Here is a 1,153,433-nt window from a genome sequence, read left to right as displayed (position 1 = left end):
GCAAGCAAACTGGGGGTGTCGTTAACGTTTAATTGACACCCCCTGCGTATCGCATATGGCAGTGGGAACTGCCAGATGTGTGGATGCGATGCGGTAACACGCTGCATATTGGCAGCGTTCCCGCATCGCACAAGTGTGAACCGAGCCTAAGACTGAAATCCAGTCATTTTTCATCTCTCTGGTCATTTCTTGGTAAAAGGAAGCAAACACAGGTAAAATGGTCCCAAAATTAAATTTTGCATATTTTGGGGGTTTTGCCCTTAAAATGTTCACATCTTTGGCCAAAGGCTTAGGGAGGCAGAAAATGTGTCAAAACGGGATCAAAAGTCCCCAAAACGGATACAACAACAATTTAAAGCCCAAAATGTCAAGGAGAAAAGTGTTTTAATGCCACTTCCGGTTTTAAGGAGGTCACTTCCGGTTTGCCATTTCCGGTTTCAGACAATGCCAGTTTCCCAGGTAATTTCAAAGCTTTTTAAGTGCCCGTTCACACTCATGCGGCTGCGGAGATCGCATTTAATTCGGAGCGCACTGCTCCTTCATTACATGCAATCTCATGTGCGGTGCGAATTTCAGCCATACACTTTGTATGGCTAAATTCGCACTGCATCCGCACCAAAGACGCACAGGAGGCATTTTTTGAGTCGCATCAAAATCAAATCGCACAGTGGCTCACACTTGTGCGATCCGATTCTGTGCTTACTTGCAGATCGCACTGCGATATGCATTTAAACTGGGGGTGTCATTAACTTTTAATTGACACCCCCTGCGTATAGCATATGGCAGTGGGAACTGCTAGATGCGTTGATGCGATGCGGTAACACGCTGCATATTGGCAGCGTTCCCGCATTGCACAAGTGTGAACCGAGCCTAAGACTGAAATCCAGTCATTTTTCATCTCTCTGGTCATTTCTTGGTAAAAGGAAGAAAACACAGGTAAAATGGTCCCAAAATTAAATTTTGCATATTTTGGGGGTTTTGCCCTTAAAATGTTCACATCTTTGGCCAAAGGCTTAGGGAGGCAGAAAATGTGTCAAAACGGGATCAAAAGTCCCCAAAACGGATACAACAACACTTTAAAGCCCAAAATGTCAAGGAGAAAAGTGTTTTAATGCCACTTCCGGTTTTAAGGAGGTCACTTCCGGTTTGCCACTTACGGGTTCAGAAAATGCCAGTTTCCCAGGTAATTTCAAAGCTTTTTAAGTGCTGGTTCACACTTGTGCGGCTGCGGAGATCGCATTTAATTCGGAGCGCACTGCTCCTTGATTACATGCGATCTCATGCGCGGTGCGAATTTCAGCCATACACTTTGTATGGCTGAATTCGCACTGCATCCGCACCAAAGACGCACAGGAGGCATTTTTTGAGCCGCATCAAAATCAAATCGCACAGTGGTTCACACTTGTGCGATGCGATTCTGTGCGTACTTGCAGATCGCACTGCGATATGCAATCAAACTGGGGGTGTCGTTAACGTTTAATTGACACCCCCTGCGTATCGCATATGGCAGGGGGAACTGCCAGATGTGTGGATGCGATGCGGTAACACGCTGCATATTGGCAGCGTTCCCGCATCGCACAAGTGTGAACCGAGCCTAAGACTGAAATCCAGTCATTTTTCATCTCTCTGGTCATTTCTTGGTAAAAGGAAGCAAACACAGGTAAAATGGTCCCAAAATTAAATTTTGCATATTTTGGGGGTTTTGCCCTTAAAATGTTCACATCTTTGGCCAAAAGCTTAGGGAGGCAGAAAATGTGTCAAAACGGGATCAAAAGTCCCCAAAACGGATACAACAACAATTTAAAGCCCAAAATGTCAAGGAGAAAAGTGTTTTAATGCCACTTCCGGTTTTAAGGAGGTCACTTCCGGTTTGCCATTTCCGGTTTCAGACAATGCCAGTTTCCCAGGTAATTTCAAAGCTTTTTAAGTGCCCGTTCACACTCATGCGGCTGCGGAGATCGCATTTAATTCGGAGCGCACTGCTCCTTCATTACATGCGATCTCATGTGCGGTGCGAATTTCAGCCATACACTTTGTATGGCTAAATTCGCACTGCATCCGCACCAAAGACGCACAGGAGGCATTTTTTGAGTCGCATCAAAATCAAATCGCACAGTGGCTCACACTTGTGCGATCCGATTCTGTGCTTACTTGCAGATCGCACTGCGATATGCAATCAAACTGGGGGTGTCGTTAACTTTTAATTGACACCCCCTGCGTATAGCATATGGCAGTGGGAACTGCTAGATGCGTTGATGCGATGCGGTAACACGCTGCATATTGGCAGCGTTCCCGCATTGCACAAGTGTGAACCGAGCCTAAGACTGAAATCCAGTCATTTTTCATCTCTCTGGTCATTTCTTGGTAAAAGGAAGAAAACACAGGTAAAATGGTCCCAAAATTAAATTTTGCATATTTTGGGGGTTTTGCCCTTAAAATGTTCACATCTTTGGCCAAAGGCTTAGGGAGGCAGAAAATGTGTCAAAACGGGATCAAAAGTCCCCAAAACGGATACAACAACACTTTAAAGCCCAAAATGTCAAGGAGAAAAGTGTTTTAATGCCACTTCCGGTTTTAAGGAGGTCACTTCCGGTTTGCCACTTACGGGTTCAGAAAATGCCAGTTTCCCAGGTAATTTCAAAGCTTTTTAAGTGCTGGTTCACACTTGTGCGGCTGCGGAGATCGCATTTAATTCGGAGCGCACTGCTCCTTGATTACATGCGATCTCATGCGCGGTGCGAATTTCAGCCATACACTTTGTATGGCTGAATTCGCACTGCATCCGCACCAAAGACGCACAGGAGGCATTTTTTGAGCCGCATCAAAATCAAATCGCACAGTGGTTCACACTTGTGCGATGCGATTCTGTGCGTACTCTCAGATCGCACTGCAAAATGCAATCAAACTGGGGGTGTCGTTAACGTTTAATTGACACCCCCTGCGTATCGCATATGGCAGTGGGAACTGCCAGATGTGTGGATGCAATGCGGTAACACGCTGCATATTGGCAGCGTTCCCGCATCGCACAAGTGGGAACCGAGCCTAAGACTGAAATCCAGTCATTTTTCATCTCTGGTCATTTCTTGGTAAAAGGAAGCAAACACAGGTAAAATGGTCCCAAAATTAAATTTTGCATATTTTGGGGGTTTTGCACTTAAAATGTTCACATCTTTGGCCAAAGGCTTAGGGAGGCAGAAAATGTGTCAAAACGGGATCAAAAGTCCCCAAAACGGATACAACAACACTTTAAAGCCCAAAATGTCAAGGAGAAAAGTGTTTTAATGTCACTTCCGGATTTAAGGAGGTCACTTCCGGTTTGCCACTTCCGGTTTCAGACAATGCCAGTTTCCCAGGTAATTTCAAAGCTTTTAAAGTGCCCGTTCACACTCGTGCGGCTGCGGAGATCGCATTTAATTCGGAGCACACTGCTCCTTCGTTACATGCGATCTCATGTGCGGTGCGAATTTCAGCCATACACTTTCTATGGCTAAATTCGCACTGCATCCGCACCAAAGACGCACAGGAGGCATTTTTTGAGTCGCATCAAAATCAAATCGCACAGTGGTTCACACTTGTGCGATGCGATTCTGTGCGTACTTGCAGATCGCACTGCAAAATGCAATCAAACTGGGGGTGTCGTTAACGTTTAATTGACACCCCCTGCGTATCGCATATGGCAGTGGGAACTGCCAGATGTGTGGATGCGATGCGGTAACACGCTGCATATTGGCAGCGTTCCCGCATCGCACAAGTGTGAACCGAGCCTAAGACTGAAATCCAGTCATTTTTCATCTCTCTGGTCATTTCTTGGTAAAAGGAAGCAAACACAGGTAAAATGGTCCTAAAATAAAATTTTGCATATTTTGGGGGTTTTGCCCTTAAAATGTTCACATCTTTGGCCAAAAGCTTAGGGAGGCACAAAATGTGTCAAAACGGGATCAAAAGTCCCCAAAACGGATACAACAACACTTTAAAGCCCAAAATGTCAAGGAGAAAAGTGTTTTAATGCCACTTCCGGTTTTAAGGAGGTCACTTCCGGTTTGCCATTTCCGGTTTCAGACAATGCCACTTTCCCAGGTAATTTCAAAGCTTTTTAAGTGCCGTTCACACTCGTGCAGCTGCGGAGATCGCATTTAATTCGGAGCGCACTGCTCCTTCATTACATGCGATCTTATGTGCGGTGCGAATTTCAGCCATACACTTTGTATGGCTAAATTCGCACTGCATCCGCACCAAAGACGCACAGGAGGCATTTTTTGAGTCGCATCAAAATCAAATTGCACAGTGGCTCACACTTGTGCGATCCGATTCTGTGCTTACTTGCAGATCGCACTGCGATATGCAATCAAACTGGGGGTGTCGTTAACGTTTAATTGACACCCCCTGCGTATCGCATATGAGAGTGGGAACTGCTAGATGCGTTGATGCGATGCGGTAACACGCTGCATATTGGCAGCGTTCCCGCATTGCACAAGTGTGAACCGAGCCTAAGACTGAAATCCAGTCATTTTTCATCTCTCTGGTCATTTCTTGGTAAAAGGAAGCAAACACAGGTAAAATGGTCCCAAAATTAAATTTTGCATATTTTGGGGGTTTTGCCCTTAAAATGTTCACATCTTTGGCCAAAAGCTTAGGGAGGCAGAAAATGTGTCAAAACGGAATCAAAAGTCCCCAAAACGGATACAACAACACTTTAAAGCCCAAAATGTCAAGGAGAAAAGTGTTTTAATGTCACTTCCGGTTTTAAGGAGGTCACTTCCGGTTTGCCATTTCCGGTTTCAGACAATGCCAGTTTCCCAGGTAATTTCAAAGCTTTTTAAGTGCCCGTTCACACTCGTGCGGCTGCGGAGATCGCATTTAATTCGGAGCGCACTGCTCCTTCATTACATGCGATCTCATGTGTGGTGCGAATTTCAGCCATACACTTTGTATGGCTGAATTCGCACTGCATCCGCACCAAAGACGCACAGGAGGCATTTTTTGAGCCGCATCAAAATCAAATCGCACAGTGGTTCACACTTGTGCGATGCGATTCTGTGCGTACTCTCAGATCGCACTGCAAAATGCAATCAAACTGGGGGTGTCGTTAACGTTTAATTGACACCCCCTGCGTATCGCATATGGCAGTGGGAACTGCCAGATGTGTGGATGCGATGCGGTAACACGCTGCATATTCGCAGCGTTCCCGCATCGCACAAGTGGGAACCGAGCCTAAGACTGAAATCCAGTCATTTTTCATCTCTGGTCATTTCTTGGTAAAAGGAAGCAAACACAGGTAAAATGGTCCCAAAATTAAATTTTGCATATTTTGGGGGTTTTGCACTTAAAATGTTCACATCTTTGGCCAAAGGCTTAGGGAGGCAGAAAATGTGTCAAAACGGGAACAAAAGTCCCCAAAACGGATACAACAACACTTTCAAGCCCAAAATGTCAAGGAGAAAAGTGTTTTAATGTCACTTCCGGTTTTAAGGAGGTCACTTCCGGTTTGCCATTTCCGGTCTCAGACAATGCCAGTTTCCCAGGTGATTTCAAAGCTTTTTAAGTGCCCGTTCACACTCGTGCGGCTGCGGAGATCACATTTAATTCGGAGCGCACTGCTCCTTCATTACATGCGATCTCATGTGCGGTGCGAATTTCAGCCATACACTTTGTATGGCTGAATTCGCACTGCATCCGCACCAAAGACGCACAGGAGGCATTTTTTGAGCCGCATCAAAATCAAATCGCACAGTGGTTCACACTTGTGCGATGCGATTCTGTGCGTACTTGCAGATCGCACTGCGATATGCAATCAAACTGGGGGTGTCGTTAACGTTTAATTGACACCCCTTGCGTATCGCATATGGCAGGGGGAACTGCCAGATGTGTGGATGCGATGCGGTAACAAGCTGCATATTGGCAGCGTTCCCGCATCGCACAAGTGTGAACCGAGCCTAAGACTGAAATCCAGTCATTTTTCATCTCTCTGGTCATTTCTTGGTAAAAGGAAGCAAACACAGGTAAAATGGTCCCAAAATTAAATTTTGCATATTTTGGGGGTTTTGCCCTTAAAATGTTCACATCTTTGGCCAAAAGCTTAGGGAGGCAGAAAATGTGTCAAAACGGGATCAAAAGTCCCCAAAACGGATACAACAACACTTTAAAGCCCAAAATGTCAAGGAGAAAAGTGTTTTAATGTCACTTCCGGTTTTAAGGAGGTCACTTCCGGTTTGCCATTTCCGGTTTCAGACAATGCCAGTTTCCCAGGTAATTTCAAAGCTTTTTAAGTGCCCGTTCACACTCGTGCGGCTGCGGAGATCGCATTTAATTCGGAGCACACTGCTCCTTCGTTACATGCGATCTCATGTGCGGTGCGAATTTCAGCCATACACTTTCTATGGCTGAATTCGCACTGCATCCGCACCAAAGACGCACAGGAGGCATTTTTTGAGCCGCATCAATATCAAATCGCACAGTGGTTCACACTTGTGCGATGCGATTCTGTGCGTACTTGCAGATCGCACTGCAAAATGCAATCAAACTGGGGGTGTCGTTAACGTTTAATTGACACCCCCTGCGTATCGCATATGGCAGTGGGAACTGCCAGATGTGTGGATGCGATGCGGTAACACGCTGCATATTCGCAGCGTTCCCGCATCGCACAAGTGGGAACCGAGCCTAAGACTGAAATCCAGTCATTTTTCATCTCTCTGGTCATTTCTTGGTAAAAGGAAGCAAACACAGGTAAAATGGTCCCAAAATAAAATTTTGCATATTTTGGGGGTTTTGCCCTTAAAATGTTCACATCTTTGGCCAAAAGCTTAGGGAGGCAGAACATGTGTCAAAACGGGATCAAAAGTCCCCAAAACGGAAACAACAACACTTTAAAGCCCAAAATGTCAAGGAGAAAAGTGTTTTAATGTCACTTCCGGTTTTAAGGAGGTCACTTCCGGTTTGCCATTTCCGGTTTCAGACAATGCCAGTTTCCCAGGTAATTTCAAAGCTTTTTAAGTGCCCGTTCACACTCATGCGGCTGCGGAGATCGCATTTAATTCGGAGCGCACTGCTCCTTCATTACATGCGATCTCATGTGCGGTGCGAATTTCAGCCATACACTTTGTATGGCTAAATTCGCACTGCATCCGCACCAAAGACGCACAGGAGGCATTTTTTGAGCCGCATCAAAATCAAATCGCACAGTGGTTCACACTTGTGCGATGCGATTCTGTGCGTACTCTCAGATCGCACTGCAAAATGCAATCAAACTGGGGGTGTCGTTAACGTTTAATTGACACCCCCTGCGTATCGCATATGGCAGGGGGAACTGCCAGATGTGTGGATGCAATGCGGTAACAAGCTGCATATTGGCAGCGTTCCCGCATCGCACAAGTGTGAACCGAGCCTAAGACTGAAATCCAGTCATTTTTCATCTCTCTGGTCATTTCTTGGTAAAAGGAAGCAAACACAGGTAAAATGGTCCCAAAATTAAATTTTGCATATTTTGGGGGTTTTGCCCTTAAAATGTTCACATCTTTGGCCAAAAGCTTAGGGAGGCAGAAAATGTGTCAAAACGGGATCAAAAGTCCCCAAAACGGATACAACAACACTTTAAAGCCCAAAATGTCAAGGAGAAAAGTGTTTTAATGCCACTTCCGGTTTTAAGGAGGTCACTTCCGGTTTGCCACTTCCGGTTTCAGACAATGCCAGTTTCCCAGGTAATTTCAAAGCTTTTTAAGTGCTGGTTCACACTTGTGCGGCTGCGGAGATCGCATTTAATTCGGAGCGCACTGCTCCTTCATTACATGCGATCTCATGTGCGGTGCGAATTTCAGCCATACACTTTGTATGGCTGAATTCGCACTGCATCCGCACCAAAGACGCACAGGAGGCATTTTTTGAGCCGCATCAAAATCAAATCGCACAGTGGTTCACACTTGTGCGATGCGATTCTGTGCGTACTTGCAGATCGCACTGCGATATGCAATCAAACTGGGGGTGTCGTTAACGTTTAATTGACACCCCCTGCGTATCGCATATGGCAGGGGGAACTGCCAGATGTGTGGATGCGATGCGGTAACACGCTGCATATTGGCAGCGTTCCCGCATCGCACAAGTGTGAACCGAGCCTAAGACTGAAATCCAGTCATTTTTCATCTCTCTGGTCATTTCTTGGTAAAAGGAAGCAAACACAGGTAAAATGGTCCCAAAATTAAATTTTGCATATTTTGGTGGTTTTGCCCTTAAAATATTCACATCTTTGGCCAAAAGCTTAGGGAGGCAGAAAATGTGTCAAAACGGGATCAAAAGTCCCCAAAACGGATACAACAACACTTTAAAGCCCAAAATGTCAAGGAGAAAAGTGTTTTAATGTCACTTCCGGTTTTAAGGAGGTCACTTCCGGTTTGCCATTTCCGGTTTCAGACAATGCCAGTTTCCCAGGTAATTTCAAAGCTTTTTAAGTGCCCGTTCACACTCGTGCGGCTGCGGAGATCGCATTTAATTCGGAGCGCACTGCTCCTTCATTACATGCGATCTCATGTGCGGTGCTAATTTCAGCCATACACTTTGTATGGCTGAATTCGCACTGCATCCGCACCAAAGACGCACAGGAGGCATTTTTTGAGCCGCATCAAAATCAAATCGCACAGTGGTTCACACTTGTGCGATGCAATTCTGTGCGTACTCTCAGATCGCACTGCAAAATGCAATCAAACTGGGGGTGTCGTTAACGTTTAATTGACACCCCCTGCGTATCGCATATGGCAGTGGGAACTGCCAGATGTGTGGATGCGATGCGGTAACACGCTGCATATTCGCAGCGTTCCCGCATCGCACAAGTGGGAACCGAGCCTAAGACTGAAATCCAGTCATTTTTCATCTCTGGTCATTTCTTGGTAAAAGGAAGCAAACACAGGTAAAATGGTCCCAAAATTAAATTTTGCATATTTTGGGGGTTTTGCACTTAAAATGTTCACATCTTTGGCCAAAGGCTTAGGGAGGCAGAAAATGTGTCAAAACGGGATCAAAAGTCCCCAAAACGGATACAACAACAACACTTTAAAGCCCAAAATGTCAAGGAGAAAAGTGTTTTAATGTCACTTCCGGTTTTAAGGAGGTCACTTCCGGTTTGCCACTTCCGGTTTCAGACAATGCCAGTTTCCCAGGTAATTTCAAAGCTTTTAAAGTGCCCGTTCACACTCGTGCGGCTGCGGAGATCGCATTTAATTCGGAGCACACTGCTCCTTCATTACATGCGATCTCATGTGCGGTGCGAATTTCAGCCATACACTTTCTATGGCTAAATTCGCACTGCATCCGCACCAAAGACGCACAGGAGGCATTTTTTGAGTCGCATCAAAATCAAATCGCACAGTGGTTCACACTTGTGCGATGCGATTCTGTGCGTACTTGCAGATCGCACTGCGATATGCAAGCAAACTGGGGGTGTCGTTAACGTTTAATTGACACCCCCTGCGTATCGCATATGGCAGTGGGAACTGCCAGATGTGTGGATGCGATGCGGTAACACGCTGCATATTGGCAGCGTTCCCGCATCGCACAAGTGTGAACCGAGCCTAAGACTGAAATCCAGTCATTTTTCATCTCTCTGGTCATTTCTTGGTAAAAGGAAGCAAACACAGGTAAAATGGTCCCAAAATTAAATTTTGCATATTTTGGGGGTTTTGCCCTTAAAATGTTCACATCTTTGGCCAAAGGCTTAGGGAGGCAGAAAATGTGTCAAAACGGGATCAAAAGTCCCCAAAACGGATACAACAACAATTTAAAGCCCAAAATGTCAAGGAGAAAAGTGTTTTAATGCCACTTCCGGTTTTAAGGAGGTCACTTCCGGTTTGCCATTTCCGGTTTCAGACAATGCCAGTTTCCCAGGTAATTTCAAAGCTTTTTAAGTGCCCGTTCACACTCATGCGGCTGCGGAGATCGCATTTAATTCGGAGCGCACTGCTCCTTCATTACATGCAATCTCATGTGCGGTGCGAATTTCAGCCATACACTTTGTATGGCTAAATTCGCACTGCATCCGCACCAAAGACGCACAGGAGGCATTTTTTGAGTCGCATCAAAATCAAATCGCACAGTGGCTCACACTTGTGCGATCCGATTCTGTGCTTACTTGCAGATCGCACTGCGATATGCATTTAAACTGGGGGTGTCATTAACTTTTAATTGACACCCCCTGCGTATAGCATATGGCAGTGGGAACTGCTAGATGCGTTGATGCGATGCGGTAACACGCTGCATATTGGCAGCGTTCCCGCATTGCACAAGTGTGAACCGAGCCTAAGACTGAAATCCAGTCATTTTTCATCTCTCTGGTCATTTCTTGGTAAAAGGAAGAAAACACAGGTAAAATGGTCCCAAAATTAAATTTTGCATATTTTGGGGGTTTTGCCCTTAAAATGTTCACATCTTTGGCCAAAGGCTTAGGGAGGCAGAAAATGTGTCAAAACGGGATCAAAAGTCCCCAAAACGGATACAACAACACTTTAAAGCCCAAAATGTCAAGGAGAAAAGTGTTTTAATGCCACTTCCGGTTTTAAGGAGGTCACTTCCGGTTTGCCACTTACGGGTTCAGAAAATGCCAGTTTCCCAGGTAATTTCAAAGCTTTTTAAGTGCTGGTTCACACTTGTGCGGCTGCGGAGATCGCATTTAATTCGGAGCGCACTGCTCCTTGATTACATGCGATCTCATGCGCGGTGCGAATTTCAGCCATACACTTTGTATGGCTGAATTCGCACTGCATCCGCACCAAAGACGCACAGGAGGCATTTTTTGAGCCGCATCAAAATCAAATCGCACAGTGGTTCACACTTGTGCGATGCGATTCTGTGCGTACTTGCAGATCGCACTGCGATATGCAATCAAACTGGGGGTGTCGTTAACGTTTAATTGACACCCCCTGCGTATCGCATATGGCAGGGGGAACTGCCAGATGTGTGGATGCGATGCGGTAACACGCTGCATATTGGCAGCGTTCCCGCATCGCACAAGTGTGAACCGAGCCTAAGACTGAAATCCAGTCATTTTTCATCTCTCTGGTCATTTCTTGGTAAAAGGAAGCAAACACAGGTAAAATGGTCCCAAAATTAAATTTTGCATATTTTGGGGGTTTTGCCCTTAAAATGTTCACATCTTTGGCCAAAAGCTTAGGGAGGCAGAAAATGTGTCAAAACGGGATCAAAAGTCCCCAAAACGGATACAACAACAATTTAAAGCCCAAAATGTCAAGGAGAAAAGTGTTTTAATGCCACTTCCGGTTTTAAGGAGGTCACTTCCGGTTTGCCATTTCCGGTTTCAGACAATGCCAGTTTCCCAGGTAATTTCAAAGCTTTTTAAGTGCCCGTTCACACTCATGCGGCTGCGGAGATCGCATTTAATTCGGAGCGCACTGCTCCTTCATTACATGCGATCTCATGTGCGGTGCGAATTTCAGCCATACACTTTGTATGGCTAAATTCGCACTGCATCCGCACCAAAGACGCACAGGAGGCATTTTTTGAGTCGCATCAAAATCAAATCGCACAGTGGCTCACACTTGTGCGATCCGATTCTGTGCTTACTTGCAGATCGCACTGCGATATGCAATCAAACTGGGGGTGTCGTTAACTTTTAATTGACACCCCCTGCGTATAGCATATGGCAGTGGGAACTGCTAGATGCGTTGATGCGATGCGGTAACACGCTGCATATTGGCAGCGTTCCCGCATTGCACAAGTGTGAACCGAGCCTAAGACTGAAATCCAGTCATTTTTCATCTCTCTGGTCATTTCTTGGTAAAAGGAAGAAAACACAGGTAAAATGGTCCCAAAATTAAATTTTGCATATTTTGGGGGTTTTGCCCTTAAAATGTTCACATCTTTGGCCAAAGGCTTAGGGAGGCAGAAAATGTGTCAAAACGGGATCAAAAGTCCCCAAAACGGATACAACAACACTTTAAAGCCCAAAATGTCAAGGAGAAAAGTGTTTTAATGCCACTTCCGGTTTTAAGGAGGTCACTTCCGGTTTGCCACTTACGGGTTCAGAAAATGCCAGTTTCCCAGGTAATTTCAAAGCTTTTTAAGTGCTGGTTCACACTTGTGCGGCTGCGGAGATCGCATTTAATTCGGAGCGCACTGCTCCTTGATTACATGCGATCTCATGCGCGGTGCGAATTTCAGCCATACACTTTGTATGGCTGAATTCGCACTGCATCCGCACCAAAGACGCACAGGAGGCATTTTTTGAGCCGCATCAAAATCAAATCGCACAGTGGTTCACACTTGTGCGATGCGATTCTGTGCGTACTCTCAGATCGCACTGCAAAATGCAATCAAACTGGGGGTGTCGTTAACGTTTAATTGACACCCCCTGCGTATCGCATATGGCAGTGGGAACTGCCAGATGTGTGGATGCAATGCGGTAACACGCTGCATATTGGCAGCGTTCCCGCATCGCACAAGTGGGAACCGAGCCTAAGACTGAAATCCAGTCATTTTTCATCTCTGGTCATTTCTTGGTAAAAGGAAGCAAACACAGGTAAAATGGTCCCAAAATTAAATTTTGCATATTTTGGGGGTTTTGCACTTAAAATGTTCACATCTTTGGCCAAAGGCTTAGGGAGGCAGAAAATGTGTCAAAACGGGATCAAAAGTCCCCAAAACGGATACAACAACACTTTAAAGCCCAAAATGTCAAGGAGAAAAGTGTTTTAATGTCACTTCCGGATTTAAGGAGGTCACTTCCGGTTTGCCACTTCCGGTTTCAGACAATGCCAGTTTCCCAGGTAATTTCAAAGCTTTTAAAGTGCCCGTTCACACTCGTGCGGCTGCGGAGATCGCATTTAATTCGGAGCACACTGCTCCTTCGTTACATGCGATCTCATGTGCGGTGCGAATTTCAGCCATACACTTTCTATGGCTAAATTCGCACTGCATCCGCACCAAAGACGCACAGGAGGCATTTTTTGAGTCGCATCAAAATCAAATCGCACAGTGGTTCACACTTGTGCGATGCGATTCTGTGCGTACTTGCAGATCGCACTGCAAAATGCAATCAAACTGGGGGTGTCGTTAACGTTTAATTGACACCCCCTGCGTATCGCATATGGCAGTGGGAACTGCCAGATGTGTGGATGCGATGCGGTAACACGCTGCATATTGGCAGCGTTCCCGCATCGCACAAGTGTGAACCGAGCCTAAGACTGAAATCCAGTCATTTTTCATCTCTCTGGTCATTTCTTGGTAAAAGGAAGCAAACACAGGTAAAATGGTCCTAAAATAAAATTTTGCATATTTTGGGGGTTTTGCCCTTAAAATGTTCACATCTTTGGCCAAAAGCTTAGGGAGGCACAAAATGTGTCAAAACGGGATCAAAAGTCCCCAAAACGGATACAACAACACTTTAAAGCCCAAAATGTCAAGGAGAAAAGTGTTTTAATGCCACTTCCGGTTTTAAGGAGGTCACTTCCGGTTTGCCATTTCCGGTTTCAGACAATGCCACTTTCCCAGGTAATTTCAAAGCTTTTTAAGTGCCGTTCACACTCGTGCAGCTGCGGAGATCGCATTTAATTCGGAGCGCACTGCTCCTTCATTACATGCGATCTTATGTGCGGTGCGAATTTCAGCCATACACTTTGTATGGCTAAATTCGCACTGCATCCGCACCAAAGACGCACAGGAGGCATTTTTTGAGTCGCATCAAAATCAAATTGCACAGTGGCTCACACTTGTGCGATCCGATTCTGTGCTTACTTGCAGATCGCACTGCGATATGCAATCAAACTGGGGGTGTCGTTAACGTTTAATTGACACCCCCTGCGTATCGCATATGAGAGTGGGAACTGCTAGATGCGTTGATGCGATGCGGTAACACGCTGCATATTGGCAGCGTTCCCGCATTGCACAAGTGTGAACCGAGCCTAAGACTGAAATCCAGTCATTTTTCATCTCTCTGGTCATTTCTTGGTAAAAGGAAGCAAACACAGGTAAAATGGTCCCAAAATTAAATTTTGCATATTTTGGGGGTTTTGCCCTTAAAATGTTCACATCTTTGGCCAAAAGCTTAGGGAGGCAGAAAATGTGTCAAAACGGAATCAAAAGTCCCCAAAACGGATACAACAACACTTTAAAGCCCAAAATGTCAAGGAGAAAAGTGTTTTAATGTCACTTCCGGTTTTAAGGAGGTCACTTCCGGTTTGCCATTTCCGGTTTCAGACAATGCCAGTTTCCCAGGTAATTTCAAAGCTTTTTAAGTGCCCGTTCACACTCGTGCGGCTGCGGAGATCGCATTTAATTCGGAGCGCACTGCTCCTTCATTACATGCGATCTCATGTGTGGTGCGAATTTCAGCCATACACTTTGTATGGCTGAATTCGCACTGCATCCGCACCAAAGACGCACAGGAGGCATTTTTTGAGCCGCATCAAAATCAAATCGCACAGTGGTTCACACTTGTGCGATGCGATTCTGTGCGTACTCTCAGATCGCACTGCAAAATGCAATCAAACTGGGGGTGTCGTTAACGTTTAATTGACACCCCCTGCGTATCGCATATGGCAGTGGGAACTGCCAGATGTGTGGATGCGATGCGGTAACACGCTGCATATTCGCAGCGTTCCCGCATCGCACAAGTGGGAACCGAGCCTAAGACTGAAATCCAGTCATTTTTCATCTCTGGTCATTTCTTGGTAAAAGGAAGCAAACACAGGTAAAATGGTCCCAAAATTAAATTTTGCATATTTTGGGGGTTTTGCACTTAAAATGTTCACATCTTTGGCCAAAGGCTTAGGGAGGCAGAAAATGTGTCAAAACGGGAACAAAAGTCCCCAAAACGGATACAACAACACTTTCAAGCCCAAAATGTCAAGGAGAAAAGTGTTTTAATGTCACTTCCGGTTTTAAGGAGGTCACTTCCGGTTTGCCATTTCCGGTCTCAGACAATGCCAGTTTCCCAGGTGATTTCAAAGCTTTTTAAGTGCCCGTTCACACTCGTGCGGCTGCGGAGATCACATTTAATTCGGAGCGCACTGCTCCTTCATTACATGCGATCTCATGTGCGGTGCGAATTTCAGCCATACACTTTGTATGGCTGAATTCGCACTGCATCCGCACCAAAGACGCACAGGAGGCATTTTTTGAGCCGCATCAAAATCAAATCGCACAGTGGTTCACACTTGTGCGATGCGATTCTGTGCGTACTTGCAGATCGCACTGCGATATGCAATCAAACTGGGGGTGTCGTTAACGTTTAATTGACACCCCTTGCGTATCGCATATGGCAGGGGGAACTGCCAGATGTGTGGATGCGATGCGGTAACAAGCTGCATATTGGCAGCGTTCCCGCATCGCACAAGTGTGAACCGAGCCTAAGACTGAAATCCAGTCATTTTTCATCTCTCTGGTCATTTCTTGGTAAAAGGAAGCAAACACAGGTAAAATGGTCCCAAAATTAAATTTTGCATATTTTGGGGGTTTTGCCCTTAAAATGTTCACATCTTTGGCCAAAAGCTTAGGGAGGCAGAAAATGTGTCAAAACGGGATCAAAAGTCCCCAAAACGGATACAACAACACTTTAAAGCCCAAAATGTCAAGGAGAAAAGTGTTTTAATGTCACTTCCGGTTTTAAGGAGGTCACTTCCGGTTTGCCATTTCCGGTTTCAGACAATGCCAGTTTCCCAGGTAATTTCAAAGCTTTTTAAGTGCCCGTTCACACTCGTGCGGCTGCGGAGATCGCATTTAATTCGGAGCACACTGCTCCTTCGTTACATGCGATCTCATGTGCGGTGCGAATTTCAGCCATACACTTTCTATGGCTGAATTCGCACTGCATCCGCACCAAAGACGCACAGGAGGCATTTTTTGAGCCGCATCAATATCAAATCGCACAGTGGTTCACACTTGTGCGATGCGATTCTGTGCGTACTTGCAGATCGCACTGCAAAATGCAATCAAACTGGGGGTGTCGTTAACGTTTAATTGACACCCCCTGCGTATCGCATATGGCAGTGGGAACTGCCAGATGTGTGGATGCGATGCGGTAACACGCTGCATATTCGCAGCGTTCCCGCATCGCACAAGTGGGAACCGAGCCTAAGACTGAAATCCAGTCATTTTTCATCTCTCTGGTCATTTCTTGGTAAAAGGAAGCAAACACAGGTAAAATGGTCCCAAAATAAAATTTTGCATATTTTGGGGGTTTTGCCCTTAAAATGTTCACATCTTTGGCCAAAAGCTTAGGGAGGCAGAACATGTGTCAAAACGGGATCAAAAGTCCCCAAAACGGAAACAACAACACTTTAAAGCCCAAAATGTCAAGGAGAAAAGTGTTTTAATGTCACTTCCGGTTTTAAGGAGGTCACTTCCGGTTTGCCATTTCCGGTTTCAGACAATGCCAGTTTCCCAGGTAATTTCAAAGCTTTTTAAGTGCCCGTTCACACTCATGCGGCTGCGGAGATCGCATTTAATTCGGAGCGCACTGCTCCTTCATTACATGCGATCTCATGTGCGGTGCGAATTTCAGCCATACACTTTGTATGGCTAAATTCGCACTGCATCCGCACCAAAGACGCACAGGAGGCATTTTTTGAGCCGCATCAAAATCAAATCGCACAGTGGTTCACACTTGTGCGATGCGATTCTGTGCGTACTCTCAGATCGCACTGCAAAATGCAATCAAACTGGGGGTGTCGTTAACGTTTAATTGACACCCCCTGCGTATCGCATATGGCAGGGGGAACTGCCAGATGTGTGGATGCAATGCGGTAACAAGCTGCATATTGGCAGCGTTCCCGCATCGCACAAGTGTGAACCGAGCCTAAGACTGAAATCCAGTCATTTTTCATCTCTCTGGTCATTTCTTGGTAAAAGGAAGCAAACACAGGTAAAATGGTCCCAAAATTAAATTTTGCATATTTTGGGGGTTTTGCCCTTAAAATGTTCACATCTTTGGCCAAAAGCTTAGGGAGGCAGAAAATGTGTCAAAACGGGATCAAAAGTCCCCAAAACGGATACAACAACACTTTAAAGCCCAAAATGTCAAGGAGAAAAGTGTTTTAATGCCACTTCCGGTTTTAAGGAGGTCACTTCCGGTTTGCCACTTCCGGTTTCAGACAATGCCAGTTTCCCAGGTAATTTCAAAGCTTTTTAAGTGCTGGTTCACACTTGTGCGGCTGCGGAGATCGCATTTAATTCGGAGCGCACTGCTCCTTCATTACATGCGATCTCATGTGCGGTGCGAATTTCAGCCATACACTTTGTATGGCTGAATTCGCACTGCATCCGCACCAAAGACGCACAGGAGGCATTTTTTGAGCCGCATCAAAATCAAATCGCACAGTGGTTCACACTTGTGCGATGCGATTCTGTGCGTACTTGCAGATCGCACTGCGATATGCAATCAAACTGGGGGTGTCGTTAACGTTTAATTGACACCCCCTGCGTATCGCATATGGCAGGGGGAACTGCCAGATGTGTGGATGCGATGCGGTAACACGCTGCATATTGGCAGCGTTCCCGCATCGCACAAGTGTGAACCGAGCCTAAGACTGAAATCCAGTCATTTTTCATCTCTCTGGTCATTTCTTGGTAAAAGGAAGCAAACACAGGTAAAATGGTCCCAAAATTAAATTTTGCATATTTTGGTGGTTTTGCCCTTAAAATATTCACATCTTTGGCCAAAAGCTTAGGGAGGCAGAAAATGTGTCAAAACGGGATCAAAAGTCCCCAAAACGGATACAACAACACTTTAAAGCCCAAAATGTCAAGGAGAAAAGTGTTTTAATGTCACTTCCGGTTTTAAGGAGGTCACTTCCGGTTTGCCATTTCCGGTTTCAGACAATGCCAGTTTCCCAGGTAATTTCAAAGCTTTTTAAGTGCCCGTTCACACTCGTGCGGCTGCGGAGATCGCATTTAATTCGGAGCGCACTGCTCCTTCATTACATGCGATCTCATGTGCGGTGCTAATTTCAGCCATACACTTTGTATGGCTGAATTCGCACTGCATCCGCACCAAAGACGCACAGGAGGCATTTTTTGAGCCGCATCAAAATCAAATCGCACAGTGGTTCACACTTGTGCGATGCAATTCTGTGCGTACTCTCAGATCGCACTGCAAAATGCAATCAAACTGGGGGTGTCGTTAACGTTTAATTGACACCCCCTGCGTATCGCATATGGCAGTGGGAACTGCCAGATGTGTGGATGCGATGCGGTAACACGCTGCATATTCGCAGCGTTCCCGCATCGCACAAGTGGGAACCGAGCCTAAGACTGAAATCCAGTCATTTTTCATCTCTGGTCATTTCTTGGTAAAAGGAAGCAAACACAGGTAAAATGGTCCCAAAATTAAATTTTGCATATTTTGGGGGTTTTGCACTTAAAATGTTCACATCTTTGGCCAAAGGCTTAGGGAGGCAGAAAATGTGTCAAAACGGGATCAAAAGTCCCCAAAACGGATACAACAACAACACTTTAAAGCCCAAAATGTCAAGGAGAAAAGTGTTTTAATGTCACTTCCGGTTTTAAGGAGGTCACTTCCGGTTTGCCACTTCCGGTTTCAGACAATGCCAGTTTCCCAGGTAATTTCAAAGCTTTTAAAGTGCCCGTTCACACTCGTGCGGCTGCGGAGATCGCATTTAATTCGGAGCACACTGCTCCTTCATTACATGCGATCTCATGTGCGGTGCGAATTTCAGCCATACACTTTCTATGGCTAAATTCGCACTGCATCCGCACCAAAGACGCACAGGAGGCATTTTTTGAGTCGCATCAAAATCAAATCGCACAGTGGTTCACACTTGTGCGATGCGATTCTGTGCGTACTTGCAGATCGCACTGCGATATGCAAGCAAACTGGGGGTGTCGTTAACGTTTAATTGACACCCCCTGCGTATCGCATATGGCAGTGGGAACTGCCAGATGTGTGGATGCGATGCGGTAACACGCTGCATATTGGCAGCGTTCCCGCATCGCACAAGTGTGAACCGAGCCTAAGACTGAAATCCAGTCATTTTTCATCTCTCTGGTCATTTCTTGGTAAAAGGAAGCAAACACAGGTAAAATGGTCCCAAAATTAAATTTTGCATATTTTGGGGGTTTTGCCCTTAAAATGTTCACATCTTTGGCCAAAGGCTTAGGGAGGCAGAAAATGTGTCAAAACGGGATCAAAAGTCCCCAAAACGGATACAACAACAATTTAAAGCCCAAAATGTCAAGGAGAAAAGTGTTTTAATGCCACTTCCGGTTTTAAGGAGGTCACTTCCGGTTTGCCATTTCCGGTTTCAGACAATGCCAGTTTCCCAGGTAATTTCAAAGCTTTTTAAGTGCCCGTTCACACTCATGCGGCTGCGGAGATCGCATTTAATTCGGAGCGCACTGCTCCTTCATTACATGCAATCTCATGTGCGGTGCGAATTTCAGCCATACACTTTGTATGGCTAAATTCGCACTGCATCCGCACCAAAGACGCACAGGAGGCATTTTTTGAGTCGCATCAAAATCAAATCGCACAGTGGCTCACACTTGTGCGATCCGATTCTGTGCTTACTTGCAGATCGCACTGCGATATGCATTTAAACTGGGGGTGTCATTAACTTTTAATTGACACCCCCTGCGTATAGCATATGGCAGTGGGAACTGCTAGATGCGTTGATGCGATGCGGTAACACGCTGCATATTGGCAGCGTTCCCGCATTGCACAAGTGTGAACCGAGCCTAAGACTGAAATCCAGTCATTTTTCATCTCTCTGGTCATTTCTTGGTAAAAGGAAGAAAACACAGGTAAAATGGTCCCAAAATTAAATTTTGCATATTTTGGGGGTTTTGCCCTTAAAATGTTCACATCTTTGGCCAAAGGCTTAGGGAGGCAGAAAATGTGTCAAAACGGGATCAAAAGTCCCCAAAACGGATACAACAACACTTTAAAGCCCAAAATGTCAAGGAGAAAAGTGTTTTAATGCCACTTCCGGTTTTAAGGAGGTCACTTCCGGTTTGCCACTTACGGGTTCAGAAAATGCCAGTTTCCCAGGTAATTTCAAAGCTTTTTAAGTGCTGGTTCACACTTGTGCGGCTGCGGAGATCGCATTTAATTCGGAGCGCACTGCTCCTTGATTACATGCGATCTCATGCGCGGTGCGAATTTCAGCCATACACTTTGTATGGCTGAATTCGCACTGCATCCGCACCAAAGACGCACAGGAGGCATTTTTTGAGCCGCATCAAAATCAAATCGCACAGTGGTTCACACTTGTGCGATGCGATTCTGTGCGTACTTGCAGATCGCACTGCGATATGCAATCAAACTGGGGGTGTCGTTAACGTTTAATTGACACCCCCTGCGTATCGCATATGGCAGGGGGAACTGCCAGATGTGTGGATGCGATGCGGTAACACGCTGCATATTGGCAGCGTTCCCGCATCGCACAAGTGTGAACCGAGCCTAAGACTGAAATCCAGTCATTTTTCATCTCTCTGGTCATTTCTTGGTAAAAGGAAGCAAACACAGGTAAAATGGTCCCAAAATTAAATTTTGCATATTTTGGGGGTTTTGCCCTTAAAATGTTCACATCTTTGGCCAAAAGCTTAGGGAGGCAGAAAATGTGTCAAAACGGGATCAAAAGTCCCCAAAACGGATACAACAACAATTTAAAGCCCAAAATGTCAAGGAGAAAAGTGTTTTAATGCCACTTCCGGTTTTAAGGAGGTCACTTCCGGTTTGCCATTTCCGGTTTCAGACAATGCCAGTTTCCCAGGTAATTTCAAAGCTTTTTAAGTGCCCGTTCACACTCATGCGGCTGCGGAGATCGCATTTAATTCGGAGCGCACTGCTCCTTCATTACATGCGATCTCATGTGCGGTGCGAATTTCAGCCATACACTTTGTATGGCTAAATTCGCACTGCATCCGCACCAAAGACGCACAGGAGGCATTTTTTGAGTCGCATCAAAATCAAATCGCACAGTGGCTCACACTTGTGCGATCCGATTCTGTGCTTACTTGCAGATCGCACTGCGATATGCAATCAAACTGGGGGTGTCGTTAACTTTTAATTGACACCCCCTGCGTATAGCATATGGCAGTGGGAACTGCTAGATGCGTTGATGCGATGCGGTAACACGCTGCATATTGGCAGCGTTCCCGCATTGCACAAGTGTGAACCGAGCCTAAGACTGAAATCCAGTCATTTTTCATCTCTCTGGTCATTTCTTGGTAAAAGGAAGAAAACACAGGTAAAATGGTCCCAAAATTAAATTTTGCATATTTTGGGGGTTTTGCCCTTAAAATGTTCACATCTTTGGCCAAAGGCTTAGGGAGGCAGAAAATGTGTCAAAACGGGATCAAAAGTCCCCAAAACGGATACAACAACACTTTAAAGCCCAAAATGTCAAGGAGAAAAGTGTTTTAATGCCACTTCCGGTTTTAAGGAGGTCACTTCCGGTTTGCCACTTACGGGTTCAGAAAATGCCAGTTTCCCAGGTAATTTCAAAGCTTTTTAAGTGCTGGTTCACACTTGTGCGGCTGCGGAGATCGCATTTAATTCGGAGCGCACTGCTCCTTGATTACATGCGATCTCATGCGCGGTGCGAATTTCAGCCATACACTTTGTATGGCTGAATTCGCACTGCATCCGCACCAAAGACGCACAGGAGGCATTTTTTGAGCCGCATCAAAATCAAATCGCACAGTGGTTCACACTTGTGCGATGCGATTCTGTGCGTACTCTCAGATCGCACTGCAAAATGCAATCAAACTGGGGGTGTCGTTAACGTTTAATTGACACCCCCTGCGTATCGCATATGGCAGTGGGAACTGCCAGATGTGTGGATGCAATGCGGTAACACGCTGCATATTGGCAGCGTTCCCGCATCGCACAAGTGGGAACCGAGCCTAAGACTGAAATCCAGTCATTTTTCATCTCTGGTCATTTCTTGGTAAAAGGAAGCAAACACAGGTAAAATGGTCCCAAAATTAAATTTTGCATATTTTGGGGGTTTTGCACTTAAAATGTTCACATCTTTGGCCAAAGGCTTAGGGAGGCAGAAAATGTGTCAAAACGGGATCAAAAGTCCCCAAAACGGATACAACAACACTTTAAAGCCCAAAATGTCAAGGAGAAAAGTGTTTTAATGTCACTTCCGGATTTAAGGAGGTCACTTCCGGTTTGCCACTTCCGGTTTCAGACAATGCCAGTTTCCCAGGTAATTTCAAAGCTTTTAAAGTGCCCGTTCACACTCGTGCGGCTGCGGAGATCGCATTTAATTCGGAGCACACTGCTCCTTCGTTACATGCGATCTCATGTGCGGTGCGAATTTCAGCCATACACTTTCTATGGCTAAATTCGCACTGCATCCGCACCAAAGACGCACAGGAGGCATTTTTTGAGTCGCATCAAAATCAAATCGCACAGTGGTTCACACTTGTGCGATGCGATTCTGTGCGTACTTGCAGATCGCACTGCAAAATGCAATCAAACTGGGGGTGTCGTTAACGTTTAATTGACACCCCCTGCGTATCGCATATGGCAGTGGGAACTGCCAGATGTGTGGATGCGATGCGGTAACACGCTGCATATTGGCAGCGTTCCCGCATCGCACAAGTGTGAACCGAGCCTAAGACTGAAATCCAGTCATTTTTCATCTCTCTGGTCATTTCTTGGTAAAAGGAAGCAAACACAGGTAAAATGGTCCTAAAATAAAATTTTGCATATTTTGGGGGTTTTGCCCTTAAAATGTTCACATCTTTGGCCAAAAGCTTAGGGAGGCACAAAATGTGTCAAAACGGGATCAAAAGTCCCCAAAACGGATACAACAACACTTTAAAGCCCAAAATGTCAAGGAGAAAAGTGTTTTAATGCCACTTCCGGTTTTAAGGAGGTCACTTCCGGTTTGCCATTTCCGGTTTCAGACAATGCCACTTTCCCAGGTAATTTCAAAGCTTTTTAAGTGCCGTTCACACTCGTGCAGCTGCGGAGATCGCATTTAATTCGGAGCGCACTGCTCCTTCATTACATGCGATCTTATGTGCGGTGCGAATTTCAGCCATACACTTTGTATGGCTAAATTCGCACTGCATCCGCACCAAAGACGCACAGGAGGCATTTTTTGAGTCGCATCAAAATCAAATCGCACAGTGGCTCACACTTGTGCGATCCGATTCTGTGCTTACTTGCAGATCGCACTGCGATATGCAATCAAACTGGGGGTGTCGTTAACGTTTAATTGACACCCCCTGCGTATCGCATATGAGAGTGGGAACTGCTAGATGCGTTGATGCGATGCGGTAACACGCTGCATATTGGCAGCGTTCCCGCATTGCACAAGTGTGAACCGAGCCTAAGACTGAAATCCAGTCATTTTTCATCTCTCTGGTCATTTCTTGGTAAAAGGAAGCAAACACAGGTAAAATGGTCCCAAAATTAAATTTTGCATATTTTGGGGGTTTTGCCCTTAAAATGTTCACATCTTTGGCCAAAAGCTTAGGGAGGCAGAAAATGTGTCAAAACGGAATCAAAAGTCCCCAAAACGGATACAACAACACTTTAAAGCCCAAAATGTCAAGGAGAAAAGTGTTTTAATGTCACTTCCGGTTTTAAGGAGGTCACTTCCGGTTTGCCATTTCCGGTTTCAGACAATGCCAGTTTCCCAGGTAATTTCAAAGCTTTTTAAGTGCCCGTTCACACTCGTGCGGCTGCGGAGATCGCATTTAATTCGGAGCGCACTGCTCCTTCATTACATGCGATCTCATGTGTGGTGCGAATTTCAGCCATACACTTTGTATGGCTGAATTCGCACTGCATCCGCACCAAAGACGCACAGGAGGCATTTTTTGAGCCGCATCAAAATCAAATCGCACAGTGGTTCACACTTGTGCGATGCGATTCTGTGCGTACTCTCAGATCGCACTGCAAAATGCAATCAAACTGGGGGTGTCGTTAACGTTTAATTGACACCCCCTGCGTATCGCATATGGCAGTGGGAACTGCCAGATGTGTGGATGCGATGCGGTAACACGCTGCATATTCGCAGCGTTCCCGCATCGCACAAGTGGGAACCGAGCCTAAGACTGAAATCCAGTCATTTTTCATCTCTGGTCATTTCTTGGTAAAAGGAAGCAAACACAGGTAAAATGGTCCCAAAATTAAATTTTGCATATTTTGGGGGTTTTGCACTTAAAATGTTCACATCTTTGGCCAAAGGCTTAGGGAGGCAGAAAATGTGTCAAAACGGGAACAAAAGTCCCCAAAACGGATACAACAACACTTTCAAGCCCAAAATGTCAAGGAGAAAAGTGTTTTAATGTCACTTCCGGTTTTAAGGAGGTCACTTCCGGTTTGCCATTTCCGGTCTCAGACAATGCCAGTTTCCCAGGTGATTTCAAAGCTTTTTAAGTGCCCGTTCACACTCGTGCGGCTGCGGAGATCACATTTAATTCGGAGCGCACTGCTCCTTCATTACATGCGATCTCATGTGCGGTGCGAATTTCAGCCATACACTTTGTATGGCTGAATTCGCACTGCATCCGCACCAAAGACGCACAGGAGGCATTTTTTGAGCCGCATCAAAATCAAATCGCACAGTGGTTCACACTTGTGCGATGCGATTCTGTGCGTACTTGCAGATCGCACTGCGATATGCAATCAAACTGGGGGTGTCATTAACGTTTAATTGACACCCCTTGCGTATCGCATATGGCAGGGGGAACTGCCAGATGTGTGGATGCGATGCGGTAACAAGCTGCATATTGGCAGCGTTCCCGCATCGCACAAGTGTGAACCGAGCCTAAGACTGAAATCCAGTCATTTTTCATCTCTCTGGTCATTTCTTGGTAAAAGGAAGCAAACACAGGTAAAATGGTCCCAAAATTAAATTTTGCATATTTTGGGGGTTTTGCCCTTAAAATGTTCACATCTTTGGCCAAAAGCTTAGGGAGGCAGAAAATGTGTCAAAACGGGATCAAAAGTCCCCAAAACGGATACAACAACACTTTAAAGCCCAAAATGTCAAGGAGAAAAGTGTTTTAATGCCACTTCCGGTTTTAAGGAGGTCACTTCCGGTTTGCCACTTCCGGTTTCAGACCATGCCAGTTTCCCAGGTAATTTCAAAGCTTTTTAAGTGCTGGTTCACACTTGTGCGGCTGCGGAGATCGCATTTAATTTGGAGCGCACTGCTCCTTCATTACATGCGATCTCATGTGCGGTGCGAATTTCAGCCATACACTTTGTATGGCTGAATTCGCACTGCATCCGCACCAAAGACGCACAGGAGGCATTTTTTGAGCCGCATCAATATCAAATCGCACAGTGGTTCACACTTGTGCGATGCGATTCTGTGCGTACTCTCAGATCGCACTGCAAAATGCAATCAAACTAGGGGTGTCGTTAACTTTTAATTGACACCCCCTGCGTATCGCATATGGCAGTGGGAACTGCCAGATGTGTGGATGCGATGCGGTAACACGCTGCATATTCGCAGCGTTCCCGCATCGCACAAGTGGGAACCGAGCCTAAGACTGAAATCCAGTCATTTTTCATCTCTGGTCATTTCTTGGTAAAAGGAAGCAAACACAGGTAAAATGGTCCCAAAATTAAATTTTGCATATTTTGGGGGTTTTGCACTTAAAATGTTCACATCTTTGGCCAAAGGCTTAGGGAGGCAGAAAATGTGTCAAAACGGGATCAAAAGTCCCCAAAACGGATACAACAACACTTTAAAGCCCAAAATGTCAAGGAGAAAAGTGTTTTAATGTCACTTCCGGTTTTAAGGAGGTAACTTCCGGTTTGCCACTTCCGGTTTCAGACAATGCCAGTTTCCCAGGTAATTTCAAAGCTTTTTAAGTGCTGGTTCACACTTGTGCGGCTGCGGAGATCGCATTTAATTCGGAGCGCACTGCTCCTTCATTACATGCGATCTCATGTGCGGTGCGAATTTCAGCCATACACTTTGTATGGCTGAATTCGCACTGCATCCGCACCAAAGACGCACAGGAGGCATTTTTTGAGCCGCATCAAAATCAAATCGCACAGTGGTTCACACTTGTGCGATGCGATTCTGTGCGTACTTGCAGATCGCACTGCGATATGCAATCAAACTGGGGGTGTCGTTAACGTTTAATTGACACCCCCTGCGTATCGCATATGGCAGGGGGAACTGCCAGATGTGTGGATGCGATGCGGTAACAAGCTGCATATTGGCAGCGTTCCCGCATCGCACAAGTGTGAACCGAGCCTAAGACTGAAATCCAGTCATTTTTCATCTCTCTGGTCATTTCTTGGTAAAAGGAAGCAAACACAGGTAAAATGGTCCCAAAATTAAATTTTGCATATTTTGGGGGTTTTGCCCTTAAAATGTTCACATCTTTGGCCAAAGGCTTAGGGAGGCAGAAAATGTGTCAAAACGGGATCAAAAGTCCCCAAAACGGATACAACAACACTTTAAAGCCCAAAATGTCAAGGAGAAAAGTGTTTTAATGCCACTTCCGGTTTTAAGGAGGTCACTTCCGGTTTGCCACTTCCGGTTTCAGACAATGCCAGTTTCCCAGGTAATTTCAAAGCTTTTTATGTGCCGGTTCACACTTGTGCGGCTGCGGAGATCGCATTTAATTTGGAGCGCACTGCTCCTTCATTACATGCGATCTCATGTGCGGTGCGAATTTCAGCCATACACTTTGTATGGCTGAATTCGCACTGCATCCGCACCAAAGACGCACAGGAGGCATTTTTTGAGCCGCATCAATATCAAATCGCACAGTGGTTCACACTTGTGCGATGCGATTCTGTGCGTACTTGCAGATCGCACTGCAAAATGCAATCAAACTGGGGGTGTCGTTAACGTTTAATTGACACCCCCTGCGTATCGCATATGGCAGTGGGAACTGCCAGATGTGTGGATGCGATGCGGTAACACGCTGCATATTGGCAGCGTTCCCGCATCGCACAAGTGGGTAACGAGCCTAAGACTGAAATCCAGTCATTTTTCATCTCTCTGGTCATTTCTTGGTAAAAGGAAGCAAACACAGGTAAAATGGTCCCAAAATAAAATTTTGCATATTTTGGGGGTTTTGCCCTTAAAATGTTCACATCTTTGGCCAAAAGCTTAGGGAGGCAGAACATGTGTCAAAACGGGATCAAAAGTCCCCAAAACGGAAACAACAACACTTTAAAGCCCAAAATGTCAAGGAGAAAAGTGTTTTAATGCCACTTCCGGTTTTAAGGAGGTCACTTCCGGTTTGCCACTTCCGGTTTCAGACAATGCCAGTTTCCCAGGTAATTTCAAAGCTTTTTAAGTGCTGGTTCACACTTGTGCGGCTGCGGAGATCGCATTTAATTCGGAGCGCACTGCTCCTTCATTACATGCGATCTCATGTGCGGTGCGAATTTCAGCCATACACTTTGTATGGCTGAATTCGCACTGCATCCGCACCAAAGACGCACAGGAGGCATTTTTTGAGCCGCATCAAAATCAAATCGCACAGTGGTTCACACTTGTGCGATGCGATTCTGTGCGTACTTGCAGATCGCACTGCGATATGCAATCAAACTGGGGGTGTCGTTAACGTTTAATTGACACCCCCTGCGTATCGCATATGGCAGGGGGAACTGCCAGATGTGTGGATGCAATGCGGTAACAAGCTGCATATTGGCAGCGTTCCCGCATCGCACAAGTGTGAACCGAGCCTAAGACTGAAATCCAGTCATTTTTCATCTCTCTGGTCATTTCTTGGTAAAAGGAAGCAAACACAGGTAAAATGGTCCCAAAATTAAATTTTGCATATTTTGGGGGTTTTGCCCTTAAAATGTTCACATCTTTGGCCAAAAGCTTAGGGAGGCAGAAAATGTGTCAAAACGGGATCAAAAGTCCCCAAAACGGATACAACAACACTTTAAAGCCCAAAATGTCAAGGAGAAAAGTGTTTTAATGCCACTTCCGGTTTTAAGGAGGTCACTTCCGGTTTGCCACTTCCGGTTTCAGACAATGCCAGTTTCCCAGGTAATTTCAAAGCTTTTTAAGTGCTGGTTCACACTTGTGCGGCTGCGGAGATCGCATTTAATTCGGAGCGCACTGCTCCTTCATTACATGCGATCTCATGTGCGGTGCGAATTTCAGCCATACACTTTGTATGGCTGAATTCGCACTGCATCCGCACCAAAGACGCACAGGAGGCATTTTTTGAGCCGCATCAAAATCAAATCGCACAGTGGTTCACACTTGTGCGATGCGATTCTGTGCGTACTTGCAGATCGCACTGCGATATGCAATCAAACTGGGGGTGTCGTTAACGTTTAATTGACACCCCCTGCGTATCGCATATGGCAGGGGGAACTGCCAGATGTGTGGATGCGATGCGGTAACACGCTGCATATTGGCAGCGTTCCCGCATCGCACAAGTGTGAACCGAGCCTAAGACTGAAATCCAGTCATTTTTCATCTCTCTGGTCATTTCTTGGTAAAAGGAAGCAAACACAGGTAAAATGGTCCCAAAATTAAATTTTGCATATTTTGGTGGTTTTGCCCTTAAAATATTCACATCTTTGGCCAAAAGCTTAGGGAGGCAGAAAATGTGTCAAAACGGGATCAAAAGTCCCCAAAACGGATACAACAACACTTTAAAGCCCAAAATGTCAAGGAGAAAAGTGTTTTAATGTCACTTCCGGTTTTAAGGAGGTCACTTCCGGTTTGCCATTTCCGGTTTCAGACAATGCCAGTTTCCCAGGTAATTTCAAAGCTTTTTAAGTGCCCGTTCACACTCGTGCGGCTGCGGAGATCGCATTTAATTCGGAGCGCACTGCTCCTTCATTACATGCGATCTCATGTGCGGTGCTAATTTCAGCCATACACTTTGTATGGCTGAATTCGCACTGCATCCGCACCAAAGACGCACAGGAGGCATTTTTTGAGCCGCATCAAAATCAAATCGCACAGTGGTTCACACTTGTGCGATGCAATTCTGTGCGTACTCTCAGATCGCACTGCAAAATGCAATCAAACTGGGGGTGTCGTTAACGTTTAATTGACACCCCCTGCGTATCGCATATGGCAGTGGGAACTGCCAGATGTGTGGATGCGATGCGGTAACACGCTGCATATTCGCAGCGTTCCCGCATCGCACAAGTGGGAACCGAGCCTAAGACTGAAATCCAGTCATTTTTCATCTCTGGTCATTTCTTGGTAAAAGGAAGCAAACACAGGTAAAATGGTCCCAAAATTAAATTTTGCATATTTTGGGGGTTTTGCACTTAAAATGTTCACATCTTTGGCCAAAGGCTTAGGGAGGCAGAAAATGTGTCAAAACGGGATCAAAAGTCCCCAAAACGGATACAACAACAACACTTTAAAGCCCAAAATGTCAAGGAGAAAAGTGTTTTAATGTCACTTCCGGTTTTAAGGAGGTCACTTCCGGTTTGCCACTTCCGGTTTCAGACAATGCCAGTTTCCCAGGTAATTTCAAAGCTTTTAAAGTGCCCGTTCACACTCGTGCGGCTGCGGAGATCGCATTTAATTCGGAGCACACTGCTCCTTCATTACATGCGATCTCATGTGCGGTGCGAATTTCAGCCATACACTTTCTATGGCTAAATTCGCACTGCATCCGCACCAAAGACGCACAGGAGGCATTTTTTGAGTCGCATCAAAATCAAATCGCACAGTGGTTCACACTTGTGCGATGCGATTCTGTGCGTACTTGCAGATCGCACTGCGATATGCAAGCAAACTGGGGGTGTCGTTAACGTTTAATTGACACCCCCTGCGTATCGCATATGGCAGTGGGAACTGCCAGATGTGTGGATGCGATGCGGTAACACGCTGCATATTGGCAGCGTTCCCGCATCGCACAAGTGTGAACCGAGCCTAAGACTGAAATCCAGTCATTTTTCATCTCTCTGGTCATTTCTTGGTAAAAGGAAGCAAACACAGGTAAAATGGTCCCAAAATTAAATTTTGCATATTTTGGGGGTTTTGCCCTTAAAATGTTCACATCTTTGGCCAAAGGCTTAGGGAGGCAGAAAATGTGTCAAAACGGGATCAAAAGTCCCCAAAACGGATACAACAACAATTTAAAGCCCAAAATGTCAAGGAGAAAAGTGTTTTAATGCCACTTCCGGTTTTAAGGAGGTCACTTCCGGTTTGCCATTTCCGGTTTCAGACAATGCCAGTTTCCCAGGTAATTTCAAAGCTTTTTAAGTGCCCGTTCACACTCATGCGGCTGCGGAGATCGCATTTAATTCGGAGCGCACTGCTCCTTCATTACATGCAATCTCATGTGCGGTGCGAATTTCAGCCATACACTTTGTATGGCTAAATTCGCACTGCATCCGCACCAAAGACGCACAGGAGGCATTTTTTGAGTCGCATCAAAATCAAATCGCACAGTGGCTCACACTTGTGCGATCCGATTCTGTGCTTACTTGCAGATCGCACTGCGATATGCATTTAAACTGGGGGTGTCATTAACTTTTAATTGACACCCCCTGCGTATAGCATATGGCAGTGGGAACTGCTAGATGCGTTGATGCGATGCGGTAACACGCTGCATATTGGCAGCGTTCCCGCATTGCACAAGTGTGAACCGAGCCTAAGACTGAAATCCAGTCATTTTTCATCTCTCTGGTCATTTCTTGGTAAAAGGAAGAAAACACAGGTAAAATGGTCCCAAAATTAAATTTTGCATATTTTGGGGGTTTTGCCCTTAAAATGTTCACATCTTTGGCCAAAGGCTTAGGGAGGCAGAAAATGTGTCAAAACGGGATCAAAAGTCCCCAAAACGGATACAACAACACTTTAAAGCCCAAAATGTCAAGGAGAAAAGTGTTTTAATGCCACTTCCGGTTTTAAGGAGGTCACTTCCGGTTTGCCACTTACGGGTTCAGAAAATGCCAGTTTCCCAGGTAATTTCAAAGCTTTTTAAGTGCTGGTTCACACTTGTGCGGCTGCGGAGATCGCATTTAATTCGGAGCGCACTGCTCCTTGATTACATGCGATCTCATGCGCGGTGCGAATTTCAGCCATACACTTTGTATGGCTGAATTCGCACTGCATCCGCACCAAAGACGCACAGGAGGCATTTTTTGAGCCGCATCAAAATCAAATCGCACAGTGGTTCACACTTGTGCGATGCGATTCTGTGCGTACTTGCAGATCGCACTGCGATATGCAATCAAACTGGGGGTGTCGTTAACGTTTAATTGACACCCCCTGCGTATCGCATATGGCAGGGGGAACTGCCAGATGTGTGGATGCGATGCGGTAACACGCTGCATATTGGCAGCGTTCCCGCATCGCACAAGTGTGAACCGAGCCTAAGACTGAAATCCAGTCATTTTTCATCTCTCTGGTCATTTCTTGGTAAAAGGAAGCAAACACAGGTAAAATGGTCCCAAAATTAAATTTTGCATATTTTGGGGGTTTTGCCCTTAAAATGTTCACATCTTTGGCCAAAAGCTTAGGGAGGCAGAAAATGTGTCAAAACGGGATCAAAAGTCCCCAAAACGGATACAACAACAATTTAAAGCCCAAAATGTCAAGGAGAAAAGTGTTTTAATGCCACTTCCGGTTTTAAGGAGGTCACTTCCGGTTTGCCATTTCCGGTTTCAGACAATGCCAGTTTCCCAGGTAATTTCAAAGCTTTTTAAGTGCCCGTTCACACTCATGCGGCTGCGGAGATCGCATTTAATTCGGAGCGCACTGCTCCTTCATTACATGCGATCTCATGTGCGGTGCGAATTTCAGCCATACACTTTGTATGGCTAAATTCGCACTGCATCCGCACCAAAGACGCACAGGAGGCATTTTTTGAGTCGCATCAAAATCAAATCGCACAGTGGCTCACACTTGTGCGATCCGATTCTGTGCTTACTTGCAGATCGCACTGCGATATGCAATCAAACTGGGGGTGTCGTTAACTTTTAATTGACACCCCCTGCGTATAGCATATGGCAGTGGGAACTGCTAGATGCGTTGATGCGATGCGGTAACACGCTGCATATTGGCAGCGTTCCCGCATTGCACAAGTGTGAACCGAGCCTAAGACTGAAATCCAGTCATTTTTCATCTCTCTGGTCATTTCTTGGTAAAAGGAAGAAAACACAGGTAAAATGGTCCCAAAATTAAATTTTGCATATTTTGGGGGTTTTGCCCTTAAAATGTTCACATCTTTGGCCAAAGGCTTAGGGAGGCAGAAAATGTGTCAAAACGGGATCAAAAGTCCCCAAAACGGATACAACAACACTTTAAAGCCCAAAATGTCAAGGAGAAAAGTGTTTTAATGCCACTTCCGGTTTTAAGGAGGTCACTTCCGGTTTGCCACTTACGGGTTCAGAAAATGCCAGTTTCCCAGGTAATTTCAAAGCTTTTTAAGTGCTGGTTCACACTTGTGCGGCTGCGGAGATCGCATTTAATTCGGAGCGCACTGCTCCTTGATTACATGCGATCTCATGCGCGGTGCGAATTTCAGCCATACACTTTGTATGGCTGAATTCGCACTGCATCCGCACCAAAGACGCACAGGAGGCATTTTTTGAGCCGCATCAAAATCAAATCGCACAGTGGTTCACACTTGTGCGATGCGATTCTGTGCGTACTCTCAGATCGCACTGCAAAATGCAATCAAACTGGGGGTGTCGTTAACGTTTAATTGACACCCCCTGCGTATCGCATATGGCAGTGGGAACTGCCAGATGTGTGGATGCAATGCGGTAACACGCTGCATATTGGCAGCGTTCCCGCATCGCACAAGTGGGAACCGAGCCTAAGACTGAAATCCAGTCATTTTTCATCTCTGGTCATTTCTTGGTAAAAGGAAGCAAACACAGGTAAAATGGTCCCAAAATTAAATTTTGCATATTTTGGGGGTTTTGCACTTAAAATGTTCACATCTTTGGCCAAAGGCTTAGGGAGGCAGAAAATGTGTCAAAACGGGATCAAAAGTCCCCAAAACGGATACAACAACACTTTAAAGCCCAAAATGTCAAGGAGAAAAGTGTTTTAATGTCACTTCCGGATTTAAGGAGGTCACTTCCGGTTTGCCACTTCCGGTTTCAGACAATGCCAGTTTCCCAGGTAATTTCAAAGCTTTTAAAGTGCCCGTTCACACTCGTGCGGCTGCGGAGATCGCATTTAATTCGGAGCACACTGCTCCTTCGTTACATGCGATCTCATGTGCGGTGCGAATTTCAGCCATACACTTTCTATGGCTAAATTCGCACTGCATCCGCACCAAAGACGCACAGGAGGCATTTTTTGAGTCGCATCAAAATCAAATCGCACAGTGGTTCACACTTGTGCGATGCGATTCTGTGCGTACTTGCAGATCGCACTGCAAAATGCAATCAAACTGGGGGTGTCGTTAACGTTTAATTGACACCCCCTGCGTATCGCATATGGCAGTGGGAACTGCCAGATGTGTGGATGCGATGCGGTAACACGCTGCATATTGGCAGCGTTCCCGCATCGCACAAGTGTGAACCGAGCCTAAGACTGAAATCCAGTCATTTTTCATCTCTCTGGTCATTTCTTGGTAAAAGGAAGCAAACACAGGTAAAATGGTCCTAAAATAAAATTTTGCATATTTTGGGGGTTTTGCCCTTAAAATGTTCACATCTTTGGCCAAAAGCTTAGGGAGGCACAAAATGTGTCAAAACGGGATCAAAAGTCCCCAAAACGGATACAACAACACTTTAAAGCCCAAAATGTCAAGGAGAAAAGTGTTTTAATGCCACTTCCGGTTTTAAGGAGGTCACTTCCGGTTTGCCATTTCCGGTTTCAGACAATGCCACTTTCCCAGGTAATTTCAAAGCTTTTTAAGTGCCGTTCACACTCGTGCAGCTGCGGAGATCGCATTTAATTCGGAGCGCACTGCTCCTTCATTACATGCGATCTTATGTGCGGTGCGAATTTCAGCCATACACTTTGTATGGCTAAATTCGCACTGCATCCGCACCAAAGACGCACAGGAGGCATTTTTTGAGTCGCATCAAAATCAAATTGCACAGTGGCTCACACTTGTGCGATCCGATTCTGTGCTTACTTGCAGATCGCACTGCGATATGCAATCAAACTGGGGGTGTCGTTAACGTTTAATTGACACCCCCTGCGTATCGCATATGAGAGTGGGAACTGCTAGATGCGTTGATGCGATGCGGTAACACGCTGCATATTGGCAGCGTTCCCGCATTGCACAAGTGTGAACCGAGCCTAAGACTGAAATCCAGTCATTTTTCATCTCTCTGGTCATTTCTTGGTAAAAGGAAGCAAACACAGGTAAAATGGTCCCAAAATTAAATTTTGCATATTTTGGGGGTTTTGCCCTTAAAATGTTCACATCTTTGGCCAAAAGCTTAGGGAGGCAGAAAATGTGTCAAAACGGAATCAAAAGTCCCCAAAACGGATACAACAACACTTTAAAGCCCAAAATGTCAAGGAGAAAAGTGTTTTAATGTCACTTCCGGTTTTAAGGAGGTCACTTCCGGTTTGCCATTTCCGGTTTCAGACAATGCCAGTTTCCCAGGTAATTTCAAAGCTTTTTAAGTGCCCGTTCACACTCGTGCGGCTGCGGAGATCGCATTTAATTCGGAGCGCACTGCTCCTTCATTACATGCGATCTCATGTGTGGTGCGAATTTCAGCCATACACTTTGTATGGCTGAATTCGCACTGCATCCGCACCAAAGACGCACAGGAGGCATTTTTTGAGCCGCATCAAAATCAAATCGCACAGTGGTTCACACTTGTGCGATGCGATTCTGTGCGTACTCTCAGATCGCACTGCAAAATGCAATCAAACTGGGGGTGTCGTTAACGTTTAATTGACACCCCCTGCGTATCGCATATGGCAGTGGGAACTGCCAGATGTGTGGATGCGATGCGGTAACACGCTGCATATTCGCAGCGTTCCCGCATCGCACAAGTGGGAACCGAGCCTAAGACTGAAATCCAGTCATTTTTCATCTCTGGTCATTTCTTGGTAAAAGGAAGCAAACACAGGTAAAATGGTCCCAAAATTAAATTTTGCATATTTTGGGGGTTTTGCACTTAAAATGTTCACATCTTTGGCCAAAGGCTTAGGGAGGCAGAAAATGTGTCAAAACGGGAACAAAAGTCCCCAAAACGGATACAACAACACTTTCAAGCCCAAAATGTCAAGGAGAAAAGTGTTTTAATGTCACTTCCGGTTTTAAGGAGGTCACTTCCGGTTTGCCATTTCCGGTCTCAGACAATGCCAGTTTCCCAGGTGATTTCAAAGCTTTTTAAGTGCCCGTTCACACTCGTGCGGCTGCGGAGATCACATTTAATTCGGAGCGCACTGCTCCTTCATTACATGCGATCTCATGTGCGGTGCGAATTTCAGCCATACACTTTGTATGGCTGAATTCGCACTGCATCCGCACCAAAGACGCACAGGAGGCATTTTTTGAGCCGCATCAAAATCAAATCGCACAGTGGTTCACACTTGTGCGATGCGATTCTGTGCGTACTTGCAGATCGCACTGCGATATGCAATCAAACTGGGGGTGTCGTTAACGTTTAATTGACACCCCTTGCGTATCGCATATGGCAGGGGGAACTGCCAGATGTGTGGATGCGATGCGGTAACAAGCTGCATATTGGCAGCGTTCCCGCATCGCACAAGTGTGAACCGAGCCTAAGACTGAAATCCAGTCATTTTTCATCTCTCTGGTCATTTCTTGGTAAAAGGAAGCAAACACAGGTAAAATGGTCCCAAAATTAAATTTTGCATATTTTGGGGGTTTTGCCCTTAAAATGTTCACATCTTTGGCCAAAAGCTTAGGGAGGCAGAAAATGTGTCAAAACGGGATCAAAAGTCCCCAAAACGGATACAACAACACTTTAAAGCCCAAAATGTCAAGGAGAAAAGTGTTTTAATGTCACTTCCGGTTTTAAGGAGGTCACTTCCGGTTTGCCATTTCCGGTTTCAGACAATGCCAGTTTCCCAGGTAATTTCAAAGCTTTTTAAGTGCCCGTTCACACTCGTGCGGCTGCGGAGATCGCATTTAATTCGGAGCACACTGCTCCTTCGTTACATGCGATCTCATGTGCGGTGCGAATTTCAGCCATACACTTTCTATGGCTGAATTCGCACTGCATCCGCACCAAAGACGCACAGGAGGCATTTTTTGAGCCGCATCAATATCAAATCGCACAGTGGTTCACACTTGTGCGATGCGATTCTGTGCGTACTTGCAGATCGCACTGCAAAATGCAATCAAACTGGGGGTGTCGTTAACGTTTAATTGACACCCCCTGCGTATCGCATATGGCAGTGGGAACTGCCAGATGTGTGGATGCGATGCGGTAACACGCTGCATATTCGCAGCGTTCCCGCATCGCACAAGTGGGAACCGAGCCTAAGACTGAAATCCAGTCATTTTTCATCTCTCTGGTCATTTCTTGGTAAAAGGAAGCAAACACAGGTAAAATGGTCCCAAAATAAAATTTTGCATATTTTGGGGGTTTTGCCCTTAAAATGTTCACATCTTTGGCCAAAAGCTTAGGGAGGCAGAACATGTGTCAAAACGGGATCAAAAGTCCCCAAAACGGAAACAACAACACTTTAAAGCCCAAAATGTCAAGGAGAAAAGTGTTTTAATGTCACTTCCGGTTTTAAGGAGGTCACTTCCGGTTTGCCATTTCCGGTTTCAGACAATGCCAGTTTCCCAGGTAATTTCAAAGCTTTTTAAGTGCCCGTTCACACTCATGCGGCTGCGGAGATCGCATTTAATTCGGAGCGCACTGCTCCTTCATTACATGCGATCTCATGTGCGGTGCGAATTTCAGCCATACACTTTGTATGGCTAAATTCGCACTGCATCCGCACCAAAGACGCACAGGAGGCATTTTTTGAGCCGCATCAAAATCAAATCGCACAGTGGTTCACACTTGTGCGATGCGATTCTGTGCGTACTCTCAGATCGCACTGCAAAATGCAATCAAACTGGGGGTGTCGTTAACGTTTAATTGACACCCCCTGCGTATCGCATATGGCAGGGGGAACTGCCAGATGTGTGGATGCAATGCGGTAACAAGCTGCATATTGGCAGCGTTCCCGCATCGCACAAGTGTGAACCGAGCCTAAGACTGAAATCCAGTCATTTTTCATCTCTCTGGTCATTTCTTGGTAAAAGGAAGCAAACACAGGTAAAATGGTCCCAAAATTAAATTTTGCATATTTTGGGGGTTTTGCCCTTAAAATGTTCACATCTTTGGCCAAAAGCTTAGGGAGGCAGAAAATGTGTCAAAACGGGATCAAAAGTCCCCAAAACGGATACAACAACACTTTAAAGCCCAAAATGTCAAGGAGAAAAGTGTTTTAATGCCACTTCCGGTTTTAAGGAGGTCACTTCCGGTTTGCCACTTCCGGTTTCAGACAATGCCAGTTTCCCAGGTAATTTCAAAGCTTTTTAAGTGCTGGTTCACACTTGTGCGGCTGCGGAGATCGCATTTAATTCGGAGCGCACTGCTCCTTCATTACATGCGATCTCATGTGCGGTGCGAATTTCAGCCATACACTTTGTATGGCTGAATTCGCACTGCATCCGCACCAAAGACGCACAGGAGGCATTTTTTGAGCCGCATCAAAATCAAATCGCACAGTGGTTCACACTTGTGCGATGCGATTCTGTGCGTACTTGCAGATCGCACTGCGATATGCAATCAAACTGGGGGTGTCGTTAACGTTTAATTGACACCCCCTGCGTATCGCATATGGCAGGGGGAACTGCCAGATGTGTGGATGCGATGCGGTAACACGCTGCATATTGGCAGCGTTCCCGCATCGCACAAGTGTGAACCGAGCCTAAGACTGAAATCCAGTCATTTTTCATCTCTCTGGTCATTTCTTGGTAAAAGGAAGCAAACACAGGTAAAATGGTCCCAAAATTAAATTTTGCATATTTTGGTGGTTTTGCCCTTAAAATATTCACATCTTTGGCCAAAAGCTTAGGGAGGCAGAAAATGTGTCAAAACGGGATCAAAAGTCCCCAAAACGGATACAACAACACTTTAAAGCCCAAAATGTCAAGGAGAAAAGTGTTTTAATGTCACTTCCGGTTTTAAGGAGGTCACTTCCGGTTTGCCATTTCCGGTTTCAGACAATGCCAGTTTCCCAGGTAATTTCAAAGCTTTTTAAGTGCCCGTTCACACTCGTGCGGCTGCGGAGATCGCATTTAATTCGGAGCGCACTGCTCCTTCATTACATGCGATCTCATGTGCGGTGCTAATTTCAGCCATACACTTTGTATGGCTGAATTCGCACTGCATCCGCACCAAAGACGCACAGGAGGCATTTTTTGAGCCGCATCAAAATCAAATCGCACAGTGGTTCACACTTGTGCGATGCAATTCTGTGCGTACTCTCAGATCGCACTGCAAAATGCAATCAAACTGGGGGTGTCGTTAACGTTTAATTGACACCCCCTGCGTATCGCATATGGCAGTGGGAACTGCCAGATGTGTGGATGCGATGCGGTAACACGCTGCATATTCGCAGCGTTCCCGCATCGCACAAGTGGGAACCGAGCCTAAGACTGAAATCCAGTCATTTTTCATCTCTGGTCATTTCTTGGTAAAAGGAAGCAAACACAGGTAAAATGGTCCCAAAATTAAATTTTGCATATTTTGGGGGTTTTGCACTTAAAATGTTCACATCTTTGGCCAAAGGCTTAGGGAGGCAGAAAATGTGTCAAAACGGGATCAAAAGTCCCCAAAACGGATACAACAACAACACTTTAAAGCCCAAAATGTCAAGGAGAAAAGTGTTTTAATGTCACTTCCGGTTTTAAGGAGGTCACTTCCGGTTTGCCACTTCCGGTTTCAGACAATGCCAGTTTCCCAGGTAATTTCAAAGCTTTTAAAGTGCCCGTTCACACTCGTGCGGCTGCGGAGATCGCATTTAATTCGGAGCACACTGCTCCTTCATTACATGCGATCTCATGTGCGGTGCGAATTTCAGCCATACACTTTCTATGGCTAAATTCGCACTGCATCCGCACCAAAGACGCACAGGAGGCATTTTTTGAGTCGCATCAAAATCAAATCGCACAGTGGTTCACACTTGTGCGATGCGATTCTGTGCGTACTTGCAGATCGCACTGCGATATGCAAGCAAACTGGGGGTGTCGTTAACGTTTAATTGACACCCCCTGCGTATCGCATATGGCAGTGGGAACTGCCAGATGTGTGGATGCGATGCGGTAACACGCTGCATATTGGCAGCGTTCCCGCATCGCACAAGTGTGAACCGAGCCTAAGACTGAAATCCAGTCATTTTTCATCTCTCTGGTCATTTCTTGGTAAAAGGAAGCAAACACAGGTAAAATGGTCCCAAAATTAAATTTTGCATATTTTGGGGGTTTTGCCCTTAAAATGTTCACATCTTTGGCCAAAGGCTTAGGGAGGCAGAAAATGTGTCAAAACGGGATCAAAAGTCCCCAAAACGGATACAACAACAATTTAAAGCCCAAAATGTCAAGGAGAAAAGTGTTTTAATGCCACTTCCGGTTTTAAGGAGGTCACTTCCGGTTTGCCATTTCCGGTTTCAGACAATGCCAGTTTCCCAGGTAATTTCAAAGCTTTTTAAGTGCCCGTTCACACTCATGCGGCTGCGGAGATCGCATTTAATTCGGAGCGCACTGCTCCTTCATTACATGCAATCTCATGTGCGGTGCGAATTTCAGCCATACACTTTGTATGGCTAAATTCGCACTGCATCCGCACCAAAGACGCACAGGAGGCATTTTTTGAGTCGCATCAAAATCAAATCGCACAGTGGCTCACACTTGTGCGATCCGATTCTGTGCTTACTTGCAGATCGCACTGCGATATGCATTTAAACTGGGGGTGTCATTAACTTTTAATTGACACCCCCTGCGTATAGCATATGGCAGTGGGAACTGCTAGATGCGTTGATGCGATGCGGTAACACGCTGCATATTGGCAGCGTTCCCGCATTGCACAAGTGTGAACCGAGCCTAAGACTGAAATCCAGTCATTTTTCATCTCTCTGGTCATTTCTTGGTAAAAGGAAGAAAACACAGGTAAAATGGTCCCAAAATTAAATTTTGCATATTTTGGGGGTTTTGCCCTTAAAATGTTCACATCTTTGGCCAAAGGCTTAGGGAGGCAGAAAATGTGTCAAAACGGGATCAAAAGTCCCCAAAACGGATACAACAACACTTTAAAGCCCAAAATGTCAAGGAGAAAAGTGTTTTAATGCCACTTCCGGTTTTAAGGAGGTCACTTCCGGTTTGCCACTTACGGGTTCAGAAAATGCCAGTTTCCCAGGTAATTTCAAAGCTTTTTAAGTGCTGGTTCACACTTGTGCGGCTGCGGAGATCGCATTTAATTCGGAGCGCACTGCTCCTTGATTACATGCGATCTCATGCGCGGTGCGAATTTCAGCCATACACTTTGTATGGCTGAATTCGCACTGCATCCGCACCAAAGACGCACAGGAGGCATTTTTTGAGCCGCATCAAAATCAAATCGCACAGTGGTTCACACTTGTGCGATGCGATTCTGTGCGTACTTGCAGATCGCACTGCGATATGCAATCAAACTGGGGGTGTCGTTAACGTTTAATTGACACCCCCTGCGTATCGCATATGGCAGGGGGAACTGCCAGATGTGTGGATGCGATGCGGTAACACGCTGCATATTGGCAGCGTTCCCGCATCGCACAAGTGTGAACCGAGCCTAAGACTGAAATCCAGTCATTTTTCATCTCTCTGGTCATTTCTTGGTAAAAGGAAGCAAACACAGGTAAAATGGTCCCAAAATTAAATTTTGCATATTTTGGGGGTTTTGCCCTTAAAATGTTCACATCTTTGGCCAAAAGCTTAGGGAGGCAGAAAATGTGTCAAAACGGGATCAAAAGTCCCCAAAACGGATACAACAACAATTTAAAGCCCAAAATGTCAAGGAGAAAAGTGTTTTAATGCCACTTCCGGTTTTAAGGAGGTCACTTCCGGTTTGCCATTTCCGGTTTCAGACAATGCCAGTTTCCCAGGTAATTTCAAAGCTTTTTAAGTGCCCGTTCACACTCATGCGGCTGCGGAGATCGCATTTAATTCGGAGCGCACTGCTCCTTCATTACATGCGATCTCATGTGCGGTGCGAATTTCAGCCATACACTTTGTATGGCTAAATTCGCACTGCATCCGCACCAAAGACGCACAGGAGGCATTTTTTGAGTCGCATCAAAATCAAATCGCACAGTGGCTCACACTTGTGCGATCCGATTCTGTGCTTACTTGCAGATCGCACTGCGATATGCAATCAAACTGGGGGTGTCGTTAACTTTTAATTGACACCCCCTGCGTATAGCATATGGCAGTGGGAACTGCTAGATGCGTTGATGCGATGCGGTAACACGCTGCATATTGGCAGCGTTCCCGCATTGCACAAGTGTGAACCGAGCCTAAGACTGAAATCCAGTCATTTTTCATCTCTCTGGTCATTTCTTGGTAAAAGGAAGAAAACACAGGTAAAATGGTCCCAAAATTAAATTTTGCATATTTTGGGGGTTTTGCCCTTAAAATGTTCACATCTTTGGCCAAAGGCTTAGGGAGGCAGAAAATGTGTCAAAACGGGATCAAAAGTCCCCAAAACGGATACAACAACACTTTAAAGCCCAAAATGTCAAGGAGAAAAGTGTTTTAATGCCACTTCCGGTTTTAAGGAGGTCACTTCCGGTTTGCCACTTACGGGTTCAGAAAATGCCAGTTTCCCAGGTAATTTCAAAGCTTTTTAAGTGCTGGTTCACACTTGTGCGGCTGCGGAGATCGCATTTAATTCGGAGCGCACTGCTCCTTGATTACATGCGATCTCATGCGCGGTGCGAATTTCAGCCATACACTTTGTATGGCTGAATTCGCACTGCATCCGCACCAAAGACGCACAGGAGGCATTTTTTGAGCCGCATCAAAATCAAATCGCACAGTGGTTCACACTTGTGCGATGCGATTCTGTGCGTACTCTCAGATCGCACTGCAAAATGCAATCAAACTGGGGGTGTCGTTAACGTTTAATTGACACCCCCTGCGTATCGCATATGGCAGTGGGAACTGCCAGATGTGTGGATGCAATGCGGTAACACGCTGCATATTGGCAGCGTTCCCGCATCGCACAAGTGGGAACCGAGCCTAAGACTGAAATCCAGTCATTTTTCATCTCTGGTCATTTCTTGGTAAAAGGAAGCAAACACAGGTAAAATGGTCCCAAAATTAAATTTTGCATATTTTGGGGGTTTTGCACTTAAAATGTTCACATCTTTGGCCAAAGGCTTAGGGAGGCAGAAAATGTGTCAAAACGGGATCAAAAGTCCCCAAAACGGATACAACAACACTTTAAAGCCCAAAATGTCAAGGAGAAAAGTGTTTTAATGTCACTTCCGGATTTAAGGAGGTCACTTCCGGTTTGCCACTTCCGGTTTCAGACAATGCCAGTTTCCCAGGTAATTTCAAAGCTTTTAAAGTGCCCGTTCACACTCGTGCGGCTGCGGAGATCGCATTTAATTCGGAGCACACTGCTCCTTCGTTACATGCGATCTCATGTGCGGTGCGAATTTCAGCCATACACTTTCTATGGCTAAATTCGCACTGCATCCGCACCAAAGACGCACAGGAGGCATTTTTTGAGTCGCATCAAAATCAAATCGCACAGTGGTTCACACTTGTGCGATGCGATTCTGTGCGTACTTGCAGATCGCACTGCAAAATGCAATCAAACTGGGGGTGTCGTTAACGTTTAATTGACACCCCCTGCGTATCGCATATGGCAGTGGGAACTGCCAGATGTGTGGATGCGATGCGGTAACACGCTGCATATTGGCAGCGTTCCCGCATCGCACAAGTGTGAACCGAGCCTAAGACTGAAATCCAGTCATTTTTCATCTCTCTGGTCATTTCTTGGTAAAAGGAAGCAAACACAGGTAAAATGGTCCTAAAATAAAATTTTGCATATTTTGGGGGTTTTGCCCTTAAAATGTTCACATCTTTGGCCAAAAGCTTAGGGAGGCACAAAATGTGTCAAAACGGGATCAAAAGTCCCCAAAACGGATACAACAACACTTTAAAGCCCAAAATGTCAAGGAGAAAAGTGTTTTAATGCCACTTCCGGTTTTAAGGAGGTCACTTCCGGTTTGCCATTTCCGGTTTCAGACAATGCCACTTTCCCAGGTAATTTCAAAGCTTTTTAAGTGCCGTTCACACTCGTGCAGCTGCGGAGATCGCATTTAATTCGGAGCGCACTGCTCCTTCATTACATGCGATCTTATGTGCGGTGCGAATTTCAGCCATACACTTTGTATGGCTAAATTCGCACTGCATCCGCACCAAAGACGCACAGGAGGCATTTTTTGAGTCGCATCAAAATCAAATTGCACAGTGGCTCACACTTGTGCGATCCGATTCTGTGCTTACTTGCAGATCGCACTGCGATATGCAATCAAACTGGGGGTGTCGTTAACGTTTAATTGACACCCCCTGCGTATCGCATATGAGAGTGGGAACTGCTAGATGCGTTGATGCGATGCGGTAACACGCTGCATATTGGCAGCGTTCCCGCATTGCACAAGTGTGAACCGAGCCTAAGACTGAAATCCAGTCATTTTTCATCTCTCTGGTCATTTCTTGGTAAAAGGAAGCAAACACAGGTAAAATGGTCCCAAAATTAAATTTTGCATATTTTGGGGGTTTTGCCCTTAAAATGTTCACATCTTTGGCCAAAAGCTTAGGGAGGCAGAAAATGTGTCAAAACGGAATCAAAAGTCCCCAAAACGGATACAACAACACTTTAAAGCCCAAAATGTCAAGGAGAAAAGTGTTTTAATGTCACTTCCGGTTTTAAGGAGGTCACTTCCGGTTTGCCATTTCCGGTTTCAGACAATGCCAGTTTCCCAGGTAATTTCAAAGCTTTTTAAGTGCCCGTTCACACTCGTGCGGCTGCGGAGATCGCATTTAATTCGGAGCGCACTGCTCCTTCATTACATGCGATCTCATGTGTGGTGCGAATTTCAGCCATACACTTTGTATGGCTGAATTCGCACTGCATCCGCACCAAAGACGCACAGGAGGCATTTTTTGAGCCGCATCAAAATCAAATCGCACAGTGGTTCACACTTGTGCGATGCGATTCTGTGCGTACTCTCAGATCGCACTGCAAAATGCAATCAAACTGGGGGTGTCGTTAACGTTTAATTGACACCCCCTGCGTATCGCATATGGCAGTGGGAACTGCCAGATGTGTGGATGCGATGCGGTAACACGCTGCATATTCGCAGCGTTCCCGCATCGCACAAGTGGGAACCGAGCCTAAGACTGAAATCCAGTCATTTTTCATCTCTGGTCATTTCTTGGTAAAAGGAAGCAAACACAGGTAAAATGGTCCCAAAATTAAATTTTGCATATTTTGGGGGTTTTGCACTTAAAATGTTCACATCTTTGGCCAAAGGCTTAGGGAGGCAGAAAATGTGTCAAAACGGGAACAAAAGTCCCCAAAACGGATACAACAACACTTTCAAGCCCAAAATGTCAAGGAGAAAAGTGTTTTAATGTCACTTCCGGTTTTAAGGAGGTCACTTCCGGTTTGCCATTTCCGGTCTCAGACAATGCCAGTTTCCCAGGTGATTTCAAAGCTTTTTAAGTGCCCGTTCACACTCGTGCGGCTGCGGAGATCACATTTAATTCGGAGCGCACTGCTCCTTCATTACATGCGATCTCATGTGCGGTGCGAATTTCAGCCATACACTTTGTATGGCTGAATTCGCACTGCATCCGCACCAAAGACGCACAGGAGGCATTTTTTGAGCCGCATCAAAATCAAATCGCACAGTGGTTCACACTTGTGCGATGCGATTCTGTGCGTACTTGCAGATCGCACTGCGATATGCAATCAAACTGGGGGTGTCGTTAACGTTTAATTGACACCCCTTGCGTATCGCATATGGCAGGGGGAACTGCCAGATGTGTGGATGCGATGCGGTAACAAGCTGCATATTGGCAGCGTTCCCGCATCGCACAAGTGTGAACCGAGCCTAAGACTGAAATCCAGTCATTTTTCATCTCTCTGGTCATTTCTTGGTAAAAGGAAGCAAACACAGGTAAAATGGTCCCAAAATTAAATTTTGCATATTTTGGGGGTTTTGCCCTTAAAATGTTCACATCTTTGGCCAAAAGCTTAGGGAGGCAGAAAATGTGTCAAAACGGGATCAAAAGTCCCCAAAACGGATACAACAACACTTTAAAGCCCAAAATGTCAAGGAGAAAAGTGTTTTAATGTCACTTCCGGTTTTAAGGAGGTCACTTCCGGTTTGCCATTTCCGGTTTCAGACAATGCCAGTTTCCCAGGTAATTTCAAAGCTTTTTAAGTGCCCGTTCACACTCGTGCGGCTGCGGAGATCGCATTTAATTCGGAGCACACTGCTCCTTCGTTACATGCGATCTCATGTGCGGTGCGAATTTCAGCCATACACTTTCTATGGCTGAATTCGCACTGCATCCGCACCAAAGACGCACAGGAGGCATTTTTTGAGCCGCATCAATATCAAATCGCACAGTGGTTCACACTTGTGCGATGCGATTCTGTGCGTACTTGCAGATCGCACTGCAAAATGCAATCAAACTGGGGGTGTCGTTAACGTTTAATTGACACCCCCTGCGTATCGCATATGGCAGTGGGAACTGCCAGATGTGTGGATGCGATGCGGTAACACGCTGCATATTCGCAGCGTTCCCGCATCGCACAAGTGGGAACCGAGCCTAAGACTGAAATCCAGTCATTTTTCATCTCTCTGGTCATTTCTTGGTAAAAGGAAGCAAACACAGGTAAAATGGTCCCAAAATAAAATTTTGCATATTTTGGGGGTTTTGCCCTTAAAATGTTCACATCTTTGGCCAAAAGCTTAGGGAGGCAGAACATGTGTCAAAACGGGATCAAAAGTCCCCAAAACGGAAACAACAACACTTTAAAGCCCAAAATGTCAAGGAGAAAAGTGTTTTAATGTCACTTCCGGTTTTAAGGAGGTCACTTCCGGTTTGCCATTTCCGGTTTCAGACAATGCCAGTTTCCCAGGTAATTTCAAAGCTTTTTAAGTGCCCGTTCACACTCATGCGGCTGCGGAGATCGCATTTAATTCGGAGCGCACTGCTCCTTCATTACATGCGATCTCATGTGCGGTGCGAATTTCAGCCATACACTTTGTATGGCTAAATTCGCACTGCATCCGCACCAAAGACGCACAGGAGGCATTTTTTGAGCCGCATCAAAATCAAATCGCACAGTGGTTCACACTTGTGCGATGCGATTCTGTGCGTACTCTCAGATCGCACTGCAAAATGCAATCAAACTGGGGGTGTCGTTAACGTTTAATTGACACCCCCTGCGTATCGCATATGGCAGGGGGAACTGCCAGATGTGTGGATGCAATGCGGTAACAAGCTGCATATTGGCAGCGTTCCCGCATCGCACAAGTGTGAACCGAGCCTAAGACTGAAATCCAGTCATTTTTCATCTCTCTGGTCATTTCTTGGTAAAAGGAAGCAAACACAGGTAAAATGGTCCCAAAATTAAATTTTGCATATTTTGGGGGTTTTGCCCTTAAAATGTTCACATCTTTGGCCAAAAGCTTAGGGAGGCAGAAAATGTGTCAAAACGGGATCAAAAGTCCCCAAAACGGATACAACAACACTTTAAAGCCCAAAATGTCAAGGAGAAAAGTGTTTTAATGCCACTTCCGGTTTTAAGGAGGTCACTTCCGGTTTGCCACTTCCGGTTTCAGACAATGCCAGTTTCCCAGGTAATTTCAAAGCTTTTTAAGTGCTGGTTCACACTTGTGCGGCTGCGGAGATCGCATTTAATTCGGAGCGCACTGCTCCTTCATTACATGCGATCTCATGTGCGGTGCGAATTTCAGCCATACACTTTGTATGGCTGAATTCGCACTGCATCCGCACCAAAGACGCACAGGAGGCATTTTTTGAGCCGCATCAAAATCAAATCGCACAGTGGTTCACACTTGTGCGATGCGATTCTGTGCGTACTTGCAGATCGCACTGCGATATGCAATCAAACTGGGGGTGTCGTTAACGTTTAATTGACACCCCCTGCGTATCGCATATGGCAGGGGGAACTGCCAGATGTGTGGATGCGATGCGGTAACACGCTGCATATTGGCAGCGTTCCCGCATCGCACAAGTGTGAACCGAGCCTAAGACTGAAATCCAGTCATTTTTCATCTCTCTGGTCATTTCTTGGTAAAAGGAAGCAAACACAGGTAAAATGGTCCCAAAATTAAATTTTGCATATTTTGGTGGTTTTGCCCTTAAAATATTCACATCTTTGGCCAAAAGCTTAGGGAGGCAGAAAATGTGTCAAAACGGGATCAAAAGTCCCCAAAACGGATACAACAACACTTTAAAGCCCAAAATGTCAAGGAGAAAAGTGTTTTAATGTCACTTCCGGTTTTAAGGAGGTCACTTCCGGTTTGCCATTTCCGGTTTCAGACAATGCCAGTTTCCCAGGTAATTTCAAAGCTTTTTAAGTGCCCGTTCACACTCGTGCGGCTGCGGAGATCGCATTTAATTCGGAGCGCACTGCTCCTTCATTACATGCGATCTCATGTGCGGTGCTAATTTCAGCCATACACTTTGTATGGCTGAATTCGCACTGCATCCGCACCAAAGACGCACAGGAGGCATTTTTTGAGCCGCATCAAAATCAAATCGCACAGTGGTTCACACTTGTGCGATGCAATTCTGTGCGTACTCTCAGATCGCACTGCAAAATGCAATCAAACTGGGGGTGTCGTTAACGTTTAATTGACACCCCCTGCGTATCGCATATGGCAGTGGGAACTGCCAGATGTGTGGATGCGATGCGGTAACACGCTGCATATTCGCAGCGTTCCCGCATCGCACAAGTGGGAACCGAGCCTAAGACTGAAATCCAGTCATTTTTCATCTCTGGTCATTTCTTGGTAAAAGGAAGCAAACACAGGTAAAATGGTCCCAAAATTAAATTTTGCATATTTTGGGGGTTTTGCACTTAAAATGTTCACATCTTTGGCCAAAGGCTTAGGGAGGCAGAAAATGTGTCAAAACGGGATCAAAAGTCCCCAAAACGGATACAACAACAACACTTTAAAGCCCAAAATGTCAAGGAGAAAAGTGTTTTAATGTCACTTCCGGTTTTAAGGAGGTCACTTCCGGTTTGCCACTTCCGGTTTCAGACAATGCCAGTTTCCCAGGTAATTTCAAAGCTTTTAAAGTGCCCGTTCACACTCGTGCGGCTGCGGAGATCGCATTTAATTCGGAGCACACTGCTCCTTCATTACATGCGATCTCATGTGCGGTGCGAATTTCAGCCATACACTTTCTATGGCTAAATTCGCACTGCATCCGCACCAAAGACGCACAGGAGGCATTTTTTGAGTCGCATCAAAATCAAATCGCACAGTGGTTCACACTTGTGCGATGCGATTCTGTGCGTACTTGCAGATCGCACTGCGATATGCAAGCAAACTGGGGGTGTCGTTAACGTTTAATTGACACCCCCTGCGTATCGCATATGGCAGTGGGAACTGCCAGATGTGTGGATGCGATGCGGTAACACGCTGCATATTGGCAGCGTTCCCGCATCGCACAAGTGTGAACCGAGCCTAAGACTGAAATCCAGTCATTTTTCATCTCTCTGGTCATTTCTTGGTAAAAGGAAGCAAACACAGGTAAAATGGTCCCAAAATTAAATTTTGCATATTTTGGGGGTTTTGCCCTTAAAATGTTCACATCTTTGGCCAAAGGCTTAGGGAGGCAGAAAATGTGTCAAAACGGGATCAAAAGTCCCCAAAACGGATACAACAACAATTTAAAGCCCAAAATGTCAAGGAGAAAAGTGTTTTAATGCCACTTCCGGTTTTAAGGAGGTCACTTCCGGTTTGCCATTTCCGGTTTCAGACAATGCCAGTTTCCCAGGTAATTTCAAAGCTTTTTAAGTGCCCGTTCACACTCATGCGGCTGCGGAGATCGCATTTAATTCGGAGCGCACTGCTCCTTCATTACATGCAATCTCATGTGCGGTGCGAATTTCAGCCATACACTTTGTATGGCTAAATTCGCACTGCATCCGCACCAAAGACGCACAGGAGGCATTTTTTGAGTCGCATCAAAATCAAATCGCACAGTGGCTCACACTTGTGCGATCCGATTCTGTGCTTACTTGCAGATCGCACTGCGATATGCATTTAAACTGGGGGTGTCATTAACTTTTAATTGACACCCCCTGCGTATAGCATATGGCAGTGGGAACTGCTAGATGCGTTGATGCGATGCGGTAACACGCTGCATATTGGCAGCGTTCCCGCATTGCACAAGTGTGAACCGAGCCTAAGACTGAAATCCAGTCATTTTTCATCTCTCTGGTCATTTCTTGGTAAAAGGAAGAAAACACAGGTAAAATGGTCCCAAAATTAAATTTTGCATATTTTGGGGGTTTTGCCCTTAAAATGTTCACATCTTTGGCCAAAGGCTTAGGGAGGCAGAAAATGTGTCAAAACGGGATCAAAAGTCCCCAAAACGGATACAACAACACTTTAAAGCCCAAAATGTCAAGGAGAAAAGTGTTTTAATGCCACTTCCGGTTTTAAGGAGGTCACTTCCGGTTTGCCACTTACGGGTTCAGAAAATGCCAGTTTCCCAGGTAATTTCAAAGCTTTTTAAGTGCTGGTTCACACTTGTGCGGCTGCGGAGATCGCATTTAATTCGGAGCGCACTGCTCCTTGATTACATGCGATCTCATGCGCGGTGCGAATTTCAGCCATACACTTTGTATGGCTGAATTCGCACTGCATCCGCACCAAAGACGCACAGGAGGCATTTTTTGAGCCGCATCAAAATCAAATCGCACAGTGGTTCACACTTGTGCGATGCGATTCTGTGCGTACTTGCAGATCGCACTGCGATATGCAATCAAACTGGGGGTGTCGTTAACGTTTAATTGACACCCCCTGCGTATCGCATATGGCAGGGGGAACTGCCAGATGTGTGGATGCGATGCGGTAACACGCTGCATATTGGCAGCGTTCCCGCATCGCACAAGTGTGAACCGAGCCTAAGACTGAAATCCAGTCATTTTTCATCTCTCTGGTCATTTCTTGGTAAAAGGAAGCAAACACAGGTAAAATGGTCCCAAAATTAAATTTTGCATATTTTGGGGGTTTTGCCCTTAAAATGTTCACATCTTTGGCCAAAAGCTTAGGGAGGCAGAAAATGTGTCAAAACGGGATCAAAAGTCCCCAAAACGGATACAACAACAATTTAAAGCCCAAAATGTCAAGGAGAAAAGTGTTTTAATGCCACTTCCGGTTTTAAGGAGGTCACTTCCGGTTTGCCATTTCCGGTTTCAGACAATGCCAGTTTCCCAGGTAATTTCAAAGCTTTTTAAGTGCCCGTTCACACTCATGCGGCTGCGGAGATCGCATTTAATTCGGAGCGCACTGCTCCTTCATTACATGCGATCTCATGTGCGGTGCGAATTTCAGCCATACACTTTGTATGGCTAAATTCGCACTGCATCCGCACCAAAGACGCACAGGAGGCATTTTTTGAGTCGCATCAAAATCAAATCGCACAGTGGCTCACACTTGTGCGATCCGATTCTGTGCTTACTTGCAGATCGCACTGCGATATGCAATCAAACTGGGGGTGTCGTTAACTTTTAATTGACACCCCCTGCGTATAGCATATGGCAGTGGGAACTGCTAGATGCGTTGATGCGATGCGGTAACACGCTGCATATTGGCAGCGTTCCCGCATTGCACAAGTGTGAACCGAGCCTAAGACTGAAATCCAGTCATTTTTCATCTCTCTGGTCATTTCTTGGTAAAAGGAAGAAAACACAGGTAAAATGGTCCCAAAATTAAATTTTGCATATTTTGGGGGTTTTGCCCTTAAAATGTTCACATCTTTGGCCAAAGGCTTAGGGAGGCAGAAAATGTGTCAAAACGGGATCAAAAGTCCCCAAAACGGATACAACAACACTTTAAAGCCCAAAATGTCAAGGAGAAAAGTGTTTTAATGCCACTTCCGGTTTTAAGGAGGTCACTTCCGGTTTGCCACTTACGGGTTCAGAAAATGCCAGTTTCCCAGGTAATTTCAAAGCTTTTTAAGTGCTGGTTCACACTTGTGCGGCTGCGGAGATCGCATTTAATTCGGAGCGCACTGCTCCTTGATTACATGCGATCTCATGCGCGGTGCGAATTTCAGCCATACACTTTGTATGGCTGAATTCGCACTGCATCCGCACCAAAGACGCACAGGAGGCATTTTTTGAGCCGCATCAAAATCAAATCGCACAGTGGTTCACACTTGTGCGATGCGATTCTGTGCGTACTCTCAGATCGCACTGCAAAATGCAATCAAACTGGGGGTGTCGTTAACGTTTAATTGACACCCCCTGCGTATCGCATATGGCAGTGGGAACTGCCAGATGTGTGGATGCAATGCGGTAACACGCTGCATATTGGCAGCGTTCCCGCATCGCACAAGTGGGAACCGAGCCTAAGACTGAAATCCAGTCATTTTTCATCTCTGGTCATTTCTTGGTAAAAGGAAGCAAACACAGGTAAAATGGTCCCAAAATTAAATTTTGCATATTTTGGGGGTTTTGCACTTAAAATGTTCACATCTTTGGCCAAAGGCTTAGGGAGGCAGAAAATGTGTCAAAACGGGATCAAAAGTCCCCAAAACGGATACAACAACACTTTAAAGCCCAAAATGTCAAGGAGAAAAGTGTTTTAATGTCACTTCCGGATTTAAGGAGGTCACTTCCGGTTTGCCACTTCCGGTTTCAGACAATGCCAGTTTCCCAGGTAATTTCAAAGCTTTTAAAGTGCCCGTTCACACTCGTGCGGCTGCGGAGATCGCATTTAATTCGGAGCACACTGCTCCTTCGTTACATGCGATCTCATGTGCGGTGCGAATTTCAGCCATACACTTTCTATGGCTAAATTCGCACTGCATCCGCACCAAAGACGCACAGGAGGCATTTTTTGAGTCGCATCAAAATCAAATCGCACAGTGGTTCACACTTGTGCGATGCGATTCTGTGCGTACTTGCAGATCGCACTGCAAAATGCAATCAAACTGGGGGTGTCGTTAACGTTTAATTGACACCCCCTGCGTATCGCATATGGCAGTGGGAACTGCCAGATGTGTGGATGCGATGCGGTAACACGCTGCATATTGGCAGCGTTCCCGCATCGCACAAGTGTGAACCGAGCCTAAGACTGAAATCCAGTCATTTTTCATCTCTCTGGTCATTTCTTGGTAAAAGGAAGCAAACACAGGTAAAATGGTCCTAAAATAAAATTTTGCATATTTTGGGGGTTTTGCCCTTAAAATGTTCACATCTTTGGCCAAAAGCTTAGGGAGGCACAAAATGTGTCAAAACGGGATCAAAAGTCCCCAAAACGGATACAACAACACTTTAAAGCCCAAAATGTCAAGGAGAAAAGTGTTTTAATGCCACTTCCGGTTTTAAGGAGGTCACTTCCGGTTTGCCATTTCCGGTTTCAGACAATGCCACTTTCCCAGGTAATTTCAAAGCTTTTTAAGTGCCGTTCACACTCGTGCAGCTGCGGAGATCGCATTTAATTCGGAGCGCACTGCTCCTTCATTACATGCGATCTTATGTGCGGTGCGAATTTCAGCCATACACTTTGTATGGCTAAATTCGCACTGCATCCGCACCAAAGACGCACAGGAGGCATTTTTTGAGTCGCATCAAAATCAAATTGCACAGTGGCTCACACTTGTGCGATCCGATTCTGTGCTTACTTGCAGATCGCACTGCGATATGCAATCAAACTGGGGGTGTCGTTAACGTTTAATTGACACCCCCTGCGTATCGCATATGAGAGTGGGAACTGCTAGATGCGTTGATGCGATGCGGTAACACGCTGCATATTGGCAGCGTTCCCGCATTGCACAAGTGTGAACCGAGCCTAAGACTGAAATCCAGTCATTTTTCATCTCTCTGGTCATTTCTTGGTAAAAGGAAGCAAACACAGGTAAAATGGTCCCAAAATTAAATTTTGCATATTTTGGGGGTTTTGCCCTTAAAATGTTCACATCTTTGGCCAAAAGCTTAGGGAGGCAGAAAATGTGTCAAAACGGAATCAAAAGTCCCCAAAACGGATACAACAACACTTTAAAGCCCAAAATGTCAAGGAGAAAAGTGTTTTAATGTCACTTCCGGTTTTAAGGAGGTCACTTCCGGTTTGCCATTTCCGGTTTCAGACAATGCCAGTTTCCCAGGTAATTTCAAAGCTTTTTAAGTGCCCGTTCACACTCGTGCGGCTGCGGAGATCGCATTTAATTCGGAGCGCACTGCTCCTTCATTACATGCGATCTCATGTGTGGTGCGAATTTCAGCCATACACTTTGTATGGCTGAATTCGCACTGCATCCGCACCAAAGACGCACAGGAGGCATTTTTTGAGCCGCATCAAAATCAAATCGCACAGTGGTTCACACTTGTGCGATGCGATTCTGTGCGTACTCTCAGATCGCACTGCAAAATGCAATCAAACTGGGGGTGTCGTTAACGTTTAATTGACACCCCCTGCGTATCGCATATGGCAGTGGGAACTGCCAGATGTGTGGATGCGATGCGGTAACACGCTGCATATTCGCAGCGTTCCCGCATCGCACAAGTGGGAACCGAGCCTAAGACTGAAATCCAGTCATTTTTCATCTCTGGTCATTTCTTGGTAAAAGGAAGCAAACACAGGTAAAATGGTCCCAAAATTAAATTTTGCATATTTTGGGGGTTTTGCACTTAAAATGTTCACATCTTTGGCCAAAGGCTTAGGGAGGCAGAAAATGTGTCAAAACGGGAACAAAAGTCCCCAAAACGGATACAACAACACTTTCAAGCCCAAAATGTCAAGGAGAAAAGTGTTTTAATGTCACTTCCGGTTTTAAGGAGGTCACTTCCGGTTTGCCATTTCCGGTCTCAGACAATGCCAGTTTCCCAGGTGATTTCAAAGCTTTTTAAGTGCCCGTTCACACTCGTGCGGCTGCGGAGATCACATTTAATTCGGAGCGCACTGCTCCTTCATTACATGCGATCTCATGTGCGGTGCGAATTTCAGCCATACACTTTGTATGGCTGAATTCGCACTGCATCCGCACCAAAGACGCACAGGAGGCATTTTTTGAGCCGCATCAAAATCAAATCGCACAGTGGTTCACACTTGTGCGATGCGATTCTGTGCGTACTTGCAGATCGCACTGCGATATGCAATCAAACTGGGGGTGTCGTTAACGTTTAATTGACACCCCTTGCGTATCGCATATGGCAGGGGGAACTGCCAGATGTGTGGATGCGATGCGGTAACAAGCTGCATATTGGCAGCGTTCCCGCATCGCACAAGTGTGAACCGAGCCTAAGACTGAAATCCAGTCATTTTTCATCTCTCTGGTCATTTCTTGGTAAAAGGAAGCAAACACAGGTAAAATGGTCCCAAAATTAAATTTTGCATATTTTGGGGGTTTTGCCCTTAAAATGTTCACATCTTTGGCCAAAAGCTTAGGGAGGCAGAAAATGTGTCAAAACGGGATCAAAAGTCCCCAAAACGGATACAACAACACTTTAAAGCCCAAAATGTCAAGGAGAAAAGTGTTTTAATGTCACTTCCGGTTTTAAGGAGGTCACTTCCGGTTTGCCATTTCCGGTTTCAGACAATGCCAGTTTCCCAGGTAATTTCAAAGCTTTTTAAGTGCCCGTTCACACTCGTGCGGCTGCGGAGATCGCATTTAATTCGGAGCACACTGCTCCTTCGTTACATGCGATCTCATGTGCGGTGCGAATTTCAGCCATACACTTTCTATGGCTGAATTCGCACTGCATCCGCACCAAAGACGCACAGGAGGCATTTTTTGAGCCGCATCAATATCAAATCGCACAGTGGTTCACACTTGTGCGATGCGATTCTGTGCGTACTTGCAGATCGCACTGCAAAATGCAATCAAACTGGGGGTGTCGTTAACGTTTAATTGACACCCCCTGCGTATCGCATATGGCAGTGGGAACTGCCAGATGTGTGGATGCGATGCGGTAACACGCTGCATATTCGCAGCGTTCCCGCATCGCACAAGTGGGAACCGAGCCTAAGACTGAAATCCAGTCATTTTTCATCTCTCTGGTCATTTCTTGGTAAAAGGAAGCAAACACAGGTAAAATGGTCCCAAAATAAAATTTTGCATATTTTGGGGGTTTTGCCCTTAAAATGTTCACATCTTTGGCCAAAAGCTTAGGGAGGCAGAACATGTGTCAAAACGGGATCAAAAGTCCCCAAAACGGAAACAACAACACTTTAAAGCCCAAAATGTCAAGGAGAAAAGTGTTTTAATGTCACTTCCGGTTTTAAGGAGGTCACTTCCGGTTTGCCATTTCCGGTTTCAGACAATGCCAGTTTCCCAGGTAATTTCAAAGCTTTTTAAGTGCCCGTTCACACTCATGCGGCTGCGGAGATCGCATTTAATTCGGAGCGCACTGCTCCTTCATTACATGCGATCTCATGTGCGGTGCGAATTTCAGCCATACACTTTGTATGGCTAAATTCGCACTGCATCCGCACCAAAGACGCACAGGAGGCATTTTTTGAGCCGCATCAAAATCAAATCGCACAGTGGTTCACACTTGTGCGATGCGATTCTGTGCGTACTCTCAGATCGCACTGCAAAATGCAATCAAACTGGGGGTGTCGTTAACGTTTAATTGACACCCCCTGCGTATCGCATATGGCAGTGGGAACTGCCAGATGTGTGGATGCGATGCGGTAACACGCTGCATATTCGCAGCGTTCCCGCATCGCACAAGTGGGAACCGAGCCTAAGACTGAAATCCAGTCATTTTTCATCTCTGGTCATTTCTTGGTAAAAGGAAGCAAACACAGGTAAAATGGTCCCAAAATTAAATTTTGCATATTTTGGGGGTTTTGCACTTAAAATGTTCACATCTTTGGCCAAAGGCTTAGGGAGGCAGAAAATGTGTCAAAACGGGAACAAAAGTCCCCAAAACGGATACAACAACACTTTCAAGCCCAAAATGTCAAGGAGAAAAGTGTTTTAATGTCACTTCCGGTTTTAAGGAGGTCACTTCCGGTTTGCCATTTCCGGTCTCAGACAATGCCAGTTTCCCAGGTGATTTCAAAGCTTTTTAAGTGCCCGTTAACACTCGTGCGGCTGCGGAGATCACATTTAATTCGGAGCGCACTGCTCCTTCATTACATGCGATCTCATGTGCGGTGCGAATTTCAGCCATACACTTTGTATGGCTGAATTCGCACTGCATCCGCACCAAAGACGCACAGGTAGCATTTTTTGAGCCGCATCAAAATCAAATCGCACAGTGGTTCACACGTGTGCGATGCGATTCTGTGCGTACTTGCAGATCGCACTGCGATATGCAATCAAACTGGGGGTGTCGTTAACGTTTAATTGACACCCCCTGCGTATCGCATATGGCAGGGGGAACTGCCAGATGTGTGGATGCGATGCGGTAACAAGCTGCATATTGGCAGCGTTCCCGCATCGCACAAGTGTGAACCGAGCCTAAGACTGAAATCCAGTCATTTTTCATCTCTCTGGTCATTTCTTGGTAAAAGGAAGCAAACACAGGTAAAATGGTCCCAAAATTAAATTTTGCATATTTTGGGGGTTTTGCCCTTAAAATGTTCACATCTTTGGCCAAAAGCTTAGGGAGGCAGAAAATGTGTCAAAACGGGATCAAAAGTCCCCAAAACGGATACAACAACACTTTAAAGCCCAAAATGTCAAGGAGAAAAGTGTTTTAATGTCACTTCCGGTTTTAAGGAGGTCACTTCCGGTTTGCCATTTCCGGTTTCAGACAATGCCAGTTTCCCAGGTGATTTCAAAGCTTTTTAAGTGCCCGTTCACACTCGTGCGGCTGCGGGGATCACATTTAATTCGGAGCGCACTGCTCCTTCATTACATGCGATCTCATGTGCGGTGCGAATTTCAGCCATACACTTTGTATGGCTGAATTCGCACTGCATCCGCACCAAAGACGCACAGGAGGCATTTTTTGAGCCGCATCAAAATCAAATCGCACAGTGGTTCACACTTGTGCGATGCGATTCTGTGCGTACTTGCAGATCGCACTGCAAAATGCAATCAAACTGGGGGTGTCGTTAACGTTTAATTGACACCCCCTGCGTATCGCATATGGCAGTGGGAACTGCCAGATGTGTGGATGCGATGCGGTAACACGCTGCATATTGGCAGCGTTCCCGCATCGCACAAGTGTGAACCGAGCCTAAGACTGAAATCCAGTCATTTTTCATCTCTCTGGTCATTTCTTGGTAAAAGGAAGCAAACACAGGTAAAATGGTCCTAAAATAAAATTTTGCATATTTTGGGGGTTTTGCCCTTAAAATGTTCACATCTTTGGCCAAAAGCTTATAGGGAGGCACAAAATGTGTCAAAACGGGATCAAAAGTCCCCAAAACGGATACAACAACACTTTAAAGCCCAAAATGTCAAGGAGAAAAGTGTTTTAATGCCACTTCCGGTTTTAAGGAGGTCACTTCCGGTTTGCCATTTCCGGTTTCAGACAATGCCACTTTCCCAGGTAATTTCAAAGCTTTTTAAGTGCCGTTCACACTCGTGCAGCTGCGGAGATCGCATTTAATTCGGAGCGCACTGCTCCTTCATTACATGCGATCTTATGTGCGGTGCGAATTTCAGCCATACACTTTGTATGGCTAAATTCGCACTGCATCCGCACCAAAGACGCACAGGAGGCATTTTTTGAGTCGCATCAAAATCAAATCGCACAGTGGCTCACACTTGTGCGATCCGATTCTGTGCTTACTTGCAGATCGCACTGCGATATGCAATCAAACTGGGGGTGTCGTTAACGTTTAATTGACACCCCCTGCGTATCGCATATGAGAGTGGGAACTGCTAGATGCGTTGATGCGATGCGGTAACACGCTGCATATTGGCAGCGTTCCCGCATTGCACAAGTGTGAACCGAGCCTAAGACTGAAATCCAGTCATTTTTCATCTCTCTGGTCATTTCTTGGTAAAAGGAAGCAAACACAGGTAAAATGGTCCCAAAATTAAATTTTGCATATTTTGGGGGTTTTGCCCTTAAAATGTTCACATCTTTGGCCAAAAGCTTAGGGAGGCAGAAAATGTGTCAAAACGGGATCAAAAGTCCCCAAAACGGATACAACAACACTTTAAAGCCCAAAATGTCAAGGAGAAAAGTGTTTTAATGTCACTTCCGGTTTTAAGGAGGTCACTTCCGGTTTGCCATTTCCGGTTTCAGACAATGCCAGTTTCCCAGGTAATTTCAAAGCTTTTTAAGTGCCCGTTCACACTCGTGCGGCTGCGGAGATCGCATTTAATTCGGAGCGCACTGCTCCTTCATTACATGCGATCTCATGTGTGGTGCGAATTTCAGCCATACACTTTGTATGGCTGAATTCGCACTGCATCCGCACCAAAGACGCACAGGAGGCATTTTTTGAGCCGCATCAAAATCAAATCGCACAGTGGTTCACACTTGTGCGATGCGATTCTGTGCGTACTCTCAGATCGCACTGCAAAATGCAATCAAACTGGGGGTGTCGTTAACGTTTAATTGACACCCCCTGCGTATCGCATATGGCAGTGGGAACTGCCAGATGTGTGGATGCGATGCGGTAACACGCTGCATATTCGCAGCGTTCCCGCATCGCACAAGTGTGAACCGAGCCTAAGACTGAAATCCAGTCATTTTTCATCTCTCTGGTCATTTCTTGGTAAAAGGAAGCAAACACAGGTAAAATGGTCCCAAAATTAAATTTTGCATATTTTGGGGGTTTTGCCCTTAAAATGTTCACATCTTTGGCCAAAAGCTTAGGGAGGCAGAAAATGTGTCAAAACGGGATCAAAAGTCCCCAAAACGGATACAACAACACTTTAAAGCCCAAAATGTCAAGGAGAAAAGTGTTTTAATGCCACTTCCGGTTTTAAGGAGGTCACTTCCGGTTTGCCACTTACGGGTTCAGAAAATGCCAGTTTCCCAGGTAATTTCAAAGCTTTTTAAGTGCTGGTTCACACTTGTGCGGCTGCGGAGATCGCATTTAATTCGGAGCGCACTGCTCCTTGATTACATGCGATCTCATGCGCGGTGCGAATTTCAGCCATACACTTTGTATGGCTGAATTCGCACTGCATCCGCACCAAAGACGCACAGGAGGCATTTTTTGAGCCGCATCAAAATCAAATCGCACAGTGGTTCACACTTGTGCGATGCGATTCTGTGCGTACTCTCAGATCGCACTGCAAAATGCAATCAAACTGGGGGTGTCGTTAACGTTTAATTGACACCCCCTGCGTATCGCATATGGCAGTGGGAACTGCCAGATGTGTGGATGCAATGCGGTAACACGCTGCATATTGGCAGCGTTCCCGCATCGCACAAGTGGGAACCGAGCCTAAGACTGAAATCCAGTCATTTTTCATCTCTGGTCATTTCTTGGTAAAAGGAAGCAAACACAGGTAAAATGGTCCCAAAATTAAATTTTGCATATTTTGGGGGTTTTGCACTTAAAATGTTCACATCTTTGGCCAAAGGCTTAGGGAGGCAGAAAATGTGTCAAAACGGGATCAAAAGTCCCCAAAACGGATACAACAACACTTTAAAGCCCAAAATGTCAAGGAGAAAAGTGTTTTAATGTCACTTCCGGATTTAAGGAGGTCACTTCCGGTTTGCCACTTCCGGTTTCAGACAATGCCAGTTTCCCAGGTAATTTCAAAGCTTTTAAAGTGCCCGTTCACACTCGTGCGGCTGCGGAGATCGCATTTAATTCGGAGCACACTGCTCCTTCGTTACATGCGATCTCATGTGCGGTGCGAATTTCAGCCATACACTTTCTATGGCTAAATTCGCACTGCATCCGCACCAAAGACGCACAGGAGGCATTTTTTGAGTCGCATCAAAATCAAATCGCACAGTGGTTCACACTTGTGCGATGCGATTCTGTGCGTACTTGCAGATCGCACTGCAAAATGCAATCAAACTGGGGGTGTCGTTAACGTTTAATTGACACCCCCTGCGTATCGCATATGGCAGTGGGAACTGCCAGATGTGTGGATGCGATGCGGTAACACGCTGCATATTGGCAGCGTTCCCGCATCGCACAAGTGTGAACCGAGCCTAAGACTGAAATCCAGTCATTTTTCATCTCTCTGGTCATTTCTTGGTAAAAGGAAGCAAACACAGGTAAAATGGTCCTAAAATAAAATTTTGCATATTTTGGGGGTTTTGCCCTTAAAATGTTCACATCTTTGGCCAAAAGCTTAGGGAGGCACAAAATGTGTCAAAACGGGATCAAAAGTCCCCAAAACGGATACAACAACACTTTAAAGCCCAAAATGTCAAGGAGAAAAGTGTTTTAATGCCACTTCCGGTTTTAAGGAGGTCACTTCCGGTTTGCCATTTCCGGTTTCAGACAATGCCACTTTCCCAGGTAATTTCAAAGCTTTTTAAGTGCCGTTCACACTCGTGCAGCTGCGGAGATCGCATTTAATTCGGAGCGCACTGCTCCTTCATTACATGCGATCTTATGTGCGGTGCGAATTTCAGCCATACACTTTGTATGGCTAAATTCGCACTGCATCCGCACCAAAGACGCACAGGAGGCATTTTTTGAGTCGCATCAAAATCAAATTGCACAGTGGCTCACACTTGTGCGATCCGATTCTGTGCTTACTTGCAGATCGCACTGCGATATGCAATCAAACTGGGGGTGTCGTTAACGTTTAATTGACACCCCCTGCGTATCGCATATGAGAGTGGGAACTGCTAGATGCGTTGATGCGATGCGGTAACACGCTGCATATTGGCAGCGTTCCCGCATTGCACAAGTGTGAACCGAGCCTAAGACTGAAATCCAGTCATTTTTCATCTCTCTGGTCATTTCTTGGTAAAAGGAAGCAAACACAGGTAAAATGGTCCCAAAATTAAATTTTGCATATTTTGGGGGTTTTGCCCTTAAAATGTTCACATCTTTGGCCAAAAGCTTAGGGAGGCAGAAAATGTGTCAAAACGGAATCAAAAGTCCCCAAAACGGATACAACAACACTTTAAAGCCCAAAATGTCAAGGAGAAAAGTGTTTTAATGTCACTTCCGGTTTTAAGGAGGTCACTTCCGGTTTGCCATTTCCGGTTTCAGACAATGCCAGTTTCCCAGGTAATTTCAAAGCTTTTTAAGTGCCCGTTCACACTCGTGCGGCTGCGGAGATCGCATTTAATTCGGAGCGCACTGCTCCTTCATTACATGCGATCTCATGTGTGGTGCGAATTTCAGCCATACACTTTGTATGGCTGAATTCGCACTGCATCCGCACCAAAGACGCACAGGAGGCATTTTTTGAGCCGCATCAAAATCAAATCGCACAGTGGTTCACACTTGTGCGATGCGATTCTGTGCGTACTCTCAGATCGCACTGCAAAATGCAATCAAACTGGGGGTGTCGTTAACGTTTAATTGACACCCCCTGCGTATCGCATATGGCAGTGGGAACTGCCAGATGTGTGGATGCGATGCGGTAACACGCTGCATATTCGCAGCGTTCCCGCATCGCACAAGTGGGAACCGAGCCTAAGACTGAAATCCAGTCATTTTTCATCTCTGGTCATTTCTTGGTAAAAGGAAGCAAACACAGGTAAAATGGTCCCAAAATTAAATTTTGCATATTTTGGGGGTTTTGCACTTAAAATGTTCACATCTTTGGCCAAAGGCTTAGGGAGGCAGAAAATGTGTCAAAACGGGAACAAAAGTCCCCAAAACGGATACAACAACACTTTCAAGCCCAAAATGTCAAGGAGAAAAGTGTTTTAATGTCACTTCCGGTTTTAAGGAGGTCACTTCCGGTTTGCCATTTCCGGTCTCAGACAATGCCAGTTTCCCAGGTGATTTCAAAGCTTTTTAAGTGCCCGTTCACACTCGTGCGGCTGCGGAGATCACATTTAATTCGGAGCGCACTGCTCCTTCATTACATGCGATCTCATGTGCGGTGCGAATTTCAGCCATACACTTTGTATGGCTGAATTCGCACTGCATCCGCACCAAAGACGCACAGGAGGCATTTTTTGAGCCGCATCAAAATCAAATCGCACAGTGGTTCACACTTGTGCGATGCGATTCTGTGCGTACTTGCAGATCGCACTGCGATATGCAATCAAACTGGGGGTGTCGTTAACGTTTAATTGACACCCCTTGCGTATCGCATATGGCAGGGGGAACTGCCAGATGTGTGGATGCGATGCGGTAACAAGCTGCATATTGGCAGCGTTCCCGCATCGCACAAGTGTGAACCGAGCCTAAGACTGAAATCCAGTCATTTTTCATCTCTCTGGTCATTTCTTGGTAAAAGGAAGCAAACACAGGTAAAATGGTCCCAAAATTAAATTTTGCATATTTTGGGGGTTTTGCCCTTAAAATGTTCACATCTTTGGCCAAAAGCTTAGGGAGGCAGAAAATGTGTCAAAACGGGATCAAAAGTCCCCAAAACGGATACAACAACACTTTAAAGCCCAAAATGTCAAGGAGAAAAGTGTTTTAATGTCACTTCCGGTTTTAAGGAGGTCACTTCCGGTTTGCCATTTCCGGTTTCAGACAATGCCAGTTTCCCAGGTAATTTCAAAGCTTTTTAAGTGCCCGTTCACACTCGTGCGGCTGCGGAGATCGCATTTAATTCGGAGCACACTGCTCCTTCGTTACATGCGATCTCATGTGCGGTGCGAATTTCAGCCATACACTTTCTATGGCTGAATTCGCACTGCATCCGCACCAAAGACGCACAGGAGGCATTTTTTGAGCCGCATCAATATCAAATCGCACAGTGGTTCACACTTGTGCGATGCGATTCTGTGCGTACTTGCAGATCGCACTGCAAAATGCAATCAAACTGGGGGTGTCGTTAACGTTTAATTGACACCCCCTGCGTATCGCATATGGCAGTGGGAACTGCCAGATGTGTGGATGCGATGCGGTAACACGCTGCATATTCGCAGCGTTCCCGCATCGCACAAGTGGGAACCGAGCCTAAGACTGAAATCCAGTCATTTTTCATCTCTCTGGTCATTTCTTGGTAAAAGGAAGCAAACACAGGTAAAATGGTCCCAAAATAAAATTTTGCATATTTTGGGGGTTTTGCCCTTAAAATGTTCACATCTTTGGCCAAAAGCTTAGGGAGGCAGAACATGTGTCAAAACGGGATCAAAAGTCCCCAAAACGGAAACAACAACACTTTAAAGCCCAAAATGTCAAGGAGAAAAGTGTTTTAATGTCACTTCCGGTTTTAAGGAGGTCACTTCCGGTTTGCCATTTCCGGTTTCAGACAATGCCAGTTTCCCAGGTAATTTCAAAGCTTTTTAAGTGCCCGTTCACACTCATGCGGCTGCGGAGATCGCATTTAATTCGGAGCGCACTGCTCCTTCATTACATGCGATCTCATGTGCGGTGCGAATTTCAGCCATACACTTTGTATGGCTAAATTCGCACTGCATCCGCACCAAAGACGCACAGGAGGCATTTTTTGAGCCGCATCAAAATCAAATCGCACAGTGGTTCACACTTGTGCGATGCGATTCTGTGCGTACTCTCAGATCGCACTGCAAAATGCAATCAAACTGGGGGTGTCGTTAACGTTTAATTGACACCCCCTGCGTATCGCATATGGCAGTGGGAACTGCCAGATGTGTGGATGCGATGCGGTAACACGCTGCATATTCGCAGCGTTCCCGCATCGCACAAGTGGGAACCGAGCCTAAGACTGAAATCCAGTCATTTTTCATCTCTGGTCATTTCTTGGTAAAAGGAAGCAAACACAGGTAAAATGGTCCCAAAATTAAATTTTGCATATTTTGGGGGTTTTGCACTTAAAATGTTCACATCTTTGGCCAAAGGCTTAGGGAGGCAGAAAATGTGTCAAAACGGGAACAAAAGTCCCCAAAACGGATACAACAACACTTTCAAGCCCAAAATGTCAAGGAGAAAAGTGTTTTAATGTCACTTCCGGTTTTAAGGAGGTCACTTCCGGTTTGCCATTTCCGGTCTCAGACAATGCCAGTTTCCCAGGTGATTTCAAAGCTTTTTAAGTGCCCGTTAACACTCGTGCGGCTGCGGAGATCACATTTAATTCGGAGCGCACTGCTCCTTCATTACATGCGATCTCATGTGCGGTGCGAATTTCAGCCATACACTTTGTATGGCTGAATTCGCACTGCATCCGCACCAAAGACGCACAGGTAGCATTTTTTGAGCCGCATCAAAATCAAATCGCACAGTGGTTCACACGTGTGCGATGCGATTCTGTGCGTACTTGCAGATCGCACTGCGATATGCAATCAAACTGGGGGTGTCGTTAACGTTTAATTGACACCCCCTGCGTATCGCATATGGCAGGGGGAACTGCCAGATGTGTGGATGCGATGCGGTAACAAGCTGCATATTGGCAGCGTTCCCGCATCGCACAAGTGTGAACCGAGCCTAAGACTGAAATCCAGTCATTTTTCATCTCTCTGGTCATTTCTTGGTAAAAGGAAGCAAACACAGGTAAAATGGTCCCAAAATTAAATTTTGCATATTTTGGGGGTTTTGCCCTTAAAATGTTCACATCTTTGGCCAAAAGCTTAGGGAGGCAGAAAATGTGTCAAAACGGGATCAAAAGTCCCCAAAACGGATACAACAACACTTTAAAGCCCAAAATGTCAAGGAGAAAAGTGTTTTAATGCCACTTCCGGTTTTAAGGAGGTCACTTCCGGTTTGCCATTTCCGGTTTCAGACAATGCCACTTTCCCAGGTAATTTCAAAGCTTTTTAAGTGCCGTTCACACTCGTGCAGCTGCGGAGATCGCATTTAATTCGGAGCGCACTGCTCCTTCATTACATGCGATCTTATGTGCGGTGCGAATTTCAGCCATACACTTTGTATGGCTAAATTCGCACTGCATCCGCACCAAAGACGCACAGGAGGCATTTTTTGAGTCGCATCAAAATCAAATTGCACAGTGGCTCACACTTGTGCGATCCGATTCTGTGCTTACTTGCAGATCGCACTGCGATATGCAATCAAACTGGGGGTGTCGTTAACGTTTAATTGACACCCCCTGCGTATCGCATATGAGAGTGGGAACTGCTAGATGCGTTGATGCGATGCGGTAACACGCTGCATATTGGCAGCGTTCCCGCATTGCACAAGTGTGAACCGAGCCTAAGACTGAAATCCAGTCATTTTTCATCTCTCTGGTCATTTCTTGGTAAAAGGAAGCAAACACAGGTAAAATGGTCCCAAAATTAAATTTTGCATATTTTGGGGGTTTTGCCCTTAAAATGTTCACATCTTTGGCCAAAAGCTTAGGGAGGCAGAAAATGTGTCAAAACGGAATCAAAAGTCCCCAAAACGGATACAACAACACTTTAAAGCCCAAAATGTCAAGGAGAAAAGTGTTTTAATGTCACTTCCGGTTTTAAGGAGGTCACTTCCGGTTTGCCATTTCCGGTTTCAGACAATGCCAGTTTCCCAGGTAATTTCAAAGCTTTTTAAGTGCCCGTTCACACTCGTGCGGCTGCGGAGATCGCATTTAATTCGGAGCGCACTGCTCCTTCATTACATGCGATCTCATGTGTGGTGCGAATTTCAGCCATACACTTTGTATGGCTGAATTCGCACTGCATCCGCACCAAAGACGCACAGGAGGCATTTTTTGAGCCGCATCAAAATCAAATCGCACAGTGGTTCACACTTGTGCGATGCGATTCTGTGCGTACTCTCAGATCGCACTGCAAAATGCAATCAAACTGGGGGTGTCGTTAACGTTTAATTGACACCCCCTGCGTATCGCATATGGCAGTGGGAACTGCCAGATGTGTGGATGCGATGCGGTAACACGCTGCATATTCGCAGCGTTCCCGCATCGCACAAGTGGGAACCGAGCCTAAGACTGAAATCCAGTCATTTTTCATCTCTGGTCATTTCTTGGTAAAAGGAAGCAAACACAGGTAAAATGGTCCCAAAATTAAATTTTGCATATTTTGGGGGTTTTGCACTTAAAATGTTCACATCTTTGGCCAAAGGCTTAGGGAGGCAGAAAATGTGTCAAAACGGGAACAAAAGTCCCCAAAACGGATACAACAACACTTTCAAGCCCAAAATGTCAAGGAGAAAAGTGTTTTAATGTCACTTCCGGTTTTAAGGAGGTCACTTCCGGTTTGCCATTTCCGGTCTCAGACAATGCCAGTTTCCCAGGTGATTTCAAAGCTTTTTAAGTGCCCGTTCACACTCGTGCGGCTGCGGAGATCACATTTAATTCGGAGCGCACTGCTCCTTCATTACATGCGATCTCATGTGCGGTGCGAATTTCAGCCATACACTTTGTATGGCTGAATTCGCACTGCATCCGCACCAAAGACGCACAGGAGGCATTTTTTGAGCCGCATCAAAATCAAATCGCACAGTGGTTCACACTTGTGCGATGCGATTCTGTGCGTACTTGCAGATCGCACTGCGATATGCAATCAAACTGGGGGTGTCGTTAACGTTTAATTGACACCCCTTGCGTATCGCATATGGCAGGGGGAACTGCCAGATGTGTGGATGCGATGCGGTAACAAGCTGCATATTGGCAGCGTTCCCGCATCGCACAAGTGTGAACCGAGCCTAAGACTGAAATCCAGTCATTTTTCATCTCTCTGGTCATTTCTTGGTAAAAGGAAGCAAACACAGGTAAAATGGTCCCAAAATTAAATTTTGCATATTTTGGGGGTTTTGCCCTTAAAATGTTCACATCTTTGGCCAAAAGCTTAGGGAGGCAGAAAATGTGTCAAAACGGGATCAAAAGTCCCCAAAACGGATACAACAACACTTTAAAGCCCAAAATGTCAAGGAGAAAAGTGTTTTAATGTCACTTCCGGTTTTAAGGAGGTCACTTCCGGTTTGCCATTTCCGGTTTCAGACAATGCCAGTTTCCCAGGTAATTTCAAAGCTTTTTAAGTGCCCGTTCACACTCGTGCGGCTGCGGAGATCGCATTTAATTCGGAGCACACTGCTCCTTCGTTACATGCGATCTCATGTGCGGTGCGAATTTCAGCCATACACTTTCTATGGCTGAATTCGCACTGCATCCGCACCAAAGACGCACAGGAGGCATTTTTTGAGCCGCATCAATATCAAATCGCACAGTGGTTCACACTTGTGCGATGCGATTCTGTGCGTACTTGCAGATCGCACTGCAAAATGCAATCAAACTGGGGGTGTCGTTAACGTTTAATTGACACCCCCTGCGTATCGCATATGGCAGTGGGAACTGCCAGATGTGTGGATGCGATGCGGTAACACGCTGCATATTCGCAGCGTTCCCGCATCGCACAAGTGGGAACCGAGCCTAAGACTGAAATCCAGTCATTTTTCATCTCTCTGGTCATTTCTTGGTAAAAGGAAGCAAACACAGGTAAAATGGTCCCAAAATAAAATTTTGCATATTTTGGGGGTTTTGCCCTTAAAATGTTCACATCTTTGGCCAAAAGCTTAGGGAGGCAGAACATGTGTCAAAACGGGATCAAAAGTCCCCAAAACGGAAACAACAACACTTTAAAGCCCAAAATGTCAAGGAGAAAAGTGTTTTAATGTCACTTCCGGTTTTAAGGAGGTCACTTCCGGTTTGCCATTTCCGGTTTCAGACAATGCCAGTTTCCCAGGTAATTTCAAAGCTTTTTAAGTGCCCGTTCACACTCATGCGGCTGCGGAGATCGCATTTAATTCGGAGCGCACTGCTCCTTCATTACATGCGATCTCATGTGCGGTGCGAATTTCAGCCATACACTTTGTATGGCTAAATTCGCACTGCATCCGCACCAAAGACGCACAGGAGGCATTTTTTGAGCCGCATCAAAATCAAATCGCACAGTGGTTCACACTTGTGCGATGCGATTCTGTGCGTACTCTCAGATCGCACTGCAAAATGCAATCAAACTGGGGGTGTCGTTAACGTTTAATTGACACCCCCTGCGTATCGCATATGGCAGTGGGAACTGCCAGATGTGTGGATGCGATGCGGTAACACGCTGCATATTCGCAGCGTTCCCGCATCGCACAAGTGGGAACCGAGCCTAAGACTGAAATCCAGTCATTTTTCATCTCTGGTCATTTCTTGGTAAAAGGAAGCAAACACAGGTAAAATGGTCCCAAAATTAAATTTTGCATATTTTGGGGGTTTTGCACTTAAAATGTTCACATCTTTGGCCAAAGGCTTAGGGAGGCAGAAAATGTGTCAAAACGGGAACAAAAGTCCCCAAAACGGATACAACAACACTTTCAAGCCCAAAATGTCAAGGAGAAAAGTGTTTTAATGTCACTTCCGGTTTTAAGGAGGTCACTTCCGGTTTGCCATTTCCGGTCTCAGACAATGCCAGTTTCCCAGGTGATTTCAAAGCTTTTTAAGTGCCCGTTAACACTCGTGCGGCTGCGGAGATCACATTTAATTCGGAGCGCACTGCTCCTTCATTACATGCGATCTCATGTGCGGTGCGAATTTCAGCCATACACTTTGTATGGCTGAATTCGCACTGCATCCGCACCAAAGACGCACAGGTAGCATTTTTTGAGCCGCATCAAAATCAAATCGCACAGTGGTTCACACGTGTGCGATGCGATTCTGTGCGTACTTGCAGATCGCACTGCGATATGCAATCAAACTGGGGGTGTCGTTAACGTTTAATTGACACCCCCTGCGTATCGCATATGGCAGGGGGAACTGCCAGATGTGTGGATGCGATGCGGTAACAAGCTGCATATTGGCAGCGTTCCCGCATCGCACAAGTGTGAACCGAGCCTAAGACTGAAATCCAGTCATTTTTCATCTCTCTGGTCATTTCTTGGTAAAAGGAAGCAAACACAGGTAAAATGGTCCCAAAATTAAATTTTGCATATTTTGGGGGTTTTGCCCTTAAAATGTTCACATCTTTGGCCAAAAGCTTAGGGAGGCAGAAAATGTGTCAAAACGGGATCAAAAGTCCCCAAAACGGATACAACAACACTTTAAAGCCCAAAATGTCAAGGAGAAAAGTGTTTTAATGTCACTTCCGGTTTTAAGGAGGTCACTTCCGGTTTGCCATTTCCGGTTTCAGACAATGCCAGTTTCCCAGGTGATTTCAAAGCTTTTTAAGTGCCCGTTCACACTCGTGCGGCTGCGGGGATCACATTTAATTCGGAGCGCACTGCTCCTTCATTACATGCGATCTCATGTGCGGTGCGAATTTCAGCCATACACTTTGTATGGCTGAATTCGCACTGCATCCGCACCAAAGACGCACAGGAGGCATTTTTTGAGCCGCATCAAAATCAAATCGCACAGTGGTTCACACTTGTGCGATGCGATTCTGTGCGTACTTGCAGATCGCACTGCAAAATGCAATCAAACTGGGGGTGTCGTTAACGTTTAATTGACACCCCCTGCGTATCGCATATGGCAGTGGGAACTGCCAGATGTGTGGATGCGATGCGGTAACACGCTGCATATTGGCAGCGTTCCCGCATCGCACAAGTGTGAACCGAGCCTAAGACTGAAATCCAGTCATTTTTCATCTCTCTGGTCATTTCTTGGTAAAAGGAAGCAAACACAGGTAAAATGGTCCTAAAATAAAATTTTGCATATTTTGGGGGTTTTGCCCTTAAAATGTTCACATCTTTGGCCAAAAGCTTATAGGGAGGCACAAAATGTGTCAAAACGGGATCAAAAGTCCCCAAAACGGATACAACAACACTTTAAAGCCCAAAATGTCAAGGAGAAAAGTGTTTTAATGCCACTTCCGGTTTTAAGGAGGTCACTTCCGGTTTGCCATTTCCGGTTTCAGACAATGCCACTTTCCCAGGTAATTTCAAAGCTTTTTAAGTGCCGTTCACACTCGTGCAGCTGCGGAGATCGCATTTAATTCGGAGCGCACTGCTCCTTCATTACATGCGATCTTATGTGCGGTGCGAATTTCAGCCATACACTTTGTATGGCTAAATTCGCACTGCATCCGCACCAAAGACGCACAGGAGGCATTTTTTGAGTCGCATCAAAATCAAATCGCACAGTGGCTCACACTTGTGCGATCCGATTCTGTGCTTACTTGCAGATCGCACTGCGATATGCAATCAAACTGGGGGTGTCGTTAACGTTTAATTGACACCCCCTGCGTATCGCATATGAGAGTGGGAACTGCTAGATGCGTTGATGCGATGCGGTAACACGCTGCATATTGGCAGCGTTCCCGCATTGCACAAGTGTGAACCGAGCCTAAGACTGAAATCCAGTCATTTTTCATCTCTCTGGTCATTTCTTGGTAAAAGGAAGCAAACACAGGTAAAATGGTCCCAAAATTAAATTTTGCATATTTTGGGGGTTTTGCCCTTAAAATGTTCACATCTTTGGCCAAAAGCTTAGGGAGGCAGAAAATGTGTCAAAACGGGATCAAAAGTCCCCAAAACGGATACAACAACACTTTAAAGCCCAAAATGTCAAGGAGAAAAGTGTTTTAATGTCACTTCCGGTTTTAAGGAGGTCACTTCCGGTTTGCCATTTCCGGTTTCAGACAATGCCAGTTTCCCAGGTAATTTCAAAGCTTTTTAAGTGCCCGTTCACACTCGTGCGGCTGCGGAGATCGCATTTAATTCGGAGCGCACTGCTCCTTCATTACATGCGATCTCATGTGTGGTGCGAATTTCAGCCATACACTTTGTATGGCTGAATTCGCACTGCATCCGCACCAAAGACGCACAGGAGGCATTTTTTGAGCCGCATCAAAATCAAATCGCACAGTGGTTCACACTTGTGCGATGCGATTCTGTGCGTACTCTCAGATCGCACTGCAAAATGCAATCAAACTGGGGGTGTCGTTAACGTTTAATTGACACCCCCTGCGTATCGCATATGGCAGTGGGAACTGCCAGATGTGTGGATGCGATGCGGTAACACGCTGCATATTCGCAGCGTTCCCGCATCGCACAAGTGTGAACCGAGCCTAAGACTGAAATCCAGTCATTTTTCATCTCTCTGGTCATTTCTTGGTAAAAGGAAGCAAACACAGGTAAAATGGTCCCAAAATTAAATTTTGCATATTTTGGGGGTTTTGCCCTTAAAATGTTCACATCTTTGGCCAAAAGCTTAGGGAGGCAGAAAATGTGTCAAAACGGGATCAAAAGTCCCCAAAACGGATACAACAACACTTTAAAGCCCAAAATGTCAAGGAGAAAAGTGTTTTAATGTCACTTCCGGTTTTAAGGAGGTCACTTCCGGTTTGCCATTTCCGGTTTCAGACAATGCCAGTTTCCCAGGTAATTTCAAAGCTTTTTAAGTGCCCGTTCACACTCGTGCGGCTGCGGAGATCGCATTTAATTCGGAGCACACTGCTCCTTCGTTACATGCGATCTCATGTGCGGTGCGAATTTCAGCCATACACTTTCTATGGCTGAATTCGCACTGCATCCGCACCAAAGACGCACAGGAGGCATTTTTTGAGCCGCATCAATATCAAATCGCACAGTGGTTCACACTTGTGCGATGCGATTCTGTGCGTACTTGCAGATCGCACTGCAAAATGCAATCAAACTGGGGGTGTCGTTAACGTTTAATTGACACCCCCTGCGTATCGCATATGGCAGTGGGAACTGCCAGATGTGTGGATGCGATGCGGTAACACGCTGCATATTCGCAGCGTTCCCGCATCGCACAAGTGGGAACCGAGCCTAAGACTGAAATCCAGTCATTTTTCATCTCTCTGGTCATTTCTTGGTAAAAGGAAGCAAACACAGGTAAAATGGTCCCAAAATAAAATTTTGCATATTTTGGGGGTTTTGCCCTTAAAATGTTCACATCTTTGGCCAAAAGCTTAGGGAGGCAGAACATGTGTCAAAACGGGATCAAAAGTCCCCAAAACGGAAACAACAACACTTTAAAGCCCAAAATGTCAAGGAGAAAAGTGTTTTAATGTCACTTCCGGTTTTAAGGAGGTCACTTCCGGTTTGCCATTTCCGGTTTCAGACAATGCCAGTTTCCCAGGTAATTTCAAAGCTTTTTAAGTGCCCGTTCACACTCATGCGGCTGCGGAGATCGCATTTAATTCGGAGCGCACTGCTCCTTCATTACATGCGATCTCATGTGCGGTGCTAATTTCAGCCATACACTTTGTATGGCTGAATTCGCACTGCATCCGCACCAAAGACGCACAGGAGGCATTTTTTGAGCCGCATCAAAATCAAATCGCACAGTGGTTCACACTTGTGCGATGCGATTCTGTGCGTACTCTCAGATCGCACTGCAAAATGCAATCAAACTGGGGGTGTCGTTAACGTTTAATTGACACCCCCTGCGTATCGCATATGGCAGTGGGAACTGCCAGATGTGTGGATGCGATGCGGTAACACGCTGCATATTCGCAGCGTTCCCGCATCGCACAAGTGGGAACCGAGCCTAAGACTGAAATCCAGTCATTTTTCATCTCTGGTCATTTCTTGGTAAAAGGAAGCAAACACAGGTAAAATGGTCCCAAAATTAAATTTTGCATATTTTGGGGGTTTTGCACTTAAAATGTTCACATCTTTGGCCAAAGGCTTAGGGAGGCAGAAAATGTGTCAAAACGGGAACAAAAGTCCCCAAAACGGATACAACAACACTTTCAAGCCCAAAATGTCAAGGAGAAAAGTGTTTTAATGTCACTTCCGGTTTTAAGGAGGTCACTTCCGGTTTGCCATTTCCGGTCTCAGACAATGCCAGTTTCCCAGGTGATTTCAAAGCTTTTTAAGTGCCCGTTCACACTCGTGCGGCTGCGGAGATCACATTTAATTCGGAGCGCACTGCTCCTTCATTACATGCGATCTCATGTGCGGTGCGAATTTCAGCCATACACTTTGTATGGCTGAATTTGCACTGCATCCGCACCAAAGACGCACAGGAGGCATTTTTTGAGCCGCATCAAAATCAAATCGCACAGTGGTTCACACTTGTGCGATGCGATTCTGTGCGTACTTGCAGATCGCACTGCGATATGCAATCAAACTGGGGGTGTCGTTAACGTTTAATTGACACCCCCTGCGTATCGCATATGGCAGGGGGAACTGCCAGATGTGTGGATGCGATGCGGTAACAAGCTGCATATTGGCAGCGTTCCCGCATCGCACAAGTGTGAACCGAGCCTAAGACTGAAATCCAGTCATTTTTCATCTCTCTGGTCATTTCTTGGTAAAAGGAAGCAAACACAGGTAAAATGGTCCCAAAATTAAATTTTGCATATTTTGGGGGTTTTGCCCTTAAAATGTTCACATCTTTGGCCAAAAGCTTAGGGAGGCAGAAAATGTGTCAAAACGGGATCAAAAGTCCCCAAAACGGATACAACAACACTTTAAAGCCCAAAATGTCAAGGAGAAAAGTGTTTTAATGTCACTTCCGGTTTTAAGGAGGTCACTTCCGGTTTGCCATTTCCGGTTTCAGACAATGCCAGTTTCCCAGGTGATTTCAAAGCTTTTTAAGTGCCCGTTCACACTCGTGCGGCTGCGGGGATCACATTTAATTCGGAGCGCACTGCTCCTTCATTACATGCGATCTCATGTGCGGTGCGAATTTCAGCCATACACTTTGTATGGCTGAATTCGCACTGCATCCGCACCAAAGACGCACAGGAGGCATTTTTTGAGCCGCATCAAAATCAAATCGCACAGTGGTTCACACTTGTGCGATGCGATTCTGTGCGTACTTGCAGATCGCACTGCGATATGCAATCAAACTGGGGGTGTCGTTAACGTTTAATTGACACCCCCTGCGTATCGCATATGGCAGTGGGAACTGCCAGATGTGTGGATGCGATGCGGTAACACGCTGCATATTGGCAGCGTTCCCGCATCGCACAAGTGGGAACCGAGCCTAAGACTGAAATCCAGTCATTTTTCATCTCTCTGGTCATTTCTTGGTAAAAGGAAGCAAACACAGGTAAAATGGTCCTAAAATAAAATTTTGCATATTTTGGGGGTTTTGCCCTTAAAATGTTCACATCTTTGGCCAAAAGCTTATAGGGAGGCACAAAATGTGTCAAAACGGGATCAAAAGTCCCCAAAACGGATACAACAACACTTTAAAGCCCAAAATGTCAAGGAGAAAAGTGTTTTAATGCCACTTCCGGTTTTAAGGAGGTCACTTCCGGTTTGCCATTTCCGGTTTCAGACAATGCCACTTTCCCAGGTAATTTCAAAGCTTTTTAAGTGCCGTTCACACTCGTGCAGCTGCGGAGATCGCATTTAATTCGGAGCGCACTGCTCCTTCATTACATGCGATCTTATGTGCGGTGCGAATTTCAGCCATACACTTTGTATGGCTAAATTCGCACTGCATCCGCACCAAAGACGCACAGGAGGCATTTTTTGAGTCGCATCAAAATCAAATCGCACAGTGGCTCACACTTGTGCGATCCGATTCTGTGCTTACTTGCAGATCGCACTGCGATATGCAATCAAACTGGGGGTGTCGTTAACGTTTAATTGACACCCCCTGCGTATCGCATATGAGAGTGGGAACTGCTAGATGCGTTGATGCGATGCGGTAACACGCTGCATATTGGCAGCGTTCCCGCATTGCACAAGTGTGAACCGAGCCTAAGACTGAAATCCAGTCATTTTTCATCTCTCTGGTCATTTCTTGGTAAAAGGAAGCAAACACAGGTAAAATGGTCCCAAAATTAAATTTTGCATATTTTGGGGGTTTTGCCCTTAAAATGTTCACATCTTTGGCCAAAAGCTTAGGGAGGCAGAAAATGTGTCAAAACGGGATCAAAAGTCCCCAAAACGGATACAACAACACTTTAAAGCCCAAAATGTCAAGGAGAAAAGTGTTTTAATGTCACTTCCGGTTTTAAGGAGGTCACTTCCGGTTTGCCATTTCCGGTTTCAGACAATGCCAGTTTCCCAGGTAATTTCAAAGCTTTTTAAGTGCCCGTTCACACTCGTGCGGCTGCGGAGATCGCATTTAATTCGGAGCGCACTGCTCCTTCATTACATGCGATCTCATGTGTGGTGCGAATTTCAGCCATACACTTTGTATGGCTGAATTCGCACTGCATCCGCACCAAAGACGCACAGGAGGCATTTTTTGAGCCGCATCAAAATCAAATCGCACAGTGGTTCACACTTGTGCGATGCGATTCTGTGCGTACTCTCAGATCGCACTGCAAAATGCAATCAAACTGGGGGTGTCGTTAACGTTTAATTGACACCCCCTGCGTATCGCATATGGCAGTGGGAACTGCCAGATGTGTGGATGCGATGCGGTAACACGCTGCATATTCGCAGCGTTCCCGCATCGCACAAGTGTGAACCGAGCCTAAGACTGAAATCCAGTCATTTTTCATCTCTCTGGTCATTTCTTGGTAAAAGGAAGCAAACACAGGTAAAATGGTCCCAAAATTAAATTTTGCATATTTTGGGGGTTTTGCCCTTAAAATGTTCACATCTTTGGCCAAAAGCTTAGGGAGGCAGAAAATGTGTCAAAACGGGATCAAAAGTCCCCAAAACGGATACAACAACACTTTAAAGCCCAAAATGTCAAGGAGAAAAGTGTTTTAATGTCACTTCCGGTTTTAAGGAGGTCACTTCCGGTTTGCCATTTCCGGTTTCAGACAATGCCAGTTTCCCAGGTAATTTCAAAGCTTTTTAAGTGCCCGTTCACACTCGTGCGGCTGCGGAGATCGCATTTAATTCGGAGCACACTGCTCCTTCGTTACATGCGATCTCATGTGCGGTGCGAATTTCAGCCATACACTTTCTATGGCTGAATTCGCACTGCATCCGCACCAAAGACGCACAGGAGGCATTTTTTGAGCCGCATCAATATCAAATCGCACAGTGGTTCACACTTGTGCGATGCGATTCTGTGCGTACTTGCAGATCGCACTGCAAAATGCAATCAAACTGGGGGTGTCGTTAACGTTTAATTGACACCCCCTGCGTATCGCATATGGCAGTGGGAACTGCCAGATGTGTGGATGCGATGCGGTAACACGCTGCATATTCGCAGCGTTCCCGCATCGCACAAGTGGGAACCGAGCCTAAGACTGAAATCCAGTCATTTTTCATCTCTCTGGTCATTTCTTGGTAAAAGGAAGCAAACACAGGTAAAATGGTCCCAAAATAAAATTTTGCATATTTTGGGGGTTTTGCCCTTAAAATGTTCACATCTTTGGCCAAAAGCTTAGGGAGGCAGAACATGTGTCAAAACGGGATCAAAAGTCCCCAAAACGGAAACAACAACACTTTAAAGCCCAAAATGTCAAGGAGAAAAGTGTTTTAATGTCACTTCCGGTTTTAAGGAGGTCACTTCCGGTTTGCCATTTCCGGTTTCAGACAATGCCAGTTTCCCAGGTAATTTCAAAGCTTTTTAAGTGCCCGTTCACACTCATGCGGCTGCGGAGATCGCATTTAATTCGGAGCGCACTGCTCCTTCATTACATGCGATCTCATGTGCGGTGCTAATTTCAGCCATACACTTTGTATGGCTGAATTCGCACTGCATCCGCACCAAAGACGCACAGGAGGCATTTTTTGAGCCGCATCAAAATCAAATCGCACAGTGGTTCACACTTGTGCGATGCGATTCTGTGCGTACTCTCAGATCGCACTGCAAAATGCAATCAAACTGGGGGTGTCGTTAACGTTTAATTGACACCCCCTGCGTATCGCATATGGCAGTGGGAACTGCCAGATGTGTGGATGCGATGCGGTAACACGCTGCATATTCGCAGCGTTCCCGCATCGCACAAGTGGGAACCGAGCCTAAGACTGAAATCCAGTCATTTTTCATCTCTGGTCATTTCTTGGTAAAAGGAAGCAAACACAGGTAAAATGGTCCCAAAATTAAATTTTGCATATTTTGGGGGTTTTGCACTTAAAATGTTCACATCTTTGGCCAAAGGCTTAGGGAGGCAGAAAATGTGTCAAAACGGGAACAAAAGTCCCCAAAACGGATACAACAACACTTTCAAGCCCAAAATGTCAAGGAGAAAAGTGTTTTAATGTCACTTCCGGTTTTAAGGAGGTCACTTCCGGTTTGCCATTTCCGGTCTCAGACAATGCCAGTTTCCCAGGTGATTTCAAAGCTTTTTAAGTGCCCGTTCACACTCGTGCGGCTGCGGAGATCACATTTAATTCGGAGCGCACTGCTCCTTCATTACATGCGATCTCATGTGCGGTGCGAATTTCAGCCATACACTTTGTATGGCTGAATTCGCACTGCATCCGCACCAAAGACGCACAGGAGGCATTTTTTGAGCCGCATCAAAATCAAATCGCACAGTGGTTCACACTTGTGCGATGCGATTCTGTGCGTACTTGCAGATCGCACTGCGATATGCAATCAAACTGGGGGTGTCGTTAACGTTTAATTGACACCCCCTGCGTATCGCATATGGCAGGGGGAACTGCCAGATGTGTGGATGCGATGCGGTAACAAGCTGCATATTGGCAGCGTTCCCGCATCGCACAAGTGTGAACCGAGCCTAAGACTGAAATCCAGTCATTTTTCATCTCTCTGGTCATTTCTTGGTAAAAGGAAGCAAACACAGGTAAAATGGTCCCAAAATTAAATTTTGCATATTTTGGGGGTTTTGCCCTTAAAATGTTCACATCTTTGGCCAAAAGCTTAGGGAGGCAGAAAATGTGTCAAAACGGGATCAAAAGTCCCCAAAACGGATACAACAACACTTTAAAGCCCAAAATGTCAAGGAGAAAAGTGTTTTAATGTCACTTCCGGTTTTAAGGAGGTCACTTCCGGTTTGCCATTTCCGGTTTCAGACAATGCCAGTTTCCCAGGTGATTTCAAAGCTTTTTAAGTGCCCGTTCACACTCGTGCGGCTGCGGGGATCACATTTAATTCGGAGCGCACTGCTCCTTCATTACATGCGATCTCATGTGCGGTGCGAATTTCAGCCATACACTTTGTATGGCTGAATTCGCACTGCATCCGCACCAAAGACGCACAGGAGGCATTTTTTGAGCCGCATCAAAATCAAATCGCACAGTGGTTCACACTTGTGCGATGCGATTCTGTGCGTACTTGCAGATCGCACTGCGATATGCAATCAAACTGGGGGTGTCGTTAACGTTTAATTGACACCCCCTGCGTATCGCATATGGCAGTGGGAACTGCCAGATGTGTGGATGCGATGCGGTAACACGCTGCATATTGGCAGCGTTCCCGCATCGCACAAGTGGGAACCGAGCCTAAGACTGAAATCCAGTCATTTTTCATCTCTCTGGTCATTTCTTGGTAAAAGGAAGCAAACACAGGTAAAATGGTCCCAAAATAAAATGTTGCATATTTTGGGGGTTTTGCCCTTAAAATGTTCACATCTTTGGCCAAAGGCTTAGGGAGGCAGAAAATGTGTCAAAACGGGATCAAAAGTCCCCAAAACGGATACAACAACACTTTAAAGCCCAAAATGTCAAGGAGAAAAGTGTTTTAATGCCACTTCCGGTTTTAAGGAGGTCACTTCCGGTTTGCCACTTCCGGTTTCAGACAATGCCAGTTTCCCAGGTAATTTCAAAGCTTTTTAAGTGCTGGTTCACACTTGTGCGGCTGCGGAGATCGCATTTTATTCGGAGCGCACTGCTCCTTCATTACATGCGATCTCATGTGCGGTGCGAATTTCAGCCATACACTTTGTATGGCTGAATTCGCACTGCATCCGCACCAAAGACGCACAGGAGGCATTTTTTGAGCCGCATCAAAATCAAATCGCACAGTGGTTCACACTTGTGCGATGCGATTCTGTGCGTACTCTCAGATCGCACTGCAAAATGCAATCAAACTGGGGGTGTCGTTAACGTTTAATTGACACCCCCTGCGTATCGCATATGGCAGTGGGAACTGCCAGATGTGTGGATGCGATGCGGTAACACGCTGCATATTCGCAGCGTTCCCGCATCGCACAAGTGGGAACCGAGCCTAAGACTGAAATCCAGTCATTTTTCATCTCTGGTCATTTCTTGGTAAAAGGAAGCAAACACAGGTAAAATGGTCCCAAAATTAAATTTTGCATATTTTGGGGGTTTTGCACTTAAAATGTTCACATCTTTGGCCAAAGGCTTAGGGAGGCAGAAAATGTGTCAAAACGGGATCAAAAGTCCCCAAAACGGATACAACAACACTTTAAAGCCCAAAATGTCAAGGAGAAAAGTGTTTTAATGTCACTTCCGGTTTTAAGGAGGTAACTTCCGGTTTGCCACTTCCGGTTTCAGACAATGCCAGTTTCCCAGGTAATTTCAAAGCTTTTAAAGTGCCCGTTCACACTCGTGCGGCTGCGGAGATCGCATTTAATTCGGAGCACACTGCTCCTTCGTTACATGCGATCTCATGTGCGGTGCGAATTTCAGCCATACACTTTCTATGGCTAAATTCGCACTGCATCCGCACCAAAGACGCACAGGAGGCATTTTTTGAGTCGCATCAAAATCAAATCGCACAGTGGTTCACACTTGTGCGATGCGATTCTGTGCGTACTTGCAGATCGCACTGCGATATGCAATCAAACTGGGGGTGTCGTTAACGTTTAATTGACACCCCCTGCGTATCGCATATGGCAGTGGGAACTGCCAGATGTGTGGATGCGATGCGGTAACACGCTGCATATTGGCAGCGTTCCCGCATCGCACAAGTGTGAACCGAGCCTAAGACTGAAATCCAGTCATTTTTCATCTCTCTGGTCATTTCTTGGTAAAAGGAAGCAAACACAGGTAAAATGGTCCCAAAATTAAATTTTGCATATTTTGGGGGTTTTGCCCTTAAAATGTTCACATCTTTGGCCAAAGGCTTAGGGAGGCAGAAAATGTGTCAAAACGGGATCAAAAGTCCCCAAAACGGATACAACAACACTTTAAAGCCCAAAATGTCAAGGAGAAAAGTGTTTTAATGCCACTTCCGGTTTTAAGGAGGTCACTTCCTGTTTGCCACTTCCGGTTTCAGACAATGCCAGTTTCGCAGGTAATTTCAAAGCTTTTTATGTGGCGGTTCACACTTGTGCGGCTGCGGAGATCGCATTTAATTTGGAGCGCACTGCTCCTTCATTACATGCGATCTTATGTGCGGTGCGAATTTCAGCCATACACTTTGTATGGCTAAATTCGCACTGCATCCGCACCAAAGACGCACAGGAGGCATTTTTTGAGTCGCATCAAAATCAAATCGCACAGTGGTTCACACTTGTGCGATGCGATTCTGTGCGTACTTGCAGATCGCACTGCGATATGCAATCAAACTGGGGGTGTCGTTAACGTTTAATTGACACCCCCTGCGTATCGCATATGGCAGTGGGAACTGCCAGATGTGTGGATGCGATGCGGTAACACGCTGCATATTGGCAGCGTTCCCGCATCGCACAAGTGGGAACCGAGCCTAAGACTGAAATCCAGTCATTTTTCATCTCTCTGGTCATTTCTTGGTAAAAGGAAGCAAACACAGGTAAAATGGTCCTAAAATAAAATTTTGCATATTTTGGGGGTTTTGCCCTTAAAATGTTCACATCTTTGGCCAAAAGCTTAGGGAGGCAGAAAATGTGTCAAAACGGGATCAAAAGTCCCCAAAACGGATACAACAACACTTTAAAGCCCAAAATGTCAAGGAGAAAAGTGTTTTAATGTCACTTCCGGTTTTAAGGAGGTCACTTCCGGTTTGCCATTTCCGGTTTCAGACAATGCCAGTTTCCCAGGTAATTTCAAAGCTTTTTAAGTGCCCGTTCACACTCGTGCGGCTGCGGAGATCGCATTTAATTCGGAGCGCACTGCTCCTTCATTACATGCGATCTCATGTGTGGTGCGAATTTCAGCCATACACTTTGTATGGCTGAATTCGCACTGCATCCGCACCAAAGACGCACAGGAGGCATTTTTTGAGCCGCATCAAAATCAAATCGCACAGTGGTTCACACTTGTGCGATGCGATTCTGTGCGTACTCTCAGATCGCACTGCAAAATGCAATCAAACTGGGGGTGTCGTTAACGTTTAATTGACACCCCCTGCGTATCGCATATGGCAGTGGGAACTGCCAGATGTGTGGATGCGATGCGGTAACACGCTGCATATTCGCAGCGTTCCCGCATCGCACAAGTGTGAACCGAGCCTAAGACTGAAATCCAGTCATTTTTCATCTCTCTGGTCATTTCTTGGTAAAAGGAAGCAAACACAGGTAAAATGGTCCCAAAATTAAATTTTGCATATTTTGGGGGTTTTGCCCTTAAAATGTTCACATCTTTGGCCAAAAGCTTAGGGAGGCAGAAAATGTGTCAAAACGGGATCAAAAGTCCCCAAAACGGATACAACAACACTTTAAAGCCCAAAATGTCAAGGAGAAAAGTGTTTTAATGTCACTTCCGGTTTTAAGGAGGTCACTTCCGGTTTGCCATTTCCGGTTTCAGACAATGCCAGTTTCCCAGGTAATTTCAAAGCTTTTTAAGTGCCCGTTCACACTCGTGCGGCTGCGGAGATCGCATTTAATTCGGAGCACACTGCTCCTTCGTTACATGCGATCTCATGTGCGGTGCGAATTTCAGCCATACACTTTCTATGGCTGAATTCGCACTGCATCCGCACCAAAGACGCACAGGAGGCATTTTTTGAGCCGCATCAATATCAAATCGCACAGTGGTTCACACTTGTGCGATGCGATTCTGTGCGTACTTGCAGATCGCACTGCAAAATGCAATCAAACTGGGGGTGTCGTTAACGTTTAATTGACACCCCCTGCGTATCGCATATGGCAGTGGGAACTGCCAGATGTGTGGATGCGATGCGGTAACACGCTGCATATTCGCAGCGTTCCCGCATCGCACAAGTGGGAACCGAGCCTAAGACTGAAATCCAGTCATTTTTCATCTCTCTGGTCATTTCTTGGTAAAAGGAAGCAAACACAGGTAAAATGGTCCCAAAATAAAATTTTGCATATTTTGGGGGTTTTGCCCTTAAAATGTTCACATCTTTGGCCAAAAGCTTAGGGAGGCAGAACATGTGTCAAAACGGGATCAAAAGTCCCCAAAACGGAAACAACAACACTTTAAAGCCCAAAATGTCAAGGAGAAAAGTGTTTTAATGTCACTTCCGGTTTTAAGGAGGTCACTTCCGGTTTGCCATTTCCGGTTTCAGACAATGCCAGTTTCCCAGGTAATTTCAAAGCTTTTTAAGTGCCCGTTCACACTCATGCGGCTGCGGAGATCGCATTTAATTCGGAGCGCACTGCTCCTTCATTACATGCGATCTCATGTGCGGTGCTAATTTCAGCCATACACTTTGTATGGCTGAATTCGCACTGCATCCGCACCAAAGACGCACAGGAGGCATTTTTTGAGCCGCATCAAAATCAAATCGCACAGTGGTTCACACTTGTGCGATGCGATTCTGTGCGTACTCTCAGATCGCACTGCAAAATGCAATCAAACTGGGGGTGTCGTTAACGTTTAATTGACACCCCCTGCGTATCGCATATGGCAGTGGGAACTGCCAGATGTGTGGATGCGATGCGGTAACACGCTGCATATTCGCAGCGTTCCCGCATCGCACAAGTGGGAACCGAGCCTAAGACTGAAATCCAGTCATTTTTCATCTCTGGTCATTTCTTGGTAAAAGGAAGCAAACACAGGTAAAATGGTCCCAAAATTAAATTTTGCATATTTTGGGGGTTTTGCACTTAAAATGTTCACATCTTTGGCCAAAGGCTTAGGGAGGCAGAAAATGTGTCAAAACGGGAACAAAAGTCCCCAAAACGGATACAACAACACTTTCAAGCCCAAAATGTCAAGGAGAAAAGTGTTTTAATGTCACTTCCGGTTTTAAGGAGGTCACTTCCGGTTTGCCATTTCCGGTCTCAGACAATGCCAGTTTCCCAGGTGATTTCAAAGCTTTTTAAGTGCCCGTTCACACTCGTGCGGCTGCGGAGATCACATTTAATTCGGAGCGCACTGCTCCTTCATTACATGCGATCTCATGTGCGGTGCGAATTTCAGCCATACACTTTGTATGGCTGAATTCGCACTGCATCCGCACCAAAGACGCACAGGAGGCATTTTTTGAGCCGCATCAAAATCAAATCGCACAGTGGTTCACACTTGTGCGATGCGATTCTGTGCGTACTTGCAGATCGCACTGCGATATGCAATCAAACTGGGGGTGTCGTTAACGTTTAATTGACACCCCCTGCGTATCGCATATGGCAGGGGGAACTGCCAGATGTGTGGATGCGATGCGGTAACAAGCTGCATATTGGCAGCGTTCCCGCATCGCACAAGTGTGAACCGAGCCTAAGACTGAAATCCAGTCATTTTTCATCTCTCTGGTCATTTCTTGGTAAAAGGAAGCAAACACAGGTAAAATGGTCCCAAAATTAAATTTTGCATATTTTGGGGGTTTTGCCCTTAAAATGTTCACATCTTTGGCCAAAAGCTTAGGGAGGCAGAAAATGTGTCAAAACGGGATCAAAAGTCCCCAAAACGGATACAACAACACTTTAAAGCCCAAAATGTCAAGGAGAAAAGTGTTTTAATGTCACTTCCGGTTTTAAGGAGGTCACTTCCGGTTTGCCATTTCCGGTTTCAGACAATGCCAGTTTCCCAGGTGATTTCAAAGCTTTTTAAGTGCCCGTTCACACTCGTGCGGCTGCGGGGATCACATTTAATTCGGAGCGCACTGCTCCTTCATTACATGCGATCTCATGTGCGGTGCGAATTTCAGCCATACACTTTGTATGGCTGAATTCGCACTGCATCCGCACCAAAGACGCACAGGAGGCATTTTTTGAGCCGCATCAAAATCAAATCGCACAGTGGTTCACACTTGTGCGATGCGATTCTGTGCGTACTTGCAGATCGCACTGCGATATGCAATCAAACTGGGGGTGTCGTTAACGTTTAATTGACACCCCCTGCGTATCGCATATGAGAGTGGGAACTGCTAGATGCGTTGATGCGATGCGGTAACACGCTGCATATTGGCAGCGTTCCCGCATTGCACAAGTGTGAACCGAGCCTAAGACTGAAATCCAGTCATTTTTCATCTCTCTGGTCATTTCTTGGTAAAAGGAAGCAAACACAGGTAAAATGGTCCCAAAATTAAATTTTGCATATTTTGGGGGTTTTGCCCTTAAAATGTTCACATCTTTGGCCAAAAGCTTAGGGAGGCAGAAAATGTGTCAAAACGGGATCAAAAGTCCCCAAAACGGATACAACAACACTTTAAAGCCCAAAATGTCAAGGAGAAAAGTGTTTTAATGTCACTTCCGGTTTTAAGGAGGTCACTTCCGGTTTGCCATTTCCGGTTTCAGACAATGCCAGTTTCCCAGGTAATTTCAAAGCTTTTTAAGTGCCCGTTCACACTCGTGCGGCTGCGGAGATCGCATTTAATTCGGAGCGCACTGCTCCTTCATTACATGCGATCTCATGTGTGGTGCGAATTTCAGCCATACACTTTGTATGGCTGAATTCGCACTGCATCCGCACCAAAGACGCACAGGAGGCATTTTTTGAGCCGCATCAAAATCAAATCGCACAGTGGTTCACACTTGTGCGATGCGATTCTGTGCGTACTCTCAGATCGCACTGCAAAATGCAATCAAACTGGGGGTGTCGTTAACGTTTAATTGACACCCCCTGCGTATCGCATATGGCAGTGGGAACTGCCAGATGTGTGGATGCGATGCGGTAACACGCTGCATATTCGCAGCGTTCCCGCATCGCACAAGTGTGAACCGAGCCTAAGACTGAAATCCAGTCATTTTTCATCTCTCTGGTCATTTCTTGGTAAAAGGAAGCAAACACAGGTAAAATGGTCCCAAAATTAAATTTTGCATATTTTGGGGGTTTTGCCCTTAAAATGTTCACATCTTTGGCCAAAAGCTTAGGGAGGCAGAAAATGTGTCAAAACGGGATCAAAAGTCCCCAAAACGGATACAACAACACTTTAAAGCCCAAAATGTCAAGGAGAAAAGTGTTTTAATGTCACTTCCGGTTTTAAGGAGGTCACTTCCGGTTTGCCATTTCCGGTTTCAGACAATGCCAGTTTCCCAGGTAATTTCAAAGCTTTTTAAGTGCCCGTTCACACTCGTGCGGCTGCGGAGATCGCATTTAATTCGGAGCACACTGCTCCTTCGTTACATGCGATCTCATGTGCGGTGCGAATTTCAGCCATACACTTTCTATGGCTGAATTCGCACTGCATCCGCACCAAAGACGCACAGGAGGCATTTTTTGAGCCGCATCAATATCAAATCGCACAGTGGTTCACACTTGTGCGATGCGATTCTGTGCGTACTTGCAGATCGCACTGCAAAATGCAATCAAACTGGGGGTGTCGTTAACGTTTAATTGACACCCCCTGCGTATCGCATATGGCAGTGGGAACTGCCAGATGTGTGGATGCGATGCGGTAACACGCTGCATATTCGCAGCGTTCCCGCATCGCACAAGTGGGAACCGAGCCTAAGACTGAAATCCAGTCATTTTTCATCTCTCTGGTCATTTCTTGGTAAAAGGAAGCAAACACAGGTAAAATGGTCCCAAAATAAAATTTTGCATATTTTGGGGGTTTTGCCCTTAAAATGTTCACATCTTTGGCCAAAAGCTTAGGGAGGCAGAACATGTGTCAAAACGGGATCAAAAGTCCCCAAAACGGAAACAACAACACTTTAAAGCCCAAAATGTCAAGGAGAAAAGTGTTTTAATGTCACTTCCGGTTTTAAGGAGGTCACTTCCGGTTTGCCATTTCCGGTTTCAGACAATGCCAGTTTCCCAGGTAATTTCAAAGCTTTTTAAGTGCCCGTTCACACTCATGCGGCTGCGGAGATCGCATTTAATTCGGAGCGCACTGCTCCTTCATTACATGCGATCTCATGTGCGGTGCTAATTTCAGCCATACACTTTGTATGGCTGAATTCGCACTGCATCCGCACCAAAGACGCACAGGAGGCATTTTTTGAGCCGCATCAAAATCAAATCGCACAGTGGTTCACACTTGTGCGATGCGATTCTGTGCGTACTCTCAGATCGCACTGCAAAATGCAATCAAACTGGGGGTGTCGTTAACGTTTAATTGACACCCCCTGCGTATCGCATATGGCAGTGGGAACTGCCAGATGTGTGGATGCGATGCGGTAACACGCTGCATATTCGCAGCGTTCCCGCATCGCACAAGTGGGAACCGAGCCTAAGACTGAAATCCAGTCATTTTTCATCTCTGGTCATTTCTTGGTAAAAGGAAGCAAACACAGGTAAAATGGTCCCAAAATTAAATTTTGCATATTTTGGGGGTTTTGCACTTAAAATGTTCACATCTTTGGCCAAAGGCTTAGGGAGGCAGAAAATGTGTCAAAACGGGAACAAAAGTCCCCAAAACGGATACAACAACACTTTCAAGCCCAAAATGTCAAGGAGAAAAGTGTTTTAATGTCACTTCCGGTTTTAAGGAGGTCACTTCCGGTTTGCCATTTCCGGTCTCAGACAATGCCAGTTTCCCAGGTGATTTCAAAGCTTTTTAAGTGCCCGTTCACACTCGTGCGGCTGCGGAGATCACATTTAATTCGGAGCGCACTGCTCCTTCATTACATGCGATCTCATGTGCGGTGCGAATTTCAGCCATACACTTTGTATGGCTGAATTCGCACTGCATCCGCACCAAAGACGCACAGGAGGCATTTTTTGAGCCGCATCAAAATCAAATCGCACAGTGGTTCACACTTGTGCGATGCGATTCTGTGCGTACTTGCAGATCGCACTGCGATATGCAATCAAACTGGGGGTGTCGTTAACGTTTAATTGACACCCCCTGCGTATCGCATATGGCAGGGGGAACTGCCAGATGTGTGGATGCGATGCGGTAACAAGCTGCATATTGGCAGCGTTCCCGCATCGCACAAGTGTGAACCGAGCCTAAGACTGAAATCCAGTCATTTTTCATCTCTCTGGTCATTTCTTGGTAAAAGGAAGCAAACACAGGTAAAATGGTCCCAAAATTAAATTTTGCATATTTTGGGGGTTTTGCCCTTAAAATGTTCACATCTTTGGCCAAAAGCTTAGGGAGGCAGAAAATGTGTCAAAACGGGATCAAAAGTCCCCAAAACGGATACAACAACACTTTAAAGCCCAAAATGTCAAGGAGAAAAGTGTTTTAATGTCACTTCCGGTTTTAAGGAGGTCACTTCCGGTTTGCCATTTCCGGTTTCAGACAATGCCAGTTTCCCAGGTGATTTCAAAGCTTTTTAAGTGCCCGTTCACACTCGTGCGGCTGCGGGGATCACATTTAATTCGGAGCGCACTGCTCCTTCATTACATGCGATCTCATGTGCGGTGCGAATTTCAGCCATACACTTTGTATGGCTGAATTCGCACTGCATCCGCACCAAAGACGCACAGGAGGCATTTTTTGAGCCGCATCAAAATCAAATCGCACAGTGGTTCACACTTGTGCGATGCGATTCTGTGCGTACTCTCAGATCGCACTGCAAAATGCAATCAAACTGGGGGTGTCGTTAACGTTTAATTGACACCCCCTGCGTATCGCATATGGCAGTGGGAACTGCCAGATGTGTGGATGCGATGCGGTAACACGCTGCATATTCGCAGCGTTCCCGCATCGCACAAGTGTGAACCGAGCCTAAGACTGAAATCCAGTCATTTTTCATCTCTCTGGTCATTTCTTGGTAAAAGGAAGCAAACACAGGTAAAATGGTCCCAAAATTAAATTTTGCATATTTTGGGGGTTTTGCCCTTAAAATGTTCACATCTTTGGCCAAAAGCTTAGGGAGGCAGAAAATGTGTCAAAACGGGATCAAAAGTCCCCAAAACGGATACAACAACACTTTAAAGCCCAAAATGTCAAGGAGAAAAGTGTTTTAATGTCACTTCCGGTTTTAAGGAGGTCACTTCCGGTTTGCCATTTCCGGTTTCAGACAATGCCAGTTTCCCAGGTAATTTCAAAGCTTTTTAAGTGCCCGTTCACACTCGTGCGGCTGCGGAGATCGCATTTAATTCGGAGCACACTGCTCCTTCGTTACATGCGATCTCATGTGCGGTGCGAATTTCAGCCATACACTTTCTATGGCTGAATTCGCACTGCATCCGCACCAAAGACGCACAGGAGGCATTTTTTGAGCCGCATCAATATCAAATCGCACAGTGGTTCACACTTGTGCGATGCGATTCTGTGCGTACTTGCAGATCGCACTGCAAAATGCAATCAAACTGGGGGTGTCGTTAACGTTTAATTGACACCCCCTGCGTATCGCATATGGCAGTGGGAACTGCCAGATGTGTGGATGCGATGCGGTAACACGCTGCATATTCGCAGCGTTCCCGCATCGCACAAGTGGGAACCGAGCCTAAGACTGAAATCCAGTCATTTTTCATCTCTCTGGTCATTTCTTGGTAAAAGGAAGCAAACACAGGTAAAATGGTCCCAAAATAAAATTTTGCATATTTTGGGAGTTTTGCCCTTAAAATGTTCACATCTTTGGCCAAAAGCTTAGGGAGGCAGAACATGTGTCAAAACGGGATCAAAAGTCCCCAAAACGGAAACAACAACACTTTAAAGCCCAAAATGTCAAGGAGAAAAGTGTTTTAATGTCACTTCCGGTTTTAAGGAGGTCACTTCCGGTTTGCCATTTCCGGTTTCAGACAATGCCAGTTTCCCAGGTAATTTCAAAGCTTTTTAAGTGCCCGTTCACACTCATGCGGCTGCGGAGATCGCATTTAATTCGGAGCGCACTGCTCCTTCATTACATGCGATCTCATGTGCGGTGCTAATTTCAGCCATACACTTTGTATGGCTGAATTCGCACTGCATCCGCACCAAAGACGCACAGGAGGCATTTTTTGAGCCGCATCAAAATCAAATCGCACAGTGGTTCACACTTGTGCGATGCGATTCTGTGCGTACTCTCAGATCGCACTGCAAAATGCAATCAAACTGGGGGTGTCGTTAACGTTTAATTGACACCCCCTGCGTATCGCATATGGCAGTGGGAACTGCCAGATGTGTGGATGCGATGCGGTAACACGCTGCATATTCGCAGCGTTCCCGCATCGCACAAGTGGGAACCGAGCCTAAGACTGAAATCCAGTCATTTTTCATCTCTGGTCATTTCTTGGTAAAAGGAAGCAAACACAGGTAAAATGGTCCCAAAATTAAATTTTGCATATTTTGGGGGTTTTGCACTTAAAATGTTCACATCTTTGGCCAAAGGCTTAGGGAGGCAGAAAATGTGTCAAAACGGGAACAAAAGTCCCCAAAACGGATACAACAACACTTTCAAGCCCAAAATGTCAAGGAGAAAAGTGTTTTAATGTCACTTCCGGTTTTAAGGAGGTCACTTCCGGTTTGCCATTTCCGGTCTCAGACAATGCCAGTTTCCCAGGTGATTTCAAAGCTTTTTAAGTGCCCGTTCACACTCGTGCGGCTGCGGAGATCACATTTAATTCGGAGCGCACTGCTCCTTCATTACATGCGATCTCATGTGCGGTGCGAATTTCAGCCATACACTTTGTATGGCTGAATTCGCACTGCATCCGCACCAAAGACGCACAGGAGGCATTTTTTGAGCCGCATCAAAATCAAATCGCACAGTGGTTCACACTTGTGCGATGCGATTCTGTGCGTACTTGCAGATCGCACTGCGATATGCAATCAAACTGGGGGTGTCGTTAACGTTTAATTGACACCCCCTGCGTATCGCATATGGCAGGGGGAACTGCCAGATGTGTGGATGCGATGCGGTAACAAGCTGCATATTGGCAGCGTTCCCGCATCGCACAAGTGTGAACCGAGCCTAAGACTGAAATCCAGTCATTTTTCATCTCTCTGGTCATTTCTTGGTAAAAGGAAGCAAACACAGGTAAAATGGTCCCAAAATTAAATTTTGCATATTTTGGGGGTTTTGCCCTTAAAATGTTCACATCTTTGGCCAAAAGCTTAGGGAGGCAGAAAATGTGTCAAAACGGGATCAAAAGTCCCCAAAACGGATACAACAACACTTTAAAGCCCAAAATGTCAAGGAGAAAAGTGTTTTAATGTCACTTCCGGTTTTAAGGAGGTCACTTCCGGTTTGCCATTTCCGGTTTCAGACAATGCCAGTTTCCCAGGTGATTTCAAAGCTTTTTAAGTGCCCGTTCACACTCGTGCGGCTGCGGGGATCACATTTAATTCGGAGCGCACTGCTCCTTCATTACATGCGATCTCATGTGCGGTGCGAATTTCAGCCATACACTTTGTATGGCTGAATTCGCACTGCATCCGCACCAAAGACGCACAGGAGGCATTTTTTGAGCCGCATCAAAATCAAATCGCACAGTGGTTCACACTTGTGCGATGCGATTCTGTGCGTACTTGCAGATCGCACTGCGATATGCAATCAAACTGGGGGTGTCGTTAACGTTTAATTGACACCCCCTGCGTATCGCATATGGCAGTGGGAACTGCCAGATGTGTGGATGCGATGCGGTAACACGCTGCATATTGGCAGCGTTCCCGCATCGCACAAGTGGGAACCGAGCCTAAGACTGAAATCCAGTCATTTTTCATCTCTCTGGTCATTTCTTGGTAAAAGGAAGCAAACACAGGTAAAATGGTCCTAAAATAAAATTTTGCATATTTTGGGGGTTTTGCCCTTAAAATGTTCACATCTTTGGCCAAAAGCTTATAGGGAGGCACAAAATGTGTCAAAACGGGATCAAAAGTCCCCAAAACGGATACAACAACACTTTAAAGCCCAAAATGTCAAGGAGAAAAGTGTTTTAATGCCACTTCCGGTTTTAAGGAGGTCACTTCCGGTTTGCCATTTCCGGTTTCAGACAATGCCACTTTCCCAGGTAATTTCAAAGCTTTTTAAGTGCCGTTCACACTCGTGCAGCTGCGGAGATCGCATTTAATTCGGAGCGCACTGCTCCTTCATTACATGCGATCTTATGTGCGGTGCGAATTTCAGCCATACACTTTGTATGGCTAAATTCGCACTGCATCCGCACCAAAGACGCACAGGAGGCATTTTTTGAGTCGCATCAAAATCAAATCGCACAGTGGCTCACACTTGTGCGATCCGATTCTGTGCTTACTTGCAGATCGCACTGCGATATGCAATCAAACTGGGGGTGTCGTTAACGTTTAATTGACACCCCCTGCGTATCGCATATGAGAGTGGGAACTGCTAGATGCGTTGATGCGATGCGGTAACACGCTGCATATTGGCAGCGTTCCCGCATTGCACAAGTGTGAACCGAGCCTAAGACTGAAATCCAGTCATTTTTCATCTCTCTGGTCATTTCTTGGTAAAAGGAAGCAAACACAGGTAAAATGGTCCCAAAATTAAATTTTGCATATTTTGGGGGTTTTGCCCTTAAAATGTTCACATCTTTGGCCAAAAGCTTAGGGAGGCAGAAAATGTGTCAAAACGGGATCAAAAGTCCCCAAAACGGATACAACAACACTTTAAAGCCCAAAATGTCAAGGAGAAAAGTGTTTTAATGTCACTTCCGGTTTTAAGGAGGTCACTTCCGGTTTGCCATTTCCGGTTTCAGACAATGCCAGTTTCCCAGGTAATTTCAAAGCTTTTTAAGTGCCCGTTCACACTCGTGCGGCTGCGGAGATCGCATTTAATTCGGAGCGCACTGCTCCTTCATTACATGCGATCTCATGTGTGGTGCGAATTTCAGCCATACACTTTCTATGGCTGAATTCGCACTGCATCCGCACCAAAGACGCACAGGAGGCATTTTTTGAGCCGCATCAAAATCAAATCGCACAGTGGTTCACACTTGTGCGATGCGATTCTGTGCGTACTCTCAGATCGCACTGCAAAATGCAATCAAACTGGGGGTGTCGTTAACGTTTAATTGACACCCCCTGCGTATCGCATATGGCAGTGGGAACTGCCAGATGTGTGGATGCGATGCGGTAACACGCTGCATATTCGCAGCGTTCCCGCATCGCACAAGTGGGAACCGAGCCTAAGACTGAAATCCAGTCATTTTTCATCTCTCTGGTCATTTCTTGGTAAAAGGAAGCAAACACAGGTAAAATGGTCCCAAAATTAAATTTTGCATATTTTGGGGGTTTTGCCCTTAAAATGTTCACATCTTTGGCCAAAAGCTTAGGGAGGCAGAAAATGTGTCAAAACGGGATCAAAAGTCCCCAAAACGGATACAACAACACTTTAAAGCCCAAAATGTCAAGGAGAAAAGTGTTTTAATGTCACTTCCGGTTTTAAGGAGGTCACTTCCGGTTTGCCATTTCCGGTTTCAGACAATGCCAGTTTCCCAGGTAATTTCAAAGCTTTTTAAGTGCCCGTTCACACTCGTGCGGCTGCGGAGATCGCATTTAATTCGGAGCACACTGCTCCTTCGTTACATGCGATCTCATGTGCGGTGCGAATTTCAGCCATACACTTTCTATGGCTGAATTCGCACTGCATCCGCACCAAAGACGCACAGGAGGCATTTTTTGAGCCGCATCAATATCAAATCGCACAGTGGTTCACACTTGTGCGATGCGATTCTGTGCGTACTTGCAGATCGCACTGCAAAATGCAATCAAACTGGGGGTGTCGTTAACGTTTAATTGACACCCCCTGCGTATCGCATATGGCAGTGGGAACTGCCAGATGTGTGGATGCGATGCGGTAACACGCTGCATATTCGCAGCGTTCCCGCATCGCACAAGTGGGAACCGAGCCTAAGACTGAAATCCAGTCATTTTTCATCTCTCTGGTCATTTCTTGGTAAAAGGAAGCAAACACAGGTAAAATGGTCCCAAAATAAAATTTTGCATATTTTGGGGGTTTTGCCCTTAAAATGTTCACATCTTTGGCCAAAAGCTTAGGGAGGCAGAACATGTGTCAAAACGGGATCAAAAGTCCCCAAAACGGAAACAACAACACTTTAAAGCCCAAAATGTCAAGGAGAAAAGTGTTTTAATGTCACTTCCGGTTTTAAGGAGGTCACTTCCGGTTTGCCATTTCCGGTTTCAGACAATGCCAGTTTCCCAGGTAATTTCAAAGCTTTTTAAGTGCCCGTTCACACTCATGCGGCTGCGGAGATCGCATTTAATTCGGAGCGCACTGCTCCTTCATTACATGCGATCTCATGTGCGGTGCTAATTTCAGCCATACACTTTGTATGGCTGAATTCGCACTGCATCCGCACCAAAGACGCACAGGAGGCATTTTTTGAGCCGCATCAAAATCAAATCGCACAGTGGTTCACACTTGTGCGATGCGATTCTGTGCGTACTCTCAGATCGCACTGCAAAATGCAATCAAACTGGGGGTGTCGTTAACGTTTAATTGACACCCCCTGCGTATCGCATATGGCAGTGGGAACTGCCAGATGTGTGGATGCGATGCGGTAACACGCTGCATATTCGCAGCGTTCCCGCATCGCACAAGTGGGAACCGAGCCTAAGACTGAAATCCAGTCATTTTTCATCTCTGGTCATTTCTTGGTAAAAGGAAGCAAACACAGGTAAAATGGTCCCAAAATTAAATTTTGCATATTTTGGGGGTTTTGCACTTAAAATGTTCACATCTTTGGCCAAAGGCTTAGGGAGGCAGAAAATGTGTCAAAACGGGAACAAAAGTCCCCAAAACGGATACAACAACACTTTCAAGCCCAAAATGTCAAGGAGAAAAGTGTTTTAATGTCACTTCCGGTTTTAAGGAGGTCACTTCCGGTTTGCCATTTCCGGTCTCAGACAATGCCAGTTTCCCAGGTGATTTCAAAGCTTTTTAAGTGCCCGTTCACACTCGTGCGGCTGCGGAGATCACATTTAATTCGGAGCGCACTGCTCCTTCATTACATGCGATCTCATGTGCGGTGCGAATTTCAGCCATACACTTTGTATGGCTGAATTCGCACTGCATCCGCACCAAAGACGCACAGGAGGCATTTTTTGAGCCGCATCAAAATCAAATCGCACAGTGGTTCACACTTGTGCGATGCGATTCTGTGCGTACTTGCAGATCGCACTGCGATATGCAATCAAACTGGGGGTGTCGTTAACGTTTAATTGACACCCCCTGCGTATCGCATATGGCAGGGGGAACTGCCAGATGTGTGGATGCGATGCGGTAACAAGCTGCATATTGGCAGCGTTCCCGCATCGCACAAGTGTGAACCGAGCCTAAGACTGAAATCCAGTCATTTTTCATCTCTCTGGTCATTTCTTGGTAAAAGGAAGCAAACACAGGTAAAATGGTCCCAAAATTAAATTTTGCATATTTTGGGGGTTTTGCCCTTAAAATGTTCACATCTTTGGCCAAAAGCTTAGGGAGGCAGAAAATGTGTCAAAACGGGATCAAAAGTCCCCAAAACGGATACAACAACACTTTAAAGCCCAAAATGTCAAGGAGAAAAGTGTTTTAATGTCACTTCCGGTTTTAAGGAGGTCACTTCCGGTTTGCCATTTCCGGTTTCAGACAATGCCAGTTTCCCAGGTGATTTCAAAGCTTTTTAAGTGCCCGTTCACACTCGTGCGGCTGCGGGGATCACATTTAATTCGGAGCGCACTGCTCCTTCATTACATGCGATCTCATGTGCGGTGCGAATTTCAGCCATACACTTTGTATGGCTGAATTCGCACTGCATCCGCACCAAAGACGCACAGGAGGCATTTTTTGAGCCGCATCAAAATCAAATCGCACAGTGGTTCACACTTGTGCGATGCGATTCTGTGCGTACTTGCAGATCGCACTGCGATATGCAATCAAACTGGGGGTGTCGTTAACGTTTAATTGACACCCCCTGCGTATCGCATATGGCAGTGGGAACTGCCAGATGTGTGGATGCGATGCGGTAACACGCTGCATATTGGCAGCGTTCCCGCATCGCACAAGTGGGAACCGAGCCTAAGACTGAAATCCAGTCATTTTTCATCTCTCTGGTCATTTCTTGGTAAAAGGAAGCAAACACAGGTAAAATGGTCCCAAAATAAAATGTTGCATATTTTGGGGGTTTTGCCCTTAAAATGTTCACATCTTTGGCCAAAGGCTTAGGGAGGCAGAAAATGTGTCAAAACGGGATCAAAAGTCCCCAAAACGGATACAACAACACTTTAAAGCCCAAAATGTCAAGGAGAAAAGTGTTTTAATGCCACTTCCGGTTTTAAGGAGGTCACTTCCGGTTTGCCACTTCCGGTTTCAGACAATGCCAGTTTCCCAGGTAATTTCAAAGCTTTTTAAGTGCTGGTTCACACTTGTGCGGCTGCGGAGATCGCATTTAATTCGGAGCGCACTGCTCCTTCATTACATGCGATCTCATGTGCGGTGCGAATTTCAGCCATACACTTTGTATGGCTGAATTCGCACTGCATCCGCACCAAAGACGCACAGGAGGCATTTTTTGAGCCGCATCAAAATCAAATCGCACAGTGGTTCACACTTGTGCGATGCGATTCTGTGCGTACTCTCAGATCGCACTGCAAAATGCAATCAAACTGGGGGTGTCGTTAACGTTTAATTGACACCCCCTGCGTATCGCATATGGCAGTGGGAACTGCCAGATGTGTGGATGCGATGCGGTAACACGCTGCATATTCGCAGCGTTCCCGCATCGCACAAGTGGGAACCGAGCCTAAGACTGAAATCCAGTCATTTTTCATCTCTGGTCATTTCTTGGTAAAAGGAAGCAAACACAGGTAAAATGGTCCCAAAATTAAATTTTGCATATTTTGGGGGTTTTGCACTTAAAATGTTCACATCTTTGGCCAAAGGCTTAGGGAGGCAGAAAATGTGTCAAAACGGGATCAAAAGTCCCCAAAACGGATACAACAACACTTTAAAGCCCAAAATGTCAAGGAGAAAAGTGTTTTAATGTCACTTCCGGTTTTAAGGAGGTAACTTCCGGTTTGCCACTTCCGGTTTCAGACAATGCCAGTTTCCCAGGTAATTTCAAAGCTTTTAAAGTGCCCGTTCACACTCGTGCGGCTGCGGAGATCGCATTTAATTCGGAGCACACTGCTCCTTCGTTACATGCGATCTCATGTGCGGTGCGAATTTCAGCCATACACTTTCTATGGCTAAATTCGCACTGCATCCGCACCAAAGACGCACAGGAGGCATTTTTTGAGTCGCATCAAAATCAAATCGCACAGTGGTTCACACTTGTGCGATGCGATTCTGTGCGTACTTGCAGATCGCACTGCGATATGCAATCAAACTGGGGGTGTCGTTAACGTTTAATTGACACCCCCTGCGTATCGCATATGGCAGTGGGAACTGCCAGATGTGTGGATGCGATGCGGTAACACGCTGCATATTGGCAGCGTTCCCGCATCGCACAAGTGTGAACCGAGCCTAAGACTGAAATCCAGTCATTTTTCATCTCTCTGGTCATTTCTTGGTAAAAGGAAGCAAACACAGGTAAAATGGTCCCAAAATTAAATTTTGCATATTTTGGGGGTTTTGCCCTTAAAATGTTCACATCTTTGGCCAAAGGCTTAGGGAGGCAGAAAATGTGTCAAAACGGGATCAAAAGTCCCCAAAACGGATACAACAACACTTTAAAGCCCAAAATGTCAAGGAGAAAAGTGTTTTAATGCCACTTCCGGTTTTAAGGAGGTCACTTCCTGTTTGCCACTTCCGGTTTCAGACAATGCCAGTTTCGCAGGTAATTTCAAAGCTTTTTATGTGGCGGTTCACACTTGTGCGGCTGCGGAGATCGCATTTAATTTGGAGCGCACTGCTCCTTCATTACATGCGATCTTATGTGCGGTGCGAATTTCAGCCATACACTTTGTATGGCTAAATTCGCACTGCATCCGCACCAAAGACGCACAGGAGGCATTTTTTGAGTCGCATCAAAATCAAATCGCACAGTGGTTCACACTTGTGCGATGCGATTCTGTGCGTACTTGCAGATCGCACTGCGATATGCAATCAAACTGGGGGTGTCGTTAACGTTTAATTGACACCCCCTGCGTATCGCATATGGCAGTGGGAACTGCCAGATGTGTGGATGCGATGCGGTAACACGCTGCATATTGGCAGCGTTCCCGCATCGCACAAGTGGGAACCGAGCCTAAGACTGAAATCCAGTCATTTTTCATCTCTCTGGTCATTTCTTGGTAAAAGGAAGCAAACACAGGTAAAATGGTCCTAAAATAAAATTTTGCATATTTTGGGGGTTTTGCCCTTAAAATGTTCACATCTTTGGCCAAAAGCTTATAGGGAGGCACAAAATGTGTCAAAACGGGATCAAAAGTCCCCAAAACGGATACAACAACACTTTAAAGCCCAAAATGTCAAGGAGAAAAGTGTTTTAATGCCACTTCCGGTTTTAAGGAGGTCACTTCCGGTTTGCCATTTCCGGTTTCAGACAATGCCACTTTCCCAGGTAATTTCAAAGCTTTTTAAGTGCCGTTCACACTCGTGCAGCTGCGGAGATCGCATTTAATTCGGAGCGCACTGCTCCTTCATTACATGCGATCTTATGTGCGGTGCGAATTTCAGCCATACACTTTGTATGGCTAAATTCGCACTGCATCCGCACCAAAGACGCACAGGAGGCATTTTTTGAGTCGCATCAAAATCAAATCGCACAGTGGCTCACACTTGTGCGATCCGATTCTGTGCTTACTTGCAGATCGCACTGCGATATGCAATCAAACTGGGGGTGTCGTTAACGTTTAATTGACACCCCCTGCGTATCGCATATGAGAGTGGGAACTGCTAGATGCGTTGATGCGATGCGGTAACACGCTGCATATTGGCAGCGTTCCCGCATTGCACAAGTGTGAACCGAGCCTAAGACTGAAATCCAGTCATTTTTCATCTCTCTGGTCATTTCTTGGTAAAAGGAAGCAAACACAGGTAAAATGGTCCCAAAATTAAATTTTGCATATTTTGGGGGTTTTGCCCTTAAAATGTTCACATCTTTGGCCAAAAGCTTAGGGAGGCAGAAAATGTGTCAAAACGGGATCAAAAGTCCCCAAAACGGATACAACAACACTTTAAAGCCCAAAATGTCAAGGAGAAAAGTGTTTTAATGTCACTTCCGGTTTTAAGGAGGTCACTTCCGGTTTGCCATTTCCGGTTTCAGACAATGCCAGTTTCCCAGGTAATTTCAAAGCTTTTTAAGTGCCCGTTCACACTCGTGCGGCTGCGGAGATCGCATTTAATTCGGAGCGCACTGCTCCTTCATTACATGCGATCTCATGTGTGGTGCGAATTTCAGCCATACACTTTGTATGGCTGAATTCGCACTGCATCCGCACCAAAGACGCACAGGAGGCATTTTTTGAGCCGCATCAAAATCAAATCGCACAGTGGTTCACACTTGTGCGATGCGATTCTGTGCGTACTCTCAGATCGCACTGCAAAATGCAATCAAACTGGGGGTGTCGTTAACGTTTAATTGACACCCCCTGCGTATCGCATATGGCAGTGGGAACTGCCAGATGTGTGGATGCGATGCGGTAACACGCTGCATATTCGCAGCGTTCCCGCATCGCACAAGTGTGAACCGAGCCTAAGACTGAAATCCAGTCATTTTTCATCTCTCTGGTCATTTCTTGGTAAAAGGAAGCAAACACAGGTAAAATGGTCCCAAAATTAAATTTTGCATATTTTGGGGGTTTTGCCCTTAAAATGTTCACATCTTTGGCCAAAAGCTTAGGGAGGCAGAAAATGTGTCAAAACGGGATCAAAAGTCCCCAAAACGGATACAACAACACTTTAAAGCCCAAAATGTCAAGGAGAAAAGTGTTTTAATGTCACTTCCGGTTTTAAGGAGGTCACTTCCGGTTTGCCATTTCCGGTTTCAGACAATGCCAGTTTCCCAGGTAATTTCAAAGCTTTTTAAGTGCCCGTTCACACTCGTGCGGCTGCGGAGATCGCATTTAATTCGGAGCACACTGCTCCTTCGTTACATGCGATCTCATGTGCGGTGCGAATTTCAGCCATACACTTTCTATGGCTGAATTCGCACTGCATCCGCACCAAAGACGCACAGGAGGCATTTTTTGAGCCGCATCAATATCAAATCGCACAGTGGTTCACACTTGTGCGATGCGATTCTGTGCGTACTTGCAGATCGCACTGCAAAATGCAATCAAACTGGGGGTGTCGTTAACGTTTAATTGACACCCCCTGCGTATCGCATATGGCAGTGGGAACTGCCAGATGTGTGGATGCGATGCGGTAACACGCTGCATATTCGCAGCGTTCCCGCATCGCACAAGTGGGAACCGAGCCTAAGACTGAAATCCAGTCATTTTTCATCTCTCTGGTCATTTCTTGGTAAAAGGAAGCAAACACAGGTAAAATGGTCCCAAAATAAAATTTTGCATATTTTGGGGGTTTTGCCCTTAAAATGTTCACATCTTTGGCCAAAAGCTTAGGGAGGCAGAACATGTGTCAAAACGGGATCAAAAGTCCCCAAAACGGAAACAACAACACTTTAAAGCCCAAAATGTCAAGGAGAAAAGTGTTTTAATGTCACTTCCGGTTTTAAGGAGGTCACTTCCGGTTTGCCATTTCCGGTTTCAGACAATGCCAGTTTCCCAGGTAATTTCAAAGCTTTTTAAGTGCCCGTTCACACTCATGCGGCTGCGGAGATCGCATTTAATTCGGAGCGCACTGCTCCTTCATTACATGCGATCTCATGTGCGGTGCTAATTTCAGCCATACACTTTGTATGGCTGAATTCGCACTGCATCCGCACCAAAGACGCACAGGAGGCATTTTTTGAGCCGCATCAAAATCAAATCGCACAGTGGTTCACACTTGTGCGATGCGATTCTGTGCGTACTCTCAGATCGCACTGCAAAATGCAATCAAACTGGGGGTGTCGTTAACGTTTAATTGACACCCCCTGCGTATCGCATATGGCAGTGGGAACTGCCAGATGTGTGGATGCGATGCGGTAACACGCTGCATATTCGCAGCGTTCCCGCATCGCACAAGTGGGAACCGAGCCTAAGACTGAAATCCAGTCATTTTTCATCTCTGGTCATTTCTTGGTAAAAGGAAGCAAACACAGGTAAAATGGTCCCAAAATTAAATTTTGCATATTTTGGGGGTTTTGCACTTAAAATGTTCACATCTTTGGCCAAAGGCTTAGGGAGGCAGAAAATGTGTCAAAACGGGAACAAAAGTCCCCAAAACGGATACAACAACACTTTCAAGCCCAAAATGTCAAGGAGAAAAGTGTTTTAATGTCACTTCCGGTTTTAAGGAGGTCACTTCCGGTTTGCCATTTCCGGTCTCAGACAATGCCAGTTTCCCAGGTGATTTCAAAGCTTTTTAAGTGCCCGTTCACACTCGTGCGGCTGCGGAGATCACATTTAATTCGGAGCGCACTGCTCCTTCATTACATGCGATCTCATGTGCGGTGCGAATTTCAGCCATACACTTTGTATGGCTGAATTCGCACTGCATCCGCACCAAAGACGCACAGGAGGCATTTTTTGAGCCGCATCAAAATCAAATCGCACAGTGGTTCACACTTGTGCGATGCGATTCTGTGCGTACTTGCAGATCGCACTGCGATATGCAATCAAACTGGGGGTGTCGTTAACGTTTAATTGACACCCCCTGCGTATCGCATATGGCAGGGGGAACTGCCAGATGTGTGGATGCGATGCGGTAACAAGCTGCATATTGGCAGCGTTCCCGCATCGCACAAGTGTGAACCGAGCCTAAGACTGAAATCCAGTCATTTTTCATCTCTCTGGTCATTTCTTGGTAAAAGGAAGCAAACACAGGTAAAATGGTCCCAAAATTAAATTTTGCATATTTTGGGGGTTTTGCCCTTAAAATGTTCACATCTTTGGCCAAAAGCTTAGGGAGGCAGAAAATGTGTCAAAACGGGATCAAAAGTCCCCAAAACGGATACAACAACACTTTAAAGCCCAAAATGTCAAGGAGAAAAGTGTTTTAATGTCACTTCCGGTTTTAAGGAGGTCACTTCCGGTTTGCCATTTCCGGTTTCAGACAATGCCAGTTTCCCAGGTGATTTCAAAGCTTTTTAAGTGCCCGTTCACACTCGTGCGGCTGCGGGGATCACATTTAATTCGGAGCGCACTGCTCCTTCATTACATGCGATCTCATGTGCGGTGCGAATTTCAGCCATACACTTTGTATGGCTGAATTCGCACTGCATCCGCACCAAAGACGCACAGGAGGCATTTTTTGAGCCGCATCAAAATCAAATCGCACAGTGGTTCACACTTGTGCGATGCGATTCTGTGCGTACTTGCAGATCGCACTGCGATATGCAATCAAACTGGGGGTGTCGTTAACGTTTAATTGACACCCCCTGCGTATCGCATATGGCAGTGGGAACTGCCAGATGTGTGGATGCGATGCGGTAACACGCTGCATATTGGCAGCGTTCCCGCATCGCACAAGTGGGAACCGAGCCTAAGACTGAAATCCAGTCATTTTTCATCTCTCTGGTCATTTCTTGGTAAAAGGAAGCAAACACAGGTAAAATGGTCCCAAAATAAAATGTTGCATATTTTGGGGGTTTTGCCCTTAAAATGTTCACATCTTTGGCCAAAGGCTTAGGGAGGCAGAAAATGTGTCAAAACGGGATCAAAAGTCCCCAAAACGGATACAACAACACTTTAAAGCCCAAAATGTCAAGGAGAAAAGTGTTTTAATGCCACTTCCGGTTTTAAGGAGGTCACTTCCGGTTTGCCACTTCCGGTTTCAGACAATGCCAGTTTCCCAGGTAATTTCAAAGCTTTTTAAGTGCTGGTTCACACTTGTGCGGCTGCGGAGATCGCATTTAATTCGGAGCACACTGCTCCTTCGTTACATGCGATCTCATGTGCGGTGCGAATTTCAGCCATACACTTTCTATGGCTGAATTCGCACTGCATCCGCACCAAAGACGCACAGGAGGCATTTTTTGAGCCGCATCAATATCAAATCGCACAGTGGTTCACACTTGTGCGATGCGATTCTGTGCGTACTTGCAGATCGCACTGCAAAATGCAATCAAACTGGGGGTGTCGTTAACGTTTAATTGACACCCCCTGCGTATCGCATATGGCAGTGGGAACTGCCAGATGTGTGGATGCGATGCGGTAACACGCTGCATATTCGCAGCGTTCCCGCATCGCACAAGTGGGAACCGAGCCTAAGACTGAAATCCAGTCATTTTTCATCTCTCTGGTCATTTCTTGGTAAAAGGAAGCAAACACAGGTAAAATGGTCCCAAAATAAAATTTTGCATATTTTGGGGGTTTTGCCCTTAAAATGTTCACATCTTTGGCCAAAAGCTTAGGGAGGCAGAACATGTGTCAAAACGGGATCAAAAGTCCCCAAAACGGATACAACAACACTTTAAAGCCCAAAATGTCAAGGAGAAAAGTGTTTTAATGTCACTTCCGGTTTTAAGGAGGTCACTTCCGGTTTGCCATTTCCGGTTTCAGACAATGCCAGTTTCCCAGGTAATTTCAAAGCTTTTTAAGTGCCCGTTCACACTCATGCGGCTGCGGAGATCGCATTTAATTCGGAGCGCACTGCTCCTTCATTACATGCGATCTCATGTGCGGTGCTAATTTCAGCCATACACTTTGTATGGCTGAATTCGCACTGCATCCGCACCAAAGACGCACAGGAGGCATTTTTTGAGCCGCATCAAAATCAAATCGCACAGTGGTTCACACTTGTGCGATGCGATTCTGTGCGTACTCTCAGATCGCACTGCAAAATGCAATCAAACTGGGGGTGTCGTTAACGTTTAATTGACACCCCCTGCGTATCGCATATGGCAGTGGGAACTGCCAGATGTGTGGATGCGATGCGGTAACACGCTGCATATTCGCAGCGTTCCCGCATCGCACAAGTGGGAACCGAGCCTAAGACTGAAATCCAGTCATTTTTCATCTCTGGTCATTTCTTGGTAAAAGGAAGCAAACACAGGTAAAATGGTCCCAAAATTAAATTTTGCATATTTTGGGGGTTTTGCCCTTAAAATGTTCACATCTTTGGCCAAAAGCTTAGGGAGGCAGAAAATGTGTCAAAACGGGATCAAAAGTCCCCAAAACGGATACAACAACACTTTAAAGCCCAAAATGTCAAGGAGAAAAGTGTTTTAATGTCACTTCCGGTTTTAAGGAGGTCACTTCCGGTTTGCCATTTCCGGTTTCAGACAATGCCAGTTTCCCAGGTGATTTCAAAGCTTTTTAAGTGCCCGTTCACACTCGTGCGGCTGCGGGGATCACATTTAATTCGGAGCGCACTGCTCCTTCATTACATGAGATCTCATGTGCGGTGCGAATTTCAGCCATACACTTTGTATGGCTGAATTCGCACTGCATCCGCACCAAAGACGCACAGGAGGCATTTTTTGAGCCGCATCAAAATCAAATCGCACAGTGGTTCACACTTGTGCGATGCGATTCTGTGCGTACTTGCAGATCGCACTGCGATATGCAATCAAACTGGGGGTGTCGTTAACGTTTAATTGACACCCCCTGCGTATCGCATATGGCAGTGGGAACTGCCAGATGTGTGGATGCGATGCGGTAACACGCTGCATATTGGCAGCGTTCCCGCATCGCACAAGTGTGAACCGAGCCTAAGACTGAAATCCAGTCATTTTTCATCTCTCTGGTCATTTCTTGGTAAAAGGAAGCAAACACAGGTAAAATGGTCCCAAAATTAAATTTTGCATATTTTGGGGGTTTTGCCCTTAAAATGTTCACATCTTTGGCCAAAGGCTTAGGGAGGCAGAAAATGTGTCAAAACGGGATCAAAAGTCCCCAAAACGGATACAACAACACTTTAAAGCCCAAAATGTCAAGGAGAAAAGTGTTTTAATGCCACTTCCGGTTTTAAGGAGGTCACTTCCGGTTTGCCACTTCCGGTTTCAGACAATGCCAGTTTCCCAGGTAATTTCAAAGCTTTTTATGTGGCGGTTCACACTTGTGCGGCTGCGGAGATCGCATTTAATTTGGAGCGCACTGCTCCTTCATTACATGCGATCTTATGTGCGGTGCGAATTTCAGCCATACACTTTGTATGGCTAAATTCGCACTGCATCCGCACCAAAGACGCACAGGAGGCATTTTTTGAGTCGCATCAAAATCAAATCGCACAGTGGTTCACACTTGTGCGATGCGATTCTGTGCGTACTTGCAGATCGCACTGCGATATGCAATCAAACTGGGGGTGTCGTTAACGTTTAATTGACACCCCCTGCGTATCGCATATGGCAGTGGGAACTGCCAGATGTGTGGATGCGATGCGGTAACACGCTGCATATTGGCAGCGTTCCCGCATCGCACAAGTGTGAACCGAGCCTAAGACTGAAATCCAGTCATTTTTCATCTCTCTGGTCATTTCTTGGTAAAAGGAAGCAAACACAGGTAAAATGGTCCTAAAATAAAATTTTGCATATTTTGGGGGTTTTGCCCTTAAAATGTTCACATCTTTGGCCAAAAGCTTAGGGAGGCACAAAATGTGTCAAAACGGGATCAAAAGTCCCCAAAACGGATACAACAACACTTTAAAGCCCAAAATGTCAAGGAGAAAAGTGTTTTAATGCCACTTCCGGTTTTAAGGAGGTCACTTCCGGTTTGCCATTTCCGGTTTCAGACAATGCCACTTTCCCAGGTAATTTCAAAGCTTTTTAAGTGCCGTTCACACTCGTGCAGCTGCGGAGATCGCATTTAATTCGGAGCGCACTGCTCCTTCATTACATGCGATCTTATGTGCGGTGCGAATTTCAGCCATACACTTTGTATGGCTAAATTCGCACTGCATCCGCACCAAAGACGCACAGGAGGCATTTTTTGAGTCGCATCAAAATCAAATCGCACAGTGGCTCACACTTGTGCGATCCGATTCTGTGCTTACTTGCAGATCGCACTGCGATATGCAATCAAACTGGGGGTGTCGTTAACGTTTAATTGACACCCCCTGCGTATCGCATATGAGAGTGGGAACTGCTAGATGCGTTGATGCGATGCGGTAACACGCTGCATATTGGCAGCGTTCCCGCATTGCACAAGTGTGAACCGAGCCTAAGACTGAAATCCAGTCATTTTTCATCTCTCTGGTCATTTCTTGGTAAAAGGAAGCAAACACAGGTAAAATGGTCCCAAAATTAAATTTTGCATATTTTGGGGGTTTTGCCCTTAAAATGTTCACATCTTTGGCCAAAAGCTTAGGGAGGCAGAAAATGTGTCAAAACGGGATCAAAAGTCCCCAAAACGGATACAACAACACTTTAAAGCCCAAAATGTCAAGGAGAAAAGTGTTTTAATGTCACTTCCGGTTTTAAGGAGGTCACTTCCGGTTTGCCATTTCCGGTTTCAGACAATGCCAGTTTCCCAGGTAATTTCAAAGCTTTTTAAGTGCCCGTTCACACTCGTGCGGCTGCGGAGATCGCATTTAATTCGGAGCGCACTGCTCCTTCATTACATGCGATCTCATGTGTGGTGCGAATTTCAGCCATACACTTTGTATGGCTGAATTCGCACTGCATCCGCACCAAAGACGCACAGGAGGCATTTTTTGAGCCGCATCAAAATCAAATCGCACAGTGGTTCACACTTGTGCGATGCGATTCTGTGCGTACTCTCAGATCGCACTGCAAAATGCAATCAAACTGGGGGTGTCGTTAACGTTTAATTGACACCCCCTGCGTATCGCATATGGCAGTGGGAACTGCCAGATGTGTGGATGCGATGCGGTAACACGCTGCATATTCGCAGCGTTCCCGCATCGCACAAGTGGGAACCGAGCCTAAGACTGAAATCCAGTCATTATTCATCTCTGGTCATTTCTTGGTAAAAGGAAGCAAACACAGGTAAAATGGTCCCAAAATTAAATTTTGCATATTTTGGGGGTTTTGCACTTAAAATGTTCACATCTTTGGCCAAAGGCTTAGGGAGGCAGAAAATGTGTCAAAACGGGAACAAAAGTCCCCAAAACGGATACAACAACACTTTCAAGCCCAAAATGTCAAGGAGAAAAGTGTTTTAATGTCACTTCCGGTTTTAAGGAGGTCACTTCCGGTTTGCCATTTCCGGTCTCAGACAATGCCAGTTTCCCAGGTGATTTCAAAGCTTTTTAAGTGCCCGTTCACACTCGTGCGGCTGCGGAGATCACATTTAATTCGGAGCGCACTGCTCCTTCATTACATGCGATCTCATGTGCGGTGCGAATTTCAGCCATACACTTTGTATGGCTGAATTCGCACTGCATCCGCACCAAAGACGCACAGGAGGCATTTTTTGAGCCGCATCAAAATCAAATCGCACAGTGGTTCACACTTGTGCGATGCGATTCTGTGCGTACTTGCAGATCGCACTGCGATATGCAATCAAACTGGGGGTGTCGTTAACGTTTAATTGACACCCCCTGCGTATCGCATATGGCAGGGGGAACTGCCAGATGTGTGGATGCGATGCGGTAACAAGCTGCATATTGGCAGCGTTCCCGCATCGCACAAGTGTGAACCGAGCCTAAGACTGAAATCCAGTCATTTTTCATCTCTCTGGTCATTTCTTGGTAAAAGGAAGCAAACACAGGTAAAATGGTCCCAAAATTAAATTTTGCATATTTTGGGGGTTTTGCCCTTAAAATGTTCACATCTTTGGCCAAAAGCTTAGGGAGGCAGAAAATGTGTCAAAACGGGATCAAAAGTCCCCAAAACGGATACAACAACACTTTAAAGCCCAAAATGTCAAGGAGAAAAGTGTTTTAATGTCACTTCCGGTTTTAAGGAGGTCACTTCCGGTTTGCCATTTCCGGTTTCAGACAATGCCAGTTTCCCAGGTAATTTCAAAGCTTTTAAAGTGCCCGTTCACACTCGTGCGGCTGCGGAGATCGCATTTAATTCGGAGCACACTGCTCCTTCGTTACATGCGATCTCATGTGCGGTGCGAATTTCAGCCATACACTTTCTATGGCTGAATTCGCACTGCATCCGCACCAAAGACGCACAGGAGGCATTTTTTGAGCCGCATCAATATCAAATCGCACAGTGGTTCACACTTGTGCGATGCGATTCTGTGCGTACTTGCAGATCGCACTGCAAAATGCAATCAAACTGGGGGTGTCGTTAACGTTTAATTGACACCCCCTGCGTATCGCATATGGCAGTGGGAACTGCCAGATGTGTGGATGCGATGCGGTAACACGCTGCATATTCGCAGCGTTCCCGCATCGCACAAGTGGGAACCGAGCCTAAGACTGAAATCCAGTCATTTTTCATCTCTCTGGTCATTTCTTGGTAAAAGGAAGCAAACACAGGTAAAATGGTCCCAAAATAAAATTTTGCATATTTTGGGGGTTTTGCCCTTAAAATGTTCACATCTTTGGCCAAAAGCTTAGGGAGGCAGAACATGTGTCAAAACGGGATCAAAAGTCCCCAAAACGGAAACAACAACACTTTAAAGCCCAAAATGTCAAGGAGAAAAGTGTTTTAATGTCACTTCCGGTTTTAAGGAGGTCACTTCCGGTTTGCCATTTCCGGTTTCAGACAATGCCAGTTTCCCAGGTAATTTCAAAGCTTTTTAAGTGCTGGTTCACACTTGTGCGGCTGCGGAGATCGCATTTAATTCGGAGCGCACTGCTCCTTCATTACATGCGATCTCATGTGCGGTGCGAATTTCAGCCATACACTTTGTATGGCTGAATTCGCACTGCATCCGCACCAAAGACGCACAGGAGGCATTTTTTGAGCCGCATCAAAATCAAATCGCACAGTGGTTCACACTTGTGCGATGCGATTCTGTGCGTACTTGCAGATCGCACTGCGATATGCAATCAAACTGGGGGTGTCGTTAACGTTTAATTGACACCCCCTGCGTATCGCATATGGCAGTGGGAACTGCCAGATGTGTGGATGCGATGCGGTAACACGCTGCATATTCGCAGCGTTCCCGCATCGCACAAGTGTGAACCGAGCCTAAGACTGAAATCCAGTCATTTTTCATCTCTCTGGTCATTTCTTGGTAAAAGGAAGCAAACACAGGTAAAATGGTCCCAAAATTAAATTTTGCATATTTTGGGGGTTTTGCCCTTAAAATGTTCACATCTTTGGCCAAAAGCTTAGGGAGGCAGAAAATGTGTCAAAACGGGATCAAAAGTCCCCAAAACGGATACAACAACACTTTAAAGCCCAAAATGTCAAGGAGAAAAGTGTTTTAATGTCACTTCCGGTTTTAAGGAGGTCACTTCCGGTTTGCCATTTCCGGTTTCAGACAATGCCAGTTTCCCAGGTAATTTCAAAGCTTTTTAAGTGCCCGTTCACACTCGTGCGGCTGCGGAGATCGCATTTAATTCGGAGCACACTGCTCCTTCGTTACATGCGATCTCATGTGCGGTGCGAATTTCAGCCATACACTTTCTATGGCTGAATTCACACTGCATCCGCACCAAAGACGCACAGGAGGCATTTTTTGAGCCGCATCAATATCAAATCGCACAGTGGTTCACACTTGTGCGATGCGATTCTGTGCGTACTTGCAGATCGCACTGCAAAATGCAATCAAACTGGGGGTGTCGTTAACGTTTAATTGACACCCCCTGCGTATCGCATATGGCAGTGGGAACTGCCAGATGTGTGGATGCGATGCGGTAACACGCTGCATATTCGCAGCGTTCCCGCATCGCACAAGTGGGAACCGAGCCTAAGACTGAAATCCAGTCATTTTTCATCTCTCTGGTCATTTCTTGGTAAAAGGAAGCAAACACAGGTAAAATGGTCCCAAAATAAAATTTTGCATATTTTGGGGGTTTTGCCCTTAAAATGTTCACATCTTTGGCCAAAAGCTTAGGGAGACAGAACATGTGTCAAAACGGGATCAAAAGTCCCCAAAACGGAAACAACAACACTTTAAAGCCCAAAATGTCAAGGAGAAAAGTGTTTTAATGTCACTTCCGGTTTTAAGGAGGTCACTTCCGGTTTGCCATTTCCGGTTTCAGACAATGCCAGTTTCCCAGGTAATTTCAAAGCTTTTTAAGTGCCCGTTCACACTCATGCGGCTGCGGAGATCGCATTTAATTCGGAGCGCACTGCTCCTTCATTACATGCGATCTCATGTGCGGTGCTAATTTCAGCCATACACTTTGTATGGCTGAATTCGCACTGCATCCGCACCAAAGACGCACAGGAGGCATTTTTTGAGCCGCATCAAAATCAAATCGCACAGTGGTTCACACTTGTGCGATGCGATTCTGTGCGTACTCTCAGATCGCACTGCAAAATGCAATCAAACTGGGGGTGTCGTTAACGTTTAATTGACACCCCCTGCGTATCGCATATGGCAGTGGGAACTGCCAGATGTGTGGATGCGATGCGGTAACACGCTGCATATTCGCAGCGTTCCCGCATCGCACAAGTGGGAACCGAGCCTAAGACTGAAATCCAGTCATTTTTCATCTCTGGTCATTTCTTGGTAAAAGGAAGCAAACACAGGTAAAATGGTCCCAAAATTAAATTTTGCATATTTTGGGGGTTTTGCCCTTAAAATGTTCACATCTTTGGCCAAAAGCTTAGGGAGGCAGAAAATGTGTCAAAACGGGATCAAAAGTCCCCAAAACGGATACAACAACACTTTAAAGCCCAAAATGTCAAGGAGAAAAGTGTTTTAATGTCACTTCCGGTTTTAAGGAGGTCACTTCCGGTTTGCCATTTCCGGTTTCAGACAATGCCAGTTTCCCAGGTGATTTCAAAGCTTTTTAAGTGCCCGTTCACACTCGTGCGGCTGCGGGGATCACATTTAATTCGGAGCGCACTGCTCCTTCATTACATGAGATCTCATGTGCGGTGCGAATTTCAGCCATACACTTTGTATGGCTGAATTCGCACTGCATCCGCACCAAAGACGCACAGGAGGCATTTTTTGAGCCGCATCAAAATCAAATCGCACAGTGGTTCACACTTGTGCGATGCGATTCTGTGCGTACTTGCAGATCGCACTGCGATATGCAATCAAACTGGGGGTGTCGTTAACGTTTAATTGACACCCCCTGCGTATCGCATATGGCAGTGGGAACTGCCAGATGTGTGGATGCGATGCGGTAACACGCTGCATATTGGCAGCGTTCCCGCATCGCACAAGTGTGAACCGAGCCTAAGACTGAAATCCAGTCATTTTTCATCTCTCTGGTCATTTCTTGGTAAAAGGAAGCAAACACAGGTAAAATGGTCCCAAAATTAAATTTTGCATATTTTGGGGGTTTTGCCCTTAAAATGTTCACATCTTTGGCCAAAGGCTTAGGGAGGCAGAAAATGTGTCAAAACGGGATCAAAAGTCCCCAAAACGGATACAACAACACTTTAAAGCCCAAAATGTCAAGGAGAAAAGTGTTTTAATGCCACTTCCGGTTTTAAGGAGGTCACTTCCGGTTTGCCACTTCCGGTTTCAGACAATGCCAGTTTCCCAGGTAATTTCAAAGCTTTTTATGTGGCGGTTCACACTTGTGCGGCTGCGGAGATCGCATTTAATTTGGAGCGCACTGCTCCTTCATTACATGCGATCTTATGTGCGGTGCGAATTTCAGCCATACACTTTGTATGGCTAAATTCGCACTGCATCCGCACCAAAGACGCACAGGAGGCATTTTTTGAGTCGCATCAAAATCAAATCGCACAGTGGTTCACACTTGTGCGATGCGATTCTGTGCGTACTTGCAGATCGCACTGCGATATGCAATCAAACTGGGGGTGTCGTTAACGTTTAATTGACACCCCCTGCGTATCGCATATGGCAGTGGGAACTGCCAGATGTGTGGATGCGATGCGGTAACACGCTGCATATTGGCAGCGTTCCCGCATCGCACAAGTGTGAACCGAGCCTAAGACTGAAATCCAGTCATTTTTCATCTCTCTGGTCATTTCTTGGTAAAAGGAAGCAAACACAGGTAAAATGGTCCTAAAATAAAATTTTGCATATTTTGGGGGTTTTGCCCTTAAAATGTTCACATCTTTGGCCAAAAGCTTAGGGAGGCACAAAATGTGTCAAAACGGGATCAAAAGTCCCCAAAACGGATACAACAACACTTTAAAGCCCAAAATGTCAAGGAGAAAAGTGTTTTAATGCCACTTCCGGTTTTAAGGAGGTCACTTCCGGTTTGCCATTTCCGGTTTCAGACAATGCCACTTTCCCAGGTAATTTCAAAGCTTTTTAAGTGCCGTTCACACTCGTGCAGCTGCGGAGATCGCATTTAATTCGGAGCGCACTGCTCCTTCATTACATGCGATCTTATGTGCGGTGCGAATTTCAGCCATACACTTTGTATGGCTAAATTCGCACTGCATCCGCACCAAAGACGCACAGGAGGCATTTTTTGAGTCGCATCAAAATCAAATCGCACAGTGGCTCACACTTGTGCGATCCGATTCTGTGCTTACTTGCAGATCGCACTGCGATATGCAATCAAACTGGGGGTGTCGTTAACGTTTAATTGACACCCCCTGCGTATCGCATATGAGAGTGGGAACTGCTAGATGCGTTGATGCGATGCGGTAACACGCTGCATATTGGCAGCGTTCCCGCATTGCACAAGTGTGAACCGAGCCTAAGACTGAAATCCAGTCATTTTTCATCTCTCTGGTCATTTCTTGGTAAAAGGAAGCAAACACAGGTAAAATGGTCCCAAAATTAAATTTTGCATATTTTGGGGGTTTTGCCCTTAAAATGTTCACATCTTTGGCCAAAAGCTTAGGGAGGCAGAAAATGTGTCAAAACGGGATCAAAAGTCCCCAAAACGGATACAACAACACTTTAAAGCCCAAAATGTCAAGGAGAAAAGTGTTTTAATGTCACTTCCGGTTTTAAGGAGGTCACTTCCGGTTTGCCATTTCCGGTTTCAGACAATGCCAGTTTCCCAGGTAATTTCAAAGCTTTTTAAGTGCCCGTTCACACTCATGCGGCTGCGGAGATCGCATTTAATTCGGAGCGCACTGCTCCTTCATTACATGCGATCTCATGTGCGGTGCTAATTTCAGCCATACACTTTGTATGGCTGAATTCGCACTGCATCCGCACCAAAGACGCACAGGAGGCATTTTTTGAGCCGCATCAAAATCAAATCGCACAGTGGTTCACACTTGTGCGATGCGATTCTGTGCGTACTCTCAGATCGCACTGCAAAATGCAATCAAACTGGGGGTGTCGTTAACGTTTAATTGACACCCCCTGCGTATCGCATATGGCAGTGGGAACTGCCAGATGTGTGGATGCGATGCGGTAACACGCTGCATATTCGCAGCGTTCCCGCATCGCACAAGTGGGAACCGAGCCTAAGACTGAAATCCAGTCATTTTTCATCTCTGGTCATTTCTTGGTAAAAGGAAGCAAACACAGGTAAAATGGTCCCAAAATTAAATTTTGCATATTTTGGGGGTTTTGCCCTTAAAATGTTCACATCTTTGGCCAAAAGCTTAGGGAGGCAGAAAATGTGTCAAAACGGGATCAAAAGTCCCCAAAACGGATACAACAACACTTTAAAGCCCAAAATGTCAAGGAGAAAAGTGTTTTAATGTCACTTCCGGTTTTAAGGAGGTCACTTCCGGTTTGCCATTTCCGGTTTCAGACAATGCCAGTTTCCCAGGTGATTTCAAAGCTTTTTAAGTGCCCGTTCACACTCGTGCGGCTGCGGGGATCACATTTAATTCGGAGCGCACTGCTCCTTCATTACATGAGATCTCATGTGCGGTGCGAATTTCAGCCATACACTTTGTATGGCTGAATTCGCACTGCATCCGCACCAAAGACGCACAGGAGGCATTTTTTGAGCCGCATCAAAATCAAATCGCACAGTGGTTCACACTTGTGCGATGCGATTCTGTGCGTACTTGCAGATCGCACTGCGATATGCAATCAAACTGGGGGTGTCGTTAACGTTTAATTGACACCCCCTGCGTATCGCATATGGCAGTGGGAACTGCCAGATGTGTGGATGCGATGCGGTAACACGCTGCATATTGGCAGCGTTCCCGCATCGCACAAGTGTGAACCGAGCCTAAGACTGAAATCCAGTCATTTTTCATCTCTCTGGTCATTTCTTGGTAAAAGGAAGCAAACACAGGTAAAATGGTCCCAAAATTAAATTTTGCATATTTTGGGGGTTTTGCCCTTAAAATGTTCACATCTTTGGCCAAAGGCTTAGGGAGGCAGAAAATGTGTCAAAACGGGATCAAAAGTCCCCAAAACGGATACAACAACACTTTAAAGCCCAAAATGTCAAGGAGAAAAGTGTTTTAATGCCACTTCCGGTTTTAAGGAGGTCACTTCCGGTTTGCCACTTCCGGTTTCAGACAATGCCAGTTTCCCAGGTAATTTCAAAGCTTTTTATGTGGCGGTTCACACTTGTGCGGCTGCGGAGATCGCATTTAATTTGGAGCGCACTGCTCCTTCATTACATGCGATCTTATGTGCGGTGCGAATTTCAGCCATACACTTTGTATGGCTAAATTCGCACTGCATCCGCACCAAAGACGCACAGGAGGCATTTTTTGAGTCGCATCAAAATCAAATCGCACAGTGGTTCACACTTGTGCGATGCGATTCTGTGCGTACTTGCAGATCGCACTGCGATATGCAATCAAACTGGGGGTGTCGTTAACGTTTAATTGACACCCCCTGCGTATCGCATATGGCAGTGGGAACTGCCAGATGTGTGGATGCGATGCGGTAACACGCTGCATATTGGCAGCGTTCCCGCATCGCACAAGTGTGAACCGAGCCTAAGACTGAAATCCAGTCATTTTTCATCTCTCTGGTCATTTCTTGGTAAAAGGAAGCAAACACAGGTAAAATGGTCCTAAAATAAAATTTTGCATATTTTGGGGGTTTTGCCCTTAAAATGTTCACATCTTTGGCCAAAAGCTTAGGGAGGCACAAAATGTGTCAAAACGGGATCAAAAGTCCCCAAAACGGATACAACAACACTTTAAAGCCCAAAATGTCAAGGAGAAAAGTGTTTTAATGCCACTTCCGGTTTTAAGGAGGTCACTTCCGGTTTGCCATTTCCGGTTTCAGACAATGCCACTTTCCCAGGTAATTTCAAAGCTTTTTAAGTGCCGTTCACACTCGTGCAGCTGCGGAGATCGCATTTAATTCGGAGCGCACTGCTCCTTCATTACATGCGATCTTATGTGCGGTGCGAATTTCAGCCATACACTTTGTATGGCTAAATTCGCACTGCATCCGCACCAAAGACGCACAGGAGGCATTTTTTGAGTCGCATCAAAATCAAATCGCACAGTGGCTCACACTTGTGCGATCCGATTCTGTGCTTACTTGCAGATCGCACTGCGATATGCAATCAAACTGGGGGTGTCGTTAACGTTTAATTGACACCCCCTGCGTATCGCATATGAGAGTGGGAACTGCTAGATGCGTTGATGCGATGCGGTAACACGCTGCATATTGGCAGCGTTCCCGCATTGCACAAGTGTGAACCGAGCCTAAGACTGAAATCCAGTCATTTTTCATCTCTCTGGTCATTTCTTGGTAAAAGGAAGCAAACACAGGTAAAATGGTCCCAAAATTAAATTTTGCATATTTTGGGGGTTTTGCCCTTAAAATGTTCACATCTTTGGCCAAAAGCTTAGGGAGGCAGAAAATGTGTCAAAACGGGATCAAAAGTCCCCAAAACGGATACAACAACACTTTAAAGCCCAAAATGTCAAGGAGAAAAGTGTTTTAATGTCACTTCCGGTTTTAAGGAGGTCACTTCCGGTTTGCCATTTCCGGTTTCAGACAATGCCAGTTTCCCAGGTAATTTCAAAGCTTTTTAAGTGCCCGTTCACACTCGTGCGGCTGCGGAGATCGCATTTAATTCGGAGCGCACTGCTCCTTCATTACATGCGATCTCATGTGTGGTGCGAATTTCAGCCATACACTTTGTATGGCTGAATTCGCACTGCATCCGCACCAAAGACGCACAGGAGGCATTTTTTGAGCCGCATCAAAATCAAATCGCACAGTGGTTCACACTTGTGCGATGCGATTCTGTGCGTACTCTCAGATCGCACTGCAAAATGCAATCAAACTGGGGGTGTCGTTAACGTTTAATTGACACCCCCTGCGTATCGCATATGGCAGTGGGAACTGCCAGATGTGTGGATGCGATGCGGTAACACGCTGCATATTCGCAGCGTTCCCGCATCGCACAAGTGGGAACCGAGCCTAAGACTGAAATCCAGTCATTATTCATCTCTGGTCATTTCTTGGTAAAAGGAAGCAAACACAGGTAAAATGGTCCCAAAATTAAATTTTGCATATTTTGGGGGTTTTGCACTTAAAATGTTCACATCTTTGGCCAAAGGCTTAGGGAGGCAGAAAATGTGTCAAAACGGGAACAAAAGTCCCCAAAACGGATACAACAACACTTTCAAGCCCAAAATGTCAAGGAGAAAAGTGTTTTAATGTCACTTCCGGTTTTAAGGAGGTCACTTCCGGTTTGCCATTTCCGGTCTCAGACAATGCCAGTTTCCCAGGTGATTTCAAAGCTTTTTAAGTGCCCGTTCACACTCGTGCGGCTGCGGAGATCACATTTAATTCGGAGCGCACTGCTCCTTCATTACATGCAATCTCATGTGCGGTGCGAATTTCAGCCATACACTTTGTATGGCTGAATTCGCACTGCATCCGCACCAAAGACGCACAGGAGGCATTTTTTGAGCCGCATCAAAATCAAATCGCACAGTGGTTCACACTTGTGCGATGCGATTCTGTGCGTACTTGCAGATCGCACTGCGATATGCAATCAAACTGGGGGTGTCGTTAACGTTTAATTGACACCCCCTGCGTATCGCATATGGCAGGGGGAACTGCCAGATGTGTGGATGCGATGCGGTAACAAGCTGCATATTGGCAGCGTTCCCGCATCGCACAAGTGTGAACCGAGCCTAAGACTGAAATCCAGTCATTTTTCATCTCTCTGGTCATTTCTTGGTAAAAGGAAGCAAACACAGGTAAAATGGTCCCAAAATTAAATTTTGCATATTTTGGGGGTTTTGCCCTTAAAATGTTCACATCTTTGGCCAAAAGCTTAGGGAGGCAGAAAATGTGTCAAAACGGGATCAAAAGTCCCCAAAACGGATACAACAACACTTTAAAGCCCAAAATGTCAAGGAGAAAAGTGTTTTAATGTCACTTCCGGTTTTAAGGAGGTCACTTCCGGTTTGCCATTTCCGGTTTCAGACAATGCCAGTTTCCCAGGTAATTTCAAAGCTTTTAAAGTGCCCGTTCACACTCGTGCGGCTGCGGAGATCGCATTTAATTCGGAGCACACTGCTCCTTCGTTACATGCGATCTCATGTGCGGTGCGAATTTCAGCCATACACTTTCTATGGCTGAATTCGCACTGCATCCGCACCAAAGACGCACAGGAGGCATTTTTTGAGCCGCATCAATATCAAATCGCACAGTGGTTCACACTTGTGCGATGCGATTCTGTGCGTACTTGCAGATCGCACTGCAAAATGCAATCAAACTGGGGGTGTCGTTAACGTTTAATTGACACCCCCTGCGTATCGCATATGGCAGTGGGAACTGCCAGATGTGTGGATGCGATGCGGTAACACGCTGCATATTCGCAGCGTTCCCGCATCGCACAAGTGGGAACCGAGCCTAAGACTGAAATCCAGTCATTTTTCATCTCTCTGGTCATTTCTTGGTAAAAGGAAGCAAACACAGGTAAAATGGTCCCAAAATAAAATTTTGCATATTTTGGGGGTTTTGCCCTTAAAATGTTCACATCTTTGGCCAAAAGCTTAGGGAGGCAGAACATGTGTCAAAACGGGATCAAAAGTCCCCAAAACGGAAACAACAACACTTTAAAGCCCAAAATGTCAAGGAGAAAAGTGTTTTAATGTCACTTCCGGTTTTAAGGAGGTCACTTCCGGTTTGCCATTTCCGGTTTCAGACAATGCCAGTTTCCCAGGTAATTTCAAAGCTTTTTAAGTGCTGGTTCACACTTGTGCGGCTGCGGAGATCGCATTTAATTCGGAGCGCACTGCTCCTTCATTACATGCGATCTCATGTGCGGTGCGAATTTCAGCCATACACTTTGTATGGCTGAATTCGCACTGCATCCGCACCAAAGACGCACAGGAGGCATTTTTTGAGCCGCATCAAAATCAAATCGCACAGTGGTTCACACTTGTGCGATGCGATTCTGTGCGTACTTGCAGATCGCACTGCGATATGCAATCAAACTGGGGGTGTCGTTAACGTTTAATTGACACCCCCTGCGTATCGCATATGGCAGTGGGAACTGCCAGATGTGTGGATGCGATGCGGTAACACGCTGCATATTCGCAGCGTTCCCGCATCGCACAAGTGTGAACCGAGCCTAAGACTGAAATCCAGTCATTTTTCATCTCTCTGGTCATTTCTTGGTAAAAGGAAGCAAACACAGGTAAAATGGTCCCAAAATTAAATTTTGCATATTTTGGGGGTTTTGCCCTTAAAATGTTCACATCTTTGGCCAAAAGCTTAGGGAGGCAGAAAATGTGTCAAAACGGGATCAAAAGTCCCCAAAACGGATACAACAACACTTTAAAGCCCAAAATGTCAAGGAGAAAAGTGTTTTAATGTCACTTCCGGTTTTAAGGAGGTCACTTCCGGTTTGCCATTTCCGGTTTCAGACAATGCCAGTTTCCCAGGTAATTTCAAAGCTTTTTAAGTGCCCGTTCACACTCGTGCGGCTGCGGAGATCGCATTTAATTCGGAGCACACTGCTCCTTCGTTACATGCGATCTCATGTGCGGTGCGAATTTCAGCCATACACTTTCTATGGCTGAATTCACACTGCATCCGCACCAAAGACGCACAGGAGGCATTTTTTGAGCCGCATCAATATCAAATCGCACAGTGGTTCACACTTGTGCGATGCGATTCTGTGCGTACTTGCAGATCGCACTGCAAAATGCAATCAAACTGGGGGTGTCGTTAACGTTTAATTGACACCCCCTGCGTATCGCATATGGCAGTGGGAACTGCCAGATGTGTGGATGCGATGCGGTAACACGCTGCATATTCGCAGCGTTCCCGCATCGCACAAGTGGGAACCGAGCCTAAGACTGAAATCCAGTCATTTTTCATCTCTCTGGTCATTTCTTGGTAAAAGGAAGCAAACACAGGTAAAATGGTCCCAAAATAAAATTTTGCATATTTTGGGGGTTTTGCCCTTAAAATGTTCACATCTTTGGCCAAAAGCTTAGGGAGGCAGAACATGTGTCAAAACGGGATCAAAAGTCCCCAAAACGGAAACAACAACACTTTAAAGCCCAAAATGTCAAGGAGAAAAGTGTTTTAATGTCACTTCCGGTTTTAAGGAGGTCACTTCCGGTTTGCCATTTCCGGTTTCAGACAATGCCAGTTTCCCAGGTAATTTCAAAGCTTTTTAAGTGCCCGTTCACACTCATGCGGCTGCGGAGATCGCATTTAATTCGGAGCGCACTGCTCCTTCATTACATGCGATCTCATGTGCGGTGCTAATTTCAGCCATACACTTTGTATGGCTGAATTCGCACTGCATCCGCACCAAAGACGCACAGGAGGCATTTTTTGAGCCGCATCAAAATCAAATCGCACAGTGGTTCACACTTGTGCGATGCAATTCTGTGCGTACTCTCAGATCGCACTGCAAAATGCAATCAAACTGGGGGTGTCGTTAACGTTTAATTGACACCCCCTGCGTATCGCATATGGCAGTGGGAACTGCCAGATGTGTGGATGCGATGCGGTAACACGCTGCATATTCGCAGCGTTCCCGCATCGCACAAGTGGGAACCGAGCCTAAGACTGAAATCCAGTCATTTTTCATCTCTGGTCATTTCTTGGTAAAAGGAAGCAAACACAGGTAAAATGGTCCCAAAATTAAATTTTGCATATTTTGGGGGTTTTGCCCTTAAAATGTTCACATCTTTGGCCAAAAGCTTAGGGAGGCAGAAAATGTGTCAAAACGGGATCAAAAGTCCCCAAAACGGATACAACAACACTTTAAAGCCCAAAATGTCAAGGAGAAAAGTGTTTTAATGTCACTTCCGGTTTTAAGGAGGTCACTTCCGGTTTGCCATTTCCGGTTTCAGACAATGCCAGTTTCCCAGGTGATTTCAAAGCTTTTTAAGTGCCCGTTCACACTCGTGCGGCTGCGGGGATCACATTTAATTCGGAGCGCACTGCTCCTTCATTACATGAGATCTCATGTGCGGTGCGAATTTCAGCCATACACTTTGTATGGCTGAATTCGCACTGCATCCGCACCAAAGACGCACAGGAGGCATTTTTTGAGCCGCATCAAAATCAAATCGCACAGTGGTTCACACTTGTGCGATGCGATTCTGTGCGTACTTGCAGATCGCACTGCGATATGCAATCAAACTGGGGGTGTCGTTAACGTTTAATTGACACCCCCTGCGTATCGCATATGGCAGTGGGAACTGCCAGATGTGTGGATGCGATGCGGTAACACGCTGCATATTGGCAGCGTTCCCGCATCGCACAAGTGTGAACCGAGCCTAAGACTGAAATCCAGTCATTTTTCATCTCTCTGGTCATTTCTTGGTAAAAGGAAGCAAACACAGGTAAAATGGTCCCAAAATTAAATTTTGCATATTTTGGGGGTTTTGCCCTTAAAATGTTCACATCTTTGGCCAAAGGCTTAGGGAGGCAGAAAATGTGTCAAAACGGGATCAAAAGTCCCCAAAACGGATACAACAACACTTTAAAGCCCAAAATGTCAAGGAGAAAAGTGTTTTAATGCCACTTCCGGTTTTAAGGAGGTCACTTCCGGTTTGCCACTTCCGGTTTCAGACAATGCCAGTTTCCCAGGTAATTTCAAAGCTTTTTATGTGGCGGTTCACACTTGTGCGGCTGCGGAGATCGCATTTAATTTGGAGCGCACTGCTCCTTCATTACATGCGATCTTATGTGCGGTGCGAATTTCAGCCATACACTTTGTATGGCTAAATTCGCACTGCATCCGCACCAAAGACGCACAGGAGGCATTTTTTGAGTCGCATCAAAATCAAATCGCACAGTGGTTCACACTTGTGCGATGCGATTCTGTGCGTACTTGCAGATCGCACTGCGATATGCAATCAAACTGGGGGTGTCGTTAACGTTTAATTGACACCCCCTGCGTATCGCATATGGCAGTGGGAACTGCCAGATGTGTGGATGCGATGCGGTAACACGCTGCATATTGGCAGCGTTCCCGCATCGCACAAGTGTGAACCGAGCCTAAGACTGAAATCCAGTCATTTTTCATCTCTCTGGTCATTTCTTGGTAAAAGGAAGCAAACACAGGTAAAATGGTCCTAAAATAAAATTTTGCATATTTTGGGGGTTTTGCCCTTAAAATGTTCACATCTTTGGCCAAAAGCTTAGGGAGGCACAAAATGTGTCAAAACGGGATCAAAAGTCCCCAAAACGGATACAACAACACTTTAAAGCCCAAAATGTCAAGGAGAAAAGTGTTTTAATGCCACTTCCGGTTTTAAGGAGGTCACTTCCGGTTTGCCATTTCCGGTTTCAGACAATGCCACTTTCCCAGGTAATTTCAAAGCTTTTTAAGTGCCGTTCACACTCGTGCAGCTGCGGAGATCGCATTTAATTCGGAGCGCACTGCTCCTTCATTACATGCGATCTTATGTGCGGTGCGAATTTCAGCCATACACTTTGTATGGCTAAATTCGCACTGCATCCGCACCAAAGACGCACAGGAGGCATTTTTTGAGTCGCATCAAAATCAAATCGCACAGTGGCTCACACTTGTGCGATCCGATTCTGTGCTTACTTGCAGATCGCACTGCGATATGCAATCAAACTGGGGGTGTCGTTAACGTTTAATTGACACCCCCTGCGTATCGCATATGAGAGTGGGAACTGCTAGATGCGTTGATGCGATGCGGTAACACGCTGCATATTGGCAGCGTTCCCGCATTGCACAAGTGTGAACCGAGCCTAAGACTGAAATCCAGTCATTTTTCATCTCTCTGGTCATTTCTTGGTAAAAGGAAGCAAACACAGGTAAAATGGTCCCAAAATTAAATTTTGCATATTTTGGGGGTTTTGCCCTTAAAATGTTCACATCTTTGGCCAAAAGCTTAGGGAGGCAGAAAATGTGTCAAAACGGGATCAAAAGTCCCCAAAACGGATACAACAACACTTTAAAGCCCAAAATGTCAAGGAGAAAAGTGTTTTAATGTCACTTCCGGTTTTAAGGAGGTCACTTCCGGTTTGCCATTTCCGGTTTCAGACAATGCCAGTTTCCCAGGTAATTTCAAAGCTTTTTAAGTGCCCGTTCACACTCGTGCGGCTGCGGAGATCGCATTTAATTCGGAGCGCACTGCTCCTTCATTACATGCGATCTCATGTGTGGTGCGAATTTCAGCCATACACTTTGTATGGCTGAATTCGCACTGCATCCGCACCAAAGACGCACAGGAGGCATTTTTTGAGCCGCATCAAAATCAAATCGCACAGTGGTTCACACTTGTGCGATGCGATTCTGTGCGTACTCTCAGATCGCACTGCAAAATGCAATCAAACTGGGGGTGTCGTTAACGTTTAATTGACACCCCCTGCGTATCGCATATGGCAGTGGGAACTGCCAGATGTGTGGATGCGATGCGGTAACACGCTGCATATTCGCAGCGTTCCCGCATCGCACAAGTGGGAACCGAGCCTAAGACTGAAATCCAGTCATTATTCATCTCTGGTCATTTCTTGGTAAAAGGAAGCAAACACAGGTAAAATGGTCCCAAAATTAAATTTTGCATATTTTGGGGGTTTTGCACTTAAAATGTTCACATCTTTGGCCAAAGGCTTAGGGAGGCAGAAAATGTGTCAAAACGGGAACAAAAGTCCCCAAAACGGATACAACAACACTTTCAAGCCCAAAATGTCAAGGAGAAAAGTGTTTTAATGTCACTTCCGGTTTTAAGGAGGTCACTTCCGGTTTGCCATTTCCGGTCTCAGACAATGCCAGTTTCCCAGGTGATTTCAAAGCTTTTTAAGTGCCCGTTCACACTCGTGCGGCTGCGGAGATCACATTTAATTCGGAGCGCACTGCTCCTTCATTACATGCGATCTCATGTGCGGTGCGAATTTCAGCCATACACTTTGTATGGCTGAATTCGCACTGCATCCGCACCAAAGACGCACAGGAGGCATTTTTTGAGCCGCATCAAAATCAAATCGCACAGTGGTTCACACTTGTGCGATGCGATTCTGTGCGTACTTGCAGATCGCACTGCGATATGCAATCAAACTGGGGGTGTCGTTAACGTTTAATTGACACCCCCTGCGTATCGCATATGGCAGGGGGAACTGCCAGATGTGTGGATGCGATGCGGTAACAAGCTGCATATTGGCAGCGTTCCCGCATCGCACAAGTGTGAACCGAGCCTAAGACTGAAATCCAGTCATTTTTCATCTCTCTGGTCATTTCTTGGTAAAAGGAAGCAAACACAGGTAAAATGGTCCCAAAATTAAATTTTGCATATTTTGGGGGTTTTGCCCTTAAAATGTTCACATCTTTGGCCAAAAGCTTAGGGAGGCAGAAAATGTGTCAAAACGGGATCAAAAGTCCCCAAAACGGATACAACAACACTTTAAAGCCCAAAATGTCAAGGAGAAAAGTGTTTTAATGTCACTTCCGGTTTTAAGGAGGTCACTTCCGGTTTGCCATTTCCGGTTTCAGACAATGCCAGTTTCCCAGGTAATTTCAAAGCTTTTAAAGTGCCCGTTCACACTCGTGCGGCTGCGGAGATCGCATTTAATTCGGAGCACACTGCTCCTTCGTTACATGCGATCTCATGTGCGGTGCGAATTTCAGCCATACACTTTCTATGGCTGAATTCGCACTGCATCCGCACCAAAGACGCACAGGAGGCATTTTTTGAGCCGCATCAATATCAAATCGCACAGTGGTTCACACTTGTGCGATGCGATTCTGTGCGTACTTGCAGATCGCACTGCAAAATGCAATCAAACTGGGGGTGTCGTTAACGTTTAATTGACACCCCCTGCGTATCGCATATGGCAGTGGGAACTGCCAGATGTGTGGATGCGATGCGGTAACACGCTGCATATTCGCAGCGTTCCCGCATCGCACAAGTGGGAACCGAGCCTAAGACTGAAATCCAGTCATTTTTCATCTCTCTGGTCATTTCTTGGTAAAAGGAAGCAAACACAGGTAAAATGGTCCCAAAATAAAATTTTGCATATTTTGGGGGTTTTGCCCTTAAAATGTTCACATCTTTGGCCAAAAGCTTAGGGAGGCAGAACATGTGTCAAAACGGGATCAAAAGTCCCCAAAACGGAAACAACAACACTTTAAAGCCCAAAATGTCAAGGAGAAAAGTGTTTTAATGTCACTTCCGGTTTTAAGGAGGTCACTTCCGGTTTGCCATTTCCGGTTTCAGACAATGCCAGTTTCCCAGGTAATTTCAAAGCTTTTTAAGTGCTGGTTCACACTTGTGCGGCTGCGGAGATCGCATTTAATTCGGAGCGCACTGCTCCTTCATTACATGCGATCTCATGTGCGGTGCGAATTTCAGCCATACACTTTGTATGGCTGAATTCGCACTGCATCCGCACCAAAGACGCACAGGAGGCATTTTTTGAGCTGCATCAAAATCAAATCGCACAGTGGTTCACACTTGTGCGATGCGATTCTGTGCGTACTTGCAGATCGCACTGCGATATGCAATCAAACTGGGGGTGTCGTTAACGTTTAATTGACACCCCCTGCGTATCGCATATGGCAGGGGGAACTGCCAGATGTGTGGATGCGATGCGGTAACACGCTGCATATTGGCAGCGTTCCCGCATCGCACAAGTGTGAACCGAGCCTAAGACTGAAATCCAGTCATTTTTCATCTCTCTGGTCATTTCTTGGTAAAAGGAAGCAAACACAGGTAAAATGGTCCCAAAATTAAATTTTGCATATTTTGGTGGTTTTGCCCTTAAAATATTCACATCTTTGGCCAAAAGCTTAGGGAGGCAGAAAATGTGTCAAAACGGGATCAAAAGTCCCCAAAACGGATACAACAACACTTTAAAGCCCAAAATGTCAAGGAGAAAAGTGTTTTAATGTCACTTCCGGTTTTAAGGAGGTCACTTCCGGTTTGCCATTTCCGGTTTCAGACAATGCCAGTTTCCCAGGTAATTTCAAAGCTTTTTAAGTGCCCGTTCACACTCGTGCGGCTGCGGAGATCGCATTTAATTCGGAGCGCACTGCTCCTTCATTACATGCGATCTCATGTGCGGTGCTAATTTCAGCCATGGCTGAATTCGCACTGCATCCGCACCAAAGACGCACAGGAGGCATTTTTTGAGCCGCATCAAAATCAAATCGCACAGTGGTTCACACTTGTGCGATGCGATTCTGTGCGTACTTGCAGATCGCACTGCGATATGCAATCAAACTGGGGGTGTCGTTAACGTTTAATTGACACCCCCTGCGTATCGCATATGGCAGTGGGAACTGCCAGATGTGTGGATGCGATGCGGTAACACGCTGCATATTGGCAGCGTTCCCGCATCGCACAAGTGTGAACCGAGCCTAAGACTGAAATCCAGTCATTTTTCATCTCTCTGGTCATTTCTTGGTAAAAGGAAGCAAACACAGGTAAAATGGTCCCAAAATTAAATTTTGCATATTTTGGGGGTTTTGCCCTTAAAATGTTCACATCTTTGGCCAAAGGCTTAGGGAGGCAGAAAATGTGTCAAAACGGGATCAAAAGTCCCCAAAACGGATACAACAACACTTTAAAGCCCAAAATGTCAAGGAGAAAAGTGTTTTAATGCCACTTCCGGTTTTAAGGAGGTCACTTCCGGTTTGCCACTTCCGGTTTCAGACAATGCCAGTTTCCCAGGTAATTTCAAAGCTTTTTATGTGGCGGTTCACACTTGTGCGGCTGCGGAGATCGCATTTAATTTGGAGCGCACTGCTCCTTCATTACATGCGATCTTATGTGCGGTGCGAATTTCAGCCATACACTTTGTATGGCTAAATTCGCACTGCATCCGCACCAAAGACGCACAGGAGGCATTTTTTGAGTCGCATCAAAATCAAATCGCACAGTGGTTCACACTTGTGCGATGCGATTCTGTGCGTACTTGCAGATCGCACTGCGATATGCAATCAAACTGGGGGTGTCGTTAACGTTTAATTGACACCCCCTGCGTATCGCATATGGCAGTGGGAACTGCTAGATGCGTTGATGCGATGCGGTAACACGCTGCATATTGGCAGCGTTCCCGCATTGCACAAGTGTGAACCGAGCCTAAGACTGAAATCCAGTCATTTTTCATCTCTCTGGTCATTTCTTGGTAAAAGGAAGAAAACACAGGTAAAATGGTCCCAAAATTAAATTTTGCATATTTTGGGGGTTTTGCCCTTAAAATGTTCACATCTTTGGCCAAAGGCTTAGGGAGGCAGAAAATGTGTCAAAACGGGATCAAAAGTCCCCAAAACGGATACAACAACACTTTAAAGCCCAAAATGTCAAGGAGAAAAGTGTTTTAATGCCACTTCCGGTTTTAAGGAGGTCACTTCCGGTTTGCCACTTCCGGTTTCAGACAATGCCAGTTTCCCAGGTAATTTCAAAGCTTTTTAAGTGCTGGTTCACACTTGTGCGGCTGCGGAGATCGCATTTAATTCGGAGCGCACTGCTCCTTCATTACATGCGATCTCATGTGCGGTGCGAATTTCAGCCATACACTTTGTATGGCTGAATTCGCACTGCATCCGCACCAAAGACGCACAGGAGGCATTTTTTGAGCCGCATCAAAATCAAATCGCACAGTGGTTCACACTTGTGCGATGCGATTCTGTGCGTACTTGCAGATCGCACTGCGATATGCAATCAAACTGGGGGTGTCGTTAACGTTTAATTGACACCCCCTGCGTATCGCATATGGCAGGGGGAACTGCCAGATGTGTGGATGCGATGCGGTAACACGCTGCATATTGGCAGCGTTCCCGCATCGCACAAGTGTGAACCGAGCCTAAGACTGAAATCCAGTCATTTTTCATCTCTCTGGTCATTTCTTGGTAAAAGGAAGCAAACACAGGTAAAATGGTCCCAAAATTAAATGTTGCATATTTTGGTGGTTTTGCCCTTAAAATATTCACATCTTTGGCCAAAAGCTTAGGGAGGCAGAAAATGTGTCAAAACGGGATCAAAAGTCCCCAAAACGGATACAACAACACTTTAAAGCCCAAAATGTCAAGGAGAAAAGTGTTTTAATGTCACTTCCGGTTTTAAGGAGGTCACTTCCGGTTTGCCATTTCCGGTTTCAGACAATGCCACTTTCCCAGGTAATTTCAAAGCTTTTTAAGTGCCGTTCACACTCGTGCAGCTGCGGAGATCGCTTTTAATTCGGAGCGAACTGCTCCTTCATTACATGCGATCTTATGTGCGGTGCGAATTTCAGCCATACACTTTGTATGGCTAAATTCGCACTGCATCCGCACCAAAGACGCACAGGAGGCATTTTTTGAGTCGCATCAAAATCAAATCGCACAGTGGCTCACACTTGTGCGATCCGATTCTGTGCTTACTTGCAGATCGCACTGCGATATGCAATCAAACTGGGGGTGTCGTTAACGTTTAATTGACACCCCCTGCGTATCGCATATGGCAGGGGGAACTGCCAGATGTGTGGATGCGATGCGGTAACAAGCTGCATATTGGCAGCGTTCCCGCATCGCACAAGTGTGAACCGAGCCTAAGACTGAAATCCAGTCATTTTTCATCTCTCTGGTCATTTCTTGGTAAAAGGAAGCAAACACAGGTAAAATGGTCCCAAAATTAAATTTTGCATATTTTGGGGGTTTTGCCCTTAAAATGTTCACATCTTTGGCCAAAAGCTTAGGGAGGCAGAAAATGTGTCAAAACGGGATCAAAAGTCCCCAAAACGGATACAACAACACTTTAAAGCCCAAAATGTCAAGGAGAAAAGTGTTTTAATGTCACTTCCGGTTTTAAGGAGGTCACTTCCGGTTTGCCATTTCCGGTTTCAGACAATGCCAGTTTCCCAGGTGATTTCAAAGCTTTTTAAGTGCCCGTTCACACTCGTGCGGCTGCGGGGATCACATTTAATTCGGAGCGCACTGCTCCTTCATTACATGTGATCTCATGTGCGGTGCGAATTTCAGCCATACACTTTGTATGGCTGAATTCGCACTGCATCCGCACCAAAGACGCACAGGAGGCATTTTTTGAGCCGCATCAAAATCAAATCGCACAGTGGTTCACACTTGTGCGATGCGATTCTGTGCGTACTTGCAGATCGCACTGCGATATGCAATCAAACTGGGGGTGTCGTTAACGTTTAATTGACACCCCCTGCGTATCGCATATGGCAGTGGGAACTGCCAGATGTGTGGATGCGATGCGGTAACACGCTGCATATTGGCAGCGTTCCCGCATCGCACAAGTGTGAACCGAGCCTAAGACTGAAATCCAGTCATTTTTCATCTCTCTGGTCATTTCTTGGTAAAAGGAAGCAAACACAGGTAAAATGGTCCCAAAATTAAATTTTGCATATTTTGGGGGTTTTGCCCTTAAAATGTTCACATCTTTGGCCAAAGGCTTAGGGAGGCAGAAAATGTGTCAAAACGGGATCAAAAGTCCCCAAAACGGATACAACAACACTTTAAAGCCCAAAATGTCAAGGAGAAAAGTGTTTTAATGCCACTTCCGGTTTTAAGGAGGTCACTTCCGGTTTGCCACTTCCGGTTTCAGACAATGCCAGTTTCCCAGGTAATTTCAAAGCTTTTTAAGTGCCCGTTCACACTCGTGCGGCTGCGGAGATCGCATTTAATTCGGAGCGCACTGCTCCTTCATTACATGCGATCTCATGTGCGGTGCTAATTTCAGCCATACACTTTGTATGGCTGAATTCGCACTGCATCCGCACCAAAGACGCACAGGAGGCATTTTTTGAGCCGCATCAAAATCAAATCGCACAGTGGTTCACACTTGTGCGATGCGATTCTGTGCGTACTCTCAGATCGCACTGCAAAATGCAATCAAACTGGGGGTGTCGTTAACGTTTAATTGACACCCCCTGCGTATCGCATATGGCAGTGGGAACTGCCAGATGTGTGGATGCGATGCGGTAACACGCTGCATATTCGCAGCGTTCCCGCATCGCACAAGTGGGAACCGAGCCTAAGACTGAAATCCAGTCATTTTTCATCTCTGGTCATTTCTTGGTAAAAGGAAGCAAACACAGGTAAAATGGTCCCAAAATTAAATTTTGCATATTTTGGGGGTTTTGCCCTTAAAATGTTCACATCTTTGGCCAAAGGCTTAGGGAGGCAGAAAATGTGTCAAAACGGGATCAAAAGTCCCCAAAACGGATACAACAACACTTTAAAGCCCAAAATGTCAAGGAGAAAAGTGTTTTAATGCCACTTCCGGTTTTAAGGAGGTCACTTCCGGTTTGCCACTTCCGGTTTCAGACAATGCCAGTTTCCCAGGTAATTTCAAAGCTTTTTAAGTGCTGGTTCACACTTGTGCGGCTGCGGAGATCGCATTTAATTCGGAGCGCACTGCTCCTTCATTACATGCGATCTCATGTGCGGTGCGAATTTCAGCCATAAACTTTGTATGGCTGAATTCGCACTGCATCCGCACCAAAGACGCACAGGAGGCATTTTTTGAGCCGCATCAAAATCAAATCGCACAGTGGTTCACACTTGTGCGATGCGATTCTGTGCGTACTTGCAGATCGCACTGCGATATGCAATCAAACTGGGGGTGTCGTTAACGTTTAATTGACACCCCCTGCGTATCGCATATGGCAGTGGGAACTGCCAGATGTGTGGATGCGATGCGGTAACACGCTGCATATTGGCAGCGTTCCCGCATCGCACAAGTGTGAACCGAGCCTAAGACTGAAATCCAGTCATTTTTCATCTCTCTGGTCATTTCTTGGTAAAAGGAAGCAAACACAGGTAAAATGGTCCCAAAATTAAATTTTGCATATTTTGGGGGTTTTGCCCTTAAAATGTTCACATCTTTGGCCAAAGGCTTAGGGAGGCAGAAAATGTGTCAAAACGGGATCAAAAGTCCCCAAAACGGATACAACAACACTTTAAAGCCCAAAATGTCAAGGAGAAAAGTGTTTTAATGCCACTTCCGGTTTTAAGGAGGTCACTTCCGGTTTGCCACTTCCGGTTTCAGACAATGCCAGTTTCCCAGGTAATTTCAAAGCTTTTTATGTGGCGGTTCACACTTGTGCGGCTGCGGAGATCGCATTTAATTTGGAGCGCACTGCTCCTTCATTACATGCGATCTTATGTGCGGTGCGAATTTCAGCCATACACTTTGTATGGCTAAATTCGCACTGCATCCGCACCAAAGACGCACAGGAGGCATTTTTTGAGTCGCATCAAAATCAAATCGCACAGTGGTTCACACTTGTGCGATGCGATTCTGTGCGTACTTGCAGATCGCACTGCGATATGCAATCAAACTGGGGGTGTCGTTAACGTTTAATTGACACCCCCTGCGTATCGCATATGGCAGTGGGAACTGCTAGATGCGTTGATGCGATGCGGTAACACGCTGCATATTGGCAGCGTTCCCGCATTGCACAAGTGTGAACCGAGCCTAAGACTGAAATCCAGTCATTTTTCATCTCTCTGGTCATTTCTTGGTAAAAGGAAGAAAACACAGGTAAAATGGTCCCAAAATTAAATTTTGCATATTTTGGGGGTTTTGCCCTTAAAATGTTCACATCTTTGGCCAAAGGCTTAGGGAGGCAGAAAATGTGTCAAAACGGGATCAAAAGTCCCCAAAACGGATACAACAACACTTTAAAGCCCAAAATGTCAAGGAGAAAAGTGTTTTAATGCCACTTCCGGTTTTAAGGAGGTCACTTCCGGTTTGCCACTTCCGGTTTCAGACAATGCCAGTTTCCCAGGTAATTTCAAAGCTTTTTAAGTGCTGGTTCACACTTGTGCGGCTGCGGAGATCGCATTTAATTCGGAGCGCACTGCTCCTTCATTACATGCGATCTCATGTGCGGTGCGAATTTCAGCCATACACTTTGTATGGCTGAATTCGCACTGCATCCGCACCAAAGACGCACAGGAGGCATTTTTTGAGCCGCATCAAAATCAAATCGCACAGTGGTTCACACTTGTGCGATGCGATTCTGTGCGTACTTGCAGATCGCACTGCGATATGCAATCAAACTGGGGGTGTCGTTAACGTTTAATTGACACCCCCTGCGTATCGCATATGGCAGGGGGAACTGCCAGATGTGTGGATGCGATGCGGTAACACGCTGCATATTGGCAGCGTTCCCGCATCGCACAAGTGTGAACCGAGCCTAAGACTGAAATCCAGTCATTTTTCATCTCTCTGGTCATTTCTTGGTAAAAGGAAGCAAACACAGGTAAAATGGTCCCAAAATTAAATGTTGCATATTTTGGTGGTTTTGCCCTTAAAATATTCACATCTTTGGCCAAAAGCTTAGGGAGGCAGAAAATGTGTCAAAACGGGATCAAAAGTCCCCAAAACGGATACAACAACACTTTAAAGCCCAAAATGTCAAGGAGAAAAGTGTTTTAATGTCACTTCCGGTTTTAAGGAGGTCACTTCCGGTTTGCCATTTCCGGTTTCAGACAATGCCAGTTTCCCAGGTAATTTCAAAGCTTTTTAAGTGCCCGTTCACACTCGTGCGGCTGCGGAGATCGCATTTAATTCGGAGCGCACTGCTCCTTCATTACATGCGATCTCATGTGCGGTGCTAATTTCAGCCATACACTTTGTATGGCTGAATTCGCACTGCATCCGCACCAAAGACGCACAGGAGGCATTTTTTGAGCCGCATCAAAATCAAATCGCACAGTGGTTCACACTTGTGCGATGCGATTCTGTGCGTACTCTCAGATCGCACTGCAAAATGCAATCAAACTGGGGGTGTCGTTAACGTTTAATTGACACCCCCTGCGTATCGCATATGGCAGTGGGAACTGCCAGATGTGTGGATGCGATGCGGTAACACGCTGCATATTGGCAGCGTTCCCGCATCGCACAAGTGGGTAACGAGCCTAAGACTGAAATCCAGTCATTTTTCATCTCTCTGGTCATTTCTTGGTAAAAGGAAGCAAACACAGGTAAAATGGTCCCAAAATTAAATTTTGCATATTTTGGGGGTTTTGCCCTTAAAATGTTCACATCTTTGGCCAAAAGCTTAGGGAGGCAGAACATGTGTCAAAACGGGATCAAAAGTCCCCAAAACGGAAACAACAACACTTTAAAGCCCAAAATGTCAAGGAGAAAAGTGTTTTAATGCCACTTCCGGTTTTAAGGAGGTCACTTCCGGTTTGCCACTTCCGGTTTCAGACAATGCCAGTTTCCCAGGTAATTTCAAAGCTTTTTAAGTGCTGGTTCACACTTGTGCGGCTGCGGAGATCGCATTTAATTCGGAGCGCACTGCTCCTTCATTACATGCGATCTCATGTGCGGTGCGAATTTCAGCCATACACTTTGTATGGCTGAATTCGCACTGCATCCGCACCAAAGACGCACAGGAGGCATTTTTTGAGCCGCATCAAAATCAAATCGCACAGTGGTTCACACTTGTGCGATGCGATTCTGTGCGTACTTGCAGATCGCACTGCGATATGCAATCAAACTGGGGGTGTCGTTAACGTTTAATTGACACCCCCTGCGTATCGCATATGGCAGGGGGAACTGCCAGATGTGTGGATGCGATGCGGTAACAAGCTGCATATTGGCAGCGTTCCCGCATCGCACAAGTGTGAACCGAGCCTAAGACTGAAATCCAGTCATTTTTCATCTCTCTGGTCATTTCTTGGTAAAAGGAAGCAAACACAGGTAAAATGGTCCCAAAATTAAATTTTGCATATTTTGGGGGTTTTGCCCTTAAAATGTTCACATCTTTGGCCAAAAGCTTAGGGAGGCAGAAAATGTGTCAAAACGGGATCAAAAGTCCCCAAAACGGATACAACAACACTTTAAAGCCCAAAATGTCAAGGAGAAAAGTGTTTTAATGTCACTTCCGGTTTTAAGGAGGTAACTTCCGGTTTGCCATTTCCGGTTTCAGACAATGCCAGTTTCCCAGGTAATTTCAAAGCTTTTTAAGTGCCCGTTCACACTCGTGCGGCTGCGGAGATCGCATTTAATTCGGAGCGCACTGCTCCTTCATTACATGCGATCTCATGTGCGGTGCGAATTTCAGCCATACACTTTGTATGGCTGAATTCGCACTGCATCCGCACCAAAGACGCACAGGAGGCATTTTTTGAGCCGCATCAAAATCAAATCGCACAGTGGTTCACACTTGTGCGATGCGATTCTGTGCGTACTCTCAGATCGCACTGCAAAATGCAATCAAACTGGGGGTGTCGTTAACGTTTAATTGACACCCCCTGCGTATCGCATATGGCAGTGGGAACTGCCAGATGTGTGGATGCGATGCGGTAACACGCTGCATATTCGCAGCGTTCCCGCATCGCACAAGTTGGAACCGAGCCTAAGACTGAAATCCAGTCATTTTTCATCTCTGGTCATTTCTTGGTAAAAGGAAGCAAACACAGGTAAAATGGTCCCAAAATTAAATTTTGCATATTTTGGGGGTTTTGCACTTAAAATGTTCACATCTTTGGCCAAAGGCTTAGGGAGGCAGAAAATGTGTCAAAACGGGATCAAAAGTCCCCAAAACGGATACAACAACACTTTAAAGCCCAAAATGTCAAGGAGAAAAGTGTTTTAATGTCACTTCCGGTTTTAAGGAGGTCACTTCCGGTTTGCCATTTCCGGTCTCAGACAATGCCAGTTTCCCAGGTGATTTCAAAGCTTTTTAAGTGCCCGTTCACACTCGTGCGGCTGCGGAGATCACATTTAATTCGGAGCGCACTGCTCCTTCATTACATGCGATCTCATGTGCGGTGCTAATTTCAGCCATACACTTTGTATGGCTGAATTCGCACTGCATCCGCACCAAAGACGCACAGGAGGCATTTTTTGAGCCGCATCAAAATCAAATCGCACAGTGGTTCACACTTGTGCGATGCGATTCTGTGCGTACTTGCAGATCGCACTGCAAAATGCAATCAAACTGGGGGTGTCGTTAACGTTTAATTGACACCCCCTGCGTATCGCATATGGCAGTGGGAACTGCCAGATGTGTGGATGCGATGCGGTAACACGCTGCATATTGGCAGCGTTCCCGCATCGCACAAATGGGTAACGAGCCTAAGACTGAAATCCAGTCATTTTTCATCTCTCTGGTCATTTCTTGGTAAAAGGAAGCAAACACAGGTAAAATGGTCCCAAAATAAAATTTTGCATATTTTGGGGGTTTTGCCCTTAAAATGTTCACATCTTTGGCCAAAAGCTTAGGGAGGCAGAACATGTGTCAAAACGGGATCAAAAGTCCCCAAAACGGAAACAACAACACTTTAAAGCCCAAAATGTCAAGGAGAAAAGTGTTTTAATGCCACTTCCGGTTTTAAGGAGGTCACTTCCGGTTTGCCACTTCCGGTTTCAGACAATGCCAGTTTCCCAGGTAATTTCAAAGCTTTTTAAGTGCTGGTTCACACTTGTGCGGCTGCGGAGATCGCATTTAATTCGGAGCGCACTGCTCCTTCATTACATGCGATCTCATGTGCGGTGCGAATTTCAGCCATACACTTTGTATGGCTGAATTCGCACTGCATCCGCACCAAAGACGCACAGGAGGCATTTTTTGAGCCGCATCAAAATCAAATCGCACAGTGGTTCACACTTGTGCGATGCGATTCTGTGCGTACTTGCAGATCGCACTGCGATATGCAATCAAACTGGGGGTGTCGTTAACGTTTAATTGACACCCCCTGCGTATCGCATATGGCAGGGGGAACTGCCAGATGTGTGGATGCGATGCGGTAACACGCTGCATATTGGCAGCGTTCCCGCATCGCACAAGTGTGAACCGAGCCTAAGACTGAAATCCAGTCATTTTTCATCTCTCTGGTCATTTCTTGGTAAAAGGAAGCAAACACAGGTAAAATGGTCCCAAAATTAAATGTTGCATATTTTGGTGGTTTTGCCCTTAAAATATTCACATCTTTGGCCAAAAGCTTAGGGAGGCAGAAAATGTGTCAAAACGGGATCAAAAGTCCCCAAAACGGATACAACAACACTTTAAAGCCCAAAATGTCAAGGAGAAAAGTGTTTTAATGTCACTTCCGGTTTTAAGGAGGTCACTTCCGGTTTGCCATTTCCGGTTTCAGACAATGCCAGTTTCCCAGGTAATTTCAAAGCTTTTTAAGTGCCCGTTCACACTCGTGCGGCTGCGGAGATCGCATTTAATTTGGAGCGCACTGCTCCTTCATTACATGCGATCTTATGTGCGGTGCGAATTTCAGCCATACACTTTGTATGGCTAAATTCGCACTGCATCCGCACCAAAGACGCACAGGAGGCATTTTTTGAGTCGCATCAAAATCAAATCGCACAGTGGTTCACACTTGTGCGATGCGATTCTGTGCGTACTTGCAGATCGCACTGCGATATGCAATCAAACTGGGGGTGTCGTTAACGTTTAATTGACACCCCCTGCGTATCGCATATGGCAGTGGGAACTGCTAGATGCGTTGATGCGATGCGGTAACACGCTGCATATTGGCAGCGTTCCCGCATTGCACAAGTGTGAACCGAGCCTAAGACTGAAATCCAGTCATTTTTCATCTCTCTGGTCATTTCTTGGTAAAAGGAAGAAAACACAGGTAAAATGGTCCCAAAATTAAATTTTGCATATTTTGGGGGTTTTGCCCTTAAAATGTTCACATCTTTGGCCAAAGGCTTAGGGAGGCAGAAAATGTGTCAAAACGGGATCAAAAGTCCCCAAAACGGATACAACAACACTTTAAAGCCCAAAATGTCAAGGAGAAAAGTGTTTTAATGCCACTTCCGGTTTTAAGGAGGTCACTTCCGGTTTGCCACTTCCGGTTTCAGACAATGCCAGTTTCCCAGGTAATTTCAAAGCTTTTTAAGTGCTGGTTCACACTTGTGCGGCTGCGGAGATCGCATTTAATTCGGAGCGCACTGCTCCTTCATTACATGCGATCTCATGTGCGGTGCGAATTTCAGCCATACACTTTGTATGGCTGAATTCGCACTGCATCCGCACCAAAGACGCACAGGAGGCATTTTTTGAGCCGCATCAAAATCAAATCGCACAGTGGTTCACACTTGTGCGATGCGATTCTGTGCGTACTTGCAGATCGCACTGCGATGTGCAATCAAACTGGGGGTGTCGTTAACGTTTAATTGACACCCCCTGCGTATCGCATATGGCAGGGGGAACTGCCAGATGTGTGGATGCGATGCGGTAACACGCTGCATATTGGCAGCGTTCCCGCATCGCACAAGTGTGAACCGAGCCTAAGACTGAAATCCAGTCATTTTTCATCTCTCTGGTCATTTCTTGGTAAAAGGAAGCAAACACAGGTAAAATGGTCCCAAAATTAAATGTTGCATATTTTGGTGGTTTTGCCCTTAAAATATTCACATCTTTGGCCAAAAGCTTAGGGAGGCAGAAAATGTGTCAAAACGGGATCAAAAGTCCCCAAAACGGATACAACAACACTTTAAAGCCCAAAATGTCAAGGAGAAAAGTGTTTTAATGTCACTTCCGGTTTTAAGGAGGTCACTTCCGGTTTGCCATTTCCGGTTTCAGACAATGCCAGTTTCCCAGGTAATTTCAAAGCTTTTTAAGTGCCCGTTCACACTCGTGCGGCTGCGGAGATCGCATTTAATTCGGAGCGCACTGCTCCTTCATTACATGCGATCTCATGTGCGGTGCTAATTTCAGCCATACACTTTGTATGGCTGAATTCGCACTGCATCCGCACCAAAGACGCACAGGAGGCATTTTTTGAGCCGCATCAAAATCAAATCGCACAGTGGTTCACACTTGTGCGATGCGATTCTGTGCGTACTCTCAGATCGCACTGCAAAATGCAATCAAACTGGGGGTGTCGTTAACGTTTAATTGACACCCCCTGCGTATCGCATATGGCAGTGGGAACTGCCAGATGTGTGGATGCGATGCGGTAACACGCTGCATATTCGCAGCGTTCCCGCATCGCACAAGTGGGAACCGAGCCTAAGACTGAAATCCAGTCATTTTTCATCTCTGGTCATTTCTTGGTAAAAGGAAGCAAACACAGGTAAAATGGTCCCAAAATTAAATTTTGCATATTTTGGGGGTTTTGCACTTAAAATGTTCACATCTTTGGCCAAAGGCTTAGGGAGGCAGAAAATGTGTCAAAACGGGAACAAAAGTCCCCAAAACGGATACAACAACACTTTCAAGCCCAAAATGTCAAGGAGAAAAGTGTTTTAATGTCACTTCCGGTTTTAAGGAGGTCACTTCCGGTTTGCCATTTCCGGTCTCAGACAATGCCAGTTTCCCAGGTGATTTCAAAGCTTTTTAAGTGCCCGTTCACACTCGTGCGGCTGCGGAGATCACATTTAATTCGGAGCGCACTGCTCCTTCATTACATGCGATCTCATGTGCGGTGCTAATTTCAGCCATACACTTTGTATGGCTGAATTCGCACTGCATCCGCACCAAAGACGCACAGGAGGCATTTTTTGAGCCGCATCAAAATCAAATCGCACAGTGGTTCACACTTGTGCGATGCGATTCTGTGCGTACTTGCAGATCGCACTGCAAAATGCAATCAAACTGGGGGTGTCGTTAACGTTTGACACCCCCTGCGTATCGCATATGGCAGTGGGAACTGCCAGATGTGTGGATGCGATGCGGTAACACGCTGCATATTGGCAGCGTTCCCGCATCGCACAAGTGGGTAACGAGCCTAAGACTGAAATCCAGTCATTTTTCATCTCTCTGGTCATTTCTTGGTAAAAGGAAGCAAACACAGGTAAAATGGTCCCAAAATAAAATTTTGCATATTTTGGGGGTTTTGCCCTTAAAATGTTCACATCTTTGGCCAAAAGCTTAGGGAGGCAGAACATGTGTCAAAACGGGATCAAAAGTCCCCAAAACGGAAACAACAACACTTTAAAGCCCAAAATGTCAAGGAGAAAAGTGTTTTAATGCCACTTCCGGTTTTAAGGAGGTCACTTCCGGTTTGCCACTTCCGGTTTCAGACAATGCCAGTTTCCCAGGTAATTTCAAAGCTTTTTAAGTGCTGGTTCACACTTGTGCGGCTGCGGAGATCGCATTTAATTCGGAGCGCACTGCTCCTTCATTACATGCGATCTCATGTGCGGTGCGAATTTCAGCCATACACTTTGTATGGCTGAATTCGCACTGCATCCGCACCAAAGACGCACAGGAGGCATTTTTTGAGCCGCATCAAAATCAAATCGCACAGTGGTTCACACTTGTGCGATGCGATTCTGTGCGTACTTGCAGATCGCACTGCGATGTGCAATCAAACTGGGGGTGTCGTTAACGTTTAATTGACACCCCCTGCGTATCGCATATGGCAGGGGGAACTGCCAGATGTGTGGATGCGATGCGGTAACACGCTGCATATTGGCAGCGTTCCCACATCGCACAAGTGTGAACCGAGCCTAAGACTGAAATCCAGTCATTTTTCATCTCTCTGGTCATTTCTTGGTAAAAGGAAGCAAACACAGGTAAAATGGTCCCAAAATTAAATGTTGCATATTTTGGTGGTTTTGCCCTTAAAATATTCACATCTTTGGCCAAAAGCTTAGGGAGGCAGAAAATGTGTCAAAACGGGATCAAAAGTCCCCAAAACGGATACAACAACACTTTAAAGCCCAAAATGTCAAGGAGAAAAGTGTTTTAATGTCACTTCCGGTTTTAAGGAGGTCACTTCCGGTTTGCCATTTCCGGTTTCAGACAATGCCAGTTTCCCAGGTAATTTCAAAGCTTTTTAAGTGCCCGTTCACACTCGTGCGGCTGCGGAGATCGCATTTAATTCGGAGCGCACTGCTCCTTCATTACATGCGATCTCATGTGCGGTGCTAATTTCAGCCATACACTTTGTATGGCTGAATTCGCACTGCATCCGCACCAAAGACGCACAGGAGGCATTTTTTGAGCCGCATCAAAATCAAATCGCACAGTGGTTCACACTTGTGCGATGCGATTCTGTGCGTACTCTCAGATCGCACTGCAAAATGCAATCAAACTGGGGGTGTCGTTAACGTTTAATTGACACCCCCTGCGTATCGCATATGGCAGTGGGAACTGCCAGATGTGTGGATGCGATGCGGTAACACGCTGCATATTCGCAGCGTTCCCGCATCGCACAAGTGGGAACCGAGCCTAAGACTGAAATCCAGTCATTTTTCATCTCTGGTCATTTCTTGGTAAAAGGAAGCAAACACAGGTAAAATGGTCCCAAAATTAAATTTTGCATTTTTTGGGGGTTTTGCACTTAAAATGTTCACATCTTTGGCCAAAGGCTTAGGGAGGCAGAAAATGTGTCAAAACGGGAACAAAAGTCCCCAAAACGGATACAACAACACTTTCAAGCCCAAAATGTCAAGGAGAAAAGTGTTTTAATGTCACTTCCGGTTTTAAGGAGGTCACTTCCGGTTTGCCATTTCCGGTCTCAGACAATGCCAGTTTCCCAGGTGATTTCAAAGCTTTTTAAGTGCCCGTTCACACTCGTGCGGCTGCGGAGATCACATTTAATTCGGAGCGCACTGCTCCTTCATTACATGCGATCTCATGTGCGGTGCTAATTTCAGCCATACACTTTGTATGGCTGAATTCGCACTGCATCCGCACCAAAGACGCACAGGAGGCATTTTTTGAGCCGCATCAAAATCAAATCGCACAGTGGTTCACACTTGTGCGATGCGATTCTGTGCGTACTTGCAGATCGCACTGCAAAATGCAATCAAACTGGGGGTGTCGTTAACGTTTGACACCCCCTGCGTATCGCATATGGCAGTGGGAACTGCCAGATGTGTGGATGCGATGCGGTAACACGCTGCATATTGGCAGCGTTCCCGCATCGCACAAGTGGGTAACGAGCCTAAGACTGAAATCCAGTCATTTTTCATCTCTCTGGTCATTTCTTGGTAAAAGGAAGCAAACACAGGTAAAATGGTCCCAAAATAAAATTTTGCATATTTTGGGGGTTTTGCCCTTAAAATGTTCACATCTTTGGCCAAAAGCTTAGGGAGTTAGAACATGTGTCAAAACGGGATCAAAAGTCCCCAAAACGGAAACAACAACACTTTAAAGCCCAAAATGTCAAGGAGAAAAGTGTTTTAATGCCACTTCCGGTTTTAAGGAGGTCACTTCCGGTTTGCCACTTCCGGTTTCAGACAATGCCAGTTTCCCAGGTAATTTCAAAGCTTTTTAAGTGCTGGTTCACACTTGTGCGGCTGCGGAGATCGCATTTAATTCGGAGCGCACTGCTCCTTCATTACATGCGATCTCATGTGCGGTGCGAATTTCAGCCATACACTTTGTATGGCTGAATTCGCACTGCATCCGCACCAAAGACGCACAGGAGGCATTTTTTGAGCCGCATCAAAATCAAATCGCACAGTGGTTCACACTTGTGCGATGCGATTCTGTGCGTACTTGCAGATCGCACTGCGATATGCAATCAAACTGGGGGTGTCGTTAACGTTTAATTGACACCCCCTGCGTATCGCATATGGCAGGGGGAACTGCCAGATGTGTGGATGCGATGCGGTAACAAGCTGCATATTGGCAGCGTTCCCGCATCGCACAAGTGTGAACCGAGCCTAAGACTGAAATCCAGTCATTTTTCATCTCTCTGGTCATTTCTTGGTAAAAGGAAGCAAACACAGGTAAAATGGTCCCAAAATTAAATTTTGCATATTTTGGGGGTTTTGCCCTTAAAATGTTCACATCTTTGGCCAAAAGCTTAGGGAGGCAGAAAATGTGTCAAAACGGGATCAAAAGTCCCCAAAACGGATACAACAACACTTTAAAGCCCAAAATGTCAAGGAGAAAAGTGTTTTAATGTCACTTCCGGTTTTAAGGAGGTAACTTCCGGTTTGCCATTTCCGGTTTCAGACAATGCCAGTTTCCCAGGTAATTTCAAAGCTTTTTAAGTGCCCGTTCACACTCGTGCGGCTGCGGAGATCGCATTTAATTCGGAGCGCACTGCTCCTTCATTACATGCGATCTCATGTGCGGTGCTAATTTCAGCCATACACTTTGTATGGCTGAATTCGCACTGCATCCGCACCAAAGACGCACAGGAGGCATTTTTTGAGCCGCATCAAAATCAAATCGCACAGTGGTTCACACTTGTGCGATGCGATTCTGTGCGTACTCTCAGATCGCACTGCAAAATGCAATCAAACTGGGGGTGTCGTTAACGTTTAATTGACACCCCCTGCGTATCGCATATGGCAGTGGGAACTGCCAGATGTGTGGATGCGATGCGGTAACACGCTGCATATTCGCAGCGTTCCCGCATCGCACAAGTGGGAACCGAGCCTAAGACTGAAATCCAGTCATTTTTCATCTCTGGTCATTTCTTGGTAAAAGGAAGCAAACACAGGTAAAATGGTCCCAAAATTAAATTTTGCATATTTTGGGGGTTTTGCACTTAAAATGTTCACATCTTTGGCCAAAAGCTTAGGGAGGCAGAACATGTGTCAAAACGGGATCAAAAGTCCCCAAAACGGAAACAACAACACTTTAAAGCCCAAAATGTCAAGGAGAAAAGTGTTTTAATGCCACTTCCGGTTTTAAGGAGGTCACTTCCGGTTTGCCACTTCCGGTTTCAGACAATGCCAGTTTCCCAGGTAATTTCAAAGCTTTTTAAGTGCTGGTTCACACTTGTGCGGCTGCGGAGATCGCATTTAATTCGGAGCGCACTGCTCCTTCATTACATGCGATCTCATGTGCGGTGCGAATTTCAGCCATACACTTTGTATGGCTGAATTCGCACTGCATCCGCACCAAAGACGCACAGGAGGCATTTTTTGAGCCGCATCAAAATCAAATCGCACAGTGGTTCACACTTGTGCGATGCGATTCTGTGCGTACTTGCAGATCGCACTGCGATATGCAATCAAACTGGGGGTGTCGTTAACGTTTAATTGACACCCCCTGCGTATCGCATATGGCAGTGGGAACTGCTAGATGCGTTGATGCGATGCGGTAACACGCTGCATATTGGCAGCGTTCCCGCATTGCACAAGTGTGAACCGAGCCTAAGACTGAAATCCAGTCATTTTTCATCTCTCTGGTCATTTCTTGGTAAAAGGAAGAAAACACAGGTAAAATGGTCCCAAAATTAAATTTTGCATATTTTGGGGGTTTTGCCCTTAAAATGTTCACATCTTTGGCCAAAGGCTTAGGGAGGCAGAAAATGTGTCAAAACGGGATCAAAAGTCCCCAAAACGGATACAACAACACTTTAAAGCCCAAAATGTCAAGGAGAAAAGTGTTTTAATGCCACTTCCGGTTTTAAGGAGGTCACTTCCGGTTTGCCACTTCCGGTTTCAGACAATGCCAGTTTCCCAGGTAATTTCAAAGCTTTTTAAGTGCTGGTTCACACTTGTGCGGCTGCGGAGATCGCATTTAATTCGGAGCGCACTGCTCCTTCATTACATGCGATCTCATGTGCGGTGCGAATTTCAGCCATACACTTTGTATGGCTGAATTCGCACTGCATCCGCACCAAAGACGCACAGGAGGCATTTTTTGAGCCGCATCAAAATCAAATCGCACAGTGGTTCACACTTGTGCGATGCGATTCTGTGCGTACTTGCAGATCGCACTGCGATATGCAATCAAACTGGGGGTGTCGTTAACGTTTAATTGACACCCCCTGCGTATCGCATATGGCAGGGGGAACTGCCAGATGTGTGGATGCGATGCGGTAACACGCTGCATATTGGCAGCGTTCCCGCATCGCACAAGTGTGAACCGAGCCTAAGACTGAAATCCAGTCATTTTTCATCTCTCTGGTCATTTCTTGGTAAAAGGAAGCAAACACAGGTAAAATGGTCCCAAAATTAAATGTTGCATATTTTGGTGGTTTTGCCCTTAAAATATTCACATCTTTGGCCAAAAGCTTAGGGAGGCAGAAAATGTGTCAAAACGGGATCAAAAGTCCCCAAAACGGATACAACAACACTTTAAAGCCCAAAATGTCAAGGAGAAAAGTGTTTTAATGTCACTTCCGGTTTTAAGGAGGTCACTTCCGGTTTGCCATTTCCGGTTTCAGACAATGCCACTTTCCCAGGTAATTTCAAAGCTTTTTAAGTGCCGTTCACACTCGTGCAGCTGCGGAGATCGCTTTTAATTCGGAGCGAACTGCTCCTTCATTACATGCGATCTTATGTGCGGTGCGAATTTCAGCCATACACTTTGTATGGCTAAATTCGCACTGCATCCGCACCAAAGACGCACAGGAGGCATTTTTTGAGTCGCATCAAAATCAAATCGCACAGTGGCTCACACTTGTGCGATCCGATTCTGTGCTTACTTGCAGATCGCACTGCGATATGCAATCAAACTGGGGGTGTCGTTAACGTTTAATTGACACCCCCTGCGTATCGCATATGGCAGGGGGAACTGCCAGATGTGTGGATGCGATGCGGTAACAAGCTGCATATTGGCAGCGTTCCCGCATCGCACAAGTGTGAACCGAGCCTAAGACTGAAATCCAGTCATTTTTCATCTCTCTGGTCATTTCTTGGTAAAAGGAAGCAAACACAGGTAAAATGGTCCCAAAATTAAATTTTGCATATTTTGGGGGTTTTGCCCTTAAAATGTTCACATCTTTGGCCAAAAGCTTAGGGAGGCAGAAAATGTGTCAAAACGGGATCAAAAGTCCCCAAAACGGATACAACAACACTTTAAAGCCCAAAATGTCAAGGAGAAAAGTGTTTTAATGTCACTTCCGGTTTTAAGGAGGTCACTTCCGGTTTGCCATTTCCGGTTTCAGACAATGCCAGTTTCCCAGGTGATTTCAAAGCTTTTTAAGTGCCCGTTCACACTCGTGCGGCTGCGGGGATCACATTTAATTCGGAGCGCACTGCTCCTTCATTACATGTGATCTCATGTGCGGTGCGAATTTCAGCCATACACTTTGTATGGCTGAATTCGCACTGCATCCGCACCAAAGACGCACAGGAGGCATTTTTTGAGCCGCATCAAAATCAAATCGCACAGTGGTTCACACTTGTGCGATGCGATTCTGTGCGTACTTGCAGATCGCACTGCGATATGCAATCAAACTGGGGGTGTCGTTAACGTTTAATTGACACCCCCTGCGTATCGCATATGGCAGTGGGAACTGCCAGATGTGTGGATGCGATGCGGTAACACGCTGCATATTGGCAGCGTTCCCGCATCGCACAAGTGTGAACCGAGCCTAAGACTGAAATCCAGTCATTTTTCATCTCTCTGGTCATTTCTTGGTAAAAGGAAGCAAACACAGGTAAAATGGTCCCAAAATTAAATTTTGCATATTTTGGGGGTTTTGCCCTTAAAATGTTCACATCTTTGGCCAAAGGCTTAGGGAGGCAGAAAATGTGTCAAAACGGGATCAAAAGTCCCCAAAACGGATACAACAACACTTTAAAGCCCAAAATGTCAAGGAGAAAAGTGTTTTAATGCCACTTCCGGTTTTAAGGAGGTCACTTCCGGTTTGCCACTTCCGGTTTCAGACAATGCCAGTTTCCCAGGTAATTTCAAAGCTTTTTAAGTGCCCGTTCACACTCGTGCGGCTGCGGAGATCGCATTTAATTCGGAGCGCACTGCTCCTTCATTACATGCGATCTCATGTGCGGTGCTAATTTCAGCCATACACTTTGTATGGCTGAATTCGCACTGCATCCGCACCAAAGACGCACAGGAGGCATTTTTTGAGCCGCATCAAAATCAAATCGCACAGTGGTTCACACTTGTGCGATGCGATTCTGTGCGTACTCTCAGATCGCACTGCAAAATGCAATCAAACTGGGGGTGTCGTTAACGTTTAATTGACACCCCCTGCGTATCGCATATGGCAGTGGGAACTGCCAGATGTGTGGATGCGATGCGGTAACACGCTGCATATTCGCAGCGTTCCCGCATCGCACAAGTGGGAACCGAGCCTAAGACTGAAATCCAGTCATTTTTCATCTCTGGTCATTTCTTGGTAAAAGGAAGCAAACACAGGTAAAATGGTCCCAAAATTAAATTTTGCATATTTTGGGGGTTTTGCCCTTAAAATGTTCACATCTTTGGCCAAAGGCTTAGGGAGGCAGAAAATGTGTCAAAACGGGATCAAAAGTCCCCAAAACGGATACAACAACACTTTAAAGCCCAAAATGTCAAGGAGAAAAGTGTTTTAATGCCACTTCCGGTTTTAAGGAGGTCACTTCCGGTTTGCCACTTCCGGTTTCAGACAATGCCAGTTTCCCAGGTAATTTCAAAGCTTTTTAAGTGCTGGTTCACACTTGTGCGGCTGCGGAGATCGCATTTAATTCGGAGCGCACTGCTCCTTCATTACATGCGATCTCATGTGCGGTGCGAATTTCAGCCATAAACTTTGTATGGCTGAATTCGCACTGCATCCGCACCAAAGACGCACAGGAGGCATTTTTTGAGCCGCATCAAAATCAAATCGCACAGTGGTTCACACTTGTGCGATGCGATTCTGTGCGTACTTGCAGATCGCACTGCGATATGCAATCAAACTGGGGGTGTCGTTAACGTTTAATTGACACCCCCTGCGTATCGCATATGGCAGTGGGAACTGCCAGATGTGTGGATGCGATGCGGTAACACGCTGCATATTGGCAGCGTTCCCGCATCGCACAAGTGTGAACCGAGCCTAAGACTGAAATCCAGTCATTTTTCATCTCTCTGGTCATTTCTTGGTAAAAGGAAGCAAACACAGGTAAAATGGTCCCAAAATTAAATTTTGCATATTTTGGGGGTTTTGCCCTTAAAATGTTCACATCTTTGGCCAAAGGCTTAGGGAGGCAGAAAATGTGTCAAAACGGGATCAAAAGTCCCCAAAACGGATACAACAACACTTTAAAGCCCAAAATGTCAAGGAGAAAAGTGTTTTAATGCCACTTCCGGTTTTAAGGAGGTCACTTCCGGTTTGCCACTTCCGGTTTCAGACAATGCCAGTTTCCCAGGTAATTTCAAAGCTTTTTATGTGGCGGTTCACACTTGTGCGGCTGCGGAGATCGCATTTAATTTGGAGCGCACTGCTCCTTCATTACATGCGATCTTATGTGCGGTGCGAATTTCAGCCATACACTTTGTATGGCTAAATTCGCACTGCATCCGCACCAAAGACGCACAGGAGGCATTTTTTGAGTCGCATCAAAATCAAATCGCACAGTGGTTCACACTTGTGCGATGCGATTCTGTGCGTACTTGCAGATCGCACTGCGATATGCAATCAAACTGGGGGTGTCGTTAACGTTTAATTGACACCCCCTGCGTATCGCATATGGCAGTGGGAACTGCTAGATGCGTTGATGCGATGCGGTAACACGCTGCATATTGGCAGCGTTCCCGCATTGCACAAGTGTGAACCGAGCCTAAGACTGAAATCCAGTCATTTTTCATCTCTCTGGTCATTTCTTGGTAAAAGGAAGAAAACACAGGTAAAATGGTCCCAAAATTAAATTTTGCATATTTTGGGGGTTTTGCCCTTAAAATGTTCACATCTTTGGCCAAAGGCTTAGGGAGGCAGAAAATGTGTCAAAACGGGATCAAAAGTCCCCAAAACGGATACAACAACACTTTAAAGCCCAAAATGTCAAGGAGAAAAGTGTTTTAATGCCACTTCCGGTTTTAAGGAGGTCACTTCCGGTTTGCCACTTCCGGTTTCAGACAATGCCAGTTTCCCAGGTAATTTCAAAGCTTTTTAAGTGCTGGTTCACACTTGTGCGGCTGCGGAGATCGCATTTAATTCGGAGCGCACTGCTCCTTCATTACATGCGATCTCATGTGCGGTGCGAATTTCAGCCATACACTTTGTATGGCTGAATTCGCACTGCATCCGCACCAAAGACGCACAGGAGGCATTTTTTGAGCCGCATCAAAATCAAATCGCACAGTGGTTCACACTTGTGCGATGCGATTCTGTGCGTACTTGCAGATCGCACTGCGATATGCAATCAAACTGGGGGTGTCGTTAACGTTTAATTGACACCCCCTGCGTATCGCATATGGCAGGGGGAACTGCCAGATGTGTGGATGCGATGCGGTAACACGCTGCATATTGGCAGCGTTCCCGCATCGCACAAGTGTGAACCGAGCCTAAGACTGAAATCCAGTCATTTTTCATCTCTCTGGTCATTTCTTGGTAAAAGGAAGCAAACACAGGTAAAATGGTCCCAAAATTAAATGTTGCATATTTTGGTGGTTTTGCCCTTAAAATATTCACATCTTTGGCCAAAAGCTTAGGGAGGCAGAAAATGTGTCAAAACGGGATCAAAAGTCCCCAAAACGGATACAACAACACTTTAAAGCCCAAAATGTCAAGGAGAAAAGTGTTTTAATGTCACTTCCGGTTTTAAGGAGGTCACTTCCGGTTTGCCATTTCCGGTTTCAGACAATGCCAGTTTCCCAGGTAATTTCAAAGCTTTTTAAGTGCCCGTTCACACTCGTGCGGCTGCGGAGATCGCATTTAATTCGGAGCGCACTGCTCCTTCATTACATGCGATCTCATGTGCGGTGCTAATTTCAGCCATACACTTTGTATGGCTGAATTCGCACTGCATCCGCACCAAAGACGCACAGGAGGCATTTTTTGAGCCGCATCAAAATCAAATCGCACAGTGGTTCACACTTGTGCGATGCGATTCTGTGCGTACTCTCAGATCGCACTGCAAAATGCAATCAAACTGGGGGTGTCGTTAACGTTTAATTGACACCCCCTGCGTATCGCATATGGCAGTGGGAACTGCCAGATGTGTGGATGCGATGCGGTAACACGCTGCATATTGGCAGCGTTCCCGCATCGCACAAGTGGGTAACGAGCCTAAGACTGAAATCCAGTCATTTTTCATCTCTCTGGTCATTTCTTGGTAAAAGGAAGCAAACACAGGTAAAATGGTCCCAAAATTAAATTTTGCATATTTTGGGGGTTTTGCCCTTAAAATGTTCACATCTTTGGCCAAAAGCTTAGGGAGGCAGAACATGTGTCAAAACGGGATCAAAAGTCCCCAAAACGGAAACAACAACACTTTAAAGCCCAAAATGTCAAGGAGAAAAGTGTTTTAATGCCACTTCCGGTTTTAAGGAGGTCACTTCCGGTTTGCCACTTCCGGTTTCAGACAATGCCAGTTTCCCAGGTAATTTCAAAGCTTTTTAAGTGCTGGTTCACACTTGTGCGGCTGCGGAGATCGCATTTAATTCGGAGCGCACTGCTCCTTCATTACATGCGATCTCATGTGCGGTGCGAATTTCAGCCATACACTTTGTATGGCTGAATTCGCACTGCATCCGCACCAAAGACGCACAGGAGGCATTTTTTGAGCCGCATCAAAATCAAATCGCACAGTGGTTCACACTTGTGCGATGCGATTCTGTGCGTACTTGCAGATCGCACTGCGATATGCAATCAAACTGGGGGTGTCGTTAACGTTTAATTGACACCCCCTGCGTATCGCATATGGCAGGGGGAACTGCCAGATGTGTGGATGCGATGCGGTAACAAGCTGCATATTGGCAGCGTTCCCGCATCGCACAAGTGTGAACCGAGCCTAAGACTGAAATCCAGTCATTTTTCATCTCTCTGGTCATTTCTTGGTAAAAGGAAGCAAACACAGGTAAAATGGTCCCAAAATTAAATTTTGCATATTTTGGGGGTTTTGCCCTTAAAATGTTCACATCTTTGGCCAAAAGCTTAGGGAGGCAGAAAATGTGTCAAAACGGGATCAAAAGTCCCCAAAACGGATACAACAACACTTTAAAGCCCAAAATGTCAAGGAGAAAAGTGTTTTAATGTCACTTCCGGTTTTAAGGAGGTAACTTCCGGTTTGCCATTTCCGGTTTCAGACAATGCCAGTTTCCCAGGTAATTTCAAAGCTTTTTAAGTGCCCGTTCACACTCGTGCGGCTGCGGAGATCGCATTTAATTCGGAGCGCACTGCTCCTTCATTACATGCGATCTCATGTGCGGTGCGAATTTCAGCCATACACTTTGTATGGCTGAATTCGCACTGCATCCGCACCAAAGACGCACAGGAGGCATTTTTTGAGCCGCATCAAAATCAAATCGCACAGTGGTTCACACTTGTGCGATGCGATTCTGTGCGTACTCTCAGATCGCACTGCAAAATGCAATCAAACTGGGGGTGTCGTTAACGTTTAATTGACACCCCCTGCGTATCGCATATGGCAGTGGGAACTGCCAGATGTGTGGATGCGATGCGGTAACACGCTGCATATTCGCAGCGTTCCCGCATCGCACAAGTTGGAACCGAGCCTAAGACTGAAATCCAGTCATTTTTCATCTCTGGTCATTTCTTGGTAAAAGGAAGCAAACACAGGTAAAATGGTCCCAAAATTAAATTTTGCATATTTTGGGGGTTTTGCACTTAAAATGTTCACATCTTTGGCCAAAGGCTTAGGGAGGCAGAAAATGTGTCAAAACGGGATCAAAAGTCCCCAAAACGGATACAACAACACTTTAAAGCCCAAAATGTCAAGGAGAAAAGTGTTTTAATGTCACTTCCGGTTTTAAGGAGGTCACTTCCGGTTTGCCATTTCCGGTCTCAGACAATGCCAGTTTCCCAGGTGATTTCAAAGCTTTTTAAGTGCCCGTTCACACTCGTGCGGCTGCGGAGATCACATTTAATTCGGAGCGCACTGCTCCTTCATTACATGCGATCTCATGTGCGGTGCTAATTTCAGCCATACACTTTGTATGGCTGAATTCGCACTGCATCCGCACCAAAGACGCACAGGAGGCATTTTTTGAGCCGCATCAAAATCAAATCGCACAGTGGTTCACACTTGTGCGATGCGATTCTGTGCGTACTTGCAGATCGCACTGCAAAATGCAATCAAACTGGGGGTGTCGTTAACGTTTAATTGACACCCCCTGCGTATCGCATATGGCAGTGGGAACTGCCAGATGTGTGGATGCGATGCGGTAACACGCTGCATATTGGCAGCGTTCCCGCATCGCACAAATGGGTAACGAGCCTAAGACTGAAATCCAGTCATTTTTCATCTCTCTGGTCATTTCTTGGTAAAAGGAAGCAAACACAGGTAAAATGGTCCCAAAATAAAATTTTGCATATTTTGGGGGTTTTGCCCTTAAAATGTTCACATCTTTGGCCAAAAGCTTAGGGAGGCAGAACATGTGTCAAAACGGGATCAAAAGTCCCCAAAACGGAAACAACAACACTTTAAAGCCCAAAATGTCAAGGAGAAAAGTGTTTTAATGCCACTTCCGGTTTTAAGGAGGTCACTTCCGGTTTGCCACTTCCGGTTTCAGACAATGCCAGTTTCCCAGGTAATTTCAAAGCTTTTTAAGTGCTGGTTCACACTTGTGCGGCTGCGGAGATCGCATTTAATTCGGAGCGCACTGCTCCTTCATTACATGCGATCTCATGTGCGGTGCGAATTTCAGCCATACACTTTGTATGGCTGAATTCGCACTGCATCCGCACCAAAGACGCACAGGAGGCATTTTTTGAGCCGCATCAAAATCAAATCGCACAGTGGTTCACACTTGTGCGATGCGATTCTGTGCGTACTTGCAGATCGCACTGCGATATGCAATCAAACTGGGGGTGTCGTTAACGTTTAATTGACACCCCCTGCGTATCGCATATGGCAGGGGGAACTGCCAGATGTGTGGATGCGATGCGGTAACACGCTGCATATTGGCAGCGTTCCCGCATCGCACAAGTGTGAACCGAGCCTAAGACTGAAATCCAGTCATTTTTCATCTCTCTGGTCATTTCTTGGTAAAAGGAAGCAAACACAGGTAAAATGGTCCCAAAATTAAATGTTGCATATTTTGGTGGTTTTGCCCTTAAAATATTCACATCTTTGGCCAAAAGCTTAGGGAGGCAGAAAATGTGTCAAAACGGGATCAAAAGTCCCCAAAACGGATACAACAACACTTTAAAGCCCAAAATGTCAAGGAGAAAAGTGTTTTAATGTCACTTCCGGTTTTAAGGAGGTCACTTCCGGTTTGCCATTTCCGGTTTCAGACAATGCCAGTTTCCCAGGTAATTTCAAAGCTTTTTAAGTGCCCGTTCACACTCGTGCGGCTGCGGAGATCGCATTTAATTTGGAGCGCACTGCTCCTTCATTACATGCGATCTTATGTGCGGTGCGAATTTCAGCCATACACTTTGTATGGCTAAATTCGCACTGCATCCGCACCAAAGACGCACAGGAGGCATTTTTTGAGTCGCATCAAAATCAAATCGCACAGTGGTTCACACTTGTGCGATGCGATTCTGTGCGTACTTGCAGATCGCACTGCGATATGCAATCAAACTGGGGGTGTCGTTAACGTTTAATTGACACCCCCTGCGTATCGCATATGGCAGTGGGAACTGCTAGATGCGTTGATGCGATGCGGTAACACGCTGCATATTGGCAGCGTTCCCGCATTGCACAAGTGTGAACCGAGCCTAAGACTGAAATCCAGTCATTTTTCATCTCTCTGGTCATTTCTTGGTAAAAGGAAGAAAACACAGGTAAAATGGTCCCAAAATTAAATTTTGCATATTTTGGGGGTTTTGCCCTTAAAATGTTCACATCTTTGGCCAAAGGCTTAGGGAGGCAGAAAATGTGTCAAAACGGGATCAAAAGTCCCCAAAACGGATACAACAACACTTTAAAGCCCAAAATGTCAAGGAGAAAAGTGTTTTAATGCCACTTCCGGTTTTAAGGAGGTCACTTCCGGTTTGCCACTTCCGGTTTCAGACAATGCCAGTTTCCCAGGTAATTTCAAAGCTTTTTAAGTGCTGGTTCACACTTGTGCGGCTGCGGAGATCGCATTTAATTCGGAGCGCACTGCTCCTTCATTACATGCGATCTCATGTGCGGTGCGAATTTCAGCCATACACTTTGTATGGCTGAATTCGCACTGCATCCGCACCAAAGACGCACAGGAGGCATTTTTTGAGCCGCATCAAAATCAAATCGCACAGTGGTTCACACTTGTGCGATGCGATTCTGTGCGTACTTGCAGATCGCACTGCGATGTGCAATCAAACTGGGGGTGTCGTTAACGTTTAATTGACACCCCCTGCGTATCGCATATGGCAGGGGGAACTGCCAGATGTGTGGATGCGATGCGGTAACACGCTGCATATTGGCAGCGTTCCCGCATCGCACAAGTGTGAACCGAGCCTAAGACTGAAATCCAGTCATTTTTCATCTCTCTGGTCATTTCTTGGTAAAAGGAAGCAAACACAGGTAAAATGGTCCCAAAATTAAATGTTGCATATTTTGGTGGTTTTGCCCTTAAAATATTCACATCTTTGGCCAAAAGCTTAGGGAGGCAGAAAATGTGTCAAAACGGGATCAAAAGTCCCCAAAACGGATACAACAACACTTTAAAGCCCAAAATGTCAAGGAGAAAAGTGTTTTAATGTCACTTCCGGTTTTAAGGAGGTCACTTCCGGTTTGCCATTTCCGGTTTCAGACAATGCCAGTTTCCCAGGTAATTTCAAAGCTTTTTAAGTGCCCGTTCACACTCGTGCGGCTGCGGAGATCGCATTTAATTCGGAGCGCACTGCTCCTTCATTACATGCGATCTCATGTGCGGTGCTAATTTCAGCCATACACTTTGTATGGCTGAATTCGCACTGCATCCGCACCAAAGACGCACAGGAGGCATTTTTTGAGCCGCATCAAAATCAAATCGCACAGTGGTTCACACTTGTGCGATGCGATTCTGTGCGTACTCTCAGATCGCACTGCAAAATGCAATCAAACTGGGGGTGTCGTTAACGTTTAATTGACACCCCCTGCGTATCGCATATGGCAGTGGGAACTGCCAGATGTGTGGATGCGATGCGGTAACACGCTGCATATTCGCAGCGTTCCCGCATCGCACAAGTGGGAACCGAGCCTAAGACTGAAATCCAGTCATTTTTCATCTCTGGTCATTTCTTGGTAAAAGGAAGCAAACACAGGTAAAATGGTCCCAAAATTAAATTTTGCATATTTTGGGGGTTTTGCACTTAAAATGTTCACATCTTTGGCCAAAGGCTTAGGGAGGCAGAAAATGTGTCAAAACGGGAACAAAAGTCCCCAAAACGGATACAACAACACTTTCAAGCCCAAAATGTCAAGGAGAAAAGTGTTTTAATGTCACTTCCGGTTTTAAGGAGGTCACTTCCGGTTTGCCATTTCCGGTCTCAGACAATGCCAGTTTCCCAGGTGATTTCAAAGCTTTTTAAGTGCCCGTTCACACTCGTGCGGCTGCGGAGATCACATTTAATTCGGAGCGCACTGCTCCTTCATTACATGCGATCTCATGTGCGGTGCTAATTTCAGCCATACACTTTGTATGGCTGAATTCGCACTGCATCCGCACCAAAGACGCACAGGAGGCATTTTTTGAGCCGCATCAAAATCAAATCGCACAGTGGTTCACACTTGTGCGATGCGATTCTGTGCGTACTTGCAGATCGCACTGCAAAATGCAATCAAACTGGGGGTGTCGTTAACGTTTGACACCCCCTGCGTATCGCATATGGCAGTGGGAACTGCCAGATGTGTGGATGCGATGCGGTAACACGCTGCATATTGGCAGCGTTCCCGCATCGCACAAGTGGGTAACGAGCCTAAGACTGAAATCCAGTCATTTTTCATCTCTCTGGTCATTTCTTGGTAAAAGGAAGCAAACACAGGTAAAATGGTCCCAAAATAAAATTTTGCATATTTTGGGGGTTTTGCCCTTAAAATGTTCACATCTTTGGCCAAAAGCTTAGGGAGGCAGAACATGTGTCAAAACGGGATCAAAAGTCCCCAAAACGGAAACAACAACACTTTAAAGCCCAAAATGTCAAGGAGAAAAGTGTTTTAATGCCACTTCCGGTTTTAAGGAGGTCACTTCCGGTTTGCCACTTCCGGTTTCAGACAATGCCAGTTTCCCAGGTAATTTCAAAGCTTTTTAAGTGCTGGTTCACACTTGTGCGGCTGCGGAGATCGCATTTAATTCGGAGCGCACTGCTCCTTCATTACATGCGATCTCATGTGCGGTGCGAATTTCAGCCATACACTTTGTATGGCTGAATTCGCACTGCATCCGCACCAAAGACGCACAGGAGGCATTTTTTGAGCCGCATCAAAATCAAATCGCACAGTGGTTCACACTTGTGCGATGCGATTCTGTGCGTACTTGCAGATCGCACTGCGATGTGCAATCAAACTGGGGGTGTCGTTAACGTTTAATTGACACCCCCTGCGTATCGCATATGGCAGGGGGAACTGCCAGATGTGTGGATGCGATGCGGTAACACGCTGCATATTGGCAGCGTTCCCACATCGCACAAGTGTGAACCGAGCCTAAGACTGAAATCCAGTCATTTTTCATCTCTCTGGTCATTTCTTGGTAAAAGGAAGCAAACACAGGTAAAATGGTCCCAAAATTAAATGTTGCATATTTTGGTGGTTTTGCCCTTAAAATATTCACATCTTTGGCCAAAAGCTTAGGGAGGCAGAAAATGTGTCAAAACGGGATCAAAAGTCCCCAAAACGGATACAACAACACTTTAAAGCCCAAAATGTCAAGGAGAAAAGTGTTTTAATGTCACTTCCGGTTTTAAGGAGGTCACTTCCGGTTTGCCATTTCCGGTTTCAGACAATGCCAGTTTCCCAGGTAATTTCAAAGCTTTTTAAGTGCCCGTTCACACTCGTGCGGCTGCGGAGATCGCATTTAATTCGGAGCGCACTGCTCCTTCATTACATGCGATCTCATGTGCGGTGCTAATTTCAGCCATACACTTTGTATGGCTGAATTCGCACTGCATCCGCACCAAAGACGCACAGGAGGCATTTTTTGAGCCGCATCAAAATCAAATCGCACAGTGGTTCACACTTGTGCGATGCGATTCTGTGCGTACTCTCAGATCGCACTGCAAAATGCAATCAAACTGGGGGTGTCGTTAACGTTTAATTGACACCCCCTGCGTATCGCATATGGCAGTGGGAACTGCCAGATGTGTGGATGCGATGCGGTAACACGCTGCATATTCGCAGCGTTCCCGCATCGCACAAGTGGGAACCGAGCCTAAGACTGAAATCCAGTCATTTTTCATCTCTGGTCATTTCTTGGTAAAAGGAAGCAAACACAGGTAAAATGGTCCCAAAATTAAATTTTGCATTTTTTGGGGGTTTTGCACTTAAAATGTTCACATCTTTGGCCAAAGGCTTAGGGAGGCAGAAAATGTGTCAAAACGGGAACAAAAGTCCCCAAAACGGATACAACAACACTTTCAAGCCCAAAATGTCAAGGAGAAAAGTGTTTTAATGTCACTTCCGGTTTTAAGGAGGTCACTTCCGGTTTGCCATTTCCGGTCTCAGACAATGCCAGTTTCCCAGGTGATTTCAAAGCTTTTTAAGTGCCCGTTCACACTCGTGCGGCTGCGGAGATCACATTTAATTCGGAGCGCACTGCTCCTTCATTACATGCGATCTCATGTGCGGTGCTAATTTCAGCCATACACTTTGTATGGCTGAATTCGCACTGCATCCGCACCAAAGACGCACAGGAGGCATTTTTTGAGCCGCATCAAAATCAAATCGCACAGTGGTTCACACTTGTGCGATGCGATTCTGTGCGTACTTGCAGATCGCACTGCAAAATGCAATCAAACTGGGGGTGTCGTTAACGTTTGACACCCCCTGCGTATCGCATATGGCAGTGGGAACTGCCAGATGTGTGGATGCGATGCGGTAACACGCTGCATATTGGCAGCGTTCCCGCATCGCACAAGTGGGTAACGAGCCTAAGACTGAAATCCAGTCATTTTTCATCTCTCTGGTCATTTCTTGGTAAAAGGAAGCAAACACAGGTAAAATGGTCCCAAAATAAAATTTTGCATATTTTGGGGGTTTTGCCCTTAAAATGTTCACATCTTTGGCCAAAAGCTTAGGGAGTTAGAACATGTGTCAAAACGGGATCAAAAGTCCCCAAAACGGAAACAACAACACTTTAAAGCCCAAAATGTCAAGGAGAAAAGTGTTTTAATGCCACTTCCGGTTTTAAGGAGGTCACTTCCGGTTTGCCACTTCCGGTTTCAGACAATGCCAGTTTCCCAGGTAATTTCAAAGCTTTTTAAGTGCTGGTTCACACTTGTGCGGCTGCGGAGATCGCATTTAATTCGGAGCGCACTGCTCCTTCATTACATGCGATCTCATGTGCGGTGCGAATTTCAGCCATACACTTTGTATGGCTGAATTCGCACTGCATCCGCACCAAAGACGCACAGGAGGCATTTTTTGAGCCGCATCAAAATCAAATCGCACAGTGGTTCACACTTGTGCGATGCGATTCTGTGCGTACTTGCAGATCGCACTGCGATATGCAATCAAACTGGGGGTGTCGTTAACGTTTAATTGACACCCCCTGCGTATCGCATATGGCAGGGGGAACTGCCAGATGTGTGGATGCGATGCGGTAACAAGCTGCATATTGGCAGCGTTCCCGCATCGCACAAGTGTGAACCGAGCCTAAGACTGAAATCCAGTCATTTTTCATCTCTCTGGTCATTTCTTGGTAAAAGGAAGCAAACACAGGTAAAATGGTCCCAAAATTAAATTTTGCATATTTTGGGGGTTTTGCCCTTAAAATGTTCACATCTTTGGCCAAAAGCTTAGGGAGGCAGAAAATGTGTCAAAACGGGATCAAAAGTCCCCAAAACGGATACAACAACACTTTAAAGCCCAAAATGTCAAGGAGAAAAGTGTTTTAATGTCACTTCCGGTTTTAAGGAGGTAACTTCCGGTTTGCCATTTCCGGTTTCAGACAATGCCAGTTTCCCAGGTAATTTCAAAGCTTTTTAAGTGCCCGTTCACACTCGTGCGGCTGCGGAGATCGCATTTAATTCGGAGCGCACTGCTCCTTCATTACATGCGATCTCATGTGCGGTGCTAATTTCAGCCATACACTTTGTATGGCTGAATTCGCACTGCATCCGCACCAAAGACGCACAGGAGGCATTTTTTGAGCCGCATCAAAATCAAATCGCACAGTGGTTCACACTTGTGCGATGCGATTCTGTGCGTACTCTCAGATCGCACTGCAAAATGCAATCAAACTGGGGGTGTCGTTAACGTTTAATTGACACCCCCTGCGTATCGCATATGGCAGTGGGAACTGCCAGATGTGTGGATGCGATGCGGTAACACGCTGCATATTCGCAGCGTTCCCGCATCGCACAAGTGGGAACCGAGCCTAAGACTGAAATCCAGTCATTTTTCATCTCTGGTCATTTCTTGGTAAAAGGAAGCAAACACAGGTAAAATGGTCCCAAAATTAAATTTTGCATATTTTGGGGGTTTTGCACTTAAAATGTTCACATCTTTGGCCAAAAGCTTAGGGAGGCAGAACATGTGTCAAAACGGGATCAAAAGTCCCCAAAACGGAAACAACAACACTTTAAAGCCCAAAATGTCAAGGAGAAAAGTGTTTTAATGCCACTTCCGGTTTTAAGGAGGTCACTTCCGGTTTGCCACTTCCGGTTTCAGACAATGCCAGTTTCCCAGGTAATTTCAAAGCTTTTTAAGTGCTGGTTCACACTTGTGCGGCTGCGGAGATCGCATTTAATTCGGAGCGCACTGCTCCTTCATTACATGCGATCTCATGTGCGGTGCGAATTTCAGCCATACACTTTGTATGGCTGAATTCGCACTGCATCCGCACCAAAGACGCACAGGAGGCATTTTTTGAGCCGCATCAAAATCAAATCGCACAGTGGTTCACACTTGTGCGATGCGATTCTGTGCGTACTTGCAGATCGCACTGCGATATGCAATCAAACTGGGGGTGTCGTTAACGTTTAATTGACACCCCCTGCGTATCGCATATGGCAGTGGGAACTGCTAGATGCGTTGATGCGATGCGGTAACACGCTGCATATTGGCAGCGTTCCCGCATTGCACAAGTGTGAACCGAGCCTAAGACTGAAATCCAGTCATTTTTCATCTCTCTGGTCATTTCTTGGTAAAAGGAAGAAAACACAGGTAAAATGGTCCCAAAATTAAATTTTGCATATTTTGGGGGTTTTGCCCTTAAAATGTTCACATCTTTGGCCAAAGGCTTAGGGAGGCAGAAAATGTGTCAAAACGGGATCAAAAGTCCCCAAAACGGATACAACAACACTTTAAAGCCCAAAATGTCAAGGAGAAAAGTGTTTTAATGCCACTTCCGGTTTTAAGGAGGTCACTTCCGGTTTGCCACTTCCGGTTTCAGACAATGCCAGTTTCCCAGGTAATTTCAAAGCTTTTTATGTGGCGGTTCACACTTGTGCGGCTGCGGAGATCGCATTTAATTTGGAGCGCACTGCTCCTTCATTACATGCGATCTTATGTGCGGTGCGAATTTCAGCCATACACTTTGTATGGCTAAATTCGCACTGCATCCGCACCAAAGACGCACAGGAGGCATTTTTTGAGTCGCATCAAAATCAAATCGCACAGTGGTTCACACTTGTGCGATGCGATTCTGTGCGTACTTGCAGATCGCACTGCGATATGCAATAAAACTGGGGGTGTCGTTAACGTTTAATTGACACCCCCTGCGTATCGCATATGGCAGTGGGAACTGCTAGATGCGTTGATGCGATGCGGTAACACGCTGCATATTGGCAGCGTTCCCGCATTGCACAAGTGTGAACCGAGCCTAAGACTGAAATCCAGTCATTTTTCATCTCTCTGGTCATTTCTTGGTAAAAGGAAGAAAACACAGGTAAAATGGTCCCAAAATTAAATTTTGCATATTTTGGGGGTTTTGCCCTTAAAATGTTCACATCTTTGGCCAAAGGCTTAGGGAGGCAGAAAATGTGTCAAAACGGGATCAAAAGTCCCCAAAACGGATACAACAACACTTTAAAGCCCAAAATGTCAAGGAGAAAAGTGTTTTAATGCCACTTCCGGTTTTAAGGAGGTCACTTCCGGTTTGCCACTTCCGGTTTCAGACAATGCCAGTTTCCCAGGTAATTTCAAAGCTTTTTAAGTGCTGGTTCACACTTGTGCGGCTGCGGAGATCGCATTTAATTCGGAGCGCACTGCTCCTTCATTACATGCGATCTCATGTGCGGTGCGAATTTCAGCCATACACTTTGTATGGCTGAATTCGCACTGCATCCGCACCAAAGACGCACAGGAGGCATTTTTTGAGCCGCATCAAAATCAAATCGCACAGTGGTTCACACTTGTGCGATGCGATTCTGTGCGTACTTGCAGATCGCACTGCGATATGCAATCAAACTGGGGGTGTCGTTAACGTTTAATTGACACCCCCTGCGTATCGCATATGGCAGGGGGAACTGCCAGATGTGTGGATGCGATGCGGTAACACGCTGCATATTGGCAGCGTTCCCGCATCGCACAAGTGTGAACCGAGCCTAAGACTGAAATCCAGTCATTTTTCATCTCTCTGGTCATTTCTTGGTAAAAGGAAGCAAACACAGGTAAAATGGTCCCAAAATTAAATGTTGCATATTTTGGTGGTTTTGCCCTTAAAATATTCACATCTTTGGCCAAAAGCTTAGGGAGGCAGAAAATGTGTCAAAACGGGATCAAAAGTCCCCAAAACGGATACAACAACACTTTAAAGCCCAAAATGTCAAGGAGAAAAGTGTTTTAATGTCACTTCCGGTTTTAAGGAGGTCACTTCCGGTTTGCCATTTCCGGTTTCAGACAATGCCAGTTTCCCAGGTAATTTCAAAGCTTTTTAAGTGCCCGTTCACACTCGTGCGGCTGCGGAGATCGCATTTAATTCGGAGCGCACTGCTCCTTCATTACATGCGATCTCATGTGCGGTGCTAATTTCAGCCATACACTTTGTATGGCTGAATTCGCACTGCATCCGCACCAAAGACGCACAGGAGGCATTTTTTGAGCCGCATCAAAATCAAATCGCACAGTGGTTCACACTTGTGCGATGCGATTCTGTGCGTACTCTCAGATCGCACTGCAAAATGCAATCAAACTGGGGGTGTCGTTAACGTTTAATTGACACCCCCTGCGTATCGCATATGGCAGTGGGAACTGCCAGATGTGTGGATGCGATGCGGTAACACGCTGCATATTCGCAGCGTTCCCGCATCGCACAAGTGGGAACCGAGCCTAAGACTGAAATCCAGTCATTTTTCATCTCTGGTCATTTCTTGGTAAAAGGAAGCAAACACAGGTAAAATGGTCCCAAAATTAAATTTTGCATATTTTGGGGGTTTTGCACTTAAAATGTTCACATCTTTGGCCAAAAGCTTAGGGAGGCAGAACATGTGTCAAAACGGGATCAAAAGTCCCCAAAACGGAAACAACAACACTTTAAAGCCCAAAATGTCAAGGAGAAAAGTGTTTTAATGCCACTTCCGGTTTTAAGGAGGTCACTTCCGGTTTGCCACTTCCGGTTTCAGACAATGCCAGTTTCCCAGGTAATTTCAAAGCTTTTTAAGTGCTGGTTCACACTTGTGCGGCTGCGGAGATCGCATTTAATTCGGAGCGCACTGCTCCTTCATTACATGCGATCTCATGTGCGGTGCGAATTTCAGCCATACACTTTGTATGGCTGAATTCGCACTGCATCCGCACCAAAGACGCACAGGAGGCATTTTTTGAGCCGCATCAAAATCAAATCGCACAGTGGTTCACACTTGTGCGATGCGATTCTGTGCGTACTTGCAGATCGCACTGCGATATGCAATCAAACTGGGGGTGTCGTTAACGTTTAATTGACACCCCCTGCGTATCGCATATGGCAGGGGGAACTGCCAGATGTGTGGATGCGATGCGGTAACAAGCTGCATATTGGCAGCGTTCCCGCATCGCACAAGTGTGAACCGAGCCTAAGACTGAAATCCAGTCATTTTTCATCTCTCTGGTCATTTCTTGGTAAAAGGAAGCAAACACAGGTAAAATGGTCCCAAAATTAAATTTTGCATATTTTGGGGGTTTTGCCCTTAAAATGTTCACATCTTTGGCCAAAAGCTTAGGGAGGCAGAAAATGTGTCAAAACGGGATCAAAAGTCCCCAAAACGGATACAACAACACTTTAAAGCCCAAAATGTCAAGGAGAAAAGTGTTTTAATGTCACTTCCGGTTTTAAGGAGGTAACTTCCGGTTTGCCATTTCCGGTTTCAGACAATGCCAGTTTCCCAGGTAATTTCAAAGCTTTTTAAGTGCCCGTTCACACTCGTGCGGCTGCGGAGATCGCATTTAATTCGGAGCGCACTGCTCCTTCATTACATGCGATCTCATGTGTGGTGCGAATTTCAGCCATACACTTTGTATGGCTGAATTCGCACTGCATCCGCACCAAAGACGCACAGGAGGCATTTTTTGAGCCGCATCAAAATCAAATCGCACAGTGGTTCACACTTGTGCGATGCGATTCTGTGCGTACTCTCAGATCGCACTGCAAAATGCAATCAAACTGGGGGTGTCGTTAACGTTTAATTGACACCCCCTGCGTATCGCATATGGCAGTGGGAACTGCCAGATGTGTGGATGCGATGCGGTAACACGCTGCATATTCGCAGCGTTCCCGCATCGCACAAGTGGGAACCGAGCCTAAGACTGAAATCCAGTCATTTTTCATCTCTGGTCATTTCTTGGTAAAAGGAAGCAAACACAGGTAAAATGGTCCCAAAATTAAATTTTGCATATTTTGGGGGTTTTGCACTTAAAATGTTCACATCTTTGGCCAAAGGCTTAGGGAGGCAGAAAATGTGTCAAAACGGGATCAAAAGTCCCCAAAACGGATACAACAACACTTTAAAGCCCAAAATGTCAAGGAGAAAAGTGTTTTAATGTCACTTCCGGTTTTAAGGAGGTCACTTCCGGTTTGCCATTTCCGGTCTCAGACAATGCCAGTTTCCCAGGTGATTTCAAAGCTTTTTAAGTGCCCGTTCACACTCGTGCGGCTGCGGAGATCACATTTAATTCGGAGCGCACTGCTCCTTCATTACATGCGATCTCATGTGCGGTGCTAATTTCAGCCATACACTTTGTATGGCTGAATTCGCACTGCATCCGCACCAAAGACGCACAGGAGGCATTTTTTGAGCCGCATCAAAATCAAATCGCACAGTGGTTCACACTTGTGCGATGCGATTCTGTGCGTACTTGCAGATCGCACTGCAAAATGCAATCAAACTGGGGGTGTCGTTAACGTTTAATTGACACCCCCTGCGTATCGCATATGGCAGTGGGAACTGCCAGATGTGTGGATGCGATGCGGTAACACGCTGCATATTGGCAGCGTTCCCGCATCGCACAAGTGGGTAACGAGCCTAAGACTGAAATCCAGTCATTTTTCATCTCTCTGGTCATTTCTTGGTAAAAGGAAGCAAACACAGGTAAAATGGTCCCAAAATAAAATTTTGCATATTTTGGGGGTTTTGCCCTTAAAATGTTCACATCTTTGGCCAAAAGCTTAGGGAGGCAGAACATGTGTCAAAACGGGATCAAAAGTCCCCAAAACGGAAACAACAACACTTTAAAGCCCAAAATGTCAAGGAGAAAAGTGTTTTAATGCCACTTCCGGTTTTAAGGAGGTCACTTCCGGTTTGCCACTTCCGGTTTCAGACAATGCCAGTTTCCCAGGTAATTTCAAAGCTTTTTAAGTGCTGGTTCACACTTGTGCGGCTGCGGAGATCGCATTTAATTCGGAGCGCACTGCTCCTTCATTACATGCGATCTCATGTGCGGTGCGAATTTCAGCCATACACTTTGTATGGCTGAATTCGCACTGCATCCGCACCAAAGACGCACAGGAGGCATTTTTTGAGCCGCATCAAAATCAAATCGCACAGTGGTTCACACTTGTGCGATGCGATTCTGTGCGTACTTGCAGATCGCACTGCGATATGCAATCAAACTGGGGGTGTCGTTAACGTTTAATTGACACCCCCTGCGTATCGCATATGGCAGGGGGAACTGCCAGATGTGTGGATGCGATGCGGTAACAAGCTGCATATTGGCAGCGTTCCCGCATCGCACAAGTGTGAACCGAGCCTAAGACTGAAATCCAGTCATTTTTCATCTCTCTGGTCATTTCTTGGTAAAAGGAAGCAAACACAGGTAAAATGGTCCCAAAATTAAATTTTGCATATTTTGGGGGTTTTGCCCTTAAAATGTTCACATCTTTGGCCAAAGGCTTAGGGAGGCAGAAAATGTGTCAAAACGGGATCAAAAGTCCCCAAAACGGATACATCAACACTTTAAAGCCCAAAATGTCAAGGAGAAAAGTGTTTTAATGCCACTTCCGGTTTTAAGGAGGTCACTTCCGGTTTGCCACTTCCGGTTTCAGACAATGCCAGTTTCCCAGGTAATTTCAAAGCTTTTTATGTGGCGGTTCACACTTGTGCGGCTGCGGAGATCGCATTTAATTTGGAGCGCACTGCTCCTTCATTACATGCGATCTTATGTGCGGTGCGAATTTCAGCCATACACTTTGTATGGCTAAATTCGCACTGCATCCGCACCAAAGACGCACAGGAGGCATTTTTTGAGTCGCATCAAAATCAAATCGCACAGTGGTTCACACTTGTGCGATGCGATTCTGTGCGTACTTGCAGATCGCACTGCGATATGCAATCAAACTGGGGGTGTCGTTAACGTTTAATTGACACCCCCTGCGTATCGCATATGGCAGTGGGAACTGCTAGATGCGTTGATGCGATGCGGTAACACGCTGCATATTGGCAGCGTTCCCGCATTGCACAAGTGTGAACCGAGCCTAAGACTGAAATCCAGTCATTTTTCATCTCTCTGGTCATTTCTTGGTAAAAGGAAGAAAACACAGGTAAAATGGTCCCAAAATTAAATTTTGCATATTTTGGGGGTTTTGCCCTTAAAATGTTCACATCTTTGGCCAAAGGCTTAGGGAGGCAGAAAATGTGTCAAAACGGGATCAAAAGTCCCCAAAACGGATACAACAACACTTTAAAGCCCAAAATGTCAAGGAGAAAAGTGTTTTAATGTCACTTCCGGTTTTAAGGAGGTCACATCCGGTTTGCCATTTCCGGTTTCAGACAATGCCAGTTTCCCAGGTAATTTCAAAGCTTTTTAAGTGCCCGTTCACACTCGTGCGGCTGCGGAGATCGCATTTAATTCGGAGCGCACTGCTCCTTCATTACATGCGATCTCATGTGCGGTGCTAATTTCAGCCATACACTTTGTATGGCTGAATTCGCACTGCATCCGCACCAAAGACGCACAGGAGGCATTTTTTGAGCCGCATCAAAATCAAATCGCACAGTGGTTCACACTTGTGCGATGCGATTCTGTGCGTACTCTCAGATCGCACTGCAAAATGCAATCAAACTGGGGGTGTCGTTAACGTTTAATTGACACCCCCTGCGTATCGCATATGGCAGTGGGAACTGCCAGATGTGTGGATGCGATGCGGTAACACGCTGCATATTCGCAGCGTTCCCGCATCGCACAAGTGGGAACCGAGCCTAAGACTGAAATCCAGTCATTTTTCATCTCTGGTCATTTCTTGGTAAAAGGAAGCAAACACAGGTAAAATGGTCCCAAAATTAAATTTTGCATATTTTGGGGGTTTTGCACTTAAAATGTTCACATCTTTGGCCAAAGGCTTAGGGAGGCAGAAAATGTGTCAAAACGGGATCAAAAGTCCCCAAAACGGATACAACAACACTTTAAAGCCCAAAATGTCAAGGAGAAAAGTGTTTTAATGTCACTTCCGGTTTTAAGGAGGTCACTTCCGGTTTGCCACTTCCGGTTTCAGACAATGCCAGTTTCCCAGGTAATTTCAAAGCTTTTAAAGTGCCCGTTCACACTCGTGCGGCTAAGAAGATCGCATTTAATTCGGAGCACACTGCTCCTTCGTTACATGCGATCTCATGTGCGGTGCGAATTTCAGCCATACACTTTCTATGGCTAAATTCGCACTGCATCCGCACCAAAGACGCACAGGAGGCATTTTTTGAGTCGCATCAAAATCAAATCGCACACAGTGGTTCACACTTGTGCGATGCGATTCTGTGCGTACTTGCAGATCGCACTGCGATATGCAATCAAACTGGGGGTGTCGTTAACGTTTAATTGACACCCCCTGCGTATCGCATATGGCAGTGGGAACTGCCAGATGTGTGGATGCGATGCGGTAACACGCTGCATATTGGCAGCGTTCCCGCATCGCACAAGTGTGAACCGAGCCTAAGACTGAAATCCAGTCATTTTTCATCTCTCTGGTCATTTCTTGGTAAAAGGAAGCAAACACAGGTAAAATGGTCCCAAAATTAAATGTTGCATATTTTGGTGGTTTTGCCCTTAAAATATTCACATCTTTGGCCAAAAGCTTAGGGAGGCAGAAAATGTGTCAAAACGGGATCAAAAGTCCCCAAAACGGATACAACAACACTTTAAAGCCCAAAATGTCAAGGAGAAAAGTGTTTTAATGTCACTTCCGGTTTTAAGGAGGTCACTTCCGGTTTGCCATTTCCGGTTTCAGACAATGCCAGTTTCCCAGGTAATTTCAAAGCTTTTTAAGTGCCCGTTCACACTCGTGCGGCTGCGGAGATCGCATTTAATTCGGAGCGCACTGCTCCTTCATTACATGCGATCTCATGTGCGGTGCTAATTTCAGCCATACACTTTGTATGGCTGAATTCGCACTGCATCCGCACCAAAGACGCACAGGAGGCATTTTTTGAGCCGCATCAAAATCAAATCGCACAGTGGTTCACACTTGTGCGATGCGATTCTGTGCGTACTCTCAGATCGCACTGCAAAATGCAATCAAACTGGGGGTGTCGTTAACGTTTAATTGACACCCCCTGCGTATCGCATATGGCAGTGGGAACTGCCAGATGTGTGGATGCGATGCGGTAACACGCTGCATATTCGCAGCGTTCCCGCATCGCACAAGTGGGAACCGAGCCTAAGACTGAAATCCAGTCATTTTTCATCTCTGGTCATTTCTTGGTAAAAGGAAGCAAACACAGGTAAAATGGTCCCAAAATTAAATTTTGCATATTTTGGGGGTTTTGCACTTAAAATGTTCACATCTTTGGCCAAAGGCTTAGGGAGGCAGAAAATGTGTCAAAACGGGAACAAAAGTCCCCAAAACGGATACAACAACACTTTCAAGCCCAAAATGTCAAGGAGAAAAGTGTTTTAATGTCACTTCCGGTTTTAAGGAGGTCACTTCCGGTTTGCCATTTCCGGTCTCAGACAATGCCAGTTTCCCAGGTGATTTCAAAGCTTTTTAAGTGCCCGTTCACACTCGTGCGGCTGCGGAGATCACATTTAATTCGGAGCGCACTGCTCCTTCATTACATGCGATCTCATGTGCGGTGCTAATTTCAGCCATACACTTTGTATGGCTGAATTCGCACTGCATCCGCACCAAAGACGCACAGGAGGCATTTTTTGAGCCGCATCAAAATCAAATCGCACAGTGGTTCACACTTGTGCGATGCGATTCTGTGCGTACTTGCAGATCGCACTGCAAAATGCAATCAAACTGGGGGTGTCGTTAACGTTTAATTGACACCCCCTGCGTATCGCATATGGCAGTGGGAACTGCCAGATGTGTGGATGCGATGCGGTAACACGCTGCATATTGGCAGCGTTCCCGCATCGCACAAGTGGGTAACGAGCCTAAGACTGAAATCCAGTCATTTTTCATCTCTCTGGTCATTTCTTGGTAAAAGGAAGCAAACACAGGTAAAATGGTCCCAAAATAAAATTTTGCATATTTTGGGGGTTTTGCCCTTAAAATGTTCACATCTTTGGCCAAAAGCTTAGGGAGGCAGAACATGTGTCAAAACGGGATCAAAAGTCCCCAAAACGGAAACAACAACACTTTAAAGCCCAAAATGTCAAGGAGAAAAGTGTTTTAATGCCACTTCCGGTTTTAAGGAGGTCACTTCCGGTTTGCCACTTCCGGTTTCAGACAATGCCAGTTTCCCAGGTAATTTCAAAGCTTTTTAAGTGCTGGTTCACACTTGTGCGGCTGCGGAGATCGCATTTAATTCGGAGCGCACTGCTCCTTCATTACATGCGATCTCATGTGCGGTGCGAATTTCAGCCATACACTTTGTATGGCTGAATTCGCACTGCATCCGCACCAAAGACGCACAGGAGGCATTTTTTGAGCCGCATCAAAATCAAATCGCACAGTGGTTCACACTTGTGCGATGCGATTCTGTGCGTACTTGCAGATCGCACTGCGATATGCAATCAAACTGGGGGTGTCGTTAACGTTTAATTGACACCCCCTGCGTATCGCATATGGCAGGGGGAACTGCCAGATGTGTGGATGCGATGCGGTAACAAGCTGCATATTGGCAGCGTTCCCGCATCGCACAAGTGTGAACCGAGCCTAAGACTGAAATCCAGTCATTTTTCATCTCTCTGGTCATTTCTTGGTAAAAGGAAGCAAACACAGGTAAAATGGTCCCAAAATTAAATTTTGCATATTTTGGGGGTTTTGCCCTTAAAATGTTCACATCTTTGGCCAAAAGCTTAGGGAGGCAGAAAATGTGTCAAAACGGGATCAAAAGTCCCCAAAACGGATACAACAACACTTTAAAGCCCAAAATGTCAAGGAGAAAAGTGTTTTAATGTCACTTCCGGTTTTAAGGAGGTAACTTCCGGTTTGCCATTTCCGGTTTCAGACAATGCCAGTTTCCCAGGTAATTTCAAAGCTTTTTAAGTGCCCGTTCACACTCGTGCGGCTGCGGAGATCGCATTTAATTCGGAGCGCACTGCTCCTTCATTACATGCGATCTCATGTGTGGTGCGAATTTCAGCCATACACTTTGTATGGCTGAATTCGCACTGCATCCGCACCAAAGACGCACAGGAGGCATTTTTTGAGCCGCATCAAAATCAAATCGCACAGTGGTTCACACTTGTGCGATGCGATTCTGTGCGTACTCTCAGATCGCACTGCAAAATGCAATCAAACTGGGGGTGTCGTTAACGTTTAATTGACACCCCCTGCGTATCGCATATGGCAGTGGGAACTGCCAGATGTGTGGATGCGATGCGGTAACACGCTGCATATTCGCAGCGTTCCCGCATCGCACAAGTGGGAACCGAGCCTAAGACTGAAATCCAGTCATTTTTCATCTCTGGTCATTTCTTGGTAAAAGGAAGCAAACACAGGTAAAATGGTCCCAAAATTAAATTTTGCATATTTTGGGGGTTTTGCACTTAAAATGTTCACATCTTTGGCCAAAGGCTTAGGGAGGCAGAAAATGTGTCAAAACGGGATCAAAAGTCCCCAAAACGGATACAACAACACTTTAAAGCCCAAAATGTCAAGGAGAAAAGTGTTTTAATGTCACTTCCGGTTTTAAGGAGGTCACTTCCGGTTTGCCATTTCCGGTCTCAGACAATGCCAGTTTCCCAGGTGATTTCAAAGCTTTTTAAGTGCCCGTTCACACTCGTGCGGCTGCGGAGATCACATTTAATTCGGAGCGCACTGCTCCTTCATTACATGCGATCTCATGTGCGGTGCTAATTTCAGCCATACACTTTGTATGGCTGAATTCGCACTGCATCCGCACCAAAGACGCACAGGAGGCATTTTTTGAGCCGCATCAAAATCAAATCGCACAGTGGTTCACACTTGTGCGATGCGATTCTGTGCGTACTTGCAGATCGCACTGCAAAATGCAATCAAACTGGGGGTGTCGTTAACGTTTAATTGACACCCCCTGCGTATCGCATATGGCAGTGGGAACTGCCAGATGTGTGGATGCGATGCGGTAACACGCTGCATATTGGCAGCGTTCCCGCATCGCACAAGTGGGTAACGAGCCTAAGACTGAAATCCAGTCATTTTTCATCTCTCTGGTCATTTCTTGGTAAAAGGAAGCAAACACAGGTAAAATGGTCCCAAAATAAAATTTTGCATATTTTGGGGGTTTTGCCCTTAAAATGTTCACATCTTTGGCCAAAAGCTTAGGGAGGCAGAACATGTGTCAAAACGGGATCAAAAGTCCCCAAAACGGAAACAACAACACTTTAAAGCCCAAAATGTCAAGGAGAAAAGTGTTTTAATGCCACTTCCGGTTTTAAGGAGGTCACTTCCGGTTTGCCACTTCCGGTTTCAGACAATGCCAGTTTCCCAGGTAATTTCAAAGCTTTTTAAGTGCTGGTTCACACTTGTGCGGCTGCGGAGATCGCATTTAATTCGGAGCGCACTGCTCCTTCATTACATGCGATCTCATGTGCGGTGCGAATTTCAGCCATACACTTTGTATGGCTGAATTCGCACTGCATCCGCACCAAAGACGCACAGGAGGCATTTTTTGAGCCGCATCAAAATCAAATCGCACAGTGGTTCACACTTGTGCGATGCGATTCTGTGCGTACTTGCAGATCGCACTGCGATATGCAATCAAACTGGGGGTGTCGTTAACGTTTAATTGACACCCCCTGCGTATCGCATATGGCAGGGGGAACTGCCAGATGTGTGGATGCGATGCGGTAACAAGCTGCATATTGGCAGCGTTCCCGCATCGCACAAGTGTGAACCGAGCCTAAGACTGAAATCCAGTCATTTTTCATCTCTCTGGTCATTTCTTGGTAAAAGGAAGCAAACACAGGTAAAATGGTCCCAAAATTAAATTTTGCATATTTTGGGGGTTTTGCCCTTAAAATGTTCACATCTTTGGCCAAAGGCTTAGGGAGGCAGAAAATGTGTCAAAACGGGATCAAAAGTCCCCAAAACGGATACAACAACACTTTAAAGCCCAAAATGTCAAGGAGAAAAGTGTTTTAATGCCACTTCCGGTTTTAAGGAGGTCACTTCCGGTTTGCCACTTCCGGTTTCAGACAATGCCAGTTTCCCAGGTAATTTCAAAGCTTTTTATGTGGCGGTTCACACTTGTGCGGCTGCGGAGATCGCATTTAATTTGGAGCGCACTGCTCCTTCATTACATGCGATCTTATGTGCGGTGCGAATTTCAGCCATACACTTTGTATGGCTAAATTCGCACTGCATCCGCACCAAAGACGCACAGGAGGCATTTTTTGAGTCGCATCAAAATCAAATCGCACAGTGGTTCACACTTGTGCGATGCGATTCTGTGCGTACTTGCAGATCGCACTGCGATATGCAATCAAACTGGGGGTGTCGTTAACGTTTAATTGACACCCCCTGCGTATCGCATATGGCAGTGGGAACTGCTAGATGCGTTGATGCGATGCGGTAACACGCTGCATATTGGCAGCGTTCCCGCATTGCACAAGTGTGAACCGAGCCTAAGACTGAAATCCAGTCATTTTTCATCTCTCTGGTCATTTCTTGGTAAAAGGAAGAAAACACAGGTAAAATGGTCCCAAAATTAAATTTTGCATATTTTGGGGGTTTTGCCCTTAAAATGTTCACATCTTTGGCCAAAGGCTTAGGGAGGCAGAAAATGTGTCAAAACGGGATCAAAAGTCCCCAAAACGGATACAACAACACTTTAAAGCCCAAAATGTCAAGGAGAAAAGTGTTTTAATGTCACTTCCGGTTTTAAGGAGGTCACATCCGGTTTGCCATTTCCGGTTTCAGACAATGCCAGTTTCCCAGGTAATTTCAAAGCTTTTTAAGTGCCCGTTCACACTCGTGCGGCTGCGGAGATCGCATTTAATTCAGAGCGCACTGCTCCTTCATTACATGCGATCTCATGTGCGGTGCTAATTTCAGCCATACACTTTGTATGGCTGAATTCGCACTGCATCCGCACCAAAGACGCACAGGAGGCATTTTTTGAGCCGCATCAAAATCAAATCGCACAGTGGTTCACACTTGTGCGATGCGATTCTGTGCGTACTCTCAGATCGCACTGCAAAATGCAATCAAACTGGGGGTGTCGTTAACGTTTAATTGACACCCCCTGCGTATCGCATATGGCAGTGGGAACTGCCAGATGTGTGGATGCGATGCGGTAACACGCTGCATATTCGCAGCGTTCCCGCATCGCACAAGTGGGAACCGAGCCTAAGACTGAAATCCAGTCATTTTTCATCTCTGGTCATTTCTTGGTAAAAGGAAGCAAACACAGGTAAAATGGTCCCAAAATTAAATTTTGCATATTTTGGGGGTTTTGCACTTAAAATGTTCACATCTTTGGCCAAAGGCTTAGGGAGGCAGAAAATGTGTCAAAACGGGATCAAAAGTCCCCAAAACGGATACAACAACACTTTAAAGCCCAAAATGTCAAGGAGAAAAGTGTTTTAATGTCACTTCCGGTTTTAAGGAGGTCACTTCCGGTTTGCCACTTCCGGTTTCAGACAATGCCAGTTTCCCAGGTAATTTCAAAGCTTTTAAAGTGCCCGTTCACACTCGTGCGGCTGCGGAGATCGCATTTAATTCGGAGCACACTGCTCCTTCGTTACATGCGATCTCATGTGCGGTGCGAATTTCAGCCATACACTTTCTATGGCTAAATTCGCACTGCATCCGCACCAAAGACGCACAGGAGGCATTTTTTGAGTCGCATCAAAATCAAATCGCACACAGTGGTTCACACTTGTGCGATGCGATTCTGTGCGTACTTGCAGATCGCACTGCGATATGCAATCAAACTGGGGGTGTCGTTAACGTTTAATTGACACCCCCTGCGTATCGCATATGGCAGTGGGAACTGCCAGATGTGTGGATGCGATGCGGTAACACGCTGCATATTGGCAGCGTTCCCGCATCGCACAAGTGTGAACCGAGCCTAAGACTGAAATCCAGTCATTTTTCATCTCTCTGGTCATTTCTTGGTAAAAGGAAGCAAACACAGGTAAAATGGTCCCAAAATTAAATGTTGCATATTTTGGTGGTTTTGCCCTTAAAATATTCACATCTTTGGCCAAAAGCTTAGGGAGGCAGAAAATGTGTCAAAACGGGATCAAAAGTCCCCAAAACGGATACAACAACACTTTAAAGCCCAAAATGTCAAGGAGAAAAGTGTTTTAATGTCACTTCCGGTTTTAAGGAGGTCACTTCCGGTTTGCCATTTCCGGTTTCAGACAATGCCAGTTTCCCAGGTAATTTCAAAGCTTTTTAAGTGCCCGTTCACACTCGTGCGGCTGCGGAGATCGCATTTAATTCGGAGCGAACTGCTCCTTCATTACATGCGATCTCATGTGCGGTGCTAATTTCAGCCATACACTTTGTATGGCTGAATTCGCACTGCATCCGCACCAAAGACGCACAGGAGGCATTTTTTGAGCCGCATCAAAATCAAATCGCACAGTGGTTCACACTTGTGCGATGCGATTCTGTGCGTACTCTCAGATCGCACTGCAAAATGCAATCAAACTGGGGGTGTCGTTAACGTTTAATTGACACCCCCTGCGTATCGCATATGGCAGTGGGAACTGCCAGATGTGTGGATGCGATGCGGTAACACGCTGCATATTCGCAGCGTTCCCGCATCGCACAAGTGGGAACCGAGCCTAAGACTGAAATCCAGTCATTTTTCATCTCTGGTCATTTCTTGGTAAAAGGAAGCAAACACAGGTAAAATGGTCCCAAAATTAAATTTTGCATATTTTGGGGGTTTTGCACTTAAAATGTTCACATCTTTGGCCAAAGGCTTAGGGAGGCAGAAAATGTGTCAAAACGGGAACAAAAGTCCCCAAAACGGATACAACAACACTTTCAAGCCCAAAATGTCAAGGAGAAAAGTGTTTTAATGTCACTTCCGGTTTTAAGGAGGTCACTTCCGGTTTGCCATTTCCGGTCTCAGACAATGCCAGTTTCCCAGGTGATTTCAAAGCTTTTTAAGTGCCCGTTCACACTCGTGCGGCTGCGGAGATCACATTTAATTCGGAGCGCACTGCTCCTTCATTACATGCGATCTCATGTGCGGTGCTAATTTCAGCCATACACTTTGTATGGCTGAATTCGCACTGCATCCGCACCAAAGACGCACAGGAGGCATTTTTTGAGCCGCATCAAAATCAAATCGCACAGTGGTTCACACTTGTGTGATGCGATTCTGTGCGTACTTGCAGATCGCACTGCAAAATGCAATCAAACTGGGGGTGTCGTTAACGTTTAATTGACACCCCCTGCGTATCGCATATGGCAGTGGGAACTGCCAGATGTGTGGATGCGATGCGGTAACACGCTGCATATTGGCAGCGTTCCCGCATCGCACAAGTGGGTAACGAGCCTAAGACTGAAATCCAGTCATTTTTCATCTCTCTGGTCATTTCTTGGTAAAAGGAAGCAAACACAGGTAAAATGGTCCCAAAATAAAATTTTGCATATTTTGGGGGTTTTGCCCTTAAAATGTTCACATCTTTGGCCAAAAGCTTAGGGAGGCAGAACATGTGTCAAAACGGGATCAAAAGTCCCCAAAACGGAAACAACAACACTTTAAAGCCCAAAATGTCAAGGAGAAAAGTGTTTTAATGCCACTTCCGGTTTTAAGGAGGTCACTTCCGGTTTGCCACTTCCGGTTTCAGACAATGCCAGTTTCCCAGGTAATTTCAAAGCTTTTTAAGTGCTGGTTCACACTTGTGCGGCTGCGGAGATCGCATTTAATTCGGAGCGCACTGCTCCTTCATTACATGCGATCTCATGTGCGGTGCGAATTTCAGCCATACACTTTGTATGGCTGAATTCGCACTGCATCCGCACCAAAGACGCACAGGAGGCATTTTTTGAGCCGCATCAAAATCAAATCGCACAGTGGTTCACACTTGTGCGATGCGATTCTGTGCGTACTTGCAGATCGCACTGCGATATGCAATCAAACTGGGGGTGTCGTTAACGTTTAATTGACACCCCCTGCGTATCGCATATGGCAGGGGGAACTGCCAGATGTGTGGATGCGATGCGGTAACAAGCTGCATATTGGCAGCGTTCCCGCATCGCACAAGTGTGAACCGAGCCTAAGACTGAAATCCAGTCATTTTTCATCTCTCTGGTCATTTCTTGGTAAAAGGAAGCAAACACAGGTAAAATGGTCCCAAAATTAAATTTTGCATATTTTGGGGGTTTTGCCCTTAAAATGTTCACATCTTTGGCCAAAAGCTTAGGGAGGCAGAAAATGTGTCAAAACGGGATCAAAAGTCCCCAAAACGGATACAACAACACTTTAAAGCCCAAAATGTCAAGGAGAAAAGTGTTTTAATGTCACTTCCGGTTTTAAGGAGGTAACTTCCGGTTTGCCATTTCCGGTTTCAGACAATGCCAGTTTCCCAGGTAATTTCAAAGCTTTTTAAGTGCCCGTTCACACTCGTGCGGCTGCGGAGATCGCATTTAATTCGGAGCGCACTGCTCCTTCATTACATGCGATCTCATGTGTGGTGCGAATTTCAGCCATACACTTTGTATGGCTGAATTCGCACTGCATCCGCACCAAAGACGCACAGGAGGCATTTTTTGAGCCGCATCAAAATCAAATCGCACAGTGGTTCACACTTGTGCGATGCGATTCTGTGCGTACTCTCAGATCGCACTGCAAAATGCAATCAAACTGGGGGTGTCGTTAACGTTTAATTGACACCCCCTGCGTATCGCATATGGCAGTGGGAACTGCCAGATGTGTGGATGCGATGCGGTAACACGCTGCATATTCGCAGCGTTCCCGCATCGCACAAGTGGGAACCGAGCCTAAGACTGAAATCCAGTCATTTTTCATCTCTGGTCATTTCTTGGTAAAAGGAAGCAAACACAGGTAAAATGGTCCCAAAATTAAATTTTGCATATTTTGGGGGTTTTGCACTTAAAATGTTCACATCTTTGGCCAAAGGCTTAGGGAGGCAGAAAATGTGTCAAAACGGGATCAAAAGTCCCCAAAACGGATACAACAACACTTTAAAGCCCAAAATGTCAAGGAGAAAAGTGTTTTAATGTCACTTCCGGTTTTAAGGAGGTCACTTCCGGTTTGCCATTTCCGGTCTCAGACAATGCCAGTTTCCCAGGTGATTTCAAAGCTTTTTAAGTGCCCGTTCACACTCGTGCGGCTGCGGAGATCACATTTAATTCGGAGCGCACTGCTCCTTCATTACATGCGATCTCATGTGCGGTGCTAATTTCAGCCATACACTTTGTATGGCTGAATTCGCACTGCATCCGCACCAAAGACGCACAGGAGGCATTTTTTGAGCCGCATCAAAATCAAATCGCACAGTGGTTCACACTTGTGCGATGCGATTCTGTGCGTACTTGCAGATCGCACTGCAAAATGCAATCAAACTGGGGGTGTCGTTAACGTTTAATTGACACCCCCTGCGTATCGCATATGGCAGTGGGAACTGCCAGATGTGTGGATGCGATGCGGTAACACGCTGCATATTGGCAGCGTTCCCGCATCGCACAAGTGGGTAACGAGCCTAAGACTGAAATCCAGTCATTTTTCATCTCTCTGGTCATTTCTTGGTAAAAGGAAGCAAACACAGGTAAAATGGTCCCAAAATAAAATTTTGCATATTTTGGGGGTTTTGCCCTTAAAATGTTCACATCTTTGGCCAAAAGCTTAGGGAGGCAGAACATGTGTCAAAACGGGATCAAAAGTCCCCAAAACGGAAACAACAACACTTTAAAGCCCAAAATGTCAAGGAGAAAAGTGTTTTAATGCCACTTCCGGTTTTAAGGAGGTCACTTCCGGTTTGCCACTTCCGGTTTCAGACAATGCCAGTTTCCCAGGTAATTTCAAAGCTTTTTAAGTGCTGGTTCACACTTGTGCGGCTGCGGAGATCGCATTTAATTCGGAGCGCACTGCTCCTTCATTACATGCGATCTCATGTGCGGTGCGAATTTCAGCCATACACTTTGTATGGCTGAATTCGCACTGCATCCGCACCAAAGACGCACAGGAGGCATTTTTTGAGCCGCATCAAAATCAAATCGCACAGTGGTTCACACTTGTGCGATGCGATTCTGTGCGTACTTGCAGATCGCACTGCGATATGCAATCAAACTGGGGGTGTCGTTAACGTTTAATTGACACCCCCTGCGTATCGCATATGGCAGGGGGAACTGCCAGATGTGTGGATGCGATGCGGTAACAAGCTGCATATTGGCAGCGTTCCCGCATCGCACAAGTGTGAACCGAGCCTAAGACTGAAATCCAGTCATTTTTCATCTCTCTGGTCATTTCTTGGTAAAAGGAAGCAAACACAGGTAAAATGGTCCCAAAATTAAATTTTGCATATTTTGGGGGTTTTGCCCTTAAAATGTTCACATCTTTGGCCAAAGGCTTAGGGAGGCAGAAAATGTGTCAAAACGGGATCAAAAGTCCCCAAAACGGATACAACAACACTTTAAAGCCCAAAATGTCAAGGAGAAAAGTGTTTTAATGCCACTTCCGGTTTTAAGGAGGTCACTTCCGGTTTGCCACTTCCGGTTTCAGACAATGCCAGTTTCCCAGGTAATTTCAAAGCTTTTTATGTGGCGGTTCACACTTGTGCGGCTGCGGAGATCGCATTTAATTTGGAGCGCACTGCTCCTTCATTACATGCGATCTTATGTGCGGTGCGAATTTCAGCCATACACTTTGTATGGCTAAATTCGCACTGCATCCGCACCAAAGACGCACAGGAGGCATTTTTTGAGTCGCATCAAAATCAAATCGCACAGTGGTTCACACTTGTGCGATGCGATTCTGTGCGTACTTGCAGATCGCACTGCGATATGCAATCAAACTGGGGGTGTCGTTAACGTTTAATTGACACCCCCTGCGTATCGCATATGGCAGTGGGAACTGCTAGATGCGTTGATGCGATGCGGTAACACGCTGCATATTGGCAGCGTTCCCGCATTGCACAAGTGTGAACCGAGCCTAAGACTGAAATCCAGTCATTTTTCATCTCTCTGGTCATTTCTTGGTAAAAGGAAGAAAACACAGGTAAAATGGTCCCAAAATTAAATTTTGCATATTTTGGGGGTTTTGCCCTTAAAATGTTCACATCTTTGGCCAAAGGCTTAGGGAGGCAGAAAATGTGTCAAAACGGGATCAAAAGTCCCCAAAACGGATACAACAACACTTTAAAGCCCAAAATGTCAAGGAGAAAAGTGTTTTAATGTCACTTCCGGTTTTAAGGAGGTCACATCCGGTTTGCCATTTCCGGTTTCAGACAATGCCAGTTTCCCAGGTAATTTCAAAGCTTTTTAAGTGCCCGTTCACACTCGTGCGGCTGCGGAGATCGCATTTAATTCAGAGCGCACTGCTCCTTCATTACATGCGATCTCATGTGCGGTGCTAATTTCAGCCATACACTTTGTATGGCTGAATTCGCACTGCATCCGCACCAAAGACGCACAGGAGGCATTTTTTGAGCCGCATCAAAATCAAATCGCACAGTGGTTCACACTTGTGCGATGCGATTCTGTGCGTACTCTCAGATCGCACTGCAAAATGCAATCAAACTGGGGGTGTCGTTAACGTTTAATTGACACCCCCTGCGTATCGCATATGGCAGTGGGAACTGCCAGATGTGTGGATGCGATGCGGTAACACGCTGCATATTCGCAGCGTTCCCGCATCGCACAAGTGGGAACCGAGCCTAAGACTGAAATCCAGTCATTTTTCATCTCTGGTCATTTCTTGGTAAAAGGAAGCAAACACAGGTAAAATGGTCCCAAAATTAAATTTTGCATATTTTGGGGGTTTTGCACTTAAAATGTTCACATCTTTGGCCAAAGGCTTAGGGAGGCAGAAAATGTGTCAAAACGGGATCAAAAGTCCCCAAAACGGATACAACAACACTTTAAAGCCCAAAATGTCAAGGAGAAAAGTGTTTTAATGTCACTTCCGGTTTTAAGGAGGTCACTTCCGGTTTGCCACTTCCGGTTTCAGACAATGCCAGTTTCCCAGGTAATTTCAAAGCTTTTAAAGTGCCCGTTCACACTCGTGCGGCTGCGGAGATCGCATTTAATTCGGAGCACACTGCTCCTTCGTTACATGCGATCTCATGTGCGGTGCGAATTTCAGCCATACACTTTCTATGGCTAAATTCGCACTGCATCCGCACCAAAGACGCACAGGAGGCATTTTTTGAGTCGCATCAAAATCAAATCGCACACAGTGGTTCACACTTGTGCGATGCGATTCTGTGCGTACTTGCAGATCGCACTGCGATATGCAATCAAACTGGGGGTGTCGTTAACGTTTAATTGACACCCCCTGCGTATCGCATATGGCAGTGGGAACTGCCAGATGTGTGGATGCGATGCGGTAACACGCTGCATATTGGCAGCGTTCCCGCATCGCACAAGTGTGAACCGAGCCTAAGACTGAAATCCAGTCATTTTTCATCTCTCTGGTCATTTCTTGGTAAAAGGAAGCAAACACAGGTAAAATGGTCCCAAAATTAAATGTTGCATATTTTGGTGGTTTTGCCCTTAAAATATTCACATCTTTGGCCAAAAGCTTAGGGAGGCAGAAAATGTGTCAAAACGGGATCAAAAGTCCCCAAAACGGATACAACAACACTTTAAAGCCCAAAATGTCAAGGAGAAAAGTGTTTTAATGTCACTTCCGGTTTTAAGGAGGTCACTTCCGGTTTGCCATTTCCGGTTTCAGACAATGCCAGTTTCCCAGGTAATTTCAAAGCTTTTTAAGTGCCCGTTCACACTCGTGCGGCTGCGGAGATCGCATTTAATTCGGAGCGAACTGCTCCTTCATTACATGCGATCTCATGTGCGGTGCTAATTTCAGCCATACACTTTGTATGGCTGAATTCGCACTGCATCCGCACCAAAGACGCACAGGAGGCATTTTTTGAGCCGCATCAAAATCAAATCGCACAGTGGTTCACACTTGTGCGATGCGATTCTGTGCGTACTCTCAGATCGCACTGCAAAATGCAATCAAACTGGGGGTGTCGTTAACGTTTAATTGACACCCCCTGCGTATCGCATATGGCAGTGGGAACTGCCAGATGTGTGGATGCGATGCGGTAACACGCTGCATATTCGCAGCGTTCCCGCATCGCACAAGTGGGAACCGAGCCTAAGACTGAAATCCAGTCATTTTTCATCTCTGGTCATTTCTTGGTAAAAGGAAGCAAACACAGGTAAAATGGTCCCAAAATTAAATTTTGCATATTTTGGGGGTTTTGCACTTAAAATGTTCACATCTTTGGCCAAAGGCTTAGGGAGGCAGAAAATGTGTCAAAACGGGAACAAAAGTCCCCAAAACGGATACAACAACACTTTCAAGCCCAAAATGTCAAGGAGAAAAGTGTTTTAATGTCACTTCCGGTTTTAAGGAGGTCACTTCCGGTTTGCCATTTCCGGTTTCAGACAATGCCAGTTTCCCAGGTAATTTCAAAGCTTTTTAAGTGCCCGTTCACACTCGTGCGGCTGCGGAGATCGCATTTAATTCGGAGCGCACTGCTCCTTCATTACATGCGATCTCATGTGCGGTGCTAATTTCAGCCATACACTTTGTATGGCTGAATTCGCACTGCATCCGCACCAAAGACGCACAGGAGGCATTTTTTGAGCCGCATCAAAATCAAATCGCACAGTGGTTCACACTTGTGCGATGCGATTCTGTGCGTACTCTCAGATCGCACTGCAAAATGCAATCAAACTGGGGGTGTCGTTAACGTTTAATTGACACCCCCTGCGTATCGCATATGGCAGTGGGAACTGCCAGATGTGTGGATGCGATGCGGTAACACGCTGCATATTCGCAGCGTTCCCGCATCGCACAAGTGGGAACCGAGCCTAAGACTGAAATCCAGTCATTTTTCATCTCTGGTCATTTCTTGGTAAAAGGAAGCAAACACAGGTAAAATGGTCCCAAAATTAAATTTTGCATATTTTGGGGGTTTTGCACTTAAAATGTTCACATCTTTGGCCAAAGGCTTAGGGAGGCAGAAAATGTGTCAAAACGGGAACAAAAGTCCCCAAAACGGATACAACAACACTTTCAAGCCCAAAATGTCAAGGAGAAAAGTGTTTTAATGTCACTTCCGGTTTTAAGGAGGTCACTTCCGGTTTGCCATTTCCGGTCTCAGACAATGCCAGTTTCCCAGGTGATTTCAAAGCTTTTTAAGTGCCCGTTCACACTCGTGCGGCTGCGGAGATCACATTTAATTCGGAGCGCACTGCTCCTTCATTACATGCGATCTCATGTGCGGTGCTAATTTCAGCCATACACTTTGTATGGCTGAATTCGCACTGCATCCGCACCAAAGACGCACAGGAGGCATTTTTTGAGCCGCATCAAAATCAAATCGCACAGTGGTTCACACTTGTGCGATGCGATTCTGTGCGTACTTGCAGATCGCACTGCAAAATGCAATCAAACTGGGGGTGTCGTTAACGTTTAATTGACACCCCCTGCGTATCGCATATGGCAGTGGGAACTGCCAGATGTGTGGATGCGATGCGGTAACACGCTGCATATTGGCAGCGTTCCCGCATCGCACAAGTGGGTAACGAGCCTAAGACTGAAATCCAGTCATTTTTCATCTCTCTGGTCATTTCTTGGTAAAAGGAAGCAAACACAGGTAAAATGGTCCCAAAATAAAATTTTGCATATTTTGGGGGTTTTGCCCTTAAAATGTTCACATCTTTGGCCAAAAGCTTAGGGAGGCAGAACATGTGTCAAAACGGGATCAAAAGTCCCCAAAACGGAAACAACAACACTTTAAAGCCCAAAATGTCAAGGAGAAAAGTGTTTTAATGCCACTTCCGGTTTTAAGGAGGTCACTTCCGGTTTGCCACTTCCGGTTTCAGACAATGCCAGTTTCCCAGGTAATTTCAAAGCTTTTTAAGTGCTGGTTCACACTTGTGCGGCTGCGGAGATCGCATTTAATTCGGAGCGCACTGCTCCTTCATTACATGCGATCTCATGTGCGGTGCGAATTTCAGCCATACACTTTGTATGGCTGAATTCGCACTGCATCCGCACCAAAGACGCACAGGAGGCATTTTTTGAGCCGCATCAAAATCAAATCGCACAGTGGTTCACACTTGTGCGATGCGATTCTGTGCGTACTTGCAGATCGCACTGCGATATGCAATCAAACTGGGGGTGTCGTTAACGTTTAATTGACACCCCCTGCGTATCGCATATGGCAGGGGGAACTGCCAGATGTGTGGATGCGATGCGGTAACAAGCTGCATATTGGCAGCGTTCCCGCATCGCACAAGTGTGAACCGAGCCTAAGACTGAAATCCAGTCATTTTTCATCTCTCTGGTCATTTCTTGGTAAAAGGAAGCAAACACAGGTAAAATGGTCCCAAAATTAAATTTTGCATATTTTGGGGGTTTTGCCCTTAAAATGTTCACATCTTTGGCCAAAAGCTTAGGGAGGCAGAAAATGTGTCAAAACGGGATCAAAAGTCCCCAAAACGGATACAACAACACTTTAAAGCCCAAAATGTCAAGGAGAAAAGTGTTTTAATGTCACTTCCGGTTTTAAGGAGGTAACTTCCGGTTTGCCATTTCCGGTTTCAGACAATGCCAGTTTCCCAGGTAATTTCAAAGCTTTTTAAGTGCCCGTTCACACTCGTGCGGCTGCGGAGATCGCATTTAATTCGGAGCGCACTGCTCCTTCATTACATGCGATCTCATGTGTGGTGCGAATTTCAGCCATACACTTTGTATGGCTGAATTCGCACTGCATCCGCACCAAAGACGCACAGGAGGCATTTTTTGAGCCGCATCAAAATCAAATCGCACAGTGGTTCACACTTGTGCGATGCGATTCTGTGCGTACTCTCAGATCGCACTGCAAAATGCAATCAAACTGGGGGTGTCGTTAACGTTTAATTGACACCCCCTGCGTATCGCATATGGCAGTGGGAACTGCCAGATGTGTGGATGCGATGCGGTAACACGCTGCATATTCGCAGCGTTCCCGCATCGCACAAGTGGGAACCGAGCCTAAGACTGAAATCCAGTCATTTTTCATCTCTGGTCATTTCTTGGTAAAAGGAAGCAAACACAGGTAAAATGGTCCCAAAATTAAATTTTGCATATTTTGGGGGTTTTGCACTTAAAATGTTCACATCTTTGGCCAAAGGCTTAGGGAGGCAGAAAATGTGTCAAAACGGGATCAAAAGTCCCCAAAACGGATACAACAACACTTTAAAGCCCAAAATGTCAAGGAGAAAAGTGTTTTAATGTCACTTCCGGTTTTAAGGAGGTCACTTCCGGTTTGCCATTTCCGGTCTCAGACAATGCCAGTTTCCCAGGTGATTTCAAAGCTTTTTAAGTGCCCGTTCACACTCGTGCGGCTGCGGAGATCACATTTAATTCGGAGCGCACTGCTCCTTCATTACATGCGATCTCATGTGCGGTGCTAATTTCAGCCATACACTTTGTATGGCTGAATTCGCACTGCATCCGCACCAAAGACGCACAGGAGGCATTTTTTGAGCCGCATCAAAATCAAATCGCACAGTGGTTCACACTTGTGCGATGCGATTCTGTGCGTACTTGCAGATCGCACTGCAAAATGCAATCAAACTGGGGGTGTCGTTAACGTTTAATTGACACCCCCTGCGTATCGCATATGGCAGTGGGAACTGCCAGATGTGTGGATGCGATGCGGTAACACGCTGCATATTGGCAGCGTTCCCGCATCGCACAAGTGGGTAACGAGCCTAAGACTGAAATCCAGTCATTTTTCATCTCTCTGGTCATTTCTTGGTAAAAGGAAGCAAACACAGGTAAAATGGTCCCAAAATAAAATTTTGCATATTTTGGGGGTTTTGCCCTTAAAATGTTCACATCTTTGGCCAAAAGCTTAGGGAGGCAGAACATGTGTCAAAACGGGATCAAAAGTCCCCAAAACGGAAACAACAACACTTTAAAGCCCAAAATGTCAAGGAGAAAAGTGTTTTAATGCCACTTCCGGTTTTAAGGAGGTCACTTCCGGTTTGCCACTTCCGGTTTCAGACAATGCCAGTTTCCCAGGTAATTTCAAAGCTTTTTAAGTGCTGGTTCACACTTGTGCGGCTGCGGAGATCGCATTTAATTCGGAGCGCACTGCTCCTTCATTACATGCGATCTCATGTGCGGTGCGAATTTCAGCCATACACTTTGTATGGCTGAATTCGCACTGCATCCGCACCAAAGACGCACAGGAGGCATTTTTTGAGCCGCATCAAAATCAAATCGCACAGTGGTTCACACTTGTGCGATGCGATTCTGTGCGTACTTGCAGATCGCACTGCGATATGCAATCAAACTGGGGGTGTCGTTAACGTTTAATTGACACCCCCTGCGTATCGCATATGGCAGGGGGAACTGCCAGATGTGTGGATGCGATGCGGTAACAAGCTGCATATTGGCAGCGTTCCCGCATCGCACAAGTGTGAACCGAGCCTAAGACTGAAATCCAGTCATTTTTCATCTCTCTGGTCATTTCTTGGTAAAAGGAAGCAAACACAGGTAAAATGGTCCCAAAATTAAATTTTGCATATTTTGGGGGTTTTGCCCTTAAAATGTTCACATCTTTGGCCAAAGGCTTAGGGAGGCAGAAAATGTGTCAAAACGGGATCAAAAGTCCCCAAAACGGATACAACAACACTTTAAAGCCCAAAATGTCAAGGAGAAAAGTGTTTTAATGCCACTTCCGGTTTTAAGGAGGTCACTTCCGGTTTGCCACTTCCGGTTTCAGACAATGCCAGTTTCCCAGGTAATTTCAAAGCTTTTTATGTGGCGGTTCACACTTGTGCGGCTGCGGAGATCGCATTTAATTTGGAGCGCACTGCTCCTTCATTACATGCGATCTTATGTGCGGTGCGAATTTCAGCCATACACTTTGTATGGCTAAATTCGCACTGCATCCGCACCAAAGACGCACAGGAGGCATTTTTTGAGTCGCATCAAAATCAAATCGCACAGTGGTTCACACTTGTGCGATGCGATTCTGTGCGTACTTGCAGATCGCACTGCGATATGCAATCAAACTGGGGGTGTCGTTAACGTTTAATTGACACCCCCTGCGTATCGCATATGGCAGTGGGAACTGCTAGATGCGTTGATGCGATGCGGTAACACGCTGCATATTGGCAGCGTTCCCGCATTGCACAAGTGTGAACCGAGCCTAAGACTGAAATCCAGTCATTTTTCATCTCTCTGGTCATTTCTTGGTAAAAGGAAGAAAACACAGGTAAAATGGTCCCAAAATTAAATTTTGCATATTTTGGGGGTTTTGCCCTTAAAATGTTCACATCTTTGGCCAAAGGCTTAGGGAGGCAGAAAATGTGTCAAAACGGGATCAAAAGTCCCCAAAACGGATACAACAACACTTTAAAGCCCAAAATGTCAAGGAGAAAAGTGTTTTAACGCCACTTCCGGTTTTAAGGAGGTCACTTCCGGTTTGCCACTTCCGGTTTCAGACAATGCCAGTTTCCCAGGTAATTTCAAAGCTTTTTAAGTGCTGGTTCACACTTGTGCGGCTGCGGAGATCGCATTTAATTCGGAGCGCACTGCTCCTTCATTACATGCGATCTCATGTGCGGTGCGAATTTCAGCCATACACTTTGTATGGCTGAATTCGCACTGCATCCGCACCAAAGACGCACAGGAGGCATTTTTTGAGCCGCATCAAAATCAAATCGCACAGTGGTTCACACTTGTGCGATGCGATTCTGTGCGTACTTGCAGATCGCACTGCGATATGCAATCAAACTGGGGGTGTCGTTAACGTTTAATTGACACCCCCTGCGTATCGCATATGGCAGTGGGAACTGCCAGATGTGTGGATGCGATGCGGTAACACGCTGCATATTGGCAGCGTTCCCGCATCGCACAAGTGTGAACCGAGCCTAAGACTGAAATCCAGTCATTTTTCATCTCTCTGGTCATTTCTTGGTAAAAGGAAGCAAACACAGGTAAAATGGTCCCAAAATTAAATTTTGCATATTTTGGGGGTTTTGCCCTTAAAATGTTCACATCTTTGGCCAAAGGCTTAGGGAGGCAGAAAATGTGTCAAAACGGGATCAAAAGTCCCCAAAACGGATACAACAACACTTTAAAGCCCAAAATGTCAAGGAGAAAAGTGTTTTAATGCCACTTCCGGTTTTAAGGAGGTCACTTCCGGTTTGCCACTTCCGGTTTCAGACAATGCCAGTTTCCCAGGTAATTTCAAAGCTTTTTATGTGGCGGTTCACACTTGTGCGGCTGCGGAGATCGCATTTAATTTGGAGCGCACTGCTCCTTCATTACATGCGATCTTATGTGCGGTGCGAATTTCAGCCATACACTTTGTATGGCTAAATTCGCACTGCATCCGCACCAAAGACGCACAGGAGGCATTTTTTGAGTCGCATCAAAATCAAATCGCACAGTGGTTCACACTTGTGCGATGCGATTCTGTGCGTACTTGCAGATCGCACTGCGATATGCAATCAAACTGGGGGTGTCGTTAACGTTTAATTGACACCCCCTGCGTATCGCATATGGCAGTGGGAACTGCTAGATGCGTTGATGCGATGCGGTAACACGCTGCATATTGGCAGCGTTCCCGCATTGCACAAGTGTGAACCGAGCCTAAGACTGAAATCCAGTCATTTTTCATCTCTCTGGTCATTTCTTGGTAAAAGGAAGAAAACACAGGTAAAATGGTCCCAAAATTAAATTTTGCATATTTTGGGGGTTTTGCCCTTAAAATGTTCACATCTTTGGCCAAAGGCTTAGGGAGGCAGAAAATGTGTCAAAACGGGATCAAAAGTCCCCAAAACGGATACAACAACACTTTAAAGCCCAAAATGTCAAGGAGAAAAGTGTTTTAACGCCACTTCCGGTTTTAAGGAGGTCACTTCCGGTTTGCCACTTCCGGTTTCAGACAATGCCAGTTTCCCAGGTAATTTCAAAGCTTTTTAAGTGCTGGTTCACACTTGTGCGGCTGCGGAGATCGCATTTAATTCGGAGCGCACTGCTCCTTCATTACATGCGATCTCATGTGCGGTGCGAATTTCAGCCATACACTTTGTATGGCTGAATTCGCACTGCATCCGCACCAAAGACGCACAGGAGGCATTTTTTGAGCCGCATCAAAATCAAATCGCACAGTGGTTCACACTTGTGCGATGCGATTCTGTGCGTACTTGCAGATCGCACTGCGATATGCAATCAAACTGGGGGTGTCGTTAACGTTTAATTGACACCCCCTGCGTATCGCATATGGCAGTGGGAACTGCCAGATGTGTGGATGCGATGCGGTAACACGCTGCATATTGGCAGCGTTCCCGCATCGCACAAGTGTGAACCGAGCCTAAGACTGAAATCCAGTCATTTTTCATCTCTCTGGTCATTTCTTGGTAAAAGGAAGCAAACACAGGTAAAATGGTCCCAAAATTAAATTTTGCATATTTTGGGGGTTTTGCCCTTAAAATGTTCACATCTTTGGCCAAAGGCTTAGGGAGGCAGAAAATGTGTCAAAACGGGATCAAAAGTCCCCAAAACGGATACAACAACACTTTAAAGCCCAAAATGTCAAGGAGAAAAGTGTTTTAATGCCACTTCCGGTTTTAAGGAGGTCACTTCCGGTTTGCCACTTCCGGTTTCAGACAATGCCAGTTTCCCAGGTAATTTCAAAGCTTTTTATGTGGCGGTTCACACTTGTGCGGCTGCGGAGATCGCATTTAATTTGGAGCGCACTGCTCCTTCATTACATGCGATCTTATGTGCGGTGCGAATTTCAGCCATACACTTTGTATGGCTAAATTCGCACTGCATCCGCACCAAAGACGCACAGGAGGCATTTTTTGAGTCGCATCAAAATCAAATCGCACAGTGGTTCACACTTGTGCGATGCGATTCTGTGCGTACTTGCAGATCGCACTGCGATATGCAATCAAACTGGGGGTGTCGTTAACGTTTAATTGACACCCCCTGCGTATCGCATATGGCAGTGGGAACTGCTAGATGCGTTGATGCGATGCGGTAACACGCTGCATATTGGCAGCGTTCCCGCATTGCACAAGTGTGAACCGAGCCTAAGACTGAAATCCAGTCATTTTTCATCTCTCTGGTCATTTCTTGGTAAAAGGAAGAAAACACAGGTAAAATGGTCCCAAAATTAAATTTTGCATATTTTGGGGGTTTTGCCCTTAAAATGTTCACATCTTTGGCCAAAGGCTTAGGGAGGCAGAAAATGTGTCAAAACGGGATCAAAAGTCCCCAAAACGGATACAACAACACTTTAAAGCCCAAAATGTCAAGGAGAAAAGTGTTTTAATGCCACTTCCGGTTTTAAGGAGGTCACTTCCGGTTTGCCACTTCCGGTTTCAGACAATGCCAGTTTCCCAGGTAATTTCAAAGCTTTTTAAGTGCTGGTTCACACTTGTGCGGCTGCGGAGATCGCATTTAATTCGGAGCGCACTGCTCCTTCATTACATGCGATCTCATGTGCGGTGCGAATTTCAGCCATACACTTTGTATGGCTGAATTCGCACTGCATCCGCACCAAAGACGCACAGGAGGCATTTTTTGAGCCGCATCAAAATCAAATCGCACAGTGGTTCACACTTGTGCGATGCGATTCTGTGCGTACTTGCAGATCGCACTGCGATATGCAATCAAACTGGGGGTGTCGTTAACGTTTAATTGACACCCCCTGCGTATCGCATATGGCAGGGGGAACTGCCAGATGTGTGGATGCGATGCGGTAACACGCTGCATATTGGCAGCGTTCCCGCATCGCACAAGTGTGAACCGAGCCTAAGACTGAAATCCAGTCATTTTTCATCTCTCTGGTCATTTCTTGGTAAAAGGAAGCAAACACAGGTAAAATGGTCCCAAAATTAAATGTTGCATATTTTGGTGGTTTTGCCCTTAAAATATTCACATCTTTGGCCAAAAGCTTAGGGAGGCAGAAAATGTGTCAAAACGGGATCAAAAGTCCCCAAAACGGATACAACAACACTTTAAAGCCCAAAATGTCAAGGAGAAAAGTGTTTTAATGTCACTTCCGGTTTTAAGGAGGTCACTTCCGGTTTGCCATTTCCGGTTTCAGACAATGCCAGTTTCCCAGGTAATTTCAAAGCTTTTTAAGTGCCCGTTCACACTCGTGCGGCTGCGGAGATCGCATTTAATTCGGAGCGCACTGCTCCTTCATTACATGCGATCTCATGTGCGGTGCTAATTTCAGCCATACACTTTGTATGGCTGAATTCGCACTGCATCCGCACCAAAGACGCACAGGAGGCATTTTTTGAGCCGCATCAAAATCAAATCGCACAGTGGTTCACACTTGTGCGATGCGATTCTGTGCGTACTTGCAGATCGCACTGCAAAATGCAATCAAACTGGGGGTGTCGTTAACGTTTAATTGACACCCCCTGCGTATCGCATATGGCAGTGGGAACTGCCAGATGTGTGGATGCGATGCGGTAACACGCTGCATATTGGCAGCGTTCCCGCATCGCACAAGTGGGTAACGAGCCTAAGACTGAAATCCAGTCATTTTTCATCTCTCTGGTCATTTCTTGGTAAAAGGAAGCAAACACAGGTAAAATGGTCCCAAAATAAAATTTTGCATATTTTGGGGGTTTTGCCCTTAAAATGTTCACATCTTTGGCCAAAAGCTTAGGGAGGCAGAACATGTGTCAAAACGGGATCAAAAGTCCCCAAAACGGAAACAACAACACTTTAAAGCCCAAAATGTCAAGGAGAAAAGTGTTTTAATGCCACTTCCGGTTTTAAGGAGGTCACTTCCGGTTTGCCACTTCCGGTTTCAGACAATGCCAGTTTCCCAGGTAATTTCAAAGCTTTTTAAGTGCTGGTTCACACTTGTGCGGCTGCGGAGATCGCATTTAATTCGGAGCGCACTGCTCCTTCATTACATGCGATCTCATGTGCGGTGCGAATTTCAGCCATACACTTTGTATGGCTGAATTCGCACTGCATCCGCACCAAAGACGCACAGGAGGCATTTTTTGAGCCGCATCAAAATCAAATCGCACAGTGGTTCACACTTGTGCGATGCGATTCTGTGCGTACTTGCAGATCGCACTGCGATATGCAATCAAACTGGGGGTGTCGTTAACGTTTAATTGACACCCCCTGCGTATCGCATATGGCAGGGGGAACTGCCAGATGTGTGGATGCGATGCGGTAACAAGCTGCATATTGGCAGCGTTCCCGCATCGCACAAGTGTGAACCGAGCCTAAGACTGAAATCCAGTCATTTTTCATCTCTCTGGTCATTTCTTGGTAAAAGGAAGCAAACACAGGTAAAATGGTCCCAAAATTAAATTTTGCATATTTTGGTGGTTTTGCACTTAAAATGTTCACATCTTTGGCCAAAGGCTTAGGGAGGCAGAAAATGTGTCAAAACGGGAACAAAAGTCCCCAAAACGGATACAACAACACTTTCAAGCCCAAAATGTCAAGGAGAAAAGTGTTTTAATGTCACTTCCGGTTTTAAGGAGGTCACTTCCGGTTTGCCATTTCCGGTCTCAGACAATGCCAGTTTCCCAGGTGATTTCAAAGCTTTTTAAGTGCCCGTTCACACTCGTGCGGCTGCGGAGATCACATTTAATTCGGAGCGCACTGCTCCTTCATTACATGCGATCTCATGTGCGGTGCTAATTTCAGCCATACACTTTGTATGGCTGAATTCGCACTGCATCCGCACCAAAGACGCACAGGAGGCATTTTTTGAGCCGCATCAAAATCAAATCGCACAGTGGTTCACACTTGTGTGATGCGATTCTGTGCGTACTTGCAGATCGCACTGCAAAATGCAATCAAACTGGGGGTGTCGTTAACGTTTAATTGACACCCCCTGCGTATCGCATATGGCAGTGGGAACTGCCAGATGTGTGGATGCGATGCGGTAACACGCTGCATATTGGCAGCGTTCCCGCATCGCACAAGTGGGTAACGAGCCTAAGACTGAAATCCAGTCATTTTTCATCTCTCTGGTCATTTCTTGGTAAAAGGAAGCAAACACAGGTAAAATGGTCCCAAAATAAAATTTTGCATATTTTGGGGGTTTTGCCCTTAAAATGTTCACATCTTTGGCCAAAAGCTTAGGGAGGCAGAACATGTGTCAAAACGGGATCAAAAGTCCCCAAAACGGAAACAACAACACTTTAAAGCCCAAAATGTCAAGGAGAAAAGTGTTTTAATGCCACTTCCGGTTTTAAGGAGGTCACTTCCGGTTTGCCACTTCCGGTTTCAGACAATGCCAGTTTCCCAGGTAATTTCAAAGCTTTTTAAGTGCTGGTTCACACTTGTGCGGCTGCGGAGATCGCATTTAATTCGGAGCGCACTGCTCCTTCATTACATGCGATCTCATGTGCGGTGCGAATTTCAGCCATACACTTTGTATGGCTGAATTCGCACTGCATCCGCACCAAAGACGCACAGGAGGCATTTTTTGAGCCGCATCAAAATCAAATCGCACAGTGGTTCACACTTGTGCGATGCGATTCTGTGCGTACTTGCAGATCGCACTGCGATATGCAATCAAACTGGGGGTGTCGTTAACGTTTAATTGACACCCCCTGCGTATCGCATATGGCAGGGGGAACTGCCAGATGTGTGGATGCGATGCGGTAACAAGCTGCATATTGGCAGCGTTCCCGCATCGCACAAGTGTGAACCGAGCCTAAGACTGAAATCCAGTCATTTTTCATCTCTCTGGTCATTTCTTGGTAAAAGGAAGCAAACACAGGTAAAATGGTCCCAAAATTAAATTTTGCATATTTTGGGGGTTTTGCCCTTAAAATGTTCACATCTTTGGCCAAAAGCTTAGGGAGGCAGAAAATGTGTCAAAACGGGATCAAAAGTCCCCAAAACGGATACAACAACACTTTAAAGCCCAAAATGTCAAGGAGAAAAGTGTTTTAATGTCACTTCCGGTTTTAAGGAGGTAACTTCCGGTTTGCCATTTCCGGTTTCAGACAATGCCAGTTTCCCAGGTAATTTCAAAGCTTTTTAAGTGCCCGTTCACACTCGTGCGGCTGCGGAGATCGCATTTAATTCGGAGCGCACTGCTCCTTCATTACATGCGATCTCATGTGTGGTGCGAATTTCAGCCATACACTTTGTATGGCTGAATTCGCACTGCATCCGCACCAAAGACGCACAGGAGGCATTTTTTGAGCCGCATCAAAATCAAATCGCACAGTGGTTCACACTTGTGCGATGCGATTCTGTGCGTACTCTCAGATCGCACTGCAAAATGCAATCAAACTGGGGGTGTCGTTAACGTTTAATTGACACCCCCTGCGTATCGCATATGGCAGTGGGAACTGCCAGATGTGTGGATGCGATGCGGTAACACGCTGCATATTCGCAGCGTTCCCGCATCGCACAAGTGGGAACCGAGCCTAAGACTGAAATCCAGTCATTTTTCATCTCTGGTCATTTCTTGGTAAAAGGAAGCAAACACAGGTAAAATGGTCCCAAAATTAAATTTTGCATATTTTGGGGGTTTTGCACTTAAAATGTTCACATCTTTGGCCAAAGGCTTAGGGAGGCAGAAAATGTGTCAAAACGGGATCAAAAGTCCCCAAAACGGATACAACAACACTTTAAAGCCCAAAATGTCAAGGAGAAAAGTGTTTTAATGTCACTTCCGGTTTTAAGGAGGTCACTTCCGGTTTGCCATTTCCGGTCTCAGACAATGCCAGTTTCCCAGGTGATTTCAAAGCTTTTTAAGTGCCCGTTCACACTCGTGCGGCTGCGGAGATCACATTTAATTCGGAGCGCACTGCTCCTTCATTACATGCGATCTCATGTGCGGTGCTAATTTCAGCCATACACTTTGTATGGCTGAATTCGCACTGCATCCGCACCAAAGACGCACAGGAGGCATTTTTTGAGCCGCATCAAAATCAAATCGCACAGTGGTTCACACTTGTGCGATGCGATTCTGTGCGTACTTGCAGATCGCACTGCAAAATGCAATCAAACTGGGGGTGTCGTTAACGTTTAATTGACACCCCCTGCGTATCGCATATGGCAGTGGGAACTGCCAGATGTGTGGATGCGATGCGGTAACACGCTGCATATTGGCAGCGTTCCCGCATCGCACAAGTGGGTAACGAGCCTAAGACTGAAATCCAGTCATTTTTCATCTCTCTGGTCATTTCTTGGTAAAAGGAAGCAAACACAGGTAAAATGGTCCCAAAATAAAATTTTGCATATTTTGGGGGTTTTGCCCTTAAAATGTTCACATCTTTGGCCAAAAGCTTAGGGAGGCAGAACATGTGTCAAAACGGGATCAAAAGTCCCCAAAACGGAAACAACAACACTTTAAAGCCCAAAATGTCAAGGAGAAAAGTGTTTTAATGCCACTTCCGGTTTTAAGGAGGTCACTTCCGGTTTGCCACTTCCGGTTTCAGACAATGCCAGTTTCCCAGGTAATTTCAAAGCTTTTTAAGTGCTGGTTCACACTTGTGCGGCTGCGGAGATCGCATTTAATTCGGAGCGCACTGCTCCTTCATTACATGCGATCTCATGTGCGGTGCGAATTTCAGCCATACACTTTGTATGGCTGAATTCGCACTGCATCCGCACCAAAGACGCACAGGAGGCATTTTTTGAGCCGCATCAAAATCAAATCGCACAGTGGTTCACACTTGTGCGATGCGATTCTGTGCGTACTTGCAGATCGCACTGCGATATGCAATCAAACTGGGGGTGTCGTTAACGTTTAATTGACACCCCCTGCGTATCGCATATGGCAGGGGGAACTGCCAGATGTGTGGATGCGATGCGGTAACAAGCTGCATATTGGCAGCGTTCCCGCATCGCACAAGTGTGAACCGAGCCTAAGACTGAAATCCAGTCATTTTTCATCTCTCTGGTCATTTCTTGGTAAAAGGAAGCAAACACAGGTAAAATGGTCCCAAAATTAAATTTTGCATATTTTGGGGGTTTTGCCCTTAAAATGTTCACATCTTTGGCCAAAGGCTTAGGGAGGCAGAAAATGTGTCAAAACGGGATCAAAAGTCCCCAAAACGGATACAACAACACTTTAAAGCCCAAAATGTCAAGGAGAAAAGTGTTTTAATGCCACTTCCGGTTTTAAGGAGGTCACTTCCGGTTTGCCACTTCCGGTTTCAGACAATGCCAGTTTCCCAGGTAATTTCAAAGCTTTTTATGTGGCGGTTCACACTTGTGCGGCTGCGGAGATCGCATTTAATTTGGAGCGCACTGCTCCTTCATTACATGCGATCTTATGTGCGGTGCGAATTTCAGCCATACACTTTGTATGGCTAAATTCGCACTGCATCCGCACCAAAGACGCACAGGAGGCATTTTTTGAGTCGCATCAAAATCAAATCGCACAGTGGTTCACACTTGTGCGATGCGATTCTGTGCGTACTTGCAGATCGCACTGCGATATGCAATCAAACTGGGGGTGTCGTTAACGTTTAATTGACACCCCCTGCGTATCGCATATGGCAGTGGGAACTGCTAGATGCGTTGATGCGATGCGGTAACACGCTGCATATTGGCAGCGTTCCCGCATTGCACAAGTGTGAACCGAGCCTAAGACTGAAATCCAGTCATTTTTCATCTCTCTGGTCATTTCTTGGTAAAAGGAAGAAAACACAGGTAAAATGGTCCCAAAATTAAATTTTGCATATTTTGGGGGTTTTGCCCTTAAAATGTTCACATCTTTGGCCAAAGGCTTAGGGAGGCAGAAAATGTGTCAAAACGGGATCAAAAGTCCCCAAAACGGATACAACAACACTTTAAAGCCCAAAATGTCAAGGAGAAAAGTGTTTTAATGCCACTTCCGGTTTTAAGGAGGTCACTTCCGGTTTGCCACTTCCGGTTTCAGACAATGCCAGTTTCCCAGGTAATTTCAAAGCTTTTTAAGTGCTGGTTCACACTTGTGCGGCTGCGGAGATCGCATTTAATTCGGAGCGCACTGCTCCTTCATTACATGCGATCTCATGTGCGGTGCGAATTTCAGCCATACACTTTGTATGGCTGAATTCGCACTGCATCCGCACCAAAGACGCACAGGAGGCATTTTTTGAGCCGCATCAAAATCAAATCGCACAGTGGTTCACACTTGTGCGATGCGATTCTGTGCGTACTTGCAGATCGCACTGCGATATGCAATCAAACTGGGGGTGTCGTTAACGTTTAATTGACACCCCCTGCGTATCGCATATGGCAGTGGGAACTGCCAGATGTGTGGATGCGATGCGGTAACACGCTGCATATTGGCAGCGTTCCCGCATCGCACAAGTGTGAACCGAGCCTAAGACTGAAATCCAGTCATTTTTCATCTCTCTGGTCATTTCTTGGTAAAAGGAAGCAAACACAGGTAAAATGGTCCCAAAATTAAATTTTGCATATTTTGGGGGTTTTGCCCTTAAAATGTTCACATCTTTGGCCAAAGGCTTAGGGAGGCAGAAAATGTGTCAAAACGGGATCAAAAGTCCCCAAAACGGATACAACAACACTTTAAAGCCCAAAATGTCAAGGAGAAAAGTGTTTTAATGCCACTTCCGGTTTTAAGGAGGTCACTTCCGGTTTGCCACTTCCGGTTTCAGACAATGCCAGTTTCCCAGGTAATTTCAAAGCTTTTTATGTGGCGGTTCACACTTGTGCGGCTGCGGAGATCGCATTTAATTTGGAGCGCACTGCTCCTTCATTACATGCGATCTTATGTGCGGTGCGAATTTCAGCCATACACTTTGTATGGCTAAATTCGCACTGCATCCGCACCAAAGACGCACAGGAGGCATTTTTTGAGTCGCATCAAAATCAAATCGCACAGTGGTTCACACTTGTGCGATGCGATTCTGTGCGTACTTGCAGATCGCACTGCGATATGCAATCAAACTGGGGGTGTCGTTAACGTTTAATTGACACCCCCTGCGTATCGCATATGGCAGTGGGAACTGCTAGATGCGTTGATGCGATGCGGTAACACGCTGCATATTGGCAGCGTTCCCGCATTGCACAAGTGTGAACCGAGCCTAAGACTGAAATCCAGTCATTTTTCATCTCTCTGGTCATTTCTTGGTAAAAGGAAGAAAACACAGGTAAAATGGTCCCAAAATTAAATTTTGCATATTTTGGGGGTTTTGCCCTTAAAATGTTCACATCTTTGGCCAAAGGCTTAGGGAGGCAGAAAATGTGTCAAAACGGGATCAAAAGTCCCCAAAACGGATACAACAACACTTTAAAGCCCAAAATGTCAAGGAGAAAAGTGTTTTAATGCCACTTCCGGTTTTAAGGAGGTCACTTCCGGTTTGCCACTTCCGGTTTCAGACAATGCCAGTTTCCCAGGTAATTTCAAAGCTTTTTAAGTGCTGGTTCACACTTGTGCGGCTGCGGAGATCGCATTTAATTCGGAGCGCACTGCTCCTTCATTACATGCGATCTCATGTGCGGTGCGAATTTCAGCCATACACTTTGTATGGCTGAATTCGCACTGCATCCGCACCAAAGACGCACAGGAGGCATTTTTTGAGCCGCATCAAAATCAAATCGCACAGTGGTTCACACTTGTGCGATGCGATTCTGTGCGTACTTGCAGATCGCACTGCGATATGCAATCAAACTGGGGGTGTCGTTAACGTTTAATTGACACCCCCTGCGTATCGCATATGGCAGGGGGAACTGCCAGATGTGTGGATGCGATGCGGTAACACGCTGCATATTGGCAGCGTTCCCGCATCGCACAAGTGTGAACCGAGCCTAAGACTGAAATCCAGTCATTTTTCATCTCTCTGGTCATTTCTTGGTAAAAGGAAGCAAACACAGGTAAAATGGTCCCAAAATTAAATGTTGCATATTTTGGTGGTTTTGCCCTTAAAATATTCACATCTTTGGCCAAAAGCTTAGGGAGGCAGAAAATGTGTCAAAACGGGATCAAAAGTCCCCAAAACGGATACAACAACACTTTAAAGCCCAAAATGTCAAGGAGAAAAGTGTTTTAATGTCACTTCCGGTTTTAAGGAGGTCACTTCCGGTTTGCCATTTCCGGTTTCAGACAATGCCAGTTTCCCAGGTAATTTCAAAGCTTTTTAAGTGCCCGTTCACACTCGTGCGGCTGCGGAGATCGCATTTAATTCGGAGCGCACTGCTCCTTCATTACATGCGATCTCATGTGCGGTGCTAATTTCAGCCATACACTTTGTATGGCTGAATTCGCACTGCATCCGCACCAAAGACGCACAGGAGGCATTTTTTGAGCCGCATCAAAATCAAATCGCACAGTGGTTCACACTTGTGCGATGCGATTCTGTGCGTACTTGCAGATCGCACTGCAAAATGCAATCAAACTGGGGGTGTCGTTAACGTTTAATTGACACCCCCTGCGTATCGCATATGGCAGTGGGAACTGCCAGATGTGTGGATGCGATGCGGTAACACGCTGCATATTGGCAGCGTTCCCGCATCGCACAAGTGGGTAACGAGCCTAAGACTGAAATCCAGTCATTTTTCATCTCTCTGGTCATTTCTTGGTAAAAGGAAGCAAACACAGGTAAAATGGTCCCAAAATAAAATTTTGCATATTTTGGGGGTTTTGCCCTTAAAATGTTCACATCTTTGGCCAAAAGCTTAGGGAGGCAGAACATGTGTCAAAACGGGATCAAAAGTCCCCAAAACGGAAACAACAACACTTTAAAGCCCAAAATGTCAAGGAGAAAAGTGTTTTAATGCCACTTCCGGTTTTAAGGAGGTCACTTCCGGTTTGCCACTTCCGGTTTCAGACAATGCCAGTTTCCCAGGTAATTTCAAAGCTTTTTAAGTGCTGGTTCACACTTGTGCGGCTGCGGAGATCGCATTTAATTCGGAGCGCACTGCTCCTTCATTACATGCGATCTCATGTGCGGTGCGAATTTCAGCCATACACTTTGTATGGCTGAATTCGCACTGCATCCGCACCAAAGACGCACAGGAGGCATTTTTTGAGCCGCATCAAAATCAAATCGCACAGTGGTTCACACTTGTGCGATGCGATTCTGTGCGTACTTGCAGATCGCACTGCGATATGCAATCAAACTGGGGGTGTCGTTAACGTTTAATTGACACCCCCTGCGTATCGCATATGGCAGGGGGAACTGCCAGATGTGTGGATGCGATGCGGTAACAAGCTGCATATTGGCAGCGTTCCCGCATCGCACAAGTGTGAACCGAGCCTAAGACTGAAATCCAGTCATTTTTCATCTCTCTGGTCATTTCTTGGTAAAAGGAAGCAAACACAGGTAAAATGGTCCCAAAATTAAATTTTGCATATTTTGGGGGTTTTGCCCTTAAAATGTTCACATCTTTGGCCAAAAGCTTAGGGAGGCAGAAAATGTGTCAAAACGGGATCAAAAGTCCCCAAAACGGATACAACAACACTTTAAAGCCCAAAATGTCAAGGAGAAAAGTGTTTTAATGTCACTTCCGGTTTTAAGGAGGTAACTTCCGGTTTGCCATTTCCGGTTTCAGACAATGCCAGTTTCCCAGGTAATTTCAAAGCTTTTTAAGTGCCCGTTCACACTCGTGCGGCTGCGGAGATCGCATTTAATTCGGAGCGCACTGCTCCTTCATTACATGCGATCTCATGTGTGGTGCGAATTTCAGCCATACACTTTGTATGGATGAATTCGCACTGCATCCGCACCAAAGACTCACAGGAGGCATTTTTTGAGCCGCATCAAAATCAAATCGCACAGTGGTTCACACTTGTGCGATGCGATTCTGTGCGTACTCTCAGATCGCACTGCAAAATGCAATCAAACTGGGGGTGTCGTTAACGTTTAATTGACACCCCCTGCGTATAGCATATGGCAGTGGGAACTGCCAGATGTGTGGATGCGATGCGGTAACACGCTGCATATTGGCAGCGTTCCCGCATCGCACAAGTGTGAACCGAGCCTAAGACTGAAATCCAGTCATTTTTCATCTCTCTGGTCATTTCTTGGTAAAAGGAAGCAAACACAGGTAAAATGGTCCTAAAATAAAATTTTGCATATTTTGGGGGTTTTGCCCTTAAAATGTTCACATCTTTGGCCAAAAGCTTAGGGAGGCACAAAATGTGTCAAAACGGGATCAAAAGTCCCCAAAACGGATACAACAACACTTTAAAGCCCAAAATGTCAAGGAGAAAAGTGTTTTAATGCCACTTCCGGTTTTAAGGAGGTCACTTCCGGTTTGCCATTTCCGGTTTCAGACAATGCCACTTTCCCAGGTAATTTCAAAGCTTTTTAAGTGCCGTTCACACTCGTGCAGCTGCGGAGATCGCATTTAATTCGGAGCGCACTGCTCCTTCATTACATGCGATCTTATGTGCGGTGCGAATTTCAGCCATACACTTTGTATGGCTAAATTCGCACTGCATCCGCACCAAAGACGCACAGGAGGCATTTTTTGAGCCGCATCAAAATCAAATCGCACAGTGGTTCACACTTGTGCGATGCGATTCTGTGCGTACTCTCAGATCGCACTGCAAAATGCAATCAAACTGGGGGTGTCGTTAACGTTTAATTGACACCCCCTGCGTATCGCATATGGCAGTGGGAACTGCCAGATGTGTGGATGCGATGCGGTAACACGCTGCATATTGGCAGCGTTCCCGCATCGCACAAGTGTGAACCGAGCCTAAGACTGAAATCCAGTCATTTTTCATCTCTCTGGTCATTTCTTGGTAAAAGGAAGCAAACACAGGTAAAATGGTCCCAAAATTAAATTTTGCATATTTTGGGGGTTTTGCCCTTAAAATGTTCACATCTTTGGCCAAAAGCTTAGGGAGGCAGAAAATGTGTCAAAACGGGATCAAAAGTCCCCAAAACGGATACAACAACACTTTAAAGCCCAAAATGTCAAGGAGAAAAGTGTTTTAATGCCACTTCCGGTTTTAAGGAGGTCACTTCCGGTTTGCCACTTACGGGTTCAGAAAATGCCAGTTTCCCAGGTAATTTCAAAGCTTTTTAAGTGCTGGTTCACACTTGTGCGGCTGCGGAGATCGCATTTAATTCGGAGCGCACTGCTCCTTGATTACATGCGATCTCATGCGCGGTGCGAATTTCAGCCATACACTTTGTATGGCTGAATTCGCACTGCATCCGCACCAAAGACGCACAGGAGGCATTTTTTGAGCCGCATCAAAATCAAATCGCACAGTGGTTCACACTTGTGCGATGCGATTCTGTGCGTACTTGCAGATCGCACTGCGATATGCAATCAAACTGGGGGTGTCGTTAACGTTTAATTGACACCCCCTGCGTATCGCATATGGCAGGGGGAACTGCCAGATGTGTGGATGCGATGCGGTAACACGCTGCATATTGGCAGCGTTCCCGCATCGCACAAGTGTGAACCGAGCCTAAGACTGAAATCCAGTCATTTTTCATCTCTCTGGTCATTTCTTGGTAAAAGGAAGCAAACACAGGTAAAATGGTCCCAAAATTAAATTTTGCATATTTTGGGGGTTTTGCCCTTAAAATGTTCACATCTTTGGCCAAAGGCTTAGGGAGGCAGAAAATGTGTCAAAACGGGATCAAAAGTCCCCAAAACGGATACAACAACACTTTAAAGCCCAAAATGTCAAGGAGAAAAGTGTTTTAATGTCACTTCCGGTTTTAAGGAGGTCACTTCCGGTGTAACGTTAAAAAACCATACCCCGTGGAGAAACCATACCCTCGTCACTTCCGGGCTGAAACAGCTGAGCAGCGCAGCAGTGCGCATGCTCAAAGCCCCGGATACGTGATTGAACATTAAAGAATTAGACAAGTGCGCATGCTCGGTGGGCATGAAATTCTCACGGCACTGTGTCTAATGTAAAACTTGCGGCGCTTACATTAAAACAGCTCATCTGAAACGTAAATCATCTCCGCTCTTCGCCCTGTCACTGCCCTCATCTCCGGTAATAAATATAAAAGCGGTGGTGGGTGTATGTGATGTAAATGTGACGGCGATCGTGGCTCCGTGATCCGCTTTTATATTTATTACCGGAGATGAGGGCAGTGACAGGGCGAAGAGCGGAGATGATTTACGTTTCAGATGAGCTGTTTTAATGTAAGCGCCGCAAGTTTAACTACCGTGAGAAATCCATACCCTCCGTAGCGGAACCGGAAGTGATGAGGGTATGGTTTTCTCACGGGTATGGATTTTTCACGGAACACCGGTTTGCCATTTCCGGTCTCAGACAATGCCAGTTTCCCAGGTAATTTCAAAGCTTTTTAAGTGCCCGTTCACACTCGTGCGGCTGCGGAGATCGCATTTAATTCGGAGCGCACTGCTCCTTCATTACATGCGATCTCATGTGCGGTGCGAATTTCAGCCATACACTTTGTATGGCTGAATTCGCACTGCATCCGCACCAAAGACGCACAGGAGGCATTTTTTGAGCCGCATCAAAATCAAATCGCACAGTGGTTCACACTTGTGCAATGCGATTCTGTGTGTACTTGCAGATCGCACTGCGATATGCAATCAAACTGGGGGTGTCGTTAACGTTTAATTGACACCCCCTGCGTATCGCATATGGCAGTGGGAACTGCCAGATGTGTGGATGCGATGCGGTAACACGCTGCATATTGGCAGCGTTCCCGCATCGCACAAGTGTGAACCTAGCCTAAGACTGAAATCCAGTCATTTTTCATCTCTCTGGTCATTTCTTGGTAAAAGGAAGCAAACACAGGTAAAATGGTCCCAAAATTAAATTTTGCGTATTTTGGGGGTTTTGCCCTTAAAATGTTCACATCTTTGGCCAAAAGCTTAGGGAGGCAGAAAATGTGTCAAAACGGGATCAAAAGTCCCCAAAACGGAAACAACAACACTTTAAAGCCCAAAATGTCAAGGAGAAAAGTGTTTTAATGTCACTTCCAGTTTTAAGGAGGTCACTTCCGGTTTGCCATTTCCGGTTTCAGACAATGCCAGTTTCCCAGGTAATTTCAAAGCTTTTTAAGTGCCCGTTCACACTCATGCGGCTGTGGAGATCGCATTTAATTTGGAGCGCACTGCTCCTTCATTACATGCGATCTCATGTGCGGTGCAAATTTCAGCCATACACTTTGTATGGCTGAATTCGCACTGCATCCGCACCAAAGACGCACAGGAGGCATTTTTTGAGCCGCATCAAAATCAAATCGCACAGTGGCTCACACTTGTGCGATGCGATTCTGTGCGTACTTGCAGATCGCACTGCGATATGCAATCAAACTGGGGGTGTCGTTAACGTTTAATTGACACCCCCTGCGTATCACATATGGCAGTGGGAACTGCCAGATGTGTGGATGCGATGCGGTAACACGCTGCATATTCGCAGCGTTCCCGCATCGCACAAGTGGGAACCGAGCCTAAGACTGAAATCCAGTCATTTTTCATCTCTCTGGTCATTTCTTGGTAAAAGGAAGCAAACACAGGTAAAATGGTCCCAAAATTAAATTTTGTATATTTTGGGGGTTTTGCCCTTAAAATGATCACATCTTTGGCCAAAGGCTTAGGGAGGCAGAAAATGTGTCAAAACGGGAACAAAAGTCCCCAAAACGGATACAACAACACTTTAAAGCCCAAAATGTCAAGGAGAAAAGTGTTTTAATGCCACTTCCGGTTTTAAGGAGGTCACTTCCGGTTTGCCACTTCCGGGTTTCAGACAATGCCAGTTTCCCAGGTAATTTCAAAGCTTTTTAAGTGCCCTTTCACACTCGTGCGGCTGCGGAGATCGCATTTAATTCGGAGCACACTGCTCCTTCATTACATGCGATCTCATGTGCGGTGCGAATTTCAGCCATACACTTTCTATGGCTAAATTCGCACTGCATCTGCACCAAAGACGCACAGGAGGCATTTTTTGAGTCGCATCAAAATCAAATCGCACAGTGGTTCACACTTGTGCGATGCGATTCTGTGCGTACTTGCAGATCGCACTGCGATATGCAATCAAACTGGGGGTGTCGTTAATGTTTAATTGACACCCCCTGCGTATCGCATATGGCAGTGGGAACTGCCAGATGTGTGGATGCGATGCTGTAACACGCTGCATATTGGCAGCGTTCCCGCATCGCACAAGTGTGAACCGAGCCTAAGACTGAAATCCAGTCATTTTTCATCTCTGGTCATTTCTTGGTAAAAGGAAGCAAACACAGGTAAAATGGTCCCAAAATTTATTTTGCATATTTTGGGGGTTTTGCACTTAAAATGTTCACATCTTTGGCCAAAGGCTTAGGGAGGCAGAAAATGTGTCAGAACGGGATCAAAAGTCCCCAAAACGGATACAACAACACTTTAAAGCCCAAAATGTCAAGGAGAAAAGTGTTTTAATGCCACTTCCGGTTTTAAGAAGGTCACTTCCGGTTTGCCACTTCCGGTTTCAGACAATGCCAGTTTCCCAGGTAATTTCAAAGCTTTTTAAGTGCCGGTTCACACTTGTGCGGCTGCGGAGATCGCATTTAATTCGGAGCGCACTGCTCCTTCATTACATGCGATCTCATGTGCGGTGCGAATTTCAGCCATACACTTTGTATGGCTGAATTCGCACTGCATCCGCACCAAAGACGCACAGAAGGCATTTTTTGAGCCGCATCAAAATCAAATCGCACAGTGGTTCACACTTGTGCAATGCGATTCTGTGCGTACTTGCAGATCGCACTGCGATATGCAATCAAACTGGGGGTGTCGTTAACGTTTAATTGACACCCCCTGCGTATCGCATATGGCAGTGGGAACTGCCAGATGTGTGGATGCGATGCGGTAACACGCTGCATATTGGCAGCGTTCCCGCATCGCACAAGTGTGAACCTAGCCTAAGACTGAAATCCAGTCATTTTTCATCTCTCTGGTCATTTCTTGGTAAAAGGAAGCAAACACAGGTAAAATGGTCCCAAAATTAAATTTTGCGTATTTTGGGGGTTTTGCCCTTAAAATGATCACATCTTTGGCCAAAAGCTTAGGGAGGCAGAAAATGTGTCAAAACGGGATCAAAAGTCCCCAAAACGGAAACAACAACACTTTAAAGCCCAAAATGTCAAGGAGAAAAGTGTTTTAATGTCACTTCCGGTTTTAAGGAGGTCACTTCCGGTTTGCCATTTCCGGTTTCAGACAATGCCAGTTTCCCAGGTAATTTCAAAGCTTTTTAAGTGCCCGTTCACACTCATGCGGCTGTGGAGATCGCATTTAATTTGGAGCGCACTGCTCCTTCATTACATGCGATCTCATGTGCGGTGCAAATTTCAGCCATACACTTTGTATGGCTGAATCCGCACTGCATCCGCACCAAAGACGCACAGGAGGCATTTTTTGAGCCGCATCAAAATCAAATCGCACAGTGGCTCACACTTGTGCGATGCGATTCTGTGCGTACTTGCAGATCGCACTGCGATATGCAATCAAACTGGGGGTGTCGTTAACGTTTAATTGACACCCCCTGCGTATCGCATATGGCAGTGGGAACTGCCAGATGTGTGGATGCAATGTGGTAACACGCTGCATATTGGCAGCGTTCCCGCATCGCACAAGTGTGAACCGAGCCTAAGACTGAAATCTAGTCATTTTTCATCTCTCTGGTCATTTCTTGGTAAAAGGAAGCAAACACAGGTAAAATGGTCCCAAAATTAAATTTTGCATATTTTGGGGGTTTTGCCCTTAAAATGTTCACATCTTTGGCCAAAGGCTTAGGGAGGCAGAAAATGTGTCAAAACGGGATCAAAAGTCCCCAAAACGGATACAACAACACTTTAAAGCCCAAAATGTCAAGGAGAAAAGTGTTTTAATGTCACTTTCGGTTTTAAGGAGGTCACTTCCGGTTTGCCACTTCCGGTTTCAGACAATGCCAGTTTCCTAGGTAATTTCAAAGCTTTTTAAGTGCCCTTTCACACTCGTGCGGCTGCGGAGATCGCATTTAATTCGGAGCGCACTGCTCCTTCATTACATGCGATCTCATGTGCGGTGTGAATTTCAGCCATACACTTTGTATGGCTGAATTCACACTGCATCTGCACCAAAGACGCACAGGAAGCATTTTTTGAGCCGCATCAAAATCAAATCGCACAGTGGTTCACACTTGTGCGATGCGATTCTGTGCGTACTTGCAGATCGCACTGCGATATGCAATCAAACTGGGGGTGTCGTTAACGTTTAATTGACACCCCCTGCGTATCGCATATGGCAGTGGGAACTGCCAGATGTGTGGATGCGATGCTGTAACACGCTGCATATTGGCAGCGTTCCCGCATCGCACAAGTGTGAACCGAGCCTAAGACTGAAATCTAGTCATTTTTCATCTCTCTGGTCATTTCTTGGTAAAAGGAAGCAAACACAGGTAAAATGGTCCCAAAATTAAATTTTGCATATTTTGGGGGTTTTGCCCTTAAAATGTTCACATCTTTGGCCAAAGGCTTAGGGAGGCAGAAAATGTGTCAAAACGGGATCAAAAGTCCCCAAAACGGATACAACAACACTTTAAAGCCCAAAATGTCAAGGAGAAAAGTGTTTTAATGTCACTTCCGGTTTTAAGGAGGTCACTTCCGGTGTAACGTTAAAAAACCATACCCCGTGGAGAAACCATACCCTCGTCACTTCCGGGCTGAAACAGCTGAGCAGCGCAGCAGTGCGCATGCTCAAAGCCCCGGATACGTGATTGAACATTAAAGAATTAGACATGTGCGCATGCTCGGTGGGCATGAAATTCTCACGGCACTGTGTCTAATGTAAAACTTGCGGCGCTTACATTAAAACAGCTCATCTGAAACGTAAATCATCTCCGCTCTTCGCCCTGTCACTGCCCTCATCTCCGGTAATAAATATAAAAGCGGTGGTGGGTGTATGTGATGTAAATGTGACGGCGATCGTGGCTCCGTGATCCGCTTTTATATTTATTACCGGAGATGAGGGCAGTGACAGGGCGAAGAGCGGAGATGATTTACGTTTCAGATGAGCTGTTTTAATGTAAGCGCCGCAAGTTTAACTACCGTGAGAAATCCATACCCTCCGTAGCGGAACCGGAAGTGATGAGGGTATGGTTTTCTCACGGGTATGGATTTTTCACGGAACACCGGTTTGCCATTTCCGGTCTCAGACAATGCCAGTTTCCCAGGTAATTTCAAAGCTTTTTAAGTGCCCGTTCACACTCATGCGGCTGCGGAGATCGCATTTAATTCGGAGCGCACTGCTCCTTCATTACATGCGATCTCATGTGCGGTGCGAATTTCAGCCATACACTTTGTATGGCTGAATTCGCACTGCATCCGCACCAAAGACGCACAGGAGGCATTTTTTGAGCCGCATCAAAATCAAATCGCACAGTGGTTCACACTTGTGCAATGCGATTCTGTGCGTACTTGCAGATCGCACTGCGATATGCAATCAAACTGGGGGTGTCGTTAACGTTTAATTGACACCCCCTGCGTATCGCATATGGCAGTGGGAACTGCCAGATGTGTGGATGCGATGCGGTAACACGCTGCATATTGGCAGCGTTCCCGCATCGCACAAGTGTGAACCTAGCCTAAGACTGAAATCCAGTCATTTTTCATCTCTCTGGTCATTTCTTGGTAAAAGGAAGCAAACACAGGTAAAATGGTCCCAAAATTAAATTTTGCGTATTTTGGGGGTTTTGCCCTTAAAATGTTCACATCTTTGGCCAAAAGCTTAGGGAGGCAGAAAATGTGTCAAAACGGGATCAAAAGTCCCCAAAACGGAAACAACAACACTTTAAAGCCCAAAATGTCAAGGAGAAAAGTGTTTTAATGTCACTTCCAGTTTTAAGGAGGTCACTTCCGGTTTGCCATTTCCGGTTTCAGACAATGCCAGTTTCCCAGGTAATTTCAAAGCTTTTTAAGTGCCCGTTCACACTCATGCGGCTGTGGAGATCGCATTTAATTTGGAGCGCACTGCTCCTTCATTACATGCGATCTCATGTGCGGTGCAAATTTCAGCCATACACTTTGTATGGCTGAATTCGCACTGCATCCGCACCAAAGACGCACAGGAGGCATTTTTTGAGCCGCATCAAAATCAAATCGCACAGTGGCTCACACTTGTGCGATGCGATTCTGTGCGTACTTGCAGATCGCACTGCGATATGCAATCAAACTGGGGGTGTCGTTAACGTTTAATTGACACCCCCTGCGTATCACATATGGCAGTGGGAACTGCCAGATGTGTGGATGCGATGCGGTAACACGCTGCATATTCGCAGCGTTCCCGCATCGCACAAGTGGGAACCGAGCCTAAGACTGAAATCCAGTCATTTTTCATCTCTCTGGTCATTTCTTGGTAAAAGGAAGCAAACACAGGTAAAATGGTCCCAAAATTAAATTTTGTATATTTTGGGGGTTTTGCCCTTAAAATGATCACATCTTTGGCCAAAGGCTTAGGGAGGCAGAAAATGTGTCAAAACGGGAACAAAAGTCCCCAAAACGGATACAACAACACTTTAAAGCCCAAAATGTCAAGGAGAAAAGTGTTTTAATGCCACTTCCGGTTTTAAGGAGGTCACTTCCGGTTTGCCACTTCCGGGTTTCAGACAATGCCAGTTTCCCAGGTAATTTCAAAGCTTTTTAAGTGCCCTTTCACACTCGTGCGGCTGCGGAGATCGCATTTAATTCGGAGCACACTGCTCCTTCATTACATGCGATCTCATGTGCGGTGCGAATTTCAGCCATACACTTTCTATGGCTAAATTCGCACTGCATCTGCACCAAAGACGCACAGGAGGCATTTTTTGAGTCGCATCAAAATCAAATCGCACAGTGGTTCACACTTGTGCGATGCGATTCTGTGCGTACTTGCAGATCGCACTGCGATATGCAATCAAACTGGGGGTGTCGTTAATGTTTAATTGACACCCCCTGCGTATCGCATATGGCAGTGGGAACTGCCAGATGTGTGGATGCGATGCTGTAACACGCTGCATATTGGCAGCGTTCCCGCATCGCACAAGTGTGAACCGAGCCTAAGACTGAAATCCAGTCATTTTTCATCTCTGGTCATTTCTTGGTAAAAGGAAGCAAACACAGGTAAAATGGTCCCAAAATTTATTTTGCATATTTTGGGGGTTTTGCACTTATAATGTTCACATCTTTGGCCAAAGGCTTAGGGAGGCAGAAAATGTGTCAGAACGGGATCAAAAGTCCCCAAAACGGATACAACAACACTTTAAAGCCCAAAATGTCAAGGAGAAAAGTGTTTTAATGCCACTTCCGGTTTTAAGAAGGTGACTTCCGGTTTGCCACTTCCGGTTTCAGACAATGCCAGTTTCCCAGGTAATTTCAAAGCTTTTTAAGTGCCGGTTCACACTTGTGCGGCTGCGGAGATCGCATTTAATTCGGAGCGCACTGCTCCTTCATTACATGCGATCTCATGTGCGGTGCGAATTTCAGCCATACACTTTGTATGGCTGAATTCGCACTGCATCTGCACCAAAGACGCACAGGAGGCATTTTTTGAGCCGCATCAAAATAAAATCGCACAGTGGTTCACACTTGTGCGATGCGATTCTGTGCGTACTTGCAGATCGCACTGCGATATGCAATCAAACTGGGGGTGTCGTTAACGTTTAATTGACACCCCCTGCGTATCGCATATGGCAGTGGGAACTGCCAGATGTGTGGATGCGATGCGGTAACACACTGCATATTGGCAGCGTTCCCGCATTGCACAAGTGTGAACCGAGCCTAAGACTGAAATCCAGTCATTTTCCATCTCTCTGGTCATTTCTTGGTAAAAGGAAGCAAACACAGGTAAAATGGTCCCAAAATTAAATTTTGCATATTTTGGGGGTTTTGCCCTTAAAATGTTCACATCTTTGGCCAAAGGCTTAGGGAGGCAGAAAATGTGTCAAAACGGGAACAAAAGTCCCCAAAACGGATACAACAACACTTTAAAGCCCAAAATGTCAAGGAGAAAAGTGTTTTAATGCCACTTCCGGTTTTAAGGAGGTCACTTCCGGTTTGCCACCTCCGGGTTTCAGACAATGCCAGTTTCCCAGGTAATTTCAAAGCTTTTTAAGTGCCCTTTCACACTCGTGCGGCAGCGGAGATCGCATTTAATTCGGAGCACACTGCTCCTTCGTTACATGCGATCTCATGTGCGGTGCGAATTTCAGCCATACACTTTCTATGGCTAAATTCGCACTGCATCCGCACCAAAGACGCACAGGAGGCATTTTTTGAGTCGCATCAAAATCAAATCGCACAGTGGTTCACACTTGTGCGATGCGATTCTGTGCGTACTTGCAGATCGCACTGCGATATGCAATCAAACTGGGGGTGTCGTTAACGTTTAATTGACACCCCCTGCGTATCGCATATGGCAGTGGGAACTGCCAGATGTGTGGATGCAATGCGGTAACACGCTGCATATTCGCAGCAATCCCACATCGCACAAGTGGGAACCGAGCCTAAGACTGAAATCCAGTCATTTTTCATCTCTCTGGTCATTTCTTGGTAAAAGGAAGCAAACACAGGTAAAATGGTCCCAAAATTAAATTTTGCATATTTTGGGGGTTTTGCCCTTAAAATGTTCACATCTTTGGCCAAAGGCTTAGGGAGGCAGAAAATGTGTCAAAACGGGAACAAAAGTCCCCAAAACGGATACAACACTTTCAAGCCCAAAATGTCAAGGAGAAAAGTGTTTTAATGCCACTTCCGGTTTTAAGGAGGTCACTTCCGGTTTACCACTTCCGGGTTTCAGACAATGCCAGTTTCCCAGGTAATTTCAAAGCTTTTTAAGTGCCCTTTCACACTCGTGCGGCTGCGGAGATCGCATTTAATTCGGAGCACACTGCTCCTTCATTACATGCGATCTCATGTGCGGTGCGAATTTCAGCCATACACTTTCTATGGCTAAATTCGCACTGCATCCGCACCAAAGACGCACAGGAGGCATTTTTTGAGTCGCATCAAAATCAAATCGCACAGTGGTTCACACTTGTGCGATGCGATTCTGTGCGTACTTGCAGATCGCACTGCGATATGCAATCAAACTGGGGGTGTCGTTAATGTTTAATTGACACCCCCTGCGTATCGCATATGGCAGTGGGAACTGCCAGATGTGTGGATGCGATGCTGTAACACGCTGCATATTGGCAGCGTTCCCGCATCGCACAAGTGTGAACCGAGCCTAAGACTGAAATCCAGTCATTTTTCATCTCTGGACATTTCTTGGTAAAAGGAAGCAAACACAGGTAAAATGGTCCCAAAATTTAATTTTGCGTATTTTGGGGGTTTTGCACTTAAAATGTTCACATCTTTGGCCAAAGGCTTAGGGAGGCAGAAAATGTGTCAAAACGGGATCAAAAGTCCCCAAAACGGATACAACAACACTTTAAAGCCCAAAATGTCAAGGAGAAAAGTGTTTTAATGTCACTTCCGGTTTTAAGGAGGTCACTTCCGGTTTGCCACTTCCGGTTTCAGACAATGCCAGTTTCCCAGGTAATTTCAAAGCTTTTAAAGTGCCCGTTCACACTCGTGCGGCTGCGGAGATCGCATTTAATTTGGAGCACACTGCTCCTTCGTTACATGCGATCTCATGTGCGGTGCGAATTTCAGCCATACACTTTGTATGGCTAAATTCGCACTGCATCCGCACCAAAGACGCACAGGAGGCATTTTTTGAGTTGCATCAAAATCAAATCGCACAGTGGTTCACACTTGTGCGATGCGATTCTGTGCGTACTTGCAGATCGCACTGCGATATGCAATCAAACTGGGGGTGTCGTTAACGTTTAATTGACACCCCCTGCGTATCGCATATGGCAGTGGGAACTGCCAGATGTGTGGATGCGATGCGGTAACACGCTGCATATTGGCAGCGTTCCCGCATCGCACAAGTGTGAACCGAGCCTAAGACTGAAATCCAGTCATTTTTCATCTCTCTGGTCATTTCTTGGTAAAAGGAAGCAAACACAGGTAAAATGGTCCCAAAATTAAATTTTGCATATTTTGGGGGTTTTGCCCTTAAAATGTTCACATCTTTGGCCAAAAGCTTAGGGAGGCAGAAAATGTGTCAAAACGGGATCAAAAGTCCCCAAAACGGATACAACAACACTTTAAAGCCCAAAATGTCAAGGAGAAAAGTGTTTTAATGCCACTTCCGGTTTTAAGGAGGTCACTTCCGGTTTGCCACTTACGGGTTCAGAAAATGCCAGTTTCCCAGGTAATTTCAAAGCTTTTTAAGTGCTGGTTCACACTTGTGCGGCTGCGGAGATCGCATTTAATTCGGAGCGCACTGCTCCTTGATTACATGCGATCTCATGCGCGGTGCGAATTTCAGCCATACACTTTGTATGGCTGAATTCGCACTGCATCCGCACCAAAGACGCACAGGAGGCATTTTTTGAGCCGCATCAAAATCAAATCGCACAGTGGTTCACACTTGTGCGATGCGATTCTGTGCGTACTTGCAGATCGCACTGCGATATGCAATCAAACTGGGGGTGTCGTTAACGTTTAATTGACACCCCCTGCGTATCGCATATGGCAGGGGGAACTGCCAGATGTGTGGATGAGATGCGGTAACACGCTGCATATTGGCAGCGTTCCCGCATCGCACAAGTGTGAACCGAGCCTAAGACTGAAATCCAGTCATTTTTCATCTCTCTGGTCATTTCTTGGTAAAAGGAAGCAAACACAGGTAAAATGGTCCCAAAATTAAATTTTGCATATTTTGGGGGTTTTGCCCTTAAAATGTTCACATCTTTGGCCAAAAGCTTAGGGAGGCAGAAAATGTGTCAAAACGGGATCAAAAGTCCCCAAAACGGATACAACAACACTTTAAAGCCCAAAATGTCAAGGAGAAAAGTGTTTTAATGTCACTTCCGGTTTTAAGGAGGTCACTTCCGGTTTGCCATTTCCGGTTTCAGACAATGCCAGTTTCCCAGGCAATTTCAAAGCTTTTTAAGTGCCCGTTCACACTCGTGCGGCTGCGGAGATCGCATTTAATTCGGAGCGCACTGCTCCTTCATTACATGCGATCTCATGTGTGGTGCGAATTTCAGCCATACACTTTGTATGGCTGAATTCGCACTGCATCCGCACCAAAGACGCACAGGAGGCATTTTTTGAGCCGCATCAAAATCAAATCGCACAGTGGTTCACACTTGTGCGATGCGATTCTGTGCGTACTCTCAGATCGCACTGCAAAATGCAATCAAACTGGGGGTGTCGTTAACGTTTAATTGACACCCCCTGCGTATCGCATATGGCAGTGGGAACTGCCAGATGTGTGGATGCGATGCGGTAACACGCTGCATATTGGCAGCGTTCCCGCATCGCACAAGTGTGAACCGAGCCTAAGACTGAAATCCAGTCATTTTTCATCTCTCTGGTCATTTCTTGGTAAAAGGAAGCAAACACAGGTAAAATGGTCCTAAAATAAAATTTTGCATATTTTGGGGGTTTTGCCCTTAAAATGTTCACATCTTTGGCCAAAAGCTTAGGGAGGCAGAAAATGTGTCAAAACGGGATCAAAAGTCCCCAAAACGGATACAACAGCACTTTAAAGCCCAAAATGTCAAGGAGAAAAGTGTTTTAATGCCACTTCCGGTTTTAAGGAGGTCACTTCCGGTTTGCCATTTCCGGTTTCAGACAATGCCACTTTCCCAGGTAATTTCAAAGCTTTTTAAGTGCCGTTCACACTCGTGCAGCTGCGGAGATCGCATTTAATTCGGAGCGCACTGCTCCTTCATTACATGCGATCTTATGTGCGGTGCGAATTTCAGCCATACACTTTGTATGGCTAAATTCGCACTGCATCCGCACCAAAGACGCACAGGAGGCATTTTTTGAGTCGCATCAAAATCAAATCGCACAGTGGCTCACACTTGTGCGATCCGATTCTGTGCTTACTTGCAGATCGCACTGCGATATGCAATCAAACTGGGGGTGTCGTTAACGTTTAATTGACACCCCCTGCGTATCGCATATGAGAGTGGGAACTGCTAGATGCGTTGATGCGATGCGGTAACACGCTGCATATTGGCAGCGTTCCCGCATTGCACAAGTGTGAACCGAGCCAAAGACTGAAATCCAGTCATTTTTCATCTCTCTGGTCATTTCTTGGTAAAAGGAAGCAAACACAGGTAAAATGGTCCCAAAATCAAATTTTGCATATTTTGGGGGTTTTGCCCTTAAAATGTTCACATCTTTGGCCAAAGGATTAGGGAGGCAGAAAATGTGTCAAAACGGGATCAAAAGTCCCCAAAACGGATACAACAACACTTTAAAGCCCAAAATGTCAAGGAGAAAAGTGTTTTAATGCCACTTCCGGTTTTAAGGAGGTCACTTCCGGTTTGCCACCTCCGGGTTTCAGACAATGCCAGTTTCCCAGGTAATTTCAAAGCTTTTTAAGTGCCCTTTCACACTCGTGCGGCTGCAGAGATCGCATTTAATTCGGAGCACACTGCTCCTTCATTACATGCAATCTCATGTGCGGTGTGAATTTCAGCCATACACTTTGTATGGCTGAATTCACACTGCATCTGCACCAAAGACGCACAGGAAGCATTTTTTGAGCCGCATCAAAATCAAATCGCACAGTGGTTCACACTTGTGCGATGCGATTCTGTGCGTACTTGCAGATCACACTGCTATATGCAATCAAACTGGGGGTGTCGTTAACGTTTAATTGACACCCCCTGCGTATCGCATATGGCAGTGGGAACTGCCAGATGTGTGGATGCAATGTGGTAACACGCTGCATATTGGCAGCGTTCCCGCATCGCACAAGTGTGAACCGAGCCTAAGACTGAAATCTAGTCATTTTTCATCTCTCTGGTCATTTCTTGGTAAAAGGAAGCAAACACAGGTAAAATGGTCCCAAAATTAAATTTTGCATATTTTGGGGGTTTTGCCCTTAAAATGTTCACATCTTTGGCCAAAGGCTTAGGGAGGCAGAAAATGTGTCAAAACGGGATCAAAAGTCCCCAAAACGGATACAACAACACTTTAAAGCCCAAAATGTCAAGGAGAAAAGTGTTTTAATGTCACTTTCGGTTTTAAGGAGGTCACTTCCGGTTTGCCACTTCCGGTTTCAGACAATGCCAGTTTCCTAGGTAATTTCAAAGCTTTTTAAGTGCCCTTTCACACTCATGCGGCTGCGGAGATCGCATTTAATTCGGAGCGCACTGCTCCTTCATTACATGCGATCTCATGTGCGGTGTGAATTTCAGCCATACACTTTGTATGGCTGAATTCACACTGCATCTGCACCAAAGACGCACAGGAAGCATTTTTTGAGCCGCATCAAAATCAAATCGCACAGTGGTTCACACTTGTGCGATGCGATTCTGTGCGTACTTGCAGATCGCACTGCGATATGCAATCAAACTGGGGGTGTCGTTAACGTTTAATTGACACCCCCTGCGTATCACATATGGCAGTGGGAACTGCCAGATGTGTGGATGCGATGCGGTAACACGCTGCATATTGGCAGCGTTCCCGCATCGCACAAGTGTGAACCGAGCCTAAGACTGAAATCTAGTCATTTTTCATCTCTCTGGTCATTTCTTGGTAAAAGGAAGCAAACACAGGTAAAATGGTCCCAAAATTAAATTTTGCATATTTTGGGGGTTTTGCCCTTAAAATGTTCACATCTTTGGCCAAAGGCTTAGGGAGGCAGAAAATGTGTCAAAACGGGATCAAAAGTCCCCAAAACGGATACAACAACACTTTAAAGCCCAAAATGTCAAGGAAAAAAGTGTTTTAATGTCACTTTCTGTTTTAAGGGGTTCACTTCCGGTTTGCCACTTCCGGTTTCAGACAATGCCAGTTTCCTAGGTAATTTCAAAGCTTTTTAAGTGCCCTTTCACACTCGTGCGGCTGCGGAGATCGCATTTAATTTGGAGCGCACTGCTCCTTCATTACATGCGATCTCATGTGCGGTGTGAATTTCAGCCATACACTTTGTATGGCTGAATTCACACTGCATCTGCAACAAAGACGCACAGGAAGCATTTTTTGAGCCGCATCAAAATCAAATCGCACAGTGGTTCACACTTGTGCGATGCGATTCTGTGCGTACTTGCAGATCGCACTGCGATATGCAATCAAACTGGGGGTGTCGTTAACGTTTAATTGACACCCCCTGCGTATCGCATATGGCAGCGGGAACTGCCAGATGTGTGGATGCGATGCGGTAACACGCTGCATATTGGCAGCGTTCCCGCATTGCACAAGTGTGAACCGAGCCCAAGACTGAAATCCAGTCATTTTTCATCTCTCTGGTCATTTCTTGGTAAAAGGAAGCAAACACAGGTAAAATGGTCCCAAAATTAAATTTTGCATATTTTGGGGGTTTTGCCCTTAAAATGTTCACATCTTTGGCCAAAGGCTTAGGGAGGCAGAAAATGTGTCAAAACGGGATCAAAAGTCCCCAAAACGGATACAACAACACTTTAAAGCCCAAAATGTCAAGGAGAAAAGTGTTTTAATGTCACTTCCGGTTTTAAGGAGGTCACTTCCGGTGTAACGTTAAAAAACCATACCCCGTGGAGAAACCATACCCTCGTCACTTCCGGGCTGAAACAGCTGAGCAGCGCAGCAGTGCGCATGCTCAAAGCCCCGGATACGTGATTGAACATTAAAGAATTAGACAAGTGCGCATGCTCGGTGGGCATGAAATTCTCACGGCACTGTGTCTAATGTAAAACTTGCGGCGCTTACATTAAAACAGCTCATCTGAAACGTAAATCATCTCCGCTCTTCGCCCTGTCACTGCCCTCATCTCCGGTAATAAATATAAAAGCGGTGGTGGGTGTATGTGATGTAAATGTGACGGCGATCGTGGCTCCGTGATCCGCTTTTATATTTATTACCGGAGATGAGGGCAGTGACAGGGCGAAGAGCGGAGATGATTTACGTTTCAGATGAGCTGTTTTAATGTAAGCGCCGCAAGTTTAACTACCGTGAGAAATCCATACCCTCCGTAGCGGAACCGGAAGTGATGAGGGTATGGTTTTCTCACGGGTATGGATTTTTCACGGAACACCGGTTTGCCATTTCCGGTCTCAGACAATGCCAGTTTCCCAGGTAATTTCAAAGCTTTTTAAGTGCCCGTTCACACTCGTGCGGCTGCGGAGATCGCATTTAATTCGGAGCGCACTGCTCCTTCATTACATGCGATCTCATGTGCGGTGCGAATTTCAGCCATACACTTTGTATGGCTGAATTCGCACTGCATCCGCACCAAAGACGCACAGGAGGCATTTTTTGAGCCGCATCAAAATCAAATCGCACAGTGGTTCACACTTGTGCAATGCGATTCTGTGTGTACTTGCAGATCGCACTGCGATATGCAATCAAACTGGGGGTGTCGTTAACGTTTAATTGACACCCCCTGCGTATCGCATATGGCAGTGGGAACTGCCAGATGTGTGGATGCGATGCGGTAACACGCTGCATATTGGCAGCGTTCCCGCATCGCACAAGTGTGAACCTAGCCTAAGACTGAAATCCAGTCATTTTTCATCTCTCTGGTCATTTCTTGGTAAAAGGAAGCAAACACAGGTAAAATGGTCCCAAAATTAAATTTTGCGTATTTTGGGGGTTTTGCCCTTAAAATGTTCACATCTTTGGCCAAAAGCTTAGGGAGGCAGAAAATGTGTCAAAACGGGATCAAAAGTCCCCAAAACGGAAACAACAACACTTTAAAGCCCAAAATGTCAAGGAGAAAAGTGTTTTAATGTCACTTCCAGTTTTAAGGAGGTCACTTCCGGTTTGCCATTTCCGGTTTCAGACAATGCCAGTTTCCCAGGTAATTTCAAAGCTTTTTAAGTGCCCGTTCACACTCATGCGGCTGTGGAGATCGCATTTAATTTGGAGCGCACTGCTCCTTCATTACATGCGATCTCATGTGCGGTGCAAATTTCAGCCATACACTTTGTATGGCTGAATTCGCACTGCATCCGCACCAAAGACGCACAGGAGGCATTTTTTGAGCCGCATCAAAATCAAATCGCACAGTGGCTCACACTTGTGCGATGCGATTCTGTGCGTACTTGCAGATCGCACTGCGATATGCAATCAAACTGGGGGTGTCGTTAACGTTTAATTGACACCCCCTGCGTATCACATATGGCAGTGGGAACTGCCAGATGTGTGGATGCGATGCGGTAACACGCTGCATATTCGCAGCGTTCCCGCATCGCACAAGTGGGAACCGAGCCTAAGACTGAAATCCAGTCATTTTTCATCTCTCTGGTCATTTCTTGGTAAAAGGAAGCAAACACAGGTAAAATGGTCCCAAAATTAAATTTTGTATATTTTGGGGGTTTTGCCCTTAAAATGATCACATCTTTGGCCAAAGGCTTAGGGAGGCAGAAAATGTGTCAAAACGGGAACAAAAGTCCCCAAAACGGATACAACAACACTTTAAAGCCCAAAATGTCAAGGAGAAAAGTGTTTTAATGCCACTTCCGGTTTTAAGGAGGTCACTTCCGGTTTGCCACTTCCGGGTTTCAGACAATGCCAGTTTCCCAGGTAATTTCAAAGCTTTTTAAGTGCCCTTTCACACTCGTGCGGCTGCGGAGATCGCATTTAATTCGGAGCACACTGCTCCTTCATTACATGCGATCTCATGTGCGGTGCGAATTTCAGCCATACACTTTCTATGGCTAAATTCGCACTGCATCTGCACCAAAGACGCACAGGAGGCATTTTTTGAGTCGCATCAAAATCAAATCGCACAGTGGTTCACACTTGTGCGATGCGATTCTGTGCGTACTTGCAGATCGCACTGCGATATGCAATCAAACTGGGGGTGTCGTTAATGTTTAATTGACACCCCCTGCGTATCGCATATGGCAGTGGGAACTGCCAGATGTGTGGATGCGATGCTGTAACACGCTGCATATTGGCAGCGTTCCCGCATCGCACAAGTGTGAACCGAGCCTAAGACTGAAATCCAGTCATTTTTCATCTCTGGTCATTTCTTGGTAAAAGGAAGCAAACACAGGTAAAATGGTCCCAAAATTTATTTTGCATATTTTGGGGGTTTTGCACTTAAAATGTTCACATCTTTGGCCAAAGGCTTAGGGAGGCAGAAAATGTGTCAGAACGGGATCAAAAGTCCCCAAAACGGATACAACAACACTTTAAAGCCCAAAATGTCAAGGAGAAAAGTGTTTTAATGCCACTTCCGGTTTTAAGAAGGTCACTTCCGGTTTGCCACTTCCGGTTTCAGACAATGCCAGTTTCCCAGGTAATTTCAAAGCTTTTTAAGTGCCGGTTCACACTTGTGCGGCTGCGGAGATCGCATTTAATTCGGAGCGCACTGCTCCTTCATTACATGCGATCTCATGTGCGGTGCGAATTTCAGCCATACACTTTGTATGGCTGAATTCGCACTGCATCCGCACCAAAGACGCACAGAAGGCATTTTTTGAGCCGCATCAAAATCAAATCGCACAGTGGTTCACACTTGTGCAATGCGATTCTGTGCGTACTTGCAGATCGCACTGCGATATGCAATCAAACTGGGGGTGTCGTTAACGTTTAATTGACACCCCCTGCGTATCGCATATGGCAGTGGGAACTGCCAGATGTGTGGATGCGATGCGGTAACACGCTGCATATTGGCAGCGTTCCCGCATCGCACAAGTGTGAACCTAGCCTAAGACTGAAATCCAGTCATTTTTCATCTCTCTGGTCATTTCTTGGTAAAAGGAAGCAAACACAGGTAAAATGGACCCAAAATTAAATTTTGCGTATTTTGGGGGTTTTGCCCTTAAAATGATCACATCTTTGGCCAAAAGCTTAGGGAGGCAGAAAATGTGTCAAAACGGGATCAAAAGTCCCCAAAACGGAAACAACAACACTTTAAAGCCCAAAATGTCAAGGAGAAAAGTGTTTTAATGTCACTTCCGGTTTTAAGGAGGTCACTTCCGGTTTGCCATTTCCGGTTTCAGACAATGCCAGTTTCCCAGGTAATTTCAAAGCTTTTTAAGTGCCCGTTCACACTCATGCGGCTGTGGAGATCGCATTTAATTTGGAGCGCACTGCTCCTTCATTACATGCGATCTCATGTGCGGTGCAAATTTCAGCCATACACTTTGTATGGCTGAATCCGCACTGCATCCGCACCAAAGACGCACAGGAGGCATTTTTTGAGCCGCATCAAAATCAAATCGCACAGTGGCTCACACTTGTGCGATGCGATTCTGTGCGTACTTGCAGATCGCACTGCGATATGCAATCAAACTGGGGGTGTCGTTAACGTTTAATTGACACCCCCTGCGTATCGCATATGGCAGTGGGAACTGCCAGATGTGTGGATGCAATGTGGTAACACGCTGCATATTGGCAGCGTTCCCGCATCGCACAAGTGTGAACCGAGCCTAAGACTGAAATCTAGTCATTTTTCATCTCTCTGGTCATTTCTTGGTAAAAGGAAGCAAACACAGGTAAAATGGTCCCAAAATTAAATTTTGCATATTTTGGGGGTTTTGCCCTTAAAATGTTCACATCTTTGGCCAAAGGCTTAGGGAGGCAGAAAATGTGTCAAAACGGGATCAAAAGTCCCCAAAACGGATACAACAACACTTTAAAGCCCAAAATGTCAAGGAGAAAAGTGTTTTAATGTCACTTTCGGTTTTAAGGAGGTCACTTCCGGTTTGCCACTTCCGGTTTCAGACAATGCCAGTTTCCTAGGTAATTTCAAAGCTTTTTAAGTGCCCTTTCACACTCGTGCGGCTGCGGAGATCGCATTTAATTCGGAGCGCACTGCTCCTTCATTACATGCGATCTCATGTGCGGTGTGAATTTCAGCCATACACTTTGTATGGCTGAATTCACACTGCATCTGCACCAAAGACGCACAGGAAGCATTTTTTGAGCCGCATCAAAATCAAATCGCACAGTGGTTCACACTTGTGCGATGCGATTCTGTGCGTACTTGCAGATCGCACTGCGATATGCAATCAAACTGGGGGTGTCGTTAACGTTTAATTGACACCCCCTGCGTATCGCATATGGCAGTGGGAACTGCCAGATGTGTGGATGCGATGCGGTAACACGCTGCATATTGGCAGCGTTCCCGCATCGCACAAGTGTGAACCGAGCCTAAGACTGAAATCTAGTCATTTTTCATCTCTCTGGTCATTTCTTGGTAAAAGGAAGCAAACACAGGTAAAATGGTCCCAAAATTAAATTTTGCATATTTTGGGGGTTTTGCCCTTAAAATGTTCACATCTTTGGCCAAAGGCTTAGGGAGGCAGAAAATGTGTCAAAACGGGATCAAAAGTCCCCAAAACGGATACAACAACACTTTAAAGCCCAAAATGTCAAGGAAAAAAGTGTTTTAATGTCACTTTCTGTTTTAAGGGGTTCACTTCCGGTTTGCCACTTCCGGTTTCAGACAATGCCAGTTTCCTAGGTAATTTCAAAGCTTTTTAAGTGCCCGTTCACACTCGTGCGGATGCGGAGATCGCATTTAATTCGGAGCGCACTGCTCCTTCATTACATGCGATCTCATGTGCGGTGCGAATTTCAGCCATACACTTTGTATGGCTGAATTCGCACTGCATCCGCACCAAAGACGCACAGGAGGCATTTTTTGAGCCGCATCAAAATCAAATCGCACAGTGGTTCACACTTGTGCAATGCGATTCTGTGTGTACTTGCAGATCGCACTGCGATATGCAATCAAACTGGGGGTGTCGTTAACGTTTAATTGACACCCCCTGCGTATCGCATATGGCAGTGGGAACTGCCAGATGTGTGGATGCGATGCGGTAACACGCTGCATATTGGCAGCGTTCCCGCATCGCACAAGTGTGAACCGAGCCTAAGACTGAAATCTAGTCATTTTTCATCTCTCTGGTCATTTCTTGGTAAAAGGAAGCAAACACAGGTAAAATGGTCCCAAAATTAAATTTTGCATATTTTGGGGGTTTTGCCCTTAAAATGTTCACATCTTTGGCCAAAGGCTTAGGGAGGCAGAAAATGTGTCAAAACGGGATCAAAAGTCCCCAAAACGGATACAACAACACTTTAAAGCCCAAAATGTCAAGGAAAAAAGTGTTTTAATGTCACTTTCTGTTTTAAGGGGTTCACTTCCGGTTTGCCACTTCCGGTTTCAGACAATGCCAGTTTCCTAGGTAATTTCAAAGCTTTTTAAGTGCCCTTTCACACTCGTGCGGCTGCGGAGATCGCATTTAATTTGGAGCGCACTGCTCCTTCATTACATGCGATCTCATGTGCGGTGTGAATTTCAGCCATACACTTTGTATGGCTGAATTCACACTGCATCTGCAACAAAGACGCACAGGAAGCATTTTTTGAGCCGCATCAAAATCAAATCGCACAGTGGTTCACACTTGTGCGATGCGATTCTGTGCGTACTTGCAGATCGCACTGCGATATGCAATCAAACTGGGGGTGTCGTTAACGTTTAATTGACACCCCCTGCGTATCGCATATGGCAGCGGGAACTGCCAGATGTGTGGATGCGATGCGGTAACACGCTGCATATTGGCAGCGTTCCCGCATTGCACAAGTGTGAACCGAGCCCAAGACTGAAATCCAGTCATTTTTCATCTCTCTGGTCATTTCTTGGTAAAAGGAAGCAAACACAGGTAAAATGGTCCCAAAATTAAATTTTGCATATTTTGGGGGTTTTGCCCTTAAAATGTTCACATCTTTGGCCAAAGGCTTAGGGAGGCAGAAAATGTGTCAAAACGGGATCAAAAGTCCCCAAAACGGATACAACAACACTTTAAAGCCCAAAATGTCAAGGAGAAAAGTGTTTTAATGTCACTTCCGGTTTTAAGGAGGTAACTTCCGGTTTGCCACTTCCGGTTTCAGACAATGCCAGTTTCCCAGGTAATTTCAAAGCTTTTTAAGTGCCCGTTCACACTCATGCGGCTGCGGAGATCGCATTTAATTCGGAGCGCACTGCTCCTTCATTACATGCGATCTCATGTGCGGTGCGAATTTCAGCCATACACTTTGTATGGCTGAATTCGCACTGCATCCGCACCAAAGACGCACAGAAGGCATTTTTTGAGCCGCATCAAAATCAAATCGCACAGTGGTTCACACTTGTGCAATGCGATTCTGTGCGTACTTGCAGATCGCACTGCGATATGCAATCAAACTGGGGGTGTCGTTAACGTTTAATTGACACCCCCTGCGTATCGCATATGGCAGTGGGAACTGCCAGATGTGTGGATGCGATGCGGTAACACGCTGCATATTGGCAGCGTTCCCGCATCGCACAAGTGTGAACCGAGCCTAAGACTGAAATCTAGTCATTTTTCATCTCTCTGGTCATTTCTTGGTAAAAGGAAGCAAACACAGGTAAAATGGTCCCAAAATTAAATTTTGCATATTTTGGGGGTTTTGCCCTTAAAATGTTCACATCTTTGGCCAAAGGCTTAGGGAGGCAGAAAATGTGTCAAAACGGGATCAAAAGTCCCCAAAACGGATACAACAACACTTTAAAGCCCAAAATGTCAAGGAAAAAAGTGTTTTAATGTCACTTTCTGTTTTAAGGGGTTCACTTCCGGTTTGCCACTTCCGGTTTCAGACAATGCCAGTTTCCTAGGTAATTTCAAAGCTTTTTAAGTGCCCTTTCACACTCGTGCGGCTGCGGAGATCGCATTTAATTTGGAGCGCACTGCTCCTTCATTACATGCGATCTCATGTGCGGTGTGAATTTCAGCCATACACTTTGTATGGCTGAATTCACACTGCATCTGCAACAAAGACGCACAGGAAGCATTTTTTGAGCCGCATCAAAATCAAATCGCACAGTGGTTCACACTTGTGCGATGCGATTCTGTGCGTACTTGCAGATCGCACTGCGATATGCAATCAAACTGGGGGTGTCGTTAACGTTTAATTGACACCCCCTGCGTATCGCATATGGCAGCGGGAACTGCCAGATGTGTGGATGCGATGCGGTAACACGCTGCATATTGGCAGCGTTCCCGCATTGCACAAGTGTGAACCGAGCCCAAGACTGAAATCCAGTCATTTTTCATCTCTCTGGTCATTTCTTGGTAAAAGGAAGCAAACACAGGTAAAATGGTCCCAAAATTAAATTTTGCATATTTTGGGGGTTTTGCCCTTAAAATGTTCACATCTTTGGCCAAAGGCTTAGGGAGGCAGAAAATGTGTCAAAACGGGATCAAAAGTCCCCAAAACGGATACAACAACACTTTAAAGCCCAAAATGTCAAGGAGAAAAGTGTTTTAATGTCACTTCCGGTTTTAAGGAGGTCACTTCCGGTGTAACGTTAAAAAACCATACCCCGTGGAGAAACCATACCCTCGTCACTTCCGGGCTGAAACAGCTGAGCAGCGCAGCAGTGCGCATGCTCAAAGCCCCGGATACGTGATTGAACATTAAAGAATTAGACATGTGCGCATGCTCGGTGGGCATGAAATTCTCACGGCACTGTGTCTAATGTAAAACTTGCGGCGCTTACATTAAAACAGCTCATCTGAAACGTAAATCATCTCCGCTCTTCGCCCTGTCACTGCCCTCATCTCCGGTAATAAATATAAAAGCGGTGGTGGGTGTATGTGATGTAAATGTGACGGCGATCGTGGCTCCGTGATCCGCTTTTATATTTATTACCGGAGATGAGGGCAGTGACAGGGCGAAGAGCGGAGATGATTTACGTTTCAGATGAGCTGTTTTAATGTAAGCGCCGCAAGTTTAACTACCGTGAGAAATCCATACCCTCCGTAGCGGAACCGGAAGTGATGAGGGTATGGTTTTCTCACGGGTATGGATTTTTCACGGAACACCGGTTTGCCATTTCCGGTCTCAGACAATGCCAGTTTCCCAGGTAATTTCAAAGCTTTTTAAGTGCCCGTTCACACTCATGCGGCTGCAGAGATCGCATTTAATTCGGAGCGCACTGCTCCTTCATTACATGCGATCTCATGTGCGGTGCGAATTTCAGCCATACACTTTGTATGGCTGAATTCGCACTGCATCCGCACCAAAGACGCACAGGAGGCATTTTTTGAGCCGCATCAAAATCAAATCGCACAGTGGTTCACACTTGTGCAATGCGATTCTGTGCGTACTTGCAGATCGCACTGCGATATGCAATCAAACTGGGGGTGTCGTTAACGTTTAATTGACACCCCCTGCGTATCGCATATGGCAGTGGGAACTGCCAGATGTGTGGATGCGATGCGGTAACACGCTGCATATTGGCAGCGTTCCCGCATCGCACAAGTGTGAACCTAGCCTAAGACTGAAATCCAGTCATTTTTCATCTCTCTGGTCATTTCTTGGTAAAAGGAAGCAAACACAGGTAAAATGGTCCCAAAATTAAATTTTGCGTATTTTGGGGGTTTTGCCCTTAAAATGTTCACATCTTTGGCCAAAAGCTTAGGGAGGCAGAAAATGTGTCAAAACGGGATCAAAAGTCCCCAAAACGGAAACAACAACACTTTAAAGCCCAAAATGTCAAGGAGAAAAGTGTTTTAATGTCACTTCCAGTTTTAAGGAGGTCACTTCCGGTTTGCCATTTCCGGTTTCAGACAATGCCAGTTTCCCAGGTAATTTCAAAGCTTTTTAAGTGCCCGTTCACACTCATGCGGCTGTGGAGATCGCATTTAATTTGGAGCGCACTGCTCCTTCATTACATGCGATCTCATGTGCGGTGCAAATTTCAGCCATACACTTTGTATGGCTGAATTCGCACTGCATCCGCACCAAAGACGCACAGGAGGCATTTTTTGAGCCGCATCAAAATCAAATCGCACAGTGGCTCACACTTGTGCGATGCGATTCTGTGCGTACTTGCAGATCGCACTGCGATATGCAATCAAACTGGGGGTGTCGTTAACGTTTAATTGACACCCCCTGCGTATCACATATGGCAGTGGGAACTGCCAGATGTGTGGATGCGATGCGGTAACACGCTGCATATTCGCAGCGTTCCCGCATCGCACAAGTGGGAACCGAGCCTAAGACTGAAATCCAGTCATTTTTCATCTCTCTGGTCATTTCTTGGTAAAAGGAAGCAAACACAGGTAAAATGGTCCCAAAATTAAATTTTGTATATTTTGGGGGTTTTGCCCTTAAAATGATCACATCTTTGGCCAAAGGCTTAGGGAGGCAGAAAATGTGTCAAAACGGGAACAAAAGTCCCCAAAACGGATACAACAACACTTTAAAGCCCAAAATGTCAAGGAGAAAAGTGTTTTAATGCCACTTCCGGTTTTAAGGAGGTCACTTCCGGTTTGCCACTTCCGGGTTTCAGACAATGCCAGTTTCCCAGGTAATTTCAAAGCTTTTTAAGTGCCCTTTCACACTCGTGCGGCTGCGGAGATCGCATTTAATTCGGAGCACACTGCTCCTTCATTACATGCGATCTCATGTGCGGTGCGAATTTCAGCCATACACTTTCTATGGCTAAATTCGCACTGCATCTGCACCAAAGACGCACAGGAGGCATTTTTTGAGTCGCATCAAAATCAAATCGCACAGTGGTTCACACTTGTGCGATGCGATTCTGTGCGTACTTGCAGATCGCACTGCGATATGCAATCAAACTGGGGGTGTCGTTAATGTTTAATTGACACCCCCTGCGTATCGCATATGGCAGTGGGAACTGCCAGATGTGTGGATGCGATGCTGTAACACGCTGCATATTGGCAGCGTTCCCGCATCGCACAAGTGTGAACCGAGCCTAAGACTGAAATCCAGTCATTTTTCATCTCTGGTCATTTCTTGGTAAAAGGAAGCAAACACAGGTAAAATGGTCCCAAAATTTATTTTGCATATTTTGGGGGTTTTGCACTTATAATGTTCACATCTTTGGCCAAAGGCTTAGGGAGGCAGAAAATGTGTCAGAACGGGATCAAAAGTCCCCAAAACGGATACAACAACACTTTAAAGCCCAAAATGTCAAGGAGAAAAGTGTTTTAATGCCACTTCCGGTTTTAAGAAGGTCACTTCCGGTTTGCCACTTCCGGTTTCAGACAATGCCAGTTTCCCAGGTAATTTCAAAGCTTTTTAAGTGCCGGTTCACACTTGTGCGGCTGCGGAGATCGCATTTAATTCGGAGCGCACTGCTCCTTCATTACATGCGATCTCATGTGCGGTGCGAATTTCAGCCATACACTTTGTATGGCTGAATTCGCACTGCATCTGCACCAAAGACGCACAGGAGGCATTTTTTGAGCCGCATCAAAATAAAATCGCACAGTGGTTCACACTTGTGCGATGCGATTCTGTGCGTACTTGCAGATCGCACTGCGATATGCAATCAAACTGGGGGTGTCGTTAACGTTTAATTGACACCCCCTGCGTATCGCATATGGCAGTGGGAACTGCCAGATGTGTGGATGCGATGCGGTAACACACTGCATATTGGCAGCGTTCCCGCATTGCACAAGTGTGAACCGAGCCTAAGACTGAAATCCAGTCATTTTCCATCTCTCTGGTCATTTCTTGGTAAAAGGAAGCAAACACAGGTAAAATGGTCCCAAAATTAAATTTTGCATATTTTGGGGGTTTTGCCCTTAAAATGTTCACATCTTTGGCCAAAGGCTTAGGGAGGCAGAAAATGTGTCAAAACGGGAACAAAAGTCCCCAAAACGGATACAACAACACTTTAAAGCCCAAAATGTCAAGGAGAAAAGTGTTTTAATGCCACTTCCGGTTTTAAGGAGGTCACTTCCGGTTTGCCACCTCCGGGTTTCAGACAATGCCAGTTTCCCAGGTAATTTCAAAGCTTTTTAAGTGCCCTTTCACACTCGTGCGGCAGCGGAGATCGCATTTAATTCGGAGCACACTGCTCCTTCGTTACATGCGATCTCATGTGCGGTGCGAATTTCAGCCATACACTTTCTATGGCTAAATTCGCACTGCATCCGCACCAAAGACGCACAGGAGGCATTTTTTGAGTCGCATCAAAATCAAATCGCACAGTGGTTCACACTTGTGCGATGCGATTCTGTGCGTACTTGCAGATCGCACTGCGATATGCAATCAAACTGGGGGTGTCGTTAACGTTTAATTGACACCCCCTGCGTATCGCATATGGCAGTGGGAACTGCCAGATGTGTGGATGCAATGCGGTAACACGCTGCATATTCGCAGCAATCCCACATCGCACAAGTGGGAACCGAGCCTAAGACTGAAATCCAGTCATTTTTCATCTCTCTGGTCATTTCTTGGTAAAAGGAAGCAAACACAGGTAAAATGGTCCCAAAATTAAATTTTGCATATTTTGGGGGTTTTGCCCTTAAAATGTTCACATCTTTGGCCAAAGGCTTAGGGAGGCAGAAAATGTGTCAAAACGGGAACAAAAGTCCCCAAAACGGATACAACAACACTTTCAAGCCCAAAATGTCAAGGAGAAAAGTGTTTTAATGCCACTTCCGGTTTTAAGGAGGTCACTTCCGGTTTACCACTTCCGGGTTTCAGACAATGCCAGTTTCCCAGGTAATTTCAAAGCTTTTTAAGTGCCCTTTCACACTCGTGCGGCTGCGGAGATCGCATTTAATTCGGAGCACACTGCTCCTTCATTACATGCGATCTCATGTGCGGTGCGAATTTCAGCCATACACTTTGTATGGCTGAATTCACACTGCATCTGCACCAAAGACGCACAGGAAGCATTTTTTGAGCCGCATCAAAATCAAATCGCACAGTGGTTCACACTTGTGCGATGCGATTCTGTGCGTACTTGCAGATCGCACTGCGATATGCAATCAAACTGGGGGTGTCGTTAACGTTTAATTGACACCCCCTGCATATCGCATATGGCAGTGGGAACTGCCAGATGTGTGGATGCGATGCGGTAACACGCTGCATATTGGCAGCGTTCCCGCATCGCACAAGTGTGAACCGAGCCTAAGACTGAAATCCAGTCATTTTTCATCTCTCTGGTCATTTCTTGGTAAAAGGAAGCAAACACAGGTAAAATGGTCCCAAAATTAAATTTTGCATATTTTGGGGGTTTTGCCCTTAAAATGTTCACATCTTTGGCCAAAAGCTTAGGGAGGCAGAAAATGTGTCAAAACGGGATCAAAAGTTCCCAAAACGGATACAACAACACTTTAAAGCCCAAAATGTCAAGGAGAAAAGTGTTTTAATGTCACTTCCGGTTTTAAGGAGGTCACTTCTGGTTTGCCATTTCCGGTCTCAGACAATGCCAGTTTCCCAGGTAATTTCAAAGCTTTTTAAGTGCCCGTTCACACTCGTGCGGCTGCGGAGATCGCATTTAATTCGGAGCGCACTGCTCCTTCATTACATGCGATCTCATGTGCGGTGCGAATTTCAGCCATACACTTTGTATGGCTAAATTCGCACTGCATCCGCACCAAAGACGCACAGGAGGCATTTTTTGAGTCGCATCAAAATCAAATCGCACAGTGGCTTACACTTGTGCGATCCGATTCTGTGCTTACTTGCAGATCGCACTGCGATATGCAATCAAACTGGGGGTGTCGTTAACTTTTAATTGACACCCCCTGCGTATCGCATATGGCAGTGGGAACTGCTAGATGCGTTGATGCGATGCGGTAACACGCTGCATATTGGCAGCGTTCCCACATTGCACAAGTGTGAACCGAGCCTAAGACTGAAATCCAGTCATTTTTCATCTCTCTGGTCATTTCTTGGTAAAAGGAAGCAAACACAGGTAAAATGGTCCCAAAATTAAATTTTGCATATTTTGGGGGTTTTGCCCTTAAAATGTTCACATCTTTGGCCAAAGGCTTAGGGAGGCAGAAAATGTGTCAAAACGGGATCAAAAGTCCCCAAAACGGATACAACAACACTTTAAAGCCCAAAATGTCAAGGAGAAAAGTGTTTTAATGTCACTTCTGGTTTTAAGGAGGTCACTTACGGTTTGCCATTTCCGGTCTCAGACAATGCCAGTTTCCCAGGTAATTTCAAAGCTTTTTAAGTGCCCGTTCACACTCGTGCGGCTGCGAAGATCGCATTTAATTCGGAGCGCACTGCTCCTTCATTACATGCGATCTCATGTGCGGTGCGAATTTCAGCCATACACTTTGTATGGCTGAATTCGCACTGCATCCGCACCAAAGACGCACAGGAGGCATTTTTTGAGCCGCATCAAAATCAAATCGCACAGTGGTTCACACTTGTGCAATGCGATTCTGTGCGTACTTGCAGATCGCACTGCGATATGCAATCAAACTGGGGGTGTCGTTAACGTTTAATTGACACCCCCTGCGTATCGCATATGGCAGTGGGAACTGCCAGATGTGTGGATGCGATGCGGTAACACGCTGCATATTGGCAGCGTTCCCGCATCGCACAAGTGTGAACCGAGCTAAGACTGAAATCCAGTCATTTTTCATCTCTCTGGTCATTTCTTGGTAAAAGGAAGCAAACACAGGTAAAATGGTCCCAAAATTAAATTTTGCATATTTTGGGGGTTTTGCCCTTAAAATGTTCACATCTTTGGCCAAAAGCTTAGGGAGGCAGAAAATGTGTCAAAACGGGAACAAAAGTCCCCAAAACAGATACAACAACACTTTAAAGCCCAAAATGTCAAGGAGAAAAGTGTTTTAATGCCACTTCCGGTTTTAAGGAGGTCACTTCCGGTTTGCCATTTCCGGGTTTCAGACAATGCCAGTTTCCCAGGTAATTTCAAAGCTTTTTAAGTGCCCTTTCACACTCGTGCGGCTGCAGAGATCGCATTTAATTCAGAGCACACTGCTCCTTCATTACATGCGATCTCATGTGCGGTGTGAATTTCAGCCATACACTTTGTATGGCTGAATTCACACTGCATCTGCACCAAAGACGCACAGGAAGCATTTTTTGAGCCGCATCAAAATCAAATTGCACAGTGGTTCACACTTGTGCGATGCGATTCTGTGCGTACTTGCAGATCGCACTGCTATATGCAATCAAACTGGGGGTGTCGTTAACGTTTAATTGACACCCCCTGCGTATCGCATATGGCAGTGGGAACTGCCAGATGTGTGGATGCGATGCGGTAACACGCTGCATATTGGCAGCGTTCCCGCATCGCACAAGTGTGAACCGAGCCTAAGGCTGGCCATACACTATACAATTTTCTTATTCAATTTCCTTTAGATTTACCTTAAACTATGTAGTGCAAGGGCCGGCCTGACTGCATACAAATTGAAAGTGTTTAGGTTTGACCCTATATTACATGGTTTTGGTAAATCTAAAGGAAAGTTGAACAATAAAATTGTATAGTGTATGGCCAGCCTTAGACTGAAATCCAGTCATTTTTCATCTCTCTGGTCATTTCTTGGTAAAAGGAAGCAAACACAGGTAAAATGGTCCCAAAATTAAATTTTGCATATTTTGGGGGTTTTGCCCTTAAAATGTTCACATCTTTGGCCAAAAGCTTAGGGAGGCAGAAAATGTGTCAAAACGGGATCAAAAGTCCCCAAAACGGATACAACAACACTTTAAAGCCCAAAATGTCAAGGAGAAAAGTGTTTTAATGTCACTTCCGGTTTTAAGGAGGTCACTTCCGGTTTGCCATTTCCGGTTTCAGACAATGGCAGTTTCCCAGGTAATTTCAAAGCTTTTTAAGTGCCCGTTCACACTCGTGCGGCTGCGGAGATCGCATTTAATTAGGAGCGCACTGCTCCTTCATTACATGCGATCTCATGTGCGGTGCAAATTTCAGCCATACACTTTGTATGGCTAAATTCGCACTGCATCCGCACCAAAGACGCACAGGAGGCATTTTTTGAGTCGCATCAAAATCAAATCGCACAGTGGCTCACACTTGTGCGATCCGACTCTGTGCTTACTTGCAGATCGCACTGCGATATGCAATCAAACTGGGGGTGTCGTTAACTTTTAATTGACACCCCCTGCGTATCGCATATGGCAGTGGGAACTGCCAGATGTGTGGATGCGATGCGGTAACACGCTGCATATTGGCAGCGTTCCTGTCATGGTCTTACCTTCTTGCTGTTCTCCTTCGTTTGACATGTGCTGGCGGCCATCTTGGTTTCTGGGTTTCTTGTAGCCTCCCACCCTGCGGCTCCTCCTTCCCACTGGGAGGAGCTGGATGCCTAGCTCATATATATAGGAGGTCTGTGGCTTCAGTTCCCTGCTTGGTCCTCCTGTGTTCACATGCTACTAAGACTGCTGCTACTTCTGGTTCCTGTTCCTGGCTTCGTCTGACTACCCTGTTGGTTCCTGATCCTGGCTTCGTCTGACTACCCTGTTGGTTCCTGATCCTGGCTTCGTCTGACCACCCTGTTGGTTCCTGATCCTGGCTTCGTCTGACTACCCTGCCGGTTCCTGACCCCTGGCTTCGCAAAGACTCTGCATCGGTTTCGCCATCCGTTTGGACTTTTGCTTTATAGCTTGTTTTTCAATAAAGCTGTCTTATTTTCACTTATCTGTTGTTGTACGTCTGGTTCATGGTTCCGTGACATTAGGACCAAGCCATGAATTATGACGGTACAGGGCCATCCTCGCTACCCACGCTGGTTGCCAGACTTGATCAGCAGGATCACCTGTTGGGTCGGTTCGCCGTGGCGTTGCAAACCCTGCTTGAACGCACGGTACCACAGGCCACGAATTCTGACGGTACAGGGCCATCCTCACTACCCACGCTGGTTGCCAGACTTGATCAGCAGGATCACCTGTTGGGTCAGTTCGCCGTGGCGTTGCAAACCCTGCTTGAACGCACGGTTCATTTCGCTCCCGTTGCCGATGGGTCGGTTGTCGCTCCTGGGTCCGCTCCTACTGCCGCTCCGGTTGTTGCGCCAGAGTCTACCCCGACACCTGTTGTTGCGCCCGCGGTGTTTCGGGGTATGTCCGGTTCTGCCCCCCTTCCACAGCGCTTTGGGGGAGAGCCAACTCAGTGCCGAGGTTTCCTTAACCAGGTGGGCATTTATTTCGAGTTGCTGCCACATGCCTTTCCTACTGAGAGATCAAAGGTGGGCTTCTTAATCTCGCTGCTCTCGGACAAGGCCTTGGCCTGGGCCAGCCCTTTATGGGAGAACAACAATCCGGTGGTTGCCGAGTTTTCCGGTTTTGTTGCTTCTCTTCGGAAGGTATTCGATGTGCCGGCTCGTGCTGCCTCTGCTGCGAAGCTCCTTATGTCCATCAGACAGGGTTCACGATCCGTAGCTGAATACGCCATTGAGTTTCGTACCCTGGCAGCAGAGGTGGGCTGGAATAATGAGGCTCTGGTCGCTGCTTTCTCTCATGGTCTCTCGGATGCCTTGAAGGATGAGGTTGCAGCTAAGGACCTACCAGTGGAGCTCGAGTCTCTTATTTCTTTCCTGATTTTGATTGACACCAGACTCAGGGAGAGACCTTCCTTTAAGGAGAGTCTGCGGAGGCCTCCTAACAGATTGGCGCCTACCTTTGTTGTCCCACCCGTGCCTCCCTCTCCTCCCACGCCTCCTGGGGATGACTTGTCTGGGGGTGAACCCATGCAGCTGGGGTTTGCTCGCCTGTCCGAGGGGGAGAGGGTACTCCGGAGACGCGAGGGCCGATGCATGTACTGTGGTCTCGGTGGGCATTTTCGGTTGGCATGTCCGAACCGTCCAGGGAAACGCTCGCACCTGAGATCCTGTCGGGGGCAGATCTTGGGTGGAGTCTCCTCGTCCCCGGTTTCCCGTGTTGACAAACCACTGATCACTGTTGTCCTTTCCTGGGTCGGGGGCTCGGTGACGACCCAGGCGTTGGTGGACTCTGGTGCTGGTGGTTTGTTCATTGATAGTGTGTTCGCTGCCGCCAATTCCATTCCTCTGCAGGCTCGAGGTTCTCCTCTGGCTCTTGAAGCGATAGACGGCAGACCCCTTCTGCCGCCACACGTGACTCATGAGACCCTTCCAGTGGGGTTAGCCATTGGTGCCGTCCACAGAGAGTCGGTCTGCTTCCATGTTATTTCGTCTCCACACTACTCGGTGGTCTTGGGGTACCCCTGGCTCCAGAAGCATAATCCGATTTTCGATTGGAGATCGGCCGAGATCCTCTCGTGGTCACCGCAGTGTGGGACTAGTTGCATCCATGGGCCTGTCAAGTTGCTGTGTACTTCCTCGGACTCTCTGTTGCCCCCTGAATACGAGGAGTACCGGGATGTATTCGATAAGGTGCGCGCGGTTGCCCTACCTCCGCACCTCCCATACGATTGTGCCATCGAGTTACAATCTGGTGCCGTTCCTCCTCGTGGCAAAGTCTATCCACTGTCGGTAGCGGAGAATGAGGCCATGGAGGAGTACGTGAGGGAGGCGCTTTCACGTGGACACATTCGCAAATCCTCGTCCCCGGCAGGGGCTGGATTTTTCTTTGTGAAAAAGAAGGGCGGTGAGTTGAGGCCTTGCATCGATTACAGGGGTCTCAATCGCATCACGATCAAGAACGCTTACCCGATACCCTTGATTTCCGAGCTGTTCGATCGCCTTAAAGGGGCCACGGTCTTTACCAAACTCGACCTGAGGGCGGCATATAACCTCGTAAGGATCAAGGCGGGCGATGAGTGGAAGACCGCGTTTAACACCAGGACCGGTCATTATGAATCCTTGGTTATGCCCTTTGGGCTGTGCAATGCGCCCGCAGTCTTTCAGGAATTCATCAACAATGTTTTCCGTGACCTGTTGCAGCAGTGTGTGGTGGTCTACCTGGATGACATCTTGGTTTATTCTGAGTCCATGGAGACCCACATTCTGGATGTCAAACGAGTGTTGCAACGGTTACGAGAGAACAAGCTGTTCGGTAAGCTTGAGAAATGCGAATTTCACCGATCCCAGGTAACCTTCTTAGGTTACATCATTTCCGCTGAGGGGTTCTCCATGGATCCTGAGAAGGTTTCGGCTGTCTTACAGTGGCCCCAGCCCAGTGGTCTTCGCTCCCTGCAGCGCTTTTTGGGCTTCGCCAATTATTATCGGAAGTTCATCAGGGACTTTTCCATGCTAGCCAAGCCTCTCACGGATCTGACCAGGAAGGGCAGTAATTCCCAGGTCTGGCCGCCCGAGGCCATCCGAGCTTTTGAGGCTCTAAAGTCCGCCTTTGTGTCGGCTCCGATTCTGTCGCATCCCAACCCTGGGTTGCCCTTTGTCCTCGAGGTGGACGCGTCTGAGACGGGAGTAGGCGCCCTTCTGTCTCAGCGTAGAACACCAGAGGGTCCTCTGCTTCCTTGTGGGTTTTACTCCCGGAAACTGTCTTCCGCGGAGTGCAACTACCAGATTGGTGACAGGGAGTTATTGGCCATCGTGCAGGCTCTTAAAGAATGGAGGCACTTGCTCGAGGGTTCGGTGGTTCCGGTCCTCATCCTGACGGACCACAAGAACCTGACCTACCTCTCTGAGGCCAAGAGATTGACACCACGTCAGGCCAGATGGGCTCTGTTCTTGTCACGTTTTAATTACGTGGTCTCCTACCTACCCGGTTCCAAGAACATCAGGGCTGATGCCTTATCACGGCAGTACTCCGACCTGTCCAGGGAGGAGTCGATTCCGACTTCGGTCATACCTCCGAATCAGATCCTGGCTGCCATTCGCACCAGCCTGACCTCTCCCCTGGGTGAGCAGATTTTGGCGGCTCAATCTGGTGCTCCCTCTGGGAGACCCAACGGCAGATGTTTTGTGCCTGAGGAGTTGCGCACTCGGTTGTTGCGAACCTACCATAACTCCAAGACCGCGGGGCATCCTGGAAAGAATCAGCTGTCCTGGGCTGTTTCACGTCTGTTCTGGTGGCCTTCCCTACGTTCCGACATCGCCGCATATGTAGCGGCATGCTCCGTTTGTGCCCAGAGTAAGTCCCCTCGGCACCTTCCGTTGGGCCTTCTGCAACCCTTAGCCACCGGGGAGCGCCCATGGTCACACCTGGGGATGGATTTCATTGTGGACCTCCCTGCATCCCGAGGCCATACGGTCATTCTCATGATTGTGGATCGGTTTTCCAAAATGTGTCACTGTGTTCCTCTCAAGAAGTTACCCTCTGCACAGGAGTTGGCCACGATTTTTGCCAGGGAGGTCTTCCGGTTGCACGGTTTGCCCAAGGAGATTGTGTCGGATCGGGGGAGTCAGTTTGTGTCCAGGTTCTGGCGCGCCTTTTGCTCCCAGTTGGGGATTCATCTCTCCTTCTCCTCGGCCTACCACCCTCAGTCCAATGGGGCCGCAGAACGATCCAATCAGGCCTTGGAGCAATTCCTTCGTTGCTATGTCTCCGATCACCAAGACAATTGGGTTGACCTCCTGCCTTGGGCTGAGTTTGCCAGGAACACGGCGGTGAACTCTTCCTCTGGGACGTCTCCCTTCATGGCCAACTATGGGTTCCAACCTGCCGTGTTACCGGAGGTATTCTCTCCCCAGGATATTCCGGCTGTGGAGGATCACCTTTCCGTCCTACGTGCTTCTTGGGTACAGATCCAGAAGTCCCTTGAGGTCTCTGCGCAGCGCCAGAGACTCCAGGCTGATCGCAGACGAACGCCTGCTCCTTCCTACCAGGCCGGAGACCGTGTATGGTTGTCCACCCGCAACCTCAACCTTCGAGTGCCCACTCCCAAGCTGGCGCCTCGCTTTGTTGGTCCCTTCCGAGTGCTTCGCAGGGTAAACCCGGTAGCCTATGCCCTTGCGCTTCCTCCTGGCATGCGGATCTCCAACGTGTTTCATGTCTCCCTGTTGAAGCCTCTGGTGTGTAATCGTTTCACTTCCTCGGTTCCTCGGCCTCGTCCGGTCCGAGTGGGCAATCGTGAGGAGTATGAGGTGAGCAATATCCTGGACTCACGCCTGGTCCGCGGTCGGGTGCAGTTTTTGGTTCATTGGCGTGGTTATGGTCCAGAGGAGCGTTCCTGGGTTCCCTCCGCAGATGTCCATGCTCCTGCCTTGCTCCGAGCCTTCCACGCACGCTTCCCTCAGAAACCGTTCTTTACTCCGCGGAGGAGGGGCCCTTGAGGGGGAGGTACTGTCATGGTCTTACCTTCTTGCTGTTCTCCTTCGTTTGACATGTGCTGGCGGCCATCTTGGTTTCTGGGTTTCTTGTAGCCTCCCACCCTGCGGCTCCTCCTTCCCACTGGGAGGAGCTGGATGCCTAGCTCATATATATAGGAGGTCTGTGGCTTCAGTTCCCTGCTTGGTCCTCCTGTGTTCACATGCTACTAAGACTGCTGCTACTTCTGGTTCCTGATCCTGGCTTCGTCTGACTACCCTGTTGGTTCCTGATCCTGGCTTCGTCTGACTACCCTGTTGGTTCCTGATCCTGGCTTCGTCTGACCACCCTGTTGGTTCCTGATCCTGGCTTCGTCTGACTACCCTGCCGGTTCCTGACCCCTGGCTTCGCAAAGACTCTGCATCGGTTTCGCCATCCGTTTGGACTTTTGCTTTATAGCTTGTTTTTCAATAAAGCTGTCTTATTTTCACTTATCTGTTGTTGTACGTCTGGTTCATGGTTCCGTGACAGTTCCCGCATCGCACAAGTGTGAACCGAGCCTAAGACTGAAATCCAGTCATTTTTCATCTCTGGTCATTTCTTGGTAAAAGGAAGCAAACACAGGTAAAATGGTCCCAAAATTAAATTTTGCATATTTTGGGGGTTTTGCACTTAAAATGTTCACATCTTTGGCCAAAGGCTTAGGGAGGCAGAAAATGTGTCAAAACGGGATCAAAAGTCCCCAAAACGGATACAACAACACTTTAAAGCCCAAAATGTCAAGGAGAAAAGTGTTTAAATGTCACTTCCGGTTTTAAGGAGGTCACTTACGGTTTGCCACTTCCGGTTTCAGACAATGCCAGTTTCCCAGGTAATTTCAAAGCTTTTAAAGTGCCCGTTCACACTCGTGCGGCTGCAGAGATCGCATTTAATTCGGAGCACACTGCTCCTTCGTTACATGCGATCTCATGTGCGGTGCTGTGACAGAACCATCTGACTTTGTATTATATTGTTGCTGCCTCCTTTCGTCTGTTTGTTCGGCTGTTCCACGGCCCGTACAGCCCCCCCCCTTTGTTCCCCTATGTTTTAGCTGCTACGCTCCAAATTCCTTTAAAGAGGTTGTCACTATGTCTGCAAATTCAATGTGTATTAGCTGCAGATTGAGGGGGGCGATTGTTTCCAGCAGCCCCCTCCTAAAGAATGTCTACTGATTAACTCAGTGCTTTTGTCTAAAATAGGACAGTATGTTAATAGAGTCTGAGACTATTGATAAGCATGTTAATGAGCTCACCTGGCTGTAATTACACAGTCATTGTTCATGTGGTATTCTCAAAGTATATATAAGTGTTGTGTTTCTTGCAATAAAAGAGAAGAGAGTTACTCTCGATCAAACCTCACTACAGAGCCTTGTCTCGTACTTGGGGGGGAATTATTGATGTGCTTCATGTATGGCGGATTGGAGTGGTCGATAGCTGTCCGGGTGTTTGGGAGTGGATTATCCTAGACGACTGTAACCCCTTTCATACTTTGGGGTGTCGTAACAATTGGTGGCAAGCGACGGGATGAGTCCCACCGCCCAGAACAGTTACCGATGCAGTATGAGGAGCTGAAACGGATTACCCTCAAAAAGTTATTGCAACGTAGAGGACGACCAGCAGGTAATTTAAAGAAACGAGAGATTATTGCTCAATTGTTGGAGATGGATGCAGCACAAGAAAGGGAGAGAGCTAATGTGACCGGCATCTTGGATTTAACACCCGAGGAAATACAATTTAACCGGGCAGTGCAAATAAGGCTGGCACATTTTGGCCCCAACCCTACAGCTGACATTGTGGAACGAGTGCAAGCAGCGGTAACAGCCCAACTGCAAGGAAGAGGAGCGGCAGCAGCGGAGGTACCCCATAATAATGTGGGAAGAAAGAAGGTACCTTTTGCTGCGTTTAAAACTTTTGTGGAATCTGAGGAGGAGATTGATGGATTCTTGGCAGACTTTGAAAGGCAGTGTACCTTACACAGGGTGCCCACGGACGAATGGGTCACCATCCTCTCTGGGAAATTGTCCGGCCGGGCCAGTGATGCTTTTCGGGCCATCCCGGAGGAGGAAATTATAGATTACCGGGCCGTTAAAGATGCCCTGTTGGCCAGGTATGCAGTAACGCCAGAAGTATACCGGCGGAGGTTCAGAGAGACCCCCAAGCAAGTGAGTGACTCCTATATGGAGTGGGCATGCAGAGTACACCGTGCAGCAACCCACTGGATGGCAGGATGCCAAGCTGTATCTGGGGAGGAGATCTTACAAGTGTTTTTGTTGGAACATTGCTTCAACAAGTTACCTGCCGGGGTCAGAGAATGGGTCCGGGACCGTAAACCCTCCACTTTCCCGGAAGCCGCTCGATTGGCAGATGAATATACCGACTCTCGTAAGCTGGATGATAATGTGCCCAAAGCCCCTGCCAGGGTGGAGTACCGACAAGCAACACCCACCAGTACTACTATTTACCAGGCTCCAGCACACCGCACCCTGACTTTGCCTGCAACCAACAGCTATGCCCAGCCACCCCGTTTTAACTCCAGGGATTATTTGCAACCCATCCGGTGCTTTGGATGCAAACCGCTTGGGCACAAAAGGCCGGAGTGCCCGTTGAACACAGCCAACCATGCACAGTCATGGAGACGGCCAGCCGGCGGAAATCCACACAACTCCCCGCCTGCTGCTCACTGCATTGAGCAGGAGGAATGTTGGGGCGTCCTCCATGAAGCAGACCCGGTCCAAGCCGCTCATCAAGACAACAGGCAGCAGCACCGGCAGATGGTTAAGCTGAACGGAAGGGAAGTCAGCGGGTTACGAGACACTGGTGCCACTATGACTTTGCTGCAGAAAGATTTGGTGTCTGAACATCAACACACCGGAGACGCTGTGGCTGTGAGGGTAGCAGGGGGTGCTGTTTTTCGCCTACCTGTTGCCCGAGTACACTTGGATTGGGGAGTGGGGGCTAGACATGTTAATGTGGGGGTTATGAAAGACTTGCCTGCGGATGTTCTTCTTGGGAATGACTTGGCCCCCTTGTTTCTGCATATGCTCCCATGGGCCCCAATGAAGTTAATGCTGTGACCACTCATGCCCAGACCCGCGCTGCCGGAACCGACCCACCTGCTACTGAGACCCAGGTAAGACCTTGTTCCCCAACGATTCCCTCAGATCAGGCCCCTTTGAGTTGGCATACCCCAGAGGAGTTTGGGAGGGAAACCCGGGCAGATCCAACCCTACAGAAGTATAGAGCTAAGGCAGATGCTAGAGAGGAAGGACCAGATGGGGAGCGGTATGAGTGGGTGGGGGATAGGTTATACAGGATCCCTAAACCGTCCCAGAAAAGTTTGGCCCCTTCTCCGAATCGACAACTGGTGGTACCTGCTAAGTACCGTCAGGAGATTCTGCGAATTGGGCATGATGTACCGTTAGCTGGACATCTAGGGTCCCGCCGCACAGCCCATAGAATTACACAGAATTTCTTTTGGCCCAGTCTTAATCAGGCTGTGCGGGTATATTGTAATACGTGTGACACTTGTCAACGGGTAGGGAAGCGGGGGGACCACCCAAAAGCTAGGCTTATGTCTATGCCTATCATTGGGGAGCCCTTTGCCCGCATAGCCGTTGACATAGTGGGCCCACTGGCCAGGGCTAGCCCATCCGGTAAGAAATATATTCTTACCGTGGTGGACTACGCCACACGCTATCCAGAGGCAGTAGCGCTGTCTAATATAGAGGCAGAGACGGTTGCTGATGCCCTGGTTAAGGTTTTCACTAGAGTGGGGTTCCCCAAGGAGATTCTCTCCGATCAGGGGACCCAGTTTACCGCTGTGCTTACCCAGCAGCTGTGGAAGGTGTGTGGCATCAAACCGCTACTTAGCTCACCTTATCACCCACAGACTAACGGTCTCTGCGAGCGCTTTAACGGCACCCTCAAGCAAATGCTGAGGACCTTTACTGACGCTTGCAGGGACTGAGAGAGGTTCCTGCCCCATCTGTTGTTTGCGTACAGAGAGGTGCCCCAGGAATCTACTGGGTTCTCTCCTTTTGACTTACTCTATGGGAGAAGGGTCCGTGGACCTCTTGATCTCATACGAGGACACTGGGAGGGAGAGACAGAGCAGGAGGGGACCCCCATAGTGCCGTATGTTCTGGAACTCCGGGACCGCATGGAGAGTCTGTCTCTGATGGTAAGGGAGAGCCTCCAGGCGGCCCAGGGGAGACAGAAGAGATGGTACGATCGGGGTGCCCGGCAGCGAGTCTTCCAGGTTGGGCAGAAAGTGCTAGTGCTCAAGCCTGTGAAGACAGATAAGATGCAAGCAGCTTGGCAGGGACCGTATAAAGTGTTAGCTCAGATGTGTGATACTACCTATGTCATAGCCAGCTGTGCAGATGAAAGGATTCAGCGATCCTTTCATGTAAACATGCTCAAGGAGTATCAGGAGAGACCAGAGGATGTCGCTGCAGTATGCGTTCCTGCTGCAGATGACCCAGAGAATCTACCCCTACCAGACTTGTTAGAAAGGGACCCCCAGACTGACCTTACTGCCTTAGTACCGCTGGGGGACCGGTTAAACCCAACAGAAAGGGCTCAGGCTCAACAGCTTCTGTGGGAGAAACAGGCGACGTTCTCCCAAGAACCGGGTTACACTACTCTAGCTGTACATAAGGTAGAGACCCCCGGACAGAACCCCCTACGACAGCCCCCCTACCGCATCCCGGAAGCAGTCCGAGAAGGAATGCGGAAGGAAATACAGGAGATGACCCAGCTTGGGGTTATCGAGCCCTCCAATAGTCCTTGGGCCTCGCCTGTAGTCCTAGTGCCTAAGAAAGATGGAACTACACGGTTTTGTGTGGACTACAGGCGACTCAACGAGCGGACCACCACTGACGCCTATCCGATGCCCCGGGTAGACGACTTACTTGATCGTATTGCTAGGGGACGTTATCTGACCACCATAGACCTGTGCAAAGGCTACTGGCAGATTCCCCTGGCCGAGGATGCTATCCCCAAGTCGGCATTTATCACCCCGTTTGGCCTGTACCAATTTAAGGTCATGCCATTCGGGATGAAAAATGCCCCGGCTACCTTCCAACGGATGGTGGATGAACTCCTCGATGGCTTCCAGGAATTTGCTTGCGCATACCTGGATGACATTGCGATATTCAGTGAGTCCTGGGAGGAACACCTGGTTCATGTAGGGGTAATGCTGGATAAGATTCGGGCCGCTGGCCTGACATTGAAGCCAGAGAAGTGCCATCTAGGTATGGCAGAGGTACAGTACTTGGGTCACCGAGTGGGGTGTGGGAGCCAGAGACCAGAGCCAGCCAAGGTAGAGGCAGTGGCTAACTGGCCCACACCTATCACTAAGACCCAGGTGCTAGCCTTCTTGGGGACAGCAGGGTACTACCGACGTTTTGTCCCTGACTACAGCACTATTGCTAAACCCCTGACTGACCTGACTAAAAAGAACCTCCCTAAGCAGGTCCTGTGGTCTCCAGCTTGTGAAGCCGCGTTCCAGGCATTAAAACAAGCTCTTGTGAATGCCCCTGTCTTGGCTGCCCCAGTCCCTAACAAACGCTTTCTTGTCCACACAGATGCTTCCATGTATGGACTGGGGGCTGTGCTGAGCCAAGTCGGGGAGGATGGAGGAGAGCACCCTGTCGCATATCTCAGCAGAAAGCTGTTACCCCGGGAAGTGAGTTATGCGGCAGTGGAGAAGGAGTGTTTGGCCCTGGTCTGGGCCCTGAAAAAGTTGAGTCCCTATCTGTACGGGCAGGAGTTCTCCCTCGTGACTGATCACAACCCATTGGTATGGCTTAACCGGGTCTCTGGGGACAATGGCAGGTTGCTACGCTGGAGTCTAGCCCTGCAACCGTATAACTTTACCATCACTTACAGACCCGGTAAGTACAATGGCAATGCTGATGGGTTGTCCCGACAAACAGACATCACTCCGGCTTCCTAGTCCTGGTCATCCCCACGTTGACCCGCAAGGGTCAAGCCGGGTCTGCCGGAGTGTCCCACAAGGAGGGAGCCATGTGACAGAACCATCTGACTTTGTATTATATTGTTGCTGCCTCCTTTCGTCTGTTTGTTCGGCTGTTCCATGGCCCGTACAGCCCCCCCCCCTTTGTTCCCCTATGTTTTAACTGCTACGCTCCAAATTCCTTTAAAGAGGTTGTCACTATGTCTGCAAATTCAATGTGTATTAGCTGCAGATTGAGGGGGGGGGGATTGTTTCCAGCAGCCCCCTCCTAAAGAATGTCTACTGATTAACTCAGTGCTTTTGTCTAAAATAGGACAGTATGTTAATAGAGTCTGAGACTATTGATAAGCATGTTAATGAGCTCACCTGGCTGTAATTACACAGTCATTGTTCATGTGGTATTCTCAAAGTATATATAAGTGTTGTGTTTCTTGCAATAAAAGAGAAGAGAGTTACTCTCGATCAAACCTCACTACAGAGCCTTGTCTCGTACTTGGGGGGGAATTATTGATGTGCTTCATGTATGGCGGATTGGAGTGGTCGATAGCTGTCCGGGTGTTTGGGAGTGGATTATCCTAGACGACTGTAACCCCTTTCATACTTTGGGGTGTCGTAACAGGTGCGAATTTCAGCCATACACTTTCTATGGCTAAATTCGCACTGCATCCGCACCAAAGACGCACAGGAGGCATTTTTTGAGTCGCATCAAAATCAAATCGCACAGTGGCTCACACTTGTGTGATCCGATTCTGTGCGTACTTGCAGATCGCACTGCGATATGAAATCAAACTGGGGGTGTCGTTAACGTTTAATTGACACCCCCTGCGTATCGCATATGGCAGTGGGAACTGCCAGATGTGTGGATGCGATGCGGTAACACGCTGCATATTGGCAGCGTTCCCGCATCGCACAAGTGTGAACCGAGCCTAAGACTGAAATCTAGTCATTTTTCATCTCTCTGGTCATTTCTTGGTAAAAGGAAGCAAACACAGGTAAAATGGTCCCAAAATTAAATTTTGCATATTTTGGGGGTTTTGCCCTTAAAATGTTCACATTTTTGGCCAAAGACTTAGGGAGGCAGAAAATGTGTCAAAACGGGATCAAAAGTCCCCAAAACGGATACAACAACACTTTAAAGCCCAAAATGTCAAGGAAAAAATGGATTTTTGTAAAATCTTACCGTAAAATCCTTTTCTCTTAGCTCATCGACAGACGTAGTCCTCGGTGATACACCACCTTCGGGTTATGTTACCTCCGCAGGAGCAGGACTAGACAGGAAATTAAAAAGCTCTGGCCACACCCTAGGGGCAGTCCCAGAGGGTATATCCTCTCTCTCTCTGCCTCAGCAAATCAGTTATGTGAAAAAGCAGTGCTTAGAGAATTTAACCCAACCCAACTCCAAAACAGAGGGGCGGGGACTACGTCTGTCGATGAGCTAAGAGAAAAGGATTTTACGGTAAGATTTTACAAAAATCCATTTTTCTCTAGCGCTCATCGACAGACGTAGTCCTCGGTGATACACCACCTTCGGGACGTCCCAGAGCAGTATCACAACTGAGGGGTGGGAAAATGGAAATCAAATCCCAATCTAGAAGGCCCAACCGGTGCCAACTAGAAGTTTACAATGCTCATCCTTAATGATGAGACTCAACAAAAAAATATTCAAACAGAAAAAAACCCTCGAGGTAGACCACCGGTCTCCTCAAATTGCGGCCTGCAAAACCTTGCGGCCAAATGAGGCATCCGCCGATGCCGTCACATCAATTTTATAGAATTTTGTAAAGGTATGTACCGACGACCAGGTGGCCGCCTTACATACCTGGACCACTGACGCCTGATGGCGAAAGGCCCAGGAAGTACTGAGCGCTCGAGTGGAGTGCGCCCTAACAGGGAACGGAGGACTCTGACCCTTAATAGAATAAGCCTGTACCACCGTTTGTCTAATCCATTTGGCAATGGTCGCGGCAGATGCAGGCAAACCCTTTCTGGGGCCATCCGTGATCACAAAAAAGTGAATCCGTCTTACGGAATGATTCCGTAGCTTTCAGGTATACCCTGATTGCCCGAACCACATCTAAGGAATGCAACGCATGTTCCCGATGATGCTTGGGCTGAGGACACAAGGAAGGTAGTACAATATCTTCATTCAAATGAAAATCTGAAACCACCTTGGGAAGAAAAGATGGTTTAGGATGAAGTACTACCTTATCCCTATGAATCACTAGGTATGGTGACTGGCATGATAATGCAGCCAGTTCTGACACCCTGCGAACAGAAGTAATAGCCACCAAGAAGGCCACCTTCTGGGATAAAGTAAGCAAGGGAATCTCCCTGATGTTTTCAAAGGGAGGTTTCTGTAGAACCGACAAAACCAAATTAAGATCCCAGGGCGGTAAGGGCGCGCGGACTGGAGGAGCCAGGTGCCGCACCCCCTGGATGAAATTCCGCACCAAGGATTTGGTAGCTAAAGGCTTCTGAAAGAAGATTGCTAATGCTGAAACTTGACCCTTGATGGTGCTCAAGGCTAGCTTCTGCTCAACCCCTTGTTGCAAAAAGGCCAATATTCGAGTTACCGAATAGGTACGTGGAGGAAATCCTAAAGATTCGCACCACGCAATATAAGTCTTCCATGTGTGATAATAGACTTTGCTGGAAGTCGCTTTCCTTGCTTTAATAAGGGTAGGAATGACTGAAGCTGACAAACCTCTGTCCTTCAGTACTTGGGTCTCAATGGCCAGGCCATTAAACCCAGCGACTGTAAAGCATGATGGTAATTTGGTCCTTGAGACCACAGACACTCCCTGAGACGAAGTTCCCACGGAACGTCTACGACTAACATGTCCAAGTCGGCCAGGCCGGCTAGAGGAGGCCAGCCTAGAATTTCTAGGACCACTGGCGCTGACTGGATCTGAACCAGGCGTCCCTAGAGGTATCTGGCCCCGACCATCCGAGAAAGTCTGGTCGTTTTCTGTTCCCACACATTTATCAGATACCTGATAGTTATCAGGAAAGGTGATCTTTTCTGGTTGCACCTCAGGGACCGAAGTCACCCGACTAGAGGCTACTTGGCCTATCTGGTCAACCAGATCCGATTCCTGTGAGGTATCGGGACTAATCTTAGGAAAAGGTAAAGGAAAAGATCTATTCAGGGAACGGTAATTACCGCTTCCTGTAGTACTTAAATGTTGGAAGGGAAGAATCGCACCGGTAGTAGTGGTTGATGCTCGATCTAATGTCCTGAATACCGGTGAAAACGTCCCCCCACCCTGAAACCGGGTGGGGGCGCACCTTCAGGCTGTGTACTCCTTTGCTTCGGGTTTGGCTGGGTTGGTCCTTTGCTTGTCCGACCAGCCCTTCTTGAACCCTCCTGGAGGAGTCTTGCCTTTCCCGCTAGTACCAGCCAGGCGCCCTTTATGGGCGGTAAAGAAAGGTCCTCGCTTGTTGCGAGGTCCCTTAGCTTTAGCAGCCTGTGGCAAAAAAGTGCTCTTGCCCCCAGTGGCATCCTTAATGATTTCATCTAGGTTGGCCCCAAATAGACGATTCCCCTGAAAGGGGAGATTTGTCAAGGTCTTCTTGGAACCTAGGTCAGCTGACCAGCATTTTAACCACAGCACACGTCTGAGGATCACCGCTGTCTTAGATGCATGCCCTAATAAGGGAGTAGTGTCCAAGGCTGCGTCACAGATAAACTGTAGCCCTTGTATAATCTGTTCCATTAAATCAGATGTCTCCTGGGGAATATCTTTTCCCCTAAGATCTTGGCGTACCATTTTCGCCCATTCCGTAAGTGTCTGGGAAACTAGACCAATAACAATTACTGGTCTAAATGCTGACCCTATCAGAGAGAAGATGGTGCGGGACTCTGCTTCCATCTTTCGATCCACCGGATCCTTAAAGGACGAAGTGTCCTCCACTGGAATAACCGTGGCTTTATTCAGCCTGGCAATAGGCGGATCCACGACTGGTGGTACCGTCCATTTCTTAATGATGGATTCCTCAAACGGATAGCGTCTAGCAATACGCTTGGAAATAGTAAAGGTACGTTTAGAATGCTCCCATTCTCCTTTAATCTGATTACCGAAACATTTAGGTACAGGAAAAGCCTTCATCGTCTTGATGGGCTTATTAGTACCAAAAGGAATCTCTGTTTCAGTTGCCTCTGCCGGTAAAGCCTCAAGTTTTAAGGTTTCCTGCACTGCCACAACTAGTGCGTCCACCAATGCTTCTTCCTGAATAATAGCAGGAGAAGAAGCGTCCTCCTCACTGTCTGAGGGGGCTTTACCTGGGATAACAGCCCTTGCAGAGGAACCTGCAACTGCCGTGACCACCTCTGAATCTGAGTCAGAGGTGTCAGATGGTATAGGGGTAGGCGGGGGTCGCTTCCTTGACCCCCGTCCCTGACAGGCCGCCTCCACCCGAGCCACCATAGACTCCAAAATTGCTGTAAATGACTCTATACTCTGTGCACCGGCGGGTCCCGTGGCCCCCTCGAGGGAAACAGGTGGGGGAATATGTGTGGCAGGGTCCATGATAACTCCAGTTACTTCCTGGATAATATAATTCAAAAATAAAACTTTTTTTTTTTTTTTTTTTCTTTTTCGACCCCCAGCGCCACAAAAGCCCCTTAGTGTTACCTGCTAGGGATCCCTATCGATCGAGAGAGAGATAGACCCCCAGGCTCACCACTTGATGCTCAGAGTTTAACTGCAACAGGTTACAGCGCTGTCTTAACAAACAGGAAGTCTTTTGGCTGGCTGCCCAGGAAGAAAGGAGGCGGCTCCGCCCCTCTGTACGCCTTCCGGCGCCTCCCCCAAGCTCCACGAGGTGTTTGGATCACCTCAAACATGGCCGCCCCCATGCTGGAGACACGAGGCTCCGCCAAAATGGCGGCTCGTGCGATCCAGCAAAAAAAATGGCGGCGGCCCGTACTGAATAGCGGTGTGCTGCAGGGCACACAACACTCTCACTGCATGGGGATATGGCGTGGTTGGCGGTACCGGCCCTGGCGGACCGCATGGCCGTTCGGGAGGCCTGCTAATAGCTGGAGATCTGATTAGGAAGGCAGTCTACATGTCCGTGGCTTCTGACTGGTAGGTAGCTTATTCTTAACCCATAAGATTCCCAGAATGCCACAGATTACATCTTTAAGACATGTATACAATTAGATTGTTAGCTCCCAAACCAAGCCTCCTGGCTTTTTTGCACACATAAAATCACTCAAAATAGGAGGATCTGTGTCATGTTGTAGGATAGAAAGGGACTCTATCTTACCATACAGAGAGGGGCCCGCGTTCACCACAACACCCGTCAGGGGGAAAGGGGGAACATACTACTCACCATACCGGAACCAGGCGGGCACCAACTCCTGACAGTACCCCTCTCCACCGGGGCGGGAGGGCTGTCGACCGATACGGACGCCGTGACTCATGGTCTTTGGCGTTTCGGCGAGACATTTAACTCGCGTGGACAGTCCTTTAATGGGACTTTGTCGCGGCCGACCCAGCGCGGAGCTATGGCCTGCACGCGCTCGTAGGCTGAACTGGGGTGACCACCGGATCTCAACATCCAGCCCGTCGCCCAGTTCAGCTTTCTTGCTTGAAGATCTCACAGGAACACTGGAGAAAAAAGCTGTCTAAAAAAAAATCCTTTAAGAAAAAATTCTTGCCAGGACCTAAGATCCCAGCAAGGTGTCTAGGTCCTTACTCCTAACTAGACAGAAAATAACTGATTTGCTGAGGCAGAGAGAGAGAGGATATACCCTCTGGGACTGCCCCTAGGGTGTGCCCAGAGCTTTTTAATTTCCTGTCTAGTCCTGCTCCTGCGGAGGTAACATAACCCGAAGGTGGTGTATCACCGAGGACTACGTCTGTCGATGAGCGCTAGAGAAAAAGTGTTTTAATGTCACTTCCTGTTTTAAGGAGGTCACTTCCGGTTTGCCACTTCCGGTTTCAGACAATGCCAGTTTCCTAGGTAATTTCAAAGCTCTTTAAGTGCCCTTTCACACTCGTGCGGCTGCGGAGATCGCATTTAATTCGGAGCGCACTGCTCCTTCATTACATGCGATCTCATGTGCGGTGTGAATTTCAGCCATACACTTTGTATGGCTGAATTCACACTGCATCTGCACCAAAGACGCACAGGAAGCATTTTTTGAGCTGCATCAAAATCAAATCGCACAGTGGTTCACACTTGTGCGATGCGATTCTGTGCGTACTTGCAGATCGCACTGCGATATGCAATCAAACTGGGGGTGTCGTTAACGTTTAATTGACACCCCCTGCGTATCGCATATGGCAGTGGGAACTGCCAGATGTGTGGATGCGATGCGGTAACACGCTGCATATTGGCAGCGTTCCCGCATCGCACAAGTGTGAACCGAGCCTAAGACTGAAATCCAGTCATTTTTCATCTCTCTGGTCATTTCTTGGTAAAAGGAAGCAAACACAGGTAAAATGGTCCCAAAATTAAATTTTGCATATTTTGGGGGTTTTGCCCTTAAAATGTTCACATCTTTGGCCAAAAGCTTAGGGAGGCAGAAAATGTGTCAAAACGGGATCAAAAGTCCCCAAAACGGAAACAACAACACTTTAAAGCCCAAAATGTCAAGGAGAAAAGTGTTTTAATGTCACTTCCGGTTTGCCATTTCCGGTTTCAGACAATGCCAGTTTCCCAGGTAATTTCAAAGCTTTTAAAGTGCCCGTTCACACTCGTGCGGCTGCGGAGATCGCATTTAATTCGGAGCACACTGCTCCTTCGTTACATGCGATCTCATGTGCGGTGCGAATTTCAGCCATACACTTTCTATGGCTAAATTCGCACTGCATCCGCACCAAAGACGCACAGGAGGCATTTTTTGAGTCGCATCAAAATCAAATCGCACAGTGGTTCACACTTGTGCGATGCGATTCTGTGCGTACTTGCAGATCGCACTGCGATATGCAATCAAACTGGGGGTGTCGTTAACGTTTAATTGACACCCCCTGCGTATCGCATATGGCAGTGGGAACTGCCAGATGTGTGGATGCGATGCAGTAACACGCTGCATATTGGCAGCGTTCCCGCACCGCACAAGTGTGAACCGAGCCTAAGACTGAAATCCAGTCATTTTTCATCTCTCTGGTCATTTCTTGGTAAAAGGAAGAAAACACAGGTAAAATGGTCCCAAAATTAAATTTTGCATATTTTGGGGGTTTTGCCCTTAAAATGTTCACATCTTTGGCCAAAGGCTTAGGGAGGCAGAAAATGTGTCAAAACGGGATCAAAAGTCCCCAAAACGGATACAACAACACTTTAAAGCCCAAAATGTCAAGGAGAAAAGTGTTTTAATGCCACTTCCGGTTTTAAGGAGGTCACTTCCGGTTTGCCACTTCCGGTTTCAGACAATGCCAGTTTCCCAGGTAATTTCAAAGCTTTTTATGTGCCGGTTCACACTTGTGCGGCTGCGGAGATCGCATTTAATTTGGAGCGCACTGCTCCTTCATTACATGCGATCTCATGTGCGGTGCGAATTTCAGCCATACACTTTGTATGGCTGAATTCGCACTGCATCCGCACCAAAGACGCACAGGAGGCATTTTTTGAGCCGCATCAATATCAAATAGCACAGTGGTTCACACTTGTGCGATGCGATTCTGTGCGTACTTGCAGATCGCACTGCAAAATGCAATCAAACTGGGGGTGTCGTTAACGTTTAATTGACACCCCCTGCGTATCGCATATGGCAGTGGGAACTGCCAGGTGTGGATGCGATGCGGTAACACGCTGCATATTCGCAGCGTTCCCGCATCGCACAAGTGGGAACCGAGCCTAAGACTGAAATCCAGTCATTTTTCATCTCTGGTCATTTCTTGGTAAAAGGAAGCAAACACAGGTAAAATGGTCCCAAAATTAAATTTTGCATATTTTGGGGGTTTTGCACTTAAAATGTTCACATCTTTGGCCAAAGGCTTAGGGAGGCAGAAAATGTGTCAAAACGGGATCAAAAGTCCCCAAAACGGATACAACAACACTTTAAAGCCCAAAATGTCAAGGAGAAAAGTGTTTTAATGTCACTTCCGGTTTTAAGGAGGTCACTTCCGGTTTGCCACTTCCGGTTTCAGACAATGCCAGTTTCCCAGGTAATTTCAAAGCTTTTAAAGTGCCCGTTCACACTCGTGCGGCTGCGGAGATCGCATTTAATTCGGAGCACACTGCTCCTTCGTTACATGCGATCTCATGTGCGGTGCGAATTTCAGCCATACACTTTCTATGGCTAAATTCGCACTGCATCCGCACCAAAGACGCACAGGAGGCATTTTTTGAGTCGCATCAAAATCAAATCGCACAGTGGTTCACACTTGTGCGATGCGATTCTGTGCGTACTTGCAGATCGCACTGCGATATGCAATCAAACTGGGGGTGTCGTTAACGTTTAATTGACACCCCCTGCGTATCGCATATGGCAGTGGGAACTGCCAGATGTGTGGATGCGATGCGGTAACACGCTGCATATTGGCAGCGTTCCCGCATCGCACAAGTGGGAACCGAGCCTAAGACTGAAATCCAGTCATTTTTCATCTCTCTGGTCATTTCTTGGTAAAAGGAAGCAAACACAGGTAAAATGGTCCCAAAATTAAATTTTGCATATTTTGGGGGTTTTGCCCTTAAAATGTTCACATCTTTGGCCAAAGGCTTAGGGAGGCAGAAAATGTGTCAAAACGGGATCAAAAGTCCCCAAAACGGATACAACACTTTAAAGCCCAAAATGTCAAGGAGAAAAGTGTTTTAATGTCACTTCCGGTTTTAAGGAGGTAACTTCCGGTTTGCCACTTCCGGTTTCAGACAATGCCAGTTTCCCAGGTAATTTCAAAGCTTTTAAAGTGCCCGTTCACACTCGTGCGGCTGCGGAGATCGCATTTAATTCGGAGCACACTGCTCCTTCGTTACATGCGATCTCATGTGCGGTGCGAATTTCAGCCATACACTTTCTATGGCTAAATTCGCACTGCATCCGCACCAAAGACGCACAGGAGGCATTTTTTGAGTCGCATCAAAATCAAATCGCACAGTGGTTCACACTTGTGCGATGCGATTCTGTGCGTACTTGCAGATCGCACTGCGATATGCAATCAAACTGGGGGTGTCGTTAACGTTTAATTGACACCCCCTGCGTATCGCATATGGCAGTGGGAACTGCCAGATGTGTGGATGCGATGCGGTAACACGCTGCATATTGGCAGCGTTCCCGCATCGCACAAGTGTGAACCGAGCCTAAGACTGAAATCCAGTCATTTTTCATCTCTCTGGTCATTTCTTGGTAAAAGGAAGCAAACACAGGTAAAATGGTCCCAAAATTAAATTTTGCATATTTTGGGGGTTTTGCCCTTAAAATGTTCACATCTTTGGCCAAAGGCTTAGGGAGGCAGAAAATGTGTCAAAACGGGATCAAAAGTCCCCAAAACGGATACAACAACAATTTAAAGCCCAAAATGTCAAGGAGAAAAGTGTTTTAATGCCACTTCCGGTTTTAAGGAGGTCACTTCCGGTTTGCCACTTCCGGTTTCAGACAATGCCAGTTTCCCAGGTAATTTCAAAGCTTTTTATGTGCCGGTTCACACTTGTGCGGCTGCGGAGATCGCATTTAATTTGGAGCGCACTGCTCCTTCATTACATGCGATCTCATGTGCGGTGCGAATTTCAGCCATACACTTTGTATGGCTGAATTCGCACTGCATCCGCACCAAAGACGCACAGGAGGCATTTTTTGAGCCGCATCAATATCAAATCGCACAGTGGTTCACACTTGTGCGATGCGATTCTGTGCGTACTTGCAGATCGCACTGCAAAATGCAATCAAACTGGGGGTGTCGTTAACGTTTAATTGACACCCCCTGCGTATCGCATATGGCAGTGGGAACTGCCAGATGTGTGGATGCGATGCGGTAACATGCTGCATATTGGCAGCGTTCCCGCATCGCACAAGTGGGTAACGAGCCTAAGACTGAAATCCAGTCACTTTTCATCTCTCTGGTCATTTCTTGGTAAAAGGAAGCAAACACAGGTAAAATGGTCCCAAAATAAAATTTTGCATATTTTGGGGGTTTTGCCCTTAAAATGTTCACATCTTTGGCCAAAAGCTTAGGGAGGCAGAACATGTGTCAAAACGGGATCAAAAGTCCCCAAAACGGAAACAACAACACTTTAAAGCCCAAAATGTCAAGGAGAAAAGTGTTTTAATGCCACTTCCGGTTTTAAGGAGGTCACTTCCGGTTTGCCACTTCCGGTTTCAGACAATGCCAGTTTCCCAGGTAATTTCAAAGCTTTTTAAGTGCTGGTTCACACTTGTGCGGCTGCGGAGATCGCATTTAATTCGGAGCGCACTGCTCCTTCATTACATGCGATCTCATGTGCGGTGCGAATTTCAGCCATACACTTTGTATGGCTGAATTCGCACTGCATCCGCACCAAAGACGCACAGGAGGCATTTTTTGAGCCGCATCAAAATCAAATCGCACAGTGGTTCACACTTGTGCGATGCGATTCTGTGCGTACTTGCAGATCGCACTGCGATATGCAATCAAACTGGGGGTGTCGTTAACGTTTAATTGACACCCCCTGCGTATCGCATATGGCAGGGGGAACTGCCAGATGTGTGGATGCGATGCGGTAACAAGCTGCATATTGGCAGCGTTCCCGCATCGCACAAGTGTGAACCGAGCCTAAGACTGAAATCCAGTCATTTTTCATCTCTCTGGTCATTTCTTGGTAAAAGGAAGCAAACACAGGTAAAATGGTCCCAAAATTAAATTTTGCATATTTTGGGGGTTTTGCCCTTAAAATGTTCACATCTTTGGCCAAAAGCTTAGGGAGGCAGAAAATGTGTCAAAACGGGATCAAAAGTCCCCAAAACGGATACAACAACACTTTAAAGCCCAAAATGTCAAGGAGAAAAGTGTTTTAATGTCACTTCCGGTTTCAAGGAGGTCACTTCCGGTTTGCCATTTCCGGTTTCAGACAATGCCAGTTTCCCAGGTAATTTCAAAGCTTTTTAAGTGCCCGTTCACACTCGTGCGGCTGCGGAGATCGCATTTAATTCGGAGCGCACTGCTCCTTCATTACATGCGATCTCATGTGTGGTGCGAATTTCAGCCATACACTTTGTATGGCTGAATTCGCACTGCATCCGCACCAAAGACGCACAGGAGGCATTTTTTGAGCCGCATCAAAATCAAATCGCACAGTGGTTCACACTTGTGCGATGCGATTCTGTGCGTACTCTCAGATCGCACTGCAAAATGCAATCAAACTGGGGGTGTCGTTAACGTTTAATTGACACCCCCTGCGTATCGCATATGGCAGTGGGAACTGCCAGATGTGTGGATGTGATGCGGTAACACGCTGCATATTCGCAGCGTTCCCGCATCGCACAAGTGGGAACCGAGCCTAAGACTGAAATCCAGTCATTTTTCATCTCTGGTCATTTCTTGGTAAAAGGAAGCAAACACAGGTAAAATGGTCCCAAAATTAAATTTTGCATATTTTGGGGGTTTTGCACTTAAAATGTTCACATCTTTGGCCAAAGGCTTAGGGAGGCAGAAAATGTGTCAAAACGGGATCAAAAGTCCCCAAAACGGATACAACAACACTTTAAAGCCCAAAATGTCAAGGAGAAAAGTGTTTTAATGTCACTTCCGGTTTTAAGGAGGTCACTTCCGGTTTGCCACTTCCGGTTTCAGACAATGCCAGTTTCCCAGGTAATTTCAAAGCTTTTAAAGTGCCCGTTCACACTCGTGCGGCTGCGGAGATCGCATTTAATTCGGAGCACACTGCTCCTTCGTTACATGCGATCTCATGTGCGGTGCGAATTTCAGCCATACACTTTCTATGGCTGAATTCGCACTGCATCCGCACCAAAGACGCACAGGAGGCATTTTTTGAGCCGCATCAAAATCAAATCGCACAGTGGTTCACACTTGTGCGATGCGATTCTGTGCGTACTCTCAGATCGCACTGCAAAATGCAATCAAACTAGGGGGTGTCGTTAACGTTTAATTGACACCCCCTGCGTATCGCATATGGCAGTGGGAACTGCCAGATGTGTGGATGCGATGCGGTAACACGCTGCATATTCGCAGCGTTCCCGCATCGCACAAGTGGGAACCGAGCCTAAGACTGAAATCCAGTCATTTTTCATCTCTGGTCATTTCTTGGTAAAAGGAAGCAAACACAGGTAAAATGGTCCCAAAATTAAATTTTGCATATTTTGGGGGTTTTGCACTTAAAATGTTCACATCTTTGGCCAAAGGCTTAGGGAGGCAGAAAATGTGTCAAAACGGGATCAAAAGTCCCCAAAACGGATACAACAACACTTTAAAGCCCAAAATGTCAAGGAGAAAAGTGTTTTAATGCCACTTCCGGTTTTAAGGAGGTCACTTCCGGTTTGCCATTTCCGGTTTCAGACAATGCCAGTTTCCCAGGTAATTTCAAAGCTTTTAAAGTGCCCGTTCACACTCGTGCGGCTGCGGAGATCGCATTTAATTCGGAGCACACTGCTCCTTCGTTACATGCGATCTTATGTGCGGTGCGAATTTCAGCCATACACTTTGTATGGCTAAATTCGCACTGCATCCGCACCAAAGACGCACAGGAGGCATTTTTTGAGTCGCATCAAAATCAAATCGCACAGTGGCTCACACTTGTGCGATCCGATTCTGTGCTTACTTGCAGATCGCACTGCGATATGCAATCAAACTGGGGGTGTCGTTAACGTTTAATTGACACCCCCTGCGTATCGCATATGGCAGTGGGAACTGCTAGATGCGTTGATGCGATGCGGTAACACGCTGCATATTGGCAGCGTTCCCGCATTGCACAAGTGTGAACCGAGCCAAAGACTGAAATCCAGTCATTTTTCATCTCTCTGGTCATTTCTTGGTAAAAGGAAGCAAACACAGGTAAAATGGTCCCAAAATTAAATTTTGCATATTTTGGGGGTTTTGCCCTTAAAATGTTCACATCTTTGGCCAAAAGCTTAGGGAGGCAGAACATGTGTCAAAACGGGATCAAAAGTCCCCAAAACGGAAACAACAACACTTTAAAGCCCAAAATGTCAAGGAGAAAAGTGTTTTAATGTCACTTCCGGTTTTAAGGAGGTCACTTCCGGTTTGCCATTTCCGGTTTCAGACAATGCCAGTTTCCCAGGTAATTTCAAAGCTTTTTAAGTGCCCGTTCACACTCGTGCGGCTGCGGAGATCGCATTTAATTCGGAGCGCACTGCTCCTTCATTACATGCGATCTCATGTGCGGTGCGAATTTCAGCCATACACTTTGTATGGCTTAATTTGCACTGCATCCGCACCAAAGACGCACAGGAGGCATTTTTTGAGTCGCATCAAAATCAAATCGCACAGTGGCTCACACTTGTGCGATCCGATTCTGTGCTTCCTTGCAGATCGCACTGCGATATGCAATCAAACTGGGGGTGTCGTTAACGTTTAATTGACACCCCCTGCGTATCGCATATGGCAGTGGGAACTGCTAGATGCGTTGATGCGATGCGGTAACACGCTGCATATTGGCAGCGTTCCCGCATTGCACAAGTGTGAACCGAGCCTAAGACTGAAATCCAGTCATTTTTCATCTCTCTGGTCATTTCTTGGTAAAAGGAAGAAAACACAGGTAAAATGGTCCCAAAATTAAATTTTGCATATTTTGGGGGTTTTGCCCTTAAAATGTTCACATCTTTGGCCAAAGGCTTAGGGAGGCAGAAAATGTGTCAAAACGGGATCAAAAGTCCCCAAAACGGATACAACAACACTTTAAAGCCCAAAATGTCAAGGAGAAAAGTGTTTTAATGTCACTTCCGGTTTTAAGGAGGTCACTTCCGGTTTGCCATTTCCGGTTTCAGACAATGCCAGTTTCCCAGGTAATTTCAAAGCTTTTTAAGTGCCCGTTCACACTCGTGCGGCTGCGGAGATCGCATTTAATTCGGAGCGCACTGCTCCTTCATTACATGCGATCTCATGTGCGGTGCGAATTTCAGCCATACACTTTGTATGGCTGAATTCGCACTGCATCCGCACCAAAGACGCACAGGAGGCATTTTTTGAGCCGCATCAAAATCAAATCGCACAGTGGTTCACACTTGTGCGATGCGATTCTGTGCGTACTCTCAGATCGCACTGCAAAATGCAATCAAACTGGGGGTGTCGTTAACGTTTAATTGACACCCCCTGCGTATCGCATATGGCAGTGGGAACTGCCAGATGTGTGGATGCGATGCGGTAACACGCTGCATATTCGCAGCGTTCCCGCATCGCACAAGTGGGAACCGAGCCTAAGACTGAAATCCAGTCATTTTTCATCTCTGGTCATTTCTTGGTAAAAGGAAGCAAACACAGGTAAAATGGTCCCAAAATTAAATTTTGCATATTTTGGGGGTTTTGCACTTAAAATGTTCACATCTTTGGCCAAAGGCTTAGGGAGGCAGAAAATGTGTCAAAACGGGATCAAAAGTCCCCAAAACGGATACAACAACACTTTAAAGCCCAAAATGTCAAGGAGAAAAGTGTTTTAATGTCACTTCCGGTTTTAAGGAGGTCACTTCCGGTTTGCCACTTCCGGTTTCAGACAATGCCAGTTTCCCAGGTAATTTCAAAGCTTTTTATGTGCCGGTTCACACTTGTGCGGCTGCGGAGATCGCATTTAATTTGGAGCGCACTGCTCCTTCATTACATGCGATCTCATGTGCGGTGCGAATTTCAGCCATACACTTTGTATGGCTGAATTCGCACTGCATCCGCACCAAAGACGCACAGGAGGCATTTTTTGAGCCGCATCAATATCAAATCGCACAGTGGTTCACACTTGTGCGATGCGATTCTGTGCGTACTTGCAGATCGCACTGCAAAATGCAATCAAACTGGGGGTGTCGTTAACGTTTAATTGACACCCCCTGCGTATCGCATATGGCAGTGGGAACTGCCAAATGTGTGGATGCGATGCGGTAACACGCTGCATATTGGCAGCGTTCCCGCATTGCACAAGTGGGAACCGAGCCTAAGACTGAAATCCAGTCATTTTTCATCTCTCTGGTCATTTCTTGGTAAAAGGAAGCAAACACAGGTAAAATGGTCCCAAAATAAAATGTTGCATATTTTGGGGGTTTTGCCCTTAAAATGTTCACATCTTTGGCCAAAGGCTTAGGGAGGCAGAAAATGTGTCAAAACGGGATCAAAAGTCCCCAAAACGGATACAACAACACTTTAAAGCCCAAAATGTCAAGGAGAAAAGTGTTTTAATGTCACTTCCGGTTTTAAGGAGGTAACTTCCGGTTTGCCACTTCCGGTTTCAGACAATGCCAGTTTCCCAGGTAATTTCAAAGCTTTTAAAGTGCCCGTTCACACTCGTGCGGCTGCGGAGATCGCATTTAATTCGGAGCACACTGCTCCTTCGTTACATGCGATCTCATGTGCGGTGCGAATTTCAGCCATACACTTTCTATGGCTAAATTCGCACTGCATCCGCACCAAAGACGCACAGGAGGCATTTTTTGAGTCGCATCAAAATCAAATCGCACAGTGGTTCACACTTGTGCGATGCGATTCTGTGCGTACTTGCAGATCGCACTGCGATATGCAATCAAACTGGGGGTGTCGTTAACGTTTAATTGACACCCCCTGCGTATCGCATATGGCAGTGGGAACTGCCAGATGTGTGGATGCGATGCGGTAACACGCTGCATATTGGCAGCGTTCCCGCATCGCACAAGTGTGAACCGAGCCTAAGACTGAAATCCAGTCATTTTTCATCTCTCTGGTCATTTCTTGGTAAAAGGAAGCAAACACAGGTAAAATGGTCCCAAAATTAAATTTTGCATATTTTGGGGGTTTTGCCCTTAAAATGTTCACATCTTTGGCCAAAAGCTTAGGGAGGCAGAAAATGTGTCAAAACGGGATCAAAAGTCCCCAAAACGGATACAACAACACTTTAAAGCCCAAAATGTCAAGGAGAAAAGTGTTTTAATGTCACTTCCGGTTTTAAGGAGGTCACTTCCGGTTTGCCATTTCCGGTTTCAGACAATGCCAGTTTCCCAGGTAATTTCAAAGCTTTTTAAGTGCCCGTTCACACTCATGCGGCTGCGGAGATCGCATTTAATTCGGAGCGCACTGCTCCTTCATTACATGCGATCTCATGTGCGGTGCGAATTTCAGCCATACACTTTGTATGGCTAAATTCGCACTGCATCCGCACCAAAGACGCACAGGAGGCATTTTTTGAGTCGCATCAAAATCAAATCGCACAGTGGCTCACACTTGTGCGATCCGATTCTGTGCTTACTTGCAGATCGCACTGCGATATGCAATCAAACTGGGGGTGTCGTTAACTTTTAATTGACACCCCCTGCGTATCGCATATGGCAGTGGGAACTGCTAGATGCGTTGATGCGATGCGGTAACACGCTGCATATTGGCAGCGTTCCCGCATTGCACAAGTGTGAACCGAGCCTAAGACTGAAATCCAGTCATTTTTCATCTCTCTGGTCATTTCTTGGTAAAAGGAAGAAAACACAGGTAAAATGGTCCCAAAATTAAATTTTGCATATTTTGGGGGTTTTGCCCTTAAAATGTTCACATCTTTGGCCAAAGGCTTAGGGAGGCAGAAAATGTGTCAAAACGGGATCAAAAGTCCCCAAAACGGATACAACAACACTTTAAAGCCCAAAATGTCAAGGAGAAAAGTGTTTTAATGCCACTTCCGGTTTTAAGGAGGTCACTTCCGGTTTCAGACAATGCCAGTTTCCCAGGTAATTTCAAAGCTTTTTAAGTGCTGGTTCACACTTGTGCGGCTGCGGAGATCGCATTTAATTCGGAGCGCACTGCTCCTTCATTACATGCGATCTCATGTGCGGTGCGAATTTCAGCCATACACTTTGTATGGCTGAATTCACACTGCATCCGCACCAAAGACGCACAGGAGGCATTTTTTGAGCCGCATCAAAATCAAATCGCACAGTGGTTCACACTTGTGCGATGCGATTCTGTGCGTACTTGCAGATCGCACTGCGATATGCAATCAAACTGGGGGTGTCGTTAACGTTTAATTGACACCCCCTGCGTATCGCATATGGCAGGGGGAACTGCCAGATGTGTGGATGCGATGCGGTAACACGCTGCATATTGGCAGCGTTCCCGCATCGCACAAGTGTGAACCGAGCCTAAGACTGAAATCCAGTCATTTTTCATCTCTCTGGTCATTTCTTGGTAAAAGGAAGAAAACACAGGTAAAATGGTCCCAAAATTAAATTTTGCATATTTTGGGGGTTTTGCCCTTAAAATGTTCACATCTTTGGCCAAAGGCTTAGGGAGGCAGAAAATGTGTCAAAACGGGATCAAAAGTCCCCAAAACGGATACAACAACACTTTAAAGCCCAAAATGTCAAGGAGAAAAGTGTTTTAATGCCACTTCCGGTTTTAAGGAGGTCACTTCCGGTTTCAGACAATGCCAGTTTCCCAGGTAATTTCAAAGCTTTTTAAGTGCTGGTTCACACTTGTGCGGCTGCGGAGATCGCATTTAATTCGGAGCGCACTGCTCCTTCATTACATGCGATCTCATGTGCGGTGCGAATTTCAGCCATACACTTTGTATGGCTGAATTCACACTGCATCCGCACCAAAGACGCACAGGAGGCATTTTTTGAGCCGCATCAAAATCAAATCGCACAGTGGTTCACACTTGTGCGATGCGATTCTGTGCGTACTTGCAGATCGCACTGCGATATGCAATCAAACTGGGGGTGTCGTTAACGTTTAATTGACACCCCCTGCGTATCGCATATGGCAGGGGGAACTGCCAGATGTGTGGATGCGATGCGGTAACACGCTGCATATTGGCAGCGTTCCCGCATCGCACAAGTGTGAACCGAGCCTAAGACTGAAATCCAGTCATTTTTCATCTCTCTGGTCATTTCTTGGTAAAAGGAAGCAAACACAGGTAAAATGGTCCCAAAATTAAATTTTGCATATTTTGGTGGTTTTGCCCTTAAAATATTCACATCTTTGGCCAAAAGCTTAGGGAGGCAGAAAATGTGTCAAAACGGGATCAAAAGTCCCCAAAACGGATACAACAACACTTTAAAGCCCAAAATGTCAAGGAGAAAAGTGTTTTAATGTCACTTCCGGTTTTAAGGAGGTCACTTCCGGTTTGCCATTTCCGGTTTCAGACAATGCCAGTTTCCCAGGTAATTTCAAAGCTTTTTAAGTGCCCGTTCACACTCGTGCGGCTGCGGAGATCGCATTTAATTCGGAGCGCACTGCTCCTTCATTACATGCGATCTCATGTGCGGTGCGAATTTCAGCCATACACTTTGTATGGCTGAATTCGCACTGCATCCGCACCAAAGACGCACAGGAGGCATTTTTTGAGCCGCATCAAAATCAAATCGCACAGTGGTTCACACTTGTGCGATGCGATTCTGTGCGTACCCTCAGATCGCACTGCAAAATGCAATCAAACTGGGGGTGTCGTTAACGTTTAATTGACACCCCCTGCGTATCGCATATGGCAGTGGGAACTGCCAGATGTGTGGATGCGATGCGGTAACACGCTGCATATTCGCAGCGTTCCCGCATCGCACAAGTGGGAACCGAGCCTAAGACTGAAATCCAGTCATTTTTCATCTCTGGTCATTTCTTGGTAAAAGGAAGCAAACACAGGTAAAATGGTCCCAAAATAAAATGTTGCATATTTTGGGGGTTTTGCCCTTAAAATGTTCACATCTTTGGCCAAAGGCTTAGGGAGGCAGAAAATGTGTCAAAACGGGATCAAAAGTCCCCAAAACGGATACAACAACACTTTAAAGCCCAAAATGTCAAGGAGAAAAGTGTTTTAATGCCACTTCCGGTTTTAAGGAGGTCACTTCCGGTTTGCCACTTCCGGTTTCAGACAATGCCAGTTTCCCAGGTAATTTCAAAGCTTTTTAAGTGCTGGTTCACACTTGTGCGGCTGCGGAGATCGCATTTAATTTGGAGCGCACTGCTCCTTCATTACATGCGATCTCATGTGTGGTGCGAATTTCAGCCATACACTTTGTATGGCTGAATTCGCACTGCATCCGCACCAAAGACGCACAGGAGGCATTTTTTGAGCCGCATCAAAATCAAATCGCACAGTGGTTCACACTTGTGCGATGCGATTCTGTGCGTACTCTCAGATCGCACTGCAAAATGCAATCAAACTGGGGGTGTCGTTAACGTTTAATTGACACCCCCTGCGTATCGCATATGGCAGTGGGAACTGCCAGATGTGTGGATGCGATGCGGTAACACGCTGCATATTCGCAGCGTTCCCGCATCACACAAGTGGGAACCGAGCCTAAGACTGAAATCCAGTCATTTTTCATCTCTGGTCATTTCTTGGTAAAAGGAAGCAAACACAGGTAAAATGGTCCCAAAATTAAATTTTGCATATTTTGGGGGTTTTGCCCTTAAAATGTTCACATCTTTGGCCAAAGGCTTAGGGAGGCAGAAAATGTGTCAAAACGGGATCAAAAGTCCCCAAAACGGATACAACAACACTTTAAAGCCCAAAATGTCAAGGAGAAAAGTGTTTTAATGCCACTTCCGGTTTTAAGGAGGTCACTTCCGGTTTGCCACTTCCGGTTTCAGACAATGCCAGTTTCCCAGGTAATTTCAAAGCTTTTTAAGTGCTGGTTCACACTTGTGCGGCTGCGGAGATCGCATTTAATTCGGAGCGCACTGCTCCTTCATTACATGCGATCTCATGTGCGGTGCGAATTTCAGCCATACACTTTGTATGGCTGAATTCGCACTGCATCCGCACCAAAGACGCACAGGAGGCATTTTTTGAGCCGCATCAAAATCAAATCGCACAGTGGTTCACACTTGTGCGATGCGATTCTGTGCGTACTTGCAGATCGCACTGCGATATGCAATCAAACTGGGGGTGTCGTTAACGTTTAATTGACACCCCCTGCGTATCGCATATGGCAGGGGGAACTGCCAGATGTGTGGATGCGATGCGGTAACAAGCTGCATATTGGCAGCGTTCCCGCATCGCACAAGTGTGAACCGAGCCTAAGACTGAAATCCAGTCATTTTTCATCTCTCTGGTCATTTCTTGGTAAAAGGAAGCAAACACAGGTAAAATGGTCCCAAAATTAAATTTTGCATATTTTGGGGGTTTTGCCCTTAAAATGTTCACATCTTTGGCCAAAAGCTTAGGGAGGCAGAAAATGTGTCAAAACGGGATCAAAAGTCCCCAAAACGGATACAACAACACTTTAAAGCCCAAAATGTCAAGGAGAAAAGTGTTTTAATGTCACTTCCGGTTTTAAGGAGGTCACTTCCGGTTTGCCATTTCCGGTTTCAGACAATGCCAGTTTCCCAGGTAATTTCAAAGCTTTTTAAGTGCCCGTTCACACTCGTGCGGCTGCGGAGATCGCATTTAATTTGGAGCGCACTGCTCCTTCATTACATGCGATCTCATGTGTGGTGCGAATTTCAGCCATACACTTTGTATGGCTGAATTCGCACTGCATCCGCACCAAAGACGCACAGGAGGCATTTTTTGAGCCGCATCAAAATCAAATCGCACAGTGGTTCACACTTGTGCGATGCGATTCTGTGCGTACTCTCAGATCGCACTGCAAAATGCAATCAAACTGGGGGTGTCGTTAACGTTTAATTGACACCCCCTGCGTATCGCATATGGCAGTGGGAACTGCCAGATGTGTGGATGCGATGCGGTAACACGCTGCATATTCGCAGCGTTCCCGCATCGCACAAGTGGGAACCGAGCCTAAGACTGAAATCCAGTCATTTTTCATCTCTGGTCATTTCTTGGTAAAAGGAAGCAAACACAGGTAAAATGGTCCCAAAATTAAATTTTGCATATTTTGGGGGTTTTGCACTTAAAATGTTCACATCTTTGGCCAAAGGCTTAGGGAGGCAGAAAATGTGTCAAAACGGGATCAAAAGTCCCCAAAACGGATACAACAACACTTTAAAGCCCAAAATGTCAAGGAGAAAAGTGTTTTAATGTCACTTCCGGTTTTAAGGAGGTCACTTCCGGTTTGCCACTTCCGGTTTCAGACAATGCCAGTTTCCCAGGTAATTTCAAAGCTTTTAAAGTGCCCGTTCACACTCGTGCGGCTGCGGAGATCGCATTTAATTCGGAGCACACTGCTCCTTCGTTACATGCGATCTCATGTGCGGTGCGAATTTCAGCCATACACTTTCTATGGCTGAATTCGCACTGCATCCGCACCAAAGACGCACAGGAGGCATTTTTTGAGCCGCATCAATATCAAATCGCACAGTGGTTCACACTTGTGCGATGCGATTCTGTGCGTACTTGCAGATCGCACTGCAAAATGCAATCAAACTGGGGGTGTCATTAACGTTTAATTGACACCCCCTGCGTATCGCATATGGCAGTGGGAACTGCCAGATGTGTGGATGCGATGCGGTAACACGCTGCATATTCGCAGCGTTCCCGCATCGCACAAGTGGGAACCGAGCCTAAGACTGAAATCCAGTCATTTTTCATCTCTCTGGTCATTTCTTGGTAAAAGGAAGCAAACACAGGTAAAATGGTCCCAAAATAAAATGTTGCATATTTTGGGGGTTTTGCCCTTAAAATGTTCACATCTTTGGCCAAAAGCTTAGGGAGGCAGAACATGTGTCAAAACTGGATCAAAAGTCCCCAAAACGGATACAACAACACTTTAAAGCCCAAAATGTCAAGGAGAAAAGTGTTTTAATGTCACTTCCGGTTTTAAGGAGGTCACTTCCGGTTTGCCACTTCCGGTTTCAGACAATGCCAGTTTCCCAGGTAATTTCAAAGCTTTTTATGTGCCGGTTCACACTTGTGCGGCTGCGGAGATCGCATTTAATTTGGAGCGCACTGCTCCTTCATTACATGCGATCTCATGTGCGGTGCGAATTTCAGCCATACACTTTGTATGGCTGAATTCGCACTGCATCCGCACCAAAGACGCACAGGAGGCATTTTTTGAGCCGCATCAATATCAAATCGCACAGTGGTTCACACTTGTGCGATGCGATTCTGTGCGTACTTGCAGATCGCACTGCAAAATGCAATCAAACTGGGGGTGTCGTTAACGTTTAATTGACACCCCCTGCGTATCGCATATGGCAGTGGGAACTGCCAGATGTGTGGATGCGATGCGGTAACACGCTGCATATTGGCAGCGTTCCCGCATCGCACAAGTGTGAACCGAGCCTAAGACTGAAATCCAGTCATTTTTCATCTCTCTGGTCATTTCTTGGTAAAAGGAAGCAAACACAGGTAAAATGGTCCCAAAATTAAATTTTGCATATTTTGGGGGTTTTGCCCTTAAAATGTTCACATCTTTGGCCAAAGGCTTAGGGAGGCAGAAAATGTGTCAAAACGGGATCAAAAGTCCCCAAAACGGATACAACAACACTTTAAAGCCCAAAATGTCAAGGAGAAAAGTGTTTTAATGCCACTTCCGGTTTTAAGGAGGTCACTTCCGGTTTGCCACTTCCGGTTTCAGACAATGCCAGTTTCCCAGGTAATTTCAAAGCTTTTTATGTGCCGGTTCACACTTGTGCGGCTGCGGAGATCGCATTTAATTTGGAGCGCACTGCTCCTTCATTACATGCGATCTCATGTGCGGTGCGAATTTCAGCCATACACTTTGTATGGCTGAATTCGCACTGCATCCGCACCAAAGACGCACAGGAGGCATTTTTTGAGCCGCATCAATATCAAATCGCACAGTGGTTCACACTTGTGCGATGCGATTCTGTGCGTACTTGCAGATCGCACTGCGATATGCAATCAAACTGGGGGTGTCGTTAACGTTTAATTGACACCCCCTGCGTATCGCATATGGCAGGGGGAACTGCCAGATGTGTGGATGCGATGCGGTAACAAGCTGCATATTGGCAGCGTTCCCGCATCGCACAAGTGTGAACCGAGCCTAAGACTGAAATCCAGTCATTTTTCATCTCTCTGGTCATTTCTTGGTAAAAGGAAGCAAACACAGGTAAAATGGTCCCAAAATTAAATTTTGCATATTTTGGGGGTTTTGCCCTTAAAATGTTCACATCTTTGGCCAAAAGCTTAGGGAGGCAGAAAATGTGTCAAAACGGGATCAAAAGTCCCCAAAACGGATACAACAACACTTTAAAGCCCAAAATGTCAAGGAGAAAAGTGTTTTAATGTCACTTCCGGTTTTAAGGAGGTCACTTCCGGTTTGCCATTTCCGGTTTCAGACAATGCCAGTTTCCCAGGTAATTTCAAAGCTTTTTAAGTGCCCGTTCACACTCGTGCGGCTGCGGAGATCGCATTTAATTTGGAGCGCACTGCTCCTTCATTACATGCGATCTCATGTGTGGTGCGAATTTCAGCCATACACTTTGTATGGCTGAATTCGCACTGCATCCGCACCAAAGACGCACAGGAGGCATTTTTTGAGCCGCATCAAAATCAAATCGCACAGTGGTTCACACTTGTGCGATGCGATTCTGTGCGTACTCTCAGATCGCACTGCAAAATGCAATCAAACTGGGGGTGTCGTTAACGTTTAATTGACACCCCCTGCGTATCGCATATGGCAGTGGGAACTGCCAGATGTGTGGATGCGATGCGGTAACACGCTGCATATTGGCAGCGTTCCCGCATCGCACAAGTGTGAACCGAGCCTAAGACTGAAATCCAGTCATTTTTCATCTCTCTGGTCATTTCTTGGTAAAAGGAAGCAAACACAGGTAAAATGGTCCCAAAATAAAATGTTGCATATTTTGGGGGTTTTGCCCTTAAAATGTTCACATCTTTGGCCAAAGGCTTAGGGAGGCAGAAAATGTGTCAAAACGGGATCAAAAGTCCCCAAAACGGATACAACAACACTTTAAAGCCCAAAATGTCAAGGAGAAAAGTGTTTTAATGCCACTTCCGGTTTTAAGGAGGTCACTTCCGGTTTGCCACTTCCGGTTTCAGACAATGCCAGTTTCCCAGGTAATTTCAAAGCTTTTTAAGTGCTGGTTCACACTTGTGCGGCTGCGGAGATCGCATTTAATTCGGAGCGCACTGCTCCTTCATTACATGCGATCTCATGTGCGGTGCGAATTTCAGCCATACACTTTGTATGGCTGAATTCGCACTGCATCCGCACCAAAGACGCACAGGAGGCATTTTTTGAGCCGCATCAAAATCAAATCGCACAGTGGTTCACACTTGTGCGATGCGATTCTGTGCGTACTTGCAGATCGCACTGCAAAATGCAATCAAACTGGGGGTGTCGTTAACGTTTAATTGACACCCCCTGCGTATCGCATATGGCAGTGGGAACTGCCAGATGTGTGGATGCGATGCGGTAACACGCTGCATATTGGCAGCGTTCCCGCATCGCACAAGTGGGAACCGAGCCTAAGACTGAAATCCAGTCATTTTTCATCTCTCTGGTCATTTCTTGGTAAAAGGAAGCAAACACAGGTAAAATGGTCCCAAAATAAAATGTTTCATATTTTGGGGGTTTTGCCCTTAAAATGTTCACATCTTTGGCCAAAGGCTTAGGGAGGCAGAACATGTGTCAAAACGGGATCAAAAGTCCCCAAAACGGAAACAACAACACTTTAAAGCCCAAAATGTCAAGGAGAAAAGTGTTTTAATGCCACTTCCGGTTTTAAGGAGGTCACTTCCGGTTTGCCACTTCCGGTTTCAGACAATGCCAGTTTCCCAGGTAATTTCAAAGCTTTTTAAGTGCTGGTTCACACTTGTGCGGCTGCGGAGATCGCATTTAATTCGGAGCGCACTGCTCCTTCATTACATGCGATCTCATGTGCGGTGCGAATTTCAGCCATACACTTTGTATGGCTGAATTCGCACTGCATCCGCACCAAAGACGCACAGGAGGCATTTTTTGAGCCGCATCAAAATCAAATCGCACAGTGGTTCACACTTGTGCGATGCGATTCTGTGCGTACTTGCAGATCGCACTGCGATATGCAATCAAACTGGGGGTGTCGTTAACGTTTAATTGACACCCCCTGCGTATCGCATATGGCAGGGGGAACTGCCAGATGTGTGGATGCGATGCGGTAACAAGCTGCATATTGGCAGCGTTCCCGCATCGCACAAGTGTGAACCGAGCCTAAGACTGAAATCCAGTCATTTTTCATCTCTCTGGTCATTTCTTGGTAAAAGGAAGCAAACACAGGTAAAATGGTCCCAAAATTAAATTTTGCATATTTTGGGGGTTTTGCCCTTAAAATGTTCACATCTTTGGCCAAAAGCTTAGGGAGGCAGAAAATGTGTCAAAACGGGATCAAAAGTCCCCAAAACGGATACAACAACACTTTAAAGCCCAAAATGTCAAGGAGAAAAGTGTTTTAATGTCACTTCCGGTTTTAAGGAGGTCACTTCCGGTTTGCCACTTCCGGTTTCAGACAATGCCAGTTTCCCAGGTAATTTCAAAGCTTTTAAAGTGCCCGTTCACACTCGTGCGGCTGCGGAGATCGCATTTAATTCGGAGCACACTGCTCCTTCATTACATGCGATCTCATGTGCGGTGCGAATTTCAGCCATACACTTTGTATGGCTGAATTCGCACTGCATCCGCACCAAAGACGCACAGGAGGCATTTTTTGAGCCGCATCAATATCAAATCGCACAGTGGTTCACACTTGTGCGATGCGATTCTGTGCGTACTTGCAGATCGCACTGCAAAATGCAATCAAACTGGGGGTGTCGTTAACGTTTAATTGACACCCCCTGCGTATCGCATATGGCAGTGGGAACTGCCAGATGTGTGGATGCGATGCGGTAACACGCTGCATATTGGCAGCGTTCCCGCATCGCACAAGTGGGAACCGAGCCTAAGACTGAAATCCAGTCATTTTTCATCTCTCTGGTCATTTCTTGGTAAAAGGAAGCAAACACAGGTAAAATGGTCCCAAAATTAAATTTTGCATATTTTGGGGGTTTTGCACTTAAAATGTTCACATCTTTGGCCAAAGGCTTAGGGAGGCAGAAAATGTGTCAAAACGGGATCAAAAGTCCCCAAAACGGATACAACAACACTTTAAAGCCCAAAATGTCAAGGAGAAAAGTGTTTTAATGTCACTTCCGGTTTTAAGGAGGTAACTTCCGGTTTGCCACTTCCGGTTTCAGACAATGCCAGTTTCCCAGGTAATTTCAAAGCTTTTAAAGTGCCCGTTCACACTCGTGCGGCTGCGGAGATCGCATTTAATTCGGAGCACACTGCTCCTTCGTTACATGTGATCTCATGTGCGGTGCGAATTTCAGCCATACACTTTCTATGGCTAAATTCGCATTGCATCCGCACCAAAGACGCACAGGAGGCATTTTTTGAGCCGCATCAATATCAAATCGCACAGTGGTTCACACTTGTGCGATGCGATTCTGTGCGTACTTGCAGATCGCACTGCAAAATGCAATCAAACTGGGGGTGTCGTTAACGTTTAATTGACACCCCCTGCGTATCGCATATGGCAGTGGGAACTGCCAGATGTGTGGATGCGATGCGGTAACACGCTGCATATTGGCAGCGTTCCCGCATCGCACAAGTGGGTAACGAGCCTAAGACTGAAATCCAGTCATTTTTCATCTCTCTGGTCATTTCTTGGTAAAAGGAAGCAAACACAGGTAAAATGGTCCCAAAATAAAATTTGGCATATTTTGGGGGTTTTGCCCTTAAAATGTTCACATCTTTGGCCAAAAGCTTAGGGAGGCAGAACATGTGTCAAAACGGGATCAAAAGTCCCCAAAACGGAAACAACAACACTTTAAAGCCCAAAATGTCAAGGAGAAAAGTGTTTTAATGCCACTTCCGGTTTTAAGGAGGTCACTTCCGGTTTGCCACTTCCGGTTTCAGACAATGCCAGTTTCCCAGGTAATTTCAAAGCTTTTTAAGTGCTGGTTCACACTTGTGCGGCTGCGGAGATCGCATTTAATTCGGAGCGCACTGCTCCTTCATTACATGCGATCTCATGTGCGGTGCGAATTTCAGCCATACACTTTGTATGGCTGAATTCGCACTGCATCCGCACCAAAGACGCACAGGAGGCATTTTTTGAGCCGCATCAAAATCAAATCGCACAGTGGTTCACACTTGTGCGATGCGATTCTGTGCGTACTTGCAGATCGCACTGCGATATGCAATCAAACTGGGGGTGTCGTTAACGTTTAATTGACACCCCCTGCGTATCGCATATGGCAGGGGGAACTGCCAGATGTGTGGATGCGATGCGGTAACAAGCTGCATATTGGCAGCGTTCCCGCATCGCACAAGTGTGAACCGAGCCTAAGACTGAAATCCAGTCATTTTTCATCTCTCTGGTCATTTCTTGGTAAAAGGAAGCAAACACAGGTAAAATGGTCCCAAAATTAAATTTTGCATATTTTGGGGGTTTTGCCCTTAAAATGTTCACATCTTTGGCCAAAAGCTTAGGGAGGCAGAAAATGTGTCAAAACGGGATCAAAAGTCCCCAAAACGGATACAACAACACTTTAAAGCCCAAAATGTCAAGGAGAAAAGTGTTTTAATGTCACTTCCGGTTTTAAGGAGGTCACTTCCGGTTTGCCATTTCCGGTTTCAGACAATGCCAGTTTCCCAGGTAATTTCAAAGCTTTTTAAGTGCCCGTTCACACTCGTGCGGCTGCGGAGATCGCATTTAATTTGGAGCGCACTGCTCCTTCATTACATGCGATCTCATGTGTGGTGCGAATTTCAGCCATACACTTTGTATGGCTGAATTCGCACTGCATCCGCACCAAAGACGCACAGGAGGCATTTTTTGAGCCGCATCAAAATCAAATCGCACAGTGGTTCACACTTGTGCGATGCGATTCTGTGCGTACTCTCAGATCGCACTGCAAAATGCAATCAAACTGGGGGTGTCGTTAACGTTTAATTGACACCCCCTGCGTATCGCATATGGCAGTGGGAACTGCCAGATGTGTGGATGCGATGCGGTAACACGCTGCATATTCGCAGCGTTCCCGCATCGCACAAGTGGGAACCGAGCCTAAGACTGAAATCCAGTCATTTTTCATCTCTCTGGTCATTTCTTGGTAAAAGGAAGCAAACACAGGTAAAATGGTCCCAAAATAAAATGTTGCATATTTTGGGGGTTTTGCCCTTAAAATGTTCACATCTTTGGCCAAAAGCTTAGGGAGGCAGAACATGTGTCAAAACTGGATCAAAAGTCCCCAAAACGGATACAACAACACTTTAAAGCCCAAAATGTCAAGGAGAAAAGTGTTTTAATGTCACTTCCGGTTTTAAGGAGGTCACTTCCGGTTTGCCACTTCCGGTTTCAGACAATGCCAGTTTCCCAGGTAATTTCAAAGCTTTTTATGTGCCGGTTCACACTTGTGCGGCTGCGGAGATCGCATTTAATTTGGAGCGCACTGCTCCTTCATTACATGCGATCTCATGTGCGGTGCGAATTTCAGCCATACACTTTGTATGGCTGAATTCGCACTGCATCCGCACCAAAGACGCACAGGAGGCATTTTTTGAGCCGCATCAATATCAAATCGCACAGTGGTTCACACTTGTGCGATGCGATTCTGTGTGTACTTGCAGATCGCACTGCAAAATGCAATCAAACTAGGGGTGTCGTTAACGTTTAATTGACACCCCCTGCGTATCGCATATGGCAGTGGGAACTGCCAGATGTGTGGATGCGATGCGGTAACACGCTGCATATTGGCAGCGTTCCCGCATCGCACAAGTGTGAACCGAGCCTAAGACTGAAATCCAGTCATTTTTCATCTCTCTGGTCATTTCTTGGTAAAAGGAAGCAAACACAGGTAAAATGGTCCCAAAATTAAATTTTGCATATTTTGGGGGTTTTGCCCTTAAAATGTTCACATCTTTGGCCAAAGGCTTAGGGAGGCAGAAAATGTGTCAAAACGGGATCAAAAGTCCCCAAAACGGATACAACAACACTTTAAAGCCCAAAATGTCAAGGAGAAAAGTGTTTTAATGCCACTTCCGGTTTTAAGGAGGTCACTTCCGGTTTGCCACTTCCGGTTTCAGACAATGCCAGTTTCCCAGGTAATTTCAAAGCTTTTTATGTGCCGGTTCACACTTGTGCGGCTGCGGAGATCGCATTTAATTTGGAGCGCACTGCTCCTTCATTACATGCGATCTCATGTGCGGTGCGAATTTCAGCCATACACTTTGTATGGCTGAATTCGCACTGCATCCGCACCAAAGACGCACAGGAGGCATTTTTTGAGCCGCATCAATATCAAATCGCACAGTGGTTCACACTTGTGCGATGCGATTCTGTGCGTACTTGCAGATCGCACTGCAAAATGCAATCAAACTGGGGGTGTCGTTAACGTTTAATTGACACCCCCTGCGTATCGCATATGGCAGTGGGAACTGCCAGATGTGTGGATGCGATGCGGTAACACGCTGCATATTGGCAGCGTTCCCGCATCGCACAAGTGGGAACCGAGCCTAAGACTGAAATCCAGTCATTTTTCATCTCTCTGGTCATTTCTTGGTAAAAGGAAGCAAACACAGGTAAAATGGTCCCAAAATTAAATTTTGCATATTTTGGGGGTTTTGCACTTAAAATGTTCACATCTTTGGCCAAAGGCTTAGGGAGGCAGAAAATGTGTCAAAACGGGATCAAAAGTCCCCAAAACGGATACAACAACACTTTAAAGCCCAAAATGTCAAGGAGAAAAGTGTTTTAATGTCACTTCCGGTTTTAAGGAGGTCACTTCCGGTTTGCCACTTCCGGTTTCAGACAATGCCAGTTTCCCAGGTAATTTCAAAGCTTTTTAAGTGCCCATTCACACTCGTGCTGCTGCGGAGATCGCATTTAATTCTCAGCGCACTGCTCCATTACATGCGATCTCATGTGCGGTGCGAATTTCAGCCATACACTTTGTATGGCTGAATTCGCACTGCATCCGCACCAAAGACGCACAGGAGGCATTTTTTGAGCCGCATCAAAATCAAATCGCACAGTGGTTCACACTTGTGCGATGCGATTCTGTGCGTACTTGCAGATCGCACTGCGATATGCAATCAAACTGGGGGTGTCGTTAACGTTTAATTGACACCCCCTGCGTATCGCATATGGCAGTGGGAACTGCCAGATGTGTGGATGCGATGCGGTAACATTCTGCATATTCGCAGCGTTCCCGCATCGCACAAGTGGGAACCGAGCCTAAGACTGAAATCCAGTCATTTTTCATCTCTCTGGTCATTTCTTGGTAAAAGGAAGCAAACACAGGTAAAATGGTCCCAAAATTAAATTTTGCATATTTTGGGGGTTTTGCCCTTAAAATGTTCACATCTTTGGCCAAAGGCTTAGGGAGGCAGAAAATGTGTCAAAACGGGATCAAAAGTCCCCAAAACGGATACAACAACACTTTAAAGCCCAAAATGTCAAGGAGACAAGGAGAAAAGTGTTTTAATGTCACTTCCGGTTTTAGGGAGGTCACTTCCGGTTTGCCACTTCCGGTTTCAGACAATGCCAGTTTCCCAGGTAATTTCAAAGCTTTTTAAGTGCCCGTTCAAACTCGTGCGGCTGCGGAGATCGCATTTAATTCGGAGCACACTGCTCCTTCATTACATGCGATCTCATGTGCGGTGCGAATTTCAGCCATACACTTTCTATGGCTAAATTCGCACTGCATCCGCACCAAAGACGCACAGGAGGCATTTTTTGAGTCGCATCAAAATCAAATCGCACAGTGGTTCACACTTGTGCGATGCGATTCTGTGCGTACTTGCAGATCGCACTGCGATATGCAATCAAACTGGGGGTGTCGTTAACGTTTAATTGACACCCCCTGCGTATCGCATATGGCAGTGGGAACTGCCAGATGTGTGGATGCGATGCGGTAACACGCTGCATATTGGCAGCGTTCCCGCATCGCACAAGTGTGAACCGAGCCTAAGACTGAAATCTAGTCATTTTTCATCTCTCTGGTCATTTCTTGGTAAAAGGAAGCAAACACAGGTAAAATGGTCCCAAAATTAAATTTTGCATATTTTGGGGGTTTTGCCCTTAAAATGTTCACATCTTTGGCCAAAGGCTTAGGGAGGCAGAAAATGTGTCAAAACGGGAACAAAAGTCCCCAAAACGGATACAACAACACTTTAAAGCCCAAAATGTCAAGGAGAAAAGTGTTTTAATGTCACTTCCGGTTTTAAGGAGGTCACTTCCGGTTTGCCACTTCCGGTTTCAGACAATGCCAGTTTCCCAGGTAATTTCAAAGCTTTTTAAGTGACGGTTCACACTCGTGCGGCTGCGGAGATCGCATTTAATTCGGAGCACACTGCTCCTTCATTACATGCGATCTCATGTGCGGTGCGAATTTCAGCCATATACTTTCTATGGCTAAATTCGCACTGCATCCGCACCAAAGACGCACAGGAGGCATTTTTTGAGTCGCATCAAAATCAAATCGCACAGTGGTTCACACTTGTGCGATGCGATTCTGTGCGTACTTGCAGATCGCACTGCGATATGCAATCAAACTGGGGGTGTCGTTAACGTTTAATTGACACCCCCTGCGTATCGCATATGGCAGTGGGAACTGCCAGATGTGTGGATGCGATGCGGTAACACGCTGCATATTGGCAGCGTTCCCGCATCGCACAAGTGTGAACCGAGCCTAAGACTGAAATCCAGTCATTTTTCATCTCTCCGGTCATTTCTTGGTAAAAGGAAGCAAACACAGGTAAAATGGTCCCAAAATTAAATTTTGCTTATTTTGGGGGTTTTGCCCTTAAAATGTTCACATCTTTGGCCAAAGGCTTAGGGAGGCAGAAAATGTGTCAAAACGGGATCAAAAGTCCCCAAAACGGATACAACAACACTTTAAAGCCCAAAATGTCAAGGAGAAAAGTGTTTTAATGCCACTTCCGGTTTTAAGGAGGTCACTTCCGGTTTCAGACAATGCCAGTTTCCCAGGTAATTTCAAAGCTTTTTAAGTGCTGGTTCACACTTGTGCGGCTGCGGAGATCGCATTTAATTCGGAGCGCACTGCTCCTTCATTACATGCGATCTCATGTGCGGTGCGAATTTCAGCCATACACTTTGTATGGCTGAATTCACACTGCATCCGCACCAAAGACGCACAGGAGGCATTTTTTGAGCCGCATCAAAATCAAATCGCACAGTGGTTCACACTTGTGCGATGCGATTCTGTGCGTACTTGCAGATCGCACTGCGATATGCAATCAAACTGGGGGTGTCGTTAACGTTTAATTGACACCCCCTGCGTTTCGCATATGGCAGGGGGAACTGCCAGATGTGTGGATGCGATGCGGTAACACGCTGCATATTGGCAGCGTTCCCGCATCGCACAAGTGTGAACCGAGCCTAAGACTGAAATCCAGTCATTTTTCATCTCTCTGGTCATTTCTTGGTAAAAGGAAGCAAACACAGGTAAAATGGTCCCAAAATTAAATTTTGCATATTTTGGTGGTTTTGCCCTTAAAATATTCACATCTTTGGCCAAAAGCTTAGGGAGGCAGAAAATGTGTCAAAACGGGATCAAAAGTCCCCAAAACGGATACAACAACACTTTAAAGCCCAAAATGTCAAGGAGAAAAGTGTTTTAATGTCACTTCCGGTTTTAAGGAGGTCACTTCCGGTTTGCCATTTCCGGTTTCAGACAATGCCAGTTTCCCAGGTAATTTCAAAGCTTTTTAAGTGCCCGTTCACACTCGTGCGGCTGCGGAGATCGCATTTAATTCGGAGCGCACTGCTCCTTCATTACATGCGATCTCATGTGCGGTGCGAATTTCAGCCATACACTTTGTATGGCTGAATTCGCACTGCATCCGCACCAAAGACGCACAGGAGGCATTTTTTGAGCCGCATCAAAATCAAATCGCACAGTGGTTCACACTTGTGCGATGCGATTCTGTGCGTACCCTCAGATCGCACTGCAAAATGCAATCAAACTGGGGGTGTCGTTAACGTTTAATTGACACCCCCTGCGTATCGCATATGGCAGTGGGAACTGCCAGATGTGTGGATGCGATGCGGTAACACGCTGCATATTCGCAGCGTTCCCGCATCGCACAAGTGGGAACCGAGCCTAAGACTGAAATCCAGTCATTTTTCATCTCTGGTCATTTCTTGGTAAAAGGAAGCAAACACAGGTAAAATGGTCCCAAAATAAAATGTTGCATATTTTGGGGGTTTTGCCCTTAAAATGTTCACATCTTTGGCCAAAGGCTTAGGGAGGCAGAAAATGTGTCAAAACGGGATCAAAAGTCCCCAAAACGGATACAACAACACTTTAAAGCCCAAAATGTCAAGGAGAAAAGTGTTTTAATGCCACTTCCGGTTTTAAGGAGGTCACTTCCGGTTTGCCACTTCCGGTTTCAGACAATGCCAGTTTCCCAGGTAATTTCAAAGCTTTTTAAGTGCTGGTTCACACTTGTGCGGCTGCGGAGATCGCATTTAATTTGGAGCGCACTGCTCCTTCATTACATGCGATCTCATGTGTGGTGCGAATTTCAGCCATACACTTTGTATGGCTGAATTCGCACTGCATCCGCACCAAAGACGCACAGGAGGCATTTTTTGAGCCGCATCAAAATCAAATCGCACAGTGGTTCACACTTGTGCGATGCGATTCTGTGCGTACTCTCAGATCGCACTGCAAAATGCAATCAAACTGGGGGTGTCGTTAACGTTTAATTGACACCCCCTGCGTATCGCATATGGCAGTGGGAACTGCCAGATGTGTGGATGCGATGCGGTAACACGCTGCATATTCGCAGCGTTCCCGCATCACACAAGTGGGAACCGAGCCTAAGACTGAAATCCAGTCATTTTTCATCTCTGGTCATTTCTTGGTAAAAGGAAGCAAACACAGGTAAAATGGTCCCAAAATTAAATTTTGCATATTTTGGGGGTTTTGCCCTTAAAATGTTCACATCTTTGGCCAAAGGCTTAGGGAGGCAGAAAATGTGTCAAAACGGGATCAAAAGTCCCCAAAACGGATACAACAACACTTTAAAGCCCAAAATGTCAAGGAGAAAAGTGTTTTAATGCCACTTCCGGTTTTAAGGAGGTCACTTCCGGTTTGCCACTTCCGGTTTCAGACAATGCCAGTTTCCCAGGTAATTTCAAAGCTTTTTAAGTGCTGGTTCACACTTGTGCGGCTGCGGAGATCGCATTTAATTCGGAGCGCACTGCTCCTTCATTACATGCGATCTCATGTGCGGTGCGAATTTCAGCCATACACTTTGTATGGCTGAATTCGCACTGCATCCGCACCAAAGACGCACAGGAGGCATTTTTTGAGCCGCATCAAAATCAAATCGCACAGTGGTTCACACTTGTGCGATGCGATTCTGTGCGTACTTGCAGATCGCACTGCGATATGCAATCAAACTGGGGGTGTCGTTAACGTTTAATTGACACCCCCTGCGTATCGCATATGGCAGGGGGAACTGCCAGATGTGTGGATGCGATGCGGTAACAAGCTGCATATTGGCAGCGTTCCCGCATCGCACAAGTGTGAACCGAGCCTAAGACTGAAATCCAGTCATTTTTCATCTCTCTGGTCATTTCTTGGTAAAAGGAAGCAAACACAGGTAAAATGGTCCCAAAATTAAATTTTGCATATTTTGGGGGTTTTGCCCTTAAAATGTTCACATCTTTGGCCAAAAGCTTAGGGAGGCAGAAAATGTGTCAAAACGGGATCAAAAGTCCCCAAAACGGATACAACAACACTTTAAAGCCCAAAATGTCAAGGAGAAAAGTGTTTTAATGTCACTTCCGGTTTTAAGGAGGTCACTTCCGGTTTGCCATTTCCGGTTTCAGACAATGCCAGTTTCCCAGGTAATTTCAAAGCTTTTTAAGTGCCCGTTCACACTCGTGCGGCTGCGGAGATCGCATTTAATTTGGAGCGCACTGCTCCTTCATTACATGCGATCTCATGTGTGGTGCGAATTTCAGCCATACACTTTGTATGGCTGAATTCGCACTGCATCCGCACCAAAGACGCACAGGAGGCATTTTTTGAGCCGCATCAAAATCAAATCGCACAGTGGTTCACACTTGTGCGATGCGATTCTGTGCGTACTCTCAGATCGCACTGCAAAATGCAATCAAACTGGGGGTGTCGTTAACGTTTAATTGACACCCCCTGCGTATCGCATATGGCAGTGGGAACTGCCAGATGTGTGGATGCGATGCGGTAACACGCTGCATATTCGCAGCGTTCCCGCATCGCACAAGTGGGAACCGAGCCTAAGACTGAAATCCAGTCATTTTTCATCTCTGGTCATTTCTTGGTAAAAGGAAGCAAACACAGGTAAAATGGTCCCAAAATTAAATTTTGCATATTTTGGGGGTTTTGCACTTAAAATGTTCACATCTTTGGCCAAAGGCTTAGGGAGGCAGAAAATGTGTCAAAACGGGATCAAAAGTCCCCAAAACGGATACAACAACACTTTAAAGCCCAAAATGTCAAGGAGAAAAGTGTTTTAATGTCACTTCCGGTTTTAAGGAGGTCACTTCCGGTTTGCCACTTCCGGTTTCAGACAATGCCAGTTTCCCAGGTAATTTCAAAGCTTTTAAAGTGCCCGTTCACACTCGTGCGGCTGCGGAGATCGCATTTAATTCGGAGCACACTGCTCCTTCGTTACATGCGATCTCATGTGCGGTGCGAATTTCAGCCATACACTTTCTATGGCTGAATTCGCACTGCATCCGCACCAAAGACGCACAGGAGGCATTTTTTGAGCCGCATCAATATCAAATCGCACAGTGGTTCACACTTGTGCGATGCGATTCTGTGCGTACTTGCAGATCGCACTGCAAAATGCAATCAAACTGGGGGTGTCATTAACGTTTAATTGACACCCCCTGCGTATCGCATATGGCAGTGGGAACTGCCAGATGTGTGGATGCGATGCGGTAACACGCTGCATATTCGCAGCGTTCCCGCATCGCACAAGTGGGAACCGAGCCTAAGACTGAAATCCAGTCATTTTTCATCTCTCTGGTCATTTCTTGGTAAAAGGAAGCAAACACAGGTAAAATGGTCCCAAAATAAAATGTTGCATATTTTGGGGGTTTTGCCCTTAAAATGTTCACATCTTTGGCCAAAAGCTTAGGGAGGCAGAACATGTGTCAAAACTGGATCAAAAGTCCCCAAAACGGATACAACAACACTTTAAAGCCCAAAATGTCAAGGAGAAAAGTGTTTTAATGTCACTTCCGGTTTTAAGGAGGTCACTTCCGGTTTGCCACTTCCGGTTTCAGACAATGCCAGTTTCCCAGGTAATTTCAAAGCTTTTTATGTGCCGGTTCACACTTGTGCGGCTGCGGAGATCGCATTTAATTTGGAGCGCACTGCTCCTTCATTACATGCGATCTCATGTGCGGTGCGAATTTCAGCCATACACTTTGTATGGCTGAATTCGCACTGCATCCGCACCAAAGACGCACAGGAGGCATTTTTTGAGCCGCATCAATATCAAATCGCACAGTGGTTCACACTTGTGCGATGCGATTCTGTGCGTACTTGCAGATCGCACTGCAAAATGCAATCAAACTGGGGGTGTCGTTAACGTTTAATTGACACCCCCTGCGTATCGCATATGGCAGTGGGAACTGCCAGATGTGTGGATGCGATGCGGTAACACGCTGCATATTGGCAGCGTTCCCGCATCGCACAAGTGTGAACCGAGCCTAAGACTGAAATCCAGTCATTTTTCATCTCTCTGGTCATTTCTTGGTAAAAGGAAGCAAACACAGGTAAAATGGTCCCAAAATTAAATTTTGCATATTTTGGGGGTTTTGCCCTTAAAATGTTCACATCTTTGGCCAAAGGCTTAGGGAGGCAGAAAATGTGTCAAAACGGGATCAAAAGTCCCCAAAACGGATACAACAACACTTTAAAGCCCAAAATGTCAAGGAGAAAAGTGTTTTAATGCCACTTCCGGTTTTAAGGAGGTCACTTCCGGTTTGCCACTTCCGGTTTCAGACAATGCCAGTTTCCCAGGTAATTTCAAAGCTTTTTATGTGCCGGTTCACACTTGTGCGGCTGCGGAGATCGCATTTAATTTGGAGCGCACTGCTCCTTCATTACATGCGATCTCATGTGCGGTGCGAATTTCAGCCATACACTTTGTATGGCTGAATTCGCACTGCATCCGCACCAAAGACGCACAGGAGGCATTTTTTGAGCCGCATCAATATCAAATCGCACAGTGGTTCACACTTGTGCGATGCGATTCTGTGCGTACTTGCAGATCGCACTGCGATATGCAATCAAACTGGGGGTGTCGTTAACGTTTAATTGACACCCCCTGCGTATCGCATATGGCAGGGGGAACTGCCAGATGTGTGGATGCGATGCGGTAACAAGCTGCATATTGGCAGCGTTCCCGCATCGCACAAGTGTGAACCGAGCCTAAGACTGAAATCCAGTCATTTTTCATCTCTCTGGTCATTTCTTGGTAAAAGGAAGCAAACACAGGTAAAATGGTCCCAAAATTAAATTTTGCATATTTTGGGGGTTTTGCCCTTAAAATGTTCACATCTTTGGCCAAAAGCTTAGGGAGGCAGAAAATGTGTCAAAACGGGATCAAAAGTCCCCAAAACGGATACAACAACACTTTAAAGCCCAAAATGTCAAGGAGAAAAGTGTTTTAATGTCACTTCCGGTTTTAAGGAGGTCACTTCCGGTTTGCCATTTCCGGTTTCAGACAATGCCAGTTTCCCAGGTAATTTCAAAGCTTTTTAAGTGCCCGTTCACACTCGTGCGGCTGCGGAGATCGCATTTAATTTGGAGCGCACTGCTCCTTCATTACATGCGATCTCATGTGTGGTGCGAATTTCAGCCATACACTTTGTATGGCTGAATTCGCACTGCATCCGCACCAAAGACGCACAGGAGGCATTTTTTGAGCCGCATCAAAATCAAATCGCACAGTGGTTCACACTTGTGCGATGCGATTCTGTGCGTACTCTCAGATCGCACTGCAAAATGCAATCAAACTGGGGGTGTCGTTAACGTTTAATTGACACCCCCTGCGTATCGCATATGGCAGTGGGAACTGCCAGATGTGTGGATGCGATGCGGTAACACGCTGCATATTGGCAGCGTTCCCGCATCGCACAAGTGTGAACCGAGCCTAAGACTGAAATCCAGTCATTTTTCATCTCTCTGGTCATTTCTTGGTAAAAGGAAGCAAACACAGGTAAAATGGTCCCAAAATAAAATGTTGCATATTTTGGGGGTTTTGCCCTTAAAATGTTCACATCTTTGGCCAAAGGCTTAGGGAGGCAGAAAATGTGTCAAAACGGGATCAAAAGTCCCCAAAACGGATACAACAACACTTTAAAGCCCAAAATGTCAAGGAGAAAAGTGTTTTAATGCCACTTCCGGTTTTAAGGAGGTCACTTCCGGTTTGCCACTTCCGGTTTCAGACAATGCCAGTTTCCCAGGTAATTTCAAAGCTTTTTAAGTGCTGGTTCACACTTGTGCGGCTGCGGAGATCGCATTTAATTCGGAGCGCACTGCTCCTTCATTACATGCGATCTCATGTGCGGTGCGAATTTCAGCCATACACTTTGTATGGCTGAATTCGCACTGCATCCGCACCAAAGACGCACAGGAGGCATTTTTTGAGCCGCATCAAAATCAAATCGCACAGTGGTTCACACTTGTGCGATGCGATTCTGTGCGTACTTGCAGATCGCACTGCGATATGCAATCAAACTGGGGGTGTCGTTAACGTTTAATTGACACCCCCTGCGTATCGCATATGGCAGGGGGAACTGCCAGATGTGTGGATGCGATGCGGTAACAAGCTGCATATTGGCAGCGTTCCCGCATCGCACAAGTGTGAACCGAGCCTAAGACTGAAATCCAGTCATTTTTCATCTCTCTGGTCATTTCTTGGTAAAAGGAAGCAAACACAGGTAAAATGGTCCCAAAATTAAATTTTGCATATTTTGGGGGTTTTGCCCTTAAAATGTTCACATCTTTGGCCAAAAGCTTAGGGAGGCAGAAAATGTGTCAAAACGGGATCAAAAGTCCCCAAAACGGATACAACAACACTTTAAAGCCCAAAATGTCAAGGAGAAAAGTGTTTTAATGTCACTTCCGGTTTTAAGGAGGTCACTTCCGGTTTGCCACTTCCGGTTTCAGACAATGCCAGTTTCCCAGGTAATTTCAAAGCTTTTAAAGTGCCCGTTCACACTCGTGCGGCTGCGGAGATCGCATTTAATTCGGAGCACACTGCTCCTTCATTACATGCGATCTCATGTGCGGTGCGAATTTCAGCCATACACTTTGTATGGCTGAATTCGCACTGCATCCGCACCAAAGACGCACAGGAGGCATTTTTTGAGCCGCATCAATATCAAATCGCACAGTGGTTCACACTTGTGCGATGCGATTCTGTGCGTACTTGCAGATCGCACTGCAAAATGCAATCAAACTGGGGGTGTCGTTAACGTTTAATTGACACCCCCTGCGTATCGCATATGGCAGTGGGAACTGCCAGATGTGTGGATGCGATGCGGTAACACGCTGCATATTGGCAGCGTTCCCGCATCGCACAAGTGGGAACCGAGCCTAAGACTGAAATCCAGTCATTTTTCATCTCTCTGGTCATTTCTTGGTAAAAGGAAGCAAACACAGGTAAAATGGTCCCAAAATTAAATTTTGCATATTTTGGGGGTTTTGCACTTAAAATGTTCACATCTTTGGCCAAAGGCTTAGGGAGGCAGAAAATGTGTCAAAACGGGATCAAAAGTCCCCAAAACGGATACAACAACACTTTAAAGCCCAAAATGTCAAGGAGAAAAGTGTTTTAATGTCACTTCCGGTTTTAAGGAGGTAACTTCCGGTTTGCCACTTCCGGTTTCAGACAATGCCAGTTTCCCAGGTAATTTCAAAGCTTTTAAAGTGCCCGTTCACACTCGTGCGGCTGCGGAGATCGCATTTAATTCGGAGCACACTGCTCCTTCGTTACATGTGATCTCATGTGCGGTGCGAATTTCAGCCATACACTTTCTATGGCTAAATTCGCATTGCATCCGCACCAAAGACGCACAGGAGGCATTTTTTGAGCCGCATCAATATCAAATCGCACAGTGGTTCACACTTGTGCGATGCGATTCTGTGCGTACTTGCAGATCGCACTGCAAAATGCAATCAAACTGGGGGTGTCGTTAACGTTTAATTGACACCCCCTGCGTATCGCATATGGCAGTGGGAACTGCCAGATGTGTGGATGCGATGCGGTAACACGCTGCATATTGGCAGCGTTCCCGCATCGCACAAGTGGGTAACGAGCCTAAGACTGAAATCCAGTCATTTTTCATCTCTCTGGTCATTTCTTGGTAAAAGGAAGCAAACACAGGTAAAATGGTCCCAAAATAAAATTTGGCATATTTTGGGGGTTTTGCCCTTAAAATGTTCACATCTTTGGCCAAAAGCTTAGGGAGGCAGAACATGTGTCAAAACGGGATCAAAAGTCCCCAAAACGGAAACAACAACACTTTAAAGCCCAAAATGTCAAGGAGAAAAGTGTTTTAATGCCACTTCCGGTTTTAAGGAGGTCACTTCCGGTTTGCCACTTCCGGTTTCAGACAATGCCAGTTTCCCAGGTAATTTCAAAGCTTTTTAAGTGCTGGTTCACACTTGTGCGGCTGCGGAGATCGCATTTAATTCGGAGCGCACTGCTCCTTCATTACATGCGATCTCATGTGCGGTGCGAATTTCAGCCATACACTTTGTATGGCTGAATTCGCACTGCATCCGCACCAAAGACGCACAGGAGGCATTTTTTGAGCCGCATCAAAATCAAATCGCACAGTGGTTCACACTTGTGCGATGCGATTCTGTGCGTACTTGCAGATCGCACTGCGATATGCAATCAAACTGGGGGTGTCGTTAACGTTTAATTGACACCCCCTGCGTATCGCATATGGCAGGGGGAACTGCCAGATGTGTGGATGCGATGCGGTAACAAGCTGCATATTGGCAGCGTTCCCGCATCGCACAAGTGTGAACCGAGCCTAAGACTGAAATCCAGTCATTTTTCATCTCTCTGGTCATTTCTTGGTAAAAGGAAGCAAACACAGGTAAAATGGTCCCAAAATTAAATTTTGCATATTTTGGGGGTTTTGCCCTTAAAATGTTCACATCTTTGGCCAAAAGCTTAGGGAGGCAGAAAATGTGTCAAAACGGGATCAAAAGTCCCCAAAACGGATACAACAACACTTTAAAGCCCAAAATGTCAAGGAGAAAAGTGTTTTAATGTCACTTCCGGTTTTAAGGAGGTCACTTCCGGTTTGCCATTTCCGGTTTCAGACAATGCCAGTTTCCCAGGTAATTTCAAAGCTTTTTAAGTGCCCGTTCACACTCGTGCGGCTGCGGAGATCGCATTTAATTTGGAGCGCACTGCTCCTTCATTACATGCGATCTCATGTGTGGTGCGAATTTCAGCCATACACTTTGTATGGCTGAATTCGCACTGCATCCGCACCAAAGACGCACAGGAGGCATTTTTTGAGCCGCATCAAAATCAAATCGCACAGTGGTTCACACTTGTGCGATGCGATTCTGTGCGTACTCTCAGATCGCACTGCAAAATGCAATCAAACTGGGGGTGTCGTTAACGTTTAATTGACACCCCCTGCGTATCGCATATGGCAGTGGGAACTGCCAGATGTGTGGATGCGATGCGGTAACACGCTGCATATTCGCAGCGTTCCCGCATCGCACAAGTGGGAACCGAGCCTAAGACTGAAATCCAGTCATTTTTCATCTCTCTGGTCATTTCTTGGTAAAAGGAAGCAAACACAGGTAAAATGGTCCCAAAATAAAATGTTGCATATTTTGGGGGTTTTGCCCTTAAAATGTTCACATCTTTGGCCAAAAGCTTAGGGAGGCAGAACATGTGTCAAAACTGGATCAAAAGTCCCCAAAACGGATACAACAACACTTTAAAGCCCAAAATGTCAAGGAGAAAAGTGTTTTAATGTCACTTCCGGTTTTAAGGAGGTCACTTCCGGTTTGCCACTTCCGGTTTCAGACAATGCCAGTTTCCCAGGTAATTTCAAAGCTTTTTATGTGCCGGTTCACACTTGTGCGGCTGCGGAGATCGCATTTAATTTGGAGCGCACTGCTCCTTCATTACATGCGATCTCATGTGCGGTGCGAATTTCAGCCATACACTTTGTATGGCTGAATTCGCACTGCATCCGCACCAAAGACGCACAGGAGGCATTTTTTGAGCCGCATCAATATCAAATCGCACAGTGGTTCACACTTGTGCGATGCGATTCTGTGTGTACTTGCAGATCGCACTGCAAAATGCAATCAAACTAGGGGTGTCGTTAACGTTTAATTGACACCCCCTGCGTATCGCATATGGCAGTGGGAACTGCCAGATGTGTGGATGCGATGCGGTAACACGCTGCATATTGGCAGCGTTCCCGCATCGCACAAGTGTGAACCGAGCCTAAGACTGAAATCCAGTCATTTTTCATCTCTCTGGTCATTTCTTGGTAAAAGGAAGCAAACACAGGTAAAATGGTCCCAAAATTAAATTTTGCATATTTTGGGGGTTTTGCCCTTAAAATGTTCACATCTTTGGCCAAAGGCTTAGGGAGGCAGAAAATGTGTCAAAACGGGATCAAAAGTCCCCAAAACGGATACAACAACACTTTAAAGCCCAAAATGTCAAGGAGAAAAGTGTTTTAATGCCACTTCCGGTTTTAAGGAGGTCACTTCCGGTTTGCCACTTCCGGTTTCAGACAATGCCAGTTTCCCAGGTAATTTCAAAGCTTTTTATGTGCCGGTTCACACTTGTGCGGCTGCGGAGATCGCATTTAATTTGGAGCGCACTGCTCCTTCATTACATGCGATCTCATGTGCGGTGCGAATTTCAGCCATACACTTTGTATGGCTGAATTCGCACTGCATCCGCACCAAAGACGCACAGGAGGCATTTTTTGAGCCGCATCAATATCAAATCGCACAGTGGTTCACACTTGTGCGATGCGATTCTGTGCGTACTTGCAGATCGCACTGCAAAATGCAATCAAACTGGGGGTGTCGTTAACGTTTAATTGACACCCCCTGCGTATCGCATATGGCAGTGGGAACTGCCAGATGTGTGGATGCGATGCGGTAACACGCTGCATATTGGCAGCGTTCCCGCATCGCACAAGTGGGAACCGAGCCTAAGACTGAAATCCAGTCATTTTTCATCTCTCTGGTCATTTCTTGGTAAAAGGAAGCAAACACAGGTAAAATGGTCCCAAAATTAAATTTTGCATATTTTGGGGGTTTTGCACTTAAAATGTTCACATCTTTGGCCAAAGGCTTAGGGAGGCAGAAAATGTGTCAAAACGGGATCAAAAGTCCCCAAAACGGATACAACAACACTTTAAAGCCCAAAATGTCAAGGAGAAAAGTGTTTTAATGTCACTTCCGGTTTTAAGGAGGTCACTTCCGGTTTGCCACTTCCGGTTTCAGACAATGCCAGTTTCCCAGGTAATTTCAAAGCTTTTTAAGTGCCCATTCACACTCGTGCTGCTGCGGAGATCGCATTTAATTCTCAGCGCACTGCTCCATTACATGCGATCTCATGTGCGGTGCGAATTTCAGCCATACACTTTGTATGGCTGAATTCGCACTGCATCCGCACCAAAGACGCACAGGAGGCATTTTTTGAGCCGCATCAAAATCAAATCGCACAGTGGTTCACACTTGTGCGATGCGATTCTGTGCGTACTTGCAGATCGCACTGCGATATGCAATCAAACTGGGGGTGTCGTTAACGTTTAATTGACACCCCCTGCGTATCGCATATGGCAGTGGGAACTGCCAGATGTGTGGATGCGATGCGGTAACATTCTGCATATTCGCAGCGTTCCCGCATCGCACAAGTGGGAACCGAGCCTAAGACTGAAATCCAGTCATTTTTCATCTCTCTGGTCATTTCTTGGTAAAAGGAAGCAAACACAGGTAAAATGGTCCCAAAATTAAATTTTGCATATTTTGGGGGTTTTGCCCTTAAAATGTTCACATCTTTGGCCAAAGGCTTAGGGAGGCAGAAAATGTGTCAAAACGGGATCAAAAGTCCCCAAAACGGATACAACAACACTTTAAAGCCCAAAATGTCAAGGAGACAAGGAGAAAAGTGTTTTAATGTCACTTCCGGTTTTAGGGAGGTCACTTCCGGTTTGCCACTTCCGGTTTCAGACAATGCCAGTTTCCCAGGTAATTTCAAAGCTTTTTAAGTGCCCGTTCAAACTCGTGCGGCTGCGGAGATCGCATTTAATTCGGAGCACACTGCTCCTTCATTACATGCGATCTCATGTGCGGTGCGAATTTCAGCCATACACTTTCTATGGCTAAATTCGCACTGCATCCGCACCAAAGACGCACAGGAGGCATTTTTTGAGTCGCATCAAAATCAAATCGCACAGTGGTTCACACTTGTGCGATGCGATTCTGTGCGTACTTGCAGATCGCACTGCGATATGCAATCAAACTGGGGGTGTCGTTAACGTTTAATTGACACCCCCTGCGTATCGCATATGGCAGTGGGAACTGCCAGATGTGTGGATGCGATGCGGTAACACGCTGCATATTGGCAGCGTTCCCGCATCGCACAAGTGTGAACCGAGCCTAAGACTGAAATCTAGTCATTTTTCATCTCTCTGGTCATTTCTTGGTAAAAGGAAGCAAACACAGGTAAAATGGTCCCAAAATTAAATTTTGCATATTTTGGGGGTTTTGCCCTTAAAATGTTCACATCTTTGGCCAAAGGCTTAGGGAGGCAGAAAATGTGTCAAAACGGGAACAAAAGTCCCCAAAACGGATACAACAACACTTTAAAGCCCAAAATGTCAAGGAGAAAAGTGTTTTAATGTCACTTCCGGTTTTAAGGAGGTCACTTCCGGTTTGCCACTTCCGGTTTCAGACAATGCCAGTTTCCCAGGTAATTTCAAAGCTTTTTAAGTGACGGTTCACACTCGTGCGGCTGCGGAGATCGCATTTAATTCGGAGCACACTGCTCCTTCATTACATGCGATCTCATGTGCGGTGCGAATTTCAGCCATATACTTTCTATGGCTAAATTCGCACTGCATCCGCACCAAAGACGCACAGGAGGCATTTTTTGAGTCGCATCAAAATCAAATCGCACAGTGGTTCACACTTGTGCGATGCGATTCTGTGCGTACTTGCAGATCGCACTGCGATATGCAATCAAACTGGGGGTGTCGTTAACGTTTAATTGACACCCCCTGCGTATCGCATATGGCAGTGGGAACTGCCAGATGTGTGGATGCGATGCGGTAACACGCTGCATATTGGCAGCGTTCCCGCATCGCACAAGTGTGAACCGAGCCTAAGACTGAAATCCAGTCATTTTTCATCTCTCCGGTCATTTCTTGGTAAAAGGAAGCAAACACAGGTAAAATGGTCCCAAAATTAAATTTTGCTTATTTTGGGGGTTTTGCCCTTAAAATGTTCACATCTTTGGCCAAAGGCTTAGGGAGGCAGAAAATGTGTCAAAACGGGATCAAAAGTCCCCAAAACGGATACAACAACACTTTAAAGCCCAAAATGTCAAGGAGAAAAGTGTTTTAATGCCACTTCCGGTTTTAAGGAGGTCACTTCCGGTTTGCCACTTCCGGTTTCAGACAATGCCAGTTTCCCAGGTAATTTCAAAGCTTTTTAAGTGCCGGTTCACACTTGTGCGGCTGCGGAGATCGCATTTAATTCGGATCGCACTGCTCCTTCATTACATGCGATCTCATGTGCGGTGTGAATTTCAGCCATACACTTTGTATGGCTGAATTCGCACTGCATCCGCACCAAAGACGCACAGGAAGCATTTTTTGAGTCGCATCAAAATCAAATCGCACAGTGGCTCACACTTGTGCGATCCGATTCTATGCTTACTTGCAGATCGCACTGCGATATGCAATCAAACTGGGGGTGTCGTTAACTTTTAATTGACCCCCCTTGCGTATCGCATATGGCAGTGGGAACTGCTAGATGCGTGGATGCGATGCGGTAACACGCTGCATATTGGCAGCGTTCCCGCATCGCACAAGTGTGAACCGAGCCTAACACTGAAATCCAGTAATTTTTCATCTCTCTGGTCATTTCTTGGTAAAAGGAAGCAAACGCAGGTAAAATGGTCCCAAAATTAAATTTTGCATATTTTGGGGGTTTTGCCCTTAAAATGTTCACATCTTTGGCCAAAGGCTTAGGGAGGCAGAAAATGTGTCAAAACGGGATCAAAAGTCCCCAAAACGGATACAACAACACTTTAAAGCCCAAAATGTCAAGGAGAAAAGTGTTTTAATGCCACTTCCGGTTTTAAGGAGGTCACTTCCGGTTTGCCACTTCCGGGTATCAGACAATGCCAGTTTCCCAGGTAATTTCAAAGCTTTTTAAGTGCCCTTTCACACTCGTGCTGCTGCGGAGATCGCATTTAATTCGGAGCGCACTGCTCCTTCATTACATGCGATCTCATGTGCGGTGCGAATTTCAGCCATACACTTTTTTATGGCTAAATTCGCACTGCATCCGCACCAAAGACGCACAGGAGGCATTTTTTGAGTCGCATCAAAATCAAATCGCACAGTGGTTCACACTTGTGCGATGCGATTCTGTGCGTACTTGCAGATCGCACTGCGATATGCAATCAAACTGGGGGTGTCGTTAACGTTTAATTGACACCCCCTGCGTATCGCATATGGCAGTGGGAACTGCCAGATGTGTGGATGCGATGCGGTAACACGCTGCATATTGGCAGCGTTCCCGCATCGCACAAGTGTGAACCGAGCCTAAGACTGAAATCTAGTCATTTTTCATCTCTCTGGTCATTTCTTGGTAAAAGGAAGCAAACACAGGTAAAATGGTCCCAAAATTAAATTTTGCATATTTTGGGGGTTTTGCCCTTAAAATGTTCACATCTTTGGCCAAAGGCTTAGGGAGGCAGAAAATGTGTCAAAACGGGAACAAAAGTCCCCAAAACGGATACAACAACACTTTAAAGCCCAAAATGTCAAGGAGAAAAGTGTTTTAATGTCACTTCCGGTTTTAAGGAGGTCACTTCCGGTTTGCCACTTCCGGTTTCAGACAATGCCAGTTTCCCAGGTAATTTCAAAGCTTTTTAAGTGCCCATTCACACTCGTGCTGCTGCGGAGATCGCATTTAATTCTCAGCGCACTGCTCCATTACATGCGATCTCATGTGCGGTGCGAATTTCAGCCATACACTCTGTATGGCTGAATTCGCACTGCATCCGCACCAAAGACGCACAGGAGGCATTTTTTGAGCCGCATCAAAATCAAATCGCACAGTGGTTCACACTTGTGCGATGCAATTCTGTGCGTACTTGCAGATCGCACTGCGATATGCAATCAAACTGGGGGTGTCGTTAACGTTTAATTGACACCCCCTGCGTATCGCATATGGCAGTGGGAACTGCCAGATGTGTGGATGCGATGCGGTAACATGCTGCATATTCGCAGCGTTCCCGCATCGCACAAGTGGGAACCGAGCCTAAGACTGAAATCCAGTCATTTTTCATCTCTCTGGTCATTTCTTGGTAAAAGGAAGCAAACACAGGTAAAATGGTCCCAAAATTAAATTTTGCATATTTTGGGGGTTTTGCCCTTAAAATGTTCACATCTTTGGCCAAAGGCTTAGGGAGGCAGAAAATGTGTCAAAACGGGATCAAAAGTCCCCAAAACGGATACAACAACACTTTAAAGCCCAAAATGTCAAGGAGAAAAGTGTTTTAATGTCACTTCCGGTTTTAAGGAGGTCACTTCCGGTTTGCCACTTCCGGTTTCAGACAATGCCAGTTTCCCAGGTAATTTCAAAGCTTTTTAAGTGACGGTTCACACTCGTGCGGCTGCGGAGATCGCATTTAATTCGGAGCACACTGCTCCTTCATTACATGCGATCTCATGTGCGGTGCGAATTTCAGCCATATACTTTCTATGGCTAAATTCGCACTGCATCCGCACCAAAGACGCACAGGAGGCATTTTTTGAGTCGCATCAAAATCAAATCGCACAGTGGTTCACACTTGTGCGATGCGATTCTGTGCGTACTTGCAGATCGCACTGCGATATGCAATCAAACTGGGGGTGTCGTTAACGTTTAATTGACACCCCCTGCGTATCGCATATGGCAGTGGGAACTGCCAGATGTGTGGATGCGATGCGGTAACACGCTGCATATTGGCAGCGTTCCCGCATCGCACAAGTGTGAACCGAGCCTAAGACTGAAATCCAGTCATTTTTCATCTCTCCGGTCATTTCTTGGTAAAAGGAAGCAAACACAGGTAAAATGGTCCCAAAATTAAATTTTGCTTATTTTGGGGGTTTTGCCCTTAAAATGTTCACATCTTTGGCCAAAGGCTTAGGGAGGCAGAAAATGTGTCAAAACGGGATCAAAAGTCCCCAAAACGGATACAACAACACTTTAAAGCCCAAAATGTCAAGGAGACAAGGAGAAAAGTGTTTTAATGTCACTTCCGGTTTTAGGGAGGTCACTTCCGGTTTGCCACTTCCGGTTTCAGACAATGCCAGTTTCCCAGGTAATTTCAAAGCTTTTTAAGTGCCCGTTCAAACTCGTGCGGCTGCGGAGATCGCATTTAATTCGGAGCACACTGCTCCTTCATTACATGCGATCTCATGTGCGGTGCGAATTTCAGCCATACACTTTCTATGGCTAAATTCGCACTGCATCCGCACCAAAGACGCACAGGAGGCATTTTTTGAGTCGCATCAAAATCAAATCGCACAGTGGTTCACACTTGTGCGATGCGATTCTGTGCGTACTTGCAGATCGCACTGCGATATGCAATCAAACTGGGGGTGTCGTTAACGTTTAATTGACACCCCCTGCGTATCGCATATGGCAGTGGGAACTGCCAGATGTGTGGATGCGATGCGGTAACACGCTGCATATTGGCAGCGTTCCCGCATCGCACAAGTGTGAACCGAGCCTAAGACTGAAATCTAGTCATTTTTCATCTCTCTGGTCATTTCTTGGTAAAAGGAAGCAAACACAGGTAAAATGGTCCCAAAATTAAATTTTGCATATTTTGGGGGTTTTGCCCTTAAAATGTTCACATCTTTGGCCAAAGGCTTAGGGAGGCAGAAAATGTGTCAAAACGGGAACAAAAGTCCCCAAAACGGATACAACAACACTTTAAAGCCCAAAATGTCAAGGAGAAAAGTGTTTTAATGTCACTTCCGGTTTTAAGGAGGTCACTTCCGGTTTGCCACTTCCGGTTTCAGACAATGCCAGTTTCCCAGGTAATTTCAAAGCTTTTTAAGTGACGGTTCACACTCGTGCGGCTGCGGAGATCGCATTTAATTCGGAGCACACTGCTCCTTCATTACATGCGATCTCATGTGCGGTGCGAATTTCAGCCATATACTTTCTATGGCTAAATTCGCACTGCATCCGCACCAAAGACGCACAGGAGGCATTTTTTGAGTCGCATCAAAATCAAATCGCACAGTGGTTCACACTTGTGCGATGCGATTCTGTGCGTACTTGCAGATCGCACTGCGATATGCAATCAAACTGGGGGTGTCGTTAACTTTTAATTGACCCCCCTTGCGTATCGCATATGGCAGTGGGAACTGCTAGATGCGTGGATGCGATGCGGTAACACGCTGCATATTGGCAGCGTTCCCGCATCGCACAAGTGTGAACCGAGCCTAACACTGAAATCCAGTAATTTTTCATCTCTCTGGTCATTTCTTGGTAAAAGGAAGCAAACGCAGGTAAAATGGTCCCAAAATTAAATTTTGCATATTTTGGGGGTTTTGCCCTTAAAATGTTCACATCTTTGGCCAAAGGCTTAGGGAGGCAGAAAATGTGTCAAAACGGGATCAAAAGTCCCCAAAACGGATACAACAACACTTTAAAGCCCAAAATGTCAAGGAGAAAAGTGTTTTAATGCCACTTCCGGTTTTAAGGAGGTCACTTCCGGTTTGCCACTTCCGGGTATCAGACAATGCCAGTTTCCCAGGTAATTTCAAAGCTTTTTAAGTGCCCTTTCACACTCGTGCTGCTGCGGAGATCGCATTTAATTCGGAGCGCACTGCTCCTTCATTACATGCGATCTCATGTGCGGTGCGAATTTCAGCCATACACTTTTTTATGGCTAAATTCGCACTGCATCCGCACCAAAGACGCACAGGAGGCATTTTTTGAGTCGCATCAAAATCAAATCGCACAGTGGTTCACACTTGTGCGATGCGATTCTGTGCGTACTTGCAGATCGCACTGCGATATGCAATCAAACTGGGGGTGTCGTTAACGTTTAATTGACACCCCCTGCGTATCGCATATGGCAGTGGGAACTGCCAGATGTGTGGATGTGATGCGGTAACATGCTGCATATTCGCAGCGTTCCCGCATCGCACAAGTGGGAACCGAGCCTAAGACTGAAATCCAGTCATTTTTCATCTCTCTGGTCATTTCTTGGTAAAAGGAAGCAAACACAGGTAAAATTGTCCCAAAATTAAATTTTGCATATTTTGGGGGTTTGCCCTTAAAATGTTCACATCTTTGGCCAAAGGCTTAGGGAGGCAGAAAATGTGTCAAAACGGGATCAAAAGTCCCCAAAACGGATACAACAACACTTTAAAGCCCAAAATGTCAAGGAGAAAAGTGTTTTAATGCCACTTCCGGTTTTAAGGAGGTCACTTCCGGTTTGCCACTTCCGGTTTCAGACAATGCCAGTTTCCCAGGTAATTTCAAAGCTTTTTAAGTGCCGGTTCACACTTGTGCGGCTGCGGAGATCGCATTTAATTCGGATCGCACTGCTCCTTCATTACATGCGATCTTATGTGCGGTGTGAATTTCAGCCATACACTTTGTATGGCTGAATTCGCACTGCATCCGCACCAAAGACGCACAGGAAGCATTTTTTGAGTCGCATCAAAATCAAATCGCACAGTGGCTCACACTTGTGCGATCCGATTCTATGCTTACTTGCAGATCGCACTGCGATATGCAATCAAACTGGGGGTGTCGTTAACTTTTAATTGACCCCCCTTGCGTATCGCATATGGCAGTGGGAACTGCTAGATGCGTGGTTGCGATGCGGTAACATGCTGCATATTGGCAGCGTTCCCGCATCGCACAAGTGTGAACCGAGCCTAACACTGAAATCCAGTAATTTTTCATCTCTCTGGTCATTTCTTGGTAAAAGGAAGCAAACACAGGTAAAATGGTCCCAAAATTAAATTTTGCATATTTTGGGGGTTTTGCCCTTAAAATGTTCACATCTTTGGCCAAAGGCTTAGGGAGGCAGAAAATGTGTCAAAACGGGATCAAAAGTCCCCAAAACGGATACAACAACACTTTAAAGCCCAAAATGTCAAGGAGAAAAGTGTTTTAATGTCACTTCCGGTTTTAAGGAGGTCACTTCCGGTTTGCCACTTCCGGTTTCAGACAATGCCAGTTTCCCAGGTAATTTCAAAGCTTTTAAAGTGCCCGTTCACACTCGTGCGGCTGCGGAGATCGCATTTAATTCGGAGCACACTGCTCCTTCATTACATGCGATCTCATGTGCGGTGCGAATTTCAGCCATACACTTTGTATGGCTGAATTCGCACTGCATCCGCACCAAAGACGCACAGGAGGCATTTTTTGAGCCGCATCAATATCAAATCGCACAGTGGTTCACACTTGTGCGATGCGATTCTGTGCGTACTTGCAGATCGCACTGCAAAATGCAATCAAACTGGGGGTGTCGTTAACGTTTAATTGACACCCCCTGCGTATCGCATATGGCAGTGGGAACTGCCAGATGTGTGGATGCGATGCGGTAACACGCTGCATATTGGCAGCGTTCCCGCATCGCACAAGTGGGAACCGAGCCTAAGACTGAAATCCAGTCATTTTTCATCTCTCTGGTCATTTCTTGGTAAAAGGAAGCAAACACAGGTAAAATGGTCCCAAAATTAAATTTTGCATATTTTGGGGGTTTTGCACTTAAAATGTTCACATCTTTGGCCAAAGGCTTAGGGAGGCAGAAAATGTGTCAAAACGGGATCAAAAGTCCCCAAAACGGATACAACAACACTTTAAAGCCCAAAATGTCAAGGAGAAAAGTGTTTTAATGTCACTTCCGGTTTTAAGGAGGTAACTTCCGGTTTGCCACTTCCGGTTTCAGACAATGCCAGTTTCCCAGGTAATTTCAAAGCTTTTAAAGTGCCCGTTCACACTCGTGCGGCTGCGGAGATCGCATTTAATTCGGAGCACACTGCTCCTTCGTTACATGTGATCTCATGTGCGGTGCGAATTTCAGCCATACACTTTCTATGGCTAAATTCGCATTGCATCCGCACCAAAGACGCACAGGAGGCATTTTTTGAGCCGCATCAATATCAAATCGCACAGTGGTTCACACTTGTGCGATGCGATTCTGTGCGTACTTGCAGATCGCACTGCAAAATGCAATCAAACTGGGGGTGTCGTTAACGTTTAATTGACACCCCCTGCGTATCGCATATGGCAGTGGGAACTGCCAGATGTGTGGATGCGATGCGGTAACACGCTGCATATTGGCAGCGTTCCCGCATCGCACAAGTGGGTAACGAGCCTAAGACTGAAATCCAGTCATTTTTCATCTCTCTGGTCATTTCTTGGTAAAAGGAAGCAAACACAGGTAAAATGGTCCCAAAATAAAATTTGGCATATTTTGGGGGTTTTGCCCTTAAAATGTTCACATCTTTGGCCAAAAGCTTAGGGAGGCAGAACATGTGTCAAAACGGGATCAAAAGTCCCCAAAACGGAAACAACAACACTTTAAAGCCCAAAATGTCAAGGAGAAAAGTGTTTTAATGCCACTTCCGGTTTTAAGGAGGTCACTTCCGGTTTGCCACTTCCGGTTTCAGACAATGCCAGTTTCCCAGGTAATTTCAAAGCTTTTTAAGTGCTGGTTCACACTTGTGCGGCTGCGGAGATCGCATTTAATTCGGAGCGCACTGCTCCTTCATTACATGCGATCTCATGTGCGGTGCGAATTTCAGCCATACACTTTGTATGGCTGAATTCGCACTGCATCCGCACCAAAGACGCACAGGAGGCATTTTTTGAGCCGCATCAAAATCAAATCGCACAGTGGTTCACACTTGTGCGATGCGATTCTGTGCGTACTTGCAGATCGCACTGCGATATGCAATCAAACTGGGGGTGTCGTTAACGTTTAATTGACACCCCCTGCGTATCGCATATGGCAGGGGGAACTGCCAGATGTGTGGATGCGATGCGGTAACAAGCTGCATATTGGCAGCGTTCCCGCATCGCACAAGTGTGAACCGAGCCTAAGACTGAAATCCAGTCATTTTTCATCTCTCTGGTCATTTCTTGGTAAAAGGAAGCAAACACAGGTAAAATGGTCCCAAAATTAAATTTTGCATATTTTGGGGGTTTTGCCCTTAAAATGTTCACATCTTTGGCCAAAAGCTTAGGGAGGCAGAAAATGTGTCAAAACGGGATCAAAAGTCCCCAAAACGGATACAACAACACTTTAAAGCCCAAAATGTCAAGGAGAAAAGTGTTTTAATGTCACTTCCGGTTTTAAGGAGGTCACTTCCGGTTTGCCATTTCCGGTTTCAGACAATGCCAGTTTCCCAGGTAATTTCAAAGCTTTTTAAGTGCCCGTTCACACTCGTGCGGCTGCGGAGATCGCATTTAATTTGGAGCGCACTGCTCCTTCATTACATGCGATCTCATGTGTGGTGCGAATTTCAGCCATACACTTTGTATGGCTGAATTCGCACTGCATCCGCACCAAAGACGCACAGGAGGCATTTTTTGAGCCGCATCAAAATCAAATCGCACAGTGGTTCACACTTGTGCGATGCGATTCTGTGCGTACTCTCAGATCGCACTGCAAAATGCAATCAAACTGGGGGTGTCGTTAACGTTTAATTGACACCCCCTGCGTATCGCATATGGCAGTGGGAACTGCCAGATGTGTGGATGCGATGCGGTAACACGCTGCATATTCGCAGCGTTCCCGCATCGCACAAGTGGGAACCGAGCCTAAGACTGAAATCCAGTCATTTTTCATCTCTCTGGTCATTTCTTGGTAAAAGGAAGCAAACACAGGTAAAATGGTCCCAAAATAAAATGTTGCATATTTTGGGGGTTTTGCCCTTAAAATGTTCACATCTTTGGCCAAAAGCTTAGGGAGGCAGAACATGTGTCAAAACTGGATCAAAAGTCCCCAAAACGGATACAACAACACTTTAAAGCCCAAAATGTCAAGGAGAAAAGTGTTTTAATGTCACTTCCGGTTTTAAGGAGGTCACTTCCGGTTTGCCACTTCCGGTTTCAGACAATGCCAGTTTCCCAGGTAATTTCAAAGCTTTTTATGTGCCGGTTCACACTTGTGCGGCTGCGGAGATCGCATTTAATTTGGAGCGCACTGCTCCTTCATTACATGCGATCTCATGTGCGGTGCGAATTTCAGCCATACACTTTGTATGGCTGAATTCGCACTGCATCCGCACCAAAGACGCACAGGAGGCATTTTTTGAGCCGCATCAATATCAAATCGCACAGTGGTTCACACTTGTGCGATGCGATTCTGTGTGTACTTGCAGATCGCACTGCAAAATGCAATCAAACTAGGGGTGTCGTTAACGTTTAATTGACACCCCCTGCGTATCGCATATGGCAGTGGGAACTGCCAGATGTGTGGATGCGATGCGGTAACACGCTGCATATTGGCAGCGTTCCCGCATCGCACAAGTGTGAACCGAGCCTAAGACTGAAATCCAGTCATTTTTCATCTCTCTGGTCATTTCTTGGTAAAAGGAAGCAAACACAGGTAAAATGGTCCCAAAATTAAATTTTGCATATTTTGGGGGTTTTGCCCTTAAAATGTTCACATCTTTGGCCAAAGGCTTAGGGAGGCAGAAAATGTGTCAAAACGGGATCAAAAGTCCCCAAAACGGATACAACAACACTTTAAAGCCCAAAATGTCAAGGAGAAAAGTGTTTTAATGCCACTTCCGGTTTTAAGGAGGTCACTTCCGGTTTGCCACTTCCGGTTTCAGACAATGCCAGTTTCCCAGGTAATTTCAAAGCTTTTTATGTGCCGGTTCACACTTGTGCGGCTGCGGAGATCGCATTTAATTTGGAGCGCACTGCTCCTTCATTACATGCGATCTCATGTGCGGTGCGAATTTCAGCCATACACTTTGTATGGCTGAATTCGCACTGCATCCGCACCAAAGACGCACAGGAGGCATTTTTTGAGCCGCATCAATATCAAATCGCACAGTGGTTCACACTTGTGCGATGCGATTCTGTGCGTACTTGCAGATCGCACTGCAAAATGCAATCAAACTGGGGGTGTCGTTAACGTTTAATTGACACCCCCTGCGTATCGCATATGGCAGTGGGAACTGCCAGATGTGTGGATGCGATGCGGTAACACGCTGCATATTGGCAGCGTTCCCGCATCGCACAAGTGGGAACCGAGCCTAAGACTGAAATCCAGTCATTTTTCATCTCTCTGGTCATTTCTTGGTAAAAGGAAGCAAACACAGGTAAAATGGTCCCAAAATTAAATTTTGCATATTTTGGGGGTTTTGCACTTAAAATGTTCACATCTTTGGCCAAAGGCTTAGGGAGGCAGAAAATGTGTCAAAACGGGATCAAAAGTCCCCAAAACGGATACAACAACACTTTAAAGCCCAAAATGTCAAGGAGAAAAGTGTTTTAATGTCACTTCCGGTTTTAAGGAGGTCACTTCCGGTTTGCCACTTCCGGTTTCAGACAATGCCAGTTTCCCAGGTAATTTCAAAGCTTTTTAAGTGCCCATTCACACTCGTGCTGCTGCGGAGATCGCATTTAATTCTCAGCGCACTGCTCCATTACATGCGATCTCATGTGCGGTGCGAATTTCAGCCATACACTTTGTATGGCTGAATTCGCACTGCATCCGCACCAAAGACGCACAGGAGGCATTTTTTGAGCCGCATCAAAATCAAATCGCACAGTGGTTCACACTTGTGCGATGCGATTCTGTGCGTACTTGCAGATCGCACTGCGATATGCAATCAAACTGGGGGTGTCGTTAACGTTTAATTGACACCCCCTGCGTATCGCATATGGCAGTGGGAACTGCCAGATGTGTGGATGCGATGCGGTAACATTCTGCATATTCGCAGCGTTCCCGCATCGCACAAGTGGGAACCGAGCCTAAGACTGAAATCCAGTCATTTTTCATCTCTCTGGTCATTTCTTGGTAAAAGGAAGCAAACACAGGTAAAATGGTCCCAAAATTAAATTTTGCATATTTTGGGGGTTTTGCCCTTAAAATGTTCACATCTTTGGCCAAAGGCTTAGGGAGGCAGAAAATGTGTCAAAACGGGATCAAAAGTCCCCAAAACGGATACAACAACACTTTAAAGCCCAAAATGTCAAGGAGACAAGGAGAAAAGTGTTTTAATGTCACTTCCGGTTTTAGGGAGGTCACTTCCGGTTTGCCACTTCCGGTTTCAGACAATGCCAGTTTCCCAGGTAATTTCAAAGCTTTTTAAGTGCCCGTTCAAACTCGTGCGGCTGCGGAGATCGCATTTAATTCGGAGCACACTGCTCCTTCATTACATGCGATCTCATGTGCGGTGCGAATTTCAGCCATACACTTTCTATGGCTAAATTCGCACTGCATCCGCACCAAAGACGCACAGGAGGCATTTTTTGAGTCGCATCAAAATCAAATCGCACAGTGGTTCACACTTGTGCGATGCGATTCTGTGCGTACTTGCAGATCGCACTGCGATATGCAATCAAACTGGGGGTGTCGTTAACGTTTAATTGACACCCCCTGCGTATCGCATATGGCAGTGGGAACTGCCAGATGTGTGGATGCGATGCGGTAACACGCTGCATATTGGCAGCGTTCCCGCATCGCACAAGTGTGAACCGAGCCTAAGACTGAAATCTAGTCATTTTTCATCTCTCTGGTCATTTCTTGGTAAAAGGAAGCAAACACAGGTAAAATGGTCCCAAAATTAAATTTTGCATATTTTGGGGGTTTTGCCCTTAAAATGTTCACATCTTTGGCCAAAGGCTTAGGGAGGCAGAAAATGTGTCAAAACGGGAACAAAAGTCCCCAAAACGGATACAACAACACTTTAAAGCCCAAAATGTCAAGGAGAAAAGTGTTTTAATGTCACTTCCGGTTTTAAGGAGGTCACTTCCGGTTTGCCACTTCCGGTTTCAGACAATGCCAGTTTCCCAGGTAATTTCAAAGCTTTTTAAGTGACGGTTCACACTCGTGCGGCTGCGGAGATCGCATTTAATTCGGAGCACACTGCTCCTTCATTACATGCGATCTCATGTGCGGTGCGAATTTCAGCCATATACTTTCTATGGCTAAATTCGCACTGCATCCGCACCAAAGACGCACAGGAGGCATTTTTTGAGTCGCATCAAAATCAAATCGCACAGTGGTTCACACTTGTGCGATGCGATTCTGTGCGTACTTGCAGATCGCACTGCGATATGCAATCAAACTGGGGGTGTCGTTAACGTTTAATTGACACCCCCTGCGTATCGCATATGGCAGTGGGAACTGCCAGATGTGTGGATGCGATGCGGTAACACGCTGCATATTGGCAGCGTTCCCGCATCGCACAAGTGTGAACCGAGCCTAAGACTGAAATCCAGTCATTTTTCATCTCTCCGGTCATTTCTTGGTAAAAGGAAGCAAACACAGGTAAAATGGTCCCAAAATTAAATTTTGCTTATTTTGGGGGTTTTGCCCTTAAAATGTTCACATCTTTGGCCAAAGGCTTAGGGAGGCAGAAAATGTGTCAAAACGGGATCAAAAGTCCCCAAAACGGATACAACAACACTTTAAAGCCCAAAATGTCAAGGAGAAAAGTGTTTTAATGCCACTTCCGGTTTTAAGGAGGTCACTTCCGGTTTGCCACTTCCGGTTTCAGACAATGCCAGTTTCCCAGGTAATTTCAAAGCTTTTTAAGTGCCGGTTCACACTTGTGCGGCTGCGGAGATCGCATTTAATTCGGATCGCACTGCTCCTTCATTACATGCGATCTCATGTGCGGTGTGAATTTCAGCCATACACTTTGTATGGCTGAATTCGCACTGCATCCGCACCAAAGACGCACAGGAAGCATTTTTTGAGTCGCATCAAAATCAAATCGCACAGTGGCTCACACTTGTGCGATCCGATTCTATGCTTACTTGCAGATCGCACTGCGATATGCAATCAAACTGGGGGTGTCGTTAACTTTTAATTGACCCCCCTTGCGTATCGCATATGGCAGTGGGAACTGCTAGATGCGTGGATGCGATGCGGTAACACGCTGCATATTGGCAGCGTTCCCGCATCGCACAAGTGTGAACCGAGCCTAACACTGAAATCCAGTAATTTTTCATCTCTCTGGTCATTTCTTGGTAAAAGGAAGCAAACGCAGGTAAAATGGTCCCAAAATTAAATTTTGCATATTTTGGGGGTTTTGCCCTTAAAATGTTCACATCTTTGGCCAAAGGCTTAGGCAGGCAGAAAATGTGTCAAAACGGGATCAAAAGTCCCCAAAACGGATACAACAACACTTTAAAGCCCAAAATGTCAAGGAGAAAAGTGTTTTAATGCCACTTCCGGTTTTAAGGAGGTCACTTCCGGTTTGCCACTTCCGGGTATCAGACAATGCCAGTTTCCCAGGTAATTTCAAAGCTTTTTAAGTGCCCTTTCACACTCGTGCTGCTGCGGAGATCGCATTTAATTCGGAGCGCACTGCTCCTTCATTACATGCGATCTCATGTGCGGTGCGAATTTCAGCCATACACTTTTTTATGGCTAAATTCGCACTGCATCCGCACCAAAGACGCACAGGAGGCATTTTTTGAGTCGCATCAAAATCAAATCGCACAGTGGTTCACACTTGTGCGATGCGATTCTGTGCGTACTTGCAGATCGCACTGCGATATGCAATCAAACTGGGGGTGTCGTTAACGTTTAATTGACACCCCCTGCGTATCGCATATGGCAGTGGGAACTGCCAGATGTGTGGATGCGATGCGGTAACACGCTGCATATTGGCAGCGTTCCCGCATCGCACAAGTGTGAACCGAGCCTAAGACTGAAATCTAGTCATTTTTCATCTCTCTGGTCATTTCTTGGTAAAAGGAAGCAAACACAGGTAAAATGGTCCCAAAATTAAATTTTGCATATTTTGGGGGTTTTGCCCTTAAAATGTTCACATCTTTGGCCAAAGGCTTAGGGAGGCAGAAAATGTGTCAAAACGGGAACAAAAGTCCCCAAAACGGATACAACAACACTTTAAAGCCCAAAATGTCAAGGAGAAAAGTGTTTTAATGTCACTTCCGGTTTTAAGGAGGTCACTTCCGGTTTGCCACTTCCGGTTTCAGACAATGCCAGTTTCCCAGGTAATTTCAAAGCTTTTTAAGTGCCCATTCACACTCGTGCTGCTGCGGAGATCGCATTTAATTCTCAGCGCACTGCTCCATTACATGCGATCTCATGTGCGGTGCGAATTTCAGCCATACACTCTGTATGGCTGAATTCGCACTGCATCCGCACCAAAGACGCACAGGAGGCATTTTTTGAGCCGCATCAAAATCAAATCGCACAGTGGTTCACACTTGTGCGATGCAATTCTGTGCGTACTTGCAGATCGCACTGCGATATGCAATCAAACTGGGGGTGTCGTTAACGTTTAATTGACACCCCCTGCGTATCGCATATGGCAGTGGGAACTGCCAGATGTGTGGATGCGATGCGGTAACATGCTGCATATTCGCAGCGTTCCCGCATCGCACAAGTGGGAACCGAGCCTAAGACTGAAATCCAGTCATTTTTCATCTCTCTGGTCATTTCTTGGTAAAAGGAAGCAAACACAGGTAAAATGGTCCCAAAATTAAATTTTGCATATTTTGGGGGTTTTGCCCTTAAAATGTTCACATCTTTGGCCAAAGGCTTAGGGAGGCAGAAAATGTGTCAAAACGGGATCAAAAGTCCCCAAAACGGATACAACAACACTTTAAAGCCCAAAATGTCAAGGAGAAAAGTGTTTTAATGTCACTTCCGGTTTTAAGGAGGTCACTTCCGGTTTGCCACTTCCGGTTTCAGACAATGCCAGTTTCCCAGGTAATTTCAAAGCTTTTTAAGTGACGGTTCACACTCGTGCGGCTGCGGAGATCGCATTTAATTCGGAGCACACTGCTCCTTCATTACATGCGATCTCATGTGCGGTGCGAATTTCAGCCATATACTTTCTATGGCTAAATTCGCACTGCATCCGCACCAAAGACGCACAGGAGGCATTTTTTGAGTCGCATCAAAATCAAATCGCACAGTGGTTCACACTTGTGCGATGCGATTCTGTGCGTACTTGCAGATCGCACTGCGATATGCAATCAAACTGGGGGTGTCGTTAACGTTTAATTGACACCCCCTGCGTATCGCATATGGCAGTGGGAACTGCCAGATGTGTGGATGCGATGCGGTAACACGCTGCATATTGGCAGCGTTCCCGCATCGCACAAGTGTGAACCGAGCCTAAGACTGAAATCCAGTCATTTTTCATCTCTCCGGTCATTTCTTGGTAAAAGGAAGCAAACACAGGTAAAATGGTCCCAAAATTAAATTTTGCTTATTTTGGGGGTTTTGCCCTTAAAATGTTCACATCTTTGGCCAAAGGCTTAGGGAGGCAGAAAATGTGTCAAAACGGGATCAAAAGTCCCCAAAACGGATACAACAACACTTTAAAGCCCAAAATGTCAAGGAGAAAAGTGTTTTAATGCCACTTCCGGTTTTAAGGAGGTCACTTCCGGTTTGCCACTTCCGGTTTCAGACAATGCCAGTTTCCCAGGTAATTTCAAAGCTTTTTAAGTGCCGGTTCACACTTGTGCGGCTGCGGAGATCGCATTTAATTCGGATCGCACTGCTCCTTCATTACATGCGATCTCATGTGCGGTGTGAATTTCAGCCATACACTTTGTATGGCTGAATTCGCACTGCATCCGCACCAAAGACGCACAGGAAGCATTTTTTGAGTCGCATCAAAATCAAATCGCACAGTGGCTCACACTTGTGCGATCCGATTCTATGCTTACTTGCAGATCGCACTGCGATATGCAATCAAACTGGGGGTGTCGTTAACTTTTAATTGACCCCCCTTGCGTATCGCATATGGCAGTGGGAACTGCTAGATGCGTGGATGCGATGCGGTAACACGCTGCATATTGGCAGCGTTCCCGCATCGCACAAGTGTGAACCGAGCCTAACACTGAAATCCAGTAATTTTTCATCTCTCTGGTCATTTCTTGGTAAAAGGAAGCAAACGCAGGTAAAATGGTCCCAAAATTAAATTTTGCATATTTTGGGGGTTTTGCCCTTAAAATGTTCACATCTTTGGCCAAAGGCTTAGGGAGGCAGAAAATGTGTCAAAACGGGATCAAAAGTCCCCAAAACGGATACAACAACACTTTAAAGCCCAAAATGTCAAGGAGAAAAGTGTTTTAATGCCACTTCCGGTTTTAAGGAGGTCACTTCCGGTTTGCCACTTCCGGGTTTCAGACAATGCCAGTTTCCCAGGTAATTTCAAAGCTTTTTAAGTGCCCTTTCACACTCGTGCTGCTGCGGAGATCGCATTTAATTCGGAGCGCACTGCTCCTTCATTACATGCGATCTCATGTGCGGTGCGAATTTCAGCCATACACTTTTTTATGGCTAAATTCGCACTGCATCCGCACCAAAGACGCACAGGAGGCATTTTTTGAGTCGCATCAAAATCAAATCGCACAGTGGTTCACACTTGTGCGATGCGATTCTGTGCGTACTTGCAGATCGCACTGCGATATGCAATCAAACTGGGGGTGTCGTTAACGTTTAATTGACACCCCCTGCGTATCGCATATGGCAGTGGGAACTGCCAGATGTGTGGATGTGATGCGGTAACATGCTGCATATTCGCAGCGTTCCCGCATCGCACAAGTGGGAACCGAGCCTAAGACTGAAATCCAGTCATTTTTCATCTCTCTGGTCATTTCTTGGTAAAAGGAAGCAAACACAGGTAAAATTGTCCCAAAATTAAATTTTGCATATTTTGGGGGTTTGCCCTTAAAATGTTCACATCTTTGGCCAAAGGCTTAGGGAGGCAGAAAATGTGTCAAAACGGGATCAAAAGTCCCCAAAACGGATACAACAACACTTTAAAGCCCAAAATGTCAAGGAGAAAAGTGTTTTAATGCCACTTCCGGTTTTAAGGAGGTCACTTCCGGTTTGCCACTTCCGGTTTCAGACAATGCCAGTTTCCCAGGTAATTTCAAAGCTTTTTAAGTGCCGGTTCACACTTGTGCGGCTGCGGAGATCGCATTTAATTCGGATCGCACTGCTCCTTCATTACATGCGATCTTATGTGCGGTGTGAATTTCAGCCATACACTTTGTATGGCTGAATTCGCACTGCATCCGCACCAAAGACGCACAGGAAGCATTTTTTGAGTCGCATCAAAATCAAATCGCACAGTGGCTCACACTTGTGCGATCCGATTCTATGCTTACTTGCAGATCGCACTGCGATATGCAATCAAACTGGGGGTGTCGTTAACTTTTAATTGACCCCCCTTGCGTATCGCATATGGCAGTGGGAACTGCTAGATGCGTGGTTGCGATGCGGTAACATGCTGCATATTGGCAGCGTTCCCGCATCGCACAAGTGTGAACCGAGCCTAACACTGAAATCCAGTAATTTTTCATCTCTCTGGTCATTTCTTGGTAAAAGGAAGCAAACACAGGTAAAATGGTCCCAAAATTAAATTTTGCATATTTTGGGGGTTTTGCCCTTAAAATGTTCACATCTTTGGCCAAAGGCTTAGGGAGGCAGAAAATGTGTCAAAACGGGATCAAAAGTCCCCAAAACGGATACAACAACACTTTAAAGCCCAAAATGTCAAGGAGAAAAGTGTTTTAATGTCACTTCCGGTTTTAAGGAGGTCACTTCCGGTTTGCCACTTCCGGTTTCAGACAATGCCAGTTTCCCAGGTAATTTCAAAGCTTTTTATGTGCCGGTTCACACTTGTGCGGCTGCGGAGATCGCATTTAATTTGGAGCGCACTGCTCCTTCATTACATGCGATCTCATGTGCGGTGCGAATTTCAGCCATACACTTTGTATGGCTGAATTCGCACTGCATCTGCACCAAAGACGCACAGGAGGCATTTTTTGAGCCGCATCAATATCAAATCGCACAGTGGTTCACACTTGTGCGATGCGATTCTGTGCGTACTTGCAGATCGCACTGCAAAATGCAATCAAACTGGGGGTGTCGTTAACGTTTAATTGACACCCCCTGCGTATCGCATATGGCAGTGGGAACTGCCAGATGTGTGGATGCGATGCGGTAACACGCTGCATATTGGCAGCGTTCCCGCATCGCACAAGTGGGAACCGAGCCTAAGACTGAAATCCAGTCATTTTTCATCTCTCTGGTCATTTCTTGGTAAAAGGAAGCAAACACAGGTAAAATGGTCCCAAAATAAAATTTTGCATATTTTGGGGGTTTTGCCCTTAAAATGTTCACATCTTTGGCCAAAAGCTTAGGGAGGCAGAACATGTGTCAAAACGGGATCAAAAGTCCCCAAAACGGAAACAACAACACTTTAAAGCCCAAAATGTCAAGGAGAAAAGTGTTTTAATGCCACTTCCGGTTTTAAGGAGGTCACTTCCGGTTTGCCACTTCCGGTTTCAGACAATGCCAGTTTCCCAGGTAATTTCAAAGCTTTTTAAGTGCTGGTTCACACTTGTGCGGCTGCGGAGATCGCATTTAATTCGGAGCGCACTGCTCCTTCATTACATGCGATCTCATGTGCGGTGCGAATTTCAGCCATACACTTTGTATGGCTGAATTCGCACTGCATCCGCACCAAAGACGCACAGGAGGCATTTTTTGAGCCGCATCAAAATCAAATCGCACAGTGGTTCACACTTGTGCGATGCGATTCTGTGCGTACTTGCAGATCGCACTGCGATATGCAATCAAACTGGGGGTGTCGTTAACGTTTAATTGACACCCCCTGCGTATCGCATATGGCAGGGGGAACTGCCAGATGTGTGGATGCGATGCGGTAACAAGCTGCATATTGGCAGCGTTCCCGCATCGCACAAGTGTGAACCGAGCCTAAGACTGAAATCCAGTCATTTTTCATCTCTCTGGTCATTTCTTGGTAAAAGGAAGCAAACACAGGTAAAATGGTCCCAAAATTAAATTTTGCATATTTTGGGGGTTTTGCCCTTAAAATGTTCACATCTTTGGCCAAAAGCTTAGGGAGGCAGAAAATGTGTCAAAACGGGATCAAAAGTCCCCAAAACGGATACAACAACACTTTAAAGCCCAAAATGTCAAGGAGAAAAGTGTTTTAATGTCACTTCCGGTTTTAAGGAGGTCACTTCCGGTTTGCCATTTCCGGTTTCAGACAATGCCAGTTTCCCAGGTAATTTCAAAGCTTTTTAAGTGCCGGTTCACACTCGTGCGGCTGCGGAGATCGCATTTAATTCGGAGCGCACTGCTCCTTCATTACATGCGATCTCATGTGCGGTGCGAATTTCAGCCATACACTTTGTATGGCTGAATTCGCACTGCATCCGCACCAAAGACGCACAGGAGGCATTTTTTGAGCCGCATCAAAATCAAATCGCACAGTGGTTCACACTTGTGCGATGCGATTCTGTGCGTACTCTCAGATCGCACTGCAAAATGCAATCAAACTGGGGGTGTCGTTAACGTTTAATTGACACCCCCTGCGTATCGCATATGGCAGTGGGAACTGCCAGATGTGTGGATGCGATGCGGTAACACGCTGCATATTCGCAGCGTTCCCGCATCGCACAAGTGGGAACCGAGCCTAAGACTGAAATCCAGTCATTTTTCATCTCTCTGGTCATTTCTTGGTAAAAGGAAGCAAACACAGGTAAAATGGTCCCAAAATAAAATGTTGCATATTTTGGGGGTTTTGCCCTTAAAATGTTCACATCTTTGGCCAAAGGCTTAGGGAGGCAGAACATGTGTCAAAACGGGATCAAAAGTCCCCAAAACGGAAACAACAACACTTTAAAGCCCAAAATGTCAAGGAGAAAAGTGTTTTAATGCCACTTCCGGTTTTAAGGAGGTCACTTCCGGTTTGCCACTTCCGGTTTCAGACAATGCCAGTTTCCCAGGTAATTTCAAAGCTTTTTAAGTGCTGGTTCACACTTGTGCGGCTGCGGAGATCGCATTTAATTCGGAGCGCACTGCTCCTTCATTACATGCGATCTCATGTGCGGTGCGAATTTCAGCCATACACTTTGTATGGCTGAATTCGCACTGCATCCGCACCAAAGACGCACAGGAGGCATTTTTTGAGCCGCATCAAAATCAAATCGCACAGTGGTTCACACTTGTGCGATGCGATTCTGTGCGTACTTGCAGATCGCACTGCGATATGCAATCAAACTGGGGGTGTCGTTAACGTTTAATTGACACCCCCTGCGTATCGCATATGGCAGGGGGAACTGCCAGATGTGTGGATGCGATGCGGTAACAAGCTGCATATTGGCAGCGTTCCCGCATCGCACAAGTGTGAACCGAGCCTAAGACTGAAATCCAGTCATTTTTCATCTCTCTGGTCATTTCTTGGTAAAAGGAAGCAAACACAGGTAAAATGGTCCCAAAATTAAATTTTGCATATTTTGGGGGTTTTGCCCTTAAAATGTTCACATCTTTGGCCAAAAGCTTAGGGAGGCAGAAAATGTGTCAAAACGGGATCAAAAGTCCCCAAAACGGATACAACAACACTTTAAAGCCCAAAATGTCAAGGAGAAAAGTGTTTTAATGTCACTTCCGGTTTTAAGGAGGTAACTTCCGGTTTGCCACTTCCGGTTTCAGACAATGCCAGTTTCCCAGGTAATTTCAAAGCTTTTAAAGTGCCCGTTCACACTCGTGCGGCTGCGGAGATCGCATTTAATTCGGAGCACACTGCTCCTTCGTTACATGTGATCTCATGTGCGGTGCGAATTTCAGCCATACACTTTCTATGGCTAAATTCGCATTGCATCCGCACCAAAGACGCACAGGAGGCATTTTTTGAGCCGCATCAATATCAAATCGCACAGTGGTTCACACTTGTGCGATGCGATTCTGTGCGTACTTGCAGATCGCACTGCAAAATGCAATCAAACTGGGGGTGTCGTTAACGTTTAATTGACACCCCCTGCGTATCGCATATGGCAGTGGGAACTGCCAGATGTGTGGATGCGATGCGGTAACACGCTGCATATTGGCAGCGTTCCCGCATCGCACAAGTGGGTAACGAGCCTAAGACTGAAATCCAGTCATTTTTCATCTCTCTGGTCATTTCTTGGTAAAAGGAAGCAAACACAGGTAAAATGGTCCCAAAATAAAATTTTGCATATTTTGGGGGTTTTGCCCTTAAAATGTTCACATCTTTGGCCAAAAGCTTAGGGAGGCAGAACATGTGTCAAAACGGGATCAAAAGTCCCCAAAACGGAAACAACAACACTTTAAAGCCCAAAATGTCAAGGAGAAAAGTGTTTTAATGCCACTTCCGGTTTTAAGGAGGTCACTTCCGGTTTGCCACTTCCGGTTTCAGACAATGCCAGTTTCCCAGGTAATTTCAAAGCTTTTTAAGTGCTGGTTCACACTTGTGCGGCTGCGGAGATCGCATTTAATTCGGAGCGCACTGCTCCTTCATTACATGCGATCTCATGTGCGGTGCGAATTTCAGCCATACACTTTGTATGGCTGAATTCGCACTGCATCCGCACCAAAGACGCACAGGAGGCATTTTTTGAGCCGCATCAAAATCAAATCGCACAGTGGTTCACACTTGTGCGATGCGATTCTGTGCGTACTTGCAGATCGCACTGCGATATGCAATCAAACTGGGGGTGTCGTTAACGTTTAATTGACACCCCCTGCGTATCGCATATGGCAGGGGGAACTGCCAGATGTGTGGATGCGATGCGGTAACAAGCTGCATATTGGCAGCGTTCCCGCATCGCACAAGTGTGAACCGAGCCTAAGACTGAAATCCAGTCATTTTTCATCTCTCTGGTCATTTCTTGGTAAAAGGAAGCAAACACAGGTAAAATGGTCCCAAAATTAAATTTTGCATATTTTGGGGGTTTTGCCCTTAAAATGTTCACATCTTTGGCCAAAAGCTTAGGGAGGCAGAAAATGTGTCAAAACGGGATCAAAAGTCCCCAAAACGGATACAACAACACTTTAAAGCCCAAAATGTCAAGGAGAAAAGTGTTTTAATGTCACTTCCGGTTTTAAGGAGGTCACTTCCGGTTTGCCATTTCCGGTTTCAGACAATGCCAGTTTCCCAGGTAATTTCAAAGCTTTTTAAGTGCCCGTTCACACTCGTGCGGCTGCGGAGATCGCATTTAATTTGGAGCGCACTGCTCCTTCATTACATGCGATCTCATGTGTGGTGCGAATTTCAGCCATACACTTTGTATGGCTGAATTCGCACTGCATCCGCACCAAAGACGCACAGGAGGCATTTTTTGAGCCGCATCAAAATCAAATCGCACAGTGGTTCACACTGTGCGATGCGATTCTGTGCGTACTCTCAGATCGCACTGCAAAATGCAATCAAACTGGGGGTGTCGTTAACGTTTAATTGACACCCCCTGCGTATCGCATATGGCAGTGGGAACTGCCAGATGTGTGGATGCGATGCGGTAACACGCTGCATATTGGCAGCGTTCCCGCATCGCACAAGTGTGAACCGAGCCTAAGACTGAAATCCAGTCATTTTTCATCTCTCTGGTCATTTCTTGGTAAAAGGAAGCAAACACAGGTAAAATGGTCCCAAAATTAAATTTTGCATATTTTGGGGGTTTTGCCCTTAAAATGTTCACATCTTTGGCCAAAGGCTTAGGGAGGCAGAAAATGTGTCAAAACGGGATCAAAAGTCCCCAAAACGGATACAACAACACTTTAAAGCCCAAAATGTCAAGGAGAAAAGTGTTTTAATGCCACTTCCGGTTTTAAGGAGGTCACTTCCGGTTTGCCACTTCCGGTTTCAGACAATGCCAGTTTCCCAGGTAATTTCAAAGCTTTTTAAGTGCTGGTTCACACTTGTGCGGCTGCGGAGATCGCATTTAATTCGGAGCGCACTGCTCCTTCATTACATGCGATCTCATGTGCGGTGCGAATTTCAGCCATACACTTTGTATGGCTGAATTCGCACTGCATCCGCACCAAAGACGCACAGGAGGCATTTTTTGAGCCGCATCAAAATCAAATCGCACAGTGGTTCACACTTGTGCGATGCGATTCTGTGCGTACTTGCAGATCGCACTGCAAAATGCAATCAAACTGGGGGTGTCGTTAACGTTTAATTGACACCCCCTGCGTATCGCATATGGCAGTGGGAACTGCCAGATGTGTGGATGCGATGCGGTAACACGCTGCATATTCGCAGCGTTCCCGCATCGCACAAGTGGGAACCGAGCCTAAGACTGAAATCCAGTCATTTTTCATCTCTCTGGTCATTTCTTGGTATAAGGAAGCAAACACAGGTAAAATGGTCCCAAAATAAAATTTTGCATATTTTGGGGGTTTTGCCCTTAAAATGTTCACATCTTTGGCCAAAAGCTTAGGGAGGCAGAACATGTGTCAAAACGGGATCAAAAGTCCCCAAAACGGAAACAACAACACTTTAAAGCCCAAAATGTCAAGGAGAAAAGTGTTTTAATGTCACTTCCGGTTTTAAGGAGGTCACTTCCGGTTTGCCACTTCCGGTTTCAGACAATGCCAGTTTCCCAGGTAATTTCAAAGCTTTTTATGTGCCGGTTCACACTTGTGCGGCTGCGGAGATCGCATTTAATTTGGAGCGCACTGCTCCTTCATTACATGCGATCTCATGTGCGGTGCGAATTTCAGCCATACACTTTGTATGGCTGAATTCGCACTGCATCCGCACCAAAGACGCACAGGAGGCATTTTTTGAGCCGCATCAATATCAAATCGCACAGTGGTTCACACTTGTGCGATGCGATTCTGTGCGTACTTGCAGATCGCACTGCAAAATGCAATCAAACTGGGGGTGTCGTTAACGTTTAATTGACACCCCCTGCGTATCGCATATGGCAGTGGGAACTGCCAGATGTGTGGATGCGATGCGGTAACACGCTGCATATTGGCAGCGTTCCCGCATCGCACAAGTGGGAACCGAGCCTAAGACTGAAATCCAGTCATTTTTCATCTCTCTGGTCATTTCTTGGTAAAAGGAAGCAAACACAGGTAAAATGGTCCCAAAATTAAATTTTGCATATTTTGGGGGTTTTGCACTTAAAATGTTCACATCTTTGGCCAAAGGCTTAGGGAGGCAGAAAATGTGTCAAAACGGGATCAAAAGTCCCCAAAACGGATACAACAACACTTTAAAGCCCAAAATGTCAAGGAGAAAAGTGTTTTAATGTCACTTCCGGTTTTAAGGAGGTCACTTCCGGTTTGCCACTTCCGGTTTCAGACAATGCCAGTTTCCCAGGTAATTTCAAAGCTTTTTAAGTGCCCATTCACACTCGTGCTGCTGCGGAGATCGCATTTAATTCTCAGCGCACTGCTCCATTACATGCGATCTCATGTGCGGTGCGAATTTCAGCCATACACTTTGTATGGCTGAATTCGCACTGCATCCGCACCAAAGACGCACAGGAGGCATTTTTTGAGCCGCATCAAAATCAAATCGCACAGTGGTTCACACTTGTGCGATGCGATTCTGTGCGTACTTGCAGATCGCACTGCGATATGCAATCAAACTGGGGGTGTCGTTAACGTTTAATTGACACCCCCTGCGTATCGCATATGGCAGTGGGAACTGCCAGATGTGTGGATGCGATGCGGTAACATTCTGCATATTCGCAGCGTTCCCGCATCGCACAAGTGGGAACCGAGCCTAAGACTGAAATCCAGTCATTTTTCATCTCTCTGGTCATTTCTTGGTAAAAGGAAGCAAACACAGGTAAAATGGTCCCAAAATTAAATTTTGCATATTTTGGGGGTTTTGCCCTTAAAATGTTCACATCTTTGGCCAAAGGCTTAGGGAGGCAGAAAATGTGTCAAAACGGGATCAAAAGTCCCCAAAACGGATACAACAACACTTTAAAGCCCAAAATGTCAAGGAGACAAGGAGAAAAGTGTTTTAATGTCACTTCCGGTTTTAGGGAGGTCACTTCCGGTTTGCCACTTCCGGTTTCAGACAATGCCAGTTTCCCAGGTAATTTCAAAGCTTTTTAAGTGCCCGTTCAAACTCGTGCGGCTGCGGAGATCGCATTTAATTCGGAGCACACTGCTCCTTCATTACATGCGATCTCATGTGCGGTGCGAATTTCAGCCATACACTTTCTATGGCTAAATTCGCACTGCATCCGCACCAAAGACGCACAGGAGGCATTTTTTGAGTCGCATCAAAATCAAATCGCACAGTGGTTCACACTTGTGCGATGCGATTCTGTGCGTACTTGCAGATCGCACTGCGATATGCAATCAAACTGGGGGTGTCGTTAACGTTTAATTGACACCCCCTGCGTATCGCATATGGCAGTGGGAACTGCCAGATGTGTGGATGCGATGCGGTAACACGCTGCATATTGGCAGCGTTCCCGCATCGCACAAGTGTGAACCGAGCCTAAGACTGAAATCTAGTCATTTTTCATCTCTCTGGTCATTTCTTGGTAAAAGGAAGCAAACACAGGTAAAATGGTCCCAAAATTAAATTTTGCATATTTTGGGGGTTTTGCCCTTAAAATGTTCACATCTTTGGCCAAAGGCTTAGGGAGGCAGAAAATGTGTCAAAACGGGAACAAAAGTCCCCAAAACGGATACAACAACACTTTAAAGCCCAAAATGTCAAGGAGAAAAGTGTTTTAATGTCACTTCCGGTTTTAAGGAGGTCACTTCCGGTTTGCCACTTCCGGTTTCAGACAATGCCAGTTTCCCAGGTAATTTCAAAGCTTTTTAAGTGACGGTTCACACTCGTGCGGCTGCGGAGATCGCATTTAATTCGGAGCACACTGCTCCTTCATTACATGCGATCTCATGTGCGGTGCGAATTTCAGCCATATACTTTCTATGGCTAAATTCGCACTGCATCCGCACCAAAGACGCACAGGAGGCATTTTTTGAGTCGCATCAAAATCAAATCGCACAGTGGTTCACACTTGTGCGATGCGATTCTGTGCGTACTTGCAGATCGCACTGCGATATGCAATCAAACTGGGGGTGTCGTTAACGTTTAATTGACACCCCCTGCGTATCGCATATGGCAGTGGGAACTGCCAGATGTGTGGATGCGATGCGGTAACACGCTGCATATTGGCAGCGTTCCCGCATCGCACAAGTGTGAACCGAGCCTAAGACTGAAATCCAGTCATTTTTCATCTCTCCGGTCATTTCTTGGTAAAAGGAAGCAAACACAGGTAAAATGGTCCCAAAATTAAATTTTGCTTATTTTGGGGGTTTTGCCCTTAAAATGTTCACATCTTTGGCCAAAGGCTTAGGGAGGCAGAAAATGTGTCAAAACGGGATCAAAAGTCCCCAAAACGGATACAACAACACTTTAAAGCCCAAAATGTCAAGGAGAAAAGTGTTTTAATGCCACTTCCGGTTTTAAGGAGGTCACTTCCGGTTTGCCACTTCCGGTTTCAGACAATGCCAGTTTCCCAGGTAATTTCAAAGCTTTTTAAGTGCCGGTTCACACTTGTGCGGCTGCGGAGATCGCATTTAATTCGGATCGCACTGCTCCTTCATTACATGCGATCTCATGTGCGGTGTGAATTTCAGCCATACACTTTGTATGGCTGAATTCGCACTGCATCCGCACCAAAGACGCACAGGAAGCATTTTTTGAGTCGCATCAAAATCAAATCGCACAGTGGCTCACACTTGTGCGATCCGATTCTATGCTTACTTGCAGATCGCACTGCGATATGCAATCAAACTGGGGGTGTCGTTAACTTTTAATTGACCCCCCTTGCGTATCGCATATGGCAGTGGGAACTGCTAGATGCGTGGATGCGATGCGGTAACACGCTGCATATTGGCAGCGTTCCCGCATCGCACAAGTGTGAACCGAGCCTAACACTGAAATCCAGTAATTTTTCATCTCTCTGGTCATTTCTTGGTAAAAGGAAGCAAACGCAGGTAAAATGGTCCCAAAATTAAATTTTGCATATTTTGGGGGTTTTGCCCTTAAAATGTTCACATCTTTGGCCAAAGGCTTAGGGAGGCAGAAAATGTGTCAAAACGGGATCAAAAGTCCCCAAAACGGATACAACAACACTTTAAAGCCCAAAATGTCAAGGAGAAAAGTGTTTTAATGCCACTTCCGGTTTTAAGGAGGTCACTTCCGGTTTGCCACTTCCGGGTATCAGACAATGCCAGTTTCCCAGGTAATTTCAAAGCTTTTTAAGTGCCCTTTCACACTCGTGCTGCTGCGGAGATCGCATTTAATTCGGAGCGCACTGCTCCTTCATTACATGCGATCTCATGTGCGGTGCGAATTTCAGCCATACACTTTTTTATGGCTAAATTCGCACTGCATCCGCACCAAAGACGCACAGGAGGCATTTTTTGAGTCGCATCAAAATCAAATCGCACAGTGGTTCACACTTGTGCGATGCGATTCTGTGCGTACTTGCAGATCGCACTGCGATATGCAATCAAACTGGGGGTGTCGTTAACGTTTAATTGACACCCCCTGCGTATCGCATATGGCAGTGGGAACTGCCAGATGTGTGGATGCGATGCGGTAACACGCTGCATATTGGCAGCGTTCCCGCATCGCACAAGTGTGAACCGAGCCTAAGACTGAAATCTAGTCATTTTTCATCTCTCTGGTCATTTCTTGGTAAAAGGAAGCAAACACAGGTAAAATGGTCCCAAAATTAAATTTTGCATATTTTGGGGGTTTTGCCCTTAAAATGTTCACATCTTTGGCCAAAGGCTTAGGGAGGCAGAAAATGTGTCAAAACGGGAACAAAAGTCCCCAAAACGGATACAACAACACTTTAAAGCCCAAAATGTCAAGGAGAAAAGTGTTTTAATGTCACTTCCGGTTTTAAGGAGGTCACTTCCGGTTTGCCACTTCCGGTTTCAGACAATGCCAGTTTCCCAGGTAATTTCAAAGCTTTTTAAGTGCCCATTCACACTCGTGCTGCTGCGGAGATCGCATTTAATTCTCAGCGCACTGCTCCATTACATGCGATCTCATGTGCGGTGCGAATTTCAGCCATACACTTTGTATGGCTGAATTCGCACTGCATCCGCACCAAAGACGCACAGGAGGCATTTTTTGAGCCGCATCAAAATCAAATCGCACAGTGGTTCACACTTGTGCGATGCAATTCTGTGCGTACTTGCAGATCGCACTGCGATATGCAATCAAACTGGGGGTGTCGTTAACGTTTAATTGACACCCCCTGCGTATCGCATATGGCAGTGGGAACTGCCAGATGTGTGGATGCGATGCGGTAACATGCTGCATATTCGCAGCGTTCCCGCATCGCACAAGTGGGAACCGAGCCTAAGACTGAAATCCAGTCATTTTTCATCTCTCTGGTCATTTCTTGGTAAAAGGAAGCAAACACAGGTAAAATGGTCCCAAAATTAAATTTTGCATATTTTGGGGGTTTTGCCCTTAAAATGTTCACATCTTTGGCCAAAGGCTTAGGGAGGCAGAAAATGTGTCAAAACGGGATCAAAAGTCCCCAAAACGGATACAACAACACTTTAAAGCCCAAAATGTCAAGGAGAAAAGTGTTTTAATGTCACTTCCGGTTTTAAGGAGGTCACTTCCGGTTTGCCACTTCCGGTTTCAGACAATGCCAGTTTCCCAGGTAATTTCAAAGCTTTTTAAGTGACGGTTCACACTCGTGCGGCTGCGGAGATCGCATTTAATTCGGAGCACACTGCTCCTTCATTACATGCGATCTCATGTGCGGTGTGAATTTCAGCCATACACTTTGTATGGCTGAATTCGCACTGCATCCGCACCAAAGACGCACAGGAAGCATTTTTTGAGTCGCATCAAAATCAAATCGCACAGTGGCTCACACTTGTGCGATCCGATTCTATGCTTACTTGCAGATCGCACTGCGATATGCAATCAAACTGGGGGTGTCGTTAACTTTTAATTGACCCCCCTTGCGTATCGCATATGGCAGTGGGAACTGCTAGATGCGTGGATGCGATGCGGTAACACGCTGCATATTGGCAGCGTTCCCGCATCGCACAAGTGTGAACCGAGCCTAACACTGAAATCCAGTAATTTTTCATCTCTCTGGTCATTTCTTGGTAAAAGGAAGCAAACGCAGGTAAAATGGTCCCAAAATTAAATTTTGCATATTTTGGGGGTTTTGCCCTTAAAATGTTCACATCTTTGGCCAAAGGCTTAGGGAGGCAGAAAATGTGTCAAAACGGGATCAAAAGTCCCCAAAACGGATACAACAACACTTTAAAGCCCAAAATGTCAAGGAGAAAAGTGTTTTAATGCCACTTCCGGTTTTAAGGAGGTCACTTCCGGTTTGCCACTTCCGGGTTTCAGACAATGCCAGTTTCCCAGGTAATTTCAAAGCTTTTTAAGTGCCCTTTCACACTCGTGCTGCTGCGGAGATCGCATTTAATTCGGAGCGCACTGCTCCTTCATTACATGCGATCTCATGTGCGGTGCGAATTTCAGCCATACACTTTTTTATGGCTAAATTCGCACTGCATCCGCACCAAAGACGCACAGGAGGCATTTTTTGAGTCGCATCAAAATCAAATCGCACAGTGGTTCACACTTGTGCGATGCGATTCTGTGCGTACTTGCAGATCGCACTGCGATATGCAATCAAACTGGGGGTGTCGTTAACGTTTAATTGACACCCCCTGCGTATCGCATATGGCAGTGGGAACTGCCAGATGTGTGGATGTGATGCGGTAACATGCTGCATATTCGCAGCGTTCCCGCATCGCACAAGTGGGAACCGAGCCTAAGACTGAAATCCAGTCATTTTTCATCTCTCTGGTCATTTCTTGGTAAAAGGAAGCAAACACAGGTAAAATTGTCCCAAAATTAAATTTTGCATATTTTGGGGGTTTGCCCTTAAAATGTTCACATCTTTGGCCAAAGGCTTAGGGAGGCAGAAAATGTGTCAAAACGGGATCAAAAGTCCCCAAAACGGATACAACAACACTTTAAAGCCCAAAATGTCAAGGAGAAAAGTGTTTTAATGCCACTTCCGGTTTTAAGGAGGTCACTTCCGGTTTGCCACTTCCGGTTTCAGACAATGCCAGTTTCCCAGGTAATTTCAAAGCTTTTTAAGTGCCGGTTCACACTTGTGCGGCTGCGGAGATCGCATTTAATTCGGATCGCACTGCTCCTTCATTACATGCGATCTTATGTGCGGTGTGAATTTCAGCCATACACTTTGTATGGCTGAATTCGCACTGCATCCGCACCAAAGACGCACAGGAAGCATTTTTTGAGTCGCATCAAAATCAAATCGCACAGTGGCTCACACTTGTGCGATCCGATTCTATGCTTACTTGCAGATCGCACTGCGATATGCAATCAAACTGGGGGTGTCGTTAACTTTTAATTGACCCCCCTTGCGTATCGCATATGGCAGTGGGAACTGCTAGATGCGTGGTTGCGATGCGGTAACATGCTGCATATTGGCAGCGTTCCCGCATCGCACAAGTGTGAACCGAGCCTAACACTGAAATCCAGTAATTTTTCATCTCTCTGGTCATTTCTTGGTAAAAGGAAGCAAACACAGGTAAAATGGTCCCAAAATTAAATTTTGCATATTTTGGGGGTTTTGCCCTTAAAATGTTCACATCTTTGGCCAAAGGCTTAGGGAGGCAGAAAATGTGTCAAAACGGGATCAAAAGTCCCCAAAACGGATACAACAACACTTTAAAGCCCAAAATGTCAAGGAGAAAAGTGTTTTAATGTCACTTCCGGTTTTAAGGAGGTCACTTCCGGTTTGCCACTTCCGGTTTCAGACAATGCCAGTTTCCCAGGTAATTTCAAAGCTTTTTATGTGCCGGTTCACACTTGTGCGGCTGCGGAGATCGCATTTAATTTGGAGCGCACTGCTCCTTCATTACATGCGATCTCATGTGCGGTGCGAATTTCAGCCATACACTTTGTATGGCTGAATTCGCACTGCATCTGCACCAAAGACGCACAGGAGGCATTTTTTGAGCCGCATCAATATCAAATCGCACAGTGGTTCACACTTGTGCGATGCGATTCTGTGCGTACTTGCAGATCGCACTGCAAAATGCAATCAAACTGGGGGTGTCGTTAACGTTTAATTGACACCCCCTGCGTATCGCATATGGCAGTGGGAACTGCCAGATGTGTGGATGCGATGCGGTAACACGCTGCATATTGGCAGCGTTCCCGCATCGCACAAGTGGGAACCGAGCCTAAGACTGAAATCCAGTCATTTTTCATCTCTCTGGTCATTTCTTGGTAAAAGGAAGCAAACACAGGTAAAATGGTCCCAAAATAAAATTTTGCATATTTTGGGGGTTTTGCCCTTAAAATGTTCACATCTTTGGCCAAAAGCTTAGGGAGGCAGAACATGTGTCAAAACGGGATCAAAAGTCCCCAAAACGGAAACAACAACACTTTAAAGCCCAAAATGTCAAGGAGAAAAGTGTTTTAATGCCACTTCCGGTTTTAAGGAGGTCACTTCCGGTTTGCCATTTCCGGTTTCAGACAATGCCAGTTTCCCAGGTAATTTCAAAGCTTTTTAAGTGCCGGTTCACACTCGTGCGGCTGCGGAGATCGCATTTAATTCGGAGCGCACTGCTCCTTCATTACATGCGATCTCATGTGCGGTGCGAATTTCAGCCATACACTTTGTATGGCTGAATTCGCACTGCATCCGCACCAAAGACGCACAGGAGGCATTTTTTGAGCCGCATCAAAATCAAATCGCACAGTGGTTCACACTTGTGCGATGCGATTCTGTGCGTACTTGCAGATCGCACTGCGATATGCAATCAAACTGGGGGTGTCGTTAACGTTTAATTGACACCCCCTGCGTATCGCATATGGCAGGGGGAACTGCCAGATGTGTGGATGCGATGCGGTAACAAGCTGCATATTGGCAGCGTTCCCGCATCGCACAAGTGTGAACCGAGCCTAAGACTGAAATCCAGTCATTTTTCATCTCTCTGGTCATTTCTTGGTAAAAGGAAGCAAACACAGGTAAAATGGTCCCAAAATTAAATTTTGCATATTTTGGGGGTTTTGCCCTTAAAATGTTCACATCTTTGGCCAAAAGCTTAGGGAGGCAGAAAATGTGTCAAAACGGGATCAAAAGTCCCCAAAACGGATACAACAACACTTTAAAGCCCAAAATGTCAAGGAGAAAAGTGTTTTAATGTCACTTCCGGTTTTAAGGAGGTCACTTCCGGTTTGCCATTTCCGGTTTCAGACAATGCCAGTTTCCCAGGTAATTTCAAAGCTTTTTAAGTGCCGGTTCACACTCGTGCGGCTGCGGAGATCGCATTTAATTCGGAGCGCACTGCTCCTTCATTACATGCGATCTCATGTGCGGTGCGAATTTCAGCCATACACTTTGTATGGCTGAATTCGCACTGCATCCGCACCAAAGACGCACAGGAGGCATTTTTTGAGCCGCATCAAAATCAAATCGCACAGTGGTTCACACTTGTGCGATGCGATTCTGTGCGTACTCTCAGATCGCACTGCAAAATGCAATCAAACTGGGGGTGTCGTTAACGTTTAATTGACACCCCCTGCGTATCGCATATGGCAGTGGGAACTGCCAGATGTGTGGATGCGATGCGGTAACACGCTGCATATTCGCAGCGTTCCCGCATCGCACAAGTGGGAACCGAGCCTAAGACTGAAATCCAGTCATTTTTCATCTCTCTGGTCATTTCTTGGTAAAAGGAAGCAAACACAGGTAAAATGGTCCCAAAATAAAATGTTGCATATTTTGGGGGTTTTGCCCTTAAAATGTTCACATCTTTGGCCAAAGGCTTAGGGAGGCAGAACATGTGTCAAAACGGGATCAAAAGTCCCCAAAACGGAAACAACAACACTTTAAAGCCCAAAATGTCAAGGAGAAAAGTGTTTTAATGCCACTTCCGGTTTTAAGGAGGTCACTTCCGGTTTGCCACTTCCGGTTTCAGACAATGCCAGTTTCCCAGGTAATTTCAAAGCTTTTTAAGTGCTGGTTCACACTTGTGCGGCTGCGGAGATCGCATTTAATTCGGAGCGCACTGCTCCTTCATTACATGCGATCTCATGTGCGGTGCGAATTTCAGCCATACACTTTGTATGGCTGAATTCGCACTGCATCCGCACCAAAGACGCACAGGAGGCATTTTTTGAGCCGCATCAAAATCAAATCGCACAGTGGTTCACACTTGTGCGATGCGATTCTGTGCGTACTTGCAGATCGCACTGCGATATGCAATCAAACTGGGGGTGTCGTTAACGTTTAATTGACACCCCCTGCGTATCGCATATGGCAGGGGGAACTGCCAGATGTGTGGATGCGATGCGGTAACAAGCTGCATATTGGCAGCGTTCCCGCATCGCACAAGTGTGAACCGAGCCTAAGACTGAAATCCAGTCATTTTTCATCTCTCTGGTCATTTCTTGGTAAAAGGAAGCAAACACAGGTAAAATGGTCCCAAAATTAAATTTTGCATATTTTGGGGGTTTTGCCCTTAAAATGTTCACATCTTTGGCCAAAAGCTTAGGGAGGCAGAAAATGTGTCAAAACGGGATCAAAAGTCCCCAAAACGGATACAACAACACTTTAAAGCCCAAAATGTCAAGGAGAAAAGTGTTTTAATGTCACTTCCGGTTTTAAGGAGGTAACTTCCGGTTTGCCACTTCCGGTTTCAGACAATGCCAGTTTCCCAGGTAATTTCAAAGCTTTTAAAGTGCCCGTTCACACTCGTGCGGCTGCGGAGATCGCATTTAATTCGGAGCACACTGCTCCTTCGTTACATGTGATCTCATGTGCGGTGCGAATTTCAGCCATACACTTTCTATGGCTAAATTCGCATTGCATCCGCACCAAAGACGCACAGGAGGCATTTTTTGAGCCGCATCAATATCAAATCGCACAGTGGTTCACACTTGTGCGATGCGATTCTGTGCGTACTTGCAGATCGCACTGCAAAATGCAATCAAACTGGGGGTGTCGTTAACGTTTAATTGACACCCCCTGCGTATCGCATATGGCAGTGGGAACTGCCAGATGTGTGGATGCGATGCGGTAACACGCTGCATATTGGCAGCGTTCCCGCATCGCACAAGTGGGTAACGAGCCTAAGACTGAAATCCAGTCATTTTTCATCTCTCTGGTCATTTCTTGGTAAAAGGAAGCAAACACAGGTAAAATGGTCCCAAAATAAAATTTTGCATATTTTGGGGGTTTTGCCCTTAAAATGTTCACATCTTTGGCCAAAAGCTTAGGGAGGCAGAACATGTGTCAAAACGGGATCAAAAGTCCCCAAAACGGAAACAACAACACTTTAAAGCCCAAAATGTCAAGGAGAAAAGTGTTTTAATGCCACTTCCGGTTTTAAGGAGGTCACTTCCGGTTTGCCACTTCCGGTTTCAGACAATGCCAGTTTCCCAGGTAATTTCAAAGCTTTTTAAGTGCTGGTTCACACTTGTGCGGCTGCGGAGATCGCATTTAATTCGGAGCGCACTGCTCCTTCATTACATGCGATCTCATGTGCGGTGCGAATTTCAGCCATACACTTTGTATGGCTGAATTCGCACTGCATCCGCACCAAAGACGCACAGGAGGCATTTTTTGAGCCGCATCAAAATCAAATCGCACAGTGGTTCACACTTGTGCGATGCGATTCTGTGCGTACTTGCAGATCGCACTGCGATATGCAATCAAACTGGGGGTGTCGTTAACGTTTAATTGACACCCCCTGCGTATCGCATATGGCAGGGGGAACTGCCAGATGTGTGGATGCGATGCGGTAACAAGCTGCATATTGGCAGCGTTCCCGCATCGCACAAGTGTGAACCGAGCCTAAGACTGAAATCCAGTCATTTTTCATCTCTCTGGTCATTTCTTGGTAAAAGGAAGCAAACACAGGTAAAATGGTCCCAAAATTAAATTTTGCATATTTTGGGGGTTTTGCCCTTAAAATGTTCACATCTTTGGCCAAAAGCTTAGGGAGGCAGAAAATGTGTCAAAACGGGATCAAAAGTCCCCAAAACGGATACAACAACACTTTAAAGCCCAAAATGTCAAGGAGAAAAGTGTTTTAATGTCACTTCCGGTTTTAAGGAGGTCACTTCCGGTTTGCCACTTCCGGTTTCAGACAATGCCAGTTTCCCAGGTAATTTCAAAGCTTTTTAAGTGACGGTTCACACTCGTGCGGCTGCGGAGATCGCATTTAATTCGGAGCACACTGCTCCTTCATTACATGCGATCTCATGTGCGGTGCGAATTTCAGCCATATACTTTCTATGGCTAAATTCGCACTGCATCCGCACCAAAGACGCACAGGAGGCATTTTTTGAGTCGCATCAAAATCAAATCGCACAGTGGTTCACACTTGTGCGATGCGATTCTGTGCGTACTTGCAGATCGCACTGCGATATGCAATCAAACTGGGGGTGTCGTTAACGTTTAATTGACACCCCCTGCGTATCGCATATGGCAGTGGGAACTGCCAGATGTGTGGATGCGATGCGGTAACACGCTGCATATTGGCAGCGTTCCCGCATCGCACAAGTGTGAACCGAGCCTAAGACTGAAATCCAGTCATTTTTCATCTCTCCGGTCATTTCTTGGTAAAAGGAAGCAAACACAGGTAAAATGGTCCCAAAATTAAATTTTGCTTATTTTGGGGGTTTTGCCCTTAAAATGTTCACATCTTTGGCCAAAGGCTTAGGGAGGCAGAAAATGTGTCAAAACGGGATCAAAAGTCCCCAAAACGGATACAACAACACTTTAAAGCCCAAAATGTCAAGGAGAAAAGTGTTTTAATGCCACTTCCGGTTTTAAGGAGGTCACTTCCGGTTTGCCACTTCCGGTTTCAGACAATGCCAGTTTCCCAGGTAATTTCAAAGCTTTTTAAGTGCCGGTTCACACTTGTGCGGCTGCGGAGATCGCATTTAATTCGGATCGCACTGCTCCTTCATTACATGCGATCTCATGTGCGGTGTGAATTTCAGCCATACACTTTGTATGGCTGAATTCGCACTGCATCCGCACCAAAGACGCACAGGAAGCATTTTTTGAGTCGCATCAAAATCAAATCGCACAGTGGCTCACACTTGTGCGATCCGATTCTATGCTTACTTGCAGATCGCACTGCGATATGCAATCAAACTGGGGGTGTCGTTAACTTTTAATTGACCCCCCTTGCGTATCGCATATGGCAGTGGGAACTGCTAGATGCGTGGATGCGATGCGGTAACACGCTGCATATTGGCAGCGTTCCCGCATCGCACAAGTGTGAACCGAGCCTAACACTGAAATCCAGTAATTTTTCATCTCTCTGGTCATTTCTTGGTAAAAGGAAGCAAACGCAGGTAAAATGGTCCCAAAATTAAATTTTGCATATTTTGGGGGTTTTGCCCTTAAAATGTTCACATCTTTGGCCAAAGGCTTAGGGAGGCAGAAAATGTGTCAAAACGGGATCAAAAGTCCCCAAAACGGATACAACAACACTTTAAAGCCCAAAATGTCAAGGAGAAAAGTGTTTTAATGCCACTTCCGGTTTTAAGGAGGTCACTTCCGGTTTGCCACTTCCGGGTATCAGACAATGCCAGTTTCCCAGGTAATTTCAAAGCTTTTTAAGTGCCCTTTCACACTCGTGCTGCTGCGGAGATCGCATTTAATTCGGAGCGCACTGCTCCTTCATTACATGCGATCTCATGTGCGGTGCGAATTTCAGCCATACACTTTTTTATGGCTAAATTCGCACTGCATCCGCACCAAAGACGCACAGGAGGCATTTTTTGAGTCGCATCAAAATCAAATCGCACAGTGGTTCACACTTGTGCGATGCGATTCTGTGCGTACTTGCAGATCGCACTGCGATATGCAATCAAACTGGGGGTGTCGTTAACGTTTAATTGACACCCCCTGCGTATCGCATATGGCAGTGGGAACTGCCAGATGTGTGGATGCGATGCGGTAACACGCTGCATATTGGCAGCGTTCCCGCATCGCACAAGTGTGAACCGAGCCTAAGACTGAAATCTAGTCATTTTTCATCTCTCTGGTCATTTCTTGGTAAAAGGAAGCAAACACAGGTAAAATGGTCCCAAAATTAAATTTTGCATATTTTGGGGGTTTTGCCCTTAAAATGTTCACATCTTTGGCCAAAGGCTTAGGGAGGCAGAAAATGTGTCAAAACGGGAACAAAAGTCCCCAAAACGGATACAACAACACTTTAAAGCCCAAAATGTCAAGGAGAAAAGTGTTTTAATGTCACTTCCGGTTTTAAGGAGGTCACTTCCGGTTTGCCACTTCCGGTTTCAGACAATGCCAGTTTCCCAGGTAATTTCAAAGCTTTTTAAGTGCCCATTCACACTCGTGCTGCTGCGGAGATCGCATTTAATTCTCAGCGCACTGCTCCATTACATGCGATCTCATGTGCGGTGCGAATTTCAGCCATACACTTTGTATGGCTGAATTCGCACTGCATCCGCACCAAAGACGCACAGGAGGCATTTTTTGAGCCGCATCAAAATCAAATCGCACAGTGGTTCACACTTGTGCGATGCAATTCTGTGCGTACTTGCAGATCGCACTGCGATATGCAATCAAACTGGGGGTGTCGTTAACGTTTAATTGACACCCCCTGCGTATCGCATATGGCAGTGGGAACTGCCAGATGTGTGGATGCGATGCGGTAACATGCTGCATATTCGCAGCGTTCCCGCATCGCACAAGTGGGAACCGAGCCTAAGACTGAAATCCAGTCATTTTTCATCTCTCTGGTCATTTCTTGGTAAAAGGAAGCAAACACAGGTAAAATGGTCCCAAAATTAAATTTTGCATATTTTGGGGGTTTTGCCCTTAAAATGTTCACATCTTTGGCCAAAGGCTTAGGGAGGCAGAAAATGTGTCAAAACGGGATCAAAAGTCCCCAAAACGGATACAACAACACTTTAAAGCCCAAAATGTCAAGGAGAAAAGTGTTTTAATGTCACTTCCGGTTTTAAGGAGGTCACTTCCGGTTTGCCACTTCCGGTTTCAGACAATGCCAGTTTCCCAGGTAATTTCAAAGCTTTTTAAGTGACGGTTCACACTCGTGCGGCTGCGGAGATCGCATTTAATTCGGAGCACACTGCTCCTTCATTACATGCGATCTCATGTGCGGTGTGAATTTCAGCCATACACTTTGTATGGCTGAATTCGCACTGCATCCGCACCAAAGACGCACAGGAAGCATTTTTTGAGTCGCATCAAAATCAAATCGCACAGTGGCTCACACTTGTGCGATCCGATTCTATGCTTACTTGCAGATCGCACTGCGATATGCAATCAAACTGGGGGTGTCGTTAACTTTTAATTGACCCCCCTTGCGTATCGCATATGGCAGTGGGAACTGCTAGATGCGTGGATGCGATGCGGTAACACGCTGCATATTGGCAGCGTTCCCGCATCGCACAAGTGTGAACCGAGCCTAACACTGAAATCCAGTAATTTTTCATCTCTCTGGTCATTTCTTGGTAAAAGGAAGCAAACGCAGGTAAAATGGTCCCAAAATTAAATTTTGCATATTTTGGGGGTTTTGCCCTTAAAATGTTCACATCTTTGGCCAAAGGCTTAGGGAGGCAGAAAATGTGTCAAAACGGGATCAAAAGTCCCCAAAACGGATACAACAACACTTTAAAGCCCAAAATGTCAAGGAGAAAAGTGTTTTAATGCCACTTCCGGTTTTAAGGAGGTCACTTCCGGTTTGCCACTTCCGGGTTTCAGACAATGCCAGTTTCCCAGGTAATTTCAAAGCTTTTTAAGTGCCCTTTCACACTCGTGCTGCTGCGGAGATCGCATTTAATTCGGAGCGCACTGCTCCTTCATTACATGCGATCTCATGTGCGGTGCGAATTTCAGCCATACACTTTTTTATGGCTAAATTCGCACTGCATCCGCACCAAAGACGCACAGGAGGCATTTTTTGAGTCGCATCAAAATCAAATCGCACAGTGGTTCACACTTGTGCGATGCGATTCTGTGCGTACTTGCAGATCGCACTGCGATATGCAATCAAACTGGGGGTGTCGTTAACGTTTAATTGACACCCCCTGCGTATCGCATATGGCAGTGGGAACTGCCAGATGTGTGGATGTGATGCGGTAACATGCTGCATATTCGCAGCGTTCCCGCATCGCACAAGTGGGAACCGAGCCTAAGACTGAAATCCAGTCATTTTTCATCTCTCTGGTCATTTCTTGGTAAAAGGAAGCAAACACAGGTAAAATTGTCCCAAAATTAAATTTTGCATATTTTGGGGGTTTGCCCTTAAAATGTTCACATCTTTGGCCAAAGGCTTAGGGAGGCAGAAAATGTGTCAAAACGGGATCAAAAGTCCCCAAAACGGATACAACAACACTTTAAAGCCCAAAATGTCAAGGAGAAAAGTGTTTTAATGCCACTTCCGGTTTTAAGGAGGTCACTTCCGGTTTGCCACTTCCGGTTTCAGACAATGCCAGTTTCCCAGGTAATTTCAAAGCTTTTTAAGTGCCGGTTCACACTTGTGCGGCTGCGGAGATCGCATTTAATTCGGATCGCACTGCTCCTTCATTACATGCGATCTTATGTGCGGTGTGAATTTCAGCCATACACTTTGTATGGCTGAATTCGCACTGCATCCGCACCAAAGACGCACAGGAAGCATTTTTTGAGTCGCATCAAAATCAAATCGCACAGTGGCTCACACTTGTGCGATCCGATTCTATGCTTACTTGCAGATCGCACTGCGATATGCAATCAAACTGGGGGTGTCGTTAACTTTTAATTGACCCCCCTTGCGTATCGCATATGGCAGTGGGAACTGCTAGATGCGTGGTTGCGATGCGGTAACATGCTGCATATTGGCAGCGTTCCCGCATCGCACAAGTGTGAACCGAGCCTAACACTGAAATCCAGTAATTTTTCATCTCTCTGGTCATTTCTTGGTAAAAGGAAGCAAACACAGGTAAAATGGTCCCAAAATTAAATTTTGCATATTTTGGGGGTTTTGCCCTTAAAATGTTCACATCTTTGGCCAAAGGCTTAGGGAGGCAGAAAATGTGTCAAAACGGGATCAAAAGTCCCCAAAACGGATACAACAACACTTTAAAGCCCAAAATGTCAAGGAGAAAAGTGTTTTAATGTCACTTCCGGTTTTAAGGAGGTCACTTCCGGTTTGCCACTTCCGGTTTCAGACAATGCCAGTTTCCCAGGTAATTTCAAAGCTTTTTATGTGCCGGTTCACACTTGTGCGGCTGCGGAGATCGCATTTAATTTGGAGCGCACTGCTCCTTCATTACATGCGATCTCATGTGCGGTGCGAATTTCAGCCATACACTTTGTATGGCTGAATTCGCACTGCATCTGCACCAAAGACGCACAGGAGGCATTTTTTGAGCCGCATCAATATCAAATCGCACAGTGGTTCACACTTGTGCGATGCGATTCTGTGCGTACTTGCAGATCGCACTGCAAAATGCAATCAAACTGGGGGTGTCGTTAACGTTTAATTGACACCCCCTGCGTATCGCATATGGCAGTGGGAACTGCCAGATGTGTGGATGCGATGCGGTAACACGCTGCATATTGGCAGCGTTCCCGCATCGCACAAGTGGGAACCGAGCCTAAGACTGAAATCCAGTCATTTTTCATCTCTCTGGTCATTTCTTGGTAAAAGGAAGCAAACACAGGTAAAATGGTCCCAAAATAAAATTTTGCATATTTTGGGGGTTTTGCCCTTAAAATGTTCACATCTTTGGCCAAAAGCTTAGGGAGGCAGAACATGTGTCAAAACGGGATCAAAAGTCCCCAAAACGGAAACAACAACACTTTAAAGCCCAAAATGTCAAGGAGAAAAGTGTTTTAATGCCACTTCCGGTTTTAAGGAGGTCACTTCCGGTTTGCCATTTCCGGTTTCAGACAATGCCAGTTTCCCAGGTAATTTCAAAGCTTTTTAAGTGCCGGTTCACACTCGTGCGGCTGCGGAGATCGCATTTAATTCGGAGCGCACTGCTCCTTCATTACATGCGATCTCATGTGCGGTGCGAATTTCAGCCATACACTTTGTATGGCTGAATTCGCACTGCATCCGCACCAAAGACGCACAGGAGGCATTTTTTGAGCCGCATCAAAATCAAATCGCACAGTGGTTCACACTTGTGCGATGCGATTCTGTGCGTACTTGCAGATCGCACTGCGATATGCAATCAAACTGGGGGTGTCGTTAACGTTTAATTGACACCCCCTGCGTATCGCATATGGCAGGGGGAACTGCCAGATGTGTGGATGCGATGCGGTAACAAGCTGCATATTGGCAGCGTTCCCGCATCGCACAAGTGTGAACCGAGCCTAAGACTGAAATCCAGTCATTTTTCATCTCTCTGGTCATTTCTTGGTAAAAGGAAGCAAACACAGGTAAAATGGTCCCAAAATTAAATTTTGCATATTTTGGGGGTTTTGCCCTTAAAATGTTCACATCTTTGGCCAAAAGCTTAGGGAGGCAGAAAATGTGTCAAAACGGGATCAAAAGTCCCCAAAACGGATACAACAACACTTTAAAGCCCAAAATGTCAAGGAGAAAAGTGTTTTAATGTCACTTCCGGTTTTAAGGAGGTCACTTCCGGTTTGCCATTTCCGGTTTCAGACAATGCCAGTTTCCCAGGTAATTTCAAAGCTTTTTAAGTGCCGGTTCACACTCGTGCGGCTGCGGAGATCGCATTTAATTCGGAGCGCACTGCTCCTTCATTACATGCGATCTCATGTGCGGTGCGAATTTCAGCCATACACTTTGTATGGCTGAATTCGCACTGCATCCGCACCAAAGACGCACAGGAGGCATTTTTTGAGCCGCATCAAAATCAAATCGCACAGTGGTTCACACTTGTGCGATGCGATTCTGTGCGTACTCTCAGATCGCACTGCAAAATGCAATCAAACTGGGGGTGTCGTTAACGTTTAATTGACACCCCCTGCGTATCGCATATGGCAGTGGGAACTGCCAGATGTGTGGATGCGATGCGGTAACACGCTGCATATTCGCAGCGTTCCCGCATCGCACAAGTGGGAACCGAGCCTAAGACTGAAATCCAGTCATTTTTCATCTCTCTGGTCATTTCTTGGTAAAAGGAAGCAAACACAGGTAAAATGGTCCCAAAATAAAATGTTGCATATTTTGGGGGTTTTGCCCTTAAAATGTTCACATCTTTGGCCAAAGGCTTAGGGAGGCAGAACATGTGTCAAAACGGGATCAAAAGTCCCCAAAACGGAAACAACAACACTTTAAAGCCCAAAATGTCAAGGAGAAAAGTGTTTTAATGCCACTTCCGGTTTTAAGGAGGTCACTTCCGGTTTGCCACTTCCGGTTTCAGACAATGCCAGTTTCCCAGGTAATTTCAAAGCTTTTTAAGTGCTGGTTCACACTTGTGCGGCTGCGGAGATCGCATTTAATTCGGAGCGCACTGCTCCTTCATTACATGCGATCTCATGTGCGGTGCGAATTTCAGCCATACACTTTGTATGGCTGAATTCGCACTGCATCCGCACCAAAGACGCACAGGAGGCATTTTTTGAGCCGCATCAAAATCAAATCGCACAGTGGTTCACACTTGTGCGATGCGATTCTGTGCGTACTTGCAGATCGCACTGCGATATGCAATCAAACTGGGGGTGTCGTTAACGTTTAATTGACACCCCCTGCGTATCGCATATGGCAGGGGGAACTGCCAGATGTGTGGATGCGATGCGGTAACAAGCTGCATATTGGCAGCGTTCCCGCATCGCACAAGTGTGAACCGAGCCTAAGACTGAAATCCAGTCATTTTTCATCTCTCTGGTCATTTCTTGGTAAAAGGAAGCAAACACAGGTAAAATGGTCCCAAAATTAAATTTTGCATATTTTGGGGGTTTTGCCCTTAAAATGTTCACATCTTTGGCCAAAAGCTTAGGGAGGCAGAAAATGTGTCAAAACGGGATCAAAAGTCCCCAAAACGGATACAACAACACTTTAAAGCCCAAAATGTCAAGGAGAAAAGTGTTTTAATGTCACTTCCGGTTTTAAGGAGGTAACTTCCGGTTTGCCACTTCCGGTTTCAGACAATGCCAGTTTCCCAGGTAATTTCAAAGCTTTTAAAGTGCCCGTTCACACTCGTGCGGCTGCGGAGATCGCATTTAATTCGGAGCACACTGCTCCTTCGTTACATGTGATCTCATGTGCGGTGCGAATTTCAGCCATACACTTTCTATGGCTAAATTCGCATTGCATCCGCACCAAAGACGCACAGGAGGCATTTTTTGAGCCGCATCAATATCAAATCGCACAGTGGTTCACACTTGTGCGATGCGATTCTGTGCGTACTTGCAGATCGCACTGCAAAATGCAATCAAACTGGGGGTGTCGTTAACGTTTAATTGACACCCCCTGCGTATCGCATATGGCAGTGGGAACTGCCAGATGTGTGGATGCGATGCGGTAACACGCTGCATATTGGCAGCGTTCCCGCATCGCACAAGTGGGTAACGAGCCTAAGACTGAAATCCAGTCATTTTTCATCTCTCTGGTCATTTCTTGGTAAAAGGAAGCAAACACAGGTAAAATGGTCCCAAAATAAAATTTTGCATATTTTGGGGGTTTTGCCCTTAAAATGTTCACATCTTTGGCCAAAAGCTTAGGGAGGCAGAACATGTGTCAAAACGGGATCAAAAGTCCCCAAAACGGAAACAACAACACTTTAAAGCCCAAAATGTCAAGGAGAAAAGTGTTTTAATGCCACTTCCGGTTTTAAGGAGGTCACTTCCGGTTTGCCACTTCCGGTTTCAGACAATGCCAGTTTCCCAGGTAATTTCAAAGCTTTTTAAGTGCTGGTTCACACTTGTGCGGCTGCGGAGATCGCATTTAATTCGGAGCGCACTGCTCCTTCATTACATGCGATCTCATGTGCGGTGCGAATTTCAGCCATACACTTTGTATGGCTGAATTCGCACTGCATCCGCACCAAAGACGCACAGGAGGCATTTTTTGAGCCGCATCAAAATCAAATCGCACAGTGGTTCACACTTGTGCGATGCGATTCTGTGCGTACTTGCAGATCGCACTGCGATATGCAATCAAACTGGGGGTGTCGTTAACGTTTAATTGACACCCCCTGCGTATCGCATATGGCAGGGGGAACTGCCAGATGTGTGGATGCGATGCGGTAACAAGCTGCATATTGGCAGCGTTCCCGCATCGCACAAGTGTGAACCGAGCCTAAGACTGAAATCCAGTCATTTTTCATCTCTCTGGTCATTTCTTGGTAAAAGGAAGCAAACACAGGTAAAATGGTCCCAAAATTAAATTTTGCATATTTTGGGGGTTTTGCCCTTAAAATGTTCACATCTTTGGCCAAAAGCTTAGGGAGGCAGAAAATGTGTCAAAACGGGATCAAAAGTCCCCAAAACGGATACAACAACACTTTAAAGCCCAAAATGTCAAGGAGAAAAGTGTTTTAATGTCACTTCCGGTTTTAAGGAGGTCACTTCCGGTTTGCCACTTCCGGTTTCAGACAATGCCAGTTTCCCAGGTAATTTCAAAGCTTTTTAAGTGACGGTTCACACTCGTGCGGCTGCGGAGATCGCATTTAATTCGGAGCACACTGCTCCTTCATTACATGCGATCTCATGTGCGGTGCGAATTTCAGCCATATACTTTCTATGGCTAAATTCGCACTGCATCCGCACCAAAGACGCACAGGAGGCATTTTTTGAGTCGCATCAAAATCAAATCGCACAGTGGTTCACACTTGTGCGATGCGATTCTGTGCGTACTTGCAGATCGCACTGCGATATGCAATCAAACTGGGGGTGTCGTTAACGTTTAATTGACACCCCCTGCGTATCGCATATGGCAGTGGGAACTGCCAGATGTGTGGATGCGATGCGGTAACACGCTGCATATTGGCAGCGTTCCCGCATCGCACAAGTGTGAACCGAGCCTAAGACTGAAATCCAGTCATTTTTCATCTCTCCGGTCATTTCTTGGTAAAAGGAAGCAAACACAGGTAAAATGGTCCCAAAATTAAATTTTGCTTATTTTGGGGGTTTTGCCCTTAAAATGTTCACATCTTTGGCCAAAGGCTTAGGGAGGCAGAAAATGTGTCAAAACGGGATCAAAAGTCCCCAAAACGGATACAACAACACTTTAAAGCCCAAAATGTCAAGGAGAAAAGTGTTTTAATGCCACTTCCGGTTTTAAGGAGGTCACTTCCGGTTTGCCACTTCCGGTTTCAGACAATGCCAGTTTCCCAGGTAATTTCAAAGCTTTTTAAGTGCCGGTTCACACTTGTGCGGCTGCGGAGATCGCATTTAATTCGGATCGCACTGCTCCTTCATTACATGCGATCTCATGTGCGGTGTGAATTTCAGCCATACACTTTGTATGGCTGAATTCGCACTGCATCCGCACCAAAGACGCACAGGAAGCATTTTTTGAGTCGCATCAAAATCAAATCGCACAGTGGCTCACACTTGTGCGATCCGATTCTATGCTTACTTGCAGATCGCACTGCGATATGCAATCAAACTGGGGGTGTCGTTAACTTTTAATTGACCCCCCTTGCGTATCGCATATGGCAGTGGGAACTGCTAGATGCGTGGATGCGATGCGGTAACACGCTGCATATTGGCAGCGTTCCCGCATCGCACAAGTGTGAACCGAGCCTAACACTGAAATCCAGTAATTTTTCATCTCTCTGGTCATTTCTTGGTAAAAGGAAGCAAACGCAGGTAAAATGGTCCCAAAATTAAATTTTGCATATTTTGGGGGTTTTGCCCTTAAAATGTTCACATCTTTGGCCAAAGGCTTAGGGAGGCAGAAAATGTGTCAAAACGGGATCAAAAGTCCCCAAAACGGATACAACAACACTTTAAAGCCCAAAATGTCAAGGAGAAAAGTGTTTTAATGCCACTTCCGGTTTTAAGGAGGTCACTTCCGGTTTGCCACTTCCGGGTATCAGACAATGCCAGTTTCCCAGGTAATTTCAAAGCTTTTTAAGTGCCCTTTCACACTCGTGCTGCTGCGGAGATCGCATTTAATTCGGAGCGCACTGCTCCTTCATTACATGCGATCTCATGTGCGGTGCGAATTTCAGCCATACACTTTTTTATGGCTAAATTCGCACTGCATCCGCACCAAAGACGCACAGGAGGCATTTTTTGAGTCGCATCAAAATCAAATCGCACAGTGGTTCACACTTGTGCGATGCGATTCTGTGCGTACTTGCAGATCGCACTGCGATATGCAATCAAACTGGGGGTGTCGTTAACGTTTAATTGACACCCCCTGCGTATCGCATATGGCAGTGGGAACTGCCAGATGTGTGGATGCGATGCGGTAACACGCTGCATATTGGCAGCGTTCCCGCATCGCACAAGTGTGAACCGAGCCTAAGACTGAAATCTAGTCATTTTTCATCTCTCTGGTCATTTCTTGGTAAAAGGAAGCAAACACAGGTAAAATGGTCCCAAAATTAAATTTTGCATATTTTGGGGGTTTTGCCCTTAAAATGTTCACATCTTTGGCCAAAGGCTTAGGGAGGCAGAAAATGTGTCAAAACGGGAACAAAAGTCCCCAAAACGGATACAACAACACTTTAAAGCCCAAAATGTCAAGGAGAAAAGTGTTTTAATGTCACTTCCGGTTTTAAGGAGGTCACTTCCGGTTTGCCACTTCCGGTTTCAGACAATGCCAGTTTCCCAGGTAATTTCAAAGCTTTTTAAGTGCCCATTCACACTCGTGCTGCTGCAGAGATCGCATTTAATTCTCAGCGCACTGCTCCATTACATGCGATCTCATGTGCGGTGCGAATTTCAGCCATACACTTTGTATGGCTGAATTCGCACTGCATCCGCACCAAAGACGCACAGGAGGCATTTTTTGAGCCGCATCAAAATCAAATCGCACAGTGGTTCACACTTGTGCGATGCAATTCTGTGCGTACTTGCAGATCGCACTGCGATATGCAATCAAACTGGGGGTGTCGTTAACGTTTAATTGACACCCCCTGCGTATCGCATATGGCAGTGGGAACTGCCAGATGTGTGGATGCGATGCGGTAACATGCTGCATATTCGCAGCGTTCCCGCATCGCACAAGTGGGAACCGAGCCTAAGACTGAAATCCAGTCATTTTTCATCTCTCTGGTCATTTCTTGGTAAAAGGAAGCAAACACAGGTAAAATGGTCCCAAAATTAAATTTTGCATATTTTGGGGGTTTTGCCCTTAAAATGTTCACATCTTTGGCCAAAGGCTTAGGGAGGCAGAAAATGTGTCAAAACGGGATCAAAAGTCCCCAAAACGGATACAACAACACTTTAAAGCCCAAAATGTCAAGGAGAAAAGTGTTTTAATGTCACTTCCGGTTTTAAGGAGGTCACTTCCGGTTTGCCACTTCCGGTTTCAGACAATGCCAGTTTCCCAGGTAATTTCAAAGCTTTTTAAGTGACGGTTCACACTCGTGCGGCTGCGGAGATCGCATTTAATTCGGAGCACACTGCTCCTTCATTACATGCGATCTCATGTGCGGTGTGAATTTCAGCCATACACTTTGTATGGCTGAATTCGCACTGCATCCGCACCAAAGACGCACAGGAAGCATTTTTTGAGTCGCATCAAAATCAAATCGCACAGTGGCTCACACTTGTGCGATCCGATTCTATGCTTACTTGCAGATCGCACTGCGATATGCAATCAAACTGGGGGTGTCGTTAACTTTTAATTGACCCCCCTTGCGTATCGCATATGGCAGTGGGAACTGCTAGATGCGTGGATGCGATGCGGTAACACGCTGCATATTGGCAGCGTTCCCGCATCGCACAAGTGTGAACCGAGCCTAACACTGAAATCCAGTAATTTTTCATCTCTCTGGTCATTTCTTGGTAAAAGGAAGCAAACGCAGGTAAAATGGTCCCAAAATTAAATTTTGCATATTTTGGGGGTTTTGCCCTTAAAATGTTCACATCTTTGGCCAAAGGCTTAGGGAGGCAGAAAATGTGTCAAAACGGGATCAAAAGTCCCCAAAACGGATACAACAACACTTTAAAGCCCAAAATGTCAAGGAGAAAAGTGTTTTAATGCCACTTCCGGTTTTAAGGAGGTCACTTCCGGTTTGCCACTTCCGGGTTTCAGACAATGCCAGTTTCCCAGGTAATTTCAAAGCTTTTTAAGTGCCCTTTCACACTCGTGCTGCTGCGGAGATCGCATTTAATTCGGAGCGCACTGCTCCTTCATTACATGCGATCTCATGTGCGGTGCGAATTTCAGCCATACACTTTTTTATGGCTAAATTCGCACTGCATCCGCACCAAAGACGCACAGGAGGCATTTTTTGAGTCGCATCAAAATCAAATCGCACAGTGGTTCACACTTGTGCGATGCGATTCTGTGCGTACTTGCAGATCGCACTGCGATATGCAATCAAACTGGGGGTGTCGTTAACGTTTAATTGACACCCCCTGCGTATCGCATATGGCAGTGGGAACTGCCAGATGTGTGGATGTGATGCGGTAACATGCTGCATATTCGCAGCGTTCCCGCATCGCACAAGTGGGAACCGAGCCTAAGACTGAAATCCAGTCATTTTTCATCTCTCTGGTCATTTCTTGGTAAAAGGAAGCAAACACAGGTAAAATTGTCCCAAAATTAAATTTTGCATATTTTGGGGGTTTGCCCTTAAAATGTTCACATCTTTGGCCAAAGGCTTAGGGAGGCAGAAAATGTGTCAAAACGGGATCAAAAGTCCCCAAAACGGATACAACAACACTTTAAAGCCCAAAATGTCAAGGAGAAAAGTGTTTTAATGCCACTTCCGGTTTTAAGGAGGTCACTTCCGGTTTGCCACTTCCGGTTTCAGACAATGCCAGTTTCCCAGGTAATTTCAAAGCTTTTTAAGTGCCGGTTCACACTTGTGCGGCTGCGGAGATCGCATTTAATTCGGATCGCACTGCTCCTTCATTACATGCGATCTTATGTGCGGTGTGAATTTCAGCCATACACTTTGTATGGCTGAATTCGCACTGCATCCGCACCAAAGACGCACAGGAAGCATTTTTTGAGTCGCATCAAAATCAAATCGCACAGTGGCTCACACTTGTGCGATCCGATTCTATGCTTACTTGCAGATCGCACTGCGATATGCAATCAAACTGGGGGTGTCGTTAACTTTTAATTGACCCCCCTTGCGTATCGCATATGGCAGTGGGAACTGCTAGATGCGTGGTTGCGATGCGGTAACATGCTGCATATTGGCAGCGTTCCCGCATCGCACAAGTGTGAACCGAGCCTAACACTGAAATCCAGTAATTTTTCATCTCTCTGGTCATTTCTTGGTAAAAGGAAGCAAACACAGGTAAAATGGTCCCAAAATTAAATTTTGCATATTTTGGGGGTTTTGCCCTTAAAATGTTCACATCTTTGGCCAAAGGCTTAGGGAGGCAGAAAATGTGTCAAAACGGGATCAAAAGTCCCCAAAACGGATACAACAACACTTTAAAGCCCAAAATGTCAAGGAGAAAAGTGTTTTAATGTCACTTCCGGTTTTAAGGAGGTCACTTCCGGTTTGCCACTTCCGGTTTCAGACAATGCCAGTTTCCCAGGTAATTTCAAAGCTTTTTATGTGCCGGTTCACACTTGTGCGGCTGCGGAGATCGCATTTAATTTGGAGCGCACTGCTCCTTCATTACATGCGATCTCATGTGCGGTGCGAATTTCAGCCATACACTTTGTATGGCTGAATTCGCACTGCATCTGCACCAAAGACGCACAGGAGGCATTTTTTGAGCCGCATCAATATCAAATCGCACAGTGGTTCACACTTGTGCGATGCGATTCTGTGCGTACTTGCAGATCGCACTGCAAAATGCAATCAAACTGGGGGTGTCGTTAACGTTTAATTGACACCCCCTGCGTATCGCATATGGCAGTGGGAACTGCCAGATGTGTGGATGCGATGCGGTAACACGCTGCATATTGGCAGCGTTCCCGCATCGCACAAGTGGGAACCGAGCCTAAGACTGAAATCCAGTCATTTTTCATCTCTCTGGTCATTTCTTGGTAAAAGGAAGCAAACACAGGTAAAATGGTCCCAAAATAAAATTTTGCATATTTTGGGGGTTTTGCCCTTAAAATGTTCACATCTTTGGCCAAAAGCTTAGGGAGGCAGAACATGTGTCAAAACGGGATCAAAAGTCCCCAAAACGGAAACAACAACACTTTAAAGCCCAAAATGTCAAGGAGAAAAGTGTTTTAATGCCACTTCCGGTTTTAAGGAGGTCACTTCCGGTTTGCCATTTCCGGTTTCAGACAATGCCAGTTTCCCAGGTAATTTCAAAGCTTTTTAAGTGCCGGTTCACACTCGTGCGGCTGCGGAGATCGCATTTAATTCGGAGCGCACTGCTCCTTCATTACATGCGATCTCATGTGCGGTGCGAATTTCAGCCATACACTTTGTATGGCTGAATTCGCACTGCATCCGCACCAAAGACGCACAGGAGGCATTTTTTGAGCCGCATCAAAATCAAATCGCACAGTGGTTCACACTTGTGCGATGCGATTCTGTGCGTACTTGCAGATCGCACTGCGATATGCAATCAAACTGGGGGTGTCGTTAACGTTTAATTGACACCCCCTGCGTATCGCATATGGCAGGGGGAACTGCCAGATGTGTGGATGCGATGCGGTAACAAGCTGCATATTGGCAGCGTTCCCGCATCGCACAAGTGTGAACCGAGCCTAAGACTGAAATCCAGTCATTTTTCATCTCTCTGGTCATTTCTTGGTAAAAGGAAGCAAACACAGGTAAAATGGTCCCAAAATTAAATTTTGCATATTTTGGGGGTTTTGCCCTTAAAATGTTCACATCTTTGGCCAAAAGCTTAGGGAGGCAGAAAATGTGTCAAAACGGGATCAAAAGTCCCCAAAACGGATACAACAACACTTTAAAGCCCAAAATGTCAAGGAGAAAAGTGTTTTAATGTCACTTCCGGTTTTAAGGAGGTCACTTCCGGTTTGCCATTTCCGGTTTCAGACAATGCCAGTTTCCCAGGTAATTTCAAAGCTTTTTAAGTGCCGGTTCACACTCGTGCGGCTGCGGAGATCGCATTTAATTCGGAGCGCACTGCTCCTTCATTACATGCGATCTCATGTGCGGTGCGAATTTCAGCCATACACTTTGTATGGCTGAATTCGCACTGCATCCGCACCAAAGACGCACAGGAGGCATTTTTTGAGCCGCATCAAAATCAAATCGCACAGTGGTTCACACTTGTGCGATGCGATTCTGTGCGTACTCTCAGATCGCACTGCAAAATGCAATCAAACTGGGGGTGTCGTTAACGTTTAATTGACACCCCCTGCGTATCGCATATGGCAGTGGGAACTGCCAGATGTGTGGATGCGATGCGGTAACACGCTGCATATTCGCAGCGTTCCCGCATCGCACAAGTGGGAACCGAGCCTAAGACTGAAATCCAGTCATTTTTCATCTCTCTGGTCATTTCTTGGTAAAAGGAAGCAAACACAGGTAAAATGGTCCCAAAATAAAATGTTGCATATTTTGGGGGTTTTGCCCTTAAAATGTTCACATCTTTGGCCAAAGGCTTAGGGAGGCAGAACATGTGTCAAAACGGGATCAAAAGTCCCCAAAACGGAAACAACAACACTTTAAAGCCCAAAATGTCAAGGAGAAAAGTGTTTTAATGCCACTTCCGGTTTTAAGGAGGTCACTTCCGGTTTGCCACTTCCGGTTTCAGACAATGCCAGTTTCCCAGGTAATTTCAAAGCTTTTTAAGTGCTGGTTCACACTTGTGCGGCTGCGGAGATCGCATTTAATTCGGAGCGCACTGCTCCTTCATTACATGCGATCTCATGTGCGGTGCGAATTTCAGCCATACACTTTGTATGGCTGAATTCGCACTGCATCCGCACCAAAGACGCACAGGAGGCATTTTTTGAGCCGCATCAAAATCAAATCGCACAGTGGTTCACACTTGTGCGATGCGATTCTGTGCGTACTTGCAGATCGCACTGCGATATGCAATCAAACTGGGGGTGTCGTTAACGTTTAATTGACACCCCCTGCGTATCGCATATGGCAGGGGGAACTGCCAGATGTGTGGATGCGATGCGGTAACAAGCTGCATATTGGCAGCGTTCCCGCATCGCACAAGTGTGAACCGAGCCTAAGACTGAAATCCAGTCATTTTTCATCTCTCTGGTCATTTCTTGGTAAAAGGAAGCAAACACAGGTAAAATGGTCCCAAAATTAAATTTTGCATATTTTGGGGGTTTTGCCCTTAAAATGTTCACATCTTTGGCCAAAAGCTTAGGGAGGCAGAAAATGTGTCAAAACGGGATCAAAAGTCCCCAAAACGGATACAACAACACTTTAAAGCCCAAAATGTCAAGGAGAAAAGTGTTTTAATGTCACTTCCGGTTTTAAGGAGGTAACTTCCGGTTTGCCACTTCCGGTTTCAGACAATGCCAGTTTCCCAGGTAATTTCAAAGCTTTTAAAGTGCCCGTTCACACTCGTGCGGCTGCGGAGATCGCATTTAATTCGGAGCACACTGCTCCTTCGTTACATGTGATCTCATGTGCGGTGCGAATTTCAGCCATACACTTTCTATGGCTAAATTCGCATTGCATCCGCACCAAAGACGCACAGGAGGCATTTTTTGAGCCGCATCAATATCAAATCGCACAGTGGTTCACACTTGTGCGATGCGATTCTGTGCGTACTTGCAGATCGCACTGCAAAATGCAATCAAACTGGGGGTGTCGTTAACGTTTAATTGACACCCCCTGCGTATCGCATATGGCAGTGGGAACTGCCAGATGTGTGGATGCGATGCGGTAACACGCTGCATATTGGCAGCGTTCCCGCATCGCACAAGTGGGTAACGAGCCTAAGACTGAAATCCAGTCATTTTTCATCTCTCTGGTCATTTCTTGGTAAAAGGAAGCAAACACAGGTAAAATGGTCCCAAAATAAAATTTTGCATATTTTGGGGGTTTTGCCCTTAAAATGTTCACATCTTTGGCCAAAAGCTTAGGGAGGCAGAACATGTGTCAAAACGGGATCAAAAGTCCCCAAAACGGAAACAACAACACTTTAAAGCCCAAAATGTCAAGGAGAAAAGTGTTTTAATGCCACTTCCGGTTTTAAGGAGGTCACTTCCGGTTTGCCACTTCCGGTTTCAGACAATGCCAGTTTCCCAGGTAATTTCAAAGCTTTTTAAGTGCTGGTTCACACTTGTGCGGCTGCGGAGATCGCATTTAATTCGGAGCGCACTGCTCCTTCATTACATGCGATCTCATGTGCGGTGCGAATTTCAGCCATACACTTTGTATGGCTGAATTCGCACTGCATCCGCACCAAAGACGCACAGGAGGCATTTTTTGAGCCGCATCAAAATCAAATCGCACAGTGGTTCACACTTGTGCGATGCGATTCTGTGCGTACTTGCAGATCGCACTGCGATATGCAATCAAACTGGGGGTGTCGTTAACGTTTAATTGACACCCCCTGCGTATCGCATATGGCAGGGGGAACTGCCAGATGTGTGGATGCGATGCGGTAACAAGCTGCATATTGGCAGCGTTCCCGCATCGCACAAGTGTGAACCGAGCCTAAGACTGAAATCCAGTCATTTTTCATCTCTCTGGTCATTTCTTGGTAAAAGGAAGCAAACACAGGTAAAATGGTCCCAAAATTAAATTTTGCATATTTTGGGGGTTTTGCCCTTAAAATGTTCACATCTTTGGCCAAAAGCTTAGGGAGGCAGAAAATGTGTCAAAACGGGATCAAAAGTCCCCAAAACGGATACAACAACACTTTAAAGCCCAAAATGTCAAGGAGAAAAGTGTTTTAATGTCACTTCCGGTTTTAAGGAGGTCACTTCCGGTTTGCCATTTCCGGTTTCAGACAATGCCAGTTTCCCAGGTAATTTCAAAGCTTTTTAAGTGCCCGTTCACACTCGTGCGGCTGCGGAGATCGCATTTAATTTGGAGCGCACTGCTCCTTCATTACATGCGATCTCATGTGTGGTGCGAATTTCAGCCATACACTTTGTATGGCTGAATTCGCACTGCATCCGCACCAAAGACGCACAGGAGGCATTTTTTGAGCCGCATCAAAATCAAATCGCACAGTGGTTCACACTGTGCGATGCGATTCTGTGCGTACTCTCAGATCGCACTGCAAAATGCAATCAAACTGGGGGTGTCGTTAACGTTTAATTGACACCCCCTGCGTATCGCATATGGCAGTGGGAACTGCCAGATGTGTGGATGCGATGCGGTAACACGCTGCATATTGGCAGCGTTCCCGCATCGCACAAGTGTGAACCGAGCCTAAGACTGAAATCCAGTCATTTTTCATCTCTCTGGTCATTTCTTGGTAAAAGGAAGCAAACACAGGTAAAATGGTCCCAAAATTAAATTTTGCATATTTTGGGGGTTTTGCCCTTAAAATGTTCACATCTTTGGCCAAAGGCTTAGGGAGGCAGAAAATGTGTCAAAACGGGATCAAAAGTCCCCAAAACGGATACAACAACACTTTAAAGCCCAAAATGTCAAGGAGAAAAGTGTTTTAATGCCACTTCCGGTTTTAAGGAGGTCACTTCCGGTTTGCCACTTCCGGTTTCAGACAATGCCAGTTTCCCAGGTAATTTCAAAGCTTTTTAAGTGCTGGTTCACACTTGTGCGGCTGCGGAGATCGCATTTAATTCGGAGCGCACTGCTCCTTCATTACATGCGATCTCATGTGCGGTGCGAATTTCAGCCATACACTTTGTATGGCTGAATTCGCACTGCATCCGCACCAAAGACGCACAGGAGGCATTTTTTGAGCCGCATCAAAATCAAATCGCACAGTGGTTCACACTTGTGCGATGCGATTCTGTGCGTACTTGCAGATCGCACTGCGATATGCAATCAAACTGGGGGTGTCGTTAACGTTTAATTGACACCCCCTGCGTATCGCATATGGCAGGGGGAACTGCCAGATGTGTGGATGCGATGCGGTAACACGCTGCATATTGGCAGCGTTCCCGCATCGCACAAGTGTGAACCGAGCCTAAGACTGAAATCCAGTCATTTTTCATCTCTCTGGTCATTTCTTGGTAAAAGGAAGCAAACACAGGTAAAATGGTCCCAAAATTAAATTTTGCATATTTTGGTGGTTTTGCCCTTAAAATATTCACATCTTTGGCCAAAAGCTTAGGGAGGCAGAAAATGTGTCAAAACGGGATCAAAAGTCCCCAAAACGGATACAACAACACTTTAAAGCCCAAAATGTCAAGGAGAAAAGTGTTTTAATGTCACTTCCGGTTTTAAGGAGGTCACTTCCGGTTTGCCATTTCCGGTTTCAGACAATGCCAGTTTCCCAGGTAATTTCAAAGCTTTTTAAGTGCCCGTTCACACTCGTGCGGCTGCGGAGATCGCATTTAATTCGGAGCGCACTGCTCCTTCATTACATGCGATCTCATGTGCGGTGCTAATTTCAGCCATACACTTTGTATGGCTGAATTCGCACTGCATCCGCACCAAAGACGCACAGGAGGCATTTTTTGAGCCGCATCAAAATCAAATCGCACAGTGGTTCACACTTGTGCGATGCGATTCTGTGCGTACTCTCAGATCGCACTGCAAAATGCAATCAAACTGGGGGTGTCGTTAACGTTTAATTGACACCCCCTGCGTATCGCATATGGCAGTGGGAACTGCCAGATGTGTGGATGCGATGCGGTAACACGCTGCATATTCGCAGCGTTCCCGCATCGCACAAGTGGGAACCGAGCCTAAGACTGAAATCCAGTCATTTTTCATCTCTGGTCATTTCTTGGTAAAAGGAAGCAAACACAGGTAAAATGGTCCCAAAATTAAATTTTGCATATTTTGGGGGTTTTGCACTTAAAATGTTCACATCTTTGGCCAAAGGCTTAGGGAGGCAGAAAATGTGTCAAAACGGGATCAAAAGTCCCCAAAACGGATACAACAACACTTTAAAGCCCAAAATGTCAAGGAGAAAAGTGTTTTAATGTCACTTCCGGTTTTAAGGAGGTAACTTCCGGTTTGCCACTTCCGGTTTCAGACAATGCCAGTTTCCCAGGTAATTTCAAAGCTTTTAAAGTGCCCGTTCACACTCGTGCGGCTGCGGAGATCGCATTTAAATCGGAGCACACTGCTCCTTCGTTACATGCGATCTCATGTGCGGTGCGAATTTCAGCCATACACTTTCTATGGCTAAATTCGCACTGCATCCGCACCAAAGACGCACAGGAGGCATTTTTTGAGTCGCATCAAAATCAAATCGCACAGTGGTTCACACTTGTGCGATGCGATTCTGTGCGTACTTGCAGATCGCACTGCGATATGCAATCAAACTGGGGGTGTCGTTAACGTTTAATTGACACCCCCTGCGTATCGCATATGGCAGTGGGAACTGCCAGATGTGTGGATGCGATGCGGTAACACGCTGCATATTGGCAGCGTTCCCGCATCGCACAAGTGTGAACCGAGCCTAAGACTGAAATCCAGTCATTTTTCATCTCTCTGGTCATTTCTTGGTAAAAGGAAGCAAACACAGGTAAAATGGTCCCAAAATTAAATTTTGCATATTTTGGGGGTTTTGCCCTTAAAATGTTCACATCTTTGGCCAAAGGCTTAGGGAGGCAGAAAATGTGTCAAAACGGGATCAAAAGTCCCCAAAACGGATACAACAACACTTTAAAGCCCAAAATGTCAAGGAGAAAAGTGTTTTAATGCCACTTCCGGTTTTAAGGAGGTCACTTCCGGTTTGCCACTTCCGGTTTCAGACAATGCCAGTTTCCCAGGTAATTTCAAAGCTTTTTATGTGCCGGTTCACACTTGTGCGGCTGCGGAGATCGCATTTAATTTGGAGCGCACTGCTCCTTCATTACATGCGATCTCATGTGCGGTGCGAATTTCAGCCATACACTTTGTATGGCTGAATTCGCACTGCATCCGCACCAAAGACGCACAGGAGGCATTTTTTGAGCCGCATCAAAATCAAATCGCACAGTGGTTCACACTTGTGCGATGCGATTCTGTGCGTACTTGCAGATCGCACTGCGATATGCAATCAAACTGGGGGTGTCGTTAACGTTTAATTGACACCCCCTGCGTATCGCATATGGCAGGGGGAACTGCCAGATGTGTGGATGCGATGCGGTAACAAGCTGCATATTGGCAGCGTTCCCGCATCGCACAAGTGTGAACCGAGCCTAAGACTGAAATCCAGTCATTTTTCATCTCTCTGGTCATTTCTTGGTAAAAGGAAGCAAACACAGGTAAAATGGTCCCAAAATTAAATTTTGCATATTTTGGGGGTTTTGCCCTTAAAATGTTCACATCTTTGGCCAAAAGCTTAGGGAGGCAGAAAATGTGTCAAAACGGGATCAAAAGTCCCCAAAACGGATACAACAACACTTTAAAGCCCAAAATGTCAAGGAGAAAAGTGTTTTAATGTCACTTCCGGTTTTAAGGAGGTAACTTCCGGTTTGCCACTTCCGGTTTCAGACAATGCCAGTTTCCCAGGTAATTTCAAAGCTTTTAAAGTGCCCGTTCACACTCGTGCGGCTGCGGAGATCGCATTTAATTCGGAGCACACTGCTCCTTCGTTACATGTGATCTCATGTGCGGTGCGAATTTCAGCCATACACTTTCTATGGCTAAATTCGCATTGCATCCGCACCAAAGACGCACAGGAGGCATTTTTTGAGCCGCATCAATATCAAATCGCACAGTGGTTCACACTTGTGCGATGCGATTCTGTGCGTACTTGCAGATCGCACTGCAAAATGCAATCAAACTGGGGGTGTCGTTAACGTTTAATTGACACCCCCTGCGTATCGCATATGGCAGTGGGAACTGCCAGATGTGTGGATGCGATGCGGTAACACGCTGCATATTGGCAGCGTTCCCGCATCGCACAAGTGGGTAACGAGCCTAAGACTGAAATCCAGTCATTTTTCATCTCTCTGGTCATTTCTTGGTAAAAGGAAGCAAACACAGGTAAAATGGTCCCAAAATAAAATTTTGCATATTTTGGGGGTTTTGCCCTTAAAATGTTCACATCTTTGGCCAAAAGCTTAGGGAGGCAGAACATGTGTCAAAACGGGATCAAAAGTCCCCAAAACGGAAACAACAACACTTTAAAGCCCAAAATGTCAAGGAGAAAAGTGTTTTAATGCCACTTCCGGTTTTAAGGAGGTCACTTCCGGTTTGCCACTTCCGGTTTCAGACAATGCCAGTTTCCCAGGTAATTTCAAAGCTTTTTAAGTGCTGGTTCACACTTGTGCGGCTGCGGAGATCGCATTTAATTCGGAGCGCACTGCTCCTTCATTACATGCGATCTCATGTGCGGTGCGAATTTCAGCCATACACTTTGTATGGCTGAATTCGCACTGCATCCGCACCAAAGACGCACAGGAGGCATTTTTTGAGCCGCATCAAAATCAAATCGCACAGTGGTTCACACTTGTGCGATGCGATTCTGTGCGTACTTGCAGATCGCACTGCGATATGCAATCAAACTGGGGGTGTCGTTAACGTTTAATTGACACCCCCTGCGTATCGCATATGGCAGGGGGAACTGCCAGATGTGTGGATGCGATGCGGTAACAAGCTGCATATTGGCAGCGTTCCCGCATCGCACAAGTGTGAACCGAGCCTAAGACTGAAATCCAGTCATTTTTCATCTCTCTGGTCATTTCTTGGTAAAAGGAAGCAAACACAGGTAAAATGGTCCCAAAATTAAATTTTGCATATTTTGGGGGTTTTGCCCTTAAAATGTTCACATCTTTGGCCAAAAGCTTAGGGAGGCAGAAAATGTGTCAAAACGGGATCAAAAGTCCCCAAAACGGATACAACAACACTTTAAAGCCCAAAATGTCAAGGAGAAAAGTGTTTTAATGTCACTTCCGGTTTTAAGGAGGTCACTTCCGGTTTGCCATTTCCGGTTTCAGACAATGCCAGTTTCCCAGGTAATTTCAAAGCTTTTTAAGTGCCCGTTCACACTCGTGCGGCTGTGGAGATCGCATTTAATTTGGAGCGCACTGCTCCTTCATTACATGCGATCTCATGTGTGGTGCGAATTTCAGCCATACACTTTGTATGGCTGAATTCGCACTGCATCCGCACCAAAGACGCACAGGAGGCATTTTTTGAGCCGCATCAAAATCAAATCGCACAGTGGTTCACACTGTGCGATGCGATTCTGTGCGTACTCTCAGATCGCACTGCAAAATGCAATCAAACTGGGGGTGTCGTTAACGTTTAATTGACACCCCCTGCGTATCGCATATGGCAGTGGGAACTGCCAGATGTGTGGATGCGATGCGGTAACACGCTGCATATTCGCAGCGTTCCCGCATCGCACAAGTGGGAACCGAGCCTAAGACTGAAATCCAGTCATTTTTCATCTCTCTGGTCATTTCTTGGTAAAAGGAAGCAAACACAGGTAAAATGGTCCCAAAATAAAATGTTGCATATTTTGGGGGTTTTGCCCTTAAAATGTTCACATCTTTGGCCAAAAGCTTAGGGAGGCAGAACATGTGTCAAAACTGGATCAAAAGTCCCCAAAACGGATACAACAACACTTTAAAGCCCAAAATGTCAAGGAGAAAAGTGTTTTAATGTCACTTCCGGTTTTAAGGAGGTCACTTCCGGTTTGCCACTTCCGGTTTCAGACAATGCCAGTTTCCCAGGTAATTTCAAAGCTTTTTATGTGCCGGTTCACACTTGTGCGGCTGCGGAGATCGCATTTAATTTGGAGCGCACTGCTCCTTCATTACATGCGATCTCATGTGCGGTGCGAATTTCAGCCATACACTTTGTATGGCTGAATTCGCACTGCATCCGCACCAAAGACGCACAGGAGGCATTTTTTGAGCCGCATCAATATCAAATCGCACAGTGGTTCACACTTGTGCGATGCGATTCTGTGTGTACTTGCAGATCGCACTGCAAAATGCAATCAAACTAGGGGTGTCGTTAACGTTTAATTGACACCCCCTGCGTATCGCATATGGCAGTGGGAACTGCCAGATGTGTGGATGCGATGCGGTAACACGCTGCATATTGGCAGCGTTCCCGCATCGCACAAGTGTGAACCGAGCCTAAGACTGAAATCCAGTCATTTTTCATCTCTCTGGTCATTTCTTGGTAAAAGGAAGCAAACACAGGTAAAATGGTCCCAAAATTAAATTTTGCATATTTTGGGGGTTTTGCACTTAAAATGTTCACATCTTTGGCCAAAGGCTTAGGGAGGCAGAAAATGTGTCAAAACGGGATCAAAAGTCCCCAAAACGGATACAACAACACTTTAAAGCCCAAAATGTCAAGGAGAAAAGTGTTTTAATGTCACTTCCGGTTTTAAGGAGGTAACTTCCGGTTTGCCACTTCCGGTTTCAGACAATGCCAGTTTCCCAGGTAATTTCAAAGCTTTTAAAGTGCCCGTTCACACTCGTGCGGCTGCGGAGATCGCATTTAATTCGGAGCACACTGCTCCTTCGTTACATGTGATCTCATGTGCGGTGCGAATTTCAGCCATACACTTTCTATGGCTAAATTCGCATTGCATCCGCACCAAAGACGCACAGGAGGCATTTTTTGAGTCGCATCAAAATCAAATCGCACAGTGGTTCACACTTGTGCGATGCGATTCTGTGCGTACTTGCAGATCGCACTGCGATATGCAATCAAACTGGGGGTGTCGTTAACGTTTAATTGACACCCCCTGCGTATCGCATATGGCAGTGGGAACTGCCAGATGTGTGGATGCGATGCGGTAACACGCTGCATATTGGCAGCGTTCCCGCATCGCACAAGTGTGAACCGAGCCTAAGACTGAAATCCAGTCATTTTTCATCTCTCTGGTCATTTCTTGGTAAAAGGAAGCAAACACAGGTAAAATGGTCCCAAAATTAAATTTTGCATATTTTGGGGGTTTTGCCCTTAAAATGTTCACATCTTTGGCCAAAGGCTTAGGGAGGCAGAAAATGTGTCAAAACGGGATCAAAAGTCCCCAAAACGGATACAACAACACTTTAAAGCCCAAAATGTCAAGGAGAAAAGTGTTTTAATGCCACTTCCGGTTTTAAGGAGGTCACTTCCGGTTTGCCACTTCCGGTTTCAGACAATGCCAGTTTCCCAGGTAATTTCAAAGCTTTTTAAGTGCTGGTTCACACTTGTGCGGCTGCGGAGATCGCATTTAATTCGGAGCGCACTGCTCCTTCATTACATGCGATCTCATGTGCGGTGCGAATTTCAGCCATACACTTTGTATGGCTGAATTCGCACTGCATCCGCACCAAAGATGCACAGGAGGCATTTTTTGAGCCGCATCAAAATCAAATCGCACAGTGGTTCACACTTGTGCGATGCGATTCTGTGCGTACTTGCAGATCGCACTGCGATATGCAATCAAACTGGGGGTGTCGTTAACGTTTAATTGACACCCCCTGCGTATCGCATATGGCAGGGGGAACTGCCAGATGTGTGGATGCGATGCGGTAACAAGCTGCATATTGGCAGCGTTCCCGCATCGCACAAGTGTGAACCGAGCCTAAGACTGAAATCCAGTCATTTTTCATCTCTCTGGTCATTTCTTGGTAAAAGGAAGCAAACACAGGTAAAATGGTCCCAAAATTAAATTTTGCATATTTTGGGGGTTTTGCACTTAAAATGTTCACATCTTTGGCCAAAGGCTTAGGGAGGCAGAAAATGTGTCAAAACGGGATCAAAAGTCCCCAAAACGGATACAACAACACTTTAAAGCCCAAAATGTCAAGGAGAAAAGTGTTTTAATGTCACTTCCGGTTTTTAAGGAGGTCACTTCCGGTTTGCCACTTCCGGTTTCCGACAATGCCAGTTTCCCAGGTAATTTCAAAGCTTTTAAAGTGCCCGTTCACACTCGTGCGGCTGCGGGGATCGCATTTAATTCGGAGCACACTGCTCCTTCGTTACATGCGATCTCATGTGCGGTGCGAATTTCAGCCATACACTTTCTATGGCTGAATTCGCACTGCATCCGCACCAAAGACGCACAGGAGGCATTTTTTGAGCCGCATCAATATCAAATCGCACAGTGGTTCACACTTGTGCGATGCGATTCTGTGCGTACTTGCAGATCGCACTGCAAAATGCAATCAAACTGGGGGTGTCGTTAACGTTTAATTGACACCCCCTGCGTATCGCATATGGCAGTGGGAACTGCCAGATGTGTGGATGCGATGCGGTAACACGCTGCATATTCGCAGCGTTCCCGCATCGCACAAGTGGGAACCGAGCCTAAGACTGAAATCCAGTCATTTTTCATCTCTCTGGTCATTTCTTGGTATAAGGAAGCAAACACAGGTAAAATGGTCCCAAAATAAAATTTTGCATATTTTGGGGGTTTTGCCCTTAAAATGTTCACATCTTTGGCCAAAAGCTTAGGGAGGCAGAACATGTGTCAAAACGGGATCAAAAGTCCCCAAAACGGAAACAACAACACTTTAAAGCCCAAAATGTCAAGGAGAAAAGTGTTTTAATGTCACTTCCGGTTTTAAGGAGGTCACTTCCGGTTTGCCATTTCCGGTTTCAGACAATGCCAGTTTCCCAGGTAATTTCAAAGCTTTTTAAGTGCCCGTTCACACTCATGCGGCTGCGGAGATCGCATTTAATTCGGAGCGCACTGCTCCTTCATTACATGCGATCTCATGTGCGGTGCGAATTTCAGCCATACACTTTGTATGGCTAAATTCGCACTGCATCCGCACCAAAGACGCACAGGAGGCATTTTTTGAGTCGCATCAAAATCAAATCGCACAGTGGCTCACACTTGTGCGATCCGATTCTGTGCTTACTTGCAGATCGCACTGCGATATGCAATCAAACTGGGGGTGTCGTTAACTTTTAATTGACACCCCCTGCGTATCGCATATGGCAGTGGGAACTGCCAGATGTGTGGATGCGATGCGGTAACACGCTGCATATTGGCAGCGTTCCCGCATCGCACAAGTGTGAACCGAGCCTAAGACTGAAATCCAGTCATTTTTCATCTCTCTGGTCATTTCTTGGTAAAAGGAAGCAAACACAGGTAAAATGGTCCCAAAATTAAATTTTGCATATTTTGGGGGTTTTGCCCTTAAAATGTTCACATCTTTGGCCAAAGGCTTAGGGAGGCAGAAAATGTGTCAAAACGGGATCAAAAGTCCCCAAAACGGATACAACAACACTTTAAAGCCCAAAATGTCAAGGAGAAAAGTGTTTTAATGCCACTTCCGGTTTTAAGGAGGTCACTTCCGGTTTGCCACTTCCGGTTTCAGACAATGCCAGTTTCCCAGGTAATTTCAAAGCTTTTTATGTGCCGGTTCACACTTGTGCGGCTGCGGAGATCGCATTTAATTCGGAGCGCACTGCTCCTTCATTACATGCGATCTCATGTGCGGTGCGAATTTCAGCCATACACTTTGTATGGCTGAATTCGCACTGCATCCGCACCAAAGACGCACAGGAGGCATTTTTTGAGCCGCATCAAAATCAAATCGCACAGTGGTTCACACTTGTGCGATGCGATTCTGTGCGTACTTGCAGATCGCACTGCGATATGCAATCAAACTGGGGGTGTCGTTAACGTTTAATTGACACCCCCTGCGTATCGCATATGGCAGGGGGAACTGCCAGATGTGTGGATGCGATGCGGTAACAAGCTGCATATTGGCAGCGTTCCCGCATCGCACAAGTGTGAACCGAGCCTAAGACTGAAATCCAGTCATTTTTCATCTCTCTGGTCATTTCTTGGTAAAAGGAAGCAAACACAGGTAAAATGGTCCCAAAATTAAATTTTGCATATTTTGGGGGTTTTGCCCTTAAAATGTTCACATCTTTGGCCAAAAGCTTAGGGAGGCAGAAAATGTGTCAAAACGGGATCAAAAGTCCCCAAAACGGATACAACAACACTTTAAAGCCCAAAATGTCAAGGAGAAAAGTGTTTTAATGTCACTTCCGGTTTTAAGGAGGTAACTTCCGGTTTGCCACTTCCGGTTTCAGACAATGCCAGTTTCCCAGGTAATTTCAAAGCTTTTAAAGTGCCCGTTCACACTCGTGCGGCTGCGGAGATCGCATTTAATTCGGAGCACACTGCTCCTTCGTTACATGTGATCTCATGTGCGGTGCGAATTTCAGCCATACACTTTCTATGGCTAAATTCGCATTGCATCCGCACCAAAGACGCACAGGAGGCATTTTTTGAGCCGCATCAATATCAAATCGCACAGTGGTTCACACTTGTGCGATGCGATTCTGTGCGTACTTGCAGATCGCACTGCAAAATGCAATCAAACTGGGGGTGTCGTTAACGTTTAATTGACACCCCCTGCGTATCGCATATGGCAGTGGGAACTGCCAGATGTGTGGATGCGATGCGGTAACACGCTGCATATTGGCAGCGTTCCCGCATCGCACAAGTGGGTAACGAGCCTAAGACTGAAATCCAGTCATTTTTCATCTCTCTGGTCATTTCTTGGTAAAAGGAAGCAAACACAGGTAAAATGGTCCCAAAATAAAATTTTGCATATTTTGGGGGTTTTGCCCTTAAAATGTTCACATCTTTGGCCAAAAGCTTAGGGAGGCAGAACATGTGTCAAAACGGGATCAAAAGTCCCCAAAACGGAAACAACAACACTTTAAAGCCCAAAATGTCAAGGAGAAAAGTGTTTTAATGCCACTTCCGGTTTTAAGGAGGTCACTTCCGGTTTGCCACTTCCGGTTTCAGACAATGCCAGTTTCCCAGGTAATTTCAAAGCTTTTTAAGTGCTGGTTCACACTTGTGCGGCTGCGGAGATCGCATTTAATTCGGAGCGCACTGCTCCTTCATTACATGCGATCTCATGTGCGGTGCGAATTTCAGCCATACACTTTGTATGGCTGAATTCGCACTGCATCCGCACCAAAGACGCACAGGAGGCATTTTTTGAGCCGCATCAAAATCAAATCGCACAGTGGTTCACACTTGTGCGATGCGATTCTGTGCGTACTTGCAGATCGCACTGCGATATGCAATCAAACTGGGGGTGTCGTTAACGTTTAATTGACACCCCCTGCGTATCGCATATGGCAGGGGGAACTGCCAGATGTGTGGATGCGATGCGGTAACAAGCTGCATATTGGCAGCGTTCCCGCATCGCACAAGTGTGAACCGAGCCTAAGACTGAAATCCAGTCATTTTTCATCTCTCTGGTCATTTCTTGGTAAAAGGAAGCAAACACAGGTAAAATGGTCCCAAAATTAAATTTTGCATATTTTGGGGGTTTTGCCCTTAAAATGTTCACATCTTTGGCCAAAAGCTTAGGGAGGCAGAAAATGTGTCAAAACGGGATCAAAAGTCCCCAAAACGGATACAACAACACTTTAAAGCCCAAAATGTCAAGGAGAAAAGTGTTTTAATGTCACTTCCGGTTTTAAGGAGGTCACTTCCGGTTTGCCATTTCCGGTTTCAGACAATGCCAGTTTCCCAGGTAATTTCAAAGCTTTTTAAGTGCCCGTTCACACTCGTGCGGCTGCGGAGATCGCATTTAATTTGGAGCGCACTGCTCCTTCATTACATGCGATCTCATGTGTGGTGCGAATTTCAGCCATACACTTTGTATGGCTGAATTCGCACTGCATCCGCACCAAAGACGCACAGGAGGCATTTTTTGAGCCGCATCAAAATCAAATCGCACAGTGGTTCACACTGTGCGATGCGATTCTGTGCGTACTCTCAGATCGCACTGCAAAATGCAATCAAACTGGGGGTGTCGTTAACGTTTAATTGACACCCCCTGCGTATCGCATATGGCAGTGGGAACTGCCAGATGTGTGGATGCGATGCGGTAACACGCTGCATATTGGCAGCGTTCCCGCATCGCACAAGTGTGAACCGAGCCTAAGACTGAAATCCAGTCATTTTTCATCTCTCTGGTCATTTCTTGGTAAAAGGAAGCAAACACAGGTAAAATGGTCCCAAAATTAAATTTTGCATATTTTGGGGGTTTTGCCCTTAAAATGTTCACATCTTTGGCCAAAGGCTTAGGGAGGCAGAAAATGTGTCAAAACGGGATCAAAAGTCCCCAAAACGGATACAACAACACTTTAAAGCCCAAAATGTCAAGGAGAAAAGTGTTTTAATGCCACTTCCGGTTTTAAGGAGGTCACTTCCGGTTTGCCACTTCCGGTTTCAGACAATGCCAGTTTCCCAGGTAATTTCAAAGCTTTTTAAGTGCTGGTTCACACTTGTGCGGCTGCGGAGATCGCATTTAATTCGGAGCGCACTGCTCCTTCATTACATGCGATCTCATGTGCGGTGCGAATTTCAGCCATACACTTTGTATGGCTGAATTCGCACTGCATCCGCACCAAAGACGCACAGGAGGCATTTTTTGAGCCGCATCAAAATCAAATCGCACAGTGGTTCACACTTGTGCGATGCGATTCTGTGCGTACTTGCAGATCGCACTGCGATATGCAATCAAACTGGGGGTGTCGTTAACGTTTAATTGACACCCCCTGCGTATCGCATATGGCAGGGGGAACTGCCAGATGTGTGGATGCGATGCGGTAACACGCTGCATATTGGCAGCGTTCCCGCATCGCACAAGTGTGAACCGAGCCTAAGACTGAAATCCAGTCATTTTTCATCTCTCTGGTCATTTCTTGGTAAAAGGAAGCAAACACAGGTAAAATGGTCCCAAAATTAAATTTTGCATATTTTGGTGGTTTTGCCCTTAAAATATTCACATCTTTGGCCAAAAGCTTAGGGAGGCAGAAAATGTGTCAAAACGGGATCAAAAGTCCCCAAAACGGATACAACAACACTTTAAAGCCCAAAATGTCAAGGAGAAAAGTGTTTTAATGTCACTTCCGGTTTTAAGGAGGTCACTTCCGGTTTGCCATTTCCGGTTTCAGACAATGCCAGTTTCCCAGGTAATTTCAAAGCTTTTTAAGTGCCCGTTCACACTCGTGCGGCTGCGGAGATCGCATTTAATTCGGAGCGCACTGCTCCTTCATTACATGCGATCTCATGTGCGGTGCTAATTTCAGCCATACACTTTGTATGGCTGAATTCGCACTGCATCCGCACCAAAGACGCACAGGAGGCATTTTTTGAGCCGCATCAAAATCAAATCGCACAGTGGTTCACACTTGTGCGATGCGATTCTGTGCGTACTCTCAGATCGCACTGCAAAATGCAATCAAACTGGGGGTGTCGTTAACGTTTAATTGACACCCCCTGCGTATCGCATATGGCAGTGGGAACTGCCAGATGTGTGGATGCGATGCGGTAACACGCTGCATATTCGCAGCGTTCCCGCATCGCACAAGTGGGAACCGAGCCTAAGACTGAAATCCAGTCATTTTTCATCTCTGGTCATTTCTTGGTAAAAGGAAGCAAACACAGGTAAAATGGTCCCAAAATTAAATTTTGCATATTTTGGGGGTTTTGCACTTAAAATGTTCACATCTTTGGCCAAAGGCTTAGGGAGGCAGAAAATGTGTCAAAACGGGATCAAAAGTCCCCAAAACGGATACAACAACACTTTAAAGCCCAAAATGTCAAGGAGAAAAGTGTTTTAATGTCACTTCCGGTTTTAAGGAGGTAACTTCCGGTTTGCCACTTCCGGTTTCAGACAATGCCAGTTTCCCAGGTAATTTCAAAGCTTTTAAAGTGCCCGTTCACACTCGTGCGGCTGCGGAGATCGCATTTAAATCGGAGCACACTGCTCCTTCGTTACATGCGATCTCATGTGCGGTGCGAATTTCAGCCATACACTTTCTATGGCTAAATTCGCACTGCATCCGCACCAAAGACGCACAGGAGGCATTTTTTGAGTCGCATCAAAATCAAATCGCACAGTGGTTCACACTTGTGCGATGCGATTCTGTGCGTACTTGCAGATCGCACTGCGATATGCAATCAAACTGGGGGTGTCGTTAACGTTTAATTGACACCCCCTGCGTATCGCATATGGCAGTGGGAACTGCCAGATGTGTGGATGCGATGCGGTAACACGCTGCATATTGGCAGCGTTCCCGCATCGCACAAGTGTGAACCGAGCCTAAGACTGAAATCCAGTCATTTTTCATCTCTCTGGTCATTTCTTGGTAAAAGGAAGCAAACACAGGTAAAATGGTCCCAAAATTAAATTTTGCATATTTTGGGGGTTTTGCCCTTAAAATGTTCACATCTTTGGCCAAAGGCTTAGGGAGGCAGAAAATGTGTCAAAACGGGATCAAAAGTCCCCAAAACGGATACAACAACACTTTAAAGCCCAAAATGTCAAGGAGAAAAGTGTTTTAATGCCACTTCCGGTTTTAAGGAGGTCACTTCCGGTTTGCCACTTCCGGTTTCAGACAATGCCAGTTTCCCAGGTAATTTCAAAGCTTTTTATGTGCCGGTTCACACTTGTGCGGCTGCGGAGATCGCATTTAATTTGGAGCGCACTGCTCCTTCATTACATGCGATCTCATGTGCGGTGCGAATTTCAGCCATACACTTTGTATGGCTGAATTCGCACTGCATCCGCACCAAAGACGCACAGGAGGCATTTTTTGAGCCGCATCAAAATCAAATCGCACAGTGGTTCACACTTGTGCGATGCGATTCTGTGCGTACTTGCAGATCGCACTGCGATATGCAATCAAACTGGGGGTGTCGTTAACGTTTAATTGACACCCCCTGCGTATCGCATATGGCAGGGGGAACTGCCAGATGTGTGGATGCGATGCGGTAACAAGCTGCATATTGGCAGCGTTCCCGCATCGCACAAGTGTGAACCGAGCCTAAGACTGAAATCCAGTCATTTTTCATCTCTCTGGTCATTTCTTGGTAAAAGGAAGCAAACACAGGTAAAATGGTCCCAAAATTAAATTTTGCATATTTTGGGGGTTTTGCCCTTAAAATGTTCACATCTTTGGCCAAAAGCTTAGGGAGGCAGAAAATGTGTCAAAACGGGATCAAAAGTCCCCAAAACGGATACAACAACACTTTAAAGCCCAAAATGTCAAGGAGAAAAGTGTTTTAATGTCACTTCCGGTTTTAAGGAGGTAACTTCCGGTTTGCCACTTCCGGTTTCAGACAATGCCAGTTTCCCAGGTAATTTCAAAGCTTTTAAAGTGCCCGTTCACACTCGTGCGGCTGCGGAGATCGCATTTAATTCGGAGCACACTGCTCCTTCGTTACATGTGATCTCATGTGCGGTGCGAATTTCAGCCATACACTTTCTATGGCTAAATTCGCATTGCATCCGCACCAAAGACGCACAGGAGGCATTTTTTGAGCCGCATCAATATCAAATCGCACAGTGGTTCACACTTGTGCGATGCGATTCTGTGCGTACTTGCAGATCGCACTGCAAAATGCAATCAAACTGGGGGTGTCGTTAACGTTTAATTGACACCCCCTGCGTATCGCATATGGCAGTGGGAACTGCCAGATGTGTGGATGCGATGCGGTAACACGCTGCATATTGGCAGCGTTCCCGCATCGCACAAGTGGGTAACGAGCCTAAGACTGAAATCCAGTCATTTTTCATCTCTCTGGTCATTTCTTGGTAAAAGGAAGCAAACACAGGTAAAATGGTCCCAAAATAAAATTTTGCATATTTTGGGGGTTTTGCCCTTAAAATGTTCACATCTTTGGCCAAAAGCTTAGGGAGGCAGAACATGTGTCAAAACGGGATCAAAAGTCCCCAAAACGGAAACAACAACACTTTAAAGCCCAAAATGTCAAGGAGAAAAGTGTTTTAATGCCACTTCCGGTTTTAAGGAGGTCACTTCCGGTTTGCCACTTCCGGTTTCAGACAATGCCAGTTTCCCAGGTAATTTCAAAGCTTTTTAAGTGCTGGTTCACACTTGTGCGGCTGCGGAGATCGCATTTAATTCGGAGCGCACTGCTCCTTCATTACATGCGATCTCATGTGCGGTGCGAATTTCAGCCATACACTTTGTATGGCTGAATTCGCACTGCATCCGCACCAAAGACGCACAGGAGGCATTTTTTGAGCCGCATCAAAATCAAATCGCACAGTGGTTCACACTTGTGCGATGCGATTCTGTGCGTACTTGCAGATCGCACTGCGATATGCAATCAAACTGGGGGTGTCGTTAACGTTTAATTGACACCCCCTGCGTATCGCATATGGCAGGGGGAACTGCCAGATGTGTGGATGCGATGCGGTAACAAGCTGCATATTGGCAGCGTTCCCGCATCGCACAAGTGTGAACCGAGCCTAAGACTGAAATCCAGTCATTTTTCATCTCTCTGGTCATTTCTTGGTAAAAGGAAGCAAACACAGGTAAAATGGTCCCAAAATTAAATTTTGCATATTTTGGGGGTTTTGCCCTTAAAATGTTCACATCTTTGGCCAAAAGCTTAGGGAGGCAGAAAATGTGTCAAAACGGGATCAAAAGTCCCCAAAACGGATACAACAACACTTTAAAGCCCAAAATGTCAAGGAGAAAAGTGTTTTAATGTCACTTCCGGTTTTAAGGAGGTCACTTCCGGTTTGCCATTTCCGGTTTCAGACAATGCCAGTTTCCCAGGTAATTTCAAAGCTTTTTAAGTGCCCGTTCACACTCGTGCGGCTGTGGAGATCGCATTTAATTTGGAGCGCACTGCTCCTTCATTACATGCGATCTCATGTGTGGTGCGAATTTCAGCCATACACTTTGTATGGCTGAATTCGCACTGCATCCGCACCAAAGACGCACAGGAGGCATTTTTTGAGCCGCATCAAAATCAAATCGCACAGTGGTTCACACTGTGCGATGCGATTCTGTGCGTACTCTCAGATCGCACTGCAAAATGCAATCAAACTGGGGGTGTCGTTAACGTTTAATTGACACCCCCTGCGTATCGCATATGGCAGTGGGAACTGCCAGATGTGTGGATGCGATGCGGTAACACGCTGCATATTCGCAGCGTTCCCGCATCGCACAAGTGGGAACCGAGCCTAAGACTGAAATCCAGTCATTTTTCATCTCTCTGGTCATTTCTTGGTAAAAGGAAGCAAACACAGGTAAAATGGTCCCAAAATAAAATGTTGCATATTTTGGGGGTTTTGCCCTTAAAATGTTCACATCTTTGGCCAAAAGCTTAGGGAGGCAGAACATGTGTCAAAACTGGATCAAAAGTCCCCAAAACGGATACAACAACACTTTAAAGCCCAAAATGTCAAGGAGAAAAGTGTTTTAATGTCACTTCCGGTTTTAAGGAGGTCACTTCCGGTTTGCCACTTCCGGTTTCAGACAATGCCAGTTTCCCAGGTAATTTCAAAGCTTTTTATGTGCCGGTTCACACTTGTGCGGCTGCGGAGATCGCATTTAATTTGGAGCGCACTGCTCCTTCATTACATGCGATCTCATGTGCGGTGCGAATTTCAGCCATACACTTTGTATGGCTGAATTCGCACTGCATCCGCACCAAAGACGCACAGGAGGCATTTTTTGAGCCGCATCAATATCAAATCGCACAGTGGTTCACACTTGTGCGATGCGATTCTGTGTGTACTTGCAGATCGCACTGCAAAATGCAATCAAACTAGGGGTGTCGTTAACGTTTAATTGACACCCCCTGCGTATCGCATATGGCAGTGGGAACTGCCAGATGTGTGGATGCGATGCGGTAACACGCTGCATATTGGCAGCGTTCCCGCATCGCACAAGTGTGAACCGAGCCTAAGACTGAAATCCAGTCATTTTTCATCTCTCTGGTCATTTCTTGGTAAAAGGAAGCAAACACAGGTAAAATGGTCCCAAAATTAAATTTTGCATATTTTGGGGGTTTTGCACTTAAAATGTTCACATCTTTGGCCAAAGGCTTAGGGAGGCAGAAAATGTGTCAAAACGGGATCAAAAGTCCCCAAAACGGATACAACAACACTTTAAAGCCCAAAATGTCAAGGAGAAAAGTGTTTTAATGTCACTTCCGGTTTTAAGGAGGTAACTTCCGGTTTGCCACTTCCGGTTTCAGACAATGCCAGTTTCCCAGGTAATTTCAAAGCTTTTAAAGTGCCCGTTCACACTCGTGCGGCTGCGGAGATCGCATTTAATTCGGAGCACACTGCTCCTTCGTTACATGTGATCTCATGTGCGGTGCGAATTTCAGCCATACACTTTCTATGGCTAAATTCGCATTGCATCCGCACCAAAGACGCACAGGAGGCATTTTTTGAGTCGCATCAAAATCAAATCGCACAGTGGTTCACACTTGTGCGATGCGATTCTGTGCGTACTTGCAGATCGCACTGCGATATGCAATCAAACTGGGGGTGTCGTTAACGTTTAATTGACACCCCCTGCGTATCGCATATGGCAGTGGGAACTGCCAGATGTGTGGATGCGATGCGGTAACACGCTGCATATTGGCAGCGTTCCCGCATCGCACAAGTGTGAACCGAGCCTAAGACTGAAATCCAGTCATTTTTCATCTCTCTGGTCATTTCTTGGTAAAAGGAAGCAAACACAGGTAAAATGGTCCCAAAATTAAATTTTGCATATTTTGGGGGTTTTGCCCTTAAAATGTTCACATCTTTGGCCAAAGGCTTAGGGAGGCAGAAAATGTGTCAAAACGGGATCAAAAGTCCCCAAAACGGATACAACAACACTTTAAAGCCCAAAATGTCAAGGAGAAAAGTGTTTTAATGCCACTTCCGGTTTTAAGGAGGTCACTTCCGGTTTGCCACTTCCGGTTTCAGACAATGCCAGTTTCCCAGGTAATTTCAAAGCTTTTTAAGTGCTGGTTCACACTTGTGCGGCTGCGGAGATCGCATTTAATTCGGAGCGCACTGCTCCTTCATTACATGCGATCTCATGTGCGGTGCGAATTTCAGCCATACACTTTGTATGGCTGAATTCGCACTGCATCCGCACCAAAGATGCACAGGAGGCATTTTTTGAGCCGCATCAAAATCAAATCGCACAGTGGTTCACACTTGTGCGATGCGATTCTGTGCGTACTTGCAGATCGCACTGCGATATGCAATCAAACTGGGGGTGTCGTTAACGTTTAATTGACACCCCCTGCGTATCGCATATGGCAGGGGGAACTGCCAGATGTGTGGATGCGATGCGGTAACAAGCTGCATATTGGCAGCGTTCCCGCATCGCACAAGTGTGAACCGAGCCTAAGACTGAAATCCAGTCATTTTTCATCTCTCTGGTCATTTCTTGGTAAAAGGAAGCAAACACAGGTAAAATGGTCCCAAAATTAAATTTTGCATATTTTGGGGGTTTTGCACTTAAAATGTTCACATCTTTGGCCAAAGGCTTAGGGAGGCAGAAAATGTGTCAAAACGGGATCAAAAGTCCCCAAAACGGATACAACAACACTTTAAAGCCCAAAATGTCAAGGAGAAAAGTGTTTTAATGTCACTTCCGGTTTTTAAGGAGGTCACTTCCGGTTTGCCACTTCCGGTTTCCGACAATGCCAGTTTCCCAGGTAATTTCAAAGCTTTTAAAGTGCCCGTTCACACTCGTGCGGCTGCGGGGATCGCATTTAATTCGGAGCACACTGCTCCTTCGTTACATGCGATCTCATGTGCGGTGCGAATTTCAGCCATACACTTTCTATGGCTGAATTCGCACTGCATCCGCACCAAAGACGCACAGGAGGCATTTTTTGAGCCGCATCAATATCAAATCGCACAGTGGTTCACACTTGTGCGATGCGATTCTGTGCGTACTTGCAGATCGCACTGCAAAATGCAATCAAACTGGGGGTGTCGTTAACGTTTAATTGACACCCCCTGCGTATCGCATATGGCAGTGGGAACTGCCAGATGTGTGGATGCGATGCGGTAACACGCTGCATATTCGCAGCGTTCCCGCATCGCACAAGTGGGAACCGAGCCTAAGACTGAAATCCAGTCATTTTTCATCTCTCTGGTCATTTCTTGGTATAAGGAAGCAAACACAGGTAAAATGGTCCCAAAATAAAATTTTGCATATTTTGGGGGTTTTGCCCTTAAAATGTTCACATCTTTGGCCAAAAGCTTAGGGAGGCAGAACATGTGTCAAAACGGGATCAAAAGTCCCCAAAACGGAAACAACAACACTTTAAAGCCCAAAATGTCAAGGAGAAAAGTGTTTTAATGTCACTTCCGGTTTTAAGGAGGTCACTTCCGGTTTGCCATTTCCGGTTTCAGACAATGCCAGTTTCCCAGGTAATTTCAAAGCTTTTTAAGTGCCCGTTCACACTCATGCGGCTGCGGAGATCGCATTTAATTCGGAGCGCACTGCTCCTTCATTACATGCGATCTCATGTGCGGTGCGAATTTCAGCCATACACTTTGTATGGCTAAATTCGCACTGCATCCGCACCAAAGACGCACAGGAGGCATTTTTTGAGTCGCATCAAAATCAAATCGCACAGTGGCTCACACTTGTGCGATCCGATTCTGTGCTTACTTGCAGATCGCACTGCGATATGCAATCAAACTGGGGGTGTCGTTAACTTTTAATTGACACCCCCTGCGTATCGCATATGGCAGTGGGAACTGCCAGATGTGTGGATGCGATGCGGTAACACGCTGCATATTGGCAGCGTTCCCGCATCGCACAAGTGTGAACCGAGCCTAAGACTGAAATCCAGTCATTTTTCATCTCTCTGGTCATTTCTTGGTAAAAGGAAGCAAACACAGGTAAAATGGTCCCAAAATTAAATTTTGCATATTTTGGGGGTTTTGCCCTTAAAATGTTCACATCTTTGGCCAAAGGCTTAGGGAGGCAGAAAATGTGTCAAAACGGGATCAAAAGTCCCCAAAACGGATACAACAACACTTTAAAGCCCAAAATGTCAAGGAGAAAAGTGTTTTAATGCCACTTCCGGTTTTAAGGAGGTCACTTCCGGTTTGCCACTTCCGGTTTCAGACAATGCCAGTTTCCCAGGTAATTTCAAAGCTTTTTATGTGCCGGTTCACACTTGTGCGGCTGCGGAGATCGCATTTAATTTGGAGCGCACTGCTCCTTCATTACATGCGATCTCATGTGCGGTGCGAATTTCAGCCATACACTTTGTATGGCTGAATTCGCACTGCATCCGCACCAAAGACGCACAGGAGGCATTTTTTGAGCCGCATCAATATCAAATCGCACAGTGGTTCACACTTGTGCGATGCGATTATGTGCGTACTTGCAGATCGCACTGCAAAATGCAATCAAACTGGGGGTGTCGTTAACGTTTAATTGACACCCCCTGCGTATCGCATATGGCAGTGGGAACTGCCAGATGTGTGGATGCGATGCGGTAACACGCTGCATATTGGCAGCGTTCCCGCATCGCACAAGTGGGAACCGAGCCTAAGACTGAAATCCAGTCATTTTTCATCTCTCTGGTCATTTCTTGGTAAAAGGAAGCAAACACAGGTAAAATGGTCCCAAAATAAAATGTTGCATATTTTGGGGGTTTTGCCCTTAAAATGTTCACATCTTTGGCCAAAGGCTTAGGGAGGCAGAAAATGTGTCAAAACGGGATCAAAAGTCCCCAAAACGGATACAACAACACTTTAAAGCCCAAAATGTCAAGGAGAAAAGTGTTTTAATGCCACTTCCGGTTTTAAGGAGGTCACTTCCGGTTTGCCACTTCCGGTTTCAGACAATGCCAGTTTCCCAGGTAATTTCAAAGCTTTTTAAGTGCTGGTTCACACTTGTGCGGCTGCGGAGATCGCATTTAATTTGGAGCGCACTGCTCCTTCATTACATGCGATCTCATGTGCGGTGCGAATTTCAGCCATACACTTTGTATGGCTGAATTCGCACTGCATCCGCACCAAAGACGCACAGGAGGCATTTTTTGAGCCGCATCAAAATCAAATCGCACAGTGGTTCACACTTGTGCGATGCGATTCTGTGCGTACTCTCAGATCGCACTGCAAAATGCAATCAAACTGGGGGTGTCGTTAACGTTTAATTGACACCCCCTGCGTATCGCATATGGCAGTGGGAACTGCCAGATGTGTGGATGCGATGCGGTAACACGCTGCATATTCGCAGCGTTCCCGCATCGCACAAGTGGGAACCGAGCCTAAGACTGAAATCCAGTCATTTTTCATCTCTGGTCATTTCTTGGTAAAAGGAAGCAAACACAGGTAAAATGGTCCCAAAATTAAATTTTGCATATTTTGGGGGTTTTGCACTTAAAATGTTCACATCTTTGGCCAAAGGCTTAGGGAGGCAGAAAATGTGTCAAAACGGGATCAAAAGTCCCCAAAACGGATACAACAACACTTTAAAGCCCAAAATGTCAAGGAGAAAAGTGTTTTAATGTCACTTCCGGTTTTAAGGAGGTAACTTCCGGTTTGCCACTTCCGGTTTCAGACAATGCCAGTTTCCCAGGTAATTTCAAAGCTTTTAAAGTGCCCGTTCACACTCGTGCGGCTGCGGAGATCGCATTTAATTCGGAGCACACTGCTCCTTCGTTACATGCGATCTCATGTGCGGTGCGAATTTCAGCCATACACTTTCTATGGCTAAATTCGCACTGCATCCGCACCAAAGACGCACAGGAGGCATTTTTTGAGTCGCATCAAAATCAAATCGCACAGTGGTTCACACTTGTGCGATGCGATTCTGTGCGTACTTGCAGATCGCACTGCGATATGCAATCAAACTGGGGGTGTCGTTAACGTTTAATTGACACCCCCTGCGTATCGCATATGGCAGTGGGAACTGCCAGATGTGTGGATGCGATGTGGTAACACGCTGCATATTGGCAGCGTTCCCGCATCGCACAAGTGTGAACCGAGCCTAAGACTGAAATCCAGTCATTTTTCATCTCTCTGGTCATTTCTTGGTAAAAGGAAGCAAACACAGGTAAAATGGTCCCAAAATTAAATTTTGCATATTTTGGGGGTTTTGCCCTTAAAATGTTCACATCTTTGGCCAAAGGCTTAGGGAGGCAGAAAATGTGTCAAAACGGGATCAAAAGTCCCCAAAACGGATACAACAACACTTTAAAGCCCAAAATGTCAAGGAGAAAAGTGTTTTAATGTCACTTCCGGTTTTAAGGAGGTCACTTCCGGTTTGCCACTTCCGGTTTCAGACAATGCCAGTTTCCCAGGTAATTTCAAAGCTTTTAAAGTGCCCGTTCACACTCGTGCGGCTGCGGAGATCGCATTTAATTCGGAGCACACTGCTCCTTCGTTACATGCGATCTCATGTGCGGTGCGAATTTCAGCCATACACTTTCTATGGCTGAATTCGCACTGCATCCGCACCAAAGACGCACAGGAGGCATTTTTTGAGCCGCATCAATATCAAATCGCACAGTGGTTCACACTTGTGCGATGCGATTCTGTGCGTACTTGCAGATCGCACTGCAAAATGCAATCAAACTGGGGGTGTCATTAACGTTTAATTGACACCCCCTGCGTATCGCATATGGCAGTGGGAACTGCCAGATGTGTGGATGCGATGCGGTAACACGCTGCATATTCGCAGCGTTCCCGCATCGCACAAGTGGGAACCGAGCCTAAGACTGAAATCCAGTCATTTTTCATCTCTCTGGTCATTTCTTGGTAAAAGGAAGCAAACACAGGTAAAATGGTCCCAAAATAAAATTTTGCATATTTTGGGGTTTTGCCCTTAAAATGTTCACATCTTTGGCCAAAAGCTTAGGGAGGCAGAACATGTGTCAAAACGGGATCAAAAGTCCCCAAAACGGATACAACAACACTTTAAAGCCCAAAATGTCAAGGAGAAAAGTGTTTTAATGTCACTTCCGGTTTTAAGGAGGTCACTTCCGGTTTGCCACTTCCGGTTTCAGACAATGCCAGTTTCCCAGGTAATTTCAAAGCTTTTTAAGTGCCCGTTCACACTCATGCGGCTGCGGAGATCGCATTTAATTCGGAGCGCACTGCTCCTTCATTACATGCGATCTCATGTGCGGTGCGAATTTCAGCCATACACTTTGTATGGCTGAATTCGCACTGCATCCGCACCAAAGACGCACAGGAGGCATTTTTTGAGCCGCATCAAAATCAAATCGCACAGTGGTTCACACTTGTGCGATGCGATTCTGTGCGTACTCTCAGATCGCACTGCAAAATGCAATCAAACTGGGGGTGTCGTTAACGTTTAATTGACACCCCCTGCGTATCGCATATGGCAGTGGGAACTGCCAGATGTGTGGATGCGATGCGGTAACACGCTGCATATTCGCAGCGTTCCCGCATCGCACAAGTGGGAACCGAGCCTAAGACTGAAATCCAGTCATTTTTCATCTCTCTGGTCATTTCTTGGTAAAAGGAAGCAAACACAGGTAAAATGGTCCCAAAATAAAATGTTGCATATTTTGGGGGTTTTGCCCTTAAAATGTTCACATCTTTGGCCAAAGGCTTAGGGAGGCAGAACATGTGTCAAAACGGGATCAAAAGTCCCCAAAACGGAAACAACAACACTTTAAAGCCCAAAATGTCAAGGAGAAAAGTGTTTTAATGCCACTTCCGGTTTTAAGGAGGTCACTTCCGGTTTGCCACTTCCGGTTTCAGACAATGCCAGTTTCCCAGGTAATTTCAAAGCTTTTTAAGTGCTGGTTCACACTTGTGCGGCTGCGGAGATCGCATTTAATTCGGAGCGCACTGCTCCTTCATTACATGCGATCTCATGTGCGGTGCGAATTTCAGCCATACACTTTGTATGGCTGAATTCGCACTGCATCCGCACCAAAGACGCACAGGAGGCATTTTTTGAGCCGCATCAAAATCAAATCGCACAGTGGTTCACACTTGTGCGATGCGATTCTGTGCGTACTTGCAGATCGCACTGCGATATGCAATCAAACTGGGGGTGTCGTTAACGTTTAATTGACACCCCCTGCGTATCGCATATGGCAGGGGGAACTGCCAGATGTGTGGATGCGATGCGGTAACAAGCTGCATATTGGCAGCGTTCCCGCATCGCACAAGTGTGAACCGAGCCTAAGACTGAAATCCAGTCATTTTTCATCTCTCTGGTCATTTCTTGGTAAAAGGAAGCAAACACAGGTAAAATGGTCCCAAAATTAAATTTTGCATATTTTGGGGGTTTTGCCCTTAAAATGTTCACATCTTTGGCCAAAAGCTTAGGGAGGCAGAAAATGTGTCAAAACGGGATCAAAAGTCCCCAAAACGGATACAACAACACTTTAAAGCCCAAAATGTCAAGGAGAAAAGTGTTTTAATGTCACTTCCGGTTTTAAGGAGGTAACTTCCGGTTTGCCACTTCCGGTTTCAGACAATGCCAGTTTCCCAGGTAATTTCAAAGCTTTTAAAGTGCCCGTTCACACTCGTGCGGCTGCGGAGATCGCATTTAATTCGGAGCACACTGCTCCTTCGTTACATGTGATCTCATGTGCGGTGCGAATTTCAGCCATACACTTTCTATGGCTAAATTCGCATTGCATCCGCACCAAAGACGCACAGGAGGCATTTTTTGAGCCGCATCAATATCAAATCGCACAGTGGTTCACACTTGTGCGATGCGATTCTGTGCGTACTTGCAGATCGCACTGCAAAATGCAATCAAACTGGGGGTGTCGTTAACGTTTAATTGACACCCCCTGCGTATCGCATATGGCAGTGGGAACTGCCAGATGTGTGGATGCGATGCGGTAACACGCTGCATATTGGCAGCGTTCCCGCATCGCACAAGTGGGTAACGAGCCTAAGACTGAAATCCAGTCATTTTTCATCTCTCTGGTCATTTCTTGGTAAAAGGAAGCAAACACAGGTAAAATGGTCCCAAAATAAAATTTTGCATATTTTGGGGGTTTTGCCCTTAAAATGTTCACATCTTTGGCCAAAAGCTTAGGGAGGCAGAACATGTGTCAAAACGGGATCAAAAGTCCCCAAAACGGAAACAACAACACTTTAAAGCCCAAAATGTCAAGGAGAAAAGTGTTTTAATGCCACTTCCGGTTTTAAGGAGGTCACTTCCGGTTTGCCACTTCCGGTTTCAGACAATGCCAGTTTCCCAGGTAATTTCAAAGCTTTTTAAGTGCTGGTTCACACTTGTGCGGCTGCGGAGATCGCATTTAATTCGGAGCGCACTGCTCCTTCATTACATGCGATCTCATGTGCGGTGCGAATTTCAGCCATACACTTTGTATGGCTGAATTCGCACTGCATCCGCACCAAAGACGCACAGGAGGCATTTTTTGAGCCGCATCAAAATCAAATTGCACAGTGGTTCACACTTGTGCGATGCGATTCTGTGCGTACTTGCAGATCGCACTGCGATATGCAATCAAACTGGGGGTGTCGTTAACGTTTAATTGACACCCCCTGCGTATCGCATATGGCAGGGGGAACTGCCAGATGTGTGGATGCGATGCGGTAACAAGCTGCATATTGGCAGCGTTCCCGCATCGCACAAGTGTGAACCGAGCCTAAGACTGAAATCCAGTCATTTTTCATCTCTCTGGTCATTTCTTGGTAAAAGGAAGCAAACACAGGTAAAATGGTCCCAAAATTAAATTTTGCATATTTTGGGGGTTTTGCCCTTAAAATGTTCACATCTTTGGCCAAAAGCTTAGGGAGGCAGAAAATGTGTCAAAACGGGATCAAAAGTCCCCAAAACGGATACAACAACACTTTAAAGCCCAAAATGTCAAGGAGAAAAGTGTTTTAATGTCACTTCCGGTTTTTAAGGAGGTCACTTCCGGTTTGCCACTTCCGGTTTCCGACAATGCCAGTTTCCCAGGTAATTTCAAAGCTTTTAAAGTGCCCGTTCACACTCGTGCGGCTGCGGGGATCGCATTTAATTCGGAGCACACTGCTCCTTCGTTACATGCGATCTCATGTGCGGTGCGAATTTCAGCCATACACTTTCTATGGCTGAATTCGCACTGCATCCGCACCAAAGACGCACAGGAGGCATTTTTTGAGCCGCATCAATATCAAATCGCACAGTGGTTCACACTTGTGCGATGCGATTCTGTGCGTACTTGCAGATCGCACTGCAAAATGCAATCAAACTGGGGGTGTCGTTAACGTTTAATTGACACCCCCTGCGTATCGCATATGGCAGTGGGAACTGCCAGATGTGTGGATGCGATGCGGTAACACGCTGCATATTCGCAGCGTTCCCGCATCGCACAAGTGGGAACCGAGCCTAAGACTGAAATCCAGTCATTTTTCATCTCTCTGGTCATTTCTTGGTATAAGGAAGCAAACACAGGTAAAATGGTCCCAAAATAAAATTTTGCATATTTTGGGGGTTTTGCCCTTAAAATGTTCACATCTTTGGCCAAAAGCTTAGGGAGGCAGAACATGTGTCAAAACGGGATCAAAAGTCCCCAAAACGGAAACAACAACACTTTAAAGCCCAAAATGTCAAGGAGAAAAGTGTTTTAATGTCACTTCCGGTTTTAAGGAGGTCACTTCCGGTTTGCCATTTCCGGTTTCAGACAATGCCAGTTTCCCAGGTAATTTCAAAGCTTTTTAAGTGCCCGTTCACACTCATGCGGCTGCGGAGATCGCATTTAATTCGGAGCGCACTGCTCCTTCATTACATGCGATCTCATGTGCGGTGCGAATTTCAGCCATACACTTTGTATGGCTAAATTCGCACTGCATCCGCACCAAAGACGCACAGGAGGCATTTTTTGAGTCGCATCAAAATCAAATCGCACAGTGGCTCACACTTGTGCGATCCGATTCTGTGCTTACTTGCAGATCGCACTGCGATATGCAATCAAACTGGGGGTGTCGTTAACTTTTAATTGACACCCCCTGCGTATCGCATATGGCAGTGGGAACTGCTAGATGCGTTGATGCGATGCGGTAACACGCTGCATATTGGCAGCGTTCCCGCATTGCACAAGTGTGAACCGAGCCTAAGACTGAAATCCAGTCATTTTTCATCTCTCTGGTCATTTCTTGGTAAAAGGAAGCAAACACAGGTAAAATGGTCCCAAAATTAAATTTTGCATATTTTGGGGGTTTTGCCCTTAAAATGTTCACATCTTTGGCCAAAGGCTTAGGGAGGCAGAAAATGTGTCAAAACGGGATCAAAAGTCCCCAAAACGGATACAACAACACTTTAAAGCCCAAAATGTCAAGGAGAAAAGTGTTTTAATGCCACTTCCGGTTTTAAGGAGGTCACTTCCGGTTTGCCACTTCCGGTTTCAGACAATGCCAGTTTCCCAGGTAATTTCAAAGCTTTTTATGTGCCGGTTCACACTTGTGCGGCTGCGGAGATCGCATTTAATTTGGAGCGCACTGCTCCTTCATTACATGCGATCTCATGTGCGGTGCGAATTTCAGCCATACACTTTGTATGGCTGAATTCGCACTGCATCCGCACCAAAGACGCACAGGAGGCATTTTTTGAGCCGCATCAATATCAAATCGCACAGTGGTTCACACTTGTGCGATGCGATTATGTGCGTACTTGCAGATCGCACTGCAAAATGCAATCAAACTGGGGGTGTCGTTAACGTTTAATTGACACCCCCTGCGTATCGCATATGGCAGTGGGAACTGCCAGATGTGTGGATGCGATGCGGTAACACGCTGCATATTGGCAGCGTTCCCGCATCGCACAAGTGGGAACCGAGCCTAAGACTGAAATCCAGTCATTTTTCATCTCTCTGGTCATTTCTTGGTAAAAGGAAGCAAACACAGGTAAAATGGTCCCAAAATAAAATGTTGCATATTTTGGGGGTTTTGCCCTTAAAATGTTCACATCTTTGGCCAAAGGCTTAGGGAGGCAGAAAATGTGTCAAAACGGGATCAAAAGTCCCCAAAACGGATACAACAACACTTTAAAGCCCAAAATGTCAAGGAGAAAAGTGTTTTAATGCCACTTCCGGTTTTAAGGAGGTCACTTCCGGTTTGCCACTTCCGGTTTCAGACAATGCCAGTTTCCCAGGTAATTTCAAAGCTTTTTAAGTGCTGGTTCACACTTGTGCGGCTGCGGAGATCGCATTTAATTTGGAGCGCACTGCTCCTTCATTACATGCGATCTCATGTGCGGTGCGAATTTCAGCCATACACTTTGTATGGCTGAATTCGCACTGCATCCGCACCAAAGACGCACAGGAGGCATTTTTTGAGCCGCATCAAAATCAAATCGCACAGTGGTTCACACTTGTGCGATGCGATTCTGTGCGTACTCTCAGATCGCACTGCAAAATGCAATCAAACTGGGGGTGTCGTTAACGTTTAATTGACACCCCCTGCGTATCGCATATGGCAGTGGGAACTGCCAGATGTGTGGATGCGATGCGGTAACACGCTGCATATTCGCAGCGTTCCCGCATCGCACAAGTGGGAACCGAGCCTAAGACTGAAATCCAGTCATTTTTCATCTCTGGTCATTTCTTGGTAAAAGGAAGCAAACACAGGTAAAATGGTCCCAAAATTAAATTTTGCATATTTTGGGGGTTTTGCACTTAAAATGTTCACATCTTTGGCCAAAGGCTTAGGGAGGCAGAAAATGTGTCAAAACGGGATCAAAAGTCCCCAAAACGGATACAACAACACTTTAAAGCCCAAAATGTCAAGGAGAAAAGTGTTTTAATGTCACTTCCGGTTTTAAGGAGGTAACTTCCGGTTTGCCACTTCCGGTTTCAGACAATGCCAGTTTCCCAGGTAATTTCAAAGCTTTTAAAGTGCCCGTTCACACTCGTGCGGCTGCGGAGATCGCATTTAATTCGGAGCACACTGCTCCTTCGTTACATGCGATCTCATGTGCGGTGCGAATTTCAGCCATACACTTTCTATGGCTAAATTCGCACTGCATCCGCACCAAAGACGCACAGGAGGCATTTTTTGAGTCGCATCAAAATCAAATCGCACAGTGGTTCACACTTGTGCGATGCGATTCTGTGCGTACTTGCAGATCGCACTGCGATATGCAATCAAACTGGGGGTGTCGTTAACGTTTAATTGACACCCCCTGCGTATCGCATATGGCAGTGGGAACTGCCAGATGTGTGGATGCGATGTGGTAACACGCTGCATATTGGCAGCGTTCCCGCATCGCACAAGTGTGAACCGAGCCTAAGACTGAAATCCAGTCATTTTTCATCTCTCTGGTCATTTCTTGGTAAAAGGAAGCAAACACAGGTAAAATGGTCCCAAAATTAAATTTTGCATATTTTGGGGGTTTTGCACTTAAAATGTTCACATCTTTGGCCAAAGGCTTAGGGAGGCAGAAAATGTGTCAAAACGGGATCAAAAGTCCCCAAAACGGATACAACAACACTTTAAAGCCCAAAATGTCAAGGAGAAAAGTGTTTTAATGTCACTTCCGGTTTTTAAGGAGGTCACTTACGGTTTGCCACTTCCGGTTTCCGACAATGCCAGTTTCCCAGGTAATTTCAAAGCTTTTAAAGTGCCCGTTCACACTCGTGCGGCTGCGGGGATCGCATTTAATTCGGAGCACACTGCTCCTTCGTTACATGCGATCTCATGTGCGGTGCGAATTTCAGCCATACACTTTCTATGGCTGAATTCGCACTGCATCCGCACCAAAGACGCACAGGAGGCATTTTTTGAGCCGCATCAATATCAAATCGCACAGTGGTTCACACTTGTGCGATGCGATTCTGTGCGTACTTGCAGATCGCACTGCAAAATGCAATCAAACTGGGGGTGTCGTTAACGTTTAATTGACACCCCCTGCGTATCGCATATGGCAGTGGGAACTGCCAGATGTGTGGATGCGATGCGGTAACACGCTGCATATTCGCAGCGTTCCCGCATCGCACAAGTGGGAACCGAGCCTAAGACTGAAATCCAGTCATTTTTCATCTCTCTGGTCATTTCTTGGTATAAGGAAGCAAACACAGGTAAAATGGTCCCAAAATAAAATTTTGCATATTTTGGGGGTTTTGCCCTTAAAATGTTCACATCTTTGGCCAAAAGCTTAGGGAGGCAGAACATGTGTCAAAACGGGATCAAAAGTCCCCAAAACGGAAACAACAACACTTTAAAGCCCAAAATGTCAAGGAGAAAAGTGTTTTAATGTCACTTCCGGTTTTAAGGAGGTCACTTCCGGTTTGCCATTTCCGGTTTCAGACAATGCCAGTTTCCCAGGTAATTTCAAAGCTTTTTAAGTGCCCGTTCACACTCATGCGGCTGCGGAGATCGCATTTAATTCGGAGCGCACTGCTCCTTCATTACATGCGATCTCATGTGCGGTGCGAATTTCAGCCATACACTTTGTATGGCTAAATTCGCACTGCATCCGCACCAAAGACGCACAGGAGGCATTTTTTGAGTCGCATCAAAATCAAATCGCACAGTGGCTCACACTTGTGCGATCCGATTCTGTGCTTACTTGCAGATCGCACTGCGATATGCAATCAAACTGGGGGTGTCGTTAACTTTTAATTGACACCCCCTGCGTATCGCATATGGCAGTGGGAACTGCCAGATGTGTGGATGCGATGCGGTAACACGCTGCATATTGGCAGCGTTCCCGCATCGCACAAGTGTGAACCGAGCCTAAGACTGAAATCCAGTCATTTTTCATCTCTCTGGTCATTTCTTGGTAAAAGGAAGCAAACACAGGTAAAATGGTCCCAAAATTAAATTTTGCATATTTTGGGGGTTTTGCCCTTAAAATGTTCACATCTTTGGCCAAAGGCTTAGGGAGGCAGAAAATGTGTCAAAACGGGATCAAAAGTCCCCAAAACGGATACAACAACACTTTAAAGCCCAAAATGTCAAGGAGAAAAGTGTTTTAATGCCACTTCCGGTTTTAAGGAGGTCACTTCCGGTTTGCCACTTCCGGTTTCAGACAATGCCAGTTTCCCAGGTAATTTCAAAGCTTTTTATGTGCCGGTTCACACTTGTGCGGCTGCGGAGATCGCATTTAATTTGGAGCGCACTGCTCCTTCATTACATGCGATCTCATGTGCGGTGCGAATTTCAGCCATACACTTTGTATGGCTGAATTCGCACTGCATCCGCACCAAAGACGCACAGGAGGCATTTTTTGAGCCGCATCAATATCAAATCGCACAGTGGTTCACACTTGTGCGATGCGATTATGTGCGTACTTGCAGATCGCACTGCAAAATGCAATCAAACTGGGGGTGTCGTTAACGTTTAATTGACACCCCCTGCGTATCGCATATGGCAGTGGGAACTGCCAGATGTGTGGATGCGATGCGGTAACACGCTGCATATTGGCAGCGTTCCCGCATCGCACAAGTGGGAACCGAGCCTAAGACTGAAATCCAGTCATTTTTCATCTCTCTGGTCATTTCTTGGTAAAAGGAAGCAAACACAGGTAAAATGGTCCCAAAATAAAATGTTGCATATTTTGGGGGTTTTGCCCTTAAAATGTTCACATCTTTGGCCAAAGGCTTAGGGAGGCAGAAAATGTGTCAAAACGGGATCAAAAGTCCCCAAAACGGATACAACAACACTTTAAAGCCCAAAATGTCAAGGAGAAAAGTGTTTTAATGCCACTTCCGGTTTTAAGGAGGTCACTTCCGGTTTGCCACTTCCGGTTTCAGACAATGCCAGTTTCCCAGGTAATTTCAAAGCTTTTTAAGTGCTGGTTCACACTTGTGCGGCTGCGGAGATCGCATTTAATTCGGAGCGCACTGCTCCTTCATTACATGCGATCTCATGTGCGGTGCGAATTTCAGCCATACACTTTGTATGGCTGAATTCGCACTGCATCCGCACCAAAGACGCACAGGAGGCATTTTTTGAGCCGCATCAAAATCAAATCGCACAGTGGTTCACACTTGTGCGATGCGATTCTGTGCGTACTCTCAGATCGCACTGCAAAATGCAATCAAACTGGGGGTGTCGTTAACGTTTAATTGACACCCCCTGCGTATCGCATATGGCAGTGGGAACTGCCAGATGTGTGGATGCGATGCGGTAACACGCTGCATATTCGCAGCGTTCCCGCATCGCACAAGTGGGAACCGAGCCTAAGACTGAAATCCAGTCATTTTTCATCTCTGGTCATTTCTTGGTAAAAGGAAGCAAACACAGGTAAAATGGTCCCAAAATTAAATTTTGCATATTTTGGGGGTTTTGCCCTTAAAATGTTCACATCTTTGGCCAAAAGCTTAGGGAGGCAGAAAATGTGTCAAAACGGGATCAAAAGTCCCCAAAACGGATACAACAACACTTTAAAGCCCAAAATGTCAAGGAGAAAAGTGTTTTAATGTCACTTCCGGTTTTAAGGAGGTCACTTCCGGTTTGCCATTTCCGGTTTCAGACAATGCCAGTTTCCCAGGTAATTTCAAAGCTTTTTAAGTGCCCGTTCACACTCGTGCGGCTGCGGAGATCGCATTTAATTTGGAGCGCACTGCTCCTTCATTACATGCGATCTCATGTGTGGTGCGAATTTCAGCCATACACTTTGTATGGCTGAATTCGCACTGCATCCGCACCAAAGACGCACAGGAGGCATTTTTTGAGCCGCATCAAAATCAAATCGCACAGTGGTTCACACTGTGCGATGCGATTCTGTGCGTACTCTCAGATCGCACTGCAAAATGCAATCAAACTGGGGGTGTCGTTAACGTTTAATTGACACCCCCTGCGTATCGCATATGGCAGTGGGAACTGCCAGATGTGTGGATGCGATGCGGTAACACGCTGCATATTCGCAGCGTTCCCGCATCGCACAAGTGGGAACCGAGCCTAAGACTGAAATCCAGTCATTTTTCATCTCTCTGGTCATTTCTTGGTAAAAGGAAGCAAACACAGGTAAAATGGTCCCAAAATAAAATGTTGCATATTTTGGGGGTTTTGCCCTTAAAATGTTCACATCTTTGGCCAAAAGCTTAGGGAGGCAGAACATGTGTCAAAACTGGATCAAAAGTCCCCAAAACGGATACAACAACACTTTAAAGCCCAAAATGTCAAGGAGAAAAGTGTTTTAATGTCACTTCCGGTTTTAAGGAGGTCACTTCCGGTTTGCCACTTCCGGTTTCAGACAATGCCAGTTTCCCAGGTAATTTCAAAGCTTTTTATGTGCCGGTTCACACTTGTGCGGCTGCGGAGATCGCATTTAATTTGGAGCGCACTGCTCCTTCATTACATGCGATCTCATGTGCGGTGCGAATTTCAGCCATACACTTTGTATGGCTGAATTCGCACTGCATCCGCACCAAAGACGCACAGGAGGCATTTTTTGAGCCGCATCAATATCAAATCGCACAGTGGTTCACACTTGTGCGATGCGATTCTGTGTGTACTTGCAGATCGCACTGCAAAATGCAATCAAACTAGGGGTGTCGTTAACGTTTAATTGACACCCCCTGCGTATCGCATATGGCAGTGGGAACTGCCAGATGTGTGGATGCGATGCGGTAACACGCTGCATATTGGCAGCGTTCCCGCATCGCACAAGTGTGAACCGAGCCTAAGACTGAAATCCAGTCATTTTTCATCTCTCTGGTCATTTCTTGGTAAAAGGAAGCAAACACAGGTAAAATGGTCCCAAAATTAAATTTTGCATATTTTGGGGGTTTTGCACTTAAAATGTTCACATCTTTGGCCAAAGGCTTAGGGAGGCAGAAAATGTGTCAAAACGGGATCAAAAGTCCCCAAAACGGATACAACAACACTTTAAAGCCCAAAATGTCAAGGAGAAAAGTGTTTTAATGTCACTTCCGGTTTTAAGGAGGTAACTTCCGGTTTGCCACTTCCGGTTTCAGACAATGCCAGTTTCCCAGGTAATTTCAAAGCTTTTAAAGTGCCCGTTCACACTCGTGCGGCTGCGGAGATCGCATTTAATTCGGAGCACACTGCTCCTTCGTTACATGTGATCTCATGTGCGGTGCGAATTTCAGCCATACACTTTCTATGGCTAAATTCGCATTGCATCCGCACCAAAGACGCACAGGAGGCATTTTTTGAGTCGCATCAAAATCAAATCGCACAGTGGTTCACACTTGTGCGATGCGATTCTGTGCGTACTTGCAGATCGCACTGCGATATGCAATCAAACTGGGGGTGTCGTTAACGTTTAATTGACACCCCCTGCGTATCGCATATGGCAGTGGGAACTGCCAGATGTGTGGATGCGATGCGGTAACACGCTGCATATTGGCAGCGTTCCCGCATCGCACAAGTGTGAACCGAGCCTAAGACTGAAATCCAGTCATTTTTCATCTCTCTGGTCATTTCTTGGTAAAAGGAAGCAAACACAGGTAAAATGGTCCCAAAATTAAATTTTGCATATTTTGGGGGTTTTGCCCTTAAAATGTTCACATCTTTGGCCAAAGGCTTAGGGAGGCAGAAAATGTGTCAAAACGGGATCAAAAGTCCCCAAAACGGATACAACAACACTTTAAAGCCCAAAATGTCAAGGAGAAAAGTGTTTTAATGCCACTTCCGGTTTTAAGGAGGTCACTTCCGGTTTGCCACTTCCGGTTTCAGACAATGCCAGTTTCCCAGGTAATTTCAAAGCTTTTTAAGTGCTGGTTCACACTTGTGCGGCTGCGGAGATCGCATTTAATTCGGAGCGCACTGCTCCTTCATTACATGCGATCTCATGTGCGGTGCGAATTTCAGCCATACACTTTGTATGGCTGAATTCGCACTGCATCCGCACCAAAGATGCACAGGAGGCATTTTTTGAGCCGCATCAAAATCAAATCGCACAGTGGTTCACACTTGTGCGATGCGATTCTGTGCGTACTTGCAGATCGCACTGCGATATGCAATCAAACTGGGGGTGTCGTTAACGTTTAATTGACACCCCCTGCGTATCGCATATGGCAGGGGGAACTGCCAGATGTGTGGATGCGATGCGGTAACAAGCTGCATATTGGCAGCGTTCCCGCATCGCACAAGTGTGAACCGAGCCTAAGACTGAAATCCAGTCATTTTTCATCTCTCTGGTCATTTCTTGGTAAAAGGAAGCAAACACAGGTAAAATGGTCCCAAAATTAAATTTTGCATATTTTGGGGGTTTTGCACTTAAAATGTTCACATCTTTGGCCAAAGGCTTAGGGAGGCAGAAAATGTGTCAAAACGGGATCAAAAGTCCCCAAAACGGATACAACAACACTTTAAAGCCCAAAATGTCAAGGAGAAAAGTGTTTTAATGTCACTTCCGGTTTTTAAGGAGGTCACTTCCGGTTTGCCACTTCCGGTTTCCGACAATGCCAGTTTCCCAGGTAATTTCAAAGCTTTTAAAGTGCCCGTTCACACTCGTGCGGCTGCGGGGATCGCATTTAATTCGGAGCACACTGCTCCTTCGTTACATGCGATCTCATGTGCGGTGCGAATTTCAGCCATACACTTTCTATGGCTGAATTCGCACTGCATCCGCACCAAAGACGCACAGGAGGCATTTTTTGAGCCGCATCAATATCAAATCGCACAGTGGTTCACACTTGTGCGATGCGATTCTGTGCGTACTTGCAGATCGCACTGCAAAATGCAATCAAACTGGGGGTGTCGTTAACGTTTAATTGACACCCCCTGCGTATCGCATATGGCAGTGGGAACTGCCAGATGTGTGGATGCGATGCGGTAACACGCTGCATATTCGCAGCGTTCCCGCATCGCACAAGTGGGAACCGAGCCTAAGACTGAAATCCAGTCATTTTTCATCTCTCTGGTCATTTCTTGGTATAAGGAAGCAAACACAGGTAAAATGGTCCCAAAATAAAATTTTGCATATTTTGGGGGTTTTGCCCTTAAAATGTTCACATCTTTGGCCAAAAGCTTAGGGAGGCAGAACATGTGTCAAAACGGGATCAAAAGTCCCCAAAACGGAAACAACAACACTTTAAAGCCCAAAATGTCAAGGAGAAAAGTGTTTTAATGTCACTTCCGGTTTTAAGGAGGTCACTTCCGGTTTGCCATTTCCGGTTTCAGACAATGCCAGTTTCCCAGGTAATTTCAAAGCTTTTTAAGTGCCCGTTCACACTCATGCGGCTGCGGAGATCGCATTTAATTCGGAGCGCACTGCTCCTTCATTACATGCGATCTCATGTGCGGTGCGAATTTCAGCCATACACTTTGTATGGCTAAATTCGCACTGCATCCGCACCAAAGACGCACAGGAGGCATTTTTTGAGTCGCATCAAAATCAAATCGCACAGTGGCTCACACTTGTGCGATCCGATTCTGTGCTTACTTGCAGATCGCACTGCGATATGCAATCAAACTGGGGGTGTCGTTAACTTTTAATTGACACCCCCTGCGTATCGCATATGGCAGTGGGAACTGCCAGATGTGTGGATGCGATGCGGTAACACGCTGCATATTGGCAGCGTTCCCGCATCGCACAAGTGTGAACCGAGCCTAAGACTGAAATCCAGTCATTTTTCATCTCTCTGGTCATTTCTTGGTAAAAGGAAGCAAACACAGGTAAAATGGTCCCAAAATTAAATTTTGCATATTTTGGGGGTTTTGCCCTTAAAATGTTCACATCTTTGGCCAAAGGCTTAGGGAGGCAGAAAATGTGTCAAAACGGGATCAAAAGTCCCCAAAACGGATACAACAACACTTTAAAGCCCAAAATGTCAAGGAGAAAAGTGTTTTAATGCCACTTCCGGTTTTAAGGAGGTCACTTCCGGTTTGCCACTTCCGGTTTCAGACAATGCCAGTTTCCCAGGTAATTTCAAAGCTTTTTATGTGCCGGTTCACACTTGTGCGGCTGCGGAGATCGCATTTAATTTGGAGCGCACTGCTCCTTCATTACATGCGATCTCATGTGCGGTGCGAATTTCAGCCATACACTTTGTATGGCTGAATTCGCACTGCATCCGCACCAAAGACGCACAGGAGGCATTTTTTGAGCCGCATCAATATCAAATCGCACAGTGGTTCACACTTGTGCGATGCGATTATGTGCGTACTTGCAGATCGCACTGCAAAATGCAATCAAACTGGGGGTGTCGTTAACGTTTAATTGACACCCCCTGCGTATCGCATATGGCAGTGGGAACTGCCAGATGTGTGGATGCGATGCGGTAACACGCTGCATATTGGCAGCGTTCCCGCATCGCACAAGTGGGAACCGAGCCTAAGACTGAAATCCAGTCATTTTTCATCTCTCTGGTCATTTCTTGGTAAAAGGAAGCAAACACAGGTAAAATGGTCCCAAAATAAAATGTTGCATATTTTGGGGGTTTTGCCCTTAAAATGTTCACATCTTTGGCCAAAGGCTTAGGGAGGCAGAAAATGTGTCAAAACGGGATCAAAAGTCCCCAAAACGGATACAACAACACTTTAAAGCCCAAAATGTCAAGGAGAAAAGTGTTTTAATGCCACTTCCGGTTTTAAGGAGGTCACTTCCGGTTTGCCACTTCCGGTTTCAGACAATGCCAGTTTCCCAGGTAATTTCAAAGCTTTTTAAGTGCTGGTTCACACTTGTGCGGCTGCGGAGATCGCATTTAATTTGGAGCGCACTGCTCCTTCATTACATGCGATCTCATGTGCGGTGCGAATTTCAGCCATACACTTTGTATGGCTGAATTCGCACTGCATCCGCACCAAAGACGCACAGGAGGCATTTTTTGAGCCGCATCAAAATCAAATCGCACAGTGGTTCACACTTGTGCGATGCGATTCTGTGCGTACTCTCAGATCGCACTGCAAAATGCAATCAAACTGGGGGTGTCGTTAACGTTTAATTGACACCCCCTGCGTATCGCATATGGCAGTGGGAACTGCCAGATGTGTGGATGCGATGCGGTAACACGCTGCATATTCGCAGCGTTCCCGCATCGCACAAGTGGGAACCGAGCCTAAGACTGAAATCCAGTCATTTTTCATCTCTGGTCATTTCTTGGTAAAAGGAAGCAAACACAGGTAAAATGGTCCCAAAATTAAATTTTGCATATTTTGGGGGTTTTGCACTTAAAATGTTCACATCTTTGGCCAAAGGCTTAGGGAGGCAGAAAATGTGTCAAAACGGGATCAAAAGTCCCCAAAACGGATACAACAACACTTTAAAGCCCAAAATGTCAAGGAGAAAAGTGTTTTAATGTCACTTCCGGTTTTAAGGAGGTAACTTCCGGTTTGCCACTTCCGGTTTCAGACAATGCCAGTTTCCCAGGTAATTTCAAAGCTTTTAAAGTGCCCGTTCACACTCGTGCGGCTGCGGAGATCGCATTTAATTCGGAGCGCACTGCTCCTTCATTACATGCGATCTCATGTGCGGTGCGAATTTCAGCCATACACTTTGTATGGCTAAATTCGCACTGCATCCGCACCAAAGACGCACAGGAGGCATTTTTTGAGTCGCATCAAAATCAAATCGCACAGTGGTTCACACTTGTGCAATGCGATTCTGTGCGTACTTGCAGATCGCACTGCGATATGCAATCAAACTGGGGGTGTCGTTAACGTTTAATTGACACCCCCTGCGTATCGCATATGGCAGTGGGAACTGCCAGATGTGTGGATGCGATGCGGTAACACGCTGCATATTGGTAGCGTTCCCGCATCGCACAAGTGTGAACCGAGCCTAAGACTGAAATTTAGTCATTTTTCATCTCTCTGGTCATTTCTTGGTAAAAGGAAGCAAACACAGGTAAAATGGTCCCAAAATTAAATTTTGCATATTTTGGGGGTTTTGCCCTTAAAATGTTCACATCTTTAGCCAAAGGCTTAGGGAGGCAGAAAATGTGTCAAAACGGGATCAAAAGTCCCCAAAACGGATACAACAACACTTTAAAGCCCAAAATGTCAAGGAGAAAAGTGTTTTAATGCCACTTCCGGTTTTAAGGAGGTCACTTCCGGTTTGCCACTTCCGGTTTCAGACAATGCCAGTTTCCCAGGTAATTTCAAAGCTTTTAAAGTGCCCGTTCACACTCGTGCGGCTGCGGAGATCGCATTTAATTCGGAGCACACTGCTCCTTCGTTACATGCGATCTCATGTGCGGTGCGAATTTCAGCCATACACTTTCTATGGCTAAATTCGCACTGCTTACGCACCAAAGACGCACAGGAGGCATTTTTTGAGCCGCATCAAAATCAAATCGCACAGTGGTTCACACTTGTGCAATGCGATTCTGTGCGTACTTGCAGATCGCACTGCGATATGCAATCAAACTGGGGGTGTCGTTAACGTTTAATTGACACCCCCTGCGTATCGCATATGGCAGTGGGAACTGCCAGATGTGTGGATGCGATGCGGTAACACGCTGCATATTGGCAGCGTTCCCGCATCGCACAAGTGTGAACCGAGCCTAAGACTGAAATCTAGTCATTTTTCATCTCTCTGGTCATTTCTTGGTAAAAGGAAGCAAACACAGGTAAAATGGTCCCAAAATTAAATTTTGCATATTTTGGGGGTTTTGCCCTTAAAATGTTCACATCTTTGGCCAAAGGCTTAGGGAGGCAGAAAATGTGTCAAAACGGGATCAAAAGTCCCCAAAACGGATACAACAACACTTTAAAGCCCAAAATGTCAAGGAGAAAAGTGTTTTAATGTCACTTCCGGTTTTAAGGAGGTCACTTCCGGTTTGCCACTTCCGGTTTCAGACAATGCCAGTTTCCTAGGTAATTTCAAAGCTTTTTAAGTGCCCTTTCACACTCGTGCGGCTGCGGAGATCGCATTTAATTCGGAGCGCACTGCTCCTTCATTACATGCGATCTCATGTGCAGTGTGAATTTCAGCCATACACTTTCTATGGCTAAATTCGCACTGCATCCGCACCAAAGACGCACAGGGGCATTTTTTGAGCCGCATCAAAATCAAATCGCACAGTGGTTCACACTTGTGCGATGCGATTCTGTGCGTACTTGCAGATCGCACTGCGATATGCAATCAAACTGGGGGTGTCGTTAACGTTTAATTGACACCCCCTGCGTATCGCATATGGCAGTGGGAACTGCCAGATGTGTGGATGCGATGCGGTAACACGCTGCATATTGGCAGCGTTCCCGCATCGCACAAGTGTGAACCGAGCCTAAGACTGAAATCTAGTCATTTTTCATCTCTCTGGTCATTTCTTGGTAAAAGGAAGCAAACACAGGTAAAATGGTCCCAAAATTAAATTTTGCATATTTTGGGGGTTTTGCCCTTAAAATGTTCACATCTTTGGCCAAAGGCTTAGGGAGGCAGAAAATGTGTCAAAACGGGATCAAAAGTCCCCAAAACGGATACAACAACACTTTAAAGCCCAAAATGTCAAGGAGAAAAGTGTTTTAATGTCACTTCCGGTTTTAAGGAGGTCACTTCCGGTTTGCCACTTCCGGTTTCAGACAATGCCAGTTTCCTAGGTAATTTCAAAGCTTTTTAAGTGCCCTTTCACACTCGTGCGGCTGCGGAGATCGCATTTAATTCGGAGCGCACTGCTCCTTCATTACATGCGATCTCATGTGCAGTGTGAATTTCAGCCATACACTCTGTATGGCTGAATTCACACTGCATCTGCACCAAAGACGCACAGGATGCATTTTTTGAGCCGCATCAAAATCAAATCGCACAGTGGTTCACACTTGTGCGATGCGATTCTGTGCGTACTTGCAGATCGCACTGCGATATGCAATCAAACTGGGGGTGTCGTTAACGTTTAATTGACACCCCCTGCGTATCGCATATGGCAGTGGGAACTGCCAGATGTGTGGATGCGATGCGGTAACACGCTGCATATTGGCAGCGTTCCCGCATCGCACAAGTGTGAACCAAGCCTAAGACTGAAATCTAGTCATTTTTCATCTCTCTGGTCATTTCTTGGTAAAAGGAAGCAAACACAGGTAAAATGGTCCCAAAATTAAATTTTGCATATTTTGGGGGTTTTGCCCTTAAAATGTTCACATCTTTGGCCAAAGGCTTAGGGAGGCAGAAAATGTGTCAAAACGGGATCAAAAGTCCCCAAAACGGATACAACAACACTTTAAAGCCCAAAATGTCAAGGAGAAAAGTGTTTTAATGTCACTTCCGGTTTTAAGGAGGTCACTTCCGGTTTGCCACTTCCGGTTTCAGACAATGCCAGTTTCCTAGGTAATTTCAAAGCTTTTTAAGTGCCCTTTCACACTCGTGCGGCTGCGGAGATCGCATTTAATTCGGAGCGCACTGCTCCTTCATTACATGCGATCTCATGTGCAGTGTGAATTTCAGCCATACACTCTGTATGGCTGAATTCACACTGCATCTGCACCAAAGACGCACAGGAAGCATTTTTTGAGCCGCATCAAAATCAAATCGCACAGTGGTTCACACTTGTGCGATGCGATTCTGTGCGTACTTGCAGATCGCACTGCGATATGCAATCAAACTGGGGGTGTCGTTAACGTTTAATTGACACCCCCTGCGTATCGCATATGGCAGTGGGAACTGCCAGATGTGTGGATGCGATGCGGTAACACGCTGCATATTGGCAGCGTTCCCGCATCGCACAAGTGTGAACCGAGCCTAAGACTGAAATTTAGTCATTTTTCATCTCTCTGGTCATTTCTTGGTAAAAGGAAGCAAACACAGGTAAAATGGTCCCAAAATTAAATTTTGCATATTTTGGGGGTTTTGCCCTTAAAATGTTCACATCTTTAGCCAAAGGCTTAGGGAGGCAGAAAATGTGTCAAAACGGGATCAAAAGTCCCCAAAACGGATACAACAACACTTTAAAGCCCAAAATGTCAAGGAGAAAAGTGTTTTAATGCCACTTCCGGTTTTAAGGAGGTCACTTCCGGTTTGCCACTTCCGGTTTCAGACAATGCCAGTTTCCCAGGTAATTTCAAAGCTTTTAAAGTGCCCGTTCACACTCGTGCGGCTGCGGAGATCGCATTTAATTCGGAGCACACTGCTCCTTCGTTACATGCGATCTCATGTGCGGTGCGAATTTCAGCCATACACTTTCTATGGCTAAATTCGCACTGCTTACGCACCAAAGACGCACAGGAGGCATTTTTTGAGCCGCATCAAAATCAAATCGCACAGTGGTTCACACTTGTGCAATGCGATTCTGTGCGTACTTGCAGATCGCACTGCGATATGCAATCAAACTGGGGGTGTCGTTAACGTTTAATTGACACCCCCTGCGTATCGCATATGGCAGTGGGAACTGCCAGATGTGTGGATGCGATGCGGTAACACGCTGCATATTGGCAGCGTTCCCGCATCGCACAAATGTGAACCGAGCCTAAGACTGAAATCTAGTCATTTTTCATCTCTCTGGTCATTTCTTGGTAAAAGGAAGCAAACACAGGTAAAATGGTCCCAAAATTAAATTTTGCATATTTTGGGGGTTTTGCCCTTAAAATGTTCACATCTTTGGCCAAAGGCTTAGGGAGGCAGAAAATGTGTCAAAACGGGATCAAAAGTCCCCAAAACGGATACAACAACACTTTAAAGCCCAAAATGTCAAGGAGAAAAGTGTTTTAATGTCACTTCCGGTTTTAAGGAGGTCACTTCCGGTTTGCCACTTCTGGTTTCAGACAATGCCAGTTTCCTAGGTAATTTCAAAGCTTTTTAAGTGCCCTTTCACACTCGTGCGGCTGCGGAGATCGCATTTAATTCGGAGCGCACTGCTCCTTCATTACATGCGATCTCATGTGCAGTGTGAATTTCAGCCATACACTTTCTATGGCTAAATTCGCACTGCATCCGCACCAAAGACGCACAGGGGCATTTTTTGAGCCGCATCAAAATCAAATCGCACAGTGGTTCACACTTGTGCGATGCGATTCTGTGCGTACTTGCAGATCGCACTGCGATATGCAATCAAACTGGGGGTGTCGTTAACGTTTAATTGACACCCCCTGCGTATCGCATATGGCAGGGGGAACTGCCAGATGTGTGGATGCGATGCGGTAACAAGCTGCATATTGGCAGCGTTCCCGCATCGCACAAGTGTGAACCGAGCCTAAGACTGAAATCCAGTCATTTTTCATCTCTCTGGTCATTTCTTGGTAAAAGGAAGCAAACACAGGTAAAATGGTCCCAAAATTAAATTTTGCATATTTTGGGGGTTTTGCCCTTAAAATGTTCACATCTTTGACCAAAAGCTTAGGGAGGCAGAAAATGTGTCAAAACGGGATCAAAAGTCCCCAAAACGGATACAACAACACTTTAAAGCCCAAAATGTCAAGGAGAAAAGTGTTTTAATGTCACTTCCGGTTTTAAGGAGGTCACTTCCGGTTTGCCATTTCCGGTTTCAGACAATGCCAGTTTCCCAGGTAATTTCAAAGCTTTTTAAGTGCCCGTTCACACTCGTGCGGCTGCGGAGATCGCATTTAATTCGGAGCACACTGCTCCTTCGTTACATGCGATCTCATGTGCGGTGCGAATTTCAGCCATACACTTTCTATGGCTGAATTCGCACTGCATCCGCACCAAAGACGCACAGGAGGCATTTTTTGAGCCGCATCAATATCAAATCGCACAGTGGTTCACACTTGTGCGATGCGATTCTGTGCGTACTTGCAGATCGCACTGCAAAATGCAATCAAACTGGGGGTGTCGTTAACGTTTAATTGACACCCCCTGCGTATCGCATATGGCAGTGGGAACTGCCAGATGTGTGGATGCGATGCGGTAACACGCTGCATATTCGCAGCGTTCCCGCATCGCACAAGTGGGAACCGAGCCTAAGACTGAAATCCAGTCATTTTTCATCTCTCTGGTCATTTCTTGGTAAAAGGAAGCAAACACAGGTAAAATGGTCCCAAAATAAAATTTTGCATATTTTGGGGGTTTTGCCCTTAAAATGTTCACATCTTTGGCCAAAAGCTTAGGGAGGCAGAACATGTGTCAAAACGGGATCAAAAGTCCCCAAAACGGAAACAACAACACTTTAAAGCCCAAAATGTCAAGGAGAAAAGTGTTTTAATGTCACTTCCGGTTTTAAGGAGGTCACTTCCGGTTTGCCACTTCCGGTTTCAGACAATGCCAGTTTCCCAGGTAATTTCAAAGCTTTTAAAGTGCCCGTTCACACTCGTGCGGCTGCGGAGATCGCATTTAATTCGGAGCACACTGCTCCTTCGTTACATGCGATATCATGTGCGGTGCGAATTTCAGCCATACACTTTGTATGGCTAAATTCGCACTGCATCCGCACCAAAGACGCACAGGAGGCATTTTTTGAGTCGCATCAAAATCAAATCGCACAGTGGCTCACACTTGTGCGATCCGATTCTGTGCTTACTTGCAGATCGCACTGCGATATGCAATCAAACTGGGGGTGTCGTTAACTTTTAATTGACACCCCCTGCGTATCGCATATGGCAGTGGGAACTGCTAGATGCGTTGATGCGATGCGGTAACACGCTGCATATTGGCAGCGTTCCCGCATTGCACAAGTGTGAACCGAGCCTAAGACTGAAATCCAGTCATTTTTCATCTCTCTGGTCATTTCTTGGTAAAAGGAAGAAAACACAGGTAAAATGGTCCCAAAATTAAATTTTGCATATTTTGGGGGTTTTGCCCTTAAAATGTTCACATCTTTGGCCAAAGGCTTAGGGAGGCAGAAAATGTGTCAAAACGGGATCAAAAGTCCCCAAAACGGATACAACAACACTTTAAAGCCCAAAATGTCAAGGAGAAAAGTGTTTTAATGTCACTTCCGGTTTTAAGGAGGTCACTTCCGGTTTGCCACTTCCGGTTTCAGACAATGCCAGTTTCCCAGGTAATTTCAAAGCTTTTAAAGTGCCCGTTCACACTCGTGCGGCTGCGGAGATCGCATTTAATTCGGAGCACACTGCTCCTTCGTTACATGCGATCTCATGTGCGGTGCGAATTTCAGCCATACACTTTCTATGGCTAAATTCGCACTGCATCCGCACCAAAGACGCACAGGAGGCATTTTTTGAGTCGCATCAAAATCAAATCGCACAGTGGTTCACACTTGTGCGATGCGATTCTGTGCGTACTTGCAGATCGCACTGCGATATGCAATCAAACTGGGGGTGTCGTTAACGTTTAATTGACACCCCCTGCGTATCGCATATGGCAGTGGGAACTGCCAGATGTGTGGATGCGATGCGGTAACACGCTGCATATTGGCAGCGTTCCCGCATCGCACAAGTGTGAACCGAGCCTAAGACTGAAATCCAGTCATTTTTCATCTCTCTGGTCATTTCTTGGTAAAAGGAAGCAAACACAGGTAAAATGGTCCCAAAATTAAATTTTGCATATTTTGGGGGTTTTGCCCTTAAAATGTTCACATCTTTGGCCAAAGGCTTAGGGAGGCAGAAAATGTGTCAAAACGGGATCAAAAGTCCCCAAAACGGATACAACAACAATTTAAAGCCCAAAATGTCAAGGAGAAAAGTGTTTTAATGCCACTTCCGGTTTTAAGGAGGTCACTTCCGGTTTGCCATTTCCGGTTTCAGACAATGCCACTTTCCCAGGTAATTTCAAAGCTTTTTAAGTGCCGTTCACACTCGTGCAGCTGCGGAGATCGCATTTAATTCGGAGCGCACTGCTCCTTCATTACATGCGATCTTATGTGCGGTGCGAATTTCAGCCATACACTTTGTATGGCTAAATTCGCACTGCATCCGCACCAAAGACGCACAGGAGGCATTTTTTGAGTCGCATCAAAATCAAATCGCACAGTGGCTCACACTTGTGCGATCCGATTCTGTGCTTACTTGCAGATCGCACTGCGATATGCAATCAAACTGGGGGTGTCGTTAACGTTTAATTGACACCCCCTGCGTATCGCATATGAGAGTGGGAACTGCTAGATGCGTTGATGCGATGCGGTAACACGCTGCATATTGGCAGCGTTCCCGCATTGCACAAGTGTGAACCGAGCCTAAGACTGAAATCCAGTCATTTTTCATCTCTCTGGTCATTTCTTGGTAAAAGGAAGCAAACACAGGTAAAATGGTCCCAAAATTAAATTTTGCATATTTTGGGGGTTTTGCCCTTAAAATGTTCACATCTTTGGCCAAAAGCTTAGGGAGGCAGAAAATGTGTCAAAACGGGATCAAAAGTCCCCAAAACGGATACAACAACACTTTAAAGCCCAAAATGTCAAGGAGAAAAGTGTTTTAATGTCACTTCCGGTTTTAAGGAGGTCACTTCCGGTTTGCCATTTCCGGTTTCAGACAATGCCAGTTTCCCAGGTAATTTCAAAGCTTTTTAAGTGCCCGTTCACACTCGTGCGGCTGCGGAGATCGCATTTAATTCGGAGCGCACTGCTCCTTCATTACATGCGATCTCATGTGTGGTGCGAATTTCAGCCATACACTTTGTATGGCTGAATTCGCACTGCATCCGCACCAAAGACGCACAGGAGGCATTTTTTGAGCCGCATCAAAATCAAATCGCACAGTGGTTCACACTTGTGCGATGCGATTCTGTGCGTACTCTCAGATCGCACTGCAAAATGCAATCAAACTGGGGGTGTCGTTAACGTTTAATTGACACCCCCTGCGTATCGCATATGGCAGTGGGAACTGCCTGATGTGTGGATGCGGTAACACGCTGCATATTCGCAGCGTTCCCGCATCGCACAAGTGGGAACCGAGCCTAAGACTGAAATCCAGTCATTTTTCATCTCTGGTCATTTCTTGGTAAAAGGAAGCAAACACAGGTAAAATGGTCCCAAAATTAAATTTTGCATATTTTGGGGGTTTTGCACTTAAAATGTTCACATCTTTGGCCAAAGGCTTAGGGAGGCAGAAAATGTGTCAAAACGGGAACAAAAGTCCCCAAAACGGATACAACAACACTTTCAAGCCCAAAATGTCAAGGAGAAAAGTGTTTTAATGTCACTTCCGGTTTTAAGGAGGTCACTTCCGGTTTGCCATTTCCGGTCTCAGACAATGCCAGTTTCCCAGGTGATTTCAAAGCTTTTTAAGTGCCCGTTCACACTCGTGCGGCTGCGGAGATCACATTTAATTCGGAGCGCACTGCTCCTTCATTACATGCGATCTCATGTGCGGTGCGAATTTCAGCCATACACTTTGTATGGCTGAATTCGCACTGCATCCGCACCAAAGACGCACAGGAGGCATTTTTTGAGCCGCATCAAAATCAAATCGCACAGTGGTTCACACTTGTGCGATGCGATTCTGTGCGTACTTGCAGATCGCACTGCGATATGCAATCAAACTGGGGGTGTCGTTAACGTTTAATTGACACCCCCTGCGTATCGCATATGGCAGGGGGAACTGCCAGATGTGTGGATGCGATGCGGTAACAAGCTGCATATTGGCAGCGTTCCCGCATCGCACAAGTGTGAACCGAGCCTAAGACTGAAATCCAGTCATTTTTCATCTCTCTGGTCATTTCTTGGTAAAAGGAAGCAAACACAGGTAAAATGGTCCCAAAATTAAATTTTGCATATTTTGGGGGTTTTGCCCTTAAAATGTTCACATCTTTGGCCAAAAGCTTAGGGAGGCAGAAAATGTGTCAAAACGGGATCAAAAGTCCCCAAAACGGATACAACAACACTTTAAAGCCCAAAATGTCAAGGAGAAAAGTGTTTTAATGTCACTTCCGGTTTTAAGGAGGTCACTTCCGGTTTGCCATTTCCGGTTTCAGACAATGCCAGTTTCCCAGGTAATTTCAAAGCTTTTTAAGTGCCCGTTCACACTCGTGCGGCTGCGGAGATCGCATTTAATTCGGAGCGCACTGCTCCTTCATTACATGCGATCTCATGTGTGGTGCGAATTTCAGCCATACACTTTGTATGGCTGAATTCGCACTGCATCCGCACCAAAGACGCACAGGAGGCATTTTTTGAGCCGCATCAAAATCAAATCGCACAGTGGTTCACACTTGTGCGATGCGATTCTGTGCGTACTCTCAGATCGCACTGCAAAATGCAATCAAACTGGGGGTGTCGTTAACGTTTAATTGACACCCCCTGCGTATCGCATATGGCAGTGGGAACTGCCAGATGTGTGGATGCGATGCGGTAACACGCTGCATATTCGCAGCGTTCCCGCATCGCACAAGTGTGAACCGAGCCTAAGACTGAAATCCAGTCATTTTTCATCTCTCTGGTCATTTCTTGGTAAAAGGAAGCAAACACAGGTAAAATGGTCCCAAAATTAAATTTTGCATATTTTGGGGGTTTTGCCCTTAAAATGTTCACATCTTTGGCCAAAAGCTTAGGGAGGCAGAAAATGTGTCAAAACGGGATCAAAAGTCCCCAAAACGGATACAACAACACTTTAAAGCCCAAAATGTCAAGGAGAAAAGTGTTTTAATGTCACTTCCGGTTTTAAGGAGGTCACTTCCGGTTTGCCATTTCCGGTTTCAGACAATGCCAGTTTCCCAGGTAATTTCAAAGCTTTTTAAGTGCCCGTTCACACTCATGCGGCTGCGGAGATCGCATTTAATTCGGAGCGCACTGCTCCTTCATTACATGCGATCTCATGTGCGGTGCGAATTTCAGCCATACACTTTGTATGGCTAAATTCGCACTGCATCCGCACCAAAGACGCACAGGAGGCATTTTTTGAGTCGCATCAAAATCAAATCGCACAGTGGCTCACACTTGTGCGATCCGATTCTGTGCTTACTTGCAGATCGCACTGCGATATGCAATCAAACTGGGGGTGTCGTTAACTTTTAATTGACACCCCCTGCGTATCGCATATGGCAGTGGGAACTGCTAGATGCGTTGATGCGATGCGGTAACACGCTGCATATTGGCAGCGTTCCCGCATTGCACAAGTGTGAACCGAGCCTAAGACTGAAATCCAGTCATTTTTCATCTCTCTGGTCATTTCTTGGTAAAAGGAAGAAAACACAGGTAAAATGGTCCCAAAATTAAATTTTGCATATTTTGGGGGTTTTGCCCTTAAAATGTTCACATCTTTGGCCAAAGGCTTAGGGAGGCAGAAAATGTGTCAAAACGGGATCAAAAGTCCCCAAAACGGATACAACAACACTTTAAAGCCCAAAATGTCAAGGAGAAAAGTGTTTTAATGTCACTTCCGGTTTTAAGGAGGTCACTTCCGGTTTGCCACTTCCGGTTTCAGACAATGCCAGTTTCCCAGGTAATTTCAAAGCTTTTAAAGTGCCCGTTCACACTCGTGCGGCTGCGGAGATCGCATTTAATTCGGAGCACACTGCTCCTTCGTTACATGCGATCTCATGTGCGGTGCGAATTTCAGCCATACACTTTCTATGGCTAAATTCGCACTGCATCCGCACCAAAGACGCACAGGAGGCATTTTTTGAGTCGCATCAAAATCAAATCGCACAGTGGTTCACACTTGTGCGATGCGATTCTGTGCGTACTTGCAGATCGCACTGCGATATGCAATCAAACTGGGGGTGTCGTTAACGTTTAATTGACACCCCCTGCGTATCGCATATGGCAGTGGGAACTGCCAGATGTGTGGATGCGATGCGGTAACACGCTGCATATTGGCAGCGTTCCCGCATCGCACAAGTGTGAACCGAGCCTAAGACTGAAATCCAGTCATTTTTCATCTCTCTGGTCATTTCTTGGTAAAAGGAAGCAAACACAGGTAAAATGGTCCCAAAATTAAATTTTGCATATTTTGGGGGTTTTGCCCTTAAAATGTTCACATCTTTGGCCAAAGGCTTAGGGAGGCAGAAAATGTGTCAAAACGGGATCAAAAGTCCCCAAAACGGATACAACAACAATTTAAAGCCCAAAATGTCAAGGAGAAAAGTGTTTTAATGCCACTTCCGGTTTTAAGGAGGTCACTTCCGGTTTGCCATTTCCGGTTTCAGACAATGCCAGTTTCCCAGGTAATTTCAAAGCTTTTTAAGTGCCCGTTCACACTCATGCGGCTGCGGAGATCGCATTTAATTCGGAGCGCACTGCTCCTTCATTACATGCGATCTCATGTGCGGTGCGAATTTCAGCCATACACTTTGTATGGCTAAATTCGCACTGCATCCGCACCAAAGACGCACAGGAGGCATTTTTTGAGTCGCATCAAAATCAAATCGCACAGTGGCTCACACTTGTGCGATCCGATTCTGTGCTTACTTGCAGATCGCACTGCGATATGCAATCAAACTGGGGGTGTCGTTAACTTTTAATTGACACCCCCTGCGTATCGCATATGGCAGTGGGAACTGCTAGATGCGTTGATGCGATGCGGTAACACGCTGCATATTGGCAGCGTTCCCGCATTGCACAAGTGTGAACCGAGCCTAAGACTGAAATCCAGTCATTTTTCATCTCTCTGGTCATTTCTTGGTAAAAGGAAGAAAACACAGGTAAAATGGTCCCAAAATTAAATTTTGCATATTTTGGGGGTCTTGCCCTTAAAATGTTCACATCTTTGGCCAAAGGCTTAGGGAGGCAGAAAATGTGTCAAAACGGGATCAAAAGTCCCCAAAACGGATACAACAACACTTTAAAGCCCAAAATGTCAAGGAGAAAAGTGTTTTAATGTCACTTCCGGTTTTAAGGAGGTCACTTCCGGTTTGCCACTTCCGGTTTCAGACAATGCCAGTTTCCCAGGTAATTTCAAAGCTTTTAAAGTGCCCGTTCACACTCGTGCGGCTGCGGAGATCGCATTTAATTCGGAGCACACTGCTCCTTCGTTACATGCGATCTCATGTGCGGTGCGAATTTCAGCCATACACTTTCTATGGCTAAATTCGCACTGCATCCGCACCAAAGACGCACAGGAGGCATTTTTTGAGTCGCATCAAAATCAAATCGCACAGTGGTTCACACTTGTGCGATGCGATTCTGTGCGTACTTGCAGATCGCACTGCGATATGCAATCAAACTGGGGGTGTCGTTAACGTTTAATTGACACCCCCTGCGTATCGCATATGGCAGTGGGAACTGCCAGATGTGTGGATGCGATGCGGTAACACGCTGCATATTGGCAGCGTTCCCGCATCGCACAAGTGTGAACCGAGCCTAAGACTGAAATCCAGTCATTTTTCATCTCTCTGGTCATTTCTTGGTAAAAGGAAGCAAACACAGGTAAAATGGTCCCAAAATTAAATTTTGCATATTTTGGGGGTTTTGCCCTTAAAATGTTCACATCTTTGGCCAAAGGCTTAGGGAGGCAGAAAATGTGTCAAAACGGGATCAAAAGTCCCCAAAACGGATACAACAACAATTTAAAGCCCAAAATGTCAAGGAGAAAAGTGTTTTAATGCCACTTCCGGTTTTAAGGAGGTCACTTCCGGTTTGCCATTTCCGGTTTCAGACAATGCCAGTTTCCCAGGTAATTTCAAAGCTTTTTAAGTGCCCGTTCACACTCATGCGGCTGCGGAGATCGCATTTAATTCGGAGCGCACTGCTCCTTCATTACATGCGATCTCATGTGCGGTGCGAATTTCAGCCATACACTTTGTATGGCTAAATTCGCACTGCATCCGCACCAAAGACGCACAGGAGGCATTTTTTGAGTCGCATCAAAATCAAATCGCACAGTGGCTCACACTTGTGCGATCCGATTCTGTGCTTACTTGCAGATCGCACTGCGATATGCAATCAAACTGGGGGTGTCGTTAACTTTTAATTGACACCCCCTGCGTATCGCATATGGCAGTGGGAACTGCTAGATGCGTTGATGCGATGCGGTAACACGCTGCATATTGGCAGCGTTCCCGCATTGCACAAGTGTGAACCGAGCCTAAGACTGAAATCCAGTCATTTTTCATCTCTCTGGTCATTTCTTGGTAAAAGGAAGAAAACACAGGTAAAATGGTCCCAAAATTAAATTTTGCATATTTTGGGGGTCTTGCCCTTAAAATGTTCACATCTTTGGCCAAAGGCTTAGGGAGGCAGAAAATGTGTCAAAACGGGATCAAAAGTCCCCAAAACGGATACAACAACACTTTAAAGCCCAAAATGTCAAGGAGAAAAGTGTTTTAATGTCACTTCCGGTTTTAAGGAGGTCACTTCCGGTTTGCCACTTCCGGTTTCAGACAATGCCAGTTTCCCAGGTAATTTCAAAGCTTTTAAAGTGCCCGTTCACACTCGTGCGGCTGCGGAGATCGCATTTAATTCGGAGCACACTGCTCCTTCGTTACATGCGATCTCATGTGCGGTGCGAATTTCAGCCATACACTTTCTATGGCTAAATTCGCACTGCATCCGCACCAAAGACGCACAGGAGGCATTTTTTGAGTCGCATCAAAATCAAATCGCACAGTGGTTCACACTTGTGCGATGCGATTCTGTGCGTACTTGCAGATCGCACTGCGATATGCAATCAAACTGGGGGTGTCGTTAACGTTTAATTGACACCCCCTGCGTATCGCATATGGCAGTGGGAACTGCCAGATGTGTGGATGCGATGCGGTAACACGCTGCATATTGGCAGCGTTCCCGCATCGCACAAGTGTGAACCGAGCCTAAGACTGAAATCCAGTCATTTTTCATCTCTCTGGTCATTTCTTGGTAAAAGGAAGCAAACACAGGTAAAATGGTCCCAAAATTAAATTTTGCATATTTTGGGGGTTTTGCCCTTAAAATGTTCACATCTTTGGCCAAAGGCTTAGGGAGGCAGAAAATGTGTCAAAACGGGATCAAAAGTCCCCAAAACGGATACAACAACAATTTAAAGCCCAAAATGTCAAGGAGAAAAGTGTTTTAATGCCACTTCCGGTTTTAAGGAGGTCACTTCCGGTTTGCCATTTCCGGTTTCAGACAATGCCAGTTTCCCAGGTAATTTCAAAGCTTTTTAAGTGCCCGTTCACACTCATGCGGCTGCGGAGATCGCATTTAATTCGGAGCGCACTGCTCCTTCATTACATGCGATCTCATGTGCGGTGCGAATTTCAGCCATACACTTTGTATGGCTAAATTCGCACTGCATCCGCACCAAAGACGCACAGGAGGCATTTTTTGAGTCGCATCAAAATCAAATCGCACAGTGGCTCACACTTGTGCGATCCGATTCTGTGCTTACTTGCAGATCGCACTGCGATATGCAATCAAACTGGGGGTGTCGTTAACTTTTAATTGACACCCCCTGCGTATAGCATATGGCAGTGGGAACTGCTAGATGCGTTGATGCGATGCGGTAACACGCTGCATATTGGCAGCGTTCCCGCATTGCACAAGTGTGAACCGAGCCTAAGACTGAAATCCAGTCATTTTTCATCTCTCTGGTCATTTCTTGGTAAAAGGAAGAAAACACAGGTAAAATGGTCCCAAAATTAAATTTTGCATATTTTGGGGGTTTTGCCCTTAAAATGTTCACATCTTTGGCCAAAGGCTTAGGGAGGCAGAAAATGTGTCAAAACGGGATCAAAAGTCCCCAAAACGGATACAACAACACTTTAAAGCCCAAAATGTCAAGGAGAAAAGTGTTTTAATGCCACTTCCGGTTTTAAGGAGGTCACTTCCGGTTTGCCACTTACGGGTTCAGAAAATGCCAGTTTCCCAGGTAATTTCAAAGCTTTTTAAGTGCTGGTTCACACTTGTGCGGCTGCGGAGATCGCATTTAATTCGGAGCGCACTGCTCCTTGATTACATGCGATCTCATGCGCGGTGCGAATTTCAGCCATACACTTTGTATGGCTGAATTCGCACTGCATCCGCACCAAAGACGCACAGGAGGCATTTTTTGAGCCGCATCAAAATCAAATCGCACAGTGGTTCACACTTGTGCGATGCGATTCTGTGCGTACTTGCAGATCGCACTGCGATATGCAATAAAACTGGGGGTGTCGTTAACGTTTAATTGACACCCCCTGCGTATCGCATATGGCAGGGGGAACTGCCAGATGTGTGGATGCGATGCGGTAACACGCTGCATATTGGCAGCGTTCCCGCATCGCACAAGTGTGAACCGAGCCTAAGACTGAAATCCAGTCATTTTTCATCTCTCTGGTCATTTCTTGGTAAAAGGAAGCAAACACAGGTAAAATGGTCCCAAAATTAAATTTTGCATATTTTGGGGGTTTTGCCCTTAAAATGTTCACATCTTTGGCCAAAAGCTTAGGGAGGCAGAAAATGTGTCAAAACGGGATCAAAAGTCCCCAAAACGGATACAACAACAATTTAAAGCCCAAAATGTCAAGGAGAAAAGTGTTTTAATGCCACTTCCGGTTTTAAGGAGGTCACTTCCGGTTTGCCATTTCCGGTTTCAGACAATGCCAGTTTCCCAGGTAATTTCAAAGCTTTTTAAGTGCCCGTTCACACTCATGCGGCTGCGGAGATCGCATTTAATTCGGAGCGCACTGCTCCTTCATTACATGCGATCTCATGTGCGGTGCGAATTTCAGCCATACACTTTGTATGGCTAAATTCGCACTGCATCCGCACCAAAGACGCACAGGAGGCATTTTTTGAGTCGCATCAAAATCAAATCGCACAGTGGCTCACACTTGTGCGATCCGATTCTGTGCTTACTTGCAGATCGCACTGCGATATGCAATCAAACTGGGGGTGTCGTTAACTTTTAATTGACACCCCCTGCGTATAGCATATGGCAGTGGGAACTGCTAGATGCGTTGATGCGATGCGGTAACACGCTGCATATTGGCAGCGTTCCCGCATTGCACAAGTGTGAACCGAGCCTAAGACTGAAATCCAGTCATTTTTCATCTCTCTGGTCATTTCTTGGTAAAAGGAAGAAAACACAGGTAAAATGGTCCCAAAATTAAATTTTGCATATTTTGGGGGTTTTGCCCTTAAAATGTTCACATCTTTGGCCAAAGGCTTAGGGAGGCAGAAAATGTGTCAAAACGGGATCAAAAGTCCCCAAAACGGATACAACAACACTTTAAAGCCCAAAATGTCAAGGAGAAAAGTGTTTTAATGCCACTTCCGGTTTTAAGGAGGTCACTTCCGGTTTGCCACTTACGGGTTCAGAAAATGCCAGTTTCCCAGGTAATTTCAAAGCTTTTTAAGTGCTGGTTCACACTTGTGCGGCTGCGGAGATCGCATTTAATTCGGAGCGCACTGCTCCTTGATTACATGCGATCTCATGCGCGGTGCGAATTTCAGCCATACACTTTGTATGGCTGAATTCGCACTGCATCCGCACCAAAGACGCACAGGAGGCATTTTTTGAGCCGCATCAAAATCAAATCGCACAGTGGTTCACACTTGTGCGATGCGATTCTGTGCGTACTCTCAGATCGCACTGCAAAATGCAATCAAACTGGGGGTGTCGTTAACGTTTAATTGACACCCCCTGCGTATCGCATATGGCAGTGGGAACTGCCAGATGTGTGGATGCAATGCGGTAACACGCTGCATATTGGCAGCGTTCCCGCATCGCACAAGTGGGAACCGAGCCTAAGACTGAAATCCAGTCATTTTTCATCTCTCTGGTCATTTCTTGGTAAAAGGAAGCAAACACAGGTAAAATGGTCCCAAAATTAAATTTTGCATATTTTGGGGGTTTTGCCCTTAAAATGTTCACATCTTTGGCCAAAGGCTTAGGGAGGCAGAAAATGTGTCAAAACGGGATCAAAAGTCCCCAAAACGGATACAACAACACTTTAAAGCCCAAAATGTCAAGGAGAAAAGTGTTTTAATGTCACTTCCGGTTTTAAGGAGGTCACTTCCGGTTTGCCACTTCCGGTTTCAGACAATGCCAGTTTCCCAGGTAATTTCAAAGCTTTTAAAGTGCCCGTTCACACTCGTGCGGCTGCGGAGATCGCATTTAATTCGGAGCACACTGCTCCTTCGTTACATGCGATCTCATGTGCGGTGCGAATTTCAGCCATACACTTTCTATGGCTAAATTCGCACTGCATCCGCACCAAAGACGCACAGGAGGCATTTTTTGAGTCGCATCAAAATCAAATCGCACAGTGGTTCACACTTGTGCGATGCGATTCTGTGCGTACTTGCAGATCGCACTGCGATATGCAATCAAACTGGGGGTGTCGTTAACGTTTAATTGACACCCCCTGCGTATCGCATATGGCAGTGGGAACTGCCAGATGTGTGGATGCGATGCGGTAACACGCTGCATATTGGCAGCGTTCCCGCATCGCACAAGTGTGAACCGAGCCTAAGACTGAAATCCAGTCATTTTTCATCTCTCTGGTCATTTCTTGGTAAAAGGAAGCAAACACAGGTAAAATGGTCCCAAAATTAAATTTTGCATATTTTGGGGGTTTTGCCCTTAAAATGTTCACATCTTTGGCCAAAGGCTTAGGGAGGCAGAAAATGTGTCAAAACGGGATCAAAAGTCCCCAAAACGGATACAACAACAATTTAAAGCCCAAAATGTCAAGGAGAAAAGTGTTTTAATGCCACTTCCGGTTTTAAGGAGGTCACTTCCGGTTTGCCATTTCCGGTTTCAGACAATGCCAGTTTCCCAGGTAATTTCAAAGCTTTTTAAGTGCCCGTTCACACTCATGCGGCTGCGGAGATCGCATTTAATTCGGAGCGCACTGCTCCTTCATTACATGCGATCTCATGTGCGGTGCGAATTTCAGCCATACACTTTGTATGGCTAAATTCGCACTGCATCCGCACCAAAGACGCACAGGAGGCATTTTTTGAGTCGCATCAAAATCAAATCGCACAGTGGCTCACACTTGTGCGATCCGATTCTGTGCTTACTTGCAGATCGCACTGCGATATGCAATCAAACTGGGGGTGTCGTTAACTTTTAATTGACACCCCCTGCGTATCGCATATGGCAGTGGGAACTGCTAGATGCGTTGATGCGATGCGGTAACACGCTGCATATTGGCAGCGTTCCCGCATTGCACAAGTGTGAACCGAGCCTAAGACTGAAATCCAGTCATTTTTCATCTCTCTGGTCATTTCTTGGTAAAAGGAAGAAAACACAGGTAAAATGGTCCCAAAATTAAATGTTGCATATTTTGGGGGTTTTGCCCTTAAAATGTTCACATCTTTGGCCAAAGGCTTAGGGAGGCAGAAAATGTGTCAAAACGGGATCAAAAGTCCCCAAAACGGATACAACAACACTTTAAAGCCCAAAATGTCAAGGAGAAAAGTGTTTTAATGTCACTTCCGGTTTTAAGGAGGTCACTTCCGGTTTGCCACTTCCGGTTTCAGACAATGCCAGTTTCCCAGGTAATTTCAAAGCTTTTAAGGTGCCCGTTCACACTCGTGCGGCTGCGGAGATCGCATTTAATTCGGAGCACACTGCTCCTTCGTTACATGCGATCTCATGTGCGGTGCGAATTTCAGCCATACACTTTCTATGGCTAAATTCGCACTGCATCCGCACCAAAGACGCACAGGAGGCATTTTTTGAGTCGCATCAAAATCAAATCGCACAGTGGTTCACACTTGTGCGATGCGATTCTGTGCGTACTTGCAGATCGCACTGCGATATGCAATCAAACTGGGGGTGTCGTTAACGTTTAATTGACACCCCCTGCGTATCGCATATGGCAGTGGGAACTGCCAGATGTGTGGATGCGATGCGGTAACACGCTGCATATTGGCAGCGTTCCCGCATCGCACAAGTGTGAACCGAGCCTAAGACTGAAATCCAGTCATTTTTCATCTCTCTGGTCATTTCTTGGTAAAAGGAAGCAAACACAGGTAAAATGGTCCCAAAATTAAATTTTGCATATTTTGGGGGTTTTGCCCTTAAAATGTTCACATCTTTGGCCAAAGGCTTAGGGAGGCAGAAAATGTGTCAAAACGGGATCAAAAGTCCCCAAAACGGATACAACAACAATTTAAAGCCCAAAATGTCAAGGAGAAAAGTGTTTTAATGCCACTTCCGGTTTTAAGGAGGTCACTTCCGGTTTGCCATTTCCGGTTTCAGACAATGCCAGTTTCCCAGGTAATTTCAAAGCTTTTTAAGTGCCCGTTCACACTCATGCGGCTGCGGAGATCGCATTTAATTCGGAGCGCACTGCTCCTTCATTACATGCGATCTCATGTGCGGTGCGAATTTCAGCCATACACTTTGTATGGCTAAATTCGCACTGCATCCGCACCAAAGACGCACAGGAGGCATTTTTTGAGTCGCATCAAAATCAAATCGCACAGTGGCTCACACTTGTGCGATCCGATTCTGTGCTTACTTGCAGATCGCACTGCGATATGCAATCAAACTGGGGGTGTCGTTAACTTTTAATTGACACCCCCTGCGTATAGCATATGGCAGTGGGAACTGCTAGATGCGTTGATGCGATGCGGTAACACGCTGCATATTGGCAGCGTTCCCGCATTGCACAAGTGTGAACCGAGCCTAAGACTGAAATCCAGTCATTTTTCATCTCTCTGGTCATTTCTTGGTAAAAGGAAGAAAACACAGGTAAAATGGTCCCAAAATTAAATTTTGCATATTTTGGGGGTTTTGCCCTTAAAATGTTCACATCTTTGGCCAAAGGCTTAGGGAGGCAGAAAATGTGTCAAAACGGGATCAAAAGTCCCCAAAACGGATACAACAACACTTTAAAGCCCAAAATGTCAAGGAGAAAAGTGTTTTAATGCCACTTCCGGTTTTAAGGAGGTCACTTCCGGTTTGCCACTTACGGGTTCAGAAAATGCCAGTTTCCCAGGTAATTTCAAAGCTTTTTAAGTGCTGGTTCACACTTGTGCGGCTGCGGAGATCGCATTTAATTCGGAGCGCACTGCTCCTTGATTACATGCGATCTCATGCGCGGTGCGAATTTCAGCCATACACTTTGTATGGCTGAATTCGCACTGCATCCGCACCAAAGACGCACAGGAGGCATTTTTTGAGCCGCATCAAAATCAAATCGCACAGTGGTTCACACTTGTGCGATGCGATTCTGTGCGTACTTGCAGATCGCACTGCGATATGCAATAAAACTGGGGGTGTCGTTAACGTTTAATTGACACCCCCTGCGTATCGCATATGGCAGGGGGAACTGCCAGATGTGTGGATGCGATGCGGTAACACGCTGCATATTGGCAGCGTTCCCGCATCGCACAAGTGTGAACCGAGCCTAAGACTGAAATCCAGTCATTTTTCATCTCTCTGGTCATTTCTTGGTAAAAGGAAGCAAACACAGGTAAAATGGTCCCAAAATTAAATTTTGCATATTTTGGGGGTTTTGCCCTTAAAATGTTCACATCTTTGGCCAAAAGCTTAGGGAGGCAGAAAATGTGTCAAAACGGGATCAAAAGTCCCCAAAACGGATACAACAACAATTTAAAGCCCAAAATGTCAAGGAGAAAAGTGTTTTAATGCCACTTCCGGTTTTAAGGAGGTCACTTCCGGTTTGCCATTTCCGGTTTCAGACAATGCCAGTTTCCCAGGTAATTTCAAAGCTTTTTAAGTGCCCGTTCACACTCATGCGGCTGCGGAGATCGCATTTAATTCGGAGCGCACTGCTCCTTCATTACATGCGATCTCATGTGCGGTGCGAATTTCAGCCATACACTTTGTATGGCTAAATTCGCACTGCATCCGCACCAAAGACGCACAGGAGGCATTTTTTGAGTCGCATCAAAATCAAATCGCACAGTGGCTCACACTTGTGCGATCCGATTCTGTGCTTACTTGCAGATCGCACTGCGATATGCAATCAAACTGGGGGTGTCGTTAACTTTTAATTGACACCCCCTGCGTATAGCATATGGCAGTGGGAACTGCTAGATGCGTTGATGCGATGCGGTAACACGCTGCATATTGGCAGCGTTCCCGCATTGCACAAGTGTGAACCGAGCCTAAGACTGAAATCCAGTCATTTTTCATCTCTCTGGTCATTTCTTGGTAAAAGGAAGAAAACACAGGTAAAATGGTCCCAAAATTAAATTTTGCATATTTTGGGGGTTTTGCCCTTAAAATGTTCACATCTTTGGCCAAAGGCTTAGGGAGGCAGAAAATGTGTCAAAACGGGATCAAAAGTCCCCAAAACGGATACAACAACACTTTAAAGCCCAAAATGTCAAGGAGAAAAGTGTTTTAATGCCACTTCCGGTTTTAAGGAGGTCACTTCCGGTTTGCCACTTACGGGTTCAGAAAATGCCAGTTTCCCAGGTAATTTCAAAGCTTTTTAAGTGCTGGTTCACACTTGTGCGGCTGCGGAGATCGCATTTAATTCGGAGCGCACTGCTCCTTCATTACATGCGATCTCATGTGCGGTGCGAATTTCAGCCATACACTTTGTATGGCTAAATTCGCACTGCATCCGCACCAAAGACGCACAGGAGGCATTTTTTGAGTCGCATCAAAATCAAATCGCACAGTGGCTCACACTTGTGCGATCCGATTCTGTGCTTACTTGCAGATCGCACTGCGATATGCAATCAAACTGGGGGTGTCGTTAACTTTTAATTGACACCCCCTGCGTATCGCATATGGCAGTGGGAACTGCTAGATGCGTTGATGCGATGCGGTAACACGCTGCATATTGGCAGCGTTCCCGCATTGCACAAGTGTGAACCGAGCCTAAGACTGAAATCCAGTCATTTTTCATCTCTCTGGTCATTTCTTGGTAAAAGGAAGAAAACACAGGTAAAATGGTCCCAAAATTAAATTTTGCATATTTTGGGGGTCTTGCCCTTAAAATGTTCACATCTTTGGCCAAAGGCTTAGGGAGGCAGAAAATGTGTCAAAACGGGATCAAAAGTCCCCAAAACGGATACAACAACACTTTAAAGCCCAAAATGTCAAGGAGAAAAGTGTTTTAATGTCACTTCCGGTTTTAAGGAGGTCACTTCCGGTTTGCCACTTCCGGTTTCAGACAATGCCAGTTTCCCAGGTAATTTCAAAGCTTTTAAAGTGCCCGTTCACACTCGTGCGGCTGCGGAGATCGCATTTAATTCGGAGCACACTGCTCCTTCGTTACATGCGATCTCATGTGCGGTGCGAATTTCAGCCATACACTTTCTATGGCTAAATTCGCACTGCATCCGCACCAAAGACGCACAGGAGGCATTTTTTGAGTCGCATCAAAATCAAATCGCACAGTGGTTCACACTTGTGCGATGCGATTCTGTGCGTACTTGCAGATCGCACTGCGATATGCAATCAAACTGGGGGTGTCGTTAACGTTTAATTGACACCCCCTGCGTATCGCATATGGCAGTGGGAACTGCCAGATGTGTGGATGCGATGCGGTAACACGCTGCATATTGGCAGCGTTCCCGCATCGCACAAGTGTGAACCGAGCCTAAGACTGAAATCCAGTCATTTTTCATCTCTCTGGTCATTTCTTGGTAAAAGGAAGCAAACACAGGTAAAATGGTCCCAAAATTAAATTTTGCATATTTTGGGGGTTTTGCCCTTAAAATGTTCACATCTTTGGCCAAAGGCTTAGGGAGGCAGAAAATGTGTCAAAACGGGATCAAAAGTCCCCAAAACGGATACAACAACAATTTAAAGCCCAAAATGTCAAGGAGAAAAGTGTTTTAATGCCACTTCCGGTTTTAAGGAGGTCACTTCCGGTTTGCCATTTCCGGTTTCAGACAATGCCAGTTTCCCAGGTAATTTCAAAGCTTTTTAAGTGCCCGTTCACACTCATGCGGCTGCGGAGATCGCATTTAATTCGGAGCGCACTGCTCCTTCATTACATGCGATCTCATGTGCGGTGCGAATTTCAGCCATACACTTTGTATGGCTAAATTCGCACTGCATCCGCACCAAAGACGCACAGGAGGCATTTTTTGAGTCGCATCAAAATCAAATCGCACAGTGGCTCACACTTGTGCGATCCGATTCTGTGCTTACTTGCAGATCGCACTGCGATATGCAATCAAACTGGGGGTGTCGTTAACTTTTAATTGACACCCCCTGCGTATAGCATATGGCAGTGGGAACTGCTAGATGCGTTGATGCGATGCGGTAACACGCTGCATATTGGCAGCGTTCCCGCATTGCACAAGTGTGAACCGAGCCTAAGACTGAAATCCAGTCATTTTTCATCTCTCTGGTCATTTCTTGGTAAAAGGAAGAAAACACAGGTAAAATGGTCCCAAAATTAAATTTTGCATATTTTGGGGGTTTTGCCCTTAAAATGTTCACATCTTTGGCCAAAGGCTTAGGGAGGCAGAAAATGTGTCAAAACGGGATCAAAAGTCCCCAAAACGGATACAACAACACTTTAAAGCCCAAAATGTCAAGGAGAAAAGTGTTTTAATGCCACTTCCGGTTTTAAGGAGGTCACTTCCGGTTTGCCACTTACGGGTTCAGAAAATGCCAGTTTCCCAGGTAATTTCAAAGCTTTTTAAGTGCTGGTTCACACTTGTGCGGCTGCGGAGATCGCATTTAATTCGGAGCGCACTGCTCCTTGATTACATGCGATCTCATGCGCGGTGCGAATTTCAGCCATACACTTTGTATGGCTGAATTCGCACTGCATCCGCACCAAAGACGCACAGGAGGCATTTTTTGAGCCGCATCAAAATCAAATCGCACAGTGGTTCACACTTGTGCGATGCGATTCTGTGCGTACTCTCAGATCGCACTGCAAAATGCAATCAAACTGGGGGTGTCGTTAACGTTTAATTGACACCCCCTGCGTATCGCATATGGCAGTGGGAACTGCCAGATGTGTGGATGCAATGCGGTAACACGCTGCATATTGGCAGCGTTCCCGCATCGCACAAGTGGGAACCGAGCCTAAGACTGAAATCCAGTCATTTTTCATCTCTCTGGTCATTTCTTGGTAAAAGGAAGCAAACACAGGTAAAATGGTCCCAAAATTAAATTTTGCATATTTTGGGGGTTTTGCCCTTAAAATGTTCACATCTTTGGCCAAAGGCTTAGGGAGGCAGAAAATGTGTCAAAACGGGATCAAAAGTCCCCAAAACGGATACAACAACACTTTAAAGCCCAAAATGTCAAGGAGAAAAGTGTTTTAATGTCACTTCCGGTTTTAAGGAGGTCACTTCCGGTTTGCCACTTCCGGTTTCAGACAATGCCAGTTTCCCAGGTAATTTCAAAGCTTTTAAAGTGCCCGTTCACACTCGTGCGGCTGCGGAGATCGCATTTAATTCGGAGCACACTGCTCCTTCGTTACATGCGATCTCATGTGCGGTGCGAATTTCAGCCATACACTTTCTATGGCTAAATTCGCACTGCATCCGCACCAAAGACGCACAGGAGGCATTTTTTGAGTCGCATCAAAATCAAATCGCACAGTGGTTCACACTTGTGCGATGCGATTCTGTGCGTACTTGCAGATCGCACTGCGATATGCAATCAAACTGGGGGTGTCGTTAACGTTTAATTGACACCCCCTGCGTATCGCATATGGCAGTGGGAACTGCCAGATGTGTGGATGCGATGCGGTAACACGCTGCATATTGGCAGCGTTCCCGCATCGCACAAGTGTGAACCGAGCCTAAGACTGAAATCCAGTCATTTTTCATCTCTCTGGTCATTTCTTGGTAAAAGGAAGCAAACACAGGTAAAATGGTCCCAAAATTAAATTTTGCATATTTTGGGGGTTTTGCCCTTAAAATGTTCACATCTTTGGCCAAAGGCTTAGGGAGGCAGAAAATGTGTCAAAACGGGATCAAAAGTCCCCAAAACGGATACAACAACAATTTAAAGCCCAAAATGTCAAGGAGAAAAGTGTTTTAATGCCACTTCCGGTTTTAAGGAGGTCACTTCCGGTTTGCCATTTCCGGTTTCAGACAATGCCAGTTTCCCAGGTAATTTCAAAGCTTTTTAAGTGCCCGTTCACACTCATGCGGCTGCGGAGATCGCATTTAATTCGGAGCGCACTGCTCCTTCATTACATGCGATCTCATGTGCGGTGCGAATTTCAGCCATACACTTTGTATGGCTAAATTCGCACTGCATCCGCACCAAAGACGCACAGGAGGCATTTTTTGAGTCGCATCAAAATCAAATCGCACAGTGGCTCACACTTGTGCGATCCGATTCTGTGCTTACTTGCAGATCGCACTGCGATATGCAATCAAACTGGGGGTGTCGTTAACTTTTAATTGACACCCCCTGCGTATAGCATATGGCAGTGGGAACTGCTAGATGCGTTGATGCGATGCGGTAACACGCTGCATATTGGCAGCGTTCCCGCATTGCACAAGTGTGAACCGAGCCTAAGACTGAAATCCAGTCATTTTTCATCTCTCTGGTCATTTCTTGGTAAAAGGAAGAAAACACAGGTAAAATGGTCCCAAAATTAAATTTTGCATATTTTGGGGGTTTTGCCCTTAAAATGTTCACATCTTTGGCCAAAGGCTTAGGGAGGCAGAAAATGTGTCAAAACGGGATCAAAAGTCCCCAAAACGGATACAACAACACTTTAAAGCCCAAAATGTCAAGGAGAAAAGTGTTTTAATGCCACTTCCGGTTTTAAGGAGGTCACTTCCGGTTTGCCACTTACGGGTTCAGAAAATGCCAGTTTCCCAGGTAATTTCAAAGCTTTTTAAGTGCTGGTTCACACTTGTGCGGCTGCGGAGATCGCATTTAATTCGGAGCGCACTGCTCCTTGATTACATGCGATCTCATGCGCGGTGCGAATTTCAGCCATACACTTTGTATGGCTGAATTCGCACTGCATCCGCACCAAAGACGCACAGGAGGCATTTTTTGAGCCGCATCAAAATCAAATCGCACAGTGGTTCACACTTGTGCGATGCGATTCTGTGCGTACTTGCAGATCGCACTGCGATATGCAATAAAACTGGGGGTGTCGTTAACGTTTAATTGACACCCCCTGCGTATCGCATATGGCAGGGGGAACTGCCAGATGTGTGGATGCGATGCGGTAACACGCTGCATATTGGCAGCGTTCCCGCATCGCACAAGTGTGAACCGAGCCTAAGACTGAAATCCAGTCATTTTTCATCTCTCTGGTCATTTCTTGGTAAAAGGAAGCAAACACAGGTAAAATGGTCCCAAAATTAAATTTTGCATATTTTGGGGGTTTTGCCCTTAAAATGTTCACATCTTTGGCCAAAAGCTTAGGGAGGCAGAAAATGTGTCAAAACGGGATCAAAAGTCCCCAAAACGGATACAACAACAATTTAAAGCCCAAAATGTCAAGGAGAAAAGTGTTTTAATGCCACTTCCGGTTTTAAGGAGGTCACTTCCGGTTTGCCATTTCCGGTTTCAGACAATGCCAGTTTCCCAGGTAATTTCAAAGCTTTTTAAGTGCCCGTTCACACTCATGCGGCTGCGGAGATCGCATTTAATTCGGAGCGCACTGCTCCTTCATTACATGCGATCTCATGTGCGGTGCGAATTTCAGCCATACACTTTGTATGGCTAAATTCGCACTGCATCCGCACCAAAGACGCACAGGAGGCATTTTTTGAGTCGCATCAAAATCAAATCGCACAGTGGCTCACACTTGTGCGATCCGATTCTGTGCTTACTTGCAGATCGCACTGCGATATGCAATCAAACTGGGGGTGTCGTTAACTTTTAATTGACACCCCCTGCGTATAGCATATGGCAGTGGGAACTGCTAGATGCGTTGATGCGATGCGGTAACACGCTGCATATTGGCAGCGTTCCCGCATTGCACAAGTGTGAACCGAGCCTAAGACTGAAATCCAGTCATTTTTCATCTCTCTGGTCATTTCTTGGTAAAAGGAAGAAAACACAGGTAAAATGGTCCCAAAATTAAATTTTGCATATTTTGGGGGTTTTGCCCTTAAAATGTTCACATCTTTGGCCAAAGGCTTAGGGAGGCAGAAAATGTGTCAAAACTGGATCAAAAGTCCCCAAAACGGATACAACAACACTTTAAAGCCCAAAATGTCAAGGAGAAAAGTGTTTTAATGCCACTTCCGGTTTTAAGGAGGTCACTTCCGGTTTGCCACTTACGGGTTCAGAAAATGCCAGTTTCCCAGGTAATTTCAAAGCTTTTTAAGTGCTGGTTCACACTTGTGCGGCTGCGGAGATCGCATTTAATTCGGAGCGCACTGCTCCTTGATTACATGCGATCTCATGCGCGGTGCGAATTTCAGCCATACACTTTGTATGGCTGAATTCGCACTGCATCCGCACCAAAGACGCACAGGAGGCATTTTTTGAGCCGCATCAAAATCAAATCGCACAGTGGTTCACACTTGTGCGATGCGATTCTGTGCGTACTCTCAGATCGCACTGCAAAATGCAATCAAACTGGGGGTGTCGTTAACGTTTAATTGACACCCCCTGCGTATCGCATATGGCAGTGGGAACTGCCAGATGTGTGGATGCAATGCGGTAACACGCTGCATATTGGCAGCGTTCCCGCATCGCACAAGTGGGAACCGAGCCTAAGACTGAAATCCAGTCATTTTTCATCTCTGGTCATTTCTTGGTAAAAGGAAGCAAACACAGGTAAAATGGTCCCAAAATTAAATTTTGCATATTTTGGGGGTTTTGCACTTAAAATGTTCACATCTTTGGCCAAAGGCTTAGGGAGGCAGAAAATGTGTCAAAACGGGATCAAAAGTCCCCAAAACGGATACAACAACACTTTAAAGCCCAATATGTCAAGGAGAAAAGTGTTTTAATGTCACTTCCGGATTTAAGGAGGTCACTTCCGGTTTGCCACTTCCGGTTTCAGACAATGCCAGTTTCCCAGGTAATTTCAAAGCTTTTAAAGTGCCCGTTCACACTCGTGCGGCTGCGGAGATCGCATTTAATTCGGAGCACACTGCTCCTTCGTTACATGCGATCTCATGTGCGGTGCGAATTTCAGCCATACACTTTCTATGGCTAAATTCGCACTGCATCCGCACCAAAGACGCACAGGAGGCATTTTTTGAGTCGCATCAAAATCAAATCGCACAGTGGTTCACACTTGTGCGATGCGATTCTGTGCGTACTTGCAGATCGCACTGCAAAATGCAATCAAACTGGGGGTGTCGTTAACGTTTAATTGACACCCCCTGCGTATCGCATATGGCAGTGGGAACTGCCAGATGTGTGGATGCGATGCGGTAACACGCTGCATATTGGCAGCGTTCCCGCATCGCACAAGTGTGAACCGAGCCTAAGACTGAAATCCAGTCATTTTTCATCTCTCTGGTCATTTCTTGGTAAAAGGAAGCAAACACAGGTAAAATGGTCCTAAAATAAAATTTTGCATATTTTGGGGGTTTTGCCCTTAAAATGTTCACATCTTTGGCCAAAAGCTTAGGGAGGCACAAAATGTGTCAAAACGGGATCAAAAGTCCCCAAAACGGATACAACAACACTTTAAAGCCCAAAATGTCAAGGAGAAAAGTGTTTTAATGCCACTTCCGGTTTTAAGGAGGTCACTTCCGGTTTGCCATTTCCGGTTTCAGACAATGCCACTTTCCCAGGTAATTTCAAAGCTTTTTAAGTGCCGTTCACACTCGTGCAGCTGCGGAGATCGCATTTAATTCGGAGCGCACTGCTCCTTCATTACATGCGATCTTATGTGCGGTGCGAATTTCAGCCATACACTTTGTATGGCTAAATTCGCACTGCATCCGCACCAAAGACGCACAGGAGGCATTTTTTGAGTCGCATCAAAATCAAATCGCACAGTGGCTCACACTTGTGCGATCCGATTCTGTGCTTACTTGCAGATCGCACTGCGATATGCAATCAAACTGGGGGTGTCGTTAACGTTTAATTGACACCCCCTGCGTATCGCATATGAGAGTGGGAACTGCTAGATGCGTTGATGCGATGCGGTAACACGCTGCATATTGGCAGCGTTCCCGCATTGCACAAGTGTGAACCGAGCCTAAGACTGAAATCCAGTCATTTTTCATCTCTCTGGTCATTTCTTGGTAAAAGGAAGCAAACACAGGTAAAATGGTCCCAAAATTAAATTTTGCATATTTTGGGGGTTTTGCCCTTAAAATGTTCACATCTTTGGCCAAAAGCTTAGGGAGGCAGAAAATGTGTCAAAACGGGATCAAAAGTCCCCAAAACGGATACAACAACACTTTAAAGCCCAAAATGTCAAGGAGAAAAGTGTTTTAATGTCACTTCCGGTTTTAAGGAGGTCACTTCCGGTTTGCCATTTCCGGTTTCAGACAATGCCAGTTTCCCAGGTAATTTCAAAGCTTTTTAAGTGCCCGTTCACACTCGTGCGGCTGCGGAGATCGCATTTAATTCGGAGCGCACTGCTCCTTCATTACATGCGATCTCATGTGTGGTGCGAATTTCAGCCATACACTTTGTATGGCTGAATTCGCACTGCATCCGCACCAAAGACGCACAGGAGGCATTTTTTGAGCCGCATCAAAATCAAATCGCACAGTGGTTCACACTTGTGCGATGCGATTCTGTGCGTACTCTCAGATCGCACTGCAAAATGCAATCAAACTGGGGGTGTCGTTAACGTTTAATTGACACCCCCTGCGTATCGCATATGGCAGTGGGAACTGCCAGATGTGTGGATGCGATGCGGTAACACGCTGCATATTCGCAGCGTTCCCGCATCGCACAAGTGGGAACCGAGCCTAAGACTGAAATCCAGTCATTTTTCATCTCTGGTCATTTCTTGGTAAAAGGAAGCAAACACAGGTAAAATGGTCCCAAAATTAAATTTTGCATATTTTGGGGGTTTTGCACTTAAAATGTTCACATCTTTGGTCAAAGGCTTAGGGAGGCAGAAAATGTGTCAAAACGGGAACAAAAGTCCCCAAAACGGATACAACAACACTTTCAAGCCCAAAATGTCAAGGAGAAAAGTGTTTTAATGTCACTTCCGGTTTTAAGGAGGTCACTTCCGGTTTGCCATTTCCGGTCTCAGACAATGCCAGTTTCCCAGGTGATTTCAAAGCTTTTTAAGTGCCCGTTCACACTCGTGCGGCTGCGGAGATCACATTTAATTCGGAGCGCACTGCTCCTTCATTACATGCGATCTCATGTGCGGTGCGAATTTCAGCCATACACTTTGTATGGCTGAATTCGCACTGCATCCGCACCAAAGACGCACAGGAGGCATTTTTTGAGCCGCATCAAAATCAAATCGCACAGTGGTTCACACTTGTGCGATGCGATTCTGTGCGTACTTGCAGATCGCACTGCGATATGCAATCAAACTGGGGGTGTCGTTAACGTTTAATTGACACCCCCTGCGTATCGCATATGGCAGGGGGAACTGCCAGATGTGTGGATGCGATGCGGTAACAAGCTGCATATTGGCAGCGTTCCCGCATCGCACAAGTGGGAACCGAGCCTAAGACTGAAATCCAGTCATTTTTCATCTCTGGTCATTTCTTGGTAAAAGGAAGCAAACACAGGTAAAATGGTCCCAAAATTAAATTTTGCATATTTTGGGGGTTTTGCACTTAAAATGTTCACATCTTTGGACAAAGGCTTAGGGAGGCAGAAAATGTGTCAAAACGGGATCAAAAGTCCCCAAAACGGATACAACAACACTTTAAAGCCCAAAATGTCAAGGAGAAAAGTGTTTTAATGTCACTTCCGGATTTAAGGAGGTCACTTCCGGTTTGCCACTTCCGGTTTCAGACAATGCCAGTTTCCCAGGTAATTTCAAAGCTTTTAAAGTGCCCGTTCACACTCGTGCGGCTGCGGAGATCGCATTTAATTCGGAGCACACTGCTCCTTCGTTACATGCGATCTCATGTGCGGTGCGAATTTCAGCCATACACTTTCTATGGCTAAATTCGCACTGCATCCGCACCAAAGACGCACAGGAGGCATTTTTTGAGTCGCATCAAAATCAAATCGCACAGTGGTTCACACTTGTGCGATGCGATTCTGTGCATACTTGCAGATCGCACTGCAAAATGCAATCAAACTGGGGGTGTCGTTAACGTTTAATTGACACCCCCTGCGTATCGCATATGGCAGGGGGAACTGCCAGATGTGTGGATGCGATGCGGTAACACGCTGCATATTGGCAGCGTTCCCGCATCGCACAAGTGTGAACCGAGCCTAAGACTGAAATCCAGTCATTTTTCATCTCTCTGGTCATTTCTTGGTAAAAGGAAGCAAACACAGGTAAAATGGTCCTAAAATAAAATTTTGCATATTTTGGGGGTTTTGCCCTTAAAATGTTCACATCTTTGGCCAAAAGCTTAGGGAGGCACAAAATGTGTCAAAACGGGATCAAAAGTCCCCAAAACGGATACAACAACACTTTAAAGCCCAAAATGTCAAGGAGAAAAGTGTTTTAATGCCACTTCCGGTTTTAAGGAGGTCACTTCCGGTTTGCCATTTCCGGTTTCAGACAATGCCACTTTCCCAGGTAATTTCAAAGCTTTTTAAGTGCCGTTCACACTCGTGCAGCTGCGGAGATCGCATTTAATTAGGAGCGCACTGCTCCTTCATTACATGCGATCTTATGTGCGGTGCGAATTTCAGCCATACACTTTGTATGGCTAAATTCGCACTGCATCCGCACCAAAGACGCACAGGAGGCATTTTTTGAGTCGCATCAAAATCAAATCGCACAGTGGCTCACACTTGTGCGATCCGATTCTGTGCTTACTTGCAGATCGCACTGCGATATGCAATCAAACTGGGGGTGTCGTTAACGTTTAATTGACACCCCCTGCGTATCGCATATGAGAGTGGGAACTGCTAGATGCGTTGATGCGATGCGGTAACACGCTGCATATTGGCAGCGTTCCCGCATTGCACAAGTGTGAACCGAGCCTAAGACTGAAATCCAGTCATTTTTCATCTCTCTGGTCATTTCTTGGTAAAAGGAAGCAAACACAGGTAAAATGGTCCCAAAATTAAATTTTGCATATTTTGGGGGTTTTGCCCTTAAAATGTTCACATCTTTGGCCAAAAGCTTAGGGAGGCAGAAAATGTGTCAAAACGGGATCAAAAGTCCCCAAAACGGATACAACAACACTTTAAAGCCCAAAATGTCAAGGAGAAAAGTGTTTTAATGTCACTTCCGGTTTTAAGGAGGTCACTTCCGGTTTGCCATTTCCGGTTTCAGACAATGCCAGTTTCCCAGGTAATTTCAAAGCTTTTTAAGTGCCCGTTCACACTCGTGCGGCTGCGGAGATCGCATTTAATTCGGAGCGCACTGCTCCTTCATTACATGCGATCTCATGTGTGGTGCGAATTTCAGCCATACACTTTGTATGGCTGAATTCGCACTGCATCCGCACCAAAGACGCACAGGAGGCATTTTTTGAGCCGCATCAAAATCAAATCGCACAGTGGTTCACACTTGTGCGATGCGATTCTGTGCGTACTCTCAGATCGCACTGCAAAATGCAATCAAACTGGGGGTGTCGTTAACGTTTAATTGACACCCCCTGCGTATCGCATATGGCAGTGGGAACTGCCAGATGTGTGGATGCGATGCGGTAACACGCTGCATATTCGCAGCGTTCCCGCATCGCACAAGTGGGAACCGAGCCTAAGACTGAAATCCAGTCATTTTTCATCTCTGGTCATTTCTTGGTAAAAGGAAGCAAACACAGGTAAAATGGTCCCAAAATTAAATTTTGCATATTTTGGGGGTTTTGCACTTAAAATGTTCACATCTTTTGCCAAAGGCTTAGGGAGGCAGAAAATGTGTCAAAACGGGAACAAAAGTCCCCAAAACGGATACAACAACACTTTCAAGCCCAAAATGTCAAGGAGAAAAGTGTTTTAATGTCACTTCCGGTTTTAAGGAGGTCACTTCCGGTTTGCCATTTCCGGTCTCAGACAATGCCAGTTTCCCAGGTGATTTCAAAGCTTTTTAAGTGCCCGTTCACACTCGTGCGGCTGCGGAGATCACATTTAATTCGGAGCGCACTGCTCCTTCATTACATGCGATCTCATGTGCGGTGCGAATTTCAGCCATACACTTTGTATGGCTGAATTCGCACTGCATCCGCACCAAAGACGCACAGGAGGCATTTTTTGAGCCGCATCAAAATCAAATCGCACAGTGGTTCACACTTGTGCGATGCGATTCTGTGCGTACTTGCAGATCGCACTGCGATATGCAATAAAACTGGGGGTGTCGTTAACGTTTAATTGACACCCCCTGCGTATCGCATATGGCAGGGGGAACTGCCAGATGTGTGGATGCGATGCGGTAACACGCTGCATATTGGCAGCGTTCCCGCATCGCACAAGTGTGAACCGAGCCTAAGACTGAAATCCAGTCATTTTTCATCTCTCTGGTCATTTCTTGGTAAAAGGAAGCAAACACAGGTAAAATGGTCCCAAAATTAAATTTTGCATATTTTGGGGGTTTTGCCCTTAAAATGTTCACATCTTTGGCCAAAAGCTTAGGGAGGCAGAAAATGTGTCAAAACGGGATCAAAAGTCCCCAAAACGGATACAACAACAATTTAAAGCCCAAAATGTCAAGGAGAAAAGTGTTTTAATGCCACTTCCGGTTTTAAGGAGGTCACTTCCGGTTTGCCATTTCCGGTTTCAGACAATGCCAGTTTCCCAGGTAATTTCAAAGCTTTTTAAGTGCCCGTTCACACTCATGCGGCTGCGGAGATCGCATTTAATTCGGAGCGCACTGCTCCTTCATTACATGCGATCTCATGTGCGGTGCGAATTTCAGCCATACACTTTGTATGGCTAAATTCGCACTGCATCCACACCAAAGACGCACAGGAGGCATTTTTTGAGTCGCATCAAAATCAAATCGCACAGTGGCTCACACTTGTGCGATCCGATTCTGTGCTTACTTGCAGATCGCACTGCGATATGCAATCAAACTGGGGGTGTCGTTAACTTTTAATTGACACCCCCTGCGTATAGCATATGGCAGTGGGAACTGCTAGATGCGTTGATGCGATGCGGTAACACGCTGCATATTGGCAGCGTTCCCGCATTGCACAAGTGTGAACCGAGCCTAAGACTGAAATCCAGTCATTTTTCATCTCTCTGGTCATTTCTTGGTAAAAGGAAGAAAACACAGGTAAAATGGTCCCAAAATTAAATTTTGCATATTTTGGGGGTTTTGCCCTTAAAATGTTCACATCTTTGGCCAAAGGCTTAGGGAGGCAGAAAATGTGTCAAAACGGGATCAAAAGTCCCCAAAACGGATACAACAACACTTTAAAGCCCAAAATGTCAAGGAGAAAAGTGTTTTAATGCCACTTCCGGTTTTAAGGAGGTCACTTCCGGTTTGCCACTTACGGGTTCAGAAAATGCCAGTTTCCCAGGTAATTTCAAAGCTTTTTAAGTGCTGGTTCACACTTGTGCGGCTGCGGAGATCGCATTTAATTCGGAGCGCACTGCTCCTTGATTACATGCGATCTCATGCGCGGTGCGAATTTCAGCCATACACTTTGTATGGCTGAATTCGCACTGCATCCGCACCAAAGACGCACAGGAGGCATTTTTTGAGCCGCATCAAAATCAAATCGCACAGTGGTTCACACTTGTGCGATGCGATTCTGTGCGTACTTGCAGATCGCACTGCGATATGCAATAAAACTGGGGGTGTCGTTAACGTTTAATTGACACCCCCTGCGTATCGCATATGGCAGGGGGAACTGCCAGATGTGTGGATGCGATGCGGTAACACGCTGCATATTGGCAGCGTTCCCGCATCGCACAAGTGTGAACCGAGCCTAAGACTGAAATCCAGTCATTTTTCATCTCTCTGGTCATTTCTTGGTAAAAGGAAGCAAACACAGGTAAAATGGTCCCAAAATTAAATTTTGCATATTTTGGGGGTTTTGCCCTTAAAATGTTCACATCTTTGGCCAAAAGCTTAGGGAGGCAGAAAATGTGTCAAAACGGGATCAAAAGTCCCCAAAACGGATACAACAACAATTTAAAGCCCAAAATGTCAAGGAGAAAAGTGTTTTAATGCCACTTCCGGTTTTAAGGAGGTCACTTCCGGTTTGCCATTTCCGGTTTCAGACAATGCCAGTTTCCCAGGTAATTTCAAAGCTTTTTAAGTGCCCGTTCACACTCATGCGGCTGCGGAGATCGCATTTAATTCGGAGCGCACTGCTCCTTCATTACATGCGATCTCATGTGCGGTGCGAATTTCAGCCATACACTTTGTATGGCTAAATTCGCACTGCATCCGCACCAAAGACGCACAGGAGGCATTTTTTGAGTCGCATCAAAATCAAATCGCACAGTGGCTCACACTTGTGCGATCCGATTCTGTGCTTACTTGCAGATCGCACTGCGATATGCAATCAAACTGGGGGTGTCGTTAACTTTTAATTGACACCCCCTGCGTATAGCATATGGCAGTGGGAACTGCTAGATGCGTTGATGCGATGCGGTAACACGCTGCATATTGGCAGCGTTCCCGCATTGCACAAGTGTGAACCGAGCCTAAGACTAAAATCCAGTCATTTTTCATCTCTCTGGTCATTTCTTGGTAAAAGGAAGAAAACACAGGTAAAATGGTCCCAAAATTAAATTTTGCATATTTTGGGGGTTTTGCCCTTAAAATGTTCACATCTTTGGCCAAAGGCTTAGGGAGGCAGAAAATGTGTCAAAACGGGATCAAAAGTCCCCAAAACGGATACAACAACACTTTAAAGCCCAAAATGTCAAGGAGAAAAGTGTTTTAATGCCACTTCCGGTTTTAAGGAGGTCACTTCCGGTTTGCCACTTACGGGTTCAGAAAATGCCAGTTTCCCAGGTAATTTCAAAGCTTTTTAAGTGCTGGTTCACACTTGTGCGGCTGCGGAGATCGCATTTAATTCGGAGCGCACTGCTCCTTGATTACATGCGATCTCATGCGCGGTGCGAATTTCAGCCATACACTTTGTATGGCTGAATTCGCACTGCATCCGCACCAAAGACGCACAGGAGGCATTTTTTGAGCCGCATCAAAATCAAATCGCACAGTGGTTCACACTTGTGCGATGCGATTCTGTGCGTACTCTCAGATCGCACTGCAAAATGCAATCAAACTGGGGGTGTCGTTAACGTTTAATTGACACCCCCTGCGTATCGCATATGGCAGTGGGAACTGCCAGATGTGTGGATGCAATGCGGTAACACGCTGCATATTGGCAGCGTTCCCGCATCGCACAAGTGGGAACCGAGCCTAAGACTGAAATCCAGTCATTTTTCATCTCTGGTCATTTCTTGGTAAAAGGAAGCAAACACAGGTAAAATGGTCCCAAAATTAAATTTTGCATATTTTGGGGGTTTTGCACTTAAAATGTTCACATCTTTGGCCAAAGGCTTAGGGAGGCAGAAAATGTGTCAAAACGGGATCAAAAGTCCCCAAAACGGATACAACAACACTTTAAAGCCCAATATGTCAAGGAGAAAAGTGTTTTAATGTCACTTCCGGATTTAAGGAGGTCACTTCCGGTTTGCCACTTCCGGTTTCAGACAATGCCAGTTTCCCAGGTAATTTCAAAGCTTTTAAAGTGCCCGTTCACACTCGTGCGGCTGCGGAGATCGCATTTAATTCGGAGCACACTGCTCCTTCGTTACATGCGATCTCATGTGCGGTGCGAATTTCAGCCATACACTTTCTATGGCTAAATTCGCACTGCATCCGCACCAAAGACGCACAGGAGGCATTTTTTGAGTCGCATCAAAATCAAATCGCACAGTGGTTCACACTTGTGCGATGCGATTCTGTGCGTACTTGCAGATCGCACTGCAAAATGCAATCAAACTGGGGGTGTCGTTAACGTTTAATTGACACCCCCTGCGTATCGCATATGGCAGTGGGAACTGCCAGATGTGTGGATGCGATGCGGTAACACGCTGCATATTGGCAGCGTTCCCGCATCGCACAAGTGTGAACCGAGCCTAAGACTGAAATCCAGTCATTTTTCATCTCTCTGGTCATTTCTTGGTAAAAGGAAGCAAACACAGGTAAAATGGTCCTAAAATAAAATTTTGCATATTTTGGGGGTTTTGCCCTTAAAATGTTCACATCTTTGGCCAAAAGCTTAGGGAGGCACAAAATGTGTCAAAACGGGATCAAAAGTCCCCAAAACGGATACAACAACACTTTAAAGCCCAAAATGTCAAGGAGAAAAGTGTTTTAATGCCACTTCCGGTTTTAAGGAGGTCACTTCCGGTTTGCCATTTCCGGTTTCAGACAATGCCACTTTCCCAGGTAATTTCAAAGCTTTTTAAGTGCCGTTCACACTCGTGCAGCTGCGGAGATCGCATTTAATTCGGAGCGCACTGCTCCTTCATTACATGCGATCTTATGTGCGGTGCGAATTTCAGCCATACACTTTGTATGGCTAAATTCGCACTGCATCCGCACCAAAGACGCACAGGAGGCATTTTTTGAGTCGCATCAAAATCAAATCGCACAGTGGCTCACACTTGTGCGATCCGATTCTGTGCTTACTTGCAGATCGCACTGCGATATGCAATCAAACTGGGGGTGTCGTTAACGTTTAATTGACACCCCCTGCGTATCGCATATGAGAGTGGGAACTGCTAGATGCGTTGATGCGATGCGGTAACACGCTGCATATTGGCAGCGTTCCCGCATTGCACAAGTGTGAACCGAGCCTAAGACTGAAATCCAGTCATTTTTCATCTCTCTGGTCATTTCTTGGTAAAAGGAAGCAAACATAGGTAAAATGGTCCCAAAATTAAATTTTGCATATTTTGGGGGTTTTGCCCTTAAAATGTTCACATCTTTGGCCAAAAGCTTAGGGAGGCAGAAAATGTGTCAAAACGGGATCAAAAGTCCCCAAAACGGATACAACAACACTTTAAAGCCCAAAATGTCAAGGAGAAAAGTGTTTTAATGTCACTTCCGGTTTTAAGGAGGTCACTTCCGGTTTGCCATTTCCGGTTTCAGACAATGCCAGTTTCCCAGGTAATTTCAAAGCTTTTTAAGTGCCCGTTCACACTCGTGCGGCTGCGGAGATCGCATTTAATTCGGAGCGCACTGCTCCTTCATTACATGCGATCTCATGTGTGGTGCGAATTTCAGCCATACACTTTGTATGGCTGAATTCGCACTGCATCCGCACCAAAGACGCACAGGAGGCATTTTTTGAGCCGCATCAAAATCAAATCGCACAGTGGTTCACACTTGTGCGATGCGATTCTGTGCGTACTCTCAGATCGCACTGCAAAATGCAATCAAACTGGGGGTGTCGTTAACGTTTAATTGACACCCCCTGCGTATCGCATATGGCAGTGGGAACTGCCAGATGTGTGGATGCGATGCGGTAACACGCTGCATATTCGCAGCGTTCCCGCATCGCACAAGTGGGAACCGAGCCTAAGACTGAAATCCAGTCATTTTTCATCTCTGGTCATTTCTTGGTAAAAGGAAGCAAACACAGGTAAAATGGTCCCAAAATTAAATTTTGCATATTTTGGGGGTTTTGCACTTAAAATGTTCACATCTTTGGCCAAAGGCTTAGGGAGGCAGAAAATGTGTCAAAACGGGAACAAAAGTCCCCAAAACGGATACAACAACACTTTCAAGCCCAAAATGTCAAGGAGAAAAGTGTTTTAATGTCACTTCCGGTTTTAAGGAGGTCACTTCCGGTTTGCCATTTCCGGTCTCAGACAATGCCAGTTTCCCAGGTGATTTCAAAGCTTTTTAAGTGCCCGTTCACACTCGTGCGGCTGCGGAGATCACATTTAATTCGGAGCGCACTGCTCCTTCATTACATGCGATCTCATGTGCGGTGCGAATTTCAGCCATACACTTTGTATGGCTGAATTCGCACTGCATCCGCACCAAAGACGCACAGGAGGCATTTTTTGAGCCGCATCAAAATCAAATCGCACAGTGGTTCACACTTGTGCGATGCGATTCTGTGCGTACTTGCAGATCGCACTGCGATATGCAATCAAACTGGGGGTGTCGTTAACGTTTAATTGACACCCCCTGCGTATCGCATATGGCAGGGGGAACTGCCAGATGTGTGGATGCGATGCGGTAACAAGCTGCATATTGGCAGCGTTCCCGCATCGCACAAGTGGGAACCGAGCCTAAGACTGAAATCCAGTCATTTTTCATCTCTGGTCATTTCTTGGTAAAAGGAAGCAAACACAGGTAAAATGGTCCCAAAATTAAATTTTGCATATTTTGGGGGTTTTGCACTTAAAATGTTCACATCTTTGGCCAAAGGCTTAGGGAGGCAGAAAATGTGTCAAAACGGGATCAAAAGTCCCCAAAACGGATACAACAACACTTTAAAGCCCAAAATGTCAAGGAGAAAAGTGTTTTAATGTCACTTCCGGATTTAAGGAGGTCACTTCCGGTTTGCCACTTCCGGTTTCAGACAATGCCAGTTTCCCAGGTAATTTCAAAGCTTTTAAAGTGCCCGTTCACACTCGTGCGGCTGCGGAGATCGCATTTAATTCGGAGCACACTGCTCCTTCGTTACATGCGATCTCATGTGCGGTGCGAATTTCAGCCATACACTTTCTATGGCTAAATTCGCACTGCATCCGCACCAAAGACGCACAGGAGGCATTTTTTGAGTCGCATCAAAATCAAATCGCACAGTGGTTCACACTTGTGCGATGCGATTCTGTGCGTACTTGCAGATCGCACTGCAAAATGCAATCAAACTGGGGGTGTCGTTAACGTTTAATTGACACCCCCTGCGTATCGCATATGGCAGGGGGAACTGCCAGATGTGTGGATGCGATGCGGTAACACGCTGCATATTGGCAGCGTTCCCGCATCGCACAAGTGTGAACCGAGCCTAAGACTGAAATCCAGTCATTTTTCATCTCTCTGGTCATTTCTTGGTAAAAGGAAGCAAACACAGGTAAAATGGTCCTAAAATAAAATTTTGCATATTTTGGGGGTTTTGCCCTTAAAATGTTCACATCTTTGGCCAAAAGCTTAGGGAGGCACAAAATGTGTCAAAACGGGATCAAAAGTCCCCAAAACGGATACAACAACACTTTAAAGCCCAAAATGTCAAGGAGAAAAGTGTTTTAATGCCACTTCCGGTTTTAAGGAGGTCACTTCCGGTTTGCCATTTCCGGTTTCAGACAATGCCACTTTCCCAGGTAATTTCAAAGCTTTTTAAGTGCCGTTCACACTCGTGCAGCTGCGGAGATCGCATTTAATTAGGAGCGCACTGCTCCTTCATTACATGCGATCTTATGTGCGGTGCGAATTTCAGCCATACACTTTGTATGGCTAAATTCGCACTGCATCCGCACCAAAGACGCACAGGAGGCATTTTTTGAGTCGCATCAAAATCAAATCGCACAGTGGCTCACACTTGTGCGATCCGATTCTGTGCTTACTTGCAGATCGCACTGCGATATGCAATCAAACTGGGGGTGTCGTTAACGTTTAATTGACACCCCCTGCGTATCGCATATGAGAGTGGGAACTGCTAGATGCGTTGATGCGATGCGGTAACACGCTGCATATTGGCAGCGTTCCCGCATTGCACAAGTGTGAACCGAGCCTAAGACTGAAATCCAGTCATTTTTCATCTCTCTGGTCATTTCTTGGTAAAAGGAAGCAAACACAGGTAAAATGGTCCCAAAATTAAATTTTGCATATTTTGGGGGTTTTGCCCTTAAAATGTTCACATCTTTGGCCAAAAGCTTAGGGAGGCAGAAAATGTGTCAAAACGGGATCAAAAGTCCCCAAAACGGATACAACAACAATTTAAAGCCCAAAATGTCAAGGAGAAAAGTGTTTTAATGCCACTTCCGGTTTTAAGGAGGTCACTTCCGGTTTGCCATTTCCGGTTTCAGACAATGCCAGTTTCCCAGGTAATTTCAAAGCTTTTTAAGTGCCCGTTCACACTCATGCGGCTGCGGAGATCGCATTTAATTCGGAGCGCACTGCTCCTTCATTACATGCGATCTCATGTGCGGTGCGAATTTCAGCCATACACTTTGTATGGCTAAATTCGCACTGCATCCACACCAAAGACGCACAGGAGGCATTTTTTGAGTCGCATCAAAATCAAATCGCACAGTGGCTCACACTTGTGCGATCCGATTCTGTGCTTACTTGCAGATCGCACTGCGATATGCAATCAAACTGGGGGTGTCGTTAACTTTTAATTGACACCCCCTGCGTATAGCATATGGCAGTGGGAACTGCTAGATGCGTTGATGCGATGCGGTAACACGCTGCATATTGGCAGCGTTCCCGCATTGCACAAGTGTGAACCGAGCCTAAGACTGAAATCCAGTCATTTTTCATCTCTCTGGTCATTTCTTGGTAAAAGGAAGAAAACACAGGTAAAATGGTCCCAAAATTAAATTTTGCATATTTTGGGGGTTTTGCCCTTAAAATGTTCACATCTTTGGCCAAAGGCTTAGGGAGGCAGAAAATGTGTCAAAACGGGATCAAAAGTCCCCAAAACGGATACAACAACACTTTAAAGCCCAAAATGTCAAGGAGAAAAGTGTTTTAATGCCACTTCCGGTTTTAAGGAGGTCACTTCCGGTTTGCCACTTACGGGTTCAGAAAATGCCAGTTTCCCAGGTAATTTCAAAGCTTTTTAAGTGCTGGTTCACACTTGTGCGGCTGCGGAGATCGCATTTAATTCGGAGCGCACTGCTCCTTGATTACATGCGATCTCATGCGCGGTGCGAATTTCAGCCATACACTTTGTATGGCTGAATTCGCACTGCATCCGCACCAAAGACGCACAGGAGGCATTTTTTGAGCCGCATCAAAATCAAATCGCACAGTGGTTCACACTTGTGCGATGCGATTCTGTGCGTACTTGCAGATCGCACTGCGATATGCAATAAAACTGGGGGTGTCGTTAACGTTTAATTGACACCCCCTGCGTATCGCATATGGCAGGGGGAACTGCCAGATGTGTGGATGCGATGCGGTAACACGCTGCATATTGGCAGCGTTCCCGCATCGCACAAGTGTGAACCGAGCCTAAGACTGAAATCCAGTCATTTTTCATCTCTCTGGTCATTTCTTGGTAAAAGGAAGCAAACACAGGTAAAATGGTCCCAAAATTAAATTTTGCATATTTTGGGGGTTTTGCCCTTAAAATGTTCACATCTTTGGCCAAAAGCTTAGGGAGGCAGAAAATGTGTCAAAACGGGATCAAAAGTCCCCAAAACGGATACAACAACAATTTAAAGCCCAAAATGTCAAGGAGAAAAGTGTTTTAATGCCACTTCCGGTTTTAAGGAGGTCACTTCCGGTTTGCCATTTCCGGTTTCAGACAATGCCAGTTTCCCAGGTAATTTCAAAGCTTTTTAAGTGCCCGTTCACACTCATGCGGCTGCGGAGATCGCATTTAATTCGGAGCGCACTGCTCCTTCATTACATGCGATCTCATGTGCGGTGCGAATTTCAGCCATACACTTTGTATGGCTAAATTCGCACTGCATCCGCACCAAAGACGCACAGGAGGCATTTTTTGAGTCGCATCAAAATCAAATCGCACAGTGGCTCACACTTGTGCGATCCGATTCTGTGCTTACTTGCAGATCGCACTGCGATATGCAATCAAACTGGGGGTGTCGTTAACTTTTAATTGACACCCCCTGCGTATAGCATATGGCAGTGGGAACTGCTAGATGCGTTGATGCGATGTGGTAACACGCTGCATATTGGCAGCGTTCCCGCATTGCACAAGTGTGAACCGAGCCTAAGACTGAAATCCAGTCATTTTTCATCTCTCTGGTCATTTCTTGGTAAAAGGAAGAAAACACAGGTAAAATGGTCCCAAAATTAAATTTTGCATATTTTGGGGGTTTTGCCCTTAAAATGTTCACATCTTTGGCCAAAGGCTTAGGGAGGCAGAAAATGTGTCAAAACGGGATCAAAAGTCCCCAAAACGGATACAACAACACTTTAAAGCCCAAAATGTCAAGGAGAAAAGTGTTTTAATGCCACTTCCGGTTTTAAGGAGGTCACTTCCGGTTTGCCACTTACGGGTTCAGAAAATGCCAGTTTCCCAGGTAATTTCAAAGCTTTTTAAGTGCTGGTTCACACTTGTGCGGCTGCGGAGATCGCATTTAATTCGGAGCGCACTGCTCCTTGATTACATGCGATCTCATGCGCGGTGCGAATTTCAGCCATACACTTTGTATGGCTGAATTCGCACTGCATCCGCACCAAAGACGCACAGGAGGCATTTTTTGAGCCGCATCAAAATCAAATCGCACAGTGGTTCACACTTGTGCGATGCGATTCTGTGCGTACTCTCAGATCGCACTGCAAAATGCAATCAAACTGGGGGTGTCGTTAACGTTTAATTGACACCCCCTGCGTATCGCATATGGCAGTGGGAACTGCCAGATGTGTGGATGCAATGCGGTAACACGCTGCATATTGGCAGCGTTCCCGCATCGCACAAGTGGGAACCGAGCCTAAGACTGAAATCCAGTCATTTTTCATCTCTGGTCATTTCTTGGTAAAAGGAAGCAAACACAGGTAAAATGGTCCCAAAATTAAATTTTGCATATTTTGGGGGTTTTGCACTTAAAATGTTCACATCTTTGGCCAAAGGCTTAGGGAGGCAGAAAATGTGTCAAAACGGGATCAAAAGTCCCCAAAACGGATACAACAACACTTTAAAGCCCAATATGTCAAGGAGAAAAGTGTTTTAATGTCACTTCCGGATTTAAGGAGGTCACTTCCGGTTTGCCACTTCCGGTTTCAGACAATGCCAGTTTCCCAGGTAATTTCAAAGCTTTTAAAGTGCCCGTTCACACTCGTGCGGCTGCGGAGATCGCATTTAATTCGGAGCACACTGCTCCTTCGTTACATGCGATCTCATGTGCGGTGCGAATTTCAGCCATACACTTTCTATGGCTAAATTCGCACTGCATCCGCACCAAAGACGCACAGGAGGCATTTTTTGAGTCGCATCAAAATCAAATCGCACAGTGGTTCACACTTGTGCGATGCGATTCTGTGCGTACTTGCAGATCGCACTGCAAAATGCAATCAAACTGGGGGTGTCGTTAACGTTTAATTGACACCCCCTGCGTATCGCATATGGCAGTGGGAACTGCCAGATGTGTGGATGCGATGCGGTAACACGCTGCATATTGGCAGCGTTCCCGCATCGCACAAGTGTGAACCGAGCCTAAGACTGAAATCCAGTCATTTTTCATCTCTCTGGTCATTTCTTGGTAAAAGGAAGCAAACACAGGTAAAATGGTCCTAAAATAAAATTTTGCATATTTTGGGGGTTTTGCCCTTAAAATGTTCACATCTTTGGCCAAAAGCTTAGGGAGGCACAAAATGTGTCAAAACGGGATCAAAAGTCCCCAAAACGGATACAACAACACTTTAAAGCCCAAAATGTCAAGGAGAAAAGTGTTTTAATGCCACTTCCGGTTTTAAGGAGGTCACTTCCGGTTTGCCATTTCCGGTTTCAGACAATGCCACTTTCCCAGGTAATTTCAAAGCTTTTTAAGTGCCGTTCACACTCGTGCAGCTGCGGAGATCGCATTTAATTCGGAGCGCACTGCTCCTTCATTACATGCGATCTTATGTGCGGTGCGAATTTCAGCCATACACTTTGTATGGCTAAATTCGCACTGCATCCGCACCAAAGACGCACAGGAGGCATTTTTTGAGTCGCATCAAAATCAAATCGCACAGTGGCTCACACTTGTGCGATCCGATTCTGTGCTTACTTGCAGATCGCACTGCGATATGCAATCAAACTGGGGGTGTCGTTAACGTTTAATTGACACCCCCTGCGTATCGCATATGAGAGTGGGAACTGCTAGATGCGTTGATGCGATGCGGTAACACGCTGCATATTGGCAGCGTTCCCGCATTGCACAAGTGTGAACCGAGCCTAAGACTGAAATCCAGTCATTTTTCATCTCTCTGGTCATTTCTTGGTAAAAGGAAGCAAACACAGGTAAAATGGTCCCAAAATTAAATTTTGCATATTTTGGGGGTTTTGCCCTTAAAATGTTCACATCTTTGGCCAAAAGCTTAGGGAGGCAGAAAATGTGTCAAAACGGGATCAAAAGTCCCCAAAACGGATACAACAACACTTTAAAGCCCAAAATGTCAAGGAGAAAAGTGTTTTAATGTCACTTCCGGTTTTAAGGAGGTCACTTCCGGTTTGCCATTTCCGGTTTCAGACAATGCCAGTTTCCCAGGTAATTTCAAAGCTTTTTAAGTGCCCGTTCACACTCGTGCGGCTGCGGAGATCGCATTTAATTCGGAGCGCACTGCTCCTTCATTACATGCGATCTCATGTGTGGTGCGAATTTCAGCCATACACTTTGTATGGCTGAATTCGCACTGCATCCGCACCAAAGACGCACAGGAGGCATTTTTTGAGCCGCATCAAAATCAAATCGCACAGTGGTTCACACTTGTGCGATGCGATTCTGTGCGTACTCTCAGATCGCACTGCAAAATGCAATCAAACTGGGGGTGTCGTTAACGTTTAATTGACACCCCCTGCGTATCGCATATGGCAGTGGGAACTGCCAGATGTGTGGATGCGATGCGGTAACACGCTGCATATTCGCAGCGTTCCCGCATCGCACAAGTGGGAACCGAGCCTAAGACTGAAATCCAGTCATTTTTCATCTCTGGTCATTTCTTGGTAAAAGGAAGCAAACACAGGTAAAATGGTCCCAAAATTAAATTTTGCATATTTTGGGGGTTTTGCACTTAAAATGTTCACATCTTTTGCCAAAGGCTTAGGGAGGCAGAAAATGTGTCAAAACGGGAACAAAAGTCCCCAAAACGGATACAACAACACTTTCAAGCCCAAAATGTCAAGGAGAAAAGTGTTTTAATGTCACTTCCGGTTTTAAGGAGGTCACTTCCGGTTTGCCATTTCCGGTCTCAGACAATGCCAGTTTCCCAGGTGATTTCAAAGCTTTTTAAGTGCCCGTTCACACTCGTGCGGCTGCGGAGATCACATTTAATTCGGAGCGCACTGCTCCTTCATTACATGCGATCTCATGTGCGGTGCGAATTTCAGCCATACACTTTGTATGGCTGAATTCGCACTGCATCCGCACCAAAGACGCACAGGAGGCATTTTTTGAGCCGCATCAAAATCAAATCGCACAGTGGTTCACACTTGTGCGATGCGATTCTGTGCGTACTTGCAGATCGCACTGCGATATGCAATAAAACTGGGGGTGTCGTTAACGTTTAATTGACACCCCCTGCGTATCGCATATGGCAGGGGGAACTGCCAGATGTGTGGATGCGATGCGGTAACACGCTGCATATTGGCAGCGTTCCCGCATCGCACAAGTGTGAACCGAGCCTAAGACTGAAATCCAGTCATTTTTCATCTCTCTGGTCATTTCTTGGTAAAAGGAAGCAAACACAGGTAAAATGGTCCCAAAATTAAATTTTGCATATTTTGGGGGTTTTGCCCTTAAAATGTTCACATCTTTGGCCAAAAGCTTAGGGAGGCAGAAAATGTGTCAAAACGGGATCAAAAGTCCCCAAAACGGATACAACAACAATTTAAAGCCCAAAATGTCAAGGAGAAAAGTGTTTTAATGCCACTTCCGGTTTTAAGGAGGTCACTTCCGGTTTGCCATTTCCGGTTTCAGACAATGCCAGTTTCCCAGGTAATTTCAAAGCTTTTTAAGTGCCCGTTCACACTCATGCGGCTGCGGAGATCGCATTTAATTCGGAGCGCACTGCTCCTTCATTACATGCGATCTCATGTGCGGTGCGAATTTCAGCCATACACTTTGTATGGCTAAATTCGCACTGCATCCACACCAAAGACGCACAGGAGGCATTTTTTGAGTCGCATCAAAATCAAATCGCACAGTGGCTCACACTTGTGCGATCCGATTCTGTGCTTACTTGCAGATCGCACTGCGATATGCAATCAAACTGGGGGTGTCGTTAACTTTTAATTGACACCCCCTGCGTATAGCATATGGCAGTGGGAACTGCTAGATGCGTTGATGCGATGCGGTAACACGCTGCATATTGGCAGCGTTCCCGCATTGCACAAGTGTGAACCGAGCCTAAGACTGAAATCCAGTCATTTTTCATCTCTCTGGTCATTTCTTGGTAAAAGGAAGAAAACACAGGTAAAATGGTCCCAAAATTAAATTTTGCATATTTTGGGGGTTTTGCCCTTAAAATGTTCACATCTTTGGCCAAAGGCTTAGGGAGGCAGAAAATGTGTCAAAACGGGATCAAAAGTCCCCAAAACGGATACAACAACACTTTAAAGCCCAAAATGTCAAGGAGAAAAGTGTTTTAATGCCACTTCCGGTTTTAAGGAGGTCACTTCCGGTTTGCCACTTACGGGTTCAGAAAATGCCAGTTTCCCAGGTAATTTCAAAGCTTTTTAAGTGCTGGTTCACACTTGTGCGGCTGCGGAGATCGCATTTAATTCGGAGCGCACTGCTCCTTGATTACATGCGATCTCATGCGCGGTGCGAATTTCAGCCATACACTTTGTATGGCTGAATTCGCACTGCATCCGCACCAAAGACGCACAGGAGGCATTTTTTGAGCCGCATCAAAATCAAATCGCACAGTGGTTCACACTTGTGCGATGCGATTCTGTGCGTACTCTCAGATCGCACTGCAAAATGCAATCAAACTGGGGGTGTCGTTAACGTTTAATTGACACCCCCTGCGTATCGCATATGGCAGTGGGAACTGCCAGATGTGTGGATGCAATGCGGTAACACGCTGCATATTGGCAGCGTTCCCGCATCGCACAAGTGGGAACCGAGCCTAAGACTGAAATCCAGTCATTTTTCATCTCTCTGGTCATTTCTTGGTAAAAGGAAGCAAACACAGGTAAAATGGTCCCAAAATTAAATTTTGCATATTTTGGGGGTTTTGCCCTTAAAATGTTCACATCTTTGGCCAAAGGCTTAGGGAGGCAGAAAATGTGTCAAAACGGGATCAAAAGTCCCCAAAACGGATACAACAACACTTTAAAGCCCAAAATGTCAAGGAGAAAAGTGTTTTAATGTCACTTCCGGTTTTAAGGAGGTCACTTCCGGTTTGCCACTTCCGGTTTCAGACAATGCCAGTTTCCCAGGTAATTTCAAAGCTTTTAAAGTGCCCGTTCACACTCGTGCGGCTGCGGAGATCGCATTTAATTCGGAGCACACTGCTCCTTCGTTACATGCGATCTCATGTGCGGTGCGAATTTCAGCCATACACTTTCTATGGCTAAATTCGCACTGCATCCGCACCAAAGACGCACAGGAGGCATTTTTTGAGTCGCATCAAAATCAAATCGCACAGTGGTTCACACTTGTGCGATGCGATTCTGTGCGTACTTGCAGATCGCACTGCGATATGCAATCAAACTGGGGGTGTCGTTAACGTTTAATTGACACCCCCTGCGTATCGCATATGGCAGTGGGAACTGCCAGATGTGTGGATGCGATGCGGTAACACGCTGCATATTGGCAGCGTTCCCGCATCGCACAAGTGTGAACCGAGCCTAAGACTGAAATCCAGTCATTTTTCATCTCTCTGGTCATTTCTTGGTAAAAGGAAGCAAACACAGGTAAAATGGTCCCAAAATTAAATTTTGCATATTTTGGGGGTTTTGCCCTTAAAATGTTCACATCTTTGGCCAAAGGCTTAGGGAGGCAGAAAATGTGTCAAAACGGGATCAAAAGTCCCCAAAACGGATACAACAACAATTTAAAGCCCAAAATGTCAAGGAGAAAAGTGTTTTAATGCCACTTCCGGTTTTAAGGAGGTCACTTCCGGTTTGCCATTTCCGGTTTCAGACAATGCCAGTTTCCCAGGTAATTTCAAAGCTTTTTAAGTGCCCGTTCACACTCATGCGGCTGCGGAGATCGCATTTAATTCGGAGCGCACTGCTCCTTCATTACATGCGATCTCATGTGCGGTGCGAATTTCAGCCATACACTTTGTATGGCTAAATTCGCACTGCATCCGCACCAAAGACGCACAGGAGGCATTTTTTGAGTCGCATCAAAATCAAATCGCACAGTGGCTCACACTTGTGCGATCCGATTCTGTGCTTACTTGCAGATCGCACTGCGATATGCAATCAAACTGGGGGTGTCGTTAACTTTTAATTGACACCCCCTGCGTATCGCATATGGCAGTGGGAACTGCTAGATGCGTTGATGCGATGCGGTAACACGCTGCATATTGGCAGCGTTCCCGCATTGCACAAGTGTGAACCGAGCCTAAGACTGAAATCCAGTCATTTTTCATCTCTCTGGTCATTTCTTGGTAAAAGGAAGAAAACACAGGTAAAATGGTCCCAAAATTAAATGTTGCATATTTTGGGGGTTTTGCCCTTAAAATGTTCACATCTTTGGCCAAAGGCTTAGGGAGGCAGAAAATGTGTCAAAACGGGATCAAAAGTCCCCAAAACGGATACAACAACACTTTAAAGCCCAAAATGTCAAGGAGAAAAGTGTTTTAATGTCACTTCCGGTTTTAAGGAGGTCACTTCCGGTTTGCCACTTCCGGTTTCAGACAATGCCAGTTTCCCAGGTAATTTCAAAGCTTTTAAAGTGCCCGTTCACACTCGTGCGGCTGCGGAGATCGCATTTAATTCGGAGCACACTGCTCCTTCGTTACATGCGATCTCATGTGCGGTGCGAATTTCAGCCATACACTTTCTATGGCTAAATTCGCACTGCATCCGCACCAAAGACGCACAGGAGGCATTTTTTGAGTCGCATCAAAATCAAATCGCACAGTGGTTCACACTTGTGCGATGCGATTCTGTGCGTACTTGCAGATCGCACTGCGATATGCAATCAAACTGGGGGTGTCGTTAACGTTTAATTGACACCCCCTGCGTATCGCATATGGCAGTGGGAACTGCCAGATGTGTGGATGCGATGCGGTAACACGCTGCATATTGGCAGCGTTCCCGCATCGCACAAGTGTGAACCGAGCCTAAGACTGAAATCCAGTCATTTTTCATCTCTCTGGTCATTTCTTGGTAAAAGGAAGCAAACACAGGTAAAATGGTCCCAAAATTAAATTTTGCATATTTTGGGGGTTTTGCCCTTAAAATGTTCACATCTTTGGCCAAAGGCTTAGGGAGGCAGAAAATGTGTCAAAACGGGATCAAAAGTCCCCAAAACGGATACAACAACAATTTAAAGCCCAAAATGTCAAGGAGAAAAGTGTTTTAATGCCACTTCCGGTTTTAAGGAGGTCACTTCCGGTTTGCCATTTCCGGTTTCAGACAATGCCAGTTTCCCAGGTAATTTCAAAGCTTTTTAAGTGCCCGTTCACACTCATGCGGCTGCGGAGATCGCATTTAATTCGGAGCGCACTGCTCCTTCATTACATGCGATCTCATGTGCGGTGCGAATTTCAGCCATACACTTTGTATGGCTAAATTCGCACTGCATCCGCACCAAAGACGCACAGGAGGCATTTTTTGAGTCGCATCAAAATCAAATCGCACAGTGGCTCACACTTGTGCGATCCGATTCTGTGCTTACTTGCAGATCGCACTGCGATATGCAATCAAACTGGGGGTGTCGTTAACTTTTAATTGACACCCCCTGCGTATAGCATATGGCAGTGGGAACTGCTAGATGCGTTGATGCGATGCGGTAACACGCTGCATATTGGCAGCGTTCCCGCATTGCACAAGTGTGAACCGAGCCTAAGACTGAAATCCAGTCATTTTTCATCTCTCTGGTCATTTCTTGGTAAAAGGAAGAAAACACAGGTAAAATGGTCCCAAAATTAAATTTTGCATATTTTGGGGGTTTTGCCCTTAAAATGTTCACATCTTTGGCCAAAGGCTTAGGGAGGCAGAAAATGTGTCAAAACGGGATCAAAAGTCCCCAAAACGGATACAACAACACTTTAAAGCCCAAAATGTCAAGGAGAAAAGTGTTTTAATGCCACTTCCGGTTTTAAGGAGGTCACTTCCGGTTTGCCACTTACGGGTTCAGAAAATGCCAGTTTCCCAGGTAATTTCAAAGCTTTTTAAGTGCTGGTTCACACTTGTGCGGCTGCGGAGATCGCATTTAATTCGGAGCGCACTGCTCCTTGATTACATGCGATCTCATGCGCGGTGCGAATTTCAGCCATACACTTTGTATGGCTGAATTCGCACTGCATCCGCACCAAAGACGCACAGGAGGCATTTTTTGAGCCGCATCAAAATCAAATCGCACAGTGGTTCACACTTGTGCGATGCGATTCTGTGCGTACTTGCAGATCGCACTGCGATATGCAATAAAACTGGGGGTGTCGTTAACGTTTAATTGACACCCCCTGCGTATCGCATATGGCAGGGGGAACTGCCAGATGTGTGGATGCGATGCGGTAACACGCTGCATATTGGCAGCGTTCCCGCATCGCACAAGTGTGAACCGAGCCTAAGACTGAAATCCAGTCATTTTTCATCTCTCTGGTCATTTCTTGGTAAAAGGAAGCAAACACAGGTAAAATGGTCCCAAAATTAAATTTTGCATATTTTGGGGGTTTTGCCCTTAAAATGTTCACATCTTTGGCCAAAAGCTTAGGGAGGCAGAAAATGTGTCAAAACGGGATCAAAAGTCCCCAAAACGGATACAACAACAATTTAAAGCCCAAAATGTCAAGGAGAAAAGTGTTTTAATGCCACTTCCGGTTTTAAGGAGGTCACTTCCGGTTTGCCATTTCCGGTTTCAGACAATGCCAGTTTCCCAGGTAATTTCAAAGCTTTTAAAGTGCCCGTTCACACTCGTGCGGCTGCGGAGATCGCATTTAATTCGGAGCACACTGCTCCTTCGTTACATGCGATCTCATGTGCGGTGCGAATTTCAGCCATACACTTTCTATGGCTAAATTCGCACTGCATCCGCACCAAAGACGCACAGGAGGCATTTTTTGAGTCGCATCAAAATCAAATCGCACAGTGGTTCACACTTGTGCGATGCGATTCTGTGCGTACTTGCAGATCGCACTGCAAAATGCAATCAAACTGGGGGTGTCGTTAACGTTTAATTGACACCCCCTGCGTATCGCATATGGCAGTGGGAACTGCCAGATGTGTGGATGCGATGCGGTAACACGCTGCATATTGGCAGCGTTCCCGCATCGCACAAGTGTGAACCGAGCCTAAGACTGAAATCCAGTCATTTTTCATCTCTCTGGTCATTTCTTGGTAAAAGGAAGCAAACACAGGTAAAATGGTCCTAAAATAAAATTTTGCATATTTTGGGGGTTTTGCCCTTAAAATGTTCACATCTTTGGCCAAAAGCTTAGGGAGGCACAAAATGTGTCAAAACGGGATCAAAAGTCCCCAAAACGGATACAACAACACTTTAAAGCCCAAAATGTCAAGGAGAAAAGTGTTTTAATGCCACTTCCGGTTTTAAGGAGGTCACTTCCGGTTTGCCATTTCCGGTTTCAGACAATGCCACTTTCCCAGGTAATTTCAAAGCTTTTTAAGTGCCGTTCACACTCGTGCAGCTGCGGAGATCGCATTTAATTCGGAGCGCACTGCTCCTTCATTACATGCGATCTTATGTGCGGTGCGAATTTCAGCCATACACTTTGTATGGCTAAATTCGCACTGCATCCGCACCAAAGACGCACAGGAGGCATTTTTTGAGTCGCATCAAAATCAAATCGCACAGTGGCTCACACTTGTGCGATCCGATTCTGTGCTTACTTGCAGATCGCACTGCGATATGCAATCAAACTGGGGGTGTCGTTAACGTTTAATTGACACCCCCTGCGTATCGCATATGAGAGTGGGAACTGCTAGATGCGTTGATGCGATGCGGTAACACGCTGCATATTGGCAGCGTTCCCGCATTGCACAAGTGTGAACCGAGCCTAAGACTGAAATCCAGTCATTTTTCATCTCTCTGGTCATTTCTTGGTAAAAGGAAGCAAACACAGGTAAAATGGTCCCAAAATTAAATTTTGCATATTTTGGGGGTTTTGCCCTTAAAATGTTCACATCTTTGGCCAAAAGCTTAGGGAGGCAGAAAATGTGTCAAAACGGGATCAAAAGTCCCCAAAACGGATACAACAACACTTTAAAGCCCAAAATGTCAAGGAGAAAAGTGTTTTAATGTCACTTCCGGTTTTAAGGAGGTCACTTCCGGTTTGCCATTTCCGGTTTCAGACAATGCCAGTTTCCCAGGTAATTTCAAAGCTTTTTAAGTGCCCGTTCACACTCGTGCGGCTGCGGAGATCGCATTTAATTCGGAGCGCACTGCTCCTTCATTACATGCGATCTCATGTGTGGTGCGAATTTCAGCCATACACTTTGTATGGCTGAATTCGCACTGCATCCGCACCAAAGACGCACAGGAGGCATTTTTTGAGCCGCATCAAAATCAAATCGCACAGTGGTTCACACTTGTGCGATGCGATTCTGTGCGTACTCTCAGATCGCACTGCAAAATGCAATCAAACTGGGGGTGTCGTTAACGTTTAATTGACACCCCCTGCGTATCGCATATGGCAGTGGGAACTGCCAGATGTGTGGATGCGATGCGGTAACACGCTGCATATTCGCAGCGTTCCCGCATCGCACAAGTGGGAACCGAGCCTAAGACTGAAATCCAGTCATTTTTCATCTCTGGTCATTTCTTGGTAAAAGGAAGCAAACACAGGTAAAATGGTCCCAAAATTAAATTTTGCATATTTTGGGGGTTTTGCACTTAAAATGTTCACATCTTTTGCCAAAGGCTTAGGGAGGCAGAAAATGTGTCAAAACGGGAACAAAAGTCCCCAAAACGGATACAACAACACTTTCAAGCCCAAAATGTCAAGGAGAAAAGTGTTTTAATGTCACTTCCGGTTTTAAGGAGGTCACTTCCGGTTTGCCATTTCCGGTCTCAGACAATGCCAGTTTCCCAGGTGATTTCAAAGCTTTTTAAGTGCCCGTTCACACTCGTGCGGCTGCGGAGATCACATTTAATTCGGAGCGCACTGCTCCTTCATTACATGCGATCTCATGTGCGGTGCGAATTTCAGCCATACACTTTGTATGGCTGAATTCGCACTGCATCCGCACCAAAGACGCACAGGAGGCATTTTTTGAGCCGCATCAAAATCAAATCGCACAGTGGTTCACACTTGTGCGATGCGATTCTGTGCGTACTTGCAGATCGCACTGCGATATGCAATAAAACTGGGGGTGTCGTTAACGTTTAATTGACACCCCCTGCGTATCGCATATGGCAGGGGGAACTGCCAGATGTGTGGATGCGATGCGGTAACACGCTGCATATTGGCAGCGTTCCCGCATCGCACAAGTGTGAACCGAGCCTAAGACTGAAATCCAGTCATTTTTCATCTCTCTGGTCATTTCTTGGTAAAAGGAAGCAAACACAGGTAAAATGGTCCCAAAATTAAATTTTGCATATTTTGGGGGTTTTGCCCTTAAAATGTTCACATCTTTGGCCAAAAGCTTAGGGAGGCAGAAAATGTGTCAAAACGGGATCAAAAGTCCCCAAAACGGATACAACAACAATTTAAAGCCCAAAATGTCAAGGAGAAAAGTGTTTTAATGCCACTTCCGGTTTTAAGGAGGTCACTTCCGGTTTGCCATTTCCGGTTTCAGACAATGCCAGTTTCCCAGGTAATTTCAAAGCTTTTTAAGTGCCCGTTCACACTCATGCGGCTGCGGAGATCGCATTTAATTCGGAGCGCACTGCTCCTTCATTACATGCGATCTCATGTGCGGTGCGAATTTCAGCCATACACTTTGTATGGCTAAATTCGCACTGCATCCACACCAAAGACGCACAGGAGGCATTTTTTGAGTCGCATCAAAATCAAATCGCACAGTGGCTCACACTTGTGCGATCCGATTCTGTGCTTACTTGCAGATCGCACTGCGATATGCAATCAAACTGGGGGTGTCGTTAACTTTTAATTGACACCCCCTGCGTATAGCATATGGCAGTGGGAACTGCTAGATGCGTTGATGCGATGCGGTAACACGCTGCATATTGGCAGCGTTCCCGCATTGCACAAGTGTGAACCGAGCCTAAGACTGAAATCCAGTCATTTTTCATCTCTCTGGTCATTTCTTGGTAAAAGGAAGAAAACACAGGTAAAATGGTCCCAAAATTAAATTTTGCATATTTTGGGGGTTTTGCCCTTAAAATGTTCACATCTTTGGCCAAAGGCTTAGGGAGGCAGAAAATGTGTCAAAACGGGATCAAAAGTCCCCAAAACGGATACAACAACACTTTAAAGCCCAAAATGTCAAGGAGAAAAGTGTTTTAATGCCACTTCCGGTTTTAAGGAGGTCACTTCCGGTTTGCCACTTACGGGTTCAGAAAATGCCAGTTTCCCAGGTAATTTCAAAGCTTTTTAAGTGCTGGTTCACACTTGTGCGGCTGCGGAGATCGCATTTAATTCGGAGCGCACTGCTCCTTGATTACATGCGATCTCATGCGCGGTGCGAATTTCAGCCATACACTTTGTATGGCTGAATTCGCACTGCATCCGCACCAAAGACGCACAGGAGGCATTTTTTGAGCCGCATCAAAATCAAATCGCACAGTGGTTCACACTTGTGCGATGCGATTCTGTGCGTACTCTCAGATCGCACTGCAAAATGCAATCAAACTGGGGGTGTCGTTAACGTTTAATTGACACCCCCTGCGTATCGCATATGGCAGTGGGAACTGCCAGATGTGTGGATGCAATGCGGTAACACGCTGCATATTGGCAGCGTTCCCGCATCGCACAAGTGGGAACCGAGCCTAAGACTGAAATCCAGTCATTTTTCATCTCTCTGGTCATTTCTTGGTAAAAGGAAGCAAACACAGGTAAAATGGTCCCAAAATTAAATTTTGCATATTTTGGGGGTTTTGCCCTTAAAATGTTCACATCTTTGGCCAAAGGCTTAGGGAGGCAGAAAATGTGTCAAAACGGGATCAAAAGTCCCCAAAACGGATACAACAACACTTTAAAGCCCAAAATGTCAAGGAGAAAAGTGTTTTAATGTCACTTCCGGTTTTAAGGAGGTCACTTCCGGTTTGCCACTTCCGGTTTCAGACAATGCCAGTTTCCCAGGTAATTTCAAAGCTTTTAAAGTGCCCGTTCACACTCGTGCGGCTGCGGAGATCGCATTTAATTCGGAGCACACTGCTCCTTCGTTACATGCGATCTCATGTGCGGTGCGAATTTCAGCCATACACTTTCTATGGCTAAATTCGCACTGCATCCGCACCAAAGACGCACAGGAGGCATTTTTTGAGTCGCATCAAAATCAAATCGCACAGTGGTTCACACTTGTGCGATGCGATTCTGTGCGTACTTGCAGATCGCACTGCGATATGCAATCAAACTGGGGGTGTCGTTAACGTTTAATTGACACCCCCTGCGTATCGCATATGGCAGTGGGAACTGCCAGATGTGTGGATGCGATGCGGTAACACGCTGCATATTGGCAGCGTTCCCGCATCGCACAAGTGTGAACCGAGCCTAAGACTGAAATCCAGTCATTTTTCATCTCTCTGGTCATTTCTTGGTAAAAGGAAGCAAACACAGGTAAAATGGTCCCAAAATTAAATTTTGCATATTTTGGGGGTTTTGCCCTTAAAATGTTCACATCTTTGGCCAAAGGCTTAGGGAGGCAGAAAATGTGTCAAAACGGGATCAAAAGTCCCCAAAACGGATACAACAACAATTTAAAGCCCAAAATGTCAAGGAGAAAAGTGTTTTAATGCCACTTCCGGTTTTAAGGAGGTCACTTCCGGTTTGCCATTTCCGGTTTCAGACAATGCCAGTTTCCCAGGTAATTTCAAAGCTTTTTAAGTGCCCGTTCACACTCATGCGGCTGCGGAGATCGCATTTAATTCGGAGCGCACTGCTCCTTCATTACATGCGATCTCATGTGCGGTGCGAATTTCAGCCATACACTTTGTATGGCTAAATTCGCACTGCATCCGCACCAAAGACGCACAGGAGGCATTTTTTGAGTCGCATCAAAATCAAATCGCACAGTGGCTCACACTTGTGCGATCCGATTCTGTGCTTACTTGCAGATCGCACTGCGATATGCAATCAAACTGGGGGTGTCGTTAACTTTTAATTGACACCCCCTGCGTATCGCATATGGCAGTGGGAACTGCTAGATGCGTTGATGCGATGCGGTAACACGCTGCATATTGGCAGCGTTCCCGCATTGCACAAGTGTGAACCGAGCCTAAGACTGAAATCCAGTCATTTTTCATCTCTCTGGTCATTTCTTGGTAAAAGGAAGAAAACACAGGTAAAATGGTCCCAAAATTAAATGTTGCATATTTTGGGGGTTTTGCCCTTAAAATGTTCACATCTTTGGCCAAAGGCTTAGGGAGGCAGAAAATGTGTCAAAACGGGATCAAAAGTCCCCAAAACGGATACAACAACACTTTAAAGCCCAAAATGTCAAGGAGAAAAGTGTTTTAATGTCACTTCCGGTTTTAAGGAGGTCACTTCCGGTTTGCCACTTCCGGTTTCAGACAATGCCAGTTTCCCAGGTAATTTCAAAGCTTTTAAAGTGCCCGTTCACACTCGTGCGGCTGCGGAGATCGCATTTAATTCGGAGCACACTGCTCCTTCGTTACATGCGATCTCATGTGCGGTGCGAATTTCAGCCATACACTTTCTATGGCTAAATTCGCACTGCATCCGCACCAAAGACGCACAGGAGGCATTTTTTGAGTCGCATCAAAATCAAATCGCACAGTGGTTCACACTTGTGCGATGCGATTCTGTGCGTACTTGCAGATCGCACTGCGATATGCAATCAAACTGGGGGTGTCGTTAACGTTTAATTGACACCCCCTGCGTATCGCATATGGCAGTGGGAACTGCCAGATGTGTGGATGCGATGCGGTAACACGCTGCATATTGGCAGCGTTCCCGCATCGCACAAGTGTGAACCGAGCCTAAGACTGAAATCCAGTCATTTTTCATCTCTCTGGTCATTTCTTGGTAAAAGGAAGCAAACACAGGTAAAATGGTCCCAAAATTAAATTTTGCATATTTTGGGGGTTTTGCCCTTAAAATGTTCACATCTTTGGCCAAAGGCTTAGGGAGGCAGAAAATGTGTCAAAACGGGATCAAAAGTCCCCAAAACGGATACAACAACAATTTAAAGCCCAAAATGTCAAGGAGAAAAGTGTTTTAATGCCACTTCCGGTTTTAAGGAGGTCACTTCCGGTTTGCCATTTCCGGTTTCAGACAATGCCAGTTTCCCAGGTAATTTCAAAGCTTTTTAAGTGCCCGTTCACACTCATGCGGCTGCGGAGATCGCATTTAATTCGGAGCGCACTGCTCCTTCATTACATGCGATCTCATGTGCGGTGCGAATTTCAGCCATACACTTTGTATGGCTAAATTCGCACTGCATCCGCACCAAAGACGCACAGGAGGCATTTTTTGAGTCGCATCAAAATCAAATCGCACAGTGGCTCACACTTGTGCGATCCGATTCTGTGCTTACTTGCAGATCGCACTGCGATATGCAATCAAACTGGGGGTGTCGTTAACTTTTAATTGACACCCCCTGCGTATAGCATATGGCAGTGGGAACTGCTAGATGCGTTGATGCGATGCGGTAACACGCTGCATATTGGCAGCGTTCCCGCATTGCACAAGTGTGAACCGAGCCTAAGACTGAAATCCAGTCATTTTTCATCTCTCTGGTCATTTCTTGGTAAAAGGAAGAAAACACAGGTAAAATGGTCCCAAAATTAAATTTTGCATATTTTGGGGGTTTTGCCCTTAAAATGTTCACATCTTTGGCCAAAGGCTTAGGGAGGCAGAAAATGTGTCAAAACGGGATCAAAAGTCCCCAAAACGGATACAACAACACTTTAAAGCCCAAAATGTCAAGGAGAAAAGTGTTTTAATGCCACTTCCGGTTTTAAGGAGGTCACTTCCGGTTTGCCACTTACGGGTTCAGAAAATGCCAGTTTCCCAGGTAATTTCAAAGCTTTTTAAGTGCTGGTTCACACTTGTGCGGCTGCGGAGATCGCATTTAATTCGGAGCGCACTGCTCCTTGATTACATGCGATCTCATGCGCGGTGCGAATTTCAGCCATACACTTTGTATGGCTGAATTCGCACTGCATCCGCACCAAAGACGCACAGGAGGCATTTTTTGAGCCGCATCAAAATCAAATCGCACAGTGGTTCACACTTGTGCGATGCGATTCTGTGCGTACTTGCAGATCGCACTGCGATATGCAATAAAACTGGGGGTGTCGTTAACGTTTAATTGACACCCCCTGCGTATCGCATATGGCAGGGGGAACTGCCAGATGTGTGGATGCGATGCGGTAACACGCTGCATATTGGCAGCGTTCCCGCATCGCACAAGTGTGAACCGAGCCTAAGACTGAAATCCAGTCATTTTTCATCTCTCTGGTCATTTCTTGGTAAAAGGAAGCAAACACAGGTAAAATGGTCCCAAAATTAAATTTTGCATATTTTGGGGGTTTTGCCCTTAAAATGTTCACATCTTTGGCCAAAAGCTTAGGGAGGCAGAAAATGTGTCAAAACGGGATCAAAAGTCCCCAAAACGGATACAACAACAATTTAAAGCCCAAAATGTCAAGGAGAAAAGTGTTTTAATGCCACTTCCGGTTTTAAGGAGGTCACTTCCGGTTTGCCATTTCCGGTTTCAGACAATGCCAGTTTCCCAGGTAATTTCAAAGCTTTTTAAGTGCCCGTTCACACTCATGCGGCTGCGGAGATCGCATTTAATTCGGAGCGCACTGCTCCTTCATTACATGCGATCTCATGTGCGGTGCGAATTTCAGCCATACACTTTGTATGGCTAAATTCGCACTGCATCCGCACCAAAGACGCACAGGAGGCATTTTTTGAGTCGCATCAAAATCAAATCGCACAGTGGCTCACACTTGTGCGATCCGATTCTGTGCTTACTTGCAGATCGCACTGCGATATGCAATCAAACTGGGGGTGTCGTTAACTTTTAATTGACACCCCCTGCGTATAGCATATGGCAGTGGGAACTGCTAGATGCGTTGATGCGATGCGGTAACACGCTGCATATTGGCAGCGTTCCCGCATTGCACAAGTGTGAACCGAGCCTAAGACTGAAATCCAGTCATTTTTCATCTCTCTGGTCATTTCTTGGTAAAAGGAAGAAAACACAGGTAAAATGGTCCCAAAATTAAATTTTGCATATTTTGGGGGTTTTGCCCTTAAAATGTTCACATCTTTGGCCAAAGGCTTAGGGAGGCAGAAAATGTGTCAAAACGGGATCAAAAGTCCCCAAAACGGATACAACAACACTTTAAAGCCCAAAATGTCAAGGAGAAAAGTGTTTTAATGCCACTTCCGGTTTTAAGGAGGTCACTTCCGGTTTGCCACTTACGGGTTCAGAAAATGCCAGTTTCCCAGGTAATTTCAAAGCTTTTTAAGTGCTGGTTCACACTTGTGCGGCTGCGGAGATCGCATTTAATTCGGAGCGCACTGCTCCTTGATTACATGCGATCTCATGCGCGGTGCGAATTTCAGCCATACACTTTGTATGGCTGAATTCGCACTGCATCCGCACCAAAGACGCACAGGAGGCATTTTTTGAGCCGCATCAAAATCAAATCGCACAGTGGTTCACACTTGTGCGATGCGATTCTGTGCGTACTCTCAGATCGCACTGCAAAATGCAATCAAACTGGGGGTGTCGTTAACGTTTAATTGACACCCCCTGCGTATCGCATATGGCAGTGGGAACTGCCAGATGTGTGGATGCAATGCGGTAACACGCTGCATATTGGCAGCGTTCCCGCATCGCACAAGTGGGAACCGAGCCTAAGACTGAAATCCAGTCATTTTTCATCTCTGGTCATTTCTTGGTAAAAGGAAGCAAACACAGGTAAAATGGTCCCAAAATTAAATTTTGCATATTTTGGGGGTTTTGCACTTAAAATGTTCACATCTTTGGCCAAAGGCTTAGGGAGGCAGAAAATGTGTCAAAACGGGATCAAAAGTCCCCAAAACGGATACAACAACACTTTAAAGCCCAATATGTCAAGGAGAAAAGTGTTTTAATGTCACTTCCGGATTTAAGGAGGTCACTTCCGGTTTGCCACTTCCGGTTTCAGACAATGCCAGTTTCCCAGGTAATTTCAAAGCTTTTAAAGTGCCCGTTCACACTCGTGCGGCTGCGGAGATCGCATTTAATTCGGAGCACACTGCTCCTTCGTTACATGCGATCTCATGTGCGGTGCGAATTTCAGCCATACACTTTCTATGGCTAAATTCGCACTGCATCCGCACCAAAGACGCACAGGAGGCATTTTTTGAGTCGCATCAAAATCAAATCGCACAGTGGTTCACACTTGTGCGATGCGATTCTGTGCGTACTTGCAGATCGCACTGCAAAATGCAATCAAACTGGGGGTGTCGTTAACGTTTAATTGACACCCCCTGCGTATCGCATATGGCAGTGGGAACTGCCAGATGTGTGGATGCGATGCGGTAACACGCTGCATATTGGCAGCGTTCCCGCATCACACAAGTGTGAACCGAGCCTAAGACTGAAATCCAGTCATTTTTCATCTCTCTGGTCATTTCTTGGTAAAAGGAAGCAAACACAGGTAAAATGGTCCTAAAATAAAATTTTGCATATTTTGGGGGTTTTGCCCTTAAAATGTTCACATCTTTGGCCAAAAGCTTAGGGAGGCACAAAATGTGTCAAAACGGGATCAAAAGTCCCCAAAACGGATACAACAACACTTTAAAGCCCAAAATGTCAAGGAGAAAAGTGTTTTAATGCCACTTCCGGTTTTAAGGAGGTCACTTCCGGTTTGCCATTTCCGGTTTCAGACAATGCCACTTTCCCAGGTAATTTCAAAGCTTTTTAAGTGCCGTTCACACTCGTGCAGCTGCGGAGATCGCATTTAATTCGGAGCGCACTGCTCCTTCATTACATGCGATCTTATGTGCGGTGCGAATTTCAGCCATACACTTTGTATGGCTAAATTCGCACTGCATCCGCACCAAAGACGCACAGGAGGCATTTTTTGAGTCGCATCAAAATCAAATCGCACAGTGGCTCACACTTGTGCGATCCGATTCTGTGCTTACTTGCAGATCGCACTGCGATATGCAATCAAACTGGGGGTGTCGTTAACGTTTAATTGACACCCCCTGCGTATCGCATATGAGAGTGGGAACTGCTAGATGCGTTGATGCGATGCGGTAACACGCTGCATATTGGCAGCGTTCCCGCATTGCACAAGTGTGAACCGAGCCTAAGACTGAAATCCAGTCATTTTTCATCTCTCTGGTCATTTCTTGGTAAAAGGAAGCAAACACAGGTAAAATGGTCCCAAAATTAAATTTTGCATATTTTGGGGGTTTTGCCCTTAAAATGTTCACATCTTTGGCCAAAAGCTTAGGGAGGCAGAAAATGTGTCAAAACGGGATCAAAAGTCCCCAAAACGGATACAACAACACTTTAAAGCCCAAAATGTCAAGGAGAAAAGTGTTTTAATGTCACTTCCGGTTTTAAGGAGGTCACTTCCGGTTTGCCATTTCCGGTTTCAGACAATGCCAGTTTCCCAGGTAATTTCAAAGCTTTTTAAGTGCCCGTTCACACTCGTGCGGCTGCGGAGATCGCATTTAATTCGGAGCGCACTGCTCCTTCATTACATGCGATCTCATGTGTGGTGCGAATTTCAGCCATACACTTTGTATGGCTGAATTCGCACTGCATCCGCACCAAAGACGCACAGGAGGCATTTTTTGAGCCGCATCAAAATCAAATCGCACAGTGGTTCACACTTGTGCGATGCGATTCTGTGCGTACTCTCAGATCGCACTGCAAAATGCAATCAAACTGGGGGTGTCGTTAACGTTTAATTGACACCCCCTGCGTATCGCATATGGCAGTGGGAACTGCCAGATGTGTGGATGCGATGCGGTAACACGCTGCATATTCGCAGCGTTCCCGCATCGCACAAGTGGGAACCGAGCCTAAGACTGAAATCCAGTCATTTTTCATCTCTGGTCATTTCTTGGTAAAAGGAAGCAAACACAGGTAAAATGGTCCCAAAATTAAATTTTGCATATTTTGGGGGTTTTGCACTTAAAATGTTCACATCTTTGGCCAAAGGCTTAGGGAGGCAGAAAATGTGTCAAAACGGGAACAAAAGTCCCCAAAACGGATACAACAACACTTTCAAGCCCAAAATGTCAAGGAGAAAAGTGTTTTAATGTCACTTCCGGTTTTAAGGAGGTCACTTCCGGTTTGCCATTTCCGGTCTCAGACAATGCCAGTTTCCCAGGTGATTTCAAAGCTTTTTAAGTGCCCGTTCACACTCGTGCGGCTGCGGAGATCACATTTAATTCGGAGCGCACTGCTCCTTCATTACATGCGATCTCATGTGCGGTGCGAATTTCAGCCATACACTTTGTATGGCTGAATTCGCACTGCATCCGCACCAAAGACGCACAGGAGGCATTTTTTGAGCCGCATCAAAATCAAATCGCACAGTGGTTCACACTTGTGCGATGCGATTCTGTGCGTACTTGCAGATCGCACTGCGATATGCAATCAAACTGGGGGTGTCGTTAACGTTTAATTGACACCCCCTGCGTATCGCATATGGCAGGGGGAACTGCCAGATGTGTGGATGCGATGCGGTAACAAGCTGCATATTGGCAGCGTTCCCGCATCGCACAAGTGGGAACCGAGCCTAAGACTGAAATCCAGTCATTTTTCATCTCTGGTCATTTCTTGGTAAAAGGAAGCAAACACAGGTAAAATGGTCCCAAAATTAAATTTTGCATATTTTGGGGGTTTTGCACTTAAAATGTTCACATCTTTGGCCAAAGGCTTAGGGAGGCAGAAAATGTGTCAAAACGGGATCAAAAGTCCCCAAAACGGATACAACAACACTTTAAAGCCCAAAATGTCAAGGAGAAAAGTGTTTTAATGTCACTTCCGGATTTAAGGAGGTCACTTCCGGTTTGCCACTTCCGGTTTCAGACAATGCCAGTTTCCCAGGTAATTTCAAAGCTTTTAAAGTGCCCGTTCACACTCGTGCGGCTGCGGAGATCGCATTTAATTCGGAGCACACTGCTCCTTCGTTACATGCGATCTCATGTGCGGTGCGAATTTCAGCCATACACTTTCTATGGCTAAATTCGCACTGCATCCGCACCAAAGACGCACAGGAGGCATTTTTTGAGTCGCATCAAAATCAAATCGCACAGTGGTTCACACTTGTGCGATGCGATTCTGTGCGTACTTGCAGATCGCACTGCAAAATGCAATCAAACTGGGGGTGTCGTTAACGTTTAATTGACACCCCCTGCGTATCGCATATGGCAGGGGGAACTGCCAGATGTGTGGATGCGATGCGGTAACACGCTGCATATTGGCAGCGTTCCCGCATTGCACAAGTGTGAACCGAGCCTAAGACTGAAATCCAGTCATTTTTCATCTCTCTGGTCATTTCTTGGTAAAAGGAAGAAAACACAGGTAAAATGGTCCCAAAATTAAATTTTGCATATTTTGGGGGTTTTGCCCTTAAAATGTTCACATCTTTGGCCAAAGGCTTAGGGAGGCAGAAAATGTGTCAAAACGGGATCAAAAGTCCCCAAAACGGATACAACAACACTTTAAAGCCCAAAATGTCAAGGAGAAAAGTGTTTTAATGCCACTTCCGGTTTTAAGGAGGTCACTTCCGGTTTGCCACTTACGGGTTCAGAAAATGCCAGTTTCCCAGGTAATTTCAAAGCTTTTTAAGTGCTGGTTCACACTTGTGCGGCTGCGGAGATCGCATTTAATTCGGAGCGCACTGCTCCTTGATTACATGCGATCTCATGCGCGGTGCGAATTTCAGCCATACACTTTGTATGGCTGAATTCGCACTGCATCCGCACCAAAGACGCACAGGAGGCATTTTTTGAGCCGCATCAAAATCAAATCGCACAGTGGTTCACACTTGTGCGATGCGATTCTGTGCGTACTCTCAGATCGCACTGCAAAATGCAATCAAACTGGGGGTGTCGTTAACGTTTAATTGACACCCCCTGCGTATCGCATATGGCAGTGGGAACTGCCAGATGTGTGGATGCAATGCGGTAACACGCTGCATATTGGCAGCGTTCCCGCATCGCACAAGTGGGAACCGAGCCTAAGACTGAAATCCAGTCATTTTTCATCTCTGGTCATTTCTTGGTAAAAGGAAGCAAACACAGGTAAAATGGTCCCAAAATTAAATTTTGCATATTTTGGGGGTTTTGCACTTAAAATGTTCACATCTTTGGCCAAAGGCTTAGGGAGGCAGAAAATGTGTCAAAACGGGATCAAAAGTCCCCAAAACGGATACAACAACACTTTAAAGCCCAATATGTCAAGGAGAAAAGTGTTTTAATGTCACTTCCGGATTTAAGGAGGTCACTTCCGGTTTGCCACTTCCGGTTTCAGACAATGCCAGTTTCCCAGGTAATTTCAAAGCTTTTAAAGTGCCCGTTCACACTCGTGCGGCTGCGGAGATCGCATTTAATTCGGAGCACACTGCTCCTTCGTTACATGCGATCTCATGTGCGGTGCGAATTTCAGCCATACACTTTCTATGGCTAAATTCGCACTGCATCCGCACCAAAGACGCACAGGAGGCATTTTTTGAGTCGCATCAAAATCAAATCGCACAGTGGTTCACACTTGTGCGATGCGATTCTGTGCGTACTTGCAGATCGCACTGCAAAATGCAATCAAACTGGGGGTGTCGTTAACGTTTAATTGACACCCCCTGCGTATCGCATATGGCAGTGGGAACTGCCAGATGTGTGGATGCGATGCGGTAACACGCTGCATATTGGCAGCGTTCCCGCATCGCACAAGTGTGAACCGAGCCTAAGACTGAAATCCAGTCATTTTTCATCTCTCTGGTCATTTCTTGGTAAAAGGAAGCAAACACAGGTAAAATGGTCCTAAAATAAAATTTTGCATATTTTGGGGGTTTTGCCCTTAAAATGTTCACATCTTTGGCCAAAAGCTTAGGGAGGCACAAAATGTGTCAAAACGGGATCAAAAGTCCCCAAAACGGATACAACAACACTTTAAAGCCCAAAATGTCAAGGAGAAAAGTGTTTTAATGCCACTTCCGGTTTTAAGGAGGTCACTTCCGGTTTGCCATTTCCGGTTTCAGACAATGCCACTTTCCCAGGTAATTTCAAAGCTTTTTAAGTGCCGTTCACACTCGTGCAGCTGCGGAGATCGCATTTAATTCGGAGCGCACTGCTCCTTCATTACATGCGATCTTATGTGCGGTGCGAATTTCAGCCATACACTTTGTATGGCTAAATTCGCACTGCATCCGCACCAAAGACGCACAGGAGGCATTTTTTGAGTCGCATCAAAATCAAATCGCACAGTGGCTCACACTTGTGCGATCCGATTCTGTGCTTACTTGCAGATCGCACTGCGATATGCAATCAAACTGGGGGTGTCGTTAACGTTTAATTGACACCCCCTGCGTATCGCATATGAGAGTGGGAACTGCTAGATGCGTTGATGCGATGCGGTAACACGCTGCATATTGGCAGCGTTCCCGCATTGCACAAGTGTGAACCGAGCCTAAGACTGAAATCCAGTCATTTTTCATCTCTCTGGTCATTTCTTGGTAAAAGGAAGCAAACACAGGTAAAATGGTCCCAAAATTAAATTTTGCATATTTTGGGGGTTTTGCCCTTAAAATGTTCACATCTTTGGCCAAAAGCTTAGGGAGGCAGAAAATGTGTCAAAACGGGATCAAAAGTCCCCAAAACGGATACAACAACACTTTAAAGCCCAAAATGTCAAGGAGAAAAGTGTTTTAATGTCACTTCCGGTTTTAAGGAGGTCACTTCCGGTTTGCCATTTCCGGTTTCAGACAATGCCAGTTTCCCAGGTAATTTCAAAGCTTTTTAAGTGCCCGTTCACACTCGTGCGGCTGCGGAGATCGCATTTAATTCGGAGCGCACTGCTCCTTCATTACATGCGATCTCATGTGTGGTGCGAATTTCAGCCATACACTTTGTATGGCTGAATTCGCACTGCATCCGCACCAAAGACGCACAGGAGGCATTTTTTGAGCCGCATCAAAATCAAATCGCACAGTGGTTCACACTTGTGCGATGCGATTCTGTGCGTACTCTCAGATCGCACTGCAAAATGCAATCAAACTGGGGGTGTCGTTAACGTTTAATTGACACCCCCTGCGTATCGCATATGGCAGTGGGAACTGCCAGATGTGTGGATGCGATGCGGTAACACGCTGCATATTCGCAGCGTTCCCGCATCGCACAAGTGGGAACCGAGCCTAAGACTGAAATCCAGTCATTTTTCATCTCTGGTCATTTCTTGGTAAAAGGAAGCAAACACAGGTAAAATGGTCCCAAAATTAAATTTTGCATATTTTGGGGGTTTTGCACTTAAAATGTTCACATCTTTGGCCAAAGGCTTAGGGAGGCAGAAAATGTGTCAAAACGGGAACAAAAGTCCCCAAAACGGATACAACAACACTTTCAAGCCCAAAATGTCAAGGAGAAAAGTGTTTTAATGTCACTTCCGGTTTTAAGGAGGTCACTTCCGGTTTGCCATTTCCGGTCTCAGACAATGCCAGTTTCCCAGGTGATTTCAAAGCTTTTTAAGTGCCCGTTCACACTCGTGCGGCTGCGGAGATCACATTTAATTCGGAGCGCACTGCTCCTTCATTACATGCGATCTCATGTGCGGTGCGAATTTCAGCCATACACTTTGTATGGCTGAATTCGCACTGCATCCGCACCAAAGACGCACAGGAGGCATTTTTTGAGCCGCATCAAAATCAAATCGCACAGTGGTTCACACTTGTGCGATGCGATTCTGTGCGTACTTGCAGATCGCACTGCGATATGCAATCAAACTGGGGGTGTCGTTAACGTTTAATTGACACCCCCTGCGTATCGCATATGGCAGGGGGAACTGCCAGATGTGTGGATGCGATGCGGTAACAAGCTGCATATTGGCAGCGTTCCCGCATCGCACAAGTGGGAACCGAGCCTAAGACTGAAATCCAGTCATTTTTCATCTCTGGTCATTTCTTGGTAAAAGGAAGCAAACACAGGTAAAATGGTCCCAAAATTAAATTTTGCATATTTTGGGGGTTTTGCACTTAAAATGTTCACATCTTTGGCCAAAGGCTTAGGGAGGCAGAAAATGTGTCAAAACGGGATCAAAAGTCCCCAAAACGGATACAACAACACTTTAAAGCCCAAAATGTCAAGGAGAAAAGTGTTTTAATGTCACTTCCGGATTTAAGGAGGTCACTTCCGGTTTGCCACTTCCGGTTTCAGACAATGCCAGTTTCCCAGGTAATTTCAAAGCTTTTAAAGTGCCCGTTCACACTCGTGCGGCTGCGGAGATCGCATTTAATTCGGAGCACACTGCTCCTTCGTTACATGCGATCTCATGTGCGGTGCGAATTTCAGCCATACACTTTCTATGGCTAAATTCGCACTGCATCCGCACCAAAGACGCACAGGAGGCATTTTTTGAGTCGCATCAAAATCAAATCGCACAGTGGTTCACACTTGTGCGATGCGATTCTGTGCGTACTTGCAGATCGCACTGCAAAATGCAATCAAACTGGGGGTGTCGTTAACGTTTAATTGACACCCCCTGCGTATCGCATATGGCAGGGGGAACTGCCAGATGTGTGGATGCGATGCGGTAACACGCTGCATATTGGCAGCGTTCCCGCATCGCACAAGTGTGAACCGAGCCTAAGACTGAAATCCAGTCATTTTTCATCTCTCTGGTCATTTCTTGGTAAAAGGAAGCAAACACAGGTAAAATGGTCCTAAAATAAAATTTTGCATATTTTGGGGGTTTTGCCCTTAAAATGTTCACATCTTTGGCCAAAAGCTTAGGGAGGCACAAAATGTGTCAAAACGGGATCAAAAGTCCCCAAAACGGATACAACAACACTTTAAAGCCCAAAATGTCAAGGAGAAAAGTGTTTTAATGCCACTTCCGGTTTTAAGGAGGTCACTTCCGGTTTGCCATTTCCGGTTTCAGACAATGCCACTTTCCCAGGTAATTTCAAAGCTTTTTAAGTGCCGTTCACACTCGTGCAGCTGCGGAGATCGCATTTAATTAGGAGCGCACTGCTCCTTCATTACATGCGATCTTATGTGCGGTGCGAATTTCAGCCATACACTTTGTATGGCTAAATTCGCACTGCATCCGCACCAAAGACGCACAGGAGGCATTTTTTGAGTCGCATCAAAATCAAATCGCACAGTGGCTCACACTTGTGCGATCCGATTCTGTGCTTACTTGCAGATCGCACTGCGATATGCAATCAAACTGGGGGTGTCGTTAACGTTTAATTGACACCCCCTGCGTATCGCATATGAGAGTGGGAACTGCTAGATGCGTTGATGCGATGCGGTAACACGCTGCATATTGGCAGCGTTCCCGCATTGCACAAGTGTGAACCGAGCCTAAGACTGAAATCCAGTCATTTTTCATCTCTCTGGTCATTTCTTGGTAAAAGGAAGCAAACACAGGTAAAATGGTCCCAAAATTAAATTTTGCATATTTTGGGGGTTTTGCCCTTAAAATGTTCACATCTTTGGCCAAAAGCTTAGGGAGGCAGAAAATGTGTCAAAACGGGATCAAAAGTCCCCAAAACGGATACAACAACACTTTAAAGCCCAAAATGTCAAGGAGAAAAGTGTTTTAATGTCACTTCCGGTTTTAAGGAGGTCACTTCCGGTTTGCCATTTCCGGTTTCAGACAATGCCAGTTTCCCAGGTAATTTCAAAGCTTTTTAAGTGCCCGTTCACACTCGTGCGGCTGCGGAGATCGCATTTAATTCGGAGCGCACTGCTCCTTCATTACATGCGATCTCATGTGTGGTGCGAATTTCAGCCATACACTTTGTATGGCTGAATTCGCACTGCATCCGCACCAAAGACGCACAGGAGGCATTTTTTGAGCCGCATCAAAATCAAATCGCACAGTGGTTCACACTTGTGCGATGCGATTCTGTGCGTACTCTCAGATCGCACTGCAAAATGCAATCAAACTGGGGGTGTCGTTAACGTTTAATTGACACCCCCTGCGTATCGCATATGGCAGTGGGAACTGCCAGATGTGTGGATGCGATGCGGTAACACGCTGCATATTCGCAGCGTTCCCGCATCGCACAAGTGGGAACCGAGCCTAAGACTGAAATCCAGTCATTTTTCATCTCTGGTCATTTCTTGGTAAAAGGAAGCAAACACAGGTAAAATGGTCCCAAAATTAAATTTTGCATATTTTGGGGGTTTTGCACTTAAAATGTTCACATCTTTGGCCAAAGGCTTAGGGAGGCAGAAAATGTGTCAAAACGGGAACAAAAGTCCCCAAAACGGATACAACAACACTTTCAAGCCCAAAATGTCAAGGAGAAAAGTGTTTTAATGTCACTTCCGGTTTTAAGGAGGTCACTTCCGGTTTGCCATTTCCGGTCTCAGACAATGCCAGTTTCCCAGGTGATTTCAAAGCTTTTTAAGTGCCCGTTCACACTCGTGCGGCTGCGGAGATCACATTTAATTCGGAGCGCACTGCTCCTTCATTACATGCGATCTCATGTGCGGTGCGAATTTCAGCCATACACTTTGTATGGCTGAATTCGCACTGCATCCGCACCAAAGACGCACAGGAGGCATTTTTTGAGCCGCATCAAAATCAAATCGCACAGTGGTTCACACTTGTGCGATGCGATTCTGTGCGTACTTGCAGATCGCACTGCGATATGCAATCAAACTGGGGGTGTCGTTAACGTTTAATTGACACCCCCTGCGTATCGCATATGGCAGGGGGAACTGCCAGATGTGTGGATGCGATGCGGTAACAAGCTGCATATTGGCAGCGTTCCCGCATCGCACAAGTGGGAACCGAGCCTAAGACTGAAATCCAGTCATTTTTCATCTCTGGTCATTTCTTGGTAAAAGGAAGCAAACACAGGTAAAATGGTCCCAAAATTAAATTTTGCATATTTTGGGGGTTTTGCACTTAAAATGTTCACATCTTTGGCCAAAGGCTTAGGGAGGCAGAAAATGTGTCAAAACGGGATCAAAAGTCCCCAAAACGGATACAACAACACTTTAAAGCCCAAAATGTCAAGGAGAAAAGTGTTTTAATGTCACTTCCGGATTTAAGGAGGTCACTTCCGGTTTGCCACTTCCGGTTTCAGACAATGCCAGTTTCCCAGGTAATTTCAAAGCTTTTAAAGTGCCCGTTCACACTCGTGCGGCTGCGGAGATCGCATTTAATTCGGAGCACACTGCTCCTTCGTTACATGCGATCTCATGTGCGGTGCGAATTTCAGCCATACACTTTCTATGGCTAAATTCGCACTGCATCCGCACCAAAGACGCACAGGAGGCATTTTTTGAGTCGCATCAAAATCAAATCGCACAGTGGTTCACACTTGTGCGATGCGATTCTGTGCGTACTTGCAGATCGCACTGCAAAATGCAATCAAACTGGGGGTGTCGTTAACGTTTAATTGACACCCCCTGCGTATCGCATATGGCAGGGGGAACTGCCAGATGTGTGGATGCGATGCGGTAACACGCTGCATATTGGCAGCGTTCCCGCATTGCACAAGTGTGAACCGAGCCTAAGACTGAAATCCAGTCATTTTTCATCTCTCTGGTCATTTCTTGGTAAAAGGAAGAAAACACAGGTAAAATGGTCCCAAAATTAAATTTTGCATATTTTGGGGGTTTTGCCCTTAAAATGTTCACATCTTTGGCCAAAGGCTTAGGGAGGCAGAAAATGTGTCAAAACGGGATCAAAAGTCCCCAAAACGGATACAACAACACTTTAAAGCCCAAAATGTCAAGGAGAAAAGTGTTTTAATGCCACTTCCGGTTTTAAGGAGGTCACTTCCGGTTTGCCACTTACGGGTTCAGAAAATGCCAGTTTCCCAGGTAATTTCAAAGCTTTTTAAGTGCTGGTTCACACTTGTGCGGCTGCGGAGATCGCATTTAATTCGGAGCGCACTGCTCCTTGATTACATGCGATCTCATGCGCGGTGCGAATTTCAGCCATACACTTTGTATGGCTGAATTCGCACTGCATCCGCACCAAAGACGCACAGGAGGCATTTTTTGAGCCGCATCAAAATCAAATCGCACAGTGGTTCACACTTGTGCGATGCGATTCTGTGCGTACTCTCAGATCGCACTGCAAAATGCAATCAAACTGGGGGTGTCGTTAACGTTTAATTGACACCCCCTGCGTATCGCATATGGCAGTGGGAACTGCCAGATGTGTGGATGCAATGCGGTAACACGCTGCATATTGGCAGCGTTCCCGCATCGCACAAGTGGGAACCGAGCCTAAGACTGAAATCCAGTCATTTTTCATCTCTGGTCATTTCTTGGTAAAAGGAAGCAAACACAGGTAAAATGGTCCCAAAATTAAATTTTGCATATTTTGGGGGTTTTGCACTTAAAATGTTCACATCTTTGGCCAAAGGCTTAGGGAGGCAGAAAATGTGTCAAAACGGGATCAAAAGTCCCCAAAACGGATACAACAACACTTTAAAGCCCAATATGTCAAGGAGAAAAGTGTTTTAATGTCACTTCCGGATTTAAGGAGGTCACTTCCGGTTTGCCACTTCCGGTTTCAGACAATGCCAGTTTCCCAGGTAATTTCAAAGCTTTTAAAGTGCCCGTTCACACTCGTGCGGCTGCGGAGATCGCATTTAATTCGGAGCACACTGCTCCTTCGTTACATGCGATCTCATGTGCGGTGCGAATTTCAGCCATACACTTTCTATGGCTAAATTCGCACTGCATCCGCACCAAAGACGCACAGGAGGCATTTTTTGAGTCGCATCAAAATCAAATCGCACAGTGGTTCACACTTGTGCGATGCGATTCTGTGCGTACTTGCAGATCGCACTGCAAAATGCAATCAAACTGGGGGTGTCGTTAACGTTTAATTGACACCCCCTGCGTATCGCATATGGCAGTGGGAACTGCCAGATGTGTGGATGCGATGCGGTAACACGCTGCATATTGGCAGCGTTCCCGCATCGCACAAGTGTGAACCGAGCCTAAGACTGAAATCCAGTCATTTTTCATCTCTCTGGTCATTTCTTGGTAAAAGGAAGCAAACACAGGTAAAATGGTCCTAAAATAAAATTTTGCATATTTTGGGGGTTTTGCCCTTAAAATGTTCACATCTTTGGCCAAAAGCTTAGGGAGGCACAAAATGTGTCAAAACGGGATCAAAAGTCCCCAAAACGGATACAACAACACTTTAAAGCCCAAAATGTCAAGGAGAAAAGTGTTTTAATGCCACTTCCGGTTTTAAGGAGGTCACTTCCGGTTTGCCATTTCCGGTTTCAGACAATGCCACTTTCCCAGGTAATTTCAAAGCTTTTTAAGTGCCGTTCACACTCGTGCAGCTGCGGAGATCGCATTTAATTCGGAGCGCACTGCTCCTTCATTACATGCGATCTTATGTGCGGTGCGAATTTCAGCCATACACTTTGTATGGCTAAATTCGCACTGCATCCGCACCAAAGACGCACAGGAGGCATTTTTTGAGTCGCATCAAAATCAAATCGCACAGTGGCTCACACTTGTGCGATCCGATTCTGTGCTTACTTGCAGATCGCACTGCGATATGCAATCAAACTGGGGGTGTCGTTAACGTTTAATTGACACCCCCTGCGTATCGCATATGAGAGTGGGAACTGCTAGATGCGTTGATGCGATGCGGTAACACGCTGCATATTGGCAGCGTTCCCGCATTGCACAAGTGTGAACCGAGCCTAAGACTGAAATCCAGTCATTTTTCATCTCTCTGGTCATTTCTTGGTAAAAGGAAGCAAACACAGGTAAAATGGTCCCAAAATTAAATTTTGCATATTTTGGGGGTTTTGCCCTTAAAATGTTCACATCTTTGGCCAAAAGCTTAGGGAGGCAGAAAATGTGTCAAAACGGGATCAAAAGTCCCCAAAACGGATACAACAACACTTTAAAGCCCAAAATGTCAAGGAGAAAAGTGTTTTAATGTCACTTCCGGTTTTAAGGAGGTCACTTCCGGTTTGCCATTTCCGGTCTCAGACAATGCCAGTTTCCCAGGTGATTTCAAAGCTTTTTAAGTGCCCGTTCACACTCGTGCGGCTGCGGAGATCACATTTAATTCGGAGCGCACTGCTCCTTCATTACATGCGATCTCATGTGCGGTGCGAATTTCAGCCATACACTTTGTATGGCTGAATTCGCACTGCATCCGCACCAAAGACGCACAGGAGGCATTTTTTGAGCCGCATCAAAATCAAATCGCACAGTGGTTCACACTTGTGCGATGCGATTCTGTGCGTACTTGCAGATCGCACTGCGATATGCAATCAAACTGGGGGTGTCGTTAACGTTTAATTGACACCCCCTGCGTATCGCATATGGCAGGGGGAACTGCCAGATGTGTGGATGCGATGCGGTAACAAGCTGCATATTGGCAGCGTTCCCGCATCGCACAAGTGGGAACCGAGCCTAAGACTGAAATCCAGTCATTTTTCATCTCTGGTCATTTCTTGGTAAAAGGAAGCAAACACAGGTAAAATGGTCCCAAAATTAAATTTTGCATATTTTGGGGGTTTTGCACTTAAAATGTTCACATCTTTGGCCAAAGGCTTAGGGAGGCAGAAAATGTGTCAAAACGGGATCAAAAGTCCCCAAAACGGATACAACAACACTTTAAAGCCCAAAATGTCAAGGAGAAAAGTGTTTTAATGTCACTTCCGGATTTAAGGAGGTCACTTCCGGTTTGCCACTTCCGGTTTCAGACAATGCCAGTTTCCCAGGTAATTTCAAAGCTTTTAAAGTGCCCGTTCACACTCGTGCGGCTGCGGAGATCGCATTTAATTCGGAGCACACTGCTCCTTCGTTACATGCGATCTCATGTGCGGTGCGAATTTCAGCCATACACTTTCTATGGCTAAATTCGCACTGCATCCGCACCAAAGACGCACAGGAGGCATTTTTTGAGTCGCATCAAAATCAAATCGCACAGTGGTTCACACTTGTGCGATGCGATTCTGTGCGTACTTGCAGATCGCACTGCAAAATGCAATCAAACTGGGGGTGTCGTTAACGTTTAATTGACACCCCCTGCGTATCGCATATGGCAGGGGGAACTGCCAGATGTGTGGATGCGATGCGGTAACACGCTGCATATTGGCAGCGTTCCCGCATCGCACAAGTGTGAACCGAGCCTAAGACTGAAATCCAGTCATTTTTCATCTCTCTGGTCATTTCTTGGTAAAAGGAAGCAAACACAGGTAAAATGGTCCTAAAATAAAATTTTGCATATTTTGGGGGTTTTGCCCTTAAAATGTTCACATCTTTGGCCAAAAGCTTAGGGAGGCACAAAATGTGTCAAAACGGGATCAAAAGTCCCCAAAACGGATACAACAACACTTTAAAGCCCAAAATGTCAAGGAGAAAAGTGTTTTAATGCCACTTCCGGTTTTAAGGAGGTCACTTCCGGTTTGCCATTTCCGGTTTCAGACAATGCCACTTTCCCAGGTAATTTCAAAGCTTTTTAAGTGCCGTTCACACTCGTGCAGCTGCGGAGATCGCATTTAATTAGGAGCGCACTGCTCCTTCATTACATGCGATCTTATGTGCGGTGCGAATTTCAGCCATACACTTTGTATGGCTAAATTCGCACTGCATCCGCACCAAAGACGCACAGGAGGCATTTTTTGAGTCGCATCAAAATCAAATCGCACAGTGGCTCACACTTGTGCGATCCGATTCTGTGCTTACTTGCAGATCGCACTGCGATATGCAATCAAACTGGGGGTGTCGTTAACGTTTAATTGACACCCCCTGCGTATCGCATATGAGAGTGGGAACTGCTAGATGCGTTGATGCGATGCGGTAACACGCTGCATATTGGCAGCGTTCCCGCATTGCACAAGTGTGAACCGAGCCTAAGACTGAAATCCAGTCATTTTTCATCTCTCTGGTCATTTCTTGGTAAAAGGAAGCAAACACAGGTAAAATGGTCCCAAAATTAAATTTTGCATATTTTGGGGGTTTTGCCCTTAAAATGTTCACATCTTTGGCCAAAAGCTTAGGGAGGCAGAAAATGTGTCAAAACGGGATCAAAAGTCCCCAAAACGGATACAACAACACTTTAAAGCCCAAAATGTCAAGGAGAAAAGTGTTTTAATGTCACTTCCGGTTTTAAGGAGGTCACTTCCGGTTTGCCATTTCCGGTTTCAGACAATGCCAGTTTCCCAGGTAATTTCAAAGCTTTTTAAGTGCCCGTTCACACTCGTGCGGCTGCGGAGATCGCATTTAATTCGGAGCGCACTGCTCCTTCATTACATGCGATCTCATGTGTGGTGCGAATTTCAGCCATACACTTTGTATGGCTGAATTCGCACTGCATCCGCACCAAAGACGCACAGGAGGCATTTTTTGAGCCGCATCAAAATCAAATCGCACAGTGGTTCACACTTGTGCGATGCGATTCTGTGCGTACTCTCAGATCGCACTGCAAAATGCAATCAAACTGGGGGTGTCGTTAACGTTTAATTGACACCCCCTGCGTATCGCATATGGCAGTGGGAACTGCCAGATGTGTGGATGCGATGCGGTAACACGCTGCATATTCGCAGCGTTCCCGCATCGCACAAGTGGGAACCGAGCCTAAGACTGAAATCCAGTCATTTTTCATCTCTGGTCATTTCTTGGTAAAAGGAAGCAAACACAGGTAAAATGGTCCCAAAATTAAATTTTGCATATTTTGGGGGTTTTGCACTTAAAATGTTCACATCTTTGGCCAAAGGCTTAGGGAGGCAGAAAATGTGTCAAAACGGGAACAAAAGTCCCCAAAACGGATACAACAACACTTTCAAGCCCAAAATGTCAAGGAGAAAAGTGTTTTAATGTCACTTCCGGTTTTAAGGAGGTCACTTCCGGTTTGCCATTTCCGGTCTCAGACAATGCCAGTTTCCCAGGTGATTTCAAAGCTTTTTAAGTGCCCGTTCACACTCGTGCGGCTGCGGAGATCACATTTAATTCGGAGCGCACTGCTCCTTCATTACATGCGATCTCATGTGCGGTGCGAATTTCAGCCATACACTTTGTATGGCTGAATTCGCACTGCATCCGCACCAAAGACGCACAGGAGGCATTTTTTGAGCCGCATCAAAATCAAATCGCACAGTGGTTCACACTTGTGCGATGCGATTCTGTGCGTACTTGCAGATCGCACTGCGATATGCAATCAAACTGGGGGTGTCGTTAACGTTTAATTGACACCCCCTGCGTATCGCATATGGCAGGGGGAACTGCCAGATGTGTGGATGCGATGCGGTAACAAGCTGCATATTGGCAGCGTTCCCGCATCGCACAAGTGGGAACCGAGCCTAAGACTGAAATCCAGTCATTTTTCATCTCTGGTCATTTCTTGGTAAAAGGAAGCAAACACAGGTAAAATGGTCCCAAAATTAAATTTTGCATATTTTGGGGGTTTTGCACTTAAAATGTTCACATCTTTGGCCAAAGGCTTAGGGAGGCAGAAAATGTGTCAAAACGGGATCAAAAGTCCCCAAAACGGATACAACAACACTTTAAAGCCCAAAATGTCAAGGAGAAAAGTGTTTTAATGTCACTTCCGGATTTAAGGAGGTCACTTCCGGTTTGCCACTTCCGGTTTCAGACAATGCCAGTTTCCCAGGTAATTTCAAAGCTTTTAAAGTGCCCGTTCACACTCGTGCGGCTGCGGAGATCGCATTTAATTCGGAGCACACTGCTCCTTCGTTACATGCGATCTCATGTGCGGTGCGAATTTCAGCCATACACTTTCTATGGCTAAATTCGCACTGCATCCGCACCAAAGACGCACAGGAGGCATTTTTTGAGTCGCATCAAAATCAAATCGCACAGTGGTTCACACTTGTGCGATGCGATTCTGTGCGTACTTGCAGATCGCACTGCAAAATGCAATCAAACTGGGGGTGTCGTTAACGTTTAATTGACACCCCCTGCGTATCGCATATGGCAGTGGGAACTGCCAGATGTGTGGATGCGATGCGGTAACACGCTGCATATTGGCAGCGTTCCCGCATCGCACAAGTGTGAACCGAGCCTAAGACTGAAATCCAGTCATTTTTCATCTCTCTGGTCATTTCTTGGTAAAAGGAAGCAAACACAGGTAAAATGGTCCTAAAATAAAATTTTGCATATTTTGGGGGTTTTGCCCTTAAAATGTTCACATCTTTGGCCAAAAGCTTAGGGAGGCACAAAATGTGTCAAAACGGGATCAAAAGTCCCCAAAACGGATACAACAACACTTTAAAGCCCAAAATGTCAAGGAGAAAAGTGTTTTAATGCCACTTCCGGTTTTAAGGAGGTCACTTCCGGTTTGCCATTTCCGGTTTCAGACAATGCCACTTTCCCAGGTAATTTCAAAGCTTTTTAAGTGCCGTTCACACTCGTGCAGCTGCGGAGATCGCATTTAATTCGGAGCGCACTGCTCCTTCATTACATGCGATCTTATGTGCGGTGCGAATTTCAGCCATACACTTTGTATGGCTAAATTCGCACTGCATCCGCACCAAAGACGCACAGGAGGCATTTTTTGAGTCGCATCAAAATCAAATCGCACAGTGGCTCACACTTGTGCGATCCGATTCTGTGCTTACTTGCAGATCGCACTGCGATATGCAATCAAACTGGGGGTGTCGTTAACGTTTAATTGACACCCCCTGCGTATCGCATATGAGAGTGGGAACTGCTAGATGCGTTGATGCGATGCGGTAACACGCTGCATATTGGCAGCGTTCCCGCATTGCACAAGTGTGAACCGAGCCTAAGACTGAAATCCAGTCATTTTTCATCTCTCTGGTCATTTCTTGGTAAAAGGAAGCAAACACAGGTAAAATGGTCCCAAAATTAAATTTTGCATATTTTGGGGGTTTTGCCCTTAAAATGTTCACATCTTTGGCCAAAAGCTTAGGGAGGCAGAAAATGTGTCAAAACGGGATCAAAAGTCCCCAAAACGGATACAACAACACTTTAAAGCCCAAAATGTCAAGGAGAAAAGTGTTTTAATGTCACTTCCGGTTTTAAGGAGGTCACTTCCGGTTTGCCATTTCCGGTCTCAGACAATGCCAGTTTCCCAGGTGATTTCAAAGCTTTTTAAGTGCCCGTTCACACTCGTGCGGCTGCGGAGATCACATTTAATTCGGAGCGCACTGCTCCTTCATTACATGCGATCTCATGTGCGGTGCGAATTTCAGCCATACACTTTGTATGGCTGAATTCGCACTGCATCCGCACCAAAGACGCACAGGAGGCATTTTTTGAGCCGCATCAAAATCAAATCGCACAGTGGTTCACACTTGTGCGATGCGATTCTGTGCGTACTTGCAGATCGCACTGCGATATGCAATCAAACTGGGGGTGTCGTTAACGTTTAATTGACACCCCCTGCGTATCGCATATGGCAGGGGGAACTGCCAGATGTGTGGATGCGATGCGGTAACAAGCTGCATATTGGCAGCGTTCCCGCATCGCACAAGTGGGAACCGAGCCTAAGACTGAAATCCAGTCATTTTTCATCTCTGGTCATTTCTTGGTAAAAGGAAGCAAACACAGGTAAAATGGTCCCAAAATTAAATTTTGCATATTTTGGGGGTTTTGCACTTAAAATGTTCACATCTTTGGCCAAAGGCTTAGGGAGGCAGAAAATGTGTCAAAACGGGATCAAAAGTCCCCAAAACGGATACAACAACACTTTAAAGCCCAAAATGTCAAGGAGAAAAGTGTTTTAATGTCACTTCCGGATTTAAGGAGGTCACTTCCGGTTTGCCACTTCCGGTTTCAGACAATGCCAGTTTCCCAGGTAATTTCAAAGCTTTTAAAGTGCCCGTTCACACTCGTGCGGCTGCGGAGATCGCATTTAATTCGGAGCACACTGCTCCTTCGTTACATGCGATCTCATGTGCGGTGCGAATTTCAGCCATACACTTTCTATGGCTAAATTCGCACTGCATCCGCACCAAAGACGCACAGGAGGCATTTTTTGAGTCGCATCAAAATCAAATCGCACAGTGGTTCACACTTGTGCGATGCGATTCTGTGCGTACTTGCAGATCGCACTGCAAAATGCAATCAAACTGGGGGTGTCGTTAACGTTTAATTGACACCCCCTGCGTATCGCATATGGCAGGGGGAACTGCCAGATGTGTGGATGCGATGCGGTAACACGCTGCATATTGGCAGCGTTCCCGCATCGCACAAGTGTGAACCGAGCCTAAGACTGAAATCCAGTCATTTTTCATCTCTCTGGTCATTTCTTGGTAAAAGGAAGCAAACACAGGTAAAATGGTCCTAAAATAAAATTTTGCATATTTTGGGGGTTTTGCCCTTAAAATGTTCACATCTTTGGCCAAAAGCTTAGGGAGGCACAAAATGTGTCAAAACGGGATCAAAAGTCCCCAAAACGGATACAACAACACTTTAAAGCCCAAAATGTCAAGGAGAAAAGTGTTTTAATGCCACTTCCGGTTTTAAGGAGGTCACTTCCGGTTTGCCATTTCCGGTTTCAGACAATGCCACTTTCCCAGGTAATTTCAAAGCTTTTTAAGTGCCGTTCACACTCGTGCAGCTGCGGAGATCGCATTTAATTAGGAGCGCACTGCTCCTTCATTACATGCGATCTTATGTGCGGTGCGAATTTCAGCCATACACTTTGTATGGCTAAATTCGCACTGCATCCGCACCAAAGACGCACAGGAGGCATTTTTTGAGTCGCATCAAAATCAAATCGCACAGTGGCTCACACTTGTGCGATCCGATTCTGTGCTTACTTGCAGATCGCACTGCGATATGCAATCAAACTGGGGGTGTCGTTAACGTTTAATTGACACCCCCTGCGTATCGCATATGAGAGTGGGAACTGCTAGATGCGTTGATGCGATGCGGTAACACGCTGCATATTGGCAGCGTTCCCGCATTGCACAAGTGTGAACCGAGCCTAAGACTGAAATCCAGTCATTTTTCATCTCTCTGGTCATTTCTTGGTAAAAGGAAGCAAACACAGGTAAAATGGTCCCAAAATTAAATTTTGCATATTTTGGGGGTTTTGCCCTTAAAATGTTCACATCTTTGGCCAAAAGCTTAGGGAGGCAGAAAATGTGTCAAAACGGGATCAAAAGTCCCCAAAACGGATACAACAACACTTTAAAGCCCAAAATGTCAAGGAGAAAAGTGTTTTAATGTCACTTCCGGTTTTAAGGAGGTCACTTCCGGTTTGCCATTTCCGGTTTCAGACAATGCCAGTTTCCCAGGTAATTTCAAAGCTTTTTAAGTGCCCGTTCACACTCGTGCGGCTGCGGAGATCGCATTTAATTCGGAGCGCACTGCTCCTTCATTACATGCGATCTCATGTGTGGTGCGAATTTCAGCCATACACTTTGTATGGCTGAATTCGCACTGCATCCGCACCAAAGACGCACAGGAGGCATTTTTTGAGCCGCATCAAAATCAAATCGCACAGTGGTTCACACTTGTGCGATGCGATTCTGTGCGTACTCTCAGATCGCACTGCAAAATGCAATCAAACTGGGGGTGTCGTTAACGTTTAATTGACACCCCCTGCGTATCGCATATGGCAGTGGGAACTGCCAGATGTGTGGATGCGATGCGGTAACACGCTGCATATTCGCAGCGTTCCCGCATCGCACAAGTGGGAACCGAGCCTAAGACTGAAATCCAGTCATTTTTCATCTCTGGTCATTTCTTGGTAAAAGGAAGCAAACACAGGTAAAATGGTCCCAAAATTAAATTTTGCATATTTTGGGGGTTTTGCACTTAAAATGTTCACATCTTTGGCCAAAGGCTTAGGGAGGCAGAAAATGTGTCAAAACGGGAACAAAAGTCCCCAAAACGGATACAACAACACTTTCAAGCCCAAAATGTCAAGGAGAAAAGTGTTTTAATGTCACTTCCGGTTTTAAGGAGGTCACTTCCGGTTTGCCATTTCCGGTCTCAGACAATGCCAGTTTCCCAGGTGATTTCAAAGCTTTTTAAGTGCCCGTTCACACTCGTGCGGCTGCGGAGATCACATTTAATTCGGAGCGCACTGCTCCTTCATTACATGCGATCTCATGTGCGGTGCGAATTTCAGCCATACACTTTGTATGGCTGAATTCGCACTGCATCCGCACCAAAGACGCACAGGAGGCATTTTTTGAGCCGCATCAAAATCAAATCGCACAGTGGTTCACACTTGTGCGATGCGATTCTGTGCGTACTTGCAGATCGCACTGCGATATGCAATCAAACTGGGGGTGTCGTTAACGTTTAATTGACACCCCCTGCGTATCGCATATGGCAGGGGGAACTGCCAGATGTGTGGATGCGATGCGGTAACAAGCTGCATATTGGCAGCGTTCCCGCATCGCACAAGTGGGAACCGAGCCTAAGACTGAAATCCAGTCATTTTTCATCTCTGGTCATTTCTTGGTAAAAGGAAGCAAACACAGGTAAAATGGTCCCAAAATTAAATTTTGCATATTTTGGGGGTTTTGCACTTAAAATGTTCACATCTTTGGCCAAAGGCTTAGGGAGGCAGAAAATGTGTCAAAACGGGATCAAAAGTCCCCAAAACGGATACAACAACACTTTAAAGCCCAAAATGTCAAGGAGAAAAGTGTTTTAATGTCACTTCCGGATTTAAGGAGGTCACTTCCGGTTTGCCACTTCCGGTTTCAGACAATGCCAGTTTCCCAGGTAATTTCAAAGCTTTTAAAGTGCCCGTTCACACTCGTGCGGCTGCGGAGATCGCATTTAATTCGGAGCACACTGCTCCTTCGTTACATGCGATCTCATGTGCGGTGCGAATTTCAGCCATACACTTTCTATGGCTAAATTCGCACTGCATCCGCACCAAAGACGCACAGGAGGCATTTTTTGAGTCGCATCAAAATCAAATCGCACAGTGGTTCACACTTGTGCGATGCGATTCTGTGCGTACTTGCAGATCGCACTGCAAAATGCAATCAAACTGGGGGTGTCGTTAACGTTTAATTGACACCCCCTGCGTATCGCATATGGCAGGGGGAACTGCCAGATGTGTGGATGCGATGCGGTAACACGCTGCATATTGGCAGCGTTCCCGCATTGCACAAGTGTGAACCGAGCCTAAGACTGAAATCCAGTCATTTTTCATCTCTCTGGTCATTTCTTGGTAAAAGGAAGAAAACACAGGTAAAATGGTCCCAAAATTAAATTTTGCATATTTTGGGGGTTTTGCCCTTAAAATGTTCACATCTTTGGCCAAAGGCTTAGGGAGGCAGAAAATGTGTCAAAACGGGATCAAAAGTCCCCAAAACGGATACAACAACACTTTAAAGCCCAAAATGTCAAGGAGAAAAGTGTTTTAATGCCACTTCCGGTTTTAAGGAGGTCACTTCCGGTTTGCCACTTACGGGTTCAGAAAATGCCAGTTTCCCAGGTAATTTCAAAGCTTTTTAAGTGCTGGTTCACACTTGTGCGGCTGCGGAGATCGCATTTAATTCGGAGCGCACTGCTCCTTGATTACATGCGATCTCATGCGCGGTGCGAATTTCAGCCATACACTTTGTATGGCTGAATTCGCACTGCATCCGCACCAAAGACGCACAGGAGGCATTTTTTGAGCCGCATCAAAATCAAATCGCACAGTGGTTCACACTTGTGCGATGCGATTCTGTGCGTACTCTCAGATCGCACTGCAAAATGCAATCAAACTGGGGGTGTCGTTAACGTTTAATTGACACCCCCTGCGTATCGCATATGGCAGTGGGAACTGCCAGATGTGTGGATGCAATGCGGTAACACGCTGCATATTGGCAGCGTTCCCGCATCGCACAAGTGGGAACCGAGCCTAAGACTGAAATCCAGTCATTTTTCATCTCTGGTCATTTCTTGGTAAAAGGAAGCAAACACAGGTAAAATGGTCCCAAAATTAAATTTTGCATATTTTGGGGGTTTTGCACTTAAAATGTTCACATCTTTGGCCAAAGGCTTAGGGAGGCAGAAAATGTGTCAAAACGGGATCAAAAGTCCCCAAAACGGATACAACAACACTTTAAAGCCCAATATGTCAAGGAGAAAAGTGTTTTAATGTCACTTCCGGATTTAAGGAGGTCACTTCCGGTTTGCCACTTCCGGTTTCAGACAATGCCAGTTTCCCAGGTAATTTCAAAGCTTTTAAAGTGCCCGTTCACACTCGTGCGGCTGCGGAGATCGCATTTAATTCGGAGCACACTGCTCCTTCGTTACATGCGATCTCATGTGCGGTGCGAATTTCAGCCATACACTTTCTATGGCTAAATTCGCACTGCATCCGCACCAAAGACGCACAGGAGGCATTTTTTGAGTCGCATCAAAATCAAATCGCACAGTGGTTCACACTTGTGCGATGCGATTCTGTGCGTACTTGCAGATCGCACTGCAAAATGCAATCAAACTGGGGGTGTCGTTAACGTTTAATTGACACCCCCTGCGTATCGCATATGGCAGTGGGAACTGCCAGATGTGTGGATGCGATGCGGTAACACGCTGCATATTGGCAGCGTTCCCGCATCGCACAAGTGTGAACCGAGCCTAAGACTGAAATCCAGTCATTTTTCATCTCTCTGGTCATTTCTTGGTAAAAGGAAGCAAACACAGGTAAAATGGTCCTAAAATAAAATTTTGCATATTTTGGGGGTTTTGCCCTTAAAATGTTCACATCTTTGGCCAAAAGCTTAGGGAGGCACAAAATGTGTCAAAACGGGATCAAAAGTCCCCAAAACGGATACAACAACACTTTAAAGCCCAAAATGTCAAGGAGAAAAGTGTTTTAATGCCACTTCCGGTTTTAAGGAGGTCACTTCCGGTTTGCCATTTCCGGTTTCAGACAATGCCACTTTCCCAGGTAATTTCAAAGCTTTTTAAGTGCCGTTCACACTCGTGCAGCTGCGGAGATCGCATTTAATTCGGAGCGCACTGCTCCTTCATTACATGCGATCTTATGTGCGGTGCGAATTTCAGCCATACACTTTGTATGGCTAAATTCGCACTGCATCCGCACCAAAGACGCACAGGAGGCATTTTTTGAGTCGCATCAAAATCAAATCGCACAGTGGCTCACACTTGTGCGATCCGATTCTGTGCTTACTTGCAGATCGCACTGCGATATGCAATCAAACTGGGGGTGTCGTTAACGTTTAATTGACACCCCCTGCGTATCGCATATGAGAGTGGGAACTGCTAGATGCGTTGATGCGATGCGGTAACACGCTGCATATTGGCAGCGTTCCCGCATTGCACAAGTGTGAACCGAGCCTAAGACTGAAATCCAGTCATTTTTCATCTCTCTGGTCATTTCTTGGTAAAAGGAAGCAAACACAGGTAAAATGGTCCCAAAATTAAATTTTGCATATTTTGGGGGTTTTGCCCTTAAAATGTTCACATCTTTGGCCAAAAGCTTAGGGAGGCAGAAAATGTGTCAAAACGGGATCAAAAGTCCCCAAAACGGATACAACAACACTTTAAAGCCCAAAATGTCAAGGAGAAAAGTGTTTTAATGTCACTTCCGGTTTTAAGGAGGTCACTTCCGGTTTGCCATTTCCGGTTTCAGACAATGCCAGTTTCCCAGGTAATTTCAAAGCTTTTTAAGTGCCCGTTCACACTCGTGCGGCTGCGGAGATCGCATTTAATTCGGAGCGCACTGCTCCTTCATTACATGCGATCTCATGTGTGGTGCGAATTTCAGCCATACACTTTGTATGGCTGAATTCGCACTGCATCCGCACCAAAGACGCACAGGAGGCATTTTTTGAGCCGCATCAAAATCAAATCGCACAGTGGTTCACACTTGTGCGATGCGATTCTGTGCGTACTCTCAGATCGCACTGCAAAATGCAATCAAACTGGGGGTGTCGTTAACGTTTAATTGACACCCCCTGCGTATCGCATATGGCAGTGGGAACTGCCAGATGTGTGGATGCGATGCGGTAACACGCTGCATATTCGCAGCGTTCCCGCATCGCACAAGTGGGAACCGAGCCTAAGACTGAAATCCAGTCATTTTTCATCTCTGGTCATTTCTTGGTAAAAGGAAGCAAACACAGGTAAAATGGTCCCAAAATTAAATTTTGCATATTTTGGGGGTTTTGCACTTAAAATGTTCACATCTTTGGCCAAAGGCTTAGGGAGGCAGAAAATGTGTCAAAACGGGAACAAAAGTCCCCAAAACGGATACAACAACACTTTCAAGCCCAAAATGTCAAGGAGAAAAGTGTTTTAATGTCACTTCCGGTTTTAAGGAGGTCACTTCCGGTTTGCCATTTCCGGTCTCAGACAATGCCAGTTTCCCAGGTGATTTCAAAGCTTTTTAAGTGCCCGTTCACACTCGTGCGGCTGCGGAGATCACATTTAATTCGGAGCGCACTGCTCCTTCATTACATGCGATCTCATGTGCGGTGCGAATTTCAGCCATACACTTTGTATGGCTGAATTCGCACTGCATCCGCACCAAAGACGCACAGGAGGCATTTTTTGAGCCGCATCAAAATCAAATCGCACAGTGGTTCACACTTGTGCGATGCGATTCTGTGCGTACTTGCAGATCGCACTGCGATATGCAATCAAACTGGGGGTGTCGTTAACGTTTAATTGACACCCCCTGCGTATCGCATATGGCAGGGGGAACTGCCAGATGTGTGGATGCGATGCGGTAACAAGCTGCATATTGGCAGCGTTCCCGCATCGCACAAGTGGGAACCGAGCCTAAGACTGAAATCCAGTCATTTTTCATCTCTGGTCATTTCTTGGTAAAAGGAAGCAAACACAGGTAAAATGGTCCCAAAATTAAATTTTGCATATTTTGGGGGTTTTGCACTTAAAATGTTCACATCTTTGGCCAAAGGCTTAGGGAGGCAGAAAATGTGTCAAAACGGGATCAAAAGTCCCCAAAACGGATACAACAACACTTTAAAGCCCAAAATGTCAAGGAGAAAAGTGTTTTAATGTCACTTCCGGATTTAAGGAGGTCACTTCCGGTTTGCCACTTCCGGTTTCAGACAATGCCAGTTTCCCAGGTAATTTCAAAGCTTTTAAAGTGCCCGTTCACACTCGTGCGGCTGCGGAGATCGCATTTAATTCGGAGCACACTGCTCCTTCGTTACATGCGATCTCATGTGCGGTGCGAATTTCAGCCATACACTTTGTATGGCTAAATTCGCACTGCATCCACACCAAAGACGCACAGGAGGCATTTTTTGAGTCGCATCAAAATCAAATCGCACAGTGGCTCACACTTGTGCGATCCGATTCTGTGCTTACTTGCAGATCGCACTGCGATATGCAATCAAACTGGGGGTGTCGTTAACTTTTAATTGACACCCCCTGCGTATAGCATATGGCAGTGGGAACTGCTAGATGCGTTGATGCGATGCGGTAACACGCTGCATATTGGCAGCGTTCCCGCATTGCACAAGTGTGAACCGAGCCTAAGACTGAAATCCAGTCATTTTTCATCTCTCTGGTCATTTCTTGGTAAAAGGAAGAAAACACAGGTAAAATGGTCCCAAAATTAAATTTTGCATATTTTGGGGGTTTTGCCCTTAAAATGTTCACATCTTTGGCCAAAGGCTTAGGGAGGCAGAAAATGTGTCAAAACGGGATCAAAAGTCCCCAAAACGGATACAACAACACTTTAAAGCCCAAAATGTCAAGGAGAAAAGTGTTTTAATGCCACTTCCGGTTTTAAGGAGGTCACTTCCGGTTTGCCACTTACGGGTTCAGAAAATGCCAGTTTCCCAGGTAATTTCAAAGCTTTTTAAGTGCTGGTTCACACTTGTGCGGCTGCGGAGATCGCATTTAATTCGGAGCGCACTGCTCCTTGATTACATGCGATCTCATGCGCGGTGCGAATTTCAGCCATACACTTTGTATGGCTGAATTCGCACTGCATCCGCACCAAAGACGCACAGGAGGCATTTTTTGAGTCGCATCAAAATCAAATCGCACAGTGGTTCACACTTGTGCGATGCGATTCTGTGCGTACTCTCAGATCGCACTGCAAAATGCAATCAAACTGGGGGTGTCGTTAACGTTTAATTGACACCCCCTGCGTATCGCATATGGCAGTGGGAACTGCCAGATGTGTGGATGCAATGCGGTAACACGCTGCATATTGGCAGCGTTCCCGCATCGCACAAGTGGGAACCGAGCCTAAGACTGAAATCCAGTCATTTTTCATCTCTCTGGTCATTTCTTGGTAAAAGGAAGCAAACACAGGTAAAATGGTCCCAAAATTAAATTTTGCATATTTTGGGGGTTTTGCCCTTAAAATGTTCACATCTTTGGCCAAAGGCTTAGGGAGGCAGAAAATGTGTCAAAACGGGATCAAAAGTCCCCAAAACGGATACAACAACACTTTAAAGCCCAAAATGTCAAGGAGAAAAGTGTTTTAATGTCACTTCCGGTTTTAAGGAGGTCACTTCCGGTTTGCCACTTCCGGTTTCAGACAATGCCAGTTTCCCAGGTAATTTCAAAGCTTTTAAAGTGCCCGTTCACACTCGTGCGGCTGCGGAGATCGCATTTAATTCGGAGCACACTGCTCCTTCGTTACATGCGATCTCATGTGCGGTGCGAATTTCAGCCATACACTTTCTATGGCTAAATTCGCACTGCATCCGCACCAAAGACGCACAGGAGGCATTTTTTGAGTCGCATCAAAATCAAATCGCACAGTGGTTCACACTTGTGCGATGCGATTCTGTGCGTACTTGCAGATCGCACTGCGATATGCAATCAAACTGGGGGTGTCGTTAACGTTTAATTGACACCCCCTGCGTATCGCATATGGCAGTGGGAACTGCCAGATGTGTGGATGCGATGCGGTAACACGCTGCATATTGGCAGCGTTCCCGCATCGCACAAGTGTGAACCGAGCCTAAGACTGAAATCCAGTCATTTTTCATCTCTCTGGTCATTTCTTGGTAAAAGGAAGCAAACACAGGTAAAATGGTCCCAAAATTAAATTTTGCATATTTTGGGGGTTTTGCCCTTAAAATGTTCACATCTTTGGCCAAAGGCTTAGGGAGGCAGAAAATGTGTCAAAACGGGATCAAAAGTCCCCAAAACGGATACAACAACAATTTAAAGCCCAAAATGTCAAGGAGAAAAGTGTTTTAATGCCACTTCCGGTTTTAAGGAGGTCACTTCCGGTTTGCCATTTCCGGTTTCAGACAATGCCAGTTTCCCAGGTAATTTCAAAGCTTTTTAAGTGCCCGTTCACACTCATGCGGCTGCGGAGATCGCATTTAATTCGGAGCGCACTGCTCCTTCATTACATGCGATCTCATGTGCGGTGCGAATTTCAGCCATACACTTTGTATGGCTAAATTCGCACTGCATCCGCACCAAAGACGCACAGGAGGCATTTTTTGAGTCGCATCAAAATCAAATCGCACAGTGGCTCACACTTGTGCGATCCGATTCTGTGCTTACTTGCAGATCGCACTGCGATATGCAATCAAACTGGGGGTGTCGTTAACTTTTAATTGACACCCCCTGCGTATCGCATATGGCAGTGGGAACTGCTAGATGCGTTGATGCGATGCGGTAACACGCTGCATATTGGCAGCGTTCCCGCATTGCACAAGTGTGAACCGAGCCTAAGACTGAAATCCAGTCATTTTTCATCTCTCTGGTCATTTCTTGGTAAAAGGAAGAAAACACAGGTAAAATGGTCCCAAAATTAAATGTTGCATATTTTGGGGGTTTTGCCCTTAAAATGTTCACATCTTTGGCCAAAGGCTTAGGGAGGCAGAAAATGTGTCAAAACGGGATCAAAAGTCCCCAAAACGGATACAACAACACTTTAAAGCCCAAAATGTCAAGGAGAAAAGTGTTTTAATGTCACTTCCGGTTTTAAGGAGGTCACTTCCGGTTTGCCACTTCCGGTTTCAGACAATGCCAGTTTCCCAGGTAATTTCAAAGCTTTTAAAGTGCCCGTTCACACTCGTGCGGCTGCGGAGATCGCATTTAATTCGGAGCACACTGCTCCTTCGTTACATGCGATCTCATGTGCGGTGCGAATTTCAGCCATACACTTTCTATGGCTAAATTCGCACTGCATCCGCACCAAAGACGCACAGGAGGCATTTTTTGAGTCGCATCAAAATCAAATCGCACAGTGGTTCACACTTGTGCGATGCGATTCTGTGCGTACTTGCAGATCGCACTGCGATATGCAATCAAACTGGGGGTGTCGTTAACGTTTAATTGACACCCCCTGCGTATCGCATATGGCAGTGGGAACTGCCAGATGTGTGGATGCGATGCGGTAACACGCTGCATATTGGCAGCGTTCCCGCATCGCACAAGTGTGAACCGAGCCTAAGACTGAAATCCAGTCATTTTTCATCTCTCTGGTCATTTCTTGGTAAAAGGAAGCAAACACAGGTAAAATGGTCCCAAAATTAAATTTTGCATATTTTGGGGGTTTTGCCCTTAAAATGTTCACATCTTTGGCCAAAGGCTTAGGGAGGCAGAAAATGTGTCAAAACGGGATCAAAAGTCCCCAAAACGGATACAACAACAATTTAAAGCCCAAAATGTCAAGGAGAAAAGTGTTTTAATGCCACTTCCGGTTTTAAGGAGGTCACTTCCGGTTTGCCATTTCCGGTTTCAGACAATGCCAGTTTCCCAGGTAATTTCAAAGCTTTTTAAGTGCCCGTTCACACTCATGCGGCTGCGGAGATCGCATTTAATTCGGAGCGCACTGCTCCTTCATTACATGCGATCTCATGTGCGGTGCGAATTTCAGCCATACACTTTGTATGGCTAAATTCGCACTGCATCCGCACCAAAGACGCACAGGAGGCATTTTTTGAGTCGCATCAAAATCAAATCGCACAGTGGCTCACACTTGTGCGATCCGATTCTGTGCTTACTTGCAGATCGCACTGCGATATGCAATCAAACTGGGGGTGTCGTTAACTTTTAATTGACACCCCCTGCGTATAGCATATGGCAGTGGGAACTGCTAGATGCGTTGATGCGATGCGGTAACACGCTGCATATTGGCAGCGTTCCCGCATTGCACAAGTGTGAACCGAGCCTAAGACTGAAATCCAGTCATTTTTCATCTCTCTGGTCATTTCTTGGTAAAAGGAAGAAAACACAGGTAAAATGGTCCCAAAATTAAATTTTGCATATTTTGGGGGTTTTGCCCTTAAAATGTTCACATCTTTGGCCAAAGGCTTAGGGAGGCAGAAAATGTGTCAAAACGGGATCAAAAGTCCCCAAAACGGATACAACAACACTTTAAAGCCCAAAATGTCAAGGAGAAAAGTGTTTTAATGCCACTTCCGGTTTTAAGGAGGTCACTTCCGGTTTGCCACTTACGGGTTCAGAAAATGCCAGTTTCCCAGGTAATTTCAAAGCTTTTTAAGTGCTGGTTCACACTTGTGCGGCTGCGGAGATCGCATTTAATTCGGAGCGCACTGCTCCTTGATTACATGCGATCTCATGCGCGGTGCGAATTTCAGCCATACACTTTGTATGGCTGAATTCGCACTGCATCCGCACCAAAGACGCACAGGAGGCATTTTTTGAGCCGCATCAAAATCAAATCGCACAGTGGTTCACACTTGTGCGATGCGATTCTGTGCGTACTTGCAGATCGCACTGCGATATGCAATAAAACTGGGGGTGTCGTTAACGTTTAATTGACACCCCCTGCGTATCGCATATGGCAGGGGGAACTGCCAGATGTGTGGATGCGATGCGGTAACACGCTGCATATTGGCAGCGTTCCCGCATCGCACAAGTGTGAACCGAGCCTAAGACTGAAATCCAGTCATTTTTCATCTCTCTGGTCATTTCTTGGTAAAAGGAAGCAAACACAGGTAAAATGGTCCCAAAATTAAATTTTGCATATTTTGGGGGTTTTGCCCTTAAAATGTTCACATCTTTGGCCAAAAGCTTAGGGAGGCAGAAAATGTGTCAAAACGGGATCAAAAGTCCCCAAAACGGATACAACAACAATTTAAAGCCCAAAATGTCAAGGAGAAAAGTGTTTTAATGCCACTTCCGGTTTTAAGGAGGTCACTTCCGGTTTGCCATTTCCGGTTTCAGACAATGCCAGTTTCCCAGGTAATTTCAAAGCTTTTTAAGTGCCCGTTCACACTCATGCGGCTGCGGAGATCGCATTTAATTCGGAGCGCACTGCTCCTTCATTACATGCGATCTCATGTGCGGTGCGAATTTCAGCCATACACTTTGTATGGCTAAATTCGCACTGCATCCGCACCAAAGACGCACAGGAGGCATTTTTTGAGTCGCATCAAAATCAAATCGCACAGTGGCTCACACTTGTGCGATCCGATTCTGTGCTTACTTGCAGATCGCACTGCGATATGCAATCAAACTGGGGGTGTCGTTAACTTTTAATTGACACCCCCTGCGTATAGCATATGGCAGTGGGAACTGCTAGATGCGTTGATGCGATGCGGTAACACGCTGCATATTGGCAGCGTTCCCGCATTGCACAAGTGTGAACCGAGCCTAAGACTGAAATCCAGTCATTTTTCATCTCTCTGGTCATTTCTTGGTAAAAGGAAGAAAACACAGGTAAAATGGTCCCAAAATTAAATTTTGCATATTTTGGGGGTTTTGCCCTTAAAATGTTCACATCTTTGGCCAAAGGCTTAGGGAGGCAGAAAATGTGTCAAAACGGGATCAAAAGTCCCCAAAACGGATACAACAACACTTTAAAGCCCAAAATGTCAAGGAGAAAAGTGTTTTAATGCCACTTCCGGTTTTAAGGAGGTCACTTCCGGTTTGCCACTTACGGGTTCAGAAAATGCCAGTTTCCCAGGTAATTTCAAAGCTTTTTAAGTGCTGGTTCACACTTGTGCGGCTGCGGAGATCGCATTTAATTCGGAGCGCACTGCTCCTTGATTACATGCGATCTCATGCGCGGTGCGAATTTCAGCCATACACTTTGTATGGCTGAATTCGCACTGCATCCGCACCAAAGACGCACAGGAGGCATTTTTTGAGCCGCATCAAAATCAAATCGCACAGTGGTTCACACTTGTGCGATGCGATTCTGTGCGTACTCTCAGATCGCACTGCAAAATGCAATCAAACTGGGGGTGTCGTTAACGTTTAATTGACACCCCCTGCGTATCGCATATGGCAGTGGGAACTGCCAGATGTGTGGATGCAATGCGGTAACACGCTGCATATTGGCAGCGTTCCCGCATCGCACAAGTGGGAACCGAGCCTAAGACTGAAATCCAGTCATTTTTCATCTCTGGTCATTTCTTGGTAAAAGGAAGCAAACACAGGTAAAATGGTCCCAAAATTAAATTTTGCATATTTTGGGGGTTTTGCACTTAAAATGTTCACATCTTTGGCCAAAGGCTTAGGGAGGCAGAAAATGTGTCAAAACGGGATCAAAAGTCCCCAAAACGGATACAACAACACTTTAAAGCCCAATATGTCAAGGAGAAAAGTGTTTTAATGTCACTTCCGGATTTAAGGAGGTCACTTCCGGTTTGCCACTTCCGGTTTCAGACAATGCCAGTTTCCCAGGTAATTTCAAAGCTTTTAAAGTGCCCGTTCACACTCGTGCGGCTGCGGAGATCGCATTTAATTCGGAGCACACTGCTCCTTCGTTACATGCGATCTCATGTCCGGTGCGAATTTCAGCCATACACTTTCTATGGCTAAATTCGCACTGCATCCGCACCAAAGACGCACAGGAGGCATTTTTTGAGTCGCATCAAAATCAAATCGCACAGTGGTTCACACTTGTGCGATGCGATTCTGTGCGTACTTGCAGATCGCACTGCAAAATGCAATCAAACTGGGGGTGTCGTTAACGTTTAATTGACACCCCCTGCGTATCGCATATGGCAGTGGGAACTGCCAGATGTGTGGATGCGATGCGGTAACACGCTGCATATTGGCAGCGTTCCCGCATCACACAAGTGTGAACCGAGCCTAAGACTGAAATCCAGTCATTTTTCATCTCTCTGGTCATTTCTTGGTAAAAGGAAGCAAACACAGGTAAAATGGTCCTAAAATAAAATTTTGCATATTTTGGGGGTTTTGCCCTTAAAATGTTCACATCTTTGGCCAAAAGCTTAGGGAGGCACAAAATGTGTCAAAACGGGATCAAAAGTCCCCAAAACGGATACAACAACACTTTAAAGCCCAAAATGTCAAGGAGAAAAGTGTTTTAATGCCACTTCCGGTTTTAAGGAGGTCACTTCCGGTTTGCCATTTCCGGTTTCAGACAATGCCACTTTCCCAGGTAATTTCAAAGCTTTTTAAGTGCCGTTCACACTCGTGCAGCTGCGGAGATCGCATTTAATTCGGAGCGCACTGCTCCTTCATTACATGCGATCTTATGTGCGGTGCGAATTTCAGCCATACACTTTGTATGGCTAAATTCGCACTGCATCCGCACCAAAGACGCACAGGAGGCATTTTTTGAGTCGCATCAAAATCAAATCGCACAGTGGCTCACACTTGTGCGATCCGATTCTGTGCTTACTTGCAGATCGCACTGCGATATGCAATCAAACTGGGGGTGTCGTTAACGTTTAATTGACACCCCCTGCGTATCGCATATGAGAGTGGGAACTGCTAGATGCGTTGATGCGATGCGGTAACACGCTGCATATTGGCAGCGTTCCCGCATTGCACAAGTGTGAACCGAGCCTAAGACTGAAATCCAGTCATTTTTCATCTCTCTGGTCATTTCTTGGTAAAAGGAAGCAAACACAGGTAAAATGGTCCCAAAATTAAATTTTGCATATTTTGGGGGTTTTGCCCTTAAAATGTTCACATCTTTGGCCAAAAGCTTAGGGAGGCAGAAAATGTGTCAAAACGGGATCAAAAGTCCCCAAAACGGATACAACAACACTTTAAAGCCCAAAATGTCAAGGAGAAAAGTGTTTTAATGTCACTTCCGGTTTTAAGGAGGTCACTTCCGGTTTGCCATTTCCGGTTTCAGACAATGCCAGTTTCCCAGGTAATTTCAAAGCTTTTTAAGTGCCCGTTCACACTCGTGCGGCTGCGGAGATCGCATTTAATTCGGAGCGCACTGCTCCTTCATTACATGCGATCTCATGTGTGGTGCGAATTTCAGCCATACACTTTGTATGGCTGAATTCGCACTGCATCCGCACCAAAGACGCACAGGAGGCATTTTTTGAGCCGCATCAAAATCAAATCGCACAGTGGTTCACACTTGTGCGATGCGATTCTGTGCGTACTCTCAGATCGCACTGCAAAATGCAATCAAACTGGGGGTGTCGTTAACGTTTAATTGACACCCCCTGCGTATCGCATATGGCAGTGGGAACTGCCAGATGTGTGGATGCGATGCGGTAACACGCTGCATATTCGCAGCGTTCCCGCATCGCACAAGTGGGAACCGAGCCTAAGACTGAAATCCAGTCATTTTTCATCTCTGGTCATTTCTTGGTAAAAGGAAGCAAACACAGGTAAAATGGTCCCAAAATTAAATTTTGCATATTTTGGGGGTTTTGCACTTAAAATGTTCACATCTTTGGCCAAAGGCTTAGGGAGGCAGAAAATGTGTCAAAACGGGAACAAAAGTCCCCAAAACGGATACAACAACACTTTCAAGCCCAAAATGTCAAGGAGAAAAGTGTTTTAATGTCACTTCCGGTTTTAAGGAGGTCACTTCCGGTTTGCCATTTCCGGTCTCAGACAATGCCAGTTTCCCAGGTGATTTCAAAGCTTTTTAAGTGCCCGTTCACACTCGTGCGGCTGCGGAGATCACATTTAATTCGGAGCGCACTGCTCCTTCATTACATGCGATCTCATGTGCGGTGCGAATTTCAGCCATACACTTTGTATGGCTGAATTCGCACTGCATCCGCACCAAAGACGCACAGGAGGCATTTTTTGAGCCGCATCAAAATCAAATCGCACAGTGGTTCACACTTGTGCGATGCGATTCTGTGCGTACTTGCAGATCGCACTGCGATATGCAATCAAACTGGGGGTGTCGTTAACGTTTAATTGACACCCCCTGCGTATCGCATATGGCAGGGGGAACTGCCAGATGTGTGGATGCGATGCGGTAACAAGCTGCATATTGGCAGCGTTCCCGCATCGCACAAGTGGGAACCGAGCCTAAGACTGAAATCCAGTCATTTTTCATCTCTGGTCATTTCTTGGTAAAAGGAAGCAAACACAGGTAAAATGGTCCCAAAATTAAATTTTGCATATTTTGGGGGTTTTGCACTTAAAATGTTCACATCTTTGGCCAAAGGCTTAGGGAGGCAGAAAATGTGTCAAAACGGGATCAAAAGTCCCCAAAACGGATACAACAACACTTTAAAGCCCAAAATGTCAAGGAGAAAAGTGTTTTAATGTCACTTCCGGATTTAAGGAGGTCACTTCCGGTTTGCCACTTCCGGTTTCAGACAATGCCAGTTTCCCAGGTAATTTCAAAGCTTTTAAAGTGCCCGTTCACACTCGTGCGGCTGCGGAGATCGCATTTAATTCGGAGCACACTGCTCCTTCGTTACATGCGATCTCATGTGCGGTGCGAATTTCAGCCATACACTTTCTATGGCTAAATTCGCACTGCATCCGCACCAAAGACGCACAGGAGGCATTTTTTGAGTCGCATCAAAATCAAATCGCACAGTGGTTCACACTTGTGCGATGCGATTCTGTGCGTACTTGCAGATCGCACTGCAAAATGCAATCAAACTGGGGGTGTCGTTAACGTTTAATTGACACCCCCTGCATATCGCATATGGCAGGGGGAACTGCCAGATGTGTGGATGCGATGCGGTAACACGCTGCATATTGGCAGCGTTCCCGCATTGCACAAGTGTGAACCGAGCCTAAGACTGAAATCCAGTCATTTTTCATCTCTCTGGTCATTTCTTGGTAAAAGGAAGAAAACACAGGTAAAATGGTCCCAAAATTAAATTTTGCATATTTTGGGGGTTTTGCCCTTAAAATGTTCACATCTTTGGCCAAAGGCTTAGGGAGGCAGAAAATGTGTCAAAACGGGATCAAAAGTCCCCAAAACGGATACAACAACACTTTAAAGCCCAAAATGTCAAGGAGAAAAGTGTTTTAATGCCACTTCCGGTTTTAAGGAGGTCACTTCCGGTTTGCCACTTACGGGTTCAGAAAATGCCAGTTTCCCAGGTAATTTCAAAGCTTTTTAAGTGCTGGTTCACACTTGTGCGGCTGCGGAGATCGCATTTAATTCGGAGCGCACTGCTCCTTGATTACATGCGATCTCATGCGCGGTGCGAATTTCAGCCATACACTTTGTATGGCTGAATTCGCACTGCATCCGCACCAAAGACGCACAGGAGGCATTTTTTGAGCCGCATCAAAATCAAATCGCACAGTGGTTCACACTTGTGCGATGCGATTCTGTGCGTACTCTCAGATCGCACTGCAAAATGCAATCAAACTGGGGGTGTCGTTAACGTTTAATTGACACCCCCTGCGTATCGCATATGGCAGTGGGAACTGCCAGATGTGTGGATGCAATGCGGTAACACGCTGCATATTGGCAGCGTTCCCGCATCGCACAAGTGGGAACCGAGCCTAAGACTGAAATCCAGTCATTTTTCATCTCTGGTCATTTCTTGGTAAAAGGAAGCAAACACAGGTAAAATGGTCCCAAAATTAAATTTTGCATATTTTGGGGGTTTTGCACTTAAAATGTTCACATCTTTGGCCAAAGGCTTAGGGAGGCAGAAAATGTGTCAAAACGGGATCAAAAGTCCCCAAAACGGATACAACAACACTTTAAAGCCCAATATGTCAAGGAGAAAAGTGTTTTAATGTCACTTCCGGATTTAAGGAGGTCACTTCCGGTTTGCCACTTCCGGTTTCAGACAATGCCAGTTTCCCAGGTAATTTCAAAGCTTTTAAAGTGCCCGTTCACACTCGTGCGGCTGCGGAGATCGCATTTAATTCGGAGCACACTGCTCCTTCGTTACATGCGATCTCATGTGCGGTGCGAATTTCAGCCATACACTTTCTATGGCTAAATTCGCACTGCATCCGCACCAAAGACGCACAGGAGGCATTTTTTGAGTCGCATCAAAATCAAATCGCACAGTGGTTCACACTTGTGCGATGCGATTCTGTGCGTACTTGCAGATCGCACTGCAAAATGCAATCAAACTGGGGGTGTCGTTAACGTTTAATTGACACCCCCTGCGTATCGCATATGGCAGTGGGAACTGCCAGATGTGTGGATGCGATGCGGTAACACGCTGCATATTGGCAGCGTTCCCGCATCGCACAAGTGTGAACCGAGCCTAAGACTGAAATCCAGTCATTTTTCATCTCTCTGGTCATTTCTTGGTAAAAGGAAGCAAACACAGGTAAAATGGTCCTAAAATAAAATTTTGCATATTTTGGGGGTTTTGCCCTTAAAATGTTCACATCTTTGGCCAAAAGCTTAGGGAGGCACAAAATGTGTCAAAACGGGATCAAAAGTCCCCAAAACGGATACAACAACACTTTAAAGCCCAAAATGTCAAGGAGAAAAGTGTTTTAATGCCACTTCCGGTTTTAAGGAGGTCACTTCCGGTTTGCCATTTCCGGTTTCAGACAATGCCACTTTCCCAGGTAATTTCAAAGCTTTTTAAGTGCCGTTCACACTCGTGCAGCTGCGGAGATCGCATTTAATTCGGAGCGCACTGCTCCTTCATTACATGCGATCTTATGTGCGGTGCGAATTTCAGCCATACACTTTGTATGGCTAAATTCGCACTGCATCCGCACCAAAGACGCACAGGAGGCATTTTTTGAGTCGCATCAAAATCAAATCGCACAGTGGCTCACACTTGTGCGATCCGATTCTGTGCTTACTTGCAGATCGCACTGCGATATGCAATCAAACTGGGGGTGTCGTTAACGTTTAATTGACACCCCCTGCGTATCGCATATGAGAGTGGGAACTGCTAGATGCGTTGATGCGATGCGGTAACACGCTGCATATTGGCAGCGTTCCCGCATTGCACAAGTGTGAACCGAGCCTAAGACTGAAATCCAGTCATTTTTCATCTCTCTGGTCATTTCTTGGTAAAAGGAAGCAAACACAGGTAAAATGGTCCCAAAATTAAATTTTGCATATTTTGGGGGTTTTGCCCTTAAAATGTTCACATCTTTGGCCAAAAGCTTAGGGAGGCAGAAAATGTGTCAAAACGGGATCAAAAGTCCCCAAAACGGATACAACAACACTTTAAAGCCCAAAATGTCAAGGAGAAAAGTGTTTTAATGTCACTTCCGGTTTTAAGGAGGTCACTTCCGGTTTGCCATTTCCGGTTTCAGACAATGCCAGTTTCCCAGGTAATTTCAAAGCTTTTTAAGTGCCCGTTCACACTCGTGCGGCTGCGGAGATCGCATTTAATTCGGAGCGCACTGCTCCTTCATTACATGCGATCTCATGTGTGGTGCGAATTTCAGCCATACACTTTGTATGGCTGAATTCGCACTGCATCCGCACCAAAGACGCACAGGAGGCATTTTTTGAGCCGCATCAAAATCAAATCGCACAGTGGTTCACACTTGTGCGATGCGATTCTGTGCGTACTCTCAGATCGCACTGCAAAATGCAATCAAACTGGGGGTGTCGTTAACGTTTAATTGACACCCCCTGCGTATCGCATATGGCAGTGGGAACTGCCAGATGTGTGGATGCGATGCGGTAACACGCTGCATATTCGCAGCGTTCCCGCATCGCACAAGTGGGAACCGAGCCTAAGACTGAAATCCAGTCATTTTTCATCTCTGGTCATTTCTTGGTAAAAGGAAGCAAACACAGGTAAAATGGTCCCAAAATTAAATTTTGCATATTTTGGGGGTTTTGCACTTAAAATGTTCACATCTTTGGCCAAAGGCTTAGGGAGGCAGAAAATGTGTCAAAACGGGAACAAAAGTCCCCAAAACGGATACAACAACACTTTCAAGCCCAAAATGTCAAGGAGAAAAGTGTTTTAATGTCACTTCCGGTTTTAAGGAGGTCACTTCCGGTTTGCCATTTCCGGTCTCAGACAATGCCAGTTTCCCAGGTGATTTCAAAGCTTTTTAAGTGCCCGTTCACACTCGTGCGGCTGCGGAGATCACATTTAATTCGGAGCGCACTGCTCCTTCATTACATGCGATCTCATGTGCGGTGCGAATTTCAGCCATACACTTTGTATGGCTGAATTCGCACTGCATCCGCACCAAAGACGCACAGGAGGCATTTTTTGAGCCGCATCAAAATCAAATCGCACAGTGGTTCACACTTGTGCGATGCGATTCTGTGCGTACTTGCAGATCGCACTGCGATATGCAATCAAACTGGGGGTGTCGTTAACGTTTAATTGACACCCCCTGCGTATCGCATATGGCAGGGGGAACTGCCAGATGTGTGGATGCGATGCGGTAACAAGCTGCATATTGGCAGCGTTCCCGCATCGCACAAGTGGGAACCGAGCCTAAGACTGAAATCCAGTCATTTTTCATCTCTGGTCATTTCTTGGTAAAAGGAAGCAAACACAGGTAAAATGGTCCCAAAATTAAATTTTGCATATTTTGGGGGTTTTGCACTTAAAATGTTCACATCTTTGGCCAAAGGCTTAGGGAGGCAGAAAATGTGTCAAAACGGGATCAAAAGTCCCCAAAACGGATACAACAACACTTTAAAGCCCAAAATGTCAAGGAGAAAAGTGTTTTAATGTCACTTCCGGATTTAAGGAGGTCACTTCCGGTTTGCCACTTCCGGTTTCAGACAATGCCAGTTTCCCAGGTAATTTCAAAGCTTTTAAAGTGCCCGTTCACACTCGTGCGGCTGCGGAGATCGCATTTAATTCGGAGCACACTGCTCCTTCGTTACATGCGATCTCATGTGCGGTGCGAATTTCAGCCATACACTTTCTATGGCTAAATTCGCACTGCATCCGCACCAAAGACGCACAGGAGGCATTTTTTGAGTCGCATCAAAATCAAATCGCACAGTGGTTCACACTTGTGCGATGCGATTCTGTGCGTACTTGCAGATCGCACTGCAAAATGCAATCAAACTGGGGGTGTCGTTAACGTTTAATTGACACCCCCTGCGTATCGCATATGGCAGGGGGAACTGCCAGATGTGTGGATGCGATGCGGTAACACGCTGCATATTGGCAGCGTTCCCGCATCGCACAAGTGTGAACCGAGCCTAAGACTGAAATCCAGTCATTTTTCATCTCTCTGGTCATTTCTTGGTAAAAGGAAGCAAACACAGGTAAAATGGTCCTAAAATAAAATTTTGCATATTTTGGGGGTTTTGCCCTTAAAATGTTCACATCTTTGGCCAAAAGCTTAGGGAGGCACAAAATGTGTCAAAACGGGATCAAAAGTCCCCAAAACGGATACAACAACACTTTAAAGCCCAAAATGTCAAGGAGAAAAGTGTTTTAATGCCACTTCCGGTTTTAAGGAGGTCACTTCCGGTTTGCCATTTCCGGTTTCAGACAATGCCACTTTCCCAGGTAATTTCAAAGCTTTTTAAGTGCCGTTCACACTCGTGCAGCTGCGGAGATCGCATTTAATTAGGAGCGCACTGCTCCTTCATTACATGCGATCTTATGTGCGGTGCGAATTTCAGCCATACACTTTGTATGGCTAAATTCGCACTGCATCCGCACCAAAGACGCACAGGAGGCATTTTTTGAGTCGCATCAAAATCAAATCGCACAGTGGCTCACACTTGTGCGATCCGATTCTGTGCTTACTTGCAGATCGCACTGCGATATGCAATCAAACTGGGGGTGTCGTTAACGTTTAATTGACACCCCCTGCGTATCGCATATGAGAGTGGGAACTGCTAGATGCGTTGATGCGATGCGGTAACACGCTGCATATTGGCAGCGTTCCCGCATTGCACAAGTGTGAACCGAGCCTAAGACTGAAATCCAGTCATTTTTCATCTCTCTGGTCATTTCTTGGTAAAAGGAAGCAAACACAGGTAAAATGGTCCCAAAATTAAATTTTGCATATTTTGGGGGTTTTGCCCTTAAAATGTTCACATCTTTGGCCAAAAGTTTAGGGAGGCAGAAAATGTGTCAAAACGGGATCAAAAGTCCCCAAAACGGATACAACAACACTTTAAAGCCCAAAATGTCAAGGAGAAAAGTGTTTTAATGTCACTTCCGGTTTTAAGGAGGTCACTTCCGGTTTGCCATTTCCGGTTTCAGACAATGCCAGTTTCCCAGGTAATTTCAAAGCTTTTTAAGTGCCCGTTCACACTCGTGCGGCTGCGGAGATCGCATTTAATTCGGAGCGCACTGCTCCTTCATTACATGCGATCTCATGTGTGGTGCGAATTTCAGCCATACACTTTGTATGGCTGAATTCGCACTGCATCCGCACCAAAGACGCACAGGAGGCATTTTTTGAGCCGCATCAAAATCAAATCGCACAGTGGTTCACACTTGTGCGATGCGATTCTGTGCGTACTCTCAGATCGCACTGCAAAATGCAATCAAACTGGGGGTGTCGTTAACGTTTAATTGACACCCCCTGCGTATCGCATATGGCAGTGGGAACTGCCAGATGTGTGGATGCGATGCGGTAACACGCTGCATATTCGCAGCGTTCCCGCATCGCACAAGTGGGAACCGAGCCTAAGACTGAAATCCAGTCATTTTTCATCTCTGGTCATTTCTTGGTAAAAGGAAGCAAACACAGGTAAAATGGTCCCAAAATTAAATTTTGCATATTTTGGGGGTTTTGCACTTAAAATGTTCACATCTTTGGCCAAAGGCTTAGGGAGGCAGAAAATGTGTCAAAACGGGAACAAAAGTCCCCAAAACGGATACAACAACACTTTCAAGCCCAAAATGTCAAGGAGAAAAGTGTTTTAATGTCACTTCCGGTTTTAAGGAGGTCACTTCCGGTTTGCCATTTCCGGTCTCAGACAATGCCAGTTTCCCAGGTGATTTCAAAGCTTTTTAAGTGCCCGTTCACACTCGTGCGGCTGCGGAGATCACATTTAATTCGGAGCGCACTGCTCCTTCATTACATGCGATCTCATGTGCGGTGCGAATTTCAGCCATACACTTTGTATGGCTGAATTCGCACTGCATCCGCACCAAAGACGCACAGGAGGCATTTTTTGAGCCGCATCAAAATCAAATCGCACAGTGGTTCACACTTGTGCGATGCGATTCTGTGCGTACTTGCAGATCGCACTGCGATATGCAATCAAACTGGGGGTGTCGTTAACGTTTAATTGACACCCCCTGCGTATCGCATATGGCAGGGGGAACTGCCAGATGTGTGGATGCGATGCGGTAACAAGCTGCATATTGGCAGCGTTCCCGCATCGCACAAGTGGGAACCGAGCCTAAGACTGAAATCCAGTCATTTTTCATCTCTGGTCATTTCTTGGTAAAAGGAAGCAAACACAGGTAAAATGGTCCCAAAATTAAATTTTGCATATTTTGGGGGTTTTGCACTTAAAATGTTCACATCTTTGGCCAAAGGCTTAGGGAGGCAGAAAATGTGTCAAAACGGGATCAAAAGTCCCCAAAACGGATACAACAACACTTTAAAGCCCAAAATGTCAAGGAGAAAAGTGTTTTAATGTCACTTCCGGATTTAAGGAGGTCACTTCCGGTTTGCCACTTCCGGTTTCAGACAATGCCAGTTTCCCAGGTAATTTCAAAGCTTTTAAAGTGCCCGTTCACACTCGTGCGGCTGCGGAGATCGCATTTAATTCGGAGCACACTGCTCCTTCGTTACATGCGATCTCATGTGCGGTGCGAATTTCAGCCATACACTTTCTATGGCTAAATTCGCACTGCATCCGCACCAAAGACGCACAGGAGGCATTTTTTGAGTCGCATCAAAATCAAATCGCACAGTGGTTCACACTTGTGCGATGCGATTCTGTGCGTACTTGCAGATCGCACTGCAAAATGCAATCAAACTGGGGGTGTCGTTAACGTTTAATTGACACCCCCTGCGTATCGCATATGGCAGGGGGAACTGCCAGATGTGTGGATGCGATGCGGTAACACGCTGCATATTGGCAGCGTTCCCGCATTGCACAAGTGTGAACCGAGCCTAAGACTGAAATCCAGTCATTTTTCATCTCTCTGGTCATTTCTTGGTAAAAGGAAGAAAACACAGGTAAAATGGTCCCAAAATTAAATTTTGCATATTTTGGGGGTTTTGCCCTTAAAATGTTCACATCTTTGGCCAAAGGCTTAGGGAGGCAGAAAATGTGTCAAAACGGGATCAAAAGTCCCCAAAACGGATACAACAACACTTTAAAGCCCAAAATGTCAAGGAGAAAAGTGTTTTAATGCCACTTCCGGTTTTAAGGAGGTCACTTCCGGTTTGCCACTTACGGGTTCAGAAAATGCCAGTTTCCCAGGTAATTTCAAAGCTTTTTAAGTGCTGGTTCACACTTGTGCGGCTGCGGAGATCGCATTTAATTCGGAGCGCACTGCTCCTTGATTACATGCGATCTCATGCGCGGTGCGAATTTCAGCCATACACTTTGTATGGCTGAATTCGCACTGCATCCGCACCAAAGACGCACAGGAGGCATTTTTTGAGCCGCATCAAAATCAAATCGCACAGTGGTTCACACTTGTGCGATGCGATTCTGTGCGTACTCTCAGATCGCACTGCAAAATGCAATCAAACTGGGGGTGTCGTTAACGTTTAATTGACACCCCCTGCGTATCGCATATGGCAGTGGGAACTGCCAGATGTGTGGATGCAATGCGGTAACACGCTGCATATTGGCAGCGTTCCCGCATCGCACAAGTGGGAACCGAGCCTAAGACTGAAATCCAGTCATTTTTCATCTCTGGTCATTTCTTGGTAAAAGGAAGCAAACACAGGTAAAATGGTCCCAAAATTAAATTTTGCATATTTTGGGGGTTTTGCACTTAAAATGTTCACATCTTTGGCCAAAGGCTTAGGGAGGCAGAAAATGTGTCAAAACGGGATCAAAAGTCCCCAAAACGGATACAACAACACTTTAAAGCCCAATATGTCAAGGAGAAAAGTGTTTTAATGTCACTTCCGGATTTAAGGAGGTCACTTCCGGTTTGCCACTTCCGGTTTCAGACAATGCCAGTTTCCCAGGTAATTTCAAAGCTTTTAAAGTGCCCGTTCACACTCGTGCGGCTGCGGAGATCGCATTTAATTCGGAGCACACTGCTCCTTCGTTACATGCGATCTCATGTGCGGTGCGAATTTCAGCCATACACTTTCTATGGCTAAATTCGCACTGCATCCGCACCAAAGACGCACAGGAGGCATTTTTTGAGTCGCATCAAAATCAAATCGCACAGTGGTTCACACTTGTGCGATGCGATTCTGTGCGTACTTGCAGATCGCACTGCAAAATGCAATCAAACTGGGGGTGTCGTTAACGTTTAATTGACACCCCCTGCGTATCGCATATGGCAGTGGGAACTGCCAGATGTGTGGATGCGATGCGGTAACACGCTGCATATTGGCAGCGTTCCCGCATCGCACAAGTGTGAACCGAGCCTAAGACTGAAATCCAGTCATTTTTCATCTCTCTGGTCATTTCTTGGTAAAAGGAAGCAAACACAGGTAAAATGGTCCTAAAATAAAATTTTGCATATTTTGGGGGTTTTGCCCTTAAAATGTTCACATCTTTGGCCAAAAGCTTAGGGAGGCACAAAATGTGTCAAAACGGGATCAAAAGTCCCCAAAACGGATACAACAACACTTTAAAGCCCAAAATGTCAAGGAGAAAAGTGTTTTAATGCCACTTCCGGTTTTAAGGAGGTCACTTCCGGTTTGCCATTTCCGGTTTCAGACAATGCCACTTTCCCAGGTAATTTCAAAGCTTTTTAAGTGCCGTTCACACTCGTGCAGCTGCGGAGATCGCATTTAATTCGGAGCGCACTGCTCCTTCATTACATGCGATCTTATGTGCGGTGCGAATTTCAGCCATACACTTTGTATGGCTAAATTCGCACTGCATCCGCACCAAAGACGCACAGGAGGCATTTTTTGAGTCGCATCAAAATCAAATCGCACAGTGGCTCACACTTGTGCGATCCGATTCTGTGCTTACTTGCAGATCGCACTGCGATATGCAATCAAACTGGGGGTGTCGTTAACGTTTAATTGACACCCCCTGCGTATCGCATATGAGAGTGGGAACTGCTAGATGCGTTGATGCGATGCGGTAACACGCTGCATATTGGCAGCGTTCCCGCATTGCACAAGTGTGAACCGAGCCTAAGACTGAAATCCAGTCATTTTTCATCTCTCTGGTCATTTCTTGGTAAAAGGAAGCAAACACAGGTAAAATGGTCCCAAAATTAAATTTTGCATATTTTGGGGGTTTTGCCCTTAAAATGTTCACATCTTTGGCCAAAAGCTTAGGGAGGCAGAAAATGTGTCAAAACGGGATCAAAAGTCCCCAAAACGGATACAACAACACTTTAAAGCCCAAAATGTCAAGGAGAAAAGTGTTTTAATGTCACTTCCGGTTTTAAGGAGGTCACTTCCGGTTTGCCATTTCCGGTTTCAGACAATGCCAGTTTCCCAGGTAATTTCAAAGCTTTTTAAGTGCCCGTTCACACTCGTGCGGCTGCGGAGATCGCATTTAATTCGGAGCGCACTGCTCCTTCATTACATGCGATCTCATGTGTGGTGCGAATTTCAGCCATACACTTTGTATGGCTGAATTCGCACTGCATCCGCACCAAAGACGCACAGGAGGCATTTTTTGAGCCGCATCAAAATCAAATCGCACAGTGGTTCACACTTGTGCGATTCGATTCTGTGCGTACTCTCAGATCGCACTGCAAAATGCAATCAAACTGGGGGTGTCGTTAACGTTTAATTGACACCCCCTGCGTATCGCATATGGCAGTGGGAACTGCCAGATGTGTGGATGCGATGCGGTAACACGCTGCATATTCGCAGCGTTCCCGCATCGCACAAGTGGGAACCGAGCCTAAGACTGAAATCCAGTCATTTTTCATCTCTGGTCATTTCTTGGTAAAAGGAAGCAAACACAGGTAAAATGGTCCCAAAATTAAATTTTGCATATTTTGGGGGTTTTGCACTTAAAATGTTCACATCTTTGGCCAAAGGCTTAGGGAGGCAGAAAATGTGTCAAAACGGGAACAAAAGTCCCCAAAACGGATACAACAACACTTTCAAGCCCAAAATGTCAAGGAGAAAAGTGTTTTAATGTCACTTCCGGTTTTAAGGAGGTCACTTCCGGTTTGCCATTTCCGGTCTCAGACAATGCCAGTTTCCCAGGTGATTTCAAAGCTTTTTAAGTGCCCGTTCACACTCGTGCGGCTGCGGAGATCACATTTAATTCGGAGCGCACTGCTCCTTCATTACATGCGATCTCATGTGCGGTGCGAATTTCAGCCATACACTTTGTATGGCTGAATTCGCACTGCATCCGCACCAAAGACGCACAGGAGGCATTTTTTGAGCCGCATCAAAATCAAATCGCACAGTGGTTCACACTTGTGCGATGCGATTCTGTGCGTACTTGCAGATCGCACTGCGATATGCAATCAAACTGGGGGTGTCGTTAACGTTTAATTGACACCCCCTGCGTATCGCATATGGCAGGGGGAACTGCCAGATGTGTGGATGCGATGCGGTAACAAGCTGCATATTGGCAGCGTTCCCGCATCGCACAAGTGGGAACCGAGCCTAAGACTGAAATCCAGTCATTTTTCATCTCTGGTCATTTCTTGGTAAAAGGAAGCAAACACAGGTAAAATGGTCCCAAAATTAAATTTTGCATATTTTGGGGGTTTTGCACTTAAAATGTTCACATCTTTGGCCAAAGGCTTAGGGAGGCAGAAAATGTGTCAAAACGGGATCAAAAGTCCCCAAAACGGATACAACAACACTTTAAAGCCCAAAATGTCAAGGAGAAAAGTGTTTTAATGTCACTTCCGGATTTAAGGAGGTCACTTCCGGTTTGCCACTTCCGGTTTCAGACAATGCCAGTTTCCCAGGTAATTTCAAAGCTTTTAAAGTGCCCGTTCACACTCGTGCGGCTGCGGAGATCGCATTTAATTCGGAGCACACTGCTCCTTCGTTACATGCGATCTCATGTGCGGTGCGAATTTCAGCCATACACTTTCTATGGCTAAATTCGCACTGCATCCGCACCAAAGACGCACAGGAGGCATTTTTTGAGTCGCATCAAAATCAAATCGCACAGTGGTTCACACTTGTGCGATGCGATTCTGTGCGTACTTGCAGATCGCACTGCAAAATGCAATCAAACTGGGGGTGTCGTTAACGTTTAATTGACACCCCCTGCGTATCGCATATGGCAGGGGGAACTGCCAGATGTGTGGATGCGATGCGGTAACACGCTGCATATTGGCAGCGTTCCCGCATCGCACAAGTGTGAACCGAGCCTAAGACTGAAATCCAGTCATTTTTCATCTCTCTGGTCATTTCTTGGTAAAAGGAAGCAAACACAGGTAAAATGGTCCTAAAATAAAATTTTGCATATTTTGGGGGTTTTGCCCTTAAAATGTTCACATCTTTGGCCAAAAGCTTAGGGAGGCACAAAATGTGTCAAAACGGGATCAAAAGTCCCCAAAACGGATACAACAACACTTTAAAGCCCAAAATGTCAAGGAGAAAAGTGTTTTAATGCCACTTCCGGTTTTAAGGAGGTCACTTCCGGTTTGCCATTTCCGGTTTCAGACAATGCCACTTTCCCAGGTAATTTCAAAGCTTTTTAAGTGCCGTTCACACTCGTGCAGCTGCGGAGATCGCATTTAATTAGGAGCGCACTGCTCCTTCATTACATGCGATCTTATGTGCGGTGCGAATTTCAGCCATACACTTTGTATGGCTAAATTCGCACTGCATCCGCACCAAAGACGCACAGGAGGCATTTTTTGAGTCGCATCAAAATCAAATCGCACAGTGGCTCACACTTGTGCGATCCGATTCTGTGCTTACTTGCAGATCGCACTGCGATATGCAATCAAACTGGGGGTGTCGTTAACGTTTAATTGACACCCCCTGCGTATCGCATATGAGAGTGGGAACTGCTAGATGCGTTGATGCGATGCGGTAACACGCTGCATATTGGCAGCGTTCCCGCATTGCACAAGTGTGAACCGAGCCTAAGACTGAAATCCAGTCATTTTTCATCTCTCTGGTCATTTCTTGGTAAAAGGAAGCAAACACAGGTAAAATGGTCCCAAAATTAAATTTTGCATATTTTGGGGGTTTTGCCCTTAAAATGTTCACATCTTTGGCCAAAAGCTTAGGGAGGCAGAAAATGTGTCAAAACGGGATCAAAAGTCCCCAAAACGGATACAACAACACTTTAAAGCCCAAAATGTCAAGGAGAAAAGTGTTTTAATGTCACTTCCGGTTTTAAGGAGGTCACTTCCGGTTTGCCATTTCCGGTTTCAGACAATGCCAGTTTCCCAGGTAATTTCAAAGCTTTTTAAGTGCCCGTTCACACTCGTGCGGCTGCGGAGATCGCATTTAATTCGGAGCGCACTGCTCCTTCATTACATGCGATCTCATGTGTGGTGCGAATTTCAGCCATACACTTTGTATGGCTGAATTCGCACTGCATCCGCACCAAAGACGCACAGGAGGCATTTTTTGAGCCGCATCAAAATCAAATCGCACAGTGGTTCACACTTGTGCGATGCGATTCTGTGCGTACTCTCAGATCGCACTGCAAAATGCAATCAAACTGGGGGTGTCGTTAACGTTTAATTGACACCCCCTGCGTATCGCATATGGCAGTGGGAACTGCCAGATGTGTGGATGCGATGCGGTAACACGCTGCATATTCGCAGCGTTCCCGCATCGCACAAGTGGGAACCGAGCCTAAGACTGAAATCCAGTCATTTTTCATCTCTGGTCATTTCTTGGTAAAAGGAAGCAAACACAGGTAAAATGGTCCCAAAATTAAATTTTGCATATTTTGGGGGTTTTGCACTTAAAATGTTCACATCTTTGGCCAAAGGCTTAGGGAGGCAGAAAATGTGTCAAAACGGGATCAAAAGTCCCCAAAACGGATACAACAACAATTTAAAGCCCAAAATGTCAAGGAGAAAAGTGTTTTAATGCCACTTCCGGTTTTAAGGAGGTCACTTCCGGTTTGCCATTTCCGGTTTCAGACAATGCCAGTTTCCCAGGTAATTTCAAAGCTTTTTAAGTGCCCGTTCACACTCATGCGGCTGCGGAGATCGCATTTAATTCGGAGCGCACTGCTCCTTCATTACATGCGATCTCATGTGCGGTGCGAATTTCAGCCATACACTTTGTATGGCTAAATTCGCACTGCATCCGCACCAAAGACGCACAGGAGGCATTTTTTGAGTCGCATCAAAATCAAATCGCACAGTGGCTCACACTTGTGCGATCCGATTCTGTGCGTACTTGCAGATCGCACTGCGATATGCAATCAAACTGGGGGTGTCGTTAACTTTTAATTGACACCCCCTGCGTATAGCATATGGCAGTGGGAACTGCTAGATGCGTTGATGCGATGCGGTAACACGCTGCATATTGGCAGCGTTCCCGCATTGCACAAGTGTGAACCGAGCCTAAGACTGAAATCCAGTCATTTTTCATCTCTCTGGTCATTTCTTGGTAAAAGGAAGAAAACACAGGTAAAATGGTCCCAAAATTAAATTTTGCATATTTTGGGGGTTTTGCCCTTAAAATGTTCACATCTTTGGCCAAAGGCTTAGGGAGGCAGAAAATGTGTCAAAACGGGATCAAAAGTCCCCAAAACGGATACAACAACACTTTAAAGCCCAAAATGTCAAGGAGAAAAGTGTTTTAATGCCACTTCCGGTTTTAAGGAGGTCACTTCCGGTTTGCCACTTACGGGTTCAGAAAATGCCAGTTTCCCAGGTAATTTCAAAGCTTTTTAAGTGCTGGTTCACACTTGTGCGGCTGCGGAGATCGCATTTAATTCGGAGCGCACTGCTCCTTGATTACATGCGATCTCATGCGCGGTGCGAATTTCAGCCATACACTTTGTATGGCTGAATTCGCACTGCATCCGCACCAAAGACGCACAGGAGGCATTTTTTGAGCCGCATCAAAATCAAATCGCACAGTGGTTCACACTTGTGCGATGCGATTCTGTGCGTACTCTCAGATCGCACTGCAAAATGCAATCAAACTGGGGGTGTCGTTAACGTTTAATTGACACCCCCTGCGTATCGCATATGGCAGTGGGAACTGCCAGATGTGTGGATGCAATGCGGTAACACGCTGCATATTGGCAGCGTTCCCGCATCGCACAAGTGGGAACCGAGCCTAAGACTGAAATCCAGTCATTTTTCATCTCTCTGGTCATTTCTTGGTAAAAGGAAGCAAACACAGGTAAAATGGTCCCAAAATTAAATTTTGCATATTTTGGGGGTTTTGCCCTTAAAATGTTCACATCTTTGGCCAAAGGCTTAGGGAGGCAGAAAATGTGTCAAAACGGGATCAAAAGTCCCCAAAACGGATACAACAACACTTTAAAGCCCAATATGTCAAGGAGAAAAGTGTTTTAATGTCACTTCCGGATTTAAGGAGGTCACTTCCGGTTTGCCACTTCCGGTTTCAGACAATGCCAGTTTCCCAGGTAATTTCAAAGCTTTTAAAGTGCCCGTTCACACTCGTGCGGCTGCGGAGATCGCATTTAATTCGGAGCACACTGCTCCTTCGTTACATGCGATCTCATGTGCGGTGCGAATTTCAGCCATACACTTTCTATGGCTAAATTCGCACTGCATCCGCACCAAAGACGCACAGGAGGCATTTTTTGAGTCGCATCAAAATCAAATCGCACAGTGGTTCACACTTGTGCGATGCGATTCTGTGCGTACTTGCAGATCGCACTGCAAAATGCAATCAAACTGGGGGTGTCGTTAACGTTTAATTGACACCCCCTGCGTATCGCATATGGCAGTGGGAACTGCCAGATGTGTGGATGCGATGCGGTAACACGCTGCATATTGGCAGCGTTCCCGCATCGCACAAGTGTGAACCGAGCCTAAGACTGAAATCCAGTCATTTTTCATCTCTCTGGTCATTTCTTGGTAAAAGGAAGCAAACACAGGTAAAATGGTCCTAAAATAAAATTTTGCATATTTTGGGGGTTTTGCCCTTAAAATGTTCACATCTTTGGCCAAAAGCTTAGGGAGGCACAAAATGTGTCAAAACGGGATCAAAAGTCCCCAAAACGGATACAACAACACTTTAAAGCCCAAAATGTCAAGGAGAAAAGTGTTTTAATGCCACTTCCGGTTTTAAGGAGGTCACTTCCGGTTTGCCATTTCCGGTTTCAGACAATGCCACTTTCCCAGGTAATTTCAAAGCTTTTTAAGTGCCGTTCACACTCGTGCAGCTGCGGAGATCGCATTTAATTCGGAGCGCACTGCTCCTTCATTACATGCGATCTTATGTGTGGTGCGAATTTCAGCCATACACTTTGTATGGCTAAATTCGCACTGCATCCGCACCAAAGACGCACAGGAGGCATTTTTTGAGTCGCATCAAAATCAAATCGCACAGTGGCTCACACTTGTGCGATCCGATTCTGTGCTTACTTGCAGATCGCACTGCGATATGCAATCAAACTGGGGGTGTCGTTAACGTTTAATTGACACCCCCTGCGTATCGCATATGAGAGTGGGAACTGCTAGATGCGTTGATGCGATGCGGTAACACGCTGCATATTGGCAGCGTTCCCGCATTGCACAAGTGTGAACCGAGCCTAAGACTGAAATCCAGTCATTTTTCATCTCTCTGGTCATTTCTTGGTAAAAGGAAGCAAACACAGGTAAAATGGTCCCAAAATTAAATTTTGCATATTTTGGGGGTTTTGCCCTTAAAATGTTCACATCTTTGGCCAAAAGCTTAGGGAGGCAGAAAATGTGTCAAAACGGGATCAAAAGTCCCCAAAACGGATACAACAACACTTTAAAGCCCAAAATGTCAAGGAGAAAAGTGTTTTAATGTCACTTCCGGTTTTAAGGAGGTCACTTCCGGTTTGCCATTTCCGGTTTCAGACAATGCCAGTTTCCCAGGTAATTTCAAAGCTTTTTAAGTGCCCGTTCACACTCGTGCGGCTGCGGAGATCGCATTTAATTCGGAGCGCACTGCTCCTTCATTACATGCGATCTCATGTGTGGTGCGAATTTCAGCCATACACTTTGTATGGCTGAATTCGCACTGCATCCGCACCAAAGACGCACAGGAGGCATTTTTTGAGCCGCATCAAAATCAAATCGCACAGTGGTTCACACTTGTGCGATGCGATTCTGTGCGTACTCTCAGATCGCACTGCAAAATGCAATCAAACTGGGGGTGTCGTTAACGTTTAATTGACACCCCCTGCGTATCGCATATGGCAGTGGGAACTGCCAGATGTGTGGATGCGATGCGGTAACACGCTGCATATTCGCAGCGTTCCCGCATCGCACAAGTGGGAACCGAGCCTAAGACTGAAATCCAGTCATTTTTCATCTCTGGTCATTTCTTGGTAAAAGGAAGCAAACACAGGTAAAATGGTCCCAAAATTAAATTTTGCATATTTTGGGGGTTTTGCACTTAAAATGTTCACATCTTTGGCCAAAGGCTTAGGGAGGCAGAAAATGTGTCAAAACGGGAACAAAAGTCCCCAAAACGGATACAACAACACTTTCAAGCCCAAAATGTCAAGGAGAAAAGTGTTTTAATGTCACTTCCGGTTTTAAGGAGGTCACTTCCGGTTTGCCATTTCCGGTCTCAGACAATGCCAGTTTCCCAGGTGATTTCAAAGCTTTTTAAGTGCCCGTTCACACTCGTGCGGCTGCGGAGATCACATTTAATTCGGAGCGCACTGCTCCTTCATTACATGCGATCTCATGTGCGGTGCGAATTTCAGCCATACACTTTGTATGGCTGAATTCGCACTGCATCCGCACCAAAGACGCACAGGAGGCATTTTTTGAGCCGCATCAAAATCAAATCGCACAGTGGTTCACACTTGTGCGATGCGATTCTGTGCGTACTTGCAGATCGCACTGCGATATGCAATCAAACTGGGGGTGTCGTTAACGTTTAATTGACACCCCCTGCGTATCGCATATGGCAGGGGGAACTGCCAGATGTGTGGATGCGATGCGGTAACAAGCTGCATATTGGCAGCGTTCCCGCATCGCACAAGTGGGAACCGAGCCTAAGACTGAAATCCAGTCATTTTTCATCTCTGGTCATTTCTTGGTAAAAGGAAGCAAACACAGGTAAAATGGTCCCAAAATTAAATTTTGCATATTTTGGGGGTTTTGCACTTAAAATGTTCACATCTTTGGCCAAAGGCTTAGGGAGGCAGAAAATGTGTCAAAACGGGATCAAAAGTCCCCAAAACGGATACAACAACACTTTAAAGCCCAAAATGTCAAGGAGAAAAGTGTTTTAATGTCACTTCCGGATTTAAGGAGGTCACTTCCGGTTTGCCACTTCCGGTTTCAGACAATGCCAGTTTCCCAGGTAATTTCAAAGCTTTTAAAGTGCCCGTTCACACTCGTGCGGCTGCGGAGATCGCATTTAATTCGGAGCACACTGCTCCTTCGTTACATGCGATCTCATGTGCGGTGCGAATTTCAGCCATACACTTTCTATGGCTAAATTCGCACTGCATCCGCACCAAAGACGCACAGGAGGCATTTTTTGAGTCGCATCAAAATCAAATCGCACAGTGGTTCACACTTGTGCGATGCGATTCTGTGCGTACTTGCAGATCGCACTGCAAAATGCAATCAAACTGGGGGTGTCGTTAACGTTTAATTGACACCCCCTGCGTATCGCATATGGCAGGGGGAACTGCCAGATGTGTGGATGCGATGCGGTAACACGCTGCATATTGGCAGCGTTCCCGCATTGCACAAGTGTGAACCGAGCCTAAGACTGAAATCCAGTCATTTTTCATCTCTCTGGTCATTTCTTGGTAAAAGGAAGAAAACACAGGTAAAATGGTCCCAAAATTAAATTTTGCATATTTTGGGGGTTTTGCCCTTAAAATGTTCACATCTTTGGCCAAAGGCTTAGGGAGGCAGAAAATGTGTCAAAACGGGATCAAAAGTCCCCAAAACGGATACAACAACACTTTAAAGCCCAAAATGTCAAGGAGAAAAGTGTTTTAATGCCACTTCCGGTTTTAAGGAGGTCACTTCCGGTTTGCCACTTACGGGTTCAGAAAATGCCAGTTTCCCAGGTAATTTCAAAGCTTTTTAAGTGCTGGTTCACACTTGTGCGGCTGCGGAGATCGCATTTAATTCGGAGCGCACTGCTCCTTGATTACATGCGATCTCATGCGCGGTGCGAATTTCAGCCATACACTTTGTATGGCTGAATTCGCACTGCATCCGCACCAAAGACGCACAGGAGGCATTTTTTGAGCCGCATCAAAATCAAATCGCACAGTGGTTCACACTTGTGCGATGCGATTCTGTGCGTACTCTCAGATCGCACTGCAAAATGCAATCAAACTGGGGGTGTCGTTAACGTTTAATTGACACCCCCTGCGTATCGCATATGGCAGTGGGAACTGCCAGATGTGTGGATGCAATGCGGTAACACGCTGCATATTGGCAGCGTTCCCGCATCGCACAAGTGGGAACCGAGCCTAAGACTGAAATCCAGTCATTTTTCATCTCTGGTCATTTCTTGGTAAAAGGAAGCAAACACAGGTAAAATGGTCCCAAAATTAAATTTTGCATATTTTGGGGGTTTTGCACTTAAAATGTTCACATCTTTGGCCAAAGGCTTAGGGAGGCAGAAAATGTGTCAAAACGGGATCAAAAGTCCCCAAAACGGATACAACAACACTTTAAAGCCCAATATGTCAAGGAGAAAAGTGTTTTAATGTCACTTCCGGATTTAAGGAGGTCACTTCCGGTTTGCCACTTCCGGTTTCAGACAATGCCAGTTTCCCAGGTAATTTCAAAGCTTTTAAAGTGCCCGTTCACACTCGTGCGGCTGCGGAGATCGCATTTAATTCGGAGCACACTGCTCCTTCGTTACATGCGATCTCATGTGCGGTGCGAATTTCAGCCATACACTTTCTATGGCTAAATTCGCACTGCATCCGCACCAAAGACGCACAGGAGGCATTTTTTGAGTCGCATCAAAATCAAATCGCACAGTGGTTCACACTTGTGCGATGCGATTCTGTGCGTACTTGCAGATCGCACTGCAAAATGCAATCAAACTGGGGGTGTCGTTAACGTTTAATTGACACCCCCTGCGTATCGCATATGGCAGTGGGAACTGCCAGATGTGTGGATGCGATGCGGTAACACGCTGCATATTGGCAGCGTTCCCGCATCGCACAAGTGTGAACCGAGCCTAAGACTGAAATCCAGTCATTTTTCATCTCTCTGGTCATTTCTTGGTAAAAGGAAGCAAACACAGGTAAAATGGTCCTAAAATAAAATTTTGCATATTTTGGGGGTTTTGCCCTTAAAATGTTCACATCTTTGGCCAAAAGCTTAGGGAGGCACAAAATGTGTCAAAACGGGATCAAAAGTCCCCAAAACGGATACAACAACACTTTAAAGCCCAAAATGTCAAGGAGAAAAGTGTTTTAATGCCACTTCCGGTTTTAAGGAGGTCACTTCCGGTTTGCCATTTCCGGTTTCAGACAATGCCACTTTCCCAGGTAATTTCAAAGCTTTTTAAGTGCCGTTCACACTCGTGCAGCTGCGGAGATCGCATTTAATTCGGAGCGCACTGCTCCTTCATTACATGCGATCTTATGTGCGGTGCGAATTTCAGCCATACACTTTGTATGGCTAAATTCGCACTGCATCCGCACCAAAGACGCACAGGAGGCATTTTTTGAGTCGCATCAAAATCAAATCGCACAGTGGCTCACACTTGTGCGATCCGATTCTGTGCTTACTTGCAGATCGCACTGCGATATGCAATCAAACTGGGGGTGTCGTTAACGTTTAATTGACACCCCCTGCGTATCGCATATGAGAGTGGGAACTGCTAGATGCGTTGATGCGATGCGGTAACACGCTGCATATTGGCAGCGTTCCCGCATTGCACAAGTGTGAACCGAGCCTAAGACTGAAATCCAGTCATTTTTCATCTCTCTGGTCATTTCTTGGTAAAAGGAAGCAAACACAGGTAAAATGGTCCCAAAATTAAATTTTGCATATTTTGGGGGTTTTGCCCTTAAAATGTTCACATCTTTGGCCAAAAGCTTAGGGAGGCAGAAAATGTGTCAAAACGGGATCAAAAGTCCCCAAAACGGATACAACAACACTTTAAAGCCCAAAATGTCAAGGAGAAAAGTGTTTTAATGTCACTTCCGGTTTTAAGGAGGTCACTTCCGGTTTGCCATTTCCGGTTTCAGACAATGCCAGTTTCCCAGGTAATTTCAAAGCTTTTTAAGTGCCCGTTCACACTCGTGCGGCTGCGGAGATCGCATTTAATTCGGAGCGCACTGCTCCTTCATTACATGCGATCTCATGTGTGGTGCGAATTTCAGCCATACACTTTGTATGGCTGAATTCGCACTGCATCCGCACCAAAGACGCACAGGAGGCATTTTTTGAGCCGCATCAAAATCAAATCGCACAGTGGTTCACACTTGTGCGATGCGATTCTGTGCGTACTCTCAGATCGCACTGCAAAATGCAATCAAACTGGGGGTGTCGTTAACGTTTAATTGACACCCCCTGCGTATCGCATATGGCAGTGGGAACTGCCAGATGTGTGGATGCGATGCGGTAACACGCTGCATATTCGCAGCGTTCCCGCATCGCACAAGTGGGAACCGAGCCTAAGACTGAAATCCAGTCATTTTTCATCTCTGGTCATTTCTTGGTAAAAGGAAGCAAACACAGGTAAAATGGTCCCAAAATTAAATTTTGCATATTTTGGGGGTTTTGCACTTAAAATGTTCACATCTTTGGCCAAAGGCTTAGGGAGGCAGAAAATGTGTCAAAACGGGAACAAAAGTCCCCAAAACGGATACAACAACACTTTCAAGCCCAAAATGTCAAGGAGAAAAGTGTTTTAATGTCACTTCCGGTTTTAAGGAGGTCACTTCCGGTTTGCCATTTCCGGTCTCAGACAATGCCAGTTTCCCAGGTGATTTCAAAGCTTTTTAAGTGCCCGTTCACACTCGTGCGGCTGCGGAGATCACATTTAATTCGGAGCGCACTGCTCCTTCATTACATGCGATCTCATGTGCGGTGCGAATTTCAGCCATACACTTTGTATGGCTGAATTCGCACTGCATCCGCACCAAAGACGCACAGGAGGCATTTTTTGAGCCGCATCAAAATCAAATCGCACAGTGGTTCACACTTGTGCGATGCGATTCTGTGCGTACTTGCAGATCGCACTGCGATATGCAATCAAACTGGGGGTGTCGTTAACGTTTAATTGACACCCCCTGCGTATCGCATATGGCAGGGGGAACTGCCAGATGTGTGGATGCGATGCGGTAACAAGCTGCATATTGGCAGCGTTCCCGCATCGCACAAGTGGGAACCGAGCCTAAGACTGAAATCCAGTCATTTTTCATCTCTGGTCATTTCTTGGTAAAAGGAAGCAAACACAGGTAAAATGGTCCCAAAATTAAATTTTGCATATTTTGGGGGTTTTGCACTTAAAATGTTCACATCTTTGGCCAAAGGCTTAGGGAGGCAGAAAATGTGTCAAAACGGGATCAAAAGTCCCCAAAACGGATACAACAACACTTTAAAGCCCAAAATGTCAAGGAGAAAAGTGTTTTAATGTCACTTCCGGATTTAAGGAGGTCACTTCCGGTTTGCCACTTCCGGTTTCAGACAATGCCAGTTTCCCAGGTAATTTCAAAGCTTTTAAAGTGCCCGTTCACACTCGTGCGGCTGCGGAGATCGCATTTAATTCGGAGCACACTGCTCCTTCGTTACATGCGATCTCATGTGCGGTGCGAATTTCAGCCATACACTTTCTATGGCTAAATTCGCACTGCATCCGCACCAAAGACGCACAGGAGGCATTTTTTGAGTCGCATCAAAATCAAATCGCACAGTGGTTCACACTTGTGCGATGCGATTCTGTGCGTACTTGCAGATCGCACTGCAAAATGCAATCAAACTGGGGGTGTCGTTAACGTTTAATTGACACCCCCTGCGTATCGCATATGGCAGGGGGAACTGCCAGATGTGTGGATGCGATGCGGTAACACGCTGCATATTGGCAGCGTTCCCGCATCGCACAAGTGTGAACCGAGCCTAAGACTGAAATCCAGTCATTTTTCATCTCTCTGGTCATTTCTTGGTAAAAGGAAGCAAACACAGGTAAAATGGTCCTAAAATAAAATTTTGCATATTTTGGGGGTTTTGCCCTTAAAATGTTCACATCTTTGGCCAAAAGCTTAGGGAGGCACAAAATGTGTCAAAACGGGATCAAAAGTCCCCAAAACGGATACAACAACACTTTAAAGCCCAAAATGTCAAGGAGAAAAGTGTTTTAATGCCACTTCCGGTTTTAAGGAGGTCACTTCCGGTTTGCCATTTCCGGTTTCAGACAATGCCACTTTCCCAGGTAATTTCAAAGCTTTTTAAGTGCCGTTCACACTCGTGCAGCTGCGGAGATCGCATTTAATTAGGAGCGCACTGCTCCTTCATTACATGCGATCTTATGTGCGGTGCGAATTTCAGCCATACACTTTGTATGGCTAAATTCGCACTGCATCCGCACCAAAGACGCACAGGAGGCATTTTTTGAGTCGCATCAAAATCAAATCGCACAGTGGCTCACACTTGTGCGATCCGATTCTGTGCTTACTTGCAGATCGCACTGCGATATGCAATCAAACTGGGGGTGTCGTTAACGTTTAATTGACACCCCCTGCGTATCGCATATGAGAGTGGGAACTGCTAGATGCGTTGATGCGATGCGGTAACACGCTGCATATTGGCAGCGTTCCCGCATTGCACAAGTGTGAACCGAGCCTAAGACTGAAATCCAGTCATTTTTCATCTCTCTGGTCATTTCTTGGTAAAAGGAAGCAAACACAGGTAAAATGGTCCCAAAATTAAATTTTGCATATTTTGGGGGTTTTGCCCTTAAAATGTTCACATCTTTGGCCAAAAGCTTAGGGAGGCAGAAAATGTGTCAAAACGGGATCAAAAGTCCCCAAAACGGATACAACAACACTTTAAAGCCCAAAATGTCAAGGAGAAAAGTGTTTTAATGTCACTTCCGGTTTTAAGGAGGTCACTTCCGGTTTGCCATTTCCGGTTTCAGACAATGCCAGTTTCCCAGGTAATTTCAAAGCTTTTTAAGTGCCCGTTCACACTCGTGCGGCTGCGGAGATCGCATTTAATTCGGAGCGCACTGCTCCTTCATTACATGCGATCTCATGTGTGGTGCGAATTTCAGCCATACACTTTGTATGGCTGAATTCGCACTGCATCCGCACCAAAGACGCACAGGAGGCATTTTTTGAGCCGCATCAAAATCAAATCGCACAGTGGTTCACACTTGTGCGATGCGATTCTGTGCGTACTCTCAGATCGCACTGCAAAATGCAATCAAACTGGGGGTGTCGTTAACGTTTAATTGACACCCCCTGCGTATCGCATATGGCAGTGGGAACTGCCAGATGTGTGGATGCGATGCGGTAACACGCTGCATATTCGCAGCGTTCCCGCATCGCACAAGTGGGAACCGAGCCTAAGACTGAAATCCAGTCATTTTTCATCTCTGGTCATTTCTTGGTAAAAGGAAGCAAACACAGGTAAAATGGTCCCAAAATTAAATTTTGCATATTTTGGGGGTTTTGCACTTAAAATGTTCACATCTTTGGCCAAAGGCTTAGGGAGGCAGAAAATGTGTCAAAACGGGAACAAAAGTCCCCAAAACGGATACAACAACACTTTCAAGCCCAAAATGTCAAGGAGAAAAGTGTTTTAATGTCACTTCCGGTTTTAAGGAGGTCACTTCCGGTTTGCCATTTCCGGTCTCAGACAATGCCAGTTTCCCAGGTGATTTCAAAGCTTTTTAAGTGCCCGTTCACACTCGTGCGGCTGCGGAGATCACATTTAATTCGGAGCGCACTGCTCCTTCATTACATGCGATCTCATGTGCGGTGCGAATTTCAGCCATACACTTTGTATGGCTGAATTCGCACTGCATCCGCACCAAAGACGCACAGGAGGCATTTTTTGAGCCGCATCAAAATCAAATCGCACAGTGGTTCACACTTGTGCGATGCGATTCTGTGCGTACTTGCAGATCGCACTGCGATATGCAATCAAACTGGGGGTGTCGTTAACGTTTAATTGACACCCCCTGCGTATCGCATATGGCAGGGGGAACTGCCAGATGTGTGGATGCGATGCGGTAACAAGCTGCATATTGGCAGCGTTCCCGCATCGCACAAGTGGGAACCGAGCCTAAGACTGAAATCCAGTCATTTTTCATCTCTGGTCATTTCTTGGTAAAAGGAAGCAAACACAGGTAAAATGGTCCCAAAATTAAATTTTGCATATTTTGGGGGTTTTGCACTTAAAATGTTCACATCTTTGGCCAAAGGCTTAGGGAGGCAGAAAATGTGTCAAAACGGGATCAAAAGTCCCCAAAACGGATACAACAACACTTTAAAGCCCAAAATGTCAAGGAGAAAAGTGTTTTAATGTCACTTCCGGATTTAAGGAGGTCACTTCCGGTTTGCCACTTCCGGTTTCAGACAATGCCAGTTTCCCAGGTAATTTCAAAGCTTTTAAAGTGCCCGTTCACACTCGTGCGGCTGCGGAGATCGCATTTAATTCGGAGCACACTGCTCCTTCGTTACATGCGATCTCATGTGCGGTGCGAATTTCAGCCATACACTTTCTATGGCTAAATTCGCACTGCATCCGCACCAAAGACGCACAGGAGGCATTTTTTGAGTCGCATCAAAATCAAATCGCACAGTGGTTCACACTTGTGCGATGCGATTCTGTGCGTACTTGCAGATCGCACTGCAAAATGCAATCAAACTGGGGGTGTCGTTAACGTTTAATTGACACCCCCTGCGTATCGCATATGGCAGGGGGAACTGCCAGATGTGTGGATGCGATGCGGTAACACGCTGCATATTGGCAGCGTTCCCGCATTGCACAAGTGTGAACCGAGCCTAAGACTGAAATCCAGTCATTTTTCATCTCTCTGGTCATTTCTTGGTAAAAGGAAGAAAACACAGGTAAAATGGTCCCAAAATTAAATTTTGCATATTTTGGGGGTTTTGCCCTTAAAATGTTCACATCTTTGGCCAAAGGCTTAGGGAGGCAGAAAATGTGTCAAAACGGGATCAAAAGTCCCCAAAACGGATACAACAACACTTTAAAGCCCAAAATGTCAAGGAGAAAAGTGTTTTAATGCCACTTCCGGTTTTAAGGAGGTCACTTCCGGTTTGCCACTTACGGGTTCAGAAAATGCCAGTTTCCCAGGTAATTTCAAAGCTTTTTAAGTGCTGGTTCACACTTGTGCGGCTGCGGAGATCGCATTTAATTCGGAGCGCACTGCTCCTTGATTACATGCGATCTCATGCGCGGTGCGAATTTCAGCCATACACTTTGTATGGCTGAATTCGCACTGCATCCGCACCAAAGACGCACAGGAGGCATTTTTTGAGCCGCATCAAAATCAAATCGCACAGTGGTTCACACTTGTGCGATGCGATTCTGTGCGTACTCTCAGATCGCACTGCAAAATGCAATCAAACTGGGGGTGTCGTTAACGTTTAATTGACACCCCCTGCGTATCGCATATGGCAGTGGGAACTGCCAGATGTGTGGATGCAATGCGGTAACACGCTGCATATTGGCAGCGTTCCCGCATCGCACAAGTGGGAACCGAGCCTAAGACTGAAATCCAGTCATTTTTCATCTCTGGTCATTTCTTGGTAAAAGGAAGCAAACACAGGTAAAATGGTCCCAAAATTAAATTTTGCATATTTTGGGGGTTTTGCACTTAAAATGTTCACATCTTTGGCCAAAGGCTTAGGGAGGCAGAAAATGTGTCAAAACGGGATCAAAAGTCCCCAAAACGGATACAACAACACTTTAAAGCCCAATATGTCAAGGAGAAAAGTGTTTTAATGTCACTTCCGGATTTAAGGAGGTCACTTCCGGTTTGCCACTTCCGGTTTCAGACAATGCCAGTTTCCCAGGTAATTTCAAAGCTTTTAAAGTGCCCGTTCACACTCGTGCGGCTGCGGAGATCGCATTTAATTCGGAGCACACTGCTCCTTCGTTACATGCGATCTCATGTGCGGTGCGAATTTCAGCCATACACTTTCTATGGCTAAATTCGCACTGCATCCGCACCAAAGACGCACAGGAGGCATTTTTTGAGTCGCATCAAAATCAAATCGCACAGTGGTTCACACTTGTGCGATGCGATTCTGTGCGTACTTGCAGATCGCACTGCAAAATGCAATCAAACTGGGGGTGTCGTTAACGTTTAATTGACACCCCCTGCGTATCGCATATGGCAGTGGGAACTGCCAGATGTGTGGATGCGATGCGGTAACACGCTGCATATTGGCAGCGTTCCCGCATCGCACAAGTGTGAACCGAGCCTAAGACTGAAATCCAGTCATTTTTCATCTCTCTGGTCATTTCTTGGTAAAAGGAAGCAAACACAGGTAAAATGGTCCTAAAATAAAATTTTGCATATTTTGGGGGTTTTGCCCTTAAAATGTTCACATCTTTGGCCAAAAGCTTAGGGAGGCACAAAATGTGTCAAAACGGGATCAAAAGTCCCCAAAACGGATACAACAACACTTTAAAGCCCAAAATGTCAAGGAGAAAAGTGTTTTAATGCCACTTCCGGTTTTAAGGAGGTCACTTCCGGTTTGCCATTTCCGGTTTCAGACAATGCCACTTTCCCAGGTAATTTCAAAGCTTTTTAAGTGCCGTTCACACTCGTGCAGCTGCGGAGATCGCATTTAATTCGGAGCGCACTGCTCCTTCATTACATGCGATCTTATGTGCGGTGCGAATTTCAGCCATACACTTTGTATGGCTAAATTCGCACTGCATCCGCACCAAAGACGCACAGGAGGCATTTTTTGAGTCGCATCAAAATCAAATCGCACAGTGGCTCACACTTGTGCGATCCGATTCTGTGCTTACTTGCAGATCGCACTGCGATATGCAATCAAACTGGGGGTGTCGTTAACGTTTAATTGACACCCCCTGCGTATCGCATATGAGAGTGGGAACTGCTAGATGCGTTGATGCGATGCGGTAACACGCTGCATATTGGCAGCGTTCCCGCATTGCACAAGTGTGAACCGAGCCTAAGACTGAAATCCAGTCATTTTTCATCTCTCTGGTCATTTCTTGGTAAAAGGAAGCAAACACAGGTAAAATGGTCCCAAAATTAAATTTTGCATATTTTGGGGGTTTTGCCCTTAAAATGTTCACATCTTTGGCCAAAAGCTTAGGGAGGCAGAAAATGTGTCAAAACGGGATCAAAAGTCCCCAAAACGGATACAACAACACTTTAAAGCCCAAAATGTCAAGGAGAAAAGTGTTTTAATGTCACTTCCGGTTTTAAGGAGGTCACTTCCGGTTTGCCATTTCCGGTTTCAGACAATGCCAGTTTCCCAGGTAATTTCAAAGCTTTTTAAGTGCCCGTTCACACTCGTGCGGCTGCGGAGATCGCATTTAATTCGGAGCGCACTGCTCCTTCATTACATGCGATCTCATGTGTGGTGCGAATTTCAGCCATACACTTTGTATGGCTGAATTCGCACTGCATCCGCACCAAAGACGCACAGGAGGCATTTTTTGAGCCGCATCAAAATCAAATCGCACAGTGGTTCACACTTGTGCGATGCGATTCTGTGCGTACTCTCAGATCGCACTGCAAAATGCAATCAAACTGGGGGTGTCGTTAACGTTTAATTGACACCCCCTGCGTATCGCATATGGCAGTGGGAACTGCCAGATGTGTGGATGCGATGCGGTAACACGCTGCATATTCGCAGCGTTCCCGCATCGCACAAGTGGGAACCGAGCCTAAGACTGAAATCCAGTCATTTTTCATCTCTGGTCATTTCTTGGTAAAAGGAAGCAAACACAGGTAAAATGGTCCCAAAATTAAATTTTGCATATTTTGGGGGTTTTGCACTTAAAATGTTCACATCTTTGGCCAAAGGCTTAGGGAGGCAGAAAATGTGTCAAAACGGGAACAAAAGTCCCCAAAACGGATACAACAACACTTTCAAGCCCAAAATGTCAAGGAGAAAAGTGTTTTAATGTCACTTCCGGTTTTAAGGAGGTCACTTCCGGTTTGCCATTTCCGGTCTCAGACAATGCCAGTTTCCCAGGTGATTTCAAAGCTTTTTAAGTGCCCGTTCACACTCGTGCGGCTGCGGAGATCACATTTAATTCGGAGCGCACTGCTCCTTCATTACATGCGATCTCATGTGCGGTGCGAATTTCAGCCATACACTTTGTATGGCTGAATTCGCACTGCATCCGCACCAAAGACGCACAGGAGGCATTTTTTGAGCCGCATCAAAATCAAATCGCACAGTGGTTCACACTTGTGCGATGCGATTCTGTGCGTACTTGCAGATCGCACTGCGATATGCAATCAAACTGGGGGTGTCGTTAACGTTTAATTGACACCCCCTGCGTATCGCATATGGCAGGGGGAACTGCCAGATGTGTGGATGCGATGCGGTAACAAGCTGCATATTGGCAGCGTTCCCGCATCGCACAAGTGGGAACCGAGCCTAAGACTGAAATCCAGTCATTTTTCATCTCTGGTCATTTCTTGGTAAAAGGAAGCAAACACAGGTAAAATGGTCCCAAAATTAAATTTTGCATATTTTGGGGGTTTTGCACTTAAAATGTTCACATCTTTGGCCAAAGGCTTAGGGAGGCAGAAAATGTGTCAAAACGGGATCAAAAGTCCCCAAAACGGATACAACAACACTTTAAAGCCCAAAATGTCAAGGAGAAAAGTGTTTTAATGTCACTTCCGGATTTAAGGAGGTCACTTCCGGTTTGCCACTTCCGGTTTCAGACAATGCCAGTTTCCCAGGTAATTTCAAAGCTTTTAAAGTGCCCGTTCACACTCGTGCGGCTGCGGAGATCGCATTTAATTCGGAGCACACTGCTCCTTCGTTACATGCGATCTCATGTGCGGTGCGAATTTCAGCCATACACTTTCTATGGCTAAATTCGCACTGCATCCGCACCAAAGACGCACAGGAGGCATTTTTTGAGTCGCATCAAAATCAAATCGCACAGTGGTTCACACTTGTGCGATGCGATTCTGTGCGTACTTGCAGATCGCACTGCAAAATGCAATCAAACTGGGGGTGTCGTTAACGTTTAATTGACACCCCCTGCGTATCGCATATGGCAGGGGGAACTGCCAGATGTGTGGATGCGATGCGGTAACACGCTGCATATTGGCAGCGTTCCCGCATCGCACAAGTGTGAACCGAGCCTAAGACTGAAATCCAGTCATTTTTCATCTCTCTGGTCATTTCTTGGTAAAAGGAAGCAAACACAGGTAAAATGGTCCTAAAATAAAATTTTGCATATTTTGGGGGTTTTGCCCTTAAAATGTTCACATCTTTGGCCAAAAGCTTAGGGAGGCACAAAATGTGTCAAAACGGGATCAAAAGTCCCCAAAACGGATACAACAACACTTTAAAGCCCAAAATGTCAAGGAGAAAAGTGTTTTAATGCCACTTCCGGTTTTAAGGAGGTCACTTCCGGTTTGCCATTTCCGGTTTCAGACAATGCCACTTTCCCAGGTAATTTCAAAGCTTTTTAAGTGCCGTTCACACTCGTGCAGCTGCGGAGATCGCATTTAATTAGGAGCGCACTGCTCCTTCATTACATGCGATCTTATGTGCGGTGCGAATTTCAGCCATACACTTTGTATGGCTAAATTCGCACTGCATCCGCACCAAAGACGCACAGGAGGCATTTTTTGAGTCGCATCAAAATCAAATCGCACAGTGGCTCACACTTGTGCGATCCGATTCTGTGCTTACTTGCAGATCGCACTGCGATATGCAATCAAACTGGGGGTGTCGTTAACGTTTAATTGACACCCCCTGCGTATCGCATATGAGAGTGGGAACTGCTAGATGCGTTGATGCGATGCGGTAACACGCTGCATATTGGCAGCGTTCCCGCATTGCACAAGTGTGAACCGAGCCTAAGACTGAAATCCAGTCATTTTTCATCTCTCTGGTCATTTCTTGGTAAAAGGAAGCAAACACAGGTAAAATGGTCCCAAAATTAAATTTTGCATATTTTGGGGGTTTTGCCCTTAAAATGTTCACATCTTTGGCCAAAAGCTTAGGGAGGCAGAAAATGTGTCAAAACGGGATCAAAAGTCCCCAAAACGGATACAACAACACTTTAAAGCCCAAAATGTCAAGGAGAAAAGTGTTTTAATGTCACTTCCGGTTTTAAGGAGGTCACTTCCGGTTTGCCATTTCCGGTTTCAGACAATGCCAGTTTCCCAGGTAATTTCAAAGCTTTTTAAGTGCCCGTTCACACTCGTGCGGCTGCGGAGATCGCATTTAATTCGGAGCGCACTGCTCCTTCATTACATGCGATCTCATGTGTGGTGCGAATTTCAGCCATACACTTTGTATGGCTGAATTCGCACTGCATCCGCACCAAAGACGCACAGGAGGCATTTTTTGAGCCGCATCAAAATCAAATCGCACAGTGGTTCACACTTGTGCGATGCGATTCTGTGCGTACTCTCAGATCGCACTGCAAAATGCAATCAAACTGGGGGTGTCGTTAACGTTTAATTGACACCCCCTGCGTATCGCATATGGCAGTGGGAACTGCCAGATGTGTGGATGCGATGCGGTAACACGCTGCATATTCGCAGCGTTCCCGCATCGCACAAGTGGGAACCGAGCCTAAGACTGAAATCCAGTCATTTTTCATCTCTGGTCATTTCTTGGTAAAAGGAAGCAAACACAGGTAAAATGGTCCCAAAATTAAATTTTGCATATTTTGGGGGTTTTGCACTTAAAATGTTCACATCTTTGGCCAAAGGCTTAGGGAGGCAGAAAATGTGTCAAAACGGGATCAAAAGTCCCCAAAACGGATACAACAACAATTTAAAGCCCAAAATGTCAAGGAGAAAAGTGTTTTAATGCCACTTCCGGTTTTAAGGAGGTCACTTCCGGTTTGCCATTTCCGGTTTCAGACAATGCCAGTTTCCCAGGTAATTTCAAAGCTTTTTAAGTGCCCGTTCACACTCATGCGGCTGCGGAGATCGCATTTAATTCGGAGCGCACTGCTCCTTCATTACATGCGATCTCATGTGCGGTGCGAATTTCAGCCATACACTTTGTATGGCTAAATTCGCACTGCATCCGCACCAAAGACGCACAGGAGGCATTTTTTGAGTCGCATCAAAATCAAATCGCACAGTGGCTCACACTTGTGCGATCCGATTCTGTGCGTACTTGCAGATCGCACTGCGATATGCAATCAAACTGGGGGTGTCGTTAACTTTTAATTGACACCCCCTGCGTATAGCATATGGCAGTGGGAACTGCTAGATGCGTTGATGCGATGCGGTAACACGCTGCATATTGGCAGCGTTCCCGCATTGCACAAGTGTGAACCGAGCCTAAGACTGAAATCCAGTCATTTTTCATCTCTCTGGTCATTTCTTGGTAAAAGGAAGAAAACACAGGTAAAATGGTCCCAAAATTAAATTTTGCATATTTTGGGGGTTTTGCCCTTAAAATGTTCACATCTTTGGCCAAAGGCTTAGGGAGGCAGAAAATGTGTCAAAACGGGATCAAAAGTCCCCAAAACGGATACAACAACACTTTAAAGCCCAAAATGTCAAGGAGAAAAGTGTTTTAATGCCACTTCCGGTTTTAAGGAGGTCACTTCCGGTTTGCCACTTACGGGTTCAGAAAATGCCAGTTTCCCAGGTAATTTCAAAGCTTTTTAAGTGCTGGTTCACACTTGTGCGGCTGCGGAGATCGCATTTAATTCGGAGCGCACTGCTCCTTGATTACATGCGATCTCATGCGCGGTGCGAATTTCAGCCATACACTTTGTATGGCTGAATTCGCACTGCATCCGCACCAAAGACGCACAGGAGGCATTTTTTGAGCCGCATCAAAATCAAATCGCACAGTGGTTCACACTTGTGCGATGCGATTCTGTGCGTACTCTCAGATCGCACTGCAAAATGCAATCAAACTGGGGGTGTCGTTAACGTTTAATTGACACCCCCTGCGTATCGCATATGGCAGTGGGAACTGCCAGATGTGTGGATGCAATGCGGTAACACGCTGCATATTGGCAGCGTTCCCGCATCGCACAAGTGGGAACCGAGCCTAAGACTGAAATCCAGTCATTTTTCATCTCTCTGGTCATTTCTTGGTAAAAGGAAGCAAACACAGGTAAAATGGTCCCAAAATTAAATTTTGCATATTTTGGGGGTTTTGCCCTTAAAATGTTCACATCTTTGGCCAAAGGCTTAGGGAGGCAGAAAATGTGTCAAAACGGGATCAAAAGTCCCCAAAACGGATACAACAACACTTTAAAGCCCAAAATGTCAAGGAGAAAAGTGTTTTAATGTCACTTCCGGTTTTAAGGAGGTCACTTCCGGTTTGCCACTTCCGGTTTCAGACAATGCCAGTTTCCCAGGTAATTTCAAAGCTTTTAAAGTGCCCGTTCACACTCGTGCGGCTGCGGAGATCGCATTTAATTCGGAGCACACTGCTCCTTCGTTACATGCGATCTCATGTGCGGTGCGAATTTCAGCCATACACTTTCTATGGCTAAATTCGCACTGCATCCGCACCAAAGACGCACAGGAGGCATTTTTTGAGTCGCATCAAAATCAAATCGCACAGTGGTTCACACTTGTGCGATGCGATTCTGTGCGTACTTGCAGATCGCACTGCGATATGCAATCAAACTGGGGGTGTCGTTAACGTTTAATTGACACCCCCTGCGTATCGCATATGGCAGTGGGAACTGCCAGATGTGTGGATGCGATGCGGTAACACGCTGCATATTGGCAGCGTTCCCGCATCGCACAAGTGTGAACCGAGCCTAAGACTGAAATCCAGTCATTTTTCATCTCTCTGGTCATTTCTTGGTAAAAGGAAGCAAACACAGGTAAAATGGTCCCAAAATTAAATTTTGCATATTTTGGGGGTTTTGCCCTTAAAATGTTCACATCTTTGGCCAAAGGCTTAGGGAGGCAGAAAATGTGTCAAAACGGGATCAAAAGTCCCCAAAACGGATACAACAACAATTTAAAGCCCAAAATGTCAAGGAGAAAAGTGTTTTAATGCCACTTCCGGTTTTAAGGAGGTCACTTCCGGTTTGCCATTTCCGGTTTCAGACAATGCCAGTTTCCCAGGTAATTTCAAAGCTTTTTAAGTGCCCGTTCACACTCATGCGGCTGCGGAGATCGCATTTAATTCGGAGCGCACTGCTCCTTCATTACATGCGATCTCATGTGCGGTGCGAATTTCAGCCATACACTTTGTATGGCTAAATTCGCACTGCATCCGCACCAAAGACGCACAGGAGGCATTTTTTGAGTCGCATCAAAATCAAATCGCACAGTGGCTCACACTTGTGCGATCCGATTCTGTGCTTACTTGCAGATCGCACTGCGATATGCAATCAAACTGGGGGTGTCGTTAACTTTTAATTGACACCCCCTGCGTATCGCATATGGCAGTGGGAACTGCTAGATGCGTTGATGCGATGCGGTAACACGCTGCATATTGGCAGCGTTCCCGCATTGCACAAGTGTGAACCGAGCCTAAGACTGAAATCCAGTCATTTTTCATCTCTCTGGTCATTTCTTGGTAAAAGGAAGAAAACACAGGTAAAATGGTCCCAAAATTAAATGTTGCATATTTTGGGGGTTTTGCCCTTAAAATGTTCACATCTTTGGCCAAAGGCTTAGGGAGGCAGAAAATGTGTCAAAACGGGATCAAAAGTCCCCAAAACGGATACAACAACACTTTAAAGCCCAAAATGTCAAGGAGAAAAGTGTTTTAATGTCACTTCCGGTTTTAAGGAGGTCACTTCCGGTTTGCCACTTCCGGTTTCAGACAATGCCAGTTTCCCAGGTAATTTCAAAGCTTTTAAAGTGCCCGTTCACACTCGTGCGGCTGCGGAGATCGCATTTAATTCGGAGCACACTGCTCCTTCGTTACATGCGATCTCATGTGCGGTGCGAATTTCAGCCATACACTTTCTATGGCTAAATTCGCACTGCATCCGCACCAAAGACGCACAGGAGGCATTTTTTGAGTCGCATCAAAATCAAATCGCACAGTGGTTCACACTTGTGCGATGCGATTCTGTGCGTACTTGCAGATCGCACTGCGATATGCAATCAAACTGGGGGTGTCGTTAACGTTTAATTGACACCCCCTGCGTATCGCATATGGCAGTGGGAACTGCCAGATGTGTGGATGCGATGCGGTAACACGCTGCATATTGGCAGCGTTCCCGCATCGCACAAGTGTGAACCGAGCCTAAGACTGAAATCCAGTCATTTTTCATCTCTCTGGTCATTTCTTGGTAAAAGGAAGCAAACACAGGTAAAATGGTCCCAAAATTAAATTTTGCATATTTTGGGGGTTTTGCCCTTAAAATGTTCACATCTTTGGCCAAAGGCTTAGGGAGGCAGAAAATGTGTCAAAACGGGATCAAAAGTCCCCAAAACGGATACAACAACAATTTAAAGCCCAAAATGTCAAGGAGAAAAGTGTTTTAATGCCACTTCCGGTTTTAAGGAGGTCACTTCCGGTTTGCCATTTCCGGTTTCAGACAATGCCAGTTTCCCAGGTAATTTCAAAGCTTTTTAAGTGCCCGTTCACACTCATGCGGCTGCGGAGATCGCATTTAATTCGGAGCGCACTGCTCCTTCATTACATGCGATCTCATGTGCGGTGCGAATTTCAGCCATACACTTTGTATGGCTAAATTCGCACTGCATCCGCACCAAAGACGCACAGGAGGCATTTTTTGAGTCGCATCAAAATCAAATCGCACAGTGGCTCACACTTGTGCGATCCGATTCTGTGCTTACTTGCAGATCGCACTGCGATATGCAATCAAACTGGGGGTGTCGTTAACTTTTAATTGACACCCCCTGCGTATAGCATATGGCAGTGGGAACTGCTAGATGCGTTGATGCGATGCGGTAACACGCTGCATATTGGCAGCGTTCCCGCATTGCACAAGTGTGAACCGAGCCTAAGACTGAAATCCAGTCATTTTTCATCTCTCTGGTCATTTCTTGGTAAAAGGAAGAAAACACAGGTAAAATGGTCCCAAAATTAAATTTTGCATATTTTGGGGGTTTTGCCCTTAAAATGTTCACATCTTTGGCCAAAGGCTTAGGGAGGCAGAAAATGTGTCAAAACGGGATCAAAAGTCCCCAAAACGGATACAACAACACTTTAAAGCCCAAAATGTCAAGGAGAAAAGTGTTTTAATGCCACTTCCGGTTTTAAGGAGGTCACTTCCGGTTTGCCACTTACGGGTTCAGAAAATGCCAGTTTCCCAGGTAATTTCAAAGCTTTTTAAGTGCTGGTTCACACTTGTGCGGCTGCGGAGATCGCATTTAATTCGGAGCGCACTGCTCCTTGATTACATGCGATCTCATGCGCGGTGCGAATTTCAGCCATACACTTTGTATGGCTGAATTCGCACTGCATCCGCACCAAAGACGCACAGGAGGCATTTTTTGAGCCGCATCAAAATCAAATCGCACAGTGGTTCACACTTGTGCGATGCGATTCTGTGCGTACTTGCAGATCGCACTGCGATATGCAATAAAACTGGGGGTGTCGTTAACGTTTAATTGACACCCCCTGCGTATCGCATATGGCAGGGGGAACTGCCAGATGTGTGGATGCGATGCGGTAACACGCTGCATATTGGCAGCGTTCCCGCATCGCACAAGTGTGAACCGAGCCTAAGACTGAAATCCAGTCATTTTTCATCTCTCTGGTCATTTCTTGGTAAAAGGAAGCAAACACAGGTAAAATGGTCCCAAAATTAAATTTTGCATATTTTGGGGGTTTTGCCCTTAAAATGTTCACATCTTTGGCCAAAAGCTTAGGGAGGCAGAAAATGTGTCAAAACGGGATCAAAAGTCCCCAAAACGGATACAACAACAATTTAAAGCCCAAAATGTCAAGGAGAAAAGTGTTTTAATGCCACTTCCGGTTTTAAGGAGGTCACTTCCGGTTTGCCATTTCCGGTTTCAGACAATGCCAGTTTCCCAGGTAATTTCAAAGCTTTTTAAGTGCCCGTTCACACTCATGCGGCTGCGGAGATCGCATTTAATTCGGAGCGCACTGCTCCTTCATTACATGCGATCTCATGTGCGGTGCGAATTTCAGCCATACACTTTGTATGGCTAAATTCGCACTGCATCCGCACCAAAGACGCACAGGAGGCATTTTTTGAGTCGCATCAAAATCAAATCGCACAGTGGCTCACACTTGTGCGATCCGATTCTGTGCTTACTTGCAGATCGCACTGCGATATGCAATCAAACTGGGGGTGTCGTTAACTTTTAATTGACACCCCCTGCGTATAGCATATGGCAGTGGGAACTGCTAGATGCGTTGATGCGATGCGGTAACACGCTGCATATTGGCAGCGTTCCCGCATTGCACAAGTGTGAACCGAGCCTAAGACTGAAATCCAGTCATTTTTCATCTCTCTGGTCATTTCTTGGTAAAAGGAAGAAAACACAGGTAAAATGGTCCCAAAATTAAATTTTGCATATTTTGGGGGTTTTGCCCTTAAAATGTTCACATCTTTGGCCAAAGGCTTAGGGAGGCAGAAAATGTGTCAAAACGGGATCAAAAGTCCCCAAAACGGATACAACAACACTTTAAAGCCCAAAATGTCAAGGAGAAAAGTGTTTTAATGCCACTTCCGGTTTTAAGGAGGTCACTTCCGGTTTGCCACTTACGGGTTCAGAAAATGCCAGTTTCCCAGGTAATTTCAAAGCTTTTTAAGTGCTGGTTCACACTTGTGCGGCTGCGGAGATCGCATTTAATTCGGAGCGCACTGCTCCTTGATTACATGCGATCTCATGCGCGGTGCGAATTTCAGCCATACACTTTGTATGGCTGAATTCGCACTGCATCCGCACCAAAGACGCACAGGAGGCATTTTTTGAGCCGCATCAAAATCAAATCGCACAGTGGTTCACACTTGTGCGATGCGATTCTGTGCGTACTCTCAGATCGCACTGCAAAATGCAATCAAACTGGGGGTGTCGTTAACGTTTAATTGACACCCCCTGCGTATCGCATATGGCAGTGGGAACTGCCAGATGTGTGGATGCAATGCGGTAACACGCTGCATATTGGCAGCGTTCCCGCATCGCACAAGTGGGAACCGAGCCTAAGACTGAAATCCAGTCATTTTTCATCTCTGGTCATTTCTTGGTAAAAGGAAGCAAACACAGGTAAAATGGTCCCAAAATTAAATTTTGCATATTTTGGGGGTTTTGCACTTAAAATGTTCACATCTTTGGCCAAAGGCTTAGGGAGGCAGAAAATGTGTCAAAACGGGATCAAAAGTCCCCAAAACGGATACAACAACACTTTAAAGCCCAATATGTCAAGGAGAAAAGTGTTTTAATGTCACTTCCGGATTTAAGGAGGTCACTTCCGGTTTGCCACTTCCGGTTTCAGACAATGCCAGTTTCCCAGGTAATTTCAAAGCTTTTAAAGTGCCCGTTCACACTCGTGCGGCTGCGGAGATCGCATTTAATTCGGAGCACACTGCTCCTTCGTTACATGCGATCTCATGTGCGGTGCGAATTTCAGCCATACACTTTCTATGGCTAAATTCGCACTGCATCCGCACCAAAGACGCACAGGAGGCATTTTTTGAGTCGCATCAAAATCAAATCGCACAGTGGTTCACACTTGTGCGATGCGATTCTGTGCGTACTTGCAGATCGCACTGCAAAATGCAATCAAACTGGGGGTGTCGTTAACGTTTAATTGACACCCCCTGCGTATCGCATATGGCAGTGGGAACTGCCAGATGTGTGGATGCGATGCGGTAACACGCTGCATATTGGCAGCGTTCCCGCATCGCACAAGTGTGAACCGAGCCTAAGACTGAAATCCAGTCATTTTTCATCTCTCTGGTCATTTCTTGGTAAAAGGAAGCAAACACAGGTAAAATGGTCCTAAAATAAAATTTTGCATATTTTGGGGGTTTTGCCCTTAAAATGTTCACATCTTTGGCCAAAAGCTTAGGGAGGCACAAAATGTGTCAAAACGGGATCAAAAGTCCCCAAAACGGATACAACAACACTTTAAAGCCCAAAATGTCAAGGAGAAAAGTGTTTTAATGCCACTTCCGGTTTTAAGGAGGTCACTTCCGGTTTGCCATTTCCGGTTTCAGACAATGCCACTTTCCCAGGTAATTTCAAAGCTTTTTAAGTGCCGTTCACACTCGTGCAGCTGCGGAGATCGCATTTAATTCGGAGCGCACTGCTCCTTCATTACATGCGATCTTATGTGCGGTGCGAATTTCAGCCATACACTTTGTATGGCTAAATTCGCACTGCATCCGCACCAAAGACGCACAGGAGGCATTTTTTGAGTCGCATCAAAATCAAATCGCACAGTGGCTCACACTTGTGCGATCCGATTCTGTGCTTACTTGCAGATCGCACTGCGATATGCAATCAAACTGGGGGTGTCGTTAACGTTTAATTGACACCCCCTGCGTATCGCATATGAGAGTGGGAACTGCTAGATGCGTTGATGCGATGCGGTAACACGCTGCATATTGGCAGCGTTCCCGCATTGCACAAGTGTGAACCGAGCCTAAGACTGAAATCCAGTCATTTTTCATCTCTCTGGTCATTTCTTGGTAAAAGGAAGCAAACACAGGTAAAATGGTCCCAAAATTAAATTTTGCATATTTTGGGGGTTTTGCCCTTAAAATGTTCACATCTTTGGCCAAAAGCTTAGGGAGGCAGAAAATGTGTCAAAACGGGATCAAAAGTCCCCAAAACGGATACAACAACACTTTAAAGCCCAAAATGTCAAGGAGAAAAGTGTTTTAATGTCACTTCCGGTTTTAAGGAGGTCACTTCCGGTTTGCCATTTCCGGTTTCAGACAATGCCAGTTTCCCAGGTAATTTCAAAGCTTTTTAAGTGCCCGTTCACACTCGTGCGGCTGCGGAGATCGCATTTAATTCGGAGCGCACTGCTCCTTCATTACATGCGATCTCATGTGTGGTGCGAATTTCAGCCATACACTTTGTATGGCTGAATTCGCACTGCATCCGCACCAAAGACGCACAGGAGGCATTTTTTGAGCCGCATCAAAATCAAATCGCACAGTGGTTCACACTTGTGCGATGCGATTCTGTGCGTACTCTCAGATCGCACTGCAAAATGCAATCAAACTGGGGGTGTCGTTAACGTTTAATTGACACCCCCTGCGTATCGCATATGGCAGTGGGAACTGCCAGATGTGTGGATGCGATGCGGTAACACGCTGCATATTCGCAGCGTTCCCGCATCGCACAAGTGGGAACCGAGCCTAAGACTGAAATCCAGTCATTTTTCATCTCTGGTCATTTCTTGGTAAAAGGAAGCAAACACAGGTAAAATGGTCCCAAAATTAAATTTTGCATATTTTGGGGGTTTTGCACTTAAAATGTTCACATCTTTGGCCAAAGGCTTAGGGAGGCAGAAAATGTGTCAAAACGGGAACAAAAGTCCCCAAAACGGATACAACAACACTTTCAAGCCCAAAATGTCAAGGAGAAAAGTGTTTTAATGTCACTTCCGGTTTTAAGGAGGTCACTTCCGGTTTGCCATTTCCGGTCTCAGACAATGCCAGTTTCCCAGGTGATTTCAAAGCTTTTTAAGTGCCCGTTCACACTCGTGCGGCTGCGGAGATCACATTTAATTCGGAGCGCACTGCTCCTTCATTACATGCGATCTCATGTGCGGTGCGAATTTCAGCCATACACTTTGTATGGCTGAATTCGCACTGCATCCGCACCAAAGACGCACAGGAGGCATTTTTTGAGCCGCATCAAAATCAAATCGCACAGTGGTTCACACTTGTGCGATGCGATTCTGTGCGTACTTGCAGATCGCACTGCGATATGCAATCAAACTGGGGGTGTCGTTAACGTTTAATTGACACCCCCTGCGTATCGCATATGGCAGGGGGAACTGCCAGATGTGTGGATGCGATGCGGTAACAAGCTGCATATTGGCAGCGTTCCCGCATCGCACAAGTGGGAACCGAGCCTAAGACTGAAATCCAGTCATTTTTCATCTCTGGTCATTTCTTGGTAAAAGGAAGCAAACACAGGTAAAATGGTCCCAAAATTAAATTTTGCATATTTTGGGGGTTTTGCACTTAAAATGTTCACATCTTTGGCCAAAGGCTTAGGGAGGCAGAAAATGTGTCAAAACGGGATCAAAAGTCCCCAAAACGGATACAACAACACTTTAAAGCCCAAAATGTCAAGGAGAAAAGTGTTTTAATGTCACTTCCGGATTTAAGGAGGTCACTTCCGGTTTGCCACTTCCGGTTTCAGACAATGCCAGTTTCCCAGGTAATTTCAAAGCTTTTAAAGTGCCCGTTCACACTCGTGCGGCTGCGGAGATCGCATTTAATTCGGAGCACACTGCTCCTTCGTTACATGCGATCTCATGTGCGGTGCGAATTTCAGCCATACACTTTCTATGGCTAAATTCGCACTGCATCCGCACCAAAGACGCACAGGAGGCATTTTTTGAGTCGCATCAAAATCAAATCGCACAGTGGTTCACACTTGTGCGATGCGATTCTGTGCGTACTTGCAGATCGCACTGCAAAATGCAATCAAACTGGGGGTGTCGTTAACGTTTAATTGACACCCCCTGCGTATCGCATATGGCAGGGGGAACTGCCAGATGTGTGGATGCGATGCGGTAACACGCTGCATATTGGCAGCGTTCCCGCATTGCACAAGTGTGAACCGAGCCTAAGACTGAAATCCAGTCATTTTTCATCTCTCTGGTCATTTCTTGGTAAAAGGAAGAAAACACAGGTAAAATGGTCCCAAAATTAAATTTTGCATATTTTGGGGGTTTTGCCCTTAAAATGTTCACATCTTTGGCCAAAGGCTTAGGGAGGCAGAAAATGTGTCAAAACGGGATCAAAAGTCCCCAAAACGGATACAACAACACTTTAAAGCCCAAAATGTCAAGGAGAAAAGTGTTTTAATGCCACTTCCGGTTTTAAGGAGGTCACTTCCGGTTTGCCACTTACGGGTTCAGAAAATGCCAGTTTCCCAGGTAATTTCAAAGCTTTTTAAGTGCTGGTTCACACTTGTGCGGCTGCGGAGATCGCATTTAATTCGGAGCGCACTGCTCCTTGATTACATGCGATCTCATGCGCGGTGCGAATTTCAGCCATACACTTTGTATGGCTGAATTCGCACTGCATCCGCACCAAAGACGCACAGGAGGCATTTTTTGAGCCGCATCAAAATCAAATCGCACAGTGGTTCACACTTGTGCGATGCGATTCTGTGCGTACTCTCAGATCGCACTGCAAAATGCAATCAAACTGGGGGTGTCGTTAACGTTTAATTGACACCCCCTGCGTATCGCATATGGCAGTGGGAACTGCCAGATGTGTGGATGCAATGCGGTAACACGCTGCATATTGGCAGCGTTCCCGCATCGCACAAGTGGGAACCGAGCCTAAGACTGAAATCCAGTCATTTTTCATCTCTGGTCATTTCTTGGTAAAAGGAAGCAAACACAGGTAAAATGGTCCCAAAATTAAATTTTGCATATTTTGGGGGTTTTGCACTTAAAATGTTCACATCTTTGGCCAAAGGCTTAGGGAGGCAGAAAATGTGTCAAAACGGGATCAAAAGTCCCCAAAACGGATACAACAACACTTTAAAGCCCAATATGTCAAGGAGAAAAGTGTTTTAATGTCACTTCCGGATTTAAGGAGGTCACTTCCGGTTTGCCACTTCCGGTTTCAGACAATGCCAGTTTCCCAGGTAATTTCAAAGCTTTTTATGTGCCGGTTCACACTTGTGCGGCTGCGGAGATCGCATTTAATTCGGAGCACACTGCTCCTTCGTTACATGCGATCTCATGTGCGGTGCGAATTTCAGCCATACACTTTCTATGGCTAAATTCGCACTGCATCCGCACCAAAGACGCACAGGAGGCATTTTTTGAGTCGCATCAAAATCAAATCGCACAGTGGTTCACACTTGTGCGATGCGATTCTGTGCGTACTTGCAGATCGCACTGCAAAATGCAATCAAACTGGGGGTGTCGTTAACGTTTAATTGACACCCCCTGCGTATCGCATATGGCAGTGGGAACTGCCAGATGTGTGGATGCGATGCGGTAACACGCTGCATATTGGCAGCGTTCCCGCATCGCACAAGTGTGAACCGAGCCTAAGACTGAAATCCAGTCATTTTTCATCTCTCTGGTCATTTCTTGGTAAAAGGAAGCAAACACAGGTAAAATGGTCCTAAAATAAAATTTTGCATATTTTGGGGGTTTTGCCCTTAAAATGTTCACATCTTTGGCCAAAAGCTTAGGGAGGCACAAAATGTGTCAAAACGGGATCAAAAGTCCCCAAAACGGATACAACAACACTTTAAAGCCCAAAATGTCAAGGAGAAAAGTGTTTTAATGCCACTTCCGGTTTTAAGGAGGTCACTTCCGGTTTGCCATTTCCGGTTTCAGACAATGCCACTTTCCCAGGTAATTTCAAAGCTTTTTAAGTGCCGTTCACACTCGTGCAGCTGCGGAGATCGCATTTAATTCGGAGCGCACTGCTCCTTCATTACATGCGATCTTATGTGCGGTGCGAATTTCAGCCATACACTTTGTATGGCTAAATTCGCACTGCATCCGCACCAAAGACGCACAGGAGGCATTTTTTGAGTCGCATCAAAATCAAATCGCACAGTGGCTCACACTTGTGCGATCCGATTCTGTGCTTACTTGCAGATCGCACTGCGATATGCAATCAAACTGGGGGTGTCGTTAACGTTTAATTGACACCCCCTGCGTATCGCATATGAGAGTGGGAACTGCTAGATGCGTTGATGCGATGCGGTAACACGCTGCATATTGGCAGCGTTCCCGCATTGCACAAGTGTGAACCGAGCCTAAGACTGAAATCCAGTCATTTTTCATCTCTCTGGTCATTTCTTGGTAAAAGGAAGCAAACACAGGTAAAATGGTCCCAAAATTAAATTTTGCATATTTTGGGGGTTTTGCCCTTAAAATGTTCACATCTTTGGCCAAAAGCTTAGGGAGGCAGAAAATGTGTCAAAACGGGATCAAAAGTCCCCAAAACGGATACAACAACACTTTAAAGCCCAAAATGTCAAGGAGAAAAGTGTTTTAATGTCACTTCCGGTTTTAAGGAGGTCACTTCCGGTTTGCCATTTCCGGTTTCAGACAATGCCAGTTTCCCAGGTAATTTCAAAGCTTTTTAAGTGCCCGTTCACACTCGTGCGGCTGCGGAGATCGCATTTAATTCGGAGCGCACTGCTCCTTCATTACATGCGATCTCATGTGTGGTGCGAATTTCAGCCATACACTTTGTATGGCTGAATTCGCACTGCATCCGCACCAAAGACGCACAGGAGGCATTTTTTGAGCCGCATCAAAATCAAATCGCACAGTGGTTCACACTTGTGCGATGCGATTCTGTGCGTACTCTCAGATCGCACTGCAAAATGCAATCAAACTGGGGGTGTCGTTAACGTTTAATTGACACCCCCTGCGTATCGCATATGGCAGTGGGAACTGCCAGATGTGTGGATGCGATGCGGTAACACGCTGCATATTCGCAGCGTTCCCGCATCGCACAAGTGGGAACCGAGCCTAAGACTGAAATCCAGTCATTTTTCATCTCTGGTCATTTCTTGGTAAAAGGAAGCAAACACAGGTAAAATGGTCCCAAAATTAAATTTTGCATATTTTGGGGGTTTTGCACTTAAAATGTTCACATCTTTGGCCAAAGGCTTAGGGAGGCAGAAAATGTGTCAAAACGGGAACAAAAGTCCCCAAAACGGATACAACAACACTTTCAAGCCCAAAATGTCAAGGAGAAAAGTGTTTTAATGTCACTTCCGGTTTTAAGGAGGTCACTTCCGGTTTGCCATTTCCGGTCTCAGACAATGCCAGTTTCCCAGGTGATTTCAAAGCTTTTTAAGTGCCCGTTCACACTCGTGCGGCTGCGGAGATCACATTTAATTCGGAGCGCACTGCTCCTTCATTACATGCGATCTCATGTGCGGTGCGAATTTCAGCCATACACTTTGTATGGCTGAATTCGCACTGCATCCGCACCAAAGACGCACAGGAGGCATTTTTTGAGCCGCATCAAAATCAAATCGCACAGTGGTTCACACTTGTGCGATGCGATTCTGTGCGTACTTGCAGATCGCACTGCGATATGCAATCAAACTGGGGGTGTCGTTAACGTTTAATTGACACCCCCTGCGTATCGCATATGGCAGGGGGAACTGCCAGATGTGTGGATGCGATGCGGTAACAAGCTGCATATTGGCAGCGTTCCCGCATCGCACAAGTGTGAACCGAGCCTAAGACTGAAATCCAGTCATTTTTCATCTCTCTGGTCATTTCTTGGTAAAAGGAAGCAAACACAGGTAAAATGGTCCCAAAATTAAATTTTGCATATTTTGGGGGTTTTGCCCTTAAAATGTTCACATCTTTGGCCAAAAGCTTAGGGAGGCAGAAAATGTGTCAAAACGGGATCAAAAGTCCCCAAAACGGATACAACAACACTTTAAAGCCCAAAATGTCAAGGAGAAAAGTGTTTTAATGTCACTTCCGGTTTTAAGGAGGTCACTTCCGGTTTGCCATTTCCGGTTTCAGACAATGCCAGTTTCCCAGGTAATTTCAAAGCTTTTTAAGTGCCCGTTCACACTCGTGCGGCTGCGGAGATCGCATTTAATTCGGAGCGCACTGCTCCTTCATTACATGCGATCTCATGTGTGGTGCGAATTTCAGCCATACACTTTGTATGGCTGAATTCGCACTGCATCCGCACCAAAGACGCACAGGAGGCATTTTTTGAGTCGCATCAAAATCAAATCGCACAGTGGTTCACACTTGTGCGATGCGATTCTGTGCGTACTTGCAGATCGCACTGCGATATGCAATCAAACTGGGGGTGTCGTTAACGTTTAATTGACACCCCCTGCGTATCGCATATGGCAGTGGGAACTGCCAGATGTGTGGATGCGATGCGGTAACACGCTGCATATTGGCAGCGTTCCCGCATCGCACAAGTGTGAACCGAGCCTAAGACTGAAATCCAGTCATTTTTCATCTCTCTGGTCATTTCTTGGTAAAAGGAAGCAAACACAGGTAAAATGGTCCCAAAATTAAATTTTGCATATTTTGGGGGTTTTGCCCTTAAAATGTTCACATCTTTGGCCAAAGGCTTAGGGAGGCAGAAAATGTGTCAAAACGGGATCAAAAGTCCCCAAAACGGATACAACAACAATTTAAAGCCCAAAATGTCAAGGAGAAAAGTGTTTTAATGCCACTTCCGGTTTTAAGGAGGTCACTTCCGGTTTGCCATTTCCGGTTTCAGACAATGCCAGTTTCCCAGGTAATTTCAAAGCTTTTTAAGTGCCCGTTCACACTCATGCGGCTGCGGAGATCGCATTTAATTCGGAGCGCACTGCTCCTTCATTACATGCGATCTCATGTGCGGTGCGAATTTCAGCCATACACTTTGTATGGCTAAATTCGCACTGCATCCGCACCAAAGACGCACAGGAGGCATTTTTTGAGTCGCATCAAAATCAAATCGCACAGTGGCTCACACTTGTGCGATCCGATTCTGTGCTTACTTGCAGATCGCACTGCGATATGCAATCAAACTGGGGGTGTCGTTAACTTTTAATTGACACCCCCTGCGTATAGCATATGGCAGTGGGAACTGCTAGATGCGTTGATGCGATGCGGTAACACGCTGCATATTGGCAGCGTTCCCGCATTGCACAAGTGTGAACCGAGCCTAAGACTGAAATCCAGTCATTTTTCATCTCTCTGGTCATTTCTTGGTAAAAGGAAGAAAACACAGGTAAAATGGTCCCAAAATTAAATTTTGCATATTTTGGGGGTTTTGCCCTTAAAATGTTCACATCTTTGGCCAAAGGCTTAGGGAGGCAGAAAATGTGTCAAAACGGGATCAAAAGTCCCCAAAACGGATACAACAACACTTTAAAGCCCAAAATGTCAAGGAGAAAAGTGTTTTAATGCCACTTCCGGTTTTAAGGAGGTCACTTCCGGTTTGCCACTTACGGGTTCAGAAAATGCCAGTTTCCCAGGTAATTTCAAAGCTTTTTAAGTGCTGGTTCACACTTGTGCGGCTGCGGAGATCGCATTTAATTCGGAGCGCACTGCTCCTTGATTACATGCGATCTCATGCGCGGTGCGAATTTCAGCCATACACTTTGTATGGCTGAATTCGCACTGCATCCGCACCAAAGACGCACAGGAGGCATTTTTTGAGCCGCATCAAAATCAAATCGCACAGTGGTTCACACTTGTGCGATGCGATTCTGTGCGTACTCTCAGATCGCACTGCAAAATGCAATCAAACTGGGGGTGTCGTTAACGTTTAATTGACACCCCCTGCGTATCGCATATGGCAGTGGGAACTGCCAGATGTGTGGATGCAATGCGGTAACACGCTGCATATTGGCAGCGTTCCCGCATCGCACAAGTGGGAACCGAGCCTAAGACTGAAATCCAGTCATTTTTCATCTCTGGTCATTTCTTGGTAAAAGGAAGCAAACACAGGTAAAATGGTCCCAAAATTAAATTTTGCATATTTTGGGGGTTTTGCACTTAAAATGTTCACATCTTTGGCCAAAGGCTTAGGGAGGCAGAAAATGTGTCAAAACGGGATCAAAAGTCCCCAAAACGGATACAACAACACTTTAAAGCCCAATATGTCAAGGAGAAAAGTGTTTTAATGTCACTTCCGGATTTAAGGAGGTCACTTCCGGTTTGCCACTTCCGGTTTCAGACAATGCCAGTTTCCCAGGTAATTTCAAAGCTTTTAAAGTGCCCGTTCACACTCGTGCGGCTGCGGAGATCGCATTTAATTCGGAGCACACTGCTCCTTCGTTACATGCGATCTCATGTGCGGTGCGAATTTCAGCCATACACTTTCTATGGCTAAATTCGCACTGCATCCGCACCAAAGACGCACAGGAGGCATTTTTTGAGTCGCATCAAAATCAAATCGCACAGTGGTTCACACTTGTGCGATGCGATTCTGTGCGTACTTGCAGATCGCACTGCAAAATGCAATCAAACTGGGGGTGTCGTTAACGTTTAATTGACACCCCCTGCGTATCGCATATGGCAGTGGGAACTGCCAGATGTGTGGATGCGATGCGGTAACACGCTGCATATTGGCAGCGTTCCCGCATCGCACAAGTGTGAACCGAGCCTAAGACTGAAATCCAGTCATTTTTCATCTCTCTGGTCATTTCTTGGTAAAAGGAAGCAAACACAGGTAAAATGGTCCTAAAATAAAATTTTGCATATTTTGGGGGTTTTGCCCTTAAAATGTTCACATCTTTGGCCAAAAGCTTAGGGAGGCACAAAATGTGTCAAAACGGGATCAAAAGTCCCCAAAACGGATACAACAACACTTTAAAGCCCAAAATGTCAAGGAGAAAAGTGTTTTAATGCCACTTCCGGTTTTAAGGAGGTCACTTCCGGTTTGCCATTTCCGGTTTCAGACAATGCCACTTTCCCAGGTAATTTCAAAGCTTTTTAAGTGCCGTTCACACTCGTGCAGCTGCGGAGATCGCATTTAATTCGGAGCGCACTGCTCCTTCATTACATGCGATCTTATGTGCGGTGCGAATTTCAGCCATACACTTTGTATGGCTAAATTCGCACTGCATCCGCACCAAAGACGCACAGGAGGCATTTTTTGAGTCGCATCAAAATCAAATCGCACAGTGGCTCACACTTGTGCGATCCGATTCTGTGCTTACTTGCAGATCGCACTGCGATATGCAATCAAACTGGGGGTGTCGTTAACGTTTAATTGACACCCCCTGCGTATCGCATATGAGAGTGGGAACTGCTAGATGCGTTGATGCGATGCGGTAACACGCTGCATATTGGCAGCGTTCCCGCATTGCACAAGTGTGAACCGAGCCTAAGACTGAAATCCAGTCATTTTTCATCTCTCTGGTCATTTCTTGGTAAAAGGAAGCAAACACAGGTAAAATGGTCCCAAAATTAAATTTTGCATATTTTGGGGGTTTTGCCCTTAAAATGTTCACATCTTTGGCCAAAAGCTTAGGGAGGCAGAAAATGTGTCAAAACGGGATCAAAAGTCCCCAAAACGGATACAACAACACTTTAAAGCCCAAAATGTCAAGGAGAAAAGTGTTTTAATGTCACTTCCGGTTTTAAGGAGGTCACTTCCGGTTTGCCATTTCCGGTTTCAGACAATGCCAGTTTCCCAGGTAATTTCAAAGCTTTTTAAGTGCCCGTTCACACTCGTGCGGCTGCGGAGATCGCATTTAATTCGGAGCGCACTGCTCCTTCATTACATGCGATCTCATGTGTGGTGCGAATTTCAGCCATACACTTTGTATGGCTGAATTCGCACTGCATCCGCACCAAAGACGCACAGGAGGCATTTTTTGAGCCGCATCAAAATCAAATCGCACAGTGGTTCACACTTGTGCGATGCGATTCTGTGCGTACTCTCAGATCGCACTGCAAAATGCAATCAAACTGGGGGTGTCGTTAACGTTTAATTGACACCCCCTGCGTATCGCATATGGCAGTGGGAACTGCCAGATGTGTGGATGCGATGCGGTAACACGCTGCATATTCGCAGCGTTCCCGCATCGCACAAGTGGGAACCGAGCCTAAGACTGAAATCCAGTCATTTTTCATCTCTGGTCATTTCTTGGTAAAAGGAAGCAAACACAGGTAAAATGGTCCCAAAATTAAATTTTGCATATTTTGGGGGTTTTGCACTTAAAATGTTCACATCTTTGGCCAAAGGCTTAGGGAGGCAGAAAATGTGTCAAAACGGGAACAAAAGTCCCCAAAACGGATACAACAACACTTTCAAGCCCAAAATGTCAAGGAGAAAAGTGTTTTAATGTCACTTCCGGTTTTAAGGAGGTCACTTCCGGTTTGCCATTTCCGGTCTCAGACAATGCCAGTTTCCCAGGTGATTTCAAAGCTTTTTAAGTGCCCGTTCACACTCGTGCGGCTGCGGAGATCACATTTAATTCGGAGCGCACTGCTCCTTCATTACATGCGATCTCATGTGCGGTGCGAATTTCAGCCATACACTTTGTATGGCTGAATTCGCACTGCATCCGCACCAAAGACGCACAGGAGGCATTTTTTGAGCCGCATCAAAATCAAATCGCACAGTGGTTCACACTTGTGCGATGCGATTCTGTGCGTACTTGCAGATCGCACTGCGATATGCAATCAAACTGGGGGTGTCGTTAACGTTTAATTGACACCCCCTGCGTATCGCATATGGCAGGGGGAACTGCCAGATGTGTGGATGCGATGCGGTAACAAGCTGCATATTGGCAGCGTTCCCGCATCGCACAAGTGGGAACCGAGCCTAAGACTGAAATCCAGTCATTTTTCATCTCTGGTCATTTCTTGGTAAAAGGAAGCAAACACAGGTAAAATGGTCCCAAAATTAAATTTTGCATATTTTGGGGGTTTTGCACTTAAAATGTTCACATCTTTGGCCAAAGGCTTAGGGAGGCAGAAAATGTGTCAAAACGGGATCAAAAGTCCCCAAAACGGATACAACAACACTTTAAAGCCCAAAATGTCAAGGAGAAAAGTGTTTTAATGTCACTTCCGGATTTAAGGAGGTCACTTCCGGTTTGCCACTTCCGGTTTCAGACAATGCCAGTTTCCCAGGTAATTTCAAAGCTTTTAAAGTGCCCGTTCACACTCGTGCGGCTGCGGAGATCGCATTTAATTCGGAGCACACTGCTCCTTCGTTACATGCGATCTCATGTGCGGTGCGAATTTCAGCCATACACTTTCTATGGCTAAATTCGCACTGCATCCGCACCAAAGACGCACAGGAGGCATTTTTTGAGTCGCATCAAAATCAAATCGCACAGTGGTTCACACTTGTGCGATGCGATTCTGTGCGTACTTGCAGATCGCACTGCAAAATGCAATCAAACTGGGGGTGTCGTTAACGTTTAATTGACACCCCCTGCGTATCGCATATGGCAGGGGGAACTGCCAGATGTGTGGATGCGATGCGGTAACACGCTGCATATTGGCAGCGTTCCCGCATCGCACAAGTGTGAACCGAGCCTAAGACTGAAATCCAGTCATTTTTCATCTCTCTGGTCATTTCTTGGTAAAAGGAAGCAAACACAGGTAAAATGGTCCTAAAATAAAATTTTGCATATTTTGGGGGTTTTGCCCTTAAAATGTTCACATCTTTGGCCAAAAGCTTAGGGAGGCACAAAATGTGTCAAAACGGGATCAAAAGTCCCCAAAACGGATACAACAACACTTTAAAGCCCAAAATGTCAAGGAGAAAAGTGTTTTAATGCCACTTCCGGTTTTAAGGAGGTCACTTCCGGTTTGCCATTTCCGGTTTCAGACAATGCCACTTTCCCAGGTAATTTCAAAGCTTTTTAAGTGCCGTTCACACTCGTGCAGCTGCGGAGATCGCATTTAATTAGGAGCGCACTGCTCCTTCATTACATGCGATCTTATGTGCGGTGCGAATTTCAGCCATACACTTTGTATGGCTAAATTCGCACTGCATCCGCACCAAAGACGCACAGGAGGCATTTTTTGAGTCGCATCAAAATCAAATCGCACAGTGGCTCACACTTGTGCGATCCGATTCTGTGCTTACTTGCAGATCGCACTGCGATATGCAATCAAACTGGGGGTGTCGTTAACGTTTAATTGACACCCCCTGCGTATCGCATATGAGAGTGGGAACTGCTAGATGCGTTGATGCGATGCGGTAACACGCTGCATATTGGCAGCGTTCCCGCATTGCACAAGTGTGAACCGAGCCTAAGACTGAAATCCAGTCATTTTTCATCTCTCTGGTCATTTCTTGGTAAAAGGAAGCAAACACAGGTAAAATGGTCCCAAAATTAAATTTTGCATATTTTGGGGGTTTTGCCCTTAAAATGTTCACATCTTTGGCCAAAAGCTTAGGGAGGCAGAAAATGTGTCAAAACGGGATCAAAAGTCCCCAAAACGGATACAACAACACTTTAAAGCCCAAAATGTCAAGGAGAAAAGTGTTTTAATGTCACTTCCGGTTTTAAGGAGGTCACTTCCGGTTTGCCATTTCCGGTTTCAGACAATGCCAGTTTCCCAGGTAATTTCAAAGCTTTTTAAGTGCCCGTTCACACTCGTGCGGCTGCGGAGATCGCATTTAATTCGGAGCGCACTGCTCCTTCATTACATGCGATCTCATGTGTGGTGCGAATTTCAGCCATACACTTTGTATGGCTGAATTCGCACTGCATCCGCACCAAAGACGCACAGGAGGCATTTTTTGAGCCGCATCAAAATCAAATCGCACAGTGGTTCACACTTGTGCGATGCGATTCTGTGCGTACTCTCAGATCGCACTGCAAAATGCAATCAAACTGGGGGTGTCGTTAACGTTTAATTGACACCCCCTGCGTATCGCATATGGCAGTGGGAACTGCCAGATGTGTGGATGCGATGCGGTAACACGCTGCATATTCGCAGCGTTCCCGCATCGCACAAGTGGGAACCGAGCCTAAGACTGAAATCCAGTCATTTTTCATCTCTGGTCATTTCTTGGTAAAAGGAAGCAAACACAGGTAAAATGGTCCCAAAATTAAATTTTGCATATTTTGGGGGTTTTGCACTTAAAATGTTCACATCTTTGGCCAAAGGCTTAGGGAGGCAGAAAATGTGTCAAAACGGGAACAAAAGTCCCCAAAACGGATACAACAACACTTTCAAGCCCAAAATGTCAAGGAGAAAAGTGTTTTAATGTCACTTCCGGTTTTAAGGAGGTCACTTCCGGTTTGCCATTTCCGGTCTCAGACAATGCCAGTTTCCCAGGTGATTTCAAAGCTTTTTAAGTGCCCGTTCACACTCGTGCGGCTGCGGAGATCACATTTAATTCGGAGCGCACTGCTCCTTCATTACATGCGATCTCATGTGCGGTGCAAATTTCAGCCATACACTTTGTATGGCTGAATTCGCACTGCATCCGCACCAAAGACGCACAGGAGGCATTTTTTGAGCCGCATCAAAATCAAATCGCACAGTGGTTCACACTTGTGCGATGCGATTCTGTGCGTACTTGCAGATCGCACTGCGATATGCAATCAAACTGGGGGTGTCGTTAACGTTTAATTGACACCCCCTGCGTATCGCATATGGCAGGGGGAACTGCCAGATGTGTGGATGCGATGCGGTAACAAGCTGCATATTGGCAGCGTTCCCGCATCGCACAAGTGTGAACCGAGCCTAAGACTGAAATCCAGTCATTTTTCATCTCTCTGGTCATTTCTTGGTAAAAGGAAGCAAACACAGGTAAAATGGTCCCAAAATTAAATTTTGCATATTTTGGGGGTTTTGCCCTTAAAATGTTCACATCTTTGGCCAAAAGCTTAGGGAGGCAGAAAATGTGTCAAAACGGGATCAAAAGTCCCCAAAACGGATACAACAACACTTTAAAGCCCAAAATGTCAAGGAGAAAAGTGTTTTAATGTCACTTCCGGTTTTAAGGAGGTCACTTCCGGTTTGCCATTTCCGGTTTCAGACAATGCCAGTTTCCCAGGTAATTTCAAAGCTTTTTAAGTGCCCGTTCACACTCGTGCGGCTGCGGAGATCGCATTTAATTCGGAGCGCACTGCTCCTTCATTACATGCGATCTCATGTGTGGTGCGAATTTCAGCCATACACTTTGTATGGCTGAATTCGCACTGCATCCGCACCAAAGACGCACAGGAGGCATTTTTTGAGTCGCATCAAAATCAAATCGCACAGTGGTTCACACTTGTGCGATGCGATTCTGTGCGTACTTGCAGATCGCACTGCGATATGCAATCAAACTGGGGGTGTCGTTAACGTTTAATTGACACCCCCTGCGTATCGCATATGGCAGTGGGAACTGCCAGATGTGTGGATGCGATGCGGTAACACGCTGCATATTGGCAGCGTTCCCGCATCGCACAAGTGTGAACCGAGCCTAAGACTGAAATCCAGTCATTTTTCATCTCTCTGGTCATTTCTTGGTAAAAGGAAGCAAACACAGGTAAAATGGTCCCAAAATTAAATTTTGCATATTTTGGGGGTTTTGCCCTTAAAATGTTCACATCTTTGGCCAAAGGCTTAGGGAGGCAGAAAATGTGTCAAAACGGGATCAAAAGTCCCCAAAACGGATACAACAACAATTTAAAGCCCAAAATGTCAAGGAGAAAAGTGTTTTAATGCCACTTCCGGTTTTAAGGAGGTCACTTCCGGTTTGCCATTTCCGGTTTCAGACAATGCCAGTTTCCCAGGTAATTTCAAAGCTTTTTAAGTGCCCGTTCACACTCATGCGGCTGCGGAGATCGCATTTAATTCGGAGCGCACTGCTCCTTCATTACATGCGATCTCATGTGCGGTGCGAATTTCAGCCATACACTTTGTATGGCTAAATTCGCACTGCATCCGCACCAAAGACGCACAGGAGGCATTTTTTGAGTCGCATCAAAATCAAATCGCACAGTGGCTCACACTTGTGCGATCCGATTCTGTGCTTACTTGCAGATCGCACTGCGATATGCAATCAAACTGGGGGTGTCGTTAACTTTTAATTGACACCCCCTGCGTATAGCATATGGCAGTGGGAACTGCTAGATGCGTTGATGCGATGCGGTAACACGCTGCATATTGGCAGCGTTCCCGCATTGCACAAGTGTGAACCGAGCCTAAGACTGAAATCCAGTCATTTTTCATCTCTCTGGTCATTTCTTGGTAAAAGGAAGAAAACACAGGTAAAATGGTCCCAAAATTAAATTTTGCATATTTTGGGGGTTTTGCCCTTAAAATGTTCACATCTTTGGCCAAAGGCTTAGGGAGGCAGAAAATGTGTCAAAACGGGATCAAAAGTCCCCAAAACGGATACAACAACACTTTAAAGCCCAAAATGTCAAGGAGAAAAGTGTTTTAATGCCACTTCCGGTTTTAAGGAGGTCACTTCCGGTTTGCCACTTACGGGTTCAGAAAATGCCAGTTTCCCAGGTAATTTCAAAGCTTTTTAAGTGCTGGTTCACACTTGTGCGGCTGCGGAGATCGCATTTAATTCGGAGCGCACTGCTCCTTGATTACATGCGATCTCATGCGCGGTGCGAATTTCAGCCATACACTTTGTATGGCTGAATTCGCACTGCATCCGCACCAAAGACGCACAGGAGGCATTTTTTGAGCCGCATCAAAATCAAATCGCACAGTGGTTCACACTTGTGCGATGCGATTCTGTGCGTACTTGCAGATCGCACTGCGATATGCAATAAAACTGGGGGTGTCGTTAACGTTTAATTGACACCCCCTGCGTATCGCATATGGCAGGGGGAACTGCCAGATGTGTGGATGCGATGCGGTAACACGCTGCATATTGGCAGCGTTCCCGCATCGCACAAGTGTGAACCGAGCCTAAGACTGAAATCCAGTCATTTTTCATCTCTCTGGTCATTTCTTGGTAAAAGGAAGCAAACACAGGTAAAATGGTCCCAAAATTAAATTTTGCATATTTTGGGGGTTTTGCCCTTAAAATGTTCACATCTTTGGCCAAAAGCTTAGGGAGGCAGAAAATGTGTCAAAACGGGATCAAAAGTCCCCAAAACGGATACAACAACAATTTAAAGCCCAAAATGTCAAGGAGAAAAGTGTTTTAATGCCACTTCCGGTTTTAAGGAGGTCACTTCCGGTTTGCCATTTCCGGTTTCAGACAATGCCAGTTTCCCAGGTAATTTCAAAGCTTTTTAAGTGCCCGTTCACACTCATGCGGCTGCGGAGATCGCATTTAATTCGGAACGCACTGCTCCTTCATTACATGCGATCTCATGTGCGGTGCGAATTTCAGCCATACACTTTGTATGGCTAAATTCGCACTGCATCCGCACCAAAGACGCACAGGAGGCATTTTTTGAGTCGCATCAAAATCAAATCGCACAGTGGCTCACACTTGTGCGATCCGATTCTGTGCTTACTTGCAGATCGCACTGCGATATGCAATCAAACTGGGGGTGTCGTTAACTTTTAATTGACACCCCCTGCGTATAGCATATGGCAGTGGGAACTGCTAGATGCGTTGATGCGATGCGGTAACACGCTGCATATTGGCAGCGTTCCCGCATTGCACAAGTGTGAACCGAGCCTAAGACTGAAATCCAGTCATTTTTCATCTCTGGTCATTTCTTGGTAAAAGGAAGCAAACACAGGTAAAATGGTCCCAAAATTAAATTTTGCATATTTTGGGGGTTTTGCACTTAAAATGTTCACATCTTTGGCCAAAGGCTTAGGGAGGCAGAAAATGTGTCAAAACGGGATCAAAAGTCCCCAAAACGGATACAACAACACTTTAAAGCCCAATATGTCAAGGAGAAAAGTGTTTTAATGTCACTTCCGGATTTAAGGAGGTCACTTCCGGTTTGCCACTTCCGGTTTCAGACAATGCCAGTTTCCCAGGTAATTTCAAAGCTTTTAAAGTGCCCGTTCACACTCGTGCGGCTGCGGAGATCGCATTTAATTCGGAGCACACTGCTCCTTCGTTACATGCGATCTCATGTGCGGTGCGAATTTCAGCCATACACTTTCTATGGCTAAATTCGCACTGCATCCGCACCAAAGACGCACAGGAGGCATTTTTTGAGTCGCATCAAAATCAAATCGCACAGTGGTTCACACTTGTGCGATGCGATTCTGTGCGTACTTGCAGATCGCACTGCAAAATGCAATCAAACTGGGGGTGTCGTTAACGTTTAATTGACACCCCCTGCGTATCGCATATGGCAGTGGGAACTGCCAGATGTGTGGATGCGATGCGGTAACACGCTGCATATTGGCAGCGTTCCCGCATCGCACAAGTGTGAACCGAGCCTAAGACTGAAATCCAGTCATTTTTCATCTCTCTGGTCATTTCTTGGTAAAAGGAAGCAAACACAGGTAAAATGGTCCTAAAATAAAATTTTGCATATTTTGGGGGTTTTGCCCTTAAAATGTTCACATCTTTGGCCAAAAGCTTAGGGAGGCACAAAATGTGTCAAAACGGGATCAAAAGTCCCCAAAACGGATACAACAACACTTTAAAGCCCAAAATGTCAAGGAGAAAAGTGTTTTAATGCCACTTCCGGTTTTAAGGAGGTCACTTCCGGTTTGCCATTTCCGGTTTCAGACAATGCCACTTTCCCAGGTAATTTCAAAGCTTTTTAAGTGCCGTTCACACTCGTGCAGCTGCGGAGATCGCATTTAATTCGGAGCGCACTGCTCCTTCATTACATGCGATCTTATGTGCGGTGCGAATTTCAGCCATACACTTTGTATGGCTAAATTCGCACTGCATCCGCACCAAAGACGCACAGGAGGCATTTTTTGAGTCGCATCAAAATCAAATCGCACAGTGGCTCACACTTGTGCGATCCGATTCTGTGCTTACTTGCAGATCGCACTGCGATATGCAATCAAACTGGGGGTGTCGTTAACGTTTAATTGACACCCCCTGCGTATCGCATATGAGAGTGGGAACTGCTAGATGCGTTGATGCGATGCGGTAACACGCTGCATATTGGCAGCGTTCCCGCATTGCACAAGTGTGAACCGAGCCTAAGACTGAAATCCAGTCATTTTTCATCTCTCTGGTCATTTCTTGGTAAAAGGAAGCAAACACAGGTAAAATGGTCCCAAAATTAAATTTTGCATATTTTGGGGGTTTTGCCCTTAAAATGTTCACATCTTTGGCCAAAAGCTTAGGGAGGCAGAAAATGTGTCAAAACGGGATCAAAAGTCCCCAAAACGGATACAACAACACTTTAAAGCCCAAAATGTCAAGGAGAAAAGTGTTTTAATGTCACTTCCGGTTTTAAGGAGGTCACTTCCGGTTTGCCATTTCCGGTTTCAGACAATGCCAGTTTCCCAGGTAATTTCAAAGCTTTTTAAGTGCCCGTTCACACTCGTGCGGCTGCGGAGATCGCATTTAATTCGGAGCGCACTGCTCCTTCATTACATGCGATCTCATGTGTGGTGCGAATTTCAGCCATACACTTTGTATGGCTGAATTCGCACTGCATCCGCACCAAAGACGCACAGGAGGCATTTTTTGAGCCGCATCAAAATCAAATCGCACAGTGGTTCACACTTGTGCGATGCGATTCTGTGCGTACTCTCAGATCGCACTGCAAAATGCAATCAAACTGGGGGTGTCGTTAACGTTTAATTGACACCCCCTGCGTATCGCATATGGCAGTGGGAACTGCCAGATGTGTGGATGCGATGCGGTAACACGCTGCATATTCGCAGCGTTCCCGCATCGCACAAGTGGGAACCGAGCCTAAGACTGAAATCCAGTCATTTTTCATCTCTGGTCATTTCTTGGTAAAAGGAAGCAAACACAGGTAAAATGGTCCCAAAATTAAATTTTGCATATTTTGGGGGTTTTGCACTTAAAATGTTCACATCTTTGGCCAAAGGCTTAGGGAGGCAGAAAATGTGTCAAAACGGGAACAAAAGTCCCCAAAACGGATACAACAACACTTTCAAGCCCAAAATGTCAAGGAGAAAAGTGTTTTAATGTCACTTCCGGTTTTAAGGAGGTCACTTCCGGTTTGCCATTTCCGGTCTCAGACAATGCCAGTTTCCCAGGTGATTTCAAAGCTTTTTAAGTGCCCGTTCACACTCGTGCGGCTGCGGAGATCACATTTAATTCGGAGCGCACTGCTCCTTCATTACATGCGATCTCATGTGCGGTGCGAATTTCAGCCATACACTTTGTATGGCTGAATTCGCACTGCATCCGCACCAAAGACGCACAGGAGGCATTTTTTGAGCCGCATCAAAATCAAATCGCACAGTGGTTCACACTTGTGCGATGCGATTCTGTGCGTACTTGCAGATCGCACTGCGATATGCAATCAAACTGGGGGTGTCGTTAACGTTTAATTGACACCCCCTGCGTATCGCATATGGCAGGGGGAACTGCCAGATGTGTGGATGCGATGCGGTAACAAGCTGCATATTGGCAGCGTTCCCGCATCGCACAAGTGGGAACCGAGCCTAAGACTGAAATCCAGTCATTTTTCATCTCTGGTCATTTCTTGGTAAAAGGAAGCAAACACAGGTAAAATGGTCCCAAAATTAAATTTTGCATATTTTGGGGGTTTTGCACTTAAAATGTTCACATCTTTGGCCAAAGGCTTAGGGAGGCAGAAAATGTGTCAAAACGGGATCAAAAGTCCCCAAAACGGATACAACAACACTTTAAAGCCCAAAATGTCAAGGAGAAAAGTGTTTTAATGTCACTTCCGGTTTTAAGGAGGTCACTTCCGGTTTGCCATTTCCGGTTTCAGACAATGCCAGTTTCCCAGGTAATTTCAAAGCTTTTTAAGTGCCCGTTCACACTCGTGCGGCTGCGGAGATCGCATTTAATTCGGAGCGCACTGCTCCTTCATTACATGCGATCTCATGTTGTCAAGGACAACAACATCATCAGCAGTAATCAGCACGGGTTTACAAATGGGCGTTCTTGTCAAACCAATCTCCTTACATTCTACGAGGAGGTGAGCTGTGAGCTAGATAGGGGGAGACCAGTGGATGTGGTGTACTTGGATTTCGCTAAGGCGTTTGATACAGTTCCCCACAAGCGCTTAATTTATAAAATAAGGTCTGCAGGTATCGATAGCAGGGTTTGCTCTTGGATACGGAACTGGCTAAAAAGGCGGGTCCAAAGGGTAGTAATAAACAGCGCATACTCAGACTGGTCTGAGGTGGTAAGCGGGGTCCCCCAAGGCTCAGTCCTGGGACCAACCTTGTTCAATTTATTCATAAACAACATTGAGGTCGGGATCAGTAGTTCGATATCAGTTTTTGCAGATGACACAAAATTGGGCAGGGCAATAACTTCACAACATGAAGCAGATATCCTGCAGAATGACCTGGACAAAATAACAGAGTGGGCAACGACATGGCAAATGAGGTTTAACGTGGAGAAGTGTAAGGTTTTGCACTTGGGGACTAAAAACATAAAATCACAATACACGTTAGGAGGGGAGCCCTTGGGGGAATCAAAAATGGAGAAGGATCTGGGAGTATTGGTTGATGATAGATTAGGAAACAGCATGCAATGTCAAGCGGCAGCTTCCAAAGCCAACAGAATATTAGCATGCATAAAGAAAGGGATGCATTCCAGAGATAAGACTATAATCCTTCCACTTTATAAAACTCTGGTCCGACCGCATCTGGAGTATTCCGTCCAGTTCTGGTCGCCAGTCCTCAGGAGGGATGTGTTGGAGCTGGAGAGAGTCCAGAGAAGGGCAACTAAACTAATTAGGGGATTGGAGGACCTTGACTATGAAGAGCGTCTACAATCGCTCGATTTATTCTCCCTGGAGAAGAGACGTCTGAGGGGGGACATGATAGCAATTTATAAATATCTTAATGGGGATCCCAGCTTAGATAAAAAGCTGTTCATTCGAAGGGATTGCATGAGGACTCGAGGGCATACAATGCGATTAGAGGAGAAGCGTTTTAACCTCAGGCAACGCGGGGGGTTCTTTACTGTTAGGGCAACAAGATTGTGGAATTCTCTTCCACAAGAGGTGGTTTCTGCGGGTAGTATGGTGGCTTTCAAAAGACTCTTAGACTTACATCTCAAGGATCAGAACATTCAGGGGTATGGGAGATGATTACAGCCACACATGCCTACACAGGTTGAACTGGATGGACTATTGTCTTTATTCAACCTCACCTACTATGTAACTATGTAACTATGTAACTATATATGTGTGGTGCGAATTTCAGCCATACACTTTGTATGGCTGAATTCGCACTGCATCCGCACCAAAGACGCACAGGAGGCATTTTTTGAGTCGCATCAAAATCAAATCGCACAGTGGTTCACACTTGTGCGATGCGATTCTGTGCGTACTTGCAGATCGCACTGCGATATGCAATCAAACTGGGGGTGTCGTTAACGTTTAATTGACACCCCCTGCGTATCGCATATGGCAGTGGGAACTGCCAGATGTGTGGATGCGATGCGGTAACACGCTGCATATTGGCAGCGTTCCCGCATCGCACAAGTGTGAACCGAGCCTAAGACTGAAATCCAGTCATTTTTCATCTCTCTGGTCATTTCTTGGTAAAAGGAAGCAAACACAGGTAAAATGGTCCCAAAATTAAATTTTGCATATTTTGGGGGTTTTGCCCTTAAAATGTTCACATCTTTGGCCAAAGGCTTAGGGAGGCAGAAAATGTGTCAAAACGGGATCAAAAGTCCCCAAAACGGATACAACAACAATTTAAAGCCCAAAATGTCAAGGAGAAAAGTGTTTTAATGCCACTTCCGGTTTTAAGGAGGTCACTTCCGGTTTGCCATTTCCGGTTTCAGACAATGCCAGTTTCCCAGGTAATTTCAAAGCTTTTTAAGTGCCCGTTCACACTCATGCGGCTGCGGAGATCGCATTTAATTCGGAGCGCACTGCTCCTTCATTACATGCGATCTCATGTGCGGTGCGAATTTCAGCCATACACTTTGTATGGCTAAATTCGCACTGCATCCGCACCAAAGACGCACAGGAGGCATTTTTTGAGTCGCATCAAAATCAAATCGCACAGTGGCTCACACTTGTGCGATCCGATTCTGTGCTTACTTGCAGATCGCACTGCGATATGCAATCAAACTGGGGGTGTCGTTAACTTTTAATTGACACCCCCTGCGTATAGCATATGGCAGTGGGAACTGCTAGATGCGTTGATGCGATGCGGTAACACGCTGCATATTGGCAGCGTTCCCGCATTGCACAAGTGTGAACCGAGCCTAAGACTGAAATCCAGTCATTTTTCATCTCTCTGGTCATTTCTTGGTAAAAGGAAGAAAACACAGGTAAAATGGTCCCAAAATTAAATTTTGCATATTTTGGGGGTTTTGCCCTTAAAATGTTCACATCTTTGGCCAAAGGCTTAGGGAGGCAGAAAATGTGTCAAAACGGGATCAAAAGTCCCCAAAACGGATACAACAACACTTTAAAGCCCAAAATGTCAAGGAGAAAAGTGTTTTAATGCCACTTCCGGTTTTAAGGAGGTCACTTCCGGTTTGCCACTTACGGGTTCAGAAAATGCCAGTTTCCCAGGTAATTTCAAAGCTTTTTAAGTGCTGGTTCACACTTGTGCGGCTGCGGAGATCGCATTTAATTCGGAGCGCACTGCTCCTTGATTACATGCGATCTCATGCGCGGTGCGAATTTCAGCCATACACTTTGTATGGCTGAATTCGCACTGCATCCGCACCAAAGACGCACAGGAGGCATTTTTTGAGCCGCATCAAAATCAAATCGCACAGTGGTTCACACTTGTGCGATGCGATTCTGTGCGTACTTGCAGATCGCACTGCGATATGCAATAAAACTGGGGGTGTCGTTAACGTTTAATTGACACCCCCTGCGTATCGCATATGGCAGGGGGAACTGCCAGATGTGTGGATGCGATGCGGTAACACGCTGCATATTGGCAGCGTTCCCGCATCGCACAAGTGTGAACCGAGCCTAAGACTGAAATCCAGTCATTTTTCATCTCTCTGGTCATTTCTTGGTAAAAGGAAGCAAACACAGGTAAAATGGTCCCAAAATTAAATTTTGCATATTTTGGGGGTTTTGCCCTTAAAATGTTCACATCTTTGGCCAAAAGCTTAGGGAGGCAGAAAATGTGTCAAAACGGGATCAAAAGTCCCCAAAACGGATACAACAACAATTTAAAGCCCAAAATGTCAAGGAGAAAAGTGTTTTAATGCCACTTCCGGTTTTAAGGAGGTCACTTCCGGTTTGCCATTTCCGGTTTCAGACAATGCCAGTTTCCCAGGTAATTTCAAAGCTTTTTAAGTGCCCGTTCACACTCATGCGGCTGCGGAGATCGCATTTAATTCGGAACGCACTGCTCCTTCATTACATGCGATCTCATGTGCGGTGCGAATTTCAGCCATACACTTTGTATGGCTAAATTCGCACTGCATCCGCACCAAAGACGCACAGGAGGCATTTTTTGAGTCGCATCAAAATCAAATCGCACAATGGCTCACACTTGTGCGATCCGATTCTGTGCTTACTTGCAGATCGCACTGCGATATGCAATCAAACTGGGGGTGTCGTTAACTTTTAATTGACACCCCCTGCGTATAGCATATGGCAGTGGGAACTGCTAGATGCGTTGATGCGATGCGGTAACACGCTGCATATTGGCAGCGTTCCCGCATTGCACAAGTGTGAACCGAGCCTAAGACTGAAATCCAGTCATTTTTCATCTCTGGTCATTTCTTGGTAAAAGGAAGCAAACACAGGTAAAATGGTCCCAAAATTAAATTTTGCATATTTTGGGGGTTTTGCACTTAAAATGTTCACATCTTTGGCCAAAGGCTTAGGGAGGCAGAAAATGTGTCAAAACGGGATCAAAAGTCCCCAAAACGGATACAACAACACTTTAAAGCCCAATATGTCAAGGAGAAAAGTGTTTTAATGTCACTTCCGGATTTAAGGAGGTCACTTCCGGTTTGCCACTTCCGGTTTCAGACAATGCCAGTTTCCCAGGTAATTTCAAAGCTTTTAAAGTGCCCGTTCACACTCGTGCGGCTGCGGAGATCGCATTTAATTCGGAGCACACTGCTCCTTCGTTACATGCGATCTCATGTGCGGTGCGAATTTCAGCCATACACTTTCTATGGCTAAATTCGCACTGCATCCGCACCAAAGACGCACAGGAGGCATTTTTTGAGTCGCATCAAAATCAAATCGCACAGTGGTTCACACTTGTGCGATGCGATTCTGTGCGTACTTGCAGATCGCACTGCAAAATGCAATCAAACTGGGGGTGTCGTTAACGTTTAATTGACACCCCCTGCGTATCGCATATGGCAGTGGGAACTGCCAGATGTGTGGATGCGATGCGGTAACACGCTGCATATTGGCAGCGTTCCCGCATCGCACAAGTGTGAACCGAGCCTAAGACTGAAATCCAGTCATTTTTCATCTCTCTGGTCATTTCTTGGTAAAAGGAAGCAAACACAGGTAAAATGGTCCTAAAATAAAATTTTGCATATTTTGGGGGTTTTGCCCTTAAAATGTTCACATCTTTGGCCAAAAGCTTAGGGAGGCACAAAATGTGTCAAAACGGGATCAAAAGTCCCCAAAACGGATACAACAACACTTTAAAGCCCAAAATGTCAAGGAGAAAAGTGTTTTAATGCCACTTCCGGTTTTAAGGAGGTCACTTCCGGTTTGCCATTTCCGGTTTCAGACAATGCCACTTTCCCAGGTAATTTCAAAGCTTTTTAAGTGCCGTTCACACTCGTGCAGCTGCGGAGATCGCATTTAATTCGGAGCGCACTGCTCCTTCATTACATGCGATCTTATGTGCGGTGCGAATTTCAGCCATACACTTTGTATGGCTAAATTCGCACTGCATCCGCACCAAAGACGCACAGGAGGCATTTTTTGAGTCGCATCAAAATCAAATCGCACAGTGGCTCACACTTGTGCGATCCGATTCTGTGCTTACTTGCAGATCGCACTGCGATATGCAATCAAACTGGGGGTGTCGTTAACGTTTAATTGACACCCCCTGCGTATCGCATATGAGAGTGGGAACTGCTAGATGCGTTGATGCGATGCGGTAACACGCTGCATATTGGCAGCGTTCCCGCATTGCACAAGTGTGAACCGAGCCTAAGACTGAAATCCAGTCATTTTTCATCTCTCTGGTCATTTCTTGGTAAAAGGAAGCAAACACAGGTAAAATGGTCCCAAAATTAAATTTTGCATATTTTGGGGGTTTTGCCCTTAAAATGTTCACATCTTTGGCCAAAAGCTTAGGGAGGCAGAAAATGTGTCAAAACGGGATCAAAAGTCCCCAAAACGGATACAACAACACTTTAAAGCCCAAAATGTCAAGGAGAAAAGTGTTTTAATGTCACTTCCGGTTTTAAGGAGGTCACTTCCGGTTTGCCATTTCCGGTTTCAGACAATGCCAGTTTCCCAGGTAATTTCAAAGCTTTTTAAGTGCCCGTTCACACTCGTGCGGCTGCGGAGATCGCATTTAATTCGGAGCGCACTGCTCCTTCATTACATGCGATCTCATGTGTGGTGCGAATTTCAGCCATACACTTTGTATGGCTGAATTCGCACTGCATCCGCACCAAAGACGCACAGGAGGCATTTTTTGAGCCGCATCAAAATCAAATCGCACAGTGGTTCACACTTGTGCGATGCGATTCTGTGCGTACTCTCAGATCGCACTGCAAAATGCAATCAAACTGGGGGTGTCGTTAACGTTTAATTGACACCCCCTGCGTATCGCATATGGCAGTGGGAACTGCCAGATGTGTGGATGCGATGCGGTAACACGCTGCATATTCGCAGCGTTCCCGCATCGCACAAGTGGGAACCGAGCCTAAGACTGAAATCCAGTCATTTTTCATCTCTGGTCATTTCTTGGTAAAAGGAAGCAAACACAGGTAAAATGGTCCCAAAATTAAATTTTGCATATTTTGGGGGTTTTGCACTTAAAATGTTCACATCTTTGGCCAAAGGCTTAGGGAGGCAGAAAATGTGTCAAAACGGGAACAAAAGTCCCCAAAACGGATACAACAACACTTTCAAGCCCAAAATGTCAAGGAGAAAAGTGTTTTAATGTCACTTCCGGTTTTAAGGAGGTCACTTCCGGTTTGCCATTTCCGGTCTCAGACAATGCCAGTTTCCCAGGTGATTTCAAAGCTTTTTAAGTGCCCGTTCACACTCGTGCGGCTGCGGAGATCACATTTAATTCGGAGCGCACTGCTCCTTCATTACATGCGATCTCATGTGCGGTGCGAATTTCAGCCATACACTTTGTATGGCTGAATTCGCACTGCATCCGCACCAAAGACGCACAGGAGGCATTTTTTGAGCCGCATCAAAATCAAATCGCACAGTGGTTCACACTTGTGCGATGCGATTCTGTGCGTACTTGCAGATCGCACTGCGATATGCAATCAAACTGGGGGTGTCGTTAACGTTTAATTGACACCCCCTGCGTATCGCATATGGCAGGGGGAACTGCCAGATGTGTGGATGCGATGCGGTAACAAGCTGCATATTGGCAGCGTTCCCGCATCGCACAAGTGGGAACCGAGCCTAAGACTGAAATCCAGTCATTTTTCATCTCTGGTCATTTCTTGGTAAAAGGAAGCAAACACAGGTAAAATGGTCCCAAAATTAAATTTTGCATATTTTGGGGGTTTTGCACTTAAAATGTTCACATCTTTGGCCAAAGGCTTAGGGAGGCAGAAAATGTGTCAAAACGGGATCAAAAGTCCCCAAAACGGATACAACAACACTTTAAAGCCCAAAATGTCAAGGAGAAAAGTGTTTTAATGTCACTTCCGGATTTAAGGAGGTCACTTCCGGTTTGCCACTTCCGGTTTCAGACAATGCCAGTTTCCCAGGTAATTTCAAAGCTTTTAAAGTGCCCGTTCACACTCGTGCGGCTGCGGAGATCACATTTAATTCGGAGCACACTGCTCCTTCGTTACATGCGATCTCATGTGCGGTGCGAATTTCAGCCATACACTTTCTATGGCTAAATTCGCACTGCATCCGCACCAAAGACGCACAGGAGGCATTTTTTGAGTCGCATCAAAATCAAATCGCACAGTGGCTCACACTTGTGCGATGCGATTCTGTGCGTACTTGCAGATCGCACTGCAAAATGCAATCAAACTGGGGGTGTCGTTAACGTTTAATTGACACCCCCTGCGTATCGCATATGGCAGTGGGAACTGCCAGATGTGTGGATGCGATGCGGTAACACGCTGCATATTGGCAGCGTTCCCGCATCGCACAAGTGTGAACCGAGCCTAAGACTGAAATCCAGTCATTTTTCATCTCTCTGGTCATTTCTTGGTAAAAGGAAGCAAACACAGGTAAAATGGTCCTAAAATAAAATTTTGCATATTTTGGGGGTTTTGCCCTTAAAATGTTCACATCTTTGGCCAAAAGCTTAGGGAGGCACAAAATGTGTCAAAACGGGATCAAAAGTCCCCAAAACGGATACAACAACACTTTAAAGCCCAAAATGTCAAGGAGAAAAGTGTTTTAATGCCACTTCCGGTTTTAAGGAGGTCACTTCCGGTTTGCCATTTCCGGTTTCAGACAATGCCACTTTCCCAGGTAATTTCAAAGCTTTTTAAGTGCCGTTCACACTCGTGCAGCTGCGGAGATCGCATTTAATTAGGAGCGCACTGCTCCTTCATTACATGCGATCTTATGTGCGGTGCGAATTTCAGCCATACACTTTGTATGGCTAAATTCGCACTGCATCCGCACCAAAGACGCACAGGAGGCATTTTTTGAGTCGCATCAAAATCAAATCGCACAGTGGCTCACACTTGTGCGATCCGATTCTGTGCTTACTTGCAGATCGCACTGCGATATGCAATCAAACTGGGGGTGTCGTTAACGTTTAATTGACACCCCCTGCGTATCGCATATGAGAGTGGGAACTGCTAGATGCGTTGATGCGATGCGGTAACACGCTGCATATTGGCAGCGTTCCCGCATTGCACAAGTGTGAACCGAGCCTAAGACTGAAATCCAGTCATTTTTCATCTCTCTGGTCATTTCTTGGTAAAAGGAAGCAAACACAGGTAAAATGGTCCCAAAATTAAATTTTGCATATTTTGGGGGTTTTGCCCTTAAAATGTTCACATCTTTGGCCAAAAGCTTAGGGAGGCAGAAAATGTGTCAAAACGGGATCAAAAGTCCCCAAAACGGATACAACAACACTTTAAAGCCCAAAATGTCAAGGAGAAAAGTGTTTTAATGTCACTTCCGGTTTTAAGGAGGTCACTTCCGGTTTGCCATTTCCGGTTTCAGACAATGCCAGTTTCCCAGGTAATTTCAAAGCTTTTTAAGTGCCCGTTCACACTCGTGCGGCTGCGGAGATCGCATTTAATTCGGAGCGCACTGCTCCTTCATTACATGCGATCTCATGTGTGGTGCGAATTTCAGCCATACACTTTGTATGGCTGAATTCGCACTGCATCCGCACCAAAGACGCACAGGAGGCATTTTTTGAGCCGCATCAAAATCAAATCGCACAGTGGTTCACACTTGTGCGATGCGATTCTGTGCGTACTCTCAGATCGCACTGCAAAATGCAATCAAACTGGGGGTGTCGTTAACGTTTAATTGACACCCCCTGCGTATCGCATATGGCAGTGGGAACTGCCAGATGTGTGGATGCGATGCGGTAACACGCTGCATATTCGCAGCGTTCCCGCATCGCACAAGTGGGAACCGAGCCTAAGACTGAAATCCAGTCATTTTTCATCTCTGGTCATTTCTTGGTAAAAGGAAGCAAACACAGGTAAAATGGTCCCAAAATTAAATTTTGCATATTTTGGGGGTTTTGCACTTAAAATGTTCACATCTTTGGCCAAAGGCTTAGGGAGGCAGAAAATGTGTCAAAACGGGAACAAAAGTCCCCAAAACGGATACAACAACACTTTCAAGCCCAAAATGTCAAGGAGAAAAGTGTTTTAATGTCACTTCCGGTTTTAAGGAGGTCACTTCCGGTTTGCCATTTCCGGTCTCAGACAATGCCAGTTTCCCAGGTGATTTCAAAGCTTTTTAAGTGCCCGTTCACACTCGTGCGGCTGCGGAGATCACATTTAATTCGGAGCGCACTGCTCCTTCATTACATGCGATCTCATGTGCGGTGCGAATTTCAGCCATACACTTTGTATGGCTGAATTCGCACTGCATCCGCACCAAAGACGCACAGGAGGCATTTTTTGAGCCGCATCAAAATCAAATCGCACAGTGGTTCACACTTGTGCGATGCGATTCTGTGCGTACTTGCAGATCGCACTGCGATATGCAATCAAACTGGGGGTGTCGTTAACGTTTAATTGACACCCCCTGCGTATCGCATATGGCAGGGGGAACTGCCAGATGTGTGGATGCGATGCGGTAACAAGCTGCATATTGGCAGCGTTCCCGCATCGCACAAGTGTGAACCGAGCCTAAGACTGAAATCCAGTCATTTTTCATCTCTCTGGTCATTTCTTGGTAAAAGGAAGCAAACACAGGTAAAATGGTCCCAAAATTAAATTTTGCATATTTTGGGGGTTTTGCCCTTAAAATGTTCACATCTTTGGCCAAAAGCTTAGGGAGGCAGAAAATGTGTCAAAACGGGATCAAAAGTCCCCAAAACGGATACAACAACACTTTAAAGCCCAAAATGTCAAGGAGAAAAGTGTTTTAATGTCACTTCCGGTTTTAAGGAGGTCACTTCCGGTTTGCCATTTCCGGTTTCAGACAATGCCAGTTTCCCAGGTAATTTCAAAGCTTTTTAAGTGCCCGTTCACACTCGTGCGGCTGCGGAGATCGCATTTAATTCGGAGCGCACTGCTCCTTCATTACATGCGATCTCATGTGTGGTGCGAATTTCAGCCATACACTTTGTATGGCTGAATTCGCACTGCATCCGCACCAAAGACGCACAGGAGGCATTTTTTGAGCCGCATCAAAATCAAATCGCACAGTGGTTCACACTTGTGCGATGCGATTCTGTGCGTACTCTCAGATCGCACTGCAAAATGCAATCAAACTGGGGGTGTCGTTAACGTTTAATTGACACCCCCTGCGTATCGCATATGGCAGTGGGAACTGCCAGATGTGTGGATGCGATGCGGTAACACGCTGCATATTCGCAGCGTTCCCGCATCGCACAAGTGTGAACCGAGCCTAAGACTGAAATCCAGTCATTTTTCATCTCTCTGGTCATTTCTTGGTAAAAGGAAGCAAACACAGGTAAAATGGTCCCAAAATTAAATTTTGCATATTTTGGGGGTTTTGCCCTTAAAATGTTCACATCTTTGGCCAAAAGCTTAGGGAGGCAGAAAATGTGTCAAAACGGGATCAAAAGTCCCCAAAACGGATACAACAACACTTTAAAGCCCAAAATGTCAAGGAGAAAAGTGTTTTAATGTCACTTCCGGTTTTAAGGAGGTCACTTCCGGTTTGCCATTTCCGGTTTCAGACAATGCCAGTTTCCCAGGTAATTTCAAAGCTTTTTAAGTGCCCGTTCACACTCGTGTGGCTGCGGAGATCGCATTTAATTCGGAGCACACTGCTCCTTCGTTACATGCGATCTCATGTGCGGTGCGAATTTCAGCCATACACTTTCTATGGCTGAATTCGCACTGCATCCGCACCAAAGACGCACAGGAGGCATTTTTTGAGCCGCATCAATATCAAATCGCACAGTGGTTCACACTTGTGCGATGCGATTCTGTGCGTACTTGCAGATCGCACTGCAAAATGCAATCAAACTGGGGGTGTCGTTAACGTTTAATTGACACCCCCTGCGTATCGCATATGGCAGTGGGAACTGCCAGATGTGTGGATGCGATGCGGTAACACGCTGCATATTCGCAGCGTTCCCGCATCGCACAAGTGGGAACCGAGCCTAAGACTGAAATCCAGTCATTTTTCATCTCTCTGGTCATTTCTTGGTAAAAGGAAGCAAACACAGGTAAAATGGTCCCAAAATAAAATTTTGCATATTTTGGGGGTTTTGCCCTTAAAATGTTCACATCTTTGGCCAAAAGCTTAGGGAGGCAGAACATGTGTCAAAACGGGATCAAAAGTCCCCAAAACGGAAACAACAACACTTTAAAGCCCAAAATGTCAAGGAGAAAAGTGTTTTAATGTCACTTCCGGTTTTAAGGAGGTCACTTCCGGTTTGCCATTTCCGGTTTCAGACAATGCCAGTTTCCCAGGTAATTTCAAAGCTTTTTAAGTGCCCGTTCACACTCATGCGGCTGCGGAGATCGCATTTAATTCGGAGCGCACTGCTCCTTCATTACATGCGATCTCATGTGCGGTGCGAATTTCAGCCATACACTTTGTATGGCTAAATTCGCACTGCATCCGCACCAAAGACGCACAGGAGGCATTTTTTGAGTCGCATCAAAATCAAATCGCACAGTGGCTCACACTTGTGCGATCCGATTCTGTGCTTACTTGCAGATCGCACTGCGATATGCAATCAAACTGGGGGTGTCGTTAACTTTTAATTGACACCCCCTGCGTATCGCATATGGCAGTGGGAACTGCTAGATGCGTTGATGCGATGCGGTAACACGCTGCATATTGGCAGCGTTCCCGCATTGCACAAGTGTGAACCGAGCCTAAGACTGAAATCCAGTCATTTTTCATCTCTCTGGTCATTTCTTGGTAAAAGGAAGAAAACACAGGTAAAATGGTCCCAAAATTAAATTTTGCATATTTTGGGGGTTTTGCCCTTAAAATGTTCACATCTTTGGCCAAAGGCTTAGGGAGGCAGAAAATGTGTCAAAACGGGATCAAAAGTCCCCAAAACGGATACAACAACACTTTAAAGCCCAAAATGTCAAGGAGAAAAGTGTTTTAATGTCACTTCCGGTTTTAAGGAGGTCACTTCCGGTTTGCCACTTCCGGTTTCAGACAATGCCAGTTTCCCAGGTAATTTCAAAGCTTTTAAAGTGCCCGTTCACACTCGTGCGGCTGCGGAGATCGCATTTAATTCGGAGCACACTGCTCCTTCGTTACATGCGATCTCATGTGCGGTGCGAATTTCAGCCATACACTTTCTATGGCTAAATTCGCACTGCATCCGCACCAAAGACGCACAGGAGGCATTTTTTGAGTCGCATCAAAATCAAATCGCACAGTGGTTCACACTTGTGCGATGCGATTCTGTGCGTACTTGCAGATCGCACTGCGATATGCAATCAAACTGGGGGTGTCGTTAACGTTTAATTGACACCCCCTGCGTATCGCATATGGCAGTGGGAACTGCCAGATGTGTGGATGCGATGCGGTAACACGCTGCATATTGGCAGCGTTCCCGCATCGCACAAGTGTGAACCGAGCCTAAGACTGAAATCCAGTCATTTTTCATCTCTCTGGTCATTTCTTGGTAAAAGGAAGCAAACACAGGTAAAATGGTCCCAAAATTAAATTTTGCATATTTTGGGGGTTTTGCCCTTAAAATGTTCACATCTTTGGCCAAAGGCTTAGGGAGGCAGAAAATGTGTCAAAACGGGATCAAAAGTCCCCAAAACGGATACAACAACAATTTAAAGCCCAAAATGTCAAGGAGAAAAGTGTTTTAATGCCACTTCCGGTTTTAAGGAGGTCACTTCCGGTTTGCCATTTCCGGTTTCAGACAATGCCAGTTTCCCAGGTAATTTCAAAGCTTTTTAAGTGCCCGTTCACACTCATGCGGCTGCGGAGATCGCATTTAATTCGGAACGCACTGCTCCTTCATTACATGCGATCTCATGTGCGGTGCGAATTTCAGCCATACACTTTGTATGGCTAAATTCGCACTGCATCCGCACCAAAGACGCACAGGAGGCATTTTTTGAGTCGCATCAAAATCAAATCGCACAGTGGCTCACACTTGTGCGATCCGATTCTGTGCTTACTTGCAGATCGCACTGCGATATGCAATCAAACTGGGGGTGTCATTAACTTTTAATTGACACCCCCTGCGTATAGCATATGGCAGTGGGAACTGCTAGATGCGTTGATGCGATGCGGTAACACGCTGCATATTGGCAGCGTTCCCGCATTGCACAAGTGTGAACCGAGCCTAAGACTGAAATCCAGTCATTTTTCATCTCTCTGGTCATTTCTTGGTAAAAGGAAGAAAACACAGGTAAAATGGTCCCAAAATTAAATTTTGCATATTTTGGGGGTTTTGCCCTTAAAATGTTCACATCTTTGGCCAAAGGCTTAGGGAGGCAGAAAATGTGTCAAAACGGGATCAAAAGTCCCCAAAACGGATACAACAACACTTTAAAGCCCAAAATGTCAAGGAGAAAAGTGTTTTAATGCCACTTCCGGTTTTAAGGAGGTCACTTCAGGTTTGCCACTTACGGGTTCAGAAAATGCCAGTTTCCCAGGTAATTTCAAAGCTTTTTAAGTGCTGGTTCACACTTGTGCGGCTGCGGAGATCGCATTTAATTCGGAGCGCACTGCTCCTTGATTACATGCGATCTCATGCGCGGTGCGAATTTCAGCCATACACTTTGTATGGCTGAATTCGCACTGCATCCGCACCAAAGACGCACAGGAGGCATTTTTTGAGCCGCATCAAAATCAAATCGCACAGTGGTTCACACTTGTGCGATGCGATTCTGTGCGTACTTGCAGATCGCACTGCGATATGCAATAAAACTGGGGGTGTCGTTAACGTTTAATTGACACCCCCTGCGTATCGCATATGGCAGGGGGAACTGCCAGATGTGTGGATGCGATGCGGTAACACGCTGCATATTGGCAGCGTTCCCGCATCGCACAAGTGTGAACCGAGCCTAAGACTGAAATCCAGTCATTTTTCATCTCTCTGGTCATTTCTTGGTAAAAGGAAGCAAACACAGGTAAAATGGTCCCAAAATTAAATTTTGCATATTTTGGGGGTTTTGCCCTTAAAATGTTCACATCTTTGGCCAAAAGCTTAGGGAGGCAGAAAATGTGTCAAAACGGGATCAAAAGTCCCCAAAACGGATACAACAACAATTTAAAGCCCAAAATGTCAAGGAGAAAAGTGTTTTAATGCCACTTCCGGTTTTAAGGAGGTCACTTCCGGTTTGCCATTTCCGGTTTCAGACAATGCCAGTTTCCCAGGTAATTTCAAAGCTTTTTAAGTGCCCGTTCACACTCATGCGGCTGCGGAGATCGCATTTAATTCGGAGCGCACTGCTCCTTCATTACATGCGATCTCATGTGCGGTGCGAATTTCAGCCATACACTTTGTATGGCTAAATTCGCACTGCATCCGCACCAAAGACGCACAGGAGGCATTTTTTGAGTCGCATCAAAATCAAATCGCACAGTGGCTCACACTTGTGCGATCCGATTCTGTGCTTACTTGCAGATCGCACTGCGATATGCAATCAAACTGGGGGTGTCGTTAACTTTTAATTGACACCCCCTGCGTATAGCATATGGCAGTGGGAACTGCTAGATGCGTTGATGCGATGCGGTAACACGCTGCATATTGGCAGCGTTCCCGCATTGCACAAGTGTGAACCGAGCCTAAGACTGAAATCCAGTCATTTTTCATCTCTCTGGTCATTTCTTGGTAAAAGGAAGAAAACACAGGTAAAATGGTCCCAAAATTAAATTTTGCATATTTTGGGGGTTTTGCCCTTAAAATGTTCACATCTTTGGCCAAAGGCTTAGGGAGGCAGAAAATGTGTCAAAACGGGATCAAAAGTCCCCAAAACGGATACAACAACACTTTAAAGCCCAAAATGTCAAGGAGAAAAGTGTTTTAATGCCACTTCCGGTTTTAAGGAGGTCACTTCCGGTTTGCCACTTACGGGTTCAGAAAATGCCAGTTTCCCAGGTAATTTCAAAGCTTTTTAAGTGCTGGTTCACACTTGTGCGGCTGCGGAGATCGCATTTAATTCGGAGCGCACTGCTCCTTGATTACATGCGATCTCATGCGCGGTGCGAATTTCAGCCATACACTTTGTATGGCTGAATTCGCACTGCATCCGCACCAAAGACGCACAGGAGGCATTTTTTGAGCCGCATCAAAATCAAATCGCACAGTGGTTCACACTTGTGCGATGCGATTCTGTGCGTACTCTCAGATCGCACTGCAAAATGCAATCAAACTGGGGGTGTCGTTAACGTTTAATTGACACCCCCTGCGTATCGCATATGGCAGTGGGAACTGCCAGATGTGTGGATGCAATGCGGTAACACGCTGCATATTGGCAGCGTTCCCGCATCGCACAAGTGGGAACCGAGCCTAAGACTGAAATCCAGTCATTTTTCATCTCTGGTCATTTCTTGGTAAAAGGAAGCAAACACAGGTAAAATGGTCCCAAAATTAAATTTTGCATATTTTGGGGGTTTTGCACTTAAAATGTTCACATCTTTGGCCAAAGGCTTAGGGAGGCAGAAAATGTGTCAAAACGGGATCAAAAGTCCCCAAAACGGATACAACAACACTTTAAAGCCCAATATGTCAAGGAGAAAAGTGTTTTAATGTCACTTCCGGATTTAAGGAGGTCACTTCCGGTTTGCCACTTCCGGTTTCAGACAATGCCAGTTTCCCAGGTAATTTCAAAGCTTTTAAAGTGCCCGTTCACACTCGTGCGGCTGCGGAGATCGCATTTAATTCGGAGCACACTGCTCCTTCGTTACATGCGATCTCATGTGCGGTGCGAATTTCAGCCATACACTTTCTATGGCTAAATTCGCACTGCATCCGCACCAAAGACGCACAGGAGGCATTTTTTGAGTCGCATCAAAATCAAATCGCACAGTGGTTCACACTTGTGCGATGCGATTCTGTGCGTACTTGCAGATCGCACTGCAAAATGCAATCAAACTGGGGGTGTCGTTAACGTTTAATTGACACCCCCTGCGTATCGCATATGGCAGTGGGAACTGCCAGATGTGTGGATGCGATGCGGTAACACGCTGCATATTGGCAGCGTTCCCGCATCGCACAAGTGTGAACCGAGCCTAAGACTGAAATCCAGTCATTTTTCATCTCTCTGGTCATTTCTTGGTAAAAGGAAGCAAACACAGGTAAAATGGTCCTAAAATAAAATTTTGCATATTTTGGGGGTTTTGCCCTTAAAATGTTCACATCTTTGGCCAAAAGCTTAGGGAGGCACAAAATGTGTCAAAACGGGATCAAAAGTCCCTAAAACGGATACAACAACACTTTAAAGCCCAAAATGTCAAGGAGAAAAGTGTTTTAATGCCACTTCCGGTTTTAAGGAGGTCACTTCCGGTTTGCCATTTCCGGTTTCAGACAATGCCACTTTCCCAGGTAATTTCAAAGCTTTTTAAGTGCCGTTCACACTCGTGCAGCTGCGGAGATCGCATTTAATTCGGAGCGCACTGCTCCTTCATTACATGCGATCTTATGTGCGGTGCGAATTTCAGCCATACACTTTGTATGGCTAAATTCGCACTGCATCCGCACCAAAGACGCACAGGAGGCATTTTTTGAGTCGCATCAAAATCAAATCGCACAGTGGCTCACACTTGTGCGATCCGATTCTGTGCTTACTTGCAGATCGCACTGCGATATGCAATCAAACTGGGGGTGTCATTAACTTTTAATTGACACCCCCTGCGTATAGCATATGGCAGTGGGAACTGCTAGATGCGTTGATGCGATGCGGTAACACGCTGCATATTGGCAGCGTTCCCGCATTGCACAAGTGTGAACCGAGCCTAAGACTGAAATCCAGTCATTTTTCATCTCTCTGGTCATTTCTTGGTAAAAGGAAGAAAACACAGGTAAAATGGTCCCAAAATTAAATTTTGCATATTTTGGGGGTTTTGCCCTTAAAATGTTCACATCTTTGGCCAAAGGCTTAGGGAGGCAGAAAATGTGTCAAAACGGGATCAAAAGTCCCCAAAACGGATACAACAACACTTTAAAGCCCAAAATGTCAAGGAGAAAAGTGTTTTAATGCCACTTCCGGTTTTAAGGAGGTCACTTCAGGTTTGCCACTTACGGGTTCAGAAAATGCCAGTTTCCCAGGTAATTTCAAAGCTTTTTAAGTGCTGGTTCACACTTGTGCGGCTGCGGAGATCGCATTTAATTCGGAGCGCACTGCTCCTTGATTACATGCGATCTCATGCGCGGTGCGAATTTCAGCCATACACTTTGTATGGCTGAATTCGCACTGCATCCGCACCAAAGACGCACAGGAGGCATTTTTTGAGCCGCATCAAAATCAAATCGCACAGTGGTTCACACTTGTGCGATGCGATTCTGTGCGTACTTGCAGATCGCACTGCGATATGCAATAAAACTGGGGGTGTCGTTAACGTTTAATTGACACCCCCTGCGTATCGCATATGGCAGGGGGAACTGCCAGATGTGTGGATGCGATGCGGTAACACGCTGCATATTGGCAGCGTTCCCGCATCGCACAAGTGTGAACCGAGCCTAAGACTGAAATCCAGTCATTTTTCATCTCTCTGGTCATTTCTTGGTAAAAGGAAGCAAACACAGGTAAAATGGTCCCAAAATTAAATTTTGCATATTTTGGGGGTTTTGCCCTTAAAATGTTCACATCTTTGGCCAAAAGCTTAGGGAGGCAGAAAATGTGTCAAAACGGGATCAAAAGTCCCCAAAACGGATACAACAACAATTTAAAGCCCAAAATGTCAAGGAGAAAAGTGTTTTAATGCCACTTCCGGTTTTAAGGAGGTCACTTCCGGTTTGCCATTTCCGGTTTCAGACAATGCCAGTTTCCCAGGTAATTTCAAAGCTTTTTAAGTGCCCGTTCACACTCATGCGGCTGCGGAGATCGCATTTAATTCGGAGCGCACTGCTCCTTCATTACATGCGATCTCATGTGCGGTGCGAATTTCAGCCATACACTTTGTATGGCTAAATTCGCACTGCATCCGCACCAAAGACGCACAGGAGGCATTTTTTGAGTCGCATCAAAATCAAATCGCACAGTGGCTCACACTTGTGCGATCCGATTCTGTGCTTACTTGCAGATCGCACTGCGATATGCAATCAAACTGGGGGTGTCGTTAACTTTTAATTGACACCCCCTGCGTATAGCATATGGCAGTGGGAACTGCTAGATGCGTTGATGCGATGCGGTAACACGCTGCATATTGGCAGCGTTCCCGCATTGCACAAGTGTGAACCGAGCCTAAGACTGAAATCCAGTCATTTTTCATCTCTCTGGTCATTTCTTGGTAAAAGGAAGAAAACACAGGTAAAATGGTCCCAAAATTAAATTTTGCATATTTTGGGGGTTTTGCCCTTAAAATGTTCACATCTTTGGCCAAAGGCTTAGGGAGGCAGAAAATGTGTCAAAACGGGATCAAAAGTCCCCAAAACGGATACAACAACACTTTAAAGCCCAAAATGTCAAGGAGAAAAGTGTTTTAATGCCACTTCCGGTTTTAAGGAGGTCACTTCCGGTTTGCCACTTACGGGTTCAGAAAATGCCAGTTTCCCAGGTAATTTCAAAGCTTTTTAAGTGCTGGTTCACACTTGTGCGGCTGCGGAGATCGCATTTAATTCGGAGCGCACTGCTCCTTGATTACATGCGATCTCATGCGCGGTGCGAATTTCAGCCATACACTTTGTATGGCTGAATTCGCACTGCATCCGCACCAAAGACGCACAGGAGGCATTTTTTGAGCCGCATCAAAATCAAATCGCACAGTGGTTCACACTTGTGCGATGCGATTCTGTGCGTACTCTCAGATCGCACTGCAAAATGCAATCAAACTGGGGGTGTCGTTAACGTTTAATTGACACCCCCTGCGTATCGCATATGGCAGTGGGAACTGCCAGATGTGTGGATGCAATGCGGTAACACGCTGCATATTGGCAGCGTTCCCGCATCGCACAAGTGGGAACCGAGCCTAAGACTGAAATCCAGTCATTTTTCATCTCTGGTCATTTCTTGGTAAAAGGAAGCAAACACAGGTAAAATGGTCCCAAAATTAAATTTTGCATATTTTGGGGGTTTTGCACTTAAAATGTTCACATCTTTGGCCAAAGGCTTAGGGAGGCAGAAAATGTGTCAAAACGGGATCAAAAGTCCCCAAAACGGATACAACAACACTTTAAAGCCCAATATGTCAAGGAGAAAAGTGTTTTAATGTCACTTCCGGATTTAAGGAGGTCACTTCCGGTTTGCCACTTCCGGTTTCAGACAATGCCAGTTTCCCAGGTAATTTCAAAGCTTTTAAAGTGCCCGTTCACACTCGTGCGGCTGCGGAGATCGCATTTAATTCGGAGCACACTGCTCCTTCGTTACATGCGATCTCATGTGCGGTGCGAATTTCAGCCATACACTTTCTATGGCTAAATTCGCACTGCATCCGCACCAAAGACGCACAGGAGGCATTTTTTGAGTCGCATCAAAATCAAATCGCACAGTGGTTCACACTTGTGCGATGCGATTCTGTGCGTACTTGCAGATCGCACTGCAAAATGCAATCAAACTGGGGGTGTCGTTAACGTTTAATTGACACCCCCTGCGTATCGCATATGGCAGTGGGAACTGCCAGATGTGTGGATGCGATGCGGTAACACGCTGCATATTGGCAGCGTTCCCGCATCGCACAAGTGTGAACCGAGCCTAAGACTGAAATCCAGTCATTTTTCATCTCTCTGGTCATTTCTTGGTAAAAGGAAGCAAACACAGGTAAAATGGTCCTAAAATAAAATTTTGCATATTTTGGGGGTTTTGCCCTTAAAATGTTCACATCTTTGGCCAAAAGCTTAGGGAGGCACAAAATGTGTCAAAACGGGATCAAAAGTCCCCAAAACGGATACAACAACACTTTAAAGCCCAAAATGTCAAGGAGAAAAGTGTTTTAATGCCACTTCCGGTTTTAAGGAGGTCACTTCCGGTTTGCCATTTCCGGTTTCAGACAATGCCACTTTCCCAGGTAATTTCAAAGCTTTTTAAGTGCCGTTCACACTCGTGCAGCTGCGGAGATCGCATTTAATTCGGAGCGCACTGCTCCTTCATTACATGCGATCTTATGTGCGGTGCGAATTTCAGCCATACACTTTGTATGGCTAAATTCGCACTGCATCCGCACCAAAGACGCACAGGAGGCATTTTTTGAGTCGCATCAAAATCAAATCGCACAGTGGCTCACACTTGTGCGATCCGATTCTGTGCTTACTTGCAGATCGCACTGCGATATGCAATCAAACTGGGGGTGTCGTTAACGTTTAATTGACACCCCCTGCGTATCGCATATGAGAGTGGGAACTGCTAGATGCGTTGATGCGATGCGGTAACACGCTGCATATTGGCAGCGTTCCCGCATTGCACAAGTGTGAACCGAGCCTAAGACTGAAATCCAGTCATTTTTCATCTCTCTGGTCATTTCTTGGTAAAAGGAAGCAAACACAGGTAAAATGGTCCCAAAATTAAATTTTGCATATTTTGGGGGTTTTGCCCTTAAAATGTTCACATCTTTGGCCAAAAGCTTAGGGAGGCAGAAAATGTGTCAAAACGGGATCAAAAGTCCCCAAAACGGATACAACAACACTTTAAAGCCCAAAATGTCAAGGAGAAAAGTGTTTTAATGTCACTTCCGGTTTTAAGGAGGTCACTTCCGGTTTGCCATTTCCGGTTTCAGACAATGCCAGTTTCCCAGGTAATTTCAAAGCTTTTTAAGTGCCCGTTCACACTCGTGCGGCTGCGGAGATCGCATTTAATTCGGAGCGCACTGCTCCTTCATTACATGCGATCTCATGTGTGGTGCGAATTTCAGCCATACACTTTGTATGGCTGAATTCGCACTGCATCCGCACCAAAGACGCACAGGAGGCATTTTTTGAGCCGCATCAAAATCAAATCGCACAGTGGTTCACACTTGTGCGATGCGATTCTGTGCGTACTCTCAGATCGCACTGCAAAATGCAATCAAACTGGGGGTGTCGTTAACGTTTAATTGACACCCCCTGCGTATCGCATATGGCAGTGGGAACTGCCAGATGTGTGGATGCGATGCGGTAACACGCTGCATATTCGCAGCGTTCCCGCATCGCACAAGTGGGAACCGAGCCTAAGACTGAAATCCAGTCATTTTTCATCTCTGGTCATTTCTTGGTAAAAGGAAGCAAACACAGGTAAAATGGTCCCAAAATTAAATTTTGCATATTTTGGGGGTTTTGCACTTAAAATGTTCACATCTTTGGCCAAAGGCTTAGGGAGGCAGAAAATGTGTCAAAACGGGAACAAAAGTCCCCAAAACGGATACAACAACACTTTCAAGCCCAAAATGTCAAGGAGAAAAGTGTTTTAATGTCACTTCCGGTTTTAAGGAGGTCACTTCCGGTTTGCCATTTCCGGTCTCAGACAATGCCAGTTTCCCAGGTGATTTCAAAGCTTTTTAAGTGCCCGTTCACACTCGTGCGGCTGCGGAGATCACATTTAATTCGGAGCGCACTGCTCCTTCATTACATGCGATCTCATGTGCGGTGCGAATTTCAGCCATACACTTTGTATGGCTGAATTCGCACTGCATCCGCACCAAAGACGCACAGGAGGCATTTTTTGAGCCGCATCAAAATCAAATCGCACAGTGGTTCACACTTGTGCGATGCGATTCTGTGCGTACTTGCAGATCGCACTGCGATATGCAATCAAACTGGGGGTGTCGTTAACGTTTAATTGACACCCCCTGCGTATCGCATATGGCAGGGGGAACTGCCAGATGTGTGGATGCGATGCGGTAACAAGCTGCATATTGGCAGCGTTCCCGCATCGCACAAGTGGGAACCGAGCCTAAGACTGAAATCCAGTCATTTTTCATCTCTGGTCATTTCTTGGTAAAAGGAAGCAAACACAGGTAAAATGGTCCCAAAATTAAATTTTGCATATTTTGGGGGTTTTGCACTTAAAATGTTCACATCTTTGGGCAAAGGCTTAGGGAGGCAGAAAATGTGTCAAAACGGGATCAAAAGTCCCCAAAACGGATACAACAACACTTTAAAGCCCAAAATGTCAAGGAGAAAAGTGTTTTAATGTCACTTCCGGATTTAAGGAGGTCACTTCCGGTTTGCCACTTCCGGTTTCAGACAATGCCAGTTTCCCAGGTAATTTCAAAGCTTTTAAAGTGCCCGTTCACACTCGTGCGGCTGCGGAGATCGCATTTAATTCGGAGCACACTGCTCCTTCGTTACATGCGATCTCATGTGCGGTGCGAATTTCAGCCATACACTTTCTATGGCTAAATTCGCACTGCATCCGCACCAAAGACGCACAGGAGGCATTTTTTGAGTCGCATCAAAATCAAATCGCACAGTGGTTCACACTTGTGCGATGCGATTCTGTGCGTACTTGCAGATCGCACTGCAAAATGCAATCAAACTGGGGGTGTCGTTAACGTTTAATTGACACCCCCTGCGTATCGCATATGGCAGTGGGAACTGCCAGATGTGTGGATGCGATGCGGTAACACGCTGCATATTGGCAGCGTTCCCGCATCGCACAAGTGTGAACCGAGCCTAAGACTGAAATCCAGTCATTTTTCATCTCTCTGGTCATTTCTTGGTAAAAGGAAGCAAACACAGGTAAAATGGTCCTAAAATAAAATTTTGCATATTTTGGGGGTTTTGCCCTTAAAATGTTCACATCTTTGGCCAAAAGCTTAGGGAGGCACAAAATGTGTCAAAACGGGATCAAAAGTCCCCAAAACGGATACAACAACACTTTAAAGCCCAAAATGTCAAGGAGAAAAGTGTTTTAATGCCACTTCCGGTTTTAAGGAGGTCACTTCCGGTTTGCCATTTCCGGTTTCAGACAATGCCACTTTCCCAGGTAATTTCAAAGCTTTTTAAGTGCCGTTCACACTCGTGCAGCTGCGGAGATCGCATTTAATTAGGAGCGCACTGCTCCTTCATTACATGCGATCTTATGTGCGGTGCGAATTTCAGCCATACACTTTGTATGGCTAAATTCGCACTGCATCCGCACCAAAGACGCACAGGAGGCATTTTTTGAGTCGCATCAAAATCAAATCGCACAGTGGCTCACACTTGTGCGATCCGATTCTGTGCTTACTTGCAGATCGCACTGCGATATGCAATCAAACTGGGGGTGTCGTTAACGTTTAATTGACACCCCCTGCGTATCGCATATGAGAGTGGGAACTGCTAGATGCGTTGATGCGATGCGGTAACACGCTGCATATTGGCAGCGTTCCCGCATTGCACAAGTGTGAACCGAGCCTAAGACTGAAATCCAGTCATTTTTCATCTCTCTGGTCATTTCTTGGTAAAAGGAAGCAAACACAGGTAAAATGGTCCCAAAATTAAATTTTGCATATTTTGGGGGTTTTGCCCTTAAAATGTTCACATCTTTGGCCAAAAGCTTAGGGAGGCAGAAAATGTGTCAAAACGGGATCAAAAGTCCCCAAAACGGATACAACAACACTTTAAAGCCCAAAATGTCAAGGAGAAAAGTGTTTTAATGTCACTTCCGGTTTTAAGGAGGTCACTTCCGGTTTGCCATTTCCGGTTTCAGACAATGCCAGTTTCCCAGGTAATTTCAAAGCTTTTTAAGTGCCCGTTCACACTCGTGCGGCTGCGGAGATCGCATTTAATTCGGAGCGCACTGCTCCTTCATTACATGCGATCTCATGTGTGGTGCGAATTTCAGCCATACACTTTGTATGGCTGAATTCGCACTGCATCCGCACCAAAGACGCACAGGAGGCATTTTTTGAGCCGCATCAAAATCAAATCGCACAGTGGTTCACACTTGTGCGATGCGATTCTGTGCGTACTCTCAGATCGCACTGCAAAATGCAATCAAACTGGGGGTGTCGTTAACGTTTAATTGACACCCCCTGCGTATCGCATATGGCAGTGGGAACTGCCAGATGTGTGGATGCGATGCGGTAACACGCTGCATATTCGCAGCGTTCCCGCATCGCACAAGTGGGAACCGAGCCTAAGACTGAAATCCAGTCATTTTTCATCTCTGGTCATTTCTTGGTAAAAGGAAGCAAACACAGGTAAAATGGTCCCAAAATTAAATTTTGCATATTTTGGGGGTTTTGCACTTAAAATGTTCACATCTTTGGCCAAAGGCTTAGGGAGGCAGAAAATGTGTCAAAACGGGAACAAAAGTCCCCAAAACGGATACAACAACACTTTCAAGCCCAAAATGTCAAGGAGAAAAGTGTTTTAATGTCACTTCCGGTTTTAAGGAGGTCACTTCCGGTTTGCCATTTCCGGTCTCAGACAATGCCAGTTTCCCAGGTGATTTCAAAGCTTTTTAAGTGCCCGTTCACACTCGTGCGGCTGCGGAGATCACATTTAATTCGGAGCGCACTGCTCCTTCATTACATGCGATCTCATGTGCGGTGCGAATTTCAGCCATACACTTTGTATGGCTGAATTCGCACTGCATCCGCACCAAAGACGCACAGGAGGCATTTTTTGAGCCGCATCAAAATCAAATCGCACAGTGGTTCACACTTGTGCGATGCGATTCTGTGCGTACTTGCAGATCGCACTGCGATATGCAATCAAACTGGGGGTGTCGTTAACGTTTAATTGACACCCCCTGCGTATCGCATATGGCAGGGGGAACTGCCAGATGTGTGGATGCGATGCGGTAACAAGCTGCATATTGGCAGCGTTCCCGCATCGCACAAGTGTGAACCGAGCCTAAGACTGAAATCCAGTCATTTTTCATCTCTCTGGTCATTTCTTGGTAAAAGGAAGCAAACACAGGTAAAATGGTCCCAAAATTAAATTTTGCATATTTTGGGGGTTTTGCCCTTAAAATGTTCACATCTTTGGCCAAAAGCTTAGGGAGGCAGAAAATGTGTCAAAACGGGATCAAAAGTCCCCAAAACGGATACAACAACACTTTAAAGCCCAAAATGTCAAGGAGAAAAGTGTTTTAATGTCACTTCCGGTTTTAAGGAGGTCACTTCCGGTTTGCCATTTCCGGTTTCAGACAATGCCAGTTTCCCAGGTAATTTCAAAGCTTTTTAAGTGCCCGTTCACACTCGTGCGGCTGCGGAGATCGCATTTAATTCGGAGCGCACTGCTCCTTCATTACATGCGATCTCATGTGTGGTGCGAATTTCAGCCATACACTTTGTATGGCTGAATTCGCACTGCATCCGCACCAAAGACGCACAGGAGGCATTTTTTGAGCCGCATCAAAATCAAATCGCACAGTGGTTCACACTTGTGCGATGCGATTCTGTGCGTACTCTCAGATCGCACTGCAAAATGCAATCAAACTGGGGGTGTCGTTAACGTTTAATTGACACCCCCTGCGTATCGCATATGGCAGTGGGAACTGCCAGATGTGTGGATGCGATGCGGTAACACGCTGCATATTCGCAGCGTTCCCGCATCGCACAAGTGTGAACCGAGCCTAAGACTGAAATCCAGTCATTTTTCATCTCTCTGGTCATTTCTTGGTAAAAGGAAGCAAACACAGGTAAAATGGTCCCAAAATTAAATTTTGCATATTTTGGGGGTTTTGCACTTAAAATGTTCACATCTTTGGCCAAAGGCTTAGGGAGGCAGAAAATGTGTCAAAACGGGAACAAAAGTCCCCAAAACGGATACAACAACACTTTCAAGCCCAAAATGTCAAGGAGAAAAGTGTTTTAATGTCACTTCCGGTTTTAAGGAGGTCACTTCCGGTTTGCCATTTCCGGTCTCAGACAATGCCAGTTTCCCAGGTGATTTCAAAGCTTTTTAAGTGCCCGTTCACACTCGTGCGGCTGCGGAGATCACATTTAATTCGGAGCGCACTGCTCCTTCATTACATGCGATCTCATGTGCGGTGCGAATTTCAGCCATACACTTTGTATGGCTGAATTCGCACTGCATCCGCACCAAAGACGCACAGGAGGCATTTTTTGAGCCGCATCAAAATCAAATCGCACAGTGGTTCACACTTGTGCGATGCGATTCTGTGCGTACTTGCAGATCGCACTGCGATATGCAATCAAACTGGGGGTGTCGTTAACGTTTAATTGACACCCCCTGCGTATCGCATATGGCAGGGGGAACTGCCAGATGTGTGGATGCGATGCGGTAACAAGCTGCATATTGGCAGCGTTCCCGCATCGCACAAGTGTGAACCGAGCCTAAGACTGAAATCCAGTCATTTTTCATCTCTCTGGTCATTTCTTGGTAAAAGGAAGCAAACACAGGTAAAATGGTCCCAAAATTAAATTTTGCATATTTTGGGGGTTTTGCCCTTAAAATGTTCACATCTTTGGCCAAAAGCTTAGGGAGGCAGAAAATGTGTCAAAACGGGATCAAAAGTCCCCAAAACGGATACAACAACACTTTAAAGCCCAAAATGTCAAGGAGAAAAGTGTTTTAATGTCACTTCCGGTTTTAAGGAGGTCACTTCCGGTTTGCCATTTCCGGTTTCAGACAATGCCAGTTTCCCAGGTAATTTCAAAGCTTTTTAAGTGCCCGTTCACACTCGTGCGGCTGCGGAGATCGCATTTAATTCGGAGCGCACTGCTCCTTCATTACATGCGATCTCATGTGTGGTGCGAATTTCAGCCATACACTTTGTATGGCTGAATTCGCACTGCATCCGCACCAAAGACGCACAGGAGGCATTTTTTGAGCCGCATCAAAATCAAATCGCACAGTGGTTCACACTTGTGCGATGCGATTCTGTGCGTACTCTCAGATCGCACTGCAAAATGCAATCAAACTGGGGGTGTCGTTAACGTTTAATTGACACCCCCTGCGTATCGCATATGGCAGTGGGAACTGCCAGATGTGTGGATGCGATGCGGTAACACGCTGCATATTCGCAGCGTTCCCGCATCGCACAAGTGGGAACCGAGCCTAAGACTGAAATCCAGTCATTTTTCATCTCTGGTCATTTCTTGGTAAAAGGAAGCAAACACAGGTAAAATGGTCCCAAAATTAAATTTTGCATATTTTGGGGGTTTTGCACTTAAAATGTTCACATCTTTGGCCAAAGGCTTAGGGAGGCAGAAAATGTGTCAAAACGGGAACAAAAGTCCCCAAAACGGATACAACAACACTTTCAAGCCCAAAATGTCAAGGAGAAAAGTGTTTTAATGTCACTTCCGGTTTTAAGGAGGTCACTTCCGGTTTGCCATTTCCGGTCTCAGACAATGCCAGTTTCCCAGGTGATTTCAAAGCTTTTTAAGTGCCCGTTCACACTCGTGCGGCTGCGGAGATCACATTTAATTCGGAGCGCACTGCTCCTTCATTACATGCGATCTCATGTGCGGTGCGAATTTCAGCCATACACTTTGTATGGCTGAATTCGCACTGCATCCGCACCAAAGACGCACAGGAGGCATTTTTTGAGCCGCATCAAAATCAAATCGCACAGTGGTTCACACTTGTGCGATGCGATTCTGTGCGTACTTGCAGATCGCACTGCGATATGCAATCAAACTGGGGGTGTCGTTAACGTTTAATTGACACCCCCTGCGTATCGCATATGGCAGGGGGAACTGCCAGATGTGTGGATGCGATGCGGTAACAAGCTGCATATTGGCAGCGTTCCCGCATCGCACAAGTGTGAACCGAGCCTAAGACTGAAATCCAGTCATTTTTCATCTCTCTGGTCATTTCTTGGTAAAAGGAAGCAAACACAGGTAAAATGGTCCCAAAATTAAATTTTGCATATTTTGGGGGTTTTGCCCTTAAAATGTTCACATCTTTGGCCAAAAGCTTAGGGAGGCAGAAAATGTGTCAAAACGGGATCAAAAGTCCCCAAAACGGATACAACAACACTTTAAAGCCCAAAATGTCAAGGAGAAAAGTGTTTTAATGTCACTTCCGGTTTTAAGGAGGTCACTTCCGGTTTGCCATTTCCGGTTTCAGACAATGCCAGTTTCCCAGGTAATTTCAAAGCTTTTTAAGTGCCCGTTCACACTCGTGCGGCTGCGGAGATCGCATTTAATTCGGAGCGCACTGCTCCTTCATTACATGCGATCTCATGTGTGGTGCGAATTTCAGCCATACACTTTGTATGGCTGAATTCGCACTGCATCCGCACCAAAGACGCACAGGAGGCATTTTTTGAGCCGCATCAAAATCAAATCGCACAGTGGTTCACACTTGTGCGATGCGATTCTGTGCGTACTCTCAGATCGCACTGCAAAATGCAATCAAACTGGGGGTGTCGTTAACGTTTAATTGACACCCCCTGCGTATCGCATATGGCAGTGGGAACTGCCAGATGTGTGGATGCGATGCGGTAACACGCTGCATATTCGCAGCGTTCCCGCATCGCACAAGTGTGAACCGAGCCTAAGACTGAAATCCAGTCATTTTTCATCTCTCTGGTCATTTCTTGGTAAAAGGAAGCAAACACAGGTAAAATGGTCCCAAAATTAAATTTTGCATATTTTGGGGGTTTTGCCCTTAAAATGTTCACATCTTTGGCCAAAAGCTTAGGGAGGCAGAAAATGTGTCAAAACGGGATCAAAAGTCCCCAAAACGGATACAACAACACTTTAAAGCCCAAAATGTCAAGGAGAAAAGTGTTTTAATGTCACTTCCGGTTTTAAGGAGGTCACTTCCGGTTTGCCATTTCCGGTTTCAGACAATGCCAGTTTCCCAGGTAATTTCAAAGCTTTTTAAGTGCCCGTTCACACTCGTGTGGCTGCGGAGATCGCATTTAATTCGGAGCACACTGCTCCTTCGTTACATGCGATCTCATGTGCGGTGCGAATTTCAGCCATACACTTTCTATGGCTGAATTCGCACTGCATCCGCACCAAAGACGCACAGGAGGCATTTTTTGAGCCGCATCAATATCAAATCGCACAGTGGTTCACACTTGTGCGATGCGATTCTGTGCGTACTTGCAGATCGCACTGCAAAATGCAATCAAACTGGGGGTGTCGTTAACGTTTAATTGACACCCCCTGCGTATCGCATATGGCAGTGGGAACTGCCAGATGTGTGGATGCGATGCGGTAACACGCTGCATATTCGCAGCGTTCCCGCATCGCACAAGTGGGAACCGAGCCTAAGACTGAAATCCAGTCATTTTTCATCTCTCTGGTCATTTCTTGGTAAAAGGAAGCAAACACAGGTAAAATGGTCCCAAAATAAAATTTTGCATATTTTGGGGGTTTTGCCCTTAAAATGTTCACATCTTTGGCCAAAAGCTTAGGGAGGCAGAACATGTGTCAAAACGGGATCAAAAGTCCCCAAAACGGAAACAACAACACTTTAAAGCCCAAAATGTCAAGGAGAAAAGTGTTTTAATGTCACTTCCGGTTTTAAGGAGGTCACTTCCGGTTTGCCATTTCCGGTTTCAGACAATGCCAGTTTCCCAGGTAATTTCAAAGCTTTTTAAGTGCCCGTTCACACTCATGCGGCTGCGGAGATCGCATTTAATTCGGAGCGCACTGCTCCTTCATTACATGCGATCTCATGTGCGGTGCGAATTTCAGCCATACACTTTGTATGGCTAAATTCGCACTGCATCCGCACCAAAGACGCACAGGAGGCATTTTTTGAGTCGCATCAAAATCAAATCGCACAGTGGCTCACACTTGTGCGATCCGATTCTGTGCTTACTTGCAGATCGCACTGCGATATGCAATCAAACTGGGGGTGTCGTTAACTTTTAATTGACACCCCCTGCGTATCGCATATGGCAGTGGGAACTGCTAGATGCGTTGATGCGATGCGGTAACACGCTGCATATTGGCAGCGTTCCCGCATTGCACAAGTGTGAACCGAGCCTAAGACTGAAATCCAGTCATTTTTCATCTCTCTGGTCATTTCTTGGTAAAAGGAAGAAAACACAGGTAAAATGGTCCCAAAATTAAATTTTGCATATTTTGGGGGTTTTGCCCTTAAAATGTTCACATCTTTGGCCAAAGGCTTAGGGAGGCAGAAAATGTGTCAAAACGGGATCAAAAGTCCCCAAAACGGATACAACAACACTTTAAAGCCCAAAATGTCAAGGAGAAAAGTGTTTTAATGTCACTTCCGGTTTTAAGGAGGTCACTTCCGGTTTGCCACTTCCGGTTTCAGACAATGCCAGTTTCCCAGGTAATTTCAAAGCTTTTAAAGTGCCCGTTCACACTCGTGCGGCTGCGGAGATCGCATTTAATTCGGAGCACACTGCTCCTTCGTTACATGCGATCTCATGTGCGGTGCGAATTTCAGCCATACACTTTCTATGGCTAAATTCGCACTGCATCCGCACCAAAGACGCACAGGAGGCATTTTTTGAGTCGCATCAAAATCAAATCGCACAGTGGTTCACACTTGTGCGATGCGATTCTGTGCGTACTTGCAGATCGCACTGCGATATGCAATCAAACTGGGGGTGTCGTTAACGTTTAATTGACACCCCCTGCGTATCGCATATGGCAGTGGGAACTGCCAGATGTGTGGATGCGATGCGGTAACACGCTGCATATTGGCAGCGTTCCCGCATCGCACAAGTGTGAACCGAGCCTAAGACTGAAATCCAGTCATTTTTCATCTCTCTGGTCATTTCTTGGTAAAAGGAAGCAAACACAGGTAAAATGGTCCCAAAATTAAATTTTGCATATTTTGGGGGTTTTGCCCTTAAAATGTTCACATCTTTGGCCAAAGGCTTAGGGAGGCAGAAAATGTGTCAAAACGGGATCAAAAGTCCCCAAAACGGATACAACAACAATTTAAAGCCCAAAATGTCAAGGAGAAAAGTGTTTTAATGCCACTTCCGGTTTTAAGGAGGTCACTTCCGGTTTGCCATTTCCGGTTTCAGACAATGCCAGTTTCCCAGGTAATTTCAAAGCTTTTTAAGTGCCCGTTCACACTCATGCGGCTGCGGAGATCGCATTTAATTCGGAACGCACTGCTCCTTCATTACATGCGATCTCATGTGCGGTGCGAATTTCAGCCATACACTTTGTATGGCTAAATTCGCACTGCATCCGCACCAAAGACGCACAGGAGGCATTTTTTGAGTCGCATCAAAATCAAATCGCACAGTGGCTCACACTTGTGCGATCCGATTCTGTGCTTACTTGCAGATCGCACTGCGATATGCAATCAAACTGGGGGTGTCATTAACTTTTAATTGACACCCCCTGCGTATAGCATATGGCAGTGGGAACTGCTAGATGCGTTGATGCGATGCGGTAACACGCTGCATATTGGCAGCGTTCCCGCATTGCACAAGTGTGAACCGAGCCTAAGACTGAAATCCAGTCATTTTTCATCTCTCTGGTCATTTCTTGGTAAAAGGAAGAAAACACAGGTAAAATGGTCCCAAAATTAAATTTTGCATATTTTGGGGGTTTTGCCCTTAAAATGTTCACATCTTTGGCCAAAGGCTTAGGGAGGCAGAAAATGTGTCAAAACGGGATCAAAAGTCCCCAAAACGGATACAACAACACTTTAAAGCCCAAAATGTCAAGGAGAAAAGTGTTTTAATGCCACTTCCGGTTTTAAGGAGGTCACTTCAGGTTTGCCACTTACGGGTTCAGAAAATGCCAGTTTCCCAGGTAATTTCAAAGCTTTTTAAGTGCTGGTTCACACTTGTGCGGCTGCGGAGATCGCATTTAATTCGGAGCGCACTGCTCCTTGATTACATGCGATCTCATGCGCGGTGCGAATTTCAGCCATACACTTTGTATGGCTGAATTCGCACTGCATCCGCACCAAAGACGCACAGGAGGCATTTTTTGAGCCGCATCAAAATCAAATCGCACAGTGGTTCACACTTGTGCGATGCGATTCTGTGCGTACTTGCAGATCGCACTGCGATATGCAATAAAACTGGGGGTGTCGTTAACGTTTAATTGACACCCCCTGCGTATCGCATATGGCAGGGGGAACTGCCAGATGTGTGGATGCGATGCGGTAACACGCTGCATATTGGCAGCGTTCCCGCATCGCACAAGTGTGAACCGAGCCTAAGACTGAAATCCAGTCATTTTTCATCTCTCTGGTCATTTCTTGGTAAAAGGAAGCAAACACAGGTAAAATGGTCCCAAAATTAAATTTTGCATATTTTGGGGGTTTTGCCCTTAAAATGTTCACATCTTTGGCCAAAAGCTTAGGGAGGCAGAAAATGTGTCAAAACGGGATCAAAAGTCCCCAAAACGGATACAACAACAATTTAAAGCCCAAAATGTCAAGGAGAAAAGTGTTTTAATGCCACTTCCGGTTTTAAGGAGGTCACTTCCGGTTTGCCATTTCCGGTTTCAGACAATGCCAGTTTCCCAGGTAATTTCAAAGCTTTTTAAGTGCCCGTTCACACTCATGCGGCTGCGGAGATCGCATTTAATTCGGAGCGCACTGCTCCTTCATTACATGCGATCTCATGTGCGGTGCGAATTTCAGCCATACACTTTGTATGGCTAAATTCGCACTGCATCCGCACCAAAGACGCACAGGAGGCATTTTTTGAGTCGCATCAAAATCAAATCGCACAGTGGCTCACACTTGTGCGATCCGATTCTGTGCTTACTTGCAGATCGCACTGCGATATGCAATCAAACTGGGGGTGTCGTTAACTTTTAATTGACACCCCCTGCGTATAGCATATGGCAGTGGGAACTGCTAGATGCGTTGATGCGATGCGGTAACACGCTGCATATTGGCAGCGTTCCCGCATTGCACAAGTGTGAACCGAGCCTAAGACTGAAATCCAGTCATTTTTCATCTCTCTGGTCATTTCTTGGTAAAAGGAAGAAAACACAGGTAAAATGGTCCCAAAATTAAATTTTGCATATTTTGGGGGTTTTGCCCTTAAAATGTTCACATCTTTGGCCAAAGGCTTAGGGAGGCAGAAAATGTGTCAAAACGGGATCAAAAGTCCCCAAAACGGATACAACAACACTTTAAAGCCCAAAATGTCAAGGAGAAAAGTGTTTTAATGCCACTTCCGGTTTTAAGGAGGTCACTTCCGGTTTGCCACTTACGGGTTCAGAAAATGCCAGTTTCCCAGGTAATTTCAAAGCTTTTTAAGTGCTGGTTCACACTTGTGCGGCTGCGGAGATCGCATTTAATTCGGAGCGCACTGCTCCTTGATTACATGCGATCTCATGCGCGGTGCGAATTTCAGCCATACACTTTGTATGGCTGAATTCGCACTGCATCCGCACCAAAGACGCACAGGAGGCATTTTTTGAGCCGCATCAAAATCAAATCGCACAGTGGTTCACACTTGTGCGATGCGATTCTGTGCGTACTCTCAGATCGCACTGCAAAATGCAATCAAACTGGGGGTGTCGTTAACGTTTAATTGACACCCCCTGCGTATCGCATATGGCAGTGGGAACTGCCAGATGTGTGGATGCAATGCGGTAACACGCTGCATATTGGCAGCGTTCCCGCATCGCACAAGTGGGAACCGAGCCTAAGACTGAAATCCAGTCATTTTTCATCTCTGGTCATTTCTTGGTAAAAGGAAGCAAACACAGGTAAAATGGTCCCAAAATTAAATTTTGCATATTTTGGGGGTTTTGCACTTAAAATGTTCACATCTTTGGCCAAAGGCTTAGGGAGGCAGAAAATGTGTCAAAACGGGATCAAAAGTCCCCAAAACGGATACAACAACACTTTAAAGCCCAATATGTCAAGGAGAAAAGTGTTTTAATGTCACTTCCGGATTTAAGGAGGTCACTTCCGGTTTGCCACTTCCGGTTTCAGACAATGCCAGTTTCCCAGGTAATTTCAAAGCTTTTAAAGTGCCCGTTCACACTCGTGCGGCTGCGGAGATCGCATTTAATTCGGAGCACACTGCTCCTTCGTTACATGCGATCTCATGTGCGGTGCGAATTTCAGCCATACACTTTCTATGGCTAAATTCGCACTGCATCCGCACCAAAGACGCACAGGAGGCATTTTTTGAGTCGCATCAAAATCAAATCGCACAGTGGTTCACACTTGTGCGATGCGATTCTGTGCGTACTTGCAGATCGCACTGCAAAATGCAATCAAACTGGGGGTGTCGTTAACGTTTAATTGACACCCCCTGCGTATCGCATATGGCAGTGGGAACTGCCAGATGTGTGGATGCGATGCGGTAACACGCTGCATATTGGCAGCGTTCCCGCATCGCACAAGTGTGAACCGAGCCTAAGACTGAAATCCAGTCATTTTTCATCTCTCTGGTCATTTCTTGGTAAAAGGAAGCAAACACAGGTAAAATGGTCCTAAAATAAAATTTTGCATATTTTGGGGGTTTTGCCCTTAAAATGTTCACATCTTTGGCCAAAAGCTTAGGGAGGCACAAAATGTGTCAAAACGGGATCAAAAGTCCCTAAAACGGATACAACAACACTTTAAAGCCCAAAATGTCAAGGAGAAAAGTGTTTTAATGCCACTTCCGGTTTTAAGGAGGTCACTTCCGGTTTGCCATTTCCGGTTTCAGACAATGCCACTTTCCCAGGTAATTTCAAAGCTTTTTAAGTGCCGTTCACACTCGTGCAGCTGCGGAGATCGCATTTAATTCGGAGCGCACTGCTCCTTCATTACATGCGATCTTATGTGCGGTGCGAATTTCAGCCATACACTTTGTATGGCTAAATTCGCACTGCATCCGCACCAAAGACGCACAGGAGGCATTTTTTGAGTCGCATCAAAATCAAATCGCACAGTGGCTCACACTTGTGCGATCCGATTCTGTGCTTACTTGCAGATCGCACTGCGATATGCAATCAAACTGGGGGTGTCATTAACTTTTAATTGACACCCCCTGCGTATAGCATATGGCAGTGGGAACTGCTAGATGCGTTGATGCGATGCGGTAACACGCTGCATATTGGCAGCGTTCCCGCATTGCACAAGTGTGAACCGAGCCTAAGACTGAAATCCAGTCATTTTTCATCTCTCTGGTCATTTCTTGGTAAAAGGAAGAAAACACAGGTAAAATGGTCCCAAAATTAAATTTTGCATATTTTGGGGGTTTTGCCCTTAAAATGTTCACATCTTTGGCCAAAGGCTTAGGGAGGCAGAAAATGTGTCAAAACGGGATCAAAAGTCCCCAAAACGGATACAACAACACTTTAAAGCCCAAAATGTCAAGGAGAAAAGTGTTTTAATGCCACTTCCGGTTTTAAGGAGGTCACTTCAGGTTTGCCACTTACGGGTTCAGAAAATGCCAGTTTCCCAGGTAATTTCAAAGCTTTTTAAGTGCTGGTTCACACTTGTGCGGCTGCGGAGATCGCATTTAATTCGGAGCGCACTGCTCCTTGATTACATGCGATCTCATGCGCGGTGCGAATTTCAGCCATACACTTTGTATGGCTGAATTCGCACTGCATCCGCACCAAAGACGCACAGGAGGCATTTTTTGAGCCGCATCAAAATCAAATCGCACAGTGGTTCACACTTGTGCGATGCGATTCTGTGCGTACTTGCAGATCGCACTGCGATATGCAATAAAACTGGGGGTGTCGTTAACGTTTAATTGACACCCCCTGCGTATCGCATATGGCAGGGGGAACTGCCAGATGTGTGGATGCGATGCGGTAACACGCTGCATATTGGCAGCGTTCCCGCATCGCACAAGTGTGAACCGAGCCTAAGACTGAAATCCAGTCATTTTTCATCTCTCTGGTCATTTCTTGGTAAAAGGAAGCAAACACAGGTAAAATGGTCCCAAAATTAAATTTTGCATATTTTGGGGGTTTTGCCCTTAAAATGTTCACATCTTTGGCCAAAAGCTTAGGGAGGCAGAAAATGTGTCAAAACGGGATCAAAAGTCCCCAAAACGGATACAACAACAATTTAAAGCCCAAAATGTCAAGGAGAAAAGTGTTTTAATGCCACTTCCGGTTTTAAGGAGGTCACTTCCGGTTTGCCATTTCCGGTTTCAGACAATGCCAGTTTCCCAGGTAATTTCAAAGCTTTTTAAGTGCCCGTTCACACTCATGCGGCTGCGGAGATCGCATTTAATTCGGAGCGCACTGCTCCTTCATTACATGCGATCTCATGTGCGGTGCGAATTTCAGCCATACACTTTGTATGGCTAAATTCGCACTGCATCCGCACCAAAGACGCACAGGAGGCATTTTTTGAGTCGCATCAAAATCAAATCGCACAGTGGCTCACACTTGTGCGATCCGATTCTGTGCTTACTTGCAGATCGCACTGCGATATGCAATCAAACTGGGGGTGTCGTTAACTTTTAATTGACACCCCCTGCGTATAGCATATGGCAGTGGGAACTGCTAGATGCGTTGATGCGATGCGGTAACACGCTGCATATTGGCAGCGTTCCCGCATTGCACAAGTGTGAACCGAGCCTAAGACTGAAATCCAGTCATTTTTCATCTCTCTGGTCATTTCTTGGTAAAAGGAAGAAAACACAGGTAAAATGGTCCCAAAATTAAATTTTGCATATTTTGGGGGTTTTGCCCTTAAAATGTTCACATCTTTGGCCAAAGGCTTAGGGAGGCAGAAAATGTGTCAAAACGGGATCAAAAGTCCCCAAAACGGATACAACAACACTTTAAAGCCCAAAATGTCAAGGAGAAAAGTGTTTTAATGCCACTTCCGGTTTTAAGGAGGTCACTTCCGGTTTGCCACTTACGGGTTCAGAAAATGCCAGTTTCCCAGGTAATTTCAAAGCTTTTTAAGTGCTGGTTCACACTTGTGCGGCTGCGGAGATCGCATTTAATTCGGAGCGCACTGCTCCTTGATTACATGCGATCTCATGCGCGGTGCGAATTTCAGCCATACACTTTGTATGGCTGAATTCGCACTGCATCCGCACCAAAGACGCACAGGAGGCATTTTTTGAGCCGCATCAAAATCAAATCGCACAGTGGTTCACACTTGTGCGATGCGATTCTGTGCGTACTCTCAGATCGCACTGCAAAATGCAATCAAACTGGGGGTGTCGTTAACGTTTAATTGACACCCCCTGCGTATCGCATATGGCAGTGGGAACTGCCAGATGTGTGGATGCAATGCGGTAACACGCTGCATATTGGCAGCGTTCCCGCATCGCACAAGTGGGAACCGAGCCTAAGACTGAAATCCAGTCATTTTTCATCTCTGGTCATTTCTTGGTAAAAGGAAGCAAACACAGGTAAAATGGTCCCAAAATTAAATTTTGCATATTTTGGGGGTTTTGCACTTAAAATGTTCACATCTTTGGCCAAAGGCTTAGGGAGGCAGAAAATGTGTCAAAACGGGATCAAAAGTCCCCAAAACGGATACAACAACACTTTAAAGCCCAATATGTCAAGGAGAAAAGTGTTTTAATGTCACTTCCGGATTTAAGGAGGTCACTTCCGGTTTGCCACTTCCGGTTTCAGACAATGCCAGTTTCCCAGGTAATTTCAAAGCTTTTAAAGTGCCCGTTCACACTCGTGCGGCTGCGGAGATCGCATTTAATTCGGAGCACACTGCTCCTTCGTTACATGCGATCTCATGTGCGGTGCGAATTTCAGCCATACACTTTCTATGGCTAAATTCGCACTGCATCCGCACCAAAGACGCACAGGAGGCATTTTTTGAGTCGCATCAAAATCAAATCGCACAGTGGTTCACACTTGTGCGATGCGATTCTGTGCGTACTTGCAGATCGCACTGCAAAATGCAATCAAACTGGGGGTGTCGTTAACGTTTAATTGACACCCCCTGCGTATCGCATATGGCAGTGGGAACTGCCAGATGTGTGGATGCGATGCGGTAACACGCTGCATATTGGCAGCGTTCCCGCATCGCACAAGTGTGAACCGAGCCTAAGACTGAAATCCAGTCATTTTTCATCTCTCTGGTCATTTCTTGGTAAAAGGAAGCAAACACAGGTAAAATGGTCCTAAAATAAAATTTTGCATATTTTGGGGGTTTTGCCCTTAAAATGTTCACATCTTTGGCCAAAAGCTTAGGGAGGCACAAAATGTGTCAAAACGGGATCAAAAGTCCCCAAAACGGATACAACAACACTTTAAAGCCCAAAATGTCAAGGAGAAAAGTGTTTTAATGCCACTTCCGGTTTTAAGGAGGTCACTTCCGGTTTGCCATTTCCGGTTTCAGACAATGCCACTTTCCCAGGTAATTTCAAAGCTTTTTAAGTGCCGTTCACACTCGTGCAGCTGCGGAGATCGCATTTAATTCGGAGCGCACTGCTCCTTCATTACATGCGATCTTATGTGCGGTGCGAATTTCAGCCATACACTTTGTATGGCTAAATTCGCACTGCATCCGCACCAAAGACGCACAGGAGGCATTTTTTGAGTCGCATCAAAATCAAATCGCACAGTGGCTCACACTTGTGCGATCCGATTCTGTGCTTACTTGCAGATCGCACTGCGATATGCAATCAAACTGGGGGTGTCGTTAACGTTTAATTGACACCCCCTGCGTATCGCATATGAGAGTGGGAACTGCTAGATGCGTTGATGCGATGCGGTAACACGCTGCATATTGGCAGCGTTCCCGCATTGCACAAGTGTGAACCGAGCCTAAGACTGAAATCCAGTCATTTTTCATCTCTCTGGTCATTTCTTGGTAAAAGGAAGCAAACACAGGTAAAATGGTCCCAAAATTAAATTTTGCATATTTTGGGGGTTTTGCCCTTAAAATGTTCACATCTTTGGCCAAAAGCTTAGGGAGGCAGAAAATGTGTCAAAACGGGATCAAAAGTCCCCAAAACGGATACAACAACACTTTAAAGCCCAAAATGTCAAGGAGAAAAGTGTTTTAATGTCACTTCCGGTTTTAAGGAGGTCACTTCCGGTTTGCCATTTCCGGTTTCAGACAATGCCAGTTTCCCAGGTAATTTCAAAGCTTTTTAAGTGCCCGTTCACACTCGTGCGGCTGCGGAGATCGCATTTAATTCGGAGCGCACTGCTCCTTCATTACATGCGATCTCATGTGTGGTGCGAATTTCAGCCATACACTTTGTATGGCTGAATTCGCACTGCATCCGCACCAAAGACGCACAGGAGGCATTTTTTGAGCCGCATCAAAATCAAATCGCACAGTGGTTCACACTTGTGCGATGCGATTCTGTGCGTACTCTCAGATCGCACTGCAAAATGCAATCAAACTGGGGGTGTCGTTAACGTTTAATTGACACCCCCTGCGTATCGCATATGGCAGTGGGAACTGCCAGATGTGTGGATGCGATGCGGTAACACGCTGCATATTCGCAGCGTTCCCGCATCGCACAAGTGGGAACCGAGCCTAAGACTGAAATCCAGTCATTTTTCATCTCTGGTCATTTCTTGGTAAAAGGAAGCAAACACAGGTAAAATGGTCCCAAAATTAAATTTTGCATATTTTGGGGGTTTTGCACTTAAAATGTTCACATCTTTGGCCAAAGGCTTAGGGAGGCAGAAAATGTGTCAAAACGGGAACAAAAGTCCCCAAAACGGATACAACAACACTTTCAAGCCCAAAATGTCAAGGAGAAAAGTGTTTTAATGTCACTTCCGGTTTTAAGGAGGTCACTTCCGGTTTGCCATTTCCGGTCTCAGACAATGCCAGTTTCCCAGGTGATTTCAAAGCTTTTTAAGTGCCCGTTCACACTCGTGCGGCTGCGGAGATCACATTTAATTCGGAGCGCACTGCTCCTTCATTACATGCGATCTCATGTGCGGTGCGAATTTCAGCCATACACTTTGTATGGCTGAATTCGCACTGCATCCGCACCAAAGACGCACAGGAGGCATTTTTTGAGCCGCATCAAAATCAAATCGCACAGTGGTTCACACTTGTGCGATGCGATTCTGTGCGTACTTGCAGATCGCACTGCGATATGCAATCAAACTGGGGGTGTCGTTAACGTTTAATTGACACCCCCTGCGTATCGCATATGGCAGGGGGAACTGCCAGATGTGTGGATGCGATGCGGTAACAAGCTGCATATTGGCAGCGTTCCCGCATCGCACAAGTGGGAACCGAGCCTAAGACTGAAATCCAGTCATTTTTCATCTCTGGTCATTTCTTGGTAAAAGGAAGCAAACACAGGTAAAATGGTCCCAAAATTAAATTTTGCATATTTTGGGGGTTTTGCACTTAAAATGTTCACATCTTTGGGCAAAGGCTTAGGGAGGCAGAAAATGTGTCAAAACGGGATCAAAAGTCCCCAAAACGGATACAACAACACTTTAAAGCCCAAAATGTCAAGGAGAAAAGTGTTTTAATGTCACTTCCGGATTTAAGGAGGTCACTTCCGGTTTGCCACTTCCGGTTTCAGACAATGCCAGTTTCCCAGGTAATTTCAAAGCTTTTAAAGTGCCCGTTCACACTCGTGCGGCTGCGGAGATCGCATTTAATTCGGAGCACACTGCTCCTTCGTTACATGCGATCTCATGTGCGGTGCGAATTTCAGCCATACACTTTCTATGGCTAAATTCGCACTGCATCCGCACCAAAGACGCACAGGAGGCATTTTTTGAGTCGCATCAAAATCAAATCGCACAGTGGTTCACACTTGTGCGATGCGATTCTGTGCGTACTTGCAGATCGCACTGCAAAATGCAATCAAACTGGGGGTGTCGTTAACGTTTAATTGACACCCCCTGCGTATCGCATATGGCAGTGGGAACTGCCAGATGTGTGGATGCGATGCGGTAACACGCTGCATATTGGCAGCGTTCCCGCATCGCACAAGTGTGAACCGAGCCTAAGACTGAAATCCAGTCATTTTTCATCTCTCTGGTCATTTCTTGGTAAAAGGAAGCAAACACAGGTAAAATGGTCCTAAAATAAAATTTTGCATATTTTGGGGGTTTTGCCCTTAAAATGTTCACATCTTTGGCCAAAAGCTTAGGGAGGCACAAAATGTGTCAAAACGGGATCAAAAGTCCCCAAAACGGATACAACAACACTTTAAAGCCCAAAATGTCAAGGAGAAAAGTGTTTTAATGCCACTTCCGGTTTTAAGGAGGTCACTTCCGGTTTGCCATTTCCGGTTTCAGACAATGCCACTTTCCCAGGTAATTTCAAAGCTTTTTAAGTGCCGTTCACACTCGTGCAGCTGCGGAGATCGCATTTAATTAGGAGCGCACTGCTCCTTCATTACATGCGATCTTATGTGCGGTGCGAATTTCAGCCATACACTTTGTATGGCTAAATTCGCACTGCATCCGCACCAAAGACGCACAGGAGGCATTTTTTGAGTCGCATCAAAATCAAATCGCACAGTGGCTCACACTTGTGCGATCCGATTCTGTGCTTACTTGCAGATCGCACTGCGATATGCAATCAAACTGGGGGTGTCGTTAACGTTTAATTGACACCCCCTGCGTATCGCATATGAGAGTGGGAACTGCTAGATGCGTTGATGCGATGCGGTAACACGCTGCATATTGGCAGCGTTCCCGCATTGCACAAGTGTGAACCGAGCCTAAGACTGAAATCCAGTCATTTTTCATCTCTCTGGTCATTTCTTGGTAAAAGGAAGCAAACACAGGTAAAATGGTCCCAAAATTAAATTTTGCATATTTTGGGGGTTTTGCCCTTAAAATGTTCACATCTTTGGCCAAAAGCTTAGGGAGGCAGAAAATGTGTCAAAACGGGATCAAAAGTCCCCAAAACGGATACAACAACACTTTAAAGCCCAAAATGTCAAGGAGAAAAGTGTTTTAATGTCACTTCCGGTTTTAAGGAGGTCACTTCCGGTTTGCCATTTCCGGTTTCAGACAATGCCAGTTTCCCAGGTAATTTCAAAGCTTTTTAAGTGCCCGTTCACACTCGTGCGGCTGCGGAGATCGCATTTAATTCGGAGCGCACTGCTCCTTCATTACATGCGATCTCATGTGTGGTGCGAATTTCAGCCATACACTTTGTATGGCTGAATTCGCACTGCATCCGCACCAAAGACGCACAGGAGGCATTTTTTGAGCCGCATCAAAATCAAATCGCACAGTGGTTCACACTTGTGCGATGCGATTCTGTGCGTACTCTCAGATCGCACTGCAAAATGCAATCAAACTGGGGGTGTCGTTAACGTTTAATTGACACCCCCTGCGTATCGCATATGGCAGTGGGAACTGCCAGATGTGTGGATGCGATGCGGTAACACGCTGCATATTCGCAGCGTTCCCGCATCGCACAAGTGGGAACCGAGCCTAAGACTGAAATCCAGTCATTTTTCATCTCTGGTCATTTCTTGGTAAAAGGAAGCAAACACAGGTAAAATGGTCCCAAAATTAAATTTTGCATATTTTGGGGGTTTTGCACTTAAAATGTTCACATCTTTGGCCAAAGGCTTAGGGAGGCAGAAAATGTGTCAAAACGGGAACAAAAGTCCCCAAAACGGATACAACAACACTTTCAAGCCCAAAATGTCAAGGAGAAAAGTGTTTTAATGTCACTTCCGGTTTTAAGGAGGTCACTTCCGGTTTGCCATTTCCGGTCTCAGACAATGCCAGTTTCCCAGGTGATTTCAAAGCTTTTTAAGTGCCCGTTCACACTCGTGCGGCTGCGGAGATCACATTTAATTCGGAGCGCACTGCTCCTTCATTACATGCGATCTCATGTGCGGTGCGAATTTCAGCCATACACTTTGTATGGCTGAATTCGCACTGCATCCGCACCAAAGACGCACAGGAGGCATTTTTTGAGCCGCATCAAAATCAAATCGCACAGTGGTTCACACTTGTGCGATGCGATTCTGTGCGTACTTGCAGATCGCACTGCGATATGCAATCAAACTGGGGGTGTCGTTAACGTTTAATTGACACCCCCTGCGTATCGCATATGGCAGGGGGAACTGCCAGATGTGTGGATGCGATGCGGTAACAAGCTGCATATTGGCAGCGTTCCCGCATCGCACAAGTGTGAACCGAGCCTAAGACTGAAATCCAGTCATTTTTCATCTCTCTGGTCATTTCTTGGTAAAAGGAAGCAAACACAGGTAAAATGGTCCCAAAATTAAATTTTGCATATTTTGGGGGTTTTGCCCTTAAAATGTTCACATCTTTGGCCAAAAGCTTAGGGAGGCAGAAAATGTGTCAAAACGGGATCAAAAGTCCCCAAAACGGATACAACAACACTTTAAAGCCCAAAATGTCAAGGAGAAAAGTGTTTTAATGTCACTTCCGGTTTTAAGGAGGTCACTTCCGGTTTGCCATTTCCGGTTTCAGACAATGCCAGTTTCCCAGGTAATTTCAAAGCTTTTTAAGTGCCCGTTCACACTCGTGCGGCTGCGGAGATCGCATTTAATTCGGAGCGCACTGCTCCTTCATTACATGCGATCTCATGTGTGGTGCGAATTTCAGCCATACACTTTGTATGGCTGAATTCGCACTGCATCCGCACCAAAGACGCACAGGAGGCATTTTTTGAGCCGCATCAAAATCAAATCGCACAGTGGTTCACACTTGTGCGATGCGATTCTGTGCGTACTCTCAGATCGCACTGCAAAATGCAATCAAACTGGGGGTGTCGTTAACGTTTAATTGACACCCCCTGCGTATCGCATATGGCAGTGGGAACTGCCAGATGTGTGGATGCGATGCGGTAACACGCTGCATATTCGCAGCGTTCCCGCATCGCACAAGTGTGAACCGAGCCTAAGACTGAAATCCAGTCATTTTTCATCTCTCTGGTCATTTCTTGGTAAAAGGAAGCAAACACAGGTAAAATGGTCCCAAAATTAAATTTTGCATATTTTGGGGGTTTTGCCCTTAAAATGTTCACATCTTTGGCCAAAAGCTTAGGGAGGCAGAAAATGTGTCAAAACGGGATCAAAAGTCCCCAAAACGGATACAACAACACTTTAAAGCCCAAAATGTCAAGGAGAAAAGTGTTTTAATGTCACTTCCGGTTTTAAGGAGGTCACTTCCGGTTTGCCATTTCCGGTTTCAGACAATGCCAGTTTCCCAGGTAATTTCAAAGCTTTTTAAGTGCCCGTTCACACTCGTGTGGCTGCGGAGATCGCATTTAATTCGGAGCACACTGCTCCTTCGTTACATGCGATCTCATGTGCGGTGCGAATTTCAGCCATACACTTTCTATGGCTGAATTCGCACTGCATCCGCACCAAAGACGCACAGGAGGCATTTTTTGAGCCGCATCAATATCAAATCGCACAGTGGTTCACACTTGTGCGATGCGATTCTGTGCGTACTTGCAGATCGCACTGCAAAATGCAATCAAACTGGGGGTGTCGTTAACGTTTAATTGACACCCCCTGCGTATCGCATATGGCAGTGGGAACTGCCAGATGTGTGGATGCGATGCGGTAACACGCTGCATATTCGCAGCGTTCCCGCATCGCACAAGTGGGAACCGAGCCTAAGACTGAAATCCAGTCATTTTTCATCTCTCTGGTCATTTCTTGGTAAAAGGAAGCAAACACAGGTAAAATGGTCCCAAAATAAAATTTTGCATATTTTGGGGGTTTTGCCCTTAAAATGTTCACATCTTTGGCCAAAAGCTTAGGGAGGCAGAACATGTGTCAAAACGGGATCAAAAGTCCCCAAAACGGAAACAACAACACTTTAAAGCCCAAAATGTCAAGGAGAAAAGTGTTTTAATGTCACTTCCGGTTTTAAGGAGGTCACTTCCGGTTTGCCATTTCCGGTTTCAGACAATGCCAGTTTCCCAGGTAATTTCAAAGCTTTTTAAGTGCCCGTTCACACTCATGCGGCTGCGGAGATCGCATTTAATTCGGAGCGCACTGCTCCTTCATTACATGCGATCTCATGTGCGGTGCGAATTTCAGCCATACACTTTGTATGGCTAAATTCGCACTGCATCCGCACCAAAGACGCACAGGAGGCATTTTTTGAGTCGCATCAAAATCAAATCGCACAGTGGCTCACACTTGTGCGATCCGATTCTGTGCTTACTTGCAGATCGCACTGCGATATGCAATCAAACTGGGGGTGTCGTTAACTTTTAATTGACACCCCCTGCGTATCGCATATGGCAGTGGGAACTGCTAGATGCGTTGATGCGATGCGGTAACACGCTGCATATTGGCAGCGTTCCCGCATTGCACAAGTGTGAACCGAGCCTAAGACTGAAATCCAGTCATTTTTCATCTCTCTGGTCATTTCTTGGTAAAAGGAAGAAAACACAGGTAAAATGGTCCCAAAATTAAATTTTGCATATTTTGGGGGTTTTGCCCTTAAAATGTTCACATCTTTGGCCAAAGGCTTAGGGAGGCAGAAAATGTGTCAAAACGGGATCAAAAGTCCCCAAAACGGATACAACAACACTTTAAAGCCCAAAATGTCAAGGAGAAAAGTGTTTTAATGTCACTTCCGGTTTTAAGGAGGTCACTTCCGGTTTGCCACTTCCGGTTTCAGACAATGCCAGTTTCCCAGGTAATTTCAAAGCTTTTAAAGTGCCCGTTCACACTCGTGCGGCTGCGGAGATCGCATTTAATTCGGAGCACACTGCTCCTTCGTTACATGCGATCTCATGTGCGGTGCGAATTTCAGCCATACACTTTCTATGGCTAAATTCGCACTGCATCCGCACCAAAGACGCACAGGAGGCATTTTTTGAGTCGCATCAAAATCAAATCGCACAGTGGTTCACACTTGTGCGATGCGATTCTGTGCGTACTTGCAGATCGCACTGCGATATGCAATCAAACTGGGGGTGTCGTTAACGTTTAATTGACACCCCCTGCGTATCGCATATGGCAGTGGGAACTGCCAGATGTGTGGATGCGATGCGGTAACACGCTGCATATTGGCAGCGTTCCCGCATCGCACAAGTGTGAACCGAGCCTAAGACTGAAATCCAGTCATTTTTCATCTCTCTGGTCATTTCTTGGTAAAAGGAAGCAAACACAGGTAAAATGGTCCCAAAATTAAATTTTGCATATTTTGGGGGTTTTGCACTTAAAATGTTCACATCTTTGGGCAAAGGCTTAGGGAGGCAGAAAATGTGTCAAAACGGGATCAAAAGTCCCCAAAACGGATACAACAACACTTTAAAGCCCAAAATGTCAAGGAGAAAAGTGTTTTAATGTCACTTCCGGATTTAAGGAGGTCACTTCCGGTTTGCCACTTCCGGTTTCAGACAATGCCAGTTTCCCAGGTAATTTCAAAGCTTTTAAAGTGCCCGTTCACACTCGTGCGGCTGCGGAGATCGCATTTAATTCGGAGCACACTGCTCCTTCGTTACATGCGATCTCATGTGCGGTGCGAATTTCAGCCATACACTTTCTATGGCTAAATTCGCACTGCATCCGCACCAAAGACGCACAGGAGGCATTTTTTGAGTCGCATCAAAATCAAATCGCACAGTGGTTCACACTTGTGCGATGCGATTCTGTGCGTACTTGCAGATCGCACTGCAAAATGCAATCAAACTGGGGGTGTCGTTAACGTTTAATTGACACCCCCTGCGTATCGCATATGGCAGTGGGAACTGCCAGATGTGTGGATGCGATGCGGTAACACGCTGCATATTGGCAGCGTTCCCGCATCGCACAAGTGTGAACCGAGCCTAAGACTGAAATCCAGTCATTTTTCATCTCTCTGGTCATTTCTTGGTAAAAGGAAGCAAACACAGGTAAAATGGTCCTAAAATAAAATTTTGCATATTTTGGGGGTTTTGCCCTTAAAATGTTCACATCTTTGGCCAAAAGCTTAGGGAGGCACAAAATGTGTCAAAACGGGATCAAAAGTCCCCAAAACGGATACAACAACACTTTAAAGCCCAAAATGTCAAGGAGAAAAGTGTTTTAATGCCACTTCCGGTTTTAAGGAGGTCACTTCCGGTTTGCCATTTCCGGTTTCAGACAATGCCACTTTCCCAGGTAATTTCAAAGCTTTTTAAGTGCCGTTCACACTCGTGCAGCTGCGGAGATCGCATTTAATTAGGAGCGCACTGCTCCTTCATTACATGCGATCTTATGTGCGGTGCGAATTTCAGCCATACACTTTGTATGGCTAAATTCGCACTGCATCCGCACCAAAGACGCACAGGAGGCATTTTTTGAGTCGCATCAAAATCAAATCGCACAGTGGCTCACACTTGTGCGATCCGATTCTGTGCTTACTTGCAGATCGCACTGCGATATGCAATCAAACTGGGGGTGTCGTTAACGTTTAATTGACACCCCCTGCGTATCGCATATGAGAGTGGGAACTGCTAGATGCGTTGATGCGATGCGGTAACACGCTGCATATTGGCAGCGTTCCCGCATTGCACAAGTGTGAACCGAGCCTAAGACTGAAATCCAGTCATTTTTCATCTCTCTGGTCATTTCTTGGTAAAAGGAAGCAAACACAGGTAAAATGGTCCCAAAATTAAATTTTGCATATTTTGGGGGTTTTGCCCTTAAAATGTTCACATCTTTGGCCAAAAGCTTAGGGAGGCAGAAAATGTGTCAAAACGGGATCAAAAGTCCCCAAAACGGATACAACAACACTTTAAAGCCCAAAATGTCAAGGAGAAAAGTGTTTTAATGTCACTTCCGGTTTTAAGGAGGTCACTTCCGGTTTGCCATTTCCGGTTTCAGACAATGCCAGTTTCCCAGGTAATTTCAAAGCTTTTTAAGTGCCCGTTCACACTCGTGCGGCTGCGGAGATCGCATTTAATTCGGAGCGCACTGCTCCTTCATTACATGCGATCTCATGTGTGGTGCGAATTTCAGCCATACACTTTGTATGGCTGAATTCGCACTGCATCCGCACCAAAGACGCACAGGAGGCATTTTTTGAGCCGCATCAAAATCAAATCGCACAGTGGTTCACACTTGTGCGATGCGATTCTGTGCGTACTCTCAGATCGCACTGCAAAATGCAATCAAACTGGGGGTGTCGTTAACGTTTAATTGACACCCCCTGCGTATCGCATATGGCAGTGGGAACTGCCAGATGTGTGGATGCGATGCGGTAACACGCTGCATATTCGCAGCGTTCCCGCATCGCACAAGTGGGAACCGAGCCTAAGACTGAAATCCAGTCATTTTTCATCTCTGGTCATTTCTTGGTAAAAGGAAGCAAACACAGGTAAAATGGTCCCAAAATTAAATTTTGCATATTTTGGGGGTTTTGCACTTAAAATGTTCACATCTTTGGCCAAAGGCTTAGGGAGGCAGAAAATGTGTCAAAACGGGAACAAAAGTCCCCAAAACGGATACAACAACACTTTCAAGCCCAAAATGTCAAGGAGAAAAGTGTTTTAATGTCACTTCCGGTTTTAAGGAGGTCACTTCCGGTTTGCCATTTCCGGTCTCAGACAATGCCAGTTTCCCAGGTGATTTCAAAGCTTTTTAAGTGCCCGTTCACACTCGTGCGGCTGCGGAGATCACATTTAATTCGGAGCGCACTGCTCCTTCATTACATGCGATCTCATGTGCGGTGCGAATTTCAGCCATACACTTTGTATGGCTGAATTCGCACTGCATCCGCACCAAAGACGCACAGGAGGCATTTTTTGAGCCGCATCAAAATCAAATCGCACAGTGGTTCACACTTGTGCGATGCGATTCTGTGCGTACTTGCAGATCGCACTGCGATATGCAATCAAACTGGGGGTGTCGTTAACGTTTAATTGACACCCCCTGCGTATCGCATATGGCAGGGGGAACTGCCAGATGTGTGGATGCGATGCGGTAACAAGCTGCATATTGGCAGCGTTCCCGCATCGCACAAGTGTGAACCGAGCCTAAGACTGAAATCCAGTCATTTTTCATCTCTCTGGTCATTTCTTGGTAAAAGGAAGCAAACACAGGTAAAATGGTCCCAAAATTAAATTTTGCATATTTTGGGGGTTTTGCCCTTAAAATGTTCACATCTTTGGCCAAAAGCTTAGGGAGGCAGAAAATGTGTCAAAACGGGATCAAAAGTCCCCAAAACGGATACAACAACACTTTAAAGCCCAAAATGTCAAGGAGAAAAGTGTTTTAATGTCACTTCCGGTTTTAAGGAGGTCACTTCCGGTTTGCCATTTCCGGTTTCAGACAATGCCAGTTTCCCAGGTAATTTCAAAGCTTTTTAAGTGCCCGTTCACACTCGTGCGGCTGCGGAGATCGCATTTAATTCGGAGCGCACTGCTCCTTCATTACATGCGATCTCATGTGTGGTGCGAATTTCAGCCATACACTTTGTATGGCTGAATTCGCACTGCATCCGCACCAAAGACGCACAGGAGGCATTTTTTGAGCCGCATCAAAATCAAATCGCACAGTGGTTCACACTTGTGCGATGCGATTCTGTGCGTACTCTCAGATCGCACTGCAAAATGCAATCAAACTGGGGGTGTCGTTAACGTTTAATTGACACCCCCTGCGTATCGCATATGGCAGTGGGAACTGCCAGATGTGTGGATGCGATGCGGTAACACGCTGCATATTCGCAGCGTTCCCGCATCGCACAAGTGTGAACCGAGCCTAAGACTGAAATCCAGTCATTTTTCATCTCTCTGGTCATTTCTTGGTAAAAGGAAGCAAACACAGGTAAAATGGTCCCAAAATTAAATTTTGCATATTTTGGGGGTTTTGCCCTTAAAATGTTCACATCTTTGGCCAAAAGCTTAGGGAGGCAGAAAATGTGTCAAAACGGGATCAAAAGTCCCCAAAACGGATACAACAACACTTTAAAGCCCAAAATGTCAAGGAGAAAAGTGTTTTAATGTCACTTCCGGTTTTAAGGAGGTCACTTCCGGTTTGCCATTTCCGGTTTCAGACAATGCCAGTTTCCCAGGTAATTTCAAAGCTTTTTAAGTGCCCGTTCACACTCGTGTGGCTGCGGAGATCGCATTTAATTCGGAGCACACTGCTCCTTCGTTACATGCGATCTCATGTGCGGTGCGAATTTCAGCCATACACTTTCTATGGCTGAATTCGCACTGCATCCGCACCAAAGACGCACAGGAGGCATTTTTTGAGCCGCATCAATATCAAATCGCACAGTGGTTCACACTTGTGCGATGCGATTCTGTGCGTACTTGCAGATCGCACTGCAAAATGCAATCAAACTGGGGGTGTCGTTAACGTTTAATTGACACCCCCTGCGTATCGCATATGGCAGTGGGAACTGCCAGATGTGTGGATGCGATGCGGTAACACGCTGCATATTCGCAGCGTTCCCGCATCGCACAAGTGGGAACCGAGCCTAAGACTGAAATCCAGTCATTTTTCATCTCTCTGGTCATTTCTTGGTAAAAGGAAGCAAACACAGGTAAAATGGTCCCAAAATAAAATTTTGCATATTTTGGGGGTTTTGCCCTTAAAATGTTCACATCTTTGGCCAAAAGCTTAGGGAGGCAGAACATGTGTCAAAACGGGATCAAAAGTCCCCAAAACGGAAACAACAACACTTTAAAGCCCAAAATGTCAAGGAGAAAAGTGTTTTAATGTCACTTCCGGTTTTAAGGAGGTCACTTCCGGTTTGCCATTTCCGGTTTCAGACAATGCCAGTTTCCCAGGTAATTTCAAAGCTTTTTAAGTGCCCGTTCACACTCATGCGGCTGCGGAGATCGCATTTAATTCGGAGCGCACTGCTCCTTCATTACATGCGATCTCATGTGCGGTGCGAATTTCAGCCATACACTTTGTATGGCTAAATTCGCACTGCATCCGCACCAAAGACGCACAGGAGGCATTTTTTGAGTCGCATCAAAATCAAATCGCACAGTGGCTCACACTTGTGCGATCCGATTCTGTGCTTACTTGCAGATCGCACTGCGATATGCAATCAAACTGGGGGTGTCGTTAACTTTTAATTGACACCCCCTGCGTATCGCATATGGCAGTGGGAACTGCTAGATGCGTTGATGCGATGCGGTAACACGCTGCATATTGGCAGCGTTCCCGCATTGCACAAGTGTGAACCGAGCCTAAGACTGAAATCCAGTCATTTTTCATCTCTCTGGTCATTTCTTGGTAAAAGGAAGAAAACACAGGTAAAATGGTCCCAAAATTAAATTTTGCATATTTTGGGGGTTTTGCCCTTAAAATGTTCACATCTTTGGCCAAAGGCTTAGGGAGGCAGAAAATGTGTCAAAACGGGATCAAAAGTCCCCAAAACGGATACAACAACACTTTAAAGCCCAAAATGTCAAGGAGAAAAGTGTTTTAATGTCACTTCCGGTTTTAAGGAGGTCACTTCCGGTTTGCCACTTCCGGTTTCAGACAATGCCAGTTTCCCAGGTAATTTCAAAGCTTTTAAAGTGCCCGTTCACACTCGTGCGGCTGCGGAGATCGCATTTAATTCGGAGCACACTGCTCCTTCGTTACATGCGATCTCATGTGCGGTGCGAATTTCAGCCATACACTTTCTATGGCTAAATTCGCACTGCATCCGCACCAAAGACGCACAGGAGGCATTTTTTGAGTCGCATCAAAATCAAATCGCACAGTGGTTCACACTTGTGCGATGCGATTCTGTGCGTACTTGCAGATCGCACTGCGATATGCAATCAAACTGGGGGTGTCGTTAACGTTTAATTGACACCCCCTGCGTATCGCATATGGCAGTGGGAACTGCCAGATGTGTGGATGCGATGCGGTAACACGCTGCATATTGGCAGCGTTCCCGCATCGCACAAGTGTGAACCGAGCCTAAGACTGAAATCCAGTCATTTTTCATCTCTCTGGTCATTTCTTGGTAAAAGGAAGCAAACACAGGTAAAATGGTCCCAAAATTAAATTTTGCATATTTTGGGGGTTTTGCCCTTAAAATGTTCACATCTTTGGCCAAAGGCTTAGGGAGGCAGAAAATGTGTCAAAACGGGATCAAAAGTCCCCAAAACGGATACAACAACAATTTAAAGCCCAAAATGTCAAGGAGAAAAGTGTTTTAATGCCACTTCCGGTTTTAAGGAGGTCACTTCCGGTTTGCCATTTCCGGTTTCAGACAATGCCAGTTTCCCAGGTAATTTCAAAGCTTTTTAAGTGCCCGTTCACACTCATGCGGCTGCGGAGATCGCATTTAATTCGGAACGCACTGCTCCTTCATTACATGCGATCTCATGTGCGGTGCGAATTTCAGCCATACACTTTGTATGGCTAAATTCGCACTGCATCCGCACCAAAGACGCACAGGAGGCATTTTTTGAGTCGCATCAAAATCAAATCGCACAGTGGCTCACACTTGTGCGATCCGATTCTGTGCTTACTTGCAGATCGCACTGCGATATGCAATCAAACTGGGGGTGTCATTAACTTTTAATTGACACCCCCTGCGTATAGCATATGGCAGTGGGAACTGCTAGATGCGTTGATGCGATGCGGTAACACGCTGCATATTGGCAGCGTTCCCGCATTGCACAAGTGTGAACCGAGCCTAAGACTGAAATCCAGTCATTTTTCATCTCTCTGGTCATTTCTTGGTAAAAGGAAGAAAACACAGGTAAAATGGTCCCAAAATTAAATTTTGCATATTTTGGGGGTTTTGCCCTTAAAATGTTCACATCTTTGGCCAAAGGCTTAGGGAGGCAGAAAATGTGTCAAAACGGGATCAAAAGTCCCCAAAACGGATACAACAACACTTTAAAGCCCAAAATGTCAAGGAGAAAAGTGTTTTAATGCCACTTCCGGTTTTAAGGAGGTCACTTCAGGTTTGCCACTTACGGGTTCAGAAAATGCCAGTTTCCCAGGTAATTTCAAAGCTTTTTAAGTGCTGGTTCACACTTGTGCGGCTGCGGAGATCGCATTTAATTCGGAGCGCACTGCTCCTTGATTACATGCGATCTCATGCGCGGTGCGAATTTCAGCCATACACTTTGTATGGCTGAATTCGCACTGCATCCGCACCAAAGACGCACAGGAGGCATTTTTTGAGCCGCATCAAAATCAAATCGCACAGTGGTTCACACTTGTGCGATGCGATTCTGTGCGTACTTGCAGATCGCACTGCGATATGCAATAAAACTGGGGGTGTCGTTAACGTTTAATTGACACCCCCTGCGTATCGCATATGGCAGGGGGAACTGCCAGATGTGTGGATGCGATGCGGTAACACGCTGCATATTGGCAGCGTTCCCGCATCGCACAAGTGTGAACCGAGCCTAAGACTGAAATCCAGTCATTTTTCATCTCTCTGGTCATTTCTTGGTAAAAGGAAGCAAACACAGGTAAAATGGTCCCAAAATTAAATTTTGCATATTTTGGGGGTTTTGCCCTTAAAATGTTCACATCTTTGGCCAAAAGCTTAGGGAGGCAGAAAATGTGTCAAAACGGGATCAAAAGTCCCCAAAACGGATACAACAACAATTTAAAGCCCAAAATGTCAAGGAGAAAAGTGTTTTAATGCCACTTCCGGTTTTAAGGAGGTCACTTCCGGTTTGCCATTTCCGGTTTCAGACAATGCCAGTTTCCCAGGTAATTTCAAAGCTTTTTAAGTGCCCGTTCACACTCATGCGGCTGCGGAGATCGCATTTAATTCGGAGCGCACTGCTCCTTCATTACATGCGATCTCATGTGCGGTGCGAATTTCAGCCATACACTTTGTATGGCTAAATTCGCACTGCATCCGCACCAAAGACGCACAGGAGGCATTTTTTGAGTCGCATCAAAATCAAATCGCACAGTGGCTCACACTTGTGCGATCCGATTCTGTGCTTACTTGCAGATCGCACTGCGATATGCAATCAAACTGGGGGTGTCGTTAACTTTTAATTGACACCCCCTGCGTATAGCATATGGCAGTGGGAACTGCTAGATGCGTTGATGCGATGCGGTAACACGCTGCATATTGGCAGCGTTCCCGCATTGCACAAGTGTGAACCGAGCCTAAGACTGAAATCCAGTCATTTTTCATCTCTCTGGTCATTTCTTGGTAAAAGGAAGAAAACACAGGTAAAATGGTCCCAAAATTAAATTTTGCATATTTTGGGGGTTTTGCCCTTAAAATGTTCACATCTTTGGCCAAAGGCTTAGGGAGGCAGAAAATGTGTCAAAACGGGATCAAAAGTCCCCAAAACGGATACAACAACACTTTAAAGCCCAAAATGTCAAGGAGAAAAGTGTTTTAATGCCACTTCCGGTTTTAAGGAGGTCACTTCCGGTTTGCCACTTACGGGTTCAGAAAATGCCAGTTTCCCAGGTAATTTCAAAGCTTTTTAAGTGCTGGTTCACACTTGTGCGGCTGCGGAGATCGCATTTAATTCGGAGCGCACTGCTCCTTGATTACATGCGATCTCATGCGCGGTGCGAATTTCAGCCATACACTTTGTATGGCTGAATTCGCACTGCATCCGCACCAAAGACGCACAGGAGGCATTTTTTGAGCCGCATCAAAATCAAATCGCACAGTGGTTCACACTTGTGCGATGCGATTCTGTGCGTACTCTCAGATCGCACTGCAAAATGCAATCAAACTGGGGGTGTCGTTAACGTTTAATTGACACCCCCTGCGTATCGCATATGGCAGTGGGAACTGCCAGATGTGTGGATGCAATGCGGTAACACGCTGCATATTGGCAGCGTTCCCGCATCGCACAAGTGGGAACCGAGCCTAAGACTGAAATCCAGTCATTTTTCATCTCTGGTCATTTCTTGGTAAAAGGAAGCAAACACAGGTAAAATGGTCCCAAAATTAAATTTTGCATATTTTGGGGGTTTTGCACTTAAAATGTTCACATCTTTGGCCAAAGGCTTAGGGAGGCAGAAAATGTGTCAAAACGGGATCAAAAGTCCCCAAAACGGATACAACAACACTTTAAAGCCCAATATGTCAAGGAGAAAAGTGTTTTAATGTCACTTCCGGATTTAAGGAGGTCACTTCCGGTTTGCCACTTCCGGTTTCAGACAATGCCAGTTTCCCAGGTAATTTCAAAGCTTTTAAAGTGCCCGTTCACACTCGTGCGGCTGCGGAGATCGCATTTAATTCGGAGCACACTGCTCCTTCGTTACATGCGATCTCATGTGCGGTGCGAATTTCAGCCATACACTTTCTATGGCTAAATTCGCACTGCATCCGCACCAAAGACGCACAGGAGGCATTTTTTGAGTCGCATCAAAATCAAATCGCACAGTGGTTCACACTTGTGCGATGCGATTCTGTGCGTACTTGCAGATCGCACTGCAAAATGCAATCAAACTGGGGGTGTCGTTAACGTTTAATTGACACCCCCTGCGTATCGCATATGGCAGTGGGAACTGCCAGATGTGTGGATGCGATGCGGTAACACGCTGCATATTGGCAGCGTTCCCGCATCGCACAAGTGTGAACCGAGCCTAAGACTGAAATCCAGTCATTTTTCATCTCTCTGGTCATTTCTTGGTAAAAGGAAGCAAACACAGGTAAAATGGTCCTAAAATAAAATTTTGCATATTTTGGGGGTTTTGCCCTTAAAATGTTCACATCTTTGGCCAAAAGCTTAGGGAGGCACAAAATGTGTCAAAACGGGATCAAAAGTCCCCAAAACGGATACAACAACACTTTAAAGCCCAAAATGTCAAGGAGAAAAGTGTTTTAATGCCACTTCCGGTTTTAAGGAGGTCACTTCCGGTTTGCCATTTCCGGTTTCAGACAATGCCACTTTCCCAGGTAATTTCAAAGCTTTTTAAGTGCCGTTCACACTCGTGCAGCTGCGGAGATCGCATTTAATTAGGAGCGCACTGCTCCTTCATTACATGCGATCTTATGTGCGGTGCGAATTTCAGCCATACACTTTGTATGGCTAAATTCGCACTGCATCCGCACCAAAGACGCACAGGAGGCATTTTTTGAGTCGCATCAAAATCAAATCGCACAGTGGCTCACACTTGTGCGATCCGATTCTGTGCTTACTTGCAGATCGCACTGCGATATGCAATCAAACTGGGGGTGTCGTTAACGTTTAATTGACACCCCCTGCGTATCGCATATGAGAGTGGGAACTGCTAGATGCGTTGATGCGATGCGGTAACACGCTGCATATTGGCAGCGTTCCCGCATTGCACAAGTGTGAACCGAGCCTAAGACTGAAATCCAGTCATTTTTCATCTCTCTGGTCATTTCTTGGTAAAAGGAAGCAAACACAGGTAAAATGGTCCCAAAATTAAATTTTGCATATTTTGGGGGTTTTGCCCTTAAAATGTTCACATCTTTGGCCAAAAGCTTAGGGAGGCAGAAAATGTGTCAAAACGGGATCAAAAGTCCCCAAAACGGATACAACAACACTTTAAAGCCCAAAATGTCAAGGAGAAAAGTGTTTTAATGTCACTTCCGGTTTTAAGGAGGTCACTTCCGGTTTGCCATTTCCGGTTTCAGACAATGCCAGTTTCCCAGGTAATTTCAAAGCTTTTTAAGTGCCCGTTCACACTCGTGCGGCTGCGGAGATCGCATTTAATTCGGAGCGCACTGCTCCTTCATTACATGCGATCTCATGTGTGGTGCGAATTTCAGCCATACACTTTGTATGGCTGAATTCGCACTGCATCCGCACCAAAGACGCACAGGAGGCATTTTTTGAGCCGCATCAAAATCAAATCGCACAGTGGTTCACACTTGTGCGATGCGATTCTGTGCGTACTCTCAGATCGCACTGCAAAATGCAATCAAACTGGGGGTGTCGTTAACGTTTAATTGACACCCCCTGCGTATCGCATATGGCAGTGGGAACTGCCAGATGTGTGGATGCGATGCGGTAACACGCTGCATATTCGCAGCGTTCCCGCATCGCACAAGTGGGAACCGAGCCTAAGACTGAAATCCAGTCATTTTTCATCTCTGGTCATTTCTTGGTAAAAGGAAGCAAACACAGGTAAAATGGTCCCAAAATTAAATTTTGCATATTTTGGGGGTTTTGCACTTAAAATGTTCACATCTTTGGCCAAAGGCTTAGGGAGGCACAAAATGTGTCAAAACGGGAACAAAAGTCCCCAAAACGGATACAACAACACTTTCAAGCCCAAAATGTCAAGGAGAAAAGTGTTTTAATGTCACTTCCGGTTTTAAGGAGGTCACTTCCGGTTTGCCATTTCCGGTCTCAGACAATGCCAGTTTCCCAGGTGATTTCAAAGCTTTTTAAGTGCCCGTTCACACTCGTGCGGCTGCGGAGATCACATTTAATTCGGAGCGCACTGCTCCTTCATTACATGCGATCTCATGTGCGGTGCGAATTTCAGCCATACACTTTGTATGGCTGAATTCGCACTGCATCCGCACCAAAGACGCACAGGAGGCATTTTTTGAGCCGCATCAAAATCAAATCGCACAGTGGTTCACACTTGTGCGATGCGATTCTGTGCGTACTTGCAGATCGCACTGCGATATGCAATCAAACTGGGGGTGTCGTTAACGTTTAATTGACACCCCCTGCGTATCGCATATGGCAGGGGGAACTGCCAGATGTGTGGATGCGATGCGGTAACAAGCTGCATATTGGCAGCGTTCCCGCATCGCACAAGTGGGAACCGAGCCTAAGACTGAAATCCAGTCATTTTTCATCTCTGGTCATTTCTTGGTAAAAGGAAGCAAACACAGGTAAAATGGTCCCAAAATTAAATTTTGCATATTTTGGGGGTTTTGCACTTAAAATGTTCACATCTTTGGGCAAAGGCTTAGGGAGGCAGAAAATGTGTCAAAACGGGATCAAAAGTCCCCAAAACGGATACAACAACACTTTAAAGCCCAAAATGTCAAGGAGAAAAGTGTTTTAATGTCACTTCCGGATTTAAGGAGGTCACTTCCGGTTTGCCACTTCCGGTTTCAGACAATGCCAGTTTCCCAGGTAATTTCAAAGCTTTTAAAGTGCCCGTTCACACTCGTGCGGCTGCGGAGATCGCATTTAATTCGGAGCACACTGCTCCTTCGTTACATGCGATCTCATGTGCGGTGCGAATTTCAGCCATACACTTTCTATGGCTAAATTCGCACTGCATCCGCACCAAAGACGCACAGGAGGCATTTTTTGAGTCGCATCAAAATCAAATCGCACAGTGGTTCACACTTGTGCGATGCGATTCTGTGCGTACTTGCAGATCGCACTGCAAAATGCAATCAAACTGGGGGTGTCGTTAACGTTTAATTGACACCCCCTGCGTATCGCATATGGCAGTGGGAACTGCCAGATGTGTGGATGCGATGCGGTAACACGCTGCATATTGGCAGCGTTCCCGCATCGCACAAGTGTGAACCGAGCCTAAGACTGAAATCCAGTCATTTTTCATCTCTCTGGTCATTTCTTGGTAAAAGGAAGCAAACACAGGTAAAATGGTCCTAAAATAAAATTTTGCATATTTTGGGGGTTTTGCCCTTAAAATGTTCACATCTTTGGCCAAAAGCTTAGGGAGGCACAAAATGTGTCAAAACGGGATCAAAAGTCCCCAAAACGGATACAACAACACTTTAAAGCCCAAAATGTCAAGGAGAAAAGTGTTTTAATGCCACTTCCGGTTTTAAGGAGGTCACTTCCGGTTTGCCATTTCCGGTTTCAGACAATGCCACTTTCCCAGGTAATTTCAAAGCTTTTTAAGTGCCGTTCACACTCGTGCAGCTGCGGAGATCGCATTTAATTAGGAGCGCACTGCTCCTTCATTACATGCGATCTTATGTGCGGTGCGAATTTCAGCCATACACTTTGTATGGCTAAATTCGCACTGCATCCGCACCAAAGACGCACAGGAGGCATTTTTTGAGTCGCATCAAAATCAAATCGCACAGTGGCTCACACTTGTGCGATCCGATTCTGTGCTTACTTGCAGATCGCACTGCGATATGCAATCAAACTGGGGGTGTCGTTAACGTTTAATTGACACCCCCTGCGTATCGCATATGAGAGTGGGAACTGCTAGATGCGTTGATGCGATGCGGTAACACGCTGCATATTGGCAGCGTTCCCGCATTGCACAAGTGTGAACCGAGCCTAAGACTGAAATCCAGTCATTTTTCATCTCTCTGGTCATTTCTTGGTAAAAGGAAGCAAACACAGGTAAAATGGTCCCAAAATTAAATTTTGCATATTTTGGGGGTTTTGCCCTTAAAATGTTCACATCTTTGGCCAAAAGCTTAGGGAGGCAGAAAATGTGTCAAAACGGGATCAAAAGTCCCCAAAACGGATACAACAACACTTTAAAGCCCAAAATGTCAAGGAGAAAAGTGTTTTAATGTCACTTCCGGTTTTAAGGAGGTCACTTCCGGTTTGCCATTTCCGGTTTCAGACAATGCCAGTTTCCCAGGTAATTTCAAAGCTTTTTAAGTGCCCGTTCACACTCGTGTGGCTGCGGAGATCGCATTTAATTCGGAGCGCACTGCTCCTTCATTACATGCGATCTCATGTGTGGTGCGAATTTCAGCCATACACTTTGTATGGCTGAATTCGCACTGCATCCGCACCAAAGACGCACAGGAGGCATTTTTTGAGCCGCATCAAAATCAAATCGCACAGTGGTTCACACTTGTGCGATGCGATTCTGTGCGTACTCTCAGATCGCACTGCAAAATGCAATCAAACTGGGGGTGTCGTTAACGTTTAATTGACACCCCCTGCGTATCGCATATGGCAGTGGGAACTGCCAGATGTGTGGATGCGATGCGGTAACACGCTGCATATTCGCAGCGTTCCCGCATCGCACAAGTGGGAACCGAGCCTAAGACTGAAATCCAGTCATTTTTCATCTCTGGTCATTTCTTGGTAAAAGGAAGCAAACACAGGTAAAATGGTCCCAAAATTAAATTTTGCATATTTTGGGGGTTTTGCACTTAAAATGTTCACATCTTTGGCCAAAGGCTTAGGGAGGCACAAAATGTGTCAAAACGGGAACAAAAGTCCCCAAAACGGATACAACAACACTTTCAAGCCCAAAATGTCAAGGAGAAAAGTGTTTTAATGTCACTTCCGGTTTTAAGGAGGTCACTTCCGGTTTGCCATTTCCGGTCTCAGACAATGCCAGTTTCCCAGGTGATTTCAAAGCTTTTTAAGTGCCCGTTCACACTCGTGCGGCTGCGGAGATCACATTTAATTCGGAGCGCACTGCTCCTTCATTACATGCGATCTCATGTGCGGTGCGAATTTCAGCCATACACTTTGTATGGCTGAATTCGCACTGCATCCGCACCAAAGACGCACAGGAGGCATTTTTTGAGCCGCATCAAAATCAAATCGCACAGTGGTTCACACTTGTGCGATGCGATTCTGTGCGTACTTGCAGATCGCACTGCGATATGCAATCAAACTGGGGGTGTCGTTAACGTTTAATTGACACCCCCTGCGTATCGCATATGGCAGGGGGAACTGCCAGATGTGTGGATGCGATGCGGTAACAAGCTGCATATTGGCAGCGTTCCCGCATCGCACAAGTGGGAACCGAGCCTAAGACTGAAATCCAGTCATTTTTCATCTCTGGTCATTTCTTGGTAAAAGGAAGCAAACACAGGTAAAATGGTCCCAAAATTAAATTTTGCATATTTTGGGGGTTTTGCACTTAAAATGTTCACATCTTTGGGCAAAGGCTTAGGGAGGCAGAAAATGTGTCAAAACGGGATCAAAAGTCCCCAAAACGGATACAACAACACTTTAAAGCCCAAAATGTCAAGGAGAAAAGTGTTTTAATGTCACTTCCGGATTTAAGGAGGTCACTTCCGGTTTGCCACTTCCGGTTTCAGACAATGCCAGTTTCCCAGGTAATTTCAAAGCTTTTAAAGTGCCCGTTCACACTCGTGCGGCTGCGGAGATCGCATTTAATTCGGAGCACACTGCTCCTTCGTTACATGCGATCTCATGTGCGGTGCGAATTTCAGCCATACACTTTCTATGGCTAAATTCGCACTGCATCCGCACCAAAGACGCACAGGAGGCATTTTTTGAGTCGCATCAAAATCAAATCGCACAGTGGTTCACACTTGTGCGATGCGATTCTGTGCGTACTTGCAGATCGCACTGCAAAATGCAATCAAACTGGGGGTGTCGTTAACGTTTAATTGACACCCCCTGCGTATCGCATATGGCAGTGGGAACTGCCAGATGTGTGGATGCGATGCGGTAACACGCTGCATATTGGCAGCGTTCCCGCATCGCACAAGTGTGAACCGAGCCTAAGACTGAAATCCAGTCATTTTTCATCTCTCTGGTCATTTCTTGGTAAAAGGAAGCAAACACAGGTAAAATGGTCCTAAAATAAAATTTTGCATATTTTGGGGGTTTTGCCCTTAAAATGTTCACATCTTTGGCCAAAAGCTTAGGGAGGCACAAAATGTGTCAAAACGGGATCAAAAGTCCCCAAAACGGATACAACAACACTTTAAAGCCCAAAATGTCAAGGAGAAAAGTGTTTTAATGCCACTTCCGGTTTTAAGGAGGTCACTTCCGGTTTGCCATTTCCGGTTTCAGACAATGCCACTTTCCCAGGTAATTTCAAAGCTTTTTAAGTGCCGTTCACACTCATGCAGCTGCGGAGATCGCATTTAATTAGGAGCGCACTGCTCCTTCATTACATGCGATCTTATGTGCGGTGCGAATTTCAGCCATACACTTTGTATGGCTAAATTCGCACTGCATCCGCACCAAAGACGCACAGGAGGCATTTTTTGAGTCGCATCAAAATCAAATCGCACAGTGGCTCACACTTGTGCGATCCGATTCTGTGCTTACTTGCAGATCGCACTGCGATATGCAATCAAACTGGGGGTGTCGTTAACGTTTAATTGACACCCCCTGCGTATCGCATATGAGAGTGGGAAATGCTAGATGCGTTGATGCGATGCGGTAACACGCTGCATATTGGCAGCGTTCCCGCATTGCACAAGTGTGAACCGAGCCTAAGACTGAAATCCAGTCATTTTTCATCTCTCTGGTCATTTCTTGGTAAAAGGAAGCAAACACAGGTAAAATGGTCCCAAAATTAAATTTTGCATATTTTGGGGGTTTTGCCCTTAAAATGTTCACATCTTTGGCCAAAAGCTTAGGGAGGCAGAAAATGTGTCAAAACGGGATCAAAAGTCCCCAAAACGGATACAACAACACTTTAAAGCCCAAAATGTCAAGGAGAAAAGTGTTTTAATGTCACTTCCGGTTTTAAGGAGGTCACTTCCGGTTTGCCATTTCCGGTTTCAGACAATGCCAGTTTCCCAGGTAATTTCAAAGCTTTTTAAGTGCCCGTTCACACTCGTGCGGCTGCGGAGATCGCATTTAATTCGGAGCGCACTGCTCCTTCATTACATGCGATCTCATGTGTGGTGCGAATTTCAGCCATACACTTTGTATGGCTGAATTCGCACTGCATCCGCACCAAAGACGCACAGGAGGCATTTTTTGAGCCGCATCAAAATCAAATCGCACAGTGGTTCACACTTGTGCGATGCGATTCTGTGCGTACTCTCAGATCGCACTGCAAAATGCAATCAAACTGGGGGTGTCGTTAACGTTTAATTGACACCCCCTGCGTATCGCATATGGCAGTGGGAACTGCCAGATGTGTGGATGCGATGCGGTAACACGCTGCATATTCGCAGCGTTCCCGCATCGCACAAGTGTGAACCGAGCCTAAGACTGAAATCCAGTCATTTTTCATCTCTCTGGTCATTTCTTGGTAAAAGGAAGCAAACACAGGTAAAATGGTCCCAAAATTAAATTTTGCATATTTTGGGGGTTTTGCACTTAAAATGTTCACATCTTTGGCCAAAAGCTTAGGGAGGCAGAAAATGTGTCAAAACGGGATCAAAAGTCCCCAAAACGGATACAACAACACTTTAAAGCCCAAAATGTCAAGGAGAAAAGTGTTTTAATGTCACTTCCGGTTTTAAGGAGGTCACTTCCGGTTTGCCATTTCCGGTTTCAGACAATGCCAGTTTCCCAGGTAATTTCAAAGCTTTTTAAGTGCCCGTTCACACTCGTGTGGCTGCGGAGATCGCATTTAATTCGGAGCACACTGCTCCTTCGTTACATGCGATCTCATGTGCGGTGCGAATTTCAGCCATACACTTTCTATGGCTGAATTCGCACTGCATCCGCACCAAAGACGCACAGGAGGCATTTTTTGAGCCGCATCAATATCAAATCGCACAGTGGTTCACACTTGTGCGATGCGATTCTGTGCGTACTCTCAGATCGCACTGCAAAATGCAATCAAACTGGGGGTGTCGTTAACGTTTAATTGACACCCCCTGCGTATCGCATATGGCAGTGGGAACTGCCAGATGTGTGGATGCGATGCGGTAACACGCTGCATATTCGCAGCGTTCCCGCATCGCACAAGTGGGAACCGAGCCTAAGACTGAAATCCAGTCATTTTTCATCTCTCTGGTCATTTCTTGGTAAAAGGAAGCAAACACAGGTAAAATGGTCCCAAAATAAAATTTTGCATATTTTGGGGGTTTTGCCCTTAAAATGTTCACATCTTTGGCCAAAAGCTTAGGGAGGCAGAACATGTGTCAAAACGGGATCAAAAGTCCCCAAAACGGAAACAACAACACTTTAAAGCCCAAAATGTCAAGGAGAAAAGTGTTTTAATGTCACTTCCGGTTTTAAGGAGGTCACTTCCGGTTTGCCATTTCCGGTTTCAGACAATGCCAGTTTCCCAGGTAATTTCAAAGCTTTTTAAGTGCCCGTTCACACTCATGCGGCTGCGGAGATCGCATTTAATTCGGAGCGCACTGCTCCTTCATTACATGCGATCTCATGTGCGGTGCGAATTTCAGCCATACACTTTGTATGGCTAAATTCGCACTGCATCCGCACCAAAGACGCACAGGAGGCATTTTTTGAGTCGCATCAAAATCAAATCGCACAGTGGCTCACACTTGTGCGATCCGATTCTGTGCTTACTTGCAGATCGCACTGCGATATGCAATCAAACTGGGGGTGTCGTTAACTTTTAATTGACACCCCCTGCGTATCGCATATGGCAGTGGGAACTGCTAGATGCGTTGATGCGATGCGGTAACACGCTGCATATTGGCAGCGTTCCCGCATTGCACAAGTGTGAACCGAGCCTAAGACTGAAATCCAGTCATTTTTCATCTCTCTGGTCATTTCTTGGTAAAAGGAAGAAAACACAGGTAAAATGGTCCCAAAATTAAATTTTGCATATTTTGGGGGTTTTGCCCTTAAAATGTTCACATCTTTGGCCAAAGGCTTAGGGAGGCAGAAAATGTGTCAAAACGGGATCAAAAGTCCCCAAAACGGATACAACAACACTTTAAAGCCCAAAATGTCAAGGAGAAAAGTGTTTTAATGTCACTTCCGGTTTTAAGGAGGTCACTTCCGGTTTGCCACTTCCGGTTTCAGACAATGCCAGTTTCCCAGGTAATTTCAAAGCTTTTAAAGTGCCCGTTCACACTCGTGCGGCTGCGGAGATCGCATTTAATTCGGAGCACACTGCTCCTTCGTTACATGCGATCTCATGTGCGGTGCGAATTTCAGCCATACACTTTCTATGGCTAAATTCGCACTGCATCCGCACCAAAGACGCACAGGAGGCATTTTTTGAGTCGCATCAAAATCAAATCGCACAGTGGTTCACACTTGTGCGATGCGATTCTGTGCGTACTTGCAGATCGCACTGCGATATGCAATCAAACTGGGGGTGTCGTTAACGTTTAATTGACACCCCCTGCGTATCGCATATGGCAGTGGGAACTGCCAGATGTGTGGATGCGATGCGGTAACACGCTGCATATTGGCAGCGTTCCCGCATCGCACAAGTGTGAACCGAGCCTAAGACTGAAATCCAGTCATTTTTCATCTCTCTGGTCATTTCTTGGTAAAAGGAAGCAAACACAGGTAAAATGGTCCCAAAATTAAATTTTGCATATTTTGGGGGTTTTGCCCTTAAAATGTTCACATCTTTGGCCAAAGGCTTAGGGAGGCAGAAAATGTGTCAAAACGGGATCAAAAGTCCCCAAAACGGATACAACAACAATTTAAAGCCCAAAATGTCAAGGAGAAAAGTGTTTTAATGCCACTTCCGGTTTTAAGGAGGTCACTTCCGGTTTGCCATTTCCGGTTTCAGACAATGCCAGTTTCCCAGGTAATTTCAAAGCTTTTTAAGTGCCCGTTCACACTCATGCGGCTGCGGAGATCGCATTTAATTCGGAACGCACTGCTCCTTCATTACATGCGATCTCATGTGCGGTGCGAATTTCAGCCATACACTTTGTATGGCTAAATTCGCACTGCATCCGCACCAAAGACGCACAGGAGGCATTTTTTGAGTCGCATCAAAATCAAATCGCACAGTGGCTCACACTTGTGCGATCCGATTCTGTGCTTACTTGCAGATCGCACTGCGATATGCAATCAAACTGGGGGTGTCATTAACTTTTAATTGACACCCCCTGCGTATAGCATATGGCAGTGGGAACTGCTAGATGCGTTGATGCGATGCGGTAACACGCTGCATATTGGCAGCGTTCCCGCATTGCACAAGTGTGAACCGAGCCTAAGACTGAAATCCAGTCATTTTTCATCTCTCTGGTCATTTCTTGGTAAAAGGAAGAAAACACAGGTAAAATGGTCCCAAAATTAAATTTTGCATATTTTGGGGGTTTTGCCCTTAAAATGTTCACATCTTTGGCCAAAGGCTTAGGGAGGCAGAAAATGTGTCAAAACGGGATCAAAAGTCCCCAAAACGGATACAACAACACTTTAAAGCCCAAAATGTCAAGGAGAAAAGTGTTTTAATGCCACTTCCGGTTTTAAGGAGGTCACTTCAGGTTTGCCACTTACGGGTTCAGAAAATGCCAGTTTCCCAGGTAATTTCAAAGCTTTTTAAGTGCTGGTTCACACTTGTGCGGCTGCGGAGATCGCATTTAATTCGGAGCGCACTGCTCCTTGATTACATGCGATCTCATGCGCGGTGCGAATTTCAGCCATACACTTTGTATGGCTGAATTCGCACTGCATCCGCACCAAAGACGCACAGGAGGCATTTTTTGAGCCGCATCAAAATCAAATCGCACAGTGGTTCACACTTGTGCGATGCGATTCTGTGCGTACTTGCAGATCGCACTGCGATATGCAATAAAACTGGGGGTGTCGTTAACGTTTAATTGACACCCCCTGCGTATCGCATATGGCAGGGGGAACTGCCAGATGTGTGGATGCGATGCGGTAACACGCTGCATATTGGCAGCGTTCCCGCATCGCACAAGTGTGAACCGAGCCTAAGACTGAAATCCAGTCATTTTTCATCTCTCTGGTCATTTCTTGGTAAAAGGAAGCAAACACAGGTAAAATGGTCCCAAAATTAAATTTTGCATATTTTGGGGGTTTTGCCCTTAAAATGTTCACATCTTTGGCCAAAAGCTTAGGGAGGCAGAAAATGTGTCAAAACGGGATCAAAAGTCCCCAAAACGGATACAACAACAATTTAAAGCCCAAAATGTCAAGGAGAAAAGTGTTTTAATGCCACTTCCGGTTTTAAGGAGGTCACTTCCGGTTTGCCATTTCCGGTTTCAGACAATGCCAGTTTCCCAGGTAATTTCAAAGCTTTTTAAGTGCCCGTTCACACTCATGCGGCTGCGGAGATCGCATTTAATTCGGAGCGCACTGCTCCTTCATTACATGCGATCTCATGTGCGGTGCGAATTTCAGCCATACACTTTGTATGGCTAAATTCGCACTGCATCCGCACCAAAGACGCACAGGAGGCATTTTTTGAGTCGCATCAAAATCAAATCGCACAGTGGCTCACACTTGTGCGATCCGATTCTGTGCTTACTTGCAGATCGCACTGCGATATGCAATCAAACTGGGGGTGTCGTTAACTTTTAATTGACACCCCCTGCGTATAGCATATGGCAGTGGGAACTGCTAGATGCGTTGATGCGATGCGGTAACACGCTGCATATTGGCAGCGTTCCCGCATTGCACAAGTGTGAACCGAGCCTAAGACTGAAATCCAGTCATTTTTCATCTCTCTGGTCATTTCTTGGTAAAAGGAAGAAAACACAGGTAAAATGGTCCCAAAATTAAATTTTGCATATTTTGGGGGTTTTGCCCTTAAAATGTTCACATCTTTGGCCAAAGGCTTAGGGAGGCAGAAAATGTGTCAAAACGGGATCAAAAGTCCCCAAAACGGATACAACAACACTTTAAAGCCCAAAATGTCAAGGAGAAAAGTGTTTTAATGCCACTTCCGGTTTTAAGGAGGTCACTTCCGGTTTGCCACTTACGGGTTCAGAAAATGCCAGTTTCCCAGGTAATTTCAAAGCTTTTTAAGTGCTGGTTCACACTTGTGCGGCTGCGGAGATCGCATTTAATTCGGAGCGCACTGCTCCTTGATTACATGCGATCTCATGCGCGGTGCGAATTTCAGCCATACACTTTGTATGGCTGAATTCGCACTGCATCCGCACCAAAGACGCACAGGAGGCATTTTTTGAGCCGCATCAAAATCAAATCGCACAGTGGTTCACACTTGTGCGATGCGATTCTGTGCGTACTCTCAGATCGCACTGCAAAATGCAATCAAACTGGGGGTGTCGTTAACGTTTAATTGACACCCCCTGCGTATCGCATATGGCAGTGGGAACTGCCAGATGTGTGGATGCAATGCGGTAACACGCTGCATATTGGCAGCGTTCCCGCATCGCACAAGTGGGAACCGAGCCTAAGACTGAAATCCAGTCATTTTTCATCTCTGGTCATTTCTTGGTAAAAGGAAGCAAACACAGGTAAAATGGTCCCAAAATTAAATTTTGCATATTTTGGGGGTTTTGCACTTAAAATGTTCACATCTTTGGCCAAAGGCTTAGGGAGGCAGAAAATGTGTCAAAACGGGATCAAAAGTCCCCAAAACGGATACAACAACACTTTAAAGCCCAATATGTCAAGGAGAAAAGTGTTTTAATGTCACTTCCGGATTTAAGGAGGTCACTTCCGGTTTGCCACTTCCGGTTTCAGACAATGCCAGTTTCCCAGGTAATTTCAAAGCTTTTAAAGTGCCCGTTCACACTCGTGCGGCTGCGGAGATCGCATTTAATTCGGAGCACACTGCTCCTTCGTTACATGCGATCTCATGTGCGGTGCGAATTTCAGCCATACACTTTCTATGGCTAAATTCGCACTGCATCCGCACCAAAGACGCACAGGAGGCATTTTTTGAGTCGCATCAAAATCAAATCGCACAGTGGTTCACACTTGTGCGATGCGATTCTGTGCGTACTTGCAGATCGCACTGCAAAATGCAATCAAACTGGGGGTGTCGTTAACGTTTAATTGACACCCCCTGCGTATCGCATATGGCAGTGGGAACTGCCAGATGTGTGGATGCGATGCGGTAACACGCTGCATATTGGCAGCGTTCCCGCATCGCACAAGTGTGAACCGAGCCTAAGACTGAAATCCAGTCATTTTTCATCTCTCTGGTCATTTCTTGGTAAAAGGAAGCAAACACAGGTAAAATGGTCCTAAAATAAAATTTTGCATATTTTGGGGGTTTTGCCCTTAAAATGTTCACATCTTTGGCCAAAAGCTTAGGGAGGCACAAAATGTGTCAAAACGGGATCAAAAGTCCCCAAAACGGATACAACAACACTTTAAAGCCCAAAATGTCAAGGAGAAAAGTGTTTTAATGCCACTTCCGGTTTTAAGGAGGTCACTTCCGGTTTGCCATTTCCGGTTTCAGACAATGCCACTTTCCCAGGTAATTTCAAAGCTTTTTAAGTGCCGTTCACACTCGTGCAGCTGCGGAGATCGCATTTAATTAGGAGCGCACTGCTCCTTCATTACATGCGATCTTATGTGCGGTGCGAATTTCAGCCATACACTTTGTATGGCTAAATTCGCACTGCATCCGCACCAAAGACGCACAGGAGGCATTTTTTGAGTCGCATCAAAATCAAATCGCACAGTGGCTCACACTTGTGCGATCCGATTCTGTGCTTACTTGCAGATCGCACTGCGATATGCAATCAAACTGGGGGTGTCGTTAACGTTTAATTGACACCCCCTGCGTATCGCATATGAGAGTGGGAACTGCTAGATGCGTTGATGCGATGCGGTAACACGCTGCATATTGGCAGCGTTCCCGCATTGCACAAGTGTGAACCGAGCCTAAGACTGAAATCCAGTCATTTTTCATCTCTCTGGTCATTTCTTGGTAAAAGGAAGCAAACACAGGTAAAATGGTCCCAAAATTAAATTTTGCATATTTTGGGGGTTTTGCCCTTAAAATGTTCACATCTTTGGCCAAAAGCTTAGGGAGGCAGAAAATGTGTCAAAACGGGATCAAAAGTCCCCAAAACGGATACAACAACACTTTAAAGCCCAAAATGTCAAGGAGAAAAGTGTTTTAATGTCACTTCCGGTTTTAAGGAGGTCACTTCCGGTTTGCCATTTCCGGTTTCAGACAATGCCAGTTTCCCAGGTAATTTCAAAGCTTTTTAAGTGCCCGTTCACACTCGTGCGGCTGCGGAGATCGCATTTAATTCGGAGCGCACTGCTCCTTCATTACATGCGATCTCATGTGTGGTGCGAATTTCAGCCATACACTTTGTATGGCTGAATTCGCACTGCATCCGCACCAAAGACGCACAGGAGGCATTTTTTGAGCCGCATCAAAATCAAATCGCACAGTGGTTCACACTTGTGCGATGCGATTCTGTGCGTACTCTCAGATCGCACTGCAAAATGCAATCAAACTGGGGGTGTCGTTAACGTTTAATTGACACCCCCTGCGTATCGCATATGGCAGTGGGAACTGCCAGATGTGTGGATGCGATGCGGTAACACGCTGCATATTCGCAGCGTTCCCGCATCGCACAAGTGGGAACCGAGCCTAAGACTGAAATCCAGTCATTTTTCATCTCTGGTCATTTCTTGGTAAAAGGAAGCAAACACAGGTAAAATGGTCCCAAAATTAAATTTTGCATATTTTGGGGGTTTTGCACTTAAAATGTTCACATCTTTGGCCAAAGGCTTAGGGAGGCACAAAATGTGTCAAAACGGGAACAAAAGTCCCCAAAACGGATACAACAACACTTTCAAGCCCAAAATGTCAAGGAGAAAAGTGTTTTAATGTCACTTCCGGTTTTAAGGAGGTCACTTCCGGTTTGCCATTTCCGGTCTCAGACAATGCCAGTTTCCCAGGTGATTTCAAAGCTTTTTAAGTGCCCGTTCACACTCGTGCGGCTGCGGAGATCACATTTAATTCGGAGCGCACTGCTCCTTCATTACATGCGATCTCATGTGCGGTGCGAATTTCAGCCATACACTTTGTATGGCTGAATTCGCACTGCATCCGCACCAAAGACGCACAGGAGGCATTTTTTGAGCCGCATCAAAATCAAATCGCACAGTGGTTCACACTTGTGCGATGCGATTCTGTGCGTACTTGCAGATCGCACTGCGATATGCAATCAAACTGGGGGTGTCGTTAACGTTTAATTGACACCCCCTGCGTATCGCATATGGCAGGGGGAACTGCCAGATGTGTGGATGCGATGCGGTAACAAGCTGCATATTGGCAGCGTTCCCGCATCGCACAAGTGGGAACCGAGCCTAAGACTGAAATCCAGTCATTTTTCATCTCTGGTCATTTCTTGGTAAAAGGAAGCAAACACAGGTAAAATGGTCCCAAAATTAAATTTTGCATATTTTGGGGGTTTTGCACTTAAAATGTTCACATCTTTGGGCAAAGGCTTAGGGAGGCAGAAAATGTGTCAAAACGGGATCAAAAGTCCCCAAAACGGATACAACAACACTTTAAAGCCCAAAATGTCAAGGAGAAAAGTGTTTTAATGTCACTTCCGGATTTAAGGAGGTCACTTCCGGTTTGCCACTTCCGGTTTCAGACAATGCCAGTTTCCCAGGTAATTTCAAAGCTTTTAAAGTGCCCGTTCACACTCGTGCGGCTGCGGAGATCGCATTTAATTCGGAGCACACTGCTCCTTCGTTACATGCGATCTCATGTGCGGTGCGAATTTCAGCCATACACTTTCTATGGCTAAATTCGCACTGCATCCGCACCAAAGACGCACAGGAGGCATTTTTTGAGTCGCATCAAAATCAAATCGCACAGTGGTTCACACTTGTGCGATGCGATTCTGTGCGTACTTGCAGATCGCACTGCAAAATGCAATCAAACTGGGGGTGTCGTTAACGTTTAATTGACACCCCCTGCGTATCGCATATGGCAGTGGGAACTGCCAGATGTGTGGATGCGATGCGGTAACACGCTGCATATTGGCAGCGTTCCCGCATCGCACAAGTGTGAACCGAGCCTAAGACTGAAATCCAGTCATTTTTCATCTCTCTGGTCATTTCTTGGTAAAAGGAAGCAAACACAGGTAAAATGGTCCTAAAATAAAATTTTGCATATTTTGGGGGTTTTGCCCTTAAAATGTTCACATCTTTGGCCAAAAGCTTAGGGAGGCACAAAATGTGTCAAAACGGGATCAAAAGTCCCCAAAACGGATACAACAACACTTTAAAGCCCAAAATGTCAAGGAGAAAAGTGTTTTAATGCCACTTCCGGTTTTAAGGAGGTCACTTCCGGTTTGCCATTTCCGGTTTCAGACAATGCCACTTTCCCAGGTAATTTCAAAGCTTTTTAAGTGCCGTTCACACTCGTGCAGCTGCGGAGATCGCATTTAATTAGGAGCGCACTGCTCCTTCATTACATGCGATCTTATGTGCGGTGCGAATTTCAGCCATACACTTTGTATGGCTAAATTCGCACTGCATCCGCACCAAAGACGCACAGGAGGCATTTTTTGAGTCGCATCAAAATCAAATCGCACAGTGGCTCACACTTGTGCGATCCGATTCTGTGCTTACTTGCAGATCGCACTGCGATATGCAATCAAACTGGGGGTGTCGTTAACGTTTAATTGACACCCCCTGCGTATCGCATATGAGAGTGGGAACTGCTAGATGCGTTGATGCGATGCGGTAACACGCTGCATATTGGCAGCGTTCCCGCATTGCACAAGTGTGAACCGAGCCTAAGACTGAAATCCAGTCATTTTTCATCTCTCTGGTCATTTCTTGGTAAAAGGAAGCAAACACAGGTAAAATGGTCCCAAAATTAAATTTTGCATATTTTGGGGGTTTTGCCCTTAAAATGTTCACATCTTTGGCCAAAAGCTTAGGGAGGCAGAAAATGTGTCAAAACGGGATCAAAAGTCCCCAAAACGGATACAACAACACTTTAAAGCCCAAAATGTCAAGGAGAAAAGTGTTTTAATGTCACTTCCGGTTTTAAGGAGGTCACTTCCGGTTTGCCATTTCCGGTTTCAGACAATGCCAGTTTCCCAGGTAATTTCAAAGCTTTTTAAGTGCCCGTTCACACTCGTGCGGCTGCGGAGATCGCATTTAATTCGGAGCGCACTGCTCCTTCATTACATGCGATCTCATGTGTGGTGCGAATTTCAGCCATACACTTTGTATGGCTGAATTCGCACTGCATCCGCACCAAAGACGCACAGGAGGCATTTTTTGAGCCGCATCAAAATCAAATCGCACAGTGGTTCACACTTGTGCGATGCGATTCTGTGCGTACTCTCAGATCGCACTGCAAAATGCAATCAAACTGGGGGTGTCGTTAACGTTTAATTGACACCCCCTGCGTATCGCATATGGCAGTGGGAACTGCCAGATGTGTGGATGCGATGCGGTAACACGCTGCATATTCGCAGCGTTCCCGCATCGCACAAGTGGGAACCGAGCCTAAGACTGAAATCCAGTCATTTTTCATCTCTGGTCATTTCTTGGTAAAAGGAAGCAAACACAGGTAAAATGGTCCCAAAATTAAATTTTGCATATTTTGGGGGTTTTGCACTTAAAATGTTCACATCTTTGGCCAAAGGCTTAGGGAGGCACAAAATGTGTCAAAACGGGAACAAAAGTCCCCAAAACGGATACAACAACACTTTCAAGCCCAAAATGTCAAGGAGAAAAGTGTTTTAATGTCACTTCCGGTTTTAAGGAGGTCACTTCCGGTTTGCCATTTCCGGTCTCAGACAATGCCAGTTTCCCAGGTGATTTCAAAGCTTTTTAAGTGCCCGTTCACACTCGTGCGGCTGCGGAGATCACATTTAATTCGGAGCGCACTGCTCCTTCATTACATGCGATCTCATGTGCGGTGCGAATTTCAGCCATACACTTTGTATGGCTGAATTCGCACTGCATCCGCACCAAAGACGCACAGGAGGCATTTTTTGAGCCGCATCAAAATCAAATCGCACAGTGGTTCACACTTGTGCGATGCGATTCTGTGCGTACTTGCAGATCGCACTGCGATATGCAATCAAACTGGGGGTGTCGTTAACGTTTAATTGACACCCCCTGCGTATCGCATATGGCAGGGGGAACTGCCAGATGTGTGGATGCGATGCGGTAACAAGCTGCATATTGGCAGCGTTCCCGCATCGCACAAGTGTGAACCGAGCCTAAGACTGAAATCCAGTCATTTTTCATCTCTCTGGTCATTTCTTGGTAAAAGGAAGCAAACACAGGTAAAATGGTCCCAAAATTAAATTTTGCATATTTTGGGGGTTTTGCCCTTAAAATGTTCACATCTTTGGCCAAAAGCTTAGGGAGGCAGAAAATGTGTCAAAACGGGATCAAAAGTCCCCAAAACGGATACAACAACACTTTAAAGCCCAAAATGTCAAGGAGAAAAGTGTTTTAATGTCACTTCCGGTTTTAAGGAGGTCACTTCCGGTTTGCCATTTCCGGTTTCAGACAATGCCAGTTTCCCAGGTAATTTCAAAGCTTTTTAAGTGCCCGTTCACACTCGTGCGGCTGCGGAGATCGCATTTAATTCGGAGCGCACTGCTCCTTCATTACATGCGATCTCATGTGTGGTGCGAATTTCAGCCATACACTTTGTATGGCTGAATTCGCACTGCATCCGCACCAAAGACGCACAGGAGGCATTTTTTGAGCCGCATCAAAATCAAATCGCACAGTGGTTCACACTTGTGCGATGCGATTCTGTGCGTACTCTCAGATCGCACTGCAAAATGCAATCAAACTGGGGGTGTCGTTAACGTTTAATTGACACCCCCTGCGTATCGCATATGGCAGTGGGAACTGCCAGATGTGTGGATGCGATGCGGTAACACGCTGCATATTCGCAGCGTTCCCGCATCGCACAAGTGTGAACCGAGCCTAAGACTGAAATCCAGTCATTTTTCATCTCTCTGGTCATTTCTTGGTAAAAGGAAGCAAACACAGGTAAAATGGTCCCAAAATTAAATTTTGCATATTTTGGGGGTTTTGCCCTTAAAATGTTCACATCTTTGGCCAAAAGCTTAGGGAGGCAGAAAATGTGTCAAAACGGGATCAAAAGTCCCCAAAACGGATACAACAACACTTTAAAGCCCAAAATGTCAAGGAGAAAAGTGTTTTAATGTCACTTCCGGTTTTAAGGAGGTCACTTCCGGTTTGCCATTTCCGGTTTCAGACAATGCCAGTTTCCCAGGTAATTTCAAAGCTTTTTAAGTGCCCGTTCACACTCGTGTGGCTGCGGAGATCGCATTTAATTCGGAGCACACTGCTCCTTCGTTACATGCGATCTCATGTGCGGTGCGAATTTCAGCCATACACTTTCTATGGCTGAATTCGCACTGCATCCGCACCAAAGACGCACAGGAGGCATTTTTTGAGCCGCATCAATATCAAATCGCACAGTGGTTCACACTTGTGCGATGCGATTCTGTGCGTACTTGCAGATCGCACTGCAAAATGCAATCAAACTGGGGGTGTCGTTAACGTTTAATTGACACCCCCTGCGTATCGCATATGGCAGTGGGAACTGCCAGATGTGTGGATGCGATGCGGTAACACGCTGCATATTCGCAGCGTTCCCGCATCGCACAAGTGGGAACCGAGCCTAAGACTGAAATCCAGTCATTTTTCATCTCTCTGGTCATTTCTTGGTAAAAGGAAGCAAACACAGGTAAAATGGTCCCAAAATAAAATTTTGCATATTTTGGGGGTTTTGCCCTTAAAATGTTCACATCTTTGGCCAAAAGCTTAGGGAGGCAGAACATGTGTCAAAACGGGATCAAAAGTCCCCAAAACGGAAACAACAACACTTTAAAGCCCAAAATGTCAAGGAGAAAAGTGTTTTAATGTCACTTCCGGTTTTAAGGAGGTCACTTCCGGTTTGCCATTTCCGGTTTCAGACAATGCCAGTTTCCCAGGTAATTTCAAAGCTTTTTAAGTGCCCGTTCACACTCATGCGGCTGCGGAGATCGCATTTAATTCGGAGCGCACTGCTCCTTCATTACATGCGATCTCATGTGCGGTGCGAATTTCAGCCATACACTTTGTATGGCTAAATTCGCACTGCATCCGCACCAAAGACGCACAGGAGGCATTTTTTGAGTCGCATCAAAATCAAATCGCACAGTGGCTCACACTTGTGCGATCCGATTCTGTGCTTACTTGCAGATCGCACTGCGATATGCAATCAAACTGGGGGTGTCGTTAACTTTTAATTGACACCCCCTGCGTATCGCATATGGCAGTGGGAACTGCTAGATGCGTTGATGCGATGCGGTAACACGCTGCATATTGGCAGCGTTCCCGCATTGCACAAGTGTGAACCGAGCCTAAGACTGAAATCCAGTCATTTTTCATCTCTCTGGTCATTTCTTGGTAAAAGGAAGAAAACACAGGTAAAATGGTCCCAAAATTAAATTTTGCATATTTTGGGGGTTTTGCCCTTAAAATGTTCACATCTTTGGCCAAAGGCTTAGGGAGGCAGAAAATGTGTCAAAACGGGATCAAAAGTCCCCAAAACGGATACAACAACACTTTAAAGCCCAAAATGTCAAGGAGAAAAGTGTTTTAATGTCACTTCCGGTTTTAAGGAGGTCACTTCCGGTTTGCCACTTCCGGTTTCAGACAATGCCAGTTTCCCAGGTAATTTCAAAGCTTTTAAAGTGCCCGTTCACACTCGTGCGGCTGCGGAGATCGCATTTAATTCGGAGCACACTGCTCCTTCGTTACATGCGATCTCATGTGCGGTGCGAATTTCAGCCATACACTTTCTATGGCTAAATTCGCACTGCATCCGCACCAAAGACGCACAGGAGGCATTTTTTGAGTCGCATCAAAATCAAATCGCACAGTGGTTCACACTTGTGCGATGCGATTCTGTGCGTACTTGCAGATCGCACTGCGATATGCAATCAAACTGGGGGTGTCGTTAACGTTTAATTGACACCCCCTGCGTATCGCATATGGCAGTGGGAACTGCCAGATGTGTGGATGCGATGCGGTAACACGCTGCATATTGGCAGCGTTCCCGCATCGCACAAGTGTGAACCGAGCCTAAGACTGAAATCCAGTCATTTTTCATCTCTCTGGTCATTTCTTGGTAAAAGGAAGCAAACACAGGTAAAATGGTCCCAAAATTAAATTTTGCATATTTTGGGGGTTTTGCCCTTAAAATGTTCACATCTTTGGCCAAAGGCTTAGGGAGGCAGAAAATGTGTCAAAACGGGATCAAAAGTCCCCAAAACGGATACAACAACAATTTAAAGCCCAAAATGTCAAGGAGAAAAGTGTTTTAATGCCACTTCCGGTTTTAAGGAGGTCACTTCCGGTTTGCCATTTCCGGTTTCAGACAATGCCAGTTTCCCAGGTAATTTCAAAGCTTTTTAAGTGCCCGTTCACACTCATGCGGCTGCGGAGATCGCATTTAATTCGGAACGCACTGCTCCTTCATTACATGCGATCTCATGTGCGGTGCGAATTTCAGCCATACACTTTGTATGGCTAAATTCGCACTGCATCCGCACCAAAGACGCACAGGAGGCATTTTTTGAGTCGCATCAAAATCAAATCGCACAGTGGCTCACACTTGTGCGATCCGATTCTGTGCTTACTTGCAGATCGCACTGCGATATGCAATCAAACTGGGGGTGTCATTAACTTTTAATTGACACCCCCTGCGTATAGCATATGGCAGTGGGAACTGCTAGATGCGTTGATGCGATGCGGTAACACGCTGCATATTGGCAGCGTTCCCGCATTGCACAAGTGTGAACCGAGCCTAAGACTGAAATCCAGTCATTTTTCATCTCTCTGGTCATTTCTTGGTAAAAGGAAGAAAACACAGGTAAAATGGTCCCAAAATTAAATTTTGCATATTTTGGGGGTTTTGCCCTTAAAATGTTCACATCTTTGGCCAAAGGCTTAGGGAGGCAGAAAATGTGTCAAAACGGGATCAAAAGTCCCCAAAACGGATACAACAACACTTTAAAGCCCAAAATGTCAAGGAGAAAAGTGTTTTAATGCCACTTCCGGTTTTAAGGAGGTCACTTCCGGTTTGCCACTTACGGGTTCAGAAAATTCCAGTTTCCCAGGTAATTTCAAAGCTTTTTAAGTGCTGGTTCACACTTGTGCGGCTGCGGAGATCGCATTTAATTCGGAGCGCACTGCTCCTTGATTACATGCGATCTCATGCGCGGTGCGAATTTCAGCCATACACTTTGTATGGCTGAATTCGCACTGCATCCGCACCAAAGACGCACAGGAGGCATTTTTTGAGCCGCATCAAAATCAAATCGCACAGTGGTTCACACTTGTGCGATGCGATTCTGTGCGTACTTGCAGATCGCACTGCGATATGCAATCAAACTGGGGGTGTCGTTAACGTTTAATTGACACCCCCTGCGTATCGCATATGGCAGGGGGAACTGCCAGATGTGTGGATGCGATGCGGTAACACGCTGCATATTGGCAGCGTTCCCGCATCGCACAAGTGTGAACCGAGCCTAAGACTGAAATCCAGTCATTTTTCATCTCTCTGGTCATTTCTTGGTAAAAGGAAGCAAACACAGGTAAAATGGTCCCAAAATTAAATTTTGCATATTTTGGGGGTTTTGCCCTTAAAATGTTCACATCTTTGGCCAAAAGCTTAGGGAGGCAGAAAATGTGTCAAAACGGGATCAAAAGTCCCCAAAACGGATACAACAACAATTTAAAGCCCAAAATGTCAAGGAGAAAAGTGTTTTAATGCCACTTCCGGTTTTAAGGAGGTCACTTCCGGTTTGCCATTTCCGGTTTCAGACAATGCCAGTTTCCCAGGTAATTTCAAAGCTTTTTAAGTGCCCGTTCACACTCATGCGGCTGCGGAGATCGCATTTAATTCGGAGCGCACTGCTCCTTCATTACATGCGATCTCATGTGCGGTGCGAATTTCAGCCATACACTTTGTATGGCTAAATTCGCACTGCATCCGCACCAAAGACGCACAGGAGGCATTTTTTGAGTCGCATCAAAATCAAATCGCACAGTGGCTCACACTTGTGCGATCCGATTCTGTGCTTACTTGCAGATCGCACTGCGATATGCAATCAAACTGGGGGTGTCGTTAACTTTTAATTGACACCCCCTGCGTATAGCATATGGCAGTGGGAACTGCTAGATGCGTTGATGCGATGCGGTAACACGCTGCATATTGGCAGCGTTCCCGCATTGCACAAGTGTGAACCGAGCCTAAGACTGAAATCCAGTCATTTTTCATCTCTCTGGTCATTTCTTGGTAAAAGGAAGAAAACACAGGTAAAATGGTCCCAAAATTAAATTTTGCATATTTTGGGGGTTTTGCCCTTAAAATGTTCACATCTTTGGCCAAAGGCTTAGGGAGGCAGAAAATGTGTCAAAACGGGATCAAAAGTCCCCAAAACGGATACAACAACACTTTAAAGCCCAAAATGTCAAGGAGAAAAGTGTTTTAATGCCACTTCCGGTTTTAAGGAGGTCACTTCCGGTTTGCCACTTACGGGTTCAGAAAATGCCAGTTTCCCAGGTAATTTCAAAGCTTTTTAAGTGCTGGTTCACACTTGTGCGGCTGCGGAGATCGCATTTAATTCGGAGCGCACTGCTCCTTGATTACATGCGATCTCATGCGCGGTGCGAATTTCAGCCATACACTTTGTATGGCTGAATTCGCACTGCATCCGCACCAAAGACGCACAGGAGGCATTTTTTGAGCCGCATCAAAATCAAATCGCACAGTGGTTCACACTTGTGCGATGCGATTCTGTGCGTACTCTCAGATCGCACTGCAAAATGCAATCAAACTGGGGGTGTCGTTAACGTTTAATTGACACCCCCTGCGTATCGCATATGGCAGTGGGAACTGCCAGATGTGTGGATGCAATGCGGTAACACGCTGCATATTGGCAGCGTTCCCGCATCGCACAAGTGTGAACCGAGCCTAAGACTGAAATCCAGTCATTTTTCATCTCTCTGGTCATTTCTTGGTAAAAGGAAGCAAACACAGGTAAAATGGTCCTAAAATAAAATTTTGCATATTTTGGGGGTTTTGCCCTTAAAATGTTCACATCTTTGGCCAAAAGCTTAGGGAGGCACAAAATGTGTCAAAACGGGATCAAAAGTCCCCAAAACGGATACAACAACACTTTAAAGCCCAAAATGTCAAGGAGAAAAGTGTTTTAATGCCACTTCCGGTTTTAAGGAGGTCACTTCCGGTTTGCCATTTCCGGTTTCAGACAATGCCACTTTCCCAGGTAATTTCAAAGCTTTTTAAGTGCCGTTCACACTCGTGCAGCTGCGGAGATCGCATTTAATTCGGAGCGCACTGCTCCTTCATTACATGCAATCTTATGTGCGGTGCGAATTTCAGCCATACACTTTGTATGGCTAAATTCGCACTGCATCCGCACCAAAGACGCACAGGAGGCATTTTTTGAGTCGCATCAAAATCAAATCGCACAGTGGCTCACACTTGTGCGATCCGATTCTGTGCTTACTTGCAGATCGCACTGCGATATGCAATCAAACTGGGGGTGTCGTTAACGTTTAATTGACACCCCCTGCGTATCGCATATGAGAGTGGGAACTGCTAGATGCGTTGATGCGATGCGGTAACACGCTGCATATTGGCAGCGTTCCCGCATTGCACAAGTGTGAACCGAGCCTAAGACTGAAATCCAGTCATTTTTCATCTCTCTGGTCATTTCTTGGTAAAAGGAAGCAAACACAGGTAAAATGGTCCCAAAATTAAATTTTGCATATTTTGGGGGTTTTGCCCTTAAAATGTTCACATCTTTGGCCAAAAGCTTAGGGAGGCAGAAAATGTGTCAAAACGGGATCAAAAGTCCCCAAAACGGATACAACAACACTTTAAAGCCCAAAATGTCAAGGAGAAAAGTGTTTTAATGTCACTTCCGGTTTTAAGGAGGTCACTTCCGGTTTGCCACTTCCGGTTTCAGACAATGCCAGTTTCCCAGGTAATTTCAAAGCTTTTAAAGTGCCCGTTCACACTCGTGCGGCTGCGGAGATCGCATTTAATTCGGAGCACACTGCTCCTTCGTTACATGCGATCTCATGTGCGGTGCGAATTTCAGCCATACACTTTCTATGGCTAAATTCGCACTGCATCCGCACCAAAGACGCACAGGAGGCATTTTTTGAGTCGCATCAAAATCAAATCGCACAGTGGTTCACACTTGTGCGATGCGATTCTGTGCGTACTTGCAGATCGCACTGCGATATGCAATCAAACTGGGGGTGTCGTTAACGTTTAATTGACACCCCCTGCGTATCGCATATGGCAGTGGGAACTGCCAGATGTGTGGATGCGATGCGGTAACACGCTGCATATTGGCAGCGTTCCCGCATCGCACAAGTGTGAACCGAGCCTAAGACTGAAATCCAGTCATTTTTCATCTCTCTGGTCATTTCTTGGTAAAAGGAAGCAAACACAGGTAAAATGGTCCCAAAATTAAATTTTGCATATTTTGGGGGTTTTGCCCTTAAAATGTTCACATCTTTGGCCAAAGGCTTAGGGAGGCAGAAAATGTGTCAAAACGGGATCAAAAGTCCCCAAAACGGATACAACAACAATTTAAAGCCCAAAATGTCAAGGAGAAAAGTGTTTTAATGCCACTTCCGGTTTTAAGGAGGTCACTTCCGGTTTGCCATTTCCGGTTTCAGACAATGCCAGTTTCCCAGGTAATTTCAAAGCTTTTTAAGTGCCCGTTCACACTCATGCGGCTGTGGAGATCGCATTTAATTCGGAACGCACTGCTCCTTCATTACATGCGATCTCATGTGCGGTGCGAATTTCAGCCATACACTTTGTATGGCTAAATTCGCACTGCATCCGCACCAAAGACGCACAGGAGGCATTTTTTGAGTCGCATCAAAATCAAATCGCACAGTGGCTCACACTTGTGCGATCCGATTCTGTGCTTACTTGCAGATCGCACTGCGATATGCAATCAAACTGGGGGTGTCATTAACTTTTAATTGACACCCCCTGCGTATAGCATATGGCAGTGGGAACTGCTAGATGCGTTGATGCGATGCGGTAACACGCTGCATATTGGCAGCGTTCCCGCATTGCACAAGTGTGAACCGAGCCTAAGACTGAAATCCAGTCATTTTTCATCTCTCTGGTCATTTCTTGGTAAAAGGAAGAAAACACAGGTAAAATGGTCCCAAAATTAAATTTTGCATATTTTGGGGGTTTTGCCCTTAAAATGTTCACATCTTTGGCCAAAGGCTTAGGGAGGCAGAAAATGTGTCAAAACGGGATCAAAAGTCCCCAAAACGGATACAACAACACTTTAAAGCCCAAAATGTCAAGGAGAAAAGTGTTTTAATGCCACTTCCGGTTTTAAGGAGGTCACTTCCGGTTTGCCACTTACGGGTTCAGAAAATTCCAGTTTCCCAGGTAATTTCAAAGCTTTTTAAGTGCTGGTTCACACTTGTGCGGCTGCGGAGATCGCATTTAATTCGGAGCGCACTGCTCCTTGATTACATGCGATCTCATGCGCGGTGCGAATTTCAGCCATACACTTTGTATGGCTGAATTCGCACTGCATCCGCACCAAAGACGCACAGGAGGCATTTTTTGAGCCGCATCAAAATCAAATCGCACAGTGGTTCACACTTGTGCGATGCGATTCTGTGCGTACTTGCAGATCGCACTGCGATATGCAATCAAACTGGGGGTGTCGTTAACGTTTAATTGACACCCCCTGCGTATCGCATATGGCAGGGGGAACTGCCAGATGTGTGGATGCGATGCGGTAACACGCTGCATATTGGCAGCGTTCCCGCATCGCACAAGTGTGAACCGAGTCTAAGACTGAAATCCAGTCATTTTTCATCTCTCTGGTCATTTCTTGGTAAAAGGAAGCAAACACAGGTAAAATGGTCCCAAAATTAAATTTTGCATATTTTGGGGGTTTTGCCCTTAAAATGTTCACATCTTTGGCCAAAAGCTTAGGGAGGCAGAAAATGTGTCAAAACGGGATCAAAAGTCCCCAAAACGGATACAACAACAATTTAAAGCCCAAAATGTCAAGGAGAAAAGTGTTTTAATGCCACTTCCGGTTTTAAGGAGGTCACTTCCGGTTTGCCATTTCCGGTTTCAGACAATGCCAGTTTCCCAGGTAATTTCAAAGCTTTTTAAGTGCCCGTTCACACTCATGCGGCTGCGGAGATCGCATTTAATTCGGAGCGCACTGCTCCTTCATTACATGCGATCTCATGTGCGGTGCGAATTTCAGCCATACACTTTGTATGGCTAAATTCGCACTGCATCCGCACCAAAGACGCACAGGAGGCATTTTTTGAGTCGCATCAAAATCAAATCGCACAGTGGCTCACACTTGTGCGATCCGATTCTGTGCTTACTTGCAGATCGCACTGCGATATGCAATCAAACTGGGGGTGTCGTTAACTTTTAATTGACACCCCCTGCGTATAGCATATGGCAGTGGGAACTGCTAGATGCGTTGATGCGATGCGGTAACACGCTGCATATTGGCAGCGTTCCCGCATTGCACAAGTGTGAACCGAGCCTAAGACTGAAATCCAGTCATTTTTCATCTCTCTGGTCATTTCTTGGTAAAAGGAAGAAAACACAGGTAAAATGGTCCCAAAATTAAATTTTGCATATTTTGGGGGTTTTGCCCTTAAAATGTTCACATCTTTGGCCAAAGGCTTAGGGAGGCAGAAAATGTGTCAAAACGGGATCAAAAGTCCCCAAAACGGATACAACAACACTTTAAAGCCCAAAATGTCAAGGAGAAAAGTGTTTTAATGCCACTTCCGGTTTTAAGGAGGTCACTTCCGGTTTGCCACTTACGGGTTCAGAAAATGCCAGTTTCCCAGGTAATTTCAAAGCTTTTTAAGTGCTGGTTCACACTTGTGCGGCTGCGGAGATCGCATTTAATTCGGAGCGCACTGCTCCTTGATTACATGCGATCTCATGCGCGGTGCGAATTTCAGCCATACACTTTGTATGGCTGAATTCGCACTGCATCCGCACCAAAGACGCACAGGAGGCATTTTTTGAGCCGCATCAAAATCAAATCGCACAGTGGTTCACACTTGTGCGATGCGATTCTGTGCGTACTCTCAGATCGCACTGCAAAATGCAATCAAACTGGGGGTGTCGTTAACGTTTAATTGACACCCCCTGCGTATCGCATATGGCAGTGGGAACTGCCAGATGTGTGGATGCAATGCGGTAACACGCTGCATATTGGCAGCGTTCCCGCATCGCACAAGTGTGAACCGAGCCTAAGACTGAAATCCAGTCATTTTTCATCTCTCTGGTCATTTCTTGGTAAAAGGAAGCAAACACAGGTAAAATGGTCCTAAAATAAAATTTTGCATATTTTGGGGGTTTTGCCCTTAAAATGTTCACATCTTTGGCCAAAAGCTTAGGGAGGCACAAAATGTGTCAAAACGGGATCAAAAGTCCCCAAAACGGATACAACAACACTTTAAAGCCCAAAATGTCAAGGAGAAAAGTGTTTTAATGCCACTTCCGGTTTTAAGGAGGTCACTTCCGGTTTGCCATTTCCGGTTTCAGACAATGCCACTTTCCCAGGTAATTTCAAAGCTTTTTAAGTGCCGTTCACACACGTGCAGCTGCGGAGATCGCATTTAATTCGGAGCGCACTGCTCCTTCATTACATGCAATCTTATGTGCGGTGCGAATTTCAGCCATACACTTTGTATGGCTAAATTCGCACTGCATCCGCACCAAAGACGCACAGGAGGCATTTTTTGAGTCGCATCAAAATCAAATCGCACAGTGGCTCACACTTGTGCGATCCGATTCTGTGCTTACTTGCAGATCGCACTGCGATATGCAATCAAACTGGGGGTGTCGTTAACGTTTAATTGACACCCCCTGCGTATCGCATATGAGAGTGGGAACTGCTAGATGCGTTGATGCGATGCGGTAACACGCTGCATATTGGCAGCGTTCCCGCATTGCACAAGTGTGAACCGAGCCTAAGACTGAAATCCAGTCATTTTTCATCTCTCTGGTCATTTCTTGGTAAAAGGAAGCAAACACAGGTAAAATGGTCCCAAAATTAAATTTTGCATATTTTGGGGGTTTTGCCCTTAAAATGTTCACATCTTTGGCCAAAAGCTTAGGGAGGCAGAAAATGTGTCAAAACGGGATCAAAAGTCCCCAAAACGGATACAACAACACTTTAAAGCCCAAAATGTCAAGGAGAAAAGTGTTTTAATGTCACTTCCGGTTTTAAGGAGGTCACTTCCGGTTTGCCACTTCCGGTTTCAGACAATGCCAGTTTCCCAGGTAATTTCAAAGCTTTTAAAGTGCCCGTTCACACTCGTGCGGCTGCGGAGATCGCATTTAATTCGGAGCACACTGCTCCTTCGTTACATGCGATCTCATGTGCGGTGCGAATTTCAGCCATACACTTTCTATGGCTAAATTCGCACTGCATCCGCACCAAAGACGCACAGGAGGCATTTTTTGAGTCGCATCAAAATCAAATCGCACAGTGGTTCACACTTGTGCGATGCGATTCTGTGCGTACTTGCAGATCGCACTGCGATATGCAATCAAACTGGGGGTGTCGTTAACGTTTAATTGACACCCCCTGCGTATCGCATATGGCAGTGGGAACTGCCAGATGTGTGGATGCGATGCGGTAACACGCTGCATATTGGCAGCGTTCCCGCATCGCACAAGTGTGAACCGAGCCTAAGACTGAAATCCAGTCATTTTTCATCTCTCTGGTCATTTCTTGGTAAAAGGAAGCAAACACAGGTAAAATGGTCCCAAAATTAAATTTTGCATATTTTGGGGGTTTTGCCCTTAAAATGTTCACATCTTTGGCCAAAGGCTTAGGGAGGCAGAAAATGTGTCAAAACGGGATCAAAAGTCCCCAAAACGGATACAACAACAATTTAAAGCCCAAAATGTCAAGGAGAAAAGTGTTTTAATGCCACTTCCGGTTTTAAGGAGGTCACTTCCGGTTTGCCATTTCCGGTTTCAGACAATGCCAGTTTCCCAGGTAATTTCAAAGCTTTTTAAGTGCCCGTTCACACTCATGCGGCTGCGGAGATCGCATTTAATTCGGAACGCACTGCTCCTTCATTACATGCGATCTCATGTGCGGTGCGAATTTCAGCCATACACTTTGTATGGCTAAATTCGCACTGCATCCGCACCAAAGACGCACAGGAGGCATTTTTTGAGTCGCATCAAAATCAAATCGCACAGTGGCTCACACTTGTGCGATCCGATTCTGTGCTTACTTGCAGATCGCACTGCGATATGCAATCAAACTGGGGGTGTCATTAACTTTTAATTGACACCCCCTGCGTATAGCATATGGCAGTGGGAACTGCTAGATGCGTTGATGCGATGCGGTAACACGCTGCATATTGGCAGCGTTCCCGCATTGCACAAGTGTGAACCGAGCCTAAGACTGAAATCCAGTCATTTTTCATCTCTCTGGTCATTTCTTGGTAAAAGGAAGAAAACACAGGTAAAATGGTCCCAAAATTAAATTTTGCATATTTTGGGGGTTTTGCCCTTAAAATGTTCACATCTTTGGCCAAAGGCTTAGGGAGGCAGAAAATGTGTCAAAACGGGATCAAAAGTCCCCAAAACGGATACAACAACACTTTAAAGCCCAAAATGTCAAGGAGAAAAGTGTTTTAATGCCACTTCCGGTTTTAAGGAGGTCACTTCCGGTTTGCCACTTACGGGTTCAGAAAATTCCAGTTTCCCAGGTAATTTCAAAGCTTTTTAAGTGCTGGTTCACACTTGTGCGGCTGCGGAGATCGCATTTAATTCGGAGCGCACTGCTCCTTGATTACATGCGATCTCATGCGCGGTGCGAATTTCAGCCATACACTTTGTATGGCTGAATTCGCACTGCATCCGCACCAAAGACGCACAGGAGGCATTTTTTGAGCCGCATCAAAATCAAATCGCACAGTGGTTCACACTTGTGCGATGCGATTCTGTGCGTACTTGCAGATCGCACTGCGATATGCAATCAAACTGGGGGTGTCGTTAACGTTTAATTGACACCCCCTGCGTATCGCATATGGCAGGGGGAACTGCCAGATGTGTGGATGCGATGCGGTAACACGCTGCATATTGGCAGCGTTCCCGCATCGCACAAGTGTGAACCGAGCCTAAGACTGAAATCCAGTCATTTTTCATCTCTCTGGTCATTTCTTGGTAAAAGGAAGCAAACACAGGTAAAATGGTCCCAAAATTAAATTTTGCATATTTTGGGGGTTTTGCCCTTAAAATGTTCACATCTTTGGCCAAAAGCTTAGGGAGGCAGAAAATGTGTCAAAACGGGATCAAAAGTCCCCAAAACGGATACAACAACAATTTAAAGCCCAAAATGTCAAGGAGAAAAGTGTTTTAATGCCACTTCCGGTTTTAAGGAGGTCACTTCCGGTTTGCCATTTCCGGTTTCAGACAATGCCAGTTTCCCAGGTAATTTCAAAGCTTTTTAAGTGCCCGTTCACACTCATGCGGCTGCGGAGATCGCATTTAATTCGGAGCGCACTGCTCCTTCATTACATGCGATCTCATGTGCGGTGCGAATTTCAGCCATACACTTTGTATGGCTAAATTCGCACTGCATCCGCACCAAAGACGCACAGGAGGCATTTTTTGAGTCGCATCAAAATCAAATCGCACAGTGGCTCACACTTGTGCGATCCGATTCTGTGCTTACTTGCAGATCGCACTGCGATATGCAATCAAACTGGGGGTGTCGTTAACTTTTAATTGACACCCCCTGCGTATAGCATATGGCAGTGGGAACTGCTAGATGCGTTGATGCGATGCGGTAACACGCTGCATATTGGCAGCGTTCCCGCATTGCACAAGTGTGAACCGAGCCTAAGACTGAAATCCAGTCATTTTTCATCTCTCTGGTCATTTCTTGGTAAAAGGAAGAAAACACAGGTAAAATGGTCCCAAAATTAAATTTTGCATATTTTGGGGGTTTTGCCCTTAAAATGTTCACATCTTTGGCCAAAGGCTTAGGGAGGCAGAAAATGTGTCAAAACGGGATCAAAAGTCCCCAAAACGGATACAACAACACTTTAAAGCCCAAAATGTCAAGGAGAAAAGTGTTTTAATGCCACTTCCGGTTTTAAGGAGGTCACTTCCGGTTTGCCACTTACGGGTTCAGAAAATGCCAGTTTCCCAGGTAATTTCAAAGCTTTTTAAGTGCTGGTTCACACTTGTGCGGCTGCGGAGATCGCATTTAATTCGGAGCGCACTGCTCCTTGATTACATGCGATCTCATGCGCGGTGCGAATTTCAGCCATACACTTTGTATGGCTGAATTCGCACTGCATCCGCACCAAAGACGCACAGGAGGCATTTTTTGAGCCGCATCAAAATCAAATCGCACAGTGGTTCACACTTGTGCGATGCGATTCTGTGCGTACTCTCAGATCGCACTGCAAAATGCAATCAAACTGGGGGTGTCGTTAACGTTTAATTGACACCCCCTGCGTATCGCATATGGCAGTGGGAACTGCCAGATGTGTGGATGCAATGCGGTAACACGCTGCATATTGGCAGCGTTCCCGCATCGCACAAGTGTGAACCGAGCCTAAGACTGAAATCCAGTCATTTTTCATCTCTCTGGTCATTTCTTGGTAAAAGGAAGCAAACACAGGTAAAATGGTCCTAAAATAAAATTTTGCATATTTTGGGGGTTTTGCCCTTAAAATGTTCACATCTTTGGCCAAAAGCTTAGGGAGGCACAAAATGTGTCAAAACGGGATCAAAAGTCCCCAAAACGGATACAACAACACTTTAAAGCCCAAAATGTCAAGGAGAAAAGTGTTTTAATGCCACTTCCGGTTTTAAGGAGGTCACTTCCGGTTTGCCATTTCCGGTTTCAGACAATGCCACTTTCCCAGGTAATTTCAAAGCTTTTTAAGTGCCGTTCACACTCGTGCAGCTGCGGAGATCGCATTTAATTCGGAGCGCACTGCTCCTTCATTACATGCAATCTTATGTGCGGTGCGAATTTCAGCCATACACTTTGTATGGCTAAATTCGCACTGCATCCGCACCAAAGACGCACAGGAGGCATTTTTTGAGTCGCATCAAAATCAAATCGCACAGTGGCTCACACTTGTGCGATCCGATTCTGTGCTTACTTGCAGATCGCACTGCGATATGCAATCAAACTGGGGGTGTCGTTAACGTTTAATTGACACCCCCTGCGTATCGCATATGAGAGTGGGAACTGCTAGATGCGTTGATGCGATGCGGTAACACGCTGCATATTGGCAGCGTTCCCGCATTGCACAAGTGTGAACCGAGCCTAAGACTGAAATCCAGTCATTTTTCATCTCTCTGGTCATTTCCTGGTAAAAGGAAGCAAACACAGGTAAAATGGTCCCAAAATTAAATTTTGCATATTTTGGGGGTTTTGCCCTTAAAATGTTCACATCTTTGGCCAAAAGCTTAGGGAGGCAGAAAATGTGTCAAAACGGGATCAAAAGTCCCCAAAACGGATACAACAACACTTTAAAGCCCAAAATGTCAAGGAGAAAAGTGTTTTAATGTCACTTCCGGTTTTAAGGAGGTCACTTCCGGTTTGCCATTTCCGGTTTCAGACAATGCCAGTTTCCCAGGTAATTTCAAAGCTTTTTAAGTGCCCGTTCACACTCGTGCGGCTGCGGAGATCGCATTTAATTCGGAGCGCACTGCTCCTTCATTACATGCGATCTCATGTGTGGTGCGAATTTCAGCCATACACTTTGTATGGCTGAATTCGCACTGCATCCGCACCAAAGACGCACAGGAGGCATTTTTTGAGCCGCATCAAAATCAAATCGCACAGTGGTTCACACTTGTGCGATGCGATTCTGTGCGTACTCTCAGATCGCACTGCAAAATGCAATCAAACTGGGGGTGTCGTTAACGTTTAATTGACACCCCCTGCGTATCGCATATGGCAGTGGGAACTGCCAGATGTGTGGATGCGATGCGGTAACACGCTGCATATTCGCAGCGTTCCCGCATCGCACAAGTGGGAACCGAGCCTAAGACTGAAATCCAGTCATTTTTCATCTCTGGTCATTTCTTGGTAAAAGGAAGCAAACACAGGTAAAATGGTCCCAAAATTAAATTTTGCATATTTTGGGGGTTTTGCACTTAAAATGTTCACATCTTTGGCCAAAGGCTTAGGGAGGCAGAAAATGTGTCAAAACGGGAACAAAAGTCCCCAAAACGGATACAACAACACTTTCAAGCCCAAAATGTCAAGGAGAAAAGTGTTTTAATGTCACTTCCGGTTTTAAGGAGGTCACTTCCGGTTTGCCATTTCCGGTCTCAGACAATGCCAGTTTCCCAGGTGATTTCAAAGCTTTTTAAGTGCCCGTTCACACTCGTGCGGCTGCGGAGATCACATTTAATTCGGAGCGCACTGCTCCTTCATTACATGCGATCTCATGTGCGGTGCGAATTTCAGCCATACACTTTGTATGGCTGAATTCGCACTGCATCCGCACCAAAGACGCACAGGAGGCATTTTTTGAGCCGCATCAAAATCAAATCGCACAGTGGTTCACACTTGTGCGATGCGATTCTCTGCGTACTTGCAGATCGCACTGCGATATGCAATCAAACTGGGGGTGTCGTTAACGTTTAATTGACACCCCCTGCGTATCGCATATGGCAGGGGGAACTGCCAGATGTGTGGATGCGATGCGGTAACAAGCTGCATATTGGCAGCGTTCCCGCATCGCACAAGTGTGAACCGAGCCTAAGACTGAAATCCAGTCATTTTTCATCTCTCTGGTCATTTCTTGGTAAAAGGAAGCAAACACAGGTAAAATGGTCCCAAAATTAAATTTTGCATATTTTGGGGGTTTTGCCCTTAAAATGTTCACATCTTTGGCCAAAAGCTTAGGGAGGCAGAAAATGTGTCAAAACGGGATCAAAAGTCCCCAAAACGGATACAACAACACTTTAAAGCCCAAAATGTCAAGGAGAAAAGTGTTTTAATGTCACTTCCGGTTTTAAGGAGGTCACTTCCGGTTTGCCATTTCCGGTTTCAGACAATGCCAGTTTCCCAGGTAATTTCAAAGCTTTTTAAGTGCCCGTTCACACTCGTGCGGCTGCGGAGATCGCATTTAATTCGGAGCGCACTGCTCCTTCATTACATGCGATCTCATGTGTGGTGCGAATTTCAGCCATACACTTTGTATGGCTGAATTCGCACTGCATCCGCACCAAAGACGCACAGGAGGCATTTTTTGAGCCGCATCAAAATCAAATCGCACAGTGGTTCACACTTGTGCGATGCGATTCTGTGCGTACTCTCAGATCGCACTGCAAAATGCAATCAAACTGGGGGTGTCGTTAACGTTTAATTGACACCCCCTGCGTATCGCATATGGCAGTGGGAACTGCCAGATGTGTGGATGCGATGCGGTAACACGCTGCATATTCGCAGCGTTCCCGCATCGCACAAGTGTGAACCGAGCCTAAGACTGAAATCCAGTCATTTTTCATCTCTCTGGTCATTTCTTGGTAAAAGGAAGCAAACACAGGTAAAATGGTCCCAAAATTAAATTTTGCATATTTTGGGGGTTTTGCCCTTAAAATGTTCACATCTTTGGCCAAAAGCTTAGGGAGGCAGAAAATGTGTCAAAACGGGATCAAAAGTCCCCAAAACGGATACAACAACACTTTAAAGCCCAAAATGTCAAGGAGAAAAGTGTTTTAATGTCACTTCCGGTTTTAAGGAGGTCACTTCCGGTTTGCCATTTCCGGTTTCAGACAATGCCAGTTTCCCAGGTAATTTCAAAGCTTTTTAAGTGCCCGTTCACACTCGTGCGGCTGCGGAGATCGCATTTAATTCGGAGCACACTGCTCCTTCGTTACATGCGATCTCATGTGCGGTGCGAATTTCAGCCATACACTTTCTATGGCTGAATTCGCACTGCATCCGCACCAAAGACGCACAGGAGGCATTTTTTGAGCCGCATCAATATCAAATCGCACAGTGGTTCACACTTGTGCGATGCGATTCTGTGCGTACTTGCAGATCGCACTGCAAAATGCAATCAAACTGGGGGTGTCGTTAACGTTTAATTGACACCCCCTGCGTATCGCATATGGCAGTGGGAACTGCCAGATGTGTGGATGCGATGCGGTAACACGCTGCATATTCGCAGCGTTCCCGCATCGCACAAGTGGGAACCGAGCCTAAGACTGAAATCCAGTCATTTTTCATCTCTCTGGTCATTTCTTGGTAAAAGGAAGCAAACACAGGTAAAATGGTCCCAAAATAAAATTTTGCATATTTTGGGGGTTTTGCCCTTAAAATGTTCACATCTTTGGCCAAAAGCTTAGGGAGGCAGAACATGTGTCAAAACGGGATCAAAAGTCCCCAAAACGGAAACAACAACACTTTAAAGCCCAAAATGTCAAGGAGAAAAGTGTTTTAATGTCACTTCCGGTTTTAAGGAGGTCACTTCCAGTTTGCCATTTCCGGTTTCAGACAATGCCAGTTTCCCAGGTAATTTCAAAGCTTTTTAAGTGCCCGTTCACACTCATGCGGCTGCGGAGATCGCATTTAATTCGGAGCGCACTGCTCCTTCATTACATGCGATCTCATGTGCGGTGCGAATTTCAGCCATACACTTTGTATGGCTAAATTCGCACTGCATCCGCACCAAAGACGCACAGGAGGCATTTTTTGAGTCGCATCAAAATCAAATCGCACAGTGGCTCACACTTGTGCGATCCGATTCTGTGCTTACTTGCAGATCGCACTGCGATATGCAATCAAACTGGGGGTGTCGTTAACTTTTAATTGACACCCCCTGCGTATCGCATATGGCAGTGGGAACTGCTAGATGCGTTGATGCGATGCGGTAACACGCTGCATATTGGCAGCGTTCCCGCATTGCACAAGTGTGAACCGAGCCTAAGACTGAAATCCAGTCATTTTTCATCTCTCTGGTCATTTCTTGGTAAAAGGAAGAAAACACAGGTAAAATGGTCCCAAAATTAAATTTTGCATATTTTGGGGGTTTTGCCCTTAAAATGTTCACATCTTTGGCCAAAGACTTAGGGAGGCAGAAAATGTGTCAAAACGGGATCAAAAGTCCCCAAAACGGATACAACAACACTTTAAAGCCCAAAATGTCAAGGAGAAAAGTGTTTTAATGTCACTTCCGGTTTTAAGGAGGTCACTTCCGGTTTGCCATTTCCGGTTTCAGACAATGCCAGTTTCCCAGGTAATTTCAAAGCTTTTTAAGTGCCCGTTCACACTCGTGCGGCTGCGGAGATCGCATTTAATTCGGAGCGCACTGCTCCTTCATTACATGCGATCTCATGTGCGGTGCTAATTTCAGCCATACACTTTGTATGGCTGAATTCGCACTGCATCCGCACCAAAGACGCACAGGAGGCATTTTTTGAGCCGCATCAAAATCAAATCGCACAGTGGTTCACACTTGTGCGATGCGATTCTGTGCGTACTCTCAGATCGCACTGCAAAATGCAATCAAACTGGGGGTGTCGTTAACGTTTAATTGACACCCCCTGCGTATCGCATATGGCAGTGGGAACTGCCAGATGTGTGGATGCGATGCGGTAACACGCTGCATATTCGCAGCGTTCCCGCATCGCACAAGTGGGAACCGAGCCTAAGACTGAAATCCAGTCATTTTTCATCTCTGGTCATTTCTTGGTAAAAGGAAGCAAACACAGGTAAAATGGTCCCAAAATTAAATTTTGCATATTTTGGGGGTTTTGCACTTAAAATGTTCACATCTTTGGCCAAAGGCTTAGGGAGGCAGAAAATGTGTCAAAACGGGAACAAAAGTCCCCAAAACGGATACAACAACACTTTCAAGCCCAAAATGTCAAGGAGAAAAGTGTTTTAATGTCACTTCCGGTTTTAAGGAGGTCACTTCCGGTTTGCCATTTCCGGTCTCAGACAATGCCAGTTTCCCAGGTGATTTCAAAGCTTTTTAAGTGCCCGTTCACACTCGTGCGGCTGCGGAGATCACATTTAATTCGGAGCGCACTGCTCCTTCATTACATGCGATCTCATGTGCGGTGCGAATTTCAGCCATACACTTTGTATGGCTGAATTCGCACTGCATCCGCACCAAAGACGCACAGGAGGCATTTTTTGAGCCGCATCAAAATCAAATCGCACAGTGGTTCACACTTGTGCGATCCGATTCTGTGCTTACTTGCAGATCGCACTGCGATATGCAATCAAACTGGGGGTGTCGTTAACGTTTAATTGACACCCCCTGCGTATCGCATATGAGAGTGGGAACTGCTAGATGCGTTGATGCGATGCGGTAACACGCTGCATATTGGCAGCGTTCCCGCATTGCACAAGTGTGAACCGAGCCTAAGACTGAAATCCAGTCATTTTTCATCTCTCTGGTCATTTCCTGGTAAAAGGAAGCAAACACAGGTAAAATGGTCCCAAAATTAAATTTTGCATATTTTGGGGGTTTTGCCCTTAAAATGTTCACATCTTTGGCCAAAAGCTTAGGGAGGCAGAAAATGTGTCAAAACGGGATCAAAAGTCCCCAAAACGGATACAACAACACTTTAAAGCCCAAAATGTCAAGGAGAAAAGTGTTTTAATGTCACTTCCGGTTTTAAGGAGGTCACTTCCGGTTTGCCATTTCCGGTTTCAGACAATGCCAGTTTCCCAGGTAATTTCAAAGCTTTTTAAGTGCCCGTTCACACTCGTGCGGCTGCGGAGATCGCATTTAATTTGGAGCGCACTGCTCCTTCATTACATGCGATCTCATGTGTGGTGCGAATTTCAGCCATACACTTTGTATGGCTGAATTCGCACTGCATCCGCACCAAAGACGCACAGGAGGCATTTTTTGAGCCGCATCAAAATCAAATCGCACAGTGGTTCACACTTGTGCGATGCGATTCTGTGCGTACTCTCAGATCGCACTGCAAAATGCAATCAAACTGGGGGTGTCGTTAACGTTTAATTGACACCCCCTGCGTATCGCATATGGCAGTGGGAACTGCCAGATGTGTGGATGCGATGCGGTAACACGCTGCATATTCGCAGCGTTCCCGCATCGCACAAGTGGGAACCGAGCCTAAGACTGAAATCCAGTCATTTTTCATCTCTGGTCATTTCTTGGTAAAAGGAAGCAAACACAGGTAAAATGGTCCCAAAATTAAATTTTGCATATTTTGGGGGTTTTGCACTTAAAATGTTCACATCTTTGGCCAAAGGCTTAGGGAGGCAGAAAATGTGTCAAAACGGGAACAAAAGTCCCCAAAACGGATACAACAACACTTTCAAGCCCAAAATGTCAAGGAGAAAAGTGTTTTAATGTCACTTCCGGTTTTAAGGAGGTCACTTCCGGTTTGCCATTTCCGGTCTCAGACAATGCCAGTTTCCCAGGTGATTTCAAAGCTTTTTAAGTGCCCGTTCACACTCGTGCGGCTGCGGAGATCACATTTAATTCGGAGCGCACTGCTCCTTCATTACATGCGATCTCATGTGCGGTGCGAATTTCAGCCATACACTTTGTATGGCTGAATTCGCACTGCATCCGCACCAAAGACGCACAGGAGGCATTTTTTGAGCCGCATCAAAATCAAATCGCACAGTGGTTCACACTTGTGCGATGCGATTCTGTGCGTACTTGCAGATCGCACTGCGATATGCAATCAAACTGGGGGTGTCGTTAACGTTTAATTGACACCCCCTGCGTATCGCATATGGCAGGGGGAACTGCCAGATGTGTGGATGCGATGCGGTAACAAGCTGCATATTGGCAGCGTTCCCGCATCGCACAAGTGTGAACCGAGCCTAAGACTGAAATCCAGTCATTTTTCATCTCTCTGGTCATTTCTTGGTAAAAGGAAGCAAACACAGGTAAAATGGTCCCAAAATTAAATTTTGCATATTTTGGGGGTTTTGCCCTTAAAATGTTCACATCTTTGGCCAAAAGCTTAGGGAGGCAGAAAATGTGTCAAAACGGGATCAAAAGTCCCCAAAACGGATACAACAACACTTTAAAGCCCAAAATGTCAAGGAGAAAAGTGTTTTAATGTCACTTCCGGTTTTAAGGAGGTCACTTCCGGTTTGCCATTTCCGGTTTCAGACAATGCCAGTTTCCCAGGTAATTTCAAAGCTTTTTAAGTGCCCGTTCACACTCGTGCGGCTGCGGAGATCGCATTTAATTCGGAGCGCACTGCTCCTTCATTACATGCGATCTCATGTGTGGTGCGAATTTCAGCCATACACTTTGTATGGCTGAATTCGCACTGCATCCGCACCAAAGACGCACAGGAGGCATTTTTTGAGCCGCATCAAAATCAAATCGCACAGTGGTTCACACTTGTGCGATGCGATTCTGTGCGTACTCTCAGATCGCACTGCAAAATGCAATCAAACTGGGGGTGTCGTTAACGTTTAATTGACACCCCCTGCGTATCGCATATGGCAGTGGGAACTGCCAGATGTGTGGATGCGATGCGGTAACACGCTGCATATTCGCAGCGTTCCCGCATCGCACAAGTGTGAACCGAGCCTAAGACTGAAATCCAGTCATTTTTCATCTCTCTGGTCATTTCTTGGTAAAAGGAAGCAAACACAGGTAAAATGGTCCCAAAATTAAATTTTGCATATTTTGGGGGTTTTGCCCTTAAAATGTTCACATCTTTGGCCAAAAGCTTAGGGAGGCAGAAAATGTGTCAAAACGGGATCAAAAGTCCCCAAAACGGATACAACAACACTTTAAAGCCCAAAATGTCAAGGAGAAAAGTGTTTTAATGTCACTTCCGGTTTTAAGGAGGTCACTTCCGGTTTGCCATTTCCGGTTTCAGACAATGCCAGTTTCCCAGGTAATTTCAAAGCTTTTTAAGTGCCCGTTCACACTCGTGCGGCTGCGGAGATCGCATTTAATTCGGAGCACACTGCTCCTTCGTTACATGCGATCTCATGTGCGGTGCGAATTTCAGCCATACACTTTCTATGGCTGAATTCGCACTGCATCCGCACCAAAGACGCACAGGAGGCATTTTTTGAGCCGCATCAATATCAAATCGCACAGTGGTTCACACTTGTGCGATGCGATTCTGTGCGTACTTGCAGATCGCACTGCAAAATGCAATCAAACTGGGGGTGTCGTTAACGTTTAATTGACACCCCCTGCGTATCGCATATGGCAGTGGGAACTGCCAGATGTGTGGATGCGATGCGGTAACACGCTGCATATTCGCAGCGTTCCCGCATCGCACAAGTGGGAACCGAGCCTAAGACTGAAATCCAGTCATTTTTCATCTCTCTGGTCATTTCTTGGTAAAAGGAAGCAAACACAGGTAAAATGGTCCCAAAATAAAATTTTGCATATTTTGGGGGTTTTGCCCTTAAAATGTTCACATCTTTGGCCAAAAGCTTAGGGAGGCAGAACATGTGTCAAAACGGGATCAAAAGTCCCCAAAACGGAAACAACAACACTTTAAAGCCCAAAATGTCAAGGAGAAAAGTGTTTTAATGTCACTTCCGGTTTTAAGGAGGTCACTTCCAGTTTGCCATTTCCGGTTTCAGACAATGCCAGTTTCCCAGGTAATTTCAAAGCTTTTTAAGTGCCCGTTCACACTCATGCGGCTGCGGAGATCGCATTTAATTCGGAGCGCACTGCTCCTTCATTACATGCGATCTCATGTGCGGTGCGAATTTCAGCCATACACTTTGTATGGCTAAATTCGCACTGCATCCGCACCAAAGACGCACAGGAGGCATTTTTTGAGTCGCATCAAAATCAAATCGCACAGTGGCTCACACTTGTGCGATCCGATTCTGTGCTTACTTGCAGATCGCACTGCGATATGCAATCAAACTGGGGGTGTCGTTAACTTTTAATTGACACCCCCTGCGTATCGCATATGGCAGTGGGAACTGCTAGATGCGTTGATGCGATGCGGTAACACGCTGCATATTGGCAGCGTTCCCGCATTGCACAAGTGTGAACCGAGCCTAAGACTGAAATCCAGTCATTTTTCATCTCTCTGGTCATTTCTTGGTAAAAGGAAGAAAACACAGGTAAAATGGTCCCAAAATTAAATTTTGCATATTTTGGGGGTTTTGCCCTTAAAATGTTCACATCTTTGGCCAAAGACTTAGGGAGGCAGAAAATGTGTCAAAACGGGATCAAAAGTCCCCAAAACGGATACAACAACACTTTAAAGCCCAAAATGTCAAGGAGAAAAGTGTTTTAATGTCACTTCCGGTTTTAAGGAGGTCACTTCCGGTTTGCCATTTCCGGTTTCAGACAATGCCAGTTTCCCAGGTAATTTCAAAGCTTTTTAAGTGCCCGTTCACACTCGTGCGGCTGCGGAGATCGCATTTAATTCGGAGCGCACTGCTCCTTCATTACATGCGATCTCATGTGCGGTGCTAATTTCAGCCATACACTTTGTATGGCTGAATTCGCACTGCATCCGCACCAAAGACGCACAGGAGGCATTTTTTGAGCCGCATCAAAATCAAATCGCACAGTGGTTCACACTTGTGCGATGCGATTCTGTGCGTACTCTCAGATCGCACTGCAAAATGCAATCAAACTGGGGGTGTCGTTAACGTTTAATTGACACCCCCTGCGTATCGCATATGGCAGTGGGAACTGCCAGATGTGTGGATGCGATGCGGTAACACGCTGCATATTCGCAGCGTTCCCGCATCGCACAAGTGGGAACCGAGCCTAAGACTGAAATCCAGTCATTTTTCATCTCTGGTCATTTCTTGGTAAAAGGAAGCAAACACAGGTAAAATGGTCCCAAAATTAAATTTTGCATATTTTGGGGGTTTTGCACTTAAAATGTTCACATCTTTGGCCAAAGGCTTAGGGAGGCAGAAAATGTGTCAAAACGGGAACAAAAGTCCCCAAAACGGATACAACAACACTTTCAAGCCCAAAATGTCAAGGAGAAAAGTGTTTTAATGTCACTTCCGGTTTTAAGGAGGTCACTTCCGGTTTGCCATTTCCGGTTTCAGACAATGCCAGTTTCCCAGGTGATTTCAAAGCTTTTTAAGTGCCCGTTCACACTCGTGCGGCTGCGGGGATCACATTTAATTCGGAGCGCACTGCTCCTTCATTACATGCGATCTCATGTGCGGTGCGAATTTCAGCCATACACTTTGTATGGCTGAATTCGCACTGCATCCGCACCAAAGACGCACAGGAGGCATTTTTTGAGCCGCATCAAAATCAAATCGCACAGTGGTTCACACTTGTGCGATGCGATTCTGTGCGTACTTGCAGATCGCACTGCGATATGCAATCAAACTGGGGGTGTCGTTAACGTTTAATTGACACCCCCTGCGTATCGCATATGGCAGTGGGAACTGCCAGATGTGTGGATGCGATGCGGTAACACGCTGCATATTGGCAGCGTTCCCGCATCGCACAAGTGGGAACCGAGCCTAAGACTGAAATCCAGTCATTTTTCATCTCTCTGGTCATTTCTTGGTAAAAGGAAGCAAACACAGGTAAAATGGTCCCAAAATAAAATGTTGCATATTTTGGGGGTTTTGCCCTTAAAATGTTCACATCTTTGGCCAAAGGCTTAGGGAGGCAGAAAATGTGTCAAAACGGGATCAAAAGTCCCCAAAACGGATACAACAACACTTTAAAGCCCAAAATGTCAAGGAGAAAAGTGTTTTAATGTCACTTCCGGATTTAAGGAGGTCACTTCCGGTTTGCCACTTCCGGTTTCAGACAATGCCAGTTTCCCAGGTAATTTCAAAGCTTTTAAAGTGCCCGTTCACACTCGTGCGGCTGCGGAGATCGCATTTAATTCGGAGCACACTGCTCCTTCGTTACATGCGATCTCATGTGCGGTGCGAATTTCAGCCATACACTTTCTATGGCTAAATTCGCACTGCATCCGCACCAAAGACGCACAGGAGGCATTTTTTGAGTCGCATCAAAATCAAATCGCACAGTGGTTCACACTTGTGCGATGCGATTCTGTGCGTACTTGCAGATCGCACTGCAAAATGCAATCAAACTGGGGGTGTCGTTAACGTTTAATTGACACCCCCTGCGTATCGCATATGGCAGTGGGAACTGCCAGATGTGTGGATGCGATGCGGTAACACGCTGCATATTGGCAGCGTTCCCGCATCGCACAAGTGTGAACCGAGCCTAAGACTGAAATCCAGTCATTTTTCATCTCTCTGGTCATTTCTTGGTAAAAGGAAGCAAACACAGGTAAAATGGTCCTAAAATAAAATTTTGCATATTTTGGGGGTTTTGCCCTTAAAATGTTCACATCTTTGGCCAAAAGCTTAGGGAGGCACAAAATGTGTCAAAACGGGATCAAAAGTCCCCAAAACGGATACAACAACACTTTAAAGCCCAAAATGTCAAGGAGAAAAGTGTTTTAATGTCACTTCCGGTTTTAAGGAGGTCACTTCCGGTTTGCCATTTCCGGTTTCAGACAATGCCAGTTTCCCAGGTAATTTCAAAGCTTTTTAAGTGCCCGTTCACACTCGTGCGGCTGCGGAGATCGCATTTAATTCGGAGCGCACTGCTCCTTCATTACATGCGATCTCATGTGTGGTGCGAATTTCAGCCATACACTTTGTATGGCTGAATTCGCACTGCATCCGCACCAAAGACGCACAGGAGGCATTTTTTGAGCCGCATCAAAATCAAATCGCACAGTGGTTCACACTTGTGCGATGCGATTCTGTGCGTACTCTCAGATCGCACTGCAAAATGCAATCAAACTGGGGGTGTCGTTAACGTTTAATTGACACCCCCTGCGTATCGCATATGGCAGTGGGAACTGCCAGATGTGTGGATGCGATGCGGTAACACGCTGCATATTCGCAGCGTTCCCGCATCGCACAAGTGGGAACCGAGCCTAAGACTGAAATCCAGTCATTTTTCATCTCTGGTCATTTCTTGGTAAAAGGAAGCAAACACAGGTAAAATGGTCCCAAAATTAAATTTTGCATATTTTGGGGGTTTTGCACTTAAAATGTTCACATCTTTGGCCAAAGGCTTAGGGAGGCAGAAAATGTGTCAAAACGGGAACAAAAGTCCCCAAAACGGATACAACAACACTTTCAAGCCCAAAATGTCAAGGAGAAAAGTGTTTTAATGTCACTTCCGGTTTTAAGGAGGTCACTTCCGGTTTGCCATTTCCGGTCTCAGACAATGCCAGTTTCCCAGGTGATTTCAAAGCTTTTTAAGTGCCCGTTCACACTCGTGCGGCTGCGGAGATCACATTTAATTCGGAGCGCACTGCTCCTTCATTACATGCGATCTCATGTGCGGTGCGAATTTCAGCCATACACTTTGTATGGCTGAATTCGCACTGCATCCGCACCAAAGACGCACAGGAGGCATTTTTTGAGCCGCATCAAAATCAAATCGCACAGTGGTTCACATTTGTGCGATGCGATTCTGTGCGTACTCTCAGATCGCACTGCAAAATGCAATCAAACTGGGGGTGTCGTTAACGTTTAATTGACACCCCCTGCGTATCGCATATGGCAGTGGGAACTGCCAGATGTGTGGATGCGATGCGGTAACACGCTGCATATTCGCAGCGTTCCCGCATCGCACAAGTGGGAACCGAGCCTAAGACTGAAATCCAGTCATTTTTCATCTCTGGTCATTTCTTGGTAAAAGGAAGCAAACACAGGTAAAATGGTCCCAAAATTAAATTTTGCATATTTTGGGGGTTTTGCACTTAAAATGTTCACATCTTTGGCCAAAGGCTTAGGGAGGCAGAAAATGTGTCAAAACGGGAACAAAAGTCCCCAAAACGGATACAACAACACTTTCAAGCCCAAAATGTCAAGGAGAAAAGTGTTTTAATGTCACTTCCGGTTTTAAGGAGGTCACTTCCGGTTTGCCATTTCCGGTCTCAGACAATGCCAGTTTCCCAGGTGATTTCAAAGCTTTTTAAGTGCCCGTTCACACTCGTGCGGCTGCGGAGATCACATTTAATTCGGAGCGCACTGCTCCTTCATTACATGCGATCTCATGTGCGGTGCGAATTTCAGCCATACACTTTGTATGGCTGAATTCGCACTGCATCCGCACCAAAGACGCACAGGAGGCATTTTTTGAGCCGCATCAAAATCAAATCGCACAGTGGTTCACACTTGTGCGATGCGATTCTGTGCGTACTTGCAGATCGCACTGCGATATGCAATCAAACTGGGGGTGTCGTTAACGTTTAATTGACACCCCCTGCGTATCGCATATGGCAGTGGGAACTGCCAGATGTGTGGATGCGATGCGGTAACACGCTGCATATTGGCAGCGTTCCCGCATCGCACAAGTGGGAACCGAGCCTAAGACTGAAATCCAGTCATTTTTCATCTCTCTGGTCATTTCTTGGTAAAAGGAAGCAAACACAGGTAAAATGGTCCCAAAATAAAATGTTGCATATTTTGGGGGTTTTGCCCTTAAAATGTTCACATCTTTGGCCAAAGGCTTAGGGAGGCAGAAAATGTGTCAAAACGGGATCAAAAGTCCCCAAAACGGATACAACAACACTTTAAAGCCCAAAATGTCAAGGAGAAAAGTGTTTTAATGTCACTTCCGGATTTAAGGAGGTCACTTCCGGTTTGCCACTTCCGGTTTCAGACAATGCCAGTTTCCCAGGTAATTTCAAAGCTTTTAAAGTGCCCGTTCACACTCGTGCGGCTGCGGAGATCGCATTTAATTCGGAGCACACTGCTCCTTCGTTACATGCGATCTCATGTGCGGTGCGAATTTCAGCCATACACTTTCTATGGCTAAATTCGCACTGCATCCGCACCAAAGACGCACAGGAGGCATTTTTTGAGTCGCATCAAAATCAAATCGCACAGTGGTTCACACTTGTGCGATGCGATTCTGTGCGTACTTGCAGATCGCACTGCAAAATGCAATCAAACTGGGGGTGTCGTTAACGTTTAATTGACACCCCCTGCGTATCGCATATGGCAGTGGGAACTGCCAGATGTGTGGATGCGATGCGGTAACACGCTGCATATTGGCAGCGTTCCCGCATCGCACAAGTGTGAACCGAGCCTAAGACTGAAATCCAGTCATTTTTCATCTCTCTGGTCATTTCTTGGTAAAAGGAAGCAAACACAGGTAAAATGGTCCTAAAATAAAATTTTGCATATTTTGGGGGTTTTGCCCTTAAAATGTTCACATCTTTGGCCAAAAGCTTAGGGAGGCACAAAATGTGTCAAAACGGGATCAAAAGTCCCCAAAACGGATACAACAACACTTTAAAGCCCAAAATGTCAAGGAGAAAAGTGTTTTAATGTCACTTCCGGTTTTAAGGAGGTCACTTCCGGTTTGCCATTTCCGGTTTCAGACAATGCCAGTTTCCCAGGTAATTTCAAAGCTTTTTAAGTGCCCGTTCACACTCGTGCGGCTGCGGAGATCGCATTTAATTCGGAGCGCACTGCTCCTTCATTACATGCGATCTCATGTGTGGTGCGAATTTCAGCCATACACTTTGTATGGCTGAATTCGCACTGCATCCGCACCAAAGACGCACAGGAGGCATTTTTTGAGCCGCATCAAAATCAAATCGCACAGTGGTTCACACTTGTGCGATGCGATTCTGTGCGTACTCTCAGATCGCACTGCAAAATGCAATCAAACTGGGGGTGTCGTTAACGTTTAATTGACACCCCCTGCGTATCGCATATGGCAGTGGGAACTGCCAGATGTGTGGATGCGATGCGGTAACACGCTGCATATTCGCAGCGTTCCCGCATCGCACAAGTGGGAACCGAGCCTAAGACTGAAATCCAGTCATTTTTCATCTCTGGTCATTTCTTGGTAAAAGGAAGCAAACACAGGTAAAATGGTCCCAAAATTAAATTTTGCATATTTTGGGGGTTTTGCACTTAAAATGTTCACATCTTTGGCCAAAGGCTTAGGGAGGCAGAAAATGTGTCAAAACGGGAACAAAAGTCCCCAAAACGGATACAACAACACTTTCAAGCCCAAAATGTCAAGGAGAAAAGTGTTTTAATGTCACTTCCGGTTTTAAGGAGGTCACTTCCGGTTTGCCATTTCCGGTCTCAGACAATGCCAGTTTCCCAGGTGATTTCAAAGCTTTTTAAGTGCCCGTTCACACTCGTGCGGCTGCGGAGATCACATTTAATTCGGAGCGCACTGCTCCTTCATTACATGCGATCTCATGTGCGGTGCGAATTTCAGCCATACACTTTGTATGGCTGAATTCGCACTGCATCCGCACCAAAGACGCACAGGAGGCATTTTTTGAGCCGCATCAAAATCAAATCGCACAGTGGTTCACATTTGTGCGATGCGATTCTGTGCGTACTCTCAGATCGCACTGCAAAATGCAATCAAACTGGGGGTGTCGTTAACGTTTAATTGACACCCCCTGCGTATCGCATATGGCAGTGGGAACTGCCAGATGTGTGGATGCGATGCGGTAACACGCTGCATATTCGCAGCGTTCCCGCATCGCACAAGTGGGAACCGAGCCTAAGACTGAAATCCAGTCATTTTTCATCTCTGGTCATTTCTTGGTAAAAGGAAGCAAACACAGGTAAAATGGTCCCAAAATTAAATTTTGCATATTTTGGGGGTTTTGCACTTAAAATGTTCACATCTTTGGCCAAAGGCTTAGGGAGGCAGAAAATGTGTCAAAACGGGAACAAAAGTCCCCAAAACGGATACAACAACACTTTCAAGCCCAAAATGTCAAGGAGAAAAGTGTTTTAATGTCACTTCCGGTTTTAAGGAGGTCACTTCCGGTTTGCCATTTCCGGTCTCAGACAATGCCAGTTTCCCAGGTGATTTCAAAGCTTTTTAAGTGCCCCTTCACACTCGTGCGGCTGCGGAGATCACATTTAATTCGGAGCGCACTGCTCCTTCATTACATGCGATCTCATGTGCGGTGCGAATTTCAGCCATACACTTTGTATGGCTGAATTCGCACTGCATCCGCACCAAAGACGCACAGGAGGCATTTTTTGAGCCGCATCAAAATCAAATCGCACAGTGGTTCACACTTGTGCGATGCGATTCTGTGCGTACTTGCAGATCGCACTGCGATATGCAATCAAACTGGGGGTGTCGTTAACGTTTAATTGACACCCCCTGCGTATCGCATATGGCAGTGGGAACTGCCAGATGTGTGGATGCGATGCGGTAACACGCTGCATATTGGCAGCGTTCCCGCATCGCACAAGTGGGAACCGAGCCTAAGACTGAAATCCAGTCATTTTTCATCTCTCTGGTCATTTCTTGGTAAAAGGAAGCAAACACAGGTAAAATGGTCCCAAAATAAAATGTTGCATATTTTGGGGGTTTTGCCCTTAAAATGTTCACATCTTTGGCCAAAGGCTTAGGGAGGCACAAAATGTGTCAAAACGGGATCAAAAGTCCCCAAAACGGATACAACAACACTTTAAAGCCCAAAATGTCAAGGAGAAAAGTGTTTTAATGTCACTTCCGGATTTAAGGAGGTCACTTCCGGTTTGCCACTTCCGGTTTCAGACAATGCCAGTTTCCCAGGTAATTTCAAAGCTTTTAAAGTGCCCGTTCACACTCGTGCGGCTGCGGAGATCGCATTTAATTCGGAGCACACTGCTCCTTCGTTACATGCGATCTCATGTGCGGTGCGAATTTCAGCCATACACTTTCTATGGCTAAATTCGCACTGCATCCGCACCAAAGACGCACAGGAGGCATTTTTTGAGTCGCATCAAAATCAAATCGCACAGTGGTTCACACTTGTGCGATGCGATTCTGTGCGTACTTGCAGATCGCACTGCAAAATGCAATCAAACTGGGGGTGTCGTTAACGTTTAATTGACACCCCCTGCGTATCGCATATGGCAGTGGGAACTGCCAGATGTGTGGATGCGATGCGGTAACACGCTGCATATTGGCAGCGTTCCCGCATCGCACAAGTGTGAACCGAGCCTAAGACTGAAATCCAGTCATTTTTCATCTCTCTGGTCATTTCTTGGTAAAAGGAAGCAAACACAGGTAAAATGGTCCTAAAATAAAATTTTGCATATTTTGGGGGTTTTGCCCTTAAAATGTTCACATCTTTGGCCAAAAGCTTAGGGAGGCACAAAATGTGTCAAAACGGGATCAAAAGTCCCCAAAACGGATACAACAACACTTTAAAGCCCAAAATGTCAAGGAGAAAAGTGTTTTAATGTCACTTCCGGTTTTAAGGAGGTCACTTCCGGTTTGCCATTTCCGGTTTCAGACAATGCCAGTTTCCCAGGTAATTTCAAAGCTTTTTAAGTGCCCGTTCACACTCGTGCGGCTGCGGAGATCGCATTTAATTCGGAGCGCACTGCTCCTTCATTACATGCGATCTCATGTGTGGTGCGAATTTCAGCCATACACTTTGTATGGCTGAATTCGCACTGCATCCGCACCAAAGACGCACAGGAGGCATTTTTTGAGCCGCATCAAAATCAAATCGCACAGTGGTTCACACTTGTGCGATGCGATTCTGTGCGTACTCTCAGATCGCACTGCAAAATGCAATCAAACTGGGGGTGTCGTTAACGTTTAATTGACACCCCCTGCGTATCGCATATGGCAGTGGGAACTGCCAGATGTGTGGATGCGATGCGGTAACACGCTGCATATTCGCAGCGTTCCCGCATCGCACAAGTGGGAACCGAGCCTAAGACTGAAATCCAGTCATTTTTCATCTCTGGTCATTTCTTGGTAAAAGGAAGCAAACACAGGTAAAATGGTCCCAAAATTAAATTTTGCATATTTTGGGGGTTTTGCACTTAAAATGTTCACATCTTTGGCCAAAGGCTTAGGGAGGCAGAAAATGTGTCAAAACGGGAACAAAAGTCCCCAAAACGGATACAACAACACTTTCAAGCCCAAAATGTCAAGGAGAAAAGTGTTTTAATGTCACTTCCGGTTTTAAGGAGGTCACTTCCGGTTTGCCATTTCCGGTCTCAGACAATGCCAGTTTCCCAGGTGATTTCAAAGCTTTTTAAGTGCCCGTTCACACTCGTGCGGCTGCGGAGATCACATTTAATTCGGAGCGCACTGCTCCTTCATTACATGCGATCTCATGTGCGGTGCGAATTTCAGCCATACACTTTGTATGGCTGAATTCGCACTGCATCCGCACCAAAGACGCACAGGAGGCATTTTTTGAGCCGCATCAAAATCAAATCGCACAGTGGTTCACATTTGTGCGATGCGATTCTGTGCGTACTCTCAGATCGCACTGCAAAATGCAATCAAACTGGGGGTGTCGTTAACGTTTAATTGACACCCCCTGCGTATCGCATATGGCAGTGGGAACTGCCAGATGTGTGGATGCGATGCGGTAACACGCTGCATATTCGCAGCGTTCCCGCATCGCACAAGTGGGAACCGAGCCTAAGACTGAAATCCAGTCATTTTTCATCTCTGGTCATTTCTTGGTAAAAGGAAGCAAACACAGGTAAAATGGTCCCAAAATTAAATTTTGCATATTTTGGGGGTTTTGCACTTAAAATGTTCACATCTTTGGCCAAAGGCTTAGGGAGGCAGAAAATGTGTCAAAACGGGAACAAAAGTCCCCAAAACGGATACAACAACACTTTCAAGCCCAAAATGTCAAGGAGAAAAGTGTTTTAATGTCACTTCCGGTTTTAAGGAGGTCACTTCCGGTTTGCCATTTCCGGTCTCAGACAATGCCAGTTTCCCAGGTGATTTCAAAGCTTTTTAAGTGCCCGTTCACACTCGTGCGGCTGCGGAGATCACATTTAATTCGGAGCGCACTGCTCCTTCATTACATGCGATCTCATGTGCGGTGCGAATTTCAGCCATACACTTTGTATGGCTGAATTCGCACTGCATCCGCACCAAAGACGCACAGGAGGCATTTTTTGAGCCGCATCAAAATCAAATCGCACAGTGGTTCACACTTGTGCGATGCGATTCTGTGCGTACTTGCAGATCGCACTGCGATATGCAATCAAACTGGGGGTGTCGTTAACGTTTAATTGACACCCCCTGCGTATCGCATATGGCAGTGGGAACTGCCAGATGTGTGGATGCGATGCGGTAACACGCTGCATATTGGCAGCGTTCCCGCATCGCACAAGTGGGAACCGAGCCTAAGACTGAAATCCAGTCATTTTTCATCTCTCTGGTCATTTCTTGGTAAAAGGAAGCAAACACAGGTAAAATGGTCCCAAAATAAAATGTTGCATATTTTGGGGGTTTTGCCCTTAAAATGTTCACATCTTTGGCCAAAGGCTTAGGGAGGCAGAAAATGTGTCAAAACGGGATCAAAAGTCCCCAAAACGGATACAACAACACTTTAAAGCCCAAAATGTCAAGGAGAAAAGTGTTTTAATGTCACTTCCGGATTTAAGGAGGTCACTTCCGGTTTGCCACTTCCGGTTTCAGACAATGCCAGTTTCCCAGGTAATTTCAAAGCTTTTAAAGTGCCCGTTCACACTCGTGCGGCTGCGGAGATCGCATTTAATTCGGAGCACACTGCTCCTTCGTTACATGCGATCTCATGTGCGGTGCGAATTTCAGCCATACACTTTCTATGGCTAAATTCGCACTGCATCCGCACCAAAGACGCACAGGAGGCATTTTTTGAGTCGCATCAAAATCAAATCGCACAGTGGTTCACACTTGTGCGATGCGATTCTGTGCGTACTTGCAGATCGCACTGCGATATGCAATCAAACTGGGGGTGTCGTTAACGTTTAATTGACACCCCCTGCGTATCGCATATGGCAGTGGGAACTGCCAGATGTGTGGATGCGATGCGGTAACACGCTGCATATTGGCAGCGTTCCCGCATCGCACAAGTGTGAACCGAGCCTAAGACTGAAATCTAGTCATTTTTCATCTCTCTGGTCATTTCTTGGTAAAAGGAAGCAAACACAGGTAAAATGGTCCCAAAATTAAATTTTGCATATTTTGGGGGTTTTGCCCTTAAAATGTTCACATCTTTGGCCAAAGGCTTAGGGAGGCAGAAAATGTGTCAAAACGGGATCAAAAGTCCCCAAAACGGATACAACAACACTTTAAAGCCCAAAATGTCAAGGAGAAAAGTGTTTTAATGTCACTTCCGGTTTTAAGGAGGTCACTTCCGGTTTGCCACTTCCGGTTTCAGACAATGCCAGTTTCCCAGGTAATTTCAAAGCTTTTAAAGTGCCCGTTCACACTCGTGCGGCTGCGGAGATTGCATTTAATTCGGAGCACACTGCTCCTTCGTTACATGCGATCTCATGTGCGGTGCGAATTTCAGCCACACACTTTCTATGGCTAAATTTGCACTGCATCCGCACCAAAGACGCACAGGAGGCATTTTTTGAGTCGCATCAAAATCAAATCGCACAGTGGTTCACACTTGTGCGATGCGATTCTGTGCATACTTGCAGATCGCACTGCGATATGCAATCAAACTGGGGGTGTCGTTAACGTTTAATTGACACCCCCTGCGTATCGCATATGGCAGCGGGAACTGCCAGATGTGTGGATGCGATGCGGTAACACGCTGCATATTGGCAGCGTTCCCGCATCGCACAAGTGTGAACCGAGCCTAAGACTGAAATCTAGTCATTTTTCATCTCTCTGGTCATTTCTTGGTAAAAGGAAGCAAACACAGGTAAAATGGTCCCAAAATTAAATTTTGCATATTTTGGGGGTTTTGCACTTAAAATGTTCACATCTTTGGCCAAAGGCTTAGGGAGGCAGAAAATGTGTCAAAACGGGAACAAAAGTCCCCAAAACGGATACAACAACACTTTCAAGCCCAAAATGTCAAGGAGAAAAGTGTTTTAATGTCACTTCCGGTTTTAAGGAGGTCACTTCCGGTTTGCCATTTCCGGTCTCAGACAATGCCAGTTTCCCAGGTGATTTCAAAGCTTTTTAAGTGCCCGTTCACACTCGTGCGGCTGCGGAGATCACATTTAATTCGGAGCGCACTGCTCCTTCATTACATGCGATCTCATGTGCGGTGCGAATTTCAGCCATACACTTTGTATGGCTGAATTCGCACTGCATCCGCACCAAAGACGCACAGGAGGCATTTTTTGAGCCGCATCAAAATCAAATCGCACAGTGGTTCACATTTGTGCGATGCGATTCTGTGCGTACTCTCAGATCGCACTGCAAAATGCAATCAAACTGGGGGTGTCGTTAACGTTTAATTGACACCCCCTGCGTATCGCATATGGCAGTGGGAACTGCCAGATGTGTGGATGCGATGCGGTAACACGCTGCATATTCGCAGCGTTCCCGCATCGCACAAGTGGGAACCGAGCCTAAGACTGAAATCCAGTCATTTTTCATCTCTGGTCATTTCTTGGTAAAAGGAAGCAAACACAGGTAAAATGGTCCCAAAATTAAATTTTGCATATTTTGGGGGTTTTGCACTTAAAATGTTCACATCTTTGGCCAAAGGCTTAGGGAGGCAGAAAATGTGTCAAAACGGGAACAAAAGTCCCCAAAACGGATACAACAACACTTTCAAGCCCAAAATGTCAAGGAGAAAAGTGTTTTAATGTCACTTCCGGTTTTAAGGAGGTCACTTCCGGTTTGCCATTTCCGGTCTCAGACAATGCCAGTTTCCCAGGTGATTTCAAAGCTTTTTAAGTGCCCGTTCACACTCGTGCGGCTGCGGAGATCACATTTAATTCGGAGCGCACTGCTCCTTCATTACATGCGATCTCATGTGCGGTGCGAATTTCAGCCATACACTTTGTATGGCTGAATTCGCACTGCATCCGCACCAAAGACGCACAGGAGGCATTTTTTGAGCCGCATCAAAATCAAATCGCACAGTGGTTCACACTTGTGCGATGCGATTCTGTGCGTACTTGCAGATCGCACTGCGATATGCAATCAAACTGGGGGTGTCGTTAACGTTTAATTGACACCCCCTGCGTATCGCATATGGCAGTGGGAACTGCCAGATGTGTGGATGCGATGCGGTAACACGCTGCATATTGGCAGCGTTCCCGCATCGCACAAGTGGGAACCGAGCCTAAGACTGAAATCCAGTCATTTTTCATCTCTCTGGTCATTTCTTGGTAAAAGGAAGCAAACACAGGTAAAATGGTCCCAAAATAAAATGTTGCATATTTTGGGGGTTTTGCCCTTAAAATGTTCACATCTTTGGCCAAAGGCTTAGGGAGGCAGAAAATGTGTCAAAACGGGATCAAAAGTCCCCAAAACGGATACAACAACACTTTAAAGCCCAAAATGTCAAGGAGAAAAGTGTTTTAATGTCACTTCCGGATTTAAGGAGGTCACTTCCGGTTTGCCACTTCCGGTTTCAGACAATGCCAGTTTCCCAGGTAATTTCAAAGCTTTTAAAGTGCCCGTTCACACTCGTGCGGCTGCGGAGATCGCATTTAATTCGGAGCACACTGCTCCTTCGTTACATGCGATCTCATGTGCGGTGCGAATTTCAGCCATACACTTTCTATGGCTAAATTCGCACTGCATCCGCACCAAAGACGCACAGGAGGCATTTTTTGAGTCGCATCAAAATCAAATCGCACAGTGGTTCACACTTGTGCGATGCGATTCTGTGCGTACTTGCAGATCGCACTGCAAAATGCAATCAAACTGGGGGTGTCGTTAACGTTTAATTGACACCCCCTGCGTATCGCATATGGCAGTGGGAACTGCCAGATGTGTGGATGCGATGCGGTAACACGCTGCATATTGGCAGCGTTCCCGCATCGCACAAGTGTGAACCGAGCCTAAGACTGAAATCCAGTCATTTTTCATCTCTCTGGTCATTTCTTGGTAAAAGGAAGCAAACACAGGTAAAATGGTCCTAAAATAAAATTTTGCATATTTTGGGGGTTTTGCCCTTAAAATGTTCACATCTTTGGCCAAAAGCTTAGGGAGGCACAAAATGTGTCAAAACGGGATCAAAAGTCCCCAAAACGGATACAACAACACTTTAAAGCCCAAAATGTCAAGGAGAAAAGTGTTTTAATGTCACTTCCGGTTTTAAGGAGGTCACTTCCGGTTTGCCATTTCCGGTTTCAGACAATGCCAGTTTCCCAGGTAATTTCAAAGCTTTTTAAGTGCCCGTTCACACTCGTGCGGCTGCGGAGATCGCATTTAATTCGGAGCGCACTGCTCCTTCATTACATGCGATCTCATGTGTGGTGCGAATTTCAGCCATACACTTTGTATGGCTGAATTCGCACTGCATCCGCACCAAAGACGCACAGGAGGCATTTTTTGAGCCGCATCAAAATCAAATCGCACAGTGGTTCACACTTGTGCGATGCGATTCTGTGCGTACTCTCAGATCGCACTGCAAAATGCAATCAAACTGGGGGTGTCGTTAACGTTTAATTGACACCCCCTGCGTATCGCATATGGCAGTGGGAACTGCCAGATGTGTGGATGCGATGCGGTAACACGCTGCATATTCGCAGCGTTCCCGCATCGCACAAGTGGGAACCGAGCCTAAGACTGAAATCCAGTCATTTTTCATCTCTGGTCATTTCTTGGTAAAAGGAAGCAAACACAGGTAAAATGGTCCCAAAATTAAATTTTGCATATTTTGGGGGTTTTGCACTTAAAATGTTCACATCTTTGGCCAAAGGCTTAGGGAGGCAGAAAATGTGTCAAAACGGGAACAAAAGTCCCCAAAACGGATACAACAACACTTTCAAGCCCAAAATGTCAAGGAGAAAAGTGTTTTAATGTCACTTCCGGTTTTAAGGAGGTCACTTCCGGTTTGCCATTTCCGGTCTCAGACAATGCCAGTTTCCCAGGTGATTTCAAAGCTTTTTAAGTGCCCGTTCACACTCGTGCGGCTGCGGAGATCACATTTAATTCGGAGCGCACTGCTCCTTCATTACATGCGATCTCATGTGCGGTGCGAATTTCAGCCATACACTTTGTATGGCTGAATTCGCACTGCATCCGCACCAAAGACGCACAGGAGGCATTTTTTGAGCCGCATCAAAATCAAATCGCACAGTGGTTCACATTTGTGCGATGCGATTCTGTGCGTACTCTCAGATCGCACTGCAAAATGCAATCAAACTGGGGGTGTCGTTAACGTTTAATTGACACCCCCTGCGTATCGCATATGGCAGTGGGAACTGCCAGATGTGTGGATGCGATGCGGTAACACGCTGCATATTCGCAGCGTTCCCGCATCGCACAAGTGGGAACCGAGCCTAAGACTGAAATCCAGTCATTTTTCATCTCTGGTCATTTCTTGGTAAAAGGAAGCAAACACAGGTAAAATGGTCCCAAAATTAAATTTTGCATATTTTGGGGGTTTTGCACTTAAAATGTTCACATCTTTGGCCAAAGGCTTAGGGAGGCAGAAAATGTGTCAAAACGGGAACAAAAGTCCCCAAAACGGATACAACAACACTTTCAAGCCCAAAATGTCAAGGAGAAAAGTGTTTTAATGTCACTTCCGGTTTTAAGGAGGTCACTTCCGGTTTGCCATTTCCGGTCTCAGACAATGCCAGTTTCCCAGGTGATTTCAAAGCTTTTTAAGTGCCCGTTCACACTCGTGCGGCTGCGGAGATCACATTTAATTCGGAGCGCACTGCTCCTTCATTACATGCGATCTCATGTGCGGTGCGAATTTCAGCCATACACTTTGTATGGCTGAATTCGCACTGCATCCGCACCAAAGACGCACAGGAGGCATTTTTTGAGCCGCATCAAAATCAAATCGCACAGTGGTTCACACTTGTGCGATGCGATTCTGTGCGTACTTGCAGATCGCACTGCGATATGCAATCAAACTGGGGGTGTCGTTAACGTTTAATTGACACCCCCTGCGTATCGCATATGGCAGTGGGAACTGCCAGATGTGTGGATGCGATGCGGTAACACGCTGCATATTGGCAGCGTTCCCGCATCGCACAAGTGGGAACCGAGCCTAAGACTGAAATCCAGTCATTTTTCATCTCTCTGGTCATTTCTTGGTAAAAGGAAGCAAACACAGGTAAAATGGTCCCAAAATAAAATGTTGCATATTTTGGGGGTTTTGCCCTTAAAATGTTCACATCTTTGGCCAAAGGCTTAGGGAGGCAGAAAATGTGTCAAAACGGGATCAAAAGTCCCCAAAACGGATACAACAACACTTTAAAGCCCAAAATGTCAAGGAGAAAAGTGTTTTAATGTCACTTCCGGATTTAAGGAGGTCACTTCCGGTTTGCCACTTCCGGTTTCAGACAATGCCAGTTTCCCAGGTAATTTCAAAGCTTTTAAAGTGCCCGTTCACACTCGTGCGGCTGCGGAGATCGCATTTAATTCGGAGCACACTGCTCCTTCGTTACATGCGATCTCATGTGCGGTGCGAATTTCAGCCATACACTTTCTATGGCTAAATTCGCACTGCATCCGCACCAAAGACGCACAGGAGGCATTTTTTGAGTCGCATCAAAATCAAATCGCACAGTGGTTCACACTTGTGCGATGCGATTCTGTGCGTACTTGCAGATCGCACTGCAAAATGCAATCAAACTGGGGGTGTCGTTAACGTTTAATTGACACCCCCTGCGTATCGCATATGGCAGTGGGAACTGCCAGATGTGTGGATGCGATGCGGTAACACGCTGCATATTGGCAGCGTTCCCGCATCGCACAAGTGTGAACCGAGCCTAAGACTGAAATCCAGTCATTTTTCATCTCTCTGGTCATTTCTTGGTAAAAGGAAGCAAACACAGGTAAAATGGTCCTAAAATAAAATTTTGCATATTTTGGGGGTTTTGCCCTTAAAATGTTCACATCTTTGGCCAAAAGCTTAGGGAGGCACAAAATGTGTCAAAACGGGATCAAAAGTCCCCAAAACGGATACAACAACACTTTAAAGCCCAAAATGTCAAGGAGAAAAGTGTTTTAATGTCACTTCCGGTTTTAAGGAGGTCACTTCCGGTTTGCCATTTCCGGTTTCAGACAATGCCAGTTTCCCAGGTAATTTCAAAGCTTTTTAAGTGCCCGTTCACACTCGTGCGGCTGCGGAGATCGCATTTAATTCGGAGCGCACTGCTCCTTCATTACATGCGATCTCATGTGTGGTGCGAATTTCAGCCATACACTTTGTATGGCTGAATTCGCACTGCATCCGCACCAAAGACGCACAGGAGGCATTTTTTGAGCCGCATCAAAATCAAATCGCACAGTGGTTCACACTTGTGCGATGCGATTCTGTGCGTACTCTCAGATCGCACTGCAAAATGCAATCAAACTGGGGGTGTCGTTAACGTTTAATTGACACCCCCTGCGTATCGCATATGGCAGTGGGAACTGCCAGATGTGTGGATGCGATGCGGTAACACGCTGCATATTCGCAGCGTTCCCGCATCGCACAAGTGGGAACCGAGCCTAAGACTGAAATCCAGTCATTTTTCATCTCTGGTCATTTCTTGGTAAAAGGAAGCAAACACAGGTAAAATGGTCCCAAAATTAAATTTTGCATATTTTGGGGGTTTTGCACTTAAAATGTTCACATCTTTGGCCAAAGGCTTAGGGAGGCAGAAAATGTGTCAAAACGGGAACAAAAGTCCCCAAAACGGATACAACAACACTTTCAAGCCCAAAATGTCAAGGAGAAAAGTGTTTTAATGTCACTTCCGGTTTTAAGGAGGTCACTTCCGGTTTGCCATTTCCGGTCTCAGACAATGCCAGTTTCCCAGGTGATTTCAAAGCTTTTTAAGTGCCCGTTCACACTCGTGCGGCTGCGGAGATCACATTTAATTCGGAGCGCACTGCTCCTTCATTACATGCGATCTCATGTGCGGTGCGAATTTCAGCCATACACTTTGTATGGCTGAATTCGCACTGCATCCGCACCAAAGACGCACAGGAGGCATTTTTTGAGCCGCATCAAAATCAAATCGCACAGTGGTTCACATTTGTGCGATGCGATTCTGTGCGTACTCTCAGATCGCACTGCAAAATGCAATCAAACTGGGGGTGTCGTTAACGTTTAATTGACACCCCCTGCGTATCGCATATGGCAGTGGGAACTGCCAGATGTGTGGATGCGATGCGGTAACACGCTGCATATTCGCAGCGTTCCCGCATCGCACAAGTGGGAACCGAGCCTAAGACTGAAATCCAGTCATTTTTCATCTCTGGTCATTTCTTGGTAAAAGGAAGCAAACACAGGTAAAATGGTCCCAAAATTAAATTTTGCATATTTTGGGGGTTTTGCACTTAAAATGTTCACATCTTTGGCCAAAGGCTTAGGGAGGCAGAAAATGTGTCAAAACGGGAACAAAAGTCCCCAAAACGGATACAACAACACTTTCAAGCCCAAAATGTCAAGGAGAAAAGTGTTTTAATGTCACTTCCGGTTTTAAGGAGGTCACTTCCGGTTTGCCATTTCCGGTCTCAGACAATGCCAGTTTCCCAGGTGATTTCAAAGCTTTTTAAGTGCCCGTTCACACTCGTGCGGCTGCGGAGATCACATTTAATTCGGAGCGCACTGCTCCTTCATTACATGCGATCTCATGTGCGGTGCGAATTTCAGCCATACACTTTGTATGGCTGAATTCGCACTGCATCCGCACCAAAGACGCACAGGAGGCATTTTTTGAGCCGCATCAAAATCAAATCGCACAGTGGTTCACACTTGTGCGATGCGATTCTGTGCGTACTTGCAGATCGCACTGCGATATGCAATCAAACTGGGGGTGTCGTTAACGTTTAATTGACACCCCCTGCGTATCGCATATGGCAGTGGGAACTGCCAGATGTGTGGATGCGATGCGGTAACACGCTGCATATTGGCAGCGTTCCCGCATCGCACAAGTGGGAACCGAGCCTAAGACTGAAATCCAGTCATTTTTCATCTCTCTGGTCATTTCTTGGTAAAAGGAAGCAAACACAGGTAAAATGGTCCCAAAATAAAATGTTGCATATTTTGGGGGTTTTGCCCTTAAAATGTTCACATCTTTGGCCAAAGGCTTAGGGAGGCAGAAAATGTGTCAAAACGGGATCAAAAGTCCCCAAAACGGATACAACAACACTTTAAAGCCCAAAATGTCAAGGAGAAAAGTGTTTTAATGTCACTTCCGGATTTAAGGAGGTCACTTCCGGTTTGCCACTTCCGGTTTCAGACAATGCCAGTTTCCCAGGTAATTTCAAAGCTTTTAAAGTGCCCGTTCACACTCGTGCGGCTGCGGAGATCGCATTTAATTCGGAGCACACTGCTCCTTCGTTACATGCGATCTCATGTGCGGTGCGAATTTCAGCCATACACTTTCTATGGCTAAATTCGCACTGCATCCGCACCAAAGACGCACAGGAGGCATTTTTTGAGTCGCATCAAAATCAAATCGCACAGTGGTTCACACTTGTGCGATGCGATTCTGTGCGTACTTGCAGATCGCACTGCGATATGCAATCAAACTGGGGGTGTCGTTAACGTTTAATTGACACCCCCTGCGTATCGCATATGGCAGTGGGAACTGCCAGATGTGTGGATGCGATGCGGTAACACGCTGCATATTGGCAGCGTTCCCGCATCGCACAAGTGTGAACCGAGCCTAAGACTGAAATCTAGTCATTTTTCATCTCTCTGGTCATTTCTTGGTAAAAGGAAGCAAACACAGGTAAAATGGTCCCAAAATTAAATTTTGCATATTTTGGGGGTTTTGCCCTTAAAATGTTCACATCTTTGGCCAAAGGCTTAGGGAGGCAGAAAATGTGTCAAAACGGGAACAAAAGTCCCCAAAACGGATACAACAACACTTTCAAGCCCAAAATGTCAAGGAGAAAAGTGTTTTAATGTCACTTCCGGTTTTAAGGAGGTCACTTCCGGTTTGCCATTTCCGGTCTCAGACAATGCCAGTTTCCCAGGTGATTTCAAAGCTTTTTAAGTGCCCGTTCACACTCGTGCGGCTGCGGAGATCACATTTAATTCGGAGCGCACTGCTCCTTCATTACATGCGATCTCATGTGCGGTGCGAATTTCAGCCATACACTTTGTATGGCTGAATTCGCACTGCATCCGCACCAAAGACGCACAGGAGGCATTTTTTGAGCCGCATCAAAATCAAATCGCACAGTGGTTCACATTTGTGCGATGCGATTCTGTGCGTACTCTCAGATCGCACTGCAAAATGCAATCAAACTGGGGGTGTCGTTAACGTTTAATTGACACCCCCTGCGTATCGCATATGGCAGTGGGAACTGCCAGATGTGTGGATGCGATGCGGTAACACGCTGCATATTCGCAGCGTTCCCGCATCGCACAAGTGGGAACCGAGCCTAAGACTGAAATCCAGTCATTTTTCATCTCTGGTCATTTCTTGGTAAAAGGAAGCAAACACAGGTAAAATGGTCCCAAAATTAAATTTTGCATATTTTGGGGGTTTTGCACTTAAAATGTTCACATCTTTGGCCAAAGGCTTAGGGAGGCAGAAAATGTGTCAAAACGGGAACAAAAGTCCCCAAAACGGATACAACAACACTTTCAAGCCCAAAATGTCAAGGAGAAAAGTGTTTTAATGTCACTTCCGGTTTTAAGGAGGTCACTTCCGGTTTGCCATTTCCGGTCTCAGACAATGCCAGTTTCCCAGGTGATTTCAAAGCTTTTTAAGTGCCCGTTCACACTCGTGCGGCTGCGGAGATCACATTTAATTCGGAGCGCACTGCTCCTTCATTACATGCGATCTCATGTGCGGTGCGAATTTCAGCCATACACTTTGTATGGCTGAATTCGCACTGCATCCGCACCAAAGACGCACAGGAGGCATTTTTTGAGCCGCATCAAAATCAAATCGCACAGTGGTTCACACTTGTGCGATGCGATTCTGTGCGTACTTGCAGATCGCACTGCGATATGCAATCAAACTGGGGGTGTCGTTAACGTTTAATTGACACCCCCTGCGTATCGCATATGGCAGTGGGAACTGCCAGATGTGTGGATGCGATGCGGTAACACGCTGCATATTGGCAGCGTTCCCGCATCGCACAAGTGGGAACCGAGCCTAAGACTGAAATCCAGTCATTTTTCATCTCTCTGGTCATTTCTTGGTAAAAGGAAGCAAACACAGGTAAAATGGTCCCAAAATAAAATGTTGCATATTTTGGGGGTTTTGCCCTTAAAATGTTCACATCTTTGGCCAAAGGCTTAGGGAGGCAGAAAATGTGTCAAAACGGGATCAAAAGTCCCCAAAACGGATACAACAACACTTTAAAGCCCAAAATGTCAAGGAGAAAAGTGTTTTAATGTCACTTCCGGATTTAAGGAGGTCACTTCCGGTTTGCCACTTCCGGTTTCAGACAATGCCAGTTTCCCAGGTAATTTCAAAGCTTTTAAAGTGCCCGTTCACACTCGTGCGGCTGCGGAGATCGCATTTAATTCGGAGCACACTGCTCCTTCGTTACATGCGATCTCATGTGCGGTGCGAATTTCAGCCATACACTTTCTATGGCTAAATTCGCACTGCATCCGCACCAAAGACGCACAGGAGGCATTTTTTGAGTCGCATCAAAATCAAATCGCACAGTGGTTCACACTTGTGCGATGCGATTCTGTGCGTACTTGCAGATCGCACTGCAAAATGCAATCAAACTGGGGGTGTCGTTAACGTTTAATTGACACCCCCTGCGTATCGCATATGGCAGTGGGAACTGCCAGATGTGTGGATGCGATGCGGTAACACGCTGCATATTGGCAGCGTTCCCGCATCGCACAAGTGTGAACCGAGCCTAAGACTGAAATCCAGTCATTTTTCATCTCTCTGGTCATTTCTTGGTAAAAGGAAGCAAACACAGGTAAAATGGTCCTAAAATAAAATTTTGCATATTTTGGGGGTTTTGCCCTTAAAATGTTCACATCTTTGGCCAAAAGCTTAGGGAGGCACAAAATGTGTCAAAACGGGATCAAAAGTCCCCAAAACGGATACAACAACACTTTAAAGCCCAAAATGTCAAGGAGAAAAGTGTTTTAATGTCACTTCCGGTTTTAAGGAGGTCACTTCCGGTTTGCCATTTCCGGTTTCAGACAATGCCAGTTTCCCAGGTAATTTCAAAGCTTTTTAAGTGCCCGTTCACACTCGTGCGGCTGCGGAGATCGCATTTAATTCGGAGCGCACTGCTCCTTCATTACATGCGATCTCATGTGTGGTGCGAATTTCAGCCATACACTTTGTATGGCTGAATTCGCACTGCATCCGCACCAAAGACGCACAGGAGGCATTTTTTGAGCCGCATCAAAATCAAATCGCACAGTGGTTCACACTTGTGCGATGCGATTCTGTGCGTACTCTCAGATCGCACTGCAAAATGCAATCAAACTGGGGGTGTCGTTAACGTTTAATTGACACCCCCTGCGTATCGCATATGGCAGTGGGAACTGCCAGATGTGTGGATGCGATGCGGTAACACGCTGCATATTCGCAGCGTTCCCGCATCGCACAAGTGGGAACCGAGCCTAAGACTGAAATCCAGTCATTTTTCATCTCTGGTCATTTCTTGGTAAAAGGAAGCAAACACAGGTAAAATGGTCCCAAAATTAAATTTTGCATATTTTGGGGGTTTTGCACTTAAAATGTTCACATCTTTGGCCAAAGGCTTAGGGAGGCAGAAAATGTGTCAAAACGGGAACAAAAGTCCCCAAAACGGATACAACAACACTTTCAAGCCCAAAATGTCAAGGAGAAAAGTGTTTTAATGTCACTTCCGGTTTTAAGGAGGTCACTTCCGGTTTGCCATTTCCGGTCTCAGACAATGCCAGTTTCCCAGGTGATTTCAAAGCTTTTTAAGTGCCCGTTCACACTCGTGCGGCTGCGGAGATCACATTTAATTCGGAGCGCACTGCTCCTTCATTACATGCGATCTCATGTGCGGTGCGAATTTCAGCCATACACTTTGTATGGCTGAATTCGCACTGCATCCGCACCAAAGACGCACAGGAGGCATTTTTTGAGCCGCATCAAAATCAAATCGCACAGTGGTTCACATTTGTGCGATGCGATTCTGTGCGTACTCTCAGATCGCACTGCAAAATGCAATCAAACTGGGGGTGTCGTTAACGTTTAATTGACACCCCCTGCGTATCGCATATGGCAGTGGGAACTGCCAGATGTGTGGATGCGATGCGGTAACACGCTGCATATTCGCAGCGTTCCCGCATCGCACAAGTGGGAACCGAGCCTAAGACTGAAATCCAGTCATTTTTCATCTCTGGTCATTTCTTGGTAAAAGGAAGCAAACACAGGTAAAATGGTCCCAAAATTAAATTTTGCATATTTTGGGGGTTTTGCACTTAAAATGTTCACATCTTTGGCCAAAGGCTTAGGGAGGCAGAAAATGTGTCAAAACGGGAACAAAAGTCCCCAAAACGGATACAACAACACTTTCAAGCCCAAAATGTCAAGGAGAAAAGTGTTTTAATGTCACTTCCGGTTTTAAGGAGGTCACTTCCGGTTTGCCATTTCCGGTCTCAGACAATGCCAGTTTCCCAGGTGATTTCAAAGCTTTTTAAGTGCCCGTTCACACTCGTGCGGCTGCGGAGATCACATTTAATTCGGAGCGCACTGCTCCTTCATTACATGCGATCTCATGTGCGGTGCGAATTTCAGCCATACACTTTGTATGGCTGAATTCGCACTGCATCCGCACCAAAGACGCACAGGAGGCATTTTTTGAGCCGCATCAAAATCAAATCGCACAGTGGTTCACACTTGTGCGATGCGATTCTGTGCGTACTTGCAGATCGCACTGCGATATGCAATCAAACTGGGGGTGTCGTTAACGTTTAATTGACACCCCCTGCGTATCGCATATGGCAGTGGGAACTGCCAGATGTGTGGATGCGATGCGGTAACACGCTGCATATTGGCAGCGTTCCCGCATCGCACAAGTGGGAACCGAGCCTAAGACTGAAATCCAGTCATTTTTCATCTCTCTGGTCATTTCTTGGTAAAAGGAAGCAAACACAGGTAAAATGGTCCCAAAATAAAATGTTGCATATTTTGGGGGTTTTGCCCTTAAAATGTTCACATCTTTGGCCAAAGGCTTAGGGAGGCAGAAAATGTGTCAAAACGGGATCAAAAGTCCCCAAAACGGATACAACAACACTTTAAAGCCCAAAATGTCAAGGAGAAAAGTGTTTTAATGTCACTTCCGGATTTAAGGAGGTCACTTCCGGTTTGCCACTTCCGGTTTCAGACAATGCCAGTTTCCCAGGTAATTTCAAAGCTTTTAAAGTGCCCGTTCACACTCGTGCGGCTGCGGAGATCGCATTTAATTCGGAGCACACTGCTCCTTCGTTACATGCGATCTCATGTGCGGTGCGAATTTCAGCCATACACTTTCTATGGCTAAATTCGCACTGCATCCGCACCAAAGACGCACAGGAGGCATTTTTTGAGTCGCATCAAAATCAAATCGCACAGTGGTTCACACTTGTGCGATGCGATTCTGTGCGTACTTGCAGATCGCACTGCAAAATGCAATCAAACTGGGGGTGTCGTTAACGTTTAATTGACACCCCCTGCGTATCGCATATGGCAGTGGGAACTGCCAGATGTGTGGATGCGATGCGGTAACACGCTGCATATTGGCAGCGTTCCCGCATCGCACAAGTGTGAACCGAGCCTAAGACTGAAATCCAGTCATTTTTCATCTCTCTGGTCATTTCTTGGTAAAAGGAAGCAAACACAGGTAAAATGGTCCTAAAATAAAATTTTGCATATTTTGGGGGTTTTGCCCTTAAAATGTTCACATCTTTGGCCAAAAGCTTAGGGAGGCACAAAATGTGTCAAAACGGGATCAAAAGTCCCCAAAACGGATACAACAACACTTTAAAGCCCAAAATGTCAAGGAGAAAAGTGTTTTAATGTCACTTCCGGTTTTAAGGAGGTCACTTCCGGTTTGCCATTTCCGGTTTCAGACAATGCCAGTTTCCCAGGTAATTTCAAAGCTTTTTAAGTGCCCGTTCACACTCGTGCGGCTGCGGAGATCGCATTTAATTCGGAGCGCACTGCTCCTTCATTACATGCGATCTCATGTGTGGTGCGAATTTCAGCCATACACTTTGTATGGCTGAATTCGCACTGCATCCGCACCAAAGACGCACAGGAGGCATTTTTTGAGCCGCATCAAAATCAAATCGCACAGTGGTTCACACTTGTGCGATGCGATTCTGTGCGTACTCTCAGATCGCACTGCAAAATGCAATCAAACTGGGGGTGTCGTTAACGTTTAATTGACACCCCCTGCGTATCGCATATGGCAGTGGGAACTGCCAGATGTGTGGATGCGATGCGGTAACACGCTGCATATTCGCAGCGTTCCCGCATCGCACAAGTGGGAACCGAGCCTAAGACTGAAATCCAGTCATTTTTCATCTCTGGTCATTTCTTGGTAAAAGGAAGCAAACACAGGTAAAATGGTCCCAAAATTAAATTTTGCATATTTTGGGGGTTTTGCACTTAAAATGTTCACATCTTTGGCCAAAGGCTTAGGGAGGCAGAAAATGTGTCAAAACGGGAACAAAAGTCCCCAAAACGGATACAACAACACTTTCAAGCCCAAAATGTCAAGGAGAAAAGTGTTTTAATGTCACTTCCGGTTTTAAGGAGGTCACTTCCGGTTTGCCATTTCCGGTCTCAGACAATGCCAGTTTCCCAGGTGATTTCAAAGCTTTTTAAGTGCCCGTTCACACTCGTGCGGCTGCGGAGATCACATTTAATTCGGAGCGCACTGCTCCTTCATTACATGCGATCTCATGTGCGGTGCGAATTTCAGCCATACACTTTGTATGGCTGAATTCGCACTGCATCCGCACCAAAGACGCACAGGAGGCATTTTTTGAGCCGCATCAAAATCAAATCGCACAGTGGTTCACATTTGTGCGATGCGATTCTGTGCGTACTCTCAGATCGCACTGCAAAATGCAATCAAACTGGGGGTGTCGTTAACGTTTAATTGACACCCCCTGCGTATCGCATATGGCAGTGGGAACTGCCAGATGTGTGGATGCGATGCGGTAACACGCTGCATATTCGCAGCGTTCCCGCATCGCACAAGTGGGAACCGAGCCTAAGACTGAAATCCAGTCATTTTTCATCTCTGGTCATTTCTTGGTAAAAGGAAGCAAACACAGGTAAAATGGTCCCAAAATTAAATTTTGCATATTTTGGGGGTTTTGCACTTAAAATGTTCACATCTTTGGCCAAAGGCTTAGGGAGGCAGAAAATGTGTCAAAACGGGAACAAAAGTCCCCAAAACGGATACAACAACACTTTCAAGCCCAAAATGTCAAGGAGAAAAGTGTTTTAATGTCACTTCCGGTTTTAAGGAGGTCACTTCCGGTTTGCCATTTCCGGTCTCAGACAATGCCAGTTTCCCAGGTGATTTCAAAGCTTTTTAAGTGCCCGTTCACACTCGTGCGGCTGCGGAGATCACATTTAATTCGGAGCGCACTGCTCCTTCATTACATGCGATCTCATGTGCGGTGCGAATTTCAGCCATACACTTTGTATGGCTGAATTCGCACTGCATCCGCACCAAAGACGCACAGGAGGCATTTTTTGAGCCGCATCAAAATCAAATCGCACAGTGGTTCACATTTGTGCGATGCGATTCTGTGCGTACTTGCAGATCGCACTGCGATATGCAATCAAACTGGGGGTGTCGTTAACGTTTAATTGACACCCCCTGCGTATCGCATATGGCAGTGGGAACTGCCAGATGTGTGGATGCGATGCGGTAACACGCTGCATATTGGCAGCGTTCCCGCATCGCACAAGTGGGAACCGAGCCTAAGACTGAAATCCAGTCATTTTTCATCTCTCTGGTCATTTCTTGGTAAAAGGAAGCAAACACAGGTAAAATGGTCCCAAAATAAAATGTTGCATATTTTGGGGGTTTTGCCCTTAAAATGTTCACATCTTTGGCCAAAGGCTTAGGGAGGCAGAAAATGTGTCAAAACGGGATCAAAAGTCCCCAAAACGGATACAACAACACTTTAAAGCCCAAAATGTCAAGGAGAAAAGTGTTTTAATGTCACTTCCGGATTTAAGGAGGTCACTTCCGGTTTGCCACTTCCGGTTTCAGACAATGCCAGTTTCCCAGGTAATTTCAAAGCTTTTAAAGTGCCCGTTCACACTCGTGCGGCTGCGGAGATCGCATTTAATTCGGAGCACACTGCTCCTTCGTTACATGCGATCTCATGTGCGGTGCGAATTTCAGCCATACACTTTCTATGGCTAAATTCGCACTGCATCCGCACCAAAGACGCACAGGAGGCATTTTTTGAGTCGCATCAAAATCAAATCGCACAGTGGTTCACACTTGTGCGATGCGATTCTGTGCGTACTTGCAGATCGCACTGCAAAATGCAATCAAACTGGGGGTGTCGTTAACGTTTAATTGACACCCCCTGCGTATCGCATATGGCAGTGGGAACTGCCAGATGTGTGGATGCGATGCGGTAACACGCTGCATATTGGCAGCGTTCCCGCATCGCACAAGTGTGAACCGAGCCTAAGACTGAAATCCAGTCATTTTTCATCTCTCTGGTCATTTCTTGGTAAAAGGAAGCAAACACAGGTAAAATGGTCCTAAAATAAAATTTTGCATATTTTGGGGGTTTTGCCCTTAAAATGTTCACATCTTTGGCCAAAAGCTTAGGGAGGCACAAAATGTGTCAAAACGGGATCAAAAGTCCCCAAAACGGATACAACAACACTTTAAAGCCCAAAATGTCAAGGAGAAAAGTGTTTTAATGTCACTTCCGGTTTTAAGGAGGTCACTTCCGGTTTGCCATTTCCGGTTTCAGACAATGCCAGTTTCCCAGGTAATTTCAAAGCTTTTTAAGTGCCCGTTCACACTCGTGCGGCTGCGGAGATCGCATTTAATTCGGAGCGCACTGCTCCTTCATTACATGCGATCTCATGTGTGGTGCGAATTTCAGCCATACACTTTGTATGGCTGAATTCGCACTGCATCCGCACCAAAGACGCACAGGAGGCATTTTTTGAGCCGCATCAAAATCAAATCGCACAGTGGTTCACACTTGTGCGATGCGATTCTGTGCGTACTCTCAGATCGCACTGCAAAATGCAATCAAACTGGGGGTGTCGTTAACGTTTAATTGACACCCCCTGCGTATCGCATATGGCAGTGGGAACTGCCAGATGTGTGGATGCGATGCGGTAACACGCTGCATATTCGCAGCGTTCCCGCATCGCACAAGTGGGAACCGAGCCTAAGACTGAAATCCAGTCATTTTTCATCTCTGGTCATTTCTTGGTAAAAGGAAGCAAACACAGGTAAAATGGTCCCAAAATTAAATTTTGCATATTTTGGGGGTTTTGCACTTAAAATGTTCACATCTTTGGCCAAAGGCTTAGGGAGGCAGAAAATGTGTCAAAACGGGAACAAAAGTCCCCAAAACGGATACAACAACACTTTCAAGCCCAAAATGTCAAGGAGAAAAGTGTTTTAATGTCACTTCCGGTTTTAAGGAGGTCACTTCCGGTTTGCCATTTCCGGTCTCAGACAATGCCAGTTTCCCAGGTGATTTCAAAGCTTTTTAAGTGCCCGTTCACACTCGTGCGGCTGCGGAGATCACATTTAATTCGGAGCGCACTGCTCCTTCATTACATGCGATCTCATGTGCGGTGCGAATTTCAGCCATACACTTTGTATGGCTGAATTCGCACTGCATCCGCACCAAAGACGCACAGGAGGCATTTTTTGAGCCGCATCAAAATCAAATCGCACAGTGGTTCACATTTGTGCGATGCGATTCTGTGCGTACTCTCAGATCGCACTGCAAAATGCAATCAAACTGGGGGTGTCGTTAACGTTTAATTGACACCCCCTGCGTATCGCATATGGCAGTGGGAACTGCCAGATGTGTGGATGCGATGCGGTAACACGCTGCATATTCGCAGCGTTCCCGCATCGCACAAGTGGGAACCGAGCCTAAGACTGAAATCCAGTCATTTTTCATCTCTGGTCATTTCTTGGTAAAAGGAAGCAAACACAGGTAAAATGGTCCCAAAATTAAATTTTGCATATTTTGGGGGTTTTGCACTTAAAATGTTCACATCTTTGGCCAAAGGCTTAGGGAGGCAGAAAATGTGTCAAAACGGGAACAAAAGTCCCCAAAACGGATACAACAACACTTTCAAGCCCAAAATGTCAAGGAGAAAAGTGTTTTAATGTCACTTCCGGTTTTAAGGAGGTCACTTCCGGTTTGCCATTTCCGGTCTCAGACAATGCCAGTTTCCCAGGTGATTTCAAAGCTTTTTAAGTGCCCGTTCACACTCGTGCGGCTGCGGAGATCACATTTAATTCGGAGCGCACTGCTCCTTCATTACATGCGATCTCATGTGCGGTGCGAATTTCAGCCATACACTTTGTATGGCTGAATTCGCACTGCATCCGCACCAAAGACGCACAGGAGGCATTTTTTGAGCCGCATCAAAATCAAATCGCACAGTGGTTCACACTTGTGCGATGCGATTCTGTGCGTACTTGCAGATCGCACTGCGATATGCAATCAAACTGGGGGTGTCGTTAACGTTTAATTGACACCCCCTGCGTATCGCATATGGCAGTGGGAACTGCCAGATGTGTGGATGCGATGCGGTAACACGCTGCATATTGGCAGCGTTCCCGCATCGCACAAGTGGGAACCGAGCCTAAGACTGAAATCCAGTCATTTTTCATCTCTCTGGTCATTTCTTGGTAAAAGGAAGCAAACACAGGTAAAATGGTCCCAAAATAAAATGTTGCATATTTTGGGGGTTTTGCCCTTAAAATGTTCACATCTTTGGCCAAAGGCTTAGGGAGGCAGAAAATGTGTCAAAACGGGATCAAAAGTCCCCAAAACGGATACAACAACACTTTAAAGCCCAAAATGTCAAGGAGAAAAGTGTTTTAATGTCACTTCCGGATTTAAGGAGGTCACTTCCGGTTTGCCACTTCCGGTTTCAGACAATGCCAGTTTCCCAGGTAATTTCAAAGCTTTTAAAGTGCCCGTTCACACTCGTGCGGCTGCGGAGATCGCATTTAATTCGGAGCACACTGCTCCTTCGTTACATGCGATCTCATGTGCGGTGCGAATTTCAGCCATACACTTTCTATGGCTAAATTCGCACTGCATCCGCACCAAAGACGCACAGGAGGCATTTTTTGAGTCGCATCAAAATCAAATCGCACAGTGGTTCACACTTGTGCGATGCGATTCTGTGCGTACTTGCAGATCGCACTGCAAAATGCAATCAAACTGGGGGTGTCGTTAACGTTTAATTGACACCCCCTGCGTATCGCATATGGCAGTGGGAACTGCCAGATGTGTGGATGCGATGCGGTAACACGCTGCATATTGGCAGCGTTCCCGCATCGCACAAGTGTGAACCGAGCCTAAGACTGAAATCCAGTCATTTTTCATCTCTCTGGTCATTTCTTGGTAAAAGGAAGCAAACACAGGTAAAATGGTCCTAAAATAAAATTTTGCATATTTTGGGGGTTTTGCCCTTAAAATGTTCACATCTTTGGCCAAAAGCTTAGGGAGGCACAAAATGTGTCAAAACGGGATCAAAAGTCCCCAAAACGGATACAACAACACTTTAAAGCCCAAAATGTCAAGGAGAAAAGTGTTTTAATGTCACTTCCGGTTTTAAGGAGGTCACTTCCGGTTTGCCATTTCCGGTTTCAGACAATGCCAGTTTCCCAGGTAATTTCAAAGCTTTTTAAGTGCCCGTTCACACTCGTGCGGCTGCGGAGATCGCATTTAATTCGGAGCGCACTGCTCCTTCATTACATGCGATCTCATGTGTGGTGCGAATTTCAGCCATACACTTTGTATGGCTGAATTCGCACTGCATCCGCACCAAAGACGCACAGGAGGCATTTTTTGAGCCGCATCAAAATCAAATCGCACAGTGGTTCACACTTGTGCGATGCGATTCTGTGCGTACTCTCAGATCGCACTGCAAAATGCAATCAAACTGGGGGTGTCGTTAACGTTTAATTGACACCCCCTGCGTATCGCATATGGCAGTGGGAACTGCCAGATGTGTGGATGCGATGCGGTAACACGCTGCATATTCGCAGCGTTCCCGCATCGCACAAGTGGGAACCGAGCCTAAGACTGAAATCCAGTCATTTTTCATCTCTGGTCATTTCTTGGTAAAAGGAAGCAAACACAGGTAAAATGGTCCCAAAATTAAATTTTGCATATTTTGGGGGTTTTGCACTTAAAATGTTCACATCTTTGGCCAAAGGCTTAGGGAGGCAGAAAATGTGTCAAAACGGGAACAAAAGTCCCCAAAACGGATACAACAACACTTTCAAGCCCAAAATGTCAAGGAGAAAAGTGTTTTAATGTCACTTCCGGTTTTAAGGAGGTCACTTCCGGTTTGCCATTTCCGGTCTCAGACAATGCCAGTTTCCCAGGTGATTTCAAAGCTTTTTAAGTGCCCGTTCACACTCGTGCGGCTGCGGAGATCACATTTAATTCGGAGCGCACTGCTCCTTCATTACATGCGATCTCATGTGCGGTGCGAATTTCAGCCATACACTTTGTATGGCTGAATTCGCACTGCATCCGCACCAAAGACGCACAGGAGGCATTTTTTGAGCCGCATCAAAATCAAATCGCACAGTGGTTCACATTTGTGCGATGCGATTCTGTGCGTACTCTCAGATCGCACTGCAAAATGCAATCAAACTGGGGGTGTCGTTAACGTTTAATTGACACCCCCTGCGTATCGCATATGGCAGTGGGAACTGCCAGATGTGTGGATGCGATGCGGTAACACGCTGCATATTCGCAGCGTTCCCGCATCGCACAAGTGGGAACCGAGCCTAAGACTGAAATCCAGTCATTTTTCATCTCTGGTCATTTCTTGGTAAAAGGAAGCAAACACAGGTAAAATGGTCCCAAAATTAAATTTTGCATATTTTGGGGGTTTTGCACTTAAAATGTTCACATCTTTGGCCAAAGGCTTAGGGAGGCAGAAAATGTGTCAAAACGGGAACAAAAGTCCCCAAAACGGATACAACAACACTTTCAAGCCCAAAATGTCAAGGAGAAAAGTGTTTTAATGTCACTTCCGGTTTTAAGGAGGTCACTTCCGGTTTGCCATTTCCGGTCTCAGACAATGCCAGTTTCCCAGGTGATTTCAAAGCTTTTTAAGTGCCCGTTCACACTCGTGCGGCTGCGGAGATCACATTTAATTCGGAGCGCACTGCTCCTTCATTACATGCGATCTCATGTGCGGTGCGAATTTCAGCCATACACTTTGTATGGCTGAATTCGCACTGCATCCGCACCAAAGACGCACAGGAGGCATTTTTTGAGCCGCATCAAAATCAAATCGCACAGTGGTTCACACTTGTGCGATGCGATTCTGTGCGTACTTGCAGATCGCACTGCGATATGCAATCAAACTGGGGGTGTCGTTAACGTTTAATTGACACCCCCTGCGTATCGCATATGGCAGTGGGAACTGCCAGATGTGTGGATGCGATGCGGTAACACGCTGCATATTGGCAGCGTTCCCGCATCGCACAAGTGGGAACCGAGCCTAAGACTGAAATCCAGTCATTTTTCATCTCTCTGGTCATTTCTTGGTAAAAGGAAGCAAACACAGGTAAAATGGTCCCAAAATAAAATGTTGCATATTTTGGGGGTTTTGCCCTTAAAATGTTCACATCTTTGGCCAAAGGCTTAGGGAGGCAGAAAATGTGTCAAAACGGGATCAAAAGTCCCCAAAACGGATACAACAACACTTTAAAGCCCAAAATGTCAAGGAGAAAAGTGTTTTAATGTCACTTCCGGATTTAAGGAGGTCACTTCCGGTTTGCCACTTCCGGTTTCAGACAATGCCAGTTTCCCAGGTAATTTCAAAGCTTTTAAAGTGCCCGTTCACACTCGTGCGGCTGCGGAGATCGCATTTAATTCGGAGCACACTGCTCCTTCGTTACATGCGATCTCATGTGCGGTGCGAATTTCAGCCATACACTTTCTATGGCTAAATTCGCACTGCATCCGCACCAAAGACGCACAGGAGGCATTTTTTGAGTCGCATCAAAATCAAATCGCACAGTGGTTCACACTTGTGCGATGCGATTCTGTGCGTACTTGCAGATCGCACTGCAAAATGCAATCAAACTGGGGGTGTCGTTAACGTTTAATTGACACCCCCTGCGTATCGCATATGGCAGTGGGAACTGCCAGATGTGTGGATGCGATGCGGTAACACGCTGCATATTGGCAGCGTTCCCGCATCGCACAAGTGTGAACCGAGCCTAAGACTGAAATCCAGTCATTTTTCATCTCTCTGGTCATTTCTTGGTAAAAGGAAGCAAACACAGGTAAAATGGTCCTAAAATAAAATTTTGCATATTTTGGGGGTTTTGCCCTTAAAATGTTCACATCTTTGGCCAAAAGCTTAGGGAGGCACAAAATGTGTCAAAACGGGATCAAAAGTCCCCAAAACGGATACAACAACACTTTAAAGCCCAAAATGTCAAGGAGAAAAGTGTTTTAATGTCACTTCCGGTTTTAAGGAGGTCACTTCCGGTTTGCCATTTCCGGTTTCAGACAATGCCAGTTTCCCAGGTAATTTCAAAGCTTTTTAAGTGCCCGTTCACACTCGTGCGGCTGCGGAGATCGCATTTAATTCGGAGCGCACTGCTCCTTCATTACATGCGATCTCATGTGTGGTGCGAATTTCAGCCATACACTTTGTATGGCTGAATTCGCACTGCATCCGCACCAAAGACGCACAGGAGGCATTTTTTGAGCCGCATCAAAATCAAATCGCACAGTGGTTCACACTTGTGCGATGCGATTCTGTGCGTACTCTCAGATCGCACTGCAAAATGCAATCAAACTGGGGGTGTCGTTAACGTTTAATTGACACCCCCTGCGTATCGCATATGGCAGTGGGAACTGCCAGATGTGTGGATGCGATGCGGTAACACGCTGCATATTCGCAGCGTTCCCGCATCGCACAAGTGGGAACCGAGCCTAAGACTGAAATCCAGTCATTTTTCATCTCTGGTCATTTCTTGGTAAAAGGAAGCAAACACAGGTAAAATGGTCCCAAAATTAAATTTTGCATATTTTGGGGGTTTTGCACTTAAAATGTTCACATCTTTGGCCAAAGGCTTAGGGAGGCAGAAAATGTGTCAAAACGGGAACAAAAGTCCCCAAAACGGATACAACAACACTTTCAAGCCCAAAATGTCAAGGAGAAAAGTGTTTTAATGTCACTTCCGGTTTTAAGGAGGTCACTTCCGGTTTGCCATTTCCGGTCTCAGACAATGCCAGTTTCCCAGGTGATTTCAAAGCTTTTTAAGTGCCCGTTCACACTCGTGCGGCTGCGGAGATCACATTTAATTCGGAGCGCACTGCTCCTTCATTACATGCGATCTCATGTGCGGTGCGAATTTCAGCCATACACTTTGTATGGCTGAATTCGCACTGCATCCGCACCAAAGACGCACAGGAGGCATTTTTTGAGCCGCATCAAAATCAAATCGCACAGTGGTTCACATTTGTGCGATGCGATTCTGTGCGTACTCTCAGATCGCACTGCAAAATGCAATCAAACTGGGGGTGTCGTTAACGTTTAATTGACACCCCCTGCGTATCGCATATGGCAGTGGGAACTGCCAGATGTGTGGATGCGATGCGGTAACACGCTGCATATTCGCAGCGTTCCCGCATCGCACAAGTGGGAACCGAGCCTAAGACTGAAATCCAGTCATTTTTCATCTCTGGTCATTTCTTGGTAAAAGGAAGCAAACACAGGTAAAATGGTCCCAAAATTAAATTTTGCATATTTTGGGGGTTTTGCACTTAAAATGTTCACATCTTTGGCCAAAGGCTTAGGGAGGCAGAAAATGTGTCAAAACGGGAACAAAAGTCCCCAAAACGGATACAACAACACTTTCAAGCCCAAAATGTCAAGGAGAAAAGTGTTTTAATGTCACTTCCGGTTTTAAGGAGGTCACTTCCGGTTTGCCATTTCCGGTCTCAGACAATGCCAGTTTCCCAGGTGATTTCAAAGCTTTTTAAGTGCCCGTTCACACTCGTGCGGCTGCGGAGATCACATTTAATTCGGAGCGCACTGCTCCTTCATTACATGCGATCTCATGTGCGGTGCGAATTTCAGCCATACACTTTGTATGGCTGAATTCGCACTGCATCCGCACCAAAGACGCACAGGAGGCATTTTTTGAGCCGCATCAAAATCAAATCGCACAGTGGTTCACATTTGTGCGATGCGATTCTGTGCGTACTTGCAGATCGCACTGCGATATGCAATCAAACTGGGGGTGTCGTTAACGTTTAATTGACACCCCCTGCGTATCGCATATGGCAGTGGGAACTGCCAGATGTGTGGATGCGATGCGGTAACACGCTGCATATTGGCAGCGTTCCCGCATCGCACAAGTGGGAACCGAGCCTAAGACTGAAATCCAGTCATTTTTCATCTCTCTGGTCATTTCTTGGTAAAAGGAAGCAAACACAGGTAAAATGGTCCCAAAATAAAATGTTGCATATTTTGGGGGTTTTGCCCTTAAAATGTTCACATCTTTGGCCAAAGGCTTAGGGAGGCAGAAAATGTGTCAAAACGGGATCAAAAGTCCCCAAAACGGATACAACAACACTTTAAAGCCCAAAATGTCAAGGAGAAAAGTGTTTTAATGTCACTTCCGGATTTAAGGAGGTCACTTCCGGTTTGCCACTTCCGGTTTCAGACAATGCCAGTTTCCCAGGTAATTTCAAAGCTTTTAAAGTGCCCGTTCACACTCGTGCGGCTGCGGAGATCGCATTTAATTCGGAGCACACTGCTCCTTCGTTACATGCGATCTCATGTGCGGTGCGAATTTCAGCCATACACTTTCTATGGCTAAATTCGCACTGCATCCGCACCAAAGACGCACAGGAGGCATTTTTTGAGTCGCATCAAAATCAAATCGCACAGTGGTTCACACTTGTGCGATGCGATTCTGTGCGTACTTGCAGATCGCACTGCAAAATGCAATCAAACTGGGGGTGTCGTTAACGTTTAATTGACACCCCCTGCGTATCGCATATGGCAGTGGGAACTGCCAGATGTGTGGATGCGATGCGGTAACACGCTGCATATTGGCAGCGTTCCCGCATCGCACAAGTGTGAACCGAGCCTAAGACTGAAATCCAGTCATTTTTCATCTCTCTGGTCATTTCTTGGTAAAAGGAAGCAAACACAGGTAAAATGGTCCTAAAATAAAATTTTGCATATTTTGGGGGTTTTGCCCTTAAAATGTTCACATCTTTGGCCAAAAGCTTAGGGAGGCACAAAATGTGTCAAAACGGGATCAAAAGTCCCCAAAACGGATACAACAACACTTTAAAGCCCAAAATGTCAAGGAGAAAAGTGTTTTAATGTCACTTCCGGTTTTAAGGAGGTCACTTCCGGTTTGCCATTTCCGGTTTCAGACAATGCCAGTTTCCCAGGTAATTTCAAAGCTTTTTAAGTGCCCGTTCACACTCGTGCGGCTGCGGAGATCGCATTTAATTCGGAGCGCACTGCTCCTTCATTACATGCGATCTCATGTGTGGTGCGAATTTCAGCCATACACTTTGTATGGCTGAATTCGCACTGCATCCGCACCAAAGACGCACAGGAGGCATTTTTTGAGCCGCATCAAAATCAAATCGCACAGTGGTTCACACTTGTGCGATGCGATTCTGTGCGTACTCTCAGATCGCACTGCAAAATGCAATCAAACTGGGGGTGTCGTTAACGTTTAATTGACACCCCCTGCGTATCGCATATGGCAGTGGGAACTGCCAGATGTGTGGATGCGATGCGGTAACACGCTGCATATTCGCAGCGTTCCCGCATCGCACAAGTGGGAACCGAGCCTAAGACTGAAATCCAGTCATTTTTCATCTCTGGTCATTTCTTGGTAAAAGGAAGCAAACACAGGTAAAATGGTCCCAAAATTAAATTTTGCATATTTTGGGGGTTTTGCACTTAAAATGTTCACATCTTTGGCCAAAGGCTTAGGGAGGCAGAAAATGTGTCAAAACGGGAACAAAAGTCCCCAAAACGGATACAACAACACTTTCAAGCCCAAAATGTCAAGGAGAAAAGTGTTTTAATGTCACTTCCGGTTTTAAGGAGGTCACTTCCGGTTTGCCATTTCCGGTCTCAGACAATGCCAGTTTCCCAGGTGATTTCAAAGCTTTTTAAGTGCCCGTTCACACTCGTGCGGCTGCGGAGATCACATTTAATTCGGAGCGCACTGCTCCTTCATTACATGCGATCTCATGTGCGGTGCGAATTTCAGCCATACACTTTGTATGGCTGAATTCGCACTGCATCCGCACCAAAGACGCACAGGAGGCATTTTTTGAGCCGCATCAAAATCAAATCGCACAGTGGTTCACATTTGTGCGATGCGATTCTGTGCGTACTCTCAGATCGCACTGCAAAATGCAATCAAACTGGGGGTGTCGTTAACGTTTAATTGACACCCCCTGCGTATCGCATATGGCAGTGGGAACTGCCAGATGTGTGGATGCGATGCGGTAACACGCTGCATATTCGCAGCGTTCCCGCATCGCACAAGTGGGAACCGAGCCTAAGACTGAAATCCAGTCATTTTTCATCTCTGGTCATTTCTTGGTAAAAGGAAGCAAACACAGGTAAAATGGTCCCAAAATTAAATTTTGCATATTTTGGGGGTTTTGCACTTAAAATGTTCACATCTTTGGCCAAAGGCTTAGGGAGGCAGAAAATGTGTCAAAACGGGAACAAAAGTCCCCAAAACGGATACAACAACACTTTCAAGCCCAAAATGTCAAGGAGAAAAGTGTTTTAATGTCACTTCCGGTTTTAAGGAGGTCACTTCCGGTTTGCCATTTCCGGTCTCAGACAATGCCAGTTTCCCAGGTGATTTCAAAGCTTTTTAAGTGCCCGTTCACACTCGTGCGGCTGCGGAGATCACATTTAATTCGGAGCGCACTGCTCCTTCATTACATGCGATCTCATGTGCGGTGCGAATTTCAGCCATACACTTTGTATGGCTGAATTCGCACTGCATCCGCACCAAAGACGCACAGGAGGCATTTTTTGAGCCGCATCAAAATCAAATCGCACAGTGGTTCACACTTGTGCGATGCGATTCTGTGCGTACTTGCAGATCGCACTGCGATATGCAATCAAACTGGGGGTGTCGTTAACGTTTAATTGACACCCCCTGCGTATCGCATATGGCAGTGGGAACTGCCAGATGTGTGGATGCGATGCGGTAACACGCTGCATATTGGCAGCGTTCCCGCATCGCACAAGTGGGAACCGAGCCTAAGACTGAAATCCAGTCATTTTTCATCTCTCTGGTCATTTCTTGGTAAAAGGAAGCAAACACAGGTAAAATGGTCCCAAAATAAAATGTTGCATATTTTGGGGGTTTTGCCCTTAAAATGTTCACATCTTTGGCCAAAGGCTTAGGGAGGCAGAAAATGTGTCAAAACGGGATCAAAAGTCCCCAAAACGGATACAACAACACTTTAAAGCCCAAAATGTCAAGGAGAAAAGTGTTTTAATGTCACTTCCGGATTTAAGGAGGTCACTTCCGGTTTGCCACTTCCGGTTTCAGACAATGCCAGTTTCCCAGGTAATTTCAAAGCTTTTAAAGTGCCCGTTCACACTCGTGCGGCTGCGGAGATCGCATTTAATTCGGAGCACACTGCTCCTTCGTTACATGCGATCTCATGTGCGGTGCGAATTTCAGCCATACACTTTCTATGGCTAAATTCGCACTGCATCCGCACCAAAGACGCACAGGAGGCATTTTTTGAGTCGCATCAAAATCAAATCGCACAGTGGTTCACACTTGTGCGATGCGATTCTGTGCGTACTTGCAGATCGCACTGCGATATGCAATCAAACTGGGGGTGTCGTTAACGTTTAATTGACACCCCCTGCGTATCGCATATGGCAGTGGGAACTGCCAGATGTGTGGATGCGATGCGGTAACACGCTGCATATTGGCAGCGTTCCCGCATCGCACAAGTGTGAACCGAGCCTAAGACTGAAATCTAGTCATTTTTCATCTCTCTGGTCATTTCTTGGTAAAAGGAAGCAAACACAGGTAAAATGGTCCCAAAATTAAATTTTGCATATTTTGGGGGTTTTGCCCTTAAAATGTTCACATCTTTGGCCAAAGGCTTAGGGAGGCAGAAAATGTGTCAAAACGGGAACAAAAGTCCCCAAAACGGATACAACAACACTTTCAAGCCCAAAATGTCAAGGAGAAAAGTGTTTTAATGTCACTTCCGGTTTTAAGGAGGTCACTTCCGGTTTGCCATTTCCGGTCTCAGACAATGCCAGTTTCCCAGGTGATTTCAAAGCTTTTTAAGTGCCCGTTCACACTCGTGCGGCTGCGGAGATCACATTTAATTCGGAGCGCACTGCTCCTTCATTACATGCGATCTCATGTGCGGTGCGAATTTCAGCCATACACTTTGTATGGCTGAATTCGCACTGCATCCGCACCAAAGACGCACAGGAGGCATTTTTTGAGCCGCATCAAAATCAAATCGCACAGTGGTTCACATTTGTGCGATGCGATTCTGTGCGTACTCTCAGATCGCACTGCAAAATGCAATCAAACTGGGGGTGTCGTTAACGTTTAATTGACACCCCCTGCGTATCGCATATGGCAGTGGGAACTGCCAGATGTGTGGATGCGATGCGGTAACACGCTGCATATTCGCAGCGTTCCCGCATCGCACAAGTGGGAACCGAGCCTAAGACTGAAATCCAGTCATTTTTCATCTCTGGTCATTTCTTGGTAAAAGGAAGCAAACACAGGTAAAATGGTCCCAAAATTAAATTTTGCATATTTTGGGGGTTTTGCACTTAAAATGTTCACATCTTTGGCCAAAGGCTTAGGGAGGCAGAAAATGTGTCAAAACGGGAACAAAAGTCCCCAAAACGGATACAACAACACTTTCAAGCCCAAAATGTCAAGGAGAAAAGTGTTTTAATGTCACTTCCGGTTTTAAGGAGGTCACTTCCGGTTTGCCATTTCCGGTCTCAGACAATGCCAGTTTCCCAGGTGATTTCAAAGCTTTTTAAGTGCCCGTTCACACTCGTGCGGCTGCGGAGATCACATTTAATTCGGAGCGCACTGCTCCTTCATTACATGCGATCTCATGTGCGGTGCGAATTTCAGCCATACACTTTGTATGGCTGAATTCGCACTGCATCCGCACCAAAGACGCACAGGAGGCATTTTTTGAGCCGCATCAAAATCAAATCGCACAGTGGTTCACACTTGTGCGATGCGATTCTGTGCGTACTTGCAGATCGCACTGCGATATGCAATCAAACTGGGGGTGTCGTTAACGTTTAATTGACACCCCCTGCGTATCGCATATGGCAGTGGGAACTGCCAGATGTGTGGATGCGATGCGGTAACACGCTGCATATTGGCAGCGTTCCCGCATCGCACAAGTGGGAACCGAGCCTAAGACTGAAATCCAGTCATTTTTCATCTCTCTGGTCATTTCTTGGTAAAAGGAAGCAAACACAGGTAAAATGGTCCCAAAATAAAATGTTGCATATTTTGGGGGTTTTGCCCTTAAAATGTTCACATCTTTGGCCAAAGGCTTAGGGAGGCAGAAAATGTGTCAAAACGGGATCAAAAGTCCCCAAAACGGATACAACAACACTTTAAAGCCCAAAATGTCAAGGAGAAAAGTGTTTTAATGTCACTTCCGGATTTAAGGAGGTCACTTCCGGTTTGCCACTTCCGGTTTCAGACAATGCCAGTTTCCCAGGTAATTTCAAAGCTTTTAAAGTGCCCGTTCACACTCGTGCGGCTGCGGAGATCGCATTTAATTCGGAGCACACTGCTCCTTCGTTACATGCGATCTCATGTGCGGTGCGAATTTCAGCCATACACTTTCTATGGCTAAATTCGCACTGCATCCGCACCAAAGACGCACAGGAGGCATTTTTTGAGTCGCATCAAAATCAAATCGCACAGTGGTTCACACTTGTGCGATGCGATTCTGTGCGTACTTGCAGATCGCACTGCAAAATGCAATCAAACTGGGGGTGTCGTTAACGTTTAATTGACACCCCCTGCGTATCGCATATGGCAGTGGGAACTGCCAGATGTGTGGATGCGATGCGGTAACACGCTGCATATTGGCAGCGTTCCCGCATCGCACAAGTGTGAACCGAGCCTAAGACTGAAATCCAGTCATTTTTCATCTCTCTGGTCATTTCTTGGTAAAAGGAAGCAAACACAGGTAAAATGGTCCTAAAATAAAATTTTGCATATTTTGGGGGTTTTGCCCTTAAAATGTTCACATCTTTGGCCAAAAGCTTAGGGAGGCACAAAATGTGTCAAAACGGGATCAAAAGTCCCCAAAACGGATACAACAACACTTTAAAGCCCAAAATGTCAAGGAGAAAAGTGTTTTAATGTCACTTCCGGTTTTAAGGAGGTCACTTCCGGTTTGCCATTTCCGGTTTCAGACAATGCCAGTTTCCCAGGTAATTTCAAAGCTTTTTAAGTGCCCGTTCACACTCGTGCGGCTGCGGAGATCGCATTTAATTCGGAGCGCACTGCTCCTTCATTACATGCGATCTCATGTGTGGTGCGAATTTCAGCCATACACTTTGTATGGCTGAATTCGCACTGCATCCGCACCAAAGACGCACAGGAGGCATTTTTTGAGCCGCATCAAAATCAAATCGCACAGTGGTTCACACTTGTGCGATGCGATTCTGTGCGTACTCTCAGATCGCACTGCAAAATGCAATCAAACTGGGGGTGTCGTTAACGTTTAATTGACACCCCCTGCGTATCGCATATGGCAGTGGGAACTGCCAGATGTGTGGATGCGATGCGGTAACACGCTGCATATTCGCAGCGTTCCCGCATCGCACAAGTGGGAACCGAGCCTAAGACTGAAATCCAGTCATTTTTCATCTCTGGTCATTTCTTGGTAAAAGGAAGCAAACACAGGTAAAATGGTCCCAAAATTAAATTTTGCATATTTTGGGGGTTTTGCACTTAAAATGTTCACATCTTTGGCCAAAGGCTTAGGGAGGCAGAAAATGTGTCAAAACGGGAACAAAAGTCCCCAAAACGGATACAACAACACTTTCAAGCCCAAAATGTCAAGGAGAAAAGTGTTTTAATGTCACTTCCGGTTTTAAGGAGGTCACTTCCGGTTTGCCATTTCCGGTCTCAGACAATGCCAGTTTCCCAGGTGATTTCAAAGCTTTTTAAGTGCCCGTTCACACTCGTGCGGCTGCGGAGATCACATTTAATTCGGAGCGCACTGCTCCTTCATTACATGCGATCTCATGTGCGGTGCGAATTTCAGCCATACACTTTGTATGGCTGAATTCGCACTGCATCCGCACCAAAGACGCACAGGAGGCATTTTTTGAGCCGCATCAAAATCAAATCGCACAGTGGTTCACATTTGTGCGATGCGATTCTGTGCGTACTCTCAGATCGCACTGCAAAATGCAATCAAACTGGGGGTGTCGTTAACGTTTAATTGACACCCCCTGCGTATCGCATATGGCAGTGGGAACTGCCAGATGTGTGGATGCGATGCGGTAACACGCTGCATATTCGCAGCGTTCCCGCATCGCACAAGTGGGAACCGAGCCTAAGACTGAAATCCAGTCATTTTTCATCTCTGGTCATTTCTTGGTAAAAGGAAGCAAACACAGGTAAAATGGTCCCAAAATTAAATTTTGCATATTTTGGGGGTTTTGCACTTAAAATGTTCACATCTTTGGCCAAAGGCTTAGGGAGGCAGAAAATGTGTCAAAACGGGAACAAAAGTCCCCAAAACGGATACAACAACACTTTCAAGCCCAAAATGTCAAGGAGAAAAGTGTTTTAATGTCACTTCCGGTTTTAAGGAGGTCACTTCCGGTTTGCCATTTCCGGTCTCAGACAATGCCAGTTTCCCAGGTGATTTCAAAGCTTTTTAAGTGCCCGTTCACACTCGTGCGGCTGCGGAGATCACATTTAATTCGGAGCGCACTGCTCCTTCATTACATGCGATCTCATGTGCGGTGCGAATTTCAGCCATACACTTTGTATGGCTGAATTCGCACTGCATCCGCACCAAAGACGCACAGGAGGCATTTTTTGAGCCGCATCAAAATCAAATCGCACAGTGGTTCACACTTGTGCGATGCGATTCTGTGCGTACTTGCAGATCGCACTGCGATATGCAATCAAACTGGGGGTGTCGTTAACGTTTAATTGACACCCCCTGCGTATCGCATATGGCAGTGGGAACTGCCAGATGTGTGGATGCGATGCGGTAACACGCTGCATATTGGCAGCGTTCCCGCATCGCACAAGTGGGAACCGAGCCTAAGACTGAAATCCAGTCATTTTTCATCTCTCTGGTCATTTCTTGGTAAAAGGAAGCAAACACAGGTAAAATGGTCCCAAAATAAAATGTTGCATATTTTGGGGGTTTTGCCCTTAAAATGTTCACATCTTTGGCCAAAGGCTTAGGGAGGCAGAAAATGTGTCAAAACGGGATCAAAAGTCCCCAAAACGGATACAACAACACTTTAAAGCCCAAAATGTCAAGGAGAAAAGTGTTTTAATGTCACTTCCGGATTTAAGGAGGTCACTTCCGGTTTGCCACTTCCGGTTTCAGACAATGCCAGTTTCCCAGGTAATTTCAAAGCTTTTAAAGTGCCCGTTCACACTCGTGCGGCTGCGGAGATCGCATTTAATTCGGAGCACACTGCTCCTTCGTTACATGCGATCTCATGTGCGGTGCGAATTTCAGCCATACACTTTCTATGGCTAAATTCGCACTGCATCCGCACCAAAGACGCACAGGAGGCATTTTTTGAGTCGCATCAAAATCAAATCGCACAGTGGTTCACACTTGTGCGATGCGATTCTGTGCGTACTTGCAGATCGCACTGCAAAATGCAATCAAACTGGGGGTGTCGTTAACGTTTAATTGACACCCCCTGCGTATCGCATATGGCAGTGGGAACTGCCAGATGTGTGGATGCGATGCGGTAACACGCTGCATATTGGCAGCGTTCCCGCATCGCACAAGTGTGAACCGAGCCTAAGACTGAAATCCAGTCATTTTTCATCTCTCTGGTCATTTCTTGGTAAAAGGAAGCAAACACAGGTAAAATGGTCCTAAAATAAAATTTTGCATATTTTGGGGGTTTTGCCCTTAAAATGTTCACATCTTTGGCCAAAAGCTTAGGGAGGCACAAAATGTGTCAAAACGGGATCAAAAGTCCCCAAAACGGATACAACAACACTTTAAAGCCCAAAATGTCAAGGAGAAAAGTGTTTTAATGTCACTTCCGGTTTTAAGGAGGTCACTTCCGGTTTGCCATTTCCGGTTTCAGACAATGCCAGTTTCCCAGGTAATTTCAAAGCTTTTTAAGTGCCCGTTCACACTCGTGCGGCTGCGGAGATCGCATTTAATTCGGAGCGCACTGCTCCTTCATTACATGCGATCTCATGTGTGGTGCGAATTTCAGCCATACACTTTGTATGGCTGAATTCGCACTGCATCCGCACCAAAGACGCACAGGAGGCATTTTTTGAGCCGCATCAAAATCAAATCGCACAGTGGTTCACACTTGTGCGATGCGATTCTGTGCGTACTCTCAGATCGCACTGCAAAATGCAATCAAACTGGGGGTGTCGTTAACGTTTAATTGACACCCCCTGCGTATCGCATATGGCAGTGGGAACTGCCAGATGTGTGGATGCGATGCGGTAACACGCTGCATATTCGCAGCGTTCCCGCATCGCACAAGTGGGAACCGAGCCTAAGACTGAAATCCAGTCATTTTTCATCTCTGGTCATTTCTTGGTAAAAGGAAGCAAACACAGGTAAAATGGTCCCAAAATTAAATTTTGCATATTTTGGGGGTTTTGCACTTAAAATGTTCACATCTTTGGCCAAAGGCTTAGGGAGGCAGAAAATGTGTCAAAACGGGAACAAAAGTCCCCAAAACGGATACAACAACACTTTCAAGCCCAAAATGTCAAGGAGAAAAGTGTTTTAATGTCACTTCCGGTTTTAAGGAGGTCACTTCCGGTTTGCCATTTCCGGTCTCAGACAATGCCAGTTTCCCAGGTGATTTCAAAGCTTTTTAAGTGCCCGTTCACACTCGTGCGGCTGCGGAGATCACATTTAATTCGGAGCGCACTGCTCCTTCATTACATGCGATCTCATGTGCGGTGCGAATTTCAGCCATACACTTTGTATGGCTGAATTCGCACTGCATCCGCACCAAAGACGCACAGGAGGCATTTTTTGAGCCGCATCAAAATCAAATCGCACAGTGGTTCACATTTGTGCGATGCGATTCTGTGCGTACTCTCAGATCGCACTGCAAAATGCAATCAAACTGGGGGTGTCGTTAACGTTTAATTGACACCCCCTGCGTATCGCATATGGCAGTGGGAACTGCCAGATGTGTGGATGCGATGCGGTAACACGCTGCATATTCGCAGCGTTCCCGCATCGCACAAGTGGGAACCGAGCCTAAGACTGAAATCCAGTCATTTTTCATCTCTGGTCATTTCTTGGTAAAAGGAAGCAAACACAGGTAAAATGGTCCCAAAATTAAATTTTGCATATTTTGGGGGTTTTGCACTTAAAATGTTCACATCTTTGGCCAAAGGCTTAGGGAGGCAGAAAATGTGTCAAAACGGGAACAAAAGTCCCCAAAACGGATACAACAACACTTTCAAGCCCAAAATGTCAAGGAGAAAAGTGTTTTAATGTCACTTCCGGTTTTAAGGAGGTCACTTCCGGTTTGCCATTTCCGGTCTCAGACAATGCCAGTTTCCCAGGTGATTTCAAAGCTTTTTAAGTGCCCGTTCACACTCGTGCGGCTGCGGAGATCACATTTAATTCGGAGCGCACTGCTCCTTCATTACATGCGATCTCATGTGCGGTGCGAATTTCAGCCATACACTTTGTATGGCTGAATTCGCACTGCATCCGCACCAAAGACGCACAGGAGGCATTTTTTGAGCCGCATCAAAATCAAATCGCACAGTGGTTCACATTTGTGCGATGCGATTCTGTGCGTACTTGCAGATCGCACTGCGATATGCAATCAAACTGGGGGTGTCGTTAACGTTTAATTGACACCCCCTGCGTATCGCATATGGCAGTGGGAACTGCCAGATGTGTGGATGCGATGCGGTAACACGCTGCATATTGGCAGCGTTCCCGCATCGCACAAGTGGGAACCGAGCCTAAGACTGAAATCCAGTCATTTTTCATCTCTCTGGTCATTTCTTGGTAAAAGGAAGCAAACACAGGTAAAATGGTCCCAAAATAAAATGTTGCATATTTTGGGGGTTTTGCCCTTAAAATGTTCACATCTTTGGCCAAAGGCTTAGGGAGGCAGAAAATGTGTCAAAACGGGATCAAAAGTCCCCAAAACGGATACAACAACACTTTAAAGCCCAAAATGTCAAGGAGAAAAGTGTTTTAATGTCACTTCCGGATTTAAGGAGGTCACTTCCGGTTTGCCACTTCCGGTTTCAGACAATGCCAGTTTCCCAGGTAATTTCAAAGCTTTTAAAGTGCCCGTTCACACTCGTGCGGCTGCGGAGATCGCATTTAATTCGGAGCACACTGCTCCTTCGTTACATGCGATCTCATGTGCGGTGCGAATTTCAGCCATACACTTTCTATGGCTAAATTCGCACTGCATCCGCACCAAAGACGCACAGGAGGCATTTTTTGAGTCGCATCAAAATCAAATCGCACAGTGGTTCACACTTGTGCGATGCGATTCTGTGCGTACTTGCAGATCGCACTGCAAAATGCAATCAAACTGGGGGTGTCGTTAACGTTTAATTGACACCCCCTGCGTATCGCATATGGCAGTGGGAACTGCCAGATGTGTGGATGCGATGCGGTAACACGCTGCATATTGGCAGCGTTCCCGCATCGCACAAGTGTGAACCGAGCCTAAGACTGAAATCCAGTCATTTTTCATCTCTCTGGTCATTTCTTGGTAAAAGGAAGCAAACACAGGTAAAATGGTCCTAAAATAAAATTTTGCATATTTTGGGGGTTTTGCCCTTAAAATGTTCACATCTTTGGCCAAAAGCTTAGGGAGGCACAAAATGTGTCAAAACGGGATCAAAAGTCCCCAAAACGGATACAACAACACTTTAAAGCCCAAAATGTCAAGGAGAAAAGTGTTTTAATGTCACTTCCGGTTTTAAGGAGGTCACTTCCGGTTTGCCATTTCCGGTTTCAGACAATGCCAGTTTCCCAGGTAATTTCAAAGCTTTTTAAGTGCCCGTTCACACTCGTGCGGCTGCGGAGATCGCATTTAATTCGGAGCGCACTGCTCCTTCATTACATGCGATCTCATGTGTGGTGCGAATTTCAGCCATACACTTTGTATGGCTGAATTCGCACTGCATCCGCACCAAAGACGCACAGGAGGCATTTTTTGAGCCGCATCAAAATCAAATCGCACAGTGGTTCACACTTGTGCGATGCGATTCTGTGCGTACTCTCAGATCGCACTGCAAAATGCAATCAAACTGGGGGTGTCGTTAACGTTTAATTGACACCCCCTGCGTATCGCATATGGCAGTGGGAACTGCCAGATGTGTGGATGCGATGCGGTAACACGCTGCATATTCGCAGCGTTCCCGCATCGCACAAGTGGGAACCGAGCCTAAGACTGAAATCCAGTCATTTTTCATCTCTGGTCATTTCTTGGTAAAAGGAAGCAAACACAGGTAAAATGGTCCCAAAATTAAATTTTGCATATTTTGGGGGTTTTGCACTTAAAATGTTCACATCTTTGGCCAAAGGCTTAGGGAGGCAGAAAATGTGTCAAAACGGGAACAAAAGTCCCCAAAACGGATACAACAACACTTTCAAGCCCAAAATGTCAAGGAGAAAAGTGTTTTAATGTCACTTCCGGTTTTAAGGAGGTCACTTCCGGTTTGCCATTTCCGGTCTCAGACAATGCCAGTTTCCCAGGTGATTTCAAAGCTTTTTAAGTGCCCGTTCACACTCGTGCGGCTGCGGAGATCACATTTAATTCGGAGCGCACTGCTCCTTCATTACATGCGATCTCATGTGCGGTGCGAATTTCAGCCATACACTTTGTATGGCTGAATTCGCACTGCATCCGCACCAAAGACGCACAGGAGGCATTTTTTGAGCCGCATCAAAATCAAATCGCACAGTGGTTCACATTTGTGCGATGCGATTCTGTGCGTACTCTCAGATCGCACTGCAAAATGCAATCAAACTGGGGGTGTCGTTAACGTTTAATTGACACCCCCTGCGTATCGCATATGGCAGTGGGAACTGCCAGATGTGTGGATGCGATGCGGTAACACGCTGCATATTCGCAGCGTTCCCGCATCGCACAAGTGGGAACCGAGCCTAAGACTGAAATCCAGTCATTTTTCATCTCTGGTCATTTCTTGGTAAAAGGAAGCAAACACAGGTAAAATGGTCCCAAAATTAAATTTTGCATATTTTGGGGGTTTTGCACTTAAAATGTTCACATCTTTGGCCAAAGGCTTAGGGAGGCAGAAAATGTGTCAAAACGGGAACAAAAGTCCCCAAAACGGATACAACAACACTTTCAAGCCCAAAATGTCAAGGAGAAAAGTGTTTTAATGTCACTTCCGGTTTTAAGGAGGTCACTTCCGGTTTGCCATTTCCGGTCTCAGACAATGCCAGTTTCCCAGGTGATTTCAAAGCTTTTTAAGTGCCCGTTCACACTCGTGCGGCTGCGGAGATCACATTTAATTCGGAGCGCACTGCTCCTTCATTACATGCGATCTCATGTGCGGTGCGAATTTCAGCCATACACTTTGTATGGCTGAATTCGCACTGCATCCGCACCAAAGACGCACAGGAGGCATTTTTTGAGCCGCATCAAAATCAAATCGCACAGTGGTTCACACTTGTGCGATGCGATTCTGTGCGTACTTGCAGATCGCACTGCGATATGCAATCAAACTGGGGGTGTCGTTAACGTTTAATTGACACCCCCTGCGTATCGCATATGGCAGTGGGAACTGCCAGATGTGTGGATGCGATGCGGTAACACGCTGCATATTGGCAGCGTTCCCGCATCGCACAAGTGGGAACCGAGCCTAAGACTGAAATCCAGTCATTTTTCATCTCTCTGGTCATTTCTTGGTAAAAGGAAGCAAACACAGGTAAAATGGTCCCAAAATAAAATGTTGCATATTTTGGGGGTTTTGCCCTTAAAATGTTCACATCTTTGGCCAAAGGCTTAGGGAGGCAGAAAATGTGTCAAAACGGGATCAAAAGTCCCCAAAACGGATACAACAACACTTTAAAGCCCAAAATGTCAAGGAGAAAAGTGTTTTAATGTCACTTCCGGATTTAAGGAGGTCACTTCCGGTTTGCCACTTCCGGTTTCAGACAATGCCAGTTTCCCAGGTAATTTCAAAGCTTTTAAAGTGCCCGTTCACACTCGTGCGGCTGCGGAGATCGCATTTAATTCGGAGCACACTGCTCCTTCGTTACATGCGATCTCATGTGCGGTGCGAATTTCAGCCATACACTTTCTATGGCTAAATTCGCACTGCATCCGCACCAAAGACGCACAGGAGGCATTTTTTGAGTCGCATCAAAATCAAATCGCACAGTGGTTCACACTTGTGCGATGCGATTCTGTGCGTACTTGCAGATCGCACTGCAAAATGCAATCAAACTGGGGGTGTCGTTAACGTTTAATTGACACCCCCTGCGTATCGCATATGGCAGTGGGAACTGCCAGATGTGTGGATGCGATGCGGTAACACGCTGCATATTGGCAGCGTTCCCGCATCGCACAAGTGTGAACCGAGCCTAAGACTGAAATCCAGTCATTTTTCATCTCTCTGGTCATTTCTTGGTAAAAGGAAGCAAACACAGGTAAAATGGTCCTAAAATAAAATTTTGCATATTTTGGGGGTTTTGCCCTTAAAATGTTCACATCTTTGGCCAAAAGCTTAGGGAGGCACAAAATGTGTCAAAACGGGATCAAAAGTCCCCAAAACGGATACAACAACACTTTAAAGCCCAAAATGTCAAGGAGAAAAGTGTTTTAATGTCACTTCCGGTTTTAAGGAGGTCACTTCCGGTTTGCCATTTCCGGTTTCAGACAATGCCAGTTTCCCAGGTAATTTCAAAGCTTTTTAAGTGCCCGTTCACACTCGTGCGGCTGCGGAGATCGCATTTAATTCGGAGCGCACTGCTCCTTCATTACATGCGATCTCATGTGTGGTGCGAATTTCAGCCATACACTTTGTATGGCTGAATTCGCACTGCATCCGCACCAAAGACGCACAGGAGGCATTTTTTGAGCCGCATCAAAATCAAATCGCACAGTGGTTCACACTTGTGCGATGCGATTCTGTGCGTACTCTCAGATCGCACTGCAAAATGCAATCAAACTGGGGGTGTCGTTAACGTTTAATTGACACCCCCTGCGTATCGCATATGGCAGTGGGAACTGCCAGATGTGTGGATGCGATGCGGTAACACGCTGCATATTCGCAGCGTTCCCGCATCGCACAAGTGGGAACCGAGCCTAAGACTGAAATCCAGTCATTTTTCATCTCTGGTCATTTCTTGGTAAAAGGAAGCAAACACAGGTAAAATGGTCCCAAAATTAAATTTTGCATATTTTGGGGGTTTTGCACTTAAAATGTTCACATCTTTGGCCAAAGGCTTAGGGAGGCAGAAAATGTGTCAAAACGGGAACAAAAGTCCCCAAAACGGATACAACAACACTTTCAAGCCCAAAATGTCAAGGAGAAAAGTGTTTTAATGTCACTTCCGGTTTTAAGGAGGTCACTTCCGGTTTGCCATTTCCGGTCTCAGACAATGCCAGTTTCCCAGGTGATTTCAAAGCTTTTTAAGTGCCCGTTCACACTCGTGCGGCTGCGGAGATCACATTTAATTCGGAGCGCACTGCTCCTTCATTACATGCGATCTCATGTGCGGTGCGAATTTCAGCCATACACTTTGTATGGCTGAATTCGCACTGCATCCGCACCAAAGACGCACAGGAGGCATTTTTTGAGCCGCATCAAAATCAAATCGCACAGTGGTTCACATTTGTGCGATGCGATTCTGTGCGTACTCTCAGATCGCACTGCAAAATGCAATCAAACTGGGGGTGTCGTTAACGTTTAATTGACACCCCCTGCGTATCGCATATGGCAGTGGGAACTGCCAGATGTGTGGATGCGATGCGGTAACACGCTGCATATTCGCAGCGTTCCCGCATCGCACAAGTGGGAACCGAGCCTAAGACTGAAATCCAGTCATTTTTCATCTCTGGTCATTTCTTGGTAAAAGGAAGCAAACACAGGTAAAATGGTCCCAAAATTAAATTTTGCATATTTTGGGGGTTTTGCACTTAAAATGTTCACATCTTTGGCCAAAGGCTTAGGGAGGCAGAAAATGTGTCAAAACGGGAACAAAAGTCCCCAAAACGGATACAACAACACTTTCAAGCCCAAAATGTCAAGGAGAAAAGTGTTTTAATGTCACTTCCGGTTTTAAGGAGGTCACTTCCGGTTTGCCATTTCCGGTCTCAGACAATGCCAGTTTCCCAGGTGATTTCAAAGCTTTTTAAGTGCCCGTTCACACTCGTGCGGCTGCGGAGATCACATTTAATTCGGAGCGCACTGCTCCTTCATTACATGCGATCTCATGTGCGGTGCGAATTTCAGCCATACACTTTGTATGGCTGAATTCGCACTGCATCCGCACCAAAGACGCACAGGAGGCATTTTTTGAGCCGCATCAAAATCAAATCGCACAGTGGTTCACATTTGTGCGATGCGATTCTGTGCGTACTCTCAGATCGCACTGCAAAATGCAATCAAACTGGGGGTGTCGTTAACGTTTAATTGACACCCCCTGCGTATCGCATATGGCAGTGGGAACTGCCAGATGTGTGGATGCGATGCGGTAACACGCTGCATATTCGCAGCGTTCCCGCATCGCACAAGTGGGAACCGAGCCTAAGACTGAAATCCAGTCATTTTTCATCTCTGGTCATTTCTTGGTAAAAGGAAGCAAACACAGGTAAAATGGTCCCAAAATTAAATTTTGCATATTTTGGGGGTTTTGCACTTAAAATGTTCACATCTTTGGCCAAAGGCTTAGGGAGGCAGAAAATGTGTCAAAACGGGAACAAAAGTCCCCAAAACGGATACAACAACACTTTCAAGCCCAAAATGTCAAGGAGAAAAGTGTTTTAATGTCACTTCCGGTTTTAAGGAGGTCACTTCCGGTTTGCCATTTCCGGTCTCAGACAATGCCAGTTTCCCAGGTGATTTCAAAGCTTTTTAAGTGCCCGTTCACACTCGTGCGGCTGCGGAGATCACATTTAATTCGGAGCGCACTGCTCCTTCATTACATGCGATCTCATGTGCGGTGCGAATTTCAGCCATACACTTTGTATGGCTGAATTCGCACTGCATCCGCACCAAAGACGCACAGGAGGCATTTTTTGAGCCGCATCAAAATCAAATCGCACAGTGGTTCACACTTGTGCGATGCGATTCTGTGCGTACTTGCAGATCGCACTGCGATATGCAATCAAACTGGGGGTGTCGTTAACGTTTAATTGACACCCCCTGCGTATCGCATATGGCAGTGGGAACTGCCAGATGTGTGGATGCGATGCGGTAACACGCTGCATATTGGCAGCGTTCCCGCATCGCACAAGTGGGAACCGAGCCTAAGACTGAAATCCAGTCATTTTTCATCTCTCTGGTCATTTCTTGGTAAAAGGAAGCAAACACAGGTAAAATGGTCCCAAAATAAAATGTTGCATATTTTGGGGGTTTTGCCCTTAAAATGTTCACATCTTTGGCCAAAGGCTTAGGGAGGCAGAAAATGTGTCAAAACGGGATCAAAAGTCCCCAAAACGGATACAACAACACTTTAAAGCCCAAAATGTCAAGGAGAAAAGTGTTTTAATGTCACTTCCGGATTTAAGGAGGTCACTTCCGGTTTGCCACTTCCGGTTTCAGACAATGCCAGTTTCCCAGGTAATTTCAAAGCTTTTAAAGTGCCCGTTCACACTCGTGCGGCTGCGGAGATCGCATTTAATTCGGAGCACACTGCTCCTTCGTTACATGCGATCTCATGTGCGGTGCGAATTTCAGCCATACACTTTCTATGGCTAAATTCGCACTGCATCCGCACCAAAGACGCACAGGAGGCATTTTTTGAGTCGCATCAAAATCAAATCGCACAGTGGTTCACACTTGTGCGATGCGATTCTGTGCGTACTTGCAGATCGCACTGCAAAATGCAATCAAACTGGGGGTGTCGTTAACGTTTAATTGACACCCCCTGCGTATCGCATATGGCAGTGGGAACTGCCAGATGTGTGGATGCGATGCGGTAACACGCTGCATATTGGCAGCGTTCCCGCATCGCACAAGTGTGAACCGAGCCTAAGACTGAAATCCAGTCATTTTTCATCTCTCTGGTCATTTCTTGGTAAAAGGAAGCAAACACAGGTAAAATGGTCCTAAAATAAAATTTTGCATATTTTGGGGGTTTTGCCCTTAAAATGTTCACATCTTTGGCCAAAAGCTTAGGGAGGCACAAAATGTGTCAAAACGGGATCAAAAGTCCCCAAAACGGATACAACAACACTTTAAAGCCCAAAATGTCAAGGAGAAAAGTGTTTTAATGTCACTTCCGGTTTTAAGGAGGTCACTTCCGGTTTGCCATTTCCGGTTTCAGACAATGCCAGTTTCCCAGGTAATTTCAAAGCTTTTTAAGTGCCCGTTCACACTCGTGCGGCTGCGGAGATCGCATTTAATTCGGAGCGCACTGCTCCTTCATTACATGCGATCTCATGTGTGGTGCGAATTTCAGCCATACACTTTGTATGGCTGAATTCGCACTGCATCCGCACCAAAGACGCACAGGAGGCATTTTTTGAGCCGCATCAAAATCAAATCGCACAGTGGTTCACACTTGTGCGATGCGATTCTGTGCGTACTCTCAGATCGCACTGCAAAATGCAATCAAACTGGGGGTGTCGTTAACGTTTAATTGACACCCCCTGCGTATCGCATATGGCAGTGGGAACTGCCAGATGTGTGGATGCGATGCGGTAACACGCTGCATATTCGCAGCGTTCCCGCATCGCACAAGTGGGAACCGAGCCTAAGACTGAAATCCAGTCATTTTTCATCTCTGGTCATTTCTTGGTAAAAGGAAGCAAACACAGGTAAAATGGTCCCAAAATTAAATTTTGCATATTTTGGGGGTTTTGCACTTAAAATGTTCACATCTTTGGCCAAAGGCTTAGGGAGGCAGAAAATGTGTCAAAACGGGAACAAAAGTCCCCAAAACGGATACAACAACACTTTCAAGCCCAAAATGTCAAGGAGAAAAGTGTTTTAATGTCACTTCCGGTTTTAAGGAGGTCACTTCCGGTTTGCCATTTCCGGTCTCAGACAATGCCAGTTTCCCAGGTGATTTCAAAGCTTTTTAAGTGCCCGTTCACACTCGTGCGGCTGCGGAGATCACATTTAATTCGGAGCGCACTGCTCCTTCATTACATGCGATCTCATGTGCGGTGCGAATTTCAGCCATACACTTTGTATGGCTGAATTCGCACTGCATCCGCACCAAAGACGCACAGGAGGCATTTTTTGAGCCGCATCAAAATCAAATCGCACAGTGGTTCACATTTGTGCGATGCGATTCTGTGCGTACTCTCAGATCGCACTGCAAAATGCAATCAAACTGGGGGTGTCGTTAACGTTTAATTGACACCCCCTGCGTATCGCATATGGCAGTGGGAACTGCCAGATGTGTGGATGCGATGCGGTAACACGCTGCATATTCGCAGCGTTCCCGCATCGCACAAGTGGGAACCGAGCCTAAGACTGAAATCCAGTCATTTTTCATCTCTGGTCATTTCTTGGTAAAAGGAAGCAAACACAGGTAAAATGGTCCCAAAATTAAATTTTGCATATTTTGGGGGTTTTGCACTTAAAATGTTCACATCTTTGGCCAAAGGCTTAGGGAGGCAGAAAATGTGTCAAAACGGGAACAAAAGTCCCCAAAACGGATACAACAACACTTTCAAGCCCAAAATGTCAAGGAGAAAAGTGTTTTAATGTCACTTCCGGTTTTAAGGAGGTCACTTCCGGTTTGCCATTTCCGGTCTCAGACAATGCCAGTTTCCCAGGTGATTTCAAAGCTTTTTAAGTGCCCGTTCACACTCGTGCGGCTGCGGAGATCACATTTAATTCGGAGCGCACTGCTCCTTCATTACATGCGATCTCATGTGCGGTGCGAATTTCAGCCATACACTTTGTATGGCTGAATTCGCACTGCATCCGCACCAAAGACGCACAGGAGGCATTTTTTGAGCCGCATCAAAATCAAATCGCACAGTGGTTCACACTTGTGCGATGCGATTCTGTGCGTACTTGCAGATCGCACTGCGATATGCAATCAAACTGGGGGTGTCGTTAACGTTTAATTGACACCCCCTGCGTATCGCATATGGCAGTGGGAACTGCCAGATGTGTGGATGCGATGCGGTAACACGCTGCATATTGGCAGCGTTCCCGCATCGCACAAGTGGGAACCGAGCCTAAGACTGAAATCCAGTCATTTTTCATCTCTCTGGTCATTTCTTGGTAAAAGGAAGCAAACACAGGTAAAATGGTCCCAAAATAAAATGTTGCATATTTTGGGGGTTTTGCCCTTAAAATGTTCACATCTTTGGCCAAAGGCTTAGGGAGGCAGAAAATGTGTCAAAACGGGATCAAAAGTCCCCAAAACGGATACAACAACACTTTAAAGCCCAAAATGTCAAGGAGAAAAGTGTTTTAATGTCACTTCCGGATTTAAGGAGGTCACTTCCGGTTTGCCACTTCCGGTTTCAGACAATGCCAGTTTCCCAGGTAATTTCAAAGCTTTTAAAGTGCCCGTTCACACTCGTGCGGCTGCGGAGATCGCATTTAATTCGGAGCACACTGCTCCTTCGTTACATGCGATCTCATGTGCGGTGCGAATTTCAGCCATACACTTTCTATGGCTAAATTCGCACTGCATCCGCACCAAAGACGCACAGGAGGCATTTTTTGAGTCGCATCAAAATCAAATCGCACAGTGGTTCACACTTGTGCGATGCGATTCTGTGCGTACTTGCAGATCGCACTGCAAAATGCAATCAAACTGGGGGTGTCGTTAACGTTTAATTGACACCCCCTGCGTATCGCATATGGCAGTGGGAACTGCCAGATGTGTGGATGCGATGCGGTAACACGCTGCATATTGGCAGCGTTCCCGCATCGCACAAGTGTGAACCGAGCCTAAGACTGAAATCCAGTCATTTTTCATCTCTCTGGTCATTTCTTGGTAAAAGGAAGCAAACACAGGTAAAATGGTCCTAAAATAAAATTTTGCATATTTTGGGGGTTTTGCCCTTAAAATGTTCACATCTTTGGCCAAAAGCTTAGGGAGGCACAAAATGTGTCAAAACGGGATCAAAAGTCCCCAAAACGGATACAACAACACTTTAAAGCCCAAAATGTCAAGGAGAAAAGTGTTTTAATGTCACTTCCGGTTTTAAGGAGGTCACTTCCGGTTTGCCATTTCCGGTTTCAGACAATGCCAGTTTCCCAGGTAATTTCAAAGCTTTTTAAGTGCCCGTTCACACTCGTGCGGCTGCGGAGATCGCATTTAATTCGGAGCGCACTGCTCCTTCATTACATGCGATCTCATGTGCGGTGCGAATTTCAGCCATACACTTTGTATGGCTGAATTCGCACTGCATCCGCACCAAAGACGCACAGGAGGCATTTTTTGAGCCGCATCAAAATCAAATCGCACAGTGGTTCACACTTGTGCGATGCGATTCTGTGCGTACTTGCAGATCGCACTGCGATATGCAATCAAACTGGGGGTGTCGTTAACGTTTAATTGACACCCCCTGCGTATCGCATATGGCAGTGGGAACTGCCAGATGTGTGGATGCGATGCGGTAACACGCTGCATATTGGCAGCGTTCCCGCATCGCACAAGTGGGAACCGAGCCTAAGACTGAAATCCAGTCATTTTTCATCTCTCTGGTCATTTCTTGGTAAAAGGAAGCAAACACAGGTAAAATGGTCCCAAAATAAAATGTTGCATATTTTGGGGGTTTTGCCCTTAAAATGTTCACATCTTTGGCCAAAGGCTTAGGGAGGCAGAAAATGTGTCAAAACGGGATCAAAAGTCCCCAAAACGGATACAACAACACTTTAAAGCCCAAAATGTCAAGGAGAAAAGTGTTTTAATGTCACTTCCGGATTTAAGGAGGTCACTTCCGGTTTGCCACTTCCGGTTTCAGACAATGCCAGTTTCCCAGGTAATTTCAAAGCTTTTAAAGTGCCCGTTCACACTCGTGCGGCTGCGGAGATCGCATTTAATTCGGAGCACACTGCTCCTTCGTTACATGCGATCTCATGTGCGGTGCGAATTTCAGCCATACACTTTCTATGGCTAAATTCGCACTGCATCCGCACCAAAGACGCACAGGAGGCATTTTTTGAGTCGCATCAAAATCAAATCGCACAGTGGTTCACACTTGTGCGATGCGATTCTGTGCGTACTTGCAGATCGCACTGCAAAATGCAATCAAACTGGGGGTGTCGTTAACGTTTAATTGACACCCCCTGCGTATCGCATATGGCAGTGGGAACTGCCAGATGTGTGGATGCGATGCGGTAACACGCTGCATATTGGCAGCGTTCCCGCATCGCACAAGTGTGAACCGAGCCTAAGACTGAAATCCAGTCATTTTTCATCTCTCTGGTCATTTCTTGGTAAAAGGAAGCAAACACAGGTAAAATGGTCCTAAAATAAAATTTTGCATATTTTGGGGGTTTTGCCCTTAAAATGTTCACATCTTTGGCCAAAAGCTTAGGGAGGCACAAAATGTGTCAAAACGGGATCAAAAGTCCCCAAAACGGATACAACAACACTTTAAAGCCCAAAATGTCAAGGAGAAAAGTGTTTTAATGTCACTTCCGGTTTTAAGGAGGTCACTTCCGGTTTGCCATTTCCGGTTTCAGACAATGCCAGTTTCCCAGGTAATTTCAAAGCTTTTTAAGTGCCCGTTCACACTCGTGCGGCTGCGGAGATCGCATTTAATTCGGAGCGCACTGCTCCTTCATTACATGCGATCTCATGTGTGGTGCGAATTTCAGCCATACACTTTGTATGGCTGAATTCGCACTGCATCCGCACCAAAGACGCACAGGAGGCATTTTTTGAGCCGCATCAAAATCAAATCGCACAGTGGTTCACACTTGTGCGATGCGATTCTGTGCGTACTCTCAGATCGCACTGCAAAATGCAATCAAACTGGGGGTGTCGTTAACGTTTAATTGACACCCCCTGCGTATCGCATATGGCAGTGGGAACTGCCAGATGTGTGGATGCGATGCGGTAACACGCTGCATATTCGCAGCGTTCCCGCATCGCACAAGTGGGAACCGAGCCTAAGACTGAAATCCAGTCATTTTTCATCTCTGGTCATTTCTTGGTAAAAGGAAGCAAACACAGGTAAAATGGTCCCAAAATTAAATTTTGCATATTTTGGGGGTTTTGCACTTAAAATGTTCACATCTTTGGCCAAAGGCTTAGGGAGGCAGAAAATGTGTCAAAACGGGAACAAAAGTCCCCAAAACGGATACAACAACACTTTCAAGCCCAAAATGTCAAGGAGAAAAGTGTTTTAATGTCACTTCCGGTTTTAAGGAGGTCACTTCCGGTTTGCCATTTCCGGTCTCAGACAATGCCAGTTTCCCAGGTGATTTCAAAGCTTTTTAAGTGCCCGTTCACACTCGTGCGGCTGCGGAGATCACATTTAATTCGGAGCGCACTGCTCCTTCATTACATGCGATCTCATGTGCGGTGCGAATTTCAGCCATACACTTTGTATGGCTGAATTCGCACTGCATCCGCACCAAAGACGCACAGGAGGCATTTTTTGAGCCGCATCAAAATCAAATCGCACAGTGGTTCACATTTGTGCGATGCGATTCTGTGCGTACTCTCAGATCGCACTGCAAAATGCAATCAAACTGGGGGTGTCGTTAACGTTTAATTGACACCCCCTGCGTATCGCATATGGCAGTGGGAACTGCCAGATGTGTGGATGCGATGCGGTAACACGCTGCATATTCGCAGCGTTCCCGCATCGCACAAGTGGGAACCGAGCCTAAGACTGAAATCCAGTCATTTTTCATCTCTGGTCATTTCTTGGTAAAAGGAAGCAAACACAGGTAAAATGGTCCCAAAATTAAATTTTGCATATTTTGGGGGTTTTGCACTTAAAATGTTCACATCTTTGGCCAAAGGCTTAGGGAGGCAGAAAATGTGTCAAAACGGGAACAAAAGTCCCCAAAACGGATACAACAACACTTTCAAGCCCAAAATGTCAAGGAGAAAAGTGTTTTAATGTCACTTCCGGTTTTAAGGAGGTCACTTCCGGTTTGCCATTTCCGGTCTCAGACAATGCCAGTTTCCCAGGTGATTTCAAAGCTTTTTAAGTGCCCGTTCACACTCGTGCGGCTGCGGAGATCACATTTAATTCGGAGCGCACTGCTCCTTCATTACATGCGATCTCATGTGCGGTGCGAATTTCAGCCATACACTTTGTATGGCTGAATTCGCACTGCATCCGCACCAAAGACGCACAGGAGGCATTTTTTGAGCCGCATCAAAATCAAATCGCACAGTGGTTCACATTTGTGCGATGCGATTCTGTGCGTACTCTCAGATCGCACTGCAAAATGCAATCAAACTGGGGGTGTCGTTAACGTTTAATTGACACCCCCTGCGTATCGCATATGGCAGTGGGAACTGCCAGATGTGTGGATGCGATGCGGTAACACGCTGCATATTGGCAGCGTTCCCGCATCGCACAAGTGGGAACCGAGCCTAAGACTGAAATCCAGTCATTTTTCATCTCTCTGGTCATTTCTTGGTAAAAGGAAGCAAACACAGGTAAAATGGTCCCAAAATAAAATGTTGCATATTTTGGGGGTTTTGCCCTTAAAATGTTCACATCTTTGGCCAAAGGCTTAGGGAGGCAGAAAATGTGTCAAAACGGGATCAAAAGTCCCCAAAACGGATACAACAACACTTTAAAGCCCAAAATGTCAAGGAGAAAAGTGTTTTAATGTCACTTCCGGATTTAAGGAGGTCACTTCCGGTTTGCCACTTCCGGTTTCAGACAATGCCAGTTTCCCAGGTAATTTCAAAGCTTTTAAAGTGCCCGTTCACACTCGTGCGGCTGCGGAGATCGCATTTAATTCGGAGCACACTGCTCCTTCGTTACATGCGATCTCATGTGCGGTGCGAATTTCAGCCATACACTTTCTATGGCTAAATTCGCACTGCATCCGCACCAAAGACGCACAGGAGGCATTTTTTGAGTCGCATCAAAATCAAATCGCACAGTGGTTCACACTTGTGCGATGCGATTCTGTGCGTACTTGCAGATCGCACTGCAAAATGCAATCAAACTGGGGGTGTCGTTAACGTTTAATTGACACCCCCTGCGTATCGCATATGGCAGTGGGAACTGCCAGATGTGTGGATGCGATGCGGTAACACGCTGCATATTGGCAGCGTTCCCGCATCGCACAAGTGTGAACCGAGCCTAAGACTGAAATCCAGTCATTTTTCATCTCTCTGGTCATTTCTTGGTAAAAGGAAGCAAACACAGGTAAAATGGTCCTAAAATAAAATTTTGCATATTTTGGGGGTTTTGCCCTTAAAATGTTCACATCTTTGGCCAAAAGCTTAGGGAGGCACAAAATGTGTCAAAACGGGATCAAAAGTCCCCAAAACGGATACAACAACACTTTAAAGCCCAAAATGTCAAGGAGAAAAGTGTTTTAATGTCACTTCCGGTTTTAAGGAGGTCACTTCCGGTTTGCCATTTCCGGTTTCAGACAATGCCAGTTTCCCAGGTAATTTCAAAGCTTTTTAAGTGCCCGTTCACACTCGTGCGGCTGCGGAGATCGCATTTAATTCGGAGCGCACTGCTCCTTCATTACATGCGATCTCATGTGTGGTGCGAATTTCAGCCATACACTTTGTATGGCTGAATTCGCACTGCATCCGCACCAAAGACGCACAGGAGGCATTTTTTGAGCCGCATCAAAATCAAATCGCACAGTGGTTCACACTTGTGCGATGCGATTCTGTGCGTACTCTCAGATCGCACTGCAAAATGCAATCAAACTGGGGGTGTCGTTAACGTTTAATTGACACCCCCTGCGTATCGCATATGGCAGTGGGAACTGCCAGATGTGTGGATGCGATGCGGTAACACGCTGCATATTCGCAGCGTTCCCGCATCGCACAAGTGGGAACCGAGCCTAAGACTGAAATCCAGTCATTTTTCATCTCTGGTCATTTCTTGGTAAAAGGAAGCAAACACAGGTAAAATGGTCCCAAAATTAAATTTTGCATATTTTGGGGGTTTTGCACTTAAAATGTTCACATCTTTGGCCAAAGGCTTAGGGAGGCAGAAAATGTGTCAAAACGGGAACAAAAGTCCCCAAAACGGATACAACAACACTTTCAAGCCCAAAATGTCAAGGAGAAAAGTGTTTTAATGTCACTTCCGGTTTTAAGGAGGTCACTTCCGGTTTGCCATTTCCGGTCTCAGACAATGCCAGTTTCCCAGGTGATTTCAAAGCTTTTTAAGTGCCCGTTCACACTCGTGCGGCTGCGGAGATCACATTTAATTCGGAGCGCACTGCTCCTTCATTACATGCGATCTCATGTGCGGTGCGAATTTCAGCCATACACTTTGTATGGCTGAATTCGCACTGCATCCGCACCAAAGACGCACAGGAGGCATTTTTTGAGCCGCATCAAAATCAAATCGCACAGTGGTTCACATTTGTGCGATGCGATTCTGTGCGTACTCTCAGATCGCACTGCAAAATGCAATCAAACTGGGGGTGTCGTTAACGTTTAATTGACACCCCCTGCGTATCGCATATGGCAGTGGGAACTGCCAGATGTGTGGATGCGATGCGGTAACACGCTGCATATTCGCAGCGTTCCCGCATCGCACAAGTGGGAACCGAGCCTAAGACTGAAATCCAGTCATTTTTCATCTCTGGTCATTTCTTGGTAAAAGGAAGCAAACACAGGTAAAATGGTCCCAAAATTAAATTTTGCATATTTTGGGGGTTTTGCACTTAAAATGTTCACATCTTTGGCCAAAGGCTTAGGGAGGCAGAAAATGTGTCAAAACGGGAACAAAAGTCCCCAAAACGGATACAACAACACTTTCAAGCCCAAAATGTCAAGGAGAAAAGTGTTTTAATGTCACTTCCGGTTTTAAGGAGGTCACTTCCGGTTTGCCATTTCCGGTCTCAGACAATGCCAGTTTCCCAGGTGATTTCAAAGCTTTTTAAGTGCCCGTTCACACTCGTGCGGCTGCGGAGATCACATTTAATTCGGAGCGCACTGCTCCTTCATTACATGCGATCTCATGTGCGGTGCGAATTTCAGCCATACACTTTGTATGGCTGAATTCGCACTGCATCCGCACCAAAGACGCACAGGAGGCATTTTTTGAGCCGCATCAAAATCAAATCGCACAGTGGTTCACACTTGTGCGATGCGATTCTGTGCGTACTTGCAGATCGCACTGCGATATGCAATCAAACTGGGGGTGTCGTTAACGTTTAATTGACACCCCCTGCGTATCGCATATGGCAGTGGGAACTGCCAGATGTGTGGATGCGATGCGGTAACACGCTGCATATTGGCAGCGTTCCCGCATCGCACAAGTGGGAACCGAGCCTAAGACTGAAATCCAGTCATTTTTCATCTCTCTGGTCATTTCTTGGTAAAAGGAAGCAAACACAGGTAAAATGGTCCCAAAATAAAATGTTGCATATTTTGGGGGTTTTGCCCTTAAAATGTTCACATCTTTGGCCAAAGGCTTAGGGAGGCAGAAAATGTGTCAAAACGGGATCAAAAGTCCCCAAAACGGATACAACAACACTTTAAAGCCCAAAATGTCAAGGAGAAAAGTGTTTTAATGTCACTTCCGGATTTAAGGAGGTCACTTCCGGTTTGCCACTTCCGGTTTCAGACAATGCCAGTTTCCCAGGTAATTTCAAAGCTTTTAAAGTGCCCGTTCACACTCGTGCGGCTGCGGAGATCGCATTTAATTCGGAGCACACTGCTCCTTCGTTACATGCGATCTCATGTGCGGTGCGAATTTCAGCCATACACTTTCTATGGCTAAATTCGCACTGCATCCGCACCAAAGACGCACAGGAGGCATTTTTTGAGTCGCATCAAAATCAAATCGCACAGTGGTTCACACTTGTGCGATGCGATTCTGTGCGTACTTGCAGATCGCACTGCAAAATGCAATCAAACTGGGGGTGTCGTTAACGTTTAATTGACACCCCCTGCGTATCGCATATGGCAGTGGGAACTGCCAGATGTGTGGATGCGATGCGGTAACACGCTGCATATTGGCAGCGTTCCCGCATCGCACAAGTGTGAACCGAGCCTAAGACTGAAATCCAGTCATTTTTCATCTCTCTGGTCATTTCTTGGTAAAAGGAAGCAAACACAGGTAAAATGGTCCTAAAATAAAATTTTGCATATTTTGGGGGTTTTGCCCTTAAAATGTTCACATCTTTGGCCAAAAGCTTAGGGAGGCACAAAATGTGTCAAAACGGGATCAAAAGTCCCCAAAACGGATACAACAACACTTTAAAGCCCAAAATGTCAAGGAGAAAAGTGTTTTAATGTCACTTCCGGTTTTAAGGAGGTCACTTCCGGTTTGCCATTTCCGGTTTCAGACAATGCCAGTTTCCCAGGTAATTTCAAAGCTTTTTAAGTGCCCGTTCACACTCGTGCGGCTGCGGAGATCGCATTTAATTCGGAGCGCACTGCTCCTTCATTACATGCGATCTCATGTGTGGTGCGAATTTCAGCCATACACTTTGTATGGCTGAATTCGCACTGCATCCGCACCAAAGACGCACAGGAGGCATTTTTTGAGCCGCATCAAAATCAAATCGCACAGTGGTTCACACTTGTGCGATGCGATTCTGTGCGTACTCTCAGATCGCACTGCAAAATGCAATCAAACTGGGGGTGTCGTTAACGTTTAATTGACACCCCCTGCGTATCGCATATGGCAGTGGGAACTGCCAGATGTGTGGATGCGATGCGGTAACACGCTGCATATTCGCAGCGTTCCCGCATCGCACAAGTGGGAACCGAGCCTAAGACTGAAATCCAGTCATTTTTCATCTCTGGTCATTTCTTGGTAAAAGGAAGCAAACACAGGTAAAATGGTCCCAAAATTAAATTTTGCATATTTTGGGGGTTTTGCACTTAAAATGTTCACATCTTTGGCCAAAGGCTTAGGGAGGCAGAAAATGTGTCAAAACGGGAACAAAAGTCCCCAAAACGGATACAACAACACTTTCAAGCCCAAAATGTCAAGGAGAAAAGTGTTTTAATGTCACTTCCGGTTTTAAGGAGGTCACTTCCGGTTTGCCATTTCCGGTCTCAGACAATGCCAGTTTCCCAGGTGATTTCAAAGCTTTTTAAGTGCCCGTTCACACTCGTGCGGCTGCGGAGATCACATTTAATTCGGAGCGCACTGCTCCTTCATTACATGCGATCTCATGTGCGGTGCGAATTTCAGCCATACACTTTGTATGGCTGAATTCGCACTGCATCCGCACCAAAGACGCACAGGAGGCATTTTTTGAGCCGCATCAAAATCAAATCGCACAGTGGTTCACATTTGTGCGATGCGATTCTGTGCGTACTCTCAGATCGCACTGCAAAATGCAATCAAACTGGGGGTGTCGTTAACGTTTAATTGACACCCCCTGCGTATCGCATATGGCAGTGGGAACTGCCAGATGTGTGGATGCGATGCGGTAACACGCTGCATATTCGCAGCGTTCCCGCATCGCACAAGTGGGAACCGAGCCTAAGACTGAAATCCAGTCATTTTTCATCTCTGGTCATTTCTTGGTAAAAGGAAGCAAACACAGGTAAAATGGTCCCAAAATTAAATTTTGCATATTTTGGGGGTTTTGCACTTAAAATGTTCACATCTTTGGCCAAAGGCTTAGGGAGGCAGAAAATGTGTCAAAACGGGAACAAAAGTCCCCAAAACGGATACAACAACACTTTCAAGCCCAAAATGTCAAGGAGAAAAGTGTTTTAATGTCACTTCCGGTTTTAAGGAGGTCACTTCCGGTTTGCCATTTCCGGTCTCAGACAATGCCAGTTTCCCAGGTGATTTCAAAGCTTTTTAAGTGCCCGTTCACACTCGTGCGGCTGCGGAGATCACATTTAATTCGGAGCGCACTGCTCCTTCATTACATGCGATCTCATGTGCGGTGCGAATTTCAGCCATACACTTTGTATGGCTGAATTCGCACTGCATCCGCACCAAAGACGCACAGGAGGCATTTTTTGAGCCGCATCAAAATCAAATCGCACAGTGGTTCACACTTGTGCGATGCGATTCTGTGCGTACTTGCAGATCGCACTGCGATATGCAATCAAACTGGGGGTGTCGTTAACGTTTAATTGACACCCCCTGCGTATCGCATATGGCAGTGGGAACTGCCAGATGTGTGGATGCGATGCGGTAACACGCTGCATATTGGCAGCGTTCCCGCATCGCACAAGTGGGAACCGAGCCTAAGACTGAAATCCAGTCATTTTTCATCTCTCTGGTCATTTCTTGGTAAAAGGAAGCAAACACAGGTAAAATGGTCCCAAAATAAAATGTTGCATATTTTGGGGGTTTTGCCCTTAAAATGTTCACATCTTTGGCCAAAGGCTTAGGGAGGCAGAAAATGTGTCAAAACGGGATCAAAAGTCCCCAAAACGGATACAACAACACTTTAAAGCCCAAAATGTCAAGGAGAAAAGTGTTTTAATGTCACTTCCGGATTTAAGGAGGTCACTTCCGGTTTGCCACTTCCGGTTTCAGACAATGCCAGTTTCCCAGGTAATTTCAAAGCTTTTAAAGTGCCCGTTCACACTCGTGCGGCTGCGGAGATCGCATTTAATTCGGAGCACACTGCTCCTTCGTTACATGCGATCTCATGTGCGGTGCGAATTTCAGCCATACACTTTCTATGGCTAAATTCGCACTGCATCCGCACCAAAGACGCACAGGAGGCATTTTTTGAGTCGCATCAAAATCAAATCGCACAGTGGTTCACACTTGTGCGATGCGATTCTGTGCGTACTTGCAGATCGCACTGCGATATGCAATCAAACTGGGGGTGTCGTTAACGTTTAATTGACACCCCCTGCGTATCGCATATGGCAGTGGGAACTGCCAGATGTGTGGATGCGATGCGGTAACACGCTGCATATTGGCAGCGTTCCCGCATCGCACAAGTGTGAACCGAGCCTAAGACTGAAATCTAGTCATTTTTCATCTGTCTGGTCATTTCTTGGTAAAAGGAAGCAAACACAGGTAAAATGGTCCCAAAATTAAATTTTGCATATTTTGGGGGTTTTGCCCTTAAAATGTTCACATCTTTGGCCAAAGGCTTAGGGAGGCAGAAAATGTGTCAAAACGGGATCAAAAGTCCCCAAAACGGATACAACAACACTTTAAAGCCCAAAATGTCAAGGAGAAAAGTGTTTTAATGTCACTTCCGGTTTTAAGGAGGTCACTTCCGGTTTGCCACTTCCGGTTTCAGACAATGCCAGTTTCCCAGGTAATTTCAAAGCTTTTAAAGTGCCCGTTCACACTCGTGCGGCTGCGGAGATTGCATTTAATTCGGAGCACACTGCTCCTTCGTTACATGCGATCTCATGTGCGGTGCGAATTTCAGCCACACACTTTCTATGGCTAAATTTGCACTGCATCCGCACCAAAGACGCACAGGAGGCATTTTTTGAGTCGCATCAAAATCAAATCGCACAGTGGTTCACACTTGTGCGATGCGATTCTGTGCGTACTTGCAGATCGCACTGCGATATGCAATCAAACTGGGGGTGTCGTTAACGTTTAATTGACACCCCCTGCGTATCGCATATGGCAGCGGGAACTGCCAGATGTGTGGATGCGATGCGGTAACACGCTGCATATTGGCAGCATTCCCACATTGCACAAGTGTGAACCGAGCCTAAGACTGAAATCCAGTCATTTTTCATCTCTGGTCATTTCTTGGTAAAAGGAAGCAAACACAGGTAAAATGGTCCCAAAATTTAATTTTGCATATTTTAGGGGTTTTGCCCTTAAAATGTTCACATCTTTAGCCAAAGGCTTAGGGAGGCAGAAAATGTGTCAAAACGGGATCAAAAGTCCCCAAAACGGATACAACAACACTTTAAAGCCCAAAATGTCAAGGAGAAAAGTGTTTTAATGTCACTTCCGGTTTTAAGGAGGTCACTTCCGGTTTGCCACTTCCGGTTTCAGACAATGCCAGTTTCCCAGGTAATTTCAAAGCTTTTAAAGTGCCCGTTCACACTCGTGCGGCTGCGGAGATTGCATTTAATTCGGAGCACACTGCTCCTTCGTTACATGCGATCTCATGTGCGGTGCGAATTTCAGCCACACACTTTCTATGGCTAAATTTGCACTGCATCCGCACCAAAGACGCACAGGAGGCATTTTTTGAGTCGCATCAAAATCAAATCGCACAGTGGTTCACACTTGTGCGATGCGATTCTGTGCGTACTTGCAGATCGCACTGCGATATGCAATCAAACTGGGGGTGTCGTTAACGTTTAATTGACACCCCCTGCGTATCGCATATGGCAGCGGGAACTGCCAGATGTGTGGATGCGATGCGGTAACACGCTGCATATTGGCAGCATTCCCACATTGCACAAGTGTGAACCGAGCCTAAGACTGAAATCCAGTCATTTTTCATCTCTGGTCATTTCTTGGTAAAAGGAAGCAAACACAGGTAAAATGGTCCCAAAATTTAATTTTGCATATTTTGGGGGTTTTGCCCTTAAAATGTTCACATCTTTGGCCAAAGGCTTAGGGAGGCAGAAAATGTGTCAAAACGGGATCAAAAGTCCCCAAAACGGATACAACAACACTTTAAAGCCCAAAATGTCAAGGAGAAAAGTGTTTTAATGTCACTTCCGGTTTTAAGGAGGTCACTTCCGGTTTGCCACTTCCGGTTTCAGACAATGCCAGTTTCCTAGGTAATTTCAAAGCTTTTTAAGTGCCCTTTCACACTCGTGCGGCTGCGGAGATCGCATTTAATTCGGAGCGCACTGCTCCTTCATTACATGCGATCTCATGTGCAGTGTGAATTTCAGCCATACACTCTGTATGGCTGAATTCACACTGCATCTGCACCAAAGACGCACAGGAAGCATTTTTTGAGCCGCATCAAAATCAAATCGCACAGTGGTTCACACTTGTGCGATGCGATTCTGTGCGTACTTGCAGATCGCACTGCGATATGCAATCAAACTGGGGGTGTCGTTAACGTTTAATTGACACCCCCTGCGTATCGCATATGGCAGTGGGAACTGCCAGTTGTGTGGATGCGATGCGGTAACACGCTGCATATTGGCAGCGTTCCCGCATCGCACAAGTGTGAACCGAGCCTAAGACTGAAATCCAGTCATTTTTCATCTCTCTGGTCTTTTCTTGGTAAAAGGAAGCAAACACAGGTAAAATGGTCCCAAAATTAAATTTTGCATATTTTGGGGGTTTTGCCCTTAAAATGTTCACATCTTTGGCCAAAGGCTTAGGGAGGCAGAAAATGTGTCAAAACGGGATCAAAAGTCCCCAAAACGGATACAACAACACTTTAAAGCCCAAAATGTCAAGGAGAAAAGTGTTTTAATGCCACTTCCGGTTTTAAGGAGGTCACTTCCGGTTTGCCACTTCCGGTTTCAGACAATGCCAGTTTCCCAGGTAATTTCAAAGCTTTTAAAGTGCCCGTTCACACTCGTGCGGCTGCGGAGATCGCATTTAATTCGGAGCACACTGCTCCTTCGTTACATGCGATCTCATGTGCGGTGCGAATTTCAGCCATACACTTTCTATGGCTAAATTCGCACTGCTTACGCACCAAAGACGCACAGGAGGCATTTTTTGAGCCGCATCAAAATCAAATCGCACAGTGGTTCACACTTGTGCAATGCGATTCTGTGCGTACTTGCAGATCGCACTGCGATATGCAATCAAACTGGGGGTGTCGTTAACGTTTAATTGACACCCCCTGCGTATCGCATATGGCAGTGGGAACTGCCAGATGTGTGGATGCGATGCGGTAACACGCTGCATATTGGCAGCGTTCCCGCATCGCACAAGTGTGAACCGAGCCTAAGACTGAAATCTAGTCATTTTTCATCTCTCTGGTCATTTCTTGGTAAAAGGAAGCAAACACAGGTAAAATGGTCCCAAAATTTAATTTTGCATATTTTGGGGGTTTTGCCCTTAAAATGTTCACATCTTTGGCCAAAGGCTTAGGGAGGCAGAAAATGTGTCAAAACGGGATCAAAAGTCCCCAAAACGGATACAACACTTTAAAGCCCAAAATGTCAAGGAGAAAAGTGTTTTAATGTCACTTCCGGATTTAAGGAGGTCACTTCCGGTTTGCCACTTCCGGTTTCAGACAATGCCAGTTTCCCAGGTAATTTCAAAGCTTTTAAAGTGCCCGTTCACACTCGTGCGGCTGCGGAGATCGCATTTAATTCGGAGCACACTGCTCCTTCGTTACATGCGATCTCATGTGCGGTGCGAATTTCAGCCATACACTTTCTATGGCTAAATTCGCACTGCATCCGCACCAAAGACGCACAGGAGGCATTTTTTGAGTCGCATCAAAATCAAATCGCACAGTGGTTCACACTTGTGCGATGCGATTCTGTGCGTACTTGCAGATCGCACTGCAAAATGCAATCAAACTGGGGGTGTCGTTAACGTTTAATTGACACCCCCTGCGTATCGCATATGGCAGTGGGAACTGCCAGATGTGTGGATGCGATGCGGTAACACGCTGCATATTGGCAGCGTTCCCGCATCGCACAAGTGTGAACCGAGCCTAAGACTGAAATCCAGTCATTTTTCATCTCTCTGGTCATTTCTTGGTAAAAGGAAGCAAACACAGGTAAAATGGTCCTAAAATAAAATTTTGCATATTTTGGGGGTTTTGCCCTTAAAATGTTCACATCTTTGGCCAAAAGCTTAGGGAGGCACAAAATGTGTCAAAACGGGATCAAAAGTCCCCAAAACGGATACAACAACACTTTAAAGCCCAAAATGTCAAGGAGAAAAGTGTTTTAATGTCACTTCCGGTTTTAAGGAGGTCACTTCCGGTTTGCCATTTCCGGTTTCAGACAATGCCAGTTTCCCAGGTAATTTCAAAGCTTTTTAAGTGCCCGTTCACACTCGTGCGGCTGCGGAGATCGCATTTAATTCGGAGCGCACTGCTCCTTCATTACATGCGATCTCATGTGTGGTGCGAATTTCAGCCATACACTTTGTATGGCTGAATTCGCACTGCATCCGCACCAAAGACGCACAGGAGGCATTTTTTGAGCCGCATCAAAATCAAATCGCACAGTGGTTCACACTTGTGCGATGCGATTCTGTGCGTACTCTCAGATCGCACTGCAAAATGCAATCAAACTGGGGGTGTCGTTAACGTTTAATTGACACCCCCTGCGTATCGCATATGGCAGTGGGAACTGCCAGATGTGTGGATGCGATGCGGTAACACGCTGCATATTCGCAGCGTTCCCGCATCGCACAAGTGGGAACCGAGCCTAAGACTGAAATCCAGTCATTTTTCATCTCTGGTCATTTCTTGGTAAAAGGAAGCAAACACAGGTAAAATGGTCCCAAAATTAAATTTTGCATATTTTGGGGGTTTTGCACTTAAAATGTTCACATCTTTGGCCAAAGGCTTAGGGAGGCAGAAAATGTGTCAAAACGGGAACAAAAGTCCCCAAAACGGATACAACAACACTTTCAAGCCCAAAATGTCAAGGAGAAAAGTGTTTTAATGTCACTTCCGGTTTTAAGGAGGTCACTTCCGGTTTGCCATTTCCGGTCTCAGACAATGCCAGTTTCCCAGGTGATTTCAAAGCTTTTTAAGTGCCCGTTCACACTCGTGCGGCTGCGGAGATCACATTTAATTCGGAGCGCACTGCTCCTTCATTACATGCGATCTCATGTGCGGTGCGAATTTCAGCCATACACTTTGTATGGCTGAATTCGCACTGCATCCGCACCAAAGACGCACAGGAGGCATTTTTTGAGCCGCATCAAAATCAAATCGCACAGTGGTTCACATTTGTGCGATGCGATTCTGTGCGTACTCTCAGATCGCACTGCAAAATGCAATCAAACTGGGGGTGTCGTTAACGTTTAATTGACACCCCCTGCGTATCGCATATGGCAGTGGGAACTGCCAGATGTGTGGATGCGATGCGGTAACACGCTGCATATTCGCAGCGTTCCCGCATCGCACAAGTGGGAACCGAGCCTAAGACTGAAATCCAGTCATTTTTCATCTCTGGTCATTTCTTGGTAAAAGGAAGCAAACACAGGTAAAATGGTCCCAAAATTAAATTTTGCATATTTTGGGGGTTTTGCACTTAAAATGTTCACATCTTTGGCCAAAGGCTTAGGGAGGCAGAAAATGTGTCAAAACGGGAACAAAAGTCCCCAAAACGGATACAACAACACTTTCAAGCCCAAAATGTCAAGGAGAAAAGTGTTTTAATGTCACTTCCGGTTTTAAGGAGGTCACTTCCGGTTTGCCATTTCCGGTCTCAGACAATGCCAGTTTCCCAGGTGATTTCAAAGCTTTTTAAGTGCCCGTTCACACTCGTGCGGCTGCGGAGATCACATTTAATTCGGAGCGCACTGCTCCTTCATTACATGCGATCTCATGTGCGGTGCGAATTTCAGCCATACACTTTGTATGGCTGAATTCGCACTGCATCCGCACCAAAGACGCACAGGAGGCATTTTTTGAGCCGCATCAAAATCAAATCGCACAGTGGTTCACACTTGTGCGATGCGATTCTGTGCGTACTTGCAGATCGCACTGCGATATGCAATCAAACTGGGGGTGTCGTTAACGTTTAATTGACACCCCCTGCGTATCGCATATGGCAGTGGGAACTGCCAGATGTGTGGATGCGATGCGGTAACACGCTGCATATTGGCAGCGTTCCCGCATCGCACAAGTGGGAACCGAGCCTAAGACTGAAATCCAGTCATTTTTCATCTCTCTGGTCATTTCTTGGTAAAAGGAAGCAAACACAGGTAAAATGGTCCCAAAATAAAATGTTGCATATTTTGGGGGTTTTGCCCTTAAAATGTTCACATCTTTGGCCAAAGGCTTAGGGAGGCAGAAAATGTGTCAAAACGGGATCAAAAGTCCCCAAAACGGATACAACAACACTTTAAAGCCCAAAATGTCAAGGAGAAAAGTGTTTTAATGTCACTTCCGGATTTAAGGAGGTCACTTCCGGTTTGCCACTTCCGGTTTCAGACAATGCCAGTTTCCCAGGTAATTTCAAAGCTTTTAAAGTGCCCGTTCACACTCGTGCGGCTGCGGAGATCGCATTTAATTCGGAGCACACTGCTCCTTCGTTACATGCGATCTCATGTGCGGTGCGAATTTCAGCCATACACTTTCTATGGCTAAATTCGCACTGCATCCGCACCAAAGACGCACAGGAGGCATTTTTTGAGTCGCATCAAAATCAAATCGCACAGTGGTTCACACTTGTGCGATGCGATTCTGTGCGTACTTGCAGATCGCACTGCGATATGCAATCAAACTGGGGGTGTCGTTAACGTTTAATTGACACCCCCTGCGTATCGCATATGGCAGTGGGAACTGCCAGATGTGTGGATGCGATGCGGTAACACGCTGCATATTGGCAGCGTTCCCGCATCGCACAAGTGTGAACCGAGCCTAAGACTGAAATCTAGTCATTTTTCATCTGTCTGGTCATTTCTTGGTAAAAGGAAGCAAACACAGGTAAAATGGTCCCAAAATTAAATTTTGCATATTTTGGGGGTTTTGCCCTTAAAATGTTCACATCTTTGGCCAAAGGCTTAGGGAGGCAGAAAATGTGTCAAAACGGGATCAAAAGTCCCCAAAACGGATACAACAACACTTTAAAGCCCAAAATGTCAAGGAGAAAAGTGTTTTAATGTCACTTCCGGTTTTAAGGAGGTCACTTCCGGTTTGCCACTTCCGGTTTCAGACAATGCCAGTTTCCCAGGTAATTTCAAAGCTTTTAAAGTGCCCGTTCACACTCGTGCGGCTGCGGAGATTGCATTTAATTCGGAGCACACTGCTCCTTCGTTACATGCGATCTCATGTGCGGTGCGAATTTCAGCCACACACTTTCTATGGCTAAATTTGCACTGCATCCGCACCAAAGACGCACAGGAGGCATTTTTTGAGTCGCATCAAAATCAAATCGCACAGTGGTTCACACTTGTGCGATGCGATTCTGTGCGTACTTGCAGATCGCACTGCGATATGCAATCAAACTGGGGGTGTCGTTAACGTTTAATTGACACCCCCTGCGTATCGCATATGGCAGCGGGAACTGCCAGATGTGTGGATGCGATGCGGTAACACGCTGCATATTGGCAGCATTCCCACATTGCACAAGTGTGAACCGAGCCTAAGACTGAAATCCAGTCATTTTTCATCTCTGGTCATTTCTTGGTAAAAGGAAGCAAACACAGGTAAAATGGTCCCAAAATTTAATTTTGCATATTTTGGGGGTTTTGCCCTTAAAATGTTCACATCTTTAGCCAAAGGCTTAGGGAGGCAGAAAATGTGTCAAAACGGGATCAAAAGTCCCCAAAACGGATACAACAACACTTTAAAGCCCAAAATGTCAAGGAGAAAAGTGTTTTAATGTCACTTCCGGTTTTAAGGAGGTCACTTCCGGTTTGCCACTTCCGGTTTCAGACAATGCCAGTTTCCCAGGTAATTTCAAAGCTTTTAAAGTGCCCGTTCACACTCGTGCGGCTGCGGAGATTGCATTTAATTCGGAGCACACTGCTCCTTCGTTACATGCGATCTCATGTGCGGTGCGAATTTCAGCCACACACTTTCTATGGCTAAATTTGCACTGCATCCGCACCAAAGACGCACAGGAGGCATTTTTTGAGTCGCATCAAAATCAAATCGCACAGTGGTTCACACTTGTGCGATGCGATTCTGTGCGTACTTGCAGATCGCACTGCGATATGCAATCAAACTGGGGGTGTCGTTAACGTTTAATTGACACCCCCTGCGTATCGCATATGGCAGCGGGAACTGCCAGATGTGTGGATGCGATGCGGTAACACGCTGCATATTGGCAGCATTCCCACATTGCACAAGTGTGAACCGAGCCTAAGACTGAAATCCAGTCATTTTTCATCTCTGGTCATTTCTTGGTAAAAGGAAGCAAACACAGGTAAAATGGTCCCAAAATTTAATTTTGCATATTTTGGGGGTTTTGCCCTTAAAATGTTCACATCTTTGGCCAAAGGCTTAGGGAGGCAGAAAATGTGTCAAAACGGGATCAAAAGTCCCCAAAACGGATACAACAACACTTTAAAGCCCAAAATGTCAAGGAGAAAAGTGTTTTAATGTCACTTCCGGTTTTAAGGAGGTCACTTCCGGTTTGCCACTTCCGGTTTCAGACAATGCCAGTTTCCTAGGTAATTTCAAAGCTTTTTAAGTGCCCTTTCACACTCGTGCGGCTGCGGAGATCGCATTTAATTCGGAGCGCACTGCTCCTTCATTACATGCGATCTCATGTGCAGTGTGAATTTCAGCCATACACTCTGTATGGCTGAATTCACACTGCATCTGCACCAAAGACGCACAGGAAGCATTTTTTGAGCCGCATCAAAATCAAATCGCACAGTGGTTCACACTTGTGCGATGCGATTCTGTGCGTACTTGCAGATCGCACTGCGATATGCAATCAAACTGGGGGTGTCGTTAACGTTTAATTGACACCCCCTGCGTATCGCATATGGCAGTGGGAACTGCCAGTTGTGTGGATGCGATGCGGTAACACGCTGCATATTGGCAGCGTTCCCGCATCGCACAAGTGTGAACCGAGCCTAAGACTGAAATCCAGTCATTTTTCATCTCTCTGGTCTTTTCTTGGTAAAAGGAAGCAAACACAGGTAAAATGGTCCCAAAATTAAATTTTGCATATTTTGGGGGTTTTGCCCTTAAAATGTTCACATCTTTGGCCAAAGGCTTAGGGAGGCAGAAAATGTGTCAAAACGGGATCAAAAGTCCCCAAAACGGATACAACAACACTTTAAAGCCCAAAATGTCAAGGAGAAAAGTGTTTTAATGCCACTTCCGGTTTTAAGGAGGTCACTTCCGGTTTGCCACTTCCGGTTTCAGACAATGCCAGTTTCCCAGGTAATTTCAAAGCTTTTAAAGTGCCCGTTCACACTCGTGCGGCTGCGGAGATCGCATTTAATTCGGAGCACACTGCTCCTTCGTTACATGCGATCTCATGTGCGGTGCGAATTTCAGCCATACACTTTCTATGGCTAAATTCGCACTGCTTACGCACCAAAGACGCACAGGAGGCATTTTTTGAGCCGCATCAAAATCAAATCGCACAGTGGTTCACACTTGTGCAATGCGATTCTGTGCGTACTTGCAGATCGCACTGCGATATGCAATCAAACTGGGGGTGTCGTTAACGTTTAATTGACACCCCCTGCGTATCGCATATGGCAGTGGGAACTGCCAGATGTGTGGATGCGATGCGGTAACACGCTGCATATTGGCAGCGTTCCCGCATCGCACAAGTGTGAACCGAGCCTAAGACTGAAATCTAGTCATTTTTCATCTCTCTGGTCATTTCTTGGTAAAAGGAAGCAAACACAGGTAAAATGGTCCCAAAATTTAATTTTGCATATTTTGGGGGTTTTGCCCTTAAAATGTTCACATCTTTGGCCAAAGGCTTAGGGAGGCAGAAAATGTGTCAAAACGGGATCAAAAGTCCCCAAAACGGATACAACACTTTAAAGCCCAAAATGTCAAGGAGAAAAGTGTTTTAATGTCACTTCCGGATTTAAGGAGGTCACTTCCGGTTTGCCACTTCCGGTTTCAGACAATGCCAGTTTCCCAGGTAATTTCAAAGCTTTTAAAGTGCCCGTTCACACTCGTGCGGCTGCGGAGATCGCATTTAATTCGGAGCACACTGCTCCTTCGTTACATGCGATCTCATGTGCGGTGCGAATTTCAGCCATACACTTTCTATGGCTAAATTCGCACTGCATCCGCACCAAAGACGCACAGGAGGCATTTTTTGAGTCGCATCAAAATCAAATCGCACAGTGGTTCACACTTGTGCGATGCGATTCTGTGCGTACTTGCAGATCGCACTGCAAAATGCAATCAAACTGGGGGTGTCGTTAACGTTTAATTGACACCCCCTGCGTATCGCATATGGCAGTGGGAACTGCCAGATGTGTGGATGCGATGCGGTAACACGCTGCATATTGGCAGCGTTCCCGCATCGCACAAGTGTGAACCGAGCCTAAGACTGAAATCCAGTCATTTTTCATCTCTCTGGTCATTTCTTGGTAAAAGGAAGCAAACACAGGTAAAATGGTCCTAAAATAAAATTTTGCATATTTTGGGGGTTTTGCCCTTAAAATGTTCACATCTTTGGCCAAAAGCTTAGGGAGGCACAAAATGTGTCAAAACGGGATCAAAAGTCCCCAAAACGGATACAACAACACTTTAAAGCCCAAAATGTCAAGGAGAAAAGTGTTTTAATGTCACTTCCGGTTTTAAGGAGGTCACTTCCGGTTTGCCATTTCCGGTTTCAGACAATGCCAGTTTCCCAGGTAATTTCAAAGCTTTTTAAGTGCCCGTTCACACTCGTGCGGCTGCGGAGATCGCATTTAATTCGGAGCGCACTGCTCCTTCATTACATGCGATCTCATGTGTGGTGCGAATTTCAGCCATACACTTTGTATGGCTGAATTCGCACTGCATCCGCACCAAAGACGCACAGGAGGCATTTTTTGAGCCGCATCAAAATCAAATCGCACAGTGGTTCACACTTGTGCGATGCGATTCTGTGCGTACTCTCAGATCGCACTGCAAAATGCAATCAAACTGGGGGTGTCGTTAACGTTTAATTGACACCCCCTGCGTATCGCATATGGCAGTGGGAACTGCCAGATGTGTGGATGCGATGCGGTAACACGCTGCATATTCGCAGCGTTCCCGCATCGCACAAGTGGGAACCGAGCCTAAGACTGAAATCCAGTCATTTTTCATCTCTGGTCATTTCTTGGTAAAAGGAAGCAAACACAGGTAAAATGGTCCCAAAATTAAATTTTGCATATTTTGGGGGTTTTGCACTTAAAATGTTCACATCTTTGGCCAAAGGCTTAGGGAGGCAGAAAATGTGTCAAAACGGGAACAAAAGTCCCCAAAACGGATACAACAACACTTTCAAGCCCAAAATGTCAAGGAGAAAAGTGTTTTAATGTCACTTCCGGTTTTAAGGAGGTCACTTCCGGTTTGCCATTTCCGGTCTCAGACAATGCCAGTTTCCCAGGTGATTTCAAAGCTTTTTAAGTGCCCGTTCACACTCGTGCGGCTGCGGAGATCACATTTAATTCGGAGCGCACTGCTCCTTCATTACATGCGATCTCATGTGCGGTGCGAATTTCAGCCATACACTTTGTATGGCTGAATTCGCACTGCATCCGCACCAAAGACGCACAGGAGGCATTTTTTGAGCCGCATCAAAATCAAATCGCACAGTGGTTCACATTTGTGCGATGCGATTCTGTGCGTACTCTCAGATCGCACTGCAAAATGCAATCAAACTGGGGGTGTCGTTAACGTTTAATTGACACCCCCTGCGTATCGCATATGGCAGTGGGAACTGCCAGATGTGTGGATGCGATGCGGTAACACGCTGCATATTCGCAGCGTTCCCGCATCGCACAAGTGGGAACCGAGCCTAAGACTGAAATCCAGTCATTTTTCATCTCTGGTCATTTCTTGGTAAAAGGAAGCAAACACAGGTAAAATGGTCCCAAAATTAAATTTTGCATATTTTGGGGGTTTTGCACTTAAAATGTTCACATCTTTGGCCAAAGGCTTAGGGAGGCAGAAAATGTGTCAAAACGGGAACAAAAGTCCCCAAAACGGATACAACAACACTTTCAAGCCCAAAATGTCAAGGAGAAAAGTGTTTTAATGTCACTTCCGGTTTTAAGGAGGTCACTTCCGGTTTGCCATTTCCGGTCTCAGACAATGCCAGTTTCCCAGGTGATTTCAAAGCTTTTTAAGTGCCCGTTCACACTCGTGCGGCTGCGGAGATCACATTTAATTCGGAGCGCACTGCTCCTTCATTACATGCGATCTCATGTGCGGTGCGAATTTCAGCCATACACTTTGTATGGCTGAATTCGCACTGCATCCGCACCAAAGACGCACAGGAGGCATTTTTTGAGCCGCATCAAAATCAAATCGCACAGTGGTTCACACTTGTGCGATGCGATTCTGTGCGTACTTGCAGATCGCACTGCGATATGCAATCAAACTGGGGGTGTCGTTAACGTTTAATTGACACCCCCTGCGTATCGCATATGGCAGTGGGAACTGCCAGATGTGTGGATGCGATGCGGTAACACGCTGCATATTGGCAGCGTTCCCGCATCGCACAAGTGGGAACCGAGCCTAAGACTGAAATCCAGTCATTTTTCATCTCTCTGGTCATTTCTTGGTAAAAGGAAGCAAACACAGGTAAAATGGTCCCAAAATAAAATGTTGCATATTTTGGGGGTTTTGCCCTTAAAATGTTCACATCTTTGGCCAAAGGCTTAGGGAGGCAGAAAATGTGTCAAAACGGGATCAAAAGTCCCCAAAACGGATACAACAACACTTTAAAGCCCAAAATGTCAAGGAGAAAAGTGTTTTAATGTCACTTCCGGATTTAAGGAGGTCACTTCCGGTTTGCCACTTCCGGTTTCAGACAATGCCAGTTTCCCAGGTAATTTCAAAGCTTTTAAAGTGCCCGTTCACACTCGTGCGGCTGCGGAGATCGCATTTAATTCGGAGCACACTGCTCCTTCGTTACATGCGATCTCATGTGCGGTGCGAATTTCAGCCATACACTTTCTATGGCTAAATTCGCACTGCATCCGCACCAAAGACGCACAGGAGGCATTTTTTGAGTCGCATCAAAATCAAATCGCACAGTGGTTCACACTTGTGCGATGCGATTCTGTGCGTACTTGCAGATCGCACTGCAAAATGCAATCAAACTGGGGGTGTCGTTAACGTTTAATTGACACCCCCTGCGTATCGCATATGGCAGTGGGAACTGCCAGATGTGTGGATGCGATGCGGTAACACGCTGCATATTGGCAGCGTTCCCGCATCGCACAAGTGTGAACCGAGCCTAAGACTGAAATCCAGTCATTTTTCATCTCTCTGGTCATTTCTTGGTAAAAGGAAGCAAACACAGGTAAAATGGTCCTAAAATAAAATTTTGCATATTTTGGGGGTTTTGCCCTTAAAATGTTCACATCTTTGGCCAAAAGCTTAGGGAGGCACAAAATGTGTCAAAACGGGATCAAAAGTCCCCAAAACGGATACAACAACACTTTAAAGCCCAAAATGTCAAGGAGAAAAGTGTTTTAATGTCACTTCCGGTTTTAAGGAGGTCACTTCCGGTTTGCCATTTCCGGTTTCAGACAATGCCAGTTTCCCAGGTAATTTCAAAGCTTTTTAAGTGCCCGTTCACACTCGTGCGGCTGCGGAGATCGCATTTAATTCGGAGCGCACTGCTCCTTCATTACATGCGATCTCATGTGTGGTGCGAATTTCAGCCATACACTTTGTATGGCTGAATTCGCACTGCATCCGCACCAAAGACGCACAGGAGGCATTTTTTGAGCCGCATCAAAATCAAATCGCACAGTGGTTCACACTTGTGCGATGCGATTCTGTGCGTACTCTCAGATCGCACTGCAAAATGCAATCAAACTGGGGGTGTCGTTAACGTTTAATTGACACCCCCTGCGTATCGCATATGGCAGTGGGAACTGCCAGATGTGTGGATGCGATGCGGTAACACGCTGCATATTCGCAGCGTTCCCGCATCGCACAAGTGGGAACCGAGCCTAAGACTGAAATCCAGTCATTTTTCATCTCTGGTCATTTCTTGGTAAAAGGAAGCAAACACAGGTAAAATGGTCCCAAAATTAAATTTTGCATATTTTGGGGGTTTTGCACTTAAAATGTTCACATCTTTGGCCAAAGGCTTAGGGAGGCAGAAAATGTGTCAAAACGGGAACAAAAGTCCCCAAAACGGATACAACAACACTTTCAAGCCCAAAATGTCAAGGAGAAAAGTGTTTTAATGTCACTTCCGGTTTTAAGGAGGTCACTTCCGGTTTGCCATTTCCGGTCTCAGACAATGCCAGTTTCCCAGGTGATTTCAAAGCTTTTTAAGTGCCCGTTCACACTCGTGCGGCTGCGGAGATCACATTTAATTCGGAGCGCACTGCTCCTTCATTACATGCGATCTCATGTGCGGTGCGAATTTCAGCCATACACTTTGTATGGCTGAATTCGCACTGCATCCGCACCAAAGACGCACAGGAGGCATTTTTTGAGCCGCATCAAAATCAAATCGCACAGTGGTTCACATTTGTGCGATGCGATTCTGTGCGTACTCTCAGATCGCACTGCAAAATGCAATCAAACTGGGGGTGTCGTTAACGTTTAATTGACACCCCCTGCGTATCGCATATGGCAGTGGGAACTGCCAGATGTGTGGATGCGATGCGGTAACACGCTGCATATTCGCAGCGTTCCCGCATCGCACAAGTGGGAACCGAGCCTAAGACTGAAATCCAGTCATTTTTCATCTCTGGTCATTTCTTGGTAAAAGGAAGCAAACACAGGTAAAATGGTCCCAAAATTAAATTTTGCATATTTTGGGGGTTTTGCACTTAAAATGTTCACATCTTTGGCCAAAGGCTTAGGGAGGCAGAAAATGTGTCAAAACGGGAACAAAAGTCCCCAAAACGGATACAACAACACTTTCAAGCCCAAAATGTCAAGGAGAAAAGTGTTTTAATGTCACTTCCGGTTTTAAGGAGGTCACTTCCGGTTTGCCATTTCCGGTCTCAGACAATGCCAGTTTCCCAGGTGATTTCAAAGCTTTTTAAGTGCCCGTTCACACTCGTGCGGCTGCGGAGATCACATTTAATTCGGAGCGCACTGCTCCTTCATTACATGCGATCTCATGTGCGGTGCGAATTTCAGCCATACACTTTGTATGGCTGAATTCGCACTGCATCCGCACCAAAGACGCACAGGAGGCATTTTTTGAGCCGCATCAAAATCAAATCGCACAGTGGTTCACACTTGTGCGATGCGATTCTGTGCGTACTTGCAGATCGCACTGCGATATGCAATCAAACTGGGGGTGTCGTTAACGTTTAATTGACACCCCCTGCGTATCGCATATGGCAGTGGGAACTGCCAGATGTGTGGATGCGATGCGGTAACACGCTGCATATTGGCAGCGTTCCCGCATCGCACAAGTGGGAACCGAGCCTAAGACTGAAATCCAGTCATTTTTCATCTCTCTGGTCATTTCTTGGTAAAAGGAAGCAAACACAGGTAAAATGGTCCCAAAATAAAATGTTGCATATTTTGGGGGTTTTGCCCTTAAAATGTTCACATCTTTGGCCAAAGGCTTAGGGAGGCAGAAAATGTGTCAAAACGGGATCAAAAGTCCCCAAAACGGATACAACAACACTTTAAAGCCCAAAATGTCAAGGAGAAAAGTGTTTTAATGTCACTTCCGGATTTAAGGAGGTCACTTCCGGTTTGCCACTTCCGGTTTCAGACAATGCCAGTTTCCCAGGTAATTTCAAAGCTTTTAAAGTGCCCGTTCACACTCGTGCGGCTGCGGAGATCGCATTTAATTCGGAGCACACTGCTCCTTCGTTACATGCGATCTCATGTGCGGTGCGAATTTCAGCCATACACTTTCTATGGCTAAATTCGCACTGCATCCGCACCAAAGACGCACAGGAGGCATTTTTTGAGTCGCATCAAAATCAAATCGCACAGTGGTTCACACTTGTGCGATGCGATTCTGTGCGTACTTGCAGATCGCACTGCAAAATGCAATCAAACTGGGGGTGTCGTTAACGTTTAATTGACACCCCCTGCGTATCGCATATGGCAGTGGGAACTGCCAGATGTGTGGATGCGATGCGGTAACACGCTGCATATTGGCAGCGTTCCCGCATCGCACAAGTGTGAACCGAGCCTAAGACTGAAATCCAGTCATTTTTCATCTCTCTGGTCATTTCTTGGTAAAAGGAAGCAAACACAGGTAAAATGGTCCTAAAATAAAATTTTGCATATTTTGGGGGTTTTGCCCTTAAAATGTTCACATCTTTGGCCAAAAGCTTAGGGAGGCACAAAATGTGTCAAAACGGGATCAAAAGTCCCCAAAACGGATACAACAACACTTTAAAGCCCAAAATGTCAAGGAGAAAAGTGTTTTAATGTCACTTCCGGTTTTAAGGAGGTCACTTCCGGTTTGCCATTTCCGGTTTCAGACAATGCCAGTTTCCCAGGTAATTTCAAAGCTTTTTAAGTGCCCGTTCACACTCGTGCGGCTGCGGAGATCGCATTTAATTCGGAGCGCACTGCTCCTTCATTACATGCGATCTCATGTGTGGTGCGAATTTCAGCCATACACTTTGTATGGCTGAATTCGCACTGCATCCGCACCAAAGACGCACAGGAGGCATTTTTTGAGCCGCATCAAAATCAAATCGCACAGTGGTTCACACTTGTGCGATGCGATTCTGTGCGTACTCTCAGATCGCACTGCAAAATGCAATCAAACTGGGGGTGTCGTTAACGTTTAATTGACACCCCCTGCGTATCGCATATGGCAGTGGGAACTGCCAGATGTGTGGATGCGATGCGGTAACACGCTGCATATTCGCAGCGTTCCCGCATCGCACAAGTGGGAACCGAGCCTAAGACTGAAATCCAGTCATTTTTCATCTCTGGTCATTTCTTGGTAAAAGGAAGCAAACACAGGTAAAATGGTCCCAAAATTAAATTTTGCATATTTTGGGGGTTTTGCACTTAAAATGTTCACATCTTTGGCCAAAGGCTTAGGGAGGCAGAAAATGTGTCAAAACGGGAACAAAAGTCCCCAAAACGGATACAACAACACTTTCAAGCCCAAAATGTCAAGGAGAAAAGTGTTTTAATGTCACTTCCGGTTTTAAGGAGGTCACTTCCGGTTTGCCATTTCCGGTCTCAGACAATGCCAGTTTCCCAGGTGATTTCAAAGCTTTTTAAGTGCCCGTTCACACTCGTGCGGCTGCGGAGATCACATTTAATTCGGAGCGCACTGCTCCTTCATTACATGCGATCTCATGTGCGGTGCGAATTTCAGCCATACACTTTGTATGGCTGAATTCGCACTGCATCCGCACCAAAGACGCACAGGAGGCATTTTTTGAGCCGCATCAAAATCAAATCGCACAGTGGTTCACATTTGTGCGATGCGATTCTGTGCGTACTCTCAGATCGCACTGCAAAATGCAATCAAACTGGGGGTGTCGTTAACGTTTAATTGACACCCCCTGCGTATCGCATATGGCAGTGGGAACTGCCAGATGTGTGGATGCGATGCGGTAACACGCTGCATATTCGCAGCGTTCCCGCATCGCACAAGTGGGAACCGAGCCTAAGACTGAAATCCAGTCATTTTTCATCTCTGGTCATTTCTTGGTAAAAGGAAGCAAACACAGGTAAAATGGTCCCAAAATTAAATTTTGCATATTTTGGGGGTTTTGCACTTAAAATGTTCACATCTTTGGCCAAAGGCTTAGGGAGGCAGAAAATGTGTCAAAACGGGAACAAAAGTCCCCAAAACGGATACAACAACACTTTCAAGCCCAAAATGTCAAGGAGAAAAGTGTTTTAATGTCACTTCCGGTTTTAAGGAGGTCACTTCCGGTTTGCCATTTCCGGTCTCAGACAATGCCAGTTTCCCAGGTGATTTCAAAGCTTTTTAAGTGCCCGTTCACACTCGTGCGGCTGCGGAGATCACATTTAATTCGGAGCGCACTGCTCCTTCATTACATGCGATCTCATGTGCGGTGCGAATTTCAGCCATACACTTTGTATGGCTGAATTCGCACTGCATCCGCACCAAAGACGCACAGGAGGCATTTTTTGAGCCGCATCAAAATCAAATCGCACAGTGGTTCACACTTGTGCGATGCGATTCTGTGCGTACTTGCAGATCGCACTGCGATATGCAATCAAACTGGGGGTGTCGTTAACGTTTAATTGACACCCCCTGCGTATCGCATATGGCAGTGGGAACTGCCAGATGTGTGGATGTGATGCGGTAACACGCTGCATATTGGCAGCGTTCCCGCATCGCACAAGTGGGAACCGAGCCTAAGACTGAAATCCAGTCATTTTTCATCTCTCTGGTCATTTCTTGGTAAAAGGAAGCAAACACAGGTAAAATGGTCCCAAAATAAAATGTTGCATATTTTGGGGGTTTTGCCCTTAAAATGTTCACATCTTTGGCCAAAGGCTTAGGGAGGCAGAAAATGTGTCAAAACGGGATCAAAAGTCCCCAAAACGGATACAACAACACTTTAAAGCCCAAAATGTCAAGGAGAAAAGTGTTTTAATGTCACTTCCGGATTTAAGGAGGTCACTTCCGGTTTGCCACTTCCGGTTTCAGACAATGCCAGTTTCCCAGGTAATTTCAAAGCTTTTAAAGTGCCCGTTCACACTCGTGCGGCTGCGGAGATCGCATTTAATTCGGAGCACACTGCTCCTTCGTTACATGCGATCTCATGTGCGGTGCGAATTTCAGCCATACACTTTCTATGGCTAAATTCGCACTGCATCCGCACCAAAGACGCACAGGAGGCATTTTTTGAGTCGCATCAAAATCAAATCGCACAGTGGTTCACACTTGTGCGATGCGATTCTGTGCGTACTTGCAGATCGCACTGCGATATGCAATCAAACTGGGGGTGTCGTTAACGTTTAATTGACACCCCCTGCGTATCGCATATGGCAGTGGGAACTGCCAGATGTGTGGATGCGATGCGGTAACACGCTGCATATTGGCAGCGTTCCCGCATCGCACAAGTGTGAACCGAGCCTAAGACTGAAATCTAGTCATTTTTCATCTCTCTGGTCATTTCTTGGTAAAAGGAAGCAAACACAGGTAAAATGGTCCCAAAATTAAATTTTGCATATTTTGGGGGTTTTGCCCTTAAAATGTTCACATCTTTGGCCAAAGGCTTAGGGAGGCAGAAAATGTGTCAAAACGGGATCAAAAGTCCCCAAAACGGATACAACAACACTTTAAAGCCCAAAATGTCAAGGAGAAAAGTGTTTTAATGTCACTTCCGGTTTTAAGGAGGTCACTTCCGGTTTGCCACTTCCGGTTTCAGACAATGCCAGTTTCCCAGGTAATTTCAAAGCTTTTAAAGTGCCCGTTCACACTCGTGCGGCTGCGGAGATTGCATTTAATTCGGAGCACACTGCTCCTTCGTTACATGCGATCTCATGTGCGGTGCGAATTTCAGCCACACACTTTCTATGGCTAAATTTGCACTGCATCCGCACCAAAGACGCACAGGAGGCATTTTTTGAGTCGCATCAAAATCAAATCGCACAGTGGTTCACACTTGTGCGATGCGATTCTGTGCGTACTTGCAGATCGCACTGCGATATGCAATCAAACTGGGGGTGTCGTTAACGTTTAATTGACACCCCCTGCGTATCGCATATGGCAGCGGGAACTGCCAGATGTGTGGATGCGATGCGGTAACACGCTGCATATTGGCAGCATTCCCACATTGCACAAGTGTGAACCGAGCCTAAGACTGAAATCCAGTCATTTTTCATCTCTGGTCATTTCTTGGTAAAAGGAAGCAAACACAGGTAAAATGGTCCCAAAATTTAATTTTGCATATTTTGGGGGTTTTGCCCTTAAAATGTTCACATCTTTAGCCAAAGGCTTAGGGAGGCAGAAAATGTGTCAAAACGGGATCAAAAGTCCCCAAAACGGATACAACAACACTTTAAAGCCCAAAATGTCAAGGAGAAAAGTGTTTTAATGTCACTTCCGGTTTTAAGGAGGTCACTTCCGGTTTGCCACTTCCGGTTTCAGACAATGCCAGTTTCCCAGGTAATTTCAAAGCTTTTAAAGTGCCCGTTCACACTCGTGCGGCTGCGGAGATTGCATTTAATTCGGAGCACACTGCTCCTTCGTTACATGCGATCTCATGTGCGGTGCGAATTTCAGCCACACACTTTCTATGGCTAAATTTGCACTGCATCCGCACCAAAGACGCACAGGAGGCATTTTTTGAGTCGCATCAAAATCAAATCGCACAGTGGTTCACACTTGTGCGATGCGATTCTGTGCGTACTTGCAGATCGCACTGCGATATGCAATCAAACTGGGGGTGTCGTTAACGTTTAATTGACACCCCCTGCGTATCGCATATGGCAGCGGGAACTGCCAGATGTGTGGATGCGATGCGGTAACACGCTGCATATTGGCAGCATTCCCACATTGCACAAGTGTGAACCGAGCCTAAGACTGAAATCCAGTCATTTTTCATCTCTGGTCATTTCTTGGTAAAAGGAAGCAAACACAGGTAAAATGGTCCCAAAATTTAATTTTGCATATTTTGGGGGTTTTGCCCTTAAAATGTTCACATCTTTGGCCAAAGGCTTAGGGAGGCAGAAAATGTGTCAAAACGGGATCAAAAGTCCCCAAAACGGATACAACAACACTTTAAAGCCCAAAATGTCAAGGAGAAAAGTGTTTTAATGTCACTTCCGGTTTTAAGGAGGTCACTTCCGGTTTGCCACTTCCGGTTTCAGACAATGCCAGTTTCCTAGGTAATTTCAAAGCTTTTTAAGTGCCCTTTCACACTCGTGCGGCTGCGGAGATCGCATTTAATTCGGAGCGCACTGCTCCTTCATTACATGCGATCTCATGTGCAGTGTGAATTTCAGCCATACACTCTGTATGGCTGAATTCACACTGCATCTGCACCAAAGACGCACAGGAAGCATTTTTTGAGCCGCATCAAAATCAAATCGCACAGTGGTTCACACTTGTGCGATGCGATTCTGTGCGTACTTGCAGATCGCACTGCGATATGCAATCAAACTGGGGGTGTCGTTAACGTTTAATTGACACCCCCTGCGTATCGCATATGGCAGTGGGAACTGCCAGTTGTGTGGATGCGATGCGGTAACACGCTGCATATTGGCAGCGTTCCCGCATCGCACAAGTGTGAACCGAGCCTAAGACTGAAATCCAGTCATTTTTCATCTCTCTGGTCTTTTCTTGGTAAAAGGAAGCAAACACAGGTAAAATGGTCCCAAAATTAAATTTTGCATATTTTGGGGGTTTTGCCCTTAAAATGTTCACATCTTTGGCCAAAGGCTTAGGGAGGCAGAAAATGTGTCAAAACGGGATCAAAAGTCCCCAAAACGGATACAACAACACTTTAAAGCCCAAAATGTCAAGGAGAAAAGTGTTTTAATGCCACTTCCGGTTTTAAGGAGGTCACTTCCGGTTTGCCACTTCCGGTTTCAGACAATGCCAGTTTCCCAGGTAATTTCAAAGCTTTTAAAGTGCCCGTTCACACTCGTGCGGCTGCGGAGATCGCATTTAATTCGGAGCACACTGCTCCTTCGTTACATGCGATCTCATGTGCGGTGCGAATTTCAGCCATACACTTTCTATGGCTAAATTCGCACTGCTTACGCACCAAAGACGCACAGGAGGCATTTTTTGAGCCGCATCAAAATCAAATCGCACAGTGGTTCACACTTGTGCAATGCGATTCTGTGCGTACTTGCAGATCGCACTGCGATATGCAATCAAACTGGGGGTGTCGTTAACGTTTAATTGACACCCCCTGCGTATCGCATATGGCAGTGGGAACTGCCAGATGTGTGGATGCGATGCGGTAACACGCTGCATATTGGCAGCGTTCCCGCATCGCACAAGTGTGAACCGAGCCTAAGACTGAAATCTAGTCATTTTTCATCTCTCTGGTCATTTCTTGGTAAAAGGAAGCAAACACAGGTAAAATGGTCCCAAAATTTAATTTTGCATATTTTGGGGGTTTTGCCCTTAAAATGTTCACATCTTTGGCCAAAGGCTTAGGGAGGCAGAAAATGTGTCAAAACGGGATCAAAAGTCCCCAAAACGGATACAACACTTTAAAGCCCAAAATGTCAAGGAGAAAAGTGTTTTAATGTCACTTCCGGATTTAAGGAGGTCACTTCCGGTTTGCCACTTCCGGTTTCAGACAATGCCAGTTTCCCAGGTAATTTCAAAGCTTTTAAAGTGCCCGTTCACACTCGTGCGGCTGCGGAGATCGCATTTAATTCGGAGCACACTGCTCCTTCGTTACATGCGATCTCATGTGCGGTGCGAATTTCAGCCATACACTTTCTATGGCTAAATTCGCACTGCATCCGCACCAAAGACGCACAGGAGGCATTTTTTGAGTCGCATCAAAATCAAATCGCACAGTGGTTCACACTTGTGCGATGCGATTCTGTGCGTACTTGCAGATCGCACTGCAAAATGCAATCAAACTGGGGGTGTCGTTAACGTTTAATTGACACCCCCTGCGTATCGCATATGGCAGTGGGAACTGCCAGATGTGTGGATGCGATGCGGTAACACGCTGCATATTGGCAGCGTTCCCGCATCGCACAAGTGTGAACCGAGCCTAAGACTGAAATCCAGTCATTTTTCATCTCTCTGGTCATTTCTTGGTAAAAGGAAGCAAACACAGGTAAAATGGTCCTAAAATAAAATTTTGCATATTTTGGGGGTTTTGCCCTTAAAATGTTCACATCTTTGGCCAAAAGCTTAGGGAGGCACAAAATGTGTCAAAACGGGATCAAAAGTCCCCAAAACGGATACAACAACACTTTAAAGCCCAAAATGTCAAGGAGAAAAGTGTTTTAATGTCACTTCCGGTTTTAAGGAGGTCACTTCCGGTTTGCCATTTCCGGTTTCAGACAATGCCAGTTTCCCAGGTAATTTCAAAGCTTTTTAAGTGCCCGTTCACACTCGTGCGGCTGCGGAGATCGCATTTAATTCGGAGCGCACTGCTCCTTCATTACATGCGATCTCATGTGTGGTGCGAATTTCAGCCATACACTTTGTATGGCTGAATTCGCACTGCATCCGCACCAAAGACGCACAGGAGGCATTTTTTGAGCCGCATCAAAATCAAATCGCACAGTGGTTCACACTTGTGCGATGCGATTCTGTGCGTACTCTCAGATCGCACTGCAAAATGCAATCAAACTGGGGGTGTCGTTAACGTTTAATTGACACCCCCTGCGTATCGCATATGGCAGTGGGAACTGCCAGATGTGTGGATGCGATGCGGTAACACGCTGCATATTCGCAGCGTTCCCGCATCGCACAAGTGGGAACCGAGCCTAAGACTGAAATCCAGTCATTTTTCATCTCTGGTCATTTCTTGGTAAAAGGAAGCAAACACAGGTAAAATGGTCCCAAAATTAAATTTTGCATATTTTGGGGGTTTTGCACTTAAAATGTTCACATCTTTGGCCAAAGGCTTAGGGAGGCAGAAAATGTGTCAAAACGGGAACAAAAGTCCCCAAAACGGATACAACAACACTTTCAAGCCCAAAATGTCAAGGAGAAAAGTGTTTTAATGTCACTTCCGGTTTTAAGGAGGTCACTTCCGGTTTGCCATTTCCGGTCTCAGACAATGCCAGTTTCCCAGGTGATTTCAAAGCTTTTTAAGTGCCCGTTCACACTCGTGCGGCTGCGGAGATCACATTTAATTCGGAGCGCACTGCTCCTTCATTACATGCGATCTCATGTGCGGTGCGAATTTCAGCCATACACTTTGTATGGCTGAATTCGCACTGCATCCGCACCAAAGACGCACAGGAGGCATTTTTTGAGCCGCATCAAAATCAAATCGCACAGTGGTTCACATTTGTGCGATGCGATTCTGTGCGTACTCTCAGATCGCACTGCAAAATGCAATCAAACTGGGGGTGTCGTTAACGTTTAATTGACACCCCCTGCGTATCGCATATGGCAGTGGGAACTGCCAGATGTGTGGATGCGATGCGGTAACACGCTGCATATTCGCAGCGTTCCCGCATCGCACAAGTGGGAACCGAGCCTAAGACTGAAATCCAGTCATTTTTCATCTCTGGTCATTTCTTGGTAAAAGGAAGCAAACACAGGTAAAATGGTCCCAAAATTAAATTTTGCATATTTTGGGGGTTTTGCACTTAAAATGTTCACATCTTTGGCCAAAGGCTTAGGGAGGCAGAAAATGTGTCAAAACGGGAACAAAAGTCCCCAAAACGGATACAACAACACTTTCAAGCCCAAAATGTCAAGGAGAAAAGTGTTTTAATGTCACTTCCGGTTTTAAGGAGGTCACTTCCGGTTTGCCATTTCCGGTCTCAGACAATGCCAGTTTCCCAGGTGATTTCAAAGCTTTTTAAGTGCCCGTTCACACTCGTGCGGCTGCGGAGATCACATTTAATTCGGAGCGCACTGCTCCTTCATTACATGCGATCTCATGTGCGGTGCGAATTTCAGCCATACACTTTGTATGGCTGAATTCGCACTGCATCCGCACCAAAGACGCACAGGAGGCATTTTTTGAGCCGCATCAAAATCAAATCGCACAGTGGTTCACACTTGTGCGATGCGATTCTGTGCGTACTTGCAGATCGCACTGCGATATGCAATCAAACTGGGGGTGTCGTTAACGTTTAATTGACACCCCCTGCGTATCGCATATGGCAGTGGGAACTGCCAGATGTGTGGATGCGATGCGGTAACACGCTGCATATTGGCAGCGTTCCCGCATCGCACAAGTGGGAACCGAGCCTAAGACTGAAATCCAGTCATTTTTCATCTCTCTGGTCATTTCTTGGTAAAAGGAAGCAAACACAGGTAAAATGGTCCCAAAATAAAATGTTGCATATTTTGGGGGTTTTGCCCTTAAAATGTTCACATCTTTGGCCAAAGGCTTAGGGAGGCAGAAAATGTGTCAAAACGGGATCAAAAGTCCCCAAAACGGATACAACAACACTTTAAAGCCCAAAATGTCAAGGAGAAAAGTGTTTTAATGTCACTTCCGGATTTAAGGAGGTCACTTCCGGTTTGCCACTTCCGGTTTCAGACAATGCCAGTTTCCCAGGTAATTTCAAAGCTTTTAAAGTGCCCGTTCACACTCGTGCGGCTGCGGAGATCGCATTTAATTCGGAGCACACTGCTCCTTCGTTACATGCGATCTCATGTGCGGTGCGAATTTCAGCCATACACTTTCTATGGCTAAATTCGCACTGCATCCGCACCAAAGACGCACAGGAGGCATTTTTTGAGTCGCATCAAAATCAAATCGCACAGTGGTTCACACTTGTGCGATGCGATTCTGTGCGTACTTGCAGATCGCACTGCAAAATGCAATCAAACTGGGGGTGTCGTTAACGTTTAATTGACACCCCCTGCGTATCGCATATGGCAGTGGGAACTGCCAGATGTGTGGATGCGATGCGGTAACACGCTGCATATTGGCAGCGTTCCCGCATCGCACAAGTGTGAACCGAGCCTAAGACTGAAATCCAGTCATTTTTCATCTCTCTGGTCATTTCTTGGTAAAAGGAAGCAAACACAGGTAAAATGGTCCTAAAATAAAATTTTGCATATTTTGGGGGTTTTGCCCTTAAAATGTTCACATCTTTGGCCAAAAGCTTAGGGAGGCACAAAATGTGTCAAAACGGGATCAAAAGTCCCCAAAACGGATACAACAACACTTTAAAGCCCAAAATGTCAAGGAGAAAAGTGTTTTAATGTCACTTCCGGTTTTAAGGAGGTCACTTCCGGTTTGCCATTTCCGGTTTCAGACAATGCCAGTTTCCCAGGTAATTTCAAAGCTTTTTAAGTGCCCGTTCACACTCGTGCGGCTGCGGAGATCGCATTTAATTCGGAGCGCACTGCTCCTTCATTACATGCGATCTCATGTGTGGTGCGAATTTCAGCCATACACTTTGTATGGCTGAATTCGCACTGCATCCGCACCAAAGACGCACAGGAGGCATTTTTTGAGCCGCATCAAAATCAAATCGCACAGTGGTTCACACTTGTGCGATGCGATTCTGTGCGTACTCTCAGATCGCACTGCAAAATGCAATCAAACTGGGGGTGTCGTTAACGTTTAATTGACACCCCCTGCGTATCGCATATGGCAGTGGGAACTGCCAGATGTGTGGATGCGATGCGGTAACACGCTGCATATTCGCAGCGTTCCCGCATCGCACAAGTGGGAACCGAGCCTAAGACTGAAATCCAGTCATTTTTCATCTCTGGTCATTTCTTGGTAAAAGGAAGCAAACACAGGTAAAATGGTCCCAAAATTAAATTTTGCATATTTTGGGGGTTTTGCACTTAAAATGTTCACATCTTTGGCCAAAGGCTTAGGGAGGCAGAAAATGTGTCAAAACGGGAACAAAAGTCCCCAAAACGGATACAACAACACTTTCAAGCCCAAAATGTCAAGGAGAAAAGTGTTTTAATGTCACTTCCGGTTTTAAGGAGGTCACTTCCGGTTTGCCATTTCCGGTCTCAGACAATGCCAGTTTCCCAGGTGATTTCAAAGCTTTTTAAGTGCCCGTTCACACTCGTGCGGCTGCGGAGATCACATTTAATTCGGAGCGCACTGCTCCTTCATTACATGCGATCTCATGTGCGGTGCGAATTTCAGCCATACACTTTGTATGGCTGAATTCGCACTGCATCCGCACCAAAGACGCACAGGAGGCATTTTTTGAGCCGCATCAAAATCAAATCGCACAGTGGTTCACATTTGTGCGATGCGATTCTGTGCGTACTCTCAGATCGCACTGCAAAATGCAATCAAACTGGGGGTGTCGTTAACGTTTAATTGACACCCCCTGCGTATCGCATATGGCAGTGGGAACTGCCAGATGTGTGGATGCGATGCGGTAACACGCTGCATATTCGCAGCGTTCCCGCATCGCACAAGTGGGAACCGAGCCTAAGACTGAAATCCAGTCATTTTTCATCTCTGGTCATTTCTTGGTAAAAGGAAGCAAACACAGGTAAAATGGTCCCAAAATTAAATTTTGCATATTTTGGGGGTTTTGCACTTAAAATGTTCACATCTTTGGCCAAAGGCTTAGGGAGGCAGAAAATGTGTCAAAACGGGAACAAAAGTCCCCAAAACGGATACAACAACACTTTCAAGCCCAAAATGTCAAGGAGAAAAGTGTTTTAATGTCACTTCCGGTTTTAAGGAGGTCACTTCCGGTTTGCCATTTCCGGTCTCAGACAATGCCAGTTTCCCAGGTGATTTCAAAGCTTTTTAAGTGCCCGTTCACACTCGTGCGGCTGCGGAGATCACATTTAATTCGGAGCGCACTGCTCCTTCATTACATGCGATCTCATGTGCGGTGCGAATTTCAGCCATACACTTTGTATGGCTGAATTCGCACTGCATCCGCACCAAAGACGCACAGGAGGCATTTTTTGAGCCGCATCAAAATCAAATCGCACAGTGGTTCACACTTGTGCGATGCGATTCTGTGCGTACTTGCAGATCGCACTGCGATATGCAATCAAACTGGGGGTGTCGTTAACGTTTAATTGACACCCCCTGCGTATCGCATATGGCAGTGGGAACTGCCAGATGTGTGGATGCGATGCGGTAACACGCTGCATATTGGCAGCGTTCCCGCATCGCACAAGTGGGAACCGAGCCTAAGACTGAAATCCAGTCATTTTTCATCTCTCTGGTCATTTCTTGGTAAAAGGAAGCAAACACAGGTAAAATGGTCCCAAAATAAAATGTTGCATATTTTGGGGGTTTTGCCCTTAAAATGTTCACATCTTTGGCCAAAGGCTTAGGGAGGCAGAAAATGTGTCAAAACGGGATCAAAAGTCCCCAAAACGGATACAACAACACTTTAAAGCCCAAAATGTCAAGGAGAAAAGTGTTTTAATGTCACTTCCGGATTTAAGGAGGTCACTTCCGGTTTGCCACTTCCGGTTTCAGACAATGCCAGTTTCCCAGGTAATTTCAAAGCTTTTAAAGTGCCCGTTCACACTCGTGCGGCTGCGGAGATCGCATTTAATTCGGAGCACACTGCTCCTTCGTTACATGCGATCTCATGTGCGGTGCGAATTTCAGCCATACACTTTCTATGGCTAAATTCGCACTGCATCCGCACCAAAGACGCACAGGAGGCATTTTTTGAGTCGCATCAAAATCAAATCGCACAGTGGTTCACACTTGTGCGATGCGATTCTGTGCGTACTTGCAGATCGCACTGCGATATGCAATCAAACTGGGGGTGTCGTTAACGTTTAATTGACACCCCCTGCGTATCGCATATGGCAGTGGGAACTGCCAGTTGTGTGGATGCGATGCGGTAACACGCTGCATATTGGCAGCGTTCCCGCATCGCACAAGTGTGAACCGAGCCTAAGACTGAAATCCAGTCATTTTTCATCTCTCTGGTCTTTTCTTGGTAAAAGGAAGCAAACACAGGTAAAATGGTCCCAAAATTAAATTTTGCATATTTTGGGGGTTTTGCCCTTAAAATGTTCACATCTTTGGCCAAAGGCTTAGGGAGGCAGAAAATGTGTCAAAACGGGAACAAAAGTCCCCAAAACGGATACAACAACACTTTCAAGCCCAAAATGTCAAGGAGAAAAGTGTTTTAATGTCACTTCCGGTTTTAAGGAGGTCACTTCCGGTTTGCCATTTCCGGTCTCAGACAATGCCAGTTTCCCAGGTGATTTCAAAGCTTTTTAAGTGCCCGTTCACACTCGTGCGGCTGCGGAGATCACATTTAATTCGGAGCGCACTGCTCCTTCATTACATGCGATCTCATGTGCGGTGCGAATTTCAGCCATACACTTTGTATGGCTGAATTCGCACTGCATCCGCACCAAAGACGCACAGGAGGCATTTTTTGAGCCGCATCAAAATCAAATCGCACAGTGGTTCACACTTGTGCGATGCGATTCTGTGCGTACTTGCAGATCGCACTGCGATATGCAATCAAACTGGGGGTGTCGTTAACGTTTAATTGACACCCCCTGCGTATCGCATATGGCAGTGGGAACTGCCAGATGTGTGGATGCGATGCGGTAACACGCTGCATATTGGCAGCGTTCCCGCATCGCACAAGTGGGAACCGAGCCTAAGACTGAAATCCAGTCATTTTTCATCTCTCTGGTCATTTCTTGGTAAAAGGAAGCAAACACAGGTAAAATGGTCCCAAAATAAAATGTTGCATATTTTGGGGGTTTTGCCCTTAAAATGTTCACATCTTTGGCCAAAGGCTTAGGGAGGCAGAAAATGTGTCAAAACGGGATCAAAAGTCCCCAAAACGGATACAACAACACTTTAAAGCCCAAAATGTCAAGGAGAAAAGTGTTTTAATGTCACTTCCGGATTTAAGGAGGTCACTTCCGGTTTGCCACTTCCGGTTTCAGACAATGCCAGTTTCCCAGGTAATTTCAAAGCTTTTAAAGTGCCCGTTCACACTCGTGCGGCTGCGGAGATCGCATTTAATTCGGAGCACACTGCTCCTTCGTTACATGCGATCTCATGTGCGGTGCGAATTTCAGCCATACACTTTCTATGGCTAAATTCGCACTGCATCCGCACCAAAGACGCACAGGAGGCATTTTTTGAGTCGCATCAAAATCAAATCGCACAGTGGTTCACACTTGTGCGATGCGATTCTGTGCGTACTTGCAGATCGCACTGCGATATGCAATCAAACTGGGGGTGTCGTTAACGTTTAATTGACACCCCCTGCGTATCGCATATGGCAGTGGGAACTGCCAGATGTGTGGATGCGATGCGGTAACACGCTGCATATTGGCAGCGTTCCCGCATCGCACAAGTGTGAACCGAGCCTAAGACTGAAATCTAGTCATTTTTCATCTCTCTGGTCATTTCTTGGTAAAAGGAAGCAAACACAGGTAAAATGGTCCCAAAATTAAATTTTGCATATTTTGGGGGTTTTGCCCTTAAAATGTTCACATCTTTGGCCAAAGGCTTAGGGAGGCAGAAAATGTGTCAAAACGGGATCAAAAGTCCCCAAAACGGATACAACAACACTTTAAAGCCCAAAATGTCAAGGAGAAAAGTGTTTTAATGTCACTTCCGGTTTTAAGGAGGTCACTTCCGGTTTGCCACTTCCGGTTTCAGACAATGCCAGTTTCCCAGGTAATTTCAAAGCTTTTAAAGTGCCCGTTCACACTCGTGCGGCTGCGGAGATTGCATTTAATTCGGAGCACACTGCTCCTTCGTTACATGCGATCTCATGTGCGGTGCGAATTTCAGCCACACACTTTCTATGGCTAAATTTGCACTGCATCCGCACCAAAGACGCACAGGAGGCATTTTTTGAGTCGCATCAAAATCAAATCGCACAGTGGTTCACACTTGTGCGATGCGATTCTGTGCGTACTTGCAGATCGCACTGCGATATGCAATCAAACTGGGGGTGTCGTTAACGTTTAATTGACACCCCCTGCGTATCGCATATGGCAGCGGGAACTGCCAGATGTGTGGATGCGATGCGGTAACACGCTGCATATTGGCAGCATTCCCACATTGCACAAGTGTGAACCGAGCCTAAGACTGAAATCCAGTCATTTTTCATCTCTGGTCATTTCTTGGTAAAAGGAAGCAAACACAGGTAAAATGGTCCCAAAATTTAATTTTGCATATTTTGGGGGTTTTGCCCTTAAAATGTTCACATCTTTAGCCAAAGGCTTAGGGAGGCAGAAAATGTGTCAAAACGGGATCAAAAGTCCCCAAAACGGATACAACAACACTTTAAAGCCCAAAATGTCAAGGAGAAAAGTGTTTTAATGTCACTTCCGGTTTTAAGGAGGTCACTTCCGGTTTGCCACTTCCGGTTTCAGACAATGCCAGTTTCCCAGGTAATTTCAAAGCTTTTAAAGTGCCCGTTCACACTCGTGCGGCTGCGGAGATTGCATTTAATTCGGAGCACACTGCTCCTTCGTTACATGCGATCTCATGTGCGGTGCGAATTTCAGCCACACACTTTCTATGGCTAAATTTGCACTGCATCCGCACCAAAGACGCACAGGAGGCATTTTTTGAGTCGCATCAAAATCAAATCGCACAGTGGTTCACACTTGTGCGATGCGATTCTGTGCGTACTTGCAGATCGCACTGCGATATGCAATCAAACTGGGGGTGTCGTTAACGTTTAATTGACACCCCCTGCGTATCGCATATGGCAGCGGGAACTGCCAGATGTGTGGATGCGATGCGGTAACACGCTGCATATTGGCAGCATTCCCACATTGCACAAGTGTGAACCGAGCCTAAGACTGAAATCCAGTCATTTTTCATCTCTGGTCATTTCTTGGTAAAAGGAAGCAAACACAGGTAAAATGGTCCCAAAATTTAATTTTGCATATTTTGGGGGTTTTGCCCTTAAAATGTTCACATCTTTGGCCAAAGGCTTAGGGAGGCAGAAAATGTGTCAAAACGGGATCAAAAGTCCCCAAAACGGATACAACAACACTTTAAAGCCCAAAATGTCAAGGAGAAAAGTGTTTTAATGTCACTTCCGGTTTTAAGGAGGTCACTTCCGGTTTGCCACTTCCGGTTTCAGACAATGCCAGTTTCCTAGGTAATTTCAAAGCTTTTTAAGTGCCCTTTCACACTCGTGCGGCTGCGGAGATCGCATTTAATTCGGAGCGCACTGCTCCTTCATTACATGCGATCTCATGTGCAGTGTGAATTTCAGCCATACACTCTGTATGGCTGAATTCACACTGCATCTGCACCAAAGACGCACAGGAAGCATTTTTTGAGCCGCATCAAAATCAAATCGCACAGTGGTTCACACTTGTGCGATGCGATTCTGTGCGTACTTGCAGATCGCACTGCGATATGCAATCAAACTGGGGGTGTCGTTAACGTTTAATTGACACCCCCTGCGTATCGCATATGGCAGTGGGAACTGCCAGTTGTGTGGATGCGATGCGGTAACACGCTGCATATTGGCAGCGTTCCCGCATCGCACAAGTGTGAACCGAGCCTAAGACTGAAATCCAGTCATTTTTCATCTCTCTGGTCTTTTCTTGGTAAAAGGAAGCAAACACAGGTAAAATGGTCCCAAAATTAAATTTTGCATATTTTGGGGGTTTTGCCCTTAAAATGTTCACATCTTTGGCCAAAGGCTTAGGGAGGCAGAAAATGTGTCAAAACGGGATCAAAAGTCCCCAAAACGGATACAACAACACTTTAAAGCCCAAAATGTCAAGGAGAAAAGTGTTTTAATGCCACTTCCGGTTTTAAGGAGGTCACTTCCGGTTTGCCACTTCCGGTTTCAGACAATGCCAGTTTCCCAGGTAATTTCAAAGCTTTTAAAGTGCCCGTTCACACTCGTGCGGCTGCGGAGATCGCATTTAATTCGGAGCACACTGCTCCTTCGTTACATGCGATCTCATGTGCGGTGCGAATTTCAGCCATACACTTTCTATGGCTAAATTCGCACTGCTTACGCACCAAAGACGCACAGGAGGCATTTTTTGAGCCGCATCAAAATCAAATCGCACAGTGGTTCACACTTGTGCAATGCGATTCTGTGCGTACTTGCAGATCGCACTGCGATATGCAATCAAACTGGGGGTGTCGTTAACGTTTAATTGACACCCCCTGCGTATCGCATATGGCAGTGGGAACTGCCAGATGTGTGGATGCGATGCGGTAACACGCTGCATATTGGCAGCGTTCCCGCATCGCACAAGTGTGAACCGAGCCTAAGACTGAAATCTAGTCATTTTTCATCTCTCTGGTCATTTCTTGGTAAAAGGAAGCAAACACAGGTAAAATGGTCCCAAAATTTAATTTTGCATATTTTGGGGGTTTTGCCCTTAAAATGTTCACATCTTTGGCCAAAGGCTTAGGGAGGCAGAAAATGTGTCAAAACGGGATCAAAAGTCCCCAAAACGGATACAACACTTTAAAGCCCAAAATGTCAAGGAGAAAAGTGTTTTAATGTCACTTCCGGATTTAAGGAGGTCACTTCCGGTTTGCCACTTCCGGTTTCAGACAATGCCAGTTTCCCAGGTAATTTCAAAGCTTTTAAAGTGCCCGTTCACACTCGTGCGGCTGCGGAGATCGCATTTAATTCGGAGCACACTGCTCCTTCGTTACATGCGATCTCATGTGCGGTGCGAATTTCAGCCATACACTTTCTATGGCTAAATTCGCACTGCATCCGCACCAAAGACGCACAGGAGGCATTTTTTGAGTCGCATCAAAATCAAATCGCACAGTGGTTCACACTTGTGCGATGCGATTCTGTGCGTACTTGCAGATCGCACTGCAAAATGCAATCAAACTGGGGGTGTCGTTAACGTTTAATTGACACCCCCTGCGTATCGCATATGGCAGTGGGAACTGCCAGATGTGTGGATGCGATGCGGTAACACGCTGCATATTGGCAGCGTTCCCGCATCGCACAAGTGTGAACCGAGCCTAAGACTGAAATCCAGTCATTTTTCATCTCTCTGGTCATTTCTTGGTAAAAGGAAGCAAACACAGGTAAAATGGTCCTAAAATAAAATTTTGCATATTTTGGGGGTTTTGCCCTTAAAATGTTCACATCTTTGGCCAAAAGCTTAGGGAGGCACAAAATGTGTCAAAACGGGATCAAAAGTCCCCAAAACGGATACAACAACACTTTAAAGCCCAAAATGTCAAGGAGAAAAGTGTTTTAATGTCACTTCCGGTTTTAAGGAGGTCACTTCCGGTTTGCCATTTCCGGTTTCAGACAATGCCAGTTTCCCAGGTAATTTCAAAGCTTTTTAAGTGCCCGTTCACACTCGTGCGGCTGCGGAGATCGCATTTAATTCGGAGCGCACTGCTCCTTCATTACATGCGATCTCATGTGTGGTGCGAATTTCAGCCATACACTTTGTATGGCTGAATTCGCACTGCATCCGCACCAAAGACGCACAGGAGGCATTTTTTGAGCCGCATCAAAATCAAATCGCACAGTGGTTCACACTTGTGCGATGCGATTCTGTGCGTACTCTCAGATCGCACTGCAAAATGCAATCAAACTGGGGGTGTCGTTAACGTTTAATTGACACCCCCTGCGTATCGCATATGGCAGTGGGAACTGCCAGATGTGTGGATGCGATGCGGTAACACGCTGCATATTCGCAGCGTTCCCGCATCGCACAAGTGGGAACCGAGCCTAAGACTGAAATCCAGTCATTTTTCATCTCTGGTCATTTCTTGGTAAAAGGAAGCAAACACAGGTAAAATGGTCCCAAAATTAAATTTTGCATATTTTGGGGGTTTTGCACTTAAAATGTTCACATCTTTGGCCAAAGGCTTAGGGAGGCAGAAAATGTGTCAAAACGGGAACAAAAGTCCCCAAAACGGATACAACAACACTTTCAAGCCCAAAATGTCAAGGAGAAAAGTGTTTTAATGTCACTTCCGGTTTTAAGGAGGTCACTTCCGGTTTGCCATTTCCGGTCTCAGACAATGCCAGTTTCCCAGGTGATTTCAAAGCTTTTTAAGTGCCCGTTCACACTCGTGCGGCTGCGGAGATCACATTTAATTCGGAGCGCACTGCTCCTTCATTACATGCGATCTCATGTGCGGTGCGAATTTCAGCCATACACTTTGTATGGCTGAATTCGCACTGCATCCGCACCAAAGACGCACAGGAGGCATTTTTTGAGCCGCATCAAAATCAAATCGCACAGTGGTTCACATTTGTGCGATGCGATTCTGTGCGTACTCTCAGATCGCACTGCAAAATGCAATCAAACTGGGGGTGTCGTTAACGTTTAATTGACACCCCCTGCGTATCGCATATGGCAGTGGGAACTGCCAGATGTGTGGATGCGATGCGGTAACACGCTGCATATTCGCAGCGTTCCCGCATCGCACAAGTGGGAACCGAGCCTAAGACTGAAATCCAGTCATTTTTCATCTCTGGTCATTTCTTGGTAAAAGGAAGCAAACACAGGTAAAATGGTCCCAAAATTAAATTTTGCATATTTTGGGGGTTTTGCACTTAAAATGTTCACATCTTTGGCCAAAGGCTTAGGGAGGCAGAAAATGTGTCAAAACGGGAACAAAAGTCCCCAAAACGGATACAACAACACTTTCAAGCCCAAAATGTCAAGGAGAAAAGTGTTTTAATGTCACTTCCGGTTTTAAGGAGGTCACTTCCGGTTTGCCATTTCCGGTCTCAGACAATGCCAGTTTCCCAGGTGATTTCAAAGCTTTTTAAGTGCCCGTTCACACTCGTGCGGCTGCGGAGATCACATTTAATTCGGAGCGCACTGCTCCTTCATTACATGCGATCTCATGTGCGGTGCGAATTTCAGCCATACACTTTGTATGGCTGAATTCGCACTGCATCCGCACCAAAGACGCACAGGAGGCATTTTTTGAGCCGCATCAAAATCAAATCGCACAGTGGTTCACACTTGTGCGATGCGATTCTGTGCGTACTTGCAGATCGCACTGCGATATGCAATCAAACTGGGGGTGTCGTTAACGTTTAATTGACACCCCCTGCGTATCGCATATGGCAGTGGGAACTGCCAGATGTGTGGATGCGATGCGGTAACACGCTGCATATTGGCAGCGTTCCCGCATCGCACAAGTGGGAACCGAGCCTAAGACTGAAATCTAGTCATTTTTCATCTCTCTGGTCATTTCTTGGTAAAAGGAAGCAAACACAGGTAAAATGGTCCCAAAATTTAATTTTGCATATTTTGGGGGTTTTGCCCTTAAAATGTTCACATCTTTGGCCAAAGGCTTAGGGAGGCAGAAAATGTGTCAAAACGGGATCAAAAGTCCCCAAAACGGATACAACACTTTAAAGCCCAAAATGTCAAGGAGAAAAGTGTTTTAATGTCACTTCCGGATTTAAGGAGGTCACTTCCGGTTTGCCACTTCCGGTTTCAGACAATGCCAGTTTCCCAGGTAATTTCAAAGCTTTTAAAGTGCCCGTTCACACTCGTGCGGCTGCGGAGATCGCATTTAATTCGGAGCACACTGCTCCTTCGTTACATGCGATCTCATGTGCGGTGCGAATTTCAGCCATACACTTTCTATGGCTAAATTCGCACTGCATCCGCACCAAAGACGCACAGGAGGCATTTTTTGAGTCGCATCAAAATCAAATCGCACAGTGGTTCACACTTGTGCGATGCGATTCTGTGCGTACTTGCAGATCGCACTGCAAAATGCAATCAAACTGGGGGTGTCGTTAACGTTTAATTGACACCCCCTGCGTATCGCATATGGCAGTGGGAACTGCCAGATGTGTGGATGCGATGCGGTAACACGCTGCATATTGGCAGCGTTCCCGCATCGCACAAGTGTGAACCGAGCCTAAGACTGAAATCCAGTCATTTTTCATCTCTCTGGTCATTTCTTGGTAAAAGGAAGCAAACACAGGTAAAATGGTCCTAAAATAAAATTTTGCATATTTTGGGGGTTTTGCCCTTAAAATGTTCACATCTTTGGCCAAAAGCTTAGGGAGGCACAAAATGTGTCAAAACGGGATCAAAAGTCCCCAAAACGGATACAACAACACTTTAAAGCCCAAAATGTCAAGGAGAAAAGTGTTTTAATGTCACTTCCGGTTTTAAGGAGGTCACTTCCGGTTTGCCATTTCCGGTTTCAGACAATGCCAGTTTCCCAGGTAATTTCAAAGCTTTTTAAGTGCCCGTTCACACTCGTGCGGCTGCGGAGATCGCATTTAATTCGGAGCGCACTGCTCCTTCATTACATGCGATCTCATGTGTGGTGCGAATTTCAGCCATACACTTTGTATGGCTGAATTCGCACTGCATCCGCACCAAAGACGCACAGGAGGCATTTTTTGAGCCGCATCAAAATCAAATCGCACAGTGGTTCACACTTGTGCGATGCGATTCTGTGCGTACTCTCAGATCGCACTGCAAAATGCAATCAAACTGGGGGTGTCGTTAACGTTTAATTGACACCCCCTGCGTATCGCATATGGCAGTGGGAACTGCCAGATGTGTGGATGCGATGCGGTAACACGCTGCATATTCGCAGCGTTCCCGCATCGCACAAGTGGGAACCGAGCCTAAGACTGAAATCCAGTCATTTTTCATCTCTGGTCATTTCTTGGTAAAAGGAAGCAAACACAGGTAAAATGGTCCCAAAATTAAATTTTGCATATTTTGGGGGTTTTGCACTTAAAATGTTCACATCTTTGGCCAAAGGCTTAGGGAGGCAGAAAATGTGTCAAAACGGGAACAAAAGTCCCCAAAACGGATACAACAACACTTTCAAGCCCAAAATGTCAAGGAGAAAAGTGTTTTAATGTCACTTCCGGTTTTAAGGAGGTCACTTCCGGTTTGCCATTTCCGGTCTCAGACAATGCCAGTTTCCCAGGTGATTTCAAAGCTTTTTAAGTGCCCGTTCACACTCGTGCGGCTGCGGAGATCACATTTAATTCGGAGCGCACTGCTCCTTCATTACATGCGATCTCATGTGCGGTGCGAATTTCAGCCATACACTTTGTATGGCTGAATTCGCACTGCATCCGCACCAAAGACGCACAGGAGGCATTTTTTGAGCCGCATCAAAATCAAATCGCACAGTGGTTCACATTTGTGCGATGCGATTCTGTGCGTACTCTCAGATCGCACTGCAAAATGCAATCAAACTGGGGGTGTCGTTAACGTTTAATTGACACCCCCTGCGTATCGCATATGGCAGTGGGAACTGCCAGATGTGTGGATGCGATGCGGTAACACGCTGCATATTCGCAGCGTTCCCGCATCGCACAAGTGGGAACCGAGCCTAAGACTGAAATCCAGTCATTTTTCATCTCTGGTCATTTCTTGGTAAAAGGAAGCAAACACAGGTAAAATGGTCCCAAAATTAAATTTTGCATATTTTGGGGGTTTTGCACTTAAAATGTTCACATCTTTGGCCAAAGGCTTAGGGAGGCAGAAAATGTGTCAAAACGGGAACAAAAGTCCCCAAAACGGATACAACAACACTTTCAAGCCCAAAATGTCAAGGAGAAAAGTGTTTTAATGTCACTTCCGGTTTTAAGGAGGTCACTTCCGGTTTGCCATTTCCGGTCTCAGACAATGCCAGTTTCCCAGGTGATTTCAAAGCTTTTTAAGTGCCCGTTCACACTCGTGCGGCTGCGGAGATCACATTTAATTCGGAGCGCACTGCTCCTTCATTACATGCGATCTCATGTGCGGTGCGAATTTCAGCCATACACTTTGTATGGCTGAATTCGCACTGCATCCGCACCAAAGACGCACAGGAGGCATTTTTTGAGCCGCATCAAAATCAAATCGCACAGTGGTTCACACTTGTGCGATGCGATTCTGTGCGTACTTGCAGATCGCACTGCGATATGCAATCAAACTGGGGGTGTCGTTAACGTTTAATTGACACCCCCTGCGTATCGCATATGGCAGTGGGAACTGCCAGATGTGTGGATGCGATGCGGTAACACGCTGCATATTGGCAGCGTTCCCGCATCGCACAAGTGGGAACCGAGCCTAAGACTGAAATCCAGTCATTTTTCATCTCTCTGGTCATTTCTTGGTAAAAGGAAGCAAACACAGGTAAAATGGTCCCAAAATAAAATGTTGCATATTTTGGGGGTTTTGCCCTTAAAATGTTCACATCTTTGGCCAAAGGCTTAGGGAGGCAGAAAATGTGTCAAAACGGGATCAAAAGTCCCCAAAACGGATACAACAACACTTTAAAGCCCAAAATGTCAAGGAGAAAAGTGTTTTAATGTCACTTCCGGATTTAAGGAGGTCACTTCCGGTTTGCCACTTCCGGTTTCAGACAATGCCAGTTTCCCAGGTAATTTCAAAGCTTTTAAAGTGCCCGTTCACACTCGTGCGGCTGCGGAGATCGCATTTAATTCGGAGCACACTGCTCCTTCGTTACATGCGATCTCATGTGCGGTGCGAATTTCAGCCATACACTTTCTATGGCTAAATTCGCACTGCATCCGCACCAAAGACGCACAGGAGGCATTTTTTGAGTCGCATCAAAATCAAATCGCACAGTGGTTCACACTTGTGCGATGCGATTCTGTGCGTACTTGCAGATCGCACTGCGATATGCAATCAAACTGGGGGTGTCGTTAACGTTTAATTGACACCCCCTGCGTATCGCATATGGCAGTGGGAACTGCCAGTTGTGTGGATGCGATGCGGTAACACGCTGCATATTGGCAGCGTTCCCGCATCGCACAAGTGTGAACCGAGCCTAAGACTGAAATCCAGTCATTTTTCATCTCTCTGGTCTTTTCTTGGTAAAAGGAAGCAAACACAGGTAAAATGGTCCCAAAATTAAATTTTGCATATTTTGGGGGTTTTGCCCTTAAAATGTTCACATCTTTGGCCAAAGGCTTAGGGAGGCAGAAAATGTGTCAAAACGGGATCAAAAGTCCCCAAAACGGATACAACAACACTTTAAAGCCCAAAATGTCAAGGAGAAAAGTGTTTTAATGCCACTTCCGGTTTTAAGGAGGTCACTTCCGGTTTGCCACTTCCGGTTTCAGACAATGCCAGTTTCCCAGGTAATTTCAAAGCTTTTAAAGTGCCCGTTCACACTCGTGCGGCTGCGGAGATCGCATTTAATGCGGAGCACACTGCTCCTTCGTTACATGCGATCTCATGTGCGGTGCGAATTTCAGCCATACACTTTCTATGGCTAAATTCGCACTGCATCCGCACCAAAGACGCACAGGGGCATTTTTTGAGCCGCATCAAAATCAAATCGCACAGTGGTTCACACTTGTGCGATGCGATTCTGTGCGTACTCTCAGATCGCACTGCGATATGCAATCAAACTGGGGGTGTCGTTAACGTTTAATTGACACCCCCTGCGTATCGCATATGGCAGTGGGAACTGCCAGATGTGTGGATGCGATGCGGTAACACGCTGCATATTGGCAGCGTTCCCGCATCGCACAAGTGTGAACCGAGCCTAAGACTGAAATCTAGTCATTTTTCATCTCTCTGGTCATTTCTTGGTAAAAGGAAGCAAACACAGGTAAAATGGTCCCAAAATTAAATTTTGCATATTTTGGGGGTTTTGCCCTTAAAATGTTCACATCTTTAGCCAAAGGCTTAGGGAGGCAGAAAATGTGTCAAAACGGGATCAAAAGTCCCCAAAACGGATACAACAACACTTTAAAGCCCAAAATGTCAAGGAGAAAAGTGTTTTAATGCCACTTCCGGTTTTAAGGAGGTCACTTCCGGTTTGCCACTTCCGGTTTCAGACAATGCCAGTTTCCCAGGTAATTTCAAAGCTTTTAAAGTGCCCGTTCACACTCGTGCGGCTGCGGAGATCGCATTTAATTCGGAGCACACTGCTCCTTCGTTACATGCGATCTCATGTGCGGTGCGAATTTCAGCCATACACTTTCTATGGCTAAATTCGCACTGCATCCGCACCAAAGACGCACAGGGGCATTTTTTGAGCTGCATCAAAATCAAATCGCACAGTGGTTCACACTTGTGCGATGCGATTCTGTGCGTACTTGCAGATCGCACTGCGATATGCAATCAAACTGGGGGTGTCGTTAACGTTTAATTGACACCCCCTGCGTATCGCATATGGCAGTGGGAACTGCCAGTTGTGTGGATGCGATGCGGTAACACGCTGCATATTGGCAGCGTTCCCGCATCGCACAAGTGTGAACCGAGCCTAAGACTGAAATCCAGTCATTTTTCATCTCTCTGGTCTTTTCTTGGTAAAAGGAAGCAAACACAGGTAAAATGGTCCCAAAATTAAATTTTGCATATTTTGGGGGTTTTGCCCTTAAAATGTTCACATCTTTGGCCAAAGGCTTAGGGAGGCAGAAAATGTGTCAAAACGGGATCAAAAGTCCCCAAAACGGATACAACAACACTTTAAAGCCCAAAATGTCAAGGAGAAAAGTGTTTTAATGTCACTTCCGGTTTTAAGTAGGTCACTTCCGGTTTGCCATTTCCGGTCTCAGACAATGCCAGTTTCCCAGGTAATTTCAAAGCTTTTTAAGTGCCCGTTCACACTCGTGCGGCTGCGGAGATCGCATTTAATTCGGAGCGCACTGCTCCTTCATTACATGCGATCTCATGTGCGGTGCGAATTTCAGCCATACACTTTGTATGGCTAAATTCGCACTGCATCCGCACCAAAGACGCACAGGAGGCATTTTTTGAGTCGCATCAAAATCAAATCGCACAGTGGTTCACACTTGTGCAATGCGATTCTGTGCGTACTTGCAGATCGCACTGCGATATGCAATCAAACTGGGGGTGTCGTTAACGTTTAATTGACACCCCCTGCGTATCGCATATGGCAGTGGGAACTGCCAGATGTGTGGATGCGATGCGGTAACACGCTGCATATTGGCAGCGTTCCCGCATCGCACAAGTGTGAACCGAGCCTAAGACTTAAATTTAGTCATTTTTCATCTCTCTGGTCATTTCTTGGTAAAAGGAAGCAAACACAGGTAAAATGGTCCCAAAATTAAATTTTGCATATTTTGGGGGTTTTGCCCTTAAAATGTTCACATCTTTAGCCAAAGGCTTAGGGAGGCAGAAAATGTGTCAAAACGGGATCAAAAGTCCCCAAAACGGATACAACAACACTTTAAAGCCCAAAATGTCAAGGAGAAAAGTGTTTTAATGCCACTTCCGGTTTTAAGGAGGTCACTTCCGGTTTGCCACTTCCGGTTTCAGACAATGCCAGTTTCCCAGGTAATTTCAAAGCTTTTAAAGTGCCCGTTCACACTCGTGCGGCTGCGGAGATCGCATTTAATGCGGAGCACACTGCTCCTTCGTTACATGCGATCTCATGTGCGGTGCGAATTTCAGCCATACACTTTCTATGGCTAAATTCGCACTGCATCCGCACCAAAGACGCACAGGGGCATTTTTTGAGCCGCATCAAAATCAAATCGCACAGTGGTTCACACTTGTGCGATGCGATTCTGTGCGCACTCTCAGATCGCACTGCGATATGCAATCAAACTGGGGGTGTCGTTAACGTTTAATTGACACCCCCTGCGTATCGCATATGGCAGTGGGAACTGCCAGATGTGTGGATGCGATGCGGTAACACGCTGCATATTGGCAGCGTTCCCGCATCGCACAAGTGTGAACCGAGCCTAAGACTTAAATTTAGTCATTTTTCATCTCTCTGGTCATTTCTTGGTAAAAGGAAGCAAACACAGGTAAAATGGTCCCAAAATTAAATTTTGCATATTTTGGGGGTTTTGCCCTTAAAATGTTCACATCTTTAGCCAAAGGCTTAGGGAGGCAGAAAATGTGTCAAAACGGGATCAAAAGTCCCCAAAACGGATACAACAACACTTTAAAGCCCAAAATGTCAAGGAGAAAAGTGTTTTAATGCCACTTCCGGTTTTAAGGAGGTCACTTCCGGTTTGCCACTTCCGGTTTCAGACAATGCCAGTTTCCCAGGTAATTTCAAAGCTTTTAAAGTGCCCGTTCACACTCGTGCGGCTGCGGAGATCGCATTTAATGCGGAGCACACTGCTCCTTCGTTACATGCGATCTCATGTGCGGTGCGAATTTCAGCCATACACTTTCTATGGCTAAATTCGCACTGCATCCGCACCAAAGACGCACAGGGGCATTTTTTGAGCCGCATCAAAATCAAATCGCACAGTGGTTCACACTTGTGCGATGCGATTCTGTGCGTACTCTCAGATCGCACTGCGATATGCAATCAAACTGGGGGTGTCGTTAACGTTTAATTGACACCCCCTGCGTATCGCATATGGCAGTGGGAACTGCCAGATGTGTGGATGCGATGCGGTAACACGCTGCATATTGGCAGCGTTCCCGCATCGCACAAGTGTGAACCGAGCCTAAGACTGAAATCTAGTCATTTTTCATCTCTCTGGTCATTTCTTGGTAAAAGGAAGCAAACACAGGTAAAATGGTCCCAAAATTAAATTTTGCATATTTTGGGGGTTTTGCCCTTAAAATGTTCACATCTTTAGCCAAAGGCTTAGGGAGGCAGAAAATGTGTCAAAACGGGATCAAAAGTCCCCAAAACGGATACAACAACACTTTAAAGCCCAAAATGTCAAGGAGAAAAGTGTTTTAATGCCACTTCCGGTTTTAAGGAGGTCACTTCCGGTTTGCCACTTCCGGTTTCAGACAATGCCAGTTTCCCAGGTAATTTCAAAGCTTTTAAAGTGCCCGTTCACACTCGTGCGGCTGCGGAGATCGCATTTAATTCGGAGCACACTGCTCCTTCGTTACATGCGATCTCATGTGCGGTGCGAATTTCAGCCATACACTTTCTATGGCTAAATTCGCACTGCATCCGCACCAAAGACGCACAGGGGCATTTTTTGAGCTGCATCAAAATCAAATCGCACAGTGGTTCACACTTGTGCGATGCGATTCTGTGCGTACTTGCAGATCGCACTGCGATATGCAATCAAACTGGGGGTGTCGTTAACGTTTAATTGACACCCCCTGCGTATCGCATATGGCAGTGGGAACTGCCAGTTGTGTGGATGCGATGCGGTAACACGCTGCATATTGGCAGCGTTCCCGCATCGCACAAGTGTGAACCGAGCCTAAGACTGAAATCTAGTCATTTTTCATCTCTCTGGTCATTTCTTGGTAAAAGGAAGCAAACACAGGTAAAATGGTCCCAAAATTAAATTTTGCATATTTTGGGGGTTTTGCCCTTAAAATGTTCACATCTTTAGCCAAAGGCTTAGGGAGGCAGAAAATGTGTCAAAACGGGATCAAAAGTCCCCAAAACGGATACAACAACACTTTAAAGCCCAAAATGTCAAGGAGAAAAGTGTTTTAATGCCACTTCCGGTTTTAAGGAGGTCACTTCCGGTTTGCCACTTCCGGTTTCAGACAATGCCAGTTTCCCAGGTAATTTCAAAGCTTTTAAAGTGCCCGTTCACACTCGTGCGGCTGCGGAGATCGCATTTAATTCGGAGCACACTGCTCCTTCGTTACATGCGATCTCATGTGCGGTGCGAATTTCAGCCATACACTTTCTATGGCTAAATTCGCACTGCATCCGCACCAAAGACGCACAGGGGCATTTTTTGAGCTGCATCAAAATCAAATCGCACAGTGGTTCACACTTGTGCGATGCGATTCTGTGCGTACTTGCAGATCGCACTGCGATATGCAATCAAACTGGGGGTGTCGTTAACGTTTAATTGACACCCCCTGCGTATCGCATATGGCAGCGGGAACTGCCAGATGTGTGGATGCGATGCGGTAACACGCTGCATATTGGCAGCATTCCCACATTGCACAAGTGTGAACCGAGCCTAAGACTGAAATCCAGTCATTTTTCATCTCTGGTCATTTCTTGGTAAAAGGAAGCAAACACAGGTAAAATGGTCCCAAAATTTAATTTTGCATATTTTGGGGGTTTTGCCCTTAAAATGTTCACATCTTTGGCCAAAGGCTTAGGGAGGCAGAAAATGTGTCAAAACGGGATCAAAAGTCCCCAAAACGGATACAACAACACTTTAAAGCCCAAAATGTCAAGGAGAAAAGTGTTTTAATGTCACTTCCGGTTTTAAGGAGGTCACTTCCGGTTTGCCACTTCCGGTTTCAGACAATGCCAGTTTCCTAGGTAATTTCAAAGCTTTTTAAGTGCCCTTTCACACTCGTGCGGCTGCGGAGATCGCATTTAATTCGGAGCGCACTGCTCCTTCATTACATGCGATCTCATGTGCAGTGTGAATTTCAGCCATACACTCTGTATGGCTGAATTCACACTGCATCTGCACCAAAGACGCACAGGAAGCATTTTTTGAGCCGCATCAAAATCAAATCGCACAGTGGTTCACACTTGTGCGATGCGATTCTGTGCGTACTTGCAGATCGCACTGCGATATGCAATCAAACTGGGGGTGTCGTTAACGTTTAATTGACACCCCCTGCGTATCGCATATGGCAGTGGGAACTGCCAGTTGTGTGGATGCGATGCGGTAACACGCTGCATATTGGCAGCGTTCCCGCATCGCACAAGTGTGAACCGAGCCTAAGACTGAAATCCAGTCATTTTTCATCTCTCTGGTCTTTTCTTGGTAAAAGGAAGCAAACACAGGTAAAATGGTCCCAAAATTAAATTTTGCATATTTTGGGGGTTTTGCCCTTAAAATGTTCACATCTTTGGCCAAAGGCTTAGGGAGGCAGAAAATGTGTCAAAACGGGATCAAAAGTCCCCAAAACGGATACAACAACACTTTAAAGCCCAAAATGTCAAGGAGAAAAGTGTTTTAATGCCACTTCCGGTTTTAAGGAGGTCACTTCCGGTTTGCCACTTCCGGTTTCAGACAATGCCAGTTTCCCAGGTAATTTCAAAGCTTTTAAAGTGCCCGTTCACACTCGTGCGGCTGCGGAGATCGCATTTAATTCGGAGCACACTGCTCCTTCGTTACATGCGATCTCATGTGCGGTGCGAATTTCAGCCATACACTTTCTATGGCTAAATTCGCACTGCTTACGCACCAAAGACGCACAGGAGGCATTTTTTGAGCCGCATCAAAATCAAATCGCACAGTGGTTCACACTTGTGCAATGCGATTCTGTGCGTACTTGCAGATCGCACTGCGATATGCAATCAAACTGGGGGTGTCGTTAACGTTTAATTGACACCCCCTGCGTATCGCATATGGCAGTGGGAACTGCCAGATGTGTGGATGCGATGCGGTAACACGCTGCATATTGGCAGCGTTCCCGCATCGCACAAGTGTGAACCGAGCCTAAGACTGAAATCCAGTCATTTTTCATCTCTCTGGTCATTTCTTGGTAAAAGGAAGCAAACACAGGTAAAATGGTCCTAAAATAAAATTTTGCATATTTTGGGGGTTTTGCCCTTAAAATGTTCACATCTTTGGCCAAAAGCTTAGGGAGGCACAAAATGTGTCAAAACGGGATCAAAAGTCCCCAAAACGGATACAACAACACTTTAAAGCCCAAAATGTCAAGGAGAAAAGTGTTTTAATGTCACTTCCGGTTTTAAGGAGGTCACTTCCGGTTTGCCATTTCCGGTTTCAGACAATGCCAGTTTCCCAGGTAATTTCAAAGCTTTTTAAGTGCCCGTTCACACTCGTGCGGCTGCGGAGATCGCATTTAATTCGGAGCGCACTGCTCCTTCATTACATGCGATCTCATGTGTGGTGCGAATTTCAGCCATACACTTTGTATGGCTGAATTCGCACTGCATCCGCACCAAAGACGCACAGGAGGCATTTTTTGAGCCGCATCAAAATCAAATCGCACAGTGGTTCACACTTGTGCGATGCGATTCTGTGCGTACTCTCAGATCGCACTGCAAAATGCAATCAAACTGGGGGTGTCGTTAACGTTTAATTGACACCCCCTGCGTATCGCATATGGCAGTGGGAACTGCCAGATGTGTGGATGCGATGCGGTAACACGCTGCATATTCGCAGCGTTCCCGCATCGCACAAGTGGGAACCGAGCCTAAGACTGAAATCCAGTCATTTTTCATCTCTGGTCATTTCTTGGTAAAAGGAAGCAAACACAGGTAAAATGGTCCCAAAATTAAATTTTGCATATTTTGGGGGTTTTGCACTTAAAATGTTCACATCTTTGGCCAAAGGCTTAGGGAGGCAGAAAATGTGTCAAAACGGGAACAAAAGTCCCCAAAACGGATACAACAACACTTTCAAGCCCAAAATGTCAAGGAGAAAAGTGTTTTAATGTCACTTCCGGTTTTAAGGAGGTCACTTCCGGTTTGCCATTTCCGGTCTCAGACAATGCCAGTTTCCCAGGTGATTTCAAAGCTTTTTAAGTGCCCGTTCACACTCGTGCGGCTGCGGAGATCACATTTAATTCGGAGCGCACTGCTCCTTCATTACATGCGATCTCATGTGCGGTGCGAATTTCAGCCATACACTTTGTATGGCTGAATTCGCACTGCATCCGCACCAAAGACGCACAGGAGGCATTTTTTGAGCCGCATCAAAATCAAATCGCACAGTGGTTCACATTTGTGCGATGCGATTCTGTGCGTACTCTCAGATCGCACTGCAAAATGCAATCAAACTGGGGGTGTCGTTAACGTTTAATTGACACCCCCTGCGTATCGCATATGGCAGTGGGAACTGCCAGATGTGTGGATGCGATGCGGTAACACGCTGCATATTCGCAGCGTTCCCGCATCGCACAAGTGGGAACCGAGCCTAAGACTGAAATCCAGTCATTTTTCATCTCTGGTCATTTCTTGGTAAAAGGAAGCAAACACAGGTAAAATGGTCCCAAAATTAAATTTTGCATATTTTGGGGGTTTTGCACTTAAAATGTTCACATCTTTGGCCAAAGGCTTAGGGAGGCAGAAAATGTGTCAAAACGGGAACAAAAGTCCCCAAAACGGATACAACAACACTTTCAAGCCCAAAATGTCAAGGAGAAAAGTGTTTTAATGTCACTTCCGGTTTTAAGGAGGTCACTTCCGGTTTGCCATTTCCGGTCTCAGACAATGCCAGTTTCCCAGGTGATTTCAAAGCTTTTTAAGTGCCCGTTCACACTCGTGCGGCTGCGGAGATCACATTTAATTCGGAGCGCACTGCTCCTTCATTACATGCGATCTCATGTGCGGTGCGAATTTCAGCCATACACTTTGTATGGCTGAATTCGCACTGCATCCGCACCAAAGACGCACAGGAGGCATTTTTTGAGCCGCATCAAAATCAAATCGCACAGTGGTTCACACTTGTGCGATGCGATTCTGTGCGTACTTGCAGATCGCACTGCGATATGCAATCAAACTGGGGGTGTCGTTAACGTTTAATTGACACCCCCTGCGTATCGCATATGGCAGTGGGAACTGCCAGATGTGTGGATGCGATGCGGTAACACGCTGCATATTGGCAGCGTTCCCGCATCGCACAAGTGGGAACCGAGCCTAAGACTGAAATCCAGTCATTTTTCATCTCTCTGGTCATTTCTTGGTAAAAGGAAGCAAACACAGGTAAAATGGTCCCAAAATAAAATGTTGCATATTTTGGGGGTTTTGCCCTTAAAATGTTCACATCTTTGGCCAAAGGCTTAGGGAGGCAGAAAATGTGTCAAAACGGGATCAAAAGTCCCCAAAACGGATACAACAACACTTTAAAGCCCAAAATGTCAAGGAGAAAAGTGTTTTAATGTCACTTCCGGATTTAAGGAGGTCACTTCCGGTTTGCCACTTCCGGTTTCAGACAATGCCAGTTTCCCAGGTAATTTCAAAGCTTTTAAAGTGCCCGTTCACACTCGTGCGGCTGCGGAGATCGCATTTAATTCGGAGCACACTGCTCCTTCGTTACATGCGATCTCATGTGCGGTGCGAATTTCAGCCATACACTTTCTATGGCTAAATTCGCACTGCATCCGCACCAAAGACGCACAGGAGGCATTTTTTGAGTCGCATCAAAATCAAATCGCACAGTGGTTCACACTTGTGCGATGCGATTCTGTGCGTACTTGCAGATCGCACTGCAAAATGCAATCAAACTGGGGGTGTCGTTAACGTTTAATTGACACCCCCTGCGTATCGCATATGGCAGTGGGAACTGCCAGATGTGTGGATGCGATGCGGTAACACGCTGCATATTGGCAGCGTTCCCGCATCGCACAAGTGTGAACCGAGCCTAAGACTGAAATCCAGTCATTTTTCATCTCTCTGGTCATTTCTTGGTAAAAGGAAGCAAACACAGGTAAAATGGTCCTAAAATAAAATTTTGCATATTTTGGGGGTTTTGCCCTTAAAATGTTCACATCTTTGGCCAAAAGCTTAGGGAGGCACAAAATGTGTCAAAACGGGATCAAAAGTCCCCAAAACGGATACAACAACACTTTAAAGCCCAAAATGTCAAGGAGAAAAGTGTTTTAATGTCACTTCCGGTTTTAAGGAGGTCACTTCCGGTTTGCCATTTCCGGTTTCAGACAATGCCAGTTTCCCAGGTAATTTCAAAGCTTTTTAAGTGCCCGTTCACACTCGTGCGGCTGCGGAGATCGCATTTAATTCGGAGCGCACTGCTCCTTCATTACATGCGATCTCATGTGTGGTGCGAATTTCAGCCATACACTTTGTATGGCTGAATTCGCACTGCATCCGCACCAAAGACGCACAGGAGGCATTTTTTGAGCCGCATCAAAATCAAATCGCACAGTGGTTCACACTTGTGCGATGCGATTCTGTGCGTACTCTCAGATCGCACTGCAAAATGCAATCAAACTGGGGGTGTCGTTAACGTTTAATTGACACCCCCTGCGTATCGCATATGGCAGTGGGAACTGCCAGATGTGTGGATGCGATGCGGTAACACGCTGCATATTCGCAGCGTTCCCGCATCGCACAAGTGGGAACCGAGCCTAAGACTGAAATCCAGTCATTTTTCATCTCTGGTCATTTCTTGGTAAAAGGAAGCAAACACAGGTAAAATGGTCCCAAAATTAAATTTTGCATATTTTGGGGGTTTTGCACTTAAAATGTTCACATCTTTGGCCAAAGGCTTAGGGAGGCAGAAAATGTGTCAAAACGGGAACAAAAGTCCCCAAAACGGATACAACAACACTTTCAAGCCCAAAATGTCAAGGAGAAAAGTGTTTTAATGTCACTTCCGGTTTTAAGGAGGTCACTTCCGGTTTGCCATTTCCGGTCTCAGACAATGCCAGTTTCCCAGGTGATTTCAAAGCTTTTTAAGTGCCCGTTCACACTCGTGCGGCTGCGGAGATCACATTTAATTCGGAGCGCACTGCTCCTTCATTACATGCGATCTCATGTGCGGTGCGAATTTCAGCCATACACTTTGTATGGCTGAATTCGCACTGCATCCGCACCAAAGACGCACAGGAGGCATTTTTTGAGCCGCATCAAAATCAAATCGCACAGTGGTTCACATTTGTGCGATGCGATTCTGTGCGTACTCTCAGATCGCACTGCAAAATGCAATCAAACTGGGGGTGTCGTTAACGTTTAATTGACACCCCCTGCGTATCGCATATGGCAGTGGGAACTGCCAGATGTGTGGATGCGATGCGGTAACACGCTGCATATTCGCAGCGTTCCCGCATCGCACAAGTGGGAACCGAGCCTAAGACTGAAATCCAGTCATTTTTCATCTCTGGTCATTTCTTGGTAAAAGGAAGCAAACACAGGTAAAATGGTCCCAAAATTAAATTTTGCATATTTTGGGGGTTTTGCACTTAAAATGTTCACATCTTTGGCCAAAGGCTTAGGGAGGCAGAAAATGTGTCAAAACGGGAACAAAAGTCCCCAAAACGGATACAACAACACTTTCAAGCCCAAAATGTCAAGGAGAAAAGTGTTTTAATGTCACTTCCGGTTTTAAGGAGGTCACTTCCGGTTTGCCATTTCCGGTCTCAGACAATGCCAGTTTCCCAGGTGATTTCAAAGCTTTTTAAGTGCCCGTTCACACTCGTGCGGCTGCGGAGATCACATTTAATTCGGAGCGCACTGCTCCTTCATTACATGCGATCTCATGTGCGGTGCGAATTTCAGCCATACACTTTGTATGGCTGAATTCGCACTGCATCCGCACCAAAGACGCACAGGAGGCATTTTTTGAGCCGCATCAAAATCAAATCGCACAGTGGTTCACACTTGTGCGATGCGATTCTGTGCGTACTTGCAGATCGCACTGCGATATGCAATCAAACTGGGGGTGTCGTTAACGTTTAATTGACACCCCCTGCGTATCGCATATGGCAGTGGGAACTGCCAGATGTGTGGATGCGATGCGGTAACACGCTGCATATTGGCAGCGTTCCCGCATCGCACAAGTGGGAACCGAGCCTAAGACTGAAATCCAGTCATTTTTCATCTCTCTGGTCATTTCTTGGTAAAAGGAAGCAAACACAGGTAAAATGGTCCCAAAATAAAATGTTGCATATTTTGGGGGTTTTGCCCTTAAAATGTTCACATCTTTGGCCAAAGGCTTAGGGAGGCAGAAAATGTGTCAAAACGGGATCAAAAGTCCCCAAAACGGATACAACAACACTTTAAAGCCCAAAATGTCAAGGAGAAAAGTGTTTTAATGTCACTTCCGGATTTAAGGAGGTCACTTCCGGTTTGCCACTTCCGGTTTCAGACAATGCCAGTTTCCCAGGTAATTTCAAAGCTTTTAAAGTGCCCGTTCACACTCGTGCGGCTGCGGAGATCGCATTTAATTCGGAGCACACTGCTCCTTCGTTACATGCGATCTCATGTGCGGTGCGAATTTCAGCCATACACTTTCTATGGCTAAATTCGCACTGCATCCGCACCAAAGACGCACAGGAGGCATTTTTTGAGTCGCATCAAAATCAAATCGCACAGTGGTTCACACTTGTGCGATGCGATTCTGTGCGTACTTGCAGATCGCACTGCAAAATGCAATCAAACTGGGGGTGTCGTTAACGTTTAATTGACACCCCCTGCGTATCGCATATGGCAGTGGGAACTGCCAGATGTGTGGATGCGATGCGGTAACACGCTGCATATTGGCAGCGTTCCCGCATCGCACAAGTGTGAACCGAGCCTAAGACTGAAATCCAGTCATTTTTCATCTCTCTGGTCATTTCTTGGTAAAAGGAAGCAAACACAGGTAAAATGGTCCTAAAATAAAATTTTGCATATTTTGGGGGTTTTGCCCTTAAAATGTTCACATCTTTGGCCAAAAGCTTAGGGAGGCACAAAATGTGTCAAAACGGGATCAAAAGTCCCCAAAACGGATACAACAACACTTTAAAGCCCAAAATGTCAAGGAGAAAAGTGTTTTAATGTCACTTCCGGTTTTAAGGAGGTCACTTCCGGTTTGCCATTTCCGGTTTCAGACAATGCCAGTTTCCCAGGTAATTTCAAAGCTTTTTAAGTGCCCGTTCACACTCGTGCGGCTGCGGAGATCGCATTTAATTCGGAGCGCACTGCTCCTTCATTACATGCGATCTCATGTGTGGTGCGAATTTCAGCCATACACTTTGTATGGCTGAATTCGCACTGCATCCGCACCAAAGACGCACAGGAGGCATTTTTTGAGCCGCATCAAAATCAAATCGCACAGTGGTTCACACTTGTGCGATGCGATTCTGTGCGTACTCTCAGATCGCACTGCAAAATGCAATCAAACTGGGGGTGTCGTTAACGTTTAATTGACACCCCCTGCGTATCGCATATGGCAGTGGGAACTGCCAGATGTGTGGATGCGATGCGGTAACACGCTGCATATTCGCAGCGTTCCCGCATCGCACAAGTGGGAACCGAGCCTAAGACTGAAATCCAGTCATTTTTCATCTCTGGTCATTTCTTGGTAAAAGGAAGCAAACACAGGTAAAATGGTCCCAAAATTAAATTTTGCATATTTTGGGGGTTTTGCACTTAAAATGTTCACATCTTTGGCCAAAGGCTTAGGGAGGCAGAAAATGTGTCAAAACGGGAACAAAAGTCCCCAAAACGGATACAACAACACTTTCAAGCCCAAAATGTCAAGGAGAAAAGTGTTTTAATGTCACTTCCGGTTTTAAGGAGGTCACTTCCGGTTTGCCATTTCCGGTCTCAGACAATGCCAGTTTCCCAGGTGATTTCAAAGCTTTTTAAGTGCCCGTTCACACTCGTGCGGCTGCGGAGATCACATTTAATTCGGAGCGCACTGCTCCTTCATTACATGCGATCTCATGTGCGGTGCGAATTTCAGCCATACACTTTGTATGGCTGAATTCGCACTGCATCCGCACCAAAGACGCACAGGAGGCATTTTTTGAGCCGCATCAAAATCAAATCGCACAGTGGTTCACATTTGTGTGATGCGATTCTGTGCGTACTCTCAGATCGCACTGCAAAATGCAATCAAACTGGGGGTGTCGTTAACGTTTAATTGACACCCCCTGCGTATCGCATATGGCAGTGGGAACTGCCAGATGTGTGGATGCGATGCGGTAACACGCTGCATATTCGCAGCGTTCCCGCATCGCACAAGTGGGAACCGAGCCTAAGACTGAAATCCAGTCATTTTTCATCTCTGGTCATTTCTTGGTAAAAGGAAGCAAACACAGGTAAAATGGTCCCAAAATTAAATTTTGCATATTTTGGGGGTTTTGCACTTAAAATGTTCACATCTTTGGCCAAAGGCTTAGGGAGGCAGAAAATGTGTCAAAACGGGAACAAAAGTCCCCAAAACGGATACAACAACACTTTCAAGCCCAAAATGTCAAGGAGAAAAGTGTTTTAATGTCACTTCCGGTTTTAAGGAGGTCACTTCCGGTTTGCCATTTCCGGTCTCAGACAATGCCAGTTTCCCAGGTGATTTCAAAGCTTTTTAAGTGCCCGTTCACACTCGTGCGGCTGCGGAGATCACATTTAATTCGGAGCGCACTGCTCCTTCATTACATGCGATCTCATGTGCGGTGCGAATTTCAGCCATACACTTTGTATGGCTGAATTCGCACTGCATCCGCACCAAAGACGCACAGGAGGCATTTTTTGAGCCGCATCAAAATCAAATCGCACAGTGGTTCACATTTGTGTGATGCGATTCTGTGCGTACTCTCAGATCGCACTGCAAAATGCAATCAAACTGGGGGTGTCGTTAACGTTTAATTGACACCCCCTGCGTATCGCATATGGCAGTGGGAACTGCCAGATGTGTGGATGCGATGCGGTAACACGCTGCATATTCGCAGCGTTCCCGCATCGCACAAGTGGGAACCGAGCCTAAGACTGAAATCCAGTCATTTTTCATCTCTGGTCATTTCTTGGTAAAAGGAAGCAAACACAGGTAAAATGGTCCCAAAATTAAATTTTGCATATTTTGGGGGTTTTGCACTTAAAATGTTCACATCTTTGGCCAAAGGCTTAGGGAGGCAGAAAATGTGTCAAAACGGGAACAAAAGTCCCCAAAACGGATACAACAACACTTTCAAGCCCAAAATGTCAAGGAGAAAAGTGTTTTAATGTCACTTCCGGTTTTAAGGAGGTCACTTCCGGTTTGCCATTTCCGGTCTCAGACAATGCCAGTTTCCCAGGTGATTTCAAAGCTTTTTAAGTGCCCGTTCACACTCGTGCGGCTGCGGAGATCACATTTAATTCGGAGCGCACTGCTCCTTCATTACATGCGATCTCATGTGCGGTGCGAATTTCAGCCATACACTTTGTATGGCTGAATTCGCACTGCATCCGCACCAAAGACGCACAGGAGGCATTTTTTGAGCCGCATCAAAATCAAATCGCACAGTGGTTCACACTTGTGCGATGCGATTCTGTGCGTACTTGCAGATCGCACTGCGATATGCAATCAAACTGGGGGTGTCGTTAACGTTTAATTGACACCCCCTGCGTATCGCATATGGCAGTGGGAACTGCCAGTTGTGTGGATGCGATGCGGTAACACGCTGCATATTGGCAGCGTTCCCGCATCGCACAAGTGTGAACCGAGCCTAAGACTGAAATCCAGTCATTTTTCATCTCTCTGGTCTTTTCTTGGTAAAAGGAAGCAAACACAGGTAAAATGGTCCCAAAATTAAATTTTGCATATTTTGGGGGTTTTGCCCTTAAAATGTTCACATCTTTGGCCAAAGGCTTAGGGAGGCAGAAAATGTGTCAAAACGGGATCAAAAGTCCCCAAAACGGATACAACAACACTTTAAAGCCCAAAATGTCAAGGAGAAAAGTGTTTTAATGCCACTTCCGGTTTTAAGGAGGTCACTTCCGGTTTGCCACTTCCGGTTTCAGACAATGCCAGTTTCCCAGGTAATTTCAAAGCTTTTAAAGTGCCCGTTCACACTCGTGCGGCTGCGGAGATCGCATTTAATGCGGAGCACACTGCTCCTTCGTTACATGCGATCTCATGTGCGGTGCGAATTTCAGCCATACACTTTCTATGGCTAAATTCGCACTGCATCCGCACCAAAGACGCACAGGGGCATTTTTTGAGCCGCATCAAAATCAAATCGCACAGTGGTTCACACTTGTGCGATGCGATTCTGTGCGTACTCTCAGATCGCACTGCGATATGCAATCAAACTGGGGGTGTCGTTAACGTTTAATTGACACCCCCTGCGTATCGCATATGGCAGTGGGAACTGCCAGATGTGTGGATGCGATGCGGTAACACGCTGCATATTGGCAGCGTTCCCGCATCGCACAAGTGTGAACCGAGCCTAAGACTGAAATCTAGTCATTTTTCATCTCTCTGGTCATTTCTTGGTAAAAGGAAGCAAACACAGGTAAAATGGTCCCAAAATTAAATTTTGCATATTTTGGGGGTTTTGCCCTTAAAATGTTCACATCTTTAGCCAAAGGCTTAGGGAGGCAGAAAATGTGTCAAAACGGGATCAAAAGTCCCCAAAACGGATACAACAACACTTTAAAGCCCAAAATGTCAAGGAGAAAAGTGTTTTAATGCCACTTCCGGTTTTAAGGAGGTCACTTCCGGTTTGCCACTTCCGGTTTCAGACAATGCCAGTTTCCCAGGTAATTTCAAAGCTTTTAAAGTGCCCGTTCACACTCGTGCGGCTGCGGAGATCGCATTTAATTCGGAGCACACTGCTCCTTCGTTACATGCGATCTCATGTGCGGTGCGAATTTCAGCCATACACTTTCTATGGCTAAATTCGCACTGCATCCGCACCAAAGACGCACAGGGGCATTTTTTGAGCTGCATCAAAATCAAATCGCACAGTGGTTCACACTTGTGCGATGCGATTCTGTGCGTACTTGCAGATCGCACTGCGATATGCAATCAAACTGGGGGTGTCGTTAACGTTTAATTGACACCCCCTGCGTATCGCATATGGCAGTGGGAACTGCCAGTTGTGTGGATGCGATGCGGTAACACGCTGCATATTGGCAGCGTTCCCGCATCGCACAAGTGTGAACCGAGCCTAAGACTGAAATCCAGTCATTTTTCATCTCTCTGGTCTTTTCTTGGTAAAAGGAAGCAAACACAGGTAAAATGGTCCCAAAATTAAATTTTGCATATTTTGGGGGTTTTGCCCTTAAAATGTTCACATCTTTGGCCAAAGGCTTAGGGAGGCAGAAAATGTGTCAAAACGGGATCAAAAGTCCCCAAAACGGATACAACAACACTTTAAAGCCCAAAATGTCAAGGAGAAAAGTGTTTTAATGTCACTTCCGGTTTTAAGTAGGTCACTTCCGGTTTGCCATTTCCGGTCTCAGACAATGCCAGTTTCCCAGGTAATTTCAAAGCTTTTTAAGTGCCCGTTCACACTCGTGCGGCTGCGGAGATCGCATTTAATTCGGAGCGCACTGCTCCTTCATTACATGCGATCTCATGTGCGGTGCGAATTTCAGCCATACACTTTGTATGGCTAAATTCGCACTGCATCCGCACCAAAGACGCACAGAAGGCATTTTTTGAGTCGCATCAAAATCAAATCGCACAGTGGTTCACACTTGTGCAATGCGATTCTGTGCGTACTTGCAGATCGCACTGCGATATGCAATCAAACTGGGGGTGTCGTTAACGTTTAATTGACACCCCCTGCGTATCGCATATGGCAGTGGGAACTGCCAGATGTGTGGATGCGATGCGGTAACACGCTGCATATTGGCAGCGTTCCCGCATCGCACAAGTGTGAACCGAGCCTAAGACTTAAATTTAGTCATTTTTCATCTCTCTGGTCATTTCTTGGTAAAAGGAAGCAAACACAGGTAAAATGGTCCCAAAATTAAATTTTGCATATTTTGGGGGTTTTGCCCTTAAAATGTTCACATCTTTAGCCAAAGGCTTAGGGAGGCAGAAAATGTGTCAAAACGGGATCAAAAGTCCCCAAAACGGATACAACAACACTTTAAAGCCCAAAATGTCAAGGAGAAAAGTGTTTTAATGCCACTTCCGGTTTTAAGGAGGTCACTTCCGGTTTGCCACTTCCGGTTTCAGACAATGCCAGTTTCCCAGGTAATTTCAAAGCTTTTAAAGTGCCCGTTCACACTCGTGCGGCTGCGGAGATCGCATTTAATGCGGAGCACACTGCTCCTTCGTTACATGCGATCTCATGTGCGGTGCGAATTTCAGCCATACACTTTCTATGGCTAAATTCGCACTGCATCCGCACCAAAGACGCACAGGGGCATTTTTTGAGCCGCATCAAAATCAAATCGCACAGTGGTTCACACTTGTGCGATGCGATTCTGTGCGCACTCTCAGATCGCACTGCGATATGCAATCAAACTGGGGGTGTCGTTAACGTTTAATTGACACCCCCTGCGTATCGCATATGGCAGTGGGAACTGCCAGATGTGTGGATGCGATGCGGTAACACGCTGCATATTGGCAGCGTTCCCGCATCGCACAAGTGTGAACCGAGCCTAAGACTTAAATTTAGTCATTTTTCATCTCTCTGGTCATTTCTTGGTAAAAGGAAGCAAACACAGGTAAAATGGTCCCAAAATTAAATTTTGCATATTTTGGGGGTTTTGCCCTTAAAATGTTCACATCTTTAGCCAAAGGCTTAGGGAGGCAGAAAATGTGTCAAAACGGGATCAAAAGTCCCCAAAACGGATACAACAACACTTTAAAGCCCAAAATGTCAAGGAGAAAAGTGTTTTAATGCCACTTCCGGTTTTAAGGAGGTCACTTCCGGTTTGCCACTTCCGGTTTCAGACAATGCCAGTTTCCCAGGTAATTTCAAAGCTTTTAAAGTGCCCGTTCACACTCGTGCGGCTGCGGAGATCGCATTTAATGCGGAGCACACTGCTCCTTCGTTACATGCGATCTCATGTGCGGTGCGAATTTCAGCCATACACTTTCTATGGCTAAATTCGCACTGCATCCGCACCAAAGACGCACAGGGGCATTTTTTGAGCCGCATCAAAATCAAATCGCACAGTGGTTCACACTTGTGCGATGCGATTCTGTGCGTACTCTCAGATCGCACTGCGATATGCAATCAAACTGGGGGTGTCGTTAACGTTTAATTGACACCCCCTGCGTATCGCATATGGCAGTGGGAACTGCCAGATGTGTGGATGCGATGCGGTAACACGCTGCATATTGGCAGCGTTCCCGCATCGCACAAGTGTGAACCGAGCCTAAGACTGAAATCTAGTCATTTTTCATCTCTCTGGTCATTTCTTGGTAAAAGGAAGCAAACACAGGTAAAATGGTCCCAAAATTAAATTTTGCATATTTTGGGGGTTTTGCCCTTAAAATGTTCACATCTTTAGCCAAAGGCTTAGGGAGGCAGAAAATGTGTCAAAACGGGATCAAAAGTCCCCAAAACGGATACAACAACACTTTAAAGCCCAAAATGTCAAGGAGAAAAGTGTTTTAATGCCACTTCCGGTTTTAAGGAGGTCACTTCCGGTTTGCCACTTCCGGTTTCAGACAATGCCAGTTTCCCAGGTAATTTCAAAGCTTTTAAAGTGCCCGTTCACACTCGTGCGGCTGCGGAGATCGCATTTAATTCGGAGCACACTGCTCCTTCGTTACATGCGATCTCATGTGCGGTGCGAATTTCAGCCATACACTTTCTATGGCTAAATTCGCACTGCATCCGCACCAAAGACGCACAGGGGCATTTTTTGAGCTGCATCAAAATCAAATCGCACAGTGGTTCACACTTGTGCGATGCGATTCTGTGCGTACTTGCAGATCGCACTGCGATATGCAATCAAACTGGGGGTGTCGTTAACGTTTAATTGACACCCCCTGCGTATCGCATATGGCAGTGGGAACTGCCAGTTGTGTGGATGCGATGCGGTAACACGCTGCATATTGGCAGCGTTCCCGCATCGCACAAGTGTGAACCGAGCCTAAGACTGAAATCTAGTCATTTTTCATCTCTCTGGTCATTTCTTGGTAAAAGGAAGCAAACACAGGTAAAATGGTCCCAAAATTAAATTTTGCATATTTTGGGGGTTTTGCCCTTAAAATGTTCACATCTTTAGCCAAAGGCTTAGGGAGGCAGAAAATGTGTCAAAACGGGATCAAAAGTCCCCAAAACGGATACAACAACACTTTAAAGCCCAAAATGTCAAGGAGAAAAGTGTTTTAATGCCACTTCCGGTTTTAAGGAGGTCACTTCCGGTTTGCCACTTCCGGTTTCAGACAATGCCAGTTTCCCAGGTAATTTCAAAGCTTTTAAAGTGCCCGTTCACACTCGTGCGGCTGCGGAGATCGCATTTAATTCGGAGCACACTGCTCCTTCGTTACATGCGATCTCATGTGCGGTGCGAATTTCAGCCATACACTTTCTATGGCTAAATTCGCACTGCATCCGCACCAAAGACGCACAGGGGCATTTTTTGAGCTGCATCAAAATCAAATCGCACAGTGGTTCACACTTGTGCGATGCGATTCTGTGCGTACTTGCAGATCGCACTGCGATATGCAATCAAACTGGGGGTGTCGTTAACGTTTAATTGACACCCCCTGCGTATCGCATATGGCAGCGGGAACTGCCAGATGTGTGGATGCGATGCGGTAACACGCTGCATATTGGCAGCATTCCCACATTGCACAAGTGTGAACCGAGCCTAAGACTGAAATCCAGTCATTTTTCATCTCTGGTCATTTCTTGGTAAAAGGAAGCAAACACAGGTAAAATGGTCCCAAAATTTAATTTTGCATATTTTGGGGGTTTTGCCCTTAAAATGTTCACATCTTTGGCCAAAGGCTTAGGGAGGCAGAAAATGTGTCAAAACGGGATCAAAAGTCCCCAAAACGGATACAACAACACTTTAAAGCCCAAAATGTCAAGGAGAAAAGTGTTTTAATGTCACTTCCGGTTTTAAGGAGGTCACTTCCGGTTTGCCACTTCCGGTTTCAGACAATGCCAGTTTCCTAGGTAATTTCAAAGCTTTTTAAGTGCCCTTTCACACTCGTGCGGCTGCGGAGATCGCATTTAATTCGGAGCGCACTGCTCCTTCATTACATGCGATCTCATGTGCAGTGTGAATTTCAGCCATACACTCTGTATGGCTGAATTCACACTGCATCTGCACCAAAGACGCACAGGAAGCATTTTTTGAGCCGCATCAAAATCAAATCGCACAGTGGTTCACACTTGTGCGATGCGATTCTGTGCGTACTTGCAGATCGCACTGCGATATGCAATCAAACTGGGGGTGTCGTTAACGTTTAATTGACACCCCCTGCGTATCGCATATGGCAGTGGGAACTGCCAGTTGTGTGGATGCGATGCGGTAACACGCTGCATATTGGCAGCGTTCCCGCATCGCACAAGTGTGAACCGAGCCTAAGACTGAAATCCAGTCATTTTTCATCTCTCTGGTCTTTTCTTGGTAAAAGGAAGCAAACACAGGTAAAATGGTCCCAAAATTAAATTTTGCATATTTTGGGGGTTTTGCCCTTAAAATGTTCACATCTTTGGCCAAAGGCTTAGGGAGGCAGAAAATGTGTCAAAACGGGATCAAAAGTCCCCAAAACGGATACAACAACACTTTAAAGCCCAAAATGTCAAGGAGAAAAGTGTTTTAATGCCACTTCCGGTTTTAAGGAGGTCACTTCCGGTTTGCCACTTCCGGTTTCAGACAATGCCAGTTTCCCAGGTAATTTCAAAGCTTTTAAAGTGCCCGTTCACACTCGTGCGGCTGCGGAGATCGCATTTAATTCGGAGCACACTGCTCCTTCGTTACATGCGATCTCATGTGCGGTGCGAATTTCAGCCATACACTTTCTATGGCTAAATTCGCACTGCATCCGCACCAAAGACGCACAGGGGCATTTTTTGAGCTGCATCAAAATCAAATCGCACAGTGGTTCACACTTGTGCGATGCGATTCTGTGCGTACTTGCAGATCGCACTGCGATATGCAATCAAACTGGGGGTGTCGTTAACGTTTAATTGACACCCCCTGCGTATCGCATATGGCAGTGGGAACTGCCAGTTGTGTGGATGCGATGCGGTAACACGCTGCATATTGGCAGCGTTCCCGCATCGCACAAGTGTGAACCGAGCCTAAGACTGAAATCCAGTCATTTTTCATCTCTCTGGTCTTTTCTTGGTAAAAGGAAGCAAACACAGGTAAAATGGTCCCAAAATTAAATTTTGCATATTTTGGGGGTTTTGCCCTTAAAATGTTCACATCTTTGGCCAAAGGCTTAGGGAGGCAGAAAATGTGTCAAAACGGGATCAAAAGTCCCCAAAACGGATACAACAACACTTTAAAGCCCAAAATGTCAAGGAGAAAAGTGTTTTAATGTCACTTCCGGTTTTAAGTAGGTCACTTCCGGTTTGCCATTTCCGGTCTCAGACAATGCCAGTTTCCCAGGTAATTTCAAAGCTTTTTAAGTGCCCGTTCACACTCGTGCGGCTGCGGAGATCGCATTTAATTCGGAGCGCACTGCTCCTTCATTACATGCGATCTCATGTGCGGTGCGAATTTCAGCCATACACTTTGTATGGCTAAATTCGCACTGCATCCGCACCAAAGACGCACAGGAGGCATTTTTTGAGTCGCATCAAAATCAAATCGCACAGTGGTTCACACTTGTGCAATGCGATTCTGTGCGTACTTGCAGATCGCACTGCGATATGCAATCAAACTGGGGGTGTCGTTAACGTTTAATTGACACCCCCTGCGTATCGCATATGGCAGTGGGAACTGCCAGATGTGTGGATGCGATGCGGTAACACGCTGCATATTGGCAGCGTTCCCGCATCGCACAAGTGTGAACCGAGCCTAAGACTTAAATTTAGTCATTTTTCATCTCTCTGGTCATTTCTTGGTAAAAGGAAGCAAACACAGGTAAAATGGTCCCAAAATTAAATTTTGCATATTTTGGGGGTTTTGCCCTTAAAATGTTCACATCTTTAGCCAAAGGCTTAGGGAGGCAGAAAATGTGTCAAAACGGGATCAAAAGTCCCCAAAACGGATACAACAACACTTTAAAGCCCAAAATGTCAAGGAGAAAAGTGTTTTAATGCCACTTCCGGTTTTAAGGAGGTCACTTCCGGTTTGCCACTTCCGGTTTCAGACAATGCCAGTTTCCCAGGTAATTTCAAAGCTTTTAAAGTGCCCGTTCACACTCGTGCGGCTGCGGAGATCGCATTTAATGCGGAGCACACTGCTCCTTCGTTACATGCGATCTCATGTGCGGTGCGAATTTCAGCCATACACTTTCTATGGCTAAATTCGCACTGCATCCGCACCAAAGACGCACAGGGGCATTTTTTGAGCCGCATCAAAATCAAATCGCACAGTGGTTCACACTTGTGCGATGCGATTCTGTGCGCACTCTCAGATCGCACTGCGATATGCAATCAAACTGGGGGTGTCGTTAACGTTTAATTGACACCCCCTGCGTATCGCATATGGCAGTGGGAACTGCCAGATGTGTGGATGCGATGCGGTAACACGCTGCATATTGGCAGCGTTCCCGCATCGCACAAGTGTGAACCGAGCCTAAGACTTAAATTTAGTCATTTTTCATCTCTCTGGTCATTTCTTGGTAAAAGGAAGCAAACACAGGTAAAATGGTCCCAAAATTAAATTTTGCATATTTTGGGGGTTTTGCCCTTAAAATGTTCACATCTTTAGCCAAAGGCTTAGGGAGGCAGAAAATGTGTCAAAACGGGATCAAAAGTCCCCAAAACGGATACAACAACACTTTAAAGCCCAAAATGTCAAGGAGAAAAGTGTTTTAATGCCACTTCCGGTTTTAAGGAGGTCACTTCCGGTTTGCCACTTCCGGTTTCAGACAATGCCAGTTTCCCAGGTAATTTCAAAGCTTTTAAAGTGCCCGTTCACACTCGTGCGGCTGCGGAGATCGCATTTAATGCGGAGCACACTGCTCCTTCGTTACATGCGATCTCATGTGCGGTGCGAATTTCAGCCATACACTTTCTATGGCTAAATTCGCACTGCATCCGCACCAAAGACGCACAGGGGCATTTTTTGAGCCGCATCAAAATCAAATCGCACAGTGGTTCACACTTGTGCGATGCGATTCTGTGCGTACTCTCAGATCGCACTGCGATATGCAATCAAACTGGGGGTGTCGTTAACGTTTAATTGACACCCCCTGCGTATCGCATATGGCAGTGGGAACTGCCAGATGTGTGGATGCGATGCGGTAACACGCTGCATATTGGCAGCGTTCCCGCATCGCACAAGTGTGAACCGAGCCTAAGACTGAAATCTAGTCATTTTTCATCTCTCTGGTCATTTCTTGGTAAAAGGAAGCAAACACAGGTAAAATGGTCCCAAAATTAAATTTTGCATATTTTGGGGGTTTTGCCCTTAAAATGTTCACATCTTTAGCCAAAGGCTTAGGGAGGCAGAAAATGTGTCAAAACGGGATCAAAAGTCCCCAAAACGGATACAACAACACTTTAAAGCCCAAAATGTCAAGGAGAAAAGTGTTTTAATGCCACTTCCGGTTTTAAGGAGGTCACTTCCGGTTTGCCACTTCCGGTTTCAGACAATGCCAGTTTCCCAGGTAATTTCAAAGCTTTTAAAGTGCCCGTTCACACTCGTGCGGCTGCGGAGATCGCATTTAATTCGGAGCACACTGCTCCTTCGTTACATGCGATCTCATGTGCGGTGCGAATTTCAGCCATACACTTTCTATGGCTAAATTCGCACTGCATCCGCACCAAAGACGCACAGGGGCATTTTTTGAGCTGCATCAAAATCAAATCGCACAGTGGTTCACACTTGTGCGATGCGATTCTGTGCGTACTTGCAGATCGCACTGCGATATGCAATCAAACTGGGGGTGTCGTTAACGTTTAATTGACACCCCCTGCGTATCGCATATGGCAGTGGGAACTGCCAGTTGTGTGGATGCGATGCGGTAACACGCTGCATATTGGCAGCGTTCCCGCATCGCACAAGTGTGAACCGAGCCTAAGACTGAAATCTAGTCATTTTTCATCTCTCTGGTCATTTCTTGGTAAAAGGAAGCAAACACAGGTAAAATGGTCCCAAAATTAAATTTTGCATATTTTGGGGGTTTTGCCCTTAAAATGTTCACATCTTTAGCCAAAGGCTTAGGGAGGCAGAAAATGTGTCAAAACGGGATCAAAAGTCCCCAAAACGGATACAACAACACTTTAAAGCCCAAAATGTCAAGGAGAAAAGTGTTTTAATGCCACTTCCGGTTTTAAGGAGGTCACTTCCGGTTTGCCACTTCCGGTTTCAGACAATGCCAGTTTCCCAGGTAATTTCAAAGCTTTTAAAGTGCCCGTTCACACTCGTGCGGCTGCGGAGATCGCATTTAATTCGGAGCACACTGCTCCTTCGTTACATGCGATCTCATGTGCGGTGCGAATTTCAGCCATACACTTTCTATGGCTAAATTCGCACTGCATCCGCACCAAAGACGCACAGGGGCATTTTTTGAGCTGCATCAAAATCAAATCGCACAGTGGTTCACACTTGTGCGATGCGATTCTGTGCGTACTTGCAGATCGCACTGCGATATGCAATCAAACTGGGGGTGTCGTTAACGTTTAATTGACACCCCCTGCGTATCGCATATGGCAGCGGGAACTGCCAGATGTGTGGATGCGATGCGGTAACACGCTGCATATTGGCAGCATTCCCACATTGCACAAGTGTGAACCGAGCCTAAGACTGAAATCCAGTCATTTTTCATCTCTGGTCATTTCTTGGTAAAAGGAAGCAAACACAGGTAAAATGGTCCCAAAATTTAATTTTGCATATTTTGGGGGTTTTGCCCTTAAAATGTTCACATCTTTGGCCAAAGGCTTAGGGAGGCAGAAAATGTGTCAAAACGGGATCAAAAGTCCCCAAAACGGATACAACAACACTTTAAAGCCCAAAATGTCAAGGAGAAAAGTGTTTTAATGTCACTTCCGGTTTTAAGGAGGTCACTTCCGGTTTGCCACTTCCGGTTTCAGACAATGCCAGTTTCCTAGGTAATTTCAAAGCTTTTTAAGTGCCCTTTCACACTCGTGCGGCTGCGGAGATCGCATTTAATTCGGAGCGCACTGCTCCTTCATTACATGCGATCTCATGTGCAGTGTGAATTTCAGCCATACACTCTGTATGGCTGAATTCACACTGCATCTGCACCAAAGACGCACAGGAAGCATTTTTTGAGCCGCATCAAAATCAAATCGCACAGTGGTTCACACTTGTGCGATGCGATTCTGTGCGTACTTGCAGATCGCACTGCGATATGCAATCAAACTGGGGGTGTCGTTAACGTTTAATTGACACCCCCTGCGTATCGCATATGGCAGTGGGAACTGCCAGTTGTGTGGATGCGATGCGGTAACACGCTGCATATTGGCAGCGTTCCCGCATCGCACAAGTGTGAACCGAGCCTAAGACTGAAATCCAGTCATTTTTCATCTCTCTGGTCTTTTCTTGGTAAAAGGAAGCAAACACAGGTAAAATGGTCCCAAAATTAAATTTTGCATATTTTGGGGGTTTTGCCCTTAAAATGTTCACATCTTTGGCCAAAGGCTTAGGGAGGCAGAAAATGTGTCAAAACGGGATCAAAAGTCCCCAAAACGGATACAACAACACTTTAAAGCCCAAAATGTCAAGGAGAAAAGTGTTTTAATGCCACTTCCGGTTTTAAGGAGGTCACTTCCGGTTTGCCACTTCCGGTTTCAGACAATGCCAGTTTCCCAGGTAATTTCAAAGCTTTTAAAGTGCCCGTTCACACTCGTGCGGCTGCGGAGATCGCATTTAATTCGGAGCACACTGCTCCTTCGTTACATGCGATCTCATGTGCGGTGCGAATTTCAGCCATACACTTTCTATGGCTAAATTCGCACTGCTTACGCACCAAAGACGCACAGGAGGCATTTTTTGAGCCGCATCAAAATCAAATCGCACAGTGGTTCACACTTGTGCAATGCGATTCTGTGCGTACTTGCAGATCGCACTGCGATATGCAATCAAACTGGGGGTGTCGTTAACGTTTAATTGACACCCCCTGCGTATCGCATATGGCAGTGGGAACTGCCAGATGTGTGGATGCGATGCGGTAACACGCTGCATATTGGCAGCGTTCCCGCATCGCACAAGTGTGAACCGAGCCTAAGACTGAAATCTAGTCATTTTTCATCTCTCTGGTCATTTCTTGGTAAAAGGAAGCAAACACAGGTAAAATGGTCCCAAAATTTAATTTTGCATATTTTGGGGGTTTTGCCCTTAAAATGTTCACATCTTTGGCCAAAGGCTTAGGGAGGCAGAAAATGTGTCAAAACGGGATCAAAAGTCCCCAAAACGGATACAACACTTTAAAGCCCAAAATGTCAAGGAGAAAAGTGTTTTAATGTCACTTCCGGATTTAAGGAGGTCACTTCCGGTTTGCCACTTCCGGTTTCAGACAATGCCAGTTTCCCAGGTAATTTCAAAGCTTTTAAAGTGCCCGTTCACACTCGTGCGGCTGCGGAGATCGCATTTAATTCGGAGCACACTGCTCCTTCGTTACATGCGATCTCATGTGCGGTGCGAATTTCAGCCATACACTTTCTATGGCTAAATTCGCACTGCATCCGCACCAAAGACGCACAGGAGGCATTTTTTGAGTCGCATCAAAATCAAATCGCACAGTGGTTCACACTTGTGCGATGCGATTCTGTGCGTACTTGCAGATCGCACTGCAAAATGCAATCAAACTGGGGGTGTCGTTAACGTTTAATTGACACCCCCTGCGTATCGCATATGGCAGTGGGAACTGCCAGATGTGTGGATGCGATGCGGTAACACGCTGCATATTGGCAGCGTTCCCGCATCGCACAAGTGTGAACCGAGCCTAAGACTGAAATCCAGTCATTTTTCATCTCTCTGGTCATTTCTTGGTAAAAGGAAGCAAACACAGGTAAAATGGTCCTAAAATAAAATTTTGCATATTTTGGGGGTTTTGCCCTTAAAATGTTCACATCTTTGGCCAAAAGCTTAGGGAGGCACAAAATGTGTCAAAACGGGATCAAAAGTCCCCAAAACGGATACAACAACACTTTAAAGCCCAAAATGTCAAGGAGAAAAGTGTTTTAATGTCACTTCCGGTTTTAAGGAGGTCACTTCCGGTTTGCCATTTCCGGTTTCAGACAATGCCAGTTTCCCAGGTAATTTCAAAGCTTTTTAAGTGCCCGTTCACACTCGTGCGGCTGCGGAGATCGCATTTAATTCGGAGCGCACTGCTCCTTCATTACATGCGATCTCATGTGTGGTGCGAATTTCAGCCATACACTTTGTATGGCTGAATTCGCACTGCATCCGCACCAAAGACGCACAGGAGGCATTTTTTGAGCCGCATCAAAATCAAATCGCACAGTGGTTCACACTTGTGCGATGCGATTCTGTGCGTACTCTCAGATCGCACTGCAAAATGCAATCAAACTGGGGGTGTCGTTAACGTTTAATTGACACCCCCTGCGTATCGCATATGGCAGTGGGAACTGCCAGATGTGTGGATGCGATGCGGTAACACGCTGCATATTCGCAGCGTTCCCGCATCGCACAAGTGGGAACCGAGCCTAAGACTGAAATCCAGTCATTTTTCATCTCTGGTCATTTCTTGGTAAAAGGAAGCAAACACAGGTAAAATGGTCCCAAAATTAAATTTTGCATATTTTGGGGGTTTTGCACTTAAAATGTTCACATCTTTGGCCAAAGGCTTAGGGAGGCAGAAAATGTGTCAAAACGGGAACAAAAGTCCCCAAAACGGATACAACAACACTTTCAAGCCCAAAATGTCAAGGAGAAAAGTGTTTTAATGTCACTTCCGGTTTTAAGGAGGTCACTTCCGGTTTGCCATTTCCGGTCTCAGACAATGCCAGTTTCCCAGGTGATTTCAAAGCTTTTTAAGTGCCCGTTCACACTCGTGCGGCTGCGGAGATCACATTTAATTCGGAGCGCACTGCTCCTTCATTACATGCGATCTCATGTGCGGTGCGAATTTCAGCCATACACTTTGTATGGCTGAATTCGCACTGCATCCGCACCAAAGACGCACAGGAGGCATTTTTTGAGCCGCATCAAAATCAAATCGCACAGTGGTTCACATTTGTGCGATGCGATTCTGTGCGTACTCTCAGATCGCACTGCAAAATGCAATCAAACTGGGGGTGTCGTTAACGTTTAATTGACACCCCCTGCGTATCGCATATGGCAGTGGGAACTGCCAGATGTGTGGATGCGATGCGGTAACACGCTGCATATTCGCAGCGTTCCCGCATCGCACAAGTGGGAACCGAGCCTAAGACTGAAATCCAGTCATTTTTCATCTCTGGTCATTTCTTGGTAAAAGGAAGCAAACACAGGTAAAATGGTCCCAAAATTAAATTTTGCATATTTTGGGGGTTTTGCCCTTAAAATGTTCACATCTTTAGCCAAAGGCTTAGGGAGGCAGAAAATGTGTCAAAACGGGATCAAAAGTCCCCAAAACGGATACAACAACACTTTAAAGCCCAAAATGTCAAGGAGAAAAGTGTTTTAATGCCACTTCCGGTTTTAAGGAGGTCACTTCCGGTTTGCCACTTCCGGTTTCAGACAATGCCAGTTTCCCAGGTAATTTCAAAGCTTTTAAAGTGCCCGTTCACACTCGTGCGGCTGCGGAGATCGCATTTAATTCGGAGCACACTGCTCCTTCGTTACATGCGATCTCATGTGCGGTGCGAATTTCAGCCATACACTTTCTATGGCTAAATTCGCACTGCATCCGCACCAAAGACGCACAGGGGCATTTTTTGAGCTGCATCAAAATCAAATCGCACAGTGGTTCACACTTGTGCGATGCGATTCTGTGCGTACTTGCAGATCGCACTGCGATATGCAATCAAACTGGGGGTGTCGTTAACGTTTAATTGACACCCCCTGCGTATCGCATATGGCAGTGGGAACTGCCAGTTGTGTGGATGCGATGCGGTAACACGCTGCATATTGGCAGCGTTCCCGCATCGCACAAGTGTGAACCGAGCCTAAGACTGAAATCCAGTCATTTTTCATCTCTCTGGTCTTTTCTTGGTAAAAGGAAGCAAACACAGGTAAAATGGTCCCAAAATTAAATTTTGCATATTTTGGGGGTTTTGCCCTTAAAATGTTCACATCTTTGGCCAAAGGCTTAGGGAGGCAGAAAATGTGTCAAAACGGGATCAAAAGTCCCCAAAACGGATACAACAACACTTTAAAGCCCAAAATGTCAAGGAGAAAAGTGTTTTAATGTCACTTCCGGTTTTAAGTAGGTCACTTCCGGTTTGCCATTTCCGGTCTCAGACAATGCCAGTTTCCCAGGTAATTTCAAAGCTTTTTAAGTGCCCGTTCACACTCGTGCGGCTGCGGAGATCGCATTTAATTCGGAGCGCACTGCTCCTTCATTACATGCGATCTCATGTGCGGTGCGAATTTCAGCCATACACTTTGTATGGCTAAATTCGCACTGCATCCGCACCAAAGACGCACAGGAGGCATTTTTTGAGTCGCATCAAAATCAAATCGCACAGTGGTTCACACTTGTGCAATGCGATTCTGTGCGTACTTGCAGATCGCACTGCGATATGCAATCAAACTGGGGGTGTCGTTAACGTTTAATTGACACCCCCTGCGTATCGCATATGGCAGTGGGAACTGCCAGATGTGTGGATGCGATGCGGTAACACGCTGCATATTGGCAGCGTTCCCGCATCGCACAAGTGTGAACCGAGCCTAAGACTTAAATTTAGTCATTTTTCATCTCTCTGGTCATTTCTTGGTAAAAGGAAGCAAACACAGGTAAAATGGTCCCAAAATTAAATTTTGCATATTTTGGGGGTTTTGCCCTTAAAATGTTCACATCTTTAGCCAAAGGCTTAGGGAGGCAGAAAATGTGTCAAAACGGGATCAAAAGTCCCCAAAACGGATACAACAACACTTTAAAGCCCAAAATGTCAAGGAGAAAAGTGTTTTAATGCCACTTCCGGTTTTAAGGAGGTCACTTCCGGTTTGCCACTTCCGGTTTCAGACAATGCCAGTTTCCCAGGTAATTTCAAAGCTTTTAAAGTGCCCGTTCACACTCGTGCGGCTGCGGAGATCGCATTTAATGCGGAGCACACTGCTCCTTCGTTACATGCGATCTCATGTGCGGTGCGAATTTCAGCCATACACTTTCTATGGCTAAATTCGCACTGCATCCGCACCAAAGACGCACAGGGGCATTTTTTGAGCCGCATCAAAATCAAATCGCACAGTGGTTCACACTTGTGCGATGCGATTCTGTGCGCACTCTCAGATCGCACTGCGATATGCAATCAAACTGGGGGTGTCGTTAACGTTTAATTGACACCCCCTGCGTATCGCATATGGCAGTGGGAACTGCCAGATGTGTGGATGCGATGCGGTAACACGCTGCATATTGGCAGCGTTCCCGCATCGCACAAGTGTGAACCGAGCCTAAGACTTAAATTTAGTCATTTTTCATCTCTCTGGTCATTTCTTGGTAAAAGGAAGCAAACACAGGTAAAATGGTCCCAAAATTAAATTTTGCATATTTTGGGGGTTTTGCCCTTAAAATGTTCACATCTTTAGCCAAAGGCTTAGGGAGGCAGAAAATGTGTCAAAACGGGATCAAAAGTCCCCAAAACGGATACAACAACACTTTAAAGCCCAAAATGTCAAGGAGAAAAGTGTTTTAATGCCACTTCCGGTTTTAAGGAGGTCACTTCCGGTTTGCCACTTCCGGTTTCAGACAATGCCAGTTTCCCAGGTAATTTCAAAGCTTTTAAAGTGCCCGTTCACACTCGTGCGGCTGCGGAGATCGCATTTAATGCGGAGCACACTGCTCCTTCGTTACATGCGATCTCATGTGCGGTGCGAATTTCAGCCATACACTTTCTATGGCTAAATTCGCACTGCATCCGCACCAAAGACGCACAGGGGCATTTTTTGAGCCGCATCAAAATCAAATCGCACAGTGGTTCACACTTGTGCGATGCGATTCTGTGCGTACTCTCAGATCGCACTGCGATATGCAATCAAACTGGGGGTGTCGTTAACGTTTAATTGACACCCCCTGCGTATCGCATATGGCAGTGGGAACTGCCAGATGTGTGGATGCGATGCGGTAACACGCTGCATATTGGCAGCGTTCCCGCATCGCACAAGTGTGAACCGAGCCTAAGACTGAAATCTAGTCATTTTTCATCTCTCTGGTCATTTCTTGGTAAAAGGAAGCAAACACAGGTAAAATGGTCCCAAAATTAAATTTTGCATATTTTGGGGGTTTTGCCCTTAAAATGTTCACATCTTTAGCCAAAGGCTTAGGGAGGCAGAAAATGTGTCAAAACGGGATCAAAAGTCCCCAAAACGGATACAACAACACTTTAAAGCCCAAAATGTCAAGGAGAAAAGTGTTTTAATGCCACTTCCGGTTTTAAGGAGGTCACTTCCGGTTTGCCACTTCCGGTTTCAGACAATGCCAGTTTCCCAGGTAATTTCAAAGCTTTTAAAGTGCCCGTTCACACTCGTGCGGCTGCGGAGATCGCATTTAATTCGGAGCACACTGCTCCTTCGTTACATGCGATCTCATGTGCGGTGCGAATTTCAGCCATACACTTTCTATGGCTAAATTCGCACTGCATCCGCACCAAAGACGCACAGGGGCATTTTTTGAGCTGCATCAAAATCAAATCGCACAGTGGTTCACACTTGTGCGATGCGATTCTGTGCGTACTTGCAGATCGCACTGCGATATGCAATCAAACTGGGGGTGTCGTTAACGTTTAATTGACACCCCCTGCGTATCGCATATGGCAGTGGGAACTGCCAGTTGTGTGGATGCGATGCGGTAACACGCTGCATATTGGCAGCGTTCCCGCATCGCACAAGTGTGAACCGAGCCTAAGACTGAAATCTAGTCATTTTTCATCTCTCTGGTCATTTCTTGGTAAAAGGAAGCAAACACAGGTAAAATGGTCCCAAAATTAAATTTTGCATATTTTGGGGGTTTTGCCCTTAAAATGTTCACATCTTTAGCCAAAGGCTTAGGGAGGCAGAAAATGTGTCAAAACGGGATCAAAAGTCCCCAAAACGGATACAACAACACTTTAAAGCCCAAAATGTCAAGGAGAAAAGTGTTTTAATGCCACTTCCGGTTTTAAGGAGGTCACTTCCGGTTTGCCACTTCCGGTTTCAGACAATGCCAGTTTCCCAGGTAATTTCAAAGCTTTTAAAGTGCCCGTTCACACTCGTGCGGCTGCGGAGATCGCATTTAATTCGGAGCACACTGCTCCTTCGTTACATGCGATCTCATGTGCGGTGCGAATTTCAGCCATACACTTTCTATGGCTAAATTCGCACTGCATCCGCACCAAAGACGCACAGGGGCATTTTTTGAGCTGCATCAAAATCAAATCGCACAGTGGTTCACACTTGTGCGATGCGATTCTGTGCGTACTTGCAGATCGCACTGCGATATGCAATCAAACTGGGGGTGTCGTTAACGTTTAATTGACACCCCCTGCGTATCGCATATGGCAGTGGGAACTGCCAGTTGTGTGGATGCGATGCGGTAACACGCTGCATATTGGCAGCGTTCCCGCATCGCACAAGTGTGAACCGAGCCTAAGACTGAAATCTAGTCATTTTTCATCTCTCTGGTCATTTCTTGGTAAAAGGAAGCAAACACAGGTAAAATGGTCCCAAAATTAAATTTTGCATATTTTGGGGGTTTTGCCCTTAAAATGTTCACATCTTTAGCCAAAGGCTTAGGGAGGCAGAAAATGTGTCAAAACGGGATCAAAAGTCCCCAAAACGGATACAACAACACTTTAAAGCCCAAAATGTCAAGGAGAAAAGTGTTTTAATGCCACTTCCGGTTTTAAGGAGGTCACTTCCGGTTTGCCACTTCCGGTTTCAGACAATGCCAGTTTCCCAGGTAATTTCAAAGCTTTTAAAGTGCCCGTTCACACTCGTGCGGCTGCGGAGATCGCATTTAATTCGGAGCACACTGCTCCTTCGTTACATGCGATCTCATGTGCGGTGCGAATTTCAGCCATACACTTTCTATGGCTAAATTCGCACTGCATCCGCACCAAAGACGCACAGGGGCATTTTTTGAGCTGCATCAAAATCAAATCGCACAGTGGTTCACACTTGTGCGATGCGATTCTGTGCGTACTTGCAGATCGCACTGCGATATGCAATCAAACTGGGGGTGTCGTTAACGTTTAATTGACACCCCCTGCGTATCGCATATGGCAGCGGGAACTGCCAGATGTGTGGATGCGATGCGGTAACACGCTGCATATTGGCAGCATTCCCACATTGCACAAGTGTGAACCGAGCCTAAGACTGAAATCCAGTCATTTTTCATCTCTGGTCATTTCTTGGTAAAAGGAAGCAAACACAGGTAAAATGGTCCCAAAATTTAATTTTGCATATTTTGGGGGTTTTGCCCTTAAAATGTTCACATCTTTGGCCAAAGGCTTAGGGAGGCAGAAAATGTGTCAAAACGGGATCAAAAGTCCCCAAAACGGATACAACAACACTTTAAAGCCCAAAATGTCAAGGAGAAAAGTGTTTTAATGTCACTTCCGGTTTTAAGGAGGTCACTTCCGGTTTGCCACTTCCGGTTTCAGACAATGCCAGTTTCCTAGGTAATTTCAAAGCTTTTTAAGTGCCCTTTCACACTCGTGCGGCTGCGGAGATCGCATTTAATTCGGAGCGCACTGCTCCTTCATTACATGCGATCTCATGTGCAGTGTGAATTTCAGCCATACACTCTGTATGGCTGAATTCACACTGCATCTGCACCAAAGACGCACAGGAAGCATTTTTTGAGCCGCATCAAAATCAAATCGCACAGTGGTTCACACTTGTGCGATGCGATTCTGTGCGTACTTGCAGATCGCACTGCGATATGCAATCAAACTGGGGGTGTCGTTAACGTTTAATTGACACCCCCTGCGTATCGCATATGGCAGTGGGAACTGCCAGTTGTGTGGATGTGATGCGGTAACACGCTGCATATTGGCAGCGTTCCCGCATCGCACAAGTGTGAACCGAGCCTAAGACTGAAATCCAGTCATTTTTCATCTCTCTGGTCTTTTCTTGGTAAAAGGAAGCAAACACAGGTAAAATGGTCCCAAAATTAAATTTTGCATATTTTGGGGGTTTTGCCCTTAAAATGTTCACATCTTTGGCCAAAGGCTTAGGGAGGCAGAAAATGTGTCAAAACGGGATCAAAAGTCCCCAAAACGGATACAACAACACTTTAAAGCCCAAAATGTCAAGGAGAAAAGTGTTTTAATGCCACTTCCGGTTTTAAGGAGGTCACTTCCGGTTTGCCACTTCCGGTTTCAGACAATGCCAGTTTCCCAGGTAATTTCAAAGCTTTTAAAGTGCCCGTTCACACTCGTGCGGCTGCGGAGATCGCATTTAATTCGGAGCACACTGCTCCTTCGTTACATGCGATCTCATGTGCGGTGCGAATTTCAGCCATACACTTTCTATGGCTAAATTCGCACTGCTTACGCACCAAAGACGCACAGGAGGCATTTTTTGAGCCGCATCAAAATCAAATCGCACAGTGGTTCACACTTGTGCAATGCGATTCTGTGCGTACTTGCAGATCGCACTGCGATATGCAATCAAACTGGGGGTGTCGTTAACGTTTAATTGACACCCCCTGCGTATCGCATATGGCAGTGGGAACTGCCAGATGTGTGGATGCGATGCGGTAACACGCTGCATATTGGCAGCGTTCCCGCATCGCACAAGTGTGAACCGAGCCTAAGACTGAAATCTAGTCATTTTTCATCTCTCTGGTCATTTCTTGGTAAAAGGAAGCAAACACAGGTAAAATGGTCCCAAAATTTAATTTTGCATATTTTGGGGGTTTTGCCCTTAAAATGTTCACATCTTTGGCCAAAGGCTTAGGGAGGCAGAAAATGTGTCAAAACGGGATCAAAAGTCCCCAAAACGGATACAACACTTTAAAGCCCAAAATGTCAAGGAGAAAAGTGTTTTAATGTCACTTCCGGATTTAAGGAGGTCACTTCCGGTTTGCCACTTCCGGTTTCAGACAATGCCAGTTTCCCAGGTAATTTCAAAGCTTTTAAAGTGCCCGTTCACACTCGTGCGGCTGCGGAGATCGCATTTAATTCGGAGCACACTGCTCCTTCGTTACATGCGATCTCATGTGCGGTGCGAATTTCAGCCATACACTTTCTATGGCTAAATTCGCACTGCATCCGCACCAAAGACGCACAGGAGGCATTTTTTGAGTCGCATCAAAATCAAATCGCACAGTGGTTCACACTTGTGCGATGCGATTCTGTGCGTACTTGCAGATCGCACTGCAAAATGCAATCAAACTGGGGGTGTCGTTAACGTTTAATTGACACCCCCTGCGTATCGCATATGGCAGTGGGAACTGCCAGATGTGTGGATGCGATGCGGTAACACGCTGCATATTGGCAGCGTTCCCGCATCGCACAAGTGTGAACCGAGCCTAAGACTGAAATCCAGTCATTTTTCATCTCTCTGGTCATTTCTTGGTAAAAGGAAGCAAACACAGGTAAAATGGTCCTAAAATAAAATTTTGCATATTTTGGGGGTTTTGCCCTTAAAATGTTCACATCTTTGGCCAAAAGCTTAGGGAGGCACAAAATGTGTCAAAACGGGATCAAAAGTCCCCAAAACGGATACAACAACACTTTAAAGCCCAAAATGTCAAGGAGAAAAGTGTTTTAATGTCACTTCCGGTTTTAAGGAGGTCACTTCCGGTTTGCCACTTCCGGTTTCAGACAATGCCAGTTTCCTAGGTAATTTCAAAGCTTTTTAAGTGCCCTTTCACACTCGTGCGGCTGCGGAGATCGCATTTAATTCGGAGCGCACTGCTCCTTCATTACATGCGATCTCATGTGCAGTGTGAATTTCAGCCATACACTCTGTATGGCTGAATTCACACTGCATCTGCACCAAAGACGCACAGGAAGCATTTTTTGAGCCGCATCAAAATCAAATCGCACAGTGGTTCACACTTGTGCGATGCGATTCTGTGCGTACTTGCAGATCGCACTGCGATATGCAATCAAACTGGGGGTGTCGTTAACGTTTAATTGACACCCCCTGCGTATCGCATATGGCAGTGGGAACTGCCAGTTGTGTGGATGCGATGCGGTAACACGCTGCATATTGGCAGCGTTCCCGCATCGCACAAGTGTGAACCGAGCCTAAGACTGAAATCCAGTCATTTTTCATCTCTCTGGTCTTTTCTTGGTAAAAGGAAGCAAACACAGGTAAAATGGTCCCAAAATTAAATTTTGCATATTTTGGGGGTTTTGCCCTTAAAATGTTCACATCTTTGGCCAAAGGCTTAGGGAGGCAGAAAATGTGTCAAAACGGGATCAAAAGTCCCCAAAACGGATACAACAACACTTTAAAGCCCAAAATGTCAAGGAGAAAAGTGTTTTAATGCCACTTCCGGTTTTAAGGAGGTCACTTCCGGTTTGCCACTTCCGGTTTCAGACAATGCCAGTTTCCCAGGTAATTTCAAAGCTTTTAAAGTGCCCGTTCACACTCGTGCGGCTGCGGAGATCGCATTTAATTCGGAGCACACTGCTCCTTCGTTACATGCGATCTCATGTGCGGTGCGAATTTCAGCCATACACTTTCTATGGCTAAATTCGCACTGCTTACGCACCAAAGACGCACAGGAGGCATTTTTTGAGCCGCATCAAAATCAAATCGCACAGTGGTTCACACTTGTGCAATGCGATTCTGTGCGTACTTGCAGATCGCACTGCGATATGCAATCAAACTGGGGGTGTCGTTAACGTTTAATTGACACCCCCTGCGTATCGCATATGGCAGTGGGAACTGCCAGATGTGTGGATGCGATGCGGTAACACGCTGCATATTGGCAGCGTTCCCGCATCGCACAAGTGTGAACCGAGCCTAAGACTGAAATCTAGTCATTTTTCATCTCTCTGGTCATTTCTTGGTAAAAGGAAGCAAACACAGGTAAAATGGTCCCAAAATTTAATTTTGCATATTTTGGGGGTTTTGCCCTTAAAATGTTCACATCTTTGGCCAAAGGCTTAGGGAGGCAGAAAATGTGTCAAAACGGGATCAAAAGTCCCCAAAACGGATACAACACTTTAAAGCCCAAAATGTCAAGGAGAAAAGTGTTTTAATGTCACTTCCGGATTTAAGGAGGTCACTTCCGGTTTGCCACTTCCGGTTTCAGACAATGCCAGTTTCCCAGGTAATTTCAAAGCTTTTAAAGTGCCCGTTCACACTCGTGCGGCTGCGGAGATCGCATTTAATTCGGAGCACACTGCTCCTTCGTTACATGCGATCTCATGTGCGGTGCGAATTTCAGCCATACACTTTCTATGGCTAAATTCGCACTGCATCCGCACCAAAGACGCACAGGAGGCATTTTTTGAGTCGCATCAAAATCAAATCGCACAGTGGTTCACACTTGTGCGATGCGATTCTGTGCGTACTTGCAGATCGCACTGCAAAATGCAATCAAACTGGGGGTGTCGTTAACGTTTAATTGACACCCCCTGCGTATCGCATATGGCAGTGGGAACTGCCAGATGTGTGGATGCGATGCGGTAACACGCTGCATATTGGCAGCGTTCCCGCATCGCACAAGTGTGAACCGAGCCTAAGACTGAAATCCAGTCATTTTTCATCTCTCTGGTCATTTCTTGGTAAAAGGAAGCAAACACAGGTAAAATGGTCCTAAAATAAAATTTTGCATATTTTGGGGGTTTTGCCCTTAAAATGTTCACATCTTTGGCCAAAAGCTTAGGGAGGCACAAAATGTGTCAAAACGGGATCAAAAGTCCCCAAAACGGATACAACAACACTTTAAAGCCCAAAATGTCAAGGAGAAAAGTGTTTTAATGTCACTTCCGGTTTTAAGGAGGTCACTTCCGGTTTGCCATTTCCGGTTTCAGACAATGCCAGTTTCCCAGGTAATTTCAAAGCTTTTTAAGTGCCCGTTCACACTCGTGCGGCTGCGGAGATCGCATTTAATTCGGAGCGCACTGCTCCTTCATTACATGCGATCTCATGTGTGGTGCGAATTTCAGCCATACACTTTGTATGGCTGAATTCGCACTGCATCCGCACCAAAGACGCACAGGAGGCATTTTTTGAGCCGCATCAAAATCAAATCGCACAGTGGTTCACACTTGTGCGATGCGATTCTGTGCGTACTCTCAGATCGCACTGCAAAATGCAATCAAACTGGGGGTGTCGTTAACGTTTAATTGACACCCCCTGCGTATCGCATATGGCAGTGGGAACTGCCAGATGTGTGGATGCGATGCGGTAACACGCTGCATATTCGCAGCGTTCCCGCATCGCACAAGTGGGAACCGAGCCTAAGACTGAAATCCAGTCATTTTTCATCTCTGGTCATTTCTTGGTAAAAGGAAGCAAACACAGGTAAAATGGTCCCAAAATTAAATTTTGCATATTTTGGGGGTTTTGCACTTAAAATGTTCACATCTTTGGCCAAAGGCTTAGGGAGGCAGAAAATGTGTCAAAACGGGAACAAAAGTCCCCAAAACGGATACAACAACACTTTCAAGCCCAAAATGTCAAGGAGAAAAGTGTTTTAATGTCACTTCCGGTTTTAAGGAGGTCACTTCCGGTTTGCCATTTCCGGTCTCAGACAATGCCAGTTTCCCAGGTGATTTCAAAGCTTTTTAAGTGCCCGTTCACACTCGTGCGGCTGCGGAGATCACATTTAATTCGGAGCGCACTGCTCCTTCATTACATGCGATCTCATGTGCGGTGCGAATTTCAGCCATACACTTTGTATGGCTGAATTCGCACTGCATCCGCACCAAAGACGCACAGGAGGCATTTTTTGAGCCGCATCAAAATCAAATCGCACAGTGGTTCACATTTGTGCGATGCGATTCTGTGCGTACTCTCAGATCGCACTGCAAAATGCAATCAAACTGGGGGTGTCGTTAACGTTTAATTGACACCCCCTGCGTATCGCATATGGCAGTGGGAACTGCCAGATGTGTGGATGCGATGCGGTAACACGCTGCATATTCGCAGCGTTCCCGCATCGCACAAGTGGGAACCGAGCCTAAGACTGAAATCCAGTCATTTTTCATCTCTGGTCATTTCTTGGTAAAAGGAAGCAAACACAGGTAAAATGGTCCCAAAATTAAATTTTGCATATTTTGGGGGTTTTGCCCTTAAAATGTTCACATCTTTAGCCAAAGGCTTAGGGAGGCAGAAAATGTGTCAAAACGGGATCAAAAGTCCCCAAAACGGATACAACAACACTTTAAAGCCCAAAATGTCAAGGAGAAAAGTGTTTTAATGCCACTTCCGGTTTTAAGGAGGTCACTTCCGGTTTGCCACTTCCGGTTTCAGACAATGCCAGTTTCCCAGGTAATTTCAAAGCTTTTAAAGTGCCCGTTCACACTCGTGCGGCTGCGGAGATCGCATTTAATTCGGAGCACACTGCTCCTTCGTTACATGCGATCTCATGTGCGGTGCGAATTTCAGCCATACACTTTCTATGGCTAAATTCGCACTGCATCCGCACCAAAGACGCACAGGGGCATTTTTTGAGCTGCATCAAAATCAAATCGCACAGTGGTTCACACTTGTGCGATGCGATTCTGTGCGTACTTGCAGATCGCACTGCGATATGCAATCAAACTGGGGGTGTCGTTAACGTTTAATTGACACCCCCTGCGTATCGCATATGGCAGTGGGAACTGCCAGTTGTGTGGATGCGATGCGGTAACACGCTGCATATTGGCAGCGTTCCCGCATCGCACAAGTGTGAACCGAGCCTAAGACTGAAATCCAGTCATTTTTCATCTCTCTGGTCTTTTCTTGGTAAAAGGAAGCAAACACAGGTAAAATGGTCCCAAAATTAAATTTTGCATATTTTGGGGGTTTTGCCCTTAAAATGTTCACATCTTTGGCCAAAGGCTTAGGGAGGCAGAAAATGTGTCAAAACGGGATCAAAAGTCCCCAAAACGGATACAACAACACTTTAAAGCCCAAAATGTCAAGGAGAAAAGTGTTTTAATGTCACTTCCGGTTTTAAGTAGGTCACTTCCGGTTTGCCATTTCCGGTCTCAGACAATGCCAGTTTCCCAGGTAATTTCAAAGCTTTTTAAGTGCCCGTTCACACTCGTGCGGCTGCGGAGATCGCATTTAATTCGGAGCGCACTGCTCCTTCATTACATGCGATCTCATGTGCGGTGCGAATTTCAGCCATACACTTTGTATGGCTAAATTCGCACTGCATCCGCACCAAAGACGCACAGGAGGCATTTTTTGAGTCGCATCAAAATCAAATCGCACAGTGGTTCACACTTGTGCAATGCGATTCTGTGCGTACTTGCAGATCGCACTGCGATATGCAATCAAACTGGGGGTGTCGTTAACGTTTAATTGACACCCCCTGCGTATCGCATATGGCAGTGGGAACTGCCAGATGTGTGGATGCGATGCGGTAACACGCTGCATATTGGCAGCGTTCCCGCATCGCACAAGTGTGAACCGAGCCTAAGACTTAAATTTAGTCATTTTTCATCTCTCTGGTCATTTCTTGGTAAAAGGAAGCAAACACAGGTAAAATGGTCCCAAAATTAAATTTTGCATATTTTGGGGGTTTTGCCCTTAAAATGTTCACATCTTTAGCCAAAGGCTTAGGGAGGCAGAAAATGTGTCAAAACGGGATCAAAAGTCCCCAAAACGGATACAACAACACTTTAAAGCCCAAAATGTCAAGGAGAAAAGTGTTTTAATGCCACTTCCGGTTTTAAGGAGGTCACTTCCGGTTTGCCACTTCCGGTTTCAGACAATGCCAGTTTCCCAGGTAATTTCAAAGCTTTTAAAGTGCCCGTTCACACTCGTGCGGCTGCGGAGATCGCATTTAATGCGGAGCACACTGCTCCTTCGTTACATGCGATCTCATGTGCGGTGCGAATTTCAGCCATACACTTTCTATGGCTAAATTCGCACTGCATCCGCACCAAAGACGCACAGGGGCATTTTTTGAGCCGCATCAAAATCAAATCGCACAGTGGTTCACACTTGTGCGATGCGATTCTGTGCGCACTCTCAGATCGCACTGCGATATGCAATCAAACTGGGGGTGTCGTTAACGTTTAATTGACACCCCCTGCGTATCGCATATGGCAGTGGGAACTGCCAGATGTGTGGATGCGATGCGGTAACACGCTGCATATTGGCAGCGTTCCCGCATCGCACAAGTGTGAACCGAGCCTAAGACTTAAATTTAGTCATTTTTCATCTCTCTGGTCATTTCTTGGTAAAAGGAAGCAAACACAGGTAAAATGGTCCCAAAATTAAATTTTGCATATTTTGGGGGTTTTGCCCTTAAAATGTTCACATCTTTAGCCAAAGGCTTAGGGAGGCAGAAAATGTGTCAAAACGGGATCAAAAGTCCCCAAAACGGATACAACAACACTTTAAAGCCCAAAATGTCAAGGAGAAAAGTGTTTTAATGCCACTTCCGGTTTTAAGGAGGTCACTTCCGGTTTGCCACTTCCGGTTTCAGACAATGCCAGTTTCCCAGGTAATTTCAAAGCTTTTAAAGTGCCCGTTCACACTCGTGCGGCTGCGGAGATCGCATTTAATGCGGAGCACACTGCTCCTTCGTTACATGCGATCTCATGTGCGGTGCGAATTTCAGCCATACACTTTCTATGGCTAAATTCGCACTGCATCCGCACCAAAGACGCACAGGGGCATTTTTTGAGCCGCATCAAAATCAAATCGCACAGTGGTTCACACTTGTGCGATGCGATTCTGTGCGTACTCTCAGATCGCACTGCGATATGCAATCAAACTGGGGGTGTCGTTAACGTTTAATTGACACCCCCTGCGTATCGCATATGGCAGTGGGAACTGCCAGATGTGTGGATGCGATGCGGTAACACGCTGCATATTGGCAGCGTTCCCGCATCGCACAAGTGTGAACCGAGCCTAAGACTGAAATCTAGTCATTTTTCATCTCTCTGGTCATTTCTTGGTAAAAGGAAGCAAACACAGGTAAAATGGTCCCAAAATTAAATTTTGCATATTTTGGGGGTTTTGCCCTTAAAATGTTCACATCTTTAGCCAAAGGCTTAGGGAGGCAGAAAATGTGTCAAAACGGGATCAAAAGTCCCCAAAACGGATACAACAACACTTTAAAGCCCAAAATGTCAAGGAGAAAAGTGTTTTAATGCCACTTCCGGTTTTAAGGAGGTCACTTCCGGTTTGCCACTTCCGGTTTCAGACAATGCCAGTTTCCCAGGTAATTTCAAAGCTTTTAAAGTGCCCGTTCACACTCGTGCGGCTGCGGAGATCGCATTTAATTCGGAGCACACTGCTCCTTCGTTACATGCGATCTCATGTGCGGTGCGAATTTCAGCCATACACTTTCTATGGCTAAATTCGCACTGCATCCGCACCAAAGACGCACAGGGGCATTTTTTGAGCTGCATCAAAATCAAATCGCACAGTGGTTCACACTTGTGCGATGCGATTCTGTGCGTACTTGCAGATCGCACTGCGATATGCAATCAAACTGGGGGTGTCGTTAACGTTTAATTGACACCCCCTGCGTATCGCATATGGCAGTGGGAACTGCCAGTTGTGTGGATGCGATGCGGTAACACGCTGCATATTGGCAGCGTTCCCGCATCGCACAAGTGTGAACCGAGCCTAAGACTGAAATCTAGTCATTTTTCATCTCTCTGGTCATTTCTTGGTAAAAGGAAGCAAACACAGGTAAAATGGTCCCAAAATTAAATTTTGCATATTTTGGGGGTTTTGCCCTTAAAATGTTCACATCTTTAGCCAAAGGCTTAGGGAGGCAGAAAATGTGTCAAAACGGGATCAAAAGTCCCCAAAACGGATACAACAACACTTTAAAGCCCAAAATGTCAAGGAGAAAAGTGTTTTAATGCCACTTCCGGTTTTAAGGAGGTCACTTCCGGTTTGCCACTTCCGGTTTCAGACAATGCCAGTTTCCCAGGTAATTTCAAAGCTTTTAAAGTGCCCGTTCACACTCGTGCGGCTGCGGAGATCGCATTTAATTCGGAGCACACTGCTCCTTCGTTACATGCGATCTCATGTGCGGTGCGAATTTCAGCCATACACTTTCTATGGCTAAATTCGCACTGCATCCGCACCAAAGACGCACAGGGGCATTTTTTGAGCTGCATCAAAATCAAATCGCACAGTGGTTCACACTTGTGCGATGCGATTCTGTGCGTACTTGCAGATCGCACTGCGATATGCAATCAAACTGGGGGTGTCGTTAACGTTTAATTGACACCCCCTGCGTATCGCATATGGCAGTGGGAACTGCCAGTTGTGTGGATGCGATGCGGTAACACGCTGCATATTGGCAGCGTTCCCGCATCGCACAAGTGTGAACCGAGCCTAAGACTGAAATCTAGTCATTTTTCATCTCTCTGGTCATTTCTTGGTAAAAGGAAGCAAACACAGGTAAAATGGTCCCAAAATTAAATTTTGCATATTTTGGGGGTTTTGCCCTTAAAATGTTCACATCTTTAGCCAAAGGCTTAGGGAGGCAGAAAATGTGTCAAAACGGGATCAAAAGTCCCCAAAACGGATACAACAACACTTTAAAGCCCAAAATGTCAAGGAGAAAAGTGTTTTAATGCCACTTCCGGTTTTAAGGAGGTCACTTCCGGTTTGCCACTTCCGGTTTCAGACAATGCCAGTTTCCCAGGTAATTTCAAAGCTTTTAAAGTGCCCGTTCACACTCGTGCGGCTGCGGAGATCGCATTTAATTCGGAGCACACTGCTCCTTCGTTACATGCGATCTCATGTGCGGTGCGAATTTCAGCCATACACTTTCTATGGCTAAATTCGCACTGCATCCGCACCAAAGACGCACAGGGGCATTTTTTGAGCTGCATCAAAATCAAATCGCACAGTGGTTCACACTTGTGCGATGCGATTCTGTGCGTACTTGCAGATCGCACTGCGATATGCAATCAAACTGGGGGTGTCGTTAACGTTTAATTGACACCCCCTGCGTATCGCATATGGCAGCGGGAACTGCCAGATGTGTGGATGCGATGCGGTAACACGCTGCATATTGGCAGCATTCCCACATTGCACAAGTGTGAACCGAGCCTAAGACTGAAATCCAGTCATTTTTCATCTCTGGTCATTTCTTGGTAAAAGGAAGCAAACACAGGTAAAATGGTCCCAAAATTTAATTTTGCATATTTTGGGGGTTTTGCCCTTAAAATGTTCACATCTTTGGCCAAAGGCTTAGGGAGGCAGAAAATGTGTCAAAACGGGATCAAAAGTCCCCAAAACGGATACAACAACACTTTAAAGCCCAAAATGTCAAGGAGAAAAGTGTTTTAATGTCACTTCCGGTTTTAAGGAGGTCACTTCCGGTTTGCCACTTCCGGTTTCAGACAATGCCAGTTTCCTAGGTAATTTCAAAGCTTTTTAAGTGCCCTTTCACACTCGTGCGGCTGCGGAGATCGCATTTAATTCGGAGCGCACTGCTCCTTCATTACATGCGATCTCATGTGCAGTGTGAATTTCAGCCATACACTCTGTATGGCTGAATTCACACTGCATCTGCACCAAAGACGCACAGGAAGCATTTTTTGAGCCGCATCAAAATCAAATCGCACAGTGGTTCACACTTGTGCGATGCGATTCTGTGCGTACTTGCAGATCGCACTGCGATATGCAATCAAACTGGGGGTGTCGTTAACGTTTAATTGACACCCCCTGCGTATCGCATATGGCAGTGGGAACTGCCAGTTGTGTGGATGTGATGCGGTAACACGCTGCATATTGGCAGCGTTCCCGCATCGCACAAGTGTGAACCGAGCCTAAGACTGAAATCCAGTCATTTTTCATCTCTCTGGTCTTTTCTTGGTAAAAGGAAGCAAACACAGGTAAAATGGTCCCAAAATTAAATTTTGCATATTTTGGGGGTTTTGCCCTTAAAATGTTCACATCTTTGGCCAAAGGCTTAGGGAGGCAGAAAATGTGTCAAAACGGGATCAAAAGTCCCCAAAACGGATACAACAACACTTTAAAGCCCAAAATGTCAAGGAGAAAAGTGTTTTAATGCCACTTCCGGTTTTAAGGAGGTCACTTCCGGTTTGCCACTTCCGGTTTCAGACAATGCCAGTTTCCCAGGTAATTTCAAAGCTTTTAAAGTGCCCGTTCACACTCGTGCGGCTGCGGAGATCGCATTTAATTCGGAGCACACTGCTCCTTCGTTACATGCGATCTCATGTGCGGTGCGAATTTCAGCCATACACTTTCTATGGCTAAATTCGCACTGCTTACGCACCAAAGACGCACAGGAGGCATTTTTTGAGCCGCATCAAAATCAAATCGCACAGTGGTTCACACTTGTGCAATGCGATTCTGTGCGTACTTGCAGATCGCACTGCGATATGCAATCAAACTGGGGGTGTCGTTAACGTTTAATTGACACCCCCTGCGTATCGCATATGGCAGTGGGAACTGCCAGATGTGTGGATGCGATGCGGTAACACGCTGCATATTGGCAGCGTTCCCGCATCGCACAAGTGTGAACCGAGCCTAAGACTGAAATCTAGTCATTTTTCATCTCTCTGGTCATTTCTTGGTAAAAGGAAGCAAACACAGGTAAAATGGTCCCAAAATTTAATTTTGCATATTTTGGGGGTTTTGCCCTTAAAATGTTCACATCTTTGGCCAAAGGCTTAGGGAGGCAGAAAATGTGTCAAAACGGGATCAAAAGTCCCCAAAACGGATACAACACTTTAAAGCCCAAAATGTCAAGGAGAAAAGTGTTTTAATGTCACTTCCGGATTTAAGGAGGTCACTTCCGGTTTGCCACTTCCGGTTTCAGACAATGCCAGTTTCCCAGGTAATTTCAAAGCTTTTAAAGTGCCCGTTCACACTCGTGCGGCTGCGGAGATCGCATTTAATTCGGAGCACACTGCTCCTTCGTTACATGCGATCTCATGTGCGGTGCGAATTTCAGCCATACACTTTCTATGGCTAAATTCGCACTGCATCCGCACCAAAGACGCACAGGAGGCATTTTTTGAGTCGCATCAAAATCAAATCGCACAGTGGTTCACACTTGTGCGATGCGATTCTGTGCGTACTTGCAGATCGCACTGCAAAATGCAATCAAACTGGGGGTGTCGTTAACGTTTAATTGACACCCCCTGCGTATCGCATATGGCAGTGGGAACTGCCAGATGTGTGGATGCGATGCGGTAACACGCTGCATATTGGCAGCGTTCCCGCATCGCACAAGTGTGAACCGAGCCTAAGACTGAAATCCAGTCATTTTTCATCTCTCTGGTCATTTCTTGGTAAAAGGAAGCAAACACAGGTAAAATGGTCCTAAAATAAAATTTTGCATATTTTGGGGGTTTTGCCCTTAAAATGTTCACATCTTTGGCCAAAAGCTTAGGGAGGCACAAAATGTGTCAAAACGGGATCAAAAGTCCCCAAAACGGATACAACAACACTTTAAAGCCCAAAATGTCAAGGAGAAAAGTGTTTTAATGTCACTTCCGGTTTTAAGGAGGTCACTTCCGGTTTGCCACTTCCGGTTTCAGACAATGCCAGTTTCCTAGGTAATTTCAAAGCTTTTTAAGTGCCCTTTCACACTCGTGCGGCTGCGGAGATCGCATTTAATTCGGAGCGCACTGCTCCTTCATTACATGCGATCTCATGTGCAGTGTGAATTTCAGCCATACACTCTGTATGGCTGAATTCACACTGCATCTGCACCAAAGACGCACAGGAAGCATTTTTTGAGCCGCATCAAAATCAAATCGCACAGTGGTTCACACTTGTGCGATGCGATTCTGTGCGTACTTGCAGATCGCACTGCGATATGCAATCAAACTGGGGGTGTCGTTAACGTTTAATTGACACCCCCTGCGTATCGCATATGGCAGTGGGAACTGCCAGTTGTGTGGATGCGATGCGGTAACACGCTGCATATTGGCAGCGTTCCCGCATCGCACAAGTGTGAACCGAGCCTAAGACTGAAATCCAGTCATTTTTCATCTCTCTGGTCTTTTCTTGGTAAAAGGAAGCAAACACAGGTAAAATGGTCCCAAAATTAAATTTTGCATATTTTGGGGGTTTTGCCCTTAAAATGTTCACATCTTTGGCCAAAGGCTTAGGGAGGCAGAAAATGTGTCAAAACGGGATCAAAAGTCCCCAAAACGGATACAACAACACTTTAAAGCCCAAAATGTCAAGGAGAAAAGTGTTTTAATGCCACTTCCGGTTTTAAGGAGGTCACTTCCGGTTTGCCACTTCCGGTTTCAGACAATGCCAGTTTCCCAGGTAATTTCAAAGCTTTTAAAGTGCCCGTTCACACTCGTGCGGCTGCGGAGATCGCATTTAATTCGGAGCACACTGCTCCTTCGTTACATGCGATCTCATGTGCGGTGCGAATTTCAGCCATACACTTTCTATGGCTAAATTCGCACTGCTTACGCACCAAAGACGCACAGGAGGCATTTTTTGAGCCGCATCAAAATCAAATCGCACAGTGGTTCACACTTGTGCAATGCGATTCTGTGCGTACTTGCAGATCGCACTGCGATATGCAATCAAACTGGGGGTGTCGTTAACGTTTAATTGACACCCCCTGCGTATCGCATATGGCAGTGGGAACTGCCAGATGTGTGGATGCGATGCGGTAACACGCTGCATATTGGCAGCGTTCCCGCATCGCACAAGTGTGAACCGAGCCTAAGACTGAAATCTAGTCATTTTTCATCTCTCTGGTCATTTCTTGGTAAAAGGAAGCAAACACAGGTAAAATGGTCCCAAAATTTAATTTTGCATATTTTGGGGGTTTTGCCCTTAAAATGTTCACATCTTTGGCCAAAGGCTTAGGGAGGCAGAAAATGTGTCAAAACGGGATCAAAAGTCCCCAAAACGGATACAACACTTTAAAGCCCAAAATGTCAAGGAGAAAAGTGTTTTAATGTCACTTCCGGATTTAAGGAGGTCACTTCCGGTTTGCCACTTCCGGTTTCAGACAATGCCAGTTTCCCAGGTAATTTCAAAGCTTTTAAAGTGCCCGTTCACACTCGTGCGGCTGCGGAGATCGCATTTAATTCGGAGCACACTGCTCCTTCGTTACATGCGATCTCATGTGCGGTGCGAATTTCAGCCATACACTTTCTATGGCTAAATTCGCACTGCATCCGCACCAAAGACGCACAGGAGGCATTTTTTGAGTCGCATCAAAATCAAATCGCACAGTGGTTCACACTTGTGCGATGCGATTCTGTGCGTACTTGCAGATCGCACTGCAAAATGCAATCAAACTGGGGGTGTCGTTAACGTTTAATTGACACCCCCTGCGTATCGCATATGGCAGTGGGAACTGCCAGATGTGTGGATGCGATGCGGTAACACGCTGCATATTGGCAGCGTTCCCGCATCGCACAAGTGTGAACCGAGCCTAAGACTGAAATCCAGTCATTTTTCATCTCTCTGGTCATTTCTTGGTAAAAGGAAGCAAACACAGGTAAAATGGTCCTAAAATAAAATTTTGCATATTTTGGGGGTTTTGCCCTTAAAATGTTCACATCTTTGGCCAAAAGCTTAGGGAGGCACAAAATGTGTCAAAACGGGATCAAAAGTCCCCAAAACGGATACAACAACACTTTAAAGCCCAAAATGTCAAGGAGAAAAGTGTTTTAATGTCACTTCCGGTTTTAAGGAGGTCACTTCCGGTTTGCCATTTCCGGTTTCAGACAATGCCAGTTTCCCAGGTAATTTCAAAGCTTTTTAAGTGCCCGTTCACACTCGTGCGGCTGCGGAGATCGCATTTAATTCGGAGCGCACTGCTCCTTCATTACATGCGATCTCATGTGTGGTGCGAATTTCAGCCATACACTTTGTATGGCTGAATTCGCACTGCATCCGCACCAAAGACGCACAGGAGGCATTTTTTGAGCCGCATCAAAATCAAATCGCACAGTGGTTCACACTTGTGCGATGCGATTCTGTGCGTACTCTCAGATCGCACTGCAAAATGCAATCAAACTGGGGGTGTCGTTAACGTTTAATTGACACCCCCTGCGTATCGCATATGGCAGTGGGAACTGCCAGATGTGTGGATGCGATGCGGTAACACGCTGCATATTCGCAGCGTTCCCGCATCGCACAAGTGGGAACCGAGCCTAAGACTGAAATCCAGTCATTTTTCATCTCTGGTCATTTCTTGGTAAAAGGAAGCAAACACAGGTAAAATGGTCCCAAAATTAAATTTTGCATATTTTGGGGGTTTTGCACTTAAAATGTTCACATCTTTGGCCAAAGGCTTAGGGAGGCAGAAAATGTGTCAAAACGGGAACAAAAGTCCCCAAAACGGATACAACAACACTTTCAAGCCCAAAATGTCAAGGAGAAAAGTGTTTTAATGTCACTTCCGGTTTTAAGGAGGTCACTTCCGGTTTGCCATTTCCGGTCTCAGACAATGCCAGTTTCCCAGGTGATTTCAAAGCTTTTTAAGTGCCCGTTCACACTCGTGCGGCTGCGGAGATCACATTTAATTCGGAGCGCACTGCTCCTTCATTACATGCGATCTCATGTGCGGTGCGAATTTCAGCCATACACTTTGTATGGCTGAATTCGCACTGCATCCGCACCAAAGACGCACAGGAGGCATTTTTTGAGCCGCATCAAAATCAAATCGCACAGTGGTTCACATTTGTGCGATGCGATTCTGTGCGTACTCTCAGATCGCACTGCAAAATGCAATCAAACTGGGGGTGTCGTTAACGTTTAATTGACACCCCCTGCGTATCGCATATGGCAGTGGGAACTGCCAGATGTGTGGATGCGATGCGGTAACACGCTGCATATTCGCAGCGTTCCCGCATCGCACAAGTGGGAACCGAGCCTAAGACTGAAATCCAGTCATTTTTCATCTCTGGTCATTTCTTGGTAAAAGGAAGCAAACACAGGTAAAATGGTCCCAAAATTAAATTTTGCATATTTTGGGGGTTTTGCCCTTAAAATGTTCACATCTTTAGCCAAAGGCTTAGGGAGGCAGAAAATGTGTCAAAACGGGATCAAAAGTCCCCAAAACGGATACAACAACACTTTAAAGCCCAAAATGTCAAGGAGAAAAGTGTTTTAATGCCACTTCCGGTTTTAAGGAGGTCACTTCCGGTTTGCCACTTCCGGTTTCAGACAATGCCAGTTTCCCAGGTAATTTCAAAGCTTTTAAAGTGCCCGTTCACACTCGTGCGGCTGCGGAGATCGCATTTAATTCGGAGCACACTGCTCCTTCGTTACATGCGATCTCATGTGCGGTGCGAATTTCAGCCATACACTTTCTATGGCTAAATTCGCACTGCATCCGCACCAAAGACGCACAGGGGCATTTTTTGAGCTGCATCAAAATCAAATCGCACAGTGGTTCACACTTGTGCGATGCGATTCTGTGCGTACTTGCAGATCGCACTGCGATATGCAATCAAACTGGGGGTGTCGTTAACGTTTAATTGACACCCCCTGCGTATCGCATATGGCAGTGGGAACTGCCAGTTGTGTGGATGCGATGCGGTAACACGCTGCATATTGGCAGCGTTCCCGCATCGCACAAGTGTGAACCGAGCCTAAGACTGAAATCCAGTCATTTTTCATCTCTCTGGTCTTTTCTTGGTAAAAGGAAGCAAACACAGGTAAAATGGTCCCAAAATTAAATTTTGCATATTTTGGGGGTTTTGCCCTTAAAATGTTCACATCTTTGGCCAAAGGCTTAGGGAGGCAGAAAATGTGTCAAAACGGGATCAAAAGTCCCCAAAACGGATACAACAACACTTTAAAGCCCAAAATGTCAAGGAGAAAAGTGTTTTAATGTCACTTCCGGTTTTAAGTAGGTCACTTCCGGTTTGCCATTTCCGGTCTCAGACAATGCCAGTTTCCCAGGTAATTTCAAAGCTTTTTAAGTGCCCGTTCACACTCGTGCGGCTGCGGAGATCGCATTTAATTCGGAGCGCACTGCTCCTTCATTACATGCGATCTCATGTGCGGTGCGAATTTCAGCCATACACTTTGTATGGCTAAATTCGCACTGCATCCGCACCAAAGACGCACAGGAGGCATTTTTTGAGTCGCATCAAAATCAAATCGCACAGTGGTTCACACTTGTGCAATGCGATTCTGTGCGTACTTGCAGATCGCACTGCGATATGCAATCAAACTGGGGGTGTCGTTAACGTTTAATTGACACCCCCTGCGTATCGCATATGGCAGTGGGAACTGCCAGATGTGTGGATGCGATGCGGTAACACGCTGCATATTGGCAGCGTTCCCGCATCGCACAAGTGTGAACCGAGCCTAAGACTTAAATTTAGTCATTTTTCATCTCTCTGGTCATTTCTTGGTAAAAGGAAGCAAACACAGGTAAAATGGTCCCAAAATTAAATTTTGCATATTTTGGGGGTTTTGCCCTTAAAATGTTCACATCTTTAGCCAAAGGCTTAGGGAGGCAGAAAATGTGTCAAAACGGGATCAAAAGTCCCCAAAACGGATACAACAACACTTTAAAGCCCAAAATGTCAAGGAGAAAAGTGTTTTAATGCCACTTCCGGTTTTAAGGAGGTCACTTCCGGTTTGCCACTTCCGGTTTCAGACAATGCCAGTTTCCCAGGTAATTTCAAAGCTTTTAAAGTGCCCGTTCACACTCGTGCGGCTGCGGAGATCGCATTTAATGCGGAGCACACTGCTCCTTCGTTACATGCGATCTCATGTGCGGTGCGAATTTCAGCCATACACTTTCTATGGCTAAATTCGCACTGCATCCGCACCAAAGACGCACAGGGGCATTTTTTGAGCCGCATCAAAATCAAATCGCACAGTGGTTCACACTTGTGCGATGCGATTCTGTGCGCACTCTCAGATCGCACTGCGATATGCAATCAAACTGGGGGTGTCGTTAACGTTTAATTGACACCCCCTGCGTATCGCATATGGCAGTGGGAACTGCCAGATGTGTGGATGCGATGCGGTAACACGCTGCATATTGGCAGCGTTCCCGCATCGCACAAGTGTGAACCGAGCCTAAGACTTAAATTTAGTCATTTTTCATCTCTCTGGTCATTTCTTGGTAAAAGGAAGCAAACACAGGTAAAATGGTCCCAAAATTAAATTTTGCATATTTTGGGGGTTTTGCCCTTAAAATGTTCACATCTTTAGCCAAAGGCTTAGGGAGGCAGAAAATGTGTCAAAACGGGATCAAAAGTCCCCAAAACGGATACAACAACACTTTAAAGCCCAAAATGTCAAGGAGAAAAGTGTTTTAATGCCACTTCCGGTTTTAAGGAGGTCACTTCCGGTTTGCCACTTCCGGTTTCAGACAATGCCAGTTTCCCAGGTAATTTCAAAGCTTTTAAAGTGCCCGTTCACACTCGTGCGGCTGCGGAGATCGCATTTAATGCGGAGCACACTGCTCCTTCGTTACATGCGATCTCATGTGCGGTGCGAATTTCAGCCATACACTTTCTATGGCTAAATTCGCACTGCATCCGCACCAAAGACGCACAGGGGCATTTTTTGAGCCGCATCAAAATCAAATCGCACAGTGGTTCACACTTGTGCGATGCGATTCTGTGCGTACTCTCAGATCGCACTGCGATATGCAATCAAACTGGGGGTGTCGTTAACGTTTAATTGACACCCCCTGCGTATCGCATATGGCAGTGGGAACTGCCAGATGTGTGGATGCGATGCGGTAACACGCTGCATATTGGCAGCGTTCCCGCATCGCACAAGTGTGAACCGAGCCTAAGACTGAAATCTAGTCATTTTTCATCTCTCTGGTCATTTCTTGGTAAAAGGAAGCAAACACAGGTAAAATGGTCCCAAAATTAAATTTTGCATATTTTGGGGGTTTTGCCCTTAAAATGTTCACATCTTTAGCCAAAGGCTTAGGGAGGCAGAAAATGTGTCAAAACGGGATCAAAAGTCCCCAAAACGGATACAACAACACTTTAAAGCCCAAAATGTCAAGGAGAAAAGTGTTTTAATGCCACTTCCGGTTTTAAGGAGGTCACTTCCGGTTTGCCACTTCCGGTTTCAGACAATGCCAGTTTCCCAGGTAATTTCAAAGCTTTTAAAGTGCCCGTTCACACTCGTGCGGCTGCGGAGATCGCATTTAATTCGGAGCACACTGCTCCTTCGTTACATGCGATCTCATGTGCGGTGCGAATTTCAGCCATACACTTTCTATGGCTAAATTCGCACTGCATCCGCACCAAAGACGCACAGGGGCATTTTTTGAGCTGCATCAAAATCAAATCGCACAGTGGTTCACACTTGTGCGATGCGATTCTGTGCGTACTTGCAGATCGCACTGCGATATGCAATCAAACTGGGGGTGTCGTTAACGTTTAATTGACACCCCCTGCGTATCGCATATGGCAGTGGGAACTGCCAGTTGTGTGGATGCGATGCGGTAACACGCTGCATATTGGCAGCGTTCCCGCATCGCACAAGTGTGAACCGAGCCTAAGACTGAAATCTAGTCATTTTTCATCTCTCTGGTCATTTCTTGGTAAAAGGAAGCAAACACAGGTAAAATGGTCCCAAAATTAAATTTTGCATATTTTGGGGGTTTTGCCCTTAAAATGTTCACATCTTTAGCCAAAGGCTTAGGGAGGCAGAAAATGTGTCAAAACGGGATCAAAAGTCCCCAAAACGGATACAACAACACTTTAAAGCCCAAAATGTCAAGGAGAAAAGTGTTTTAATGCCACTTCCGGTTTTAAGGAGGTCACTTCCGGTTTGCCACTTCCGGTTTCAGACAATGCCAGTTTCCCAGGTAATTTCAAAGCTTTTAAAGTGCCCGTTCACACTCGTGCGGCTGCGGAGATCGCATTTAATTCGGAGCACACTGCTCCTTCGTTACATGCGATCTCATGTGCGGTGCGAATTTCAGCCATACACTTTCTATGGCTAAATTCGCACTGCATCCGCACCAAAGACGCACAGGGGCATTTTTTGAGCTGCATCAAAATCAAATCGCACAGTGGTTCACACTTGTGCGATGCGATTCTGTGCGTACTTGCAGATCGCACTGCGATATGCAATCAAACTGGGGGTGTCGTTAACGTTTAATTGACACCCCCTGCGTATCGCATATGGCAGTGGGAACTGCCAGTTGTGTGGATGCGATGCGGTAACACGCTGCATATTGGCAGCGTTCCCGCATCGCACAAGTGTGAACCGAGCCTAAGACTGAAATCTAGTCATTTTTCATCTCTCTGGTCATTTCTTGGTAAAAGGAAGCAAACACAGGTAAAATGGTCCCAAAATTAAATTTTGCATATTTTGGGGGTTTTGCCCTTAAAATGTTCACATCTTTAGCCAAAGGCTTAGGGAGGCAGAAAATGTGTCAAAACGGGATCAAAAGTCCCCAAAACGGATACAACAACACTTTAAAGCCCAAAATGTCAAGGAGAAAAGTGTTTTAATGCCACTTCCGGTTTTAAGGAGGTCACTTCCGGTTTGCCACTTCCGGTTTCAGACAATGCCAGTTTCCCAGGTAATTTCAAAGCTTTTAAAGTGCCCGTTCACACTCGTGCGGCTGCGGAGATCGCATTTAATTCGGAGCACACTGCTCCTTCGTTACATGCGATCTCATGTGCGGTGCGAATTTCAGCCATACACTTTCTATGGCTAAATTCGCACTGCATCCGCACCAAAGACGCACAGGGGCATTTTTTGAGCTGCATCAAAATCAAATCGCACAGTGGTTCACACTTGTGCGATGCGATTCTGTGCGTACTTGCAGATCGCACTGCGATATGCAATCAAACTGGGGGTGTCGTTAACGTTTAATTGACACCCCCTGCGTATCGCATATGGCAGCGGGAACTGCCAGATGTGTGGATGCGATGCGGTAACACGCTGCATATTGGCAGCATTCCCACATTGCACAAGTGTGAACCGAGCCTAAGACTGAAATCCAGTCATTTTTCATCTCTGGTCATTTCTTGGTAAAAGGAAGCAAACACAGGTAAAATGGTCCCAAAATTTAATTTTGCATATTTTGGGGGTTTTGCCCTTAAAATGTTCACATCTTTGGCCAAAGGCTTAGGGAGGCAGAAAATGTGTCAAAACGGGATCAAAAGTCCCCAAAACGGATACAACAACACTTTAAAGCCCAAAATGTCAAGGAGAAAAGTGTTTTAATGTCACTTCCGGTTTTAAGGAGGTCACTTCCGGTTTGCCACTTCCGGTTTCAGACAATGCCAGTTTCCTAGGTAATTTCAAAGCTTTTTAAGTGCCCTTTCACACTCGTGCGGCTGCGGAGATCGCATTTAATTCGGAGCGCACTGCTCCTTCATTACATGCGATCTCATGTGCAGTGTGAATTTCAGCCATACACTCTGTATGGCTGAATTCACACTGCATCTGCACCAAAGACGCACAGGAAGCATTTTTTGAGCCGCATCAAAATCAAATCGCACAGTGGTTCACACTTGTGCGATGCGATTCTGTGCGTACTTGCAGATCGCACTGCGATATGCAATCAAACTGGGGGTGTCGTTAACGTTTAATTGACACCCCCTGCGTATCGCATATGGCAGTGGGAACTGCCAGTTGTGTGGATGTGATGCGGTAACACGCTGCATATTGGCAGCGTTCCCGCATCGCACAAGTGTGAACCGAGCCTAAGACTGAAATCCAGTCATTTTTCATCTCTCTGGTCTTTTCTTGGTAAAAGGAAGCAAACACAGGTAAAATGGTCCCAAAATTAAATTTTGCATATTTTGGGGGTTTTGCCCTTAAAATGTTCACATCTTTGGCCAAAGGCTTAGGGAGGCAGAAAATGTGTCAAAACGGGATCAAAAGTCCCCAAAACGGATACAACAACACTTTAAAGCCCAAAATGTCAAGGAGAAAAGTGTTTTAATGCCACTTCCGGTTTTAAGGAGGTCACTTCCGGTTTGCCACTTCCGGTTTCAGACAATGCCAGTTTCCCAGGTAATTTCAAAGCTTTTAAAGTGCCCGTTCACACTCGTGCGGCTGCGGAGATCGCATTTAATTCGGAGCACACTGCTCCTTCGTTACATGCGATCTCATGTGCGGTGCGAATTTCAGCCATACACTTTCTATGGCTAAATTCGCACTGCTTACGCACCAAAGACGCACAGGAGGCATTTTTTGAGCCGCATCAAAATCAAATCGCACAGTGGTTCACACTTGTGCAATGCGATTCTGTGCGTACTTGCAGATCGCACTGCGATATGCAATCAAACTGGGGGTGTCGTTAACGTTTAATTGACACCCCCTGCGTATCGCATATGGCAGTGGGAACTGCCAGATGTGTGGATGCGATGCGGTAACACGCTGCATATTGGCAGCGTTCCCGCATCGCACAAGTGTGAACCGAGCCTAAGACTGAAATCTAGTCATTTTTCATCTCTCTGGTCATTTCTTGGTAAAAGGAAGCAAACACAGGTAAAATGGTCCCAAAATTTAATTTTGCATATTTTGGGGGTTTTGCCCTTAAAATGTTCACATCTTTGGCCAAAGGCTTAGGGAGGCAGAAAATGTGTCAAAACGGGATCAAAAGTCCCCAAAACGGATACAACACTTTAAAGCCCAAAATGTCAAGGAGAAAAGTGTTTTAATGTCACTTCCGGATTTAAGGAGGTCACTTCCGGTTTGCCACTTCCGGTTTCAGACAATGCCAGTTTCCCAGGTAATTTCAAAGCTTTTAAAGTGCCCGTTCACACTCGTGCGGCTGCGGAGATCGCATTTAATTCGGAGCACACTGCTCCTTCGTTACATGCGATCTCATGTGCGGTGCGAATTTCAGCCATACACTTTCTATGGCTAAATTCGCACTGCATCCGCACCAAAGACGCACAGGAGGCATTTTTTGAGTCGCATCAAAATCAAATCGCACAGTGGTTCACACTTGTGCGATGCGATTCTGTGCGTACTTGCAGATCGCACTGCAAAATGCAATCAAACTGGGGGTGTCGTTAACGTTTAATTGACACCCCCTGCGTATCGCATATGGCAGTGGGAACTGCCAGATGTGTGGATGCGATGCGGTAACACGCTGCATATTGGCAGCGTTCCCGCATCGCACAAGTGTGAACCGAGCCTAAGACTGAAATCCAGTCATTTTTCATCTCTCTGGTCATTTCTTGGTAAAAGGAAGCAAACACAGGTAAAATGGTCCTAAAATAAAATTTTGCATATTTTGGGGGTTTTGCCCTTAAAATGTTCACATCTTTGGCCAAAAGCTTAGGGAGGCACAAAATGTGTCAAAACGGGATCAAAAGTCCCCAAAACGGATACAACAACACTTTAAAGCCCAAAATGTCAAGGAGAAAAGTGTTTTAATGTCACTTCCGGTTTTAAGGAGGTCACTTCCGGTTTGCCATTTCCGGTTTCAGACAATGCCAGTTTCCCAGGTAATTTCAAAGCTTTTTAAGTGCCCGTTCACACTCGTGCGGCTGCGGAGATCGCATTTAATTCGGAGCGCACTGCTCCTTCATTACATGCGATCTCATGTGTGGTGCGAATTTCAGCCATACACTTTGTATGGCTGAATTCGCACTGCATCCGCACCAAAGACGCACAGGAGGCATTTTTTGAGCCGCATCAAAATCAAATCGCACAGTGGTTCACACTTGTGCGATGCGATTCTGTGCGTACTCTCAGATCGCACTGCAAAATGCAATCAAACTGGGGGTGTCGTTAACGTTTAATTGACACCCCCTGCGTATCGCATATGGCAGTGGGAACTGCCAGATGTGTGGATGCGATGCGGTAACACGCTGCATATTCGCAGCGTTCCCGCATCGCACAAGTGGGAACCGAGCCTAAGACTGAAATCCAGTCATTTTTCATCTCTGGTCATTTCTTGGTAAAAGGAAGCAAACACAGGTAAAATGGTCCCAAAATTAAATTTTGCATATTTTGGGGGTTTTGCACTTAAAATGTTCACATCTTTGGCCAAAGGCTTAGGGAGGCAGAAAATGTGTCAAAACGGGAACAAAAGTCCCCAAAACGGATACAACAACACTTTCAAGCCCAAAATGTCAAGGAGAAAAGTGTTTTAATGTCACTTCCGGTTTTAAGGAGGTCACTTCCGGTTTGCCATTTCCGGTCTCAGACAATGCCAGTTTCCCAGGTGATTTCAAAGCTTTTTAAGTGCCCGTTCACACTCGTGCGGCTGCGGAGATCACATTTAATTCGGAGCGCACTGCTCCTTCATTACATGCGATCTCATGTGCGGTGCGAATTTCAGCCATACACTTTGTATGGCTGAATTCGCACTGCATCCGCACCAAAGACGCACAGGAGGCATTTTTTGAGCCGCATCAAAATCAAATCGCACAGTGGTTCACATTTGTGCGATGCGATTCTGTGCGTACTCTCAGATCGCACTGCAAAATGCAATCAAACTGGGGGTGTCGTTAACGTTTAATTGACACCCCCTGCGTATCGCATATGGCAGTGGGAACTGCCAGATGTGTGGATGCGATGCGGTAACACGCTGCATATTCGCAGCGTTCCCGCATCGCACAAGTGGGAACCGAGCCTAAGACTGAAATCCAGTCATTTTTCATCTCTGGTCATTTCTTGGTAAAAGGAAGCAAACACAGGTAAAATGGTCCCAAAATTAAATTTTGCATATTTTGGGGGTTTTGCACTTAAAATGTTCACATCTTTGGCCAAAGGCTTAGGGAGGCAGAAAATGTGTCAAAACGGGAACAAAAGTCCCCAAAACGGATACAACAACACTTTCAAGCCCAAAATGTCAAGGAGAAAAGTGTTTTAATGTCACTTCCGGTTTTAAGGAGGTCACTTCCGGTTTGCCATTTCCGGTCTCAGACAATGCCAGTTTCCCAGGTGATTTCAAAGCTTTTTAAGTGCCCGTTCACACTCGTGCGGCTGCGGAGATCACATTTAATTCGGAGCGCACTGCTCCTTCATTACATGCGATCTCATGTGCGGTGCGAATTTCAGCCATACACTTTGTATGGCTGAATTCGCACTGCATCCGCACCAAAGACGCACAGGAGGCATTTTTTGAGCCGCATCAAAATCAAATCGCACAGTGGTTCACACTTGTGCGATGCGATTCTGTGCGTACTTGCAGATCGCACTGCGATATGCAATCAAACTGGGGGTGTCGTTAACGTTTAATTGACACCCCCTGCGTATCGCATATGGCAGTGGGAACTGCCAGATGTGTGGATGCGATGCGGTAACACGCTGCATATTGGCAGCGTTCCCGCATCGCACAAGTGGGAACCGAGCCTAAGACTGAAATCCAGTCATTTTTCATCTCTCTGGTCATTTCTTGGTAAAAGGAAGCAAACACAGGTAAAATGGTCCCAAAATAAAATGTTGCATATTTTGGGGGTTTTGCCCTTAAAATGTTCACATCTTTGGCCAAAGGCTTAGGGAGGCAGAAAATGTGTCAAAACGGGATCAAAAGTCCCCAAAACGGATACAACAACACTTTAAAGCCCAAAATGTCAAGGAGAAAAGTGTTTTAATGTCACTTCCGGATTTAAGGAGGTCACTTCCGGTTTGCCACTTCCGGTTTCAGACAATGCCAGTTTCCCAGGTAATTTCAAAGCTTTTAAAGTGCCCGTTCACACTCGTGCGGCTGCGGAGATCGCATTTAATTCGGAGCACACTGCTCCTTCGTTACATGCGATCTCATGTGCGGTGCGAATTTCAGCCATACACTTTCTATGGCTAAATTCGCACTGCATCCGCACCAAAGACGCACAGGAGGCATTTTTTGAGTCGCATCAAAATCAAATCGCACAGTGGTTCACACTTGTGCGATGCGATTCTGTGCGTACTTGCAGATCGCACTGCAAAATGCAATCAAACTGGGGGTGTCGTTAACGTTTAATTGACACCCCCTGCGTATCGCATATGGCAGTGGGAACTGCCAGATGTGTGGATGCGATGCGGTAACACGCTGCATATTGGCAGCGTTCCCGCATCGCACAAGTGTGAACCGAGCCTAAGACTGAAATCCAGTCATTTTTCATCTCTCTGGTCATTTCTTGGTAAAAGGAAGCAAACACAGGTAAAATGGTCCTAAAATAAAATTTTGCATATTTTGGGGGTTTTGCCCTTAAAATGTTCACATCTTTGGCCAAAAGCTTAGGGAGGCACAAAATGTGTCAAAACGGGATCAAAAGTCCCCAAAACGGATACAACAACACTTTAAAGCCCAAAATGTCAAGGAGAAAAGTGTTTTAATGTCACTTCCGGTTTTAAGGAGGTCACTTCCGGTTTGCCATTTCCGGTTTCAGACAATGCCAGTTTCCCAGGTAATTTCAAAGCTTTTTAAGTGCCCGTTCACACTCGTGCGGCTGCGGAGATCGCATTTAATTCGGAGCGCACTGCTCCTTCATTACATGCGATCTCATGTGTGGTGCGAATTTCAGCCATACACTTTGTATGGCTGAATTCGCACTGCATCCGCACCAAAGACGCACAGGAGGCATTTTTTGAGCCGCATCAAAATCAAATCGCACAGTGGTTCACACTTGTGCGATGCGATTCTGTGCGTACTCTCAGATCGCACTGCAAAATGCAATCAAACTGGGGGTGTCGTTAACGTTTAATTGACACCCCCTGCGTATCGCATATGGCAGTGGGAACTGCCAGATGTGTGGATGCGATGCGGTAACACGCTGCATATTCGCAGCGTTCCCGCATCGCACAAGTGGGAACCGAGCCTAAGACTGAAATCCAGTCATTTTTCATCTCTGGTCATTTCTTGGTAAAAGGAAGCAAACACAGGTAAAATGGTCCCAAAATTAAATTTTGCATATTTTGGGGGTTTTGCACTTAAAATGTTCACATCTTTGGCCAAAGGCTTAGGGAGGCAGAAAATGTGTCAAAACGGGAACAAAAGTCCCCAAAACGGATACAACAACACTTTCAAGCCCAAAATGTCAAGGAGAAAAGTGTTTTAATGTCACTTCCGGTTTTAAGGAGGTCACTTCCGGTTTGCCATTTCCGGTCTCAGACAATGCCAGTTTCCCAGGTGATTTCAAAGCTTTTTAAGTGCCCGTTCACACTCGTGCGGCTGCGGAGATCACATTTAATTCGGAGCGCACTGCTCCTTCATTACATGCGATCTCATGTGCGGTGCGAATTTCAGCCATACACTTTGTATGGCTGAATTCGCACTGCATCCGCACCAAAGACGCACAGGAGGCATTTTTTGAGCCGCATCAAAATCAAATCGCACAGTGGTTCACATTTGTGCGATGCGATTCTGTGCGTACTCTCAGATCGCACTGCAAAATGCAATCAAACTGGGGGTGTCGTTAACGTTTAATTGACACCCCCTGCGTATCGCATATGGCAGTGGGAACTGCCAGATGTGTGGATGCGATGCGGTAACACGCTGCATATTCGCAGCGTTCCCGCATCGCACAAGTGGGAACCGAGCCTAAGACTGAAATCCAGTCATTTTTCATCTCTGGTCATTTCTTGGTAAAAGGAAGCAAACACAGGTAAAATGGTCCCAAAATTAAATTTTGCATATTTTGGGGGTTTTGCACTTAAAATGTTCACATCTTTGGCCAAAGGCTTAGGGAGGCAGAAAATGTGTCAAAACGGGAACAAAAGTCCCCAAAACGGATACAACAACACTTTCAAGCCCAAAATGTCAAGGAGAAAAGTGTTTTAATGTCACTTCCGGTTTTAAGGAGGTCACTTCCGGTTTGCCATTTCCGGTCTCAGACAATGCCAGTTTCCCAGGTGATTTCAAAGCTTTTTAAGTGCCCGTTCACACTCGTGCGGCTGCGGAGATCACATTTAATTCGGAGCGCACTGCTCCTTCATTACATGCGATCTCATGTGCGGTGCGAATTTCAGCCATACACTTTGTATGGCTGAATTCGCACTGCATCCGCACCAAAGACGCACAGGAGGCATTTTTTGAGCCGCATCAAAATCAAATCGCACAGTGGTTCACACTTGTGCGATGCGATTCTGTGCGTACTTGCAGATCGCACTGCGATATGCAATCAAACTGGGGGTGTCGTTAACGTTTAATTGACACCCCCTGCGTATCGCATATGGCAGTGGGAACTGCCAGATGTGTGGATGCGATGCGGTAACACGCTGCATATTGGCAGCGTTCCCACATCGCACAAGTGGGAACCGAGCCTAAGACTGAAATCCAGTCATTTTTCATCTCTCTGGTCATTTCTTGGTAAAAGGAAGCAAACACAGGTAAAATGGTCCCAAAATAAAATGTTGCATATTTTGGGGGTTTTGCCCTTAAAATGTTCACATCTTTGGCCAAAGGCTTAGGGAGGCAGAAAATGTGTCAAAACGGGATCAAAAGTCCCCAAAACGGATACAACAACACTTTAAAGCCCAAAATGTCAAGGAGAAAAGTGTTTTAATGTCACTTCCGGATTTAAGGAGGTCACTTCCGGTTTGCCACTTCCGGTTTCAGACAATGCCAGTTTCCCAGGTAATTTCAAAGCTTTTAAAGTGCCCGTTCACACTCGTGCGGCTGCGGAGATCGCATTTAATTCGGAGCACACTGCTCCTTCGTTACATGCGATCTCATGTGCGGTGCGAATTTCAGCCATACACTTTCTATGGCTAAATTCGCACTGCATCCGCACCAAAGACGCACAGGAGGCATTTTTTGAGTCGCATCAAAATCAAATCGCACAGTGGTTCACACTTGTGCGATGCGATTCTGTGCGTACTTGCAGATCGCACTGCGATATGCAATCAAACTGGGGGTGTCGTTAACGTTTAATTGACACCCCCTGCGTATCGCATATGGCAGTGGGAACTGCCAGTTGTGTGGATGCGATGCGGTAACACGCTGCATATTGGCAGCGTTCCCGCATCGCACAAGTGTGAACCGAGCCTAAGACTGAAATCCAGTCATTTTTCATCTCTCTGGTCTTTTCTTGGTAAAAGGAAGCAAACACAGGTAAAATGGTCCCAAAATTAAATTTTGCATATTTTGGGGGTTTTGCCCTTAAAATGTTCACATCTTTGGCCAAAGGCTTAGGGAGGCAGAAAATGTGTCAAAACGGGAACAAAAGTCCCCAAAACGGATACAACAACACTTTCAAGCCCAAAATGTCAAGGAGAAAAGTGTTTTAATGTCACTTCCGGTTTTAAGGAGGTCACTTCCGGTTTGCCATTTCCGGTCTCAGACAATGCCAGTTTCCCAGGTGATTTCAAAGCTTTTTAAGTGCCCGTTCACACTCGTGCGGCTGCGGAGATCACATTTAATTCGGAGCGCACTGCTCCTTCATTACATGCGATCTCATGTGCGGTGCGAATTTCAGCCATACACTTTGTATGGCTGAATTCGCACTGCATCCGCACCAAAGACGCACAGGAGGCATTTTTTGAGCCGCATCAAAATCAAATCGCACAGTGGTTCACACTTGTGCGATGCGATTCTGTGCGTACTTGCAGATCGCACTGCGATATGCAATCAAACTGGGGGTGTCGTTAACGTTTAATTGACACCCCCTGCGTATCGCATATGGCAGTGGGAACTGCCAGATGTGTGGATGCGATGCGGTAACACGCTGCATATTGGCAGCGTTCCCGCATCGCACAAGTGGGAACCGAGCCTAAGACTGAAATCCAGTCATTTTTCATCTCTCTGGTCATTTCTTGGTAAAAGGAAGCAAACACAGGTAAAATGGTCCCAAAATAAAATGTTGCATATTTTGGGGGTTTTGCCCTTAAAATGTTCACATCTTTGGCCAAAGGCTTAGGGAGGCAGAAAATGTGTCAAAACGGGATCAAAAGTCCCCAAAACGGATACAACAACACTTTAAAGCCCAAAATGTCAAGGAGAAAAGTGTTTTAATGTCACTTCCGGATTTAAGGAGGTCACTTCCGGTTTGCCACTTCCGGTTTCAGACAATGCCAGTTTCCCAGGTAATTTCAAAGCTTTTAAAGTGCCCGTTCACACTCGTGCGGCTGCGGAGATCGCATTTAATTCGGAGCACACTGCTCCTTCGTTACATGCGATCTCATGTGCGGTGCGAATTTCAGCCATACACTTTCTATGGCTAAATTCGCACTGCATCCGCACCAAAGACGCACAGGAGGCATTTTTTGAGTCGCATCAAAATCAAATCGCACAGTGGTTCACACTTGTGCGATGCGATTCTGTGCGTACTTGCAGATCGCACTGCGATATGCAATCAAACTGGGGGTGTCGTTAACGTTTAATTGACACCCCCTGCGTATCGCATATGGCAGTGGGAACTGCCAGATGTGTGGATGCGATGCGGTAACACGCTGCATATTGGCAGCGTTCCCGCATCGCACAAGTGGGAACCGAGCCTAAGACTGAAATCCAGTCATTTTTCATCTCTCTGGTCATTTCTTGGTAAAAGGAAGCAAACACAGGTAAAATGGTCCCAAAATAAAATGTTGCATATTTTGGGGGTTTTGCCCTTAAAATGTTCACATCTTTGGCCAAAGGCTTAGGGAGGCAGAAAATGTGTCAAAACGGGATCAAAAGTCCCCAAAACGGATACAACAACACTTTAAAGCCCAAAATGTCAAGGAGAAAAGTGTTTTAATGTCACTTCCGGATTTAAGGAGGTCACTTCCGGTTTGCCACTTCCGGTTTCAGACAATGCCAGTTTCCCAGGTAATTTCAAAGCTTTTAAAGTGCCCGTTCACACTCGTGCGGCTGCGGAGATCGCATTTAATTCGGAGCACACTGCTCCTTCGTTACATGCGATCTCATGTGCGGTGCGAATTTCAGCCATACACTTTCTATGGCTAAATTCGCACTGCATCCGCACCAAAGACGCACAGGAGGCATTTTTTGAGTCGCATCAAAATCAAATCGCACAGTGGTTCACACTTGTGCGATGCGATTCTGTGCGTACTTGCAGATCGCACTGCAAAATGCAATCAAACTGGGGGTGTCGTTAACGTTTAATTGACACCCCCTGCGTATCGCATATGGCAGTGGGAACTGCCAGATGTGTGGATGCGATGCGGTAACACGCTGCATATTGGCAGCGTTCCCGCATCGCACAAGTGTGAACCGAGCCTAAGACTGAAATCCAGTCATTTTTCATCTCTCTGGTCATTTCTTGGTAAAAGGAAGCAAACACAGGTAAAATGGTCCTAAAATAAAATTTTGCATATTTTGGGGGTTTTGCCCTTAAAATGTTCACATCTTTGGCCAAAAGCTTAGGGAGGCACAAAATGTGTCAAAACGGGATCAAAAGTCCCCAAAACGGATACAACAACACTTTAAAGCCCAAAATGTCAAGGAGAAAAGTGTTTTAATGTCACTTCCGGTTTTAAGGAGGTCACTTCCGGTTTGCCATTTCCGGTTTCAGACAATGCCAGTTTCCCAGGTAATTTCAAAGCTTTTTAAGTGCCCGTTCACACTCGTGCGGCTGCGGAGATCGCATTTAATTCGGAGCGCACTGCTCCTTCATTACATGCGATCTCATGTGTGGTGCGAATTTCAGCCATACACTTTGTATGGCTGAATTCGCACTGCATCCGCACCAAAGACGCACAGGAGGCATTTTTTGAGCCGCATCAAAATCAAATCGCACAGTGGTTCACACTTGTGCGATGCGATTCTGTGCGTACTCTCAGATCGCACTGCAAAATGCAATCAAACTGGGGGTGTCGTTAACGTTTAATTGACACCCCCTGCGTATCGCATATGGCAGTGGGAACTGCCAGATGTGTGGATGCGATGCGGTAACACGCTGCATATTCGCAGCGTTCCCGCATCGCACAAGTGGGAACCGAGCCTAAGACTGAAATCCAGTCATTTTTCATCTCTGGTCATTTCTTGGTAAAAGGAAGCAAACACAGGTAAAATGGTCCCAAAATTAAATTTTGCATATTTTTGGGGTTTTGCACTTAAAATGTTCACATCTTTGGCCAAAGGCTTAGGGAGGCAGAAAATGTGTCAAAACGGGAACAAAAGTCCCCAAAACGGATACAACAACACTTTCAAGCCCAAAATGTCAAGGAGAAAAGTGTTTTAATGTCACTTCCGGTTTTAAGGAGGTCACTTCCGGTTTGCCATTTCCGGTCTCAGACAATGCCAGTTTCCCAGGTGATTTCAAAGCTTTTTAAGTGCCCGTTCACACTCGTGCGGCTGCGGAGATCACATTTAATTCGGAGCGCACTGCTCCTTCATTACATGCGATCTCATGTGCGGTGCGAATTTCAGCCATACACTTTGTATGGCTGAATTCGCACTGCATCCGCACCAAAGACGCACAGGAGGCATTTTTTGAGCCGCATCAAAATCAAATCGCACAGTGGTTCACATTTGTGCGATGCGATTCTGTGCGTACTCTCAGATCGCACTGCAAAATGCAATCAAACTGGGGGTGTCGTTAACGTTTAATTGACACCCCCTGCGTATCGCATATGGCAGTGGGAACTGCCAGATGTGTGGATGCGATGCGGTAACACGCTGCATATTCGCAGCGTTCCCGCATCGCACAAGTGGGAACCGAGCCTAAGACTGAAATCCAGTCATTTTTCATCTCTGGTCATTTCTTGGTAAAAGGAAGCAAACACAGGTAAAATGGTCCCAAAATAAAATGTTGCATATTTTGGGGGTTTTGCCCTTAAAATGTTCACATCTTTGGCCAAAGGCTTAGGGAGGCAGAAAATGTGTCAAAACGGGATCAAAAGTCCCCAAAACGGATACAACAACACTTTAAAGCCCAAAATGTCAAGGAGAAAAGTGTTTTAATGTCACTTCCGGATTTAAGGAGGTCACTTCCGGTTTGCCACTTCCGGTTTCAGACAATGCCAGTTTCCCAGGTAATTTCAAAGCTTTTAAAGTGCCCGTTCACACTCGTGCGGCTGCGGAGATCGCATTTAATTCGGAGCACACTGCTCCTTCGTTACATGCGATCTCATGTGCGGTGCGAATTTCAGCCATACACTTTCTATGGCTAAATTCGCACTGCATCCGCACCAAAGACGCACAGGAGGCATTTTTTGAGTCGCATCAAAATCAAATCGCACAGTGGTTCACACTTGTGCGATGCGATTCTGTGCGTACTTGCAGATCGCACTGCGATATGCAATCAAACTGGGGGTGTCGTTAACGTTTAATTGACACCCCCTGCGTATCGCATATGGCAGTGGGAACTGCCAGTTGTGTGGATGCGATGCGGTAACACGCTGCATATTGGCAGCGTTCCCGCATCGCACAAGTGTGAACCGAGCCTAAGACTGAAATCCAGTCATTTTTCATCTCTCTGGTCTTTTCTTGGTAAAAGGAAGCAAACACAGGTAAAATGGTCCCAAAATTAAATTTTGCATATTTTGGGGGTTTTGCCCTTAAAATGTTCACATCTTTGGCCAAAGGCTTAGGGAGGCAGAAAATGTGTCAAAACGGGAACAAAAGTCCCCAAAACGGATACAACAACACTTTCAAGCCCAAAATGTCAAGGAGAAAAGTGTTTTAATGTCACTTCCGGTTTTAAGGAGGTCACTTCCGGTTTGCCATTTCCGGTCTCAGACAATGCCAGTTTCCCAGGTGATTTCAAAGCTTTTTAAGTGCCCGTTCACACTCGTGCGGCTGCGGAGATCACATTTAATTCGGAGCGCACTGCTCCTTCATTACATGCGATCTCATGTGCGGTGCGAATTTCAGCCATACACTTTGTATGGCTGAATTCGCACTGCATCCGCACCAAAGACGCACAGGAGGCATTTTTTGAGCCGCATCAAAATCAAATCGCACAGTGGTTCACACTTGTGCGATGCGATTCTGTGCGTACTTGCAGATCGCACTGCGATATGCAATCAAACTGGGGGTGTCGTTAACGTTTAATTGACACCCCCTGCGTATCGCATATGGCAGTGGGAACTGCCAGATGTGTGGATGCGATGCGGTAACACGCTGCATATTGGCAGCGTTCCCGCATCGCACAAGTGGGAACCGAGCCTAAGACTGAAATCCAGTCATTTTTCATCTCTCTGGTCATTTCTTGGTAAAAGGAAGCAAACACAGGTAAAATGGTCCCAAAATAAAATGTTGCATATTTTGGGGGTTTTGCCCTTAAAATGTTCACATCTTTGGCCAAAGGCTTAGGGAGGCAGAAAATGTGTCAAAACGGGATCAAAAGTCCCCAAAACGGATACAACAACACTTTAAAGCCCAAAATGTCAAGGAGAAAAGTGTTTTAATGTCACTTCCGGATTTAAGGAGGTCACTTCCGGTTTGCCACTTCCGGTTTCAGACAATGCCAGTTTCCCAGGTAATTTCAAAGCTTTTAAAGTGCCCGTTCACACTCGTGCGGCTGCGGAGATCGCATTTAATTCGGAGCACACTGCTCCTTCGTTACATGCGATCTCATGTGCGGTGCGAATTTCAGCCATACACTTTCTATGGCTAAATTCGCACTGCATCCGCACCAAAGACGCACAGGAGGCATTTTTTGAGTCGCATCAAAATCAAATCGCACAGTGGTTCACACTTGTGCGATGCGATTCTGTGCGTACTTGCAGATCGCACTGCGATATGCAATCAAACTGGGGGTGTCGTTAACGTTTAATTGACACCCCCTGCGTATCGCATATGGCAGTGGGAACTGCCAGATGTGTGGATGCGATGCGGTAACACGCTGCATATTGGCAGCGTTCCCGCATCGCACAAGTGTGAACCGAGCCTAAGACTGAAATCTAGTCATTTTTCATCTCTCTGGTCATTTCTTGGTAAAAGGAAGCAAACACAGGTAAAATGGTCCCAAAATTAAATTTTGCATATTTTGGGGGTTTTGCCCTTAAAATGTTCACATCTTTGGCCAAAGGCTTAGGGAGGCAGAAAATGTGTCAAAACGGGATCAAAAGTCCCCAAAACGGATACAACAACACTTTAAAGCCCAAAATGTCAAGGAGAAAAGTGTTTTAATGTCACTTCCGGTTTTAAGGAGGTCACTTCCGGTTTGCCACTTCCGGTTTCAGACAATGCCAGTTTCCCAGGTAATTTCAAAGCTTTTAAAGTGCCCGTTCACACTCGTGCGGCTGCGGAGATTGCATTTAATTCGGAGCACACTGCTCCTTCGTTACATGCGATCTCATGTGCGGTGCGAATTTCAGCCACACACTTTCTATGGCTAAATTTGCACTGCATCCGCACCAAAGACGCACAGGAGGCATTTTTTGAGTCGCATCAAAATCAAATCGCACAGTGGTTCACACTTGTGCGATGCGATTCTGTGCGTACTTGCAGATCGCACTGCGATATGCAATCAAACTGGGGGTGTCGTTAACGTTTAATTGACACCCCCTGCGTATCGCATATGGCAGCGGGAACTGCCAGATGTGTGGATGCGATGCGGTAACACGCTGCATATTGGCAGCATTCCCACATTGCACAAGTGTGAACCGAGCCTAAGACTGAAATCCAGTCATTTTTCATCTCTGGTCATTTCTTGGTAAAAGGAAGCAAACACAGGTAAAATGGTCCCAAAATTTAATTTTGCATATTTTGGGGGTTTTGCCCTTAAAATGTTCACATCTTTAGCCAAAGGCTTAGGGAGGCAGAAAATGTGTCAAAACGGGATCAAAAGTCCCCAAAACGGATACAACAACACTTTAAAGCCCAAAATGTCAAGGAGAAAAGTGTTTTAATGTCACTTCCGGTTTTAAGGAGGTCACTTCCGGTTTGCCACTTCCGGTTTCAGACAATGCCAGTTTCCCAGGTAATTTCAAAGCTTTTAAAGTGCCCGTTCACACTCGTGCGGCTGCGGAGATTGCATTTAATTCGGAGCACACTGCTCCTTCGTTACATGCGATCTCATGTGCGGTGCGAATTTCAGCCACACACTTTCTATGGCTAAATTTGCACTGCATCCGCACCAAAGACGCACAGGAGGCATTTTTTGAGTCGCATCAAAATCAAATCGCACAGTGGTTCACACTTGTGCGATGCGATTCTGTGCGTACTTGCAGATCGCACTGCGATATGCAATCAAACTGGGGGTGTCGTTAACGTTTAATTGACACCCCCTGCGTATCGCATATGGCAGCGGGAACTGCCAGATGTGTGGATGCGATGCGGTAACACGCTGCATATTGGCAGCATTCCCACATTGCACAAGTGTGAACCGAGCCTAAGACTGAAATCCAGTCATTTTTCATCTCTGGTCATTTCTTGGTAAAAGGAAGCAAACACAGGTAAAATGGTCCCAAAATTTAATTTTGCATATTTTGGGGGTTTTGCCCTTAAAATGTTCACATCTTTGGCCAAAGGCTTAGGGAGGCAGAAAATGTGTCAAAACGGGATCAAAAGTCCCCAAAACGGATACAACAACACTTTAAAGCCCAAAATGTCAAGGAGAAAAGTGTTTTAATGTCACTTCCGGTTTTAAGGAGGTCACTTCCGGTTTGCCACTTCCGGTTTCAGACAATGCCAGTTTCCTAGGTAATTTCAAAGCTTTTTAAGTGCCCTTTCACACTCGTGCGGCTGCGGAGATCGCATTTAATTCGGAGCGCACTGCTCCTTCATTACATGCGATCTCATGTGCAGTGTGAATTTCAGCCATACACTCTGTATGGCTGAATTCACACTGCATCTGCACCAAAGACGCACAGGAAGCATTTTTTGAGCCGCATCAAAATCAAATCGCACAGTGGTTCACACTTGTGCGATGCGATTCTGTGCGTACTTGCAGATCGCACTGCGATATGCAATCAAACTGGGGGTGTCGTTAACGTTTAATTGACACCCCCTGCGTATCGCATATGGCAGTGGGAACTGCCAGTTGTGTGGATGCGATGCGGTAACACGCTGCATATTGGCAGCGTTCCCGCATCGCACAAGTGTGAACCGAGCCTAAGACTGAAATCCAGTCATTTTTCATCTCTCTGGTCTTTTCTTGGTAAAAGGAAGCAAACACAGGTAAAATGGTCCCAAAATTAAATTTTGCATATTTTGGGGGTTTTGCCCTTAAAATGTTCACATCTTTGGCCAAAGGCTTAGGGAGGCAGAAAATGTGTCAAAACGGGATCAAAAGTCCCCAAAACGGATACAACAACACTTTAAAGCCCAAAATGTCAAGGAGAAAAGTGTTTTAATGCCACTTCCGGTTTTAAGGAGGTCACTTCCGGTTTGCCACTTCCGGTTTCAGACAATGCCAGTTTCCCAGGTAATTTCAAAGCTTTTAAAGTGCCCGTTCACACTCGTGCGGCTGCGGAGATCGCATTTAATTCGGAGCACACTGCTCCTTCGTTACATGCGATCTCATGTGCGGTGCGAATTTCAGCCATACACTTTCTATGGCTAAATTCGCACTGCTTACGCACCAAAGACGCACAGGAGGCATTTTTTGAGCCGCATCAAAATCAAATCGCACAGTGGTTCACACTTGTGCAATGCGATTCTGTGCGTACTTGCAGATCGCACTGCGATATGCAATCAAACTGGGGGTGTCGTTAACGTTTAATTGACACCCCCTGCGTATCGCATATGGCAGTGGGAACTGCCAGATGTGTGGATGCGATGCGGTAACACGCTGCATATTGGCAGCGTTCCCGCATCGCACAAGTGTGAACCGAGCCTAAGACTGAAATCTAGTCATTTTTCATCTCTCTGGTCATTTCTTGGTAAAAGGAAGCAAACACAGGTAAAATGGTCCCAAAATTTAATTTTGCATATTTTGGGGGTTTTGCCCTTAAAATGTTCACATCTTTGGCCAAAGGCTTAGGGAGGCAGAAAATGTGTCAAAACGGGATCAAAAGTCCCCAAAACGGATACAACACTTTAAAGCCCAAAATGTCAAGGAGAAAAGTGTTTTAATGTCACTTCCGGATTTAAGGAGGTCACTTCCGGTTTGCCACTTCCGGTTTCAGACAATGCCAGTTTCCCAGGTAATTTCAAAGCTTTTAAAGTGCCCGTTCACACTCGTGCGGCTGCGGAGATCGCATTTAATTCGGAGCACACTGCTCCTTCGTTACATGCGATCTCATGTGCGGTGCGAATTTCAGCCATACACTTTCTATGGCTAAATTCGCACTGCATCCGCACCAAAGACGCACAGGAGGCATTTTTTGAGTCGCATCAAAATCAAATCGCACAGTGGTTCACACTTGTGCGATGCGATTCTGTGCGTACTTGCAGATCGCACTGCAAAATGCAATCAAACTGGGGGTGTCGTTAACGTTTAATTGACACCCCCTGCGTATCGCATATGGCAGTGGGAACTGCCAGATGTGTGGATGCGATGCGGTAACACGCTGCATATTGGCAGCGTTCCCGCATCGCACAAGTGTGAACCGAGCCTAAGACTGAAATCCAGTCATTTTTCATCTCTCTGGTCATTTCTTGGTAAAAGGAAGCAAACACAGGTAAAATGGTCCTAAAATAAAATTTTGCATATTTTGGGGGTTTTGCCCTTAAAATGTTCACATCTTTGGCCAAAAGCTTAGGGAGGCACAAAATGTGTCAAAACGGGATCAAAAGTCCCCAAAACGGATACAACAACACTTTAAAGCCCAAAATGTCAAGGAGAAAAGTGTTTTAATGTCACTTCCGGTTTTAAGGAGGTCACTTCCGGTTTGCCATTTCCGGTTTCAGACAATGCCAGTTTCCCAGGTAATTTCAAAGCTTTTTAAGTGCCCGTTCACACTCGTGCGGCTGCGGAGATCGCATTTAATTCGGAGCGCACTGCTCCTTCATTACATGCGATCTCATGTGTGGTGCGAATTTCAGCCATACACTTTGTATGGCTGAATTCGCACTGCATCCGCACCAAAGACGCACAGGAGGCATTTTTTGAGCCGCATCAAAATCAAATCGCACAGTGGTTCACACTTGTGCGATGCGATTCTGTGCGTACTCTCAGATCGCACTGCAAAATGCAATCAAACTGGGGGTGTCGTTAACGTTTAATTGACACCCCCTGCGTATCGCATATGGCAGTGGGAACTGCCAGATGTGTGGATGCGATGCGGTAACACGCTGCATATTCGCAGCGTTCCCGCATCGCACAAGTGGGAACCGAGCCTAAGACTGAAATCCAGTCATTTTTCATCTCTGGTCATTTCTTGGTAAAAGGAAGCAAACACAGGTAAAATGGTCCCAAAATTAAATTTTGCATATTTTGGGGGTTTTGCACTTAAAATGTTCACATCTTTGGCCAAAGGCTTAGGGAGGCAGAAAATGTGTCAAAACGGGAACAAAAGTCCCCAAAACGGATACAACAACACTTTCAAGCCCAAAATGTCAAGGAGAAAAGTGTTTTAATGTCACTTCCGGTTTTAAGGAGGTCACTTCCGGTTTGCCATTTCCGGTCTCAGACAATGCCAGTTTCCCAGGTGATTTCAAAGCTTTTTAAGTGCCCGTTCACACTCGTGCGGCTGCGGAGATCACATTTAATTCGGAGCGCACTGCTCCTTCATTACATGCGATCTCATGTGCGGTGCGAATTTCAGCCATACACTTTGTATGGCTGAATTCGCACTGCATCCGCACCAAAGACGCACAGGAGGCATTTTTTGAGCCGCATCAAAATCAAATCGCACAGTGGTTCACATTTGTGCGATGCGATTCTGTGCGTACTCTCAGATCGCACTGCAAAATGCAATCAAACTGGGGGTGTCGTTAACGTTTAATTGACACCCCCTGCGTATCGCATATGGCAGTGGGAACTGCCAGATGTGTGGATGCGATGCGGTAACACGCTGCATATTCGCAGCGTTCCCGCATCGCACAAGTGGGAACCGAGCCTAAGACTGAAATCCAGTCATTTTTCATCTCTGGTCATTTCTTGGTAAAAGGAAGCAAACACAGGTAAAATGGTCCCAAAATTAAATTTTGCATATTTTGGGGGTTTTGCACTTAAAATGTTCACATCTTTGGCCAAAGGCTTAGGGAGGCAGAAAATGTGTCAAAACGGGAACAAAAGTCCCCAAAACGGATACAACAACACTTTCAAGCCCAAAATGTCAAGGAGAAAAGTGTTTTAATGTCACTTCCGGTTTTAAGGAGGTCACTTCCGGTTTGCCATTTCCGGTCTCAGACAATGCCAGTTTCCCAGGTGATTTCAAAGCTTTTTAAGTGCCCGTTCACACTCGTGCGGCTGCGGAGATCACATTTAATTCGGAGCGCACTGCTCCTTCATTACATGCGATCTCATGTGCGGTGCGAATTTCAGCCATACACTTTGTATGGCTGAATTCGCACTGCATCCGCACCAAAGACGCACAGGAGGCATTTTTTGAGCCGCATCAAAATCAAATCGCACAGTGGTTCACACTTGTGCGATGCGATTCTGTGCGTACTTGCAGATCGCACTGCGATATGCAATCAAACTGGGGGTGTCGTTAACGTTTAATTGACACCCCCTGCGTATCGCATATGGCAGTGGGAACTGCCAGATGTGTGGATGCGATGCGGTAACACGCTGCATATTGGCAGCGTTCCCGCATCGCACAAGTGGGAACCGAGCCTAAGACTGAAATCCAGTCATTTTTCATCTCTCTGGTCATTTCTTGGTAAAAGGAAGCAAACACAGGTAAAATGGTCCCAAAATAAAATGTTGCATATTTTGGGGGTTTTGCCCTTAAAATGTTCACATCTTTGGCCAAAGGCTTAGGGAGGCAGAAAATGTGTCAAAACGGGATCAAAAGTCCCCAAAACGGATACAACAACACTTTAAAGCCCAAAATGTCAAGGAGAAAAGTGTTTTAATGTCACTTCCGGATTTAAGGAGGTCACTTCCGGTTTGCCACTTCCGGTTTCAGACAATGCCAGTTTCCCAGGTAATTTCAAAGCTTTTAAAGTGCCCGTTCACACTCGTGCGGCTGCGGAGATCGCATTTAATTCGGAGCACACTGCTCCTTCGTTACATGCGATCTCATGTGCGGTGCGAATTTCAGCCATACACTTTCTATGGCTAAATTCGCACTGCATCCGCACCAAAGACGCACAGGAGGCATTTTTTGAGTCGCATCAAAATCAAATCGCACAGTGGTTCACACTTGTGCGATGCGATTCTGTGCGTACTTGCAGATCGCACTGCAAAATGCAATCAAACTGGGGGTGTCGTTAACGTTTAATTGACACCCCCTGCGTATCGCATATGGCAGTGGGAACTGCCAGATGTGTGGATGCGATGCGGTAACACGCTGCATATTGGCAGCGTTCCCGCATCGCACAAGTGTGAACCGAGCCTAAGACTGAAATCCAGTCATTTTTCATCTCTCTGGTCATTTCTTGGTAAAAGGAAGCAAACACAGGTAAAATGGTCCTAAAATAAAATTTTGCATATTTTGGGGGTTTTGCCCTTAAAATGTTCACATCTTTGGCCAAAAGCTTAGGGAGGCACAAAATGTGTCAAAACGGGATCAAAAGTCCCCAAAACGGATACAACAACACTTTAAAGCCCAAAATGTCAAGGAGAAAAGTGTTTTAATGTCACTTCCGGTTTTAAGGAGGTCACTTCCGGTTTGCCATTTCCGGTTTCAGACAATGCCAGTTTCCCAGGTAATTTCAAAGCTTTTTAAGTGCCCGTTCACACTCGTGCGGCTGCGGAGATCGCATTTAATTCGGAGCGCACTGCTCCTTCATTACATGCGATCTCATGTGTGGTGCGAATTTCAGCCATACACTTTGTATGGCTGAATTCGCACTGCATCCGCACCAAAGACGCACAGGAGGCATTTTTTGAGCCGCATCAAAATCAAATCGCACAGTGGTTCACACTTGTGCGATGCGATTCTGTGCGTACTCTCAGATCGCACTGCAAAATGCAATCAAACTGGGGGTGTCGTTAACGTTTAATTGACACCCCCTGCGTATCGCATATGGCAGTGGGAACTGCCAGATGTGTGGATGCGATGCGGTAACACGCTGCATATTCGCAGCGTTCCCGCATCGCACAAGTGGGAACCGAGCCTAAGACTGAAATCCAGTCATTTTTCATCTCTGGTCATTTCTTGGTAAAAGGAAGCAAACACAGGTAAAATGGTCCCAAAATTAAATTTTGCATATTTTGGGGGTTTTGCACTTAAAATGTTCACATCTTTGGCCAAAGGCTTAGGGAGGCAGAAAATGTGTCAAAACGGGAACAAAAGTCCCCAAAACGGATACAACAACACTTTCAAGCCCAAAATGTCAAGGAGAAAAGTGTTTTAATGTCACTTCCGGTTTTAAGGAGGTCACTTCCGGTTTGCCATTTCCGGTCTCAGACAATGCCAGTTTCCCAGGTGATTTCAAAGCTTTTTAAGTGCCCGTTCACACTCGTGCGGCTGCGGAGATCACATTTAATTCGGAGCGCACTGCTCCTTCATTACATGCGATCTCATGTGCGGTGCGAATTTCAGCCATACACTTTGTATGGCTGAATTCGCACTGCATCCGCACCAAAGACGCACAGGAGGCATTTTTTGAGCCGCATCAAAATCAAATCGCACAGTGGTTCACATTTGTGCGATGCGATTCTGTGCGTACTCTCAGATCGCACTGCAAAATGCAATCAAACTGGGGGTGTCGTTAACGTTTAATTGACACCCCCTGCGTATCGCATATGGCAGTGGGAACTGCCAGATGTGTGGATGCGATGCGGTAACACGCTGCATATTCGCAGCGTTCCCGCATCGCACAAGTGGGAACCGAGCCTAAGACTGAAATCCAGTCATTTTTCATCTCTGGTCATTTCTTGGTAAAAGGAAGCAAACACAGGTAAAATGGTCCCAAAATTAAATTTTGCATATTTTGGGGGTTTTGCACTTAAAATGTTCACATCTTTGGCCAAAGGCTTAGGGAGGCAGAAAATGTGTCAAAACGGGAACAAAAGTCCCCAAAACGGATACAACAACACTTTCAAGCCCAAAATGTCAAGGAGAAAAGTGTTTTAATGTCACTTCCGGTTTTAAGGAGGTCACTTCCGGTTTGCCATTTCCGGTCTCAGACAATGCCAGTTTCCCAGGTGATTTCAAAGCTTTTTAAGTGCCCGTTCACACTCGTGCGGCTGCGGAGATCACATTTAATTCGGAGCGCACTGCTCCTTCATTACATGCGATCTCATGTGCGGTGCGAATTTCAGCCATACACTTTGTATGGCTGAATTCGCACTGCATCCGCACCAAAGACGCACAGGAGGCATTTTTTGAGCCGCATCAAAATCAAATCGCACAGTGGTTCACACTTGTGCGATGCGATTCTGTGCGTACTTGCAGATCGCACTGCGATATGCAATCAAACTGGGGGTGTCGTTAACGTTTAATTGACACCCCCTGCGTATCGCATATGGCAGTGGGAACTGCCAGATGTGTGGATGCGATGCGGTAACACGCTGCATATTGGCAGCGTTCCCGCATCGCACAAGTGGGAACCGAGCCTAAGACTGAAATCCAGTCATTTTTCATCTCTCTGGTCATTTCTTGGTAAAAGGAAGCAAACACAGGTAAAATGGTCCCAAAATAAAATGTTGCATATTTTGGGGGTTTTGCCCTTAAAATGTTCACATCTTTGGCCAAAGGCTTAGGGAGGCAGAAAATGTGTCAAAACGGGATCAAAAGTCCCCAAAACGGATACAACAACACTTTAAAGCCCAAAATGTCAAGGAGAAAAGTGTTTTAATGTCACTTCCGGATTTAAGGAGGTCACTTCCGGTTTGCCACTTCCGGTTTCAGACAATGCCAGTTTCCCAGGTAATTTCAAAGCTTTTAAAGTGCCCGTTCACACTCGTGCGGCTGCGGAGATCGCATTTAATTCGGAGCACACTGCTCCTTCGTTACATGCGATCTCATGTGCGGTGCGAATTTCAGCCATACACTTTCTATGGCTAAATTCGCACTGCATCCGCACCAAAGACGCACAGGAGGCATTTTTTGAGTCGCATCAAAATCAAATCGCACAGTGGTTCACACTTGTGCGATGCGATTCTGTGCGTACTTGCAGATCGCACTGCGATATGCAATCAAACTGGGGGTGTCGTTAACGTTTAATTGACACCCCCTGCGTATCGCATATGGCAGTGGGAACTGCCAGTTGTGTGGATGCGATGCGGTAACACGCTGCATATTGGCAGCGTTCCCGCATCGCACAAGTGTGAACCGAGCCTAAGACTGAAATCCAGTCATTTTTCATCTCTCTGGTCTTTTCTTGGTAAAAGGAAGCAAACACAGGTAAAATGGTCCCAAAATTAAATTTTGCATATTTTGGGGGTTTTGCCCTTAAAATGTTCACATCTTTGGCCAAAGGCTTAGGGAGGCAGAAAATGTGTCAAAACGGGATCAAAAGTCCCCAAAACGGATACAACAACACTTTAAAGCCCAAAATGTCAAGGAGAAAAGTGTTTTAATGCCACTTCCGGTTTTAAGGAGGTCACTTCCGGTTTGCCACTTCCGGTTTCAGACAATGCCAGTTTCCCAGGTAATTTCAAAGCTTTTAAAGTGCCCGTTCACACTCGTGCGGCTGCGGAGATCGCATTTAATGCGGAGCACACTGCTCCTTCGTTACATGCGATCTCATGTGCGGTGCGAATTTCAGCCATACACTTTCTATGGCTAAATTCGCACTGCATCCGCACCAAAGACGCACAGGGGCATTTTTTGAGCCGCATCAAAATCAAATCGCACAGTGGTTCACACTTGTGCGATGCGATTCTGTGCGTACTCTCAGATCGCACTGCGATATGCAATCAAACTGGGGGTGTCGTTAACGTTTAATTGACACCCCCTGCGTATCGCATATGGCAGTGGGAACTGCCAGATGTGTGGATGCGATGCGGTAACACGCTGCATATTGGCAGCGTTCCCGCATCGCACAAGTGTGAACCGAGCCTAAGACTGAAATCTAGTCATTTTTCATCTCTCTGGTCATTTCTTGGTAAAAGGAAGCAAACACAGGTAAAATGGTCCCAAAATTAAATTTTGCATATTTTGGGGGTTTTGCCCTTAAAATGTTCACATCTTTAGCCAAAGGCTTAGGGAGGCAGAAAATGTGTCAAAACGGGATCAAAAGTCCCCAAAACGGATACAACAACACTTTAAAGCCCAAAATGTCAAGGAGAAAAGTGTTTTAATGCCACTTCCGGTTTTAAGGAGGTCACTTCCGGTTTGCCACTTCCGGTTTCAGACAATGCCAGTTTCCCAGGTAATTTCAAAGCTTTTAAAGTGCCCGTTCACACTCGTGCGGCTGCGGAGATCGCATTTAATTCGGAGCACACTGCTCCTTCGTTACATGCGATCTCATGTGCGGTGCGAATTTCAGCCATACACTTTCTATGGCTAAATTCGCACTGCATCCGCACCAAAGACGCACAGGGGCATTTTTTGAGCTGCATCAAAATCAAATCGCACAGTGGTTCACACTTGTGCGATGCGATTCTGTGCGTACTTGCAGATCGCACTGCGATATGCAATCAAACTGGGGGTGTCGTTAACGTTTAATTGACACCCCCTGCGTATCGCATATGGCAGTGGGAACTGCCAGTTGTGTGGATGCGATGCGGTAACACGCTGCATATTGGCAGCGTTCCCGCATCGCACAAGTGTGAACCGAGCCTAAGACTGAAATCCAGTCATTTTTCATCTCTCTGGTCTTTTCTTGGTAAAAGGAAGCAAACACAGGTAAAATGGTCCCAAAATTAAATTTTGCATATTTTGGGGGTTTTGCCCTTAAAATGTTCACATCTTTGGCCAAAGGCTTAGGGAGGCAGAAAATGTGTCAAAACGGGATCAAAAGTCCCCAAAACGGATACAACAACACTTTAAAGCCCAAAATGTCAAGGAGAAAAGTGTTTTAATGTCACTTCCGGTTTTAAGTAGGTCACTTCCGGTTTGCCATTTCCGGTCTCAGACAATGCCAGTTTCCCAGGTAATTTCAAAGCTTTTTAAGTGCCCGTTCACACTCGTGCGGCTGCGGAGATCGCATTTAATTCGGAGCGCACTGCTCCTTCATTACATGCGATCTCATGTGCGGTGCGAATTTCAGCCATACACTTTGTATGGCTAAATTCGCACTGCATCCGCACCAAAGACGCACAGGAGGCATTTTTTGAGTCGCATCAAAATCAAATCGCACAGTGGTTCACACTTGTGCAATGCGATTCTGTGCGTACTTGCAGATCGCACTGCGATATGCAATCAAACTGGGGGTGTCGTTAACGTTTAATTGACACCCCCTGCGTATCGCATATGGCAGTGGGAACTGCCAGATGTGTGGATGCGATGCGGTAACACGCTGCATATTGGCAGCGTTCCCGCATCGCACAAGTGTGAACCGAGCCTAAGACTTAAATTTAGTCATTTTTCATCTCTCTGGTCATTTCTTGGTAAAAGGAAGCAAACACAGGTAAAATGGTCCCAAAATTAAATTTTGCATATTTTGGGGGTTTTGCCCTTAAAATGTTCACATCTTTAGCCAAAGGCTTAGGGAGGCAGAAAATGTGTCAAAACGGGATCAAAAGTCCCCAAAACGGATACAACAACACTTTAAAGCCCAAAATGTCAAGGAGAAAAGTGTTTTAATGCCACTTCCGGTTTTAAGGAGGTCACTTCCGGTTTGCCACTTCCGGTTTCAGACAATGCCAGTTTCCCAGGTAATTTCAAAGCTTTTAAAGTGCCCGTTCACACTCGTGCGGCTGCGGAGATCGCATTTAATGCGGAGCACACTGCTCCTTCGTTACATGCGATCTCATGTGCGGTGCGAATTTCAGCCATACACTTTCTATGGCTAAATTCGCACTGCATCCGCACCAAAGACGCACAGGGGCATTTTTTGAGCCGCATCAAAATCAAATCGCACAGTGGTTCACACTTGTGCGATGCGATTCTGTGCGCACTCTCAGATCGCACTGCGATATGCAATCAAACTGGGGGTGTCGTTAACGTTTAATTGACACCCCCTGCGTATCGCATATGGCAGTGGGAACTGCCAGATGTGTGGATGCGATGCGGTAACACGCTGCATATTGGCAGCGTTCCCGCATCGCACAAGTGTGAACCGAGCCTAAGACTTAAATTTAGTCATTTTTCATCTCTCTGGTCATTTCTTGGTAAAAGGAAGCAAACACAGGTAAAATGGTCCCAAAATTAAATTTTGCATATTTTGGGGGTTTTGCCCTTAAAATGTTCACATCTTTAGCCAAAGGCTTAGGGAGGCAGAAAATGTGTCAAAACGGGATCAAAAGTCCCCAAAACGGATACAACAACACTTTAAAGCCCAAAATGTCAAGGAGAAAAGTGTTTTAATGCCACTTCCGGTTTTAAGGAGGTCACTTCCGGTTTGCCACTTCCGGTTTCAGACAATGCCAGTTTCCCAGGTAATTTCAAAGCTTTTAAAGTGCCCGTTCACACTCGTGCGGCTGCGGAGATCGCATTTAATGCGGAGCACACTGCTCCTTCGTTACATGCGATCTCATGTGCGGTGCGAATTTCAGCCATACACTTTCTATGGCTAAATTCGCACTGCATCCGCACCAAAGACGCACAGGGGCATTTTTTGAGCCGCATCAAAATCAAATCGCACAGTGGTTCACACTTGTGCGATGCGATTCTGTGCGTACTCTCAGATCGCACTGCGATATGCAATCAAACTGGGGGTGTCGTTAACGTTTAATTGACACCCCCTGCGTATCGCATATGGCAGTGGGAACTGCCAGATGTGTGGATGCGATGCGGTAACACGCTGCATATTGGCAGCGTTCCCGCATCGCACAAGTGTGAACCGAGCCTAAGACTGAAATCTAGTCATTTTTCATCTCTCTGGTCATTTCTTGGTAAAAGGAAGCAAACACAGGTAAAATGGTCCCAAAATTAAATTTTGCATATTTTGGGGGTTTTGCCCTTAAAATGTTCACATCTTTAGCCAAAGGCTTAGGGAGGCAGAAAATGTGTCAAAACGGGATCAAAAGTCCCCAAAACGGATACAACAACACTTTAAAGCCCAAAATGTCAAGGAGAAAAGTGTTTTAATGCCACTTCCGGTTTTAAGGAGGTCACTTCCGGTTTGCCACTTCCGGTTTCAGACAATGCCAGTTTCCCAGGTAATTTCAAAGCTTTTAAAGTGCCCGTTCACACTCGTGCGGCTGCGGAGATCGCATTTAATTCGGAGCACACTGCTCCTTCGTTACATGCGATCTCATGTGCGGTGCGAATTTCAGCCATACACTTTCTATGGCTAAATTCGCACTGCATCCGCACCAAAGACGCACAGGGGCATTTTTTGAGCTGCATCAAAATCAAATCGCACAGTGGTTCACACTTGTGCGATGCGATTCTGTGCGTACTTGCAGATCGCACTGCGATATGCAATCAAACTGGGGGTGTCGTTAACGTTTAATTGACACCCCCTGCGTATCGCATATGGCAGTGGGAACTGCCAGTTGTGTGGATGCGATGCGGTAACACGCTGCATATTGGCAGCGTTCCCGCATCGCACAAGTGTGAACCGAGCCTAAGACTGAAATCTAGTCATTTTTCATCTCTCTGGTCATTTCTTGGTAAAAGGAAGCAAACACAGGTAAAATGGTCCCAAAATTAAATTTTGCATATTTTGGGGGTTTTGCCCTTAAAATGTTCACATCTTTAGCCAAAGGCTTAGGGAGGCAGAAAATGTGTCAAAACGGGATCAAAAGTCCCCAAAACGGATACAACAACACTTTAAAGCCCAAAATGTCAAGGAGAAAAGTGTTTTAATGCCACTTCCGGTTTTAAGGAGGTCACTTCCGGTTTGCCACTTCCGGTTTCAGACAATGCCAGTTTCCCAGGTAATTTCAAAGCTTTTAAAGTGCCCGTTCACACTCGTGCGGCTGCGGAGATCGCATTTAATTCGGAGCACACTGCTCCTTCGTTACATGCGATCTCATGTGCGGTGCGAATTTCAGCCATACACTTTCTATGGCTAAATTCGCACTGCATCCGCACCAAAGACGCACAGGGGCATTTTTTGAGCTGCATCAAAATCAAATCGCACAGTGGTTCACACTTGTGCGATGCGATTCTGTGCGTACTTGCAGATCGCACTGCGATATGCAATCAAACTGGGGGTGTCGTTAACGTTTAATTGACACCCCCTGCGTATCGCATATGGCAGTGGGAACTGCCAGTTGTGTGGATGCGATGCGGTAACACGCTGCATATTGGCAGCGTTCCCGCATCGCACAAGTGTGAACCGAGCCTAAGACTGAAATCTAGTCATTTTTCATCTCTCTGGTCATTTCTTGGTAAAAGGAAGCAAACACAGGTAAAATGGTCCCAAAATTAAATTTTGCATATTTTGGGGGTTTTGCCCTTAAAATGTTCACATCTTTAGCCAAAGGCTTAGGGAGGCAGAAAATGTGTCAAAACGGGATCAAAAGTCCCCAAAACGGATACAACAACACTTTAAAGCCCAAAATGTCAAGGAGAAAAGTGTTTTAATGCCACTTCCGGTTTTAAGGAGGTCACTTCCGGTTTGCCACTTCCGGTTTCAGACAATGCCAGTTTCCCAGGTAATTTCAAAGCTTTTAAAGTGCCCGTTCACACTCGTGCGGCTGCGGAGATCGCATTTAATTCGGAGCACACTGCTCCTTCGTTACATGCGATCTCATGTGCGGTGCGAATTTCAGCCATACACTTTCTATGGCTAAATTCGCACTGCATCCGCACCAAAGACGCACAGGGGCATTTTTTGAGCTGCATCAAAATCAAATCGCACAGTGGTTCACACTTGTGCGATGCGATTCTGTGCGTACTTGCAGATCGCACTGCGATATGCAATCAAACTGGGGGTGTCGTTAACGTTTAATTGACACCCCCTGCGTATCGCATATGGCAGTGGGAACTGCCAGTTGTGTGGATGCGATGCGGTAACACGCTGCATATTGGCAGCGTTCCCGCATCGCACAAGTGTGAACCGAGCCTAAGACTGAAATCCAGTCATTTTTCATCTCTCTGGTCTTTTCTTGGTAAAAGGAAGCAAACACAGGTAAAATGGTCCCAAAATTAAATTTTGCATATTTTGGGGGTTTTGCCCTTAAAATGTTCACATCTTTGGCCAAAGGCTTAGGGAGGCAGAAAATGTGTCAAAACGGGATCAAAAGTCCCCAAAACGGATACAACAACACTTTAAAGCCCAAAATGTCAAGGAGAAAAGTGTTTTAATGCCACTTCCGGTTTTAAGGAGGTCACTTCCGGTTTGCCACTTCCGGTTTCAGACAATGCCAGTTTCCCAGGTAATTTCAAAGCTTTTAAAGTGCCCGTTCACACTCGTGCGGCTGCGGAGATCGCATTTAATTCGGAGCACACTGCTCCTTCGTTACATGCGATCTCATGTGCGGTGCGAATTTCAGCCATACACTTTCTATGGCTAAATTCGCACTGCATCCGCACCAAAGACGCACAGGGGCATTTTTTGAGCTGCATCAAAATCAAATCGCACAGTGGTTCACACTTGTGCGATGCGATTCTGTGCGTACTTGCAGATCGCACTGCGATATGCAATCAAACTGGGGGTGTCGTTAACGTTTAATTGACACCCCCTGCGTATCGCATATGGCAGTGGGAACTGCCAGTTGTGTGGATGCGATGCGGTAACACGCTGCATATTGGCAGCGTTCCCGCATCGCACAAGTGTGAACCGAGCCTAAGACTGAAATCCAGTCATTTTTCATCTCTCTGGTCTTTTCTTGGTAAAAGGAAGCAAACACAGGTAAAATGGTCCCAAAATTAAATTTTGCATATTTTGGGGGTTTTGCCCTTAAAATGTTCACATCTTTGGCCAAAGGCTTAGGGAGGCAGAAAATGTGTCAAAACGGGATCAAAAGTCCCCAAAACGGATACAACAACACTTTAAAGCCCAAAATGTCAAGGAGAAAAGTGTTTTAATGCCACTTCCGGTTTTAAGGAGGTCACTTCCGGTTTGCCACTTCCGGTTTCAGACAATGCCAGTTTCCCAGGTAATTTCAAAGCTTTTAAAGTGCCCGTTCACACTCGTGCGGCTGCGGAGATCGCATTTAATGCGGAGCACACTGCTCCTTCGTTACATGCGATCTCATGTGCGGTGCGAATTTCAGCCATACACTTTCTATGGCTAAATTCGCACTGCATCCGCACCAAAGACGCACAGGGGCATTTTTTGAGCCGCATCAAAATCAAATCGCACAGTGGTTCACACTTGTGCGATGCGATTCTGTGCGTACTCTCAGATCGCACTGCGATATGCAATCAAACTGGGGGTGTCGTTAACGTTTAATTGACACCCCCTGCGTATCGCATATGGCAGTGGGAACTGCCAGATGTGTGGATGCGATGCGGTAACACGCTGCATATTGGCAGCGTTCCCGCATCGCACAAGTGTGAACCGAGCCTAAGACTGAAATCTAGTCATTTTTCATCTCTCTGGTCATTTCTTGGTAAAAGGAAGCAAACACAGGTAAAATGGTCCCAAAATTAAATTTTGCATATTTTGGGGGTTTTGCCCTTAAAATGTTCACATCTTTAGCCAAAGGCTTAGGGAGGCAGAAAATGTGTCAAAACGGGATCAAAAGTCCCCAAAACGGATACAACAACACTTTAAAGCCCAAAATGTCAAGGAGAAAAGTGTTTTAATGCCACTTCCGGTTTTAAGGAGGTCACTTCCGGTTTGCCACTTCCGGTTTCAGACAATGCCAGTTTCCCAGGTAATTTCAAAGCTTTTAAAGTGCCCGTTCACACTCGTGCGGCTGCGGAGATCGCATTTAATTCGGAGCACACTGCTCCTTCGTTACATGCGATCTCATGTGCGGTGCGAATTTCAGCCATACACTTTCTATGGCTAAATTCGCACTGCATCCGCACCAAAGACGCACAGGAGGCATTTTTTGAGTCGCATCAAAATCAAATCGCACAGTGGTTCACACTTGTGCGATGCGATTCTGTGCGTACTTGCAGATCGCACTGCAAAATGCAATCAAACTGGGGGTGTCGTTAACGTTTAATTGACACCCCCTGCGTATCGCATATGGCAGTGGGAACTGCCAGATGTGTGGATGCGATGCGGTAACACGCTGCATATTGGCAGCGTTCCCGCATCGCACAAGTGTGAACCGAGCCTAAGACTGAAATCCAGTCATTTTTCATCTCTCTGGTCATTTCTTGGTAAAAGGAAGCAAACACAGGTAAAATGGTCCTAAAATAAAATTTTGCATATTTTGGGGGTTTTGCCCTTAAAATGTTCACATCTTTGGCCAAAAGCTTAGGGAGGCACAAAATGTGTCAAAACGGGATCAAAAGTCCCCAAAACGGATACAACAACACTTTAAAGCCCAAAATGTCAAGGAGAAAAGTGTTTTAATGTCACTTCCGGTTTTAAGGAGGTCACTTCCGGTTTGCCATTTCCGGTTTCAGACAATGCCAGTTTCCCAGGTAATTTCAAAGCTTTTTAAGTGCCCGTTCACACTCGTGCGGCTGCGGAGATCGCATTTAATTCGGAGCGCACTGCTCCTTCATTACATGCGATCTCATGTGTGGTGCGAATTTCAGCCATACACTTTGTATGGCTGAATTCGCACTGCATCCGCACCAAAGACGCACAGGAGGCATTTTTTGAGCCGCATCAAAATCAAATCGCACAGTGGTTCACACTTGTGCGATGCGATTCTGTGCGTACTCTCAGATCGCACTGCAAAATGCAATCAAACTGGGGGTGTCGTTAACGTTTAATTGACACCCCCTGCGTATCGCATATGGCAGTGGGAACTGCCAGATGTGTGGATGCGATGCGGTAACACGCTGCATATTCGCAGCGTTCCCGCATCGCACAAGTGGGAACCGAGCCTAAGACTGAAATCCAGTCATTTTTCATCTCTGGTCATTTCTTGGTAAAAGGAAGCAAACACAGGTAAAATGGTCCCAAAATTAAATTTTGCATATTTTGGGGGTTTTGCACTTAAAATGTTCACATCTTTGGCCAAAGGCTTAGGGAGGCAGAAAATGTGTCAAAACGGGAACAAAAGTCCCCAAAACGGATACAACAACACTTTCAAGCCCAAAATGTCAAGGAGAAAAGTGTTTTAATGTCACTTCCGGTTTTAAGGAGGTCACTTCCGGTTTGCCATTTCCGGTCTCAGACAATGCCAGTTTCCCAGGTGATTTCAAAGCTTTTTAAGTGCCCGTTCACACTCGTGCGGCTGCGGAGATCACATTTAATTCGGAGCGCACTGCTCCTTCATTACATGCGATCTCATGTGCGGTGCGAATTTCAGCCATACACTTTGTATGGCTGAATTCGCACTGCATCCGCACCAAAGACGCACAGGAGGCATTTTTTGAGCCGCATCAAAATCAAATCGCACAGTGGTTCACATTTGTGCGATGCGATTCTGTGCGTACTCTCAGATCGCACTGCAAAATGCAATCAAACTGGGGGTGTCGTTAACGTTTAATTGACACCCCCTGCGTATCGCATATGGCAGTGGGAACTGCCAGATGTGTGGATGCGATGCGGTAACACGCTGCATATTCGCAGCGTTCCCGCATCGCACAAGTGGGAACCGAGCCTAAGACTGAAATCCAGTCATTTTTCATCTCTGGTCATTTCTTGGTAAAAGGAAGCAAACACAGGTAAAATGGTCCCAAAATTAAATTTTGCATATTTTGGGGGTTTTGCACTTAAAATGTTCACATCTTTGGCCAAAGGCTTAGGGAGGCAGAAAATGTGTCAAAACGGGAACAAAAGTCCCCAAAACGGATACAACAACACTTTCAAGCCCAAAATGTCAAGGAGAAAAGTGTTTTAATGTCACTTCCGGTTTTAAGGAGGTCACTTCCGGTTTGCCATTTCCGGTCTCAGACAATGCCAGTTTCCCAGGTGATTTCAAAGCTTTTTAAGTGCCCGTTCACACTCGTGCGGCTGCGGAGATCACATTTAATTCGGAGCGCACTGCTCCTTCATTACATGCGATCTCATGTGCGGTGCGAATTTCAGCCATACACTTTGTATGGCTGAATTCGCACTGCATCCGCACCAAAGACGCACAGGAGGCATTTTTTGAGCCGCATCAAAATCAAATCGCACAGTGGTTCACACTTGTGCGATGCGATTCTGTGCGTACTTGCAGATCGCACTGCGATATGCAATCAAACTGGGGGTGTCGTTAACGTTTAATTGACACCCCCTGCGTATCGCATATGGCAGTGGGAACTGCCAGATGTGTGGATGCGATGCGGTAACACGCTGCATATTGGCAGCGTTCCCGCATCGCACAAGTGGGAACCGAGCCTAAGACTGAAATCCAGTCATTTTTCATCTCTCTGGTCATTTCTTGGTAAAAGGAAGCAAACACAGGTAAAATGGTCCCAAAATAAAATGTTGCATATTTTGGGGGTTTTGCCCTTAAAATGTTCACATCTTTGGCCAAAGGCTTAGGGAGGCAGAAAATGTGTCAAAACGGGATCAAAAGTCCCCAAAACGGATACAACAACACTTTAAAGCCCAAAATGTCAAGGAGAAAAGTGTTTTAATGTCACTTCCGGATTTAAGGAGGTCACTTCCGGTTTGCCACTTCCGGTTTCAGACAATGCCAGTTTCCCAGGTAATTTCAAAGCTTTTAAAGTGCCCGTTCACACTCGTGCGGCTGCGGAGATCGCATTTAATTCGGAGCACACTGCTCCTTCGTTACATGCGATCTCATGTGCGGTGCGAATTTCAGCCATACACTTTCTATGGCTAAATTCGCACTGCATCCGCACCAAAGACGCACAGGAGGCATTTTTTGAGTCGCATCAAAATCAAATCGCACAGTGGTTCACACTTGTGCGATGCGATTCTGTGCGTACTTGCAGATCGCACTGCGATATGCAATCAAACTGGGGGTGTCGTTAACGTTTAATTGACACCCCCTGCGTATCGCATATGGCAGTGGGAACTGCCAGTTGTGTGGATGCGATGCGGTAACACGCTGCATATTGGCAGCGTTCCCGCATCGCACAAGTGTGAACCGAGCCTAAGACTGAAATCCAGTCATTTTTCATCTCTCTGGTCTTTTCTTGGTAAAAGGAAGCAAACACAGGTAAAATGGTCCCAAAATTAAATTTTGCATATTTTGGGGGTTTTGCCCTTAAAATGTTCACATCTTTGGCCAAAGGCTTAGGGAGGCAGAAAATGTGTCAAAACGGGATCAAAAGTCCCCAAAACGGATACAACAACACTTTAAAGCCCAAAATGTCAAGGAGAAAAGTGTTTTAATGCCACTTCCGGTTTTAAGGAGGTCACTTCCGGTTTGCCACTTCCGGTTTCAGACAATGCCAGTTTCCCAGGTAATTTCAAAGCTTTTAAAGTGCCCGTTCACACTCGTGCGGCTGCGGAGATCGCATTTAATGCGGAGCACACTGCTCCTTCGTTACATGCGATCTCATGTGCGGTGCGAATTTCAGCCATACACTTTCTATGGCTAAATTCGCACTGCATCCGCACCAAAGACGCACAGGGGCATTTTTTGAGCCGCATCAAAATCAAATCGCACAGTGGTTCACACTTGTGCGATGCGATTCTGTGCGTACTCTCAGATCGCACTGCGATATGCAATCAAACTGGGGGTGTCGTTAACGTTTAATTGACACCCCCTGCGTATCGCATATGGCAGTGGGAACTGCCAGATGTGTGGATGCGATGCGGTAACACGCTGCATATTGGCAGCGTTCCCGCATCGCACAAGTGTGAACCGAGCCTAAGACTGAAATCTAGTCATTTTTCATCTCTCTGGTCATTTCTTGGTAAAAGGAAGCAAACACAGGTAAAATGGTCCCAAAATTAAATTTTGCATATTTTGGGGGTTTTGCCCTTAAAATGTTCACATCTTTAGCCAAAGGCTTAGGGAGGCAGAAAATGTGTCAAAACGGGATCAAAAGTCCCCAAAACGGATACAACAACACTTTAAAGCCCAAAATGTCAAGGAGAAAAGTGTTTTAATGCCACTTCCGGTTTTAAGGAGGTCACTTCCGGTTTGCCACTTCCGGTTTCAGACAATGCCAGTTTCCCAGGTAATTTCAAAGCTTTTAAAGTGCCCGTTCACACTCGTGCGGCTGCGGAGATCGCATTTAATTCGGAGCACACTGCTCCTTCGTTACATGCGATCTCATGTGCGGTGCGAATTTCAGCCATACACTTTCTATGGCTAAATTCGCACTGCATCCGCACCAAAGACGCACAGGGGCATTTTTTGAGCTGCATCAAAATCAAATCGCACAGTGGTTCACACTTGTGCGATGCGATTCTGTGCGTACTTGCAGATCGCACTGCGATATGCAATCAAACTGGGGGTGTCGTTAACGTTTAATTGACACCCCCTGCGTATCGCATATGGCAGTGGGAACTGCCAGTTGTGTGGATGCGATGCGGTAACACGCTGCATATTGGCAGCGTTCCCGCATCGCACAAGTGTGAACCGAGCCTAAGACTGAAATCCAGTCATTTTTCATCTCTCTGGTCTTTTCTTGGTAAAAGGAAGCAAACACAGGTAAAATGGTCCCAAAATTAAATTTTGCATATTTTGGGGGTTTTGCCCTTAAAATGTTCACATCTTTGGCCAAAGGCTTAGGGAGGCAGAAAATGTGTCAAAACGGGATCAAAAGTCCCCAAAACGGATACAACAACACTTTAAAGCCCAAAATGTCAAGGAGAAAAGTGTTTTAATGCCACTTCCGGTTTTAAGGAGGTCACTTCCGGTTTGCCACTTCCGGTTTCAGACAATGCCAGTTTCCCAGGTAATTTCAAAGCTTTTAAAGTGCCCGTTCACACTCGTGCGGCTGCGGAGATCGCATTTAATTCGGAGCACACTGCTCCTTCGTTACATGCGATCTCATGTGCGGTGCGAATTTCAGCCATACACTTTCTATGGCTAAATTCGCACTGCATCCGCACCAAAGACGCACAGGGGCATTTTTTGAGCTGCATCAAAATCAAATCGCACAGTGGTTCACACTTGTGCGATGCGATTCTGTGCGTACTTGCAGATCGCACTGCGATATGCAATCAAACTGGGGGTGTCGTTAACGTTTAATTGACACCCCCTGCGTATCGCATATGGCAGTGGGAACTGCCAGTTGTGTGGATGCGATGCGGTAACACGCTGCATATTGGCAGCGTTCCCGCATCGCACAAGTGTGAACCGAGCCTAAGACTGAAATCTAGTCATTTTTCATCTCTCTGGTCATTTCTTGGTAAAAGGAAGCAAACACAGGTAAAATGGTCCCAAAATTAAATTTTGCATATTTTGGGGGTTTTGCCCTTAAAATGTTCACATCTTTAGCCAAAGGCTTAGGGAGGCAGAAAATGTGTCAAAACGGGATCAAAAGTCCCCAAAACGGATACAACAACACTTTAAAGCCCAAAATGTCAAGGAGAAAAGTGTTTTAATGCCACTTCCGGTTTTAAGGAGGTCACTTCCGGTTTGCCACTTCCGGTTTCAGACAATGCCAGTTTCCCAGGTAATTTCAAAGCTTTTAAAGTGCCCGTTCACACTCGTGCGGCTGCGGAGATCGCATTTAATTCGGAGCACACTGCTCCTTCGTTACATGCGATCTCATGTGCGGTGCGAATTTCAGCCATACATTTTCTATGGCTAAATTCGCACTGCATCCGCACCAAAGACGCACAGGGGCATTTTTTGAGCTGCATCAAAATCAAATCGCACAGTGGTTCACACTTGTGCGATGCGATTCTGTGCGTACTTGCAGATCGCACTGCGATATGCAATCAAACTGGGGGTGTCGTTAACGTTTAATTGACACCCCCTGCGTATCGCATATGGCAGTGGGAACTGCCAGTTGTGTGGATGCGATGCGGTAACACGCTGCATATTGGCAGCGTTCCCGCATCGCACAAGTGTGAACCGAGCCTAAGACTGAAATCCAGTCATTTTTCATCTCTCTGGTCTTTTCTTGGTAAAAGGAAGCAAACACAGGTAAAATGGTCCCAAAATTAAATTTTGCATATTTTGGGGGTTTTGCCCTTAAAATGTTCACATCTTTGGCCAAAGGCTTAGGGAGGCAGAAAATGTGTCAAAACGGGATCAAAAGTCCCCAAAACGGATACAACAACACTTTAAAGCCCAAAATGTCAAGGAGAAAAGTGTTTTAATGCCACTTCCGGTTTTAAGGAGGTCACTTCCGGTTTGCCACTTCCGGTTTCAGACAATGCCAGTTTCCCAGGTAATTTCAAAGCTTTTAAAGTGCCCGTTCACACTCGTGCGGCTGCGGAGATCGCATTTAATTCGGAGCACACTGCTCCTTCGTTACATGCGATCTCATGTGCGGTGCGAATTTCAGCCATACACTTTCTATGGCTAAATTCGCACTGCATCCGCACCAAAGACGCACAGGGGCATTTTTTGAGCTGCATCAAAATCAAATCGCACAGTGGTTCACACTTGTGCGATGCGATTCTGTGCGTACTTGCAGATCGCACTGCGATATGCAATCAAACTGGGGGTGTCGTTAACGTTTAATTGACACCCCCTGCGTATCGCATATGGCAGTGGGAACTGCCAGTTGTGTGGATGCGATGCGGTAACACGCTGCATATTGGCAGCGTTCCCGCATCGCACAAGTGTGAACCGAGCCTAAGACTGAAATCCAGTCATTTTTCATCTCTCTGGTCTTTTCTTGGTAAAAGGAAGCAAACACAGGTAAAATGGTCCCAAAATTAAATTTTGCATATTTTGGGGGTTTTGCCCTTAAAATGTTCACATCTTTGGCCAAAGGCTTAGGGAGGCAGAAAATGTGTCAAAACGGGATCAAAAGTCCCCAAAACGGATACAACAACACTTTAAAGCCCAAAATGTCAAGGAGAAAAGTGTTTTAATGCCACTTCCGGTTTTAAGGAGGTCACTTCCGGTTTGCCACTTCCGGTTTCAGACAATGCCAGTTTCCCAGGTAATTTCAAAGCTTTTAAAGTGCCCGTTCACACTCGTGCGGCTGCGGAGATCGCATTTAATGCGGAGCACACTGCTCCTTCGTTACATGCGATCTCATGTGCGGTGCGAATTTCAGCCATACACTTTCTATGGCTAAATTCGCACTGCATCCGCACCAAAGACGCACAGGGGCATTTTTTGAGCCGCATCAAAATCAAATCGCACAGTGGTTCACACTTGTGCGATGCGATTCTGTGCGTACTCTCAGATCGCACTGCGATATGCAATCAAACTGGGGGTGTCGTTAACGTTTAATTGACACCCCCTGCGTATCGCATATGGCAGTGGGAACTGCCAGATGTGTGGATGCGATGCGGTAACACGCTGCATATTGGCAGCGTTCCCGCATCGCACAAGTGTGAACCGAGCCTAAGACTGAAATCTAGTCATTTTTCATCTCTCTGGTCATTTCTTGGTAAAAGGAAGCAAACACAGGTAAAATGGTCCCAAAATTAAATTTTGCATATTTTGGGGGTTTTGCCCTTAAAATGTTCACATCTTTAGCCAAAGGCTTAGGGAGGCAGAAAATGTGTCAAAACGGGATCAAAAGTCCCCAAAACGGATACAACAACACTTTAAAGCCCAAAATGTCAAGGAGAAAAGTGTTTTAATGCCACTTCCGGTTTTAAGGAGGTCACTTCCGGTTTGCCACTTCCGGTTTCAGACAATGCCAGTTTCCCAGGTAATTTCAAAGCTTTTAAAGTGCCCGTTCACACTCGTGCGGCTGCGGAGATCGCATTTAATTCGGAGCACACTGCTCCTTCGTTACATGCGATCTCATGTGCGGTGCGAATTTCAGCCATACACTTTCTATGGCTAAATTCGCACTGCATCCGCACCAAAGACGCACAGGAGGCATTTTTTGAGTCGCATCAAAATCAAATCGCACAGTGGTTCACACTTGTGCGATGCGATTCTGTGCGTACTTGCAGATCGCACTGCAAAATGCAATCAAACTGGGGGTGTCGTTAACGTTTAATTGACACCCCCTGCGTATCGCATATGGCAGTGGGAACTGCCAGATGTGTGGATGCGATGCGGTAACACGCTGCATATTGGCAGCGTTCCCGCATCGCACAAGTGTGAACCGAGCCTAAGACTGAAATCCAGTCATTTTTCATCTCTCTGGTCATTTCTTGGTAAAAGGAAGCAAACACAGGTAAAATGGTCCTAAAATAAAATTTTGCATATTTTGGGGGTTTTGCCCTTAAAATGTTCACATCTTTGGCCAAAAGCTTAGGGAGGCACAAAATGTGTCAAAACGGGATCAAAAGTCCCCAAAACGGATACAACAACACTTTAAAGCCCAAAATGTCAAGGAGAAAAGTGTTTTAATGTCACTTCCGGTTTTAAGGAGGTCACTTCCGGTTTGCCATTTCCGGTTTCAGACAATGCCAGTTTCCCAGGTAATTTCAAAGCTTTTTAAGTGCCCGTTCACACTCGTGCGGCTGCGGAGATCGCATTTAATTCGGAGCGCACTGCTCCTTCATTACATGCGATCTCATGTGTGGTGCGAATTTCAGCCATACACTTTGTATGGCTGAATTCGCACTGCATCCGCACCAAAGACGCACAGGAGGCATTTTTTGAGCCGCATCAAAATCAAATCGCACAGTGGTTCACACTTGTGCGATGCGATTCTGTGCGTACTCTCAGATCGCACTGCAAAATGCAATCAAACTGGGGGTGTCGTTAACGTTTAATTGACACCCCCTGCGTATCGCATATGGCAGTGGGAACTGCCAGATGTGTGGATGCGATGCGGTAACACGCTGCATATTCGCAGCGTTCCCGCATCGCACAAGTGGGAACCGAGCCTAAGACTGAAATCCAGTCATTTTTCATCTCTGGTCATTTCTTGGTAAAAGGAAGCAAACACAGGTAAAATGGTCCCAAAATTAAATTTTGCATATTTTGGGGGTTTTGCACTTAAAATGTTCACATCTTTGGCCAAAGGCTTAGGGAGGCAGAAAATGTGTCAAAACGGGAACAAAAGTCCCCAAAACGGATACAACAACACTTTCAAGCCCAAAATGTCAAGGAGAAAAGTGTTTTAATGTCACTTCCGGTTTTAAGGAGGTCACTTCCGGTTTGCCATTTCCGGTCTCAGACAATGCCAGTTTCCCAGGTGATTTCAAAGCTTTTTAAGTGCCCGTTCACACTCGTGCGGCTGCGGAGATCACATTTAATTCGGAGCGCACTGCTCCTTCATTACATGCGATCTCATGTGCGGTGCGAATTTCAGCCATACACTTTGTATGGCTGAATTCGCACTGCATCCGCACCAAAGACGCACAGGAGGCATTTTTTGAGCCGCATCAAAATCAAATCGCACAGTGGTTCACATTTGTGCGATGCGATTCTGTGCGTACTCTCAGATCGCACTGCAAAATGCAATCAAACTGGGGGTGTCGTTAACGTTTAATTGACACCCCCTGCGTATCGCATATGGCAGTGGGAACTGCCAGATGTGTGGATGCGATGCGGTAACACGCTGCATATTCGCAGCGTTCCCGCATCGCACAAGTGGGAACCGAGCCTAAGACTGAAATCCAGTCATTTTTCATCTCTGGTCATTTCTTGGTAAAAGGAAGCAAACACAGGTAAAATGGTCCCAAAATTAAATTTTGCATATTTTGGGGGTTTTGCACTTAAAATGTTCACATCTTTGGCCAAAGGCTTAGGGAGGCAGAAAATGTGTCAAAACGGGAACAAAAGTCCCCAAAACGGATACAACAACACTTTCAAGCCCAAAATGTCAAGGAGAAAAGTGTTTTAATGTCACTTCCGGTTTTAAGGAGGTCACTTCCGGTTTGCCATTTCCGGTCTCAGACAATGCCAGTTTCCCAGGTGATTTCAAAGCTTTTTAAGTGCCCGTTCACACTCGTGCGGCTGCGGAGATCACATTTAATTCGGAGCGCACTGCTCCTTCATTACATGCGATCTCATGTGCGGTGCGAATTTCAGCCATACACTTTGTATGGCTGAATTCGCACTGCATCCGCACCAAAGACGCACAGGAGGCATTTTTTGAGCCGCATCAAAATCAAATCGCACAGTGGTTCACACTTGTGCGATGCGATTCTGTGCGTACTTGCAGATCGCACTGCGATATGCAATCAAACTGGGGGTGTCGTTAACGTTTAATTGACACCCCCTGCGTATCGCATATGGCAGTGGGAACTGCCAGATGTGTGGATGCGATGCGGTAACACGCTGCATATTGGCAGCGTTCCCGCATCGCACAAGTGGGAACCGAGCCTAAGACTGAAATCCAGTCATTTTTCATCTCTCTGGTCATTTCTTGGTAAAAGGAAGCAAACACAGGTAAAATGGTCCCAAAATTAAATTTTGCATATTTTGGGGGTTTTGCCCTTAAAATGTTCACATCTTTAGCCAAAGGCTTAGGGAGGCAGAAAATGTGTCAAAACGGGATCAAAAGTCCCCAAAACGGATACAACAACACTTTAAAGCCCAAAATGTCAAGGAGAAAAGTGTTTTAATGCCACTTCCGGTTTTAAGGAGGTCACTTCCGGTTTGCCACTTCCGGTTTCAGACAATGCCAGTTTCCCAGGTAATTTCAAAGCTTTTAAAGTGCCCGTTCACACTCGTGCGGCTGCGGAGATCGCATTTAATGCGGAGCACACTGCTCCTTCGTTACATGCGATCTCATGTGCGGTGCGAATTTCAGCCATACACTTTCTATGGCTAAATTCGCACTGCATCCGCACCAAAGACGCACAGGGGCATTTTTTGAGCCGCATCAAAATCAAATCGCACAGTGGTTCACACTTGTGCGATGCGATTCTGTGCGTACTCTCAGATCGCACTGCGATATGCAATCAAACTGGGGGTGTCGTTAACGTTTAATTGACACCCCCTGCGTATCGCATATGGCAGTGGGAACTGCCAGATGTGTGGATGCGATGCGGTAACACGCTGCATATTGGCAGCGTTCCCGCATCGCACAAGTGTGAACCGAGCCTAAGACTGAAATCTAGTCATTTTTCATCTCTCTGGTCATTTCTTGGTAAAAGGAAGCAAACACAGGTAAAATGGTCCCAAAATTAAATTTTGCATATTTTGGGGGTTTTGCCCTTAAAATGTTCACATCTTTAGCCAAAGGCTTAGGGAGGCAGAAAATGTGTCAAAACGGGATCAAAAGTCCCCAAAACGGATACAACAACACTTTAAAGCCCAAAATGTCAAGGAGAAAAGTGTTTTAATGCCACTTCCGGTTTTAAGGAGGTCACTTCCGGTTTGCCACTTCCGGTTTCAGACAATGCCAGTTTCCCAGGTAATTTCAAAGCTTTTAAAGTGCCCGTTCACACTCGTGCGGCTGCGGAGATCGCATTTAATTCGGAGCACACTGCTCCTTCGTTACATGCGATCTCATGTGCGGTGCGAATTTCAGCCATACACTTTCTATGGCTAAATTCGCACTGCATCCGCACCAAAGACGCACAGGGGCATTTTTTGAGCTGCATCAAAATCAAATCGCACAGTGGTTCACACTTGTGCGATGCGATTCTGTGCGTACTTGCAGATCGCACTGCGATATGCAATCAAACTGGGGGTGTCGTTAACGTTTAATTGACACCCCCTGCGTATCGCATATGGCAGTGGGAACTGCCAGTTGTGTGGATGCGATGCGGTAACACGCTGCATATTGGCAGCGTTCCCGCATCGCACAAGTGTGAACCGAGCCTAAGACTGAAATCCAGTCATTTTTCATCTCTCTGGTCTTTTCTTGGTAAAAGGAAGCAAACACAGGTAAAATGGTCCCAAAATTAAATTTTGCATATTTTGGGGGTTTTGCCCTTAAAATGTTCACATCTTTGGCCAAAGGCTTAGGGAGGCAGAAAATGTGTCAAAACGGGATCAAAAGTCCCCAAAACGGATACAACAACACTTTAAAGCCCAAAATGTCAAGGAGAAAAGTGTTTTAATGCCACTTCCGGTTTTAAGGAGGTCACTTCCGGTTTGCCACTTCCGGTTTCAGACAATGCCAGTTTCCCAGGTAATTTCAAAGCTTTTAAAGTGCCCGTTCACACTCGTGCGGCTGCGGAGATCGCATTTAATGCGGAGCACACTGCTCCTTCGTTACATGCGATCTCATGTGCGGTGCGAATTTCAGCCATACACTTTCTATGGCTAAATTCGCACTGCATCCGCACCAAAGACGCACAGGGGCATTTTTTGAGCCGCATCAAAATCAAATCGCACAGTGGTTCACACTTGTGCGATGCGATTCTGTGCGTACTCTCAGATCGCACTGCGATATGCAATCAAACTGGGGGTGTCGTTAACGTTTAATTGACACCCCCTGCGTATCGCATATGGCAGTGGGAACTGCCAGATGTGTGGATGCGATGCGGTAACACGCTGCATATTGGCAGCGTTCCCGCATCGCACAAGTGTGAACCGAGCCTAAGACTGAAATCTAGTCATTTTTCATCTCTCTGGTCATTTCTTGGTAAAAGGAAGCAAACACAGGTAAAATGGTCCCAAAATTAAATTTTGCATATTTTGGGGGTTTTGCCCTTAAAATGTTCACATCTTTAGCCAAAGGCTTAGGGAGGCAGAAAATGTGTCAAAACGGGATCAAAAGTCCCCAAAACGGATACAACAACACTTTAAAGCCCAAAATGTCAAGGAGAAAAGTGTTTTAATGCCACTTCCGGTTTTAAGGAGGTCACTTCCGGTTTGCCACTTCCGGTTTCAGACAATGCCAGTTTCCCAGGTAATTTCAAAGCTTTTAAAGTGCCCGTTCACACTCGTGCGGCTGCGGAGATCGCATTTAATTCGGAGCACACTGCTCCTTCGTTACATGCGATCTCATGTGCGGTGCGAATTTCAGCCATACACTTTCTATGGCTAAATTCGCACTGCATCCGCACCAAAGACGCACAGGGGCATTTTTTGAGCTGCATCAAAATCAAATCGCACAGTGGTTCACACTTGTGCGATGCGATTCTGTGCGTACTTGCAGATCGCACTGCGATATGCAATCAAACTGGGGGTGTCGTTAACGTTTAATTGACACCCCCTGCGTATCGCATATGGCAGTGGGAACTGCCAGTTGTGTGGATGCGATGCGGTAACACGCTGCATATTGGCAGCGTTCCCGCATCGCACAAGTGTGAACCGAGCCTAAGACTGAAATCCAGTCATTTTTCATCTCTCTGGTCTTTTCTTGGTAAAAGGAAGCAAACACAGGTAAAATGGTCCCAAAATTAAATTTTGCATATTTTGGGGGTTTTGCCCTTAAAATGTTCACATCTTTGGCCAAAGGCTTAGGGAGGCAGAAAATGTGTCAAAACGGGATCAAAAGTCCCCAAAACGGATACAACAACACTTTAAAGCCCAAAATGTCAAGGAGAAAAGTGTTTTAATGTCACTTCCGGTTTTAAGTAGGTCACTTCCGGTTTGCCATTTCCGGTCTCAGACAATGCCAGTTTCCCAGGTAATTTCAAAGCTTTTTAAGTGCCCGTTCACACTCGTGCGGCTGCGGAGATCGCATTTAATTCGGAGCGCACTGCTCCTTCATTACATGCGATCTCATGTGCGGTGCGAATTTCAGCCATACACTTTGTATGGCTAAATTCGCACTGCATCCGCACCAAAGACGCACAGGAGGCATTTTTTGAGTCGCATCAAAATCAAATCGCACAGTGGTTCACACTTGTGCAATGCGATTCTGTGCGTACTTGCAGATCGCACTGCGATATGCAATCAAACTGGGGGTGTCGTTAACGTTTAATTGACACCCCCTGCGTATCGCATATGGCAGTGGGAACTGCCAGATGTGTGGATGCGATGCGGTAACACGCTGCATATTGGCAGCGTTCCCGCATCGCACAAGTGTGAACCGAGCCTAAGACTTAAATTTAGTCATTTTTCATCTCTCTGGTCATTTCTTGGTAAAAGGAAGCAAACACAGGTAAAATGGTCCCAAAATTAAATTTTGCATATTTTGGGGGTTTTGCCCTTAAAATGTTCACATCTTTAGCCAAAGGCTTAGGGAGGCAGAAAATGTGTCAAAACGGGATCAAAAGTCCCCAAAACGGATACAACAACACTTTAAAGCCCAAAATGTCAAGGAGAAAAGTGTTTTAATGCCACTTCCGGTTTTAAGGAGGTCACTTCCGGTTTGCCACTTCCGGTTTCAGACAATGCCAGTTTCCCAGGTAATTTCAAAGCTTTTAAAGTGCCCGTTCACACTCGTGCGGCTGCGGAGATCGCATTTAATGCGGAGCACACTGCTCCTTCGTTACATGCGATCTCATGTGCGGTGCGAATTTCAGCCATACACTTTCTATGGCTAAATTCGCACTGCATCCGCACCAAAGACGCACAGGGGCATTTTTTGAGCCGCATCAAAATCAAATCGCACAGTGGTTCACACTTGTGCGATGCGATTCTGTGCGTACTCTCAGATCGCACTGCGATATGCAATCAAACTGGGGGTGTCGTTAACGTTTAATTGACACCCCCTGCGTATCGCATATGGCAGTGGGAACTGCCAGATGTGTGGATGCGATGCGGTAACACGCTGCATATTGGCAGCGTTCCCGCATCGCACAAGTGTGAACCGAGCCTAAGACTGAAATCTAGTCATTTTTCATCTCTCTGGTCATTTCTTGGTAAAAGGAAGCAAACACAGGTAAAATGGTCCCAAAATTAAATTTTGCATATTTTGGGGGTTTTGCCCTTAAAATGTTCACATCTTTAGCCAAAGGCTTAGGGAGGCAGAAAATGTGTCAAAACGGGATCAAAAGTCCCCAAAACGGATACAACAACACTTTAAAGCCCAAAATGTCAAGGAGAAAAGTGTTTTAATGCCACTTCCGGTTTTAAGGAGGTCACTTCCGGTTTGCCACTTCCGGTTTCAGACAATGCCAGTTTCCCAGGTAATTTCAAAGCTTTTAAAGTGCCCGTTCACACTCGTGCGGCTGCGGAGATCGCATTTAATTCGGAGCACACTGCTCCTTCGTTACATGCGATCTCATGTGCGGTGCGAATTTCAGCCATACACTTTCTATGGCTAAATTCGCACTGCATCCGCACCAAAGACGCACAGGGGCATTTTTTGAGCTGCATCAAAATCAAATCGCACAGTGGTTCACACTTGTGCGATGCGATTCTGTGCGTACTTGCAGATCGCACTGCGATATGCAATCAAACTGGGGGTGTCGTTAACGTTTAATTGACACCCCCTGCGTATCGCATATGGCAGTGGGAACTGCCAGTTGTGTGGATGCGATGCGGTAACACGCTGCATATTGGCAGCGTTCCCGCATCGCACAAGTGTGAACCGAGCCTAAGACTGAAATCCAGTCATTTTTCATCTCTCTGGTCTTTTCTTGGTAAAAGGAAGCAAACACAGGTAAAATGGTCCCAAAATTAAATTTTGCATATTTTGGGGGTTTTGCCCTTAAAATGTTCACATCTTTGGCCAAAGGCTTAGGGAGGCAGAAAATGTGTCAAAACGGGATCAAAAGTCCCCAAAACGGATACAACAACACTTTAAAGCCCAAAATGTCAAGGAGAAAAGTGTTTTAATGTCACTTCCGGTTTTAAGTAGGTCACTTCCGGTTTGCCATTTCCGGTCTCAGACAATGCCAGTTTCCCAGGTAATTTCAAAGCTTTTTAAGTGCCCGTTCACACTCGTGCGGCTGCGGAGATCGCATTTAATTCGGAGCGCACTGCTCCTTCATTACATGCGATCTCATGTGCGGTGCGAATTTCAGCCATACACTTTGTATGGCTAAATTCGCACTGCATCCGCACCAAAGACGCACAGGAGGCATTTTTTGAGTCGCATCAAAATCAAATCGCACAGTGGTTCACACTTGTGCAATGCGATTCTGTGCGTACTTGCAGATCGCACTGCGATATGCAATCAAACTGGGGGTGTCGTTAACGTTTAATTGACACCCCCTGCGTATCGCATATGGCAGTGGGAACTGCCAGATGTGTGGATGCGATGCGGTAACACGCTGCATATTGGCAGCGTTCCCGCATCGCACAAGTGTGAACCGAGCCTAAGACTTAAATTTAGTCATTTTTCATCTCTCTGGTCATTTCTTGGTAAAAGGAAGCAAACACAGGTAAAATGGTCCCAAAATTAAATTTTGCATATTTTGGGGGTTTTGCCCTTAAAATGTTCACATCTTTAGCCAAAGGCTTAGGGAGGCAGAAAATGTGTCAAAACGGGATCAAAAGTCCCCAAAACGGATACAACAACACTTTAAAGCCCAAAATGTCAAGGAGAAAAGTGTTTTAATGCCACTTCCGGTTTTAAGGAGGTCACTTCCGGTTTGCCACTTCCGGTTTCAGACAATGCCAGTTTCCCAGGTAATTTCAAAGCTTTTAAAGTGCCCGTTCACACTCGTGCGGCTGCGGAGATCGCATTTAATGCGGAGCACACTGCTCCTTCGTTACATGCGATCTCATGTGCGGTGCGAATTTCAGCCATACACTTTCTATGGCTAAATTCGCACTGCATCCGCACCAAAGACGCACAGGGGCATTTTTTGAGCCGCATCAAAATCAAATCGCACAGTGGTTCACACTTGTGCGATGCGATTCTGTGCGTACTCTCAGATCGCACTGCGATATGCAATCAAACTGGGGGTGTCGTTAACGTTTAATTGACACCCCCTGCGTATCGCATATGGCAGTGGGAACTGCCAGATGTGTGGATGCGATGCGGTAACACGCTGCATATTGGCAGCGTTCCCGCATCGCACAAGTGTGAACCGAGCCTAAGACTGAAATCTAGTCATTTTTCATCTCTCTGGTCATTTCTTGGTAAAAGGAAGCAAACACAGGTAAAATGGTCCCAAAATTAAATTTTGCATATTTTGGGGGTTTTGCCCTTAAAATGTTCACATCTTTAGCCAAAGGCTTAGGGAGGCAGAAAATGTGTCAAAACGGGATCAAAAGTCCCCAAAACGGATACAACAACACTTTAAAGCCCAAAATGTCAAGGAGAAAAGTGTTTTAATGCCACTTCCGGTTTTAAGGAGGTCACTTCCGGTTTGCCACTTCCGGTTTCAGACAATGCCAGTTTCCCAGGTAATTTCAAAGCTTTTAAAGTGCCCGTTCACACTCGTGCGGCTGCGGAGATCGCATTTAATTCGGAGCACACTGCTCCTTCGTTACATGCGATCTCATGTGCGGTGCGAATTTCAGCCATACACTTTCTATGGCTAAATTCGCACTGCATCCGCACCAAAGACGCACAGGGGCATTTTTTGAGCTGCATCAAAATCAAATCGCACAGTGGTTCACACTTGTGCGATGCGATTCTGTGCGTACTTGCAGATCGCACTGCGATATGCAATCAAACTGGGGGTGTCGTTAACGTTTAATTGACACCCCCTGCGTATCGCATATGGCAGTGGGAACTGCCAGTTGTGTGGATGCGATGCGGTAACACGCTGCATATTGGCAGCGTTCCCGCATCGCACAAGTGTGAACCGAGCCTAAGACTGAAATCCAGTCATTTTTCATCTCTCTGGTCTTTTCTTGGTAAAAGGAAGCAAACACAGGTAAAATGGTCCCAAAATTAAATTTTGCATATTTTGGGGGTTTTGCCCTTAAAATGTTCACATCTTTGGCCAAAGGCTTAGGGAGGCAGAAAATGTGTCAAAACGGGATCAAAAGTCCCCAAAACGGATACAACAACACTTTAAAGCCCAAAATGTCAAGGAGAAAAGTGTTTTAATGCCACTTCCGGTTTTAAGGAGGTCACTTCCGGTTTGCCACTTCCGGTTTCAGACAATGCCAGTTTCCCAGGTAATTTCAAAGCTTTTAAAGTGCCCGTTCACACTCGTGCGGCTGCGGAGATCGCATTTAATGCGGAGCACACTGCTCCTTCGTTACATGCGATCTCATGTGCGGTGCGAATTTCAGCCATACACTTTCTATGGCTAAATTCGCACTGCATCCGCACCAAAGACGCACAGGGGCATTTTTTGAGCCGCATCAAAATCAAATCGCACAGTGGTTCACACTTGTGCGATGCGATTCTGTGCGTACTCTCAGATCGCACTGCGATATGCAATCAAACTGGGGGTGTCGTTAACGTTTAATTGACACCCCCTGCGTATCGCATATGGCAGTGGGAACTGCCAGATGTGTGGATGCGATGCGGTAACACGCTGCATATTGGCAGCGTTCCCGCATCGCACAAGTGTGAACCGAGCCTAAGACTGAAATCTAGTCATTTTTCATCTCTCTGGTCATTTCTTGGTAAAAGGAAGCAAACACAGGTAAAATGGTCCCAAAATTAAATTTTGCATATTTTGGGGGTTTTGCCCTTAAAATGTTCACATCTTTAGCCAAAGGCTTAGGGAGGCAGAAAATGTGTCAAAACGGGATCAAAAGTCCCCAAAACGGATACAACAACACTTTAAAGCCCAAAATGTCAAGGAGAAAAGTGTTTTAATGCCACTTCCGGTTTTAAGGAGGTCACTTCCGGTTTGCCACTTCCGGTTTCAGACAATGCCAGTTTCCCAGGTAATTTCAAAGCTTTTAAAGTGCCCGTTCACACTCGTGCGGCTGCGGAGATCGCATTTAATTCGGAGCACACTGCTCCTTCGTTACATGCGATCTCATGTGCGGTGCGAATTTCAGCCATACACTTTCTATGGCTAAATTCGCACTGCATCCGCACCAAAGACGCACAGGGGCATTTTTTGAGCTGCATCAAAATCAAATCGCACAGTGGTTCACACTTGTGCGATGCGATTCTGTGCGTACTTGCAGATCGCACTGCGATATGCAATCAAACTGGGGGTGTCGTTAACGTTTAATTGACACCCCCTGCGTATCGCATATGGCAGTGGGAACTGCCAGTTGTGTGGATGCGATGCGGTAACACGCTGCATATTGGCAGCGTTCCCGCATCGCACAAGTGTGAACCGAGCCTAAGACTGAAATCCAGTCATTTTTCATCTCTCTGGTCTTTTCTTGGTAAAAGGAAGCAAACACAGGTAAAATGGTCCCAAAATTAAATTTTGCATATTTTGGGGGTTTTGCCCTTAAAATGTTCACATCTTTGGCCAAAGGCTTAGGGAGGCAGAAAATGTGTCAAAACGGGATCAAAAGTCCCCAAAACGGATACAACAACACTTTAAAGCCCAAAATGTCAAGGAGAAAAGTGTTTTAATGTCACTTCCGGTTTTAAGTAGGTCACTTCCGGTTTGCCATTTCCGGTCTCAGACAATGCCAGTTTCCCAGGTAATTTCAAAGCTTTTTAAGTGCCCGTTCACACTCGTGCGGCTGCGGAGATCGCATTTAATTCGGAGCGCACTGCTCCTTCATTACATGCGATCTCATGTGCGGTGCGAATTTCAGCCATACACTTTGTATGGCTAAATTCGCACTGCATCCGCACCAAAGACGCACAGGAGGCATTTTTTGAGTCGCATCAAAATCAAATCGCACAGTGGTTCACACTTGTGCAATGCGATTCTGTGCGTACTTGCAGATCGCACTGCGATATGCAATCAAACTGGGGGTGTCGTTAACGTTTAATTGACACCCCCTGCGTATCGCATATGGCAGTGGGAACTGCCAGATGTGTGGATGCGATGCGGTAACACGCTGCATATTGGCAGCGTTCCCGCATCGCACAAGTGTGAACCGAGCCTAAGACTTAAATTTAGTCATTTTTCATCTCTCTGGTCATTTCTTGGTAAAAGGAAGCAAACACAGGTAAAATGGTCCCAAAATTAAATTTTGCATATTTTGGGGGTTTTGCCCTTAAAATGTTCACATCTTTAGCCAAAGGCTTAGGGAGGCAGAAAATGTGTCAAAACGGGATCAAAAGTCCCCAAAACGGATACAACAACACTTTAAAGCCCAAAATGTCAAGGAGAAAAGTGTTTTAATGCCACTTCCGGTTTTAAGGAGGTCACTTCCGGTTTGCCACTTCCGGTTTCAGACAATGCCAGTTTCCCAGGTAATTTCAAAGCTTTTAAAGTGCCCGTTCACACTCGTGCGGCTGCGGAGATCGCATTTAATGCGGAGCACACTGCTCCTTCGTTACATGCGATCTCATGTGCGGTGCGAATTTCAGCCATACACTTTCTATGGCTAAATTCGCACTGCATCCGCACCAAAGACGCACAGGGGCATTTTTTGAGCCGCATCAAAATCAAATCGCACAGTGGTTCACACTTGTGCGATGCGATTCTGTGCGTACTCTCAGATCGCACTGCGATATGCAATCAAACTGGGGGTGTCGTTAACGTTTAATTGACACCCCCTGCGTATCGCATATGGCAGTGGGAACTGCCAGATGTGTGGATGCGATGCGGTAACACGCTGCATATTGGCAGCGTTCCCGCATCGCACAAGTGTGAACCGAGCCTAAGACTGAAATCTAGTCATTTTTCATCTCTCTGGTCATTTCTTGGTAAAAGGAAGCAAACACAGGTAAAATGGTCCCAAAATTAAATTTTGCATATTTTGGGGGTTTTGCCCTTAAAATGTTCACATCTTTAGCCAAAGGCTTAGGGAGGCAGAAAATGTGTCAAAACGGGATCAAAAGTCCCCAAAACGGATACAACAACACTTTAAAGCCCAAAATGTCAAGGAGAAAAGTGTTTTAATGCCACTTCCGGTTTTAAGGAGGTCACTTCCGGTTTGCCACTTCCGGTTTCAGACAATGCCAGTTTCCCAGGTAATTTCAAAGCTTTTAAAGTGCCCGTTCACACTCGTGCGGCTGCGGAGATCGCATTTAATTCGGAGCACACTGCTCCTTCGTTACATGCGATCTCATGTGCGGTGCGAATTTCAGCCATACACTTTCTATGGCTAAATTCGCACTGCATCCGCACCAAAGACGCACAGGGGCATTTTTTGAGCTGCATCAAAATCAAATCGCACAGTGGTTCACACTTGTGCGATGCGATTCTGTGCGTACTTGCAGATCGCACTGCGATATGCAATCAAACTGGGGGTGTCGTTAACGTTTAATTGACACCCCCTGCGTATCGCATATGGCAGTGGGAACTGCCAGTTGTGTGGATGCGATGCGGTAACACGCTGCATATTGGCAGCGTTCCCGCATCGCACAAGTGTGAACCGAGCCTAAGACTGAAATCTAGTCATTTTTCATCTCTCTGGTCATTTCTTGGTAAAAGGAAGCAAACACAGGTAAAATGGTCCCAAAATTAAATTTTGCATATTTTGGGGGTTTTGCCCTTAAAATGTTCACATCTTTAGCCAAAGGCTTAGGGAGGCAGAAAATGTGTCAAAACGGGATCAAAAGTCCCCAAAACGGATACAACAACACTTTAAAGCCCAAAATGTCAAGGAGAAAAGTGTTTTAATGCCACTTCCGGTTTTAAGGAGGTCACTTCCGGTTTGCCACTTCCGGTTTCAGACAATGCCAGTTTCCCAGGTAATTTCAAAGCTTTTAAAGTGCCCGTTCACACTCGTGCGGCTGCGGAGATCGCATTTAATTCGGAGCACACTGCTCCTTCGTTACATGCGATCTCATGTGCGGTGCGAATTTCAGCCATACACTTTCTATGGCTAAATTCGCACTGCATCCGCACCAAAGACGCACAGGGGCATTTTTTGAGCTGCATCAAAATCAAATCGCACAGTGGTTCACACTTGTGCGATGCGATTCTGTGCGTACTTGCAGATCGCACTGCGATATGCAATCAAACTGGGGGTGTCGTTAACGTTTAATTGACACCCCCTGCGTATCGCATATGGCAGTGGGAACTGCCAGTTGTGTGGATGCGATGCGGTAACACGCTGCATATTGGCAGCGTTCCCGCATCGCACAAGTGTGAACCGAGCCTAAGACTGAAATCCAGTCATTTTTCATCTCTCTGGTCTTTTCTTGGTAAAAGGAAGCAAACACAGGTAAAATGGTCCCAAAATTAAATTTTGCATATTTTGGGGGTTTTGCCCTTAAAATGTTCACATCTTTGGCCAAAGGCTTAGGGAGGCAGAAAATGTGTCAAAACGGGATCAAAAGTCCCCAAAACGGATACAACAACACTTTAAAGCCCAAAATGTCAAGGAGAAAAGTGTTTTAATGCCACTTCCGGTTTTAAGGAGGTCACTTCCGGTTTGCCACTTCCGGTTTCAGACAATGCCAGTTTCCCAGGTAATTTCAAAGCTTTTAAAGTGCCCGTTCACACTCGTGCGGCTGCGGAGATCGCATTTAATTCGGAGCACACTGCTCCTTCGTTACATGCGATCTCATGTGCGGTGCGAATTTCAGCCATACACTTTCTATGGCTAAATTCGCACTGCATCCGCACCAAAGACGCACAGGGGCATTTTTTGAGCTGCATCAAAATCAAATCGCACAGTGGTTCACACTTGTGCGATGCGATTCTGTGCGTACTTGCAGATCGCACTGCGATATGCAATCAAACTGGGGGTGTCGTTAACGTTTAATTGACACCCCCTGCGTATCGCATATGGCAGTGGGAACTGCCAGTTGTGTGGATGCGATGCGGTAACACGCTGCATATTGGCAGCGTTCCCGCATCGCACAAGTGTGAACCGAGCCTAAGACTGAAATCCAGTCATTTTTCATCTCTCTGGTCTTTTCTTGGTAAAAGGAAGCAAACACAGGTAAAATGGTCCCAAAATTAAATTTTGCATATTTTGGGGGTTTTGCCCTTAAAATGTTCACATCTTTGGCCAAAGGCTTAGGGAGGCAGAAAATGTGTCAAAACGGGATCAAAAGTCCCCAAAACGGATACAACAACACTTTAAAGCCCAAAATGTCAAGGAGAAAAGTGTTTTAATGCCACTTCCGGTTTTAAGGAGGTCACTTCCGGTTTGCCACTTCCGGTTTCAGACAATGCCAGTTTCCCAGGTAATTTCAAAGCTTTTAAAGTGCCCGTTCACACTCGTGCGGCTGCGGAGATCGCATTTAATTCGGAGCACACTGCTCCTTCGTTACATGCGATCTCATGTGCGGTGCGAATTTCAGCCATACACTTTCTATGGCTAAATTCGCACTGCATCCGCACCAAAGACGCACAGGGGCATTTTTTGAGCTGCATCAAAATCAAATCGCACAGTGGTTCACACTTGTGCGATGCGATTCTGTGCGTACTTGCAGATCGCACTGCGATATGCAATCAAACTGGGGGTGTCGTTAACGTTTAATTGACACCCCCTGCGTATCGCATATGGCAGTGGGAACTGCCAGTTGTGTGGATGCGATGCGGTAACACGCTGCATATTGGCAGCGTTCCCGCATCGCACAAGTGTGAACCGAGCCTAAGACTGAAATCCAGTCATTTTTCATCTCTCTGGTCTTTTCTTGGTAAAAGGAAGCAAACACAGGTAAAATGGTCCCAAAATTAAATTTTGCATATTTTGGGGGTTTTGCCCTTAAAATGTTCACATCTTTGGCCAAAGGCTTAGGGAGGCAGAAAATGTGTCAAAACGGGATCAAAAGTCCCCAAAACGGATACAACAACACTTTAAAGCCCAAAATGTCAAGGAGAAAAGTGTTTTAATGCCACTTCCGGTTTTAAGGAGGTCACTTCCGGTTTGCCACTTCCGGTTTCAGACAATGCCAGTTTCCCAGGTAATTTCAAAGCTTTTAAAGTGCCCGTTCACACTTGTGCGGCTGCGGAGATCGCATTTAATGCGGAGCACACTGCTCCTTCGTTACATGCGATCTCATGTGCGGTGCGAATTTCAGCCATACACTTTCTATGGCTAAATTCGCACTGCATCCGCACCAAAGACGCACAGGGGCATTTTTTGAGCCGCATCAAAATCAAATCGCACAGTGGTTCACACTTGTGCGATGCGATTCTGTGCGTACTCTCAGATCGCACTGCGATATGCAATCAAACTGGGGGTGTCGTTAACGTTTAATTGACACCCCCTGCGTATCGCATATGGCAGTGGGAACTGCCAGATGTGTGGATGCGATGCGGTAACACGCTGCATATTGGCAGCGTTCCCGCATCGCACAAGTGTGAACCGAGCCTAAGACTGAAATCTAGTCATTTTTCATCTCTCTGGTCATTTCTTGGTAAAAGGAAGCAAACACAGGTAAAATGGTCCCAAAATTAAATTTTGCATATTTTGGGGGTTTTGCCCTTAAAATGTTCACATCTTTAGCCAAAGGCTTAGGGAGGCAGAAAATGTGTCAAAACGGGATCAAAAGTCCCCAAAACGGATACAACAACACTTTAAAGCCCAAAATGTCAAGGAGAAAAGTGTTTTAATGCCACTTCCGGTTTTAAGGAGGTCACTTCCGGTTTGCCACTTCCGGTTTCAGACAATGCCAGTTTCCCAGGTAATTTCAAAGCTTTTAAAGTGCCCATTCACACTCGTGCGGCTGCGGAGATCGCATTTAATTCGGAGCACACTGCTCCTTCGTTACATGCGATCTCATGTGCGGTGCGAATTTCAGCCATACACTTTCTATGGCTAAATTCGCACTGCATCCGCACCAAAGACGCACAGGGGCATTTTTTGAGCTGCATCAAAATCAAATCGCACAGTGGTTCACACTTGTGCGATGCGATTCTGTGCGTACTTGCAGATCGCACTGCGATATGCAATCAAACTGGGGGTGTCGTTAACGTTTAATTGACACCCCCTGCGTATCGCATATGGCAGTGGGAACTGCCAGTTGTGTGGATGCGATGCGGTAACACGCTGCATATTGGCAGCGTTCCCGCATCGCACAAGTGTGAACCGAGCCTAAGACTGAAATCCAGTCATTTTTCATCTCTCTGGTCTTTTCTTGGTAAAAGGAAGCAAACACAGGTAAAATGGTCCCAAAATTAAATTTTGCATATTTTGGGGGTTTTGCCCTTAAAATGTTCACATCTTTGGCCAAAGGCTTAGGGAGGCAGAAAATGTGTCAAAACGGGATCAAAAGTCCCCAAAACGGATACAACAACACTTTAAAGCCCAAAATGTCAAGGAGAAAAGTGTTTTAATGTCACTTCCGGTTTTAAGTAGGTCACTTCCGGTTTGCCATTTCCGGTCTCAGACAATGCCAGTTTCCCAGGTAATTTCAAAGCTTTTTAAGTGCCCGTTCACACTCGTGCGGCTGCGGAGATCGCATTTAATTCGGAGCGCACTGCTCCTTCATTACATGCGATCTCATGTGCGGTGCGAATTTCAGCCATACACTTTGTATGGCTAAATTCGCACTGCATCCGCACCAAAGACGCACAGGAGGCATTTTTTGAGTCGCATCAAAATCAAATCGCACAGTGGTTCACACTTGTGCAATGCGATTCTGTGCGTACTTGCAGATCGCACTGCGATATGCAATCAAACTGGGGGTGTCGTTAACGTTTAATTGACACCCCCTGCGTATCGCATATGGCAGTGGGAACTGCCAGATGTGTGGATGCGATGCGGTAACACGCTGCATATTGGCAGCGTTCCCGCATCGCACAAGTGTGAACCGAGCCTAAGACTTAAATTTAGTCATTTTTCATCTCTCTGGTCATTTCTTGGTAAAAGGAAGCAAACACAGGTAAAATGGTCCCAAAATTAAATTTTGCATATTTTGGGGGTTTTGCCCTTAAAATGTTCACATCTTTAGCCAAAGGCTTAGGGAGGCAGAAAATGTGTCAAAACGGGATCAAAAGTCCCCAAAACGGATACAACAACACTTTAAAGCCCAAAATGTCAAGGAGAAAAGTGTTTTAATGCCACTTCCGGTTTTAAGGAGGTCACTTCTGGTTTGCCACTTCCGGTTTCAGACAATGCCAGTTTCCCAGGTAATTTCAAAGCTTTTAAAGTGCCCGTTCACACTCGTGCGGCTGCGGAGATCGCATTTAATTCGGAGCACACTGCTCCTTCGTTACATGCGATCTCATGTGCGGTGCGAATTTCAGCCATACACTTTCTATGGCTAAATTCGCACTGCATCCGCACCAAAGACGCACAGGGGCATTTTTTGAGCTGCATCAAAATCAAATCGCACAGTGGTTCACACTTGTGCGATGCGATTCTGTGCGTACTTGCAGATCGCACTGCGATATGCAATCAAACTGGGGGTGTCGTTAACGTTTAATTGACACCCCCTGCGTATCGCATATGGCAGTGGGAACTGCCAGTTGTGTGGATGCGATGCGGTAACACGCTGCATATTGGCAGCGTTCCCGCATCGCACAAGTGTGAACCGAGCCTAAGACTGAAATCCAGTCATTTTTCATCTCTCTGGTCTTTTCTTGGTAAAAGGAAGCAAACACAGGTAAAATGGTCCCAAAATTAAATTTTGCATATTTTGGGGGTTTTGCCCTTAAAATGTTCACATCTTTGGCCAAAGGCTTAGGGAGGCAGAAAATGTGTCAAAACGGGATCAAAAGTCCCCAAAACGGATACAACAACACTTTAAAGCCCAAAATGTCAAGGAGAAAAGTGTTTTAATGCCACTTCCGGTTTTAAGGAGGTCACTTCCGGTTTGCCACTTCCGGTTTCAGACAATGCCAGTTTCCCAGGTAATTTCAAAGCTTTTAAAGTGCCCGTTCACACTTGTGCGGCTGCGGAGATCGCATTTAATGCGGAGCACACTGCTCCTTCGTTACATGCGATCTCATGTGCGGTGCGAATTTCAGCCATACACTTTCTATGGCTAAATTCGCACTGCATCCGCACCAAAGACGCACAGGGGCATTTTTTGAGCCGCATCAAAATCAAATCGCACAGTGGTTCACACTTGTGCGATGCGATTCTGTGCGTACTCTCAGATCGCACTGCGATATGCAATCAAACTGGGGGTGTCGTTAACGTTTAATTGACACCCCCTGCGTATCGCATATGGCAGTGGGAACTGCCAGATGTGTGGATGCGATGCGGTAACACGCTGCATATTGGCAGCGTTCCCGCATCGCACAAGTGTGAACCGAGCCTAAGACTGAAATCTAGTCATTTTTCATCTCTCTGGTCATTTCTTGGTAAAAGGAAGCAAACACAGGTAAAATGGTCCCAAAATTAAATTTTGCATATTTTGGGGGTTTTGCCCTTAAAATGTTCACATCTTTAGCCAAAGGCTTAGGGAGGCAGAAAATGTGTCAAAACGGGATCAAAAGTCCCCAAAACGGATACAACAACACTTTAAAGCCCAAAATGTCAAGGAGAAAAGTGTTTTAATGCCACTTCCGGTTTTAAGGAGGTCACTTCCGGTTTGCCACTTCCGGTTTCAGACAATGCCAGTTTCCCAGGTAATTTCAAAGCTTTTAAAGTGCCCATTCACACTCGTGCGGCTGCGGAGATCGCATTTAATTCGGAGCACACTGCTCCTTCGTTACATGCGATCTCATGTGCGGTGCGAATTTCAGCCATACACTTTCTATGGCTAAATTCGCACTGCATCCGCACCAAAGACGCACAGGGGCATTTTTTGAGCTGCATCAAAATCAAATCGCACAGTGGTTCACACTTGTGCGATGCGATTCTGTGCGTACTTGCAGATCGCACTGCGATATGCAATCAAACTGGGGGTGTCGTTAACGTTTAATTGACACCCCCTGCGTATCGCATATGGCAGTGGGAACTGCCAGTTGTGTGGATGCGATGCGGTAACACGCTGCATATTGGCAGCGTTCCCGCATCGCACAAGTGTGAACCGAGCCTAAGACTGAAATCCAGTCATTTTTCATCTCTCTGGTCTTTTCTTGGTAAAAGGAAGCAAACACAGGTAAAATGGTCCCAAAATTAAATTTTGCATATTTTGGGGGTTTTGCCCTTAAAATGTTCACATCTTTGGCCAAAGGCTTAGGGAGGCAGAAAATGTGTCAAAACGGGATCAAAAGTCCCCAAAACGGATACAACAACACTTTAAAGCCCAAAATGTCAAGGAGAAAAGTGTTTTAATGTCACTTCCGGTTTTAAGTAGGTCACTTCCGGTTTGCCATTTCCGGTCTCAGACAATGCCAGTTTCCCAGGTAATTTCAAAGCTTTTTAAGTGCCCGTTCACACTCGTGCGGCTGCGGAGATCGCATTTAATTCGGAGCGCACTGCTCCTTCATTACATGCGATCTCATGTGCGGTGCGAATTTCAGCCATACACTTTGTATGGCTAAATTCGCACTGCATCCGCACCAAAGACGCACAGGAGGCATTTTTTGAGTCGCATCAAAATCAAATCGCACAGTGGTTCACACTTGTGCAATGCGATTCTGTGCGTACTTGCAGATCGCACTGCGATATGCAATCAAACTGGGGGTGTCGTTAACGTTTAATTGACACCCCCTGCGTATCGCATATGGCAGTGGGAACTGCCAGATGTGTGGATGCGATGCGGTAACACGCTGCATATTGGCAGCGTTCCCGCATCGCACAAGTGTGAACCGAGCCTAAGACTTAAATTTAGTCATTTTTCATCTCTCTGGTCATTTCTTGGTAAAAGGAAGCAAACACAGGTAAAATGGTCCCAAAATTAAATTTTGCATATTTTGGGGGTTTTGCCCTTAAAATGTTCACATCTTTAGCCAAAGGCTTAGGGAGGCAGAAAATGTGTCAAAACGGGATCAAAAGTCCCCAAAACGGATACAACAACACTTTAAAGCCCAAAATGTCAAGGAGAAAAGTGTTTTAATGCCACTTCCGGTTTTAAGGAGGTCACTTCTGGTTTGCCACTTCCGGTTTCAGACAATGCCAGTTTCCCAGGTAATTTCAAAGCTTTTAAAGTGCCCGTTCACACTCGTGCGGCTGCGGAGATCGCATTTAATGCGGAGCACACTGCTCCTTCGTTACATGCGATCTCATGTGCGGTGCGAATTTCAGCCATACACTTTCTATGGCTAAATTCGCACTGCATCCGCACCAAAGACGCACAGGGGCATTTTTTGAGCCGCATCAAAATCAAATCGCACAGTGGTTCACACTTGTGCGATGCGATTCTGTGCGTACTCTCAGATCGCACTGCGATATGCAATCAAACTGGGGGTGTCGTTAACGTTTAATTGACACCCCCTGCGTATCGCATATGGCAGTGGGAACTGCCAGATGTGTGGATGCGATGCGGTAACACGCTGCATATTGGCAGCGTTCCCGCATCGCACAAGTGTGAACCGAGCCTAAGACTGAAATCTAGTCATTTTTCATCTCTCTGGTCATTTCTTGGTAAAAGGAAGCAAACACAGGTAAAATGGTCCCAAAATTAAATTTTGCATATTTTGGGGGTTTTGCCCTTAAAATGTTCACATCTTTAGCCAAAGGCTTAGGGAGGCAGAAAATGTGTCAAAACGGGATCAAAAGTCCCCAAAACGGATACAACAACACTTTAAAGCCCAAAATGTCAAGGAGAAAAGTGTTTTAATGCCACTTCCGGTTTTAAGGAGGTCACTTCCGGTTTGCCACTTCCGGTTTCAGACAATGCCAGTTTCCCAGGTAATTTCAAAGCTTTTAAAGTGCCCGTTCACACTCGTGCGGCTGCGGAGATCGCATTTAATTCGGAGCACACTGCTCCTTCGTTACATGCGATCTCATGTGCGGTGCGAATTTCAGCCATACACTTTCTATGGCTAAATTCGCACTGCATCCGCACCAAAGACGCACAGGGGCATTTTTTGAGCTGCATCAAAATCAAATCGCACAGTGGTTCACACTTGTGCGATGCGATTCTGTGCGTACTTGCAGATCGCACTGCGATATGCAATCAAACTGGGGGTGTCGTTAACGTTTAATTGACACCCCCTGCGTATCGCATATGGCAGTGGGAACTGCCAGTTGTGTGGATGCGATGCGGTAACACGCTGCATATTGGCAGCGTTCCCGCATCGCACAAGTGTGAACCGAGCCTAAGACTGAAATCCAGTCATTTTTCATCTCTCTGGTCTTTTCTTGGTAAAAGGAAGCAAACACAGGTAAAATGGTCCCAAAATTAAATTTTGCATATTTTGGGGGTTTTGCCCTTAAAATGTTCACATCTTTGGCCAAAGGCTTAGGGAGGCAGAAAATGTGTCAAAACGGGATCAAAAGTCCCCAAAACGGATACAACAACACTTTAAAGCCCAAAATGTCAAGGAGAAAAGTGTTTTAATGCCACTTCCGGTTTTAAGGAGGTCACTTCCGGTTTGCCACTTCCGGTTTCAGACAATGCCAGTTTCCCAGGTAATTTCAAAGCTTTTAAAGTGCCCGTTCACACTCGTGCGGCTGCGGAGATCGCATTTAATGCGGAGCACACTGCTCCTTCGTTACATGCGATCTCATGTGCGGTGCGAATTTCAGCCATACACTTTCTATGGCTAAATTCGCACTGCATCCGCACCAAAGACGCACAGGGGCATTTTTTGAGCCGCATCAAAATCAAATCGCACAGTGGTTCACACTTGTGCGATGCGATTCTGTGCGTACTCTCAGATCGCACTGCGATATGCAATCAAACTGGGGGTGTCGTTAACGTTTAATTGACACCCCCTGCGTATCGCATATGGCAGTGGGAACTGCCAGATGTGTGGATGCGATGCGGTAACACGCTGCATATTGGCAGCGTTCCCGCATCGCACAAGTGTGAACCGAGCCTAAGACTGAAATCTAGTCATTTTTCATCTCTCTGGTCATTTCTTGGTAAAAGGAAGCAAACACAGGTAAAATGGTCCCAAAATTAAATTTTGCATATTTTGGGGGTTTTGCCCTTAAAATGTTCACATCTTTAGCCAAAGGCTTAGGGAGGCAGAAAATGTGTCAAAACGGGATCAAAAGTCCCCAAAACGGATACAACAACACTTTAAAGCCCAAAATGTCAAGGAGAAAAGTGTTTTAATGCCACTTCCGGTTTTAAGGAGGTCACTTCCGGTTTGCCACTTCCGGTTTCAGACAATGCCAGTTTCCCAGGTAATTTCAAAGCTTTTAAAGTGCCCGTTCACACTCGTGCGGCTGCGGAGATCGCATTTAATTCGGAGCACACTGCTCCTTCGTTACATGCGATCTCATGTGCGGTGCGAATTTCAGCCATACACTTTCTATGGCTAAATTCGCACTGCATCCGCACCAAAGACGCACAGGGGCATTTTTTGAGCTGCATCAAAATCAAATCGCACAGTGGTTCACACTTGTGCGATGCGATTCTGTGCGTACTTGCAGATCGCACTGCGATATGCAATCAAACTGGGGGTGTCGTTAACGTTTAATTGACACCCCCTGCGTATCGCATATGGCAGTGGGAACTGCCAGTTGTGTGGATGCGATGCGGTAACACGCTGCATATTGGCAGCGTTCCCGCATCGCACAAGTGTGAACCGAGCCTAAGACTGAAATCCAGTCATTTTTCATCTCTCTGGTCTTTTCTTGGTAAAAGGAAGCAAACACAGGTAAAATGGTCCCAAAATTAAATTTTGCATATTTTGGGGGTTTTGCCCTTAAAATGTTCACATCTTTGGCCAAAGGCTTAGGGAGGCAGAAAATGTGTCAAAACGGGATCAAAAGTCCCCAAAACGGATACAACAACACTTTAAAGCCCAAAATGTCAAGGAGAAAAGTGTTTTAATGTCACTTCCGGTTTTAAGTAGGTCACTTCCGGTTTGCCATTTCCGGTCTCAGACAATGCCAGTTTCCCAGGTAATTTCAAAGCTTTTTAAGTGCCCGTTCACACTCGTGCGGCTGCGGAGATCGCATTTAATTCGGAGCGCACTGCTCCTTCGTTACATGCGATCTCATGTGCGGTGCGAATTTCAGCCATACACTTTGTATGGCTAAATTCGCACTGCATCCGCACCAAAGACGCACAGGAGGCATTTTTTGAGTCGCATCAAAATCAAATCGCACAGTGGTTCACACTTGTGCAATGCGATTCTGTGCGTACTTGCAGATCGCACTGCGATATGCAATCAAACTGGGGGTGTCGTTAACGTTTAATTGACACCCCCTGCGTATCGCATATGGCAGTGGGAACTGCCAGATGTGTGGATGCGATGCGGTAACACGCTGCATATTGGCAGCGTTCCCGCATCGCACAAGTGTGAACCGAGCCTAAGACTTAAATTTAGTCATTTTTCATCTCTCTGGTCATTTCTTGGTAAAAGGAAGCAAACACAGGTAAAATGGTCCCAAAATTAAATTTTGCATATTTTGGGGGTTTTGCCCTTAAAATGTTCACATCTTTAGCCAAAGGCTTAGGGAGGCAGAAAATGTGTCAAAACGGGATCAAAAGTCCCCAAAACGGATACAACAACACTTTAAAGCCCAAAATGTCAAGGAGAAAAGTGTTTTAATGCCACTTCCGGTTTTAAGGAGGTCACTTCCGGTTTGCCACTTCCGGTTTCAGACAATGCCAGTTTCCCAGGTAATTTCAAAGCTTTTAAAGTGCCCGTTCACACTCGTGCGGCTGCGGAGATCGCATTTAATGCGGAGCACACTGCTCCTTCGTTACATGCGATCTCATGTGCGGTGCGAATTTCAGCCATACACTTTCTATGGCTAAATTCGCACTGCATCCGCACCAAAGACGCACAGGGGCATTTTTTGAGCCGCATCAAAATCAAATCGCACAGTGGTTCACACTTGTGCGATGCGATTCTGTGCGTACTCTCAGATCGCACTGCGATATGCAATCAAACTGGGGGTGTCGTTAACGTTTAATTGACACCCCCTGCGTATCGCATATGGCAGTGGGAACTGCCAGATGTGTGGATGCGATGCGGTAACACGCTGCATATTGGCAGCGTTCCCGCATCGCACAAGTGTGAACCGAGCCTAAGACTGAAATCTAGTCATTTTTCATCTCTCTGGTCATTTCTTGGTAAAAGGAAGCAAACACAGGTAAAATGGTCCCAAAATTAAATTTTGCATATTTTGGGGGTTTTGCCCTTAAAATGTTCACATCTTTAGCCAAAGGCTTAGGGAGGCAGAAAATGTGTCAAAACGGGATCAAAAGTCCCCAAAACGGATACAACAACACTTTAAAGCCCAAAATGTCAAGGAGAAAAGTGTTTTAATGCCACTTCCGGTTTTAAGGAGGTCACTTCCGGTTTGCCACTTCCGGTTTCAGACAATGCCAGTTTCCCAGGTAATTTCAAAGCTTTTAAAGTGCCCGTTCACACTCGTGCGGCTGCGGAGATCGCATTTAATTCGGAGCACACTGCTCCTTCGTTACATGCGATCTCATGTGCGGTGCGAATTTCAGCCATACACTTTCTATGGCTAAATTCGCACTGCATCCGCACCAAAGACGCACAGGGGCATTTTTTGAGCTGCATCAAAATCAAATCGCACAGTGGTTCACACTTGTGCGATGCGATTCTGTGCGTACTTGCAGATCGCACTGCGATATGCAATCAAACTGGGGGTGTCGTTAACGTTTAATTGACACCCCCTGCGTATCGCATATGGCAGTGGGAACTGCCAGTTGTGTGGATGCGATGCGGTAACACGCTGCATATTGGCAGCGTTCCCGCATCGCACAAGTGTGAACCGAGCCTAAGACTGAAATCTAGTCATTTTTCATCTCTCTGGTCATTTCTTGGTAAAAGGAAGCAAACACAGGTAAAATGGTCCCAAAATTAAATTTTGCATATTTTGGGGGTTTTGCCCTTAAAATGTTCACATCTTTAGCCAAAGGCTTAGGGAGGCAGAAAATGTGTCAAAACGGGATCAAAAGTCCCCAAAACGGATACAACAACACTTTAAAGCCCAAAATGTCAAGGAGAAAAGTGTTTTAATGCCACTTCCGGTTTTAAGGAGGTCACTTCCGGTTTGCCACTTCCGGTTTCAGACAATGCCAGTTTCCCAGGTAATTTCAAAGCTTTTAAAGTGCCCGTTCACACTCGTGCGGCTGCGGAGATCGCATTTAATTCGGAGCACACTGCTCCTTCGTTACATGCGATCTCATGTGCGGTGCGAATTTCAGCCATACACTTTCTATGGCTAAATTCGCACTGCATCCGCACCAAAGACGCACAGGGGCATTTTTTGAGCTGCATCAAAATCAAATCGCACAGTGGTTCACACTTGTGCGATGCGATTCTGTGCGTACTTGCAGATCGCACTGCGATATGCAATCAAACTGGGGGTGTCGTTAACGTTTAATTGACACCCCCTGCGTATCGCATATGGCAGTGGGAACTGCCAGTTGTGTGGATGCGATGCGGTAACACGCTGCATATTGGCAGCGTTCCCGCATCGCACAAGTGTGAACCGAGCCTAAGACTGAAATCCAGTCATTTTTCATCTCTCTGGTCTTTTCTTGGTAAAAGGAAGCAAACACAGGTAAAATGGTCCCAAAATTAAATTTTGCATATTTTGGGGGTTTTGCCCTTAAAATGTTCACATCTTTGGCCAAAGGCTTAGGGAGGCAGAAAATGTGTCAAAACGGGATCAAAAGTCCCCAAAACGGATACAACAACACTTTAAAGCCCAAAATGTCAAGGAGAAAAGTGTTTTAATGCCACTTCCGGTTTTAAGGAGGTCACTTCCGGTTTGCCACTTCCGGTTTCAGACAATGCCAGTTTCCCAGGTAATTTCAAAGCTTTTAAAGTGCCCGTTCACACTCGTGCGGCTGCGGAGATCGCATTTAATTCGGAGCACACTGCTCCTTCGTTACATGCGATCTCATGTGCGGTGCGAATTTCAGCCATACACTTTCTATGGCTAAATTCGCACTGCATCCGCACCAAAGACGCACAGGGGCATTTTTTGAGCTGCATCAAAATCAAATCGCACAGTGGTTCACACTTGTGCGATGCGATTCTGTGCGTACTTGCAGATCGCACTGCGATATGCAATCAAACTGGGGGTGTCGTTAACGTTTAATTGACACCCCCTGCGTATCGCATATGGCAGTGGGAACTGCCAGTTGTGTGGATGCGATGCGGTAACACGCTGCATATTGGCAGCGTTCCCGCATCGCACAAGTGTGAACCGAGCCTAAGACTGAAATCCAGTCATTTTTCATCTCTCTGGTCTTTTCTTGGTAAAAGGAAGCAAACACAGGTAAAATGGTCCCAAAATTAAATTTTGCATATTTTGGGGGTTTTGCCCTTAAAATGTTCACATCTTTGGCCAAAGGCTTAGGGAGGCAGAAAATGTGTCAAAACGGGATCAAAAGTCCCCAAAACGGATACAACAACACTTTAAAGCCCAAAATGTCAAGGAGAAAAGTGTTTTAATGCCACTTCCGGTTTTAAGGAGGTCACTTCCGGTTTGCCACTTCCGGTTTCAGACAATGCCAGTTTCCCAGGTGATTTCAAAGCTTTTTAAGTGCCCGTTCACACTCGTGCGGCTGCGGGGATCACATTTAATTCGGAGCGCACTGCTCCTTCATTACATGCGATCTCATGTGCGGTGCGAATTTCAGCCATACACTTTGTATGGCTGAATTCGCACTGCATCCGCACCAAAGACGCACAGGAGGCATTTTTTGAGCCGCATCAAAATCAAATCGCACAGTGGTTCACACTTGTGCGATGCGATTCTGTGCGTACTTGCAGATCGCACTGCGATATGCAATCAAACTGGGGGTGTCGTTAACGTTTAATTGACACCCCCTGCGTATCGCATATGGCAGTGGGAACTGCCAGATGTGTGGATGCGATGCGGTAACACGCTGCATATTGGCAGCGTTCCCGCATCGCACAAGTGGGAACCGAGCCTAAGACTGAAATCCAGTCATTTTTCATCTCTCTGGTCATTTCTTGGTAAAAGGAAGCAAACACAGGTAAAATGGTCCCAAAATAAAATGTTGCATATTTTGGGGGTTTTGCCCTTAAAATGTTCACATCTTTGGCCAAAGGCTTAGGGAGGCAGAAAATGTGTCAAAACGGGATCAAAAGTCCCCAAAACGGATACAACAACACTTTAAAGCCCAAAATGTCAAGGAGAGAAGTGTTTTAATGCCACTTCCGGTTTTAAGGAGGTCACTTCCGGTTTGCCACTTCCGGTTTCAGACAATGCCAGTTTCCCAGGTAATTTCAAAGCTTTTTAAGTGCTGGTTCACACTTGTGCGGCTGCGGAGATCGCATTTAATTCGGAGCGCACTGCTCCTTCATTACATGCGATCTCATGTGCGGTGCGAATTTCAGCCATACACTTTGTATGGCTGAATTCGCACTGCATCCGCACCAAAGACGCACAGGAGGCATTTTTTGAGCCGCATCAAAATCAAATCGCACAGTGGTTCAAACTTGTGCGATGCGATTCTGTGCGTACTCTCAGATCGCACTGCAAAATGCAATCAAACTGGGGGTGTCGTTAACGTTTAATTGACACCCCCTGCGTATCGCATATGGCAGTGGGAACTGCCAGATGTGTGGATGCGATGCGGTAACACGCTGCATATTCGCAGCGTTCCCGCATCGCACAAGTGGGAACCGAGCCTAAGACTGAAATCCAGTCATTTTTCATCTCTGGTCATTTCTTGGTAAAAGGAAGCAAACACAGGTAAAATGGTCCCAAAATTAAATTTTGCATATTTTGGGGGTTTTGCACTTAAAATGTTCACATCTTTGGCCAAAGGCTTAGGGAGGCAGAAAATGTGTCAAAACGGGATCAAAAGTCCCCAAAACGGATACAACAACACTTTAAAGCCCAAAATGTCAAGGAGAAAAGTGTTTTAATGTCACTTCCGGTTTTAAGGAGGTAACTTCCGGTTTGCCACTTCCGGTTTCAGACAATGCCAGTTTCCCAGGTAATTTCAAAGCTTTTAAAGTGCCCGTTCACACTCGTGCGGCTGCGGAGATCACATTTAATTCGGAGCACACTGCTCCTTCGTTACATGCGATCTCATGTGCGGTGCGAATTTCAGCCATACACTTTCTATGGCTAAATTCGCACTGCATCCGCACCAAAGACGCACAGGAGGCATTTTTTGAGTCGCATCAAAATCAAATCGCACAGTGGTTCACACTTGTGCGATGCGATTCTGTGCGTACTTGCAGATCGCACTGCGATATGCAATCAAACTGGGGGTGTCGTTAACGTTTAATTGACACCCCCTGCGTATCGCATATGGCAGTGGGAACTGCCAGATGTGTGGATGCGATGCGGTAACACGCTGCATATTGGCAGCGTTCCCGCATCGCACAAGTGTGAACCGAGCCTAAGACTGAAATCCAGTCATTTTTCATCTCTCTGGTCATTTCTTGGTAAAAGGAAGCAAACACAGGTAAAATGGTCCCAAAATTAAATTTTGCATATTTTGGGGGTTTTGCCCTTAAAATGTTCACATCTTTGGCCAAAGGCTTAGGGAGGCAGAAAATGTGTCAAAACGGGATCAAAAGTCCCCAAAACGGATACAACAACACTTTAAAGCCCAAAATGTCAAGGAGAAAAGTGTTTTAATGCCACTTCCGGTTTTAAGGAGGTCACTTCCGGTTTGCCACTTCCGGTTTCAGACAATGCCAGTTTCCCAGGTAATTTCAAAGCTTTTTATGTGGCGGTTCACACTTGTGCGGCTGCGGAGATCGCATTTAATTTGGAGCGCACTGCTCCTTCATTACATGCGATCTTATGTGCGGTGCGAATTTCAGCCATACACTTTGTATGGCTAAATTCGCACTGCATCCGCACCAAAGACGCACAGGAGGCATTTTTTGAGTCGCATCAAAATCAAATCGCACAGTGGTTCACACTTGTGCGATGCGATTCTGTGCGTACTTGCAGATCGCACTGCGATATGCAATCAAACTGGGGGTGTCGTTAACGTTTAATTGACACCCCCTGCGTATCGCATATGGCAGTGGGAACTGCCAGATGTGTGGATGCGATGCGGTAACACGCTGCATATTGGCAGCGTTCCCGCATCGCACAAGTGTGAACCGAGCCTAAGACTGAAATCCAGTCATTTTTCATCTCTCTGGTCATTTCTTGGTAAAAGGAAGCAAACACAGGTAAAATGGTCCTAAAATAAAATTTTGCATATTTTGGGGGTTTTGCCCTTAAAATGTTCACATCTTTGGCCAAAAGCTTAGGGAGGCACAAAATGTGTCAAAACGGGATCAAAAGTCCCCAAAACGGATACAACAACACTTTAAAGCCCAAAATGTCAAGGAGAAAAGTGTTTTAATGCCACTTCCGGTTTTAAGGAGGTCACTTCCGGTTTGCCATTTCCGGTTTCAGACAATGCCACTTTCCCAGGTAATTTCAAAGCTTTTTAAGTGCCGTTCACACTCGTGCAGCTGCGGAAATCGCATTTAATTTGGAGCGCACTGCTCCTTCATTACATGCGATCTTATGTGCGGTGCGAATTTCAGCCATACACTTTGTATGGCTAAATTCGCACTGCATCCGCACCAAAGACGCACAGGAGGCATTTTTTGAGTCGCATCAAAATCAAATCGCACAGTGGCTCACACTTGTGCGATCCGATTCTGTGCTTACTTGCAGATCGCACTGCGATATGCAATCAAACTGGGGGTGTCGTTAACGTTTAATTGACACCCCCTGCGTATCGCATATGGCAGGGGGAACTGCCAGATGTGTGGATGCGATGCGGTAACAAGCTGCATATTGGCAGCGTTCCCGCATCGCACAAGTGTGAACCGAGCCTAAGACTGAAATCCAGTCATTTTTCATCTCTCTGGTCATTTCTTGGTAAAAGGAAGCAAACACAGGTAAAATGGTCCCAAAATTAAATTTTGCATATTTTGGGGGTTTTGCCCTTAAAATGTTCACATCTTTGGCCAAAAGCTTAGGGAGGCAGAAAATGTGTCAAAACGGGATCAAAAGTCCCCAAAACGGATACAACAACACTTTAAAGCCCAAAATGTCAAGGAGAAAAGTGTTTTAATGTCACTTCCGGTTTTAAGGAGGTCACTTCCGGTTTGCCACTTCCGGTTTCAGACAATGCCAGTTTCCCAGGTAATTTCAAAGCTTTTTAAGTGCTGGTTCACACTTGTGCGGCTGCGGAGATCGCATTTAATTCGGAGCGCACTGCTCCTTCATTACATGCGATCTCATGTGCGGTGCGAATTTCAGCCATACACTTTGTATGGCTGAATTCGCACTGCATCCGCACCAAAGACGCACAGGAGGCATTTTTTGAGCCGCATCAAAATCAAATCGCACAGTGGTTCACACTTGTGCGATGCGATTCTGTGCGTACTTGCAGATCGCACTGCGATATGCAATCAAACTGGGGGTGTCGTTAACGTTTAATTGACACCCCCTGCGTATCGCATATGGCAGGGGGAACTGCCAGATGTGTGGATGCGATGCGGTAACACGCTGCATATTGGCAGCGTTCCCGCATCGCACAAGTGTGAACCGAGCCTAAGACTGAAATCCAGTCATTTTTCATCTCTCTGGTCATTTCTTGGTAAAAGGAAGCAAACACAGGTAAAATGGTCCCAAAATTAAATTTTGCATATTTTGGTGGTTTTGCCCTTAAAATATTCACATCTTTGGCCAAAAGCTTAGGGAGGCAGAAAATGTGTCAAAACGGGATCAAAAGTCCCCAAAACGGATACAACAACACTTTAAAGCCCAAAATGTCAAGGAGAAAAGTGTTTTAATGTCACTTCCGGTTTTAAGGAGGTCACTTCCGGTTTGCCATTTCCGGTTTCAGACAATGCCAGTTTCCCAGGTAATTTCAAAGCTTTTTAAGTGCCCGTTCACACTCGTGCGGCTGCGGAGATCGCATTTAATTCGGAGCGCACTGCTCCTTCATTACATGCGATCTCATGTGCGGTGCTAATTTCAGCCATACACTTTGTATGGCTGAATTCGCACTGCATCCGCACCAAAGACGCACAGGAGGCATTTTTTGAGCCGCATCAAAATCAAATCGCACAGTGGTTCACACTTGTGCGATGCGATTCTGTGCGTACTCTCAGATCGCACTGCAAAATGCAATCAAACTGGGGGTGTCGTTAACGTTTAATTGACACCCCCTGCGTATCGCATATGGCAGTGGGAACTGCCAGATGTGTGGATGCGATGCGGTAACACGCTGCATATTCGCAGCGTTCCCGCATCGCACAAGTGGGAACCGAGCCTAAGACTGAAATCCAGTCATTTTTCATCTCTCTGGTCATTTCTTGGTAAAAGGAAGCAAACACAGGTAAAATGGTCCTAAAATAAAATTTTGCATATTTTGGGGGTTTTGCCCTTAAAATGTTCACATCTTTGGCCAAAAGCTTAGGGAGGCACAAAATGTGTCAAAACGGGATCAAAAGTCCCCAAAACGGATACAACAACACTTTAAAGCCCAAAATGTCAAGGAGAAAAGTGTTTTAATGCCACTTCCGGTTTTAAGGAGGTCACTTCCGGTTTGCCACTTCCGGTTTCAGACAATGCCAGTTTCCCAGGTAATTTCAAAGCTTTTAAAGTGCCCGTTCACACTCGTGCGGCTGCGGAGATCGCATTTAATGCGGAGCACACTGCTCCTTCGTTACATGCGATCTCATGTGCGGTGCGAATTTCAGCCATACACTTTCTATGGCTAAATTCGCACTGCATCCGCACCAAAGACGCACAGGGGCATTTTTTGAGCCGCATCAAAATCAAATCGCACAGTGGTTCACACTTGTGCGATGCGATTCTGTGCGTACTCTCAGATCGCACTGCGATATGCAATCAAACTGGGGGTGTCGTTAACGTTTAATTGACACCCCCTGCGTATCGCATATGGCAGTGGGAACTGCCAGATGTGTGGATGCGATGCGGTAACACGCTGCATATTGGCAGCGTTCCCGCATCGCACAAGTGTGAACCGAGCCTAAGACTGAAATCTAGTCATTTTTCATCTCTCTGGTCATTTCTTGGTAAAAGGAAGCAAACACAGGTAAAATGGTCCCAAAATTAAATTTTGCATATTTTGGGGGTTTTGCCCTTAAAATGTTCACATCTTTAGCCAAAGGCTTAGGGAGGCAGAAAATGTGTCAAAACGGGATCAAAAGTCCCCAAAACGGATACAACAACACTTTAAAGCCCAAAATGTCAAGGAGAAAAGTGTTTTAATGCCACTTCCGGTTTTAAGGAGGTCACTTCCGGTTTGCCACTTCCGGTTTCAGACAATGCCAGTTTCCCAGGTAATTTCAAAGCTTTTAAAGTGCCCGTTCACACTCGTGCGGCTGCGGAGATCGCATTTAATTCGGAGCACACTGCTCCTTCGTTACATGCGATCTCATGTGCGGTGCGAATTTCAGCCATACACTTTCTATGGCTAAATTCGCACTGCATCCGCACCAAAGACGCACAGGGGCATTTTTTGAGCTGCATCAAAATCAAATCGCACAGTGGTTCACACTTGTGCGATGCGATTCTGTGCGTACTTGCAGATCGCACTGCGATATGCAATCAAACTGGGGGTGTCGTTAACGTTTAATTGACACCCCCTGCGTATCGCATATGGCAGTGGGAACTGCCAGTTGTGTGGATGCGATGCGGTAACACGCTGCATATTGGCAGCGTTCCCGCATCGCACAAGTGTGAACCGAGCCTAAGACTGAAATCCAGTCATTTTTCATCTCTCTGGTCTTTTCTTGGTAAAAGGAAGCAAACACAGGTAAAATGGTCCCAAAATTAAATTTTGCATATTTTGGGGGTTTTGCCCTTAAAATGTTCACATCTTTGGCCAAAGGCTTAGGGAGGCAGAAAATGTGTCAAAACGGGATCAAAAGTCCCCAAAACGGATACAACAACACTTTAAAGCCCAAAATGTCAAGGAGAAAAGTGTTTTAATGTCACTTCCGGTTTTAAGTAGGTCACTTCCGGTTTGCCATTTCCGGTCTCAGACAATGCCAGTTTCCCAGGTAATTTCAAAGCTTTTTAAGTGCCCGTTCACACTCGTGCGGCTGCGGAGATCGCATTTAATTCGGAGCGCACTGCTCCTTCGTTACATGCGATCTCATGTGCGGTGCGAATTTCAGCCATACACTTTGTATGGCTAAATTCGCACTGCATCCGCACCAAAGACGCACAGGAGGCATTTTTTGAGTCGCATCAAAATCAAATCGCACAGTGGTTCACACTTGTGCAATGCGATTCTGTGCGTACTTGCAGATCGCACTGCGATATGCAATCAAACTGGGGGTGTCGTTAACGTTTAATTGACACCCCCTGCGTATCGCATATGGCAGTGGGAACTGCCAGATGTGTGGATGCGATGCGGTAACACGCTGCATATTGGCAGCGTTCCCGCATCGCACAAGTGTGAACCGAGCCTAAGACTTAAATTTAGTCATTTTTCATCTCTCTGGTCATTTCTTGGTAAAAGGAAGCAAACACAGGTAAAATGGTCCCAAAATTAAATTTTGCATATTTTGGGGGTTTTGCCCTTAAAATGTTCACATCTTTAGCCAAAGGCTTAGGGAGGCAGAAAATGTGTCAAAACGGGATCAAAAGTCCCCAAAACGGATACAACAACACTTTAAAGCCCAAAATGTCAAGGAGAAAAGTGTTTTAATGCCACTTCCGGTTTTAAGGAGGTCACTTCCGGTTTGCCACTTCCGGTTTCAGACAATGCCAGTTTCCCAGGTAATTTCAAAGCTTTTAAAGTGCCCGTTCACACTCGTGCGGCTGCGGAGATCGCATTTAATGCGGAGCACACTGCTCCTTCGTTACATGCGATCTCATGTGCGGTGCGAATTTCAGCCATACACTTTCTATGGCTAAATTCGCACTGCATCCGCACCAAAGACGCACAGGGGCATTTTTTGAGCCGCATCAAAATCAAATCGCACAGTGGTTCACACTTGTGCGATGCGATTCTGTGCGTACTCTCAGATCGCACTGCGATATGCAATCAAACTGGGGGTGTCGTTAACGTTTAATTGACACCCCCTGCGTATCGCATATGGCAGTGGGAACTGCCAGATGTGTGGATGCGATGCGGTAACACGCTGCATATTGGCAGCGTTCCCGCATCGCACAAGTGTGAACCGAGCCTAAGACTGAAATCTAGTCATTTTTCATCTCTCTGGTCATTTCTTGGTAAAAGGAAGCAAACACAGGTAAAATGGTCCCAAAATTAAATTTTGCATATTTTGGGGGTTTTGCCCTTAAAATGTTCACATCTTTAGCCAAAGGCTTAGGGAGGCAGAAAATGTGTCAAAACGGGATCAAAAGTCCCCAAAACGGATACAACAACACTTTAAAGCCCAAAATGTCAAGGAGAAAAGTGTTTTAATGCCACTTCCGGTTTTAAGGAGGTCACTTCCGGTTTGCCACTTCCGGTTTCAGACAATGCCAGTTTCCCAGGTAATTTCAAAGCTTTTAAAGTGCCCGTTCACACTCGTGCGGCTGCGGAGATCGCATTTAATTCGGAGCACACTGCTCCTTCGTTACATGCGATCTCATGTGCGGTGCGAATTTCAGCCATACACTTTCTATGGCTAAATTCGCACTGCATCCGCACCAAAGACGCACAGGGGCATTTTTTGAGCTGCATCAAAATCAAATCGCACAGTGGTTCACACTTGTGCGATGCGATTCTGTGCGTACTTGCAGATCGCACTGCGATATGCAATCAAACTGGGGGTGTCGTTAACGTTTAATTGACACCCCCTGCGTATCGCATATGGCAGTGGGAACTGCCAGTTGTGTGGATGCGATGCGGTAACACGCTGCATATTGGCAGCGTTCCCGCATCGCACAAGTGTGAACCGAGCCTAAGACTGAAATCTAGTCATTTTTCATCTCTCTGGTCATTTCTTGGTAAAAGGAAGCAAACACAGGTAAAATGGTCCCAAAATTAAATTTTGCATATTTTGGGGGTTTTGCCCTTAAAATGTTCACATCTTTAGCCAAAGGCTTAGGGAGGCAGAAAATGTGTCAAAACGGGATCAAAAGTCCCCAAAACGGATACAACAACACTTTAAAGCCCAAAATGTCAAGGAGAAAAGTGTTTTAATGCCACTTCCGGTTTTAAGGAGGTCACTTCCGGTTTGCCACTTCCGGTTTCAGACAATGCCAGTTTCCCAGGTAATTTCAAAGCTTTTAAAGTGCCCGTTCACACTCGTGCGGCTGCGGAGATCGCATTTAATTCGGAGCACACTGCTCCTTCGTTACATGCGATCTCATGTGCGGTGCGAATTTCAGCCATACACTTTCTATGGCTAAATTCGCACTGCATCCGCACCAAAGACGCACAGGGGCATTTTTTGAGCTGCATCAAAATCAAATCGCACAGTGGTTCACACTTGTGCGATGCGATTCTGTGCGTACTTGCAGATCGCACTGCGATATGCAATCAAACTGGGGGTGTCGTTAACGTTTAATTGACACCCCCTGCGTATCGCATATGGCAGTGGGAACTGCCAGTTGTGTGGATGCGATGCGGTAACACGCTGCATATTGGCAGCGTTCCCGCATCGCACAAGTGTCAACCGAGCCTAAGACTGAAATCCAGTCATTTTTCATCTCTCTGGTCTTTTCTTGGTAAAAGGAAGCAAACACAGGTAAAATGGTCCCAAAATTAAATTTTGCATATTTTGGGGGTTTTGCCCTTAAAATGTTCACATCTTTGGCCAAAGGCTTAGGGAGGCAGAAAATGTGTCAAAACGGGATCAAAAGTCCCCAAAACGGATACAACAACACTTTAAAGCCCAAAATGTCAAGGAGAAAAGTGTTTTAATGCCACTTCCGGTTTTAAGGAGGTCACTTCCGGTTTGCCACTTCCGGTTTCAGACAATGCCAGTTTCCCAGGTAATTTCAAAGCTTTTAAAGTGCCCGTTCACACTCGTGCGGCTGCGGAGATCGCATTTAATTCGGAGCACACTGCTCCTTCGTTACATGCGATCTCATGTGCGGTGCGAATTTCAGCCATACACTTTCTATGGCTAAATTCGCACTGCATCCGCACCAAAGACGCACAGGGGCATTTTTTGAGCTGCATCAAAATCAAATCGCACAGTGGTTCACACTTGTGCGATGCGATTCTGTGCGTACTTGCAGATCGCACTGCGATATGCAATCAAACTGGGGGTGTCGTTAACGTTTAATTGACACCCCCTGCGTATCGCATATGGCAGTGGGAACTGCCAGTTGTGTGGATGCGATGCGGTAACACGCTGCATATTGGCAGCGTTCCCGCATCGCACAAGTGTGAACCGAGCCTAAGACTGAAATCCAGTCATTTTTCATCTCTCTGGTCTTTTCTTGGTAAAAGGAAGCAAACACAGGTAAAATGGTCCCAAAATTAAATTTTGCATATTTTGGGGGTTTTGCCCTTAAAATGTTCACATCTTTGGCCAAAGGCTTAGGGAGGCAGAAAATGTGTCAAAACGGGATCAAAAGTCCCCAAAACGGATACAACAACACTTTAAAGCCCAAAATGTCAAGGAGAAAAGTGTTTTAATGTCACTTCCGGTTTTAAGTAGGTCACTTCCGGTTTGCCATTTCCGGTCTCAGACAATGCCAGTTTCCCAGGTAATTTCAAAGCTTTTTAAGTGCCCGTTCACACTCGTGCGGCTGCGGAGATCGCATTTAATTCGGAGCGCACTGCTCCTTCGTTACATGCGATCTCATGTGCGGTGCGAATTTCAGCCATACACTTTGTATGGCTAAATTCGCACTGCATCCGCACCAAAGACGCACAGGAGGCATTTTTTGAGTCGCATCAAAATCAAATCGCACAGTGGTTCACACTTGTGCAATGCGATTCTGTGCGTACTTGCAGATCGCACTGCGATATGCAATCAAACTGGGGGTGTCGTTAACGTTTAATTGACACCCCCTGCGTATCGCATATGGCAGTGGGAACTGCCAGATGTGTGGATGCGATGCGGTAACACGCTGCATATTGGCAGCGTTCCCGCATCGCACAAGTGTGAACCGAGCCTAAGACTTAAATTTAGTCATTTTTCATCTCTCTGGTCATTTCTTGGTAAAAGGAAGCAAACACAGGTAAAATGGTCCCAAAATTAAATTTTGCATATTTTGGGGGTTTTGCCCTTAAAATGTTCACATCTTTAGCCAAAGGCTTAGGGAGGCAGAAAATGTGTCAAAACGGGATCAAAAGTCCCCAAAACGGATACAACAACACTTTAAAGCCCAAAATGTCAAGGAGAAAAGTGTTTTAATGCCACTTCCGGTTTTAAGGAGGTCACTTCCGGTTTGCCACTTCCGGTTTCAGACAATGCCAGTTTCCCAGGTAATTTCAAAGCTTTTAAAGTGCCCGTTCACACTCGTGCGGCTGCGGAGATCGCATTTAATGCGGAGCACACTGCTCCTTCGTTACATGCGATCTCATGTGCGGTGCGAATTTCAGCCATACACTTTCTATGGCTAAATTCGCACTGCATCCGCACCAAAGACGCACAGGGGCATTTTTTGAGCCGCATCAAAATCAAATCGCACAGTGGTTCACACTTGTGCGATGCGATTCTGTGCGTACTCTCAGATCGCACTGCGATATGCAATCAAACTGGGGGTGTCGTTAACGTTTAATTGACACCCCCTGCGTATCGCATATGGCAGTGGGAACTGCCAGATGTGTGGATGCGATGCGGTAACACGCTGCATATTGGCAGCGTTCCCGCATCGCACAAGTGTGAACCGAGCCTAAGACTGAAATCTAGTCATTTTTCATCTCTCTGGTCATTTCTTGGTAAAAGGAAGCAAACACAGGTAAAATGGTCCCAAAATTAAATTTTGCATATTTTGGGGGTTTTGCCCTTAAAATGTTCACATCTTTAGCCAAAGGCTTAGGGAGGCAGAAAATGTGTCAAAACGGGATCAAAAGTCCCCAAAACGGATACAACAACACTTTAAAGCCCAAAATGTCAAGGAGAAAAGTGTTTTAATGCCACTTCCGGTTTTAAGGAGGTCACTTCCGGTTTGCCACTTCCGGTTTCAGACAATGCCAGTTTCCCAGGTAATTTCAAAGCTTTTAAAGTGCCCGTTCACACTCGTGCGGCTGCGGAGATCGCATTTAATTCGGAGCACACTGCTCCTTCGTTACATGCGATCTCATGTGCGGTGCGAATTTCAGCCATACACTTTCTATGGCTAAATTCGCACTGCATCCGCACCAAAGACGCACAGGGGCATTTTTTGAGCTGCATCAAAATCAAATCGCACAGTGGTTCACACTTGTGCGATGCGATTCTGTGCGTACTTGCAGATCGCACTGCGATATGCAATCAAACTGGGGGTGTCGTTAACGTTTAATTGACACCCCCTGCGTATCGCATATGGCAGTGGGAACTGCCAGTTGTGTGGATGCGATGCGGTAACACGCTGCATATTGGCAGCGTTCCCGCATCGCACAAGTGTGAACCGAGCCTAAGACTGAAATCTAGTCATTTTTCATCTCTCTGGTCATTTCTTGGTAAAAGGAAGCAAACACAGGTAAAATGGTCCCAAAATTAAATTTTGCATATTTTGGGGGTTTTGCCCTTAAAATGTTCACATCTTTAGCCAAAGGCTTAGGGAGGCAGAAAATGTGTCAAAACGGGATCAAAAGTCCCCAAAACGGATACAACAACACTTTAAAGCCCAAAATGTCAAGGAGAAAAGTGTTTTAATGCCACTTCCGGTTTTAAGGAGGTCACTTCCGGTTTGCCACTTCCGGTTTCAGACAATGCCAGTTTCCCAGGTAATTTCAAAGCTTTTAAAGTGCCCGTTCACACTCGTGCGGCTGCGGAGATCGCATTTAATTCGGAGCACACTGCTCCTTCGTTACATGCGATCTCATGTGCGGTGCGAATTTCAGCCATACACTTTCTATGGCTAAATTCGCACTGCATCCGCACCAAAGACGCACAGGGGCATTTTTTGAGCTGCATCAAAATCAAATCGCACAGTGGTTCACACTTGTGCGATGCGATTCTGTGCGTACTTGCAGATCGCACTGCGATATGCAATCAAACTGGGGGTGTCGTTAACGTTTAATTGACACCCCCTGCGTATCGCATATGGCAGTGGGAACTGCCAGTTGTGTGGATGCGATGCGGTAACACGCTGCATATTGGCAGCGTTCCCGCATCGCACAAGTGTCAACCGAGCCTAAGACTGAAATCCAGTCATTTTTCATCTCTCTGGTCTTTTCTTGGTAAAAGGAAGCAAACACAGGTAAAATGGTCCCAAAATTAAATTTTGCATATTTTGGGGGTTTTGCCCTTAAAATGTTCACATCTTTGGCCAAAGGCTTAGGGAGGCAGAAAATGTGTCAAAACGGGATCAAAAGTCCCCAAAACGGATACAACAACACTTTAAAGCCCAAAATGTCAAGGAGAAAAGTGTTTTAATGCCACTTCCGGTTTTAAGGAGGTCACTTCCGGTTTGCCACTTCCGGTTTCAGACAATGCCAGTTTCCCAGGTAATTTCAAAGCTTTTAAAGTGCCCGTTCACACTCGTGCGGCTGCGGAGATCGCATTTAATTCGGAGCACACTGCTCCTTCGTTACATGCGATCTCATGTGCGGTGCGAATTTCAGCCATACACTTTCTATGGCTAAATTCGCACTGCATCCGCACCAAAGACGCACAGGGGCATTTTTTGAGCTGCATCAAAATCAAATCGCACAGTGGTTCACACTTGTGCGATGCGATTCTGTGCGTACTTGCAGATCGCACTGCGATATGCAATCAAACTGGGGGTGTCGTTAACGTTTAATTGACACCCCCTGCGTATCGCATATGGCAGTGGGAACTGCCAGTTGTGTGGATGCGATGCGGTAACACGCTGCATATTGGCAGCGTTCCCGCATCGCACAAGTGTGAACCGAGCCTAAGACTGAAATCCAGTCATTTTTCATCTCTCTGGTCTTTTCTTGGTAAAAGGAAGCAAACACAGGTAAAATGGTCCCAAAATTAAATTTTGCATATTTTGGGGGTTTTGCCCTTAAAATGTTCACATCTTTGGCCAAAGGCTTAGGGAGGCAGAAAATGTGTCAAAACGGGATCAAAAGTCCCCAAAACGGATACAACAACACTTTAAAGCCCAAAATGTCAAGGAGAAAAGTGTTTTAATGCCACTTCCGGTTTTAAGGAGGTCACTTCCGGTTTGCCACTTCCGGTTTCAGACAATGCCAGTTTCCCAGGTGATTTCAAAGCTTTTTAAGTGCCCGTTCACACTCGTGCGGCTGCGGGGATCACATTTAATTCGGAGCGCACTGCTCCTTCATTACATGCGATCTCATGTGCGGTGCGAATTTCAGCCATACACTTTGTATGGCTGAATTCGCACTGCATCCGCACCAAAGACGCACAGGAGGCATTTTTTGAGCCGCATCAAAATCAAATCGCACAGTGGTTCACACTTGTGCGATGCGATTCTGTGCGTACTTGCAGATCGCACTGCGATATGCAATCAAACTGGGGGTGTCGTTAACGTTTAATTGACACCCCCTGCGTATCGCATATGGCAGTGGGAACTGCCAGATGTGTGGATGCGATGCGGTAACACGCTGCATATTGGCAGCGTTCCCGCATCGCACAAGTGGGAACCGAGCCTAAGACTGAAATCCAGTCATTTTTCATCTCTCTGGTCATTTCTTGGTAAAAGGAAGCAAACACAGGTAAAATGGTCCCAAAATAAAATGTTGCATATTTTGGGGGTTTTGCCCTTAAAATGTTCACATCTTTGGCCAAAGGCTTAGGGAGGCAGAAAATGTGTCAAAACGGGATCAAAAGTCCCCAAAACGGATACAACAACACTTTAAAGCCCAAAATGTCAAGGAGAGAAGTGTTTTAATGCCACTTCCGGTTTTAAGGAGGTCACTTCCGGTTTGCCACTTCCGGTTTCAGACAATGCCAGTTTCCCAGGTAATTTCAAAGCTTTTTAAGTGCTGGTTCACACTTGTGCGGCTGCGGAGATCGCATTTAATTCGGAGCGCACTGCTCCTTCATTACATGCGATCTCATGTGCGGTGCGAATTTCAGCCATACACTTTGTATGGCTGAATTCGCACTGCATCCGCACCAAAGACGCACAGGAGGCATTTTTTGAGCCGCATCAAAATCAAATCGCACAGTGGTTCACACTTGTGCGATGCGATTCTGTGCGTACTCTCAGATCGCACTGCAAAATGCAATCAAACTGGGGGTGTCGTTAACGTTTAATTGACACCCCCTGCGTATCGCATATGGCAGTGGGAACTGCCAGATGTGTGGATGCGATGCGGTAACACGCTGCATATTCGCAGCGTTCCCGCATCGCACAAGTGGGAACCGAGCCTAAGACTGAAATCCAGTCATTTTTCATCTCTGGTCATTTCTTGGTAAAAGGAAGCAAACACAGGTAAAATGGTCCCAAAATTAAATTTTGCATATTTTGGGGGTTTTGCACTTAAAATGTTCACATCTTTGGCCAAAGGCTTAGGGAGGCAGAAAATGTGTCAAAACGGGATCAAAAGTCCCCAAAACGGATACAACAACACTTTAAAGCCCAAAATGTCAAGGAGAAAAGTGTTTTAATGTCACTTCCGGTTTTAAGGAGGTAACTTCCGGTTTGCCACTTCCGGTTTCAGACAATGCCAGTTTCCCAGGTAATTTCAAAGCTTTTAAAGTGCCCGTTCACACTCGTGCGGCTGCGGAGATCACATTTAATTCGGAGCACACTGCTCCTTCGTTACATGCGATCTCATGTGCGGTGCGAATTTCAGCCATACACTTTCTATGGCTAAATTCGCACTGCATCCGCACCAAAGACGCACAGGAGGCATTTTTTGAGTCGCATCAAAATCAAATCGCACAGTGGTTCACACTTGTGCGATGCGATTCTGTGCGTACTTGCAGATCGCACTGCGATATGCAATCAAACTGGGGGTGTCGTTAACGTTTAATTGACACCCCCTGCGTATCGCATATGGCAGTGGGAACTGCCAGATGTGTGGATGCGATGCGGTAACACGCTGCATATTGGCAGCGTTCCCGCATCGCACAAGTGTGAACCGAGCCTAAGACTGAAATCCAGTCATTTTTCATCTCTCTGGTCATTTCTTGGTAAAAGGAAGCAAACACAGGTAAAATGGTCCCAAAATTAAATTTTGCATATTTTGGGGGTTTTGCCCTTAAAATGTTCACATCTTTGGCCAAAGGCTTAGGGAGGCAGAAAATGTGTCAAAACGGGATCAAAAGTCCCCAAAACGGATACAACAACACTTTAAAGCCCAAAATGTCAAGGAGAAAAGTGTTTTAATGCCACTTCCGGTTTTAAGGAGGTCACTTCCGGTTTGCCACTTCCGGTTTCAGACAATGCCAGTTTCCCAGGTAATTTCAAAGCTTTTTATGTGGCGGTTCACACTTGTGCGGCTGCGGAGATCGCATTTAATTTGGAGCGCACTGCTCCTTCATTACATGCGATCTTATGTGCGGTGCGAATTTCAGCCATACACTTTGTATGGCTAAATTCGCACTGCATCCGCACCAAAGACGCACAGGAGGCATTTTTTGAGTCGCATCAAAATCAAATCGCACAGTGGTTCACACTTGTGCGATGCGATTCTGTGCGTACTTGCAGATCGCACTGCGATATGCAATCAAACTGGGGGTGTCGTTAACGTTTAATTGACACCCCCTGCGTATCGCATATGGCAGTGGGAACTGCCAGATGTGTGGATGCGATGCGGTAACACGCTGCATATTGGCAGCGTTCCCGCATCGCACAAGTGTGAACCGAGCCTAAGACTGAAATCCAGTCATTTTTCATCTCTCTGGTCATTTCTTGGTAAAAGGAAGCAAACACAGGTAAAATGGTCCTAAAATAAAATTTTGCATATTTTGGGGGTTTTGCCCTTAAAATGTTCACATCTTTGGCCAAAAGCTTAGGGAGGCACAAAATGTGTCAAAACGGGATCAAAAGTCCCCAAAACGGATACAACAACACTTTAAAGCCCAAAATGTCAAGGAGAAAAGTGTTTTAATGCCACTTCCGGTTTTAAGGAGGTCACTTCCGGTTTGCCATTTCCGGTTTCAGACAATGCCACTTTCCCAGGTAATTTCAAAGCTTTTTAAGTGCCGTTCACACTCGTGCAGCTGCGGAAATCGCATTTAATTTGGAGCGCACTGCTCCTTCATTACATGCGATCTTATGTGCGGTGCGAATTTCAGCCATACACTTTGTATGGCTAAATTCGCACTGCATCCGCACCAAAGACGCACAGGAGGCATTTTTTGAGTCGCATCAAAATCAAATCGCACAGTGGCTCACACTTGTGCGATCCGATTCTGTGCTTACTTGCAGATCGCACTGCGATATGCAATCAAACTGGGGGTGTCGTTAACGTTTAATTGACACCCCCTGCGTATCGCATATGGCAGGGGGAACTGCCAGATGTGTGGATGCGATGCGGTAACAAGCTGCATATTGGCAGCGTTCCCGCATCGCACAAGTGTGAACCGAGCCTAAGACTGAAATCCAGTCATTTTTCATCTCTCTGGTCATTTCTTGGTAAAAGGAAGCAAACACAGGTAAAATGGTCCCAAAATTAAATTTTGCATATTTTGGGGGTTTTGCCCTTAAAATGTTCACATCTTTGGCCAAAAGCTTAGGGAGGCAGAAAATGTGTCAAAACGGGATCAAAAGTCCCCAAAACGGATACAACAACACTTTAAAGCCCAAAATGTCAAGGAGAAAAGTGTTTTAATGTCACTTCCGGTTTTAAGGAGGTCACTTCCGGTTTGCCACTTCCGGTTTCAGACAATGCCAGTTTCCCAGGTAATTTCAAAGCTTTTTAAGTGCTGGTTCACACTTGTGCGGCTGCGGAGATCGCATTTAATTCGGAGCGCACTGCTCCTTCATTACATGCGATCTCATGTGCGGTGCGAATTTCAGCCATACACTTTGTATGGCTGAATTCGCACTGCATCCGCACCAAAGACGCACAGGAGGCATTTTTTGAGCCGCATCAAAATCAAATCGCACAGTGGTTCACACTTGTGCGATGCGATTCTGTGCGTACTTGCAGATCGCACTGCGATATGCAATCAAACTGGGGGTGTCGTTAACGTTTAATTGACACCCCCTGCGTATCGCATATGGCAGGGGGAACTGCCAGATGTGTGGATGCGATGCGGTAACACGCTGCATATTGGCAGCGTTCCCGCATCGCACAAGTGTGAACCGAGCCTAAGACTGAAATCCAGTCATTTTTCATCTCTCTGGTCATTTCTTGGTAAAAGGAAGCAAACACAGGTAAAATGGTCCCAAAATTAAATTTTGCATATTTTGGTGGTTTTGCCCTTAAAATATTCACATCTTTGGCCAAAAGCTTAGGGAGGCAGAAAATGTGTCAAAACGGGATCAAAAGTCCCCAAAACGGATACAACAACACTTTAAAGCCCAAAATGTCAAGGAGAAAAGTGTTTTAATGTCACTTCCGGTTTTAAGGAGGTCACTTCCGGTTTGCCATTTCCGGTTTCAGACAATGCCAGTTTCCCAGGTAATTTCAAAGCTTTTTAAGTGCCCGTTCACACTCGTGCGGCTGCGGAGATCGCATTTAATTCGGAGCGCACTGCTCCTTCATTACATGCGATCTCATGTGCGGTGCTAATTTCAGCCATACACTTTGTATGGCTGAATTCGCACTGCATCCGCACCAAAGACGCACAGGAGGCATTTTTTGAGCCGCATCAAAATCAAATCGCACAGTGGTTCACACTTGTGCGATGCGATTCTGTGCGTACTCTCAGATCGCACTGCAAAATGCAATCAAACTGGGGGTGTCGTTAACGTTTAATTGACACCCCCTGCGTATCGCATATGGCAGTGGGAACTGCCAGATGTGTGGATGCGATGCGGTAACACGCTGCATATTCGCAGCGTTCCCGCATCGCACAAGTGGGAACCGAGCCTAAGACTGAAATCCAGTCATTTTTCATCTCTCTGGTCATTTCTTGGTAAAAGGAAGCAAACACAGGTAAAATGGTCCTAAAATAAAATTTTGCATATTTTGGGGGTTTTGCCCTTAAAATGTTCACATCTTTGGCCAAAAGCTTAGGGAGGCACAAAATGTGTCAAAACGGGATCAAAAGTCCCCAAAACGGATACAACAACACTTTAAAGCCCAAAATGTCAAGGAGAAAAGTGTTTTAATGCCACTTCCGGTTTTAAGGAGGTCACTTCCGGTTTGCCATTTCCGGTTTCAGACAATGCCACTTTCCCAGGTAATTTCAAAGCTTTTTAAGTGCCGTTCACACTCGTGCAGCTGCGGAAATCGCATTTAATTTGGAGCGCACTGCTCCTTCATTACATGCGATCTTATGTGCGGTGCGAATTTCAGCCATACACTTTGTATGGCTAAATTCGCACTGCATCCGCACCAAAGACGCACAGGAGGCATTTTTTGAGTCGCATCAAAATCAAATCGCACAGTGGCTCACACTTGTGCGATCCGATTCTGTGCTTACTTGCAGATCGCACTGCGATATGCAATCAAACTGGGGGTGTCGTTAACGTTTAATTGACACCCCCTGCGTATCGCATATGGCAGGGGGAACTGCCAGATGTGTGGATGCGATGCGGTAACAAGCTGCATATTGGCAGCGTTCCCGCATCGCACAAGTGTGAACCGAGCCTAAGACTGAAATCCAGTCATTTTTCATCTCTCTGGTCATTTCTTGGTAAAAGGAAGCAAACACAGGTAAAATGGTCCCAAAATTAAATTTTGCATATTTTGGGGGTTTTGCCCTTAAAATGTTCACATCTTTGGCCAAAAGCTTAGGGAGGCAGAAAATGTGTCAAAACGGGATCAAAAGTCCCCAAAACGGATACAACAACACTTTAAAGCCCAAAATGTCAAGGAGAAAAGTGTTTTAATGTCACTTCCGGTTTTAAGGAGGTCACTTCCGGTTTGCCACTTCCGGTTTCAGACAATGCCAGTTTCCCAGGTAATTTCAAAGCTTTTTAAGTGCTGGTTCACACTTGTGCGGCTGCGGAGATCGCATTTAATTCGGAGCGCACTGCTCCTTCATTACATGCGATCTCATGTGCGGTGCGAATTTCAGCCATACACTTTGTATGGCTGAATTCGCACTGCATCCGCACCAAAGACGCACAGGAGGCATTTTTTGAGCCGCATCAAAATCAAATCGCACAGTGGTTCACACTTGTGCGATGCGATTCTGTGCGTACTTGCAGATCGCACTGCGATATGCAATCAAACTGGGGGTGTCGTTAACGTTTAATTGACACCCCCTGCGTATCGCATATGGCAGGGGGAACTGCCAGATGTGTGGATGCGATGCGGTAACACGCTGCATATTGGCAGCGTTCCCGCATCGCACAAGTGTGAACCGAGCCTAAGACTGAAATCCAGTCATTTTTCATCTCTCTGGTCATTTCTTGGTAAAAGGAAGCAAACACAGGTAAAATGGTCCCAAAATTAAATTTTGCATATTTTGGTGGTTTTGCCCTTAAAATATTCACATCTTTGGCCAAAAGCTTAGGGAGGCAGAAAATGTGTCAAAACGGGATCAAAAGTCCCCAAAACGGATACAACAACACTTTAAAGCCCAAAATGTCAAGGAGAAAAGTGTTTTAATGTCACTTCCGGTTTTAAGGAGGTCACTTCCGGTTTGCCATTTCCGGTTTCAGACAATGCCAGTTTCCCAGGTAATTTCAAAGCTTTTTAAGTGCCCGTTCACACTCGTGCGGCTGCGGAGATCGCATTTAATTCGGAGCGCACTGCTCCTTCATTACATGCGATCTCATGTGCGGTGCTAATTTCAGCCATACACTTTGTATGGCTGAATTCGCACTGCATCCGCACCAAAGACGCACAGGAGGCATTTTTTGAGCCGCATCAAAATCAAATCGCACAGTGGTTCACACTTGTGCGATGCGATTCTGTGCGTACTCTCAGATCGCACTGCAAAATGCAATCAAACTGGGGGTGTCGTTAACGTTTAATTGACACCCCCTGCGTATCGCATATGGCAGTGGGAACTGCCAGATGTGTGGATGTGATGCGGTAACACGCTGCATATTCGCAGCGTTCCCGCATCGCACAAGTGGGAACCGAGCCTAAGACTGAAATCAAGTCATTTTTCATCTCTGGTCATTTCTTGGTAAAAGGAAGCAAACACAGGTAAAATGGTCCCAAAATTAAATTTTGCATATTTTGGGGGTTTTGCACTTAAAATGTTCACATCTTTGGCCAAAGGCTTAGGGAGGCAGAAAATGTGTCAAAACGGGAACAAAAGTCCCCAAAACGGATACAACAACACTTTCAAGCCCAAAATGTCAAGGAGAAAAGTGTTTTAATGTCACTTCCGGTTTTAAGGAGGTCACTTCCGGTTTGCCATTTCCGGTCTCAGACAATGCCAGTTTCCCAGGTGATTTCAAAGCTTTTTAAGTGCCCGTTCACACTCGTGCGGCTGCGGAGATCACATTTAATTCGGAGCGCACTGCTCCTTCATTACATGCGATCTCATGTGCGGTGCGAATTTCAGCCATACACTTTGTATGGCTGAATTCGCACTGCATCCGCACCAAAGACGCACAGGAGGCATTTTTTGAGCCGCATCAAAATCAAATCGCACAGTGGTTCACACTTGTGCGATGCGATTCTGTGCGTACTTGCAGATCGCACTGCAATATGCAATCAAACTGGGGGTGTCGTTAACGTTTAATTGACACCCCCTGCGTATCGCATATGGCAGGGGGAACTGCCAGATGTGTGGATGCGATGCGGTAACAAGCTGCATATTGGCAGCGTTCCCGCATCGCACAAGTGTGAACCGAGCCTAAGACTGAAATCCAGTCATTTTTCATCTCTCTGGTCATTTCTTGGTAAAAGGAAGCAAACACAGGTAAAATGGTCCCAAAATTAAATTTTGCATATTTTGGGGGTTTTGCCCTTAAAATGTTCACATCTTTGGCCAAAAGCTTAGGGAGGCAGAAAATGTGTCAAAACGGGATCAAAAGTCCCCAAAACGGATACAACAACACTTTAAAGCCCAAAATGTCAAGGAGAAAAGTGTTTTAATGTCACTTCCGGTTTTAAGGAGGTCACTTCCGGTTTGCCATTTCCGGTTTCAGACAATGCCAGTTTCCCAGGTGATTTCAAAGCTTTTTAAGTGCCCGTTCACACTCGTGCGGCTGCGGAGATCACATTTAATTCGGAGCGCACTGCTCCTTCATTACATGCGATCTCATGTGCGGTGCGAATTTCAGCCATACACTTTGTATGGCTGAATTCGCACTGCATCCGCACCAAAGACGCACAGGAGGCATTTTTTGAGCCGCATCAAAATCAAATCGCACAGTGGTTCACACTTGTGCGATGCGATTCTGTGCGTACTTGCAGATCGCACTGCGATATGCAATCAAACTGGGGGTGTCGTTAACGTTTAATTGACACCCCCTGCGTATCGCATATGGCAGTGGGAACTGCCAGATGTGTGGATGCGATGCGGTAACACGCTGCATATTGGCAGCGTTCCCGCATCGCACAAGTGGGAACCGAGCCTAAGACTGAAATCCAGTCATTTTTCATCTCTCTGGTCATTTCTTGGTAAAAGGAAGCAAACACAGGTAAAATGGTCCCAAAATAAAATGTTGCATATTTTGGGGGTTTTGCCCTTAAAATGTTCACATCTTTGGCCAAAGGCTTAGGGAGGCAGAAAATGTGTCAAAACGGGATCAAAAGTCCCCAAAACGGATACAACAACACTTTAAAGCCCAAAATGTCAAGGAGAAAAGTGTTTTAATGCCACTTCCGGTTTTAAGGAGGTCACTTCCGGTTTGCCACTTCCGGTTTCAGACAATGCCAGTTTCCCAGGTAATTTCAAAGCTTTTTAAGTGCTGGTTCACACTTGTGCGGCTGCGGAGATCGCATTTAATTCGGAGCGCACTGCTCCTTCATTACATGCGATCTCATGTGCGGTGCGAATTTCAGCCATACACTTTGTATGGCTGAATTCGCACTGCATCCGCACCAAAGACGCACAGGAGGCATTTTTTGAGCCGCATCAAAATCAAATCGCACAGTGGTTCACACTTGTGCGATGCGATTCTGTGCGTACTTGCAGATCGCACTGCAAAATGCAATCAAACTGGGGGTGTCGTTAACGTTTAATTGACACCCCCTGCGTATCGCATATGGCAGTGGGAACTGCCAGATGTGTGGATGCGATGCGGTAACACGCTGCATATTCGCAGCGTTCCCGCATCGCACAAGTGGGAACCGAGCCTAAGACTGAAATCCAGTCATTTTTCATCTCTGGTCATTTCTTGGTAAAAGGAAGCAAACACAGGTAAAATGGTCCCAAAATTAAATTTTGCATATTTTGGGGGTTTTGCACTTAAAATGTTCACATCTTTGGCCAAAGGCTTAGGGAGGCAGAAAATGTGTCAAAACGGGATCAAAAGTCCCCAAAACGGATACAACAACACTTTAAAGCCCAAAATGTCAAGGAGAAAAGTGTTTTAATGTCACTTCCGGTTTTAAGGAGGTAACTTCCGGTTTGCCACTTCCGGTTTCAGACAATGCCAGTTTCCCAGGTAATTTCAAAGCTTTTAAAGTGCCCGTTCACACTCGTGCGGCTGCGGAGATCGCATTTAATTCGGAGCACACTGCTCCTTCGTTACATGCGATCTCATGTGCGGTGCGAATTTCAGCCATACACTTTCTATGGCTAAATTCGCACTGCATCCGCACCAAAGACGCACAGGAGGCATTTTTTGAGTCGCATCAAAATCAAATCGCACAGTGGTTCACACTTGTGCAATGCGATTCTGTGCGTACTTGCAGATCGCACTGCGATATGCAATCAAACTGGGGGTGTCGTTAACGTTTAATTGACACCCCCTGCGTATCGCATATGGCAGTGGGAACTGCCAGATGTGTGGATGCGATGCGGTAACATGCTGCATATTCGCAGCGTTCCCGCATCGCACAAGTGGGAACCGAGCCTAAGACTGAAATCCAGTCATTTTTCATCTCTGGTCATTTCTTGGTAAAAGGAAGCAAACACAGGTAAAATGGTCCCAAAATTAAATTTTGCATATTTTGGGGGTTTTGCACTTAAAATGTTCACATCTTTGGCCAAAGGCTTAGGGAGGCAGAAAATGTGTCAAAACGGGAACAAAAGTCCCCAAAACGGATACAACAACACTTTCAAGCCCAAAATGTCAAGGAGAAAAGTGTTTTAATGTCACTTCCGGTTTTAAGGAGGTCACTTCCGGTTTGCCATTTCCGGTCTCAGACAATGCCAGTTTCCCAGGTGATTTCAAAGCTTTTTAAGTGCCCGTTCACACTCGTGCGGCTGCGGAGATCACATTTAATTCGGAGCGCACTGCTCCTTCATTACATGCGATCTCATGTGCGGTGCGAATTTCAGCCATACACTTTGTATGGCTGAATTCGCACTGCATCCGCACCAAAGACGCACAGGAGGCATTTTTTGAGCCGCATCAAAATCAAATCGCACAGTGGTTCACACTTGTGCGATGCGATTCTGTGCGTACTTGCAGATCGCACTGCGATATGCAATCAAACTGGGGGTGTCGTTAACGTTTAATTGACACCCCCTGCGTATCGCATATGGCAGGGGGAACTGCCAGATGTGTGGATGCGATGCGGTAACAAGCTGCATATTGGCAGCGTTCCCGCATCGCACAAGTGTGAACCGAGCCTAAGACTGAAATCCAGTCATTTTTCATCTCTCTGGTCATTTCTTGGTAAAAGGAAGCAAACACAGGTAAAATGGTCCCAAAATTAAATTTTGCATATTTTGGGGGTTTTGCCCTTAAAATGTTCACATCTTTGGCCAAAAGCTTAGGGAGGCAGAAAATGTGTCAAAACGGGATCAAAAGTCCCCAAAACGGATACAACAACACTTTAAAGCCCAAAATGTCAAGGAGAAAAGTGTTTTAATGTCACTTCCGGTTTTAAGGAGGTCACTTCCGGTTTGCCATTTCCGGTTTCAGACAATGCCAGTTTCCCAGGTAATTTCAAAGCTTTTTAAGTGCCCGTTCACACTCGTGCGGCTGCGGAGATCGCATTTAATTCGGAGCGCACTGCTCCTTCATACATGCGATCTCATGTGTGGTGCGAATTTCAGCCATACACTTTGTATGGCTGAATTCGCACTGCATCCGCACCAAAGACGCACAGGAGGCATTTTTTGAGCCGCATCAAAATCAAATCGCACAGTGGTTCACACTTGTGCGATGCGATTCTGTGCGTACTCTCAGATCGCACTGCAAAATGCAATCAAACTGGGGGTGTCGTTAACGTTTAATTGACACCCCCTGCGTATCGCATATGGCAGTGGGAACTGCCAGATGTGTGGATGCGATGCGGTAACACGCTGCATATTCGCAGCGTTCCCGCATCGCACAAGTGGGAACCGAGCCTAAGACTGAAATCCAGTCATTTTTCATCTCTGGTCATTTCTTGGTAAAAGGAAGCAAACACAGGTAAAATGGTCCCAAAATTAAATTTTGCATATTTTGGGGGTTTTGCACTTAAAATGTTCACATCTTTGGCCAAAGGCTTAGGGAGGCAGAAAATGTGTCAAAACGGGATCAAAAGTCCCCAAAACGGATACAACAACACTTTAAAGCCCAAAATGTCAAGGAGAAAAGTGTTTTAATGTCACTTCCGGTTTTAAGGAGGTCACTTCCGGTTTGCCACTTCCGGTTTCAGACAATGCCAGTTTCCCAGGTAATTTCAAAGCTTTTAAAGTGCCCGTTCACACTCGTGCGGCTGCGGAGATCGCATTTAATTCGGAGCACACTGCTCCTTCGTTACATGCGATCTCATGTGCGGTGCGAATTTCAGCCATACACTTTCTATGGCTGAATTCGCACTGCATCCGCACCAAAGACGCACAGGAGGCATTTTTTGAGCCGCATCAATATCAAATCGCACAGTGGTTCACACTTGTGCGATGCGATTCTGTGCGTACTTGCAGATCGCACTGCAAAATGCAATCAAACTGGGGGTGTCGTTAACGTTTAATTGACACCCCCTGCGTATCGCATATGGCAGTGGGAACTGCCAGATGTGTGGATGCGATGCGGTAACACGCTGCATATTCGCAGCGTTCCCGCATCGCACAAGTGGGAACCGAGCCTAAGACTGAAATCCAGTCATTTTTCATCTCTCTGGTCATTTCTTGGTAAAAGGAAGCAAACACAGGTAAAATGGTCCCAAAATTAAATTTTGCATATTTTGGGGGTTTTGCCCTTAAAATGTTCACATCTTTGGCCAAAAGCTTAGGGAGGCAGAACATGTGTCAAAACGGGATCAAAAGTCCCCAAAACGGAAACAACAACAGTTTAAAGCCCAAAATGTCAAGGAGAAAAGTGTTTTAATGTCACTTCCGGTTTTAAGGAGGTCACTTCCGGTTTGCCATTTCCGGTTTCAGACAATGCCAGTTTCCCAGGTAATTTCAAAGCTTTTTAAGTGCCCGTTCACACTCATGCGGCTGCGGAGATCGCATTTAATTCGGAGCGCACTGCTCCTTCATTACATGCGATCTCATGTGCGGTGCGAATTTCAGCCATACACTTTGTATGGCTAAATTCGCACTGCATCCGCACCAAAGACGCACAGGAGGCATTTTTTGAGTCGCATCAAAATCAAATCGCACAGTGGCTCACACTTGTGCGATCCGATTCTGTGCTTACTTGCAGATCGCACTGCGATATGCAATCAAACTGGGGGTGTCGTTAACTTTTAATTGACACCCCCTGCGTATCGCATATGGCAGTGGGAACTGCTAGATGCGTTGATGCGATGCGGTAACACGCTGCATATTGGCAGCGTTCCCGCATTGCACAAGTGTGAACCGAGCCTAAGACTGAAATCCAGTCATTTTTCATCTCTCTGGTCATTTCTTGGTAAAAGGAAGAAAACACAGGTAAAATGGTCCCAAAATTAAATTTTGCATATTTTGGGGGTTTTGCCCTTAAAATGTTCACATCTTTGGCCAAAGGCTTAGGGAGGCAGAAAATGTGTCAAAACGGGATCAAAAGTCCCCAAAACGGATACAACAACACTTTAAAGCCCAAAATGTCAAGGAGAAAAGTGTTTTAATGCCACTTCCGGTTTTAAGGAGGTCACTTCCGGTTTGCCACTTCCGGTTTCAGACAATGCCAGTTTCCCAGGTAATTTCAAAGCTTTTTAAGTGCTGGTTCACACTTGTGCGGCTGCGGAGATCGCATTTAATTCGGAGCGCACTGCTCCTTCATTACATGCGATCTCATGTGCGGTGCTAATTTCAGCCATACACTTTGTATGGCTGAATTCGCACTGCATCCGCACCAAAGACGCACAGGAGGCATTTTTTGAGCCGCATCAAAATCAAATCGCACAGTGGTTCACACTTGTGCGATGCGATTCTGTGCGTACTCTCAGATCGCACTGCAAAATGCAATCAAACTGGGGGTGTCGTTAACGTTTAATTGACACCCCCTGCGTATCGCATATGGCAGTGGGAACTGCCAGATGTGTGGATGCGATGCGGTAACACGCTGCATATTCGCAGCGTTCCCGCATCGCACAAGTGGGAACCGAGCCTAAGACTGAAATCAAGTCATTTTTCATCTCTGGTCATTTCTTGGTAAAAGGAAGCAAACACAGGTAAAATGGTCCCAAAATTAAATTTTGCATATTTTGGGGGTTTTGCACTTAAAATGTTCACATCTTTGGCCAAAGGCTTAGGGAGGCAGAAAATGTGTCAAAACGGGAACAAAAGTCCCCAAAACGGATACAACAACACTTTCAAGCCCAAAATGTCAAGGAGAAAAGTGTTTTAATGTCACTTCCGGTTTTAAGGAGGTCACTTCCGGTTTGCCATTTCCGGTCTCAGACAATGCCAGTTTCCCAGGTGATTTCAAAGCTTTTTAAGTGCCCGTTCACACTCGTGCGGCTGCGGAGATCACATTTAATTCGGAGCGCACTGCTCCTTCATTACATGCGATCTCATGTGCGGTGCGAATTTCAGCCATACACTTTGTATGGCTGAATTCGCACTGCATCCGCACCAAAGACGCACAGGAGGCATTTTTTGAGCCGCATCAAAATCAAATCGCACAGTGGTTCACACTTGTGCGATGCGATTCTGTGCGTACTTGCAGATCGCACTGCAATATGCAATCAAACTGGGGGTGTCGTTAACGTTTAATTGACACCCCCTGCGTATCGCATATGGCAGGGGGAACTGCCAGATGTGTGGATGCGATGCGGTAACAAGCTGCATATTGGCAGCGTTCCCGCATCGCACAAGTGTGAACCGAGCCTAAGACTGAAATCCAGTCATTTTTCATCTCTCTGGTCATTTCTTGGTAAAAGGAAGCAAACACAGGTAAAATGGTCCCAAAATTAAATTTTGCATATTTTGGGGGTTTTGCCCTTAAAATGTTCACATCTTTGGCCAAAAGCTTAGGGAGGCAGAAAATGTGTCAAAACGGGATCAAAAGTCCCCAAAACGGATACAACAACACTTTAAAGCCCAAAATGTCAAGGAGAAAAGTGTTTTAATGTCACTTCCGGTTTTAAGGAGGTCACTTCCGGTTTGCCATTTCCGGTTTCAGACAATGCCAGTTTCCCAGGTGATTTCAAAGCTTTTTAAGTGCCCGTTCACACTCGTGCGGCTGCGGAGATCACATTTAATTCGGAGCGCACTGCTCCTTCATTACATGCGATCTCATGTGCGGTGCGAATTTCAGCCATACACTTTGTATGGCTGAATTCGCACTGCATCCGCACCAAAGACGCACAGGAGGCATTTTTTGAGCCGCATCAAAATCAAATCGCACAGTGGTTCACACTTGTGCGATGCGATTCTGTGCGTACTTGCAGATCGCACTGCGATATGCAATCAAACTGGGGGTGTCGTTAACGTTTAATTGACACCCCCTGCGTATCGCATATGGCAGTGGGAACTGCCAGATGTGTGGATGCGATGCGGTAACACGCTGCATATTGGCAGCGTTCCCGCATCGCACAAGTGGGAACCGAGCCTAAGACTGAAATCCAGTCATTTTTCATCTCTCTGGTCATTTCTTGGTAAAAGGAAGCAAACACAGGTAAAATGGTCCCAAAATAAAATGTTGCATATTTTGGGGGTTTTGCCCTTAAAATGTTCACATCTTTGGCCAAAGGCTTAGGGAGGCAGAAAATGTGTCAAAACGGGATCAAAAGTCCCCAAAACGGATACAACAACACTTTAAAGCCCAAAATGTCAAGGAGAAAAGTGTTTTAATGCCACTTCCGGTTTTAAGGAGGTCACTTCCGGTTTGCCACTTCCGGTTTCAGACAATGCCAGTTTCCCAGGTAATTTCAAAGCTTTTTAAGTGCTGGTTCACACTTGTGCGGCTGCGGAGATCGCATTTAATTCGGAGCGCACTGCTCCTTCATTACATGCGATCTCATGTGCGGTGCGAATTTCAGCCATACACTTTGTATGGCTGAATTCGCACTGCATCCGCACCAAAGACGCACAGGAGGCATTTTTTGAGCCGCATCAAAATCAAATCGCACAGTGGTTCACACTTGTGCGATGCGATTCTGTGCGTACTTGCAGATCGCACTGCAAAATGCAATCAAACTGGGGGTGTCGTTAACGTTTAATTGACACCCCCTGCGTATCGCATATGGCAGTGGGAACTGCCAGATGTGTGGATGCGATGCGGTAACACGCTGCATATTCGCAGCGTTCCCGCATCGCACAAGTGGGAACCGAGCCTAAGACTGAAATCCAGTCATTTTTCATCTCTGGTCATTTCTTGGTAAAAGGAAGCAAACACAGGTAAAATGGTCCCAAAATTAAATTTTGCATATTTTGGGGGTTTTGCACTTAAAATGTTCACATCTTTGGCCAAAGGCTTAGGGAGGCAGAAAATGTGTCAAAACGGGATCAAAAGTCCCCAAAACGGATACAACAACACTTTAAAGCCCAAAATGTCAAGGAGAAAAGTGTTTTAATGTCACTTCCGGTTTTAAGGAGGTAACTTCCGGTTTGCCACTTCCGGTTTCAGACAATGCCAGTTTCCCAGGTAATTTCAAAGCTTTTAAAGTGCCCGTTCACACTCGTGCGGCTGCGGAGATCGCATTTAATTCGGAGCACACTGCTCCTTCGTTACATGCGATCTCATGTGCGGTGCGAATTTCAGCCATACACTTTCTATGGCTAAATTCGCACTGCATCCGCACCAAAGACGCACAGGAGGCATTTTTTGAGTCGCATCAAAATCAAATCGCACAGTGGTTCACACTTGTGCAATGCGATTCTGTGCGTACTTGCAGATCGCACTGCGATATGCAATCAAACTGGGGGTGTCGTTAACGTTTAATTGACACCCCCTGCGTATCGCATATGGCAGTGGGAACTGCCAGATGTGTGGATGCGATGCGGTAACATGCTGCATATTCGCAGCGTTCCCGCATCGCACAAGTGGGAACCGAGCCTAAGACTGAAATCCAGTCATTTTTCATCTCTGGTCATTTCTTGGTAAAAGGAAGCAAACACAGGTAAAATGGTCCCAAAATTAAATTTTGCATATTTTGGGGGTTTTGCACTTAAAATGTTCACATCTTTGGCCAAAGGCTTAGGGAGGCAGAAAATGTGTCAAAACGGGAACAAAAGTCCCCAAAACGGATACAACAACACTTTCAAGCCCAAAATGTCAAGGAGAAAAGTGTTTTAATGTCACTTCCGGTTTTAAGGAGGTCACTTCCGGTTTGCCATTTCCGGTCTCAGACAATGCCAGTTTCCCAGGTGATTTCAAAGCTTTTTAAGTGCCCGTTCACACTCGTGCGGCTGCGGAGATCACATTTAATTCGGAGCGCACTGCTCCTTCATTACATGCGATCTCATGTGCGGTGCGAATTTCAGCCATACACTTTGTATGGCTGAATTCGCACTGCATCCGCACCAAAGACGCACAGGAGGCATTTTTTGAGCCGCATCAAAATCAAATCGCACAGTGGTTCACACTTGTGCGATGCGATTCTGTGCGTACTTGCAGATCGCACTGCGATATGCAATCAAACTGGGGGTGTCGTTAACGTTTAATTGACACCCCCTGCGTATCGCATATGGCAGGGGGAACTGCCAGATGTGTGGATGCGATGCGGTAACAAGCTGCATATTGGCAGCGTTCCCGCATCGCACAAGTGTGAACCGAGCCTAAGACTGAAATCCAGTCATTTTTCATCTCTCTGGTCATTTCTTGGTAAAAGGAAGCAAACACAGGTAAAATGGTCCCAAAATTAAATTTTGCATATTTTGGGGGTTTTGCCCTTAAAATGTTCACATCTTTGGCCAAAAGCTTAGGGAGGCAGAAAATGTGTCAAAACGGGATCAAAAGTCCCCAAAACGGATACAACAACACTTTAAAGCCCAAAATGTCAAGGAGAAAAGTGTTTTAATGTCACTTCCGGTTTTAAGGAGGTCACTTCCGGTTTGCCATTTCCGGTTTCAGACAATGCCAGTTTCCCAGGTAATTTCAAAGCTTTTTAAGTGCCCGTTCACACTCGTGCGGCTGCGGAGATCGCATTTAATTCGGAGCGCACTGCTCCTTCATACATGCGATCTCATGTGTGGTGCGAATTTCAGCCATACACTTTGTATGGCTGAATTCGCACTGCATCCGCACCAAAGACGCACAGGAGGCATTTTTTGAGCCGCATCAAAATCAAATCGCACAGTGGTTCACACTTGTGCGATGCGATTCTGTGCGTACTCTCAGATCGCACTGCAAAATGCAATCAAACTGGGGGTGTCGTTAACGTTTAATTGACACCCCCTGCGTATCGCATATGGCAGTGGGAACTGCCAGATGTGTGGATGCGATGCGGTAACACGCTGCATATTCGCAGCGTTCCCGCATCGCACAAGTGGGAACCGAGCCTAAGACTGAAATCCAGTCATTTTTCATCTCTGGTCATTTCTTGGTAAAAGGAAGCAAACACAGGTAAAATGGTCCCAAAATTAAATTTTGCATATTTTGGGGGTTTTGCACTTAAAATGTTCACATCTTTGGCCAAAGGCTTAGGGAGGCAGAAAATGTGTCAAAACGGGATCAAAAGTCCCCAAAACGGATACAACAACACTTTAAAGCCCAAAATGTCAAGGAGAAAAGTGTTTTAATGTCACTTCCGGTTTTAAGGAGGTCACTTCCGGTTTGCCACTTCCGGTTTCAGACAATGCCAGTTTCCCAGGTAATTTCAAAGCTTTTAAAGTGCCCGTTCACACTCGTGCGGCTGCGGAGATCGCATTTAATTCGGAGCACACTGCTCCTTCGTTACATGCGATCTCATGTGCGGTGCGAATTTCAGCCATACACTTTCTATGGCTGAATTCGCACTGCATCCGCACCAAAGACGCACAGGAGGCATTTTTTGAGCCGCATCAATATCAAATCGCACAGTGGTTCACACTTGTGCGATGCGATTCTGTGCGTACTTGCAGATCGCACTGCAAAATGCAATCAAACTGGGGGTGTCGTTAACGTTTAATTGACACCCCCTGCGTATCGCATATGGCAGTGGGAACTGCCAGATGTGTGGATGCGATGCGGTAACACGCTGCATATTCGCAGCGTTCCCGCATCGCACAAGTGGGAACCGAGCCTAAGACTGAAATCCAGTCATTTTTCATCTCTCTGGTCATTTCTTGGTAAAAGGAAGCAAACACAGGTAAAATGGTCCCAAAATTAAATTTTGCATATTTTGGGGGTTTTGCCCTTAAAATGTTCACATCTTTGGCCAAAAGCTTAGGGAGGCAGAACATGTGTCAAAACGGGATCAAAAGTCCCCAAAACGGAAACAACAACAGTTTAAAGCCCAAAATGTCAAGGAGAAAAGTGTTTTAATGTCACTTCCGGTTTTAAGGAGGTCACTTCCGGTTTGCCATTTCCGGTTTCAGACAATGCCAGTTTCCCAGGTAATTTCAAAGCTTTTTAAGTGCCCGTTCACACTCATGCGGCTGCGGAGATCGCATTTAATTCGGAGCGCACTGCTCCTTCATTACATGCGATCTCATGTGCGGTGCGAATTTCAGCCATACACTTTGTATGGCTAAATTCGCACTGCATCCGCACCAAAGACGCACAGGAGGCATTTTTTGAGTCGCATCAAAATCAAATCGCACAGTGGCTCACACTTGTGCGATCCGATTCTGTGCTTACTTGCAGATCGCACTGCGATATGCAATCAAACTGGGGGTGTCGTTAACTTTTAATTGACACCCCCTGCGTATCGCATATGGCAGTGGGAACTGCTAGATGCGTTGATGCGATGCGGTAACACGCTGCATATTGGCAGCGTTCCCGCATTGCACAAGTGTGAACCGAGCCTAAGACTGAAATCCAGTCATTTTTCATCTCTCTGGTCATTTCTTGGTAAAAGGAAGAAAACACAGGTAAAATGGTCCCAAAATTAAATTTTGCATATTTTGGGGGTTTTGCCCTTAAAATGTTCACATCTTTGGCCAAAGGCTTAGGGAGGCAGAAAATGTGTCAAAACGGGATCAAAAGTCCCCAAAACGGATACAACAACACTTTAAAGCCCAAAATGTCAAGGAGAAAAGTGTTTTAATGCCACTTCCGGTTTTAAGGAGGTCACTTCCGGTTTGCCACTTCCGGTTTCAGACAATGCCAGTTTCCCAGGTAATTTCAAAGCTTTTTAAGTGCTGGTTCACACTTGTGCGGCTGCGGAGATCGCATTTAATTCGGAGCGCACTGCTCCTTCATTACATGCGATCTCATGTGCGGTGCTAATTTCAGCCATACACTTTGTATGGCTGAATTCGCACTGCATCCGCACCAAAGACGCACAGGAGGCATTTTTTGAGCCGCATCAAAATCAAATCGCACAGTGGTTCACACTTGTGCGATGCGATTCTGTGCGTACTCTCAGATCGCACTGCAAAATGCAATCAAACTGGGGGTGTCGTTAACGTTTAATTGACACCCCCTGCGTATCGCATATGGCAGTGGGAACTGCCAGATGTGTGGATGCGATGCGGTAACACGCTGCATATTCGCAGCGTTCCCGCATCGCACAAGTGGGAACCGAGCCTAAGACTGAAATCAAGTCATTTTTCATCTCTGGTCATTTCTTGGTAAAAGGAAGCAAACACAGGTAAAATGGTCCCAAAATTAAATTTTGCATATTTTGGGGGTTTTGCACTTAAAATGTTCACATCTTTGGCCAAAGGCTTAGGGAGGCAGAAAATGTGTCAAAACGGGAACAAAAGTCCCCAAAACGGATACAACAACACTTTCAAGCCCAAAATGTCAAGGAGAAAAGTGTTTTAATGTCACTTCCGGTTTTAAGGAGGTCACTTCCGGTTTGCCATTTCCGGTCTCAGACAATGCCAGTTTCCCAGGTGATTTCAAAGCTTTTTAAGTGCCCGTTCACACTCGTGCGGCTGCGGAGATCACATTTAATTCGGAGCGCACTGCTCCTTCATTACATGCGATCTCATGTGCGGTGCGAATTTCAGCCATACACTTTGTATGGCTGAATTCGCACTGCATCCGCACCAAAGACGCACAGGAGGCATTTTTTGAGCCGCATCAAAATCAAATCGCACAGTGGTTCACACTTGTGCGATGCGATTCTGTGCGTACTTGCAGATCGCACTGCAATATGCAATCAAACTGGGGGTGTCGTTAACGTTTAATTGACACCCCCTGCGTATCGCATATGGCAGGGGGAACTGCCAGATGTGTGGATGCGATGCGGTAACAAGCTGCATATTGGCAGCGTTCCCGCATCGCACAAGTGTGAACCGAGCCTAAGACTGAAATCCAGTCATTTTTCATCTCTCTGGTCATTTCTTGGTAAAAGGAAGCAAACACAGGTAAAATGGTCCCAAAATTAAATTTTGCATATTTTGGGGGTTTTGCCCTTAAAATGTTCACATCTTTGGCCAAAAGCTTAGGGAGGCAGAAAATGTGTCAAAACGGGATCAAAAGTCCCCAAAACGGATACAACAACACTTTAAAGCCCAAAATGTCAAGGAGAAAAGTGTTTTAATGTCACTTCCGGTTTTAAGGAGGTCACTTCCGGTTTGCCATTTCCGGTTTCAGACAATGCCAGTTTCCCAGGTGATTTCAAAGCTTTTTAAGTGCCCGTTCACACTCGTGCGGCTGCGGAGATCACATTTAATTCGGAGCGCACTGCTCCTTCATTACATGCGATCTCATGTGCGGTGCGAATTTCAGCCATACACTTTGTATGGCTGAATTCGCACTGCATCCGCACCAAAGACGCACAGGAGGCATTTTTTGAGCCGCATCAAAATCAAATCGCACAGTGGTTCACACTTGTGCGATGCGATTCTGTGCGTACTTGCAGATCGCACTGCGATATGCAATCAAACTGGGGGTGTCGTTAACGTTTAATTGACACCCCCTGCGTATCGCATATGGCAGTGGGAACTGCCAGATGTGTGGATGCGATGCGGTAACACGCTGCATATTGGCAGCGTTCCCGCATCGCACAAGTGGGAACCGAGCCTAAGACTGAAATCCAGTCATTTTTCATCTCTCTGGTCATTTCTTGGTAAAAGGAAGCAAACACAGGTAAAATGGTCCCAAAATAAAATGTTGCATATTTTGGGGGTTTTGCCCTTAAAATGTTCACATCTTTGGCCAAAGGCTTAGGGAGGCAGAAAATGTGTCAAAACGGGATCAAAAGTCCCCAAAACGGATACAACAACACTTTAAAGCCCAAAATGTCAAGGAGAAAAGTGTTTTAATGCCACTTCCGGTTTTAAGGAGGTCACTTCCGGTTTGCCACTTCCGGTTTCAGACAATGCCAGTTTCCCAGGTAATTTCAAAGCTTTTTAAGTGCTGGTTCACACTTGTGCGGCTGCGGAGATCGCATTTAATTCGGAGCGCACTGCTCCTTCATTACATGCGATCTCATGTGCGGTGCGAATTTCAGCCATACACTTTGTATGGCTGAATTCGCACTGCATCCGCACCAAAGACGCACAGGAGGCATTTTTTGAGCCGCATCAAAATCAAATCGCACAGTGGTTCACACTTGTGCGATGCGATTCTGTGCGTACTTGCAGATCGCACTGCAAAATGCAATCAAACTGGGGGTGTCGTTAACGTTTAATTGACACCCCCTGCGTATCGCATATGGCAGTGGGAACTGCCAGATGTGTGGATGCGATGCGGTAACACGCTGCATATTCGCAGCGTTCCCGCATCGCACAAGTGGGAACCGAGCCTAAGACTGAAATCCAGTCATTTTTCATCTCTGGTCATTTCTTGGTAAAAGGAAGCAAACACAGGTAAAATGGTCCCAAAATTAAATTTTGCATATTTTGGGGGTTTTGCACTTAAAATGTTCACATCTTTGGCCAAAGGCTTAGGGAGGCAGAAAATGTGTCAAAACGGGATCAAAAGTCCCCAAAACGGATACAACAACACTTTAAAGCCCAAAATGTCAAGGAGAAAAGTGTTTTAATGTCACTTCCGGTTTTAAGGAGGTAACTTCCGGTTTGCCACTTCCGGTTTCAGACAATGCCAGTTTCCCAGGTAATTTCAAAGCTTTTAAAGTGCCCGTTCACACTCGTGCGGCTGCGGAGATCGCATTTAATTCGGAGCACACTGCTCCTTTGTTACATGCGATCTCATGTGCGGTGCGAATTTCAGCCATACACTTTCTATGGCTAAATTCGCACTGCATCCGCACCAAAGACGCACAGGAGGCATTTTTTGAGTCGCATCAAAATCAAATCGCACAGTGGTTCACACTTGTGCAATGCGATTCTGTGCGTACTTGCAGATCGCACTGCGATATGCAATCAAACTGGGGGTGTCGTTAACGTTTAATTGACACCCCCTGCGTATCGCATATGGCAGTGGGAACTGCCAGATGTGTGGATGCGATGCGGTAACATGCTGCATATTCGCAGCGTTCCCGCATCGCACAAGTGGGAACCGAGCCTAAGACTGAAATCCAGTCATTTTTCATCTCTGGTCATTTCTTGGTAAAAGGAAGCAAACACAGGTAAAATGGTCCCAAAATTAAATTTTGCATATTTTGGGGGTTTTGCACTTAAAATGTTCACATCTTTGGCCAAAGGCTTAGGGAGGCAGAAAATGTGTCAAAACGGGAACAAAAGTCCCCAAAACGGATACAACAACACTTTCAAGCCCAAAATGTCAAGGAGAAAAGTGTTTTAATGTCACTTCCGGTTTTAAGGAGGTCACTTCCGGTTTGCCATTTCCGGTCTCAGACAATGCCAGTTTCCCAGGTGATTTCAAAGCTTTTTAAGTGCCCGTTCACACTCGTGCGGCTGCGGAGATCACATTTAATTCGGAGCGCACTGCTCCTTCATTACATGCGATCTCATGTGCGGTGCGAATTTCAGCCATACACTTTGTATGGCTGAATTCGCACTGCATCCGCACCAAAGACGCACAGGAGGCATTTTTTGAGCCGCATCAAAATCAAATCGCACAGTGGTTCACACTTGTGCGATGCGATTCTGTGCGTACTTGCAGATCGCACTGCGATATGCAATCAAACTGGGGGTGTCGTTAACGTTTAATTGACACCCCCTGCGTATCGCATATGGCAGGGGGAACTGCCAGATGTGTGGATGCGATGCGGTAACAAGCTGCATATTGGCAGCGTTCCCGCATCGCACAAGTGTGAACCGAGCCTAAGACTGAAATCCAGTCATTTTTCATCTCTCTGGTCATTTCTTGGTAAAAGGAAGCAAACACAGGTAAAATGGTCCCAAAATTAAATTTTGCATATTTTGGGGGTTTTGCCCTTAAAATGTTCACATCTTTGGCCAAAAGCTTAGGGAGGCAGAAAATGTGTCAAAACGGGATCAAAAGTCCCCAAAACGGATACAACAACACTTTAAAGCCCAAAATGTCAAGGAGAAAAGTGTTTTAATGTCACTTCCGGTTTTAAGGAGGTCACTTCCGGTTTGCCATTTCCGGTTTCAGACAATGCCAGTTTCCCAGGTAATTTCAAAGCTTTTTAAGTGCCCGTTCACACTCGTGCGGCTGCGGAGATCGCATTTAATTCGGAGCGCACTGCTCCTTCATACATGCGATCTCATGTGTGGTGCGAATTTCAGCCATACACTTTGTATGGCTGAATTCGCACTGCATCCGCACCAAAGACGCACAGGAGGCATTTTTTGAGCCGCATCAAAATCAAATCGCACAGTGGTTCACACTTGTGCGATGCGATTCTGTGCGTACTCTCAGATCGCACTGCAAAATGCAATCAAACTGGGGGTGTCGTTAACGTTTAATTGACACCCCCTGCGTATCGCATATGGCAGTGGGAACTGCCAGATGTGTGGATGCGATGCGGTAACACGCTGCATATTCGCAGCGTTCCCGCATCGCACAAGTGGGAACCGAGCCTAAGACTGAAATCCAGTCATTTTTCATCTCTGGTCATTTCTTGGTAAAAGGAAGCAAACACAGGTAAAATGGTCCCAAAATTAAATTTTGCATATTTTGGGGGTTTTGCACTTAAAATGTTCACATCTTTGGCCAAAGGCTTAGGGAGGCAGAAAATGTGTCAAAACGGGATCAAAAGTCCCCAAAACGGATACAACAACACTTTAAAGCCCAAAATGTCAAGGAGAAAAGTGTTTTAATGTCACTTCCGGTTTTAAGGAGGTCACTTCCGGTTTGCCACTTCCGGTTTCAGACAATGCCAGTTTCCCAGGTAATTTCAAAGCTTTTAAAGTGCCCGTTCACACTCGTGCGGCTGCGGAGATCGCATTTAATTCGGAGCACACTGCTCCTTCGTTACATGCGATCTCATGTGCGGTGCGAATTTCAGCCATACACTTTCTATGGCTGAATTCGCACTGCATCCGCACCAAAGACGCACAGGAGGCATTTTTTGAGCCGCATCAATATCAAATCGCACAGTGGTTCACACTTGTGCGATGCGATTCTGTGCGTACTTGCAGATCGCACTGCAAAATGCAATCAAACTGGGGGTGTCGTTAACGTTTAATTGACACCCCCTGCGTATCGCATATGGCAGTGGGAACTGCCAGATGTGTGGATGCGATGCGGTAACACGCTGCATATTCGCAGCGTTCCCGCATCGCACAAGTGGGAACCGAGCCTAAGACTGAAATCCAGTCATTTTTCATCTCTCTGGTCATTTCTTGGTAAAAGGAAGCAAACACAGGTAAAATGGTCCCAAAATTAAATTTTGCATATTTTGGGGGTTTTGCCCTTAAAATGTTCACATCTTTGGCCAAAAGCTTAGGGAGGCAGAACATGTGTCAAAACGGGATCAAAAGTCCCCAAAACGGAAACAACAACAGTTTAAAGCCCAAAATGTCAAGGAGAAAAGTGTTTTAATGTCACTTCCGGTTTTAAGGAGGTCACTTCCGGTTTGCCATTTCCGGTTTCAGACAATGCCAGTTTCCCAGGTAATTTCAAAGCTTTTTAAGTGCCCGTTCACACTCATGCGGCTGCGGAGATCGCATTTAATTCGGAGCGCACTGCTCCTTCATTACATGCGATCTCATGTGCGGTGCGAATTTCAGCCATACACTTTGTATGGCTAAATTCGCACTGCATCCGCACCAAAGACGCACAGGAGGCATTTTTTGAGTCGCATCAAAATCAAATCGCACAGTGGCTCACACTTGTGCGATCCGATTCTGTGCTTACTTGCAGATCGCACTGCGATATGCAATCAAACTGGGGGTGTCGTTAACTTTTAATTGACACCCCCTGCGTATCGCATATGGCAGTGGGAACTGCTAGATGCGTTGATGCGATGCGGTAACACGCTGCATATTGGCAGCGTTCCCGCATTGCACAAGTGTGAACCGAGCCTAAGACTGAAATCCAGTCATTTTTCATCTCTCTGGTCATTTCTTGGTAAAAGGAAGAAAACACAGGTAAAATGGTCCCAAAATTAAATTTTGCATATTTTGGGGGTTTTGCCCTTAAAATGTTCACATCTTTGGCCAAAGGCTTAGGGAGGCAGAAAATGTGTCAAAACGGGATCAAAAGTCCCCAAAACGGATACAACAACACTTTAAAGCCCAAAATGTCAAGGAGAAAAGTGTTTTAATGCCACTTCCGGTTTTAAGGAGGTCACTTCCGGTTTGCCACTTCCGGTTTCAGACAATGCCAGTTTCCCAGGTAATTTCAAAGCTTTTTAAGTGCTGGTTCACACTTGTGCGGCTGCGGAGATCGCATTTAATTCGGAGCGCACTGCTCCTTCATTACATGCGATCTCATGTGCGGTGCTAATTTCAGCCATACACTTTGTATGGCTGAATTCGCACTGCATCCGCACCAAAGACGCACAGGAGGCATTTTTTGAGCCGCATCAAAATCAAATCGCACAGTGGTTCACACTTGTGCGATGCGATTCTGTGCGTACTCTCAGATCGCACTGCAAAATGCAATCAAACTGGGGGTGTCGTTAACGTTTAATTGACACCCCCTGCGTATCGCATATGGCAGTGGGAACTGCCAGATGTGTGGATGCGATGCGGTAACACGCTGCATATTCGCAGCGTTCCCGCATCGCACAAGTGGGAACCGAGCCTAAGACTGAAATCAAGTCATTTTTCATCTCTGGTCATTTCTTGGTAAAAGGAAGCAAACACAGGTAAAATGGTCCCAAAATTAAATTTTGCATATTTTGGGGGTTTTGCACTTAAAATGTTCACATCTTTGGCCAAAGGCTTAGGGAGGCAGAAAATGTGTCAAAACGGGAACAAAAGTCCCCAAAACGGATACAACAACACTTTCAAGCCCAAAATGTCAAGGAGAAAAGTGTTTTAATGTCACTTCCGGTTTTAAGGAGGTCACTTCCGGTTTGCCATTTCCGGTCTCAGACAATGCCAGTTTCCCAGGTGATTTCAAAGCTTTTTAAGTGCCCGTTCACACTCGTGCGGCTGCGGAGATCACATTTAATTCGGAGCGCACTGCTCCTTCATTACATGCGATCTCATGTGCGGTGCGAATTTCAGCCATACACTTTGTATGGCTGAATTCGCACTGCATCCGCACCAAAGACGCACAGGAGGCATTTTTTGAGCCGCATCAAAATCAAATCGCACAGTGGTTCACACTTGTGCGATGCGATTCTGTGCGTACTTGCAGATCGCACTGCAATATGCAATCAAACTGGGGGTGTCGTTAACGTTTAATTGACACCCCCTGCGTATCGCATATGGCAGGGGGAACTGCCAGATGTGTGGATGCGATGCGGTAACAAGCTGCATATTGGCAGCGTTCCCGCATCGCACAAGTGTGAACCGAGCCTAAGACTGAAATCCAGTCATTTTTCATCTCTCTGGTCATTTCTTGGTAAAAGGAAGCAAACACAGGTAAAATGGTCCCAAAATTAAATTTTGCATATTTTGGGGGTTTTGCCCTTAAAATGTTCACATCTTTGGCCAAAAGCTTAGGGAGGCAGAAAATGTGTCAAAACGGGATCAAAAGTCCCCAAAACGGATACAACAACACTTTAAAGCCCAAAATGTCAAGGAGAAAAGTGTTTTAATGTCACTTCCGGTTTTAAGGAGGTCACTTCCGGTTTGCCATTTCCGGTTTCAGACAATGCCAGTTTCCCAGGTGATTTCAAAGCTTTTTAAGTGCCCGTTCACACTCGTGCGGCTGCGGAGATCACATTTAATTCGGAGCGCACTGCTCCTTCATTACATGCGATCTCATGTGCGGTGCGAATTTCAGCCATACACTTTGTATGGCTGAATTCGCACTGCATCCGCACCAAAGACGCACAGGAGGCATTTTTTGAGCCGCATCAAAATCAAATCGCACAGTGGTTCACACTTGTGCGATGCGATTCTGTGCGTACTTGCAGATCGCACTGCGATATGCAATCAAACTGGGGGTGTCGTTAACGTTTAATTGACACCCCCTGCGTATCGCATATGGCAGTGGGAACTGCCAGATGTGTGGATGCGATGCGGTAACACGCTGCATATTGGCAGCGTTCCCGCATCGCACAAGTGGGAACCGAGCCTAAGACTGAAATCCAGTCATTTTTCATCTCTCTGGTCATTTCTTGGTAAAAGGAAGCAAACACAGGTAAAATGGTCCCAAAATAAAATGTTGCATATTTTGGGGGTTTTGCCCTTAAAATGTTCACATCTTTGGCCAAAGGCTTAGGGAGGCAGAAAATGTGTCAAAACGGGATCAAAAGTCCCCAAAACGGATACAACAACACTTTAAAGCCCAAAATGTCAAGGAGAAAAGTGTTTTAATGCCACTTCCGGTTTTAAGGAGGTCACTTCCGGTTTGCCACTTCCGGTTTCAGACAATGCCAGTTTCCCAGGTAATTTCAAAGCTTTTTAAGTGCTGGTTCACACTTGTGCGGCTGCGGAGATCGCATTTAATTCGGAGCGCACTGCTCCTTCATTACATGCGATCTCATGTGCGGTGCGAATTTCAGCCATACACTTTGTATGGCTGAATTCGCACTGCATCCGCACCAAAGACGCACAGGAGGCATTTTTTGAGCCGCATCAAAATCAAATCGCACAGTGGTTCACACTTGTGCGATGCGATTCTGTGCGTACTTGCAGATCGCACTGCAAAATGCAATCAAACTGGGGGTGTCGTTAACGTTTAATTGACACCCCCTGCGTATCGCATATGGCAGTGGGAACTGCCAGATGTGTGGATGCGATGCGGTAACACGCTGCATATTCGCAGCGTTCCCGCATCGCACAAGTGGGAACCGAGCCTAAGACTGAAATCCAGTCATTTTTCATCTCTGGTCATTTCTTGGTAAAAGGAAGCAAACACAGGTAAAATGGTCCCAAAATTAAATTTTGCATATTTTGGGGGTTTTGCACTTAAAATGTTCACATCTTTGGCCAAAGGCTTAGGGAGGCAGAAAATGTGTCAAAACGGGATCAAAAGTCCCCAAAACGGATACAACAACACTTTAAAGCCCAAAATGTCAAGGAGAAAAGTGTTTTAATGTCACTTCCGGTTTTAAGGAGGTAACTTCCGGTTTGCCACTTCCGGTTTCAGACAATGCCAGTTTCCCAGGTAATTTCAAAGCTTTTAAAGTGCCCGTTCACACTCGTGCGGCTGCGGAGATCGCATTTAATTCGGAGCACACTGCTCCTTCGTTACATGCGATCTCATGTGCGGTGCGAATTTCAGCCATACACTTTCTATGGCTAAATTCGCACTGCATCCGCACCAAAGACGCACAGGAGGCATTTTTTGAGTCGCATCAAAATCAAATCGCACAGTGGTTCACACTTGTGCAATGCGATTCTGTGCGTACTTGCAGATCGCACTGCGATATGCAATCAAACTGGGGGTGTCGTTAACGTTTAATTGACACCCCCTGCGTATCGCATATGGCAGTGGGAACTGCCAGATGTGTGGATGCGATGCGGTAACATGCTGCATATTCGCAGCGTTCCCGCATCGCACAAGTGGGAACCGAGCCTAAGACTGAAATCCAGTCATTTTTCATCTCTGGTCATTTCTTGGTAAAAGGAAGCAAACACAGGTAAAATGGTCCCAAAATTAAATTTTGCATATTTTGGGGGTTTTGCACTTAAAATGTTCACATCTTTGGCCAAAGGCTTAGGGAGGCAGAAAATGTGTCAAAACGGGAACAAAAGTCCCCAAAACGGATACAACAACACTTTCAAGCCCAAAATGTCAAGGAGAAAAGTGTTTTAATGTCACTTCCGGTTTTAAGGAGGTCACTTCCGGTTTGCCATTTCCGGTCTCAGACAATGCCAGTTTCCCAGGTGATTTCAAAGCTTTTTAAGTGCCCGTTCACACTCGTGCGGCTGCGGAGATCACATTTAATTCGGAGCGCACTGCTCCTTCATTACATGCGATCTCATGTGCGGTGCGAATTTCAGCCATACACTTTGTATGGCTGAATTCGCACTGCATCCGCACCAAAGACGCACAGGAGGCATTTTTTGAGCCGCATCAAAATCAAATCGCACAGTGGTTCACACTTGTGCGATGCGATTCTGTGCGTACTTGCAGATCGCACTGCGATATGCAATCAAACTGGGGGTGTCGTTAACGTTTAATTGACACCCCCTGCGTATCGCATATGGCAGGGGGAACTGCCAGATGTGTGGATGCGATGCGGTAACAAGCTGCATATTGGCAGCGTTCCCGCATCGCACAAGTGTGAACCGAGCCTAAGACTGAAATCCAGTCATTTTTCATCTCTCTGGTCATTTCTTGGTAAAAGGAAGCAAACACAGGTAAAATGGTCCCAAAATTAAATTTTGCATATTTTGGGGGTTTTGCCCTTAAAATGTTCACATCTTTGGCCAAAAGCTTAGGGAGGCAGAAAATGTGTCAAAACGGGATCAAAAGTCCCCAAAACGGATACAACAACACTTTAAAGCCCAAAATGTCAAGGAGAAAAGTGTTTTAATGTCACTTCCGGTTTTAAGGAGGTCACTTCCGGTTTGCCATTTCCGGTTTCAGACAATGCCAGTTTCCCAGGTAATTTCAAAGCTTTTTAAGTGCCCGTTCACACTCGTGCGGCTGCGGAGATCGCATTTAATTCGGAGCGCACTGCTCCTTCATACATGCGATCTCATGTGTGGTGCGAATTTCAGCCATACACTTTGTATGGCTGAATTCGCACTGCATCCGCACCAAAGACGCACAGGAGGCATTTTTTGAGCCGCATCAAAATCAAATCGCACAGTGGTTCACACTTGTGCGATGCGATTCTGTGCGTACTCTCAGATCGCACTGCAAAATGCAATCAAACTGGGGGTGTCGTTAACGTTTAATTGACACCCCCTGCGTATCGCATATGGCAGTGGGAACTGCCAGATGTGTGGATGCGATGCGGTAACACGCTGCATATTCGCAGCGTTCCCGCATCGCACAAGTGGGAACCGAGCCTAAGACTGAAATCCAGTCATTTTTCATCTCTGGTCATTTCTTGGTAAAAGGAAGCAAACACAGGTAAAATGGTCCCAAAATTAAATTTTGCATATTTTGGGGGTTTTGCACTTAAAATGTTCACATCTTTGGCCAAAGGCTTAGGGAGGCAGAAAATGTGTCAAAACGGGATCAAAAGTCCCCAAAACGGATACAACAACACTTTAAAGCCCAAAATGTCAAGGAGAAAAGTGTTTTAATGTCACTTCCGGTTTTAAGGAGGTCACTTCCGGTTTGCCACTTCCGGTTTCAGACAATGCCAGTTTCCCAGGTAATTTCAAAGCTTTTAAAGTGCCCGTTCACACTCGTGCGGCTGCGGAGATCGCATTTAATTCGGAGCACACTGCTCCTTCGTTACATGCGATCTCATGTGCGGTGCGAATTTCAGCCATACACTTTCTATGGCTGAATTCGCACTGCATCCGCACCAAAGACGCACAGGAGGCATTTTTTGAGCCGCATCAATATCAAATCGCACAGTGGTTCACACTTGTGCGATGCGATTCTGTGCGTACTTGCAGATCGCACTGCAAAATGCAATCAAACTGGGGGTGTCGTTAACGTTTAATTGACACCCCCTGCGTATCGCATATGGCAGTGGGAACTGCCAGATGTGTGGATGCGATGCGGTAACACGCTGCATATTCGCAGCGTTCCCGCATCGCACAAGTGGGAACCGAGCCTAAGACTGAAATCCAGTCATTTTTCATCTCTCTGGTCATTTCTTGGTAAAAGGAAGCAAACACAGGTAAAATGGTCCCAAAATTAAATTTTGCATATTTTGGGGGTTTTGCCCTTAAAATGTTCACATCTTTGGCCAAAAGCTTAGGGAGGCAGAACATGTGTCAAAACGGGATCAAAAGTCCCCAAAACGGAAACAACAACAGTTTAAAGCCCAAAATGTCAAGGAGAAAAGTGTTTTAATGTCACTTCCGGTTTTAAGGAGGTCACTTCCGGTTTGCCATTTCCGGTTTCAGACAATGCCAGTTTCCCAGGTAATTTCAAAGCTTTTTAAGTGCCCGTTCACACTCATGCGGCTGCGGAGATCGCATTTAATTCGGAGCGCACTGCTCCTTCATTACATGCGATCTCATGTGCGGTGCGAATTTCAGCCATACACTTTGTATGGCTAAATTCGCACTGCATCCGCACCAAAGACGCACAGGAGGCATTTTTTGAGTCGCATCAAAATCAAATCGCACAGTGGCTCACACTTGTGCGATCCGATTCTGTGCTTACTTGCAGATCGCACTGCGATATGCAATCAAACTGGGGGTGTCGTTAACTTTTAATTGACACCCCCTGCGTATCGCATATGGCAGTGGGAACTGCTAGATGCGTTGATGCGATGCGGTAACACGCTGCATATTGGCAGCGTTCCCGCATAGCACAAGTGTGAACCGAGCCTAAGACTGAAATCCAGTCATTTTTCATCTCTCTGGTCATTTCTTGGTAAAAGGAAGAAAACACAGGTAAAATGGTCCCAAAATTAAATTTTGCATATTTTGGGGGTTTTGCCCTTAAAATGTTCACATCTTTGGCCAAAGGCTTAGGGAGGCAGAAAATGTGTCAAAACGGGATCAAAAGTCCCCAAAACGGATACAACAACACTTTAAAGCCCAAAATGTCAAGGAGAAAAGTGTTTTAATGCCACTTCCGGTTTTAAGGAGGTCACTTCCGGTTTGCCACTTCCGGTTTCAGACAATGCCAGTTTCCCAGGTAATTTCAAAGCTTTTTAAGTGCTGGTTCACACTTGTGCGGCTGCGGAGATCGCATTTAATTCGGAGCGCACTGCTCCTTCATTACATGCGATCTCATGTGCGGTGCTAATTTCAGCCATACACTTTGTATGGCTGAATTCGCACTGCATCCGCACCAAAGACGCACAGGAGGCATTTTTTGAGCCGCATCAAAATCAAATCGCACAGTGGTTCACACTTGTGCGATGCGATTCTGTGCGTACTCTCAGATCGCACTGCAAAATGCAATCAAACTGGGGGTGTCGTTAACGTTTAATTGACACCCCCTGCGTATCGCATATGGCAGTGGGAACTGCCAGATGTGTGGATGCGATGCGGTAACACGCTGCATATTCGCAGCGTTCCCGCATCGCACAAGTGGGAACCGAGCCTAAGACTGAAATCAAGTCATTTTTCATCTCTGGTCATTTCTTGGTAAAAGGAAGCAAACACAGGTAAAATGGTCCCAAAATTAAATTTTGCATATTTTGGGGGTTTTGCACTTAAAATGTTCACATCTTTGGCCAAAGGCTTAGGGAGGCAGAAAATGTGTCAAAACGGGAACAAAAGTCCCCAAAACGGATACAACAACACTTTCAAGCCCAAAATGTCAAGGAGAAAAGTGTTTTAATGTCACTTCCGGTTTTAAGGAGGTCACTTCCGGTTTGCCATTTCCGGTCTCAGACAATGCCAGTTTCCCAGGTGATTTCAAAGCTTTTTAAGTGCCCGTTCACACTCGTGCGGCTGCGGAGATCACATTTAATTCGGAGCGCACTGCTCCTTCATTACATGCGATCTCATGTGCGGTGCGAATTTCAGCCATACACTTTGTATGGCTGAATTCGCACTGCATCCGCACCAAAGACGCACAGGAGGCATTTTTTGAGCCGCATCAAAATCAAATCGCACAGTGGTTCACACTTGTGCGATGCGATTCTGTGCGTACTTGCAGATCGCACTGCAATATGCAATCAAACTGGGGGTGTCGTTAACGTTTAATTGACACCCCCTGCGTATCGCATATGGCAGGGGGAACTGCCAGATGTGTGGATGCGATGCGGTAACAAGCTGCATATTGGCAGCGTTCCCGCATCGCACAAGTGTGAACCGAGCCTAAGACTGAAATCCAGTCATTTTTCATCTCTCTGGTCATTTCTTGGTAAAAGGAAGCAAACACAGGTAAAATGGTCCCAAAATTAAATTTTGCATATTTTGGGGGTTTTGCCCTTAAAATGTTCACATCTTTGGCCAAAAGCTTAGGGAGGCAGAAAATGTGTCAAAACGGGATCAAAAGTCCCCAAAACGGATACAACAACACTTTAAAGCCCAAAATGTCAAGGAGAAAAGTGTTTTAATGTCACTTCCGGTTTTAAGGAGGTCACTTCCGGTTTGCCATTTCCGGTTTCAGACAATGCCAGTTTCCCAGGTGATTTCAAAGCTTTTTAAGTGCCCGTTCACACTCGTGCGGCTGCGGAGATCACATTTAATTCGGAGCGCACTGCTCCTTCATTACATGCGATCTCATGTGCGGTGCGAATTTCAGCCATACACTTTGTATGGCTGAATTCGCACTGCATCCGCACCAAAGACGCACAGGAGGCATTTTTTGAGCCGCATCAAAATCAAATCGCACAGTGGTTCACACTTGTGCGATGCGATTCTGTGCGTACTTGCAGATCGCACTGCGATATGCAATCAAACTGGGGGTGTCGTTAACGTTTAATTGACACCCCCTGCGTATCGCATATGGCAGTGGGAACTGCCAGATGTGTGGATGCGATGCGGTAACACGCTGCATATTGGCAGCGTTCCCGCATCGCACAAGTGGGAACCGAGCCTAAGACTGAAATCCAGTCATTTTTCATCTCTCTGGTCATTTCTTGGTAAAAGGAAGCAAACACAGGTAAAATGGTCCCAAAATAAAATGTTGCATATTTTGGGGGTTTTGCCCTTAAAATGTTCACATCTTTGGCCAAAGGCTTAGGGAGGCAGAAAATGTGTCAAAACGGGATCAAAAGTCCCCAAAACGGATACAACAACACTTTAAAGCCCAAAATGTCAAGGAGAAAAGTGTTTTAATGCCACTTCCGGTTTTAAGGAGGTCACTTCCGGTTTGCCACTTCCGGTTTCAGACAATGCCAGTTTCCCAGGTAATTTCAAAGCTTTTTAAGTGCTGGTTCACACTTGTGCGGCTGCGGAGATCGCATTTAATTCGGAGCGCACTGCTCCTTCATTACATGCGATCTCATGTGCGGTGCGAATTTCAGCCATACACTTTGTATGGCTGAATTCGCACTGCATCCGCACCAAAGACGCACAGGAGGCATTTTTTGAGCCGCATCAAAATCAAATCGCACAGTGGTTCACACTTGTGCGATGCGATTCTGTGCGTACTTGCAGATCGCACTGCAAAATGCAATCAAACTGGGGGTGTCGTTAACGTTTAATTGACACCCCCTGCGTATCGCATATGGCAGTGGGAACTGCCAGATGTGTGGATGCGATGCGGTAACACGCTGCATATTCGCAGCGTTCCCGCATCGCACAAGTGGGAACCGAGCCTAAGACTGAAATCCAGTCATTTTTCATCTCTGGTCATTTCTTGGTAAAAGGAAGCAAACACAGGTAAAATGGTCCCAAAATTAAATTTTGCATATTTTGGGGGTTTTGCACTTAAAATGTTCACATCTTTGGCCAAAGGCTTAGGGAGGCAGAAAATGTGTCAAAACGGGATCAAAAGTCCCCAAAACGGATACAACAACACTTTAAAGCCCAAAATGTCAAGGAGAAAAGTGTTTTAATGTCACTTCCGGTTTTAAGGAGGTAACTTCCGGTTTGCCACTTCCGGTTTCAGACAATGCCAGTTTCCCAGGTAATTTCAAAGCTTTTAAAGTGCCCGTTCACACTCGTGCGGCTGCGGAGATCGCATTTAATTCGGAGCACACTGCTCCTTCGTTACATGCGATCTCATGTGCGGTGCGAATTTCAGCCATACACTTTCTATGGCTAAATTCGCACTGCATCCGCACCAAAGACGCACAGGAGGCATTTTTTGAGTCGCATCAAAATCAAATCGCACAGTGGTTCACACTTGTGCAATGCGATTCTGTGCGTACTTGCAGATCGCACTGCGATATGCAATCAAACTGGGGGTGTCGTTAACGTTTAATTGACACCCCCTGCGTATCGCATATGGCAGTGGGAACTGCCAGATGTGTGGATGCGATGCGGTAACATGCTGCATATTCGCAGCGTTCCCGCATCGCACAAGTGGGAACCGAGCCTAAGACTGAAATCCAGTCATTTTTCATCTCTGGTCATTTCTTGGTAAAAGGAAGCAAACACAGGTAAAATGGTCCCAAAATTAAATTTTGCATATTTTGGGGGTTTTGCACTTAAAATGTTCACATCTTTGGCCAAAGGCTTAGGGAGGCAGAAAATGTGTCAAAACGGGAACAAAAGTCCCCAAAACGGATACAACAACACTTTCAAGCCCAAAATGTCAAGGAGAAAAGTGTTTTAATGTCACTTCCGGTTTTAAGGAGGTCACTTCCGGTTTGCCATTTCCGGTCTCAGACAATGCCAGTTTCCCAGGTGATTTCAAAGCTTTTTAAGTGCCCGTTCACACTCGTGCGGCTGCGGAGATCACATTTAATTCGGAGCGCACTGCTCCTTCATTACATGCGATCTCATGTGCGGTGCGAATTTCAGCCATACACTTTGTATGGCTGAATTCGCACTGCATCCGCACCAAAGACGCACAGGAGGCATTTTTTGAGCCGCATCAAAATCAAATCGCACAGTGGTTCACACTTGTGCGATGCGATTCTGTGCGTACTTGCAGATCGCACTGCGATATGCAATCAAACTGGGGGTGTCGTTAACGTTTAATTGACACCCCCTGCGTATCGCATATGGCAGGGGGAACTGCCAGATGTGTGGATGCGATGCGGTAACACGCTGCATATTGGCAGCGTTCCCGCATCGCACAAGTGTGAACCGAGCCTAAGACTGAAATCCAGTCATTTTTCATCTCTCTGGTCATTTCTTGGTAAAAGGAAGCAAACACAGGTAAAATGGTCCCAAAATTAAATTTTGCATATTTTGGTGGTTTTGCCCTTAAAATATTCACATCTTTGGCCAAAAGCTTAGGGAGGCAGAAAATGTGTCAAAACGGGATCAAAAGTCCCCAAAACGGATACAACAACACTTTAAAGCCCAAAATGTCAAGGAGAAAAGTGTTTTAATGTCACTTCCGGTTTTAAGGAGGTCACTTCCGGTTTGCCATTTCCGGTTTCAGACAATGCCAGTTTCCCAGGTAATTTCAAAGCTTTTTAAGTGCCCGTTCACACTCGTGCGGCTGCGGAGATCGCATTTAATTCGGAGCGCACTGCTCCTTCATTACATGCGATCTCATGTGCGGTGCTAATTTCAGCCATACACTTTGTATGGCTGAATTCGCACTGCATCCGCACCAAAGACGCACAGGAGGCATTTTTTGAGCCGCATCAAAATCAAATCGCACAGTGGTTCACACTTGTGCGATGCGATTCTGTGCGTACTCTCAGATCGCACTGCAAAATGCAATCAAACTGGGGGTGTCGTTAACGTTTAATTGACACCCCCTGCGTATCGCATATGGCAGTGGGAACTGCCAGATGTGTGGATGCGATGCGGTAACACGCTGCATATTCGCAGCGTTCCCGCATCGCACAAGTGGGAACCGAGCCTAAGACTGAAATCCAGTCATTTTTCATCTCTGGTCATTTCTTGGTAAAAGGAAGCAAACACAGGTAAAATGGTCCCAAAATTAAATTTTGCATATTTTGGGGGTTTTGCACTTAAAATGTTCACATCTTTGGCCAAAGGCTTAGGGAGGCAGAAAATGTGTCAAAACGGGAACAAAAGTCCCCAAAACGGATACAACAACACTTTCAAGCCCAAAATGTCAAGGAGAAAAGTGTTTTAATGTCACTTCCGGTTTTAAGGAGGTCACTTCCGGTTTGCCATTTCCGGTCTCAGACAATGCCAGTTTCCCAGGTGATTTCAAAGCTTTTTAAGTGCCCGTTCACACTCGTGCGGCTGCGGAGATCACATTTAATTCGGAGCGCACTGCTCCTTCATTACATGCGATCTCATGTGCGGTGCGAATTTCAGCCATACACTTTGTATGGCTGAATTCGCACTGCATCCGCACCAAAGACGCACAGGAGGCATTTTTTGAGCCGCATCAAAATCAAATCGCACAGTGGTTCACACTTGTGCGATGCGATTCTGTGCGTACTTGCAGATCGCACTGCGATATGCAATCAAACTGGGGGTGTCGTTAACGTTTAATTGACACCCCCTGCGTATCGCATATGGCAGGGGGAACTGCCAGATGTGTGGATGTGATGCGGTAACAAGCTGCATATTGGCAGCGTTCCCGCATTGCACAAGTGTGAACCGAGCCTAAGACTGAAATCCAGTCATTTTTCATCTCTCTGGTCATTTCTTGGTAAAAGGAAGAAAACACAGGTAAAATGGTCCCAAAATTAAATTTTGCATATTTTGGGGGTTTTGCCCTTAAAATGTTCACATCTTTGGCCAAAGGCTTAGGGAGGCAGAAAATGTGTCAAAACGGGATCAAAAGTCCCCAAAACGGATACAACAACACTTTAAAGCCCAAAATGTCAAGGAGAAAAGTGTTTTAATGCCACTTCCGGTTTTAAGGAGGTCACTTCCGGTTTGCCACTTCCGGTTTCAGACAATGCCAGTTTCCCAGGTAATTTCAAAGCTTTTTAAGTGCTGGTTCACACTTGTGCGGCTGCGGAGATCGCATTTAATTCGGAGCGCACTGCTCCTTCATTACATGCGATCTCATGTGCGGTGCGAATTTCAGCCATACACTTTGTATGGCTGAATTCGCACTGCATCCGCACCAAAGACGCACAGGAGGCATTTTTTGAGCCGCATCAATATCAAATCGCACAGTGGTTCACACTTGTGCGATGCGATTCTGTGCGTACTTGCAGATCGCACTGCAAAATGCAATCAAACTGGGGGTGTCGTTAACGTTTAATTGACACCCCCTGCGTATCGCATATGGCAGTGGGAACTGCCAGATGTGTGGATGCGATGCGGTAACACGCTGCATATTCGCAGCGTTCCCGCATCGCACAAGTGGGAACCGAGCCTAAGACTGAAATCCAGTCATTTTTCATCTCTGGTCATTTCTTGGTAAAAGGAAGCAAACACAGGTAAAATGGTCCCAAAATTAAATTTTGCATATTTTGGGGGTTTTGCACTTAAAATGTTCACATCTTTGGCCAAAGGCTTAGGGAGGCAGAAAATGTGTCAAAACGGGATCAAAAGTCCCCAAAACGGATACAACAACACTTTAAAGCCCAAAATGTCAAGGAGAAAAGTGTTTTAATGTCACTTCCGGTTTTAAGGAGGTAACTTCCGGTTTGCCACTTCCGGTTTCAGACAATGCCAGTTTCCCAGGTAATTTCAAAGCTTTTAAAGTGCCCGTTCACACTCGTGCGGCTGCGGAGATCGCATTTAATTCGGAGCACACTGCTCCTTCGTTACATGCGATCTCATGTGCGGTGCGAATTTCAGCCATACACTTTCTATGGCTAAATTCGCACTGCATCCGCACCAAAGACGCACAGGAGGCATTTTTTGAGTCGCATCAAAATCAAATCGCACAGTGGTTCACACTTGTGCAATGCGATTCTGTGCGTACTTGCAGATCGCACTGCGATATGCAATCAAACTGGGGGTGTCGTTAACGTTTAATTGACACCCCCTGCGTATCGCATATGGCAGTGGGAACTGCCAGATGTGTGGATGCGATGCGGTAACACGCTGCATATTGGCAGCGTTCCCGCATCGCACAAGTGTGAACCGAGCCTAAGACTGAAATCCAGTCATTTTTCATCTCTCTGGTCATTTCTTGGTAAAAGGAAGCAAACACAGGTAAAATGGTCCCAAAATTAAATTTTGCATATTTTGGGGGTTTTGCCCTTAAAATGTTCACATCTTTGGCCAAAGGCTTAGGGAGGCAGAAAATGTGTCAAAACGGGATCAAAAGTCCCCAAAACGGATACAACAACACTTTAAAGCCCAAAATGTCAAGGAGAAAAGTGTTTTAATGTCACTTCCGGTTTTAAGGAGGTCACTTCCGGTTTGCCACTTCCGGTTTCAGACAATGCCAGTTTCCTAGGTAATTTCAAAGCTTTTTAAGTGCCCTTTCACACTCGTGCGGCTGCGGAGATCGCATTTAATTCGGAGCGCACTGCTCCTTCATTACATGCGATCTCATGTGCGGTGCGAATTTCAGCCATACACTTTCTATGGCTGAATTCGCACTGCATCCGCACCAAAGACGCACAGGAGGCATTTTTTGAGCCGCATCAATATCAAATCGCACAGTGGTTCACACTTGTGCGATGCGATTCTGTGCGTACTTGCAGATCGCACTGCAAAATGCAATCAAACTGGGGGTGTCGTTAACGTTTAATTGACACCCCCTGCGTATCGCATATGGCAGTGGGAACTGCCAGATGTGTGGATGCGATGCGGTAACACGCTGCATATTCGCAGCGTTCCCGCATCGCACAAGTGGGAACCGAGCCTAAGACTGAAATCCAGTCATTTTTCATCTCTCTGGTCATTTCTTGGTAAAAGGAAGCAAACACAGGTAAAATGGTCCCAAAATAAAATTTTGCATATTTTGGGGGTTTTGCCCTTAAAATGTTCACATCTTTGGCCAAAAGCTTAGGGAGGCAGAACATGTGTCAAAACGGGATCAAAAGTCCCCAAAACGGAAACAACAACAGTTTAAAGCCCAAAATGTCAAGGAGAAAAGTGTTTTAATGTCACTTCCGGTTTTAAGGAGGTCACTTCCGGTTTGCCATTTCCGGTTTCAGACAATGCCAGTTTCCCAGGTAATTTCAAAGCTTTTTAAGTGCCCGTTCACACTCATGCGGCTGCGGAGATCGCATTTAATTCGGAGCGCACTGCTCCTTCATTACATGCGATCTCATGTGCGGTGCGAATTTCAGCCATACACTTTGTATGGCTAAATTCGCACTGCATCCGCACCAAAGACGCACAGGAGGCATTTTTTGAGTCGCATCAAAATCAAATCGCACAGTGGCTCACACTTGTGCGATCCGATTCTGTGCTTACTTGCAGATCGCACTGCGATATGCAATCAAACTGGGGGTGTCGTTAACTTTTAATTGACACCCCCTGCGTATCGCATATGGCAGTGGGAACTGCTAGATGCGTTGATGCGATGCGGTAACACGCTGCATATTGGCAGCGTTCCCGCATTGCACAAGTGTGAACCGAGCCTAAGACTGAAATCCAGTCATTTTTCATCTCTCTGGTCATTTCTTGGTAAAAGGAAGAAAACACAGGTAAAATGGTCCCAAAATTAAATTTTGCATATTTTGGGGGTTTTGCCCTTAAAATGTTCACATCTTTGGCCAAAGGCTTAGGGAGGCAGAAAATGTGTCAAAACGGGATCAAAAGTCCCCAAAACGGATACAACAACACTTTAAAGCCCAAAATGTCAAGGAGAAAAGTGTTTTAATGCCACTTCCGGTTTTAAGGAGGTCACTTCCGGTTTGCCACTTCCGGTTTCAGACAATGCCAGTTTCCCAGGTAATTTCAAAGCTTTTTAAGTGCTGGTTCACACTTGTGCGGCTGCGGAGATCGCATTTAATTCGGAGCGCACTGCTCCTTCATTACATGCGATCTCATGTGCGGTGCGAATTTCAGCCATACACTTTGTATGGCTGAATTCGCACTGCATCCGCACCAAAGACGCACAGGAGGCATTTTTTGAGCCGCATCAAAATCAAATCGCACAGTGGTTCACACTTGTGCGATGCGATTCTGTGCGTACTTGCAGATCGCACTGCGATATGCAATCAAACTGGGGGTGTCGTTAACGTTTAATTGACACCCCCTGCGTATCGCATATGGCAGGGGGAACTGCCAGATGTGTGGATGCGATGCGGTAACACGCTGCATATTGGCAGCGTTCCCGCATCGCACAAGTGTGAACCGAGCCTAAGACTGAAATCCAGTCATTTTTCATCTCTCTGGTCATTTCTTGGTAAAAGGAAGCAAACACAGGTAAAATGGTCCCAAAATTAAATTTTGCATATTTTGGTGGTTTTGCCCTTAAAATATTCACATCTTTGGCCAAAAGCTTAGGGAGGCAGAAAATGTGTCAAAACGGGATCAAAAGTCCCCAAAACGGATACAACAACACTTTAAAGCCCAAAATGTCAAGGAGAAAAGTGTTTTAATGTCACTTCCGGTTTTAAGGAGGTCACTTCCGGTTTGCCATTTCCGGTTTCAGACAATGCCAGTTTCCCAGGTAATTTCAAAGCTTTTTAAGTGCCCGTTCACACTCGTGCGGCTGCGGAGATCGCATTTAATTCGGAGCGCACTGCTCCTTCATTACATGCGATCTCATGTGCGGTGCTAATTTCAGCCATACACTTTGTATGGCTGAATTCGCACTGCATCCGCACCAAAGACGCACAGGAGGCATTTTTTGAGCCGCATCAAAATCAAATCGCACAGTGGTTCACACTTGTGCGATGCGATTCTGTGCGTACTCTCAGATCGCACTGCAAAATGCAATCAAACTGGGGGTGTCGTTAACGTTTAATTGACACCCCCTGCGTATCGCATATGGCAGTGGGAACTGCCAGATGTGTGGATGCGATGCGGTAACACGCTGCATATTCGCAGCGTTCCCGCATCGCACAAGTGGGAACCGAGCCTAAGACTGAAATCCAGTCATTTTTCATCTCTGGTCATTTCTTGGTAAAAGGAAGCAAACACAGGTAAAATGGTCCCAAAATTAAATTTTGCATATTTTGGGGGTTTTGCACTTAAAATGTTCACATCTTTGGCCAAAGGCTTAGGGAGGCAGAAAATGTGTCAAAACGGGAACAAAAGTCCCCAAAACGGATACAACAACACTTTCAAGCCCAAAATGTCAAGGAGAAAAGTGTTTTAATGTCACTTCCGGTTTTAAGGAGGTCACTTCCGGTTTGCCATTTCCGGTCTCAGACAATGCCAGTTTCCCAGGTGATTTCAAAGCTTTTTAAGTGCCCGTTCACACTCGTGCGGCTGCGGAGATCACATTTAATTCGGAGCGCACTGCTCCTTCATTACATGCGATCTCATGTGCGGTGCGAATTTCAGCCATACACTTTGTATGGCTGAATTCGCACTGCATCCGCACCAAAGACGCACAGGAGGCATTTTTTGAGCCGCATCAAAATCAAATCGCACAGTGGTTCACACTTGTGCGATGCGATTCTGTGCGTACTTGCAGATCGCACTGCGATATGCAATCAAACTGGGGGTGTCGTTAACGTTTAATTGACACCCCCTGCGTATCGCATATGGCAGGGGGAACTGCCAGATGTGTGGATGCGATGCGGTAACAAGCTGCATATTGGCAGCGTTCCCGCATCGCACAAGTGTGAACCGAGCCTAAGACTGAAATCCAGTCATTTTTCATCTCTCTGGTCATTTCTTGGTAAAAGGAAGAAAACACAGGTAAAATGGTCCCAAAATTAAATTTTGCATATTTTGGGGGTTTTGCCCTTAAAATGTTCACATCTTTGGCCAAAGGCTTAGGGAGGCAGAAAATGTGTCAAAACGGGATCAAAAGTCCCCAAAACGGATACAACAACACTTTAAAGCCCAAAATGTCAAGGAGAAAAGTGTTTTAATGCCACTTCCGGTTTTAAGGAGGTCACTTCCGGTTTGCCACTTCCGGTTTCAGACAATGCCAGTTTCCCAGGTAATTTCAAAGCTTTTTAAGTGCTGGTTCACACTTGTGCGGCTGCGGAGATCGCATTTAATTCGGAGCGCACTGCTCCTTCATTACATGCGATCTCATGTGCGGTGCGAATTTCAGCCATACACTTTGTATGGCTGAATTCGCACTGCATCCGCACCAAAGACGCACAGGAGGCATTTTTTGAGCCGCATCAAAATCAAATCGCACAGTGGTTCACACTTGTGCGATGCGATTCTGTGCGTACTTGCAGATCGCACTGCGATATGCAATCAAACTGGGGGTGTCGTTAACGTTTAATTGACACCCCCTGCGTATCGCATATGGCAGGGGGAACTGCCAGATGTGTGGATGCAATGCGGTAACACGCTGCATATTGGCAGCGTTCCCGCATCGCACAAGTGTGAACCGAGCCTAAGACTGAAATCCAGTCATTTTTCATCTCTCTGGTCATTTCTTGGTAAAAGGAAGCAAACACAGGTAAAATGGTCCCAAAATTAAATTTTGCATATTTTGGTGGTTTTGCCCTTAAAATATTCACATCTTTGGCCAAAAGCTTAGGGAGGCAGAAAATGTGTCAAAACGGGATCAAAAGTCCCCAAAACGGATACAACAACACTTTAAAGCCCAAAATGTCAAGGAGAAAAGTGTTTTAATGTCACTTCCGGTTTTAAGGAGGTCACTTCCGGTTTGCCATTTCCGGTTTCAGACAATGCCAGTTTCCCAGGTAATTTCAAAGCTTTTTAAGTGCCCGTTCACACTCGTGCGGCTGCGGAGATCGCATTTAATTCGGAGCGCACTGCTCCTTCATTACATGCGATCTCATGTGCGGTGCTAATTTCAGCCATACACTTTGTATGGCTGAATTCGCACTGCATCCGCACCAAAGACGCACAGGAGGCATTTTTTGAGCCGCATCAAAATCAAATCGCACAGTGGTTCACACTTGTGCGATGCGATTCTGTGCGTACTCTCAGATCGCACTGCAAAATGCAATCAAACTGGGGGTGTCGTTAACGTTTAATTGACACCCCCTGCGTATCGCATATGGCAGTGGGAACTGCCAGATGTGTGGATGCGATGCGGTAACACGCTGCATATTCGCAGCGTTCCCGCATCGCACAAGTGGGAACCGAGCCTAAGACTGAAATCCAGTCATTTTTCATCTCTGGTCATTTCTTGGTAAAAGGAAGCAAACACAGGTAAAATGGTCCCAAAATTAAATTTTGCATATTTTGGGGGTTTTGCACTTAAAATGTTCACATCTTTGGCCAAAGGCTTAGGGAGGCAGAAAATGTGTCAAAACGGGAACAAAAGTCCCCAAAACGGATACAACAACACTTTCAAGCCCAAAATGTCAAGGAGAAAAGTGTTTTAATGTCACTTCCGGTTTTAAGGAGGTCACTTCCGGTTTGCCATTTCCGGTCTCAGACAATGCCAGTTTCCCAGGTGATTTCAAAGCTTTTTAAGTGCCCGTTCACACTCGTGCGGCTGCGGAGATCACATTTAATTCGGAGCGCACTGCTCCTTCATTACATGCGATCTCATGTGCGGTGCGAATTTCAGCCATACACTTTGTATGGCTGAATTCGCACTGCATCCGCACCAAAGACGCACAGGAGGCATTTTTTGAGCCGCATCAAAATCAAATCGCACAGTGGTTCACACTTGTGCGATGCGATTCTGTGCGTACTTGCAGATCGCACTGCGATATGCAATCAAACTGGGGGTGTCGTTAACGTTTAATTGACACCCCCTGCGTATCGCATATGGCAGGGGGAACTGCCAGATGTGTGGATGCGATGCGGTAACAAGCTGCATATTGGCAGCGTTCCCGCATCGCACAAGTGTGAACCGAGCCTAAGACTGAAATCCAGTCATTTTTCATCTCTCTGGTCATTTCTTGGTAAAAGGAAGAAAACACAGGTAAAATGGTCCCAAAATTAAATTTTGCATATTTTGGGGGTTTTGCCCTTAAAATGTTCACATCTTTGGCCAAAGGCTTAGGGAGGCAGAAAATGTGTCAAAACGGGATCAAAAGTCCCCAAAACGGATACAACAACACTTTAAAGCCCAAAATGTCAAGGAGAAAAGTGTTTTAATGCCACTTCCGGTTTTAAGGAGGTCACTTCCGGTTTGCCACTTCCGGTTTCAGACAATGCCAGTTTCCCAGGTAATTTCAAAGCTTTTTAAGTGCTGGTTCACACTTGTGCGGCTGCGGAGATCGCATTTAATTCGGAGCGCACTGCTCCTTCATTACATGCGATCTCATGTGCGGTGCGAATTTCAGCCATACACTTTGTATGGCTGAATTCGCACTGCATCCGCACCAAAGACGCACAGGAGGCATTTTTTGAGCCGCATCAATATCAAATCGCACAGTGGTTCACACTTGTGCGATGCGATTCTGTGCGTACTTGCAGATCGCACTGCAAAATGCAATCAAACTGGGGGTGTCGTTAACGTTTAATTGACACCCCCTGCGTATCGCATATGGCAGTGGGAACTGCCAGATGTGTGGATGCGATGCGGTAACACGCTGCATATTCGCAGCGTTCCCGCATCGCACAAGTGGGAACCGAGCCTAAGACTGAAATCCAGTCATTTTTCATCTCTGGTCATTTCTTGGTAAAAGGAAGCAAACACAGGTAAAATGGTCCCAAAATTAAATTTTGCATATTTTGGGGGTTTGGCACTTAAAATGTTCACATCTTTGGCCAAAGGCTTAGGGAGGCAGAAAATGTGTCAAAACGGGATCAAAAGTCCCCAAAACGGATACAACAACACTTTAAAGCCCAAAATGTCAAGGAGAAAAGTGTTTTAATGTCACTTCCGGTTTTAAGGAGGTAACTTCCGGTTTGCCACTTCCGGTTTCAGACAATGCCAGTTTCCCAGGTAATTTCAAAGCTTTTAAAGTGCCCGTTCACACTCGTGCGGCTGCGGAGATCGCATTTAATTCGGAGCACACTGCTCCTTCGTTACATGCGATCTCATGTGCGGTGCGAATTTCAGCCATACACTTTCTATGGCTAAATTCGCACTGCATCCGCACCAAAGACGCACAGGAGGCATTTTTTGAGTCGCATCAAAATCAAATCGCACAGTGGTTCACACTTGTGCGATGCGATTCTGTGCGTACTTGCAGATCGCACTGCGATATGCAATCAAACTGGGGGTGTCGTTAACGTTTAATTGACACCCCCTGCGTATCGCATATGGCAGTGGGAACTGCCAGATGTGTGGATGCGATGCGGTAACACGCTGCATATTGGCAGCGTTCCCGCATCGCACAAGTGTGAACCGAGCCTAAGACTGAAATCCAGTCATTTTTCATCTCTCTGGTCATTTCTTGGTAAAAGGAAGCAAACACAGGTAAAATGGTCCCAAAATTAAATTTTGCATATTTTGGGGGTTTTGCCCTTAAAATGTTCACATCTTTGGCCAAAGGCTTAGGGAGACAGAAAATGTGTCAAAACGGGATCAAAAGTCCCCAAAACGGATACAACAACACTTTAAAGCCCAAAATGTCAAGGAGAAAAGTGTTTTAATGCCACTTCCGGTTTTAAGGAGGTCACTTCCGGTTTGCCACTTCCGGTTTCAGACAATGCCAGTTTCCCAGGTAATTTCAAAGCTTTTTATGTGCCGGTTCACACTTGTGCGGCTGCGGAGATCGCATTTAATTTGGAGCGCACTGCTCCTTCATTACATGCGATCTCATGTGCGGTGCGAATTTCAGCCATACACTTTGTATGGCTGAATTCGCACTGCATCCGCACCAAAGACGCACAGGAGGCATTTTTTGAGCCGCATCAATATCAAATCGCACAGTGGTTCACACTTGTGCGATGCGATTCTGTGCGTACTTGCAGATCGCACTGCAAAATGCAATCAAACTGGGGGTGTCGTTAACGTTTAATTGACACCCCCTGCGTATCGCATATGGCAGTGGGAACTGCCAGATGTGTGGATGCGATGCGGTAACACGCTGCATATTGGCAGCGTTCCCGCATCGCACAAGTGTGAACCGAGCCTAAGACTGAAATCTAGTCATTTTTCATCTCTCTGGTCATTTCTTGGTAAAAGGAAGCAAACACAGGTAAAATGGTCCCAAAATTAAATTTTGCATATTTTGGGGGTTTTGCCCTTAAAATGTTCACATCTTTGGCCAAAGGCTTAGGGAGGCAGAAAATGTGTCAAAACGGGATCAAAAGTCCCCAAAACGGATACAACAACACTTTAAAGCCCAAAATGTCAAGGAGAAAAGTGTTTTAATGTCACTTCCGGTTTTAAGGAGGTCACTTCCGGTTTGCCACTTCCGGTTTCAGACAATGCCAGTTTCCTAGGTAATTTCAAAGCTTTTTAAGTGCCCTTTCACACTCGTGCGGCTGCGGAGATCGCATTTAATTCGGAGCGCACTGCTCCTTCATTACATGCGATCTCATGTGCGGTGCGAATTTCAGCCATACACTTTGTATGGCTGAATTCGCACTGCATCCGCACCAAAGACGCACAGGAGGCATTTTTTGAGCCGCATCAAAATCAAATCGCACAGTGGTTCACACTTGTGCGATGCGATTCTGTGCGTACTTGCAGATCGCACTGCGATATGCAATCAAACTGGGGGTGTCGTTAACGTTTAATTGACACCCCCTGCGTATCGCATATGGCAGGGGGAACTGCCAGATGTGTGGATGCGATGCGGTAACAAGCTGCATATTGGCAGCGTTCCCGCATCGCACAAGTGTGAACCGAGCCTAAGACTGAAATCCAGTCATTTTTCATCTCTCTGGTCATTTCTTGGTAAAAGGAAGAAAACACAGGTAAAATGGTCCCAAAATTAAATTTTGCATATTTTGGGGGTTTTGCCCTTAAAATGTTCACATCTTTGGCCAAAGGCTTAGGGAGGCAGAAAATGTGTCAAAACGGGATCAAAAGTCCCCAAAACGGATACAACAACACTTTAAAGCCCAAAATGTCAAGGAGAAAAGTGTTTTAATGCCACTTCCGGTTTTAAGGAGGTCACTTCCGGTTTGCCACTTCCGGTTTCAGACAATGCCAGTTTCCCAGGTAATTTCAAAGCTTTTTAAGTGCTGGTTCACACTTGTGCGGCTGCGGAGATCGCATTTAATTCGGAGCGCACTGCTCCTTCATTACATGCGATCTCATGTGCGGTGCGAATTTCAGCCATACACTTTGTATGGCTGAATTCGCACTGCATCCGCACCAAAGACGCACAGGAGGCATTTTTTGAGCCGCATCAAAATCAAATCGCACAGTGGTTCACACTTGTGCGATGCGATTCTGTGCGTACTTGCAGATCGCACTGCGATATGCAATCAAACTGGGGGTGTCGTTAACGTTTAATTGACACCCCCTGCGTATCGCATATGGCAGGGGGAACTGCCAGATGTGTGGATGCAATGCGGTAACACGCTGCATATTGGCAGCGTTCCCGCATCGCACAAGTGTGAACCGAGCCTAAGACTGAAATCCAGTCATTTTTCATCTCTCTGGTCATTTCTTGGTAAAAGGAAGCAAACACAGGTAAAATGGTCCCAAAATTAAATTTTGCATATTTTGGTGGTTTTGCCCTTAAAATATTCACATCTTTGGCCAAAAGCTTAGGGAGGCAGAAAATGTGTCAAAACGGGATCAAAAATCCCCAAAACGGATACAACAACACTTTAAAGCCCAAAATGTCAAGGAGAAAAGTGTTTTAATGTCACTTCCGGTTTTAAGGAGGTCACTTCCGGTTTGCCATTTCCGGTTTCAGACAATGCCAGTTTCCCAGGTAATTTCAAAGCTTTTTAAGTGCCCGTTCACACTCGTGCGGCTGCGGAGATCGCATTTAATTCGGAGCGCACTGCTCCTTCATTACATGCGATCTCATGTGCGGTGCTAATTTCAGCCATACACTTTGTATGGCTGAATTCGCACTGCATCCGCACCAAAGACGCACAGGAGGCATTTTTTGAGCCGCATCAAAATCAAATCGCACAGTGGTTCACACTTGTGCGATGCGATTCTGTGCGTACTCTCAGATCGCACTGCAAAATGCAATCAAACTGGGGGTGTCGTTAACGTTTAATTGACACCCCCTGCGTATCGCATATGGCAGTGGGAACTGCCAGATGTGTGGATGCGATGCGGTAACACGCTGCATATTCGCAGCGTTCCCGCATCGCACAAGTGGGAACCGAGCCTAAGACTGAAATCCAGTCATTTTTCATCTCTGGTCATTTCTTGGTAAAAGGAAGCAAACACAGGTAAAATGGTCCCAAAATTAAATTTTGCATATTTTGGGGGTTTTGCACTTAAAATGTTCACATCTTTGGCCAAAGGCTTAGGGAGGCAGAAAATGTGTCAAAACGGGAACAAAAGTCCCCAAAACGGATACAACAACACTTTCAAGCCCAAAATGTCAAGGAGAAAAGTGTTTTAATGTCACTTCCGGTTTTAAGGAGGTCACTTCCGGTTTGCCATTTCCGGTCTCAGACAATGCCAGTTTCCCAGGTGATTTCAAAGCTTTTTAAGTGCCCGTTCACACTCGTGCGGCTGCGGAGATCACATTTAATTCGGAGCGCACTGCTCCTTCATTACATGCGATCTCATGTGCGGTGCGAATTTCAGCCATACACTTTGTATGGCTGAATTCGCACTGCATCCGCACCAAAGACGCACAGGAGGCATTTTTTGAGCCGCATCAAAATCAAATCGCACAGTGGTTCACACTTGTGCGATGCGATTCTGTGCGTACTTGCAGATCGCACTGCGATATGCAATCAAACTGGGGGTGTCGTTAACGTTTAATTGACACCCCCTGCGTATCGCATATGGCAGGGGGAACTGCCAGATGTGTGGATGCGATGCGGTAACAAGCTGCATATTGGCAGCGTTCCCGCATCGCACAAGTGTGAACCGAGCCTAAGACTGAAATCCAGTCATTTTTCATCTCTCTGGTCATTTCTTGGTAAAAGGAAGAAAACACAGGTAAAATGGTCCCAAAATTAAATTTTGCATATTTTGGGGGTTTTGCCCTTAAAATGTTCACATCTTTGGCCAAAGGCTTAGGGAGGCAGAAAATGTGTCAAAACGGGATCAAAAGTCCCCAAAACGGATACAACAACACTTTAAAGCCCAAAATGTCAAGGAGAAAAGTGTTTTAATGCCACTTCCGGTTTTAAGGAGGTCACTTCCGGTTTGCCACTTCCGGTTTCAGACAATGCCAGTTTCCCAGGTAATTTCAAAGCTTTTTAAGTGCTGGTTCACACTTGTGCGGCTGCGGAGATCGCATTTAATTCGGAGCGCACTGCTCCTTCATTACATGCGATCTCATGTGCGGTGCGAATTTCAGCCATACACTTTGTATGGCTGAATTCGCACTGCATCCGCACCAAAGACGCACAGGAGGCATTTTTTGAGCCGCATCAATATCAAATCGCACAGTGGTTCACACTTGTGCGATGCGATTCTGTGCGTACTTGCAGATCGCACTGCAAAATGCAATCAAACTGGGGGTGTCGTTAACGTTTAATTGACACCCCCTGCGTATCGCATATGGCAGTGGGAACTGCCAGATGTGTGGATGCGATGCGGTAACACGCTGCATATTCGCAGCGTTCCCGCATCGCACAAGTGGGAACCGAGCCTAAGACTGAAATCCAGTCATTTTTCATCTCTGGTCATTTCTTGGTAAAAGGAAGCAAACACAGGTAAAATGGTCCCAAAATTAAATTTTGCATATTTTGGGGGTTTGGCACTTAAAATGTTCACATCTTTGGCCAAAGGCTTAGGGAGGCAGAAAATGTGTCAAAACGGGATCAAAAGTCCCCAAAACGGATACAACAACACTTTAAAGCCCAAAATGTCAAGGAGAAAAGTGTTTTAATGTCACTTCCGGTTTTAAGGAGGTAACTTCCGGTTTGCCACTTCCGGTTTCAGACAATGCCAGTTTCCCAGGTAATTTCAAAGCTTTTAAAGTGCCCGTTCACACTCGTGCGGCTGCGGAGATCGCATTTAATTCGGAGCACACTGCTCCTTCGTTACATGCGATCTCATGTGCGGTGCGAATTTCAGCCATACACTTTCTATGGCTAAATTCGCACTGCATCCGCACCAAAGACGCACAGGAGGCATTTTTTGAGTCGCATCAAAATCAAATCGCACAGTGGTTCACACTTGTGCGATGCGATTCTGTGCGTACTTGCAGATCGCACTGCGATATGCAATCAAACTGGGGGTGTCGTTAACGTTTAATTGACACCCCCTGCGTATCGCATATGGCAGTGGGAACTGCCAGATGTGTGGATGCGATGCGGTAACACGCTGCATATTGGCAGCGTTCCCGCATCGCACAAGTGTGAACCGAGCCTAAGACTGAAATCCAGTCATTTTTCATCTCTCTGGTCATTTCTTGGTAAAAGGAAGCAAACACAGGTAAAATGGTCCCAAAATTAAATTTTGCATATTTTGGGGGTTTTGCCCTTAAAATGTTCACATCTTTGGCCAAAGGCTTAGGGAGACAGAAAATGTGTCAAAACGGGATCAAAAGTCCCCAAAACGGATACAACAACACTTTAAAGCCCAAAATGTCAAGGAGAAAAGTGTTTTAATGCCACTTCCGGTTTTAAGGAGGTCACTTCCGGTTTGCCACTTCCGGTTTCAGACAATGCCAGTTTCCCAGGTAATTTCAAAGCTTTTTATGTGCCGGTTCACACTTGTGCGGCTGCGGAGATCGCATTTAATTTGGAGCGCACTGCTCCTTCATTACATGCGATCTCATGTGCGGTGCGAATTTCAGCCATACACTTTGTATGGCTGAATTCGCACTGCATCCGCACCAAAGACGCACAGGAGGCATTTTTTGAGCCGCATCAATATCAAATCGCACAGTGGTTCACACTTGTGCGATGCGATTCTGTGCGTACTTGCAGATCGCACTGCAAAATGCAATCAAACTGGGGGTGTCGTTAACGTTTAATTGACACCCCCTGCGTATCGCATATGGCAGTGGGAACTGCCAGATGTGTGGATGCGATGCGGTAACACGCTGCATATTGGCAGCGTTCCCGCATCGCACAAGTGTGAACCGAGCCTAAGACTGAAATCTAGTCATTTTTCATCTCTCTGGTCATTTCTTGGTAAAAGGAAGCAAACACAGGTAAAATGGTCCCAAAATTAAATTTTGCATATTTTGGGGGTTTTGCCCTTAAAATGTTCACATCTTTGGCCAAAGGCTTAGGGAGGCAGAAAATGTGTCAAAACGGGATCAAAAGTCCCCAAAACGGATACAACAACACTTTAAAGCCCAAAATGTCAAGGAGAAAAGTGTTTTAATGTCACTTCCGGTTTTAAGGAGGTCACTTCCGGTTTGCCACTTCCGGTTTCAGACAATGCCAGTTTCCTAGGTAATTTCAAAGCTTTTTAAGTGCCCTTTCACACTCGTGCGGCTGCGGAGATCGCATTTAATTCGGAGCGCACTGCTCCTTCATTACATGCGATCTCATGTGCAGTGTGAATTTCAGCCATACACTCTGTATGGCTGAATTCACACTGCATCTGCACCAAAGACGCACAGGAAGCATTTTTTGAGCCGCATCAAAATCAAATCGCACAGTGGTTCACACTTGTGCGATGCGATTCTGTGCGTACTTGCAGATCGCACTGCGATATGCAATCAAACTGGGGGTGTCGTTAACGTTTAATTGACACCCCCTGCGTATCGCATATGGCAGTGGGAACTGCCAGTTGTGTGGATGCGATGCGGTAACACGCTGCATATTGGCAGCGTTCCCGCATCGCACAAGTGTGAACCGAGCCTAAGACTGAAATCCAGTCATTTTTCATCTCTCTGGTCTTTTCTTGGTATAAGGAAGCAAACACAGGTAAAATGGTCCCAAAATTAAATTTTGCATATTTTGGGGGTTTTGCCCTTAAAATGTTCACATCTTTAGCCAAAGGCTTAGGGAGGCAGAAAATGTGTCAAAACGGGATCAAAAGTCCCCAAAACGGATACAACAACACTTTAAAGCCCAAAATGTCAAGGAGAAAAGTGTTTTAATGCCACTTCCGGTTTTAAGGAGGTCACTTCCGGTTTGCCACTTCCGGTTTCAGACAATGCCAGTTTCCCAGGTAATTTCAAAGCTTTTAAAGTGCCCGTTCACACTCGTGCGGCTGCGGAGATCGCATTTAATTCGGAGCACACTGCTCCTTCGTTACATGCGATCTCATGTGCGGTGCGAATTTCAGCCATACACTTTCTATGGCTAAATTCGCACTGCTTACGCACCAAAGACGCACAGGAGGCATTTTTTGAGCCGCATCAAAATCAAATCGCACAGTGGTTCACACTTGTGCAATGCGATTCTGTGCGTACTTGCAGATCGCACTGCGATATGCAATCAAACTGGGGGTGTCGTTAACGTTTAATTGACACCCCCTGCGTATCGCATATGGCAGTGGGAACTGCCAGATGTGTGGATGCGATGCGGTAACACGCTGCATATTGGCAGCGTTCCCGCATCGCACAAGTGTGAACCGAGCCTAAGACTGAAATCTAGTCATTTTTCATCTCTCTGGTCATTTCTTGGTAAAAGGAAGCAAACACAGGTAAAATGGTCCCAAAATTAAATTTTGCATATTTTGGGGGTTTTGCCCTTAAAATGTTCACATCTTTGGCCAAAGGCTTAGGGAGGCAGAAAATGTGTCAAAACGGGATCAAAAGTCCCCAAAACGGATACAACAACACTTTAAAGCCCAAAATGTCAAGGAGAAAAGTGTTTTAATGTCACTTCCGGTTTTAAGGAGGTCACTTCCGGTTTGCCACTTCCGGTTTCAGACAATGCCAGTTTCCCAGGTAATTTCAAAGCTTTTAAAGTGCCCGTTCACACTCGTGCGGCTGCGGAGATTGCATTTAATTCGGAGCACACTGCTCCTTCGTTACATGCGATCTCATGTGCGGTGCGAATTTCAGCCACACACTTTCTATGGCTAAATTTGCACTGCATCCGCACCAAAGACGCACAGGAGGCATTTTTTGAGTCGCATCAAAATCAAATCGCACAGTGGTTCACACTTGTGCGATGCGATTCTGTGCGTACTTGCAGATCGCACTGCGATATGCAATCAAACTGGGGGTGTCGTTAACGTTTAATTGACACCCCCTGCGTATCGCATATGGCAGCGGGAACTGCCAGATGTGTGGATGCGATGCGGTAACACGCTGCATATTGGCAGCATTCCCACATTGCACAAGTGTGAACCGAGCCTAAGACTGAAATCCAGTCATTTTTCATCTCTGGTCATTTCTTGGTAAAAGGAAGCAAACACAGGTAAAATGGTCCCAAAATTTAATTTTGCATATTTTGGGGGTTTTGCCCTTAAAATGTTCACATCTTTGGCCAAAGGCTTAGGGAGGCAGAAAATGTGTCAAAACGGGATCAAAAGTCCCCAAAACGGATACAACAACACTTTAAAGCCCAAAATGTCAAGGAGAAAAGTGTTTTAATGTCACTTCCGGTTTTAAGGAGGTCACTTCCGGTTTGCCACTTCCGGTTTCAGACAATGCCAGTTTCCTAGGTAATTTCAAAGCTTTTTAAGTGCCCTTTCACACTCATGCGGCTGCGGAGATCGCATTTAATTCGGAGCGCACTGCTCCTTCATTACATGCGATCTCATGTGCGGTGTGAATTTCAGCCATACACTTTGTATGGCTGAATTCACACTGCATCTGCACCAAAGACGCACAGGAAGCATTTTTTGAGTCGCATCAAAATCAAATCGCACAGTGGCTCACACTTGTGCGATCCGATTCTGTGCTTACTTGCAGATCGCACTGCGATATGCAATCAAACTGGGGGTGTCGTTAACTTTTAATTGACACCCCCTGCGTATCGCATATGGCAGTGGGAACTGCTAGATGCGTTGATGCGATGCGGTAACACGCTGCATATTGGCAGCGTTCCCGCATCGCACAAGTGTGAACCGAGCCTAAGACTGAAATCCAGTCATTTTTCATCTCTCTGGTCATTTCTTGGTAAAAGGAAGCAAACACAGGTAAAATGGTCCCAAAATTAAATTTTGCATATTTTGGGGGTTTTGCCCTTAAAATGTTCACATCTTTGGCCAAAGGCTTAGGGAGGCAGAAAATGTGTCAAAACGGGATCAAAAGTCCCCAAAACGGATACAACAACACTTTAAAGCCCAAAATGTCAAGGAGAAAAGTGTTTTAATGTCACTTCCGGTTTTAAGGTGGTCACTTCCGGTTTGCCACTTCCGGTTTCAGACAATGCCAGTTTCCCAGGTAATTTCAAAGCTTTTAAAGTGCCCGTTCACACTCGTGCGGCTGCGGAGATTGCATTTAATTCGGAGCACACTGCTCCTTCGTTACATGCGATCTCATGTGCGGTGCGAATTTCAGCCATACACTTTCTATGGCTAAATTCGCACTGCATCCGCACCAAAGACGCACAGGGGCATTTTTTGAGCCGCATCAAAATCAAATCGCACAGTGGTTCACACTTGTGCGATGCGATTCTGTGCGTACTTGCAGATCGCACTGCGATATGCAATCAAACTGGGGGTGTCGTTAACGTTTAATTGATACCCCCTGCGTATCGCATATGGCAGTGGGAACTGCCAGATGTGTGGATGCGATGCGGTAACACGCTGCATATTGGCAGCGTTCCCGCATCGCACAAGTGTGAACCGAGCCTAAGACTGAAATCTAGTCATTTTTCATCTCTCTGGTCATTTCTTGGTAAAAGGAAGCAAACACAGGTAAAATGGTCCCAAAATTAAATTTTGCATATTTTGGGGGTTTTGCCCTTAAAATGTTCACATCTTTGGCCAAAGGCTTAGGGAGGCAGAAAATGTGTCAAAACGGGATCAAAAGTCCCCAAAACGGATACAACAACACTTTAAAGCCCAAAATGTCAAGGAGAAAAGTGTTTTAATGTCACTTCCGGTTTTAAGGAGGTCACTTCCGGTTTGCCACTTCCGGTTTCAGACAATGCCAGTTTCCTAGGTAATTTCAAAGCTTTTTAAGTGCCCTTTCACACTCGTGCGGCTGCGGAGATCGCATTTAATTCGGAGCGCACTGCTCCTTCATTACATGCGATCTCATGTGCAGTGTGAATTTCAGCCATACACTTTCTATGGCTAAATTCGCACTGCATCCGCACCAAAGACGCACAGGGGCATTTTTTGAGCCGCATCAAAATCAAATCGCACAGTGGTTCACACTTGTGCGATGCGATTCTGTGCGTACTTGCAGATCGCACTGCGATATGCAATCAAACTGGGGGTGTCGTTAACGTTTAATTGACACCCCCTGCGTATCGCATATGGCAGTGGGAACTGCCAGATGTGTGGATGCGATGCGGTAACACGCTGCATATTGGCAGCGTTCCCGCATCGCACAAGTGTGAACCGAGCCTAAGACTGAAATCTAGTCATTTTTCATCTCTCTGGTCATTTCTTGGTAAAAGGAAGCAAACACAGGTAAAATGGTCCCAAAATTAAATTTTGCATATTTTGGGGGTTTTGCCCTTAAAATGTTCACATCTTTGGCCAAAGGCTTAGGGAGGCAGAAAATGTGTCAAAACGGGATCAAAAGTCCCCAAAACGGATACAACAACACTTTAAAGCCCAAAATGTCAAGGAGAAAAGTGTTTTAATGTCACTTCCGGTTTTAAGGAGGTCACTTCCGGTTTGCCACTTCCGGTTTCAGACAATGCCAGTTTCCTAGGTAATTTCAAAGCTTTTTAAGTGCCCTTTCACACTCGTGCGGCTGCGGAGATCGCATTTAATTCGGAGCGCACTGCTCCTTCATTACATGCGATCTCATGTGCAGTGTGAATTTCAGCCATACACTTTCTATGGCTAAATTCGCACTGCATCCGCACCAAAGACGCACAGGGGCATTTTTTGAGCCGCATCAAAATCAAATCGCACAGTGGTTCACACTTGTGCGATGCGATTCTGTGCGTACTTGCAGATCGCACTGCGATATGCAATCAAACTGGGGGTGTCGTTAACGTTTAATTGACACCCCCTGCGTATCGCATATGGCAGTGGGAACTGCCAGATGTGTGGATGCGATGCGGTAACACGCTGCATATTGGCAGCGTTCCCGCATCGCACAAGTGTGAACCGAGCCTAAGACTGAAATCTAGTCATTTTTCATCTCTCTGGTCATTTCTTGGTAAAAGGAAGCAAACACAGGTAAAATGGTCCCAAAATTAAATTTTGCATATTTTGGGGGTTTTGCCCTTAAAATGTTCACATCTTTGGCCAAAGGCTTAGGGAGGCAGAAAATGTGTCAAAACGGGATCAAAAGTCCCCAAAACGGATACAACAACACTTTAAAGCCCAAAATGTCAAGGAGAAAAGTGTTTTAATGTCACTTCCGGTTTTAAGGAGGTCACTTCCGGTTTGCCACTTCCGGTTTCAGACAATGCCAGTTTCCCAGGTAATTTCAAAGCTTTTAAAGTGCCCGTTCACACTCGTGCGGCTGCGGAGATTGCATTTAATTCGGAGCACACTGCTCCTTCGTTACATGCGATCTCATGTGCGGTGCGAATTTCAGCCACACACTTTCTATGGCTAAATTTGCACTGCATCCGCACCAAAGACGCACAGGAGGCATTTTTTGAGTCGCATCAAAATCAAATCGCACAGTGGTTCACACTTGTGCGATGCGATTCTGTGCGTACTTGCAGATCGCACTGCGATATGCAATCAAACTGGGGGTGTCGTTAACGTTTAATTGACACCCCCTGCGTATCGCATATGGCAGCGGGAACTGCCAGATGTGTGTATGCGATGCGGTAACACGCTGCATATTGGCAGCATTCCCACATCGCACAAGTGTGAACCGAGCCTAAGACTGAAATCCAGTCATTTTTCATCTCTGGTCATTTCTTGGTAAAAGGAAGCAAACACAGGTAAAATGGTCCCAAAATTTAATTTTGCATATTTTGGGGGTTTTGCCCTTAAAATGTTCACATCTTTGGCCAAAGGCTTAGGGAGGCAGAAAATGTGTCAAAACGGGATCAAAAGTCCCCAAAACGGATACAACAACACTTTAAAGCCCAAAATGTCAAGGAGAAAAGTGTTTTAATGTCACTTCCGGTTTTAAGTAGGTCACTTCCGGTTTGCCATTTCCGGTCTCAGACAATGCCAGTTTCCCAGGTAATTTCAAAGCTTTTTAAGTGCCCGTTCACACTCGTGCGGCTGCGGAGATCGCATTTAATTCGGAGCGCACTGCTCCTTCATTACATGCGATCTCATGTGCGGTGCGAATTTCAGCCATACACTTTGTATGGCTAAATTCGCACTGCATCCGCACCAAAGACGCACAGGAGGCATTTTTTGAGTCGCATCAAAATCAAATCGCACAGTGGTTCACACTTGTGCAATGCGATTCTGTGCATACTTGCAGATCGCACTGCGATATGCAATCAAACTGGGGGTGTCGTTAACGTTTAATTGACACCCCCTGCGTATCGCATATGGCAGTGGGAACTGCCAGATGTGTGGATGCGATGCGGTAACACGCTGCATATTGGCAGCGTTCCCGCATCGCACAAGTGTGAACCGAGCCTAAGACTGAAATTTAGTCATTTTTCATCTCTCTGGTCATTTCTTGGTAAAAGGAAGCAAACACAGGTAAAATGGTCCCAAAATTAAATTTTGCATATTTTGGGGGTTTTGCCCTTAAAATGTTCACATCTTTAGCCAAAGGCTTAGGGAGGCAGAAAATGTGTCAAAACGGGATCAAAAGTCCCCAAAACGGATACAACAACACTTTAAAGCCCAAAATGTCAAGGAGAAAAGTGTTTTAATGTCACTTCCGGTTTTAAGGAGGTCACTTCCGGTTTGCCATTTCCGGTCTCAGACAATGCCAGTTTCCCAGGTGATTTCAAAGCTTTTTAAGTGCCCGTTCACACTCGTGCGGCTGCGGAGATCACATTTAATTCGGAGCGCACTGCTCCTTCATTACATGCGATCTCATGTGCGGTGCGAATTTCAGCCATACACTTTGTATGGCTGAATTCGCACTGCATCCGCACCAAAGACGCACAGGAGGCCTTTTTTGAGCCGCATCAAAATCAAATCGCACAGTGGTTCACACTTGTGCGATGCGATTCTGTGCGTACTTGCAGATCGCACTGCGATATGCAATCAAACTGGGGGTGTCGTTAACGTTTAATTGACACCCCCTGCGTATCGCATATGGCAGGGGGAACTGCCAGATGTGTGGATGCGATGCGGTAACAAGCTGCATATTGGCAGCGTTCCCGCATCGCACAAGTGTGAACCGAGCCTAAGACTGAAATCCAGTCATTTTTCATCTCTCTGGTCATTTCTTGGTAAAAGGAAGAAAACACAGGTAAAATGGTCCCAAAATTAAATTTTGCATATTTTGGGGGTTTTGCCCTTAAAATGTTCACATCTTTGGCCAAAGGCTTAGGGAGGCAGAAAATGTGTCAAAACGGGATCAAAAGTCCCCAAAACGGATACAACAACACTTTAAAGCCCAAAATGTCAAGGAGAAAAGTGTTTTAATGCCACTTCCGGTTTTAAGGAGGTCACTTCCGGTTTGCCACTTCCGGTTTCAGACAATGCCAGTTTCCCAGGTAATTTCAAAGCTTTTTAAGTGCTGGTTCACACTTGTGCGGCTGCGGAGATCGCATTTAATTCGGAGCGCACTGCTCCTTCATTACATGCGATCTCATGTGCGGTGCGAATTTCAGCCATACACTTTGTATGGCTGAATTCGCACTGCATCCGCACCAAAGACGCACAGGAGGCATTTTTTGAGCCGCATCAATATCAAATCGCACAGTGGTTCACACTTGTGCGATGCGATTCTGTGCGTACTTGCAGATCGCACTGCAAAATGCAATCAAACTGGGGGTGTCGTTAACGTTTAATTGACACCCCCTGCGTATCGCATATGGCAGTGGGAACTGCCAGATGTGTGGATGCGATGCGGTAACACGCTGCATATTCGCAGCGTTCCCGCATCGCACAAGTGGGAACCGAGCCTAAGACTGAAATCCAGTCATTTTTCATCTCTGGTCATTTCTTGGTAAAAGGAAGCAAACACAGGTAAAATGGTCCCAAAATTAAATTTAGCATATTTTGGGGGTTTGGCACTTAAAATGTTCACATCTTTGGCCAAAGGCTTAGGGAGGCAGAAAATGTGTCAAAACGGGATCAAAAGTCCCCAAAACGGATACAACAACACTTTAAAGCCCAAAATGTCAAGGAGAAAAGTGTTTTAATGTCACTTCCGGTTTTAAGGAGGTAACTTCCGGTTTGCCACTTCCGGTTTCAGACAATGCCAGTTTCCCAGGTAATTTCAAAGCTTTTAAAGTGCCCGTTCACACTCGTGCGGCTGCGGAGATCGCATTTAATTCGGAGCACACTGCTCCTTCGTTACATGCGATCTCATGTGCGGTGCGAATTTCAGCCATACACTTTCTATGGCTAAATTCGCACTGCATCCGCACCAAAGACGCACAGGAGGCATTTTTTGAGTCGCATCAAAATCAAATCGCACAGTGGTTCACACTTGTGCGATGCGATTCTGTGCGTACTTGCAGATCGCACTGCGATATGCAATCAAACTGGGGGTGTCGTTAACGTTTAATTGACACCCCCTGCGTATCGCATATGGCAGTGGGAACTGCCAGATGTGTGGATGCGATGCGGTAACACGCTGCATATTGGCAGCGTTCCCGCATCGCACAAGTGTGAACCGAGCCTAAGACTGAAATCCAGTCATTTTTCATCTCTCTGGTCATTTCTTGGTAAAAGGAAGCAAACACAGGTAAAATGGTCCCAAAATTAAATTTTGCATATTTTGGGGGTTTTGCCCTTAAAATGTTCACATCTTTGGCCAAAGGCTTAGGGAGGCAGAAAATGTGTCAAAACGGGATCAAAAGTCCCCAAAACGGATACAACAACACTTTAAAGCCCAAAATGTCAAGGAGAAAAGTGTTTTAATGCCACTTCCGGTTTTAAGGAGGTCACTTCCGGTTTGCCACTTCCGGTTTCAGACAATGCCAGTTTCCCAGGTAATTTCAAAGCTTTTTATGTGCCGGTTCACACTTGTGCGGCTGCGGAGATCGCATTTAATTTGGAGCGCACTGCTCCTTCATTACATGCGATCTCATGTGCGGTGCGAATTTCAGCCATACACTTTGTATGGCTGAATTCGCACTGCATCCGCACCAAAGACGCACAGGAGGCATTTTTTGAGTCGCATCAATATCAAATCGCACAGTGGTTCACACTTGTGCGATGCGATTCTGTGCGTACTTGCAGATCGCACTGCAAAATGCAATCAAACTGGGGGTGTCGTTAACGTTTAATTGACACCCCCTGCGTATCGCATATGGCAGTGGGAACTGCCAGATGTGTGGATGCGATGCGGTAACACGCTGCATATTGGCAGCGTTCCCGCATCGCACAAGTGTGAACCGAGCCTAAGACTGAAATCCAGTCATTTTTCATCTCTCTGGTCATTTCTTGGTAAAAGGAAGCAAACACAGGTAAAATGGTCCCAAAATTAAATTTTGCATATTTTGGGGGTTTTGCCCTTAAAATGTTCACATCTTTGGCCAAAGGCTTAGGGAGGCAGAAAATGTGTCAAAACGGGATCAAAAGTCCCCAAAACGGATACAACAACACTTTAAAGCCCAAAATGTCAAGGAGAAAAGTGTTTTAATGTCACTTCCGGTTTTAAGGAGGTCACTTCCGGTTTGCCACTTCCGGTTTCAGACAATGCCAGTTTCCTAGGTAATTTCAAAGCTTTTTAAGTGCCCTTTCACACTCGTGCGGCTGCGGAGATCGCATTTAATTCGGAGCGCACTGCTCCTTCATTACATGCGATCTCATGTGCGGTGCGAATTTCAGCCATACACTTTCTATGGCTGAATTCGCACTGCATCCGCACCAAAGACGCACAGGAGGCATTTTTTGAGCCGCATCAATATCAAATCGCACAGTGGTTCACACTTGTGCGATGCGATTCTGTGCGTACTTGCAGATCGCACTGCAAAATGCAATCAAACTGGGGGTGTCGTTAACGTTTAATTGACACCCCCTGCGTATCGCATATGGCAGTGGGAACTGCCAGATGTGTGGATGCGATGCGGTAACACGCTGCATATTCGCAGCGTTCCCGCATCGCACAAGTGGGAACCGAGCCTAAGACTGAAATCCAGTCATTTTTCATCTCTCTGGTCATTTCTTGGTAAAAGGAAGCAAACACAGGTAAAATGGTCCCAAAATAAAATTTTGCATATTTTGGGGGTTTTGCCCTTAAAATGTTCACATCTTTGGCCAAAAGCTTAGGGAGGCAGAACATGTGTCAAAACGGGATCAAAAGTCCCCAAAACGGAAACAACAACAGTTTAAAGCCCAAAATGTCAAGGAGAAAAGTGTTTTAATGTCACTTCCGGTTTTAAGGAGGTCACTTCCGGTTTGCCATTTCCGGTTTCAGACAATGCCAGTTTCCCAGGTAATTTCAAAGCTTTTTAAGTGCCCGTTCACACTCATGCGGCTGCGGAGATCGCATTTAATTCGGAGCGCACTGCTCCTTCATTACATGCGATCTCATGTGCGGTGCGAATTTCAGCCATACACTTTGTATGGCTAAATTCGCACTGCATCCGCACCAAAGACGCACAGGAGGCATTTTTTGAGTCGCATCAAAATCAAATCGCACAGTGGCTCACACTTGTGCGATCCGATTCTGTGCTTACTTGCAGATCGCACTGCGATATGCAATCAAACTGGGGGTGTCGTTAACTTTTAATTGACACCCCCTGCGTATCGCATATGGCAGTGGGAACTGCTAGATGCGTTGATGCGATGCGGTAACACGCTGCATATTGGCAGCGTTCCCGCATTGCACAAGTGTGAACCGAGCCTAAGACTGAAATCCAGTCATTTTTCATCTCTCTGGTCATTTCTTGGTAAAAGGAAGAAAACACAGGTAAAATGGTCCCAAAATTAAATTTTGCATATTTTGGGGGTTTTGCCCTTAAAATGTTCACATCTTTGGCCAAAGGCTTAGGGAGGCAGAAAATGTGTCAAAACGGGATCAAAAGTCCCCAAAACGGATACAACAACACTTTAAAGCCCAAAATGTCAAGGAGAAAAGTGTTTTAATGCCACTTCCGGTTTTAAGGAGGTCACTTCCGGTTTGCCACTTCCGGTTTCAGACAATGCCAGTTTCCCAGGTAATTTCAAAGCTTTTTAAGTGCTGGTTCACACTTGTGCGGCTGCGGAGATCGCATTTAATTCGGAGCGCACTGCTCCTTCATTACATGCGATCTCATGTGCGGTGCGAATTTCAGCCATACACTTTGTATGGCTGAATTCGCACTGCATCCGCACCAAAGACGCACAGGAGGCATTTTTTGAGCCGCATCAAAATCAAATCGCACAGTGGTTCACACTTGTGCGATGCGATTCTGTGCGTACTTGCAGATCGCACTGCGATATGCAATCAAACTGGGGGTGTCGTTAACGTTTAATTGACACCCCCTGCGTATCGCATATGGCAGGGGGAACTGCCAGATGTGTGGATGCGATGCGGTAACACGCTGCATATTGGCAGCGTTCCCGCATCGCACAAGTGTGAACCGAGCCTAAGACTGAAATCCAGTCATTTTTCATCTCTCTGGTCATTTCTTGGTAAAAGGAAGCAAACACAGGTAAAATGGTCCCAAAATTAAATTTTGCATATTTTGGTGGTTTTGCCCTTAAAATATTCACATCTTTGGCCAAAAGCTTAGGGAGGCAGAAAATGTGTCAAAACGGGATCAAAAGTCCCCAAAACGGATACAACAACACTTTAAAGCCCAAAATGTCAAGGAGAAAAGTGTTTTAATGTCACTTCCGGTTTTAAGGAGGTCACTTCCGGTTTGCCATTTCCGGTTTCAGACAATGCCAGTTTCCCAGGTAATTTCAAAGCTTTTTAAGTGCCCGTTCACACTCGTGCGGCTGCGGAGATCGCATTTAATTCGGAGCGCACTGCTCCTTCATTACATGCGATCTCATGTGCGGTGCTAATTTCAGCCATACACTTTGTATGGCTGAATTCGCACTGCATCCGCACCAAAGACGCACAGGAGGCATTTTTTGAGCCGCATCAAAATCAAATCGCACAGTGGTTCACACTTGTGCGATGCGATTCTGTGCGTACTCTCAGATCGCACTGCAAAATGCAATCAAACTGGGGGTGTCGTTAACGTTTAATTGACACCCCCTGCGTATCGCATATGGCAGTGGGAACTGCCAGATGTGTGGATGCGATGCGGTAACACGCTGCATATTCGCAGCGTTCCCGCATCGCACAAGTGGGAACCGAGCCTAAGACTGAAATCCAGTCATTTTTCATCTCTGGTCATTTCTTGGTAAAAGGAAGCAAACACAGGTAAAATGGTCCCAAAATTAAATTTTGCATATTTTGGGGGTTTTGCACTTAAAATGTTCACATCTTTGGCCAAAGGCTTAGGGAGGCAGAAAATGTGTCAAAACGGGAACAAAAGTCCCCAAAACGGATACAACAACACTTTCAAGCCCAAAATGTCAAGGAGAAAAGTGTTTTAATGTCACTTCCGGTTTTAAGGAGGTCACTTCCGGTTTGCCATTTCCGGTCTCAGACAATGCCAGTTTCCCAGGTGATTTCAAAGCTTTTTAAGTGCCCGTTCACACTCGTGCGGCTGCGGAGATCACATTTAATTCGGAGCGCACTGCTCCTTCATTACATGCGATCTCATGTGCGGTGCGAATTTCAGCCATACACTTTGTATGGCTGAATTCGCACTGCATCCGCACCAAAGACGCACAGGAGGCATTTTTTGAGCCGCATCAAAATCAAATCGCACAGTGGTTCACACTTGTGCGATGCGATTCTGTGCGTACTTGCAGATCGCACTGCGATATGCAATCAAACTGGGGGTGTCGTTAACGTTTAATTGACACCCCCTGCGTATCGCATATGGCAGGGGGAACTGCCAGATGTGTGGATGCGATGCGGTAACAAGCTGCATATTGGCAGCGTTCCCGCATCGCACAAGTGTGAACCGAGCCTAAGACTGAAATCCAGTCATTTTTCATCTCTCTGGTCATTTCTTGGTAAAAGGAAGAAAACACAGGTAAAATGGTCCCAAAATTAAATTTTGCATATTTTGGGGGTTTTGCCCTTAAAATGTTCACATCTTTGGCCAAAGGCTTAGGGAGGCAGAAAATGTGTCAAAACGGGATCAAAAGTCCCCAAAACGGATACAACAACACTTTAAAGCCCAAAATGTCAAGGAGAAAAGTGTTTTAATGCCACTTCCGGTTTTAAGGAGGTCACTTCCGGTTTGCCACTTCCGGTTTCAGACAATGCCAGTTTCCCAGGTAATTTCAAAGCTTTTTAAGTGCTGGTTCACACTTGTGCGGCTGCGGAGATCGCATTTAATTCGGAGCGCACTGCTCCTTCATTACATGCGATCTCATGTGCGGTGCGAATTTCAGCCATACACTTTGTATGGCTGAATTCGCACTGCATCCGCACCAAAGACGCACAGGAGGCATTTTTTGAGCCGCATCAAAATCAAATCGCACAGTGGTTCACACTTGTGCGATGCGATTCTGTGCGTACTTGCAGATCGCACTGCGATATGCAATCAAACTGGGGGTGTCGTTAACGTTTAATTGACACCCCCTGCGTATCGCATATGGCAGGGGGAACTGCCAGATGTGTGGATGCAATGCGGTAACACGCTGCATATTGGCAGCGTTCCCGCATCGCACAAGTGTGAACCGAGCCTAAGACTGAAATCCAGTCATTTTTCATCTCTCTGGTCATTTCTTGGTAAAAGGAAGCAAACACAGGTAAAATGGTCCCAAAATTAAATTTTGCATATTTTGGTGGTTTTGCCCTTAAAATATTCACATCTTTGGCCAAAAGCTTAGGGAGGCAGAAAATGTGTCAAAACGGGATCAAAAGTCCCCAAAACGGATACAACAACACTTTAAAGCCCAAAATGTCAAGGAGAAAAGTGTTTTAATGTCACTTCCGGTTTTAAGGAGGTCACTTCCGGTTTGCCATTTCCGGTTTCAGACAATGCCAGTTTCCCAGGTAATTTCAAAGCTTTTTAAGTGCCCGTTCACACTCGTGCGGCTGCGGAGATCGCATTTAATTCGGAGCGCACTGCTCCTTCATTACATGCGATCTCATGTGCGGTGCTAATTTCAGCCATACACTTTGTATGGCTGAATTCGCACTGCATCCGCACCAAAGACGCACAGGAGGCATTTTTTGAGCCGCATCAAAATCAAATCGCACAGTGGTTCACACTTGTGCGATGCGATTCTGTGCGTACTCTCAGATCGCACTGCAAAATGCAATCAAACTGGGGGTGTCGTTAACGTTTAATTGACACCCCCTGCGTATCGCATATGGCAGTGGGAACTGCCAGATGTGTGGATGCGATGCGGTAACACGCTGCATATTCGCAGCGTTCCCGCATCGCACAAGTGGGAACCGAGCCTAAGACTGAAATCCAGTCATTTTTCATCTCTGGTCATTTCTTGGTAAAAGGAAGCAAACACAGGTAAAATGGTCCCAAAATTAAATTTTGCATATTTTGGGGGTTTTGCACTTAAAATGTTCACATCTTTGGCCAAAGGCTTAGGGAGGCAGAAAATGTGTCAAAACGGGAACAAAAGTCCCCAAAACGGATACAACAACACTTTCAAGCCCAAAATGTCAAGGAGAAAAGTGTTTTAATGTCACTTCCGGTTTTAAGGAGGTCACTTCCGGTTTGCCATTTCCGGTCTCAGACAATGCCAGTTTCCCAGGTGATTTCAAAGCTTTTTAAGTGCCCGTTCACACTCGTGCGGCTGCGGAGATCACATTTAATTCGGAGCGCACTGCTCCTTCATTACATGCGATCTCATGTGCGGTGCGAATTTCAGCCATACACTTTGTATGGCTGAATTCGCACTGCATCCGCACCAAAGACGCACAGGAGGCATTTTTTGAGCCGCATCAAAATCAAATCGCACAGTGGTTCACACTTGTGCGATGCGATTCTGTGCGTACTTGCAGATCGCACTGCGATATGCAATCAAACTGGGGGTGTCGTTAACGTTTAATTGACACCCCCTGCGTATCGCATATGGCAGGGGGAACTGCCAGATGTGTGGATGCGATGCGGTAACAAGCTGCATATTGGCAGCGTTCCCGCATCGCACAAGTGTGAACCGAGCCTAAGACTGAAATCCAGTCATTTTTCATCTCTCTGGTCATTTCTTGGTAAAAGGAAGAAAACACAGGTAAAATGGTCCCAAAATTAAATTTTGCATATTTTGGGGGTTTTGCCCTTAAAATGTTCACATCTTTGGCCAAAGGCTTAGGGAGGCAGAAAATGTGTCAAAACGGGATCAAAAGTCCCCAAAACGGATACAACAACACTTTAAAGCCCAAAATGTCAAGGAGAAAAGTGTTTTAATGCCACTTCCGGTTTTAAGGAGGTCACTTCCGGTTTGCCACTTCCGGTTTCAGACAATGCCAGTTTCCCAGGTAATTTCAAAGCTTTTTAAGTGCTGGTTCACACTTGTGCGGCTGCGGAGATCGCATTTAATTCGGAGCGCACTGCTCCTTCATTACATGCGATCTCATGTGCGGTGCGAATTTCAGCCATACACTTTGTATGGCTGAATTCGCACTGCATCCGCACCAAAGACGCACAGGAGGCATTTTTTGAGCCGCATCAATATCAAATCGCACAGTGGTTCACACTTGTGCGATGCGATTCTGTGCGTACTTGCAGATCGCACTGCAAAATGCAATCAAACTGGGGGTGTCGTTAACGTTTAATTGACACCCCCTGCGTATCGCATATGGCAGTGGGAACTGCCAGATGTGTGGATGCGATGCGGTAACACGCTGCATATTCGCAGCGTTCCCGCATCGCACAAGTGGGAACCGAGCCTAAGACTGAAATCCAGTCATTTTTCATCTCTGGTCATTTCTTGGTAAAAGGAAGCAAACACAGGTAAAATGGTCCCAAAATTAAATTTTGCATATTTTGGGGGTTTGGCACTTAAAATGTTCACATCTTTGGCCAAAGGCTTAGGGAGGCAGAAAATGTGTCAAAACGGGATCAAAAGTCCCCAAAACGGATACAACAACACTTTAAAGCCCAAAATGTCAAGGAGAAAAGTGTTTTAATGTCACTTCCGGTTTTAAGGAGGTAACTTCCGGTTTGCCACTTCCGGTTTCAGACAATGCCAGTTTCCCAGGTAATTTCAAAGCTTTTAAAGTGCCCGTTCACACTCGTGCGGCTGCGGAGATCGCATTTAATTCGGAGCACACTGCTCCTTCGTTACATGCGATCTCATGTGCGGTGCGAATTTCAGCCATACACTTTCTATGGCTAAATTCGCACTGCATCCGCACCAAAGACGCACAGGAGGCATTTTTTGAGTCGCATCAAAATCAAATCGCACAGTGGTTCACACTTGTGCGATGCGATTCTGTGCGTACTTGCAGATCGCACTGCGATATGCAATCAAACTGGGGGTGTCGTTAACGTTTAATTGACACCCCCTGCGTATCGCATATGGCAGTGGGAACTGCCAGATGTGTGGATGCGATGCGGTAACACGCTGCATATTGGCAGCGTTCCCGCATCGCACAAGTGTGAACCGAGCCTAAGACTGAAATCCAGTCATTTTTCATCTCTCTGGTCATTTCTTGGTAAAAGGAAGCAAACACAGGTAAAATGGTCCCAAAATTAAATTTTGCATATTTTGGGGGTTTTGCCCTTAAAATGTTCACATCTTTGGCCAAAGGCTTAGGGAGACAGAAAATGTGTCAAAACGGGATCAAAAGTCCCCAAAACGGATACAACAACACTTTAAAGCCCAAAATGTCAAGGAGAAAAGTGTTTTAATGCCACTTCCGGTTTTAAGGAGGTCACTTCCGGTTTGCCACTTCCGGTTTCAGACAATGCCAGTTTCCCAGGTAATTTCAAAGCTTTTTATGTGCCGGTTCACACTTGTGCGGCTGCGGAGATCGCATTTAATTTGGAGCGCACTGCTCCTTCATTACATGCGATCTCATGTGCGGTGCGAATTTCAGCCATACACTTTGTATGGCTGAATTCGCACTGCATCCGCACCAAAGACGCACAGGAGGCATTTTTTGAGCCGCATCAATATCAAATCGCACAGTGGTTCACACTTGTGCGATGCGATTCTGTGCGTACTTGCAGATCGCACTGCAAAATGCAATCAAACTGGGGGTGTCGTTAACGTTTAATTGACACCCCCTGCGTATCGCATATGGCAGTGGGAACTGCCAGATGTGTGGATGCGATGCGGTAACACGCTGCATATTGGCAGCGTTCCCGCATCGCACAAGTGTGAACCGAGCCTAAGACTGAAATCTAGTCATTTTTCATCTCTCTGGTCATTTCTTGGTAAAAGGAAGCAAACACAGGTAAAATGGTCCCAAAATTAAATTTTGCATATTTTGGGGGTTTTGCCCTTAAAATGTTCACATCTTTGGCCAAAGGCTTAGGGAGGCAGAAAATGTGTCAAAACGGGATCAAAAGTCCCCAAAACGGATACAACAACACTTTAAAGCCCAAAATGTCAAGGAGAAAAGTGTTTTAATGTCACTTCCGGTTTTAAGGAGGTCACTTCCGGTTTGCCACTTCCGGTTTCAGACAATGCCAGTTTCCTAGGTAATTTCAAAGCTTTTTAAGTGCCCTTTCACACTCGTGCGGCTGCGGAGATCGCATTTAATTCGGAGCGCACTGCTCCTTCATTACATGCGATCTCATGTGCAGTGTGAATTTCAGCCATACACTCTGTATGGCTGAATTCACACTGCATCTGCACCAAAGACGCACAGGAAGCATTTTTTGAGCCGCATCAAAATCAAATCGCACAGTGGTTCACACTTGTGCGATGCGATTCTGTGCGTACTTGCAGATCGCACTGCGATATGCAATCAAACTGGGGGTGTCGTTAACGTTTAATTGACACCCCCTGCGTATCGCATATGGCAGTGGGAACTGCCAGTTGTGTGGATGCGATGCGGTAACACGCTGCATATTGGCAGCGTTCCCGCATCGCACAAGTGTGAACCGAGCCTAAGACTGAAATCCAGTCATTTTTCATCTCTCTGGTCTTTTCTTGGTATAAGGAAGCAAACACAGGTAAAATGGTCCCAAAATTAAATTTTGCATATTTTGGGGGTTTTGCCCTTAAAATGTTCACATCTTTAGCCAAAGGCTTAGGGAGGCAGAAAATGTGTCAAAACGGGATCAAAAGTCCCCAAAACGGATACAACACTTTAAAGCCCAAAATGTCAAGGAGAAAAGTGTTTTAATGCCACTTCCGGTTTTAAGGAGGTCACTTCCGGTTTGCCACTTCCGGTTTCAGACAATGCCAGTTTCCCAGGTAATTTCAAAGCTTTTAAAGTGCCCGTTCACACTCGTGCGGCTGCGGAGATCGCATTTAATTCGGAGCACACTGCTCCTTCGTTACATGCGATCTCATGTGCGGTGCGAATTTCAGCCATACACTTTCTATGGCTAAATTCGCACTGCTTACGCACCAAAGACGCACAGGAGGCATTTTTTGAGCCGCATCAAAATCAAATCGCACAGTGGTTCACACTTGTGCAATGCGATTCTGTGCGTACTTGCAGATCGCACTGCGATATGCAATCAAACTGGGGGTGTCGTTAACGTTTAATTGACACCCCCTGCGTATCGCATATGGCAGTGGGAACTGCCAGATGTGTGGATGCGATGCGGTAACACGCTGCATATTGGCAGCGTTCCCGCATCGCACAAGTGTGAACCGAGCCTAAGACTGAAATCTAGTCATTTTTCATCTCTCTGGTCATTTCTTGGTAAAAGGAAGCAAACACAGGTAAAATGGTCCCAAAATTAAATTTTGCATATTTTGGGGGTTTTGCCCTTAAAATGTTCACATCTTTGGCCAAAGGCTTAGGGAGGCAGAAAATGTGTCAAAACGGGATCAAAAGTCCCCAAAACGGATACAACAACACTTTAAAGCCCAAAATGTCAAGGAGAAAAGTGTTTTAATGTCACTTCCGGTTTTAAGGAGGTCACTTCCGGTTTGCCACTTCCGGTTTCAGACAATGCCAGTTTCCCAGGTAATTTCAAAGCTTTTAAAGTGCCCGTTCACACTCGTGCGGCTGCGGAGATTGCATTTAATTCGGAGCACACTGCTCCTTCGTTACATGCGATCTCATGTGCGGTGCGAATTTCAGCCACACACTTTCTATGGCTAAATTTGCACTGCATCCGCACCAAAGACGCACAGGAGGCATTTTTTGAGTCGCATCAAAATCAAATCGCACAGTGGTTCACACTTGTGCGATGCGATTCTGTGCGTACTTGCAGATCGCACTGCGATATGCAATCAAACTGGGGGTGTCGTTAACGTTTAATTGACACCCCCTGCGTATCGCATATGGCAGCGGGAACTGCCAGATGTGTGGATGCGATGCGGTAACACGCTGCATATTGGCAGCATTCCCACATTGCACAAGTGTGAACCGAGCCTAAGACTGAAATCCAGTCATTTTTCATCTCTGGTCATTTCTTGGTAAAAGGAAGCAAACACAGGTAAAATGGTCCCAAAATTTAATTTTGCATATTTTGGGGGTTTTGCCCTTAAAATGTTCACATCTTTGGCCAAAGGCTTAGGGAGGCAGAAAATGTGTCAAAACGGGATCAAAAGTCCCCAAAACGGATACAACAACACTTTAAAGCCCAAAATGTCAAGGAGAAAAGTGTTTTAATGTCACTTCCGGTTTTAAGGAGGTCACTTCCGGTTTGCCACTTCCGGTTTCAGACAATGCCAGTTTCCTAGGTAATTTCAAAGCTTTTTAAGTGCCCTTTCACACTCATGCGGCTGCGGAGATCGCATTTAATTCGGAGCGCACTGCTCCTTCATTACATGCGATCTCATGTGCGGTGTGAATTTCAGCCATACACTTTGTATGGCTGAATTCACACTGCATCTGCACCAAAGACGCACAGGAAGCATTTTTTGAGTCGCATCAAAATCAAATCGCACAGTGGCTCACACTTGTGCGATCCGATTCTGTGCTTACTTGCAGATCGCACTGCGATATGCAATCAAACTGGGGGTGTCGTTAACTTTTAATTGACACCCCCTGCGTATCGCATATGGCAGTGGGAACTGCTAGATGCGTTGATGCGATGCGGTAACACGCTGCATATTGGCAGCGTTCCCGCATCGCACAAGTGTGAACCGAGCCTAAGACTGAAATCCAGTCATTTTTCATCTCTCTGGTCATTTCTTGGTAAAAGGAAGCAAACACAGGTAAAATGGTCCCAAAATTAAATTTTGCATATTTTGGGGGTTTTGCCCTTAAAATGTTCACATCTTTGGCCAAAGGCTTAGGGAGGCAGAAAATGTGTCAAAACGGGATCAAAAGTCCCCAAAACGGATACAACAACACTTTAAAGCCCAAAATGTCAAGGAGAAAAGTGTTTTAATGTCACTTCCGGTTTTAAGGTGGTCACTTCCGGTTTGCCACTTCCGGTTTCAGACAATGCCAGTTTCCCAGGTAATTTCAAAGCTTTTAAAGTGCCCGTTCACACTCGTGCGGCTGCGGAGATTGCATTTAATTCGGAGCACACTGCTCCTTCGTTACATGCGATCTCATGTGCGGTGCGAATTTCAGCCATACACTTTCTATGGCTAAATTCGCACTGCATCCGCACCAAAGACGCACAGGGGCATTTTTTGAGCCGCATCAAAATCAAATCGCACAGTGGTTCACACTTGTGCGATGCGATTCTGTGCGTACTTGCAGATCGCACTGCGATATGCAATCAAACTGGGGGTGTCGTTAACGTTTAATTGATACCCCCTGCGTATCGCATATGGCAGTGGGAACTGCCAGATGTGTGGATGCGATGCGGTAACACGCTGCATATTGGCAGCGTTCCCGCATCGCACAAGTGTGAACCGAGCCTAAGACTGAAATCTAGTCATTTTTCATCTCTCTGGTCATTTCTTGGTAAAAGGAAGCAAACACAGGTAAAATGGTCCCAAAATTAAATTTTGCATATTTTGGGGGTTTTGCCCTTAAAATGTTCACATCTTTGGCCAAAGGCTTAGGGAGGCAGAAAATGTGTCAAAACGGGATCAAAAGTCCCCAAAACGGATACAACAACACTTTAAAGCCCAAAATGTCAAGGAGAAAAGTGTTTTAATGTCACTTCCGGTTTTAAGGAGGTCACTTCCGGTTTGCCACTTCCGGTTTCAGACAATGCCAGTTTCCTAGGTAATTTCAAAGCTTTTTAAGTGCCCTTTCACACTCGTGCGGCTGCGGAGATCGCATTTAATTCGGAGCGCACTGCTCCTTCATTACATGCGATCTCATGTGCAGTGTGAATTTCAGCCATACACTTTCTATGGCTAAATTCGCACTGCATCCGCACCAAAGACGCACAGGGGCATTTTTTGAGCCGCATCAAAATCAAATCGCACAGTGGTTCACACTTGTGCGATGCGATTCTGTGCGTACTTGCAGATCGCACTGCGATATGCAATCAAACTGGGGGTGTCGTTAACGTTTAATTGACACCCCCTGCGTATCGCATATGGCAGTGGGAACTGCCAGATGTGTGGATGCGATGCGGTAACACGCTGCATATTGGCAGCGTTCCCGCATCGCACAAGTGTGAACCGAGCCTAAGACTGAAATCTAGTCATTTTTCATCTCTCTGGTCATTTCTTGGTAAAAGGAAGCAAACACAGGTAAAATGGTCCCAAAATTAAATTTTGCATATTTTGGGGGTTTTGCCCTTAAAATGTTCACATCTTTGGCCAAAGGCTTAGGGAGGCAGAAAATGTGTCAAAACGGGATCAAAAGTCCCCAAAACGGATACAACAACACTTTAAAGCCCAAAATGTCAAGGAGAAAAGTGTTTTAATGTCACTTCCGGTTTTAAGGAGGTCACTTCCGGTTTGCCACTTCCGGTTTCAGACAATGCCAGTTTCCCAGGTAATTTCAAAGCTTTTAAAGTGCCCGTTCACACTCGTGCGGCTGCGGAGATTGCATTTAATTCGGAGCACACTGCTCCTTCGTTACATGCGATCTCATGTGCGGTGCGAATTTCAGCCACACACTTTCTATGGCTAAATTTGCACTGCATCCGCACCAAAGACGCACAGGAGGCATTTTTTGAGTCGCATCAAAATCAAATCGCACAGTGGTTCACACTTGTGCGATGCGATTCTGTGCGTGCTTGCAGATCGCACTGCGATATGCAATCAAACTGGGGGTGTCGTTAACGTTTAATTGACACCCCCTGCGTATCGCATATGGCAGCGGGAACTGCCAGATGTGTGTATGCGATGCGGTAACACGCTGCATATTGGCAGCATTCCCACATTGCACAAGTGTGAACCGAGCCTAAGACTGAAATCCAGTCATTTTTCATCTCTGGTCATTTCTTGGTAAAAGGAAGCAAACACAGGTAAAATGGTCCCAAAATTAAATTTTGCATATTTTGGGGGTTTTGCCCTTAAAATGTTCACATCTTTGGCCAAAGGCTTAGGGAGGCAGAAAATGTGTCAAAACGGGATCAAAAGTCCCCAAAACGGATACAACAACACTTTAAAGCCCAAAATGTCAAGGAGAAAAGTGTTTTAATGTCACTTCCGGTTTTAAGGAGGTCACTTCCGGTTTGCCACTTCCGGTTTCAGACAATGCCAGTTTCCTAGGTAATTTCAAAGCTTTTTAAGTGCCCTTTCACACTCGTGCGGCTGCGGAGATCGCATTTAATTCGGAGCGCACTGCTCCTTCATTACATGCGATCTCATGTGCAGTGTGAATTTCAGCCATACACTTTCTATGGCTAAATTCGCACTGCATCCGCACCAAAGACGCACAGGGGCATTTTTTGAGCCGCATCAAAATCAAATCGCACAGTGGTTCACACTTGTGCGATGCGATTCTGTGCGTACTTGCAGATCGCACTGCGATATGCAATCAAACTGGGGGTGTCGTTAACGTTTAATTGACACCCCCTGCGTATCGCATATGGCAGTGGGAACTGCCAGATGTGTGGATGCGATGCGGTAACACGCTGCATATTGGCAGCGTTCCCGCATCGCACAAGTGTGAACCGAGCCTAAGACTGAAATCTAGTCATTTTTCATCTCTCTGGTCATTTCTTGGTAAAAGGAAGCAAACACAGGTAAAATGGTCCCAAAATTAAATTTTGCATATTTTGGGGGTTTTGCCCTTAAAATGTTCACATCTTTGGCCAAAGGCTTAGGGAGGCAGAAAATGTGTCAAAACGGGATCAAAAGTCCCCAAAACGGATACAACAACACTTTAAAGCCCAAAATGTCAAGGAGAAAAGTGTTTTAATGTCACTTCCGGTTTTAAGGAGGTCACTTCCGGTTTGCCACTTCCGGTTTCAGACAATGCCAGTTTCCTAGGTAATTTCAAAGCTTTTTAAGTGCCCTTTCACACTCGTGCGGCTGCGGAGATCGCATTTAATTCGGAGCGCACTGCTCCTTCATTACATGCGATCTCATGTGCAGTGTGAATTTCAGCCATACACTTTCTATGGCTAAATTCGCACTGCATCCGCACCAAAGACGCACAGGGGCATTTTTTGAGCCGCATCAAAATCAAATCGCACAGTGGTTCACACTTGTGCGATGCGATTCTGTGCGTACTTGCAGATCGCACTGCGATATGCAATCAAACTGGGGGTGTCGTTAACGTTTAATTGACACCCCCTGCGTATCGCATATGGCAGTGGGAACTGCCAGATGTGTGGATGCGATGCGGTAACACGCTGCATATTGGCAGCGTTCCCGCATCGCACAAGTGTGAACCGAGCCTAAGACTGAAATCTAGTCATTTTTCATCTCTCTGGTCATTTCTTGGTAAAAGGAAGCAAACACAGGTAAAATGGTCCCAAAATTAAATTTTGCATATTTTGGGGGTTTTGCCCTTAAAATGTTCACATCTTTGGCCAAAGGCTTAGGGAGGCAGAAAATGTGTCAAAACGGGATCAAAAGTCCCCAAAACGGATACAACAACACTTTAAAGCCCAAAATGTCAAGGAGAAAAGTGTTTTAATGTCACTTCCGGTTTTAAGGAGGTCACTTCCGGTTTGCCACTTCCGGTTTCAGACAATGCCAGTTTCCCAGGTAATTTCAAAGCTTTTAAAGTGCCCGTTCACACTCGTGCGGCTGCGGAGATTGCATTTAATTCGGAGCACACTGCTCCTTCGTTACATGCGATCTCATGTGCGGTGCGAATTTCAGCCACACACTTTCTATGGCTAAATTTGCACTGCATCCGCACCAAAGACGCACAGGAGGCATTTTTTGAGTCGCATCAAAATCAAATCGCACAGTGGTTCACACTTGTGCGATGCGATTCTGTGCGTACTTGCAGATCGCACTGCGATATGCAATCAAACTGGGGGTGTCGTTAACGTTTAATTGACACCCCCTGCGTATCGCATATGGCAGCGGGAACTGCCAGATGTGTGTATGCGATGCGGTAACACGCTGCATATTGGCAGCATTCCCACATCGCACAAGTGTGAACCGAGCCTAAGACTGAAATCCAGTCATTTTTCATCTCTGGTCATTTCTTGGTAAAAGGAAGCAAACACAGGTAAAATGGTCCCAAAATTTAATTTTGCATATTTTGGGGGTTTTGCCCTTAAAATGTTCACATCTTTGGCCAAAGGCTTAGGGAGGCAGAAAATGTGTCAAAACGGGATCAAAAGTCCCCAAAACGGATACAACAACACTTTAAAGCCCAAAATGTCAAGGAGAAAAGTGTTTTAATGTCACTTCCGGTTTTAAGTAGGTCACTTCCGGTTTGCCATTTCCGGTCTCAGACAATGCCAGTTTCCCAGGTAATTTCAAAGCTTTTTAAGTGCCCGTTCACACTCGTGCGGCTGCGGAGATCGCATTTAATTCGGAGCGCACTGCTCCTTCATTACATGCGATCTCATGTGCGGTGCGAATTTCAGCCATACACTTTGTATGGCTAAATTCGCACTGCATCCGCACCAAAGACGCACAGGAGGCATTTTTTGAGTCGCATCAAAATCAAATCGCACAGTGGTTCACACTTGTGCAATGCGATTCTGTGCATACTTGCAGATCGCACTGCGATATGCAATCAAACTGGGGGTGTCGTTAACGTTTAATTGACACCCCCTGCGTATCGCATATGGCAGTGGGAACTGCCAGATGTGTGGATGCGATGCGGTAACACGCTGCATATTGGCAGCGTTCCCGCATCGCACAAGTGTGAACCGAGCCTAAGACTGAAATTTAGTCATTTTTCATCTCTCTGGTCATTTCTTGGTAAAAGGAAGCAAACACAGGTAAAATGGTCCCAAAATTAAATTTTGCATATTTTGGGGGTTTTGCCCTTAAAATGTTCACATCTTTAGCCAAAGGCTTAGGGAGGCAGAAAATGTGTCAAAACGGGATCAAAAGTCCCCAAAACGGATACAACAACACTTTAAAGCCCAAAATGTCAAGGAGAAAAGTGTTTTAATGTCACTTCCGGTTTTAAGGAGGTCACTTCCGGTTTGCCATTTCCGGTCTCAGACAATGCCAGTTTCCCAGGTGATTTCAAAGCTTTTTAAGTGCCCGTTCACACTCGTGCGGCTGCGGAGATCACATTTAATTCGGAGCGCACTGCTCCTTCATTACATGCGATCTCATGTGCGGTGCGAATTTCAGCCATACACTTTGTATGGCTGAATTCGCACTGCATCCGCACCAAAGACGCACAGGAGGCCTTTTTTGAGCCGCATCAAAATCAAATCGCACAGTGGTTCACACTTGTGCGATGCGATTCTGTGCGTACTTGCAGATCGCACTGCGATATGCAATCAAACTGGGGGTGTCGTTAACGTTTAATTGACACCCCCTGCGTATCGCATATGGCAGGGGGAACTGCCAGATGTGTGGATGCGATGCGGTAACAAGCTGCATATTGGCAGCGTTCCCGCATCGCACAAGTGTGAACCGAGCCTAAGACTGAAATCCAGTCATTTTTCATCTCTCTGGTCATTTCTTGGTAAAAGGAAGAAAACACAGGTAAAATGGTCCCAAAATTAAATTTTGCATATTTTGGGGGTTTTGCCCTTAAAATGTTCACATCTTTGGCCAAAGGCTTAGGGAGGCAGAAAATGTGTCAAAACGGGATCAAAAGTCCCCAAAACGGATACAACAACACTTTAAAGCCCAAAATGTCAAGGAGAAAAGTGTTTTAATGCCACTTCCGGTTTTAAGGAGGTCACTTCCGGTTTGCCACTTCCGGTTTCAGACAATGCCAGTTTCCCAGGTAATTTCAAAGCTTTTTAAGTGCTGGTTCACACTTGTGCGGCTGCGGAGATCGCATTTAATTCGGAGCGCACTGCTCCTTCATTACATGCGATCTCATGTGCGGTGCGAATTTCAGCCATACACTTTGTATGGCTGAATTCGCACTGCATCCGCACCAAAGACGCACAGGAGGCATTTTTTGAGCCGCATCAATATCAAATCGCACAGTGGTTCACACTTGTGCGATGCGATTCTGTGCGTACTTGCAGATCGCACTGCAAAATGCAATCAAACTGGGGGTGTCGTTAACGTTTAATTGACACCCCCTGCGTATCGCATATGGCAGTGGGAACTGCCAGATGTGTGGATGCGATGCGGTAACACGCTGCATATTCGCAGCGTTCCCGCATCGCACAAGTGGGAACCGAGCCTAAGACTGAAATCCAGTCATTTTTCATCTCTGGTCATTTCTTGGTAAAAGGAAGCAAACACAGGTAAAATGGTCCCAAAATTAAATTTAGCATATTTTGGGGGTTTGGCACTTAAAATGTTCACATCTTTGGCCAAAGGCTTAGGGAGGCAGAAAATGTGTCAAAACGGGATCAAAAGTCCCCAAAACGGATACAACAACACTTTAAAGCCCAAAATGTCAAGGAGAAAAGTGTTTTAATGTCACTTCCGGTTTTAAGGAGGTAACTTCCGGTTTGCCACTTCCGGTTTCAGACAATGCCAGTTTCCCAGGTAATTTCAAAGCTTTTAAAGTGCCCGTTCACACTCGTGCGGCTGCGGAGATCGCATTTAATTCGGAGCACACTGCTCCTTCGTTACATGCGATCTCATGTGCGGTGCGAATTTCAGCCATACACTTTCTATGGCTAAATTCGCACTGCATCCGCACCAAAGACGCACAGGAGGCATTTTTTGAGTCGCATCAAAATCAAATCGCACAGTGGTTCACACTTGTGCGATGCGATTCTGTGCGTACTTGCAGATCGCACTGCGATATGCAATCAAACTGGGGGTGTCGTTAACGTTTAATTGACACCCCCTGCGTATCGCATATGGCAGTGGGAACTGCCAGATGTGTGGATGCGATGCGGTAACACGCTGCATATTGGCAGCGTTCCCGCATCGCACAAGTGTGAACCGAGCCTAAGACTGAAATCCAGTCATTTTTCATCTCTCTGGTCATTTCTTGGTAAAAGGAAGCAAACACAGGTAAAATGGTCCCAAAATTAAATTTTGCATATTTTGGGGGTTTTGCCCTTAAAATGTTCACATCTTTGGCCAAAGGCTTAGGGAGGCAGAAAATGTGTCAAAACGGGATCAAAAGTCCCCAAAACGGATACAACAACACTTTAAAGCCCAAAATGTCAAGGAGAAAAGTGTTTTAATGCCACTTCCGGTTTTAAGGAGGTCACTTCCGGTTTGCCACTTCCGGTTTCAGACAATGCCAGTTTCCCAGGTAATTTCAAAGCTTTTTATGTGCCGGTTCACACTTGTGCGGCTGCGGAGATCGCATTTAATTTGGAGCGCACTGCTCCTTCATTACATGCGATCTCATGTGCGGTGCGAATTTCAGCCATACACTTTGTATGGCTGAATTCGCACTGCATCCGCACCAAAGACGCACAGGAGGCATTTTTTGAGCCGCATCAATATCAAATCGCACAGTGGTTCACACTTGTGCGATGCGATTCTGTGCGTACTTGCAGATCGCACTGCAAAATGCAATCAAACTGGGGGTGTCGTTAACGTTTAATTGACACCCCCTGCGTATCGCATATGGCAGTGGGAACTGCCAGATGTGTGGATGCGATGCGGTTACACGCTGCATATTGGCAGCGTTCCCGCATCGCACAAGTGTGAACCGAGCCTAAGACTGAAATCTAGTCATTTTTCATCTCTCTGGTCATTTCTTGGTAAAAGGAAGCAAACACAGGTAAAATGGTCCCAAAATTAAATTTTGCATATTTTGGGGGTTTTGCCCTTAAAATGTTCACATCTTTGGCCAAAGGCTTAGGGAGGCAGAAAATGTGTCAAAACGGGATCAAAAGTCCCCAAAACGGATACAACAACACTTTAAAGCCCAAAATGTCAAGGAGAAAAGTGTTTTAATGTCACTTCCGGTTTTAAGGAGGTCACTTCCGGTTTGCCACTTCCGGTTTCAGACAATGCCAGTTTCCTAGGTAATTTCAAAGCTTTTTAAGTGCCCTTTCACACTCGTGCGGCTGCGGAGATCGCATTTAATTCGGAGCGCACTGCTCCTTCATTACATGCGATCTCATGTGCAGTGTGAATTTCAGCCATACACTCTGTATGGCTGAATTCACACTGCATCTGCACCAAAGACGCACAGGAAGCATTTTTTGAGCCGCATCAAAATCAAATCGCACAGTGGTTCACACTTGTGCGATGCGATTCTGTGCGTACTTGCAGATCGCACTGCGATATGCAATCAAACTGGGGGTGTCGTTAACGTTTAATTGACACCCCCTGCGTATCGCATATGGCAGTGGGAACTGCCAGTTGTGTGGATGCGATGCGGTAACACGCTGCATATTGGCAGCGTTCCCGCATCGCACAAGTGTGAACCGAGCCTAAGACTGAAATCCAGTCATTTTTCATCTCTCTGGTCTTTTCTTGGTATAAGGAAGCAAACACAGGTAAAATGGTCCCAAAATTAAATTTTGCATATTTTGGGGGTTTTGCCCTTAAAATGTTCACATCTTTAGCCAAAGGCTTAGGGAGGCAGAAAATGTGTCAAAACGGGATCAAAAGTCCCCAAAACGGATACAACAACACTTTAAAGCCCAAAATGTCAAGGAGAAAAGTGTTTTAATGCCACTTCCGGTTTTAAGGAGGTCACTTCCGGTTTGCCACTTCCGGTTTCAGACAATGCCAGTTTCCCAGGTAATTTCAAAGCTTTTTAAGTGCTGGTTCACACTTGTGCGGCTGCGGAGATCGCATTTAATTCGGAGCGCACTGCTCCTTCATTACATGCGATCTCATGTGCGGTGCGAATTTCAGCCATACACTTTGTATGGCTGAATTCGCACTGCATCCGCACCAAAGACGCACAGGAGGCATTTTTTGAGCCGCATCAATATCAAATCGCACAGTGGTTCACACTTGTGCGATGCGATTCTGTGCGTACTTGCAGATCGCACTGCAAAATGCAATCAAACTGGGGGTGTCGTTAACGTTTAATTGACACCCCCTGCGTATCGCATATGGCAGTGGGAACTGCCAGATGTGTGGATGCGATGCGGTAACACGCTGCATATTCGCAGCGTTCCCGCATCGCACAAGTGTGAACCGAGCCTAAGACTGAAATCCAGTCATTTTTCATCTCTCTGGTCTTTTCTTGGTAAAAGGAAGCAAACACAGGTAAAATGGTCCCAAAATTAAATTTTGCATATTTTGGGGGTTTTGCCCTTAAAATGTTCACATCTTTGGCCAAAGGCTTAGGGAGGCAGAAAATGTGTCAAAACGGGATCAAAAGTCCCCAAAACGGATACAACAACACTTTAAAGCCCAAAATGTCAAGGAGAAAAGTGTTTTAATGCCACTTCCGGTTTTAAGGAGGTCACTTCCGGTTTGCCACTTCCGGTTTCAGACAATGCCAGTTTCCCAGGTAATTTCAAAGCTTTTAAAGTGCCCGTTCACACTCGTGCGGCTGCGGAGATCGCATTTAATGCGGAGCACACTGCTCCTTCGTTACTTGCGATCTCATGTGCGGTGCGAATTTCAGCCATACACTTTCTATGGCTAAATTCGCACTGCATCCGCACCAAAGACGCACAGGGGCATTTTTTGAGCCGCATCAAAATCAAATCGCACAGTGGTTCACACTTGTGCGATGCGATTCTGTGCGTACTCTCAGATCGCACTGCGATATGCAATCAAACTGGGGGTGTCGTTAACGTTTAATTGACACCCCCTGCGTATCGCATATGGCAGTGGGAACTGCCAGATGTGTGGATGCGATGCGGTAACACGCTGCATATTGGCAGCGTTCCCGCATCGCACAAGTGTGAACCGAGCCTAAGACTGAAATCTAGTCATTTTTCATCTCTCTGGTCATTTCTTGGTAAAAGGAAGCAAACACAGGTAAAATGGTCCCAAAATTAAATTTTGCATATTTTGGGGGTTTTGCCCTTAAAATGTTCACATCTTTAGCCAAAGGCTTAGGGAGGCAGAAAATGTGTCAAAACGGGATCAAAAGTCCCCAAAACGGATACAACAACACTTTAAAGCCCAAAATGTCAAGGAGAAAAGTGTTTTAATGCCACTTCCGGTTTTAAGGAGGTCACTTCCGGTTTGCCACTTCCGGTTTCAGACAATGCCAGTTTCCCAGGTAATTTCAAAGCTTTTAAAGTGCCCGTTCACACTCGTGCGGCTGCGGAGATCGCATTTAATTCGGAGCACACTGCTCCTTCGTTACATGCGATCTCATGTGCGGTGCGAATTTCAGCCATACACTTTCTATGGCTAAATTCGCACTGCATCCGCACCAAAGACGCACAGGGGCATTTTTTGAGCTGCATCAAAATCAAATCGCACAGTGGTTCACACTTGTGCGATGCGATTCTGTGCGTACTTGCAGATCGCACTGCGATATGCAATCAAACTGGGGGTGTCGTTAACGTTTAATTGACACCCCCTGCGTATCGCATATGGCAGTGGGAACTGCCAGTTGTGTGGATGCGATGCGGTAACACGCTGCATATTGGCAGCGTTCCCGCATCGCACAAGTGTGAACCGAGCCTAAGACTGAAATCTAGTCATTTTTCATCTCTCTGGTCATTTCTTGGTAAAAGGAAGCAAACACAGGTAAAATGGTCCCAAAATTAAATTTTGCATATTTTGGGGGTTTTGCCCTTAAAATGTTCACATCTTTAGCCAAAGGCTTAGGGAGGCAGAAAATGTGTCAAAACGGGATCAAAAGTCCCCAAAACGGATACAACAACACTTTAAAGCCCAAAATGTCAAGGAGAAAAGTGTTTTAATGCCACTTCCGGTTTTAAGGAGGTCACTTCCGGTTTGCCACTTCCGGTTTCAGACAATGCCAGTTTCCCAGGTAATTTCAAAGCTTTTAAAGTGCCCGTTCACACTCGTGCGGCTGCGGAGATCGCATTTAATTCGGAGCACACTGCTCCTTCGTTACATGCGATCTCATGTGCGGTGCGAATTTCAGCCATACACTTTCTATGGCTAAATTCGCACTGCATCCGCACCAAAGACGCACAGGGGCATTTTTTGAGCTGCATCAAAATCAAATCGCACAGTGGTTCACACTTGTGCGATGCGATTCTGTGCGTACTTGCAGATCGCACTGCGATATGCAATCAAACTGGGGGTGTCGTTAACGTTTAATTGACACCCCCTGCGTATCGCATATGGCAGTGGGAACTGCCAGATGTGTGGATGCGATGCGGTAACACGCTGCATATTGGCAGCGTTCCCGCATCGCACAAGTGTGAACCGAGCCTAAGACTGAAATTTAGTCATTTTTCATCTCTCTGGTCATTTCTTGGTAAAAGGAAGCAAACACAGGTAAAATGGTCCCAAAATTAAATTTTGCATATTTTGGGGGTTTTGCCCTTAAAATGTTCACATCTTTAGCCAAAGGCTTAGGGAGGCAGAAAATGTGTCAAAACGGGATCAAAAGTCCCCAAAACGGATACAACAACACTTTAAAGCCCAAAATGTCAAGGAGAAAAGTGTTTTAATGCCACTTCCGGTTTTAAGGAGGTCACTTCCGGTTTGCCACTTCCGGTTTCAGACAATGCCAGTTTCCCAGGTAATTTCAAAGCTTTTAAAGTGCCCGTTCACACTCGTGCGGCTGCGAAGATCGCATTTAATTCGGAGCACACTGCTCCTTCGTTACATGCGATCTCATGTGCGGTGCGAATTTCAGCCATACACTTTCTATGGCTAAATTCGCACTGCTTACGCACCAAAGACGCACAGGAGGCATTTTTTGAGCCGCATCAAAATCAAATCGCACAGTGGTTCACACTTGTGCAATGCGATTCTGTGCGTACTTGCAGATCGCACTGCGATATGCAATCAAACTGGGGGTGTCGTTAACGTTTAATTGACACCCCCTGCGTATCGCATATGGCAGTGGGAACTGCCAGATGTGTGGATGCGATGCGGTAACACGCTGCATATTGGCAGCGTTCCCGCATCGCACAAGTGTGAACCGAGCCTAAGACTGAAATCTAGTCATTTTTCATCTCTCTGGTCATTTCTTGGTAAAAGGAAGCAAACACAGGTAAAATGGTCCCAAAATTAAATTTTGCATATTTTGGGGGTTTTGCCCTTAAAATGTTCACATCTTTAGCCAAAGGCTTAGGGAGGCAGAAAATGTGTCAAAACGGGATCAAAAGTCCCCAAAACGGATACAACAACACTTTAAAGCCCAAAATGTCAAGGAGAAAAGTGTTTTAATGCCACTTCCGGTTTTAAGGAGGTCACTTCCGGTTTGCCACTTCCGGTTTCAGACAATGCCAGTTTCCCAGGTAATTTCAAAGCTTTTAAAGTGCCCGTTCACACTCGTGCGGCTGCGGAGATCGCATTTAATTCGGAGCACAACGCTCCTTCGTTACATGCGATCTCATGTGCGGTGCGAATTTCAGCCATACACTTTCTATGGCTAAATTCGCACTGCATCCGCACCAAAGACGCACAGGGGCATTTTTTGAGCTGCATCAAAATCAAATCGCACAGTGGTTCACACTTGTGCGATGCGATTCTGTGCGTACTTGCAGATCGCACTGCGATATGCAATCAAACTGGGGTTGTCGTTAATGTTTAATTGACACCCCCTGCGTATCGCATATGGCAGTGGGAACTGCCAGTTGTGTGGATGCGATGCGGTAACACGCTGCATATTGGCAGCGTTCCCGCATCGCACAAGTGTGAACCGAGCCTAAGACTGAAATCCAGTCATTTTTCATCTCTCTGGTCTTTTCTTGGTAAAAGGAAGCAAACACAGGTAAAATGGTCCCAAAATTAAATTTTGCATATTTTGGGGGTTTTGCCCTTAAAATGTTCACATCTTTGGCCAAAGGCTTAGGGAGGCAGAAAATGTGTCAAAACGGGATCAAAAGTCCCCAAAACGGATACAACAACACTTTAAAGCCCAAAATGTCAAGGAGAAAAGTGTTTTAATGCCACTTCCGGTTTTAAGGAGGTCACTTCCGGTTTGCCACTTCCGGTTTCAGACAATGCCAGTTTCCCAGGTAATTTCAAAGCTTTTAAAGTGCCCGTTCACACTCGTGCGGCTGCGGAGATCGCATTTAATGCGGAGCACACTGCTCCTTCGTTACATGCGATCTCATGTGCGGTGCGAATTTCAGCCATACACTTTCTATGGCTAAATTCGCACTGCATCCGCACCAAAGACGCACAGGGGCATTTTTTGAGCCGCATCAAAATCAAATCGCACAGTGGTTCACACTTGTGCGATGCGATTCTGTGCGTACTCTCAGATCGCACTGCGATATGCAATCAAACTGGGGGTGTCGTTAACGTTTAATTGACACCCCCTGCGTATCGCATATGGCAGTGGGAACTGCCAGATGTGTGGATGCGATGCGGTAACACGCTGCATATTGGCAGCGTTCCCGCATCGCACAAGTGTGAACCGAGCCTAAGACTGAAATCTAGTCATTTTTCATCTCTCTGGTCATTTCTTGGTAAAAGGAAGCAAACACAGGTAAAATGGTCCCAAAATTAAATTTTGCATATTTTGGGGGTTTTGCCCTTAAAATGTTCACATCTTTAGCCAAAGGCTTAGGGAGGCAGAAAATGTGTCAAAACGGGATCAAAAGTCCCCAAAACGGATACAACAACACTTTAAAGCCCAAAATGTCAAGGAGAAAAGTGTTTTAATGCCACTTCCGGTTTTAAGGAGGTCACTTCCGGTTTGCCACTTCCGGTTTCAGACAATGCCAGTTTCCCAGGTAATTTCAAAGCTTTTAAAGTGCCCGTTCACACTCGTGCGGCTGCGGAGATCGCATTTAATTCGGAGCACACTGCTCCTTCGTTACATGCGATCTCATGTGCGGTGCGAATTTCAGCCATACACTTTCTATGGCTAAATTCGCACTGCATCCGCACCAAAGACGCACAGGGGCATTTTTTGAGCTGCATCAAAATCAAATCGCACAGTGGTTCACACTTGTGCGATGCGATTCTGTGCGTACTTGCAGATCGCACTGCGATATGCAATCAAACTGGGGGTGTCGTTAACGTTTAATTGACACCCCCTGCGTATCGCATATGGCAGTGGGAACTGCCAGTTGTGTGGATGCGATGCGGTAACACGCTGCATATTGGCAGCGTTCCCGCATCGCACAAGTGTGAACCGAGCCTAAGACTGAAATCCAGTCATTTTTCATCTCTCTGGTCTTTTCTTGGTAAAAGGAAGCAAACACAGGTAAAATGGTCCCAAAATTAAATTTTGCATATTTTGGGGGTTTTGCCCTTAAAATGTTCACATCTTTGGCCAAAGGCTTAGGGAGGCAGAAAATGTGTCAAAACGGGATCAAAAGTCCCCAAAACGGATACAACAACACTTTAAAGCCCAAAATGTCAAGGAGAAAAGTGTTTTAATGTCACTTCCGGTTTTAAGTAGGTCACTTCCGGTTTGCCATTTCCGGTCTCAGACAATGCCAGTTTCCCAGGTAATTTCAAAGCTTTTTAAGTGCCCGTTCACACTCGTGCGGCTGCGGAGATCGCATTTAATTCGGAGCGCACTGCTCCTTCATTACATGCGATCTCATGTGCGGTGCGAATTTCAGCCATACACTTTGTATGGCTAAATTCGCACTGCATCCGCACCAAAGACGCACAGGAGGCATTTTTTGAGTCGCATCAAAATCAAATCGCACAGTGGTTCACACTTGTGCAATGCGATTCTGTGCGTACTTGCAGATCGCACTGCGATATGCAATCAAACTGGGGGTGTCGTTAACGTTTAATTGACACCCCCTGCGTATCGCATATGGCAGTGGGAACTGCCAGATGTGTGGATGCGATGCGGTAACACGCTGCATATTGGCAGCGTTCCCGCATCGCACAAGTGTGAACCGAGCCTAAGACTTAAATTTAGTCATTTTTCATCTCTCTGGTCATTTCTTGGTAAAAGGAAGCAAACACAGGTAAAATGGTCCCAAAATTAAATTTTGCATATTTTGGGGGTTTTGCCCTTAAAATGTTCACATCTTTAGCCAAAGGCTTAGGGAGGCAGAAAATGTGTCAAAACGGGATCAAAAGTCCCCAAAACGGATACAACAACACTTTAAAGCCCAAAATGTCAAGGAGAAAAGTGTTTTAATGCCACTTCCGGTTTTAAGGAGGTCACTTCCGGTTTGCCACTTCCGGTTTCAGACAATGCCAGTTTCCCAGGTAATTTCAAAGCTTTTAAAGTGCCCGTTCACACTCGTGCGGCTGCGGAGATCGCATTTAATGCGGAGCACACTGCTCCTTCGTTACATGCGATCTCATGTGCGGTGCGAATTTCAGCCATACACTTTCTATGGCTAAATTCGCACTGCATCCGCACCAAAGACGCACAGGGGCATTTTTTGAGCCGCATCAAAATCAAATCGCACAGTGGTTCACACTTGTGCGATGCGATTCTGTGCGTACTCTCAGATCGCACTGCGATATGCAATCAAACTGGGGGTGTCGTTAACGTTTAATTGACACCCCCTGCGTATCGCATATGGCAGTGGGAACTGCCAGATGTGTGGATGCGATGCGGTAACACGCTGCATATTGGCAGCGTTCCCGCATCGCACAAGTGTGAACCGAGCCTAAGACTGAAATCTAGTCATTTTTCATCTCTCTGGTCATTTCTTGGTAAAAGGAAGCAAACACAGGTAAAATGGTCCCAAAATTAAATTTTGCATATTTTGGGGGTTTTGCCCTTAAAATGTTCACATCTTTAGCCAAAGGCTTAGGGAGGCAGAAAATGTGTCAAAACGGGATCAAAAGTCCCCAAAACGGATACAACAACACTTTAAAGCCCAAAATGTCAAGGAGAAAAGTGTTTTAATGCCACTTCCGGTTTTAAGGAGGTCACTTCCGGTTTGCCACTTCCGGTTTCAGACAATGCCAGTTTCCCAGGTAATTTCAAAGCTTTTAAAGTGCCCGTTCACACTCGTGCGGCTGCGGAGATCGCATTTAATTCGGAGCACACTGCTCCTTCGTTACATGCGATCTCATGTGCGGTGCGAATTTCAGCCATACACTTTCTATGGCTAAATTCGCACTGCATCCGCACCAAAGACGCACAGGGGCATTTTTTGAGCTGCATCAAAATCAAATCGCACAGTGGTTCACACTTGTGCGATGCGATTCTGTGCGTACTTGCAGATCGCACTGCGATATGCAATCAAACTGGGGGTGTCGTTAACGTTTAATTGACACCCCCTGCGTATCGCATATGGCAGTGGGAACTGCCAGTTGTGTGGATGCGATGCGGTAACACGCTGCATATTGGCAGCGTTCCCGCATCGCACAAGTGTGAACCGAGCCTAAGACTGAAATCCAGTCATTTTTCATCTCTCTGGTCTTTTCTTGGTAAAAGGAAGCAAACACAGGTAAAATGGTCCCAAAATTAAATTTTGCATATTTTGGGGGTTTTGCCCTTAAAATGTTCACATCTTTGGCCAAAGGCTTAGGGAGGCAGAAAATGTGTCAAAACGGGATCAAAAGTCCCCAAAACGGATACAACAACACTTTAAAGCCCAAAATGTCAAGGAGAAAAGTGTTTTAATGTCACTTCCGGTTTTAAGTAGGTCACTTCCGGTTTGCCATTTCCGGTCTCAGACAATGCCAGTTTCCCAGGTAATTTCAAAGCTTTTTAAGTGCCCGTTCACACTCGTGCGGCTGCGGAGATCGCATTTAATTCGGAGCGCACTGCTCCTTCATTACATGCGATCTCATGTGCGGTGCGAATTTCAGCCATACACTTTGTATGGCTAAATTCGCACTGCATCCGCACCAAAGACGCACAGGAGGCATTTTTTGAGTCGCATCAAAATCAAATCGCACAGTGGTTCACACTTGTGCAATGCGATTCTGTGCGTACTTGCAGATCGCACTGCGATATGCAATCAAACTGGGGGTGTCGTTAACGTTTAATTGACACCCCCTGCGTATCGCATATGGCAGTGGGAACTGCCAGATGTGTGGATGCGATGCGGTAACACGCTGCATATTGGCAGCGTTCCCGCATCGCACAAGTGTGAACCGAGCCTAAGACTTAAATTTAGTCATTTTTCATCTCTCTGGTCATTTCTTGGTAAAAGGAAGCAAACACAGGTAAAATGGTCCCAAAATTAAATTTTGCATATTTTGGGGGTTTTGCCCTTAAAATGTTCACATCTTTAGCCAAAGGCTTAGGGAGGCAGAAAATGTGTCAAAACGGGATCAAAAGTCCCCAAAACGGATACAACAACACTTTAAAGCCCAAAATGTCAAGGAGAAAAGTGTTTTAATGCCACTTCCGGTTTTAAGGAGGTCACTTCCGGTTTGCCACTTCCGGTTTCAGACAATGCCAGTTTCCCAGGTAATTTCAAAGCTTTTAAAGTGCCCGTTCACACTCGTGCGGCTGCGGAGATCGCATTTAATGCGGAGCACACTGCTCCTTCGTTACATGCGATCTCATGTGCGGTGCGAATTTCAGCCATACACTTTCTATGGCTAAATTCGCACTGCATCCGCACCAAAGACGCACAGGGGCATTTTTTGAGCCGCATCAAAATCAAATCGCACAGTGGTTCACACTTGTGCGATGCGATTCTGTGCGTACTCTCAGATCGCACTGCGATATGCAATCAAACTGGGGGTGTCGTTAACGTTTAATTGACACCCCCTGCGTATCGCATATGGCAGTGGGAACTGCCAGATGTGTGGATGCGATGCGGTAACACGCTGCATATTGGCAGCGTTCCCGCATCGCACAAGTGTGAACCGAGCCTAAGACTGAAATCTAGTCATTTTTCATCTCTCTGGTCATTTCTTGGTAAAAGGAAGCAAACACAGGTAAAATGGTCCCAAAATTAAATTTTGCATATTTTGGGGGTTTTGCCCTTAAAATGTTCACATCTTTAGCCAAAGGCTTAGGGAGGCAGAAAATGTGTCAAAACGGGATCAAAAGTCCCCAAAACGGATACAACAACACTTTAAAGCCCAAAATGTCAAGGAGAAAAGTGTTTTAATGCCACTTCCGGTTTTAAGGAGGTCACTTCCGGTTTGCCACTTCCGGTTTCAGACAATGCCAGTTTCCCAGGTAATTTCAAAGCTTTTAAAGTGCCCGTTCACACTCGTGCGGCTGCGGAGATCGCATTTAATTCGGAGCACACTGCTCCTTCGTTACATGCGATCTCATGTGCGGTGCGAATTTCAGCCATACACTTTCTATGGCTAAATTCGCACTGCATCCGCACCAAAGACGCACAGGGGCATTTTTTGAGCTGCATCAAAATCAAATCGCACAGTGGTTCACACTTGTGCGATGCGATTCTGTGCGTACTTGCAGATCGCACTGCGATATGCAATCAAACTGGGGGTGTCGTTAACGTTTAATTGACACCCCCTGCGTATCGCATATGGCAGTGGGAACTGCCAGTTGTGTGGATGCGATGCGGTAACACGCTGCATATTGGCAGCGTTCCCGCATCGCACAAGTGTGAACCGAGCCTAAGACTGAAATCTAGTCATTTTTCATCTCTCTGGTCATTTCTTGGTAAAAGGAAGCAAACACAGGTAAAATGGTCCCAAAATTAAATTTTGCATATTTTGGGGGTTTTGCCCTTAAAATGTTCACATCTTTAGCCAAAGGCTTAGGGAGGCAGAAAATGTGTCAAAACGGGATCAAAAGTCCCCAAAACGGATACAACAACACTTTAAAGCCCAAAATGTCAAGGAGAAAAGTGTTTTAATGCCACTTCCGGTTTTAAGGAGGTCACTTCCGGTTTGCCACTTCCGGTTTCAGACAATGCCAGTTTCCCAGGTAATTTCAAAGCTTTTAAAGTGCCCGTTCACACTCGTGCGGCTGCGGAGATCGCATTTAATTCGGAGCACACTGCTCCTTCGTTACATGCGATCTCATGTGCGGTGCGAATTTCAGCCATACACTTTCTATGGCTAAATTCGCACTGCATCCGCACCAAAGACGCACAGGGGCATTTTTTGAGCTGCATCAAAATCAAATCGCACAGTGGTTCACACTTGTGCGATGCGATTCTGTGCGTACTTGCAGATCGCACTGCGATATGCAATCAAACTGGGGGTGTCGTTAACGTTTAATTGACACCCCCTGCGTATCGCATATGGCAGTGGGAACTGCCAGATGTGTGGATGCGATGCGGTAACACGCTGCATATTGGCAGCGTTCCCGCATCGCACAAGTGTGAACCGAGCCTAAGACTGAAATTTAGTCATTTTTCATCTCTCTGGTCATTTCTTGGTAAAAGGAAGCAAACACAGGTAAAATGGTCCCAAAATTAAATTTTGCATATTTTGGGGGTTTTGCCCTTAAAATGTTCACATCTTTAGCCAAAGGCTTAGGGAGGCAGAAAATGTGTCAAAACGGGATCAAAAGTCCCCAAAACGGATACAACAACACTTTAAAGCCCAAAATGTCAAGGAGAAAAGTGTTTTAATGCCACTTCCGGTTTTAAGGAGGTCACTTCCGGTTTGCCACTTCCGGTTTCAGACAATGCCAGTTTCCCAGGTAATTTCAAAGCTTTTAAAGTGCCCGTTCACACTCGTGCGGCTGCGAAGATCGCATTTAATTCGGAGCACACTGCTCCTTCGTTACATGCGATCTCATGTGCGGTGCGAATTTCAGCCATACACTTTCTATGGCTAAATTCGCACTGCTTACGCACCAAAGACGCACAGGAGGCATTTTTTGAGCCGCATCAAAATCAAATCGCACAGTGGTTCACACTTGTGCAATGCGATTCTGTGCGTACTTGCAGATCGCACTGCGATATGCAATCAAACTGGGGGTGTCGTTAACGTTTAATTGACACCCCCTGCGTATCGCATATGGCAGTGGGAACTGCCAGATGTGTGGATGCGATGCGGTAACACGCTGCATATTGGCAGCGTTCCCGCATCGCACAAGTGTGAACCGAGCCTAAGACTGAAATCTAGTCATTTTTCATCTCTCTGGTCATTTCTTGGTAAAAGGAAGCAAACACAGGTAAAATGGTCCCAAAATTAAATTTTGCATATTTTGGGGGTTTTGCCCTTAAAATGTTCACATCTTTAGCCAAAGGCTTAGGGAGGCAGAAAATGTGTCAAAACGGGATCAAAAGTCCCCAAAACGGATACAACAACACTTTAAAGCCCAAAATGTCAAGGAGAAAAGTGTTTTAATGCCACTTCCGGTTTTAAGGAGGTCACTTCCGGTTTGCCACTTCCGGTTTCAGACAATGCCAGTTTCCCAGGTAATTTCAAAGCTTTTAAAGTGCCCGTTCACACTCGTGCGGCTGCGGAGATCGCATTTAATTCGGAGCACAACGCTCCTTCGTTACATGCGATCTCATGTGCGGTGCGAATTTCAGCCATACACTTTCTATGGCTAAATTCGCACTGCATCCGCACCAAAGACGCACAGGGGCATTTTTTGAGCTGCATCAAAATCAAATCGCACAGTGGTTCACACTTGTGCGATGCGATTCTGTGCGTACTTGCAGATCGCACTGCGATATGCAATCAAACTGGGGGTGTCGTTAACGTTTAATTGACACCCCCTGCGTATCGCATATGGCAGTGGGAACTGCCAGTTGTGTGGATGCGATGCGGTAACACGCTGCATATTGGCAGCGTTCCCGCATCGCACAAGTGTGAACCGAGCCTAAGACTGAAATCTAGTCATTTTTCATCTCTCTGGTCATTTCTTGGTAAAAGGAAGCAAACACAGGTAAAATGGTCCCAAAATTAAATTTTGCATATTTTGGGGGTTTTGCCCTTAAAATGTTCACATCTTTAGCCAAAGGCTTAGGGAGGCAGAAAATGTGTCAAAACGGGATCAAAAGTCCCCAAAACGGATACAACAACACTTTAAAGCCCAAAATGTCAAGGAGAAAAGTGTTTTAATGCCACTTCCGGTTTTAAGGAGGTCACTTCCGGTTTGCCACTTCCGGTTTCAGACAATGCCAGTTTCCCAGGTAATTTCAAAGCTTTTAAAGTGCCCGTTCACACTCGTGCGGCTGCGGAGATCGCATTTAATTCGGAGCACACTGCTCCTTCGTTACATGCGATCTCATGTGCGGTGCGAATTTCAGCCATACACTTTCTATGGCTAAATTCGCACTGCATCCGCACCAAAGACGCACAGGGGCATTTTTTGAGCTGCATCAAAATCAAATCGCACAGTGGTTCACACTTGTGCGATGCGATTCTGTGCGTACTTGCAGATCGCACTGCGATATGCAATCAAACTGGGGGTGTCGTTAACGTTTAATTGACACCCCCTGCGTATCGCATATGGCAGTGGGAACTGCCAGATGTGTGGATGCGATGCGGTAACACGCTGCATATTGGCAGCGTTCCCGCATCGCACAAGTGTGAACCGAGCCTAAGACTGAAATTTAGTCATTTTTCATCTCTCTGGTCATTTCTTGGTAAAAGGAAGCAAACACAGGTAAAATGGTCCCAAAATTAAATTTTGCATATTTTGGGGGTTTTGCCCTTAAAATGTTCACATCTTTAGCCAAAGGCTTAGGGAGGCAGAAAATGTGTCAAAACGGGATCAAAAGTCCCCAAAACGGATACAACAACACTTTAAAGCCCAAAATGTCAAGGAGAAAAGTGTTTTAATGCCACTTCCGGTTTTAAGGAGGTCACTTCCGGTTTGCCACTTCCGGTTTCAGACAATGCCAGTTTCCCAGGTAATTTCAAAGCTTTTAAAGTGCCCGTTCACACTCGTGCGGCTGCGAAGATCGCATTTAATTCGGAGCACACTGCTCCTTCGTTACATGCGATCTCATGTGCGGTGCGAATTTCAGCCATACACTTTCTATGGCTAAATTCGCACTGCTTACGCACCAAAGACGCACAGGAGGCATTTTTTGAGCCGCATCAAAATCAAATCGCACAGTGGTTCACACTTGTGCAATGCGATTCTGTGCGTACTTGCAGATCGCACTGCGATATGCAATCAAACTGGGGGTGTCGTTAACGTTTAATTGACACCCCCTGCGTATCGCATATGGCAGTGGGAACTGCCAGATGTGTGGATGCGATGCGGTAACACGCTGCATATTGGCAGCGTTCCCGCATCGCACAAGTGTGAACCGAGCCTAAGACTGAAATCTAGTCATTTTTCATCTCTCTGGTCATTTCTTGGTAAAAGGAAGCAAACACAGGTAAAATGGTCCCAAAATTAAATTTTGCATATTTTGGGGGTTTTGCCCTTAAAATGTTCACATCTTTAGCCAAAGGCTTAGGGAGGCAGAAAATGTGTCAAAACGGGATCAAAAGTCCCCAAAACGGATACAACAACACTTTAAAGCCCAAAATGTCAAGGAGAAAAGTGTTTTAAAGCCACTTCCGGTTTTAAGGAGGTCACTTCCGGTTTGCCACTTCCGGTTTCAGACAATGCCAGTTTCCCAGGTAATTTCAAAGCTTTTAAAGTGCCCGTTCACACTCGTGCGGCTGCGGAGATCGCATTTAATTCGGAGCACAACGCTCCTTCGTTACATGCGATCTCATGTGCGGTGCGAATTTCAGCCATACACTTTCTATGGCTAAATTCGCACTGCATCCGCACCAAAGACGCACAGGGGCATTTTTTGAGCTGCATCAAAATCAAATCGCACAGTGGTTCACACTTGTGCGATGCGATTCTGTGCGTACTTGCAGATCGCACTGCGATATGCAATCAAACTGGGGTTGTCGTTAACGTTTAATTGACACCCCCTGCGTATCGCATATGGCAGTGGGAACTGCCAGATGTGTGGATGCGATGCGGTAACACGCTGCATATTGGCAGCGTTCCCGCATCGCACAAGTGTGAACCGAGCCTAAGACTGAAATCTAGTCATTTTTCATCTCTCTGGTCATTTCTTGGTAAAAGGAAGCAAACACAGGTAAAATGGTCCCAAAATTAAATTTTGCATATTTTGGGGGTTTTGCCCTTAAAATGTTCACATCTTTGGCCAAAGGCTTAGGGAGGCAGAAAATGTGTCAAAACGGGATCAAAAGTCCCCAAAACGGATACAACAACACTTTAAAGCCCAAAATGTCAAGGAGAAAAGTGTTTTAATGCCACTTCCGGTTTTAAGGAGGTCACTTCCGGTTTGCCACTTCCGGTTTCAGACAATGCCAGTTTCCCAGGTAATTTCAAAGCTTTTAAAGTGCCCGTTCACACTCGTGCGGCTGCGGAGATCGCATTTAATGCGGAGCACACTGCTCCTTCGTTACATGCGATCTCATGTGCGGTGCGAATTTCAGCCATACACTTTCTATGGCTAAATTCGCACTGCATCCGCACCAAAGACGCACAGGGGCATTTTTTGAGCCGCATCAAAATCAAATCGCACAGTGGTTCACACTTGTGCGATGCGATTCTGTGCGTACTCTCAGATCGCACTGCGATATGCAATCAAACTGGGGGTGTCGTTAACGTTTAATTGACACCCCCTGCGTATCGCATATGGCAGTGGGAACTGCCAGATGTGTGGATGCGATGCGGTAACACGCTGCATATTGGCAGCGTTCCCGCATCGCACAAGTGTGAACCGAGCCTAAGACTGAAATCTAGTCATTTTTCATCTCTCTGGTCATTTCTTGGTAAAAGGAAGCAAACACAGGTAAAATGGTCCCAAAATTAAATTTTGCATATTTTGGGGGTTTTGCCCTTAAAATGTTCACATCTTTAGCCAAAGGCTTAGGGAGGCAGAAAATGTGTCAAAACGGGATCAAAAGTCCCCAAAACGGATACAACAACACTTTAAAGCCCAAAATGTCAAGGAGAAAAGTGTTTTAATGCCACTTCCGGTTTTAAGGAGGTCACTTCCGGTTTGCCACTTCCGGTTTCAGACAATGCCAGTTTCCCAGGTAATTTCAAAGCTTTTAAAGTGCCCGTTCACACTCGTGCGGCTGCGGAGATCGCATTTAATTCGGAGCACACTGCTCCTTCGTTACATGCGATCTCATGTGCGGTGCGAATTTCAGCCATACACTTTCTATGGCTAAATTCGCACTGCATCCGCACCAAAGACGCACAGGGGCATTTTTTGAGCTGCATCAAAATCAAATCGCACAGTGGTTCACACTTGTGCGATGCGATTCTGTGCGTACTTGCAGATCGCACTGCGATATGCAATCAAACTGGGGGTGTCGTTAACGTTTAATTGACACCCCCTGCGTATCGCATATGGCAGTGGGAACTGCCAGTTGTGTGGATGCGATGCGGTAACACGCTGCATATTGGCAGCGTTCCCGCATCGCACAAGTGTGAACCGAGCCTAAGACTGAAATCCAGTCATTTTTCATCTCTCTGGTCTTTTCTTGGTAAAAGGAAGCAAACACAGGTAAAATGGTCCCAAAATTAAATTTTGCATATTTTGGGGGTTTTGCCCTTAAAATGTTCACATCTTTGGCCAAAGGCTTAGGGAGGCAGAAAATGTGTCAAAACGGGATCAAAAGTCCCCAAAACGGATACAACAACACTTTAAAGCCCAAAATGTCAAGGAGAAAAGTGTTTTAATGTCACTTCCGGTTTTAAGTAGGTCACTTCCGGTTTGCCATTTCCGGTCTCAGACAATGCCAGTTTCCCAGGTAATTTCAAAGCTTTTTAAGTGCCCGTTCACACTCGTGCGGCTGCGGAGATCGCATTTAATTCGGAGCGCACTGCTCCTTCATTACATGCGATCTCATGTGCGGTGCGAATTTCAGCCATACACTTTGTATGGCTAAATTCGCACTGCATCCGCACCAAAGACGCACAGGAGGCATTTTTTGAGTCGCATCAAAATCAAATCGCACAGTGGTTCACACTTGTGCAATGCGATTCTGTGCGTACTTGCAGATCGCACTGCGATATGCAATCAAACTGGGGGTGTCGTTAACGTTTAATTGACACCCCCTGCGTATCGCATATGGCAGTGGGAACTGCCAGATGTGTGGATGCGATGCGGTAACACGCTGCATATTGGCAGCGTTCCCGCATCGCACAAGTGTGAACCGAGCCTAAGACTTAAATTTAGTCATTTTTCATCTCTCTGGTCATTTCTTGGTAAAAGGAAGCAAACACAGGTAAAATGGTCCCAAAATTAAATTTTGCATATTTTGGGGGTTTTGCCCTTAAAATGTTCACATCTTTAGCCAAAGGCTTAGGGAGGCAGAAAATGTGTCAAAACGGGATCAAAAGTCCCCAAAACGGATACAACAACACTTTAAAGCCCAAAATGTCAAGGAGAAAAGTGTTTTAATGCCACTTCCGGTTTTAAGGAGGTCACTTCCGGTTTGCCACTTCCGGTTTCAGACAATGCCAGTTTCCCAGGTAATTTCAAAGCTTTTAAAGTGCCCGTTCACACTCGTGCGGCTGCGGAGATCGCATTTAATGCGGAGCACACTGCTCCTTCGTTACATGCGATCTCATGTGCGGTGCGAATTTCAGCCATACACTTTCTATGGCTAAATTCGCACTGCATCCGCACCAAAGACGCACAGGGGCATTTTTTGAGCCGCATCAAAATCAAATCGCACAGTGGTTCACACTTGTGCGATGCGATTCTGTGCGTACTCTCAGATCGCACTGCGATATGCAATCAAACTGGGGGTGTCGTTAACGTTTAATTGACACCCCCTGCGTATCGCATATGGCAGTGGGAACTGCCAGATGTGTGGATGCGATGCGGTAACACGCTGCATATTGGCAGCGTTCCCGCATCGCACAAGTGTGAACCGAGCCTAAGACTGAAATCTAGTCATTTTTCATCTCTCTGGTCATTTCTTGGTAAAAGGAAGCAAACACAGGTAAAATGGTCCCAAAATTAAATTTTGCATATTTTGGGGGTTTTGCCCTTAAAATGTTCACATCTTTAGCCAAAGGCTTAGGGAGGCAGAAAATGTGTCAAAACGGGATCAAAAGTCCCCAAAACGGATACAACAACACTTTAAAGCCCAAAATGTCAAGGAGAAAAGTGTTTTAATGCCACTTCCGGTTTTAAGGAGGTCACTTCCGGTTTGCCACTTCCGGTTTCAGACAATGCCAGTTTCCCAGGTAATTTCAAAGCTTTTAAAGTGCCCGTTCACACTCGTGCGGCTGCGGAGATCGCATTTAATTCGGAGCACACTGCTCCTTCGTTACATGCGATCTCATGTGCGGTGCGAATTTCAGCCATACACTTTCTATGGCTAAATTCGCACTGCATCCGCACCAAAGACGCACAGGGGCATTTTTTGAGCTGCATCAAAATCAAATCGCACAGTGGTTCACACTTGTGCGATGCGATTCTGTGCGTACTTGCAGATCGCACTGCGATATGCAATCAAACTGGGGGTGTCGTTAACGTTTAATTGACACCCCCTGCGTATCGCATATGGCAGTGGGAACTGCCAGTTGTGTGGATGCGATGCGGTAACACGCTGCATATTGGCAGCGTTCCCGCATCGCACAAGTGTGAACCGAGCCTAAGACTGAAATCCAGTCATTTTTCATCTCTCTGGTCTTTTCTTGGTAAAAGGAAGCAAACACAGGTAAAATGGTCCCAAAATTAAATTTTGCATATTTTGGGGGTTTTGCCCTTAAAATGTTCACATCTTTGGCCAAAGGCTTAGGGAGGCAGAAAATGTGTCAAAACGGGATCAAAAGTCCCCAAAACGGATACAACAACACTTTAAAGCCCAAAATGTCAAGGAGAAAAGTGTTTTAATGTCACTTCCGGTTTTAAGTAGGTCACTTCCGGTTTGCCATTTCCGGTCTCAGACAATGCCAGTTTCCCAGGTAATTTCAAAGCTTTTTAAGTGCCCGTTCACACTCGTGCGGCTGCGGAGATCGCATTTAATTCGGAGCGCACTGCTCCTTCATTACATGCGATCTCATGTGCGGTGCGAATTTCAGCCATACACTTTGTATGGCTAAATTCGCACTGCATCCGCACCAAAGACGCACAGGAGGCATTTTTTGAGTCGCATCAAAATCAAATCGCACAGTGGTTCACACTTGTGCAATGCGATTCTGTGCGTACTTGCAGATCGCACTGCGATATGCAATCAAACTGGGGGTGTCGTTAACGTTTAATTGACACCCCCTGCGTATCGCATATGGCAGTGGGAACTGCCAGATGTGTGGATGCGATGCGGTAACACGCTGCATATTGGCAGCGTTCCCGCATCGCACAAGTGTGAACCGAGCCTAAGACTTAAATTTAGTCATTTTTCATCTCTCTGGTCATTTCTTGGTAAAAGGAAGCAAACACAGGTAAAATGGTCCCAAAATTAAATTTTGCATATTTTGGGGGTTTTGCCCTTAAAATGTTCACATCTTTAGCCAAAGGCTTAGGGAGGCAGAAAATGTGTCAAAACGGGATCAAAAGTCCCCAAAACGGATACAACAACACTTTAAAGCCCAAAATGTCAAGGAGAAAAGTGTTTTAATGCCACTTCCGGTTTTAAGGAGGTCACTTCCGGTTTGCCACTTCCGGTTTCAGACAATGCCAGTTTCCCAGGTAATTTCAAAGCTTTTAAAGTGCCCGTTCACACTCGTGCGGCTGCGGAGATCGCATTTAATTCGGAGCACACTGCTCCTTCGTTACATGCGATCTCATGTGCGGTGCGAATTTCAGCCATACACTTTCTATGGCTAAATTCGCACTGCATCCGCACCAAAGACGCACAGGGGCATTTTTTGAGCTGCATCAAAATCAAATCGCACAGTGGTTCACACTTGTGCGATGCGATTCTGTGCGTACTTGCAGATCGCACTGCGATATGCAATCAAACTGGGGGTGTCGTTAACGTTTAATTGACACCCCCTGCGTATCGCATATGGCAGTGGGAACTGCCAGATGTGTGGATGCGATGCGGTAACACGCTGCATATTGGCAGCGTTCCCGCATCGCACAAGTGTGAACCGAGCCTAAGACTGAAATTTAGTCATTTTTCATCTCTCTGGTCATTTCTTGGTAAAAGGAAGCAAACACAGGTAAAATGGTCCCAAAATTAAATTTTGCATATTTTGGGGGTTTTGCCCTTAAAATGTTCACATCTTTAGCCAAAGGCTTAGGGAGGCAGAAAATGTGTCAAAACGGGATCAAAAGTCCCCAAAACGGATACAACAACACTTTAAAGCCCAAAATGTCAAGGAGAAAAGTGTTTTAATGCCACTTCCGGTTTTAAGGAGGTCACTTCCGGTTTGCCACTTCCGGTTTCAGACAATGCCAGTTTCCCAGGTAATTTCAAAGCTTTTAAAGTGCCCGTTCACACTCGTGCGGCTGCGAAGATCGCATTTAATTCGGAGCACACTGCTCCTTCGTTACATGCGATCTCATGTGCGGTGCGAATTTCAGCCATACACTTTCTATGGCTAAATTCGCACTGCTTACGCACCAAAGACGCACAGGAGGCATTTTTTGAGCCGCATCAAAATCAAATCGCACAGTGGTTCACACTTGTGCAATGCGATTCTGTGCGTACTTGCAGATCGCACTGCGATATGCAATCAAACTGGGGGTGTCGTTAACGTTTAATTGACACCCCCTGCGTATCGCATATGGCAGTGGGAACTGCCAGATGTGTGGATGCGATGCGGTAACACGCTGCATATTGGCAGCGTTCCCGCATCGCACAAGTGTGAACCGAGCCTAAGACTGAAATCTAGTCATTTTTCATCTCTCTGGTCATTTCTTGGTAAAAGGAAGCAAACACAGGTAAAATGGTCCCAAAATTAAATTTTGCATATTTTGGGGGTTTTGCCCTTAAAATGTTCACATCTTTAGCCAAAGGCTTAGGGAGGCAGAAAATGTGTCAAAACGGGATCAAAAGTCCCCAAAACGGATACAACAACACTTTAAAGCCCAAAATGTCAAGGAGAAAAGTGTTTTAATGCCACTTCCGGTTTTAAGGAGGTCACTTCCGGTTTGCCACTTCCGGTTTCAGACAATGCCAGTTTCCCAGGTAATTTCAAAGCTTTTAAAGTGCCCGTTCACACTCGTGCGGCTGCGGAGATCGCATTTAATTCGGAGCACAACGCTCCTTCGTTACATGCGATCTCATGTGCGGTGCGAATTTCAGCCATACACTTTCTATGGCTAAATTCGCACTGCATCCGCACCAAAGACGCACAGGGGCATTTTTTGAGCTGCATCAAAATCAAATCGCACAGTGGTTCACACTTGTGCGATGCGATTCTGTGCGTACTTGCAGATCGCACTGCGATATGCAATCAAACTGGGGTTGTCGTTAACGTTTAATTGACACCCCCTGCGTATCGCATATGGCAGTGGGAACTGCCAGTTGTGTGGATGCGATGCGGTAACACGCTGCATATTGGCAGCGTTCCCGCATCGCACAAGTGTGAACCGAGCCTAAGACTGAAATCCAGTCATTTTTCATCTCTCTGGTCTTTTCTTGGTAAAAGGAAGCAAACACAGGTAAAATGGTCCCAAAATTAAATTTTGCATATTTTGGGGGTTTTGCCCTTAAAATGTTCACATCTTTGGCCAAAGGCTTAGGGAGGCAGAAAATGTGTCAAAACGGGATCAAAAGTCCCCAAAACGGATACAACAACACTTTAAAGCCCAAAATGTCAAGGAGAAAAGTGTTTTAATGCCACTTCCGGTTTTAAGGAGGTCACTTCCGGTTTGCCACTTCCGGTTTCAGACAATGCCAGTTTCCCAGGTAATTTCAAAGCTTTTAAAGTGCCCGTTCACACTCGTGCGGCTGCGGAGATCGCATTTAATGCGGAGCACACTGCTCCTTCGTTACATGCGATCTCATGTGCGGTGCGAATTTCAGCCATACACTTTGTATGGCTAAATTCGCACTGCATCCGCACCAAAGACGCACAGGAGGCATTTTTTGAGTCGCATCAAAATCAAATCGCACAGTGGTTCACACTTGTGCAATGCGATTCTGTGCATACTTGCAGATCGCACTGCGATATGCAATCAAACTGGGGGTGTCGTTAACGTTTAATTGACACCCCCTGCGTATCGCATATGGCAGTGGGAACTGCCAGATGTGTGGATGCGATGCGGTAACACGCTGCATATTGGCAGCGTTCCCGCATCGCACAAGTGTGAACCGAGCCTAAGACTGAAATTTAGTCATTTTTCATCTCTCTGGTCATTTCTTGGTAAAAGGAAGCAAACACAGGTAAAATGGTCCCAAAATTAAATTTTGCATATTTTGGGGGTTTTGCCCTTAAAATGTTCACATCTTTAGCCAAAGGCTTAGGGAGGCAGAAAATGTGTCAAAACGGGATCAAAAGTCCCCAAAACGGATACAACAACACTTTAAAGCCCAAAATGTCAAGGAGAAAAGTGTTTTAATGCCACTTCCGGTTTTAAGGAGGTCACTTCCGGTTTGCCACTTCCGGTTTCAGACAATGCCAGTTTCCCAGGTAATTTCAAAGCTTTTAAAGTGCCCGTTCACACTCGTGCGGCTGCGAAGATCGCATTTAATTCGGAGCACACTGCTCCTTCGTTACATGCGATCTCATGTGCGGTGCGAATTTCAGCCATACACTTTCTATGGCTAAATTCGCACTGCTTACGCACCAAAGACGCACAGGAGGCATTTTTTGAGCCGCATCAAAATCAAATCGCACAGTGGTTCACACTTGTGCAATGCGATTCTGTGCGTACTTGCAGATCGCACTGCGATATGCAATCAAACTGGGGGTGTCGTTAACGTTTAATTGACACCCCCTGCGTATCGCATATGGCAGTGGGAACTGCCAGATGTGTGGATGCGATGCGGTAACACGCTGCATATTGGCAGCGTTCCCGCATCGCACAAGTGTGAACCGAGCCTAAGACTGAAATCTAGTCATTTTTCATCTCTCTGGTCATTTCTTGGTAAAAGGAAGCAAACACAGGTAAAATGGTCCCAAAATTAAATTTTGCATATTTTGGGGGTTTTGCCCTTAAAATGTTCACATCTTTAGCCAAAGGCTTAGGGAGGCAGAAAATGTGTCAAAACGGGATCAAAAGTCCCCAAAACGGATACAACAACACTTTAAAGCCCAAAATGTCAAGGAGAAAAGTGTTTTAATGCCACTTCCGGTTTTAAGGAGGTCACTTCCGGTTTGCCACTTCCGGTTTCAGACAATGCCAGTTTCCCAGGTAATTTCAAAGCTTTTAAAGTGCCCGTTCACACTCGTGCGGCTGCGGAGATCGCATTTAATTCGGAGCACAACGCTCCTTCGTTACATGCGATCTCATGTGCGGTGCGAATTTCAGCCATACACTTTCTATGGCTAAATTCGCACTGCATCCGCACCAAAGACGCACAGGGGCATTTTTTGAGCTGCATCAAAATCAAATCGCACAGTGGTTCACACTTGTGCGATGCGATTCTGTGCGTACTTGCAGATCGCACTGCGATATGCAATCAAACTGGGGTTGTCGTTAATGTTTAATTGACACCCCCTGCGTATCGCATATGGCAGTGGGAACTGCCAGTTGTGTGGATGCGATGCGGTAACACGCTGCATATTGGCAGCGTTCCCGCATCGCACAAGTGTGAACCGAGCCTAAGACTGAAATCCAGTCATTTTTCATCTCTCTGGTCTTTTCTTGGTAAAAGGAAGCAAACACAGGTAAAATGGTCCCAAAATTAAATTTTGCATATTTTGGGGGTTTTGCCCTTAAAATGTTCACATCTTTGGCCAAAGGCTTAGGGAGGCAGAAAATGTGTCAAAACGGGATCAAAAGTCCCCAAAACGGATACAACAACACTTTAAAGCCCAAAATGTCAAGGAGAAAAGTGTTTTAATGCCACTTCCGGTTTTAAGGAGGTCACTTCCGGTTTGCCACTTCCGGTTTCAGACAATGCCAGTTTCCCAGGTAATTTCAAAGCTTTTAAAGTGCCCGTTCACACTCGTGCGGCTGCGGAGATCGCATTTAATGCGGAGCACACTGCTCCTTCGTTACATGCGATCTCATGTGCGGTGCGAATTTCAGCCATACACTTTCTATGGCTAAATTCGCACTGCATCCGCACCAAAGACGCACAGGGGCATTTTTTGAGCCGCATCAAAATCAAATCGCACAGTGGTTCACACTTGTGCGATGCGATTCTGTGCGTACTCTCAGATCGCACTGCGATATGCAATCAAACTGGGGGTGTCGTTAACGTTTAATTGACACCCCCTGCGTATCGCATATGGCAGTGGGAACTGCCAGATGTGTGGATGCGATGCGGTAACACGCTGCATATTGGCAGCGTTCCCGCATCGCACAAGTGTGAACCGAGCCTAAGACTGAAATCTAGTCATTTTTCATCTCTCTGGTCATTTCTTGGTAAAAGGAAGCAAACACAGGTAAAATGGTCCCAAAATTAAATTTTGCATATTTTGGGGGTTTTGCCCTTAAAATGTTCACATCTTTAGCCAAAGGCTTAGGGAGGCAGAAAATGTGTCAAAACGGGATCAAAAGTCCCCAAAACGGATACAACAACACTTTAAAGCCCAAAATGTCAAGGAGAAAAGTGTTTTAATGCCACTTCCGGTTTTAAGGAGGTCACTTCCGGTTTGCCACTTCCGGTTTCAGACAATGCCAGTTTCCCAGGTAATTTCAAAGCTTTTAAAGTGCCCGTTCACACTCGTGCGGCTGCGGAGATCGCATTTAATTCGGAGCACACTGCTCCTTCGTTACATGCGATCTCATGTGCGGTGCGAATTTCAGCCATACACTTTCTATGGCTAAATTCGCACTGCATCCGCACCAAAGACGCACAGGGGCATTTTTTGAGCTGCATCAAAATCAAATCGCACAGTGGTTCACACTTGTGCGATGCGATTCTGTGCGTACTTGCAGATCGCACTGCGATATGCAATCAAACTGGGGGTGTCGTTAACGTTTAATTGACACCCCCTGCGTATCGCATATGGCAGTGGGAACTGCCAGTTGTGTGGATGCGATGCGGTAACACGCTGCATATTGGCAGCGTTCCCGCATCGCACAAGTGTGAACCGAGCCTAAGACTGAAATCCAGTCATTTTTCATCTCTCTGGTCTTTTCTTGGTAAAAGGAAGCAAACACAGGTAAAATGGTCCCAAAATTAAATTTTGCATATTTTGGGGGTTTTGCCCTTAAAATGTTCACATCTTTGGCCAAAGGCTTAGGGAGGCAGAAAATGTGTCAAAACGGGATCAAAAGTCCCCAAAACGGATACAACAACACTTTAAAGCCCAAAATGTCAAGGAGAAAAGTGTTTTAATGTCACTTCCGGTTTTAAGTAGGTCACTTCCGGTTTGCCATTTCCGGTCTCAGACAATGCCAGTTTCCCAGGTAATTTCAAAGCTTTTTAAGTGCCCGTTCACACTCGTGCGGCTGCGGAGATCGCATTTAATTCGGAGCGCACTGCTCCTTCATTACATGCGATCTCATGTGCGGTGCGAATTTCAGCCATACACTTTGTATGGCTAAATTCGCACTGCATCCGCACCAAAGACGCACAGGAGGCATTTTTTGAGTCGCATCAAAATCAAATCGCACAGTGGTTCACACTTGTGCAATGCGATTCTGTGCGTACTTGCAGATCGCACTGCGATATGCAATCAAACTGGGGGTGTCGTTAACGTTTAATTGACACCCCCTGCGTATCGCATATGGCAGTGGGAACTGCCAGATGTGTGGATGCGATGCGGTAACACGCTGCATATTGGCAGCGTTCCCGCATCGCACAAGTGTGAACCGAGCCTAAGACTTAAATTTAGTCATTTTTCATCTCTCTGGTCATTTCTTGGTAAAAGGAAGCAAACACAGGTAAAATGGTCCCAAAATTAAATTTTGCATATTTTGGGGGTTTTGCCCTTAAAATGTTCACATCTTTAGCCAAAGGCTTAGGGAGGCAGAAAATGTGTCAAAACGGGATCAAAAGTCCCCAAAACGGATACAACAACACTTTAAAGCCCAAAATGTCAAGGAGAAAAGTGTTTTAATGCCACTTCCGGTTTTAAGGAGGTCACTTCCGGTTTGCCACTTCCGGTTTCAGACAATGCCAGTTTCCCAGGTAATTTCAAAGCTTTTAAAGTGCCCGTTCACACTCGTGCGGCTGCGGAGATCGCATTTAATGCGAAGCACACTGCTCCTTCGTTACATGCGATCTCATGTGCGGTGCGAATTTCAGCCATACACTTTCTATGGCTAAATTCGCACTGCATCCGCACCAAAGACGCACAGGGGCATTTTTTGAGCCGCATCAAAATCAAATCGCACAGTGGTTCACACTTGTGCGATGCGATTCTGTGCGTACTCTCAGATCGCACTGCGATATGCAATCAAACTGGGGGTGTCGTTAACGTTTAATTGACACCCCCTGCGTATCGCATATGGCAGTGGGAACTGCCAGATGTGTGGATGCGATGCGGTAACACGCTGCATATTGGCAGCGTTCCCGCATCGCACAAGTGTGAACCGAGCCTAAGACTGAAATCTAGTCATTTTTCATCTCTCTGGTCATTTCTTGGTAAAAGGAAGCAAACACAGGTAAAATGGTCCCAAAATTAAATTTTGCATATTTTGGGGGTTTTGCCCTTAAAATGTTCACATCTTTAGCCAAAGGCTTAGGGAGGCAGAAAATGTGTCAAAACGGGATCAAAAGTCCCCAAAACGGATACAACAACACTTTAAAGCCCAAAATGTCAAGGAGAAAAGTGTTTTAATGCCACTTCCGGTTTTAAGGAGGTCACTTCCGGTTTGCCACTTCCGGTTTCAGACAATGCCAGTTTCCCAGGTAATTTCAAAGCTTTTAAAGTGCCCGTTCACACTCGTGCGGCTGCGGAGATCGCATTTAATTCGGAGCACACTGCTCCTTCGTTACATGCGATCTCATGTGCGGTGCGAATTTCAGCCATACACTTTCTATGGCTAAATTCGCACTGCATCCGCACCAAAGACGCACAGGGGCATTTTTTGAGCTGCATCAAAATCAAATCGCACAGTGGTTCACACTTGTGCGATGCGATTCTGTGCGTACTTGCAGATCGCACTGCGATATGCAATCAAACTGGGGGTGTCGTTAACGTTTAATTGACACCCCCTGCGTATCGCATATGGCAGTGGGAACTGCCAGTTGTGTGGATGCGATGCGGTAACACGCTGCATATTGGCAGCGTTCCCGCATCGCACAAGTGTGAACCGAGCCTAAGACTGAAATCTAGTCATTTTTCATCTCTCTGGTCATTTCTTGGTAAAAGGAAGCAAACACAGGTAAAATGGTCCCAAAATTAAATTTTGCATATTTTGGGGGTTTTGCCCTTAAAATGTTCACATCTTTAGCCAAAGGCTTAGGGAGGCAGAAAATGTGTCAAAACGGGATCAAAAGTCCCCAAAACGGATACAACAACACTTTAAAGCCCAAAATGTCAAGGAGAAAAGTGTTTTAATGCCACTTCCGGTTTTAAGGAGGTCACTTCCGGTTTGCCACTTCCGGTTTCAGACAATGCCAGTTTCCCAGGTAATTTCAAAGCTTTTAAAGTGCCCGTTCACACTCGTGCGGCTGCGAAGATCGCATTTAATTCGGAGCACACTGCTCCTTCGTTACATGCGATCTCATGTGCGGTGCGAATTTCAGCCATACACTTTCTATGGCTAAATTCGCACTGCTTACGCACCAAAGACGCACAGGAGGCATTTTTTGAGCCGCATCAAAATCAAATCGCACAGTGGTTCACACTTGTGCAATGCGATTCTGTGCGTACTTGCAGATCGCACTGCGATATGCAATCAAACTGGGGGTGTCGTTAACGTTTAATTGACACCCCCTGCGTATCGCATATGGCAGTGGGAACTGCCAGATGTGTGGATGCGATGCGGTAACACGCTGCATATTGGCAGCGTTCCCGCATCGCACAAGTGTGAACCGAGCCTAAGACTGAAATCTAGTCATTTTTCATCTCTCTGGTCATTTCTTGGTAAAAGGAAGCAAACACAGGTAAAATGGTCCCAAAATTAAATTTTGCATATTTTGGGGGTTTTGCCCTTAAAATGTTCACATCTTTAGCCAAAGGCTTAGGGAGGCAGAAAATGTGTCAAAACGGGATCAAAAGTCCCCAAAACGGATACAACAACACTTTAAAGCCCAAAATGTCAAGGAGAAAAGTGTTTTAATGCCACTTCCGGTTTTAAGGAGGTCACTTCCGGTTTGCCACTTCCGGTTTCAGACAATGCCAGTTTCCCAGGTAATTTCAAAGCTTTTAAAGTGCCCGTTCACACTCGTGCGGCTGCGGAGATCGCATTTAATTCGGAGCACAACGCTCCTTCGTTACATGCGATCTCATGTGCGGTGCGAATTTCAGCCATACACTTTCTATGGCTAAATTCGCACTGCATCCGCACCAAAGACGCACAGGGGCATTTTTTGAGCTGCATCAAAATCAAATCGCACAGTGGTTCACACTTGTGCGATGCGATTCTGTGCGTACTTGCAGATCGCACTGCGATATGCAATCAAACTGGGGTTGTCGTTAACGTTTAATTGACACCCCCTGCGTATCGCATATGGCAGTGGGAACTGCCAGTTGTGTGGATGCGATGCGGTAACACGCTGCATATTGGCAGCGTTCCCGCATCGCACAAGTGTGAACCGAGCCTAAGACTGAAATCCAGTCATTTTTCATCTCTCTGGTCTTTTCTTGGTAAAAGGAAGCAAACACAGGTAAAATGGTCCCAAAATTAAATTTTGCATATTTTGGGGGTTTTGCCCTTAAAATGTTCACATCTTTGGCCAAAGGCTTAGGGAGGCAGAAAATGTGTCAAAACGGGATCAAAAGTCCCCAAAACGGATACAACAACACTTTAAAGCCCAAAATGTCAAGGAGAAAAGTGTTTTAATGCCACTTCCGGTTTTAAGGAGGTCACTTCCGGTTTGCCACTTCCGGTTTCAGACAATGCCAGTTTCCCAGGTAATTTCAAAGCTTTTAAAGTGCCCGTTCACACTCGTGCGGCTGCGGAGATCGCATTTAATGCGGAGCACACTGCTCCTTCGTTACATGCGATCTCATGTGCGGTGCGAATTTCAGCCATACACTTTGTATGGCTAAATTCGCACTGCATCCGCACCAAAGACGCACAGGAGGCATTTTTTGAGTCGCATCAAAATCAAATCGCACAGTGGTTCACACTTGTGCAATGCGATTCTGTGCATACTTGCAGATCGCACTGCGATATGCAATCAAACTGGGGGTGTCGTTAACGTTTAATTGACACCCCCTGCGTATCGCATATGGCAGTGGGAACTGCCAGATGTGTGGATGCGATGCGGTAACACGCTGCATATTGGCAGCGTTCCCGCATCGCACAAGTGTGAACCGAGCCTAAGACTGAAATTTAGTCATTTTTCATCTCTCTGGTCATTTCTTGGTAAAAGGAAGCAAACACAGGTAAAATGGTCCCAAAATTAAATTTTGCATATTTTGGGGGTTTTGCCCTTAAAATGTTCACATCTTTAGCCAAAGGCTTAGGGAGGCAGAAAATGTGTCAAAACGGGATCAAAAGTCCCCAAAACGGATACAACAACACTTTAAAGCCCAAAATGTCAAGGAGAAAAGTGTTTTAATGCCACTTCCGGTTTTAAGGAGGTCACTTCCGGTTTGCCACTTCCGGTTTCAGACAATGCCAGTTTCCCAGGTAATTTCAAAGCTTTTAAAGTGCCCGTTCACACTCGTGCGGCTGCGAAGATCGCATTTAATTCGGAGCACACTGCTCCTTCGTTACATGCGATCTCATGTGCGGTGCGAATTTCAGCCATACACTTTCTATGGCTAAATTCGCACTGCTTACGCACCAAAGACGCACAGGAGGCATTTTTTGAGCCGCATCAAAATCAAATCGCACAGTGGTTCACACTTGTGCAATGCGATTCTGTGCGTACTTGCAGATCGCACTGCGATATGCAATCAAACTGGGGGTGTCGTTAACGTTTAATTGACACCCCCTGCGTATCGCATATGGCAGTGGGAACTGCCAGATGTGTGGATGCGATGCGGTAACACGCTGCATATTGGCAGCGTTCCCGCATCGCACAAGTGTGAACCGAGCCTAAGACTGAAATCTAGTCATTTTTCATCTCTCTGGTCATTTCTTGGTAAAAGGAAGCAAACACAGGTAAAATGGTCCCAAAATTAAATTTTGCATATTTTGGGGGTTTTGCCCTTAAAATGTTCACATCTTTAGCCAAAGGCTTAGGGAGGCAGAAAATGTGTCAAAACGGGATCAAAAGTCCCCAAAACGGATACAACAACACTTTAAAGCCCAAAATGTCAAGGAGAAAAGTGTTTTAATGCCACTTCCGGTTTTAAGGAGGTCACTTCCGGTTTGCCACTTCCGGTTTCAGACAATGCCAGTTTCCCAGGTAATTTCAAAGCTTTTAAAGTGCCCGTTCACACTCGTGCGGCTGCGGAGATCGCATTTAATTCGGAGCACACTGCTCCTTCGTTACATGCGATCTCATGTGCGGTGCGAATTTCAGCCATACACTTTCTATGGCTAAATTCGCACTGCATCCGCACCAAAGACGCACAGGGGCATTTTTTGAGCTGCATCAAAATCAAATCGCACAGTGGTTCACACTTGTGCGATGCGATTCTGTGCGTACTTGCAGATCGCACTGCGATATGCAATCAAACTGGGGGTGTCGTTAACGTTTAATTGACACCCCCTGCGTATCGCATATGGCAGTGGGAACTGCCAGTTGTGTGGATGCGATGCGGTAACACGCTGCATATTGGCAGCGTTCCCGCATCGCACAAGTGTGAACCGAGCCTAAGACTGAAATCTAGTCATTTTTCATCTCTCTGGTCATTTCTTGGTAAAAGGAAGCAAACACAGGTAAAATGGTCCCAAAATTAAATTTTGCATATTTTGGGGGTTTTGCCCTTAAAATGTTCACATCTTTAGCCAAAGGCTTAGGGAGGCAGAAAATGTGTCAAAACGGGATCAAAAGTCCCCAAAACGGATACAACAACACTTTAAAGCCCAAAATGTCAAGGAGAAAAGTGTTTTAATGCCACTTCCGGTTTTAAGGAGGTCACTTCCGGTTTGCCACTTCCGGTTTCAGACAATGCCAGTTTCCCAGGTAATTTCAAAGCTTTTAAAGTGCCCGTTCACACTCGTGCGGCTGCGGAGATCGCATTTAATTCGGAGCACACTGCTCCTTCGTTACATGCGATCTCATGTGCGGTGCGAATTTCAGCCATACACTTTCTATGGCTAAATTCGCACTGCATCCGCACCAAAGACGCACAGGGGCATTTTTTGAGCTGCATCAAAATCAAATCGCACAGTGGTTCACACTTGTGCGATGCGATTCTGTGCGTACTTGCAGATCGCACTGCGATATGCAATCAAACTGGGGGTGTCGTTAACGTTTAATTGACACCCCCTGCGTATCGCATATGGCAGTGGGAACTGCCAGTTGTGTGGATGCGATGCGGTAACACGCTGCATATTGGCAGCGTTCCCGCATCGCACAAGTGTGAACCGAGCCTAAGACTGAAATCTAGTCATTTTTCATCTCTCTGGTCATTTCTTGGTAAAAGGAAGCAAACACAGGTAAAATGGTCCCAAAATTAAATTTTGCATATTTTGGGGGTTTTGCCCTTAAAATGTTCACATCTTTGGCCAAAGGCTTAGGGAGGCAGAAAATGTGTCAAAACGGGATCAAAAGTCCCCAAAACGGATACAACAACACTTTAAAGCCCAAAATGTCAAGGAGAAAAGTGTTTTAATGCCACTTCCGGTTTTAAGGAGGTCACTTCCGGTTTGCCACTTCCGGTTTCAGACAATGCCAGTTTCCCAGGTAATTTCAAAGCTTTTAAAGTGCCCGTTCACACTCGTGCGGCTGCGGAGATCGCATTTAATGCGGAGCACACTGCTCCTTCGTTACATGCGATCTCATGTGCGGTGCGAATTTCAGCCATACACTTTGTATGGCTAAATTCGCACTGCATCCGCACCAAAGACGCACAGGAGGCATTTTTTGAGTCGCATCAAAATCAAATCGCACAGTGGTTCACACTTGTGCAATGCGATTCTGTGCATACTTGCAGATCGCACTGCGATATGCAATCAAACTGGGGGTGTCGTTAACGTTTAATTGACACCCCCTGCGTATCGCATATGGCAGTGGGAACTGCCAGATGTGTGGATGCGATGCGGTAACACGCTGCATATTGGCAGCGTTCCCGCATCGCACAAGTGTGAACCGAGCCTAAGACTGAAATTTAGTCATTTTTCATCTCTCTGGTCATTTCTTGGTAAAAGGAAGCAAACACAGGTAAAATGGTCCCAAAATTAAATTTTGCATATTTTGGGGGTTTTGCCCTTAAAATGTTCACATCTTTAGCCAAAGGCTTAGGGAGGCAGAAAATGTGTCAAAACGGGATCAAAAGTCCCCAAAACGGATACAACAACACTTTAAAGCCCAAAATGTCAAGGAGAAAAGTGTTTTAATGCCACTTCCGGTTTTAAGGAGGTCACTTCCGGTTTGCCACTTCCGGTTTCAGACAATGCCAGTTTCCCAGGTAATTTCAAAGCTTTTAAAGTGCCCGTTCACACTCGTGCGGCTGCGAAGATCGCATTTAATTCGGAGCACACTGCTCCTTCGTTACATGCGATCTCATGTGCGGTGCGAATTTCAGCCATACACTTTCTATGGCTAAATTCGCACTGCTTACGCACCAAAGACGCACAGGAGGCATTTTTTGAGCCGCATCAAAATCAAATCGCACAGTGGTTCACACTTGTGCAATGCGATTCTGTGCGTACTTGCAGATCGCACTGCGATATGCAATCAAACTGGGGGTGTCGTTAACGTTTAATTGACACCCCCTGCGTATCGCATATGGCAGTGGGAACTGCCAGATGTGTGGATGCGATGCGGTAACACGCTGCATATTGGCAGCGTTCCCGCATCGCACAAGTGTGAACCGAGCCTAAGACTGAAATCTAGTCATTTTTCATCTCTCTGGTCATTTCTTGGTAAAAGGAAGCAAACACAGGTAAAATGGTCCCAAAATTAAATTTTGCATATTTTGGGGGTTTTGCCCTTAAAATGTTCACATCTTTAGCCAAAGGCTTAGGGAGGCAGAAAATGTGTCAAAACGGGATCAAAAGTCCCCAAAACGGATACAACAACACTTTAAAGCCCAAAATGTCAAGGAGAAAAGTGTTTTAATGCCACTTCCGGTTTTAAGGAGGTCACTTCCGGTTTGCCACTTCCGGTTTCAGACAATGCCAGTTTCCCAGGTAATTTCAAAGCTTTTAAAGTGCCCGTTCACACTCGTGCGGCTGCGGAGATCGCATTTAATTCGGAGCACAACGCTCCTTCGTTACATGCGATCTCATGTGCGGTGCGAATTTCAGCCATACACTTTCTATGGCTAAATTCGCACTGCATCCGCACCAAAGACGCACAGGGGCATTTTTTGAGCTGCATCAAAATCAAATCGCACAGTGGTTCACACTTGTGCGATGCGATTCTGTGCGTACTTGCAGATCGCACTGCGATATGCAATCAAACTGGGGTTGTCGTTAATGTTTAATTGACACCCCCTGCGTATCGCATATGGCAGTGGGAACTGCCAGTTGTGTGGATGCGATGCGGTAACACGCTGCATATTGGCAGCGTTCCCGCATCGCACAAGTGTGAACCGAGCCTAAGACTGAAATCCAGTCATTTTTCATCTCTCTGGTCTTTTCTTGGTAAAAGGAAGCAAACACAGGTAAAATGGTCCCAAAATTAAATTTTGCATATTTTGGGGGTTTTGCCCTTAAAATGTTCACATCTTTGGCCAAAGGCTTAGGGAGGCAGAAAATGTGTCAAAACGGGATCAAAAGTCCCCAAAACGGATACAACAACACTTTAAAGCCCAAAATGTCAAGGAGAAAAGTGTTTTAATGCCACTTCCGGTTTTAAGGAGGTCACTTCCGGTTTGCCACTTCCGGTTTCAGACAATGCCAGTTTCCCAGGTAATTTCAAAGCTTTTAAAGTGCCCGTTCACACTCGTGCGGCTGCGGAGATCGCATTTAATGCGGAGCACACTGCTCCTTCGTTACATGCGATCTCATGTGCGGTGCGAATTTCAGCCATACACTTTCTATGGCTAAATTCGCACTGCATCCGCACCAAAGACGCACAGGGGCATTTTTTGAGCCGCATCAAAATCAAATCGCACAGTGGTTCACACTTGTGCGATGCGATTCTGTGCGTACTCTCAGATCGCACTGCGATATGCAATCAAACTGGGGGTGTCGTTAACGTTTAATTGACACCCCCTGCGTATCGCATATGGCAGTGGGAACTGCCAGATGTGTGGATGCGATGCGGTAACACGCTGCATATTGGCAGCGTTCCCGCATCGCACAAGTGTGAACCGAGCCTAAGACTGAAATCTAGTCATTTTTCATCTCTCTGGTCATTTCTTGGTAAAAGGAAGCAAACACAGGTAAAATGGTCCCAAAATTAAATTTTGCATATTTTGGGGGTTTTGCCCTTAAAATGTTCACATCTTTAGCCAAAGGCTTAGGGAGGCAGAAAATGTGTCAAAACGGGATCAAAAGTCCCCAAAACGGATACAACAACACTTTAAAGCCCAAAATGTCAAGGAGAAAAGTGTTTTAATGCCACTTCCGGTTTTAAGGAGGTCACTTCCGGTTTGCCACTTCCGGTTTCAGACAATGCCAGTTTCCCAGGTAATTTCAAAGCTTTTAAAGTGCCCGTTCACACTCGTGCGGCTGCGGAGATCGCATTTAATTCGGAGCACACTGCTCCTTCGTTACATGCGATCTCATGTGCGGTGCGAATTTCAGCCATACACTTTCTATGGCTAAATTCGCACTGCATCCGCACCAAAGACGCACAGGGGCATTTTTTGAGCTGCATCAAAATCAAATCGCACAGTGGTTCACACTTGTGCGATGCGATTCTGTGCGTACTTGCAGATCGCACTGCGATATGCAATCAAACTGGGGGTGTCGTTAACGTTTAATTGACACCCCCTGCGTATCGCATATGGCAGTGGGAACTGCCAGTTGTGTGGATGCGATGCGGTAACACGCTGCATATTGGCAGCGTTCCCGCATCGCACAAGTGTGAACCGAGCCTAAGACTGAAATCCAGTCATTTTTCATCTCTCTGGTCTTTTCTTGGTAAAAGGAAGCAAACACAGGTAAAATGGTCCCAAAATTAAATTTTGCATATTTTGGGGGTTTTGCCCTTAAAATGTTCACATCTTTGGCCAAAGGCTTAGGGAGGCAGAAAATGTGTCAAAACGGGATCAAAAGTCCCCAAAACGGATACAACAACACTTTAAAGCCCAAAATGTCAAGGAGAAAAGTGTTTTAATGTCACTTCCGGTTTTAAGTAGGTCACTTCCGGTTTGCCATTTCCGGTCTCAGACAATGCCAGTTTCCCAGGTAATTTCAAAGCTTTTTAAGTGCCCGTTCACACTCGTGCGGCTGCGGAGATCGCATTTAATTCGGAGCGCACTGCTCCTTCATTACATGCGATCTCATGTGCGGTGCGAATTTCAGCCATACACTTTGTATGGCTAAATTCGCACTGCATCCGCACCAAAGACGCACAGGAGGCATTTTTTGAGTCGCATCAAAATCAAATCGCACAGTGGTTCACACTTGTGCAATGCGATTCTGTGCGTACTTGCAGATCGCACTGCGATATGCAATCAAACTGGGGGTGTCGTTAACGTTTAATTGACACCCCCTGCGTATCGCATATGGCAGTGGGAACTGCCAGATGTGTGGATGCGATGCGGTAACACGCTGCATATTGGCAGCGTTCCCGCATCGCACAAGTGTGAACCGAGCCTAAGACTTAAATTTAGTCATTTTTCATCTCTCTGGTCATTTCTTGGTAAAAGGAAGCAAACACAGGTAAAATGGTCCCAAAATTAAATTTTGCATATTTTGGGGGTTTTGCCCTTAAAATGTTCACATCTTTAGCCAAAGGCTTAGGGAGGCAGAAAATGTGTCAAAACGGGATCAAAAGTCCCCAAAACGGATACAACAACACTTTAAAGCCCAAAATGTCAAGGAGAAAAGTGTTTTAATGCCACTTCCGGTTTTAAGGAGGTCACTTCCGGTTTGCCACTTCCGGTTTCAGACAATGCCAGTTTCCCAGGTAATTTCAAAGCTTTTAAAGTGCCCGTTCACACTCGTGCGGCTGCGGAGATCGCATTTAATGCGAAGCACACTGCTCCTTCGTTACATGCGATCTCATGTGCGGTGCGAATTTCAGCCATACACTTTCTATGGCTAAATTCGCACTGCATCCGCACCAAAGACGCACAGGGGCATTTTTTGAGCCGCATCAAAATCAAATCGCACAGTGGTTCACACTTGTGCGATGCGATTCTGTGCGTACTCTCAGATCGCACTGCGATATGCAATCAAACTGGGGGTGTCGTTAACGTTTAATTGACACCCCCTGCGTATCGCATATGGCAGTGGGAACTGCCAGATGTGTGGATGCGATGCGGTAACACGCTGCATATTGGCAGCGTTCCCGCATCGCACAAGTGTGAACCGAGCCTAAGACTGAAATCTAGTCATTTTTCATCTCTCTGGTCATTTCTTGGTAAAAGGAAGCAAACACAGGTAAAATGGTCCCAAAATTAAATTTTGCATATTTTGGGGGTTTTGCCCTTAAAATGTTCACATCTTTAGCCAAAGGCTTAGGGAGGCAGAAAATGTGTCAAAACGGGATCAAAAGTCCCCAAAACGGATACAACAACACTTTAAAGCCCAAAATGTCAAGGAGAAAAGTGTTTTAATGCCACTTCCGGTTTTAAGGAGGTCACTTCCGGTTTGCCACTTCCGGTTTCAGACAATGCCAGTTTCCCAGGTAATTTCAAAGCTTTTAAAGTGCCCGTTCACACTCGTGCGGCTGCGGAGATCGCATTTAATTCGGAGCACACTGCTCCTTCGTTACATGCGATCTCATGTGCGGTGCGAATTTCAGCCATACACTTTCTATGGCTAAATTCGCACTGCATCCGCACCAAAGACGCACAGGGGCATTTTTTGAGCTGCATCAAAATCAAATCGCACAGTGGTTCACACTTGTGCGATGCGATTCTGTGCGTACTTGCAGATCGCACTGCGATATGCAATCAAACTGGGGGTGTCGTTAACGTTTAATTGACACCCCCTGCGTATCGCATATGGCAGTGGGAACTGCCAGTTGTGTGGATGCGATGCGGTAACACGCTGCATATTGGCAGCGTTCCCGCATCGCACAAGTGTGAACCGAGCCTAAGACTGAAATCTAGTCATTTTTCATCTCTCTGGTCATTTCTTGGTAAAAGGAAGCAAACACAGGTAAAATGGTCCCAAAATTAAATTTTGCATATTTTGGGGGTTTTGCCCTTAAAATGTTCACATCTTTAGCCAAAGGCTTAGGGAGGCAGAAAATGTGTCAAAACGGGATCAAAAGTCCCCAAAACGGATACAACAACACTTTAAAGCCCAAAATGTCAAGGAGAAAAGTGTTTTAATGCCACTTCCGGTTTTAAGGAGGTCACTTCCGGTTTGCCACTTCCGGTTTCAGACAATGCCAGTTTCCCAGGTAATTTCAAAGCTTTTAAAGTGCCCGTTCACACTCGTGCGGCTGCGAAGATCGCATTTAATTCGGAGCACACTGCTCCTTCGTTACATGCGATCTCATGTGCGGTGCGAATTTCAGCCATACACTTTCTATGGCTAAATTCGCACTGCTTACGCACCAAAGACGCACAGGAGGCATTTTTTGAGCCGCATCAAAATCAAATCGCACAGTGGTTCACACTTGTGCAATGCGATTCTGTGCGTACTTGCAGATCGCACTGCGATATGCAATCAAACTGGGGGTGTCGTTAACGTTTAATTGACACCCCCTGCGTATCGCATATGGCAGTGGGAACTGCCAGATGTGTGGATGCGATGCGGTAACACGCTGCATATTGGCAGCGTTCCCGCATCGCACAAGTGTGAACCGAGCCTAAGACTGAAATCTAGTCATTTTTCATCTCTCTGGTCATTTCTTGGTAAAAGGAAGCAAACACAGGTAAAATGGTCCCAAAATTAAATTTTGCATATTTTGGGGGTTTTGCCCTTAAAATGTTCACATCTTTAGCCAAAGGCTTAGGGAGGCAGAAAATGTGTCAAAACGGGATCAAAAGTCCCCAAAACGGATACAACAACACTTTAAAGCCCAAAATGTCAAGGAGAAAAGTGTTTTAATGCCACTTCCGGTTTTAAGGAGGTCACTTCCGGTTTGCCACTTCCGGTTTCAGACAATGCCAGTTTCCCAGGTAATTTCAAAGCTTTTAAAGTGCCCGTTCACACTCGTGCGGCTGCGGAGATCGCATTTAATTCGGAGCACAACGCTCCTTCGTTACATGCGATCTCATGTGCGGTGCGAATTTCAGCCATACACTTTCTATGGCTAAATTCGCACTGCATCCGCACCAAAGACGCACAGGGGCATTTTTTGAGCTGCATCAAAATCAAATCGCACAGTGGTTCACACTTGTGCGATGCGATTCTGTGCGTACTTGCAGATCGCACTGCGATATGCAATCAAACTGGGGTTGTCGTTAACGTTTAATTGACACCCCCTGCGTATCGCATATGGCAGTGGGAACTGCCAGTTGTGTGGATGCGATGCGGTAACACGCTGCATATTGGCAGCGTTCCCGCATCGCACAAGTGTGAACCGAGCCTAAGACTGAAATCCAGTCATTTTTCATCTCTCTGGTCTTTTCTTGGTAAAAGGAAGCAAACACAGGTAAAATGGTCCCAAAATTAAATTTTGCATATTTTGGGGGTTTTGCCCTTAAAATGTTCACATCTTTGGCCAAAGGCTTAGGGAGGCAGAAAATGTGTCAAAACGGGATCAAAAGTCCCCAAAACGGATACAACAACACTTTAAAGCCCAAAATGTCAAGGAGAAAAGTGTTTTAATGCCACTTCCGGTTTTAAGGAGGTCACTTCCGGTTTGCCACTTCCGGTTTCAGACAATGCCAGTTTCCCAGGTAATTTCAAAGCTTTTAAAGTGCCCGTTCACACTCGTGCGGCTGCGGAGATCGCATTTAATGCGGAGCACACTGCTCCTTCGTTACATGCGATCTCATGTGCGGTGCGAATTTCAGCCATACACTTTGTATGGCTAAATTCGCACTGCATCCGCACCAAAGACGCACAGGAGGCATTTTTTGAGTCGCATCAAAATCAAATCGCACAGTGGTTCACACTTGTGCAATGCGATTCTGTGCATACTTGCAGATCGCACTGCGATATGCAATCAAACTGGGGGTGTCGTTAACGTTTAATTGACACCCCCTGCGTATCGCATATGGCAGTGGGAACTGCCAGATGTGTGGATGCGATGCGGTAACACGCTGCATATTGGCAGCGTTCCCGCATCGCACAAGTGTGAACCGAGCCTAAGACTGAAATTTAGTCATTTTTCATCTCTCTGGTCATTTCTTGGTAAAAGGAAGCAAACACAGGTAAAATGGTCCCAAAATTAAATTTTGCATATTTTGGGGGTTTTGCCCTTAAAATGTTCACATCTTTAGCCAAAGGCTTAGGGAGGCAGAAAATGTGTCAAAACGGGATCAAAAGTCCCCAAAACGGATACAACAACACTTTAAAGCCCAAAATGTCAAGGAGAAAAGTGTTTTAATGCCACTTCCGGTTTTAAGGAGGTCACTTCCGGTTTGCCACTTCCGGTTTCAGACAATGCCAGTTTCCCAGGTAATTTCAAAGCTTTTAAAGTGCCCGTTCACACTCGTGCGGCTGCGAAGATCGCATTTAATTCGGAGCACACTGCTCCTTCGTTACATGCGATCTCATGTGCGGTGCGAATTTCAGCCATACACTTTCTATGGCTAAATTCGCACTGCTTACGCACCAAAGACGCACAGGAGGCATTTTTTGAGCCGCATCAAAATCAAATCGCACAGTGGTTCACACTTGTGCAATGCGATTCTGTGCGTACTTGCAGATCGCACTGCGATATGCAATCAAACTGGGGGTGTCGTTAACGTTTAATTGACACCCCCTGCGTATCGCATATGGCAGTGGGAACTGCCAGATGTGTGGATGCGATGCGGTAACACGCTGCATATTGGCAGCGTTCCCGCATCGCACAAGTGTGAACCGAGCCTAAGACTGAAATCTAGTCATTTTTCATCTCTCTGGTCATTTCTTGGTAAAAGGAAGCAAACACAGGTAAAATGGTCCCAAAATTAAATTTTGCATATTTTGGGGGTTTTGCCCTTAAAATGTTCACATCTTTAGCCAAAGGCTTAGGGAGGCAGAAAATGTGTCAAAACGGGATCAAAAGTCCCCAAAACGGATACAACAACACTTTAAAGCCCAAAATGTCAAGGAGAAAAGTGTTTTAATGCCACTTCCGGTTTTAAGGAGGTCACTTCCGGTTTGCCACTTCCGGTTTCAGACAATGCCAGTTTCCCAGGTAATTTCAAAGCTTTTAAAGTGCCCGTTCACACTCGTGCGGCTGCGGAGATCGCATTTAATTCGGAGCACACTGCTCCTTCGTTACATGCGATCTCATGTGCGGTGCGAATTTCAGCCATACACTTTCTATGGCTAAATTCGCACTGCATCCGCACCAAAGACGCACAGGGGCATTTTTTGAGCTGCATCAAAATCAAATCGCACAGTGGTTCACACTTGTGCGATGCGATTCTGTGCGTACTTGCAGATCGCACTGCGATATGCAATCAAACTGGGGGTGTCGTTAACGTTTAATTGACACCCCCTGCGTATCGCATATGGCAGTGGGAACTGCCAGTTGTGTGGATGCGATGCGGTAACACGCTGCATATTGGCAGCGTTCCCGCATCGCACAAGTGTGAACCGAGCCTAAGACTGAAATCTAGTCATTTTTCATCTCTCTGGTCATTTCTTGGTAAAAGGAAGCAAACACAGGTAAAATGGTCCCAAAATTAAATTTTGCATATTTTGGGGGTTTTGCCCTTAAAATGTTCACATCTTTAGCCAAAGGCTTAGGGAGGCAGAAAATGTGTCAAAACGGGATCAAAAGTCCCCAAAACGGATACAACAACACTTTAAAGCCCAAAATGTCAAGGAGAAAAGTGTTTTAATGCCACTTCCGGTTTTAAGGAGGTCACTTCCGGTTTGCCACTTCCGGTTTCAGACAATGCCAGTTTCCCAGGTAATTTCAAAGCTTTTAAAGTGCCCGTTCACACTCGTGCGGCTGCGGAGATCGCATTTAATTCGGAGCACACTGCTCCTTCGTTACATGCGATCTCATGTGCGGTGCGAATTTCAGCCATACACTTTCTATGGCTAAATTCGCACTGCATCCGCACCAAAGACGCACAGGGGCATTTTTTGAGCTGCATCAAAATCAAATCGCACAGTGGTTCACACTTGTGCGATGCGATTCTGTGCGTACTTGCAGATCGCACTGCGATATGCAATCAAACTGGGGGTGTCGTTAACGTTTAATTGACACCCCCTGCGTATCGCATATGGCAGTGGGAACTGCCAGTTGTGTGGATGCGATGCGGTAACACGCTGCATATTGGCAGCGTTCCCGCATCGCACAAGTGTGAACCGAGCCTAAGACTGAAATCTAGTCATTTTTCATCTCTCTGGTCATTTCTTGGTAAAAGGAAGCAAACACAGGTAAAATGGTCCCAAAATTAAATTTTGCATATTTTGGGGGTTTTGCCCTTAAAATGTTCACATCTTTGGCCAAAGGCTTAGGGAGGCAGAAAATGTGTCAAAACGGGATCAAAAGTCCCCAAAACGGATACAACAACACTTTAAAGCCCAAAATGTCAAGGAGAAAAGTGTTTTAATGCCACTTCCGGTTTTAAGGAGGTCACTTCCGGTTTGCCACTTCCGGTTTCAGACAATGCCAGTTTCCCAGGTAATTTCAAAGCTTTTAAAGTGCCCGTTCACACTCGTGCGGCTGCGGAGATCGCATTTAATGCGGAGCACACTGCTCCTTCGTTACATGCGATCTCATGTGCGGTGCGAATTTCAGCCATACACTTTGTATGGCTAAATTCGCACTGCATCCGCACCAAAGACGCACAGGAGGCATTTTTTGAGTCGCATCAAAATCAAATCGCACAGTGGTTCACACTTGTGCAATGCGATTCTGTGCATACTTGCAGATCGCACTGCGATATGCAATCAAACTGGGGGTGTCGTTAACGTTTAATTGACACCCCCTGCGTATCGCATATGGCAGTGGGAACTGCCAGATGTGTGGATGCGATGCGGTAACACGCTGCATATTGGCAGCGTTCCCGCATCGCACAAGTGTGAACCGAGCCTAAGACTGAAATTTAGTCATTTTTCATCTCTCTGGTCATTTCTTGGTAAAAGGAAGCAAACACAGGTAAAATGGTCCCAAAATTAAATTTTGCATATTTTGGGGGTTTTGCCCTTAAAATGTTCACATCTTTAGCCAAAGGCTTAGGGAGGCAGAAAATGTGTCAAAACGGGATCAAAAGTCCCCAAAACGGATACAACAACACTTTAAAGCCCAAAATGTCAAGGAGAAAAGTGTTTTAATGCCACTTCCGGTTTTAAGGAGGTCACTTCCGGTTTGCCACTTCCGGTTTCAGACAATGCCAGTTTCCCAGGTAATTTCAAAGCTTTTAAAGTGCCCGTTCACACTCGTGCGGCTGCGAAGATCGCATTTAATTCGGAGCACACTGCTCCTTCGTTACATGCGATCTCATGTGCGGTGCGAATTTCAGCCATACACTTTCTATGGCTAAATTCGCACTGCTTACGCACCAAAGACGCACAGGAGGCATTTTTTGAGCCGCATCAAAATCAAATCGCACAGTGGTTCACACTTGTGCAATGCGATTCTGTGCGTACTTGCAGATCGCACTGCGATATGCAATCAAACTGGGGGTGTCGTTAACGTTTAATTGACACCCCCTGCGTATCGCATATGGCAGTGGGAACTGCCAGATGTGTGGATGCGATGCGGTAACACGCTGCATATTGGCAGCGTTCCCGCATCGCACAAGTGTGAACCGAGCCTAAGACTGAAATCTAGTCATTTTTCATCTCTCTGGTCATTTCTTGGTAAAAGGAAGCAAACACAGGTAAAATGGTCCCAAAATTAAATTTTGCATATTTTGGGGGTTTTGCCCTTAAAATGTTCACATCTTTAGCCAAAGGCTTAGGGAGGCAGAAAATGTGTCAAAACGGGATCAAAAGTCCCCAAAACGGATACAACAACACTTTAAAGCCCAAAATGTCAAGGAGAAAAGTGTTTTAATGCCACTTCCGGTTTTAAGGAGGTCACTTCCGGTTTGCCACTTCCGGTTTCAGACAATGCCAGTTTCCCAGGTAATTTCAAAGCTTTTAAAGTGCCCGTTCACACTCGTGCGGCTGCGGAGATCGCATTTAATTCGGAGCACAACGCTCCTTCGTTACATGCGATCTCATGTGCGGTGCGAATTTCAGCCATACACTTTCTATGGCTAAATTCGCACTGCATCCGCACCAAAGACGCACAGGGGCATTTTTTGAGCTGCATCAAAATCAAATCGCACAGTGGTTCACACTTGTGCGATGCGATTCTGTGCGTACTTGCAGATCGCACTGCGATATGCAATCAAACTGGGGTTGTCGTTAATGTTTAATTGACACCCCCTGCGTATCGCATATGGCAGTGGGAACTGCCAGTTGTGTGGATGCGATGCGGTAACACGCTGCATATTGGCAGCGTTCCCGCATCGCACAAGTGTGAACCGAGCCTAAGACTGAAATCCAGTCATTTTTCATCTCTCTGGTCTTTTCTTGGTAAAAGGAAGCAAACACAGGTAAAATGGTCCCAAAATTAAATTTTGCATATTTTGGGGGTTTTGCCCTTAAAATGTTCACATCTTTGGCCAAAGGCTTAGGGAGGCAGAAAATGTGTCAAAACGGGATCAAAAGTCCCCAAAACGGATACAACAACACTTTAAAGCCCAAAATGTCAAGGAGAAAAGTGTTTTAATGCCACTTCCGGTTTTAAGGAGGTCACTTCCGGTTTGCCACTTCCGGTTTCAGACAATGCCAGTTTCCCAGGTAATTTCAAAGCTTTTAAAGTGCCCGTTCACACTCGTGCGGCTGCGGAGATCGCATTTAATGCGGAGCACACTGCTCCTTCGTTACATGCGATCTCATGTGCGGTGCGAATTTCAGCCATACACTTTCTATGGCTAAATTCGCACTGCATCCGCACCAAAGACGCACAGGGGCATTTTTTGAGCCGCATCAAAATCAAATCGCACAGTGGTTCACACTTGTGCGATGCGATTCTGTGCGTACTCTCAGATCGCACTGCGATATGCAATCAAACTGGGGGTGTCGTTAACGTTTAATTGACACCCCCTGCGTATCGCATATGGCAGTGGGAACTGCCAGATGTGTGGATGCGATGCGGTAACACGCTGCATATTGGCAGCGTTCCCGCATCGCACAAGTGTGAACCGAGCCTAAGACTGAAATCTAGTCATTTTTCATCTCTCTGGTCATTTCTTGGTAAAAGGAAGCAAACACAGGTAAAATGGTCCCAAAATTAAATTTTGCATATTTTGGGGGTTTTGCCCTTAAAATGTTCACATCTTTAGCCAAAGGCTTAGGGAGGCAGAAAATGTGTCAAAACGGGATCAAAAGTCCCCAAAACGGATACAACAACACTTTAAAGCCCAAAATGTCAAGGAGAAAAGTGTTTTAATGCCACTTCCGGTTTTAAGGAGGTCACTTCCGGTTTGCCACTTCCGGTTTCAGACAATGCCAGTTTCCCAGGTAATTTCAAAGCTTTTAAAGTGCCCGTTCACACTCGTGCGGCTGCGGAGATCGCATTTAATTCGGAGCACACTGCTCCTTCGTTACATGCGATCTCATGTGCGGTGCGAATTTCAGCCATACACTTTCTATGGCTAAATTCGCACTGCATCCGCACCAAAGACGCACAGGGGCATTTTTTGAGCTGCATCAAAATCAAATCGCACAGTGGTTCACACTTGTGCGATGCGATTCTGTGCGTACTTGCAGATCGCACTGCGATATGCAATCAAACTGGGGGTGTCGTTAACGTTTAATTGACACCCCCTGCGTATCGCATATGGCAGTGGGAACTGCCAGTTGTGTGGATGCGATGCGGTAACACGCTGCATATTGGCAGCGTTCCCGCATCGCACAAGTGTGAACCGAGCCTAAGACTGAAATCCAGTCATTTTTCATCTCTCTGGTCTTTTCTTGGTAAAAGGAAGCAAACACAGGTAAAATGGTCCCAAAATTAAATTTTGCATATTTTGGGGGTTTTGCCCTTAAAATGTTCACATCTTTGGCCAAAGGCTTAGGGAGGCAGAAAATGTGTCAAAACGGGATCAAAAGTCCCCAAAACGGATACAACAACACTTTAAAGCCCAAAATGTCAAGGAGAAAAGTGTTTTAATGTCACTTCCGGTTTTAAGTAGGTCACTTCCGGTTTGCCATTTCCGGTCTCAGACAATGCCAGTTTCCCAGGTAATTTCAAAGCTTTTTAAGTGCCCGTTCACACTCGTGCGGCTGCGGAGATCGCATTTAATTCGGAGCGCACTGCTCCTTCATTACATGCGATCTCATGTGCGGTGCGAATTTCAGCCATACACTTTGTATGGCTAAATTCGCACTGCATCCGCACCAAAGACGCACAGGAGGCATTTTTTGAGTCGCATCAAAATCAAATCGCACAGTGGTTCACACTTGTGCAATGCGATTCTGTGCGTACTTGCAGATCGCACTGCGATATGCAATCAAACTGGGGGTGTCGTTAACGTTTAATTGACACCCCCTGCGTATCGCATATGGCAGTGGGAACTGCCAGATGTGTGGATGCGATGCGGTAACACGCTGCATATTGGCAGCGTTCCCGCATCGCACAAGTGTGAACCGAGCCTAAGACTTAAATTTAGTCATTTTTCATCTCTCTGGTCATTTCTTGGTAAAAGGAAGCAAACACAGGTAAAATGGTCCCAAAATTAAATTTTGCATATTTTGGGGGTTTTGCCCTTAAAATGTTCACATCTTTAGCCAAAGGCTTAGGGAGGCAGAAAATGTGTCAAAACGGGATCAAAAGTCCCCAAAACGGATACAACAACACTTTAAAGCCCAAAATGTCAAGGAGAAAAGTGTTTTAATGCCACTTCCGGTTTTAAGGAGGTCACTTCCGGTTTGCCACTTCCGGTTTCAGACAATGCCAGTTTCCCAGGTAATTTCAAAGCTTTTAAAGTGCCCGTTCACACTCGTGCGGCTGCGGAGATCGCATTTAATGCGAAGCACACTGCTCCTTCGTTACATGCGATCTCATGTGCGGTGCGAATTTCAGCCATACACTTTCTATGGCTAAATTCGCACTGCATCCGCACCAAAGACGCACAGGGGCATTTTTTGAGCCGCATCAAAATCAAATCGCACAGTGGTTCACACTTGTGCGATGCGATTCTGTGCGTACTCTCAGATCGCACTGCGATATGCAATCAAACTGGGGGTGTCGTTAACGTTTAATTGACACCCCCTGCGTATCGCATATGGCAGTGGGAACTGCCAGATGTGTGGATGCGATGCGGTAACACGCTGCATATTGGCAGCGTTCCCGCATCGCACAAGTGTGAACCGAGCCTAAGACTGAAATCTAGTCATTTTTCATCTCTCTGGTCATTTCTTGGTAAAAGGAAGCAAACACAGGTAAAATGGTCCCAAAATTAAATTTTGCATATTTTGGGGGTTTTGCCCTTAAAATGTTCACATCTTTAGCCAAAGGCTTAGGGAGGCAGAAAATGTGTCAAAACGGGATCAAAAGTCCCCAAAACGGATACAACAACACTTTAAAGCCCAAAATGTCAAGGAGAAAAGTGTTTTAATGCCACTTCCGGTTTTAAGGAGGTCACTTCCGGTTTGCCACTTCCGGTTTCAGACAATGCCAGTTTCCTAGGTAATTTCAAAGCTTTTAAAGTGCCCGTTCACACTCGTGCGGCTGCGGAGATCGCATTTAATTCGGAGCACACTGCTCCTTCGTTACATGCGATCTCATGTGCGGTGCGAATTTCAGCCATACACTTTCTATGGCTAAATTCGCACTGCATCCGCACCAAAGACGCACAGGGGCATTTTTTGAGCTGCATCAAAATCAAATCGCACAGTGGTTCACACTTGTGCGATGCGATTCTGTGCGTACTTGCAGATCGCACTGCGATATGCAATCAAACTGGGGGTGTCGTTAACGTTTAATTGACACCCCCTGCGTATCGCATATGGCAGTGGGAACTGCCAGATGTGTGGATGCGATGCGGTAACACGCTGCATATTGGCAGCGTTCCCGCATCGCACAAGTGTGAACCGAGCCTAAGACTGAAATCTAGTCATTTTTCATCTCTCTGGTCATTTCTTGGTAAAAGGAAGCAAACACAGGTAAAATGGTCCCAAAATTAAATTTTGCATATTTTGGGGGTTTTGCCCTTAAAATGTTCACATCTTTAGCCAAAGGCTTAGGGAGGCAGAAAATGTGTCAAAACGGGATCAAAAGTCCCCAAAACGGATACAACAACACTTTAAAGCCCAAAATGTCAAGGAGAAAATTGTTTTAATGCCACTTCCGGTTTTAAGGAGGTCACTTCCGGTTTGCCACTTCCGGTTTCAGACAATGCCAGTTTCCCAGGTAATTTCAAAGCTTTTAAAGTGCCCGTTCACACTCGTGCGGCTGCGGAGATCGCATTTAATTCGGAGCACAACGCTCCTTCGTTACATGCGATCTCATGTGCGGTGCGAATTTCAGCCATACACTTTCTATGGCTAAATTCGCACTGCATCCGCACCAAAGACGCACAGGGGCATTTTTTGAGCTGCATCAAAATCAAATCGCACAGTGGTTCACACTTGTGCGATGCGATTCTGTGCGTACTTGCAGATCGCACTGCGATATGCAATCAAACTGGGGTTGTCGTTAATGTTTAATTGACACCCCCTGCGTATCGCATATGGCAGTGGGAACTGCCAGTTGTGTGGATGCGATGCGGTAACACGCTGCATATTGGCAGCGTTCCCGCATCGCACAAGTGTGAACCGAGCCTAAGACTGAAATCCAGTCATTTTTCATCTCTCTGGTCTTTTCTTGGTAAAAGGAAGCAAACACAGGTAAAATGGTCCCAAAATTAAATTTTGCATATTTTGGGGGTTTTGCCCTTAAAATGTTCACATCTTTGGCCAAAGGCTTAGGGAGGCAGAAAATGTGTCAAAACGGGATCAAAAGTCCCCAAAACGGATACAACAACACTTTAAAGCCCAAAATGTCAAGGAGAAAAGTGTTTTAATGCCACTTCCGGTTTTAAGGAGGTCACTTCCGGTTTGCCACTTCCGGTTTCAGACAATGCCAGTTTCCCAGGTAATTTCAAAGCTTTTAAAGTGCCCGTTCACACTCGTGCGGCTGCGGAGATCGCATTTAATGCGGAGCACACTGCTCCTTCGTTACATGCGATCTCATGTGCGGTGCGAATTTCAGCCATACACTTTCTATGGCTAAATTCGCACTGCATCCGCACCAAAGACGCACAGGGGCATTTTTTGAGCCGCATCAAAATCAAATCGCACAGTGGTTCACACTTGTGCGATGCGATTCTGTGCGTACTCTCAGATCGCACTGCGATATGCAATCAAACTGGGGGTGTCGTTAACGTTTAATTGACACCCCCTGCGTATCGCATATGGCAGTGGGAACTGCCAGATGTGTGGATGCGATGCGGTAACACGCTGCATATTGGCAGCGTTCCCGCATCGCACAAGTGTGAACCGAGCCTAAGACTGAAATCTAGTCATTTTTCATCTCTCTGGTCATTTCTTGGTAAAAGGAAGCAAACACAGGTAAAATGGTCCCAAAATTAAATTTTGCATATTTTGGGGGTTTTGCCCTTAAAATGTTCACATCTTTAGCCAAAGGCTTAGGGAGGCAGAAAATGTGTCAAAACGGGATCAAAAGTCCCCAAAACGGATACAACAACACTTTAAAGCCCAAAATGTCAAGGAGAAAAGTGTTTTAATGCCACTTCCGGTTTTAAGGAGGTCACTTCCGGTTTGCCACTTCCGGTTTCAGACAATGCCAGTTTCCCAGGTAATTTCAAAGCTTTTAAAGTGCCCGTTCACACTCGTGCGGCTGCGGAGATCGCATTTAATTCGGAGCACACTGCTCCTTCGTTACATGCGATCTCATGTGCGGTGCGAATTTCAGCCATACACTTTCTATGGCTAAATTCGCACTGCATCCGCACCAAAGACGCACAGGGGCATTTTTTGAGCTGCATCAAAATCAAATCGCACAGTGGTTCACACTTGTGCGATGCGATTCTGTGCGTACTTGCAGATCGCACTGCGATATGCAATCAAACTGGGGGTGTCGTTAACGTTTAATTGACACCCCCTGCGTATCGCATATGGCAGTGGGAACTGCCAGTTGTGTGGATGCGATGCGGTAACACGCTGCATATTGGCAGCGTTCCCGCATCGCACAAGTGTGAACCGAGCCTAAGACTGAAATCCAGTCATTTTTCATCTCTCTGGTCTTTTCTTGGTAAAAGGAAGCAAACACAGGTAAAATGGTCCCAAAATTAAATTTTGCATATTTTGGGGGTTTTGCCCTTAAAATGTTCACATCTTTGGCCAAAGGCTTAGGGAGGCAGAAAATGTGTCAAAACGGGATCAAAAGTCCCCAAAACGGATACAACAACACTTTAAAGCCCAAAATGTCAAGGAGAAAAGTGTTTTAATGTCACTTCCGGTTTTAAGTAGGTCACTTCCGGTTTGCCATTTCCGGTCTCAGACAATGCCAGTTTCCCAGGTAATTTCAAAGCTTTTTAAGTGCCCGTTCACACTCGTGCGGCTGCGGAGATCGCATTTAATTCGGAGCGCACTGCTCCTTCATTACATGCGATCTCATGTGCGGTGCGAATTTCAGCCATACACTTTGTATGGCTAAATTCGCACTGCATCCGCACCAAAGACGCACAGGAGGCATTTTTTGAGTCGCATCAAAATCAAATCGCACAGTGGTTCACACTTGTGCAATGCGATTCTGTGCGTACTTGCAGATCGCACTGCGATATGCAATCAAACTGGGGGTGTCGTTAACGTTTAATTGACACCCCCTGCGTATCGCATATGGCAGTGGGAACTGCCAGATGTGTGGATGCGATGCGGTAACACGCTGCATATTGGCAGCGTTCCCGCATCGCACAAGTGTGAACCGAGCCTAAGACTTAAATTTAGTCATTTTTCATCTCTCTGGTCATTTCTTGGTAAAAGGAAGCAAACACAGGTAAAATGGTCCCAAAATTAAATTTTGCATATTTTGGGGGTTTTGCCCTTAAAATGTTCACATCTTTAGCCAAAGGCTTAGGGAGGCAGAAAATGTGTCAAAACGGGATCAAAAGTCCCCAAAACGGATACAACAACACTTTAAAGCCCAAAATGTCAAGGAGAAAAGTGTTTTAATGCCACTTCCGGTTTTAAGGAGGTCACTTCCGGTTTGCCACTTCCGGTTTCAGACAATGCCAGTTTCCCAGGTAATTTCAAAGCTTTTAAAGTGCCCGTTCACACTCGTGCGGCTGCGGAGATCGCATTTAATGCGAAGCACACTGCTCCTTCGTTACATGCGATCTCATGTGCGGTGCGAATTTCAGCCATACACTTTCTATGGCTAAATTCGCACTGCATCCGCACCAAAGACGCACAGGGGCATTTTTTGAGCCGCATCAAAATCAAATCGCACAGTGGTTCACACTTGTGCGATGCGATTCTGTGCGTACTCTCAGATCGCACTGCGATATGCAATCAAACTGGGGGTGTCGTTAACGTTTAATTGACACCCCCTGCGTATCGCATATGGCAGTGGGAACTGCCAGATGTGTGGATGCGATGCGGTAACACGCTGCATATTGGCAGCGTTCCCGCATCGCACAAGTGTGAACCGAGCCTAAGACTGAAATCTAGTCATTTTTCATCTCTCTGGTCATTTCTTGGTAAAAGGAAGCAAACACAGGTAAAATGGTCCCAAAATTAAATTTTGCATATTTTGGGGGTTTTGCCCTTAAAATGTTCACATCTTTAGCCAAAGGCTTAGGGAGGCAGAAAATGTGTCAAAACGGGATCAAAAGTCCCCAAAACGGATACAACAACACTTTAAAGCCCAAAATGTCAAGGAGAAAAGTGTTTTAATGCCACTTCCGGTTTTAAGGAGGTCACTTCCGGTTTGCCACTTCCGGTTTCAGACAATGCCAGTTTCCCAGGTAATTTCAAAGCTTTTAAAGTGCCCGTTCACACTCGTGCGGCTGCGGAGATCGCATTTAATTCGGAGCACACTGCTCCTTCGTTACATGCGATCTCATGTGCGGTGCGAATTTCAGCCATACACTTTCTATGGCTAAATTCGCACTGCATCCGCACCAAAGACGCACAGGGGCATTTTTTGAGCTGCATCAAAATCAAATCGCACAGTGGTTCACACTTGTGCGATGCGATTCTGTGCGTACTTGCAGATCGCACTGCGATATGCAATCAAACTGGGGGTGTCGTTAACGTTTAATTGACACCCCCTGCGTATCGCATATGGCAGTGGGAACTGCCAGTTGTGTGGATGCGATGCGGTAACACGCTGCATATTGGCAGCGTTCCCGCATCGCACAAGTGTGAACCGAGCCTAAGACTGAAATCTAGTCATTTTTCATCTCTCTGGTCATTTCTTGGTAAAAGGAAGCAAACACAGGTAAAATGGTCCCAAAATTAAATTTTGCATATTTTGGGGGTTTTGCCCTTAAAATGTTCACATCTTTAGCCAAAGGCTTAGGGAGGCAGAAAATGTGTCAAAACGGGATCAAAAGTCCCCAAAACGGATACAACAACACTTTAAAGCCCAAAATGTCAAGGAGAAAAGTGTTTTAATGCCACTTCCGGTTTTAAGGAGGTCACTTCCGGTTTGCCACTTCCGGTTTCAGACAATGCCAGTTTCCCAGGTAATTTCAAAGCTTTTAAAGTGCCCGTTCACACTCGTGCGGCTGCGAAGATCGCATTTAATTCGGAGCACACTGCTCCTTCGTTACATGCGATCTCATGTGCGGTGCGAATTTCAGCCATACACTTTCTATGGCTAAATTCGCACTGCTTACGCACCAAAGACGCACAGGAGGCATTTTTTGAGCCGCATCAAAATCAAATCGCACAGTGGTTCACACTTGTGCAATGCGATTCTGTGCGTACTTGCAGATCGCACTGCGATATGCAATCAAACTGGGGGTGTCGTTAACGTTTAATTGACACCCCCTGCGTATCGCATATGGCAGTGGGAACTGCCAGATGTGTGGATGCGATGCGGTAACACGCTGCATATTGGCAGCGTTCCCGCATCGCACAAGTGTGAACCGAGCCTAAGACTGAAATCTAGTCATTTTTCATCTCTCTGGTCATTTCTTGGTAAAAGGAAGCAAACACAGGTAAAATGGTCCCAAAATTAAATTTTGCATATTTTGGGGGTTTTGCCCTTAAAATGTTCACATCTTTAGCCAAAGGCTTAGGGAGGCAGAAAATGTGTCAAAACGGGATCAAAAGTCCCCAAAACGGATACAACAACACTTTAAAGCCCAAAATGTCAAGGAGAAAAGTGTTTTAATGCCACTTCCGGTTTTAAGGAGGTCACTTCCGGTTTGCCACTTCCGGTTTCAGACAATGCCAGTTTCCCAGGTAATTTCAAAGCTTTTAAAGTGCCCGTTCACACTCGTGCGGCTGCGGAGATCGCATTTAATTCGGAGCACAACGCTCCTTCGTTACATGCGATCTCATGTGCGGTGCGAATTTCAGCCATACACTTTCTATGGCTAAATTCGCACTGCATCCGCACCAAAGACGCACAGGGGCATTTTTTGAGCTGCATCAAAATCAAATCGCACAGTGGTTCACACTTGTGCGATGCGATTCTGTGCGTACTTGCAGATCGCACTGCGATATGCAATCAAACTGGGGTTGTCGTTAACGTTTAATTGACACCCCCTGCGTATCGCATATGGCAGTGGGAACTGCCAGTTGTGTGGATGCGATGCGGTAACACGCTGCATATTGGCAGCGTTCCCGCATCGCACAAGTGTGAACCGAGCCTAAGACTGAAATCCAGTCATTTTTCATCTCTCTGGTCTTTTCTTGGTAAAAGGAAGCAAACACAGGTAAAATGGTCCCAAAATTAAATTTTGCATATTTTGGGGGTTTTGCCCTTAAAATGTTCACATCTTTGGCCAAAGGCTTAGGGAGGCAGAAAATGTGTCAAAACGGGATCAAAAGTCCCCAAAACGGATACAACAACACTTTAAAGCCCAAAATGTCAAGGAGAAAAGTGTTTTAATGCCACTTCCGGTTTTAAGGAGGTCACTTCCGGTTTGCCACTTCCGGTTTCAGACAATGCCAGTTTCCCAGGTAATTTCAAAGCTTTTAAAGTGCCCGTTCACACTCGTGCGGCTGCGGAGATCGCATTTAATGCGGAGCACACTGCTCCTTCGTTACATGCGATCTCATGTGCGGTGCGAATTTCAGCCATACACTTTGTATGGCTAAATTCGCACTGCATCCGCACCAAAGACGCACAGGAGGCATTTTTTGAGTCGCATCAAAATCAAATCGCACAGTGGTTCACACTTGTGCAATGCGATTCTGTGCATACTTGCAGATCGCACTGCGATATGCAATCAAACTGGGGGTGTCGTTAACGTTTAATTGACACCCCCTGCGTATCGCATATGGCAGTGGGAACTGCCAGATGTGTGGATGCGATGCGGTAACACGCTGCATATTGGCAGCGTTCCCGCATCGCACAAGTGTGAACCGAGCCTAAGACTGAAATTTAGTCATTTTTCATCTCTCTGGTCATTTCTTGGTAAAAGGAAGCAAACACAGGTAAAATGGTCCCAAAATTAAATTTTGCATATTTTGGGGGTTTTGCCCTTAAAATGTTCACATCTTTAGCCAAAGGCTTAGGGAGGCAGAAAATGTGTCAAAACGGGATCAAAAGTCCCCAAAACGGATACAACAACACTTTAAAGCCCAAAATGTCAAGGAGAAAAGTGTTTTAATGCCACTTCCGGTTTTAAGGAGGTCACTTCCGGTTTGCCACTTCCGGTTTCAGACAATGCCAGTTTCCCAGGTAATTTCAAAGCTTTTAAAGTGCCCGTTCACACTCGTGCGGCTGCGAAGATCGCATTTAATTCGGAGCACACTGCTCCTTCGTTACATGCGATCTCATGTGCGGTGCGAATTTCAGCCATACACTTTCTATGGCTAAATTCGCACTGCTTACGCACCAAAGACGCACAGGAGGCATTTTTTGAGCCGCATCAAAATCAAATCGCACAGTGGTTCACACTTGTGCAATGCGATTCTGTGCGTACTTGCAGATCGCACTGCGATATGCAATCAAACTGGGGGTGTCGTTAACGTTTAATTGACACCCCCTGCGTATCGCATATGGCAGTGGGAACTGCCAGATGTGTGGATGCGATGCGGTAACACGCTGCATATTGGCAGCGTTCCCGCATCGCACAAGTGTGAACCGAGCCTAAGACTGAAATCTAGTCATTTTTCATCTCTCTGGTCATTTCTTGGTAAAAGGAAGCAAACACAGGTAAAATGGTCCCAAAATTAAATTTTGCATATTTTGGGGGTTTTGCCCTTAAAATGTTCACATCTTTAGCCAAAGGCTTAGGGAGGCAGAAAATGTGTCAAAACGGGATCAAAAGTCCCCAAAACGGATACAACAACACTTTAAAGCCCAAAATGTCAAGGAGAAAAGTGTTTTAATGCCACTTCCGGTTTTAAGGAGGTCACTTCCGGTTTGCCACTTCCGGTTTCAGACAATGCCAGTTTCCCAGGTAATTTCAAAGCTTTTAAAGTGCCCGTTCACACTCGTGCGGCTGCGGAGATCGCATTTAATTCGGAGCACACTGCTCCTTCGTTACATGCGATCTCATGTGCGGTGCGAATTTCAGCCATACACTTTCTATGGCTAAATTCGCACTGCATCCGCACCAAAGACGCACAGGGGCATTTTTTGAGCTGCATCAAAATCAAATCGCACAGTGGTTCACACTTGTGCGATGCGATTCTGTGCGTACTTGCAGATCGCACTGCGATATGCAATCAAACTGGGGGTGTCGTTAACGTTTAATTGACACCCCCTGCGTATCGCATATGGCAGTGGGAACTGCCAGTTGTGTGGATGCGATGCGGTAACACGCTGCATATTGGCAGCGTTCCCGCATCGCACAAGTGTGAACCGAGCCTAAGACTGAAATCTAGTCATTTTTCATCTCTCTGGTCATTTCTTGGTAAAAGGAAGCAAACACAGGTAAAATGGTCCCAAAATTAAATTTTGCATATTTTGGGGGTTTTGCCCTTAAAATGTTCACATCTTTAGCCAAAGGCTTAGGGAGGCAGAAAATGTGTCAAAACGGGATCAAAAGTCCCCAAAACGGATACAACAACACTTTAAAGCCCAAAATGTCAAGGAGAAAAGTGTTTTAATGCCACTTCCGGTTTTAAGGAGGTCACTTCCGGTTTGCCACTTCCGGTTTCAGACAATGCCAGTTTCCCAGGTAATTTCAAAGCTTTTAAAGTGCCCGTTCACACTCGTGCGGCTGCGGAGATCGCATTTAATTCGGAGCACACTGCTCCTTCGTTACATGCGATCTCATGTGCGGTGCGAATTTCAGCCATACACTTTCTATGGCTAAATTCGCACTGCATCCGCACCAAAGACGCACAGGGGCATTTTTTGAGCTGCATCAAAATCAAATCGCACAGTGGTTCACACTTGTGCGATGCGATTCTGTGCGTACTTGCAGATCGCACTGCGATATGCAATCAAACTGGGGGTGTCGTTAACGTTTAATTGACACCCCCTGCGTATCGCATATGGCAGTGGGAACTGCCAGTTGTGTGGATGCGATGCGGTAACACGCTGCATATTGGCAGCGTTCCCGCATCGCACAAGTGTGAACCGAGCCTAAGACTGAAATCTAGTCATTTTTCATCTCTCTGGTCATTTCTTGGTAAAAGGAAGCAAACACAGGTAAAATGGTCCCAAAATTAAATTTTGCATATTTTGGGGGTTTTGCCCTTAAAATGTTCACATCTTTGGCCAAAGGCTTAGGGAGGCAGAAAATGTGTCAAAACGGGATCAAAAGTCCCCAAAACGGATACAACAACACTTTAAAGCCCAAAATGTCAAGGAGAAAAGTGTTTTAATGCCACTTCCGGTTTTAAGGAGGTCACTTCCGGTTTGCCACTTCCGGTTTCAGACAATGCCAGTTTCCCAGGTAATTTCAAAGCTTTTAAAGTGCCCGTTCACACTCGTGCGGCTGCGGAGATCGCATTTAATGCGGAGCACACTGCTCCTTCGTTACATGCGATCTCATGTGCGGTGCGAATTTCAGCCATACACTTTGTATGGCTAAATTCGCACTGCATCCGCACCAAAGACGCACAGGAGGCATTTTTTGAGTCGCATCAAAATCAAATCGCACAGTGGTTCACACTTGTGCAATGCGATTCTGTGCATACTTGCAGATCGCACTGCGATATGCAATCAAACTGGGGGTGTCGTTAACGTTTAATTGACACCCCCTGCGTATCGCATATGGCAGTGGGAACTGCCAGATGTGTGGATGCGATGCGGTAACACGCTGCATATTGGCAGCGTTCCCGCATCGCACAAGTGTGAACCGAGCCTAAGACTGAAATTTAGTCATTTTTCATCTCTCTGGTCATTTCTTGGTAAAAGGAAGCAAACACAGGTAAAATGGTCCCAAAATTAAATTTTGCATATTTTGGGGGTTTTGCCCTTAAAATGTTCACATCTTTAGCCAAAGGCTTAGGGAGGCAGAAAATGTGTCAAAACGGGATCAAAAGTCCCCAAAACGGATACAACAACACTTTAAAGCCCAAAATGTCAAGGAGAAAAGTGTTTTAATGCCACTTCCGGTTTTAAGGAGGTCACTTCCGGTTTGCCACTTCCGGTTTCAGACAATGCCAGTTTCCCAGGTAATTTCAAAGCTTTTAAAGTGCCCGTTCACACTCGTGCGGCTGCGAAGATCGCATTTAATTCGGAGCACACTGCTCCTTCGTTACATGCGATCTCATGTGCGGTGCGAATTTCAGCCATACACTTTCTATGGCTAAATTCGCACTGCTTACGCACCAAAGACGCACAGGAGGCATTTTTTGAGCCGCATCAAAATCAAATCGCACAGTGGTTCACACTTGTGCAATGCGATTCTGTGCGTACTTGCAGATCGCACTGCGATATGCAATCAAACTGGGGGTGTCGTTAACGTTTAATTGACACCCCCTGCGTATCGCATATGGCAGTGGGAACTGCCAGATGTGTGGATGCGATGCGGTAACACGCTGCATATTGGCAGCGTTCCCGCATCGCACAAGTGTGAACCGAGCCTAAGACTGAAATCTAGTCATTTTTCATCTCTCTGGTCATTTCTTGGTAAAAGGAAGCAAACACAGGTAAAATGGTCCCAAAATTAAATTTTGCATATTTTGGGGGTTTTGCCCTTAAAATGTTCACATCTTTAGCCAAAGGCTTAGGGAGGCAGAAAATGTGTCAAAACGGGATCAAAAGTCCCCAAAACGGATACAACAACACTTTAAAGCCCAAAATGTCAAGGAGAAAAGTGTTTTAATGCCACTTCCGGTTTTAAGGAGGTCACTTCCGGTTTGCCACTTCCGGTTTCAGACAATGCCAGTTTCCCAGGTAATTTCAAAGCTTTTAAAGTGCCCGTTCACACTCGTGCGGCTGCGGAGATCGCATTTAATTCGGAGCACAACGCTCCTTCGTTACATGCGATCTCATGTGCGGTGCGAATTTCAGCCATACACTTTCTATGGCTAAATTCGCACTGCATCCGCACCAAAGACGCACAGGGGCATTTTTTGAGCTGCATCAAAATCAAATCGCACAGTGGTTCACACTTGTGCGATGCGATTCTGTGCGTACTTGCAGATCGCACTGCGATATGCAATCAAACTGGGGTTGTCGTTAATGTTTAATTGACACCCCCTGCGTATCGCATATGGCAGTGGGAACTGCCAGTTGTGTGGATGCGATGCGGTAACACGCTGCATATTGGCAGCGTTCCCGCATCGCACAAGTGTGAACCGAGCCTAAGACTGAAATCCAGTCATTTTTCATCTCTCTGGTCTTTTCTTGGTAAAAGGAAGCAAACACAGGTAAAATGGTCCCAAAATTAAATTTTGCATATTTTGGGGGTTTTGCCCTTAAAATGTTCACATCTTTGGCCAAAGGCTTAGGGAGGCAGAAAATGTGTCAAAACGGGATCAAAAGTCCCCAAAACGGATACAACAACACTTTAAAGCCCAAAATGTCAAGGAGAAAAGTGTTTTAATGCCACTTCCGGTTTTAAGGAGGTCACTTCCGGTTTGCCACTTCCGGTTTCAGACAATGCCAGTTTCCCAGGTAATTTCAAAGCTTTTAAAGTGCCCGTTCACACTCGTGCGGCTGCGGAGATCGCATTTAATGCGGAGCACACTGCTCCTTCGTTACATGCGATCTCATGTGCGGTGCGAATTTCAGCCATACACTTTCTATGGCTAAATTCGCACTGCATCCGCACCAAAGACGCACAGGGGCATTTTTTGAGCCGCATCAAAATCAAATCGCACAGTGGTTCACACTTGTGCGATGCGATTCTGTGCGTACTCTCAGATCGCACTGCGATATGCAATCAAACTGGGGGTGTCGTTAACGTTTAATTGACACCCCCTGCGTATCGCATATGGCAGTGGGAACTGCCAGATGTGTGGATGCGATGCGGTAACACGCTGCATATTGGCAGCGTTCCCGCATCGCACAAGTGTGAACCGAGCCTAAGACTGAAATCTAGTCATTTTTCATCTCTCTGGTCATTTCTTGGTAAAAGGAAGCAAACACAGGTAAAATGGTCCCAAAATTAAATTTTGCATATTTTGGGGGTTTTGCCCTTAAAATGTTCACATCTTTAGCCAAAGGCTTAGGGAGGCAGAAAATGTGTCAAAACGGGATCAAAAGTCCCCAAAACGGATACAACAACACTTTAAAGCCCAAAATGTCAAGGAGAAAAGTGTTTTAATGCCACTTCCGGTTTTAAGGAGGTCACTTCCGGTTTGCCACTTCCGGTTTCAGACAATGCCAGTTTCCCAGGTAATTTCAAAGCTTTTAAAGTGCCCGTTCACACTCGTGCGGCTGCGGAGATCGCATTTAATTCGGAGCACACTGCTCCTTCGTTACATGCGATCTCATGTGCGGTGCGAATTTCAGCCATACACTTTCTATGGCTAAATTCGCACTGCATCCGCACCAAAGACGCACAGGGGCATTTTTTGAGCTGCATCAAAATCAAATCGCACAGTGGTTCACACTTGTGCGATGCGATTCTGTGCGTACTTGCAGATCGCACTGCGATATGCAATCAAACTGGGGGTGTCGTTAACGTTTAATTGACACCCCCTGCGTATCGCATATGGCAGTGGGAACTGCCAGTTGTGTGGATGCGATGCGGTAACACGCTGCATATTGGCAGCGTTCCCGCATCGCACAAGTGTGAACCGAGCCTAAGACTGAAATCCAGTCATTTTTCATCTCTCTGGTCTTTTCTTGGTAAAAGGAAGCAAACACAGGTAAAATGGTCCCAAAATTAAATTTTGCATATTTTGGGGGTTTTGCCCTTAAAATGTTCACATCTTTGGCCAAAGGCTTAGGGAGGCAGAAAATGTGTCAAAACGGGATCAAAAGTCCCCAAAACGGATACAACAACACTTTAAAGCCCAAAATGTCAAGGAGAAAAGTGTTTTAATGTCACTTCCGGTTTTAAGTAGGTCACTTCCGGTTTGCCATTTCCGGTCTCAGACAATGCCAGTTTCCCAGGTAATTTCAAAGCTTTTTAAGTGCCCGTTCACACTCGTGCGGCTGCGGAGATCGCATTTAATTCGGAGCGCACTGCTCCTTCATTACATGCGATCTCATGTGCGGTGCGAATTTCAGCCATACACTTTGTATGGCTAAATTCGCACTGCATCCGCACCAAAGACGCACAGGAGGCATTTTTTGAGTCGCATCAAAATCAAATCGCACAGTGGTTCACACTTGTGCAATGCGATTCTGTGCGTACTTGCAGATCGCACTGCGATATGCAATCAAACTGGGGGTGTCGTTAACGTTTAATTGACACCCCCTGCGTATCGCATATGGCAGTGGGAACTGCCAGATGTGTGGATGCGATGCGGTAACACGCTGCATATTGGCAGCGTTCCCGCATCGCACAAGTGTGAACCGAGCCTAAGACTTAAATTTAGTCATTTTTCATCTCTCTGGTCATTTCTTGGTAAAAGGAAGCAAACACAGGTAAAATGGTCCCAAAATTAAATTTTGCATATTTTGGGGGTTTTGCCCTTAAAATGTTCACATCTTTAGCCAAAGGCTTAGGGAGGCAGAAAATGTGTCAAAACGGGATCAAAAGTCCCCAAAACGGATACAACAACACTTTAAAGCCCAAAATGTCAAGGAGAAAAGTGTTTTAATGCCACTTCCGGTTTTAAGGAGGTCACTTCCGGTTTGCCACTTCCGGTTTCAGACAATGCCAGTTTCCCAGGTAATTTCAAAGCTTTTAAAGTGCCCGTTCACACTCGTGCGGCTGCGGAGATCGCATTTAATGCGAAGCACACTGCTCCTTCGTTACATGCGATCTCATGTGCGGTGCGAATTTCAGCCATACACTTTCTATGGCTAAATTCGCACTGCATCCGCACCAAAGACGCACAGGGGCATTTTTTGAGCCGCATCAAAATCAAATCGCACAGTGGTTCACACTTGTGCGATGCGATTCTGTGCGTACTCTCAGATCGCACTGCGATATGCAATCAAACTGGGGGTGTCGTTAACGTTTAATTGACACCCCCTGCGTATCGCATATGGCAGTGGGAACTGCCAGATGTGTGGATGCGATGCGGTAACACGCTGCATATTGGCAGCGTTCCCGCATCGCACAAGTGTGAACCGAGCCTAAGACTGAAATCTAGTCATTTTTCATCTCTCTGGTCATTTCTTGGTAAAAGGAAGCAAACACAGGTAAAATGGTCCCAAAATTAAATTTTGCATATTTTGGGGGTTTTGCCCTTAAAATGTTCACATCTTTAGCCAAAGGCTTAGGGAGGCAGAAAATGTGTCAAAACGGGATCAAAAGTCCCCAAAACGGATACAACAACACTTTAAAGCCCAAAATGTCAAGGAGAAAAGTGTTTTAATGCCACTTCCGGTTTTAAGGAGGTCACTTCCGGTTTGCCACTTCCGGTTTCAGACAATGCCAGTTTCCTAGGTAATTTCAAAGCTTTTAAAGTGCCCGTTCACACTCGTGCGGCTGCGGAGATCGCATTTAATTCGGAGCACACTGCTCCTTCGTTACATGCGATCTCATGTGCGGTGCGAATTTCAGCCATACACTTTCTATGGCTAAATTCGCACTGCATCCGCACCAAAGACGCACAGGGGCATTTTTTGAGCTGCATCAAAATCAAATCGCACAGTGGTTCACACTTGTGCGATGCGATTCTGTGCGTACTTGCAGATCGCACTGCGATATGCAATCAAACTGGGGGTGTCGTTAACGTTTAATTGACACCCCCTGCGTATCGCATATGGCAGTGGGAACTGCCAGTTGTGTGGATGCGATGCGGTAACACGCTGCATATTGGCAGCGTTCCCGCATCGCACAAGTGTGAACCGAGCCTAAGACTGAAATCTAGTCATTTTTCATCTCTCTGGTCATTTCTTGGTAAAAGGAAGCAAACACAGGTAAAATGGTCCCAAAATTAAATTTTGCATATTTTGGGGGTTTTGCCCTTAAAATGTTCACATCTTTAGCCAAAGGCTTAGGGAGGCAGAAAATGTGTCAAAACGGGATCAAAAGTCCCCAAAACGGATACAACAACACTTTAAAGCCCAAAATGTCAAGGAGAAAAGTGTTTTAATGCCACTTCCGGTTTTAAGGAGGTCACTTCCGGTTTGCCACTTCCGGTTTCAGACAATGCCAGTTTCCCAGGTAATTTCAAAGCTTTTAAAGTGCCCGTTCACACTCGTGCGGCTGCGGAGATCGCATTTAATTCGGAGCACACTGCTCCTTCGTTACATGCGATCTCATGTGCGGTGCGAATTTCAGCCATACACTTTCTATGGCTAAATTCGCACTGCATCCGCACCAAAGACGCACAGGGGCATTTTTTGAGCTGCATCAAAATCAAATCGCACAGTGGTTCACACTTGTGCGATGCGATTCTGTGCGTACTTGCAGATCGCACTGCGATATGCAATCAAACTGGGGGTGTCGTTAACGTTTAATTGACACCCCCTGCGTATCGCATATGGCAGTGGGAACTGCCAGATGTGTGGATGCGATGCGGTAACACGCTGCATATTGGCAGCGTTCCCGCATCGCACAAGTGTGAACCGAGCCTAAGACTGAAATTTAGTCATTTTTCATCTCTCTGGTCATTTCTTGGTAAAAGGAAGCAAACACAGGTAAAATGGTCCCAAAATTAAATTTTGCATATTTTGGGGGTTTTGCCCTTAAAATGTTCACATCTTTAGCCAAAGGCTTAGGGAGGCAGAAAATGTGTCAAAACGGGATCAAAAGTCCCCAAAACGGATACAACAACACTTTAAAGCCCAAAATGTCAAGGAGAAAAGTGTTTTAATGCCACTTCCGGTTTTAAGGAGGTCACTTCCGGTTTGCCACTTCCGGTTTCAGACAATGCCAGTTTCCCAGGTAATTTCAAAGCTTTTAAAGTGCCCGTTCACACTCGTGCGGCTGCGAAGATCGCATTTAATTCGGAGCACACTGCTCCTTCGTTACATGCGATCTCATGTGCGGTGCGAATTTCAGCCATACACTTTCTATGGCTAAATTCGCACTGCTTACGCACCAAAGACGCACAGGAGGCATTTTTTGAGCCGCATCAAAATCAAATCGCACAGTGGTTCACACTTGTGCAATGCGATTCTGTGCGTACTTGCAGATCGCACTGCGATATGCAATCAAACTGGGGGTGTCGTTAACGTTTAATTGACACCCCCTGCGTATCGCATATGGCAGTGGGAACTGCCAGATGTGTGGATGCGATGCGGTAACACGCTGCATATTGGCAGCGTTCCCGCATCGCACAAGTGTGAACCGAGCCTAAGACTGAAATCTAGTCATTTTTCATCTCTCTGGTCATTTCTTGGTAAAAGGAAGCAAACACAGGTAAAATGGTCCCAAAATTAAATTTTGCATATTTTGGGGGTTTTGCCCTTAAAATGTTCACATCTTTAGCCAAAGGCTTAGGGAGGCAGAAAATGTGTCAAAACGGGATCAAAAGTCCCCAAAACGGATACAACAACACTTTAAAGCCCAAAATGTCAAGGAGAAAAGTGTTTTAATGCCACTTCCGGTTTTAAGGAGGTCACTTCCGGTTTGCCACTTCCGGTTTCAGACAATGCCAGTTTCCCAGGTAATTTCAAAGCTTTTAAAGTGCCCGTTCACACTCGTGCGGCTGCGGAGATCGCATTTAATTCGGAGCACAACGCTCCTTCGTTACATGCGATCTCATGTGCGGTGCGAATTTCAGCCATACACTTTCTATGGCTAAATTCGCACTGCATCCGCACCAAAGACGCACAGGGGCATTTTTTGAGCTGCATCAAAATCAAATCGCACAGTGGTTCACACTTGTGCGATGCGATTCTGTGCGTACTTGCAGATCGCACTGCGATATGCAATCAAACTGGGGTTGTCGTTAACGTTTAATTGACACCCCCTGCGTATCGCATATGGCAGTGGGAACTGCCAGTTGTGTGGATGCGATGCGGTAACACGCTGCATATTGGCAGCGTTCCCGCATCGCACAAGTGTGAACCGAGCCTAAGACTGAAATCCAGTCATTTTTCATCTCTCTGGTCTTTTCTTGGTAAAAGGAAGCAAACACAGGTAAAATGGTCCCAAAATTAAATTTTGCATATTTTGGGGGTTTTGCCCTTAAAATGTTCACATCTTTGGCCAAAGGCTTAGGGAGGCAGAAAATGTGTCAAAACGGGATCAAAAGTCCCCAAAACGGATACAACAACACTTTAAAGCCCAAAATGTCAAGGAGAAAAGTGTTTTAATGCCACTTCCGGTTTTAAGGAGGTCACTTCCGGTTTGCCACTTCCGGTTTCAGACAATGCCAGTTTCCCAGGTAATTTCAAAGCTTTTAAAGTGCCCGTTCACACTCGTGCGGCTGCGGAGATCGCATTTAATGCGGAGCACACTGCTCCTTCGTTACATGCGATCTCATGTGCGGTGCGAATTTCAGCCATACACTTTGTATGGCTAAATTCGCACTGCATCCGCACCAAAGACGCACAGGAGGCATTTTTTGAGTCGCATCAAAATCAAATCGCACAGTGGTTCACACTTGTGCAATGCGATTCTGTGCATACTTGCAGATCGCACTGCGATATGCAATCAAACTGGGGGTGTCGTTAACGTTTAATTGACACCCCCTGCGTATCGCATATGGCAGTGGGAACTGCCAGATGTGTGGATGCGATGCGGTAACACGCTGCATATTGGCAGCGTTCCCGCATCGCACAAGTGTGAACCGAGCCTAAGACTGAAATTTAGTCATTTTTCATCTCTCTGGTCATTTCTTGGTAAAAGGAAGCAAACACAGGTAAAATGGTCCCAAAATTAAATTTTGCATATTTTGGGGGTTTTGCCCTTAAAATGTTCACATCTTTAGCCAAAGGCTTAGGGAGGCAGAAAATGTGTCAAAACGGGATCAAAAGTCCCCAAAACGGATACAACAACACTTTAAAGCCCAAAATGTCAAGGAGAAAAGTGTTTTAATGCCACTTCCGGTTTTAAGGAGGTCACTTCCGGTTTGCCACTTCCGGTTTCAGACAATGCCAGTTTCCCAGGTAATTTCAAAGCTTTTAAAGTGCCCGTTCACACTCGTGCGGCTGCGAAGATCGCATTTAATTCGGAGCACACTGCTCCTTCGTTACATGCGATCTCATGTGCGGTGCGAATTTCAGCCATACACTTTCTATGGCTAAATTCGCACTGCTTACGCACCAAAGACGCACAGGAGGCATTTTTTGAGCCGCATCAAAATCAAATCGCACAGTGGTTCACACTTGTGCAATGCGATTCTGTGCGTACTTGCAGATCGCACTGCGATATGCAATCAAACTGGGGGTGTCGTTAACGTTTAATTGACACCCCCTGCGTATCGCATATGGCAGTGGGAACTGCCAGATGTGTGGATGCGATGCGGTAACACGCTGCATATTGGCAGCGTTCCCGCATCGCACAAGTGTGAACCGAGCCTAAGACTGAAATCTAGTCATTTTTCATCTCTCTGGTCATTTCTTGGTAAAAGGAAGCAAACACAGGTAAAATGGTCCCAAAATTAAATTTTGCATATTTTGGGGGTTTTGCCCTTAAAATGTTCACATCTTTAGCCAAAGGCTTAGGGAGGCAGAAAATGTGTCAAAACGGGATCAAAAGTCCCCAAAACGGATACAACAACACTTTAAAGCCCAAAATGTCAAGGAGAAAAGTGTTTTAATGCCACTTCCGGTTTTAAGGAGGTCACTTCCGGTTTGCCACTTCCGGTTTCAGACAATGCCAGTTTCCCAGGTAATTTCAAAGCTTTTAAAGTGCCCGTTCACACTCGTGCGGCTGCGGAGATCGCATTTAATTCGGAGCACACTGCTCCTTCGTTACATGCGATCTCATGTGCGGTGCGAATTTCAGCCATACACTTTCTATGGCTAAATTCGCACTGCATCCGCACCAAAGACGCACAGGGGCATTTTTTGAGCTGCATCAAAATCAAATCGCACAGTGGTTCACACTTGTGCGATGCGATTCTGTGCGTACTTGCAGATCGCACTGCGATATGCAATCAAACTGGGGGTGTCGTTAACGTTTAATTGACACCCCCTGCGTATCGCATATGGCAGTGGGAACTGCCAGTTGTGTGGATGCGATGCGGTAACACGCTGCATATTGGCAGCGTTCCCGCATCGCACAAGTGTGAACCGAGCCTAAGACTGAAATCTAGTCATTTTTCATCTCTCTGGTCATTTCTTGGTAAAAGGAAGCAAACACAGGTAAAATGGTCCCAAAATTAAATTTTGCATATTTTGGGGGTTTTGCCCTTAAAATGTTCACATCTTTAGCCAAAGGCTTAGGGAGGCAGAAAATGTGTCAAAACGGGATCAAAAGTCCCCAAAACGGATACAACAACACTTTAAAGCCCAAAATGTCAAGGAGAAAAGTGTTTTAATGCCACTTCCGGTTTTAAGGAGGTCACTTCCGGTTTGCCACTTCCGGTTTCAGACAATGCCAGTTTCCCAGGTAATTTCAAAGCTTTTAAAGTGCCCGTTCACACTCGTGCGGCTGCGGAGATCGCATTTAATTCGGAGCACACTGCTCCTTCGTTACATGCGATCTCATGTGCGGTGCGAATTTCAGCCATACACTTTCTATGGCTAAATTCGCACTGCATCCGCACCAAAGACGCACAGGGGCATTTTTTGAGCTGCATCAAAATCAAATCGCACAGTGGTTCACACTTGTGCGATGCGATTCTGTGCGTACTTGCAGATCGCACTGCGATATGCAATCAAACTGGGGGTGTCGTTAACGTTTAATTGACACCCCCTGCGTATCGCATATGGCAGTGGGAACTGCCAGTTGTGTGGATGCGATGCGGTAACACGCTGCATATTGGCAGCGTTCCCGCATCGCACAAGTGTGAACCGAGCCTAAGACTGAAATCTAGTCATTTTTCATCTCTCTGGTCATTTCTTGGTAAAAGGAAGCAAACACAGGTAAAATGGTCCCAAAATTAAATTTTGCATATTTTGGGGGTTTTGCCCTTAAAATGTTCACATCTTTAGCCAAAGGCTTAGGGAGGCAGAAAATGTGTCAAAACGGGATCAAAAGTCCCCAAAACGGATACAACAACACTTTAAAGCCCAAAATGTCAAGGAGAAAAGTGTTTTAATGCCACTTCCGGTTTTAAGGAGGTCACTTCCGGTTTGCCACTTCCGGTTTCAGACAATGCCAGTTTCCCAGGTAATTTCAAAGCTTTTAAAGTGCCCGTTCACACTCGTGCGGCTGCGGAGATCGCATTTAATTCGGAGCACACTGCTCCTTCGTTACATGCGATCTCATGTGCGGTGCGAATTTCAGCCATACACTTTCTATGGCTAAATTCGCACTGCATCCGCACCAAAGACGCACAGGGGCATTTTTTGAGCTGCATCAAAATCAAATCGCACAGTGGTTCACACTTGTGCGATGCAATTCTGTGCGTACTTGCAGATCGCACTGCGATATGCAATCAAACTGGGGGTGTCGTTAACGTTTAATTGACACCCCCTGCGTATCGCATATGGCAGTGGGAACTGCCAGTTGTGTGGATGCGATGCGGTAACACGCTGCATATTGGCAGCGTTCCCGCATCGCACAAGTGTGAACCGAGCCTAAGACTGAAATCCAGTCATTTTTCATCTCTCTGGTCTTTTCTTGGTAAAAGGAAGCAAACACAGGTAAAATGGTCCCAAAATTAAATTTTGCATATTTTGGGGGTTTTGCCCTTAAAATGTTCACATCTTTGGCCAAAGGCTTAGGGAGGCAGAAAATGTGTCAAAACGGGATCAAAAGTCCCCAAAACGGATACAACAACACTTTAAAGCCCAAAATGTCAAGGAGAAAAGTGTTTTAATGCCACTTCCGGTTTTAAGGAGGTCACTTCCGGTTTGCCACTTCCGGTTTCAGACAATGCCAGTTTCCCAGGTAATTTCAAAGCTTTTAAAGTGCCCGTTCACACTCGTGCGGCTGCGGAGATCGCATTTAATTCGGAGCACACTGCTCCTTCGTTACATGCGATCTCATGTGCGGTGCGAATTTCAGCCATACACTTTCTATGGCTAAATTCGCACTGCATCCGCACCAAAGACGCACAGGGGCATTTTTTGAGCTGCATCAAAATCAAATCGCACAGTGGTTCACACTTGTGCGATGCGATTCTGTGCGTACTTGCAGATCGCACTGCGATATGCAATCAAACTGGGGGTGTCGTTAACGTTTAATTGACACCCCCTGCGTATCGCATATGGCAGTGGGAACTGCCAGTTGTGTGGATGCGATGCGGTAACACGCTGCATATTGGCAGCGTTCCCGCATCGCACAAGTGTGAACCGAGCCTAAGACTGAAATCCAGTCATTTTTCATCTCTCTGGTCTTTTCTTGGTAAAAGGAAGCAAACACAGGTAAAATGGTCCCAAAATTAAATTTTGCATATTTTGGGGGTTTTGCCCTTAAAATGTTCACATCTTTGGCCAAAGGCTTAGGGAGGCAGAAAATGTGTCAAAACGGGATCAAAAGTCCCCAAAACGGATACAACAACACTTTAAAGCCCAAAATGTCAAGGAGAAAAGTGTTTTAATGCCACTTCCGGTTTTAAGGAGGTCACTTCCGGTTTGCCACTTCCGGTTTCAGACAATGCCAGTTTCCCAGGTAATTTCAAAGCTTTTAAAGTGCCCGTTCACACTCGTGCGGCTGCGGAGATCGCATTTAATGCGGAGCACACTGCTCCTTCGTTACATGCGATCTCATGTGCGGTGCGAATTTCAGCCATACACTTTCTATGGCTAAATTCGCACTGCATCCGCACCAAAGACGCACAGGGGCATTTTTTGAGCTGCATCAAAATCAAATCGCACAGTGGTTCACACTTGTGCGATGCGATTCTGTGCGTACTTGCAGATCGCACTGCGATATGCAATCAAACTGGGGGTGTCGTTAACGTTTAATTGACACCCCCTGCGTATCGCATATGGCAGTGGGAACTGCCAGTTGTGTGGATGCGATGCGGTAACACGCTGCATATTGGCAGCGTTCCCGCATCGCACAAGTGTGAACCGAGCCTAAGACTGAAATCCAGTCATTTTTCATCTCTCTGGTCTTTTCTTGGTAAAAGGAAGCAAACACAGGTAAAATGGTCCCAAAATTAAATTTTGCATATTTTGGGGGTTTTGCCCTTAAAATGTTCACATCTTTGGCCAAAGGCTTAGGGAGGCAGAAAATGTGTCAAAACGGGATCAAAAGTCCCCAAAACGGATACAACAACACTTTAAAGCCCAAAATGTCAAGGAGAAAAGTGTTTTAATGCCACTTCCGGTTTTAAGGAGGTCACTTCCGGTTTGCCACTTCCGGTTTCAGACAATGCCAGTTTCCCAGGTAATTTCAAAGCTTTTAAAGTGCCCGTTCACACTCGTGCGGCTGCGGAGATCGCATTTAATGCGGAGCACACTGCTCCTTCGTTACATGCGATCTCATGTGCGGTGCGAATTTCAGCCATACACTTTCTATGGCTAAATTCGCACTGCATCCGCACCAAAGACGCACAGGGGCATTTTTTGAGCCGCATCAAAATCAAATCGCACAGTGGTTCACACTTGTGCGATGCGATTCTGTGCGCACTCTCAGATCGCACTGCGATATGCAATCAAACTGGGGGTGTCGTTAACGTTTAATTGACACCCCCTGCGTATCGCATATGGCAGTGGGAACTGCCAGATGTGTGGATGCGATGCGGTAACACGCTGCATATTGGCAGCGTTCCCGCATCGCACAAGTGTGAACCGAGCCTAAGACTTAAATTTAGTCATTTTTCATCTCTCTGGTCATTTCTTGGTAAAAGGAAGCAAACACAGGTAAAATGGTCCCAAAATTAAATTTTGCATATTTTGGGGGTTTTGCCCTTAAAATGTTCACATCTTTAGCCAAAGGCTTAGGGAGGCAGAAAATGTGTCAAAACGGGATCAAAAGTCCCCAAAACGGATACAACAACACTTTAAAGCCCAAAATGTCAAGGAGAAAAGTGTTTTAATGCCACTTCCGGTTTTAAGGAGGTCACTTCCGGTTTGCCACTTCCGGTTTCAGACAATGCCAGTTTCCCAGGTAATTTCAAAGCTTTTAAAGTGCCCGTTCACACTCGTGCGGCTGCGGAGATCGCATTTAATTCGGAGCACACTGCTCCTTCGTTACATGCGATCTCATGTGCGGTGCGAATTTCAGCCATACACTTTCTATGGCTAAATTCGCACTGCATCCGCACCAAAGACGCACAGGGGCATTTTTTGAGCTGCATCAAAATCAAATCGCACAGTGGTTCACACTTGTGCGATGCGATTCTGTGCGTACTTGCAGATCGCACTGCGATATGCAATCAAACTGGGGGTGTCGTTAACGTTTAATTGACACCCCCTGCGTATCGCATATGGCAGTGGGAACTGCCAGATGTGTGGATGCGATGCGGTAACACGCTGCATATTGGCAGCGTTCCCGCATCGCACAAGTGTGAACCGAGCCTAAGACTGAAATTTAGTCATTTTTCATCTCTCTGGTCATTTCTTGGTAAAAGGAAGCAAACACAGGTAAAATGGTCCCAAAATTAAATTTTGCATATTTTGGGGGTTTTGCCCTTAAAATGTTCACATCTTTAGCCAAAGGCTTAGGGAGGCAGAAAATGTGTCAAAACGGGATCAAAAGTCCCCAAAACGGATACAACAACACTTTAAAGCCCAAAATGTCAAGGAGAAAAGTGTTTTAATGCCACTTCCGGTTTTAAGGAGGTCACTTCCGGTTTGCCACTTCCGGTTTCAGACAATGCCAGTTTCCCAGGTAATTTCAAAGCTTTTAAAGTGCCCGTTCACACTCGTGCGGCTGCGAAGATCGCATTTAATTCGGAGCACACTGCTCCTTCGTTACATGCGATCTCATGTGCGGTGCGAATTTCAGCCATACACTTTCTATGGCTAAATTCGCACTGCTTACGCACCAAAGACGCACAGGAGGCATTTTTTGAGCCGCATCAAAATCAAATCGCACAGTGGTTCACACTTGTGCAATGCGATTCTGTGCGTACTTGCAGATCGCACTGCGATATGCAATCAAACTGGGGGTGTCGTTAACGTTTAATTGACACCCCCTGCGTATCGCATATGGCAGTGGGAACTGCCAGATGTGTGGATGCGATGCGGTAACACGCTGCATATTGGCAGCGTTCCCGCATCGCACAAGTGTGAACCGAGCCTAAGACTGAAATCTAGTCATTTTTCATCTCTCTGGTCATTTCTTGGTAAAAGGAAGCAAACACAGGTAAAATGGTCCCAAAATTAAATTTTGCATATTTTGGGGGTTTTGCCCTTAAAATGTTCACATCTTTAGCCAAAGGCTTAGGGAGGCAGAAAATGTGTCAAAACGGGATCAAAAGTCCCCAAAACGGATACAACAACACTTTAAAGCCCAAAATGTCAAGGAGAAAAGTGTTTTAATGCCACTTCCGGTTTTAAGGAGGTCACTTCCGGTTTGCCACTTCCGGTTTCAGACAATGCCAGTTTCCCAGGTAATTTCAAAGCTTTTAAAGTGCCCGTTCACACTCGTGCGGCTGCGGAGATCGCATTTAATTCGGAGCACACTGCTCCTTCGTTACATGCGATCTCATGTGCGGTGCGAATTTCAGCCATACACTTTCTATGGCTAAATTCGCACTGCATCCGCACCAAAGACGCACAGGGGCATTTTTTGAGCTGCATCAAAATCAAATCGCACAGTGGTTCACACTTGTGCGATGCGATTCTGTGCGTACTTGCAGATCGCACTGCGATATGCAATCAAACTGGGGGTGTCGTTAACGTTTAATTGACACCCCCTGCGTATCGCATATGGCAGTGGGAACTGCCAGTTGTGTGGATGCGATGCGGTAACACGCTGCATATTGGCAGCGTTCCCGCATCGCACAAGTGTGAACCGAGCCTAAGACTGAAATCTAGTCATTTTTCATCTCTCTGGTCATTTCTTGGTAAAAGGAAGCAAACACAGGTAAAATGGTCCCAAAATTAAATTTTGCATATTTTGGGGGTTTTGCCCTTAAAATGTTCACATCTTTAGCCAAAGGCTTAGGGAGGCAGAAAATGTGTCAAAACGGGATCAAAAGTCCCCAAAACGGATACAACAACACTTTAAAGCCCAAAATGTCAAGGAGAAAAGTGTTTTAATGCCACTTCCGGTTTTAAGGAGGTCACTTCCGGTTTGCCACTTCCGGTTTCAGACAATGCCAGTTTCCCAGGTAATTTCAAAGCTTTTAAAGTGCCCGTTCACACTCGTGCGGCTGCGGAGATCGCATTTAATTCGGAGCACACTGCTCCTTCGTTACATGCGATCTCATGTGCGGTGCGAATTTCAGCCATACACTTTCTATGGCTAAATTCGCACTGCATCCGCACCAAAGACGCACAGGGGCATTTTTTGAGCTGCATCAAAATCAAATCGCACAGTGGTTCACACTTGTGCGATGCGATTCTGTGCGTACTTGCAGATCGCACTGCGATATGCAATCAAACTGGGGGTGTCGTTAACGTTTAATTGACACCCCCTGCGTATCGCATATGGCAGTGGGAACTGCCAGTTGTGTGGATGCGATGCGGTAACACGCTGCATATTGGCAGCGTTCCCGCATCGCACAAGTGTGAACCGAGCCTAAGACTGAAATCTAGTCATTTTTCATCTCTCTGGTCATTTCTTGGTAAAAGGAAGCAAACACAGGTAAAATGGTCCCAAAATTAAATTTTGCATATTTTGGGGGTTTTGCCCTTAAAATGTTCACATCTTTAGCCAAAGGCTTAGGGAGGCAGAAAATGTGTCAAAACGGGATCAAAAGTCCCCAAAACGGATACAACAACACTTTAAAGCCCAAAATGTCAAGGAGAAAAGTGTTTTAATGCCACTTCCGGTTTTAAGGAGGTCACTTCCGGTTTGCCACTTCCGGTTTCAGACAATGCCAGTTTCCCAGGTAATTTCAAAGCTTTTAAAGTGCCCGTTCACACTCGTGCGGCTGCGGAGATCGCATTTAATTCGGAGCACACTGCTCCTTCGTTACATGCGATCTCATGTGCGGTGCGAATTTCAGCCATACACTTTCTATGGCTAAATTCGCACTGCATCCGCACCAAAGACGCACAGGGGCATTTTTTGAGCTGCATCAAAATCAAATCGCACAGTGGTTCACACTTGTGCGATGCGATTCTGTGCGTACTTGCAGATCGCACTGCGATATGCAATCAAACTGGGGGTGTCGTTAACGTTTAATTGACACCCCCTGCGTATCGCATATGGCAGTGGGAACTGCCAGTTGTGTGGATGCGATGCGGTAACACGCTGCATATTGGCAGCGTTCCCGCATCGCACAAGTGTGAACCGAGCCTAAGACTGAAATCCAGTCATTTTTCATCTCTCTGGTCTTTTCTTGGTAAAAGGAAGCAAACACAGGTAAAATGGTCCCAAAATTAAATTTTGCATATTTTGGGGGTTTTGCCCTTAAAATGTTCACATCTTTGGCCAAAGGCTTAGGGAGGCAGAAAATGTGTCAAAACGGGATCAAAAGTCCCCAAAACGGATACAACAACACTTTAAAGCCCAAAATGTCAAGGAGAAAAGTGTTTTAATGCCACTTCCGGTTTTAAGGAGGTCACTTCCGGTTTGCCACTTCCGGTTTCAGACAATGCCAGTTTCCCAGGTAATTTCAAAGCTTTTAAAGTGCCCGTTCACACTCGTGCGGCTGCGGAGATCGCATTTAATTCGGAGCACACTGCTCCTTCGTTACATGCGATCTCATGTGCGGTGCGAATTTCAGCCATACACTTTCTATGGCTAAATTCGCACTGCATCCGCACCAAAGACGCACAGGGGCATTTTTTGAGCTGCATCAAAATCAAATCGCACAGTGGTTCACACTTGTGCGATGCGATTCTGTGCGTACTTGCAGATCGCACTGCGATATGCAATCAAACTGGGGGTGTCGTTAACGTTTAATTGACACCCCCTGCGTATCGCATATGGCAGTGGGAACTGCCAGTTGTGTGGATGCGATGCGGTAACACGCTGCATATTGGCAGCGTTCCCGCATCGCACAAGTGTGAACCGAGCCTAAGACTGAAATCCAGTCATTTTTCATCTCTCTGGTCTTTTCTTGGTAAAAGGAAGCAAACACAGGTAAAATGGTCCCAAAATTAAATTTTGCATATTTTGGGGGTTTTGCCCTTAAAATGTTCACATCTTTGGCCAAAGGCTTAGGGAGGCAGAAAATGTGTCAAAACGGGATCAAAAGTCCCCAAAACGGATACAACAACACTTTAAAGCCCAAAATGTCAAGGAGAAAAGTGTTTTAATGCCACTTCCGGTTTTAAGGAGGTCACTTCCGGTTTGCCACTTCCGGTTTCAGACAATGCCAGTTTCCCAGGTAATTTCAAAGCTTTTAAAGTGCCCGTTCACACTCGTGCGGCTGCGGAGATCGCATTTAATGCGGAGCACACTGCTCCTTCGTTACATGCGATCTCATGTGCGGTGCGAATTTCAGCCATACACTTTCTATGGCTAAATTCGCACTGCATCCGCACCAAAGACGCACAGGGGCATTTTTTGAGCTGCATCAAAATCAAATCGCACAGTGGTTCACACTTGTGCGATGCGATTCTGTGCGTACTTGCAGATCGCACTGCGATATGCAATCAAACTGGGGGTGTCGTTAACGTTTAATTGACACCCCCTGCGTATCGCATATGGCAGTGGGAACTGCCAGTTGTGTGGATGCGATGCGGTAACACGCTGCATATTGGCAGCGTTCCCGCATCGCACAAGTGTGAACCGAGCCTAAGACTGAAATCCAGTCATTTTTCATCTCTCTGGTCTTTTCTTGGTAAAAGGAAGCAAACACAGGTAAAATGGTCCCAAAATTAAATTTTGCATATTTTGGGGGTTTTGCCCTTAAAATGTTCACATCTTTGGCCAAAGGCTTAGGGAGGCAGAAAATGTGTCAAAACGGGATCAAAAGTCCCCAAAACGGATACAACAACACTTTAAAGCCCAAAATGTCAAGGAGAAAAGTGTTTTAATGCCACTTCCGGTTTTAAGGAGGTCACTTCCGGTTTGCCACTTCCGGTTTCAGACAATGCCAGTTTCCCAGGTAATTTCAAAGCTTTTAAAGTGCCCGTTCACACTCGTGCGGCTGCGGAGATCGCATTTAATGCGGAGCACACTGCTCCTTCGTTACATGCGATCTCATGTGCGGTGCGAATTTCAGCCATACACTTTCTATGGCTAAATTCGCACTGCATCCGCACCAAAGACGCACAGGGGCATTTTTTGAGCCGCATCAAAATCAAATCGCACAGTGGTTCACACTTGTGCGATGCGATTCTGTGCGCACTCTCAGATCGCACTGCGATATGCAATCAAACTGGGGGTGTCGTTAACGTTTAATTGACACCCCCTGCGTATCGCATATGGCAGTGGGAACTGCCAGATGTGTGGATGCGATGCGGTAACACGCTGCATATTGGCAGCGTTCCCGCATCGCACAAGTGTGAACCGAGCCTAAGACTTAAATTTAGTCATTTTTCATCTCTCTGGTCATTTCTTGGTAAAAGGAAGCAAACACAGGTAAAATGGTCCCAAAATTAAATTTTGCATATTTTGGGGGTTTTGCCCTTAAAATGTTCACATCTTTAGCCAAAGGCTTAGGGAGGCAGAAAATGTGTCAAAACGGGATCAAAAGTCCCCAAAACGGATACAACAACACTTTAAAGCCCAAAATGTCAAGGAGAAAAGTGTTTTAATGCCACTTCCGGTTTTAAGGAGGTCACTTCCGGTTTGCCACTTCCGGTTTCAGACAATGCCAGTTTCCCAGGTAATTTCAAAGCTTTTAAAGTGCCCGTTCACACTCGTGCGGCTGCGGAGATCGCATTTAATGCGGAGCACACTGCTCCTTCGTTACATGCGATCTCATGTGCGGTGCGAATTTCAGCCATACACTTTCTATGGCTAAATTCGCACTGCATCCGCACCAAAGACGCACAGGGGCATTTTTTGAGCTGCATCAAAATCAAATCGCACAGTGGTTCACACTTGTGCGATGCGATTCTGTGCGTACTTGCAGATCGCACTGCGATATGCAATCAAACTGGGGGTGTCGTTAACGTTTAATTGACACCCCCTGCGTATCGCATATGGCAGTGGGAACTGCCAGTTGTGTGGATGCGATGCGGTAACACGCTGCATATTGGCAGCGTTCCCGCATCGCACAAGTGTGAACCGAGCCTAAGACTGAAATCCAGTCATTTTTCATCTCTCTGGTCTTTTCTTGGTAAAAGGAAGCAAACACAGGTAAAATGGTCCCAAAATTAAATTTTGCATATTTTGGGGGTTTTGCCCTTAAAATGTTCACATCTTTGGCCAAAGGCTTAGGGAGGCAGAAAATGTGTCAAAACGGGATCAAAAGTCCCCAAAACGGATACAACAACACTTTAAAGCCCAAAATGTCAAGGAGAAAAGTGTTTTAATGCCACTTCCGGTTTTAAGGAGGTCACTTCCGGTTTGCCACTTCCGGTTTCAGACAATGCCAGTTTCCCAGGTAATTTCAAAGCTTTTAAAGTGCCCGTTCACACTCGTGCGGCTGCGGAGATCGCATTTAATGCGGAGCACACTGCTCCTTCGTTACATGCGATCTCATGTGCGGTGCGAATTTCAGCCATACACTTTGTATGGCTAAATTCGCACTGCATCCGCACCAAAGACGCACAGGAGGCATTTTTTGAGTCGCATCAAAATCAAATCGCACAGTGGTTCACACTTGTGCAATGCGATTCTGTGCATACTTGCAGATCGCACTGCGATATGCAATCAAACTGGGGGTGTCGTTAACGTTTAATTGACACCCCCTGCGTATCGCATATGGCAGTGGGAACTGCCAGATGTGTGGATGCGATGCGGTAACACGCTGCATATTGGCAGCGTTCCCGCATCGCACAAGTGTGAACCGAGCCTAAGACTGAAATTTAGTCATTTTTCATCTCTCTGGTCATTTCTTGGTAAAAGGAAGCAAACACAGGTAAAATGGTCCCAAAATTAAATTTTGCATATTTTGGGGGTTTTGCCCTTAAAATGTTCACATCTTTAGCCAAAGGCTTAGGGAGGCAGAAAATGTGTCAAAACGGGATCAAAAGTCCCCAAAACGGATACAACAACACTTTAAAGCCCAAAATGTCAAGGAGAAAAGTGTTTTAATGCCACTTCCGGTTTTAAGGAGGTCACTTCCGGTTTGCCACTTCCGGTTTCAGACAATGCCAGTTTCCCAGGTAATTTCAAAGCTTTTAAAGTGCCCGTTCACACTCGTGCGGCTGCGAAGATCGCATTTAATTCGGAGCACACTGCTCCTTCGTTACATGCGATCTCATGTGCGGTGCGAATTTCAGCCATACACTTTCTATGGCTAAATTCGCACTGCTTACGCACCAAAGACGCACAGGAGGCATTTTTTGAGCCGCATCAAAATCAAATCGCACAGTGGTTCACACTTGTGCAATGCGATTCTGTGCGTACTTGCAGATCGCACTGCGATATGCAATCAAACTGGGGGTGTCGTTAACGTTTAATTGACACCCCCTGCGTATCGCATATGGCAGTGGGAACTGCCAGATGTGTGGATGCGATGCGGTAACACGCTGCATATTGGCAGCGTTCCCGCATCGCACAAGTGTGAACCGAGCCTAAGACTGAAATCTAGTCATTTTTCATCTCTCTGGTCATTTCTTGGTAAAAGGTAGCAAACACAGGTAAAATGGTCCCAAAATTAAATTTTGCATATTTTGGGGGTTTTGCCCTTAAAATGTTCACATCTTTAGCCAAAGGCTTAGGGAGGCAGAAAATGTGTCAAAACGGGATCAAAAGTCCCCAAAACGGATACAACAACACTTTAAAGCCCAAAATGTCAAGGAGAAAAGTGTTTTAATGCCACTTCCGGTTTTAAGGAGGTCACTTCCGGTTTGCCACTTCCGGTTTCAGACAATGCCAGTTTCCCAGGTAATTTCAAAGCTTTTAAAGTGCCCGTTCACACTCGTGCGGCTGCGGAGATCGCATTTAATTCGGAGCACACTGCTCCTTCGTTACATGCGATCTCATGTGCGGTGCGAATTTCAGCCATACACTTTCTATGGCTAAATTCGCACTGCATCCGCACCAAAGACGCACAGGGGCATTTTTTGAGCTGCATCAAAATCAAATCGCACAGTGGTTCACACTTGTGCGATGCGATTCTGTGCGTACTTGCAGATCGCACTGCGATATGCAATCAAACTGGGGGTGTCGTTAACGTTTAATTGACACCCCCTGCGTATCGCATATGGCAGTGGGAACTGCCAGTTGTGTGGATGCGATGCGGTAACACGCTGCATATTGGCAGCGTTCCCGCATCGCACAAGTGTGAACCGAGCCTAAGACTGAAATCTAGTCATTTTTCATCTCTCTGGTCATTTCTTGGTAAAAGGAAGCAAACACAGGTAAAATGGTCCCAAAATTAAATTTTGCATATTTTGGGGGTTTTGCCCTTAAAATGTTCACATCTTTAGCCAAAGGCTTAGGGAGGCAGAAAATGTGTCAAAACGGGATCAAAAGTCCCCAAAACGGATACAACAACACTTTAAAGCCCAAAATGTCAAGGAGAAAAGTGTTTTAATGCCACTTCCGGTTTTAAGGAGGTCACTTCCGGTTTGCCACTTCCGGTTTCAGACAATGCCAGTTTCCCAGGTAATTTCAAAGCTTTTAAAGTGCCCGTTCACACTCGTGCGGCTGCGGAGATCGCATTTAATTCGGAGCACACTGCTCCTTCGTTACATGCGATCTCATGTGCGGTGCGAATTTCAGCCATACACTTTCTATGGCTAAATTCGCACTGCATCCGCACCAAAGACGCACAGGGGCATTTTTTGAGCTGCATCAAAATCAAATCGCACAGTGGTTCACACTTGTGCGATGCGATTCTGTGCGTACTTGCAGATCGCACTGCGATATGCAATCAAACTGGGGGTGTCGTTAACGTTTAATTGACACCCCCTGCGTATCGCATATGGCAGTGGGAACTGCCAGTTGTGTGGATGCGATGCGGTAACACGCTGCATATTGGCAGCGTTCCCGCATCGCACAAGTGTGAACCGAGCCTAAGACTGAAATCTAGTCATTTTTCATCTCTCTGGTCATTTCTTGGTAAAAGGAAGCAAACACAGGTAAAATGGTCCCAAAATTAAATTTTGCATATTTTGGGGGTTTTGCCCTTAAAATGTTCACATCTTTAGCCAAAGGCTTAGGGAGGCAGAAAATGTGTCAAAACGGGATCAAAAGTCCCCAAAACGGATACAACAACACTTTAAAGCCCAAAATGTCAAGGAGAAAAGTGTTTTAATGCCACTTCCGGTTTTAAGGAGGTCACTTCCGGTTTGCCACTTCCGGTTTCAGACAATGCCAGTTTCCCAGGTAATTTCAAAGCTTTTAAAGTGCCCGTTCACACTCGTGCGGCTGCGGAGATCGCATTTAATTCGGAGCACACTGCTCCTTCGTTACATGCGATCTCATGTGCGGTGCGAATTTCAGCCATACACTTTCTATGGCTAAATTCGCACTGCATCCGCACCAAAGACGCACAGGGGCATTTTTTGAGCTGCATCAAAATCAAATCGCACAGTGGTTCACACTTGTGCGATGCAATTCTGTGCGTACTTGCAGATCGCACTGCGATATGCAATCAAACTGGGGGTGTCGTTAACGTTTAATTGACACCCCCTGCGTATCGCATATGGCAGTGGGAACTGCCAGTTGTGTGGATGCGATGCGGTAACACGCTGCATATTGGCAGCGTTCCCGCATCGCACAAGTGTGAACCGAGCCTAAGACTGAAATCCAGTCATTTTTCATCTCTCTGGTCTTTTCTTGGTAAAAGGAAGCAAACACAGGTAAAATGGTCCCAAAATTAAATTTTGCATATTTTGGGGGTTTTGCCCTTAAAATGTTCACATCTTTGGCCAAAGGCTTAGGGAGGCAGAAAATGTGTCAAAACGGGATCAAAAGTCCCCAAAACGGATACAACAACACTTTAAAGCCCAAAATGTCAAGGAGAAAAGTGTTTTAATGCCACTTCCGGTTTTAAGGAGGTCACTTCCGGTTTGCCACTTCCGGTTTCAGACAATGCCAGTTTCCCAGGTAATTTCAAAGCTTTTAAAGTGCCCGTTCACACTCGTGCGGCTGCGGAGATCGCATTTAATTCGGAGCACACTGCTCCTTCGTTACATGCGATCTCATGTGCGGTGCGAATTTCAGCCATACACTTTCTATGGCTAAATTCGCACTGCATCCGCACCAAAGACGCACAGGGGCATTTTTTGAGCTGCATCAAAATCAAATCGCACAGTGGTTCACACTTGTGCGATGCGATTCTGTGCGTACTTGCAGATCGCACTGCGATATGCAATCAAACTGGGGGTGTCGTTAACGTTTAATTGACACCCCCTGCGTATCGCATATGGCAGTGGGAACTGCCAGTTGTGTGGATGCGATGCGGTAACACGCTGCATATTGGCAGCGTTCCCGCATCGCACAAGTGTGAACCGAGCCTAAGACTGAAATCCAGTCATTTTTCATCTCTCTGGTCTTTTCTTGGTAAAAGGAAGCAAACACAGGTAAAATGGTCCCAAAATTAAATTTTGCATATTTTGGGGGTTTTGCCCTTAAAATGTTCACATCTTTGGCCAAAGGCTTAGGGAGGCAGAAAATGTGTCAAAACGGGATCAAAAGTCCCCAAAACGGATACAACAACACTTTAAAGCCCAAAATGTCAAGGAGAAAAGTGTTTTAATGCCACTTCCGGTTTTAAGGAGGTCACTTCCGGTTTGCCACTTCCGGTTTCAGACAATGCCAGTTTCCCAGGTAATTTCAAAGCTTTTAAAGTGCCCGTTCACACTCGTGCGGCTGCGGAGATCGCATTTAATGCGGAGCACACTGCTCCTTCGTTACATGCGATCTCATGTGCGGTGCGAATTTCAGCCATACACTTTCTATGGCTAAATTCGCACTGCATCCGCACCAAAGACGCACAGGGGCATTTTTTGAGCCGCATCAAAATCAAATCGCACAGTGGTTCACACTTGTGCGATGCGATTCTGTGCGCACTCTCAGATCGCACTGCGATATGCAATCAAACTGGGGGTGTCGTTAACGTTTAATTGACACCCCCTGCGTATCGCATATGGCAGTGGGAACTGCCAGATGTGTGGATGCGATGCGGTAACACGCTGCATATTGGCAGCGTTCCCGCATCGCACAAGTGTGAACCGAGCCTAAGACTTAAATTTAGTCATTTTTCATCTCTCTGGTCATTTCTTGGTAAAAGGAAGCAAACACAGGTAAAATGGTCCCAAAATTAAATTTTGCATATTTTGGGGGTTTTGCCCTTAAAATGTTCACATCTTTAGCCAAAGGCTTAGGGAGGCAGAAAATGTGTCAAAACGGGATCAAAAGTCCCCAAAACGGATACAACAACACTTTAAAGCCCAAAATGTCAAGGAGAAAAGTGTTTTAATGCCACTTCCGGTTTTAAGGAGGTCACTTCCGGTTTGCCACTTCCGGTTTCAGACAATGCCAGTTTCCCAGGTAATTTCAAAGCTTTTAAAGTGCCCGTTCACACTCGTGCGGCTGCGGAGATCGCATTTAATGCGGAGCACACTGCTCCTTCGTTACATGCGATCTCATGTGCGGTGCGAATTTCAGCCATACACTTTCTATGGCTAAATTCGCACTGCATCCGCACCAAAGACGCACAGGGGCATTTTTTGAGCTGCATCAAAATCAAATCGCACAGTGGTTCACACTTGTGCGATGCGATTCTGTGCGTACTTGCAGATCGCACTGCGATATGCAATCAAACTGGGGGTGTCGTTAACGTTTAATTGACACCCCCTGCGTATCGCATATGGCAGTGGGAACTGCCAGTTGTGTGGATGCGATGCGGTAACACGCTGCATATTGGCAGCGTTCCCGCATCGCACAAGTGTGAACCGAGCCTAAGACTGAAATCCAGTCATTTTTCATCTCTCTGGTCTTTTCTTGGTAAAAGGAAGCAAACACAGGTAAAATGGTCCCAAAATTAAATTTTGCATATTTTGGGGGTTTTGCCCTTAAAATGTTCACATCTTTGGCCAAAGGCTTAGGGAGGCAGAAAATGTGTCAAAACGGGATCAAAAGTCCCCAAAACGGATACAACAACACTTTAAAGCCCAAAATGTCAAGGAGAAAAGTGTTTTAATGCCACTTCCGGTTTTAAGGAGGTCACTTCCGGTTTGCCACTTCCGGTTTCAGACAATGCCAGTTTCCCAGGTAATTTCAAAGCTTTTAAAGTGCCCGTTCACACTCGTGCGGCTGCGGAGATCGCATTTAATGCGGAGCACACTGCTCCTTCGTTACATGCGATCTCATGTGCGGTGCGAATTTCAGCCATACACTTTGTATGGCTAAATTCGCACTGCATCCGCACCAAAGACGCACAGGAGGCATTTTTTGAGTCGCATCAAAATCAAATCGCACAGTGGTTCACACTTGTGCAATGCGATTCTGTGCATACTTGCAGATCGCACTGCGATATGCAATCAAACTGGGGGTGTCGTTAACGTTTAATTGACACCCCCTGCGTATCGCATATGGCAGTGGGAACTGCCAGATGTGTGGATGCGATGCGGTAACACGCTGCATATTGGCAGCGTTCCCGCATCGCACAAGTGTGAACCGAGCCTAAGACTGAAATTTAGTCATTTTTCATCTCTCTGGTCATTTCTTGGTAAAAGGAAGCAAACACAGGTAAAATGGTCCCAAAATTAAATTTTGCATATTTTGGGGGTTTTGCCCTTAAAATGTTCACATCTTTAGCCAAAGGCTTAGGGAGGCAGAAAATGTGTCAAAACGGGATCAAAAGTCCCCAAAACGGATACAACAACACTTTAAAGCCCAAAATGTCAAGGAGAAAAGTGTTTTAATGCCACTTCCGGTTTTAAGGAGGTCACTTCCGGTTTGCCACTTCCGGTTTCAGACAATGCCAGTTTCCCAGGTAATTTCAAAGCTTTTAAAGTGCCCGTTCACACTCGTGCGGCTGCGAAGATCGCATTTAATTCGGAGCACACTGCTCCTTCGTTACATGCGATCTCATGTGCGGTGCGAATTTCAGCCATACACTTTCTATGGCTAAATTCGCACTGCTTACGCACCAAAGACGCACAGGAGGCATTTTTTGAGCCGCATCAAAATCAAATCGCACAGTGGTTCACACTTGTGCAATGCGATTCTGTGCGTACTTGCAGATCGCACTGCGATATGCAATCAAACTGGGGGTGTCGTTAACGTTTAATTGACACCCCCTGCGTATCGCATATGGCAGTGGGAACTGCCAGATGTGTGGATGCGATGCGGTAACACGCTGCATATTGGCAGCGTTCCCGCATCGCACAAGTGTGAACCGAGCCTAAGACTGAAATCTAGTCATTTTTCATCTCTCTGGTCATTTCTTGGTAAAAGGTAGCAAACACAGGTAAAATGGTCCCAAAATTAAATTTTGCATATTTTGGGGGTTTTGCCCTTAAAATGTTCACATCTTTAGCCAAAGGCTTAGGGAGGCAGAAAATGTGTCAAAACGGGATCAAAAGTCCCCAAAACGGATACAACAACACTTTAAAGCCCAAAATGTCAAGGAGAAAAGTGTTTTAATGCCACTTCCGGTTTTAAGGAGGTCACTTCCGGTTTGCCACTTCCGGTTTCAGACAATGCCAGTTTCCCAGGTAATTTCAAAGCTTTTAAAGTGCCCGTTCACACTCGTGCGGCTGCGGAGATCGCATTTAATTCGGAGCACACTGCTCCTTCGTTACATGCGATCTCATGTGCGGTGCGAATTTCAGCCATACACTTTCTATGGCTAAATTCGCACTGCATCCGCACCAAAGACGCACAGGGGCATTTTTTGAGCTGCATCAAAATCAAATCGCACAGTGGTTCACACTTGTGCGATGCGATTCTGTGCGTACTTGCAGATCGCACTGCGATATGCAATCAAACTGGGGGTGTCGTTAACGTTTAATTGACACCCCCTGCGTATCGCATATGGCAGTGGGAACTGCCAGTTGTGTGGATGCGATGCGGTAACACGCTGCATATTGGCAGCGTTCCCGCATCGCACAAGTGTGAACCGAGCCTAAGACTGAAATCTAGTCATTTTTCATCTCTCTGGTCATTTCTTGGTAAAAGGAAGCAAACACAGGTAAAATGGTCCCAAAATTAAATTTTGCATATTTTGGGGGTTTTGCCCTTAAAATGTTCACATCTTTAGCCAAAGGCTTAGGGAGGCAGAAAATGTGTCAAAACGGGATCAAAAGTCCCCAAAACGGATACAACAACACTTTAAAGCCCAAAATGTCAAGGAGAAAAGTGTTTTAATGCCACTTCCGGTTTTAAGGAGGTCACTTCCGGTTTGCCACTTCCGGTTTCAGACAATGCCAGTTTCCCAGGTAATTTCAAAGCTTTTAAAGTGCCCGTTCACACTCGTGCGGCTGCGGAGATCGCATTTAATTCGGAGCACACTGCTCCTTCGTTACATGCGATCTCATGTGCGGTGCGAATTTCAGCCATACACTTTCTATGGCTAAATTCGCACTGCATCCGCACCAAAGACGCACAGGGGCATTTTTTGAGCCGCATCAAAATCAAATCGCACAGTGGTTCACACTTGTGCGATGCGATTCTGTGCGTACTTGCAGATCGCACTGCGATATGCAATCAAACTGGGGGTGTCGTTAACGTTTAATTGACACCCCCTGCGTATCGCATATGGCAGTGGGAACTGCCAGTTGTGTGGATGCGATGCGGTAACACGCTGCATATTGGCAGCGTTCCCGCATCGCACAAGTGTGAACCGAGCCTAAGACTGAAATCTAGTCATTTTTCATCTCTCTGGTCATTTCTTGGTAAAAGGAAGCAAACACAGGTAAAATGGTCCCAAAATTAAATTTTGCATATTTTGGGGGTTTTGCCCTTAAAATGTTCACATCTTTAGCCAAAGGCTTAGGGAGGCAGAAAATGTGTCAAAACGGGATCAAAAGTCCCCAAAACGGATACAACAACACTTTAAAGCCCAAAATGTCAAGGAGAAAAGTGTTTTAATGCCACTTCCGGTTTTAAGGAGGTCACTTCCGGTTTGCCACTTCCGGTTTCAGACAATGCCAGTTTCCCAGGTAATTTCAAAGCTTTTAAAGTGCCCGTTCACACTCGTGCGGCTGCGGAGATCGCATTTAATTCGGAGCACACTGCTCCTTCGTTACATGCGATCTCATGTGCGGTGCGAATTTCAGCCATACACTTTCTATGGCTAAATTCGCACTGCATCCGCACCAAAGACGCACAGGGGCATTTTTTGAGCTGCATCAAAATCAAATCGCACAGTGGTTCACACTTGTGCGATGCAATTCTGTGCGTACTTGCAGATCGCACTGCGATATGCAATCAAACTGGGGGTGTCGTTAACGTTTAATTGACACCCCCTGCGTATCGCATATGGCAGTGGGAACTGCCAGTTGTGTGGATGCGATGCGGTAACACGCTGCATATTGGCAGCGTTCCCGCATCGCACAAGTGTGAACCGAGCCTAAGACTGAAATCCAGTCATTTTTCATCTCTCTGGTCTTTTCTTGGTAAAAGGAAGCAAACACAGGTAAAATGGTCCCAAAATTAAATTTTGCATATTTTGGGGGTTTTGCCCTTAAAATGTTCACATCTTTGGCCAAAGGCTTAGGGAGGCAGAAAATGTGTCAAAACGGGATCAAAAGTCCCCAAAACGGATACAACAACACTTTAAAGCCCAAAATGTCAAGGAGAAAAGTGTTTTAATGCCACTTCCGGTTTTAAGGAGGTCACTTCCGGTTTGCCACTTCCGGTTTCAGACAATGCCAGTTTCCCAGGTAATTTCAAAGCTTTTAAAGTGCCCGTTCACACTCGTGCGGCTGCGGAGATCGCATTTAATGCGGAGCACACTGCTCCTTCGTTACATGCGATCTCATGTGCGGTGCGAATTTCAGCCATACACTTTCTATGGCTAAATTCGCACTGCATCCGCACCAAAGACGCACAGGGGCATTTTTTGAGCCGCATCAAAATCAAATCGCACAGTGGTTCACACTTGTGCGATGCGATTCTGTGCGCACTCTCAGATCGCACTGCGATATGCAATCAAACTGGGGGTGTCGTTAACGTTTAATTGACACCCCCTGCGTATCGCATATGGCAGTGGGAACTGCCAGATGTGTGGATGCGATGCGGTAACACGCTGCATATTGGCAGCGTTCCCGCATCGCACAAGTGTGAACCGAGCCTAAGACTTAAATTTAGTCATTTTTCATCTCTCTGGTCATTTCTTGGTAAAAGGAAGCAAACACAGGTAAAATGGTCCCAAAATTAAATTTTGCATATTTTGGGGGTTTTGCCCTTAAAATGTTCACATCTTTAGCCAAAAGCTTAGGGAGGCAGAAAATGTGTCAAAACGGGATCAAAAGTCCCCAAAACGGATACAACAACACTTTAAAGCCCAAAATGTCAAGGAGAAAAGTGTTTTAATGCCACTTCCGGTTTTAAGGAGGTCACTTCCGGTTTGCCACTTCCGGTTTCAGACAATGCCAGTTTCCCAGGTAATTTCAAAGCTTTTAAAGTGCCCGTTCACACTCGTGCGGCTGCGAAGATCGCATTTAATTCGGAGCACACTGCTCCTTCGTTACATGCGATCTCATGTGCGGTGCGAATTTCAGCCATACACTTTCTATGGCTAAATTCGCACTGCTTACGCACCAAAGACGCACAGGAGGCATTTTTTGAGCCGCATCAAAATCAAATCGCACAGTGGTTCACACTTGTGCAATGCGATTCTGTGCGTACTTGCAGATCGCACTGCGATATGCAATCAAACTGGGGGTGTCGTTAACGTTTAATTGACACCCCCTGCGTATCGCATATGGCAGTGGGAACTGCCAGATGTGTGGATGCGATGCGGTAACACGCTGCATATTGGCAGCGTTCCCGCATCGCACAAGTGTGAACCGAGCCTAAGACTGAAATCTAGTCATTTTTCATCTCTCTGGTCATTTCTTGGTAAAAGGAAGCAAACACAGGTAAAATGGTCCCAAAATTAAATTTTGCATATTTTGGGGGTTTTGCCCTTAAAATGTTCACATCTTTAGCCAAAGGCTTAGGGAGGCAGAAAATGTGTCAAAACGGGATCAAAAGTCCCCAAAACGGATACAACAACACTTTAAAGCCCAAAATGTCAAGGAGAAAAGTGTTTTAATGCCACTTCCGGTTTTAAGGAGGTCACTTCCGGTTTGCCACTTCCGGTTTCAGACAATGCCAGTTTCCCAGGTAATTTCAAAGCTTTTAAAGTGCCCGTTCACACTCGTGCGGCTGCGGAGATCGCATTTAATTCGGAGCACAACGCTCCTTCGTTACATGCGATCTCATGTGCGGTGCGAATTTCAGCCATACACTTTCTATGGCTAAATTCGCACTGCATCCGCACCAAAGACGCACAGGGGCATTTTTTGAGCTGCATCAAAATCAAATCGCACAGTGGTTCACACTTGTGCGATGCGATTCTGTGCGTACTTGCAGATCGCACTGCGATATGCAATCAAACTGGGGTTGTCGTTAATGTTTAATTGACACCCCCTGCGTATCGCATATGGCAGTGGGAACTGCCAGTTGTGTGGATGCGATGCGGTAACACGCTGCATATTGGCAGCGTTCCCGCATCGCACAAGTGTGAACCGAGCCTAAGACTGAAATCCAGTCATTTTTCATCTCTCTGGTCTTTTCTTGGTAAAAGGAAGCAAACACAGGTAAAATGGTCCCAAAATTAAATTTTGCATATTTTGGGGGTTTTGCCCTTAAAATGTTCACATCTTTGGCCAAAGGCTTAGGGAGGCAGAAAATGTGTCAAAACGGGATCAAAAGTCCCCAAAACGGATACAACAACACTTTAAAGCCCAAAATGTCAAGGAGAAAAGTGTTTTAATGCCACTTCCGGTTTTAAGGAGGTCACTTCCGGTTTGCCACTTCCGGTTTCAGACAATGCCAGTTTCCCAGGTAATTTCAAAGCTTTTAAAGTGCCCGTTCACACTCGTGCGGCTGCGGAGATCGCATTTAATGCGGAGCACACTGCTCCTTCGTTACATGCGATCTCATGTGCGGTGCGAATTTCAGCCATACACTTTCTATGGCTAAATTCGCACTGCATCCGCACCAAAGACGCACAGGGGCATTTTTTGAGCCGCATCAAAATCAAATCGCACAGTGGTTCACACTTGTGCGATGCGATTCTGTGCGTACTCTCAGATCGCACTGCGATATGCAATCAAACTGGGGGTGTCGTTAACGTTTAATTGACACCCCCTGCGTATCGCATATGGCAGTGGGAACTGCCAGATGTGTGGATGCGATGCGGTAACACGCTGCATATTGGCAGCGTTCCCGCATCGCACAAGTGTGAACCGAGCCTAAGACTGAAATCTAGTCATTTTTCATCTCTCTGGTCATTTCTTGGTAAAAGGAAGCAAACACAGGTAAAATGGTCCCAAAATTAAATTTTGCATATTTTGGGGGTTTTGCCCTTAAAATGTTCACATCTTTAGCCAAAGGCTTAGGGAGGCAGAAAATGTGTCAAAACGGGATCAAAAGTCCCCAAAACGGATACAACAACACTTTAAAGCCCAAAATGTCAAGGAGAAAAGTGTTTTAATGCCACTTCCGGTTTTAAGGAGGTCACTTCCGGTTTGCCACTTCCGGTTTCAGACAATGCCAGTTTCCCAGGTAATTTCAAAGCTTTTAAAGTGCCCGTTCACACTCGTGCGGCTGCGGAGATCGCATTTAATTCGGAGCACACTGCTCCTTCGTTACATGCGATCTCATGTGCGGTGCGAATTTCAGCCATACACTTTCTATGGCTAAATTCGCACTGCATCCGCACCAAAGACGCACAGGGGCATTTTTTGAGCTGCATCAAAATCAAATCGCACAGTGGTTCACACTTGTGCGATGCGATTCTGTGCGTACTTGCAGATCGCACTGCGATATGCAATCAAACTGGGGGTGTCGTTAACGTTTAATTGACACCCCCTGCGTATCGCATATGGCAGTGGGAACTGCCAGTTGTGTGGATGCGATGCGGTAACACGCTGCATATTGGCAGCGTTCCCGCATCGCACAAGTGTGAACCGAGCCTAAGACTGAAATCCAGTCATTTTTCATCTCTCTGGTCTTTTCTTGGTAAAAGGAAGCAAACACAGGTAAAATGGTCCCAAAATTAAATTTTGCATATTTTGGGGGTTTTGCCCTTAAAATGTTCACATCTTTGGCCAAAGGCTTAGGGAGGCAGAAAATGTGTCAAAACGGGATCAAAAGTCCCCAAAACGGATACAACAACACTTTAAAGCCCAAAATGTCAAGGAGAAAAGTGTTTTAATGTCACTTCCGGTTTTAAGTAGGTCACTTCCGGTTTGCCATTTCCGGTCTCAGACAATGCCAGTTTCCCAGGTAATTTCAAAGCTTTTTAAGTGCCCGTTCACACTCGTGCGGCTGCGGAGATCGCATTTAATTCGGAGCGCACTGCTCCTTCATTACATGCGATCTCATGTGCGGTGCGAATTTCAGCCATACACTTTGTATGGCTAAATTCGCACTGCATCCGCACCAAAGACGCACAGGAGGCATTTTTTGAGTCGCATCAAAATCAAATCGCACAGTGGTTCACACTTGTGCAATGCGATTCTGTGCGTACTTGCAGATCGCACTGCGATATGCAATCAAACTGGGGGTGTCGTTAACGTTTAATTGACACCCCCTGCGTATCGCATATGGCAGTGGGAACTGCCAGATGTGTGGATGCGATGCGGTAACACGCTGCATATTGGCAGCGTTCCCGCATCGCACAAGTGTGAACCGAGCCTAAGACTTAAATTTAGTCATTTTTCATCTCTCTGGTCATTTCTTGGTAAAAGGAAGCAAACACAGGTAAAATGGTCCCAAAATTAAATTTTGCATATTTTGGGGGTTTTGCCCTTAAAATGTTCACATCTTTAGCCAAAGGCTTAGGGAGGCAGAAAATGTGTCAAAACGGGATCAAAAGTCCCCAAAACGGATACAACAACACTTTAAAGCCCAAAATGTCAAGGAGAAAAGTGTTTTAATGCCACTTCCGGTTTTAAGGAGGTCACTTCCGGTTTGCCACTTCCGGTTTCAGACAATGCCAGTTTCCCAGGTAATTTCAAAGCTTTTAAAGTGCCCGTTCACACTCGTGCGGCTGCGGAGATCGCATTTAATGCGAAGCACACTGCTCCTTCGTTACATGCGATCTCATGTGCGGTGCGAATTTCAGCCATACACTTTCTATGGCTAAATTCGCACTGCATCCGCACCAAAGACGCACAGGGGCATTTTTTGAGCCGCATCAAAATCAAATCGCACAGTGGTTCACACTTGTGCGATGCGATTCTGTGCGTACTCTCAGATCGCACTGCGATATGCAATCAAACTGGGGGTGTCGTTAACGTTTAATTGACACCCCCTGCGTATCGCATATGGCAGTGGGAACTGCCAGATGTGTGGATGCGATGCGGTAACACGCTGCATATTGGCAGCGTTCCCGCATCGCACAAGTGTGAACCGAGCCTAAGACTGAAATCTAGTCATTTTTCATCTCTCTGGTCATTTCTTGGTAAAAGGAAGCAAACACAGGTAAAATGGTCCCAAAATTAAATTTTGCATATTTTGGGGGTTTTGCCCTTAAAATGTTCACATCTTTAGCCAAAGGCTTAGGGAGGCAGAAAATGTGTCAAAACGGGATCAAAAGTCCCCAAAACGGATACAACAACACTTTAAAGCCCAAAATGTCAAGGAGAAAAGTGTTTTAATGCCACTTCCGGTTTTAAGGAGGTCACTTCCGGTTTGCCACTTCCGGTTTCAGACAATGCCAGTTTCCCAGGTAATTTCAAAGCTTTTAAAGTGCCCGTTCACACTCGTGCGGCTGCGGAGATCGCATTTAATTCGGAGCACACTGCTCCTTCGTTACATGCGATCTCATGTGCGGTGCGAATTTCAGCCATACACTTTCTATGGCTAAATTCGCACTGCATCCGCACCAAAGACGCACAGGGGCATTTTTTGAGCTGCATCAAAATCAAATCGCACAGTGGTTCACACTTGTGCGATGCGATTCTGTGCGTACTTGCAGATCGCACTGCGATATGCAATCAAACTGGGGGTGTCGTTAACGTTTAATTGACACCCCCTGCGTATCGCATATGGCAGTGGGAACTGCCAGTTGTGTGGATGCGATGCGGTAACACGTTGCATATTGGCAGCGTTCCCGCATCGCACAAGTGTGAACCGAGCCTAAGACTGAAATCTAGTCATTTTTCATCTCTCTGGTCATTTCTTGGTAAAAGGAAGCAAACACAGGTAAAATGGTCCCAAAATTAAATTTTGCATATTTTGGGGGTTTTGCCCTTAAAATGTTCACATCTTTAGCCAAAGGCTTAGGGAGGCAGAAAATGTGTCAAAACGGGATCAAAAGTCCCCAAAACGGATACAACAACACTTTAAAGCCCAAAATGTCAAGGAGAAAAGTGTTTTAATGCCACTTCCGGTTTTAAGGAGGTCACTTCCGGTTTGCCACTTCCGGTTTCAGACAATGCCAGTTTCCCAGGTAATTTCAAAGCTTTTAAAGTGCCCGTTCACACTCGTGCGGCTGCGGAGATCGCATTTAATTCGGAGCACACTGCTCCTTCGTTACATGCGATCTCATGTGCGGTGCGAATTTCAGCCATACACTTTCTATGGCTAAATTCGCACTGCATCCGCACCAAAGACGCACAGGGGCATTTTTTGAGCTGCATCAAAATCAAATCGCACAGTGGTTCACACTTGTGCGATGCGATTCTGTGCGTACTTGCAGATCGCACTGCGATATGCAATCAAACTGGGGGTGTCGTTAACGTTTAATTGACACCCCCTGCGTATCGCATATGGCAGTGGGAACTGCCAGATGTGTGGATGCGATGCGGTAACACGCTGCATATTGGCAGCGTTCCCGCATCGCACAAGTGTGAACCGAGCCTAAGACTGAAATTTAGTCATTTTTCATCTCTCTGGTCATTTCTTGGTAAAAGGAAGCAAACACAGGTAAAATGGTCCCAAAATTAAATTTTGCATATTTTGGGGGTTTTGCCCTTAAAATGTTCACATCTTTAGCCAAAGGCTTAGGGAGGCAGAAAATGTGTCAAAACGGGATCAAAAGTCCCCAAAACGGATACAACAACACTTTAAAGCCCAAAATGTCAAGGAGAAAAGTGTTTTAATGCCACTTCCGGTTTTAAGGAGGTCACTTCCGGTTTGCCACTTCCGGTTTCAGACAATGCCAGTTTCCCAGGTAATTTCAAAGCTTTTAAAGTGCCCGTTCACACTCGTGCGGCTGCGAAGATCGCATTTAATTCGGAGCACACTGCTCCTTCGTTACATGCGATCTCATGTGCGGTGCGAATTTCAGCCATACACTTTCTATGGCTAAATTCGCACTGCTTACGCACCAAAGACGCACAGGAGGCATTTTTTGAGCCGCATCAAAATCAAATCGCACAGTGGTTCACACTTGTGCAATGCGATTCTGTGCGTACTTGCAGATCGCACTGCGATATGCAATCAAACTGGGGGTGTCGTTAACGTTTAATTGACACCCCCTGCGTATCGCATATGGCAGTGGGAACTGCCAGATGTGTGGATGCGATGCGGTAACACGCTGCATATTGGCAGCGTTCCCGCATCGCACAAGTGTGAACCGAGCCTAAGACTGAAATCTAGTCATTTTTCATCTCTCTGGTCATTTCTTGGTAAAAGGAAGCAAACACAGGTAAAATGGTCCCAAAATTAAATTTTGCATATTTTGGGGGTTTTGCCCTTAAAATGTTCACATCTTTAGCCAAAGGCTTAGGGAGGCAGAAAATGTGTCAAAACGGGATCAAAAGTCCCCAAAACGGATACAACAACACTTTAAAGCCCAAAATGTCAAGGAGAAAAGTGTTTTAATGCCACTTCCGGTTTTAAGGAGGTCACTTCCGGTTTGCCACTTCCGGTTTCAGACAATGCCAGTTTCCCAGGTAATTTCAAAGCTTTTAAAGTGCCCGTTCACACTCGTGCGGCTGCGGAGATCGCATTTAATTCGGAGCACAACGCTCCTTCGTTACATGCGATCTCATGTGCGGTGCGAATTTCAGCCATACACTTTCTATGGCTAAATTCGCACTGCATCCGCACCAAAGACGCACAGGGGCATTTTTTGAGCTGCATCAAAATCAAATCGCACAGTGGTTCACACTTGTGCGATGCGATTCTGTGCGTACTTGCAGATCGCACTGCGATATGCAATCAAACTGGGGTTGTCGTTAACGTTTAATTGACACCCCCTGCGTATCGCATATGGCAGTGGGAACTGCCAGTTGTGTGGATGCGATGCGGTAACACGCTGCATATTGGCAGCGTTCCCGCATCGCACAAGTGTGAACCGAGCCTAAGACTGAAATCCAGTCATTTTTCATCTCTCTGGTCTTTTCTTGGTAAAAGGAAGCAAACACAGGTAAAATGGTCCCAAAATTAAATTTTGCATATTTTGGGGGTTTTGCCCTTAAAATGTTCACATCTTTAGCCAAAGGCTTAGGGAGGCAGAAAATGTGTCAAAACGGGATCAAAAGTCCCCAAAACGGATACAACAACACTTTAAAGCCCAAAATGTCAAGGAGAAAAGTGTTTTAATGCCACTTCCGGTTTTAAGGAGGTCACTTCCGGTTTGCCACTTCCGGTTTCAGACAATGCCAGTTTCCCAGGTAATTTCAAAGCTTTTAAAGTGCCCGTTCACACTCGTGCGGCTGCGAAGATCGCATTTAATTCGGAGCACACTGCTCCTTCGTTACATGCGATCTCATGTGCGGTGCGAATTTCAGCCATACACTTTCTATGGCTAAATTCGCACTGCTTACGCACCAAAGACGCACAGGAGGCATTTTTTGAGCCGCATCAAAATCAAATCGCACAGTGGTTCACACTTGTGCAATGCGATTCTGTGCGTACTTGCAGATCGCACTGCGATATGCAATCAAACTGGGGGTGTCGTTAACGTTTAATTGACACCCCCTGCGTATCGCATATGGCAGTGGGAACTGCCAGATGTGTGGATGCGATGCGGTAACACGCTGCATATTGGCAGCGTTCCCGCATCGCACAAGTGTGAACCGAGCCTAAGACTGAAATCTAGTCATTTTTCATCTCTCTGGTCATTTCTTGGTAAAAGGAAGCAAACACAGGTAAAATGGTCCCAAAATTAAATTTTGCATATTTTGGGGGTTTTGCCCTTAAAATGTTCACATCTTTAGCCAAAGGCTTAGGGAGGCAGAAAATGTGTCAAAACGGGATCAAAAGTCCCCAAAACGGATACAACAACACTTTAAAGCCCAAAATGTCAAGGAGAAAAGTGTTTTAATGCCACTTCCGGTTTTAAGGAGGTCACTTCCGGTTTGCCACTTCCGGTTTCAGACAATGCCAGTTTCCCAGGTAATTTCAAAGCTTTTAAAGTGCCCGTTCACACTCGTGCGGCTGCGGAGATCGCATTTAATTCGGAGCACAACGCTCCTTCGTTACATGCGATCTCATGTGCGGTGCGAATTTCAGCCATACACTTTCTATGGCTAAATTCGCACTGCATCCGCACCAAAGACGCACAGGGGCATTTTTTGAGCTGCATCAAAATCAAATCGCACAGTGGTTCACACTTGTGCGATGCGATTCTGTGCGTACTTGCAGATCGCACTGCGATATGCAATCAAACTGGGGTTGTCGTTAACGTTTAATTGACACCCCCTGCGTATCGCATATGGCAGTGGGAACTGCCAGTTGTGTGGATGCGATGCGGTAACACGCTGCATATTGGCAGCGTTCCCGCATCGCACAAGTGTGAACCGAGCCTAAGACTGAAATCCAGTCATTTTTCATCTCTCTGGTCTTTTCTTGGTAAAAGGAAGCAAACACAGGTAAAATGGTCCCAAAATTAAATTTTGCATATTTTGGGGGTTTTGCCCTTAAAATGTTCACATCTTTGGCCAAAGGCTTAGGGAGGCAGAAAATGTGTCAAAACGGGATCAAAAGTCCCCAAAACGGATACAACAACACTTTAAAGCCCAAAATGTCAAGGAGAAAAGTGTTTTAATGCCACTTCCGGTTTTAAGGAGGTCACTTCCGGTTTGCCACTTCCGGTTTCAGACAATGCCAGTTTCCCAGGTAATTTCAAAGCTTTTAAAGTGCCCGTTCACACTCGTGCGGCTGCGGAGATCGCATTTAATGCGGAGCACACTGCTCCTTCGTTACATGCGATCTCATGTGCGGTGCGAATTTCAGCCATACACTTTGTATGGCTAAATTCGCACTGCATCCGCACCAAAGACGCACAGGAGGCATTTTTTGAGTCGCATCAAAATCAAATCGCACAGTGGTTCACACTTGTGCAATGCGATTCTGTGCATACTTGCAGATCGCACTGCGATATGCAATCAAACTGGGGGTGTCGTTAACGTTTAATTGACACCCCCTGCGTATCGCATATGGCAGTGGGAACTGCCAGATGTGTGGATGCGATGCGGTAACACGCTGCATATTGGCAGCGTTCCCGCATCGCACAAGTGTGAACCGAGCCTAAGACTGAAATTTAGTCATTTTTCATCTCTCTGGTCATTTCTTGGTAAAAGGAAGCAAACACAGGTAAAATGGTCCCAAAATTAAATTTTGCATATTTTGGGGGTTTTGCCCTTAAAATGTTCACATCTTTAGCCAAAGGCTTAGGGAGGCAGAAAATGTGTCAAAACGGGATCAAAAGTCCCCAAAACGGATACAACAACACTTTAAAGCCCAAAATGTCAAGGAGAAAAGTGTTTTAATGCCACTTCCGGTTTTAAGGAGGTCACTTCCGGTTTGCCACTTCCGGTTTCAGACAATGCCAGTTTCCCAGGTAATTTCAAAGCTTTTAAAGTGCCCGTTCACACTCGTGCGGCTGCGAAGATCGCATTTAATTCGGAGCACACTGCTCCTTCGTTACATGCGATCTCATGTGCGGTGCGAATTTCAGCCATACACTTTCTATGGCTAAATTCGCACTGCTTACGCACCAAAGACGCACAGGAGGCATTTTTTGAGCCGCATCAAAATCAAATCGCACAGTGGTTCACACTTGTGCAATGCGATTCTGTGCGTACTTGCAGATCGCACTGCGATATGCAATCAAACTGGGGGTGTCGTTAACGTTTAATTGACACCCCCTGCGTATCGCATATGGCAGTGGGAACTGCCAGATGTGTGGATGCGATGCGGTAACACGCTGCATATTGGCAGCGTTCCCGCATCGCACAAGTGTGAACCGAGCCTAAGACTGAAATCTAGTCATTTTTCATCTCTCTGGTCATTTCTTGGTAAAAGGAAGCAAACACAGGTAAAATGGTCCCAAAATTAAATTTTGCATATTTTGGGGGTTTTGCCCTTAAAATGTTCACATCTTTAGCCAAAGGCTTAGGGAGGCAGAAAATGTGTCAAAACGGGATCAAAAGTCCCCAAAACGGATACAACAACACTTTAAAGCCCAAAATGTCAAGGAGAAAAGTGTTTTAATGCCACTTCCGGTTTTAAGGAGGTCACTTCCGGTTTGCCACTTCCGGTTTCAGACAATGCCAGTTTCCCAGGTAATTTCAAAGCTTTTAAAGTGCCCGTTCACACTCGTGCGGCTGCGGAGATCGCATTTAATTCGGAGCACACTGCTCCTTCGTTACATGCGATCTCATGTGCGGTGCGAATTTCAGCCATACACTTTCTATGGCTAAATTCGCACTGCATCCGCACCAAAGACGCACAGGGGCATTTTTTGAGCTGCATCAAAATCAAATCGCACAGTGGTTCACACTTGTGCGATGCGATTCTGTGCGTACTTGCAGATCGCACTGCGATATGCAATCAAACTGGGGGTGTCGTTAACGTTTAATTGACACCCCCTGCGTATCGCATATGGCAGTGGGAACTGCCAGTTGTGTGGATGCGATGCGGTAACACGCTGCATATTGGCAGCGTTCCCGCATCGCACAAGTGTGAACCGAGCCTAAGACTGAAATCTAGTCATTTTTCATCTCTCTGGTCATTTCTTGGTAAAAGGAAGCAAACACAGGTAAAATGGTCCCAAAATTAAATTTTGCATATTTTGGGGGTTTTGCCCTTAAAATGTTCACATCTTTAGCCAAAGGCTTAGGGAGGCAGAAAATGTGTCAAAACGGGATCAAAAGTCCCCAAAACGGATACAACAACACTTTAAAGCCCAAAATGTCAAGGAGAAAAGTGTTTTAATGCCACTTCCGGTTTTAAGGAGGTCACTTCCGGTTTGCCACTTCCGGTTTCAGACAATGCCAGTTTCCCAGGTAATTTCAAAGCTTTTAAAGTGCCCGTTCACACTCGTGCGGCTGCGGAGATCGCATTTAATTCGGAGCACACTGCTCCTTCGTTACATGCGATCTCATGTGCGGTGCGAATTTCAGCCATACACTTTCTATGGCTAAATTCGCACTGCATCCGCACCAAAGACGCACAGGGGCATTTTTTGAGCTGCATCAAAATCAAATCGCACAGTGGTTCACACTTGTGCGATGCGATTCTGTGCGTACTTGCAGATCGCACTGCGATATGCAATCAAACTGGGGGTGTCTTTAACGTTTAATTGACACCCCCTGCGTATCGCATATGGCAGTGGGAACTGCCAGTTGTGTGGATGCGATGCGGTAACACGCTGCATATTGGCAGCGTTCCCGCATCGCACAAGTGTGAACCGAGCCTAAGACTGAAATCTAGTCATTTTTCATCTCTCTGGTCATTTCTTGGTAAAAGGAAGCAAACACAGGTAAAATGGTCCCAAAATTAAATTTTGCATATTTTGGGGGTTTTGCCCTTAAAATGTTCACATCTTTAGCCAAAGGCTTAGGGAGGCAGAAAATGTGTCAAAACGGGATCAAAAGTCCCCAAAACGGATACAACAACACTTTAAAGCCCAAAATGTCAAGGAGAAAAGTGTTTTAATGCCACTTCCGGTTTTAAGGAGGTCACTTCCGGTTTGCCACTTCCGGTTTCAGACAATGCCAGTTTCCCAGGTAATTTCAAAGCTTTTAAAGTGCCCGTTCACACTCGTGCGGCTGCGGAGATCGCATTTAATTCGGAGCACACTGCTCCTTCGTTACATGCGATCTCATGTGCGGTGCGAATTTCAGCCATACACTTTCTATGGCTAAATTCGCACTGCATCCGCACCAAAGACGCACAGGGGCATTTTTTGAGCTGCATCAAAATCAAATCGCACAGTGGTTCACACTTGTGCGATGCGATTCTGTGCGTACTTGCAGATCGCACTGCGATATGCAATCAAACTGGGGGTGTCGTTAACGTTTAATTGACACCCCCTGCGTATCGCATATGGCAGTGGGAACTGCCAGTTGTGTGGATGCGATGCGGTAACACGCTGCATATTGGCAGCGTTCCCGCATCGCACAAGTGTGAACCGAGCCTAAGACTGAAATCCAGTCATTTTTCATCTCTCTGGTCTTTTCTTGGTAAAAGGAAGCAAACACAGGTAAAATGGTCCCAAAATTAAATTTTGCATATTTTGGGGGTTTTGCCCTTAAAATGTTCACATCTTTGGCCAAAGGCTTAGGGAGGCAGAAAATGTGTCAAAACGGGATCAAAAGTCCCCAAAACGGATACAACAACACTTTAAAGCCCAAAATGTCAAGGAGAAAAGTGTTTTAATGCCACTTCCGGTTTTAAGGAGGTCACTTCCGGTTTGCCACTTCCGGTTTCAGACAATGCCAGTTTCCCAGGTAATTTCAAAGCTTTTAAAGTGCCCGTTCACACTCGTGCGGCTGCGGAGATCGCATTTAATTCGGAGCACACTGCTCCTTCGTTACATGCGATCTCATGTGCGGTGCGAATTTCAGCCATACACTTTCTATGGCTAAATTCGCACTGCATCCGCACCAAAGACGCACAGGGGCATTTTTTGAGCTGCATCAAAATCAAATCGCACAGTGGTTCACACTTGTGCGATGCGATTCTGTGCGTACTTGCAGATCGCACTGCGATATGCAATCAAACTGGGGGTGTCGTTAACGTTTAATTGACACCCCCTGCGTATCGCATATGGCAGTGGGAACTGCCAGTTGTGTGGATGCGATGCGGTAACACGCTGCATATTGGCAGCGTTCCCGCATCGCACAAGTGTGAACCGAGCCTAAGACTGAAATCCAGTCATTTTTCATCTCTCTGGTCTTTTCTTGGTAAAAGGAAGCAAACACAGGTAAAATGGTCCCAAAATTAAATTTTGCATATTTTGGGGGTTTTGCCCTTAAAATGTTCACATCTTTGGCCAAAGGCTTAGGGAGGCAGAAAATGTGTCAAAACGGGATCAAAAGTCCCCAAAACGGATACAACAACACTTTAAAGCCCAAAATGTCAAGGAGAAAAGTGTTTTAATGCCACTTCCGGTTTTAAGGAGGTCACTTCCGGTTTGCCACTTCCGGTTTCAGACAATGCCAGTTTCCCAGGTAATTTCAAAGCTTTTAAAGTGCCCGTTCACACTCGTGCGGCTGCGGAGATCGCATTTAATGCGGAGCACACTGCTCCTTCGTTACATGCGATCTCATGTGCGGTGCGAATTTCAGCCATACACTTTCTATGGCTAAATTCGCACTGCATCCGCACCAAAGACGCACAGGGGCATTTTTTGAGCTGCATCAAAATCAAATCGCACAGTGGTTCACACTTGTGCGATGCGATTCTGTGCGTACTTGCAGATCGCACTGCGATATGCAATCAAACTGGGGGTGTCGTTAACGTTTAATTGACACCCCCTGCGTATCGCATATGGCAGTGGGAACTGCCAGTTGTGTGGATGCGATGCGGTAACACGCTGCATATTGGCAGCGTTCCCGCATCGCACAAGTGTGAACCGAGCCTAAGACTGAAATCCAGTCATTTTTCATCTCTCTGGTCTTTTCTTGGTAAAAGGAAGCAAACACAGGTAAAATGGTCCCAAAATTAAATTTTGCATATTTTGGGGGTTTTGCCCTTAAAATGTTCACATCTTTGGCCAAAGGCTTAGGGAGGCAGAAAATGTGTCAAAACGGGATCAAAAGTCCCCAAAACGGATACAACAACACTTTAAAGCCCAAAATGTCAAGGAGAAAAGTGTTTTAATGCCACTTCCGGTTTTAAGGAGGTCACTTCCGGTTTGCCACTTCCGGTTTCAGACAATGCCAGTTTCCCAGGTAATTTCAAAGCTTTTAAAGTGCCCGTTCACACTCGTGCGGCTGCGGAGATCGCATTTAATGCGGAGCACACTGCTCCTTCGTTACATGCGATCTCATGTGCGGTGCGAATTTCAGCCATACACTTTCTATGGCTAAATTCGCACTGCATCCGCACCAAAGACGCACAGGGGCATTTTTTGAGCCGCATCAAAATCAAATCGCACAGTGGTTCACACTTGTGCGATGCGATTCTGTGCGCACTCTCAGATCGCACTGCGATATGCAATCAAACTGGGGGTGTCGTTAACGTTTAATTGACACCCCCTGCGTATCGCATATGGCAGTGGGAACTGCCAGATGTGTGGATGCGATGCGGTAACACGCTGCATATTGGCAGCGTTCCCGCATCGCACAAGTGTGAACCGAGCCTAAGACTTAAATTTAGTCATTTTTCATCTCTCTGGTCATTTCTTGGTAAAAGGAAGCAAACACAGGTAAAATGGTCCCAAAATTAAATTTTGCATATTTTGGGGGTTTTGCCCTTAAAATGTTCACATCTTTAGCCAAAGGCTTAGGGAGGCAGAAAATGTGTCAAAACGGGATCAAAAGTCCCCAAAACGGATACAACAACACTTTAAAGCCCAAAATGTCAAGGAGAAAAGTGTTTTAATGCCACTTCCGGTTTTAAGGAGGTCACTTCCGGTTTGCCACTTCCGGTTTCAGACAATGCCAGTTTCCCAGGTAATTTCAAAGCTTTTAAAGTGCCCGTTCACACTCGTGCGGCTGCGGAGATCGCATTTAATGCGGAGCACACTGCTCCTTCGTTACATGCGATCTCATGTGCGGTGCGAATTTCAGCCATACACTTTCTATGGCTAAATTCGCACTGCATCCGCACCAAAGACGCACAGGGGCATTTTTTGAGCCGCATCAAAATCAAATCGCACAGTGGTTCACACTTGTGCGATGCGATTCTGTGCGTACTCTCAGATCGCACTGCGATATGCAATCAAACTGGGGGTGTCGTTAACGTTTAATTGACACCCCCTGCGTATCGCATATGGCAGTGGGAACTGCCAGATGTGTGGATGCGATGCGGTAACACGCTGCATATTGGCAGCGTTCCCGCATCGCACAAGTGTGAACCGAGCCTAAGACTGAAATCTAGTCATTTTTCATCTCTCTGGTCATTTCTTGGTAAAAGGAAGCAAACACAGGTAAAATGGTCCCAAAATTAAATTTTGCATATTTTGGGGGTTTTGCCCTTAAAATGTTCACATCTTTAGCCAAAGGCTTAGGGAGGCAGAAAATGTGTCAAAACGGGATCAAAAGTCCCCAAAACGGATACAACAACACTTTAAAGCCCAAAATGTCAAGGAGAAAAGTGTTTTAATGCCACTTCCGGTTTTAAGGAGGTCACTTCCGGTTTGCCACTTCCGGTTTCAGACAATGCCAGTTTCCCAGGTAATTTCAAAGCTTTTAAAGTGCCCGTTCACACTCGTGCGGCTGCGGAGATCGCATTTAATGCGGAGCACACTGCTCCTTCGTTACATGCGATCTCATGTGCGGTGCGAATTTCAGCCATACACTTTCTATGGCTAAATTCGCACTGCATCCGCACCAAAGACGCACAGGGGCATTTTTTGAGCCGCATCAAAATCAAATCGCACAGTGGTTCACACTTGTGCGATGCGATTCTGTGCGTACTCTCAGATCGCACTGCGATATGCAATCAAACTGGGGGTGTCGTTAACGTTTAATTGACACCCCCTGCGTATCGCATATGGCAGTGGGAACTGCCAGATGTGTGGATGCGATGCGGTAACACGCTGCATATTGGCAGCGTTCCCGCATCGCACAAGTGTGAACCGAGCCTAAGACTGAAATCTAGTCATTTTTCATCTCTCTGGTCATTTCTTGGTAAAAGGAAGCAAACACAGGTAAAATGGTCCCAAAATTAAATTTTGCATATTTTGGGGGTTTTGCCCTTAAAATGTTCACATCTTTAGCCAAAGGCTTAGGGAGGCAGAAAATGTGTCAAAACGGGATCAAAAGTCCCCAAAACGGATACAACAACACTTTAAAGCCCAAAATGTCAAGGAGAAAAGTGTTTTAATGCCACTTCCGGTTTTAAGGAGGTCACTTCCGGTTTGCCACTTCCGGTTTCAGACAATGCCAGTTTCCCAGGTAATTTCAAAGCTTTTAAAGTGCCCGTTCACACTCGTGCGGCTGCGGAGATCGCATTTAATTCGGAGCACACTGCTCCTTCGTTACATGCGATCTCATGTGCGGTGCGAATTTCAGCCATACACTTTCTATGGCTAAATTCGCACTGCATCCGCACCAAAGACGCACAGGGGCATTTTTTGAGCTGCATCAAAATCAAATCGCACAGTGGTTCACACTTGTGCGATGCGATTCTGTGCGTACTTGCAGATCGCACTGCGATATGCAATCAAACTGGGGGTGTCGTTAACGTTTAATTGACACCCCCTGCGTATCGCATATGGCAGTGGGAACTGCCAGTTGTGTGGATGCGATGCGGTAACACGCTGCATATTGGCAGCGTTCCCGCATCGCACAAGTGTGAACCGAGCCTAAGACTGAAATCTAGTCATTTTTCATCTCTCTGGTCATTTCTTGGTAAAAGGAAGCAAACACAGGTAAAATGGTCCCAAAATTAAATTTTGCATATTTTGGGGGTTTTGCCCTTAAAATGTTCACATCTTTGGCCAAAGGCTTAGGGAGGCAGAAAATGTGTCAAAACGGGATCAAAAGTCCCCAAAACGGATACAACAACACTTTAAAGCCCAAAATGTCAAGGAGAAAAGTGTTTTAATGCCACTTCCGGTTTTAAGGAGGTCACTTCCGGTTTGCCACTTCCGGTTTCAGACAATGCCAGTTTCCCAGGTAATTTCAAAGCTTTTAAAGTGCCCGTTCACACTCGTGCGGCTGCGGAGATCGCATTTAATGCGGAGCACACTGCTCCTTCGTTACATGCGATCTCATGTGCGGTGCGAATTTCAGCCATACACTTTCTATGGCTAAATTCGCACTGCATCCGCACCAAAGACGCACAGGGGCATTTTTTGAGCCGCATCAAAATCAAATCGCACAGTGGTTCACACTTGTGCGATGCGATTCTGTGCGCACTCTCAGATCGCACTGCGATATGCAATCAAACTGGGGGTGTCGTTAACGTTTAATTGACACCCCCTGCGTATCGCATATGGCAGTGGGAACTGCCAGATGTGTGGATGCGATGCGGTAACACGCTGCATATTGGCAGCGTTCCCGCATCGCACAAGTGTGAACCGAGCCTAAGACTGAAATCTAGTCATTTTTCATCTCTCTGGTCATTTCTTGGTAAAAGGAAGCAAACACAGGTAAAATGGTCCCAAAATTAAATTTTGCATATTTTGGGGGTTTTGCCCTTAAAATGTTCACATCTTTAGCCAAAGGCTTAGGGAGGCAGAAAATGTGTCAAAACGGGATCAAAAGTCCCCAAAACGGATACAACAACACTTTAAAGCCCAAAATGTCAAGGAGAAAAGTGTTTTAATGCCACTTCCGGTTTTAAGGAGGTCACTTCCGGTTTGCCACTTCCGGTTTCAGACAATGCCAGTTTCCCAGGTAATTTCAAAGCTTTTAAAGTGCCCGTTCACACTCGTGCGGCTGCGGAGATCACATTTAATTCGGAGCACACTGCTCCTTCGTTACATGCGATCTCATGTGCGGTGCGAATTTCAGCCATACACTTTCTATGGCTAAATTCGCACTGCATCCGCACCAAAGACGCACAGGGGCATTTTTTGAGCTGCATCAAAATCAAATCGCACAGTGGTTCACACTTGTGCGATGCGATTCTGTGCGTACTTGCAGATCGCACTGCGATATGCAATCAAACTGGGGGTGTCGTTAACGTTTAATTGACACCCCCTGCGTATCGCATATGGCAGTGGGAACTGCCAGTTGTGTGGATGCGATGCGGTAACACGCTGCATATTGGCAGCGTTCCCGCATCGCACAAGTGTGAACCGAGCCTAAGACTGAAATCTAGTCATTTTTCATCTCTCTGGTCATTTCTTGGTAAAAGGAAGCAAACACAGGTAAAATGGTCCCAAAATTAAATTTTGCATATTTTGGGGGTTTTGCCCTTAAAATGTTCACATCTTTAGCCAAAGGCTTAGGGAGGCAGAAAATGTGTCAAAACGGGATCAAAAGTCCCCAAAACGGATACAACAACACTTTAAAGCCCAAAATGTCAAGGAGAAAAGTGTTTTAATGCCACTTCCGGTTTTAAGGAGGTCACTTCCGGTTTGCCACTTCCGGTTTCAGACAATGCCAGTTTCCCAGGTAATTTCAAAGCTTTTAAAGTGCCCGTTCACACTCGTGCGGCTGCGGAGATCGCATTTAATTCGGAGCACACTGCTCCTTCGTTACATGCGATCTCATGTGCGGTGCGAATTTCAGCCATACACTTTCTATGGCTAAATTCGCACTGCATCCGCACCAAAGACGCACAGGGGCATTTTTTGAGCTGCATCAAAATCAAATCGCACAGTGGTTCACACTTGTGCGATGCGATTCTGTGCGTACTTGCAGATCGCACTGCGATATGCAATCAAACTGGGGGTGTCGTTAACGTTTAATTGACACCCCCTGCGTATCGCATATGGCAGTGGGAACTGCCAGTTGTGTGGATGCGATGCGGTAACACGCTGCATATTGGCAGCGTTCCCGCATCGCACAAGTGTGAACCGAGCCTAAGACTGAAATCCAGTCATTTTTCATCTCTCTGGTCTTTTCTTGGTAAAAGGAAGCAAACACAGGTAAAATGGTCCCAAAATTAAATTTTGCATATTTTGGGGGTTTTGCCCTTAAAATGTTCACATCTTTGGCCAAAGGCTTAGGGAGGCAGAAAATGTGTCAAAACGGGATCAAAAGTCCCCAAAACGGATACAACAACACTTTAAAGCCCAAAATGTCAAGGAGAAAAGTGTTTTAATGCCACTTCCGGTTTTAAGGAGGTCACTTCCGGTTTGCCACTTCCGGTTTCAGACAATGCCAGTTTCCCAGGTAATTTCAAAGCTTTTAAAGTGCCCGTTCACACTCGTGCGGCTGCGGAGATCGCATTTAATTCGGAGCACACTGCTCCTTCGTTACATGCGATCTCATGTGCGGTGCGAATTTCAGCCATACACTTTCTATGGCTAAATTCGCACTGCATCCGCACCAAAGACGCACAGGGGCATTTTTTGAGCTGCATCAAAATCAAATCGCACAGTGGTTCACACTTGTGCGATGCGATTCTGTGCGTACTTGCAGATCGCACTGCGATATGCAATCAAACTGGGGGTGTCGTTAACGTTTAATTGACACCCCCTGCGTATCGCATATGGCAGTGGGAACTGCCAGTTGTGTGGATGCGATGCGGTAACACGCTGCATATTGGCAGCGTTCCCGCATCGCACAAGTGTGAACCGAGCCTAAGACTGAAATCCAGTCATTTTTCATCTCTCTGGTCTTTTCTTGGTAAAAGGAAGCAAACACAGGTAAAATGGTCCCAAAATTAAATTTTGCATATTTTGGGGGTTTTGCCCTTAAAATGTTCACATCTTTGGCCAAAGGCTTAGGGAGGCAGAAAATGTGTCAAAACGGGATCAAAAGTCCCCAAAACGGATACAACAACACTTTAAAGCCCAAAATGTCAAGGAGAAAAGTGTTTTAATGTCACTTCCGGTTTTAAGTAGGTCACTTCCGGTTTGCCATTTCCGGTCTCAGACAATGCCAGTTTCCCAGGTAATTTCAAAGCTTTTAAAGTGCCCGTTCACACTCGTGCGGCTGCGGAGATCGCATTTAATGCGGAGCACACTGCTCCTTCGTTACATGCGATCTCATGTGCGGTGCGAATTTCAGCCATACACTTTCTATGGCTAAATTCGCACTGCATCCGCACCAAAGACGCACAGGGGCATTTTTTGAGCTGCATCAAAATCAAATCGCACAGTGGTTCACACTTGTGCGATGCGATTCTGTGCGTACTTGCAGATCGCACTGCGATATGCAATCAAACTGGGGGTGTCGTTAACGTTTAATTGACACCCCCTGCGTATCGCATATGGCAGTGGGAACTGCCAGTTGTGTGGATGCGATGCGGTAACACGCTGCATATTGGCAGCGTTCCCGCATCGCACAAGTGTGAACCGAGCCTAAGACTGAAATCCAGTCATTTTTCATCTCTCTGGTCTTTTCTTGGTAAAAGGAAGCAAACACAGGTAAAATGGTCCCAAAATTAAATTTTGCATATTTTGGGGGTTTTGCCCTTAAAATGTTCACATCTTTGGCCAAAGGCTTAGGGAGGCAGAAAATGTGTCAAAACGGGATCAAAAGTCCCCAAAACGGATACAACAACACTTTAAAGCCCAAAATGTCAAGGAGAAAAGTGTTTTAATGCCACTTCCGGTTTTAAGGAGGTCACTTCCGGTTTGCCACTTCCGGTTTCAGACAATGCCAGTTTCCCAGGTAATTTCAAAGCTTTTAAAGTGCCCGTTCACACTCGTGCGGCTGCGGAGATCGCATTTAATGCGGAGCACACTGCTCCTTCGTTACATGCGATCTCATGTGCGGTGCGAATTTCAGCCATACACTTTCTATGGCTAAATTCGCACTGCATCCGCACCAAAGACGCACAGGGGCATTTTTTGAGCCGCATCAAAATCAAATCGCACAGTGGTTCACACTTGTGCGATGCGATTCTGTGCGCACTCTCAGATCGCACTGCGATATGCAATCAAACTGGGGGTGTCGTTAACGTTTAATTGACACCCCCTGCGTATCGCATATGGCAGTGGGAACTGCCAGATGTGTGGATGCGATGCGGTAACACGCTGCATATTGGCAGCGTTCCCGCATCGCACAAGTGTGAACCGAGCCTAAGACTGAAATCTAGTCATTTTTCATCTCTCTGGTCATTTCTTGGTAAAAGGAAGCAAACACAGGTAAAATGGTCCCAAAATTAAATTTTGCATATTTTGGGGGTTTTGCCCTTAAAATGTTCACATCTTTAGCCAAAGGCTTAGGGAGGCAGAAAATGTGTCAAAACGGGATCAAAAGTCCCCAAAACGGATACAACAACACTTTAAAGCCCAAAATGTCAAGGAGAAAAGTGTTTTAATGCCACTTCCGGTTTTAAGGAGGTCACTTCCGGTTTGCCACTTCCGGTTTCAGACAATGCCAGTTTCCCAGGTAATTTCAAAGCTTTTAAAGTGCCCGTTCACACTCGTGCGGCTGCGGAGATCACATTTAATTCGGAGCACACTGCTCCTTCGTTACATGCGATCTCATGTGCGGTGCGAATTTCAGCCATACACTTTCTATGGCTAAATTCGCACTGCATCCGCACCAAAGACGCACAGGGGCATTTTTTGAGCTGCATCAAAATCAAATCGCACAGTGGTTCACACTTGTGCGATGCGATTCTGTGCGTACTTGCAGATCGCACTGCGATATGCAATCAAACTGGGGGTGTCGTTAACGTTTAATTGACACCCCCTGCGTATCGCATATGGCAGTGGGAACTGCCAGTTGTGTGGATGCGATGCGGTAACACGCTGCATATTGGCAGCGTTCCCGCATCGCACAAGTGTGAACCGAGCCTAAGACTGAAATCCAGTCATTTTTCATCTCTCTGGTCTTTTCTTGGTAAAAGGAAGCAAACACAGGTAAAATGGTCCCAAAATTAAATTTTGCATATTTTGGGGGTTTTGCCCTTAAAATGTTCACATCTTTGGCCAAAGGCTTAGGGAGGCAGAAAATGTGTCAAAACGGGATCAAAAGTCCCCAAAACGGATACAACAACACTTTAAAGCCCAAAATGTCAAGGAGAAAAGTGTTTTAATGTCACTTCCGGTTTTAAGTAGGTCACTTCCGGTTTGCCATTTCCGGTCTCAGACAATGCCAGTTTCCCAGGTAATTTCAAAGCTTTTTAAGTGCCCGTTCACACTCGTGCGGCTGCGGAGATCGCATTTAATTCGGAGCGCACTGCTCCTTCATTACATGCGATCTCATGTGCGGTGCGAATTTCAGCCATACACTTTGTATGGCTAAATTCGCACTGCATCCGCACCAAAGACGCACAGGAGGCATTTTTTGAGTCGCATCAAAATCAAATCGCACAGTGGTTCACACTTGTGCAATGCGATTCTGTGCGTACTTGCAGATCGCACTGCGATATGCAATCAAACTGGGGGTGTCGTTAACGTTTAATTGACACCCCCTGCGTATCGCATATGGCAGTGGGAACTGCCAGATGTGTGGATGCGATGCGGTAACACGCTGCATATTGGCAGCGTTCCCGCATCGCACAAGTGTGAACCGAGCCTAAGACTTAAATTTAGTCATTTTTCATCTCTCTGGTCATTTCTTGGTAAAAGGAAGCAAACACAGGTAAAATGGTCCCAAAATTAAATTTTGCATATTTTGGGGGTTTTGCCCTTAAAATGTTCACATCTTTAGCCAAAGGCTTAGGGAGGCAGAAAATGTGTCAAAACGGGATCAAAAGTCCCCAAAACGGATACAACAACACTTTAAAGCCCAAAATGTCAAGGAGAAAAGTGTTTTAATGCCACTTCCGGTTTTAAGGAGGTCACTTCCGGTTTGCCACTTCCGGTTTCAGACAATGCCAGTTTCCCAGGTAATTTCAAAGCTTTTAAAGTGCCCGTTCACACTCGTGCGGCTGCGGAGATCGCATTTAATGCGGAGCACACTGCTCCTTCGTTACATGCGATCTCATGTGCGGTGCGAATTTCAGCCATACACTTTCTATGGCTAAATTCGCACTGCATCCGCACCAAAGACGCACAGGGGCATTTTTTGAGCCGCATCAAAATCAAATCGCACAGTGGTTCACACTTGTGCGATGCGATTCTGTGCGCACTCTCAGATCGCACTGCAATATGCAATCAAACTGGGGGTGTCGTTAACGTTTAATTGACACCCCCTGCGTATCGCATATGGCAGTGGGAACTGCCAGATGTGTGGATGCGATGCGGTAACACGCTGCATATTGGCAGCGTTCCCGCATCGCACAAGTGTGAACCGAGCCTAAGACTGAAATCTAGTCATTTTTCATCTCTCTGGTCATTTCTTGGTAAAAGGAAGCAAACACAGGTAAAATGGTCCCAAAATTAAATTTTGCATATTTTGGGGGTTTTGCCCTTAAAATGTTCACATCTTTAGCCAAAGGCTTAGGGAGGCAGAAAATGTGTCAAAACGGGATCAAAAGTCCCCAAAACGGATACAACAACACTTTAAAGCCCAAAATGTCAAGGAGAAAAGTGTTTTAATGCCACTTCCGGTTTTAAGGAGGTCACTTCCGGTTTGCCACTTCCGGTTTCAGACAATGCCAGTTTCCCAGGTAATTTCAAAGCTTTTAAAGTGCCCGTTCACACTCGTGCGGCTGCGGAGATCGCATTTAATTCGGAGCACACTGCTCCTTCGTTACATGCGATCTCATGTGCGGTGCGAATTTCAGCCATACACTTTCTATGGCTAAATTCGCACTGCATCCGCACCAAAGACGCACAGGGGCATTTTTTGAGCTGCATCAAAATCAAATCGCACAGTGGTTCACACTTGTGCGATGCGATTCTGTGCGTACTTGCAGATCGCACTGCGATATGCAATCAAACTGGGGGTGTCGTTAACGTTTAATTGACACCCCCTGCGTATCGCATATGGCAGTGGGAACTGCCAGTTGTGTGGATGCGATGCGGTAACACGCTGCATATTGGCAGCGTTCCCGCATCGCACAAGTGTGAACCGAGCCTAAGACTGAAATCCAGTCATTTTTCATCTCTCTGGTCTTTTCTTGGTAAAAGGAAGCAAACACAGGTAAAATGGTCCCAAAATTAAATTTTGCATATTTTGGGGGTTTTGCCCTTAAAATGTTCACATCTTTGGCCAAAGGCTTAGGGAGGCAGAAAATGTGTCAAAACGGGATCAAAAGTCCCCAAAACGGATACAACAACACTTTAAAGCCCAAAATGTCAAGGAGAAAAGTGTTTTAATGCCACTTCCGGTTTTAAGGAGGTCACTTCCGGTTTGCCACTTCCGGTTTCAGACAATGCCAGTTTCCCAGGTAATTTCAAAGCTTTTAAAGTGCCCGTTCACACTTGTGCGGCTGCGGAGATCGCATTTAATGCGGAGCGCACTGCTCCTTCGTTACATGCGATCTCATGTGCGGTGCGAATTTCAGCCATACACTTTCTATGGCTAAATTCGCACTGCATCCGCACCAAAGACGCACAGGGGCATTTTTTGAGCCGCATCAAAATCAAATCGCACAGTGGTTCACACTTGTGCGATGCGATTCTGTGCGCACTCTCAGATCGCACTGCGATATGCAATCAAACTGGGGGTGTCGTTAACGTTTAATTGACACCCCCTGCGTATCGCATATGGCAGTGGGAACTGCCAGATGTGTGGATGCGATGCGGTAACACGCTGCATATTGGCAGCGTTCCCGCATCGCACAAGTGTGAACCGAGCCTAAGACTGAAATCTAGTCATTTTTCATCTCTCTGGTCATTTCTTGGTAAAAGGAAGCAAACACAGGTAAAATGGTCCCAAAATTAAATTTTGCATATTTTGGGGGTTTTGCCCTTAAAATGTTCACATCTTTAGCCAAAGGCTTAGGGAGGCAGAAAATGTGTCAAAACGGGATCAAAAGTCCCCAAAACGGATACAACAACACTTTAAAGCCCAAAATGTCAAGGAGAAAAGTGTTTTAATGCCACTTCCGGTTTTAAGGAGGTCACTTCCGGTTTGCCACTTCCGGTTTCAGACAATGCCAGTTTCCCAGGTAATTTCAAAGCTTTTAAAGTGCCCGTTCACACTCGTGCGGCTGCGGAGATCGCATTTAATTCGGAGCACACTGCTCCTTCGTTACATGCGATCTCATGTGCGGTGCGAATTTCAGCCATACACTTTCTATGGCTAAATTCGCACTGCATCCGCACCAAAGACGCACAGGGGCATTTTTTGAGCTGCATCAAAATCAAATCGCACAGTGGTTCACACTTGTGCGATGCGATTCTGTGCGTACTTGCAGATCGCACTGCGATATGCAATCAAACTGGGGGTGTCGTTAACGTTTAATTGACACCCCCTGCGTATCGCATATGGCAGTGGGAACTGCCAGTTGTGTGGATGCGATGCGGTAACACGCTGCATATTGGCAGCGTTCCCGCATCGCACAAGTGTGAACCGAGCCTAAGACTGAAATCCAGTCATTTTTCATCTCTCTGGTCTTTTCTTGGTAAAAGGAAGCAAACACAGGTAAAATGGTCCCAAAATTAAATTTTGCATATTTTGGGGGTTTTGCCCTTAAAATGTTCACATCTTTGGCCAAAGGCTTAGGGAGGCAGAAAATGTGTCAAAACGGGATCAAAAGTCCCCAAAACGGATACAACAACACTTTAAAGCCCAAAATGTCAAGGAGAAAAGTGTTTTAATGTCACTTCCGGTTTTAAGTAGGTCACTTCCGGTTTGCCATTTCCGGTCTCAGACAATGCCAGTTTCCCAGGTAATTTCAAAGCTTTTAAAGTGCCCGTTCACACTCGTGCGGCTGCGGAGATCGCATTTAATGCGGAGCACACTGCTCCTTCGTTACATGCGATCTCATGTGCGGTGCGAATTTCAGCCATACACTTTCTATGGCTAAATTCGCACTGCATCCGCACCAAAGACGCACAGGGGCATTTTTTGAGCTGCATCAAAATCAAATCGCACAGTGGTTCACACTTGTGCGATGCGATTCTGTGCGTACTTGCAGATCGCACTGCGATATGCAATCAAACTGGGGGTGTCGTTAACGTTTAATTGACACCCCCTGCGTATCGCATATGGCAGTGGGAACTGCCAGTTGTGTGGATGCGATGCGGTAACACGCTGCATATTGGCAGCGTTCCCGCATCGCACAAGTGTGAACCGAGCCTAAGACTGAAATCCAGTCATTTTTCATCTCTCTGGTCTTTTCTTGGTAAAAGGAAGCAAACACAGGTAAAATGGTCCCAAAATTAAATTTTGCATATTTTGGGGGTTTTGCCCTTAAAATGTTCACATCTTTGGCCAAAGGCTTAGGGAGGCAGAAAATGTGTCAAAACGGGATCAAAAGTCCCCAAAACGGATACAACAACACTTTAAAGCCCAAAATGTCAAGGAGAAAAGTGTTTTAATGCCACTTCCGGTTTTAAGGAGGTCACTTCCGGTTTGCCACTTCCGGTTTCAGACAATGCCAGTTTCCCAGGTAATTTCAAAGCTTTTAAAGTGCCCGTTCACACTCGTGCGGCTGCGGAGATCGCATTTAATGCGGAGCACACTGCTCCTTCGTTACATGCGATCTCATGTGCGGTGCGAATTTCAGCCATACACTTTCTATGGCTAAATTCGCACTGCATCCGCACCAAAGACGCACAGGGGCATTTTTTGAGCCGCATCAAAATCAAATCGCACAGTGGTTCACACTTGTGCGATGCGATTCTGTGCGCACTCTCAGATCGCACTGCGATATGCAATCAAACTGGGGGTGTCGTTAACGTTTAATTGACACCCCCTGCGTATCGCATATGGCAGTGGGAACTGCCAGATGTGTGGATGCGATGCGGTAACACGCTGCATATTGGCAGCGTTCCCGCATCGCACAAGTGTGAACCGAGCCTAAGACTGAAATCTAGTCATTTTTCATCTCTCTGGTCATTTCTTGGTAAAAGGAAGCAAACACAGGTAAAATGGTCCCAAAATTAAATTTTGCATATTTTGGGGGTTTTGCCCTTAAAATGTTCACATCTTTAGCCAAAGGCTTAGGGAGGCAGAAAATGTGTCAAAACGGGATCAAAAGTCCCCAAAACGGATACAACAACACTTTAAAGCCCAAAATGTCAAGGAGAAAAGTGTTTTAATGCCACTTCCGGTTTTAAGGAGGTCACTTCCGGTTTGCCACTTCCGGTTTCAGACAATGCCAGTTTCCCAGGTAATTTCAAAGCTTTTAAAGTGCCCGTTCACACTCGTGCGGCTGCGGAGATCGCATTTAATTCGGAGCACACTGCTCCTTCGTTACATGCGATCTCATGTGCGGTGCGAATTTCAGCCATACACTTTCTATGGCTAAATTCGCACTGCATCCGCACCAAAGACGCACAGGGGCATTTTTTGAGCTGCATCAAAATCAAATCGCACAGTGGTTCACACTTGTGCGATGCGATTCTGTGCGTACTTGCAGATCGCACTGCGATATGCAATCAAACTGGGGGTGTCGTTAACGTTTAATTGACACCCCCTGCGTATCGCATATGGCAGTGGGAACTGCCAGTTGTGTGGATGCGATGCGGTAACACGCTGCATATTGGCAGCGTTCCCGCATCGCACAAGTGTGAACCGAGCCTAAGACTGAAATCCAGTCATTTTTCATCTCTCTGGTCTTTTCTTGGTAAAAGGAAGCAAACACAGGTAAAATGGTCCCAAAATTAAATTTTGCATATTTTGGGGGTTTTGCCCTTAAAATGTTCACATCTTTGGCCAAAGGCTTAGGGAGGCAGAAAATGTGTCAAAACGGGATCAAAAGTCCCCAAAACGGATACAACAACACTTTAAAGCCCAAAATGTCAAGGAGAAAAGTGTTTTAATGCCACTTCCGGTTTTAAGGAGGTCACTTCCGGTTTGCCACTTCCGGTTTCAGACAATGCCAGTTTCCCAGGTAATTTCAAAGCTTTTAAAGTGCCCGTTCACACTCGTGCGGCTGCGGAGATCGCATTTAATGCGGAGCACACTGCTCCTTCGTTACATGCGATCTCATGTGCGGTGCGAATTTCAGCCATACACTTTCTATGGCTAAATTCGCACTGCATCCGCACCAAAGACGCACAGGGGCATTTTTTGAGCCGCATCAAAATCAAATCGCACAGTGGTTCACACTTGTGCGATGCGATTCTGTGCGCACTCTCAGATCGCACTGCGATATGCAATCAAACTGGGGGTGTCGTTAACGTTTAATTGACACCCCCTGCGTATCGCATATGGCAGTGGGAACTGCCAGATGTGTGGATGCGATGCGGTAACACGCTGCATATTGGCAGCGTTCCCGCATCGCACAAGTGTGAACCGAGCCTAAGACTGAAATCTAGTCATTTTTCATCTCTCTGGTCATTTCTTGGTAAAAGGAAGCAAACACAGGTAAAATGGTCCCAAAATTAAATTTTGCATATTTTGGGGGTTTTGCCCTTAAAATGTTCACATCTTTAGCCAAAGGCTTAGGGAGGCAGAAAATGTGTCAAAACGGGATCAAAAGTCCCCAAAACGGATACAACAACACTTTAAAGCCCAAAATGTCAAGGAGAAAAGTGTTTTAATGCCACTTCCGGTTTTAAGGAGGTCACTTCCGGTTTGCCACTTCCGGTTTCAGACAATGCCAGTTTCCCAGGTAATTTCAAAGCTTTTAAAGTGCCCGTTCACACTCGTGCGGCTGCGGAGATCGCATTTAATTCGGAGCACACTGCTCCTTCGTTACATGCGATCTCATGTGCGGTGCGAATTTCAGCCATACACTTTCTATGGCTAAATTCGCACTGCATCCGCACCAAAGACGCACAGGGGCATTTTTTGAGCTGCATCAAAATCAAATCGCACAGTGGTTCACACTTGTGCGATGCGATTCTGTGCGTACTTGCAGATCGCACTGCGATATGCAATCAAACTGGGGGTGTCGTTAACGTTTAATTGACACCCCCTGCGTATCGCATATGGCAGTGGGAACTGCCAGTTGTGTGGATGCGATGCGGTAACACGCTGCATATTGGCAGCGTTCCCGCATCGCACAAGTGTGAACCGAGCCTAAGACTGAAATCCAGTCATTTTTCATCTCTCTGGTCTTTTCTTGGTAAAAGGAAGCAAACACAGGTAAAATGGTCCCAAAATTAAATTTTGCATATTTTGGGGGTTTTGCCCTTAAAATGTTCACATCTTTGGCCAAAGGCTTAGGGAGGCAGAAAATGTGTCAAAACGGGATCAAAAGTCCCCAAAACGGATACAACAACACTTTAAAGCCCAAAATGTCAAGGAGAAAAGTGTTTTAATGTCACTTCCGGTTTTAAGTAGGTCACTTCCGGTTTGCCATTTCCGGTCTCAGACAATGCCAGTTTCCCAGGTAATTTCAAAGCTTTTAAAGTGCCCGTTCACACTCGTGCGGCTGCGGAGATCGCATTTAATGCGGAGCACACTGCTCCTTCGTTACATGCGATCTCATGTGCGGTGCGAATTTCAGCCATACACTTTCTATGGCTAAATTCGCACTGCATCCGCACCAAAGACGCACAGGGGCATTTTTTGAGCTGCATCAAAATCAAATCGCACAGTGGTTCACACTTGTGCGATGCGATTCTGTGCGTACTTGCAGATCGCACTGCGATATGCAATCAAACTGGGGGTGTCGTTAACGTTTAATTGACACCCCCTGCGTATCGCATATGGCAGTGGGAACTGCCAGTTGTGTGGATGCGATGCGGTAACACGCTGCATATTGGCAGCGTTCCCGCATCGCACAAGTGTGAACCGAGCCTAAGACTGAAATCCAGTCATTTTTCATCTCTCTGGTCTTTTCTTGGTAAAAGGAAGCAAACACAGGTAAAATGGTCCCAAAATTAAATTTTGCATATTTTGGGGGTTTTGCCCTTAAAATGTTCACATCTTTGGCCAAAGGCTTAGGGAGGCAGAAAATGTGTCAAAACGGGATCAAAAGTCCCCAAAACGGATACAACAACACTTTAAAGCCCAAAATGTCAAGGAGAAAAGTGTTTTAATGCCACTTCCGGTTTTAAGGAGGTCACTTCCGGTTTGCCACTTCCGGTTTCAGACAATGCCAGTTTCCCAGGTAATTTCAAAGCTTTTAAAGTGCCCGTTCACACTCGTGCGGCTGCGGAGATCGCATTTAATGCGGAGCACACTGCTCCTTCGTTACATGCGATCTCATGTGCGGTGCGAATTTCAGCCATACACTTTCTATGGCTAAATTCGCACTGCATCCGCACCAAAGACGCACAGGGGCATTTTTTGAGCCGCATCAAAATCAAATCGCACAGTGGTTCACACTTGTGCGATGCGATTCTGTGCGCACTCTCAGATCGCACTGCGATATGCAATCAAACTGGGGGTGTCGTTAACGTTTAATTGACACCCCCTGCGTATCGCATATGGCAGTGGGAACTGCCAGATGTGTGGATGCGATGCGGTAACACGCTGCATATTGGCAGCGTTCCCGCATCGCACAAGTGTGAACCGAGCCTAAGACTGAAATCTAGTCATTTTTCATCTCTCTGGTCATTTCTTGGTAAAAGGAAGCAAACACAGGTAAAATGGTCCCAAAATTAAATTTTGCATATTTTGGGGGTTTTGCCCTTAAAATGTTCACATCTTTAGCCAAAGGCTTAGGGAGGCAGAAAATGTGTCAAAACGGGATCAAAAGTCCCCAAAACGGATACAACAACACTTTAAAGCCCAAAATGTCAAGGAGAAAAGTGTTTTAATGCCACTTCCGGTTTTAAGGAGGTCACTTCCGGTTTCAGACAATGCCAGTTTCCCAGGTAATTTCAAAGCTTTTAAAGTGCCCGTTCACACTCGTGCGGCTGCGGAGATCACATTTAATTCGGAGCACACTGCTCCTTCGTTACATGCGATCTCATGTGCGGTGCGAATTTCAGCCATACACTTTCTATGGCTAAATTCGCACTGCATCCGCACCAAAGACGCACAGGGGCATTTTTTGAGCTGCATCAAAATCAAATCGCACAGTGGTTCACACTTGTGCGATGCGATTCTGTGCGTACTTGCAGATCGCACTGCGATATGCAATCAAACTGGGGGTGTCGTTAACGTTTAATTGACACCCCCTGCGTATCGCATATGGCAGTGGGAACTGCCAGTTGTGTGGATGCGATGCGGTAACACGCTGCATATTGGCAGCGTTCCCGCATCGCACAAGTGTGAACCGAGCCTAAGACTGAAATCCAGTCATTTTTCATCTCTCTGGTCTTTTCTTGGTAAAAGGAAGCAAACACAGGTAAAATGGTCCCAAAATTAAATTTTGCATATTTTGGGGGTTTTGCCCTTAAAATGTTCACATCTTTGGCCAAAGGCTTAGGGAGGCAGAAAATGTGTCAAAACGGGATCAAAAGTCCCCAAAACGGATACAACAACACTTTAAAGCCCAAAATGTCAAGGAGAAAAGTGTTTTAATGTCACTTCCGGTTTTAAGTAGGTCACTTCCGGTTTGCCATTTCCGGTCTCAGACAATGCCAGTTTCCCAGGTAATTTCAAAGCTTTTTAAGTGCCCGTTCACACTCGTGCGGCTGCGGAGATCGCATTTAATTCGGAGCGCACTGCTCCTTCATTACATGCGATCTCATGTGCGGTGCGAATTTCAGCCATACACTTTGTATGGCTAAATTCGCACTGCATCCGCACCAAAGACGCACAGGAGGCATTTTTTGAGTCGCATCAAAATCAAATCGCACAGTGGTTCACACTTGTGCAATGCGATTCTGTGCGTACTTGCAGATCGCACTGCGATATGCAATCAAACTGGGGGTGTCGTTAACGTTTAATTGACACCCCCTGCGTATCGCATATGGCAGTGGGAACTGCCAGATGTGTGGATGCGATGCGGTAACACGCTGCATATTGGCAGCGTTCCCGCATCGCACAAGTGTGAACCGAGCCTAAGACTTAAATTTAGTCATTTTTCATCTCTCTGGTCATTTCTTGGTAAAAGGAAGCAAACACAGGTAAAATGGTCCCAAAATTAAATTTTGCATATTTTGGGGGTTTTGCCCTTAAAATGTTCACATCTTTAGCCAAAGGCTTAGGGAGGCAGAAAATGTGTCAAAACGGGATCAAAAGTCCCCAAAACGGATACAACAACACTTTAAAGCCCAAAATGTCAAGGAGAAAAGTGTTTTAATGCCACTTCCGGTTTTAAGGAGGTCACTTCCGGTTTGCCACTTCCGGTTTCAGACAATGCCAGTTTCCCAGGTAATTTCAAAGCTTTTAAAGTGCCCGTTCACACTCGTGCGGCTGCGGAGATCGCATTTAATGCGGAGCACACTGCTCCTTCGTTACATGCGATCTCATGTGCGGTGCGAATTTCAGCCATACACTTTCTATGGCTAAATTCGCACTGCATCCGCACCAAAGACGCACAGGGGCATTTTTTGAGCCGCATCAAAATCAAATCGCACAGTGGTTCACACTTGTGCGATGCGATTCTGTGCGTACTCTCAGATCGCACTGCGATATGCAATCAAACTGGGGGTGTCGTTAACGTTTAATTGACACCCCCTGCGTATCGCATATGGCAGTGGGAACTGCCAGATGTGTGGATGCGATGCGGTAACACGCTGCATATTGGCAGCGTTCCCGCATCGCACAAGTGTGAACCGAGCCTAAGACTGAAATCTAGTCATTTTTCATCTCTCTGGTCATTTCTTGGTAAAAGGAAGCAAACACAGGTAAAATGGTCCCAAAATTAAATTTTGCATATTTTGGGGGTTTTGCCCTTAAAATGTTCACATCTTTAGCCAAAGGCTTAGGGAGGCAGAAAATGTGTCAAAACGGGATCAAAAGTCCCCAAAACGGATACAACAACACTTTAAAGCCCAAAATGTCAAGGAGAAAAGTGTTTTAATGCCACTTCCGGTTTTAAGGAGGTCACTTCCGGTTTGCCACTTCCGGTTTCAGACAATGCCAGTTTCCCAGGTAATTTCAAAGCTTTTAAAGTGCCCGTTCACACTCGTGCGGCTGCGGAGATCGCATTTAATTCGGAGCACACTGCTCCTTCGTTACATGCGATCTCATGTGCGGTGCGAATTTCAGCCATACACTTTCTATGGCTAAATTCGCACTGCATCCGCACCAAAGACGCACAGGGGCATTTTTTGAGCTGCATCAAAATCAAATCGCACAGTGGTTCACACTTGTGCGATGCGATTCTGTGCGTACTTGCAGATCGCACTGCGATATGCAATCAAACTGGGGGTGTCGTTAACGTTTAATTGACACCCCCTGCGTATCGCATATGGCAGTGGGAACTGCCAGTTGTGTGGATGCGATGCGGTAACACGCTGCATATTGGCAGCGTTCCCGCATCGCACAAGTGTGAACCGAGCCTAAGACTGAAATCCAGTCATTTTTCATCTCTCTGGTCTTTTCTTGGTAAAAGGAAGCAAACACAGGTAAAATGGTCCCAAAATTAAATTTTGCATATTTTGGGGGTTTTGCCCTTAAAATGTTCACATCTTTGGCCAAAGGCTTAGGGAGGCAGAAAATGTGTCAAAACGGGATCAAAAGTCCCCAAAACGGATACAACAACACTTTAAAGCCCAAAATGTCAAGGAGAAAAGTGTTTTAATGCCACTTCCGGTTTTAAGGAGGTCACTTCCGGTTTGCCACTTCCGGTTTCAGACAATGCCAGTTTCCCAGGTAATTTCAAAGCTTTTAAAGTGCCCGTTCACACTCGTGCGGCTGCGGAGATCGCATTTAATTCGGAGCACACTGCTCCTTCGTTACATGCGATCTCATGTGCGGTGCGAATTTCAGCCATACACTTTCTATGGCTAAATGCGCACTGCATCCGCACCAAAGACGCACAGGGGCATTTTTTGAGCTGCATCAAAATCAAATCGCACAGTGGTTCACACTTGTGCGATGCGATTCTGTGCGTACTTGCAGATCGCACTGCGATATGCAATCAAACTGGGGGTGTCGTTAACGTTTAATTGACACCCCCTGCGTATCGCATATGGCAGTGGGAACTGCCAGTTGTGTGGATGCGATGCGGTAACACGCTGCATATTGGCAGCGTTCCCGCATCGCACAAGTGTGAACCGAGCCTAAGACTGAAATCCAGTCATTTTTCATCTCTCTGGTCTTTTCTTGGTAAAAGGAAGCAAACACAGGTAAAATGGTCCCAAAATTAAATTTTGCATATTTTGGGGGTTTTGCCCTTAAAATGTTCACATCTTTGGCCAAAGGCTTAGGGAGGCAGAAAATGTGTCAAAACGGGATCAAAAGTCCCCAAAACGGATACAACAACACTTTAAAGCCCAAAATGTCAAGGAGAAAAGTGTTTTAATGCCACTTCCGGTTTTAAGGAGGTCACTTCCGGTTTGCCACTTCCGGTTTCAGACAATGCCAGTTTCCCAGGTAATTTCAAAGCTTTTAAAGTGCCCGTTCACACTCGTGCGGCTGCGGAGATCGCATTTAATGCGGAGCACACTGCTCCTTCGTTACATGCGATCTCATGTGCGGTGCGAATTTCAGCCATACACTTTCTATGGCTAAATTCGCACTGCATCCGCACCAAAGACGCACAGGGGCATTTTTTGAGCTGCATCAAAATCAAATCGCACAGTGGTTCACACTTGTGCGATGCGATTCTGTGCGTACTTGCAGATCGCACTGCGATATGCAATCAAACTGGGGGTGTCGTTAACGTTTAATTGACACCCCCTGCGTATCGCATATGGCAGTGGGAACTGCCAGTTGTGTGGATGCGATGCGGTAACACGCTGCATATTGGCAGCGTTCCCGCATCGCACAAGTGTGAACCGAGCCTAAGACTGAAATCCAGTCATTTTTCATCTCTCTGGTCTTTTCTTGGTAAAAGGAAGCAAACACAGGTAAAATGGTCCCAAAATTAAATTTTGCATATTTTGGGGGTTTTGCCCTTAAAATGTTCACATCTTTGGCCAAAGGCTTAGGGAGGCAGAAAATGTGTCAAAACGGGATCAAAAGTCCCCAAAACGGATACAACAACACTTTAAAGCCCAAAATGTCAAGGAGAAAAGTGTTTTAATGCCACTTCCGGTTTTAAGGAGGTCACTTCCGGTTTGCCACTTCCGGTTTCAGACAATGCCAGTTTCCCAGGTAATTTCAAAGCTTTTAAAGTGCCCGTTCACACTCGTGCGGCTGCGGAGATCGCATTTAATGCGGAGCACACTGCTCCTTCGTTACATGCGATCTCATGTGCGGTGCGAATTTCAGCCATACACTTTCTATGGCTAAATTCGCACTGCATCCGCACCAAAGACGCACAGGGGCATTTTTTGAGCCGCATCAAAATCAAATCGCACAGTGGTTCACACTTGTGCGATGCGATTCTGTGCGCACTCTCAGATCGCACTGCGATATGCAATCAAACTGGGGGTGTCGTTAACGTTTAATTGACACCCCCTGCGTATCGCATATGGCAGTGGGAACTGCCAGATGTGTGGATGCGATGCGGTAACACGCTGCATATTGGCAGCGTTCCCGCATCGCACAAGTGTGAACCGAGCCTAAGACTGAAATCTAGTCATTTTTCATCTCTCTGGTCATTTCTTGGTAAAAGGAAGCAAACACAGGTAAAATGGTCCCAAAATTAAATTTTGCATATTTTGGGGGTTTTGCCCTTAAAATGTTCACATCTTTAGCCAAAGGCTTAGGGAGGCAGAAAATGTGTCAAAACGGGATCAAAAGTCCCCAAAACGGATACAACAACACTTTAAAGCCCAAAATGTCAAGGAGAAAAGTGTTTTAATGCCACTTCCGGTTTTAAGGAGGTCACTTCCGGTTTGCCACTTCCGGTTTCAGACAATGCCAGTTTCCCAGGTAATTTCAAAGCTTTTAAAGTGCCCGTTCACACTCGTGCGGCTGCGGAGATCGCATTTAATTCGGAGCACACTGCTCCTTCGTTACATGCGATCTCATGTGCGGTGCGAATTTCAGCCATACACTTTCTATGGCTAAATTCGCACTGCATCCGCACCAAAGACGCACAGGGGCATTTTTTGAGCTGCATCAAAATCAAATCGCACAGTGGTTCACACTTGTGCGATGCGATTCTGTGCGTACTTGCAGATCGCACTGCGATATGCAATCAAACTGGGGGTGTCGTTAACGTTTAATTGACACCCCCTGCGTATCGCATATGGCAGTGGGAACTGCCAGTTGTGTGGATGCGATGCGGTAACACGCTGCATATTGGCAGCGTTCCCGCATCGCACAAGTGTGAACCGAGCCTAAGACTGAAATCCAGTCATTTTTCATCTCTCTGGTCTTTTCTTGGTAAAAGGAAGCAAACACAGGTAAAATGGTCCCAAAATTAAATTTTGCATATTTTGGGGGTTTTGCCCTTAAAATGTTCACATCTTTGGCCAAAGGCTTAGGGAGGCAGAAAATGTGTCAAAACGGGATCAAAAGTCCCCAAAACGGATACAACAACACTTTAAAGCCCAAAATGTCAAGGAGAAAAGTGTTTTAATGTCACTTCCGGTTTTAAGTAGGTCACTTCCGGTTTGCCATTTCCGGTCTCAGACAATGCCAGTTTCCCAGGTAATTTCAAAGCTTTTTAAGTGCCCGTTCACACTCGTGCGGCTGCGGAGATCGCATTTAATTCGGAGCGCACTGCTCCTTCATTACATGCGATCTCATGTGCGGTGCGAATTTCAGCCATACACTTTGTATGGCTAAATTCGCACTGCATCCGCACCAAAGACGCACAGGAGGCATTTTTTGAGTCGCATCAAAATCAAATCGCACAGTGGTTCACACTTGTGCAATGCGATTCTGTGCGTACTTGCAGATCGCACTGCGATATGCAATCAAACTGGGGGTGTCGTTAACGTTTAATTGACACCCCCTGCGTATCGCATATGGCAGTGGGAACTGCCAGATGTGTGGATGCGATGCGGTAACACGCTGCATATTGGCAGCGTTCCCGCATCGCACAAGTGTGAACCGAGCCTAAGACTTAAATTTAGTCATTTTTCATCTCTCTGGTCATTTCTTGGTAAAAGGAAGCAAACACAGGTAAAATGGTCCCAAAATTAAATTTTGCATATTTTGGGGGTTTTGCCCTTAAAATGTTCACATCTTTAGCCAAAGGCTTAGGGAGGCAGAAAATGTGTCAAAACGGGATCAAAAGTCCCCAAAACGGATACAACAACACTTTAAAGCCCAAAATGTCAAGGAGAAAAGTGTTTTAATGCCACTTCCGGTTTTAAGGAGGTCACTTCCGGTTTGCCACTTCCGGTTTCAGACAATGCCAGTTTCCCAGGTAATTTCAAAGCTTTTAAAGTGCCCGTTCACACTCGTGCGGCTGCGGAGATCGCATTTAATGCGGAGCACACTGCTCCTTCGTTACATGCGATCTCATGTGCGGTGCGAATTTCAGCCATACACTTTCTATGGCTAAATTCGCACTGCATCCGCACCAAAGACGCACAGGGGCATTTTTTGAGCTGCATCAAAATCAAATCGCACAGTGGTTCACACTTGTGCGATGCGATTCTGTGCGTACTTGCAGATCGCACTGCGATATGCAATCAAACTGGGGGTGTCGTTAACGTTTAATTGACACCCCCTGCGTATCGCATATGGCAGTGGGAACTGCCAGTTGTGTGGATGCGATGCGGTAACACGCTGCATATTGGCAGCGTTCCCGCATCGCACAAGTGTGAACCGAGCCTAAGACTGAAATCCAGTCATTTTTCATCTCTCTGGTCTTTTCTTGGTAAAAGGAAGCAAACACAGGTAAAATGGTCCCAAAATTAAATTTTGCATATTTTGGGGGTTTTGCCCTTAAAATGTTCACATCTTTGGCCAAAGGCTTAGGGAGGCAGAAAATGTGTCAAAACGGGATCAAAAGTCCCCAAAACGGATACAACAACACTTTAAAGCCCAAAATGTCAAGGAGAAAAGTGTTTTAATGTCACTTCCGGTTTTAAGTAGGTCACTTCCGGTTTGCCATTTCCGGTCTCAGACAATGCCAGTTTCCCAGGTAATTTCAAAGCTTTTTAAGTGCCCGTTCACACTCGTGCGGCTGCGGAGATCGCATTTAATTCGGAGCGCACTGCTCCTTCATTACATGCGATCTCATGTGCGGTGCGAATTTCAGCCATACACTTTGTATGGCTAAATTCGCACTGCATCCGCACCAAAGACGCACAGGAGGCATTTTTTGAGTCGCATCAAAATCAAATCGCACAGTGGTTCACACTTGTGCAATGCGATTCTGTGCGTACTTGCAGATCGCACTGCGATATGCAATCAAACTGGGGGTGTCGTTAACGTTTAATTGACACCCCCTGCGTATCGCATATGGCAGTGGGAACTGCCAGATGTGTGGATGCGATGCGGTAACACGCTGCATATTGGCAGCGTTCCCGCATCGCACAAGTGTGAACCGAGCCTAAGACTTAAATTTAGTCATTTTTCATCTCTCTGGTCATTTCTTGGTAAAAGGAAGCAAACACAGGTAAAATGGTCCCAAAATTAAATTTTGCATATTTTGGGGGTTTTGCCCTTAAAATGTTCACATCTTTAGCCAAAGGCTTAGGGAGGCAGAAAATGTGTCAAAACGGGATCAAAAGTCCCCAAAACGGATACAACAACACTTTAAAGCCCAAAATGTCAAGGAGAAAAGTGTTTTAATGCCACTTCCGGTTTTAAGGAGGTCACTTCCGGTTTGCCACTTCCGGTTTCAGACAATGCCAGTTTCCCAGGTAATTTCAAAGCTTTTAAAGTGCCCGTTCACACTCGTGCGGCTGCGGAGATCGCATTTAATGCGGAGCACACTGCTCCTTCGTTACATGCGATCTCATGTGCGGTGCGAATTTCAGCCATACACTTTCTATGGCTAAATTCGCACTGCATCCGCACCAAAGACGCACAGGGGCATTTTTTGAGCCGCATCAAAATCAAATCGCACAGTGGTTCACACTTGTGCGATGCGATTCTGTGCGTACTCTCAGATCGCACTGCGATATGCAATCAAACTGGGGGTGTCGTTAACGTTTAATTGACACCCCCTGCGTATCGCATATGGCAGTGGGAACTGCCAGATGTGTGGATGCGATGCGGTAACACGCTGCATATTGGCAGCGTTCCCGCATCGCACAAGTGTGAACCGAGCCTAAGACTGAAATCTAGTCATTTTTCATCTCTCTGGTCATTTCTTGGTAAAAGGAAGCAAACACAGGTAAAATGGTCCCAAAATTAAATTTTGCATATTTTGGGGGTTTTGCCCTTAAAATGTTCACATCTTTAGCCAAAGGCTTAGGGAGGCAGAAAATGTGTCAAAACGGGATCAAAAGTCCCCAAAACGGATACAACAACACTTTAAAGCCCAAAATGTCAAGGAGAAAAGTGTTTTAATGCCACTTCCGGTTTTAAGGAGGTCACTTCCGGTTTGCCACTTCCGGTTTCAGACAATGCCAGTTTCCCAGGTAATTTCAAAGCTTTTAAAGTGCCCGTTCACACTCGTGCGGCTGCGGAGATCGCATTTAATTCGGAGCACACTGCTCCTTCGTTACATGCGATCTCATGTGCGGTGCGAATTTCAGCCATACACTTTCTATGGCTAAATTCGCACTGCATCCGCACCAAAGACGCACAGGGGCATTTTTTGAGCTGCATCAAAATCAAATCGCACAGTGGTTCACACTTGTGCGATGCGATTCTGTGCGTACTTGCAGATCGCACTGCGATATGCAATCAAACTGGGGGTGTCGTTAACGTTTAATTGACACCCCCTGCGTATCGCATATGGCAGTGGGAACTGCCAGTTGTGTGGATGCGATGCGGTAACACGCTGCATATTGGCAGCGTTCCCGCATCGCACAAGTGTGAACCGAGCCTAAGACTGAAATCCAGTCATTTTTCATCTCTCTGGTCTTTTCTTGGTAAAAGGAAGCAAACACAGGTAAAATGGTCCCAAAATTAAATTTTGCATATTTTGGGGGTTTTGCCCTTAAAATGTTCACATCTTTGGCCAAAGGCTTAGGGAGGCAGAAAATGTGTCAAAACGGGATCAAAAGTCCCCAAAACGGATACAACAACACTTTAAAGCCCAAAATGTCAAGGAGAAAAGTGTTTTAATGCCACTTCCGGTTTTAAGGAGGTCACTTCCGGTTTGCCACTTCCGGTTTCAGACAATGCCAGTTTCCCAGGTAATTTCAAAGCTTTTAAAGTGCCCGTTCACACTCGTGCGGCTGCGGAGATCGCATTTAATTCGGAGCACACTGCTCCTTCGTTACATGCGATCTCATGTGCGGTGCGAATTTCAGCCATACACTTTCTATGGCTAAATGCGCACTGCATCCGCACCAAAGACGCACAGGGGCATTTTTTGAGCTGCATCAAAATCAAATCGCACAGTGGTTCACACTTGTGCGATGCGATTCTGTGCGTACTTGCAGATCGCACTGCGATATGCAATCAAACTGGGGGTGTCGTTAACGTTTAATTGACACCCCCTGCGTATCGCATATGGCAGTGGGAACTGCCAGTTGTGTGGATGCGATGCGGTAACACGCTGCATATTGGCAGCGTTCCCGCATCGCACAAGTGTGAACCGAGCCTAAGACTGAAATCCAGTCATTTTTCATCTCTCTGGTCTTTTCTTGGTAAAAGGAAGCAAACACAGGTAAAATGGTCCCAAAATTAAATTTTGCATATTTTGGGGGTTTTGCCCTTAAAATGTTCACATCTTTGGCCAAAGGCTTAGGGAGGCAGAAAATGTGTCAAAACGGGATCAAAAGTCCCCAAAACGGATACAACAACACTTTAAAGCCCAAAATGTCAAGGAGAAAAGTGTTTTAATGCCACTTCCGGTTTTAAGGAGGTCACTTCCGGTTTGCCACTTCCGGTTTCAGACAATGCCAGTTTCCCAGGTAATTTCAAAGCTTTTAAAGTGCCCGTTCACACTCGTGCGGCTGCGGAGATCGCATTTAATGCGGAGCACACTGCTCCTTCGTTACATGCGATCTCATGTGCGGTGCGAATTTCAGCCATACACTTTCTATGGCTAAATTCGCACTGCATCCGCACCAAAGACGCACAGGGGCATTTTTTGAGCTGCATCAAAATCAAATCGCACAGTGGTTCACACTTGTGCGATGCGATTCTGTGCGTACTTGCAGATCGCACTGCGATATGCAATCAAACTGGGGGTGTCGTTAACGTTTAATTGACACCCCCTGCGTATCGCATATGGCAGTGGGAACTGCCAGTTGTGTGGATGCGATGCGGTAACACGCTGCATATTGGCAGCGTTCCCGCATCGCACAAGTGTGAACCGAGCCTAAGACTGAAATCCAGTCATTTTTCATCTCTCTGGTCTTTTCTTGGTAAAAGGAAGCAAACACAGGTAAAATGGTCCCAAAATTAAATTTTGCATATTTTGGGGGTTTTGCCCTTAAAATGTTCACATCTTTGGCCAAAGGCTTAGGGAGGCAGAAAATGTGTCAAAACGGGATCAAAAGTCCCCAAAACGGATACAACAACACTTTAAAGCCCAAAATGTCAAGGAGAAAAGTGTTTTAATGCCACTTCCGGTTTTAAGGAGGTCACTTCCGGTTTGCCACTTCCGGTTTCAGACAATGCCAGTTTCCCAGGTAATTTCAAAGCTTTTAAAGTGCCCGTTCACACTCGTGCGGCTGCGGAGATCGCATTTAATGCGGAGCACACTGCTCCTTCGTTACATGCGATCTCATGTGCGGTGCGAATTTCAGCCATACACTTTCTATGGCTAAATTCGCACTGCATCCGCACCAAAGACGCACAGGGGCATTTTTTGAGCCGCATCAAAATCAAATCGCACAGTGGTTCACACTTGTGCGATGCGATTCTGTGCGCACTCTCAGATCGCACTGCGATATGCAATCAAACTGGGGGTGTCGTTAACGTTTAATTGACACCCCCTGCGTATCGCATATGGCAGTGGGAACTGCCAGATGTGTGGATGCGATGCGGTAACACGCTGCATATTGGCAGCGTTCCCGCATCGCACAAGTGTGAACCGAGCCTAAGACTGAAATCTAGTCATTTTTCATCTCTCTGGTCATTTCTTGGTAAAAGGAAGCAAACACAGGTAAAATGGTCCCAAAATTAAATTTTGCATATTTTGGGGGTTTTGCCCTTAAAATGTTCACATCTTTAGCCAAAGGCTTAGGGAGGCAGAAAATGTGTCAAAACGGGATCAAAAGTCCCCAAAACGGATACAACAACACTTTAAAGCCCAAAATGTCAAGGAGAAAAGTGTTTTAATGCCACTTCCGGTTTTAAGGAGGTCACTTCCGGTTTGCCACTTCCGGTTTCAGACAATGCCAGTTTCCCAGGTAATTTCAAAGCTTTTAAAGTGCCCGTTCACACTCGTGCGGCTGCGGAGATCGCATTTAATTCGGAGCACACTGCTCCTTCGTTACATGCGATCTCATGTGCGGTGCGAATTTCAGCCATACACTTTCTATGGCTAAATTCGCACTGCATCCGCACCAAAGACGCACAGGGGCATTTTTTGAGCTGCATCAAAATCAAATCGCACAGTGGTTCACACTTGTGCGATGCGATTCTGTGCGTACTTGCAGATCGCACTGCGATATGCAATCAAACTGGGGGTGTCGTTAACGTTTAATTGACACCCCCTGCGTATCGCATATGGCAGTGGGAACTGCCAGTTGTGTGGATGCGATGCGGTAACACGCTGCATATTGGCAGCGTTCCCGCATCGCACAAGTGTGAACCGAGCCTAAGACTGAAATCCAGTCATTTTTCATCTCTCTGGTCTTTTCTTGGTAAAAGGAAGCAAACACAGGTAAAATGGTCCCAAAATTAAATTTTGCATATTTTGGGGGTTTTGCCCTTAAAATGTTCACATCTTTGGCCAAAGGCTTAGGGAGGCAGAAAATGTGTCAAAACGGGATCAAAAGTCCCCAAAACGGATACAACAACACTTTAAAGCCCAAAATGTCAAGGAGAAAAGTGTTTTAATGTCACTTCCGGTTTTAAGTAGGTCACTTCCGGTTTGCCATTTCCGGTCTCAGACAATGCCAGTTTCCCAGGTAATTTCAAAGCTTTTTAAGTGCCCGTTCACACTCGTGCGGCTGCGGAGATCGCATTTAATTCGGAGCGCACTGCTCCTTCATTACATGCGATCTCATGTGCGGTGCGAATTTCAGCCATACACTTTGTATGGCTAAATTCGCACTGCATCCGCACCAAAGACGCACAGGAGGCATTTTTTGAGTCGCATCAAAATCAAATCGCACAGTGGTTCACACTTGTGCAATGCGATTCTGTGCGTACTTGCAGATCGCACTGCGATATGCAATCAAACTGGGGGTGTCGTTAACGTTTAATTGACACCCCCTGCGTATCGCATATGGCAGTGGGAACTGCCAGATGTGTGGATGCGATGCGGTAACACGCTGCATATTGGCAGCGTTCCCGCATCGCACAAGTGTGAACCGAGCCTAAGACTTAAATTTAGTCATTTTTCATCTCTCTGGTCATTTCTTGGTAAAAGGAAGCAAACACAGGTAAAATGGTCCCAAAATTAAATTTTGCATATTTTGGGGGTTTTGCCCTTAAAATGTTCACATCTTTAGCCAAAGGCTTAGGGAGGCAGAAAATGTGTCAAAACGGGATCAAAAGTCCCCAAAACGGATACAACAACACTTTAAAGCCCAAAATGTCAAGGAGAAAAGTGTTTTAATGCCACTTCCGGTTTTAAGGAGGTCACTTCCGGTTTGCCACTTCCGGTTTCAGACAATGCCAGTTTCCCAGGTAATTTCAAAGCTTTTAAAGTGCCCGTTCACACTCGTGCGGCTGCGGAGATCGCATTTAATGCGGAGCACACTGCTCCTTCGTTACATGCGATCTCATGTGCGGTGCGAATTTCAGCCATACACTTTCTATGGCTAAATTCGCACTGCATCCGCACCAAAGACGCACAGGGGCATTTTTTGAGCCGCATCAAAATCAAATCGCACAGTGGTTCACACTTGTGCGATGCGATTCTGTGCGTACTTGCAGATCGCACTGCGATATGCAATCAAACTGGGGGTGTCGTTAACGTTTAATTGACACCCCCTGCGTATCGCATATGGCAGTGGGAACTGCCAGTTGTGTGGATGCGATGCGGTAACACGCTGCATATTGGCAGCGTTCCCGCATCGCACAAGTGTGAACCGAGCCTAAGACTGAAATCCAGTCATTTTTCATCTCTCTGGTCTTTTCTTGGTAAAAGGAAGCAAACACAGGTAAAATGGTCCCAAAATTAAATTTTGCATATTTTGGGGGTTTTGCCCTTAAAATGTTCACATCTTTGGCCAAAGGCTTAGGGAGGCAGAAAATGTGTCAAAACGGGATCAAAAGTCCCCAAAACGGATACAACAACACTTTAAAGCCCAAAATGTCAAGGAGAAAAGTGTTTTAATGCCACTTCCGGTTTTAAGGAGGTCACTTCCGGTTTGCCACTTCCGGTTTCAGACAATGCCAGTTTCCCAGGTAATTTCAAAGCTTTTAAAGTGCCCGTTCACACTCGTGCGGCTGCGGAGATCGCATTTAATGCGGAGCACACTGCTCCTTCGTTACATGCGATCTCATGTGCGGTGCGAATTTCAGCCATACACTTTCTATGGCTAAATTCGCACTGCATCCGCACCAAAGACGCACAGGGGCATTTTTTGAGCCGCATCAAAATCAAATCGCACAGTGGTTCACACTTGTGCGATGCGATTCTGTGCGCACTCTCAGATCGCACTGCGATATGCAATCAAACTGGGGGTGTCGTTAACGTTTAATTGACACCCCCTGCGTATCGCATATGGCAGTGGGAACTGCCAGATGTGTGGATGCGATGCGGTAACACGCTGCATATTGGCAGCGTTCCCGCATCGCACAAGTGTGAACCGAGCCTAAGACTGAAATCTAGTCATTTTTCATCTCTCTGGTCATTTCTTGGTAAAAGGAAGCAAACACAGGTAAAATGGTCCCAAAATTAAATTTTGCATATTTTGGGGGTTTTGCCCTTAAAATGTTCACATCTTTAGCCAAAGGCTTAGGGAGGCAGAAAATGTGTCAAAACGGGATCAAAAGTCCCCAAAACGGATACAACAACACTTTAAAGCCCAAAATGTCAAGGAGAAAAGTGTTTTAATGCCACTTCCGGTTTTAAGGAGGTCACTTCCGGTTTGCCACTTCCGGTTTCAGACAATGCCAGTTTCCCAGGTAATTTCAAAGCTTTTAAAGTGCCCGTTCACACTCGTGCGGCTGCGGAGATCGCATTTAATTCGGAGCACACTGCTCCTTCGTTACATGCGATCTCATGTGCGGTGCGAATTTCAGCCATACACTTTCTATGGCTAAATTCGCACTGCATCCGCACCAAAGACGCACAGGGGCATTTTTTGAGCTGCATCAAAATCAAATCGCACAGTGGTTCACACTTGTGCGATGCGATTCTGTGCGTACTTGCAGATCGCACTGCGATATGCAATCAAACTGGGGGTGTCGTTAACGTTTAATTGACACCCCCTGCGTATCGCATATGGCAGTGGGAACTGCCAGTTGTGTGGATGCGATGCGGTAACACGCTGCATATTGGCAGCGTTCCCGCATCGCACAAGTGTGAACCGAGCCTAAGACTGAAATCCAGTCATTTTTCATCTCTCTGGTCTTTTCTTGGTAAAAGGAAGCAAACACAGGTAAAATGGTCCCAAAATTAAATTTTGCATATTTTGGGGGTTTTGCCCTTAAAATGTTCACATCTTTGGCCAAAGGCTTAGGGAGGCAGAAAATGTGTCAAAACGGGATCAAAAGTCCCCAAAACGGATACAACAACACTTTAAAGCCCAAAATGTCAAGGAGAAAAGTGTTTTAATGCCACTTCCGGTTTTAAGGAGGTCACTTCCGGTTTGCCACTTCCGGTTTCAGACAATGCCAGTTTCCCAGGTAATTTCAAAGCTTTTAAAGTGCCCGTTCACACTCGTGCGGCTGCGGAGATCGCATTTAATGCGGAGCGCACTGCTCCTTCGTTACATGCGATCTCATGTGCGGTGCGAATTTCAGCCATACACTTTCTATGGCTAAATTCGCACTGCATCCGCACCAAAGACGCACAGGGGCATTTTTTGAGCCGCATCAAAATCAAATCGCACAGTGGTTCACACTTGTGCGATGCGATTCTGTGCGCACTCTCAGATCGCACTGCGATATGCAATCAAACTGGGGGTGTCGTTAACGTTTAATTGACACCCCCTGCGTATCGCATATGGCAGTGGGAACTGCCAGATGTGTGGATGCGATGCGGTAACACGCTGCATATTGGCAGCGTTCCCGCATCGCACAAGTGTGAACCGAGCCTAAGACTGAAATCTAGTCATTTTTCATCTCTCTGGTCATTTCTTGGTAAAAGGAAGCAAACACAGGTAAAATGGTCCCAAAATTAAATTTTGCATATTTTGGGGGTTTTGCCCTTAAAATGTTCACATCTTTAGCCAAAGGCTTAGGGAGGCAGAAAATGTGTCAAAACGGGATCAAAAGTCCCCAAAACGGATACAACAACACTTTAAAGCCCAAAATGTCAAGGAGAAAAGTGTTTTAATGCCACTTCCGGTTTTAAGGAGGTCACTTCCGGTTTGCCACTTCCGGTTTCAGACAATGCCAGTTTCCCAGGTAATTTCAAAGCTTTTAAAGTGCCCGTTCACACTCGTGCGGCTGCGGAGATCGCATTTAATTCGGAGCACACTGCTCCTTCGTTACATGCGATCTCATGTGCGGTGCGAATTTCAGCCATACACTTTCTATGGCTAAATTCGCACTGCATCCGCACCAAAGACGCACAGGGGCATTTTTTGAGCTGCATCAAAATCAAATCGCACAGTGGTTCACACTTGTGCGATGCGATTCTGTGCGTACTTGCAGATCGCACTGCGATATGCAATCAAACTGGGGGTGTCGTTAACGTTTAATTGACACCCCCTGCGTATCGCATATGGCAGTGGGAACTGCCAGTTGTGTGGATGCGATGCGGTAACACGCTGCATATTGGCAGCGTTCCCGCATCGCACAAGTGTGAACCGAGCCTAAGACTGAAATCCAGTCATTTTTCATCTCTCTGGTCTTTTCTTGGTAAAAGGAAGCAAACACAGGTAAAATGGTCCCAAAATTAAATTTTGCATATTTTGGGGGTTTTGCCCTTAAAATGTTCACATCTTTGGCCAAAGGCTTAGGGAGGCAGAAAATGTGTCAAAACGGGATCAAAAGTCCCCAAAACGGATACAACAACACTTTAAAGCCCAAAATGTCAAGGAGAAAAGTGTTTTAATGTCACTTCCGGTTTTAAGTAGGTCACTTCCGGTTTGCCATTTCCGGTCTCAGACAATGCCAGTTTCCCAGGTAATTTCAAAGCTTTTAAAGTGCCCGTTCACACTCGTGCGGCTGCGGAGATCGCATTTAATGCGGAGCACACTGCTCCTTCGTTACATGCGATCTCATGTGCGGTGCGAATTTCAGCCATACACTTTCTATGGCTAAATTCGCACTGCATCCGCACCAAAGACGCACAGGGGCATTTTTTGAGCTGCATCAAAATCAAATCGCACAGTGGTTCACACTTGTGCGATGCGATTCTGTGCGTACTTGCAGATCGCACTGCGATATGCAATCAAACTGGGGGTGTCGTTAACGTTTAATTGACACCCCCTGCGTATCGCATATGGCAGTGGGAACTGCCAGTTGTGTGGATGCGATGCGGTAACACGCTGCATATTGGCAGCGTTCCCGCATCGCACAAGTGTGAACCGAGCCTAAGACTGAAATCCAGTCATTTTTCATCTCTCTGGTCTTTTCTTGGTAAAAGGAAGCAAACACAGGTAAAATGGTCCCAAAATTAAATTTTGCATATTTTGGGGGTTTTGCCCTTAAAATGTTCACATCTTTGGCCAAAGGCTTAGGGAGGCAGAAAATGTGTCAAAACGGGATCAAAAGTCCCCAAAACGGATACAACAACACTTTAAAGCCCAAAATGTCAAGGAGAAAAGTGTTTTAATGCCACTTCCGGTTTTAAGGAGGTCACTTCCGGTTTGCCACTTCCGGTTTCAGACAATGCCAGTTTCCCAGGTAATTTCAAAGCTTTTAAAGTGCCCGTTCACACTCGTGCGGCTGCGGAGATCGCATTTAATGCGGAGCACACTGCTCCTTCGTTACATGCGATCTCATGTGCGGTGCGAATTTCAGCCATACACTTTCTATGGCTAAATTCGCACTGCATCCGCACCAAAGACGCACAGGGGCATTTTTTGAGCCGCATCAAAATCAAATCGCACAGTGGTTCACACTTGTGCGATGCGATTCTGTGCGCACTCTCAGATCGCACTGCGATATGCAATCAAACTGGGGGTGTCGTTAACGTTTAATTGACACCCCCTGCGTATCGCATATGGCAGTGGGAACTGCCAGATGTGTGGATGCGATGCGGTAACACGCTGCATATTGGCAGCGTTCCCGCATCGCACAAGTGTGAACCGAGCCTAAGACTGAAATCTAGTCATTTTTCATCTCTCTGGTCATTTCTTGGTAAAAGGAAGCAAACACAGGTAAAATGGTCCCAAAATTAAATTTTGCATATTTTGGGGGTTTTGCCCTTAAAATGTTCACATCTTTAGCCAAAGGCTTAGGGAGGCAGAAAATGTGTCAAAACGGGATCAAAAGTCCCCAAAACGGATACAACAACACTTTAAAGCCCAAAATGTCAAGGAGAAAAGTGTTTTAATGCCACTTCCGGTTTTAAGGAGGTCACTTCCGGTTTGCCACTTCCGGTTTCAGACAATGCCAGTTTCCCAGGTAATTTCAAAGCTTTTAAAGTGCCCGTTCACACTCGTGCGGCTGCGGAGATCGCATTTAATTCGGAGCACACTGCTCCTTCGTTACATGCGATCTCATGTGCGGTGCGAATTTCAGCCATACACTTTCTATGGCTAAATTCGCACTGCATCCGCACCAAAGACGCACAGGGGCATTTTTTGAGCTGCATCAAAATCAAATCGCACAGTGGTTCACACTTGTGCGATGCGATTCTGTGCGTACTTGCAGATCGCACTGCGATATGCAATCAAACTGGGGGTGTCGTTAACGTTTAATTGACACCCCCTGCGTATCGCATATGGCAGTGGGAACTGCCAGTTGTGTGGATGCGATGCGGTAACACGCTGCATATTGGCAGCGTTCCCGCATCGCACAAGTGTGAACCGAGCCTAAGACTGAAATCCAGTCATTTTTCATCTCTCTGGTCTTTTCTTGGTAAAAGGAAGCAAACACAGGTAAAATGGTCCCAAAATTAAATTTTGCATATTTTGGGGGTTTTGCCCTTAAAATGTTCACATCTTTGGCCAAAGGCTTAGGGAGGCAGAAAATGTGTCAAAACGGGATCAAAAGTCCCCAAAACGGATACAACAACACTTTAAAGCCCAAAATGTCAAGGAGAAAAGTGTTTTAATGCCACTTCCGGTTTTAAGGAGGTCACTTCCGGTTTGCCACTTCCGGTTTCAGACAATGCCAGTTTCCCAGGTAATTTCAAAGCTTTTAAAGTGCCCGTTCACACTCGTGCGGCTGCGGAGATCGCATTTAATGCGGAGCACACTGCTCCTTCGTTACATGCGATCTCATGTGCGGTGCGAATTTCAGCCATACACTTTCTATGGCTAAATTCGCACTGCATCCGCACCAAAGACGCACAGGGGCATTTTTTGAGCCGCATCAAAATCAAATCGCACAGTGGTTCACACTTGTGCGATGCGATTCTGTGCGCACTCTCAGATCGCACTGCGATATGCAATCAAACTGGGGGTGTCGTTAACGTTTAATTGACACCCCCTGCGTATCGCATATGGCAGTGGGAACTGCCAGATGTGTGGATGCGATGCGGTAACACGCTGCATATTGGCAGCGTTCCCGCATCGCACAAGTGTGAACCGAGCCTAAGACTGAAATCTAGTCATTTTTCATCTCTCTGGTCATTTCTTGGTAAAAGGAAGCAAACACAGGTAAAATGGTCCCAAAATTAAATTTTGCATATTTTGGGGGTTTTGCCCTTAAAATGTTCACATCTTTAGCCAAAGGCTTAGGGAGGCAGAAAATGTGTCAAAACGGGATCAAAAGTCCCCAAAACGGATACAACAACACTTTAAAGCCCAAAATGTCAAGGAGAAAAGTGTTTTAATGCCACTTCCGGTTTTAAGGAGGTCACTTCCGGTTTGCCACTTCCGGTTTCAGACAATGCCAGTTTCCCAGGTAATTTCAAAGCTTTTAAAGTGCCCGTTCACACTCGTGCGGCTGCGGAGATCGCATTTAATTCGGAGCACACTGCTCCTTCGTTACATGCGATCTCATGTGCGGTGCGAATTTCAGCCATACACTTTCTATGGCTAAATTCGCACTGCATCCGCACCAAAGACGCACAGGGGCATTTTTTGAGCTGCATCAAAATCAAATCGCACAGTGGTTCACACTTGTGCGATGCGATTCTGTGCGTACTTGCAGATCGCACTGCGATATGCAATCAAACTGGGGGTGTCGTTAACGTTTAATTGACACCCCCTGCGTATCGCATATGGCAGTGGGAACTGCCAGTTGTGTGGATGCGATGCGGTAACACGCTGCATATTGGCAGCGTTCCCGCATCGCACAAGTGTGAACCGAGCCTAAGACTGAAATCCAGTCATTTTTCATCTCTCTGGTCTTTTCTTGGTAAAAGGAAGCAAACACAGGTAAAATGGTCCCAAAATTAAATTTTGCATATTTTGGGGGTTTTGCCCTTAAAATGTTCACATCTTTGGCCAAAGGCTTAGGGAGGCAGAAAATGTGTCAAAACGGGATCAAAAGTCCCCAAAACGGATACAACAACACTTTAAAGCCCAAAATGTCAAGGAGAAAAGTGTTTTAATGTCACTTCCGGTTTTAAGTAGGTCACTTCCGGTTTGCCATTTCCGGTCTCAGACAATGCCAGTTTCCCAGGTAATTTCAAAGCTTTTAAAGTGCCCGTTCACACTCGTGCGGCTGCGGAGATCGCATTTAATGCGGAGCACACTGCTCCTTCGTTACATGCGATCTCATGTGCGGTGCGAATTTCAGCCATACACTTTCTATGGCTAAATTCGCACTGCATCCGCACCAAAGACGCACAGGGGCATTTTTTGAGCTGCATCAAAATCAAATCGCACAGTGGTTCACACTTGTGCGATGCGATTCTGTGCGTACTTGCAGATCGCACTGCGATATGCAATCAAACTGGGGGTGTCGTTAACGTTTAATTGACACCCCCTGCGTATCGCATATGGCAGTGAGAACTGCCAGTTGTGTGGATGCGATGCGGTAACACGCTGCATATTGGCAGCGTTCCCGCATCGCACAAGTGTGAACCGAGCCTAAGACTGAAATCCAGTCATTTTTCATCTCTCTGGTCTTTTCTTGGTAAAAGGAAGCAAACACAGGTAAAATGGTCCCAAAATTAAATTTTGCATATTTTGGGGGTTTTGCCCTTAAAATGTTCACATCTTTGGCCAAAGGCTTAGGGAGGCAGAAAATGTGTCAAAACGGGATCAAAAGTCCCCAAAACGGATACAACAACACTTTAAAGCCCAAAATGTCAAGGAGAAAAGTGTTTTAATGCCACTTCCGGTTTTAAGGAGGTCACTTCCGGTTTGCCACTTCCGGTTTCAGACAATGCCAGTTTCCCAGGTAATTTCAAAGCTTTTAAAGTGCCCGTTCACACTCGTGCGGCTGCGGAGATCGCATTTAATGCGGAGCACACTGCTCCTTCGTTACATGCGATCTCATGTGCGGTGCGAATTTCAGCCATACACTTTCTATGGCTAAATTCGCACTGCATCCGCACCAAAGACGCACAGGGGCATTTTTTGAGCCGCATCAAAATCAAATCGCACAGTGGTTCACACTTGTGCGATGCGATTCTGTGCGCACTCTCAGATCACACTGCGATATGCAATCAAACTGGGGGTGTCGTTAACGTTTAATTGACACCCCCTGCGTATCGCATATGGCAGTGGGAACTGCCAGATGTGTGGATGCGATGCGGTAACACGCTGCATATTGGCAGCGTTCCCGCATCGCACAAGTGTGAACCGAGCCTAAGACTGAAATCTAGTCATTTTTCATCTCTCTGGTCATTTCTTGGTAAAAGGAAGCAAACACAGGTAAAATGGTCCCAAAATTAAATTTTGCATATTTTGGGGGTTTTGCCCTTAAAATGTTCACATCTTTAGCCAAAGGCTTAGGGAGGCAGAAAATGTGTCAAAACGGGATCAAAAGTCCCCAAAACGGATACAACAACACTTTAAAGCCCAAAATGTCAAGGAGAAAAGTGTTTTAATGCCACTTCCGGTTTTAAGGAGGTCACTTCCGGTTTGCCACTTCCGGTTTCAGACAATGCCAGTTTCCCAGGTAATTTCAAAGCTTTTAAAGTGCCCGTTCACACTCGTGCGGCTGCGGAGATCACATTTAATTCGGAGCACACTGCTCCTTCGTTACATGCGATCTCATGTGCGGTGCGAATTTCAGCCATACACTTTCTATGGCTAAATTCGCACTGCATCCGCACCAAAGACGCACAGGGGCATTTTTTGAGCTGCATCAAAATCAAATCGCACAGTGGTTCACACTTGTGCGATGCGATTCTGTGCGTACTTGCAGATCGCACTGCGATATGCAATCAAACTGGGGGTGTCGTTAACGTTTAATTGACACCCCCTGCGTATCGCATATGGCAGTGGGAACTGCCAGTTGTGTGGATGCGATGCGGTAACACGCTGCATATTGGCAGCGTTCCCGCATCGCACAAGTGTGAACCGAGCCTAAGACTGAAATCCAGTCATTTTTCATCTCTCTGGTCTTTTCTTGGTAAAAGGAAGCAAACACAGGTAAAATGGTCCCAAAATTAAATTTTGCATATTTTGGGGGTTTTGCCCTTAAAATGTTCACATCTTTGGCCAAAGGCTTAGGGAGGCAGAAAATGTGTCAAAACGGGATCAAAAGTCCCCAAAACGGATACAACAACACTTTAAAGCCCAAAATGTCAAGGAGAAAAGTGTTTTAATGTCACTTCCGGTTTTAAGTAGGTCACTTCCGGTTTGCCATTTCCGGTCTCAGACAATGCCAGTTTCCCAGGTAATTTCAAAGCTTTTTAAGTGCCCGTTCACACTCGTGCGGCTGCGGAGATCGCATTTAATTCGGAGCGCACTGCTCCTTCATTACATGCGATCTCATGTGCGGTGCGAATTTCAGCCATACACTTTGTATGGCTAAATTCGCACTGCATCCGCACCAAAGACGCACAGGAGGCATTTTTTGAGTCGCATCAAAATCAAATCGCACAGTGGTTCACACTTGTGCAATGCGATTCTGTGCGTACTTGCAGATCGCACTGCGATATGCAATCAAACTGGGGGTGTCGTTAACGTTTAATTGACACCCCCTGCGTATCGCATATGGCAGTGGGAACTGCCAGATGTGTGGATGCGATGCGGTAACACGCTGCATATTGGCAGCGTTCCCGCATCGCACAAGTGTGAACCGAGACTAAGACTTAAATTTAGTCATTTTTCATCTCTCTGGTCATTTCTTGGTAAAAGGAAGCAAACACAGGTAAAATGGTCCCAAAATTAAATTTTGCATATTTTGGGGGTTTTGCCCTTAAAATGTTCACATCTTTAGCCAAAGGCTTAGGGAGGCAGAAAATGTGTCAAAACGGGATCAAAAGTCCCCAAAACGGATACAACAACACTTTAAAGCCCAAAATGTCAAGGAGAAAAGTGTTTTAATGCCACTTCCGGTTTTAAGGAGGTCACTTCCGGTTTGCCACTTCCGGTTTCAGACAATGCCAGTTTCCCAGGTAATTTCAAAGCTTTTAAAGTGCCCGTTCACACTCGTGCGGCTGCGGAGATCGCATTTAATGCGGAGCACACTGCTCCTTCGTTACATGCGATCTCATGTGCGGTGCGAATTTCAGCCATACACTTTCTATGGCTAAATTCGCACTGCATCCGCACCAAAGACGCACAGGGGCATTTTTTGAGCCGCATCAAAATCAAATCGCACAGTGGTTCACACTTGTGCGATGCGATTCTGTGCGTACTCTCAGATCGCACTGCGATATGCAATCAAACTGGGGGTGTCGTTAACGTTTAATTGACACCCCCTGCGTATCGCATATGGCAGTGGGAACTGCCAGATGTGTGGATGCGATGCGGTAACACGCTGCATATTGGCAGCGTTCCCGCATCGCACAAGTGTGAACCGAGCCTAAGACTGAAATCTAGTCATTTTTCATCTCTCTGGTCATTTCTTGGTAAAAGGAAGCAAACACAGGTAAAATGGTCCCAAAATTAAATTTTGCATATTTTGGGGGTTTTGCCCTTAAAATGTTCACATCTTTAGCCAAAGGCTTAGGGAGGCAGAAAATGTGTCAAAACGGGATCAAAAGTCCCCAAAACGGATACAACAACACTTTAAAGCCCAAAATGTCAAGGAGAAAAGTGTTTTAATGCCACTTCCGGTTTTAAGGAGGTCACTTCCGGTTTGCCACTTCCGGTTTCAGACAATGCCAGTTTCCCAGGTAATTTCAAAGCTTTTAAAGTGCCCGTTCACACTCGTGCGGCTGCGGAGATCGCATTTAATTCGGAGCACACTGCTCCTTCGTTACATGCGATCTCATGTGCGGTGCGAATTTCAGCCATACACTTTCTATGGCTAAATTCGCACTGCATCCGCACCAAAGACGCACAGGGGCATTTTTTGAGCTGCATCAAAATCAAATCGCACAGTGGTTCACACTTGTGCGATGCGATTCTGTGCGTACTTGCAGATCGCACTGCGATATGCAATCAAACTGGGGGTGTCGTTAACGTTTAATTGACACCCCCTGCGTATCGCATATGGCAGTGGGAACTGCCAGTTGTGTGGATGCGATGCGGTAACACGCTGCATATTGGCAGCGTTCCCGCATCGCACAAGTGTGAACCGAGCCTAAGACTGAAATCCAGTCATTTTTCATCTCTCTGGTCTTTTCTTGGTAAAAGGAAGCAAACACAGGTAAAATGGTCCCAAAATTAAATTTTGCATATTTTGGGGGTTTTGCCCTTAAAATGTTCACATCTTTGGCCAAAGGCTTAGGGAGGCAGAAAATGTGTCAAAACGGGATCAAAAGTCCCCAAAACGGATACAACAACACTTTAAAGCCCAAAATGTCAAGGAGAAAAGTGTTTTAATGCCACTTCCGGTTTTAAGGAGGTCACTTCCGGTTTGCCACTTCCGGTTTCAGACAATGCCAGTTTCCCAGGTAATTTCAAAGCTTTTAAAGTGCCCGTTCACACTCGTGCGGCTGCGGAGATCGCATTTAATTCGGAGCACACTGCTCCTTCGTTACATGCGATCTCATGTGCGGTGCGAATTTCAGCCATACACTTTCTATGGCTAAATGCGCACTGCATCCGCACCAAAGACGCACAGGGGCATTTTTTGAGCTGCATCAAAATCAAATCGCACAGTGGTTCACACTTGTGCGATGCGATTCTGTGCGTACTTGCAGATCGCACTGCGATATGCAATCAAACTGGGGGTGTCGTTAACGTTTAATTGACACCCCCTGCGTATCGCATATGGCAGTGGGAACTGCCAGTTGTGTGGATGCGATGCGGTAACACGCTGCATATTGGCAGCGTTCCCGCATCGCACAAGTGTGAACCGAGCCTAAGACTGAAATCCAGTCATTTTTCATCTCTCTGGTCTTTTCTTGGTAAAAGGAAGCAAACACAGGTAAAATGGTCCCAAAATTAAATTTTGCATATTTTGGGGGTTTTGCCCTTAAAATGTTCACATCTTTGGCCAAAGGCTTAGGGAGGCAGAAAATGTGTCAAAACGGGATCAAAAGTCCCCAAAACGGATACAACAACACTTTAAAGCCCAAAATGTCAAGGAGAAAAGTGTTTTAATGCCACTTCCGGTTTTAAGGAGGTCACTTCCGGTTTGCCACTTCCGGTTTCAGACAATGCCAGTTTCCCAGGTAATTTCAAAGCTTTTAAAGTGCCCGTTCACACTCGTGCGGCTGCGGAGATCGCATTTAATGCGGAGCACACTGCTCCTTCGTTACATGCGATCTCATGTGCGGTGCGAATTTCAGCCATACACTTTCTATGGCTAAATTCGCACTGCATCCGCACCAAAGACGCACAGGGGCATTTTTTGAGCTGCATCAAAATCAAATCGCACAGTGGTTCACACTTGTGCGATGCGATTCTGTGCGTACTTGCAGATCGCACTGCGATATGCAATCAAACTGGGGGTGTCGTTAACGTTTAATTGACACCCCCTGCGTATCGCATATGGCAGTGGGAACTGCCAGTTGTGTGGATGCGATGCGGTAACACGCTGCATATTGGCAGCGTTCCCGCATCGCACAAGTGTGAACCGAGCCTAAGACTGAAATCCAGTCATTTTTCATCTCTCTGGTCTTTTCTTGGTAAAAGGAAGCAAACACAGGTAAAATGGTCCCAAAATTAAATTTTGCATATTTTGGGGGTTTTGCCCTTAAAATGTTCACATCTTTGGCCAAAGGCTTAGGGAGGCAGAAAATGTGTCAAAACGGGATCAAAAGTCCCCAAAACGGATACAACAACACTTTAAAGCCCAAAATGTCAAGGAGAAAAGTGTTTTAATGCCACTTCCGGTTTTAAGGAGGTCACTTCCGGTTTGCCACTTCCGGTTTCAGACAATGCCAGTTTCCCAGGTAATTTCAAAGCTTTTAAAGTGCCCGTTCACACTCGTGCGGCTGCGGAGATCGCATTTAATGCGGAGCACACTGCTCCTTCGTTACATGCGATCTCATGTGCGGTGCGAATTTCAGCCATACACTTTCTATGGCTAAATTCGCACTGCATCCGCACCAAAGACGCACAGGGGCATTTTTTGAGCCGCATCAAAATCAAATCGCACAGTGGTTCACACTTGTGCGATGCGATTCTGTGCGCACTCTCAGATCGCACTGCGATATGCAATCAAACTGGGGGTGTCGTTAACGTTTAATTGACACCCCCTGCGTATCGCATATGGCAGTGGGAACTGCCAGATGTGTGGATGCGATGCGGTAACACGCTGCATATTGGCAGCGTTCCCGCATCGCACAAGTGTGAACCGAGCCTAAGACTGAAATCTAGTCATTTTTCATCTCTCTGGTCATTTCTTGGTAAAAGGAAGCAAACACAGGTAAAATGGTCCCAAAATTAAATTTTGCATATTTTGGGGGTTTTGCCCTTAAAATGTTCACATCTTTAGCCAAAGGCTTAGGGAGGCAGAAAATGTGTCAAAACGGGATCAAAAGTCCCCAAAACGGATACAACAACACTTTAAAGCCCAAAATGTCAAGGAGAAAAGTGTTTTAATGCCACTTCCGGTTTTAAGGAGGTCACTTCCGGTTTGCCACTTCCGGTTTCAGACAATGCCAGTTTCCCAGGTAATTTCAAAGCTTTTAAAGTGCCCGTTCACACTCGTGCGGCTGCGGAGATCGCATTTAATTCGGAGCACACTGCTCCTTCGTTACATGCGATCTCATGTGCGGTGCGAATTTCAGCCATACACTTTCTATGGCTAAATTCGCACTGCATCCGCACCAAAGACGCACAGGGGCATTTTTTGAGCTGCATCAAAATCAAATCGCACAGTGGTTCACACTTGTGCGATGCGATTCTGTGCGTACTTGCAGATCGCACTGCGATATGCAATCAAACTGGGGGTGTCGTTAACGTTTAATTGACACCCCCTGCGTATCGCATATGGCAGTGGGAACTGCCAGTTGTGTGGATGCGATGCGGTAACACGCTGCATATTGGCAGCGTTCCCGCATCGCACAAGTGTGAACCGAGCCTAAGACTGAAATCCAGTCATTTTTCATCTCTCTGGTCTTTTCTTGGTAAAAGGAAGCAAACACAGGTAAAATGGTCCCAAAATTAAATTTTGCATATTTTGGGGGTTTTGCCCTTAAAATGTTCACATCTTTGGCCAAAGGCTTAGGGAGGCAGAAAATGTGTCAAAACGGGATCAAAAGTCCCCAAAACGGATACAACAACACTTTAAAGCCCAAAATGTCAAGGAGAAAAGTGTTTTAATGTCACTTCCGGTTTTAAGTAGGTCACTTCCGGTTTGCCATTTCCGGTCTCAGACAATGCCAGTTTCCCAGGTAATTTCAAAGCTTTTTAAGTGCCCGTTCACACTCGTGCGGCTGCGGAGATCGCATTTAATTCGGAGCGCACTGCTCCTTCATTACATGCGATCTCATGTGCGGTGCGAATTTCAGCCATACACTTTGTATGGCTAAATTCGCACTGCATCCGCACCAAAGACGCACAGGAGGCATTTTTTGAGTCGCATCAAAATCAAATCGCACAGTGGTTCACACTTGTGCAATGCGATTCTGTGCGTACTTGCAGATCGCACTGCGATATGCAATCAAACTGGGGGTGTCGTTAACGTTTAATTGACACCCCCTGCGTATCGCATATGGCAGTGGGAACTGCCAGATGTGTGGATGCGATGCGGTAACACGCTGCATATTGGCAGCGTTCCCGCATCGCACAAGTGTGAACCGAGCCTAAGACTTAAATTTAGTCATTTTTCATCTCTCTGGTCATTTCTTGGTAAAAGGAAGCAAACACAGGTAAAATGGTCCCAAAATTAAATTTTGCATATTTTGGGGGTTTTGCCCTTAAAATGTTCACATCTTTAGCCAAAGGCTTAGGGAGGCAGAAAATGTGTCAAAACGGGATCAAAAGTCCCCAAAACGGATACAACAACACTTTAAAGCCCAAAATGTCAAGGAGAAAAGTGTTTTAATGCCACTTCCGGTTTTAAGGAGGTCACTTCCGGTTTGCCACTTCCGGTTTCAGACAATGCCAGTTTCCCAGGTAATTTCAAAGCTTTTAAAGTGCCCGTTCACACTCGTGCGGCTGCGGAGATCGCATTTAATGCGGAGCACACTGCTCCTTCGTTACATGCGATCTCATGTGCGGTGCGAATTTCAGCCATACACTTTCTATGGCTAAATTCGCACTGCATCCGCACCAAAGACGCACAGGGGCATTTTTTGAGCCGCATCAAAATCAAATCGCACAGTGGTTCACACTTGTGCGATGCGATTCTGTGCGTACTCTCAGATCGCACTGCGATATGCAATCAAACTGGGGGTGTCGTTAACGTTTAATTGACACCCCCTGCGTATCGCATATGGCAGTGGGAACTGCCAGATGTGTGGATGCGATGCGGTAACACGCTGCATATTGGCAGCGTTCCCGCATCGCACAAGTGTGAACCGAGCCTAAGACTGAAATCTAGTCATTTTTCATCTCTCTGGTCATTTCTTGGTAAAAGGAAGCAAACACAGGTAAAATGGTCCCAAAATTAAATTTTGCATATTTTGGGGGTTTTGCCCTTAAAATGTTCACATCTTTAGCCAAAGGCTTAGGGAGGCAGAAAATGTGTCAAAACGGGATCAAAAGTCCCCAAAACGGATACAACAACACTTTAAAGCCCAAAATGTCAAGGAGAAAAGTGTTTTAATGCCACTTCCGGTTTTAAGGAGGTCACTTCCGGTTTGCCACTTCCGGTTTCAGACAATGCCAGTTTCCCAGGTAATTTCAAAGCTTTTAAAGTGCCCGTTCACACTCGTGCGGCTGCGGAGATCGCATTTAATTCGGAGCACACTGCTCCTTCGTTACATGCGATCTCATGTGCGGTGCGAATTTCAGCCATACACTTTCTATGGCTAAATTCGCACTGCATCCGCACCAAAGACGCACAGGGGCATTTTTTGAGCTGCATCAAAATCAAATCGCACAGTGGTTCACACTTGTGCGATGCGATTCTGTGCGTACTTGCAGATCGCACTGCGATATGCAATCAAACTGGGGGTGTCGTTAACGTTTAATTGACACCCCCTGCGTATCGCATATGGCAGTGGGAACTGCCAGTTGTGTGGATGCGATGCGGTAACACGCTGCATATTGGCAGCGTTCCCGCATCGCACAAGTGTGAACCGAGCCTAAGACTGAAATCCAGTCATTTTTCATCTCTCTGGTCTTTTCTTGGTAAAAGGAAGCAAACACAGGTAAAATGGTCCCAAAATTAAATTTTGCATATTTTGGGGGTTTTGCCCTTAAAATGTTCACATCTTTGGCCAAAGGCTTAGGGAGGCAGAAAATGTGTCAAAACGGGATCAAAAATCCCCAAAACGGATACAACAACACTTTAAAGCCCAAAATGTCAAGGAGAAAAGTGTTTTAATGCCACTTCCGGTTTTAAGGAGGTCACTTCCGGTTTGCCACTTCCGGTTTCAGACAATGCCAGTTTCCCAGGTAATTTCAAAGCTTTTAAAGTGCCCGTTCACACTCGTGCGGCTGCGGAGATCGCATTTAATTCGGAGCACACTGCTCCTTCGTTACATGCGATCTCATGTGCGGTGCGAATTTCAGCCATACACTTTCTATGGCTAAATGCGCACTGCATCCGCACCAAAGACGCACAGGGGCATTTTTTGAGCTGCATCAAAATCAAATCGCACAGTGGTTCACACTTGTGCGATGCGATTCTGTGCGTACTTGCAGATCGCACTGCGATATGCAATCAAACTGGGGGTGTCGTTAACGTTTAATTGACACCCCCTGCGTATCGCATATGGCAGTGGGAACTGCCAGTTGTGTGGATGCGATGCGGTAACACGCTGCATATTGGCAGCGTTCCCGCATCGCACAAGTGTGAACCGAGCCTAAGACTGAAATCCAGTCATTTTTCATCTCTCTGGTCTTTTCTTGGTAAAAGGAAGCAAACACAGGTAAAATGGTCCCAAAATTAAATTTTGCATATTTTGGGGGTTTTGCCCTTAAAATGTTCACATCTTTGGCCAAAGGCTTAGGGAGGCAGAAAATGTGTCAAAACGGGATCAAAAGTCCCCAAAACGGATACAACAACACTTTAAAGCCCAAAATGTCAAGGAGAAAAGTGTTTTAATGCCACTTCCGGTTTTAAGGAGGTCACTTCCGGTTTGCCACTTCCGGTTTCAGACAATGCCAGTTTCCCAGGTAATTTCAAAGCTTTTAAAGTGCCCGTTCACACTCGTGCGGCTGCGGAGATCGCATTTAATGCGGAGCACACTGCTCCTTCGTTACATGCGATCTCATGTGCGGTGCGAATTTCAGCCATACACTTTCTATGGCTAAATTCGCACTGCATCCGCACCAAAGACGCACAGGGGCATTTTTTGAGCTGCATCAAAATCAAATCGCACAGTGGTTCACACTTGTGCGATGCGATTCTGTGCGTACTTGCAGATCGCACTGCGATATGCAATCAAACTGGGGGTGTCGTTAACGTTTAATTGACACCCCCTGCGTATCGCATATGGCAGTGGGAACTGCCAGTTGTGTGGATGCGATGCGGTAACACGCTGCATATTGGCAGCGTTCCCGCATCGCACAAGTGTGAACCGAGCCTAAGACTGAAATCCAGTCATTTTTCATCTCTCTGGTCTTTTCTTGGTAAAAGGAAGCAAACACAGGTAAAATGGTCCCAAAATTAAATTTTGCATATTTTGGGGGTTTTGCCCTTAAAATGTTCACATCTTTGGCCAAAGGCTTAGGGAGGCAGAAAATGTGTCAAAACGGGATCAAAAGTCCCCAAAACGGATACAACAACACTTTAAAGCCCAAAATGTCAAGGAGAAAAGTGTTTTAATGCCACTTCCGGTTTTAAGGAGGTCACTTCCGGTTTGCCACTTCCGGTTTCAGACAATGCCAGTTTCCCAGGTAATTTCAAAGCTTTTAAAGTGCCCGTTCACACTCGTGCGGCTGCGGAGATCGCATTTAATGCGGAGCACACTGCTCCTTCGTTACATGCGATCTCATGTGCGGTGCGAATTTCAGCCATACACTTTCTATGGCTAAATTCGCACTGCATCCGCACCAAAGACGCACAGGGGCATTTTTTGAGCCGCATCAAAATCAAATCGCACAGTGGTTCACACTTGTGCGATGCGATTCTGTGCGCACTCTCAGATCGCACTGCGATATGCAATCAAACTGGGGGTGTCGTTAACGTTTAATTGACACCCCCTGCGTATCGCATATGGCAGTGGGAACTGCCAGATGTGTGGATGCGATGCGGTAACACGCTGCATATTGGCAGCGTTCCCGCATCGCACAAGTGTGAACCGAGCCTAAGACTGAAATCTAGTCATTTTTCATCTCTCTGGTCATTTCTTGGTAAAAGGAAGCAAACACAGGTAAAATGGTCCCAAAATTAAATTTTGCATATTTTGGGGGTTTTGCCCTTAAAATGTTCACATCTTTAGCCAAAGGCTTAGGGAGGCAGAAAATGTGTCAAAACGGGATCAAAAGTCCCCAAAACGGATACAACAACACTTTAAAGCCCAAAATGTCAAGGAGAAAAGTGTTTTAATGCCACTTCCGGTTTTAAGGAGGTCACTTCCGGTTTGCCACTTCCGGTTTCAGACAATGCCAGTTTCCCAGGTAATTTCAAAGCTTTTAAAGTGCCCGTTCACACTCGTGCGGCTGCGGAGATCGCATTTAATTCGGAGCACACTGCTCCTTCGTTACATGCGATCTCATGTGCGGTGCGAATTTCAGCCATACACTTTCTATGGCTAAATTCGCACTGCATCCGCACCAAAGACGCACAGGGGCATTTTTTGAGCTGCATCAAAATCAAATCGCACAGTGGTTCACACTTGTGCGATGCGATTCTGTGCGTACTTGCAGATCGCACTGCGATATGCAATCAAACTGGGGGTGTCGTTAACGTTTAATTGACACCCCCTGCGTATCGCATATGGCAGTGGGAACTGCCAGTTGTGTGGATGCGATGCGGTAACACGCTGCATATTGGCAGCGTTCCCGCATCGCACAAGTGTGAACCGAGCCTAAGACTGAAATCCAGTCATTTTTCATCTCTCTGGTCTTTTCTTGGTAAAAGGAAGCAAACACAGGTAAAATGGTCCCAAAATTAAATTTTGCATATTTTGGGGGTTTTGCCCTTAAAATGTTCACATCTTTGGCCAAAGGCTTAGGGAGGCAGAAAATGTGTCAAAACGGGATCAAAAGTCCCCAAAACGGATACAACAACACTTTAAAGCCCAAAATGTCAAGGAGAAAAGTGTTTTAATGTCACTTCCGGTTTTAAGTAGGTCACTTCCGGTTTGCCATTTCCGGTCTCAGACAATGCCAGTTTCCCAGGTAATTTCAAAGCTTTTTAAGTGCCCGTTCACACTCGTGCGGCTGCGGAGATCGCATTTAATTCGGAGCGCACTGCTCCTTCATTACATGCGATCTCATGTGCGGTGCGAATTTCAGCCATACACTTTGTATGGCTAAATTCGCACTGCATCCGCACCAAAGACGCACAGGAGGCATTTTTTGAGTCGCATCAAAATCAAATCGCACAGTGGTTCACACTTGTGCAATGCGATTCTGTGCGTACTTGCAGATCGCACTGCGATATGCAATCAAACTGGGGGTGTCGTTAACGTTTAATTGACACCCCCTGCGTATCGCATATGGCAGTGGGAACTGCCAGATGTGTGGATGCGATGCGGTAACACGCTGCATATTGGCAGCGTTCCCGCATCGCACAAGTGTGAACCGAGCCTAAGACTTAAATTTAGTCATTTTTCATCTCTCTGGTCATTTCTTGGTAAAAGGAAGCAAACACAGGTAAAATGGTCCCAAAATTAAATTTTGCATATTTTGGGGGTTTTGCCCTTAAAATGTTCACATCTTTAGCCAAAGGCTTAGGGAGGCAGAAAATGTGTCAAAACGGGATCAAAAGTCCCCAAAACGGATACAACAACACTTTAAAGCCCAAAATGTCAAGGAGAAAAGTGTTTTAATGCCACTTCCGGTTTTAAGGAGGTCACTTCCGGTTTGCCACTTCCGGTTTCAGACAATGCCAGTTTCCCAGGTAATTTCAAAGCTTTTAAAGTGCCCGTTCACACTCGTGCGGCTGCGGAGATCGCATTTAATGCGGAGCACACTGCTCCTTCGTTACATGCGATCTCATGTGCGGTGCGAATTTCAGCCATACACTTTCTATGGCTAAATTCGCACTGCATCCGCACCAAAGACGCACAGGGGCATTTTTTGAGCCGCATCAAAATCAAATCGCACAGTGGTTCACACTTGTGCGATGCGATTCTGTGCGTACTCTCAGATCGCACTGCGATATGCAATCAAACTGGGGGTGTCGTTAACGTTTAATTGACACCCCCTGCGTATCGCATATGGCAGTGGGAACTGCCAGATGTGTGGATGCGATGCGGTAACACGCTGCATATTGGCAGCGTTCCCGCATCGCACAAGTGTGAACCGAGCCTAAGACTGAAATCTAGTCATTTTTCATCTCTCTGGTCATTTCTTGGTAAAAGGAAGCAAACACAGGTAAAATGGTCCCAAAATTAAATTTTGCATATTTTGGGGGTTTTGCCCTTAAAATGTTCACATCTTTAGCCAAAGGCTTAGGGAGGCAGAAAATGTGTCAAAACGGGATCAAAAGTCCCCAAAACGGATACAACAACACTTTAAAGCCCAAAATGTCAAGGAGAAAAGTGTTTTAATGCCACTTCCGGTTTTAAGGAGGTCACTTCCGGTTTGCCACTTCCGGTTTCAGACAATGCCAGTTTCCCAGGTAATTTCAAAGCTTTTAAAGTGCCCGTTCACACTCGTGCGGCTGCGGAGATCGCATTTAATTCGGAGCACACTGCTCCTTCGTTACATGCGATCTCATGTGCGGTGCGAATTTCAGCCATACACTTTCTATGGCTAAATTCGCACTGCATCCGCACCAAAGACGCACAGGGGCATTTTTTGAGCTGCATCAAAATCAAATCGCACAGTGGTTCACACTTGTGCGATGCGATTCTGTGCGTACTTGCAGATCGCACTGCGATATGCAATCAAACTGGGGGTGTCGTTAACGTTTAATTGACACCCCCTGCGTATCGCATATGGCAGTGGGAACTGCCAGTTGTGTGGATGCGATGCGGTAACACGCTGCATATTGGCAGCGTTCCCGCATCGCACAAGTGTGAACCGAGCCTAAGACTGAAATCTAGTCATTTTTCATCTCTCTGGTCATTTCTTGGTAAAAGGAAGCAAACACAGGTAAAATGGTCCCAAAATTAAATTTTGCATATTTTGGGGGTTTTGCCCTTAAAATGTTCACATCTTTAGCCAAAGGCTTAGGGAGGCAGAAAATGTGTCAAAACGGGATCAAAAGTCCCCAAAACGGATACAACAACACTTTAAAGCCCAAAATGTCAAGGAGAAAAGTGTTTTAATGCCACTTCCGGTTTTAAGGAGGTCACTTCCGGTTTGCCACTTCCGGTTTCAGACAATGCCAGTTTCCCAGGTAATTTCAAAGCTTTTAAAGTGCCCGTTCACACTCGTGCGGCTGCGGAGATCGCATTTAATTCGGAGCACACTGCTCCTTCGTTACATGCGATCTCATGTGCGGTGCGAATTTCAGCCATACACTTTCTATGGCTAAATTCGCACTGCATCCGCACCAAAGACGCACAGGGGCATTTTTTGAGCTGCATCAAAATCAAATCGCACAGTGGTTCACACTTGTGCGATGCGATTCTGTGCGTACTTGCAGATCGCACTGCGATATGCAATCAAACTGGGGGTGTCGTTAACGTTTAATTGACACCCCCTGCGTATCGCATATGGCAGTGGGAACTGCCAGTTGTGTGGATGCGATGCGGTAACACGCTGCATATTGGCAGCGTTCCCGCATCGCACAAGTGTGAACCGAGCCTAAGACTGAAATCCAGTCATTTTTCATCTCTCTGGTCTTTTCTTGGTAAAAGGAAGCAAACACAGGTAAAATGGTCCCAAAATTAAATTTTGCATATTTTGGGGGTTTTGCCCTTAAAATGTTCACATCTTTGGCCAAAGGCTTAGGGAGGCAGAAAATGTGTCAAAACGGGATCAAAAGTCCCCAAAACGGATACAACAACACTTTAAAGCCCAAAATGTCAAGGAGAAAAGTGTTTTAATGCCACTTCCGGTTTTAAGGAGGTCACTTCCGGTTTGCCACTTCCGGTTTCAGACAATGCCAGTTTCCCAGGTAATTTCAAAGCTTTTAAAGTGCCCGTTCACACTCGTGCGGCTGCGGAGATCGCATTTAATTCGGAGCACACTGCTCCTTCGTTACATGCGATCTCATGTGCGGTGCGAATTTCAGCCATACACTTTCTATGGCTAAATGCGCACTGCATCCGCACCAAAGACGCACAGGGGCATTTTTTGAGCTGCATCAAAATCAAATCGCACAGTGGTTCACACTTGTGCGATGCGATTCTGTGCGTACTTGCAGATCGCACTGCGATATGCAATCAAACTGGGGGTGTCGTTAACGTTTAATTGACACCCCCTGCGTATCGCATATGGCAGTGGGAACTGCCAGTTGTGTGGATGCGATGCGGTAACACGCTGCATATTGGCAGCGTTCCCGCATCGCACAAGTGTGAACCGAGCCTAAGACTGAAATCCAGTCATTTTTCATCTCTCTGGTCTTTTCTTGGTAAAAGGAAGCAAACACAGGTAAAATGGTCCCAAAATTAAATTTTGCATATTTTGGGGGTTTTGCCCTTAAAATGTTCACATCTTTGGCCAAAGGCTTAGGGAGGCAGAAAATGTGTCAAAACGGGATCAAAAGTCCCCAAAACGGATACAACAACACTTTAAAGCCCAAAATGTCAAGGAGAAAAGTGTTTTAATGCCACTTCCGGTTTTAAGGAGGTCACTTCCGGTTTGCCACTTCCGGTTTCAGACAATGCCAGTTTCCCAGGTAATTTCAAAGCTTTTAAAGTGCCCGTTCACACTCGTGCGGCTGCGGAGATCGCATTTAATGCGGAGCACACTGCTCCTTCGTTACATGCGATCTCATGTGCGGTGCGAATTTCAGCCATACACTTTCTATGGCTAAATTCGCACTGCATCCGCACCAAAGACGCACAGGGGCATTTTTTGAGCTGCATCAAAATCAAATCGCACAGTGGTTCACACTTGTGCGATGCGATTCTGTGCGTACTTGCAGATCGCACTGCGATATGCAATCAAACTGGGGGTGTCGTTAACGTTTAATTGACACCCCCTGCGTATCGCATATGGCAGTGGGAACTGCCAGTTGTGTGGATGCGATGCGGTAACACGCTGCATATTGGCAGCGTTCCCGCATCGCACAAGTGTGAACCGAGCCTAAGACTGAAATCCAGTCATTTTTCATCTCTCTGGTCTTTTCTTGGTAAAAGGAAGCAAACACAGGTAAAATGGTCCCAAAATTAAATTTTGCATATTTTGGGGGTTTTGCCCTTAAAATGTTCACATCTTTGGCCAAAGGCTTAGGGAGGCAGAAAATGTGTCAAAACGGGATCAAAAGTCCCCAAAACGGATACAACAACACTTTAAAGCCCAAAATGTCAAGGAGAAAAGTGTTTTAATGCCACTTCCGGTTTTAAGGAGGTCACTTCCGGTTTGCCACTTCCGGTTTCAGACAATGCCAGTTTCCCAGGTAATTTCAAAGCTTTTAAAGTGCCCGTTCACACTCGTGCGGCTGCGGAGATCGCATTTAATGCGGAGCACACTGCTCCTTCGTTACATGCGATCTCATGTGCGGTGCGAATTTCAGCCATACACTTTCTATGGCTAAATTCGCACTGCATCCGCACCAAAGACGCACAGGGGCATTTTTTGAGCCGCATCAAAATCAAATCGCACAGTGGTTCACACTTGTGCGATGCGATTCTGTGCGCACTCTCAGATCGCACTGCGATATGCAATCAAACTGGGGGTGTCGTTAACGTTTAATTGACACCCCCTGCGTATCGCATATGGCAGTGGGAACTGCCAGATGTGTGGATGCGATGCGGTAACACGCTGCATATTGGCAGCGTTCCCGCATCGCACAAGTGTGAACCGAGCCTAAGACTTAAATTTAGTCATTTTTCATCTCTCTGGTCATTTCTTGGTAAAAGGAAGCAAACACAGGTAAAATGGTCCCAAAATTAAATTTTGCATATTTTGGGGGTTTTGCCCTTAAAATGTTCACATCTTTAGCCAAAGGCTTAGGGAGGCAGAAAATGTGTCAAAACGGGATCAAAAGTCCCCAAAACGGATACAACAACACTTTAAAGCCCAAAATGTCAAGGAGAAAAGTGTTTTAATGCCACTTCCGGTTTTAAGGAGGTCACTTCCGGTTTCAGACAATGCCAGTTTCCCAGGTAATTTCAAAGCTTTTAAAGTGCCCGTTCACACTCGTGCGGCTGCGGAGATCGCATTTAATGCGGAGCACACTGCTCCTTCGTTACATGCGATCTCATGTGCGGTGCGAATTTCAGCCATACACTTTCTATGGCTAAATTCGCACTGCATCCGCACCAAAGACGCACAGGGGCATTTTTTGAGCCGCATCAAAATCAAATCGCACAGTGGTTCACACTTGTGCGATGCGATTCTGTGCGCACTCTCAGATCGCACTGCGATATGCAATCAAACTGGGGGTGTCGTTAACGTTTAATTGACACCCCCTGCGTATCGCATATGGCAGTGGGAACTGCCAGATGTGTGGATGCGATGCGGTAACACGCTGCATATTGGCAGCGTTCCCGCATCGCACAAGTGTGAACCGAGCCTAAGACTGAAATCTAGTCATTTTTCATCTCTCTGGTCATTTCTTGGTAAAAGGAAGCAAACACAGGTAAAATGGTCCCAAAATTAAATTTTGCATATTTTGGGGGTTTTGCCCTTAAAATGTTCACATCTTTAGCCAAAGGCTTAGGGAGGCAGAAAATGTGTCAAAACGGGATCAAAAGTCCCCAAAACGGATACAACAACACTTTAAAGCCCAAAATGTCAAGGAGAAAAGTGTTTTAATGCCACTTCCGGTTTTAAGGAGGTCACTTCCGGTTTGCCACTTCCGGTTTCAGACAATGCCAGTTTCCCAGGTAATTTCAAAGCTTTTAAAGTGCCCGTTCACACTCGTGCGGCTGCGGAGATCGCATTTAATTCGGAGCACACTGCTCCTTCGTTACATGCGATCTCATGTGCGGTGCGAATTTCAGCCATACACTTTCTATGGCTAAATTCGCACTGCATCCGCACCAAAGACGCACAGGGGCATTTTTTGAGCTGCATCAAAATCAAATCGCACAGTGGTTCACACTTGTGCGATGCGATTCTGTGCGTACTTGCAGATCGCACTGCGATATGCAATCAAACTGGGGGTGTCGTTAACGTTTAATTGACACCCCCTGCGTATCGCATATGGCAGTGGGAACTGCCAGTTGTGTGGATGCGATGCGGTAACACGCTGCATATTGGCAGCGTTCCCGCATCGCACAAGTGTGAACCGAGCCTAAGACTGAAATCTAGTCATTTTTCATCTCTCTGGTCATTTCTTGGTAAAAGGAAGCAAACACAGGTAAAATGGTCCCAAAATTAAATTTTGCATATTTTGGGGGTTTTGCCCTTAAAATGTTCACATCTTTAGCCAAAGGCTTAGGGAGGCAGAAAATGTGTCAAAACGGGATCAAAAGTCCCCAAAACGGATACAACAACACTTTAAAGCCCAAAATGTCAAGGAGAAAAGTGTTTTAATGCCACTTCCGGTTTTAAGGAGGTCACTTCCGGTTTGCCACTTCCGGTTTCAGACAATGCCAGTTTCCCAGGTAATTTCAAAGCTTTTAAAGTGCCCGTTCACACTCGTGCGGCTGCGGAGATCGCATTTAATTCGGAGCACACTGCTCCTTCGTTACATGCGATCTCATGTGCGGTGCGAATTTCAGCCATACACTTTCTATGGCTAAATTCGCACTGCATCCGCACCAAAGACGCACAGGGGCATTTTTTGAGCTGAATCAAAATCAAATCGCACAGTGGTTCACACTTGTGCGATGCGATTCTGTGCGTACTTGCAGATCGCACTGCGATATGCAATCAAACTGGGGGTGTCGTTAACGTTTAATTGACACCCCCTGCGTATCGCATATGGCAGTGGGAACTGCCAGTTGTGTGGATGCGATGCGGTAACACGCTGCATATTGGCAGCGTTCCCGCATCGCACAAGTGTGAACCGAGCCTAAGACTGAAATCTAGTCATTTTTCATCTCTCTGGTCATTTCTTGGTAAAAGGAAGCAAACACAGGTAAAATGGTCCCAAAATTAAATTTTGCATATTTTGGGGGTTTTGCCCTTAAAATGTTCACATCTTTGGCCAAAGGCTTAGGGAGGCAGAAAATGTGTCAAAACGGGATCAAAAGTCCCCAAAACGGATACAACAACACTTTAAAGCCCAAAATGTCAAGGAGAAAAGTGTTTTAATGCCACTTCCGGTTTTAAGGAGGTCACTTCCGGTTTGCCACTTCCGGTTTCAGACAATGCCAGTTTCCCAGGTAATTTCAAAGCTTTTAAAGTGCCCGTTCACACTCGTGCGGCTGCGGAGATCGCATTTAATTCGGAGCACACTGCTCCTTCGTTACATGCGATCTCATGTGCGGTGCGAATTTCAGCCATACACTTTCTATGGCTAAATTCGCACTGCATCCGCACCAAAGACGCACAGGGGCATTTTTTGAGCTGCATCAAAATCAAATCGCACAGTGGTTCACACTTGTGCGATGCGATTCTGTGCGTACTTGCAGATCGCACTGCGATATGCAATCAAACTGGGGGTGTCGTTAACGTTTAATTGACACCCCCTGCGTATCGCATATGGCAGTGGGAACTGCCAGTTGTGTGGATGCGATGCGGTAACACGCTGCATATTGGCAGCGTTCCCGCATCGCACAAGTGTGAACCGAGCCTAAGACTGAAATCCAGTCATTTTTCATCTCTCTGGTCTTTTCTTGGTAAAAGGAAGCAAACACAGGTAAAATGGTCCCAAAATTAAATTTTGCATATTTTGGGGGTTTTGCCCTTAAAATGTTCACATCTTTGGCCAAAGGCTTAGGGAGGCAGAAAATGTGTCAAAACGGGATCAAAAGTCCCCAAAACGGATACAACAACACTTTAAAGCCCAAAATGTCAAGGAGAAAAGTGTTTTAATGCCACTTCCGGTTTTAAGGAGGTCACTTCCGGTTTGCCACTTCCGGTTTCAGACAATGCCAGTTTCCCAGGTAATTTCAAAGCTTTTAAAGTGCCCGTTCACACTCGTGCGGCTGCGGAGATCGCATTTAATTCGGAGCACACTGCTCCTTCGTTACATGCGATCTCATGTGCGGTGCGAATTTCAGCCATACACTTTCTATGGCTAAATGCGCACTGCATCCGCACCAAAGACGCACAGGGGCATTTTTTGAGCTGCATCAAAATCAAATCGCACAGTGGTTCACACTTGTGCGATGCGATTCTGTGCGTACTTGCAGATCGCACTGCGATATGCAATCAAACTGGGGGTGTCGTTAACGTTTAATTGACACCCCCTGCGTATCGCATATGGCAGTGGGAACTGCCAGTTGTGTGGATGCGATGCGGTAACACGCTGCATATTGGCAGCGTTCCCGCATCGCACAAGTGTGAACCGAGCCTAAGACTGAAATCCAGTCATTTTTCATCTCTCTGGTCTTTTCTTGGTAAAAGGAAGCAAACACAGGTAAAATGGTCCCAAAATTAAATTTTGCATATTTTGGGGGTTTTGCCCTTAAAATGTTCACATCTTTGGCCAAAGGCTTAGGGAGGCAGAAAATGTGTCAAAACGGGATCAAAAGTCCCCAAAACGGATACAACAACACTTTAAAGCCCAAAATGTCAAGGAGAAAAGTGTTTTAATGCCACTTCCGGTTTTAAGGAGGTCACTTCCGGTTTGCCACTTCCGGTTTCAGACAATGCCAGTTTCCCAGGTAATTTCAAAGCTTTTAAAGTGCCCGTTCACACTCGTGCGGCTGCGGAGATCGCATTTAATGCGGAGCACACTGCTCCTTCGTTACATGCGATCTCATGTGCGGTGCGAATTTCAGCCATACACTTTCTATGGCTAAATTCGCACTGCATCCGCACCAAAGACGCACAGGGGCATTTTTTGAGCTGCATCAAAATCAAATCGCACAGTGGTTCACACTTGTGCGATGCGATTCTGTGCGTACTTGCAGATCGCACTGCGATATGCAATCAAACTGGGGGTGTCGTTAACGTTTAATTGACACCCCCTGCGTATCGCATATGGCAGTGGGAACTGCCAGTTGTGTGGATGCGATGCGGTAACACGCTGCATATTGGCAGCGTTCCCGCATCGCACAAGTGTGAACCGAGCCTAAGACTGAAATCCAGTCATTTTTCATCTCTCTGGTCTTTTCTTGGTAAAAGGAAGCAAACACAGGTAAAATGGTCCCAAAATTAAATTTTGCATATTTTGGGGGTTTTGCCCTTAAAATGTTCACATCTTTGGCCAAAGGCTTAGGGAGGCAGAAAATGTGTCAAAACGGGATCAAAAGTCCCCAAAACGGATACAACAACACTTTAAAGCCCAAAATGTCAAGGAGAAAAGTGTTTTAATGCCACTTCCGGTTTTAAGGAGGTCACTTCCGGTTTGCCACTTCCGGTTTCAGACAATGCCAGTTTCCCAGGTAATTTCAAAGCTTTTAAAGTGCCCGTTCACACTCGTGCGGCTGCGGAGATCGCATTTAATGCGGAGCACACTGCTCCTTCGTTACATGCGATCTCATGTGCGGTGCGAATTTCAGCCATACACTTTCTATGGCTAAATTCGCACTGCATCCGCACCAAAGACGCACAGGGGCATTTTTTGAGCCGCATCAAAATCAAATCGCACAGTGGTTCACACTTGTGCGATGCGATTCTGTGCGCACTCTCAGATCGCACTGCGATATGCAATCAAACTGGGGGTGTCGTTAACGTTTAATTGACACCCCCTGCGTATCGCATATGGCAGTGGGAACTGCCAGATGTGTGGATGCGATGCGGTAACACGCTGCATATTGGCAGCGTTCCCGCATCGCACAAGTGTGAACCGAGCCTAAGACTTAAATTTAGTCATTTTTCATCTCTCTGGTCATTTCTTGGTAAAAGGAAGCAAACACAGGTAAAATGGTCCCAAAATTAAATTTTGCATATTTTGGGGGTTTTGCCCTTAAAATGTTCACATCTTTAGCCAAAGGCTTAGGGAGGCAGAAAATGTGTCAAAACGGGATCAAAAGTCCCCAAAACGGATACAACAACACTTTAAAGCCCAAAATGTCAAGGAGAAAAGTGTTTTAATGCCACTTCCGGTTTTAAGGAGGTCACTTCCGGTTTGCCACTTCCGGTTTCAGACAATGCCAGTTTCCCAGGTAATTTCAAAGCTTTTAAAGTGCCCGTTCACACTCGTGCGGCTGCGGAGATCGCATTTAATGCGGAGCACACTGCTCCTTCGTTACATGCGATCTCATGTGCGGTGCGAATTTCAGCCATACACTTTCTATGGCTAAATTCGCACTGCATCCGCACCAAAGACGCACAGGGGCATTTTTTGAGCCGCATCAAAATCAAATCGCACAGTGGTTCACACTTGTGCGATGCGATTCTGTGCGTACTCTCAGATCGCACTGCGATATGCAATCAAACTGGGGGTGTCGTTAACGTTTAATTGACACCCCCTGCGTATCGCATATGGCAGTGGGAACTGCCAGATGTGTGGATGCGATGCGGTAACACGCTGCATATTGGCAGCGTTCCCGCATCGCACAAGTGTGAACCGAGCCTAAGACTGAAATCTAGTCATTTTTCATCTCTCTGGTCATTTCTTGGTAAAAGGAAGCAAACACAGGTAAAATGGTCCCAAAATTAAATTTTGCATATTTTGGGGGTTTTGCCCTTAAAATGTTCACATCTTTAGCCAAAGGCTTAGGGAGGCAGAAAATGTGTCAAAACGGGATCAAAAGTCCCCAAAACGGATACAACAACACTTTAAAGCCCAAAATGTCAAGGAGAAAAGTGTTTTAATGCCACTTCCGGTTTTAAGGAGGTCACTTCCGGTTTGCCACTTCCGGTTTCAGACAATGCCAGTTTCCCAGGTAATTTCAAAGCTTTTAAAGTGCCCGTTCACACTCGTGCGGCTGCGGAGATCGCATTTAATTCGGAGCACACTGCTCCTTCGTTACATGCGATCTCATGTGCGGTGCGAATTTCAGCCATACACTTTCTATGGCTAAATTCGCACTGCATCCGCACCAAAGACGCACAGGGGCATTTTTTGAGCTGCATCAAAATCAAATCGCACAGTGGTTCACACTTGTGCGATGCGATTCTGTGCGTACTTGCAGATCGCACTGCGATATGCAATCAAACTGGGGGTGTCGTTAACGTTTAATTGACACCCCCTGCGTATCGCATATGGCAGTGGGAACTGCCAGTTGTGTGGATGCGATGCGGTAACACGCTGCATATTGGCAGCGTTCCCGCATCGCACAAGTGTGAACCGAGCCTAAGACTGAAATCCAGTCATTTTTCATCTCTCTGGTCTTTTCTTGGTAAAAGGAAGCAAACACAGGTAAAATGGTCCCAAAATTAAATTTTGCATATTTTGGGGGTTTTGCCCTTAAAATGTTCACATCTTTGGCCAAAGGCTTAGGGAGGCAGAAAATGTGTCAAAACGGGATCAAAAGTCCCCAAAACGGATACAACAACACTTTAAAGCCCAAAATGTCAAGGAGAAAAGTGTTTTAATGCCACTTCCGGTTTTAAGGAGGTCACTTCCGGTTTGCCACTTCCGGTTTCAGACAATGCCAGTTTCCCAGGTAATTTCAAAGCTTTTAAAGTGCCCGTTCACACTCGTGCGGCTGCGGAGATCGCATTTAATTCGGAGCACACTGCTCCTTCGTTACATGCGATCTCATGTGCGGTGCGAATTTCAGCCATACACTTTCTATGGCTAAATGCGCACTGCATCCGCACCAAAGACGCACAGGGGCATTTTTTGAGCTGCATCAAAATCAAATCGCACAGTGGTTCACACTTGTGCGATGCGATTCTGTGCGTACTTGCAGATCGCACTGCGATATGCAATCAAACTGGGGGTGTCGTTAACGTTTAATTGACACCCCCTGCGTATCGCATATGGCAGTGGGAACTGCCAGTTGTGTGGATGCGATGCGGTAACACGCTGCATATTGGCAGCGTTCCCGCATCACACAAGTGTGAACCGAGCCTAAGACTGAAATCCAGTCATTTTTCATCTCTCTGGTCTTTTCTTGGTAAAAGGAAGCAAACACAGGTAAAATGGTCCCAAAATTAAATTTTGCATATTTTGGGGGTTTTGCCCTTAAAATGTTCACATCTTTGGCCAAAGGCTTAGGGAGGCAGAAAATGTGTCAAAACGGGATCAAAAGTCCCCAAAACGGATACAACAACACTTTAAAGCCCAAAATGTCAAGGAGAAAAGTGTTTTAATGCCACTTCCGGTTTTAAGGAGGTCACTTCCGGTTTGCCACTTCCGGTTTCAGACAATGCCAGTTTCCCAGGTAATTTCAAAGCTTTTAAAGTGCCCGTTCACACTCGTGCGGCTGCGGAGATCGCATTTAATGCGGAGCACACTGCTCCTTCGTTACATGCGATCTCATGTGCGGTGCGAATTTCAGCCATACACTTTCTATGGCTAAATTCGCACTGCATCCGCACCAAAGACGCACAGGGGCATTTTTTGAGCCGCATCAAAATCAAATCGCACAGTGGTTCACACTTGTGCGATGCGATTCTGTGCGCACTCTCAGATCGCACTGCGATATGCAATCAAACTGGGGGTGTCGTTAACGTTTAATTGACACCCCCTGCGTATCGCATATGGCAGTGGGAACTGCCAGATGTGTGGATGCGATGCGGTAACACGCTGCATATTGGCAGCGTTCCCGCATCGCACAAGTGTGAACCGAGCCTAAGACTTAAATTTAGTCATTTTTCATCTCTCTGGTCATTTCTTGGTAAAAGGAAGCAAACACAGGTAAAATGGTCCCAAAATTAAATTTTGCATATTTTGGGGGTTTTGCCCTTAAAATGTTCACATCTTTAGCCAAAGGCTTAGGGAGGCAGAAAATGTGTCAAAACGGGATCAAAAGTCCCCAAAACGGATACAACAACACTTTAAAGCCCAAAATGTCAAGGAGAAAAGTGTTTTAATGCCACTTCCGGTTTTAAGGAGGTCACTTCCGGTTTGCCACTTCCGGTTTCAGACAATGCCAGTTTCCCAGGTAATTTCAAAGCTTTTAAAGTGCCCGTTCACACTCGTGCGGCTGCGGAGATCGCATTTAATGCGGAGCACACTGCTCCTTCGTTACATGCGATCTCATGTGCGGTGCGAATTTCAGCCATACACTTTCTATGGCTAAATTCGCACTGCATCCGCACCAAAGACGCACAGGGGCATTTTTTGAGCCGCATCAAAATCAAATCGCACAGTGGTTCACACTTGTGCGATGCGATTCTGTGCGTACTCTCAGATCGCACTGCGATATGCAATCAAACTGGGGGTGTCGTTAACGTTTAATTGACACCCCCTGCGTATCGCATATGGCAGTGGGAACTGCCAGATGTGTGGATGCGATGCGGTAACACGCTGCATATTGGCAGCGTTCCCGCATCGCACAAGTGTGAACCGAGCCTAAGACTGAAATCTAGTCATTTTTCATCTCTCTGGTCATTTCTTGGTAAAAGGAAGCAAACACAGGTAAAATGGTCCCAAAATTAAATTTTGCATATTTTGGGGGTTTTGCCCTTAAAATGTTCACATCTTTAGCCAAAGGCTTAGGGAGGCAGAAAATGTGTCAAAACGGGATCAAAAGTCCCCAAAACGGATACAACAACACTTTAAAGCCCAAAATGTCAAGGAGAAAAGTGTTTTAATGCCACTTCCGGTTTTAAGGAGGTCACTTCCGGTTTGCCACTTCCGGTTTCAGACAATGCCAGTTTCCCAGGTAATTTCAAAGCTTTTAAAGTGCCCGTTCACACTCGTGCGGCTGCGGAGATCGCATTTAATTCGGAGCACACTGCTCCTTCGTTACATGCGATCTCATGTGCGGTGCGAATTTCAGCCATACACTTTCTATGGCTAAATTCGCACTGCATCCGCACCAAAGACGCACAGGGGCATTTTTTGAGCTGCATCAAAATCAAATCGCACAGTGGTTCACACTTGTGCGATGCGATTCTGTGCGTACTTGCAGATCGCACTGCGATATGCAATCAAACTGGGGGTGTCGTTAACGTTTAATTGACACCCCCTGCGTATCGCATATGGCAGTGGGAACTGCCAGTTGTGTGGATGCGATGCGGTAACACGCTGCATATTGGCAGCGTTCCCGCATCGCACAAGTGTGAACCGAGCCTAAGACTGAAATCTAGTCATTTTTCATCTCTCTGGTCATTTCTTGGTAAAAGGAAGCAAACACAGGTAAAATGGTCCCAAAATTAAATTTTGCATATTTTGGGGGTTTTGCCCTTAAAATGTTCACATCTTTAGCCAAAGGCTTAGGGAGGCAGAAAATGTGTCAAAACGGGATCAAAAGTCCCCAAAACGGATACAACAACACTTTAAAGCCCAAAATGTCAAGGAGAAAAGTGTTTTAATGCCACTTCCGGTTTTAAGGAGGTCACTTCCGGTTTGCCACTTCCGGTTTCAGACAATGCCAGTTTCCCAGGTAATTTCAAAGCTTTTAAAGTGCCCGTTCACACTCGTGCGGCTGCGGAGATCGCATTTAATTCGGAGCACACTGCTCCTTCGTTACATGCGATCTCATGTGCGGTGCGAATTTCAGCCATACACTTTCTATGGCTAAATTCGCACTGCATCCGCACCAAAGACGCACAGGGGCATTTTTTGAGCTGCATCAAAATCAAATCGCACAGTGGTTCACACTTGTGCGATGCGATTCTGTGCGTACTTGCAGATCGCACTGCGATATGCAATCAAACTGGGGGTGTCGTTAACGTTTAATTGACACCCCCTGCGTATCGCATATGGCAGTGGGAACTGCCAGTTGTGTGGATGCGATGCGGTAACACGCTGCATATTGGCAGCGTTCCCGCATCGCACAAGTGTGAACCGAGCCTAAGACTGAAATCCAGTCATTTTTCATCTCTCTGGTCTTTTCTTGGTAAAAGGAAGCAAACACAGGTAAAATGGTCCCAAAATTAAATTTTGCATATTTTGGGGGTTTTGCCCTTAAAATGTTCACATCTTTGGCCAAAGGCTTAGGGAGGCAGAAAATGTGTCAAAACGGGATCAAAAGTCCCCAAAACGGATACAACAACACTTTAAAGCCCAAAATGTCAAGGAGAAAAGTGTTTTAATGCCACTTCCGGTTTTAAGGAGGTCACTTCCGGTTTGCCACTTCCGGTTTCAGACAATGCCAGTTTCCCAGGTAATTTCAAAGCTTTTAAAGTGCCCGTTCACACTCGTGCGGCTGCGGAGATCGCATTTAATGCGGAGCACACTGCTCCTTCGTTACATGCGATCTCATGTGCGGTGCGAATTTCAGCCATACACTTTCTATGGCTAAATTCGCACTGCATCCGCACCAAAGACGCACAGGGGCATTTTTTGAGCCGCATCAAAATCAAATCGCACAGTGGTTCACACTTGTGCGATGCGATTCTGTGCGCACTCTCAGATCGCACTGCGATATGCAATCAAACTGGGGGTGTCGTTAACGTTTAATTGACACCCCCTGCGTATCGCATATGGCAGTGGGAACTGCCAGATGTGTGGATGCGATGCGGTAACACGCTGCATATTGGCAGCGTTCCCGCATCGCACAAGTGTGAACCGAGCCTAAGACTTAAATTTAGTCATTTTTCATCTCTCTGGTCATTTCTTGGTAAAAGGAAGCAAACACAGGTAAAATGGTCCCAAAATTAAATTTTGCATATTTTGGGGGTTTTGCCCTTAAAATGTTCACATCTTTAGCCAAAGGCTTAGGGAGGCAGAAAATGTGTCAAAACGGGATCAAAAGTCCCCAAAACGGATACAACAACACTTTAAAGCCCAAAATGTCAAGGAGAAAAGTGTTTTAATGCCACTTCCGGTTTTAAGGAGGTCACTTCCGGTTTGCCACTTCCGGTTTCAGACAATGCCAGTTTCCCAGGTAATTTCAAAGCTTTTAAAGTGCCCGTTCACACTCGTGCGGCTGCGGAGATCGCATTTAATGCGGAGCACACTGCTCCTTCGTTACATGCGATCTCATGTGCGGTGCGAATTTCAGCCATACACTTTCTATGGCTAAATTCGCACTGCATCCGCACCAAAGACGCACAGGGGCATTTTTTGAGCCGCATCAAAATCAAATCGCACAGTGGTTCACACTTGTGCGATGCGATTCTGTGCGTACTCTCAGATCGCACTGCGATATGCAATCAAACTGGGGGTGTCGTTAACGTTTAATTGACACCCCCTGCGTATCGCATATGGCAGTGGGAACTGCCAGATGTGTGGATGCGATGCGGTAACACGCTGCATATTGGCAGCGTTCCCGCATCGCACAAGTGTGAACCGAGCCTAAGACTGAAATCTAGTCATTTTTCATCTCTCTGGTCATTTCTTGGTAAAAGGAAGCAAACACAGGTAAAATGGTCCCAAAATTAAATTTTGCATATTTTGGGGGTTTTGCCCTTAAAATGTTCACATCTTTAGCCAAAGGCTTAGGGAGGCAGAAAATGTGTCAAAACGGGATCAAAAGTCCCCAAAACGGATACAACAACACTTTAAAGCCCAAAATGTCAAGGAGAAAAGTGTTTTAATGCCACTTCCGGTTTTAAGGAGGTCACTTCCGGTTTGCCACTTCCGGTTTCAGACAATGCCAGTTTCCCAGGTAATTTCAAAGCTTTTAAAGTGCCCGTTCACACTCGTGCGGCTGCGGAGATCGCATTTAATTCGGAGCACACTGCTCCTTCGTTACATGCGATCTCATGTGCGGTGCGAATTTCAGCCATACACTTTCTATGGCTAAATTCGCACTGCATCCGCACCAAAGACGCACAGGGGCATTTTTTGAGCTGCATCAAAATCAAATCGCACAGTGGTTCACACTTGTGCGATGCGATTCTGTGCGTACTTGCAGATCGCACTGCGATATGCAATCAAACTGGGGGTGTCGTTAACGTTTAATTGACACCCCCTGCGTATCGCATATGGCAGTGGGAACTGCCAGTTGTGTGGATGCGATGCGGTAACACGCTGCATATTGGCAGCGTTCCCGCATCGCACAAGTGTGAACCGAGCCTAAGACTGAAATCTAGTCATTTTTCATCTCTCTGGTCATTTCTTGGTAAAAGGAAGCAAACACAGGTAAAATGGTCCCAAAATTAAATTTTGCATATTTTGGGGGTTTTGCCCTTAAAATGTTCACATCTTTAGCCAAAGGCTTAGGGAGGCAGAAAATGTGTCAAAACGGGATCAAAAGTCCCCAAAACGGATACAACAACACTTTAAAGCCCAAAATGTCAAGGAGAAAAGTGTTTTAATGCCACTTCCGGTTTTAAGGAGGTCACTTCCGGTTTGCCACTTCCGGTTTCAGACAATGCCAGTTTCCCAGGTAATTTCAAAGCTTTTAAAGTGCCCGTTCACACTCGTGCGGCTGCGGAGATCGCATTTAATTCGGAGCACACTGCTCCTTCGTTACATGCGATCTCATGTGCGGTGCGAATTTCAGCCATACACTTTCTATGGCTAAATTCGCACTGCATCCGCACCAAAGACGCACAGGGGCATTTTTTGAGCTGCATCAAAATCAAATCGCACAGTGGTTCACACTTGTGCGATGCGATTCTGTGCGTACTTGCAGATCGCACTGCGATATGCAATCAAACTGGGGGTGTCGTTAACGTTTAATTGACACCCCCTGCGTATCGCATATGGCAGTGGGAACTGCCAGTTGTGTGGATGCGATGCGGTAACACGCTGCATATTGGCAGCGTTCCCGCATCGCACAAGTGTGAACCGAGCCTAAGACTGAAATCCAGTCATTTTTCATCTCTCTGGTCTTTTCTTGGTAAAAGGAAGCAAACACAGGTAAAATGGTCCCAAAATTAAATTTTGCATATTTTCGGGGTTTTGCCCTTAAAATGTTCACATCTTTGGCCAAAGGCTTAGGGAGGCAGAAAATGTGTCAAAACGGGATCAAAAGTCCCCAAAACGGATACAACAACACTTTAAAGCCCAAAATGTCAAGGAGAAAAGTGTTTTAATGCCACTTCCGGTTTTAAGGAGGTCACTTCCGGTTTGCCACTTCCGGTTTCAGACAATGCCAGTTTCCCAGGTAATTTCAAAGCTTTTAAAGTGCCCGTTCACACTCGTGCGGCTGCGGAGATCGCATTTAATTCGGAGCACACTGCTCCTTCGTTACATGCGATCTCATGTGCGGTGCGAATTTCAGCCATACACTTTCTATGGCTAAATGCGCACTGCATCCGCACCAAAGACGCACAGGGGCATTTTTTGAGCTGCATCAAAATCAAATCGCACAGTGGTTCACACTTGTGCGATGCGATTCTGTGCGTACTTGCAGATCGCACTGCGATATGCAATCAAACTGGGGGTGTCGTTAACGTTTAATTGACACCCCCTGCGTATCGCATATGGCAGTGGGAACTGCCAGTTGTGTGGATGCGATGCGGTAACACGCTGCATATTGGCAGCGTTCCCGCATCGCACAAGTGTGAACCGAGCCTAAGACTGAAATCCAGTCATTTTTCATCTCTCTGGTCTTTTCTTGGTAAAAGGAAGCAAACACAGGTAAAATGGTCCCAAAATTAAATTTTGCATATTTTGGGGGTTTTGCCCTTAAAATGTTCACATCTTTGGCCAAAGGCTTAGGGAGGCAGAAAATGTGTCAAAACGGGATCAAAAGTCCCCAAAACGGATACAACAACACTTTAAAGCCCAAAATGTCAAGGAGAAAAGTGTTTTAATGCCACTTCCGGTTTTAAGGAGGTCACTTCCGGTTTGCCACTTCCGGTTTCAGACAATGCCAGTTTCCCAGGTAATTTCAAAGCTTTTAAAGTGCCCGTTCACACTCGTGCGGCTGCGGAGATCGCATTTAATGCGGAGCACACTGCTCCTTCGTTACATGCGATCTCATGTGCGGTGCGAATTTCAGCCATACACTTTCTATGGCTAAATTCGCACTGCATCCGCACCAAAGACGCACAGGGGCATTTTTTGAGCTGCATCAAAATCAAATCGCACAGTGGTTCACACTTGTGCGATGCGATTCTGTGCGTACTTGCAGATCGCACTGCGATATGCAATCAAACTGGGGGTGTCGTTAACGTTTAATTGACACCCCCTGCGTATCGCATATGGCAGTGGGAACTGCCAGTTGTGTGGATGCGATGCGGTAACACGCTGCATATTGGCAGCGTTCCCGCATCGCACAAGTGTGAACCGAGCCTAAGACTGAAATCCAGTCATTTTTCATCTCTCTGGTCTTTTCTTGGTAAAAGGAAGCAAACACAGGTAAAATGGTCCCAAAATTAAATTTTGCATATTTTGGGGGTTTTGCCCTTAAAATGTTCACATCTTTGGCCAAAGGCTTAGGGAGGCAGAAAATGTGTCAAAACGGGATCAAAAGTCCCCAAAACGGATACAACAACACTTTAAAGCCCAAAATGTCAAGGAGAAAAGTGTTTTAATGCCACTTCCGGTTTTAAGGAGGTCACTTCCGGTTTGCCACTTCCGGTTTCAGACAATGCCAGTTTCCCAGGTAATTTCAAAGCTTTTAAAGTGCCCGTTCACACTCGTGCGGCTGCGGAGATCGCATTTAATGCGGAGCACACTGCTCCTTCGTTACATGCGATCTCATGTGCGGTGCGAATTTCAGCCATACACTTTCTATGGCTAAATTCGCACTGCATCCGCACCAAAGACGCACAGGGGCATTTTTTGAGCCGCATCAAAATCAAATCGCACAGTGGTTCACACTTGTGCGATGCGATTCTGTGCGCACTCTCAGATCGCACTGCGATATGCAATCAAACTGGGGGTGTCGTTAACGTTTAATTGACACCCCCTGCGTATCGCATATGGCAGTGGGAACTGCCAGATGTGTGGATGCGATGCGGTAACACGCTGCATATTGGCAGCGTTCCCGCATCGCACAAGTGTGAACCGAGCCTAAGACTGAAATCTAGTCATTTTTCATCTCTCTGGTCATTTCTTGGTAAAAGGAAGCAAACACAGGTAAAATGGTCCCAAAATTAAATTTTGCATATTTTGGGGGTTTTGCCCTTAAAATGTTCACATCTTTAGCCAAAGGCTTAGGGAGGCAGAAAATGTGTCAAAACGGGATCAAAAGTCCCCAAAACGGATACAACAACACTTTAAAGCCCAAAATGTCAAGGAGAAAAGTGTTTTAATGCCACTTCCGGTTTTAAGGAGGTCACTTCCGGTTTGCCACTTCCGGTTTCAGACAATGCCAGTTTCCCAGGTAATTTCAAAGCTTTTAAAGTGCCCGTTCACACTCGTGCGGCTGCGGAGATCGCATTTAATTCGGAGCACACTGCTCCTTCGTTACATGCGATCTCATGTGCGGTGCGAATTTCAGCCATACACTTTCTATGGCTAAATTCGCACTGCATCCGCACCAAAGACGCACAGGGGCATTTTTTGAGCTGCATCAAAATCAAATCGCACAGTGGTTCACACTTGTGCGATGCGATTCTGTGCGTACTCTCAGATCGCACTGCGATATGCAATCAAACTGGGGGTGTCGTTAACGTTTAATTGACACCCCCTGCGTATCGCATATGGCAGTGGGAACTGCCAGATGTGTGGATGCGATGCGGTAACACGCTGCATATTGGCAGCGTTCCCGCATCGCACAAGTGTGAACCGAGCCTAAGACTGAAATCTAGTCATTTTTCATCTCTCTGGTCATTTCTTGGTAAAAGGAAGCAAACACAGGTAAAATGGTCCCAAAATTAAATTTTGCATATTTTGGGGGTTTTGCCCTTAAAATGTTCACATCTTTAGCCAAAGGCTTAGGGAGGCAGAAAATGTGTCAAAACGGGATCAAAAGTCCCCAAAACGGATACAACAACACTTTAAAGCCCAAAATGTCAAGGAGAAAAGTGTTTTAATGCCACTTCCGGTTTTAAGGAGGTCACTTCCGGTTTGCCACTTCCGGTTTCAGACAATGCCAGTTTCCCAGGTAATTTCAAAGCTTTTAAAGTGCCCGTTCACACTCGTGCGGCTGCGGAGATCGCATTTAATTCGGAGCACACTGCTCCTTCGTTACATGCGATCTCATGTGCGGTGCGAATTTCAGCCATACACTTTCTATGGCTAAATTCGCACTGCATCCGCACCAAAGACGCACAGGGGCATTTTTTGAGCTGCATCAAAATCAAATCGCACCGTGGTTCACACTTGTGCGATGCGATTCTGTGCGTACTTGCAGATCGCACTGCGATATGCAATCAAACTGGGGGTGTCGTTAACGTTTAATTGACACCCCCTGCGTATCGCATATGGCAGTGGGAACTGCCAGTTGTGTGGATGCGATGCGGTAACACGCTGCATATTGGCAGCGTTCCCGCATCGCACAAGTGTGAACCGAGCCTAAGACTGAAATCTAGTCATTTTTCATCTCTCTGGTCATTTCTTGGTAAAAGGAAGCAAACACAGGTAAAATGGTCCCAAAATTAAATTTTGCATATTTTGGGGGTTTTGCCCTTAAAATGTTCACATCTTTAGCCAAAGGCTTAGGGAGGCAGAAAATGTGTCAAAACGGGATCAAAAGTCCCCAAAACGGATACAACAACACTTTAAAGCCCAAAATGTCAAGGAGAAAAGTGTTTTAATGCCACTTCCGGTTTTAAGGAGGTCACTTCCGGTTTGCCACTTCCGGTTTCAGACAATGCCAGTTTCCCAGGTAATTTCAAAGCTTTTAAAGTGCCCGTTCACACTCGTGCGGCTGCGGAGATCGCATTTAATTCGGAGCACACTGCTCCTTCGTTACATGCGATCTCATGTGCGGTGCGAATTTCAGCCATACACTTTCTATGGCTAAATTCGCACTGCATCCGCACCAAAGACGCACAGGGGCATTTTTTGAGCTGCATCAAAATCAAATCGCACAGTGGTTCACACTTGTGCGATGCGATTCTGTGCGTACTTGCAGATCGCACTGCGATATGCAATCAAACTGGGGGTGTCGTTAACGTTTAATTGACACCCCCTGCGTATCGCATATGGCAGTGGGAACTGCCAGTTGTGTGGATGCGATGCGGTAACACGCTGCATATTGGCAGCGTTCCCGCATCGCACAAGTGTGAACCGAGCCTAAGACTGAAATCTAGTCATTTTTCATCTCTCTGGTCATTTCTTGGTAAAAGGAAGCAAACACAGGTAAAATGGTCCCAAAATTAAATTTTGCATATTTTGGGGGTTTTGCCCTTAAAATGTTCACATCTTTGGCCAAAGGCTTAGGGAGGCAGAAAATGTGTCAAAACGGGATCAAAAGTCCCCAAAACGGATACAACAACACTTTAAAGCCCAAAATGTCAAGGAGAAAAGTGTTTTAATGCCACTTCCGGTTTTAAGGAGGTCACTTCCGGTTTGCCACTTCCGGTTTCAGACAATGCCAGTTTCCCAGGTAATTTCAAAGCTTTTAAAGTGCCCGTTCACACTCGTGCGGCTGCGGAGATCGCATTTAATTCGGAGCACACTGCTCCTTCGTTACATGCGATCTCATGTGCGGTGCGAATTTCAGCCATACACTTTCTATGGCTAAATTCGCACTGCATCCGCACCAAAGACGCACAGGGGCATTTTTTGAGCTGCATCAAAATCAAATCGCACAGTGGTTCACACTTGTGCGATGCGATTCTGTGCGTACTTGCAGATCGCACTGCGATATGCAATCAAACTGGGGGTGTCGTTAACGTTTAATTGACACCCCCTGCGTATCGCATATGGCAGTGGGAACTGCCAGTTGTGTGGATGCGATGCGGTAACACGCTGCATATTGGCAGCGTTCCCGCATCGCACAAGTGTGAACCGAGCCTAAGACTGAAATCCAGTCATTTTTCATCTCTCTGGTCTTTTCTTGGTAAAAGGAAGCAAACACAGGTAAAATGGTCCCAAAATTAAATTTTGCATATTTTTGGGGTTTTGCCCTTAAAATGTTCACATCTTTGGCCAAAGGCTTAGGGAGGCAGAAAATGTGTCAAAACGGGATCAAAAGTCCCCAAAACGGATACAACAACACTTTAAAGCCCAAAATGTCAAGGAGAAAAGTGTTTTAATGCCACTTCCGGTTTTAAGGAGGTCACTTCCGGTTTGCCACTTCCGGTTTCAGACAATGCCAGTTTCCCAGGTAATTTCAAAGCTTTTAAAGTGCCCGTTCACACTCGTGCGGCTGCGGAGATCGCATTTAATTCGGAGCACACTGCTCCTTCGTTACATGCGATCTCATGTGCGGTGCGAATTTCAGCCATACACTTTCTATGGCTAAATGCGCACTGCATCCGCACCAAAGACGCACAGGGGCATTTTTTGAGCTGCATCAAAATCAAATCGCACAGTGGTTCACACTTGTGCGATGCGATTCTGTGCGTACTTGCAGATCGCACTGCGATATGCAATCAAACTGGGGGTGTCGTTAACGTTTAATTGACACCCCCTGCGTATCGCATATGGCAGTGGGAACTGCCAGTTGTGTGGATGCGATGCGGTAACACGCTGCATATTGGCAGCGTTCCCGCATCGCACAAGTGTGAACCGAGCCTAAGACTGAAATCCAGTCATTTTTCATCTCTCTGGTCTTTTCTTGGTAAAAGGAAGCAAACACAGGTAAAATGGTCCCAAAATTAAATTTTGCATATTTTGGGGGTTTTGCCCTTAAAATGTTCACATCTTTGGCCAAAGGCTTAGGGAGGCAGAAAATGTGTCAAAACGGGATCAAAAGTCCCCAAAACGGATACAACAACACTTTAAAGCCCAAAATGTCAAGGAGAAAAGTGTTTTAATGCCACTTCCGGTTTTAAGGAGGTCACTTCCGGTTTGCCACTTCCGGTTTCAGACAATGCCAGTTTCCCAGGTAATTTCAAAGCTTTTAAAGTGCCCGTTCACACTCGTGCGGCTGCGGAGATCGCATTTAATGCGGAGCACACTGCTCCTTCGTTACATGCGATCTCATGTGCGGTGCGAATTTCAGCCATACACTTTCTATGGCTAAATTCGCACTGCATCCGCACCAAAGACGCACAGGGGCATTTTTTGAGCTGCATCAAAATCAAATCGCACAGTGGTTCACACTTGTGCGATGCGATTCTGTGCGTACTTGCAGATCGCACTGCGATATGCAATCAAACTGGGGGTGTCGTTAACGTTTAATTGACACCCCCTGCGTATCGCATATGGCAGTGGGAACTGCCAGTTGTGTGGATGCGATGCGGTAACACGCTGCATATTGGCAGCGTTCCCGCATCGCACAAGTGTGAACCGAGCCTAAGACTGAAATCCAGTCATTTTTCATCTCTCTGGTCTTTTCTTGGTAAAAGGAAGCAAACACAGGTAAAATGGTCCCAAAATTAAATTTTGCATATTTTGGGGGTTTTGCCCTTAAAATGTTCACATCTTTGGCCAAAGGCTTAGGGAGGCAGAAAATGTGTCAAAACGGGATCAAAAGTCCCCAAAACGGATACAACAACACTTTAAAGCCCAAAATGTCAAGGAGAAAAGTGTTTTAATGCCACTTCCGGTTTTAAGGAGGTCACTTCCGGTTTGCCACTTCCGGTTTCAGACAATGCCAGTTTCCCAGGTAATTTCAAAGCTTTTAAAGTGCCCGTTCACACTCGTGCGGCTGCGGAGATCGCATTTAATGCGGAGCACACTGCTCCTTCGTTACATGCGATCTCATGTGCGGTGCGAATTTCAGCCATACACTTTCTATGGCTAAATTCGCACTGCATCCGCACCAAAGACGCACAGGGGCATTTTTTGAGCCGCATCAAAATCAAATCGCACAGTGGTTCACACTTGTGCGATGCGATTCTGTGCGCACTCTCAGATCGCACTGCGATATGCAATCAAACTGGGGGTGTCGTTAACGTTTAATTGACACCCCCTGCGTATCGCATATGGCAGTGGGAACTGCCAGATGTGTGGATGCGATGCGGTAACACGCTGCATATTGGCAGCGTTCCCGCATCGCACAAGTGTGAACCGAGCCTAAGACTTAAATTTAGTCATTTTTCATCTCTCTGGTCATTTCTTGGTAAAAGGAAGCAAACACAGGTAAAATGGTCCCAAAATTAAATTTTGCATATTTTGGGGGTTTTGCCCTTAAAATGTTCACATCTTTAGCCAAAGGCTTAGGGAGGCAGAAAATGTGTCAAAACGGGATCAAAAGTCCCCAAAACGGATACAACAACACTTTAAAGCCCAAAATGTCAAGGAGAAAAGTGTTTTAATGCCACTTCCGGTTTTAAGGAGGTCACTTCCGGTTTGCCACTTCCGGTTTCAGACAATGCCAGTTTCCCAGGTAATTTCAAAGCTTTTAAAGTGCCCGTTCACACTCGTGCGGCTGCGGAGATCGCATTTAATGCGGAGCACACTGCTCCTTCGTTACATGCGATCTCATGTGCGGTGCGAATTTCAGCCATACACTTTCTATGGCTAAATTCGCACTGCATCCGCACCAAAGACGCACAGGGGCATTTTTTGAGCCGCATCAAAATCAAATCGCACAGTGGTTCACACTTGTGCGATGCGATTCTGTGCGTACTCTCAGATCGCACTGCGATATGCAATCAAACTGGGGGTGTCGTTAACGTTTAATTGACACCCCCTGCGTATCGCATATGGCAGTGGGAACTGCCAGATGTGTGGATGCGATGCGGTAACACGCTGCATATTGGCAGCGTTCCCGCATCGCACAAGTGTGAACCGAGCCTAAGACTGAAATCTAGTCATTTTTCATCTCTCTGGTCATTTCTTGGTAAAAGGAAGCAAACACAGGTAAAATGGTCCCAAAATTAAATTTTGCATATTTTGGGGGTTTTGCCCTTAAAATGTTCACATCTTTAGCCAAAGGCTTAGGGAGGCAGAAAATGTGTCAAAACGGGATCAAAAGTCCCCAAAACGGATACAACAACACTTTAAAGCCCAAAATGTCAAGGAGAAAAGTGTTTTAATGCCACTTCCGGTTTTAAGGAGGTCACTTCCGGTTTGCCACTTCCGGTTTCAGACAATGCCAGTTTCCCAGGTAATTTCAAAGCTTTTAAAGTGCCCGTTCACACTCGTGCGGCTGCGGAGATCGCATTTAATTCGGAGCACACTGCTCCTTCGTTACATGCGATCTCATGTGCGGTGCGAATTTCAGCCATACACTTTCTATGGCTAAATTCGCACTGCATCCGCACCAAAGACGCACAGGGGCATTTTTTGAGCTGCATCAAAATCAAATCGCACAGTGGTTCACACTTGTGCGATGCGATTCTGTGCGTACTTGCAGATCGCACTGCGATATGCAATCAAACTGGGGGTGTCGTTAACGTTTAATTGACACCCCCTGCGTATCGCATATGGCAGTGGGAACTGCCAGTTGTGTGGATGCGATGCGGTAACACGCTGCATATTGGCAGCGTTCCCGCATCGCACAAGTGTGAACCGAGCCTAAGACTGAAATCTAGTCATTTTTCATCTCTCTGGTCATTTCTTGGTAAAAGGAAGCAAACACAGGTAAAATGGTCCCAAAATTAAATTTTGCATATTTTGGGGGTTTTGCCCTTAAAATGTTCACATCTTTAGCCAAAGGCTTAGGGAGGCAGAAAATGTGTCAAAACGGGATCAAAAGTCCCCAAAACGGATACAACAACACTTTAAAGCCCAAAATGTCAAGGAGAAAAGTGTTTTAATGCCACTTCCGGTTTTAAGGAGGTCACTTCCGGTTTGCCACTTCCGGTTTCAGACAATGCCAGTTTCCCAGGTAATTTCAAAGCTTTTAAAGTGCCCGTTCACACTCGTGCGGCTGCGGAGATCGCATTTAATTCGGAGCACACTGCTCCTTCGTTACATGCGATCTCATGTGCGGTGCGAATTTCAGCCATACACTTTCTATGGCTAAATTCGCACTGCATCCGCACCAAAGACGCACAGGGGCATTTTTTGAGCCGCATCAAAATCAAATCGCACAGTGGTTCACACTTGTGCGATGCGATTCTGTGCGTACTTGCAGATCGCACTGCGATATGCAATCAAACTGGGGGTGTCGTTAACGTTTAATTGACACCCCCTGCGTATCGCATATGGCAGTGGGAACTGCCAGTTGTGTGGATGCGATGCGGTAACACGCTGCATATTGGCAGCGTTCCCGCATCGCACAAGTGTGAACCGAGCCTAAGACTGAAATCCAGTCATTTTTCATCTCTCTGGTCTTTTCTTGGTAAAAGGAAGCAAACACAGGTAAAATGGTCCCAAAATTAAATTTTGCATATTTTGGGGGTTTTGCCCTTAAAATGTTCACATCTTTGGCCAAAGGCTTAGGGAGGCAGAAAATGTGTCAAAACGGGATCAAAAGTCCCCAAAACGGATACAACAACACTTTAAAGCCCAAAATGTCAAGGAGAAAAGTGTTTTAATGCCACTTCCGGTTTTAAGGAGGTCACTTCCGGTTTGCCACTTCCGGTTTCAGACAATGCCAGTTTCCCAGGTAATTTCAAAGCTTTTAAAGTGCCCGTTCACACTCGTGCGGCTGCGGAGATCGCATTTAATGCGGAGCACACTGCTCCTTCGTTACATGCGATCTCATGTGCGGTGCGAATTTCAGCCATACACTTTCTATGGCTAAATTCGCACTGCATCCGCACCAAAGACGCACAGGGGCATTTTTTGAGCTGCATCAAAATCAAATCGCACAGTGGTTCACACTTGTGCGATGCGATTCTGTGCGTACTTGCAGATCGCACTGCGATATGCAATCAAACTGGGGGTGTCGTTAACGTTTAATTGACACCCCCTGCGTATCGCATATGGCAGTGGGAACTGCCAGTTGTGTGGATGCGATGCGGTAACACGCTGCATATTGGCAGCGTTCCCGCATCGCACAAGTGTGAACCGAGCCTAAGACTGAAATCCAGTCATTTTTCATCTCTCTGGTCTTTTCTTGGTAAAAGGAAGCAAACACAGGTAAAATGGTCCCAAAATTAAATTTTGCATATTTTGGGGGTTTTGCCCTTAAAATGTTCACATCTTTGGCCAAAGGCTTAGGGAGGCAGAAAATGTGTCAAAACGGGATCAAAAGTCCCCAAAACGGATACAACAACACTTTAAAGCCCAAAATGTCAAGGAGAAAAGTGTTTTAATGCCACTTCCGGTTTTAAGGAGGTCACTTCCGGTTTGCCACTTCCGGTTTCAGACAATGCCAGTTTCCCAGGTAATTTCAAAGCTTTTAAAGTGCCCGTTCACACTCGTGCGGCTGCGGAGATCGCATTTAATGCGGAGCACACTGCTCCTTCGTTACATGCGATCTCATGTGCGGTGCGAATTTCAGCCATACACTTTCTATGGCTAAATTCGCACTGCATCCGCACCAAAGACGCACAGGGGCATTTTTTGAGCCGCATCAAAATCAAATCGCACAGTGGTTCACACTTGTGCGATGCGATTCTGTGCGCACTCTCAGATCGCACTGCGATATGCAATCAAACTGGGGGTGTCGTTAACGTTTAATTGACACCCCCTGCGTATCGCATATGGCAGTGGGAACTGCCAGATGTGTGGATGCGATGCGGTAACATGCTGCATATTGGCAGCGTTCCCGCATCGCACAAGTGTGAACCGAGCCTAAGACTGAAATCTAGTCATTTTTCATCTCTCTGGTCATTTCTTGGTAAAAGGAAGCAAACACAGGTAAAATGGTCCCAAAATTAAATTTTGCATATTTTGGGGGTTTTGCCCTTAAAATGTTCACATCTTTAGCCAAAGGCTTAGGGAGGCAGAAAATGTGTCAAAACGGGATCAAAAGTCCCCAAAACGGATACAACAACACTTTAAAGCCCAAAATGTCAAGGAGAAAAGTGTTTTAATGCCACTTCCGGTTTTAAGGAGGTCACTTCCGGTTTGCCACTTCCGGTTTCAGACAATGCCAGTTTCCCAGGTAATTTCAAAGCTTTTAAAGTGCCCGTTCACACTCGTGCGGCTGCGGAGATCGCATTTAATTCGGAGCACACTGCTCCTTCGTTACATGCGATCTCATGTGCGGTGCGAATTTCAGCCATACACTTTCTATGGCTAAATTCGCACTGCATCCGCACCAAAGACGCACAGGGGCATTTTTTGAGCTGCATCAAAATCAAATCGCACAGTGGTTCACACTTGTGCGATGCGATTCTGTGCGTACTCTCAGATCGCACTGCGATATGCAATCAAACTGGGGGTGTCGTTAACGTTTAATTGACACCCCCTGCGTATCGCATATGGCAGTGGGAACTGCCAGATGTGTGGATGCGATGCGGTAACATGCTGCATATTGGCAGCGTTCCCGCATCGCACAAGTGTGAACCGAGCCTAAGACTGAAATCTAGTCATTTTTCATCTCTCTGGTCATTTCTTGGTAAAAGGAAGCAAACACAGGTAAAATGGTCCCAAAATTAAATTTTGCATATTTTGGGGGTTTTGCCCTTAAAATGTTCACATCTTTAGCCAAAGGCTTAGGGAGGCAGAAAATGTGTCAAAACGGGATCAAAAGTCCCCAAAACGGATACAACAACACTTTAAAGCCCAAAATGTCAAGGAGAAAAGTGTTTTAATGCCACTTCCGGTTTTAAGGAGGTCACTTCCGGTTTGCCACTTCCGGTTTCAGACAATGCCAGTTTCCCAGGTAATTTCAAAGCTTTTAAAGTGCCCGTTCACACTCGTGCGGCTGCGGAGATCGCATTTAATTCGGAGCACACTGCTCCTTCGTTACATGCGATCTCATGTGCGGTGCGAATTTCAGCCATACACTTTCTATGGCTAAATTCGCACTGCATCCGCACCAAAGACGCACAGGGGCATTTTTTGAGCTGCATCAAAATCAAATCGCACCGTGGTTCACACTTGTGCGATGCGATTCTGTGCGTACTTGCAGATCGCACTGCGATATGCAATCAAACTGGGGGTGTCGTTAACGTTTAATTGACACCCCCTGCGTATCGCATATGGCAGTGGGAACTGCCAGTTGTGTGGATGCGATGCGGTAACACGCTGCATATTGGCAGCGTTCCCGCATCGCACAAGTGTGAACCGAGCCTAAGACTGAAATCTAGTCATTTTTCATCTCTCTGGTCATTTCTTGGTAAAAGGAAGCAAACACAGGTAAAATGGTCCCAAAATTAAATTTTGCATATTTTGGGGGTTTTGCCCTTAAAATGTTCACATCTTTAGCCAAAGGCTTAGGGAGGCAGAAAATGTGTCAAAACGGGATCAAAAGTCCCCAAAACGGATACAACAACACTTTAAAGCCCAAAATGTCAAGGAGAAAAGTGTTTTAATGCCACTTCCGGTTTTAAGGAGGTCACTTCCGGTTTGCCACTTCCGGTTTCAGACAATGCCAGTTTCCCAGGTAATTTCAAAGCTTTTAAAGTGCCCGTTCACACTCGTGCGGCTGCGGAGATCGCATTTAATTCGGAGCACACTGCTCCTTCGTTACATGCGATCTCATGTGCGGTGCGAATTTCAGCCATACACTTTCTATGGCTAAATTCGCACTGCATCCGCACCAAAGACGCACAGGGGCATTTTTTGAGCTGCATCAAAATCAAATCGCACCGTGGTTCACACTTGTGCGATGCGATTCTGTGCGTACTTGCAGATCGCACTGCGATATGCAATCAAACTGGGGGTGTCGTTAACGTTTAATTGACACCCCCTGCGTATCGCATATGGCAGTGGGAACTGCCAGTTGTGTGGATGCGATGCGGTAACACGCTGCATATTGGCAGCGTTCCCGCATCGCACAAGTGTGAACCGAGCCTAAGACTGAAATCTAGTCATTTTTCATCTCTCTGGTCATTTCTTGGTAAAAGGAAGCAAACACAGGTAAAATGGTCCCAAAATTAAATTTTGCATATTTTGGGGGTTTTGCCCTTAAAATGTTCACATCTTTAGCCAAAGGCTTAGGGAGGCAGAAAATGTGTCAAAACGGGATCAAAAGTCCCCAAAACGGATACAACAACACTTTAAAGCCCAAAATGTCAAGGAGAAAAGTGTTTTAATGCCACTTCCGGTTTTAAGGAGGTCACTTCCGGTTTGCCACTTCCGGTTTCAGACAATGCCAGTTTCCCAGGTAATTTCAAAGCTTTTAAAGTGCCCGTTCACACTCGTGCGGCTGCGGAGATCGCATTTAATGCGGAGCACACTGCTCCTTCGTTACATGCGATCTCATGTGCGGTGCGAATTTCAGCCATACACTTTCTATGGCTAAATTCGCACTGCATCCGCACCAAAGACGCACAGGGGCATTTTTTGAGCCGCATCAAAATCAAATCGCACAGTGGTTCACACTTGTGCGATGCGATTCTGTGCGTACTCTCAGATCGCACTGCGATATGCAATCAAACTGGGGGTGTCGTTAACGTTTAATTGACACCCCCTGCGTATCGCATATGGCAGTGGGAACTGCCAGATGTGTGGATGCGATGCGGTAACACGCTGCATATTGGCAGCGTTCCCGCATCGCACAAGTGTGAACCGAGCCTAAGACTGAAATCTAGTCATTTTTCATCTCTCTGGTCATTTCTTGGTAAAAGGAAGCAAACACAGGTAAAATGGTCCCAAAATTAAATTTTGCATATTTTGGGGGTTTTGCCCTTAAAATGTTCACATCTTTAGCCAAAGGCTTAGGGAGGCAGAAAATGTGTCAAAACGGGATCAAAAGTCCCCAAAACGGATACAACAACACTTTAAAGCCCAAAATGTCAAGGAGAAAAGTGTTTTAATGCCACTTCCGGTTTTAAGGAGGTCACTTCCGGTTTGCCACTTCCGGTTTCAGACAATGCCAGTTTCCCAGGTAATTTCAAAGCTTTTAAAGTGCCCGTTCACACTCGTGCGGCTGCGGAGATCGCATTTAATTCGGAGCACACTGCTCCTTCGTTACATGCGATCTCATGTGCGGTGCGAATTTCAGCCATACACTTTCTATGGCTAAATTCGCACTGCATCCGCACCAAAGACGCACAGGGGCATTTTTTGAGCTGCATCAAAATCAAATCGCACAGTGGTTCACACTTGTGCGATGCGATTCTGTGCGTACTTGCAGATCGCACTGCGATATGCAATCAAACTGGGGGTGTCGTTAACGTTTAATTGACACCCCCTGCGTATCGCATATGGCAGTGGGAACTGCCAGTTGTGTGGATGCGATGCGGTAACACGCTGCATATTGGCAGCGTTCCCGCATCGCACAAGTGTGAACCGAGCCTAAGACTGAAATCCAGTCATTTTTCATCTCTCTGGTCTTTTCTTGGTAAAAGGAAGCAAACACAGGTAAAATGGTCCCAAAATTAAATTTTGCATATTTTGGGGGTTTTGCCCTTAAAATGTTCACATCTTTGGCCAAAGGCTTAGGGAGGCAGAAAATGTGTCAAAACGGGATCAAAAGTCCCCAAAACGGATACAACAACACTTTAAAGCCCAAAATGTCAAGGAGAAAAGTGTTTTAATGTCACTTCCGGTTTTAAGTAGGTCACTTCCGGTTTGCCATTTCCGGTCTCAGACAATGCCAGTTTCCCAGGTAATTTCAAAGCTTTTAAAGTGCCCGTTCACACTCGTGCGGCTGCGGAGATCGCATTTAATGCGGAGCACACTGCTCCTTCGTTACATGCGATCTCATGTGCGGTGCGAATTTCAGCCATACACTTTCTATGGCTAAATTCGCACTGCATCCGCACCAAAGACGCACAGGGGCATTTTTTGAGCCGCATCAAAATCAAATCGCACAGTGGTTCACACTTGTGCGATGCGATTCTGTGCGTACTCTCAGATCGCACTGCGATATGCAATCAAACTGGGGGTGTCGTTAACGTTTAATTGACACCCCCTGCGTATCGCATATGGCAGTGGGAACTGCCAGATGTGTGGATGCGATGCGGTAACACGCTGCATATTGGCAGCGTTCCCGCATCGCACAAGTGTGAACCGAGCCTAAGACTGAAATCTAGTCATTTTTCATCTCTCTGGTCATTTCTTGGTAAAAGGAAGCAAACACAGGTAAAATGGTCCCAAAATTAAATTTTGCATATTTTGGGGGTTTTGCCCTTAAAATGTTCACATCTTTAGCCAAAGGCTTAGGGAGGCAGAAAATGTGTCAAAACGGGATCAAAAGTCCCCAAAACGGATACAACAACACTTTAAAGCCCAAAATGTCAAGGAGAAAAGTGTTTTAATGCCACTTCCGGTTTTAAGGAGGTCACTTCCGGTTTGCCACTTCCGGTTTCAGACAATGCCAGTTTCCCAGGTAATTTCAAAGCTTTTAAAGTGCCCGTTCACACTCGTGCGGCTGCGGAGATCGCATTTAATTCGGAGCACACTGCTCCTTCGTTACATGCGATCTCATGTGCGGTGCGAATTTCAGCCATACACTTTCTATGGCTAAATTCGCACTGCATCCGCACCAAAGACGCACAGGGGCATTTTTTGAGCTGCATCAAAATCAAATCGCACAGTGGTTCACACTTGTGCGATGCGATTCTGTGCGTACTCTCAGATCGCACTGCGATATGCAATCAAACTGGGGGTGTCGTTAACGTTTAATTGACACCCCCTGCGTATCGCATATGGCAGTGGGAACTGCCAGATGTGTGGATGCGATGCGGTAACACGCTGCATATTGGCAGCGTTCCCGCATCGCACAAGTGAGAACCGAGCCTAAGACTGAAATCTAGTCATTTTTCATCTCTCTGGTCATTTCTTGGTAAAAGGAAGCAAACACAGGTAAAATGGTCCCAAAATTAAATTTTGCATATTTTGGGGGTTTTGCCCTTAAAATGTTCACATCTTTAGCCAAAGGCTTAGGGAGGCAGAAAATGTGTCAAAACGGGATCAAAAGTCCCCAAAACGGATACAACAACACTTTAAAGCCCAAAATGTCAAGGAGAAAAGTGTTTTAATGCCACTTCCGGTTTTAAGGAGGTCACTTCCGGTTTGCCACTTCCGGTTTCAGACAATGCCAGTTTCCCAGGTAATTTCAAAGCTTTTAAAGTGCCCGTTCACACTCGTGCGGCTGCGGAGATCGCATTTAATTCGGAGCACACTGCTCCTTCGTTACATGCGATCTCATGTGCGGTGCGAATTTCAGCCATACACTTTCTATGGCTAAATTCGCACTGCATCCGCACCAAAGACGCACAGGGGCATTTTTTGAGCCGCATCAAAATCAAATCGCACAGTGGTTCACACTTGTGCGATGCGATTCTGTGCGTACTCTCAGATCGCACTGCGATATGCAATCAAACTGGGGGTGTCGTTAACGTTTAATTGACACCCCCTGCGTATCGCATATGGCAGTGGGAACTGCCAGATGTGTGGATGCGATGCGGTAACACGCTGCATATTGGCAGCGTTCCCGCATCGCACAAGTGTGAACCGAGCCTAAGACTGAAATCTAGTCATTTTTCATCTCTCTGGTCATTTCTTGGTAAAAGGAAGCAAACACAGGTAAAATGGTCCCAAAATTAAATTTTGCATATTTTGGGGGTTTTGCCCTTAAAATGTTCACATCTTTAGCCAAAGGCTTAGGGAGGCAGAAAATGTGTCAAAACGGGATCAAAAGTCCCCAAAACGGATACAACAACACTTTAAAGCCCAAAATGTCAAGGAGAAAAGTGTTTTAATGCCACTTCCGGTTTTAAGGAGGTCACTTCCGGTTTGCCACTTCCGGTTTCAGACAATGCCAGTTTCCCAGGTAATTTCAAAGCTTTTAAAGTGCCCGTTCACACTCGTGCGGCTGCGGAGATCGCATTTAATTCGGAGCACACTGCTCCTTCGTTACATGCGATCTCATGTGCGGTGCGAATTTCAGCCATACACTTTCTATGGCTAAATTCGCACTGCATCCGCACCAAAGACGCACAGGGGCATTTTTTGAGCTGCATCAAAATCAAATCGCACAGTGGTTCACACTTGTGCGATGCGATTCTGTGCGTACTTGCAGATCGCACTGCGATATGCAATCAAACTGGGGGTGTCGTTAACGTTTAATTGACACCCCCTGCGTATCGCATATGGCAGTGGGAACTGCCAGTTGTGTGGATGCGATGCGGTAACACGCTGCATATTGGCAGCGTTCCCGCATCGCACAAGTGTGAACCGAGCCTAAGACTGAAATCCAGTCATTTTTCATCTCTCTGGTCTTTTCTTGGTAAAAGGAAGCAAACACAGGTAAAATGGTCCCAAAATTAAATTTTGCATATTTTGGGGGTTTTGCCCTTAAAATGTTCACATCTTTGGCCAAAGGCTTAGGGAGGCAGAAAATGTGTCAAAACGGGATCAAAAGTCCCCAAAACGGATACAACAACACTTTAAAGCCCAAAATGTCAAGGAGAAAAGTGTTTTAATGTCACTTCCGGTTTTAAGTAGGTCACTTCCGGTTTGCCATTTCCGGTCTCAGACAATGCCAGTTTCCCAGGTAATTTCAAAGCTTTTTAAGTGCCCGTTCACACTCGTGCGGCTGCGGAGATCGCATTTAATTCGGAGCGCACTGCTCCTTCATTACATGCGATCTCATGTGCGGTGCGAATTTCAGCCATACACTTTGTATGGCTAAATTCGCACTGCATCCGCACCAAAGACGCACAGGAGGCATTTTTTGAGTCGCATCAAAATCAAATCGCACAGTGGTTCACACTTGTGCAATGCGATTCTGTGCGTACTCTCAGATCGCACTGCGATATGCAATCAAACTGGGGGTGTCGTTAACGTTTAATTGACACCCCCTGCGTATCGCATATGGCAGTGGGAACTGCCAGATGTGTGGATGCGATGCGGTAACACGCTGCATATTGGCAGCGTTCCCGCATCGCACAAGTGTGAACCGAGCCTAAGACTTAAATTTAGTCATTTTTCATCTCTCTGGTCATTTCTTGGTAAAAGGAAGCAAACACAGGTAAAATGGTCCCAAAATTAAATTTTGCATATTTTGGGGGTTTTGCCCTTAAAATGTTCACATCTTTAGCCAAAGGCTTAGGGAGGCAGAAAATGTGTCAAAACGGGATCAAAAGTCCCCAAAACGGATACAACAACACTTTAAAGCCCAAAATGTCAAGGAGAAAAGTGTTTTAATGCCACTTCCGGTTTTAAGGAGGTCACTTCCGGTTTGCCACTTCCGGTTTCAGACAATGCCAGTTTCCCAGGTAATTTCAAAGCTTTTAAAGTGCCCGTTCACACTCGTGCGGCTGCGGAGATCGCATTTAATGCGGAGCACACTGCTCCTTCGTTACATGCGATCTCATGTGCGGTGCGAATTTCAGCCATACACTTTCTATGGCTAAATTCGCACTGCATCCGCACCAAAGACGCACAGGGGCATTTTTTGAGCCGCATCAAAATCAAATCGCACAGTGGTTCACACTTGTGCGATGCGATTCTGTGCGTACTCTCAGATCGCACTGCGATATGCAATCAAACTGGGGGTGTCGTTAACGTTTAATTGACACCCCCTGCGTATCGCATATGGCAGTGGGAACTGCCAGATGTGTGGATGCGATGCGGTAACACGCTGCATATTGGCAGCGTTCCCGCATCGCACAAGTGTGAACCGAGCCTAAGACTGAAATCTAGTCATTTTTCATCTCTCTGGTCATTTCTTGGTAAAAGGAAGCAAACACAGGTAAAATGGTCCCAAAATTAAATTTTGCATATTTTGGGGGTTTTGCCCTTAAAATGTTCACATCTTTAGCCAAAGGCTTAGGGAGGCAGAAAATGTGTCAAAACGGGATCAAAAGTCCCCAAAACGGATACAACAACACTTTAAAGCCCAAAATGTCAAGGAGAAAAGTGTTTTAATGCCACTTCCGGTTTTAAGGAGGTCACTTCCGGTTTGCCACTTCCGGTTTCAGACAATGCCAGTTTCCCAGGTAATTTCAAAGCTTTTAAAGTGCCCGTTCACACTCGTGCGGCTGCGGAGATCGCATTTAATTCGGAGCACACTGCTCCTTCGTTACATGCGATCTCATGTGCGGTGCGAATTTCAGCCATACACTTTCTATGGCTAAATTCGCACTGCATCCGCACCAAAGACGCACAGGGGCATTTTTTGAGCTGCATCAAAATCAAATCGCACAGTGGTTCACACTTGTGCGATGCGATTCTGTGCGTACTTGCAGATCGCACTGCGATATGCAATCAAACTGGGGGTGTCGTTAACGTTTAATTGACACCCCCTGCGTATCGCATATGGCAGTGGGAACTGCCAGTTGTGTGGATGCGATGCGGTAACACGCTGCATATTGGCAGCGTTCCCGCATCGCACAAGTGTGAACCGAGCCTAAGACTGAAATCTAGTCATTTTTCATCTCTCTGGTCATTTCTTGGTAAAAGGAAGCAAACACAGGTAAAATGGTCCCAAAATTAAATTTTGCATATTTTGGGGGTTTTGCCCTTAAAATGTTCACATCTTTAGCCAAAGGCTTAGGGAGGCAGAAAATGTGTCAAAACGGGATCAAAAGTCCCCAAAACGGATACAACAACACTTTAAAGCCCAAAATGTCAAGGAGAAAAGTGTTTTAATGCCACTTCCGGTTTTAAGGAGGTCACTTCCGGTTTGCCACTTCCGGTTTCAGACAATGCCAGTTTCCCAGGTAATTTCAAAGCTTTTAAAGTGCCCGTTCACACTCGTGCGGCTGCGGAGATCGCATTTAATTCGGAGCACACTGCTCCTTCGTTACATGCGATCTCATGTGCGGTGCGAATTTCAGCCATACACTTTCTATGGCTAAATTCGCACTGCATCCGCACCAAAGACGCACAGGGGCATTTTTTGAGCTGCATCAAAATCAAATCGCACCGTGGTTCACACTTGTGCGATGCGATTCTGTGCGTACTTGCAGATCGCACTGCGATATGCAATCAAACTGGGGGTGTCGTTAACGTTTAATTGACACCCCCTGCGTATCGCATATGGCAGTGGGAACTGCCAGTTGTGTGGATGCGATGCGGTAACACGCTGCATATTGGCAGCGTTCCCGCATCGCACAAGTGTGAACCGAGCCTAAGACTGAAATCTAGTCATTTTTCATCTCTCTGGTCATTTCTTGGTAAAAGGAAGCAAACACAGGTAAAATGGTCCCAAAATTAAATTTTGCATATTTTGGGGGTTTTGCCCTTAAAATGTTCACATCTTTAGCCAAAGGCTTAGGGAGGCAGAAAATGTGTCAAAACGGGATCAAAAGTCCCCAAAACGGATACAACAACACTTTAAAGCCCAAAATGTCAAGGAGAAAAGTGTTTTAATGCCACTTCCGGTTTTAAGGAGGTCACTTCCGGTTTGCCACTTCCGGTTTCAGACAATGCCAGTTTCCCAGGTAATTTCAAAGCTTTTAAAGTGCCCGTTCACACTCGTGCGGCTGCGGAGATCGCATTTAATTCGGAGCACACTGCTCCTTCGTTACATGCGATCTCATGTGCGGTGCGAATTTCAGCCATACACTTTCTATGGCTAAATTCGCACTGCATCCGCACCAAAGACGCACAGGGGCATTTTTTGAGCTGCATCAAAATCAAATCGCACAGTGGTTCACACTTGTGCGATGCGATTCTGTGCGTACTTGCAGATCGCACTGCGATATGCAATCAAACTGGGGGTGTCGTTAACGTTTAATTGACACCCCCTGCGTATCGCATATGGCAGTGGGAACTGCCAGTTGTGTGGATGCGATGCGGTAACACGCTGCATATTGGCAGCGTTCCCGCATCGCACAAGTGTGAACCGAGCCTAAGACTGAAATCTAGTCATTTTTCATCTCTCTGGTCATTTCTTGGTAAAAGGAAGCAAACACAGGTAAAATGGTCCCAAAATTAAATTTTGCATATTTTGGGGGTTTTGCCCTTAAAATGTTCACATCTTTAGCCAAAGGCTTAGGGAGGCAGAAAATGTGTCAAAACGGGATCAAAAGTCCCCAAAACGGATACAACAACACTTTAAAGCCCAAAATGTCAAGGAGAAAAGTGTTTTAATGCCACTTCCGGTTTTAAGGAGGTCACTTCCGGTTTGCCACTTCCGGTTTCAGACAATGCCAGTTTCCCAGGTAATTTCAAAGCTTTTAAAGTGCCCGTTCACACTCGTGCGGCTGCGGAGATCGCATTTAATTCGGAGCACACTGCTCCTTCGTTACATGCGATCTCATGTGCGGTGCGAATTTCAGCCATACACTTTCTATGGCTAAATTCGCACTGCATCCGCACCAAAGACGCACAGGGGCATTTTTTGAGCTGCATCAAAATCAAATCGCACCGTGGTTCACACTTGTGCGATGCGATTCTGTGCGTACTTGCAGATCGCACTGCGATATGCAATCAAACTGGGGGTGTCGTTAACGTTTAATTGACACCCCCTGCGTATCGCATATGGCAGTGGGAACTGCCAGTTGTGTGGATGCGATGCGGTAACACGCTGCATATTGGCAGCGTTCCCGCATCGCACAAGTGTGAACCGAGCCTAAGACTGAAATCTAGTCATTTTTCATCTCTCTGGTCATTTCTTGGTAAAAGGAAGCAAACACAGGTAAAATGGTCCCAAAATTAAATTTTGCATATTTTGGGGGTTTTGCCCTTAAAATGTTCACATCTTTAGCCAAAGGCTTAGGGAGGCAGAAAATGTGTCAAAACGGGATCAAAAGTCCCCAAAACGGATACAACAACACTTTAAAGCCCAAAATGTCAAGGAGAAAAGTGTTTTAATGCCACTTCCGGTTTTAAGGAGGTCACTTCCGGTTTGCCACTTCCGGTTTCAGACAATGCCAGTTTCCCAGGTAATTTCAAAGCTTTTAAAGTGCCCGTTCACACTCGTGCGGCTGCGGAGATCGCATTTAATGCGGAGCACACTGCTCCTTCGTTACATGCGATCTCATGTGCGGTGCGAATTTCAGCCATACACTTTCTATGGCTAAATTCGCACTGCATCCGCACCAAAGACGCACAGGGGCATTTTTTGAGCCGCATCAAAATCAAATCGCACAGTGGTTCACACTTGTGCGATGCGATTCTGTGCGTACTCTCAGATCGCACTGCGATATGCAATCAAACTGGGGGTGTCGTTAACGTTTAATTGACACCCCCTGCGTATCGCATATGGCAGTGGGAACTGCCAGATGTGTGGATGCGATGCGGTAACACGCTGCATATTGGCAGCGTTCCCGCATCGCACAAGTGTGAACCGAGCCTAAGACTGAAATCTAGTCATTTTTCATCTCTCTGGTCATTTCTTGGTAAAAGGAAGCAAACACAGGTAAAATGGTCCCAAAATTAAATTTTGCATATTTTGGGGGTTTTGCCCTTAAAATGTTCACATCTTTAGCCAAAGGCTTAGGGAGGCAGAAAATGTGTCAAAACGGGATCAAAAGTCCCCAAAACGGATACAACAACACTTTAAAGCCCAAAATGTCAAGGAGAAAAGTGTTTTAATGCCACTTCCGGTTTTAAGGAGGTCACTTCCGGTTTGCCACTTCCGGTTTCAGACAATGCCAGTTTCCCAGGTAATTTCAAAGCTTTTAAAGTGCCCGTTCACACTCGTGCGGCTGCGGAGATCGCATTTAATTCGGAGCACACTGCTCCTTCGTTACATGCGATCTCATGTGCGGTGCGAATTTCAGCCATACACTTTCTATGGCTAAATTCGCACTGCATCCGCACCAAAGACGCACAGGGGCATTTTTTGAGCTGCATCAAAATCAAATCGCACAGTGGTTCACACTTGTGCGATGCGATTCTGTGCGTACTTGCAGATCGCACTGCGATATGCAATCAAACTGGGGGTGTCGTTAACGTTTAATTGACACCCCCTGCGTATCGCATATGGCAGTGGGAACTGCCAGTTGTGTGGATGCGATGCGGTAACACGCTGCATATTGGCAGCGTTCCCGCATCGCACAAGTGTGAACCGAGCCTAAGACTGAAATCCAGTCATTTTTCATCTCTCTGGTCTTTTCTTGGTAAAAGGAAGCAAACACAGGTAAAATGGTCCCAAAATTAAATTTTGCATATTTTGGGGGTTTTGCCCTTAAAATGTTCACATCTTTGGCCAAAGGCTTAGGGAGGCAGAAAATGTGTCAAAACGGGATCAAAAGTCCCCAAAACGGATACAACAACACTTTAAAGCCCAAAATGTCAAGGAGAAAAGTGTTTTAATGTCACTTCCGGTTTTAAGTAGGTCACTTCCGGTTTGCCATTTCCGGTCTCAGACAATGCCAGTTTCCCAGGTAATTTCAAAGCTTTTTAAGTGCCCGTTCACACTCGTGCGGCTGCGGAGATCGCATTTAATTCGGAGCGCACTGCTCCTTCATTACATGCGATCTCATGTGCGGTGCGAATTTCAGCCATACACTTTGTATGGCTAAATTCGCACTGCATCCGCACCAAAGACGCACAGGAGGCATTTTTTGAGTCGCATCAAAATCAAATCGCACAGTGGTTCACACTTGTGCAATGCGATTCTGTGCGTACTCTCAGATCGCACTGCGATATGCAATCAAACTGGGGGTGTCGTTAACGTTTAATTGACACCCCCTGCGTATCGCATATGGCAGTGGGAACTGCCAGATGTGTGGATGCGATGCGGTAACACGCTGCATATTGGCAGCGTTCCCGCATCGCACAAGTGTGAACCGAGCCTAAGACTGAAATCTAGTCATTTTTCATCTCTCTGGTCATTTCTTGGTAAAAGGAAGCAAACACAGGTAAAATGGTCCCAAAATTAAATTTTGCATATTTTGGGGGTTTTGCCCTTAAAATGTTCGCATCTTTAGCCAAAGGCTTAGGGAGGCAGAAAATGTGTCAAAACGGGATCAAAAGTCCCCAAAACGGATACAACAACACTTTAAAGCCCAAAATGTCAAGGAGAAAAGTGTTTTAATGCCACTTCCGGTTTTAAGGAGGTCACTTCCGGTTTGCCACTTCCGGTTTCAGACAATGCCAGTTTCCCAGGTAATTTCAAAGCTTTTAAAGTGCCCGTTCACACTCGTGCGGCTGCGGAGATCGCATTTAATTCGGAGCACACTGCTCCTTCGTTACATGCGATCTCATGTGCGGTGCGAATTTCAGCCATACACTTTCTATGGCTAAATTCGCACTGCATCCGCACCAAAGACGCACAGGGGCATTTTTTGAGCTGCATCAAAATCAAATCGCACAGTGGTTCACACTTGTGCGATGCGATTCTGTGCGTACTTGCAGATCGCACTGCGATATGCAATCAAACTGGGGGTGTCGTTAACGTTTAATTGACACCCCCTGCGTATCGCATATGGCAGTGGGAACTGCCAGTTGTGTGGATGCGATGCGGTAACACGCTGCATATTGGCAGCGTTCCCGCATCGCACAAGTGTGAACCGAGCCTAAGACTGAAATCTAGTCATTTTTCATCTCTCTGGTCATTTCTTGGTAAAAGGAAGCAAACACAGGTAAAATGGTCCCAAAATTAAATTTTGCATATTTTGGGGGTTTTGCCCTTAAAATGTTCACATCTTTAGCCAAAGGCTTAGGGAGGCAGAAAATGTGTCAAAACGGGATCAAAAGTCCCCAAAACGGATACAACAACACTTTAAAGCCCAAAATGTCAAGGAGAAAAGTGTTTTAATGCCACTTCCGGTTTTAAGGAGGTCACTTCCGGTTTGCCACTTCCGGTTTCAGACAATGCCAGTTTCCCAGGTAATTTCAAAGCTTTTAAAGTGCCCGTTCACACTCGTGCGGCTGCGGAGATCGCATTTAATTCGGAGCACACTGCTCCTTCGTTACATGCGATCTCATGTGCGGTGCGAATTTCAGCCATACACTTTCTATGGCTAAATTCGCACTGCATCCGCACCAAAGACGCACAGGGGCATTTTTTGAGCTGCATCAAAATCAAATCGCACAGTGGTTCACACTTGTGCGATGCAATTCTGTGCGTACTTGCAGATCGCACTGCGATATGCAATCAAACTGGGGGTGTCGTTAACGTTTAATTGACACCCCCTGCGTATCGCATATGGCAGTGGGAACTGCCAGTTGTGTGGATGCGATGCGGTAACACGCTGCATATTGGCAGCGTTCCCGCATCGCACAAGTGTGAACCGAGCCTAAGACTGAAATCCAGTCATTTTTCATCTCTCTGGTCTTTTCTTGGTAAAAGGAAGCAAACACAGGTAAAATGGTCCCAAAATTAAATTTTGCATATTTTGGGGGTTTTGCCCTTAAAATGTTCACATCTTTGGCCAAAGGCTTAGGGAGGCAGAAAATGTGTCAAAACGGGATCAAAAGTCCCCAAAACGGATACAACAACACTTTAAAGCCCAAAATGTCAAGGAGAAAAGTGTTTTAATGCCACTTCCGGTTTTAAGGAGGTCACTTCCGGTTTGCCACTTCCGGTTTCAGACAATGCCAGTTTCCCAGGTAATTTCAAAGCTTTTAAAGTGCCCGTTCACACTCGTGCGGCTGCGGAGATCGCATTTAATTCAGAGCACACTGCTCCTTCGTTACATGCGATCTCATGTGCGGTGCGAATTTCAGCCATACACTTTCTATGGCTAAATTCGCACTGCATCCGCACCAAAGACGCACAGGGGCATTTTTTGAGCTGCATCAAAATCAAATCGCACAGTGGTTCACACTTGTGCGATGCGATTCTGTGCGTACTTGCAGATCGCACTGCGATATGCAATCAAACTGGGGGTGTCGTTAACGTTTAATTGACACCCCCTGCGTATCGCATATGGCAGTGGGAACTGCCAGTTGTGTGGATGCGATGCGGTAACACGCTGCATATTGGCAGCGTTCCCGCATCGCACAAGTGTGAACCGAGCCTAAGACTGAAATCCAGTCATTTTTCATCTCTCTGGTCTTTTCTTGGTAAAAGGAAGCAAACACAGGTAAAATGGTCCCAAAATTAAATTTTGCATATTTTGGGGGTTTTGCCCTTAAAATGTTCACATCTTTGGCCAAAGGCTTAGGGAGGCAGAAAATGTGTCAAAACGGGATCAAAAGTCCCCAAAACGGATACAACAACACTTTAAAGCCCAAAATGTCAAGGAGAAAAGTGTTTTAATGCCACTTCCGGTTTTAAGGAGGTCACTTCCGGTTTGCCACTTCCGGTTTCAGACAATGCCAGTTTCCCAGGTAATTTCAAAGCTTTTAAAGTGCCCGTTCACACTCGTGCGGCTGCGGAGATCGCATTTAATTCGGAGCACACTGCTCCTTCGTTACATGCGATCTCATGTGCGGTGCGAATTTCAGCCATACACTTTCTATGGCTAAATTCGCACTGCATCCGCACCAAAGACGCACAGGGGCATTTTTTGAGCTGCATCAAAATCAAATCGCACAGTGGTTCACACTTGTGCGATGCGATTCTGTGCGTACTTGCAGATCGCACTGCGATATGCAATCAAACTGGGGGTGTCGTTAACGTTTAATTGACACCCCCTGCGTATCGCATATGGCAGTGGGAACTGCCAGTTGTGTGGATGCGATGCGGTAACACGCTGCATATTGGCAGCGTTCCCGCATCGCACAAGTGTGAACCGAGCCTAAGACTGAAATCCAGTCATTTTTCATCTCTCTGGTCTTTTCTTGGTAAAAGGAAGCAAACACAGGTAAAATGGTCCCAAAATTAAATTTTGCATATTTTGGGGGTTTTGCCCTTAAAATGTTCACATCTTTGGCCAAAGGCTTAGGGAGGCAGAAAATGTGTCAAAACGGGATCAAAAGTCCCCAAAACGGATACAACAACACTTTAAAGCCCAAAATGTCAAGGAGAAAAGTGTTTTAATGCCACTTCCGGTTTTAAGGAGGTCACTTCCGGTTTGCCACTTCCGGTTTCAGACAATGCCAGTTTCCCAGGTAATTTCAAAGCTTTTAAAGTGCCCGTTCACACTCGTGCGGCTGCGGAGATCGCATTTAATTCGGAGCACACTGCTCCTTCGTTACATGCGATCTCATGTGCGGTGCGAATTTCAGCCATACACTTTCTATGGCTAAATTCGCACTGCATCCGCACCAAAGACGCACAGGGGCATTTTTTGAGCTGCATCAAAATCAAATCGCACAGTGGTTCACACTTGTGCGATGCGATTCTGTGCGTACTTGCAGATCGCACTGCGATATGCAATCAAACTGGGGGTGTCGTTAACGTTTAATTGACACCCCCTGCGTATCGCATATGGCAGTGGGAACTGCCAGTTGTGTGGATGCGATGCGGTAACACGCTGCATATTGGCAGCGTTCCCGCATCGCACAAGTGTGAACCGAGCCTAAGACTGAAATCCAGTCATTTTTCATCTCTCTGGTCTTTTCTTGGTAAAAGGAAGCAAACACAGGTAAAATGGTCCCAAAATTAAATTTTGCATATTTTGGGGGTTTTGCCCTTAAAATGTTCACATCTTTGGCCAAAGGCTTAGGGAGGCAGAAAATGTGTCAAAACGGGATCAAAAGTCCCCAAAACGGATACAACAACACTTTAAAGCCCAAAATGTCAAGGAGAAAAGTGTTTTAATGCCACTTCCGGTTTTAAGGAGGTCACTTCCGGTTTGCCACTTCCGGTTTCAGACAATGCCAGTTTCCCAGGTAATTTCAAAGCTTTTAAAGTGCCCGTTCACACTCGTGCGGCTGCGGAGATCGCATTTAATGCGGAGCACACTGCTCCTTCGTTACATGCGATCTCATGTGCGGTGCGAATTTCAGCCATACACTTTCTATGGCTAAATTCGCACTGCATCCGCACCAAAGACGCACAGGGGCATTTTTTGAGCTGCATCAAAATCAAATCGCACAGTGGTTCACACTTGTGCGATGCGATTCTGTGCGTACTTGCAGATCGCACTGCGATATGCAATCAAACTGGGGGTGTCGTTAACGTTTAATTGACACCCCCTGCGTATCGCATATGGCAGTGGGAACTGCCAGTTGTGTGGATGCGATGCGGTAACACGCTGCATATTGGCAGCGTTCCCGCATCGCACAAGTGTGAACCGAGCCTAAGACTGAAATCCAGTCATTTTTCCTCTCTCTGGTCTTTTCTTGGTAAAAGGAAGCAAACACAGGTAAAATGGTCCCAAAATTAAATTTTGCATATTTTGGGGGTTTTGCCCTTAAAATGTTCACATCTTTGGCCAAAGGCTTAGGGAGGCAGAAAATGTGTCAAAACGGGATCAAAAGTCCCCAAAACGGATACAACAACACTTTAAAGCCCAAAATGTCAAGGAGAAAAGTGTTTTAATGCCACTTCCGGTTTTAAGGAGGTCACTTCCGGTTTGCCACTTCCGGTTTCAGACAATGCCAGTTTCCCAGGTAATTTCAAAGCTTTTAAAGTGCCCGTTCACACTCGTGCGGCTGCGGAGATCGCATTTAATTCAGAGCACACTGCTCCTTCGTTACATGCGATCTCATGTGCGGTGCGAATTTCAGCCATACACTTTCTATGGCTAAATTCGCACTGCATCCGCACCAAAGACGCACAGGGGCATTTTTTGAGCTGCATCAAAATCAAATCGCACAGTGGTTCACACTTGTGCGATGCGATTCTGTGCGTACTTGCAGATCGCACTGCGATATGCAATCAAACTGGGGGTGTCGTTAACGTTTAATTGACACCCCCTGCGTATCGCATATGGCAGTGGGAACTGCCAGTTGTGTGGATGCGATGCGGTAACACGCTGCATATTGGCAGCGTTCCCGCATCGCACAAGTGTGAACCGAGCCTAAGACTGAAATCCAGTCATTTTTCATCTCTCTGGTCTTTTCTTGGTAAAAGGAAGCAAACACAGGTAAAATGGTCCCAAAATTAAATTTTGCATATTTTGGGGGTTTTGCCCTTAAAATGTTCACATCTTTGGCCAAAGGCTTAGGGAGGCAGAAAATGTGTCAAAACGGGATCAAAAGTCCCCAAAACGGATACAACAACACTTTAAAGCCCAAAATGTCAAGGAGAAAAGTGTTTTAATGCCACTTCCGGTTTTAAGGAGGTCACTTCCGGTTTGCCACTTCCGGTTTCAGACAATGCCAGTTTCCCAGGTAATTTCAAAGCTTTTAAAGTGCCCGTTCACACTCGTGCGGCTGCGGAGATCGCATTTAATTCGGAGCACACTGCTCCTTCGTTACATGCGATCTCATGTGCGGTGCGAATTTCAGCCATACACTTTCTATGGCTAAATTCGCACTGCATCCGCACCAAAGACGCACAGGGGCATTTTTTGAGCTGCATCAAAATCAAATCGCACAGTGGTTCACACTTGTGCGATGCGATTCTGTGCGTACTTGCAGATCGCACTGCGATATGCAATCAAACTGGGGGTGTCGTTAACGTTTAATTGACACCCCCTGCGTATCGCATATGGCAGTGGGAACTGCCAGTTGTGTGGATGCGATGCGGTAACACGCTGCATATTGGCAGCGTTCCCGCATCGCACAAGTGTGAACCGAGCCTAAGACTGAAATCCAGTCATTTTTCATCTCTCTGGTCTTTTCTTGGTAAAAGGAAGCAAACACAGGTAAAATGGTCCCAAAATTAAATTTTGCATATTTTGGGGGTTTTGCCCTTAAAATGTTCACATCTTTGGCCAAAGGCTTAGGGAGGCAGAAAATGTGTCAAAACGGGATCAAAAGTCCCCAAAACGGATACAACAACACTTTAAAGCCCAAAATGTCAAGGAGAAAAGTGTTTTAATGCCACTTCCGGTTTTAAGGAGGTCACTTCCGGTTTGCCACTTCCGGTTTCAGACAATGCCAGTTTCCCAGGTAATTTCAAAGCTTTTAAAGTGCCCGTTCACACTCGTGCGGCTGCGGAGATCGCATTTAATTCGGAGCACACTGCTCCTTCGTTACATGCGATCTCATGTGCGGTGCGAATTTCAGCCATACACTTTCTATGGCTAAATTCGCACTGCATCCGCACCAAAGACGCACAGGGGCATTTTTTGAGCTGCATCAAAATCAAATCGCACAGTGGTTCACACTTGTGCGATGCGATTCTGTGCGTACTTGCAGATCGCACTGCGATATGCAATCAAACTGGGGGTGTCGTTAACGTTTAATTGACACCCCCTGCGTATCGCATATGGCAGTGGGAACTGCCAGTTGTGTGGATGCGATGCGGTAACACGCTGCATATTGGCAGCGTTCCCGCATCGCACAAGTGTGAACCGAGCCTAAGACTGAAATCCAGTCATTTTTCATCTCTCTGGTCTTTTCTTGGTAAAAGGAAGCAAACACAGGTAAAATGGTCCCAAAATTAAATTTTGCATATTTTGGGGGTTTTGCCCTTAAAATGTTCACATCTTTGGCCAAAGGCTTAGGGAGGCAGAAAATGTGTCAAAACGGGATCAAAAGTCCCCAAAACGGATACAACAACACTTTAAAGCCCAAAATGTCAAGGAGAAAAGTGTTTTAATGCCACTTCCGGTTTTAAGGAGGTCACTTCCGGTTTGCCACTTCCGGTTTCAGACAATGCCAGTTTCCCAGGTAATTTCAAAGCTTTTAAAGTGCCCGTTCACACTCGTGCGGCTGCGGAGATCGCATTTAATTCGGAGCACACTGCTCCTTCGTTACATGCGATCTCATGTGCGGTGCGAATTTCAGCCATACACTTTCTATGGCTAAATTCGCACTGCATCCGCACCAAAGACGCACAGGGGCATTTTTTGAGCTGCATCAAAATCAAATCGCACAGTGGTTCACACTTGTGCGATGCGATTCTGTGCGTACTTGCAGATCGCACTGCGATATGCAATCAAACTGGGGGTGTCGTTAACGTTTAATTGACACCCCCTGCGTATCGCATATGGCAGTGGGAACTGCCAGTTGTGTGGATGCGATGCGGTAACACGCTGCATATTGGCAGCGTTCCCGCATCGCACAAGTGTGAACCGAGCCTAAGACTGAAATCCAGTCATTTTTCATCTCTCTGGTCTTTTCTTGGTAAAAGGAAGCAAACACAGGTAAAATGGTCCCAAAATTAAATTTTGCATATTTTGGGGGTTTTGCCCTTAAAATGTTCACATCTTTGGCCAAAGGCTTAGGGAGGCAGAAAATGTGTCAAAACGGGATCAAAAGTCCCCAAAACGGATACAACAACACTTTAAAGCCCAAAATGTCAAGGAGAAAAGTGTTTTAATGCCACTTCCGGTTTTAAGGAGGTCACTTCCGGTTTGCCACTTCCGGTTTCAGACAATGCCAGTTTCCCAGGTAATTTCAAAGCTTTTAAAGTGCCCGTTCACACTCGTGCGGCTGCGGAGATCGCATTTAATGCGGAGCACACTGCTCCTTCGTTACATGCGATCTCATGTGCGGTGCGAATTTCAGCCATACACTTTCTATGGCTAAATTCGCACTGCATCCGCACCAAAGACGCACAGGGGCATTTTTTGAGCTGCATCAAAATCAAATCGCACAGTGGTTCACACTTGTGCGATGCGATTCTGTGCGTACTTGCAGATCGCACTGCGATATGCAATCAAACTGGGGGTGTCGTTAACGTTTAATTGACACCCCCTGCGTATCGCATATGGCAGTGGGAACTGCCAGTTGTGTGGATGCGATGCGGTAACACGCTGCATATTGGCAGCGTTCCCGCATCGCACAAGTGTGAACCGAGCCTAAGACTGAAATCCAGTCATTTTTCATCTCTCTGGTCTTTTCTTGGTAAAAGGAAGCAAACACAGGTAAAATGGTCCCAAAATTAAATTTTGCATATTTTGGGGGTTTTGCCCTTAAAATGTTCACATCTTTGGCCAAAGGCTTAGGGAGGCAGAAAATGTGTCAAAACGGGATCAAAAGTCCCCAAAACGGATACAACAACACTTTAAAGCCCAAAATGTCAAGGAGAAAAGTGTTTTAATGTCACTTCCGGTTTTAAGTAGGTCACTTCCGGTTTGCCATTTCCGGTCTCAGACAATGCCAGTTTCCCAGGTAATTTCAAAGCTTTTTAAGTGCCCGTTCACACTCGTGCGGCTGCGGAGATCGCATTTAATTCAGAGCGCACTGCTCCTTCATTACATGCGATCTCATGTGCGGTGCGAATTTCAGCCAT

Source organism: Pelophylax lessonae (assembly GCF_965119305.1).
Source record: "Pelophylax lessonae genome assembly, chromosome: 7".
In the NCBI taxonomy this organism is placed as follows: Eukaryota; Metazoa; Chordata; class Amphibia; order Anura; family Ranidae; genus Pelophylax; species Pelophylax lessonae.
This window is presented reverse-complemented; position numbering follows the sequence as displayed.